General features: G+C 43.3%; 6 protein-coding genes and 1 long non-coding RNA gene across 14 annotated transcripts in view; 6 read left to right on the forward strand and 1 right to left on the reverse strand.

Moving 5' to 3' along the window:
- The first annotated feature begins 100,240 nt into the window (after window positions 1-100,240).
- LOC145360129 (uncharacterized) lies at window positions 100,241-106,108 on the forward strand. Its single transcript, XR_013889668.1, has 2 exons — window positions 100,241-100,437; window positions 105,364-106,108. It is a non-coding gene; the product is annotated as an uncharacterized LOC145360129 (long non-coding RNA).
- A 35,433-nt stretch (window positions 106,109-141,541) lies between these two features.
- gpr157 (G protein-coupled receptor 157) lies at window positions 141,542-168,392 on the forward strand. The gene is made up of 4 exons (XM_080215274.1): window positions 141,542-142,266; window positions 149,713-149,926; window positions 161,611-161,805; window positions 168,154-168,392. Exons 1-4 carry the CDS (start codon window positions 141,890-141,892, stop codon window positions 168,361-168,363), a joined length of 996 nt encoding a protein of 331 aa, XP_080071400.1. The 5' UTR covers window positions 141,542-141,889; the 3' UTR covers window positions 168,364-168,392.
- Window positions 168,393-202,729: 34,337 nt separating this feature from the next.
- On the forward strand, window positions 202,730-239,100 carry slc2a5 (solute carrier family 2 member 5). Its single transcript, XM_080214914.1, has 12 exons — window positions 202,730-202,789; window positions 203,918-204,016; window positions 206,800-206,960; window positions 210,101-210,225; window positions 215,192-215,344; window positions 215,440-215,565; window positions 217,315-217,502; window positions 220,993-221,103; window positions 222,219-222,320; window positions 227,977-228,052; window positions 234,820-234,947; window positions 237,542-239,100. Exons 1-12 carry the CDS (start codon window positions 202,730-202,732, stop codon window positions 237,764-237,766), a joined length of 1,554 nt encoding a protein of 517 aa, XP_080071040.1. The 3' UTR covers window positions 237,767-239,100.
- A 6,628-nt stretch (window positions 239,101-245,728) lies between these two features.
- On the reverse strand, window positions 245,729-279,636 carry ca6 (carbonic anhydrase VI). The gene is made up of 9 exons (XM_080215049.1): window positions 279,406-279,636; window positions 278,778-278,960; window positions 275,354-275,502; window positions 269,541-269,636; window positions 265,938-266,004; window positions 263,950-264,107; window positions 256,414-256,537; window positions 256,231-256,323; window positions 245,729-247,595 (listed from the first exon to the last, which is right to left on the reverse strand). The coding sequence occupies exons 1-9, from the start codon at window positions 279,518-279,520 to the stop codon at window positions 246,979-246,981; spliced, it is 1,602 nt and encodes a 533-aa protein (XP_080071175.1). The 5' UTR covers window positions 279,521-279,636; the 3' UTR covers window positions 245,729-246,978.
- Window positions 279,637-295,288: 15,652 nt separating this feature from the next.
- On the forward strand, window positions 295,289-357,199 carry eno1a (enolase 1a, (alpha)). Of its 2 annotated transcripts, none has more exons than XM_080215483.1 (12): window positions 295,289-295,414; window positions 305,313-305,407; window positions 320,821-320,916; window positions 324,587-324,645; window positions 331,928-331,997; window positions 334,258-334,391; window positions 336,832-337,054; window positions 344,184-344,381; window positions 348,677-348,878; window positions 352,604-352,712; window positions 353,637-353,695; window positions 356,925-357,199. In XM_080215483.1, the coding sequence occupies exons 2-12, from the start codon at window positions 305,323-305,325 to the stop codon at window positions 356,989-356,991; spliced, it is 1,302 nt and encodes a 433-aa protein (XP_080071609.1). In that variant the 5' UTR covers window positions 295,289-295,414; window positions 305,313-305,322; the 3' UTR covers window positions 356,992-357,199. The 2 variants fall into 2 exon arrangements, with proteins under 2 accessions (XP_080071609.1, XP_080071608.1); XM_080215482.1 differs by lacking the exon at window positions 324,587-324,645 and adding an exon at window positions 324,285-324,343 and having other exon boundaries at window positions 295,314-295,414.
- A 48,611-nt stretch (window positions 357,200-405,810) lies between these two features.
- Window positions 405,811-935,547, forward strand: rerea (arginine-glutamic acid dipeptide (RE) repeats a). 7 transcript variants are annotated; one of them, XM_080215241.1, is made up of 23 exons: window positions 405,811-405,978; window positions 540,697-541,142; window positions 576,925-576,995; window positions 659,946-660,051; window positions 669,024-669,120; window positions 669,235-669,339; window positions 733,760-733,808; window positions 752,790-752,914; window positions 755,370-755,469; window positions 775,878-775,976; window positions 832,947-833,027; window positions 894,109-894,268; window positions 897,672-897,764; window positions 899,885-900,084; window positions 900,970-901,131; window positions 902,280-902,393; window positions 908,335-909,674; window positions 910,240-910,462; window positions 914,551-915,271; window positions 927,045-927,191; window positions 927,645-927,822; window positions 930,694-930,759; window positions 933,147-935,547. In XM_080215241.1, the coding sequence occupies exons 2-22, from the start codon at window positions 540,842-540,844 to the stop codon at window positions 930,740-930,742; spliced, it is 4,521 nt and encodes a 1,506-aa protein (XP_080071367.1). In that variant the 5' UTR covers window positions 405,811-405,978; window positions 540,697-540,841; the 3' UTR covers window positions 930,743-930,759; window positions 933,147-935,547. The 7 variants fall into 7 exon arrangements, with proteins under 7 accessions (XP_080071367.1, XP_080071370.1, XP_080071371.1 ...); XM_080215244.1 differs by having other exon boundaries at window positions 540,700-541,142; XM_080215242.1 differs by lacking the exon at window positions 405,811-405,978 and adding an exon at window positions 481,684-481,755.
- Window positions 935,548-1,105,944: 170,397 nt separating this feature from the next.
- The window catches only part of samd11 (sterile alpha motif domain containing 11), a 153,906-nt gene continuing 106,417 nt past the window's right edge, over window positions 1,105,945-1,153,433 (forward strand). Inside the window, exons 1-2 of the mRNA XM_080214915.1 lie at window positions 1,105,945-1,106,733; window positions 1,108,970-1,109,061. Coding sequence (XP_080071041.1) covers window positions 1,106,130-1,106,733; window positions 1,108,970-1,109,061 — 696 coding nt within the window. The 5' untranslated portion in view covers window positions 1,105,945-1,106,129. The remainder of the gene's footprint in view (window positions 1,106,734-1,108,969; window positions 1,109,062-1,153,433) is intronic.

The raw sequence follows: 1,153,433 nt of genomic DNA on the forward strand, positions 1-1,153,433 counted from the left end.
GTTCCACTGTGCTGAATTTGGGATGAACAGTGATTGGTATGACATCAAGGAGACCCGTAAGGTTGGCTTCATAGAGTATGAGCTCCCTGATTGAGGCAATGATTGCCTGCCCAATCAGGGAGTCTCATATGTGTATATATTGTCAGAGCTACTGACATTCTGGATTCTGACATTGCCCCTGAAGCACTGAAGGAGTAGACTTTATAAATAAAGGGAATCTGGTGAAGGGACACCAGCCTCCGAGGAGTTATTTTGGTGATGTTGGTGACATTTTTGCTTTATTGTTCAGAGATGGTGTCACATCACACACGCACCATACGCACACATACCTCCTGCAGCCATGTATCGTCCTACTGTAAGTATGTTTATTTATTAGTGTCACAAGTAGGCTTGCATTAACCCTGCAATGAAGTTACTATGAAATTCCTCTAGTCGCTACACTCTGGCGCCTGTTGGGTTACGCAAAGGGAGAATTTAGCCTGACCAATGCACCTAACATTTCTGATCGGTATGTTGCAATACTGATCACAGCTATTTTATATAAACCTCTTTTAATTGGTGATAGATCATGTTACAAATATAATGACCTCAAAAGTGCAATGAAAGTGGAATAAATTGCTTGAAGCCCAGAATATACATGAAGTGGAAGTTTCACTTGTGTATACAATAAAGAAATGGTCAGAGGTGTGACATTACTTCTCACGTTGCTGATGTCTTCTTGCTAAGCATTGGGTTTTGATCGCAGGCTTCACTCGGTGCTTTGTGTAACGTCAAAAGGTGCTGGGTTTCCAAAATGGGATTGACTAGAACCAAATGGGAAAACGATGCAAATGTTCGGGGGGACAGGCCAACGTCTGTGGGGGGAGGTAGATGAGGCTTTCTGTTTCAAGTCAGATGACACATTGAACGTGACATTTGAGGTCCACCTTAACCTTATCATCCTCTTTCCACAAAGACTGAACATTTCAACAAAACCAACGTGTACTGATTTTCTTAATTAAATATCCAAAGGTGCTTTGCACGAATATTATAAAATAAAAATTGAAATTGAGACACAGAAAGAGATGTCAGCGCAGGTAACCACACCCCGGCTCAAAAAGATAGATTTTAAGAAGTTTCTTTTGTATTCATTCATGGGAAATGGGCGTTGCTGGTTGGCCAGCATTTATTACCCATCCCTAGTTGCCCAAGGGTAGTTGAGAGTCAACCACATCACGGTGGCTCTGGAGTCACATGTAGGCCAGGCCAGGTAAGGGTGACAGATTTCCTTCCCTGAAGGACATTAGTGACCCAGATGGGTTTTTCCAACAATCAATTCATGGGTCATCAGTAGATTCTTAATTCTAAATATTTTTAATTGAATTCAAGTTCCACCATGCTATGGCAGGATTCGAACCCAGATCCCCAGGACATTAGCTGAGTTTTTGGATTAATAATCTAGTGATAATACCACTCGGCTATCGCCTCTCCCTTAAGGAGTGTCTTAAAGGAGAGAAGGGAAGTGGAGAGGCACAGAGGTCTGGGAAGGGAATTCTAGAGCTTACAGCTTTAGAACATAAGAACATAAGAAATAGGAGCAGGAGTAGGCCATCTAGCCCTTCGAGCCTGCCCCGCCATTCAATAGAAGCAGAATGTCGTACAGGGATCTTTATTTTATTCATGAGACATGGGTGTCGCTGCTGGCCAGCATTTACTGTCCATCCCTAGTTGCCCTTGTTCAGAGCGCAGTTGAGAGTCAAACACGTTGCTGTGGGTCTGGAGTCACATGTAGGCCAGACCGGGTAAGGACGGCAGATTTCCTTCCCTAAAGGACATTAGCGAACCAGATGGATTTTTTTCGACAATGGTTTCATGGTCATCAATAGATTCCTAATTCTAAGTATTTTTTATTGAATTCAAATTCCACCATCCACCGTGGGGGGATTTGAACCCAGGTCCCCAGTACTTTAGCTGAGTTTCTGGATAAACAGTCTAGCCATCGCCTCCCCCTCATCAAGAGAGATGATGGTGAGATAGAGCTGGGTGTTATTTCCAGCATTCTCGATTCATATCTCACATTTCCTGCAGCTGCACTATTTTACATTACAAGGCAATCAGCATAAACATGGCAATAACTGTATGTTTCCAACTGAATCCAGACTGCAATCCACAATCAGTCACAGTCTACCTGCATAAGGTATCTTCTAGAAATATCTTCCTTTTTTGAATTAATTTATTGGATGTGGTTGTTGCTGATTAGGCCAGCATTTATTTCCCAACCCTATTGAGAAGGTGGTGGTGAGCTGCTTTCGTGAACCATTGAAGTCCACGTGGTATAGGTACACCCGTAATGCTGTTAGGGAGAGAGTTCCAGGATTTTGACCCAGTGATAGTGAAGGAATGGCGATATATTTCCACGTGGAATTTTGTCCTTCATTGCTAAAGAGTTTAAAAACAGAGAGGTTATGGTGCAGCTGTATATTGTGCTAATGAGGCCACACCTGGAGTACTGTGTACAGTTTTGCTTTTCTTATTTGAGAAAGGATATACTGGCACTGGAGGAGTACGGAGTACATTCACATGATTCCGGAGTTGAGAGGGTTGGCTTATAAGGAGACTCTGAATAGACTGGGATTATACTTCTAGAAATTCAGGAGAATGAGGGGGGATCTTACAGAAATATATGATTCTGAAAGGAATAGGTAAGATAGGTGAGTGGCTTGGAGGGGAACTTGCAAGTGGTGGCATTCCCATGTATCTCCTGCCCTTGTCCTTCTGGATGGAAGTGGAAAGTGCTGTTTAAGAAGTTTTGGTAAGTTGCTGCAGTGTATCTTGTAGATAGTACACACAGCTACATAAGAACATAAGAACGTAAGAAATAGGAGCAGGAGTAGGCCATCTAGCCCTTCGAGCCTGCCCCGCCATTCAATAAGATCATGGCTGATCTGAAGTGGCTCAGTTCCACATTCCCGCCCTCTCCCCATAACCCTTAATTCCCTTGTCTGTCAAAAACCTATCTACCCGTGACTTAAATAAATATATTTAGCGAGGCAGCCTCCACCACTTCAATGGGCAGAGAATTCCAGAGATTCACCACCCTTTGAGTGAAGAAGTTCCTCCTCAACTCCGTTCTAAACCACCCCCCTTATCTTGAGGCTGTGCCCTCTAGTCCTACTGTCCTTTCTGAGCAGGAAGAATCTCTCTACGTCTACCCTATCCATCCCTTTCATTATCTTACATAAGAACATAAGAAATAGGAGCAGGAGTAGGCCATCCAGCCCTTCGAGCCTGCCCCGCCATTCAATAAGATCATGGCTGATCTGTTGTGTCTCAGTTCCACATTCCCGCCCTCTCCCCATAACCCTTAATCCCCTCGCTTATCAAAAACCCATCAACCCGCGTCTTAAAAATATTTAGCGAGGCAGCCTCCACCACCTCAACGGGCAGAGAATTCCAGAGATTCACCACGCTTTGAGTGAAGAAGTTCCTCCTCAACTCCGTTCTAAACTGCCCCCCCTTTATCTTATACGTCTCTATAAGATCCCCCCTCATCCTTCTAAACTCCAACTAATACAGACCCAGTCTATTTAGTCTCTCTTCATAGTCCAACCCCCTCATCTCCGGTATCAGCCTAGTGAACCTCCTCTGCACTCCCTCCAAGGCCAAAATATCCTTGCGCAAGTGCGGCGACCAAAACTGCACACAGTACTCCAGCTGCGGCCTCACCAGTGCCCTGTACAGTTGCAACAAGACCTCCCTACTTTTATATTCTATCCCCCTCGCTATGAAGGCCAGCATCCCATTTGCCTTCCTGATCACCTGCTGTACCTGCAGACTGGGTTTTTGCGACTCATGCACAAGGACCCCCAGGTCCCTCTGCACCGTAGCATGCTGCAGTTTTTCTCCCTTTACTGAGCTACTACTGAGCATTGGTGGTGGAGGGAGCAAATGTTTGTGGATGGGGTGTGAATCAAATGGGCTGCTTTGTCCTGGATGATTTCTAACATTTTGAGTATTGTTGGAGCTGCACCCATCCAGGCAAGATGAAAATATTTCATTACACTTCGGACTTGTGCCTTGTTAGATGGTGGACAGGCTTTGGGAAGTCAGGAAATCCAGCAGCTGTGTCCTTTAGGACTTGACCAGCTCAGTCACTAGTGATATTACTGAGCCACTGTTGGTGATAGACACTTAGGTCCCCCATCCAGAATTCATTCTGCACCCTTGCCATCCTCAGTGCTTCCTCCATGTGGTGTTCAACAACGTGGTAATCAGCAGGAGGTTCCCCTGACCACGTTTGACCTGATGCCTCGAGACTTCATGTGATCTGGAGTCTATGTTGAGGACTCCCTGGGAAACTCATGCCTGAACCTATACCACGGTGCAACCCCACATCTGCTGGGTCTGTCCTCCTGCTGGGGCAGGGCAAACCCAGAGATGATGATGATGGTGGTGTCTGGGATAATGGGTGGGAAAAAGATAGAGAATCTGGTGAACTGGTGCAATGACAATAATCTCTCCCTCAATGTCAACATTGTTCTCCATTATGTTCTCTGAAGATGACAATCTCTTGTCATCACTTCAGGAAGCATAGCAGAGATCAGGCCCCATCTATATCAATGAGGGCCAAGTAGAAATGGTCGACAGCTCAAATTTTTCAGTGTTCGGATCGCCAACAACCTGTCCTCGTCCCCCAGTGCCGACACTATAATTAAGAGAGCCCACCAATGCCTCTACTTTCTCAGGAGACTAAGAAAATTTGGCAGGTCAGCTACGACTCTCACCAACTTTTACAGAGGCACCATTCTTTCTGGTTGTATCACAGCTTGTATGGCTCCTGCTCTGATCAAGACCTACAAGAGAAAAGAAACTACAAAGAGATGTAAATGAAACCCAGTCCATCACTCAAACCAGCCTCCCATCCATTGACTCTGTCTACACTTTCCATCACCTTGGAAAAGCAGCCAGCACTCCAGACATTCTCTCTTCCATCTTCTTCCATCAGGAAAAAGATACAAAAGACTGAGGTCACATACCAAGTAACTCAAGTACAGCTTCTTCCCTGCTGCCGTCAGACTTTTGAATGGACTTATTTTACACGAAGTTGATCTTTCTCTACACCCTAACTAACTACATTCTACACTGTCTCCTTTCCTTCTCTATGAATGGTATGCTTTGTCTGTATAGCGCACAAGAAACAATATTTTTCACTGTATACTAATACACATGACAATAATAAATCAAATCAAAATGAATTTTCGGGCCGTGCTTGCCCCAAAACTGGAAATCCCACCTGAGGTCAACAGACCTCTGAATGGTCCACCCCCACCCGCTACAAGTCCCATGGTAGGCGAGATGGGAAAATTCCCCCCTTTGTCTGTAAAGCATGATTCCCTCAGTGTGACTATGTCAGGCTGTTGCTCAACTAAATATAACTGAGTGACTTGTTGGACTATTTCAGACAACAATTAAGAATGGATCCTATTTCTGTGCATTTGGAGTCATTTTGGTCAGATCAGGGTAAGAATGATAGATTTCATTCATTAAGTAATATTAATGATGGCTTTTTAAACCTGTTGCGTAGTTTACATGGCTATTATTACTGATATTAGCTTTATATTCAAGATGTATTTAATGAATTGAATTTAAATTTCCCAGCTGTCTTGACATGATTTGAACTCATGTCCACTGGATTATAAATTCAGGATTTGGATTACTCCACCAGGAATAAAACTTTTATACTACCATATCTCTCATGGACAGAGTAGCAGCAAAGTGGGTTGGTATTCCTTGCATTGTAATGGGAGAGGGTGTCTTCACAAAGATGGAGAGATGTTGGCAGAGTGGTAATCCAGAGGCCTTATGGACATGGGTTCAAATCCCACCATAGCAGCTATGAGTAGGATGCTACCACTGTTCACGCCGGCAGGATTTTCCCATGCCGCTGCAGTGAATGGAGATTTGGCCGGGCACCAAGTTCTCCGACCTCGCTGCAGAGGGAGCGTGGTGTGAATGGCCGGTAAGGTTGTGCCCTAAGTTAATAAACATGGAATTAAAAGCTGGTCTGAGGAATGGTGACCATGAAATGTTGGCTGTAAAACCCCATCTGGTTCACTTGATAGCATTGTTGATGATCACTTTACTTTGGGGAAAGAAATCTGCCATCTTTACTTGATCTAGCCTACATGGGACTCCAAACCCACAGCAATGTGCTGCCTCTTAACTTGCTCTCTGAAGTGGACTAGCAAGTCAGTTGGCAATTAGGGATGAGAACAAACACTGACCTTGTCAATGATGTCCATCCGCATCGTATGAATTAATTTTAAAAAGGAAAGTATTTCTAAAGGAGGAATAAAGATAAATAATATCTTCCATTTGCAGTCCCTAAAGATTAACTGAAAGGCACTGAGTATTTTACTCAGGCATTTTACTCTCTTACCAGAACCCAGCCCACCCCCAGCTACCACAGTGGCTAAACTTCAGAATTACTTCACTGGTTGTAAAGTACTCTGACACATCCGGTGGTTGTGAAAGACTCGATATGAAAGCAAGTGTTTTCAATCCCTTCTGCAAACAGAAGTAACATTGGAAGGAGTCTGGTTTCAGGCCACACAATAACCCTTGGATCAAAGCTCATTATGAAACATAAGAAAGAAAAGCATTTCAATTGGAAATAGGTGTGTATAAAACACTCGAATTTCTCCAATTTCTCATTGTGCCATATTCTCAAACTAGAAACTAGAACTAGAACGAGAAGGACATATCTCGAAACAATCGAGCAGGTAAGTAGTTAAAAACGCCTTGCTGTGGAAGTTTTTGCAATCCCTAATTAACCCACGTAGACTTGCTCAGAAAGCCAGTGTTCACTTTTATCCATTCTACTGACTACACAGGAGATCCTGCATCACCATTCGTACATTTTGTTACGAATCAGATGGCTTGGTGGGCCAGTAACCATCACAACCGTGCACAATTTGGCATGTCAGCTATGACTCTCACCAACGTTTACAGACGCACCACAGAAAGCATTCTTTCTGGTTGTATCACAGCTCGGTATGTATCCTGCTCTGCCCAAGGCCGCAAGGAACTACAAAAGGTCATGAATGTAGCCCAATCCTTCACACAGACCAGCCTCCCATCAATTGACTCTGTCTACACTTTCTGCTGCCTTGGAAAAGCAGCCGGTATAATTAAGGTCCCCACGCACCCCGGACATTCTCTCTTCCGCCTTCTTCTTTTGGGAAAAAGATACAAACGTTTGAGGTCACGTACCAACCGACTCAAGAACAGCTTCTTCCCTGCTGCCATCAGACTTTTGGCTGGACCCACCTCACATTAAGTTGATCTTTCTCTACACCCCAGCTATGATTGTAACACTACATTCTGCAGTCTTTTGTTTCCTTCTCTATGAACAGTATGCTTTGCCTGTATAGCTTGTGAGAAATAACATTTTTCACTGCATACTAATATGTGACAGTAAAAATCAAATCAAACCAAAAGCTTCTCTTTATAAACCAAAAGAACAGTCTGCTGCAAGACCTTTTTTACCAAATCATTGGATAGCCATTTAGGGTGGCGTAGACACAGTGGTTAGCACCGCTGCCTCACAGCACCAGGGACTTGAGTTCCATTCTAATCTTGGATGACTGTCTTTGTGGAGTCTGCATGTTCCTCCCGTGTCTGTGTGGGTTTCCTCTGGGTGCTCCAGTTTCCTCCCACAGTCCAAAGATGCGGAGATTAGATGGATTGTCCATGCTAAATTGCCCTTTAGAGTCCCAAGACGTGTAGGTTAGCTGGATTAGCCATGGGAAATGTGTGAGGCTGTGGAGATGGCGGGGGAGAGATGGCATAGCTAAGATACTCTTACCTATGTAGACTTGATGGGCTAAATGGCCTCTTCTGCTCTCTAGAGATTGTACAAATTAAGTTGGAAGTCATGGCTGTACTGAGGGGGGAAGGTGAGGAGAATAGCTTGTTGCTCACCATTTTAAAGAATATTTTTTAAAGTCAAACAGGGCAAGCTCTCACCAAGTTTGTAATGAGGGGAAAAGGAAGGCGAGGTGAGTGAGAAAGCAGTGATGGGACCACACTCCATTGGATCACTTGCCAATGATGCAATGATGTTTTCTGAACTGCATTGAGTAACTGTGATTTGCCAAGTTTGAGCTCTGATTTCAGTGTAGTCAGCACATAAACCATCTCCTTAAAATGGCCTGCTTCAAATAACCAGGATTTTAATTCAGCGACACAGGCTCAAGATGTTGGGAGAGCGACACAGGCTCATGACTGGAAGGAACTTTCTAAACAGAATCCCTGCTCCTCTCCTCATTAGGCTGGTACCAGTAGGCCATGGAACCCACACCTCGGGGGTAGGAGTCCCTTCACCAAAATCCCTTTATTTATCAATCTGACAGCAGCGTACAGAGGGCTTCCAGTTCACAGTCTACACTGGGAGTGCCAGAGGAACTGACACGCCTGGTTAAATACAAAGCAAGAGGCTCCCTGATTGGCCCGTCAATTTGCCCCTCAATCAGGGACATCTTCTGTTTTCCAACCAAATAAATTAAATCAAATTAACTTAGGGACAACTCAAAGAGGGGCAGCTCCCTAAAAGGAGGGGGACAGCCCACAACAAAAGACAAAGCGGAAAGGAAACTTAAAACATCAAATTAAAATGCGACTGAAGGGGTCAATAATGCACCCACCTCCCTGCGGTGCCCAGCGGGCATGGAAGGTATCATTCGTGCCCTCGGACACCGCGGGTTCCCTTTCCAGGGACACTTGGCCATGGACAAAGCCACAGTTGAGGGGCAGGCAGTCAGATTGGACGACCCCCTCGATTGCCCGCTGCCTGGACCTGTAGATGGCGTGCCTTGCCAGGCCTAGCACCCTTAATCAGGGAGTTCATATTCTAACAGGCCCATCTCAATTGCCTGATCAAAGTCATTGCAGGAACCCAGCACAAAAGAGTCCATTGTGTGAGCCACTCAGTGAGTATTGGAGGGCAGCCCTCCAAGCTCAGCTCCTCCGCACAGACAGTGACCTGAGGCCGGAATTGAACCCGGGTCCTGTGAGGCAGCTGTCCTTGCCACTGTGCCACCCTAATCGGACAGCAACTTCAAAGAGGTGCATTGAATCAAATATCTCCCTCCTGTGCTGTATGATCCCGCAAAGAGGGCACCAACTGGTGTTGGACTGGCACACAGAACTGTACAGAATTGGGGGAAAGGTCCTAGAACTAGGCTCAAGGCATTAACTTTCCCATCTGTTCATAACCAGCAGGCGAAACTGGCGCAAGAGCAGAGAATGCAGGAAAAGCTCAGCATCCATAGGGAGAGAAAACACAGCCTATATTTCAGAGAGTTTTACAACACAGAAAGAGGCCCTTTGGCCCATCATGCCGGTGCTATCCATTGAGCACCTATCTATTCTAATCCTATTTTCCAGCACTTACAGCTTTTCAAGTGCTCATCTAAATGCTTCTGAAATGTAGTGAGGGGTCCCCCCTCTACCCCCCCATCAGGCAGTGGGTTCCAGATTTCCACCACCCACTGGGTGAAAAGGTTTTTCCTCACATCCCCTCTAAATTATCACAATATTTTCACAGTTACTTCATTGCAGCGTTAATGTAAGCCTACTTGTAACACTAATAAGTAAACAAAACAAAATAAATCTCCTGTGCCTTACCTTAAATCTTTCCCCCTCCCCTCATTATTGACCTCTCCATTAAGGGGAGAGGTTTCTTCCCGTCTACCCTATCCATGTCCCTAAGTTTCGTATACCTCCATCAGGTTACGACCGAACCCCCTCCCCGCTCTGTTGTCAGGTCCATCTGACTCTTCATCAGGGCTAGGTGAAACTGATTAAAAACAGAAAATACTGGATAAACTCTGCAGGCCTGGGGATTTCTGTAGAAAGATCTTTCAGAATCCAAAACCTTAACTGTTCCACTCCACAGATGCTGAGTTTAACAAGGATTAGGATTCTACAGGGCACAAGGGCCAATCCCATAATCCCACCCAGGCCCTATCCCCATAGCCACAAGCATTTACCCTAGCTAAACCGCCCGGCACTAAGGGACAACTTAGCATGGCCAATCAACCTAGCCCGCACATCTTTGGACTGTGGGGGGAAATCAGAGCACCCAGAGGAAACCCACACAGACATGGGGAGAACATGCAGACTCCACACAGACAGTGACCCAAGCCAGGAATTGAACCCAGGCCCCTGGTACTATGAAGCAGCAGTGCTAACCACTGTGCCACCCACATTCTTGCTGTTTCAGATTTCCAGTGTCTGCAGTATTTTGAGTTTATGTAGATGAAACTGGCACCCAGTCTGAGAGAAACACAAAATACAGTGGATGCTGGAATCTGACTCAAAACATTGACTCTATTCTCTCCCCACAGATGCTGTCAGATCCGCTGAGTTTTCCCAGCATTTTCTGCTTTCGTCCTGGTTCGAGAGCCTGTTTAGGAAATTTGTCCAATAGCCGCACAGCAAGATCCAAAAAACAGATTCCAGATAGGCAGGTTTCAATCTGACATTTCCAAAACACTTTCTTTGCAACTTCCCCATCCCTCACCCCCTCCCCCCCCCCACAAAAAAACAAACTTTGTCCAGCGACAATTTCAGGAAACTTACAATCCCTTATGGCGGGACAGTGGTTAGCACTGCTGCCTCACAGCTCCAGGAACACAGGTTCGATTCCTGGCTGTACGGAGTTTGCACATTCTCCCCATGTCTGCATGGGTTTCCTCCAGGTGCTCCGCTTTCCTCCAAGAGTCCAAAGATGTGCGGGTTAGGTTGATTGACCATGCTAAATTGACCCTAGTGACGGGGGGATTAGCAAGGTAAATATGTGGAATTACAGGAATAGGGCCTGGTTGGTGCAGACTTGATGGGCTGAATGGCCTCCTTTTGCACAGCAGTGATTCTGTGTCTGCCTGGATTTCCTCCAGATGTTTGTTTTCCTCCCCACAGTCTGAAAGACGTGCTGGTTAGGTGCATTAGCCATGCTAAATTCTCCCTCAACTTACCTGAACAGGCGCTGGAGTGTGGCGACTGGCAGGTTTTCACAATAACTTCATTGCATTGTTAATGTCAGCCTACTTGTGACACTAATAAATAAACTTTAAACTTAAAAAAAACTTAAATGTGGACACTAATCGTTGGGGAAAGATTCCCCCCCTTGCTTTAAGGACTCCTTCCCTCAAAGTATATCTGGGCAAACAGTCTAACCCCATGTGAAGCTTGTCCAACTCACTCTCTCTTACCTCAACTTCATGACATGTTCCAACTTGCCCCTAGTGCTTGCTTAAAAAAACACACATAATAAAGAGCATCTGACGCCCTTGGAGGCTGGGAGCAGGGAGACCACAGATCAATATTGAGAAGAGAGAATGGTTTAAACTTCACAGTCTCACAATTTATGATGTATTACAGGGCAGAGAGAAAAAAATCTGCGCAAGAAGCTACCTGAACCATCCGGGGAAACGTGCTTTCAGAGAGGTTTTTTTTTCTTTAATGCTGACAAGAAGTATGCAACGTTCAGCGACAGGACCCATTAGATTGTGCGTGTTAAAAAAAAATGATGTGAACGCGTTTCAAGTTGGTATCAGTATTCAGACTGTGAGAGCTCAGCACAGCAGAGCAGCAGAAGCAAGGAGCTGAGATTCTTCCAAGCAGAAAGGTAACTTTTCTGATGGGGGGGGTTTTTGGATCAAAATTCAGCACAACCAGCAATGAAATTCAGAGATTAATGATGTTGTTTTTTAAAAAAATGGCATTTCACATTTTATTGAGAAATGTACATGGCAAACGTATAATAATAACATATTGGGGATTTTCACAGTAACTTCATTAATGGGAGCCTACTTGCGACACTAATGAATAAACTTGAAACTTAACGCAGGTTTAATTTAGCATAGAGTTGGCATTAATCTCCCTGTCGTTTCTGGTACTCGCGGGGTATTACAATGAGTGATACAAAGTGTGCATTGTCTGTAGAATACATTGTACTTTTGTATTGTAACTTTTTAAAAAAAATATAAAAAAGCACTGTATTGTCTTTGACTGCAGGGGGGGGGGGGGTGCTGGTGACTGAGGAGGAGTTGCCGATTGTCATACTGCGAAATATTTCTCCTTGAGCTGTCCGCACCAGCAAGGGATTGGGGCAAAGTGGGAGGCAGTGCAACGCTGCAAAGTTCCCATTCTGCTCCCCCTTAACCTCCCAGCCCTTATCTCTCCGTCTCTCCCTCCCCCCACCCCCCAACCCCCAGGGCGTTTTGTTACCTCGACCTCATGGTCTCATTATGACCCCTCATCGGTGCAAATTTTCACTGTCAAAAGGGGGTGACAAATGTGCCTGATCGCACCTCTTCCTGTTCTCGGTGGATTGCTAAAGATCAGAGGCTTGTTCATTTATATATAATCAGAACTTTGTTAAAGGTAAAGTTGTCTTTTTTTTCTCTCCAGCTGTTATTTAGGGAGGAAGGGAGTGTGGGGGGGGAGGGGGAAAGAAGTCACACACTCCTGGGTTTAAAAAAATGTTACCTTTGCTGCAGTCCCTGTCAAGTAGGAGAGTGCAGCATTTATTGCCCTTTTAGCTGTTCTGTTTTACTGCAAAGCTGAACAGGGCAAATCTGCCCTCCAGTGGTGGTGGTGGTGGCTGTAGCTGATTTATTTTTATCCCCCCACCCCCCCCTTCAGTCCCCAGCAGAAAGACTCAAGACTCCCTCTGCTGGCTCTCCCCTTTAAAGAGGGACTGCTTTGGTATTGTAGTGTTCCAGTCATTGCAGGCGGTGCATGTGCCATCAGTCTAGCGCAGGAGAAAAGTTAGCAGAACGCTGCTAGCGGACTTGGTCCAAATTCAGCCTGATCTTCCCGCAAAGGTGATCCGGGAGTGAATGTGTAAGTAGCGACATCCTGTAAGAAATCTTTCTTTTTTTTATATATATATATCAAAAAGTGCTTCATTATAAATGACCTTCAGAGGATCTCACTGTCGGTTCTTTACACATCGTCTTGCACGCATGCAGATACGGCAGGTTAGAAGACAGTTTATTTCAGAATATCTTTTATTTTTATTTTTAGTTGTCACTCCTTGTCATATGTCGGGTTGGATTTGCTGTTGTTCACCAGTTCTGCAAATTGCAGCAGTTAGATTCTGCTGCATGCAGTGTTTAAAACATCTTCCAGTTATACCCCATGTACAACCTTGCAGCATTGCAGCCTTCCTAATTCATTTATGTCAGAAAGTCATCCCTCCCACCCCACTTTCCCCGAACTTGAGCTCTTAAAGGTATCTGCCCTGGGTTTTGGTCACAATTAACTGGGTGTTTAAAATGGTAAATTGGTGTATAATCCACTTTCTGCTTTGAGGGCAGTGGGTTCTCCTGGACAGCAAAGCGAAAGGGGATCAAAATGGGGATTCACGTCTGATGCCCCCATTCTTTCTATCAGGACCCTCTGGATAAGCACAGTTTCAGATACAATGGAACCTTGAGTATTGATCCTAAATTGGATCTCGATCACTGGACTGCTCCTTTTGCATTTTGAGCAAAGGTTTTTCTAAATTGCCATTGTCCAGAGACTCTGTAATATCAGTGTGTAATTTTTAAAAATATCTATTTTTCACTTACCATCTTTCTTAATGGGAACGGAAGTTAAAATGTTGTCCAACCTAATTCTGTTCCCAAGGTTGTGTGCGTGCATGCGTGTCTGCACATATGTGCATGTGTGTATAGAATCATAAAATCCTACAGTACAGAAGGAGGCCATTTGACCCATTGAGTCTGTGCTGACCACAACCCTACCCAGGCCCTATCCCCATATCTCCATGCATATGTGTGTGTGTGCATATGTGCATATGTGTGTGGCATGTGACACGTGTATGAGTGCATGTGTGTGTGTGTATGGTTCAATGATAGAGATGTCCTGCCCCTTTAAGAAGGCTGGGTTTGTATCACCACCCCCACCTCCCCAGGTCACTGAGGACAATGGACCCATTAGTTAGACGTGTGTGTGTGTCTACTGTAGGGTTGGATGTCTCAATGCACATCACTGCACCCTCCTAAAACTGAACCACATTATTCAGGCCCAGCAGCTGTTTTTGGAGCAGACATCCCTTGGTCAGCTCTGCGTTATATTCTGGCGTCTTTCAGACACGTGTGCTTATAGATGTTGCATCAATTACATGCTTCAGTTTGCAAGAAAAATATATTTCCAATGTAGAATATGGAGGCGAAGATTTGCAAATGCACTGTAGGTAGGGCAGAGGTGTCTGTCACCAGCAGACACTGGTTATCAGTGTAGGTGGAAAAAGTATCTCCATCTTTTCAATGATCAACTGCGCCCTGGAAAGAACTCACTCCCGTGGCAATGCGGGAAGGGGGGGGCTACTTTTCATTTAATAAATGCTACAATGGAATTGTTTTGACTTAATAATAAACAGGGACGGCACGGTGCTGTGGGGCAGCACGGTGGCACAGTGGTTAGCGCTGCTGCCTCACAGCATCAGGGACCTGGGTTCAGTTCCTGGTTTGGGTCATTGTCTGTGTGGAGAGTGCACATTCTCTCCGTGTCATCGTGAGTTTCTTCCGGGTGCTCCGGTTTCTTCCCACAGTCCAAAGAGATGCGGGTTAGGCGGATTGGCGGTGTTAAATTGACCCTGGTGTCGGGAGATTAGCAGGGTAAATATGTGGGGTTACGGGAATAGGGCCTGGGTTGAGTTCTGGTTGATGCAGACTCGATGGGCCAAATGGTCTTAGGAATTCTATGGACACTCCACCCCATGTGCTATTTGAGTCGAGTACATTGTACCAAATGCATTCTTGCTCTCCACCATCTTCAAAGATGTAACAATGTCGAGGACACCTGATGTCCCTGCACCTTGTGTAAGTCTCCATGTGCAGTGAGGTTTCAGTGCCACCTAGAGCCTTGGTTTCGTGTACCTGGTGGTGTTCTGTATTAACTGGGCTGCTGCAGCGCAGGGCAGGGACCTTGCCAATCCCGCATTCACATTAAGTCAAAGGCAAAATACTGCAGATGCTGGAATCCGAAACAGAAAATGCTGGAAAGTCTCAGCAGGTTTGACAGCATCTGTGGAGAGAGAATAGAGCCAACGTTCGGAACGTGGATCCAGACTCGAAACGTTGGCTGGATTCTCTCTCCACAGATACTATCAGACTTACTGAGATTTTCTAGCATTTTCTGTTTGTGTTTGGCATTCATATTAGTCTTTGGCGCATCTCAGGGAGCGGCAGAGTTTAAAATGTACAAGCAATGGAGGGGGGGAGGTATAATTTGTATTTCACTGTGAGAAGCCGATGGGGAGGGCATGTGACTATCTCAACAAAACCACCCCCAACCCCCCCAACAAAAACAATGCAGCAGTGTGGCAAATCTGACTGGCTAAGGGGCTAGTTAACACAATCCCGATCCTCTAACGGGAAAGGCCGCTGAGGGTCCCTTTCTGAAACTCGTCCGACTGACCCACGGGCAACATTCGAGTGTGCCATTTCCCTGCGCTGCGGATTGAGACGGAGGGCAGCTGTGGGTTGGAGCTGTCTGACCCTCAGTCCGAGGCACACCAGACAGCACCGAGCAGCGACTGCCGCTGCAGCACCCAAGCAAGAGCGTGGGAAAAGTCAGCCAGGGGAACAACCGCACCTCGGTGATGCCCTGCGCCCCTCGTTAACAGTGTCAGTACTGTTGGCGCGGACGTGGCAGGCCAGCCTGTGGCCGGGGGGGGTGGGGGGGGAAGAGGACAGGACGAGAAATGTCCCAAGGTTAACTACCCCCCACACTCCCTCATACCCAATTTGCCCCACATTATGTGGAGCCTTTTGATGATAAGAGCACAATTTTGCAGAATGTCGGCTGAGAGAAAGTAACTGGTTTGTTGACCTGAATAGCAGCAGAGCAGGGGGAATTTAAACAGTTGGATCATATTTACAAAGCAGTTTGAGAGGAAATTCTGGTTCCGTTGAGAGAAGGTCAGTCCTGCTGCATGCAGATGATGCTCCAGAACTTCTGGTCCGCCCGCAGCTCTGACCTTCCTGAGCCAACGTTGAACAATGATAGAGTTTACATTCTCATGAATGGGAACGGCGCTCCGACTCTTAATCTTTTTCGGTGCTGAACTCGTAATCAGGCGAGGACAGGGGAATGTGACTTTTTAAAAATATTTCCCGTGACCTTGAAACCAAGATGGGAAAACAAAACCCCAGCGGTTCAGTTCCTGCAAAGTTCCACTTCCCCAATTATAAAGTGTTCATACATTTAGTTTTTTAAAAGGGGGAAATAGAAGGTAGGATAACCTTGTGTCTTGGTTCGAAATTGATTTTTAAAATCAATGCAAATGCTCCACTTTGTACAGTGAGTCGCCTTAGTCTGCATTAATGTACTGGTAAATCATTTAATACGGCTGGAATGGGGCAGGTGCTCCCTGTATGTGGCAGTTTTCATTAGCAGAAGTAGGTCACAAAACATTTGCTGCAGCCGCAAGTCACCCTTTGGCCTGCAGTAGGTCAGCTTCTCCTGCCTCAAACCTCCTCGGGTCTCCTGCGATCGTTCACGGATAGATCGCGGTGCACGGAGCTGGTGGACGGTGACAGACTGGACTATCAACGCCTGGTGACCCTTCCTCTCCACCCCCTTCCCGCCACCCTGCTCCGGAGCCAGCAAAGTTGGGCACGGGACTTTTCCGAAGGAGGTTTGCCAAGGAGAAAAATGTGGGACACGGTGGGGTGAGAGAGACGGGGGAGGGTGGGGGAGGGTGGTTACTGGAGGTGTGCTGCTGCCTCTTTGATAATGAGGTGGATACTTTTCCAAAAAGACCCGAATCTGACTGACTGACCGTCCGTTCAGGGTGGGTGAGTGCACTCTGTAACATTTAAGTGTGTGCCTATTTCACCACCCCCCCCACCTCCCGGCCCAGTTTTACGTGACCTACTGGCGTGTGAAATTCCGGACAGTTCCCTGAATCGTTCCCGAGTTTCACGTCCACTTGAGTGGAGGAATCGAGGGGTAAGAGGGAGACTTTCAGCTGCTTGGCTAAAGCGTTGCTGAGGGTGTAAGAATTCGCGGGGAAGTGGACACAATAGGGACGGGGATGGGGGGACGGGAGGGAGGAACGAGGGGAAAGCGAAACTGTTCGGGTACACCGCTGCGTGCTGCACTGGCAGTTTTTCTTGAGAAATGCAGCAAAGTCGGTTGGTGGGGGCGGGGAAGGGAAGAGAGAGTGGTGCGGCGATAGTGAGAACTGACTGCAAAGCTGCATTGGCATGTGCTGCAGAGAATCCTGTGCACAGGCAGTCCTCCTGAACCTGGAACCACAATGCAGTAACAGGAAAGGAGAGCAGATACATAATACATTCTTTTTCAAATAAAAACTACGCACGCACCATTTCAATGATGTAAATGGGCTGCAGCTTTGCAGATGCCCTGATTGGAAATGCGTTGAGTGCGTTAGAGGGCAGTCAGTGCTGAGTCTTTTAGCTGAATTGTAAGACTGGAGAAGTCAGTTGCCCTCTCCCCCCCCTTTTTTGTAAATCTGAATATAAATCAGCACAAACATTTTGTACAGTGCAACTATATCCTTTGCAGAAATCTTTTTTTTTCCCCTGAATTGCAGCCCCCGCTTTAATTCTCTTTGCCCAGCTTTGCAGGCGGTGAGGAGGTCGGGGAGCAGGGAGGGGTGTTGAAGGTGCGGTTTGGTTTCGTACCTCGTCTGCTGGCTGAAGTAACCTTCCCGCGTGTGACACGGGGAGGATTGGAGGCGCAGATTGCAAAGGCAGTCAGGGAAGGGCGGTGAAATTGCCGGCTGAGCTGGCGATGTCCACATCCCGGAAAGGAATCACTAAAAAAACGAGACCTTGCTGTGGTAAAACGCACTGCGCCGCACTGCACTGATGTGCGGCCATTTATCGTGATGCGTTTTAGTGCTCCGGTACCCCGCCTCAGTCATGTGGATTTCATTACTTACGTCAGGGAGAGCAGTCGGGCTGATTCACAAAATGGTTTTGACGTACAATGGGGGAAAAAGTTGGGGATTTAAAGTTTATTTATTAGCGTCACAAATAGATTAACGCTGCAATGAAGTTGCTGTGAAAATCCCTTAGTCACCACACTCCTGCACCCGTTCGGGTACACTGAGGGAGAATTTAGCACCTAACCAGTATGTCTGTCAGACTGTGGGACGAAACCTGTGCCCCTGTAGGAAACCCAGGCAGACACGGGGAGAATGTGCAGACTCCGCACAGACAGTGACCCAAGCCAGGAATCGAACCCGGGTCCCTGGAGCTGTGAGGCAGCAGTGCTAACCCACTGTGCCACTGTACCGCCCACATCATTCGCACGTTTTGCATTCTGACTTGCAATGGATGTTCTATCAGCTCTCAGTAGCTATGGCCCAACCTTTGACTCCCTTTGCGCATCTAACTTCAGCAAGATGCAAAGTCAATCAAAAGGGGATTTGAGCCGTGACAATAATGATAGGGCAGAGCGTGGCATCCTTCTACACAGATTGGGTAAAGGTTGGTGCACCACGTTGCACGATGGATTGGTTGTTTGTGCTGTGTGAGGCTCCGGTCTGGAGGCTGGCCTTATTGTCATGTGTTATTTTGAGGGCAGTTGGATGACTGAGATAGAGGACGCTGAACCTTGAGTCACAGTGAAGCCCACTGCTGAATCTCAATTGCCTCAGTTTGACAAGCTGCTTCCCTGGGCTTGCTAGCAAATTCCGCGAGAGACCCAGGCAGCGGAGAGAAGTATCTCGTTCGTAAGAACATCGGAGCAAAAGAAATGGGATCAAGGGTAGGCCCTTCAAACCTGCCCCGCCAAGATCCAAGATCAAGGCTGATATTCTACCTCAACCCCCGCCTCCCACACTATCCCCATACCCCTCAATTCTGTTTGTACCCAAAAATCTACTGAATGACTGAGTATCCACTTCTCCCTGGGTTACAGAATTCCAAAGATCCCTATTGAGTAAAGAAATTTCTCATTTTAGGCCTAAATGGCCACTCCCGAAGTTCGAGACTGACTCCCTACTCTAGAATCTCCAGCTTAGGAGAAATATTTTCTCAGTATCTACCTTGCCAAGCCATTTAAGAATCTTTCAATGAGATCACCTCTCATTCCTCCACTCTCCAGGGAGCATGGGCCTAGTATGGGCCTATGGCCTTATTCATCCTCTCCTCCTCGCGCAATCGCCTCACGCTTGTTGCTTTCATGAATGGCCAATACAGGGGAGACTGACTCATCCTCTCATTTTGAGAATGGCAGGGCAGATTCAAAGGGCTGAATGGCCTACTCTTGTTCTCGTTTCTTTTGCTCGGATGTTCTAATGACCAAGATATTTCCTCAGCCATTGCCTTGGTCTCACGGGGAATTTGCAAGTCTTTGCTAGCAAGCCCAGGGAAGCAACTTGTCAAACTGAGACAATTGAGAGTTACAGGAACATAGAAATTAGGAGCAGAAGCAGGAAAATTCTGCCCTTCGAGCTTGCTCCGCCATTCAATCAGATCATAGCTGATCTCTCCCTGGTCTCAAATCCACCTCCCTAATTTTTCCCCATATCCCTTTAACCTGATTTTTAAAATCAGAAATATATCTATCTTCTTCCTGAAACCATTCAATGATTCAGACTCCACTGCGCGATGGGGCAGCGAGTTCCACCCTCTGTGAGAAGTAGTTCCTCCCCATCTCTGTTTTAAATCTATCGCCTCATAACCAATATTCACAACGCCACAGCAGTTAGCACTGCTGCCTCACAGCGCCAGGAACTAGGTTGGATTCCCAGCTTGGGTCACTGACTGTGTGGAGTTTGCATGTTCTCCCCGTGTCTGCGTGGGTCTCCGTCGGCTGCTCTGGTTTCCCCCCACAGTCCAAAGATGTGCGGGTTAGGTGCATTGGCCGTGCTAAATTCTCCCTCGGTGCCCTGAGGTGCGCAGGTTAGAGGGAATTAGTGGGATAAGTAAGTGGGATTGCAGGGATAGGGCGGGATTGTTGTTGGTGCAGAATTGATGGGTCGAATGGCCTCCTTCTGCCCTGTAGGGATTCTATTCCTGTGACCTTTTGTTCTAGATTGCCGCACAAGGCCTATATTTATTTTATCAATTCCTTTTAGTATTTTATGTACCTGAGGGTCAGCGTCCCAAGTCCCTTTCAAAGGAGGGGTACAAGTGTTGAGTGGGACAGCAGGATCCAGTCATTTGGAAATGATGAAACAACATTGATTAGGTGACGTGTAAATGCCCCTCGCTGTTTGCTGGTCCCCTTGTAAGTCCTTCACCGTGTAAACATAATATCCGCAGCCTCGTGTTACGAATGAGGAAGCTTGCGTTGCAATCTAGGTAGCCTGACATTCGAATGGCCCACTTCCACTCGCGTGACAAGGACACTGGTGTACTTGATATGGAAGAGGACAGCCCAGCACTGCTCAAAGCAGCGCAACAATAAAAGATGGATTTCAGAACTGACCTGCTCCTCTCCTTCAAATCAAATAAGGAGCAAAAGTGTTCAACAAAGCTTTCTCAAGCTATTTTAAATGTTAGCAATGTGCGTCAGTACAGACCAGCCCAACCCCGGAGATAAGTCCAGTATAATGTGTGAGGTCTCTGATTAATGGGTTCCATTGTGGACACAATTTGCAAAGTCAACAGTTGGCGTGGTTCTGCAGGCCTGGTTCTGTTACAAGGGTATTTTGTTACAATTTACAATTTTCTTCGACTTATCCACACAAGATTGCAAAATATATCAAGCGTCTGGCTCTGGGTCTGTGTGGGATCAGAAAGAGCATGAATAATGTGAGGTTTACTGAAAGAAAAAAACAAGATCAGCAGAGAGAGAGAGAGAGCGCGGAGGAGTGAGGAACCCAGTAAAGAGTGAGACACACATACAAGCAAAGGAAAAGTTGGAAGAGATACAGAGAGCGGAGACACAGAAAGAGGGAAATTGTGTGAGTGACAGAGAAAGTAAAGGAAGAATTTCCATTGCGTCGCACATGGCCTCCGGAAGTCTGAAAAGACTGTTTCATTCGATCATATGAGCAGCTAATTTACACACAGCAAGATCCCACTAACAACATTGCGACAATCATTATCCGTTTCAATAAGCCAGGCCACTGGGGGAAACTCCCCTGCTGTTCTTCAGAGTAATGCTGTGGGACTTTGTATCCACCTATTTGGTTTAAAGTCATACCTGAAACAGCAGGAGCTACTGCAGGGTAGAAGGATGCAGAGAGAGGGTGACATACAGCAGGCTCTGTCAGGGAGATACACATAGCACATCTTACAGAGTGACAGGGAAAAGGAATGGGAAAGGATAGACGGAATGAGCGAATGGTTAAAGATTTATGGTTTCTTTATTGTCACAAGTCAGCTTACATTAACACTGCAATGAAGTCACTGTGAAAATCCCCTAGTTGCCACACTCTGGCGCCTGTTCGGGTACACTGAGGGAGAATTTAGATCGGCCAATGCACCCTAACCAGCATGTCTTTCAGACTGTGGGAGGAAACCGGAGCACCTGGAGGAAACCCACGCAGACATGGGGAAGATGTGCAACTTCACACAGACAGTGGCCCGTGGCTGGAATCGAACCCAGGTCCCTGGCTCTGTGACACAGCAGTGCTAACCACTGTGCCACCGTGCGTTGGAAGCAGCGAGACAAAGCGTTGGGACAAAAATATGTCCATGATTATGTACAGTGGTTAGCACTGCTGCCTCATAGTGCCAGGGACCCGGGTTCAATTCCCGGCTTGGGGTCACTGTCTGTGTGGAGTTTGCACATTCTCCCTGTGTCTGCGTGGGTTTCCTCCGGGTGCTCCGGTTTCCTCCCACAGCCCGAAAGACGTGCTGGTTGGGTGCGTTGACTCGAACAGGCGCCAGACTGTGGCGACTAGGAGAATTTCACAGTAACTTCATTGCAGTGTTAATGTAAGCCTTACTTGCAACCAATAAATAAATAATTTCAAACTGTGCTTCAGCCATCCATTCACTCTAACAACTGGGTTTATACTCTGCAGAGACACAACCCATACCACATCTGCTGGTTCAACCGTTTACTTCCTGTCACATTTCAGACATCTCACCTTCACCCATCCTCAAAGCCACTGAGGTCTAGTGTTCACCAATTAATAATTCAGAAAGCTCCTTCGCAAACAGCCTTTCCGTCACACCAGATTTGTTCCCTTGTGATAATGGGAAACGCTGCCTATAGAATGAATTCTACCCTAAAGTAAAATGAATCACCGTTTTTGTAATTGCTCTGGTATTTCTTCCAGTGTTTGAAAGTCCCACAGTTTTCGTTCATTATTTGTTCATGGATTGTGGGCATCGCTGGCCAGCATTTATTGCCCATCCTGAATTGTCCCTTGAGAAGGGGGTGGTGAGCCGCCTGCTCGAACGGCTAGCAGTGCCTTGTGGTGTAGGTACACCCGCCGTGCTGTTAGGGAGGGGAGGTTCCAGGATTTTCACCCAGCGACAGTGAAGGAATGGCGATAAGGTTCCAAGTTAGGGTGGCGAATGACTTGGATGGGAATGGTGGTGTACCCATGTGTCTGTTGCCCTTGTCTCTCTGGATGGGAGCGGTCATATGCTTGGATGGTACTGCCTAAGGTGCCTTGGTGAGTCCCTACAGTCCATTTTGTAGGTGCCACTCTGTGTTGGTGGTAAAGGGACTGAATGTTTATGGATGGATTCCCAATCAAGCTTTGTCCTGAGTGGATGTTGCCAAGATCTGGAATAATTTCCCACTGTATTGTGCATCCAGTCACAACATCAGGAGTTGCCAGATGTGGATTTGTACCGAACATATGGTGAAGTGTCTTTGACTGAACCTCATCAACGTGGCTTAACCTCAGCTGATGAAATAGATTTGATTTGATTTATTATTGTCACATGTATTATCATACAATGAAAAGTATTGTATCTTCCGCGCTATACAGGCAAAACATACCATTCATAGAGAAGGAAATGAGAGAGTGCAGAATGTAGTGTTACTGTCATAGCTAGGGTGTCGAGAAATGGGAATGGAACCAAGGATGCTGGCGCTGTGAGGCAGCAGTGCTAACCACTGTGCTGCTCAGAGATCCAAATGTTCCAACAGTCTCGAGGGGGCACAAGTTCTAGATACCTTGACACTGATCTAATCCAGTAGCAAATTGCTCTTATCTTTCTCAAAGAAGCCATTAAAAGTGCTCACTCCAGCTGGTTCGTCCTCAGGTTGGGAAAGGCAAGCGGTCTACAGAGCCGCTGGGACATTACATGCAGACCACTGCAAGGTAAGTCCACTCAAAAGTCCGACAGCAGCAGGGAAGAAGCTGTTCTTGAGTCAGTTGGTTCGTGACTTCAGACTTTTTTATCTTATTCGCAAAGGAAGAAGGTGGAAGGGAGAATAATCCAGGGCATGTGGGGGGCCTTAATTATGCCGTCTGCTTTGCTGAGGCAGCGGGAAGTGTAGACAGATGGGAGGAGGGTTTGCGTGATGTTTTGGGCTACATTCATGACCTTTTGTCGCCCCTTGTGATCTTGGCAGAGCAGGAGCCCATACCGAGCTGTGATGCATCTGGAAAGAATGCTTTCTATGGTGCATCTGTAAAAGTTGGTGAGAGTCATAGCTGACATGCCAAATTTCCTTGCGATCCCTCCCCCAAACTGCACTAACATGACACTTGTTTTTCTCAATCAGGCTATGGGGCGCTCTGTCTCAGGGAGGCTGCTAATTTGTAGGTCATTTTGGTGCTGTATATGGTGCAACGAAATTGCAGAATCATTCAGGAAGTAGTTGTGAAATGCTGGTTGGAGCACTTGCTCCACCAGTCTGACTTGTATTCTGCTGAAGTAGCAGTAGATACGCATGTTAAGTTATAAGATCCTTTGTCACACTTTGCTGGAGAACACCTTTGACCACAAGTCCTCCGGGCAGTGGTCTGCACGTAATGTCCCAGCGGCTCTGTGGGAAAAGGAGGCTGCTGTCTTTCCCAACCTGAGGACGAACCAGCTGGAGTGAGCCACTTTTGATGGCTTTTTTGAGAAAGATAAGAGCAATTTGCTACTGAGTAGGTCAAGGTATCTGGAACTTTTCCCCCCTCGAGACTGTGGATGTTGAAACATTTGGACCTTTGAGTGGCACAATGGTTAACACTGCTGCCTCACAGCGCCAGGATCCTGGGTTCAGTTCCCAAATCGGGTGACTGTCTGTGTGGAATTTGCAAGTTCTGCCCGTGTCCGGATGGGTTTCCTCCGGGTGCTCCGGTTTCCTCCCACAGTCCAAAGATGTGTGGGTTGGATAGATTGGTCATACTAAGTGTCAGGGCAGGGGGGAATTAGCAGGGTAAATGCATGGGGTTATGGGGATAGGGCCTGCTCAGTGCAGACGTGATGGGCCAAATGGCCTCTTTCTCTAAATTCTTTCAGAGCTGGAGTGTGGTGGGGGTAACAGGGTGACCATTTGATCGATTTGGTGCCAATGTGGTCACTACCCAACTCCAGGTGACTTTCTGTCTGATATTTTGTCGATCAGTACACTTTCACCGGCAGGGACCAATGCTTGTTCCTCGTTCCTTTACCCTTCAGCGGAAGTCTCAAACCAACGGGGAGGCAGAAAACAGAAGTTGCTGTTAATGTTTCCAGCCCTCCCCCCCTCTCCCCCACTTTGGTTACTGACATACTTGCGATTTTTGCAAACCTCTCTGTCGCCGTAGGTGACGCATCCTCCATTGTTCCTTCTTGGGCTGCAGCAGTGGGCAGCCAATAGGGGGTGAGATTATAGGGGAGGAGACCTTTCAGCCCATCGAGCGTGCTCCACCATTCCATAAGACCATTGGCTGATCTGAGTGCAGCCTTCCAAATGACTTTCCTGTCTATTCCTCATAACCTTTGACTCTTTTGTCAATCAAAAATCTCCCTTAACCTGGCCTTGAATATATTCAATAAGCCAGCCTCCACTGCTCCCTGGAGCAGAGAATTCCAAAGACCGGTGGCTCTTGGAGAGAAGAAATTCCTCCTCGTCCAAGTCTTAGATGAGAGACCCTCGATTCTAAGCTGTAACTCCCCCGTCCCCAGTTCTAGATTACACCACAAGAAGAAACATCCTGCCGGCATCTGCCCCATCAAGCCCCCTCAGAATCATAGATGGTTGAACAAGATCACCTCCCCTTCTTATAAACTCCAATGGGTATAGGTCCAACCTATTCGACCTAGAATCGGCCTAGTAACCCTTCCTTCAGATGTTTCCAAAGCAAGGACGGCACTGTGGCACAGTGGTTAGCACTGCTGCCTTACAGCGCCAGGGACTCAGGTTCAATTCTGACCTTAGTCACTATCTGTGTGAAATTTGCACTTTCTCCCCATCTCTGCGTGGGTTTCCTCCGGGTGCTCCAGTTTCCTCCAAAGATGTGCGGGTTATGTTCTCAGGCCACGCTAAATGGCCCCTTAGTGTCAGCAGGATAAATGCGTGGGGTTACAGAGATGGGATCTGGGTGGGATTGTTGTCAGCACAGCCCTAATGGGCCAAATGGCCTCCTTCTGCACTGTACAGTTTCTATGCTTGTAAGTACATCTTTTCTAAGCGAGGAGACCAAAACTGTACACAGTATCCTTGTTGGGGTCTGATTGGTGTCCTGTACAATATATAGAGGGCCAGGGGTGGGTGGGGGTGGGGGGGTGGATTGCAATTGACGTAGAGCCATGATATAACTGAATGATTGAGCAGACTCAAGCACTAGAATTTTCCAGTTTACCACCACCGCCCACCCCCCCAATCCATGGCAGAGGAGACTCACCTTTTTCCACTGGCAGAATCTTCGAGGTCAGTGGCAATTTGCACGGCCACTCACCAGGGAGCCTGTGGCGGTGGTTGACTTTAGCAGGACTGGAGGATCCAGCCAGTGAGAATGGCTGGAAAATCCTGCCCCGGGGGCTTACTCCAATTCCTGTGTCTCGCTGAAGCCTGAACTCGAACAGCGAAGGGTTATTTTGTTCTCGGAAGGCGCAGGATAACACCACGATATCCATTCGTACACAGAGCTGTGGGAATCCCACCAGCCCCACACCTATTCTCTTGCTCGAGCTTTGGCGGCAACGCATTTGAAGAATTTTTCACGCGGACATTCAGAAATGCTAGAATGTGGGACAGTGAAGGGAAACTGTTGATCTCTGGCTTGTATTTATGCTGGGCTTTATCATATTCTGCTGCCACACACAGTGTTACTAGTAACATGTATTGCTCTTGTAGATAAATGTATGGTCTTGGGGAATAGAATGGCCAGTTATCTCTCCTTGTGGTCCTAGTTGAGGGAAGAATGTCAGGAAGAACTCTTCACTCTTCTTCATGGTGCTGTGGGGGAGGGGGCCTTGGGGGTGGAGCCTGATGGACTGAAACTACAAAGGGGTGGAGCCTCAGGGGGTGGAGCCTGTTGGTCTGAAACTACAAAGGGGTGGAGCCTCAGAGGGTGGAGCCTGTTGGTCTGAAACTACAAAGGGGTGGAGCCTCAGAGGGTGGAGCCTGTTGGTCTGAAACTACAAAGGGGTGGAGCCTCAGAGGGTGGAGCCTGTTGGTCTGAAACTACAAAGGGGTGGAGCCTCAGAGGGTGGAGCCTGTTGGTCTGAAACTACAAAGGGGTGGAGCCTCAGAGGGTGGAGCCTGTTGGTCTGAAACTACAAAGGGGTGGAGCCTCAGAGGGTGGAGCCTGTTGGTCTGAAACTACAAAGGGGTGGAGCCTCAGAGGGTGGAGCCTGTTGGTCTGAAACTACAAAGGGGTGGAGCCTCAGAGGGTGGAGCCTGTTGGTCTGAAACTACAAAGGGGTGGAGCCTCAGAGGGTGGCGGTGCAGCTGGTTATTGGCCGTGCTAAATTCTCCCTCAGCCAGGGCGTGGCAACTAGGTGATTTTCGCAGTAACTTCATTGCAGTGTTAATGTAAGCCTACTTGTGACACTAATAAGGGTAGGCACAGTGGTTAGCACTGCTGCCTCAGACCACCAGGGACCCGGGTTCCATCCCTGTCTGTGTGGTGTCTGCACATTCTCGCAGAGTCACGGGTTTCCTCCGGATGCTCCGGTTTCCTCCAAAGACGTGTGGGGGTTAGGTTGATTGGCCTCGCTAAATTGCCCCTTCATGTCAGGGGGACTAGCAGGATACAGGAACAGAGCCTAGGGGGGAATGTAGTTGGTGCAGACTTGATGGGCTGAATGGCCTCCTTCTGTAATGTAGGCATTCCATGAATAAGTAAACTTTTAAAACATTAGAACTTTAAACAGGGAGGATGGGGCATGAGGACAGGGCATGAAGGGGCATGAGTCATGAAGAGGATTGTCAATGAGAGCCCACTGGGAGGCCACAATGTCCCGAAACCGGTGCATTGCAGCACAGCTTTCATATCCCATCCGTTCCCGGTCCCGCCCCCTTTCCCGGTCACGCCCCTGCCTGCTTTCCCAGGATCCTGCCAGTGTTTCCTTTTGGAACTTTATCCATGAACCTGCTTCCAACTTCCTCTCAGTGTCGACCCCAAATGGAAAATGGATGCAACCCTCCCTCAGAGTATGTGGAAAAAAATCTTGTGTTTGTATAGCACATTTCATAACCATTGGATGTCCCAAAGTGCTTTACAGCCAATGAAACACGTTTGAAAAGTAGCCACTGTTTTAATGCAGGAAACATAGTAGCCGATCTGTGCACAGCAAGATCCCACAAAATAAATGACTGAATAATCTGTTTTTGTGACCTTGGTTAAGAGACAAATATCGAAGGGCAACTCTCTCCTGTTGTTCAAAATGGTGCGATGAGATGCTGTACATCCGCACCTCCGACTGTGCAGCACTCCCACGGTACCGCATCGCAGTGTCACTGTTCAATTCCGTGCAGTGGGAACCTGCGACCTTCAGACTCGGAGACAAGGTGAGAGGCAGCTATAACTGAGCTGGAATATTAGCCTTGATTGTATGATGGAATTATTGGCAGATCCTTTAAAAGGACATTGAGTTTTGCCCCTTATAATACAGAAGACCAAGGTAGGCAGTGATAAATGAAGGATGTCTTCATGTTTATTCTTTGCTGTTCTGAGGCACTTATTCCTCAGCGTGGCTTCAGGCACGCCATGGAGGCTATTTTTATAATTGAATTTTCCAACTGAATCCAATTCATGGACCCCACAGGAGAGACAAGCTGACAGGATGAGGCATTGCACCACCACCAATCTTGTCTCGATCTAACACTTGATTTAAGCAAAAAAGGCAGAGATGGCCTTGCAAAATGATGACGCCTTGGTTAAACTTCATCAATTACTCTGATCATTGACTCTTCCCTAGCCTGGGAGATCAATGTGCCTGATCGTTGACTCTCCCCTGCCAGATTTAATCTGCCATTTTCCCCTGGTTTAAAGATACCTTATTTTTTAGCAACCCTCTCCAAACAACCAAGTGAGCAAGCTGTTTAGCAAAGAGCAACCTGTATACAAAATTCACACGTCTGAAGCAAGGTTGGAAACCAGGAACGGACTTTTTTGTCCAATGTGGACATTGTCCCAGAGAAGGTAATTGATTTGGAACCAACTAACACTTTTTCAAAGGGTTGTAGCGTTAGTAAGGCGGTGCTTGATATACTTAAGACCATAAGATGTAGGAGCAGAACTAGACCATTTGGCCCGTCAAGTCTACTCCGCTATTCAAACATGGCTGATAAGTTTCTCAATCCCATTCTCCTGCCTTTTCCCCGTAACCTTTGATCCCCTTATCAATCAGGAATCTACCTATCTCTGTCTTAAACACACTCAATGCCCTCATTACCAGTCTTCTGTGGTAATGACTTCCACAGATTCCCCACTCTCTGGCTGGAGAAATTCCTCCTTATCTTGGTTCCAAAGAGTCATCCCTTTACTCTGAGGCTGTGACCTCTGGTCTTAGTCTCTCTGACTAATGGACACTTTTTAGGTCTTTCAATATTCTGTAACTTTCAATGTGATTTCCTCTCATCCTTCTAAATTCTATTGAGTACAGATCCAGAGTCTCAGACTGTCATATGACAAGCTGTTCATTCCTGGAATCATTCTTCTGAGCCTCCTCTTGACCCTGTCCAAGGCCAGCACATCCTTCCTTAGATACGGGGCCCAAAACTGCTCACTATGTTCTAAACATGGACTGACCAGAGCCTTCCGCAGCCTGCGAAATACATCCCTGTTTTTGTATTCTAGTCCTCATGACATGAATGCTTACATTGCATTTGCCTTCCTAACTGCTGACTGAACCTGCACATTAACCTGCAGAGAATCTTGAACAAGGACTCCCAACTCCCTTTGTGTTTCTGATTTCTGAATTCTCTTTCCATTTAAAAAATAGTCTACGCCTCTATTCTTCCCACAAAAGTGCATAACCTCACATTTCCCCACGTTGTATTCCATCTGCCGCTTCTTTGCCCACTCTCCTAACCTGTCCAAGCTCTTCTGCAGTCTCCCCACCTCTTCAATACGACCAGTCCCTCCGCCTATCTTTGAATCATCTGCAATCTTAGCCACAATGCCTTCAGTTCATTCATCTATGTCATTGATGTATGAAGTGAAAAGCTGTGATCCCAACACTGACCCCTGCAGAACTCCACTAGTCACTGGCTACCATCCTGAAAAGGACTCTTTTGTTCCCTACACTCTGCCTTCTACCAGTCAGCCAACCTTCTATCCTTGCCTCTAACACCATGGGCTCATATCTTTTTCTCATATCTTACTCAGCAGCCTCCAGTGTGGCACCTTGTCAAACCTGCTCGTTACCTCCTCCAAGAATTCTCACAGGTTTTTCAGGCATGACCTCCCCTCGATGAAACCATGCTGACTTTGTCCCTGCTCTTCCAAGTATTCTCAAGTCTCATCCTTTTGGAGATAAGAGCGGAAGGAACGTGTTGTTCCTTGAGATGTACAGATGAAAGGGATATTGGAGATGGGGGAGTAGGGCGGGAAGGAAGAATGTCCTCGTTAGTCGTGAGACACGGACAGTGAATGGAGTGGGATTACTGGACCAAATGGGCTTTGTTTGATTTCAGACTTGTTGTTATGTGCTTGTCAGCAGATCCCCTGTGATTTTGCTCATTTAAAATTGCTGGGTCTAATTATTTTATAATCATTATCAATAAAATATGCCGGGCAAAGTATTCCAGGAATCATCGAATCCTACAGTGCAGAAGGAGACCCTTCAGCCCATCGAGTTTGCACCAACCACAATCCCATCCAGTCCCTAACCCCGTAACCCTATGCATTTATCCTACTAAGTCTCCCTGACGCTAAGGGGCAATTTAGCGTGGCCAATCCATCTAACCCGCACATCTTTAGATTATGGGCGACACGGTAGCACAGTGGTTAGCGCTGCTGCTTCACAGCTCCAGGGTCCTGGGTTCGATTCCTGGCTCGGGTCACTGTCTGTGTGGAGTTCGCACATTCTCCTCGTGTCTGCGTGGGTTTCCTCCGGGTACTCCGGTTTCCTCCCACAGTCCAAAGATGTGCGGGTTAGGTTGATTGGCCATGCTAAGAAATTGCCCCTTAGTGTCCAGGGATGCGTAGGTTAGAGGGATTAGTGGGTAAAATATGTAGGAATATGGGGGTAGGGCCTGGGTGGGATTGTGTTCAGTGCAGACTCGATGGGCCGAAGGGCCTCTTTCTGCACTGTAGGGTTCTGTGATTCTGTGATAAACTGGAGCACCCGGAGGAAACCCACACAGACATGGGGAGAACATGCAAACTCCACACAGAGAGCGATCCCAAGCTGGGAATCGAACCTGGGCCCCTGGCACTTTGAGACAGCAGTGCCAGTGAAAGATGTGCTGATTAAGTGCATTGGCCACGCTAAATTCTCCCTCCGTGTACCCGAACAGGGCCCGGAGTGTGGTGACTGGAGGATTTTCACGGTAACTTCACTGCAGTGTTAACATAAGCCTACTTGTGACAAGTAAGTTTGAAGTATGATGCGCAGGAAATCGTTCACAGAAATATAAGGAATTAAGTTGAATTTTGGCTGTTTCTTCTGTTCTCTGTCAACGTGGGGACAATTTGGTTTTGAAACTGAAACATGTAATGCCCTGGAGGAACTGATTTGGAGCATTGACTGAAAGGGACTGTGTGTGAAAGCTAAATTCATCGAAGGAACGACTGAGCCATTAACCCCGGGTACTCAAAATGATTAGCCTTTTCTATTGTGCCTGTTAATTCAGTGCCCCCAAACAGCCCGGATCAGTAACTGCTCCAGGTCAGAGCCCTCTGCACAAGTTGGAGACACATTGAGAGAGACTCAGGCACTCAAGGTAGACAAAAGAATAACGAGAATGACTTGCAAATTGTTTTAAAGGACTGCGATGCGGCAGTTCTCCGCCTACAGAAGGACACCCCTGTGCTTATTCTTTGCTGTTTCTGAGCTCCTTATGTCACGCTAACAGCTCTGATGGGGAGCGGAGAGCGATTAGTCAGCAGAGCTGCTCTGTGCCTTCATGTCCTCAATCAATCCCAAACTCTTCATTATTCCTTTTGCTAATCTTGCAAAGTATGGTTTGCGCAGTGGCTGATTTATGGAATGGGGACATTCTGTAATTAGGTTGTACATTTTATCTTTGCCTGTTCTTTATTGTCTGAGAGCCTGCCCCCATTACCATTTTCATTATTTGCAGTGCTTGACATCTGTAACCGAGGCTCGCTATCAAATGGGGCACCGCGTACGTGAAACGCACAAGCTTTTGGGTCGCGATTAGATTGGTGACTTTCTCGCATTTGTGAGGAAAATCACACGTTGCTTTCCGATTTGTATTTCGTCCCCTTTATTTCTTTTTCTCGTCTCTTCGGTTCTGCTTACCCCCCGGGGCACACAAGTGAATTCGCCAGTTAATGCCCTTGACCTGAATGGCATTAAACGCGGTGAATATAAACGTCACGGACAGAGCGATCTTACCAGCCATTCACGCCGCACTCCCGCTGCAGCGAGGTTGGAAAATTTGGCGCTCGGGCAAATCTTCATCAACTGCAGTGCGACGGGAAGGTCTCACCGGCGTAAATGGTTGTAACATTCTGGCCGACGGGGGTGAATTTTCCTGCCCCGCCTGCCACGGGAATCGGGCGAGGGGCGGACCATGGAGAGGTCCTTTGATCTTGGGTGGGATTTTATGGTTTTGGAATGAGTGCGACTGTGAGATCCTGCCCTGTGTGTTGACTATTGTCCATTACCAAATGTGTGAGTTTTGTGTTTCTTCCAATTTACATAATTTCAAGCCCTTTGTAAATTTAAAAAGTAAAGATTATTCTTGCCCCTTGGTTTTAATGCAGCATCTCACACAGATGCCGGAATTTTACCACCCCGCCAATCCCGGAATCGGGGCGGGCGTGGCCCACAGAACGGAATCCTCCGTTGGCGTCGGGCAGGATTTCACGAGCCTTGTCCGAGTGAGGTTGTGAAATACTGGCCCTAATTCCTGACACAAAGAATAGACACAGATGAGGGAAAAAGATACAATTACAAATTGAAATTATTTCTTCCTCTTTTGTAGCAGGCCTGTAGTTTCTGAGCTGAATTGATGCTGTAGCTAAGTGGAGTTCAGGTAAAATCAGAGGATTCTCAGTAAGCTGTGAGGTTTCTGAAAGTTGAATTGCCAGGAGATTAGAGCTCACATTAGGTGGAACAGGTTGTGGGGAGATTCTATCTCTGTCTTTCAATGTACAGCTGTTTTACCTTGGCTGCACTGTTTCACTGTTGGTTTGGTGAATTTTCAGGTTCCGTTTTACGTGGAACCTCTCTGAACCAGAACAGCTACTGCTGTATTTTTAAAATCCAGATACAAACATGGCTGCCTTTGTGGTATGACTTATCCAAAGACCTATCCCAAATAAAAACCTTGGAAATATATCCTTCACAGTCGCTGGGTCAAAATCTTGGAATTCCCTCCCTAACGGTATCGTGGGCCAATCCACAGAACATAGACTGCAGCGATTCAAGAAGACAGCTCACCACCACCTTCTCAAGGGCAACTAGGGATGGGCAATAAATGCTGGCCAGCCAGCGACACCCATGTCCCACGAATGAATAAAAACAAAAGTTGCCTGAGGAGAGTTGAGAGTCAACCACATTGCTGTGGCTTTGGAGTCACATGTAGGCCAGACCAGGTAAGGACGGCAGATTTCCTTCCCTAAAGAGATATTAGTGAACCAGCTGGGTTTTTCCGATAATGGTTTCATGGTCATCAGCAGATTCTTAATTCCAGATATTTTTTATTGAATTCAAATTCCACCGTCTGCCGTGGTGGACCCGGGTCCCCAGAACATTAGCTGAGTCCCTGGGTTAGCAGTCTAGTGATAATACCACTCGGCTATCGCCTCCTCTGCCTGTACAGCACACAGCATCCAGTTTGCAGAGAGCATCCAAGCTGGACGTGGTTGGGTGACAGTTTGGGATCCAGTCACGTGCACATTTCCCCCCCCGGGGGTCACTGAGTAGCAGCCACAGGCAAGGAGCTACAGCCATTCATTATCATATCCGACGAAAGGAGTCGTGTTTTTCTGATGTTCAATCTGCTTCCCAAGGACACAGTAGCAGCAAGCCAGGGAACTATCTCAGTCCGAATGGTTTTGTAACAGACCACGGGCCCGATTTTAATGGGTGCAAAAACATGGTAAAGTCGGGTGTGAGGCCATTAACACGATCTGTGTCTGTGCAAATCGCCACTTTACTGAAACCTGGGAATGGCGGTGATCCACTCTGTGTCCAAAACAGGTGCAGTGACTATTTAAACATATTTGCATGGCATTTAAATTGAATTAGTGAACTGCCCGCCCAATTCTATCAGCATTTCTCCTTTTACCATCGCATTTGCTGATCTGGAACCGCGCCAAAATGAACCTGCTGAATAACAGTCTGAATCGGGCGCTCCAGCTATTGAAGAGGCGAATTCAGAACTTCCAACGCCTCCCTGACCCAGATCGGTGGTGGGGGTGAGGGAGCCGGGTCAGATCTATCTCTGGTTGGGGGGAGAGGAGGGAGGCCAGATTGTTGTCTGGTTGGGGGTGGGAGGAGGAGGGTCAGATCTATCCCTGGTGGGGGAGGAGAGGAGGGCTAGTCATTGTCTGGTGGGAAGGAAGGAGGAGGCGGGTCAGATGTTCCTCTGGGGAGGGGGGGGGTGGTGAGTGAGGCCAGACCATTCTCTGGATGGGTTGCGGGTGGGGAGGGGGAGGAGTGAGGCCAGGTTGTTGTCCGGGGAGGGGGGAAGAGGGAGGCGAGTAAGATGTATCTCTGGTGGGGGGAGGCGGTGAGGCCCGATCGCTCACTGGTTGGGGGAGGGGGACAGATGGATCTCTGGTGCGGGGGCACTGCTGCAACTCTGCGGGTGATCAGTGGGGTGGGGGGGGGACTGGTGTAGTGATCGGTCTGGGTAGTAGGGAGGGGGGGTTGATAAGGGGGACAGCGATGTGTGTGGGTAGTGGGGAGGAGGGTTGATAAGGGGGACAGCGATGTGTGTGGGGAGGGGGGTTGATAAGGGGGACAGCGATGTGTGTGGGTAGTGGGGAGGGGGGTTGATAAGGGGGACAGCGATGTGTGTAGGGAGGGGGGTTGATAAGGGGGACAGCGATGTGTGTGGGGAGGGGGGTTGATAAGGGGGACAGCGATGTGTGTGGGGAGGGGGGTTGATAAGGGGGACAGCGATGTGTGTGGGTAGTGGGGAGGGGGGTTGATAAGGGGGACAGCGATGTGTGTGGGTAGTGGGGAGGGGGGTTGATAAGGGGGACAGCGAGGTGTTGGGGTGGTGGATGAGGGGACAGTGATGTACTTGTGTGCGCTCATCTCTCCTTTCTGTGGCCCGGGAGCAATCTGACACAGGCACGCCTTTTCCGGTTTTTTTCTAACTGCGCATGCGTGGTTCAGAGCTCCGATCGTTTTGGCCGTGCTAAGCCCTGCCCACAGCACAAGTGGAACCTGCGAATTTTTTTTTTCAGGCAGAGTGCGTATGGGGGCACCTGAAAGCAGATTTCCGAGTCGGATCTGAATTATGCCCAGATTCAGCACTTAGAATGAAAGTCGGGCCCTACGTGGATCATTTGCCTACAGAACCAAAATGAATAATTAAATCTTTATTCATTCCTGGAACAGCGGTATCGCTGACTAGGGCAATACTTATTGCACATCCTTAGATGCCCCTGAGAAAGTGGTGGTGAGCTGCCTTCTTGAACTGTTGCAATCTGTGCGGTGTAGGTACACCCACTCTGCTGTTAGCGATTTGTAGGATTTTGATCCAAGCGACAATGAGGGAATGGTGATCCCTGTCCCAAATCAGGATGGCTTGCAACATCATACAACCCTAGAATCCGTACAATACAGAAGGAGGCCATTCAGCCCATTGACTGTGCGCTGACTCTCTGACAGAGCATTTTAACCAGGCTCAACTGTGTCCCGCCCATGCCTGTAATCCCACATGTTTACCCTATTAATCCATCTAATCTACACCTCTTTGGACGCTAAGGGGCAATTTAGCATGGCCAATCCATCTTTGAATTTAAAAATTGGCAAGTCATGTTGCAGCTTTATAGAACCTTAGTTAGGCTACACTTGGAATATAGTGTTCAATTTTGGTCGCCACACTACCAGAAGGATATGGAGGCTTTGGAGAGAGTACAGAAAAGATTTACCAGAATGTTGCCGGGTATAGAGGGCTTTAGTTATGAGGAGAGGTTGGAGAAACTTGGTTTGTTCTCACTGGAATGTTGGAGGTTGAGGGGCGACCTGATAGAAGTCTGTATGATTATGATGGGCATGGAAAGAATGGATAGTCAGAAGCTTTCTCCCAGGGTGGAAGAGTCAATTACTAGGGGGCACAGGTTTAAGGTGCGAGGGTCAAGGTTTAAAGGAGATGTGTGATGCAAGTTTTTTATACGTAGGGTGGTGGGTGCCTGGAACTCGCCGCCGGGGGAGGTAGTGGAAGCAGATACGATAGAGACTTTTAAGGAGCATCTTGGAATAGGATGGGAATAGAGGGATGTCGTCCCCAGAAGGGTAGGGGGCTTTAGTTCAGTTGGGCAGCATTGTTGGTGCAGGCTTGGAGGGCTGAAGGGCCTGATTCTGTGTTGTAATTTTCTTTGTTCTAATCTGTACGTCTTTGGACACTAAGGGGCAATTAGCTTGGCCAATCCACCTAACCTACACATTGTTGGACACTAAGGGGCAAGTTACCACAGCTAACCCCCTAACCTACACATGAAGGAGCAATTTAGAATGGTTGATCCACCTAACCCACACATCTTTGGACTGTGGGAGGAAACCGGAGCAACTGAAGGAAACTGGAGGGGGATGTGCAAATGGTGGTGTTCTCATGCGTCTAATACCTTTGTCCAATGATGTGAAGGTTAGGTGAAATAAGCCATGGTAAATGCATGGGGTTGTGGGGAACTCAATAACAAGTTTGGATGCTTAGCCTTTCTTTGTGTTGGAGAAGGCGTTTGCTGAAGGAGGAATTGGACAGAAGCCAGTCAATAAGATGCAAATTGATTGAATTTAGACCAGTTTTACTGTCACAGGGTGAACCTCTTTAACCTGATTATCCCTCTCTCCGCTGGTACTGTCTGTACCTGTAAAAACTTGATTACGTGTAAAGACTCACGTTCCAACCATTATCTTGCAGTTGAGTCTCTGTCTGTATATGCCGTGTTTGTGAAACCTACCTCTCCACTCACCTGATGAAGGAGCAGCGCTCTGAAAGCTCGTGATTCCAAATAAATTCACCTGTTGTTGTGAGACTTCTTACTGTGCCCACCCCAGTCCAACGCCAGCATCTGCATATCATTCAGTGAATGAGATAGGCTTTTTTAAGGTTGAACTGATCTGAACGCCTCCTCCCTTCCCCGACCACATCTCGTCCTTGTCTCTCAACTCCGTCCCCCCCACCAGCCCATGCTCACAAGCCTGAGACAGACCCAGAGCATGGCAGTAAATGATGTAATGTGAATGCAGTACTGGAGGAAGCCAGACACTTGAGATTGACCAACATTCAAATTCAATGTTGCAACTGAAACCTGGGAGCACAGCAGGAGTCAATTTTAAGGTTCCGGTGGGGTTCATTCACCAGGTGGCCCTCCAACGCAGGGGACACTCACCCATGTTTCATTGGTGAGTAGCGTGTTAGTGACGCATGTGGTGTGCTTTTTAATGTTTGGCGTGAGTAACGTGTACATGTGGCAGATGTGTCCCTGACTCATGTTGAGAAATTCTGCTTCCATCCCCGATGTGACTTTTAACTGTGTAAATCCAAGCTAAAAGCCTATTTCAGATATTGGAAGGATGTGATTGCACTGGAATGGGGTACAGAGGAGATTCACCAGGATGCTGCCTGGGGTGGAACATTTAAGTTATGGAGGGAGGTTGGGTAGGCTTGAGTTGTTTTCATTGAAGCAGAGAGGACTGGTGGACGACGCAGTGGTTAGCGCTTTGTCTCACAGCGCCAGGGTTCGATTCCCGGGGTTTGATTCCTGGCTTGGGTCACTATCTGCGTAGAGTCTGCACATTCTCCCTGTGTCTGTGTGGGTTTTCACCGGGTGCCCTGGTTTCCTCCCACGCCCCAGAGATATGCAGGTTAGCTGAAGTGTCAGGGGGTTAGCTAGGGGTAAGTACATGGGATATTAGGGGTGGGGTTGTGGTCAGTAGGATTCAATGACTGGGGGGGGCAACCTGATAGACGTCTACAAGATTGAGAGACATGGACAGAGTGGATAAGGAGCAGCTGTTCCCCTTAGTTGAAGGGTCAGTCACGAGGGGACATAAGTTTGAGGCGAGGGGCGGGAGGTTTAGGGGGGATGTGAGGAAAATTGCTTTTACCCAAAGGGTGGTGAGGGTCTGAAATGTGCTGCCTGGGAGGGTGGTGGAAGTGGGTAGGAAGTATCTGGGTGAGCACTTGGCACATCATAACATTCAGGGCAAGAGCTGGCAAAAGGTGGGCATTCATGTGTTTTTACTGTGTCGGTGCAGACCTGATGGGCCAAAGGGCCTCCTCTGCACTTTATGATTCTAAATAAATGGTTGGAAAATTCCCCAGCCGTTGATTTAACCTGAGTTTTTTTTTTGTAGCTGCAGTGGTATATTTTTAAAATATAGGTCAGGAAATTGGGATAACTAGTCAGTGCAATTGAGTACACTGGCAGGTTTGCTAGTGCCTGATGCATATTCGTATAACCAACATCAAACAGCTATGTGTTAATACATTATCTGTTGTTTGGTGATTTACTGACCTCTTCAACACAACACTGTTAAATCTACTGATTTACAATGCAAGGCTCCTTAGGCAGAACTTCCAAACCCACAACCGCTACCACCTGGAAGGACAAGGGTACCAGATTCCTGGGAAAACCACTACCTGGAAATTTCCCTCTCAGCCACCCAGCATCCTGGTTTGATAATAAATCGCCGTTCCTTCCCTAACACTGGGTCAAACGCCACCCTCCCTAACAGCACGGTGGGTGTACCTACACTGGTACTGCAGCGGTTCAGGAAGGCAGCTCACCACCACCTTCTCAAGGACAATTCAGAATGGGCAATAAATGCAGGCCCAGCCACTCCCACATCCCACGAATGAGCGAGAAACAATTCCTCATCAGAGAATAATCTCTCGTTGCTGAAACCCGGAGTGATTGAGTTCCAGCTCCGTTTTCCACTGACGTTACAAGGTGTTGATTGGGATGGGATATCCCTCAGGGTAGGGCAGCAGGGTTATTTCCTGCCGCAGGCTGCTGTGTTCCCTCCAGACTCCCCAGTGATCAGGTCACCTTTTACCAGTGGGGATAGAAACCTGCTCCAAACGCTGCCATCTCCAGCTAGGGAGGGAGGGGGTCCCATCCAGTCGGGGAAAACGAAGGGAAGGACTGCTGACACTCCCACCTCTCCCATCCCTTCCCCTCCCCTTGCTTCCTTTCTCCCCCCCCCGTCTCCCTCTCCTCCCCCACTTCCCCCTGCTCCTACCCTCCTCCCCCTTCCTCTCCTCCTCCTCCCCCCCTCCCCCCCCTCCTCCTCCCCCCTCCTCCTCCCCCCTCCTCCTCCCCCCTCCTCCTCCCCCTCCTCCTCCCCCCTCCTCCTCCCCCCTCCTCCTCCCCCCTCCTCCTCCCCCCTCCTCCTCCCCCCTCCTCCTCCCCCCTCCTCCTCCCCTCCTCCCCTCCTCCCCCTCCTCCTCCTCCCCTCCTCCCCCCTCCCCCTCCTCCTCCTCCTCCCCCTCCTCCTCACCCTCCTCCTCCCCCTCCTCCTTTTCCCCCTTTCCCCACCTTGTCCCCCCCCCGCTCCCCGCCCCTCCCCTCTCTGCTCTCCCTCCTCTCCCTCCTTTTCCCCTCTCCTCTCTCCTGGGAGGCTAAACATCCAAATATTATCTAATCATCTTAAACTAGATGTGAAGTAATAAATGGGATAATAATAACAGATAGCAGTCGATTTGAAAGTTGAGTTTGGTAATGTTTTGTTAAGCAGAGATATCCAGGGCAATGGGTGAAAGTGGCTGTTTAGAGTTAGCTGACAGTTCAGCCATAATCTCATTAAATTGCGAAATAGACTCATGAGGGCTAAGAACTGGAATCATCGCAGATTCACGAGTAACTGCAAAGACAAAGTGGATAATAGGTGAGGCTTTGATGTTTCACTGTTGAAATAAAGGACAAAAAGACAGAAAATGCTGAAAAATCTCAGCAGGTCTGACAGTGGGGAGAGAATAGAGCCAACGTTTCAGTATTTTGCTTTTTATTTCTCTGTAATCTATTTTGTGATGTTTGTTAAGTGATAGACATTGAGCCGGATATGGGGGATCGCTCCCCTCCTCCTCGTTCAATTGCTGTATGGCATCCCATGATGCTTTACATTCATGGTGACACAGTGGTTAACCCTGCTGCCTCACAGCGCCAGGAATCCGGGTTCGATTCCCGGCTTGGGCCACTCTTTGTGTGGAGTCTGCACATTCTCCCCGTGTCTGTGTGGGTTTCCTCCGGGTGCTGCGGTTTCCTCCCATAGCCTGAAAGACGTGCTGGTTAGGGCGCTAAATTCTCCCTCACCCAAACAGGCACCAGATTGTGGCGACTGGTGGTTTTCACTGTAACTTCATTGCAGTGTTAATGTAAACATGCTTGTGACTAATAAATAAATAAGCTTATCTTAAACATTCATCTTAGAGGGCAGACAAGAGACTTGCGATAAAAGCAAATGACTGCGGATGCTGGAATCTGAAACCAAAAGAGAATTTCCTAAGAGATGCTGCCAGAGATTTTCCAGCGTTTTCTCTCTTTTGGTTAGAGACTTGCGGTAATGTTTTATCTGAAAGACCACTACCCCCAACAATGCCAGTGAAACATCAGCCTGGATTATGTGATCAAGACTTTGCAGTGGGGCATTAACTCTCAATCTTATGCTCTTATGCTCTTTGGCCTAAGGGAGATGTGTTACCAATGAGTCAAGGCAAGCACCTAACAAGTAGCAGAAGTGATTTGTTGATTGTGAAATGTTTTGAGGCTGTGTGAGGACATGTAAGGAACTAGGGCAACGCAAGTTCTCTCCCTGCAGCCAAATGAGTTTGGGGAAAACATCACATAGAACATAGAACACTACAGCACAAACAGGCCCTTCGGCCCACAAGTTGCGCCGATCACATCGATACCTACCAAGCCATAGAACTATCTGTAACTCCCAATCCCATTAGATCCCATATACTCATCCAGAAGTCTTTTAAAAGACCCCAGCGAGTTTGCCTCTACCACCACCGACGGCAGCCGATTCCACTCACTCGCCACCCTCTGAGTGAAAAACTTACCCCTAACATCTCCTCTGTACTTGCTTCCCAGCACCTTAAACCTGTGTCCTCTCATAGCGACCATTTCAGCCCTGGGAAATAGCCTCCGAGAATCCACCCTATCTATTCCTCTCAACATTTTATAAACCTCTATCAGGTCGCCTCTCAACCTTCGTCTCTCACAACCAAACAGCCCCAGTCAGACCATGCATTGCGTACTGTTCCTGGACACAGTTTAGAGAAGTGACTGGAGGCAATTTATTTCTTGTACAAAAGAGTATTGTGAAGGAAGATGAGAAAGACTTGAGCATTTTATCTTTAAAAGGGATGACTGAGAGGTAATCTTTTTGTGGAATATATGGTAAAAAGTGGAAGGGAGAAGGTAGCTCTGTAAAAATATTTAAAGCCAAATTTCAGGATTAGACTAGTCAACACTAGTAGACACTAGTTTTAGGATGGCATGGTGGCACAGTAATTCACACTGCTGCCTCATAGCACCAGGACCCGGGTTCTGGGTATTCCAGTTTTCTCCCACACTCCCACTCAGATTAGGTGGGTGGCCTTGCTAAACTGCTCCTTAGTGGCCCAAGATCTGTAGGTTTGGGGACATTAATCATGGTAAATGTGTGGGGTTATAGGAACAGGATGGGGAAAGGCCTGGTTAAGATACTTTGTTGGAGAGCTGGCGCAGACACGATGGGCCGAATGGCCCTATTCTGCACAATAGGGATTCTATGATTCTAAAAGACCAATTTAGGATTGACAGACTAATGTTCTTTACACAAAGCATTGGGTGCTGTAGCGGTGAGGGGAAAATAGGTTCTCTCTGTATGGATGAAAAACAAAGCAAAAAGCTTTCCTTATTCATAGCCACATTTAAATCACAATTTCTTTTCTAATTCATAAATTTGACTCTGGTGAAGAAACAAATATTTAATATGGTTTGTGTGGTAAACTCATTAAATGGAAGTTGTTTTGAATGCCTGATTTAATGAACTGTTTGTAATTCCAACTGAATTAAGCACTGTGCTGTTATGAGAAAGGGTTCCAAGATTCCCTGGAGTCACGTCACCCTGTTCAAAGCCTTTCCACTGGGTTTCTGCTGGGATAGTCGCCAAATATTTCTCGGATATAGAATCATATGCCGGAATTTTACCGCCACACGTGCCCCAAAATTGGGCAGGTGTGTCTTGCAGAATGGAATTCTCTTTGTCTCCGGTGGGATTTTACGAGCCTCGCCCGAGCGAGGTTGTAAAGTACCGCCCACAGAGTCCCAACAGTGCCGAATTTGGCCATTCAGCCCATCAAGTCTGTACTAACTCTCTCTCCAGATCGATTTCCCCCACCCTATCCCTGTAACCCCAGCCGCTTAGCACGGCCAATCCACCTAACCCGCACATCTTTGGACTGTGGGAGGAAACCGGAGCACCCGGAGGAAACCCACGCAGACACGGGGAGAATGTGCAGACTCCACGCAGAGAGTGACCCAAGCCAGGAATCTGGTCCCTGGTGTTGTGAGGAAGCAGTGCTAACCACTGTGCTGCCCCAAGGGACTGTGATTGATGTTTTTTCAGTGTAGAACCGTGTGCCAAGCACGGTGGAAAGGTTAATTGCATTGTGGTGCTCTGTATCATCAAAGTATTATAAAATGGCTGATTCATAATTGGCACGACTTTCTGGACTCTCTGTGACATGTTTCTTGGCGGAGGGAGGCAGTGCAGTGAGGGTGCACTATTGGCGGCGGGACTGGAAGATCTCACCGGTGTGAACAGTCACAAGATATCACCCAATCTATCTACACCAGATGTGCTTTGTGAAAGGTAGAGGGATGTGAGGGTAGAAACTCTGATCAGCAAACCAAGATGCAAACACTTGACCACTTACACTGGTTACTTTTCTAGATGCACTACTTTTTGCACAAGCATAAAGCAACCAGGCTAAAGTTGATGTCTGACAGGACCCCTTAGGTACCAATAATTGAATGAGCCGCTCATATTTTACCCAATACTTTTGAGATCACCCCTTGCGTCTTGGACAAACTAAATTTTTACATGGGTGAGATTAGATTCTTGAGATGTGAGTGTCGCTGGCAAGGCCACTGTTTAGTGTGAGACTCTCTCATTAACTCTTGAGCAAGTGGGAATGAGTTGTCTGCTGTCACTGTGTTGAAGGAGCTCCTGTTATTCTGCTGGACAGGAATCCAGGATTTTGACCCATGAAGGAATATCCAAGCTGGGATGTTGTGTGACTAGGAGGGGAACATGGAGGTGATGGTGTTGTCATGTCTCTGCTCCTCTTGTCCTTCTAAGTGGTAGAAGTCGCAGGTTTAATTAGTCCACCATCCCAGATCCTCATTGGAGTAAACTAGGCCTTTTGGGTAAGTCCACCAGCAGCACAATATGTCTTTTAAAGATTATTTATTATTATCACAAGTAGGCTTACATCAACACTGCAATGGAGTTACTGTAAAAATCCCCTAGTCGCCACGCTCCAGCGCCTATTCGGGTACACTGAGGGAGAATTTAGCGTGGCCAATGCACTTAACCAGCACGTTGTCCGGACTGTGGGAGGAAACCCCCGCAGACATGGGGAGAATGTGCAAATGCCGCAGAGACAGTGACCCAAGCTGGGATGAAACCTGGGTCCCTAGCGCTGTGAGGCAGCAGTGCTAACCACTGTGCCACCCCTACACTCAACAGGCTCATTCTTACAGCATCACCTGACACATGATGACATGGATTCGGATGAATGACAGTGGGCAGCCATGTCTCACTTGTATTGTTCAAGGGAGACAGACTCACCAGGCCCCTCACTCCAACGGAACTGGAGTGCCTACCCCGGATAAAATCCAAGACATGTCTTTTTACTCCTGAAGCCTCTTGCTTCTTTTTGAGGGCAGGATGAGACACTCTGTGGGAAACCACACCAAACTGTGTGCCGGTAATGTGGCTGAGTGTCCTTCCCCCTCAACCTCCTACAATATTGACACCAATCAGTGAAGAGGACTGAGTAATTAATCCTGCCGTGAGCCCGGGGGAGGGGGCAGGAGACAGTTATAGATCCTCCCATGAGTAGAACGAGACAACCCGAGTGTGGGATTGGTGGATTTTCCTGGTCTGTGTGACTTGGTGGCACGTGACCCAACCCAGACGAGTCTGGTTGATAATTTCTCAAAGCTCCAATGTTAACTGACATCTGTTTCTTTGTTTTTTAATAGCTGCCGTGTGTATAATAGAACCCACCTCTTTGCTTAAGGTGGATAATGCCTCCTGTAATGACTTTAATCAGGTCATTGCGGCTGGCCTATTGGAATACAAACTCCCTGATTAAAGGGCCAATTGATGGGCTAATCAGGGAAACTACTTTGTACATAACCGGGAGTGTCAGTTCCTTTGGCACCCCCTGAAGGTAGACTGCTGACTGCGAGTACTCTGTGTACTGATTTGACCTGATTTATTATTGTCACATGTACTAACATATAGTGAAAGCATTGTTTCTTGCACGCTATACACAAAAGACATACCATTCATAGAGAAGGAAATAAGAGAGTGCAGAATGTAGTATTACAGTCATAGCTAGGGTGTAGAGAAAGATCAACTTAGTGCGAGGTAAGTCCATTCAAAGGTCTTCTGGCAGCAGGGAAGAAGCTGTTCTTGTGTCGGTTGGTACGTGACCTCAGACTTTTGTATCTTTTTCCTGACGGAAGAAGGTGGGAGAGAGAATATCCAGAGTGCGTGGGGTCCTTAATTATGCTGGCTGCTTTGCCGAGGCAGCGGGAAGTGTAGACAGAGTCAGTGGATGGGAGGCTGGTTTGCGTGATGGATTGGGCTACGTTCATGATCTTTTGTAGTTCCTTATGGTCTTGGGCAGAGCAGGAGCCCAGACCAAGCTGTGATACAACCAGAAAGAATGCTTTCTATGGCACATCTGTGAAAGTTGGTGAGAGTCGTAACTGACATGCCAAATTTTCTCAGTCTTCTGAGAAAGTAGAAGCGTTGGTGGGTTTCTTAACTATAGTTTCAGTATGGGGGGGACCAGGACAGGTTGTTGGACACCTAAAAACTTGAAGCTCTTGACCCTTCCTACTTTGTCCCTGTTGATGTAGACAGGGGCATGTTCTCCTCTACACTTCCCAAAGTCGATGATAATCTTTGTTTTGTTGACATTGAAGGAGGGATTATTGTTGTTGCACCAGTTCAGCAGATTCATCGTAGCATTCAGTGAGTTGCTGATACTCTGTGTGTAGAACATCCTGACATCAATCCTAAATCTGACCATTTATCAGTCTGAACTTGTGCCCTCCACTTGAAATGTAGCCTTAAATATTTTTCTGGACCTACCTTTACCTTGACGCTTGTTATCTTATATTTCTTTATAAGATTAGCTCTTGGTCATCTCTTTAAAATCCCAGGATTCTCATGTCTCCCCTCACAATAATCTTCTGTGCCAAGGGGAAAAAGCCTCAAGTCACTGTCTTCTCCTCATGTTTCCGTCTCCCCGTGTCTGCGTGGGTTTCCTCTGGGTGCTCCGGGTTTCCTGCCATGGTCCGAATGTGTGCAGGTTATGTTGATTGGCCATGCTAAATTGCCCCTAGTGTCAGGGGATTAGCAGGGCAAATATGTAGGCTTATGGGAATAGGATCTGGGTGGGATTGTGGTCAGTGCAGATTCGATGGGCTGAATGGCCTCCTTCTATGATTCTATTCAGTGACCAGGGCTAGCGACAGTGGGCGGAATTTATATGGCCTCGCTCGTCTCAAAATCCTACCTGAGGTCAACACACCTTCCCGTTGTCCGCCTCTTGCCCGCTCTGATTCCCATGACGGACGGGGTGGTAAAATTCCGGCCAAGGGGTGGGATCTTCCCATTGTGCCAGCCCCAAGACCGGAAATTCCACCTGAGGTCAGTGGACCTGCAACCGGAACATCAAATTGCCCGTCCCAACTACGATGATTCCCAAGACAGACACGATTGGAAAATTTAGTGCAGTGTGCAGAGGTGTGGTCTGACTGGGGCACTCTAAAGCAGCCTCCCCCTCCCCCTCCTCCTCCTCCTCCCCCCCACCCCGCGTACTCGTATTCACTTTTGTTTGGCTGCAGGGGAAGAATTTCCAGTCTTGTGATCGGGATTGTGCAGACAGGATCTGCTCAGACTTGTCTGGACATGCCTAGATCTGGCTCATTCCAGATGCACAAGGATCCTGAGATTCACTAAGAGCCTTGCGTGTGGTCGAGATGGGAACTGAATCAGCAGGATGTGTTCCTGGTAGCTGGTGGGGGTTGGGGGAACTCAATAGTGCAGCTTCTGTTCATAAACAAGTCTCCATACCACAGAGAACTCTTCCTAATTGTTCAATCCAGATACAACATACTGGACCAGTTGAGATTTATTAACCACGTTACAGTAGTTTGCAGTTACCTTACCTCCAGGCACTGTATTGCACACTTTGCAAAGACATTAATCGTGATGAGTTTAACATCTTGTCAAAGTGTTTCTTTCCCTACATGTGGCGCTTGAGTTAGCAGAGTGGTTAGCACTGCAGCCTCCTATCCAATCTCTCTTCATAGCTACACTTCTGTAGCCCATTCTTGTAAACCTCCTCTGCACTTTTTCCAGAGCAATTGTGCCCTTCCTGTGATGTGGTGTCCACACAATACTCCAGTTGTGCCCTCACCAGTGTTTTATACAATTCCAACACTTTATATTCTATACCTCTGCCAATGAAGGAGAGCATCCCATATACCCAGTCCGAACAGTCCCCCACCAAGTTAGTTACCATCCAGTGTATACTGTGGCTCGCTGGGTGGACAGTTCCAGTCTCCCTGCGTTGGCTTGGCCGCACCCTTTTCCTTTAAAGGCTGTGTTAATGCTGACAACGTCCACAGAAGCAACTGAGTATTTAACAAAATGTGAGAGCTGCCCTGACGGTTCAGCGTAAATGAGCAGGAGTGATGGGTGTCCGGGATCCGTTCCATCGCTGTGCGTGTAGTGTGTTAGGGAATGTTCAGGCGTGTGCTGAGTGGCGTTAGTGTGGTTTCCCATTGTGGGACAGGGTGGGGTGGCTGAACAGTGAGTTTCCACCCGACTCGATATTGTGTATCTCTTGGCAGTGGAGCCAAGCTGCATGAGTCAGAGAAGGCTGACTTAAGAAGAGGTGGTGAGCGGAGGTTAATGTGACACAGTGAGGAGAAGGGGAGAGAAGTGAGTGTAAGCCCTTATAAGGCCTGTGCTAGTTCGTCTCCCCCCCCCCCCCCCCCCCCGCTTCCACACAAGTGGAATCCTTGCTGAGATTGGTAACGAGCCATGCAATGGAACAACATTAATGAGCCAGTGATGCTTGAGGTCTAGACAGTCCGGAAGAGGATGTGTGTGTGTGGTGAGTGTGACGGAGCTTCTCTGATTGCCAGGAAGGATGGTTGAGGCTGGGATGCTGGAGTTATTTCAGAAGCGACTAAATGCTGTCATGGGAGGATGGTCCAAATAGAATTCTGAACAGATGACAACAGTAAAATGGCCAGACAGGAGCATCCTCCTCCCAACTCTCGAAGACAAAATCACCTTGACAATCTCCGTAGGCCGCCCAAGACAAATCTTTTTTCACGTTTAGTAAGACGATCGGTAACAAAATACTTCAGCAGTGCGGGGCACAAGAGTGCGTCAATAAATCCGAGTAATTGCCTGAGGGATAATGTTGTCAGGATCATGTTTAATCAGACTATAGCTGGCAGCTAGTTTTCAACTCTGTGGTCAAGCCACTTTGACCAACATGTAATGCACATAATTACAGTCTTCGTCCAAATCTGAATTAGTCTAAATTATCTACACCCCTAGCACAAAAACAACATGAGTGTTGAAATTAAAGCTGTTCGATGATTTCATAGAATCCCTACAGTACAGAACAAAGCTGTTTGACCCATTGAGTCTGTACTGACCACATTCCAACCAGGTCATTTCCCCTGCTAATCCCCTTGACATGGAGATGCCGGCGTTGGACTGGGGTAAACACAGTCTCACAACACCAGGTTAAAGTCCAACAGATTTATTTGGTAGCAAACATTTGGAATATTGAGTGCAGTTCTGGTCATCTCACAATATGAAGGATGTGGAAGCACTGGAGAGAGTGCAGAGGAGATTTACCAGGATGCTGCCTGGTTTGGAGTGTAGGTCTTATGAGGAAAGGTTGAGGGAGCTGGGACTTTTCTCCTTAGAGTGGAGGCGGATGAGAGGCGACTTAATAGAGATTTATAAGATGATGAAGGGGATAGATAGAGTGTACGTTCAGAGACTGTTTCCTCAGGTGGATGTAGCTATAACTAGGAGGTTCAAGGTGGGAGACAAAGGAGGGATGTCCAAAGTAGGTTCTTTACTCAGAGTGATTGGGGTGTGGAATGCACTGTCTGCTGTGATAGTGGAGTCGGACACTTTAGGAATTTTCAAGTAGTTATTGGATAGGCACATGGAGCACACCAGAATGATAGGAAGTGGGATAGCTTGATCTTGGTTTTGGACAAAGCTCGGCACAACATTGAGGGCCGAATGGCCTGTACTGTTCTATGTTTTCTATAAACGCCACCACCAAATAAACCTGTTGGATTTTAACCTGGTGTTGTGAGACTTCTTACTGTAATCCCCTTGTCACCGGGGGCAATTTAGCATGGCCAATCAACCTAACCTGCACATCATTGGATTGTCAGAGGAAACCGGAGCACCCGGAGGAAACCCACACAGACACAGGAAGAAAGGGCAAATTGCACACAGACAGTGATCCGAGGCTGGAATTGAACCTGGGGCACATTGTGAGGCTGCTGTGTTAACCACTGTGCCACCCGGTGGATGCAGACTCTCACCACCCCCCCAAGTAATTTTGAGAATCAAGTTTTGGTAGTGTGTGGCTTCATAGTTCTGTGACTTGGATCAAGAAAAAAAATTGGGTGGGACTTACCGGTCACGCCTGCCAAAAGGCCAGAGATTCCCATCCGAGGACCACAGACCTTTAGGTGGTCCGTCAAATTTTCCGATGATTCCCGTGGCAGGCGGGAGGGGACAAACTTATCCCGTCATGTTGAATATTGAAGGGGAAATGAAACAGCAGGTCTGCAGAGGAAGAGCAGGCAATTGGGACAAAGTGGATGACCTTTTCAAAGAGACAGTAGGGGTATGTTGGGATGAATGGCCTCCTGTGCAATCCAAACTGCGACCTAGCTGATCGTACAGGAACCTGTTTAACCCCTTGGTAGAGGTGATTGGAGCTCTCCTACACTCCCATGTCCGTGATCTCCAAGCTCGCCAGAAGCGGGGGTCAGTAGACCCCCTTCTCCTGCCAAGGAATATTAGCTTTGAAACCTGCAGGCTGTGTTGAATGTCAAAGGGGAGATAATTGCAAGGCAACCAAGAGTGAGACTAATTGGATAGCACTTCCATAGACACAGACATGATGGGTAGGTCATTGCAGTGTTTGGTAAGTACATATACAGGGGAGGTCCCAGGTCCAATCTCTTGGCTATGGGGAGATCTGGTCGGCAGTTGCCTGACTGCAATGTCTCTGGGCCAGGATCCCTGCTCCAAATTAGGAGGCTTAGGGTGGAAAAGTCAAGTACTAGGGGACAATGGTTTAAGGTGCGTGGGGAAAAGTTTAGAGGAGATGTGCGAGGCAAGTTTTTTTTACGCAGAGGATGGTGAATGTCTGGAACCCGCTGCCCGGGGAGGGGGTGGGAGCAGGTACGGTAGCAGCATTTAAGGGGCATCTGGACAAATACATGAACAGGATGGGACTGGAAGGGTACGTAAGTGCATACGGTTTTAGTTCAGGCAGGCATCATGATTGGTGCAGACTTAGAGGGCCAAAGGGCTTGTTCCTGTGGTGTGCTTTTTGTCCTAATTATTACACAGTGGGATCCCTGTTAAAGACATGCAAGCATATGAATCGGATCAGCTTCAGATGCGATTCCCCCCAGCCTCTGGAACTTTCTGGCTAGGCTTGTGTACAGAGTAACCACGTACATGAGGATCTATAAATCGCCCCAACGATGGCACACTCGTCCTCCATCACGTTTGTCCCACCTGTGAAATTCTGACACAATTTCCCTGTTTTGTTAGTCTTCTGAAGTTGGATTTCTCTTAGTTACTTATAATTCAGAATTAATGGGGAGGCGACGTCCCAGTGATATTATCCCGAGACTATCCCTCTAGAAACTCGGTTAATGTTCCAGGTGGATTCAAATCCCAACGTGGCAGATGGGGGAATTTGAATTCAATAAGGAAAAAATGCCTGGAATTAAGAATCTACTGATGACCATTGTCAATGGTCGGAAAAACCCATCTGGTTCACTAATGTCCCTTTAGGGAAGGAAATCTGCCATCCTTACCCAGCCTGGCCTACATCTGACTCCAGAGCCATGGCAATGTGGTTGACTCCCAAATGCCCTCGGGCAACTAGGGATGGGCAATAACTGCTGGCCAGCCAGTGGTGCCTGTGTTCCATGAGTGAATTTAAAGAGAAGAGGTTTTATGTGGTCTACACATCCTGGAAGATCAGGCAAACTGGTGTGAAGAGCTTTTTTTTATTCTTTCATGGGATGTAGGTATCTAGATCAACATTTGGTGCCCAACCCTAATTATACCTGAACTGAGTGGTTTACCATGGCATTTCAGAGGGCAGCTAAGAGCCAGCCTGTTGTGGACACAAAGGCCAGATGCCTCCCCCACACCCACAGCAGTTGGCGCTGCTGCCTCACAGCACCAGGGACCTGGGTTCGATTCCCGGTTTGGGTGTGTGGAGTCTGCATGTTCTGCCCGTGTCTGCATGGGTTTTCTCCAGGTGCTCCAGTTTCCACCCACACTCCAAAGATGTGCGGGTTAGATGCACTGACCATGCTAAATTGCCCCTTAGAGTCCTGGGATGCGTAGGTTAGAGGGATTAACGGGGCAAATGCGTGGGTATGGGAATAAGGCCTCGGTGGGATTGCTGTTGGTTCAGACGCGATGGGCCGAATGGTCATCTTCTGCACTGGAGGGACTCTATGATTTCTATGAGGAAAGGGAAGTGATGGAACAGGAAGCTCTGAACTCTGCCCCGCCCAGTCTGAAACACGCTTCCTGGTCATCAGTCAGACAGTGTGTTGAGGCTGTAGACACACACATGGTCTAGGTTATCTAGCAGAGGAAGTTTGGCAGTAAATAAACCACCATCAGGTACAAATAGAAGAACTTCAATAAAAATCTTTGTTTTTCCAATTCTGTATTCTAATTCCTTATTCCATCCACCTGAGCGCAGCTTCCCATTTTTTTTGGATGATCCTCAGTGAAAGAAAAGATGGCTGCCTTCTTCCACTAGCTTTGTGGGTAGCCATGCTGACCAGGCCCGTGAAGCCTGAGCTGTGTTAATTGGTCCAAAGTGAGGTAATGGGAGGTCCCGAAACTGGGTCAAGAGAGGAGAAATTTCCCCCACCACCAACTCATCCTGACCTCTAGAAAGTGTGGGTGTCAGATTTCAGATGAGGACAGGGATTACTGTAGGCTATGATGCGTGGCCTAACTAGACTATCAAGTACAGAGTGCTTGTTTTGATGAGTTGCTTTTTTGTTAACTCTTTCGTGGGATGAGGAACAGCCAACATGTGTTGCCCAAACCTAACTGCTCTTGAGAAATAATAGTAGGAGGGATTAGAAATAATAGTAGGAGGTATTATTAGTTAAAAGGCGAAAAGCTGCAGCATGCGACGGTGCAGAGGGACCTGGGGGTCCTTGTGCACGAGTCGCAAAAACCCAGCCTGCAGGTGCAGCAGGTGATCAAGAAGGCGAATGAGATGCTGGCCTTTATAGTGAGAGGGATAGAATATAAAAGTAGGGAGGTCTTGCTGCAACTGTGCAGGGTACTGGTGAGGCCGCAACTGGAGTACGGTGTGCAGTTTTGGTCGCCGCATTTGCGGAAGGATATATTGGCCTTGGAGGGAGTGCAGAGAAGGTAGGCTGATACTGGAGATGAATGGGTTAACCTATGAGGAGATTGAATAGACTGGGTCTGTACTCGTTGGAGTTTAGAAGGCTGAGGGGGGATCTCATAGAGACGTATAAGGTAATGAAGGGGATGGATAGGGTAAAGGTAGAGAGATTCTTCCTGCTTAGAAAGGATAGCAGAACCAGAGGGCACAGCCTCAAAATAAGGTGGGGGGGGCAGTTTAGATCGGAGTTGAGGAGGAACTTCTTCACTCAAAGGATGGTGAGTCTCTGGAATTCTCTGCCCGTTGAAGTGGTGGAGGCTGCCTCGCTAAATATATTTAAGTCACGGGTAGATAGGTTTCTGATAGACAAGGGAATTAAGGGTTATGGGGAGAAAGCGGGAAAGTGGAACTGATCCACTTCAGATCAGCCATGATCTTATTGAATGGCGGGGCAGGCTCGAAGGGTGAGATGGCCAACTCCTGCTCCTATTTCTTATGTTCTCATGTTCTTATGTGATCGTAGAATTGAATCCCTATAGTGCAGAAAGAGGCCATTCAGCCCATTGAGTCTGCACTGACAACAATCTCACCCAAGCCCGATTCCCTTAACTCCACACATATTTACCCTGCTAATCATCCTGACACTAGGGGCAATTTAGCATGGTCAATCAACCTAACCTGCACATCTTTGGGCTGTGGGAGGAAATTGGAGCACCCGGACGAAACCCATGCAGATACGAGGAGAATGTGTAAACTCCACACAGACAGTTGCCCAAGGCTGGAATTGAACCCAGACCCCTGGTGCTGTGAGGCACAGTGAGAAGTCTCACAGCACCAAGTTAAAGTCCAACAGGTTAATTTGGCAACACAAGCTTTCGGAGTCTCGGTGCTTCATCAGCTGAGTGAGAACTTGTGTCCACCGACAGGGCATATACAGACACAAACTCAATTTACAAGATAATGGTTGGAATGTGAGTCTTTACAGGTAGTCAAGCCTTAAAGGTGCAGACAATGTGAGTGGAGAAAGGGTTAAGCACAAGTTAAAGAGATGTGTACTGTCTCCAGCCAGAATAGTTAGTGAGATTTTGCAAGCCCAGGCAAGTCATGGGGGTTAAAGATAGCGTGACATGAACCCAAGATCCCAGTTGGGGCTGTCCTCATGTGTGCGGAATTTGGCTATCAGTTTCTGCTCTGCACTCCTGTGAGGCAGCGGTGCTAACCACTTTGCCATCACGTGAGCAGCTTTCTTGAACCACAGCAGTCCGCGTGGTAAAAAAAACACTGCAGTTTTAGGAAGGGAGCTCCAGGAGTTTAACCCAGTGATGGTTAGAAGTACATCCAAAAATGTGTAGGTTAGTGGATTATTCATGCTAAATTCACAATGTTACATGGATAGGATGGGGTGGGGGTGGGTCTGCCTGGGTAAGATGCTCCGTGGTGGGTAGGCCCGGGTAAGATTCTCTTTCAATCTCAATGGGCCGAATGGCCTCCTTCTGCGCCGTAGGGATTCTGTGATGTATCAGGATGTTTGGCAGGGAATTTGCAGGTGGCGCCGCCTGCTGGCCTTGCCATTCTGGGTGGTGGAGGCTACGGGTTTCAAAGCTGCTTCGAAGGAGGCTTGGTGTATTGCTGCGGTGCACCTTGTCGATGGCACACACTGCTGCCACCATGTGTCATTGGAGGAGAGAGTGAATGTTTAAGTTGGTGTCTTACTGTACCCCAGGAAACATTATCGGATGGGGAGATCTTGGCGGGGATTGTGTGTATTTTTAGCACTTCAGAGGCCTTAAAAAAAATCCTCAGGCCTATATGAAGATGAACATGCGTTTGAATATACAGTGGCCTCGGGAAAATAAATGTGATTGTTGTCCTTAATAGTATATCCAAAGATGTGCAGGTTAGGGTGGATTGACCATGCTTTTAGTGTCTTTTAGTGACCCAGGATGAGTGGCTTAGAGGCTTAGCGGGGTAAATACATGGGTTACGGGGATAGGGCAGAGGGAAGTCCTGGGTGTGATGCTCCTTCAGAGAGAGAGTCAGCGCAGACTAGATGGGTTGAATGGCCTCATTCTGCACTGTAGGGATTCTGTGGTTCCATTATTGCTTCCTAAGGTGACTGTCCACCAATTCTTCAAGTAGCTGTTTAAAGTATAAATGCTTGTGTCTTTTCTTGAAAGAAAAAAAATCATTGTTAGCTTTTCCTCCACTTCTTTTGAAAGTGTGACTGACACCCCATTGACACCAACTGCCCTTCAGTGCTTTGCTTGGGTGCCATTCTTTCAATTATAAACCTGAATAGTTGAGTGCCAATGGAGTAAATGTGAGGTTATTCACTTTGGAAGTGAAAACAAGAAGGCAGATTATTACCCGAATGGCTGTAAATTGGGGGAGGGGAGTGTGCAGAGGGACCTGGGTGTCCTTGTGCATCAGTCACTGAAGGTAAGCATGCAGGTGGTAAAGAAGGCAAATGGCATGTTGGCCTTCATTGCGAGAGGTTTCGAGTACAGGAGCAGGGATGTTGCAATTATACAGAACCTTGGTGAGGCCACACCTCGAATTTTGTGTGCAGTTTTGGTCTCCTTTTCTGAAGAAAGATGTTCTAGCTCTCGAGGGAGTGCAGCAAAGGTTTACCAGGCTGATTCCAGGGATGGCGGGACCGATGTATGAGGAGAGATTGACTAGGTTAGGATTGTTTTGGCTGGAGTTCAGACGAATGAGGGGGGGATCTCATAGAGATTTATAAAATTCTGAGAGGACTAGACAGGGTAGATGCAGGGAGGATATTCCCAATGGTGGGGGGAGTCCAGAACTGGGGGGTCACGGTCTGAGGATTCAGAGTAGGACGGAGATGAAGAGACATTTCTTCACCCGGTGAGGCTGTGGAATTCATTACCACAGGAAGTAGTTGATGCCAGAACATTGGATGTATTCAAGAGGCGGCTGGATATAGCACTTGGGGGCGAACGAGATCAAGGGTTATGGAGAGAGAGTAGGATTAGGCTATTGAGTTGGACGATCAGCCATGATGGTGATGAATGGGGAAGCAGGCTCTAAGGGCCCAATGGCCTCCTCCTTCTCCTATCTTCTATGTTTCTATGTTCCTATGAGTATCTGACTGTGGAAACCTTCACACCAAAGCCAGGCGTTGAAGGTACTTTGGCATCCGGGATCCAGTGACCCATTTGCAGTGTTTGAGCATGCGTTCCAGTCACCAGCCAGAGGCCGCAATTTCTCAGCAAGCTAACAGCGCAGCGAACCTTTGGAAGGTCAGTCCCGGGGATTGGGGTGAAAGCTGGGAAATTAATTAATTTCTCTGTGCAATTTGGAACCCTTCTTTGAGAGTATCATTTTGACTCGTTAAGCTATACTTGATGAATCCATTATAATTGGTCTGAGATCTGTGTGTAAAAATCAATTAAAAACAGAACCACAGCTTTCAGCCAAGGTGAATTGAATGAGTCTGCAGTTTAATTGACTTGCATTGAAGAGATTTTGAATTGCTTTGACTGTGTGCACATAACACTTCAGTGTTGTAAGAACAAAGCACTGCGGATGCAGGAATCTGAAACCAGAACAGAAAATGCTGGAAAGTCTCAGCAGGTCTGACAGCATCTGTGGGGAGAGAATGGAGGCAACGTTTCAAGTCTGGATGACCCTTCGTCACAGCTGAGAGCGAAGAGAATCAGCAGAGATTTATGAGAGTGGGGAGGGGGGTGGAATGGGACAAAGGGAATGTAAATGCGGACACAGAGGACTGAGAAGGTATTAAAAGTGTCCACTAAGTGCTCAGAATGTATAAATGGCGAGGCTGAGTGGTATTATTGCTAGACTATTAATCCAGAAACTCAGCTAATGTTCTGGGGACTCGAATCCCGCTACTGCAGTTGGTGGAATTTGAATTCAATAAAAAAACCTGGAATTAAGAATCTGCTGATGATCAAGAAACCATTGTCAATTCTCAGAAAAACCCATCTTTTTGACTAATGTCCTTTAGGATTCTTACCTGTTCTGGCCTACATCTGGCAGAACCTTTAAGAGCGTTGATAGGTAGAGGGATCTGGGTGTACAGATACACAGGTCACTGAAAGTGGCAACATAGGTGGAGAAGGTAGTCAAGAAGGCATAGGCCATGCTTACCTTCAGTGGCCGGGGCATTGAGTTTAAAAATTGGCAAGAAAAGTTGCAACTTTATAGAACCTAAGTTAGGCCGCATTTGGAATATAGTGTTCAATTCTGATCGCCACACTACCAGAAGGATGTGGAGGCTTTGAAGAGGGTATGGAAAAATTTTATCAGGATTTTTGCATGGTATGGAGGGCATTACCTACGAGGAAAGGTTGGAGAAACTTGATTTGTTCTCTCTGAAATGATGGAGGTTGAGGGGCAACCTGATAGAAGTCTACAAGGTTATGAGAACCATGGACAGAGTGAACAGTCAGAAGCTTTTTTCCCAGGGTGGAAGAGTCAGTTACTAGGGGGTAGAGGTTTAAAGTGCGAGGGGCAAGGTTTAAAGCAGATGTACGAGGCAAGTTTGTAACACAATGTGGTGGGTGCCTGGATCTCACTGCCAAGGGTGGTAGTGGAAGCAGATACAATAGTGAGTTTTAAGAGGCGTCTTGATAAATACTTGAATAAGATGGGAATAGAGGGATATGGTCCCCAGAAGGGTAGGGGGTTTTAGTCCAGTCGGGCAGCATGGTTGGTGCAGGCTTGGAGGGCCGAAGGGCCTGTTCCTGTACTGTAATTTTCTTTGTTCTTTGCACATGTGACTCCAGACCCACAACAATGTGGTTGACTCTCAACTGCCCTGCAAGGGTAACCAGGGATGGGCAATAAATGTTGGCCAGCCAGCGACGCCCATGTCCCATGAATGAATAAGAAAAAGAATGGCAGAACAGAGGTACAGATTGTTAAACTGCCTGAGGCATGTGGCAGTGACTCTGGAGGAGTGGGTAGAGGGGGTATCACAGTAGCACAATGATTAGCACTGCTGCTTCACAGCTCCAGGGTCCTGGGTTTGATTCCCGGCTCGGGTCACTGTCTGTGTGGAGTTTGCACATTCTCCTCATGTCTGCGTGGGTTTCCTCCGGGTACTCCGGTTTCCTCCCACAGTCCAAAGATGTGTGGGTTAGGTTTATTGGCCATGCTAAGAAATTGCCCCTTAGTGTCCAGGGATGTGTAGGTTAGAGGGATTAGTGGGTATAATATGTAGGGATATGGGGGTAGGGCCTGGGTGGGTTGTGTTCGGTGCAGACTCGATGGGCCGAAGGGCCTCTTTCTGCACTGTAGGGTTCTACGATTCTAGGGGGCCAAGAGGACATCTGGAATGGAGAAGTGGGAAAATGGAAGTGAGAGAGAATATCAACCTGGATTTTGTGATCAATTCAGTGGAGAGGGATTTGAACCCAAACTCTTCTGACTGAAAGTCATGAATGCGAGCTGCTAAGCCATTGGTGGAGAGCCAAACGGAGCTCCAAGTAATGTAACCCACCTCCTCCCTGGCAGACATTAGAGCCTTGGTTTAACTAGAGTGCCTCAACATGCATTAACTGCACCTGGCATTGCCAAACCATTGGTACCAACATCCCTGAGCACCCCCAGTGTCAGTGTGTATGACCCAACGAGGTGGTGGTGGCCTGCGACTTTGATGCCAACACAACCACCAACTGCAGGGTATCCTGCCAGGAATGCCATGTTCCCAGCGGGGGAACTGAGCCAGTCGGTGAAGGTGGTGGCCCTTGATGAACATTGCGTGTGGGGTTGTTCGAGTATTGATCCCAGTGCTGTAGAAACCACACTCTGATATAAACTGACCCCTCGCTCACTGCCAGATCCGTGGAGGCCAGGGAACGGCAGTTAGCTTGGCAGGTATGGTCTGACCGTTGACCTTAGTAAATTGATCTCGTCACCTGCTGTCTCAGTGCGAGGTCCACACTCAGGGAACAAGCTGCATTAACATTTCCCTCAGCTGAACATGAAAAGGGGCAGTAAACAAGAGCTGCTACAGCGCTGGGAGCCACGGCTGTTCCAGAAGTGTTCCTTTTCCAGAAGGAAATGCAGGGGGAAAATCTGATCCTACTGTTTATCAGTACGAGCTGTTTGAGGGCAAATCTACAAAGCAAAGTTCACTTTTCAACTTGTTTGGTCTGGAATAGGAACAGAGAAAGCAGAATCAGGACTAGGCCATTTGGCCCTTCGAGCCTGCTCTGCCATTCATTTTGATCATGGCGGATCATCAAATTCAATATCCTGATCCTACCTTCCCCCCCGTATCCCTTGATCCCCTTAGTCTCAAGAGCTATATCTAATTTCTTCTTGAAATCAGACAACATTTTGGCCTCAGCTGCTTTGTATGGCAGTGAATTCCACACATTCACCACCCTCTGGGTGAAGAAATTCCTCCTCGCCTCAGTCCTACAAGGTTTATTCCTCATCCTCAAACTATGACCCTTAGTTCTGGATTCCCCCATCACCGGGAACATTCTTTCTGAATCTACCCTGTCTAACCCTGTTAGAATTTTATAAGTTTTTATGAGATCCCCTCTCACTCTTCTAAACTCCAGTGAATAGAATCCCAACCGACTTAATCTCTCCTCATATGACGGACAAGCCATCCCAGGAATCAGTCTAGTAAACCTTCACCGTGCTCCCTCTGTGGCAAGAACATCCATCCTCAAATAAGGACACCAAATCTGCACAAAATACTCCAGGTGTTGCCTCACCAATGCTCAATACAATTGCAGTAAAACATCCCTATTCCTGTACTCAAATCTTCTGGCTATGAAGGCCAACGTACCATTTGCGTTCTTCACTGCCTGCTGTACCCACGTGTTTATTTTCAGCGACTGATGTACAAAGACTCCAAAGTCTTGCTGAGTATCCACCTCTGTAGTACACCAATTTAGTTTGTTCATTGCATACAGGTTTCGTGAGCAAGGGCGCCATTTGTAACCCTTCCCTCAGGTTAAGAGTCACCCACGTGTAGGCCAGCCCAAGATGGCAGATTTCCTTCCCTAAAGAAGTGGGTGTGTTTTTTTTTTATATAATGACGTTCGATAGTTTTGTGCTGACCATAACAGAGATTAGCTTTCAATTCCAGACTTTAAACAATAAACTAATTGAATTTAAATTCCAGATTTTGAACTCATGACCTTTGGACGTTACAACGCAAAAACAGAAAATGCTGGAAAATCCCAGCCAGTCTGTGGAGAGAGAGTAGAGCCAACGTTTCGAGTCTGGATCGAGACTTGAAACGTTGGCTGGAATTTTACCGCCACGCCCAACCCAGAATCGGAATGGGCGCGGCTCGCAGAATGGAATTCTCTATTGGCCTCAGCCGGGATTTTACGAGCCTCGCCCGAGCGAGGGGTGGGATTCTCCGGCCGAGCGCGCCACAAGGCTGGAAATTCCCTCCCAAACTCAACAGACCTTGGAACGGTTTGCCGAATTTTCTGTCTCGCCTGCTACGATTCCCACGGTGGGCGAGATGGGAGAATTTTGACGATTGGCTTTATTCTCTCTCTGCAGATGTTAAGATTTTCCAGCATTTTCTGTGTTGTTTTTTCTTTTCCCTGGGGCGTCCCAGTCCACTGACATAACCACCACACTGCCATCTGCCCCTATTTATCGGAATTGTTTGAGGAAGGACCCATCCAGGTCAGTCTAGATCACCTCTACCATCGTGACAGTACAGTCATAGAACTCTACAGTGCAAAAAGAGGCCCTTCGGCCCATCGAGTCTGCACCGAACGCAATTCCACACATACCCTACCCCCATATGCCTACATATTATACCCACTAATCCCTCTAACCTATGCATCCCAGGACATTAAGGGGCAATTTCTTAGCATGGCCAATCAACCTAACCCGCACATCTTTGGACTGTGGGAAGAAACCGGGGTACTCGGACAAAACCCACGCAGACACAAGGAGAATGTGTAAACTCCACACAGACAGTGACCCGAGCCGGGAATCGAACCCAGGTCCCTGGAACTGTGAAGCAGCAGTGCTAACCACTGTGCTACCGTGCCACCCCAATGACAATAAGAGCTTTTCACATCAGCCAATCTGGAACGGACACCAGCATGAATTGAGGAAAGCCCCTAATGGTGGAATGCTGCTGAAACTCTTTCCAAACAAACCTTAATATTTCTCAAATTACCCAATTACCATATTCCAAAATGAGGCGAGCATCTGGTGAGCTCAGAGTGGTTGGTGTGATTGTGTAATGATTTAAATTGTCAGCAGAGGGAGCCAGTTGTGGAGGTAATTCTACATGAGCACTGTGATGACTTATCCAGGCTAATGAGGTTGGCTGGTTAGAGTATGAACTGTCCTAATTGATGGTTAAGTCAGGGAGCCTCTTGCTCCCTATTTAAAGCAGGTGTGTCAGACTCCCAGCCTGCATTCAGCAGGGAGCGACTGAACAGCTGGCTGTGTACAGATGTATGGTGTAAATAAAGTAACTTGGTGATAGGACTTTTGCCTCTGTAGAGCTTTTACAAGCACAGTAAACACTGGACCAGGAATCAGAAGATGAAGTAAAGGTTAGAATCCCTGCAGTACAGAAGGAGGCCATTCAGCCCATCAAGCCTACATTGATAACAATCCCACCCAGGCCCTATCTCCATAAGCCCATATATTTACCCTGCTAATCCTCCTGAGATTGGCCCTGCTAAATTGCCCTTAATCAACCTAACCTGGACTGTGGGATGAAACTGGAGCACCAGGAGGAAACCCAGGCAGACATGGGGAGAACATGCAAACTCCACACAGGCAGTGACCTGAGGCCGGAATCGAACCCGAGTCCCTGGCACTGTGAGGCAGCAGTGCTAACCACCGTGCCGCCCATATTCTCAGGTTTATCTCAGGGGCAGCATTGGGACCATTCAGCTGTGCAAGGCCTCAAACCAGACAGACTCTCCAAGTGCCCAGTGTGCTTGCCTGTAAATATAAAATAAAATAGGCAACATTCTGGGCAGCACGATGGTTAGCACTATTCCCTCACAGCGCCAGGGACCCGGATTCAATTCCTGGCTTGGGTCACTGTGCAGTAAATGGCAGCACCCTTAGGAGTATTGATAGGCAGAGGGATCTGGGTGTACAGGTACACAAGTCAGTGAAAGTGGCAACGCAGGTAGAGAAGGTAGCCAAGAAGGTATAGGGCATGCTTGCCTTCATCGGCTGGGGCACTGAGTTTAAAAATTGGCAAGTCATGTTGCAGCTTTATAGAATCTTAGTTAGGCCACATTTGGAATATAGTGTTCAATTCTGGTTGCCACACTACCAGAAGGATGTGGAGGCTTTGGAGAGGATATAGAAAAGATTTACCAGGATGTTGCCTGGAATGGAGGGCATTAGCTATGAGGAGAGGTTGGAGAAACTTGGTTTGTTCTCACTGGAACGACAGAGGTTGAGGGGAGACCTGATAGAAGTCTACAAGATTATGAGAGACATGGACAGAATGGATAGTCAGAAGCTTTTTCCCAGGGTGGAAGAGTCAATTACTCGGGGGCACAGGTTTAAGGTGCGAGGGGCAAGGTTTAAAGGAGATGTACGAGGCAGATTTTTTACACAGAGAGTAGTGGGTGCCTGGAACTTGTTGCCGGCGGAGGTAGTGGAAGCGGATAGGTAGGGACTTTTAAGGGGCGTGTTGACAAATGCATGAATGGAACACAATGGAGGGATATGGTCCCCGGAAGCGTAGGGGGTTTTAGCTCAGTCGGGCAGCATGGTCATGCAGGCTTGGAGGGCTGAAGGGTTTGTTCCTGTGCTGTAATTCTCTTTGTTCTTTGCTCTCCCTATGTCTGCGTAGGTTTCCTCCGGGTGCTCCAGTTTCTTCCCACAGTCCGAAAGACGTGCTGGTTAGGGTGCATTGACTGTGTTAAATTCTCCCTCATTCTCCCCGAACAGGCGCTGGAGTGTGGCTACTGGGGGATTTTCACAGTAACTTCATTGCAGTATTAAAGTAAGCCTATTTGTGACACTAATAAATAAACTAACCTTAAAATCTCAACTCTTAACATTTTTAAAATGCATTTCGATTTGTGAATCACGTTTCTTCGGTATTGAACATCGAGACAACTTTATAGCTTGAGATGTGTTTGAAATTCACTTGCCTGGATAAGTGCAGCTCCAACAGCACCCCAGATGTTGGATGTTGTGTATTAATGTTGATTCTTGGTAGTTGCACTAAGCACTGTGTATTAATGTATTCATGTGTTAACCAGAAGGAACCTCACAGGTCACTAGCACAGGAAACTGCCAGAGTGAAGAAGCAGCCTTGTAGTGAACATCACCCCATAAATAAATCTCCATCATTTCTAACCCTCCGTGCTTCCCAGCATCAATTCTACAATAGACAGTGTAAAAACTGGCGACGAGGACTTGGGGGTGGCACAGTGGTTAGCATTGCTGCCTCACAGTGCCAGGGACCCAGGCTCGATTCCCGGCTTGGGTCACTGCCTGTGTGGAGTTTGCACGTTCTCCCTGTGTCTGCCTCCAGGTGCTCCAGTTTCCTCCCACAGTCTGAAAGATGTGCAGGTTAGGTTGATTGGCCCCGCTAAATTGCCCCTTAGTGTCAGGGGGACTAGCAGGGTAAAAACAGAGGTTTACAGAGATAGGGCCTGGGTGGGATTATTGTCGGTGCAAGGATCAATGGGCCGAATGGCCTCCTTCTGCACTGTAGGGATTCTATGATTCAAATGGCACTTGCCACCCTCCCAGGAGGAGGAAAGTTACTGAAAAAATTGGGAAAAGAGGTTCTTTGGTTGTGCTCGGGACATCATGGCCCAGGTGGATATGAGAGCTGGGTGTGTTTAAAAAGTTAAGTAAGTAAGCTTTGTTTAAAAGAAAAGAAATCAAGGTAGCTGCTCGAAACTCATTGCGTTTGGGGAACCTCCATTGGTAAGCAAATGGCAGGAGAATTCGACGTGGGACCCTTTGATGAAAATGCAGAGCAATGGAGCTCCTATATCGAATGTTTTGTGCAGGCAAACAAAAATGCTGAAGGCATTAGGATGCCCACTTTCCTGAAAGTGATGAGGGGAAAAGTTTAGTGCAACCAGAGAAGCCAGGCACTAAAACATGTGAACAAACCTTTGGTGATATCAGAGCACTTCAGATTCCACAAAAGACATCAAGTAAAGCGGGAGTAAGTTGTGCAATTCGTGTTAAGAAGACTCGCAGAATATTGCGAATTTGGCACTGTGCTGAATGACACAATCCGGGACAGATTTGTCTGTGAAGTAATACAGAAATCTTTGCTGACCGAGTGTAACTTTACTCCATAAAAGGCCGTGGAAATTGTTGTTTCCATGGAGCTGTCTGCCAAAGAAGCCCAGCTACTGGGTTTGTGTGCTTGAATACACAAAACGTCAGCTGACTCAACACTAAGAGTTTTGAAATATGTTGCCGATGTGGGTAGCCGTGGAATGCTGGTGCAAGGACAATATATGCACAAGTTGTGGAAAAACAGGACACACAGCACACGCCTGCAGGAAGAAAAAGCAAGCTACAAGCATAAATAAAAAGAAGGCAGAACAAACCAAAACAGCATGTAAACAGAATAAAAGAGGAAGTGTTTGTGCTATGGATAGGGATCAAGAGACACAAAGTGACTCACAGTCTGAGGACGAATTGTCATTGAATGTGCTATCAATAGTGGCTGCTATGAATAGACACTGGGTCACTTCACTGCTGAATGAACGGTCAGTAAGGATGGAGGTCGACACTGGGGCAGAAATCTCACTGGTGCCAGAGATTGTTGCAGAAGGGAAAACACATCCCCTTGGAAGTTTCAAGAATAATTCTGAAGACATACAGGGGTGAAATGATTCCACTGAGGGTTCGTATTGAACTACGGTACAACTAATGGACAAACAGAAGATTTGCTTCTAACTGTGGTAAAGGGGTCAAATACGGTTGGGGAAGCTACGACTGAACTGGGCTGAAGTCAAGACCGATGGAGAATGAACACCCCACAAAGATTCTAAAGAAATATGCAATTGTGTTTGATGGGAGATTGGGAGGGTGTGAAAGAAGATTAAAGAGGGAAGCCAAGCAAAGTGCTTGAAGGAAGGCCAGCCCTACACTATCAAACCAAAAGTGGAGGCTAGCTTGGAATGACTTATGAAGATCGGAATCTTATAGAACCTGTCAGTATTAGTGAATGGGCCACACCAGTCATCAAAAAGGATACATCCTTAAGCATTTGCAAAGATGTCAAAGTCACCCTAAATCCAGTGTGTGTGGGATAGTACCTACTACCTCACATTGATGACCTGTTTGTAGGATTGGCAGGAGGCCAACATTTTAGCGCAATCAACCTAAGCCAGGCTCACTTCCAGATGAATGTAGCCCAGAGGTCACGGGAACTTCTGACAATTGTGACACATAAAGGCTTGATCCAGTACCAAAGGTTACCATTTGGTATCACATCAGCTTCAGCATTGTTTCAAAGAGCAATGGATCAGGTCCTGAGTGGACTGAATGGACTCCAGTGCCAACAGGATGACATGGTGTGGAGATGCCGGCGTTGGACTGGGGTGGGCACAGTAAGAAGTCTCACAACATCGAGACTCACTCGTTGAAGGAGCGGTGCTCCGAAAGCTCATGATTCCAAATAAACCTGTTGGATTTTAACCTGGTGTTGAGAGATTTCTTACTGGAAGAGATGAAGAGGAACATCTTCAGAATTTGGATGCTGCTCTTGGAAGACCGTGGACTGAGAGTCCACGAGGATAAGTGCCAGCTTTTCCAGTCCTCTGTCAAGCGTTCGGGACGTGTGATAGATGCCATAGGCCTTTGCAAATCTTCTTCAAATGTTAAGGCTCTGACAGAAATGTCTGCACCCCTGCTGCCCCCACCCAGCCATCTGACTTATTGATTTATTGTTCAGGCTGCAATTATTTGAATTTGTTGGTGACGTTCGATTTAGAGGGGGAGGAAACACTATGTATTAATATTGATTCTCAGTAGCTGCACTAAGCACTGTGTATTAATATATTCATGTGTTCACCAGAAGGGATGTCACAGGTCACTAGCGCAGGAAACTGCCAGAGTGAAGAAGCAGCCCTGTAGTAAACATCACCCTGTAAATAAAGCTCCGTTATTTTTAACCCTCTGTGCTTCCGACCATCAGTTCTCCAATTACAACTCATGACACCATCCAGGACAAAGCAGACTGTTTGACCTTTTGATTTATTATTGTCATGTGTATTAGTGTACAGTGAAAAATATTGTTTCTTGCACTATACAGACAGAGCATACTGTTCATCGAGAAGGAAAGGAGAGGGTGCAGAATGTAGTGTTACAGTCATAGCTAGGGGGTAGAGAAAGATCAACTTAATGTGAGGTAGGTCCATTCAAACATCTGACAGTGGCACGGAAAAACATTGTTCTTGAGTCAGTTGGCACATGACCTCAGACTTTTGTATCTTTTTCCCAACGGAAGAAGATGGAAGAGAGAATGCCTGGGGTGCATAGGGTCCTCAATTATGCTGGCTGTTTTTCTGAGGCAGCGGAGAGTGTAGACAATGTGAATGGATGGGAGGATGGTTTGCGTGATGGATTGGGCTACATTCACGACCCTTTGTAGTTATTTGTGGTCTTGGGGCAGAGCAGGAGCCCATACCAAGCTGTGATACAACCAGAAAGAATGCTTTCTATGGCGCATCTGCAAAAATTGGTGCGAGTTGTAGCTAACATGCAAAATTTCCTTGGTCTTGTGAGAAAGTAGAGGCTTTGGTGGGCTTTCTTAACTATAGTGTCGGCATGGGGGGACGAGGACAGGTTGATGGTGATCTGGACACCTAAAAACCTGAAGCTCTTGACCACTTCTACTTCATCCCCATTGATATAGACTGGGACATGTTCTTCACTACACTTCCTGAAGTCAATGACTATCTCCTTTATTTTGTTGACATTGAGGGAGAGATTATTGTTGTTGCACCAGTTCACAGGATTCTTTATCTCACCCCCGTACTCTGTCCCTGTGGCATCCCTTCTATAAATGTTCAGTACCTCCAGCACCGCCACTCAGTAGTAGATGCACTGCAGCAACTCACCAAGGCTCCTTCGACAGCACTTCCAAACTCATGACCACTGCCATCTAGAAAGATAACAGAAACATGGGAACACCACCACCTGCAAGCTCCCCTCCAAATCGCTCACCGTCCTGACTTAGAAATATATCACTGTGCCATCGCAGTCGCTGGGTTAAAATCTAGTAACTCCCTCCCTAATGGCATTCTGAGTGTACCTGCACCACATGGACTGCAGTGGTTCAAGAAGGGAGATCACTGCCTTCTCAGGGGCAATTCAGGATGGGCAATTAATGCTGGCCTGGTCAGCAATGCCCTTATCCCGTAAATTAATTTTAAAAATTAGGGGAATAGTTGACACCAGCCAGTCTTGAGCGTGAACTTGTGCAAATGAAGATGTTCGTGTGTCTCAAATCAATGATATATTCAAACAAATAAAATGTAAATTGGATATTGATGTTTGTCTCTCACCTAATAATAGTCTAGATTTGTGCCTAAGTATATCGATAATCTAGAATATTCTGTTGTAGAATATTGATACCATTCAGCGTGCAGTGATAATGCAGGGATTAAGTGTGTGTTGAGTCTAAACCCCATAGCTGGACAGCTAGCTTGTAGTTTAAATTAATGATTAACGCCAACAGCGCAACTTCTACGTGGCTGAGGGAGAGTTGGGACCTACCTCCTTGCCTATCCTTGATGTGGAGTGGCGCCCCTCAAGCTAAATAACCAATTGTACTCTAATAGGGAGAGAGAGAGATGCTTGTTGTACTCTGTGGGCCATGGCTAATTACCTACCTGCCTAATGATGGAATCACTCGATTAAAGTACTGATGGGGTTTTGACAATTAACTTGGCCTTTCTCTCCAGGGGTTTGGAAAAAGAGAAGCGGGGAACTGATGCCTCATTGCGCAGAGCCTGGGCCCGTTCTCATCTGCAGCACTGCTTTCATAGGCACAGAACATCATTTGTCTTTGGAACGGTACAGCAAGCACACAGTCACCAGAACCATAGGGGAAATATCTCACTCACAATCTCGACTTTTCTTTTTCGCCAATTGCTTCAGTCTCCCAAACCTGTGATCCCTTCCTTGCGTGCAAATTGGTGCTCCAAATTCAAGATGTAATGATGAATTGATATAAAGGTATGTGGAGGGCCATGGTTAGTGGACCACCTGGCAGTTTTGGGCTTCATACTGGAGAAAGATGGAGGGTAGAGCACAAAGCAAGGGAATAAAATCATGAGGAGCAACTCAAAAGACTCGAGCAATTTAATTGGAATAAAGATGACTATAGAAAATGATTTGATTAGAATGATGAAGGGATTTTTAAAATATTCTTCTAAGGGACATGGGCATCATTGGCTGGGCCAGCACTTATTGCCCATCCCTAATTACCCTTGAACTGAGTGACTCACTCGACCATTTCAGAGGGTAGTTAAGAGTCAACCGCATTGCAGTGGGTCTGGAGTCACACAGAATCTATAGTGCAGAAGGAGGCCATTTGGCCCATCGAGTCTGCACTGACCTCAATCCCACCCAGGTTCTAATCCCATGCATTTCATAGAATCATAGACTCCCTACAGTGGAGAAGGAGGCCATTCAGGCCATCCAGTCCGGACGAAACCCACACAGACACGGGGAGAATGTGCAGACTCTGCACCGACACCCAAGGCTGGAATCGAACCCGGGTCCCTGGGGCTGTGAGGCAACAGTGCTAACCACTGTGCCTGTGTGCCGCCCTAGCGTATTTACCGTAGCTAATCCCCCTGGCACGAAGGGGCAGTTTAGCATGGCCAATTCACCTAACCTGCACAATATTTGGACATGTAGGCCAGATCAGGTAAGGACGGCAGATTTCCTTCTCTAAAGGACATTGGTGAACTAGATGGGTTTTCCCGACAATCGACACTGGTTTCATGGTCATCGTTAGACTTATAATCCCAGATTTTTATTGAATTCAAATTTCACCATCTGCCGTGGTGGGATTTGAACCTGGGTCCCCAGAGCAATACCCTGGGTCTCTGAATTACTGCTCCAGCGACAAAACCACCAGGCCACCGCCTCCCCTTTTAGTACAGAGTAGATGAAACCAGTGTTGAGAAATCTAAAGCAAGAGGACATTGGCACAATGTGAAATGGACAGGACCTGGGAGGCACGGATTTACACAGGGGGTTGTGAAACTGTGAGGAATACCCAAGCAGAGACTAGTATTTTTAAAAAATTGGGTCAAAGACAGTTTTTCTCCCCCCCCTCGCTTCGTTCTCCCTTAGGTTGAGGTCATCGCTGGCAAGGACAACATTTTGTTGCCCATCCCTAATTGCCCCTGAACTGAGTGGCTTGCTGGGCCAGTTGCTGTGGGGTCAGAAGTCACGTATAGGCCAGACAAGGTAAGGATGGCAGATCTTTGAAATGGCGTTGTGAACCAGGGTTCTTTTTTTTTTGCACAGCGGCCAGTGAAGATTTATATTCCAGCTTCATTCATCAAATTTAAGTTCAATTTAAGCTCTTGGTTGTCTATTTGCAGCTGACTGCTTAGTCTCCCCCTGCTTCCCCCCCCCCCATCCCCATCTCTTTACACTGACGCCAGTCCATCCCACGAGGCACTGGGTCCACAGCTGGCAAGTTGAAAGTGGCCTGGAACAAAATCCGGTTCAAACTGCCAACAAACAAGACCTGCGAGTCCAAAGATCAAGAATCCACATTGACCCCAATTTCTTCAAAAGGCCAATTGCTAAACTAACCTCCCTTTCGTGTCATTGGCGAGGCCAACACTTGTCATCCATCTCCAAGGACCACTGACCTGAGTGGCTTTGCGCCACCATTCCAGAGACTATGCAATTTGTCATTCTGCAACTGAATCTATGCAGAGGCAGTGGCTGAAATTGTATGGCCGTACTTGCTGGCAGGATGTTCTGGTCCCTTTGATAGTGACCACCCCTGTCCCCCCCCCACACCCAACACCACCACCACTACCATCTCCACCTCCTGCTGCGGGTTCCCCAGTGGGTGCAAGCAGCAGGAAAATTGACAGTGGCGGGACTGGAAGATCCTGCTTTCGCCAACCAGTGGGGGCCATCTCCATTGGCTTGAAACACGCTGTGGGGCTGGGGGTAGGCGGGGGTGTGTTTTGGGGTGGGGGGGGTGTCAAAAAAATCACATCCGTTATGTCTTATAAAGACATGGGGGCAGAATCTTGCGGCTGTTCGCGCCAACGGGATTCTCCAGTCCCGCTGCAGTGAAAGGAGATGTGGCTGAGCGCCTAATTCTCCGTCCTCGCTGGCTGCAACAACGGCACCGGAGAATCCCGGTTATGGAATCATTGCCGGAACCTGCTGGGGTCTCCGGGGAGGTGGGGGGGGGAGGGGGAGTTATTTTCACAGCTCCGATCACCTCCAACGAAAACTGGATGGAAAGACATAAATGTCCATTAACACTTGGATCAGAAACGTGATGATGTTCCTCACACAATTGTGATTCAACAGATCAAACTGGCAGGCAACACTGGGTTTAAACAACAGCGAGCCAAGTTCCGATCACAGTTCTCCGCTGCAGGAAGGAGATACTCACTCTGTGCTGCGTTATTGAGTAATGGCTGGCATTCCAACAAGCCTGAATCATCAATTTGTTTCAGATTGGTTAATATTTTGACAGCCGTCTCTGGGCTTTCTGAAAGAATATTGAACAAGCGCCAGAGACCCGGGTTCGATTCCAGCCTCAGGCCACTGCCTGTGTGGAGTTTGCATGTTCTCCCCATGCCTGCCTGGGTTTCCTCCGGGTGCTCCAGTTTCCTCTAACAGTCCAAAGATGTGTAGGTTAGGTGGACTGGCCAGACTAAATTGTTTCTTAGTGTCAAATGGACTAGCTAAGGTAACTGCATGAGGTTATGGGGATAGAGCCTGGATGGGATTGTGATTGGTGCAGACTCAATGGGCTGAATGGCCTCATTCTGCAGTGTAGGGATTCTATGATTACGACCAGGGATGGCCATGATTTGTGTTAGAAGATTTTAGTTTATCATAGACTCCAGTCTCAAGTGTTTGAGGTTCAGATAGTAAATGTCCTGTCCCCCTCATTCAATTAGAACTTCCCATTGGTTGGGCAAAGATCCGTTTCATTGGACCAAAACTTGGAATTAGATAGGAAACCAGGCAAGATTGAAGTAACTTTTTTGATTTTTTTTAGCTGTGGCTTGGAAGATCCTAGAGTAAGATGGTAGAGTCTCACTCTATAGGCCAACTGTGGTCCCTCAGGCCTTTTGAGCGACACGGTGACTAGCACTGCTGCCTCACAGCACAGGGACCTTAGTTCGATTCCTGGCTCAGGTCTGAGCGGAGTCTGCATGTTCTCCCCGTTGTTGATCAGGTTGATCAGATGTACAAACTGCTTGCTGCCCTTAATTGGATAGCAAGTCAGTCTCTCTGAATCATTGCATCTCTGCAGTACAGAATGAGGCCATTCGGCCCGTAGCATCTGCACGGATTCTCTGATAGACCGTCTTACCCATAATCCCACGTGTTTACCCCACTAATCCCCCAAAGCTTCATACCCTTGGACACTAAGGGGCAATTTAGCATGGCCAATCCACCTAACCTGCACACCTTCGGAGTGTGGGAGGAAACTGGAGCACCCGGAGGAAACCCGCGCAGACACGGGGAGACTGTGCAGACGCCACACAGACGGTGATCCAAGGCCGGAATTGAACCCGGTGCTGTGAGGCAGCAGTGCTAACCACTGTGCTGCCTTGCCGCCCAGATGTATGACCATTTAGACCAAGATTGCTGCTCCTTGTAAGGATGGTGGGCTCGGGCTGGGTTGAAGCGATACGGGGTTATTAACCTGATTACTTTGCTGGGCTGTGGCAGCAACTGAATTGCAGAAATTACTAAGTAAAGTCCCTGGAGGTTAACTGGCAATTAAAGGTCATTAATCTTCCACAAAGCAGAACTGGCCGTGTTTGGGCCTTTGGCTTGAGGTCCACTTGGATTAACAAACGCTGGTGATGGAGAGGGCAGTTAATTTAGATCGGGATGTTTGGTACGACAGCCACAAGCTCCTGCCAAAGCGAAGAGTGATGCAAAAGAAATTTGTGCATTTATATAGCACCTTTCACAGCCACCAGGCATCACCAATATTTTAAAGTGTAGCTGTAATGGCGCTGTAACAATCCTGTGATTCTGAACACAGAAAATTCCCACAAATGTGGAAACTGAGAAACTAGAAGCAGGAGTAGGCCATTTGGCCCTTCGAGCCTGTTCCACCATTCATTTTGATCATGGCTGATCATTGAGTTCAATATCATAGAACATAGAACACTACAGCACAAACAGGCCCTTCGGCCCACGAGTTGCGCCGATCATATCAACACCTACTTATCAATAGACCTATCTATAACCCCCAATCCCATTAAATTCCATATACTCATCCAGAAGTCTTTTAAAAGACCCCAGCGAGTTCGCCTCCACTACCGCTGACGGCAGCCGATTCCATTCACTCACCACCCTCTGAGTGAAAAACTTACCCCTAACATCACTTCTGTACTTGCCTCCCCGCACCTTCAATCTGTGTCCTCTCGTAGCGACCATTTCAACCCGGGGAAATAGCCTCCGAGAATCCACCCTATCCATTCCGCTCAACATTTTATAAACTTCTATCAGGTCGCCTCTCAACCTTCGTCTCTCCAGGGAAAAGAGTCCCAGCTCCCTCAACCTAACTTCATAAGGCGTGCCTCCCAGTCCAAGCAACATCCTTGTAAATCTCCTCTGTACCCTTTCAATAGCTTCTACATCCTTCCTATAGTGAGGCGACCAGAACTGCGCACAGTACTCCAAATGAGGCCTGACAAGGGTCTTATAAAGTTGCAGCATTACCTCCCGACTCCTAAACTCAATCCCTCGATTAATGAAGGCCAGTACACCATACTGATCCCCCCTCCCTTTCCCCTCATATCCCTTGATCCGTTTAGCTCCAAGAGCTATATCCAATTTCTTCTTGAAATCAGATATTTTGGACCATGACAACGTGAGGGAAAACCTTTTCATGCGGAATGTGGTGGAGACCCGGATACAATTGTGACTTTCAAAATGGAAGGCGATGGTCTAGTGGTAGACTATTTATCCAAAAACTCAGCCAATATTCTGGGGGCCTGGGTTCGAATCCCGCCACAGCAGATGGTGGAATTTAAATTCAATAAAAAAGTTTGGAATTAAGAATCTATTGATGTCCATGAAACCATTGTCATTGTTGGAAAAACCCACCTGATTCACTAATGTCCGTTTAGGGAAGGAAATCTGCCGTCCTTACCTGGTCTGGCCTACATGTGACTCCAGAGCCACAGCAATGTGGTTGACTCTCAACTGCCCTCAGGCAATTAGGGATGGGCAATAAATGTTGGCCAGCCAGTGATGCCCACGTCCCACTAATGAATAAAGAAAAGAATGAGATAAGCAGCTGAGCATAAGAACTAGGAGCAGGAGTAGGCCATCTGGCCCCTGGAGCCTGCTTCGCCATTCAATAAGATCATGGCTGACCTTCCTGGGGGCTCAGCTCCACTTACAGGCCCGCTCACCGTAACCCTTAATTCCTTTACTGTTCAAAAATTCATCTACCCTTGCTTTAAAAACATTCAATGAGGTAGCCTCAACTGCTACCACCCGTTGAAGGGCTTTGTGGAAAGGGTTGGGGAGCGGGGCTAGCTGAGTTGCTCTTGCTGAGAGCTAGATCTGACAGGACAGGCTGAGTGAACCCCCTCTGTCCTGTAATCCTACTATGTTAATGAACTGTGCCTTTTGGGTGCGTTTTGGGTGCTGTGCTTTTTGGGTTGGTACCACCTCATGCTTTGGCTGAACTCAGTAGCTTAGAGCATTGGACGCTCTCGCTCGATGTGGCTACTGCACCGTGTTGCTGAGAGGCTGTGGGGCCTTTGAACCACACAGACGCTGAATCACCTCTCTGACTGCAACCCATCCCTTATTTTCCCGGGATGAGGTAACTGTGACAGAATGGCAGCACGGAAACCTCTTACATTAGCAGCAAATCCAGAGGGATTCAGAATTAATCAAACCAAGATAAACACAAACACGTGTTGTGGATTTAACCGCATGAGGGAAGGAAATTAAAGGATCTTTTCCAAGCTTCTCCGGTACAGGTCAGGGCACACTGAACTTACCCTACACTGTTGCCCTTCACTTTCAGCTGTTAAGTATCTGCATAAGTCTTAAGAAGGGAATCTGTGAGACAGAGGCGAGTGAATACGTTACATATAATTCCTTTTGATGGCGTTTAACCACCCCAAGTGGTAGAATTGGCAAATACCTTTCTCTGTTGAAGGAGCACTGTGGGAGAAAACCGGAACAGCCAGAGGAAACCCACGCAGACACGGGGATAATGTGCAAACTCAACATAGGCAGTGACCGGAGCTGGGAATCGAACCTGGGTCCCTGGCACTGTGAGGGAGCAGTGCTAATCACTGTGCCACCCCCTCATCTATGGCACCAGTAACAGGAAGCAATTTTTTTTCATTCGTGGGTCACGGGTACCGCTGGCTGGCCAGCATTTATTGCCCATCTCTCGATGCCCTTGGAGGGCAGTTGAGAGTCAACCACGTTGCTGTAGCTCTGGAGTTACATGTAGGCCAGACCCATCAAGGAGGGCAGATTTCCTTCTCTAATGGACATTGTAAGAAGTCTCACAACGCCAGGTTAAAATCCAACAGGTTTACTTGGAATCTAGTGTCCACGTAATTAGTGAACCAAACGGGTTTTTCCGACAATTGACAATGGTTTCATGATCATCAGTAGATTCCTAACTCCAGATATTTGTACTGGATTCAATTCCACCGTCTGCCATGGCAGGATTCAAACCTGGGTCCCCAGAACATTAGCTGAGTTTCTTGATTAATAATCTACCAATAATGCCACGAGGCCATCACCTCCTTCGGAAGGAAAATGCTGTGATAGCCTTTATTGCAAGAGATTCAGAATATCAGAGTAAGAAAGCCTTACGGTTTTTATATCAGGCTTTGCTGAGTCTACACACACACCTGGAGTTCTTTAGTTCTTTTTCATGGCATGTGTGCATTGCTGGACATTGCACTGAGTGCCTTGCCCATTTCAGAGAGCTGTTAAGAATCACCGCTGTGGATCTAGAGTCACATAGTAGGTCAGACTCTGAACAGTTTCGATCTCCTTATCTAAGGAAAGATATACTTACCTTTAGAGGGAATGTAATGAAGGGTCACTGGGTGCAGATGGTCTGAGCTTGTCAAAATAAAGATACCTGCCTCCTTTTAGATAAGCAGCAGACACTGGAGCGGACAAACTCCCCTACAGTGTCCAAAGGTGAGCTCCACTACCTTTGCATCATTATCCAGAGTACTGTACTGTTGTTGTACTGTTTTTGTCCTTGAACAATGAGTAGTTCTGATAGCCACAATCCAACTTTTAAACCAAGTTCTGGCTCCAAGTGACGATTTCATTGAATCCTACAGTGTAGAAGGAGGTCGTTCGGCCCATCAAGTCTGCACCGACCATAATCCCACCCAGGCCCTATCCCCATAACCCCACACGTTTACCCTAGCTAGTCCCCCTGACACTAAGGGGCAATTTAGCGTGGCCAATCCACCTAACCCGCATATCTTTGGAGTGCGGGAGGAAACCGGAGCACCCGGAGGAGACCCACGCAGACACGGGGAGAATGCGCAAACTCCACACAGGCAGTGACCCGAGGACGGGAATTGAACACGGGTCCCTGGTGCCATGAGGCAGCAGTGCCAACTGTGCCACCGTATATATCTGGTACCCGAGGCAGGAGCCTGATCTTCTAGCCGCCCCTCACCCCAGTGATCAGCGAGGAGCTGTGTGCATTTCTTGTACATTTACAGTGAGTGTAACAAGAGCAGTCGGGGGCAGTTTGTGAGATTTCCCTCTCCTCCCACCAGTTTGAGGTTAGTTTCTAAAACAGATGTCCTTTTACCAGCATTGAGACTCAAGTGTATAGCTTGTGTCAATCCAATAGCAGGAAACAGCATAACGTTAATCACTGTCCTCAGGCTTTCAGACAGGAAACAAGTCTCCTTTTAAAGTTTAAATTGCACATTTGTTGAGTTGATAGATTTCTGCTCCAGCCCCGGAAGTGGACATCCGTCCGTTCCAGAACGAAGCCAAAGTACTCTGTTCTAGGTGATGTTGTGAAGATTTGCCGTGTGATTGCGCCATCTCACACGAAACTGAGGAAAGTTGACCATCCCAGTCCCAGGGTCGATTTCTGGCTGTTCTTGGGTTTCGGATTGGTCGTTTGTTCCCATTCTCTGAGCTCGGAATGAGTCAGAGTTCACAGTCCCTACCACTCCCTGGTTATCTGCGCTCGAGAGTACGCATGATTGGATATCAGGTGAGGACATCATAAATCCTGACAGTCGATTAGCCTGACTGCGCTCACTGTGTGGACTTGCAAGCCAAGAGTAAATATTTTAGCAAAGTAAACAAATAGGCGGCACAGTGGCACAGTGGTTAGCACTGCTGCCTCATAGTGTCAGGGACCCGGGTTCAATTCCTGGCTTGGGTCACTGTCTATGCCGAGTTTGCACGTGCTCCCCATGTCTGCGTGGGTTTCCTCCAAGTGCTCCAGTTTCCTCCCACAGTCCAAAAGACATGCTGGTTAGGTGCATTGACCATGCTAAGTTCCCTCTTAGTGTATCCGAACAGGTGGCAACGAGGGGATTTTCACAGTAACTTCATTGCAGTGTTAATGTAAGCCCGTTTGTGACACTAATACTTAAAGAAGTCATCAGCGCAGTGAGAAAGAGTCTGAAAGGCTGTTTTCAGGAGAGGAGCAGCAAAAAGTGAGCCGGAACGGAGCAGACTAGATTTTGGCACAGTTTAAAATGATTTTGGTTTACTGTGTAGCTTTTGTGTATCTCAGCTGAGCAGCCTTTGCTGAAATGGTTTATATCATTTTGCCATATACTGATTGACAGACCGAACTGTGACACACAGTCCCCTCCGCCTCGCTCAGGATCTACTTTGGAAGAACAGAGAGTTTGACCTCCTGTGAAAACATTCATTCTTGGAATACGTGTGTCGTCAGCAAGGCCAGTATCGAAGCTTTATCTGGTCTTCTTGAATTGTGTGACTCTTTTGGGGACTAACTTGGTTAGGATTTACCTCCTGTAGTGTAGGATAAAGGTAGCACTTTGGAACAACATTCACAATAATGAGAACTTTAGTGTTACCGTAATTAACCCCGTGAGAGATGTAGGTCTAAAGAGACCCATTTGTTGCCTTTCACACTGATTGCAATTTCATATGGAGTTGAAGAGTGGGAAGGTTACCTACTGCAGATGGAGTCTCCGTCATTGCTTATCCTTCAAGTACAAAGCTCCCTACTCATCCTAACTCTGACATGGTGACCCACTCTTTCTTTAGTTGACCTCGATGCTGCAGTTTAACATTTCATCTGATCTGAAATGTTGACTAGGCATGAAATGGTGGTTAGCGTTTTTGCCTCACAGCACCAGGGACCCCAGTTCAATTCCAGCCTTGGGTGACTGTCTGTGTGAAGCTTGCACATTGTCTGCGTGGGGTTCCTCCGGGCGCTCCCGTTTCCTCCTACTGCCCAAAAGACGTGGTGCGTTGGCCGTGCTAAATTCTCCCTCAGTGTACCCGAACAGAGTGTGGCGACTGGAGGATTTTCACAGTAACTTCATTGCAGTGTTAATGTAAGCCTGGATAAAAGCAACCTGATGCTGGAATCTGAAACCAGAAGAGAAAATGCTGGAAAATCTCATTCTAAGCTTTGATAACGGGTTGCCTGGACGCGAAACATCAGCTCTTTTCTCTCCTTCCAGATGCCGCCAGACCTGCTGAGATTTTCCAGCATTTTCTCTTTTGGTTAATGCAAGCCTACTTGTGACACTAGATTAAACTAAACTAAAAAATGTGCAGGTTAGGGGGATCGGCCGTGGTAAACGTGTGGGGTTACGGGGATAGGGAGTGGGCCTGGGTAAGATACTCTGTCGGAGAATCGGTTACAGACCCGATGGGCCAATTGGCCTCCTTCTGCACTGTAGAGATTCTGTGATTCGTGTAGCACCTTTCACGGCTAATGAAGTATTTTTGAAATGCAGTTGCTGTCTCTCGGGGCACGGTTCACTGAGGTTGTATTACAGGGCTGGTGATCTGGAGCCGTGAGTTCAAATCCCACCGGGGCAGGCAGGGAAATTAGATTCAATGAAATGTGTACATCTACAAACGGGAAGCTAACCTCGGTAAAGGTGACTGTAAAAATCCAGCTGGTCCATTGATGTCCTTCAGGGAAGGAAATCTGCCGTCTTTACCTGCACACGTGGTTCCAAACCGACAGCGAGTGGGTTGACCTTTAACTGAAAAGGCCTGCCAAGCCACTCAGTTCAGGGGCAATAACATCAGTAAGTGTTGTCCTTGCCAGCGACACCCATATTCTATGAATGAATGAAGAAACACTCATAATGCAAAAAATGTTATTTTTAAGTACACATTCATAGAACATTACAGCGCAATACAGGCCCTTAGCCCCTCGATGTTGTGCCGACCAGTGGAACCAATCTAATGACCCTCTAACCTAAACTATTCCAATGTTATCCATATGCCTATCCACTGACCATTTGAACCATTCATGTGAGTGCTTTGCACAGTGTTTATTTGTCTTGTTAATTCCATCATTAGTTAATTGACCTCACGCTCCAAAGCTCGATGGGCCTGTTTCAGATAAAGAATTATCTGGAATTGACTTTGAAAGAAGCTTGTGGGTTTGGGGAGCTGAGGGAAAGTGACCTTTTGGCCTTGCTTTTAGTGATCTCTCGCCCGCTCTGTAGGTGGAATTGGGAGGAGTGCAGAGATATGGTCACACTTACTTTATTCATGTCTTCGATTACAGATCTCCTTAGCCCCTTCTGTAAATGGCTGACTAACTAATGAGGCAGCACGGTAGCACAATGGTTAGCACTGTTGCCTCACAGCTCCAGGGGCCTGGGTTCGATTCCCGGCTTGGGTCACTGTCTGTGCGGAGTTTGCACATTCTTCCCGTGTCTGCGTGGGTTTCCTCCAGGTGCTCCGGCTTCCTCCCACAGTCCAAAAGATGTGCGGGTTAGGTGGATTGGCCATGCTACATTGCCCCTTAGTGTCAGACGTAAATTCATGAGGTTGAGGGGATAGGGTGGGATTCTGGTCGATGCAGACTTGATGGGCTGAATGGCCTCCTTCTGCACTGTAGGATTCTATGATTCTGAGGGCAAAATCCAGCCCTCGAGTGTGAATCCCTTCACCAGTTGCATAGTCAGAGACCCTTACTGTTGAGGTTGGGTGAAGGAGTCTGGCGCCATTTTGGGTGAAGGAGTCTGGCGCCATTTTGGGTGAAGGAGTCTGGCGCCATTTTGGGTGAAGGAGTCTGGCGCCATTTTGGGTGAAGGAGTCTGGCGCCATTTTGGGTGAAGGAGTCTGGCGCCATTTTGGGTGAAGGAGTCTGGCGCCATTTTGGGTGAAGGAGTCTGGCGCCATTTTGGGTGAAGGAGTCGGCGCCATTTTGGGTGAAGGAGTCTGGCGCCAATTTGGGTGAAGGAGTCGGCGCCATTTTGGATGAAGGAGTCGGCGCCATTTTGGGTGAAGGAGTCGGCGCCATTTTGGGTGAAGGAGTCGGCGCCATTTTGGGTGAAGGAGTCGGCGCCATTTTGGGTGAAGGAGTCGGCGCCATTTTGGATGAAGGAGTCGGCGCCATTTTGGGTGAAGGAGTCTGGCGCCATTTTGGGTGAAGGAGTCTGGCGCCATTTTGGGTGAAGGAGTCTGGCGCCATTTTGGATGAAGGAGTCGGCGCCATTTTGGGTGAAGGAGTCGGCGCCATTTTGGATGAAGGAGTCGGCGCCATTTTGGATGAAGGAGTCGGCGCCATTTTGGATGAAGGAGTCGGCGCCATTTTGGATGAAGGAGTCGGCGCCATTTTGGATGAAGGAGTCGGCGCCATTTTGGATGAAGGAGTCGGCGCCATTTTGGATGAAGGAGTCGGCGCCATTTTGGATGAAAGAGTCGGCGCCATTTTGCCAAAAACTCATGAACCCTGTTTTCAGCCAGTACAAAGGTTAAATTGAGCTGTGGTACTGAGGGAGATGTGTCTCCAATGTCCATTAATGCTGTGTAAATCATTGTTGAAACTGCAAACTATCCTTGTTTTAATAATTCATGCATTAATTGCCACAAATAGACCTTGTATCGGATTAAGTAGCTGTCTGAAACTTCATCTTGTGCGCAGCTTTCTCTCACAGGGCAAGGAGTCAGCAGCTAGGCCTCTGATGTGCTGATGAAAAGGTTTGTCTTTCCTCGTTCTATTTTGTAAGCTCGATTTTACCAGCTACGATATTCCGATTGAACCTGTTGGCAAAGCTGTGCTTCCTCTGCTGGAAATGGGACACCAGAGGCTAATAAAGAAAAAGAGTCCAGCTCAAATGCTGAGACAGTTGGCGGGGCTGCAGTTACCCTGGCAACAGTGACCCCCCCTGGCAACGTGGGGTCACTGTTGGCAACACGCTTTGCCAAGACAGCTGCCCTTCGCCCCAATGGTCAGATTTAGTCAGACAGCCTGCAATTATCCAAAACTATGCTGCCTGCGTCCTTCCTCACACCAACTCCTGTTCTTCTGGCCTACATTGGCTCCCACGCCAACAACACCTTGATTTTAAGATCCCCCAGCGCTGTTAGAACATTCGACGTAGGACAGCTGTAGGCCATTCGGTCCATCGAGTCTACTGCACTATCTAATGAGACCATAGCTGATCTGATGTGATAATCCTCAACTCCCGTTTTCTCCCCATGAGCATCAATTCCCTTACTGAATAAGAATCTGTCTATCTCAGCCTCAGTCTATCTCAAGGGTGGCACGATGGCGCAGTGGTTAGCATTGCTGCCTCACAGTACCTGGGTTCGATTCCCGGCTTGGGTCACTGTCTGTGCGGAGCCCGCACACCCTCCCCATGTCTGCGTGGGTTTCCTCTGGGTGCTCCAGTTTCCTCCCACAGTCCAAAAAATGTGCATTGGCCATGCTAAATACTCTCTCAGTGTACCTGAACAGGTGCTGGAGTGTGACGACCAGGGGATTTTCACAGTAACTTCATTGCAGTGTTAATGTAAGCTGACTTGTGACTTATAAACTTACAGCCCTCTGTGGTAAAGAATTCCACAGATTCACTACCCTCCGAGAGAAGAAGTTCCTCCTCTCTCTGTCTTTAATGGGTGACCCCCTTACTCTGACATTCTGCCCTCTGGTCCTAGACTAGCCCACAAGGGGAAACGATCTCTCAGCATCGACCCTGTCAAGCCCCCTGAGAATCCTATATGTCTCAATAAGATCACTTCTCTTTCTTCTAAACTCCAGTGAGTACAGGACAAACCTATTCAACCTCTCCTCATCAGAAAATCCTCCACATCTGGGATTAACCTAGTCCTTCTCTGGACTGCCTCTGATGCTGGTATATCCCTCCATTTCCTCTCCCCCTCCCTATCTCAGAAATGCCCTCCAGCCCTCTGTGCTTATCTAATTCCGGCCCCTTGAGCATTACTCACCACCATTATTTGCCATCCCTTTAGCTCTCTGTGTCTTACATACTGAAATTTCCTCCCCACATCTCCTGGCCTCTCTTTCCTCTTTTAAGATGTTCCTTTTACTCTACCTTGTTGATTTAACTTGTAGCGATCTGATCCAGTAGGGCAGTATTAAATCATGCTTTATAATGCCCCTATGAACTGTGTTGGGACATTTTGTTGTATTAACAAATAAATACGAAATAAATACAAATTTGGCACGTCAGCTACGACTCTCACCAATTTCTACAGATGCACCATAGGAAGCATTCTTTCTGGTTGTATCACAGCTTGGTATGGGCTCCTGCTCTGCCCAAGACTGCAAGAAACTATAAAGGGTCATGAATGTGGCCCAATCCATCACGCAAACCAGCCTCCCATCCATTGACTCTGTCTACACTTCCCACTGCCTCAACAAAGCGGCCAGCATAATTAAGGACCTCACGCACCCCGGACATTCTCTCTTCCACCTTCTCCTGTCGAGAAAAAGTCTGAGGTCGCTGACTCAAGAACAGCTTCTTCCCTGCTGCCATCAGACTTTTCAATGGGCCAACCTCGCATTAAGTTGACCTTTCTCTACACCCTAGTTATGACTGTAACACTACATTCTGCACTACGGTATGCTTTGTATAGTGTGCAAGGAACAATACTTTTCACTGTATAGTAATACATGTGGCAAAATAAATTGAATCAAATTGTTTCTGTGCTAACTCTCATCTAAATTAACAGTGCAAAAATCAAGGGGTGGCATGGGAATTGCGAGCCGTCTACCCCATAGCATATGGGCCTGAGTCTACAGATCCAGGCTATGAATTCTGATCAGAGAAACTAATCGAATTCAGCCCCAGAAAATGCACAGTAGGAAGGTAGGGTAATTATCAAAGTGTAAGACGCGGAGGAGTTTCTTTATGTTTGAGAATTAATTACAGTCTTAATATGTGTCGATTTTCATATGCAAATGAAAATACATTTGTGTGAAATTCTTTTGTCCACTATTTCATTGACAGTGTTAAGACTTTAAGATGCAACTTGAATTTATATAGCGCCCTTAACATAGTGAAACATCGCAACACGCTTCATAGGAACAGTTATCCTATTAATTTTGATAATTTTGTCAAGAGTAGAGTGGAGTTTAAAGTTATCTATTATTGTCAAAAGTCGGCTTACATTAACACAGCAATGAAGTTACTGTGGAAATCCCCTAGATGTCACACTCCGGCTCCTGTTCGAGTCAGTGCGCCTAACCAACACGTCTTTCAGACTGCAGGAGGAAATCGGAGCACCCGGAGGTGCAGACGTGGGGAGATTGTCGGACAAACCCGCCTGATTCACTAGTGTCATTTCAGAAAGGAAATCTGCCATCCTTACCCGGCCTGGCCTACATGTGACCCCAGAGCCACAGCAATGTGGTTAACTCTCAACTGCCCTTGTACAACTAGGGATGGGCAATAAGTGCTGGCCAGTCAGCGGCGTCCACGTCTCATAAATGAATTTTTCTTTTAAATTAAGAAGTCAGCAGGGAAGGAGCTGTTCTTGAGTCTTTTTGTACCCTTTTTTCCCAGTGGAAGAAGGTGGAAGAGAGTGGTGCATGGAGTCCTTTATTATGCTGGTTGCTTTCTGAAGGCAGTGGGAAGCTTAGACGGAATCGATGGATGGGAGATAAAAGTTTTGACGGAGGGTCATCGGGAACTCAACATCAGCTCTTTTCTCTCCTCGCAGAAGCTGCCAGATCTGCTGAGATTTTCCAGCATTTTCTCTTTTGGTTTCAGTGGATGGAAGGTTGGTTTGTATGATGGACTGGGCTACGTTCACAACCGTTTGTATTGTTTTTTTTGCGGTCTTGGTCAGAGCAGCAGCCATACCAAGCTGTGCAACAACCGGAAAGGACGCTTCCTCTGTGGCGCATCTGTAAAAGTTGGTGAGAGTCGTAGCCGTAATCCTTTCTAGTGCAGAGAATGACCTTTGGCCGCCTCTGAGAGAGAGTTGAACACAGGACGCCGGCAGCTTTGATCCGTTTTATCTCCTGGGTAGTATTTTCTGTGGCCTATAGCAGCCTCTCCCCATCTCCTTACATCAATGTTTTATGTCGGAGACTTTGAGGATCTATTGGAGTCAGACTATTGGAGATACTCCCACAAGCTTTTTCAAACATCTGACCGCCTGCTGTCAGTGCTGTATTTAGCATTTAACATTTAAAAAGCTTTGAAATGTAGTTTGGAATAGAAACTCAAACAGATACTTAAATCCTGTAATGTGATATTACAATCGGGCCTAGGCAAATCATTTTTCTGTCTGTAACTGTTTTTCTTAATGTACAAATTCCAAGCTGGATATATTTAGTAGCAAAAGCATTAAACATTTCTGGTCAATGCCTCCTTTTTTTTCAACCTACGCAACTTGCGCGCCCTTGAGTTAGTTTCCTGCCTGGGTGTTAAATTAAGAAGCATTTTCAAAGAGGAAATTTGTAAATAAGGAAAGCGTGGTGAATCGCTGTTTCAGGAGGAAACGTCAGAGATTCCCAGGCTTTGATTTGATTTATTATTGTCACATATACTGGGCTACAGTGAAAAGCATTTTTTCTTGCGCGCTATACAACCAACTGTTCATGGAGTATATAGGGGGAGAAGGGGGTGCAGAATGTAGTGTTGTAGTTACAGATGGGGTGAAAATATGGTGGAACAGTGGGTAAGCACCACTGCCTCATGGCGCCAAGGACCCGGATTCGATTCCCAGTTTGGGTCACTGTGCGGAGTTTGCACATTCTCCATACGTCCGTGTGGCTTTCCTCCGGGTGCTCCAGTCTCCTCCCATACTTCACAGATGTGCTGGTTAGGTGCTAAATTCTCCCTCAGTGTACCCAAACAGGCACCGGAGTATGGCGACTAGGGGATTTTCCCAGTTACTTCATTTGCAGTGTTGATGCAAGCCTACTCATGACTAATAAATAAACTTTACGAAAGATCAGCTTAGTGTACGGTAGGACCATTCAAAAGCCTGATGACAGCAGGGAAGAAGCTGTTCTTTGAGTCCTATTGATCCATATTTTCAGACTTTTGTATCTTTCCCAGTGGAAGAAGGCAGAAGAGAGTATGTCAGGGGTGCGTGGGGTCTTTGATTATGCTGGCTGCTTCTCCAAGGTAGCGGGAAGTGTAGACGGAATCAATGGATGGGAGGCTGGTTTAGGTGATGGACTGGGCTACATTCACAGTTCTTTGAGAATCGATTGCCTGTAGGAGCTGGAATAGCAGAGACTGGTCTGTATAAATGGCTGGGGAAATTATCTTTCTCGATTACTGCCCCAGTCTGCTGCTGATTGGACTAATTAATGCGGTGAATTAATACAATTTTTTTAAGCATATCACCACGCACACGCGTTTTGGGGAATAGTTGGGAGGTGGTGGAAGAACTCCCAAGATAATTATCAGCCTGTTAAAACATGCAGTGAACGTTCCTTCCCGGGTCAACAAGTCCTGGCTTTGGATGTCAATCCATATCTTCCGACCCAGTGACTCTTAACGCTACACCACAAGTCCTGGATAGGTACCACTGGGATAAGTTGTCCCCAGAGCAACTGGATGAAAAATCTCCTCCTCAGCTGTTTGACACCAACGGGAGCGCAAGCCTGGGAGCAGCAACTCATTGGCAGAGACTGAGGGAAGTGAAAATATTACATTGGTTCAATCGGAGGTGCTTGTTGGGGTCTTGTGTTACCTGACACGGCCAGAGCAGAGATGTGGGAGTTGTGGCCGGCATCTTAAGTTGCTGTGTCTGATCTGAGAGCCTGGATAGTCCTCAAAAAGTGCAGAGTTTTTCTTATTTTCCTGCATTAATATCCTTCATCCAGCAAAAAAAGGAATGGTAAATCCAGCCCGCTTAGCGCCATTTTGTTACGTATTACAGAAATAATTCTTCGTTGCATGGGTTTTAGAGTTGGGAGACATCAGCGTATGACTCAGGTCCAATAAGATGTGGCTGATGAATGGCAGATGGAGTTTAGTTTAGACAAATGCGAGATGACGCATTTTATTAGACTGAACCAGGGCAGGACTTGCTCAGTTAATGGTAGAGCATTGGGGAGAGTTACAGAACAAAGAGATCTAGGGGTACAGGTTCATAGCTCCTTGAAAGTGGAATCACAGGTGGACAGAGTGGTGAAAAGGGCATTCGGCATGCCTCGTTTCATTGGTCAGACCATTAAGTAAGGAATGCCTTGTTGAAGTTGTACAAGACATTGGTAAGGCCACACTTGAAATGCTGTGTACAGTTCTGGTCACCCTATTATAGAAAGGATATTATTAAATTAGAAAAAGTGCAGAAAAATTGCTGCTGGGTCTTGGTGGATTGAGTTATAAGGAGAGGCTGGATAAACTGGGACTTTTTTCTCTGGAGCATAGGAGGCTGAGGGATGATCTTATAGAGGCCTATAAAATAATGAGGGGCATAGATCAGTTGGATAGTCAAAACTGGAGGTTTAAGGTGAGAGGGGAGAGATACAAAAGTGTCCAGCGGGGCAATTTTTTCACACAGAGGATGGTGAGTGGCTAGAACAAGCTGCCAGAGGTAGGAGTAGAGGCGGGTACAATTTTGTCTTTTAAAAAGCATTTAGACAGTTACATGGGTACAATGAGTATAGAGGGATGTGGGCCAAATGCGGGCAATTGGGGTTAGCTTAGGGGTATAAAAAGAAGTGCGGCATTGACAAGTTGGGCCGAAGGGCGTGTTTCCTTACTGTAAACCACCATGACTCTATAAGATAATTTTGACTTGAGGGAAAAGTGCAAAACAGACCATCTCAACTTAGTCACCCTTTGCACATCTGCCCCGATTTTCATTTCCTTCATGCAGCCAATGAGGACGACATCTATTATAGGCAGGAGAATCAATTATTGCCCTTTTTAACCCGTGTTACCCCAAATCAGGATCACCCCAGACGCCAAGTTACTTTAGCATGACATCAGTATGATGACCTTCACAGGGATCAGTCATGAAGAGGTTTGCAAAATGGCCACGTGTCACGCGTGGCAAATGGCTGACAGTCAATTTCAGGCCTTCCTTGATCTTGCTATAGACTTCAGCTGAAGTAAATTCAGACAAGAATCCTTACTTTCATTTGACTACTCCAACTGTGGATATCATCATACTTCATTGAGCTGTGATAACCCGCGCGAGGTCCGTGGGGAGTCACTGATCTCCTGATGGGGCTCATTGATACGAGTTCCCCTGACAACAGGAAATGAGCTGTCTAGCTGAAACTCTACTTGAGTCTTTTATAAGGCAGGCCCAGGACTGGGCCTGCTGAATTGTAGTCCCAGGTAGGGACTAGTGCGTGTACACCACAGTAGTGGTTTTGCTTTGCATTCTATAATAAACTATGTTCCTTTCCATGTTTTTTTTTGCATTTCCTCCCCGTGTCATTGTGAGTTTCCTCCGGATGCTGTGGTTTCCTCCCACACTCCAAAGACGAGAGGTTAGATGGATTAGCCATGGGAAATGTGTGAGGTTCTGGGGATAGGGTAGGAAGGGGACCTGGATAAGATGCTCTGTCGGTGAGTCAGCGTAGTCCAAATGGCCTCCTCCTGCACTGTCGGGGTTCTATGATTCAATGATTTTCAGCCGGCCTTCCTGAGTCATTACATGGCCTTTGTGTGTGTGCTGGTGGGAGAGGATGTGGAGATCACAACAGTGCCTCCAGGGACTGGAGCAAGGGCAGGAGTTCAGTTCTGTGGCTTTGCAAACCCACGTGCTCTCCATCCACAAAAATAAAGCAGTTCCTTTGTAATAAAGTGTTACTTACTGAGTGTTACACAGTGGAATTAAAAACAGGGTTCAGGACTGCAGCGCAATTCTTCCCTTCTGCCAGTAAAACAAACAAACCCGGGTTGGAGTGAAGGAGGATGGATCTGGACATTGTTCCTGTCCAAGTTTCCAAGGACGTTTGAAGTGAAATTTTACACTATTTTGCCCTGGATGGGGGATTGAGTGAGTTTTGCTGGCTGGGGGTTTTGGTAAGAACTGATACTAATAAATTGGATCTACTGGCAAGGGGGTCAGTAAAAAGTCTGACAACACCAGGACAACACTTTTTACTGTGTTTACGCCAGTCCAACGCCGGCATACCCACATCAAGAGGGTCAGTATCCAGAGGTCACAAAGGGTGGTAGAAGCCAATGTGATGGGTGACATTGAAAAGGAAATTGAATAGATATATCAATGGAGAAATTGCAAAGCTATGTGGGAACATTGGCACAGTGGGTTTTCTCTGGTTTCCTTCCACAGCCCAAAGATTTTGATTTGTTATTGTCACGTGTATTAGTTTACAATGGAAAGTATTGTTTCTTGCGTGCTGCATAGACAAAGCGTATCGTTCCTAGAGAAGGAAAGGAGAGAATGCAGAATGTATTGTTGCAGTTACAGTTAGTGTGTAGAGAAAGGCCAACTTAATACATCCATTCGCAAGTCTGACAGCAGCAGGGAGGAAGCTGTCTTGTGTCAGTTGACCTCAGACCTTTGTATCTTTTTCCCTTTGGAAGAAGGTGGAAGAGAGAACGTCTGGGGTGTGTGGGGTCCTTGGTTATGTTGGCTGCTTTTCTGAGGCAGTGGCACGTGTAGATAGAGTCAATGAATGGGAGGCTGGTTTATGAGATGGACTCAGGTTAGGTGGATTAGCTATGATAAACGGCTCCTTAGTGTCTAAAGGTGTGCGGGTTAGGTGGATTGACCGTGCTAAATTGCCCCTTAGTGTCAAGGGGACTAGCTAGGGTAAATGCATGGGGCTTTGGGGATCGTGACTGGGTGAGATTGTGGTCGGTGCAAACTCGATGGGCCGAATGGCCTCCTTCTGCGCCGTAGACTATATGGTTCTATGACAGGAAAATTGCAGCCATGAGGAAAGAATAGATCGGCTGGTACGGAGGAGGCTGAGGGGAGATTTGATTGAGATGTACAAAATTGTGAGGGACCTGGTTGGAGTGGATGGGAAGGGCCATCGGTGACTTTGGCAGGGAGATCGGTGACGAGGGGCATAGATTTAGTGATTGTTGGAAAGATTAAAGGCAAAATCAAAATCACCCAGAGGGTTGTGGGGATCTGGAACTTGCTGAAAGGGTAGCAGAGGCTGAGAACCTTAACTTATTTAAAAAGTGTTTGGATTGCACCCCAGACGTTGTAACCTGCAGGGCTGTGGACCTAACGCTGGGACGTGAGATTAGGCTGGGCAGCTTGTTTTTCACTGGTGCAGCCGCGAATGGGCCTAGTGGTCTCTTTCTGTGCCGTTAACATTCTGCGATTCTATGATTAGCTGATAGTAAGGACTAGGGGACATGGATTTATGAGTTTGGGCGAGAGATCTGTTGTGAATGAGAGGAAGAAGTTTCCTTTGCGCTGATGGTAATCGCCTGGAACTCAGCGCTTGTGAGGGTGCTGGAAGTGGAGATAAAGAATGATTTTGAAAGGAAATTAGATAGGCGCTTGAGGGAATTTAGCTCTTGGAGTGACAAGGATGGAGCTGGAGAATGGGACTGATTTGATTGCTGTACAGGGAACTGTCATGGATCCAATGACCTCCTTCTGTGCTGTTCTGAATGATAGTGGATGGGATGTTCCCCACAGCTGTGGGGGAGGCAGCCAGCGCTGGAATCTTCCAGTCCCACTGCTGTGAAAATGGGGTGTCCTGCTGCTTGTACCCCTCAATGCCAGGCACTCAGGGCAGGGGGATTGTCCTCAGCAGAACTGGAACATTCCATTGGGGGAACAGCCGGAAAATTTCACCCGCATCTCTGACAGTGCAGCATCCCCTCTGCACTGCACTGGGTGTCAGCCTAGACTTCTGTGTAGCGCACTTCTCTGGAGTGGAACTTGAAGATACAATCTTCTGACTCAGAGACAAGGCGATGGCCTAGTGGCATTATTACTAATCCAGAAACTCAGCTAATGTTCTGGGGCCCCGGGTTCGAATCCCACCACAGCAGATGGCGGAATTTGAATCCAATAAAAAAAAATCTGGGATTAGGAATTAGTGCTCGCAGTCAGCAGTCTACCTTCGGGAGTGCCAGAGGAACTGACACACCCGGGTCAATACAAGGAAAAGACTCTCTGGCCCATCAATTGGCTCCTTAATCAGGGAACTCTTCTTTCCCCCAACCAAATAAACAAATCAAATTAACTTAGGGACAACCTCAAAAGGAGCAGCTCCCTAAAAGGAGGGGAACTGCCCACAACAAAAGGCAAAGCGGAAAGGAAATTTAAAACATCAAATTAAAATGTGATTGAAGGAGTCAATAATGTACCCAATCCCTGCGGTGCCCAGCGGGCATGGAAGGCATCAATGGTGCCCTCGGACACCACACGCTCCCTCTCCAGGGAGACCCAGCCGCGAGTATAGTCGCAGTAAAGGGGTAGGCAGTCAGGTCAATCACCCGCTGCCTGGACCAGTAGATGGCACGCCTTGCCAGGCCCAGAAGCAGGTTCCTCCTCAATCAGGGAGTTCATACTTCAATGGGCCGACCTCAACGGCCTGATTGAAGTCATTACACCACTGACCACGGCTGACATTTAACATGGAGTGAGCGGCGCGGTGTTGTATGAAAACTCCACGGGCATTTTGAAAGGGCGTGAACATTACACCCAACCCTTTCCGGAGAAGACAGCGAGCTCGGCTCATTCCGGGGAGAATATTTAATGGGGCCTTTATCTTGTGCTGACTGATTAAATATAGAAATTGGAAACAGTAGGCCTTTCTGCCGTGCTGTGGTACAGCTCCGGGCTGCCACGGAAATGCAGTGTATCCTGAGGCCTTTAGGAAAATGTCCTTCCCTCCTGATAGAGTAATGTTACCAGCCTGATCCACCAGGCTGTGCCTCATTGGCCGTTTCTGCTGACTTTAGCACTTTCCTATTGGCTGCTGACCTTGGGATCTCTCCTTTAGCCTCAGCGACTGAGATACACGCACACACTCACTGTCCCGGCTAGCATGTCTCTTATCCATTATTCTGGCAGGATGCTAATCAATCACAAGATAGATGTCACAGCAGAATCTGCATCGAGGCTTGAGCACTGTAATGCAGAGTGCAGGCCTCTGCTGCGGCCTAGTCAGATGCTGTGTATTGTCAATGATTAAGCCCCAAGAGAATGGCAATTTCTCACTTTTCTCAACCTGAGCCACCCTTATGGCGAAATTTAAAAGCGACAAGGTGGGTTGACAGCTGGTGCATCCTGGATTTATGGACCAGCTCTCAGAGGAACAGGTAAGAGATATTACTCTTCCCTCACCGTGGAAAACCTTTGGTTCCCTCAGTCTAACATCGTGTTTGTCCCCTCTGTGTCTCTCTCTTATTCTGCAAACACTGAAGGCAGTTGAATCAAACTGTTTCCACAGGGACTTTCAGAGAAATTGAGTGTGAAATCAAACCCGCCCTGTCTCTCCGCAAACTCATCTTCGTAAAAGAAACCAGGCCAAAAAAAAAAACAGCCTCAAAGTCACCAGCTAAAATCAAATTTGGCAGCAGGGCACCCAGAGTGTTTGCAAAGTGACGTCCTCCGAGTGAAAGCTTCCTGTAATACGAGTACTTACTGCATCCTTCGATCTTTTTTTGTATATAAATTTTGACAACAGCTTGCTACGGTTTCGGAAAGGTTGCCTGCTATCATAAAGCGTAGCAGAGGGGCAGGTGAAGAATTTTTACAAGGTTGCTCTGCCTTAATGCGTTCGCAGCCGGCTGGAATGTCTCGAGTTGTTTTATCAGCTGCTATCAGCTTTCCATAGCGTGAGCTAAACAGCAGCTCAGCACTCAGCTGAGTGGATGATGTAACGAGAAAGGGGAGGGGAGGTTTATCATATGATTCAGCACAGATGGGACTACGGGCTGTGAGTCTGACACACCTCTGACAGCGTGCACCCTGGCTCTGGGCAGACTGGCCCTTTGCAAGTTAGACCAAGTCTCTTTGTCGAGATTCAGCGACAGAATCAAAGCCTCTGCTGTGCAGCCCTGCCAGACACTGGGATATAAAGTCAGAAGCTCATGTGAATTTTCCGTGTGTGTGTGTGTATGTGTGTGTGTGCCGTGCTCGATGGGTGAATCTGAAGCTGCCAACTTTGCACAAGGTTGCCACAAGCTGAGGAAAGGAGCGACGTTTGAAAGGATCACAGTGATGGGAGGAAGGACAAAGCGAGTCCCGGGTATTTTAGGCAGTAACGGAAGATTTGCGTCGTTCTCCGATGAGCCAGTACGGAATCGACAACCTGCCTGAGATGTTCCCCCCCCCACAAGAAAGTTGGAGGGTTTGTAGCCGGGAGCTTTATTCATACAGTGACTGACTTGTTACCATTTTTCAGGAGATACGCAGCGAGGAGAAACCGGAACCTACAAGGGTCGAGTCGCAAAGTCACTCCACTCCTGACACCAGCTCAAGGTAGGATGACTGGACGTAACTTAATTACTCATTGAATTCTTACGGAAATGATTATGTTTTTATATCTGAGCTCGGGCAAGCGAGAGGTGCAATAGGAAGGACACTAAACTCTCCTGCACAATGTGCCAGATAGTTTGATCAATTCACGGGAAATGTAATCATTTTATTTGACAAATTTGATTTAACAAATTGGCCTCTTTCTATTTTTTTTTAAAAAAAAACCTTTCATGGAATCAGACCGGAAGTATATTCAGGGAGTCGAACCCTCCAACTGCTTAACTTTAAGCTGGAATTAAAAAGTTCCAAGGGCGAGATATCTGTCTTTAATAAAGACCCCTGTTATTATAAAGCAGCCCGTCCTCTGACTCACGGTGGATAATGCTACAGGAGTTATGCCAGTCCAAAATTTTTAAAAATGCCAGGGTTTGCAAAGCAAGCCCATTAGGATCTGGAAAGAGAAAGTTAGTGGCTGGAATTCTCCACCGTTCACGCTGCCGGGATTCTCCAGTCCCGCCGGCAGCGCACCTCTCCCCCGACCCCTTCCCCCGTGACTTTCCCACCGGTGTAGGGGTGATGTCATTGGGAATTCCCGTTGACAGTTGCAGGACTAGAGAATCCCACCACTAGTAAAATATGTAGGGATATGGGGATAGGGTGGGATTGTGGTCGGTGCAGACTTGATGGGCCAAATGGCCTCTTTCTGTAGGAATTCTACGATTCTATGTAAACAACGCGCCACCTCCTGCTGGCGGGAAACACACGGCTGGGAGACTGGAGAATCCCGCCCAGCATTCTTTCTCTTCCCGCACCTAGTGGTGAGCTATGGCAGACTTCCATGCGTTCCCAAGGCAAGGCTTTCACCGGAATAGGTTGCTAGCCCCTGACCAGAGACTTGTACCTTGAGGGGTGCCACTCCACAACAAGGTGCCTGAATCTGTCCTGCTCTTACCACCAGCCGTTGGCGTGTTGGAAGGATTTGCAGGTGGACACTCAACCCATTTGACCGCGTTATGAGCCCACCTTCCTTCGGACAATTTAGCTTGGCCAATCCACCAAACCTGTGCACATCTTTAGAATGTGGGAGGAAACCAGAGCACCCAGAGGAAACCCACACAGACACGGGGAGAACATGCAGACTCCACACAGACACATCCTTTGAAGGAATGAGGCACTATACCAATGGCGTGAGGTTTAGATAATGAATCTTAAGCGACAAAGGGGAACGATTGGTCTAGTAAAACTCAGACCATAGCCGGAATTTTACTGCCCCGCCTGCCATGGGAATCGGAGCGGGTGAGGAACAGACCGCGGGAGGGTCTATTGACCTTGGGCAGGATTTTACAATTTCAGGACAAGTGAGGCTGTAAAATCCTATCCTGTAAGTCTGCATGCATTGCAACTAGGGTCCCCTGCAGAAGGTAGCAGTACACGAGAGCACAGCAATCTGGAACATAACTACTCATACATCCAATGTTCCCTTCAGGAGGGGGACAGGCATGACTGTGCAACAATCTTAACACAGTCCAACAACTAGGCCATGCAGAACAAAAAAAAAATTATAAGGGGATGTAACACACGATTATGTGTTATTTACATAATGCTTGGGCAGATAATGATTGTAGTCCTGAGTTTGATGTACACAGTGTCATAGTTTCATTTAATCTTGGTGTGGTTGCTGGGCGTGAGTTGCTTCTAGTTTCTACAAGTCATTGAATTGAGTTCAGACCAGCGAGTTTCAAGGATAGCTGTGTCACAATGACACGGTCACAGATCTCCTGAACACTCAACCTTACCACTGTTCCCTGCGGACATTAAGTGCTGTGCAGATAAAGGCATCCTCAGCAGTGATGTTTGCTGCTCCAGTTCACCAACCCTTTTGATCGCCAGTGTATTCGCAGGGAGTAAATTATATTCCTCCCAGGTACCCGAGCATAAGACTTCCTAGAATCGTAGAATCCCTACATGCCATTCAGCCCATCGAACCTGCACTGACAACAACCCCACCTAGCCCCTATCCCTGTAACTCCATGCATTAACCTGATAGTCCCCCTGACACCAAGGGGCAATTTTAACATGGTCAGTCAGCCTAACCTGCACATCTTTGGAGTGTGGGAGTAAATCGGAGCACCCGGAGGAAACCCACGCAGACACGGGGAGAGTGTGCAAACCCCTAGGCCAGAATCGAACTCGGGTCCCTGTGAGGCAGCACTGCTAACCACTGTGGTACCGTGGATGGCAGGGGAGGGAGTTTTCCAATCTGGAGACTAAGGCCAGATTTCTCCGACTTGACTGGGATTTTCCAGTCCCGCTGCTGTGAATGGAGATTTGGCTGAGTGCCAGATTCTCCATTCTCACCGCTAGTGGTGGCAGGACAAACGGGATCTGAGGACCCGAGACCAAGTCTGTTGACGAAAGCGAAAGTCAGGGTGACCTCTGCTGGAGGGCAGGGAAGGTGGCCTCGCGGGATTGTGCACTGTTCAACTCGCTGACTATGCGGATGTGGGGAGTGTGTCTGATTGCCTGGCGCGATGGGCAGGCAGCGACCCATCAGACCATCCGCTTCTTGGCTGCAACACCCGGGTGCCAGATTTGAACAGCGCCCGGGCAGCCAATCCCACTCACTGTGCCATCTTGACCCATTCCCTCCCCCACCCCCAGCCCCATAGTCCTGGCTCCATCTCACCCCCTCCTCTGTGTCCCACCTTGGCACAGCTTATCTCATAGAAAGGAAGGTGAGAGCAGCTCCCACTGACCTGTTAGCCCAGGAAGAAGTCAAGCTCACCAGGACTGGAGGAAGTGCTGTGCTGTTTTTCAGGAGAGGCACTCGAACCGAGGCGGCTCACCCTGCCCGCCGTGGAGAGGTCCGTAAGCCTCGGGCGGGATTTTCCAGCCTCGGGACGGGCATGATCGGAAGATCTCGCCCACTGCCTGCCCTCTTGGACGAATGTGAAAGATTCCGCCACACCGTTTTGTAGAAGAGTGGGGGATATCCCCCTGGTCACATTTGCCCCTCAGATAACGTCACTAAAGACAGATTACCCCGTTGTTGTCACGTTGCTGTATGTGGGATCTTGCTGTGTGCTGCTGAATTTCCAACAATACGACGGTGACCACACCTCAGAAATATCTCCTTTGCTGTGGAGCGCTGTGGGACATCCTATGGTCGTGGAAGGCGCTATATAAATGTAAGTTTATAGAATACATCAGCCGCTATTACATAAATCTTTGATTGCTAGATCATGTAATTTGGTTCCCCTGTGGCTAGATGCCAGAGGAATCCTAAGTACACGGATGTTGTCACAACAGCAGCCAGGAAGGCCTTGATATTTTTCTTGGCTTGGCCCCAGTGCCTGTTGTTCTGTGTCGTGTAAAAGTGTTGTGTTAGCGGGGGTGTGGTCTGACCACGTATCACCAGTAGTGTCACGACAAGTGTATACAATCATAGAATGGTTATAGCTCAGAAAGAGGCCATTCAGCCCCTTGTTTTTTTTTTCCTTCCTGGGATATGAGTCATTCCTAGTTGCCCTTGAGAAGGTGATGGTGAGCTGCCTTCTTCAACCGCTGCAGTCCACGTGGTGTAGGCACACCCACAGTGTTGTTATGGAGGGAGTTGCAGAATGTTAGCAAACGTGAAGGAACGGCACTATAGTTCTGAGTCAGGATGCTGTCTATTGTGGGGCGGTCTTGTGGCGCAGTAGGTAGAGTCCCTGTCTCTAAACCAGAAACTCTGGGTTTGAGTCCCCCCCCAAGGACTTGATGGCCAAGGAAGGTGCGTTCGTAACACGGCCAAACAGGTTGGGTGTCAACGTGTAACTCCTTCCCAACACAGCAATGGCTGATGGTAGAGCGGGAGACACTCATGGTCATCCACGTTTGATGTGGAGTGATGCTCCCTCAAGCTGTAAAGCTCCGGAAACAGACTAATGACCTGTACCAGGATTTGCCAGCTATAGAAACAGATAAAAGTCTACCACGAGGTGTAAGAAGAGAATTGGAATGTTATCCGTGCTGGCACTGTGAGGCAGCGGTGCCAACGACTGTGCCACCGTGCTGCCCCATACACACTTTAATCGCTGTGTAAAGAAGTATTCTCTCATATCATCCCTAGTTCTTTTACCATTAGCCAATGATAAAGCCTTCTGCTTATCCGGCCTTCTGCCGATGGGAACAGTCCCTCCCTATCTAACCTGATGATTTTAAACACCTCCGTCCGATCTCAACCTCCTAAGTGTACATCGGGGAGCATCGTGGAGTCACGAGTTGATGCCATCAGAAGGCAGCTCCACCTCACGATGACCAATGGCATTCCCATTTTCTGCCGTCTGAGAGCAAGGTGATGGGAGAGGAATTCCAGGAGCGTTGGCCATGGCCAATCCACCCAACCTGCACATCTTTGGATACCAAAGGGCAATTTAGCCTGGCCAATCCACCTAACCTGCACACCCTTGGACACTAAGGAGCAATTTAGCATGGCCAATCCATTAAGCTACACGTTCTTGGACACTAAGGGGCAATTTAGACTGGCCAATCCACCTAACCTGCACTGTGGGAGGAAACCGGAGCACCCAGAGGAAACCCACACAGTCACGAGCATGGTAAATTGCCCCTCAGTGTCCAAAAATGTGCAGGTTAGGTGGAGGATGTGCAGACTCCACACAGATAGTCACCCAAGACCAGATTTGAACCTGGGTCCCTAATGCTGTGAGGCAGCAGAGCGAACCACCGTGCTGCTGATGGGATCCAAGCAGCGGAATTCTGATCCGGCTGAAATTGGTACGTTTAGATTGGAATAGTAAATCTGGACTTGATGGAGGCAAGGTGAGTGTTTTCAGCAGGAGGCAGACAGAGCTCGAGGGGAAGGTGTGTATCGTTGTACTGAGATGCAAGTGGGCGGTCTTTGTGCTAGCTTATAGGTGAGCTCAGTTCCACATTATGTCGATGAGTGTTAGACACCTACGAGGCAGCCAAAGATTGGGAATAATTGCTACCACATTCCAAAACTTAAAAACTTCCATGTATCATTGTGGCGTGAAAAGTAAATCAGTTCTAGTTCTTGGGAGAATCAAGTATGAGCTAGATTAGCAAATGAAAGCTATTTGGTAAATATTATATCTTGGTTTAGACACTCCCAGATTATAGCGTACCACAAAAATCCACTAAAGAACTGCTGACTTGATCCCAAAGATAGCAGACGTTGAGACCACATTACCAATCCCTTTAAAATTCAGTTGGTATTCAGCTGTGGCTAAGGTTTAGATTCAGAAACTATATTGGGGTTTCTCGGGAGTTATTCCTGGGGAAAATTCCATTGCTAAATTCCTTTCCTCTTTCTCATCCTCACTCAACTTATTTTTCTTGCCTATATCCCGTAGTTAACATTGTGGGCGAACTTGTGATGCAATGAGTCCTGAGTCCCACCCCAGCCCTTAATAACTGAGGAAGGTGTGTTGATTATGTGGCCAAACAGGTTGAATATCAGCCTGTAAATCCTCCCAAACGTGCACACCCCAATGTCACACCCGAGAAGGGGAGAGACTCTTAATCAGACAGCCGATGGAAAGATATTGGAACCCTTTCTGTAACTCCATGTACAATGTGCATGTAAAAATGTATGTTGTTACAGCAATGTGGAGTCACTGCGGGACCAGTTGGCTGCCTAATAGCACAGGGGTCAATCCCATTCCGGTACAGGTGGATTCAGAACCTGTCTCCTTGCCCTATCCATGATGGAGATCGCAGTGCAGTGGGTCAGATCTGCCTTTAGGGCAGGTGGGATAACTCCTCCGGTGTCCCTTCACCAAATTTTGGTTTAATTACACAGTAACACTCGCACAGGTATGTCCTCATCCAGAATATTGATCCAGAGTGCCAGTAACCCTGACACTCCACAGTATATATACACACATCAGGCTCCCTGATTGGACAAGCCATTACTGCCTTAATCTGGGCACTTGTATTCTAAGAAGTCCATATTAAACTCATTACAACAAGGAGCTCAAGAAAAAGAACATTGGGGCATGGTTTCCCCAGCTGTGAGATCAGCCAATGAAACTGTTTCTGGGCCTTGTCTACTTGGTGGATTGTTGTTGGTGCAGGCTTGATGGCCAGAAAGGCCTCCTTGTGCATTGTCGGGATTCTGTGAAACCCCGACATTACGGCGTTCCGAATGAACATCAATATTTAGAAAGTGCTCTGGGACAGCCTGTGGCTATGATAGGTGCTATATAAATGCAGGCCTTTCCTTCTTACCATGCCTCCTATTTCCCATAAACTTTCAGATTTCAATTTCTCATCCTCATATTTAAATAATTTCATGGCCTTGCTCCTTTGTTACTCGGTAACCTACAGTCCTCGCGCCTGTTAATTTTATTAATCATATATTGAAGAAAGGATAAATCTGGAGCCAGTCTTTTCCTGAAACCAGGCTTATTTCTAGGACTGCGTCATGATCCCCCACCTCCTTGTAGTCCCATCTCCCCGTCTGTCCAATCCATCCATACTGAGAGGCCTGGATAGAGTGGACCTGGAGAGGATGTTTCCACTAGTGGGAGAGACGAGAACCAGAGGGCACAAACTCAGGCAAGAGGGATGCTCCTTTAAAACAGAGATGAGGAGGAATTTCTTCAGCCAGAGGGTGGTGAATCCGTGAAACTCTTTGCCGCAGAAGGCTGTGGAGGCCAGGTCATTGATTTAAGACAGAGATAGATAGGTTCTTGACTAATAAGGAGGGATCAGGGGTTATGGGGAAAAGGCAGGAGAATGGGGATGAAAGTCATATCAGCCATGATTGAATGGTGGAGCAGACTTGATAGGCCGAATGGCCTAATTTTGCTCCTATATCTCAAGGTCTATCCCCATCCCCCAGGCACCCAGTGTCACCTGCTTTATATACCCTGACAATGATTCCCTAACCTTTCCCCAGTTGGGGCAGCTTCTCTCAGTTATCAGCCTGAAGCATGCACTCTGTTGTAGCCCGATATTCTAACATTAACACCCCTCACACACTCTCGCTTTGGCCCTGGCCTCAGCTCTCCTTCCATTCTGCCTTGGTTGGTAGCCAGGTCTGGGCACCATACTCTGCAAATCTCTCCTTTAACCCTTCTGTCTCACCTCGGCCTTCTCTTTCTTTCCAACCCTCCTTAAAACCAAGCATTTCATAGAATCCCTACAGTGCAGAAGGAGGTCATTTGGCCCTTTAAGTTGGCATCAACTCTCTGACAAATCATCTTACCCAGACCCACTCCCCGCTCTATCTCCTTAATTTACATTTACCCCACCAATCCCCCCAACCCACTCATCTTTGGACATTAAGGGACAATTTAACATGGCCAATCCCTCTAACCCAGCAGTCTCCAAACGGATGTGGCCTGTGGGCCGTAGTTTGGAGACACCTGCCCTAACCTACACATCTTTGGATAGTAAGGGGCAATTTAGCATGGCCAATCCCCCTCACCTACACATCTTTGGACACTAAAGGGGCAATTTAGCATGGCCAATCCCCCTATCCCACACATCTTTGGACAGTAAGGGGCAATTTAGCATGGCCAATCCCCTTAACCCACGCATTTTTGGACAGTAAGGGGCAATTTAGCATGGCCAATCCCCCTCACCTACACATCTTTGGACACTAAAGGGGCAATTTAGCATGGCCAGTCAACCGATCCTGCGCACTGTTGGACGTGGGAGGAAACCGGAGCACTCGGAGGAAATTCACTTAGACACGGAAAAAATATACAAACTCTACACAGACACTCAACCAGGGCCGGAATCGAACCTGGATCCCTGTGAGGCAGCAGTGCTAACCACTGTGCCACCCACTCCTCTTCATCTCTGCTTTGGCTCAGTATCTGTTTTGCTCTTGGGCCTACTCTAAAGGGCCCAGAATTTGTTGGTATTTGTGAATGACAGGACCAAGTAGCGCTTGCAGTGTCTCTTCACTGTAAGTCGGGGTTTTAGGTGTCATTTATTCTCTGCTGAGAGAGAGGGTCCACTTGCTCCATATGCTGGTGGTGGGTTTTGGGGGGAGGCATTGGTGCCTCACAGCACCAGGGACCTGGGTTCAGTTCCAGTCTCGGGTGACTGTGTGTATGTGTGTGTGTGTGTGGAGTCTGCCCATTCTCCCCATGTCTGCGTGGGTTTCCTCCAGTTGTTCCTGTTTCCTCCCACAGTCCAGAGATGTGCAGGTTAGGTTGATTGGCCGTGCTAAATTGCCCCTTAGTGACAGGGAGATTAACAGGGTAAATATGTGGGGTTAATAGGGATAGAGCCTGGGTGGGATTCTGATAGGTGCAGGCCTGGTGGGCCGAATGGCTCCTTCTGCACTGGTGGGATTCTATAGTTAGCCGTAGCAATTGCTTTGAAATCGCTCCCTCACTCCCTTCTAACCCAGGTCCTGCTTTGTTCCAGCAAAGTTACAACCTAACCTCCCACTGTATTCCCCATTCGCAATGCCGTTTTGGTTGTGGACTCGTTGCTGCTTTCTTTCTGTATCCATCAATGCGAGTATTCATCTGCCGTTTCCCATTCTGAAGGTAGATCCAACAGTTGGCCTGTCATTCCCTGTCTGGCTGCTGAATCTCCCGAGCATTTTCCTGCCTTTCCTGATTTTTCTCCTCCGGCGCCTTCCGTTTCCAAGTTTTCTCCTCCGTGCTTTCCTTTTGGTTTCGCGCCTGTGCGAGCGGAAGGGGTTAAACGCACAGGCTGCGCAGACTTTGCAGCAGAGGGAGGGTGTCACGTTGCCAAGCTGATAGCTGGGCTGAACTGAATTCCTAAGTGTTTCCCAAGTTGGCCGAGCCCGTGAAAATAGTCGGAGGCCAACCGAACGAGGCAGGAATGTGTCCTGTGCAGGAATGATTGGCACTTCTGCAGTCTTTAGTGTGATTAAACCACTTGCCCAGCCAGTTTGCATGCTTATAATACTTGTACCTGTCACGACACACCTGTGAATGAAGGGAAGTGTCTGTCAGCATTCACTGAGTGCAAGGTTAATTTAAACCACAGCACACAAACACAGTGCTGCTGGCATAATCGAGATTGGATTTGAGTTTCTGTGAGCAATGTTGGAGTACGTCAGTGATTTTTTTTTTGAGAGCCTGTGATATTGAGAATGGTAAGCTCTGTTGTGGTTGCAGAAGTTTGACGGGGAAGTGAACTTTTATTCACGTAACCTACCTGTCTCGCAGATCTGTCCGCTCCTTCCCCTATCACTGGCTGTGTTGGCAAGGGAATGGAGGAACTGAGGTCGTTTCCCAAAAATAACTATGCCAAGGGGAATGCCAGCTGACAGGTTTGGAATTTGGTCCTTGCTTAACTTGTGCCAGTTTTCCAGTCTGCCTTTAGTACTTTCTGGCTTGCTGCCCTCCTCATTATCGCAACGCAGTTCCCACCCACCCTCCCTCAGCCGTGAAACTCGAAACCAGCGTCAGCCTACCTTTAAAAGAGCTACGAGGAAGTGGAGAATAAAGTCTAGAACTGAAAGGCGAGGGCGCGGTGACTCACACTTAGGTGTGGTTGCTACCAAGCCAGAGCTGTCACTGGTTATATAAAGTACAATCAGCTGGATCCTCACCTGTCCTGAACAGCGAACGGGTAAATCAGGAGGGTTGCCGTGTTCGAAGAGGAGGAAACGATCCGTCCCTTTATAATCCAGAAGGTATCTCTGCAACTGGCACTGCCAATTACAGGCGTTGGGAAGCTTGTCCAAGCCGACAGGTAGAAACCTCTCTCTTCCTCCTTACTTTACCATCTTTTCAAAGCTTATTGTGAAACTTTTATCCATTTACTATTTAAGAAATGTTGAACTATTTTTTGAGCTGTGTGAAATCTGCTGGTACAGGATATTCCTGTGTGTTTATTTCTCTCTCATTTGTGGTAAAGTGCCAGTTTCAGCCAGTTGGTCTGCGTGGGTTTGCCAGTTTATGATTGGGCATCACTTCTGGTTAAATAGTACATCTTTGGCTGCATAGAAGATGCGTTGTCCTGAAACAGTGAAATGCCCCTTTATCAGTTCAACTTCTCTCTTCATTCAGGGGTTTTTAAAAAAAAATTAACCAAAAAGGCAGGTGGCAAATCATTTCAATTGACGATAAAATGCAACACTTGTGTGGCCAATATCAGTGCAAGTCTGTAGGAGACAGGGGGTAATAGACCCAGAGTTGGGTGTGAAATTCTCAGTGGAGGTGTGATTGAAGAATGCACAGTGAACCACCCACTGATAAATTAGTGTGGTTTTAACCTATCCCATTTCCCAGAAAGCGGTGTTGTCAATGGGGTGTTGATACTGGGACACGTTTCCTCATTTCATTGAACACTGCCAGAAGGATGTGGAGGCTTTAAGAACGTAAGAAGTAGGAGCAGGAGTAGGCCATCTAGCCCATCGAGCCTGCCCCGCCATTCAATAAGATCATGGCTGATCTGCAGTGGAAAGTCTGACAACACCGGGTTTTAGTCCAACCGATTCATTTGATAGTAAACTCACAAGCTTTCAAGGGGACTCCCTCTTCGCCCCTCGAAAGCTTGTGAGTTTACTATCAAATAAATAGGTTGGACTAAAACCTGGTGTTGTCAGACTTTTTACTGTGTTTACCCCAGTCCAACGCCGGCACATCCACATCATGATCTGAAGTGGATCAGTTCCACTTTCCCGCTTTCTCCCCATAACCCTTAATTCCCCTGTCTATCAGAAATCTATCTACCCGTGACTTAAATATATTCAGTGAGGTAGCCTCCACCACTTCAACGGGCAGAGAATTCCAGGGATTCACTACCCTTTGAGTGAAGAAGTTCCTCCTCAACTCTGATCTAAACTGCGCCCCCCCCCCCATCTTGAGGCTGTGCCCTCTAGTCCTGCTATCCTTTCTAAGCAGGAAGAATCTCTCTACCTCTACCCTATCCATCCTCTTCATTATCTTGTATGTCTCTATAAGATCCCCCCTCATCCTTCTAAACTCCAACGAGTACAGACCCAGTCTATTTAGTCTCTCTTCATAGGCCAACCCCCTCATCTCCAGTATCAGCCTAGTGAACCTCCTCTGCACTCCCTCCAAGGCCAAAATATCCTTGCGCAAGTGCGGCGACCAAAACAGCACACAGTCCTCCAGCTGCAGCCTCACCAGTGCCCTATACAGCTGCAGCAAGACCTCCCTGCTTTTATATTCTATCCCTCTCACTATAAAGGCGAGCATCCCATTCGCCTTCTTGATCACCTGCTGCACCTGCAGACTGGGTTTTTGCGACTCGTGCACAAGGACCCCCAGGTCCCTCTGCACTGTAGCATGCTGCAGCTGTTCGCCTTTTAAGTAATAATCCCTCCTACTATTATTACTACTTTGGAGAGGGTACAGAAAATATTTATCAGGATGTTGCCCAGTATGGAAGGCATCAGCTATGAGGAGAGATTGGAGAAAATTGGTTTGTTCTCACTGGAATGACCACTGGAGGGGTGACCTGATAGAAGCCTACAAGATTACGGGAGGCCATGGACAGAGTGGATAGTCAGATGCTTTTTCCCAGGGTGGAAGAGTCAATTACTAGGGGGGCACAGATTTAAGGTGTGAGGGGCAAGGTTTAAAGGAGATGTACGAGGCAAGTTTTTTACACAGAGGTGGTGGGGGCCTGGAACTCACTGCCGGGGGAGGTAGTGGAAGCAGATTTACTGATTTTTAAGCAGCGTCTGGACATATACATGAATAGGGTGGGAATGGAGGGATATGGTCCCTGGAAGAGTAGGAGGTTTTAGTTCAGTCGGGCAGCATGGTCGGTGCAGGCTTGGGGGGCCGAAGGGCCTGTTCCTGTGCTGTAATTTTCTTTGCCTTTGTTCAGGAACCCCCCCATCCCCCCCGCAACCCAAAACAGGTATACAGGAAAAACAGGTATGCAAAAGATTTTGGTGAAATAAAAAGTCACCTCTTGGAGATACAGAGGATACGAAACTATTGCAAATTCCCTGCTTTTTCTCTCTATTTCCTCGCTGAACAGTTTTGCCCCATGTGGCTATCAGGTAATTTTATTTTGTAGCCCAGTTTCTCCTTGGACAGTTCCAGCAGCGAAAGAACAAATGTCCACTCTCCCATTGGAGTGCCCAGTGCGTATTTTACTGATATTAATCCTTGCTGCCAGGGAACGCACAGTAGCCACACCCAATGCATCCTTATCTTTGGTTCACACATTTCAAATTGTGCAACAAGTGCACAAGGCACGATCAGAAGCAAGGATGTTCTGGCCATTGTTGCTAAGGCCCACTGTTGGGTCTGAGTGTGTGCAGACCCGGACAACTCCCCAGTGTCCATGAGCCAGGTGAGAAGGAGCATTAGACACTGAGCAGAAATGTCACCCCAAAGCCTGTCCACCATCTACGAGGCACAAATCAGGAGGGTGATGGAATATTCTCCCCTTGCCTGAATGGGTGCAGCTCCAACAACACCCAAGAAGCTCGACACCATCCAAGACAAAGCAGCCCACTTGATTGGCATCCACCACCTTCAACATCCACTCCCTCAATGAGTTAATGCACAGTGGAAGCAGTGTGGACCATCTTGTAACTCACCCAAGCTCCTTTAACAGCACCTTCCACACCCACAACCTCTACCACCTTGAAAAACAACGGCAGCAAATCCATGGAAACACCACCAGCTGCAAACTCCCCTCCAAGCCACACACCTCCCCGATTTTAATTGCCGTACCGTTGGTGGATGTGGAGAGGCTGTTTCCACTCGTAGGAAAAACTAGAACCAAAGGGCACAACCTCAGGCGAAAAGGACGACCCTTTAAAACAGAGATGAGGAGGAATTTCTTCAGTCAGAGAGTGGGGAATCTGGAAATCTTTGCCACAGAAGGCTGTGGAGGCCGGGTCTTGAGTGTCTTTAAGACAGAGACAGATAGGTTCTTGATTAATAAGGGGATCAGAGGTTATGGAGAAAAGGCAGGAGAATGGGGATGAGAAAAATATTAGCCGTGATTGAATGTTGGAGCAGTCTTGATAGGCCGAGTGGCCTAATCATGACTTATTGTATTATGACTTACTGTGTCATGCCTTTTGTTGCCTAAGCCTTTAGCACTGGACCTTTGACACCTCCATCTCACTCTCCTCCTTTAAGACGCGTGGCACATTGGTTAGCACCTGTTGTCTCGCAGCGCCAGGGGCCCGGATTCGATTCCTGGCTTGGGTCACTGTCTGTGCGGAGTCTGTACATTTTCCCCCGTGTCTGCGCGATTTTCCTCCGGATGCTCCGGTTTCCTCCCACAATCCAAAGATGATCGGGTTAGGTGGATTGGCCAGGCTAAATTGCCCCCTTAGTATCAGGGGGACTAGCTAGGGTAAATGCATGGGGTTATGGGTATGGGGCCTGGGTGGGATTGTGTTTGGTGCAGACTCAATGGGCCGAATGGCCTCCTTCAGCACTGTAGGGATTCAGTGACATGACCTACCTTTATTACCAGGCTTTGATAACTCCTGATGCAACTTGGTGTGATATTTTGTTTTATAATACTCTTGTAAAGCATCTTGGGATGTTTTGCTATGTTAAGGATGTTGCATAAATGTAAGTTAAAACTTAGAATCCCTACAGTACAGAAAGAGGCCATTCAGCCCATCGAGCCTGCACCGACACAATCCCACTCAGGTCCTACCTCCATATCCCTACATATTTACCCACTAATCCCTCTCAGGACACTAAGGGCAATCTTAACAAGGCCAATCAACCTAATCCGCACATTTTTGGACTGTGGGAGGAAACCCACGTAGACACGAGGAGAATGTGCAAACTCCACACAGACAGTGACCCAAGCTGGGAATCAAACCCAGGTCCCTGGCTGTGAAGCAGCAGTGCTAACCACTGTGCTACCGTGCTGCCCCATGTATTTACCACCTTGTTATTACCACCTTGGGAATATATTGCTGTTCCTTCACTGTCACTGGGTCAAAATCTTGGAACTCCCTCCCTAACAGCATTGTGGGTGTACCTACACCACATGGATTGTAGTGATTCAGAAAGATGGCTCACCCCCACATACTGAGGGACAATGAGGGGTGGGCAATAAATGCTGGAGAGCTCGAGAGGATTACAGCCCATGAATTTTTTTTAAAATGTGAGCTTGTCTAAATTTGGCAGGTTTAAGTGAGTTAAGTCACGGGTGGCACAGTGGTTAGTGCTGCTGCCTCACAGCTCCAGGGACCCGGGTTCGATTCCTAGCTTGGGTCACTGTCAGTGCGGAGTTTGCATGTTCTCCCCGTGTCTGTGTGGGCTTCCTCTGGGTGCTCCAGTTTCCTCTCACAGTCCAGAGATGTGCGGGTTAGGTGGATTGGCCATGCTAAATTGCCGCTTAGTGTCAGGGGGACCAGCTAGCGTAAGTACATGAGATTAAGGGGCTAGGGTTTGGGTAGGTTTGTGTTCGCTGCAGACTCAATGAGCCAAATCGCCCCCTCCTGTATTGTAGAATTCTATGACTTCTAAGTCTGTGTAGCTAAGATTTGCGTCAATGATTGAAAGATCCCCCGGGATTTTCCAGTGTTGGGGCGAGCGCGGCTGGAAAATCCAGCGCGGTGTCTCCGCGGCCTTCCAGTTGGAAGTCGGGTTGTTCGTTGTTGTGTTTCCAGGAGAGGCAGCAGGCTGTAAGTAACCAACTGTTTGGTTTCTTTAGGTGCGGACTCCCAAAGTGTTGCCATGTTCGGACAGACCTGACTTGAGCTGGGCTCAGCAAAAGGCTCCGGGAAGCCCTGGAAAAGTCGAGTGAAAGTTCAAACAAGCTTACTTGTGGACGCTTGGGTGCTATATCTCTCTCCTTCTGCGATTTGTCTGGGCTGGTGTTGACCCGTGCATTCTTTGGCCAGCTCTCGCACTCTGGATTCTCCGCCGGGCAAGTTTAAAAGAGTCTGGAATTGGCTCGAGTTCCCAAACTATTTTGGGCACCGGCTCTGACGAGTGTGTGGATAGAGGGACAAGAATAAGGGAAGCCTTTTCAGCGGGCCAAGTGTGGGTGTTTCTTTGGCAGTGTCTTAGCTGGTTGTTGTGTACAATGAGGGGAAGCAATCAGCAAGTATACTGCCGCAGAAATGCTTCACTGTATCAGGCCGACACCAGCTCTCCCTCCCCGCTTTGTGAAGTTGCGCCTTTGATGTTTTGGAATAACCTACTTTGTTTTTTGTAATGCTTTGCTGTAATAACAGGCGCCAACGTGGGAGGGAAAACCACCCCTTAAAAATAAACATGTGAATGCAGGGACAAGAGATATTAAAAATTGGAAAGCATTAAACGTTGGGCCAGTGTACTCTTTTGAGATTTGGTTTCTGTTGGTCGTCCAGACACATCTGGTTAATTTTGATGGACGTTAATCTGTGTATACATGTGGCTCACAATAAAAAAGCATACTTGCTTCTTTCTCTCGGTATATTCCACTCTCTCCTTTTGGAACTCATCCCAGAGAGAATAGAACCCGTACAGTGCAGAAGGAGGCCATTCGGCCCATCAAGTCTGTGCTGACTGCAATCCCATCCAGGCCCTATCCCTGTAACTCCATGTATTAATTTTGGTCGAGGGCTGACTTTCAGTAGATCGCAGCGAGATAGCCGTTCTGTTACGTACAAAACCCTGAGCCAAAATCAGGTCGTCTACGAATATTTTAGCATCAAGTTCCTCTTGAACATGCTGTGTTGTAACAGGAGAGAGGTGACGTCCATCCAGTCACACTCCAGATCTGGATCGAGTGGCACTCCGCACCGACCGGTGTCGGCTATCCCAGGCCAGCCAGTGACCCGCGGTGCTAGGGTATGGTTACGTTTAGATGGGATTCTGACTTGGAGGCGTTCAGTCATAATCCCACGGATGGTAGCTTTGCACCATTGGCTCCTCAGCCAAGCACATACACCAACTGTCCGAACCTGCGGTTCCTCTCGTACTGAACAGAATTACAGACCTGGAATGTATATTCACAGGGAGTGGGGGGACTGTGGGACGGTGCATCCTGACCCAATCCTTCCCTTGTCATGTCGACAGCACCACCTCGCGCTCTTTAGAGATTGTTGCCAATCCTCAATTGCAAGAGGAGGCAGGGACCAGCATCAGTGCGCAGTGTGTTGGATGGTGAATTGCACTGAAGTGCTTGAGCAATTAAAATTGAGGCCCTCCCAGGCATGCGTGACTGCTCAGTTGGCTGGTTTGCGAGGCCACCAGTGTTGAATTTCCGCACACGGCTGAGGTTATCCATGAAGGCCCCGCCTTCTCAATGTTGCCCCTCACCTGAGGTGTGGTGATCCTGGGGTTAAATCGGTGAAGTCTTTGGCGAGCGAGCACCACTGTTCCAGTTACCAGTCGGAGAAACACCACCTAAAGCAAATGAGTTCACCAATTGTTCTGTGCCAGTTCTGCCTATACCCACAAAAGGCCCTTGAATAAACTGGGATCATAAAGCAGCTCGGCTGATGTCTGGGGGAGTTCAGAATGTAGTTTGGTTGCAGCTTTCACACATCAATAGCGAAGAGATGTCCTATCTTAACCTTCATTGTATTCAGAACCAGTCAGCTCTCCCCCTCAAAGGCACAGGGTGACTTTACCTTAACCTAGGGGAAGAGTGGGATTTTCATTATTCGTTCGTGGGACATTTATTGCCCAACCCTAGTTGCCCTGGATTGATACAACTGAGTGACTTTATGGCCATTTCAGGGGACAGTTGAGAATCAACCACACTGCTGTGACTGGAATCACATGTAGGCCAGACTGGGTAAGGACGGCAGATTTCCTTCAACAAAGGGCATTATTGAACCAGAAGGGTTTTTCCGACAATGGTTTCATGGTCATCAGTAGATTCTTAATTCCAAATATTTTTTATTGAATTCAAATTCCACCATCTGCCATGGCAGGATTCGAACCGGGGTCCGCAAAACATTAACTGAGTTTTTCTGGATTAATAGTCTTGTGATAATATCACTCGGCTATCACCTCCCCTCCTGAACAGATGGCGTACACTCCCAGTTACAGTGGGCAGGATTTTATGCCATTGGGATTTTCCAGTCCCACCGTAGTCCATGGACGTTTGGAAGGCTCGCCACATTTTACTGCCATGATGGGGTTGTAAAATTCCATCCAGTGTATTGTTTCAAATCTGAACGAAGCCTGAACTCGAGAGGGGCATTCCATAACCAGCTACCGGCGTTCCATTGCGGATAGAATTATTTCCCAGATGGGTTAGGGGATTTTTTGCTTGGCAATAAACCACAACTGAATAATCCTTCCTAATAAGGAAGTGGAGGCTTTGTGGTGTAAATCAGATCCTGTTACCATTTTGGACAGGGGCTGGTCACAGTCCATGCAGTGCAATCATAGAATTTTGCTAGAACAGGATCCCTTACAGCACAGGAGGCCATTTGGCCCATCAAACATGCATTGACGACATTCCCACCCAGGCCCTTTTCCCCAATCTTTTTACCCTGCTAATCCCCCTAATGCTAAGGGGCAATTTATCACGGCCAATCCACCCAATCTGCACATCTTTGAACAGTGGGAGGAAACTGGAGGAAACCCATGCAGACACGGGGAGAATGTGCAGACTCCACGCAGACCGTGACCCAAGCCTGGAATTGAACCTGATGCTGCAAGTTTCAACCAGTTCTATATGGTGACGAAAGAGGCGAGGTGGCACAGTGGTCAGCACTGCTGCCTCACAGCGCCAAGGACCCAGGTTCGATCCCTGGCTTGGGTGACTATCTGTGTCGGAGCCTGCACGTTCTCCCCGTGTCTGCATGGGTTTCCTCCGGATGCTCCAGTTTCCTCCCACCGTCCGAAGATGTGCGGGTTGGTGAATTGGCCATGCTACATTGCCCCTGTTTGATTAGCAGGGTAAATATGAGGTTACGTGGATAGGGCCTGCGTGGAACTGTTGGTGCAGACTTGTTGGGCTGAATGGCCTCCTTCTGCACTGTAGAGATTCTATGGTTCATAATTCTATGATCCCATCCACTTTATGGACAATGGTAAGACCAAATCCACTTGCTGGCCTGAGGTACCAGCTCATCATGAAGTCAGCCAAGGTGTCCGATGTGGGCAGCTATTGGTAACCAGATGTTCAGTTTTATACCAGACTGCCCAGTTTTTTAGCCAATTTGGCTACTATCCTGTACTGGATGGTTTCACATCCAATATTTTGACCTTAGTCTCCTAATCTTGGTGAAGGACTGAAAGGGGTGTGTGCTTGTTCCTCTCCTCATCTGCAGAAGCCTCGAGGCATCAGGGACACAAAAGTCAGGTTTGTTTTCATACTTCCTTCAACCACCCGCAACCCCCACTCTTGTCTCTCCAAACACCCTGGTATCCTCATATGTGCTGGAATCACCCAGTGACGCTGCCAAAAAACTGTCTGTTTGGTGTCCTCTGACACTGGCCACCCTAAGAGGAGCCAGGGCCTGATTTACGGTTGTACAAAAAAGGCACGATTATATAAATTTGGTGGAGACCTGACTGGTGTTAAAGGTGTAAGTGAAATGGCCAGAACTCTGGTGTTACGGCATAACTGATGGTAAATATTGAGTTGCCCAAATCCCAAAAGGAAACTTTAAACAGCTGCCTAAAAAATGGAATTTGTAATTTGTTTATTATGAGGATGTTTACAAAATAAAGAAAATTTTAAAAATTAGACTTTAACACACGGGTGGTTTCATATAGTTAACAGTATTTTAAAACAGTTCCATAAGATCTTGATATAAATTGCACTCGGAGTTAACCTTCCCTTTTCTGCTTGACAGCAATCCTTATAGACTTTTAAATCTATAAAATCCAGTAATTTTCCCACACAGCGTCCCGAGATGCAATGGTAAAAGCAAAAGGACACTAAGGGGACAATTTAGCATGGCCAGTCCACCAACATTTTATAAACTTGTGAATGACCTGCTCCTTCTCCTGTCTACTACATCTCTCAGCCTCAGGGTCCCTACCGCAAAACAAAAAAATCCTTCTCTCCTATGTTTGAAATCAGACAGGTGGCTTTGGAATGCAAACACAGTTCAGTACGTGCGAAAGATGAAAATGAAAAAGGGGACCGTTGTTCTTCAAGCTGCCTAACAGCATTGCTGTGTTATGATTACCTTTGCTCTCAGCTGGTTTGGGACCAGGCAGGAACTCAACCTCCTCGACAGAGAGCTGACAGAACCACACAGAGCAGTGGAGTGTTCCCTATTACTCAGTGGTGGTGTATGGAGTGTTCCTTCCCGGTATTGAATCTATTAGAGCTGCTTACTAAAATAAATCGCAAAGGGTGGAGGTAAAGTTAATTGAAGCCCTGAATGCATCAAAAGCTGCAGATGGGTGGGAATGGTCTCATTAAATGTCTTTCCATTCCACACATTGCTGGAAGTTCTGAGCATAAACTCACGCATTACTATCCAAATGCTCAAAATGAGCCGATCAAAATGTTTCCTATTGATTAGAGATTGAGCAACAGGTTCAATGATCTCAGGTCAGTAGAGGGAGTACACTATTTTCTTTTCATTCATGCGTGGGACTTGGGCATCGCTGGCTGGCCAGCATTTACTGCCCATCCTTGATTGTTCGAAGACAGTTAAGAAATGGCTCTGGAGTCACATATAAGCCAGATTGGGTAAAGACAGCAGATTTCCTTCCTGAAAAGGCATTAGTGAACTAGATGGGGTTTTTTTTGACATTGGTCATCAGTAGATTCTTAATTCCAGATATTTTTTATTGAATTCAAATTTCATCATCTGCTGTGGCAGGATTCGAATCCAGGTCTCCAGATTATTAACTGAGTTTCTGGATTCATAGTCTAGCAATAATACCACGAGGCCATCAGCTCCCCTTATCCCTCTTGGACATCATAGAATCCCTACAGTGCAGAAGGAGCCGTTCGGCCCACCAATCCTGCACCGACAACAATCCCAACCAGGCCCTATCCCTGTAATCCCACATATTTACCCTCCTAATTCCCCCTGACACTGAGGGGCAATTTAGCACGGCCAATCAACCTAACCTGCACATCCTTGGAGCGTGGGAGGAAACCGGAGCACCCGGAGGAAACCCGTGCAGATATGGGGAGAATGTGCAAACTGCACATAGACAGTGACCCAAGGCCAGAATTGAACCCGGTGTCCGGCACTGCGAGGCAGCAGTGCTAACCACTGTGCCACCGTGCTGCCCCTTATTGGGGTTCGATTCTGGCCTTGGGTCAGTGTCTGTGTGGAGTTTGCTCATTTTCCCTGTATCTGCATGGGTTTCCTCCGGGTGCTCCAGTTCCCTCCTACACTCCAAGGACCTCGTATTGTTTGAAACATAGTGCTGGAAGTGGCTCCCATGACATCACGCTGGGAAGGCTGCCCTGACCGAAAAAATATAACAAGACATACAATGATCCCCCCCCTGGACAGAGGCCACCAGGCTCCATGTACATAGGGAACTGCCCCTCCCATGGACACAGGGAATCTCCCATCCCCTGCTCCACCATGGACAGAGGGAGTTTCCCTCCACCCTTACAGACACAGGGAAGGTGTGCTGTTTGGGTAGATTGGCCATGGTAAATGTGTATGCGTACAGGGGTAAGGTGGAGAGGAGCAGGGCAGGGTGGGATACTCTGTCAGAGGGTCGATGCAGACTCGATGGGCTGAATGGCCTCTTTCTGCACTGTGTGGATTCTATGGAACTTTCCAAACCTCCCCATGGATTAAGGGAACTCTGCGCCCCCACCCCCATGTGTTTCCCTCTGCCGGAATGCACTCACCCCATGGACCTCTCCAATGGCAGCCCCCCTGCCCCTCTGACTCTCTCCCCACACTTACTGCCAAATCTGATGAGTTAATCCGGCATCTTCTGTTACGATTCTCGTGTTACCAAACCTGTTGTGAACCAGGAGACTTCCTACGTGGGGGCGGGGGGGGATTTTACAGCAGGGAAGCTCGCTACATAAATGTTATGTCAGTGGGGTTCCCCACATCTCATTGGCTGGCGAGGTGGGGAACAATCAAGCGGGGAAATCCCGCTGGCGTGAAAGCTGTTTTGGGACTTCCCCTCGATTCTCTGTCCCCGACACCATTCTCACCCCCTGAAAACCAGGATAGAAAATCCCCTCCCCCACCTCGCAAGGTATGTTGTTCAATCCTAACAAAAAAAATTACACAATTGTGACCAACATTAGTCACGTTTGTCAAAAGGCCTATATTAATGTGTGGGGATCAGTGCAAAACATGAAGGAGTTAAACAGACACTGTCCAAAGATGTGCGGGTTAGTTGATTGGCCACGACTCTGAATTGGCTTTAATTTGACTTGATTGGATTGGAATAAAGTTTTAAAAAAATAAAAATTGGGTGGCACGGTAGCACGGTGGTTAGCGCTGCTGCTTCACAGCGCCAGGGACCTGGGTTCAATTCCTGGCTTGGGTCACTGTGCAGAGTCTGCATGTTCTCCCCGTGTCTGTGTGGGTTTACTCCAGTTTCCGCTCTCAGTCTGAAAGACGTGCTGGTTAGGTGCATTGACCCGGACTGTGTCAACTAGGGGAATCTCACAGTAGCTTCATTGCGGTGTTAATGTAATTCTCACTTGTAACTGATAAATAAACTTTACTTTTTACTTTGCCCCTTAGCATCAGGGGGATTAGCAGGATAAATTGGTGGGGTTACAGGGATAGGGCTTGGGTGGGATTGTGGTCGGCGCAGACTCAATGAGCCGAATGGCCTCTTTCTGCACTGCAGGGATTCTAGGATTGGGATCTTGGCCGTGTGGATAACACACTCTTTGTAAAATGTGTTTCTATTGTTTATCTCCTGAACATAAAATATGCTTGAAATTGAAATAGAAGGTGGTTCCCCTGTTACACTAAGTGGAAAATAGGCCCTAAGTTTCACACGCACTTACTTCCGATCAGATACCTACGTAAGGAACAGAAAGCACTGGTCCCATTCGAACCACCAAAGTTTACGGCAGAATGTGAGACATAAAGTGCAACATTCCGGACATTTTCATTACACTGACGGTAACACCATAAGGCCGGAGTGAAACACTCTTCGGAATGCAAATCATCCGAACTCAGCTCGTTATCAGCACAAATCAGGATGATGTTGCCACACGCAAGGGTGAGATGATAGAAGAACAATAGAGGTTGAGGGGTGACCCGATAGAAGGCTACAAGATTATGAGGGGCACGGACAGAATGGATAGTCAGAGGCTTTTTCCCCAGGGTGGAAGAATTAGTTACTAGGGGGGCACAGGTTTAAGGTGCGAGGTGCAAGGTTTAAAGGAGATGTATGAGGCAAGTTTTTTTACACAGAGGGTAGTGGGTGCCTGGAACTCGCTGCCAGGGAAGCAGAAACGATAGTGACTTTTAAGGGGCGTTTTGGCAATGACAGGATTGTCAGGATGGGAATAGAGGGATATGGTCTGGGAAGGATAAGAGGCTTTAGTTCAGTCGGGTCAGTGCAGGCTTGGAGGGCCGAAGGGTCTGTCCCTGTGCTGTAACTTTCTTCGTTCTTTGTTCAAGAGGAAAGTCTGCAACACTCAGCCAGTGACGGGTTATAATAGTGGAACTAAACAACATTCTGTGTTCTCCACCTTGCTGCTGGCAGGTGTGAGGCTCAGCTATTGAAAAGGCACAATCAGTTCCTGGGAAGATTAGCTTGTGTCAAAACCAATGACACTCCCTTGTACATGACCACACTGCAATTTGCATTTACATAGTGCTCTTTTCACAGAAAATTAGTGAAATGTCTCTTTATGTGGCATCACGGGCCTTGTAGGAGTCCTGAAATTGGGCCTGGTTTTGATTTGTCACATGTATTGAGTTCATAGAATCCCTCCAGTGGAGAAGGAGGTCATTCGGCCCATCGAATCTTCACCGAACAATCCCACCCAGGCCCTATTCCTATAACCCCACTTATTTCCCCTGCTAATCCCCCAGTACTAGGTCAATCTAGCATGGCCAATCCAACTAACCTGCACATTTTTGGACCACGGGAGGAAACCGGAGCACCCAGACACGGGAATAATGTGCAAACTCCACACAGTGACCCAAGGCCAGAATTGAACCCAAGTCCCTGGCACTGTGAGACAGCAGTGTTAACCACTGTGCCACAGCAGTGTTAACCACTGTGCCATCGTGGATGCAGTGAAAAGTATCATTTCTTGTCTGCTACATAGATAAAACATACCGTTCATTGAGTACATGGGGAGAAGGAGAGCGTGCAGAAGTAATGTTATTGTCATAGCGAGGGTGCAGTGAAAGATCAACTTTACACAAGGTAGGTCTATTCAAAAGTCTCATGGCAGTAGGGAAGAAGCTGCTTTTGAGTCAATTGGTACATGACCTCAAGTCTTCTGTATCTTTTTCCCAACGGAAGAAGGTGGAAGAGAGAATGTGTGTGGGATTCTTGATTATGCTGGCTGCTTTCTGAGACAGCGGGAAGTGTAGACAGAGTCAGTAGATGGAAGGCTGGTTTGTGTGATGGACTGGGCTACATTTACAACTCTTTGTATTTTGCAGTCTTGGTCAGAGCAGGAGCCATACCAGGCTGGCTGTGCATATTTATAGAGTGAAAGTACCTTGAGGAATGTCCGCTTAGAACAAATGAAATGTTCTCATCCTTCAGTTCAACACTTCAAAGGTACCACACAATCGGAGAATCTCTACAGCACAGTACGAGGCCATTCACTCCATTGAGTGTGCACTGGCTCTCTGAGAGAGCATTCCAACTCTCACTCCCCTGCCGTTTCCCCATAACCTTGCACATTCTTTTCAGATAGCAACCCACTTTCCTTTTAAATATCTGGATTAAAGTTGCCTCCAACACCCTCTCAGGAAATTTTTCCAAACTCCAACCACTATATGAAAAATTATTCCCTTCCATCACCTTTACACCCTTTGCTTGTTATCTCAAATCTGTGCCCTCTAGTTTTTTTGACATTCTCTAGAGCAGGAACAAAGCCACTTGCCTTGTCCATACCCCTCAGGATCTTGGATACCTCTGGAGGTGGCATGGTGGCACAGTGGTTAGCACTGCTGCCTCACAATGCTAGGGACCCAAGTTCGATTCCCAGCTTGAATCATTGTCTGTGTGAAATCTGCACGTTCTCCCCATGTCTGCATGGGTTTCCCCTGGGTGCTCCAGTTTCCTCCCACAGTCTGAAAGACATGCTGGTTAGGGTGCATTGGCCGTGCTAAATTCTCCCTCAGTGTACCTGAACAGAGTGTGGCAACCAGAGGATTTTCACAGTAACTTCATTGCACTGTTAATATAAGCCTACTTCTGACTAATAAATAAACTTAATCAAGTCTTCTCTCAGCTTTCTTTCCTCCAAGGAAAACAACCCTGATCTGTCCTCATAGCTATAGATCTTTATCCCTGGAATCATTCTTGTGAACCTCTACTAGTTAATGTTTGAATAAGTATTCCATTATCCAGAGTATAATAGCAGCCACAAAGCACAGGCATGTCCACACAGAAACGTGACCTTGTTTAATTGCCAAAAGATAGACAATATTGCAACTGCTTGCCGAATGAAGACCAAAGCAGGAAAGAGAACAGTTTCCAGTAGCAAACAGCAACATCACAAGGATGGAGTTCACGAGCCGTCAGAGAGTCGGTATGCACTTGGTGGATCAAATGACCTCTTCTGCACTGTATGATTCTATGAGACGGAGAAATCCCAGACCAGAGATGGGACCCCAGAGCTATGTGACTTCCAACATTCGAAGAGAAGGTGGCAGAGCTTTCTGGAGAGGATTGAGATCGCTCCTGAGGCTCAGTCAAGATGAGTCTCCCAAGCAAGTCTGGGAGGATGTATCCAATAAACATTGGCCACATGAGGGTGAATGATGTGAGTGATCTTGAATGTAGGAGCCTGCCTATTCCATCACTGATTCTCTCTTCTCTCTATTCCAGTATTAGCAAGAAAAGGCAAAAAGAAGCATCCCAGGCCCAGTCCCCCATCCATCTCAGTTGAGGATCCAGCTGTAAAAGACCAATCAGTGTGTTCTCCTGCACTCTCCACCAACACATACCTCGCTGGAGTCTCACTCTGCTGACCTCACTTTACAGACACACATCCAAAGGAGCAGAGGTCTCTGCACCTTGAAGAGCAGGTCCCCTGCAGAGTCTAAGTCTAAAGATGAAGCTTCTGCAATTGGTCCCGATGAGACCATAAGAAACATTGAAGATGCGGAGGTGGGCAGGGGAGCATCAGGCCAGAAATGGGTCAACAGATTGGAATGAAGGACGGAGGAGCCTGTCCATGATCTGTCTGATGTCATGGCTTTGGCATGTGAATGTGCCAAAGCCTCCATTAGGAAGGTAGTGGTCACCTTGGAGATCTGCGTCCAGCTTGTTGCTCTCAGTTGTGCACTCCATTGCTCTAGTCATGAGTGAGTTCTAGCAACGGTTAGACAGGAGGGAGAAGGGGATCCTCAACCTCTCTCCAAGTGGCCTTTCTCCTTATGGAATAAGGAGGGGGCCCCAAAGGGAGGAGGATAAACCCGAGGTCCTCACCCAGGAGTCCCTCAAGATTTTCCTTCCATTCCAAACTCTCCCTGCCTGTAACTATCAACTTTGATTTGATTTGATTTGATTTATTATTCTCATTTGTATTGGGATACAGTGAAAAGTATAGTTTCTTGCACGCTATACAAACAAAGCATACCGTTCATAAAGAAGGAAAGGAGACAGTGCAGAATGTAATGTTACAGTCATAGCTAGGGTGTAGAGAAAGATCAACTTAGTGCGAGGTAAGTCCATTCAAAAGACGATAGCAGCAGGGAAGAAGCTGTTCTTGAGTGGAGTGGTACATGACCTTTTGTATCTTTTTCCCAATGGAAGAAGGTGGAAGAGAGAATGTCCGGGGTGCACGGGATCCTTAGTTATGCTGGCTGCTTTGGCAAAACAGTTGAAAGTGTAGACAGAGTCAATGGATGGGAGGCTGGTTTGTGTGAAGGATTGGGCTACATTCATGACCTTTTGTAATTCCTTGCGGCCTTGGACAGAGCAGGAGCCCATAGCAAGCTGTGATACAACCAGAAAGAATACTTTCTATGATGCTTTCTATCAGTTCCAGCTGTTCATAATTCTGGCAAGTTAGCTTTTGAATGAATATTCATGAGATGCAAATTAATGCAAATGTTATTCCTGACATGGATCAGCAGGGAACCTGACCGACTAACCTGCAGCAAGGTTCGGAGAATAAAATTCCCAATTGGTTTGCCTCTGGCGGGAAACTGACTTTCACACCCCCCCCCCAATTGGATTTGGAAAATTCCACTCTTAGTTACTCAAATCAGGGAAGAGGAATGCCATACAAACACGTGAAGTCTTCATCTACTAATACTGCCATCAACCGTGCCCATGCCTGTGATTTGAATCATACAATCCCTACAGTGCAGAAGGAGGACATTCAGCCCATCAACTTAGCAGCGACAACGATCCCACACAGACCCCATTTCCATAACCCCATGCGTATATCCTAGCTAGTCCCCCTGACACTAAGGGGCAATGTTTTTAGCATGGCCAATCCACCTAACCCGCACATCTTTGGACTGAGGGAAGAAACTGGAGCACCCAGAGGAAACCCACACAGACATGGGGAGAACGTGCAAACTCCACACAGACGGTGACCCAAGCCGGGAATCGAAGCCAGGTCCCTGGCGCTATAAGGCAGCAGTGCTAACCACTGTGCCACTATTTAAACTGCTCACTAAAGCAAACCTGATGAAAGCAGGGTGGTCTCTAATAAAGTGCAGACTGGAGGATAGTTACACAATACTTACAACCTGCATAAAATCAATCCCAGTCCACAACAGCCTTGATTGACCAGATCACCTAAACATGGCTACTCTGGCTTGGAACCCTGGAATTAACTGTGTGTGTATTAATATGCACTATGATTACATTTTGAGGTCACAGTAAGGGACCTGGCACAGCAGCCTGAGTTGGGCACGGTGACACCCTTGCCCTGTTTTCTTTCTAAGCCATTTCTTTTTGTTAGCGCATTGGAGATGTGTTTACCAAGGGAGATTTGTGTGGGACTGGGTGTGGCAGGAACCCAAAGTGGGGAATGTGTGCACCATGTCCAACTCTCTCAACCACCAGTGAAGAACTATTTTGAAATGCAGTCACTGTTATAACGTAGCAGCCAATTGTGGCACAGCAAGATCCCACAGACAGCAATATGATGATGACAAGATCATAGATGCTGATTGAAGCCTACATATTGATCTGGGACCCTGGGGAGAACTCCCTTACTCCTCTTCAAGATGAGAGTGCTTACATCCAACAACGGAATGAGCACAAAGCTCCTTTTTGCAGTTTTCCTTGCATTGAGGCATCAGGATTTATTATTGGCACATGTATTAACATACGGTGAATAGTAGTGTTTCTTGCGCGCTTTACAGACAAAGCATACCATTCATAGAGAAGGAAAGCTCAGAGTACGGAATGTAGTGTTACAGTCATAGCTAGGATGTAGAGAAAGATCAACTTAATGCAAGGTAGGTCCATTCAAAAGTCTGATGGCAGCAGGGAAGAAACTGTCCTTGAGTTGGTTGGGACGTGACCTCAGACTTTTGTATCTTTTTCCCAACTGAAAAAGGTGGAAGGGAGAATGTCTGGGGTGATCATGCCGTCTGCTTTGCCGAGGCAGCCAGAAATGTAGACAGAGTCAATGGACGGGAGGCTATGTTAAGGTTGCCGTATGATTGCAAGTTGTTGTTGATCTCCCTTGATGTCATTTTGTTGTGTTTGATTTATTAATCTGTGTTCCTTTACAGCGATTGGTTGGTTGTCGTTTAAGGCACTTGATGAACTGAAAGGAGGAAAGTGCAGCTGTGTGACAGCTCATAGTGTTTGGAACTTTGTTTATTTGTTAATCCCATCCATTGACTCTGCAGCATGGCACCTACCCCTCAGGGACCTGGGGACTCAGACCCTCCCTCCCACCTCCTCTCTGCCACTCAATAGGATCATGGCTGATGATAGATTTCAGTATCCCACTTTGACTCCATACCCCTTGATCCCTTTAGCCGCAAGGGCCACGTCCAGCTCCCCCTTGAACATATCTAACAAACTGTCTCCCAACAGCTTTCTGTGGGAGAGAATTCCACAGGTTCTTCTTCATTTCAGTTCTGAATGGTTTACCCCTTATTCTTAGACTGTGACCTTTAGTTCTGGACTTCCCCAACATCAGGAACATTCTTCCCACATCTAGCCTGTCCAGTCCCATCAGGATTTTATATGTTCCTATGAGATCCTCTCTCATTCTAAATTCCAGTGAGCACAAGCCCAGTCTCTCTTCATATGTCAGTGTGGGAATCAGTCTGGTGAACCTGCGCTGGACTGCCTCAATAGCAAGAGCGTCCTTCCTCTCAACTTCCTTGATTCCCAGGAGAATAACTGCAACCTAATGGGTGGCATGGTAGCACAGCGCTTAGCACTGCTGCTTCACAGGGACCCAGGTTCAATTCTAGCCTCAGGTCACTGTCTGTAAGGAGTTTGCACATTCTCCCCATGTCTGCATGGGTTTTGGTCTGGTGCTCCGGTTTCCTCCCACAGTTCAAAGATGTACGGGTTAGATTGATTGGCCATGCTAAATTGACCCCAGTCTCAGGCGATTAACAAGGTAAATGTGAGAGTTTGCAGGAGTGGGATTTGGGTGGGACTGTGGTCGCTGCAGATTTGACGGGCTGAATGGCCTCCTTCTGCACTGTAGGGATTCTACCCTTGTAACCAAGATTCCTCATCTCTGAAACTATTCTGTTTTAAGTTTAAATTTATACATTGGTGTCACAAGTAGGCTTACATTAACACTGCAATGAAGTTATTATGAAAACCCCCTAATCACCACACTCCGGCACCTGTTTGGGTACACTGAGGGAGAATTTAGCATGGCTAATCCACCTAACCAGCACGTCATTTGGACCGTGGGAGGAAACCGGAGCACCCGGAGGAAACCCACGCAGACACGGGGAGAATGTGCAAACTCCACACAGACAATCACTCGAGGCTGGAATTGAACCTGGGTTCCTGGTGCTGTGAGGCAGCCGTGCTAACCACTAGGCCACCAAATCAGACAGGGGGTTCTGCATTGCAGATTGAGGCGACACTAAATAACAAATGGGTTGCTCAGTGGTGGCAAAGTGGAACGACGGTATAAAAATACAGCAACCACTGTGGTGCTGACCACTGTGCCACTGGGGTAAATCTTCTCTCCACCCAAACATCCTCACATCCTTCCAAAGTATAGTGATCACGACTGGATACAATACTCTAGCTGTGGCCTAACTGGAATTTTTATTAATGTTCGAAATAACTTCTCTGTTTTGTACTCAATACTTCTTTTTCTGAAGCTTAAGATTCCAAATACTTTGCTAATTACTCTCCCGTTAAGTCTTACCACCTTCAAAAGTGTTTAATTATTTTGTTACAAGACAGCCCTGCGACTCTGTTCACCCACGTCTCTGGAAACAAAAACAATAGAAAATTTGGGCCTACCAAGCCAGGTTGCATCCTGGGATTGGATTTGTCCAGCACTAAGACCAGCTGGGATCGTAGCACCAGCATCTCATTCAAATATTCCAGCTGTCTTTTCAGTTCCAACCCAAGCCGTTGGCATGGAAGTCTCCCAGCGTCGGCTGGTGGGGAGAATTCATATCCACATGAAATGAGTTTGAGTTCACCCAGCACCTACTGAGTACAAACACATGGCACGGAAGGTCTTTAATTTAGCAGTAAATTTGTGACTTCTCTCAGGAGGATCACAGGGATGCTCAGTTGGGGAAATGAAATAGCACATTAGGCTGAGGCTGGAGTTACAGTGTGGTTTGCAGCTGTGGGAAAGAGTTTTTCTCCTCTCTGGATCTGATTCAGCATTGTCTCTCATTCTGTCTCTGGTAAATGGCAGAAATATAGCAAATCATTCCCACTGAGAACATAAGGATAGAATCTTTACATTTCTGTGTGTGGGGAGTTTTGCGTGTGCGGGTTAGGTGGATTGGCCATGCTAATTTGCCGCTTAGTGTCAGGGGGATTAGCAGGGTAAATATATGGCGTTACAGGGATAGGGTGTGGGTGGGTTTGTTGTCAGTGCACGCTCGATGGGCCAAATGGCCTCCTTCTGCACTGTAGGATCCTATGATTCTATTACCTTTGTGGATCAGGAATATTTTCATGCAACAGATTAATAAATAATTGTATGAATAGTATTATTTCATAGAATCCTACAGTGCAGAAGGAGGCCATTCGGCCCATTGTGTCTGCACTGACAACAATCCCACCCAGGCCCTATCCCTATAACCCCATGCATTTACCCTAGCTAGTTCCCTTGACACTAAAGAGCAATTTAGCGTGGCCAATCCACCTAACTCGCACATCTTTGGATGTGGGAAGAAACCGGAGCACCTGGACAAAACCCACGTAGACACGGGGAGAATGTACAAACTCCGCATAGACAGTGGCTCAAGCCGGGAATTGAACCAGGGTCCCTGGCACTGTGAAGCAGCAGTGTTAACCACTATGCCACCCCTGCTGCCCCCATTTCATAAGTATCAAAAGTATATCTGCCAGTGCTTAATAAATTTTATTAAAATGAAAAGTTTTAAGTACAGACACTGCAAACTATTTGAAACAATCCGAACAGCAATTTCAACACAGCTGATGTTCTCTGTTCATTCATTAGCAACAAATGAATCAGTTTGTCAATGTCATTTCCGTGGGAATATGATTTAAAACTTCAAGAAAACAATCACTCAGTCAAGGTTCCAGTTCATTCTTTGCTAGAAAGTGCAGTGTTTAAGGTGATAGTAGTCAGTCTTGCTTGGATACTTGGAGCTCTCCTGAGGGTGTCATGGTGGCATAGTGGTCAGCACTGCTGTCTCACAGCGCCAGGGTCCCAGGTCCGAATGCTGGCTTGGGTCACTGTCTGTGTGGAGTTTGCACATTCTCCCCATGTCTGTGTGGGTTTCCTCCCACCGTCTGAAAGACGTGCTGGTTAGGCGCATTGACCCAAACAGGCATTGGAATGTGGCGACTAGGGGAATTTCGCAGTAATTTCATTGCAGTGTTAATGTAAGCCTTACTTGTGACTAATAGTGTCCAAAGATGAGCAGGTTGGGTGGATTGGCCATGCTAAACTTCCCCTTAGTGCCCAAAGATGTGCAGGTTGGGTGGATTGGCCATGTTAAATTGCCCCTTAGTGTCCAAAGATGTGCAGGTTAGATGGATTAGCCACAGGAAATATGTGGGGCTATGGAGATAGGGTGTGGGAGAGGGCCTGGGTAAGATACTCTTTCAGTGAGTTGGTGCAGATTCGATGGGTCTCTTCTGCACCGTAGGGATTCTATGAAATGGGAAGCTGATTCCCAATTTAGGGAGAAACTGATGAGAGTGACAGAGTAACTGATTGGAATAATTGGACAATTACTCCAACAAAGGTCCACTGAAGATTGATGCCAAATTAATTGATTGCCTTCTTAGGCACACTTATTTCTAATTGTAAGAGTTACAGATACAAAGATACAAGGCAAATATTTCACAATACTCACATCCAGAATGGTGGATAAAAGAGCCAGTCGTTGATATTGTTGAAATGTAGAAATGTCAGGAGTTGTAAGAGGGCTCAGAAATTATTTTGCCAATTTCTTTCCTAGTGCCATCAGACTTTTGAATGGACCTACTTCATATTAAGTTGATCTTTCTCTACACACTAGCTATGGCTGTAACATTACATTCTGCACTCTCTCCTTTCCTTCTCTACGTATGGTATGCTCTGCCTGTAGAACGCATAAGAAACAATATTTTTCACTGAATCCTCATACATGTGACAATAATAAATTAAATCAGAAGACTTGTTCCCCCCCCCCACTTCCGCCTGTGTATCCTACAGCGAGATTTACCCACCCAGTGGTCGTCCCCAGAGTGTTTTCCCCTCTGTTTAATCAGTCGGGTTGTGTGGGGGACACCAGGTTGAAAACCTATAGCCCACCTTGCGAATAACCTGCCCATTCTCTCAATCAGCTGCCCCAGGGTTAAAAAACAACCCCCCACCCCCTGAACTGGAACCTCTCCAGTCTGGAATGCTTGGGACAATTCCAAATACTGGAATTTTCTGCACAGTGGAAAGAAATTAGGATCCCTAAACACAAATGTGTGAAGTGGAAACTACCAGAGCTATAAACATTTACCTGAAATATTACAGCAGCAGTAAAACATTGTTTCACCTATTCAAATACTATGACCAGAATTCGCTGACCTTTCTTTTGATTGGGGTTATCTGGTCCTGTTGCAGTGAACGGAAATTCCGCTGAGCGTCAAGTTCTCCATTCTGGCAGTGGTAGCGGGGGTTTACCGGACCGGAGAATTCCAGCCTGTACATTTTTTGTTTCCACTCCCAAAGTAAGAGACTAAAATGACGCCTGTGGCACGGTGGTTATCACTGCTGCCTCACAGTGCCAGGCTCCTGGGTTCGATTCCCGGCTTGGGTTACTGTCTGTGTGGAGTTTGCATATTCTCCCCGTGTCTGCATGGGTTTCCTCCGAATGCTCCGCTTTCCTCCTACGGTCCAAAGATGCTCTGCTTAGGTGCATTGGCCATGCTAAATTGCCCCTTAGTGTCAGGGGGACCAGCTAGGGTAAATGCATGGGTTATGGGGATAGGGCTTGGGTGGGATTGTAGTTGGTGCAGAATCGATGGGCCGAATGGCCTCTTTCTGCGCTATAGGATTCTATGATAGCTCAAGACATTTTCAGACTGGTGTCTCCAAAAAATAGATTAATAATAACGCAAGAGGTTACAGAAGTGTAAAGCGGGAGTTTGCTTTTGATTTTTAAGCTAAAATGGAGCCCTCAGATTAAGTTTAAATTTTGTTTATTTATTGACACAAGTAGGCTTACATTAACACTGCAATGAAGTTGCTGTGAAAATCCCCGAATCACCACACTCTAGCGCCTGTTCGGGTACACTGAGGGAGAATTTAGCACGGCCAATGCATCTAACCAACACGTCTTTCAGACTGTGAGAGGAAACCCACGCAGACACGGGGAGAACATGCAGACCCCAGACAGAGAGTGACCCAGGCCAGGAATCGAACCCGGGTCTCTGGCACTGTGAGGCAGCAGTACTAACCACTGTGCCACCATGCCACCCGATTATTTAGGTCATAATAGGATCAGGATTAATAGGATCAAAGAGACTTTTACAGTGTAGCCAATTCTGCCCAACTCATCTATGCTGACATCGATGTTCCACTCAAACCTCCTTCAACCGCATCGGACTCTGTCAGCCTATCCTACTGTCCCTTTCTCCCTCCACAGCTTGTTATTATAGCAGTGATGCTTCACATGGGATCTGAAACTTAAAAATCAAATTAATGGGCTCTCTCAGAACCTAATGCAATAAAAGTAATGGGGTGGCACAGTAGCACAGTGGTTAGCACAGCTGCTTCACAGCTCCAGGGATGTGGGTTCGATTCCCGGCGTGGGTTGCTGTCAGTGTGGAGTTTGCATGTTCTCCTTGTGTCTGCGTGGGTTTCCTCCAGTTTCCTCCCACAGTCCAAAGATGTGTGGGTTAGGTTGATTGGCTATGCTAAAAAAAATTGTCCTTAGTGGCCTGAGATGTGTAGGTTAGAGGGATTAGTGGGTAAACTATGTAGGGATTTGGGGTGGGACCTGGGTGGGATTGTGGTCAGTGCAGACTCGATGGGCTGAGTGGCCTTTTTCTGTACTGTAGGATTGCTATTATTCTATGAATATTCAGACAGGAACTTACTACCTTTATAGAATAGAACCACTCTTGAAACTTCCTCTTAATATTGATTTATGGGATAAGGGGGTTGCTGTCTAGGTCAACATTTATTATCCATCCCTAGTTGTCCTTGTATAGGTGGTGATGAGCTGCCTTCTTGAATTGCTGTGCTCCATGTGATGTAGATACACCCACAGTGCTGTTAGGGAGGGAGTTCCGGGATTTTGACCCAGCAACAGTGAAGGAGTGGTGGTATATTTCCAAGTCAGGATGATGAGTGGCTCGGAGGGGAATCCCTAGGTGGTATTGTTCCCAGGTATCTGCTGCCCATGTCTTTCCAGATGGTAGCAGTTGTGAGTTCGGGAAGTGCTGTTTCCACTGGCCAGAGAGAAAGAAAGAATGAGGCAGTTACAAAACCGAGTGACCTCCCGCTACCCTTCCTCTCCTTTAGTACCTGCTTCTTCTAGTTGTTACTAACAGGAACCTGCTTTTAGAACCTTTAGTAGCTGCCTAAGCCACAGTTACAAACACTGAGCAAACTAAATATAACTACAGCATAGGTATTGCTATTTTAAGAGCAGTGACAACAAGTTAAAAGTGAGCACGTTGTTCTACAAAGTTACTGAGATTCCAGGTTTTATTTTAAAATATAATGATGTTATGGTGAACCAGTTTTGTTTGAAAATAGCACAATATTGGCTGTATTTCCAAGCAGTTGCAATCAATGTTGATTTAACATTATGTAGACAAGGAACGATTCACAGAAAACAATGAGCAAAACAAAGTAAGATTCCTTCAGATGATGTAATGTCAGACACTTCTTTCTAATAACGACAAACCGCGGTGCTTGTAGATGAAGCTTTTTTGTGGGTGAAGATTGATGTCTGGTTATTTGAATGTAGAGTATGGATTATATTTAGATTTCAGCTGAAATAGCATTTCAAAACAAATAAAGTTTACTTATTAGTGTCACAAGTAGGCTACGTTAACACTGCAATGGAGCTACTATGAAAATCCCCAAGTCACCACACTCCAGCACTGTTCCGATAGACTAAGGGAGAATTCAGCTTGGCCAATGCGCCCAACCAGCACATCTTTCAGACTGTGGGAGGAATCAGCACAGTGGCACAGTGGTTAGACTGCTGCCTCACAGCACCAGAGACCTAGATTTAATTCCTGGCTTGGGTCACTGTCAGTGTGAAGTTTGCACATTCTCCCCATGTCTGCGAGGGTTTCTTCCAGGCGCTCCAGTTTCCTCCCACAGTCCAATAGATGTGTGGGTTAGGTGGATTGACCGTGCTAAATTGCCTCTTTGTGTTAAGGGGACTAGCTAGGGTAAATAAATGGGGATAGAGCCTGGGTGGGATTGTGGTTGGCACAGACTCAATGGGCTGAATGGCTTCCTTCTGCATTGTAGAATTCTGATTCTATGATAACCGGAGCACCTGGAGGAAACCCATGCAGACACGGGAAGAACTTGCACCGACAGTGGCCCAAGCCGGGAATTGGACCCGGGTCCCTGCCTCTTTGAAGCAGCAGTGCTAACCACTGTCCGCCATGCATTACGATCTTACTGTTACTTATATTTTGTCCCCATTAGATTTCTGACCTTTTTCCAAAGACATTGGGTCATGTTGGGTTGTGTCATTCAGGGTGGCTTGTCAGGACGTGCTATCACAGAGGTATCGTTCATGTGAGAACACAGACAGTGGGGAAACTATTTGCCTTGACACCAATCCCCCTCTGCCCCGCCAGGTGAGAGTGACTGCCTTTGACATCAAGGCTGCATTTGACTAAGGGTAGCATCAAGGAGCCAGAGCGAAACTGGAGCCAATGGGAATCAGGGGGAAAACCGTCTGCTGGTTGGAGTCATACTCGGCACAAAGGGAGATAGTTCTGGTGGTTGGAGGTCAGTCATCTCAGTTCTAGGACATCACTGCAGGAGTCCCTCAGGGTAGTGTCCCAGGCCCAACCATCTTTGGCTGCTTCATCAATGACCTTCATTCCATTAGAAGCGGGGGTGTTAGTCAATGAATGCATAATGTTCTTGATTCCTCAGATGCTGCGACAGTCTATGTCCAAATGCAGCAAGACCTGGACAATATCCAGGCTTGGGCTGGCAAGTATTAAGGAACATTCACGCCATACAAGTGCCAGGAAATGACCATCTCCAATAAGGGAGAGTCTAAACGTCATTCCTTGACATTCAATGGCATTACCATCCTGAAGATTCCCATTAACCAGAAATTGAACTGGAGCAACCATATAAATATTGTGGTTATAAGAGCAGATCAGAGGCTGGGAATCCTGCAGCGAATAACTCACTTCCTAACTCCCCAAAGCCTGTTCACCATCTACAAGGAATAAGTCAGAAGTCTGTTGGAATACTTTCCCTTTGCCTGGATGAGTGCAGCTCCAACAACACTCAAGAAGCTTGACACCATCCAGGATAAAGCAGCCTGCTTGATTGGCATCCCATCAACAAATATTCACTCTCTCCATCACTGACGCACAGCAACAGTAGTGTGTACCATCTACAAGATGCAGTGCAAGAATGCCCCAAGACTCCTTTGACAGCACCTTCCAAACCCATGACCACTACCATCTCAAGGGACATGGGCAGCAGATACCTGGGAACACCACCAACTGCAAGTTTCCTTCTAAGCCACTCATCATCTTGACTTGTTCCTTCATTGCTGCAGGGGTCAAAATCCTATGACTCCCTCTCTAACAGCACTGTGGGTGTACCTATACCACATGGACTACAGCAGTTCAAGAAGGCAGCTTATGACCACCTTCTCAGGGGCAATTAAGAATGGGCAATAAATGCTGATCTGGCCAGTAATGCCCACACTCAGACGTTGTTTCCACTGGCAGGTGAAACTAGAACTGGGGGGCACGGTCTCAAAATAAGAGGGAGCAGATTTGGGACTGAGTTGAGGAACTTCTTCACTCAAAGGGTTATGATTCTGTGGAATTTTCTGCCCAGTGAAGAAGTTGAGGCTACCTCATTGAATGTTTTTAAGGCAAGGATAGATAAATTTTTGAGCAGTAAAGGAATTGAGGGTTCTGGTGAGTGGGCAGGTGAGTGGAGATGAGTCCAGGAAAAGATCAGCCATGATCTTGTTGAATGGCGGAGCAGGCTTGAGGGGCCAAGTGGCCTACTCCTGCTTCTAGTTCTTACGTCCACCTCAATACTGAATAAGAAAAAAACAGATAAACAATTGGAAATGCGAAAGTAATTCTACAATTTTAAAATATCGAATTCTATACAATTGAATTAAAGGAACAGATGGAATATTTGAGCGATTATTATTTTTTCTGGTCATCAGTTTTGCAGACACTGAAGAATAATCTTTCAATCTTGAAGTCAGTATAACTACATCCAATTAGTGAGGGCTGCGGCTCACGAGATGGGAAAAAAGTGGGCTTCTTACCTAATTCTAAAATAATATCTCACAGAGAACTCTTCAGGGTATCTCTCTGAGCAAGCTTTGAATCCTGTACCTCCAACTGGCAGTTCCAACAGTTCCGCACCACCCCCTACAGGCCAGATTCACATCCCCTGTAAGGCACAATTATTTCGAAATTCCCCTTAATACGGGAAGCATTACTTTTATCGTTGTTTTAACAGGGCTCAGATTAGAAGTTTGTCTAAATCTGTTGATTCTATTCCAGAAAGGCAAAGCAACAGACCAGGAAGATCATTTTGTTCGCTTTCATTGTAAAACTGTCCTGACTCAGTTCTGACAAATTGAGAATCCAAGTACAGTGAATTGCAATTCTAATCAGCAAATTAAAAATGATTGATAAACACTTTTGCCGAGTGTGTGATCTCAGTATTCATGTACGCACCATATATGCAGATAAACTTAATCCTCTCTTGTGCACTGTTGACAAAACATAGAAACAGGAGCAGCCCCTCGTTCTACTTTATTTATTAGTCACAAGTAAGGCTTACATTAACACTGCAATGAAGTTACTGTGAAATTCCCCTAGTTGGCATCTGTTCGGGTCAATGTGTCTAAACAGCATGACTTTGGAGGAAAGCGGCGCACCCAGAAGAAACCCATGCAGACACAGGGAGAATGTACAGACTCCACACAGACAGTGATCCAAGCTGGGAATCGAACCTGGGTCCCTGGTGCTGCGAGGCACTAACCACTGTGCCACTGTGCCGCCATGATCTCACCAAAAAATCTATGACCTAACTCCATGTATCTGCCCTAGGCTCAAATCCTGTGACACCTCTCGATAAAAATATACCTCCAAGTTTTTGCAAACCTCCTGACCCAGCAGAAGATTCTAGTGGCACCAGCAATTCGTCTCCTATTGGTCCCTTAATCAGCGTAAGTGGATAGAAACGTAGAAACATAGAAACTGCAAGCAGGAGGGGGCCATTTGGCCCTTCGAGCCTGCTCTGCCATTCATTTTGATCATGGATGATCATCAAATTCAATATCCTGATCCCGCCTTCCTCCCATATCTCTTGATCCCTTTAGCCCCAAGAGCTATGTCTAATTTCTTCTTGAAATCAGACAATGTTTTGGCCTCAACTACATTCTATGGTAATGATTCCACACATTCACCACCCTCTGGGTAAAGAAATTTCCCCTCACCTCAGCTCTTATTCTCAAACTATGACCCCTAGTTCTGGACTCCCCCACCAATGGGAACATTCTTTCTGAATCTACCCTGTCAAACCCTGTTAGAATTTTATAAGTTTCTGTGAGATCCCCTCTCACTCTTCTAAACTCCAGTGAATACAATCCTAACCGACCTAGTCTCTCCTCTTATAACAGGCTTGCCTTCCCAGGAATCGGCCTGGTAAACCTTCGCTGGACTCCCTCTATAGCAAGGACATCCTTCCTCAGGTAAGGACACTAAAGCTGAACACAATGCTCCAGGTGTGGCCTCACCAATGCCCTATATAACTGCAGCTAAACATCCCTATCCCTATACTCAAATCCTCTCGCTATGAAGGCCAACATACCAAAGAACAAAGAAAAAAGAAAATTACAGTACAGGAACTCCACCATGCTTCCCGACTGAACTAAAACCTCCTACCCTCCTGTGGACCGTATTCCTCTGAAATAACAAAGCAAATGATGAAGTTTAATGTATGTTTCTGCCCAGTTTGCCTTCTTTATTGCCTGTTGTATTTTCACACTTACTTTCAGCAACTGATGCATGAGGACTCCAAGGTCTCGTTGAATATCCACCTCTCTCAACTTGGTTCCTCTAGGAGGGAAGCTACTATCGTACTGATCCAACCTCCAGCCAGGTTATTCTGAGTTGAGAATGCAGCGGGGAGTCCAGCCAACATGTGATTTTCAAACTTTGCTCCTGGTCCCTGCTCCAAATCCATGGGACCATGAAGATTCCTCTATATGTTTCAGACAATATAGGAGCCTCAAAAAAAGAGTGTTGCATTTGCCCTGATACCTAATTTATTTGGTAGGATGGTGTTGGTAGTAAGCAGCAAATCTTTTGCTAAATAACTTTAGCCATTGGTTCTATCCCATGCATCCACAGCTTCTCTGAGAATTATTGAATCCCTGCAGTGCACAAGGAGACCATTCAGCCCAAGGAACTACAAAAGGTTATGAATGTAACCCAATCCATCACACCATCCAGCCTCCCATCCATTGACTCTGTCTACATTCCCGCTGCCTCAGCAAAGCAACCAGCATAATTAAAGGCCCCATGCACCCCGGACATTCTCTCTTCCACCTTTTTCCGTTGGGAAAAAGATACAAAAGTCTGAGATCACGCACCAACAAACTCAAGAACAGCTTCTTCCCTGCTGCCATCAGACTTTTGAATGGACCTACCTTGCATTAAGTTGACCCTAACCGTGACTGTAACACTACATTCTGCACTCTCTTGTTCCCTTCTCTATGAACGGTATGCTTTGTCTGTACAGCGCGCAAGAAACAATACTTTTCACTGCATGTTAATACATGTGACAATAATAAATCAAATCAAATTTTGGTTCATGAATTGCAAATTCTACATTAAGTTGTCAGTTTTATAATCTATTTCTGGACATTCAAATCGCTTTGTGGTAAAATATTTACTAATCTAGTAATTAGAACAAAATAACAAATTTATAACAAGAGAAGGCTGACATTTAGGGGGTGATTCTCCCATCCCACCGTGCTAATTTTTTTAGTGCAGCGGGTCGGGAGAACCCTGCGGGAGGTGATGAGTGGGATTCGCGCATGTGTTCCTGTGCAATAGCGTCTCCCAGCACCGGATTTCTGGTGGTTTCTGCTCCATCCAGAAATCAGTGGGGAGGTGGAGTAAATATTTAAATCATAATTTTAATATCATTTAAATGGTAATAGTGGGCCCGGGACTGAATTCTCCAGGCCCGCTAGCCTCCCCACCCTCGTCTGCCACCACAGTATTTCACTCTAGCAGGGTTTAGAGTAGCTCCCCACTTTTGGGGAACTAGCAGCACAACCCCGCTGGGGTGAAGGGGGGCAATCGGGGCTGTCCCCGGGGGGCTGGGTAGCAGGCGGTGGTGCACCTGGGCATTGACACCTGGGCGATGCCAGCCTGTACCCCCTGGCACTGCCCAAGGCACAAAGCACCAGTGCCTGGGGGACACCTTGGCACTGCCCATCAGACATCAGGCAGTGCCATGTGGTGGGGCATATGGTGGGTGGGGCCAGGTGGGGCAGGGCCTGCTGGGGAGTGGGGCCCAGGGGGCGATCAGATGGGGTGGGTGGGGTCCTGCTGCCATTCTGCACAGTGGGGAGACGGAGGAAGGACAGCAATTGGGATGGGCTAGGTCGGGGGGGGTTAACCCCCTGGTTGGCCAGAACTCTGTGGACGGTGGGGATGGGTGAGTCGGGACTGTGGGGGGGGGGGGTTACTATTGTGGGAGGAATCGGTGAAGGGGAATGGAGATTGGTGCAGTCTGGTGCGGGGGGACGGGGGGGATTGCTCGAGGCTGGCCCGGGAATGGTTGGCAGGTCTGCGATTGGGCCATGGGGGGGTGGTGCGGTGAACCAGCGTTGCAGGGGTCGTGGGGCTGGCCATTGATCGAAGCGGCCAGCAATCAGGAGGTCAGCAATGTGAGACCATTGCGCATGCACCAATCTCAGCACTGACAGATCTCAGCACTGATGATCTCAGCATTGTAAAAAGTCTGACAACACCAGGTTTTAGTCCAACCGATTTATTTGATAGTAAACTCACAAGCTTTCGAGGGGGCTCCCTCTTCGTCAGGTGAATGGAGAGTTCTGGCCTCGGACAGAGCATACAAAGCACAGACAGTTTACAGATTACTGATTAGAATGCGAATCTTTACACCTAACCTGCTGTTCAAGTCCTAAAGTGGCCGACAATGTGTGTGGAAGGAGCACTGATCACAGGTTAAAGAGAGTGTATTGTCTCCAGACAGCACAGTAAGTGAGGTTTCACAAACACAGGCAAGTCACAGGGGTTACAGATAGTGCGACATGAACCCAAGAACCCAAGATCATGTCGCACTATCTGTAACCCCCGTGACTTGCCTGTGTTTGCGAAACCTTACTCACTGTGCTGTCTGGAGACAATACACATCTCTTTAACCTGTGATCAGTGCTCCTTCCACACACATTGTCGGCCACTTTAGGACTTGAACAGCAGGTTAGGTGTAAAGATTCACATTCTAATCAGTAATCTGTAAACTGTCTGTGCTTTGTATGCTCTGTCCGAGGCCAGAACTCTCCATTCACCTGACGAAGAGGGAGTCCCCTCAAAAGCTTGTGAGTTTACTATCAAATAAATCGGTTGGACTAAAACCTGGTGTTGTCAGACTTTTTACTGTGTTTACCCCAGTCCAACGCCAACACATCCACATCATGACTACGATCTCAGCATTGACAGGTCTCGGCACAGACAGATCTCGGCACTGACAGATCTCAGCACTGATAGATCTCAGCACTGACAGATCGGCGCATGTGCAATGGCTCCCTCAGCACACTGATTTCAGCCTCTCCAGTGGGAATAGGCCCCGTCCCCTGAAATTGAATGATATTCACACCGGTGACCTCTGCACTGCACAGAGCGTGGAAGATTCTAATATGAACCCCCACTGAAAAAAACAGTGTGAAATATACCAGTTTTCAGGCAAATTTGACACTTTGACTTATTTTGCAAGAATTCCAGTTCACAAATCAGACTATTGAAATTTAGCAATTTGAGTTACTGAATATGAATTAACTTTATTTGCACAGTGATTTTTTAAAACTATATATATTGCTATAGACTGTGGGTGTTAACATACAGGAAACCATTGACAGAATCACTCAAGTTTGCTGAAAAACTCCACCTGGCCAACTCCCAACATTTTGAAAGAAGTAAGCTGATAGAAACAGCAATGGAGTCAGCAAGAATGTAGCCAACCTGATAAAATCAGAAATTTGGCAATTGTGTACATAATTGAGGGATCACATTGTATTTGAGTATGTGTAACTCCACCTGTAGCTAACCTACTTGGCAACAACTGATAAATTTGCAACAAATGTGTGAAGCTAAGTTGTACATGATTTTGTTTTGAGTGCAGTTTGTCTTTTTTTTTAAAGCACAGTGGTTAGCACTGCTGCCTCACAGCGCCAGAGACCCGGGTTCAATTCCTGGCTGGGGTCACTGTCTGTGTAGATCTGCACATTCTTCCAGTGTCTGCATGGGTTTCCTCCCGGTGCTTCAGTTTCCTCTTACATTCTGAAAGACGTGATGGTTAGGTGCATTGACCTGACTGTGACGACTAGGGGAATTTCACAGTTACTTAATTGCAGTGTTAATGTAAACCTTACTTGTGACTAATAAACTAGCTTTAACTTTAACTCCTTGAGTACAATGATTGAACTAAAGGAAGCACTCAACCAAGGTGGCACAGTGGTTAGCCTCGCAGTGCCAGGGACCCGGGTTTGATTCCCCGCTTGGGTAACTGTCTGTGCGGAGTCTGCATGTTCTCCCCATGTCTGCGTGGGTTTCCTCTAGATGCTCCTGTTTCCTCCCACAGTTCAAAAGATGTGCTGGTTACGTGCATTGGCCGGGCTAAATTGTCCCTCAATGCACCTGAACAGGCACTGGAGCGTGGCGACCGGGAGGTTTTCACAGTAATTTCATTGCAGTGTTAATGTAAGCCTACTTGTCACACTAATAAATAAACTTTTTTTAAAAATGCTTTCTTTCTATTGTGAAAAGATTGCAAAGAAATCAGCGAACAAAAGCAGAATAATTGGGAACTTAGTGTGGCCGTGTTATCAAAATTGACTCAATCAAAAACCTGAATTTCAACATTACAGTGTCAAAGGTCGAAGCTACACCTGGTAATGAAACATTACGTATTATCTCACCTGGTGGGTTCATTCGATTGGTTGGTTGGACAGAGTAGGGTGTTGCCATGTTCAGTCATTGTGTTGTGAATCTGAGCCAAGAGGCAGGTGTTACAGTCATTCTGAAAGTGAGGGACTTTTAGCCTGGCCTCAAACTCAAAGGAGGCCTCAAATTTACACACTTGCTTTTTTTTTGACATTTGATAAGTTTCACAATTTTTTACATACAAATCATATGACATAGAAAAAGAAAGTGGGTTTTGGTGTTCCGTCCTATACATCAGGCAACATCTGTGCTGTCCAAAGATGCGTGGGTTAGGTTGATTGGCTGTGCTAAAATCGCCCCTTAGTGTCCTGAGATGCGTAGGTTAGAGGGATTGTGGGTAAATATGTAGGGATATGAGGGTACGTCCCGGGTGGGATTGTTGTCAGTGCAGACTTGATGGGCCAAATGGCCTCTTTCTACACTGTAGGGTTTCTATGATTCTATGATATTCTACTGGAGTGTGAAGGAGGGTGAAAGCACATACATACATTAAGGCAGCTGAGTTAGCATAGGCTGAAAGCTGTCATACCATTCGCTCATTGTAACTCTTCATAATGGATAGTTTTTCAACATAAAGTGCAAAGAATGAAAATACTCTTCCCAGGATTGTAATGCAAAGGAATTCATAGAATCACAGAATCCTTACACTGCAGAAGGCAGCCATTCGGCCCATTGAGTCTGTACCGACAACGATTCCACCCGAGCCCTATCCCCATAACCTCACGTATTTACAATGCCAACCATCTCCTACCCCCACCCCCCCCCACCCCCTCGCTGAGGGGTGACCTGTTAGAGGTCTACAAAACTATGAGAGGCATAGACAGGGTGGATAGGCAGAGGTTTTTCCCCAGGGTGGAAGTGTCAATTTGAAGGGGGCAGAGGTGCAAGGTGAGAGAGGGGGAAGTTTAAGGGGGATGTACGGGGAGGGGGGAAGCTTTTTACGCAAGGAGAGTGGTGGGTGCCAGAGGAGGTGGTGGAAGCAGGCACATTAGCAACATTTAAGAGGCATCTGGATGGGTACATAATAGGGAGAGAATAGAGGGATATGGACCGAGTAAGGGCAGAAAGTTTGCTTTAGTTTAGTTAGGGCATCATGATCGGCACAGGCTTGGTGGGCCGAAGGGCCTTGTTCTTGTGCTGTACTTCTCTTTGTTCTTTGAAATACTTGAACTAGGGTTGTTTGGGGTGTTTCCTAATATCACCGTTGCATTGCGTGTCTTTGGCAGTTTGTCTGCATCAATGGCATCGGGTGAATGGACAATGAACATGTTGAAGCAAGTACAGAACTATCACCTTCCAACTCTGGGACAAGAGAGTTTGAATGGTTTCACAATGCTTAAATCAACTGTGACCATCAACTATGAATCATGACATTGCACGAAAGCTAGATTTTCCCTTAATGATCAGTGCATTTGCATAGAAAAAGGCCTGAAAAGCATTTAGAACATAGAACACTACAGCACAAACAGGCCCTTCGGCCCACAAGTTGCGCCGATCACATCTATACCTACCAAGCCATAGAACTACCTGTAACTTCCAATCCCATTAGATCCCATATACTCATCCAGAAGTCTTTTAAAAGACCCCAGCGAGTTTGCTTCTACCACCACCGACGGCAGCCGATTTCACTCACTCACCACCCTCTGAGTGAAAAACTTACCCCTAACATCTCCACAGTACTTGCTTCCCAGCACCTTAAACCTGTGTCCTCTCGTAGTGACCATTTCAGCCCTGGGAAATAGCCTCCGAGAATCCACCCTATCTATTCCTCTCAACATTTTATAAACCTTTATCAGGTCGCCTCTCAACCTTCGTCTCTCCAGGGAGGAGACCTAGCTCCCTCAACCTATCTTCGTAAGGCATGCCTCCCAATCCAGGTGACATCCTTGTAAATCTCCTCTGCACCCTCTCAATAGCTTCCACATCCTTCCTGTAGTGAGGCGACCAGAACTGCGCACAGAACTCCAAGTGGAGTCTGACAAGGGTCCTATAAAGTTGCAGCATTACCTCCTGACTCCTAAACTCAATCCCTCGATTAATGAAGACCAGTACACCATACACCTTCTTGACTGCATCCTCCACCTGCGAGGCCAATTTAAGAGTCCTATGGACCCGGACCCCAAGATCCTTCTGCTCCTAAACCCAGCTAAGACTCCTACCCCTGATATTGTACTCCTGCATCCCGTTGGTCCTGCCAAAATGGACCACTACACATTTATCCGCGTTGAAGTCCATCTGCCACTTCTCCACCCAGTCTTGCATCCTATCTATGTAACACTGCAACTTCTGACATCCCTCCAGACTATCCACAACACCACCAACCTTCGTATCGTCGGTGAACTTACTAACCCGTCCCTCCACTTCCTCATCTAGGTCATTTATGAAAATGACAAACAGCAAGGGTCCTAGAACAGATCTCTGGGGCACTCCACAGGTGACCAACCTCCATGCAGAAAAAGACCCATCCACAACCACTCTCTGCCTTCTGCAGGCAAGCCAGTTCTGGATCCACAAGGCCAAAGCCCCTTGGATTCCATGCCCTCTCACCTTCTCAAGAAGTCTTGCATGGGGGACCTTATCAAACGCCTTGCTGAAGTAAACTCAAAAAAAATTCAAATTGTGTCTCAGTGGTGTCCGCTTTTGTTTTTATGTATCTTCATTTCTTAAATTATGGTGAACAGCCTCAGAAGTTGGAAGTGGCTTGGATCTCTCTGGACCTCCAAGAGTCCCCAGTCAGCCTCAATCTCCTCAGCTCTGGGAAGGGGAGAAAGTTGCCTGCAATCCTACTCCTCCTCGCCTGTAGGTGGCCCCAGCTAGAAGGTACAGACGCGTGTCAGGACTGTGGCCAGCTGTGAAGCCCTCCACAGCCCAATAGCCTAAATCTTGTGGCTCACATTGAAGAGAGAGCCAAAAGTGTGACAGAGGAAAGATATATTTATTAGTCACAAGTAGGCTTACATTAACACTGCAATGAAGTTATGGTGAAAACCCTCTTCATTCAGGACCTTCAGAAAATATGGAGTAGGAGGATTGGGATAAATGTAAAGTGTCCTTTCTAAATGTGAACAGTAGTTACTCAAACCTTTTGGAAATTAAAACAGATGTTACCTAGACATTTTTCGAATGGTGAACCAAGGTCTGTTGAAGTGTTGGGGTAAATCCAAACAGGGAGAGCTACTTGATGAAAAGTTTTATACCTTTTGTCACTATTTATTTTACAGTTTTTCATTCTCTTTCCTAAATTATTTCCTCTTGTTTTTATCCCTGAAATCCCCAAAAACATTTGCCTTCTTCAGGCAAGATTACCGACCCTGCCACCTGCCTGGCACCAACAACTCTCCTCAAGTTGTTGCCATTGCTTCACCAGTCACTCAAAACAAGGATGGCACGGTGGCACAGTGGTTAGCACTGCTGCCTCACAGCACCAGGGACCTGGTTTCAATTCCTGGCTTAGGTCATTGTCTGTGTGGAGTTTGCATGTTCTCCCCATGTCTGCGTGGGTTTCCACCGGGTGCTCCAATTTCCTCCCACAGTCTGAAAGACGTGCTGGTTAGGGTGCATTGGCCATGCTAAATTGTCCCTCAGTGTACCCAAACAGGTGCCAGAGTGTGGCGACTAGGGGATTTTCACAGTAATTTCATTGCAGTGTTAATGTAAGCTGACTTGTGACACTAATAAACAAATAAATAAAGTATCTGCCAGTCTTCATAATTTGTGTCTCTCGGGTAGAATCATAAAGATATACAGCACGGAAACAGGCCCTTTGGCCCAACTCATTCATGCCGACCAGGTTTCCTGAGGGTAGCTCCTCAGGCCAATCCTGGAGCCACAGGTTTTTGGGCAGAAGGGAAAAGAATCTCTGAGAGAAAAGAGAATTCTCGAGCAAGCTCTTTGTGCTTCTGCTTTTGTCCTTTCTCTGTGGCAGAGTTTAAATAATCACCTTCTGACTGATGCTGTGGACTGTTAGATGAGGTGCTGCCAGATGACAAGGTTCATCTTGTCTAAGCAAGTTCCCCCCCAGCACCAATGTCAGTTTTGTTCCCATTTAACTTCCCATATCTCAACAACCACCTCCCTCAATAAACCACCATCTGATATCACACAGAACTGGCTATGCCAGTGCAGCCTTTCCAAACAGTGCACTGTCCGCTCTTTGACAATAGGGATCTCCGTAGAAGAACAATGGACGCAAACTTACCAGCCATTCATACCATGCTCCTGCTGTAGCAAAGGCGGAGAATTTGACACCCAGCCAAATCCCTGTTCAGGGGGACTGGAAAATCCCACTGGCATGACCGGCCATCACATTCTGGCCAAAGACTATACCCAGAATGCTGTTGTGGTCACCACCCTTCTATATGGTAGTGGAACTTGGGTCAACTACCAGAGACACCTCCGGGCAGGCATCAAGTGGGAAGATAGGGGTGAACAAATCTACTGAAGTTAATGCAAGGAGTAAGAGTGAGTGGCCTAATCACTCCCCTCCTGTGATGTAGGCACCAGATATTACCAGCAATTAGACAATGAGGTGGAAAAGAAATGGTTGAGGCACACATTATTCCGCTCCATGTTGTTGCTGCCTTGTCTCACTGATTTCCCCAAGAATCTATCATCGACATCCTTCTACTTTCCATCCACGTGCTGACCTTTGGCAACACCATTGGAAAGTATGGTATCAGTTTTCACAAGCATGCTGATGGTTCCCAGCTCCATCTCACCAATGCCACTTTCCACCTCTCTGCTGTCTCAAAACCCTGACATTCAGGACTGGATGGATGAACAATCATTTTCTCTAAGTATTGGGAAGAGCAAAGCCAGAAGCCATTGCTTTTGGTCTCCATCACAGTTCTGTTCCCGATACAACTCCCTCACTCAGAGATGTAGGGGCAAATTTTTCCGTTCTGCTCGCCATAGGAATATTAGCGAGGGAGGAGCGGACCATGGAAAGATCCATTGACCTTGGGCGGGATTTTTTAGTTTCAGGGCAAGTGTGACCGAAAAATCCATCTCCATCTGGCCGTGCCTTTGACACCTCTCAGCTTAACTATCCCGGCACACCCCAGCTCAGTCTCAGACATTTACCTTCTGTAAACCTCAGGTCAGCCAGAAACCTGCTGCCCATGTCCTCACATTATGTCCCATTCAGCCATCAGCCCTGTGCTCTCTGACCCACACTGGTAATGCCTCAATTTTAAATGTTCATTTGACTTTTCAATCCCTCTCGTGGCCTCCATCTCCCTATCTCTGTAATCTCCTCCAGCCCCACAACTCTCTAAAATAACTGCGCCTCTTCACATTTGGTCTCTTGAAAATTCCCAATTTTAACCACCAACACTGGTAATTGTGGCTTCAGCTTCCAGAATCCAAATGCAGTAAGTTCCTTCCTCAAATCTCCCTGCCTGTCTACTACTCTTTCCTCTTTTTAGCTGCTCCTTCAAACCTATCTCTTTGATCACACTTGTGATCGCCTGCCTTAGTATCTCCTTGTCTAATTTCACAGTAACTTCATTGCAGTGTTAATGTAAGCCTCACCTGTGACTGATACATAAACTTTTGTTTTCCAACACTCCTGTGAAGGCCCAGGGACATTTTACCATGTTAAAGTTGCAATATAAATGCAAGTTTTTGTTGTTAAGAGCTTCATGTTTTCAGGTGCCCAGATCACCAACAACCTGTCCTGGTCCCTCCATGCTGACACTATAGTTAAGAAAGCCCATCAGTGCCTCTACTTTCTCAGGAGGCTAAGGAAATTTGGCGTGTCAGCTACAAGTCTCACCAACTTTTACAGATGCATCATAGAAAGCATTCTTTCTGGTTGTATCACAGCTTGATATGACTCCTGCTCTTCCCAAGACCGCGAGAAACTACAAACAGTCAAGAACGTAACCCAATCCATCACGCAAACCAGCCTCCCATCCATTGACTCTGTCTACACTTCCCGCTGCCTCAGCAAAGCAGCCAGCATAATCAAGGAACCCACGTACCTCGGACATTCTTTCTTCCATCTTCTTCTGTCAGGAAAAAGGTACAAAAATTTGAGTTCACATATCAACCAACTCAAAAACAGCTTCTTCCCTGCTGCCATCAGACTTTTGAATGGGCCTATCTTGCATTAAGTTGATCTTTCTCTACACCCCAGCTATGACTGTAACACTACATTCTGCACTCTCTCCTTTCCTTCTCCATGTATGGTATGCTTTGTATAGCACACAAGAAACAATGCTTTTCACTGTATACATGTGACAATAATAAATCAAAATTAAAAAATCAAATCAGGAATCGAATTTATCTCTGTAAGCTCTTCCTCCCCCTCATTTCCTGCTTCCACGTTTCATCTTGTCCTTGCTCTGGTGTTAGTTATCTCTTCCTTTAAATGAAAAATCCCCTTCAATTTGAGTTGGCTAAGAATATCAGAGACTTGATCAGAAAAAAATACTAAAGATTAAATTTGAGACAGATCGTGACAGAATTAGACAAACCCCCCACCAAACAAATCTAATGAATAAATTAAATGCTGAGATTCTAGGAAATGTTTCAGAGATTTGTTTGCCTTAGACTGATAATAAGTCGCATTGAAATGACAGACAAGTATCAGGACTAGTTGATTTTATTCAAAGTTACTGAATTTCCCTGTTCTTTCCTTCTTGCCCCACAAAGGAATTTAAATCCCAAGGGCAGAATTTTACCCACCTTTCAAGGCAGTTTCTGAGATGGGTTGGGGGGACATAGAATTGAACGCAGGGGAATGTGGCGCAATCCATCACACAAACCAACCTCCCAACCACTGACTCCCACTACACTTCCCACTACCAATATCTAACCCTCAAATAATGTCACACAAAATAAATGATATGGGGGTATTATCATAGAATCCCTACTGTGCAGAAGGAGGCCATTTGGACCATCGAGCCTGCACTGAAAACAACCCCACTCAGGCCCCATCCCCATAACGCCATATATTTACTCTGCTAATCCCTCTGACACTAAGGGGCAATTTAGCACGGCCAATTAACCTAACCTACAGATCTTTGGACTGTGGCAGGATACTGGAGCAGCCGGAGGAAACCCACACAGACACAGGGAGCAGGTGCAAACTCCACACAGTCACCCAAGGCCAGAATTGAACCTGGTGCTGTGTTGCAGCAGTGTTAACTGTGTGCTACCGTGCCATCTGAGAGCTTGCTGTGCGTTAATTGATTTACCTGCATCAGATGACTTTCTGTTCAATTCTTGGCTAGGGTCATTGTCTGTGTGGAGCCTACAAGTTCTCCCCGTGTCTGGTTTCCTCCGGGTACTCCAGTTTCCTCCCGCAATCCAAAAGACATGCTGGTTAGGGGATCGACCATGCTAAATTTTCCCTCGGTGTACCCGAACAGGTGCTGCAGAGTGGCGACAAGGGGATTTTTACAGTAACTTCATTGCAGCATTAATGTATACTAATCCTGACTAATAAATAAACTTTAAAACTTAAAACAATGAAGTACTTCTGTGGCTGTAAAGCAGTTTGGGATGTCTTCAAATTGCATGAATTTGCCAGTCAGCCTTGGTGCGTTTGACAAAAAGATTTTGTTTTTAAGTTTATTTATTAGTGTCACAAGTAAGCTAACATTAACATTGCAATGAAGTTACTGTGAAAAATCCCCTGCGGTCGTTGTGCCTTTAAGAGAAGGCTTGGTAAATGTGTGTGTGTTATTAGGTATTTGACTGTGAGTGATGATTGAAAAGACAGGACTGTGCTTGGCAGCCGGCTGGGAACAGGGGAGAATGAGATTCCCAAATGAGTGCGTTACTTCTCACATGATGTTTACTGAAGTGAATCTGTGAAAGTAACACAGCCAGCAGCAACACAGGGGGGAGAGAAGGAGCTGCTTCTCGCAGCTGGAATAACGCAGCATTTAAATCCCAGGAAGGGGAGGGGAGACTCTTAAACAACCACATGATCAGCAAAGGGTGGGCTTGAAATCAGGGAATGTGGGATTTACTGTGATTCTCGAGGGAGGGGGGAGTGAATCTCAAAGCCGAATATTTTTGTTGACTTTGCAAAGTGCTTGATGCAGTTTTGAGTCCCCATTTTGGCCGACATGCTGAGCGTGCCCCAGACACAAGTTTACAGCTACGAGAAGGTTGTGATTTTTATCTCCTGTTGCCTCTCCTGCCTGGGCTCCTCGCTGATCATCGGCAGCCACTTCTGGTGGTCGGACCTGCGGACCAGAGCCCGCCAGCTGCTGGTCTACCTCTCCCTGGCTGACCTGCTCTCGGCTCTTTCCTACTCTTACGGGGTCCTGCGGGATTTCCAGAGCTCCACCTGGGACTGTGTGCTGCAGGGAGCCCTGTCTACCTTCGCTAACACCAGCTCGTTCTTCTGGACGGTGGCGATTGCAGTCTACCTCTACCTGATCATTGCCAAGTCAGAGCAGACTCTGGCTGATAGTTTGGTCGTTTGGTTCCATGCCGTTAGGTAAGATTTGATTTATTATTGTCATGTGTATTAACATATAGTGAAAAGTATTGTTTCTTGTGCACTGGACAGACATACCATTCATAGAGTATATGGGGAGAAGTAAAGGAGAGGGTGCAGAATGTAGCCTTAGAGTCTAGGGCGTAGAGAAAGAGTACTTAAAGTTTATTTATTAGTGTCACAAGTCAGCTTACATTAACACTGGAGTGAAGTTACTGTGAAATTTCCCTAGCCACCACACTCCAGCACTTGTTTGGGGTCAGTGCACCCTAACCAGCACGTCTTTCAGACTGTGGGAGGAAACTGGAGCACCCAGAGAAAACCCATGCAGACATGGGGAGAACATGCAAACTTCACAGTGACCCAAGCCAAGAATTGAACCCAGGTCCCTAGTGCTGTGAGGCAGCGCTGTGCCACCCTGCCACTGAATTTAGCATGGCTAATGTACCTAAGCAGCACATCTTTGTGGGGGGGGACCCATGCAGACATGTGGGAGAGCATGCAAACTCCACACAGATGGTGACCCAAAGCTGGAATGGAAGCCTAGCTCCCTGGTGCTGTGAGGCAGCAGTGCTAACCACTGTGCTGCCCTGGTGGGGGTGGGGGAGTCCTCTTTAAAGGGACACTGCATCAGAGTAAACAGAATCACAAATGAAACTTAAATTGTCAGAATGAAATGTGATTGAAAGGGTTGATGAAACGACCCAGCCCCTGCGGTGCCCAGTATGTACGGAAAACCTGGATCGCTCCAGACAAAACCACATGCTCACTTTCCAGGGATGTCCAGCAATGGGTGGAGATGTGGATGGTCAGAGCAGAGACTGGTGTGAGATGGAGAGAACACATTGCAACCCATTTAAACACCTGGGTTAAATTTCACACTCTTAAGCAGAAGTTCTGTTCTTAAAGAAAGAAAATCTAGCAAGTGTTTAACTTTGTATTTGTATATTTTTTTTGAGATTCAGATGTTTGTCTTGAAGCTAAGATTTATAAGCCAGCAATGTCTCATATCACAAGAGTTAAGATTCTCACACGACCTTTTGCTAAAAAACTTCTTCATAGAATCCTATAGTGCAGAAGAAGGCCATTCAGCCCATCAAGTCTGAACTGACCACAATCCTACCCAGGTCGCATCCCCACAACCCCATGCATTTACCCTAACTAGTCCCCCAGACACTAAGCAGCAATTTTAGCACGGCCAATCCATTCTAACCCGCACACGATGTGACACAGTGGCTATCACTGCTGCCTCACAGTGCCAGGGACCCAGGTTCAATTCCTGATTTGAGTCACTGTCTATATGGAGTTTGTATCTGTGTGGGTTTCCTTCGGGTGCTCCAGTTTCCTCCACAGCCTGAAAGATGTGCTATTAGGCGCATTGACCCAAACCGGCACCAAAGTGTGGTGACCAGGGGAATTTCACAGTGACTTCATTGCAGTGTTAATGTAAGCTTTACTTGTGACTAATAAATAAACTTTGAATTCAAGTGGGGCAGATTGACTCTGGTGGCTCAAGGCCTGTCCATTCCATGGCGCTTCCCCCAGGGCTGTTGCCTATTTAGTTTACTAGAAGAGGGTGCAATGTGTGTACATTTTCCAGCCTTTTTCAAATAAACAAGTGGGCAACAACCATTTCCTGGTTTATTTCCCAGGGCAATGTTTTGACCAATCAGAGTCAAACCTGCCTGGTTCATATCTAAACAACATTTAGCAGGTGATTGGTAGAGGTGCTGCCATGGAGAATGAACCAATCAGAGTCCACTTGCCAACTAATCAGCACACTCTGCTCATGCAGTATAAATTGTTGTTCGCTTTTACAATTTGGTATTCTGGTGAATTGTGCTGACGAGTACAAGATGAAAAATTTTGACAGTGTGCCTTTTCTTAGCAAGGTTCAAGTTCTGCCCTACCAAACAGGGAGGCATTGGAGAAGAAATAAAAATAGCTTTTAAAACTAAACGTCCCAATTGATCGGAATCTCCACGGATGATAGAGGTTTGAATGCAAATGTAAACAATGTCGGGTGAGATTTCAATTTTAACAGTGCTGTTTGAAACCAAAATTAAATTCTTATGAATGTTTATCCTCCTAAGGTAACGATTCAGGCCATGGTAAGTTCTCAGTGCTGGGAGCCTACTGGTAATTCTTGTTCATGCAGTGGTTAACATTGCTGCTTCACGGTGCCAGGGACCTGGGTTCGATTCCCGGCTTGGGTCGCTGTCTTTGTGGAGTTTGTACATTCCCCCACATCTGCGTGGTTTCCTCCAGGTGCTCCCGTCTCCTCCCACAGTCTGAAAGACGTGCTGGTTAGGTGCATTGGCCGTGCTAAATTCTCCCTCAGTGTACCCGAACAGGAGCCGGAGTGTGGCAATTAGGGGAGTTTCACAGTAACTTCATTGCAGAATGAATGTAAGCCGACTTGTGACATCAATAAATAAACTTAAACTTGAAACAGAATGGTTCCAGAGATGAGGAATCTTAGTTACAAGCAAGTTCACAGTAACTTCATTGTGGTGTTAATGTAAGTCCACTTGTGACACTAGCAAAATAAACTTTAAACTGTTCTCTTCAGTGGATCCAAAGCACAATTTTTTCAATTGGCCTCTTCTTTTTTTTCCTTTCCCTGAAGCAGTAAAACCTCTGTGGGGGAGTCAGTAAATGAGGGTGGTTGGTTATGCGTCCTCTACGGATGCCTCCAATGCGCATCTTTTAGTTGCTGTACTTAAATCATTGCTCCCAAGTGTGACTACCTAGGCTTGATTAGCCATTCATATGATGCAGTGACATTGATTTCATCACGCACACTCTCTTCCCCAACCCTCACCCAGCCCCAGTCCCTGCCAGACAAAACCATACCAGACCGCAGCAATGGTGCACTCTGAGCACGATGGTCAGCCTGAGTTTGCAGGACTTGCTGCAGCCAAGTTCAATTCCTGCCCTGACGGACCTCCAGCAGAAAGTCCAGCCGCAGGTACCAAAAAAAGTAGGCAAGTAATCTTTGTAGTACCCTGACCCCAATCCATCCTCTATGTCCCATTTAAACTTGAACCCAAGACAATGGTTGACATGGAGGCGCAGTGATTAGCACTGTTGCCTCAGTGAGACCCTGGTTCAACTCCAGCCTTGGGTCACTGGCGTTTGCACATTCTCCCCGTGTCTGTGTGGGTTTCCTCCAGGTGCTCTGGTTTCCTCCACAGTCCAAAGATATGCAGGTTAGGTTGATTGGCCGTGATAAAAATTGCCCCTTAGTGTCAGGAGGATTGAGAGGGTAAATATGTACGGTTATGGGGATAGTACCTGGGTGGACTGTTGTCGGTGCAGGCATGGTGGACCAAATGATCTCCTTCTGCACTGTAGATTCTGTGATTCTAAAATAAGAGCTCAGGGCAGTTACCATCATAGAATCCATAGCATCTCTACAGTGCAGAAGGAGGTCACTCAGCCCATCGAGTCTGCACTGATTCTCCGAAAAAGCACCTACCAATCGCTGTAACTCTGCGCATTGTTACAATAATGTGAAAATGCGCGGTAATGCAATATTAATGTAAGTCCACTTGTGATGCTAATAAATAAACGTTGCACATTTACCATGACTAATCCACATAACTTACACATCTTTGCACACCTAAGGGTCAATTTATCATGGCCAATCCACCTAACCTGCACACCTTTGGAGTGTGGGAGGAAACCTACACTGGGAGGATGCCTGTGTGAAATTTGCACTGTAACCCAAGACCAGGAATTGATTCTGGGTCCCTGGCACTGTGAGCCAGCAGCACTAACCACTGTGCCTCCCAGTCTACCTTCAATTTGGATGTTGTGGCCACTTGCAGTGCTGTCAAATCTGCTGACGCAGAACCAACCATTGATTGGATATAGATTTGGTGAGGAGCACAGAGCATTAGACAGATACGAGGTGTAACATGGAGGGATTGGAAGTGTCTTTTGGATGAGCTAATAAACTGAGGTCCGCTCTGGGTGAGGGTCCCGGGGGGTCCCATCGCAAAGAGGAACAGGGATGTTCTTCCCAGTGTCCCGGTTAATATTAAACCCTTAACGAACATCACTCAAACAGGTTATTTGGTCTTTATTTCATGGAGATGTGAGAGAATTGGTTGCTATGTTTCCTTGAAATACAAGTGACCAAAAAAAAATTCCGCAAGAACACTCATTTAGGCTTGTAGACTTGGCTCTGTTTCTGTCTCCAGAGCTGCTGAGTTTATCCAGCATTTCCTATCAGATTTCCAGTATCCGCATGCAATATTTTAGTTTCGTTCAGAAGTATTTCATTTGTTATTCGTAGCATCCCTACAGTGCAGAAGGAGGCCATTTGGCCCATTGAGTCTGCACCGACTACCCTGGTGAGGCAGCAGTGCTAACCCTAGTGCCACCGTACTGCCCAGGTAGATGCTTTGGATTGCAAAGGTTGTTATGTAAATGCAAGATATCTATCTTTGGCTTCATGATGCGCGTGCAGCTTTCAACTGAGCCACGCTTTGTCTATCAATTTCAACTCGCGTGAAAGGTTTTGTTTGTAGAAACTTAATGAATTATCATCTTGTACTGCCAAGTTAAATCTTGTTTCCTTTAGTAACTGGCATCACCAGCTCGGAGACTGGATTCTTCCATTGTTTTAAATCACAAGATAGAACTTGTGGGTGACCCATTAAACACGTCAGTCTGTTCCCAACTCAAATAGAGCGCAAATAAACTCATCCTTCTTGGCTGCAAGTACACTTGCCTTTCACCGTTCACACTGATGAACAGTTGGTTCCAACATGTTAGTTCCTGAGTGACCCATGAGTAGGGGTTAGGTCCCTTTTTCTCCTCCTCCTCCTCCTAAATTTGATGATTGAAAATAAATAGGCAGATTTGCATTTGTCTAGTGCCTTTCTCTACCTCTGGGCGTAGAATCATAGAATCGTACAGTGCAGGAGGAAGCTATTCAGCCCATTGAGTTTGCACCAACAACGATCCCACCCAGGCTCTATTCTTGTAAACCCCATATATTTACCCTGCTAATCCCCCGATACTAATTTATCATGACCAATCAACCTAACCAGCACATCTTTTGGTCTGTGGGAGGAAACCCACGCCGACACAGGGAGAAAGTGCAAATTCTAAACAGACAGTGACCCAAGCCGGGAATCGAACCCAGGTCCTTTGCACTGTGTGGCAGCAGTGCTAACCACTGTGCCACATCCTGAAATGCTTCACAGTCGATTAACTAAATCTGTGGTATTCTTTACTGCAGAGGGTTGTGGAGGCTGGGTCATTGAGTATGTTCAAGGCTGAGATAGAGAGATTTTTAAACAGGGAATCAAAGGTCATGGGGATAATGCGGGAAAGTGGAGTTGAGGATTATCATTTCCAAACAGTTATGAATAAATGACACAGCAGATTCGATGGGCTGAATGGCTTACTTCTGCTCCTATGTTTTCTGATCTAAGTATGATTGCTGTTGTAATGTTGGAAATGTGGCAGCCAATTTGTGCAAATCGCTTACCAATAGCCAAGAATTAAGTTTTTTTAAAAAAAAGTTTATTTATTATTGTCACAAGTAGGCTTACATTAACACTGCGATGAAGTTACTGTGAAAATCCCCTTGTCACCACACTCCAGCCCCTGTTTGGGTAAACTGAGGGAGAATTTAGCACAGCCAATCCACCTAACCAGCATGTCTTTTGGAGTGTGGGAGGAAACCGGAGCACCCAGAGGAAACCCATGCAGGCATGGGCAGAACATGCGGACTCCGCACAGACAGTGGCCCAAAGCCGGATTTGAACCCGACCCCCCCTGGCCCTGTGAGGCAGCAGTGCTAACCACTGTGCCACCCTGCTAAATGACCTGACGATCTGTCGTAATTCTTGGCTGAATGATAAATATTGGACAGGTCAACAGGAAGTCTCCATTCCTCTTGGAAATATGACCCTGGGATCCTCGGCTTTTATCTGTGAAGGAGCTTTGTTGAATTTTATCTGTAAGGTGCTACCTGCCAGCACTCACCCACTGCCGCAGCGCAGTGCCAGCCTGTATTCTTGGTGAGCTCACATGAATACACTATTGCCTGAACGAAAGCTCCAGCAACCTAGGGGTTAAACTCAAACTGCTTAGCCTTTATTGCATAAAAATGTGGCCATCAAACTCGGTAGTAGCTTTTTTTCTGTTTTGCTGTGTAAATTCACCCTTACTTCCACTTTTTTTAGAGAAGTGGCTCCCAAAAGCCAGCCCTGCCTGTCACCTTTGGTTTGTGCAGTGGTGGAGTATTGTAAACCCGTGTGACACGCAGCATACATTCTTGTTACTTTGAGCTGGGGCAAATCAAAAATGAATTCCTCTCCAGGAAAAATGTAATTCCTGTAACTTTGCTGAAAGTTACCTGGGCTTGTTAGCTACCTTTATAAATCTAGGTATCCTCTGTAAGGATGAATGTTCTTGGTTTGTGATGTTAAGGCGCTCAGTAATGATTCAAGGTGCTGCATCTAAAACAATTTCCCCTTTTTAAAACTCATTTTCAAGATTTACAATAGCCATAGAGGTTAACAGCACTGAAAAGGCCCTGCAGCCCATTGCATCTAAGTTGGTTAAAGATAAACTACTTAACTATTCTAATCCCATTTTCCAGCACTTAGCCTTGCACATCTAAATACTTCTTAAATGTTAAGAGGGTCTCTATCTCCACCACCCTTTCGGGCAATAAGTTCCTACCACCCTCAGTGAAAAATGTGTTTCCTTACATCCCCTCTAAACCTCCTGCCCCTTATCTTAAATCTATGCCCCTGAGTCATTGATCCCTCCACCCAGGGGAATAGTTTCTTCCTGTCGAAGTAGATTCATACTTTTGTACATCTCAATCATGCCCCACCTCCAGTCTCCTCTGCTCAAAGGAAAACAACCCCAGTCTATCCAATCTCTCCTCATAACTAAAATTCTTCAGTCCAGGCAACATTTTGGTAAACCTCCTCTGCCCCCTAATGCTCTCACATCCTTCTTCTGATATTGGGGATTCCAGAACTGCACACCTTACTCCAGCTATGGTCCAACAAATGTTTTATACAGTTCCACCAAAACCTCTTCCTGTCTAGTTCAAGATGTGGAGATGCAGGCATTGGACTGGGGTCAGCATAGTAAGAAGTCCAGGTTAAAGTCCAGCAAGTTTATTTTTTTAGCACAAACTTTCAGAGCATCGCTCCTTCAGGTGAGGTGACTCACCTGAAGAAGGAGTGATACTCCAAAAGTTTGTGCTACTAAATAAACCTGTTGGACTTTAATCTGGTGTTGTGAGACTTCTTACTGTGTCTAGTCCACTTCCTTCTCTTTTGCCCCACACCAGCCCTAGGACCGGGGGTTATTAGATCATTGTGACGCTGTGTGTGTGAAGAGTATTGGTTGGTGAAAAGATTGCTGCTGTTATTAATGGATGTCCATCTCATTTATGTCTTGCAGTTGGCTTGTTCCTCTTGTGATTACTGCTGCTGCAGTTAGCCTGCAGAAAATAGGTTACGATGCTTCCGATGTGTCTGTGGGCTGGTGTTGGGTCAGCATTCAAGCAGAGGATCATGTCTTGTGGATGCTGCTTACAGGCAAAATCTGGGAGTTTATTGCCTATGTCAGCCTGCCTACTCTTTACATCCTCATTAAGAAGCACATCTACAGAGCGGTAAGAAGAAATATTTTGTGATGTTGTTAGAACCCCAAGTTATATTAGGAAACCGGACTAGACCCTCAACAATTTTAGCATGTATGTGAGGATAGAATATTTATTTCCAGAAATGATTCCACTGACAAATTAGGGATCTTCTATATGAATCAAATTTAACACTGTTTAAATATAACCGTAACAAATGAATCAGCTTAGCCACTAACAGTTGAACATTATTTAAAATGAAAGGGAAAAACCCTGCTTTTTAGTTTAGGCTGCTCCAGTTCCAGGTAAGCCACATTCATGCATAGATCAAATCCACTTTTAAATATAAACAGTTAGCAAACCCAGGCATACTTGCTTTGACATTTTGTTAACAGTCTTGGAGCTTTGAGAGAGAGTTCCAGAAGTTTGCAAAATCCTTCTAGCTTCAGCTGCAACTCACTGCTTTCAGTAAAAAGCTTTTTTCCTCTCTGCTATCAACCCAGCACATGAACCACATCATCACGTGACCCTGTCAATCACTCTAATCAGAAATCACAGGGGAGCTTAAGTAAACAAAAGTCCATTAGCTCTACTTAAACACCTGCATGGTTGAAATACGTAACTATTCTATCCTCCCAAAGCCCGAGTGGCATTCTTACCAGACATACCGACTGCCTGTAGCGTAAAGCTGAGTTTTTAAACATTCCCCTTAAACGTTTTTAAAAAAAAACTACTTGGCAGATCTGACTTGTAAAGATCAGCGATCCTGAAGATAAGTGCCTTGTCCCACCTTCTGGTGAACACCTCAGTTGTGGGGTTGATGATGTGTGGGTAGGGAAGCAGAATGAGAAGCTTAGCATGATTCCAACCAACCACTGAAAATGTAATATATCAGCCATCATCAGTTGTTGCTGGTTTAATTAAACCTATATTTTAATTTACGCCTACGTCAATATTTTTGTTCATTCTTTCAGGGGATGCAATGTGGGTGGTGTTTGCCAGGCAAACTTTTTTACCCATCCCTAATTACCCTTGAACTGAGTGGCTCACTCGGCCATTTCAGAGGGGCAGTTAAGAGTCAACCACGTTGCTGTGGGTCTTTTTTTAAATTCATTCATGGTACGTGGGCATTACTGGCTGGGCCAGCACTTATTGCCCATCCCTAGGTGCCCAAGGGCAGTTGAGAATCAACCACATTGCTGTGGGTTTGGAGTCACGAATAGGCCAGACCGAGTACAGATGGCAGATTTCTTTCCCTACTGTGTGCGGTTTTGGGCGCCGTACTTACGCAAGGCTATTTTAGCCTTGGAGGGAGTGCAGAGGAGGTTTACTAGGCTGATTCCGGAGCTGAGGGGGTTGAGCTATGAGGAGAGGCTGAATAGATTAGGCTTGTACTCGTTAGAGTTTAGAAGAATGAGGGAGATCTCATTGAGACGTATAAGATGATGAATGGGATGGATAGGATAGAGGTGGAGAGACTCTTCTCGCTCAGAAAGGATAGTAGGACTAGGGGGCATAGCCTCAAGATAAAGGGGGGACGGTTTAGAACAGAGTTGAGGAGGAACTTCTTCACTCAAAGGGTGGTGAATCTCTGGAATTCTCTGCCCGTTGAAGTGGTGGAGGCTGCCTTGCTAAATATTTTTAAGACGCGGGTTGATGGGTTTTTGGTGAGAGAGGGGATTAAGGGTTATGGGGAGAGGGCGGGAATGTGGTACTGAGCCAAGACAGATCAGCCATGATCTTATTGAATGGCGGGGCAGGCGCGAAGGGCTAGTTGGCCTACTCCTGCTCCTATTTCTTATGTTCTTATGTTCTAAAGGACATTACTGAACCAGATGAATTTTTAATGGTATGGTATTTGCATTGGTCACTACTACTGAAACTAGTTTTATATTCCAGGTTTGGGTGGGATGCTCTTTCAGAGAGTTGGTGCAGACTTGATGGGCTGAATGGCCTCCTTCTGCACTGTAGGGATTCTATTGTTCTATTCTATGGATCCCCTCTCTCATTTTTATGACACCTCCAAAATGAATGCCCCACAAGAACCTCAATGAAACTCTACTTTTCAGTTCAATGTTCCTCCCACAAATAACGATGGGTGTTTCAACATTGCCTCGTGGAACAGTATAACAGCCTGATACCTCTGCTTGTGACAGGCCTCAATGTGAAACCTGCAGATTCACGACACTGCTAACTGTTGCTTGACAGGAAGAGCTAATAATCTGCTTCTTCCAGTTTCCATTCTGTCCGTGTAAGTTTGCAATGGCCCTGTAACAATGTAAGGAAAATAATTTATGATCGGACAATTATAGTTTGAGTAAACAAAATAAAAATTGTGCATGTTAGTTAGTACTGCTGCCTCACAGCTCCAGGGACTTTGATTTAGTCTTTTTTTTAAAGTTTGTTTATTAGTTTTACAAGTAGACTTACATTAATGCTGCAATGAAGTTACTATGAAAATCCCCTAGTCACCATACTTGCTCGGGTACACTGAGGGAGAATTTAGCATGGCCAATGCATCTAACCAGCACGTCTTTTGGACCATGGGAGGAAACTGGAGAAAACCCACGCAGACACGGGGAGAACATGCAGACTACACACAGGTGGTAATCGAATCCTGGTCCCTGGCACTGTGAGGCAGCAGTGCTAACCATGGTGTCACTGTGCCAATTCAATTCTGGTCTTGTGTGACTGTCTGTGGGGAGTCTGCACGTTCTCCCTGTGACTGCGTGGGTTTGCTCCAGATTCTTCGCATACTCCAAAGATGTGCAGGGTATGTTGATTGGCCATGCTAAATTGCCCCTTTGTGTGTGGGTTAGATGGATTAGCCATGGTAAATGTATGGGTAATGTGGTCTATCAGTGCAGACTCGATGGGCCAAATGGCCTCCTTCATGGCAGGGATTCTGTGATTCTACATAGTTCTTTAAATTTTGATTTGGATGATCAATATCTAACACAAGGCAAGAAATTTACAGGAAGTCTGCAGATCTATGTAGGTACTTGAAAATGGAAATGCAGTTATCCAAATAACATTTACAAACAAGTGTAATGTGAATAAGACTGTATCAATTCAAAGATAAACACAGATTACGGAGATCATTAGGTCTGTACAGAAAAAATTTACATTTGTGTAACACTTTTCACAACCTCAACAATAACTTACCTGGTATAATGTAATATCCCTAGGCACTTCCTAGGAACGTTAAAGCACAAAGTATATCACTGAGTTACCTTGGGGGATATTAGGTCAAATGACCAAAGCTTTGGTCGCAAAGGTTTGTTTTTAGGAGGTTTTTAAAGGAGGAAAGAAAGGCAACTGAAGCTGTAACCCCACGCATTTACCCTAGCTAATCTCCCTGACACTAGGGTCAATTTAGCATAGCCATTTAACCCACACACCTTTGGAGTGTGGGAGGAAATCAGAGCACCCAGAGGAAACCCACGCAGACATAGGGAGAATTTGTAAACTCCACACAGACAGTGACCTGAGGCCAGAATTGAACCTGGGACCCTGGCATTGTGAGGCAGCATTGCTAACTATTATGCCACCATGCTGCCCAGTATAGGGAAACGCATCAGACATAAGCCATTCAGCCCATTGGGACTGTTGTGCCATTAATAAGATGACTGATCCACACCTGATTTCCAATTTCCTACCTTTGCTGTGTTTGGTGACAGTGGTTAGCACTGCTGCCTGGTAGCACCGGGAACCCGGGTTTGATTCCGGCCTCGGGTCACTGTGCGGAGTCTGCACGTTCTCCCCGTGTCTCTGTGGGTTTTCTCTCAGGTGCTCCGGTTTCCACCCACAGTCCAAAAGATGTGCAAGTTAGGTAAATTGGCCATGCTAAATTGCCCCTTGGTAACCCAGGATGTATGGGTTTGGGGGAATTAGTGGAGAAAATCCATGGGGTTATGGGGATAGGCCTGAGTGGGATTGCTCAGTGCAAGCTTGATGGGCTGAATGGCCTCCTACACTGCAGGGATTACATGATCCCAATCATATTCTTAACCTAAGAACAACCTACTGTCTCGATCTTAAAGCTTTGCTCATCATAGTGTCTCTAAAACAATTATGGATTCCTACTAATCTTTATGTGGGAGAAGTACTTTTCTGACTTATTAATTTATTTCACTGCCACAAGTAGGCTTGCATTAACACTGCAATGACATTACTGTGAAAATCCTCTAGTCGCCACGCTCCAGTGCCTGTTCAGGTACACTCTGTCCATATGGAGTTTGCACATTCTCCCTGTATCTGCGTGGGTTTCCTCCCACAGTCTAAAAGACGTGCTGGTTAGGGTGCATTGGCCATGTTAAATTCTCCCCCTGTGTACCCAAACAGGCACCAGAGTGTGGCGAGCAGGCAGACATGCAGATTCACTTAAAGCCATGAGAAGATGGGGTACCTGGAATGGAGAGTTGGAGGAAAATAAAAATGTTTTCTTCCTCCGTCATGGTAACTAACATTTCCCTTCGCAGTGTGTCGCAGCTCGATAAACTTTAAACTAAAACTTGTCAGCCTAACTGCAGAGAAATCGACATCCATCCATGGATCCTGGGGCCACTTTAAAACAACTAATTGTAACTGAAGGAATCTATTTGTGCCTCTTCAAATTCCAGTTATTTACAATTGGGTCTAATCCTCAAGGTTCAGACGGAATTAGACAAATTCCGCATCAGATTTTCCCTTTCCAATAAAAAGGAGGTAATACCTGATTAAAACAAAGCCGATTTTTAAAAAATGCATATATATTTTACCCAGAATGAGTTAATCCCTTTTTTTAAATATTAAAGAAGAGATGCTGCTGTGTCACACTGTTAATCCTTTCCTTGTGGCTTAGTGAACAATACAACATCTATGTTCAGACTGAGCTGGTTCAAGGAGGGAGGGGTGTGGAGAGAACCCATTCGCATGCCTGTAGATCTGCCTATAAATAGAAGTGTTTAAATCCAAGCCATTATGGAAAGGTGGTGTTATTTTCTTCCACTGCTAGACCAGAAAAATTGGATTGGTACAGAGGTCTTGTGATTGAGATTATCATCGGACCTTTTTTGCATGTCTGGTGTTGAGTCAGTCATCCGTTCTTGTCGAGGTGAAGGCAAGTTTCTTTGGGTATTTTTGTTGCTCTTAAACATACTTCAAGTAGTTCAAAGGTGGAAGCCAATTTACTCATGGGTCACACAATCCCTACAGTGCAGGAGGAGGCCATTTGGCCCATCCAGCCTGCACTGACAACAATCCCACCCGTCCCCATAACCCCACATGTTTACACTGCTAATTTTCAATGATATTAAGGGGCAATTCAGCACGGCCATTCAGCCAAACAGGCACATCTTTGGACTGTGGAAGGAAACTGGAACACCCGGAGGAAACCCACGCAGACACGGGGAGAATGTGCAAACTCCACACAGTGACCCAAGCCGGGAATTGATCCCGGGTCCCTGGTGGTGTGAGGCAGCAGCACTAACCGTTACACTGCCACGGAGTTTAAACAAAAACCACAGTCTAGGCAGGTATTGGCTGGAACGTGGGAGAGTGAGAAGCAACTTGATTGAAACATGTAAGACCCTGAGGGGTATTGATGAGGTGGAGATGATGGGAGGAATTCTCTGGTCCCACCCCCTCCTGCAGGTGACACCAGTGGGGAACTCCATTGACAGTGGCAGGACCTGGAAATTCCACTGCCGGCAAAGGGCACGTTGCCTCCCGCTGCCAAGGAACACACAGCTGGGAGGCCGGAATTCCCTCTGCCGTTTCCTCTTGTGGGAGAATCTGGAGTGAAGGCCTCGCTGTTTTCAAAATAAGGGGTCACCCATTTAAGACGGGGGTAAGGAGAAGCATTTTCTCAAAAGGGTAGAGAGACTGTGGAATCCCCTTCCTCGGAAGGCAGATAAAGCAGAGAGCGTGAATATTTTTAAGGCAGCGGTCAATAGATTCTTGATGAGGGAGAGGGTGAGAGCTTATCGGGAGTAGGCGGAAATGTGGAGTTGAGGTTGCAGTTGGATCAGCCATGATCTTATTGAATGGCGGAGCAGGCTCGAGGAGCTGAATGGCCTACTCTTGCTCCTAGTTCACACGCTCTTGTTTGCCTGATCAGATTTATTTCTCCGCGTGTACAGCCGTACTTGCAACAGAACTTTCTTTCACACTAACCAAGGAGTTTTGATGCATTTACCGCCCAGCTTCTCATTTCGCCGTCACAAACTATAACTGACTGGTACTTCTCAAAAATGATTCCTTCCTAGGATGTGTGCCTCATGCATGGTAAGGATGTTGCCCGTGGCTAATACCAAACGAAAAGGTGGTGCTGAGCTGTCATCTTGAACCACTGCAGCCTCTCTGTAGGGATTTGGAGTAATTTGAGTGATTTGCTGGGCCATTTCAGAATGCTGTTACTAGGATTCTGGGGATGGAGTCACATGTAGGCCAGATAAGGACAGCAGGGTCAACCAGATGAGTTCCTAACAGCCATAGGAACCAGGGAAATGTGACAGTACAGAGGGAATGGGGACATTCGGCCCACCTTGTCTATACCAGCCTGAGGGTAACCAGGTGCCCTTTCTAATCCCATCTTCCTGCACCCGGCCCATAGCCAACCATCGATGATAGTTGCACAGTTACTGTTAATCGGAACTGAATTTAAAGTACGTCAGCTGTTATGGGATTTGAACCCACGTCCACAGGGCATTAGTCTCAACTTCTAGAATATGAACCCAGTGCTTTGCCACTATGCTATTGCCTTGCCCAGGGGTGCTACATTTTTCATGTGTGTGCTAGCATTAACCTATAATCAGCATTGTAAGAAATGCAAGAACAACCAAGGATCTCCTTTTTAAGATTCACTTTTTCTGTGAGCAGACTTTACTGTGAAATTTATACATTTACTATTAATACAGTTGTCCTAAACAAAATGATTCATTTCAATACCATTTATTACCGCTTTGTGTCCATCCCATTGCTATCTTATCAGCTACATAAGTCAGAGCCTCCCATGACCAATGGATTTTTACTATGTGAGAGGTGGCACAGTGGTTAGCATCACTGCCGCACAGTGCCAGGGACCCAGGTTTGATTTCTATCTTGGGTGACTATCTGTGCCGAGCTCGCAGATTAGGCCCAATTTGTCCATGCCGCATTTGGCCCATATCCCTCCACACCCATCTTAGCCACGTAACTGTCTAAATGCTTTTTAAAAGACAGAATTGTATCCCCTCTCCTACTGCCTCTGGCAGTTTGTTCCGGACACTCAGTATCCTGTGTATGGAAAAAAAATTGCCCCTCTGGACCCTTTTGTATCTTCCCTCTCACTTAAACCTATGCCCTCTAGTTTTAGTCAATATCTTTTCCCAAAGGTAGGGGAGTCTATCTACTTTATCTATGCCCCTCATTATTTTATAGACCTCTATAAGGTCACTGCTCAGCCTTCTACGTTCTGGAGAAACAAACCCCAGTCTATCCAGCCTCTCCTTATCCAGTAGCATCCTATTCTTCCTCTGTCTGCATGGGTTTCCTCTCACAGTCCAAAAGATGTGCTGGTTAGGTGCATTGGCTGTGATAAATTCTCCCTCAGTGTACCCAAACAGATGCCAGAGTATGGGGGATTTTCACAATATCTTCATTGCAGTGTTAATGTAAGCCTACTTGTGACACTACTGAACAAAATACATGCACGTTTAGTAATGGCCTTAGAATGAAGGTGTATCTTGTTATTGGGAAGTTTTGTGTGGATAATGCATTTATTTAATAGCAGGAAGTATTTTAATTTGGAGCAGTCAAGGAAGGGGACAATTTGCCTCCAGTCTTTGGAACAATCATTTCTCCCTCCTCTGCTGAAAGCAGTGACTTCACTGGGATCGTGTTTCTGATTCTTTACTCTCCAGTATCACATCCTAAGCAACCATTCCCTAAAAGGGCATTGATCATCCTCAATATCTGCTCAATGGTAGGATTGTGGATTAAGGGCAGCAGCATGGAGCTTTCTTTCAAAGAGCCAGTATGGGTACAAAGGGCCAAATGGCCACTGTCTCCTTAGCTGTCAGTTTCTATGATTGTGATCCAGGCAGAAAGTATCATTTGGTATTCACCCGTGGGATGTAGCAGGATCCTCATGTCCATACTAGCATGTATTAGGTAATCACTGGATGATGATTGAGGTCGGGAGCTCTAAACTTCTGGGGATAGGTTTAGATTCCAGAATATTCCATGTCACAAAACTCCTATTATGCGGTTTGCAGATGGGAAAATCAACAGCCTTTTCCTCATTTTTAAATGATCTAATCATTCAACGACTGATAAAGTGGCCTCTGATGATATGTTTATAACTGGGGCAAATTATGTCTGGAATTTGGTGGCTTCTTGAGTAACTAGTGATTGGAATCTGTGATATGCCATCAGAAATTCCCACGGTTTTTTCATTCTAATTCATTTCTTGAGAGTGGGGGTGATAAAATATTTACCACAAGCTCTATACTTATTTTCCTGTGAGAAATGAATTCTCTTTCTAAATCTCTCTGCTCTCATCTTCTCTATTATCCCTTTTTTAAGATGCAAGCTAAAACCTGCCTCTTTTGACCAAGCTTGTATAAAACAAAAGTTGGCTTTCCTTAAGAAAGGAATAATGTGCAGAGTGGATAGGTCAAGCCTTAATCCATCTCCTTGTCCCAGAAACCAATTCAAATTGAATCCAATTCTTGGTCTCCTCAAGAGAGATATAAGAACAGATGCTACATTTATCTTGGCCAAAAGCTTGGCTCTTCTGTCTTCTGATCTCCTTTATGTCTGGCTCCGCATCAACTTTTGTTCAATGATGCCCCCTGAAGCAGGTGGCACAGTGGTTAGCATTGCTGCCTCAGAGCGCCAGGGACCCAGTTCAATTCTGGCCTCAGGTGACTGTTGGTGCAGAGTTTGTGTGTTCTCCTGTGTCTGTATGTGTTTCTTCCAGGTGCCCTAGTTTCCTCCCACGCTCCAAAGATTAGGGTGATTTGCTATGGTAAACTGCCCTTAGTGTCAGGGAATTAGCAGATCAAATATGTGGAGTTATGGGAATAGGGCCTGGGTGGCATTGATGTCAGTGCTGGCTCGATAGGCCAAAATGTCCTCTTTCTGCACTGTCAGGACTCTATATAATTCTAAGTGTCTTGGGACTATTTTGATTTGATTTATTATTGTCACATGTATTAGCAAACAGTGAAAAAATATTGTTTCTTGCACACTATACAGAAATCATACTGTTCATAAAGAAGGAAATGAGAGATTTGCAGGATGTAGTGTTACAGACGTAGCCAGGGTGTAGAGAAAGATCAACTTAATGTGAGGTAGGTCCACTCAAAAGTCTGACAGCAGCAGGGAAGAAGCTGTTCTTGAGTCGGTTGGTATGTGACCTCAGACTTTTGTACCTTTTTCTCTAGTGGAAGAGAGAGTGTCTGGGGTGCACGGGGTCCTTAATCCTGCTGCCTGCTTTGCCGAGGCAGCAGGAAGTGTAGACGCAGTCAATGGATGGGAGGCTATGTTAAGGTTGCTATATGAATGCAAATTGTTGTTGATCTCCCTTCCTCCTTTGATGTCATTTTGTTGTGTTTGATTTATTAATGTGTCCCTTTGCAGTGATTGGTTGTCATGTTTCAGTCACTTGACTAACTGAAAGGTGGAATGTGCAGCTGTGTGACAGCTATAGCGTTTGGAACTTTGTTAATCCAACTGAACGCAGTGGGTATTGAGTGAACCATTTCAAGATTCAACACTTGTGGGTCTTTTTAAAAAGAAGCAGTCGGGGATTCACACCCACGGCTGCCAAAAAGTATGATGGCCACAAGGTCTCATCTTGCCTTCCTTCTGTCCGGATTGAGCCCTCTGCAGGCTGCTAACAGCAGTTTACACAATCCTTCAGCCTTACAGCAGTGAGGATCATTCAGACACCAGTGTTCCTGTGCTGCCGTTTCTTTTTTTTAAAAAAAAAAGGTCATGTAGTTATTCCCTCTATCCTGCTCTGTCTGCATAACCTGTAAAATACTAGGAATGTAGGAACTGGGAGCAGAAGTTGGCAAATTCAGCTCTCCGAGCCTGCTCTGCCATTCAATCAGATCATGGCTGATCTCTCCCTGGTCTCAAATCCACCTCCCACCATTCCCCATAATCCCCTTATCCTTTTTCTATCAGAAATATATCTATCTCCTTCTTGAAACCATTCACTGATTTCAGACTCCACCGCGCTATGGGACGGCGAGTTCCACAAGTTCACCACCCTCTGCGAGAAATAGTTCCTCCTCATCTCAGTTTTAAACCTCTCAACCTATACCTGTGACTTCTTGTTCTAGATTTCCCCATAAGAGGAAACATTTGGTCTACATTTATTTTATCAAACCCTCTTAAAGCTTTACCTCGATCAGATCCCCTCTTGTCCTTCTAAACCCCAGCGAGCGCAAGCCCAAACTGTTTTAATCCCTCCTCGTACATCAACCCTTCCATACCCGGAATCGATCTGGTGAGCCTCCTCTGAACTGCCTCCAATGCCACCACATCCTTCCTCAAATAAGGAGACTAAAACTGGACACAACACTCCATGCGTGGTCTTACCAAAAACCACCCTGATAGGTGCTAATTAACATGAAGATGTTATCATCTGTCAGAAAGCAACTTTGATTCTGATCAAGTTAACCAGTATGTTTAGAATCAATTGCAATGTTAACTACTTCATATCAAACACCTATAAGTAAGGTCAGAGTACATTTTAGGAGGAGAGTTCCCCTCCCAAAATGTACATCAACCTTGACATGGAAATACGTTGCCATTCCTTTGCTGTTGTTGGGTCAAACTCTTAGAACTCCCTCCCCAGCAACACTGTGGGTGCATCTACACTTGAATTTCAGCAGTTCAAGAAGGCGGGCTCCCTATCACCTTCTTGAATAATTAGAAATGGGTAATAAATGCTGACCTAGCCAGTGACACTTGCATCCTGTGGAATAAATAAAATGTAAATGTAGAAACTAGAAGCAGGAGGAGGCCATTTGGCCCTTCACACCTGCTCTGCCATTGGTTTTGATCATGGCTGATCATTGAACTCAATATACTGATTTCCACCTCACCCCCTCCCCTACATCCCTTCAACCTCCAGAGCTATATCTAATTTCTTCTTGAAATCAGACAACATTTTAGCCTCAAATTTTTCATGGAATCCTACAGTGCAGAACGAGGCCATTCGGCCCATGAAGTCTGCACCAACCACAATCCCACCCAGGCCCTATCCCCATAACTCCATGCACTTACCCTAGCTAGTTCCCCCTGGCAGTAAGGGTCAATTTAGCATAGCCAATCAACCTAACTGGCGCATCTTTGGACTGTGGGGGGGAAACCAGAGTACCTGGATGAAACCCACATGGGCACGGGGAGAACATGCAGACACTGCACAGACAGTGACCCAAGCCAGGGTCTCTGGCACTGTGAGGCAGCAGTGCTAGGCACTGTGGCATCCTTGATTCTCCAACAAGGGGCAAACACCCTACAGATGCCAATGTAGCCTGTTCTGGTGGACTTTGGTGAAACTTAGTCTTTTTTTTAAATCTCGGGGAAGATTAAGTGTTAAAAGTTTCATCAATTTTCCAGGGAAGGTTGTGAAGACCTTCCTACTTTATTGCAAACAGAAATCACATGATTGCGATGTAACAATGCCTGCTGTAAGATTGAGCCGGAACTAAATGTGTTTTTATTTTTGTGCCCAGCATGAAGCACTGTCAGAGTATCGCCCCATTCTCGCCAGCAGCTCCAGACATCACATACAGTCTTCAATTGCAGATCGCAAGCTTACGATCATACCCATCATATTCATCTTCCTGCGGATCTGGAGCACCGTGAGGTTCATTCTGACACTTTGCAACTCACCTGCTGTGCAAAATGGGCTGCTGGTAATGCTACATGTGAGTATCATGGTTGTTCGGATGTAGCAGTTTGTAATTATGGGCTGTTTGTCACCTTGACAATCTTCAGGAAGTTATTGGTTCACACTCCATCCCAGGACTGGGGCACGTTCACAGCGTGTGAGCAGTCAGGCAAATGACTCCCGGACATCAACAGATTAAAAAACCCAGGGATAATAACAAACGGTGGAAGTAGAAATGTGCCTTATTTGTGCCCCCACCTGCCAAGTAATGAGGGGACACAGATACACAGCGCGCACTCATTCACAAGTACGCAGTTGAGTTTGTGTTAAGCACAGAGTCACTGATCCCCTGGGTGACGTTCCCTTAACTCTGAACAGGTTTGATTTGAGCAAGGGAACCGTTAATTGATGCCGTTTAACTATCTCGTCCAGTGCAGAACACCCATTCCTCTAAGTGTGTGAAACTTATTGCCAAAGTGGCAGTGGGCCAGCTAGCCGCCTCTGGTGCTGTAACAATTCTGACTGTGTGCTTACAGGATAAGACCATAAGATATAGGAGCAGAATTAGGCCATTTGGCCCATTGGCAGAGCAGACTCAATCATGGCTGATATGATGCTCATCCCCATTCTCCTGCCTTCTCCCTATAATCCCCTATTGATTAATCTATCTCTGTCTTAAAGGCACTCAATGACCTGACCTCCACAGCCCTCTGTGACAATGCATTCCACAGATTCACCACCCTCTGGCTGAAGAAATTCCCCTTCGTTTCAGTTTTAAAGGAGTGTCCCTTCACACTGAGGCTGTGCCCTCGAGTTCTAGTCTCTCCCACTAGTGGAAACATCCTCGCTATGTCCACTCTATCCAGACTTCTCAGTATTCTGCACGTTTCAGTTAGATCCCTCAAACCTGACTCACTGTTTATAGAACCCCTACAGTGTAGAAGGAGGGCTTTTGGTCCATCTCTCTGGACTATTTTATCCAGGCCATATCCCTATAACCCCACACATTTGCCGTGGCTAATCTGCCTAACCTACTGTTCTTGGGGAACTAAGGGGTGGCACCTTAGCTGCTTCACAGCACCAGGGAGCGGGGTTCGATTCCTGGCTTGGGTCATTGTGCAGAGTTTGCCCGTTCTCCCCATGTCTGCCTATGTTTCCTCCGGCTTCCCACCTCAATCTAAGACGTACTGGTTAGGGTGCGTTGACCCGAACATGCGCTGGACTGTGGCAACTAGGGGAATTTCACAGTAACTTCATTGCAGTGTTAATGTAAGCCTTACTTGTGACTAGTAAACAAACTTTACAATTTAGCATGACCAAACCACCTAATCTGCACATCTGTGGGAGGGAACCAAAGCACCTGGAGGAAACTCACTCCCCCCACACAATGATCTGAGCCAGGAATTGAACCCGGATCCCTGGTGCTGTGAGGCAGCGATGCTAACCGCTGTGCCACCCTTGATGGTGAGATTCAATAACTCTTCCACAGATCAGTGAGGGTAGGAAATGCTGGAAGGTCAGAGTTCCTTTAGTATTTTTAACATCTGATACCACTACCAATAAAAGTAAACCAGCAACACTGAGGATGGTGGATAGTTTCTGGCTGCCGTCTATTAATACTCCATCCATCTGCCTTAATACTTGAACACCCTCGGACAGCAAAAATCTTATCAGTCGTCGGTTTACGTGAATTGTGCCGACGTCGGCTTTTTTTTTTGGTGGCGGAGGTGGATTCACATTTTTACCATCCTTTGCCTGGAAAAAAAATGATTTCTCTCTTGAATGGCCTATTTATTCAGGCTGATAACATAGAATAGCGATCTGGGAGTGCTGCATTGTCAACAACACTGTTCTGGTGAGAGGTTAAACTCTAGCTCCATCTGTTAGCTTAGGTAGTGTGTGGGGAAATAACAATTCTAAAAAGAAGTCCTCCTATTTTGACTGAGATCATCCCCTCAATCATGCCATCAGAAGCGAAGGGATAGTTGCGGTGTTTTGAAAGAACTGACCCACTCAATGGGCTGAACGGCCCCTCTCTGTGTTCTTTGCTGTTCTGTGATTCCAGCGTCTAGAATCTTTGATGCGCGAATGCAGGAATTGGGTGCCCTTTGGGACATTGTGAAGCTGTTTACAGCTTCTGGAATTAAGGATTGGAAAAACTGCCCTTAAGGGAGGGAAATCTATCGTCCTCACCTAGTCTGGCCTACATCTGGCTCCAGAGCCACAGCAACAAATAAATCAATTTAAAAAAAAAAATCTCTTGTCTTTTGTGGCTGGCTTCTTGAGATTTGAAGGGACAAAAAGACAAATGTACTTCATGGGTCAACAGTGGTTGAGGTTTGGCCTGTTGGTAGCCATGCTGCTGGGACTATATTGTGTTTAGCATTGACTGTGGTGAATAAGGAAAAAAAAAACACTCTCTTTTCTGTATTACTGGTTTGCATTTATTGGCAGTGATATCATTAGAGTGAAAAATGATTGGGATCCAGGTGCTAAATGTGCTGAAAAAAACTGTGTGTGTACATTTGCACTCACTGTGAAACCTGACCTGTAGAAAAGTTATTGAATTGCACACTTTTTTTCTCTCTCCTTCAGTTGTCCTAGATTGGATTGGTTACACCTTGTAGCCAGGAGCGGTTACACAGAATGGGATTGCAGTTCAGACTGTGCCAGTGTTCCACATTCAAATTTATCATTTCACAGGGAAAGATCTAGGCTGAATTCAAAACCCAGATTTTCAAACTGGGTCTGTGATAAATCGAGGCCACAGGGTGCCTTCCCGAACTTCTTCCTGCCATCTGACCTCATTTTAATGCCTCTGACTTCTCATGACTGCAGAGTGAAAACTTGAGGGAGGGTTTTTGAGGGGGAGGAGATGCTTGGGGAGGGTGGGGTGGTTGCGGCCTGGGGAGGTTCGAGCGGTTCTAGTGAAGGGGTGCAGGGATTGAGTTGCCCTGCAAATACTTGTTGACCAGAGGGTGGTTGGGGGTTGAGGTGGTTTCGAAACAGCTGGATTTGCCCTGAGGAAAGAGGTCCGAACAACCTTTTTTATTTGCAGCGTGGTGTTGCAGCAATCCACTGATGGGGGGATTGGTGGGGGAGGCGGATTGGGAAGAAACCAAACCATTTAAAAGAGGCTGTCAAGACTGGGCCGGAATTTTACCATCTTGTCCATCCTGGCATCAGGGCAGGCAAGACTCAGAATGGAATTCTCCATTGGTCTTGGGTGGGATTTTGAGCCTTGGTCGAACAAGGTCATTAAAATCCTGCCTTTAGCCTGTCTCACTTCACAACCCCAGAATCCCATCCTGCAACCACACTGGAGATGAAAGATTCATGGGAATAAATAGAATTGTTTGGTGGGGGATTGGGGAGGGGGGTGCGGGGGAGGTGTGGTTAAGTAAGTATATATATTTTTTACTCCCAAGGCCTTGTTTTCAGTGTCGGTGTATGCGGTTCTATAATAAGCTGGTGGTGAAATACATGCATGAGTTCTTCATACAGGTTGAATCATGTTTGGTGAAGAATCAGGTTGTATTGAGTTGAGGAATATTTATTTTGTGCATCCCAGTTGCATCAAATTCCAGTTGCTCATTGACCTCTGTTGTCTCCCGAGTAAGTAATACCTCGACTTTTAAATTCTCGTCCTTGTTTTCCCTGAGGCTTGGTCCCTTCCCTTCTCTGTCGTCACCTCCAGTCTTTCCAAGATGTTTGCGTTTATCTAATTCCGACATCCTGAACACCCTCCGTTTTGAATTGCGGATGACCACATCTTAATTTGTCAGGGCCTAAGCTCTGGAACTCCCGAAACCCCTCTGCCTCTATTGTTTCTTGCGTACTATACAGACAAAGCATACCATTCATAAAGAAGGAAAGGAGAGAGTGCAGAATGTAGTGTTACAGACATAGCTAGGGTGTAGAGAAAATCAACTTAATGCGAGGTAGGTCCATTCAGCAGCAGGGAAGAAGCTGTTTCTGAGTTGGCTGGTATGTGACCTCAGACTTCTGTATCTTTTTCCCAATGGAAGAAGGTGGAAGGGCGAATGCCCATTTGCGTGGGGTCCTTGATTATGCTGGCTGCTTTTCCAGTGTAATTGAAGTTAACGGATGGGAGGCTGGTTTGTGACGAACTGGGCTTTATTTACAAGCCTTTGTAGTTTCTTGCAGTGTTGGGCAGAGCAGGAACCAGACTAAGCTGTGATACAAAACCAGAAAGAATGCTTTCAATGGTGCATCTGTAAAAGTTGGTGAAAATCGTAGTGGACATGCTGAATTTCCTTAGTCTTCTGAGAAAGTAGAGTTGGGGGTCAGGATTTTGGGTGTCTGGTATCTGGTAGAATTAAACTGGCTGTGATTTCAGCTTTGGGTTTGGATAGCAGTCACGTAGTCTGGACTGTAGGAAGAATAGAAGTGCCAACATTTTCTTCCTTAGCATTTTTCTTTTAAATGATGGGTAGAAAGGAGAGAAATTGGGTCATCTTGCAGGATGCCAATTCACTGTGTGAGGTCTGCAGTGACTCCAGGTTGAGTTTGCCAATCTTCTGGGGAGTGCAATCTTCATTACTTTATTACTTCATTCATTACCCCAGTTTCCTCCTACAGTCCAAAGGTGTGTGGGTTAGGTTGATTGGCCGTGCTAAATTGCCCCTTAGTGTTAGAGGGATTAGCAGGGTAATACTTGCGAGGGACTTGTGTTTCCTGGTTCAGGACTATTAGGTTAACATGCAGGTTCAACTGGCAGTTAGGAAGACAAATTCAATGTTAGCATTCATTTCCAGAGGGCTAGAATACAGGATCAGGGATGTACTGCTGAGGCTGTATAAGGCTCTGGTCAGACTCTATTTGGAACATTGTGAGCAGTTTTGGACCCCACACCTAAGGAATGATGTGCTGGCCTTGGAGGGGGTCCAGAGGAGGTTCACAAGAATGATCTCAGGAACGAAGGGTCATATGAGGAGCAGTTGAGGAATCTGGGTCTACGCTCGATGGAGTTAAGAAGAATAAGGGGGAATCTAATTGAAACTTGCAGAATACTGAGAGTCCTGGATAGAGTGGAAGTGGTGAGGATGTTTCCACCAGTGGGAGAGACTAGAACTCAAGGGCACATCCTCAGAGTGAAGAGACAGTCCTTTAAAACTGAGATGAGAAGGAATTTCTTCACCCAGAGGGTGGTGAATCTGTGGGACTCAGGGCTGTGGAGGTCAGGTCATTGAGTGTCTTACAGAGATAGGTTATTGATCAATAAGAGGATCAAGGGTTACAGGGATGAAAATTATTTCAGCCATGAATGAATGGTGGAGCAGACTCAATGGGCCGAATGGCCTAATTCTGCTCCTATATCTTGTGGTCATGTACATGGGGGGCAGAGAAGGGGCCTGGATGGAATTGTTGTTGGTGCGGAATTGTTGTTGGTGCAGACTTGATGGGCTGAACAGACTCCTTCTGCACTGTATGGATTCTATTCTGTCTCCAGCTGCACATAAATCTGGGGAGCGGGGAGACTTTTGGTTATTAGAAAGAAGTAAAGCACTTCATGATTCAGAATGTTTCGAAGAATTTCCCAGCCAATAAAATACTTCTCACTTGTAGTCTGTGTTGCAATAGTAGCTAAAATAAATAACCTTTTAGCTTTTGTAGAGGCTGTTATAGGTCATGTGACTGCTCCCTCTTCCCCTTCCTATAGAACATAGAGAACACGTTAAACTGACTTCCTGAGGTCATGAAATGCTCTCTCTAATATAAGTCCTTTGTTTTTTAAAGCTTTAAGGAGTGCTCAGTAATCAGCTGGTGTGCAGTTGTCCTCCATTGAGGTTGAACAATAATTAGACACAGGCATCCAGCACATTTTTACAACATGACTGTTGTCATGTTAAGAATTTTCCAGTTTGACATGGTGTAGTTGTGTGTCTCTCTCTCCCCCTCTCTCTCTCTGTAAGGGCTGGCCCATTAAGATGTATGAATTGACAAAGGCTTCATTGTAAGTAATAAGTTGTCTGTAGGAAGGTGATTTTTGTGGTGCAGTGGTTAGCACTGCTGCCTCGCAGCACCATGGACCCGGGTTCAGTTCCAGCCTTGAGTCTGTGTGGAATCTGCATATTCTCCCCATGTCTGCATGGGTTTTCCTCCGAATGCTCCAGTTTCCTCCCACATTCCAAAGATGTGTGGGTTAGGTCGATTTGGCCAAGCTAAATTAACTCTATTGCTAGGTGATTAGCAGGGTAAATATGTGTGGTTACGGGACTAGGGCCTGGGTGTGATTTGAGGTCAGTGCAGACTCGATGGGCCGAATGGCCTCCTTCTGCACTCTTGGGATTCAATGAATTTTCTTGTTCAGCAGGCTAATTGTTTTCTCTTCCCCAATCTCTTTCCCCCACCTGTCCTACAGGGAATAGGAAACACCTTCCAAGGGGCAGCGAATTGTATTATATTCGTCCTGTGCACACAAGTTGTTCGGACGCGACTGGTTTCCTGCCTGTGCAGATGTTTTGGGGGCGAGGTTAACCCGATGCCCCACAAGGCCATAGTGAACAGTTACGGGGAAGTCATCGCTCGTCGGAATGCAGAAATAATTCCCTCGTACGTAACTGAAGAGTGAACGGATTCTTAAACATTGTGGGGGGGGGGGGGGGGGGGGGTGCCGGGAGGAGATGGTGATGGTGGTGGCGGAACTGTAACAAAGCTGGCATTAACCGGTATTGGGCACAGCAAATGTCACACTCTGCCGGTGTAAGGTCGTGTCTGTTCACTCGTGGCGCTGCCAGCGACGATATCTGGTCTTTTTGGAGAAATCACTTGATTAGGATTGATCTGGCCATCTCTCTCTCGGGGAAGCTGACGCCAGAAACCTTTGCACAATCATTGCACAACCGAAGGTGGGCAGACTTCTGAGTTGCACGCTTGTTTTGTAAACCACGGTGCCTGTTACAGTTTTTTGATACAAATTCAATTGATAAAACAGCAACTATTAAAACCTGCAAGGAAAACTCTGCAGCAATACTTGAAGGTTGTTGGATACCAGAATGTGAATTAAAAGTGCTGCTTCTGACTACTTTTTGTAAAAAAAAAAAATCTGTCTCCCTAAAAATGATCTCTGGGGTGAGAATCCCATTATTGATAAGAGGGGTTTGTAGATCTTGACTGTAATCTCTTGTTCAACGGAAACTGGAAATCGCTTTGTGTCTATAATCTTCAAGTTTTATCTTTCTATCTTCTCAAAGTAAGAAGCCTCACAATGCCAGATTAAAATCCAACCGGTTTATTTGGAATCACAAGCTTTTGGGGCACAGCTCCTTCATCGGGTGAGCCTGAGGGAACAGTGCTCCAAAAGTTCGTGATTCCAAATAAACCTACTGGACTTTAACCTGGCGTTGTGAGACTTCTTACTGTGCCCACCCCAGTCCAATCCCAGCATCTCCACATTATCTTCTTAAAGGCTGTGACTAAACTAAGAATCTGAACACTGCCAGTGACAATGTGAGTTAGTGTTCTCTAACCAGGCCTGCTACACCCATATGTCACCCATATTGGAGCCAGTGTAGATTCTGTTCCAACACCCCCAAACTGAACGACATAAGAGGTTGGCAGGAGTTGGTTTTCTCTGACGATACTCAATGTTCAGAGAAATTGATAGCTTCCAACATTAAATTCTCAGCCTGTTCCAGTAAGTAACATTAAAAGTTGCAAGTTTTCTGTCTATGTTATCACCAAAGTCGAAGTCAGAACAAAATGTTTTGTCCTCCTTGAAATTATCATGAAAAATAGTTTTTCTTCTGGGAAGACCAGCTGTTTATTTAAAAAAAAATCCAATTACATCTTTAAACTTGAGATGGTGAACTCTGAACTTGCCTCTGGTGTCTTTGTTACACTGAGCTGTCTTCAAACTGTTGTGTATCCTTTCACAGAGGAAGGATCTACATGGAAACCATTTTTGACTGGTCCCCCCCATTAACAGTTCAATCACTACCCAATCCCTGCTTTGGGTAATGGTTGGGAATTCTCTGTTTCATAAACCGCATCTTCATTGTGGAAAAGCTTTGGCTGGGTGTTGGGGACAGGGGCAGAAAGAGGGAGGGAAGTATTAATTTAAGAACTAAATTTTAATGGCGCAATAGACTCTCAACTTTTTGATCTACTGTGGCCACTTTCTTAAGAGCTTAATTTTCATTGCGATGGCTGCCCCCAGATGGTGGATCATATTGAATGTGCCTCCATTGTACTTGCTTTTAAACAAACATAGATGGAAAAGGCACTGTCCCCGTTTCTTCATTTTAACACTATTTATTAAACATTGAATAATGGGTGCTTAAAACAAGGCCTAAAACTCTAAATGGAAACGTTGGAACTAATATTTGCTAAGATTATGGATTTGTCTCCATTTCTCTCGTTCTTACTGGGGGGAAAAATTGACTTTCACCCTTTTTTTTAAGAACAAAATTCAGCAATGACCTTTTTTTTTCTGACTTTTGAAAAAGCTATCTCTGGCTGGGTGTAAACGTGCTTGATAGCTATCTTCTGTTCCATCACCAGCGATTACACTGCCAAAGTAACGCATTGGGTGTGGTGTACAGAGCATCCAGAAATGCGTGAAAGATATAGGGCAGGGTTTTCCAATCGTGTGCGTCCCGAGGCTGGAAATTCCCACCCCAAGTCAATGGATCTTCTAAATGGTCCGTCAAATTTTCCGTCCTGCCTGAGCCGATTCACGCGGCGAGCTGGGCCAATTTACACCAATGTTTACAAACTGTTACTTTGTACTAATGAAGGAAGCAGTTACACTCTCTTCCCCTGATTTCTCTGTGGGGGATTGTAGGGAGAAGAAACCCCAAATCATTCACACTTGCTTGTATCAAAGACCATTTGATTGTCAAATCAAGTCTATAAAACAAAAAAAATCCCTGAGGACTCAGTGTCACACCTCGTTCCAATTCTGATATTATTTTTAAAATTAGTGACAATTTTCTAAATATCCCAAGCAGTTTCCTTCCTGATGTTTATTATGGTCAGATTTAGAGAGTGTAAATATAGCCCTGTTTTTCTCAGTAAGTTTGAACATGTATCTTTTGGAAAAATGTTTGTCTTTAATACAGATATGAGAATGTATTGTAATATATGGTTATGAATAAAATACTTTTGCTAAATGGGAATCTCTACAACATTGCCTCAGTTCTTTAGGTCAGTAAAACTCCCCTGCATATGTGAAAGTAGCCTTTCTAAATTTTTTTCTGTTTATTCTTTACATGTATTGATGTTCTATATTCATCAATTTTTCAGCAACTATCCTATCCACAGAATCATACAGTGCAGAAGAGGCCCTTCAGCTCATCAAGTCTGCACCAACACATTAAAAACACCTGAACTCCCACCAAATCCCATCTGCCAGCACTTGACCCATAGCCCTGAATGTTATGACGTGCCAAATGCTCATCCAGGTACTTAGAGGTCAGAGAGGTTTATAACAGGGAATCAGGCCCTTCAGCCCAATTTGTCCATGCTACCCTTTTTAAAAACCCCAAAGCTAGTCCCAATTGCCCGCATTTGGCCCATATCCCTCTATACCCAACTTACCCATGTAACTGGTACAGTAGCACAGCAGTTAGCATTGCTGCTTCACAGCTCCAGGGATCTGTGTCCGATTCCCTGCCTTGTGTCACTGTCTTTGTGTGGAGTTTGCACATTCTCCTCATGTCTGTGTGGGTTCCCTCTGGGTCCAAAGATGTGTGGGTTAGGTTGATTGGGCCATGCTAAAATTGTCCCTTAGTGTCCTGAGATGGTATAGGTTTAGAGGGATTAGTGGGGGGATATGGGGGTAGGGCTTGGGTGGGATTGTGGTTGGAGCAGACTCGATGGGCCAAATGGCCTCTTTCTGCACTGTAGGGTTTCTATGAACTGAGTAAATGCTTTTTAAAAGACAAAATTGTACCTGCCTCTACTACTACCTCTAGCAGACACCACCCTCCTGTGCAAAAAAAATGCCCATCTGAGCACTTTTGTATCTCTCCCCTCTCACCTTAAGCCTATGCCCTCTACCTTTTTTAAAGGATGTGAGGCAACCCACCTCTACCACCCTCCCATGCAGCACGTTCTAGACCGTCACCACCCTCTGGTAGAAAAGATTTTCCTTACATTCTTCCTAGCCCCTCACCTTGAGCCTATGTCCCCTTGTGATTGACCCTTCAATTAAGGGGAAACAGCTGCTCCTTATTCACAATGTCCATGCCCCTCATAATCTTGAACACCGCGATCAGGTTGCCCCTCAGTCTCCACTCCAGAGGAAACTAATCCAAATTGGACACAGGAGCTGGAGTCTCTGATTTGTCATACAGAAATTCATAACTGAACAAAATAACATTGCAAACTCCATCTATCTGTATCCAAGGTCCAGGAGGAATCGAGCTGAACAATTAAAGGTCAGCTTCAAGTACAAAGGGAGGGAGATTTCTGAAACATTGTACATTATTCAGAATCATGAATGCTGGCTCCTGAGTAGAACAACTGGCACAGTTCTGAATCTGACCCTGAAAATCAGTATAAGCAGGTTAATGAATTCAGAAAGGAATTGCCCACACTTTTTCATCAGTTCCATACACTGCAGAAGGAGGCCATTTAGCCCATTGAGTCAGTACCAACTCTGCCAAAGTGTTTCAACCAGGCCCTCTTCCCTCACTCTACCCCTGTAAGCCCACACATTTACTATGGCCAATCCACCCCTCCTCCCTGGCCATGCATCCCCCCCCCCCCCCCCCCCCAAATCTTAATTGCCACCCCACCTCCCTGCTGCACGTGGAGATCAGCACCACCAGCTATGGCCAATCGGAACCCCCCCACCCCCCACATGGATCTCCCCCTCTCTCATGGCCCTGCCACTTCAGGTCCTACCCCCTTTCAGACCCTGCCCCCTTGATACTGCCCAGTGGGCAGTGCTTGGGTGCCAGGCTGGCCCTGCTCCCAACCACCCATGGGCTTTCAATGACCTCTGGTTCCACTGGTGAGGCCACCAAGTCAGGTCCCCTTTGGTGGGGGCCATATATTAACCCCATGGTGAGGATCTCAACCGGTGAGAGGCTAAGTGCAAGTGAACCTGGACGATAGCATCTTGGACTCACTAATTACATTTAAATTACCTACTGAATAGTGATTTCGCCAGCAGGACAAGGCCAGTAACATAAGAGAGGCAACAAGCTGGGCATGAATTTTCACCATTAACCCAATCTTACCAGCTCACCGAGCTGATCAACTGGTGTGACGAGCCGGTAAGATTGCTTTCCCCCCCCCCCCGACGAGACCACATAGTTCATCTCACAACTCCCAGCAACTGATTTGGGATGAACCAACTACCTCAGAAGGGAGTTGGCACTTGCCCCGGGAGACAAACCAGGAGACTATCTTTTTCCTAACATTAGGGGAAGGAGGATATATAGGAATTTTTTATTTGAGGAATAAAAGCTAGGAGGAGGCGGCAGGGGGCGGATGTGGAGTAAAGGGTTAACTCTAAGTACAGCGACTGAGCATGAGCACAGGGAGGTATACCACAGTGATGTGAATGAGGGGAAGAGTGAGAACTTCAAGAGAATCTGTAGCCAAGCTCTATAACCTTGTGAATAGTGATGCAAATACTTGGAATGGCCATTGACCGCTGCAAGATCTCTTAGCCACAGTGGCACAGTGGTTAGCACTACTGCCTCACAGCACCAGGGTCCCAGGTTCAATTCCGGCCTCGGGTCACCGTCTGTGTGGAGTTTGCACATTCTCCCCGTGGCTGTGTGGGTTTCCTCCCACAGTCTAAAGTTGTGTGGATTAGGTTGACTGGCCATGCTAAACTGTCAGGGGGATTAGCAGAGGAAAATGTGTAGGGCCTGGGTGAGATTGTAGTTGGTGCAGACTCGATGGGCTGAATGGCCTCCTTCTGTACTGTAGGGAGTCTATGAATATCCTATGAACAAACCACAGAATTCCCAAACAATCCCACCATAACAGATAAAAGAGGAATCTTCTGCAATCATCTGGTATAAGGATGTACTTTAATTAAGATGATGAAGAGCTGTGAGCCATCTGTAAGGGTTTTCTTGGCTGTGTGGTTGAGTGATTTGCTAGTGTGTGTTATCAGCACTTTCGAAACACAGAATACTATGGACCGGATGCTCATTAGCAAATGGCAATAGATATTAATGGTGTCAGCATGCCTGTCAACGTTCTGTTTTAATTAACCTTTGAGCAGTGTGGTTTCCAACAGAAAATGGATCCTGAGATGGTCGACTTGCATTGAAGTCAGGATTACACAGCAGGCCAGGAACAAAAGGAGAGGGTGGAACAGGCCAGAGTTTCATCTGCGTTACTCCTATCGTGGTGCGGTTAGACCTCCCTGTGAGCAGTCAGCATCAAAGCTGCAATAATTGGGCAACTTCACTCAGGGCACAGGGACGTGACATGGAATGTACTAATACATTCCATGAATTACATTATGAATGTCTCACCTAATGACGTTCAGGGCCACCAGTAATGGTGATGCTGTAAGTTTCAGCACCTTTGGGAAATAATGGATTAGAAAACAAATATGATCTTGCCAAGGTCGTGGAGAATCAGTGCAACCAGCATCTATAGATTAGGAACATCAGCCATTCAGCCCATCATGCCTGTTCCACCATTTGATTAGCTACCTCCCTACTATCCCCATGTCTGATGTCATTAGTAACTAGAAATCTATTAATTTCTATTTTGGGCATGCTCAGTGGCTGAGCTTCCACAGCTTTCTGAGATAGAGAATTCCCAAGGATTCTCCACCCTCCGAGTGAAGAAATTCCTCCTCATCTTAGTCCTAAATGGCCTGCCCTTAACTCTATGACTACGTCCTTTGATTCTAGATTCACCAGCCAGGAGGAACATTCTATCTAGTTTTTGATTTGATTTGATTCATTATTGTCACATGTATTAGTATACAGTGAAAAGTATTGTCTCTTGCATGCCATACAGACAAAGCATACTGTTCCTAGAGAAGGATGCAAGAAAGTGCAGAATGTAGTGTTACAGTCACAGCCAGGGTGTAGAGAAAGGCCCATTCAAAAGTCTGACAGCAGCAGGGAAGGAGGGGAAGCTGGATACTCAATATCTTTTCCCAAAGGTAGGGGAGTCTAAATCCAGAGGGCACAGGTTTAAAGTGAGAGGGGAAAGATACAAAAGGGTCCAGAGGGACAATTTTTTCACACAGAGGATGGTGAGTGTCTGTAACAGGCTGCCAGAGGTAGTAGTAGAGCAGGATACAATTTTGTTTTTTAAAAAGCGTTTAGACAATTACAAGGGTAGGATGGGTATAGAGAGATATAGGCCAAACGTGGGCAACTGGGACTAGTTTAGGGATTAAAAAAAGGGTGGCATGGACAAGTTGGGCTGAAGGGCCTGTTTCCATACTGTAAACCTCTATGACTCTATGACTTTAAGCTATTCTTGAATCGGTTGGTATGTAACCTCAGACTTTTGTGTCTTTCCATCTACCCTGTCAAAATATGTGCAAATCTTGTAAGTTTTAATGAAATTGCCGCTCATTCTTTGAAATTGATGAACACAGGTCCAATTTCCTCAATCCCACCTCATAAATCAATCCCGCCATCCCAGGGATTAATCTGGTGAAGCAAGTGGGCGCATACCCTCTTATTTTTAATGGTACAGTGAAATCTTTATTGTTCAACATGTCCTCGGAATGGCTGGCACTGATTAATAACTCTACAATGAAGTTACTGTTAAATCCCCTCCTCACCACACTCCGGCACCTGTTCTGGTACACTGAGGGAGAATTTAGCATGGCCAATGCGCCCTAACCAGCATATCTTTTGGACTGTGAGAGGAAACCCACACAGACAGGGGGACAATGTGCAAACTCTGCACAGACAGTGACCCAAGCCCAGAATCGAACCTGGTCCCTAGCACTGTGAGGCAGCAGTGCTAACCAATATGCCACGGTGCTGCCCCATGGAGGCCATTTGGTCCATCAAGTCTGCACCAACCACAATCCCATCCAGGCCCTATCCCCGTAATTTACCCTACTAAGGATTAATTTAGCGTGGCCAATCCACCTAACCAGCATATCTTTGCACTGTGGGAGGAAACTGGAGCACCCGGAGGAAACCCATGCAGACACAGGGAGAAACATGCAGACTCTGCACAGACAGTGACTCGAGGCCGGAATTGAACCAGGGTCCCTGGTGCTGTGGGGGGATTGATAAGAGTTTGAAATGGAAATTTCTCACCCATGCTCTCTTTCTCTCTCTCAAGTCCAGTTGACGCAATGACAATGAACTGTGTCCACTAAACCTTTATGCAGTGCAATTAAGGTGTTTAGAACATAACAGATAGAGGTAAGCCTTTGGTTTCCCCCGCTTTCCAAACCTGTTCCACCATTCAATAAGACCTTCACTGATATTCAGTCCCACTCCACCTTCCTGCCCAATCCACGATTCCCTTACTGTTCAAAAAAATCTTTCAATATCGGCAATCTTATTTATTTTTAAATCTGGTTTCAGTGAGTGAGCATTAGTCGAAAACTAAACTCGGTGGAACTGATAACTCCCTCTGACCTAATTACTATCAAATAGCTTCAGAATCGGGGAGCCCTGAGGGTATACGATTAGCTGATATCCAAATGTCTCTCTCAGAGGAATCATATCATTAAACCCCAAAGTGCATCTGCATTAGATTACCAACCTCCCTGCTCGATTTACCCAACAGACAGCCCAGGTAGTGGTGACAGTTTTTAAAATTAATGTTATAATTGAATATAAGAACTCTGGAAAACATTGTGCTCTGACTGTACCTGGCATGCAAATGCTCAATGCTAACCCTGAGTTTGTAAGATAGGAAGTGGATAGAAAATCTCGATGGACATCACTCCCTTTTTTCCAGTTCCAGATGTCTGATTTAATGAATTCTTTCAGACTAAAGATCAGTGAAGACTTTTAGAAAGTCCTTTCTTTTTTTGCCCTTCCAGCTTATGTGAGTTTTAAGCTTGAATTTTCAATAATCCTTTCAAGGATGGTGAGTGACTTAGAACATAGAACATAGAACATAGAACATTACAGCGTAGAACAGGCCCTTCGGCCCACAATGTTGCGCCGACCAGTTACAAAACAATGACCCACTAACCTAAACCAATCCCTTCTCGTCCATAAACCTATCCACGGATCTCTTAAACGCCCCCAAACGCCCCAACTTGGAGGGGATCTTCCAGGTGAAAGTGTTTCCAATGCACCTTCTGTCCTTGTTCTTCTGGGTGGTTGAGGTTTCAGTATTGGAAAGTATTGTCGAAGAAGCTTTAGTGTGTTGCTGCAGTGTATTTTACACTCTGCAGCCAAAGTGTGTTGGGTCATAGAGGGAGTGCATGTTTAAAATGGTAAATACAATGCTGATCAAGGGGGCTGCTTTGTCCTGGATGGTGTCAAGCTTCTTCAGTGTTGTTGGAGCTGCACATATCCAAAGAAGTGTTGAGTATTCCATCATACTCTGGACTTAGGGCGGCACAGTGACACAGTGGTTAGTGCTGCTCCAGGTTCAATTTCAGCCTGTCTGCATGGAGTTTGCACGTTGTCCCCATGTCTGCATGGGTTTCCTCCGGGTGCTCCAGTTTCCTCCCACAGTCCAAAGATGTACAAGTTAGATTGATTGGCCATGCTGAATTGTGTCTTAGTGTCAAGGAGATTAGCACAGTAAGTACGTAAGGTTAAGGGTCTGGGTGGGATTGTTGTCGGTGCAGGCTCGATGGGCTGAATGATCTCCTTCTGCTCTGTAGGGATTCTATGATTATTCAATTATTCCATGAAATGTTCTCTTTGCCAATTCCAGTAACCCCCTCTCCAAAACGACGCAGGTTTAAAAAAAATTCAGCCTGGAATTTTTTAAATTGAGCCCAGCACAATGCTGTTAGAATTGACAGGATCACAGAACCTTCCAGCAGCAGCAGGTCATTCCGGCCATCGTGTATTTGAGAGTGCTATCCATTAGTTTCACTCTGCCCACTGTTGCACAAAGCCCTGTAATCTTCTCCTCTGCAAAATATTGTGGCTGCTGGAATCCGAAACAAAAACAGAAAATGCTGGAAAATCTCAGCAGGCCTGACAGCATCTGTAGGGAGAGAATAGAGCCAATGTTTCGAGACTAGATGACCGTCAACTATTGTCCCGCCCACTACAATTCCCTTCATCTCTGATGAAGGGTCATCGAGACTTGAAACATTTACTCTATTCTCTCCCCACAGATGCTGCCAGACCTGCACTTGTAAATTATATTCCTTTTTCATTAGTTCATACGATATAGGAGCAGAATTAGGCCATTCGGTCCATCAAGTCTGCTACGCCATTCAATATGCTCCTCATCCCCATTTTCTTGCCTTCTCCCCATTACCAATTAAAAATCTGTCTAACTCCTCCTTAACTTTACTCACTGTCCCAGCATCCACCACACTTCGGGGCAGCGAATTCCTCAGATTCACAACCCTTTGGGAGAAATAGTTTCTCCTGAACCCTGTTTTAAATTTGCTACCCCTTATCCTAAGATAGGTGGGGCATTCGTCCCAGAATGCCCCACTAGCGGAAGCATCCACTCCACATCTATTCATACCTTTTATCATCTTGTAAACCTCAATTTGATCTCCCCTCGTTCTTCTAAATTCCAGAGAGTATTGGCATAAACTGTTCAATCTCTCTTCATGCGACAAACCCCTCATGCCTGGAATGAATCGAGTGAACCTCCTCTGAATTGCCTCCAATGCCACTACATCTTTCCTCAAAAGTGGGGGCCAAAACTGTGCACAATACTCCAGGTGCGGTCTCACCAATGCCTTGTATAGTTGCAAAAATACTTCCTTACTTTTATATTCCATTCCCTTGGCTATAAATGCCAACATTCCATTCACTTTCTTTATTATCTGCTGTACCTGCATGTCAGTTCTTTGACCATTTACCATTAGTTCACCAAATTCAGGTTTACTAAGTTAATTCCTGGGATGGAGGGATTGTCCTGTGAGGAGTGTTTAGACCAGGACTTTATCCTCTGAAGTTTAGAAGAATGAGAAGTGATCTTATTCAGACATACAAAATTTCTACAGGGCTCAACAGGGTAAATGCAGGAAGGATGAACCCCCCCCCTGGCTGAGGTGGTGGTGGTTGTGGTGATGGTGGTGGCACAGTAGGGGAGTCTGGAACCAAGGAACACGGTCTCAAAATAAGAGGAAGGCCATTTAGGGCTGAGGTGAGGAGGGAGTTCTTCATTCAGAGAGTGGTGAACCTTTAGAATTCCTTCAGTCATTGCAGATGTTCAAGACTGGAACTGATAGATTTCTACATCTTTAAAAGATCAAAGGATAAGTGGGTAGTGTAGGAAAATGGTGTGATCTTATTGAATGATAGTATAGGGTTGATGGGCAGAATCACCAATCCTGCTCCTTATGTTCTAACGTTTGTAAACTTGGTTTCCATCGCCTTTAAGGGCAACACATTCCGGATGATAACAACATGCTATGTGAAAACAATTTTCGCAACTATATTAAACCTTGGCCGGAATTTGACCACTGTTCATGCTTGGCTGCAGTGAATGGAGATCCGGCTGACTGCCAAGTTCTCCGACCTCGCTGCAGTGGGACCATGGCATGAATGGCCAGTAAGATCACACCTGTAGCTTGACTCCAAGACACCCCTGAAGCTGTGTATTGTCAGAAGAAATATTTTTTGTGTTCAAGTGAAGCCTTTGGGCTGCCTCTGTCTATCACTGTCGTCTGAAGTGGTCTAGCTAGCCACTCAATTCAAGGGCAACAAGAGGTTGGTAATAAATTCTGACCCCACCAGGGACACCCATGCCCCATGAATTAATCAAACAAAAGCTAGAAGGTTAGATCATCGTGCAATAACGGATACAGTACAACCTGCTTCGAAGTGTAGGAAAACGCTGGCAACAGCAATGAGAATTGCTTCATAATTCATTTGGTTAACAATATCATCCATCTGGGCCTGAAGGATAGGAACTGATTTAAGCTGTGGCTTTTTTTCCACATCTCCTTCAGCCTCCCTGCCTCCCACAGTGACAGATTTCTCAGCGAGATTACATTCTCCGAAGAATGTCATGACCCGCGCTCTTCCACATCAACCTCCTCTGATGTCCCGATCCCCAGTTACCACTCACATCACAACTTTTGCTAGATTCTTGGCAGTTTTTTTGTCTCTGTTATTTTCCAGCTGTTGTTTAGGGTAGGGGAGAATGGAATGGAACTGTTGTTTGTGCTGGAGACTCCCGTTCAGCTGGCAGTGAACACTCAGCCATGGGCATTTCACAAGCCCGCTCATGTCTAAACCAGCTGTTGCTTTGGAAACCACAAACAGATCCTCGACATTCCTTACGCGTTTCCATCTCATCCATTTGCTCCCTGGCATTGGTTGCCTTGTTCATGCTCAGACTTGCAACAGGGATGTGCTCTGAGCATCAAAAGCATTGCCCCCTCATCAGAGAAATTTGTCCACCTTAGACTCACCAATAGGAGGCTAAAACATCACAGCAGCCATGCTAACCAGACCCCACTCCTCTTTAACAGTGTTACACAGTGGTACAATGGTTAGCATTGCTACCTCACAGCACCAGGGACCTGGGTTCGATTCCTGACTTGGGTCACTGTCCGTACCGAGTTTACACATTCTCCCCATGTCTGCGTGGGTTTCCTCCAGATGCTCCAGTTTCCTCCCACAGTCTGAAAGCCATACAGGTTAGGTGGCGATGAGGAGAATTTCACAGTAGTTTTATTGAAGTGTTAATGTAAGCCTTACTTGTGATGAATAAATCAATTGACCTGTCCTACTAGCCTGGATATATTAAGCAAGATACTACATTGAGTTATGGAATGTATAGTAAGGCCATTCAGCCCATCCAGTCTATGCCAGTGTTGATACACCACATGAGCTTTCTCCTTTAGCTCTTTGTCTAATCCTCCCAGTATATATTTCTATTCCTTTCTCCCTCTGTTCTCATCTTTTTTCATTTGTCTCAACTACTCTGGGACAGAAAGTTCCACAAGCTGAACATCGTTAGGCTAAAGTTTCTCCTGAACTTCCTATTGGATTTATTTATTAGTGACTATCTGCTAATGATGACCTCTAGTTTTGGTCTCTCCCTCTTGTCTAAACATTCTCTCCAAATCTACACCATCAAACTTTCATTTTCTGAAAGACTTCTATGCGGTTAATCCCCAGCCTACTCGTTACTTTTCCTTTTATGTACAATCCCCTCATTTTGGGGTCACTTTTGTGAATCTTGTTTGCATTTCCTCCAGTGCGCCTCTACCCTTGTTCTATTTTGGAGATCAGAACTGTTCACAGTGCTCCAACCTTCAGCTAACCAAGATTCAATACACCAGACCAGGAAATGCTGGAAAATCTCAACATGTCTGATAGCATCCATGGAGAGAGAATAAAGCCAACATTTTGAGTCTGGAGACCGTTGGTCAGCTCTGCTGAGATTTTCCAGTATTTTCTGTTTTTGTTTCAGATTCCAGTATCTGCAATATTTTGCCTTTATCACTACATTCCGCGATCGATCCCATGGGATTCCTTCGCATTCATAGAATCCCTACAGTGCAGAAGGAGGCCATTCAGCCCATCGAGTCTGCACTGACCACAATCCCACCCAGGCCCTATTCCCATAACCCCACATATTTACCCAGTTAATCCCCTGACACTAAGGGGAAATTTAGCATGGCCAATCAACCTAACCTGCACACCTTTGGAGTGTGGGAGGAAACCGGAGCACCCGAAGGAAACCCACGCAGACACGGATAGAATGTGCAAACTCCGCACAGACAGTGGCCCGAGGCTGGAATTGAACCTGGGTCCTTGGCGCTGTGAGGCAGCAGTGCTAACCACTGTGTCAGTGTCCATTGGGAAAGGCCATTAACATTTTCAGTTGTGACTCAATGCATCACCTTACGGCAAAAAATATACACTTGGCCAAGATCCCACCAAATAACTCCTACCTGTATGGGATCTATAAAGTTGGTGACTGGTAAAAGGAATTGCAGAAGAGGATCTCAATTCTTTTCATAATCAAATACCTTGCACTGTTTTATTTGAAAGTCAGAGGTTAAATTTCAGAGACTATCTTTTCAATAATGAATTACAGAAAACCCATTTCTGGGCAGACTTACATTTATCTGTTAATGGTTCTGCATCCTGATACTTAGTGTTGACATTTTTAGTTTCTTTGAAAGCCAGTGTTAATGGTTCTCTGATTTGGCGTGCTGGAGTTAATGGTTCTGTGAGTGGGTGCGCCAATGTTAATGGTTGTTTGAGTTGGCGTGCCAGTGTTGATGGTTTCTTTGGGTTGGCGTGCCAGTGTTAATTGTTCTTTCAGTTTGCGTGCCAATGTTAATGGTTCTGTGTGTTGAGTTGGCGTGCCAGGGTTAATGGTTCGTTGACTGGTGTGCCAGTGCTGATGGTTCTCTGAATTGGCGTGCCAGTTTCAATGGCTCTCTGAGTTGGTGTGCGAATTTTAATGGTTCTGGGTTGAGTTGGCATTCCAATGTGCTGTCTTTTTGAGTCAGCTTTTAGATGTATGTTTTCAAGCCTTCAAGTTGAAGTTCTGCAAACTGTGACACTAATGTAAATGCAAGTGGATTTGAGAATGTAGGTGCTTAGCTCCCACTCATATTCTCTGCATCTCTCACCAACCATGCAGACAACACTAACATCAGAAAGTGAGGAATATGTTATCCCTGTTTATTTACCTTTCCCAATGTTATAAATCAGTGTCATTTTCCAATAGCTCCACCTTCAACAAGTACATTGTATGGTTGCACTGGACAGGTGTAATGGCTACAATGACTATAACCCTCTTTGATGCAAAGGCTGTGCCTCAACATGGATAATGAATGTAAGTTTTCCAGACCTTTCGAGACCCACCACAAAATAGCAGAGATTGACAGGAATTTCAAATCAATTATTTTAATTTCTTAACATTAAAACAATATCCACACTTGTTAGGAAATAGAGATTGTTTAAGTAATTTATATGTGTATTGTGTGCATTAGAAATAAGATATAACTTTAAGGGTGCAATCTTACCAACTGTTCACACCAAGCTCCTGGTGCAGCAAGCTTGGAGAATTTAGTGCCCTGCCAAAATTCCGTTCACTGCAGCGGGATGGGAAAATCCCATCGGCATGAACGATGGTAACATTCTGATCTAAATTTCAGCTTAATTTCTGTTTCTTCATTTGTGCACTCAGAAAAGAGTTAAAACTTTAGGTTAGCTTCATGTTAAACACAAGTGCCTACAACTCTGTAAGCTTTAGTTTCACTTTAAGCTTTGCCTGTATTATAATTAAGGTTTTACAATGTAAAATCAATTAATGGGATAAAAAATGGAAGCTGTGGCTTAGCAATCAAGGGCCAATTCTGAAAAGCAGAAGCATTTAAGTTCAGTTGGAATTGGATAACACGGAAGAAAGCAGCTCTTACGCAGCCTGTATGGGTGGGACAATGAGGCAAGGAGCAGAAAGAAAATCCCAAAAGCTAAAGAACAGTCTGAAATCAGGGTAAGAAAGTTCCAAGTAGTTAAAAGAACAAAGAATAGTAATCCGGAAAAGGATTCTGTTCAGCGAAGGCAGGAACAGAGATATAAAGGCTCCCAGGTAAAAACAGAGCTGCCAGGTACAGACCTGAAAGCATCAGCTATTGAGATGCTGACATCTGAAGTAACCCTAAGGCCAATGGCACAGCCTGTGAAGCGGTGGTGTTCTTCAGCATGTCTGGGTACTTGAGAGATTGTGTGGAAGCTTGAATGCATTTGGCAATCCAAGGCAGAGGAAAACAGAAAGGAGAGCTTGAAATCCTGGATGTGGATCATCGGTGAAGGCATTCAATTGAAAACATTGTTTGGGAGAAGATTCCAAGCACGTTCTTCAAAAATGGAGTTTGGCGACACTGCTGTGAAAGTCAGAGTTCCAGTGGGACCAGTTGGCTATAGTCTGACAAGAATCTGGGGGGATTTCATAGAATCATAGAACCCTACAGTGCAGAAAGAGGCCCTTCGGCCCATTGAGTCTGCACCGACCACGATCCCACCCAGGCTCTACCCCCATATCCCTACACATTTACCTGCTAATCCCACTAACCTATGCATCCCAGGACACTAAGGGGAAATTTTAGCATGGCCAATCAACCTAACCTGCACACCTTTGGACTGTGGGAGGAAATCGGAGCACCCGGAGGAAACCCATGCAGACACGAGGAGAATGTGCAAACTCCGCGTTGACAGTGACCTAAGCCGGGAATCGAACACAGGTCCCTGAAGCTGTGAAGCAGCATTGCTAACCCCACTGTGCTACCGTGCCGCCTGTGAGAATTTAATGAGATTTAATAAGAAATGCACAGAAGCTGTTTTGGGTGATATCTGTCACTTGGTTTCAGAATGTGGTTTACATGGACAATGTACTTACTGAGAACACGAGAGTATAAGCTAAAGTTTGTAACTTGTGTTAACCTTATAAATCTATATATAAATACCTGGGGGGAAGGTGTATAATAATTAATCTTCTCTTGTTCAAATAATGTTTTATTATTTTGCTAAAAAATAATCAGCAATCCTGTTACTCTGTTTATCTACACCTGAACAAAAATTAAAAGTTATGATCAATAATCGTAACACACTTTTAAAGACAAATAAATGCAATTACATTGTAACCCATAAGGAAATACATTAATCCTCCATCAAACCGTAAGCCAATATTCAGTTATTTCCTCTTTTCTAAGATGTTATCTGCATCTTGATGACTAGCTAGACATGGTAGTACAATGGTTAACACTGCTGCCTCACAGCGCCAGGGTTCGATTCCTGGCTTGGGTCACTGTCCGTGTGGAGTCCACACATTCTCCCCATGCCTGCATGGGTTTCCACCTGTTTCCTCCCACAGTCCGAAAGACGTACTGGTTAGATGCATTGGCTGTGCTAAATTCTCCCTCAGTGTATCTGAACAGGCGGCGGATTGTAGCAACTCGGGGATTATCACAGTAACTTCATTGCAGTGTTAACGCAAGCCTACTTGTGACACTAATAAATGACGTTTAACTAATTATTTGGCTATCTGCATTGGTAATATGTTCATTCATTAGATAGACAGCTTGAAATAAAGTCAATTGTGTGTGAGATGTGTGCTGCTGGAATCACAGGATTGCTTTTCATGACAGAGTCACTAGGGGGTGTATCCCACCATGAAGCTACTGAGATCACCTCCAAACAGTCGAGGAGGTTGAACTACTGCCTGGAAATGTCAGGCAGTCAGAAAACCGGCCAAGTGAATGGTGCACACTCCGAAACTTAAAACTGGAGATAGTCCTGCATAGTACTGGTGTAATTCCTTTACGTCAACAGTAAAACATTAAAGACAATATTACCAAATAAGTTCACAATGCAAGTATTTATTGTTTCACTAGGGACGAACTGAATCCTACAATTATAGATTTCTTCACTGTGGCATCACACAAGGAATTCACAGTTGGACTGAAAATAAGCAACATTTGTACAAACTTGTTGACTGGGCCATGATGTGAATTAAGTTATTATTTCAGCACTTTGGGCGAATGAAAAATGTGCTTTGAAAGCATGAAATTAAGAGACTTGTACGAAATCACATTAGCAAGAACTCTAACCTTATGAACCTATGGGCAGCACAGTGGTTAGCACTGCTGTCTCGCAGCTAGAAGGACCTGGGTTCGATTCCCGGCTTGGGTCATCGTCAGTGTGGAGTCTGCACATTCGCCCCGTTTCTGCGTGGGTTTTCTCCAGGTGCTCCGGTTTCCTCCCAAAGATGTTCAATTTCGGCCTGTCTGTGTGGAGTTTGCACGTTGTCCCCATGTCTGCATGGGTTTTCTCCGGGTGCTCAGGTTTCCTCTCACAGTCCAAAGATGTGTGGGCTAAATTGCCCCAGAGTGTCAGGGGGACTAGCTAGAGTGGATGTATGGGGTTATGGGAATAGGGCCTGGTTGGGATTGTGGTCGGTGCAGACTCAATGGGCCGAATGGCCTCCTTCTGCACTGTGGGGATTCTATGATTCTATAAAATAATTATTTGTTCAAACACTAATATCTTATCAAGTACATCATTAATTAATCCTCTATTCTGTCACATCCCTAATTACAATAGAGAATGCTTGAGGCAGAAGAGTAGGCACACTATGGTGCTACCATGGGCATTAATGGAGTGCCAATGGAGTTGGCAGTGGGGAAGGCCAAGATCAAAGAAAATGAAAATTCTTCCACATTCAATATTTGCATCTGTTTTCTTTGCAGTTGCTTAATTGTATAAAAGACTGGTAAGGCCACTGGTGAGGTGTTGTGTGCAGTTCTAATCACCGTATTAAAGGAAGGATGCAATTTTCTAAAAATTCATTCATGGGACATGGGTATCACTGGCTGACCAGCATTTATTGCCCATCCCTAGTTGCCACTGGAGGGCAGTTGAGAGTCAACTACACTGTTACGGCTCTGAAGTCATATGTAGGCCAAATCAGGTAAGGACGGCAGATTTCCTTCCCTATAGGACATTTGTGAACCAGATCGGTTTTTCCGACAATTGTTTCATGGTCATTAGTAGATTCTTAATTCCAGATATTTTCTTTCATTGAATTCAAATACCACCATCTGCCACATGGGCCCCAGAACATGAGTTTCTGAATTAATAGTCTAATGATAATACCACGAGGCCATCGCTCTCTTACTCTGCTGAGAGTGCAGAGGAGGCTTACAAGAACGTTGCCAGGGCTAGAGAAGTGTAGCTACAAGGAGAGATTGGATAGGTTGGGATTATTTTCCTTGGAGCAAAGAAGGATGAGGGGGTGTCTTAATAGAGGTGTACAAAATTATAAGAGGATTGAGTGGACAGGATAAAATTATTTCCTTTGGTGGAATATTCTAGAACCAGGGGACATAGATTCAAGATAAATAGGTGTAGAGGGGACATGTGGAAGGGTTTCTTTATGCAGAGGGAGGTGGGTGTCTGGGTGTCTTAAAAAGTACCTGGATCTGCACTTTAAGTGCTGTAAACTAGAGGGGTAGGGGCTGGGTGCAGGAAGGTGGGATTAAAAAGGGCACCTGGGTGTCCTTGGGCTGACATGGACAAAGTGGGCCAAGTGGCCTCCTTCTATGCTGTATCTTCTCTGTGGCCCAATTGTTTAGCTCCTGGTTTTCTCTGCATCTCTCCTTTCCTTTATCAACAAAATCTGGCGTCACTGCCTCCATTTGGATAGATTTACTAGTAATAGTGAGAGAGAATTTATGTTTACACAGGGCCTTATCACGTCCTCCAGTCACTCAATGATCCGCAACAATGATTTGCTGTTGAGGTGTAGTCGGTGTTGTTATGTCAATGCTTTGATTGTGCTGTGTAAATACAAGTTGCTATTGTTACGTTGGTGAACGCAGCCAATAAGTCGGATGACTTAGCAATCCACTTCAACGATGATGACTAGTGGATGGAACCTGGAGAACTCCCAGCTTCCATTATCTCCATGGCAACTTTTATATCCGTTTCAACGGACAACAGTTTAACTTTTCATTCAAAGGAAGGGACTCCTCAACTGCTGAGAAATATCAAGGTAGATTATGCGCTCAAGCCCTTGGCCAGGATTTTCCAGCCTCGCTCGCCCCAAAATGGAAAATCCCACCCAAGATCAATGGATCTTTGCATGGTGTTCCCTCCACCGACACCCCCGCCCACTACAATTCCCATGGCAAGCGGGATGGGAAAACCACCCCCCCCACTCTGTGTCCTCATCCTCCCCCTCCACCACCATCTCTGTAACTTCCTCCAGTCCACAACCCTCTGAGATCTCCAGCTCCTCCAATTCTGGTCTCTTGCGCATCTCTGATTTTCATCACTCCGCCTTTAGTGGCCGCGTCTCCAGCTGCTTGGACTCTAAACTCTTGAATTCCCTCCCTAAATCTCTCCGCAGCTCACCTTCTCTCTTTCTCTCTCTCTCGTAATTGAAATTGTCTCTTAAAAGCTATCTCTTTGACCAAGCTTTTGCCCCCTGTCCCAGCATCTCCTCAATTGATTCAATATCAAATGTTGTTTGATAATGCTCTGCTAAAGCATCCTGGGACCTTTTACAACATTAGAAGTGCTATAGAAATGTGATTGTTGTTATCCTGGAAGTCATTGCCAAAATGAAGCACCTAACCTTATCATATTTTGCCTCTTCCTTCCCTTCTCTTATTTGGAATTATAGAATCCCCACAGTGCAGAAGCAGGCCATTCAGCCCATCGAGTCTGCACCGACTCTCCAACAAACCATCCCACCCAGACCCAATCTCCATAACCCTTTAATCCCCCTGACCCATACATTTTAAAGCTTGTTTATTAGTGTTACAAATAGCCTTACATAACACTGCAATGAGGTTACTATGAAAATCCCTTCATTGCCACATTCCAGCCCCAGTTCAGGCACACTGAGGGAGAATTTAGTATGGCTGACGCACCTAACGAGCACATTTTTCGGAAACCCATGCAGGCACAGGGAGAAGGTGCAGATTCCACACGGACGGTGACCCGAACCAGGAATCGAACCTGGTCCCTGGTGCTGTGAGACAGCAGTGCTAACCATGTGCCACCGAAAGCGATCGGTCTCAGATTTTGGTCTGTGCCTCTGTGGACATTTCTAATGAGACTGGGGCTCCGCGTTGAGAATTCAAGGTGTTTGTCAAAGCTTCAAATTGCCAAGGTCAGAAAACACATCCCATTCACCCAATGCACTTTATGCAAATAAAGTCAATTATATTTCAACAACCAAAAGCAACAGCAGCTCTGATGATCGATAAGCGATGAATAATGAATCAACCTGCTGTTTAGAGCAAATTGAAAAGGTGTAGGGGGCGGATAACGCAATGGGAAGTAACGCTCTCTTCTTACTCCGAGACCCAGGGCATGCATCTAAGCTCATATTGAAACCACCTCCTGCCAGCAGCAAATCTGGTTGAATGAAATTAATCCTGAAGCGGAGGCCTCAAAGGGCAGAAAACGGGATGAAGCAACATCTTTGCAAAAAACTCAGTCTCGGGAGCCATGTCTGGTTGCCCTGGACAAAAGGGTGAGCTGCCTTCTTGAACCCCTGCAGTCCACGTGGCACACCCACAGTGGTGTCAGGAAGGGAATTAATTCTTCAGGGACACGGAAGGTTCGGCAATACATTTCCAAGTCAGGATAGTGCGTAACAAGGAGGGGAACTTACACCTGGTTTTACTCAGCATCTGCTGTCCTTATTCCTCACTGGTTTGGACTCACCTGAGGAAGGAACATCGCTCTGAAAGCTTGTGAATCCAAATAAATCTAAAGTAAAAAGTAAAGTTTATTTATTAGTCATAAGTAATGCTTACATGAAGTTTACTGAGAAATTCCCCTTGTTGCCACAGTCCAGCACCTGTTCGGGTACACTGAGGGAGAACTTAGCATGGCCAATGCACCTAACCGGCACATCTTTCAGAATGTGGGAAGAAACTGGAGCACCCGGAGAAAACCCACGCCGACATGGGGAGAATGTGCAGACTCCACTCAGACAGTGACCCAAGCTGGGAATTGAATCCAGGTCTCTGGCGCTGTGAAGCTGCAGTGCTAACCACTGCGCTATTGTGCTGGACTTTAACCTGCTGTTGTGAGACCTCTTATTTGTGCCCACCCCAGTCCAATGCCAGCATCTCCATCCAAGTCCTCGCTGTTTTGGAAGGTGCTGGCAAAGCAACCTTGGCAAGATGCTGCAGCACGTCGTGTAGATGGTACATATTGCTGCCACTGCGCATCAGAAATGTTTAAGATGGCAAATGGGGTGCCAAACAGGAGGTCTATTTTGTCTTGGATAGTGTTGGAGCTGCCCTACATCAGGCAAGTGAGGAATATTCCATCACACTCCACAGAATAGAATGTGGAAGGAGCCCTTCAGCCCATCGGGAAATTGCTGGTGAGTTGGGATTCCCAGCTTCTGACTGCTCTTGCAGCCACAGTATTCAAATGGCTGGTCACCGGTAACCTCAGGATATTGGTGGCAGGTTCTTCAGCGAGGGCAATGCTGCTGAATGCCACAGCAATATGGCTAAATCCTTCCCTTTGATGCAGTGTAGAGTACAGTAGAGAGACCCTGACTTTGTATTTGGCAATATTGTTCCTAACCTTCACACTCAGCCTACTCTCATATATATACATATATCAATCACTAGTGAAGGGTATCTTGTTGGACAGCTGGCAGCAAAGAAGGCAAGTGGTATGTTGGCTTTCATAGCAAGAGGCTTTGAATGTAGGGATCAGAATGTTTTGCTACAATTTTGGTAAGGCCACACATGGAATATTGCGTGCAGTTTTGGTGTCTTTATCTGAGGAAGGATGTCTTTGCTACAGAAGGAGTGTAGCAAAGGTTTACTAGGCTGGTTCCTGGGATGGCATGTCTGTATTATGAGCAGAGACTAATTTGGTTGGGATTATATTCATTGAGGGGTCTCATAGAAACTTACACAATTCGAGCAGCATTAGACAGGATAGATTCAGAAAAAAATGTTCCTGATGATGGGGGAGTCCTGAACTAGGGGTCATAGTTTGAAGATAAGGGACAACCGGAGCAGGCTCGAAGGGCCAAATGGCCTACTCCTGCTTCGATTTTCCATACTTGACTTGAGCTTTACTTAGCAATTTGAGATTGTACAACAAACACTAACAGCTGTTCCAGAGAGGTACCTCTTTGTCAGAAGGGGTTGAGAGAAGAAACCTAAAAGAATGGAAAAATAACTTCAAAAATATCGAAAAAAATCAAATGAATACCATCAAAAATGTTCATTAACTATAAAGTTTGTTTTTTGGTCACAAGTACACTGCAATGAAGTTACTGTAAAAGTCTCCATGCTTCTGTGCCAGTCCAGGTATACTAAGGGAGAATTTAGCATGGCCAATGCAGCTAACCAGCATGTCTTTCGGACTGTGGGAGGAAACTGGAGCACCTGGAGGAAACCCACGCAGAGACGGGGAGAATGTGCAAACTCCATACAGACAGTGACCCAAGCTGGAAATTGAACCTGGGTCCCTGGCGCTGTGAGGCAGCAGTGCTAACCACTGTGCCACCATGCCACCCTGTTGCTTTGGAGAGTCACTTGGGTCGTGCCACTTCCTCTCACTTGCTGTTTTAAATGCTGCCACTAGGTTGTGGATTCTGTTCAACCTTTGTCCCATGGAGAGAGGTGGGAATGGATGGAAACTTGAGGAGAAGATTTTCCAGCCTCCCAGCCACAGGTTTCCTGGTAGTGGAAGGTGGCGTGCTGTTCACTGGTGGCAGAATTCTCTGGTCTCGCTGTTGACAATGGGATTTCCCTTTGATGTCACCCCAAACTGCCAAGAAACCCCTGGATGGGGGTACGCTGCTGGGGGACCGGAAAGTTCCAGCCTCGATCTCTGTGTTATATGTTGAAAAGATGTTGCATGATTTCTTTAAGAGCTGATCACATGATTTGATAGTGATGTCATTAGGGTGTTGCCATGGGCTGCTGTTTTATTTTTAGTTTGTACTCTGCACAAACAAGAGCTCCTAGAATAAATCTATTGTGTGTTAGCTTGAATCTGTGTGTGCAAACCACATCTCTTTTTATGCAAAACCCACTTCTCCTAACGTAGATATCAGGGTGTGGGGAGGTATGGGTAAGTTGGGAGGGGGGTGGCATGAGTAGGTTAGAGAGGGCAGCGTTCAACAGATACCTTGGGGCAAATTTTCCTTTCTGCCCACTGCAGGATTGTAGAGGGTGAGAGGGTGGACTATGCAAATGTCTGTTGACCTCGGGCAGGATTTTCCAGTTTTCTTAAGTTTATAAGGTCATAAGATATAGGAGCAGCATTAAGCCATTCGGCCCATTGAGTCCATTCTGCCATTCGATCGTGCTGATATGCTCCTCATCCGCATTTTCCTGCTTTCTCCCCATAATCCTTCAACCCATTCCCAATTAAAAATCTGTCCAACTCCTCCTTATACTTACTCACTGTCCCAACATCTATCACACTTTCAGGAAACGAATTCCACAGATTCACAACCCTTTGGGAAAAGTACTTTCTCCTCAACTCTATATAAATTTGCTGCCCCTTATTCTAAGACTATGATTTCTCAGCCTAGAATGCCCCAGAAGAGGAAGCATCTGCTCCACGTCTACTTTATCCATATTGTTATCATCTTGTTTACCTCAATTTGATCTCCTCTTATTTTTTTAAATTCCAGTGAGTATAGGTTTAGGTTCTGGGGCAAGCTTAGCCAGAAACTTCTGCCCCCTAGTGTTCTCCTTGAGGAAGTGAAAATTACCCAGTCTTCCTCCTGGTCATCGCCCGACTGCAATGTCAACACAGAGCCTGGTAGTGTTCTTGGACATGGGACGAACTGGACATGGAGAAGGAGAGGGTAAGATATCCCTCACATCTATCAGGTGTTATCTGAGCTGACACAAGAATTTACAATACAGTAAGAGAGGGAGAACTAAAGGCTGCAGCAGTTTCCAAGTAAGCGTGATAAAAGTTTTTGAGGTGGCGTGAAGAAGAGTTATTGCATCAATGAAGCAAGCAACCCAGGCACCAAAACTAATTTTCATTTAATTACCAATCCAACCATTGTTTGAGATTACCAAGTGCACCATGTCAGTAACCCCCTGCAGTTCAGACACTAATTCAGTGAATACATTAAGAATGGTTTTCGATCTTAACGGAACAGAATGTTTCAATTTACCATTGGGGCATCAGAATTGCAAATGTTGATGGTATTGTTTCCAAGTAATGGACATCAGATGGGAACCTATTGAAGTTACCACATCAAAGTTGCTAATAGTTATAGTGGTTAACAGGATGGAAACAGGCCCTTCGGCCCAACTTGTCCACATCGCTCTTTTTCTCTAAAACCCCTAAACTAATCCCAATTGCCTGCATTTGGCCCATATCCCTCTATACCCATCTTACCCATATAACTGTCTAAATGTTTCTTAAAAGACAAAATTGTACCCACCTCTACTACTACCTCCAGCAGCTTGTTCCAGACACTCACCATCCTGTGTGTGAAAAAATTGTCCCTCTGGACACTTCTATATATCTCCCCTCTCACCTTAAACTGATGCCCTCTAGTTTTAGACTCCCCTACCTTTGGAAAAAGATATTGACTATCTGGCTGATCTGTGTCTCTCATTATTTTACAGACTCTATAAGATCACCCCTCAGTCTCCTACGCTCCAGATTTGCATCACCAAAAGGGAATGTGTCCAGTCTGAGATCAGCAAACATAAATATTCAGGTATAACTGAGAGAGATGCTTCTTCTGGGTGGCACGGTGGCACAGTGGTTAACACTGCTGTCTCATGGCCAGGGACCCGGGTTCGATACCAGGCTTTGGGTAATTGTCGGTGTGGATTCCGTACATTCTCCCTGTGTGTGAATAAGTTTCCTCCGGGTGCTCCTGTTTCCTCCCACACTCCAAAGGTGTATGGATTAAATGGATTGGCCATGGTAAATGGCACCTTAGTGTCGGAGGACAACCAGGGTAAATACGTGAGATTATAGAGATAGGACCTGTGTGGGATTGTTGTCGATGCAAGCTCGATGGGTTGAATGGCTTCCCATCAGGATTCCAATCACCATCTAAACTTGACAAGAGGGCAGTTCCTGTCACTGGAAGTCTTTTCACGAGTTGAATGTGTAGTAATCTCATCTCTATATGTAATTAAATTAACATCCAAAGTAGAGTCTAATCACTGAGTCATGATCACAGCTACAGTCTTCACCGAGAAAACAGACACTTGCTGTTCTGTTGCAGTCAATGTTCAGGCAGTGGGTGATACAAGGACAAGCATTTGAGTCTTGCTGTTGCGACGGCTACTGCATAAGACCAAAGGGAGAAAGGCAGGACAAGCTGGTTTTGGGGACACTCTTATCAGAGGGAACTAAGGTTAAGGCTGCTTGAGTCCTGGGGCCAGAGGTGGGTGAACAGAAGGGAACGAGGGAGACATCTCACCCTGGGCCAGGTCATTCGGCCCATTGAATCTGTACCAACCACAATCCCAGCCAGGCCTTATCCCTGTAACCCCACACATGCTAAATCCCCCTGACACTAGGTCAATTTAGCATGGCCAATCCTTGGACTGTTGGAGAAAACTGGAGCAAATGGAGGAAACCCACACAGACACGGGGAGAATGTGCAGACTCCACACAGACAGTGGAATTGAACCCAGGTCCCTGGCTCTGTGAGGCAACAGTGCTAACCACCGTGCCACCGATATTCACCTGATTACTGGGTGCTACCAGGTAGTCCTGGAAAAGATTCATCTGGGCAAGGATAGGTAATGCCCCACGGGAAACCTAGATTTATATTAGCAAGAGGTTCTAAAAGGAAATAAGATTCTAATAACATAATAATTAAGGGTGGCACGGCAACGCAGTGGTCAGCACTGCTGCCTCATAGTGCCATGGACCAGGGTCCGATTCCCAGCTTGGGTCACTGTCGATGTGGAGTCTGCACGTTCTCCCTGTGTCTGCGTGGGTTTCCTCCAGGAGTTCCGGTTCCTCCCACATTCTGAAAGATGTGCAGGTTAGGGTGTTTTGGCCATGCTAAGTGCTCCCCCCGTGTACCTGAACGTACGTGGAGTGTGGCGAACAGGGGATTTTCACGGTGACTTCATTGCAGTGTTAATGTAAGCCTACTTGTGACATAGAAATAAATAATAAAACTGAATTCTGAGTTGACATCCAACATATATTCATACATTCGTTCATGGACAGCATTTATTGCCCTTCCGTAATTGTCCTTCAGCTGAGGGCATTTAAGAGTCAACCACATTGCTGTAGCTCTGGAATAACCTGTAGGCCAGACCAGGTAAGGACAGCAGATTTCCTTGCCTAAAGGATATTTGTGAACCAAATGGGTTTTTCCAACAATCGACAATGCTTTCATGGCCATCATTAGATTTTCCTGAACCCGCTGCAGTCCCTGTGCTGTAGGTACATCCATGATGCTGTTAGGGAGGGAGTTCCAGGATTTTCACCCAGAGACAGTGAGGAAACAGCAAGACATTTCTGATTCGGGATGGTGTGCAACCCTTCACTGGTCTTCCTCCAGACAACTTGCATTGTCACCAACCGGCCTCGGGCAAAGCTTGATATTTACAGACTCAGCCCAAAGTGGACAATGCCTGGACCAATGACAAGTCATCGTGGAAGAAATCAATCTTGCCAGGCGCACTGGATGGAGCCTGCCCCGCCATTTAATTCTGTTGCTACAAGAGAAAGTCAGAGGCTAGAAATGATGTGGTGAGTTATTCACCTCCTGGCTCCCCAAAGCCTGTCTACCACCAGGCAGAAGTCGTATATAGTGCGATAGAATATTCTCCACTTTCCTGGAGATCATTAGCTGAGTTTCTTGATTAATAGTCTAGCAATAATACCACTAGGCCATCATGACTGCAGAAGACCATTAGGCTAATGCATGCAGAAGAGCTTCCCGATATTGTTCATTGGATAGCTCAATCCACCTTTTAAGTCCCGGAAACAGAATATTCCTACAATTCATCCCGAGATCGGGAAACTGAGTTTTGGCTTTAAGAACATAAGAAATAGGAGCAGGAGTAGGCCATCTAGCCCTTCGAGCCTGCCCCGCCATTCAATAAGATCATGGCTGATCTGTCGTGGCTCAGTTCCACTTTCCCGCCTGCTCCCCATAACCCTTAATTCCCCTGTCTATCAGAAACCTATCTACCCGTGACTTAAACACATTCAACGAGGTAGCCTCCACCACTTCAATGCGCAGAGAGTTCCAGAGATTCACCACCCTCTGAGAGAAGAAGTTCCTCCTCAACTCTATTGTGAACTGCACCCCACCCCCCACCTTATTTTGAGGCTGTGCCCTCTAGTTCTGGTTTCCTTTCTAAGTGGAAAGAATCTCTCTACCTCTACCCTATCTAGCCCCTTCAATATCTTGTAAATCTCTACAGATCCCCCCTCAGCCTTCTAAACTCCAACGAGTACAGGCCCAATCTATTTAATCTCCCCTCATAAGCTAACCCCCTCATCTCCAGTATCAGCCTGGTGAACCTTCTCTGTACTCCCTCCAAGGCCAATATATCCTTTTGCAAATAAGGGCTTTGCGTCAAATTAAGTTCCCCGCAACTGTCCAACGTCCCACTGCTGATGGGAAGAGAAGATTCCACCCTTCATCACTGCACCAATAAGTTTTCCCATCTCTCTCTGTGGCTCTCAAAGCCAGACAGTTTAATGACTCTTAGTAAAAGTAGAATAGATACTGACAGCCACTGCCACCCTAGAAGTAACACACAGTGAAAGTGATAATCAGGCATTGTGTAATTCACATTGCCCAGTCATTGGCTTTCCCTGATTCACTGGCTCAGACATGTATCTTTCTTCTGAACACGTTTAGGATGCTTAGACTGATCTGTGGTGCCAGTGAAGACAGGAGGATCCAATTTATGGAAGATGCTTCCAAACAATTAGCCTGAATGGTGCAGAATTGAACTCTCCGCCCCGTAACAGAAAGGAAAAACAGAGACTCCCATCAGACTGAAAGGCTTTGTAATGAGAAAAGGTATCTCGGCGGGAGCCAGGGAATAAAGTTTTGTGTGTATGAATAAATGATGCCCTTCTCTAATGCAACAATATAATGATGTCCATAAAATATTTATAAGTGGCTGCATTTCTGCTACGTGCTGGAAATCAGAAATCACTGGCTGTTCCGCTGAAGAGATTCCAGGCGCTTGTTTATTGTACCCTCTGTGTTTAGAGGTTGTTGCCATTTTCACACAATGCCGTCCACTGTGCAAACTCAGAGTGATTCAGGGCCGAGAGGCAAAACGGACATGAATGGGTGGGATTTTGCAGCCACACTCACCCTCAAAACTGGAAATTCCTGCCCGAGGTCAACAGGCATTTATATGATCCACCACCCCCTCACCCCACCCCCCTCACCCGCTCTTTATGATTCTCGTGGGGGGGCAGAAAACAGGAAAATCCCCCCAATGGCTTTACATACATAAACACAAACTCATGAATTAGCTACACAGCCTGGGTTCGATTGCCAGATTGGGTCACTGTCTGTGTGGAGTTTGCGCATTCCCCCCATATCTGCGTGGGTTTCCTCCAGGTGCTCCGGATTCTTCCCAGAGTCCAAAAGACTTGCTAATGGGTGCATTGGCCGTGCTAAATTCTCCCTCAGTGAACCCTAACAGGTGCCGGAGTGTGGCGACTAGGGGATTTTCACAGTAACTTCATTGCGGTGTGAATGTAAGCCTACTTGTGACACTAGTAAAGAAATTTAGAAAACCATTTGACTTTGTCAACTCTGGTGAAAAAAGCACAGGGAGCAGCGGGGGGATTTAGATTAGATTATTTGGCTGATCAGTTAAGAGTTAAAGCTATAAATAAAGCTGCCACTCTATCAGCTACAGATCCGCAGAGGTAAATTATTGACCAAAGAGAATTTAATCAGTCCTTTATAAAGAGTTTGCAATGCAAGCATTTTTCTACCAGCATCGTGAAGCTTGGCTGGACTGATTATTGCTGTACTATGATCACCTATGTCTGAATGCTCCTTTGCCCTTGCAGTGCTGTCTAGATGCGATAGCCACAAATCCATATTGAATGCACAATGCAGTCGAAGAAATCGGGTAATACATTACGACTGTTACAACATTTAATCCGAGGGTAGCTCACAGGGTTATGTCAGTCAATAAACGGTACAGTTGGTCAATGATCCAATCATTGTTACACAGTGAACAGGTTCCCTGGTGTCACAACAACAACGACTTCCATTTATATAGCACCTTTGACAAAGTGAAAAAAGTCCCAAGGTGGTTCGCGGGAGTATTCATTAAACAAAATTTGGCACCAAGACACAAAAGCAGATCTGAGGATAGGTCATCAAAAACTTGGCCAGAGAGTTCATTTTTAGGCAAAAATAGAAAATGCTGGAAAATCTCAGCAGGTCTGACGGCATCTGTGGACAGAAAACAGAACCAACGTTTCGAGTCTTCAGCTCTGACGAAAGGTTACCTAGACCTGAAACATTGGCTCTATTCTCTCTCCATGCTTGCTGTCAGACCAGCAAAGGCTTTCCAGTAATTTTTGTTTTTGTTTCAGATTCCAGCATCCGCAGTATTCACTCACCTGATGAAGGGGCAGTGCTCCGAAAGCTCATGATTCCAAATAAACCTGTTGGACTTTAACCTGGTGTTGTGGGACTTCTTACAATGTTTAAGGATAGCTTTAAAGAGTTAGAGAGAGGGGTAAAGCACAAAGAGGTTCAGGCAGCAAATCTATAGTTTCATTGTCCCCAATAAACAGAAATTCTGATTTTCCGCTTGCATTTTTATTATTGCGATTGATAATCCACTCCAAAATCTTCGACTCCTTGTCTTCAACCTGAAGACCGCAAATAGGGAGCAGAGGAAAGTACATTTCCAAATATGGTCGATAGATTTTCTCAACTCTAGTCTTTCCCTGCTTGCGCCTTGCTCACTCGCTGTTCATATCGGGGGAATTGTGGGGACATTAGCCATTCTCGAACCTTTCTGCTGCCAAAGGTTCTGTGGTTCTGGCTGAGATTCCGAGAAATAGCCAGCCACGAGCCTTTGGTATCAACCCAAGCAATCAGATCTCACCCGAAAGACCCCCCCCCCCCAAGTAATCAGATCTGAGGACCCAGATGGTGACGGGGTCCATGTCCACTGAAGGGTTCTGTTGTTCGCCCGCTGGAGCATTAACAAAAGAGCCATGGAAGCCCTAGAATAATGTCAGTCAGGTGATGGAAACTCAATCCCCATTTGCAGAAGGAGGCCATTCAGCCCATCAAGTCTCCGTCAACCACAATCCCACCCTATCCCCATAACCCCACATTTTTACCCTCATTCCCCTCTCACCCACCCTCTCACCCAACGCACCCCCCCAACCACACCCCCCCCCCCCCCCACCACCACCTCCCCCCACCCACCCCCCCCAAGTTGTTTGCTAATTCGTCCAGCTGCTGTCAATGGGAATTCCCAATGACGTCACCCCCACATTGGTGGGAAACCCGCAGGTGGGGGTGCACTGCTGGCGGGACTGGAGAATCCTGGCCAACAGTCCAGGAATTCCAGCCCATATCGGGAAAGCCTGACAAGATGAACTTGGTGCTTATCTCAAACGTCTAGAATCAAAGTAAACATTGACTCATCCAGCGCATTTATTCAAAAGTTAAACTTTGATGATATTCCATGTAAACATTTGTATAGTGATAGATGAATAACTAGGACATAGTCAGGAAACAGCTTACATTGGGTAATGGATTGTTAAATCTCCAAATTATTACAAAACCATTCTCGACAGGTCAAACCTACACATGGAGGTGTGGATAACAACCCTTTGATATTGGCAGCATAAAGAGGCGAAGGACATTCTGTAATCATGTGAAAGGTATGGACTTTAAACACTTTTTAAAGTAATGGAAAAGCTGTTAGGTATCAGCTTAATGCATTTTTATCTTGGGTTGTGGGTTTCACGCAAAGTGAGGACATGTGCTCTAAGGACATGTGCATGGTGGCACAGTGGTTACCACTGCTGCCTCACAGTGCCAAAGACCCGGGTTCAATTCCAGCCTCGGGTGACTATCCGTGTGGAGATTGCACATTCTCCCCCCATGTCTGCGTGGGCTTCCTCCGGGTGCTTTGGTTTCCTCCCAAAGATGTGCAATTTAGGTGAATTGACCATGAAAAATTGCCCCTTAGTGTCCCAAGATGTGCAGATTATGGGTATTAGCGGGGTAAATACATAGGGTTACAGGGATAGAATGGGGAGGTGGGCCTTGGTGAGATGCTGTCAGAGAGTTGGCGCGGCCCCAATGGGCCAAATGGCTTCCTCCTGCAATGTTGGGATTCTACGCTCCTGTGATAATCTAATCTGGCACTTTGGTGGAGCGCTGCATTGATGGGGGTGCCACTTTTCACCTCAGACATTAGAAACATGGTCCGTCTGTACAAGTGGACATAAAAGATTTGACGGGAGCATTCGGTGAAAAGTAGGGAGTCCGCCTGGCGTCCTGGGGAATCTTTACCCTTCAGCAACACCACTGAAAACAAAATAAGCGGTCATTTATAACATTCTCTTAATCTTGCTGAAATTTGTCTTTGATAATGAGACTACGAGGTCTCAAAAAAGCAGCATATAAATTTGTGTAGGGGAGAAGCAGGATAAATACTTGAGTCACAGGGATAGGACCTGGGTGGGAATGTGGTTGGTGCAGGCTTAATGGGCCGAATGGCCGCCTTCTGCACTGTTGGGATTCTTTGATTCTAGATGCTGCCTGCCTTGCTGAGTATTAGTGGGCGGCACAATGGCACAGTGGTTAGCACTGCTGTCTCACACCGCCAAGGACCCAGGTTCAATTCTGGCCTTGGGTCTTTGTCTGTGTGGAGTTTGGACACTCTCTCCAGGTGCTCCGGTTTCCTCCCACAGTCCAAAGAGGTGTAGGATAGGTGGATTGGCCATGCTAAATTGGCCCTAATGTCAAGGAGATTAGCAGGGTAAGTATGTGGGGTTATGGGAATAGGGCCTAGGAGTAGACTCGGTAGGCTGAATGGCTTCCTTCTATACTGTTAAGGATTCTGTACTGTGGAAATGCAGTTTTTAAAAGCTATTTTAATAAAGTGTTCTTGTATCCCCTGTTTTACTGGCTGTGTAGCATTGTGAAGCTTTCAAAGTTTAGGATATATGCTTCCCATTGTAAATTTTGCTCAGAGAAGGAGAGTTACTCTGTGAACCTGATATTTGTTCTTCATCGTGAAATAATTGAATAAGCTCATTGTGTCCACCAAATGACTGGATTGGAGCCAGTTTTGTATCTCTACCGATAATAACACTGTCTTCCTGATAACATGTCCAAAGTCCAAGGTACCAACATTCAAGACATTTCAGATCAGGAATCTTAAGCTACAGACATAATCAAGGAATTATGGTGGATCCAGGGGCTTTTCAACAACCTACCAAAAGAAAAGGGGTGAGTTCCAGTTTTCCTTATGCGTTATCTGTCTGCACCATTCTTCAGCTGAGGCCTGTTGCTTTTGCTATGCTTTATCTGTGACCTATCCCTATCACACGTCTGGAATATCGCAAGGGCAAAAACAGCGGTGATGCTTTAAAAAGGGAACATGTGCACATTACTCATCAAACCTGATAGCATCCATAAAGAGAGAGGAAGAGAGTTACTGGACCTGATTTTCAGTACGCCACAGGGTTGCGGGTCTGGGTGTGGGCATGCTTTGAAAATAGCGTTCCCGATGACGTGTCAGTGCCTTAGTGCCTCCGGAAGGCATGGGTATTTCCAAAGAGAGGGTAATGGTGGGGGAGGGAATTAGAAACCTGCTCCTCCCCAATTCAAGATCCCTGAGGCACCTGTTAACAGGTCGTAAGACCTTAAAGTGATTTCCACATCACTGATCACTGGTGCACCGTTTGTGCGTTAATGTCCTTGCTGTCATCAGATTTTTAAATGGACCTACCACATAATAAGCTGACCTTTCTCTTTCCCCTAGCTGTGATTGTAACACTATATCCTGCTCCCTCTCCTTTCCTTCTCCCCTATGTACTCTAAGAAGTCTCGCAACACCAGTTTAAATTCCAACAAGTTTATTTGGTATCACAAGCTTTCGAAGTGCTGCTCCTTCATCAGGTGAGTGGCCACTTACCTGTTAAAGGTGCAGCGCTCTGAAAGTTTGTGATACCAAATAAACCTGTTGGACTTTAATCTGGTATTGTGGGACTTCTTACTGTGCCCACCCCAATCCAAGGCCAGCATCTCCACATCATGCCTCTGTAATCTATGTACGGTATGTTTTGTCTGTATAGCACGCAAGAAATACTTTCCACTTTATTCCAATGCAGTTGACAGTAATAAATCAAATCAAGTCAAAAATTAGATCTAATGCAGCAAAACATCAAATAATTTTTTGTGAGGAAGATTTTGACAATAAATATTTTAATCCTGAATGTTTAGGTTAAATCTTGTGCCATTTAGTTATCTGTTTGGTTACTTCTCAGCTCCATTGAATACAGGAGTTGGGATGTCTTGTTGAAGTTGTACAAGACATCGGTAAGGCCAGACTTGGAATACTGTGTACTGTTCTGGTCGCCCTATTATAGAAAACATATTATTAAACTAGAAAGAGTGCAGAAAAGATTTACTAGGATGCTACCGGGACTTGATGGCTTGAGTTATTAAGGAGAGGCAGGGGAGACTGGAATTTTTTCTCCCTGGAGCATAGGAGGCTTAGGGGTGATTTTATACAGGTCTATAAAATAATGAAGAGCATAGATAAGGTAAATAGTCAACATCTTTTCCCAAAGATAAAGGAGTCTAAAACTAGAGGGCATAGGTTTAAGGTGAGAATGGAGATATACAAAAGAGTCCAGAAGAGCAATTTTTTAACTCAAGAGAGTCCAGAACAAGCTGCCAGAAGTAGTAGTAGAGGCAGGCACAATTTTGTCTTTTAAAAAGCATTTAGACTGTTACATGGGTAAGATGGTTATAGAGCGATATGGGCCAAACATGGGCAATTGGGACTAGCTTAGAGGTAAAAGTTAGGTGGCATGGACAAGTTTGGCCAAAGGGCCTGTTTCCGTGCTGTAAATCTCTATGACTCCATTGGGCTGCTGGATCTCCGATGAGCTGCCTCCTCTCTTCCTCAAGACAGTGGCAGACCCCAGTATGACTGACGTCTGTCTTTGAGGACCATGCTCGGCAGGCAGCCTCTTCGCAGTGCTCGGCCCCCCTAACCGAACTCCGAACAGGGTCCCCAACCCAATCAGGAAATCCGTGTATGAGGGCAGCAACGTGTGAGCCACACAGACATGGTGCGTGCCGGGAACCCAGAAATCACTCAGGTGTCAGATTCCTGAATCCTGGAATGAGAATTAAGACCCATGTTTCAGCTCGATGACATTCCGTCAGAAAACATTCAAGAGTCAACAGTTCACAAGCAAGTGCAGAAGCAAAAATACCTTCAACTGTTTCAAACAAAATGGAAAACTCCCTAAAGGCCAACCACCTTCTCCACCTGCAACACTTGCAAGCTTAGTTTATTATTGATGATACCTTCCTCTCACCATTACTGAGAGCAGCTTTATAATTCCAGATTTATTAGTTGAATTTAAATTCCCCCAGCTGTCATAGTGGGATTTGAACGCATACTCCCAGGGTATTAGTTTGGGACAGTGACATTGCTACCACACAACCATAGAATCCATACAGTGCAGAAAGAGGCCATTCGGCCCATTAAGCCTGCATTGACAACAATCCCACCCAGATCCTAGTCCCATAACCCCACTTGTTTACCCTGCTAATCTCTGTGATACTAAGAGGCAATTTAGCATGGCCAATCAACCTAACCCACACATCGTTGGACGGTGGGAGGAAACCGGAGCACCCGGAGGAAACCCACGTAGGCACGGGGAGAACGTGCAAACTCCACACAGACAGTGAACTGAAGCTGGAATTGAACCCCGGACCCTGACGCTGTGAGGCAGCAGTGTTAACCACCATGCCACTCATCTCCCTCAAATTATCAGTTGGGACCCTGACACCAACTCCCCAAACTTCTCCTCGAAAGGATATTTTCTGAGGGACTTAGGGAATTAAGGATTGTGGGGAGCAGGCAGTTAAGTGAACTGAACCACTATCAGATCAGCCATGATCTTATTGAATGGCGGGGCAGGTTCGAGAGGCTAGTTGGCCTACTCCTTCTCCTATTTCTCATGTTCTTATGACTTGTGTTTGGCCTCAGCGCCTCAGTGGGAGAGAAAGAGTGAAATAAAACTCATCCAACATTCCTGCTGTCAACTGCTGTTCTTGATCATGTATGTGCTTGCATGTGCATGTGTGCTTGTTACCTGTGTGTGTGCATACATGTGTGCTTGTGCACTTGCACATGCTTGTATGCATACGTGTGTGTAATACAACTGATCATAAACCTAGTCTAAAGTCAAACCATTAAGAAATTTTTTTTGCATAAACCATGGCTAATCTATTTTATTCTCTAATTTTAGCTATTTTATTAATTGTGTTTATTAATTGATTGATTGGATGGTTTGATGTGATGATCTTGTCCCCAGCGTTTGACCAGCCTGCTGGTTTTCACCACTCTCGTGTCCGCATTTGGATCTTCCTTCCAATATGGCTACAATGTTGCTGTCGTTAACTCTCCGGCTATGGTAAGTGACTGAAATATTGATGCTGTCCATTCATTATCCTTCTTGGACTGCGCAAGTGAACTCCAGTGAGTGAATAATTAGAGAAAAACTTGGCAGCAGTGAGCAGTTCTGCCTACTCTGGCGCCTGGCCATTGTAACAGCACATGCAACCTTTTTATCTTTATTGCTTATTTTGTTTGACTCATCATTTATTTCCTAAGTGCCTTTCTGTCCCCAGCACCATCATACAAATGTTTTGTTTTTATTCATTCACGAGAGGTAGGCATCACTGGCTGGGCCAGCATTTATTGCCCATCCCTTGAGCTGAATGCTTTGCTTGGCCATTTCAGAGGGCAGTTCAGAGACAATCACATTATAATGGGTCTTACCCAGCATTGGGAAACAGTGTGGAATTTACACATTCTCCCCATGTCTCTGTGGGTTTCCTCCGGGTGCTCCACCTTCCTCCCACAGTCCAAAGCTGTGCGAGTTAGGTGGATTGGCCATGCTAAATTGCCCCTTTGTGTCACGGCAGAGTAAGTGCATGGGGTTATGGGGGATCGGGCCTGGGTGGGACTGCCGTTGGTGCAGGCTCGATGGGCCAAATGGCCTCCTTCTGCACTGTTGAGATTCTATGGCTGGACTTATACTGGCTTGCCTGCCTCAGAATTGGGGTGGGCGAGGCTCGTAGAACAGCATTCTCCAATGGCCTCGGGTTTGATCTTATGAGCCTCGGGTGGGCGAGGCAGTAAAATTCCAGCATGTGAGTTCACATCAAAAATATGAAGCCCAGGAGAACAGATTTAAGACTGTCAGAGGAATGCAGTCCACAGAACCTCCAATTCACGTTCTGCCTCTAACGGGGCCAAACCTTTCTCGATAACTGCAATATCTTTGATTAAGCCTTTAGTGCTTTGCTTTCTAATGCATCACTTTCTAGAGCATCCTTCTCCTGTTCCTATTTCTTTATTATTCTGCTGAAAGCCAAGATTTATTGGATAAATAAATTGTTCCGAATGTTGCCATAAAGTCATGTGGATTAATTCCACTAATGGATGCTTTCATATAATTACAAGCTGGGAGGGTTAAAAAGTAAATTAAACCTTTTGAAGCTTCTATGACCCAGTTGCGTATCCAGCAGCCGCTTCTGTCTGACAGCAACACTGAAACCAAATGTTTGCCTCGACCTAACCTCGTGCAAAAGATTCAATTCGCTCAAGAATCTGTAAAATAACCGAAGCGCAAAATATGCTGTAGTTCATTTTCCGAGGAACAACATCCGCTTGCAACGCGACTGCAAACAATATCATAAAAATCATTGAACTGCATAATGAGACTCCCAGATGGTGAAACGATCTCTTGTTAAGGAAATCTATTTGAACTTCTTGTGAAATTAATATTTTGGTAATTCTACATCGTTGTAATGGGAGGGAATGACAAATAAAAGTTTCGGATTCCAGTAAATACTGAGCGCTGATATTCTTTCACGATGAATTGGTTCTGGAAGAGATGTTGAAAGAGGGAATGTTCAATCACGAAGGGTTCTTGGTTTGCGATGATGGGACTGCGCCTGCTTGTGAGTTCAAAGACCGTGGACTTAAACCACAGGCTAGGATTTGAGCAAATATAAAAACGTGGAAACCAGAAGCAGGACTAGGCCATTCGGCCCTCCGAGTCTGCTCCGCCATTCATTTTGATCACGGCTGATCATCAAATTCAATATCCTGATTTTCCCCTCCCCCACCCCAAATATCCCTCAATCCCTTTTGCACCAAGAGCTATATCTAATTTCTTCTTGAAATCACACAATGTTTCGGCCTCAGCTGCTTTCTATGGCAGTGAATTCCACTCATTCACCACCCTCTGGCAGTGGTGTAGTGGTAGCGCCACTGGACTTAGTAATCCAGTGACCCAGGGTTCAAATCCCACCATGACTGATGGTGAAATTTGGATTTAATGAACACCTCGGTTCAAAAGTCTAATCATGACCATGAAACCATTGTCGCTTGTCACAATCACAGAATCCCTACAGTTTAGAAGGAGGCCATTCGGCCCATCAAGTGTGCACCGACGACAATCCCGCCCAGGCCCCATCCCCATATCCATACGTACTTACCCTGCTAATCCCCCTGAATTTAACATAGCCCAATCAACCTAACTCACACATCTTTGGACTGTGGGAGCAAACTGGAGCACCTGGAGGAAGCCCACGCAGACACGGGGAGAATGTGCAAACTCCACACAGACAGTGATGCAAGCTGGGAATACGAACCCAGGCCCCTGGCGCTGAGAGACAACAGAGCTAACCACTGTGCCACCATAGTGTTCCAAACCCACCTGGTTCACTAATGTCCTTTAGGGAAGGAAATCTGCCGTCCTAACCCTGTCTGGCCTACATGTGACTACACGCCCACAGCAATGTGGCTAACTCTTGAATGCTCTCAGGAATGGACAATAAGTGCTGGCCCGACCAGCGACACCCACATCCCATGAATGAATAAAAAGAAGCATTTGGAAACGCCCTAATTTTTGGAGGCATGCTATTATTTTTTCCAAATAAGTAAGCTGCTTCTCACTCCTGAGAAAATGTGCTTTCGATGCTGCATTTTGTAACATTATGCCACACGCGCGCACAGGAAGTGGTTTAGACATTTCTTGACATAAAATTTCCCTTCAAGCCAAAAACAAAAAACTCCTCATTGGAGCAGTTCCAACATAACTAATAGTGACAAGTTAGCCCTGTAATTATAAAGTTGAATGCTCTGAATGTTGTTGGTGCTTTGACAAATGTTTTTGTTTTACAGTACATGCAGCAGTTTTATAACCAATCTTACTTTGATCGACATGGCAGTTACATGGACAGTAACTTCCAAACAGCCTTGTGGTCTCTCACCGTCTCCATGTATCCACTCGGAGGATTTTTTGGGTCCCTTATGGTCGCCCCTCTGGTAAATAAACTGGGCAGGTGAGCAGCTGAAGGTCAGCAGATCAAGCATGGAGTGCTTTGATTTGATTTATTATTGTCGCACGTATTGGGCTACAGTGGAAAGTATTGTTTCTTTTGCGCTATACAAAGTATACCGGTCATTGAGTACATAAGGGGAGAAGTAAAGGAGAGGTTACAGAATGTAGTGTTACAGTTACTGATAGGGTGTAGAGAAAGATCAGCTTAATATGTAATAGGTCCATTCAAAAGTCTGAAGGCAGCAGGGAAGAAGCTGTTCTTGAGTGAGTTGGTATGTAATCTCAGACTTTTGTATCTTTTTCCCGACAGAAGAAGGTGGAAGAGAGAATATCCAGGACACGAGATGTCCTTGATTATGCTGGCGGCTTTCCCGAGGCAGGGGGAAGTATAGGCTGAGTCAATGGATGGGAGGCTGGTTTCCATGATGGATTGGGCTACATTCGTGACCTTTTGTAGTTTCTTGCGGTCTTGGTCAGAGCAGGAGCCATACCAAGCTGTGATACATCCGGAAAGGATACCTTCAATGGTGCACCTGTGGTCGATGCAGACTTGATGGGCCGAATGGCCTCCTTCTGCACTGTAGGGATTCTATGACATTGGTGAGAGTTTAGCGGACTGCCGAATTTCCTAGTACCAAATGTGCCAGAGTGTTTACAGGATTGAGATTTTGTGGTGGCACCATGAGCCACGTGAATATAACCTGAGCAGTTCCTGTCATGTGCACCCTGAGCAACGAGATACTTCACATTACCATCGCATTTTTTAACGCTGGAACCCTCTACCTTACTGGTGCTCTGTCCAAGAGTAATTCTCGGTATGAACCGTGGGACTGGAGAATTGAGTTCTATGCTTGAAGTCCATTAGATGGCCCTCAATTAGGGTGACAGCTCATGGAATTGTCTCAGCTAACAGGTTAACAGTTCCAAAATAATCACTGCAGTTTTGAAGAGATAATCAGCAGTCATGTATCAGGAACTTGAGTCAGGCTGCATTTGGCATGTTGTGTGTAGTTCTGATCACTACCAGAGGCGTGTGGAGGTTTTGGAGAGGGTGCAAAGAAGATTTGCCAGGACATTGCCTCATCTGGAGGGTGTTAGGCTTGAGGAGAGGTTGGATAAACTTGGATTGTTTTCACTGGAAAGACAAAAGCTGAGGAGCGACCTGATAAAGATCTACAAAATTATGAGAGGCACAGATAGGATGGATAGTCAGAGACTTTTTCCCAGGGTGGAAGGATTGACTACAAGAAGGTACAGGTTCAGGGTGAGAGGGGGTAAGTTTAGGGGAGATATGCGGGGAAAGTTTTCCACACAGAGGGTGGTGGATGCCTGGAAGGCATAGCTGGCGGAGGCACATTAGCAATGCTCAAAGTGTATCTTGATAGACACATGAACGGGAGATGAACAGAGGGACAGAAACCACGTATTGGTGCAGGTTTGATGGGCCAGAGGGCCTATCCTTGAGTTGTATTGTTCTTTGAAATGATAATATTTTGGGAGGAAGGTGTCCATTCTGTGTAATTTGATGTTGTTCCAGAGTCAAACTCCAGATCTGAGGGAAAATGACAGATGATATCCTCTAATAAACTTCATTATCCTCGGACTCGGAAATCACTCCAGGCGCTGGGATTTTCCAATTCCCAACAGCAGTCGGTGTAATGGGTGTCCTGGGGGAGGATATGCAGCAGGAGCTGGAAAAACATTACCCCACCGGCGTGAAATGATGGTGGGAACGTGTGTTCCTGCACCTTTGTGACAGGTCACCGTTCCTGCCAGAGTTCAGCGTGAAGCCATTTTACATCCCATTACTGCTGGTTTGGAGCATGTGCAGAGCAACGGTGATGGTGTGGACACGTTGAGATTCACCTGGAAGAAGGCCCAAGGCAGCTGGCAGAGATTGGAAAATGGAGGTCTCCAGCGAGTGAGGACCCTGGGTCGCAACATGCAGCAGTGGGTGGGGGGAGCATCTAATCACTTGATCCTCATGCTGTGGGGCCTTCTGGGACATGGAATATCATGCTTCAAAGGCTTCTGGGACATGGATCTACATGTTGCAAGGGCTTCTGGGATGTGGATCTTCATGCTGCAAGGGCTTCTGGGACATGGAGCATCATGCTGCAAGGGCTTCTGGGACATGGAGCATCATGCTGCAAGGGCTTCTGGGACATGGAGCATCATGCTGCAAGGGCTTCTGGGACATGGAGCATCATGCTGCCTATTTGTATTGTAGAATCATAGAATCCCCACAATGCAGAAGAAGCCATTTGGCCCATCGAGTTTGCACTGGCCCTCTGATAGGAAATCCTATCCAGAACCTACCATTTGTATTTCCCCTGTTAATCCCTGGGCGTAAAGACCTGATAATGACATTTAAATGCATTCTAAAGGGGATTCTGATGTTCAGCATGGGGATTCCGCTTGTATCATTGGTGGTAGGAATGGGGACAATCTCAAAGGGAAATCCTGCCATTTCGGGATTCCCATGGCATTTCCCGCTCCTGTTGTCAATCCCACTCCCCTAAACGAGGAATGGAAAACCCAACTCCACAGCTTCAGGAGCAGAACGCAGAAATATAAATAAAAGATAATCAAAATGTTTCGAAGCGCAGCACGTGTGGGATTATAAACAGGAGTTATATGGAAGGCTAGTGGAAAGTGAGGGGCGGCACGGTGGCACAGTGGTTAACACTGCCGTCTCACAGCGCCAGGGCCTCAGCTTCAATTCCTAGCTCGGGTCACTGTCTGTGAGGAGTCCGCACGTTCTCCCCGTGTCTGCGTGGGTTTCCTCCGGCTGCTCCGGTTTCCTCTCACAGTCCAAACATGTATGAGTTCGGTGGATTGGCCATGCTAAATTGCCCCTTAGTATCCAAAGATGTGCTGGTTAGGTGGATTGGCTGTGCTAAGTTGCCCCTTAGTATCAGGGGAATGCGCAGGATAAACACATGGTGATAGGGCCTGGGTAGGATTGTTATTGGTGCAGAGTCAATGGGTCAAATGATGATAGTCTGCACTGTAGGGATTCTATGAAAGTAACATGCTGAGCTACGGCATGCTTTTGGACTTTGACCTGGCATGGATATTAAGGTCTACACAGCATCTCTGCAAATCTTAATACCATTTATTTTTCCTGATATTTTTCAGAAAAGGCACTTTGTTGTTCAACAATGTGTTTTCCATTGTGCCGGCGATACTGATGGGAACAAGTAAAGCATCAAAATCTTTTGAGATAATTATTTTTGCCCGAGTCATTATTGGTGTGTGTGCAGGTACGTGAAGACACCCAGAGTGAATAAAACCTCCTCCGATCACTCTCACCTCACACTGAGGCAGACTGCGTTTACTCAGTCCAACAATACACTAACATAAAGCAAAAGAGAAAATGCTGGAAAATCTCAGCGGGTCTGGCAGCATCTGTAAGGAGAGAAAAAAGCTGACGTTTTGAGTCCAGATGACCCTTCGTCAAAGCTGAGATTTTCCAGCACTGTCCCTTTTGATTTCCGATTCCAGCACCCGCAGTAATTTGCTTTTATCTTAATGCACTAACATACTCCATGCTTGAGATCAATTCATTTTTAATAGACTGTGGCATGGCTGTGACCTTACTTCCTCAACACGTGACCTGTGACGGCACAGATTTGAACAGTATAACACTAGCAGGGCCTCCCAATTTGAGGGCTGTGGGGTCACGGGGCAAGATTTTGGGGTCACGAGTTCAGAGGTGAAATTGGCAACCACAGAGCTTGGTTTCTGACAAATTCCTTTAATCCCTTGTGTATTATTTCATCTGTATATGGGGGGCCACAGGACTGATCTCTGAGGCCTGATTACTGCTGCAAACAAAAGTATATTAAAAAGTTGCTGTTCAGTTTTTTTTGTATAATACCTGGCCTTTCATCAACTCCCCTGCCCACCCCAAGTTGCCCCCAGCTCCAGGTCAAGAATTAAGGCCCATTCCCTGCACCCCCCTCACACAGCTGAAACTTCCCCTGAAACCCCCTGAACTGTTGATGTCACCCCTCCCCGTACAACATCATCTGCCCTATAACAGGGCTGCATGGTGGCACAGTGGTTAGCACTGCTGTCTCACAGTGCCAGGGATCTGGGTTCAATTCCTGGCCTCGGGTCACCGTCTCTGTGGATTTTGCACATTCTCCCCGTGTCTGCGTGGGTTTTTCCCAAGTGCTCCAGTTTCCTTCCACAGTCTGAAAGACGTGCTGGTTAGGTGCACTGACCTGAACAGGTGCTGGGCTGTGACAACTAGGGGAATTTCACAGTAACTTCATTGCAGTATTAATGTAAGCCTTACTTCTGACTAATAACTAAACTTTAAAACTTTAAAATAACTCTGCTAGCTCCCTAATTTGGGGTCACATGGAGCCTGAAACATTGAAGTGGGGTCATACTGCATGAAATGACTTTAGTCAGGCAATTGAAGAGGGCCTGTTAGAATATGAGCTCCCTGATTAAGGGCCAAATTGATGGGCCAATCAAGGAGCCTCTTGTTTTGCACTTAACCAGGCGTGTCAGTTCCTCTGGGACTCTAAGTGTAGATGGCTAACTGAAAGCGCTCTGTATGCTGTTGTCAGACTCGTAAATAAAGGGAGTTTGGTGAAGGGACTTCTGCATCTGAGGACTTATTATAATAGGAAATGCTTGGGAATCACTGAACTACAGAGTCTGATGCTGTACTGCTCAACTCTCATGCAAATCATCTTTCCTTGCTACACTGGCTGAGTATGTACCCACCCTCCTCACTTCCCCCCAAAACTAGGTGACTATGTGTCTCCCCACGCACACGTGTCTCCCTGTTAGGAGCCAGATGAGAAACTCTGAGGTTTATTATGAAGTTAACCTTAGACCCCAACTATTTTATTTTGGCGTTAGTGTGAGCATGAGGTGTTTCACTCCAGGTATGGTTCTATTGACCCACTAGAAAGCTTTTTTTTTAAAAACAGATTAACCCAGATTAACACAAACATTCCAGCAATTAGGATCAATTATGCTTCTGTGGCATCAACATGTGGACTGCCAGTTACAGACAAAGCGGCACCGATACATAGAACGGATTGTTAAAAAAAATCCTGCACAAGAAACATGACACAAATACATTTTTTAAAGGCACAGAATCATCACACTCCACACGCTGGATGGCACATGTGTCCCACATACACTGATGATGTGACTCCCACACGTGCTGCATGACATTTCTCCCACACATACTAGATGACATGTGTTTCCCACACATTGGATGACATGTGTCTCCTCACACACACTACATGACATGTCTCCCACACAAGCTGGATGACATGTGTCTCCCACACACATTGGATGACGTGTATCCCACATGCACTGGAATACATATATCTCCCAGACACATTGGATGACATGTATCTCCCACACACATTGGATGACATGTGCCTCCTCACACACACTACATGACATGTCTCCCACACACGCTGGATGACATGTGTCTCCCACACACATTGGATGATGTGTGTCCCACACACACTGGATGACATATATCATAAGAACATAAGAAATAGGAGCAGGAGTAGGCCATCTAGCCCTTCGAGCCTGCCCCGCCATTCAATAAGATCATGGCTGATCTGTCGTGGCTCAGTTCCACATTCATAAGAACATAAGAACATAAGAAATAGGAGCAGGAGTAGGCCATCTAGCCCTTCGAGCCTGCCCCGCCATTCAATAAGATCATGGCTGATCTGTTGTGGCTCAGTTCCACTTTCCCGTCCTCTCCCCATAACCCTTAATCCCCTCTCTTATCAAGAACCCATCAACCCGCTTCTTAAAAATATTTAGCGAGGCAGCCTCCACCACTTCAACGGGCAGAGAATTCCAGAGATTCACCACCCTTTGAGTGAAGAAGTTCCTCCTCAACTCCGTTCTAAACCGCCTCCCCTTTATCTTGAGGCTGTGCCCCCTAGTCCTACTGTCCTTTCTGAGCGGGAAGAGTCTCTCCACCTCTATCCTATCCATCCCATTCATCATCTTATACGTCTCAATGAGATCTCCCCTCATTCTTCTAAACTCTAACGAGTACAAGCCCAGTTTATTCAGCCTCTCCTCATAGCTCAATCCCCTCAACTCCGGTATCAGCCTAGTAAACCTCCTCTGCACTCCCTCCAAGGCCAAAATATCTTTGCGCAGGTGCGGCGCCCAAAACTGCACACAGTACTCCAGCTGCGGCCTCACCAATGCCCTATACAGCCGCAGCAAGACCTCCCTACTTTTATATTCAATCCCCCTCGCTATGAAGGCCAGCATCCCATTCGCCTTCCTGACCACCTGCTGCACCTGCAAGCTGGGTTTTTGCGACTCATGCACAAGGACCCCGAGGTCCCTCTGCACCGTCGCCTGCTGCAGTTTTTCGCCACGTAAGTAATAGTCCTTCCTACCATTCTTCCTACCAAAGTGGACCACCTCACACTTGCCTCTCATTCCCGCCCTCTCCCCATAACCCTTAATCCCCTCTCTTCTCAAAAACCCATCAACCCGCGTCTTAAAAATATTTAGCGAGGCGGCCTCCACCACTTCAACGGGCAGAGAATTCCAGAGATTCACCACCCTTTGAGTGAAGAAGTTCCTCCTCAACTCTGTTCTAAACCGCCCCCCCCCTTTATCTTGAGGCTGTGCCCCCTAGTCCTACTGTCTTTTTTGAGCGGGAAGAGTCTCTCCACCATCTCCCAAACATGTATCTCCCAACATGTGTCTCCCACATACACTGGATGACAAGTGTCTCTCGCTCACTTATTGGATAACATGTGTGTCCCAGTTGACTTCACTGGGGTGAATATGTGTTCATTACCCATACAGAAAGTGTGAAGCTCTCTCCATCAATACAGCAACTTATCCAAATGATCAGCTTTATGGAATTCAATTTCACAGCAGTTAAACTTACAAGTGCTGAGTAATTACTTGCACCATGGCCATTGCACTACACACGACACTACCCACAGCTAATGAAGGCAGGATGGTTATCATTAGTTCCAATGTTTTCCCCAGTGTGTAGCATCAGTCAGTGGGGTGTTATTGGTGTTTGACACAAGGGAGAGGCTTACAGAACTAATATTTCATTGACCACTTTGCCCTTTCCAAAACCGTGCTGTAAACACTGGTGGTAAGATAAGGCAGTGAATTTTTTGTCCAAGATACAACAGTACATTTTTCCGAATCTTGGTCGGATTGGGCACACGCCTAATCCTGCACTTTGACCTTAATTTGCAATAATATTTGGTGAAACCAGAGCCACAATATATCTTAATTTACTTTACACTGTATCCCAATACATGTGACAATAATAAATCAAAGCAAAAATGTTGGCCCATCCAGTGACACACACATTAAATGAATAAAAAAATCAGCTGAAGCCATTGGTTGGATTGTTGATCTCAATCTGATTTGATTTTGATTTGATTTATTATTGTCACATATATTAGTGAAAAATATTGTTCCTTGCGTGCTATACAGACAAAACACACTGTTCATAGAGAATGAAAGGACAGAGTGCAGAATGTAGTGTTACAGTCAAAGCTAGGATGTAGAGAAAGATCAACTTAATGTGAGATACATCCATTCAAAAGTCTGATAGCAGCAGGGAGGAAGCTGTTCTTGAGTTGGTTGGTACGTGACCTCAGACTTTTGTATCTTTTTCCCGATGAAAGAAAGTGGAAAGGAGAATGTCCGGGGTGTGTGGGGGTCCTTAATTATGCTGGCTGCTTTGCCAAGGCAGTGGGAAGTGTAGACAAAGTCAATAGGTGGGGGGGTTGGTTTGAATGATGGATTGGGGTTACATTCACAACCTTTTAATAGTTTCTTACGGTCTTGCGCAGAGCAGGGCAACATTGAATTCGTAACGCTGATCCAAGCACAGGATTACAAATCGAAGAACAATGAGTTGCCACAAACCCATTTTGAGGTTCCCTTTTTATGAAAGTGGATTTTTAAAAATCCAGCTGGAGATATTCTGCCGATATTTCCTGGTGAAGATCTGTTCCACCCTGAAACCAGGGTATTCAGGCCATTGTTGCCAAGTTTTGGTAGCTCATTAAAATTATTATTGATTTGATTTGATTTATTATTGTCACGTGTATTGGGATACAGTGAAAAGTAATGTTTCTTGCGGGCCATACAGACAAAGCATATCATTCATAGAGTACATAGAGGAGAAGGAAGGGAGAGGGCAAACTACACTATTGTTCCTGCACTTTCCTCCAGGTCTATCCTCCAATGTGGTCCCTATGTACTTGGGCGAACTTTCACCTAAGAATCTCCGAGGTGCAATTGGTGTGATGCCCCAGCTCTTCATTACCGTCGGGATCCTGATTGCCCAGATATTCGGAATTAGAAGCATTCTCGCCAATGAACGAGGTACTCTCTCCTCCTGGTTTGCTTCACCTGCACCACAATGTGTTGTGTATAAACTCGCAAAGGCCTTTATCTTTTGTTTTTAATCTTCTTCTTAGGTTGGCCATTGCTATTGGCATTGACTGGACTCCCTGCTATTGTGGAGATCATTCTGTTGCCTTTTTCCCCCGAAAGTCCCAGATACATGTTGATCCAAAAAGGCAATGTAGCGGGAGCAAAAGCAGGTAAATAAGGCCGGATGATATGGATTTCTGTTCTGAGCTACAGTCGATGGGAAACGGTTTGGGTCGATTCGGAAGTGGGAGAACAATTCCTGAGTCCAGTTTGATCTGACATCTAAGCAGGAATTTTACCAGCCCGCCTGCCCGAGGCTCGTACAATCTTGCCCCAAGCCGTTCTCCGAGTCTCACCCACCCCGATTTCGGGCCGGCTGTCCGGTAAAATCAAGGGCCCTAAAGTTTTAAAGATACAGCTTTGAAATTTTTAAAAACTTTTAAAGTTTATTTCTTAGTGCCGTAAGTTGGCTTACATTAACACTGCAATGAAGTTTCCTCCCACAGTCCGAAAGACGTACGGGTTAGATGCATTGGTCATGCTAAATTCTCCCTCAGTGTACCTGAACAGGCAGTGGAGTATGGCGACTAGGAGCATTTCACAGTGACTGCATTGCAGTGTTAATGTAAGGCTACTTGTGATAATAATAAATAAACTTTAAAACTTTCAAAAAGAATACTAGCCTGAATTACTCTGGATCCTTTTGGATATGTGTTGGTCCAAGACAGTGTTGTGTAATGGCTGTAACATTGGTAACTGACAAGCAGAGGATCATTGAAAAATTGAACTTCACTCTTTGACACCTGATCACTGACTCCCCGCTATCAGGGCGAAGAATTAGAGCTGCAAAATCTGAACTTTGAGCACCTTGTACCTCCCGAGACAGGTAGAACAATAACAGTGTTAAACACTACCACTATCTAATGTCCTCATTCAATTAGAGTCAGTGTCAACTTAGTTCTAAAATTGTGGTTATTATTAATTTATTAGTGTCAAATAGGCTTACATTAACATTGCAATGAAGTTACTGTGAAAATCCCCTAGCCACCACACACTGGCGCCTGTTCAGGTACACTGAGGGAGAATTTAGCATTGACAATGCACCTAACCAGCACGTCTGTGGGAGGAAACCAGAGCACCCGGAGGAAACCCACACAGGCATGCGATGATAGTGCAGACCCCACACAGACAGTGACCCAAGCTGGGAATCGAACCTGGGTCCCTGGCTCTGTGAGGCAGCAGTGCTAACCACTGTGTCACCATGCTGCATAGACAGGTTGAACTTTTCACCTTAGCAGAAGGATCAATATCCAGGGGCAGCATAGATTTAAGATGAGGGGCAGGAGATTGTTCTTTGTTCTTTATTTAGAGAGGATTTGAGGGTGATGGGAGTCTGGACCCCTCACAACAATTAAGAAACGTTTAGACGAACACCTGAAATGCCATAGCATACACGGCTAGGGACCAAGTGCTGAAAAATGTGAGTAGAATAGATAGGTGCTTGATGGCCAGCATGAACATGATGGGCTGAAGGGCCTCTTTCTGTGCTGTAAAAACTCTGAGGGTGGGACTTTACGGTCTTGCTCATCCCAAAACCGTAAAATCCTGCCCAAAGGGCAACAGACCTTTCCATGGTCCACCCCTTACTTGCCCTGATTCCCATAGCGGGTGGGGTAGTAAAATTCCAGCCTATGGCTTTAGGACAATTAGTGTGAAGATCTCAGGGAAATTCCCCCTCGATCCCTCCCTTGGTTAGGCACCGAGACAGCTCCCCGATCAATGTACCTATCTCCCGGACGAGGTGGGCTCCACTCCAGACTGAAACAGTTCCAGTTCACCCTCGAAATGAACCTGGGGCTCGGGTAGGAAATGGTTAAAATGCAACGTTACGATAAACAGTGGAGTTCTTTGTGTTGAAGCTTTAAGGCGGTTAAGAGGCTGGGACGACGTGGATGACGAAATAGAGGAGATGCGCTTGGAAGATGAGTCAGAGAAAGCAGAAGGCCGCATGTCAGTCCTTCACCTCTTCTCGTTCAGGTCGCTGAGATGGCAACTGTTATCCATCATTGCTCTGAATATGGGCCAGCAGCTTTCCGGAGTCAATGCAGTAAGTAATGAAACCATCGCTGGTATCAGCACAGGTAGTGGATGAAAAGAATGAAGTGTGCATTTTGGAACATTCCAAGATGCTTCTCAGCATTTATTACCAAATAAAAATTGACTCTGAGTCACACAAAGAGTTAATAGAACAGAGAACCAATCTTTTTTAAGTTTATTTATTAGTGTCACAAGTCAGCTTACATTAACACTGTAATGAAGTTACTACGAAAATCCTCTCGTTGCCACACCCCAGCACTTGTCTGGGTACACTGAGGGAGAATTTAGTATGGCCAATGCTAAATGATGGATTGGCCGCGCTAAATTGCCCCTTAGTGTGCTGGCATGCATAGGTTAGAGGGATTAGTGGGGCAAATGTGTGGTGTTACGGGTATATGGGTGGGGTTATTGGTCCAGATTCAATGGACCAAATGGCCTCCTTCTGCACTGTAGGGTTTCTATGATTCAATGCACCTAACCAGCACATCTCTCGGACGGCAGGAGGAAACCCACACAGACACAGGGAGAATGTGCAGACTGTGCGGAGTGGATAGGAAGGAACTTTTCCCTTTAGCAGAAGGATCAATATCCAAGGGGCACAGATTTAAGGCAAAGGGGGAGGAGATTTAGAGGGGATTTGAGGACAAACTGTGTTTGCAGTGGCCCAAGCCGAGAATCGAACCTGGGTCACTGGGACTGTGAGGCAACAGTGCTAACCACTGTGCCACCTTGCTGCCCAAATACTTGGTGAAGAGGCAGGATTGAAGAGAGAATCTTAATGGAAGCCCAAAGGGAAGACAGAGGAGATCAGGGAAGAAATTCCAGAGATTGGGGTTTTGTCGCACAGCCACAAATGACATGATTAAAATCAGGGTTTGCGCAGGAGCCCAGGATTGGAGGAATGGAGATATCTCAATGAGTTTTAGACCTGGAGGTGTTTACAATACACATCTCTTTAACCTATGCTTAATGCTATCTCCCCTCACATTGTCTGCACCTTTAAGACTTGACTAGTTGTAAAGACTCACATTCTAATCAATATTCTACAAACTGAATGTGTGCCTTCATATGCCCTGTTTGTGATCAGAACTCCCCACTCACCTGACGAAGGGGCAGCGCTCTGAAAGCCAGTGGCTTTTGCCACCAAATAAACTTGTTGGACTTTAACCTGGTGTTGTGAGACTTCTTACTGTGTTTACCCCAGTCCAACGCCGGCATCTCCACTTTGTGATTACGGCATTTGCAGAGACAGGGAGGGACAAGGCCGCGAGGGACCTGAGAACAAGATTGAGAATTTTAAATTGCTGGGCTGGGAGCCAATGTACGTCAGTGAGTACAAGGAAGATGTGAGTGGGCCAGACGGCAGAGATTAGTAAAGGTCAGGTCAGCAGGTGGTGAAAGCATATAGACGAGAGTTTCAGCAGCAGATGAGCTGAGACCGTGCTGCAGTTGGGCAGTGTCACTGAGGCGGAATCAGGCTATCCGGGAGATGGAGCAGGTCAGGAGCTCATTTTGTCATTAAATGCAACACTGCCGCAGCAAACATTCAGCCTCAGTTGCCAGGGAGATGGATGGAGTCAGCGGCTAGGTTGAGATAGCAGCTCATTGCGAGCACGAGGAACAGTACCTCAGTCTTTTGACTCCAGGTAAGGTTAAAGGCCTTTACCTGCCTTTATGGGTGCCTCCATTGTGAGATGACTTATGGACGGCACGGTGGCACAGTGGTTAGCACTGCTACCTCACAGCGCCAGGGGCCCGGGTTTGATTCCCAGCTTGGGTCACTCCCTGTGCGGAGTCTGCACGTTCTCCCCGTGTCTAAGCAGATTTGCTCCGGATTCCTCCCACAGTCGGAAAGACGTGTGGGTTAGGTACGTTGGCCATACTAAATTCTCCCTCAGTCTACCCAAATAGGGTGGCAACCAGGAGATTTTCACAGTAACTTCATTGCAGCGTTAATGCGATACTTGTGACTAATAAATAAACTTTAACTTTAACCTCTCCCTCACTCAACTGCTTCTGTTTTCAATCTGAACTATGACCTCTGATTACATAGAAACATAGAAGATTGGAGCAGGAGTAGGCCATTCGGCCCATCGAGCCTGCTCCGTCATTCATTATAATCATGGCTGATCATCCAACTCAATAGCCTGATCCTGCCTTCCCACCCATGTCCTTTGATCCCCTTCACCTCAAGTGCAACATCTAACTGCTTCTTGAAAATATACAATGTATTGGCCCTAACTACTTTCTGTGGTAGCGAATTCCAAAGCTTGAATACTGTCTGGGAGAAGAAATTTCTCCTCATCTCCGTCCTAAACAGTCTACCCTGTAATCCTCAGACTGCGACTCTTGGTTCTGGACATCCGCACCACCAGGAACACTCTTCTTGCAGTGACCCTGTCTAGCCCTGTTAGAAATTTATAGGGTTTTTATGAGATCCCCCCTCATTTGTCTGAACTCCAACAAATACAATCCTGACTCTATCTCTCCTGGTATGTCAGTCCCGCCATCCCAGCAAACAATTTGGTTGTTCCTCCATTTTCAGGAGCAGAGCCGCCTTCTTTAGTTGGACAATGAGCCCAGTTTCTGACCATTTAATTGGCAGCTCTGGCAAAAGTCACAGAGAGCAAATGTTTGTGACCCAGTGTGGGCATCTGACCCCCATTTCAGAAAATACTGGAAAGTCTCAGCAGGTCTGACAGCATCTGTGGAGAGAGAATAGACCCAACCTGATTCAAAACACTGACTCTATTCTTTCTTTCTCTACAGATGCTGTCACACCTGCTGAGATTTTCCAGCACTTTCCGTTTTTGTTTCAGATTCCAGCGTCCACAGTATTTTCCCATTTCAGCTTGACGGTAGGTTTCAGAAGGCCACAGAGGAATTCTTCCCAGAGAGACATCTTGGGCAGCACGGTGACACAGTGGTTAGCACTGCTGCCTCACAGGGACCTGGGTTCAATTCCAGCCTCGGGTCACTGTCTGTGGGGAGTTTGCACATTCTCCCCGTTTCCACGGGATCCTCCCCGTGTCTGTGTAGGTTTCCTCCGGGTGCTCCGGTTTCCTCCCACAATCCAAAGATGTGCGGGTTGGGTTGATTGGGCCATGCTAAATTGACCCTAGTGCCAGGGGGATTAGCAGGGAAAATATGAGGGGTTACCTGAATAGAGCTTTGGGTGGGATTGTGGTCAGTGCAGACCTGATGGGCCAACTGGCCTCCTTCTGCACTGTTGGGATTCTATGATCCTTCCTCTTGAGGGTGAGGGGTATGAACTATAGAGTCTCCATGTGGCTTCCCCCTTTATCCAGATGCGTAGAGGTTTCTTTAAGTGGAATTAAAATTTGCAAAGGTCTCTTGAGACAGTATGTAGATCTGGAATCTAAATTCTGTACCAGTAGCTCAGAATGACAGATAAAATAGCAGCAGCTAATAGACTAATAACACAGAAAAATGCCAGTTAGTAATTGCCCTTCATCCACTGTAACTATTTCTGTTTGCAGATATATTATTATGCCGACAGCATATATCGATCAGCAGGGGTGAAGGAAAATGACATTCAGTTCGTCACTGTTGGAACAGGAGCAGTCAATGTGTTCATGACCATAACAGCAGTGAGTCCCAATCGTGTTGTCTTCACCACTTTACCTGATCTTATTAGAGTCACAACTCATCGATACCAACACTGTGGTTGACAGGGCTCTCAACCACATCCAACCCATCCCCATCCTCTCACCCCCTCCCCTACCTCCCAGTACCAGAATCCCACCCTTGTCCTTACTTTTCACCCCACCAGTCCCCACATTCAAAGGATTATCCTCCGCCATTTCCGCCAACTCCAGCATGATGCCACCACTCAACACATCTCCTCCTCACCCCCCCTGTCAGCATTCCACAGGGACCGTTCTCTCATGGACACCCTGGTTCACTCCTCCATCACCCCCTGCCCACGCCACCTTCCCGTGCGATTGTAGCAGGTGCAATACCTGCCCCTTTATTCCTCCCTGCTCACCGTCCCACGTCCCAAACACTCCTCCCAGTGTTTCACGTGCACTTCCTTCCATCTGGTCTAATGCATTCGCTGCTCCCAATGTGATCTACTCTACATTGGAGAGATCAAACGCAGACTGGGTGACTGCTTCACTGGACACCTTCGGTCTGTCCGCAAGCAGCACCCAGAGCTTCCTGTCGCTTGCCACTCCAACACACCACCCCACTCTCCTATCCACATGTCTGTCCTTGGCCTTTTGCAATGTTCTAGCGAACCCCAACGCAAACTGGAGGAACAGCACCTCATCTCCGACTGGGCACTTCATAGCCTTCCGGACTGAACACTGAGTTTAACAAATTTATAGGATGAACTCTCTCCTCCACCTTCACCGCATCCCCATTTACTTTATTTCATTTTTTTTAAACAATCTTTACCTCTATTTTGCCATTCACGCATTCTGATTATTTAATGGACACTTTTAGCATCTTCTCAGCCTTCTGTGTCCTCACTTACTTTCCATTTGTCCCATTACACCCCATATAAATCTCTGCTGATTCTCTTTTCTCTTAGTTCTGATGAAGGGCCATCCAGACTCGAAACGTTGGCTCTATTCTCTCCCCACAGATGCTGTCAGAGCTGCTGAGATTTTCCAGCATTTTCTGTTTTTGTTATTAGAGTTGGGTGTGACTGCAGTACACTTGCAATGCTGAGCTCAAACCGTCACGTTTTGCTCCGTAGGTTTCTATAGTGGAAGCTGTCGGAAGGAGGATTCTTCTCCTGACCGGATTTGCGACGTGCTGCATTTCATGTGCAGTTTTAACAATGAGCTTAAACCTTCAGGTTTGTAGAAAGCCACTTCCTCTGTACAAAACCTTACAACCTGTTCCGCTCAGCCTACAGGTAGCTGCTACCATGCCAAACAGGAGCCCATGACCTTGAAGATGTTCTGCGCAATATAAGCAGCCTAGACTTGATCGCCTGTGAAATAATGCTTTGCCTAGCATTTTAGACTCAGGGCACGACCTCAAGCTAAAGGGACCATCCTTTAAAACAGAGATGAGGGGGAATTTCTTTAGTCAGAGAGTGGTGAATCTGTGGAACTCTTTGCCGTAGAAGGCTGTGGAGGCCAGGTCATGGAGTGTCTTTAAGATAGACATAGATAAGTTCTTGATTAATAAGGGGGTTAGGGATTATGGGGAAAAGGCAGGAGAATGGGGGATGAGAAAAATATCAGCCATAATTGAATGGCAGAACAGACTCGATGGGCTGAGTGGCCTAATTCTGCTCCTATGTCACATGGTCTTATTTTGATGGAGGCACCAGTTTATTCCTATGGGCTAACGTCAACGCTAAAATAGAAAATGAAGGGATTTCATATGAATGCGATGTGTGTTTCACGGTATCTCATGGGTCTGAATTTTCCTTCCATTCGGAGGGTGCACTCGACAGGACGGGAAGCGAGCTCAAATCGTGCTTCCGGTCACGGTTTGTCCTCGAACGTGATTTCACGCTGGCTGGCCGGTTAACGAGAAACTGAGTAAGGCTCAGCGCTGCCCTGGGGAGGACGGACACTGAGAAAAGGGAGGGTCTGGGGCTGGCCATTCTGCCGAGCTCCCTCAGGGGGGCAGGAGCTGCAGAGGTGTCTCAGAGAGCAACAGAGCCTGTAGACAACAACAAACAATGATAAAACTACACAAAGAGTGTCTATGCAGCACATTCAAACACCAACCTCAGTCCCCAGAAACCTCTTTAACTTTTTTTATAGAATCCCTACAGTGCAGAAAAAGGCCATTCAACCCATCAACTCTGTGCACCGACTCTGTGACAGAGCATCTTATTCAGGTCCAACACCCTGCCCTAACCCCGTAACCCCACATATTTACCCTGCTAACCCCCCTAACATTTTGACATAATTTAGCAAGGCCAATTAACCTAACCAGCACATCTTTCAGACTGTGGGAGGAAGCCAGAACACCCTGAAGAAACCCATATAGATGCAGGGAGAATGTCACACAGACACTGACCTGAGGCCAGAATCAAACCCGGGCCCCTAGCGCTGTGAGGCTGGAGTCCTAACCACTGTGCTACCTTGCCACCCTGATTTTGGTCCCTACAGCTCATCCTATCCTGGATTGAGGCTAAACAGAAAGTCTACCTGGACAATCTGCCCACTCGCACCACCCGTAAAAACAGACAGGCCACATCGAATCGTAGTTAATCGGCCCTCCAAAGGGCAAAATTGCCTGCTTGATTGGCTTCCAATTCTCACACACACCCGCTGAGCAAAATGTTACTCGCGATGACATCGGGGCGTGCTCTCAAAGTCTTTTCATGCTTCCGGGTCAGGTGCCTGCCCGCCTGAGTAACGTAAACTTCCGGCCATGCAGCCGTTCAAAACCTTTGGTGCTTTTATAAAACCGTAAGATCATAAGACATCGGAGCAGAATTAGGCCACTCGGCCCATCGAGTCTGCTCCACCATTCAATCATGGCTGATATTTTTCTCATCCCCCATTCTCCTGCCTTTCCCCCATAACCCTGATCCCCTTATTAATCAAGAACTTATCTATTTCCGTCTTAAAGACGCTCAATGACCTGTCTTCCACAGCTTTCTGTGGCAAAGAGTTCCACAGATTCACCACTCTCTGGCTGAAGAAATTCCTCCTCATTATGCCACCGTTTCTGTGCTCCTTTTAATTTTCAGTCTTTGATTTGTCTGCCAGCTGTGGAGGCCAGTTCGTTCCCCCTTGCGAGGAATGGGACCTTTAACACAAGTGCCTGTCATTCCCCTCAATCATTCTCCAAAGGGCCTTTGCCTCAGGTGTCTTGTGCTCTGAATGTTTGTTCAGCAGTCACAAGTTCTGGGATAAAGCACAATTGGCTCATTCATAATTCATCTCAAGCCATGAGAACACCTACAGAACACAACATTCATATTGCATGACCATATTCCACTCATTTATTTAGAACATAAGTTTTGTACGTAGTTTATCCACTTTCCAGTGGCATTCCTCTCTCGTTTCATTTTCAAAAATAAATATTCTATGTCTCTTACCGATCACCGTTACAATATTCAATTGATTGCTGCTTTGATTTAATTAGATTTATTATTGTCACATGTATTAGCGTACAATGAAAAGTATTGTTTCTTGCACGCTATTCAGACAAAGCATATTGTTCATAGAGAAGGAAAGGAGAGAGTGCAGAATGTAGTGTTACAATCATAGCTAGGGTGTAGAGAAAGATCAACTTGATGCGAGGTAGGTCCATTCAATAGTCTGACAGCAGCAGGGAAGAAGCTGTTCTTGAGTCGGTTGGTACACGACCTCAGACTTTTGTATCTTCTTCCCGACAAAAGAAGGTGGAAGAGAGAATGTCCAGAGTGCGTAGGGTCCTTAATTATGCTGGCTGCTTTGTCGAGGCAGCGGGAAGTGTAGACAGAGTCAATGGATAGGAGGATGGTTTGCATGATGGGTTGGGCTACATTCACTACCTTTTGTAGTTTCTTGCAGTCTTGGGCAGAGCAGGAGCCCAGACCAAGCTGTGATACAACCAGAAAGAACGCTTTCTATGGTGCATCTGTAAAAGTTGGTGACCGCCTGCATGTGGTCATTTCCTGCAGTGAGCAGTGGGGGTTGAGGGAAGGTTGTGGGGGGAGTGTTTCCAGGTGCAGAGTAACAATCTGTCTTTTGATAAGGCAGGGATAAAGCAATTTACACAGAGCCAGAGAGACCATTGTCTATGAAAGCTGTAGACAGAGTGGATACAATTAGCCTGGGTCACCATCTCAATGATACCTGTGTGTGTGTGCATGTCAGTCAGTCTGTGACATGGGCATCGCTGGCTGGCCAGCATTTATTGCCCATCCCTTGTTGTCCTTGAGAAGTGGCGGTGAGCTGCCTTCTCGAGTCACTGCACAATGCAGTTGGAGAGGAAATTCTAGGATTTTGACCCATGTGTATGCCTATAAGTGTGTGTGTGTGCGTGTGTCTATGTGTGTGTATGTGTGTGTGTGTGTGCTTCCTCATTCAGTTAAATTATTTTTATTTTTTAAATGTGCAATCTGAACCCCAACAATAATGTCTTTGGCTAAAATTCTTCCCCCTTTTCCCCCGTCTCCTCCTCGCTCCGTGTTCCTACCACCCACTGAGCTCCACTCCTTGGTGGACATCACAACTGGGTTACCTTTTACTTAACAGCAAGACAAGCGATGTCAAGCTGCCTGACAGTCTGGTTGTATCTGAGGGAGCCTGACCCCTGACTGGCAAAGAGCAGCCTCCGAAAAGAGGACCCATTCCCTCTTCATTCCCACCCTTTGAAAACCATCAGGCCTGACTGCCCGTGCCGAACATTAGCCTATTGTGATGTGATCAGCAACATCGCTGCCGCCTAGAGAAAGGATCGAGAATGAGAAGGCACAGATTTAAAACGATTTGCAAAAGGAACAAACACAACGTGGGAAAGAATCCTTTCACCCAGCGAGCGACTGGGGCCTGGAATGTGCTGCCCGAGAGTGCAGTGGGGACAGATTCAATCGGGGCATTCAAGAAGGCATGAGACGGTTACCTGAATGGAAACAATGTGCAGGGTGTACGGGGAAAAGGCAGGGGAATGGCGTTAAGTTATAATGTTGGTTTGGAGAGCAAGTGCAGACACGATGGGCCGAATGGTCTCCTTCTGTCCTGCAACAATTCTGTGATATCATCGGGGCTGGTCGAGGTTTGGTTATTTATTAAAATATGGTAGGCGGGTTGCTGATTTCGGCACCTGCCCACCCCCTGTATAATGGGAGTGAGCCGGGAGTGGGGGGGTGTGGTGGTTGGTGATGGGGTGGGCTCTATCTTATGTCCCCCTCCCCCTGCCAAAAATACCCCCGGCAGGGGGCACATAAAATACAGCCCAGTACCCGGACAACAATTCCCTTTCAGTCACATGTAAACAATAGAGCAAAACTGATAATAGAAAGGAAAAAAACAACTTAGCTTTGGAATGGAATGGAGTATTCAAATGCAGCGACTCCCCTCCCCCCACCCCACACTCCCCCCTTCACTCCCCATCTCCACCACTCCAACAGTAACTGCACTTGTTGTCTCAAATTATTCCTGCCCCAACCCCTTCATTCCTCCCACCGCCTATATCCTGCCCCGAACTGCTTCCTGATCGAGTTGGGGAAATGTGTCTACAGATACGATTGGTACATCCCCTGGGATTAGCATTTGGGCCACCTCACTCATAGACCACATCCCCAGCATTATTGATATGGGAAAGGAGGAGAAAGGTCAGACTTATATAGCACCTTTCACATCCTCAGGGGGTTCCTCGTCCCCTTATAGCCAATGAAACACTTCTGAAATGCAGTTACCACTGTATTATAGCAGACTCTGCAGCCGGTTCACCCACAGCAAGCTCCCAGAAATAGTAATGGGATAATGACCCAGGTAATCTGCTTTCGTGATGACTGAGGAATAAACATTCAACCGGGCAGCACAGTGGCACAGTGGTTAGCACTGCTGCCTCACAGCACCAAGGACCCGGGTTCGATTCCGGTCTCAGGTCTGTGTGGAGTTTGCACATTGTCCCCATGTCTGCATGGGTTCCCTCCGGGTGCTCCAGTTTCCTCCCATTGTCCAAAAATGTGAGCGTTAGGAGAATTGGCCGTGATAAATTGACCCTAGTGTCAGGGGGATTAATAGGGTAAATACGTGGGTTATGGGGATAGGGCCTGGATGGGATTGTTGTCAGTGCGGATTCGATGGGCCGAATAGCCTCCTTCTGCACTGTAGGGTTTTTATGATTTCTATGAGAACATTGAGGATGACTTGTTACTCATAACAAGTGGAAGAACCAATCAGGATTGGTCTGTTTGGTTCAAGCCGGTTTATAGCAACACACTTTCTCGGTGCTACTAACCTACAAGAAAATTTCCCCCTCAAAGTGTTCCAGCTGTCTCTATTTATAGGACATTCAATGTCACACGTTTACTTAGCAATTCCCTTAACAAGGTGTGATTAATAGTACATGGACATGACTCCCTGCTCTACTTCCACATTATGACATGGGATTTTTTGAGTTCAATGTTTCATCAACCCACTCGTCATTTAATGTTAGTTCGTTCGATGAACCTATTTGGTGCCAAAGGATTCAATTAGAATGCATTAAAGTGGTTAACACTGCTGCCTCACAGCTTCAGGGACTCAGGTTTGACTCCCAGTTGGGGTCTCTGTGCGGAGTCTGCATGATTTCCCCATGTCTGCGTGGGTTTCCTCCGGGTGCTCCGGTTTCCTTCCACAGTCTGAAAGATGCGCTGGTTAGTGTGCATTGGCCGTGCTAAATTCTCCCTCAGTGCAGCCGAACAAGTGCCAGAGCGTGGCAACTAGGGGATTTTTATAGTAATTTCATTGCAGTGTTAATGTAGGCCTACTTGTGACACTGATAAATAAACTTTTAAACTAAAGCGGTTAAAACTCATTAAAAGGCCAGTTTTTATTTCTCTTCAGGACACAGTTGGCTGGATGCCTTACCTAAGCATAACCTGTATCATCGTTTATGTTATTGGACATGCGATTGGACCCAGTAAGTACAAAAGCTTTTACTTTAGTATTTCATACCCTCCTTTCTGTGAAGATTTGCCTCACTTATAGAACCTGAAGCTAACTTCACGCTGATTACAAAATGTGTGCAGTTGCACATTCTGGTGAGTTCTTCCCACGTGCTCACAAGTTCATAGATTCATAACATGTAGGAGCAGAATTAGGCCATTCGGCCCATCGAGTCTCTTTCGATCTTGCTGATTTTGATTTGATTTATTATTGTCACGTGTATTCACATACAGTGAAAAGTGTTGTTTCTCACACACTATACAGACAAAACATACTGTTTATAGAGAAGGTAACGAGAGAGTGCAGAATGTAGTGTTACGGTCATAGTTAGGGTGGGGAGAAAGATCAACTTAATGCAAGGTAGGTCCATTCAAAAATCTGACAGCAGCAGGGAAGAAGCTGTTCTTGAGTCGGTTGGAACGTGACCTCAGACTTTGTATCTTTTTCCGACAGAAGAAGGTGAAGAGAAAATGTCTGGGGTGCGTGGGGTCCTTAATTATGCTGGCTGCTTTGCTGAGGCAGTGGGAAATGTGGACAGAGTCAATGGATGGGAGGCTGGTTTGTGTGATGGACTGGGCTTCATTCATGACCTTTTGTAGTTCCTTGCGGTCTTGGGCAGAGCAGGAGCCCATACCAAACTGTGATACAACCAGGAAGAATGCTTTCTATGGTGCACCTGTAAAGGTTGGTGAGAGTCGTAGCTGACATGCCGAATTTTCTTAGTCTTCTGAGAAAGTAGAGGCGTTGGTGGGGCTTTCTTAACTATAGTGTCGGCACGGAGGGAACCAGGATAGGTTGCTGATCACCTGGTCTGCACATCTGAAAACTTGAAGCTCTCGACAATTTCTATTTCGTCCCTTTTGATGTAGACAGAGGCATGTTCTCCTTTACACTTCCTGAAGTCAATGACAATCTCCTTTGTTTTGTTAACATTGAGGAAGAGATTATTGTCGCTGCACCAGTTCACAGGATTCTCTATTTCATTCCTGTACTCTCTCTCGTCATTGTTTGAGATTCAACCACTACAGTGGTGTCATCAGCAAACATGAAAATTGAATTGGAGGGGAGTTTGGCCATACAGTCATCGGTGTATAAGGAGTGTAGTAGGGGGCTGAGAAGCTCTTGTGGAGCTCCAGCGTTGAGGATGATCGTGGAGAGGGTGTTGTTGCCTATCCTTACTGATTGTGGTCTGTGAGTTAGGAAGTTCAGGATCTGCTCCTCATCCCCATTTTCCTGCCTTCTCTCCATAACCCTTCAACCCATTACCAATTAAAAATCTAAGTCCTCTTTAAGTTTACTTATTGTCCCAGCATCCACAGCTCTTTGGGTGAGCGAATTCCACAGATTCACAATCATTTGGGAGAAATAGTTTCTCCTCAGCTCTGTTTTATATTTGCCTTACCCTGAGACTATAACCTCTCGTCCTTGTGCTGTGTTGTGTCCAGCAACACAACACATGCTGCTGTGTTGAATTTGAATTGGTGCGGTTGAATTTTAAGTTAGATTTTACAAGTAAGTTAGACTGCACTGCCACAATGCATGGAACAACCAGTGACTCCAAAAGTAATGTAACACCAAGTTTCATAGAGGGTCACATCACTGCAATGTCATTGAAAGAATGTCTATTTGACCACAGGGGAGGCACAGGTTTAAGGAGGGAGGTGGTAAGTTTAGGGGAGACGTGTGGAGAATGTTTATTACACACAGGGTACTGGGTGCCTAGAACGTGCTGCCAATGGAGGTGGTGGAAGCAGGCACATTGGCAACATTAAAGGTATATCTCCATAGACACATGTACGGGAGGCAAACAGAGGGATAGAAACCACAAATTGTCACCCGAATGTTCCTATGCCGTATTGTTCTTTGTTCTTTAATCTGGTTTTACAATTTACAACATTCTCATGTACTTAATCCAATCAACTAACTTAAAGCAAGAATTGCAGCTTCTGTTGCCTAAACAAATGCCATTCTGAAACTCCTATAATCAACGGTGAATATCGGCCAAACCTGTTTTTGAGTAGGGGTAGAAAGTTGGCCAGATCCCCAGGAGAACTTCCTCCTTGGCCTTTTCTTTGAGTTGCACCACCAAGACAGGAAGGGTTGGAGTTTAAAGTTTCATCCTGAAGTCAGTGACCCCATGTTTCTTAGGCTATGTCAACCAAAGTGGGGTAGGAACAAGATTTGGACCTGGCATGAGTCACTGTGATGTGGAGATGTGGACTAGGATGGGCACAGTAAGAAGTCTCACAGCATCAGGTTAAAGTCCAACAGGTTTATTTGGTAGCACAAGCCACAAGCTTTTGGAGCACTGCTCCTTCATCAGGTGAGTGGGAGTCATGTTCACAAACAGGGCATATAGGTGCACAAACTCAATTTACAAAATAATGCGAGTCTTTACAGGTAATCAAGACTTAAAGGTACAGATAATGTGAGTGGACAGAGGGTTAAGTACAGGTTAAAGAGATGTGTATTGTCTCCAGCCAGAACAGTTAGTGAGATGTTGCAAGCCCAGGCAAATTGTGGGTGTTGCAGATAATGTGACATGAACCCAAGATCACAGTTGAGGGTGTCCTCATGTGTGTGGAACTTGGCTATCAGTTTCTGCCCAGTGATCCTGCGTTGTCGTGTGTCGTGAAGGCCGCTTTGGAGGACGCTTACCTGAAGGTAAGAGGCTGAATGCCCGTGACTGTTGAAGTGTTCCCCAACAGGAAGAGAACACTCTTGCCTGATCACTGCTTGCCCAGTCACTGCTACAGACAGTAAATGCAGCCTAATGTGTCCTTCAAACCTAGTGTGGGCCTTGAACCCATACATATCCTTCCTGCCTCGAGGCAGGGGTATGACACTATACTGTAGAATTGTGCTGGACAACTGTTAAATTCAATCCCCACACTAAAGATTAAAAATGCATGTGGTGAGTGGATCTTGTAATGGAAGCATTTACATTGGTTCACAGTCACACTCTGTAAATAGAATCCTCAGAGTGCAGTATTTATAACCCATAGGCCTTACCAAACATGCACTTCTCACTAGTGCAGTTTGTAGTTGACTCATCACCCAATTATGGCATCACATTGTTCCCATGTGAAATCCCCTTTAGGGAGCATCACTGATTCCATGTGTACGGATCATTGGAATCTGTGGTTGGAAAACCGAACCGGGGCCAGACAATGAATCATAGAAAATGGAAACAGTTTTTAAAAAGTATCAGCAGGTCAGGCAGCATCTGTGGGGAGAGACACAAAGGCAATGAGTTGTCATTGGGATTGGTCAGTGAAGTGTGTAGAGATCAAATGACAAAAGGACCGATGGTGCGAGTGTTTGGATGTGGTGGGTGGAGGGAGGTTTGGGGGGGGGGGCGCTTAATGGGGAAAATATGGATCCAGAGGAGGTGCAAATAGTTGCAAAATGCCCCAAACCAAGATTGAGAGTTTGTTGAAAATCCAAATTCAATATTAAGGCTGGAAGGTTGAAAAATGATAAGACGTCTCACAAGACAGGTTAAAGTCCAACAGATTTATTTGGTAGCACAAGCCACAGGCTTTCGGAGCACTGCTCCTTCATCAAGTGAGTGGGAGTCATGTTCACAAACAGGGCATTTAAAAGACACAAACTCAATTTACAAAATAATGGTTGGAATGAGAGTCTTTACAGGTAATCAAGTCTCAAAGGTACAGATAGTGTGAGTGGAGAGAGGGTTAAGCACACATTAAAGAGATATGTATTGTCTCCAGCCAGGATAGTTAGTGAGATTTTGCAAGCCAAGACAAGTCGTGGGGGTTACAGATAGTGCGACATGAACCCAAGATCCCAGTTGAGGCCGTCCTCATGTGTGTGGAACTTGGCTATCAGTCTCTGCTCAGCCTTTCTGCATTGTCGTGTGTCATGAAGGCTGCCTTGGAGAACGCTTACCCAAAGATCAGAGACTGAATGCCCATAACTGCTTAAGTGTTCCCCAACGGAAGAGAATAGTCTTGCCTGGTGATTGTTGAGCGGTGTTCATTCATCCGTTGTCGTAGCGTCTGCATGGTCTCTCCAATGGTTGAAAAATGCCAAGGGTAAGGCTGAGGTATTGTTACTTGAGCTCGTTTTGAGTTCTATCGGAACTTGAGCTTGAGGTTAGAGTGGGAAGGGGGTGGAGAATTAAACTAACAAGTGACAGCAAGCTCAGGGTCATAGAAACAGAATTTGGAATCCCTTCAGTCCTGAAGTAAACCATTTGGCCCATTGAATTGGCACCAACTCTCTGGCAGAGCATCTTATGCAGGCCCTCTCCCTGCCCTATGCGCCCTACACACTTACCATGTCTAATCCACCCAACCTGCACAGCTTTGGACTGTGGGAGGGAACCGGAGGAAACCCACACAGACATGGGGTGAATGTGCAGACTCCGCACAGACAATCACCCAAGGTCGGAATTGAACCCGGGTCCCTGGCGCTGTGAGGCAGCAGTGCTAACCACTGTGCCACCATGCCGCCCTGGACTGAATGGACGTATTCAGCAAAGCTATCCCCCAGTCTGCAGGTGGTCTCACCAGTGTAGAAGGGACAGCATTGTGAGTGGTGAATGGAGTACACTAAGTTAGGAGAAGTATAAGTAGGTTGGTAGAATGGCACAACATCAAATAGGTCATTTGGCTAAAAGTTAGACATAGAAACTCTCATCACAAATAACAAACTGTTGGACGTGCACTTGACATGTCAAAGCCAACAGTGCTCCAGGCCTAGAGATATTGCTTTAGATATAACACTTGGGGCTAAAGGGATCAAGGCTTATGGGGGACGGAGGATCAGGATATTGAATTTGATGATCAGCCAGTAAATGGTGGAGCAGGCTCGAAGGACTGAATGGCCTACTCCTGCTTCTAGTTTCTATGTTTCTATAGAGTCAGAAGGTAGGATTAGACTGAGTAGCTCATTTTTTGGCTGGCATGGACATGATGGGCTGAATGGCCTCCTGAGCTGTAAATCTCTCAATGCTTCCAGATGAAGTCTGCACTGGTCTTTTCTTCAACGTCAGCCATCTAGTCTAGCAATATTCCCCAGACTGTTCTGCATATCTTTTATATTCCTCCTTTTCAAGTCACTATCCAAGGGATAGCACCAAGAGAGTCAAGTTTCAAGTCTCAGCAGCACTCGCTGACGTAATCTCGGCTGCCAATTCCAAAATGGGATGTTGGAATTAGTCTTTCAGGTAGAGCATTACACAGAGTTCATAACTACCCTTCCAACTGAACTTCAAAGACCCAGTGACATTACATAAAAGCCCAAAGCTCCAGCCTCACTCACAACAAGTCAATCAGTGTTCAACACATGAAGTTGGCACAGTGGCACAGTGGTTAGCACTGCTGCCTCATAGCATCAGGGAGCTGGGTTGATTCCAGCCTTGGGACACTGCCTGTGTGGAGTTTGCACATTCTCCCCGTGTCTGCATGGGTATTCCAGTTTCCTCCCACAGTCCAAAGATGTGGAGGTTAGGCGGATTGCCCATGCTTAATTGTCTATTAGTGTCCAAAGATGTGCAGGTTAGGTGGATTGGCCATGCTAAGTTGTCCCTTAGTGTCCAACGATCTGTCATTTAGGTGGATTGGCCATGCTAAATTGTCCCTTAGTGTCCAAAGATATGTAGGTTAGGGGATTAAATTTGTGAGGTTACAGGGAAAGGGTTTGGGTAACATACTCTGTCAGAAAGCAGGTGTAGACTCAATGGGTTGAATGGATTCCTTTTGTACTGTAGGGATTCTAGAACTTTTGTATAGGATCGAGAAGTTAAACCTCTGGAATTATTAAAGAAACAGTTGGATGCCACAAAGGGTGAGCTGGAGATTCCACTTTCAGTGGGTAAAATGAAGTAGAATGAAGGAACACCTCCATTATATTTATCCCATGAACATCAAACTGTGTGCGCAATCCTATTTACAATTTGACAGCAAAGTATTTGGGGAAAAGCTGAAATTGCAATCTGGATCTGGAGATGAAGTTGCAATCTCGATGGTTTATCTGACGAGGGAGATGGTGGCACAGTGGTAATGCCACTGGACTTATAATCCAGCAGCAGAGGCTAGTTCTCTGGGTATACAATTTCAGTGGCACAGTATAGGCGGCACGGTAGCACAGTGGTTAGCACTGCTGCCTCCTAGCACCAGGGACCCAGGTTCAATTCTTTGGGTGACTTTCTGGAGTTTGCACGCTCTCCCCACGGGTTTCCTCCGGGTGCTCCAGTTTCCTCCCACAGTCCAAAGATGGGTTGATTGGCCATGCTCAACTGATCCTAATGTCAGGGCAATAATTGGGTAAATAGGTGTGGTTCCAGGAATGGGGCCTGGGTGGGATTGTGATCGGTGCAGGCTCAATGGGCCGAATGGCCTCCTTCTACACTGTGGGGATTCTTTGGAGAACTAGAGTGTTCATCTGAAATTCTGCTCCATGGAAGTTCTCGACAACTATCTAGCTGTCCAGCAAAGATAAAAAACTAAAACACAACCTTTTGGACAAGGAGAAAGGGAGAGTCCTGGGATGACCTCTGCCCATTTTCCTCGATGGTCAGAGATAGACAGCGCAAACAATCACCACATTAGCCAGGAAATAGACTGTTGCACATGGAGATAAGGTTGAATGAAGGGCATTCAAATCTGGATAAGGACTCTTTCCCTTGGGGAGATGGTGATGAGATTAATTTTGAAAGAACTTTGCTGACTATCTGATATTGCGACTAACTGAACTTCTTTTTCTCACTCCAAGGCCCCATTCCATATGTGATAACAACAGAAATGTTCCGTCAGTCTTCCAGGCCAGCTGCCTTCATGGTAGCAGGGTCCGTGCATTGGCTATCCAATTTCACCGTGGGTCTTGTTTTTCCATTTCTAGAGGTACGTGTCATTTCAGCTTCACATATTTGGCTTTTAAATAGAATCATAGAATTCTCGCTAGAGCATGTTTAATGGGTGGCATGGTGGCACAGTGGTTAGCACTGCTGCCTCACAGCACCAGGGACCTGAGTTCAATTCCTGCTCGGGTCACTGTCGGTGTGGGGCTTGCACATTCTCCCTGTGTCTTCGTGGGTTTCCTCCGGGTGCTCCAGTTTCTTCCCACAGTCCAAAGATGTGCAGGTCGGGGTGATTGGCCAAGCTAAATTGTCCAAAGTGTCCCGGGATGTGTAAGTTAGAGGGATTCATAGGGTACATGTGTAGGGATAGAGCATGGAGTAGGATTGTTGTCGGTGCAAACTCAATGGGCCTCCTTCTGTCTTGTAGGCTTTCTATGATTTCATTTCTATGAATCCTTGCAGTGCAGAAGGAGGCCATTCAGCCCACCGAGTCTGCACCGGCAACAATCCCACCCAGGCCCTATCCCCCTAACTCCACATGTTCACCCTGCTAGACCTCTGACGCTAAGGGGCAATCTAACATGGCCAATCAACCTAACCTGCACATCTTTGGAGTTAACTTAAAAGTTAATCCCAGTCAGAGCCAGACTAGATCATGCAACACTGCTTAAAATCATTAAATCTCACTTGGACAAGCCATAAGGACAACTAATCGAGTTAGTAAAGAAAGTCACCCTGATATTACATAGAAACTAGAAGCTGGATGAGGCCATTCAGTCCTTTGAGGCTACTCCAGCATTCATTTTGATCATGGCTGATCATCAAGTTCAATATCCTGATCCCCCCCACTTCCTCCCATATCCCTTGATCCCCAAGAGCTGTATATATATCTAATTGCTTCTCATATTGTTAAAGTTGCTTTTTTGAATTTGGAGTACTTGGTTAAGTCGTTTCTGACTGCATTCGAAATATAGAAACGTGACTAAAAATTCAGAAAGCCAGGGTGATGCCCAAGGGTTCAAATCCCGCCGTAGCAGACGGAGGCAGCACGGTGGCACAGTGGTTAGTACTCACAGCACCAGGGATCTAGGTTCGAATCCAGGCTCGGGTCACTGTCTATGTGGCGTTTACACGTTCTCCGGGGTCTGCATGGGTTTCCTCTGGGTGCTCCAGTTTCCTCCCACAGCCCAAAGATGTGAGGGTAAGATTGAGTGGCCATACTCAATTGCCCCTAAATGTCAGGGGGATTGGCAGGGTAAATAAGTGGGGTTACAGGGTTAGGGCTTGGGTGGGATTGTGGTCATGCAGAATCAATGAGCTAAATGGCCTCCTTTTGCACCGTGGGGGTTCTATGATTCTCCGAAAATTTGAATTCAATAAAAAAATCTAGAATTAAAAATCTAATGATGACAATGAAACCATTGTCGATTTTCGTTATAACCCGTCTGCTTCACTAATATTCTTTATAGGAAAGGAAAGAGTTAAAATTTTCAGTCAAATGTGACTCTCCTTCGGAACGCTGAGTTCATAGTCACATTAACTCACATTAACTCGGAACGCTGAGACAGTCATAGTCACATTAACTCAGCTGCAGTCAGTTCTGTTAGGTAGATATTGATCCAGTGATATAGTTCCAAATCAGATTGGTTGTGGCTTGAGGGGAACTTGCAGGCGGTGGTGTTCACTTTCCAGCCTTTTGGCTAAGATCAAGCATTAGATCAAGCTCAAGATGGATTGTAATACCTTACCTTGTCAGCTTGGACCGTGTTTGTCCCTCTTGTAAGGATTATGCATTGGCTTCCATTTGAATTTGGATTTTGGAGCAAGCGAGGAAATAGATTCGGGTCTGCCCAGTCCACTCTGTACATTGGCTTTCTTACTATAAGAATTGAATTTTTTTTTAGAAGGTGGTGTTCCATTGCATCTACTGGGAATACTGTGTACTGTTCTGGTCACCCTATTATAGAAAGGATATTATTAAAGTAGAAAGAGTGCAGAAAAGACTTACTAGGATGCTATCAGGAATTGATGGTTTGTGTTACAAGGAAAGGTTGGATAGACTGGGACTTTTTCCCCTGGAGCATAGGAGGTCTAGGAGTGATCTTATAGAGGTTTATAAAATAATGAGGGCATTGGTCAGCTAGATAGTCAACAGGGGAGTCTAAAACTAGAGGGCATAGTTTTAAGGTGGGAGGGGAGAGATACAAAAGGATCCAGAGGGGCAATTTTTTCACACGGAGGGTAGTGAGTGTCTGGAATAAGCTACCAGAAGTAGTAATAGAGATGGGTACAATTTTGTTCTTAAAAAATCATTTAGACAGATACGTGGTTAAGATGGGTATCGAGGGATATGCCCAAATGTGGGCAATGGGAATAATTCAGTGGTAAAAAACAGGCGGCATGGACAAGTTGAGTCAAAGGGCATGTTTCCATGCTGTAAACACCTGTGACTCTTCAGCTGTATGGTCCCCTTGTCCTTCTAGCTGTTAGAGGTCGCAGATTAGGAAATGGTGGTCAATGGTGCCATTGGTCCATTCAGTGAGATAGTTCATGGATAGGAATGACAATTGGGAAATTACTCGATGTTTATCATCCTCACATGTTTGACTTACTAAGTAAAAAAATTTCTCCTTCCAGAAAGGGGTCGGCGAATATAGTTTCATCATTTTTGGAGGCATATGTCTCATAACGTTTGCTTACATCTTTGTCATCATTCCCGAAACAAAAAACAAGACGTTTCTGGAAATCAGCCAGCTGCTGGCGAAGAGGAACAAAGTTGAAGTCAAACTGGAATTGGAGTCCCTGGAACAGAGTGAGGGTGAAGCAGGAAAAGTCAAAGCATTGAAGAGCATCAGACTCTAACCAAATCTGCGATGCCCTTGGAGTTAAAACTGTGAAGTGCAGTATTAGTAACGAGTGCATTGGTATACCTCGGGCGGAAATTTACCATCCCGCCTGCCATGGGAATCCTAGCATGGACCATGCTAAGGTCCGTTGACCTTGGGCAGGATTTTCTGACCTTGGGGTGAGCATGGCTAGAAAATCCCACCCCTCGACCTTATTCCTTTGTCCACCAATTTAACAACAATATTGACCCATTATGAACAAATAGATACAAATGGGCATAGGAATTAAGAGCAGGAGTGGGCCAATCAACCCCTCGAGCCTGCTCTGCCATTCAATAAGATCGTGTCTGATTTAACTGTAACTTCAAACCAACATTCCTGCCTACTCCCGATAACCTTTCACCCCCTAGTTATAACAACAGTATTGTAATGGGCAGGTGAATCAGTAAAACCTCCCTCCCTAAACTTCCCCTTTGTCCTGAACAATGTGCTTAAAAATCTACCTCTCTGATCAAGCTTTTGGTTATCTGCCCTAATGTCACAAAGAAACATAGAAATTAGAAGCAGGAGTAGGCCATTTGGCCCTTTGAGCCTGCTTCACCATTCATTATGATCTTGGCTGTTCATCAAATTCAATATCTGATCTATTTACCCTCCTCATATCCCTTGATCCCTTTAGCCCCAAGAGCTATATCTAATTTCTTCTTGAAATCACACGTTTTGGCCTCAGTTATTTTCTGTGAAAGCGAGTTCCACACATTCACCACCCTCTAGGTGAAGAAATTTCTCCTCACCTCAGTTTATCCTCAAATAGTTCTGGACTCCCCCACCATCGGGAACATTCTTTCTGAATCTACCCTGTCTAACCCCTGTTAGAATTTTATAAGTTTTTACGAGATCCCCTCTGCTAAATTCCAATGAATATAATATTAACTGAATTAGTCTGTACTCACATGACAGAACTGCCATTGCAGGAATCAGCCTGGTAAACCTTTGCTGCACACCCTCAATAGCAAGAACATCCTCAGGTAAGGACACCAAAACTGCACAGAATATTCTAGATATCACCAATATCCTATATAGTTACAGCAAGACATCCCTACCCCTGTATTCAAATCCCAGCATACCATTTGCCTTCTTTACTGCCTGCTGTACCTGCGCGCTTACTTTCAGTGACTGATGCATAAGGATTGCAAGGTCTCATTGAGTATCCACCTCTCAATTTACACCCATTCAAGTAATAATCTGTCTTCCTATTATTGCTACCAAAGTGGATAACCTCACATTTATCCACATTATTCTGTATCTGCCATGCAGATGCCCACACACTCAGCCTGTCCAAATCACACTGAAGCATCTCTGCATCCTCCTCACAGCTTAACCTCCCACACAACTTTGTATCATCTGCAAATTTAGAGGTCAGACATTCAGTTCCACCTTCCAAATCATTAATATATGATGTAAACAGTTGGGGTCCCAGCACAGATCTCTACGGAACCTCACTAGTCACTGACCACCAGTCAGAAAAAGACCCATTTATGCCAACTCTTTGCTTCCTGTCTGCTAACCAGCTTTCTGTCCATCTCAAGACATTACCTGCAATCCCATTTGCTTTAACTTTTCATAGTACTCTGTTACGTGACACCTTGTCAAAAGCTTTCTGAAAGTCTAAATAAACCACATCCACTGGTTCTCCTCAGTCAACTCTACTTGTTACACTCTCAAAGAATTCTAATAGATTCACCAAGCATGATTTTCCTTTTGTAAATCCATGCTGACTTTGTCTGATTATACCACTGCCTTCCAAATGCCGAGTTATGAAATCCTTGATAATAGCAATTCCCCAGTACCAGTGTTAGGCTCACTGGTCTCTAGTTCCCTGTTTTCTCTCTACTTCCCTTTTTGAATAACGGGCTTACATTAACTACTCTCCAATCTGTAGGAATTATTCCTAAGTCCAAAGAATTTTGGAAAATAACCACCATTGGATCTAACATTTCCAGGGCCACTTCCTTCAATACTCTGAGATGAAGATTATCAGGACCTGGAGATTTATCCACCTTCAATCCCATCAATTTTCCCAAAACCATTTCTCTACTAATGCTGATTTTCTTCAGCTCCTCACTAAAACATGTTTTTCTCAGCGCTTCTGGTACATTATCCGTATCTTTCTCTGTGAAGACTGAAGCAAAGTACAAATTTAATTCCTCAGCTATTTCTTTATTCCCCGTTATGAATTCTCCCGTTTCTGTCTGTAAGGGACTTACATTCGTTTTTGTCAATCTTTTTCTCTTTACATACCTATAGAAACTTTTACAGTCAGTTTTTATGTTCCCTGCTAGCTAACTTTCATACTCTACTTTTCCCTTCTTAATTAATCCCTTGGTCTTCCTTTGCTGAATTTTAAACTGTTCCCAATCCTCAGGCCTATTGCTTTTTCTTGCCAATTTGTGTCCTTCCTTGAATCTGATACTATCTCTAATTTCCTTTGTTGGCCATAGTTTGGCCATAATTGCCTTACCACCCTTGCGCCAAACAGGAATAAACAACTTCTAAAGTTCACCTATTCGTTCTTTAAATGCCTGCCATTGCTTGTCCACTGTCTTTCCTTTCAGTAATGCTTCCCAGTCAATCATGACCAATTCATGCCTCATACCATCATAGTCACCTTTATTGAGATTCAGGACCCTGGTCTCAGTCAATAACATCATTATCCATCTTGATAGTGACTTCTACCATATTAAGGTCACTTATTCCCAAGGGTTCTCTCACAACTAATTCTTTCTCATTGCACAGTACTCAATCTAAGATGGCCTTCTCCCTTGTTGGTTCCTCAATGTATTGGTCCAGAAAACCATTCTGTATGCACTCCAGAAATTCCTCCTTTATTGTACTGTGACTAATTTGATTCTCCCAATCTGCATGCAGATTAAAGTCGCCCACAATCACAGATGTTCCTTTATCACATGCATCTCTGATTTCCTGTCTATTGCTTTTCCAACATTATCACTACAGTTTGATGATCTGTATGACAGCCTTACCAATGTTTTTTTCCCCTTGTTGTTTCTTAACTCGACCCAGGCAGATTCCACATCATTTTTGCTCCTATCCTACCTCAACATCGTATCAAAATCATCTTTAATCAACAACGCAACTCCATCACCTTTTCCTTTCCGTCTGTCCTTCCTAAACACAGATAGCCCTCAATGTTTAGTTCCCATCCTTGCTCACCTTGGAGCCAACTATGTCACACCCCTTTACACCTATCTGTGCAACTAATTCATCCATGTTGTTTCGAATGCTCCGAGCATTCAGGTACAAAACCTCCTTTGGCGCAGTGTCAATAATAGTCTGGTTTTGCTCCTGTGATCTGCCTCGGGATATTGTAATACACTAAAAGCAATTAATATAAATGTAAGGTGCCGTCAGTCAGACAGCATTTCAACTGATGTGTTTCTGTTCAGACTGCGCCACTGCTTTTGTGAGTCTGGTTGGCAATATGAGAACAGGATGTTGAGTGTGATACATTCTCATAACAAATTGAAGTCAAAGATCTGAAATAATCCTCCCAGCAAGAGTACAAGAAATAGGAAACTGGCGAGAAACCCGGGGACAGTTTGCTGCTGCCATAGTTGTTATATTTCTATGCCCCTGCCATAGAAATAATTAACCAGGGTCAAATCAAAGTGTTGGCTAACATTCACCAATAGTTCCCATTGCAGCAATAATTTTATAAATCACTCGGTCTGTAAAGTGTCAGACTTTGGCTGTTACTGATGTACGAAAGATGCTTTATTTCAAAGCTTTCGTCATGTTTTTCCCTCTCTGATTGACAGTCCATCTCACATGCCACTGGAAGTTTATATGCAATGGCAGCCTAGGTGAACAAATAGCTGATCTGATCAGTGTGCACCTTGTAACTTAAGCATTTTAACAACTATCAGACACGTGGTTAACGTTAATGTCATTCATAGAATCATACAATCCCTACAGAGCAGAAAGAGGCCATTCAGCCCATTGAGTCTACACTGCCTCTTTAAAAGGTTTTCCCACCCAGGACCACCTCCTGCCCTATCCCTATAACACTGCCCATTTCGCATAGCCAATCCACCCAATATACACATCTTTGGATACCAAGGGGCAATTTATCATGGACAATCCACCTAAGCTACACACCTTTGGACACTAAGGGACAAAGGAGAGGCACAGTGGCTAGCACTGCTGCCTCATAGCACCGGGGGTCCGGGTTTGATTCCCAGCTTGGGTCGCTGTCTGTGTGAAGTTTGCACATTCTCCACGTGTCTGAGTGGATTTCCTCTGAGTGCTCTGGTTTCCTTCCACAGTCCAAAGATGTGCAGGATAGGTTGATTGGCCATGCTAAATTGACCCCAGTGTCAGGGGGATTAGCAAGATAAATATGTGGGGTTATGGACTAGGGCCTGGGTGGGATTGTGGTCAGTGCAGACTCTTTGGGCTGAATGGCCTCCTTCTGCACTGTAGGGATTCTATGATTCCAAGTTATCAAGGCCAATCCACCTAACCTACACATCTTTGGACACTAAGGGACAATTTAGCGTGGCCAATCCACCCTAACCTACACATCTTTGGACACTAAGGGACAATTTAGCATGGCCAATCCACCCAACCTACACACCTTTGAAGTGTGGGAGAAAACCCACGCAGACACAGGGAGAACCCACTATTTTGAACTGTTTAAATCCTGCTATTTAAATTATTTCACTGGCCTTTCCAAACATTGCATTGTTCAAAATGCTTAGTATCTTGTTAAAAAAAACAGAAAAGAGCTTGATTTAAGATAATGAAACCTAATATCTTCAAGCTTGAAAAATGCTATGTGAGTCATACCAGGATGATAAAAATGAACTATTTCTGTATTATTTCTTCCTACTTTTATTTATATATTGCTTCCTGTACAATCAATGGGGTGTTTGTTAGTTAATTCTGTAGAAAACTTCAAACAATTTATTGGATAATGCTCAGGTAATTATCTCTTTTCTATCTGTGTGGGACAGGAAGTATGTATACACTTCCAGGTGAGACAGTAGCTGCCGCCATCTTGAGAATGGTCAGACATTCGTCACACAGGGCACAGGGCTTAAAATAGACGGATGGTCCTTTGCAAAGAAAATATCCAACAATAATCAAACAGTTCAACATCATCCAGGACAAAGAAGCTACCCATCTAATTGACACACCAACCACTACCTTAAACATTCATTCCCACCACCACCAGCACACTGTGCCTACATTTCTGTAGCACCCATACGATGCCAAGGTTCCTTTGACAATTTCTTTCAAACTACCACCTATAAGGACACATGGGAACAATACCATCTGCAAGTTCCTGCCCAAGATGCACACCACCCTAATTTCAAAGTATCCTGTTGTTGTATGAACAAAATGAGAGCTGGAGTAGGTCAACTGATCCCTCGAGCCTGCTCCACCATTCCACAAGATCATGGATTATCCAACTGGGGCCTTGTAATAAGTCTTCAGAGGCTGAAGCCCCTTCACCAAAATCCCTTTATTTCCAATTCCAGCAGCAGTACACAGAGTGCTCGCAGTCAGCAGTCTACCTTCCAGAGTGCCAGAGGAACTGACACGCCTGGTTAAATACAAGGAAAGGATTCCCTGATTGGCCCACCAATTGACTCCTTAATCAGGGACATCTTTTTGTTGTTCAACCAAATAAACAAAATCAACTTAATTCAAGGGCAACTCAAAAGGGGCAGCTTCCCAAAAGGAGGGAAATTGAGTGAAACAAAAGACAAAGTGGAACGGAAGCTTAAAATATCAAATTAAAATGTGATTAAGGGGGTCAATAGTACACCCCAGTCTCTGCGGGGCACAGAAGGCATCAACTGTGCCCTTGGACAGCGGATGCTTTCTCTCCAGGGACACCCAGTCGTGAATGTAGCCACGATAAAGAGGTCGTCAGGTTGGACGACCCTCTCGATCACCCGCTGCCTGGACCTGTAGATGGAACGCCTTGGCAGACCCAGCAGCAGGGTCACAAGGAGGTCCTCCTCCTTCCCCACCCCCCCTCCTCCGCACAGGGTGCCCATAGATCAAAAGCATGGGACTGAAGTGCAAATAAAACATCAGTAAAAGGTTTTGAGGAAATGAACATGTTGTGCAGCCTGTAACATGCAACATAGACATGGTCCACGGACTCCACAAGGTTGCAAAAAGGTCAAGCTTGGGAGCCCGTGAACCAGTACAACATAGCTTATACAGTACTGCTGCGTGCAGCACCCTCCATCCCAGGTCCCCAAGATAGTGGGGGGAGATCTCTGCGTAGAGGGACCTCCAGCTCCTTAATCAGGGAGTTCATTTTCCAATTGGTCAACCTTAATGGCCTGTCTGAAGTCATTACAGGTTTTACCTCCACTTTAGTGCCTCCCAGCACCCCTCCCCACCCCCGCCCCCGCCCCCCACCCAAACCTATACTCCCTGGTTAATCAAAAGCCAATAACTCAACCAGGAAGCTATTCAAAGACCCAACCTTCAATATTCACTGGGGAAGTGAATTCCAAAGGCCAGCGACTTTCACCTGAGCGTTATCCGATAAATTGTTGAGATTTCCCCTCATAGCTTTAAAATGGGAGGTTCTTTGTTTTTGAACTGTGGCCCTATGATAAGACAAATCCTTTCAGTATCTACCCTGTCAAGCTCCACTCAGAATCTTCCAAGTTTCAGTAAGATCACTCTCATACTCCTAAACTCACAGTCATTTGGTCATACAATTCTTCAATGTTGCTGAAAAGAGAGACATGCCGAAGTTTTTCCTCTTGCACTCATCAGGACAAAAGCAAGAAAGCCAAATTTCAAATGGTTGCAATTATTCATACAGCAGGAGGAAAGGGTGCTGATTGGTTGACAAGTCGGCTCTGATTAGCCGAGGCTTTACCATAGACAAATCATGGGGAACTATAGACTTCCCAAGCTCCTGGATCATCCAAGAAAGGTGCAGGGCTTAAAAATATTCCTTTTATTTGCAGAGAATGGATTCCTGTGTGTGAATCTATCAATAAACAAGCATAAGTGAGCCATATCACAAGCATAGTTGATTATCTGATATCGGTTGCTTATGTAGCTATTAGTACATTCAGGATTGTTCAGAAAGTGTTCCCAATCATGGAATCCCAGCTAGATGCTCTGCTTTGGGTTTTGCAATGTTGAGTCGGTCAGATGTGGTCTGGACTTTGCCTTTCACAAACTATCAGAGATCAGCAAATGCTTCTCCGAATCTCACCAGATAAAGAACGTGGGCTGCCGCTCTCGTCTCCTCCCTCTTTATCACCACCGATTCCTCCACCCACCCCCTTGGCCCGACTTTTTACCTCCTCGCCTATCTTGCCATGATGATCACCCCTCCCCACCCCAGCCTCCACTTACCATCCACACTGGATGTACCCAATCCTTGATAGCGTTCACCAGCTGAGCCTTTGTGTCATGCTGGCCAATCCAAGCTCAGGGCCCAAAATTTGGGGTGCATCAGACTCCAGCAGGAGGGCGCAGGGACAGTAGCCTGCTCCTCCTTCCCCATCATTCACCCATCTATAGGTGAGCTCCAATCCCTGCTTCAGAGTTTGCTGTGAAGATCTACAGAACCTGCCTTCGTGTTTCTAGCCTTTGTTCTTTTGTGTGAAAATACAGAAATGAAAAAATTTGCCCTCAATCAATTATAAAATGGGGTGGCACAGTGGTTGGCACTGCTGCCTCACAGCGCCAGGGACACAGGTTTCATCCCAGCTTGGGTCACTGTCACTGTCTGCACATTCCCCCCCCCCAACCATCTGCGTGGGTTTCCTCTGGGTGCTCCAGTTTCCTCCCACAGTCCGAAGATGTGTGGGTTAGGTTGATTGGCCATGATTAGTCAATGCTAAATTGACCCTCGCATCAGGGGGATTAGCAGGGTGTATATGTGGGCCATGGGGACAGGGCCTGGGTGCGATTGTGGTCGGTGCAGACTCAATGGGCCGAATGGCCTTCTTCAATGCTGTAGGGATTCTATGATAATAATCAACAACTGACATTGGAAGTTTAGTTGTATTTGATATTGTGTTATTGTGCTGATTGGATGAACAAAGAACATGGATGGAGCAGTTGAACATGCCCATCTGAACATTTTGTTAGAATCCTGTACCTTACAGAAGCCATTGGTCCATAACAGAATGTGTTTAGAATATTCATAAACTAAAATGACGCAGGTTCCATACAGAAGAAAGATGCAAGCATAAAGATAAAGGAACATTTTCACCCCAATAATGACATTTTCCTTCAATGGTTTATTTACACATACTCAGTGTGATTAATGAACAGAAGAACCACATTACTCCAGACCATCATTGTTCATTGACCTGCCAGGTCAATATGACTCCTATAAATGTTTACCAGCAATTCTCAAAGGCAGTCTATTTAAAAATAAAGCTTTATCTGCTTTACCAAGCCAAGGTGCTTGTGTGAAGGTGTCCAAGTTATCTTTGCCCTGACTTGCTATAGGTTTGGACTCACCATGGCTCCAAATCAGTCTCCAACCCAATAAAACTAATGGTTTGCCCACCTTGTTCCAGCTGAACATACAATGGATAGTTTATCAATGCCTTATGCTAGTAGGCTGTGCCCATTTGAAGTGGTTAATCCTAAACTACAGCCCGAGGAGTCTTGAGCTATGGCCCTTGCCATCCTGTTAACTCAAATCTCTGGACTTAGAGAGCTGCACCCATCCTTTTTCCAATTAATGACTTCATTCTACAATAAGAAGTCTCACAACACCAGGTTAAAGTCCAACAGGTTTATTTGGTAGCACGAGCTTTTAGAGTGTTGTTCCTTCCTCAGGTGAGTGAAGAGTTGTAACTCTTCACCTGGTGTTGTGAGATTTCTTACTGTGCTTACCCCAGTGCAACGCTGGTAACTCCACTTCATTCTACAGCACACCAGGAAAGCTTCTCAACAAGGCTCTGGATGTGCACTTTTAACCGCTGATCCACTACTCCTGATGAAGGTCGTAGCCATCCATGTTTCCGATCTATCGCTTTTTGTGACTGCTATAAATGTTAACCGGTGATTCTCAAAGGCAGCCTATTTTAAAAATAAAGCTTTATCTGCTTTCCCAAGCCAAGGTGCTTGTGTGGAAGGTGTCCGAGTTAACATTTCCCTGGCCTCCCCCAGTTAGATCATGGACAAGCCATCACTTGGAATAAATTACCCCAAACAACTGTTGTCCTCTTCAAGTTTCACCCCACCAAATAGTGCCACCGAACTCTTGCCCCAGGCTACAACATTGCCCCTCTTCCATCCGTATCTGCATTCCATCAAGTTCCGAATTTCCGAGGGACTGAGGACATAATCCCAAATGTTAAGAGCGCTAACGTCACCAATAAAAGCGTCAGACAGCACGCCCTCAATACCATCTTGATCCTTGCCCAGCAGAAGGGTTCCGCCAGTTTTGAGAACGTACCCTTGCTGAATGTAATTCACCCTCCCCGACAGCCCATTGTTCCACATTTCGGCAGCGCCCGTTTGAGATCGCCACGTCACGCAGAAGTGCACCCATTCACCTGGGCTGAAACGCAGAGGTGTGTTCTCGAATTGACCCCCGATCCACAGCCCCCAGTCCGGACCCACGGAGATGACCAGCTCGTTGTCACTGTCTTGCGTTGCGTAGGACAGAAGAATTCTTGGCTGGTAATCCCTCGTCCTGATCCGCATGCAGACGGTAAAAGAACTGAGGTTCATGTCGCGAAGAGTTTGGACCACGACGTAACTCGAAAGGCTTTCCTCGGAGAAGTGGAAAGCGGGTTGTGAAGACAACTCACTGCCTTTGAAATCAATTGGAAAAATAGTTATTAGCCATTTGCTCTTTCCAGCTTCGGAAATGCCCTTCATTCTCTGATATATTAATTTTTGCTTCTTGTGATGAGGAATAACAATCCTGGGGAACCTCTTGCCCTTTGTGCCAATATCTAATCGATTAGCTACAGTGTTAGTAAGTTAATAACCAATTGCTGCTGAACTCAGGGTTAAAACATAAAGTGCTGGAAAATCTCAGCAGGTCTGTCAGCATCTGCGGAGGTAGAAACTGGATGTCCCTATCGTATATTAAGCTGATCTTTCTCCTCACCCTCTCCGTAACTGAAACATCACGGCCAGGATACTCCGGCCATTCACGCCGGCGGGATTCTCCAGTCCCGCCGGCAGCGCGCCCCCGCCCACGGGTTTCCCGCCGGCGTGGGGTGACGTCATTGGGAGTTCCCATTGAAGAGGCGGGATCAGAGGATCCCTCTGCTAGCAAACCAGGCGCCACCTCCCACTGGCGGGAAACACACGGCTGGGAAGCTGGAGAATCTCACCCTATATTTTGCACCCTCTATTGTCATCCTCCCCTGTGGAGTTTGTGTCTATATATGCCCTGTTTGTGAACACAACCCCTCACTCACCTTGAAGAAGGAGCGACACCCCGAAAGCTCGTGCTACCAAATAAACCTGTTGAACTTTAACCCGGTGTTGTGAGACTTCTTACTGTACTCTATGAATGGTATGCTTTGTCTGTATGGCATGCAAGAAACAAGATTTCTCACTGTATCCCAATGCATGTGACAATAATAAATCAATTCAATTCATTGAGTCTGATACAACTCCTTTCATAGCTCCAAAGAAGAGTAATATTGTACCTGAAATGTTAGCCGGAATTTTATTATCCCACGGGAATCGGAGCGGGCGAGAGGCGGACCGTAGAAAGGTCCATTGGCCTCGGGCAGGATTTCATGGTTTCGGGATGAGTGAAGCAGTAATATCCCGCTTGTTATGTCTGTTACTCTGCCCACAGAAGCTGCCAGTCCTGCTGAGTGGCTCCAGCACTTTTTATTTCGGATCTCTGGAATCCGCAGCACTTTGTTTTTATTTGAAGGCCGGATTATGAACAATCTTTGTACCTTTACAGTCCCTCAATTCGAGTATTTAATTTTAATTCAGGTCTTCCAAAATTCAGATGAATGTTTACATCACTAACATTGATGGCTGCACCTCGAGTCTTTATCTAAGGAACAAAGAACAATACAGCACAGGAACAGGCCCTTCAGCCCATCAAGCCTGCACTGATACCTAACCCTTATTTGGGCCCACTACTTATGGCTGAGAGGTGGTTTCTATCCCTCTGTTCTCCTCCCGTTCACACGTCTATCAAGATACACCTTGAATGTTGCTAACATGTCTGCTCTCACCACCTCCACTGGCGATGCATTCCAGTCGCCCACCACCCTCTGTGTGATAAATGTTCCCCACACGTCTCCCCTGAACTTACTCCCTTTCACCTAGAACCTGTGCCCTCTTGGAGTTGACCTCTCCGCCCTGGGGAGAAAGCCTCTGACGTGGTCTAACATCATTTTTGGCCTCAGTATCTTCTCTCTAACTTCAAATAGAAATCCCCATTGCACCTCATCTCACCAAATTCAGTTCCTTCTTCAATCCCAATCTTGCTCTTCTGTCGATGACTTTCATTCATCTGCTCCAGTGTCAGAGAGGTTCCTTTAGTAATTCTGACACATTCTTGAATGGGGTCTGAGCAAACATTCATCTAATAATGGGTCATCTTTCTCCCCACTCTCGCCTCCAACCTCTTCTCCTTCTCAATCTAATTTTTGACTCTACAATGGTTCATATTCCCCTCATTCTTTCCTCTCTTGCTCCTCCTAAACTTTAACCGGTGTAGATTTTCATCTTCCTGCCCTGGGTGGTAATTTGATGGAATACATTCTACAATTGGGATTTTCCAGCCCTTCCAGGGATGGCACAGTGGTTAGCATTGCTGCCTCACAGCGCCAGGGACCCGGGTTCGATTCCTGGCTTGGGTCACCATCTGTGTGGGGTTTCCACGTTTCCCCTGGATGCTCCGGGTTCCTCTGAAAGATGTGCTGGTGAAGTGCATTGACCTGAACAGGCGCCTGACCGTGGTGACAAGGGAATTTCACAGTAACTTCATTGCAGTGTTAATGTAAACCTTACTTGTGACTAATAAATGAACATTACTTTTCCCCACACGGGATCTTGCAATCCTGCCTAAGGTAACCCCTAACCCCCACCCCCAGGCAAACCATCCAAAAACACCATAGCCTTTGGCAGGGCTGGAAGAACATAAGAACATAAGAAATAGGAGCAGGAGTCGGCCATCTAGCCCTTCGAGCCTGCCCCGCCATTCAATAAGATCATGGCTGACCTGTCGTGGCTCAGTTCCACACTCCCGCCCTCTCCCCATAACCCTTAATCCCCTCTCCTATCAAAAACCCATCAACCCGCGTCTTAAATATATTTAGCGAGGCAGCCTCCACCACTTCAACGGGCAGAGAATTCCAGAGATTCACCACCCTTTGAGTGAAGAAGTTCCTCCTCAATTCCGTTCTAAACCGCCCCCCCCTTTATCTTGAGGCTGTGCCCCCTAGTCCTACTGTCCTTTCTGAGCAGGAAGAGTCTCTCCACCTCTATCCTATCCATCCCATTCATCATCTTATACGTCTCAATGAGATCTCCCCTCATTCTTCTAAACTCTAACGAGTACAAGCCCAGTTTATTCAGCCTCTCCTCATAGCTCAACCCCCTCAACTCCGGCATCAGCCTAGTAAACCTCCTCTGCACTCCCTCCAAGGCCAAAACAGTAGCCAATAACCTTCGCCACCAAAAGACACAGTGAGGGTGGGCTGGAAAATCCTGGCCTAAGTCCTTTTGGGAATCGGACTGATTTTTGTCCCAATCTTTTCAAGACATTAAAAATCAGCTGCCTTCTACAAGGGACATGCAACTCACCTTACCAGATTACCAGCCAAACAGTGAAGATTAACATTTATCCCACTCACCTACATTCATAAAAACAGAAACTAGAAGCAGGAGAAGGCCATTCTGCCCTTTGAGTCTGCCCTGCCATTCATTTTGATCATGGCTGATCATCAAAGTAAATATTGGAGAGGCCCCTTTGTTTAAGAAGGGTAGCAAGAATAATCCAGGTAATTACAGGCCGGTGAGCCTGACATCAGTGGTAGGGAAATTATTGGAGAGGATTCTTCGAGACAGGATTTACTTCCACTTGGAGATAACTGGACATATTAGCAAGAGGATACATGGTTTTCTGAAGGGGAGGTTGTGCCTCCCTGACTTAATCGAGTTTTTCGAGGAAGTGACGAAGATGATTGATGAGGGAAGGGCAGTGGATGTTGTCTACATGGACTTCAGTAAGGCCTTTGACAAGGTCCCTCATGGTGCAAAAGGTGAGGTCACGTGGGATGTGAGCTGGCAAGGTGGACACAGAAGAAGACAGAGGGTAGCAGTGGAAGGGTGTGTTTCTGAATGGAGAGCTGTGACGAGTGGCGTTCCTCAGGGATCAGTGCTGGGACCTTTGCTGTTTGTACTATATATAAAAGATTTGGAGGAAAGTGTAACTGGTTTGATTAGTAAGTTTGCGGACGATATAAAGGTTGGTGGATTTGCGGATCGCAATGAGGGCCATTGGAGGATACAGCAGGATATAGATCAGTTGGAGACTTGGGCGGAGAGATGGCAGATGGAGTTTAATCTGGAAAAATGTGAGGTAATGCATTTTGGAAGATCTAATACAGATAGGAAATATACAGTAAATGGCAGAACCCTTCAGAGCATTGATAGGCAGAGGGATCTGGGTGTACAGGTTCACAGGTCACTGAAAGTGGCAACGCAGGTGCAGAAGGTAATCAATAAGGCATATGACATGCTTACCTTCATCAGCTGGGGCATTAAGTTTAAAAACTGACAAATCATGTTGCGGATTTATAGAACCTTAATTAGGTCACACTTGGAATATAGTGTTCAATTCTGGTCACCACACTACCAGAAGGATGTGGGAGGCTTTGGAGAGGGTACAGAAAAGATTTACCTGGATATTGCCTGGTACGGAGGGCATTAGCCCTGAGCAGAGGTTGGAGAAACTTGGTTTGCTCTCACTAGAATAACAGAGGATAGAAGTCTACAAGATTATGAGGGGCTTGGACAAAGTGGATAGTCAGAAGCTTTTTCCCAGGATGGAAGACCCAAATACTAAGGGAAATAGGTTTAAGGTGCGAGGGCAAGGTTTAAAGGAGATGCACAAGACAAATTTTTTTACACAGAGGATGGCGGATACCTGGAACTCGCTGCCAGGGGAGATACGATGGTGAATTTATCCGCATTAAACTCTAAATGGTGTTACACTAACATCTAGTGGCAGATTGTAGGTACTGCAGTTATTGAAACCTGCTGCTTGGAAAGCTGTGCAGAACAGTGCAGTGAATCACCCCACATCAGAAAGGCAAAGGCAGGTTAATGTTTTGTCAAATGTTAAGATATCTTCATCTTTCCGATGTTAACAGATCTGCTGTGGGAGCCCAGAATATTTTGTTTTCAGTCCCAATTTCCAGCTTTTTTTTTAATATCTTCTTTTATTTTAATCTTGGTCTGACTCTCCCGCCTCCCTTTTTAATTTGAGGGAAGCTCGAAGTGGTAAAAAGAGCAAACATTTGACAGTTTGGACTATAAGTGATACTCCAGCAGAGTGATTGAAAATCCCTGCCACCAAGCAGGTCACATCCACCTTTACACAAGCGGAGGGCACTTCAGTTTGAAACGGTGATCCTCTTCCTTTCAGTTGCACTGAGCTGTGGATTTCATCGGCATCTATTTAGCTCCACGTCTCTCTCTCTCTCTCCTCCAATTACTGCTCAACGGATTTCACCCCGTGCAGCCTCATTTGAAGCTCTGGTATTAATTAACTCACGACAGGTATCGAACTGCCGACGCAACAGAGCAGCACGGTGGCACAGTGGTTAGCGCTGCTGCCCCACGGCGCCAAGGACCTGGGTTCAATTCCAGCCTCAGGTCACCGTCCATGTGGAGTTTGCACATTCTCCCCGTGTCTGCGTGGGCTTTCTCCGGGTGCTCTGGTTTCCTCCCACAGTCCGAAATTTGTGCTGCTTAGATGCATTGGCCATGCTAAATTCTCCCTCAGTGTACTGGAACAGGCTCCAGAGTGTGGCAACTAGGGGATTTTCACTGTAATTTCATTGAAGTGTTAATGTAAGCCATTTAGGTGCATTGGCCACGCTAAATTCTCCCTCAGTGTACTGTTGCCAGAGTGTGGAAACTAAGAGATTTTCACAGTAACTTCATTACAGTGTTAATGTAAGCCTACTTGTGACACTAATAAATAAAACTGAAACCTTTATATGGACAATTCATACACACTTAAGGGCTTCATTTTGACACCACTGGTGTTATTAACCTGTTATTTGGCAATTAATTTAAACTCTTTCCAACAATTCCAGGTTAATGTGAGTGTATCACTAGGGGATTTTCACAGTAACTTCATTGCAGTGCTGATGTAAGCCTACTTGTGTCTCTAACAAAATAAACTTTAATAAACATTAACCTAAATGATAAACTGTCCAGATGCTGGCTGCGTCGAGGCCCAGCCATTTTAACTCCCAATTTTAACATGTGGGCCTCATCCCCAAGTCTCCATCCCCAATGAAATTGATAAGAAGTGGCCACTCCCTTTTGAGGCAGGGTGGCACACTGGGAGGCCGGATGCCATTGGCAGAGACCAGAAGGAAAGGTACCCACTGCAGTGTTCAATGGTCCTGCGTTTAAACACAAGAACTAGGAGCAGGAGTAGGCCATCTTTGAGTAGGCCCTTGAGCCTGCTCCACCATTCAGTAAGATCATGGCTGATCTTTTCATGGACTCAGCTCCACTTACCCACCCACTCACCATAACCCTTAATTCCTTTACTGTTCAAAAATTTATCTATTCTTGCCTTAAAAACATTCAGTGAGGTAGCCTCAACTGCTTCACTGGAATTCCACAGATTCACAACCCTTTGTGTGAAGAAGTTCCTCCTCAACTCAGTCCTAAGTCTGCTTCCCCTTATTTTGCGGCTGTACCCCCTAGTTCTAGTTTCACCCGCCTGTGGAAACAACTTCCCTGCTTCTTTCTTATCCATTCCCTTCATAATCTTATATGTTTCCAAAAAATCTCCCCTCATTCTTCTGAATTCCAATGAGTTTTGCCCCAGTCTACTCAGTCTCTGCTCATAAACCAAAATTCTCAATTCCAGAATCAACCTAGTGAATCTCCTCTGCACCCCCTCCAGCGCCAGTATATCCTTTCTCAAGGAGGCCAAAACTGTACACAGTACTCCAGGTGTGGCCTCACCAGCACCTTATACAGCTGCGACATAACCTCGCTGTTTTTAAACTCCATCCAGCCAGCAATGAAGGACAAGATTCCATTTGCCTTCTTAATTACCTGCTGCAACCGCAAACCAACTCCTTGAGATTCCTGCACAAGGACACCCAGGTCCCTCTGCACAGCAGCATGCTGCAATTTTTTACCATTTAAATAATGCTGTTATTCCTACCAAAATGGATGACCTTACATATACCAACATTGTACTCCATCTGCCAGACCCTCACCCACTCACTTAGATTATCTGTATCCCTTTGCAGACTCTCTGCACACTTTGTTCTTCCACCCATCTTAGTGTCATCTGCGAATTTTGATACACTGCACTTGATTATAGAGTCTGTTTACTATTGATGCACACTGTGCTTGATTGGTTAAGCCTGGGTGTGGACTCCCAGCTTGAATTGGAAGTGTGGAGTAGACATTTTAGAGCATTGTAAATAAAATTTGTACAGGTTTTTACAACAGTGGGGGGGAGGTTCACAGGCAAGGACAGGGGATTGGCTACCAACATGCCAGCCCATCCAAACACTTTCCCAAGGCTGGATTCCTCAATTGGGGAATGAATGCCTTTGATTGAGGGAGCTCACCATCTCCTACCCTGCCCCCAACCCCCCAGGAGCCGATAAGCACAGGTCAGTACGAGTTAGTAACGATCCATGCATGTTGGGCCATCAGCCTGGCAAGGGGTTAATATCAGCAGTCAAGGTGAGACCCTTAAGTGGGCATTTGGAATATGGTGTTCAATTCTGGTCGCCACACTACCAGAAGGATGTGGAGGCTTTGGAGAGGATACAGAAAAGATTTACCAGGATGTTGCCCCTGGTATGGAGGGCATTAGCTATGAGGAGAGGTTGGAGAAACTTGGTTCGTTCTCACTGGAAAGACAGAGGTTGAGGGGTGACCTGATAGAAGTAGGAAGGCCGCAGTGACCGTCCCCCGCCCACCCATCACCCTCCTGCCTGATTAAACGCCCCAGCCCCACCAAACGCACCAGAGGGATAGGGAGGGACTGCTATGGAATTCTTTCCTTATTCATTGACTAGCGAAACCCAATATAATTTTGGACAAAAGGTGCAAGAGATCTCATCTTAACGCAGGAGACTGTCATGTCTCATAACCAAAAGCTTTTCACCCTTGGAATTGTTTTGGTGATTATTTTCTCCAGCATTTAAAGGATTAAGTTATGAGAACAAGTTGCGCAAATTAGGCTTTAAATCCCTCGAGTACTGCAGATTAAAGTTTGACACAATTCCGAGCTGAAGATGAGTAAGGGAGATGATGGGGTAGTTGGAGATAAATTCTTTTCTCTGATGAAGGGTTCCCGAAATAGGGTGTGTAATCTGTAAGTTTCATCTTAAAATTACAGTTTGGGGTGATGTCAGGAGATATCTCTTCACACTAAAGGCAAAGGAAGTCTCCACTCATTCCCCAGAAAAGCTTATCAGGCAAAGTTAATCGAAAATTTCACAACTGTCGTTGGTAGACTTTCATTCAGCGAGAGTGTGAGCAGTTACAGAACCAAGGCAGGTACTTTCTTTAATTCAATCACGTGACGTGGTCATTACGTGAGCAAAGCCAGCACTTATGGGCAGCATGGTGGTTAACACTGCTGTGTCACAGCGCCAGGGAACTGGGTTCGATTCCCAGCTTGGGTCAGTGTCTGTGTGGAGTTTGCACGTTCTCTCTGCGTGGGTTTCCTCCGGGTTCTCCGGTTTCCTCCCAAAGATGTGCAGGTCAGGTGTTTTGGCCACGCTAGAGTATCCCGGGATGAGTAGATTAGAGGGATTAGCAGGATAGACATGTGGGGGTTGTGGGGTAGGGCCTGGGTGGGGTTGTTGTCGGTGCAGACCTGATGGGCTGAATGGCCTCTTTCTGCACTGTAGGGATTCTATGATTCCTAATAAATGTGACAATAATAAATCAAATCAGGCCCAATTTCAGGATACCTGTCTTCCTACAAGGCTGGCAATGCCACTTATAAAGACATTCCATGGACTAAAATCATCCTATTTTTCTAAGATAAGGGCACTATGTAAATGCAAATTGTTTGCGACATTGCAGTGTGGCTATGTACAAGGTTAGAGGGATTAGTAAGGTGGATATGTGGGGTAGTGGGATAGGAGCTGGGTGGGATTGTGGTCAGTGCAGATTTGATGGGCTGAATGGCCTCCTGTTGCACTGTAGGATTCGCTGGTTTTTATGATAATAAATTACCTGTTTGCCTTGATCCCAAATTTGCTTCAAAATTGTTCAAGATTCCTTCAATGTTGTCCAACTTTGCATTAATCGTTTCCAGGTGGCAAGGACCTGAGTAAAGAAGGATCAGTGTGATAAAGTCACCACTTCACCCATTTGAAATGTACAGTTGAAACATTTTTTTTAACTTGATACTTGGACCTTTCGTTAGAACGGGTTGGAACGAGGATTCGACAACTCTGTCATTCACTGGCTGTGCGTGTCGATAGTCATTCTTCAAAGTCTTGTTCTCCCAGTCCAGCACAGAGGTTTCCAATAACCGAATCTGCAGAAAGGAATCAAGAAATATATCAATTTATTGATTAGCGTCACAAGTAGGCTTACATTAACACTGCAATGAAGCTACTGTGAAAATCCCCTAGTCACCACACTCCAGCACCTTTTCGGGTACATTGCACCCTAACCAGCACGTCTTTTGGCGTGTGCGAGGAAACCGGAGCACCCGGAGGAAACCCACCCAGGCACTGGGAGGATGTGCAAACTCCACACAGACAATGACCCAAGCTGGGATTCGAACCCAGGTCACTGGTGCTGTAAAGCAGCAGTGCTAACCACTGTGCTACAATGCTGCCCCATCTAGTGTTGCAATACTCATAATGAACTCCACAGCTCATAAGAACATAAGAAATAGGAGCAGGAGTAGGCCATCCAGCCCTTCGAGCCTGCCCCGCCATTCAATAAGATCATGGCTGATCTGTCGATGCTCAGTTCCACATTCCCGCCCTCTCCCCATAACCCTTAATCCCCTCTCCTATCAAAAACCCATCAACCCGCGTCTTAAAAATATTTAGCGAGGCAGCCTCCACCACTTCAACGGTTCATGGGAGCTCCTTCACCAAAAGGACTGCAACGGTTCAAGAAAACGGCCCACCATAACCTGCTCAAGATCATATGAAGAACAAATAAGAAAGAAAATTACAGCACAGGAACAGGCCCTTCGACCCTCCAAGCCTCCATCGACCATGCTGCCCAACTGAACTAAAGCCCCTTACCCTTCAGGGGACCATATCCTTCCATTCCCATCCAATTCATGTATTTGTCAAGACGCCCCTTAAAAATCACTATTGTATCTGTTCCACTACCTCCCCAGTAGTGAGCTCCAGACACCCACTACCACCTGTGTAAAAAACTTGCCTCGTACATCTCTTTTGATGATGTAGGAGCAGAACTAGGCCATTCAGCTCATCAAGTTTGCTCCACCTTTCAATGAGATCATGACTGACCTGATACGATATCTTCAACCTTCCCACCTTATTCCCATAGGGTGGCACAGTGGTTAACACTGCTGCCTTGCAGAGCTGGGGAGCCGGGTTCGATTCTGCACGGGTGTGACACTAATAAACTTCTTTAAAAAACCCTTGATTGCCAAATGAGGTGGTTGAGGCAGATACGTTAGTGACATTGAAGATTGCTGTGGATAGGCCCATGGACAGGCGGGAAGTAGAGGGATACAGGCGGTTGGTCTGGATAGGACAACGTGATTGGCCAGGCTTGGTGGGCCGAAGGGCCTGTTCCTGTGCTGTACTGTTCGTTGTTCTTTGGTCCCTTACAGATTACAATTCTGTCCATCTCAGCCTTGAACATAGTTAATGATCCAGCCTCTAGAGCCCTCTGTGATAAAGAATTCCACAGATTCACTACCCTCTGAGAGAAGAAGGACAAGATTCTCTGGCCTACCCTCAGTATTATTCTTGGTGGCGGGAGGCCAACGCTGTTCGCTGGGGGTGGAACCATCTGGTCCCACTGCTGTCAATGGGAATTCCCATTGAAGTCACTCCATGCCTCCAAAACCCACAGCAGGGCATGTCCAGAGAATCCCGCTGGCGTGAACGGCCGGAGGATTCTAGCTGAAATTCCTCCTCACCTCTGTCTTCAATGGGTGACCCCCTTACTCTGAGATTATGCCCTCTGGTCCTCCACTCTCCCACAAGGGGAAGCAACCTGAAAATCCAATATGTCTCAATAGGGTCACTTCTCCTTCTTCTAAATTCCAAGGAGCACAGGGCCCAAACCTACCCACCTCTTCCTCATGAAAAAAAGTCCTTCCAAATCCCGGATCAACTAAATGAACCTTCTCTGGACTGCCTCCGATGCTAGTAAATGTTTCGTTAGATAAGGGGACCAAATCTGTTTACATAGATGGGCAATAAATGTTGCTCTTGCTAATGACACCCATATCCAGAGAATATTTAAAGTGAAATGAGCAGAACCCAAAATTTAGATTTGGTTTACAGGATTACTGAAATCCAAACTAGGAAAAGGTTGCTGCTATTTAAAATTCCAGCCTCTTATTTGCAGAGTTAGGATACCAGATCAGAAACCCTGCAGTTTACAAAAAAAGTCAGACTACACCCCAACAATTCTTATTTTGGCATTAATGTCAAGATATGATGTTGCACTCCAGGCGCGATTTTACCAACAAATTAGGAAGCTTTTATCAAAATAAATTTCATTTCACAACACAGTTTAACTATAACAAATGAATTAGCTTAATGTTAAACAATTGAACAATATTTAAGCATAACAAGACACGACTCTTAACTGCTCGCTTATCCCTTTGACTTTCAATTCAAACAATATTCCTCTCATAGATTTAAACCACTCTTTGAAATAAGTTAGCAAAATACAAGCTTACTTGCTTATATTTAGGTTGCCAGTTATGGAGCTTTCAGACAACCTCTAGAGAGAGAGATTTTGCTTCTTTCGGAACTAGGCGGTAACTGCTTGTTTCAAAAATGAAAGAGAAACTGTGTTTTCCCTGCAAGCTTAACTCCTCCCAGTAAGCACAAGACTCTGTCCCTGTCAATTAACCTAATCAAAACTCAAGCCTGACACCCCAGGGGGAATCTAAGAAAACACAAAAGCATTAGCCCTGCTTAAACAAACACTTTGTGTACTTATCCTGTTCTCCCATCTACTAATTATAAAAGATTTATGAGACAAATCGACACCCTGCAAAACAGACCTGATTTCTAATCATACCCTTTACAAAAATCATGATATACATATATATTTCTTAAAGGCACGGTGTCATTCCAGTGGAACCAGCACTGTTGGAATTAGATTTCCCTGCCAACAGGAGTATAACGGAGGCCAGTTGGGAGAGAGCAGATCCAGCTGTTCATGGGATTGGAAGGCACTGAGTGTTAAAAACTCTGCTCCTTTCAGGCAATATCAGGCGTTTCAGCTATCAATCAGCTGTCAGTTTACACCATTAATAACTCTGAGAGTTGTTTCAATACTACAACCTGTTATGGTTTTACCAACCATCACCCATAGCAGACTACAACGGAAATCAAGGCTAATATTCCAGTGCGATACTGAGGGAGTGCAGCACTGTAGAAGATGCCGCCTTTCAGATGAGGCACAAACCAAGGCCCCAGCTGCCTGTTTGGTTGGATAGAAACATAGCACAGAAGATCAGAACAGGAGGAGGCCATTTGGCCCTTCAAGCCTATTCTGCCATTCATCACAATCGTGGATTATCCAACTCAATAGCCTAAACCTGCTTTCTCCCGATAACCTTTGATCCCATTCATCCAAGTGCTACATCCAGCCGCTTCTTGAATACATTCAATGTTCTGACATCAACTACTTCCTGTGGTAATGAATTCCACAGGCTCACCACTCTTGGGTGAAGAAATGTCTCCTCACTCCGTCCTAAATGGTCTACCCTGAATTCTCAGACTGTGACCCCCTGGTTCTGGACCCCCCCATCATCGGGAACACCCTCCCTGTATCTACCCTGTCTATCCTGTTAGAATTTTATAAGTCTCTGTGAGATTTTCCCCCTCATTTGTCCGAACTCCAGCGAAAACAATTCCAACCTTGCCAAGATCCCTGGGCGTTATTTTGAAGATGAGCAGGAGAGTTCTCCCCAGAGCCCTGGCCAATATTTATCCCTCAACCAAGATCACAAAAACAGATTTGTCATCATTGCCACGTTGCTGTTTGTGGGAGCTTGCTGTCTGCAAATTAGTTGCCACATTTCCTTAATTACAACAGTAATTATACTTCAGAAGTACTTCATTGACTGTAAGGCACTTTGAGATGTCCACAGCACGTGAAAGGTGCTACATAAATGCAAGTTTTTCTTCCTTCCTTGAGCACGAGTCCCAAGGTGACATTGTAGAGAATTCCAGCAACTCAATAGCACCACCAGCAGGAATACGGAGATGCTACACATATTCATGGCAATGAAAAGGAAAATCTGCTATCACAGAAGGGAGAAGGTGGAAGAGAGAATGCCCAGAATGTGTGGGGGCCTTAATGATGCTGGTTGCTTTGCCGAGACAACAGGAAGTGTAGACAGAGTCAATGGATGGGAGGCTGGTTTGCGTGATGGATTGGGCTACATTCACAGCATTTTGTAGTTCCTTGCGGTCTTGGGCAGAGCAGGAGCCCAGACCAAGCTGTGATACAACCAGAAAGAATGCTTCCTATTGGGGCATCTGTAAAAGTTGGCGAGAGTCTTAGCGGACATGCCAAATTTCCTTAGTCTTCTGAGAAAGTAGAGGTGTTGGTGGGTTTCTTAACTATACTTGGTAATGTCAGTGGTGCAAGCTTGGGTGTGAAACAGGGCGAGGAACACACTCGGATCTTTGTGCACTTTCTTGGAACCACCTTTTATTTTTCTAATCGATTTTACTTCTAAATTTAAATAATTGCCCACAATGCAAGAAAGAAAGTCTTTTTACTGAACCAAGAACAAAGAAAATTACAGCACAGGAACAGGCCCTTCGGCCCTCCAAGCCTGTACCGACCGTGCTGCCCGATTGAACTAAAACCCCCCTGAAAGAACAAAGAAAACTACAGCACAGGAACCCCTTTTATTGTTGTATCCGGGTGAAGTTTGTTTTTCACGTTCGTATATTATTTGTTCGCTGGAAGGTGCATGATTCACGGCCCAGTGTCAGACCATGCTGGTTAACCAAAACCATTCTTCCAGGGAGCAAGCAAGCAGGGGGCTACACCCACAGCTCAGCAACACAGTCAGTTCCCAATCTCAGACGGGTCGAACAAAATAAACTTTAAACTTTAGGTCAACACAATAAAAACAAAAAAATGCTGGAAAATCTCAACAGGTCTGACAGTATCTGTGGGGAGAGAATAGAGCCAACATTTCATAGAATAATAGACTCCTTCAGTGCAGAAGGAGGCCACTTGGCCCATCGAGTTTGCACCCACCATAATCCCACCCATGCCCTATCCCCATAACCCCATGCATTTACTCTAGCTAGTTCCCCCAGACACTAAGGGGCAATTTACCATGGCCAATCCACCTAACCTGCACATCTGTGGACTGTGGGAGGAAACCAGAGCACCCGGAGGAAACCTACACAGGAAGGATGTGTTTCTGAATGGAGGGCTGTGACAAGTGACGTTCCTCTGGGATCAGTGCTGGGACCTTTGCTGTTTGTAATATATATAAATGATTTGGAAGAAAGCGTAACTGGTTTGATTAGTAAGTTAGTGGATGACACAAAGGTTGGTGGATTTGCAGATAGCGATGAGGACCATCAGAGGATACAGCGGATATAGATTGGTTGGATGGCAGATGGAGTTTAATCCGGACAAATGTGAGGTCATGCATTTTGGAAGGTCTAATACAAATAGGAAATATACAGTAAATGGTAGAACCCTATAGATAGGCAGAGAGATCTGGGTATATAAGTACACAGGTCGCTGAAAGTGGCAACACAGGTGGAGAAGATAGTCAAGAAGGCATATGGCATGCGTGCCTTCATCAGTCAGGGCACTGAGTTTGAAAATTGGCAACTCATGTTGCAACTTTATAGACCCTTAGTTAGGCTGCACCTGGAATATAGTGTTCGATTCTGGTTGCCATATTACAAGAAGGATGTGGATGCTTTGGAGAGAATACAGAAAAAAATTACCAGGGTGTTGCCAGGCATGGAGGGCATTAGCTATAAGGAGAGGTTGGAGAAACTTTGTTTGTTCTCACTGGAACGACGGAGGTTGAGGGGCGACCTGATAGAAGTCTACAAGATTATGAGGGGCGTAGACAGAGTGGATAGTCAGAAAGTTTCTCCCAGGGTGGAAGAGTCAATTACTAGGGGGCATTGGTTTAAGATGCGAGGGGCAAGGTTTAAAGGAGATGTACGAGGCAAATTTTTTGCACAGAGGATGGCGGGTGAAGTAGTTTAAGAAGATACGATAGTGGGTTTTAAGGGGCATCTGGACAAATACATGAATAGGATGGGAATAGAGGGATATGGTCCCCGGAAGGTTAGGGGATTTTAGTTCAGTCGGGCAGCATGGTCAGCGCAGGCTTGGAGGGTCAAAGGGCTTGTTCCTGTGCTGTAATTTTCTATGTTCTATGTTCCCTGTAGACACAGGGAGAATGTGCAAACTCCACACAGACACTGACTCAAGCCAGGAATTGAACCCGGGTCCCTGACGCTGTGAGGCAGCAGTGCAAACCATTGTGCCACCACGCCGCCCATGTGCCATTTTGAGTCTAGATAACCTTTGTCAAAGGTTATTGGGTAGACTTGTGACCTCCATGGGGGAACCATATAGGTCGCTCACTCACTCCATTTAGTGAACTATATTGACACAGGGAGGCACGGTGGTATTGTCACGGGACTATGTTATATATTTAAATGGTTGCATGATTGCTTTAAACAGCCAGTCACATGATTTGATGGTGATGTCATTGGGATGTTTCTCGGGCTCCTGTTTTAGTTTTAATTTTCTAGTCTGTACAGGCAACATCTCCTGCAATAGATCTGTTCTTATTTTGAATCAACGTATGCAAACTAGATTTTTTCCTTGTTTAAGACCCACAAGCCCTAACATAGTTAGAACATTACAGATTAGTAATCCAGTACTCTGGGGACCCAGGTTCGTATCTTATTGTGGCAGATGGTAGAATCTAAGCTCAATAAAAATTTGGAATTGAAATGAAACCATTAGAAGAGAATCATAGAATCCCTACAGTGCAGAAGGAGGCCATTCAGCCCATCAAGCCCACACTGTAAACAATCCCAGCCAGGTCCTATCTTCCATGTATTTACCATGCAAGTCCCCCAGACACTAAAGACCCAATTTAACATGGCCAATCAACCTAACCTACACATCTTTGGACTGTGGGAGGAAACCAGAGCACCCGGAGGAAACCCACGCAGACACAGGGAGCATGTGCAAACTCCAAACAGACAGTGACCTGAGACCAGAATCGAACCTGGGTCCCTGGTGCTAACCACTCTGCCACCGAATTGTCAACTGTGGTACCATGGAATCCCTAGGGTGCAGAAGGTGCCCGGTTGGCCCACTGAGTCTGCACCAACTCTCTGACAGGGCATCTTACCCAGGCTCGCTCCCAACCCTAACCTCGCAATCCCACACAATCCACCTGACCTGCACATCTTTAGAGTGCGGGAGGAAACTGGAGCACCCTGAGGAAACCCAGGCAGACACGGGGAGAATGTGCAAACTCCACACAGTGACCCAACCTGGTCCCTGGCACTGTGAGGCAGCTGTGCTCACCACTATACCACCGTGCCACACCACTCATATGGGTTGATTACTCATAGTTTAGCGGGTGAACTGCCAACTACTATCACAGTAGTTTAACGTCTGCATTTTCTTACACACGGCACAAGGTTGATCTAAACACAACCTTTATTGATTCATAACTGGTGTCACCTTTACCTGATTGGACGACAGCATGATTGGTGTGTCAAAGATTGTCCAAGTTATCGTCTCAAAACATGGCGGAGTGGTCAGTGAGCCGCTGTATCGATAGAAGTTGGACAGGTCATTGGGCAGCATGGTGCTTATATCCATTGGCTGAATTTCAGTAAATTGCCCTGAAATGGAGCAGAGAAATGACAGCATCTCCAGACATACAGAAAGCAAACGTTACAAAGACTTTACAAGTATTCATGGCTTCTTAACAATGACATTAGCAGGCGAGTAGCTGCCTCTGGTGCCAACTTTTACACTGCAGACCCACAGCCTCTGGTGTGAGACTCCAGAACTAAAAGCAAAGTCACCAAAATGGCAGCGACATTTCTACTGGAATAAGGTTCAGCAACTGGACAACATTAAAAGCACGATGGCAAAACGGTTAGCACTGCTGCCTCACAGCACCAGAGACCCGGGTTCAATTCATCTGCACATTCTTCCCGTGTCTGCATGGGTTTCCTCCGGGTGCTCCGGTTTCCTCCCACAGTCTAAAGATGTGTGGGTTAGGTGGGTTGACTATGTTAAATTGCCCCTTAGTGTCAGGGGGATTAGCAGGGTAAATATGAGGGGTTACAGCAACAGGGCCTGGATGGGATTGTGGTCAGTGCAGGCTCGATGGGCCAAATGGCCTCCTTCTGCACTGTAGGGATTCTATGATGTTTACAATATAATAAAAATGTTTTCTTTTACACTTTGTTGCTCTTTATTTGAGATATAAATTTAACAGTCAATAGCTTTGTAATATCAGTTCCATTGAGCTAGATTTTACCTCCTGAGGGTGTGACTTCCTGACAACTGGAGGGCAGAATTCCAACACTCAACCTCATTAGCCAACCGGAGTGCCCTCCACCATTCCCATGTTTTTTAGAAGTGAATCTAAGTTTGGGGCTGACTATCCTTCTGGGATGGGTGAACAGCCTAAACAGCCTACCCCCTAATGCAATCCAGTGCCTTAGTTCAGTATAGGCCAATATTTCATATTCATAATGTCATCGAGAATGTCACTGGACTAATAATCCAAAGGCAATGGTTAAGACTCTGGAACATCTGTTCAAATCCACTACAGCAGCTGGTGGAATTTAAACTCAATTAATAAATCTGGACTAAAAAGTTAGTCTAATCATAGAACAGAATCCCTACAGGACAGAAGGAGGCCATTCAGTCCATCAAGTCTGCACTGACAACAATCCCACCCAGGCCCTATCTCCATAACCCCAGGTATTTACCCTGTTAATCCCCCTGAGGGGCAATTTAGCACGGCCAATCCACATAACCCACACATCTTTGGACTGTGGGAGGAAACCGGAACACCCGGAGGAAACCCACGCAGAGATGGGGAGAAGGTGCAAACTCCACACAGACAGCGGCCCTAGGACGGAATTGAACCTGGGTCCCTGGCGCTGTGGGGTAACAGTGCTGACCACTGACCCACCGTGCTGCTCTGTGGAACCTGCCACTCTTCAGGCGAGATGTTAAATTGAGGCCCCATTTCTACCCCACAAGTGGAGAATTTCTCCTGGTGATGCATGAAGGAGAGTTCAGGTGTTCGCCCAGTGTGACTTTTATCCATAAACCATTGTGAGCAAAAACAGTGGACCCGGTCAATTATCCCATTGCTTGAAGGGCAATGGGTAAAGCTTGGGGTGGGGGGTAGATTTGGTGGGGGGAGGAAATGGAACACCTTGGATTGTTCTTTGAAAGAGCCTGCTCAGACACGATGGGTCGAATGGCCTCCTTCTATGCTCCACCGTTCTATAATTGCTGTGTGGGACCCACATCCTGCACAAGTTGAAGGTGGTGCTTCCATCCATTAAAACAGGAATTCCATTTCAAATGTTCTTTGGGACGTCCTGCAGTTCTAAAGGGCGCTATATAAATGCGAGTTCTTTCTTAAGGAAGAATTCCATATGCTGGAGCACAGATTGTCGCAGGTTGGAGAGAAAGTCATGTACCTGCGTATCTGATTTTGCTTAGGCTGGATATGAAGTCGCTGTAATATGTGTTTTCAAAATGTCCATTCTGGGAAAAGACCAAAAAAAAACCCTGTTATAAAACCACAAAGACACATCTCCATAATAGACTACTAACATGGCTGTGTCCCAACAACAATTTCTTCCATTTCTATAGCACTCATTACTTCCTGATATCTAAAGAGTTTTATAGGGTAATGGGTAACAAATGAGCACTAAAATTTAAATTTAAAGTTTAATTATTAGTGTCACAAGTAGGCTTACATTAACACTGCAGTGAAGTTACTGCGAAAATCCCCTCCCTAACAGCATTGCAGGTCAACCCACAGAATATGGACTGCAGCGATTTAAGGAAGCAGCTCCCCACCACCTTCTAAGAGTGTTGTAGGGCTAAAGGAGATCACAGAATTATGGAGAGGGAGATCAGGGTGCAAGGTTCAACTGTTATCTGGAAACAAGGATAAGAATTTTAAAATTGAGGCACTGTTGGACTCAATGTTGGTTAATCACAGAAACCCCACAGTGCAGAAGGAGACCATTCAGCCCATCAAATCTGTTCTGATAACAACCTCACCCAGGCCCTATCCCTGTAACCCAACATATTTACCCGGCTAGACCCTCTGACACTAAGGGGGCAATTTAGCAAGGCCAATCCACCTAACCCGCACATCTTTGGATGGCTGTAGGAAACCGGAGCACCCAGAGGAATTTGGTGGGAGAACATGCAAACTCCATGCAGACCCAAGGCCGGAATCGAAGCCCGGTCCCTGGCGCTGTGAGGCACCAGTGCTAACCACTGTGCCACCATGCCACTCTAAGGAACGCAGTGGTGTGGTAAGTGAAGAGGACTTGGTGCAAGGTGAGATACAGGCAGCCAGGTGAGGCTGTTCACTTTGGAAGAGGTTCAATTCCCGTTGAAGGAAGTTTTGGGCACCCTTGTCTATCTGCCAGTTTTTATTATCTATTGAGGAGAGGTGCCCTTTGGATAATGAATGCTCCACAGTAATTGATACAGGCAGATTGCAAGTCTCCTTAAATGTGAAATAGTGAAAACATATGTCTCACTGAGAGTCCGAGCTGTGACAGCAGATCAATAACAGCTTCCTTTTCAATCTCTTTTGCCAACCATGAGGTTTTATTGCTCGGTGATATATATGCTCCAGTTGCAATGACAGAAAGCTCACTAACCCATACTCTGCCTGATGTACTCAGACCCTGTTTTCAGTTAAAAAAAATAAGATTCCCTAATTGGTCGCTAATTCAGATTAAGGTGCATTTAATTAACAGGCTGATCTCACCGATTCAGAATTCGAACAACAGGGCTCAGTAGGGACCAATTTTTTTCCTAGTTGACTCTAATAAAATCCACATCAGTCCCACGTGGAATCATAATTGAAATTCGTTCCAGGGGTCACTGGCCCCACTCAATGTATCTTCTAAATTGTGCACATACCCCCTCTGGCATTTAACAGCACAAAATGCAGGAAGAAGGCATGCATCACTGCGGAATTCAATTTGTGATCAACAGGCCAGTTCCCATCCCAAACTCATGCTAGTTTGAGGCAGCACGGTGGCACAGTGGTTAGCACTGCTGCCTCACAGCGCCAAGGACCCAAGTTCGAGTCCCAGCTTGAGTCACTGTCTGTATGAGCCTGCACATTCTCGCTGTGTCTGTGTGGGATTCCTCCCACAGTCCGAAAGGCGCATTGGTTAGGGTGCATTGGCCATGCTAAATTATCCCTCGGTGTACCCGAACAGGCGCTGGAGTGTGGCGGCTAGGGGGTTTTCACAGTGACTTCATTGCAATGTTAATATAAGTCTACTTGTGACGCTAATAAATAAGCTTTATACAGTGCCCTATCAGTGACATTGAATAAGTTACAACAAAGATGGGCAAAGCTTTTTTTTAACTCATTCATGGGATGGGGACTAGCACTTATTGCCCACTACTAAATAGCCTTGAACTGGCCACATTGGGTCTAGAGTCATGCGTAGGCCAGACAAGATAAGTTAACATTGCAGTGTTAATGTAAGCCTACTTGTGGCACTAATAAGTAAACTTTGAAATTTACGTGTTATTGAATGTTTATCCGGGCCCTTCGTGTGTGTTTTCTCCTCCTCCACCCTTCCCCCTTTGTAGTTTGTCCTCTGAATCAAGAGTAAGCTACCTCCTCTCCCAATCTGCCAGTGCTCCCCCTCTCCCGATATTCACTTCCTGCTGTGAGATTGGTACATAGCATTCTCATCAACCTGCACAGATAATAACGAGTATTCATCCAGTGTTTGACAGAAACACTCAGCTATCTTTCCCTGGTCCGAGGTTGCTGGATCTACTCTGTACTGGAGGTACGTTCCTGTGTTAGTGGGCAGTCAGATATTGGTACAATATATTTCCCATCGTTTTGTGTCAGTTTTGGTTCGGAATTGGATTCACATTGACCTGATCATCTCACGTTTAACTGTGATAAACAGTGACACATATATCATATCTGCATCTCGTACCAAGCACTTTAGGCTTGCTTTGCAATGTAGACATGTATCATGTGATACCAATCTCTTGTGTAATTAATTGCGTAATTAATTACACAAGGGATTGCTGGGTGGCACTGTGGCTCAGCGATTAACACTGCTGCCTTACAGTTCCAGGGACCCGGGTTCAATTCCCAGCTTGGGTCATTGTCTGTGTGGAGTTTGCACGTTCTTCCTGTACCTGTGTGGGTTTCGCCCGGGTGCTCCGGTTTCCTCCCACAGTCCAAAGATGTGCTGGTTGGGTACTTTGGCCATGCAAATTCTCCCTCAGTGTACCCAAACAGGTGCTGGAGTATGGCAATGGGGGATTTTCACAGTAACTACATTGCAGTGTGATTGTAAGCCTACTTGTGACTAATAATCGAACCTTGGTCTCTGATGCTGTGAGGCAGCAATGCAACCGTGCTGCCCCCGTGTAATTAAGATAAGATTACATTTCTCTATTTACATTTAATCAGAGGGTGCACACTCCAGAACACTCTCCTGTCAATGTCACTGGTTGATTGGCTTGCAGTGGTGATTGTATGAGTTGCTACCCGCTCCTGTTCATTCCCATTTACCAAACTGAAGCATCACATCACATAATGGGGACTTAAGCAATGATCATCTGGTTAAGATGCTATTGCCCGTGTTAAAAAATCAGAGCCTAAGATTCATGGTGACACAATGGTTGGCACTGCTGCCTCACAGCTCCAGGGCCCTGGGCTCGATTCCCAGCCTTGGGTCACTATCTGTGTGGAGTCTGCACATTCTCCCTGTGTCTGTGTGGGTTTCCTCCGGGTGCTCTGATTTCCTCCCACAGTCCAAAGACGTGCGGGTTAGGTGCATTGGCCATGCTAAATTACCCCTTAGTGCCCCAGGATACCTAAGTTAGAGGGATTAACAGGGTACATCTGTGGGGTTATGGGGATAGGTCCTAGATGGGATTGTTGTCAGTTCAGACACGATGGGCTGAATGGCCTCCTTCTGCACTGAAGTGTTTCTATGATCACCTTACCAATGTGGGTTTTGTATCACTGCCAAGTCTCTTTCACAGGAAGCTTGAACCGTACTTACCTCATAAAAAAATGCAAGCACGGCCAATCCATCAGTTTTATCAGAAGCTTCAGAGAAGTTGTTGTATTTGTCAGAATTATAATGAACAATATGCAGCTGTGAAACAAAACATGAAACATTGGTGTCAGTCCCACTGATGGTTTTGTGTTAACCATACTACATGAAGGCTGGCACTGAGTAATTAGCTAGCATCGAATTGATTGGCTGAATGGCCACCTTTCATGCCATAAAGGATCTGAGGGTCTCTGTACAAAGGGACCGAGATGAGGAGGAATTTCTTCAGCCAGAAGGTGGTGATTCTGTGGAATTCATTATCACAGAAAGCTGTGGTAATTTAAGACAGAGATAGATGGATTCTTATATCGAAGAAAAACACTGCAGGCGCTGAAAGCTAAAACAAAAACAGAAAGTGCTGGAAAATCTCAGCAGGTCTGACAACATCTGTGGATAGAGAATGGAGCCAATGTTTCAAGTCTGGATAACCCAGGTTCTTGATTGGTAAGGGGATCAAGGGTTACTGGGGAAAAGGCAGGAGAATGGGGTTGAGATCCAATGTCGGAGCAGATTCAATGGGCCGAATGGCCTAATCCCGTTCCTGTATCTAATGGTCTCATAATGACTCTAACTTCAATCAAGACTTACATTGACTTGAAGAGACCTGGGATAGTCAGATGTCTACAGGTTAGAAATGAATATGAACCTTGGATGAGAACAGGGTTAGTTAGATAAACTGCTGGCACTCACACATGAGGAATCGTCAATGAGGTGAGATCCGGGGAGCATCAGCCGTGGCACTGTCTCACACAACTGTAAAGTAAGTAAAGCCACGTAGTCCCAAATGACCATAGGTTGCTCTCCACTCTGAGGGGGGAGAGTTGACTGGTGGTGAGAGGAGGGGCAATGTTGAGAAGGCAGGGTCTTCATGAATAACCTCAGCCAATACGGGAATTGAACCCACGATGTTTGCATCCCTCTCCATTATGAACCAGCTGTGCAGCTAACTGAGCTAAACCGAACTCCCCCCCATGTACAACATAACTCACTGTTTTCAGGTTACAAAGGTTAGAAATTGGATAATGTATTGGCAAAGTGGTGTAACTAAGTGCGAGGCTATGTCTGTTTTATTAGTTGGGGGTAATAATTTCATTCCCCGATAATGACAGCTCACTGATGCTAGAATTATCTTTGACTCCTTCCAGTGGCTCACTGGGTAAGATAGTAAGCCCATACTGTGCTACGAAGATCAGCAAGATCCCAGGCTGAACCCTTGCTCTGGATTGAGTTAGCTGATCTCAGCTGGGGTGCCAGGGGATGCTCCAGTTGGCCCCACTGTTCCCAAGCTAAAGAGATAAATCAGGCCCCTTTCTCCTCGTAATTGGTGTCCAGTGAGCTGGAGAATGTATGGGCAGAATTTTCCCATCCCGCTGCCACAGGACGGGACCATGCAAAGGTCCATTGACCTTGAGTGGGATTTTCCAGTTTTGGGGCAAGTGCGGTCGGAGAATCTTACCCTACATGTGTGTGGGGCTAGCAAAGGCAGAAAATGCATTGCGTTCCCTGTCTAATGGGTAAGGGTTAATTGGGCAAGGTAGTGAGGGAGCTGTCTACAAATTGACGAATCTTACCCCCAAAAAAGCAGAAGGAAAAGCATTAATGAGTCATTCTTAAAGTTATAAAGCCAATGTGCAGAGTGGACCAGGCAGACTTGAATCCATCTCCTTGCTTGCTCCAAAAACCAATTCACCTTGATTCCAATTCATGGTCTCCATAAGAGAGACAAACAAGATCCAAGCTGAGAAAGTAAGGCATTGCACCTGATCTTAATCCTAGCCAAAAGGCTGCAAGTCTGGGTTGATATGGTGGCACAGTGGTTAGCACTGCTGACTCACAGCGCCAGGGATTCGGGTTCAATTCCCAGCTTGGGTCACTGTCTGTGTGGAGTTTGCACGTTCTCCCATTGTCTGCATGGGTTTCTTCCAGGTTCTGCGATTTTCTCCCACAATCCAAAGATATGCGGGTTAGGTGGATTGGCCATGCTAAATTGACCCTAGTGTCAAAGGGCTAAGTGGGTGTGGATGAGTGGGATTGCGGGAATAGGGCCTGGATGGGATTTTGGTTGATGTGGACTCAATGGGCCAAATGGGCTCCTTCTGCACTGTAGGGGTTCTATGATAACTCCAACATGTTACAACTTGCCACAAACTTAGTAAAATGTCCCAAGGCACAAAATAGGATGATGAAAGAGGTAGGTTTTAAAGGAACATCCTGAAGGAGGAGAGAGAGGTGGAAAGGGACTTTAGGAAGTTTAGGAAGGGACTTCCAGAGTTTCGGGCCAAGACAGCATGTTCGCCTAGAGTGGTGTGAAGTAAGTGGGGGATGCAGAAGGGGCCAGGAATGCAGAGTTCTTAGAGGGTTACTAGACCAGAGGGGATTCCATAAGGCCAGAAGATAGAGAAGCAGAATTAGGCCACTCAGCCCATCAAGTCTGCTCCGCCATTCCATCATGGCTGACATTTTCTTCATCCCCACTCTCCTGTTTTTCCTCCCCAACCCTTGATCCTCTTATTAATCAATAACCTATCTATCTCTGAGTTAAAGCACTCAATGACTTGGCCTCCATAGCCTTCTGCGGCAAAGAGTTCCACGGACTCACCACTGTCTGGCTGAAGAAGTTCCTCATCACCTCTATTTTAAAGGATCATCCCTTTAGTGTGAGGCTGTGCCTACTTTTTCCTACTAGTGGAAATGTCCTTTCCACGTCCATTCTATCCAGGCGTCGCAGTATCCTGTAAGTTTCAATAAGACCCACCCTCATCCTTCTAAACTCCAATGAGCACAGACTCAGAACCCTAAACCGTCCCTTATATGACAAGCTCTTCATTCCAGAGGTAGGGAGGCACAAGACCACGGCGCAGTTAATCATTGGGCTCGGAAATGTAAAACTGAGACATGGTTGGACCTGGACATGATGTCGGGATGGTGAGTGGAGGGGGTTCAGCATTGGATAGATATGGCCAACAGATATAAGATGGTAAAAAAATTTGGGTTTTCACTTGGAGTGAAATTACCCCTGGGATGTAAGTGGCACTCAGCATTCAACTCATTTTCCAAATAGATTTAAATTTCCACTCAGACTAACTTGCACGCTCACCAAGATAAAATCTGTTACGAAGTAGTGCGGGTGATTGGCATTTTGGAACGCTGACTGATTAATGGGTTATTTTAATGGGGGGTTGGGGAGCTTTGGTAGGGTCATGTGATGCAATAATATGCTGATCAAATGTCAAGGTTGAGGAGTTTAATCAAATTACATGAGTCACTTATCTCAATGACACTTCATTATATTGAACTTACACTGCTTGCGTTATAATCTCACTGAGAGCCAAGTGGGCAAAGTGTAACACTAAGTCATGCCAGCCTGCGCAATTCTAGGTGCGTTCTGAGTAAAGTAACCTTGGGTAAAGGAGAGATCATTTCAACCCAGTTTCCTGAGAATCCTAAGGGATTTTGGCAGTAACTTCATCGCCATGTTAATGTAAGCTTACTTGTGACACTAATAGTTAAATAATTTAATGGGCAGCAAGGTGGCGCAGTGGTTAACACTGCTGCCTCACAGCGCCGGGGACCCAGGTTCAATTTGGGCCTTGGGTCACCGTCTGTGTGGAGTCTGCACGTTCTCCCCGTGTCTGCGTGGGTTTTCTCTGAGGGCTGCGGTTTCCTCCCACAGTCCAAAGATGTGCAGGTTAGGTGGATTGGCCATGCTAAATTGCCACTGGTGTCAGGAGATTAGCAAAGTAAATATGTCTGGTTACACGAAATGGTGTGCATGGGATTGTGGTCAATGCAGATTTGATGGGCCGAATGGCCTCCTTTTGCACTGTAGGGATTCTGTGACAAACTTTAAACTGTTCTTCATCATTACCCAGTGTCGGAAAGAGTGAACACGTGGACGCTATTATGTCAATTACTTTGTTAAAGTTGTCAACAGAAGGGATTTCACATTCTAAGTCCATGAGCCCAACTTTATAAGAGTTCCCACTATCCAACCATCCTAACATTCTATCGGGGTTAGACAGGGTAGATTCAGAAAGAATGTTCCTGATTTTGGGGGAATCCAGAACTAGGGGTCATAATTCGAGGATAAGAGGCCTATTAGAACTGAGGTGAGGAGAAATTTCTTCACCCAGAGGGTGGCGAATGTGTGGAATTCACGACCACAGAAAGTAGTTGAGACCAAAACATTCTCGAAAGAAATTAGATACAGCTCTTTGGGGCTATAGGGATCAAGGGATATGAGGGGAAGGTGGGATCAGGATACTGAATTTGATGATGACCATGATCAAAATGAATGATGGAGCAGACTCACAGGACCAGATGGCCTCCACCTGCTTCCAGTTACTATGTTTCTGTGACATTTTCCCAATTTCCACAATAGGAATCTCATGGCTTCTCTCTTCAAATGCCAACTTGTGGAGAGATCTAAGTCCATAAAAACTAGGGAATCTGGTCAAACTTTCACTTGTTACAAGGGTGGGACAGGAGTATGATTTAGGTTCAAACTTAGGTGCCAATATTGACTACAGCTTACACCCCTTTTATGGGAAGGACAAAACAGATTTCAGTCGATAAACCTAAAACAATCACTATATGAATTATTCAACACTGTTTATACATTAACTGGTTTCATAGAATGGCCAGTTCATAGAGGCCATTCAGCCCATTGAGGCTGCATCGACCACGATCCTACCCACACTCTATTCCCGTAACCCCTCATATTTACCCTGCTAATCACCCTGTCATTACGGTCAATTTAGCATGGCCAATCCACCAAACCCGCAGATCTTTGGACCGTGGGAGGAATCTGGAGCACCCAGAGGAAAGTCACGCAGGCACATGGAAAATGTGCAAATCCCACACAGAGAGTAACCCGAGGCTGGAATTGAACCCGAGTCCCTGGCGCTGTGAGGCAACAGTGCTAACCACTGTGCCATCGTGCCACCCTGCGGAACCTGCCACTCTTCAGACGAGATGTTAAGCTGCGGCCTCTCAGTTTATTTTTATCTCTCAGGTGGACAGGCTGATACCGGAGATGAGGGGGTTAGCCTATGAGGAGAGATTGAATAGACTGGGTCTGTACTTGTTGGAGTTTAGAAGGCTGAGGGGGGATCTTATAGAGACATATAAGATAATGAAGGGGATAGATAGGGTACAGGTAGAGAGATTCTTCCCGCTTAGAAAGGATAGCAGAACTAGAGGGCACAGCCTCAGAATAAGGGGGGGTGGGGGGGGGGGCAGTTTAGATCGGAGTTGAGGAGGAATTTCTTCACTCAAAGGGTGGTGAATCTCTGGAATTCTCTGCCCATTGAAGTGGTGGAGGCTACCTCACTGAACTTATTTAAGTCACGGATAGATAAGTTTTTGATAGACAAGGGAATTAAGGGTTATGGGGAGAAAGCAGGAAAGTGGAACTGATCCACTTCAGATCAGCCATGATCTTGTTGAATGGCGGGGCAGTCTCGAAGGGTTAGATGGCCTACTCCTGCTCCTATTTCTTATGTTCTTATGGACAAGTTCCCCCGGTTTGCATCTTAAAACTATAGAATTACCAGATTATACTGTCAATGCTTCTGAGCGATTGGATAACAGGAAGATTACTTGCAAAATTGCAAGATGTTTGTACCAATTGATATTCCTGGCAGTAAACATAAGAATGATTTGTATTTATATAATGCCATTCACAACCTCAAAACGCTCTACAGCCAATGAAGTAGTCTTGAAGAGCAGTCACCACTGGAAAAAGGCATTCACTGTACCTCTGCTACATATCGTATCCCATCAATTGTATGTTCTGAGCCACTGCTTTCCAAATCAAGGCCACCCCAGTGGAAATGCATCTGAACCGCTGTGTAACGATGTAACAGCCCTTTGCTGATAGTCATTGAGGGTGGCAACTTTATCGCAACTGCGAAAACAAAATGCGCAAAGTTACTGGTTTTAAAAGTGCATCTTCCTTACACGTGTGTATCACACAGCAGTACATAGTTCCAATATACAGAACCATCTCGATGTACTACAACAGGCCACAGGTTTAAGGTGAGAGGGGGTAGGGGGCGAGGTGAGGAGAAGATTTTTCACACAGAGGCTGGTGGGTGCCTGGAACGCACTGCCAGTGGAGGTGGGGGTATCAGGCACGTTCAAGGCTATCTTGATAAACTTATGAATGGGAGGTGAACAAAGGGCTAGAAATGGCGTAATGGTGCAGGCTTGGTGGATAGTCAGAAGCTTTCTCCCAGGGGGGAAGAATCAATGACTGGGGGGCATAGCCTTAAAATGCGAGGGGCAAGGTTTAAAGGAGATGTACAAGGCAGATTTTTTTACACAGAGGGTGGTGGGTGCCTGGAACTCGTTGCCGGGGGAGGTAATGAAAGCAGATACAATAGTGACTTTTAAGGGGCATCCTGACAAATATATGAATAGGATGGGAATAGAGGGATGTGGTCCTCAGAAGGGTGGGGGGGGTGGTTTTAGTTAATTTGGCAGCATGGTCAGTGCAGGCTTGGAGGGCCGAAGGGCCTGTTCCTGTGCTGTATTGTCCTTTGTGCTAACAGATATATCAGCAAGCATAAAATATATTTCCATGAATTGTAATGAGCTCAGTCACTGACAGCTAATTATTCCCTTCACAAATTTTCTGGATGAATTTTAAACGTCTGCTCATAATTATGTCACCTCTGGAATACTTCAGCAAGTAATATGCATCCACTGACAGCAGTTATTTGTATGGTGTCTTTAACATACAACATGTATGATAGCTGCACACAGAAGAACCAGATGCCAAGCAATACTTAGGCAGGGAGATAGAAGAGAGGAACTAGAAGCAGGAGAAGGCCACTCAGCCCTTTGAGCCTGCTCCGCCATTCATTTTGATCATGGCTGATCATCAGATCCAATATCCTGATCCCACCTTTCCCTCATATCCCTTAATCCCGTTAGCCCCAAAAACTTTATCTAATTTCTTCCTGAATTCAGACGTCTTGGCCTCAACTGCGTTCTGTGGTCATAGAGTCATAGAGGTTTACAGCATGGAAACAGGCCCTTCGGCCCAACGAGTCTATGCCGCCCTTTTTGTTTAAAAGGGCTAATCCCAATTGCCCCCATTTGCCCCATATCCCTCTGCACCCATCATACCCATGTAACTATCTAAATGCTTTTTAAAAGACAAAATTGTACCTGCCTCTACTATTACCTCTGGCATACCACCCATCCCCTTTGACCTATCGCCTCCCTTGCTTAGCTCAATTTGCCCATTCACTTTAGCCAGCTCTGCTGCCACACCCTCATCATTGCAATTATTTAAAATTAAAAACGTAAACTTGAACATTCCAGCAGCTCCCCCCACCCCACAACAGGTTTTCCCACAGTGACTGCTCATTGGCTGCCAGCGGGATCTCCCAGTCCCACCGAAGGCTATGGTGTTTTGCATGACTCGCCAGTCCCACCAGTGAGAAACACACGGTGGGGGTCAGTTTCAGCGGGACTGAAAGATCCCACCAGCTGGAAGGGCTGGAAAATCTCACCCCTAGTTTCAGACTCATTCCTCTCTCCCTCGAACTGAATGTGAAATTCAATCATATTATGATCATTGCTACTCGGGTGGCACAGTGGCACAGTGGTTGGCACTGCTGCCTCACAGCGCCAGGGAACCGGGTTCGATTCCTGGCTTGGGTCACTCTCTGTGCAGAATCTGCACATTCTCCCTATCTCTGCGTGGGTTTCCTCTGGGTGCTTTGGTTTCCTCTCATAGTCTAAAAGACATGCTGGTTAGGTGCATTGGCCATGCTAAATTCTCCATTAGTGTTCTGTTCAAAGTTGCGGGTCAAGTCGGATTATGTGGGCAGATCAGGGCATTTCATGTGACAGTGCAGACTCAAAGGGCTGAAGGGCCTCTTCTGCACTGTCGTATTCTGTGATTTTAAACCCGGATAGATGCTGGGGTGTGGTGACTAGGAAATTTTCACAGTAACTTCATTGCAGTGTTAATGTAAGCGTACTTGTGACACTAATAAATAAATGTTAAATCTAGGGGTGCTTTTATTAAGAGGTCATTAATTCATCCTATCTCATTGCATAATATCAGGTCAAGTATAGCCTGCTCTCTAGTTGGCTCTAGAATGGGCTGTTCTAAGGAACTATCCTGAAAACGTTCTACGAATTCCTTATCTAGGCTCCCTTTGCCCATCTGACTTTGCAGTCCGTATGTCGATTAAAATTTCCTATGATTATCAGCGTGCCTTTCAGACAATCTCCAGTTATTTCTTCCTTTATGCTACACCCTCCTATGTGATTTCCTGTTGGCGGGGTCTATACACCACTCCCAACTGTGACTTCTTGCCTTTATCATTTCTCATTTCTACCCAAGCCGTTTCCACATCCTGGTTTCCTGAGCTTAGGTAATCCCTCTGTAATGTACTAATACCATGGTTAGTTAACAGACACACCCCTCCACCTTTCCCTCACTTCCTGTCCTTCCTAAATGTCCTGTACCCTGTAATATTCAGGTCCCAATCCATGTCCTCCTGCAGCCCTGTAATGGCTATCAAATCGCATTTATTTGTTTCTATTTGCACTCTCTGTTCTATTTTGAATGCTTGGGGGCAGCACAGTGGCACAGTGTTTAGCACTGGTGCCTCATAGCACCAGGGACCCGGGTTTGATTCCTGGCTTGGGTCACTGCCTGTGCAGTGTCTGCACATTCTCCCCGTGTCTGCATGGGTTTCCTCCGGTTTCTTCCCACCCTCTAAAGATGTGCGGGTTATGTTGATTGGCCATGTTAAATTGCCCCTTAGTGTCAGGCTGTTAATAAGGTTAATAGGTAGGGTTATGGGGATAGGGACTGGCTGGGATTGTGGTTGGTGCAAACTAGACGGGCCGAATAGCCTCCTTCTGCACTGTCGGGGTTCGAGGATCCTTTGCACATTGAGCCACAGAGTCTTCAGTTATATTACTTTATTCTTTTTAATAACCTCTACTCTCATCTGTTGATTCACCATTAGACTCTCTATCCTGTCTTGTCACAATCTGTTTTTCATTTCCCACAATAATATTTCTCTTTTGCCTTGTTTCTACTCTTTGACCGACTGCATCTTCCCAAATTTGATCCCTTGTCCCTGTTAGCAGTATAGGTAATAAATAACAGGTAATTTTATTGTTCAAGTATAGAATAAAAGACTACTAGACCTGAATGTCCATTATTGATCATGAGGAAAGGTCCCGTGTGTGGTCCATCGTAGCCGCTTAACTCTAAATAGGGGAGACTCGCATTAAACTTCACTTTTTTCCTCTGAATGTCGATGGGAGATTGGTGCAAGCCAGAACAGGCTGGAAATTTCAAACTCCAGTGAGCTTCATTCAAGTCTCCCTCTGGGAAAGGACAGAAAACTTCAACACCTTCAAAAACAATCATTCTCAATTTCTTAATTTTCACTCACCAATTCATTCATTTACATAAGCTTTAAGTATTAAAATAATATTCCAAGCCATCGCCCCTCCTTATAATGCATGCACTCTGGGTGAAAAACAGGACAACGTTTGCAGTGCTAAATTTTGTGGCAAATTACTATCAAGAACAGGTTCTTTCCTCTGCCATCAGCCTTTTGAATGAACACTCCTCGCATTAAGTTGATCTTTCTCTACACCCTAGCTGTGACTGTAACTTTACATTCCGTACTCTCTTTCCCTTCTCTGTGTACGCTATGCATTGTCTATATAGTGCGCAAGAAACAATACTTTTCACTGTATACTACTAATACATGTGACAATAATAAGTCAAGTTAAATATCATTGATACAGCGAACATCTTGCTTACCTTGATAGGTCCAGTGCTCTTTATTACCAATACTTGGCTGCAGGCAAAACAGAAGAAAGATTTCCGAAGCAAACCTTTTCAAATCCATGCTAACGGAACACAGATGATGCCACATGCTGGACTATTCCAATCCTGCATACAGACTGTGACAGTACAGCGGCACCAGTCCCAAACAGAGCAGAGTACAATACTGACGCTCCAATAAAAACACCAATCCACGCTGTCTGGTGTAGCAAATCATTTGTTCAAATTACAAATTTTTGGACTTGTCTTGCTTGCGCAAGGAAGCAGCCACGAATATCAAAGCGGTGCTTCAAAACGTGGCCCACACTAAAGGAAAGGAAATATGTTCTGAATGAAACAATTACAGAATAGATTGCCTGTTTCTGTTTCACTCGTCTGCAGTTTGAGTGGGCTGCCCACTGCAAACAACTTATCAAAGGTCTGCTTTTTAAATAGGAGTTTGGATTTCTCACTTAGTGTCTAGGAGATAAAGCAGCCCCCATGACTTTCTTTGATAGTCTAGCCTGCCGATTTGAACACATGCTTTACATTACCCCTGGCGGGGGGAGGGGTGGAGGGTGGGCGAACTGCAGCGTAATAAGAAAGGCTACAATTAGTGAGCAGTTCCTACCAAGGACGGTTATGGAGTTGGGCTAAAAAGTCACCTCGAGCTGCAAAGTTACAAGTGGAGGGAAAATGTGTTCATATGATGCGAGAAATATATACATGGAGACTGAAATTTTCCAGCCGTTCACGCCAATGGGATTCTCCAGTTCCGCTGCAGCGAATGGAGATTTGGCAGAGCGCCAAATTCTCCATCCTTGCTTGCAGCCATGAGGTGGACATGCTGGCATTGGACTGGGGTGGGCGCAGTAAGAAGTCTCACAACACCAGGTTAAAGTCCAACATGTTTATTTGGAAACATGAGCTTTCGGAGCGCTGCCCTTTCATCAGGTGTGACTCGGTCCATAACCCCGCACATTTACCATGATTAATCCACTTCACCTGCACTCAAGGGCAATTTTACCATGGCCAATTCACTTAACCCGCACATCTTTGGACTGCGAGTGGGAAAAAGAACACCTGGAGGAAACCCATGCAGACATGGGGAGAACGTGCAAACTCCACACAGACAGTGATCCGAGCTGGGAATTGAACGCAGGTCCCTGGTGCTGTGATCACTGAGCCACCGTGCCACCCCCAAGTTAAATGGGACTTTGTGATGTCTTCACCAGTTGAACAATTGTGTCCCTAGTTACCCTTTCGTAGCTTGTTTTTTTTCCATTTAACACCTGCCTCTTCTGCCCTTTTTGTTACACCTGCACAACTATGTTTAGCAAACAGCCTGACCTGTAGCTGCTATTATAAGGTGCAGAGGGTAGTTTAAGAATAATTTCATACCCAATGTCACCAAACTTCCTGTGGAAAATCTCCTACCCTCATTTAGTACCTCTCCAAATTGAAATGCTATGAGGGAGCAGTAGGACCAGCAGGTATATGTGTACAAATGATTGAAAGTGACAGGACAGCTTAGTAAAGAATATGGGATTGGTAAACAGGGACCTAGAGTTACAAGAAAGGAAGTCCTGATGAGCCTTATAAAATATTAGATCAGCCGTAACTGGAGTGTTCTGTCCAATTCCAAGCACCGCACTTTAAGGAGGATGGGCAGGTGTAGGAGTGCAGAATACATTGACAAAAATGGGATTCAGTTATGTGGATAGATTGGAAAGACTGGGGCTATTTTCCTTAGAAAATAGAAGATAAAGAGGAAATTTTATTGAAATGTTCGAAATTATCATGGGTTTGGACAGAGTAGATAGAGAGAAACTATTCCAATTGGTGCAAGGGTCGATATCCGGAGAATTTAAGGTGATTGGAGAAAGTACATTCAAGACTCAGATTTCTACATATTAAAAACATTAAGGGATACGGGGATAATGCAGGAAACTGGTGTAGCAATGGAAAGTCAGCCATAATCTCACTGAATGGTGGAGCAGATTCAAAGGGCCGAATGGCCTACTCCTGCTCCTATTTCTTATCTTCTTAAGCAACGCAACAGGAGAGAAAAACTTTTGTGTGCAGTGAAGGGTTTCAATCAAGAATGCACTACCTAAGAGCAAGAGAGAGGCAGATTCAATTGTGGCTTTCCTCCCATAGTCCAAAAGACATGCTGGTTAGGTGTATTGGCCGTGCTAAGTTCTCGCTCAGTGTTCCTGAGCAGGTGCTACAGTGCGGCCACGAGGGAATTTTCACAGGAATTTCATTGCCGCGTTAATGTAAGCCTACTCGTAACACTAATAAATAAACTTTAAACTTTCAGGGCTATAGAGGCATGACAGGTGACTGGAAGTAGGTGAATTGCCCTTGGAGAGCACTAGCACACACACTGTAGGCTGAATGGCCTCCTTCTTCACTGCAACCATTTTATGATTCAAAGTGATGCAACTGAAATCAGGGGCTGGGAAAAAAATTAAACCTGTGCCCTTACCGCTGTGGACACAATAAATGAAAACAAATGATCCTAAAACAAGAATAGAAGGGCAAACATGCTTCACCTCTCCTGAACAGTGGGAGAGCGATGATGCTCTGATAAAGAAATCATTTGCATTTATCATAAAATCCCTACACTGCAGAAGAGACCATTTAGCACATCAAGTCTGCACTGAATCACTGACAGAGTGTCTTACCCATGCCCTCTCCCCTGTCCTATCCCTGTAGCCCCACACATTTACCAGGTACTAATCCATGTAACCTACACATCTTGGGACACTAAGGGACAATTTAGCATGGTCAATCCACCTAACCCGCACGTATTTTCTTTTCTTTTAGAGAAACTATTTATTCTCATAGAGTCATAGAACGCATACAGTGAAATAGGAGGCCATTCGGCCCATCAATACTGCACTGACAACAATCCCACCCAGACCCTATCCCCATGACCTCATATTTACCCCGCTAATCCCTCAAACCTCCGCATCCCGGGACACTAAGGGGAAATTTAGCATGGCCAAAGCACCTAACCCACACATCTTTGGAGTGCGGGAGGAAACCGGAGCACCTGGAGGAAACCCACGCAGACATTGGGAGAATGTGCAAACTCCACACAGATAGTCACCCAAGGCCGGAATTGAACCCGGGTCCCTGGAGCTGTGAGGTAGCAGTGCTAACCACGGTGCCATGTGCTGCTCTATGTAGTTTGTTCATGATCTCAGAGCATCTAAAAGTTCTTTGCAGCCAATTAAATATTTTTGAGAGTGAAGCCATTTCTTTCACATGGAGTGTGTTCTCTTTTCTGCCCATTTTTCACTTGGTTTAGTCACTATTCCAATGGCAGATGCTCACATCAGATTCCACGATAGTGTCATTCATGATTCAGAATTTATACGCTGATAGATCTGGTGACCCTGGTGCAATGGTAGCATTTCTGGGCCTGTGGTTCTCCCACTGTGAAAAGGAAACCATATTGAGGATGGCAAAGTCAGAAAACCAACTCTGGCCGGTGGTTCCAGAAAGTCTAGGACGGTTCACCCTGGTGCCCTGGTCGATACCTATCCCTCCATCAACATTGGTCCCCCAGAAACCAAGGATAAAAAAACCACTTAAGGCTGTAGATGATGGAATATTTATATTAGAAAGCTGAGGGGTTAAGGGAGGGGGTGTGGCAGAGTGGCACGGTGGTTAGCACTGCTGTCTCACAGCGCCAGGGACCCAGGTTTAATTCCCAGCTTGCGACACTGTCTGTGTGGAGTTTGCACGTTCTCCCCGTGTCTGCGTGGGTTTCCTCCAGTAGCTCCTGTTTCCCCCCACAGTCTGAAAGACGTGCTGGTGAGGCGCTTTGACTCAAATAGGCACCAGAGTGTGAAGACTAGAGGATTTTCACAGTAATTTCATTGAACATTGTTAATGTAAGCTTACTTGTGACTAATAAATACATAAAATTCAATAAACTTTAAATCATACAGACTCCATCGAGTCAACACTAGCACATTACTAACACCTGAACTTCCATCTACCAGCCCTTGGCCCAAAGCCCTGAATGTTATGACGTGCTCATCAAGGTACTTTTTAAAAAATGTGAGGCAAACCACCTCCACCACCCTCCCAGGCCGCACATTCCAGACCGTCATCACACTCTGGATAGAAAAGGTTTTCCTCACATCTCCTTTAAACCTACTGCTAATCACTTTTTAACCTGTGTCCCCTGAAAACTGACCCTCAACTAAGGGGAACAACCGCTCCCTATCCACCTGTCCCTGTCCCTGTCCATGCCCCTCATAATCTGAGCACCTCAATCGTGTCACCCCTCGGTCTTCTCTGCTCCAGAGGTAACAACCCAAGCCTACCCAACCTCCCTTCATAACTTAAATGTTCCATCCTGGGCAGCATCCTGGTGAATCTACTCTGCACCCCATTCCAGTGCGTTCGCGACCTTCCCGTAACGTGGCCATCAGCTGTGGCCTCACCAAAGTTCGACACAGTTCCATCCTGACTTCTTTGCCCCTCACCTTGAACCTGTGCCCCCTTGTGACTGACCCTTCAACCTCACCCAAGCAGATTAGCTGGCTGTTATCATAGTGTGTGACCTTGCTGATTGGCTGCCCTGTTGGAACAGTGATGACACTTCAAAAGCACATCTTAGCTTGAAAGTGCTCCGAGGATCTTGAGTTCATGACGGACGGTATACAAATACAAGTCTGTCTTTTGCGAAGATCTTACATTTCACATTGCCATGACATCATTGGCTTTAGGTTTTGGTCTATGAAGGGTTGATTGAAAGGACACTGCAGATTTAAGTAGAGGACATTCATTTAGCATAACTGCTACAGCAACACAGCTGCAAACTAAAGTAACCCAATCTATTCTCGCTGTCCATGCTTATATCTGTTTTGTTAAACAAAATCAATACTGGCTTTCACTGGTGCGAGGACTGTACACCCCAGGGCTGCAACAGACTGTCCATCGAAGTAATGATTAGTAAGTGTAACGTTCCATTTCACAGAAAATGAACTTCATGAAGGGCATTCTGCAGAAGAGGAGAATTTGTGTGGTGAATAATATTAAATCGCAATAATGTCCTGTCAGAATGTAATGATGGCTAGATGAGTCTTTGAATACAACACATACGTAGAATCCCTATAGCGCAGAAGGGGGCCATTCAGCCCATCGAGTCTGCACCGACACCAATCCCACCCAGACCCTATCCCCATAACCCCACATATTTACCCTGCTAATCACCCTGACACTAAAGGACAATTTAGCATGGCTAATTAACCTAACTCGTGCATCTTTGGACTGAGGGACGAATCTGGAGCACCCGGAGGAAACCCATGCAGACATGGGGAGAACGTGCAAACTCCACGCAGTGACCCAAGGCTGGAATCAAATTCGGGTTCCTGGTGCTGTGAGGCAGCAGTGCTAACCACTGTGCCACCGTGCTGCCCAGCTTACTATAATTGAATACTTATTGGTACACAACTGTTTTCTTTTATAGGAACTGTTCAAAATTAATGCTAACACTAAATATAAATTTTCCATATGCAGGACTATTTATGTACATTATTGCTGGTGAGTTTTTGAAAGACAGTCTTAAACTCAAAGGATCATAGAATCCTTACAGTGCAGAAGGAGGCCATTCGGTCCATTGAGTCTGCAACGTCTCTCTGACAGAGCATCTCACTCAGGCCCACCCCTCCAGCCCTATTCCTGTAACCCCACACATTGACCCCGCTAATCCCCCTAACCTATATATCTTGGGACACTAAGGGCAGAATTTTTCCGCATATCCGCCCAAGGTTCGTACGATCTCACCCAAGGCCGATGGAGAATGCCGTTCTCCAAGCCTCACCCACCCCCGCGATCGGGGCAGGCTTGCCGGTAAAATTCCAGCATAACATTGGGATTTTATGGCCTTGCTCGTCCCAACCCGCAAAATCCCCACCCAAGGTCAACGGGCCTTTCCGTGGTCCGCTCCTCGCCTGCTCTGATTCCCATGGTGGGCAGGATGGTAAAATTCTGACGCAAGTGTCATTTTAGCAGGGTCAATCCACCTAATCCACACATCTTTGGATTGTAGGAGGAAAAAGAGCACCTGGAAGAAAGCCACACAGGCATGGGGAAAACATGCAAACTCCATACAGGGACCCAAGGCCAGAATTGAACCTGGTGCTGTGAAACAGCAGTGCTAACCTCTGTGCCACCATGCAGCCTGTGCCTTATAGTTCTATTACTCGGGGCACTAAGCACGCTTGCCACTTACGCCTATTTGACTGTATTAAAGTGATTCAACTACTTACCATCAATGCCCAGGTGGTAATGTGCAGTCACTTAACCCCCCAGCTTTCTAATATTCCATCACCTACAGCCTTAAATACTAAAAACCTCACGTGGTCTGTTATCTTTTGGGATCCGCATCTGTTACTATCTCCATTATATCCTGACAGTGGGATTGGAAGTAGAGAATCAGCCATGAGCTCATTGAATAGTAGAGTAGGCTGGAAGTGCTGAATGGCCTACTCCTGCTCTTATTTCTCATCTTCTTACTTTTGTCAATATCAGGGAGCATCCTCACATTTTGCATTATTTTTGTAGTTGGACAACATTGATAATAGCATTAATATTAACTACGGGTAATAAATTCCCCAGCCTCTACCAACTCACTTTGTACAAAGAAAAAGCTTCAGAATTGCTGGGGAAAGTGGGAATAGCAGCAACCGAGGGATGTTAGGAGGTTCAAGAGCTGATGTCCAGGCATGGACTGATTTTCTTTTGAGGAGAGGTTGAGTAGGTTGGACCTCCAATCGTTGGAGTTTAGAAGAATGAGAGGTGACCTGACTGTGACATACAGGATCCTCAGGGGGCTTGACAGGGGAGGTGCTGAGAGGTTGTTTCCTCTTGTAGGAGAGTCTAGGACCAGAGGGCAAAACCTCAGAGTAAGGGGGTCGCCCATTTAAGACAGAGTTGAGGAGGAATTTCCTCCCCCAGAGGTTAGAGAATCGGTGAAATTCTCCATAATGTAGACGTGGAGTGGATGCTTCCTCGTGTGGGGCATTCTAGGACCAGAGATCATAGCCTTAGGTTAAGAGGTAGCAAATTTAAAACAGAGTTGAGGAGAAACGTCTTCCCCAAAGGGTTGTGAATCCGTGGAATTCGCTACCCCAAAGTGCAGTGGATGCTGGGACAGTGAGTAAATTTAAGGAGGAGTTAGACAGATTTTTAATTGGCAATGGGTTGAAAAGTCTTGGGGAGAAGGCAGGAAAATGGGGATGAGAAGCATATCAGCCATGATTGAATGGCGGGCAGATCCGATGGGCCAAATGGCCTAATCCTGCTCCTATATTTTATGAGCTTATGAACGTTACCACGGAGAACTGTTGAGGCTGGATTGTTAAGTATGTTCAAGGCTGAGAGAGAGAGATTATTAATCAGTAAGGGGGTTCGAGGGTTATGGGGATAAGGCAGGAAAGTGGAGTTGGGGACTGTCCTATCAGATCAGTCATGATCAGATTGAATGGCAGAGCAGACTCAATGGACTGAATAGTTTACTTCTGCTCCTATGTTGCATGGTCTTATAGATCATTATGGGTTGTGACAAATAACCTTTCCCTGTTGATTTAAAATAATTACCAAAATTGGCCTGTAGCTACTGAACCATCCTGATCTGGGTCTATTTGACAAATTAATCAATAAAATATCTACAGAAAATGGCCATCCTTTACTTCCAGAATCCATAATATTTTCCAGTTCTGAAAAAGAGCTTGGTTTCCTCCCACAATCCAAAGCCGTACAGGGTAGGTTGATTGGCCATGCTAAGTTGACCCTGGTGTCAGGAGGATTCACAGTAAGAAGTCTCACAATACCAGGTTAAAGTCCAATAAGTTTATTTGATAGTAAACCCACAAGCTTTTGGGGTTTGCCCCTTCATCAGGTGAGTCCTAGATGGTTGTACTTTTTGCATTTATCTTCCCATGCCTTCTCTAAGTGAGTCACTTGACGAAGGGACAAACCCCAAAAGCTTGTGAGTTTACTATCAAATAAACTTGTTGGACTTTTAGCTGGTGTTGTGAGACTACCCCAGTCCAACGCTGGCACTTCCACGTCAGGAGGATTAGCAGGTTAAATATGCAGGGTTATGGGGATAGGGTGGGATTGTTGTTGGTGCAGTCTCGAGGGCCAAATGGCCTCCTTCTGTACTGCAAGGATTCCATGATTCTAACGAGGTACCAAAAAAAATAATTTTCACATCTACCTTTCATTTATTCTCTAAAGTCTCCAGTCCTATATCTGACTTTCTCTTTTGTCCTTTTCTCTATCCTCTTTCCTTTTTCCTTGCTTGAAGCATGTTACACCTCAAACTGATCCCATTGATCTGAAATGTTAACTCCTGTTTCTCTCTCTGCAAATGCTGCCTGACTTGCCAGGAATTTCCAAAATTCTCGGTTCCATAGATCAGATTTCCAGAATCCACAATATTTGTTCCCCCGTGTGGACAAAGTTTGGAAATTGAGTCACAGAATCAGCTTGCAAACCTTCTTACCAACAGACGTCAAAACATTTTTTGACTTTATCTATAAATCATGGGCCAAGTGCTCAGGAATTTGTTGCTAGTTCCTCTACCAGCACAACTAATGACCGGAAAATTGCAGTTTTAATTCCCGGTCAGTGCTGAGTTAGGTGATCTCCATCAGGACAGCAATGTGGGTGGTAACAACGGGAAATGAGTATCAGTCCCAATTCCCATTCCAAAGCAGGATTGAATGACCTGTGCAAGAAAGTGTGGATGTTTTTGATTTATTATTGTCACATGTATTGCGACACAGTGGAAACTTTTGTTTCTTACACGCTATACTGGCAAAACACACAAACCAGCCTCCCATCCGTTGACTCAGTCTACACTTCCCACTACTTCGGAAAAGCAGCCAGCATAATCAAGGATTCCACATAACTCAGACATTCTCTCTTCTGCCTTTCTCCGTCGGAAAAAAGATACAAAAGTCTGAGGTCATGCACCAACCCACTCAAGAATAGCTTCTTCCCTGCTGCCATCAGACTTTTGAATGGACTTACCTCGCATTAAGTTGATCTTTCTCTACACCCTAGCTATAACTGTAACACGACATTCTGCACTCTCTCCTTTCCTTCTCTATGAACAATATGCTTTGTCTGTATAGTGCGCAAGAAACAATACATGTCAATGTCTGCTAATACGTGACAATAATAAATCAAATCAAAAGCACACCATTCATAGAGTACATAAGGGAGAAGTAAACGAATGTAGTGTTACATATAGAGCTAGGGTGTAGGGAAAGATCAGCTTAATATATGAAAGGTCCATTCAAAAATCTGATGGCAGCAGGGAAGAAGCTGTTCTTGTGTCGGTTGGTACGCGTTCTCAGGTGTTTGTACATTTTTCCTGATGGGAGAAGGTGGAAGAGAGAATGTCCGGTGTGCGTGGGATATTTGATTATGCTGGCTGCTTTTCCAAGGCAGTGGGAAGTGTTAGGGGTGTTGTAGGGAGGCAGAATTGGGCTCCTCCATAGCTTAATAACTTTCCACCACTGGCTGTGAGGTCACTTGGGTAAAGTAGCACAGTGTAAGCAGTCCTGACTTGAGACAATATTTGGAGAAGGGACGAGAGAATAAATCAATGCAGAGCATGGAGTGAGGACGGGAGGATTTAATTTCCCTTTTTTTATTAGTTCTTGACCTCAGCTGAATGTGTAACTTGGAAATATATTCAGCTTTGTTGTGTATTCAATTGTTTGCAAATAGATTCTATATATTTTTTGAAAAACAAGTTCTGTCCCAGTGCCCTATTCTGGTAATGATGCGAGATCAGTGGCACAGTGGTCAGCACTGCTGCCTCATAGCGACAGGGACCCAGGTTCGATTCCAGCCTCGGGTAACTGTGTGGCATTTGCACATTCTACCGTGTCGGCGTGGGTTTCCTCCCACAGTCCAAAGATGTGCGTGTTGGGTGGATTGGCTATGGCAAATTGCCCCTTAGTGTCCCAAGATGTGTAGGTTAGAAGGATTAGGCGGGTGGGGTTATGCAGATAGTGCCTGGTTCGGATGTTCTGTCGAAGAGTCGGTGCAGACACGATGGGCTGAATGGCCTGCTTGTGCACAGTAAGCTTTCCGTGATATTTTCACCTTGGCTTATAAATATCTATTAACAGCTTAATTCAGTGAAGAGCACCTTGTGGCTTCTTGTTGTCCAGAGCTTTGTGAGAACATTAATTTTCACTTAATGAAGCAAAACACCATTGCACAGTATGATATATCTGAGCAAAACAGATTCTGACTTTAGTCATTCTCCTCTTGACATTGGTGTAAGTGTAATATTTAAAGAGGGGATCGATCCTGAGGCAGGTTTCTGGGATGGGAGGGCTTATTGTTTGAATTCAAGTGTTGAATATGAGTCTAAAGATTTATTACAACACTGCCTGTGTCCTAAAGAGCAATTGGCTGGAATTGCAACCAAAATTTCATGTGCATTCTTAAATCAAGCCACCATGTCATAGAACATTACAGTGCAGTACAGGCCCTTCAGCCCTCGATGTTGCACCAACCTGTGAAACCGATCTAAAGCCCATCTAACCCACACTATTCCAATATCATCCATATGTTTATCCAATGACCATTTAAATGCCCTTAATGTTGGCAAGTCCACTACTGTTGAGGCAGGGAATTCCATGCCCTTACTACCCTCTAAGTAAAGAACCTACCTCCGACATCTGTCCAATATCTATCACCCCTCAATGTAAAGCTATGTCCCCTCATGCTTGCCATCACCATCCAAGGAATTAGGCTGTCACTGTCCACCCTATCTAATCCTCTGATTGTCTTATATGCCTCTATTAAGTCACCTTTTAACCTTCTCTCTAACAAAAACAGCCTCAAGTCCCTCAGTCTTTCCTCATAAGACCTTCCCACCATACCAGGCAACATCCTGGTGAATCTCCTCTGCACCCTTTCCAATGCTTCCACATCCTTCCTATAACGTGGCGACCAGAACTGTACACAATAACCCAAGCGCGGCTGCACCAGAGTTTTGTACAGCTACAACATGACCTCATGGCTCCTAAACTCAACCCCTCTACCAATAAAAGCTAACACACTGTGCGCCTTCTTAACAACCCTATCAACACGGGTGCCAACTTTCAGGGATCTATGCCCACAAACACCTAGATCTCTCTGCTCATCCACACTGCCAAGTATCTTACCATTAGCCCAGTATTCTGTATTCTTGTTACTCTTTCCAAAGCAAATCACCTCATACTTTTCCGCATTAACTCCATCTGCCACCTCTCAGACCCGATCTGCAGCTTATCTATGTCCCTCTGTAACCTGCAACATCCTTCCGCACTGTCCACAACTCCACTGACTTTAGTGTCATCTGCAAATTTACTAACCCATCCTTCTATGCCCTCACCCAAGTCATTTATAAAAATGACAAACAGCAGTGGCCCCAAAACATATCCTGGAAGACACCAAATGAAATAACACATTTCCACATGGTTGTAGGTGAAAAATTGGAGATAAGGGGTGAAAAATTGGAGATAAGGGGTGGAATTTTCCAGTCCCGCCTGCCATGGGAATCGTAGCAGGCGGGAGGGGTGCAGAGCACGCAAAGGTCCATTGATATCGGGGGAACTTTCCAGTCTTGGGGAGAGCACAGTTGAAAAATCGCACCCAAGAATTATCCGCCATGATCCCAATGACTCATTGAAAAATTCCGAGGCAGCTTTCAACTCTCCCTCTCAGACAGAAGATTTGCTTGGAACTTCGGAAGAAGGATTAAAATGGCACATTGTTCTTTTCAAGACTATGGAAGGTAGATTTACCAGCATCAAAACTATAATGCTAATCATCTGTAGGAGCAAATTGCTTAACAAAAATAAATTCAACTCAAAAAAGATATGTGTGCCTTCACGTGCAATTGATTTATGTAGAAACATAGAAACTAGAAGCAGGAGTAGGCCATTCAGCCCTTTGAGATTGCTCCACCATTCATTACGATCATGGCTGATCATCAAATTCAATATTCTGTTCCTGCCTTCTCCCCCTAAATCCCTTGATCCCATTAGCCCCAAGAGCTACATCTAATTTCTTCTTGAAATCAGACAATATTTTGGCCTCAACTATTTTCTGAGGTAGTGAATTCCATACAGGGTGGTACAGTAGTTAGCACTGCCGCCTCACAGCGACCAGGATTCAATTCCGGCCTCAGGTCACTGTCTGTGTGGAGCTTGCTCGCTCTCCACGTGTCTGTGTGGGTTTCCTCCAAGTGCCCCAGTTTGCTCCCACACTTCAAAGATATGCAGGTTCGGTTGATTGGCCAAGCTAAATTGTCCCTAATGTCAGAGGGATTAGAAAGGTAAATGAGGTTTACGGGAATAGGGCCTGGGTGAGATTGTGGTCAATGGGCTAAATGGCCTCCTTCTGTACTGTAAGATTCTAGATTCACCTCCCTCTGGGTGAAGAAATTTCTCCTTACTTCCGTTCTTAAAGGTTTACCCCTTTATCCTCAAACTATGACCCCTGGTTCTGGACTCTCCCACCATCGGGGACATTCTTTCTGAATCTACCCTGTCTAACCCTGTTAGAATTTTATAAGTTTCTATGAGGTCCTCTCTCACTCTTCTAAACTCCAGTGAATATAATCCTAAATGACTTAGTCTCTCCTTATATGATAGACCTGTCATCCTAGGAATTAGCCTGATAAACCTTTACTGTTCTCCCTCAATAGCTATATATATATTATGTATATGTTATATTTATTCATGGGATATGGGCATCACTGACTAGGCCAGTATTTATTGTCCATCCCTAATTGCCTTTGAGAAGGTGTAGGTGAGCCATAAAACATTTTTCACCAACAGTGCTGTTCGGAAGGGAATTCCAGGAATTTGACCCAGTGACAGTGAAGGAACAGGGAATGTGTGGCTAAAAGCTGCCTTGGCAGTTCTTTACAATATACAAATTCCCAAAATGATACAACTCAAATATAACACCAAGGTGGCAGAAGGAATAGAGTTAAATTACACAAGTGTTGATTTCCTGTGTGGAGATTGTATGTTCCCCCCGTGTCTGCTTGGGTTTCCTCCTGGTGCCCTGGTTTCCTCCCACAGTTTGAAAGACGTGCTTGTTTGGTGCATTGATCTGAACAGGTGCCGGAGTGTGGCGACTAGGAGAAATTTCACAGTTACTTCATTGCAATGTTAATGTAAGCCTTACTAATGACACCAATAAATAAACTTTAACTTTTCCCTGCATTTAATCTAGACACAATCTACAATCCATCATTATTAGCTTTATAAGGCTATGACTTTTACATTTGTAGTGCATTACATCAGATATCGGTTCGTTTGATTTACAATCCGTAATTTTATTCAGTAGGTGTAATATTGACTGTTAGTCCCTGCAGTTCAAAAGGACACAACATCTGTCAGAAATAACTTACTTCATTGAATCATTTATCATATCCACCAGACCTCCCAAATCATTCATGCTCAATGAACTATTTGTCACTGTAGCCCATTTGCACATAATTCCATCAACAACGTGAGTCAAATCTATTTCTGATTATACACAGTGTAACCAAAAAGCAAAAAAAAACTATGCAGTTGCTGGGAATCCGAAACCAAAACAGAAAAACACTGGAAAAACTTTGACAAAACTTTGAGCTGTCAACTCATCTGCTTTCCCCACAGATGCTGCCTGAGTGTTTTCAGCATTTGTGTGTTGGGTGGTGTTGATTGGGGTGGCACGGTGGCACAGGGGTTAGTGTGGCTGCCTCACAGAGCCAGGGACCCGAGTTCGATTCCCAGCTTGGGTCACCGTCTGTATGGAGTCTGCACATTCTTCCCGTGTCTGCATGGGTTTCCTCCGGTTGCTCCGGTTTCCCCCACAGTCCAAAAGATGTGTGGGTTAGCTGGATTGGTCATGCTAAAATGTCCCTTAGTGTCAGGGGGGACTAGCTAAGGTAAAAGCATGGGGTTATGAGGATAGGGCCTGGGTGGTATTATGATTCAATGGGCCGAATGGCATCCTTCTAGACTGCAGGATTCTATGATTGAGGAAGTGAGCTCCTCAGAACACAGGCAATAGGAAAAGGCCATTCAGCCCCTCAGTCTGAAGTCTGTTCTCCCATTTGGTTAGAACATCACTGACCAGCATCTTCTCTCCACTTATCCTCCTAACCCTTAATACTCTTACTTGACAATGTTGGTTTTAGAATATGGACCCTTTTTGGGGCAAGATTTCCAAATTTCAATGGCCATAGAATGCCTACAGTGCAGAAGGTGGCCATTTGGCCCATCAAGTCTGCACCAATAACAATCCCACCCAGGCTCTACCCCCATAATGCCATGCATTTACCCTACCTAGTCCCCCTGACATTAAGGGGTAATTTAGCGTAGCCAATCAACCTAATCCGCACATCTAACCAGAGTACCTGGAGGAAACCCATGCAGACACGGGGAAGAACATGCAGACTTCACGCAGGCAGTAACCCAAGCCAGAATCGAATCCGGGTCCCTGGCACTGTGAGGCAAAAGTGCTAACCACTGTGCCATCGTGCCATCCTGTGAAGAAATGATTTCTGGCGTCGCTTTTAAATGGCAAAGCTCTAATTTTAGAGTTATATTCTGTCCTTATTCCAGATTCTCCCCACCAGAGGAACAGTTTTTTTCCCACATATCACCTTACACAATAATTTGGTAACTATTTAATTTTCTAAACTCCAAAAGAAAACAAAACCAGTCTGTGCAACATTTCCTCATAATATAACCTTGTTAACCTCAGTATACGTCTAGTGAGTCTGCATAGAGCCACCTCTAAGCTCAATGAGTTGAGGTGCTGGAACTGGATTTGTCTAATATATGATGTGGTCGAATTTGAATTCAATAAAGTAAATCTGGAACTAATTTGTGGGCGGCATGGTGGCACAGTGGCTAGCACTGCTGCCTCACAGCCCCAGGGACCTGGGTTCAATTCCCGGCTTGGGTCAATGTGTCGAGTTTGCACATTCTCCCTGTATCTGTGTGGGTTTGCTTTGGTTTCCTCCCACAATCTAAAGATATGCGGGTTAGGTGGATTGGCCATGCTAAATTGCCTCTTAGTGTCCTGGGATGAGCAGTTTAAAGAGATTAGGAGGGTAAATATGTGGGATTACAGGATGGGGCCTGGGTGGGATTGTTTTCGATGTAGACTTGATAGGCCAAATGGTCTCCTACTGTGGAGATTCTTTGATTCTATGAAACCATTGTCAGGAAAAACCCATCTGGTTCATTAATGCCCGGGAGGGAAGGAAATCTGCTGTCTTTACCTGGTCTGGCCTACACATGACTCCAGAGCCACAGTTTATGTGGCTTAAACCTAACAGTTCAACCAGTATCCACTGCTATTTCCAAACCTCTGCATGTAGTGGTGTTTTCTAACATCTCTCCTGAATGGCTTGGCCCCTGGGTTTGGAGTTTTAATTTTTAATTGAACAGACTGCCCAAAACTATGGAATGAATGATTTTTACACTTGCCCTCTGAAATAGCCTAGCAAGCCACTCAGTTCAAGACCAACTAGGGATGGGCAATAAATGTTGGCCAGCCAGCTATGCCGATGTCCCACAGAATGAATAGAAAGTAAATTTACTTATCAAATGTACCTTGGTGTCTGATTCATTTTTTTTAACTAAAATGCACCTGGAATTTCTAGCGATTGAACAGTCAGTGAGAATTACTTTTGTTTTTAAGCAGGAACACAACTCTAAAGTGGGGAAGAGTTGGGAAGTGTGGATTGCTGCATCTAACCCAGTGCTCAGCACAGACTGTCACACACTGTTTCCTGGGTTACTTATTGTTACGCGCTGGAGGGGCCAATAGAGCGGCAGCCGCGGCTAAGGCGGTCTCTTTGTTGCGGTTCCGCTCATTCGGGCTCGGCACTCCGCTGGTGTCCTTGCGGCGTCCTTGTCCTCCTCTCCCTCTTCGTCCTCGCTGTCTGCAACAGGTAAGAGCGACTCTGCACTACCCCCCCCGGGCTGGGAAGCGGACACCTAACTGAGCTACTTTGCTCAGAAAGTTGCACCTTTTTACTGGGCGAGTTTGGAACTGAAGGGGGGGGGGCGGCGAGGAGCCCCGGGAGCATTTCACCCTCATGACAGGCAGAGAGCAGGAGAGCCTTCTGCCTGTGCCCGATCTTTGAGAGCTAGCTCAGATTCAAGAAACTTTATCGCAAAAGTTTAATGTTGGGGTTTGAAATGGAATTTTTAATTGAATGGACTTTATTGAATGCATGATTTTTATTTAATATTTAGGGCGGGTGGAGTAGGAGAAATTTAAATGGATTTCTCCAAACTATTGAATGGATTATTTGTATTTAATGTTTAGGACGGGTTGGGGTTGGATGGATTTAAATAGCTTGAATGGACTTCTCAAAACCATTGCATGAATGATTTTTAGGGTGGATATATTTGCACAAATCGATGTCAGAAAGTTTCGAATTGAATTGCAGACTGTGTGTTGGACAACTTTTTCTCTATTACATTTATCCTGTTTAGCAATGCCAAGAGTTATTTAGTCCAAAGTTAGAAACGTGTTTGGAAAGAAAAATAATCAAAGTAGTTTACAGACTTAAACAGCGTGTTAACTTGTGCTGAAGATATGAGAAGAATTCCAGCAGTGGTTTCCAATCTGACGAGAGACTAAAAATAGGGAAATCCTAGATATCTGCTAGTGTTGCCTGTGTTCAGTCTTAGGGAAATTAGTTATTTTAGCATTGCAGCTGTACATAAGAAGGCATTGATTGCAAAAATCTAGGGGAAGAAAGTTAGTTTTAATTGTTACTGTCTGTATAATGTTGCTGTATCTGAAAGTGTTTGGCACAATCCAGTTACTTTATCTTCAATTTGTGGGATAAGTCTGGATTATAGAGTGACCACCATTGCATTTTTTTTTACCAAATCGAGGTTCTTGTTGGTTTGACTCATGGTAAATTTTTGAGTTTCCCAAAATCCCTGGCTTGAGTGGCACGGTGGCACAGCGGTTAGCACTGCTGCCTCACAGCGCCAGGAACCCGGGTTCAATTTCCAGCTTGGATCACTGTCTGTGAGGCATTTGCACATTCTCCCCATGTCTGTGTGGATTTCCTCTGGGTTTCCCCCTCACACTCCAAAGATGTGCAGGTTAGGTGAATTTGCCATGCTAAATTGCCCCTTAATGCCAGGGGGACGAGCTAGGGTAAGTGCATGGGGTTATGGGAATAGAACCTGCTTGGGATTGTGGTCTGTGCAGACTCAATGGACCGAATGGTCTCCTTCTGCACTGTAGGATTCCATGACAGTGTGAGTAGATTGTTGAGAGAGTAGCAATTGTCCAAATACCTTCACTTTAACTAATGACTAACCTACTGTCCCTGCCTCCCTGTCTCCCAGTTTAATTTGTGTGTACATTGCTGAGCGATTCTCACTCAGAACATAGCAACCTGCTGCTCTGTAGGGAACGGTTGTATTCAATCTTGATTTACGGTCCCATGTTAGTGCTGGGAAAATGCTTAAAATCAGAAACACAAGGGAACTTGGGAGTCATTGCTCAAGATTCTCTTGAGGTTAATGTGTAGGTTTGGTCGGCAGTTAGGAAGGCAATTGCAATGTTAGCATTCATGTTGAGAAGGTGAGATTATAAGAGCAGGGATGTACTTCTGATGTGTAAGGCTCTGGTCAGACCCCATTTGGAGTATTGTGAGCAGTTTTGGGACTCATTCCTAAGGAAGGATGTGCTGGCCTTGGAAAGGATCCAGAGGAGGTTCACAAGAATGATCCCTGGAATGAAGAGCTTGTTGTTTGTGGACTGTGGGTCTGTATTCGTTGGAGTTTAAAGGATGAGGGGAGAGCTTATTGAAAATTACAGAATACTGAGAGGCCTAGATAGAGTGGACGTGGAGAGGATGTTTCCACTAGTAGGAAGAACTAGAACCAGAGGGCACAACCTCAGGCTAAAGGGACGATCCTTTAAAACAGAGATGAGGAGGAATTTTTTCAGCCAGAGAGTGGGGAATCTGTGGAACTCTTTGCCATAGAAGGCTGTGGAGGCCAGGTCATTGAGTGTCTTTAAGACAGAGATAGATAGTTTTCACATCCCCATAACCCCGATCCCCTTAGCAAGAACCTATCAGCCATGATTGAATGGTGGAGTAGACTCGATGGGCTGAGTGGCCTAATTCTACTCCTATGTCTATGGTCTTATGATAATGTACGGCATAAAAATAGCATTGTACAAAACATTTAAAAATAATGCATTTATTTAATTTTATTAACAAGAATATTTTAATCTCCACTTCACCTAACTCATCTACAATAACCCTTAAAAGATACCTTTGTCACCTTGAATATTTACAGATCTTCTATGCTAATTCCTATGGAAATCTCTCCAACCCCATTCATCCTAAACATAAAAATCATGCATTCAAATTATTGCAAAATTCTGCTGCACACGTTCTGCCGTGCACCAAGCTCCATTTGCCCAGAACTCTTGGCAGCTCTGTCCTCCATCGATTCCCAGTTCCTCAGTATTATATTGAAAATCTTGGTCTATAACAATTTCCATGGTCTCCTCCAGTCGCACCCGCTCCAGCTTTTTCCCCCCACCATGTCAATCTACACCAGACCTATATCCACACACCCCCATGAACTATCTACTTTATTCCACCTCAAGTGACTGTATTTTCAACTGCATTGGTCTGTCTCTTAGGAACCCACTCCACAAGTACTTTCTCACCCAAGTTTTTGGTTTACCCCACCTCCTCATAATCTGTCCTAATATGATGTGGAACATGGGAATTAAGAGTGAGAATAGGCAATCCAGCCCTTCGAGCCCACTCTGCCATTCTATATGATCCTGGCTGATCTCCATCACATCCTAACTCCACTTCCCTGCCTTTTTCCCCATTGCCCTTTATCCCATTTTTGATCAAATATTTATCTATCTCTTTCTTGAATCCATTGATTCTGCATCCACTGCACTCTGGGGCAGTGAGTTCCATAGATTCACAACCCTCTGTGAGAATTGGTTTTTCCATATCTCTGTCCTGAACCTCCCTCCTCTTACTGTGACCTCCTGTCCTGGACTGTTTTCAGTTGATCAACATTTACTTTACCAATCCCGTTGACTATTTTATATACCTCAATCAAATCCCCCCCTCATTCTCCTGTACTCCAGTGAATACAAGCCCAAGCTACTCACCTGCTGCCCATACGACAGCCCCTTCAATCCAAGGATCGATCCAATGAACCCCTTCTGAACCACCTCCAGTGCCATCACATCCCCCCTCAAAGAAGATGACCAAAACTGAACACAGTACTCCAAGAGTGGTCTCCCCAGTGCCTTATACAATCCACCACTGGATTCTATGTCTTAGGAATTACTTGAGGATGTAATTATTGTTAATTATCAGTGGCTAATATGCAACCTTTTATGTCAGTTTTTGTTTAAAAATGAAGTCTTTAACTGGAGCATTTTTAAAAATAATATTGTGGTTCTATGTATTTCATTTCGCAATTATCTATAAAATAACTATAATGGCCATCATATTGCCAAATCTTTAATAGTCACGACAATTTCCACTCTCCACTCACTGCAGTTAAAGAGTAGTTCTAATGTTGAGGTTGTGTTCATGTTGTATTAATTAAGTATTTGAATGCAGCATTTTAGTGGCTAAAAATTTATCAAACATTTTAGTGAATGATCCAATAGAACATTTGCCAATTAGTGCAAATTGGATTGTTCGATTCTGCAACAAGTTGTGGCTGGATAGTTCACATAGTTTGCAATAGAATCCCTACAGTACAGAAGGAGGCCATTCAGCCCATCAAGTCTGTATGACCACAATCCTACCCAGGCCCTATTCCTGTAACGCCACACATTTACCCTGCTAATCCCCCTGACACCAGGGTCAATTTAGCATGGCCAATCAACCTAACCCACACGTCTTTGGACCGTGAGAGGAAACCAGAACACCCGGAGGAAACCCATGCAGGCACGGGGAGAATGGGCAAACTCCACACAGACAGTGACCCAAGCCAGGAGTAGAACACTGGTCCCCTGCCGCAGTGAAGCAGCAGTACTAACCCACTGTGCCACCGTGCTGCTGTTTGATTAATGCCATTTGAACTGTTGTTCTTCTCACCCCTATATCATGAAACTAAAAAGAGGATTTGCATTTCATAAATTGCAGTTTGAATGTTTATTGTGCAATAACTGGAATATGTCTATTCACAAGACAAAGGACCTCCGGATATTGCACTTCGAAACCAGGGTACTAATTGTGTACAACTGACTCAGTTCAAGCTATAGTTATATCAATAATGTGGAGGAAGGAAATGACAGTGCCTTTCTCTAAGCGATCTTCTCTAACTCAGAAACACTTCACAAAGAGGCAAAAGGTACATTACAGTGAAGACTGAGATGGGCAAATTTTTTTGAACACTTAGAATCAAGGGAGTGGATAAGAAAGTGACGTTTTTTTAATTCACTCATGGAGTCTGGGTGTCGCTGGCTGGCCAGCATTTATTGCCCATCCCTAGTTTCCCTTGAACTAATTAGCTTGCTAGGTCATTTCAGAGGGCTCTGGAGTCACGTGTAGGCTGGACCGGGTAAGGACGGCAGATTTACTTCCCTTAAGGACATCAGTGAACCAGATGTGCTTTTCCAACAATGGTTTCATGGTCATCAGTAGATTCTTAATTCCAGATGATTTTTATTGAATTCAGATTTCACCATCTGATGTGGCAAGATTTGAACCTGGATCCCCCAGAGCATTATCTGAGTTTCTGGATTAATAGTCTAGTAATAATACCACCAGGCCATCATCTCCCCCATAACTCTGAGACACAAGATCAGCCATGATTGTGTGGAATGAGAGAGAAGACTTGAAGGGTTATGTGCTCAATTCTTGCTCTTTCTGTTCTTACAAAGGAAATATCTGGGGGGGAGAAAAACAGATTTTAGCCTAGAGGTGGGTAGCGGGAGTTGAGAAATTTCCTGGTTCAGGGAGATAAAATTAAGAGAAAAGGCTGCAAATCAAGCAATCTTTTCCCTTGTGGGCAGCTGTTTCAATGGATTGATGGATATCTGGGCTTTCAGCCAAGTCCCATTATACATTCTTGATGAGAGCACTGAGGGTATGAGGGGTGTGGGAAAGACCTTGTGAACTTGTTTTTCAGAAGGTTGTCTTATCTAGATGATGATTCACAGCATCTCCTTTGCTGTCTGTGAACTGCATATCTTTGAAAAGCTGCTCAATGCCGCAAAAATTGCAGTGGGCTAGGAGATGCCTATCCTAGGTTAGGAATGTAAGGTGTGGACTTGTGATCTACAATGAAAAGGAGCAGAGTTATTGACATTATGTCCAATATTTATCCCTCAAATAATCGCAAATGTACACTATCTGGTCAACATCATATTCCAGTTTGTGAGAATTTTCTGTGCATAAATTGCCTGTCACATTTCCTACTTTACAGCACTGACTGTTCCCTCATTGGCTGTAAAGTACTATAAGATGCCTGGAAGGAAATCTGCCATCCTTACCCAGTCTGGCCTACAAGTGATTCCAGAGCTACAGCAATGTGGCTGACTCTCAACTAGAGATGGACAATAAATGCTGGCCAACCAGCAACGCCCATGTCTCACAAATGAATGGGGTAAAAAAAGGTGCTATGTAAATAACATAAGAACATAAGAAATAGGAGCAGGAGTAGGCCATCTAGCCCTTCGAGCCTGCCCCGCCATTCAATAAGATCATGGTTGATCTGAAGTGGATCAGTTCCACTTTCCCGCTTTCTCTCCATAACCCTTAATTCCCTTGCCTGTCAAAAACCTATCTACCCGTGACTTAAATATATTCAGTGAGGTAGCCTCCACCACTTCAACGGGCAGAGAATTCCAGAGATTCACCACCCTTTGAGTGAAGAAGTTCCTCCTCAACTCCGTTCTAAACTGTCCCCCCCTTATCTTGAGGCTGTGCCCTCTAGTCCTGCTGTCCTTTCCGAGCGGGAAGAATCTCTCTACCTCCACCCTATCCGTCCCCTTCATTATCTTATACATCTCTATAAGATCCCCCCTCATCCTTCTAAACTTCAACGAGTACAGACCCAGTCTATTTAATCTCTCTTCATAGTCCAACCCCTTCATCTCCGGTATCAGCCTAGTGAACCTCCTCTGCACTCCCTCCAAGGCCAAAATATCCTTGCGCAAATGTGGTGACCAAAACTGCACACAGTACTCCAGCTGTCTGTCTGTCTGCAATTGCAAATGCAAGTCTGTCTTTCCCTTTTCTCCTATATTTCTCCAATTGTCACAATTTAATATTGGAGCTAATCTGATAGGATGCTGGTTTTCCACATGCACAGTCTGTTTTATCAGGACTGTTCTAAAAATGATCCAATGTGAGTTAATGTCTAACCCTCTTGTATTAAGAGCTTGTTTTGCTTGGTGAATGCGTTTCAAGAGCGTGTAATAAAAAGGTTCAGATTTCAATTCGTCCCACAACCAGTGAGGAAGCTGTTTTGAAAGAGCTTGCTAGTAAAGTCCTAATTTGCCACTTGACTGGCACTATGATGCTGCTATCTGAGTAAAATATTCTGTAGTTGACTTTCCATCAATGACTATGCCAATCATAAGTGGAGCACATTAGTTGAAAGAATTTCTCCCGGGTATTCTGTTTCCAGTGCGATGGCTACAGACTGCCTTTTCTGAGTGGGTCGTTCAGGTGTAGAAAGCTGCTGATGCCAAAGTTGAAGTGTGTGCGTTCTCCGTTTTAAAACGGCTGATGTATTTGATGATTAAAATGTAATCTGAGGACTGCAACTCTAGAGTGCTGGCATCAGAAGGTTTTAGCCAGGGAGGCACAGCACTTGTAGGACCTCTTTAAAACGAGTACTTGGTGGCAAATCTGATCCGGAGGTGCCGATGATATTTCGAACCAGGTAGTCCTAAAGTCATAGAATCCTTACAGTACAGAAGGAGGCCATTCAGTCCATCGAGTCACACCATCAACAATCCCACCTAGGCCCTATCCCTGTAACTCTGCATACTTACCCTGCTAACCCCTCCAACCTACAATCCTGGGACACTAAGGGACAATTTAGGATGGCCAGTGTACTTAATCTACACATCTTTGGACTGTAGGAGGAAATCGGAACGCCCAGAGGAAACTCGTGCAGGCACAGGGGATGTGCATGCTCCACACACAGTGACCCAAGCCAGGGATCAAACCCAGATCTCTGGAGCTGTGAGGCAGCGGTGCTAACCACTGCGTCACCTGTCCTCTGGTGGCCGCATTCAATTCTCCCTGTGGTGTCACTTCATGCTTTATATGGAGGTGTCCTGATTTCAAGTCAGATACTGATGGCTGGTATGACTGTTTGCTTTGTTCATTCCTGGGATATGGGTGTTGGCGGCAAGGCCAGCATTTATTACCCAATCCTAATTACCCTTTGTCCTGTAATAAATACTGCATCATAACATTGAGCAGTTCTTGCATTCTGCGCTGCTGCGCTTATCAAGAAAGTACTGGGGGGATTGTCAAAACTGGCACAAAGCCCTGGTTATACGGACTTGCATAATTGCTATATGGAAATATAGAAATTTTTAAAATTCTTTTTATGGATGTTGACATTGCTGGAGAGGCCAGCTGAGAGATCCTGTGTACACTTAGCCCTGTTTGCTTCACTCTGTGCAAAGACTTCATTTTAAGATGTTTCTGCCAATGTAACTAACTCTGCCACATGTAGAATCAGAAGTCTAAAGATTAGCTGGAAACCGATTGAAAGGTACACAATGCAGGCAAACAACAACATAATCGCAGCTACAAGAATTGTTCTTCTAAGTCAGAGTCAGCTTGCAGGAAAACATTTCCAATAACGAGATAAGAATTGAAATATAGTTTGGCTTTTAGTGCGTGTTTGTTCAGTTGTGTGTTCTAGTTCAGCGTGTTCAAACTCAGTACAGGAGCTGGCAGTAGAAACCAGTCTCCGAGTTCGCTTTTTCTTTTCCTGTTTCTGTCATGTTAATTTTAAATTCTGCTCAATAAAAGAAAACCATTTTAAAACTCATATCTCAGTGCTGTCCCTTCATCTATTCAAACGAATGAATGGAGCCAATATTTGTTGTCATCTCTAATTGCTTTCAAACTGAGTAGCTGGCTCAACCATTTCAGAGGGCAGTTAAGAGTCAACCACACTGCTCTGGGTCTGGAGTAACATGTAGGCCAGACTGGGTAAGGATGGCAGATTTCCTTCCCTAAAGAGGCATTAGTGCTAGCTAGTCTCAGTAAAGACAATATCATCAATGGTGAGCGATGATATTTCCTTCACCTGTGGCAAGCTTTCAGTTCCGGATTTTATTAATTGACTTGAAATTCCACCAGCTGCCATGACGAGACTTGAACCCATGTCACCAGAGCTTTAACCTGGGCCCCTGGATTACTAGTACATTGGCATTGCCATTACAGACAAAGCTATATGTTTGATCCCAAAATAAGTGTACTGTGGCCTGACCCTCTAACCAGCATTGTACAGGGCAGCACAGTGTTTAGCACTGCTGCCTCACAGTGCCTGGATCCCGGGTTTGATTCTGGCCTTGGGTCACTGTCTATGTGTACATGTCTGAATGGGTTTCCTCTGGGTGCTCCGATTTCCTCCCACAATCCAAAGGCGTGCAGGTTAGGTGGATTGGCCATGCTAAATTGCCCCTTAGTGTCCCAAGACGTATAGGTTGAATGGAATAGAGTGGGATGGTGAGCTTGTCAGAGAGTTGGTGCAGACTTGAGGGGCCAAATAGCCTCCTATGAATACAAATCATATGCTTTGATTTATTATTGTCACATGTATTAACATACAGTGAAAAATATACAACTATACAAAGCATACCATTCACAGAGAAAGAAACGAGAGAGTGCAGAATGTAGAATGAGAGTAAAAGTTAGAATTAGAAGGTATGCTGGGCACAGCTTGCAAGAAGTCGCCTTGCTCCGATGCCATCTTGGATCATCGGACAGACCAACATGTCCATTGGTGGTTGGGGTGAAGGGGATGTTTTTTCTGGAACCTTGTACACACGGCCTTTGCTTCAAAGCGACTGCTCAAACTATTCTCAAATTATTTATTGCAGTGGGGTAATTCTGAAAGACTCTTACTTTATTTTTCTGAGGGAGAGGGTTTAAGAATGTTTACTGATTGACAATTTTTTTCCCTGACCCTGCCACGGTAACCGTCTCTCCCAACTATATAACAGCATGTTGTTCACCAATCCTATTGGGATAAGACATACCCAAGGAAGAACCTCCCCACTCACCTATTTTGAAGTTTGTTTTCCTTGCTGATGTAAGTCAGAGGCTCAAGTCTAAAGTGGTCACTCCAGGACATGAGCTGACGTTCCCTATGCGGTACTGAGGGAGTTCCATCCTGTCGGAGATGGTGGCCAGAATTCTCTGGTCTCTCACGGCCTGCTACGGCTGCTGGTCTGAAAGAGAATTTGGCGCTCTGCCAAATCTCCGTTGGAACCAGAGACTCCCAGCCTGGGGCGAGGTCGGAGAATTCAGGCCATGTATTTCAGATGAAATCTTAAACTGGCTCATCTGCCCACTCTGGTAGATGTCAAAGATAGCCCTGTTTCAAAGAGGAACAGCACTGATAACCCGATATCCAGGCCAATATTTATCCTGCATTACAAGAACAGATTATCTGCTCATTATCGCGTGGGAGCTTGCTATGCACAAATTGGTTGCCATAACTCTTGTATTAACAACAGTGACTACACTTTTTAAAAAAAAGTGCTCCTTTATCTGTAATGTGTTTTGGTGGTTGTGGATGGTGCTATGTAAATACAAGTCTTTTTTCTCTCTCTCTATATAGAACCACCACCATGTCCATCTTGAAGATCCATGCCCGTGAAATTTTTGATTCCCGTGGGAACCCCACTGTGGAAGTGGACTTGTATACCGGAAAAGGTCAGCTTTATCTGCACAGTGACAGTTCACCAACTTCTTCTGATTGACCTTGTCTCTTATTCCAGAAAAATTTTAATGAGCTATCATCAACTACATGTGTGGCTCAGCAGAGAGCCAACATAGATTTGATGGGCCCAGTGGTCTCGTTGTATACCGTAATGACTCAATGAGTGGAATTTAATGCCCTCTCCTGCAGCATTTTTCGTGGAGAGGGTTTTCTTTTATTCATTTGTGAGACATGAGCATCATTGGCTGGTCAAAATTTATTGTCCATCCCTAATTGCGTGAGGGCAGTTGAAAGTTAACCACATTGCTGTGGTTCTGGAGTCACATGTAGGCCAAACCAGATAAGGACAGCAGATTTCCTTCCCTGAGGGACATTAGTGAACCGGTTGGGTTTTTTCAGACGATTGACAATGGTTTCATGGCCACCAGTAGATTCTTAATTTCAGATATTTTTGATTGAATTCAAATTCCACCATCTGCCATGACAGGATTCGAACCCAGGTCCCCAGAACATTATCTGAGATTCTGGATTAATAGTGTAGTGATAATACCACTTGGCCATCACCGACCCTTTATTCAGGCCCCTGTCCCGGCTCCACCCAGATTATTAAGTCCTTGATAGGTGGACCTGTGGTTGGATGGCCTTCCCACCCCACCACCAATTGAATCCTTGTATTTACATTTACATTTACATGCCCCTTAATTGTCTTAAAGTTCTTATCCCTTACCTGGTAATAACCCAGCTGTCTAGGGTTGGGGTGGAGCCTTATTTAAAGACATTTGGTGCCTGATCGAGGTCAAGATGTGGAGATGCCGGCGTTGGACTGGGGTAAACGCAGTAAGAAGTCTGACAACACCAGGTTTAAGTCCAACCGATTTATTTGATAGTAAACTCACAAGCTTTCGAGGTTCCCCTCTTCATCAGGTGAATGAAGAGTTCTGTCCTCAGACAGAGCATATGCTTGGACTTAAACCTGGTGTTGTCAGACTTACTGCCTGATTGAGGGACATGGCTTTGCCAAATAAGCCAGCTCCCTACATTTGCTGCTAATCCCCTGACTTCCCCCACCCTTCCCTTTTCATTGTCACTCACCTGCAGCCTGGTTCTGTTCACGATCCTACGCCTCTGGTGGGCACCAGCCTGGCAGCACCCACCACTTCCCCAGTGACACTGCCATTTCCAGGAGCTGCTGGCCTTTGTCTGGCACCTCTCGGGGAGGCCCCCTGAGTGGCACAAGATGTGGCAGTCCTTTTCTGGGAAGAGGTATCGTGTGTCCCTCACAAGATCTCCAGCCAGCAGCCAAGGCCCCATTGCTTCTATTAACCACCACTCCGTGACACTTTTGTTTTGTTAATGTGGTAGCTTAAATCTGAGAAATATCTTGGTGGCAGGGGAAAGGGAATAAGAGGATGAATTACTGTTTCACATTGTCTGGGAATAGTGTGCTTTTTTTTAAAACTATAGGTGTGATGACTTCAGCCAGGCTAATGAGGTTGTCTCGCTCAAGTATGAATGGGGAGCTGCCTCTTTTAATTTGTCCCTAGGTTAATTTGAGTTAGTTTATTTGTTTGATATTCGAAAGAGATATCTGAGTCATTCTCTAGAGAGAGATCATTCGGTGTCCACGGGCGCAGTTGGCGCCTCCATGCCCGCTGGGCACCGCAAGGGCTGGGGTGTATTATCAACCCCGATAATCACATCTTAATTTGATGTTTTAAGTTTCCTTTGTGCTTTGATTTTTGGCTCGAGCTGTCTCCCCTCCTTTTGGGGAGTTGTCCCTTTTAATTTGTCCCTAAGTTAATTTGATTTTGTCTAATTTGTTGGTACACAAAAAAGAAGTATTTGGTGTGTCCTAATTGACAGTGAAACCGAAGAGCCTTGCGCTCCTTATTTAAAGCAGGTGTGTCAGACTCCCAGCCTGCATTCAGCAGGAAGCGACTGGAGAGCTGGCTGTGTACAGATGTATGGTGTAAATAAAGTAACTTGGTGATGGGACTTTCCTCTCCATGGAATTACTACAATAGGCTTCTAAAATATGAAAGTATTCCAAATCATTAGCCATTGGCTTACTTGGGAGATGTAATTGCCAAATAGTCATCCTGCAGTCTACGGATAACTGTAAAGTAAGTTAGTTTTGCAATAAACTATTTCACATTGTGTTCACAGTTAATGCTGGATAAAATGTTCACAGTTTGGATGTTTCTTGATGTATTTGTGCTGCTTTGACCTGTGATCATGCTCTCTGCTCGCTATTTTGTCCAGTTCAGGGCTCCACACTTTAGGAAAGATGTAAAAGAGTTAGAGAAAAGATTCAGAAGAACGGTTCCAGGTACAAGGAACTGCCATCTTATTGATAGATCGGAGAAGTCGAGGCTGTTCTCCATGGAAAAGGGAAATATTGAGAGGAGGTTTGATAAAAACACAAACGCCCGAGCACAAAAGAAGGCCATTCTGCCCATCTTATCCGTGTGGCCTTTCCAATTCCACCTTCCTGCACACAGCCCATAGTCCTGTAACTCATAGCACTTAATGTGCAGATCCAGGTACTTTTTAAAAATGTTTTGGGTCTTTGCCTCCACCACCAACTCAGGCAGTGAATTCCAGACACACACCACCCTTTGCGTTTTTTAAAAGAAGTTCTCCCTCATGTCCCCTCTACACGTATAGAACCAGAGAAGTGTTTAAAATTGTATGGGGTCTGGACAGAGTAGCTGGAGAGAAATTATTCACGTTGGTGATCACTCCACCAGTGGTGACGCTGTCTTGTGCAGTGTGAGGTTAGAATGAGGAATATACTGCCTGAGCTTACTGGAGGTAGATTCAACCAAGGCTTTTCAAAGAGAGTTGGCCAGCTACCTGAAGGGGGACTATATCAGGAGAAGGTGGGGAGTGGGGTGAGGTAAGCTGCTCTTGCACAGTGAGCCAACTTGGACACGGCTGCTTTGAAAATCATAGATTCCTGTGGTGCAAAAGGAGGTCATTCAGCCCATTGAGTCTGCATCTACCATGATCCTACCCCAACCCTATCCCCCATGACACCGTGTATTTACCCTAGCTAGTCTCCCTGTCACTAAGGGGCAATTTAGCATAGCTAATCCACCTACCCCGCACATCTTTTGAATGCAGGAGGAAACCCACGCAGACATGAGGACAAGGTACAAACTCCACACAGACAGTGACCCAAGCTGGGAATCGAACCCGGGTCACTGGTGCTGTGAGGCAGCAGTGCTAACCAAAGTGTCCCCGAGCTGTCCCAATTTTACAAAATCTATTGTAAATTAGTTTTGGTGACATTTGGATGTGGCAAATTAACAGCTGAGAGTGGCAAAAGGGCTTGAGAGGCACCTCTCCACAAATAGCACAAGGCAGGGTGAGGAGGCAGGCCCCAGGTCAATAGCAGCCAGTTACAGCGTTTAAACCCACGCTGTTGGCATTAATCTGAAGCACAGGCCAGCCAACTGAGCTAAGCAGACCCTGTGCCTATAATGTTACCTCAACTTCTACTGAAACTTTTTTATAGCCAAATTAGCTTTAAAAATAAATCCTGGGTCCAACCATCTTTCTCTGCAGGAGAAACTAAAATAACTGAACGCTTATTATAAAATCTGTTTTGGGATGGGTTAAAATGAGCCAGGAATCACTGACAGTAAGGTGTACAATGTGTTTGTTCTTTATGACATGCCAACTGATTCTTTTTGAATGGACCTATCACATATTGAGCTGACCTTTCTCTACATTCTTGCTATGCCTGTAACACTGCTCTGTATTCGATGAACGGTATGCTTTGTCTATATAGCTTGCAAGAAACAATACTTTTCACTGTATCCCAAGACATATGACGATAATATATCAAATATAACACATAACACTAGCTGAGCACCTTTAGGTGGCACAGTAGCACAGTGGTTAGCATTGCTGCCTCGCAGCGCCAGGGACCCAGGTTCAATTCCAGCTTTGGGTCACTGTCTGTGTGGAGTTTGCACTTTCTCCCCATGTCTGCGTGGGTTTCCTCCGGGTGCTCTGGTTTTCTCCCACAGTCCAACAATATGCGGACTAGGTTGGTTGGCCGTGCTAAATTGACCCTAGTGTAAGGGGGATTAGCAGGGTGAATGAGGATTACAGGAATAGGGCCTGGGTGGGACTGTGGTCACTACAGATTTGATGGGCCAAATGGCCTCCTCCTGCATTGTAGGGATTCTATGATTCTAGGCATGAGAATGGCCTTTAGGTAGTCACCTGACACAAGTTATAAAAAGATGAATATCTAAAGAGAGAACTTAACCCCCTTCCTTAACTGCCAAGGTGCCAGGTTTTGCCGTCGGAGTGTTTATGGATCAGCAGTTTAGCTGTGAGAGCTTGCTTGCTTGATCTGGGAGTTCCACATTTCAAAGTGGTGCCACAGTTCAATCCGCCAGCATCAATTTAGATAATCTTCCACTGTGCTGCTCTGAGTAATATGGTTCTGAGCTATTCAGGGTAGGGAAAAGAACCCTACATAGCTGGTACAGTATCGCCCTGCTGAACGCTCACCAGTTGTCATTTGACTGATTTGCGGATTAGCATTTCCTGGGTTCAGCGTCTGTCTGCTCCTCGCTGGCTGGAGGAGGCGGTGTGGGATGTAACCGAGTAATCCTGCTGATTTAATGCATTTCGTGGAGACTGATGTAAACTCCAGAGAATAGACACAGCAGCATTGCCAGTGTAGAGCTCTGTGACTTGGTTCAAATATAAATATAGCAGCCTGTTCAGTAATTTGACCTGCTCTACTGGAGGTCTCGGACTGTATATTAAGTGCACCGAGAGTGCTTGATTTGCTTTGGGTTCCAGGGACGCAAATTTAGGTATGCAATGAGCAGAGCAGTGGACTGATTTGAAAGGCTTGCTGAATCCCTTCAGTCTCCACTCAATTCAATACAACCCTAAGCTGACAAATCCCCAGGCCTGGTATTAATCTTTTGGGTTTGAAACTGGAGTGTTTTCTCAAGATAACGAAGTATTTGAAAATGTAATGCTATTTGCAACGCAAGGGGTAGGAGGAGAGGCAATAATCAAACATCTCGTCCCCTTTTTACCTTTAGAAACATGAGTTTAAATCCATTCTCATTAGTCTTTGCCCCTGCTACATGACAGTTTAGACATTTGAACGTATTTACGGGCAGCAGGGTGGCAGTGGTTAGCACTGCTGCCTCTCACACCAGGGGTCCAGGTTCGATTCCCGGCTTGGATCATTGTCTGTGTGGAGTTTAAACGTTCACCCTGTGTCTGCGTGGGTTTCCTCTGGGTGCTCCGGTTTCCTCCCACAGTCCAAAAGACGTGCCGGTTAAGGTGCATTGGCCATCCTAAATTCCCCCTCAGTGTAACACAAAACAGGCGCCAGAATGTGGTAACTAAGGGATTTTCACATTAACTTCATTGCAATGTTAAGGTAAGCCTTGCTTGTAACGCTACTAAATAAACTTAAAAATATTAAATTTTTCCTCTATTTTTAAAGCTACAAAGCCAATGTGCAGAGTGGGCAGGGCAAACCCTTAATCCATCTCCTTGCTTGCTCCAAAAAACAATTCAAATTCTATTCAGTTCACGGTTTCCCCACAAGAGAGACACACAAGATCCAAGTGAACAAGAAAGGGCTTATTGAACCCCATCTTGGGCCTGATCCGACACTTAACTTAACAAAAACTCCGAGAAGCGCACTCCTGCCAGATAGTCGTGGTTTCACGCACAGTTTGATTTAATTTATTATTGTTACATGTATAAACATACAGTGAAAAGTATTTTTTCTTCCGCGTTATACAGACAAAGCACACTGTTCATAGAGAAGGAAAGGAGAGAGTGCAGAATGTAGTGTTACAATCGTAGCTAGGGTGTAGAGAAAGATCAACTTAGTGCGAGGTATGTCCATTCAAAATTTTAATGGTAGCAGGGAAGAAGCTGTCCTTGAGTCAGTTGGTACGTTCCTTCAGACTTGTGTCTTTTTCCTGACAGAAGAAGGTGGAAGAGAGGATGTCCAGGGTGCGTGAGGCCCTTGATTGTGCTGGCTGCTTTTCTAAGGTAGCAGGAAGTGTAGACAGAGTCGATGGATGGGAGGCTTTTTTGCACGATGGACTGGGCTTCATTTACAACCCTTTTAATTTATTGTGGTCTTGGGCAGAGTAGGAGCCATACCAAGCTGTGATACACCCAGAAAGAATGCATCTGTAGCAGTTGGTGAGAGTTATAGTGGACATGCCAAATTACTTTAGTCTCCTAAGAAAGTAGAGGTGTTGGTGGGCTTTCTTAATTATAGTGTTGGCATGGGGGGACCAGGACAGATTGGTGATCTAGACCCCTGAAAACTTGAAGCTCTTGACCATTTCTACAGCGTTCCCATTGATATAGATGTGGGCATACTTTCCACTATGCTTCCTGAAGTCTATGACTAACTCTTTCGTTTTGTTAACATTGAGGTAGAGATTATTGTCGTCGCACCAGTTCACCAGATTCTCTATCTCTTTCCTGTATTATGTCTTGTCAATGTTTGAGATCTGATCCACAACAATGGTGTCATTAGCAAACTTGAGAATTAAGTTGGAGGGGTATTTGGCTTTGCAGTCGGCGTGTATAAAGAGTAAGGGGCTGAGGACACAATCTTGAGCACTGATGTTGAGGATGATCGTGGAGGAGGTGTTGTTGCCTATCCTTACTGATTTGCGATCTGTGGGATAGGAAGTTTAGGATCCAGTTGCAGATGGAGGAGCTAAGGTCCAGGCCGCAAAGTTTGGAAATTATTTTTGTAGGAATAATGGTGTTAAAGGCTGAGCTGTAGTCTATGAATAAGAGTCTGACGTAGGCGTCCTTTTATCTAGGTGTTCCAGAATTGAGTGTAGGGCCAGGCAGATGTCATCTGTTGCGGCGATAGGCAAACTATAGTGGATCCAGGCAGTCTGGGAGGCAGGAATTGATTTGTGCCATGACTAACCTTCCAAAGCACTTCATAATGGGTAGTTTCAAAGCTAATTACTTAACCCAGTTAATTTTTCAATTGAGCCAAATATTTCTCACAGCGCAACATGCATTGTTATACTCAGCTGCCCAGTAGCTGTCCTTGAAAATTGAGGGGCTTTGTTAAGGCAGATAGAGGAAAATGTGTTTCCATTGGTGAAGCAGTAACTGGAGATATTAAAAAGTGTAATCTGATAATCAAAGAAGCAAGGTAGTCAGGACACAACATCTTCTTACAAAGGGTTGCTAAGAAATGAAATTCCTGACCAGAAACAATATCCATTGTAGCTTTTGAAGGGGAGTAGCTAAATATTTGAGTAAGGAAAACAAATGAGATGTTAAATGGAAACGGCAAGCAGATGGAACTAGTTTTAAGTTTATTTATTCGTGTCACAAGTAGGCTTACATTAACACTGCAATGAAGTTACTGTGAAAATCCCCTAGTCGCCACACTCCGGCATCTGTTCGGGTACAACATGGGAGAATTTAGCACGGTCAATGCATGTCTCTCGGACTGTGGGAGGGAACTGGAGCACCCGAAGGAAACCTGTGCAGATATAACGCAACAGCAGGTCAGATTGAGTTCAAAGATGGGGAATCCTTGGTGCACTTTGTTTGGGTGCTTGCATCAAATATGAGGCAGGTTGTACACATGCAAATATTCTGTTTTATTTTCTAATATGTTATTGCGTGACTGGTAAACATAAAAAGAGATATGACTGTCCTATTTGAACATTCCCATGTAACATTAGATAAGGAGAGCTGATCAGTAGTAAAATTAACAAAACACCTTTTTTTTGGTGGATGGATTGTGACCACCTTAATTTTCTCCAATAGGTTCCTCATTGGCTTTCTCTATAGTTCTGTTCACTTTGGACGTTATCTCCTGGTGTAAATCTTCAATACTTTGGGAGAAAGTGCAAATTCCGCACAGACAGTGACACAAGACCAGGATTTGAATCTGGGTCCCTGGCACTGCAAGGCAGCAGTGCTAACCACTGCACCCCCTTGGACAGCACAAGCTGGAACAGGCAAAATGGGCCAAATGGTCTCATGCATTCAAAATATTACAGCAGATTAATTTTGGTTACAAGATTTGAGATGCGAAAGTAGAATTGGGGTTGTTTGGACAAGCTGTTCTCAGCTGTCTCAGACTCACAGCTGAGCAAGCATTGTTTTGTGTGGGATTTCAGAAATTGATGTTGAAGGCTGAACCATCTGATGTTGAGTCCAACTTTCTCAAATTACAACGACCACATGTACAATTGAGAACAGAAATTGCCACCATTACTTGAAAAATGATATACATTTTTTACTAAATTATAGCTCAGAAAACCTGGATTATACTTGATGTACATCCCATAATATCACCATCTTTAACTCCTGTCTCCAGTTGTTATGTCAGGATTAAGATCTTTAATTTGAGACCAGCCAGTTCAAATTAGCAGTTAGTTTAAATTTTCTCCAGGACCATCTAGTGCTCAGCTTTTGCCTGTGCACACACCTTAACCCACATACTTAACAGGAGTGCTGCCTACAGCTAGGAGAACAACATGGGAGGCACCCAGTAACCTAGGCAGAGTTTTCATTTGTTTGGTGCCTTGAAAAGTGGAAACAACTGGAGTGAGATTGGGTTTCTGCTTTGAATCTTGATGTGGGCATGTTGGCCTCTCAGCTGACTGTTACATTAACACTGCAATGAAGTTACTGTGAAAATCCCCCTAGTTGCCACATTCTGACACATAACTATGTTCATAACTATCCAATCTAATTCCCTTCTCTTGCTTTCTCCCCTTACAATTTATTGTGCCCCTTTTGCAAGCAACTATCTGCATCTTTTTTAGATGTATTGGAAGTGTACCCTGTTCGGGTACACTGAGGGAGAATTTAGCATGGCCTATCCGTCTAAACAGTGCGTCTTTTGGACTGTGGGAGGAAACTGGAGCACCCGGAGGAAACCCACGCAGACACGTGGAGAATGTGCAGAATCTACACAGACAGTGACCTGAGCCCGGGTCCCTGACACTGTGAGGCAGCAGAGCTAACCAATGTGCCCATTGGCTTGGGCTCAGGATTACTAGTCCCAGTGACACTACCACCGACTCAAGGTCCATACCATTGAGCGTACTTTTAACAGATAATACAAAATAGAATCTGAATGGCCACATGTGAACAATAAAAGGGTGGAATAAAACTCATGATCTGAGGATTAGCTCACTTGACTTGATACTTGTGGGTCACAACATTCACTTGGGAGCTAAGAGGAGTATCTCAGGCAATATAATCACTAAATCTTGTAACTAGGAAGGGGTTTTGTTCCTAAATTGGGACTTAAAGTTCTGAAACTGCCTAAGTTTCATATTATAATCACGGAAATGTCTTGTGTATTTGCAAACCTCTGAAGATGCTTCACTATCCGCTGTTTTTGAAGCATAGAATCCCTATAGTGCAGAAGGAGGCCAATCAGCCCATTAAGTCTGCACTGACTGTCTGGGAGAGCATCCTCCCCTCCCCATATCACCCCCATCCCCTGGGTATTTACCTTAGCCAATCCATCTAATCTGCATGTCTTTGGACTGTGGGAGGAAAACGGGCAAAAAACATGTTAACTCCATGCAGAAAGTTACCCAAGGCTGGAATTGTGTCCCTGGTGCTGTGAGGCAGCCGTGCTAACCACTTTGTCGCTATGCCTACCTATAAATGCTTGTACAAAAAAACCCTCCAAATCTGGGGAAGAGTCTCCAGATGCCATGTTTTCTTGTAATTAATTAGCTGCAACCCTTTCTGAATGCTTTCAAAGTATCTTTGTTTTTTTTAATAGTATTAATCTGCAGCCCAGACTCAAACCAGCCTCATTTTACCAATGGGTCAGATTTGTTTTTGCCATTTAAAATTCACAATTAGAATCGTAACATTTTACAGCATAGGTAGAGGCTATTCAGCTCATCGTGTCTGCACCAGCTGCCAAAATGATTGCAGTTACAGAATATTCCAAGGTGGTACAGGGGCAAGGTAATTTCTAGCTAGCTGTGCCCAGCATACTTTCTAATTCTATCTTTTACTCTCATTCCATGCTTCTAAAACTTCACTCTAACTCGTTTAAACTGTCATTAAGTTGATCTTTCTCTACACCCTAGCTATGATTGTAACACTACATTCTGCACTCACTCCTTCTCTGTGAACGGTATGCTTTGTACAGCACGCAAGAAGCAATACTTTTTACTGCCTACTAATACACGTGACACTAATAAATCAAATCGGAACTTTCCAGCTTGTCCCATTCTCCAGCCCTATCTCTTTTAAAGACACTAAGTAAAATGAAAGTCTAAGCTAAAATATAATAATTATTGCCTAAATTTTAAACTCCAATAGTTCCCATGATTTAAGGGCACAAGTTTCGGACTCGTCAATAGTTTCGCTTCAGTTTTTTTTGCATTGTCTGGTGGGCGATATATTTAGAGGGGCAGGATAATCCATAGTTAGAAGAACATCAGGGTTTGATTTGGGGAGAGTTTGCTTGTTTTGCTTTCCTAGTTGAGCAGTGTTATACAGTTGAATCCTACACTATCTGTCCACCTCCCTCTTTTTTTAAATATATCTAAAACCCACCTTTTTTATTAAACATATATTGCCCCTTTCTAATATCTCTCCTTTGCCGATGTCGATTTTTGACGGTATATGTGAAATACCTTGAAGTACTTTACTATATTGGTGGCACAGTGGTTAGCGTTGCTGCCTCAGGGTGCCAGGGACCCAGGTTTGATTCCTGACTTGGGTTGCTGTCTATATGGAGTTTGCACATTCTCCCCGTGTTTATGTGGGTTTCCTTCAGGTGCTCTGGTTTCCTCCCACGGTCCAAAAATGTGCAGATTAGGTGGATTGGCCCCTAAGTGTCAGGGGGAGTAGCTAGGATAAATGTATGAGGTCATGGGGGTAAGGCCTGGATGGGATTGTGGTTGGTGCAGACTCGATGGGCTGAATGGCCTCTTTCTGCACTGCAGGATTCTATAATTAAAGGCTCTATCTAAATACAAGTTGATCATTTGTTTCCTGCTGTTCAAATTTTGCAGCTTGCATTAAAAAATCAGTTGGCATTATCTGTGGACAGAATGATGCCTTTTTATAATGGGGTATTCTAGGCATGGGAAACTTGTTTCCTTTTTAACAACCCAGCAATTTATATTCTATCTGATTTGCTGAGATTCATTGCTTGCTTTTGTTTGACAGCCCGTTTTTGTGTAATGCAATTTGACCTTTTCAAAGCAAAAGCAACAAGGCTGGATAGAGCAGTCACAATTTATTAGATTGCTTGATGAATTTTATTCAATGACCTTTTCTTAATTTAATGGGTCCAGACAAACCCTACAGAGCACTGACTGCACACTTTGAAAGAATTCACGAGGGAGATCATTCATGCTGATGTCCTATTGTGGAAGTGTTAATCTAGTGTCTGGGACTTCTCCCTTTGGGAGAATTTTCACATGATTCAAAAAGGGTGACTGGTTGGATCCAGGGAACTATAGTCCCATTACCCTGACGTTAGTTATGAAAATGATGCTTGACTGGGTCGCAAGAGATGCTCTTTGTGGTCACTTGAATGAAGAGAGGGTTAGCAGAGGCACTTAACATGGCTTTTGGGGAAGAAAAGGGCTTGTCTTACTAATTTGCCAGCAGTTTCTGTTGAACAAGTATTCAAGTTGACATTGTTTACTTGAACTTAATGCGGGAAGCTGATGGAAAAAGCCTCTCTGAACAGGAACCAAAAGAGAAAATGCTGGAAAATCTCAGCAGGTCTGACAGCATCTTCTCTCTTGGTTTCAAATTCCAGCATCTGCAACAATTTGCTTTTATCTCTGAACGGGTTACTCAGAGATGGGTACTTGTGCCATCAATGGTATAAGAATTGGCTACATTTCTGTAGACAGGATGTTGTAATTAACAGTTGTAATTATTGTCTTTGAGCAGATTCCCGAGTGTTTCACAGGGATTGGTGTGAGGGCTATTGTTTTATTTTCTTTAAATCTTCATAAATGACCAACTAAGCATGAAGGCATTTGGGAGAATAGTTGTCTGTTGGTGCTGCAACAATTTGTGTTAAAACAATGAAGGAGAATAAATTGTTACAATAATGGGCCATGTTCTGGCTTGTGGAATTTAACCTAGATCAACACAGAGTTGAACATAGTGGGTGGAATATGCACCAAACATGCTGACACCTCATAGAAACCCTAAAGTGAAGGAGAGGATATTTGGCCCATCAGAGAGTCTGCATCAACTCTCTGACGGAGTATCTTACCCACTCACTACCCCTGTAATCCCACACATCTACTGTGACAAAACCCACCTAACCTACACATCTTGGGACACTGAAGGGCAATTTAGCATGTCTTTGGACTGTGGGAGAAAACTGGAAACTCCACACTATCACTCAAGGCCAGAGTTGAACCCAGGCCCCTGGAGCTGTGAGGCAGCAATGCTAGCCACTGTGCTGCTATGCCACCCTTGGCATGGACCAGATTTTAAAATGGTACAGAGAAGAGCACCTTGGTTTTATAGTTCACAACGATCGTGACCCATGCCAAAATATCTTCTGTAGCCCGAATTTAGGTAGTTTGGTCTTTTGCCAAAAGGCTGATGAGGAAATGAATCCTGTGGGTTATGATATGGAATTCACTATTCCAAATTCAATATTAACTATGAAAAGAGAATTGGAACTCACCCCATCTCTTTATTTCTGGGATCAAAACTAAAGTATTCATATTTACTTAACCATCATTCACACCACTTTTGGGTTTCAAAACTTTCAATTGGAGAAGCTTCTTAATTTATAAAGTGATTTATACTCATTCCAATAAAATCCACTAATTGCAAGAATGCTGTTCACAATGAGGATAAATTCTAGCTGCGATTAGTGAGATCCTCAAATCCAACTGTAATGACTTCAGCCAGGCTAATGAGGTTGGCTTGCTAAAGTATGAACTGCCTGATGAGTCCCCTTCCACACCCGCTGGGCACCGCAGGGCCTGGGGTGCATTATCAACAATCACATTATGATTTGATGTTTTAAGTTTCCTTTCGACTTTGTTTTTGATTCAGGCTGTTCCCCCTTCCTTTTGGGGAGCTACCCCTTTTTAATTTGTCCCTAAGTTAACTTGAGTTTGTTTATTTGGTTGATGTGAAAAGACATGCGTGATGAGTCCTAGTTGGGAGCCTCACGCTCCCTGTTTAAAGCAGGTGTGTCAGACTCCCAGCCTGCATTCAGCAGGGAGCAACTGGAGAGCTGGCTGTGTACAGATGTATGGTATAAGTAAAGTAACTTGGTGATGGGACTTTCGCCTCCATGGAGTTATTACACAAATGCATTTGGAAATTCTGATATTTTGAGTGGGGTGGGAGGGTGAATTTAATGGACTGGAATAAAAGATTGAGGAGGCTTGGCCATATTGTAGTCACCTGGCAACTCACTACATTCTGCAATGTTTAAGGCATGTGATTGACTTGTGCCCTGTTTTCACATCAATGGGTGAAAATACAGAGTGAATACCTCTGTTTGATACTAGTGTGCTCCTGGAGACCAGAGCTGTGAGCACAAACCACTGTCCTAAAAGATTTGAACACTGGAAGAGGATGCCTTAATCAGTGCAACAGCATATTGCAACTCTGCTGACTGGCTGTGAACTGGACTAAACTGCCAAGCTCAGTATTGATAGACCATAGAATTCCTACAGTGCAGAAAGAGGCCATGTAGCCCATTAAGTCTGCACCAACTCTCCAAAAGAGCATCCCTCCCAGGCACTTCTTGCCATGCTGTAACCCGTGCATTTACCATGGCCAATCCATCTAACTTGCACATCTTTTGGACTATGGGAGGAAACCGGAGCTCCTGGAGGAAACCCACACAGACGCAGTAGAACGTGCAGATTCCACATAGTGACCCAAGGCTGGAATCAAACCTGGGTCCCTGGCGCTGTGATGTTTGAGCTCATGTTCCAGAGATGGCTTGCCATATACATGTTGCTTGATTCTGATATAAAATATGAATGAATGTTTCCATTGTGGAAATGAGCTGTGAAACTCAAGGAGGGAGTTGCTAATTAAAACCTTCCCGCTTTAGGATCTCTGTCAGACCCTTTCCAAATCTTGATACTTGTTGGCACTGGTGGTACCTCTTTCCTTTTTGAAATTTTAGCACGTTTTGAAATGTGCAAACACAGTTAATAATCCTTATCCTTTTTTAAAAAGGCTACTTTTTTCTCAGTAAAATGCGAAACTAGTATTTTTTTTAGTTCCAATGGGAAGAGAAATGCCTGCAGGAGAAGGAACTGTTCGAGAATAAAGTGGTCTTTGTTCAGCTGCAATTGATGGCAAAGGACTTTCAGCTGACAACCTGAAATAGATAGTGTGAAGACTTTGCTAATTTTCTTGAGTGTTGAATATTTTATACGTACACAGTGGTTATGCTCTATTACCTCCAAGGTACGTGAACAGATGAAATTGCATCCCCTCCGGATCTGGGATTGTTGATCGGATCAATGCTTTTGTAAAGAATGTTTCCTATACTGTAGCATTTTTCAAAGTCCAGTGACCCCTTTAAAATTGCTGCGTCGCTATCTGGAGAAATTGAAAAACTGGCAATTTTGTACCTAAGTAGTTTGTATCAATGAAATTGACACCTGATATTTAATTTAACTACTCTGATAAGCGTATTCATTTAGTTTTATAAAGTGTCACCTACCCTTTTGGCTGCACTATGAAACAACATTCTGGGAAGGCTCAAGAATTCTGCTTTCTTTTTAAATATTACAGCTTATTTGAATAAATTTGTCAAAGGAAACCCTGCATTAAATTAGCACCTTAAGTCTCTAAATGCTTCTTTAAGTGTTTCATGGACAATGAATTCCTTCAAAGTGCTGTGACTTCTCTCATAGAATCCCTACTGTGCAGCAGGAGGCCATTTGGCCCATCAAGTCTGTACCAACTCTCTCTAACTGAGGATTTTACCCAAGCTCACCCTCCACCCTATCCCATGTATGTAACCCCATGCATTTACCCTACTAATTCCGCTAACCTGCATATCTTTGAACACTAAGGGGGGCAATTTAGCATGACAAGACCTAACCATCACATCTTTGGACTGTGAGAAGAAACCAGAGCACCCGGAGGAAACCGACGCAGATAAGGGGAGAACGTGCAGACTCCGCACGGTCACCCAAGGCTGGAATTGAACCCAGGTCCCTGGCGCTGTGAGGCAGCAGTGCTAACCACTGTGCCACCGTGCCGCCCTGGTAGACACATAACTACATCTCTGCCTCTGTCTAAATCTAGAAGTTATGTCAAAGGCACCAGAGCCTGAACTGCAATTTTTGGGGGGTTTTATTGCCAATTACATAGCAGCTAAAAAGCTCTCTCTAATTTTTTTCAACAGGACTGTTCCGAGCAGCTGTTCCCAGTGGTGCCTCCACAGGCATTTATGAAGCACTAGAGCTTCGGGATGGTGACAAGACGCGATTTTTGGGCAAAGGTAAATTTGCACGTTCCACTAATTTTTCAGCTGCAGTATCAATTACATTCCTTCAACCAACTGCACAAATTACTGGGAGTGAAACTAAGTAAGGAAGTTGGAACTAATTGACGTATGTATGGCCGATTTTTTTTTAAACAAATGAATTCCATCCAAAAAAATGACAGTTTTGTGAGCCGCATCTTTTGTGTGTGTGACAGCGAGTGCACGTAATCAAGCTGCCCCCTGAGGTAGTTATCAAATTTGATGTGAAAAGCTAGTGTTAAAATCTAACCTGAGTACACGAGTTAGGTTAGTGAGATGTTTAAATGTTGGGTAGGGGGGAGAAAAATCACCCAGTTTCAACATTGTAGGTGCCAGCAGGGGATTGGAAAGCTGTTTCTGATTTCTGTTTGATCTTCTTTTTGAAGCCTTAACATCATCGAGTTGGCGAATTGCTTCAGAAGGGCTATACCTTGCTCAAGCTTTGATACTATTGGTGATGATGACTAACTTAATTGGCTTTCTGTTCTTTGACATTCTTCGTTTATAGTTGGCAGCTTCTGCTTGCAGTTTTAATTGTAGGAGATCGGTGCATCATATGCAGTCTTGAGGTAAATGTTGTTCCAAAGCTTGTGTGCCTCGGATAACATAGAAGTGCTTTGCACGTTGCATCTGTGATGTTTGCACGACCCAAGTTATCTAAAAAAAAAGCAGATTCCTGCTCACAATCCTGTCGAGTGCAAATGGCAACCAATTTATCATTGGCTAGCAATGTGCTTGTTGTTTTTGCTTCTCAATGTTGCACTGGCATGACTTGCTTTGCTGTCGATGGAATGCTAATATTGCAACCAACAATCTGCCAAAAGTTTAATTGGACTGCTATTCAATTGGAGGCACCAGTTTGAAGATGTGAGGCTGGAGTTGTGTGTTGCTTAAATATTTTTGAGCGTGATGCCTTTAACGTTGTAAAAACACTCCGTGGTGCTTCAAGATGTGATCAGACAAAGGTTTATACCAAGTCAAGGGAGGACACTTTATGACCGGTAGTCAGAAGCTTAAGACACGCAGGTCAATTTTTAAGGAGCGTCTTAAAGGATCGGGAGAGGTTTAGAGAGCGAATTCCAGAGCTTAGGGGCCAAAACAGCTGAAGGCATAGCCACCACTGTTGAGACAAAGAAAAAGTGGTGGACAACTGTTCAAGTACATAAGGCTAGAATTGGAAAAATGTAGACTACTTGTAGCACTGCAGGGTTAAAGACGAGGAGGAGAGAGGAATGATCTGATTTTTGTTTTGCCTTCTGCGAGAGACTGAGACTGACCATAGGGCTTCTGTGTGATTCCAGCTAACTGCTAACTCAGCACAGGCTGGCAATTAAAACCAGGCACATTCCTAAGCGCACTGAGCTAAAAGAACAACAATTCAACCTTCTCATTTCAGCACTGCATTTAATTCCCATTCAGGTGCCAATCATTTCACATGTGTTTGAAATGCACAACAGTTGGCTTATAGAAGCAATTTAGATTGGGCTTATTCTTTATAGACAGGACTCTGGGCCGTGCTGTAACTGACTTATTTAGGTTGGCAGACGAAAGTACTTTAACGTTACAACGAATCTGAAAAAACTGACAAGGCTTTCAGAAACAGGAATATGTTTTACCTCAGAACTTGGTATCTAATTTTCTTTGTGTAATCTGATGAAGCTTCTTGACAGATTCCATGCCTTTTTATCCAGCACCGAACTGCTAACCATGATCTGATTTTAGAGGGGTCTTTGTACTATAAGGAGGATGAAATAATGGAACTGAAGGGACCATCGGATGCATTTTCAGATGTTCTTCCAACTGAACTGAAGTGCTGGTATCACCAAAGATGTTGTTAAAAGTCAAGGGGGCAGATTTTTAACTTGTTCTCTGGGCATAAAACTGGCATTGCACATTGACCACCAAATTCTTATTCCCACTGGTCGCTGTTGTATGTAGATCTGTAATGACAAAGTTACATGTGTGTCGTTTATAGCATGGAGTACCCTGAGTGAGGGATTTGCTTCGATTTCAAGCAACGTTAAGATTTCATTCTGTGACTCGCAAAGTTCAACCATCCCACTTTCAAATCGAAATGTGTCAGGCACTATCGTGTTATCTGAGATACTTTGCTTTCTAAACATATCCAGCCTATTTTAAGGACTTAGAATGCCAGATTCAAATGGGGGGCACTCAATGGTTCATGGGTTATATAAAGTGCATGAAAACCAAGTGAATCTCATTCAGGACGGGCATGTCAACTTTTGACTTTTAAATCATATGTATTTCAAGAGCCTCACGGCCTATTGGGATTTGAAAATGGGATGATTCTGAGCTTTGTGGGTCACAGAATGAAGTCTTAACGTAGCTTGAAATGGAAGCAAATCCCTCACTTGATAGTCCATGCTATAAATGACACACATGTAACCTTGTCATCACAGATGTAGATACAACATCAACCAGTGGGAGTAAGAGTTTGGTGGCCAATGTGCAATGCCAGTTTTATGCTCAGAGAACAAGTTAAAAATCTATTCCCCTGACTTTTAACAACATCTTCTTCAGTGACGCCAGTTGCATTCCTGTGAACTTTTCCACTTCCCATGGTTACTGGATTGAATCTTGCTCAAAGTTGCATTCTTTGGTTTGAAGGTTTGTACGTAAAAGATATTTCTTTTAGCCCTGAGTTGACAACACTAAACTGCTTGGAGGACTCGGGAACCTGTGCTGAATATTAACTACTTTTCCTGCTCCAGCACTAGAAGTAAGATGCTCTCCCTGGTTCTCCCAGATTGTAAACACTTTAGCAACTGTAATATTGTGTTGATGATTTGCTCAATTTTCTTTCTGTCAGGTCTGTGTCTGCACACTTCAATTCCCATCCATGCTTCTTTGGAGCTATGTTGTCAGATTGCATTAACAGTAAAATCTATTTGTCAACACTTCTTTGGATGATGGATATAATACACAATATATACCTTCTGGCAATGCTGTAACATAACAAGGCAGCATTACTGTTTCCATAGGCATGGATGGCCGTGTCATAACTGGGATTTATGTCCTCTTTAGGGACAGATTAATGTCTGCCTATACTAGGACAGCTCCTGTACAACAATTTAGTCACACACATGACTTGTAAGCAATGGTACATTATTTGCAACGTGCCTCGCAATGTAAATAGGCTAAATTTGGAGGAACAGTCACCCCAGCGAGTAATTCTTCATTATAACTGTACAACAGTGACTCTTGTAGATTTATGGCTGGCACTTTTTTTCTCTCTCTGTTGCCCTGACCTTGCCCTTACACGATCTGGTCTCTGCTTCCCAATGTTTCCTCTTCAATTGTAACTTCTTTTTCACTCCTGCCAGGTGTGTCAAGAGCCGTAAAGTATGTTAACCAGTACCTTGGACCTGCTTTGTGTAGCCAGGTAACCACTGTGATGAAGTTAACCAGTGGAGCATGCGTTTTGCTAACTAACATTCCGAGCAGGCATCTGTAGATTTGTCATTGCTTCCTGATCCAAAATATATCCCCCCAGTTCAATTATTGATCATTTACTGAGTAAAATTTCTGATTTGAAATCTGTCCATAGCAGATGGTCCACTAATGCCTGTAGAGCATGTGCATGCATGTTTGGTAGAACAATGATTAATTTGCTTGTTTGTTCCAGGGGTTACAAAAGCTGTTGACAACATCAATAACTTAATTGCACCTGAGCTGACAAAGCGGGTAGGTTTCATTGTTGTCCTTGACTTGCCCTGTTGAATGTTCTTGCCCATGTTGCTTATGCCATGATCAGAGATGTCTATTTCCACCAATTGACTCTGTTTGTGTCCAATATCCTGTTTACTGTCAAAATGGTTCCTGTCCATTGAAATCGTTAATACAGCACGGTAGCAAAAACACGGAAACACACACACACCTTTTGTTGCTGACAATTCCAAGATCTCAAAGGGTTAACAGTGGTGTCTCTTGAGACTCTTAGAGAATGAAGTGGTAAGTGCACCACAAGCTGTGGACCTTTTTGCTGATGCCCGTCTGAGGAAGGTTCAGCAATGTGTATGGACAGTGCTGGAGTTCAGCCTGTTCTGCAGATTGATTCAAAGCAAGTGCCTCCTGCAGCCAGCATTTGGATTAGGCCAAATACTCACCACTACGGCACCAATTTCAGAGATGGAGAGGGATTTGGTTTTGCCGGAGGTGTTTACACTGATCCCTTGGCACCACATGGTGGACCTTCAACCTTGCCATGGATGCAGACCCTTCAAATAAATGGGTGATTACAAATTATTTTGCCCAGTCCAGCCAGAACAGAGGGAATAGTTGAGATAAAATCATAGAATCCCTACAGTGCGGAGGGAAGCCATTCAGCCCAACGAGCCTGCACCAACCACAATCCCACCCTGCCCCTATCCCTATCCCCATAGCCCCATGCATTCTTGCTAGCTAGTTCCACCTGATGCTAAGGGTCAAATTTAGCATGGCCAATCCACCTAACCCACACAGTTTACAGACTGTGGGAGGAAACCGGAGGAAACCCATGCAGATACGGGGAGAAGGTGCAGACTTCACACGGGCAGTGACTCAAGCTGGGAATCGAACTCTGGGTCCCTGGCATTGAAGCAGCAATGACAACCACTGTGCCACCGTGCTGCCCTGCAGGTCACCAGACATGCCAGCAATGATGAGATGCATTTTAAGATTTGCTCACTTGGTATAAGGGATTTTTTTATTTACTTGTTTACGCCCGCTATTTGTATAGGAAACATTTGAGATCATGTGCTTAACCCAGCAGCAAAAGCTCCAGTTGGTTATTTTGACTTCTCCATCTCTCATTGCGGCAGGATAGGGATTAGGCAATAACCAAATTTTGGAAAACTGCAATTGCTTGGAATTTGAATTGAAACAAAGTGCTAGAAACAACACAGCAGGTCTGCAGTGTATGCAAAGGAAAAATAGTTCATGTTTTGAATTTAAATGATTCCAGTTTTGATGATGGATCTGTATCTCTTTTTGCTTAAGGGTGTTGGATTATATTTTGCCAACATTATCAGATTTTGATTTTAGCAAAGAGCTAATAGAATCCAGCCAGATTGTGATAAAACTTTGAGTTCCCAACAGTGTTTGAGGAACTTTTATCTGCCGTGCATGTTCAACTATACCGATACTTCAAGAGCTGTATAAATAATGCACAGAGGAAATAGATCGGCTTTTCTGAACAAATACGGTGAAATGATTTCAATCTTCTCCTCCCACTAGACGTTGTGACTGCTGCAAAAATTATGTGCATTTAAAGGCCCCAATAATTTTCAAAAAAATCTATTTTCCCTAATACTCGAGCACAACGTACATTACCACCTCGCCGCAGGCCACCTCCAGAGGGCTGATGCCTCCTGAGTGAGCATGCTTGGAATCGGCTACAGTCCTTGTCAGTCGGTCTATAGGAAGGAACCAGTTCCCCAAGCACAGGCTGCAGAACTGGAGGGGAAGGCAAATGGAATGTTGCCATTTATTGCCAAGGGAATGAAATATAGAAGACAGGAAGTTTTATTGCCATTATACAGGGCATTGGTGAAACCACATCTGGAGTCCTGTGTACAGTTTTAGTCTCGTTATTCGACAAAAGGATACAACTGTGTTAGAAGCAATTCAGAGAATGGTGTCTTGACTCAGTCCAGAGGGTCAGCACTGCTGCCTCACAGCGCCAGGGCCTAGGTTCGATTCCTGGCTTGGGTCAATGTTTGTGCGGAGTTTGCATGTTCTCCCCATGTCTGTGTGGGTTTCCTCTGGGTGCTCCGATTTCCTCCCACACTCCAAAGATGTGCAGGTTAGATGAATTGGCCATGATGAATTGCTCCTTAGTGTCCCAAGATATGCAGGTTAATGACTTGGCCATGGAGTTATGGGGCTAGGATCTGGATTTTTTCTTTTCTTTTAGGATTTTTCCTTTGCATATATCATACTCTTTCAAAGAGTTGGTGCAGACTTGATGGGCCAAACGACCTCCTTCTTCACTGTAGGAATTCTATGTTGGAAATATTCAACAGCATCTATGGAGGGTTACTGTCTGTGTGAAGTTTACGCTTTCTCCCTATGCCTGTGCAGGTTTCCTCCGGATGCTCTGGTTTCCTCCCACAGTCCCCATGGGATAAATAAACAGAAACAGAGAGTAGAGCAAGCATTAACTTTTTCTATATTGTGAACACATGTTTCAAGGTCATCACACGTCAATCAGGTTGATATTGATGAACTTCTCGAGCGTCACTCCCATGGTTTATGACATTGTTCCCTCTCCTTGATGTGATTCTGTCTTGTATCATGTTGAAGTGTGTGTACCAGCTCACAGGCAAAACACATAGGTTGCTCGCAACAGTGTGTCCTTTATAAGCTTATTTTTAAAGTTTATTTATTAGTAACACAAGTAGGCTTACATTAACATGGCAATGAAGTTGCTGTGAAAATCCCCCAGTTGCCACACTCTGGCACCTGTTCGGGTACACTGAGGGAGAATTTAGCCTGACCTGGCCTATGTACTTAACCAGCATGTCTCTCAGAGTGTGGGAGGAAACCGGAGCACCCGGAGGAAACCCACGCAGACACAGGGAGAACATGCAGATTCCATACAGACAGTGACCCGAATCGGGAATCGAACCTGGGTCCCTGAGGCAGCAGTGCTAACCACTGGGCCACCGAACGGACGTGCTAAAATAGCCAGACGAGGAAATACATAATCATTAAATGGTACATCACAGAATGAGGCCATTCAGCCTATTGAGTCTCTGGTGGCTTTTCCAAAGTGCAGTCAGGTTATTCAAGTTACTACCCGCACTCCACCCCCGCGCCCACCCCCCCGCCCCCCCACCAACCCCACGCCTCTCCTCCAAACCCCCTGAACTCTAAATTCTCCCATTAGCCCTGATTATTTTTCTTCTCCAAGTATTTATCGATTTTCATTTTGGATGTAACTATTGAATCTGTTTCCACTATCAAATGGTACATTCCAAATTCAGAAAACTTGAGCTTCCTCTCATACCTCAACCTAACCTGTTATCTGCTACCTTTAAAGGGTTGCTCTGAGATTACAAATATTGCTGTAATTCTAAAACAGCAATAAAGTTACAGTTTATTTATTAGTCACAGGTAAGGCTTAAATTAACAGTGCAATGAAGTTACTGTGAAATTCCTCTAGTCGCCACATTCCGGCACCTGTTCGGGTCAATGCACCCGAACCAGCTCGTCTTTCAGACTGTGAGAGGAAACCAGAGCACCTGGAGGAAACCCACGCAGACACGGGGAGAATGTCTTGACTCCATTCAGGCAGTCGACCAAGCTGGGAATCGAACCCGGGTCCCTGGCGCTGTGAGGGAGCAATGCTAACCACTGTGCTACCGTGCCGCCCCAGATGAAAAACCAGTTAGATAATCTTTAAAGTAATCGTAAAGTATATGATGCCCATATGAATATTGTATCCTAATGTTTAATGTAGTGTTGCCTTCAGGTCTTTTCACTTGTACCAAAGATTCTTTTTGATTGTTTTTGCACTCAGACTAATTATCTGATCAGTGCATGATATACCTGAGCTATTTATCCATTTGCAGTTCAGTCTGTAGTGTGCACCAATTCATTTTGAATGTATATTGCTGTGGCTCTGATTTATCGCTTGAATGAAGCAAGATTCTAATACAATAATTAGTATTTGCACAATTCAGCATTTTGATTCTGTGCTAGTAAATGCTGGATAAATGTGTGACACAAAGGTGAGGATCGGATGGCAGATAATCTGCATTGAACAGCTCCTGCCTCTTGTTAAGTTAAACAGTCTGGTTATAACTCAGACCATAGCTTTAATCATGGAATGGTGCAGATCCTCAGATTTCAAATCTGAGCGTGTATTTATGCTAAAGTCTTGCTGCCAGTCTGAAGCACTTTTTTCTTCCCACCAGGGCAAGCAGCTTCATGCCTCTTGGGGGATGTTTTGCCTGATTTGATGAGGGATACCATAACTAAATGGGGCTACCAGCCTTCAGCAAGAGGGTACTTAGTAAGGTGTGCAGCCTCTCTCACCATTGTCCTCTCCCCCACCCCTCCAGCTGACGGTCAATCCCCTTTTGTCGTCAAGACAGAGATGCAACTGGCTTTAATCAATGTGGTAGCACAATGGTCAGCACTGCTGCCTCACAGCGCCAGGGACCCAGGTTCAATTCCAGCCTCAGGTGACTGTGTGGAGTCTGCACGTTCTCCCCATGTCTGCTTCGGTTTCCTCCAGCTGCTCCAGTTTCCTCCCACATTCCAAAGATGTGCGGGTTAGGTTGGTTGACCATGCTAAATTGCCTCTTGGTGTCAGGGGGATTACCAGGGTAAATATATTGGGTTAGGGCCTGGGTGAGATTGTTGTTAGCGCAGGCTCAATGGGCCAAAAGGTCTCCTTCTGCACTGCAGGGATTCTATGATTCAAAGTGGGGGAAAATGAAGGGGAAAGGACTTAGTGAAGTCTTGTGCTGGGGTGAAAGGCAGTAGAAAATAAAGGATGAGATTGATTTAGGATGGAGATAAGGAGACATTTCTTCACCCAAAGAGTGGCAAGCCTGTGGAATTCATTCCCACAGGAAGTTGTTGATGCCAAAACATTGAATGTATTCAAGAGGCAGCTGGATATAGCACTTGGGGCAAATGGGATCAAAGGTTATGGGGAGAAAGCAGCATTAGGCTATTGAGTTGGACAATCAGCCATGATTGTGATGAATGGTGGAGCAGGTTCGAAAGGGCAAATGGCCTCCTCCTGCCCCTGTCTTCTGTGTTTCAGTGATGGTGCGAAGCAAAATGAAATGGTACTGAGAGGAGTAAGGAAACAAAGAGTTTGTTGACTTAGTTCAGAGTTAACACTACTCACATGCCAGTGAACCAGATATCCCCATTAATAAGGCATTCCAATACCCCTTATCTGTTAACATGCATAATGGCCATTAACCCTTAATGTAATTAATAAGACATTGACAGAGAGGAGGTGGAAATGACGATAGCAGATTTTTATCGAGGGTAGCTTCTGAGAAAAGAAATTGAATCAGAGGTTATGATCTGAAATTGGTGAACTCATTTTGAGTCTGAATCATAGATTCTAGAGTGGGACAGCACGGTGGAATCTGGTGGGTTCAAAGTGCCTAATCCAGAGTTGCGTTGCTGTTTCTCAACCTTTTGTTTATATTCATTGAAACCAAGCAGGAGGCTAAGGGCACTGAGGTCAGTGAGAATGCAGCGTTGAACAAAGTCACATTTGTGGGAGAAACGGGTGTTCCACAAAGCGGTCCCCAAAATTTACATTTTGCTCTTGATTGTAGAAGAGCTTGCATCGGGACCAAAGAATAAAGGACAAAATTGAAAGAAGAATAAGTAAATTGTTTCTTCAATTGGAAGGAATATTTGGGGCATTGAGAAGATAAAAGGGAAGTTGTTGCATCTCCTGTGCCTGTATCGGGCGGTGGTGGGGTTGGGGGGGAGGGGGTAGTGATTGCAGAGTGGGCCTGGATATTGTGGCGGGAAATGGTTCTTTTGGAGTGTGGGGTGAGGAGAAAATGTTTATTGGTAACATCAAGCTGGAGCTAGGGGAAACAGCAGAGGATGACCCGTTCAACATGGAGGCTGTTTGGATAGAGAAGAGGAAGGAAAAGGGATAAGAACAGAAGAGAAATTGAACAAATATAGTCTGGGTTTGTGCTGAACAGTGGGTGAGACCTTGGTTGAGGAAAAAGGAAGACATATTGGACGTGCTGGTATGGAAGGTGACTCCCCTCAGAACAAATGTGTCTGTTTTTTTTTAATGATTGATTCATGATTTCCTGTAGTGAACCATGGGAAAAAGCAGTTCAATAATGAGCCAAATTGTACTGAAGCATATTGACACTGATATTGGACTGCAGTTCACTTAACTTCAAGTTAAAAGCTATGGAGCAGATACAAATGTAGATTTGCATGAGCTATTGCTGGGGGCGAGGTGGTTCCTGTTAACGGAGAGACCGAGGCACTTTTAACTTCCTTGGGTTTGGTAAAAATATTACTGGTTGACACCTTTTTAAAGATTGGAATTTTAAGGTAAAAAGCAAAGGTTATTTCCACTGTTAAAACCATTAATGTATGGAAACCGAGTGGGGAGCAGTCAGTTAGATTGTAGAATCCCTTTGCCACATGTTGAGTAAAAGCTGTATTTCTAAGAGAATTAAAGGTTTTAAATGAAAAGGAAAAGGCACTAAGCAGAATGGGGAAGGTGCAGGAGACTGGGGTTAGACTGGGCTAATCATAGAGGAAAAAAGTTTTAAAGTTTATTTATTAGTATCACAAGCACGTTTAAACTAACACTGCAATAAAGTTACTGTGAAATTCCCCTAGTCACCACGCTCCGGCACCTGTACGGATATACTAAGGCAGAATTTAGCACAGCCAACACACCCAACCAGCATGTCTTTCAGACTGTTAGAGGAAACTGGAGCACCCGGAGGAAACCCACGCAGACATGGGAAGAACGTGCAGACTCCACACATTCAGAGACCCAAGCCAGGAATTGAACACAGGTCCTTGGTGCTGTGAGGCAGCAGTGCTAACCACTGTGCCGTCCTAAGTTTGTATATGCAGTTGGCTCATTTGGTGCTATAACGTTTGAACAGGATTAGAAATGGCAGACGGGGAGAATGAGAAGCCAACTAGAACGGTGCTTTATGGTGAAAAATAGCCAAAAAAACAATGCCGAGACCCATTGATCTGTTCAACACAACCTGGCAGAGAATGAATGCCACTGTCATTTTCTACCTTACCCTCACCCCACAGGTAATCTAAGCAGGTGTAATTAGTGCAGTAGTGATCAATTCTTCCTTTCATTAAGTTGCTAGTTTTGAATGAATCCAGATAGCTCAGTGGTCTTTGGCTGAATGTCTCTTGTGTTCCACCTAGTTTACAAGTTTACAATTTCCATTTACTTTATCTGACTTTTCCTTCCTCCTCCTTCCCCTGCCCCACACAACAGTGTGTTAATGTTACTGAGCAAGAGAAGATTGACAAGTTGATGTTGGCGATGGATGGCTCTGAAAATAAATGTAGGTTTGCATTTTTCCAAAGACGTGTCTTGGTAAATGTTATTGAAAATCTTATTTACTAATCCGTATTGTTATGCCTTCTACTGTGTTTAATTTTTTTTAAAAGATATGTTCTTCTGATTGACCTTGGTGTCAAATTATCTTCAGGTCATAAGGATGCTAGATATTTTTAATCCTTTATTTTTGAAGCGGATAGTTTCTATTCTCAAGTATCCCACACTGAGTGCCAACATGGGGTGTGCACCCATGCATGCACAAACTTGGGACTTTTTTTTCCATTCTTCAATGAAGAGCGACATGGTGGCACAGTGGTTAGCATTGCTGCCTTACCATACCAGGGAGCAGGTTCGATTCCAGCATTGGATGACTTTTGTGTGGAGTTTGCATGTTCTCCCCATGGCCACGTGTGTTTCCTCCAGCTGCTCCAGTTCCCTCCCACCGTCCTAAGATGTGCGGGTTGGGTTGATTGGCCATGCTAAGTTGCCTCTTAGTGTCAGTGGGATTAACAGGGTAAATATATGAGGTTACTTGGATAGGGTCTGGATGGGATTATTGCTGGTACAGGTTGGATGGACAGAATGGTTTTGTTCTGCACTGTTGAGATTGTATGTTGCAAAGCCAATGGAACAGGGGAACCCAAATCCATTCCTTGCTCCAAAAATTAAATTCAAATGCCAATTAAACCCAATTGGTGGTCCCCACAAGATCCAAGCTGACAGATAAGACATTCAAGCCTTTATTGGGCTTGATCTGAAGCATGATCTTAGCCTTGCATCTCTGTCACTGCCTGAACTGCTCTCTATAATCTCTAACCACTGACAAACTGGATATAAATTCAGATTTGTAGCCTTCAGGATCTGTTCCCAATCAGGAGTTTGGCTTCTGTTCTGGAGACATGCCAAGTGGTTATGCTTCTGTTTGCAACTGATTGTTAGATAAATCATGACCTGGTTGCTGCTTAATTGGCAGATACTTGGGGTTAAGATGTTGTTGCATTGCCCACTTGAGAAGAGGCAGTCATGGTTTAAAAAGTCCCAGACTGTTCCGGAGCCATAGATAAAAGCCAATCACTGCAGATGCCGGAATCTGAAACAAAAACAGAAAATGCTGGAAAATCTCAGCAGGTCTGACAGCATCTGTGGCTCTATTCTCTCTCCAATGTTTTGAGACTCTGGGTGACTCTGCAGACTTGAAACGTCGGCTCTTGTTCTCTCCACAGATACTATCAGACCTCCAGATATAGATTCATAGAAACCCTACAGCACAGAAAGAGGCCATTCGGCCCATCGAGTCTGCACTGACCACAATCCCACCCCCATATCCCTACACATTCACCCACTGATCCCTCTAACCTACACATCTCAGGACACTAAGGGCAATTTAGCATGGCCAGTTGACCTAACCCGCACATCTTTGGGAGGAAACCAAGGAAACCCACGCAGACATGAGAAGAATGTGCAAACTCCACACAGACAGTGACCTAAGATGGAAATCAAAGCCAGCTCCCTGGAGCTGTGAAGCAGCAGTGCTAACCACTGTGCTACCGTGCCGTCCCAAGTGTCAGCAACAGTTTCTGCTTTTATACCCTGACCATACCAGTAGCCTGTAACCTGGCGATGGATGTGCGTGAGTATAATATATCCACTGTGTGAAACATTTCCTCCACCTCTTTACCATCTATTTTCGTGGATGTAAAAATTGCATTCCCCCATTTGCCTTGCCCCCACCCCACCTCCCCCAACCCCCTCAACTGTTCTGCTCTAATTGATCCAGACCAAGATTGAACCTGGGCCTCTGTGTGAGCAGCACTGTGGCACATATGTTTGCACTGCTGTCTCGCAGCTCCAGGGAGCTGGGTTCAATTCCTGGCTTGGGTCACTGTCAGTGTGGAGTTTGCACATTCTCCCTGTATCTGCATGGGTTTCCTCCCACAGCCCAAAGATGTATGGGTTAGGTGCATTGCCATACTAAATTGCCCCTTAGTGCCCTGGGACGTGTAGGTTAGAGAGATCAGTGGAGTAAATATGTTGGGTTATGGAGATAGGGCCGAGGTGGGATTGTGGTCAGTGCAGACTCGATGGGACAAATGGCCTCCTGCAGTGTAGCGATTTCAATGATTCTTTGCTTTAGGAGGTTCACTACACACTCCTTTGCCTGGTGGGGAAAGGTTTTTTTTTAATTGTAACCAAAACATTTTAATTGAAATTTTATGAACTGATTTGTTTCACCTTCGAGTAATTTTTAAAACTTTTTTATTTAGCTAAATTTGGAGCCAATGCTATTCTGGGTGTTTCATTGGCTGTGTGCAAAGCTGGAGCTGCTGAGAAAGGGGTCCCTCTGTATCGTCACATTTCCCACCTTGCGGGCAACACACAGGTTATCCTGCCGGTTCCAGTAAGTTTCTGTTTCGAGCAAGCTTCAGTGATTTATATTCTGCATGAGTGTTTAAGTTCCCGTTTTGTTTTGAGGAGGTGCCAGGGGTCTTTTGTTAGTGAAGTCTTTATCCCATTGAGGGATGCAACAGCATCCCGGTCTTTTGCATCCTCCCAGGATGACAGAGACCACATGCTCTGGTACTGTCAACACTATAGTTCAGCTGTTACAGCTATGCCGACACTATAGTTAAGAAAGCCCACCGACGCCTCTACTTTCTCAGAAGACTAAGGAAATTTGGCACGTCAGCTACGACTCTCACCAACTTTTACAGATGCACCATAGAAAGCATTCTTTCTGGTTGTATCACAGCTTGGTATGGCTTCTGCTCTGCCCACGACTGTGAAAAACTACAAAAGGTCATGAACGTAGCCCAATCCATCACGCAAACCAGCTTCCCATCCATTGACTCTATCTACACTTCCCGCTGCCTCGGCAAAGCAGCCAGCATAACAAGGATCCCCATGCGCCCCAGATATTCTCTCTCCCGTCGGGAAAAAGATGCAAAAGTCTGAGGATGTGTACCAATCGACTTCTTCCCTACTGCCATCAGACTTTTTTGAATGGATCTACCTTGCATTAAGTTGATCTTTCTCTGCACCCTAAGTATGGCTGGAACATTACATTCTGCACTCTCTCATTTCCTTCTCCATGAACGGTATGCTCTATCTGAATAATGTGCAAGAAATGATACTTTTCCCTATATATTAGTACATGTGACAATAAATTAAATCAAAGGTACTGAGTACGACATTCAGTGTGTCATTTGTAGATTTGGTTACCCTCCCAATTGCCAAATTGCACCAGACCTGCTGCAGTGAACATCTGAGAGAAATGTCTATTTGGCTGTTACTCAGTGATTTACCATTGCCAGATTCTTCAAACTCATAAAAGGAAAGATCATTGCACTGAGTTACAAGATACCGTTGCATCTATTGAGGCATCGGGACCTTGTCTAATGTTACAAATCTCTAATGTTACAGCTCATTAAAACTTTATTGAGTACCCCAAGGCCCTGTTCAAATGCAGTACATTGTAGATATTGTGCTGGGGCATGTAGGCATATATTTATGGACACATATGTAACCAAATACTGCTGTTTCAATTAAGGATGCAAACTGTTCCCATTCAGTGAAATATGACCTCCGTTTGCCAAAACGAACTTTGCACTGAATGATTCCTTTGGAGTAAGTTCAGAAGTGTTGCCAGCGCTCAATTCCAGGATAGGCCAAACACAGCACCCTCCATTTTAGTGGTTCATTCTCCTTTCCTCCTCTTTGGGCCACTTATGAATACCTGCTAGACACTAAGACCTTCAGCTAAGTCCATGGAGTATCTGAAAAGCAAATGGTGCAGCGTAGGTCCCTGGGTTTGAGAGGACAAGATTGGGATGAGGCGTGATGGTTTCTTTGCTAGGCAGAAAGTTGTAATCTGTGATTAAAAGGAAGATAAAATATTTGGATTCCCTTTACTTGTATTGGTAAGTGAAGAGTGAAGAGGAGAGTGTTGCTGAAAAGTTCTTAATGGTGCGGGATTGATTTGGAGAGTAAAATTGTCTACCTACCAGGATTTGGTTTATTATTGTCACATGTATTTGTATACAATGAAAAGAATTGTCCTATTCCTTTTGGGTTATCTAGACTCAAAATGTCAGCTCTTTTCTCTCCTTACAGATGAGGTTTTCCAGCATTTTCTCTTCTGGTTTCAGATTCCAACATCTGCAGTAATTTGCTTTTATCCATGAAAAGTATTGTGTCTTGCACATTATACAGACAAAGCATACTGTTCATAGAGAAGAAAAGGAGCGTGTAGAATGTAATGTTACAGTCATAGCTAGGGTATCGAGAAAGATCAACTCAATGCGAGGTAGGCCCATTCAAAAGTCTGATGGCAGCAGGGAAGAAGCTGTTCTTGAGTTGGTATGTGATCTCAGACTTTTGTATCCTTTTTCTGTTGGAAGGCGGAAGAGAGGATGTCTGGGGTGTGTAGGGACCTTGATTATGCTGGCTGTTTTTCTGAGGCAGCGGGGAGTGCAGACAATGTCATTGGATGGGAGGCTGGTTTGAGTGATGGACTGGGCTTCATTCACAACCCTTTGTAGTTTATTGTGGTCTTGGACAGAGCAGGAGCCATTCCAAGTTGTGATACAAATAGAATGCTTTCTATGGTGCATCTTTCTATGGTTGTAACTTGGTCAAGATTTGAACTCGTGTTCGGGCTCAGTCCAATGTAGATTACTTAGTGTTGCCAGTTGCTTCTTTTGAGAATGTGCATCTGTAAATAAGATTTTTCCACATTAGACTAGGGAGAGGTCAGCATGATTGAGTGATATGGGAAGAGTTGCTTGGATTGGACCAGCCACCAGCTCTCCTGCTGAAATGTCTTGTGTTCATTTTTCTAGGCTTTCAATGTGATCAATGGTGGATCTCATGCTGGCAACAAGTTAGCCATGCAGGAGTTTATGATCCTGCCAATTGGAGCTGCCAACTTCAGGGAGGCAATGCGCATTGGTGCTGAGGTGTACCACAACTTAAAGAATGTCATCAAGGACAAGTATGGGAGGGATGCAATCAATGTTGGTGATGAGGGTGGATTTGCACCAAATATCTTGGAAAACAAAGAAGGTAAGTGAACAAACTTCTATTTTTATTTATGGGACATGGGGATCGCTAGCTAGGCCAGCATTTATTGCCCATCCCTAGTTACCCTTGAGAAGGTGCTGGTGAGCTGCCGTCTTGAAGCGCTGCAGTCCATGTGCTGTGGGTTGATCCACAATGCCGTTAGGGAGGGAATTCCAGGATTTTGACCCAGTGAAGAAACGGCAATATATTTCCAAGTCAGGATGGTAAGTGGCGTGGTGGGGTTCCCATCTGTCTGCTGCCCTTGTCCTTCTAGATGGGAATGGTGTTGAGTTGGAAGGTGCTGCTCAAGGATTTTTGTTGAATTGCTGCAGTGTATTTTGTAGACGGTATTCACTGCTGCTACTGAGCATCGGTGGTGGAGGGAGTGAGTGTTTGTGGATGGGGCTGTGGGGCTGCTTTGTCCTGGATCGTATCAAGCTTCATGAGTGTTGTTGGAGCTACACTTGAGTCCAGTTTTTTTTTAACTGATTTATTATTGAACAGTTAAAATCACTGTCATGTGTGACGAGAATGATTTTTTTTTTAAACCAGTATACTCGGAAAACTGGACTCTGTGAGCAACGGGTTTGAATAAAGAAAAGTTTTGTTTTATTTAGCATTTTTTGTGATCCCAACATGTAGAATCCCTACAATGCAGAAGAAGGTCATTTGGCCCACTGAGTCTGCACTGACCACAATCCTACCCTGGCCCTTTCCCTGTAACCTCTTCTCTTTACCCTTCTAGTCCTCCTGACACTAAGGGACAATTTACCATGGCCAATCAATCTAATCCGCATAGCTTTGGAGTATGGGAAGAAACCGGAGCACCCAGAGGAAACCCACACAGACACGGAGAATATGCAAACTCCACACAGATGGTCACTGAAAGCTGGAATTGAATTTGGACCCCTGGGGCTATGAGGCAACAGTGCCAACCACTGCCACCATATTGCCCCTGTCATTAAAGTCTCCCAGAAGAATGATCTTTTCTTCTTTTGGGATGACAGTGATGACTCATTAAGGTCAGAATAGAACTTTTCCTTACTGGAGTCAAGGATCTGGACATAATCTCTGATGACAGTGGTGTATTGATTGTGGCTGAGCTGTAGATGAAGTTTTAGGAGCCGATGTACTTAGAGCCAGTGAAGCACTTTAAAAGTGTAGTCATTGTGGGGAAATACAGTGGCCATTTGGGACACAGCAAGGTCCAATCAACAGCAATTAAATGATTTTGGTTTTGGAGATTAGTGAAGAGAGGTGTAGAGTTATTGGATTCTTGAAATAGTGTCACGGGAAGTTTTATATTTGGCCGAGTGAGCTAGATGTTTATTGCAGGAAAGCAGTATGATACAACGCGCACTTGGTGCATATTCCACTGTAAGTGCTGATCTTGATTCCGTTCCCTAGTCTTTGGATTAGGGAATGAACACACACCTCTTTTTTCAAAATTTATTTATTAGTGTCACAAGTAGGCTTACAGTAAGATTGCAGTGATGTCACTGTGTAAATCCCCTATCTCTGAGAAAGTAGACTTTTCATAGTGTCCCAAAGAAGGAGGCCATTTGGCCCAACTGTACCAACCACAATTCCACTCGGCCCCTATCCCCGTAACCCCATGTATTTACCCTGCTAGTCTCCCTGACTCTTGAGTGGTAATTTAGCATGACCAATCCACCTAACCCGCACATCTTTGGACTGTGGGAGGAAACCAGAGCATCCGGAGGAAATTCATGCAGACACTGGGAGAACGTGCAAACTCCACATAATCTGTGACCCGAGGCCGGAATTGAACCCGGATCCCTGGCGCTGTGAGGCAGCAGGGCTAACCACTGTGCCAATGTGCTGCCCTATTTATTTGCAGTCCCTGTGCTAAGTCTGAGATTTTAGCCTGTTGCGTTTAAAACCTTACCGAACTTGTCCTGGGTTTGATATTGGATGTCTTTGGTTCAGTTGGATTTTAGTGGGTTTTTTTTTATTAAAAGCAAGATCTTCAGACTATGTACACCACTGTGCCCTTTACATATTGCTGCTGAAGTGCAAGTCCTTAAACCAAACCCGGCTGAGCGTAACACTGTAAATTTGGCGTGATTCAAGAATGCTGAACTGTTGACCCAGCTCTCATCGCGAGTGCTGAATCTGCAAGACTGAAAAAGCAGCTGTCAAATAATCATAACTCGCTGCTGTGTGGAATACAAGATGTGTTCCAGGTAGCAGCCAATACCACCTTTAGTTGGGCTTTCTGATGTGTTTCTAAAACCTGCTTCCCATTGATTATGTGGGACAGACTGCACAGGCTGCATTTTGCCTGAAATTGCCAGCTGAAGCTCAGTAATTAAACTGCATGTTTTGTGTCCTATTTGTAACAGCCATGCAGTTAAAGGTTTTTTTAGCTGCCAATAGTTGCACCAGATTCTCAAGGTGAGATGTACCTAAGGCAGCCCCAGCACCCCAATCTTTTTTTTTGCCTTCCATTTGAATTTACAATCCCTGGTGAATTTCCCTTTTCAAGTCTGGAAATATCTGACCATATCGGCTTCACGTCCTTCCAGTATGAATATGTAAATGAAGAACGTAAGGCAGGCAATATGAGAACTTCAAAGCGCTGTTAAAAATAGGCTCTGATGAGGGGTCAGAAAAATGGGCTCTGACGAATGGTCATCTAGACTCAAAGTTGGCTCTATTCTCTCTCCACGGGTGCTGTCAGACCTGCTGAGATTTTCCAGCACTTTTCTGTTTTTGTTTCGGATTCCAGAATCCGCAGTATTTTGTGTTTATACTAAAAGTAGGCTGACGCTTTAATGAATTCTGTTATCTTTCCTATAAGAGCATTAGACAGGAATAAAATCTCTCTTCATTTATAGCACACCTTGCTGTTCCAAGCCAACTGTTACATGGAACATAGAACATTACAGCGCAGTACAGGCCCTTCAGCCCTCGATGGTTCCACTGGTCAGCGCAACAATCTAATGGCCCTCTAACCTAAACTATTCCAATGTTATCCATATGCCTATCCACTGACCATTTGAATGCCCTTAAAGTTGGCGAGTCCATAACTGCTGCAGGCAGGGCATTCCACGCCCTTACTACCCTCTGAGTAAAGAACCTACCTCTGACATCCGTCCTATAATTACCACCCCTTAATTTAAAGCTATGTCCTCGTGTTAGCTGTCACCATCTGAGGAAAAAGGCTGTCACTGTCCACCCTATCTAACCCTCTGATCATCTTGTATGCCTCAATTAGGTCACCTCGTAACCTCCTTCTCTCTAATGAAAATAACCTGAAGTCCCTTAGCCTTTCCTCATAAGACCTTCCCACCGTACCAGGCAACATCCTGGTAAACCTCCTCTGCACCTTTTCCAATGCCTCCACATCTTTCTTATAATGCAGCGACCAGAACTGTGCTCAATACTCCAAGCGCGACCGCACCAGAATTTTGTACAGTTGCAACATGACCTCACGGCTCTGAAATTCAATCCCTCTACCAATAAAAGCTAACACGCCGTACGCCTTCTTAACAACCTGTCAACCTGGGTGCCAAAAACCCAGCCTGCAGGTGGTCAGGAAGGCGAATGGGATGCTGGCCTTCATAGCGAGGGGGATTGAATATAAAAGTAGGGAGGTCTTGCTGCAGCTGTATAGGGCATTGGTGAGGCCGCAGCTGGAGTACTGTGTGCAGTTTTGGTCGCCGCACTTACGCAAGGATATTTTGGCCTTGGAGGGAGTGCAGAGGAGGTTTACTAGGCTGATACCGGAGTTGAGGGGGTTGAGCTATGAGGAGAGGCTGAATAAACTAGGCTTGTACTCGTTAGAGTTTAGAAGAATGAGGGGAGATCTCATTGAGACATATAAGATGATGAATGGGATGGATAGGATAGAGGTGGAGAGACTCTTCCCGCTCAGAAAGGACAGTAGGACTAGGGGGCACAGCCTCAAGATAAAGGGGGGGGGGGCGGTTTAGAACGGAGTTGAGGAGGAACTTCTTCACTCAAAGGGTGGTGAATCTCTGGAATTCTCTGCCCGTTGAAGTGGTGGAGGCTGCCTCGCTAAATATTTTTAAGACGCGGGTTGATGGGTTTTTCATAAGCGAGGGGATTAAGGGTTATGGGGGGAGGGCGGGAATGTGGAACTGAGCCACGACAGATCAGCTATGATCTTATTGAATGGCGGGGCAGGCTCGAAGGGCTAGATGGCCTACTCCTGCTCCTATTTCTTATGTTCTTATGTTCAAATGGGTTATGGAGACAAATATGGCACAGTTTGCATATGCCAACGTCCCACAGAGTTAAGAAGATTGTTGGCTAAGCCAACATTTATTGCCCTTGAGAAGGTGGTGTGGTGAGCTGCCACCTTGAATTGCTGCAGTCCCTGTGGTGTAGGTACACCTACAGTGCTGTTAGGGAGGGAGGTTCCAGGATTTTGACCCAGTGACAGTTAAGGGCCAGTGATGCAATTCCAAGTCAGGCTGGTGAATGGTTTGAGGGGTACTTGTAGGTGGTGGTATTCCCAGGTATCTGCTGCCCTCTTCTTTCCATATGGGGGTGGATTTGAAAAGTGCTGTCTATAGAACCTTGGAAGCAAGGATTGACCATCTCAATGACAAATGATAAGCTTTTGACCAACAATGATGACTCTCTATTAACTTAACATTAAAATGCAGTACTAATTATATTAACTACATATATTACAGTAGAAATTTCTTTAAAAAAAAATTGATGCTATAACCATGTTGGATCAGATTAAACCAATCCAATCTAAAATGCTTGCTCAGTTTTGAAAATTAGCAGTCTTCTTTGTTAATCCATTCACTGGACATGGGCATTGCTGGCAAGGCCAACATTCATTACTTGCCTTTGAGAAAGTGGTGGTGGCCTTGAGTAGAGTGGTCGCTTGAGGCTGATAGGTCAACCACTTTGCAATGGGCCTGGAATTGTACATAGGCCAGACTAGGTAAGGACAGGAGAGTTCTTTCCCGAATTGTGTTCCAGCAACAATCCAATAGCTTCCCAATTGTCAATACTAATGTGAACTTTTTAAGAGTAGATTTATTGAATTAACTGAATTTCAATTCCCCAGCTTCAAGTCAGAGAGGTTTACAGCATGGAAACAGGCCCTTCGGCCCAACTTGTCCATGCCACCTTTTTTTAACCACTAAGTTAGTCCCAATTGACAATTTTTTATGCTTTATGTATTGGTGTCACAAATCAGTTTACATTAACGCTGCAATTAAGTTACTGTGAAGTTCCCCCAATTGCCACACTGTGGCACCTGTTGGGTACATTGAGGGAGAATTTAGCATGGCCAATGCACTTAACCAGCCTTTTGGACTGTGGGAGGAAACGGGAGGAAACCCATACAGACACAGAGAGAACGTGCAAACTCCACACGGACAGTGACTCAAGCCGGGAATTGAACTGGGTCCCTGGTGCTATAAGGCAACAGTGCTAATCTACGTATAAGATGATGAATGGGATGGATAGGATAGAGGTGGAAAGACTCTTCCCACTCAAAAAAGACAGTAGGACTAGGGGGCACAGCCTCAAGATAAAAGGGGGGCGGTTTAGAACGGAGTTGAGGAGGAACTTCTTCACTCAAAGGGTGGTGAATCTCTGGAATTCTCTGCCCGTTGAAGTGGTGGAGGCTGCCTCGCTAAATATTTTTAAGACGCGGGTTGATGGGTTTTTGATAAGAGAGGGGATTAAGGGTTATGGGGAGAGGGCGGGAATGTGGAACTGAGCAGCGACAGATCAGCCACGATCTTATTGAATGGCGGGGCAGGCTCGAAGGGCTAGTTGGCCTACTCCTGCTCCTAGTTCTTATGTTCTTGTGTTCTTAATCCGTGTGCCACCGTATCCCTCTATACCCATCTCACCCATATAACTGTCTAAATGCTTTTTAAATGACAACATTTGTACCCACCTCTACCAGCTTGTTCCAGACACTCACTACCCTGTGTGTGAAAAAATTGCCTCTCTTTTGTATCTCTCCCCTCTCACCTTAAACCTATGCCCTCTAGTTTTAGACTCCCCTACCTTTGGTGGGGGGAAACAAAGTTTCTGTGGTCGAATTGAACATGGATTTACAGATCATTGTTCCAAACCTCTGGATTTAAATACATTGTTTCCAATCACCACTGGACCAATAATCTTGGATCACTAATCTGTAGCTTAATCAATACAGTCAGGTTCCATGTTGCTAGTTGACTTTAATTTTAATCAGTTAGCAAAATTGAAATAGCCTTTTATGTCATAAAAGCTGGAAATTATATAAAATTATGGAAGGGAAGACCAAAGAAGCCAGATTAGAGCTTTTTTTCTCCAACACAAATAAATTCCACAGATTTATTTCAATAACTGGCTATTGGAAAGGTTTCTTGTGGAACGTATTATAAATAATTATGAACATACAGATTGGGAACAGGACTAGGCCACTCAGCCCCTCGAGCCTGCTCTGACATTCAAGTAGATCTAATTGTGACTTCAACACCCCACTAATGACTCTTAATTTGAGATTCCCTGACATATGGAAACATCGCCACATCACCCTGTGACTGTACACATTTGAAACTTATTGCAGCATTTTAGTTCCTGATGTGTAAGTAACATCCTGGAGTTTAAGACGACCTGCTGTTAGTAGCAGCCCTGTGTTGTGTAAGATGCAGCGTGCTGCAGCGGTTCAAAGCCACCATCTCTGAAAATCTAATTGAGCAATGTTGGATGGCACATTGGTTAGCACTGCTGCCTCACAGCACCAGAGATCCGGGTTCAATTCCGACCTCGAGTCACTGTCTGTATGGAGTTTGCACGTTCTCCCTGTATATGTGTGTGTGTGTTTCCTCCAGGTGCTCCGATTTCCTCCTACAGTCCAAAGATGTTCAGGTTTAATAAAACATGGAACGTAGAACGTTACAGCGCAGCACAGGCCCTTCAGCCCTCAATGGTTCCGCGGGTCGGTGCAACAATCTAATGACCCTCTCACCTAAACTATTCCAATGTTATCCATATGCCTATCCACTGACCATTTGAATGCCCTTAAAGTTGGTGGATTGGCCATATTAAAATGCCCTCAGTGCCATTAAAAACTATGGAAGCAAAGACTGGGGCTGCTCAGATTTTGACTGTTTTTCTCTTGCAGCTTTGGAACTGTTGAAGACCGCGATTGAGAAAGCCGGCTACTCTGACAAGGTTGTAATCGGCATGGATATTGCCGCTTCGGAGTTCTATCGTGATGGGAAATATGACTTGGATTTCAAATCCCCACCGAACCCCAGCCGCTATGTCAGTCACGACAAACTGATTGACCTTTACATGAGTTTCGCGCAAAATTACCCTGGTAAGACCCTGCAGCTTTTTATCCCTATGATTGCTGTATCTCTGAGTTGAATCTTTTAGCTGACATAACTTAACCTTCAGCCTGAGGGCAAATCTAGCAATCTGTGGTTAAGATTAGCTAAAGACTGGTGGCTTTGTCACTGCTTAACCCATTGGACTACTGCTAAATCCAACGCTTGATTAAACCTTTTAATTTATTAGCCATGGAGTTCCTCAACAGTTCTAAAGGTCGGTTGCCTTATAATTAGCGTGACAGTGAAGAAATCTGCTTGTGTAATCCTTTTGAGAGTTGGTGTAACAGTTTTATGGCTTAACCACCGTAGTGGGTCAGCTCTCAAGCAATGAAGAGACAGAGTACAGGAATGAGATAGAGAATCTGGTGAACTGGTGTGATGACAATAACCCCTTTCTCATGCCAACAAAACCAAAGAGATAGTCATCAACTTCAGGAAGCGTAGTGGAGGACCTGCCCCTGTCTACTTCATTGGGAACAAAGTAGAAATGGAGGCGAGCTTCAAGTTTTTAAGTGTCTGGATCACCAACAACCTGTCCTGTCACCTCCCCACGCTGACATTATAGTTACAAAAGCCCATCAATGCCTCTACTTTCTCAGAAGACTAAGGAAATTTGGTATGTCCACTACAACTCTCTCTAACTTTTACAGATGCACTATAGAAAGCATTCTTTTGGCTTGTATCGCAGCTTGTATGGTTCCTACTCTGTCCAAAATCACAAGAAACTACAAACGGTCATGAAAGAAGCCCAGCCCATCACTCAAACCCCATCCATAGACTCTATCTACACTTTCTGCTGCCTTGGAAAGCAGCCAGCATAATTAAGGACCCCACGCACCCCAGGCATTCTCTCTTCCAGCTTCTTCCCTGCTGCCATCAGACTTTTGAATGGACTTATCTTGCATTAAGTTGATCTTTCTCTCCACCCGAGCCATGACTGTAACACTACATTCTGCATTCTCTCGTTTCCTTCTCTATGAATGGTATGCATTGTCTGTCAAGCATGCAAGAAACAATACTTTTCACTGTAAATGAATACAAATGACAAATCAATCAAAATGATTTAGGTAACCTACAAACAGGATACATATCACCAAGCAATCTGCCCATAGGGAGCGTAGGATGGTAGGGGTTGGTTTCTTGTTGATTGATTACTTACCTACTGATTTGAAAGTACGACATCAATGGAGGGGTGGCATTAATCTTACTGTTGATTGCAGACTACCTGATGACTTCATTTTGTTTGAATGTGTACTCGATATATAAGGCAACCTCAACATTTCTTGCCAAGAAATGCTGCACGATGTTGGGAGTGGGCCTCAGTTTCTGAAACTCCAGAATTTTGTGTTTTACTCACCTTCATAAGTGGGATCAAGCAGGAGGCATGGGCCGCATTGCCAAGGGTGTGGGAGTTTTACATACACCCACACAGCAGACCACGTGGGACAAATGATGAACAGAAAGGAGGACCCTCCGGCAAAAAGAATGAAGTACAAACCTGGTTTCCAGCCACATGTTGTAGCATTTGCTAACTCAACAGAAGATTGTGCCACAATGAGGGCATTTGTCATGGAAAAGATGGTGTGGGGGTGAAAGGGGGAATCGGCCCAAGATACAATGTGCCATGAGAACAAGGACCAGCCATTGGCCCAATCTTGAGAAGCTCGTGTCAGGATGAGTGCCCGAGAATTGTCAGAAAAGCAATGTCATCACCAGAGGGGCAATGCGTTTGTAAATATTTGATCAAACCTAGACGGCAGCAAAGATTTCTGAGCAACAGCTAGTCGGTGCCCTGACAAAGGGTCATTCAGACTTGAAACTTTGGCTCTATTCTTTCTCCATAGATGTTGTCAGGCTTGCTGAGTTTTCCCAGCATTGTCCACCTCTGTTTGAGCTATTTGGTGGAGTCACTTCACGGTACAAAAATGCTTTGTGCCCCAGCAGAAGACCAAGATCGCTCAGAGATCACCAAAAGGCCTTGATGACAAAACTACCAGTATTCAGTGATTCACTGTCACACAGCAGCACGAACACAAGTACCCACTATGTCCCAGCAACAACATGGATGAAGTGCCCATGAAGTTCGATACCCCTAGCAGTCAAACTGTGGAGAGGAAATGTTCAGAAATCGTTCTAGAGAAAATCACAGGAGACCAGAACCCAAGATTCATGACTAGTGGAACAAAGCTAAAGCCTATGATTTTCAAATATGAAATCATGTTGAGAAAAAAGTTCTCTGCAAGAGGTTTTGTGCGTGCCCATGACAACCTGTTGGACAGACAAAGTGAAGTTATGCATCAATTATGTGAGGAATAAGGTAGAGTACAGCTTATTGTACATGTTCAGATCCCATATAACCAGTGAAATCAAAGTGCATCTGTGAATAAATAACAGACAGTGTTGTGTGGGGGTGGGGGGGGGGGGGGGCGGTGCGTGTTCTACAGTGCAAAAGGAGGCCATTCAGCCCATCGAGTCTATACCAACTCTCCAACCGAGAATCCCACCCAGGCCGTATCCCCGAAACACCATGTATGTACCCCACTAATCCCCCTAATTTACACATCTTTGGATGCTAAGGGGAATTTATCATGGCCAATACCCCTAACCTGCACATCTTTGGAGTGTGGGAGGAAACCAGAGGAAACCCAAGCAGACACTGGGAGAACGCGCAGACTTGACCCGAGGCTGGAATTGAACCCGAGTCCCTGGCACTGTGAGTCAGCAATGCTAACTACTTGCCACTGTCATCCCATCCTATAATTGTAACATCCTACAGTCCAACCCTTGGCTTGTTGAGACACACATGAATTCGAAGATCATCATCGTGTCAGATAGAATGAGAGGATTGTTGAAGAGGGGACAGACCTTCACAAAGATTGGAAATGTGCGTGCTTTCTCCTTTGATATTTGTGGTTTTGTCATCAAATATGGGGGACACAAAATCATCTGATCTTACAAAAAAAATTACAGCGTAGCCAATTCTTTAAAGGTTTAAAGTTTTTAAGCTCAGTACTTAGTGGCACATGTCAGCTTACGTTGAAGTTACTGTGAAAATCCCCTAGTCGCCACACTGCGGCGCTTGTTCAGGTACACTGAGGGAGAATTTAGCATGGCAATGCACCTAACTAACATGTCTTTCGGACTATGGGAGGAAATCAGAGCTCCCAGAGGAAACCCCGCAGACACGAAGAGAATGTGCAGCCTATACACAGACAGTGACCCAAGCCGGGAATTGAACCCAGCTCCCTGGCACTGTGAGGCAGCAGTGCTAACCACTGTGCCAAGATAATTGTGTACATTGTTCTGTTAATTCAGTTTGTCCAGCGCATACCTGAATTATCATGGCCTTGGTGAAGAGAAGAAAGACGGCTTGAGGAAAACCACACTGGAAAAGTCTGAGATGGAGTAACTGAGCTGTTTGTGTCCAGTTCCTCAACAATCGTCATCGGGTTCGTAGACAAAATATTCCCAGGCTTAAATATGATGAAGAGGAAGGAGAAGTAAGAAGACAAATAAAGGCTCTGGTGGCTATACCTAATTATACTGGAGATTTGGCCCAAGTGTTCAAAGTAGCATCAGGTACAGTTGAGCTGGAAGTCTTTGGTGATGAACATAGCGTTAGAGGATGCAAGTGTAGCATTCTGATGTGAAGCGAGATTTGGGAGGAATTGGGTGGTAGAGGTGACAGGAGAGTAGAAATTCTCCCATAATATAACGGACTTTGTGAAATAGATTTCAAAAGAGCTTGACTTCAGGAGGTTGGTGAGTGTCTGGAACAAGCTGCCCGAGGTGGTAGTAGTAGAAGCGAGTACAATTTTGTCTTTTAAAAGGCATTTTAGATAGTTACATGAGTACGATGGGTATAGAGGGATATGGGCCAAATGGGGGCAATTGGGATTAGTTTAGGCCTTTCTAAAAACAAAGGTGACATGAACAAGTTGGGTCGAAGGGCCTGTTTCCATGCTGTAAACCTCTATGACTTGCACCTTTCAATCAGGTCTAAACCTGTTGGGAAGCAGGTTTGAAGAATAGAGTATTTACAAAATACATCTTGATTTTCATCTCCTTTCTCAAGAAGAAGTTGTGGGATTAAGTTAGTTTTCCTCCTAAAGTAATAGATGAACCGTTGTTGGGGAGGGCAATAAAATCCCAATCAGTTAACCCTGTAGACTGCTGGGCTAAATGACCTCTTTCTTCTGGAGATAAGTGGTTCTTGGTCTTTTGCAATATTATTACTTTTGAAAATATGAAGAGATTCAGAACAATTATCTCTGCTTTCCAGTTGTCTCCATTGAGGATCCTTTTGACCAAGATGATTGGGCAGCCTGGAAGCAATTCACAAGTCGAGCGAAGATCCAGGTGGTTGGGGATGACTTGCTCGTGACCAACCCAACTCGCATCAAGAAAGCAATCGAAGAGAAGGCCTGCAACTGCCTGCTGCTCAAAGTGAACCAGATTGGCACCGTCTCTGAGTCCATTGAAGCGTGAGTTATTTTTCATGTATTTATAGAACAGCACCGCCGTTTAATGTAGCCATACAAAAAAAAAGTGTTTCAGAAACAGCGAACAAAATTGCATTCCGAGCCAGAGGAGAAGGAAGGTGACCAAACACTGACTCAGAGTCGGGATTTTGTGCATGGAGTTGGAAAGTCTCCGATCCACACAGAGAATTCCAGAGTGTGAATCTCAAATGACTGAAGGCATGGATGGAATGCAGCAGAGGGGTTAAGTGCATGGAGATCAGAGTCTGAGCGATGGAGAATTCTGGAGTGGTTGTAGGGCTTGGGGAGCTGATGAGGCCGAGGCAGTGTCATGAGGAGATTTAAACATGAATTGGGAGCAGGGCGGGGGCTGGTCTAGACATAGCAAGGACAAGAGTCACAAGTGAGCAGGATGAGATATGGGGCTCAAAATGTGGAGAATGGAAGGTTAATCAGGAGGGCATTGGGATCGTCAAATGTGGAGATTAAAATCATTTTGAGGTTTTGTGAATTTAAACCACAAATGTTCCTTACTAGAACAAAACTACTTGACCCATTGAACTTTGTTCAGTTGGTTGCTGATTTTTTTGTTAACCTTGCAAAGTTTTGTAGGAGCTTGCCCACATTTCACAAAGTACTGATGGCCAGGGGGGTGTTTTTATTTGGAGCGGGTGGGGGAGGTAAGTTAAGGTCTTGGATGATCCTCTTTCAGTTCTCTACACCAAGTCAGGTCTGACCCACAGTACTACCCACTCCACCATAGGGAAGGTCCCAGATCCAGCCCAGCCGGAACGGGGATAAAACTCCCGTGATGTTGGTGCCCATCCGATCCATATCCGCCAACTGGCCATCCAAGGTTGCTGTGGTGCCAGAGCACATTGTAATCTGGGGGTAGTGGTAGAGGCTCCAGTTCTTTTTCTATTACGTGGCTGATTGGGAAGCCCTGCTGCTCTGGGTGCTTCACTTTGGCGTACGTCAGTCGGAAGGATTTACAAGTTGGTACTCTGTCTGTTTTGGCTGAATTGTAAACGCACTCTCCTTGACCATCCAAGTCCTAGAGTGGAACATGAACGTGAACCTGGATCTTCTGCCTCTGAGACAGGGATGCCGCCTACAGAACCACAAGACCTCCCAAGGTCTTGGATGGAAGCTGTCATTAGAAAGGCTGTTGTAACAGCAGGTATAGAGCCATAGAAACCCTGCAGTGCAGAAGGAGGCTTTTAGGCCCGGTGAGTCTACACCGACTCTCCAAAAGGGCATCTCACCCTGACCCGTTGCGAAACTTTTCATGTGTCTGCTTTTCTTTGCGTGTGCTGACAGGCTTGCTTGGTGCTGTGTAATTTTCTCTATTTTGTTTATCACCTTTTTTTTTAATCATCTTTTGTAATCATTTCTTTCTCCCTAGTTAAACACGCATGAGATTTGCGGCGCAGCTTGAACCCAGAGGCCGACTTGGTGTGTTTGATGTAAACCGTATGATAGTTCAAGGTCGTGACGTTTTTCAAACCTGACAAACTTGCTTTGTCAGCCTGGATGAATGCCATTCCTATTTAACTTTAATTGTGATACTTCTCCGGGCAAATAGTTCCGTCAACAGGAATGCCCCGAATATTGACAATCCGTCCTCCACGCGTTGATCTAAAGCAGTTTGGATAAACAGTGTTAGTGACCAGTTGCTGACCAGTGATCTATTTTTTTAACCGCACTAAAGCATAAAATTTGAGCAACCTAAATATTTGAACAAGAGCTGACTAACTCCTGTTCCACTTCAGTTGCTTGCCATGTACAGTATCTCGGGGTAGAATGCAATTCAAGCTATGCACTGTCTGGTTTGACTTGCATATCCATTGCAGCCCAAGGCTAGAAATAAACTCCAGGCGTGGGTCAAACGTATATCAGATGTTGAGAGCATTAAATAGACTGTCGGAACTCCCGCCTGCTCCAAAACTTGCAGCACTATTTAAATGAGTTCAGGCGACACTATAGCGCTGGTGGATGCAGCTGGTATGTGATGATCCCATTTGGATCAGCTTTCTGCTATGTACTTGTAGCTGTACAAGAATTCACTGAAAGCCAAGTGGTTACAGGTGCCACCTGGTGGAAGTATTAAAATGTACCGAGCAGAGATGGTTGATTTTGTGGGGAATTAATTGAACACTCGTAGGTGCGCCGTAGGAGCGATCTCGATGTCTCGTACGCGAGTGGGGGGATGCCTAGCTACCACTGGCAATCCCGGCTGGAAAGTAAATGGAATATTGCTGCACTGTGAATCAGTGCCAAGGGAGAGAACGAAAGGATTAGAATCATAGCATCCCCACAGTACAGGAGGAGGCCATTCAGCCCATCAAGTCTGCACCGACCACAATCCTACCCAGGCCCTATTCCTGTAACCTCACACATTTACCCTGCTAATCCGCCCTGACACGAGGGTCAATTCAGCATGGCCAATCCACCTAACTCACACATCTTTGGACTGTGTGGGAAGAAACCGGAGTACCCGGAGGAAACCCACGCAGACACGGGGAGAACGTGCAGACTCCACACAGACAGTGACCCAAGCCAGGAATCGAACCTGGATCCCTGGTGCTGTGAGGCAGCAGCGCTAACCACTCTGCCGCTTCTTTTGTAATCTGTCCACTGTTTTGAAGGACCTGCATCGTTTGGAATTTTATGGCAATCTGATAGCTCTGTGTTTTAACTCTGGCGTCTGCCCACCAACTTAGCATTGTTTAACTTAACTTGCCCTGGTGAGATTTAAATGCAGGGTTTTTAAGCCAGCACACACAAAATTACAGCACAGGAACAGGCCATTCAGCCCTCCAAGCCTGCACCAACCATGGTGCCTGTAAAAACTAAAACCTCCCACCCTCTGAGAACCATATCCCTCCATTCCCATCCTATTCATGTATTTTCCCAGACGCCGCTTAAAACTCACTATCGTATCTGCTTCCAATACCTCCCCCGGCAGCGAGTTCCAGGCACCCACCATCTTCCTACACAAAAAAAAAACTTGAATCGTACATCTCCTTTTAAATTTTGCGCCTCACACCTTTAAACCTGTGCCCCCCACCCCTAGTAATTGACTCTTATACACCGGGAAAAAGCTTCTGACAATCCATTCTGTCCATGCCCCTCATGGGCATGCACGGTAGCACAGTGCTTAACACTGCTGCTTCACAGCTCCAGGGTCCTGGGTTCGATTCCCGGCTCAGGTCACTGTCTGTGTGGAGTTTGCACATTCTCCTCGTGTCTGCGTGGGTTTCCTCCGGGTACTCCGGTTTCCTCCCACAGTCCAAAGATGTGCAGGTTAGGTTGATTGGCCGTGCTATGAAATTGCCCCTTAGTGTCCAGGGATGTGTAGGTTAGCGGGATTAGTGGGTATAATATGTACGGATATGGGGGTAGGGCCTGGGTGGGTTTGTGTTCGGTGCAGACTCGATGGGCTGAAGGGCCTCTTTCTGCACTGTAGGGTTCTATGATCTGTAGTGTTCTATGAATCTTATAGACTTCTATCAAGTCAACCCTCAACCTCTGTCATTCCAGTGAGAACAAATCAAGGTTCTCCAACCTCTCCTCATAACTAAACCAGCGCAATGACCAACTGACAACTTTGTTCCTTTCCAATTCCCTCAATTTCTGGACAGTAAACTTCAGAGTAGATGATTGAATCCGTGTGCAGCAATATTATTCTATTGGCTGTATTCAATCTGTTTAATGTTTCCCACCAGATGCAAGTTGGCCCAGTCGAATGGATGGGGTGTAATGGTGAGCCACCGTTCTGGTGAGACTGAAGACACTTTCATTGCTGATCTGGTTGTTGGGCTTTGCACTGGACAGGTAAGAATGGGGGAACCGGGACATGCACAAATGAATAATAACTGATGCTAAAGTCAACACTGTCTTCATTCAGGGCAACTCTTGAATGTAATGGATGTCTGACACATTTTTCAGCAGCATTTATCTGTTTGTCTGATTTTCACGTATTGGGATACAGTGAAAAGTATTCCTCCTTGCGTGCTAGACAGACAAAGCATACCATTCATAGGTTACATAGAGGAGAAGGGAAGGAGCAGGATGTTATGTTACAGTCACAGCTAGGATGTAGAGAAAGATCAGGTTAATATGTGGTAGGTCCATTCAAAAGTCTGATGGCAGCAGGGAAGAAGCCGTTGTTGAGTCGGTTGGTACGTGACCTCAAACTTTTGTATCTTTTTCGTGACGGAAGAAGGCGGAAGAGGTTACATCCAGGTTGCATGGGGTCCTTGATTATGCTGGCTGCTTATCTGAGGCAGCGCAAAATATAGACAGAATCAATAGTTGGGAGACTGGTTTGGATGGTGGACTGGGCTACATTCACAACCCTTTGAAGTTTTTTTGCGGTGTTGGTCAAAGCAGGAGCCATACCAAGCTGTGACATACCCGGAATATGTGTTGCATCGGTAAAAATGGGTCAGAGTTGTGGTGGACATGCCAAATTTCTTTAGCTTTCTGAGAAAGTAAAGGCGTTGGTGGGCTTTCTTATCCTTAGCATTAGCATGGAGGGAGCCAGGACAGGTTGTTCGTGATCTAGACACCTAAAAACGTGAAGCTCTCAACCATTTCCACTTCATCGCCAAATCATAGATCAAGTGACGCACGTGCCAAGCTTTTTAAAGTCAAAGATTGCTTTGGGGTTTTTTATTTGCCATTTGTAGAGCGGATGGCGTATTGGAACTCACAGAAATGGGACTGAAATATTGTGAATGTTTAATGTGTTCTCAGATCAAGACTGGGGCTCCTTGCAGATCGGAGAGGCTGGCAAAGTACAACCAGTTAATGAGGTAAACCATTTATAACTTGTGTGACTCATTATTAAAGCTTTTACACTGGTAATTTTTCAAGGTTGTTTATTAATAAATGTTTTGAGCAGGAAATAAGTGACAGCAGTCTGGGCACCTTTCTTACTTTTTGTTATTAGTGTCGCTAGTAGGAGGTGTTGGAGGCTTTGAAAAACATTTAGGGTGGACAAGTCCCCAGGGCCAGATAGGATCTATCCCAGAATACTGAGAGGCGCAAGGGAAGAAATTGCTGAGGCTTGGCCAAAATCGTTGTACACCTTTTAGTTTTGGGTGAGGTACCAGAGGATTGGAGAGTAGATAACATTGTTCCTCTCTTTTAAGTAGGGCAGAAAAGACAACCCAGGACATTACAGGCCTTTTGAGCCTTACGTCAGTGATGGGGAAATAATTGGAGAAAAGCAAATTACTGGAGATGCTGGAGTCTGAAACCAAAAGAGAAAATGCTGGAAAATCTCAGCATCTGTGAGGAGAGAAAAGAGCTGACGTTTCGGGTCCAGATGACTCTTTTTGTCAAAGCTGAAAGGCATAGAAAGTGGGAGATATTTATACTGCAGAGGGAGGGAATGAAAGATGAGTCATAGCCACAGAAGCCAGGGGAAAGGCTGCTAATGGCAGTCCCATAGAGAGAATAAATTATAGGAGAAGATTCTTAAGTGCATGATGTACTCGCATCTGGAAGAGAATAGGCTTATTAGCGATAGTATGGTTTTGCAAAGGGGAGGTTGTGTCTCAGACTTCATTGAGATCTTTGAAACGTGATAAGAAAAATTGACTAGGGCAGGGCAGTTGATGATTAATACATGGACTTTAGTAAAGTCCTCGATAAGGTTCCTCGTGGCAGGCTGACATAGAAGGTGAAATCATATGGGATCCAAGGTGAGCTGGTAAGATAGATACAAAACTGGCTTGGGCATAGAAGGCAGGGAGTGGAAAGATGTTTTTCTAACTGGAGATCTGTGACAAGCAGTGTTCCTCAAGAATCAGTGCTGGGGTCTCTGCTGTTTGTAATAAATGATTTGGAGGAAAATGAACGTAGTCTGATTAGTGAATTTGAAGATGATACAAGTAGCAGATAGTGAGGATTGTCGGAGGATACAGCAGGATATAAATCAGCTGGAGACCTGGGCCAAAAGATCACAGATGGAATTTAACCCGGACAAATGTGAGGTGATGCAATTTGAAAGATTCACTGCAAAAGGAAAGTATACAATAAATGAGAATGAGGGGAGATCTCATTGAGACGTATAAGATGATGAATGGGATGGATAGGATAGAGGTGGAGAGACTCTTCCCGCTCAGTAGGACTAGGGGGCACAGCCTCAAGATAAAGGGGGGGCGGTTTAGAACGGAGTTGAGGAGGAACTTCTTCACTCAAAGGGTGGTGAATCTCTGGAATTCTCTGCCCGTTGAAGTGGTGGAGGCTACCTCGCTAAATATTTTTAAGAAGCGGGTTGATGGGTTTTTGATAAGAGAGGGGATTAAGGGTTATGGGGAGAGGGTGGGAATGTGGAACTGAGCCACGACAGATCAGCCATGATCTTATTGAATGGCGGGGCAGGCTCGAAGGGCTAGTTGGCCTACTCCTGCTCCTATTTCTTATGTTCTTATGTTAAATGGTAGAGCCCTCAGAAATATTAGCATACAGAGGGATCTAGGCGTACAGATCCACAGTTCCCTGAAGGTGGCAACTCAGATGGTCAAGAAGGCATATATGGCCTTTGTCAATTTGGGGCGTTGAGTATAGGAATTGGAAAATCATGTTTCAGCTATATAAGACTTCAGTTAGGCCGCATTTGGAGTGTTGTGTACAATTCTGGTCATCACACTACCATTGTTTATGCATTGGAAAGGGTGTAGAAGAGATTTACGAGAATGTTGCATGGTTTGGATGATATGAAGCAAGGGTGAACAAACTTTCCAACCATAGTGCCCACCTGTCTAGTCCCACTTGCCCGCGTTGGGCCCATATCCCTTTAATCCTTTCCCATCCATTAACTTATCTAAATGCTTTTGAAATGTTGCGATTGAACCTGCCTCAACCATTTCCTCTGGCAGCTCGTTCCATTCACCCTCTGCACGAAGTTGCCCTTTGGGTCCCTTTTTAAATCTTTCCCCTCTCACCTTGAACCTGTGCCCTCTCGTTTTCAATTCTCCTTCCCTGGGGAAAAGATGGTGTGCGTTCTCTGCCCTTCGTGATTCACTGATATGGTGATACTTTGGGAGAACACAAAATGATGTAAACTGAAGGAGACAACTCTGGAAAAGGATGCAGGAGTAGAGGGACCGGGATGGATATGTGCATTATTCATGGCATGACAAGTTGAGAGATTGGCTAATGAAGCCTAGGATACAGTGGGCTTTATATAATAGGGAGATACAGTGCCAGAACAAGGAGATTGTGTCGAACCAAAATGCTGGAAAATCTCTGCAGTTCTGACAGCACTTTGACGAAAAGTCATCCAGACTTGAAACATTGGCTCTATTCTCTTTCCAAAGATGCTGTCAGACCCACCGAGATTTTCCAGCATTTTATATTTTTGTTTCAGGTTCCCACATCTGCTTTTATCTTTGAAGTTCTTTGTTGAATGTGTGTAGGACACTAGTTAGACCTTGGCTGGAGTATTGCATTGAGTTCTGGATGGTGCACTTGAGGAGGTGCGAAGGCATCGGAGAGGGTGCGGAAAAGATCCTAACATTTTTCTTGGAGAAAAAGAAGGCTGAAAGGAGATCAGAAAGAGGTAGCCACTCAAGAGCCTGGCCTGAGCCAATGAGGAGAAGCTGTTCCCACTTGTGAGAGGATTGAGAATCGGTTCAAAATAGTTAGTAAAAGAAGCAAAAGTGACAAGGAAAATCTTTCTTGCAAGCCAGCACTCCAGGTCTGGAGTGCACTGCCTGAGTGTGGCAGAGACAGGTTGAACGGAAGCATTCCAAAGGGCATTGGACTATTATCTGAAAAGGAAAAATGTGCAGAGTCATGGGAAAAAGGTGGCACTAAGTAAGTTGCTCATTTAGAGAACTGGTGCACAAACGATGGGCTGAATGGCCTCCCTCTGCACTGTAACAATTCCATGACATGGTGAATTTTTATTCCGGATCGCTTGTATAGGCCTTTGCCGTTAACTCTGAGGACTTTTTGTGGCTCTTCGTGACCAGAATAAGGGTAGATGACGGTGCCTTTTGGTAAATTCATCTCACTTCTTTCTTTTGACAGAATTGAAGAGGAGCTCGGGCAGATGGCTTGTTTTGCTGGCAGAAGTTTCCAGAATCCTCTTGCCTAATAAACCAGGCAACGTGTTTTCTGTCAACAATCCAGTGTTTAGAGCAGTTTTTACTTTGTTCCTCCCGTACCAGCAGAATTGACGTTTTTGTACTGTCATTGTTGCAGAATGACTGTTCTAGCAGAGCAAAGGGAAATGTGTCAAGTTTTTTGATGTGAGTTCCTTTCTCTAGACAACAAAAGAAAAATAAATGCAAGGCTTAAACCATCATGTGTATTTGCTGTGCTTTACCCAGCCGATTCGGCAGACGTTAAGATCTAAAGTGTCTCCAAGGTGTGTTCGAATGTTAGTGAATCTCACATTCCTGTGATATTTTAATTATTATTTTTATCAACCTCCTCCGTGAGCTGTCAAAATACTTCACTAATTAAACTTGGGCCAATGCTCCCTGTTGTATATGGGCCAGTTGGGAAGAGGTGGGGAAACAGTGTCTTTTGCACACAAAAATCGCCCGTGACCTGGGAGTGAGCTGCTCTTGAAGGGGACAGTAACTTGGCTTCTTCAACCACATTTCACCCCCTCTTGCTGTACATTGACCTGGGCTGTTGGGGTTTCATGGGGTCAGTTTGCCTGATTGATTACCCTGCAATCACAGACTATCAGAACTGGGCAAGATGCCAGTAGCAGGAATTTAACTACCCCCTTCCCCAACCCCCTACTTCCCTGGAGACTGAGATCTGAAGAGTGTGGGGGACTGAAAGTAATCCTGTTGGTTGGCATTCTGGTTTCCCAGCTTCAACTCGCTTCCGGGTCTTTTGTTTTTGCAGAGGTGGGATCGGGGATGGCAGGTCTACTTGGGGGTGGCACAATAGTTAGCACTGCTGCCTCACAGCGCCAGGGACCCGGGTTCGATTCCCGGTTTGGGTCACTGTCTAGGCTGACACTCCAACCCTGTGCCGAGGGAATGCTGCACGATCAGGAGTACCGGGTGGAATTTTATCGTCATTTCAGCCCGATGATTGTACGATCCCACCTGAGGTCAACGGAGAATGCTGTTCTCCGAGCCTCACCTGTCTCAGGAATTGGGGCGGGCGTGCTGGTAAAATTCCAGCCACTGAGATGTTAAGAGGCCCACCTGCTTGTGTGAATGTTAAAGATCCTACAGCGCTCAGTTTTTTTGATGCAGAGTTGAGTGCTATCTTTGATTTCCCAGTCAATGTTTATCCAATCAACATCACAAACAACCAGATTACCTTTTTTTTAATATATCTCATTAAGGTTTGTAGGAACTTGCTGAGTGCAGACTGGCTGCCGCATATATACATCCTGGCTACATTTCAGAAGTATTTCATTGGTGATAAAGCACTTTGAGATATCTGGTGCTTATGAAGAAAGCTATGTGAATGAAGCTTTAACTTTCAGTTTCTTAGCGTTTCAAAATACAACCAGCAGCTGCAAAAGGCTCTAGTTCTGCTATTTCCCCATGAGGAAACAGTAGGCGTGATTTTCCAGTTACACACGCCCCAAGATCACCTGAGATTAACAAACCTTATATGCCCTGCTGAATTCTCTACCTGCCCATTAGAATTCCCGCAGATCAGAAGATCTCGCCCATTGTCTCTGTATCCACTCTATCGAAACCTTTCCTAATTTTAAAGACCTCCAATAGATCACCCCCTTCTTTCAGCTTCCCCATTTCCCCCCCCCCCCCCCCCCAAAAATAAGAGAGAAGATCCAGCCTGTTGATCCTTTCCTGTTGATGCAGCTCCTCATTTCTGGGATCACCCTTTATAAATCTCTGCACCCTCTCTAGTATTTGTAATCAGAGGAGGCCCCTTGTTCCTCTCCACACCCTGCACCCCCCCGCCGCCCCCCCCCCCCCCCCCCTCACCCCAGACTGGCACCTTCCAAGCAATGTGACCTCCCTCTTCTTCCAGCCAACAAAATGTACCACTTTACATTTATCTGTGTTGAACATAATTTGCTGTTTGAGTCCATTCTGTCCATTCCCTAAAACAAATTATTTCCTTTGCTGGGTATGGTTACCAATGAGTGATCACTAACCCATTTCTATCCATCCCTTTTTTTTTATTCATTCATGGGACATGGGCATCGCTGGCTAGGCCAGCATTTATTGCCCGGCCCTAGTTGCCCCTTTGGGAAAGTGGTGGTGAGCTGCTTTCTTGAATCGCTGCTGTCCACGTGCTGTGGGTTCATGCGCAATGCCGTTAGGGAGGGAATTCCAGGATTTTGACCCAGCCACTGCTAAGGAACAGCGATTATATTTCCCAGTCGGGTGAGAAGCTTGAGGTGGTGGTGTTCCCATGTTTCTGCTGCCCTGGTCCTCTGTAGATGGAAGTGGTCGTGGGTTTGGAAGGTGTTATGTTTGGTTAATTGTTATAGTGCACACTGATGCTACTGAGGAGAGGGTGGCTGCATCCATCCAAGTAAGTGGGGAGTATTTCATCAGACTGACTTGCGCCTTGCAGATAGTGGACAGGCTTTGGGGAGTCACGAGGTGAGCATTTATTGCCCACCCACGGTTGCCCTTCTTCTGAGGGCAGTTGAGAGTCAACCACGTTGCTGTGACTCTGGAGTCACACTCGGCAGATTTCCTTCCCTAAAGGACATTAGTGAACCAGATGGGTTTTTCTGACAATCGACAATGGTTTCATGGTCATTAGTAGATTCCTAAATATTTTGTATTGAATTCAAATTCCTTCATCTGCTGTGGTGGGATTCAAACCCAGGTCCCCAGAACATTAGCTGAGGTTCTGAATTAAAAGTCTAGCGATAATACCATTAGGCCATTGCCTCCCCTAATGACCTAAAGCCATTAACACCAGCAAATGCACTTGCTATTTAAAAATTTAAGCAAACATTAGCAAATGTGTGTACACAGGTGTTAAAAGGCACCCTTCGTATTTATTTATTCCAAGTGCAAAGGTTCAAGAGGATCAGCTCCCTCCAGTGGCAGCCAGTAATACTGCAGTATTTGAAAATAGTCAAACAAGACAACTAATGATTTATAATTATTGGGTTCAATGTACTTTTGGATTAAAATGAACCAATAAGCTCTATTAGAAAAAGACAAATTATACATTATCTGATTACACTTAACCTAGGTGAATCAAATGACATAAAATTGGAAGAGTACCAGGGAGATTTTAAGAAATATTTCACCATTGAGTCATAGTGGGCAGTCCTTCCAACCTTTTATGGCAATTGTTTTGAACGAGCAATGATTTTCCCACTGTTTCAAGTACATGTAAGTTGGACTTCAATTAAACTTGCTCTTCCGGTGAATCAGTTATGGAGGAGTTTAGACTGGCGAATGAGTTGAACAGCGTGTTATCAGTCATCAAACTCTCCCTGGGGTAATCCACAAAGGGAGTGCAAAAATGGATTTGCTTCACTTTTTTGTAATGAAGTATGATTGATTCCGGAACTGAGTGGGGTGGCTTATGAGGAGAGACTGAGTAGATTGGGGCTATATTCATTGGAATTCAGAAGAATGAGAGGAGAGCTTATAGAAACACATTAGATTATGAAGGAAATAGATCATCTAGAAGCAGGGAGGTTGCTTCCACTGGCACTGAAAACTAGAACTAGTGGGGCATGACCTCAAAATAAGGGGAAACAGATTTAGGGCTGAGTTGAGGAGGAACCTCTTCACCCAAAGGGTGGTGAATCTGCGGCATTCCCTGCTCGGTGAATCCGTTGAGGCCACCTCGTTGAATGTCAAGGATAGATATATTTTTGACCAGTAAAGGAATTAAGGGTTTGGTGAGTGGGTGGATAGGTGGAATTGAGTCCACGAAAAGATTAACCATGATCTTATTGAATGGTGGAGCAGGCTCAAGGGGCCCAATAGCCTATTCCTGCTCCTCATTATGTTCTTACACATGTAACTCTCACTGCTGATCTGGATGAGGTTGTAAGGAGGCCACTTGATCCATAGTGAATGTACCTGCACTCTGAAAAAGCTACCAATCAATCCCAATTCCCTCCTCCCCAAAATCTGCCAGCAGGCCTGCCCTGGTAGATCCATTGTATCAGTTTGTTCCTGCCCCACTTAACACATCTCTTCCTATATTGACTCATTCTCTATCTCCCTTTTTGTCCAGCTCTTTCCCACCTACATTCCTGATAACCCTGATGTCCTATACATCAAATTCCCAATTTCCTGGCCCTAGCTGCCTCCACTTCACTGTGGACATCCAATCCCTCCAGGGCGATCTGAGGCTTCTCCGCTTCTTTGAGCAAAGAGAGGCCTGAACAATCCCTGTCCACCACCACCACCACCACCACCACTCTTCTCTGCCTAGCTGAATACCTGTTCTCTCACTCAACAATTTCTCCTTTTAATTTCCAAAGCTATCTTGACTACAGCTCCTCACACCCTGCTCCTGTTGGGACTCTATCCCATTCTCTCAGTTTCTCCACTCCTGCCACATCTGTTCTGAGGATGCTACCTTCAGAAATGGCACTTCTGATGTGTCTACCTCGAGTATTTCTCCTCTTCTCCCTCCCCACCATCTGCTGAGGTTGACAGGGCACTCAACAGTGACCTACCTGTCTCCTGCATCTCTGCCCTCACCCCTTCCTCCCAAAACCATGGTGGGGCCTGCCTTGACTTCATTTTCACGCCACTAGCTTTCACTGAGCACTGACCCTTGTTCTGCTATTAACACAATCTGCTCTCATACCTTTATGCCACTATCAACATCTTCTTTAGTCTTTAATGCCACCATTAACTTGTCTTGTTTTCATGGCATCTTTATCAATCTCTCCTTGACCCTCCAACTGTATAATCTGTCACATTTCTACCCCGTCTATGAAGAATCGAATGGACTCACAGCATTAACTCTTCTCTCTCCATGGATGCTGCCAGACCTGTTGGGTTTATCTGGCAATTTCTGTTTTTATTTCTGATTTCCAGCATCTGCAGTATTTTCCATTTTTGCCCCATAGCTCTGCAAGTGTTTTTCCTTTTATAAGGGAAATATAGAAAATAGGAGCAGGTGGAGGTCATTTGGCTCTTTGAGCCTGCTCTGCCATTCATCACGATCATGGCTGTTAATCCAACTCAACAGCTTAATCCTGCTTTCTCCCCATAACCTTCGATCTCATTTACCCCAAGTGCTATATCTTGAATACATTCCATGTTTTAGCATCAACTGGTTCCTGTGGTAATGAATTCCACAAGTTCACCTCTCTTTTGGGTGAAGAAATGTCCATCCCAAATGGTCAGACAGTGTCTCCTGGTTCTGGACTCCCCCACCATCGGGAACATTCTCCTTCCATCTATACTGTCAAATCCGATTGGTATTTTATAAGTCTCTGAGATACCCCCTCATCCATCTGAACTCCAGTGAAAACAATCCTAACCTAGTCAGTCTCTCCTCATACATCAGTCCCTCCGTTCCTGGAATCAGCCTGGATCTCTACTTCAAGATTACTGTTGAATTTGCTTCTACCGCAACCTCCAAAGATTAATTCAACAATCCGTGAACCAAATGCCTAACCGTTTTTGATAAATTCACACTGCTGGTCCTTCTTTCCCGAAGATAATCGTACATTGTAAAGTCCTAACCATGTTAGGGGTTTAAATGAAAAGAATGTGGTGGCAAGGGGCAGTCGGGTGGCACAGTGGTTAGCGCTGCTGCCTCACAGCACCAGGGACTTGGGTACAATTCCTTGTCCATGTGGAGTTTGCACATTCTCCCCTGATCTGCATGAGATTCCTCCGGATGCTCTGGTTTCCTCCCACAATCTGAAAGATGTGCTAGTTAGGTGCGTTGACCCAAATGGGTGCCGGAATGTGGCAACTACGAGATTTTCACAATGACTTCATTGCACTGTTAATATAAGCCTACTTGTGACGCTAACAAATAAACTTTTACATGTAAATTCAAACTAACAATAGCAGATTTATTCTCGGACCTCTTGTCTGCAGAATACAGACAGAAACTAGAACATAGAATCATAGAACCGTACAGTGCAGAGAGAGGCCCTTTGGCCCATCGAGTCTGCACCAACCACAATCCCACCCAGGCCCTACCCCTATGTCCCTACATATTATTCCCACTAATCCATCTAACTTAAGCATCCCTAGACACTAAGGGGCAATTTCTTAGCATAGCCAATCAACCTAACCTGCACATTTTTGGACTGTGGGAGGAAACCGGAGGAAACCCACGAGGAGAATGGAATCGAACCCAGGACCCTGGAGCTGTGAAGCAGCAGTGCTAACCACTGTGCTACCGTGCCGCCCTGTGCAACACCCTAATGACATCACCATCAAATCATGTGATCAGCTCTGAAAGTGACCTGCAACCACTTAAATATGTAACAAATGCTATTTTTTAATGAGTTGCCTGAAAGACCATTCTGTGTACATATAAAGTGGATAGTCGACCACACTGGCATCACAGCTATGCTCCAATCTCCTGTTTCCTAAGCACATATACTGGCAGGTATGTTCTGATGAGCCTCAGTGGGTAGCTATAGGGTTAATATCTTCTACTGTCATTCCAGGGTGCTGAACCCCATGTCTCAAACCCAAACCTGTTCCAGATTTTTTTCAACCAACTTGCCATGGACCAAAGATAAAACCTGACTTTGTCCACATTACTCATCACATCAGTTACAACTCTTGCCCATTTTTCATGCCCTTATTCTACCTTTTGTAATTGTTTGGATGTTACTTTTTTGAAAACCCTGTGGGTGTGATCTTACCGGCCATTCACTCCACGCTCCTGCTGCAGGGAGGTCAGTGAGTTTGGTGCCCAGACAAATCTCCGTTCACTGCGGCAGGATGGGAAAGCCCCATTGGTGTGAATGGTAGTAAGGTTCTGGGGTCTTCTTAGAATTCTATTCTCTGATTAAAATTTCGGTGGGCTGAAGGGCCTGTTTCCTGTGCTGTATTGAAAAATTTTGAATATGCTGCTTAACGCTTGGTCTGCTGGGCTCATTTTCTTTACCCCTCCACAATACTTTGAAGCAAAAATTTTCTGACCATCAATTTTCACTTGCGTAGCATCCTTCGTATAGAACCCCTACAGTGCAGAAGGAGGCCATTCAGCCCATCGAGTCTGCAATGTCTACAATCCTACCCAGGACCTATTCCCGTAACCCCACATATTTACTCTGCTAATCCCCCTGACATTAAGGGTCAATTTAGCACAGCCAATCAACCTAACCCACACATCTTTAGATAATCAAAGCATCTCAAGGCACTTCACTGATGGACTATAAAACAATTTTGACACAGTCCCATAAAGTGATATTAAAGCAAATGAATTTTGATCAAAGGAGACCATCTGAAGGAGTAGTGTGTGGTTTATGTTTAAGGTTTATTATTGTCTCAAATAGGCTTACATTAACACTGCAATGAAGTTACTGTGAAAATCCCCTAGTATCCACATTGCGATGACTGTTCAGGTACACTGAAGGAGGATTTAGCATAGCCAATGCACCTAACCAGCATGTCTTTCAGACTGTGGGAGGAAACTGGAGCACTCGGAGGAAACCCACGCAGACATTGAGGCCGGGAATTAAACCTGGGTCCCTGGTGCTGTGAGGCAGCAGTGCTAACCACTGCACCACCCTGCCGCCCAACGTACAGCCTTGCCTTTAGCATGAATCACTCTTACACACCATCCAGCAGAGATTGGAGCACACGAGTGTCCAGCTGTTGTCTCGGTCGCACAGGGAGAGCTGAGGAGGAAGAGGAAGGAATGAGCTTAAAAATATGAGAAAAGATAGCACAGCCAAACCTGGTTCAAAATGGTCTTTATTGTAAAAGCCTAACAAAGTCAGTCAGTCAGTCACCATTATAGTGCTAATTGGTCTGTTCTGGAATGGGTGGAATCTAACATTCAGTGTCAGGAAACAAAAACTTCTTGTTTAAGAGTATTTTCTAGAGATGCTGGGGATTTTAACCTGACCTTCATTTCAGTAAACACAGGAAATATCAGGCAATGATTTATTGTTCCTCGGTGAGAAGTTAACCAAACAAGTTATTTGGAGCTCCATATGGGCTCAGGAGGTTATTCTGCCCTTTGACATGTTTTCAGATGGACACATTAGTGGGTCGTTCAGTTGGAGCTGTTGCCCAGAAAAATCAAACAGCAGAACTCTGCATCACTTCTTTTGCCAAACTCCTCTTTTGGCTCAGAAATTAAAATGTCAAAAGCGCTGCACTCTGCTGAGTGAAGGAGCTGAATGTATCACAGACAACTAGCATTTGCACCACTGAGCCAGATTGGCTCCCGGTTAAGCAGCAACCTGATTTTACAATGTTCTTCCGTCCTTTCTGGTCTCTCCAGGGTCCTGCGCACACTTTCTACACAAACTTTCGCAATAACTACTCCCATCTAATTTTGGCCTGAATTTTAAACGCTCCACCCTACGAGGCCTGACTCCAGTTACGCTGAGCTCTGGAATTATAGAACCCTACAGTGCCGAAAGAGGCCCTTTGGCCCTTCAAGTCTGCACCGAACACAATCCCACTCAGGCCCTATCCCCGTATCCCTACATATTATACCCATTAATCCCTCTAACCTACGCATCCCTGGACTAAGGGATACTAAGGGGAAATTTCTTAGCACAGCCAATCAACTGAACCCACACATCTTTGGACTGTGGGAGGAAACCGGAGCACCCGGAGGAAACCCATGCAGACACGAGGAGAATGTGTAAACTCCGCACAGACATTGACCCGAGCCAGGAATTGGATGCAGGACCCTGAAGCTGTGAAGCAGCAGTGCTAACCAAAGTGCTACCGTGCCGCCCAGTGGTTAGCACTGCTACCTCACAGTCCCAGTGTCCTAAAGTTTAAAGTTTATTTATTAGTCACAAGTAAGGCTTACATTAACACTGCAATGGAGTTACTGTGAAATTCCCCTAGTTGCCACAATCCCACACCTGTTTGGGTCAATGCACCTAAACAGCACGTCTTTCAGACTGTGGGAGGAAACCCGAGCACCTGGAGCAAACCCACGCAGACACAGAAAGAACATGCAGACTCCAGAGAGTGACCCAAGCCAGGAATCGAACCCAGGTCCCTGACACGGTGAAGCAGCAGCGCTAACCACTGTGCCACACCTGGGTTTGATTCTCAGCTTGGGTGACTGTGTGGAATCTGCACATTCTCCCCGTTTCTGCGTGGGTTTCCCCCAGATGATCCAGTTTCCTCCCACAGTCCGAAAGACGCGCTAGTTAGGTGCGTTGGCCATGCTAAATTCTCCCTCAGTGTACCCGAACAGGTGCCGGAGTGTGTGGCGACTAGGGGATTTTCACAGTAACTCCATTGCAGTGTTAATGTGAGCTTACTTGTGACATTAATAAATAAACTTTAAAGATTTGACCTGTGAGAAGCTGAAGTTCTTTGTATTTGACAACACAGTGGAGTATACAGTCCGCTCAGCCAGAAGCCTTTGTGAGCCTCTATAGCTCTGGGCCACTGGTAAAAGTCATTCCAGGCATGAAGGAGTTACAGTGCCCATGGTTGTTTTATGGTCAGTGGTCATTGTGACAGCCAGGTTTAGCTATTTCTGCCTATCAAACACACCCATCAATCTGTGACTCCCACACTGTGGGTTAAGGCCCTTGCAGCAACCAAATTAGTTCATGTGATGCTGCTGAGTTCAGACTTCCCTCCCGTGTGAAACATGCCCTATCTCTTATCATGATTTGTTTGATTTGATTTATTATTGTCACATGTATTGGATGGGATACAATGAAAAGTATTGTTTCTTGCATACTATACAGACACACATACCATTCACAGACTACATTAGGGAGAAGGAGAGAGTGCAGAACGTAGTGTTACCGTCATAGTTAGGGTGTAGGGAAACATCAACTTCACATAAGGTGGGTCCACTCAAAAGTCGAATGGCAGCAGGGAGGAAGCTGTTCTTGAGTCGGTTGGTATATGACCTCAGGCTTTTGTGTCTGGAAGACAGTATGTCTGGGATGCATGAGGTCCTTGATTATGCTGGTTGCTTTGCCGAGGCAGCAGCAAGTGAGAGAATCAATGGATGGGAGATTGGCTTGTGATTTTAACGAGGCCCATGATGTGGACCTCTTAGAATACAAGCTCCCAGATTAAGGCAGTAATGGCTTGTAGTTTCAGGGAACGCTGCATGTGTACATGATGTGGAGTGTCAGGGTTAGTGGCACTCCAAGTTTATATTCTGCATTGGGAAGTACCTGTCTGACTGTTGCTTACTGTGTAAATACATCTAAATTTGGTGAAGGGACACTGGACTAGGAGGAATTATTTCACCTCTTTCCCTGCACCCTGCCAGAGGTGGGGATGGAGACCTCGAGATCCGGGTGCCCCTGCCATTTTTACAGGTCGGCGGAGTCTTCCAACACTGCAAAAATCCGGTTCTAGGTTAGAAAATATAAACCTTGGTCTAAGATGTAGTTTTAAGGACAGTCTTACAAGGAGGAATCCATAGAATCCCTACAGTATAGAGGGAAGCCATTCAGCCCATTGAGTATGTACTGACCACAATCCCACACAGGCCCTATTCCCCTAACCCCACAGATTTACCCTGCTAATCCCCCTGACACTAGGGTCAATTTAGCATGGCCAATCAACCAAATCCACACATCTTTGGATTGTAGGAGGAAACCGGAGTACCAGAAGCCACGCACCCAGTGACCTGAGCTAGGAATCAAACCTGGGTGTCTCATACTGTGTGGCAGCAGTGTCATAGAGTCATAGAGTCAGCATGGAAACAGGCTGGTCCAACTTGTCCATGCCGTCCCTTTCTTTTAACCCTTAATCGAGTCAATATTAGCTACTTTGCCACTGTGCCGACAGAGGAGAGAGCTGTATCTGTCAGAGACTTGGTGCAGACTTGATGGGCCGAATGGCTTCTTTGGCACTGTAGGGATCCCATGATACCTATGATGATATCTTCAGGCCCACTGGTAATGGGTTAATCCAGGGCCCATAAATTGCTGTTGCATCTCCAGGTAAAATAGAAACACACAGCAGATTATTCTTCTCTGCAGCCCTCAACCACTCACCTTCACTTTGACAATGACAATCGCAGGCTTTAAGCCCAGGTTTTGGGACAGTAAACTAAATAAATGAGAGCAGCTTAAGGACGTTTTCATTCTTGCTTGAGTGCAATGTAGAAATACCATAAAATCCTCAAACTCTTTCGCTGGGAAATTGTACAGGAGCTGTTCCTGACCTCTCCCCAACCCCCTCCAATCTGTATCAGAGTTGCTTCTTGTTCAGTATGTTAGTTGAGTATGTTCATAGGCAAACTTTAGGAGCATATTTGCATTATAAAACCGTTGACTAAATTAAAGAAAACACTCTATAAAACCATGGTAATTTTGATTTTTGTCTGACAGATATAAATTAGAGGCAGGTCTTCTTACAAACTTACTTAAACAGACTCCCCACCCCTGTTTCCATTCCTCTATGCAAGGAACCATATACATTTCTAGGCAGATACCAAGTTTCTTGGTCACCATTACTGCCATCAGAATCCCAGCAGAAGGAGGCCATTTGGCCCATCGAGTCTGCACCAACCACAATCCCACCCAGGCCCTATCTCCATACATTTACCCTAGCTAGTCCACCCTGACACTAAGGAGCAATTTAGCATGGCTAATCACCTAACCCGTACATCTTTGGACTCGGGGAGGAAACCAAAGCATCCAGAGGAAACCCACGCAGACCCATGGGGAGAACATGCAAACCCCAAACAGACAGTAATTCAAGGCCGGAATCGAACACAGCTTCCTAGCACTGTGAGGCAGCAGTGCTAACCACTGTGCCACCATGCCGCCCCGTTCCAGATTTATTAATTGAATTAAAATTCCACCAGCTGCCATAGTGGGATTTGAACCTGTGTCCCTCAGGCCATTAACCTTCTGGATTACCAGCCCAGTAAGATAATCACCACACCGCTATCTCTCTCCCTTACTCTCTCAGTCCTCTGGTTAATTTTGCAGTGCTTCTATTTTAAGACAGAGATGTATAAACAGGAAATAAACAGTAACTGGTTGGGTTTATCTGTAATCCAGCAGATAAGATAGACTATCACTTTCCCAAAAGCTGTTTGACACTTTTCCACTTCTCTGTCAACCCTTGAATCTCCTCTTGACTGGCCTCATTGTTCGAAGGTGAAATCAGGCTCTATGCTGCACATGGAACTTCCTGATCTGGCAAAGGAACTATCATGAGCTCAGTCATTCCCATCCACAAAGCCTGCTCCCACAGCAATGTAACAACATTATGCATGAGTTGTATCCAAGATTGGGAGGGGGTAATGCGGGGACAGGAGAACGTGAGTGAGCGAGAGTGCCTGTTGTAGCAAATTAGCCACTGCATTGGGGGCTTGCAGCTGCCATCCTGAATGACTAGGGTGACAAGATGGCACAATGGTTAGCACAGCTGCCCCACAGCACCAGGGACCCAGGTTTGATTCCCAGCTTGGGTCACTGTCTGTGTGGAGTTTGCACGTTCTCCCTGTGTCCAAGTGGGTTTCCTCGGGGTATTCCAGTTTCCTCCCATACTCTGAAAGACGTGCATTGGCTAAGCTAAATTCTCCCTCAGTGTACCCGGAGTGTGGCAACTGGGGGATTTTCACAGTAACTCTGTTTCAGTGGTTAATGTAAACTCACTTGTGACACTAATAAATAAACTGGAAAAAATAAGCTTATAAAAGACACACTATTGCGAGCAACCCGTGTGTTTTGCCTGTGAGCTGGTACACACACTTCGACGTGATACAAGTCAGAGTCACATCAAGGAGAGGGAACAATGTCATGAACCATGGGAGTGACGCTCGAGAAGTTTATCAATATCAACCTGATTGACGTGTGATGACCTTGAAACATGTGTTCACAATATAGAAAAAGTTAACGCTTGCTGTACCCTCTGGTTCTGTTTATTTTTCCCATGGGGGGCTGTGGGGGGATGGTGGTGGTTAAGGATGGCAGTGATGGAATTTCAGCACCGACATGTGTGCGTTGTGTGATTAACCGAGACCTGATATGGGGATTTGTTTACAAGCTCACAGCCTGAGCAATGGCATAGTTCTCAATCACCTATCAGGAGGTTTTTTTATCAGCAAAAGGAAATCACTGTGAGGCATAGCAGCTCAAACAGGGACATTGTTGTGTAGGATTTTCAATGTGTGTCTTACAAACAGATTCCTACTGCTGTCCTTCAGCTCAAAAGCCCAAGTAACTTATCTTCCAGGTCAGTATTTTTATTGTTTGCCAGATTTGAACGCTTCATAGAGTCATAGAATTCCTACGGCGCAGAAGCTCATTTATTATTTATTAGTCACGAGTAAGGCTTCCATTAACACTGCAACAAAATTACTGTGAAATTCCCCTAGTTGCCACACTCCGGCACCTGTTCGGGCCAATGCACCCTGACCAGCACGTCTTTCAGAATGTGGGAGGAAACCGGAGCACCCAGAGGAAACCCATGCAGATGCGGAGAGAATGTGCAAACTTCACACAAGCAGTGACCCAAGCTAGGAATCGAACCTAAGTCCCTGGTGCTGTGAGGCAGCAGTGCAAACCACTGTGATATTGTGCCATCCCAATTATTTATTAGAAGGATGCCATTTGGCCCATCGAGTCTGCACTGACAACAATCCCATCCAGGTCCTATCCCCATTACCCCATGCATTTACTCTGCTAATCCTCCTGATGCTGAGGGTCAATTTAGCATGGCCAATCAACCTAACTTACATACCGTTGGAGTGTGGGAGGAAACCGGAGCACCTGAAGGAAACTCACACAGACACGGGGAGAATGTGCAGACAGTGATCCAGCCAGTAATTGAACCCGGGTCCCTGGCGCTGTGAGGCAGCAGTGTTAACCACTGTGCCACCGCGTTGTCACTTTCAGACTTTTTTCAAAAATATATCTGTCAATAAATACTCCGCATCGACTTAGTGATGAAGTGGTCAGGTAATCAGAGCCTAAACATGGATGAATGTTACATTTTTTATGGTGGCACAGTGGCAAAGTGGATAACACTGTGCCTCACAGTGCCAGTGACCCGGGTTCGATTCCCGGCTTGGGTCACTGTCTGTGTGGAGTCTGCACATTCCCCCATGTCTGCGTGGGTTTCCTCCGGGTGCTCTGGCTTCCTCCCAAAGATATGCTGGTTAGATGCATTGGCCATGATAAAAGACAGTAGGACTAGGGGGCACAGCCTCAAGATAAAGGGGAGGCGGTTTAGAACGGAGTTGAGGAGGAACTTCTTCACTCAAAGGGTGGTGAATCTCTGGAATTCTCTGCCCGTTGAAGTGGTGGAGGCTGCCTCGCTAAATATTTTTAAGAAGCAGGTTGATGGGTTCTTGATAAGAGAGGGGATTAAGGGTTATGGGGAGAGGGCGGGAAAGTGGAACTGAGCCACGACAGATCAGCCATGATCTTATTGAATGGCGGGGCAGGCTCGAAGGGCTAGATGGCCTACTCCTGCTCCTATTTCTTATGTTCTTATGTTCTTATGTAAATTCTCCCTCGGTGTACCCAAACAAAGTTTTTTTTAAGTTAAGCTAAAGTTTATTTATCAGTGTCACAAGTAGGCTTACATTAACACCACAATGAAGTTACTGTGAAAATCCCTTATTTGCCACACTCCGGCACCTGTTCGGGTACACTGAGCGAGATCTTATCATAGAATAGAATTACTACAGTGCAGAGGGAGGCCACTTGGCCCATCGAGGCTGTACTGACCACAATCCCACTCTATCCCCACAATCCCATGCACTTGTCTCCCTGACTCTAAGGGGTAATTTAGCATGGCCAGCTCACCTAATCTGCACATCTTTGGGCTGTGGAAGGAAACCGGGAGCACCCGGAGGAAACAACAGCAGCACACATTTAGCATTGCCAATGCACCTAATCACACATCTTTCACCAGAGTGTAGGGGATTGCTAATTAATGTAAGTCATTGCAGTGGTTATGTAAGTTTTACTTGTGACTAATAAATAAACTTTAGAGGTTTACTCTAGTTGATAGAAGTCATTGCAGTGTCAATGTAAGTCCACTTGTTAATAAATAAACTTTACTTTTAAAAGCTTGCAGTGGACTCTGGCAGATTCTGTTTTGTGAAATGTTGCTGGTTATTGTGATGTGCTGCGGGGAATGTGTTATTACTTTAGCAATGACTGAAAAAAATGACTCTTCCAATGTGAAATTCAGCGACATTTATGAGTAAATATCCAAGGCTGCCAATCCCACGTAAGTTGGTAAGTGATTCACACTAATGTTTACCCTGAGGTTTTTCTCACCACATGTCTCACTTGAAGCTGCACAAAAAAAGACATCTACAGACCATTAAGGACGCAGGAAGTAAAAGATGAAGCTTGGTTCAGTGCCCACCACCACAAATGTCCCCCCAATCCCTCCCCACCACCCCCAGTCCTCCCGCCCGCCCCCACCAGCCATCACTTATGTGTGTAAGCTGTAACGTAAACAAATTCATTAAAGGCAAGGAATTGCTCGCTTTATTAACATGCTCCCTTCACATTCAAATGACACAGGGCTGACAGCTGCTTGTGACATGTCACTTGCCAGTGAAGACAGATTGAGCGCATAAAAGATGAACTGTGGGTCTGACAAAAGGATCGAGCAGAATGCAATACAAAACAATCACTAATTGCAAGCCCTTGGACAAATGCAACCAATTAGGAAGCGATATTCCAAACTTATTCTTTCAGTTTTAGCTTTCAAAAAAAAACCTCTCAGGTTACTAAACTTAGGAATAGGAGGAGGCCATTTCGCTCAGTAGGGCGTTTCACCATTCTGCGAGATTGTGGCTGATCTAGAATCATAGAATCCTACGGTGCAGAAGGAGACCATTCGGCCTATTGAGTCTGCACTGTCCTCAGTCCCACCCAGGCCCTATCTCCATAACACCATGCATTTACCCAAGCTTGCCTCCCTAGCATTAAGGGGCAATTTAGCATGGCCAATCCACCTACTCTGCATATCTTTGGACTGTGGGAGCACCTGGAGGAAACCCATGCAGACATGGGGAGAATGTGCAAATTCCACACCAACAGGAACCCTGGCACTGTGAGGCAGCAGTGCTAACTACTGTGTCACCGTGCCGCCCAACTGTGACCCAACTCTTGCCTTTTCCCACTATCCCTAATCCATTTTGATGAATGAAAATATATCACTCTTGGTCCTAAAATTAACAATTGATCAAGCATCAGTTACCATTTGCAGAAGAGAGTTCCAAACTTTCGCCACCCTTTGTAGAAATGATTCCTCGTTTCACTCCTCAAAGTTCTGACTCTAATTTCTAGACAATGCCCCCTCCTGACCCCCCCCAGCCCCACCCCCTACTCCAGTTTTCGGGTATGATGTTGTCTTTCGGGTTGGATCTCTGATGTCTAGTTCCAAAGTGGGCCACGACCCCACACTGCTTGGGAAACAAAGAGCAAAGAAAATTACAGCACAGGAGGTAGCCCTTTGCACCGACCATGCTGCAGCAGTCGCTTGTCAGTAACTTTCCCCGAGCTGGCCATTTAGTGACCAGAGGATGGGCATACCGTCCAACAGAAGGCCCTCCACCATGGAAGCGGCAGCAGCTGGTGGGTGGTTCAGGTAGGGAGAGATGGAGAGGGTGCCTCAATTTTGAAGGGAAATCTTACCATAGGGTGGCATGCAGACCCAGTTGCCATTGGGCTGGAAAGGGGGATGGAAAGGCCTCAAAGTCTGCCAGGAAGCTTCCAGTTGTTCTTTGACAACCAGCCTTCATAGGCAATTAACTCCATTTAATTGGCTACCCGCCGCTTGCAGACAGGAAGCCTTTCTTAGAATCATAGAATCCCAACAGTGCAGAAGGAGGTCGTTCGGCCCATCAAGCCTGCACTGACAACAATCCCACCCAGGCCCTATCCCCATATCACCGCACATTAACTCTCTTAGTCCCCCTGATGGTAAGGGGTCAATTTAGCACGGTCAATGCGCCTAACCAGCAACTCCTTTGGACTGTGGGAGGAAACCGGAGCACCCGGAGGAAACCCACGCAGACATGGGGAGAACGTGCAGTCTCCACACAGACATTGACCCGAGCCGGGAATTGAACCCGGGTCCCTGGGGCTGTGAGGCAGCGGTGCTAACCACTGTGCCACTGTGCCGCCCCACATCGCCAATGAATCGATCACCTCGAAGCCTAACCACTAAAATAGAGCTCAACCCAGTCATGTGATGAAATTATCGCTACCCATTCAACAGAGTCCTTCACATGAGTAGCTTTCCTATCACTGGAGTACATAGAACCATACAAACAAAGAACAGGAGCAGACCATTCAATCCCTCCAGACTGCTCCACCGGCTAAAAAGATCATAGCTGATCTGATAGTCAGCTCAGATCTGCACTCTGCTTACGCTGTAATAACTGACCATCCCCTGACATACCAAGAACTATCCACCTCTGCTTTAAAAAGATGCAAAGACTCTGCTTCCATCACCTTTCCAGGAAGTCAGTTCCAAAGATTTCCAACTCTCTCAGGGAAAGAAAATTGCCTCACCTCCATTTTAAATGGGCAATCCCTTATTTTTAAACAGCGACCCCTCGTCCTAGATTCTTCCACAACAGAAAACCTCTTTTCCACACCCATCCTGTCAAGACCCCTCAGGATCTTATATGTTTCAATCAAATCACCTCTTACTCATTTAGACTCCAGCCTCTCCAACCATTCCTCATAAGACAACCCTCCCATTCCTGGTACTGACCTAGTAAAACTTTTCTGAACTGCTTCCAATGCATTAAATAAGATGACCAATACGGCACTTAATATTGGAAACAATACCACTAACACCTCTACTTTCTCATGAGACTAAGGAAATTCGGCATGCCCGCTACAACTCTCACCAATTTTTACAGACGTATCATAGAAAGCATCCTTTCTGAATGCATCTCAACTTGGTATGGCTCCTGCTCTGATCAAGACCGCAAGAAACTAAAAGGGGCCGTGAATGTAGCCCAGACAATCATACAAACCAGCCTCCCATCCACTGACTGTGTCTATACTTCCCACTGCCCCGTAAAAGCAGCCAAGGACCCCACGTACCCTGGATTATATACTCTTCCACCTTCTTCCATTGAGAAAAAGATACGAAAGTCTGAGGTCACGTACCAACCAACTGAAGAACAGTTTCTTCCCTGCTGCCATCGGACTTTTGAATGGACCTATCATATATTAAGCTGATCTTTCTCTTCATCCTATCTATAACAGTAACACTATATTCCGCACCCCCTCCTTTCCTTCCCCCCTATGTACTCCATGAACGGTATGCTTTGTCTATATAGCATGCAAGAAATAATACTTTTCACTGTGTCCCACCCTACTTATGTGACAATAATAATTCAAATCAAATCAAATCAATATTCACCCCTCTACCCCCAGAGCACAGTGAACAGAGCACAGAGTATTTCTGAACTATAGGATGCATGGCATAAAGGTTACTTCAACAGCAAAGTAAAGTAAAAGTAAACTTTACTTATTAGTCACAAGTAAGGTTTACATTAACACTACAATTAAGTTACTGTGAAACTCCCCTAGCTGCCACACCCTGGCACCTTTTTGGGTCAATGCACCTAACCAGCATGTCTTTCAGAATCCCTACAGTACAGAAGGATGCCATTCGGCCCATTGAGTCTGTACCGGCTACAATCCCATCCTGGCCCTACTTCCGTAACCCCACACATTTACCCTTGCTAATTCCCCTGACACTAGGGACAATTTAGCATGGCCGATCAGCCTACCCGCACGTCCTTGGAGTATAGGAGGAAACTGGAGGAAACCCACGCAGACACAGGGAGAATGTGCAAACTCTACACAGACAGTGACCCAAGGCGGAATTGAACCTGGCACCCTGGCACTGTGAGGCAGCAGTGCTAACCACTGTGCCACCCCGAGAATGTGGGAGGAAACCGGAGCACCCGGAGGAAACCCACGCAGCATCTCTGTCCCTGCAGCACTGAGGAGGACATGAGCAACAAAATTCATGGAAAGATTATCACTTCAAAGTTGCCTCTTTGTCATCACTGACCCCGCCTAACTCCATGACCATGAGTATGGCACTTGTTCAAAGACCCACATCCCCCATTCTTAGGTCTCCCAGGGTTTGTAGGTGTTGGGGTAAATACAGCGTACCTGTGCCTCCCACTATATCTCTCGCATGGAACAGACTGCACTGAGTGTGGCAGAGAAGAAGCAGATGGTCCAATCTGCTTCCTCTCCCCCTTTAGGGGAAAGATAATAGCGTTTCACAACACTTAGAAGTGTTCCCACGCCTAGTAACACACGAGGCAGACAAAGCGTCTGCTTCTGTTTATTTCCATATCTAGTTTTTCCTGGAACAGGTCACTAGTCTCTCACCAGGGGCTATAGCTTGCGGCGTGCCACTCCACATCAAGTCAGGTTTATTAGGGGCTTCACTTGCTCTTACAACCTGCCATAGACATGTTGGAAGGATTTGCAAGTTGATAATGAACCTGTTTTGGCCACAATGTCATGAATGTAGCCCAATTCATCACGCAAACCAGCCTCCCATCCATCGACTCTGTCCACACTTCCCGATGCCTCAGCAAAGCAGCCAGCATTATTAAGGGTCCCAAGCACCCCGGACATTCTCTCTTCCACCTTCTTCTGTCAGGAAAAAAATACAAAAGTCTGAGCTCACACACCAACCGACTCAAGAACGGCTTCTTCCCTGCTGCCATCAGACTTTTGAATGGACCTACCTTGTATTAAGTTGATCTTTCTCTACACCCTGGCTATGACTGTAACACTACATTTTGCACTCGCTCCTTTCCTTCTCTATGAATGGTATGCTTTGCCTTTTCACTGTGTGTTAATACATGCGACAATAAATCAAATCAAATCAAAAACAAAAAAATGCAAACACCTTCCTTGGCCATCAAGTCCTGGCGTGGGTCTTGAACCTGGAACTTCTGGCTCAGAGCCGGAAACACCACCCATTGTACCATGCGACCTCCCAATGTCTCAAAAATGAATCTTAATTTAGCTTGTAGGAAATTCCAGCGTGGAAGCAGTTCCCTCTGCTGAGAACATGCTAACAGCTTAGCGTGGCAGTGAGACATTTTACAAGGCTTCACTTTAGTTTACCTGCAAAACAAAGGCCAGAATGTTATGGCCGTTCATGCCTGTGGGATTTTGCCATCCCATTGCAGTGAACGGAGATTTGTCTGGGTGCCAAAATCTCCTCTTTGGCTTCAGCGTAACCATGGCATGAATAGCCAGTAAGGTTATGCCCAATGCCTCTTTGTACACAAAAACAGAAGATGCTGGAAAATCTCAGCAGATCTGACAGCATCTGTGGAGAAAGAACAGAGCTAATGTCTCAAATCTTGATGACTCTTTGAAGAGTCATCCATACCCAAAATATTGGCCAAAATTCCCTGGTCTTGCATGCCCTACTCCCGCTGCCAGCGAGCATGGAGAATTTGGCACTCAGTCAAAACTCCGCTCACTGCAGCGGGACTGGAGAATCCCAGGTGTGAGCAAGGTCAGAGAATCCGACACATTGGCTGGAGTTTTACTGGCACGCCCACCCCAATTCTGGGGGCGGTTGAGGCTTGGAGAACGGCATTCTCCTTTGGCCTTGGGCGCAAGCAGATGTGCTGGTAAAATTCCACCCATTGGCTCTGTTTGATCTCCACAGATGCTGTCAGAACCTTTGAGCATTTTCTGCTATTGTTTCAGATTCCAGCACCCACAGTAATTTGCTTTTATTTTAATGTTCCTTTGTGTTTTGGGGAAGTCTTTTTTTCCGCAGTGTCTAGACGTCAGAGGTAAAGCTCCACAACACAATTAAAGCAGATTCTTCAGATGATGGAGGCAACCCCATTAAAAAGCGATAACTTTTCCCCTTGTGACAATGGCTCACCGGTGCAGAGAAATACTGTCCCACAGTGAAACAGCCTGCACAGGAATCACCAGCAAACTTCCAGGGAAGTTTTATCCGGTTTAATCCAAGTTGTTTTTTAAAAAGGAACAAATATTGAAAGGGTGCATTCATTCTGGCATGTTTGTTTTTGTAACTAAAGCAATTGGAATTTTTTTTGAAGGTACTTGCCCACAACCCAACAGCCTTACAATATTCCGTACAGCTTTAATGTTTCAGCGCACCCACAGTTAACAAGTCTGTAGTGAAACCCAACCATGCAACACAGCAAGGCCACCGATTGGTGGTTTGTGTGAAAATTGGGTGGAATTACAGATGTGGTTCCCCTAAACCACATTAAAAATCCCAAATAACATGGCAGATGTGGAATTTAGTGTATTTAAGTCACTATGGACGAATGGACTTGCCCAAAACAATATCAATAGAATCAAAGAATCCCTACAGTACAGAAGGAGGCTAGTCAGTCAATTGAGTCTACACCAACTCTCTGACAAAGTGTCGTACCCTGGCCCTCTCCCCCTACCCTCCTCGCCACCCCCCCTCCCCCCACACCCCTGCAATATTCCCCTAATCCCATTCATTTCCAATGGCTAATCCATTTAACCCACACATCTTGGCACACCAAAGGGCAATATAGTACGGCCAGTTCACCTAACCGGCACATCTTTTGATGGGGGCAGGGGTGGGAGTGGGGGGTTCTTCTTGTTTCTATTCAATGTTTGTACAATTGATTGATGGACTCAGCTACTTCAGAGATGCCTGGTTCGCAAAAGACACATCACAGGATGGCACTTCTGATGCAGGGTTATCATCATCACAAAATGTCACCCCTGTTTCTCTCCACAGATGCTGAATATTTCCAGCATAGAATCCCTACATTGAAGAAGGAGGCCATCAAATCTGCACCAACTCTCCGAAAGTACATGATAGCCAGGTCCTATTCCCTCCACCATATCCTCGTAACTCTGCGCATGTGCCATGGCCAATTTACCTAACCCGTACATCTTTGGGCTGTGAGAGGAAGCTGGAGTGCCTGGAGAAAATCCGCGTAAACATCGGGAGAACATGTAAACTCCTCACAGAAGTCACCCAAGGATGGAATCGAACCGGGGTCCCTGGCGCTGTGAGGCAGCAGTGCTAACCACTGTGTCACCGTGCCACGATGTTCTGAGTTATTTCCTATTTCCAGCATCTGCAGCATTTTGCTTCTGTACAAGATGGTAAATCCACTTTTCCATCTCAATGGGCAGTGCTTCCACCCATTGAGACATAAGAGTTAATATCCTGGACAACCTCCTTCTGCTCCTGTTTCATGTGTAACCCTCACAGTTCACATGTAGGGCCATTGACCTGAAACATTAACTCTATTTCTATCTCCACAGATGCTGAATATTTCTGCTTTCAACCCACATGCAGGATGCACTAGAAATACTGACATTCAAGGACAATATAATGGAGAAAAATAAGCCAGAACCCAGTTCTTTGACATGTGAATATAATTTGGCAGTTGTCAATGTTTTTATGATTTAATTCCATCAAAGAAACTTCATTTAAATAAAACCTTGCCCTTAAGTCTTTTAAACACTTTCTGTGTCAATGGTTGTGCCAGACACCCCATCCCATTGTTCTTTGAGGACTGGGAGTTTATGTAGCACATGGCTGGTAACTACATTGTGTAGCAGTCACACAACACGTTGAAATTCACTTAATGTCCTCATTACATCTCCTCACAAGGTGGCATACATCAAACATGCGGTTCACTTTACGCAATGCAAAAAAACTGGTTTATTTGAAAATCATAGAGATATATAATCTACAAGGAGGCCACTTGCCCATCATGCCTGTGTCATAGAAACATAGAAACGAGATGCAACAATAAGCCATTTGGCCCTTTGAGCCTGCTCTGCCATTCATTTTGATCATGGCTGATCATCAAATCCTTATCCCGCTTTCCCCCACATATCCCTTGATCCCTTTAGCCCCAAGAGCTAGTTCTAATTTCTCCTTGAAATCAGACAATGTTTTGGCATCAACTACTTTTATGTTTGATTTCCACACATTCACCTTGCTCTAAAAGGTTTATCCCTTATCCTCAAACTATGACCCCTAATTCTGGACCCCCCACACTATTGAGAACATTCTTTCTGAATCTACCCTGTCTAACCCTGTTGAATTTTATAAGTTTCTGTGAGGTCCCCTCTTGCTCTTTGAAACTCCAGTGACTATAATCCTAACTGACTTAGTCTCTCCTCATATGATAGACCTCCATCCCTGGAGCAGCTTTATTCACTCTATAGCAAGTGTTGACTCTTTTAAAGAGCTATACGAATTAATCCCACTCCTATGTTCTTTTCCCACAGTCCGACAAATAATCTATTTGTTGTTGTAAGGGAGCATGTGATTGAAAGAACCAAGAAGAAGCAGTGAGTTTATATGAAACCTGAATAAGACTTCAGTTAAAAACTGTGTGTGGTATTAGTTTCTGCATTATAGGGAGGATATTGAGACTTCAAAATGAGTACGCTAAAGGTTCTCAAAGATTCTGCCTGATTAAAACAGAAGCAATGCATTTTCCTGATATCCTGATAACCAACCTGATGAAAAATAGGTAATTGGATCATTTGCTGTTTGTGGGATCTTGCTGTGTACAAATTGGCTGCCTTGTTTGTCAATACTGTCCCAGCGGTTGGTTACATTTCAAAAAGTAATTCCTTGGATGTAAAGTGCTTCGGGGCACGATAAGAGGCTATTTCAATTAAAGTTATTTTCTAAATGTCCTATTCACCAATCTGCACCTGGTGTTTTTCTATCTTGTATGTTGCCCCATCTATTCATATTGATTTTCCATAATTGCTGTTTCACCTTTCACATTCCCCCATTTATTAGAACAGTGACGTGCACTATCTTATATAACTCACTAGACTTGTCAGCAATCAAATGACCTGCTCTGAACAAATTACTCACATGTCCATAATTTTAAGGACGAGAGCAGAAACTCTAAGATATTTTATGAAGTTAGCTAGATCCTAACTTTTACATTTAATTTTGACATTAGGGTGATCATAAGGTTTTTAACTCCAGGTATGATCCAGGTAGGAAGGTTTTATCAAAACAAACTTTATTTAAGAACATTGTTGGAATATAACAAAAAGAAATAGCAAAATTGTTACTCAAAATACTTAAACATGATAAAGTATAACTCTTAACAGCTAGCTATCTCTGTTGCTCCAACTTAGCAGAGTCTCCCAAAGACATGAATTCCTTCTAGCACAGAAACCAAAGATATTTGTGTAGGTACGATATTTCCAGCCTTTTGACACTTCCGGAGAGTGATTCAGACAAACATCTGTCTTCTCATTCTCATGCAGCAATTTCCAGAGAAAGCTCCATTGCCAAACAGTAAAACTTCCGAGGAAAGGCTTACTTCTTGGCAGATTCCAGTCTCCATTTCAAGCAAAGTCCAAGATACAGAGAAAGAAACCTCTCTCTAAAAATCCCAAAGCAGATTGCTTTGAGTTCTTTGTGAAAGTCTAGCTGTACCCAGTCATATGACCTTGCCTGTCAATCAATATAATCAAGACCTACTCTGTAATCCCAGGGGAAAATACAAAACAACATAACTCTTCATTAATTCAGATCAAAGCAATCACTGCATCAATTAACATCAATTATGTTGCTGCAGTAACCATACAGTGCTGTTGGATTCTAACGAAACGACTCAGGTAAAATGGAAGGGACTAGTAAACACATTTAGTACAGAATCATGACTAAAATACATGTCCTAAAGGCACAGTATTGTCACAGTAAGAGCAGAATACTTTGACTTGGCTCCCCATTTTCTCAGCTCCCCTGAGGAATTGACGTATGATTAGGAACTTGAATCCAATGGGGAACTGTGGGTATTAAGTCATACCTCACTGCTCTTGGATGACAATGTTGTTCACCAAGGTGAATTTCTGAACTGCCATTGCAGATTTGTACCGGTATACTCCTAGAATTATGTGCTCTGGCCTCCACCAGTCTGGGAAGTGGGTGGTAAGTGAGAAAAGTTTAAAAGTTTTAAGGTTTATTTATTAGTGTCACAAGTAGGCTTATATTAACATTGCAATGAAGTTACTGTGAAAATCCCCTAGTTGCCACATTCTGGTGCCTGTTCGGGTACACTAAAGGAGAATTTAGCATGGTCAATGCACCTAACCAGCACGTCTCTCAGACTGTGGGAGGAAACCAGAGCACCCAGAGGAAACCCACACAGACATGGGGAGAAGGTACAGAGTTGGCACAGACAATCACCCCAGCTAGGAATCAAACCCAGGTCCCTGGCACTGAGAGGCAGCAGTGTTAACCACTCTGTCACAGTGCAACCCTAGATGTAGGTAGAAGAAAAATATTTAGGGTGAGATTCTCCGGCCTCGCTTGCTTGAAAACCGAATATTCCTGCCCGACTTCAATGGACCTTTACAGGGTTCGTGCACCCTCCACACAACAGCACCCCCCCACCAGCCCTCCACGCCCACACCCTCCCCCCAAACCCCCGGCCGCAAGAGATTCTGGCCTTAATCTTTACCACTTTAATTTCCTTCTCTTTTCCTGTTTAGAAAGTATTGATTTATGCTGCGATGTGGCCTCCATGAGCACTGGTGATCATTCAGTGTTTTTCCCATGGACAATTCTTCACTTATGGGTGTCGAATGTCAGTAAGCTATTACAGCACAGAGTGGCATGGTGGAACAGTGGTTAGCACTGCTGCCTCAGGGATCCAGGTTCAATTCCCAGCCTCAGGTCACTGTCTGTGTGGAGTGTGCACATTCTCCTCGTGTCTGCGTGGGTTTCACAAGCACATAAGAACATAAGAAATAGGAGCAGGAGTAGGCCATCTAGCCCTTTGAGCCTGCCCCACCATTCAATAAGATCATGGCTGATCTGCAGTGGATCAGTTCCACTTTCCTGCTTTCTCTCCATAACCTTAATTCCCTTGTCTACCAAAAATCTATCTACCCGCGTCTTAAATATATTTAGCGAGGTAGCTTCCACCACTTCAACGGGCAGAGAATTCCAGAGATTCACCACCCTTTGAGTGAAGAAGTTCCTCCTCCTCTGTTCTAAACTGCCCCCCCCTTATCTTGAGGCTGTGCCCTCTAGTCCTGCTGTCCTTTCTGAGTGGGAAGAATCTCTCTACCTCTACTCTATCCATCCCTTTCATTATCTTATACATCTTTACAAGATCCCCCCTCATCCTCCTAAACTCCAATGAGTACAGACCCAGTCTATTTAGTCTCTCTTCATAGTCTAACCCCCTCATCTCCGGTAGCAGCCTAGTGAACCTCCTCTGCACTCCCTCCAAGGCCAAAATACCCTTGCGCAAGTGCGGCGACCAAACCTGCACACAGTACTCCAGCTGCGGCCTCACCAGTGCCCTGTACAGTTGCAGCAAGACCTCCCTGCTTTTATATTCTATCCCCCTCGCTATAAAGGCCAGCATCCCATTCGCCTTCTTGATCACCTGCTGCACCTGCAGACTGGGTTTTTGCGACTCATGCACAAGAACCCCCAGGTCCCTCTGCACAGTAGCATGCTGCAGCTTTTCGCCCTTTAAACAGTAATCCCTCCTACTATTATTCCTGCCAAAGTGGATAACCTCACACTTACTAACATTGTACACCATGTTTCCTCCAAGTGCTCCTGTTTCCTTCCATAGTCCAAAAGATTTGTTAGTTAGGTGGATTGGCCATGCGAAATTCTCCCTCAATGTACCCAAACCAGGCACCGGAGTGTGGCGACTAGGGGATTTTCATTGCAGTGTTAATGTAAGCCTACTCGTGGCACTAATAAATAAACTTCAGTCTGCCACGTTTCCTCCATTATAGCATTGACTACGCTTCGAAAAGTAATCTTGAATGAAAATTGTTTTGACTTTTCCTGTGGTCACGGAAGACACCATGTATATGCAAGTCTTCCTTTCTTTCTAAAAAGCATGCCTGAAATCTAAGTTAATCCAAACATAGAAGGCCCATGTGCCAAAACAGTCCTTTTAATTCCTATCACACAAATTCCTGATCCAAATATAGTGTGAAAATACAACACCCCATCCAAGTATAAAATGCTTCCTAATTATATCGTTGCGATACTCAGGAGATTGAAATAACCTGGCGACAGCAGTTGTGTATCAGAAGATGAAACAGCTTTGCGGAAAATACTGTTTTCGTTCAGTCTTGTCAGTTCAGTGCTGTTGAATGGTGATTCGATGGATTATGGCACAAAGACGTAACTATTGGTTATTTTTATCTGTAGTTTATAATTAGCAAGGATCCTCATCCAAGCATCCACATTCCTGCCAAAATAGTTTGGGCTTTATCAGTATTCAGCTGTATCATTATCTGGTCTAATTTGGTTGATTCTTGTCGAAGGTGTGCCTGAAGATAGCTCGAGGCTGGAAGCTTGCACCATTGTTGGAAGCATCTGAGGTGAGAGGGCGTTTATCAGCATTGTCACCTGTGGGTAGTGACCACATTTGGGACTGCCTTTAATTGGTCTTTATAGACTGGTTGCCTCTTAATGCAGGTTCAATCTGGAATCATTTGTGTGTTATTGCAACCATCGCGCAATGTTCATATTTGTTTTAAAGTTTTAAAGTTAGTGTCACAAGTAGGCTTACATTAACACTGCAATGAAGTCATTGTGAAAATTCCCTAGTCGCCACACTCCGGCACCTGTTTGGGTACACTGAGGGAGAATTCAGCATGGCCAATCTACCTAACTAGCACATCTTTCAGACTGTGGGAGGAAACCAGAACACCCTGAGGAAACCTGTGCTGACACCCAAAGCCAGAATTGAATCCAGGTCCCTGGCGCTCCGAGGCAGCAGTGCTAACCACTGTGCCACCGTGCTGCCCCATATCCTGTCCTCTCTTCCTCATGTACATGTCTGGTTTTGGATAGAATTGAGCCAAGTGATCACTTAAAATCATAGAATCATAGGGGTTAACAGCACGGAAACAGGCCCTTCGGCCCCACTTGTCCGTGCCACCTTTTTTTAAAACCCCTAAAGTAATCCTAATTGCCCGCATTTGGCCCATATTGGAGGGAGTGCAGAGGAGGTTTACTAGGCTGATACCGGAGTTGAGGGGGTTGAGCTATGAGGAGAGGCTGAATAAACTAGGCTTGTGCTCATTAGAGTTTAGAAGAATGAGAGGAGATCTCATTGAGACGTATAAGATGATGAATGGGATGGATAGGATAGAGGTGGAGAGACTCTTCCCGCTCAAAAAAGACAGTAGGACTAGGGGGCACAGCCTCAAGATAAAGGGGGAGCGATTTAGAACGGAGTTGAGGAGGAACTTCTTCACTCAAAGGGTGGTGAATCTCTGGAATTCTCTGCCCGTTGAAGTGGTGGAGGCTGCCTCGCTGGGTATTTTTAAGACGCGGGTTGATGGGTTTTTGATAGGAGAGGGGATTAAGGGTTATGGGGAGAGGGCGGGAAAGTGGAACTGAGCCACGACAGATCAGCCATGATCTTATTGAATGGCGGGGCAGGCTCGAAGGGCTAGATGGCCTACTCCTGCTGTCCTATTTCTTATGTTCTTATACCCATCTTACCCATGTAACTGTCTAAATATTTTTTAAAAGACAAAATTGTACCTGACTCTACTATTACCTCTGGCAGCTTGTTCCAGACACTCACTACCCTCTGTGTGAAAAAATTGCCCCTCTGAACACTTTTGTATATTTCCCCTCTCACCTTAAAACTATGCCCTCTAGTTTTAGATTCCCCAACCACTTAGCAAATTGTTGGAGCTTCGAGCTGACAAGTCCCTGGGTGCTACTAAACTTCAAGGGGCAGTTGATGCAATGGTTTTAAGTTATAAAAGTACACTGGATTGGCAGATAGTAAATGCAACTCCTTTATTCAAAAAAACGGGAGACAAAGCTGGAAATTACAGGCCAGTTAGCTTAATATTTGTCAGAGGGAAAACACTGGAAATTATTGAGACGTTATGCCAGAGCATTTAGAAAAACAAATGGCAGTCAGGCAGAGTCAACATGATTTTGGGAAAGAGAAATCATGTTTGATCAATGTATTGGAATTTGAAGCAGTCACATGTGCTGTGGATGAAGGGAAACTGGTGGATGTTCTGGGCTTGGATTTGCAGAAGGTATTTGATAAGATACCATATTATGAAGAGAGATTGAATAGACTGGGTCGGTACTCATTAGACTTTAGAAGGCTGAGGGGGGAAATCTTATAGAGACATACAAGATAATGAAGGGGCTAGATAGGGAAGAGGTAGAGAGATTCTTCCCGCTTAAAAAGGATAGCAGAACTAGAGGGCACAGCCTCAAAGTAAGTGGGGGGGGGGGAACAGTTTAGAACAGAGTTGAGGAGGAACTTCTTCACTCAAAGGGTGGTGAATCTCTAATTCTCTGCCCAATGAAGTGGTGGAGGCTACCTCGCTGAATATATTTAAGTCACGGGTGGATAGATTTCTGATAGACAGGGGGATTAAGGGTTATGGGGAGAAAGCAGGAAAGTGGAACTGATCCACTTCAGATCAGCCATGACCTTGTTGAATGGCGGGGCAGGCTCGAAGGACTAGATGGCCTACTCCTGCTCCTATTTCTTATGTTCTTATGTTCTTATATTGACCATCTAGCAGATCTATGCCCCTCATTATTTTATTGACTTCTATAAGTTCATCCCTCAGCCTTCTACACTCAGAGAAAAAAGTCCCAGTCTATCCAGCCTCCCCTGATAACATCAAGTTCTGTTAGCATCCTAGTAAACCTCGATAGCTTAATAGCTTAATGTATGAAAATGGGGGAAGTACTAGAGAAAAGGTTCAAAATTTATTTATTAGTGTCATAACTAGGCTTATATTAACACTGCAATGAAGTTACTATGAAAATCCCCTAGTCACCACACTCCAGTGCCTGTTTCAGTACAGTGAGGGAGAATTTAGCAGGGCCAATCCGCCTAACCAGCATGTCTTTCGGACTGTGGGAAGGAACTGGAGCACCAGGAGGAAACCCACACAGACTCAGGGAGAACATGCAGAATCCGCACTAACAGTGATTCAAGCCCAGAATCGAACCCGGTTCCCTGGCGCTGTGAGGCAGCAGTGCTAACCACTGTGCCACTGTATTTGTTGAGATGTAGGCGGTCCTTGTGGCCGGATTACTGTTATACTCAGTAAACAACTGTCATATTCGGTATTCTGTTACAAAATTCTTTATAAAGCAAGGGCAAGGAGCGTGAGATCACACAAGGTTTGGATCACAGAGTAAAGGCGGGAGCTGCAGTGCGCTAAATGATCCCAACAATAGCACTAATCTGCCTTATTGTAATGATTAGTGCTTAGGTAATCCGCATTTAATTGAAAATGCAGGAGGACTCTTTACGGTGATTTAAGTTGGGCTACATGGCTGGCGATTGGATGCATTGCTGCCCTGATGTAGCAAAATGAGTTCCCAACTGTGGTTCTCCCTGAGGTGAATTGCCAATGTTGGCTGTGCTGCAAAGGGAAAGGTGTAGCAGAAAGAAGGTCAGGTTTCCTAACAAGGATGGCATTGATATGGTGTTTATCTGCTAAAGAGAAGAACTTGCATCTAGATTGCACCTCATGTTACATGTTCGGGACACACTCATGATTTTCTTGCAGCTTAACACAAAAGCAAATTTACACTCAGCAAGATCCCAACAGCAAGGAGATTATAGAATCATAGAATACCTACAGTGTAGAAGGAGGACAATTGGCTCATTGAGCCTGCACTGACAACAATCCCACCCAGGCCCTATCCCTGCAACATTACGTATTGAACCTGCTACTCCCCCTGAGACTAAGGCGCAACTAAGTGTGGCCAATCAGCCTAACCCACACATCTTCAGACTGTGGGAGGAAACTGGAGCACCTGGAGGAAACCCACGCAGATAGGGGAGAATGTACAAGCTCCACACAGACAGTGACCCATGGCCAGAATTGAGCCTGGTTACCTGGCGCAGTGAGGCAGCAGTGCTAACCACTGTGCCACCATGCCACCCTGAACGATCAGTCAGTCTGTTTGTCTTGAGGATATATGCTTCTAATGTAGTTCCAAAAAATGCCTTTTGTGTCCTGAACGAGCAGATTTTAGACTCCAATGCATAAAGCAACAGCACCTCTGATATTGCAACAGTTTCTTGGAACTGAGGTTTCAGCCTAGATTATCATAGAACCAATACAGTACAGAAAGAGGCCATTTGGCCCATCAAGCCTGCACCAACCACAATCCCACCCAGGCCCTACCCCCATATCCACCCACTAATCCCTCTAACCTACACATCTCAAAACACTAAGGGCAATTTTAGCATGGCCAATCAACCTAACCTACACATCTTTGGACTGTGGGAGGAAACCAGAGCACCTGGAGGAATCCCACACGGACACAAGGAGAATGTGCAAACTCCACACAGACAGTGACCCAAACCGGGAATTGAACCCAGGTCCCTGTAGCTGTAAAGCAGCAGTGCTAGCCACTGTGCTACTCCCATCCCAGGAGAGCAGTGCTCTTTCCAGCTCTTGACACAGTGTGTATTTCCACATGGTACTATTCTCCATCAGATGTCAGTGGAATCCGTTAAGCTGCCATTAGCTCACAGGTCCAACCAGAATTGAATGATCAGTGCTGCAGCACAAGGTAAATTGAATTTCTTCGGATTGGAGAGCTATATGTGTGTCACAGTTGCCCTCTAATCATTTCATGCCTTCCCTTTCTCAGTTCTTGTAACGTTTTCCAGTTTGACAACCTAGCCTACAAACTTCTAATTCCTCTGACTTCATCAACTCATGAACTGATCTTCCTTTGCCCGAATATTGGCAAGCTTGGTTTCAGCCACATGGACTGCGCAGTCTGGCATTCCCTCCTAAGCCACTCATTGTATCCCTCTCCCCCACATCCTAGAGCCTTGTTAAAGTCTACCTCTTTGGCTTGGCCTTTGATCACATGTCCTAATATCTTCTTCTTTTGTTCAGTGCACATTTCCTACTACTCTTACAGTGCTGTGAGAAGTCTTTTTTTTTAAATTAACAGGCACTTTCCATTTTGGGTTAGCACTGCTGCCTCACAGTGCCAGGGACCTGGGTTCAATTCTGGCTTTGGATGACTGCCTGTATCTGCATGGGTTTCCTCTGGATGCTCTGGTTACCTCCCACAGTCCAAAGATGTGCAGGTTAGGTGGTTTGGCCATGCTAAATTGCCCTTTAGTGTCCCAAGTTATGTAGATTAGGGGGATTAGCGAGATAAATACATGGGTATACAGGGATAGATCCTGGGCAAGATACCGTCAGAGAGAGTGAATGGCCTCCTTCTGCACTGTAGAGATTCAATGATTCTAACCAAATCAAATTTTATTGCCTCTATCTATGCCTATATCTTGTATCTCCTGCTGCATCAAAGGCTTATTTACTCCTCCTTTAAAAGAAACATTGGTTTCTATCACAACTGCTTCATGTGACTAAAACCTCCATACTCTGATTAGCTCCATGGCTGAAGAAATTTCTCCTAACTTTTCTAATCACAGTCTTAGTGATGATTTTAAACTGACATCTCCTCAGCCTTGACTCCTCAACCTGAGGTAGTGATATTTCTCTATTCACCCTGTCATAGTTTTAAATATCGCTATTAAATTTCTTCTTAACCTTGTCCTGGTGGAAAGAATCTCAGTGTTTTCCAAGTCTCTTCTGAAGATAAGTGTTTCATCCAAGTGCATAATTTTACGTTATTAGCTTTATTTTCAAAAGAGCTGCTTAAGTATCCAATAGGGCTAATGAACTATATTAAAACCTTTCAGATCCCACACTATATTATGGTCATGTACTGATAAAAAAAGTACCCCGTCCACAGTTTTCATGATTTATAGCGCAATCAGTTACATGCTCCATTATACATTCTGATTAAACAGGATGCAGCAAATTAAAATTGGAAATAAATTCAAAAATAAAGCCAAAGTCTAATATTGCTTGTTCTAATGAGGTTTTACCAACTAAACAGCGTCTGCCTCTGGGCACCCTTTGCACCCTGCAGCAAGTAATGTTCCTGCATAGAAAAGCTTATGTTCGCACAATGGTTTATCGTCCTCACGAGTTAAAAATATCAGGCTTGTGTAGCGATGTGAGAAAAGCATGTTAAGGAAATATTAGTGAAAGTAACTATGTTTGAAATTGTTTTCCTCACATTTTTAGCACATGAGATGAAGTGCCATTATGTTAATAAAGGTTTCTCCGTCTCCATCTTCCCTGTGGGAACAGCACTGTCTGCAGGTTGCTAAAGGAGCCTCAAGGCAGACAGGTCTCTGTGGCAGTGGTGAAAGCTCATTGTAAGCATATATCTCCCAGATGGGTAGTATTTAACTGAGATTGTTGTTGGTTTAACTGGCTAACTTAATGCTGTAGAGATGTTATGAAAGGTAAGCTTGCGCTCTCCTCATGGTAAACATTAGGATACAAGTGCAGGTTTCTGCAGGTACGACTATGATTATTACTTAACTGTGCAAACATCGGATTAGTATCCCTTAAGTCTGTTTTCATCTCTTGGAAGATCTGAAATGTCCTGTAATTAGGATAACTATGTGATAGTATTGTGCTGCATGTTATTTGAGCATTGTAACCTGTGAGAGCTTCTCATTTGAAGCATATTTTTTATACTACAGTATAGTTCTTTTATTCATAGAATTATAGAATCCCTACAGTGCAGAAGGAGGTCATTCAGCCCATAGAGTCTGCGCTGACTGTCTGACAGATAGGGACGGATTTTATGACCTCACTTGTCCCGAAGCCATAGAATCCCACCTGAGGACAACGCACTTTCCCATTGTTTGCCCCTCGCCCGCTCTGATTCCCGTGGTGGGCGGGACAGTAAAATTCTAATCATTGTTTCACTCAGGCACTTTTCTTGTAACCCTGCACGTTTATCCTAGATAATCCATCTAACCTACACATCTTGGGACACTTAAGGGCTCGAATTTACCATCGCGTTGCGCCTGTCTTGGAACACGAAAACTTGGCAAAGTCGGGCGTGAGGCAAGTGGCGTGATCTGTGCCCACTTCCATGCCGGTTCCCCCTTTACCAAGGCCCAAAAATGGCTACGATTGGGACCGCATTCTAAACGGCCATCTAAATGCATTTGACTTAATGGGCTGCACGCCCAACCTTACCGGCACTCCCCGCTTTACCCTTGTGTTCACCCATCAACACGAAGCAGACATGCTCTACCAAAGTCCGATTTGGGCGCTCCAGCTGGTGAGGAGGAAAGTGCCGAGCATCCGATGACTCTCTGTTTGAGATCAGTTGGGGAGAGGTGGGACGGAGTGGGGTGGAGGCGGGGTGGGGGGGGGGGGGTCCACTGTCACACTACCTGAGATCAATAGGGGGCGGCGGCTGAGTGGGGAATAACGGGGTCAGTGATGTTGTGGGGTTGGGCAATGTCTGTGAGGGCCAGGGAGAGGCATTATCTGGCCCGGGAGCAATGTGGCAGGGAGCCACATTCTATCATTATTTTTTGTCCACACATGTGCAGTATAGTTCTTTTATTCTTTTTTCCACGCATGTGCAGATCAGAGCTGCAGGATTTCGGCACGTTAAAAGCCCCGCCCACTGACTTCTGCAGTGCGATTTGGAATTCTTGCTATTTTTTCAGGCAGAGTGCACATGGGGGTGCCTGAGATGGGTCTAAAAGTCTGATTCTAAACACAGTTTCAAGTCCGCCCAGCACTTAGAATTAAAATGGTAAAATAGGGCCCTAAGGGTCAATTTAGCATGGCCAATCTACCTAACCCGCGCATTGTTAGACACTAAGGGGAAATTTCATGGCTGAAACACCTAACCTGCACATCTTTGGAGTGTGGGAAGAAACCAGAGCAGCCGGAGGAAAGAACATAAGAACATAAGAAATCAGAGCAGGAGTAAGCAATCTAGCCCTTCGAGCCTGCCCCGCCATTCAATAAGATCATGGCTGATCTGAAGTGGCTCAGTTCCACTTTCCCGCCTTCTCCCCATAACCCTTAATCCCCTTGCCTACCAAAAACCTATCTACCTGCGTCTTAAATATATTTAGCAAGGAAGCCTCAACCACTTCAATGGGCAGAGAATTCCAGAGATTCACCACCCTTTGAGTGAAGAAGTTCCTCCTCAACTCTGTTCTAAACCGCCCCCCCTTTATCTTGAGGCTGTGCCCTCTAGTCCTGCTGTCCTTTCTGAGCGGGAAGAACCTCTCCACCTCTACCCTATCCATCCCTTTCATCATCTTGTACGTCTCAATGAGATCTCCCCTCATCCTTCTAAACTCTAACGAGTACAAGCCCAGTTTATTCAGCCGCTCCTCATATCTCAACCCCCAACCTACACAGACAGTCACTGGAGACTGTAATAGAACACAGATCCCTGACGTTGTGAGGCAGCAGTGCTAATCCACTGTGCCACCATTATCAGATCAAATTTATAAATTAAAAAAGTAGCCATGAGCAGATTGTAACGAGGAACCATAAAGCAGGAACTGAAAAGTGTTCCTGAGGGGAAACTCCATTACATTACACTGCTTCAAAAACTGATGTGCAATCATTAACTTACCTTTTCTAGTTGTAAAACATGAGCTTCAGAACAAATTGATATGTTTCCATTCAAACGGTGAAGGTTGCGATCGCTTGTTATTTTTCCCCCTCCTTTCATTTATGCTGCAGATCATCTAGTCTGACACATCGGGGAGTGCTGTATTATCAGATCTTATCTTCCAGATGAGATGTTAAAATGCGGGTGCACATTTAGGTAAGGTATCCAATGGCACCAAAGGTAAAGGGTAATAGTGAAAGAACAGGGGCTTTCTCCCAGTCTTCTTCTGAGTATTCATGCTTCCCCAACCACCAAAAACTGGTTAGCGGATCAATCATCTAATTTCCTACTTACACGATCTCACTATGCACAAATTGCGTGCTGTGCTTGCCTACATAACAGCAATGACTCATAATATTCAGGACGGTGGCACACTGCTGTCTCCAAGCGCCAGGGGCATGGGTTTAATTCTGGCCTTGGGTGACTGACTGTATGGAGTCTGCATGTTCTCACAGTGTCTGCGTGGAATTACTTCGGTTTCCTCCCACGGTCCGAAGTTAGGTTGATCGGCCATGCTAAATTGTCCCTCAGCGTCCCAGGATGTGTAGGTTAGTTGTATTAGCCATGGGAAATATGTAGGTCTATGGGATAGGGCGGGGGAGAGGGACTGAGTAAGATACTCTGTCAGAGAGTCAGTGCAGACTTGATGGGATGAATAGCCTCCTTCTGCGCCATAGGAGTTCTATGATGCTACGAAAAGCCACTATTAAATTGTGCGTTCATTCTTTTAAAAAAACTACTCCCAGAATGTGATGAAAATAAAAACTTTGAAAGCTTTTCAAAGTGTCTGCCAGCTCCTTAAGTCAAAACACAAACTTACACACCTTTTCATGAGACGGTTCTTGCTCCTCTGATGGTACAACACATAAATGTGTCATTATAGTGCATTAAAGAGCAGGAGCATACTAGATTAGCTGATATTAGTTTCAGCAAAAGCAGAGATTCTACAATTTTCTTGGTTGTAACAGTATCATGGAGGCAGAAAAATGAGCCACACCCCCAGCTCATTACCCTGTTTCTTCCCTGCTGACACACATTGACCTCTCCAACCCTGTTGTGGTCGTCAATTGTACATGGGATTAGATTTGGCCCTCCTGCAGTCAGGTAGCCTGTTGGTGCTGAATGTTGCCTCCACTACATCCTCACTTCAATACTACTTAGAACACATTTTCACTTGTCATTCAATCCCTACAGTACAGAAGGAGGTCACTCGGCTCATTGAGTCTGTACTGACCACAATATCACCCAGGCCCTACTCCCACAACCCCACATATTTACTCTGCTAATCCCCCTGAGACTAGAGTCAATTTAGTATGGCCAATCGACCTAACCCAAGCATCTTTGGACTGTGGGAAGAAACCAGGGCACCCAGAGGAAACCCATGCCAATACGGGGAGAACATGCAAACTCCACACAGACAGTGTCCCAAGCTGAGAATTGAGTCTAGGTCCCTGGCACTGTGAAGCAGCAGGGCTAATCACTGTGGCCCAATGCCACCCTTTTTGTTACCTTTAGAGTTCACTATTAGAAAACATTCCTTAGTAGCCACATTATCACTGGACCAGTAAGCCAGAGACCCGGGTTCAAATCCCACCACAGCAGATGGTGAAATTTAAATTGAACAAAAACCTGGAATTAAAAGTCCAATGGTGACCATGAAGCTACCGTCAATCATTGGAAAAAGCCCATCTGGTTTACTAATATCTGTTAAGGAAGGAAATTTGTCACCTGATTCACTAATGTCCTTTAGGGAAGGAAATTTGCTGTCTTTATCCAGTCTGGCCTTCATGTGACTCTGGAGCCAGAGTATTGTAGTCGACTTCCAACTGCCTCTAAAATGGAAGGCAGTAAGGGATGGGCAATAAATGCTGGTCCAGCCAGTGATGCGCTGAAATCCCATGAAAGAATTTTAAAAAATGGATGATTACCAAGTGGGTTTAACTGAGGTGTCTAAGCTGGTGAAATAATGTTGATAGGGTAGATAGAGTGAAACTGTTTCTTCTGGTGTGAGAACCCAGAACAAGGGTTTCATGGTCATCATTGAACTTTTAATGCCAGATTTGTTTCACCATCTTCCATGGTGGATACGAACCCAGGTCTCTTGACCTTTAACCTGAGTCTGCTGGAGTAGTAGTCCAGTGACAATATTGTTCCACCACCATATCCCCATAAAGAGACATGGAACCAAACAGGTAAAAGGAGGTAAGGCACAGTTCTGCCATAGTCTAACTGAATAGCAAAGGAAGGCCTCCAGGGGCTGATTGGCGTAATCTTGTTCTGATTTTATAACTTGAATATCAGATCTCCATTTAATAGTACAGAACTTGGATACTGCAGAAAAAGGAGAAAAATATTTTATTAAAGTTTTCATTTTTCACTCATCAGGACATTTACAAGAATACAATGTAAGGGAAATTAATAAATTTATACTGTATAAAAGGGAATTGGTTGGCAAGTGCACCCTGATTGATAGAGGCAATGCCATAGAGCAAGCACCAGTTGATGGTCACTGACAATTAACTGCCAAGTGTTATTTGAAATTTAAACCAGGCAGCTTGACTCTGATTGGCCAAGGCATTGCCCTGAGGAATGAACCAGTCAGTGGCTATCACTTATTTTATTTGGTTAAATCGGGCACATGCGTACATGTTCTTTTTTAGTCTCAGTTTTAGTTAATTTATTAGTGTCACAAGAAGGCTTACATTAACACTGCAATTAAGTTATTGTGAAAATCCCCTCGCTGCCACACTCTGGCGCCTGTTCGGATGCACAGAGGGAGAATGTCATGTACGTCACTTCCAACTTCAACAAAATGGGTCCTTTTCCAGCAATAGTGTCAGATCCTGAGGTGTCTTGACCCTATTCTTTAGAACTCCCTTCTAAAGCTGTTCAACGTTGGGCTGCCTCTGGCCCTACCTTTAAAGGGTCACTCAAACTCTGGAATCAACTGTCATCTTTCCTGCACCTTTAAGCAGCATCTATTTCTTCCCTGTGAAGCACCTTAGGACATCTTTAGGGTGCTATAATAAATGCTAGTTTCTGATGTTGTCTGGAAATGTGGTCACTTGGGAAAAGTATTGGAGGGTTGCCAGCGCTAGCTTGGGAGTGAATCCCAGCAAGACCTCACACCTTGTGGAAAGAGGAACGAAACTGAAACAAAACAAAACTGGTTGTTCCATTTTTTTTCAATTGTCTGAACAGATAGTTGTAAATATAAATCTGTTACTGTCATTTCCACAGCTCTCTGCTCTGGGCCATGCTAGTCTAGTGCTCCCGTGACATCAGGCTAAGCTGTACACAGTGAATATGCCTGGACACAAACGCTCCTGAGCATTCAGCATTGCTGTCATAAACTGTCAGTAACATTTTCTTGGATACTTGTGGGAAGACTTCCTTTGTACAAGATGTGCAGCAGATCATAAACAGGTTCTTTATAAAAGCATTTATATGATTTTGTTACACATATTGCCGAGAGGACAATCTTTGCAATGGTCTATTTTTATTGGTACCTAAGGTTCCACATGGATTGATTCGAATGTTGAAGGGAGCTGACGACATATATTTTTTAAATTACTGCATTATTATCAAGGCATATTCTCTCTCATTTTACTTCACATATTAACCACTGGAAATTATTGTATTAAGGCAATCACACGACACATTGAATTCTTGAACCGTTTACTCGGAAGAGTGGCTGAGGTGGCTTTTCTGAACAGATTTCATCTGTTAATAACTGAAAGCTGACAAGGCCCCGGGTCCTGATGGACTACATCTTAGAGTCTTGAAAGAAATGGCTGCTGAGGTAGTAGATGCAGTTGTTTCAATTTTCAAAATTCCATAGATTGTGGCAAGTTCCCATCAGATTGGAAAATGGTGAATGTTTAAGTTTATTTATTATTGTCACAAGTAGGCTTACATTAACACTGCAATGATGCTCCTGTGAAAATTCCCTAGTCTCCACACTCCGGCACCTGTTCGGATACACTGAGGGAGAATTTAGCGTGGCTAATGCACCTAGCCAGCATGTCCTTCGGACTGTGGGATGAAACCGGAGCACCCAGAGGAAACCCATGCAGAAATGAAGAGAATGTGCAGACTCCGTACAGGCGGTGACCCAAGCTGGGGATGGAACCCAGTCCCCTGGCGCTGTGAGGCAGCCCATCAGCACAGGACTTTAAGGGTTAAACAGGGCACTGGTGATGATGATGATGTTGATGATGGTGTCAAGACTAGCGCTTGATTTGGATTAAAGTGAGGGAGAGTTGCGCAGCATCAGCCTCACTCTCTCTTCCCAATTCCCATCTAGATCCAGTGGCAAGACAAGAGTCAAGATGGCTGGAGATGGGACGAGGCACAGTGGATGACCATGCCACCTGTCACGTTATTAGAATATGACTCCTCTATTCAAGAAAAGAAGGAGACAGAAGTCAGGAAACTACAGTCCAGTTAGATTAGCATCCAATATAGAGAAAATGCTACAATCTATTATTAAGAAGATTATAGTGGGACTCTTAGAAAATCTCAGCGCAATCAGACAGAGTCAACATGGCTTTGTGAAAGGAAAATCATGTTTGACTACTTTGTTGGATTCTTTGAGGAGGTAGCAAGCATTGTGGTTAAAGGGGAACCTGAGAATGTGCTGTACTTAGATTTCCAGGAGACATTTGACAAGTGCCACATCAAATCTCACTACGCAAAAATAAGTGTTCATTGTGTAAGGCGTAATATGTTAACATGAGTAGAGGATTGATTAGCTAACTGGGAACAGAGAGTAAACATAAATTAATCATTTTCGGGTTGGCAAGATGAGACAGATGGAGGAATCAGTGCTGGGGCCTCAATTATTTACACTTTCTGTCAATGACTAGGATTTATTGTTGCTGAATCTGCTATTGACACAACGATAGATAGGAAACTAAATCATGAAGAGGGTATAAAGAGTTTGCAAAGGGATGTAAGTAGGTTAAGCGAGTAGGCAAAAGATTTGGCAGATATACAATAATGTGGGAAAATGTGAACTTGCCCAATTTACCAGAAAGAATAGAAAAGCAAAATATCATTTAAATGGAAAGAGATTGCAGAACTCTGAGTTACAGGGGGACCTAGGTACCCTGGTACATGAATCACAAAATGTTAGTATGCAGGTACAGCAAGTGATAAAATAGAAAAGGAATTTTATTGTTTACTGCAAGGGAATAAAAAAGTAGGTATATTTTGCTACAGTTGTGCAGGGCGTTGGAGAGACTGCATCTGGAGTACTGTGTACAGTTTTGGTTTCCTTATTTAAGAAAGATTCTGGGGAGCAGTTCTGAGGTAATTTAATTCACTGATATCTGGAACGGATGGTTTATTTTATAGGGAAATGTTGGACAGGTTGGGCCTGTATCCATTGGAGTTTAGAAGAATGAGAGATGATCTTATTGAAACATGTAAGATCCTGAGGGGACTTGGCAGAGTGGATGATGAAAGGATGTTTCCTCTTATGGGAGAGATTAGAACTAGGGGACATGGCTTAAAATGAGGGGTCTCCAATTTAAGAAAGAGAAGGGAGGAGTTTCTTTTCTTGGAGTATCGGCCGTTTGAGAAATGAGAAAACAGGACCTGGTGGGATGGGAACAGTATTTGGCCATCTGGATGCAGTGTCCACTCCACTGAAGATGATTTTGCAGTTTTGAATGCTGGTGAAGTTGTTTTTAGTTAGGGCACGAGCAATTGTTCAACAGTCCTCCCATTAAATCCTGAGAATGTGGCAGAGGCATAACTGATGAAATTTCTCTAAGCATCACTGATGCATATTTAGGTCTTGCTGCAGTGCAGGAGTGTGGTAATGATAAAAGCTCTGTCATTTATGTTTCATCCCCCCAGGCCATTTCAGAGGACAGCCAGAATCTACCTCTAAGTCTGGAATCCCATGTAGACCAGACCAGAAAAATGGCAGATTTCTTTCCCTAAAGGACATTAGTGAATTTATGACAATCCATTAGTGTCATGATCATCATTACTGATACAGACATTTGTCTTAGAATCACAAAATCCCTACAGTGCAAAAGGAGACCTTTCAGCACTTTGACCCTGCACTGACAACAATCCCACAGAGGCCCTGTCCCCATAATCCACATATTCACCTTGCCAGTCACCCTGACACTAAGGGGCAATGTCGCATGGCCAATCCACCTAACCAGCACATCTTTGGACTGTAGGAGGAAACTGGAGCACTTGGAGGAAACCAATGCACACATGAGAATGTGCAAACTCTGTACAGACAATGACCCAAGGCCGGAATTGAAGCCAGATCTCTGGCGCAGAGAGGCAGCTGTGCCAACAACTGTGCCACCGTGCTGCCCTTAACTTATGGGGATCTTATTGAAACATATAAGATGATTAGAGGTTTAGATAGGGTGGATAGTGATAGCCTTTTTCCTCGGATGGAGAAAGCTAGCACGAGGGGGCATGGCTTTAAATTAAGGGGGGGTAGCTACAGGACGGATGTCAGGGGTAGGTTCTTTACCCAGCGGGTGGTGAGGGATTGGAATGCCCTGCCTGCTGCAGTTGTAAATGCGTCTAGTTTGGGGGCGTTTAAGAGATCTCTGGATAGGTTTATGGACGAAAAGGGATTGGTATAGGCTAGTGGGTCATTGTTTTTGTAACTGGTCGGCGCAACATCGTGGGCCGAAGGGCCTGTTCTGCGCTGTAATGTTCTATGTTCTATGTTCTATTACAGGTTTAAAATTTAATTCCTCCAGCTACCATGATAGGATGTGAATTTACATCTCTGGTAATTTGTTGAGGCCTTGGGATTACTAGTCCAGTAATACAACCACAAGGATGAATCCAAGTAGCCACATTGTTTAATTCCAGGTCTTAATTTATTGAATGTTTGCCCTCAACACATTCACTCTTCCCAGCATATTCAGCATTTAACCCCAAGCTCTCAGTTTATTCAATATTTAACCCCAGTAACTTTTTTACCCTTGAATGTTAGTATTTTATGGTCAGTTTTGTAATATTCTTGCTTGGCATGGATGATTGCGTGTTCAGGTTCTACTATAGACTTAACCATACAATGTATGGTTAGTTAACCATTCCAAGGGATGATGGCATGAGGGTGGCATGATGGCACAGTGGTTACACTGCTGCCTTGCAGTGCCAGGGACCTGGAATCGATTCGTGGCTTGGGTCACTGTTTGTACATTTTCCCCATTGTCTCTGGATAGGTTTGCTCTGGATGCTCCAGTTTCCTCCCACAGTCCATACATGTGCAAGTTAAGTGGATTGGTGATGTTAAATTGCCCCTCAGAGGACTAGCTAGAATAAATACATGGGGTTATGGAGATAGGGCGTGGGTGTGATTGTGATCAGTGCAGATTCAATAGGCAGACTGGCCTCCTTCTGCATTGTAGGATTCCATTGAAGTTGATATTGCCCTGCATCAGGAAGCAATAATTTGAGGCCCCTTTCGGCCTGTTTGGGTAGATGTGAAAGGCGTTATTGGAAGAGTAGCATTTTCCACTAGCCTGGCCAACTTTTCTACCCCAACCAATACTACCAAAAATAATTTATCTGCTGTTTGTATAGGATCTTGGTGTGAGCAAATTGGCTTCCAAGTTTGCAACCATCGCTGCACACTAAAAGCAACTGCTTAAAGTGCTTGTAGACATTCTGAAAATAGGATAATGCACTACATTGACAGCATAGTTAGGAAACCAAAGGTAGTTTTAAGAGGATTTCTATTTGTATGTGTAAACATCAGAAATAAAGTATCGTTTTAGGTAGGTGTAACTTAATGGGTGGAATTCTTCAACCATTCACGCCAATAGGATTTTCCAGTCCCGCTGCAAAGAACAGAGATTTGGCTGAGTGTCAAATTCTCTGTCCTTGCTTACAGTGGCAGCGGGGTGTGACCAATGTTTCTGTGCCTGGAAAGGAGTTGTAGATAGGTTTCATGCTGAACAAGAGTGTTTGTCTGTGTGGGGATTTTTTCAGTTCCAGCTGAGATACTGTTGTGTTTAGAAAGTTACAGCGTGAGGATAGTTGCTTAACCACTCGGGGCCCTGTAAGGTAAAGCAAACGGCTTTCTTTGTTCTTTAGTTTTAGCTGAAATCTAGAGACAGTTGGAGTCAAACCACGGTGTACTAAACAACGTTCTCTTAGCTCTGCCAGGAGAAGCTGGAGAGGACCCAGCTCTTTCAGCTTTTCTGTAAGAAAAACCCTAGAATGGAGTAACGGTTTGGACAGCCATTGCCAAAGATCTAAAGAGCAACTAATTAAGAAGTTAAAGAAATGAAGGAAAGTTTCCAGAAGTTCTGGAGTTAAAGGGGGCAAAGAAGAAACTGGGAAACAGAATAGGATTCTATTCAGGAACACCAGACAAAGTTGCTAAGAACTCGATGGTTGAGGATACAAGGGAAAGATCTTCTAAAAGTAATCCCAAAGTTTGAAATATCTTACTATCATCTATAAATAAGTTATAAAGTATTGCCTGAATGCCAGAATTGGTGTTAACAGTGAAAACCCAAAAGGGTTAATCCAAAATCCTGGCACAGATGCTCTGCTAAAAGTGGAACAGAAGCTCTGGTAAAATGGATCTTTTGGAAAACATGAACTGGATTTTGGAATGCAGATTGCTAAGTGAAAGCTGCAGCAGAAGAAAATTTCAAAGGATATTTTGGGAGCGGAGTTTAGCAATTTTCATAGGGCATTCCCCTAGGGGGGATTCTGAGGAGAAATCCACAACCACTAGCTCTGTGTGCTAATGAGATGATTGAGCTTCAAATGGACTTTGTTATCCACGTTAATCTTAATACTTATGTACATTATGTTAAAGGAGGAGTAAAGGAGCACTGCATTATAATCCATTTTTTTCACATTTACTAATTTTATTTTCTTGTTGTTGAAACTAATTAGTGGTCCTGTGACTCTGTTCCTCCACGTTTCACAATGAAAGGTAAAAATTATTCATTTGAGTCAGGGTTCCATTCTGGGATCTTGCCACCCAGTTATAACATCAGCTGGGATCATTATACACCTCAAGTATACATCATTAGCATTTTGGGACATGCTGAAGTTATGAAGGGTGCTAAATAAATGTAGGTCTTCCTTTCTATATAATGTGCACTTTCAATTTTTAATTGAATCAATTTATTATTGTCACATGTACTGGGTGAGATACACTGAAAAGTATTGTTTCTTGTGAGTTGTTACAGACAAAACATACTGTTCATAGAGTACATAGGGGGGAAGGAAAGGATATGGTCCAGAATGTCGTGTTGCAGATAAGGTCAAGAGAAAGATCTACTTAACGTGTGCTAGGACCATTCAAAAATCTGATGGCAGCAGGGAAGGAGCTGTTCTTGAGTCGGTTGGTACGTGACCTCAGACTGTTGTATCTTTTTCCCAATGGAAGAAGGTGGAAGGGAGTATGTCCGAGATGCGTGGGGTCCTTGATTATGCTCGCTGAAGTGTAGACAGAGTACATACGGCTCGGAGGCTGGTTTGTGTGATGGACTGGGCTACCTTTGTAGTTTCTTGCGGTCTTGGTCAGTGCAGGAGCTATACCAAGTTGTGATATAACCAGAAAGGTGCAACTTTCTATAGTGCAACTGTAAAAAATTGATGACAGTAGTATTTTGTTAGCCTCTGCTTTCACTATTATTTGACCTGATTCTTATTCGCTGCTTAACCCTTGTATATGGAGGTCTTGTGGTGCAATAGATAGCATCCCTGCCCAAGCCAAAAGCTCTGGGTTCATGTTCCACCAATCTTTTTGGCAAACCAAATAAACTAACTCAAATTGGCAAGGGGGTAAATTAAAAGGGGCAGCTCCCTAAAAGGAGGGGAACCGCCTGAAACAAAAGACAAAGTGGAAAGGAAACTTAAAACATCAAATCCAAATGTGATTAAAGGGGTCAATAATGCATGCCAGCCCTCCACTCTGATGACCAAGGATGGTGTATTTGTAAAATAGCCAAACAGCTTGACTTTCTCAAACCTGCAAATCCTTCAAATTGACGTCGGCAGCAGACAGTAAGAGTGGGTGAACCATATGATATCAAGAAAGCTGGAAGCGCAATCATGGGCAATATTCTCTGGTCTTGTACATTCTGCCATCGCTGTCAGCGAGAGTGGAGAATTTTGCACTCAGCCAGACCTCCATTCACAGCAGTAGGACCAGTGAACCCCAGCTGTGAGTGAGATCGGAGAACTCCGGCCCATAGCCCAGAACTAGAACATGCGTGTAAAAGTGCATGTTGCCACAGCGACTTAAACTCTTGAGTGAATTATTCACTGTGTAACCTAGCGTGTGCAGCATTTAACTCTCAGTTCAGTGAGTTATTCAATATTCAACCTAGTGTGTGAAGCATTTAGATTCTAGCCTAGTGATTTACTTACATTTTAAACATTAATGTGTGCAACACAGAGTTAGCCTGGTTTGCAGCATCCACTCTGTTCCCCCTCAGTTTATACAGGTCCCATTGCCCCCTACCCCCCCCACCAGATAAAGATTCACTCTCCACCCCTCCCCCAGTTTATAGATTGACCCTGCCTCCTCCAAGTTAATACAGAATCTCTCAACCACACCCCAGGTTTATACAGATTATAGCCCCCCTCCCCAGATTTATTCAGGTTCTCTCCCTCCTCCCCCGTTGGTTTAGTTTCTCCTCCTGTTTGTACAGATTCTCCACCCAGTTTATACAGATCGCCCCTCTCCCCAGTTTATACAAATTCCCCTCAAGGTCATACAGATTCTCTCCCGCCAGTTTATAGATACTCCTGCGTGTATATAGTTCCTCCCTTGGTTTATACAAATTCTCTCTCCTTCATCCACACACACACACACACATGCATACACGGACCCCAGTGTGTGCGCACACATGGACCCAACTGTGTACCCACACACACAGACCCTAGTGTGTACACAGACCCCAGTGTGTACACACACACACAGACCCCAGTGTGTACACACACACACACACACACACCCCAGTGTGTACACACACACACACACACACCCAGTGTGTACACAGACCCCAGTGTGTACACACACACACACACACAGACCCCAGTGTGTATACACACACACAGACCCCAGTATGTGCACAGACCCCAGTGTGTACACACACACAGACAGACCCCAGTGTGTATACAGACCCCAGTGTGTACACACACACAGACGCCACTATGTATACAGACCCCAGTGTGTACACACACACAGACCCCAGTGTGTATATATACACACACACACACACACACAGACCCCAGTGTGTACACACACACACACACAGACCCCAGTGTGTACACACACACACAGACCCCAGTGTGTACACACACACACAGACCCCAGTGTGTACACACACAGACAGACAGACCCCAGTGTGTACACAGACCCCAGTGTGTACACACACACACACAGACCCCAGTGTGTACACACACAGAGCCCAGTGTGTACACAGACCCCAGTGTGTACACACACAGACCCCAGTGTGTACACAAACCCCAGTGTGTATATACACACACACACAGACCCCAGTGTGTACACAGACCCCAGTGTGTATATACACACACACACACACACAGAGACAGGCCCCAGTGTGTACACAGACCCCAGTGTGTACACACACACACACACACACAGACCCCAGTGTGTATATACACACACACACTCACACAGACCCCAGTGTGTATATACACACACACACACACAGACCCCAGTGTGTATATACACACACACACACACACACAGACAGACCCCAGTGTGTACACAGACCCCAGTGTGTACACACACACAGACCCCAGTGTGTACACAGACCCCAGTGTGTACACACACACACACACAGTCCCCAGTGTGTATATATATACACACACACACACTCACACAGACCCCAGTGTGTATATACACACACACACACAGACCCCAGTGTGTACACAGACCCCAGTGTGTATATACACACACACAGACCCCAGAGTGTACACAGACCCCAGTGTGTATATACACACACACACAGACAGACCCCAGTGTGTACACAGACCCCAGTGTGTACACACACACAGATCCCAGTGTGTACACAGACCCCAGTGTGTATATACACACACACACACACACACACACACAGACAGACCCCAGTGTGTACACAGATCCCAGTGTGTACACAGACCCCAGTGTGTATATACACACACACAGACAGATCCCAGTGTGTACACAGACCCCAGTGTGTACACAGACCCCAGTGTGTATATACACACACACACTCACACAGACCCCAGTGTGTATATACACACACACACAGACCCCAGTGTGTATATACACACACACACAGACAGACCCCAGTGTGTACACAGACCCCAGTGTGTACACACACACAGACCCCAGTGTGTACACAGGCCCCAGTGTGTACACACACACACACACAGACCCCAGTGTGTATATATATACACACACACACTCACACAGACCCCAGTGTGTATATACACACACACACACAGACCCCAGTGTGTACACAGACCCCAGTGTGTATATACACACACACAGACCCCAGAGTGTACACAGACCCCAGTGTGTATATACACACACACAGACCCCAGTGTGTACACAGACCCCAGTGTGTACACACACACAGATCCCAGTGTGTACACAGACCCCAGTGTGTATATACACACACACACACACAGACACAGACAGACCCCAGTGTGTACACAGATCCCAGTGTGTACACAGACCCCAGTGTGTATATACACACACACAGACAGACCCCAGTGTGTACACAGATCCCAGTGTGTACACAGACCCCAGTGTGTATATACACACACACAGACACAGACAGACCCCAGTGTGTACACAGATCCCAGTGTGTACACAGACCCCAGTGTGTATATATACACACACACAGATCCCAGTGTGTACACAGACCCCAGTGTGTATATACACACACACAGACAGATCCCAGTGTGTACACAGATCCCAGTGTGTACACAGACCCCAGTGTGTATATACACACACACACAGACAGATCCCAGTGTGTACACAGACCCCAGTGTGTACACAGACCCCAGTGTGTACACTTTCTCTGAGTGTTTTTTGTCACTGATTTTTTTAAATCAATTCAGTCCTCTTTCTCCTTGGTGCTGATTGGCTGCGGTCCGGGCCAATGGGAGCGGCGGTTACTGGTGGGTGCGCGGTGTCCTGTGGTTACCCCGGGCTCCGAGAGCCTCAGCCCCCCCTCCCCCCCCTACACACACCCCCTCACAAACACTGAGACAGACCCCCAGAGAGAGACCTCCCCCCCCCCGGAGAGAAACCCACCCCCCAGACACACAGCGGCAGCGGCCCGGGCCCGGACACAGAGACCCTGGGGGGGGTGGGGGGAGGCAGCCCGATGCCATCTCCAGCAACTCCTCTTTCTCTTTCCCTTGTGAAGACCCAGTCGGGCCGGCCCCTGATGCGGTAGAGGGACAGCAAGGTAAGGAGCGGCCTGACCCCCACTGAGGGACGGGGGGGTTGCTGAGGGAGAGGGAGGAGGGGGAGAGGAGTAGGGAGGAGGGTATTGTTGTGGGTTCGTTGTGGCTGGCACTGAGCAACACCCCCCCCCCCCACACCCTCAACCCCTCTATTCCCTCTACTGCCTCCACTACACACCAACTCCTTTATCTCCCTTCAGCTCCTTCAACACTCCCTGGCTCCCCCCCCCCCCCCCCACTCCTCCTCTCTCCCCCCCCCCCCCACTCTCCTCTCTCCCCCCCCACTCCTCCTCTCTCCCCCCCACTCCTCCTCTCTCCCCCCCCCCCCCACTCCTCCTCTCTCCCCCCCCACTCCTCCTCTCTCCCCCCCCCACTCCTCCTCTCTCCCCCCCCACTCCTCCTCTCTCCCCCCCCACTCCTCCTCTCTCCCCCCCCACTCCTCCTCTCCCCCCCCACTCCTCCTCTCTCCCCCCCCTACTCCTCCTCTCTCCCCCCCCCACTCCTCCTCTCTCCCCCCCCCACTCCTCCTCTCTCCCCCCCCCACTCCTCCTCTCTCCCCCCCCCACTCCTCCTCTCTCCCCCCCCCACTCCTCCTCTCTCCCCCCCCACTCCTCCTCTCTCCCCCCCCCACTCATCCTCTCTCCCCCCCCCCCCACTCATCCTCTCTCCCCCCCCACTCATCCTCTCTCCCCCCCCACTCATCCTCTCTCCCCCCCCCACTCCTCCTCTCTCCCCCCCCACTCCTCCTCTCTCCCCCCCCACTCCTCCTCTCTCCCCCCCCCCCACTCCTCGTCTCTCCCCCCCCCCCACTCCTCGTCTCTCCCCCCCCCCCACTCCTCGTCTCTCTCCCCTGCTCGCTGTTTGTTTCTCCCCCCGCTCGCTCGTCGCCTCTCCCTCTCCCCCAGCTCGCTCGTCGCCTCTCCCTCTCCCCCCCGCTTGCCCGTCGCCTCTCCCTCTCCCCCCCGCTCGCCCGTCGCCTCTCCCTCTCCCCCCCGCTCGCCCGTCGCCTCTCCCTCTCCCCCCCGCTCGCCCGTCGCCTCTCCCTCTCCCCCCGCTCGCCCGTCGCCTCTCCCTCTCCCCCCCGCTCGCCCGTCGCCTCTCCCTCTCCCCCCCGCTCGCCCGTCGCCTCTCCCTCTCCCCCCTGCTCGCCCGTCGCCTCTCCCTCTCCCCCCCGCTCGCCCGTCGCCTCTCCCTCTCCCCCCCGCTCGCCCGTCGCCTCTCCCTCTCCCCCCCGCTCGCCCGTCGCCTCTCCCTCTCCCCCCCGCTCGCCCGTCGCCTCTCCCCCCCGCTCGCCCGTCGCCTCTCCCTCTCCCCCCCGCTCGCCCGTCGCCTCTCCCTCTCCCCCCGCTCGCCCGTCGCCTCTCCCCCCCGCTCGCCCGTCGCCTCTCCCTCTCCCCCCGCTCGCCCGTCGCCTCTCCCTCTCCCCCCGCTCGCCCGTCGCCTCTCCCTCTCCCCCCCGCTCGCCCGTCGCCTCTCCCTCTCCCCCCCTGCTCGCCCGTCGCCTCTCCCTCTCCCCCCGCTCGCCCGTCGCCTCTCCCTCCCCCCCGCTCGCCGTCGCCTCTCCCTCTCCCCCCCGCTCGCCCATCGCCTCTCCCCCTGCTCGCCCGTCGCCTCTCCCTCTCCCCCCCGCTCGCCCGTCGCCTCTCCCTCTCCTCCCCCCGCTCGCCCGTCGCCTCTCCCTCTCCTCCCCCCCGCTCGCCTGTCGCCTCTCCCTCTCCTCCCCCCCGCTCGCCCGTCGCCTCTCCCTCTCCTCCCCCCCGCTCGCCCGTCGCCTCTCCCTCTCCTCCCCCCCGCTCGCCCGTCGCCTCTCCCTCTCCTCCCCCCCGCTCGCCCGTCGCCTCTCCCTCTCCTCCCCCCCGCTCGCCCGTCGCCTCTCCCTCTCCTCCCCCCCGCTCGCCCGTCGCCTCTCCCTCTCCCTCCCGCTCGCCCGTCGCCTCTCCCTCTCCCCCCCGCTCGCTCGTCACCTCTCCCTCTCCCCCCCCGCTCGCCCGTCGCCTCTCCCTCTCCCCCCCGCTCGCCCGTCGCCTCTCCCTCTCCCCCCCCCGCTCGCCCGTCGCCTCTCCCTCTCCTCGCCCGTCGCCTCTCCCTCTCCCCCCCCCGCTCGCCCGTCGCCTCTCCCTCTCCCCCCCCGCTCGCCCTTCGCCTCTCCCTCTCCCCCCCCCCCCGCTCGCCCGTCGCCTCTCCCTCTCCCCCCCCGCTCGCCCGTCGCCTCTCCCTCTCCCTCTCCCCCCCGGCTCGCCCGTCGCCTCTCCCTCTCCCCCCCGGCTCGCCCGTCGCCTCTCCCTCTCCCTCTCCCCCCCCCCCCCCCCCCGCCTCGCCTGTCGCCTCTCCCTCTCCCCCCCAGCAGCTCGCCCGTCGCCTCTCCTCTCCCCCCCCCGCTCGCCCGTCGCCTCTCCCTCTCCTCGCCCGTCGCCTCTCCCTCTCCCCCCCCGCTCGCCCGTCACCTCTCCCTCTCCCCCCCCACTCGCCCGTCGCCTCTCCCTCTCCCCCCCCGCTCGCCCGTCGCCTCTCCCTCTCCTCGCCCGTCGCCTCTCCCTCTCCCCCCCCCGCTCGCCCGTCGCCTCTCCCTCTCCCCCCCCCGCTCGCCCGTCGCCTCTCCCTCTCCCCCCCCCGCTCGCCCGTCGCCTCTCCCTCTCCCCCCCCCACTCGCCCGTCGCCTCTCCCTCTCCCCCCCCGCTCGCCCGTCGCCTCTCCCTCTCCCTCTCCCCCCCCCCCCCCCGCCTCGCCCGTCGCCTCTCCCTCTCCCTCTCCCCCCCCAGCTCGCCCGTCGCCTCTCCCTCTCCCCCCCCGCTCGCCCGTCACCTCTCCCTCTCCCCCCCCACTCGCCCGTCGCCTCTCCCTCTCCCTCTCCCCCCCGGCTCGCCCGTCGCCTCTCCCTCTCCCTCTCCCTCTCCCCCCCCCCCCCCCCCCCCCGCCTCGCCCGTCGCCTCTCCCTCTCCCTCTCCCCCCCCAGCTCGCCCGTCGCCTCTCCCTCTCCCCCCCCGCTCGCCCGTCACCTCTCCCTCTCCCCCCCACTCGCCCGTCGCCTCTCCCTCTCCCTCTCCCCCCCGCTCGCCCGTCACCTCTCCCTCTCCCCCCCCACTCGCCCGTCGTCTCTGTCTGTCTGTCTCTCTCTCTATTCCCCCGGCTCGTTGTCGCTGTCTGTCCCCCTGTCCCCCTGCTTCTTGGCTTCAGAACAATTGTGGTCATTGTGCAACTTTAACAGTGAGAGTGACACTTGTGGAGATCGTGTTTGTTATATTTTCCTTCATTCTTTTATTCGTTGTGGCTTCTCTGTGCCAATCTTCATTTGTGTGTTTCACCTCTTGCCTTGAAACTCATCAGTGATGTTGCTTCTTATTTCTTGCCCTTCCTCCCCTCTCTAGATCTGGTAAGTTCCAAGCCTGGTGAAAAATGAGAAGGTTAGGTCTGCTGTTATTTTGGTGGAGTAACCTTAAATGGCCTGTCTAGCCCTCATTAGCCAAGCTGAACGAAAAGTAGTGTGTGGTGTTTGTTTTTTTTGTGTGTACTTTAATGTGGTGGTGTGAATACTGCTCGCTCACATGTTTGCAAAGAATGATAGTTTTTAAGAAAACCTTAGCAACAGTGTAGGTTTGGGACTGAAACTCCAGAGGTCTAAAAGCAGTTAGCTAATAATATAATCTGTTTGATTCCTTGTGTAGATTAGAAACTGCAGTTTCTCACTATTATAAATAAATGTAAGATTTGAAAAAAGCTTTCCCTAAACGTTTCCGTGCTTTTTATAGGAGTGGTTTTGATCAGATTTTAGTTGCATGTTTGGCCTATGGTTTGCTTTTCTATGTGAAAGTAAATATGGCAATTGGGCTGTTATGCGGTACATTTCTATGTGAATAACAAAGGTCATTAGTGCTTGAGATATGGGTGTGGAATGTGTATATTTTGGTGTGATTATTGAACATTTGGATTGTTGAATGTAAACATGCTTGTTTACGAAGACAGTGTGATCCTGGTATATTACAAATATTTGCATATATCAAAATGATCAACTTTTAGGTATGCAAAATCAGGTAAATAAAACAAAGATTAAGGATGATGCATCAAATAGAGGACAAAAGTCATGCAGCAAATTGTAGGACAGACATAACTCCTACATACTGAATAAACAGGAATTCCAGTGGTGACAATGACAAAATGCTGTGACTAATGCTTTAAGAGCTGATACTAAAATTGAATGGTATCTATATGTAAACAGAGGCTTTACACATTTCGAGATGTGTGCAACAATAACTGTGAAACTGAGCGTGAGTGTGTTGCCAGGATTGTAATACAATCAAGGGGTTCAGATTTCATAAACTGAGAGAGAGCTTCAGTGGTTTGTGAGCATCAACTGACTCTAACCCCCAAGATTGTGTTACAGCCTGTAACTTACTCCAACGCAGCTGTTATATTATGGCAGTGGCTATGTTTTTTTGTACTTGCTGGTGGTTACTCTGCTGTGGTGTCTATTGTCTTTTGCAGTTCTTTTGAAGGCAGCATGGGATGAGGGGGTACAACAGCTGTTATGGTGAAAGATCTAATGTATATATCCCTTGACAGGGGCCAGTCATACATGAAAAATTCCCCTCTGGCAGCTTAGTAAATAACCACTTGGTGGAACATGTTGCGGGGATGCGTAACCTGAGTGATTTCCTTTTACCTATTTACTCTCTCCTAAAAGCATCAAATCCTTGATGCCTTCACTCATTTCAGTTTCCCTCAAGTATCTCGAGCTGTGGTTATTTATCTGTGAGCCTTGATGGTGAGTGTCGGCAACTTATTTGAATCTGGGGGGCATCACAGGCGAGCCTGATCATCCTCTTCCCTGATGTCAGCAGATGTGCACTTTCCAGCTGAGATCACTGGATTTGAATCAGGAGTCAGAATCTTGATTGAATTCCCCGTCCTTTAATCTGAATTCAGTTTCAGTGGCCCTATGTGGCTCTGACTGAGTTTAGCTAACACAGCACAGAGCAAAGATTGAACCTTAGATCTTTATGCATGGTTCATAAGCTTGCTAAACCATCTGAGGAAATCCCCCCTCCCCCCACTTATCTTCATCTTTTGCTGCCCACACATTTCTTTCCCAATAACACCATTAGAGTGTTCTGCCTTGAAATATCCTAGCATGTGTATTTTCAAATGGTCATGCACTTATCAGCAAAATCCTGTGCTGCTTGAATGAGACATTTGAATTTGGGGAAGGTTAGACAATTACCACAGATTTTTTTTTTGAAATGTGATACAGTGGGTGGTGGAATGAACTGAGATGTGATTTGTTCTGTGTGAAGAATGATTTGCTTGCATTACACTCAAATGTAGCACAACGGTGCGAAGGTAGAACCATGCTAGATTAAGAACCCTTTTAACCTCTTTCTGTTCTGGGACAAACAGGACATTGCCCTCCCAAATTCTCTTCAGTGACTGACTGAAATACAAGGTTTCTTATCCTATGCTCGTTGCTTGATTTTTGGTAAGTGTTGAGGACAGAACACTTCACTGTTTTACAATAGCTTCAATATGTTGTGAGAGTCACTGCTAAGTAAGGTAATTAACTGATATGGTTGTAATTATTAGTGCTGTTAAAAATATTTTGATAATTTGAGGTCTTGAATAATGTGAACAGAATGTTGGTGGGCATTGCCTAAATGTGAAGTTCCAATCAGCAATGAATAATAACATTGTGCAATGTATTAGTGAGATTCCATTTGGATATTCTTACTTCTGAAGGGATGTAGCTACATTAGAAAAGGTGCAGATTACTGAGAGAGCAATGAATCCTATACTCTGTCCATTACAGGACTTGTGGAGCTGCAAGTCCAGCTAATTGGAAAGTGAGCAAAAAATATTTTACAGATTCTTTCAAACAAAAATTAGATAAAATGAATTGAGGATACACTTTCAAAGCAGAACTGTAGTTCCCTGTTTATGGTTCAGGACCAATTGTCCACTGATAGTTCAAACCCCATTGCAGCAGTCACATAATTGAGTGCTCGTATTTGTTGTCCTGCATTAAAGAAAATTTGATGTGGAGATGCTGGCATTGGACTGGGGTAAACACAGTAAGAAGTCTCACAACACCAGGTTAAAATCCAACAGGTTTATTTGGTAGCACCAGCCACTAGCTTTTGGAGTGCTGCCCCTTCATCAGATGAGTGGGAGTTCTGTTCACAAACAGGGCATATAAAGGTACAAACTCAATACACATCTCTTTAACCCGTGCTTACCCCTCTCTCCACTCATATTGTCTGTATCTTTAAGACTTGATTACCTGTAAAGACTCGCATTTCAACCATTATTTTGTAAATTGAGTTTGTATTTATATGCCCTGTTTGTGAACAGAACTCCTACTTACGTGATGAAAGGGCAGTGCTCTGAAAGCTAGAAGCTTGTGCTACCAAATAAACCTGCTGGACTTTAACCTGGTGTTGTGGAACTTCTTATTGTATTAAAGAAAATAGCCATGAGAGCTGGGAGATTAAAGGAAAAGACACATTGATTCATTCATGCCTTTAATAGAAGTGAACTTGTTACCCCTGTAAACTTGAACTTGTTCTAAACTCTTCTGTCTGTATTCTAACTATCTCCTGTGGTCGCTCAAATAGAATGGCTTCTGATCCAGAATGTCTTGATTTTTAAAATCCTCATCCTTGTTTTCAAATCCCTCTGTGGCCTTGCCCCTTCGTATCTCTAACTTTCTGCAGCCCTGTAACCAGTGTTCCTGCTAATCTGTGTGGGTCCTTGGCCGTGCAGCAGGCTGAAAGTTACAGCACAGGCCTTGTTCTGTGATTAATTACAAGTGTGTGTGACCATGCTTAAAAAGCTTAAAGAGACTGCACACTGAAAAACAGTAGGTTATTTTTTGAAGAAAACATTGCCTACAATTTTCTGAGATCTCTTCTCCAATTCGGACCTCTTGAACAACAGCCCCCCTCCCTCCCTTTCAGGAAACCTTCCCTCAGTTGCTCCATCATTGGCAGTCATGCCTTCAACTGCCTCAACCCAAAACTCAGAAATAATCTGCTTCAACAACTTTACCTCTCTTTCTCTCATTCTCTCTATCTTTGTTTCTGACTCTCTTCAACCTACCCTTTTTCACCAACTATTTCCTTAAAGTGGCTCAGTATCAATTTTATATTTGTTATGGTTGCTTCAAAACACCCGAGGATGTTTTACAACACGAAAGTTGGTACTTTGGTTGTTGAATATATTCTCACATACAGTCACACAGTGGTTGATTGCTGATGCCCTCTGATGTGGCCCAGCAAGCCACTTTAAACATTGCACATTTGATTTGATTTATTATTGTCACATGTATTAACATACAGTGAAAAGTATTGTTTCTTATGCGCTATACACAACAAAACATACCGTTCATAGAGAAGGAAAGGCGAGAGTGCAGAATGTAGTGTTATGATCATAGCTAGCGTGTAGAGAAAGATCAACTTAATGCAAGCTAAGTCTAGTCAAAAGTCTGACAGCAGCAGGGAAGAAACTGCTCTTGAGTTGGTTGGTACTGCTTTTGATTCAGGAAGAAGGCTCTGTGCCATTTTTTCAGAACAGTTACATATGCAGCAGCACCCTCACCTCAAGGACAAACACAGGAATAATAAAAATAACTATCCTTAAAATGTGGTGTGACATTAACTTAAAAAGTAGGCTGTAACAGAATCATGGAAATACAGCACACTTAGAGGATGTGCTGGCCTTGGAAAGGGCCCAGAGGAGGTTCACAAGAATGATCCCTGGAATGAAGAGCTTGTCGTATGAGGGACAGCTGGGGAAAGTGGGTCCGTACTAATTGGAGTTTAGAAGGATGAGGGGGGATCTTATTGAAACTTACCAGATACTGCGTGGCCTGGATAGAGTGGATGTGGAGAGTATGTCTGCTAGTAGGAAAAACTAGAACCAGAGGGCCCAACCTCAGGCTAAAGAGAAGATTCTTTAAAACAGATGAGGAGAAATTTCTTCAGCCAGAGAGTGGTGAATCTGTGGAACTCTTTGCAGCAGAAGGCTGTGGAGGCCAGGTCATGAGTGTCTTTAGGACAGATATAGATAGGTTCTTGATTAATAAGGCGATCAAGGGTTATGGGGAAAAGGCAGGAGAATGGGAATGAGAAAGATATCAGCCAAGATTGAATGGTGGAGCAGACTTGATAGGCCGAGTGGCCTAATTCTGCTCCTATGTCTTATGGTCTTAGAGCATAAAATTGTCGAATTATGTCCGATCAGGGCAGAATGTAGAGCCCAGATAGAGGAACAGTAGGTCAGACTGGTTCATTTTCATTCCGGTAGCCAGGGTTCATGTCCAAGCTGATGGCAAAGAGCATTTTATTTTGTCTGGTGCCTGTATACTTTCTGAAATGGATTCATTCCAGTTCTTGTTGGACTGGCGTCTATAGCACTGAAACCTCAATATAAATTGGCACAAAGACTTGCTCTGAGACCAAACAGATGAACGGTGTCGAAAATGCACAGTGATGAATGATTTTCTAAGATGAGTTTAAGGCTTATTTTTGGCCAAAAGGACATTTGCTTTGGGGCTACCTTGTGCTGAACTTCTGGGAGTGCTTGATTAGTTAATTCCCCATGGCTGATGCAGACATAGTTGACAAAAGGCACACTGACCCATGTGACCTATTAGGCTGCTCCTAAAACGTCTCCTGTATCTGCTCATTTTAGGAGCATTTGGTTGCCTTTGTTGATGCTTCCATTTTTATAATCAAAAGTTGCCCAAGTAAATTTGGCTAACAAATGCCCTGATGAGTTGTTAAAAAGCATGTTATATTGGTTCATCAAAATTGCAGATAATACTTCAGTGTTGGTTCATTTTTGTAAGTTGGTGTGAAATAGGTTTTTAAGCTATTTACACTAACTTCACATCCCAGCCTCACCTCCTGAGAATTCATGATTTCTTATTTTGGACACCTGTATTTTGTCCTGTTGTGATAGACAATGGAACATGTGGGGGTGGGGTGTGGAGCAGTAAAGTGGCTTGATGATAGGCCAGGTTTAAAGTAATGTTTATATTGTAATTTCAAGTGGTGAGGTAAATACACAAGGGTTTTACCTGCCCAGCATTATACCACTGTTACCTTTGCCAGGGCTTTGGACTGATGTGTTTGTGTAAAAATTCCATCAATGCAGAAGGATGTTAATCTTTCAGATTTGAATAGAGAGAGGTGCAGTTGCTTCACTATGGATGAGATTGGCGCACTGTACAAACAGCACTTCCATAGAAATGAATTGTGGAATAAGAACACAAAGATAACAAACCTGATAATCTGGAGTTCCACAACTTTAATCCAGATTTTCCACTGTGTGATGTTAAGAGTGCAATTTTTGCATAGTTTGGTGGATTTTCAGATGACTAACTGCCATAAGAGTGAGATACAATCACTAAACAGCGTGTTTTTTTTTGTGAGGTGCACATTGTAGAAATTTCTAATTGTGTAAACCCCTTAATGTAACATCACACTATTATACACTTCTTAAAACTACACAAATATATCTCCCATTTCCTGGTAAAATGAACAATCTGCCTTTCTCCTTTCTGTGTAGCTAGTTATGCTAGTTATATACTAGTTATATGGTTAAAGGTATACCTAGGTGATTTATATTTTTCCATGTAATTTTTTAATACCTTTTCATAAATATGAGGCAGGTATCTGAATAGATTCATTCATTCTCTCATTGAGATATTGTTCAGGAAACAATAGTTCCTATATCCCAAATTTGTTTCTTTGTGTCGTGCTGTGTGCGCGCTCGTGAGTCATGCTGCCATTTGTGGACATGCAGGCTTAAACCAGTAATAACTGCAAACACCTTAGGAATCAGTCCCTGGCCATCTGTTGTTTCATGGAAAATACAGCTTATGTTTTAGGGCTTGCTTGATAGTGTAGGGAGTTTGAAATTCCTATTGTTGTGTGTCCAAAGGCATGCAAATAATCTTTTGGATGCATAAAACTCTATACCAACCAGTGGCCTGTAGAATGAATAGACATATAAATCCCAAGCTGCCTGCTGTTATTTTTATTTGCAATGCTTTCTAAGTCTGCAGCGGAACAACTTTCCAAAGAAAAATGTCCTACCAGCACATAGGGTACAAGTTGAAAATTGCAGATTGCATATAATATTTTGATAAATGTATAATTTAATGCATTTTGTTTGTTGGTTTTAATTGAATTTGTTTATTTATTACTGTCGCAAGTAGGCTTACATTAACACTGCAATGAAGTTAGTGTGAAAAGTCCCTAGTCATCACACTCCAGTGTTTGTTCGTGTACTCTGAGGGAAAGTTTAGCATGGCCAATGAAGCTAACCAGCATGTCTTTCGGACTGTGGGAGGAAACCAGAGCACCCGGAAGAAACCCATGCAGACACAGGGGAGAACTTGCAGACTCTGCATAGACAATGACCCAAACCGGAATCGAGCCCAAGTCCCTGGTGCTGTGAAGCAGCAGTGCTAAGCACAGTGCAACTGTGCTGTCCACAAAGAGAAACTTACAGTTTCACAGAGTTAAATACATCTGCAGGTAGATGGTGATTTACAAATATTTTGCATCCTGCATGCTGACCATATTGTTACTTTCCCAGAACTACACAGATCTAGGCAGACACCTATTAGAAGTGGATTCTTCCATCTTGTTTATAGAATCTATTTGTAAAAATGATCCATAATAACTTTCATGCTTGTAAATATTTACCGAAGAAACATTTATTGAAACTATTTTGTGCATTGTGCTTTACGTGCACTTTGAAGGTGTAGGGTTTGGAGGCATTGCTTATAGAAGTTGATGTCCTGGTAGTATTGCTGAACATTTTAGTAACAAAAGAGAGTTTCTTTATGCCTGCAGACAGAGTTGGAATCTGCATCTGAACAGTTGGTGGCACAAGCTCTTGTTGTCAAAATGCCCCATTTTAGACTAGTAGACAGTTTCATGAATGTAAGGAGAAAGTATGGCTGCTGTGCCTAACGGTTTTACTGGTACCTGAGAGCTGTCAAAATAGAGAAGAAAGAATCTGCATGTGCCAAAGTATTATTCAGTGTTGATGCATGTATAGTTATTTAAAATTATCATTCCCCCATCCCTCATCCCATTCCATTCTCTTTTAAACCACACTGACCTGTGTTGGGGTATTGTTGTTTACTCCCCTGTTGTTCTTCAGTGGCTATTCTTCACTCACTAGCTAGGCCTACATTTGGTGGCAGACTCTTTGACAATTGTGGGCATTACCCCCATGTTCCCTTCTTCCCTCTGTCTTGGGCACATTGAAACTAATGATGGCACTCTTGCACCATCTATGATCTGTAAATTTAACACTGATTGATACCTTTCTAATTTGTATGATTTAATTCTGCATTATTGACTTTCATTGGGAATGTCATTTTTTAAAAAAAGCATTAAAATGGTGAAGCGAGGTTAGAATCTAGATGGATAATACAACAGACTACAAAGATGTGAGGGTATGCAGGCTATTAAATTACTGTGTTTCATTCCTGCAGCAGATTCTTCAAAGAGCTTGAATATAGTCAGAAATGGAGACCAAATTGTGATTTTTTTTTTGAAATATAGTTTGGTATAACCAATTCAACCCAATCAAACCCTAATTCAAAGTCTCAACAAGTGAGATATTCCTGATCCAAACTGACAAGACAGGCACACCACTTGGACTTGATCTAAATGATCCAAGTTGATTGGAGCAGGCATTGTACCGCCTCCAAGGCTTTATCTCATTTGCAACTTAGCCAAAAGGCTGCTTTAAAAAATTGCTTCAAGTGAAGCCTCAGTGTAATCTCAAGGCTTTAACTGAAGTGCAGGACAACAAAACTACACTTGATCTTAAATTACTACTTACGAATCCTAGGTGGATGACAGCTGGATTACTAACGGGACGTACTTTTATTATTTTTTTCCCCCATCTTGACTCTGAAGGCGATAAAGATCTAGCCTTCAAGCCAGGCAAAATAAGCAATTCACTGCTTTTGAAACAGTTTGAGCATTGCTCGCTCAATTGTAATTAAATCTAAGGTAACAAAAGTGACACATTTGGAAATTTGGCTCAAAAATTGAAGTGAAATTGTTGCCCAAATGTCCTTCTAGTTTTCACCTCTACTTTCAAGGAAACTTAACACTTGTGACTTGCATGAGTCTGGGTGCAATTCCTTGACAACTGCATTAGCTTCACTTACATGGCCAACTCTTGTCTGTGAGTTTGGATATTAAGATTTAGTAGGCTGTTTCATTGTGGTAGATATGGTTAATCCCAGCTTTGTTCACCATTGTATGTTTGTGCAGCTGTGGTAGGTGTTGGTAAGGTTGACATGATGAAAAGTTTAAAGTTTTTTTATTATTGTCACAAATAGACTTATATTAACACTACAATGAAGTTACTGTGAAAATCCCCTAGGCACCACACTGTGGCACCTATTTGGGTACACTGAGGGAGAATTTAGCATGGCCAATGCACCTAACCTGCACATCTTTGGACTGTGGGTGGAAACCGAGACACCCAGAGGAAACCCACGTAGACATGGGGAAAACGTGCAAATGACACACAGAGAGTGACCCAAGCTGGGAATTGAACCCGCATCCCTGGAGATGTGAGGCACCAGTGCTAGCCACCATGCCGCCCTGATGTGATGTGGCCATGTGGAGTATCTTTTGCCTGCCTCCGTCCCCTTTGCCTCCTACTATCTCAATTAATAATTTCTACCATCTTAAAATAATCATTACATCATGTTTCCTCTACTGATTTGCATACCAGGAATATTAGTTCAGAAAACTGAAACTCAAAGAATTGCCCCCAATCTTACTCTGTTCATAGTCTTTCCATTTGATTGTTAATACACATCAACTAGAAAATTCTTAGTGCACTGTTACTATTAGCAGAACAATAGAATTTGGACTCCTCCAGCTGTTTGAAGCTGCTTTTATATTGTGTTAGGTGCCACCAGTTCAGAATGTCATGTTACACAACTAGTGATAGCAGCTAGATAAACTTGTTTGATTTCCTGTGGTTAAAAACAATGGTGAATGACCTTTTTTAAAAAAAGCAATTTGTCTAGATTTAGTGAATCTGATATGCAGCATTGGCTGCAGAGACTTGGGCAATGCAACGTAGTGTTATGGTATTTTTAGTGCTACAGGCTCTTGATGTATGGATCTTTTGCAGTGCATGACACAAAATGAAGTAAACCTGTCAGATTTACTAAGGCCTACTGCTGGGTAGAATCAGTTTTTTTTAAAAAAGTCCTTTCTCAGCAGTTGGCCATAGTGAATTTGACAAGGTTAGTTTGGCGTTGCCAATGGCTGCATGAAATCTTGTCAAAATCTGGCAGCAGTATTAGCATGGCACAAAAGCAATGTGAGTATTTTTTTAAAATACCTGCTGATTTTAAATCCACTGGTCCAGAATTGATGGAAAACCTGTTAGTTTCTCACCGACAAATTGATTTAGCAGGACCACGTGTCGAGGGTAGGTGTCTGTTGTAGCATCCCAGCATTCCTTTGGTATCATGTACGCCGTTCCTTTTGTGTCAGCCAGCTTTGTGCAGTTAAAAGAAAGTTGTCAATTTTTTTCAATTATCTCCACTGCTTCATCTCAGTTATCATTCTTCCAATGTCAACAGTATGTTTGATTGTGGGGGAAAGGAGGAATGCAGAAAGCCTGATTTGTCCCTACTTCCAGCAATGATCACTGGATAGTGAAAAGTTGTTGCAAACAACAGAAGAAGGAAACATTCAAGTTATTTTTTCTCTTTCACATCAAAGTATACTCAGTGAACTGAAGTGTTGCTCCCTATCCGAAATAACCCACCTGGGTAAATACAGGTAATTGAATCTGGAATCTTCTGAGCTTAGTTGCTCATTTCTTTAACAAACTTTGGTCTCCCATCTTCATCCCTGACTTCTGGCTTTGTGATTTGTGTAAACCCTGAGGCAAAGAGTAAAGGGTTACAAGCAAAAAAAATCATGGGCTTGAATTTGGTTTCAGAAACTTTGTGGCTTTACTGAAAGTTAATACGACACGAAACCAAGATCCTAGATTTAGTTCCTGCACAGCTGATGTGAGCTGATCTCACCTGGTGTAAATGTTTGAATGCAATTAAAGAGGGGGAACCCCAAACTGGATTCCATTTCCTGATTTCCATCCAAAGATGTTTGCTGGAGAGTGGGGATAGAGAAAACTGGCCAGGCTTCAGTATGATGACCTTGCACATTTACTGTCTAGGTTCGTAGCCATTTGGTTAAGTACTAGAGGACTGCGAGCAACTATCTTAGGTCAGCAGAAGAGTGGAAAGTAAAAGATCTCTATTTATGGATGTCGTTGAAAAGATAGTTTCCCTTCCTTATCCATTTGTATTTTCTTGGAGTCTCCCACGCCATTCTTTGGGTTGTAAGCCTTCTTTCTCCTGTGTTTGTGTTCTCAAGTACTACTTGAAACTGTAGGCATGAAGTTTAAGTGGCTGACTAAACCTGTGAGCATGTCTTTGTGAAATTGCTTGGTTTTTGTTGTCTCTCATTCATAGGATGGCATGGAGCAGGAACTTGTGTGGGGAATTCCCACAGCCTTAGGCAACACCAACATTCCATCTGAGGGAGTATTGCTGGATCTTGTGCATTTGTTCCACAAGGGCTAAGAAACAAACCAAAGTCTTTATTACACGAGATATTTCTATTTCAATCAGTCCAGCCGACATTGGCCCAGATTTTGTAGTCAGTGATGAGCAAATAACATTGCTAATTATCATTACGCTTACAGTTGCCCACAGATTTTTAAAGGGACTTTGAGTGGTAACCTAGCCATCAGGAATGTGGCACAGGGTGGTGCCTCCACAGGGATCTGGGACTTTAATGACCAAGAAAAGCAACCGTCTACCAATCAACTAATTGGATTGAAGCATCCTTACTGTGGCATGCAGAGTCTCAACCTGGAAGTATAAGCTAGGGTAGTTCATTCAACACAAAATTTATATGCAGAAAGCAAAATAAAGAGGAAAATTAATAATGAGAGGAGAAGAAAGATTGGAATTGAGAGATAAAGATACAAAGATAAAGAAGAAAAAGTAATGTTTTAAATCTGTTTCATTAAATCTATTTCAAATAATGTCTTGTTTTTCTAATTCAATGAATTTTAATGCAAGAAGTAAGAATTTCAAAGCTTGATGAAAAATGGAAGCGCACACATTTGAGATTTTCACTGGGAAATCTGACTGGTGTTAGCTTAACTCCCATGACTGAAGAACCAAAGATTACCTCAAAGTACCATTACATTTATTCCAGTTTTTTCTGTTTGCATTTTTGGTGCAAGTGTTAGTTAGGGTGAAAAATATCAAGTCTTGGAGAATGGAATAGTTTGGACAATCAGAGCAAGGACTAGATGTAGGACATTAGCACCCTCCACTCGGCCACATTAATCCGCTTCAATTCCAACTTTGCAAGCATGCTATTTCTGAACATTTCTATTTCCTACACTAGCCATCCTTACAGTCTGCCTGAGTGACACTGTCAAATTATAGGCAATTTTCTGCCATGGATTTGTGGCCACCAGGAACCTAGCTAATTTTGTTAAGATGCTTAAACTTGTTTTGCATAGAACTCTTACAGCTGGCAGAGTGAGAGGGGCCTTTCATCTCCTCAGCCTGGCCTGCATCTGAACTCTGGTCTCAGATAAAAGGACAGTATGTTAAACTGCTGTGCTAAACAGTCCCACCGTTTTCCTTTTTCTCTTATGGTAAAATTTGTCTTCTGAATGCATCAAGTCTTGCTTTTTTCAAGCCACTCTATTGGTTTTGTTTAATTTTAAAAATGTAATATCTTCCTGTGTCTCGCTGTAAAAACAGCTGTCTTCATTTCAATGGGTTTGCAATCTGTTTCTCTGATTCTAATGACTGATTTTGGCAGGACTAACCTTTTGTTACTTCTCATGACATGGAAATTTTAACGAATTATTTTTGTTTTCTGACTGGTTTCTTCTTTCCTCTCTACCAACTAAATGAAACGTAACACTTGCTGCAAAGTAATCAGGAGTCCTGAGGCACATGGAAGTTGGAAATGGAGAAAAGCTGCTTTTTTTTTCATGAGAGCTATTAGTTTTATATTAATTTTTGGCTGATTGAATTTGATGAAGGAATGTCGGCATTCTGTTTTAGGAGGAACAGTAGGCAATGGGTCACCTGCTGCACACGGAAACATAGGGCATGGATGGTAGAAGTTTCATGGAAGACTGAGAAAGATGGAGAAGGAAGTTAAAATGTAAATGTTTACAGAAAACTTGTAAGATCATTGCCACCTTGTAAATGCCTAAATTAGCCCGAGATAGGTGTGAAAGGTAGCAAGGACATGCAAGATTTGCAACTGTACTGGGGTTAGTGTCAAAGTGGTGTGAATCTACTCTGCCAGATTCTGATTTAGATTTGTGCGATGTACTAAGCAATACTGTGGAGTGGAAACTGCTTCAGTGATATGAACAATGCAGCATATGTTTGAGGTATGTTTTTACTATATATTTGTACTAAAGAACATAGAAAATTTGCAGTGCTTTGAAATGTCTGGCAATATTTCAGAATGTTTGGGATCTGCACTATTTGATTTGTTAGTGTCATGAATTAATATACATTGACAAATATTGTTTCACACTGTACAGACAAAGCATATTGTACGTAGAGAAGGAAAGGAGAGGGTGCAGAATGTGGTGTTACATTCATATTTAGGGTGTTGAGAAAGAGCATTCAAAAGTCTGATGGCATCAGGGAAAAAGCTGTTCTTGAGTCGGTTGGTACATGACCTCAGACTTTTGTATCTTTTTCCCAATGAAAGATGATGGAAGAGAGGATGTCTGGGATGTGTGGGTCCTTGATGATGCTGGCTGCTGTTCTGAGGCAGCAATAAGTGTGGTGGACAGAGTCAATGGATGGCAAGCTGGTTTGTGTAATGGACTGGGCTTTGTTTATGACCCTATGCAGTTTATTGTGGTCTTGGACAGAGCAGGAGCCATACCAAGCTGTGATGCAGCCAGAAATAATGCGTGCTATAGTGCATCTGTAAAAGTTGGTGAGAGTCGTAGCAGACATGCCAAATTTCCTTAGCCTCCTGAGGAAGTAGAGGAATTAGTGGGCTTTCTTAACTATAGCGTTGATGTGGAGAGACCAGGATAGTTTGGTGATCTGGACACTTAGAAACTTGAAGCTTTCAACTTTTTTCCACTTCCTCCCCGTTGATGTAGACAAGAGCATGTCTTCCACTTCGCTTCCTGAAGCCAATGACAATCTCTTTCATTTTGCTGACATTGAGGAAGAGATTATTGTCATGGCACCAGATTCTCTATCTTGTTTCTGTACTCTGTCTTGTCATTGTTTGAGATCCGACCCACTATGAGGGGTATCATCAAATTTGAAAATTGAGTTGGAGGGGAATTTGGCCACACACAGTCATAGGTGTTTAAAGACTATAGAAAGAGGCTGAAGACACAGGCTTTTGGGGCACCGGTGTTGAGGATGATCATGGAGGAGGTGTTGTTGTCTATCCTTACTGATGGTGGGTCTGTGGGTTAGGAAGGTTAGGATTCATTCGCAGATGAAGGAGCCGAGCCCTAGGCCAGAGTTTGGAGATGAGTTTTGTAGGAGTAATGGTGTTGAAGGCTGAGCTGTTGTCAATAAATAGGATTCACCCACACCTGTCAATGAAATTTATAGTACCTTGTCTAGGTGGAAAAAAGGTGCTTAATTTGGTTAAAAAATACATGCAATTTATTTCCATCATCACTCTTGGTAAACCTGGGCTCCTCATTCTCTGATTTTTATATTTGTCAACCTATCTTAACTGGTGTTTCAAAAATGCACCATTTCTGTGTATTCTTTGCAAGTTTATCAAAAGTTTTGGTTAGCCTCACAGTAAACTGCAATAGCAAATATAGTATATCTGATGTTCTGAAAGTTCATAGGTTCTAATTTTTTTTGCTATGGTGTTTTTAAAGTATTTGATTCTGGAACTTACTAACTGGAATGGTTGCTTACATTAATGTGCAAGACTTGCGGTTGCGCTCTGTTAGATCGTCTCCAATCTTAATCCTGGTAATCTGAGTGTGTGTGGTTGACTCTTTGCCAGTGCAGGCATTCTGACAATATCATTGAGATCATGATATCTGGAAGCTGGGGGATTCCACTGCAGCCATGATATCAAACGTTGAAACACTTTACTGTGCTCTGAAGAGTGATGGCAATCTGAAATCCCCAGTTTAATAAATAAATTCATCTTCGCTGCTGGCCCCAGCAAATTTGGCAAAAGTGTTCTTGTTGGTTTTTGCTGGCAATGAGATACTTGAGCATTCAGGAGCTGGCACCACTAGTGACTTTCATGTGCTTTGTGTATTCATGTGATGTGACTGCAATCAAAGCTGAATAGTTGAAACAATGCATTAAATATCTAGGGAACTGTACATGTGAATAGTTCACTTGTAAATTTCTCTTCAGTCGAGTAGTTAAAACCATTTGTAGAATGATGTGGAAAATCAGTTTGAATATTGATTTTCATCGGAATTTCATAAAGTTTGTACGATGCACAATTCTGTTGATACTCTCTGTAATCAAAAGGAAGTTATCTTGCCCATGCTGACTTATGCAACTGTTCATTAACACAATTTGACTTGAACTGGTTACTGAGCATTGATAAACAGCCTTTTCTCTCGTAATTGTGTGTTTCATGCAGGGGGAGAAGTAAAAAAGTCATTTAAGAGGGAGGAGTGCAGTTTTGCTAAGCTTTAGTGTTGTATTGCTCAATGCTGTGGATGCAGGATGAGCTCTACCCTTTGCATTTCTTGTAGTTGCCTGGCTGAAGAACATCGTATGATCCATTTTATTAAAAGAATGGTAGAACACATTTTATTTTATAATTCACCACTCTTTCCGTCAGGCAATGAAAATCTACATGGCAGAATTCCACTGGTGTAATTGTTGGCAATGATATCGGAAGATTAGATCTCCCAAAAGGAAAGCGCAGAAGTGGGTGTTTGGATGGGAAATGTAAAATTGGATAAGTAGTCAGAATGCTAAGTGGTTCAAGACTATAATACATTGTAGAGGGTTCAGCTGACGCATATAAACTGCTTACTTTTTGTTATTTTAATTTAGTGTTATTTAACCTATCATTTACTAAAGTCTTTTCAGTATGTTAACTGCTTTATAGGCTCAGCATAGCATAAGAATCTGTTATGCTCATATATTTGTTAGTACTTTCATAATGGTCTAAATGTGCTACTATACTTAGTGTATGCTTCTTGTGAGGTCGTTGTCTTATGCAGTCCCTCAGGATCAACAATGACTTGCTTCCACAATCATAATTAATAAATATCAATTATCAGGTGACTGAGGAGTCCAATGTGCAACCTCCAGTCTCTGTTACAAATGGTGCAAACAGTGGTTGGACTAGCGGGTGGGTCAGGTGCCCAGGTTGCCACATGCTCCTTTCGCTGTTGGCACTTGGCTTCAACTTACTCTCAGTAATGAAACTTGAGCTGTTCAGCTCCTTCCCAGATGTGTTTCCTCCACTTTGGGCGATCTTGGGCAAAGGATTCCTAGGTGTCAGTGGAGATGTTGTACTTTTTCACGGTTTTGAAGATGTCCTTGAAGTGAAGGGTAGAAGATGTCTATACTCGAGCTCTCATCATTGAGTGGCCGTCGCATAGCAGATACCAGATGGGCTTGATGGAGCAAAACCTTGGTCCAGTGTCAAGGGGTCCAAGATGATTGGAGACCAGGCTCTGTTGTATAGACCTCAGACATACAAGCACACATGCTCCTACTGTCCTTTCTCCTTCTAGTGAGTTACTCCAAGTTAGTGCCACTAGTGTCATCAGTGATGAACCTGTAAGTGTCAGCACTTCATCTTGGCTTGAAGTATTTTCTCCAGATGTAACTCCAGCTCTGCAGTGCAGTATCTCTGATCTTGCATTGCTGGACATTTTTACATTTTCAATGAATTAGACATGAAAACTTCACATGCCTATCATTGCACTTCATTAAAATGGTAAAGAAGAAAGCTATTCTGAAATTTTGGCTGTGTGGAAATTTCACAATCTTTACTTAAATCCTTTTTGGAAATAGAATTTATTGATCTATCACTTTGTGTGGCCTGCACATGTCCCAAACTGCCAAAGAATTACTTTGGATGGGTTGCCAAAATTGATACCTAGATAAACCTGTTGTAGCCAATTTGTACAATGCAAGATTCACAACAGCAATAAGATAAACAGCCAATTGTTCTAGTTTGATTGTCCTCTGATCTCTGCTTTCCTTGTCGACATGGAAGAGTTACCTCCACACATGATCAGATGTGAAATTCCTCAACATATCAAGACTGAAAGCCAAGACACATGTCCTGCATGTGTGGTATGCTGATGATGCTGCACTGGTTGCATAGATGGAAGATCAGCTCCACAGACTCATGGATCATCTGTCGCTTGCCTGTGATGTGCTCTCCCTCATAATCAGCATCAAGAAAACTGTAGTTATGGGACAGGGTGTTGCATCTACACCTGTAATCAGACTCAACAATACACCACTGGAGCAGTGAGCAAATTTTGCTAACTTTGATCAACAGTGACAGAGAGCTTGCATTTTGATGAAACACTCCCACACACATACTGGAAAATCAGCCGCCAACTTTAGCCTATGAACAAAATAGGCATGGAAAACAGACTAACTAAAATGTTTAATTACAAGGCCTGTATCCTCAGCATATTGCTGTATGACAGCAAAGCCTAGAGAACTTGCATCTACCAAGAAAAGGCCTCAAATTCTATCTCCAGTGTCTATAATGCATCCTTGGCACCACATGGAAAGATAAAAGAAGCAGCCCTTACTAGGGCAAACAGGCTGGCACAAATCAAGTAAAGCTGATTTGGCCATGATGCACAGCACCCAAAGCTCCAATTTCAAGAATACTGTTGAAAGAGAGATGAAAATTCTCAACGTTAGTCACGACAGATGAGAAACTCCAGCTGGTGATAGATGGATATAGTGATACCACGTGGGTGGGAATTCACGACCACCACGAGATGTGGTTTCAGCAACTCCAAAGTGAGTACCAGGAGACAATATTCCAGTGGAAACAATTGTATTGTATGTTTTGTCATGTTGTAAGCCTTTGAGGCAGAATTAGATTACTGGTATTCCGTAGACATTGTGCAGAACGGTTGCGTAAATGTTTCTTAATTATTTGGTATAACTTTGCACAAGTGTATTGGCAATTGTGTTGACTCTAGTAATGGTAGGCAGTGGTGGTGCTGTTTGAGCAACCATGGTTTGCCATAAAACACAAATGAGAGACGTGTGGTTGACGGCATAATTTGGGCTTGGGAGTATGTTTTGTTTTTCATTTCAAGTTAGTTGTAAGTTTTTATATTTGTAACTTTCTTTCCAAAGATGATGGCTCATGCTGAAATATAGTTCCATTAGTGTTGAGAGTTATCAAATGACTTTTCATGTATAAACAAGGCAGTGAATTTCAGCAGGCTATTTGACTGGAGGAATGCTGGGCTACCATTTTACAATATTCCCCCCACCCACACACACCCATTCTGTGCTGCAGTAATTATCTATGTTTCTTAGAATGGGTAAGTGCCTTCAAACTAGTTGAGAATGTTGAAGGATTGAGTTACTGTTTATGGGCATGTTCCGCTACAATATTTGAATTGGAATTGTTTGCAAAATGTAATTCTTGGACTTTGTCATAGTTTTATTTTAGTGCTATTTTTTCTATACAATGATTAAATTCTGTATGTATAATGGCAGAATGATAACATTAGTATGTACATTTTGATAAACCAATAAATGGTCTTGCCATCCTTGTTGGAAGTTGGTCGAGTGAAAATAAGCTACAGTTTATTTGAAGAATTTGCTGCACTTCTCTACACTTTTATTCACAAACCCTGTATTTGTATACACAGCTTTGAACTTCTGCCTATCAGCAGAAATTCATTCCACCATGCTTAAATCTGATAGGCAAAGTCTTCAAGTCTCAGTTAGGTTTTGCTTTTCTATTCTGTACTTAGCACTTGAGAAGCAGAATCTAAGATTTGAGGAATGTATACAGCTACAGGATACCTTCGGAAGTTAATTATTTGTAATTAACAAAATAATGAGAGCGTGGCAAGAACATTCTGGAGGAGGTTGTGGCTGAAATTCCAAGTTATTTCCTCCTCTTGTTATATTTTCTCTCATGTTTATGTGCCCTTTCCACTTTATAATGTTGCATGTTGATGATCAGTAGTACATACCTAAATGCATCCTATAGTTCTTGTCCCTTACAAACACTGTATTTGTTCCCCACTCCTTGTGCTTTTCAGTAATTATTTACTCCCCCTTTTGTTGTAGACCTCACACAAAGCACTGCTGAGAAGGTGGTTAGACAATCTGTTCCCAGGCTTTTACAGTGGCAGTCTTAATGTGACTTCTAGGAGATATGCAAGATCCACCCATGGTGACTCATGCATTACTGAAAAATAAATTTTCTCCTTGTGCGGATGGAATCTTCTGACCTCCACTTGGAAGTGCCCTTTGTGGCTTAGTTTGAATTGGAATTTTGCTATGTGGGAATTTGTGGGCTTGAATTCATGTTTTGTCCATGATAAATACAGGATGTTGGAGGCTCAAGCTGGTGTGTGGTAGTGCTACCAAGTTTTTTTGTCAGTAGCATTTGATGAATTGTCTATTTAGTGATCCATATTGGCAAGATGGTACAGTGGTTAGTACTGCTGCCTCACAGCACCAGGGACCTGGATTCAATTCCAGCCTTGGATCTGTGTAGAGTTCGCACATTTTCCCTGTGTCTGCATGAGTTTCCTCAAGGTACCCGTTCCCTCCCACAGTCCAAAACTGTGCGAATTAGGTGGATTGATTTTGCTAAATTGCCCCAAGATGAATAGGTTAAGGGGGGAATTAGTAAGATAAGTGTGTGGGATTGCAGGCGTAGGACAGGGGAAAGATGTCCTTTCAGAGAATTGGTGCAAATTCAATGGGCCGAATGGCTGCCTTTTGCTGTGTAGGGATTCTATGATCAGAGCTGAACTTTAGGAAGAAAATTGCTCTAGGGTTTTGGTACCAATGAGTTTTGCTCTGAGACAATCCAAAGTTCAAAGCTGAACAGCTGATTGAAGGGTGTTCTGATTGAGAATGATTGATTGTATATCTTTATATGCTATTCATTTTATTATCCATATCCTAAAGGTGATGAACCATTCATAATGGAGTTTTCATTGATACTGATGGTTCTCTGTCACTTCACTTGAACATTCTGTATCACGTCAGTAAACTATATGGGAACTGTCGCAGCTGAGATCCTTACCTGACTTTCCATCACTTACATTTCCCACAAAATTATTGGATAACCACTGGGAGTAGGATCCCTGGTTTACTTCCCTTCTCAAATGCTGCAGCTGATTTTATACTGTTTAAGCATATTGTCTTGAATACAAAATCAGCTCTTTATATTGAACCTCAATTGTTTTATGGCTGTGTGACGTTGGAGCATATTACATTGCATTCTGTATTTACTCAGTGCCTTCAAAGAGTTCTGAAAATTCCACAACTAGAAATAAATATTTATGACTTGATTGGAGTATGCCATAATTTAATTGGTATAGGCTGACATGCCTGGAATTAGCCCCTCTGGTTTCCTTTTGTGGTTTCTTGGAAGCTGCCAACTCAAAAAAAAATTGTGAAGCTAAATGGAAAACATATCCTGTGAAATGAAATCACTTGGATCATGTACTAGCAATGGAGTCACATAATGTGTTGTTTGGAGCACTTTCTGGATTAGAGTTTGTCAACCAACTTGGCTGCTATGATCAGCGTTCATTGCCTGGATGAATTTCAAATTCAAGACTAAGTCATGGCAAATAAACCACTTATTAAACCTTAACCAAGAATTGCAAATGGTCATGTAAGTTCCAGTAAAATTTATATGCAATAAATCTTAAATTGTCATGGGAAATCCTTTATTCTGCACTCAGGCAAAGTGTATTTGGACTTGAGGTTAGGGTCTCTTTTAATTCATCCAGTAAAAAAGGACAATTGTTGCTGCAATTGTATTAACAGATCCTTCCCAACTATGTGAATAGAATGAAGAACTTTTATCCTCCTAGTTTGTTTCTTGTGCAGCTGGAATTTGAATTTTCTTTCTGTTTAGCGTCGAGGATGTCATTTGCTGTGGGTTACATCTAGAAATTTGTGGATAATAGTACTTCAGTGTGAATTGGAGAGCGTTTGCTTTCAACCTCAAGTAGTTTCTTAGCCTTAAACCACAAATATACCTGGAGAGAATTTAGCATTTTGCCGCTGAAAAGATAGTTTATTGAATACCTATCATGCCATGTGTCTTAGCTAAAAAGTACCAGCTGAACTTGTGTATATGATATCTTATTATCATTGCCTTTAATGTGTGCCATTATTAGAACCATAGAATCCCCACAGTGCAGAAGGTGACCATTTGGCCCATCAATTCTCTACCAACTCTCCAAAAGAGCATCTTACCCAGGTCCAATCTTTCCCACCCTGTCCCGTATCCCTGCACGTTTACCTTGGGTAATCCATCAACCTGCATACCTTAGAACTTTGGGTGGAAACTGGAGCACCCGGAGGAAACCCACACAGATATGGGAAGAATGTGCAAACTCCACATACAGTTGCCTAAGGCTGGAATTGAATCCGCGTCCCTAGCGCTTTGAGGCAGTGCTAACCACTGTGCCACCATGCAATCCCCCGAACAGGAAAAATAGTTGCACAAAATGCTTGAGCCAAGCTGTGCATGTCTTGCAGTTGAAAAATCCAACATTCTAGTCAGTAAGAAAGAGCTTGCATTTGTAAAGTCTTTAATCAATCTGCCCTGAAATGCCTTGCGTTGGCTCCAAAAAGCTACATGCTTGTTGCGAATTTCTTCTCTCCAGGGAAATTCTAATTTTCTTCCCAAATGGTGATTGTGGAAGGAGTGCTTTAGATCAAATGTTCTTTTGCATGTAATAGAAATACTCTTTTAAACTAATCATGATTTGGGGGCATCATTTTAAAGTTCATGGTGGGAGATATAGGAGGGATGCCCAGAGTAGATTCTTTACTTAGAGTGTGGTTGGGGTGTGGAATGCACTGCCTGCTGGGATAGTGGAGTCGGACACTTTAGGAACTTTCAAGCGGTTATTGGAAAGGCACATGGAGCTCACCAGAATGATAGGGAGTGGGATAGCTTGATCTTGGGTTGCACATAGCTTGGCACAGTATCGAGGGCCGAAGGGCCTGTACTGTGCTGTACTGTTCTATGTTCTATAAAGTTTCCATCCTTCATTCCCAAAAGCTCTTGCTCCTCTAATTTTGTGTACTCCAACTCCACAACCCTGTGTGATACCTGCCCTCTAATTCTTGCTGTCCGCTGTTGGTGGCCTTGCCTTCCTTTGCCTGGTCCCCTAAGTTCTGGAATATCCTTCCTCCACCTTTCCGTCTCTCTCTCTCTCTCTCTCTCTCCCCCTCCCTCCCCACAAGACACTCCTTAAAACTTATCTCTTTGATCTGACGGGTGGAATTTTACAGCCTTGTTTGTCCCGAAACTGTAAAATCCCACCCGAGGTCAACGAATCATTCTATGTTCCGCCCATCGTCCACACCGATTCCTGTGGCAGGTGGGACGGTAAAATTCCGGCTTGTGGCTTGGTGTTATTTTTACAATGCTCCTGTGTAGTTTCTTGGATTGTTTTATTACATTAAAAATGCTGTATAAAATAAAATGTTGTCAAAATTGGCACTTCCGTTATTCTTGCAGTGCCTTTCCTCAACCAATCCCAGATTTCAGCCATATATTTTGTTGTCCTTTAAATGTTTTGTAAGCTTGCGTCATCTGTTCAGTGGTAATTTCAAGAAAAATTGTTTTCTGAATACTGCATGAATATAAATAAAGTAAGTTATTTTTCTGGGAAATAAAAGGCTCTGTGAGGGGAAAAATAAGATAAATGGATAACAATGCATACTTAGTTGCAGCATGAATGTGGAAAATATATTTTTTCAAATGATAATCCCTTGGGGAATATATTGTAAATGTCAGTTTGACATGTACTGTCGATTAAGGTAATACAAATTGAACCATAGAGATTTATTTCGAATTATGTATAAGCAATCAAGTAAATTAATATTCTATAGTCTATCAATACTTAAAAATCTTTGTGTGCAGGGAAACCAAATAGCGGCTAATTTAGAAATTGTAGGATAAATATTTTTTAAAACAAACTCCTGCCACAATTTTTCCTTCCACTTCTCATTTTCCTCTGTAATTTATTTCATTATATACAGCTTAACATTTGATTTATTATTGTCACATGTATTAGTGTACAGTGAAAAGTATTGTTTCTTGTGCTGTATACAAACAAAGCATACCGGTCATAGAGAAGGAAAGGAGAGATTGCAGAATGTGGTGCAACAGTCATAGCTAGGGTGTAGAGAAAGATCAACTTACTGCAAGAGAGGTCCATTCAAAAGTCTGATGGCAGCAGGGAAGAAGCTGTTCTTGAGTTGGTTGGTATGTGACCTCAGACTTTTGTATCTTTTTCCCTACAGAAGAAGGTGGAAGAGTCTGTGCGGAGTTTGCACATTCTCCTTTTGTCTGCACGAGTTTCCTCCCACAGTCCAAAGATGTGCGGGCTAGGTGGTTGCTAAAATTAGGCTATGCTAAAAATTGCCCCTTAGTGTCCTGAGATGTGTAGGTTAGAGGGGTTAGCGGGTAGATGTGTAGGGATTATGGGGTTGGGCTTGGATGGAATTGTGGTCGATGCAGACTTGATGGGCCAGATGGCCTCTTTCTGCACTATAGGGTTTCTATGAATCTATGATTCTGAAGTATGTCTAGGGTGCCTGTGGTCCTTGATAATGCTGCCAGTGGGAAGTGTTGATAGAGTCCATGGATGGGAGGCTGGTTTGCTTGGTGGATTGGCTACATTCCGTGACCTTTTTTGCAGTCTTGGGCAGAGCAGGAGCCATACCAAGCTGTGATGCAACCGGAAAGAATGCTTTCTATGGTGCGTCTGTAAAATTCATTCTCATAAAACCATAATTCGGAGTTCTTCCAATGCTTTTCTTGATCTTCTTTGCTGGAATATTTTATCTAACATAAGAACATAAGAAATAGGAGCAGGAGTAGGCCATCCAGCCCTTCGAGCCTGCCCCGCCATTCAATAAGATCATGGCTGATCTGTCGCTGCTCAGTTCCACTTTCCTCAGCAAGCTCCCTGTTGGAGTGGAACTAAACCACAGAACAAGCTGGAACCTTTTCAATCAGTAACATCTGCAGGCCAGATTCATGGTTCCCATCCCATCCTCTACCGTTGAACTACAGTGTACAGGCAATGCTTACATCTGCGCACAGAATTTCCAACCATCCTCAACACCATCATCGAGGCATACAAGAGCATGGACCTTGCACTACACATCCGTAAGACAAAGATCCTCTACAGACCTGCCTCTGTCACACAGCGCCGGCCCCTCCAATTATCAAAATGCACAGCAAGGCCTTGAATAGCATGAACCACTTTCTATATCTTGGGAGTGTATTGTCAACAAGGGCAAACATTGATGACGAGATTCAACACTGCTGACAGTGTGCCAGCGTAGCCTTTGATCACTTGAGGAAGAGTGTTTGAGGACCAGGACATCAGTCCAAGCATCAAATTGATGGCCTACAGAGCAGTGATGCCTATCCTCTCATATGGCTTGGATTTGTGGACTATGTGCAATCAGCACCTCAAAACCCTGGAGACGCACTGCCTCCATAATATCCTGCAAATCCATTGGCAGGATAGGCGCATCAACATCAGTGTTCTCGCTCAGGCCAACATTGATGATGCATGGTCAGTTTCGCTGGATGGACCACAGTGCCTCCATGCCTGACATAAGACTCTATTCAGAGCTTCAACATAGCAAGCAAGCCCCGGGAGGGCTGAGGAAGCACTTCCAGGCCACCCTCAAAACCTCCTTTGAAAAACTGCAACATCCCCATCGACACCTGGGAATCCTTGGCCCGAAACTGCCCAAAGTGGAGGAAAAGCGTCTGAAAAGGAGCTGAATATGTGGAATGTCATTGCTGAGTGCAAGTCGAAAACGAGCATTGACAGTGAAAAATAGGCATGGGATCTCACCCGTCATCTGCCTCACCTGTGACAAACATCAGCTATTTTCCCCGAGTGGTTTATGTGCTTGCAGAGATTCTTACTGTGACACTGAACGTCGTGAAAATGCTTTCACCCCTTGCTTGTCTCTAAATGCTGTTTATCGCAGAATATAAATATCCTTAATGAAACTCTGATATACAATGGTAGCAAAGGATTTAAGTCTTGCCATTAAGGTGAAAAGCTTTAATGTCTACAAGTTATGAGTTGTGCTGGCATAATGCAAATCTTTAATGCTTCGGCACTCAATGTTAATTGGTGTAACCAATTATTATTTAATTTGATATAAATTTTATGGATTATGTAAAAAAAACCTTAAATGGGATAGTGCAAGAAATAAATTAGCTATTGGGTTTTCCCATTTTAGACTTGATCACCTGCGTCAAATGAGTGATCGCCTTTGTCTACAAGACATATATAAATACCTCACTTCTTAAACAGAATAGAGCATGACTTCATTATTTTTTCCACTCCTAGATTTACATTATTGATTCTTGCTGACAATTGGTATCTTTCTTAACTGAGCATCTCCAGGAGTGTAGTGAAGTTGAGTAGGCCTCTTTTTAATTTTGTAAGACTTTAATATGCTGTTTACTGTTTAGCATTCATCGATTTGTTGTCTGGGTACTTATACAAACTATGGTAAACTCTCATGCATTGACATTGCACATTGTCATTTATATATGCTACATACATTCAATATTTTCTGAACACCTCCCCCACTCCCCTCATTATATATTTTGACATTTGGAAGGGGCACTGCTGTGTGGTGGGGTCAGGTTGATAGAGGATCTTTGTCTTACAGGTGTTTAGTGCAAGGGCCATAAAATGACATATTGATACAACTTGAGCAGAAATTTAAATTCTACTATTAACATGGTAATTATGAGTAGTTTGTGATCCATAAATTGATTTGCTGAACTGTTGTCTAATAGATAATTTACCTCCCGCTCTCCTTGGATTTCTGTTTAGATTTCCAGCATCTGTAATATTTCGATTTGGTTCTTTAAAGAATCCTTTCAGACTTCACTATGGAGCATTGTTCATGTAAAAGTGCTCCAAGCCCCAGTTGTGAAGATTGTTACGTCCGTGAAAATGTAGAATAACTCTTGCTACAATAAAGAAAAGAACACTTCATCATCTTGAGTACAGCAAGTCTCAATTTTAAAACCTATATGGATAATCTCTTTCTTTTTGTATTCCTGTCTGAAAGCATACATAGCAACTCTCAAGTGAAGAAGTTATTGTCTCTGTAGCAACTAATGTGATGAACAGCTATTATTTATATATTATATTTCTATATTATTGATTTGAAGACCAAAATCTAGGAATTAGTTTTGAAAATATTAGCACTGGAACATTTGGTATGATTGTATGGTGTTTCTTTGCCCTATATTTTATATGAAGTTTGAAATAGGTGGATTATATCTTTTTTAAAAAAATCTCCAGTGTGGGAAAATGAGTCAAAATGACAAAAAAAGTTTGTTTTTAAGGAGAGTAGCCCAAGACTCCACATTCCCTTTAAAGATAAAGCTTGTACTAGAGTTAATTTTGGACGGATCAGGGAATGATTTTAAAATCCTTACCCTTGTTTACAACTCCCTTCATAATTTTATTTCCTATCTCTGCAGCCCCCTCTGCCTGTGGCTTTTCAATTCTGACCTCTTAATCATTCCTGATTTCTTTAGCTCCGCTATTGGCAGGCATGCCGATAGATACTGAGGACTTCTAAAACTCTCTTTTCCATTTTGAATGTTCTTAACGACCATCTTCTGACCAAACTTGTGATTATCTGTTCCAATGTTGCTTATATGGCTTGGTGTCAAGTTTTGTCTGCACTTGTAAATTACCTTGGGATATTTTACTGTATAGAAAGATGCAATTTAAATGTGTTTTTGAATCAGATTGACTTTGTAGTCTGTGTAGCTCAGTGCTGCAGCAGGCAGATGGGGCAGCATTGTAGCAGAGCGGTTAGCACTGCTGCTTCACAGCACCAGGAACCGGGGTTCGATTCCTGCTTGGGTCACAGTCTGTGTGGAGTTTGCATGTTCTCCCCTGTGTCTGCGTGCGTTTCCTCCGGGTGCTCCGGTTTCCACATTCTGAAAGACGTGCTGGTTAGGGACATCGACCCGAACAGGCACCAGACTGTGGCGACTAGAGGAATTTCATAGTAACTTAATTGCAGTGTTAATGTAAGCCTTCTCTTGACACTAATAAATGAACTGTAAAACTTTAAACAGGCAACTAAGTCATGGTAGAGTTTTAATTTAAAACACTAGCTAAACTCAGTTTAATTCTTGAAGTAATAATGCAGAGTATTCAGATGTTGTCTGAAATCCTTCAACATTACTGAAACTTGTAGGTATCAGCTATTTACAAAATTAATTCTTAAGGCTTAAGAGCCAACTTTCTTTAGTTGATGTATTGCAGAAAAGACTTGCAATACTTCTTGGAAACATCTCCAAACTCTTGACACAAGGTAAATTAATTGGAAATACAGTGTCCCTCATGCAATCAATTATTGGATCTCCAAAAACCTGCAAGCATGGTCCAGTGGAGGGCTTTCAATAATTTAGAATACAACCTAATTTCAGAACTGGCCATTCCCACCGTGCCCAGATCAAGGCAACCCTAAAATTTGATGCATTTTGGAAGATCAAATTTAGGTGTGAATTATACAGTAAATGGCAGAGCCCTTGGGAACATTGACATAGAGGGATTGGGCATATAGGTCCACAGATGCCTGAAAGTGACAATACATGTAGGTAAGATGGTCAAGAAGGCATACAACAGCATGCTTGCCTTCAAGAATAAAAGTTGGCAAGTTATGTTACAGCTATATAGAACTTTGATTAGGCCACATTTGAGATATTGCATGCAATTTTGATTGCCACATTACCAGAAGAAGGAGAAGGTGCAAAGAAGGTTTACCATGATATTGCCTAGTCTGGAGACTTTTGGGTATGAGGACAGGTTGGATAAACTTGGATTGTTTTCATTGGAAAGATGGAGGCTCAGGGGTGACCTGATAGAGGTTTACAAAATTGAGAGGTGTGAATGGTCAGAATTTTTTGCAGGGTGGAAAGGTCAACTACAAGAAGGCACAGGTTCAAGGTGAGGGGGGAAAGTTTAGGGGTCTTATGCTGGGAAGTTTTTCACACAGGTGGTGCATGCCTGGAACACATTGGGAGCAGAGGAGGCGCAGAAGCAGGCACGTTAGTGACATTTCAAGGTGAAACTTGATAGACACATGAATGGGAGGTGAACATAAGGATAGTAACTGTGTATGAGTAATAAGTAATGGGTCTAAATAAGGATTAGTAATTGGTGCAGGCTTGGTGGGCTGAAGGACATAAGAACATAAGAACATAAGAAATAGGAGCAGGAGTAGGCCATCTAGGACCTATTCCTGTGCTGTATTCTTTGTAAATTCAATGTTGTTAGATGCAGGACCAAAAGTTGTAGGATTCCTTACATGGTTTATGTTCTCAGTGAAGTACTTAAATATCTGTAATTCAGTGTCTGTAAAATGTATTGGTTTGTAATTTTAATTCAACATTACCCATTCTTTAATTTCCCATCCACCACTTCCCTGATACCTGCTGAATGATTGTTGCATGTTTGCATGACTTGAACCTTATTATATACTTAGCCTATATATAAATTTTTTGATGTAAGCTACATTGCAATTCAACTTTTGGGCTGCAGCTATATTTTTAAATAAAGTATATATTATTATGGATCATTCTGGAGTGAAATGCATGATATCTCTATATTTTGTTAAATAAGTTTAGGTTGTTCTTGGTCAACGTGGAGACTTTATCCAAAGGTTGTATCAGTTTCTTCAGATGTGAGTTTTATGCCTTCCGATTGGATAACAAATATTGATGTTTTTGTTATTGTAGTTACCAGAGTAGTGAAAAACTGCTGTCACTTAGTTCCAATCTTAGCTATCCAGTAACAGCTGGAGTGTTAATTCGGTATCACATGGGTAGAATATAGGAGTAGACAAAAGTGTGGTTGTCGATTGGAGGTCCATGATATGCTTTGTGTTTCTGTAAATAAAAGCTCATCTTCTACAGCCTGGCTATCTGAATTATAACGTGAAACACCTTCAAGTGAGATTCTTTTCCTGTCCCTGTATCATTACCTTATAAATCTATCAAGGATCAATCTTTGGCTCCTCCCCCCCAACATCTACATGCTATCCTTTGGTGCCATTAACAGAAGACACAGGGTCAGGTTTCACATTTACACTGTCTCTGTCTCACCACCACCCCTCTTGTCTACTCTATTTCCTCTATGCTATTGTTTAGCTTGGAAAATATTCACTATTGGCTCAACTGCGGTTTCCAGTTAAAGATTGAGATGAATAAAATCCTCATCTTTGGCCCTGTCACAAATTCTAAACTCTTGCCACTGATCTGCCAGCTTGCCACAATTCCACTTCCCAGACACTTGGGGTCAGGATGGCAGGCCCTAAGCGGTGGCTGTGATCCTCAGCGGTTCCATATCCCGAATGTGGGCCGCGGCTGCTGAGGCGGCTCCGCTGGCTGGCTGGTCCCAGCCCCAAAAACCTGGAGACTTGGAGAAACTATGATTTGAAGACCAAAGGCCAACAGATTCTGAACCAGTTTAGACTTGCAGCTCTAATAAATTTAACCGTTGTGCTTGAACTGGACTTTCACAACAATGGTGTCCTATTTGACCCTACCCAACAGTCCAACTCCATATTATAGAATCCCTACAATGCAGAAGGAGGCCATTCGGCCCATTGAGTCTGCACTGACCATAATCCCCTGACACTGGGATCAGTTTAGGATGGCCAGTCAACCTAACCCACACCTCTTTGGACTGTGGGAGGAAATTGGAGCAGACACGGGGAGAATATGAAAACTCCATACAAATATTCTCAACATAACCACACTAACAGCGGACTTCAGTGTCTACTTGGCTCAGCTCGTGTCACTGAAGCTATTATTTATTTTGTCACTTCCAGATTGGACCATTCCAATAATCTCCGGCTGCCTTTCCATCCTTCAAAGTTGGTAAACTCATTTTATCCAAAACTCTGTTGGGAGATGTCATGTCCCACATCAGGTTCTACTAATTTTGTTGCCCTCTAACTTTCCTTTTTTCTTAAAGACCATTTTAAAATCTAAATCTTGTCATAAGTGTTGAAGTTTAAAGAGCTGTAACTTGTTAAAAATGGCTTGATCTGTAAAACATGATATAACGATATCACCATAACTATAAGTTAAACCACATTATTTTTGAGGTTTGTAATAAACTAGGATATTTGAATTTGTAATAGAACAGTAAAATTAAGGATTAGATATGTGACTTTAAAATGGGGACTGAAAACATTTTCTTCCCAATGCAAATTTTTGCACTCTAGCATATTCTCTGCCTTCTAATCTCAGTCTGTCTTGACTCCCTGCATGCAATGACATGGGAGAAGGTCGAATAATATATTAAAATTGTTACTTTTGTACATGTTGCATGTTGTTGTGGTTGTCTAAGAAGAGGTTCAGAGGCATATGCTGAATTTTACTGCCTTGCCTGCCTGAGGCTCGTAAGACCTCGTTCGAGGCCAACGGAGAATGCTGTTCTGTGAGCCTCACCTGCCCCGATTCTGGGGTGGATGAGGCGGTAAAATTCCAGCCATACAGCCTGAACAGTAAGTATTTATTACAGAACGTGGGTCAGCAACCTTTCTGAAGTGGTGTGCTAAATCTTCATTTATTCACTTAAAGATTTTGCATGCCAGTAATGTATTTTAACATTTATGAGGCCTCTCTCTATAAACATATTTAAATTAAAAAGCTGTTAAAATGCTTAAGTTTCATTTAAAGTCAAATTAACATATAAATCTTGCAAATTTTGTGTGATCCTTGCCCTTGATTTTCTGTCCTTTGGAGCTGACATTTTGTCAAATATATTCAAATTATTGTTAGATGCAGTGTGCTGTTCTGCATTATATAATACTGATGTAAGCAGCAAATTGGGACTTAAAATATCCCAGTAATTAATAAAATACAAGCGCTTACTATTTAAAGTTTACACCTTTTATCAATGTAACATACCATCTTGGGATAAATCAATGATAAAATTTTTCTTTATAGCTTTTTGCGTCATTTGGAGTAGCAGTGTGAGTGCCAATCAAAATTTTCTAGTGTGCCACCTTTGACTTGCATCTCATAGGTTGCCACCCCCTGTTGTAGAACATATTTATGTACAGGTATACAAGACAATCAGCTTCAGTCCATACCATGAGCTATCACCATTCAGATTACTGCTAGACATGATTCTCTTTACATCATTATGTGGGCGGTACTGTTTCCACAATCTCATATTAAAACCCTTTCAGTCCTGGTGGCACGGTAGTAGAGTGGTTAGCACTGCTGTTTCACAGCACGCCAGAGACCTGGGTTCAATTCCCAGCTTGGATCAATGTGTGGAGTTCTCCCCATGTCTGTGTGGGTTTCCTCCAGGTGCTCCAGTGTGCTCCCACGTTCTGAAAGACATGCTGGTTAGGTGCATCGACTCAAACAGGTCCGGACTGTGGTGACTAGGGAATTTTCACAATAACTTAATTGCAGAGTTAATAAAAACTTTACTTGTGACTCATAAATACACTTTAATAAATAAATTTTATAAACTAATACTACAATATATAATTCCCTTTTAATTTTTTTGTATTATAAATTCCTTTGTGCACATTTCAAATGGAAACTGCCTATTTAAATGTGCCATGCTAAATTATATCTTTCTGCCAGTGAGGGTGCTGCAGCACCTCTGTTTTGCCCCTGTTCCCCAGCATGTGCTGCATATAAATCCTGGTCTCCAATTAACCATGTTTCATAGCTTCAGAAATTGCCGTAGATACTGATACTTAACTACAATAATGTACACTCCACGTAAGGACATACTTTAAAGTTTGGACTGAATAGAAATGAAGTTCCTGGTCAACTTATGATTTTATTACCCCTGAAGAATGCACTTGGATTTGATATTGTGTGCAATGCTACATGAATTGGCTGGTGCAATGAATTTCTCTACTTGTTGAGGTGAATAAATCTTGGTGGCACATAAAACATTTGAGCACTGCCATCGCGACATACAGCCTAAAGCTACTTTTGCTCTGCACAACATATATAACTTAGCTTTAAGTACAAAGACGTGAATTTTTCAGTCTATTTCATATTTTATCTTGACACGCCTACGAATGTATGGCAAGCTATGGACTGCTTTGCTTTTGACCTGTGCTCATTTGACTGAACTTTTTTATTGTGAAAAAAATACATTTTTTAAATTTATAAATTTGACCTCTCCACATCTGGTTATGTGAATGATCTACTTTCTGTTGACACATATCAGAAGTCTTTTGTCCACTGCAGACAGCTCATGCTCAAATTTCTGGTTGAATAGACATGAACAGCATTGTTCACCCCGTTGCTTTATGGTCACAGTGCTGCCTAGCTATGTTCTTAATGGTGTATGTATTTTGAAGAGATCAGCTATTAAGCCTGTTTCCCATGAATAATTGTCGCTTCTCAGTTTGGCTTGGGTGCAAGGTGAATGATGAAATCAACGAACCTTGTTCAACAATGGATGTTGCACTGGCGTCCATTCTGAAAATGGCTCAAACGAATATTATTTGATATTTTAAAAATGGAAATAAAGGCATGCCTGTGATTTAATCACATTGCTAATGCAGTTTGATATTAAACTACAGTGGACTGATACTGTTCTCGAGAAGCAGTATTTTGTAATAATACAGCAGCTTGAGTCCCATGATGAAGAATTACATGGAGATTCCTCAGGGAGAAGATTGCATCAGAGTGATATCAAAACCATGAATCATTTATATTGATTTGCAGCCTAAGTAATGCTTGCATTTTTAGTTGAGGAGGATTGCATTTCATAACACTTTAAAAATAAATCAATATTGAGTGTTTATTAGTAAAATAGTATCAATATTTTTCTTAGTGCTTAAAAATAAGATGAACATCTCTTACCACGGGAGAAAGCAATTTATCATGGGTATTGGTGACGCATTGAAGATTTATTTAAAAAAAAAATTTTTTCCCCTTTTCCACGAGTCCTGCCCTTAAACGCAAATAACATTTGAATATAAAATAAGACGATATTATCACAAAATGAATACATTTTGTGGTTGAATATGATAAATTATAAGAGCCTTGAGGAATGTAGCTAGTTGCTTGTTTAAGCATTTAAATTTATGCGCAAATTCTTCACCTTTCAGCCCTTCATTGTTTCTTGTCCTTATTAAAACAACAATGTTTATTTTGCCCAGCCTGGAGTGAATATGTGTGTTATTTTTGCTCCAGTGCATTTTAGGAATAATATTCAGCTTTTTGGTGGTGTAGGTGAAAGAATTTTGAAATTACAAGCTTTGCAAATTTTCTGTCAGAATATGATTCTGATCATTCTTATTTGGCAATTTCTAAAGTGGCTTGCAAGCATTTCTAGCTGTTTGAAAATGTAATCTAAAAATCTTTGTGTGCTTTGTCATAAATTTTGAAACAAATGATGCTGATGTTCCTGTGATCTGCTTTGGGGTGGGTGTTTTTTGTAAAATAAAAATTATAAATACAAGTTTTTCTAATTGCTTAAATATAAATTAGGAGGATATCAAAAGTCAGCAGTGGATAACTTGGAGAGTCATAACAGTGACTGGCCTCACTGAAACTTTCAACAGCACCATAATTGGAGAAATTGAGATTGAAATGGTACCTGATTGTTATGTTAACACACACATGTTATTGCTGCGCTGGCTTCTCTCGTGTATATATTATTTTTTTGTTTGCTGATGCAAGCTTCCGTGGTAGATTTGGGTTAGGGCAATTGAGGTAATGGCTGAACAGGCTTGTGGAAGGATTTATGATTTTAAAATTAGACCACGCTTAACTTTACCAAGTGATGAGTCCTTGAATTCTTGCAGCAAATGTGACACATTATAGTATTGAATGGTGTAAATGCCTCTAACTAGTAATATGAAATACAGCAATTGTTTCATAATTTTAGAAGCAAATAGCATGAGATAGTCATTGCAATGGTAAATTACAATATTTAGGTTACTGATTAAGTGGTTGTCCTGTTGACATGTCTAGCCTTCATTCGAATAGATGAATGACTTATCCTGGCTTTAGAAATTGCCATAAGTGATAGTCCTAAACCTGAATTTTTATTTCTGTATTATAAATATTAATTTCTTCTTATGTGGTTTGATAGTAAACATAAGAGGCTGCATGCATGTCAAGAAAAATATTGTTGACACTAAAATGCCAGTGTGCATTTACTTTACAAGGACTGCTCATTCTCTCGTATAGCATGAGATTCCTACATTTATCACTTAAATATATTCTCATTACATGGTCCAGTCTGTTTTGCAATTTGCCCTTGAAAATGTCCTATAACAGTTGCGTAAATAAGTAATTAAATATATTTCCTCCAGATAAACACACCTGATACTAACATATAATTTCAGTGTCTAAGTGAGTAATAATCCTTTGGCAGACAATTTGAATCAAAGCAGGAAATGCCCCTTATTAATTTATTTTCAAGATCTTGACGAAACAAACCTAATAGATTATACAGAGACAGCTTTCGATATTCTGATCGCTTGCATAGAATGTGTTTCTTGGGATTTACACTCACCACACCCCATTTATTAATTGAAACAATTCAAAGATTTATAAAAGGCAGTTTTACTTGCAGTTTATAGAAATGCACAATACTATGGCTGTGTATTTATTGAGATTCTGTTGTACATTTGAGATCTCTGATACTGGTGGAATCCCACTTTAGTCAGGGGTGGCATGAATGTCTAATAGAAAAACATCTTTGAGAATTTGAAATATATTGCACGTGTATTCAAGTTAACATCCGACATGCTACACTGAATTATACGTATTTATTTCAACAATGTACTTAAATTTAGTACACAATATAGGAGATGGAGAAGAATACAATTACAATAAACCATTACTTGAGTCGACATTTGTTCAATGCATTTTGCCATGTCTTCATAAAAAGATTTCTGTACACTGATCAGCTTGATCCTGGCATTAAGAAAACATTTGAGTAATTGGCTGTGACAGATGCCCAAAGATCTCTCTTGAGTGCAGTCTTTGACGGTTACAGAAGGTGTACATATAGCACAGTCCTAGCAGTAGTAACTCCCTTGGGTAATTGGCTTTGATGGATACTGGTTGCTGCATTAATACTGATCTGCGAGCTTGCGTGAGCTGAATAATGCCATCTAATGCCTTGAGGATTTTTCAACTATCAATACATTTTGAGCTTGCAGTAGTTATTTCCTTTTACTTCTCAGCTGCAGATTGTTTCTGTGTTTGTGTGGTTTCAACACTGCTCCAAACTAGATATGACTTTATTGTTAGGTTAATTGAAGTATCTTAGGTTGTTGGTAACACAGAGAGAAAAAAACAAGATTGAGGCAGGCATCACACAAAGTCTAACCTTGCCCTCGTCTAGTATCTGCAAGTGCAGAAGGATCGAAAGATAGCGATCAGGAGTGGGAAGCCTGACTTTTTTTCTCTTTCCCAAGCTCGGGTGCTTAGACCAATTTTGTCTTCCCAATTCCCACTCAGACTGAGACCAGTTAACAACAGAAACCAATGATCGTACCAAGAGTTTTCATAATTTGTATGGCACAGTGCCAAATTGAGTATTAACTGAAATTTGGAATGATTTAATGCATACTTAAAATCGCAAGCTGTTAAATTAATAATTGCTTGGCAATATTGAGACAATACTAGGATGGGATTATTTTTCTTTAGGTGGTACTTTCTGGGATATAACCTCTCATCTGAGGCTTCTCATCCTCAGTGATTTCAGTCTCTGTGCCCTGACCTTTGAATTCACTATTTTCCTGTCTTCTTGTGACTTTGGAGTTTAATGCGGAGAAATGTGAGGTGATTCACTTTGGTAGGAATAACAGATGTGTTGAGTATAGGGCTAACGGGAGGACTTTGAATAGTGTGGATGAACAGAGGGATCTAGGTGTATGTGTACATATATCCCTGAAAGTTGGGAATCAAGTAGATAAGGTTGTTAAGAAGGCATACGGTGTCTTGGCGTTTATTGGTAGGGGGATTGAATTTAGGAGTCGCAGCGTCATGTTGCAACTGTACACAACTCTGGTGCGGCCGCACTTGGAGTACTGTGTGCAGTTCTGGTCCCCACATTACAGGAAGGATGTGGAGGCTTTGGAGAGGGTGCAGAGGAGGTTTACCAGGATGTTGCCTGGTATGGAGGGGAGGTCCTATGAGGAGAGACTGAGGGATTTGGGGTTGTTTTCGCTAGAAAGAAGGCGGCTAAGAGGGGATCTTATTGAAACATATAAGATGATTAGAGGTTTAGATAGGGTGGACAGTGATAGCCTTTTTCCTCAGATGGAGAAAGCTAGCACGAGGGGGCATGGCTTTAAATTAAGGGGGGGTAGTTATAGGACGGATGTCAGGGGTAGGTTCTTTACCCAGAGGGTGGTGAGGGATTGGAATGCCCTGCCTGCTGCAGTTGTAAATGCGCCTAGTTTGGGGGCGTTTAAGAGATCCGTGGATAGGTTTATGGACGAAAAGGGATTGGTTTAGATTAGTGGGTCATTGTTTTTTTTAACTGGTCGGCGCAACATCATGGGCCGAAGGGCCTGTTCTGCGCTGTAATGTTCTATGTTCTATGTTCTGCCCATAAAAACTCTCACCCATATTCATCACAACCTTCTCAATGTTGTCAACTGTCCAAATCCATGGACTTCACTACGGAGGCCATTTCAGACCACTTCTTTGAATCCCTCATCACTCACGCCCCCAACTCCTTTTCAGCCTTTTTGTGTTCAACTCTGTAAAATAAACCCTTTCCCTTCGTATCCTGTCTGTTTTGCCCATATGACATCCATCTTTGTTTTCTTGAGTCTAACACTTGGGCATATCTGGTCCAGTCATCTATCATCACTCTAGCTAGATCAATCACATCAAATACTTTTGGACCTTGCTTCTCATTGACAAAGCCACCCACTATTTCAAGATCATCTTGAAGAGTAAGTATAAACCCTTATCATGTTTTCATCACCACCGACATTCTCATAAATCTTTTTCCCCTGCTCCTCACATCCTCACCTAATAACAAGCGTGTGCAGCTCACAGACCTCTTTGCTTATTCAACTGCTGCTACTGCTTCACTTGCTTCCCTTTGTCTGCCATTATATAAGCCTTCCCCCTTGCCCTGGCCATGAACTCCTGCAGCTGCTGGTTTGAATCTCAACGTGCAGGTTTCAACTATTGCCACAACACTGAAATAGCTCTGATTCAAGTCATGAATGATATCCACTGATAGGGTTGGCTGTACAATTGCCCAACACTGCTCCATTATCCAACTTTGCAGACTGCCATTGCTTGGTTTGAAGTTGAGTATTTTAGGATGATGCAGTAAATTGAAGTTTAATATCTTAGGATAATGTGGTTTATTTGAATTTGCATAAAGAATGTCTCATTAAGGATTACTTAATAAAGTAAAAAGTCTGACAACACCAGGTTTTAGTCCAACCTATTTATTTGATAATATACTCGCAAGCTTGCGAGTATATTATCAAATAAATAGGTTGGACTAAAACCTGGTGTTGTCAGACTTTTTACTGTGTTTACGCCAGTCCAACGCCGGCATACCCACATCATTACTTAATAAAGCCAGAGGATGTGGAATCGATGAGCAAGTGACAGAATGGATTGCTAGCTGGTTTCAAAAAAGTGGGAGTAAAGGATATTTATTTAGAGTGGCATGAGGTGGAAAATGCTGCTACGTAAGGATCAGTACTAGAATCACTGTTGTTCGTAATTTACATTATTTTAACATCTTAGACTTTGGAATCAAACATACAATTTCAAATTTTTAGGATCACAACAAATTGGGGGCACAGTGGTTAGCATTGCTGCTTCTCAGCGCCAGGGACCCAATCACTGGCTGTATGGAGTTTGCATATTCTCCCCAAGTCTGCATGGGTTTCTTCCCACAGTCCAAAGATATGCGGGTCAGGTTGATTGGTCATGCTAAATTGCCACTTAGTGACAGGGGAATTAGCTAGGGTAAATACATGAGGTTGGGGTGGGATTGTGGTCAGTGCACTTGATGGGCCAGATGGCCTCCTTCTGCACTGTAGGGATTCTATTACAGGAGGATATTAATAATTTTGCAAATTAGGCAAGTAATTGGCAAATGAGGTTGAACTAAATAAATGTGAAACGCCACAATTGCTGTCAACACCTGGGCCTTACCATTGACCAGCAGCTGAACTGGACGAGCCATATGAATACTGTGGCTACAAGAGCAGGTCAGAGGCTAGGAACACTATGGTGTGTAAGTCATCTCCTTATTCCCCAAAGTCTGTCCACTATCTACAAAGCGCAAGTCAGGACTGTCATGAAATGTCATCGACTTGCCTGGATGAGTGCAGCTCCAATAAAACTCAACACCATCAAAGTTGAAGCAGCCTGCTTGAATGGGATCCCTTCCACAAACATTCACTCTCTTCACCACTGACAAACAGTGACAGCAGTGTGTACCATGTACAAAATGCAATGCAGGATCTCACCAGCGCCCCTTAGGCTGCACTTTATAAACTCACAGCTGCTACCATCTAGAAGAACAAGGCATCAGACACATGCGATCACCACCACTTGGAAGTTCTACACACCATCTTAACTTGGAAACATATTGCTGTTTCTTCATTGCCACTGGGTCAGAATCTTGGCAGTTCTTCCCCAACAACGCTGGGTGTACCTGCACCACATGGACTGCAGCAGTACAGGAAGGTAGCTCGTCACCACCTTCTCAAGGGGAGTAAGGGATGGGCAATGAATTCTGGCCTAACCAGTGATGCCCAAATCCCATAAATGAATTAAATCACATTTTGGTGGGAAAAAATAGGGATGTCACTTGTTCTGGGAAGTCGAGGTGGGGTTGAGGAACAAAGGGATCTTGGATTACAATATCCCAATCACTAATAGTTGCATCAAAGATTAAGGACACCATTTAAAAGAAACAAACCAAGCATCAGGCTTTACTTCTAGAGCAGCGGTCTCCAAACTCTGATCTGGATGTGGCCCGTGGGCCGTAGTTTGGAGACGTCTGTTCTAGAGGGATAGAATTAAAAAAGGAGGGAAGTTATGCTAAACCTGTGTCAAATTTTGGTTCAACCACATACCGTGTGCAGTTCTATATATTAGGAAAAAGAGTGCAGAGAAGACTTACAAAGAGAATGTGTGGTAAACATATGAGGAACAGATTGACAGGCTGAATCTACTTTCTATCGAAAAAAGACTGAAGGGGTGACCTTAATATAGGTCTTTAAAATTATGAAAGGTATTGATATTATGACTACCATAGGGTGTATGGGGTGTCAGGGAGGGATACTACCTTTGGTGGGAGAACATGTTGCGTCCTTTCAGGGCGGTTTGTCCATCTTTTGTCCCCACCTGCCACTCAGCTGTCACCTGTGGCTCCCCGTAGCTGTTTGCATGCGACAGCAACCACACCCCAGGCAACGGCCTCGACAAGCTGGCTAAATCAGGTGAGGGTAGTCGACGGGTCTCAACCCTCGGTGAGATAGGAAGATGTCTATCCCAGCATGTGAAGACAGAATCTGGTGGATTGAGCGGATGAGACCAATGAAAGGTCCAACAGTCAAGAAGGCGGTCTCTGCAAGCGTCGTGGAACACGAAGAGCAGGACAAGACACAGAAAACGTCCTGGTCATCCACTGCGCCTAGTCCCACCTCCAGCCGTCTTGACTCTTGTCTTGCCACTGGATCTAGATGGGAATTGGGAAGAGAGAGTGAGGCTGACACTGCACAACTCTCCCTCACTTTAATCCAAATCAAGCGCTAGTTTCGACACCATCATCATCAGTGTCTTGTTCAACCCTTGAAGTCCTGTGGCGATGGGCGAGTGACAAAGCAGCAGGTGTGGCTACACTGGGAGCCGTAGTCACGGACCTGCACGCAGGTGGCTCAAGTCTAATGGTCGTTTTTTGCTGACTGAAGCAGCAGTGGAACTCAGCATCTACCTGGGCGACTGAACAGTCCTCTTCAGGAATGCACTGCTCACCTCCATAGAATGAGGAAGGGGCTAGAAAAGGTGCCCTAAACATTGCCTGCTTTACTACACCCTGGCCAGTTTACTGCAGCTGGCGGGGATCCCACCTTGCGGTCGAACAAACAAAATAAAACACAAGGTGACACCACTCACCATTGGCACTTGGACAACCTTACAGCAGACAGACCAGAGAGAAGAACAGCCTTAGTTGCCAGAGAGCTTGCAAGATACAACATTGACATTGCAGCCCTGAGCGAAACTGGTCTTGCCAATGTAGGTCAGTTGACTGGAGGTGGATACACTTTTTTCTGGAGCGGTCACGGCAGCGATGAGCATCGTGATGCTGGAGTTGGATTCAGAAACTTGATAGTCTACCCAAGAGTGTGAACGACCAGCTTATGACATTACAGCTTCCGCTACAGAACAGAAGTCAAGCCACCCTGATCAGTGCCTATGCCCCCACAATGAGCAACCCGGACGAGATGAAAGACAAGTTCTACGAAGAACTAGACGCCCTACTATCAGCAGTGAGCAGTACCGACAAGCTGATCTTGCTCGGTGATTTCTATGCAAGAGTACGGTGTGACTCTGCAATCTGGTCGGGAGTCAATGGGAGGCATGGAGTGGGCAAGTGTAACAGTAACGGCCTACTCTTACTGAAGACCTGTGCAGCACACGACCACCTCATCACCAACACAACCTTCCGTCTGCCTAGCCGTAACAAGACCTCCTGGATGCATCCCTGCTCTAAGCATTGGCATTTTATTGACTATGTCATTGTCAGGAGAAAAGACGGGCAGGATGTCAGAGTTACCAAGGCCATGTGTGGTGCTGACTGCTGGACCGATCATAGATTCATTGTCTCCAAAATGAGGCTGTGCATCAGACCCAAGAGGCGACCACAAGGAAGCAAGATTATGAAAAGAATTAATGTGGCCAAGCTAAAGAACCCCAGCATTGCTTCAGCACTGGCTGAAGACTTAGAAATCAAGCTTGCTGACCTACACCTCGCAGGCAGTGCTGAGGACGACTGAGAACGCTTCAGGGATGCTATCCATACATCTGTGCTGAAGATGCTCGGGCCCTCTACCCGCAAGCAGCATGATTCATCGATGAGAATGATGAGGAGATACAGGCTATACTTGTTGAAAAGCACCGTCTTCATCGGGCCTGTCAGAACGACCCATCTTCAGCTGCCAAGAAAAATGCTTTTACCAGTGCTCGCAGAACAGTCCAGAATAAACTCCGTAAAATGCAGGATGCCTGGCTGTGCGCCAAGGCAGATGAAATACAGGGATACGCTGACAGGAACAACTTGGAACAGTTCTGTGAAGCCCTCAACACTCTCTACGGACCTCAATCCTTCGGGAGTTCCCCCCCTTCTGAGTACAGATGGTACAACTCTCATTACAGAGAAAGATCAGATCCTGCAGAGATGGGCTGAACACTTTGAAGCCGTCCTCAACTGACCCTCATCTATTACCGATGAGGCAATAGACAGGATTCCCCAGGTTGATATCAACAGCGCCTTGGATGATCCATCGGTAGTAGCCGAAGTCACGAAAGCTGTCAGCCAGCTATCCAGTGGCAAAGCCACAGGGGTAGATGCTATACCTGCAGAGATCTATAAAGCTGCTGGTCCTGCACTTACAAAGAAGCTCACTGAGTGGTTCCAGTCCTTTTGGAAGCAAGGATCCTTAATGAACTTAAAGATGCTTCCATCGTACACCTCTATAAGAGGAAGTGCAATCGACAAGTATACAACAACCACTGAGGAATCTCGCTGCTCTCCACCACAGGAAAAACCCTTGCAAGAGTCCTGCTAAATCATCTGGTCACTCATCTGGAGCTGGGCCTGCTTCCAGAGTCACAGTGTGGCTTCCGCAAAGGTCGTGGGACTACTGACGTGATTTTTGCTGCGCGCCAACTTCAGGAGAAGTGTCAGGAGCAGAATCGCGAGCTCTACACAACCTTTGTTGACCTTTGTTGGCCTTTGACTCTGTAAGCCGACAAGGCCTGTGGAGGATCAAGTCAAAGTTTGGCTGTTCTCCTAAATTCATTCAGATGGTACGCCAGTTCCATGATGGCATGATGACCAGAGTACTGGATGGCGGAGAATTCTCTGAGGCATTCCCAGTCACCAGTGGCGTCAGACAGGGCTGTGTGCTTGCACCCAAACTGTTCGGCATGGTGTTTACTGCCATGCTGAATGATGCCTTCCAGGACAGTGTTGCCTTCCAGGTCAGCCTCAAGTACAGAGTGGATGGAAAGCTCTTCAACTTGAGGAGACTTCAAGCTCTTTACCAAAGTGAAAGAGACTGTTCTAAGAGATTTCCTCTTTGCCGATGACTGCGCCCTGTATGCTGGCTCAGAGCCAGAGATGCAAGTCAGTATGGACAAATTTTCTTCAGCTTGTGACAACTTTGGACTCACCATCATCATTAAAAAGACTGAAGCCATGCACCAGCTCGCTTCTCATGCACCCTACACAGAACCCATAATCACAATCAAACAGCAGAAACTACAGGTAGTGGACCAGTTCACTTATCTTGGCAGCTTCCTCTCCCAAGCAGTGACTATTGATACAGAAGTTAACTGCAGAATAGCAAAGGCAAGTTCTGCTTTCGGTAGACTGCGCTCCACTGTATGGGAATGTTGAGGAATCAGCCCAGCAACAAAACTGAAGGTCTACAGCGCCACGATACTCACTACCCTCCTGTATGCCTGTGAAATGTGGACTGTGTATCGAAGACATGCAAGTCAGCTCAATCATTTCCCCGTGACTTGTCTTCGCAGAATCTTACGCATCTGTTGGCAAGACAAAGTACTGAAGTTCTCTCCAGAGTAAGTCTACCATCAGTCCACACACTGCTGATGAGAGCGCAGACCCGGTGGGCAGGTCATGTCATCCGTATGTCAGACGAGCTCATACCCAAGCAGTTCCTTTTTGGGGAATTCTCTGCTGGAAGACGCTCGCTTGGAGGGCAGAAGAAACGTTTCAAAGACACACTCAAGGCCTCCCTGAAGTCACTTGACATTGACACGACCACTTGGGAAATGCTGGCACAAAACTGCCCTACCTGGCGTTGTCTCATCCACAAGGGCTGTGAAGCTCACGAAGCAAGGTGTATTGCTTGAAGCACAGCTTAAGCGCGAGCTGTGCAAGTCCAGAGCCGCCAGCGCAACAACTACAGTGTCTACACAAGTCTGTCCAATATATGGCAGGACATTCCGTACCTGAATTGGCCTGATCAGTCATCTTCAGACACGCTGCAACCAGCCTCAAAATGACTAATGGTGTCGAGGTCCTCATCGATGACGATGGACGAACAACAACCGTGAGAATGTTTCCTGTTCAGGGGAAAAGGATAACTAGAGACAATCAGTAAGATAGTCACGTAGAAATCCAATACTGAATACAGAATAAACCTCTTCACCCCAAGAGTGGTGAGAATGTGGAACACTATCACTTGAGGGGAAGCTACTCATGTATTTGTGCCTGAAGGAATATGATGCTTGATTTAAGTGAGGAAAGTTGGGAGGAGTGGAGCATAAACGTCAGCTTGGACTAAAATAGAAGCAAATTACTACGGATGCTGAAATCTGAAATGAGAACAAAAAATGCCGGAGAAACTCAGTGGGTCTGACAGCATCTGTGGAAAGAGAATAGAGCCAACGTTTCGAGTCTGGTGACTCTTCGTCACTGACGAAAGGTCATCCAGACTTGAAACTTTGGCCATTAAACCTGCTGAGTTCCTTGTATTTCAAGTCTGGATGACCCTTTGTCAGAACCAGCTTGGACTAGTTGGGCTTATTGACCTGTTTCTGTGCTTAATATTTGATGTAATTCTATATTGACAGCACCAACTACAACTTAGATTTATATAGCATTCAAAGTATTAAAGTGTTTTAAGGCGCTCCAGAGGAATGTAATTTGATACTGAGCCACGTAGGAAGATGTTAGAACAGGCAACCAGAAACTTAAGTCAAAGTGAGAGGTTTTAAGGAGCATCTTAAAGGAGGAGAGGGAAGTAGAGAGATGAAGGTACAGCTGTGGAACTCCAGAGCTTGGAGCCAAGTTTGCTTAAGGTGCAGCTGGTGATGTGGAATAATGAAGATTGGGTGTACAGGAGGGTAGAATTGTAGGAGCGCAGAGATTTGGTGGTTTGTAGAGCTAGAGAAGGCTGCAGAGATACAGAAGGGCTAGGCTATGGAAGGATTTAAAAATCAGGATGAGAATTTTAAAACCAAGGCAGTGTTGGTTGAGTGTCGTAAGTTAGTGAGCAGATGACCTGGTGGCACAGTGTTTAGTACTGCTGCCTCACAGCGCCAGGGACCCAAATTCGATTCCTGGCTTGGGTCACTATCTGTGTGCAGTTTGTATGTTCTCCCTCTGTTTGTGTGGGTTTCCTCCAGGTGCTCCGGTTTCCTCCCACTGTCCGAAAGACATGCTGGTTAGGTGCGTTGGCCATGCTATGTCCTCCCTCAGTGTATCCAAATAGCACTGGAGTGTGGCAACTAGAGGATTTTCATTGCAGTATTAATGTGAGCCTACTTGAGACTAATAAACTTTGACTTGGACTTTGGATTCAAGTGACAGAATTCTGGATGAAGTCCAGTTTGTGGAGGATTTCAGAAGATTATGGAAGATGCTAGTGGCACTTCTCAAAAAACACATCTTTGACACCTGGTATTTGCATCTTTTATACTGCAGCATTAAAACAAAATGCTGGAAAGGTTCAGCAGATCTGGCAGTATCTGTGGAGAGAGGAATGAACCTATCTTCAACAGGCATATTGGACTCAAAATATTAACCCAGTCTCTGTCTCTGCAGATGCTGCCAGGCCTGTGTATTTTCAGCACTTTCTGCTTCTGTTTGAGGACTTCAGCATCTACAGTATTTTGCTTTTATTTATAACCTGAATAGAGAACCCTGTGCAAATCTATCCTCTCAGACCTGTTGTACTGAGGCCAATTTAGTTACCCCTATTGTTATGCAAAAAAGACTGGAATTTGAACCTGTTACCTATCTAACCTTAATAATTTTACCATCTCTGAGATTAAAGGGGATTTATTGTATGTTTTTAAACTCTGATCCTGCTCCCACCCCCCCCACCAATTTTTTGACTGGAAATGAAAATCTTGTTTGAGGAAGCTTTTTGTTATTTACATGGTCCAGTTGGTCTTTTTTGTTTGTGGTATTTGCTAGGATTTACATGATTCTAATGGCTTTGTTGAATTTTTTTTTCTGCGCATTTTACGCCATTTCCCTGATCCTGCACTTAACTCTGGAACACCTAGATAACAAGAACACCTACGTCGGACTCCTTTTTATTGACTACAGTTCAGCCTTCAACACTATTATTCCTACGAAACTCAAGTCCAAACTCTGTGGCCTGGGCCTCAGCACCTCCCTCTGTGACTGGATCCTGAACTTCCTAACTCACAGACCACAATCAGTAAGGATGGGCAACAACACCTCCTTCGTGATCATCCTCAACACCGGTGCCCCACGAGGCTATGTTCTCAGCCTCTTACTATACCCCTTATACAGCTATCACTGTGTGGCCAAATCTCGTCCAATTCGATTTTCAAGTTTGCTGATGACACCACCGTCGTGGGTCAGATCTCAAACAATGACAAGACAGAGTACAGGAATAAAATAGAGAATCTGGTGAACTGGTGTGGCAACAATAATCTCTCCCTCAATGTCAACAAAATGAGATTGTCATTGACTTTAGAAAGCATAAAGGAGAACATGCCCCTGTCTGCATCAATGGGGATGAAATAGAAAGGGTAGAGAGCTTCAAGTTTTTAGGTATCCAGACTACCGACAACCTGTCCTGGTGCCCCATGCTGACACTACAGTTAAGAAAGCCCACCATCGCCTCTACTTTCTGAGAAGACTAAGGACATTTGGCATGTCTGCTATGACTCACCAACTTCTACAGATGCACCATAAAAAGCATTCTTTCCAGTTGTATCACAGCTTGGTATGGCTCCTGCTCTGCCCAAGACAGCAAGGAATTATAAAAGGTTGTGAATATATCCCAATCCATCATGCAAACCAGCCTTCCATCCACTGACTCTGTCTATGCTTCCCGCTGCCTCGGCAAAGTGGCCAGCATAATTAAGGACCCCAAGCACCCCAGACACTCTGTCTTCTGCCTTCTTCTGTCGGGAAAAAGATACAAAAGTCTGAGGTCACGTACCAACCGACTCGAGAACAGCTTCTTCCCTGCTGCTGTCAGATTTTTGAATGATCCTACCTTGCAGTCAGTTGATCTTTCTCTACACCCCAGCTATAACTGTAACACGACATTCTGCACTCTCTCTTGTTTCCTTCTCTATGAACGGTATGTTTTGTCTGTATAGTGCGCAAGAAACAATGCTTTTCACCACGTTAATACATGTGACCATAATAAATCAAATGTTGATATCGTAAATTTAACATTTTTTATCAGCACCCTTAAGAGAGCCAGGGTTTGTAATGCGAAGAATGATTAAAAAATTAAATTCTGCTCAGCTTTGCCTTTGCTCCCTAACAAGAATTTGAATATTTTGGAATAAAGATTCTTCTGATCTTTTTAAAAAAGAACATTTTTGCCAAATATAAGCAATTATAGAAACTGATTATTGAAGCATGCAAGTTCTGAGTTGCTTAGCTCTAGTTAAGTGATTGGCAATCTGAAATGCTAAAACTGTTTCCGTTGTCAATTGTGTTGATGTTAACCTTAGAATCATAGAATCCCTATAGTGCAGAAGGAGACAATTCAGCCCATCGAGCCTGCACCGACAACGATCCCATCCAGGCCCTATCTCCGTAACCCACATATTTACCCTGCTAATCCCCTGACACTAAGGGATAAGTTAGCACGGCCAAATCCACCTAACCAACATGTCTTTTGCATTGTGGAAGGAAACTGGAGCACCTGGAGGAAACCCATGCAGACACGGGAAGAATGTGCAAATTCCACACAGACAGTGACCGAAGCTGAGAATCGAACTGGGTTGCTGACGCTGTGAGGCAGCAGTGCTAACCACTGTGCCACCATGCTACCCGTGCTACATGTATTGTGTTACGTGAATCTACTTTTTTTTTGGCAACTTGGAAGTTAAAGGAAACAGCTCACAGATTGAAAAATCTTGTATTGCAGTTGAAAGTATGCTGTGAACTTGACCTGATACCAGCCTTGATGGTGAGTGTGAGCAAAGATATCAGGTTCCACAAAATCAGGGGAAACTGTGAGCCTATACAACATTACAGATTTCTAAACCAGTCTCAGTAGGAAGCTATAGTGAGATCTGCTTGTACCATGGACCACTTAATAGGGACCCAAGATTGAGAAAGGCGTAAACTTGCACTTGTTTTAGTTCAGGTGGAAAAAAGTTGGGTTGACAATAGTTTGTGCTACAACTGCCCCTCCCCAGTAAAGCTGGTTTCACTTCTCTTTTGTGAGCAATTTCCAAACTTGTCTGTGCTACAATGGACCAGGCGATGGGTTTTCTTCAAATGTAAAATGAAAGTGTCTTTATGATCCCCCTGCTCCATGTTAATATAGTTCTGGAAGATAGATAGCCAGTTGTTTGGAGTGGCTAGCATCACACTTGGAGTAATAGGTACTCAATGTAAATCCATGGAGGTTTATTTGATTCTGATTTGGTTGGCTACATGTGCAGATCCAAACTAAAGAAAAGTGAAGGGCAATTTGCATGTTTGCTGTTTGTTCCACTGACTGTCAAATTATTTTTCTTTCTCCTGGTTTCCACTCTGGAAAGTAATTTTTTAAAAAATATATAAATATTTTACATATATATTTCTTTAAATATATATAGACGGCACAGTGGTTAGCACGACTGCCTCACAGTGCCAGGGACCCGGGTTCAATTCCACCTTCAGGTGACTGTATGTGCGGAGTCTGCATGTTCGCCTCGTGTCTACGTGGGTTTCCTCCTGGTTCTCTGGTTTTCCCCCCACAGTCCAAAGACATGCGAGTTAGGTTGATTGGCTGTGCTAAATTGACCCTTGTCAGGGGACTAGCTAGGGTAAATGCATGGGGTTATTGGGATTGGGTCTGGGTGGGATTGTTGTTGGACTCAATTGGACCTTATGCACTGTAGGATTTTATGATATAGTTAGAGGTCCATTTAATTACTGATTGATACACAATCCCATAGAGGATGATAATTTAAAAAGTAGTAGAATTATCTACAACTTTTGGGCATGCAGTTTGAATATTTTCAGAACATCCAAAGTGTTTGTACAAGTTACATAAAACAATTTGACTATTGAAATTTAATGAAGGCTAGCCTTAAGTGATACCTAACAGCTGTATTGTGATACTGACTTTTGTGAACAGTTTATGATTAGCTCACTTGTTTGAAGCTTTGTGTAGGAAGCATTTTGTTCCCAATTGATTTAATGGCTGGAAAATATATTGTGGTTTGGACATTGCTTGTCTACTTCCCTGACATAGCTTTAACTGATCGAGATAGCGAGGGTGACATTTGATCTGAAAGAGTTTGCACTGCTCCTTGTCAGCTGTGCTTTCTGAATGTTCAGAGCAACTGAGGAAAGATCAGCCATGGAGGGGAAACCAATCAGTCCATGTACAGAAGATCTACAATTGCAAGAGGCTTGCTTCTTCACAATTATGTGATCATGCCACCAAGTCATAACTTTACAAGCCAGTTATAATGACTTTGTTTATTCTGTCCAGACTCCCAAGATGAGAAATGCATTTTTGTTGCTTTTAAGCAATGTATATTTGAAATAAATTTCATTTGGAAACCGGTGGCACAGTGGTTAGTGCCAGGGATCTGGGTTTGATTCCTGGCTTGGGTCACTGTGCGGAGTCTGCACGTTCTTCCTGTGTCTACATGAGTTTCCTCCGGGTGATCTGGTTTCCTCCCACAGCCTGAAAGACGTGCTGGTTAGATGCTTTGGCTATGCTAAATTCTCCTTCAGTATACCCGAACAAGTGCAGGAGTGTGGCGACTAGGGAATTTTCACAGTAATCTCATTGTAGTGTTAATGAAAGCCTACTTGTGACTAATATTAAATTTATATATGCATGAATGCCATTCACACTGAGAGTGAACTTAAAAGTTAATTTTGTACCAAACTCTCGGTTTAATTATTTTTCACTCGGAATGAAAAAGCAGTTTCAAAGTTTGCTTTGAGTATAGTTGTTTCCTGCTGGGTTGTTGACATCTTTGTTGGCTGTGGATTTGGTTATCTTGTTTCCAGGCAGTGGTACCTTGATGTATGTCTCCCCAATGCTGTCACCTTCAGCTCTTCTGAGTTTATTGTGCTTGCACAACTAATTTTCTATCCCAACTGAAGTGCTGTTTGAGAGCTATGTACAATAAAATAGCTAATAAGGTGGAACAATGGATAGTAAGTCTCACAACACCAGATTAAAGTCCCAACAGGTTTATTTGGTAGCACATGCTTTTGGAGTCTCACTCCTTCTTCTCTCACCCTGAAAAAGGAGCAAGACTCCGAAAGCTTGTGCTACCAAATAAACCTGTTGGATTTTAACCTGGTATTGTGAGACTTCTTACCATGCTCACCCCAGTCCAAAGCCGGCATCTGCACATCATGAGCAATGGAAACCCATTGGGTGGTACGGTAGCACAGTGGTTAGCACTGCTGCTTCACTGTGCCAGGGACCCAGGTTTGATTCCTGGCTTGGGTCATTGTCGGTGTGGAATCTGGACATTCTCCCCACGTCTGTGTGGATTTCCTCCGGGTGCTCCAATTTCCTCCCACATTCTGAAAGATGTGCTGGTTAGGTGCATTGATCTGAACAAGCGCTGGGCTGTGGCGACTAGGGGAATTTCACAATAACTTCAGTGCAGTGTTAATGTAAGCCTTACTTGTGACTAATAAATAAATTTTACTTTACTGTACATGATGTTCTGGTATACTGTATGTGCCAAATATTGCAAATGGCACAGTTCCTAAATCTGTGGTGGTGGAACAGGTGAGAGCTGAATTCCAGTACAGGAAAGGTTAATCTAATCTTTAAAAAGAAATGATTTGATTTTTATATAGCTTCTTGATCTGTCAGGGTAAACTATGGCCGAGAGTGTCCAGACAGCATCCACAAAATATTTCTAGCCACTTGAGAATGCCTGACACTTCAAAACTGCAAGTGCAGAGTTGTATGGCGGCACTGTGTTGTTTCTGGAAAGATGCTGATCTTTATCAAATGCAAGCGATCAGGGTGAGGAGGTTAGCAACTGAGTAAATATCTTAAGCTGTCAAGAGCTTTATATTGTAGATCTTCCTAGTACACACTCCACTAGGTTTCATTTCTTTAAAAAAGGGAAAAAGATTAGCATGATTGACAACACTATAAATCATTACTTTTAGAATTTCATATATATCTATGTTTGACATGCTCTACTGTTGTTTCTGCTGAATGTGCTTTTTCAGAGTGAACACCTGAAAAGTCCATGTTGATTACATAAAATGCTCAGTTTAAACAGTATAAAATTACTTGCTTTATATCTGGAGTGAAAAATGATTGATGCCTGACTCGCACTCTCCTTTTGTTTATCCTATATTTTATCTTGCATTCATTGATTCTTTAAAAAACGATGAACCGTTCTTCTTTTCCAAGTCACCTTTTCCCAAGTTTAACAATGGCTTAATTAAAATTTGATCTTTTTGGAGGATGAAGTTTGATTAGGCACGTTGTGTAATATTCAAGGGGGCTGTATTATTTTTAAAGTACAAGACACACAAAATCCCTGCTTTATGTTTCATATTGTGTTATAAAGTTATTCTATAAAGCGAAAGGTTATGGCCAATCACGCTTTTTAATAATTGTAGACCTAATGATATTTCTTCTACTTAAGAGAATAATGTGTAGGATAAAAGCAAATTACTGTGGATGCTGGAATCTGAAACCAAAAGAGAAAGTGCTGGAAAATCTCAGCAGGTCTGGCAGCTTCGGTAAGGAGAGAAGAGATAACATTTCAAATGGCCATCTGGACTTGAAATGTCAGCTCTTTTGTCTCTTTACAAGATGTAGGGATAGGAATTGAGGTCACTCCTTGAGCCTAGTCAGTCATTCAGCAGGTTTATTGCTGATCTTCAACCTTAATTTCACTTTCCTGTCCGATGTTCATATTCCTTGATCCCTTACAGTCCACTGATCTTGGAAGCATATGGCTGCTGCGTATAGAAATATATTTTTTATATATATATATATATATATATATATAACCAGCCAGCCTGGCTTGATAGGTAATGTAGAAGTCCTGTCAAGTTGGAGTATGCTGGCTGTCAATGTCCGAACCATCAATAGCTGCCAGAAAAGAAATTGCCGAAGAAATAGAATAAAGCCTTCACTAAAAACTGAATCTGTACATCAAATAAGATGCTATATACTCTATTTATAGAAAGGTTTGAAACCTCCTGAGCTTTGCTCCTCTAGTTTATGATGTCGCCTGAACCACTTGATTAGATTACTGCCCAGCAATCCACCCCACAGCTATGCATTATTGTATATTTATAGAATTATATTGTTTGCTACAGCATAATCTAAGGAATGCACCAGATAAGAGGATACTTGTCTTGCTTGGTGTGGAAAGCCAATAAGTGTGTGTTTTCTTTTCACGTTGTAAGTTGACCTCCACGTTTTTAAGAGTTAGGCCTCAGGTTTGTTTTGGGCCACAATATGCTCAACCTTTCAAGTTGTCTGAAGCATCGGCTCTAATTGTTACAGCCTCCTCAAGGCCACACACATTCGTGGCAGAGGTTCTCCAGTGGCACTGAAAGCGAGTGGAGTTTTGACAGCAAAACTCAATTCTCCAGTCTCACGTGCAGCGGGGTGGGTGCAGACGAGATCAGAGGATCCCACCCACTGTAAACTGCTGGATTGAATATATACATGCTTCTCGTCAGCCTTTTTTGTTTAAATTTAACCAAGCCAATTTAAATAAAAGTTTACTAGTCACAAGTGAAGCTTACATTAACACTGCAATGAAGTTACTGTGAAATTCCCCTAGTCGCCACTGTCCGGCACCTGTTCGGGTCAATGCACTCTAACCAGCAAGCCTTTCAGAATGTGGGAGGAAACCGGAGCACTGGAGGAAACCCACACAGACATGGTGAGAATGTGCAGTCTCCACACCGACAGTGACCCAAGCTGGGAACTGAACCTGGGTCCCTGGCTCTGTGAAGCAGCAGTGTTAACCACTGTGTCACGTGTTGCAAATTTAGAATTTGAAACCAGGGGTGAATCATGGACTGATGCTAAAAAATGTCAGTTGTTTTAAAGAATTAGGGACATTTGTATTTTTGACCACATCTGTAGCGCACAAACATGGATATATCTCTGGTACGTAAAACTATTGATCTCTAATTCATTCGTGGCAATTAGAGCAAATTAAAATATTGGAATGACAATGACATCGTTTTAAGTAAGAACCCGTGGCTACTTTAAAATCAAGCTAAATTTTAGTATTTTGCTTTGCCAGTGTTCTTAAATCCTCCCTAATGATGCCTAAACTCCCCCAATTACCATGGGGATTTGACCTATTATTTTGAACAAAAATGTTCAACAAAGGTAATAAAGATAGCATGAATCATAGAATCCCTACTGTTCAGAGAGAGGCCATTCGGCCCACTGAGTCTGCATCGACTCCTTGAGTGACAGAACATCTTACACAAGCCTTATCCCTGTAACCCTATGTCTTTACCTAGTAATCCCCCCCACCTCCAACCTACACATGTTGGGACGCTAAGGGGTAATTTTAGAATGGCCAGTCCACCTAATCTGCACATTCTGTGATCTTTGGGAGGAAACCGGAGCACCCGGAGGAAACCCATGCAGACACGGAGAACGTGCAAACTCCAAACAGATGGTCATCCAAGGCCAAAATTGAACCTGGGTCCCTGGCAATGAGGTAGCAGCGCTGTGAGGCAGCAGTGCTAAGCACTGTGCCATCTTCTTGTTGCCTTTCTTTAAAAAATTAATGTCATTTTTCCCTCCTCCTTTGCATGCACTGGGGCTGTGATGGAAATGAATACCTTATGAAAGATATCTTTGCTCTTGTGATTACTCTTGGCATGTATGATTGTTATTAAGGAAGACATTTTGTTCAAATTATTATTCCCCTACTCCCACTGCCAACCCATCATACAAAAATAAACCCGAACGGCCAAGTTATCTTAACTTCAAATCAAGAAAAAGCTATTTGAACAAATCATCCAGTTATCTAATGTGTGTTTAATTTACTCAACACCTGCATGTAGTTTATCTGTACCATTATTTTAGGAGAACTATACTTCAGTTTATATTTCTCTTGCTGAAGTTTGTTGTAGAGGTCACAATAGTGCTGAGCCCATAAGAACAAGGTACAATCCTGTTAGGAATTCGTGCTGAGCAGCAAGCATGATTAAATGACTTAAATTTTGCATTCTTTGGACCGTGTGTGGAACAATTTGGCACTAACTAATAGGTTGAGACCCGCTGCTTAATGAAGAACAGGTAGTAGATTAGAGTGCCACTAGAACATGGGTCTGCACTCAGTTTATGAAGTCTAAATAAGTATGCTGCAAAAAGCATTAGGCATCAGCATATTTACTGACATTTTAAAAACACCAAGTAAAATATTTGTCAGTTGTGTGCAGAGAGTTGTGTTCAAGTTAATTTTCTTAATTCCCTACGTAATGTGGGAGCAGCATCTGAACAGGCACTACAAAGTTAAAGTTTATTTATTAGTGTCACAAATAGGCTTACATTAACACTGCAATGAAGTTACTGTGGAAATCCTCTGGTCATCACACTCCAGCGCTAGTGTTTGGGTGCACTGAGGGAGAATTTAGCACAGCCAGTGCACCTAGCCAGCATGTCTTTGACTGAGCACCCAGCGGAAACTCACTCAAACACAGTGAGAATGTACAGACTCCGCATAGTCACCCAAGCCGGGAATCGAACCCGGGTCCTTGGCATTGTGAGGCAGCACTGGTAACCACAGTGCCACCATAGTGGCACAAGAAGGTTAGTCATTCTCATCAACTACAGATAATCAACTTCAGGCAATTGGGGATGATCAGTATGTGCAGCCTAAGTATCATCCCATACCCCAAGCATTAACAATAAAAAACCCTGCACTAGTTCTGCTTGACTTCCCTGAGGGAACATGCCATGTAAAATACAATGAAATGCTGCTGCTAAACCATAGTTTAGATCTCTGCTCTGAGTTTAAGGTTTTTTGTTGTTACTCTTGAGGAAATGGAGGGTGTAATAAAACCACTCGTTCAAAAAATCTGCATCACAATCCCATTAATCCTTAAAGTGTTTGCATTGCTAGACCACAATCGTTCAACAGAGGAAGATTTAATGTTACCAGGTTTTACGCAGGATTTAAATTTCCACTTCAATTAAATTTCCACTTCATGCACTGTCTCTGTCTTTCTTTTTAGGGTGTATTTGTTGGAACCGCTTTAGGCTTCTTGTTAAATTGTGCTCCCCAACCCCCAAAAAAAGACTTCATGCAGAAATGATTAACAAAGCTGTAGTAACCTTGAATCTTCTTGCCGTCAGTAATCAAAAACAATGTTTTCTTCTGCAAATCTCCACATATGTTGAGATCTCTTGTATACAGTAGTACTAGTTTTAATGCAACGCCACTTCTTGCACCAATCAATCTTCAGGGTGGACATGCTGTAGCTTTGTGTTTCATGGCGAGTTATTCCATAGTGGCAAAATCCCTGTTAAAATTTGTTTAGACTACATAATGACTACGTAAGTATATGAAGCAGTGACTGGATAAGCAAGATTATGCATGACTAAGATTTACTGGCGGCAGCCTGGGGATGAGTTCTTCATTTGTGTCTTGCTGGGAGGACTGAAAGCCTTTGAAGTTCCTATCATTGTTGGATGATGTGCTTTGAGGACATTTTTATTGAATTTGCCGCTGGGCTTTTAGACTAAATATATAACTGGATGCCTGCTATTATCTTAAAAGTAGGAAATGTCTTTGCTTACGATTAAGGGGTTTTTGCTGTTTGAGTGCCTTTACTTCACAGTGAAGTAAATATTTGGTGACACTAGAGGGCAGCGAAACTCAAGTCCTTTTCAGTCGTGCAGTTTTTTTGCCATAAGCTGTTACAAGTTTGACAGAATTAAAGGAATTCTGCAGATAAATAAAATTCTGTTCAGAGACTGCTTTAAATTTCTCAATCAATTGATTCATAGAAAATTGCGAGAAATTTAATGGATTATTTCATCTTTAAATTAAAAAATTATTCTAAAGAGGTGCAAAAGATTGAACATTGTTTTGTGTCTTGATGTGGCTGTAGAAACATGTTTAAGCTTATTAAAATGTATGTTTTTGTAGCTCCTGTTACCTAAGGAAGATCGCCAACAGTGTTCTTTTTGACTCAAACTGAATGGGTGTATCAGTGAAATTGGATTGACTTTAGATTGTGATATTGTATATCCCTGATCAAAGATACACTGGTATAACACAAACCACTTGAGTAAAATGATATGTTTTACAAGGGAAGAAAAGGACAGAGCAACTACGTTTAAGAGTTAAGTGTTGGGGGCGGGGTGGGGGGCAAGATTTTAAAAATAGGAAAAGAGATTGCAGGATAGAGAGGTATAGGAAGAGAACTTCAGAAGCCAGTGATGTATTGGTTGTAAAGTAAATGTTTAACCTAGTACATCAGCTGTAATATTTCATTTTACATTTTGAGATGAGTGTTTATCAAGAGTTGCCTGGTAACTGACATTGCACTGTATCTGCCGTCTAACCAGATGTCCACAGGTTTAATTCCCATGGCTACCTTGCTTATCCTGGCTGCTGATTGCGTATCATCAGTTCTCAATCAAGTCATGAGATGGGTGTCCAGTGTTTTGTTTTGGTAAGACGTTTGAGTCAGAATGCAACACTGCCATGAGTTTTCCCCCATTGGCAAGACAAAGAACTATGTATTGATCATTCATGAAGCTCAGTGCTTTCACAAAGGATTTGGGAGAGGAAAGTAGGAGTCGGCAGTAATTTTATTTACTGTACAGGTTGTTTCTTTTGTACTGTTAATTTATCACTAATTCCTCCCACCATTACAATCATTAGTGAAAAGCCTGTTGACATTTGTATTTTATCCCAGGGTTTATGCACTTCAAATTATTTTTCCAGACATGTCCCAAGTCTAGAAAAACAAAAACTAGAATGGACCTGTTGTGGTTTTTTGCAGTTCAATTGGGTATGGTTTAAAACCTGCACGCATTGTGATTGCAGCAAAACGCAGTGACAGAATTAAATTAGCATTGATGGGTGTCATATATTCCCAGACTTAAAGGTGGCACAATGGTTAGCACTGCTGCCTCACAGCACCAGGGACCCGGGTTCAATTCCTGACTTAGGAGTGGACTGTGCACGTTCTCCACGTGTCTGCGTGGATTTCCTCTGGGTGCTCCAGTTTCCTCCCAGATCTGAAAGACGTGCTGGTAAGGTGCATTGACCATGCTAAATTCTCCCCCAGTGTACCCAAACGGGCGCCGGACTGTGGCGACTAGGGAATTTTCACAGTTACTTCATTGCAGTGTTAATGTAAGCCTACTTGTGACACTAATAAATAAACTTAGATTGTGTCACCGTTACAGATGAAAAGTGCTATATTGCTAAATGTCGCGAGGAAGAAGAAATTGAAAAAATATGAAAAAAATTGTGTTCATTGACAAAAACATGTAATGTTCAGCTCTACAGTAAATGAACAAACCAAAAGCCATAAACCTGAATAGGGGACATCTCAATAGAAGTGTCATTATTACTTTTTATATGTGGACCAAATTATTGAGTACAATATGTTATGAACATCGTTAAAGTTTTAGAGCAGTTCAGTTTTAAAAAGGATGAGAAACAGAAACTGACATTAATAACTTGCCTTTGCATTCAGATTAAAACATCAACTATAAAACTGTTACTTCCCAAGGAGACAGCAGTCTCCTATTGCTATGTAAGGAGAGTTATGCATGTGGAAAACATTTTGCAGGCGCCTTCTAATTAAAACAGGGTTATCACAAGGAAGGCTCAAGAGAAGTGGAAAGTGTTGGTTGTCGCTTATTAAGAGTTTGGCCATTCTTGTGGGTCAGAAACAGAATCACAAAGAAGGGGATGTGCTGGAAAGTAGAAATCTTGGAAAAAGAAGTGAGTTGTGACATTAACAGCACTTTTAAGACATTGGCATCTGTGAAGAATCCAAGAATCGGAATGCATCATTCCAGGAGGCCCAGCATTATAATTGAAAAGGAACTTTGAGTAAACTTTGGGAGTCTTTTCAAAAATTATATTGATTTATTTTCAATAGGCAAAATATTGTAAATGCACAGTAGGTATGTCAGCATATTAAACTTTTTCTGAATGCAAATTTTAACACATTCAATTTATCTTTGTGCCATATTACCCCTCTTTTTGTCGTGTCAGTATCAACTAATTTGTTGCAGAACAAGGATTGGACCAGCTACACTGTCAGTTTTGCATCAGATGCAAAGTTACTGTTGTATAATCAATAAAAAAAAGTTGATTAGCTCAGCTGGGTCAGATCAGCTAACTCCCTTCATACTACATCATAATAAGTGCTGTGGGATTGTAGGTTGAGAACCCATAATGCCTTCGACTCACGTAACGTAAAATTAAACCAGCATTTGAAGGACTCTAGACCGAGAGTAATTTGGGAACTTCCAGTATGAACAAGATTTGTTGGCTCCCCGTTACACTCAATAAGTATTGGCCTGAAGTATAACTAGCTCTAGAAGTTGAAGGATGCATTGATGTTTGAGAAGATAGTTGGTAGCACAGTGGTTAGCACTGCTGCTTCACAGCATCAGGGACCTGGGTTCGATTCCTGGCTCGAGTCATTGTGTGGAGTTGGCATGTTCTCCCCATGTCTGCATGGGTTTGTTCTGGTTTCCTCCCACACTCTGAAGAAGGTGCATTGATCCGAATAGGTGCTGGACTGTGGCGACTAGGGGAATTTTATAGTAACTTCATTGCAGTGTTAATGTAAGCCTCTTTGTGACTAATAAATAAACTTTAGGGATGGCACGGTAGCACTGCTGCCTCATAGTTCCAGGGACCTGAGTTGGATTCCTAGCTTGAGTCACTGTTTATGTGGAGTTTGCACGTTCTCCTTGTGTCTGTGTGGATTTCCTCCGGGTGCTCCGGTTTCTTCCCATAGTCCAAAGATGTGCAGGTTAGGTTGATTGGCCATGCTAAATTACCCCTTAGTGTCCTGGGATTAGCAGGGTAAAATACATGAGGTTGTGGGTTTGGGGCCTGGGTGGGATTTTGTCTGTGTAGATTTGATGGGCCGAATGGCCTCCTTCTGCACTGTAGGTTTTCTATGATTCTATGAAATGGTACTTTTGCCTTCCCTTGCTGGTGCTGAATGACTAGGTATTTCTACCATTTAATGCTGGTATTTGCTTTTTGGCTTTCGGTTTTCTTTTACTTTCATTTATTTTCTAGAGTCTTTTAAACTAATTTTACAAAAACAAAATTAGGCTTATTAAGGATTGATATGAAAATGTACTGATCAAGATTGGTTAATTTTCTAACTTCAAGGAATGATATGAAGTGTTACTGAAAACCAGCTAATATGGAATACTTTGGAGAATGTGACTTATCCATTCATTTCTTGCAGATGGTTATGAGTAGTTCCATCAAGTTATGTTTTTAAATTGGAAGCGAGAAATCTTCAGGATACTATAACTTGCACATTATTAATAAATTAAAAGAATTTTGTTAAATACTAGCACCTGATTTTTTTTTGATAACCACATCTTTGGATGTACCTCAGGGTTGCAGTTTTGTTCTCCATTTGAATATTACACAACTGACCTGTTCACAGTATTTGATTTATTATTGTCACATATTATCATACAGTGAAAAGTATTATTTTTTGCTGCGATACAAAGCATACCATTCATAGAGAAAGAAACAAAAGTGTGCAGAATGCAGTGTTACAGTCATAGCTACAGTGTAGAGAAAGATCAACTTAATGCAAGGTAGGTCCATTCAAAAGTCTGATGGCAGCAGGGAAGAAGCTGTTCTTGAGTCGGTTGGTATGTGATCTCGGACTTTTGTATCTCCTTCACAAAAGAAGAATGTGGAAGTGAGAATGTCCAGAGTGCGTGAGGTTCTTAATTATGCTGGCTGCTTTTCCGAGGCAGCAGAAAATGTAGACAGAATCAATGGATGGGAGGCTGGTTTGTGTGATAGATTGGACTACATTCATGACCTTTTGTAGTTTCTTGTAGTCTTGGGCAGAGCAAGAGCCATGTCAGCTGTGATACACCATAGAAAGCATTCTTTCTGGTTGTATCTGTAAATTTTGGTGAGAGCGGTAGCTGCCATGAAAAGTTTCCTTGGTCTTCTGAGAAAGCCGAAGCATTGGTGAGCATTCTTAACTATAGTGTCGGCATGGGGAACCAGGACAGATTGTTGGTTATCTGGGCACTGAAAAAAAGTTGCTTTTTGATACTGTGGGTAGTAGAAAACTATTTTTTTGAAAGGGAAAAGACATTTTGAAGATGCTGTAACTAATCTGTGAAAAAAGCGTATGTGCAAAATCCCTTGTACCAGTGACATAGTACATAAATGAGCTTATTAAAAAAAATGAACTCACTACTCCATCTATGTACTATAACTTTTTAATTCTGTGAAGGTACTTTATTGAAATAATAATGTGGAAAATCCCTGATTCTGAAATACTAGCTTATATTTTTTCGAAACTATCTTGACAGGAATCACAACAGTATTGTGCTCCTTTACAAGTATTCACCTGATGCTAAACCAATAAATCAAAAGAACAAAATCTCTGTTTAATGAGTTAACTGGTTATTTTGATCAATCCTTTTCTTTTATCCTGACAGATCTCCTTTATCATTACTCATGGTGAGTGAGTCTGTGTTCTCTGAAACAGTGTGTGGGTGGAGGCTATGGAAATCAGAGGGGGGGGCGGTGGTGCTTGTCTCAATTGGAAGCGTTTGAATTCAAAGTCCTTGACTTTTTACGAATCTAAAGAATATTTAACATAAAAGATGTAGAAAAACAGGTCTTAAAAAAATGTGATGCACCTTGAGAATCTTCCCAGAAATGATAAAACAGGAAATTGGCCATCAATGAAATAGGTTTAGAACCTTGGTGTCAAAGGTGACACATGCCTGATTAGGCATTTGGATGACTACTTGCTACCATGTCTGCAGAGAAAAAGAAAGGCAACAAAAACATGCCTGAAAGCTGAAAATAAGAACTTGAAATACCCCAAAATAGAATGCACCACAGTAGTGCATTTGTGGGTCAGTAACTGAGCACATGTGACAGACTACTATTAAAAACATGAACATGGGCCAAGAAAGCTCACCAAAGGTGGCTTCTGACATGATTCAGCTGCATTGTGGCTCCATGCTTTTCGGGATGTAGGCCTCCGGGCAAGCACAAAACACAATTCTGCAGGTAAGTTTGTTGACATTGTGGAAGTACGTAACTTTTTTGTGTGCTAACCATGTTAGAACCCTCATTGTACTGTGTTTACTGAGAAAACAAATGCACTGACCAGTAGCTTCACTCTTTTATCAGTGGGCTGCATATGCTGCCCCCCACTTCCCGATCTTGATTCACATTTTCTAATTAGTTTTTAAATCTAGCTTCTTTTGCTGTTGAGATCCTCTCTCTGTGATTGCTGCTTCTTTATGAAGGTGGACTTGAATCACAAAACAGAAAGCAACCCTTGTGGTGTGACAGGACCAAACACACCCTAGACAGGCATACTATATATTTCATATGATCAATATATTGTCAAAGTTCATAAGTAACAATAGAGGGAATTTCACAGTAACTTCATTGCAGTGTTGATGTAAGCCTTACTTGTGACTAATAAATAAACTTTTACTTTAGGTGTAAAGGCACAGAGCAAAATCTTGTATGCTTTCTAGACACACATCAGTGTGTTTCCACTTCGGCTTAAAGCATTTCTGATGGGGAATGGAGTTTTTTTTTCCCTCTATACTCTAATCGTTTTTAAATGTACAATAAATAGTTCTGAGACCATGATCTCTGAGGGTTTTTATATCCCCTGCTGTTCCTTAATAAGATTTATTTGCTCTCACAGTTAAAATTGAGATGTGTGAAGAGTCTTCTTGAGAGAAACAATAAATTACTCATTTTTATACTTGTATTTCTTGTTCTATTTCACCTCTTTAGGACAGTTATTTACAATAAGCTCCTGCTGATCATGCTTGTAATTAGTTAAAGCGAAAAGAGGAGTGCTGTCCCTGCGAACCTAACTACAGTGTGGTTTAAAATTACACCATATTACAGATGAACTCACTGTCAACTTCTCAGATTTAATAACTATTTATTTTGTGTTTATCATCCTGATAGCAGTATTCAAATTATTCAGCTGAAAACTAAGAAAATTAGAGACAGCTGGAGTATTTTTAATGTATCTGAAACTCCCCAAAGCAAAAGCTCATGTTAAATATTCACACACGTTCTAATTTGGCCTTTCTTGTAACATTCCATCTTGAAAATGGTTTTAAGTACATTAGTGTTTGATTTGCATTATTCCATTTATGTTACTTCAAAAAAGTTCGTTCATTAAAAAGGACTTAAGTACACATTTGAATCAGCGTTTTAAAAACCCGAACAGTGTAGTGAATACATGCATATTGTTGAAATCAGACAATGTTTTGGCCTCAACTACATTTTGTGGTAGTGAATCCCACACATTCACCACCCTCTGGGTGAAGAAATTTCTCCTCACTTTAATTCTAAAAGGTTTATACGAGGTCACTTATAACAAGGTCTCACGTAACAGACTATTCTGTGAGGTTAAAGCACATGGGATTGCAGGTATTGTTTTGAGATAGATAGCAAGCTGGTCAGCAGATAGGAAGCAAAGAGCTGGCATAAATGGATCTTTTTCTGGTTGCCAGTCAGTGATTAGTAGGGTTCTGCAGGGATCTGAGCTAGGGCCCTAACTGTTCACATTATATGTTAATGATTTGGAAGAGGGAACTGATTTGATTTATTACTGTCACATGTATTAGCATACAGTGAAAAATATAGTTTCTTGCATGCTGTACAGACAAAGCATGCCGTTCATAGAGAAGAAAACAAGAGTGTGCAGAATGTGCTGTTATGGTCATAGCTAGAGTGTCGAGAAAAATCAACTTAATGCAAGGTAGGTGCATTCAAAAGTCTGATGGCAGCAGGGAAGAAGCTATTCTTGAGTTGGTTGGTACTTGACCTCAGACTTTCGTATCTTTTTCCAGACAGGAAAAAGTGGAAGAGAGAATATCCAGGGTGCGTGAGGTCCTCGAATTATGCTGGTTGCTGAGGCAGCAGGAAGTGTAGACAGAATCAATGGATGTGACACTGGTTTGCGTGATGGATTGGGCTACATTCACAACCTTTTGAAGTTTCTTGTGGTCTTGGGCAAAGCAGGAGCTATACCAAGCTGTGATATAACTAGAAAGAATGCTTTCTATGGTGCATCTATAAAAGTTGGTGAGAGTTATAGCTGACATACCAAATTTCCTTCAGTCTTCTGAGAAAGTAGAGGCATTGGTGAAACTGAACTGAAAGTATTATCCTCAAATTTGCAGGTGATACAAAGTTGGGTGGGAGGGTGAGCTGTGAGGAGGATGCAGAGATGCTTCAGTGTGATTTGGACAGACTGAGCATGTGGGTATGTGCATGGCAGATGCAGTATAATGTGGATAAATGTGAAGTTTTCCACCTTGGCTGTAATAATAGAAAGACAGATTATTACTTGAATGGGTGTAAATTGAGAGAGGTGGATACTCAACAAGACCTTGATGGCCTGATGCATCAGTTGCTGAAAGTAAGTGTACAGGTGTAGCAGGCAGTAAAGAAAGCAAATGGTATGTTGACCTTCATAGCGAGAGGATTTGAGTATATAGATAGGGATGTTTTGCTGCAATTGTATAAGGTTTTGGTGAAGCCACACCTGGAGTATTGTGTGCAGTTTTGGTCTCCTTATCTAAGGAAGGATGTGTTTGCTGTAGAGGGAGTACAGTGAAGATTTACCAGGCTAATTCCTGGGATGGCAGGTCTGTCATATGAGGAGATGCTAAATTGGTCACTGGAGTTTACAAGAGTGAGCAGCGACCTCACAGAAATTCATAAAATTCTACCAGGGTTAAACGGGATAGATTCAGAAAGAATGTTCCCAATGATGGGGGAATCCAGAGCTAAGGGGTCATAGTTTGAGGATGGGTAAATCTTTTAAAACTGAGATGAGGGCAAGTTCTTCACCCAGAGGGTGGTGAATGTGTGGAATTCACTACACAGAATGTAGTTGAGGCCAAAATGCTGTGATTTCAAGAAGGAATTGGGTATAGCTCTTGGGGCTACAGAGATCAGGGGATATGGGGAGAAGGGGAATCAGATATTGAATTTGATTGTCAGTCATGATCAAAATGAATGGCAGAGTAGATTCGAAGGACTGAATGGCCTGCTCCTGCTTCTAGTTTCCATGTATGCATATACACCAAGTCTTCAGCTGAATTAAGTTATTAATGTTTCTTAAGATCCACAGAGTGCAGGTGTTCAATGAACACTAAAAACCTGCCATAAGTGATCAGTTCATAGCAGAGATGAGGTTTTTCTTTTATTGACTTTTTTACCTTGAAGCTCCCTACTGGGTTTAAGTTCCAGTAGAGTTTCAGGGAGTTAGAGCATTGCATCCAGTTCTGGTCAGTGCAAAGGTCCTTGAAAGAGTGCCAAGGAGATTTCCTGGAATGGTTCCACAGATAAGGAAATTTAACTACAAGTTAGGTTGGAGCTTTTGGGGTTGTTCTCCTGGTGTATGCCAGGTTTAGATAAAGGAGACAAGGAAAAGCATTTCCTATTGTCTGATGGACTAGAGGGTCACGGGGGGTTGGGGGGGGGGCGGTTGGTGAAAGCAGAAATTATCAATGATTGCAAAAGGAAATTGGATGGCCACTTGAAAATCAACTTGCAGGGCTATGAGGATAGAGCAGGGGAATGGAACTGACTGGATTACTCTACAGAGTGTGACATGGACTTAATGGACCATGCCCACCATCTGTGTTGTAAGTAATTCTGTTATACCACCCCTAGTGAAGCTATTCACATTTTTAGCATAGACTATGAGCTTGGCAGGCTAGCCCATCACTGGGGTGATCACAGCGTAGCCCCCTTGATGTCTTGCGAGCAAAATTGCACTTTAGTAGGGGTCACTGACTATAAAAGAAACCCAGTGTGGGTTTCCCTTTACTCTTGAGTCAAATTACACCAATCATACTGACACCCTGACTAATGTCCACAATTGCCGTACAGAATGGGGATGGAACTGTTGACCTGTCTGATCTTTGTGACTCAACTACTCACAAATGTATAGCTGACCTATTGAGGGACTCCTAAAGATGAGTTTTATGCTTGATTTTTCAGCAAACAATTTTGGAAACCAGTTATACTTTGGAGGAGTATTGCACCTTTTGCACAATGAATGGTATTGGCCTTTTATTTCTAATTTCATTGCTCTATTCCCTTCCTTATGACAAAGATACAGTTCCATGAGCTATCAGCTCTCCGGTATCTTGTGCAATTATTTGCACCTCACATGAGAATGAGTAAACCAGTGCACAGTGGGTAGTACTGCTGCCTCACAGCACCAGGAACCTGGGTTCGATTCCCAGCTTCAGTCACTATGTGGAGTTTGTATATTTGCCCTGTGTCTGCGTGGGTTTCCTCCCACAGTTTGAAAGATGTGCTGGTTAGATGCATTGACCCGAACAGGCGCCGGAGTGTGGCGACTACGGGAATTTCAAGTAACTTTGTGGCAGAATTAATCTAAGTCTTACTGTGACTAATAAATAAACAAAACTAAACTAAACCAACAGGCTATTCATCTATGAGAAGCATCACAACTGTGCCCAATGCTGCCCTCACTTGAGATCTACATCTGGACTTTGCAGCCAGGATCACTGGATAGTGATCATCAGCAAGGAGTCTGGATGTTGCTTAACACTGTCACTTTTAGTCAGGACCAAAGAGGGCAAATAATATGTCAAGTGTTGTGTCAAACCAACTAACTGTACAGACAAGGGAATTGAACCTGATTTTCTTGGTCTGCATGGTTTAACTTTTTAATACATGGTGCATTATCCATCGAACCATTCAGAGAAGTTGTATCTTTTCTAAAGTGCTCGGATTAAAATCATTATCCACATGAAATGTGCCTAATTTGAGCTTCTCTCTTAAAAATGAGGACATATTGTGGTTGTTTTCTTGCAGTTGTACAGATAGATTTCTTCAATAATTTTTCTATGTAAGCAGTTTCCTAGCATGTAATTTTAATCTTTTAATTTAAAAAAAATCCATATGTGTTGCTCCTGTTTTTCTACTTGTAAGTTGAATCACGAATGTGGATTTTGATAATGGTAATTACTTTACCCTTTTTACTTGACACCAGCATTATTCTTCTGTTCAATGTTTTCTTAGGTGAAGACTTGAATTTAGATTGTGTTCTCAGATGGGAGTATGCAAGGGTTTAATTTTAGCTGTGTTTAATTGATAGGTAATGAGGCAGTGAAATAGAAGTAACTGGATATTTTTATCAGCAAATTTGTTATTAAACATACCTTATTGATTTTATTTTAAATCTGTAAATATGATTTTGGATTAAATCAGTGCCCTTTTTTTTACATAGCAAATTTAACACAGAACAGAATTTGTTCCTTCATGACAAATCCCAAAAGGGTGTGATCTGCATTTGTTTAATCTCCTTCAAGGCTGAGGGCAGCGTTTCTATGTCTCCAAATAGGTGCTTAACATTTTATTTAGTTTGGTATTAGGCAGTGCTGTAGCATTGTTTCTTTAATAAAATAATCTACATTCAGCCTGTGGAATATAATTTCTAACTCTGAAATGTGGAGAGCTTTCTTCATAGAAATACATAAGAGACCATCGATGCTGAAGGGCAGAATACTTGAGCCAAGTTTTTTCAATACTTTATTTGTTGCATGTTGGAATGCAAGGCTAAACGAGTGTAACTGTTGTGATGAACTGAGTCTCACGTAGTAGACACTGTTTCCTCTAGATTTATAACTAAAACATTCAATTCTCCCGTTGCAATGAGCAAGTTCCCATCAAAACATACAGTACGTGTGTTTTATAAAAGTGCAAAGTACTTTCTTTAATGTAGAGTGAGCAGCTGCATAGCTACCCTGATGTATAATCTGTCAGGTCTAACATTATTGCACATATAGTAAGCTACCTGTGCAGTATATTTGATCTATTGTTCTAGTTGAGTCCATAGAGTCGAGATGGCTTAGCATTGCATTCATCTTTTAACTGTCCTATTCTGTACAAAATTGAACCTTGCATTTAATCAGCCCTGGTTGTCCATCTGTGCTGCCCACAGTTCTAGTTTGGGTGAAATGTGATGTTGTATGGTTAAAATATAAAGTTTCATGAATGTGTTAGTATCAGCTAGCTGTGTGGTTACTCTGTCTGCTCTATCAGCCTCAACTCAGTCGGAGCTCTCTTTCCTTTGAGATAGAATGTAGTCCAGAGACTTGAGTGTGCAATATAAACTGATGCATCAGACCAGTATTGAGGAAATGTTCAATTGTCGGAGGTGCCATGTTTTGCATGGGATGTTAAAACACGACCAGCATCTGTCTGTTGAGGGTATCATAACTGACTAAAAATTTAACTTGTTAACTCTGGTATTCTGTGATATGTAGCCCACCTTCTGGCTCCTTCAAGCCATGCTAGTATACAGGGTTTAAGTCAGGACAATGGTGGAACGCTCAATATGTGCCTGGATGAGTGTGGTTGCAATGACACGCTCTGTATGTGTAAGACTTGGCTTGATTAGAACTCCAGGTAGTGGATTTAATAATCACTTGCTCCACCACCAGTGGGAAATTTTTGTAATGTGCACTATCTACACTAGTTCAACAACATCCCCAGTGACCTCTGCCAGTAAACAATGAAAGGCAGCCATGTGGGATTTCTTCTCAATTGTCATCAGGACGGTGCCTGGAATTTCCTACCTTTGTGGGAGTGAGTTTCATCATAGCAAGGATTGTAGCAGTTCAAGAAGGCCTGACGTTTAAGGTCAACTCACTATAGGCCATAACTGCATCTTTTCACTCTTGTGAACTTTTCAGAAACAAAATCTTAGAATGATTACGTTGCAGAGGAGGCTTTTTGGCCCATTGTATCTGGCTCTCTGAATGAGCACTATAACTTAGTGCCATTTCCCTGCCTTTTCTTCGTGGGTCTGCATATTGTTTTTATTCAAATAATCATCTAATGCCGTCTTGAATGCCTCTGTTAAACCTGCCTCCACGAAACATCCAGGCAGTGCATTCCAGACTTGAACCACTCTCACTGTGTGAAAAGATTTTCACATCACACTTGCTTCTTTTGCAAATCACTTTAAATCTGTGCCTTCTCATTGTTAATCCTGTTACAAATGAGAACAGTTTCTCTCTATCTTGTCCAGCCATCTCACGATTTTGAACGTCTCTATCAAATCCCCTCTTAGGCTTCTGTCCAAGGAGAACAACCACAGCTTTTCCGCGCTATCTGCATACCTGAAATTTCTCATTCCTGAATCCATTCTTGGAAACCTCTTCTCCTATCCAAGCACTTTCTAAAATAAATGCAGTGAGAATTTCTTCCTCTACCACCCTTTTAGGCAGTGTGTTCCCGACCCTCACCACAATCTGGGTGAAAATGTTACTTTTCAACTCCCCTCTGAGCCTTTTACCAATTACTTGAAATATACATTTTCTGATTATTAATCTCCTTGCCAAGGGAAACAGGCCTTTCTTAGCCACTCTAGGCCCCTCAATTTTACACAACTCAGTTAAATTTCCCTCAGCCTCCTCTTGAGGGAGGGAGCAATCAGCTTGAACTCATGGAACGTCCAAAGGAAGCATTTGGCAGGCACACTTCATTTGACTTTTTCTTGCTGGTAAGAGTTCATTTAATGATTCCGAAACTGTGAACTATACTTTTCACTCATCCTGTTGATTCCATGAGAACAGGGAAATGTGAAGTGCAGGAAATTTGGAGAGGAAGACTTTGTCATAGTGTCTCTTTAGATGCACTGCATTTGAACTATGTTGGCAAGTGTTTTTACATTTGGATTTATTTTTTATGGCAAGCATATGTTTTTCTAAAGTTCTGATGGCAGATAACTATTGCTGTCCGGAGTCGGACAGAAGGTCAGACTTGTATAATGGCTTAATTGCATATTGTCTATCAAATGTAGTGCTTTGTATATTTGGAAACCCTAAGCCTTGTTTGGGGAGGGGGGGGGGTGATATCAGCTTGAATTGATAGAAAGTCTACAGGAAACGTTTGGCAGACACATATCATTTGGCTTTCTATTGCTTTTAAAGATTCATTTAGTGATTCCAAAACCATGAACTATACTTTTTATTGAATAACTTAATGTGTAAATGTTACTAAATCTTAAGTTTTGCAATTTCTTTGAAGTTGTGTTTGAATGGAGAAGAGATAAGAGCCAGGTTTTCATTTTTTTAACAAAGAGGGTCAAGCAACGAGACTGGAAACATCTCCGTTCCCTTGAAACTTAAACCCTTTTTTCCTTGAAGTGACGTAACTGAGTCAGTAAGAAGTCTCACAACACCACGTTAAAATCCAACAGGTTTATTTGGAATCACGAGCTTTTGGTGTTGTGAGACTTCTTACTGTGCCCACCCAAGTCCAACGCCAGTGTCTCTACATCGTAACTGAGTCAGTGTTGCGTTCTGGCAGGTTATCTGTACAGTGGATCAAGAATTGTGTTATTTTAACAGTACTTTTAATTGTTTTAAAAATCTTGTGATGTATTGCTGACTTTGCAGCTTACTAATGGTGTTCTGTAGGTATTTTGTAAAAAAAAATCTAATTGTGGAATGTATATGTGCTCGAAAGAAATTGTATGTTTGAATTTAAGACTCAAAATCTTCCTGGTGTCAATTGACAAAAGGAAGCTTTGCTTGTGTTAAAATGTTTTTGAATCATGGTTGCTTAAATGATCTTTATTAACTGGATTCTTGAGTGACCATATTGGCTTTCATGCTGTTTAGATACAGTTGGTGGTTGATCATGTTTGCATAATCATAAAAAAAGTTGCTTTCTTTGAAACTTGCCCGTATAACCTTGTTGAATTTATCCAGTGAAGGTACAGAATATCTGAGGGCTTCGGGGGCCATTGTTTATGTCTAGCTGGACTCCTGAGCTGTGTAGCTCAGTCATCCATGCACTCCTCTTTTATTTACCTACAATGGTCCACTGAGTGAGCCATCACCCTTCCTGTGTTCTTTCAAAGCTTGTTGATTCTCTTGAATCTCTTTTTTAAAAAATGTTCCAGCAGACTTCAGTGAGTTTTATAGACCGAGAGTTAAAATAGAACATAACTGTCTGATTTAATCAGTCACTAAACTATCTCTACTATTCCTGCTTATCTTTCATTCTCTGGGGCTGTCCCATAGCACAATGCCCACTGTTACTGCAAAACAGTTCAAACAAAAGGTGTTTTCATTCAGGAAAAGTAAAGTTTTATTGTTTCAGTTACAGAGACTGTTAAGTGTCTAGGATATTCAGCTGAGGCTGTCAGCTCCCCAGCTACATGCTTAGGCCTGTAGAATGCAGAGTACTTTGCTTGTAACTGCACCCGTTGTCTCCTTTCATTATCTGTTAATGGTGCTCAACATGACAGGGTTGTGTGATAAATGGAAGCTGCAGTGAAACCCGGAGCTGGATTCTTTGTCACTGAAAGCAGTGTTTGTGCTTGCAGTGTAGCCACAGATACATGTAGTCACTTTTAACAAGACATTGTAGGATGCATATTAAATAACTTGCTCACAGCCACTAAACTGAAGCTCTTTAATAGAAAATTGTGTTGCACTTTCAGCAAAGCCTGCAATGACTTTCTAATACATTGTTTGTTATTGGTCTCTGTGGAGACACAATGTAATAAGGCAAAAGAAAGGACTTGCATTTAGATAGCACCTTTCAAAGTATTTCACGGCCAATTTTGAAATGTAGTCATATTTGAAACATAGGGAAATTTAGCGGACAAAAAAACAGTGAAATATGTGACCAGATAATCCTTTTTAGTGATATAGGTTGAACTCCGCTGCTTTTCTTCTTCAAATATTGCCATGGTACCTTTTACATCCACCTGAGAGGTTAGATGTGTCTCGGTTTGACATTTCATCCACCTCTGACAATGCAGCACTCCCCCAGTACTGCACCGAGAACACAAAGAACATAACAGTTATTTGAGGATGCAATTAAATGAAGACACTGGCACTCATAGGATATTCAATCTGTAATGTGATAAAGGCATTGATGCCAGCCTGGATTTTGTGCTCAAGTCTCCAAATTGAGGTGCGAATCCAAGACTTTCTGACTCAAAGAAAGAGTGCTACCACCAAACCAGTTGCAGACACTTTACTCACATGGATAAATATATAGTACAGTATAATATGGATAAATACCTAACTCAAAAATAAAAGCAAAATACTGTGGATGCTGTAATCTGAAACAGTCATTAGTTCTGATGAAGGGTCATCTAGACTCAAAATATGGGCTCTATTCTCTCCCCGCAGATGCTGAGATTTTCCAGCATTTTCTGTTTTTGTTAAATACCTAACTCATTTGCTGAGTGAATGTTATACTTGGATCAGAGTTTTATTAGCTGCAGATAAAAATAGCCAGATGGGTATATTTATGACATAACCGTTAAATAATGTATTTATAATTGACACTATAAATAGGAAGTATTTGTATTTTTTCTTCCCACCCTCTCAAAAATAGAACATGGCATTAAATTTTTGCTATTCAGTTTGTAGAACACTAAATAATTGAAAAAAATGTCCTACTTGAAACAAATCTTATGCATTCAGGTGTTTGAAACTGAGTTATTGCATTTATTGGAATGTAGTAATCTTGCACATTTAAAAAAAACATTGTGTTTCCCATCTGAATGCATTGCAGTATCATTCAGGCTTATTTACTTCAAAGATTGAAATTTTAAAATCATCTTCACTGGTGTAAAAGGGCCTTCACCTTCAATAGTTGTTGTGCTGCTATTTTATGTCTTGCTAGTGAGAAGTGACTTGACTTCAGTTCTTTGGAACGCAGGATCAATTTTTAAAAAAAATTAACTATTGAGTTTGTCACCTCTCTTTACAGCAAAGGGTTAATATGTAGTTGCAATTGATTTGTATAGCTCTGCTATTGTTGCACCCAATTTACTAAAACACAGCTGCACAGCTGAATATGGCTGTTGCAGTGTGTTTGCCTGAAGAATATCGTCTAAAATCCCTCTTTTAAAATATATTGGCTCAAACAATGGGAAACAGCGCGGTTAGAAACAAAGTATATTAATGCTAATTTAGTCAAGTGGTTCTGTTTGCTGACCTGGTGAAAGGTTATTTAAAAACCCAACGCAAACTACTTTGGAGCATTTCATGTTACCCTCTCTAGTGAGCTTCAATCATAGTCCTCAAGAATTAATGAACGCTTTGTTGTTGGGAATAATAGTATTCATTGCTGTTTTCTTATTCCCCGTGTACATCCATAGTTGATTAGAAAAATTGTCTTTGATTAATTCACGGTTGAAAATGGCATGCCTGCTTCTGTGGTTTTGGGAATTTGGGATTGATTTCATCTATGACAGGTGTGGAACACTTACAAAGACACTTGGTTATGGAGCTTATTTTCAAGCAGTGTTTTTCCCATGAGGCGCCTCTTATTGAGAGGCTAATGTACAGTGTGTCTCAGCGCAGCAAGCTAAAGCTACGTGGTGTTCAATTTTTATTGATCTGTCATGCTTTCAGGACGAGAGAGGCATAACTGTTGATAAGCTAGCCTGATAAGAATAATATTTTTGTCTTTCATTTTATAGTCATGAATTTTGGTGACCCTATATTTTAATTAACTGCCATCTAAATGCTTGCTTTGAGTTCTTTTACAGTCTAAGGCACAGAAACAGTTCCTGGCCTGCTGCTTTGAATTGTCAAAAGACACTTGACAAACAGTTCTTTTTCCTGTCGATCCCTTTTTTGATCTGCATGTGTTCATTGGAGCTCTGCATTTATATTCCACGCGATAGCTATGGATCTGAGATGCAGATGACTCCAGGGATACTGTCTCTAATATCTTGCTTGCTGATGCATTTTCTGGCTGACCATGCCATTAAGAACAGTCATCAATCACAATCCAGCTCCTTTGTGTATTAGATTCCAGTCCTGGTTTTTCCTGGTGCTTGTTGTTGGAGGTTTGTTCTCCTTCACTGGTGTCTGGATAAAGAAGACTACGTCAGGCATGTGGAGTGTCTGCAGCACAGCTGAGCGTAGTGTGTGAAAGAAACCACAATCTGCACTGACTCCGGTAACCATTCAGCTCTGATTTCCTTTGCTGTACATGTACAACGGTGTGCTCTTTTTAACTTGGCAGCTCTGTCCTGGCCAAGCTTGACTGAGAAGCAAAGCAGCAGGCCTCTTTGTTAGCAAGTGCCTTCTCTCCATGGGCTGTGGCTGTTAACGGATACAGCAGCGCTGACATTGTTTAGCCTGGTTGTTGGATTAGGCCCAGGCCACGGAGAAGGTCCACTGGGGTCAGCTGAACAGCTGCTAGAATTGCGGTAAAGTTGTTGCTGTCTCCTCCAGGAATTCTGAAGATTAACAGATTGTACAGACTAGGCTGAGAGGAAGGGCTGGCATGAAAAAAATGAAAGCTGAAACAAAAACCTTTTCCTTTCAGTTATCTCTTTTATCACTATTTTTCTAATGTGGCAGAACTTGTGTGGGAGTGTCTGAAAGTGGAATGCCTTTTATGTTTTTGTCTGGTAACTGTACAAAGTATGTGATTAGCTTTTTATCATGTGTTTACACAATGCCTTAGATCTAGCAAACACTGACCACTAAAGTAAGACCTGCTTGACCTGTTAATGTATAAGGTTTGTTTTGTGGAGAAATCCAAAAGCTTTATTGCCTTTGTCTCATTATCATCTCCATGCTACTGTGTTGCACATGTGTCTCCGATCACCTCGGAGCACAGCGTGCCTAGTCAGCCACCCAGCAGTCTTAATTATACACAAAGAGAAAATTAAAAAGACAAAAAAAGTGTTTAATACACATACACACACAAAAAAACACTACTCTGGAACTGTTGATAGAAAAGCTTCCGAAACCTAGAGTACTTGAGTGATTATTGTACTTTGGCAATTGGTGCTTGGCAGGCAGCTCCAGGAATGTCATTCGATCTGACTGCATGATAGAATTGGCTAGGATTACATTAGTATTTTCTATGGCTGTTGAAAGTGATGCATCAGCGAGTGGTCTTCAGTAACAAATTTTAATGACTTGGTGTGTTTGTTTTAGTGGGTTTACGCATTAGTGTGTTTGCTTGAGTTTTGTTTCATGTTTCTGAGCTTCAACTCTTCATTCAATGTGTCTGAGATTACAGCAAGCAGGATCTGAATATACAGTGCACAATTTCCTCTGTTATCTTTGTTTCCTTATTCCCCAGTGACCAGAACAAAATACCACAATACAACTACAATGGCAAGCTCCTAATTACTGCTGTAAAATGAATTTTGCCTGTATTGGTTGAGTACACTGTAAAACATCTTGCACTATTTACGTCTTTTTTTCTGTTTTGATGTGTTGCACTGTTATGTTTACAACAGCTGTGCTATTGTCCACAGGAAGCAGAGATCAGAAAGAATTTGTGTAAATTTGACAAATGGATTTATAGCACCAACCTGCACTATGCTTAGAAACAACATATTCTTTGAAATCTGGAACCAATATTTCCATATCACATAAGCTGTAACTTTTATCTTTTTATACTCCTTGCAGCAAATGCAAGTGTGGGAAGGAATGTGAATTGTATATACAATACTCTGATTTGTTGTACATTTAGGGGAGACAGTGTTTCAATGAGCAAACACTTAAAACATAAAACTACTTGTATTATCACCTTTAAATTCTTCATTTTTAGGGCACTCAAGTATAATCAATACTTCTGATTTTTTAACAAAAATAAAAGTCTTACAGTTCCTTACATTTGTTATTCTGCCTTTTTGCAACACGTATAGCAAGGGAGGTAACAGAGAATTATTTCAAATGCAGAATCTAAATGAAACTATTTTTGACACTGATAATTCAGTGTTAATCTTGACCTGCACAGTTCTCATTGGGGTTTGCTAATGGCAGCACAATGCTGCAGCTTTAAAGTGTAGTATCTTTTAAGGCCGCTTTTAGCTCCATGATTAATAATTTCACAACAAGGGATACTTCTGGCAATGCAATGAAATTTTAGGAAAAGTAATTTGTGGGCTTTTATAGCATCCACAGTTTTGGTTGTAAATATAGCGCCTTCTGAAATGGGGGTCATGGTCATGCCAGCTATTGTGTCAGTGAACGACAAATGAGATGAATCATCCATTTTACAGTGGCAGTTAAAAGATCATTTCATTACTCGTTCTTCAAATGAATTAATGCTAAACTTTTGTTATTATAAGCTTATAAATGACTTCAAAGCTCTTTGTTTAACTTGTACGTGAACTGCATTTTAAAGCTTTGAAATAATAGATTCTGGGATAACATGGGCCTGGACCAATCTAAATTTAGTTGATACAGGCAGATGCTTTCTGCCATTTAAAGACTAGACCTATTTTAAAGCACAATTGCCCAAAATGTCACTGATCTCATGAGATCGCATTCATAAGTCAACAAGCCTGAAGTAACCCAAGTCAGTAAGTGAAGTAACGCTGGTGGAAAATGTATCAAAGTGCAAATGATTTCATTTAAACCTGGAAAATGAATCAAAACAATATTTAACTGAGCCATGAGCCCCTAACTAGGAAGCAGTTAAGGTGCGTGGCTGTATTTCTAGCAGTTTTCAAAGCAGCCTAATTTCTCAGAGCAGTTTGTTAAATACACCCAGTTGAAACACCATAATGTTGGCCACCAGACGTAAGTTGTGAGTAATGTGCACATTATATCTGCAGAATGGCTCCTTTTTGGGCAAACTTTTCATGATTTATGGTGCTAAGTAAGATCAGTAGAGCATTAGTGTCATCACCAGCTTCACGGTGCACAATCTGCTTGTAGTTCCAACAAAGTCCATAATGCAAGTGGCAAGGTTTCAGATGTTCCTTTTTGGCCTTTACAAATATTATCAAACTGAGTCTTTGACTCCAAGAATGTGCAAGTTTAATTTCTTTTAACCTATTTGTATATAATTAAAGAATAGCAAAACAGCACTGGCATTTCATATCCCAGAATGAGGCATGTTCTTGTGCTGAATTAGAGGAGTTGTGGGGTGTCCTACTCCTAGAATTGAATTACTTCAAGGTTTTTGCACTGATTTAAGTGCACTTACAAAAGATATCCTGGTGCTTTAGATAAAACATGATTTCAATTTTATTACAACAGTAATTTTTTCCATATTGGTTGAGATCTCTTGGCATGACATGTTGATGCGAATTCTTTGTGTTGCTTCAGTTATGACATTTAAACTGCAGTAAGGTAAAATTCACTTTCTGAAGAGGTGACATTTGAAGAAGTGAATGGTTAAAAAAAGTTTTATTCTAGAAACTTAAACCTTGCTGTCACTCGTATAAATATTTGAATGCCAGTTGAAATGTTTTCTACATACAATGCTTGGTGTAGCAAAATGATATTTATCAAATAGACTGATGTAAAGTTTATGTCAGAGCTGTTAGTGTGGCAAGTGGGTAAGTACTTTACCTCCATATATAACAATAGAAAAGGAAGCGAAGGTTGTAAAATTTATACCAGCCTCATGGGAATCTGTTAATGTGTTTGTTTTTTTTAGTGTATACTATATGCCATGGTACAGAAGTGAAAATTTCTGAAATAATGTTGACTGTAAGTCCTGAGTTTGAAGAAAAACAAATGTTGTGACCTTTTAAACCTGTTCCAAACAAAATATGTCTCATTTTATGAAGGCATTTATAATAAAAATTGAGGAAATAATATTCACCAAAGGATGCTAAACTAGCCCAATTTAAACCATGGAGGACTGTTCTAGACATAAGCCGTAAAAATGACTGTTTATCCATTTTAGATTTTATTTATGTGAAATATAATCTCTGAAAAGAATTGCTGGCAGTCTGTGGTTTTTGAAATCATTTAACTCTTACAGATGCCAGGTTAGGGTATAATACTGGTGTTTTGAATTTTTTTAAATAATTAAGAAGTGTAAAAAGTATTAAGACATGACTGGTTTTTGGAATGAAAGATAAAATTAGAAAGTACTTTGTTCCAAGATTATGTGATGTGGATATAGAGAAATAATCGTGTGATTGTTTGTTTGGTCTCATGATTGAATAGCTAACATCCATTTTGAAAACCAAACTATTCAAATTTAAATTGAACCCAGGAATTGCATAGGTAAACTGTAGCAATTTTTCTTCTGTCACTACACACGTGATGACCATAATTTTGATTAGGCTTTGGGAAAGGTTCAGACATTTGTATATCGTGAACATTATAATTAAATAAGCAGTTCAGATTCAAACATCACTCATGGAATGAGCATTCCCAGAAATCTGAAGCTTTGATTACAAACTTTGTGTTCAGTAAACAAACATTTTAATTTTTATTTCAGGAACAATACCATTGGATTTTAATCTGGTTGTGATTTTTAGGAAATTATTTATTTCTCTCAAATGAAAGCAGAGGATAGTAAATTCATTTTAGGTAAAGTAAAATTTCAAATTCATTAAAGAACTTCGTGCAGATTTCATTTTTTCAAACAGTGATTGAAATTTTATGTTTCATCTTTTTTCTGCTTTCGTGTAAAGAAGGAATTAATAAACTTTTTGTGGCAGTAAACTTCCGCTTTCAACAATCTTATTGGACTACTTCAGATACTAATTTTGGTGACAGTTGAGATCTCAAAATGTCTGAAACTTTTGACGCACCAAATGGGGAGCTGCTAAAATGTTGAGATGTTACCCTTTTCTGTTCCTTCGATATTGGCCTGTAATCTTAACTCCAAAGTGCAGGTTAGAGTGCTGATTGAGTGCATGTGGGTTGCTATAGTAGTTCACAGAATTATAGCCCATTCGGCCCATCGAGTCTGCACCGACCACAATTCCACCCAGGCTCTACCCCAAATTCCTACATATTTACCTGCTAACCCCTCTAACCTGCGCATCTCAGGACACTAAGGGGCAGTTTTAGCACGGCCAATCAACCTAACCCGCACATCTTTGAACTATGGGAGGAAACCCACGCAGACATGAGGAGAACGCGCAAACACCACACAAACGTGACCCAAGCCGGGAATGGGACCCAGGTCCCTGGAGTTGTGAAGCAGCAGTGCTAACCACTGTGCCGCACAGTTGAATTGAGCCGATTTGATTTGATTTATTATTGTCACATGTATTAACATACAGTGAAAAGTATTGTTTCTTGCGTGCAATAAGACACAGCATACCGTTCATAGAGAAAGAAACAAGAGCATGCAGAATGTAGTGTTACAGTCGTAGTTAGGGTGTAGCGAAGGATCAACTTAGTGGAAGTAAGTCCATTCAGAAGTCTGACAGCAGCAGGGAAGAAACTGTTCTTGAGTTGGTTGGTGCATGACTTCAGACGATTCCATCTTTTTTCTGATGAAAGAAGGTGAAAGAGAGGATGTCCGGGGTGCATGGGGTCCTGGTTGCTTTGCCGAGGCAGTGAGAAGTGTAGACAGAGTCCATGGATGGGAGGCTGTTAACTGTTTGTCTTAGAATTTAAATAAGTAGCTATTTTGGAAGAAACCGCCCATGTGATACAGAGAATGCTCCTTCAACATCACCTTGCCATTAGTTTTTTCACCTACATGAAAAAAACCATCATTTTGGAAGTATATGTTTATGATACGTGGATGGTCATTGATTACTCCTTAATTACTCATGCAATACTGGATTTCTACTGCTGGCTAAAATGAATTGGAAAAACTGCAACAATCAGTGTTCAAATGTTTGGTTTTCAAATATTGGACAATTCTATCCAGTTCAAATTTGCAACTGATTTGAAAATGGATTTTTTTGCATTGCTGGACAGGAAAAGCTCACATTCCACCTTGTACAATAACAGGCTGTATTAGACAGTGTGAAGAAAAACTTTGCACAGATGGTCGTTAAGATCTAGAATATATTAGGAGCAATTGGACGTTGGACAGGTATTTGAAGAGGACTAATTTGCAGGGTTATGTGGAAAACATTGGTGTACGGGACTAATTTGAAGAGCCGATGAATGGCCTTCATCTATGCTGTAAGAATCTAGTATTCTACGATTATTCTTGCGACAAAAAAACTGCTAACCATCCTTCTGTGTTTCAAGGCATTTAATCACTGCCTTTGGATAAATGAAAAATTGCTGCCCAGAAGGCTAAAATAGATGTGAATTTGTGTGAGGAGTTGGATACTGTCCTGCTTTCAAATTAGATTTGTTTGGAGTTTTAATTTCAGGAATGTTCAATTATAATGGTATTTTGTACAATTTGAACTTCAAACATTGGGCTCAATTTGTGTTAAGTTTGCATTGTTGTCGTAAGAAAAGGTTACCATGCCACTTCTCTCTTGAAGTAATAATTCAGCCAGTGCTGGAATATGGTTAGCATTGCTGCCTCACAACGCCAGGGACCTGGGTTCAATTCCGCCTTGGGTGACTGTGTGGAGTTTGCACATTCTTGTGTCTGTGAGGATTTCCTCTAGGTGCTCTGGTTTCCTTCCACTGTTCAAAGATGTGCAGGTTAGGTGGATTGGCCATTCTAACTTGTCCCTTAGTTTCCCATGATTAGTAGATTAGGGGGATTAGTGAGATAAATGTGTATGGATAGGGTGGGGGTGGGTCTGAGTGAGATGTTGGACAGTCAGTGCGGGGCCGAATGGCCGCCTCTACTGTAGGGATTCTATGATTTTATGGACCACCCTCCACCTTCAGCACCATGCCCAATGGCCATTATCCACATATGTTTTTCAAAATAAGTTTGATGGGGCAGGAACAGGCTGACTCAGTGGGCCTATCGTGGCAGTCCTGTTGTGGATTTTGGGAAGGAGGTAGAAGCAGGCTGTTCAGGGTTGGGAGACTGAGGTTGAAGGCTGTGGAGGAAAGATCTCTTGAGGAAATAAGGTCATTGACAGTCCTGGAAACAGTGGCTTGTTGTGGTCTGGGGGGAGGTAGGAGGAAGTGTCCGAGAGTTGCTGCTCAGCCTGTACAAGGTAGAGGTCCTTGCGCCAGCCAACTGCCCACGTCGGTGGGTTTGATAACCAGGTCAGGATTGGACGTAAAAGAATGAAATACAGCAAGTTTGGAAAGAGGCAAATTAGTGGGTGAGAGGAGTGGAGAGATTGTTTCATGCTGACAATTTGCGATGAAAAGATCAAGAGCAGGTAAGAGGCCAAAGGGAGAGGTCCAGGTGGAGAGGAAATAGTAGAAGTGGGTGAAAGGATTTGCTGAATAGGGGGAGGATTCCTACCCAAAAAATGTGAGCATGCAGATTCGAAACGTTGTCTCTATTCTCTCCCCACAGATGCTGTCAGATTAGCTAAGATTTTCTAGTTTTGTTTTTGTTTCCGATTCCAGCGTCTGCAGTATTTTGCTTTTATCCACATATGTTATTTAATGGTGAATCTTGGCATATTATTCACTCACGGGGCATTATCCAGTTGAATCTGGCCCTTTCCCTGCCCATTCGTCACAAATGTGCACTTTTAGGATGGATGGCTGGGGCAGGAACAAGATCTGGTTGATTTTTTTTTCTGGTAAAAATTCATTAATTTGACAGAGATTAGACTTTGAACTTGGGGCTGCCTTTGACTGTAGGACTGAGCTCCAAATTGGATGAACTTCGTTATTGGTTACCTAGATAATTTACCAAGTTTTAATCCATTCCACTTCTAACAAAAGTAAAAAATTGCTTTTGCAGGACTTGGTTGGTGTAGGATTTTTGAAACTTGGGATTTTCCTTTATTATGACACAATTGTGACTACATACATATTAACTAAGAGTCTGTTAAATATTTAAAGCTGAAGATGGTATAGATTTTTGTTGGATGCCTGTTTTTGAACAGAGTTCTAGTATATACAGTCATACACAATGACTTCTGCTTTCCTGCCAGCTGGTAATGTTTTATCTTGCAGGAATCACAAATCATTATAATTAGTGTCCTTGAGGGAAGGAAATCTGTCATCCTTACCTGATCAGGCCTACATTTGACTCCAGACAGCAGTGTGGTTGACTCTTAAATACCCTCTGAAATGGCATTACAACCATTCAGTTCAAGGACAATAAGGGATGGACCATAAATGCTGGTCTAGCCAGCGACGCCCAGAAATAAAACAAAGCTTAAAATTTATACTAATTATAAACAGGCATAATATAAAGTGTGGAATTAGTTTTAACGTTCATTAGTCCTTTCCTAAAGTCCTGAAAAGATATGAGACGGACATGTCTGACGTGCTTGTTTTTGCTTTGTACATGGCAGTTTTGAGAGCTCAGGGATGTTGCAACCTAATGAGCTAAAGATGTCAGCAAACCCCATTCTTGAATCTGATACATACAGATACTTGCAGATAGGTTTTTTGTGTAGTAAATCTTCACTGTATGTACATTTTTAAATGCTCATTTATATATTGTAACTGTCAATATTATTTTGCCTGCCTATATTTCCATAACGATTCCTGCTGACAACACTACATATTACCTACTGAATAGTTTTGTATTTGTTGCAAAAGAATTTTGTTTGAAAACATTGATCACTTTGGCAGATGTGTATAAATATTTAATGACCAAAACATCCAATAATAGCACCAATTGAGGCAAGATGATGCTTTATTCTGCTGAAATAATAAGTGTTAAAGCATTTGGGTGGCTATTTTATAACCTGGTGCTATATTCTCAAGTGTTTAGATTTTTGCTTTTTGACATTATGTACAAAATGATGTAAATTAATTTTTTTGATTTTGACACATAGTACTTACATACATAGAGAATATTGTACAGACAGGACTAAACACAAGGTAGTATTTAAAACGGATTTACAAAGTAGGAAAGCAAAAATTGAATCATTAAGTAAGTCTTACAACTTGAGGATTATTTGAGTAATGGTGTTTAGTTCCCCTTTTTAATTGAAGAATCTCTTCCATTAAAATTTTATTGGGGTTTGTGGTAATCGATTTTGAAGTCATGAATGTCACTGCATTGATTCAGCAAATATAAAGAGCATTAGTGGTCAGCTGAAATACATATAAATTGGACAAGTTATCTTTTTGGTCTTCCAAGTTGGGACAGTCTCTTGTTTTGCAACCAAAGTTCATAACCTATTGTGCCTGAACCAGGCAAGTCCTATGTTGCTGCATACAGTTATGTTAGCTAGAGCTGCAACAGGTTTAATGCATGAAAATATGGCGGCTGGGCCCAGTTAATTATGGGAGAGGATGTGTGTCCGTCCACTGGGGGTGGTTGGGGGGCGGGCAGGGCAGGAGAGCTCCCATGATTAAGTTGGCTGGCTATTGAGCCAGTTGACACCAAATATCCTTGAGCCCCCTGGAATTTAGTGGTGGCTCAGGAATTACAGGCAAGAGACAAGGCTTTTTGGTGCCTCCCAAAGGCAGCCCAACAAACCTTGTTGGGTTTTGCATGTGGCCATGGAGAGGTGTGCTCTTTCAAAGGCGTGGAGCCTGATCAAGGGACTGTGTATTAGGAAGGGGATGGACTGACCCCCTTGTTTCCCCAACGACCCCTTCTCCACGATCCACGTTCCACCCTCACTTGTGTCCAGGGATCTCTGCTGAAGAACCTGGAGCAATATAGACAGTTCAAGGAGGTGATGCTGGCCTCCCATTGATTGACAGCTCTCAGACTGGATTTCTGCTCCCAGCGTCCTGATTCCCAGAGAATGCCCAACACTGGTCAGTCAAGTGCCTGATCATTGCTTAATTGAGTTAGGCCTCCTCTCAGAAGCTATGTGGATTTCCCAATGACTGTGGGGCTTCTGCAGGGGAAAGGTCTGCAAGGAGGCGGAGGGGTGCAATGTAGGCTGTCCACCAGGGGGACTCATCAGGAAAGTCCTGGTACCCCATGCTGGAAACCCTTGTTGTGGGAGAACATGCTTCTGATGAAGATGGTGGGGGAGGGTGATCTAATGTCCGTGGGGGTGTGAGAGGAGGTCTCCCAGTTCAGTAGGAGATTAGGACACATCTTGCAATGGCATCACAATCACTCAGCTTCACCAGCGTGCTTAGGCATTAGATAGTGTGGGGGAACTCAGCCAAAAAAAGGTCTGGAACTTTTCAGACTTTTTTGACACTCCAAAAAATTTTCTTGGGAAGATTGCGCCCAATAGTTCTGACATGTAGCACTCCCTCAGTACTGCACTGGACTGTCAGCCTCATGTCATGCTTCGATAAATTATAAAATTTCAGCTGATACTTTAAAATTGTGGACACAGACTATTAAAAGATGTCTCATTGCTCAGTTAAAATCTTCTGCATTCCAAGACCTTCACTTCATCTAAATATTAATGTGTCTGAGAAAATACAGGTCTGCTATGAAAGCAACTGAGACAGTCATAAATTGTATTGAATTGTGCCTCCTCCTTCTGTATCTGACCTTTGTGGGTGGAATAGTGTATATGAGTCGAGTGAGTTGAGATATTGAGCTTCAAACATCAACAGAGGTGTATAATAATTAATATACCTTTTTTAAAACGCAAAAGATATGCTGATGGGATTCAAATTGGGGCAATCATTCTGAGGATAAGATGGCACACATTTTACCTACATGCATATTGATCATGGGAAATAAGAAGGAACACACAGATTTTGTCTGTTTTACTTGATTATTATGCTCAAGTGTGGACTTTGAATCAGAGGGCTGTGGATTCAGTCACAAGAATGCTACCAATGAAGCCATGGCTGACATTGGATATAGTTGTGGATTCGTTGAGGGATATGGCCCTAATTTTAATGGTATGTTGTGGTTGGCAACAGTATTCAACTGAGATAGGAGCAGCCTGTTTCTAACTAGTTCAATTTTATTTTAATTAGCTGTTAGCAGCAGCAAATGTGTTAGTTATTTTGATGACAATATGGAATGTCATTATCTCCACGTTATCAACAGAAATGCATCTGTTGGCCTATCTTAAATTTTAAAACTATTATCGTCTGCTTCATTTGTCTTTGTTAAGTTGTTTGCATTTGCTTAATATGTGTTCAAATTATATCTATTTACTCATGGCCTCCCTAACTTACTTAATGGAGATTTCAGCTTTGGATTGTGCTCAGCTGAATATTTTGAGGCATGCAGGCAATTTACTTTTGTAGTTCCACTGTTAGTTATGGATTACATCTGGATTTGACTTGCTGAAGATGCTTTATAGGGTTATGTTCTTTTAAATCAAAGGCTTTTTTCCCTGGATAGTGATTGGTAATTCAGATTCTGTTTACTATAGAAATCATTTCATGTTTTCTTTCAAGTCACTTCAATAAAGAATACAAGCATTTTACATGTCGGCATTTTAAATTGCTGTTTTGGTTCTTAATAGGGCCTATTAAATGAGACTCACAGTTTTAGCCAATGAATTTGCAATGAGCTGACATTTTGGTGTACTATAAATGAACCTTTCCCCATCAGTTCTGGATTTATGAATCACTTTTCACAGGTTTGAGGGAGAGGGAAAGAGACGAGTGGTGTGGATGTTTTAAGTAAAAATAATTTCTGTGATGATCCTGACAGTTAATGTTGACTAGTCACGATAATTTCCATTATAGATGTTTCGATTAGTTCATTGTTGCTAATTAGTGGACAAGTTGCATCTGAAACATGTCCTTTTGATGGGATTAGTAATTGAATGAATAGAAATCCTGAAATTTCAAGCTTTATTGAACTTTTTAATGGGATTCATTAAAAAGGAGATGAAAAGCTACTCTGCCATTTCTGTACTTTATATACAGTAATATAGCTGCATAATTTATAACTAGATTATAGACCTCTTTGAAATGTGCATAGTCTAGAGCTTTTGCTCATGAAGTGTCCTTTACTCCATTAAGATTGAAAAAAACTGATTTTCACATTGAGTGATTCTACTGATCTGTTCCAGTGGACTTATGAGTCTGCTTGTCGACAATGATGGTGCACTGTTGTCCATGAAATTATTCCAGAACCACTATATTAGTAAAACCTGGGTGGGGGATATTTGGTGTATGTGAATTGGGTTGCATTCATTATTAGCATTGTACCATCAAAAATGGCTGGACCACATCATGTCATACATGGGGATAAATTTCTTGGAAGACAAGATAGTTTTTTTTCCCACCTTTTTTGCCTCTTGCAACAACTTGCACAGTAAAGTAGTGAGCCATTGGTGTACATGGTTGTATACTACTTCAAGACACACCGTTTTAATGCCGAGGTGTTAAGCCAAGTCCCTAGCTGCTCTCTCAGGTGGACATAAATGATCCTGGGGCAAGAGTTAGAGAAATGCACCCCAGTACTATGGACCATATTTGTGTCTCAACCAATATCACTAAAACAGATTATTTGATCATCATTACATTCTTTGTATGGGATGTGGCCATGCAAATTGGCTGCCATCTTTCTTATAATATTACAGTAAGTTTATTTATTAGTGTCACAAGTGGACTTGCATTAAAACTGCAATGAAGTTACTGTGAAAATCTCCTAGCCTGTTTGGGTACACTGAGGGAGAATTTAGCATGGCCAATGCACCTAACCAGCAACATTTTTTGGACTGTGGGAGGAAACCGGAGGAAACCCACACAGACATGGGGAGAACGTGCAAACTCTGCACAGAAAGTGAGCTAAGCAGAGATCAAACCCGGTCCTTGTTGCTGTGAGGCAGCAGTGCTAATCACTGTCCTGCCATTCCAAAACTATCATGTTAGCTGTAAAATCTTTCCAGTCATTCTGAGATATTGAAAGGCATTATATAAATATAAGCATTTCCTTTCTTCAATCCATCCATCCCTCCTCTCGCCCAGGATGGGATGGACTTGATCTATTCTTCTCACATACTCATGTGATTGACTTTAAAAAATGACATGAGAATTTTGTTGGTGCACAGTGGCAAAGAGTGAGGAGTAAGGAACAGTTTGATTGCTGTAGTTTGTTGTCTTTGTGCTACCTCAAGGGTGAAGAAGAGGAATTTGAACAAAACTTTATTTCTGGGTTTTGCTCGTCTCTTCTGATGGTTATGTAGAATACTTTCATGCTGTAACTATATTTGGCTTTTGCCTGTGTGCCCTTTCAATAGTGCGTGGAACCAAAATTAAAACTGAATGATATGAAAGGTGGAGAGTATTCAATAATTGCATTCCAGAAGAGAAGAAAACAAATTGCTTTAAGAATTCTGGTGCTGTGGTGCATTACAAAGTAACAACAGCAACAACTTGCATAGTACCCTTAACATAACAAAACATCCTGAGGCACTTCACAGGAGCATCATAAACTTTATATGGCACCGAGCCATATTGGGAGATTTGGGGCCAGATGAATAAAAACTTTGTCAAAGAGGTAAGTTTAATACATTTCCAACCGTCAGGCAAGCTCAGATTCGGAGGTCAGCTTTACTATGTATGTTGATACACATCCTTCCCTTTCCATCAACACATTGAATTTCAAAACTAACTTTATCAGGCTGTTGATTTGACATTGAATCGTAGATCAGATGATTGAGATAAATTAATTTGTTACTCGGCTATCCTATATGAACTCTGTAATCTTGTCCCTTGATGCTTTCTGCTTGCTTAGGTTACACCAGTTGGTGCACAGTTTTGGTGTCATGTTTTACTGGAAGGCAAGCTTCAAACTCCATGTTCTATCTATTAGCATGGCCTCTTGCTTTGCTTTCCACAGTGTTTCTTGTTGTTCTTTGCTGCCACTCCAGACTTATCCACGAATTTATCACGGGCTTTATTTCCCCAAATACTTTGTGGCCCGTTTGAGCTTCACCCTACCCAAACTCCAATTTGTTTAAAACTTTGGTGAATATTCTCACCCACATCAAGTCCTGCTAGCTCAGGAGCCTTTGTTCCCTGTCCCTCTACACATTGATTTCAAAATTATTTCTCAAATGTCTCCATTTCTTTGCTGCTTCTGGAACTCTATAGCCCAGCTCGTATTCTCCAGTTCTCTTGCTTCCTGTACTCACTCATTTACTTTCCCTTATTAGCAGAACTGTCAGCTGTCTTGGCCCTACTCTTTGAAACACTACGCTCCTAAACCTTTTTGCCCTGCTACTTTTTTTCTCCTGCTATTAACATCCTCCTGAAGAGAGAATTTCTAGGTATGGCTTCATCCACGTTCATTCCTTTGTATTGTGGGCTACGTTGTGGACACCATGTAAAAGAATGATTTTCTCAGAAACGTTTTGGTTCATATTTTGGTGTTGTACAAAGTGTTTACTATTGATTCATGCCCTTCTCATCAATTGTGTTTCAGAAGTTAAATTAATGTTCAAAGTAATTACCATGGGTGAACATGAGACCTTGCTGAGCCAATTAAAAAAAAGTCTTTGGAGCTGTAATCTAATAATTGCAGCATTAATATTTTTTTCCCCTTCCTCCATGATGCTTCCACTTAGTTTGGTGACAGCCAACCCTTGTACTCCAAAATCTGACACATTCTGAGTTGGAAAGTATTAAATCTGTTTATTCCCATAGCAAGGACATTTATCCAAATGAGCAGATCCTGTATCATAACTTATTGTCGACTTTTGCTGTTTATTGTTTGTTCTGGTCTTCCCATTGGATAACTAATGTCATATCTAACAGTTCCCTGGTGTGTATCCTTTCTTCATAACTGGTTTTCCCACCTGTCATTCTTTCAGTTCCAATGCTCATATCTATTGATAGGAAAAGCATCAGTGCCTGATCACTTCAAATTTCTAAAGCATTTATAAAACATTTTTTCTACTTAAACATTGCCCAAAAATGAGAAGATGAATTTATGGTGTGGCAGTTCTGAAGGTTGAAGTAATTTATTTTCTGTCAGCAAATTAGACTTTTAATCAGCATAGACTGTGTATACTGTAGTTGAGTGTATGTTGTCATCTTCCATCCAATCCTCATTGAGGTTCCCCACTCTGTCTTGAATGATTTATAAAAGATTAAATATTCATTGTGTTTGCTGGTAGTTTATTTCACAAATTCACAAGTCCAATTATAATTTTTTCTCTTTAGGAGGTTACCTCACAATGAGGTGGTTTGCTCACAGTTCAGAGTCATTTGATTCCCTTGATCGTGTTACAACCCCAGTGGCATACTATCCAGGTCAGCTATTCTGTGTGATGTAGAGTCTTCTGTTTAGTCTTGAACAGCCTAGTTTCTGCTGTTCAGGGTTTGCTTTGTTATTGCAACTTGTTTTGTTGCTTAGACATTTAGATTTTCCATGTTATAGCAGGTTTCCCTGCTGAAACATTGTACTTAAGAGGACAAATAATACTGAAGATAAGTTACACTTTTAATTATTAAAATTGTGCAGTTTGATGTGCGCAACCACCTTTCAGCCACTCTTGAGTCAGGCGGCTGTGTCCCTTCTTATTTCACCTACTCTGGTGGGCAACCTGTGGCCAGGGACCACATGTGGCCCATCTGGATTCTGAATGCAGCCCATGAGACATTTGTTGACATTTGCCCATATGCAGGGTTGCTATGTTCCGCTCGTTTCCATCCATACAGTTTTTTTCTACCAGTATGACTGAAGTGATTCACATGTAAAGCAATGGCAAGTGATGTGAGGTCCAAGCTGATTGCCACAATGTTGACTGAGAGCTGTGCGTTGCATCCCAAGGGTACATATTTCTTTGTTTTTAACTATTTGAAGTTGATGATGGTTCTATTAATATGCAAGTGATCGAACATTTTCTGTAACTTGTTATTAAATAACAAGTTACAGAAAATACTAAATGTATTTTATTTTATTCTTGGGGCCCTGGTTAGTGAACAAGCCTGGTTTCAATCTTGTGGCCCACTGAGATAAAGGGAGGCCACTCGTGACTGACTTAATAGCCTAGGTTGCACATTACTGCTCTGACTTATGTATCTCGTTTAAAGTTTATTTATTAGTGTCACAAGTAGGCTTACATTAACACTGCAATGAAGTTACTGTGAAAATCCCCTAGTTGCCACACTTTGGCACCTGTTCAGGAACGCTGAGAGAGAAGTTAGTATGGCCAACGCACCTAACCAGCACGTCTTTCAGATTGTGGGAGGAATCCAGCGCACTCAGAGGAAACCCATGCAGACACAGGAAGAACATGCAGGCTCTGCACAGTGATCCAAACCGGGAATCAAACCTGGGTCCCTGGTGCTATACTAACCACTATGCCTCTCCTTATAAACTGGAAAATGGATTTTGCTTACCTGAGTCTAATTTTAAGATTCTCAGTAATTTGGGTACACTTGTGCTGCTTGGTGGAGGAGAGCAGAGATATTGCAGTATAGTTTCTGGTACTATACTGCAATAAGTATATGAAATTAAATATCAACACCCTAATGGTGTTAAAGACCCCTTTAGATAATGCATTTTTTCTTCTGTTTGGTTCATTCCTTTGTTCTGTGCAGAGCTGGTCTTTTGCTCAAGTTGTTTTCATGGATTGCACTCTGTGGATCATAGAAGTTATATTGGTGCTGCTGACTTATTTAAGCTGAATTTTCCCAATTACAGCAGGTTGTGTGCTATATGGTACAGCAGCATTCGGAGGTTTACAAAGATAAATTCTAAATGCTTTGAGCCAATACAATTGATTTCACTGAAAAAGTGTTCATCATCCACTATCTGCAGATATTGCCCACTAGCAACAATTTAATCAAGCAACTTGATTGCATTTTCCCTGTGCAAGGGACTTCAAGGTAAACTTCAAGAAAAAAATAGAAATTTAATTTCAGACTCCAAGGAGTGAGTGGACACTCTCCTGTTTCATAAGAAAATAATGGGGCTGTTTCTTTAAATATATAGTAGTGGTTTGAAGGGTGCATTTATGCTATAACTATTGAATCTATGAAGTAATTTTTTCACTTGCATCAACTTTTTTTTGTGTATAAACGCAAATGTAAAACGCAACCTGATTCTGGATTTAAACTGCATTTATCCTAACAGTAGATTAGTACTGAAAGTTAACCTTAAAAGTCAGAACTTTTAAGATCTCTTTATGTTCTTTACTCCAAAATAAAAGCAGATAATGCTGTAAATACACCTCTGTCTCATCGGCATCTGGAAAGGTAGATGTTTTGGGTGCAGATCCTACTACAAAACAGGAAGCAGCTTTGACAAATGGTCTGTGCTTTTTCTGACCATCTTTGTACGTAAGATGTTGATGGGCCAGCAATGTTAGTATCATGAGATTTTCAGAATGTTCTGCCTTTTTAGAATTTAATCTCTTATGTATAATTTATGCTGCCCCATTCAGTGAGGGCATAGTTTAAGTTACTTGGTGTGAAATATTTGATCTATTGAACTCTCAAACTCCTTATTTCACAATGAACACAAGCATTAGAAACAACCAAATAAAAACAGAAAATGCTGGAAATACTGAGTGGATCCAACAACATCTGTAAAGAGAAACACACAAAGTTAGTGTTTTAGATTGACAACCTTGCACCCGGAAAGAGATTGAGATGTAGCCAGGTTTTAAGCAAGTACAAAAAACAAAGCAGAGTTGTTGGGTTGGGCAGGAGAACAAAAGGAAAAGCTGTGTAACAGGATGGCAGATAGAATAGGTTGAGCCCAGCTATTGCAATTGGTATATCACTTATCTAAGAAATTCTGGGTTGCTAAAATCAAATGACACATAATCAAAAATATGAATAACATTTCAATCTGTCCACATTCAAAAGTCCAGGAGGGTCTGTAGGAGTGGCACTCTGCATCTGATTCAATTGTGTTTTTTATTGGTGAATTATAGGTAGAATTGTAACATTAGCAATTTCACTGCCAAATGTGCCAATTGAGGCGAATTGCTCCCATAAATTAATGCATCTGTATTTCTTGGTTCCTTGCCTTTTATACCCAAGCGAAATCTGTTTGCATATTTATCTGCTGTAGAACTTTTGGATTGGATAAAAATTAGTCTTTTCATCTTTTCAGTTCCATTTGTAGAAATGCAGACACTTGCATCGCTGTAAGGAATTTTCACTAACTTGTTTCAATCTTTGTGTGTGATTTAAAGTCATCAAGGTGAGAAATGATAGTGCTGTGATTTGGCTTCCAGTGCATGTTTTGATGAGCAAGTCTTTCTGTCAAGGGCCTCTTTTAAAAACAAAATACTCGCAAGTAATTTTGAATTAATTTGAGAACCTCTCTTATTTTTTCTGACTTTCTGTTTTAAGCAATTAGTGGATCTCCTGGGTATTGATCAGAGTGAGTTGGTGAATGCACTGTATAATGCGGATTTGTTAAGCACCAACAGCAGCTGTCCTGGCCAACTCTAGGGAGCCGACTACCAGACAACTGGACAACCTCTTCTTTATTGAGAAACCTAGGGTAAGGGCGAATGATCCACACCGCTGGAAATCAAGACTGAAAAGGTTAGGATAGAAGATGAGGCAATTAGAATAATTTGTTGGCAAACCTGGCATTTTTAAATGTCAGATGTTGAAGTTTGAGTGCCACAGTTTTCAGGATCTGGAACGAATAAGTTAGAGCAGAAATAAATGACTACAACATGGCCAAGAAACCGGGAATAGGGAGAGCATTTATAATACATTTGGAGAAAAAAATAGCAATTTGAGACAAATAATGAACATAGCAATATTGACAAAATAGAGCTGTGAAAAGCTGTTTGACATTGGCATTAGATCAATGCCTGTGTTGCTGGCTCCTCACCTTGTGCAGCTTGCGACATCCTCAAAATAAAATTATTGAAGCTTGGTTGATGGAAATGGTTGCTAACTTTGGTCAATCTAGCATATTTTCTTTGAGACAAAAATGGAAAATCCTTGAAATATTCAGTGGAAGATTAGTATCAGTGTTGAGTACACAGACAAGTTAACATTTTTGGTGTGAACTCGATATCAAATGAAAACCTTTACAGGGTTGCTGTATTTTGCATGAATGTTGGATGACTGAGCTAACTTAACCCAGTAAGTACCAATCGAAAAGAAGGTCGGATGCTACTCGTGAAGGGATTGTCCATTGGGTGACTTTACTTTTCTCTAGATATCCTGACCAGGAGAATAGAAAGTGTGAAGAGACTCCCAACAATTGGAACAAAATTCCACCAGCTTTCTATAAAATTAAGAGTTGCTGAAGGTAGAGATTCTTCGCACAAAAGGGAAATGCTTCGTGGAGTGAACTTTCAGGGTTTAAGAGAATTGGGAAAGAGGCGGCACGGAAGTCAAAAATGTTAGTAGATGAAGACCTTTTGAGCAGAGCCCTCAGAAGTAGAGAGGTGGTACCTGTTGCCTGGACTTGTAGGAGATATAAATTGCAAACTACTGAGACTCCAAATATAACTGAATGCTCTTTATTCAAATTACTGCTGAAATGCAGATGCAACATTAGTGAAATAAGTAAAATTCTTGCAGGATTCTTCAGCTGTAAGGAAATGGGCATTTACAAAGAGAGAGATGAGGGCAGGATGGAGAATCAAAATCATCTTGCTACAACCTTAATTCTTTTGATAAAGGCAAAATGCTGTGGACGCTGGAATCCAAAACAAAAACAGAGAATGCTGGAAAATCTCAGAGTGCTGACGAAGAGTCATTCTGACTCGAAACGTTGGCTTTATTCTCGCTCCTGAGATGCTGCCAGACCTGCTAAGATTTTCCAGTGTTTTCTTAATTCTTTTTAACTGGTTCATGTTTTACATTTTTATCAGAGTAGACATGATGGGGTGATTTTCTTTTAAATTTAGAAGTTCAGAGAAGGATCTTCTGCCTTCCCTGACTATATGACCGAGCTTCTGGTTCGCAAGAACCTGATGCAAGGTCCTCGACATGAAACTTTGACTTGAACTTTAACTCTTTCTTTCTCCAAGGATGCTATAGAAGTGTTGAGTATTATTAGCCTTTTCTCTTTTTATTCTCCGTTTCCAGAACTGCAGTAATTTGCTTTCAAAAGAGCACCCTCTACTTAATAATCTTTTTGGCTGCTCTGATTTTTGAGCAGTACCCTGTCCCAGGGTGTTGACAAAACCTTGTTTTGTACTTTAAGTCCCTGAGATGAGACTATTCTGTCCTGAAGCTAATGTTCTATGAATTGTGGCATTCTCTGTCCTAAATCTCTACATTTAAATGAAGATAGCCCAAAATAGGTCTGTAGCTCAGCAGTATTCCGTTGTGTACAGTTTATGCAGGATTCATCCATTGAAATATCTAAATCTTCAGATTTGTGTCATAGCATTAATACTAAGTAATATTTATACTATTAATACCAAGGGGTGGCATAGCAGCACAGTGGTTAGCATTGCTGCTTCACAGGGATCTGGGTTCGATTCCTGGCTTGGGTCACTGTCTGTGTGGAGTTTGCAAGTTCTCCCTGTGTCTGCGTGGGTTTCCTCCAGGTGCTCCATTTTCCTCCCACAGTCTGAAAGATGTACTGGTTACATGCATTGACCCAGATAGGTGCTGGACTGTGACGATTAGGGGAATTTCACAGTAATTTCTTGCAGTGTTAATGTAAGCCTTACTTGTGACTAGTAAATAAAACTTTTAAACTTTAAGAGTGCATATTCTGCTTTGCTACTTGTTTAAAATCAGTGGTTACGTTTTTATGTTGTCTTCTTTGGAGCAATGTTCCATGATCAGGTTTTCCTCTGCTATCTTATTCTGAGCATGTAAGTTTTGAGAACTGATTGCATTTAACATATAAAGTAAAGGGGGGGTATTACAGTATAGAATGACCATTATGTCACATAAATATACGGAAAAGATCAATGAATATTCATACAAATTATTCCAATTATCAATTATTGCAATTCTTGTAGTTGGTGTTTCCTCCCATATAGATAAAGAAAGGCCTGATGTGGAGATGCTGGCATTGGACTGGGGTAAAAACAGAAAGAAGTCTCACAACACCAGCTTAAAGTCCAACAGGTTTATTAGTAGCACATGCCACAAGCTTTTGGAACAGCCTGTCCCTTCATCAGGTGGGTGGGAGTTCTGATCACAAACAGGGCACAAAGATACAAACTTAATTTACACGAATGTATGTGAGTCTTTACAGCCAATCAAGGCTTAAAGGTACAGTGTGAGTGGAGAGACATTAAGCACAGGTTAAAAGGATGTGTATTGTTCCAGACAGGAAAGTTAGTGAGATTTTGCAAGTCCAGGGATTTGTGGGGGTTACAGATAGTGTGACATGAACTCAAGATCCCGGTTGAGGTCGTCCTCATGTGTGCGGAACTTGGCTATCGGTCTCTGCTCAGCTACTCTGTGCTGTCATGTGTCGTGAAGGCCGCCTTGGAGAACACTAGGCCGAATGCCTGTGACCGCTGAAGACTCACATTCCAATCATTATTCATGTAAATTGAGTTTGTGTTTTTGTGCCCTGTTTGTGATCAGAACTCCCACCCACCTGGCGAAGGGACAGCCTGTTCAGAAAGCTTGTGGTGTTTGCAACAAATAAACCTGTTGGATTTTAAGCTGGTATTGTGAGACTTCTTTCTAAAGAAAGGCTACCAGAAAGAGCGGGGGATAACAGGGTAAAACTGTGAGCACTTGGCCCCATGGTGCATACCCTTCTCCACAGGATAAGATATAGTTGCACAATATATGGGATCCATTATGGGGTAATAAACAACCAACTGGGGCCATCCCAGGATCTCCAGGTAATAAAAGGATAAGCCAGAAAAAGGGGGACAGCAGGATAATGCCATTGGTCCAAGATGTGGTGAGTCAGCATGTACTTTCATACAGGAGCCCGCAAGCCAAGGATTTGCACACCTTGTCGAGGCTCACAACACAACAAGCCTCTCTTCTCTCCAGCCACATCAAAGGCACTAATCAGGGTCCCCATCACCAAAGAATTTAAACCATATTTCACTAAGGAAACCATACTGACAAGAAGACAAATGTCATGACACCCATCACCAAGTTATCTTGGGGAGAGATACGACCCCCTCCTTCCAACAAGACAAAGGTAACCCTCAGGGATTGACTATAACAAATAGAAATCTATATTGACACCCACATACCCTGGATAAAGAAATGAAGTTCCAAAGAGAGAGAGGCATCAGGATTATCCAGTAAACATCAGATGTAGTATTTCAGTATGCACTTCCACAGGAAGAATATCAGGAACAGACCAGCATGACCTTGCAAGGAATGTGATACTGCATCCCCACCCCTTCCTTTCATGAACCAAGTAATCAATAACCACTGCCATGATCCATGCAGCCAAATCAAAAAAGAAGTTCAACATAACAAAGCTAGATATCTAAGAATTTGTCAACTATGCCTGGTTGTAAATCAAAACATTTCTCCACGCCAACAATGAAAAAAAAAACCTAGTCTTTTCCAGGACCTGTGATATGTCTGTACTTTCTCAGGAAACGAGCAAGGATTCCTAAATCCCAGAATAACAGAATCACAAAAGAAAAATGTGACCCCAATAGTTCTAATGTGGGATTCTCCTCACCAGCAACAAGGACTTATATGTTCATACCAACTAGCTCTGTACCAAACCAACTACCCACCATCCTGCTATGGCATTAAGAACATAAGAACATAAGAAATAGGAGCAGGAGTAGGCCATCTAGCCCTTCGAGCCTGCCCCGCCATTCAATAAGATCATGGCTGATCTGTTGTGGCTCAGTTCCACTTTCCCGCCCTCTCCCCATAACCCTTAATCCCCTCTCTTATCAAGAACCCATCAACCCGCGTCTTAAAAATATTTAGCGAGGCAGCCTCCACCACTTCAACGGGCAGAGAATTCCAGAGATTCACCACCCTTTGAGTGAAGAAGTTCCTCCTCAACTCCGTTCTAAACCGCCTCCCCTTTATCTTGAGGCTGTGCCCCCTAGTCCTACTGTCTTTTTTGAGCAGGAAGAGTCTCTCCACCTCTATCCTATCCATCCCATTCATCATCTTATACGTCTCAATGAGATCTCCCCTCATTCTTCTAAACTCTAACGAGTACATGCCTAGTTTATTCAGCCTCTCCTCATAGCTCAATCCCCTCAACTCCGGTATCAGCCTAGTAAACCTCCTCTGCACTCCCTCCAGGGCCAAAATATCCTTGCGCAGGTGCGGCGCCCAAAACTGCACACAGTACTCCAGCTGCGGCCTCACCAATGCTCTATACAGCTGCAGCAAGACCTCCCTACTTTTATATTCAATCCCCCTCGCTATGAAGGCCAGCATCCCATTCGCCTTCCTGACCACCTGCTGCACCTGCAAGCTGGGTTTTTGCGACTCATGCACAAGGACCCCGAGGTCCCTCTGCACCGTCGCCTGCTGCAGTTTTTCGCCACGTAAGTAATAGTCCTTCCTACCATTCTTCCTACCAAAGTGGACCACCTCACACTTGCCAACATTAAATTCCATTTGCCATTTCCTGGCCCATTCGCCCAGCCTATCTAGATCCTTCTGCAGACTCTCCACACCCTCCGCACAATTTGCCTTTCCCCCAATCTTGGTGTCATCAGCAAATTTCGACACCCTGCACTCGGTTCCCTCCTTACTTATCCAAAAAAGTGAAAGGTCCAAAAGGCTGCACTTCCTCAGGGTAAATACAAGGATTACAGCACATGAAACAAAAATGAAGGTAAATACCGCACAACACTTATGTCATAAAACCAATTCAGCATACTCCCCAGTGGAAAGGAGGAGGCCCCCAAACAATTAAACTACGGCCTCTCTCGCTCCATTGTTGGAGCATGCAGATGGATGAAAACCATCAGAAAAACAAAACAAGCAATTCTGATTTTCACAATACAACAGGAATGACTGGCGACAAATGCCTCTGTGCTCCTATATTATACATCTAGAATCACAAAATCAGGATTACAATCTTAAGGGAACAAAGTTCTGGATTAATGATGAATTGCAGGATAATGTAACTTGAAAAGGCCAAAGCATTGACAGGATCGTCGAGCAATATCCAGGATTCATGCAGAGTTTCACTGAAATCTCTGCACTCCACCATGTCATTGTCGAAAAGCCTAGGTCCTGGCAGGTGGCAAGGACCCAGAATGTCTGGCCTCCTCCAACCCTCCTCGACAAACAGTTAAGGACAAGACAATGTAAGACCAGTGGTCGGAATCTTCGACCAACCCAACCACAAGTCTTAAAGAGCAGATGCAATGTGCTTCATTGAACTTGAGATACCCTCAAATCAAGGTTGTGAAAGCATGGAGACCAATTCTCAAATTTGGATGTGAATTCATTCTCAGAATCCCCGGGTAGATTGGGTGCTTGTGTACTCCTTGTCTGGTCCCATCCCTCAGTCAGGCAGGCTGTACAACATACAAGCAGCAGAATTTCCAAAAGCTGAAGGTGAACCCCCACCCACTGAGGAAACTACCCTGCCCACAGACAGCATTCTGTTTTCCACTTCAGACATTCTGTTTCGGGTATCTTGCAGATCATCAACATGAACACCAATATTCTATGCCAAGGAGCTAAGACTGTCATCCACACCTTCTTATAATAGCCATCACCTTGAGGTCAGCAGCATCACTGAACATGGGCCTGCTCACCAGCGAAACCACCACTATGTGATTCTGGCCTTGGGTTACTATTTGTGTGAAGTTTACACATTCTTCCTGTGTCTGCATGGGTTTCCACCGCGTGCTCAGGTTTCCTTCCACAGTCTAAAGATGTGCAAGTCAGGTGGATTGGCCATGCTGAATTGATCCTAGTGTCAGGGTCTTAGCAGCGTAAATATGTGGGGTTACCGGGATAGGGCCTGGGTGGGATTGTGGTCAGTGCAGACACGATTGTCTGAATGGCCTCCTTCTGCACTGTAGGATTCTCTGTTCTATGATCTGGGCCTACCCTGGCTGTCTCCGACTGCGTCCGTCATTCAAAGGTTTTCTTGACTTAACTCAGATCCCTTTTGCCAAAATTCAGCCAGAACCTTCCAAGAGCATATTATACGAATCAGGATTGGATAATTATGGGTTGTGCTTCTGAATAGAAATGAGTAGTGCCAGAGCTTGCTTACATCACATGACCTCTTGCTCAGTGAGGTTTAATGTTTTAAGGCCTCAAACCACAAGTACTAGCTAGCTTCATTACTGATCACCTAGATGCATGCTATTTCTTCACGACTAGACATGATTATTTTAAAGACCGAACTTTGGATTGTTCTTGCATTTCTGTTGGAAGGTTAAATCGCCAATTTAGATTCTGGCAATAGTTTAAAATCATTCTGAAATGTTTTTCTGTTTGGTTCTCAAAGAGCCCATTATTCAGTCAAGAACATGCAAGGCTTGTGATTTTTTTGGAATCTGGTGGTGTTACAGGCTTCATCAACAGGTTAACTGTCCATTATTGACATTGTTATGTAATAAATAAGTTACACATTTAGAAAAATAGAACTTCCCTGATTATTCAGCAGTTATCCAGCGAGTTGCTGAGCTACACACACGAGAAAGTTCTAGGTGTAAAAACCTTGGTCTGTGCTAATGTGGTTGACCTCAGCTGAGATATTGTGAAGGTGTTAAAAATTAGCCTCATCACCCCTGGGTTCAGCTGGGGAACTTGATGTCTCTCATTTGTTCACTATCCAATGATACGTGAAGATGATGGAATTAGGATTGGGGGTGAACACGTTGAAGGCTCATGAGCATGATAGTCACTTGGCTGAGCTAACAGAGGGTCACCCTTTGCCTGTGGAATCATGCTGTGGCAAGGTACCAATATCTATAGTAGAGGAGAGAGATGAAAAAGGAATGACCGTAACAAAATGAAGATGAATGACGTATCTGTTCACTCCTATAAAGTGTAATAGTTGAGCATTGCAAATGATTTGTACTACAAGAACACACTTCTTACATCCAGTTGGAAGATTGAGATTTTTTTAATAGGAAAAGAGTTTATTTTGTACAAGTTGTATTTGAGAAAATGATACAAGGGGTATGAATTGCTGGCAGGCTAATTTATAATGATGTAGAAGTGGAATACCTTTCACTGCATTATGACCTTTTTAACTGAAGGGATAAATTTATAAAGGAGTTAAATTTGTTCTGTGCTTTTCATACTGGAAGTACATTAGGCCTTGTGTATCTGTCGTTCTAACAGGATATCCTTGTTGACTGCCAGTTTATGGTTGATCATGCTTCAAATCAAGTTTATTATTTTTCTGAGAAATATGTGCATTTTCTGCATGATTTATCTTGTCAGTAGTGATTGTGTTGATTCTCATTAGTACGCGCAGTATTCCAGTGGACCTCATTATTTTCTTCTGATATCCAGCAGCTATCCTCTTTTGTAACAGATTGGCTTGAGCCCAGGCCATTTAGATATACAGTAGGTATTATCAGGACCAGTCTATATCTTGTATGTTCAAACAAGATTGCATGGTTTATGTTGAATAGTACACATTAGCAATAAAAAATAATAAGCTGATGTTTGTCTGGAGCTTAACAAAGGATAATTCCTGAGTGGTGGTAGCTTTTTTATTTTGTATGGTTCATAATTTCAGTATTAAATTATAAGTGGCTAAATATGCAAATCCATTATGCTATGTTTATTAGTAATGGAAATGCTTAGGTTGGATGTTCCATATCAGCTTACTGGTGCTGCCTTTTCTTAAAAATCCACGAAAACTAAATGTCATCTTTTCTTGGCTAATGTGGGATTTAGTTAATTATTGGAGAGATGCATAATGTTCTTATTTTGTAATTCTGTTGTAACTAATACATTATTTTGAGAAGGAGTGTAACATTAGACTGCTTGCACATTTCTTGGTAAGTTCAAGAGTTCTGCTGTGGTTATAGCTGAGGCATAACTCCATGTAAAGGAAAGATCACAAGGATACTAGACTTAATTTTCATAAATAGCTAAGCTACTTTACTGACTAGAGCCAGAGATAACACAAAAGAAATGTGCTGTATCGTAAAGTTTTCAGTTAGCAGCAGTGCTGCTCTCCTTTATCTAAATGAAATGTAATGTTACTTAAATTACTGTGCCTGAAACTTCTCACGATCTCAATTACTGACTTGACGAGCTATTCTCATGTTTAACTGTCACTTTAAGGCAAATCATACCAGAAAATGGAAAAAAATGGATGCCCCTTGCTGGGTAATGCAATAGGTTTATGAGTGTCTTCAGAAACTTGTAGGCTGCAAAACTTGGTTACATAGTTCCTGTATTCCACCAACAGCGCCTTCCAAATCTGCAACCACTCGAAGGGCAAGGGCCGCAGATACATGGTAGCGTCACTACCTGCGAGTTCCCACCTAAACCACTTACCATTCTGACATTGATGTCGCTGGATGAAAATCCTGGAATTCCCTTTCTAACAGCACTGTGATTGCACTTACATGATATGATCCATGGAAGAATAGGATTTTGTGGTTATGCCACAGATTGATATGCACCAAGTACAGTTGTATGATCCATTGCCACTGGCTAGCTCATTGTGAGAAGGGACCGTGTGCTTAAGTCTCTCCTGTTAGCATAAAGCCTCTACATCTCCAAGCAACCAGACACTCTAAAGCCCTATTTATTGTTATTTATCATTATTAATTATTAGTGACACAAGTAGGCTTACATTAACACTGAAATGAAGTCTCTGAAAATCCCCTATTCGCCACAAGCCAGCTCCTGTTTGGGCACACTGAGGAAGAATTTAGCATGGCCAATGCACCTAACCAGCATGTCTTTCGGACTGAGGGGGGAAACTGGAGCACCTGCAGGAAGCCCACACAGACATGGGGAGAACGTGCAGACTCCGCATAGACGATGACTCAAGCCGTGAATTAAACCTGGGCCCCTACACTGTGAGGCAGCAGTGCTAACTACTGTGTCACGTGCCACCCCCTAGGCTGAACTGCAAGGAATCTTAGAAGAACCTTGACGCCTTGAGATGCGATAAGCTGGCGCATGTGCACACCCTGACATATGAGCCAAATAGAATTCACTGCCGTGTTGGTCCAGCTTGGGAGAATCAAAGGCATTGGAGTGGAACCTTATAGGTGGCTGCTGATTTCTTTTAAGCTAGCGCCTTCCGGCAAAAACTGCAACTTAGTGGGCTCCTCGTTTCTCTGGATTCAGTCCAAAAGGTTGTGAGGAGGTTGTAGATGTTGGGCGTATCTATCTTCAAATTCTGCTTAACCAAAAATAACACAAATAGATAGATGCTGTATTGGTACTAAAATGGTATTAGCGTTGTGCATGCACACTTTGATGCAGGCTGCACTGGACACTATTTTGGGTAGGTTGTTATTGTGGATTTGGGAACATGTGCCATAAATATGCAACCCTAACAATGTGATGGAGGATAAATTACTGGACTATGGTGAGACCCATTCAAGCCCCTTTGGAAACTGTTATCCCCAGGGGTCACAGTAATAGCTGCCTATGAGCCTGTGCAGCAACAAGTGAATCTTGGATGAATTTAGTCTGACCTTCCCTTGCAGCACTCTAATGTTGGGTTGCTTGTGCTGCAGTGAAAACTCAGATATGGAGCTTCAGATGCTGCATCCAGGTTGGACTCACATGTGTAGCAAGGAAGTTGTCTACTGGTCCCATGCTGGAAAGGATTGGCTGTAAGCTTTGTGCAAAACCATATACAAAGGTAGTGCCAGGCATTTTTATGCTTGTTAACAGTGACTGCAGGCTTTCTGGCAGGCCTGCCAATACACCAGGCATTTCTGTGTACGTATACTTTTTCTGTTTACCACTGTACTGAAGTCCTCATCTGAGTACTGTTGCCATGTGCAGCCTCGCGTGCTGCCAAGCTGACACCAACCTGCTACTATTTCCATCATCCTGGGTGTGTGGCCATCTGTGTCTTCCTGCTTGCAAATCCTGCCTAAGTTACCTTCTGAAACGTGTGGAGTCAACACAAGTTGGTGACTGTATTTGTGACAGTGCATTGTCATCATGAGTCTCTCTTTATTCTTCCACTTGTTGCTGCCACAACCCTGTCTGACCAGCTTGGTTAGCTGAAAGGAGAACAGCACAAAAATGCATGCTTAGTTCACATGAAACTTGTGAATCAGAAGGCATCGTGGAAAAGGGGGCATGTGAGAAGTAAGGTTAAGTCTGAGCATACCATCATCTTTGGTTTTACCTCGACTGCTGGCCACAGCCTCAGTCCTGGTCGGTTCCAATGATAGGAAGCAATGTCTCTCCCATCGGGATAAGGATATGTGCAACTATGCCTTTGCCTTGCTGTTTATGTATGGCTGCTTGTAACTGTATGCTATGTTGCCTTGTGAGAAAGAGGCTTGTGTCAGTGAGTTTGATGCAATTTGTTCGGATGGTGTAGCTATCATTGTTGAATAGCTGGCAATTTGTGAAGGTCTGTGGCCAGAACTTTGACGAAGGGTCATCCAGACTTGAAATTTTAGCTCTGTTGTCTCTCCGCAGATGCTGTTAGACCTGCTGTGATTTTCCAACATTTTGATTCGTTTAAGCGGCGCAGGCTAGCTTTAATTTGATCTGATTTGAGCTGATCTTGCTCAATATTGAAGTGTTGAACCATCATTTAAATTAATTGCACAGCACGAGCCCTTTCTTTGGGCCATATTGTGTACATCGCCCACGTTTTATTCCAATAACTTATGTTTGCAAACAAAATGAGTATTTCCAACCCTTCCTGTCTTTAATTCAGATTTCTATCCTCCATAGTATTTTTCTGTTGCAATAATGTTCTTTTGTCTCATTTCGGAGTTCTTTCATCTCTGGGTCAGCGGGGTTACGAGTTTGAGCCCAAAGTCAAAACTTAAGCTCAGTATCCAGGGTGGTGTCCCTGTGCCTCAGTGCGGAAGGAGTGCTGCGTTGTTGTAGGTGCATTTTGTGTAAGATATTAAACGAAGGCTCCATTTGTCTTTTTCAGTGATTCCAAGGGCAGCACGGTGGCATAATGGTGGGAGGCACAGTGATTAGCACTCCTGCCTCACAGTGTCAGGGACCTGCGTTCAATTCTGGCCTCGGATAACTGTCTGTGTGGAGTTTGCACATTCTCCCCATGTCTGTGTGGGTTTCCTCCAACAGTCTCGAGATGTGTGGGTTAGGTTGATTGGCCATGGTAAATTGACTCTAGTGTCAGGGGGATTAGGAGGGTAAATATGTGGAGTTATGGGAATAGAGACTGGGTGGGATTGAGGTCAGTGCAGATTTGGTGGACCGAATGGCCTCCTTCTGCACAGGAAGGATTCTGTGATTCCATTGGAAGCTAAAGACCACCTAGACCTGGCACTTTTTAAAGAGATAAGTATTGCCCCAGAGCCCTTCTACCATTCTTTCCTAAACTGACACCATAGAAAAATTAGACCAGCTGGTCACCATTGTTTGTGAGATGTTCTTAGTGCAGAACAACTTATTTGTTTGCTTGTGCAGCATCCAATGCAGGCCCAGAATACTTGTGTTTTGACATAGTGCATTACATAAAAGCAAATGTTATAGTTCATAAGTTTTTAAATTCTCCCAGTCCTTATTCTGAAGCTTGCATTTAAAATGTCTTATATCTGATGGAATATACAGTCTGATGAATTGCACTGTAATCCTGTAAGGACATAGTTGTAAACATACTCGGTGTGGAGGACAGGAAGCAAATTAGTGTCCAATTTGAGTGTTTGCTGCAACAAATGTTAAAAATGGCTTGAAGCCCACACTTTCGAAAAGTCAGCAGAGTTTAGTTAACTTGTTGTAAACTCATGGAGATCAAAACAGAAGAGTTCAACCAGGATTTTCATTCCTGTTCCCCAGCCAATAGCTCTTGCCAGAGTTTACAGTGTTCTCTAGTTTTGCTCCTATTCCTCTCTCACGTCCTCCCCGAGCTCGTCGTCCAAGACCCACCACCTGCTGCTTTGACCCTATTTCCATTAAACTGCTAACCGCCTAGCTTCCTTTCCTGGCCCCCATGTTAGTTGACATTAGTAATGGTTTTCTCTTCTCAGGTACTTTTTCCTGCTCAAAATCTACTTTCACTATCCCTTCCTCAAAAAAAAATCCTTGACCCTATCATTCATGCAAATGCCATCCCATTGTCCACCTTCCTCTCCTGTCCTTGAGTTGACATTTGAATTTGTACCCATCTTTCCCAGATTTCCCTGTTTGAATCCCTTCAATCAGGTTTCTACCTCTGCTACAATAACAGGATGGCTCTTACCAAGTTATACATGACACTAAATGTGACTTTGACAAAGGTTAACTATCCCTCTTTGTTCTTCTCTATTTGCAACCTTTGACATAGTTGATCATCCTTCTCCAGTGTCTCTTCACTATTATTCAACTGGTTGAGACTGCACTTGCCTAGTTCAATTTTTATTTGTCTAGACTGGCCAAAGAAGCCACCTACAGTAACGTCGCTTCCCACTCCTGTAATATTACCTCTGGCGTCCTTTAGACTCTATTCTTGTTTCCATCCTATTCCCCATCTACATGCTTCCCCTGAGTGGTGAGTTCCCAAATGCATGCTGGTGACATCCAACTCCAACTTTACACCATCTTTTCCAGGTCCTCCACTGTCTCTGAATTTCAGACTGTTTGTCCAATATCCAATACTGGATGAACAGAACTTTCTTCCTCCACCAAAAATTGGAAGGACTGAAGCCATTAACTTTGATGTTTATTGCAAACTCTGTTCCCTAACCATCAACTAATGTTTCTTCCTATCCACAGTTTGAAGTTGAAACATGCTGTTGGTGCCTCAGTCTCTGTCGTATTTGACCCTAAGATGAGCTTTCGACCACTTAGCTGTGCCATCACTGAGACAACCTATATCCACCTCAGTCATTATCTGACTCTGCCTGTGCCTCAGTTTGTCGTGCTGAATCCCTCATCTGAACACTTGCTACTCCTAAGCGTGTCTATTCCAATGGACTCTTGATCAGCTCCCCATTTTCTAACTTTGTAATCCAAAACTGCTACCTGTACCCTCACTCGCGCCAGGCTCTCTTTACCCATCATTCTGTGCTTGCTGACCTACAGTAGCACCCAGCAATGTTTAAATTTTAGAATTCTTACCTTTGTTTTCAAATATCTACCTGGCTGTGCCCTTCCACATATCTGTAATCTCCTCCAACCTGACAATATTCTGCTAGTTTTGGCCCCTTGAGCATCCTGGATTTTAATCACTCCACAATTGGCGTCTCTGGCTCTGGCTTCCAAGCCTGAAGCTCTGGAATACCCTCCCTAAATTTCTCTGCTGCTTTCCTCTTTTAAGAGGTTCCTTAAAACCTATCCCTTTATCCAAGTTCTCCCTATTCATTTATGTGGCTTGATATCAAGTTTTATATTGCTTAATATAGGCACGGCATGGTGTCACAGTGGTTAGCACCACAGTCTCAGTGCGAGGGACCCGAATTTGATTCTCGTCTTGGGTCACTGTTTGTATGGAGTTTGCATGCTCTCCCCATGTCTGTGTGGGTTTCCTCTGACTGCTTTTGTTTCCCCCCACAGTCCACTAACGTGTTGATTAGATGGATTGGCCATGGTAAATTGCCCCTTAGTGTCCCAAGATGTGTAAGCTAGGTGGATTGGCCACGGTAAATGTGCTGAGACACGGGAATAATGTGGGGTGGGGTGGGCCTGGGTAACATGCTCATTCAGAGAGTTGGTGTAGACTCGATTGGCTGAATGGCCTCTGTCTGCACTTGTAGGGATTCTATAATTCTAATGTTTTCTGTAAAGTGATGTGGGATGTTTCACAACATTCAACTTGCTATATAAATACAAGTTGTTGTCAAGTGTAGATTTGTTATAAAAGTGATAAGATCAGGTGCAGTTGCAGTATTTTCCAAAACCAGCTCAACAATGCTGGTGTTCAGAATGGCCATTTGGATGAGGAATGGAACTCGACTGATTATTATCCCAGTGTCACCTTGAGGAACAGTAAAAAGAAATCTTCTATTAAGAGTAAATTTATTCGATTGGCAGTCAAGTGCTTTGGAGCATCTTGAGTTTGAGGGAGGCACTACATACATGCATTGTTTGCAGCTTGCATTTTTCTGTCTTTCTAGTAATTGTTTTTCCTTGCTTTCTTTTGAGTAAATTTCTTCCTTTGTTTAAGTGAAGGAGTGAATATTAAGCTTATTTTTTCTTTCTCTTGATGCTGATGTGATGAACTTCTAAGGTTTATCACACCACCTAAACCCTATGATGTATTACGACCGTATAACACATTCTAGACTATAATTAATCCCCTGTAAAGCTATAGTTCAAAAATAAATTGAGTTTATATTCTTTGGCTATGGATTTTATGTCCCAAACGCTTCTGAATGAATATTTTATGATTTAAATAATTTTGAGTGGTGCAAATCTATTTTGGCAATACTGCTGCCAAGAAAAGACCATCTAAAATGTCCAATAGCTGTGATGGAAATGTTTAAAATGTTGGAGCGTTTTGGAAAGTTCAGTGGAAGAAAGGAATACGTCTAAAAAAAAAAGGTTGCAGGTGGATCCATTCTGATTTAGGTAGAATTGTGGTTAAGGATACAGAGTGGGTTATTGATGTGGTGCACTGTCTCACTGGCTTCCTTAACGTTGTTGGAAATATTCTAAAATTTAAAAGAAAGCGCCAGATGTATTCATCTAAAGTTGAAACCAATTACTTGAAGCCACATTCTAGATTGAGACCCATAGAATATTTTAAAACTCTTGTGTGGAATCTGGTTAAAGGTTTTTGGCCCAGAAGCTGATGAAGGCTCTTCTTTAGTAATAAATTATGAATGGCATGAGTGTGTGCAACTCTCATCAGTAATTGAAAGACTTGACCTTTCTGAACAATCCTACATGATTTTCATATCAAAGCATTAGTCTGACTTTAATATTTTTCAGTGTGTTTTTAGCTTTGTGGTTAATTTGCAACCAATATAATGCAAACTAAAGATACTGTGTATACTTTGGTCTATCAATTTAATTAAATTGATTAGTCTTCATTAACTGTTAGTGTCTTGTACCATGTTATGGAAACTGTCAATTACTTGCGGTTGATTTTCTGTTTTTTTTAAAGCTGTAACCTTTTTGTAGAACTGTTGATCGCAGCACCTGTTTCATACAAACAGATAGTGATGATTTTCTGGATAGAGTTGTAGTTTTAAAGTTTGGATTTCTGTCTTACCTGCTATGCTGCTATCTGTGAAATGTTTGAAGTTTATTTATTAGTGTCAGAAGTAGGCTTACATTAACACTGCAGTGAAGTTACTGTGAAAATCCCCTAGTTGCCACATCCGGTGCCTGTTTGGATACACTGAGGGTGAATTTAGCATCGCCAGTGCACCTAACCAGCATGTCTTTCGGACTGTAGGAGGAAACCAGAACACCCAGAGGAAATCCATGCAGGCATGGAGAATGTGCAAACTCCACAATGACAATCAGCCAAGCCAGGAATTGAACCTGGGTCCCTGGTGCTGTGAGGCAGCAGTGCTTACCACTGTGGCACTAATGTAGTTGGAAGCCTAATTTTTTTCATTTTCACAGTAACTTCATTGCAGTGTGAATGTAAGCCTACTTGTGACTAATAAATAAACTTCATTTATATTAAAATGCAAAGAAGGGCATAATAATAAATCAGAACAAATCCCTAGTTTAAATTCTGACCTCAGCAAATTTTGGTGTCTATTTTAAGGAGAAAGCAAATAAAATTTATTGTTTATCAAAAGCAGACTTCCATTTAAATGAGAATTTTGAGTAGGAATCCAAAACTAGAATGCTTGGTTTTGTGTGTATTTGCAGATTTGTGTTTTTAGCACACACTGTTATCAGTTAATAGCATTCTTGTTTCTGAGCAAGTTTCTCATCCATTATCCCTATTGATGTTTCACTAATCCTGAATTAGTTATTTAACAGCTTACCTCCGTAGTTTTTCTCTTTTCAGGAAGCTGCCTGTAAGACTAAGGTTTGCTCGTGTATCTTTTTAAAATATTTTGCCTGATTTTTTTAACTCTCCTTTTAATATAACTCATTTCGACATTCCCCTTAAATGATAATGTTCAAGAAACAGTGAACAATTAAAAGTCTATTTAGAGATGGCTGGGTATCATTTAGGATTACAAGTTAACAAAAGAGGCAAAGACTTAAAGCCATAAAAGGAATCATTATTCAATGAATGCTTGTAACAATTTGACATATTAAACAAATTAGACACTTACTTCCAGATCATAACATGGTGATTCTATGCTTGAGTATTTTGAGATGACCGTAGTGTTTTTGAAGTTTGTTAAAAGGTTTTGAGTCAAAACCAAAATCCCAAAATAATTTCTAAACTAAATCATTTGTCCACCATCGTAAAGATTAATTTCACTAACTAGCTGCAAATTATTGACTTCATTGTTTCTTTTTGGGCCTGGTCCTCGTGAAAGCTGCTGGGAGTTGAGTTTGTAGTGATGACTATCATAAGAACATAAGAAATAGGAGCAGGAGTAGGCCATCTAGCCCTTCGAGCCTGCCCCGCCATTCAATAAGATCATGGCTGATCTGTTGTGGCTCAGTTCCACTTTCCCGCCCTCTCCCCATAACCCTTAATCCCCTCTCTTATCAAGAACCCATCAACCCGCTTCTTAAAAATATTTAGCGAGGCAGCCTCCACCACTTCAACGGGCAGAGAATTCCAGAGATTCACCACCCTTTGAGTGAAGAAGTTCCTCCTCAACTCCGTTCTAAACCTGCTGGTCAATTCAAAAACATTTTTGAAAAACTACAAAAACTGTTAATGTGTCGAGCAGTTGATGCTGCCGTCTTATTTATTAAGAAACACTTATCTGTATGGAAGGATCATGAAGCATCAGCCTTGGGAAGGAGTGGAGCAACACTGAAATAGTGCAATGTGTGTGTCTTTGTATAAAAAGTCTGGATAGATAGTCTCTGAAATTCCCATTTGAATAACCAGTGTAATCTCCAGTGTAGTAAACAGGAGCAAATCAAGCGAATATTGCTTCTTGGTCTCTGTCCATTTCTTTGGATTAGGATGTGGAAGCACTATCAACAGAACCATCTGTTCTGTGAGGCTGGTTAGTCAGTTTCAGTCCCTCCTGCCATTGCCCACTGTAGCCAGCCACTGTGAGGTGTGAGCCCTTATGAATTGTAAGATGTTGATCAGTGACAGAACCTACATTTTTCAAGTCTGTGACACTGTTTAATGCTCTGTACCACTATTCTAATTTAAAGCAACTTTAAATGCGATCCATTGGATTGATAACAATTGATTTTAACATTGTACTGTTTATTGTGTCTTTCTTCTGCTTACATGCATCTCTTTCCCTGACTGCTTCCCCACTCCCCCAGGTGTGATGTTTGCTCATGTTTTGGTAGAAGCTGAAAAGCTAAGTGGCCATAAATGTTTTTTTGATGTTATTTGTGTAATTCTTTTATAAATTGGAGGAAAACCAACCCTGGGAAATTCTCTCGTTTAGATAACTAAGGTTTAAATCTCAGTCCTGCTTTAAACTAATTGAGCTTTTTGCATACTGTGTGGTTGGAGAACTGGAGGGGGAAAAAAGGCTTTCCATTAAAATCTGTTTTGCATTGCAGGCGCTTAGCCCTAATGAGTACCTTTTGGGTAAAGTTTTAAAATGAGTGATTAAAAGGTCATTTTTTTATCTGTTTGGCAGAGACTGTACACAAATGTAACTGCTCAGTGTGTTTGCACAGCTTGAATAGTGAACTTGAATAGTCAGCAGTCTCCTCCTACTCGTGTCCAATATTGGTCTAAGCCAGGAATGGAAACTATTTCTAAAAATTATGATTGGACAGAAATGATAGAAACGTATTTTTGAAGATCTGTTTACTTTTATATGTAGTAGCATCAGCCAGCATGAGACTGAAGCTCTTAAAATGAATTTATATCAGATGCTTTGTTGCAAATGTTTTAAAATTGTGTCGCGGGAGTGGGGAGGGGGGTTTGAAAATCAGTGCAACAGCTCTTGCTCTCCATCACACAGTCTGCATTTGTGTTTGTGTGCGTGCGTGTGAGTGTGCGTGCGTGGGAAGATGAGGGGATTTACTGAAATTATGCTCCTCAGGAGTTACAAGCAATGACCTTTCAACAATTAAAATAACAAGTTATATTCCAGGTTCAAAAGCAAATTGTGTAATTGTTTGGTATAAATATCCATTACAGAAGCAAAATAATTGGCTAATTGGAGGCAGCACTGCCCACTGTCTCAAGGGTGGAGGTTAATGCCATGAGCTTAAATATAGATGGGTTTTCAGGCCCATGTGGTATTGATTATGCTCCCTACATCTGCTTCTAAATATTAAATGAAAAGGAGATTACTGTAAATCATTTGGTGAATAAATATTGTGTTATGGGTTTCCATCGTTGTTAGTAGTTCACATGACTGGTTCAAATTTTAGAATTTCAGATTAAAACATGTGCCTCAATTTGGTAAAACTGCTTTGTGAAAAATTTGCTTCATGGACTGTCATTTAGTAACTCCAACATGTAGTTAGCATTCTCTTAGACTGCATTAGTTCTATCTGATGTATTGAAAACAGATAGGATGATGCATTGTCTGGAATCTCAATCACTGGAAGCAATATAGCTTTTTTTGTGCATGTAATTTTCAGACGCACTAAATATAGATTTTGTTATTGAACTATCGTTGAAACAGAAATTAGGAAGCTTTGGCTGAAATCAGAAAAAAGCCTTTAAAGGAGTCAGTTAAATTCAACCCCAGCCACAAAATGAAAAGGGGTTTTGTTCTGCAAGGGCTTAGAGCTTAATCACTGCTTTGTGTCTAAATTTTAGATTTGTACATTTGACAGTTACTGTGCAACCTGTAGATTGAAGCTGGTTTTATACAACTGTTAGACTTCCTGGACATCTTACAATGAATTCTTGCACTCCATCCCCTGAAACAAAATGCACAATAATAAGCTGCCAGATGTCTTCATTAGTTCTCATAAAATTCACTTTGTGCAGTTGCTGAAAAATAGAGTACGTTTCTTTTTTCCAGTTTAGCACATGTTCAAGATTCTTGAATTACTTGAAGAAAATTGTATATTTTGATTTGTTAAATATATTATTTCTTGAACTACCTGATTTATGACTGCTGTTAATGATAATGTGCACTTAAAAAACACAAATGACTAACGTACTAGGCTAACGTTCTGATCCCGAAGGAATATATGATTGAAAACATGTGGTTCTTTAAAAGCTATTGAGTTCTGTGAAGTGCACTCGTGGTACAGGATTTTTTTTTGAGACTAGGTTGTACAGTAATTTTGTTTGTTTTAACATGATTGATCCCATTAAGCAGTGTCTTTTTGTGCTAAGTAATTGTATATTTACTCAAGTTAAGAAAAATACATCTTAATTTTGCTGTTTTTGATTATGTATCTAAATGATCCATTCTGGATCTTGCCTTCACCTTTAATCTGCCATGAATTTTATGAGGTGAAGCTTCTTCAAAGCAATATTTGCCTTTTGTAGGATTAAGAATTTGGTCCAAATTTTAAACTGTCAGCATTAAATATATTATTGAAATATGATTTATTAATATAAAATTTAGACCTAAAGGAACCAGTGTATGTTTTCTGGATGTTTGTTAGAAATTTAAATTGCATGCTATACTGCTCAATAAAACCCTTAGTTCCTGACAGCTGATCAAGTTATACTTCTGGGTTGGAGGCATAATACTGTAAAACATACAAACTTCCTGTCACATGTTTGGGAATTGCATTGAAAGCATCACAAACCCACAGTGATAATTAGCAGTGGCGATAGAAGATACAAACTCTGGTGCAATGCCAGAGGAAAGCTCCAAAAAGGTAACATATAGTTTTATAAACTATGATTCAGAGGGGTGTGTTTTGAAGTTGTAACTCTGCCATTGTCAGCCTATAGTAACTGGGCTTTTGGAATTTTTAAGCTTCGTAATACATGTAATGGAATACATTTCCACCCATTCTGTCTTCATTATAGTGTCAGGCCTTCAGAATTGTTTATTATTTTTGGAAAGATATTGAAAGGTTCTGTTCAATGCTGCAAGGATGATTTCTAACTTGTTTGCATGATGTTCAGATAGTTCTGCAGTTAGCTGAGCAACCCACCTAAATGGGAGAGAACATTCACTGATCCATGTTTACTTCTAACATCCTGATAAGGAATTTCTATTTGGCATAAATGCAAATGAGTTCAGTTGATGAAAAATATGCAAATATAAAGCAACAGACTGCAACATGTTCAAAACTATTGATGTATATAAAAGGCTTTTTATTGCAAAAAGAATTTTGTATGTGCATTCCTAAAATGGAATTGGAAAAAGCAAAAGAAAACATTACAGGTTTATAATCCTGCCGTGTAACATTTATAAATGTTTATTTGATTTGTTTATGTATTTTCAGTGGAGGGATATTTTTTATATCAACCTTTTCTCCAGCTGTGGCTGGGAGAATGAGCACATGATCTACAGCTTAAGGCAACCAGGTGATTTTTTTCCCTTAACTTTCTGTTCTCAAAGTAAAAGTTACCATAGAAAGAGTTTTATTGATAAGATCAGGTGAGGAGGGATCAAATGGTTGCCCTCTTTATCCCATTCTTTGTTTGGCCACAACAGTTTTTTTTTGTTAAAATGGATATTCTTGCCAATTCAGCTAGCGTTTAACTGTTTATTCACTCGATCGTAAAGGCAAATGCAGACAGGTTTTCTTTAAGTTTTAACAAGGAGGAAAAAAGATAGCTTTTGTGTGTATGGTAGTACAGAGCTTGAGTATTGCTGAAAAAAGGGACATGCTGTCAAAGTTTTTGGTTTTGCACTCATCAGGACAGTTTCTGACGAATTACCAACAGTAAGAAAGAGCTATAGTTTATAATGCATGCATGCATGTTGCATGGCCATGCTAATTTCTCCTTCAGTGTACCCGAACAGGCATCAGAGTGTGGTGACTAGGGGATTTTCACAGTAATTTCCTAGTGATAATGTGAGCCTCTACTTGTGATACTAATAAATAAACTTATACTTAGAATAGAGTGATGATTGGTAGGGCAGTGGGTTCTGAATGGGTGGAGGTGTTGCCATGGAGAATGCAGCGTGGAAAAGCTAACTGTTCAGCTTTCTTCAAATTCAAACTGGCCAGGTCAACTCTGATGTGGAGATGCCGGCATTGGACTGGGGTAAACAAAGTAAGAAGTCTGCCAACACCAGGTTTAAGTCCAACCGATTTATTTGATGGTAAACTCACAAGCTTTCGAGGTTCCCCTCTTTGTCAGGTGAATCGGGGAACCTCGAAAGCTTGTGAGTTTACTATCAAATAAATCGGTTGGACTTAAACCTGGTGTTGTTAGACTTCTTACCAGGTCAGCTCTGGCCAAGGCATTGCCCCGGGAAATAGATTAACCAGGGAGCGACTGTTCCTTCAGCCTTTGTTTGGTTCAAAAAGGTGTTATGTGTGGACGTGTTCCTTCTGTCTCCACTATACAGTTTGTGAGATTGGTGATTTGATTGTCTTCAGGCTGAATTTGGTGGCCCTGCTGGTTTAAAGATGCAGAGGGATGATTTTTTTCTGGAAGCAGCAGTTGCAGAGTTGAATTCTTTCTTTAAAATCTCTGTGGCACAAGAAGAGAGTCAAACAACAGCAGACAGGATTAAAAATTACGAGCAAGTTGGGTGGAGAGTCAGAAAGAGGAGGGAACATGCTCAGATCTTGTTCCCTCAGTGTCTCCGTTGCATGTGTTTTGATCTGCCCAGAAAGCTGGTGCTGGAGACATACAGAAAGTGGGCTTGCCACGTTACTTTTTCTCCTGACTGCCCAGTGATCCAAATAGCTCATGGGCAGTGTATTCCAATTATGACTTAATCAGATCATGGGTGGAATTCACTTATTTTGAGACTAGGTGTGGTGATGGGTGACTTTGCTGGCATGTGTCCCACTGACCAAAATGATGACATCCTGCTCCAGATTCTGCACTTACAATTTCATTAAAAATAAAGAGGCAAGTACCCCTCCAATTCTCCTGGTGGGCTAGCAGCTGACAGGTTTGAAGGCCCTGGTGCCGTGTTTAAACACCCCAGCCCAGAACACTCGTATCACTCTCTTCAGCCTGCCTATCTTCATCAAATCCTGCAGATGTCAGCAACCAGTGGGAAAAGGCTAACAGCCTCAAGATGTCTGTTCTTCAATTTGGCCACCTTCCTCATGAGCCAATTACCTGTGAGGCGCCACAAGTGGATCTCTACCCACCACACCTGCAGCCATCCATCCCCTTCCAGTATAGAGTGTGGTATTTCTTTGACCCTTTTGTGAGCTATTCATGCAGCCTTGTTGGGGTCCAACTTCCCTCCCCTCTGCCTCCCATTGTTTATCGTCATCTTCAAACCCCTTGCCCCTCTGCATGCTGTTGTGAGCCCTCACCCCTCTTTCCCCACTCCCTCCTCGCACTGCACCCCCATTTGAACTTATTTATTTATTAGTCACAAGTAATGTGCCTGTTTGGGTCAATGCACCTAACCAGCACGTCTTCCGGACTGTGGGAGGAAACGAGAGCACATGGAGGAAACCCACACAGACACTGAGAATGTGCCAACTCCACACAGACAGTAACCCAAGCTGGGAATCGAACTGGGGTCTCTGGCATTAAGGCAGCAGTGCTAACCACTGTGCCACTGTACATTTGGTGCTTCGTTGCGATGGCTACATGAGTCCCACAGCTCACTGTCCAGATAGACACTAGTGTGTGGCACCAGAGGGGCAGAAGATTCCTGTACTCCCAAACCCTAGGTGCAGTACTGAACTGAGATGGTGGTACAAGAGTCCATAGGTCCAGCAGTATGGTATTGACCATGATAACCAGCTCAGCATGGAGTTGGAAGGCGGGAACTAGTCTGTCCGGGCAGAACGGTGAACAGTGCATCAGGAGCAATACAGCACTTTGGCAGAAACGCTTGCATTCATCTCAAAGCCTCTTGCAAACTGAGGGCATCTGGTGCACGTGATTCCTTAGTAATCGAGTTTGAAGCTGATGTGATTTCCCGCAAGTGATGCAAGAATGAAAGGCCTGATGGGACACTGGTGGGCAGCTGTTTCAATGAACATTCATGAGATGCAAATTGCATTCACACCACTTGCCAGTGGGATGACTAACCTACCACTGGGAGAATTGCAACATAATTTTATGCCGGTAGGTTTCTGACTTTTTGGTTCCTGCCAGGTTCTCTGTGCCTGTCTGTTACCAAACTCACGGGTAGGTTGAGAGAATGCCACCTTCTGTCTGGGAATATCTCTCTCAGCCATTGTTTAAGTGGTTTGTCTCTATGTAGGAGCTGTGGTTCATTCACATTCCCTGGAAACCGTTGGTTTTGGTGGTTTTTGCAGGCAGGTAGATTGCATCTCAATGGTATTGGAATGTGGAAGGTACAGTGATGCAAATTGTCTCGCCATATTTGACTGAAAGCTCAAATGACTGCTTTAGTTTCTTTTTAGAAGAGTTCAGTTAGAGCTTCCAGCAAGTTTCCTGATTCAAACGTGTACATTTTTGACAAAGAACATGTTTTACTGAGGTGAAGCTCTTCAGTTTTGCTACATCACAAATTTTATCCCATCACTTGTGCATTTCTATAGAAGGCAAACAAAATAAACTCAGACTCTATCCTCTTAAAAACAAATGTTCTTATTAATCCTTGAATGCATATAAGTGATTGCAATTTTTTGTCCTGTCAATTACGTTTTTTTGGGCAGGGAACTGGGATTTTGATGTTTCAAGCTTGAAAAGAAGCAATTGTGTTGAGTGACATCAAATAAGGCACCGTGAAATAGAAAAGAATTAGAAATAGACTAATAATGTAGGGTATTGCCTTCCTAAGTGTCTCTACTCTTCTCTCCTCAAAATTTATCTATGAAAATGAATCAGACTTTTGGTCACTTGTCCTAATATCATCATATGTGACTCATTGTCAAATTATGCCCAATGGTTTATTTTTATTTATTAGCATCACAGATTAACTGCAATGAAGTTACTGTGAAAATCCTGTAGTTGCCACACTCTGGTGCCTGTTCGGGTACACTGAGGGAGAGTTTAGTATGGCTAATACACCAAACCAGCATGTTTTTTGGACTATGGGAGGAAATCCATGCAGACACTGGGAGAATGTGCAGATTCCACACAGACAGTGACCCAAACTAGGAATCGAACCAGATCCCTGGTGCTGTGAGGCAGCAGCACTAACCACTGTGCCACCATACTGCTCCTTTGAAGTACCTTGGACCATTTTGCTATATTTAAGGTGCTATGCAATAGAACGTGTTGTTTGCATTAATTGGGGCAAGATAAATTAAACATTGCTTGACTCTGATGCCCTCCACAGTGGAATAACTAGTTTACACATACATGCCTTGCATATGTGGTACTCAGAGACTACCTTTACCATGCGTATATATCCCAGCAAAAACTAGTGCCCACAGGAGAGGAAATGGACAAGTCATGAAGATGTACTTCTACCTGTTTGCTACATTTTGAACAGACAAATTAAGTTTCAGATAAATCGGGAAAATGAACTTTTCTGCATGCTACTTTTGTAAAAGTTGAAATTTGCAACAGCATGGCTAATGTAGTTAGGATGTTTCTTTTATCCTTGGCTGCACCAACTAAATAACCATAGTTCAGTGAAATGGATCTCAAGCCATTCTGAACTTAATGTCTAATCAGCCAGATGTTGCTTGAACTTCTGTCAGTTTCGTAATGCACAAGTGCCGATGGAATGAAGGTTTTCAGTTCACTGAAGATGCAAATCCCTGTTCTATACCGCTGTAAATGAATTGTACCAGGTTGGAGCATAATGTTGAGCTGCATTTAATAAATTAAACTGGCAAGACAATGAAATAAGATCATTGCTCAGCCAATGAACATTGGCAAAGCTGACATTTATTTACTACAAACCAGGTCTGGCGTTTATAAAGCATCTTTTAATATATTAGATCCTCCAAGGTGCTTCATAGAGGTAATGTGGCGTATGAATGGAGGTTGAGCAAAGGGAAACATCAGGAGGGATGACCAAAATCTCAGTCAAAGAGATAAGCTTGAAGGAGGAGGAAAGACTTTGAGGAGCTTGTGAAGAGAATTTCATCCTAGGGCCGAGATCAATGAAGTCACAACTACCAATGATGGGGAAAAGGGCAGACGTGCTAGAATTGCAAAAGCTAGTACTATTCCAGCATATATTTCTCTTCACATTGGCACTTTCTGCTTAAGGTTTATTTAAATTAATACAAATGAAGCATACTAGAACAAATTTTAACACAAGTTTTTTTTAGCATTGCCTTTTTAGGCTCTGTTCCAAATATTTAAATAAAGAAAAGGCTAGCATTTATTTAACACCTTTCCTATAAGCACCCCAGTGTGCTTCATAGATAATGAAGTACTTGTGAAATGTAGTTACTATTTTAATATAGGGAAATGTGGTGGCTAAACTGTACACAGCAAAATCCCACAAATGGCAATGATACAACGATCCAATATTCTGATTTTAGTGATATTGGTGCATAAATATTGGCCAGAATGGCAGGAAAAGTCACCTTCTGGTTGAATATTATCAAAGGATCTTTTGCGTCTACCTGAGAGAGCAGAGGAAACCTTGATTTAATGGCCCATGCAGGACTATATTTATTGTATTTAACAAGTAGATTCTTTGTAGTAGTGGTGTGCTAAGTATACTGTCTATACTAGTTGTTTCAATGCTGTATTCCCTTTTAAGCATGGATATATAACATAGTTTAAACTAACTGTTTCCTTGTAGAATCAGTCACTGCCATACTATTATAAGCCTGAATGTTCACTCTGTTGTGTGCTACAAATCCACAATGGCACCAGAAAAACCCCACACAGATTACCTACCTCAGGCATAGAATTTGAAGAGCATCAGTATGCATTGGCTACCACTTTCTCACTATCTGAGAAAAAGCCCAGCAAATGTGAAAGGAAGAACGATTTTAAAATTTCATTGCGAAGAATGCGCAGTGTTGCATACTCGAGTGTGATGTCTTCATTTCAGAAAAATATGTTTAGATATAAAAGTGAGCAGTGCTTACCAAAGCAGTATTTAACGTTTTGGATTTTTGAAAATAATTTTGAACCTCAAACTTGGGGTGAAATTATGTAATCATGGGTGAATAAGCTGACATATTATCAGGGTTTCATCAGGAATGTAGTTTTGCCTTAAGGTAAAGCTGAATGCTACAGTTATGACTTGCATAGTAGAACCTTTGGTATTGGAACATTTTGTTCATTCTCCTATATTAGTGTTTTTAGATTTCAAATCCAGTAGAGCTATCCATAAAATGTACTTCAAATGTATAATAACCAATGATCACACCAGGTCTGGGCAGAAAATTCACACAGGAGTGACAAGGGAGCAAAATTCAATGAACATTGCAGTAGTTTTCAAACAGTGTAATAGGCAATTATGGTGTTAATAATCCTTCAATCATCTGTAGTCTATTGTAATATTGGAGTCCTTTGCAAAATTTAATATACACTGAATTTATAGGTTTCATTAGAAGTAGGCACAGGAGAGTTTCTCTCTGCTCCCCACAGTTTGTATAAAACTAAATGTTTAATCCCATATTTCTACAAAGTGCAGCACTGGTTCATTTTTCACTTGCAAATTTTCTTGTTGCCTCAATCATCCTTAAACGGCTAATTGTAAATGCCTACAGTATGTGTTGGCTGCCAAGGAAGGCTAGCATTGATTTTGAAATTCAAATTTCAGTTAGCATTTGAATTTGGAAAGTCCGGCCAAGTGTCTGAAAGTTATGCCACCATTACGCTCGATACTGGACCAGCACTTATGGTTTTCTGAGTCACAAATTCATTATAGTACAACAGAGATGGAGGCCATTCAACCTATTAATTCGACATTGACTCTCTGCAGAGCAATCCAATCAATGCCATCTCCCCACTCTATTCCTGTTACCCGACAAGTTTATTTGCCTTAAGTGCTCATCCAGCTTCATTGATTGCCTTTGCTTCAAACGCCATCATAGGCAGCAAATCCCAGCTCATTACTACTCTGCATAAAAAAGTTCTTGCTCAATCTCTTGCCCAGAATCTTAAAATTTGTGACCCCTTGTCCTTGCACCATCAGCTAATGGGGGCAAGATTTCTTTGTTTACCTGAATATGAACCTGTCAATCACGTGCACCTCTATGAAATCTCCCCTCGATCATCTTTGCTTCAGAGAGAACAACGGCAGCTTCTCCAGCCTAACTTTATAGCTAAAACCACCCGTCTCTGGAACCATTCTTATAAACCTCCCCCTGTGCCTTTTCAGGGTCTATTACACCCTTCCTAAAGTGTGATCAGAGTTGGATGCAATCTCAAATTGTAGCCTAATTAAAGCTTTATAAAGGTCCAGCATAATCTTGCTGCATTTGTACCCAATATCTGTTTATGAAGCCAGCAATCCCATGTGATTTTCTAAGTACTCTCTTAATATGTCCTGCTGCCCTCAAGGATCTGTGTACCCACAGACCTCAAAGTCCCACAGTCTCTGCACATTCTTCAGATCTATGCCATTGAGTCAGTATTCTCCCATTCCTTCTGCCAAAATGTACCACCTTGCACTTCTGTGTTGAATGCCACCTTCCAATTGTCTGCTAGCCCATCTCTGTCTTGTTGCAACTAATTTATATCACCGTCATTGTATGCCAGAGCTTCCAACTTTATTATCATTGGCAGATATGTTTTGATTGAAAATTTATGATTTTTTAATACTGGGCATGGATTTTTTTTACTCCTTTTTTGTGATAAATTTTGACCTCTGCTTGAGTCCCCACTCTGGCCATAACACTGTGTATTTGGTCTGGCCATATTGACACTGCATCAACTGACTTGAGGGAAATGTGATTACTAGAAAGAAGTGTGTTTGTTTCGTTGGTTACATAATTAAATTTTCGACTTTAAATTTAATTAAAATAATCTGGCTGGTGTTCCTGCATGGAACCCAAGGGACTTTTTTTTAAAGTGGTGAATATTTGAACTGATTGACATGAAGGGTAGCTATATAGGTGAATGACATACCACACACTTAAACATTCAGTCAAGGTCAAGTATTCTTGGGCTTGGTGTAGTGACATAGATGCAGAATAAAGGTGCCTAGTTACTGCCCTCAACAACATGCCCTGCTCCAACATCATAAAAGAACAACCTACTAGAGATTGTGCAAATTGTATTATACGTGCATTATAAATTTACCTTGTGTCAGCCAATCCACATTAATACTAACTTCTAATGGCCCAGCTATCCATGGTGCGATGATGCTATTATTGGTTCGGTTGCTAGAAAAAGGACCCGTACTGTCAGACCAACTCATTAAGTGGAAGCAGTGCGCAGTGCTCAGGTTTCACTTGGTATTGTAAAGTACCACAGTTGGAAAACTTTACTATGAAAGCACTGATAAATGTATCACTACTACCACAAACTGATGTATGCTTATTTTCATAAATTATACAGCACCAGTTTAAAAGCAATATCGTTTTCTGTCCTTTCAAGTCTATAAAGCAAGTGCTTTCTTTAGTCGTTTCAATCAATAGGAGTACAATGCCAAAATCATTTGGCACACTGCAAATCTATTGCTGCTTATGTGCAAAGCTGCAATCATCTTAAGTGATGGTTCCTGCCAACAGTTTTAATATGATGCAACAATACATTGTTTCTTGTAGAATTTGAAGCACATACTGTTTCGCTACATGTATCGTGCTATGTGCTATGGATGAGGCACTGCCCAGAATCCAACAGCCATCTGCATCAGAATATCCCACATTTGGTTGCTATTACTTGATCGTCAGCAGGAGCAGCAGTGTGGTTAGTATGCCTCAGGATCTCTGGACTAGAATGGGGAAGGATAAATGGACCAGGATTTCCACTCCTGTTGACAGTGGTCAACTAGCTTCCTGACATGAGTGTGGAATTTTATCTTGGTAGGGATTGGTTCCTTCAGGAGAGGTTAAAAACTGCGTTGGGGATAATATATAAAAAAAAATCTTTTCTGTAGCTTACACGGGCTTCAATGCAGATGAGATTTAATTGCTCCTTAAATACAATGCCATGCAAACTGCACCAACCTTTCGAATTGTTTTTTATAATTTTTTTTACCTGTTCAATTGAACATTTTTACAACCTTCATTTACGTCATTACAATTTTTTTTCGTATTCTTGTTTGGTTTTAGTTGTTTTCCATGCTTCTCACTTTAACAAGCTTAACAAAGCTTATTTAAATATTAATTTGGTTGACAAATTGGAATATGCCAGAACAAGAAGTTGCCTGTTACTGAGTTATTGTTTTAGCTCCACAAGTAAAAAAAAAGTATATCTAGCGTTGCATTTAAAAGCCAGCAACATCAACCATACCTTGTTAAAGTTGTGGTACTTTCTATGGTCAACCTGAGTAATTTGTAAAAAGAACCACAAATTGCCTAGCTCTGAAAGAAATAAAGTAATTTTATCCACAGTAGCAGTTGTTTTTGCCATCAGTTCAATGAAGTTTTAAATGCTGTGCCCTGATTTTTTTTTGTTCCTCTTCCAAATTGGCATAACTTTCGGCTTACTAGTACTGTCCATTTAGAGGATTTTACACCAATCATAATTGCCCTCCTTTCCTTTGTCCTCCTGCCATCCATCCCTACCCCAGAAGACCAACTTTTACTATGCTTAGTTTTCATTACTAAAGTTGGCACAGTATTTGAAAGGCTACAAAGGTTTCCTGCTTTTGAAATATTTAAGTTATTTAGTAATCATTGATTTTACACATAAGTAGTGATGCATTTGTTATTGTAAATCACTTTCTGATGTTGTGCAATATAAAATGGTGCCCAGAAGATTACATTGCATGCCATTTTGGTGACTGTTCAGGCATACAAACAACTATAAACTATAGTTTTGGAACAGTAAAGCAATTTTACATCTAGCAATTTCACGGGAATGCTACCAAGATTCTACGAGACTCACATCAATTCCATCATTTCAGTATGTGTTTAAAATTGTATTGCAGCAAGTGGATTTCTGTGTTGCAAAGTGCTGTGAGCCAGTAATTCCCATCTGTGCTGCCTGTTGGAAAGATCAGGGCAGAACCTTTTCCAAGCAGCAAATAAAGCACTTTCTCGCAATTTGCTTTCTCCAATTCTTTTTCTGACCGTCAGTACGTTGAAAATCTTGCAATTGCAGGTTTGCCCCAGAAGCTCTTGCATGGCCATGGCACTGTATCCTATAAACTTTTTTTTCTTAAAGGTCCTGAAATTTTGCCTGACCAATTGCATTCCGTTTGAAAGTTTTATGACTGGTGCTGCTAATTGTTTTATAAAGGATGATATCTTTATTCAAAGAACAGAAAATGCTGGAAAATCTCAGCAGATCTGACTGCATCTGTGGAGAGAGAATACAGCCAACGTTTCAAGTCTGGATGACCCTTCACCAGAGCTCTTGCTCCACAGATGCTATCAGACTTGTTGAGTTTGCCCAGCATTTTCTGTTTTTGCTTCAGATTCCAGCATCTACAGTATTTTGCCTTTATCTAATGTTTTTGTGAAAGTCTTTTACTTATAATAACAAAGGATCAGAGAAAAGCTGATGCATGTAGTCAAACCGTCAGTTTTGCCTCTGTTTTGGTTACTAATGTTGCTACTGAAAACAACTGAGTGTTATGTATATATTTCTATCTGGAGCCAGTCAGTATGTCTGGACTAATGACAGCAAAAAGTCTCACAACACCAGGTTAAAGTCCAACAGGTTTATTTGGCAGCACGAACTTTCGGAGCACTGTTGCTTCATCAGGTGAGTGTAGGATTAGGTTCACGAGCAGGACATATATAGACACAGACTCAATTAGAAAATAGTGGTTGAAATGTGAGCCTTCGCAGGTAATCAAGTCTTTACAGATGCAGACAATGTGAGTGAAGAGGGGGTTAAGCTCAGGTTAGAGAGGTGTGAATTGCCTCAAATCAGGACAGTTAATGAGATTTTGCAAGCTCAGGCAAGTCGCGGGGGTTACAGGTAGTGTGACGTGAACCCAAGATCCCAGTTGAGGCAGTCCTCACGTGCGGAACTTGGCTATCAGTTTCTGCTCAGTGAATCTGTGTTGTGTGTTGTGAAGGCCACCCTGGAGAATGCTTACCCAAAGATCAGAGGCTGAATGTCCGTGACTGCTGACGTGTTCCCCAACTGGGAACACTCCTGCCTGGTGATTGTCGAGCGGTGTTCATTCATCATTGTTGTAGCATCTGCGTGGTCCTACCAGTGCCTTGAGACATCCTTTCCTGCAGCATATTAGGTAGATAACGTTGGCTGAGTCACAAGAGTACGTACCGTGTATCTGGTGGATGGTGTTCTCATGTGAGATGATGGCATCCGTGTCGATAACCTGGCACATCTTGCAGAGGTTAATGGACCAGTGACACCAGTAGGAGTACCCAGATTCAGCAACTTTCACCAGCAAGGTGCTGCTTCAATTTGGTCTGTAGAGTAATCCTGTTATGTTGTTAGTTCATCACAATTGAGGAATATTCTTGATTCAACCATATTGCTTCTGAACTGGAAGGATAACATTTGGCTGCAACTTAGCTATTCGACAGATGAAAGGGACAGAATGTACTTTAGAACTTTAATCCTCCAGTTGAAACTATCTTGGCATTTTTTAAAAAAACTTTCCCAAAACTCCACTTATTGCTTTATGGAAAACATTTGGTTATGATGCAGTTCGATATTTCTGATCTGTCACCTGTTACAATTATCCTGGAGCCCTTCTGTATAAGGCTTCAGGCTTTCATTCAGCATGTAACATCAGGGTTTGCATTATCATTAACACGACTCATCGTCTTTCAACTGTCATCTCCAGATGACCCTGTCAAGGAAAATGACTGAACTCTACTTAATCCTTATCCCTTGGCTAAATAACATAATTTTGGCATTACTTTCATCTCAACAGATTGTTCTTGTTTTGTGCTGTTCAACTCCATGCCTCTGAAATGGAATGCAGATATGAACTAAGCTCTTCCAACCTATTCATAAAGTGCGGATTTTTAAAGAAGATTCTTTTGGGATATTGAGTAAAAAGAAAGGAAAACATGCATTATAAATGGCAGCGTATCACATCCTCTGGACGTACCAGAGTACCGAATGAGTCAAGCCAGTTTACAGTCAGCTTGTTCAGCAGTTTGCAAAATATATTTTATTGTATGCTTCGGTGGGTGGCACACAGAATCCTACAGTGCAGAAGGAGGCCTTTTGGACCATCAAGTTTGCACTGACCACAAACCCGTCCAGGCCCAATCCCCATAACCCCATGCATTTACCCTAGCTAGTCTCCCGACGCTACTTTAAGACCAGTTTTAAAAAAAAATCCAATCATTTGGATTAAGCAGTATAAGTAACATAGTGTTTGAATTTAGCACGAAATAATTTAAATTATCAGTGACTTTGAATTCAGAGGTGTGGGTTGAAGTTGCGTTATAATTTACATGTAAGGCAGTCTCCTGGACAACACCACTTTTGCTGTGCAGTTTATATATATAGCAGCCTTTCTGTCTGATCAAAGGTAAATGTTTCCTTCCCCAAATTAATGTTTCTAGTTTTAGCATCTTACAGAGTATTAAGATTGATTGAATGATGTTATCTGTCTTTGGGTGCACATTATTGACTTTGATCCCAAAATGATTATAACAATGGCCAAACAGCTTGGATTCCTGGTTGTTAGTATGCCATTTGCAGCCTACCTCCCAATGTTTTGAATTCTACATGCTATATGTATTTGAACTACTTTTTTGAAGCTTCAGTAGTCACCGTTTTTTTTCCATTCCCGCAAACTAAGTGATTGCCGTAAACTGAAATTGAGCAGTTGTCTTATGTTTAAATGTTACCTTAATTAGTAAGCTAAAGGTGAGTGACTGATTTAATAAACGTGCAAATAATTAAAATGTCTTCTGTGTTCCTTGCCTTGTTTGGAAAGACAAACTATAATATTCTCTGACGAAGGGTCATCCAGACTCAGTGTTGGCTCTATTCTCTCTGCACAGATGTTGTCAGACCTGCTGAGATTCTCTAGCATTTTCTGTTTTTGTTTCAGGTTCCAGCAGCTGCAATATTTTGTTTTTAACTATAATAGTTTGGTTAAAACCAACTGATGTGGATTAATGTTCAAACACTGGAATTGCATTGACATAATCAGCAGCACAGAAATGGGCTTTGGCCCAATGTGTCTGTACTAATCTTTATGGCCCATCTGAAACTTAAATCACCTTGTTAACACATCCTTCCATTCCTTCGTCCATCATGCATTTATTAAGCTTCCCTTATGTGCATGTATGTTTTTCTGCTCAACTGCATAAAGTTATATGTTATTTATAGTCCGTAAGCAGGTTGCCTTGTTCAGCTAATGTTGGTGTTTATACTCCAAACAAGGCTGCTCCCTCTCCTCTTCAACACTCTATTCTTCTGATTATTTCTGCTTGGGTACTTATTTAACTGTCATTTTACTCCACATCAAATCAAGATCCTTATTCTATCACTCTGACTTAAGAACTTTCTTTTAAATTCTTTAATGGAGTTATTGGCGATTATTCCTGGTTTCAGACTCCCACACAATTCATTCTGAATTTTTGCATTTCAATATACAAAAACAGATCCAAGTACCATATGGGGGTGGCACAGTGGTTAGCACTGATGTCTCACAGCATAGATTCCAAAAGCTAGTGCCAAATAAACCTGTTGGACTTTAACCTGGTGTTGTGAGACTTCTTTCTGTGCTTAGCCCAGTCCAACGCGACAACATGCATCACAGCGCCAGGGATCAAGGTTCGAATCCCGGTTTGGGTCACTGTCTGTGAAGTCTGCACGTTCTCCCTGTGCCTGTGTGGGTTTCCTCTAGCTGCTCCGGTTTCTTCCCACAGTCCAAAAGGCAAGTTGGTTAAGCGCATTGGCCATGCTAAATTCTCCCTCAATGTACCTGAACAGGCGTCGGAGTGTGGCGACTTGGGGATTTTCACAGTAACTTAATTGCAGTGTTAATGTGAGCCTACTTGTGACAATAATAAATAATAGTACATTCACCTGCTTCAATTTCATTGTATTGTATGTAGAAACTTAATGGAGAAACAAAACAAGTCATGGTTTTTGTGTTGAATTCAAAAGTATGCTATATACTCATTTCCTGTGTTATTAATGAAGGTCTTGACTTCAACGTTAAAGGAGATTTCCTAACAAAGTATTAGTGAAATTTGAAATCGTTTTATTTATGATATCACGTGCACTTGAGAGTTTTATTGTACAGAAAATATCAAAAATGTCTTACGTAGAGCAGGGATCTTTCTGTTTGCAAGCCAACTAGAAAGGTCTCCTGGGAGTAAGATACAGAACTGCGATTGATGTAGATTAAACAAGTATGCTAAAATTTACAGCAATAGTTACATTAAATTGACATATCGATGAAATTGCTACATGGTGTAGGCAAGGGACTAAATGAGTGATCGTTAAATATAATAACAAGGAAAAAAGAAATCCCAAACTCCTGAAATATATTGAAGAAATATTTAACCTATTATGTGATTTAATAACAATATGAATTTGAGACTTAGCTTTTCTTTTCTCATAATTTGTGCCGCCTTTATTCTTGAAAATGTCGAGCCCCTGCTAGAGTATGATTGTGACAGCTATTCTGTACCTTTTCCAGGTGACACTTGGTATGTGAGCCTTAACAATTAGTATTGGCATACTGTTCTACTGAAGGAGAACCACGTCCAACTCCATTCCTTTTCCCACAGCCGTGCACTTCGAAGAAGGTTCATGAATTGTGAGCAAAATCGGGAAACCTACCCATTTTATTTCCCTTTCTTTCCTTCACTGTCTTCTCATTCCGTTATCCTTCTGCTGCACAGAGGCCAATTATAATATCCTTTTTGCTGCATCAGTTGAGATTATAACCAGTTCATTATAGAATAGCAATTGAACCCAGGACCTTCCTTGTCAGTATGGCATAGCCATTCACTGGATAAAATCTTCCAGTTTTAATGAAATCCTGATCAATTTCCTTCACACCCCTTTTCCCGGTACATATCATTCAATACACAAGAGTACTTACCACCCAACAATAGTGGAAGGAACACCATTCAGTATATAATAATAATTGGTATATTTCATCACAGGACTTGCCAATAAAGATATGATTAAACAGAACATGTTCAGCTGAAGCAATAAGTCATAAGAAAAAAACGAGTAGCTAAGAAATGAAGAAAAAGTTTGAAAAATTCTTCCCTCTGAGGTGGTGTCTGTTTATATTGATCCTTTATTGCACTGGGACCTCTTTCACCAGCTGTACTTCCTCCTGCTAAAATAGATTATCGGATATTTGAATACTACATAAATCCACGCTTTCATTCATGGTGGTGTCATTTAACTGGCCTTAAAGATTTGTTCCAGGCAAACGTATGACAAAATGCTTGTAAAGTATCTTTAACACTGCCTTAAGTAGGATGATTATTTTTGGTAGACCTGCCATGATGATGAGAACTGCGCATAAAATTGCTCTGGATTATATTCAACAACACAGCCAGCTGCTTTCTTAGTTATTTTCTGGAATAAAGAGGCTTGGCTGGCAGGGAATAATAGTTGCTGGAAACTCTACTACCTTTGTGGATCATTAAAATTAATGAAAAGATCAGACTTCTATAAATGCGACTTGGCACAGCCATTTCAACTCTGATCAAAATGAAAGTGCATCTAATCGCTAAGAACTGGACAATCACTAACGTTTCATATCGATCCACCTTGCAGTTTGTCCTCGCATTAACTTACCGATAGATGAGGTTGGGACCTTAAACTCTCTGGCTGAACTTTTAGTTTTCTGAATTGGAGCTTAAGTTCTGTCATTTACATTGTTTGATAATTACATTGTTCACATTTTATAAGGCCTGGCAGTTCCAAAGCTAGAACATTGTACTGTTTCATCCTGATTGCCATTTGTTTCTGGCATTCCCTTTGAGGGTAAATTTGGCTGGAGAGAAAATGATGATTCAGAATGGTTTCTGTTGATGCCAGCTGAGAAATGGTGTCTTCCAGGTCATTGTTTGATTGGATTGCCATGTTCCATTTCAAATATCATTGGAGAGAAATTGTTGTGGTGTAATCTTACTACATTAAAGGCATTGCATAAATAATAATGGCATGGACCATTCTGTTACCTGAACAGGCTGTCCCAGTGAAACACCAGCCCAGTCAATATACAACAATTATTAAATATTTATTAATTTAAAAGAAAAATACACAACAAAAGGACTACATTACTCAAGTAAATGAATAACTAACCATGCATGCAGTTTGTCAGAATAACCCCTTGTTCCAAAAATGTATCTACAATCGCTAAATTCCCTCAGACAGTCCTTTCCTTAGTAACATCCAAACTAAATAAATACGTTTGTCAAATCCAGCTTTATAGTTACCACACAATACAGGTTAATCAAGGAAATGACATCTCCTGATCCAGTGAAGGTATTTAAATTACAAAGTTACGAAGATTTTATTACAGTGACTTGGCTCTAAGATTTTGGTGCAACACCATAACATCTCTGAGAAGTGAAATATGTTACAGGGCCACTTGGCTGTGAAATGGGTCCGAGCTTCTAGGCTGAGTGTGCTGGACTAGCTTCTGACTATGAGGTGTGGACTGGCTTCTGTGAATTTGAGGGGGATAACAGTTATACTGATTCCCCTTATGTTATTTCAGACTTGAGAGTCTACATATCTCAAATTATTTCCTTCTGCAGAGTTTAGCATTTAAAGCCCTGAATCACCCCGCCGTTTACATAAACAGTGTCTGTTTGGCAAACTTAATATTACAATAGTGGTCATCTAAATTTGTTTTAGTATCAGAGCAATTTGCACCTGATCATCTTTAGATGCTCTCATGTCTGGGAAATGCCCTGATCATTTTTAGAGGTTTGCCTGCCCCTGGAAAAAATAAAATAAAGTTCATTTATTAGTTGCAAGTAGGCTTACATTAACACTGCAATGAAGTTATCCTGAAAGTGCTTTGACAAAGGGTCATCTAGACTCGATGTCAACTCTTTTCTCTCCTTACAAATGCTGCCAGACCTACTGAGATTTTCCAGCATTTTCTCTTTTGGTTTCAAATTCCAGCATCTGCAGTAATTTGCTTTTATGAGGGAGAATTCAAAATGGCCAATGCACTTAACCAGCTCGTCTTTCGGACTAGGAGGAAACCCACATAAGCACGGGGAGAATGTGCAAATTCTGCACAAACAGCAGTCCAAGACTGGGACTCGAACCCTGATCCCTGGCGCTTGAGGCAGCAGTGCTAACCACTGTGTTGAAATGCTAGCTATTACAGTTGGCAGGTTTCTCCCCTTCAGGACTTTCTTCCTTCTCGTTACTGTTGCTAGGCAGATTTTTGACAAGATGTTAAAAAGATTATAAATTAAAGAAATGATCATAAACCCTGTGAACACTAGCTCGAGTCCTGTTTGTATATTTGGGTTTTTTTTTTAGGAGTTTAGTTTTAGTATTAGAGATCCTAGTTACAGTACAAAAGGAAAAATCCCCATCACTCCTTGTATGCATATTCAGAGATGGAACTTATCTCAATGTGATTACCAAAACCGCAATGTGGAATGCAGGCAGTCACACAGTTATGTACACCAATACAGTACTTGCACTGAATCTCAGAGTCACTCATTTATATTTAAATCCCATTTCTTGCTTGATGTTCAAAATTGCATTGCACTAAGTAGATTGTTGTTTTGCAAGTGGCTGTGATGCCAGTGATTTCTGTGCCTGGTATTATGCATCCAGAAGCTTTAAAGACTATGCCATGGTGGATTTCTTTAGGTGTTTTCAACTAATCTCTAACTAATAAAGCATATTTATATTCATCCTCCTATATTATCTGTCTGTCCTGCTCAGCTTTCAACAGTTAAATGCTGAATGTGTGACTAGGTTCTTTTCAGCAGGCTGTGTCGTGGTTGGAAGTGTATAAAATAGTTTTTCTTAACCCTTGGAAAGATGAGTGCAATAATGCAGAATTTTACAGATATGGGAATATCTGTTTATTTAACTGAGTAGGAATTGTGTAGAAATGCGATAAAGGGTGCTGGAAACTTTGCCGGTTGTACTTCTGCTTGGTTTTAAATATTCTTGAAACTGCACGCTAAACAGCTTAACAAATTAGCCCTAAAGCAGAAAATTCCAATGGAACGAGTCAAAATTGTTTAACTGTGGCAAATTTTAATTGCTGTTGAATCTGTAGACTTTGTTACATATCAGTCAATACCAGAACCAGTAGTAATGACGCCAGTGGTTGAATGGCCAACTGACTTTCATTGTCAAAGCTCATGTTTTTAATAGGAAGGTTGTTGAGACATTGGAGGATGCTCATCAAGCAAGTTTCCAGCCAGAACCATGGGGAGGAATGGGAGAAAATTGCAAGAAGGTCGAAACCAGATCATTGAGTTCCTACTGTGCAGAAGCAGGCCATTCGGCCCACCAAGTCTGCACTGACTCTCCGATAGAGTATCCCATCCAGACCCTATCCCAGTAACTCGACATATTTACCCCAATAATCCTCGCCCCCTCCAAGAAAATTTTTGTAGCCCGGTCATTCAACCTAACCTGCATATCTTGGGATTGAAGGAGGAAACCAGAGCACCTGGAGGAAATCTGGGCATCTGGAGGAAACCCACACCCAGACAATGGAATATGCAAACTCCACACAGAGAGTGACCCAAGCTGGGAATTGGACCCGGGTCTATGGTGCTTTGAGGCAGCAGTGCTCACCACTGTGCCATTATTTTGCCCAGATCGCCAGATTAATTTTTATTCATTCATGGGCCATGAGCATCGCTGGCTGACCAGCACTTATTGCCCATCCCTAGTTGCCCTTGTGTTGCATAAAGATATTACAACTGCTGGTCTACTATATGTGGTATAAAAAGAACTCTGATTTCTTTAGATTCCACTATATTAGCTCCAGACGACTTTTTAAAATCAGTACAGGCAGTATTCATTAACTGTAATGGCCTCATGGTGTATAGAGTGATGCTATAACATTAGTCCCAGAGACCTCACTTAACACAAACTTACACAAACCAGAATATTGTGTTCAACCTGAAAAAATTTAGTCATAAAATGGCAGGTATCCAGATAGTTCATCATTGGAAGTACCGAGACAGCTCTTTGACACAATTAGAAAGAAATAATGCTCATTTATATACGGCCTTATTGCATCTCTCAGTAAAGCCCAAAAGCGCTTCATGTATTGTGAATTACTAGGAATTGAGGTCACTGTTATGCAGATGAATGTGACGAACCTTGTGCGCTAGAATATCCGATAAGACAGCAATGAGATGAGTAGATAATCTAGTTTTGGTGGTGTTGGTTTGAGAGAATTTTCTGCTATTCGTCAAATTGTTCCATGGGATCTCTAAGGTGAAATACTGAAAGAGGCAGGCAGAGTTTTGTTTCAACTTTACCTCTGTAGGGTGCAATCTGACATTGCAGTGCACCCTCTTCAGTTTCAACTAGGTCCACACACTGAATGTCCAAAATGAAGCTTGAACTTGTGGCCTACTGACTTAAATGAGGATGCTATTAAGCTAACTGCGACAATAGGTGACAGTGCAACACTGTTGTTAGCCAGTAATAAAATCTGAGCATCACGAAACCGATCAAAGGGCATTCCGAATCACTGGCTATTGGGTTGACACAATTATTTTCTCCGCACTTATTCTGAACGGGAGTGGTATCGAAGATCATGTTTAGGTGGTCAAAATTTGGCAATGTTTTTTTTAACTGTAATGATCATCAATTCTGTTGTTAGCAACACTGAGATTTGATATCTGTAGGAGTATGCTGCTGTGGGTGGGTGTGTAAGCATATTTACAAAGAAATACCAGAATACAACTTTGGTCCTTTATTCAGTGGAGTTCCTTTATCATAGTTGAAGCTGAATGAAGGTGATGCAGTTATCAGTGCAGAGGATGGAAAAATTAGATTGTGTCTCAGGATCATCCAGTACTTGGCCTGAATGATCGCTATCTAGATCATAGCTGATAATTGGGTTGGGGTGAAAATGGCAAGCTCTTTGCATTTGTGATGGGTTTCACATCTTTTCTTTTGCCTCACTTTTTCTTTGCTTCCCGCTCTCCTTCAGCAAGTCAAAGTGCATAGGTGCATATTTGGAATGTGCTGTTTTGCGAAGATAATTTTGTAATCTGTTTCTGTTTTGTTTGTTTGTTTTTCCAGCAGTTACTAACATTTTGGGGTTGTTGGAGTGGCCGGATTTTTTCTGGAATTGAGCATTAAATTCAGAAGACTGAAGCCCAGGCTTACTGTCTACCTTTCACGGAGGCCAAGCCGTGAGAGGACAGAGGAAGGAACGTGGCGAATCATGACGGCAGATAAAGAGAAAGATCGTGATCGGGACAAGGAGAGAGATAGAAGGGATAAGCGAGAGAATGAACATTCCAGGCCACGTCGCAGCTGCACTTTGGAAGGAGGTGCTAAGAATTATGCAGAAAGTGACCACACTGAAGATGAAGAGAATGACAAAGACAGTGCCACTAATGAGGAAGCTGGGAAAAAGTCTAAAATAAAGAAACCACCGAAAAAGAAATCGCGTTATGAGAGAGCGGAAACCGGTGATATAACTTCGTTTGTAACAGAGGATGATGTTATCTACAGGCCTGGAGGCAAGTAGTACTTCATGATTGATCTTTTGGATAATGTTAAAAAGACAGTAATGGGTGTCACGATTACAAGGTAGCAGTCTTGTCAAGCGGTTCAGATGATGTTGTGAACTTCAAGTATAACTTGAGCCAACTTTAATGGTCACTTAAGCCGCAATTTCAGATTATGACCTTGAAATCACTTGGTAGCTCTTTGCCTCTCTCTTTTTCTCCCTAGAGTAAATCAGTATTGTGATGACATCACCTCCATGCAGCTAGTGTGTAATGACCGTATCAAAGGTTGAACAATTGATTCAATTATTTGTAGTTTATTGAAATATTTTGCAGTTTGATTCTGAGAAAGTATTGCAATATATGATACTTAAACAATAATTCAATGTTGGCATGTTTTGTGTTGAGGAATCATAAAATAGAATGCAGCAAAATGCCATTTGACATTCTCATCGCTATATCAGAAAATCCTACTACCTCAACATATTTTCTGCTGGCATGCTAAAGAACTTTGGGCCAAAAGCCAGATTTGGAGTTGGACTTTTTACATACACTGAGCATGTTAATTTCTAATCCTGAATCGTAAAGAGGATTGAGTTTTTTTCTTGGTTTTAAACGGGAAAGTTTTCACACATTAATGTAACCTATTGTCTGCATGCACATTTCTCTCTCTCCCAGATTTCAGCACTGATTAAGTTATTGTGGAGCCACGTACTGGCTTTGCAAGTTGATGGTTTGACAAATGTAAATTCATTATGGTGACTTTTGAACTCGTTCAGATTAGACATTAATGGCAGCCAGTGTCCCCCAGGTTAGAAATTGTGAAGCTAATACAGCATAGCTAAATCCATTCATGCTTGGACACCATTGCTTAATTCCAGTTTCAGACTGCTTTTGATATGTGAATTTTACAATGATCTAACTGTTCACCCTTGTGTCTCCTCTGTGTGTAAATGCCACCTTGTGCTGAGCTGTGGATTTACATCAGGAGGAAGGGGTCAAAATGATTCAAACACTTTTTTTTTAGTTTTGTTCTTTTTGTCCTTTCTGGAAATGTTGTCGATTTTGTCGATTTCCTCATGATAGGATGGGGAAAGAAGATGCTGTCCAACACCTCCCATTTGTAACATGCTTGACAATCAACTGATTTGGCTGTGGGGAAACATGACAGCTGAGCGTGATTCATTAATTCCCCAATGTCCAGATACCTGTTCAGCAAGGATCGCTAGCTTATGGATCAGCAGTGGGAACACTGGTTGATTTACTTCAGGGCCACCTGGGCTATCTGTAATGCTTCTGAAGTCAAAGTCAGGGTGAAATGACCATATGCTGTACAGCTACTTCTGAGGAACCATTTTGAATTGTGTTAAGTATAGTGTATGCTCAAGATAGGCTTTGTTCATCTGCAGTTTTCAAGTCTTTTTCACGAGAACAGATGTATTGTAATTAGAAACTGCAGGTTTTGGTCTCTTTGACATGGGCCATGACTTCTAATCTGTAGCTTTGACACCATATGTACATTGTACTGAAATTTAATTGAGTTTGCAGTTTGAAAGCTGTCACTTTACACGGCAAATTAAATTTAGAATAACCCTTATTTTAAAATTTTAATTTCCTGCAACAGCTTTTATTTGTGTAGTTCATTCTAACACAGAAAATCTCCCAGATAATGGAAAAAGTCAAGTGTTTTACAAGTGGCTACAATGTTAGAACTGACTGAAACCACGTTGTTTATTGCAATACAACAGCAAAATATTTTAATGCTGCCTCTCTGTTAGCTGTTGATGTATCTCAATTTTGGTTGAACGTCACCTTTATTTTTGAAGATAGGTTCTTTATATGAAAGTACTGTGGTGGTAAACACGGGTAGTTACCAGAAATGGAAAAGCCAAGATCAAATTCTCCCCGCGTTTGTGTGGATTTCCTCTGGGTGCCTTCCCACAATCCAAAGGTGTGCAGGTTAGATAGATTGGCCATGCTAAGTTGCCCCTTAGCGTCCAATGATGTGTGGCTGAGGGGGAACTAGTGGGGTAAATGCATGAGGTTATGGTGGTAGGACAGGGAATTTGTCTGGGTAAGAAGCTCTGTTGGAGAGTCTTTGCAGACTCGATGGGTTGAATGGCCTCCCTATTCTGCACTAAGAATTTTCTGATTTAAATGAAAAGCTCAAATTGGAAGAAATGGAAAACCTAAAGTTGATTTATCCTTGCCTGAGCTCACGAAATTATAGAAACTATTCAATATTTTCTGTTATTTCTCTTGATAGCTCATTTGTCTGAAAGTAGCAGCACTGTAATAGTTTTATTCCCTGCGTTTTGCGGAAAAATGTTTTGGGAGAGATACTGCTGTGGATACTAAAGGACGATACGTTGTTGACCCTTATTTAAGTTGGTTGGGCTTTGAGATTTTGATGAGGTTAACTACTACTAGCAGATGCACTGATGAACAGCTAGATGTCAAATTTGAAATTCTTCAGCCAGTTGGCAGCCTCCTCAGCTTGGTGAGACTGCTGCTGAAGTACAGGTCGGGGCACTTGTTGATTGTATACACCATGGTCTGCACTTCACCACAGCTGCACAGCGGGGAGTCATGGTCGCCTCAATGGAAGGGGTTGTGTCAGGGTCTGACTCCAGTGAGGAAAACCCACTCAGTTTGACCAGTTTGCATCTTGGGCGGTCGAAGTGTTGGATTTCTGACGTGAGATAATCAGCCAGTGCTGATTCTGTGCTGGGTTGTTGGTGTTTTGCCACAGGTCCTTCCGCAAAACTTCAGCAGAACTGCCTCACTCGGGTAAATTGGCCCAGTTTGGCTGCTTTGAAATGAGGTGTTTGCTGGGTGGGTGGGTGATGTCTTCTACCAGTGGCCGGTCTGGATTTTTGTGCACTCTTTCCAGCAACTGTGCTGTGCAAGCTTCATGATGGATTTGTGGTGGTATGGTGTTGCAGAGTGCAGATAACCAATTTGTGTTTGTTGACCAGATTGCTGCTGAGATGGTCTCATTCAGCTGGACATCTACTAGTTTGCAGTGCACATGGTTCTTCCAGACAGAAGTGCAGTACTCAGCTGCTGAGTGCCAGAGAGCCAAAGAGGAGGTCTTAAAATTCAGGTGTTGGTTTCTCAGGAGGCTCCTGTTAGTTTGTTAATGAGATGGCTATGAGTCTTCAGTTTAGCTGTGACTTTCTAGAGGCTTGAAGGACAGCATGTGCTCCAAAATGTCACCAGGGTGAGTGGGTGTAGTAGGATGGTGTTTGAAGCAACTGCTGTTTAGTAGGGGTCAAATTTTTGCATTGTCAAGATGGCAGACACATGATACCATTTCGGTAGCACTTGGTTTGAGGCACTAGTTTTACAGTTGCCAGAGAGTTTACTAAGGTCGTCATTAAGAGCAGTGCCAGTGAAATCCCTTGCTTGGCAGGCACAGCAGAAGTCAACTGCATAGATGAACTTGCAGCTACATGTGGCTGGCAGGTCAGTTATGTACATGGTTGAGGGTCAGTACTGGTCTTTGATGTTGGCTATTTTGCTGTCTCTTCCATATACTGGCTCATGTTTTTATAAATATATAAAAAGGAAGAGGCTGGCTAGGGTGAATGTTGGTCCTTTAGAGGATGAGAAAGGGGACCTAGTGGTAGGGGATGGGGATATGGCTAAGGTATTGAATAACTTTTTTGTTTCTGTCTTCACGGAGGAGGACGTGAATAATTTGCCGGGTGTTAGCGATGGAAAGGTGGTAGGACTGGAGGGTCTTAATGACATTACTATTACTAGAAAGGCGGTGCTCGACAGACTGGAGGGGCTGATTGTGGACAAGTCCCCAGGACCGGATGGAATGCATCCGAGGGTTCTGAAAGAAATGGCAGAGGTGATAGTGGATGCCTTGGTGGTTATTTTCCAAACGTCGCTGGATTCCGGGGAAGTGCCGGATGATTGGAAAACGGCTAATGTTACGCCGTTGTTTAAGAAAGGTGCCAGGCAAAAGGCGGGGAATTATAGGCCGGTTAGTTTAACGTCTGTGGTAGGTAAAATGTTAGAATCTGTCATTAAGGAGGAAATTGCGAGGCATCTTGAAGGGAATTGTTTGATAGAGCAGACGCAGCACGGTTTCATTAAAGGGAAGTCATGTCTGACAAATTTACTGGAGTTCTATGAGGATGTGTCTAGGGCGGTGGATAGAGGAGAGCCGGTGGATGTGGTCTTTCTAGATTTTCAGAAGGCGTTTGACAAAGTGCCTCACAAGAGGTTATTGCAGAAGGTCGAGGGACATGGAGTTGGGGGTAGGGTGTTAGCGTGGATAGAAGATTGGTTGTCAAATAGGAGGCAGAGAGTGGGGGTCAACAGGTGCTATTCGGATTGGCGGATGGTGACTAGTGGAGTGCCCCAGGGGTCGGTGCTGGGGCCTCAGCTTTTTACCATTTATATAGATGATCTGGAGGAGGGAACCGAGTGTAGAGTGTCGAAATTTGCTGATGACACCAAGATTGGGGGAACGGCAAATTGTGCGGAGGGTGTGGAGAGTCTGCAGAAGGATCTAGATAGGCTGGGCGAATGGGCCAGGAAATGGCAAATGGAATTTAATGTTGGCAAGTGTGAGGTGGTCCACTTTGGTAGGAAGAATGGTAGGAAGGACTATTACTTACGTGGCGAAAAACTGCAGCAGGCGACGGTGCAGAGGGACCTCGGGGTCCTTGTGCATGAGTCGCAAAAACCCAGCTTGCAGGTGCAGCAGGTGGTCAGGAAGGCGAATGGGATTGAATATAAAAGTAGGGAGGTCTTGCTGCAGCTGTATAGGGCATTGGTGAGGCCGCAACTGGAGTACTGTGTGCATTTTTGGGCGCCGCACCTGCTCAAAGATATTTTGGCCTTGGAGGGAGTGCAGAGGAGGTTTACTAGGCTGATACCGGAGTTGAGGGGGTTGAGCTATGAGGAGAGGCTGAATAAACTGGGCTTGTACTCATTAGAGTTTAGAAGAATGAGAGGAGATCTCATTGAGACGTATAAGATGATGAATGGGATGGATAGGATAGAGGTGGAGAGACTCTTCCTGCTCAAAAAAGACAATAGGACTAGGGGGCACAGCCTCAAGATAAAAGGGGGGCGGTTTAGAACGGAGTTGAGGAGGAACTTCTTCACTCAAAGGGTGATGAATCTCTGGAATTCTCTGCCCGTTGAAGTGGTGGAGGCTGCCTCGCTAAATATTTTTAAGACGCGGGTTGATGGGTTTTTGATAAGAGAGGGGATTAAGGGTTATGGGGAGAGGGCGGGAAAGTGGAACTGAGCCACGACAGATCAGCCATGATCTTATTGAATGGCGGGGCAGGCTCGAAGGGCTGGATGGCCTACTCCTGCTCCTATTTCTTATGTTCTTATGTTCATGGCCCCATATGGACTCCCCAGTGGAAGGTGTTGTTGTAGTAGAGAAGTGATGATATCAACAATCCAGGTGGTAGGGCCTAGAAAGCTTGGCTAGTAGACCTTTATGCAGATAAGTCTCATAGGCTGCAGTGAGATTGAGATGTTTGACTCCAGTTTTCAGGCACTTCTGAAAACCATTTTTGATGTGGGTGGTGAGGCAGTTATCTGGTCTTTTGTGCTGTGCTCGTTTTGAATCCAGCTTGGCCTATGGATAATGTATCCGCCACTGTTCGTTGGATATGGTGCAAGCTGAGGCCTTCTAGCAGCTCGGAAAGAAAAGTTGAAAACTTTGTATTAGGCTTGGCGATTGTAATGATCTTAGTTTTCCATCAAATTTTTGCTTCTCCTGGGTGATTCTGGTCAGGAATACAGAGGGCCATTTTGTTGCCGGAAGGCCAAAGTGCTGAAGAAATTCAGTATAGATTTGATTGTAATCCGCAGCTTTGCCAGGTTTCAGTTTGCTGATTGCACTTCAACTGTGTTTATGGCTTCAGCTGTTTGGGCTGCTCTCAATTCTTTTCCCTTTTGAAGGACCACCATTCCGTAGCAACATTGTGACTATTGCTTGCTCTGGGGTGGGTGCTCTGCACCTTTGACAAGTTGACTAGCCGCTGCACTTGGCGGGATGCAGCTCCAGTTGGAAGTTGTGGATCGCAGCTAGTTGCTGGATCCATCTTCAACTTTTCAGGCTGGCATGAGTGCAGTCCAGGCTGCTAGTGAGCTCTTCCCAGTGAGTGCGGCGTGCAATGTGTAGTGTTTCAATGAGATAACTGACAATATCTGGATCGCCAGATTATTCAAATTCTCTGAGTGAACTCTTGGCATTCGTAGTTGAGTCAAGAAATGCATGTTGGACGAAACCCACTTGATTAACTGTGCTGAGATAAAAGCAAAGTACTGCGGCTGCTGGAGTCTGAAACAAAAACTGAAGATTGCGGAAAATCCCAGCAGTTCTGACAGCATCTGTGGAGAGACAATAGTGCCAGCGTTGAGAGTCTGGATGACCCTTTGTCAGATCTGATGAAGGGTCATCCAGACTCAACGTTGGTTCTATTCTCTCTCCGCAGATGCTGTCAGACCTGCTGGGATTTTCCATTGGTTAACTGTATAGTACAGACCTTCTGATAATGAAGGTCTACAGCAGAGTTACAGATGAGACTTTGAAATAATTACAGGTGTATCTTGGGACCCTTGAGTCAAGAGACAGAGCTACAAATAAAGAAATTGGCACTGCACGTCAAGATGGTCCCAAAACACGTGGTGCTGATTAGCTGTAAGATAATGTTCAGCTGGTGGAATCCTGGTTTTTCTTAATATTAGCTGACCTTGAGTAGAATGCCAACTACAGCCCATTAATGTGGTCAGGAAAGAATTGTTTTCATCTTTTCAACAGCTTATTTTCACTCTGTTTTCTTTGCCTTCAACTTTTGCAAGAGTTAAAAGTGTGAATTGTTCCAGTACTATCTAGTTCTCAAGAAACAAAATAAGTGGATTTGTCATTTGGCATTGGGGGATGTTGAGGTGATGGTGAAATAAATAAATGTAGCTGTTAGCCACCAAATCAAACTTTCTGTTGTTTGCCCCTCTCTGCACCAACTTTACCATTTGTTTTTAGGTTCTTTTAACACTTACTTTTGAGGATTTGAGCGAATTCATTCGAATATTCCTTTGAGTATAAAATTGCCAGTAGGAAACATTATAAGTTCTTCAGTCCATGTTTATTTCAGGTTTTGTTCCCTGGTCTCTTTCTTGCTATCTATCACAGTGTACTCGGTGCAGTTTCTGAACTGGTCCGGGTAGGAAAGCTTTGAGTGTCTTGGCTACAACTTTGTCAGATTCTAGTGACTAGTGGTTTTGACTTCTTCAATATCTCTATTTAAAAGCATGTATCAGTGTAGCTGTCGATGTATCCGTAGCTGGTTTTCCTTCTCAATTTTCATTGATATTTCTGTTCAGGTACTTCCCATTCCCATTTCCAGAAGGCTGATCTACTTCAGTGCTGTCATTTGGCTTGCTGAGTAGCCTGGTATTAATATGCTCATGGAAATGTGGACTGGGGGAGTGCGTTGGAGGGAGGGTCTGCTGAGGAGTAGTGGAGGATCTTTAAGGAGATCTTTCTTGGTGCTCAGCGGAAATTTATTCCGATGGTCAAAAAGGACCGTAGGAGGAGAGGTAATAAGCCGTGGATAACGAAGGAGGTGAAGGAAAGTGTAAAATTAAAAGCGGAGGAATTTAGAGTGGCTAAGAGTAGTGGGCGAGAAGAGGATTGGGAGAGGTTTAAATGTCAACAAAGATTGACAAAGAAGTTGATAAGGAAGGGTAGGAGAAACTATGAAGCTGGGCTAGCGCTTAATATAAAAAAGGATAACAAGAGTTTTTATAAATATATAAAAAGGAAGAGGCTGGCTAGGGTGAACGTTGGTCCTTTAGAGGATGAGAAAGGGGACCTAGTGGTAGGGGATGGGGATATGGCTAAGGTATTGAATAACCTTTTTGTTTCTGTCTTCATGGAGGAGGACGTGAATAATTTGCCGGGTGGTAGGACTGGAGGGTCTTAATGACATTACTGTTACTAGAGAGGCGGTGCTCGACAGACTGGAGGGGCTGATTGTGGATAAGTCCCCAGGACCGGATGGAATGCATCTGAGGGTTCTGAAAGAAATGGCGGAGGTGATAGTGGATGCCTTGGTGGTTATTTTCCAGACGTCGCTGGATTCCGGGGAAGTGCCGGATGATTGGAAAACAGCTAATGTTACGCCGTTGTTTAAGAAGGGTGCCAGGCAAAAGGCGGGGAATTATAGGCCGGTTAGTTTAACGTCTGTGGTAGGTAAAATGTTAGAATCTGTCATTAAGGAGGAAATTGCGAGGCATCTTGAAGGGAATTGCTTGATAGAGCAGACGCAGCACGGTTTCATTAAAGGGAAGTCGTGTCTGACAAATTTACTGGAGTTCTATGAGGATGTGTCTAGGGCGGTGGATAGAGGAGAGCCGGTGGATGTGGTCTTTCTAGATTTTCGGAAGGCATTTGACAAAGTACCTCACAAGAGGTTATTGCAGAAGGTCGAGGGACATGGAGTTGGGGGTAGGGTGTTAGCGTGGATAGAAGATTGGTTGTCAAATAGGAGGCAGAGAGTGGGGGTCAACGGGTGCTATTCGGATTGGCGGATGGTGACTAGTGGAGTGCCCCAGGGGTCGGTGCTGGGGCCTCAGCTTTTTACCATTTATATAGATGATCTGGAGGAGGGAACCGAGTGTAGGGTGTCGAAATTTGCTGATGACACCAAGATTGGGGGAACGGCAAATTGTGCGGAGGGTGTGGAAAGTCTGCAGAAGGATCTAGATAGGCTGGGCGAATGGGCCAGGAAATGGCAAATGGAATTTAATGTTGGCAAGTGTGAGGTGGTCCATTTTGGTAGGAGTAATGGTAGGAAGGATTATTACTTACGTGGAGAAAAACTGCAGCAGGCGACGGTGCAGAGGGACCTCGGGGTCCTTGTGCATGAGTTGCCAAAACCCAGCTTGCAGGTGCAGCAGGTGGTCAGGAAGGCGAATGGGATGCTGGCCTTCATAGCGAAGGGGATTGAATATAAAAGTAGGGAGGTCTTGCTGCAGCTGTATAGGGCATTGGTGAGGCCACAGCTGGAGTACTGTGTGCATTTTTGGATGCCGCACCTGCGCAAAGATATTTTGGCCTTGGAGGGAGTGCAGAGGAGGTTTACTAGGCTGATACCGGAGTTGAGGGGGTTGAGCTATGAGGAGAGGCTGAATAAACTGGGCTTGTACTTGTTAGAGTTTAGAAGAATGAGGGGAGATCTCACTGAGACGTATAAGATGATGAATGGGATGGATAGGATAGAGTTGGAGAGACTCTTCCCGCTTAAAAAAGACAATAGGACTAGGGGGCACAGCCTCAAGATAAAGGGGGGGCGGTTTAGAACGGAGTTGAGGAGGAACTTCTTCACTCAAAGGGTGGTGAATCTCTGGAATTCTCTGCCCGTTGAAGTGGTGGAGGCTGCCTCGCTAAATATTTTTAAGACGCGGGTTGATGGGTTTTTGATAAGAGAGGGGATTAAGGGTTATGGGGAGAGGGCGGGAAAGTGGAACTGAGCCACGACAGATCAGCCATGATCTTATTGAATGGCGGGGCAGGCTCGAAGGGCTAGATGGCCTACTCCTGCTCCTATTTCTTATGTTCTTAAAGACACAATTGAAACCATAATGCTTTAATGTTCTGGTGTGATGCTTTCAATTCATCAACTCAAAAAATCCCAACACCAGTGCTTTATTTTGATGTTATACAGCTTGGAGAACGTCTTCTTCAGACCAAATCCATACTTGGAAAGATGCAATCAATACTTGATTATTCTCATTATTATTTGCAGTAAATGGTCTGCTTAGAAATTTCACAAGTCCTCCATTACAAGTTACTGTCAGTGGAAGAGATCACTGAATCATGAACCAATCCACTGCCAGTTGATTGACTAGTTGAACTTAACTAGGACTCTGTTCCAGGCACTGTTGTGCTAAAAATAAACTTGCTTCATTCACATGGCCCTCTTTTATAGCTTGGACTAAAAGGGAGGCTGAGCCTTTGTACTTCTCTCCAAACAGTCTGTGCCCACCCACTCTAGTGGTTTTGTAGTATCCTGGGTTTAAAGGATGAAGAAGCTCCTACAAGGTAAGTAATAATTCTGCCACTTAGGAAACTTTCATCCACAGGAATGCTTCTACAAATTACTCATGTCAAGCATATACAGAATACATACCCTCCATGTATCAGGGAAAGAACACATAAATCATCGATACTGATATTTTCAACGTCTAATACACAAATTATATGCCACAGACAGTTTCAGTATTTCCAGATGTAGCAACCCACTGCAACGCAGTAATTTTTTCATGGCTCACATGTTTTCTCTTAACCTGTCATACTGAATTGCTAACCGTTTCCCTTTGAGGAACAAACCAAACATACCAAGTATTTTGGGGTTCTTCCATCCCTCAGATCAATAGTCTTTCGCCTCTTGCCTTCTGGAGTAACAGAAGTACCATAAAAGGAAATGATATGTAACTTTGAAGAGGACTGACGCTGATTTTGTAAAGTTTAAGGTGGATTGATTTTTATTTTGTAAACTGCGCACTACATCTTCTATCCTAATTCTCCACAGTTTGAAATTGATCCCTGGCATCTGAACCATGGGCAGATCTTTCTTGGTGTCAGTTTTGATGGATCAGCAGATGCGCTGTTTAATAACAATAGGGATGTTATGCAATGTAATACATGATGTATAATGAGTACTGATTTATATGGTGTGGAGTTGCCGGTGTTGGACTGGAGTAGGCATAGTAAGTCGTCTCACAACACCAGATTAAAGTCCAACAGGTTTATTTGGTGGCACAAGCTTTCGAAGTGTTCATGAAGGAGCAATGCTCCGAAAGCTTATGCAACCAAATAAACCTGTTGGACTTTAACCTGGTGTTATGAGACTACTTACCGTACTGATTTACAGTATGGAAGAAATTGAATGCTCCATCAAATCAATTCATCGATAACTGTAAAAGTGTTCAAGAGATTGCAACACCTAAAAAGAAGTGTGTGCCATATGCCAGAAGTTGTCTCTTGGGTTTTGGAATTAGTGAGATAATCACAAACAGAGGAAGTGAGTGGGGCTTTAGATTTCTTGGACTCTAATTTAAGATTAAGCTAATTGTTTGGATACTTATTGCAACATTTTAAAACATATGTATATAATTGTAAAATGTTTAAGATCATGCCTGATTTAACTTTGTAATGCACAGTTCCAATTTTGTGGCTGAACTGTCACCACAGAAGTAAACCAAATAATGAATGACAACAACTAAAACGCATTTTGTCAAAGAAAAATAAATACATGCATCATTCTAATAATGGACCAATGTGTACATGTCTAGACTTTAATTTACCAGGATCTGTTTCACTGGACTGTTTGCTGTATCCCAGAATTTGCTTTGACATATTTAAAATGCACACACATTCATTCATTAGCACCTAAATCTTCAGCTTTCTGTGCCATTTGAAACATAACATGGAAACGTGGAGGGCTATTTGCAGTTTAGTCATGTTCCCGTCCTTTTCGGCTCAGCCCACCAAACCATTAAAATGTCAGAGGTATCAAAAGACTGAAAATATTTAATCGCATAACGCAGATAAGATGTCATCTAGCTATACAAGATGTCATACATCACATTGCTGCAAACAAGAACACTCTTGTTTAGTTTTATTCATTGCTTTTTGTAATTTAAGGTTTGGATGAAGTCTGCACTATCGTTAAGATACCCCAGGGGTTAACATAATGAAGCTATTCTTTAGTGTAGCTAATATGGTATTTAAGTATGTCATGCTCACATTTTTATTTTGGTAATAATACAAGCCTACGCAGAAGATCTGTTCTGTTTAAACTATTTTAGTGATTATTGGGTGATGTTGTTTTGCCGAACAGGGTTGGTGCTTTTGTGATGATGTAGTTCAAGTCCTAGTGGTACAATTTGAATGCTGTAATTCAACAAATTCCAGGAACTGTAATTATTCTGTGTAATTTTATCTTGTGATTCTGCACTAACCAATTTGAAGCTTGCTTCAAGTTGCATGAATGCGTAGACACTTTACTACTGTACCTGTTTTAAGAAAGATTTCTAAACTGGAGTGATTTCCATTTTAAAAAAATCTTGCTCAAATTGTTTCACTTGTTTGACTGCTGACTCTTCCAGTTTAATATAACTTGTGCTCCTGAATAGATCAAAAACACACCTTGTTCACAAGGTTTCACTTCCCGTTCTATGGAAGTCCATTAATATGGTATCAGCTTTTCTTTGTCTCTCAAATACTGGTTATTTTGAGAATTGTGTGGCCTTTAGGTGGGGTATGAGGGTGGAGTTGGAGATGACTATAACCAGAAAGCACAGCTCACGGATCTGACTCGAGTGTTATCTGGATCCACCAAGAGTTGGAATATTTACAGATTTATTTAGATCAGTTGCAACTATGATTCAACAATATGATATTAACTCTGCATTTCTATGTCTCTGAGTTTGGGACAAAATGCTGGGTTTTGGTGCTATATTTGTCCAGAATGAGGAGACACAGACGTAAGAGATTTGAATGCAAGAGATTTAAGATGCAGAGAGGGGAGAGGCATTCAAGGATTGTAGATTGTGGAATGTAGAACCGGAGTTGATGATTGACCAATGTCAAATTGAAAGACAGATTATATCGGTAGTTGAAGGAAAGGGTGAGATAACATGAAATGGGAACAGGGTGTTGCACGTGGGATTAAGATTCCTGCACACGCAGAGGATAAACAACAACATGGACTGGTTGAATTGAATAGCCTATTTTCATGTTGCATCTTTAATGCGATTCTGTGAAGAAGCCAAAAGATGAGGTGTCTTTTCCCTTGGTCAGATTAGCTACAGTATTTGATGTGTATAGATTTAGTAGAATATTAAAATTATTAACATTGACTTGGAAGTTCTGGCTTTTTGAGGATTTTTACTTTCCTTACAACATTTCATTCATCGCTTTTTTTGTATATGTTGAATCAAAGGTAATCATCGACTTGAATGTTTGTAATTGAAGATAGTTTTCTATTGAAGAGTCCATCAGAAACTTGGACAACCTTTCATTATTGATTAGATACTCTCAAAATGGACTTCAACACAGATAAATGTGTAGTGGTCCATTTTGGTAGGACCAACGGGATGCAGGAGTACAATATCAAGGGTAGGAGTCTTAGCTGGGTTTAGGAGCAGAAGGATCTTGAAGCCCGGGTCCATAGAACTCTTAAATCGGCCTCGCAGGTGGAGGATGTGGTCAAGAAGGTGTATGGTGTCCTGGCCTTCATTAATCGAGGGATTGAGTTTAGGAGTCGGGAGGTAATGCTGCAACTTTATAGGACCCTTGTCAGACCCCACTTGGAGTACTGTGCGCAGTTCTGGTCGCCTCACTACAGGAAGGATGTGGAAGCTATTGAGAGGGTGCAGAGGAGATTTACAAGGATGTTCCCTGGATTGGGAGGCATGCCTTAGGTTGAGGGAGCTAGGTCTCTTCTTCCTGGAGAGATGAAGGTTGAGAGGCGACCTGATAGAGGTTTATAAAATGTTGAGAGGAATAGATAGGGTGGATTCTCAGAGGCTATTTTTCAGGGCTGAAATGGTCGCTATGAGAGGACACAGGTTTAAGGTGCTGGGAAGCAAGAACAGAGGAGATGTTAGGGGAAAGTTTTTCACTGAGGGTGGTGAGTGAGTGGAATCGGCTGCCGTCGGTGGTGGTAGAGGCGAACTCGCTGGGGTCTTTTAAAAGACTTCTGGATGAGTATATGGGATCTAATGGCATAGGAAGTTACAGATAGTTCTATGGCTTGGTAGGTATAGATGTGATCGGCACAACTTGTGGGCCGAAGGGCCTGTTTGTGCTGTAGTGTTCTACGTTCTGTGTTAAAATTGAAGATGCTTACTATCCATTTCTGATTTGGTGCCTATTCTGGTTTAGTTCACATTTTCCCTTAAGGCAATGATATTGAACCAATGTAACCCTTCTCCTTATATGGTTCAGGCCCTTGGTGAAGTACTTAATAATGACCTTTGTATATGTACTTCTGTACCTGTAATGTAGGAATGGTGTATTATTTGGAATTTTAATTCAACATTACCCTTCCTTCAATGCCCTGTCCAGCAGTTTGCTATTACCTGCTGAATATGTCTATTTTTGTTCCTACATGATAACATGTTTGCACATTTTTAACCTAATTACTTAGCCTATATATATGAATTTTCAATTAAGTCACACTGCATTGCAGCCTTTGGGCTGTAAAGATGTTTCTTTAAAAAAAAACCATTATAACCTTCTATAGGATATTATTATCAGCAAGAACATTGCTACTCTTGATGACATTTGGCACATAATTTAAGATCAGATATGACCTGTGGCTGGGCTGCGATTCTTCTTACTAGGTCTAAATCAGGCTCATCAAGGACCAATGAACAAATTTCAGAAAGATGAGGTTTGGCACAACAATAAACTGAACTTCAGAAAAAAAAGTTTTAGCTCAAAAAAATGTTCTAAGGAAAGAAAGAATTGCTGGATAAATGTAAAGTAACATTATAGCAATAAACTGTCGGAGTAAGCAATAAAAATGACCAGGGCGTTGGAGGGTCAGTGTATGTGAATGGGAAGGTGTGGGTGCGAGCCTGTGTAGATGTTGGTGTGTGGTGTTGAGAGTGATTGATGAGACTGAGACTAGGCATGAGGCAGATTCATACTCATCCCCTCTCTCCCCCACTCACTCATCCCCTCATCACCCCACCCACCCCCTCATCATACCACCCATCTGCTCTCTCTCTCACTCACCATTTACCCCCTGCTCCCACCAAAATGTCAAACTTCAGTCTCCCTGGATCTGATTTCACTTTGCCCTCCCTGTCCTGCTAAGACCTCTCCGGCCCTGTTCTTCTGGTCTTCCGGGGCTCCAGCTCCGTTGTACCAGGCTCCAACATAGTTTGGTCTCTAGGCCTCCAGCTCCAACATACCTTCCCTTCTCTTGCACACCAGCCTATGCTGTCTGACCAATCAGGGACTGTTTCTCTCCCTCATTTGCTGCTGATTAACACCTAGAAGCAGCCTCTGATTGGAGGAGAATCTTGCATTGGAATTCAACTATGTGATAGGAATTTTGAAAACTTCCTCTGTGGGCCGCACAGAGGGGCTTTGTGGGCCACATCAGGCCCGTGAGTCATATCTTGGACAAGCCTGGTCTAAATGGGGAAATGTTGTTAAGCTATCTTCATCCATTGTTCCAGCTTGAACATAGAGTCTGTAATGGAGCATCATTATTCAAACATGAGTCAGTCAGATTCCACAAATAAACAAAGGCATGCATGTTTACACTGTTTGGTTTTACAGACAATGTTTACTTTTTCAGAAATACTTTAAAGCCTTTGAAAACTAACCAGGAATACTGATCAGTTATCAATGGGTGCATTCTTTAATGGAAATTGGAACTGGTTTGGTTGAGCTGCTCTTCTGTATTTTAAGTCTAAGTTAGTGTACAGTCCAATGAAGTAGATAGCAGCCCTTATCCACATGTTTAATATGATGAAGTAGGTAAACCTTCTGCAAAGGTTTCAAAGTGATTTTTAATTCTTTACTTTTTCACTCTCTGGGACAATTAATACATTCACCATTTATTATTCTCAGTAGGCAATAAAGTCAAATTGTTTGTTATGTAACCTTCTCCCCCCAGAGATGCATATCAAAATGATTAGCTCGGTGGGAGAAATGGTGGCATAATGGTAATGTCACTGGACTACTAATCCACAGGACCAGGCTATTGCTTTGGGGACATAGGTTCAAATCCCACAGCAGCTGGTGGAATCAAAATTAATAAATTCTGGAATTAAAAGCTAGTCTAAGTAACGGTGACCATGAAACCTTTGTTGTCAAAACCCATCTCATTCACTTAATATCTTTAGGGAAGAAATTTGCCATCCTTACCTGCTCTGACTGATGTGATTGACTCTTAACTGCTCTCTGCAATGGCCAAGCAAGCCACTCTGTACAAGAACAATTGGAGATGGGCAATAATTGCCTTACTAACAATGAATAAAATAAATCATAAATTGTAATTGCATATAATGGGGGTGGCATGGTGGTACACTGATTAGCACAGCTGCCTCATAGCGCCAGGGAGCCAGGTTCAATTCCAGCCTTCGGAGACTACGTATGTGGAGTTGGCGCATTCTCCCCGTATCTCCGTGGGTTTCTTCTGGGTGCTTTAGTTTCCTCCCACAGTCCAAAGATGTGCAGGTTAGGTGGATTAGCCATACATGGGGATAGGGCCTGGGTAAAATGCTCTGTCAGAGTTGACACAGTCTCGATGGGCTGAATGGCCTATTTCATTCTGTAGGGATTCTATAATAACATTAGGTTTATAAATTATATGACTGATGATTAGTCAGACATCAAAAGTAAAATCTCATGCAGAGTTTAGAAGAATAAGATGCCAAAAGAAAAATGTTTAAAATGATTTTAAAACAGATGAGAAAGATTGGTAATGTAGTGTAAGAGGACAAAATACACCATTTAATAAATAAGCACGCTCTTTCGCGTATGCTAAAACGCGTGCACATACGCTGTTGTACTAAAATGCATGCACGTACGCATGAACTCGCTCACCTGTATTCCCAAGGCACTAATTGGATTAATGTGAAGATTCATCTGAGTATTTAGAAAACGTAGTGATCATTAATACGATGATCATTTAGATAGTTTTTAGTTTGCTCACTGAACTATCTCTGCTTCTTACATCCTCCTTGTAGCTTATTTTCCCCACAAACTTTGTATCATCAGCAAACCTGGCTACATCAGACTCAGTCCCCTAACTAAGCTATTGATAATGACTGTAACTAGTTGTGGCCTAAGCATCGACCCTATGGTACCTCAATGGTTACTGCCTGCCAACTTGAAAATGGACTGTTTATTTCTGTTTTTATGGCATCTTGTTGAATGGTTTATGAAAATACATTGTTTAAATAAAAACTGTATGTGCAGGCGCTCCAGACAAATGTATTTCTTACCTGATTGGCTTCTAGTACGCTTAATTTGATACCTAAAAAAGGAAGCAAGGAAATTTACTGTGAAGAAATAACACATTATTCACACTGATTCACAGTTAACTAGTTAATTAACTAGCATTTTGTTGCTTCTTTATCCAGTTGTTACAGAAGGGGTCATTCAGCCCATCAAGCCAGTTCTCTGTAGAGCAGTCCAGTCAGGTCCATTCCTTCACACTCACCTCCATAGCGCTGCAGATTTATTTTCCTCGAGTGACCATCCAATTTCTTTTTGACATCATTCATTGTCTCTTGATTCTACTGGAATTTAACATTTTAAAAAAAAGTGAGGTAATACGTTTTTCAGATGGGCTCAGGAAAGGCAATATGGGCTAAGTGGCACAGTTCTAAAGGTTGTGCAAGGCTCGGGGATCTGTGGGTACATGTGCATAGATCTTTGAAGGTAGCAGGACATATTGAGAGAGCAGTTAGGAAAGAATATGGACCTTAGGCTCCATAAATAGAGGTATTGAGTACGAAAGCAAGGAAGTTATGCCAACCTTTTAAAAAGCTCTAGCCAGGCTACAGCTGGACTATTGCTTCCATGTCTCGTCTCATTTTTCAGGAAGGATGTGTCAGTCCTTGAGAGGATGCAGAGAAGCCTTGCCAGAATGGTTCCAAGAGATGGGGGTGGTTTGTAGGGGGAAGGTGGCGGTGGAGATGGAGAATATAGCTACAGTGTTAGGTTGGAGAACCTTCTGGGCTTGTTTTACTAGGAGCATAGCAAGTTGAGGTAAGATTTGAGTTGTGTCAAAATTATGACTGGTTTAGTCAAGGTGCACAATGCATTGTATGGTATACTGATTCCCTGGAAAACATTTTCTTTGGGGTGTAGTCTTGGTACAAGAGTCAGTGCAGGGGTGGTGATGGTCTGGAACAAGTTGCCAGTGGGGGTAGTGGAGGCGGGTACAATTTTGCCTTTTAAAAAGTGTTTATACAACTACATGGGTAAGATGGGTATAGAGGGATATGGGCCAAATGCGGGCAATTGGGACTAGCTTAGGGGTTCAAAAAAAAAGGCGGCATGGACAAGTTGGGCCAAAGAGTCTGTTTCCATGTTGTAAACCTCTATGACTCGATGCTTTATTTCACATTGAGCCTTCTGGAATATTTCCTCATCTATTTTCACAAATTACAACTAAATAAAATTTGTATGCAACAGCTTGCATTGATATGGTATTGTTAATGAAGAAAAATATCCCAAGATAATTTACGGAGAGAAGAATGGTGGGACAGTTAGAAGGGATAAACAAAAGTTGTTAATTACAAGGACGGTATAAAGATGCTCATTCCCCAGGTTAGGGAAAACGCAACATGTTTATTTACAGGTTAAAATTATACAGAGGTTTGCAGCCTCATGGCTGCGGTCACCCTGAGATGACTGAGTGCAGAAACTTGTGCTTATGAGGGTGATTCCTCCCCCCCCCCCCCCCCCCCCCCCCCGCTTCCTGATTGGTTCTCCAGGTCATCTGACTCTTACTTCACAGATTGGCCCTTAAAGGGACTATCGCCACAGGTGGCTTTTGGGGAGAAAAAGGTGAAGTGACTTTTTTTGGCTGGTGGGTTGGGGGGAAATGCAGGGGAAATCCAACAAGCAGTGCAGAATTCATGTAGAGGAGAGGTAACTATATGATTTTCTTCCCATTACATTTGTGAAATGAAATTGCAGCAACTTGCTTTATCTGCAATGCATTGCACCTTATTAAGCCATTCAAATTTAATTTACTGTAATTTAAAAGGCAGCCTGTTTCAGCACTGTCAAAATCTGGGTTGCTTCCAGTAGCACGTGGCAAAAATAATATAAATAGTATCACCAGCAGCGTTCACCATCTGAGGCACAGATCAAGCTACTGATAAATGCTGTGAATTTCAACACTGAAATAAACCAACTAAAAAAGAACAATATCAGTGTCTGTAAAACAGTGATCCCTGCATTCCCATCCATTTTTTTAATTTGTTTCTAGGATGTACGTGTTGCTGGCTAAACAAGTATTTATTGCCCATCCTGAACTGCCTTCAAGAAGGTGGTTGTGGGCTGCTTACTTAAATCGCTGCAGTCCATGTGGCATAGGTACACCCATAGTGAAGTTATTGAGGGATTTTGACCCAGCAATAGTGAAGAGGTGGCGCTACAGTTCCAAGTTGGATTGGTGTGTGGCTGGGATGGGCGGGGGGGATCTTGCAGACAGTGATGTCTCCATGCATCTGCTGTCCTCGTTCTTCTAAATTGTGTTCGAAGGTGCCATTAGGCCTAGGACACTAGAATCATAAGAATCCCTACAGTGCAGATGGAGGCCATTTGGCCCATCGAGTCTCAATCTCACCCAGGCCCTATTCCCGTAACCCCATGCATTTGCTAATCCCCCTGATACTAGGGTCTATTTAGCATAGCTGATTAATCTAATCCGCACATCTTTGGACTGTTGGAGGAAACCCACGCAGACACACGGAGACGTGTGAATTCCACACAGACAGTGACCTCAGGCCAGAATTGAACTCGGATTCCTGGTGCTGAGAGGCAGTAGTGCTAACCAGTGTGCCACCGTGCCTCAGGATTACTACTCAGGAATTCCTGCAGCAATGTTCCAGGACTTTTATGCTTAATCCCCAACAACCATAACCATCTTATTTAGTGCTAGGTATGACTCCAACCAGTGGAGAGTTTTCCCTGATTCCCATTGCCATGGCAAAACTGAAGCCTCTGATCAAATGTTGCCTTGATATGATGTCAAGAGCTGTCACTCTCTCCTCACTTTTTGAGTTCAATTGTTCTATCCATCTTTAGACCAACGCTCCCTTGTTTCCTACATTGCAATAGTGATGATACTTCAGAAGTACTTAATTGGCTGTAAAGCACTTTGAGATTTATGGGGTTTTTTGCTTAATTTGAAACATTTTCTGACTCCCTTAAGCAAAAATTCTTCTTCCTAAAAATAGTTGAACTAGTTGCACCTGAAAACAATAACTAGAGCAAATTAATTGTAAATGTTATGTTGTTTACAAATCCTGTTGTGCAGCACATATCCTGCTTGCCAAGTTATTATTTCATCTTCAGATGTTATACTTTTTGCTGGAAGTGCACTGATGCTTTCACTCCACACAGCAAATGTTTACTGTCACTTCTTGGTTAGCTTAAAGAAAAACATTAGCAAATCAAAACTGAAAGTGGGGAAGACTGGAATCAGAAGTGAGGGAAGTAGTTTCGAAACTATCAGTGAAGAATGACTCTCAGAACAACTAAACCGGAATGATAAGTCAGGGGAATATAGAAGAAGGAGGTGTTCCAATTGAATCATAGAATCCCTCTGGTACGGAAAGAGGCTAATCGGCCCATCAAGCCCGCACCGACAACAATCCCACTCATCCCTATCACTGTAACCCTACATATTTGCCGAGCTAGCCCCCCCGATGCTAAGGGGCAATTTAGCACGGCCAGTGCACCTAACCCGCACATCTTTGGAATGTGGGAGGAAACCAGAGCACCTGGAGGAAACCCATGCAGACACAGGGAGAACATACAAACTCCACACAGATAGTGACCTGAGGCCGAAATTGAACCCGGGTCCCTGGTGTGGTGAGGCAGCAGTGCCAACCACTGGACCATCGTGCTGCCTTTTCATAAAACTCTTGTTTTTTTCAATAAATGAAATTCCTCATGCCCTTGTTATGATTTGTAAAGACGTGATAAGTTTCCATAGTTCACAACCTTTTTAACTTTAAGAATAAACTTGTCTTGCTGTGCTTTTGAATACCACCTATAACATTTCTACGTGAAGGCCTAAGCCTTGACTTGCACTCATTACTTTTGCCCAGACCTGTGACTCTTAAGCTTATAAAGGCTCTCACATTCTCAGCGTACCTCAAAGTACTTCACAGCTAATGAATAGTTTTTGAAGTGTGTCTTTCTGTCCTCAAATATGGCAACCAATTTCTACAAAGCAGAAGAGAGAGGTCTGCAGTTTTTAGTGTTCCCAAACATCAGTCTTCATGTCTGTTTTGTGTACTTCAAAATTATTTGTTTAAAAAAAAGACTGAAGAACTTGTATGAAATTTTATTCAGGTAAATTTTCAAAATACCTTTTAAGGCATGGCCACAAAATAGTCCAGACAGCAGGAAAAGATACAAAAGTCTGAGGTCCCATACCAACCAACTCGAGAACAGCTTCTTCCCCGATGCCATCAGACTTTTGAATGGATCTGCCTCAGCTAGTCTTTCTCTACACCCTAGCTATGACTGTAACACTACATTCCGCACTCTCTCCTTTCCTTCTCTACGAAACAATACTTTTCATTGTATGTTAATACATGCGACAATAATAAATCAAATCAAAGGGAATTAAATGCATAAAGGTACACTGCACAGCCAGTCATACTGATTGTTTGTTATTCAAACAAAAGGTGCCATAAAGTGTGCAGCCAGTTATATTTCTAGTAACATGGTGACTCTGGGTACAGCAGTATTTAGTTTGTACAGTTGATGGAAGTGATTTTAATCTAACTGGACAGTGAATTTGGGTCGGGCTTCAGCTAATCTTTTGAAAAAAGTTGATAACTTCATTTGTTTTAAATTTCAAGAAAACATGTCAGATGAAAAGAGAGACAAATGCCTACTTATTGTTTACAGAGTCGATACGATTGAATAGAAAATCCTGGAAGACATTTAACATGCTTCTTTGATATATTAACCTGAGATAAAATGTAATCTGTTTCTCGGGTTTCCAATTCCAAAGAAAAATGTTTTGAGGTCATTTCTGAGCCTGTTTATGATTGCTAGAGAGATTGGTTATTTACAAGGGACGTTGACACAGCAGTTAGGTGGATTGGCCATGCTAAATTGTCCCTTAGTGTCAGGGGGATTAGCAGGATAAATACGTGTGGTTGCGGGAATAGGGCTTGAGTGAGATTGTTGACGGTGCAGACACAATGGTCTGAATGCCCACCTTCTGTACTGTAGGGATTCTATTAAAGGGCTTTGACCAAGTGTCATCTGGATTTGAAATGTCAGCTCTTTTCTCACGTTACAGATGCGGCCAGACCTGCTGCGATTTTCCAGCATTTTCCCTTTTGGCTTATAAGGGATGTTGGGTGTCTTTTGAAGAAGTATAAAAATTCTAACTGATCCGGGATCTCTCCAATTATGGTGTCTTGTGCATCCTAATTTCCTTTGCTCCACCATTGGCAGCCATGCCTTTAGCTTGCACACAGGTTTTCCCATTTTTTGCCACGCCCTTCCTTTTGAAGTTTTAAGTTTATTTATTAGTGTTACAAGTAGGCTGACATTGATACTGCAATGAAGCTACTGAACAAATCCCCTAGTCGCCGCACGCTCTGGCGCCTGTTTGGTTATACTGAGGGAAAATTTAGCACAGCCAATGCACCTAACCAACACATCTTTCAGACTGTGGGGGGAAAACCAGTGCACCTGGAGGAAACCCACGCAGGCATGAGAACGTGCAGACTCTGCACAGACAATGACACAAGCTGGTAATTGAACCCAGGACCCTGGCGCTGTGAGGCAGCAGTGCCAACCACTGTGCCACCACTTTAAGAGGCTCCTGTTAATCTAACTTTTTGACCAAGTTTTTGATCACCTGGCCTGATATCTTTTATATGCATCAGTCTGAGAATTTTGTTTGATTGCCAGTCTATGGAGTACCTTGGGACATTTCGCCATGCTAAGGAAACTATAAATGCAAGATGTTGCTGCAATATCAGTTACAGTAATGAGTCTGGCAATTTACATTTGTTTTGCCCTAACTTCCAGCTGCCGCCCACTGCCACACTTTACCAATTTTCAATTGGGAAGGCTGACCACTTCTTGAGCTGACAGACGTGCCACTTTGTGATGGGGCCTTTTACTATGTGTTTTACCTTTAATGTGTGGTGCACCATCTAGTGGTCTTAGTGAGAAATTACAAAATCTGTCCCATTAGGCAGTTGTTATGAGTATATTCAAACTAGCAGCACCTTGATGAGCAAACAATGCTGTGTACTTTATCTTTGCCTATTTTGCATTTGAGAGTGAGGAAACTGAAGCTTTAACATAATTGTGGTGATGTTATTTGGGATTAGTAGTAATGTGAAGTAGAGTTTGTATGCATTATTCTGTTGTTTTCAGCTACTCTGTCCTAACTGCTGGATTAAAAATAGTTTCTAAATTTAGTATTTCACATTTTGTGATGCATTATGATGCTGTGTGAGCTGTGAGTAATGATTAAAACATAACTTCTTTTCCTTTTAACTTGCCACACTGCAAGACCAGATTTACTGTCATGATGTGACAGACTGTCAAAACAAACTATATTGCCATGATGTTACATATTATTTCAAGAAAATCAAAGTCAGAATAAAAATATGGACAAATGCAGTCGGATCTTCTTTCACAATAACTTGTCAACAGGAAATGCCGTGCTGTCATGGCATTTATCAGTGTCTGTTTATTGTATTACTGATTTTCACTTCCCAAAAAATTATTGAATCATAATTATTCTTACTTTGAAATGGGCTTTTCTTAATCAGGAAGGTGTCAGAATGAAAAACAGTTGCTTTCCAGGAAGACTTTGCATATATATAGAACATATTACAGTTAAGCTGCAATCTGCTTGTGACCACTGAGAATGAATTGGTCTGAAGATCCGGACCTTCCTTGGATGCATCCTCATAGAGTAGTTAATACAGTCTAAATCATAGAATCCTACAGTGCATAAAGAGGCCATTCGGCCCATCAAGTCCACACTGACCACAATCCCATCCAGACCCTATCCCATAACCCCCTGCATTTACCCTAGCTAGTCTCCCTGACACTAAGGGGCAATTTAGCATGGCCGATCCACCTAACCCGCACGTCTGTCAGACTGTGGGAGGAAACCCACGTGCACACGGAGAGAACGTGCAGACTCCACATAGACAATGACCCAAGATGGGAATCGAACATAGGTCCCTGGTGCTGTGAGGCAGCAGTGCTAACCACTGTGCCGCCCACAAATATATTCACATTGATTTTTTTGCGCTGTTGGTCATTATCATTGCGTATCCAAAACGTTTTTCTTAAAAATACCCAACAATAGGTGGCACAGTGCTTAACATTTCTGCCCCTCAGCACCAGTGATTCGGGTTTGATTCCAGCCTTAGGTGACGGTTTGTGTGGAGTTTGCATGTTCTCCCCATGTCTGTGTGGTTTTCCTCCGGGTGCTCTGGTTTCCTCCCCCAGTCCAAGGAAGTGTGTGTTAGGTTGATTGACCATGCTAAATTGCCCCTTTGTGTCAGAGGTGCTAGCAGGGTAAATAGTGAAGTTCTGTTGATAGGGTGGGATTGTTGTCGATGTAGGCTCGATGGGCCAAATGGCCTCCTTCTGCATTGTAGGGAATCTATGATTCCATGAAGTAATCTTAATTATGCAGCATTGAATATACATTCAAGGGCAGACACACTTCAAATGACCAATAATGTCCTTTGAAGTGCCATAAAAGGACAACAAAGTGTTACCACTTGGGATTCTCCTCTGAGTGAGCACAGGCTAGGTCATTGAATATGTTCAAAGCTGAGCGAGACAGGTTTTTGATCTACAAGGGATAGTCTAGGCTTTTGGGGAGTGGGGGGTGGCGGTTTGCAGAAAAGTAGAGACAAAAGATCAGCTGTGATCTTTTTGAATGGTGGAGCAGGCCTCTGGTTCGGAGGTTTGATAAAGGCCTATCAGAAAATGTCTACCTTAAACTAGTAATAGGGTTACCAGCCCTGTTTGGATTTCAAAAGATTTCATCATATGGCCTCCCGCCTCGAACCAGCTCACATCACCCTCCAGCCAATGATCCACACTCCAGGTGCACTGCCTTCCATACCAATTGAAAAGGAAATTGACCCATTGTTACCCATTTGGACTAACCTCAATTGTTAAGGAAACGGCTTTCTCCAACTCCATTCCAACATTTCCAATATTCTTATGTCTAATGAATGAAAGCACACCAGAGACAACTCCCTTGCTCTTCTTTGAAATAGTGCCACAGAATCTTTAACATCCAACCGAGCAGGCAGATTCAGGATACAGTCTCATCTGAAAGACAGTACCTCTGACAGTGCAGCACTCCCCCAGTACTGCCCTGGAGTGTCAACTTTGATTTTTATGCTCAAGCTTTGGGAGTGTAAAAGAAAATGTTGAAACACAATTTTGGTAAAGGATCCGATGATTTTTTCATCTGGATTGCTTACAACTGTGGCATGGATATTAATCTCCCAGCCTCGGAGAATGCAGGACAACCCTGAAGAGTTGGCAACACTTGCAAAAGTGCGCGTTTGCTCTAAATGTGGGAATTAAGCATATTGTTAGAATAGAACAGAGAAAACCTCTCATGTGAATACTACGCATGACCTGGTAATGCTTGTTATAAGACACTGGGCATCGGACCACAAAGTCATTTTGTTAGCAAAACATTGATTAACTTATTGAGCATACAGACATGTTGCTTCAGTAGTTTTCAGACTAATTTCTTGGATTGTCTTTAACTTGACTGTTTTTCATGATCCTTTGGTTTACTTATGAAATTGAAAACGGGGCACGGTGGCACAGTGGTTAGCACTGCTGTCTCACAATGCCAGGGACCCCATGTTCGATTCCCGCCTTGGATCGCTGTCTGTGTGAGTCTGCATGTTCTCCCTGTGTCTGCATGAGTTTCCTCCGGATGCTCCAATTTCCTTCCACAGTCCAAAAGATGTGTTGGTTAGTTGCATTGTCCATGCTAATCTCTCCCTCAGTGTACTCGAACAGGAGTATGGTGACTAGGGAATTTTCCAAGTTACTTAATTGCAGTGTGAATGTAAGCCTACTTATGACTAATAAATAAACTTTCAACTGAAAACATTAAGGACCATTTATGCATTGCACCTTGAATTTGAACGCCTTTACATGAATGTTAATTTACTGCCTTAAATACAGATGTAGCAGGATATTTTTATCAAGTGCTGCGAAGTATTTTCTGCAATGTGACATGATTCCTCACAAGGTTAATTGGGCTGTCCTGAATGTTCTTTTCAAACATATTTCTCGGCTCTAATTCTAAAGTCTAACCCAAGAAAGTTGCCCTTTGTATGCAATAAATTAATGAAAATAATTAACTCTTAAAATTTTTGTAAAGCATATATTTAGTATTGTTTCAGAGATTGGTCCCCTTGGTTTCTGAGTGATTGCATCTGTTGGGTTGGTGCTTATATATGGGCAGTGTAGAGTTTGGTGAGAAATAATCAGGAGCAACAATGAGGTTAATGTGATTGACATCTGCAACTTGGTTAGCTGGATGAGGGCAGGAGGGATGCATCAAGTTTCTCACCCCGGCTCCTAGTCAGTGATATCTCTTGGAATGTACCGAGGTGGCTGTCAGGTGAAGACACGATTGCTGTCAGCTGTGAGGCCCACTTGCTGTTGAGTAACTTTACAAAATTCACACCCTAAGTTAATGTATGAAGAATGATCACGTGAAGTAATATTTACACTGTAATGTACTGTAATTTATACTGTAATATATATTGTTGCTGTGAGTGGGCAGTATTACAGTATGAATCACTTCCCTCAGGAGAAATAGAAACAGAATTGGAAAAAAAAAGTTAGTATAATGCAAAGATGGTGATAGTTTTGAAATTTGGCCTTTAGTATTCAATTACATTTTGATTTATACTTACAGCATTTTCTGTCATTGACTTTGCCAAGCTGTATTTGTTGGTGCATCATGTCCTTTCTAATGTGAGCAACATGAAGAATGTGGGTGCTTCAACTTGAAATAAAAACTGAAAATGTTGGAAATACTCAGGAGGTCAGATGACTCCTGTGACTTTTGGAACAGAGGAACTTGAGTAATTAAGGAAGAAATTATTTCAAATGGTGATTACGATTGCCTATCATAAACACAGAATTACTGAGAATTCCAGTTGGTTCAAACAAAGTTGCATTACTTTATGAACTAGTGTAATGTCTGAATAGATCTCAACTATTTTGGGAATGTGGCTCATTGCTTTGGAGACTTGAAATCCACTTTCTTTTACGTAGGATAAGTGTTATGAAGTCTCATACTGTGACGTGAAATTCTAATTCAGGTTGAGTTTTGTTGAAGTTAACTTGGGCCTAAACCTTGGCTTGGGAAGAATGGTGAAGCAAAAAGTAGGAATTCTAACTCTTTCTCTCAATGAGTAAAATTTGTTAAGGCTTCTGCACTTTGTACTAAGTAGCACTGGGGCATTCCATCAAGCAAACAAGCAACATCAGTGCCAATTGCTGCTCTAAAGAAGTACAATCCCTTTTAGCCAAATGCTGTATGCCTGTGAGAATAGCAATGACATTTATAGCTCAAAGAACTTTGCATCCAAGAATATTTAGTCATGACAGATAAAAGCTAAAAGCATGGTAGTAGGAGGTAGCAATGGGGGTCTAATTGAGGGAAAGAGAGATATAGAATAAAAATACTTGAGAGAAAATACTAGGGATTTAAGTAGATACAAGTGATATTAATTGAATATAGTGCACCACATTGATTCAAATATATTAATCCTCCAGTAAAAACAGTATGTTGCTTTTTTAGTTTTTGGGAATACAGTGATCAGCCAAAACTTGATGTTAAATTTACTGTGTGCAGCTACTGCTCCATGGTGAGTGCCAGCATAAAAGGAAAATAATGTCATAAGGAATGAGTTTTGTCAAACAGCCCGTACTGTATTAACAGCTGAACAACATGATTCATTAGCTACTGTCACGTTTGGATGTCAGTTTTATTTCCCTCTTGATATGAGGATTCTCAGCAATGTGCTCAGCAAGACTGATATTAGCCGTGCATCCAAAACCATTTGCTCATTGCTAACCATGTGAGAGGAAGAATGTACGTGTTTACCACTGTAAAAAGTGGCTACCTGATGTGTTGTGTATCCTCGTGTTTCAACATATTACTACTTGTTCTCCTGGCAAACATTTGGCCATGCAGCAAGCAGGTCACATGATGCAGTGTTCAGATAAAAATTGTTGAATGCTGCCAATAAATCTGCTGGCTGAGTCGAGGAACGCCTTTCATGAGCATATGTTGTTGGATGAAGATTTCTGACTGATGAAGACAGGATTAAGTCTAACCAGAAATTCCAGTTTTGGCATTGTTGTGTGATCACACTGAAAATGCTTCCTTTTATGGACCACAAAGCACACAACTATTATGCTTTTAACAAGATCTTCAACAGTGAACGCAAGATGATGAGCAAAAAGATATGAAAGTTGACTTTTAAAAAATTGCATTATAAACTGATGGGAGACAGCATTAATATGAAATATAAATTTCATGGAAATGTTATACAGTGTTAAAATAAGAGGTGAGATTCTGAAGGAGCTTGACAGGGTAGGCACTGAGGGGTTGTTTCGCCTAATTGGAGTCACAGGATAAGAAGGGTTGATCATTTAGGACAGAGATGAGAACTTTCTTTTCTAAGAATGTTGTGAATATTTGGAACTATCCACCCCAGAGGATTGTAGATGCTCCGTGTGGCGTATATTCAAAGCTGGAATTGATTTTTGGTCTCATAGAATGGAGGGATATGAAGACTGAGAGAAAATGGAGTTGCAACAGAAAATCAACCGTGACCAAATTGAATGATGGAACTGACACGAGGGCTATATCGTCTATTCCTATTTATCATGTTCTTGTGCAAATTCCCTCATCATTTTGCAGTGTGTGGCTTTTGGTTGGAACTGCACAGGCGGAGGTGAATGTAGTGTAGTTTGCAGATTGTGTTGCTGCAGTGCGTTTGACTTTTAACTTTATTTTTGACAGATATCAACGTAGTTAATAATAGCAATAATTAATTAATAGTCATCATAGTAAATAAATGTTTTAAAAATATTATTGATGTTGAATTATGTCACCTGCAGATTTTCAACTGAATGTTACTCAAGTTGATCAGGGTTCATGTTTGAGTCCTTTCCTGCAGTGTTGATCATCTGTTTTTCATGTTACCAACTTCCTCCCCCCTCATTTGAAAACTTGTCCATATCAAGGCCTGAAAGCACATGGAACTTTTAACCTTGCATCTGCAGTGAGAATTTACCTGTTCGTATTAATGAGGACCAACATAAATTGATGATTTTGCTGTATTGAAATAATTTGTTCATTCTTGGGATCCAGTTTTGAGTTTTTAAAACAATGCATTCTAAACGACACACAGCACTGTTCTATATTACAAACCAAGTCAATTGCTTTCTAAGACTTTCACATGAAAATCAACTTCCATTACTATTGTGAATATTTTATCCTCCCTAAGAAATTCATCCTGCAATCTACTTTGTGCAAGGTGAAGTCATTGAGCATAAACATGCAGTGCTACTTCTTAAAAGTCATGTTGTCTGCTGACTCACAGCACCAGGGACCCAGGGTTGATTCTCAGCTTGGGTCACTGTGCAGAGTCTGCACATTCTCACTATGTCTATGTGGTTTTCCTCCGGGTCCTCCAGTTTCTTCCCACAGTCCAAAAGACATGCTGGTTAGGTGCATTGGCCATGCTAAATTCTCGCTCAGTGTAACCAAACAGGCACTGGAGTGTGGTGACCAGGAGATTTTCCCAGTAACGTCATTGCAGTGTGAACGTAAGCCTACTTGTGACACCAGTAAGTAAATAAAAACTTGTATGCCGTGCTTGTTGGTCAGGCCTTTTTTGCATAGGAGCATAAAAAATATTCAGCCGACTCTGTATGTACATTTGTACCAAATGTACAGGCCTGTTGCCTTTTATTTTGGCAATTCTGCCTTTGCGCACTAGATTGTGATGTTCAGATTTGTCATTAGGAGTGCCAGCCCTTCATTTAACTGGTTACATGTTCTATCAAACCAAGTCCTTCAGTTGATATTGGTTATAGATGATTTCCTGAGCAGGGAATCCACTTGATGCGTTAGGCAATTAATTGAAGATGCATAACTGGAGGAGGAAAGTGATGCTATTTGATTTAACACAGTTCATATTTTCAGAAATCACTTACCCATGAGATGCCTTGCTTCATAGTCACAGACGTTATGGAGCAGCCCAAAAAAGGGGATATTAGATAACTTGCAATTCTGCCAGTTAGCCACGTTGACTGACCTTGGAAAGACAAATTCAGTTGATTGCCAACCATTTGGCAGTAAACAATGAGCTCCTTAATTGGTTATGAGATGTATTGAGGTCTAGCTGCACCAGCTTTTTTTTCAGGCCACTAGTTTGTTCTTTTCAGGTCAGTAGTTTGACAAATCCTTTGGAAGTTCAGTCACATTATGACAACCTTTTTTGGCACCAGAGGACTTCCCGATGCCCATATAATGTCATAGAAATGTTCAGTTGAACCAACTACTGATGAGATAAGTCAACATCAATACAGTTTTTGTATGCTTTCTACTGTGCTGACAAACTATTAATTACATTGATGTCTGTCAAAAATAATTTGTACATAAAATCAAACTAACTGCTGCAAAGTATACTGTTCACTTCTATCTGTGGAGTGACAATCAAAAATCATACACTGCACAATGATGATTGAATATGCATGAGGACATAACCAGTAGGAGGGGTAGACTTCCTCTTGTCTGCTCCATCATTTAATTTGATCATGATTTATCTTCTGTCTCATCTCCACCTTCCCGTGCTTCCCATATCCAAGTATTTAAATTATTAGTGTTATAAATAATGACTTGAATATATTACCAGACTTGATCATGCAAAATGTCTCTGATCTTTGCTGTTCTGACGAGCCATTCTGTTAGACGTTTATTGGCCACAAAGTCATAAAATGTGAACTTTCTGGGTTGGGTCAGCATATCCCTTTTAAGCTTTCAATGGTTAGGAATCTGCTGCCTCAGTTAAATTTTCCAAACCATTTTGAGTAATTTAATGATGGTTGGTTAGTTTGAATGATGACTGTTCTACTTCTTTGTCCAAGGATGTTTGTAAACAGTATCTTATTTTCTTATGATACTCTTTCAGTTCATTGGAACTAAGTAATTTTGTTGTTCTTCTGGATTTGTATCCTTGTAAAAGACAGAATGTGGCAGCAATTAAATTTTTTATTCATTCATGGGAAGTGGGCTTGCAGGCTGGCCAGCATTTATTGCCCATCCCAGTTGCCCTTAGAAGGCAGCTGAGAATCAGTCACATTGTTGTGACTCTGGAGTCACATGTAAAGTAAAGGTTATTTATTAGTCACAAGTATGCTTACATTTCCTTCCCTAAAGCACGTTAGTGAACCAAATGGGGTTTTTCGACAATCGGCAATGGTTTCATAGTCATCAGGAGATTTTTTTTATTGAATTCAAATTCCATCATCTGGGATGGCGATGAGTGGTGAGATTCGAACCCAGATCCCCAGAACATTAGCTGAGTTTCTGGATTATTAGTCTAGCCATAATATCACCAGGCCATCTTCTTCCCAGTAATCTACCTACTGCAGGGTACCGCAGTCACTCATTTGCCTATTTCTACCATTACTAAGGGCTGAAGCATGGGCCTTACTTGCTCTGCTTTTCATTTATTTGCATTTCATCATCCACTGAATTAAAACAGTTTTCGATCTTGTGTGCAGCTTTGGTGTGGTAAATTGGTGCGTATTTGAACCCTCGTCATCAATCTTGCCATTTATCTGGACTGTGAAGATCAGGTCACAGATTCAAAAAAGGGTATTAGATAACTTGCCAGATGGTAAAATTTAGATCCATAGTTTTAGCTTGATTGTTTTACGGTTCTGAAACTTATCTGTTTTTCTCTCAGTAGAAATATTTACTTCGTCAATATTTGTTGCTGTAGATGTCAGTTTATTTCTTGAGGCAGAATAGTCTTTTACAGCCTCACTGCAGGATGAATATCATGTTTATTTTTCTCTGTTTCACTATACTTTCTCTGTTTGATCTCACCCTGTGAAAACTAGGTTAGTTCTTTTTTGAATTTGTGCGGAGGGTTTGATTTGCCACGTAAGTGAACAGGGAAATTACCTATTGTGTTTCTCTAGAACAACTGCCTTGTCTCTCCTTTCTCTCCCTTTTTATTGGATTGGTCATTGTTTGCTGTGTATGACTCCCGAGGCAGTCTTTGAATTGGTATTTACTGGGTAAACACCAGTGTTTATGTGATAAAAGCTTTCCTTTGTAGGAAAGTAACAAAGTATTGGGAGGAATTTAAATTCCCATCCTTCATCCGTTAAGCTGACCTCATATCCAGTAAATATTGTAATGTTATTTATTTTTTGATTGTGGTGCCAAGTTGATAAATATTCCAAATCACTGTCAGATGTGATTTAGAAATATCTAAATAGCAGCCTGGCAGACCAAATTAATTTAGCTTTCAGTAGGCTCCTCGATTTTTTTAACTCTTCTTTGATAAACTGAGTAAATATTATATGTATAAATCAGAGCAGTTTGATTTTTAGTTTTCTGCACAGGTAAATATGAACGTGAAGTGCATTCAAGGGACTGTAACAAGTGATTGCGCAGTTGAATACAATTTTTCTCTTATTATTAAAGATGCAAGTTTCTGTGTCTTGAATCGTTTACTTGAGATTAGATCAATTGTTCAAGCGAGACTTTACTCACCCATGATATTTTCAGAATGAAAATATGGCTTCCTGCGCAAATCTATAATCAGTGAAAGAACATTTACCCTTCAGCTGCAAGTATAAAGCTCTGCCTATGTTTTCTTTAAGTTTATTTATTAGTCACAAGTAAGGCTTACATTAACACTGCAATGAAGTTACTGTGAAATTCCCCTAGTTGCCACATTCCGGCACCTGTTTGGTCAATGCATGTCTTTCAGAATGTGAGAGGAAACCAGAGCACCCGAAGTAAACCCATGCAAATGCGGGGAGAGCATGCAAACCCCACAGAGACAGTGACCCAAGATGGGAATTGAACCTGGGTCCCTGGCAGTATGAGGCAGCAGTGCTAACCACTGTGGTTTGCAAGCCTCAAGTTACTGGCTATGGTATCTGTTAAAATTTCAGTACATGAAATTTAAGTACAATATTAAATTGAGAGTTCCCAAAACAATATATAGCGTTATTTATAGTGTATGTTACAATTCCAGTAGAGAGCGATAACTTTTTAAAAAAAGAAATGCGCTTCCAATTGATATGACTCAATTTCACATGTTAAGACTTCTACTGTAACAGACTAAAATTTTAAAATTTATTTATTCGTGTCACAAGTAGGCTAACAACTGTCAAAATCGTTAACCAATAGTATGTTTACTAACATTTTAAAAACATATATGCATCAAGTAAAATATTCCTGTTGTCAGTAGTGTGCAGTTAAATCCAGAGAGAGTTGTGTTCAAGTTTATGTTCTTAATTCCCCACTTAACATAATGTGGGAGCAGCATCTGCACATGGACTACAGAGTTAAAGTTTGTTTATTAGTCACAAGTTGGCTCACACTCACACTGCAATGAAGTTACTGTGAAAATCCCCTAGACACCACACTCTAGCATCTGCTGGAGTACGCTGAGGGAGAATTTAGCTTGGCCAATGCACCTAACTAGCACATCTTTCGGATTGTGGGAGGAAACCGGAGCATCCAGAGGAAACCCACGCAGACGTTGGGAGAACTGGCAGACAGCGATCGAACCTGGGTCCCTGGTGCTGTGATGCAGCAATGCTAACCATTCTGTCACCAAAGCACTCTTCACTAAATGTTTTTTAGTGGACCATTTATACTTTAAACTGCAGAACAGAACGCTCCTTATTTATTTTTAACACGGCCAAAAACCTACTTCGCAGGTGTATTTCAGTATCCCTTAAGTAACCCTTAAAGTCTTTGGATTCAATCTAAAGTGATTTTTAAATCCTGAGGATTTACTTCTATTCCTTTCCTTTTCCCAACCTGGGAACTTTTAACCCCAGAACTGTCTTTCATGGTGAGGGCTTTTCCTGCTGATGCTTCTCTACCACCAACTAGGCAAATCTTCCATCCTCCTTTCAAACCTGACTGCTTCAGTATCTGAGGAGTTGTGAATGCTGTTGAACATTGTGCAGTCATCTGCAGGTATCCCCACTTCTAACCTTAGAATGGCAGGAAGTCATTGATGAAGCAGATGAAAGTGGTTGGGACGATGTCATTACCCCAAGGAACTCCTGCAGTAATGTCTGGAGCTGTGGTGATTGCTCTCCATCCACCACAGCCATCTTCCTTTGTGTCTGGTATGACTCCAGCCAGTGGAGAGTTTTCTCCGACTCCCATTGACTCCAGTTTTGCTAGGGCTTCTTAATGCTGTACTTAGTCAAATGTTGCCTTGATGCCAAATGTAGTCACTCACACCTCACCTGGTTTAACAGAGGGAAGGTCATTGATGAAACAAATAAAGATGACAAGGCTGAGAGTGTTTCCACGTTGATGCAAATTGGCTGTCACTTTTCCTAAATTATAACAGTGACGACACTTCAAAATTATGTTCTTCTAGAGTCCCTGGAAAGGCACTTTTTATAAATGCAAATCGTTTTTTTCCTCTTTCGCTCCCTCCAAGACCAATATATCCTTCTGAGATATGGTGCTACAACTGACATGGTACCATAGATGGGGTTGGACCACTTGTTTTCTCACATGAATCATAGCTTTTTCCCCTTGTTTCCAGTCTCCTTGAGATAAAGACTAACTTTGCAGTGGCCTTTTTGATTACTGTTTATAATATGCACTGTTTCTTTTAGTGATTTGTGGGCGTGGATTCCAAATCTTCTCACTGCTCCATTGTTCCCAGTCTCCATTGAGAATATTGTGATTTACCCTTTTTGACGACCTTGCACTTTCATGTGAGATTTTCTCACTCACTTAATCTGCATTTGAGACTTTTCTGCTTCTATCAACATAACTTACTGTGCCTCTAACTTAGAGCCATTTACAAACTCGGATATGCAACTCTGTGTTCCTTCAACCATTCCTTGATTTCTTTCAATGAATTTGGATTCCTAAGTCTCTTTAGTTCTTCACTGTTTTTAGCTTGTCACCATTTAGAAAGTGCTTCATTCAAAGTGGATGATGTCACATTTGCCTACACCGAAATCCATACGCTCTAGTTTTCCAGATTCATTCAGTCTATTAATATCTCTTTGTAATTTTATGCTTACATCTACACTGGCCGTTCAGTCCATTGAGTCTGCAGTGACTCTCTGACAAAGCATCTTACCCAGATCCTTTTTCCCATTACCACACACATTTTCACATGGCTAAACCAACTAACCTACACAATTTGGGATACTAAAGGGCAATTTAGAATGGCCAATGCACTTAACCTGCACATCTTTGGACTGTGGGAGGAAACCGGAGCATCCGGAGAAAATCCATGCAGACACGGGGAGAAAGTGCCAACTCCACACAGACAGTGACCAAAGGCCAGAATCAAACTTGGGCCCCCAGAGTTGTGAGGCAGCAGTGTTAACCACTGTGCCACCGTGCTACCCATAACTTGGATTCTAATCCATCCCAGGCTGATGAATTGAAAGTATCTAAAATCAGTTATAACACAAATGAACTTGGATAGTTTCAGCCTACTTTTCTTGGTATGAATCCACCACACACAACTTCCCACTAAACTGACAATCTGTCTGTAAAGAGCCCACACGTTGACTGGTGTGAATATTGAGCAATGTCACACCTACTGAATTCACTTGCCTTATTGAACATTTAGTACACAAAAAGTATCCTAGGTATTTGCAATGATTCGCTTTTTGCCTGAAAGTGGTATATTTAATGCTCTGTTTTCCTTTTCTCATCAGATTGTGTTTATATAGAGAGTCGTCGCCCCAACACACCTTACTTTATCTGCAGCATCCAAGAATTCAAACTGGTGAGTGTTAAATTCAGATGTGCAAGATAAATCTTTCCTTCCTATTTTAAATCATCCAACAATTTTGGGCTGTTGATTTGTATAGTATACCATTTAATGCCACAGTATATGTCTATCTTGTTTTTCCAGCTTGACTTAAAATTCTGGGTCATTATTCTGGTTGCGTGCAATTTTCTGCACTCCCAGTCAAAATGTCTATAACAAAATCAAGCTCCCTTAATCATAGGTTAAGGGGTGCTGCTGGGAGAAATTGCCACAGGCGAGTGTGATTATACTTTTTATCAATGTCCATGTCTATTCTCTAGCAGCAGCCATTGGATTGTAGTATGCAGTGAGAAAACTGGCTGACTATTTTTATCCTTGCTCTCCCAGTTCCCTCATCTAGTCCTGGGGTGCTAAAGGCAGTTGTAATATCCTAATTGAGAGCAATTACATTCATCAAAACAATATAGTTTTAACCATAGAGCTGCTATTGAGTTTGCCAGGAAATAATTAGCCTGAAGCTTTTCTCAGGAAAACTTTGTTTGACAGGGAGTTTGTTTGTGATAGGGAGTTCTTTATGAAGCAGCACTGTAACTGTATATTTAAAAAAAATAAGTAATGGTTTTGAAGCCATTGACTGCATTGTGTTATTTTCCAGTGAGAGTTAATAGTGATGACTTCACTGTCATCATTGTGTCTTGGATATTAATGATTAATTAATGGCATTGATATGCCGGATTAGTCTTAATTGCTACAGGAAAACTATGAATTATGACACATTCTCTCACATCGTAATTTTGCCAGTAAGGTGGCAAAAATCTAGTTAGCATTGGCAATCTTCATGTGTTTTCTTATTTGGGAAAGGGGCATTACGGTGTCCTTTCTGTTGGTATTGTTTTAAGCTGCAGAGGACCTATAAACATACATCTTCAACTTCCTCAATCGAGCATCTTTGTTATGCATTTGCAAAGTCTGTCAGCTTGCGCAGTTTGTCTTGCTGCATTGACCCACCTAGCAGAAAGGGTCCGCGATACCATAGGTGTACACAATTTAAAGTGTAGGCAGTAATTTCAGGCAATAACAACTTTTCATCTCTGAATTTCATAGAATTGGTGGCTAAAGTAGTAGTCTATTGGACTGTTGCTCGATAACATTCAACTGCAGAGAAAGGATTTAAGTTGATTGATGTGAGTGCAGGAAGGTCTAAACTGCTAAATGAACTGTTATAGTGTGTGAAACTGCTCCTGCATATATTTCCCAGTAGACAGTTTAAGCTGTTGGGGGAAACCAAGGATACACTTCAGCAGGGAGCACTCTACATGACAGGAGTATCCGAGATGACATGGCAGGCTCCGAATACTCCATTTTGAGATTATTGGGAGAATGTTTTCTTTTGGGGCATAGGGAGGAGCTATAAATAGAGACACTGAAATAATGGACTGCAAAACTAAGAAAGAAACAAGAAAATATGTCTACGTTTAAAAATTGCTTAAGTTTAACTAGAAATAAAAGAGCAGTTTTACTGCGGATCTATTTTGCAAGCTTAAATTTGGAACTTAAGATTTGTGATGCATGTTCATAGAATCATAGACTCTTATAAAGCAGAAGGAGGCCATTTGGCCCATCGAGTCCGCACCGGCCACAATCCCTGTAACCCCATGCATTTACCCTAGTTCGTACCCCTGACACTAAAGGACAATTTAGCATAGCCAATCCACCTAATCTGCACATCTTTGGTCTGTGGGAGGAAACCGGAGCATCCGGAGGAAACTCATGCAGACATGGGGAGAATGTGTAAACTCCACACAGACAGTGACCCCAGCTGGAAATTGAACCTGGATCCCTTGTGCTGTGGGACAGCAGTGCTAATTACTGTGTCACTGTGCCGCCCAATATTGTATTTAGCCTGTTGTTGAATTTGCATCTGCCACTAACATCTGATCAATGATTTTAGAAAATGTAGAATGATCTTTTTGTGTGAAGATTTATATTTTTTGAGACTTCAGGGTGATGATGAGTAAGAAAGCATGGATCATTTAGTTGTTTTAAAATCAGCAACAGTAATGTTTTAAATAATGAAATGTCCCATAGAATTTTTTGCAAGGAGCCAAGAGATTGGATACTGAGCAGAAAATAAGATATATGGCTGAAGGTGTTGAACGGATGAGCTTTTAGGAACCTTGTGAAGATGGCGAGAGATGTGGCAGACTGCATAGGTTTAGGATGTAATGACCAAAGGTTTTCCAGTTGATGGATTATGGTACTGGAAGGAGCAATGCAGGTGAAAATTGTCTAGGTGAATGTTATGGTGTGACCATAAGCTGGGGGAGGTTGCTGATGTAGGATGGTAAAAAGACATGAGGCTTTGTAGTCAAGGATGAGGAGTTTGACTTGATACATTAGAGGTGAACATATTGTCTTCACTGATTCTTTTCAGTGGAATATCACATTCTGTTTCAGATTTGTTCATTTTATTGAAGAAAGGTTTCTCTTCTCTCTGCATTGCTTCTATGCCTCCAATCTTCTTCCCTCCCTTCCTTTCCTTTCCATCCTCTCCTGCCTTCCCCTCCCCTACCCTATACCATTAAATAAAATTAAAACCTAGAATATCTAATGTGCGTGATCACAATCTTGGCATTCCCTTTTTAACATTGTTGGAACTGCAGCAGCTGTTCATTAAGGCAGTCCACCACCAGCTTGTGAAAGGTCACAGAGAATTGGGCAATAAACGCTGGCCTTGCCAGTGATGAATATATCTTGAGAACGAATGAGGAAAGTTCTGTTTAATCTTAGATCCAGTATTAGTCGTGCTTAATTGATCATTGAATGTTTTGAGTAGCTTGTGAATCTTTACCTCAGCCAGCATTCAACCTTCTCAGTCTCTATTTATTTCCTGAGACTTATTTCAGGTTGTTGTTTGAAACTTGTTAGTTTGATTTTCACTTTGTGTCTTTTATGTCAGTCATTGATTTTGAGCACAAACGTGAGAATGAAGGGCAGTGAAAGACCAACTGGTCCTGCCGCAGTTCACTACTGTCATGATGCAGTTTTACATGATATCTGCCGCACTCGCTATTCCAACTTTTAGGAGAAACAGAAGAATTAAAATGTACTCCCATTAGTGGTTTTCTTTCCTTCTTAAAAATTGGAAGAGTCTTCAGTTATATATATTGATGTAAAGTATCATGTGAAGTGATGCCAGGTTACACATCCTATGAGAAGTTACACAGATCTGCACACTTTTTCAAATAAGGGTCCTCATGTTCCAGTGACAACAGCAACTTGCGTTCATATAGCATCTTTAACATAACCGCCTTAAGAGGGTTATAACACAAAAATTCAAACCGAATCATATAAGCCAATTTTAGAACAGACGGCCAAAGAGTTGGGCTCTAAGGAATGCCATAAAGGAGGAAAGAGAAGCAGGTTTAGGGAAGGAAATCCAAAGCTAAAGGTCTAGCAACTGAAAGCGTGGCCAACAGCGATGCAGCAAAGAAAGACCAGAATAATTTGAGGCAGATATCTTGCACCATTTTGTGGCTAGTGGATATTACTGTGGTGGGAAGGAATGAGAGCACGGAGGGATTTTAAAAACAAGGATGAAAATCTTAAAATCTTAAGTGTTGCTTGGCTGGGAGCCAGTGTAGATCAATGAGCATGGGGTTAATGGATGAATGGGATTTGGTGTGAGTAAAGAAAGTAGAGTTTTTGATTACCTCAAGTGATTGCCTCTACCTAGAAGCTACGATGGCCTGGATGTGGGTTTTGGCTGCAGATGAACTGAGGCATGCATGGAGTTAATTGATATTATGGAGTTGGGAATAGGCATTCTTAGTGGATTCTCATTTTTGGGTCAAATGTGATACAAGACTGCCTCAGGCAGTTGTCGTAAAGAGGGATGGAGTCAATAGCAAGGGAATGAAGTTTGGAATGGGCAATGTAGACAGTGCAGTATTTTAATGCAGTGTTTGGAGGAAATTTCTGCTCTTCGCGCTTAGGATGTCAGATAGGCAGTCCTGATAATTAGCCACAAGTGGTGGAATCATAAGAAATGAGGTGAGCTAGGTGACTCTGTACGTGTATAAACTAATCCTGTGTTTTGGAATAAGGCCACCAAAAGGGCAGTATGTAGATGAGAAATAGGAAGGGCCAAGGATAGATCCTTGGGGGACACCTGAGGCAGTGGTGTGACAACAGCAAAAACCATTGCAGGGAGGTGATCCTTGTTGTTTCAACAGCTACTTTTAAAACCAAGCTCCAATTCCTGAAACCTGTTCCCCAGGCTGCTTCATGGATTCTGAATGGTACAAGCCACCGAGTTAGTGAAAAAAGTTGAAAGTAAAAATAAAACAAGCTTTCAAAACAGCAGCTTGTGCTGTATCCTGGCTTTAGAAATTCGTTTGCACCACTAACTAGTTTGCATTTCTTTGTCATCAACTTCCACACCACGATCACTACAATCTAGAAGGACAAGAGCAATGGATTTATGGAAACACCACCACTTGCAAGTTTCCCTGCACACCACACATCATCGTGACTTGGAACAATGTCATTATTTCTCCACTGTCGCTAGCTCAAAACCTGGAATTCCCTTCTTAAAGTACAGTGTATCTACATCATATGGTCTGCACTGGTTCAAGAAGGCAGCTCACCACCACCTCCTCGAGAGCAGTTTGACGTTGGCAACAAATGCTGGCGTAGCCAGGAATGCCCACATCCCGTAAAAGAATAAAATGAAAGTTTTTATTGAATAGAAAATATTTCTTGAGTTGACAGTTTATAGTCACTAAATTATTGGTAAGGTCTGACAGGATTATCTTTATGATCCTGCACAACTATTTAGAGAAAACCGAAAACCATATTAGTCACTATTGCAAGATCAGGATCCAAATGAAAAACCATAGTCAGTCTCTCGCAATCTTGTTGCGTCAATATAGTGTTTTTTAGAACTTGTGTGATGTATCACGAAGGCCATGGAAGGTTATTTTGAAGTAGTGTTAGATTATTGTCTTTAACATTAATAAGATAAAGACTACAGTAACTTTTTTGCTGCAAAATTATTGTTTCAGATAAGAATATTGCCATTTTGGGAAATGAGTTATTTGTATATTATGCAGTACATAACTCAGATTAACTCCATATGAACCAAATTACTTTCAGTAAATAGTTTTTAAAATACTTTATGCTGTGCAGTGGAAGTGCAGAGTAGACACAAAGCCAAAGCTGCTTCTTTGACGATCAGTGTTAAATAATTTTTGTATTATGGAATGAATTGCTAATTCATAAAATCATAGAATTCCTACAGTGCAGAAGGAGGCCATTTAGCCATTAAGCCTGCACCGACGTCAATCCCACCCAGGCCTATCCCTGTTTCCCCACATATTTATTCTGCTAGTCCCCCTGACACGAAGGGGCAATTTAGCATAGTCAGTCCACCTAACCTGCACATCTTTGGGCTGTGGGAGGAAACCCACACAGACACGGGGAAAACGTGCAAACTCCATACAGACAGTGATCTGAGGCCGAAATTGAATCTGGGTCCCTGGCGCTGTGAGGCAGCAATGCTAACCACTGTGCCACACCTAAGTTGTAGTTGTAGTATACCTGATCTGCTTTACGTGCTGGTATGTCACAAATCTATATTTGTCATGGTGTGTATTATGCCAACTAGCATACAAGAGATAATTTTTGATCATATGCCAGACCCAACAGTTGCGCAAAATATTCACGGCATCCTGACTAATGGTTTTAAATAATAAAGGAAATCCAGTCCACTAAATGAAACAGGAGGCTGAAATTCACAAGGCGCAAGGTTTTTGAAGTACGCCTCATGGTATTATGAAGCATCATTTGATGGGAATGCTTTCAAAATGTGGGGTTTAGCTACAGGATGGAATTGCTACATTATACTTACTGCCCATGCGACATCACCTGTAGGAAAAAAAGTTGCTTCATTCCTTGTTGGAGAGATAACAGTGACATAACTAATCCCTTATGTCTGTATTTTACATCAGTTTGTTGTAGATTGAGCTAAGCAGGCATTAAATTTAATTTTTCAACTGTACCAAAGGGTTTTCAGCATTGTCACATACTTAAAGGGGAAGTTTATGGCTAGCCCATAAGATGTATAGAGATGGCTGATGATGAACCTTATTTGCCTTATAGGTTACTTATAGTTTGCATAAGCAGGAGAATGCAGAATTAATTACAGTTAGGAGGAATACTCTGCAAATTACTGGAGTCACATGTGCAAAAGCAAAATAGTGCAGATGCTGGAAAGCTGAATTAAAAATGAAAATGTTCAAAGTTCAGCAGGTCAGGCAGCATCTGTGGAGTGTAAGAGTTAAAATTTCAGGTCGAGTGACCTTCATCAGAACTGGAGGAAGTTAGAAATATAAGACTTTTAAAGCCAGTGAAAGGGGGAGAGGGCAGGAAGAACATGGGGGAAGCTCAGTGATAAAATGGAGGGCAGGGTAGATTAAAGAACAAAATATTTCATGATGCAACAAAGAGAATGATAATGAATATTGAAATAGTCTCTTTTGGTCTCTTTTGCAATGTAGACACCAAATGCAGAATGGATAACTGAATTTGAGGAACACCTTTATTCAGTCTGTGAGCAACACTGCAACTTTCCATTCACTTGTCCTTTTAATTCTCCACCTTGCTCCTGAGCTTTCTGCCTGGGGCCTGCTGCAGAATTCCAGTGAAACTCAGTGCGTGCTTGATGAACAGCAGCTTATCGACATGGCAATTTACAGTTCCGTTTTAGATCTTATCTCTGCCTTCATCATGTTTTATTTTTGCCTTTCTTGTTTTTCTAGGTTGGGTTTGTCTTATTTCTTTCTTTATCCTTTCATGCTGCATTCAGAGTCTTTATGCCACACTTCACGCTTCATAAGAGCTAGGAGCAGGCATAGGCCATCTGGCCCCTCGAGCCTGCTCCGCCATTCAATAAGATCATGACTGATCATTTTGTGGACTCAGCTCTACTTACCCTCCTCATAACCCTAATTCTTTTACTGTCCTCATGCCATGGAATTAACATTTGTGCTACGGCATTTTAGTATGTTCTAAATGGCAGAGGTATTTTTTGCCTTAAAAAAGTTCAATGAGGTAGCCTCAACTGCTTCACTGGGTGAGGAATTCCTCATTTGGACACAACCTTTCTTCCCTTACTAGACTCATTATCACTCTCTGTGCCTTTTCTTTGCTATTTCATGTCCCTTTCCCTCCATCATATCACAGTTTCCCTTTGTTCTTCCTGCCCCCTCCTCCCCTTTCCACTGGTTTGAAAACTCTTTCATTTCTATCTTCAGTTCTGGTGAATTCTATTTCTGTCCTCGCAGATGCTGCCTGATCTCCTGAGTTTTTCCAGCATTTTTTTGTTATTCTAAAGTAACTGGGTTTATCTTGCTTGTAGGATCATTTCTGAATTCCACATTTTGCCTGTGAGCTTGCTATGTAGCATTTAATGTAAATGCTTGTTACACAGGAAACATTACTGGGTTATTAGAAAATTTATAAGGGAAGGAAGGAGACAAGCAGCCCACTGATGAGTAATGCCTTCTTGTAAGTATATAATTTATAAATTCAGAACTTAAGATTTGGTTCCTGTTCATGTTTGATCTGTTCCATTTAAACCTAAAAGAGAATGAAACTCGAGGATTATTGTGGACTAATCCATTATGCTTAAAAAAGTGGGCATTAGTGAATTATTTACATTAGAAAACCATCACTGTATTCAGTATTTATTATAGAGTGCAGATTATTATTACATAGTTGTGCTATAATTAGTTACACTTTGACACTGCTTACATGCCTCAGTGCTTGTAGAAATTAGATTTAATATGTGTATTACATTTGTCAAAACTCTATAAAATAATATTTAAAAAGGAATTACAATTAAAATGAACCGAAATAGAGTGAGAAAATGTGGGTATCTTTTGTTCCTATGTTGGAGATATAATTAAGTATCTTAAATTTTATAACTTGGAATTCTTTGTGTAATTGAATGTGCAGAAAATATGCATATTAAGCTTTCGGGGTCTGATAATTTAAGCCAATTTTTAAAAAATGTGAGAATTTGCTGAGCTGGTGAGAGCAATTTAAAATGTTTTTCATTTTAAATTCAAATTGTTGCTCTTTGTAAGAAGGTTATCTGCATCTGTTCCTTTTTGAAAAACCATTTGAATGATTAAGCAGATAGAAATGTAATCATCTCAGGAAACTTAAGGGATGAAAAACACAAACCCAACATTCTCATTGAAGGCTGCTTTCATGCGCTGAAATTTGCCTTGGTTTTCATCATCTCCTAGATCCAGTTGATGGGGGAATATGATAATGTGCCACAGTATAACACAAGCTATTTCACCACCAATGATGAGCAGCTCAACAAAACTAGGATGGTGGCAAAAATGGCGGTGCAGGTTAGAACCTTGATGCTTTGCTGCAAAGGATGGTGCTCAAAGAGAGGAGATGAGTGGGTGCAATAATAGCTTTAGTCAGGTGACTTGTGCCAAATTTATTTGGTTATTCAAGGCCCTGGTGTAGGCCTCATACCCACTGGTTACTTGAAAGGTGTGCGGTAGAAAATAACCTAGAAAAGATGAAATGCTTTTTATTGTCAAACTGTGGGTGGATAAATTACAAAATTGCCTATGCGTGCTACTCTCCCATGTTTTGACTATAAGCTAATTTTGACTTCTGAATCATAGATCACCCATTTCACGCAAGGTTGTTTCCATATGCTGGTACTGAGACTTTGTTTTGCATGTGCATAATCAACATTGTGCAAATATATAGTGGTAGGAGAGCCTGACTAGGATGATGATGCTAAGCTGTAACCATTGCACAAACTATTGCCATCATGCCGTGGAATTAACATTTGTGCTACGACATTTTAGTTTGTTCTAAATGGCAAAGATATTTTGTTCACAGCAGAGAGGGAGACCAACAAAAAGCATTACAATGTTGGTACCTTTTGTGTTCGTTAGTGCAATAACTCTGTATGGGCGGAAATGAAACTGAGGCTGGATCACACAACACACTTCCCTTCTGATGAAGCCATGCTGCTATCAACCTTAAAGGCATATTGCAACAGGGAAGGTTAATTTTGTAAAGAACATTCAGCAGGCATTCCACGAATGCACGTCTGCATACACACAATAACCCTGTTCATGTTTCATGCTCCTTAGTGCTTCTCAACTCTGGTTGAAATGCCACTCTGAACTTTTACATTTCCAGACAGATTTTCTAACCACAGTTATCTTGTCTGACAAAGTGAAGGAACCTAATATTGTTAATTGAAATAACTATGAGTGATAAGTGCAGCAATCAGACCAAAGAACCAGTGGTTCAGGCTTTGCCTTAAAGGACATATTTCCTATATTTGATCTCGTTTTCTATACCTGATAGATTCCAAATGGAGCAAATCATATCTTCTGTATTATGGCTGTCTAAACTCTGTCTTAAATTGATTCTTTCAACAGGCAGTTTATTGCAGAGCATCTCCTGTCTCTTGAGGGTAGTCACCAATAAATTTTAAATTCTTACATTTACATGCTCAGAACCAAAGGTTTCTCAGCAGAAGGAATTAGTATGTAGAATTCAGAGTCATAAGCACTACATGTTTAGCCATGATCTGTAAAGGTAGTAGAAAGGTCTTTTATTGCATAGGGGGCATGTACATAAGCTCCACCAGGTTATCACAAAGGAAACAAAATGGCTTTAATAAATGACCTTTATGAAACCAGACTCACAGTTAAAAGTACTTTAAAGTGGAGTAATTGTTTTAATATTGGAAACAGGGCAGCTAATTTGCACACACAAACAGCTACTAATGCCAATGGACAGCAACAAAAATGTAAAAATTGAATTTTATCACCTCACTTTCAGTTACTCCCCATTAGTTGTTGACGACAAGTAATTGCCCTGGTGTACATTTTATGATTCACTAATTGTTAAATCTAGAGTTTTCTTTAGTTTTGTGGAAATAAATCTGAACTGAGTTGCTAAGATTTGCATTTATTAGTGTAGGGTCCATTCATTCCTCAGAATAGACGGAGACAGCACTGATGAGTTTCTTTTACTGAGCAGAATTTAAAATTAACACATTACATAGAGTGAAAAAACTGGGAGAGATAGCTACTGGCAAAAGCCATTATTGTACTGGTCTTGAAAACTGACTTGATCCAAACCTAACTGAGAAACATATTGCTGAGTACAGAATTATACATTTTCCGTTATCTTGTATTGAAATTGTTTAGTACGAGCTGTCTAACTTTCAAGAACAATTTGCAGCTGTAGCCATGAAAAGCTTTCTTTTGATTTGTGAGAAAGCCGTTTCTGCTAGCATTGTACTTTCAAAGAATGCAGTCAATTTTTCAAGCTCATCCCAGCATGCATGCTGAGTTTAAAATATGGTCAAGTTAACTTTAAAAGCTTAGCATTTAAATATAATTGCTAGGCAGAAATATCTTAAAATGAAGTATTTGCATGAATGAAGCAAACTATTACACAGGATCCACAACAATTTAAATTTATCTCATTTGGAATGTTTTACTGTTAAATTCAGCGTGTAAGAGTCAGGTGACAAAATAGACCAGTTGAAGTATCCATAAATGAACCTTTTACGCTGAAGGTTAGCTTGGAAGAGAAAGTTAGCTTCTCCCATTGTCTCAGTCAATCAGTTGATGACTGTGTCTCAGTCAGTCAGGGCCTTCTGACTGTGTTACTCCCATGCTGTCTTGGATGGCCTCCCACCCTCTATGATCTCTAAATGTCAGTTCACCTGAAACTCAGCTCTCAGCATCCTGTGCTATTTACCATTAATAGATTTTTAACTGCCCTGCATTTTTAACTTTTCAACTAGTTTTTAAAATTGTGCTAATCCCAAGAGAAAAAATGCTGGAAAATCTCAGCAGGTCTGGCTACCTCTGGAAAGCCTTTGACAAAGGGTCATCTCGACTCGAAACATTAGCTCTTTTCTCTCCTTACAGATGCTGCCAGACCTGCAGAGATTTTCCAGCATTTCCTGTTTTGGTTTTAGGTTCCAGCATCAGCAGTAATTTGCTTTTAACCTATTCCCCAGCTCCTCTAATTTAAAATTCTCACCTTTGTTTCAAATTTCTTCATGGACTTTCCTCCCCCAACATTGTTACCTCCTTCGGCTTTACAACCTCCTCATGTCCACTCTGTTTATCTGACTCTTGTGCCATTTGCTTTCCTCCCCACCTTGTCCCACCATTGATGTCATGCCTTAAGCCTGTTACACAGATGATCCATAAAATACTGTCTCCCATTACCTCTACACTTCTCAATGACCCTTTCCTCCTTTAAGACCTTCCTTAAGCCTGCCTCTTTGACCATGTTCTGTGCCACCCCTCGTAATATTACCATCTTTGATTTGATCATTTTGTTTGCCCGTGATTTGGAATGTTTATGTTAAATACTCTGCAGTCCCAAGTTGTTGTCCGTTAGAACAGGAACGTTCCTGCAATGAAAATAGATTTTTTTCCCCCCATTGGGCGAATGTATCTTTCGTTTTTGTGCATGAATAGTTGTAATAAAAAAACGTTGCAACCCGGTTCTAAAATTGATCACTGATTCAGTTTTGATAAAACTTAAAATGGTTGTTTTAAAGTACCAAATCTAACTTGAACCATTTTGGATATAAACTAATAAAAGTAGAATAGCACATTGGATTAGAGTTGTACAAGTTTTTACAATACAGAATAAAGACCTTCAGCCTGTCGTGTCTGTGCCAACCATGAAACATCCATCTGGTCTAATCCCATTTTTCAGCACTTGGTCTGTGGCCTTGTGCGACATAATAAGTAGTCTCACACCAGGGTAAAGTCCAACAGGTTTATTTGGTAGCACAAGCTTTTGGAGCGCTGCCCATTCATCGTCAGGTGAATGATAAAGGTCACCTGAAGGGGCAATGCTCTGAAAGCTTGTACACCCAAATAAACCTGTTGGACTTTAACCTGATGTTCTTACTGTGCCTACCCCAATCTAACGCCAGCAACTCCATATCTTGTATGGCATGGTATTTCAAATACTTGGATCCCAGATAATGTGTTTAATTTCTCACTTTATTTCAGTAAGGCTAACTTCATCATATTGTCTGTTCATAGTATGAAGATTTGTGTTAATGTTTTTTGATTCTAATTGATTGAAAACTCTCTCTTCAAGAGTTAAGAGCATGATGTGAAAATTTGCCTTCAATATTTCAGACAGCAGCTGAAATCCATTCAGATGCATATCATTTTATGAGAATTTGAGCTTCAGTATTCTGCATCTATCTTCTCTGCCTGAAGGTCACCCTTTCGACACTGAATTCTGTTTACTAAGAAAACACTTGATTCCAAGAATTGTGGAAAATGGAAGAAGATTTTTAAGGATAACTTAGTACTCTGTGAAAGCCTGATCTTCCTGGAAATTAATCTCTTACGGACTTTTTTTTTGAGCCTTTACATACCTTTCCTTGCAATACAGTCTGTACTAATATCTTTACTATTTATTCATTTATAATCATTTAAATTGGAATAGTTTTAGCCTGTGTGGAAGATCAAGAGTGAGATTCTCTGGCTGCATTCACCCCAAGGCCAGAGATTCCTGCCCGAGGTCAGTGGACCTTTGTACGTCTTGCCCCGGTCTGCTATGATTCTTGTGGCGGGTGGAACAGGAAACTTCTGTCCCTAAAGCTTAATTCTGAAGGCATAATGAGAATGTTTAAATTTGTATGCAGTATTATTGCAAGAATAAAAACTGCCCCTGAATTCTTGAAATTAATATATACTTTTCACGTTCTTGAAAGAAGCAGCCCAAGCAAAAAAATTCTTAAAATCTTTGACAAATGTTTTGCAAAATAAACAAACCTATTTTGTTTTGGCATTCGGCTCATGTTGGCTGATGGGACCTTTTGCAAAATGTATAATTGAAGGCAGCATGGTGGCACAGTGGTTAGCATTGCTCCCTCACACTAACAAGGACCCTATTTCTTAGTTGCAAGTAGCCTTACATTCGCACTGCAATTAAGTTACTGTGCAAATCCTCGAGTCACCATATTCTGACGCCTGTTCAGGTATGCTGAGGGAGAATTTAGCATGGCCAGTTCACTTAACCAGCACATCTTCTGGGCTGTGGGAGGAAACCGGAGCACCTGGAGGAAACCCACATCAACAAGGAGAACATGCAAACTCCACACAGACAGTGACCCAAACTGGGAATCGATCCCAAGTCCCTGGACTGTGAGGCAGCAGTGCTAACCACCGTGTCACTGTGCCGCGCTCTTATTTGACTGTGTGGAGTTTACACGCTCTCCCTGTATCTCAGTGAGTTTCCTTCGGATGCTCCAATTTCCGCCCAAATCCAATAATGCGCAGGTTTGGTTGATTGACCATGCTGCATTGCACTTTAGTGTCTTAAAATATATAAATTAGAGAGATTAGCAGGGTAAAACGTGGGATTACAGGGTAAGCCTGAGTAAGAGTCGTTGCAGACTCGATGAGCCAAACCGCCTCTTCTGCACTGTAGGGATTCTGTGATTCTAGATGATGGGTGAAAGCAGGATTTGTCTGGGCTGTGATGTCCTCTGTGTTTGAATAGTGCACCACCGTGCACTTTATAAGACACGGCAAGGCCAACGAGGGCTGCCAATGCTTTTGCTATGTTGTCCCAGTACAAGTCAGAACTTTCTGAAGAGAAGGGATTGTTTTGGGGAGGGAGAATAATTTGTGTTTAACAAGAGTGGTTAAATTCTTAGTGCACTGCTTTGGTAGTGCCATACAACATTATTTATCTAATATTTATTTGATAATACCAGATTAAAAGACATGCTTTTTCTTTTTGTTCTTGACAAGTGGTTTGTAGTATGCATTGGATGTACTTTCAACTTCAGGTACATGTATTACTGATCAAAGCATAATGCTGATCTAAGCCTAGAATTCTAATGTGCCAAATCCATTAATCATTCATTCATATAATATATAAATGGTCCTCCATTAATTTTTTTCTTCCAAGACTATGCAGACTAAAAAGTCTACTTTTGAATTTATCTATTCACTAATGTATAAAATAGCTGTTAAATATTTTCTGTTCCTGCTCAAACTGAGCAATTCAATGAATTGCTGTATAAAGGTTTTTTAAACTGTTTTTTGTTATTTCTAGTTAATGATCTTTATCCAGCCTCTAATTTCTTCACAACTCAATTGCTAATTTATCAGGCTTTGGCTGTGCGTTGCTGGAGGAGATTTTTTTAACTTTTTAATTTAAAAAAACTTGCAATTTACAGACAGAACACTTTTGTTTGAATTTGTGATATTGGCTAGGGTTATTGAAATATTTGGTTTGAATTATTATTGTCACATGTCACATAGAGATGCATGTTCATAGCTCCTTGAAAGTGGAGTCACAGTTGGACAGAGTGGTGAAGGTGGCATTTGGCATGCTTGGTTACGTCGGTCAGAACACTGAAAACAGGAGTTGGAATGTCTTGTTGAAGTTGTGCATGGCATTGATAAGGCCACACTTGGAATACTGTGTGCAATTCTGGTCACATTATAGAAAGGATATTATTAAACTAGAAAGAGTGCAAAAAAGATTTACTAGGATGCTACTGGGTCTTGATGGATTGAGTTATAAGGAGAGGCTGGATAGACAGATATTTTTTCTGGAGCATAGGAGGCTGAGGGGTGATCTTATAGAGGTCTACAAAATAATAAGGGGCACAGATCAGCTAGATAGTCAATATCTTTTCCCAAAGGAATGGGAGTCTAAAACTAGAGGACATAGGTTTAAGGTGAGAGGGGAGAAATACAAAAGAGTCCAGAGGCGCAATTTTTTCACACAGGGTGGTGAGTGTCTGGAGCAAACTGCCAGAGGTAATAGTAGAGGTGGGTACGGTTTTGTCTTTTAAAAAGCATTTAGCTAGTTATATGGGTACGATGTGTACAGAGGGATATGGGCCAAATGCAGGCAATTGGGATTAGCTAGGGGTTAAAAAAAAGTGTCATGGACAAGCTGGGTCAAAGGGCCTGTTTCCATGCTGTAAACCTCTATGACTCTATGTATTAACATACAGTGAAAAATATTGTTTCTTGCATGCTATACAGACAAAGCATACCGTTCATAAAGAAGGAAATGAGAAAAATGTGTCTGCTTGGGTTTCCTCCGGATGCTCTGGTTTCCTCCCACAGTCCAAAGATGTGCGAACTAGGTTAATTTGGCATGCTAAATTGACCATAGTGTCAGGGGGATTAGCAGGGTAAAAATGAGGGGTTATGGGGATAGGGCTTGGGTAGGACTGTGGTCGATGCAGACTCGATGGGTTGAATGGCTTCCTTCAGCACTGAGGGGATTCTATGGTGAGTGCAGGATGTAGTGTTACAGTCATAACTAGGGTGTAGAGAAAGATCAACTGAATGCAAGGTAAGTCCATTCAAAAGTCTGACAGCAGCAGGGAAGAAGCTGTTTTTGAGTTGGTTGGTACATGACCTCAGACTTCTGTATCTTTTTCCTGATGGACGCAGGTGGAAGAGAGAATGTCTGGGGTGCGCATAGTCCTTAATTATGCTAGCTACTTTGCCGAAGCAGCAGGAAGTGTAGACAGTCAATGGATGGGAGGCTAGTCCTTATAATCTTAATTGAGAGAAATGCGATGTGTTCCCAATACCAATGCTAGAATGATTGGTATGTGACTAAAAATATCTTATTTCAACAAACAAAGAAAATAATATTTATGTAAGGATGTTTGTTAGCTTGTCTTAATATTGAATTTTCAAGGGTCCCATTACGAAGATGACTACTGTTGAAGTACGTGTGATATGTGACTATCAGTCACAGCATCAATAATTTACAGAGGTTTTTCTCTTTCTGCTGTTTCCTCTCGACAGTACTCGTTCTTCATTTCTCAGCAAAATAGAAGTGGAGCAACTAATGTAGTGAGCAATTAATTATCGATGTGTACATGATGAGAATTTAACCCTAAAATAGATTTGTGCTTTTAAAAATATTCAGGATTTTTCAGGCTCACCACTACAAAGTACTACTCCTACATGACCCTCATCATCCTCATGTGGGCAGTTACTGTTCCATTAAACCCTTACAGTCTTGGAGACCCAACCCTACTCCCCAACAAATCTTTATCCAAGTGTATTTGTAAAAATATTTACAATGCTACTCCTCCCCCAGGTCACTGACTACAGATTCAGATGATTTGGAGACTTGATTACTCTTCCAGACCTCATTTTTTTCAAATTTGGAAGAGTGGTAGCCTCAACACTTTTGTTCTTACTTTGTTGGTTTAAAGTTAAACTTGGAATACTTGGTATATCATGTATTTGGTGTTAACATCTGGTTTGTTTCACTCTTTAATATTGTATTTATCTTTATTGGCAAACTGCCTTCCTTGGTCAAATACCATGGGCTTAAGCTTCTCGTTCCAGAGGGAATGCTTCCTCCATTCATTTGTAGAGTGAACTTGGGTTTTCTGTTTTGGTGGAGTCTGCTAGGTTCTTCTGGAAGTTGAAGATTTACTTCCCTTATGTCGCTCATTCATGAGCTCAGCCTGCAGTTTGACTTCCAATGCTCTGCTTCTTCATTTGCACTTCTGCCTCCCTCAGTTTTTTCTTGGCAAGTTGGTGATCATTTCTGCTTCAAGATCAGTTTCATGTTCTAAGTGTGGGCTTAAAGGTCCAGCTTCATTACAGTAGAATTTCATGGTTCTCTTACACCAACTGTTTGACTTTGAAGTTCAGACTTGACCTGCTGCTGCTGCCCCTAATGCTTTATATCTTCTATTTTAAGTATATTGGTGCTAAGTTGGAGGTTTGGTTTATCTGGCTGAAGAGTTTTTTTTGCCATCTACAAAGGAGTTGGAATAAAAACCTCTTGAGGATAGACGGATATGGGCCAAAGGTGGACAATTGGGACTAACTTAATGGTTTAAAAAAAGGGTGCGGCATGGACAAGTTGGGCTCAAGGATTTGTTTCCTTGCTGTAAAACTCTGAGTCTGTGTTTGGGATCCTGTGCCTGTCTCGAGACTTTGGACTTGCGCCTCTTTCCAATTGCAGTGATTGCTGACGCTGCTCATTCCTGTGAACTCATTTGGTGCTATAGCACTGACATGGTCTGCCACCATCTTGTTTTGCTTGGGTAACACTTGCCCTAGGGTCTCCTTGCCCTGTGGTTGCTTTAAGTGCTGGACTGTTGAGACAGCTCTGTACCACAGTTTAACTTCATGTAAAATGGGTGGGTTTTGCTACTGAATGTGCGATTGACAATTTGGATGGCTGTTTCCAAAGTGAGAACTTCTTTAGATTAGGAGTACGTCCAAAAGAATTATCAGCCATTCCGGTGACTATTTCGTCTCTTATGAGCTCCAACTTAAGGTCACCATAGTCACAGCCTTCAGCCACCAATCTGTATAGCTCATTTACAAAAGAGCCAGTGGACTTTCTGAGCTTTTAGACTTTCTTGCATTTTGCTCGCTCAAAAATGTTATTGCTTCTTAGGTTACAGCAGATGTCAAAGAACTTGGTGACTTCTTCGAAGTTATCCGAAGTTATCATTTATTCCTTGACTAGCAGTTATGTTGTCAGCTATTGGAACTACCGAATATAATTCACTTGTCTGGCCTCTGTTTTCTTATTCAAGCCTGGTATTATCTCATATTTTAAAAAAATCACCTCCAACATGCCCAATTTTGTGTCTGGACTGACTCTTCCATTTGCCTTTATTAGTCTGGCAGTATTGACTTGCCATCCATGGCAGGTTTCAGCACAGGGAGTACAGCTTTAGTTTTTTTTCTTTTCCACACTTGTTGGGATTTTAAGCATTTCGACTGAAGTTATGATGGAAGTTTTCAAGATATCAAGCGAAGCAGATAAGAGCGACAGAGAGAAACTATTTCTGCTGGTTGAGGTATCTAGGACTCAAAGTTCATAGGCTAAAAGTTGCAACAAAATCTTTTAGGAATGAAAAATGAAACATTTCCACGCATAGAAGGTGGTGGAAATTTGGAACTCTCTTCCGCAAATAACAATTGATGCAATTGTTAACTTTATTTCTGAGATCAATAGATTTTTGATATCCAAAGGAGGAAGGTTGCAGATCAGTCACCATCTCATTAGAGATTGCAGAGCAGGCTTAAGGGGCTAAATGCCTTCTCATACTGCTACTTTCCTGTGCATTGCTTATGATTTTACATACCAGTATTCAATTTGATGTGATACACACGATAAATACTAAAATTTTTATTTTAAGTTATAGCTAAGTTATATGAAGCCTGCTTGAACAATTAAGAGTATTGTTTGTTTCATTTTTGAGAAAGTAAATGGAAGTTAAAAGACAGCAGTCCTCCTTCAAAATAATCTTTGTATAAAGCTCTGAAGGGCACACAACTGTTGAATAAAGTTGAAAGAAAACAAAAGATTAAACTTATTTTGAGTGTGTTTTCTTTCACTCCTTCCACAAGCACATAAGAAATGGGAGCAGGAATAGACCATATGGAGATTGTTGAACCTGCTCTGCCATTCAGTATGATCATGGCTGATCTTGGGCTTAAATTTCACTTCCTTGTCCCTCCATATTTCTTTAGAAACTTGCCAGTTAGCGTGAGAATCAAATTAAAATTGAGGAAGATTAAATAACATGCTGCAGAGATTTTTCAGATCTTTACTCCATTATTTCACCACTGACTGCAAAAATTGGGCCAAATATCCCTCTGATTATGATCACCATCATGAGCTTGCATGAACTGTGGAGTAAAAATAAAGTTTATTTATTAGTCACAAGTAGGTTTACATTAACACTGCAGTGAAGTTACTGTGAAAATTCCCTAGTCGCCACATACTGGCGCCTGTTCAGGTACACTGAGGCAGAATTTAGCATGGTCAATAAACCTGACCAGCCTGTCTTTCAGACTGTGGGAGGAAACTGGAGCACTTGGAGGAAATCCACACAGACATGGGGCGAACATGCAAACTCCACACAGATAGTGACCCAAGCCAGGAATCGAACCCAGGTCACTGGCTCTGTGAGGCAGCAGTGCCAGCCACTGTGCCACCGTGCAGCCCTGAGGAGCTGAAAGTGGTGGATCCGGACTGAGTTCAGCAGAGCAAAATAGAAAGGAAAAACAGGAAGACAGAGAGATGTAGTTTATGGTGGAGGGCAAAAGCACAGGTTGTGTCTGATAGGCTGTGGAGCAGCGCAGATGCGGTGACTGGATGCAGAGCACAGAGTATGAATTGATAGTAAGGCTGATTTGTTTTAGGTTTGGTCATGTCTCTTAAGGGGGCAACCTTAAATTACATTCTGGAAGTTGCAGTCTCTGAATTTTATTCAATGTGGTGCTTTCTGGCAGTTCACTATCAGTGTGACCTGCCATGTACTGGGTGGCTGTTTTTTAGCTTTGTTTTGATCACTTGGGTGACATGAGAATCAGCAAAAAATCAATCCCTGTCTTCTAACAAAAGACCAAATCATGAAAACATTTCCCCTTCGACAAGTCAACTGAACAGGTAGGTTTAATGATATGGTGATTTCCTTTTAACAAAAAATATTTCCTGCATCACATATTGTTTTTATTGTGTCCCCTGAGGTAACTGACAACACAAGGTGACAGAAGAACTTTCAATGTTTCGGGTGATTTTGTGTAGAATAGGCGCACCACTCTTGAAATCACTCAGCAGACTTTATGATCTGTGACATTGTGGCAAGCCTTTTTCTTTCTGAATCTAGAATTTAGTACTTTAATGACTAATCCATGTATGTATGAGGCACATTCTGTATTTTTTTTGTAAATTTGGAGACATATCAGAAGAGAAATTGTTGCTTTTGTAACCAACCCAGTATTGTACACTGAAATGTACTCTGCGCAGTCCTGTCAGGGTTCTTGGCTGAAGCCTGTTCGTTTTTGTTATGTAGTACAAAGTCCCTTTGAAATCCCTCCCTACTTTGTTTCAAAGTTCTGTAAAAGTTTGAGACTTTCTAAAACTAAAGGTGATGCTTGTTTAGTTATGGTTACCAATTTTTAAACAAAATATTTTAATTTCAGTATGTTGTTTGTTCCTCTGTCAACAAACAGTCATTGAATATAGGCTGATCCCATAAAGGGCGGCACGATGGCACTGTGGTTAGCACTTCTGCCTCACAATGCCAGGGACCTGGGTTCAATTCCCGGCCTGGATCGCTGTCTGTGTGGAATTTGCACATTCTCCCCGTGTTTGCGTGAGTTCTTCTGGGTGCTGTTGGTTTCCTCCCACAGTCCAATGATGTGTGGGTTAGGTGGATTGGCCATGCTGAATTGCCCCAAAGTGTTGGAGGATTAGCAAGGGTAAATGCATGGGGTTGTGGGGATAGGACCTGGATAGAATTGTGATCAGTGCACACTTGATGGGACGAATGGCCTCCATCTGCGCTGTGGGGTTCTATGATTCTATAAAGCCATGCTTTGAGAAGCAACTTAAGCATCTTAGCTGGAAATTATTTGTGCAACCTTCATAAAAAGAATGACTTGAGAAAGTGGTGAAGTTGTTGCAATGGGTTTGTTTACAGATTAGTAGGGAAATTCGGCATGTTGTACAGTGTTATGCTTCATGCTTCTGCTGTAACAGATCTTATTTTGACAGATTTGAATTGCATTAAAAAAGCATTTGTTTCAAATACCATGTAAAATCCAAATGCAGCCTCCTTGTTTCACAGTTCCCTTCAGTTGCATGTCTTTCCGTGAGATGTTGTCATGGTTGCTTATCAAATTCCAACAAAAAAAATTCATTCATTGCAGTCGCTGGAGTATTAAGCTTGTTGGTGTCAACATGCTATTGGAAAAGTTGCAAAATTCAACATGCTTCAGTATTTTAAGATATATTTCCTATTTGATGCTTTCATCACCTCAAACTGTTTTCCCCACAAGAAATGGAAGTGGCAGATGTACAGCCAACAGTGTTTCACCATGACACTACAGTACCAACAATCCAGAACTGAAAGGACTGAAGCTGTAGTGGTAATGTTGTAATTTGGGTACTAGGCGTTTTTCACAGCTCAAGTGGATTTAAAATGAATGTTTATGTAATTTATATTGACCAGATGGAATTAGTATGGGTACCGAAAGCATTAATGTTGAAAAGTTAAAAATACTTGGGGAAAGAAATATCAGTTAAAATCAGATTCATGTTGGTGTTTAACAATTCAATTTTGGTGCATTTCTTTGTAATATAATCTTCGGTTTGATTATGACTCCCATTTTAATTGTGGTGCAAGCATTGCTTCTTGTCATGATTTTCTTTTACCAGTGTAAAATGCATGGTGACACACTGGTTAGCATTGCTGCCTCACAGCAACAGGGACCCAGGTTCGGTTCCGGCCTCGGGTCACTGTCTGAATGGAGTTTGCAAGTTCTCCCAGTGTCTGCCTGGGCTTCCTCTGGGTGCTCCGGTTTCCGCCCACAGTGCAAAGCTGTACGGATTAGGTTGATTGGCCATGCTAAACGCCCGCTAAGTGTCAGGGGGACCAGCAGGGTAAATGGGGTTATGGGAATAGGGCATGAGTGGGATCGTGGTCGGCCTCCTGCACTGTAGGGATTCTATTATATTTTATGATGTACGCCTGTCTATAATTGAATAACCCCATTTCCACAGATTGCAATGAAAATTGATGTTGTCAATATTTTTTGACAACATGTGAAGACCTCCTGCCTATTGGTCATCAAATTGATCCGCCATTTTGCTTTTCGCATTCTCTTTTCTAAATGCAAGTGATTTTAGATTTAATGGGTAGGCAGTCAACTGCGGATGTTGAAAGTCTGAAATGAAGATTGAAAAAATTGGAAATACTCAGCAGGTTTGGCAGCATCTGTGGAGTGGGAAAGAGTTAAGCTTTGAGGGCAATCTTGAGAAATTATGAAACTGAAACATTGCTCTGTTTTTCCCCACTCCATAGATGCTGCCAGACCTGCTGAATATTTTTAACAAAACATTGTTTTTTTTAAGCTTTCATTTAATTTAGTTCTTCAATTTTGGCCATTCTACATTTGACTAAATTAATTCCTCCATGCAACAGAAGATGTGGCTGCTTCCAAACTTTCAGATAAGCATGGCGTGCTTCATTGTTTATCTGTTTCTTTGGCCATAACGTTTTAGAAATTTCTTGCCCTGATATTGAATTCCATGTTGTGATATTGATCTGAATCCTGTCTCAGCGACACTCAATAGCAGCTGCCACAGACTTTTCATGGACCTGTCGGCAGCAATTTTCTTTGAGCCTGAGTTTTTTCCAACGTAATGCCCGTTATTGGGGATATATGGTGTGTAAGAGAGAGTATGGCAAGTAACGGAGAAGCATTTTAACCAATCTGCTCAAAGCATTCTTACTGAGCCATGCAGTGTCCAAAGCAGGAAATATAAATTAGTTTCAATTAATGTACAGAAAGCAAAATAAAGACTGGAGTTCCTGTGCATAAAGTTTAAGGGAGAGAAATAAAAGAAAGCAAGAGAAAATTAAAACAAAAAGTCTCCTGCATTAATTTTCTCAGAGAAATGAGACTCCACGTTTGTAGGATTACTTTTCCAGTATCAGAGATGTTGTCAGCAGTAATTAAAATGTTAAAAGAGCACTTATTTATGAATGTACCAGCCTCAACTTTACCAGTTGCTTTTAGTGTGGAATGAATGGCCAAGTATGGCAAGTTCACACCATTGCAGTAATTTCAATGCCGAGTCTTTTTAAGTTTATTTATTAGTGTCACAAGTAAACTTACATTAACATTACAATGAAGTTATTATGAAAATCCCTTAGTCGCCGCAGTCCAGCATCTGTTCCCATTACACTGAGGGAGAATTTAGCATGGTCAATGCACTTAACCAGCATGCCTTTTGGACTGTGGGAGGAAACCGGAACACCTGGAGGAAACCCACGCAAACATTGGGAGAACGTGCAGACTCCACATAGATAGTAACCCAAGACAGGATTTGAACCTGTTCCCTGGTGCTGTGAGGCAGCAGTGCTCACGACTCTGCCACTATGCTGCCCATGTGCCACTGTGCCACCTACGTTATTAGCAAGGACCAAAACATAGCACCCATGGAGGAGTAGTGCATCTCTGGTGTTATTAACTTGGGAGTTGGAAGGGTCATCTCCTGGTTGATAAGATGTAACTACTTGGGGTGCCACATGGTTCAGTCCCTGGATCCCAACTATTTATAATCTAGATTAATGATTTGGATACAGGGATAGAAGGTACTATAGCCAAATTTGCAAATGACACTGAAATAGGTAGGATGGAAAGTTGCGATGAGGAAATAAGAAATTTGCAAATCGATGTTGATATGTGCGTGGGCCAAAATGTGGCAGATGGAACTTAACGTGGCTTAGTATGAGGTTATCCATTTTGGTTGGAAAAATGGAAAAGCAACTTGTTATCTATGAGGAAAGAAACTTTGAGGTGCTTTGTTGCAGAGGGATCTGGGTGTCCTTCTGCATGAGTCGCAGGAAACTGGTATTCAAGTGCAGCAGGTAATAAGGAAAGCAAATGGAATTTTGGCATTCCTCGCTAAAAGAATACAGTATTAAAGGAAGGAAAAGCTACTGCAACTATGTAAGGCGTTGGTGAGATTGCACCTGCAGTATTGTACACAGTTTTAGCCTCTTTATTTGAGGAGGGATGTAGTGGCATTGGAGGCAGTTCAGAGGAGGTTCATTAAATTGATTCCAGTGATGAGGGGTTTGTCTTATGAAGAGAGATTGAACTGTTTTTAGGTTTATACGCCCTGGAGTTTGAACAATGAGATGAGACCTAATTGAGGTAAATAAGATGGTAAAAGATATTGGCAAACTAGATATAGAGCAGAAGCTTCCTCTTGTGGGACAATCTAAAACTATAGAAGGTCATAGTTTTAGGATAAGGGGTAGCAGCGATGAGAAAAACTACTTCTCAAAGGGTGGTGAATCTGTGGAATTTGCTACTCCAGAGCAATGTGGATGCAGGGACATTGAATAAATTTAAGGGGGAGATAGACAGATTTTTAATTAGTAATGGGTAGAAGGTTGATGGAGAATGGGCAGGAAAGTGGAGATGAGGCCAAGACAAGGTCAGCCATGATTGTGCTGAATGACAGAGCAGGTTCGAGAGCTGAATTGCCTCCTCCTACTTCTAATGTTCTGACAGCAGCTTCTGGATTTCTGCGTTGAGTTGTGCGTGTCAGAGATTGCCGTCGGATTTCCTCCATTATAACATTGCAAGCTAACAGCTTCACCAATATTCTCATTCCAAATTCTGAGCCATTATTCACTAAATGAATGGCTTTCATTTCCTCGCATAAATATTATTATTTAATTCTTGGCCCTGATATCATTTAATTAGTTCATGGCCCCAAATAATGTATTCTTACTGGCACCAATGCTGTTTACTTCAGTAATTCTAATGTAACTAAATTATTGACTGTGTATTATTTAATGCATGGACTACCAATTTGCCTGCTGACCAATCAATCACAAATTAAATATTTTTTAAAAAAGCGCTGGTATCCTTTGACTCATGATGTGGAGATGCCGGCGTTGGACTGGGGTAAACACAGCAAGAAACCTGACAACACCAGGTTTAAGTCCAACCGATTTATTTGATAGTAAACTCGCAAGTTTTCGGGGTTTGCCCTTTCGCCTGTCCTAATGCACTCACTCTGTGGGACCTTTGAACATATGGTGGTCAATTTCCCTATGCCCCAGCACCTCCAAGAGAGTCTCCAACTCTGAGTTAGAGTCAGAGATTTCAGATAGCCCTGACTTGCTGGATAGTTACCCAGGTTATATTAGACAGAAAAATCGTAGTCCAATGTGGGTAACTATAAAACTGATCCTCCCTCAGACTCCGATCTGACTCGCCCCCATCCCTCCCAAGCCCCTGCCAACCTCACCAACTTTCTCCCCTCCCCCACTCTCCTGCTCAAGCACCCACCTCATCTACCTGCCACACTACCTACCTGCCACACTACCCATCTGCCACATATACATTCACTAACGTTAACCCACAACATTCAAATTTGTTGTATGGCAGCTAACATCGTAAAAAAGGAGCATAGCTTCTGCTGTGAATCTTTTCACGGTTCTCTGAATGGATTCTTGCACTGAGGGAGTTCTCCTGTATCATGGATCGAAAGTCAGGAGTGTTTTCAACATATGCAGATAATTAGGTAGTTTTCTGTCTGATCCTTGTCAAACACAGCAGTTCCAATTCTGATCAGCCGTTTTGGGACCCTGTATTTGCATGTCCTCCATCAGTAGTATCTCAGGAGATCAGCAAATAATAGATTCACAGTTAGGTAGTGGGGGATTATATTGGGCAGAAAGTATTAATCAGTGAACCTGGTTAAAGGGAACAGTTTCTGATGATAATCAAGCTGATTCAGAAACTGTAATTGCATTGTCTGTGATGACTTCTCTTCCCTGTCCTTCACCCAGAATTACTGGTTCTGGTTGTATGTCTTCTGATGTGAGGTGAGGAAGTATAATGAATTTCTATCCAACTGTTTTAAAATGTGTCTCTCCCTCTTCAATGCCTGAGAGGGCATTGGTGACCAGGGACTTCCTTGTTAATCTTGCTCTGGAGGCATTTTCATTGGTGGTACGTTCATCCAGATTGTGAGGCTCTTTAAAAGATTGTTTTTTGTCTATCTTTTATGATTGATCTTTGCCATCAGCGCCAGACTTTCTAAATTATGATTTCTTTTACGTACCCAAGAAATTCTAGCTGCCTCTTTATGGAAACCCTACAGTGCAGAACGGAGACCATTTAGCTCATCGAGTCTGCACCAACCCAGGCCCACATTTAGGGGCAATTTAGCAAGGCCAATCCACCTAACCAGCACACCCTTGAATGGACTCTTTCCTGATCTTGGTCAGCGAAGTCCTTTTGGTCTCAGATCATTACCTTTTCATTCATAGTATGACTTGTCCAAAATATCTTCATTATTTGCCTCAGAATGCACAATTCTGCAGTCTCAATTCTTCTCTGCATTGATTTGCTGATTGTCCAACATCCGATTATGCCGATAAAAATTGGTCTGTTGCACGTTCCAGAATTCTCAGCTTTGTTTTCATAGCTAGTTTTGAGTTGTTAATATTTTTCCAAAATATATTATTTGCCATTCAAATCCTTTACAATGTATCCGTCTGATATTAACCTAGTTTCTGGTAACAAAATTTGACCATTTATTTGACAGTTAACGTTTGTTGGTCTATCTATTTGACTGTTTCATTCTTCACTGTGACCTTGCATTCTGGTCTGATTTTCTTTTGGACACTACTGTACATTTTATTTTCTCACAATTTATGCTCAGCCCTTCTCATTTACACTCACTGCACTATCCAAAATCTTTTGCAGTTTCTCTTCTGAGTTGGCGATGAGAATGGTGTCATGAGCGTATCTGATATTATTAAAGTCGTAACCTCCAACTAATTATCCAGATGGTGTTCAATCTCAAGAATATTTTCACTGTACAAACTGAATAAATCTGGGGATTGACCCCTTTTCTAATTGTCACGATTGCTTAAATCGTTCTCGACTTTTGTTCCCAATAAAGATTTCTGATCATTCTACGATCTTTGCCATCAGGGTCAATAGAGGCTAACATGCTTATCAGTTGTTCATGTTTTACCTTATCGAATGGCTTTACAGCATGCACGAACACATCAATGACATGTTTACCTGCTTAAGATGACCAGGCATTGTGGATTTTCAGGGAGGGTCGACCTATTTCTCGGTGTATGAAGAAGGTTAAGAAAGACAAGAGGTTTTAAAGGGACCTGCCAGAAATATTTCAAATGTTTTTGAAGTTACTGCTACCGTTAAGGTTAGCAAATCTCATCAATTATTTCAAGTGAACTTTCACTCTTGCTGGGTTTTTACTCAACAAAGGGATATTTAAAACAATGTTTTTGTGTATCCAGTGGCAATGTGGAAAGTATTGGCGTTTAAAGGTTAATCATGGAAAAGCATTAAATGCATAATCGTGTGCCCTATGCACAAATGCATATATCTTTTGGTAGTAAATGATTTGTGCATTAAATTTATAAGTTCGCAAGGTCCAACAATTCACCAGAATTGAAAATGGATCCTGCCAGCGAATTAATCAAAAAAAAGCTGGTTTAGTTACTCGTATTGTATATGGCTCTTGTCATCTATATACTACAGTGTTCTATTTGATTGAAGCTGTTTGACTCTGATGCTTTATCCTTGAAGCCTGATTTGAATGGAACATGCAGCTATAATGCCCCGGGGTCTTGTAACAATTTACAGGCTGTATGGGAAGCCTGAAGTGTCGGAGCAGGCAGTTGTGAAATGTGATGAGAGTGTCCTGTAATAGAAAAAAAATGCTTCTGGTGACCTTGGATATAAGGTCTCTTGGGTCTATCTTACAAGATTCCAAAGCTTAGTACAAAATAAACCAGCACAACTTAGATCCAGTGTTGGGAGCTGCCTATGATAGATGGAATGCAAGTGACATTTTTTGAAAAGTATGAACTCGGGATATTCTGCATTTAGAAAATGCAGATGATAATTTCAAAGAACTGTGCTCATCAGGGATGATCTAAATACTTCTTTGAATTATTCAAGTTAAAAAGAAACTGTAAATGAGGATAGAGAATCTTGCCATTTGAATGTCAGCATCTACAAATGCTACTATGGTTACCACAGGTTGGAAAAACCTACATTAGACGAGATTGGGGGCGAAAGAAAAGCAAGGATTGACAAAGAATCAGGGCTGATGGTTTAAGGATTGTACGGTGGGATACGTGTAGTGATTAAATTCAGTGATGCTGTCATTGAACTGTTAAGAGGAAGATAACATTCTCATAGTGCTGAAAACAAGGATCAATACAGCCTCCTTGACAGTGGCTAAATTATTAAATAGTGTTCTCCTCACAATATTTAATTATCTTTGGCTTACTTTGACTGTTGCTTTGTCATTGACTGAAAAGATTTGTTCAATTCGTGTATTAAAAATGATTTGGTCTGGGGGTGAATCCATTCTGATAATTGTCTGAATCTGAAGGTGCCCTTTTCAAATGTTATTGCTTAAAATTGATTATTTTTTAGTTGTGGCCCTTTTGAAATTAAAAACAAAATCACCCTTATGTTTAGAAATGCTTTTACATATTCTGAGTTCAGGTAACCTGATTTCTGAACTTGTGAAAAATGAAGATTTAAGTTCAGCTTTATGCTGTCTCTTGTGTCCCAGTTTTCAGTATTGTTTTACTAATATAGACCAGACAGTTTTACAGTTGAATCATTTTTTAAAAATTTGGTGATGGGGTGGGGGTTTATGATGTGCATTTAATTAGCTATGTTTTATTATTTCATGTGTTTTTGTTGCTTTTTACTTTCTTGTAATGCCACATATATATTTGAGGTCGCAGTTATTGAGCTGTGAAGTTTCTTGACTACTAATTGTAATGGGTGGCACAGTGGTTAGCACTGCTGCCTCACAGTGCCAGGGACCCGGCTTGGGTCACTGTATGTATGAAGTTTGTACATTCACCCCCTGTCTGTGTGGGTTTCCTCTGGGTGCTCCGGTTTCCTCCCAAGTCCAAAGATGTGCCATTAGATTGGCCATGCTAAATTGTCCCTTAATGTCAAGGGGACTAGCTAGGATAAATGCATCGGGTTATGGAGCTAGGGCCTGGGTGGGATTGTGCTTGGTGCAGACTTGTTGGGCTGAATGACCACCTCCTGCACTGGATTCTATTCTACTATGTATCTGCGTATCAAAGGCATCCTGGTGCTTCAGGAGACATTTACTTTACAGTTGCAGCATCTGTTGCTATGTTGAGTATCTTTTAGATGAATGCAGGATACAATTTTCCTTGTATTGCACCATCAATGACCATAAGATATAGGAGCAGAAGTAGGCCATTCAGCCCATTAGGTCTGCTCTGCCATTCAATTAAATCACGGCTGATCTTTGATCTTAATAACATACATGGATTTCAAAATCCCCCAATGTTGGAAGTTCACTCCACTTTGTGTCACCAAGCTAACTTTTGTTTCTTCTGTTCTGTGCCTGGGTGGTGTACCAAATCTGGTTCAGCAGCTAGTGAATCATCAGGGATTGGGAATGTCTACCTGTGCAGGAATATTGAACACTAGGCATTTCCAATGATAAGAATATTTGTTTCATCAATATAGCCAAGTATAATGACAACCTAAATTTATCCAGTAGCTTTAACTTAGGAAAATATCCTAAAATGCTTTATTGAGAAAGTGTGTTTGGACGCTAAGCTTTTGTTTGCTAGAAAATGTGATTGAACCCAGGTTTCGAGTGGGTTTTTAAACACGGGTAAATGGTGAAGCTTAGAAAGGGAGTTACAGACAGTAGGAACTAGCTGGCTGAAGATTGGTACAGAGAGGGGATGTAAAAGGCTGGTGCAGAGGTGCATTCATGCCATTGGAGGGGTTAGAAAATAACATTAGTGGCAAATACAGAGATAGTGGTCTGGGACCATAGAAGATGAGGATTTTAAATTCAGTGTCTTGGGGAAAAGGTCAGTGCAGGTAATGGGTAGGCAATGCTTAATATGAAAGCATTTTAAGGCTCTTCTTTATAATGAACTGTGTTTTAGAAGTGTTTGAATTCTTTGTCTTGCAAGTTATAAGCTACTTAATGGTCTTCAACCACTAGCCCCCTATTGACTCAAGCAGCAGTCAGGAAAATAAAGAATTAGTAGCAGCTTGGAAGCTCTTTCTTTCCTCAGAGTCTGGCACAGATACTCCTGGGGCAAGTAAAACCTGCTGTTCCAGTGGCAGCATTACAGTAACTGATAGAATTTCATGTGTATTAATATTACTATTACGTCTGTACTGGCATCATGGGACACGTGGGATCCTGGATATGAATGTCTGGGTAATGAATATAAAAACAAAAAAGTGATGTTGAACATACGCAAGACATTGGTTTGATCTTGTTTGAAACACGGCAGGCTTTTTGAAACACCATTTGAACCAGGCAATGTTTGCTGTGAAGATTTATTTGAATGACAATCAGGAATATGATATGAAGAAAGGCTTGAAAAATTGGGACTTTTTTCCACTGGAAAAAGAAAGTTAAAGCTGCTTATTTCTAGATTCAAAGCGTATATTGTGAACAAAATGCTTTCGCTATTTGGCAGATTAGAAACGGGAAATAAACTTTGTCCCATCACGAGGAGAGGGAAACTAAGTAAGTGATTTTTTAATGCAGTAAGTCAATACAAAATGGAATGTCATTTACCACAGTGGCTTTTGAGATGGGAGACTGCAACATGATTTAAAGAGATATTGTTTTAAAAAACAAGAATTTAAAGTTAACGTTTATGTATTAGTCACAAGTAAGGCTTACATTACACTGCAATGAAGTTACTGCGAAATTCCCCTAATTACCACAATCTGGTGCCTGTTCTCGGTAAATGTATCTAACCAATGCGTCTTTACCAGCTGGAGGAAACCCATGCAAATGTGGGGAGAACGTGCAAATTCCACACAGATAGTGACCCAAGCTGGGAATTGAATCCAAGTCCCTGGCACTGTGAGGCTGCAGTGCTAACCACTGTGACACTGTGCCAACAGGAATTTAAAATGGCATCAGAGAAATGAAAAAAATGGGAGCAGATAGTTTCAGTTGAAGAGCTAGAATCAGCACTGATCAAATGGCTGCTTCTTGCACAGCAATTTCTGATATTATTTATAAACACATGTTGGTGAACTTATGTATTGGAGGGTAGACAATTGGTTAAAATAACTTGGTCCCTTCCCATGACAGTATTGAGATTGTGAACTTGATAGATTTACAGCTTAAGAAGAAAAATACAACTGACCTTTAGCTCTAATACAAAAAAAACTATCATCTGTAGAAAGTCACTTAAAGTAAATAAGCATGTTGCTGTGTAGAATTAGATAACAGCAGCCAAAACAGACTGTTATGAAAAAGGCAATTTTTTTCTCTTAACCGGAAACAGTTTTAAGAATTTCTGATTTATGACTTTTTGTACAATGAGTGAATTCAACATTCTTGAAGATGAAGATCTTTCTGTGAGATATTGTGCTTGGAGCCTTGTCTGCAGGTTTTTCCTTTTTCTTCTGGCCAACATTCCACTCCCAACCAGCGCCACCGAACAATACTGATATGTCACGCTAATTGTGAAATTTTCCTACATTTTTCCTGTATGCAAAATGACTGCCTTGTTTGATTAAACAATGTCCCTGAATTTCAAAATTATTTATAATGTGTCAAGCCGTTGGAAGTTTGAGAAATTTAGTGAAGTGCAATGTAAATGGTCATTCTTTCTGTCCTTTTGATGAAAATACAGGGCCTTAATTTGAGTCTTGTCTGCTTTCTCTGTTCAGTTTTCAGTGAAAGCTAAGGTAAGCCTGTGCATGCATTTCTGTACATAGAGCCAGTTTTATTTTTAATCTAGCGAAGGATTACCTGGATATTTAGTCTTTTACGAATAAAAAAAACAAGGCAGTCTGTTCTTATTAAGTAAGTATTAAAGTTGATAGTTAAAGAGATGGCTGCACTCAAATCTAGGCACAAATGACCCATATAATTAACCACCACTCCCACTAAAGATCTTGCCTTATATACCACTGTTGCCATTCAACTTCATGGTTTGATTATTTTGCAGTTCTGTACCTGCACTTCGTAATCTGTACGTTAACTCGGGTGGCACAGTGGGTAGCACTGCTGCTTCACAGCATCAGGGATCCGGATTCAATTCCCGGCTCATCTGTGTGGAGTTTGCATATTCTGACCGTGTCTGCATGCATTTCCTCCCACAGTCCAAAGATGTGCTGATTAGGTGCATTGGCTATGCTAAATTCTGCCTCCGTATACCCAAACAGGTGCCGGAGTGTGGCAACTAGGAGATTTTCACAGTAACTTCGTTACAGTGTGAATAGAAGCCTACTTGTGACTAATAAACTTTAAGTCATGCCAAGCACATTTGTAATAGGAAAGCCTGATTATTTCTACCCAAAAGCTCTGAAAAATGTCATGACCCTTGTTGAAGTAGCTAACATCAGCATTTTATCCATGAAGTACTTTCCACTATGCAAGCTAGCGGTCTGTTGTTTCTTATTTTCAAATAATTCCTACAGGGCTATGATATTTAAATGGCAGCTGTCCTTCCTGACTCCAAGCCTGGCGGCAACTGCTGATTTTAAAACCCCTTCCCCCTGCTGTCTCCAATATTAAATCAGCATTGGGAGCTTGCATTGAAGTTGGCAGTCAGGAGAGGAAGCTGGCATTTAAATATCAGCTGTGGTAGAGAGACAAGAATGCAGGGATAATAACATTGCTACAGGCTTTACCATCTTTAGAATAATGCTTTATTAGGAAGGACACACTAAAAGAGAAGGCTGAGGGAAATTGTGACACACACACAAAATTCCCCTCTCTTCCCTCTTTCTCAAATCCAGTTCTACGCTTTAGCCCCAAACTGTGGAGGACAAAATCAGTGATCATACCTCATGTAAAAGTTAACATTAGGTTTCAGGAATCAGTCCATTGGCTGCCCCATTACCTTTGTGACCCCTTAACACATTCACCGAAAGAAGCTGACAGGCAAGTGATGCTGTCCAGGAAAGCCCCGACATCAATCTGCTTGTCCTCAGGAGCCGTGTGAACTTACGATCTGTTAATATTGTGGATAGCCCAAATCAGAGTGCTCACCTGGGAGGTACAACTGCCAAGGTGCAGCCGCAATCCAACAATCTGTGGGTCTCTTCCACCGCACAAAGACAAGAATTGAGCAACGCAACCTCTCTGACAGTGACAAACTAGGCCTTGGTAGATTATACCCACCCACCTGTGTCATAGCAACAGTGATGTGGAGATGCTGGCGTTGGACTGGGGTAAACGCAGTAAGAAGTCTCACAACACCAGGTTAAAGTCCAACAGGTTTATTTGCTAGCAAAAGCCAGTAGCTTTCAGAGCGCTTGCTGCCCCTTCATCAGATAAGTGGGAGTTCTGTTCTCAAGCAGGGCATATAAAGACACAAACTCAATTTACGAAGTAATGATTGGAATGCGAGTCTTTACAGGTAATCAAGTCTTAAAGGTACAGGCAGTGTGAATGGAGAGAGCGTTAAGCACAGGTTAAAGAGATGTGTACTGTCTCCAGACAGGACAGTTAATGAGATTTTGCAAGCGCAGGCAAATTGTGGAGGTTACAGATAGTGTGACATGAACCCAAGATCCTGGCTGAGGCCGTCCTCATGTGTGTTTAACTTGGCTATGTACACACGAGGACGGTCTCAACGGTTCACGTCACACTATCTGTAACCCATACGACTTGCCTGGGCTTGCAAAATCTCACTAACTGTCCTGTCTGGAGACAATGCACATCTCTTTAACCTGTGCTTAATCCTCTCTCCATTCACACTGTCTGTACCTTTAAGACTTGATTACCTGTAAAGACTCGCATTCCAATCATTACTTCGTAAATTGAGTTTGTGCCTTTATATACCCTGTTTGTGAACAGAACTCCCACTTATCTGATGAAGGGGCAACAAGTGCTCCGAATGCTACTGGCTCTTGCTACCAAATAAACCTGTTGGACTTTAACCTGGTGTTGTGAGACTTCTTACTGTGTCATAGCAGTAGGCCAGGTGCTGCTGGCCAATTCATGCACTCATCTGAATAGATGAGGGCAGCATGATGGCACAATGGTTAGCACTGCTGCCTCACAGTGTCAGGGACCCAGGTTCAATTCCTGGCTTGGGCCGCTGTCTGTGTGGAGTCTGCGCATTCTTGCAATGACTGCGTGGTTTCCCTCAGATGCTCTGGCTTCCTCCCATAGTCTGAAAGATTCCCTGGTTAGGTGCATTGGCCATGCTAAATTCACCCTCAGTGTAACTGAACAGGCGAGTATGGTGTCTAGGGGATTCTCACAGCAACTTTATTGCAGCATTAATGTAAGTCTACTTGTGACACTAATAAATAAACATTAAAAATCAATCCATGTATAGGATGCTGTGTGGACCCAAATCAAGATATGAATCCTCAAATGACATTTGTATAAAACCTTAAATTTTGCCTAAAAGGCTGGTCTAAAAAATTTGACATTTGTGTGGGTGATATATTATTTATAGAAGGATATCTCATTTGGAGATCAAGCTGATGCAATGTCACCATGTTAATATGATATTAAGAATCTGCTGATAGATTACTAACTTCCAACGTTCTACAATGCGACTTATTGACTGTTTAATTAAAAATATATTGACTTGCTGCTGGTATCTTATTTAACAATGCTATTTCATGGTCAGCAGTTAATTATCACTTGGTAGAATTGTGATTGTCATGATCACTAATCGTTTAGACGGGCTTTGTTAAACATCAGCATAGAGTATACTGGCTCCTAGCCATCTGACAGCAATGGTTAGCAAAAGAAATGTAAAGTTGGAAACAACCCTCTTCACAGGCCATTATCAAACATATGTATATGATATTACTAACTCTGTGATCATTCTATTGAACCCAAAATTCTTCATGGGAGTAAATTATTTGTTTATATTCTGTTGACTTGTTACACAGTGTTTCACACTGAGCTTTATGAGGAATGAGTACCTTAATCCCAAAAGTATAATTTACGAGAGAATAATTTATTCATCTGGAGAAACAATGTGGATTCGTTTACTAGTTTTTAAAATTAAGAGAATTCTGCTTAAAATGTTACAAATTTTTATCCAGATTAATCATCTCAAAAGTTTAAAATATTTAAGATAACATTATACTTGGTATAATGCAAGCTGTAAATAAATATCAGCTTTTTTTAAGTTTAAGGAAAATTTATTGCAGACCTGTGTGTGAACATTTATTTAGCAATTTGGCACTTACAAGTGCCAAAGTTATTATATTTCTGTCCCTCCACCTACAACTATCACATTTTCTGACTAAGACAGCTGGCTTGTTCTGGAATGCTGCTTGCAATTGAATGGGGTGGTGAACAAGAGCAGTGTGGGTTGGTTTAACTTTATGACTATTCCCATTTTAACATAATTTAGCATGATCTATTCTTGTCAACATTCTGCTTGAACAGGTTTATATTTAGGGTGCAATTTTGAAAATTGCTCCCTGGTACTTTCTATCCCTGTATTTTCTAATGACATCGTGACTGCTTTTTGGATGATTTATGCAATTATCCTTCATGGTAGATTTTTGCAGTCTTTGCTAATAATATCTGTCGTTTTCATTTTCCATTATTAAGATACACTTCTCATGTTTCTTTGTCCTTTACATGTTTAAGCCTGCCCTTGCACAAGCCAACATTTTTGCACTGATGCAGCAGCAAGTAATGTTTCTAGGGCTCTGGTAAAGGTGCTCTTGAACTAGTTGATGTGCAGCAGCAAAAAAAAACCTTGTCATCTATTCTTACTAAGGAACAAAGTGCCTTCCCTCTGCTCAACACCTCCACCTGATGGCATATTTGGGATAAGAAAACAGCACCTGGTAAGTCGTGGAAATGAAACCAGCTTGCAACCAACAGTTGTCGTGACTTGACTTAAGTTTCGTTTGTATTGGATTTGCGCCATACTAGTGATATTGGGTCCTGACTTGTGGCACGTACAGCTGGTGGCAACCTCTGTGTAAATTTGCAATTTGCTAAGGTGCCGGTGGGAACAACCTTTTTTCCAACTTCCCTCTGGCTAGGTTTAACAAATTTGGAAAATTTATTTTGAGATTTCTGCTGGTGGCACCAGCACTGTATAAAAGGACTATACAATTGATTTAAAGCAAAGTTATCTCTTGCATATTGAGTGTAGGACCCAGCAGGAGTGAGAAAGTCATAGAATCTTACAGTGCAGAAGGCTATTTGGCCCGTTGTATCTGCACTGACCACAATCCCGCCCCAGGCCCTATCCTCATAATTCCATGCATTTACTCTAGCTAGTCCCACTGACACTAAGGGGCTGTTTACCATGGCCAATCCATCTAACCCACACATCTTGGACTGTGGGAGGAAACTGGAGCATCCGGAGAAAACCCATACGGACACAGGGAAACATCCAGACTCCAAACAGAAGTGATCCAAGCCGGAATCAAACCCAGGTCCTGGCGCTGTGAAGGAGCAGTGCTAAGTAGAAGGTGGTTTTGTTTAGGGTCTTGACGGGGTTCCTTTCAGATTTGCCTGAAATCCTAAGAATAATACTATAGACCATTATTCGTAAAAATCATTCTTGTTTATTTAGAGATCTATATTTACATCTCACTCCACTGCACAAGGTTATACTTCTGCTTTCTACTAGATCTCAGCCTCTTAGTCACTTGATATTGTATTGCAGTTACGCATGTATCAGGTGCTCCTCATGCTAAGCCTTTGCTCCACGTATCCTTCCCAACCAAGTATTTATTCCAACAATATATGTATTCCCAAAGCCTCAGACTTTATGGAGTTAGTCTCTGAGGTGCCTTGACCAATCTCCCTGATCTGGTCTCGTTTTATTTTGAGACTGGACGCTCTCTATTCCAGCTGAGTGTAGTTTCTATTTGTTTCTGGTTCTTTGTCTCCTGCAACTAACAGTTGTATTGGCATAAGACTTGAGTTTTAAGTCAGGGCAGCACGTTGGCACAACAGCTAACACTGCTACCTCACTGTGCCAGGGACCCAGGTTCTATTTCCAGCTTGGGTCACTGTCTACGAAGGCTGCAAGTTCTCCCCGTGTCTGCGTGGGTTTCTTGTGGGTGCTCTGGTTTCCTCCCACAGTCAAAAGACTGCTGGTTAGGTGTATTGGCCATGCTAAATTCTCCCTCATGACACTAATAAATAAAATTTCTTTTATATTGGATTTGTACCATGCCAGGTTCCATTGGTTTCCTTCTCAATGATATGAAGGCTCTGCGGTTCCTTCTAATATCTCCGTGGTCTGTGGCCATTGTATAAGATCCTGGTGTGGAGCTCTTTCTGTTGCAGTGGATTTCTGGGTGGCACAGTAATTAGCATTGCTGCCTCACAGCACCAAGAACCCAGATTTGTTACCTGCATTGGGTCACTTGTGTGGAGTTTGCATGTTTTCCTCATGTCTGTGAGGGTTTAATCTGGGTGCTCCAGTTTCCCCCCATAATCCAGGTCAGGTGCATTGGCCATGCTAAATTGACCGTTGTGTCATAGGGATTAGCATGGTAAATATGAGGGGTTAGGGCCTGGATGGGATTGTGGTCGGTGCAGACTCGATGGGTTGAATGGTCTCCTCCTGCACTGTAGCGATTCTATGATTCTTTGTTGATCCTGTACCACTTGCTGTCTCTGAACTGGAGCACTTTCAAGTTTCATGCTGTGCGCCTGAAGTTGAAATTATGAGCGTGACTGTCTCTTAGTTACTCCTCACACTTCCCATCTCACTCATGATTATCAAGATAATGTTAGGTTGGAGTTCTTGTGGTACAGCAGGAACTTGTGCTCACAGCACTCTTTCAATCAATTGTTCTGATGGTGAGAACTTAATTTTTAGCTGGGAGATTCTGTAGTTAAGAAGGGCTAATTTAATATCTTTGCTCTTTTTCATCAGTTTCCTGTTGTTCAAACTACTCTTTCTGCTTCTCTGTTTGACTGAAAATGACTAGGCAAAGTACTGACATATGTGAAACCACATTCTTGTGCAAAGTTATGGAACAGCTCGTTAGCAAGTTGAGTGAGGACTGTTGTCTAATACCACAACCATCACCTCCGGGATGCTGTGAATTGCAAAAATTCTTCTTAGTGACATAATAACTACCTCTGCCTTGATGCTATGCAGTCTACCCACTTGAAATCATCTGGAGTAGCAATCAGAGACGATGATGAAAACTTTGCTTTTGCACTCGAATAAATCCATTCCAGGGTTGCTATGGCCTTGAAGGAAAAGTGGAGGCTGCCAGTGGTTTGTTCTGCTGTTGATGATTCACTGCACACGTAAGGCAATTCATGATTATCTTTTAATGGAGTGACTGATATCTGGATGCCAAGCTAACTACTGGGCTCTTACTTAGCATTTCGCTGTTCCCAAGCAACCTTGATGCATTTTTCTATCGAGTGAAATGTTTTGGGAGTGACTCGTCTGTTATCAAAAACTAAAAAAATCAATGATTGTGAGGATGATTTCTCTGTTCAAAGTATTGGTGAAGTACTGTGTTAGGAATATAATCCAACTATCTATTCTTGCAGTACTCTTTTATTTTGATGCACTCGTCATTCAGCTGTTGTGCTTGCTTAATTTTATGTAATCTCTTCTGTGGCTGGTGTTTAGTAATGAGCAAAATATACATTTCTACCTCCTTCAATAAAATGTAAATCTCCAATTTGACCCCATTCACTGGTATATTTGATAATGCATTTGCTGTTGTCAGGTACTGCCCTTGAATAAACTCAGTAACTGAGTCGTATCCTAAGTTTCAGCCTGAAACTTTGGATTCTTGGTGGCATTTTTGCAGTTTCCTTTAGGCAAAGAAGAATAACCGAAGGTTTGTCATCAGTTTCAATTTTAAACCTTAAACCCATGACATCAGAGAGAGTCTTGCAGGCCCATGTGATTGCTGGTGCATCTTACTTAATGGTTGCTTACCTCTTTGTGTCTGTTAGAAATTTTGAGGTGCAATAAACTGGTGCTCTTTGTCAATGTTTTTGAATTTGAAACAGCATTACGCACAGGCTTGAAGATGGTGCTTCCATTGTTACAGTTGTTGCCAATGCTAGATTGTAGTGTGCTCGAATTTCTAGTGATTTTTGATCTTGTTAAAGATGTTCTGCTGGTCCACATTCCAGCATCACTGTTGACTGTTGCACTTTCTCTTTGGTGTCAGATGTTTTGAATGGCTTCACTTTTTTGCTCCAAAGGACGTTACTTTTCCCCAAACAACCACTTATTGTTTGGTTATTTGTGCTATTTGTACTGCCTTTTTGAGAGTTAACTCTTCCCTTTTCTGCAAAGATCTGATAGGATTTTATCCAAGACTCTAACCACTATGTGATTGTGTCTTACTTCATCTCTAATGATTTTGTAGTCACAATTCTCTGTATGTCTTTACAGATAAGTAACTTATGAGTCCATGGATTCCTCTGGTTTTTGCCTCTGTGTTCAATTTTGCTTACTTAATGATCAAATGTAGTTCAATTTGAATGCCTGTGGGACTTTCTGATATAAACTCAAAAACCAATCCATGCCTATCCTGCAATAATTTACCCTGCTATGCCCCATACTGCATAAAGTACTGACCTGATTCTTCTGTTCCTTCTTATTCAAACCTGAAGCTGTTCTGTATCAGTGTTGAACCTGTTGGAAGTCACACTCTTTGGAACAGTTGTGGCAGTGTCGACTTCATGCCTACCCTAAGCTCTGGATCTTTGCTGCTTTAATAGTTTGGCCGTTTCTGTGATCTATACTCACTGCCCTCTGACTTCTGGGTCTGTTTGCATCTGCAGTATCCACGATGCTCCACTCTCAGGTGAGAGTGCCCTTTCTGTCCTTTTTAAGAGGTTTTCCAGATCTGCCGTCTGTGTTTTTCTGGGTCTTGTGCTGTGCTGCCACCATATTTAAGATGGTGCACATAAGCAGTTGACAGAAACCATCAGCTGCCACCACATTTAGTCTTGTGTTACCGTAAGAATGCTGTCATAGTCTGTTGTTCGTAAAGCCATTCTTGTTATTTACAGATCTATCTACACATCTCAGTACTTTACAGTTAATCATATCACATTGCATCACAGTCACATCAGTATCATGAGCTCCTGATAAGGCTTTACTCTACAAGGAGTGTTTGAAATAACCTTACACAAAATCCAAGCAGAATACGATCCTTAAGACTTTTCTTCCTTATTTCTGTTTCTTCCCTCTTTCTAATGATCGCGGACATTCATAGCTTTGTGCTGTTACATCACTTATTCAAATGCAGAACATATTACACTCATGGTTTGTATGATGTCCTGACGTATGTAATTTTAACAGAGGTCATTAGGATAGTGAGTAGGAATCCTGACTGATTCTCCTCTCCCTAATCTTGAGTGTTGAGGCTAATTTAGTGTTTCTGCTGCTTTGCCAGTTGAAATGGGCAAAATCAGCATAAACTAGGAATTGAATTCTGTTCTCTAAAGCTCAGTTACACGTCAGATACCTTTGAACGGTAGAAAAGTTCCAGCACAGAAGGAGGCCATTTGGCCCATCTTGTCCATGTCAACCAGAGGAAACTCAGGTGCCCTTTCTAATCCCACTTTCCTGCCCCATTGGCCTGTAGCTTACAGCACTTAAGGTGCAGATCCAGGAATGATTTAAAAGAGTTTAAGGTCTCTGCCTCCACCAACTCTGTTAGCAAATTCCAGGCACCCACTTCACTCTGCGTTTTTTAAAAAAAAGCTCTTCCTCATGTCCCCTCTGCACCTAATGCCACTTATCTTGAATCTGTGACCCCTAGAACTAGAATTTTCCACCAAAGGAAACAATTTTATTCTGTCCACTCTATCTCGTACCCTCATAATTTCCTCCACATCAATCAAATCACCCCGCAGCTGCCTTCGTTCCAAGGAAAATAACCCCAACCTATCCAATCTCTCCTCATAGCTACACGTTTCCAGCCTTGGCAACAATGTTGTACTCTCTCCAGAGCAATTATGTCCTTCCTGTAATGTGGTGTCTAGAGCTGATCATGAAACTCCGTTTGTGGCCTCACCATTGTTTTATACAATTCCGACATTATGTTCTTTTATACCCTCTGCCTCTGCCAATGAAGGAAAGCATTCCATATGCCTTCTTTACAACCTTGTCTTCTTGAACTGCTGTCTTTAGGGACCTGTATACTTGTATGCCAAGATCTCTCACTTCATCTATCCCTCTTAGTATATTCCCATTTATTGTGTATTTCCTTTACTCAGCTATTCGAGAACTTTCTTTTATATTTTTGTAATTTTAGATTTTTTTTGTCCCAACTACCCAATTTGCAACTGACATTCTTATAGGCCTCCACTGATGCCTCTCTAAACTGGAAGCTATCCAGTGGCTTCCTTCCACTGTACTTGTGGACATTGTGTGTCAGTGCAGTTAAGTATTTTCATGACTGTTTCTCTCTGGGATGCACACGAAGAATGGCCACTTAGAGGAATTACTGAATGATTACTGATATCTGTAAACATAACCCAGTAGGAACGAATCCCTTCAAAATGGGAGAAAACTACCAAGGGCTGAAGGAGATGGAATTTAAATTTAAATTCAGAATTATTGATTTAATAAATCATAGAAACACTACAGTGCAGAAGGAGGCCATTTGGCCCATCGAGTCTGCACTGACCACAATCCCACCCAGGCCCTACCCCAATATCCCGACACATTTTACCCACTAATCCCTCTAATCTATGCATTTTAGGACACTAAGGTGCAATTTAATATAGCCAGTCAACCTAACCCACGCATCTTTGGACTGTGGGAGGAAACCAGAGCACCTGGAGGAAACCCACGCAGACACGAGGATGTGCAAATTCCACGCAGACAGTGACCCAAGCCGGGAATCAAACCCAGGTCCCTGGAGCTGTGAAGCAACAATGCTAACCACTGTGCCACCATGCCACCCAAATTTATGTGACATTTTCAGTATTCCTTGTACAAGAAAAGTATTATAGCATCTTCTATCAGTTATTTTGAATCAAAGGTGTGGGTTTGCTGTATATGTGTACTTAAAGGAACATGTTAAGTGTCTGAAGGATCAGATAGCAATATACCATTTTCTTAATTAGTGTATGTACACCACTCACTTTGTAAAGGGCTATCAAAATCCAACGACTCAGAAACATTGTAGCAATAACAGCAATCCAAACTAAGGGCAGAGAAACTCCTGTTAGTTCCTGGTGTATTCATATAGTTTTGGAAAATACAGTTGTCACTTAGTGGAAGGTATGAGTTGGTTGCTTAAATGGAACACAAGTGCTGATTTAATGCCTGTCCTGCTTGTTGTATTTCATGTACTTTATGTGAGAATAGTGCAATTTGTTTGATGTACAATGCCTGGAAAGGCAATTATCTTTCGTATGAAGCACATGAAAGTGAGTACAGACAACTTGAACTGTACAAAGATAGTACTCATTTCTGTTTATTTGATCTGTATAAAGCCTGCTATGCAGTTACCCAAGGGAATATTCCAAGGAAGAACGTTTTGTGACAATTGAACCTTATACACAACAAACATTAGTTTAATCTAATTGTTTTCTCTTCAATCATTTGCCCTATGGTGCTGACTCGCTGATTTGCATCAACATCCACTTGCAGCCCTTCAGTACATTGCCTGAGTACCCGTGGTTCACATGAACTTTGACAGTGAGTGTTCGGTTATTCATAGCATTTCACATCCTGTCCACACGTGCTCATTCAGCAATATGGAGTCGCTATATAACAGTCAGAAATGGAATCTGTGCTGATTATATTTCCCATCTTTCTTGAATGCAGTTAAGCGATGCAGATGTCATTTGTTCCTTTATTGTTGCCTTGACTGAGATCAGCTAGATGAGCACAAACCTAGAGCTTGGAATTTTGTTGGCATCCTTCATCCTATTGAGCACAAAACACACTTTAGAAATTGTCAATATTCTGCTCAACATTCTAAGTGGAAAAGGAAATTCTGTTGATAAAACTTGTTTGTCTCATTGTTATATTCAATTAGTTTTTGTGCCCTGGCTCATGAAATATTTGTCTCTAATACTGGGAAAGTAATCCCAAGAATGACCCATCAATATCCTCTATGCTTCCCAGAACTGTAAAAAGAATGAAGGAACTCACTAAGTGCCCTAATTATTCTTATTGTGCGTGAGACCACTGGTATAATTATTTCAGAGAAAGACATCACAGGCTGCTTATGTTGTATATATTATTTTATGTTGTTTGGATTTAAAGTGTATTTGATTATTATGTGAATAAAATAGCTTTAAAAAATTGGGGAGGGGATATTATTTATGTTGTGTTCTACTGTCTGTCTTTTTTTAGTCCAGTTTGCTTAATTTGAATTTTATTTAAATTGTACTTTCACAAAACATATGACAATAATAGAATTTTGTTGCAGAGGATCTGTGCTTCCTAACTGGTAGAACCTTGTCTCCACGCAGCTATGGTCTAAATTTGACTTGTTTAGGCGATGGTTATGAATCATAACACTAAGCCTTCATTGAACCTCAAGGAATTCCCCATGAGTTTCATTTGGCATTGTTCTGTTGTCTCAAAACCTGGCAAAATCTCAACCAGTTGAGTTTGTTATTTAGTTGCCCAAGTTCAAAGATCCTAAACAAAGGAATAGGCGAGTCTGTGATTTGCCATCCCTGCCAGTAACACCCTTGATTATACTATCCCTTTTTGCTCATTTGAAAGTATCTATTATGGTGTCTTTCAACATTTGCTATTCTGTGATATAGACAGTTCTAGTCTCTGCACACTCTCTAGGGTTTGACAAGTATGAGGCAGTCCAGTTTACTGGGAGTAGGTTTCCTCCTCTTGAGCATTTAGGCTTTCTGCAATTGATTATTTTATTTAATATTTCCACTGTGTAAAAACAGCATGCAGTGGTGCCACTGTTAGTATATCCATTTCCTTTTAATGCCTCATGTTATGCCTGTGTATGCTTTGGTTCTGATCTTTAGCCCATCAATACACATAGGGTATTACTACATTTAAAATAAATATGTTTTGCACACCCTCATCAACTGTAATAGGCTTGCAAGTCAAACAATGACTAATGTTTATATATTTGAATTACCTGTGTTAATAGTCATGGTTTTTGTAGGGAATAAATGAAAGGCTCATAGCACAGTGCACAAGAACAAAATAAAATGCCGTATGTGGGAAAACTAGCCGTGAGGAAGCTGCATAAAGTGCTGTGTAAACCAATAATTAAACTCATGTAATTGAATGTTGAGAAAGCAATCCATTTTTGGGCTGTGCAAAACAAATGCATTTAGAAAATCATTAAGCATTCCAGCCAAAACACGGTAAGACATCCATTTAATAAAGTTAAAGGTATACAGCTATAATGGATACAGGAAGAAATTTAAATTCAATGTACATGTAATAAAAACTACCAATAGATTGTCAGGGAAGCTATGTGCTTCAAGTATCTTGAAGATGTAAATTCTAATTTGATTGATTTGGTTGTTAGCTTTCATGGGAATCTAAAAAAATAATGTTGGTAAGCGTTCTTTTTCTTTACGCCAGTTTTGCAATGCCGTAAAACTAGCAGATTATCATTTAGACATTTGTGGAAGCTTATTGTTAGTGTTTTCTTAAAAAAAAAACCACAAGGATTATCTGGTGTCAAAGGTGGATTTTGGTGTGTTTGTTGATACGTAAAAGACCAATAATAGGGTATGCGTTTCGTAGATCTTTTTGAATCAGGAAAATAACTCATATGGAAGAAGAAAGCAAGACTTGCATTTATATAGAACCTTTCATGACCAAAGGACATTCCACAATGCTTATAACTAATGGAGTGCTTTTGAAGTATAATCTGAGGTAATGTAGGAAACATGGCAGCCAGTTTGCGCAGCAAACAGAAATATGATCAAGGCCAGATCATCTATTTTTAAGACATTCATTGAGGAATAAATATTGGCCAGGACACTGCTGATAGTTCCCCTCTTCTTTAAAATAGTGCCATGGGATCCTTTATATTCATCTGAGAGGACAGATGGGTCCTTGCTTTAAAGTCTTGTCGGAAGGAGAGCACCTCCATTTGTATTGTGCGAGAATGTCAGCTTTGTTTTTGTTTTGCTCATTACTGGAGTGGGACTTGAACTTGCAACCTTCTGACTCAGGAAAGGTGCTACCAACCGATTTCCAGTTCACACTTTTGTACAGTGCCTTTATTGTAGGAAATAGTCCCTAAGTGCTTCACATGAATCCAATCAGGAAGAAATGAGCATAGAGCCAGAGATGGAAATATTGGGACAGGTAACCTGAAGTTGGGTCAAAAAAGAAATCTAAGGATCTAAAGAAACACACGACAGTAGAGAGATGAGCAGTTTTGAGAGAGAAGTCCAGAATCAGTTGTACGTGCAGATCTATCAAAGGAAAGACAAAGCAAGTTGGGGATCTTGAAGATCAAAGTTGGAGGGATATAGTGCTAGGTTGCTATCTTATCCCACATTGTTCTCTCTGCTGCCTTTGGCATGGTTCATAACACGTCTCCTCTGACATGTCTCCTCCAGTGTCCAGATCAGTACCCTCACTCGACTTGCAATGGCTTCTCTTCCAACATCAGCATATATACCTCAGGTCTCCCACAGATCTGTAGGTGGCTGTCTCTTTTTCATCATTGACATGCTGTTCCTTGGCAACATCATCCCTAAACATTGGTCAGTTTTGACAAAAAGCACACATCTGTACCTGTCCACCTCTTCTCTTAATTCCTCCATGGTTTCTGTGGCAACAGACTGCTTATCTGGCATCCAGTCTTGGGTGAGTCACTAGTTTTCACAAGTTAAATATTGGGAAGACCAAAACCATCAATTTTGGTTCCTGGACCCTTATCACTGATTCCATGCAGTATCCTGCTAATCCTCTGAAGCCTGGTTCCTTGCAACCTTGCATCCTATTTTGACTCCAAGCCAGGCTTCTCCAACACTTGGATTTCCTAATTTCATCCCTGTAGCTATCTGCCTCCAAACCTGTCTCTTCCTTTCTGCTGCTGAAATCCTTACCCATCTCATCTTTGGCCCCCTCCAATTCAACTATTCAGATTTTTACCTACTCCCTTTGCATTCTTTACCCTCCTGAAAGAAGCTCCCCATAACTCTGCTGCTCATATCCTATCCACCACCACATCCTGCTAATCCATCGCACATTACTCTTGCTGACATCCATTGACTGGGCCTCTGGACCCCAATCCTGCAATTTAAAATTATCTTCCTTCTATTTAAGCCTTTTCATTGCTTTTATTATTCGTATCTGTGTAACTGCATCCAGTTCTGCATTGAATCCTTTGTGGTCCTCTGCCTCTGGACTTTTGTCCTGTCACCTCACTGTTGGTGGCCTTGCCCCAGAACCCTAGGTTTTATATTTTGGAATTCCCTGCTGAAGCTCCTGTACCATGCCACGCCCCTCTTCTCCTATAAGACCAGCCTTAAAGCCATGATGTGGAGACGCTGACGTTGGACTGGGATGGGCATAGTAAGAAGTCTCACAATGTCAGGTTAAAGTCCAACAGGTTTATTTGGTATCATGAGTTTTCGGGGCGCTGCTCTTTCATCAGGTGATGTCCTTCATCACCTGAAGAAGGAGCAGCGGACCGAAAGCTCGTGATACCAAATAAACCAGTTGGACTTTTTACTGAGTCTTAAAGCCAACCTCCTACTGGCTTCTGATACTTCCTCCTTTGACTTGCTGTCCATTTATTTTGGTTTACACCTAAGAACAAAAAAAATTACAGCATAGAAACAGTTCCTTTGGCCCTCCCGGCCTGCACCGACCATGCAGCCCGACTTAACTAAAAATGCATTGTGAAGTTCATTGGGATATTTTCTTTGCTGAAGGTGGTGTATCAAGTTTTTGCTGCTTGTGTGAGGAGAAAGCTTTCTATTTGCTAATTGATTGTGTAACCCACTGTTTTATATTTCTGGCAGATAATCTATGGGTTGACAGTTTCTCTTTCTTTGTCAGTGAAATGAAATTGATAAAAAAAAGTGCGACCTGCGTTGGTACAATGTTAACCTTTTCAAGTAATTGCATTCTTAACATGTAGCAGAAAGCAGTATCAAGTAACACTTTAAGACTCAAATCTCTTAAGATTAATTTTTGCGCTTTAAGAGGTTTTTGAGTTAATTCATCACTGAAATGTTTACCTAGTTTATATTGTTGCTGCACTATAAAACCGGTGAAATGTCTATGTGATTACTAATTTTCTCATTTTAATCATCCATAAAAATCGTGAGGCATAAAAAGCAAAATAAAAGCTTACATGGGCAGAAAATAGCAGTCCATTCCGAGCACCCAGATGTGTGTATGTTGGAATGATGACTGACCCTCGGGCAATTGAACTCTGTTTCCTTTTTATGTAATAACATTAGGATCTGGTTGTTTATACAAAAATAACTCCTTTATGGTTTTAAAATAAAACCTGGAGTTGTGAAACAAGGATATCATTTGCAATGTGTCTCATAAGGTGCAGCATTTCACAAAGCAATTTTGCTTTTGGAATGGTTGACATATTTAAGCCTGTGGGCCCTTTGAAATTAACTCCATTTACATTCTTAGTACACACACGCACACTATCTAAATTAATGCATTATTTTAAAATGAAATATTTCTGCAACTGCAAAAGATATTTGAAAGCATATTACAAGATATGTTTTTTTTACACATGACCATACACCTGTGGGAACTGCAGAGAATTAAAAGACAAATGATGCATTTCCATTTGCTTTTGCTTGTAACAGCTACTCTGGCTCATTGTTAAAGTCACTGCCGCAACATTTGACAGTAGCGTGCATTGGAGATGCTGGTTCTTTCCTCTGCCCAACTACAGTAGTAAGGATAATGCATGGTAGTTAGGATAGCCAAGAATAATTTATCAGAGCACATAATCTATATTTTTGTTTTAATGGTGCTGAAAGATGTTGATCATCTTTTGAAGAAACTGATTTATTCTAACAAGGTTTACAAAAAGGTAAAGGATATCCAATGTAGATATTGTTGGACTGATAGAGTCACAGAGATTTACAGCATGGAAGCAGACCCTTCGATCCAACTTGTCTATGTTACCTTTTTTTAAAAACCCTAAGCTAGTCCCAATTGCCCACATTCGGCCCATATCCCTCTATACCCATCTTACCCTATGTAACTATCTAAATGCTTTTTAAAAGACAAAATTGTTCTCGCCTCTTCTACTTCCTCTGGCAGCTTGTTCCAGACACTCACCACCCTCTGTGTGAAAAAAATTGCCCCTCTAGACCCTTTTGTATCTTTCTCCTCTCACCTTAAACCTATGTCCTCTAGTTTTAGACTCCCCTACCTTTGGGAAAAGATATTGACTATCTAGCTGATCTATGCCCTTCATTATTTTATAGACCTCTATAAGATCATCCCTCAGCCTTCTACGCTCCAGAGGAAAACAATTCCAGTCTATCCAGCCTCTCCTTATAACTCAAAACCATCAAGTCCTGGTAGCATCCTAGTAAATCTTTTATGCACTCTTTCTAGTTTAATAATATCCTTTCTACGATAGGGTGACCAGAACTGTACACATTATTCCAAGTGTGGCCTCACCAATGTCTTGTACAACTTCAACAAGATGTCCTAACTCCTATATTCAGTGTTTGTCCAATGAAGCCAAGTATGCTGAATGTCTTCTTCACCAACCTGTCCATCTGTGACTGCACTTCCAAGCAGCTATGAACCTGTACCCCTAGATCTCTTTGTTCTATAACTCACCTCAATGCCCTATCATTAACTGAGTAAGTCCTGCCCTGGTTCAGTCTAACAAAATAGTCGTTATAAATTTTGAATCTCTTTGGGAAATTTTAAAATGAGACACCTGGATGTGGAATATAAGAGTTTCTTAAAATTGACTATTGGGACTGCAGTAAAATAAACTTCAACTCAGTAGGGACAAAGTTTTTTTAAAGTTAAAGTTTGTTTATTAGTCACAAGTAAGGCTTACATTAACACTACAATGAAGTTACTGTGAAATTCCCCTACACTCCGGCACCTGTTCGGGTCGATGCACGTAACCAGCACATCTTTCGGACTGTGGGAGGAAACCAGAGCACCCGGAGGAAACTCATGCAGGCACGTGGAGAACGTGCAAACTCCACACAGACAGTGACCCAAGCCGGGAATCGAACCAGCTTCACTGACTGTGAGGCAGCAGTGCTAACCACTGTGCCAAGTATTGGAGTACAGGAGTACGTGCTTCAGATGTTTCTGATGTTTTTTGCCATGTTGCTTAAATTATAACTGACAATACAATAAAAAGTAGCCTTAAGAAAACCATAGTATTTATTATATTCGCAAAGACAGTGGAAAGATTAATATTTTTCAATGTTTTCACTGTCCATTGATTCCCGTTGTTACGATTTGCTGATCTGGTAATCTACTTATGATATGTACAGCGTAATAAAAATCCTGGCATGTTGGGCTCTAGTTGTTATAGATTAAAACAAGATGTTAAGTTTAGCAAAAGCTTCTGAGCACTTTCCAGTAACAATTACCTGGATTGGTAACTTAAACTGTTAGAATCACAATTTCTCCATCAAAGTCTTTAAAAGTCTATAATGAATTGATGAGAGAAACTGAATAAAATTGCAGTATTTTCATTGACCTTTCCTGACTCCCTTAATGCCATGTTGATGTAGTTCACACTGAAATGTGGAAGGAAAAAAAATGGGTGACAGATGATTCAAGGCTATGACATTAGAAATAAAGCTTAGTGAGCCTTTTCGGAGTAGAGATCAAGTAGTAGGAAAAACTGAACACTAGAAAGAAGGCCTTGAAGAGCAGGGATCAAGAAAAAAAGATCGATGGCGATTGAATTTAGCAGACAAAATAAGCTAGGTCCATTCAGTAAGAAGAGAAAATACACCATCAGCCATTAGGAAATAACTGAATTAGTGAAAATGTACAATTGAAGCAGTATTCTTCACACGCTATTGTTTACATTAGCAGTAGTTTTGCACAAAATGGGGTCTGGTTAAATATGAGAAATACTGAAGATAGCCCTTTGTATCTCAGTTTGAGTCATTCTGTATTTTCAGTAGATACGTGAGGGAGGAGGTCTCATCCTTTTAACCTTTATCTGACTGTGGATCTGAAAATCTATTTGGATAAATAACAGGAATTCTTACATGACAGATTGAGGGTTTTATACTCTCAGTGGCAGCATCAACAAAATTTATTTATAGAAGCATTGCTCTGACCTTTCCCAACTAAATAATACAAGTGGAGAGGAAAAGATGTGAATGAGAAGAGGCCATTCTCCATTTCTCCAGAAGTTTTTCCTTTGCACCCAGCATAAACCGTTTTAATATTCCTTTTGTTCTGCCAGAAATCCAATATTCATATTGCTGGCAAAAATTAAACATTACCACCTACATATTAAACTTCACCAATAACTTATGGAATTAAAGGTAGCTTTAAACTTCTGACAACCAAAATTCACAGTAGTTCTTAAACAGTGAAGCACGTTGTCAGGAATGGTAGATACGTGCTTGTATGGTAGACACACAAGGAGCATAACACGTTGTGTAAAGATAACAGATGGCAATGACTGTTTAAAGCTGCAAGCTATCTCTTATTTCATTCAAATAATTGTTTAAACAACTCTTGTAGTTTACAACATGTAATCAGAACCCGGATGTAATGTTTCAGCCCGATAAGTGCATCGGAAACTCATATCACTCTTTCAGATTTCATAGTTGTAATCAGTTTTGGGTAGCAGCTTTCTAAACGTAATTTTGTTGCACTTTGTGATGGTACCCCATATATGTAAGGCAGTTGTTTTTGGCCTACTGTATTGGAAGAGCTCTGCAGGTTTTCTTCTCATTCATGGCTGTCATATTGCATGTTAGGGAATTTTCTAAAATAAGTATGCAATCAAACTTTGCACAGTTAAATCTTTAACTGTTTATAGCAGCAGAAAGATATTCGGTTAGATAAACCTTTAAGAGAAGGAAGATGTGTTTATTTTAAAAGATGAGATTTAGAGTTTATTAAATAGAGGTGAAAAGTACAAAAGCAAATATGGACCTTTATTGATCATAGGCTGCAGTTTTTAAAAATTCATTTATGGTTGTGGGCATCACTGGCTGGGCCAGCATTTATTGCCCATCCCTAACTGCCCCCCATTTCAGAGGGCATTTGCGAGTCAACCACATTGTTGTGGATCTGGAGTGGACCAGGTAAGGATGGCAGATTTCCTTCCTGAAGCTTAAATAGTGAATCAGATGGGTTTTTACAACAGCTGACAATGGTTTCACGGTCATCCTTAGACATTTAATGCCAGATTTTTATTGAATTCAAATTTCACCAACTGCCACAGTGGGATTTGAAGCCAGGTCCCCAGATCTTGCTCTGGATCTCTGGATTACTGGTCCAGTGATTGTCTTTCCAGATTGTTACGTTCAGTTTAGTGTGCTGTACTCTATAATAGGTACCAAAACTGTGGAGAAGGTACCAGAGAGATTTGCAAAGACAATTCCAGGACTGGGTCTTTTTAGTTAATCGAGAAATTAGACCAACCCATTGGAGTAGAAGAGAAGGCTGAGATGATCTGTAGAGGTATGCAAAATTAGGAAGGGTTTTTAAAAGGAAATCGAAGGAATAATTTCCAGTGCTCAGTGAATTGGTAACTAGAAGGTATAAATGTAAGAACATTATCAGAAGAATGAATTGAGAAACTTCGGGCATGTAATATCCTGACAGAAACATTGGAGGAAACAGAATCAGTAGTATCTTTTAAAAGGGGAATGAAAAAAACTGTAAAGTAACGATGTGGAAGGAATAGTCAAAAACAGAATTCAATTAAGTTAGATTAATGGGTTGAATGCCCTTTTTGCACTGTATCATTCTATGGTCATTCAGGATGATCTTGAGTCCCCCAAAATGACTGGTTTCACTAGAGTAAGTTGTTCCAAACGTACAACCAAGATTTTTGAGTTGTTCAGTTCAGAAAAGCTGATGTTCCACAGTGATGCTCATGGGTAGTCTGGATCTGGAGCAATATTGAGCTGTTTAGCTGCTAACATGGAGCTGTGCTTAACCCAACCTGACTTTTTTGGGGGTTGTTGAATTACACCCCGTGAGGATGTACACTCGTGGCCAATGAGGGCATGTTTTCTGATGCCTGGAGATGTTTGTTTTTCGATTGCCAATTGGTTATCAATCTTCGGCTCCTTTCCTTGCCAGTTTATAAAGGAGCCTGCAAACAGTACATATTTTTGATTAAGATCATTCAGTTTGAATTGTTCAATTTGTTTCTGATTTTGAATTTGATATTTGAGCCATTCGGGTGAAATCTAACATAGATTTTGTGCAATGGGTCTTTTAGATGCAGCAGTTGTGTTTGGTACAAGACTTTTATTGAACCAGCACTGCTCAGGCTTGGTCTGAAGATGTGCTAATGTAGGGCAAAAATACCGCATCATGTAAAAGGCAATGTAGTATTCTTACTCTTGTATGCTTCAAGTCTAATTGTTAAGAAACTGCAGCTATTCTGATTGTGGTATTTATGGAGAGTTCCTTTTTTTTAAAAAAATGTGACCTTTGACTGAGCAACTTAAAGAGTTTACATTGGTTGGTTTCATTATAAAATATGGGTGTCAAAATTTATAGTGGAAACATTGTGAGGAAGTGCATGCAGATGTGATATATTTTACATAAGTACGTGTGTGTAAGTAGCTGCTAACCATTAAATCACAATTGTGATGTAACAACAAGCTTCCAAGGGCTAGCCATTTGCATGTCCCATCCTTGCAGAACCAGATGTCTGCTTCCATTTGTTAAATATGATGAAAATACATTTGAAAATTAAAAGAAAAAATGAATTCAATACTTGTGTGTGACACATACTCACCAATCTGTGTACAAAAGAATACAAGGCGTGCCAGTATATTTTATGTATGATATTTTATTATTGCACAGATTTTAAAAATTAATTATTAATTTCTAGCAGTTTGTGATCAAGATGGGCATTTTCTGCTTAGTAAAGGGCTGCGCAAGTAAATTAGAATTCCAATTTTGTCAAGCCTTTATGTGATGGCATTAGACATTTCACCTGTGTTTCTGAACTTGCAAGTTACGCTGATCAAATGGCAATTTGTATATTTCAGAAGTGAGAGGAGAATTTTACATTAATGTTAAGATTAGCTTGTTGTTTTTGGTCCCATTCATGTGTAATAAAACCTCCTAGAAGAAAATAATGCTCAACTGTCATGATGCCCAACAGAAGGAAAAATAATGTCCCTGAGTCTGTACCTTTTGTTAGTTCCTTGTGATAATTCTAAATGTGAGTACAGTCAAATCTGATACCATTTATGATTTAATCCTATGTTTAAACTTCTTATTCTCCACCTCTGCCTCATGGTTCACAACACTAGAGTGCAAGAGTTGATGAGAACAATTCCTATTATGAACTGATTTGCTGACTCCCAAGTGTTTCAACTATATTTACTACTTATTGCTGCTTAGCTGGATTGTGGCTAACTGAAGTGCATTGTATTTTACTGAAGCCTGGAATTGAGTAATTATGGAGCGTGATTGTGATTTCATAAGTTCCATGATGTCTATGGACTCTTAACAAACTTACATAATTTTCAATGACTATTGTATTGCTTATTTCCACTGATGAGTTTTATTGCAGCAGTAGGACTATTACTGAGGCATTTATGATGCCAAACTTTGGATCTATTTATTACTAGATGAGTATATGAGTTTGCACGTCGCAATATAGAATCCCTACAGTGCAGGAGGAGACCATTCAGCCCATCGAACCTGCGCCAACAACAATCTCACCCAGATGCTATCCTGGTGTATTTACCTTACTAATCCCTCTGACACTAAGGGGCAATTTATCATGGCCAACCAATTTAATCTGCACATCTTGGCGCTGAAGTCAGGGTAATCCTCCTAAATATGCTGCTATTCTTGTTTTAATTAAGTGAACATGGAGTGACATCACATGGTTCACAAATCTTTCAACCACGAGGAAATTTTCCTCGTTTTATGTCTGGGTCTGTTGTAGACTAATTGATCGTTATGATTAGTTGTCAAACTCATTATTGTATCATGTGACCAGCAAGATAACAGATGGCTTTTGTCTCTGTGTTTGACAATTCCTGTATTCCCAAATATCTGTTTGCTGTCTTTATTGCTGCAGTAATACAAAATGTTGATCAGTTACCATTCAGTGTTCCTAGGGGCAGAAAATAAGTTTTAGCTTCACGGTGGTGTTTCAGAAGTGAGAGGGTGAATCAAGGGTAAGGTAATACTGCTACATTTTTGACTCATTTATGAAAGTAGCTGGGGTTTAAAATTATGATTTTTGTCTGGCTCTTATGAAGTTGCATTAGACACCCACTAATAGGTAATTCCCACGTGTCTTCCCAATTCCTGCTTCAGAACACCAATAGGCTGCTTGGCCCACGTGGCAAGCACACTAAAAACTTGGCAAAAAAAATTGAATGAGGTAATTTTCCTGATTCTGATTCACCTCATGTTTATCTTTGCACTGTTGTTCCATAAATTAATGATTGAACATTGTAAAAGATAAAGAACACGCACTTTTCACACTGTCAAGACATACCTAAATATTTTGAACAGCAAACAATGAAGATAAGTACAGCACAGGAACAGGTCCTTCGGCCCTCCAAGCCTGCACCGATCGTGGTACCTACCCTTGATTCCATAATTCATTGTTTACAATATCGTATAAGCAAATATGGCAGGCAATTTGTGTGTAACGTTTTGCAAACAGCAGAATGACAGTAAGTTAATTTGTTTTTGATTATGTTGAGGAATAATTTTTTGGCCAGCATTACCAGGAATACACTGCTGATCTTTGCATAGTTCTCTGAGATCTTTCACATCTGTGTGCACAAACTCATCCAGAGTGGATGATAGTGGAGCACTCCCTCATTGCTACACAAATGTCAGCATAGGTTGCGTGCTCAAATCTTGGAATGAGACTTGAACTAATGACCACATGACAGAGAAGTAACAGTGCCAGGACTGAGCCAAGCTGACACACTATCCACTTTCAGTGATGCAGGTAGACAGATAAATAATTTTAACATGGCATGAGATAGTGTCACAGTATATTGAGTGCAAGGTGCTACATCCCAGAGTGGTAGGAGACAATTGCCTAGATGATAGGTTATTGATCTTGAAATTCTTGTATCTCTTCATCACTTTGTTGTGCAAAAATTTTTAAAGGGGAGACAAAGTACCTAACTGACAAGACAGGAGACGGATAAAATCTGGGAGCAGTTCTCTGGCTGGGGAAGATTTGTGCAATGAGAAAACCTAAAACGGACCCAAAAATGGGGTGGGGGGGGGTGGGGGTGTTAAAGCCAGTGATTATTCAGTAAAGTACAAATGACAGAAACCCTGTAATAATGATTTACTCATTAAAATTATTTTGACTTTGAGCCTGAAACCAATTCTTTTCAGTTTTGAACCATGAATCCATCACATTACCTCTACTGAATTATTTTAAAATATTGAGATAATATATGCCATGTTCCCCCCCCACTCTACAATTAATGATTGATAATCCATGGAATAGTTCCACTTTGGAGCTGTTCTCAGTGTATGTGTGCTAATTTTATCTTTTAAGAGAAGGGAATTTAATGATCTTACCCAGGCATGTATTACTTTCTGCAAATTCATCAGACAACGAAATTGCATCTGTGAATTAGGATTGTAACATCATGTAATGCAAGGTCAATTGAATTTCATTTTGATGCCCAGCACTGTCACTAAAATTAGACTATTTGGGGGGTACTGATAAATTAATCTTATCTCAGTGTATCCATTCTTCCTGTTTCCTGTTCCTGAATATCATTCAACATAATATATTTTGTCTATGTAATCCTGTTTGAAAATTACTAATTGCTATAATAAAATGAAGTGAGTATTAAAAAGGAATTGGCCTTTTCTGACAGAATTGAAAAAAAATAAGCTGCATATTAATGTTCTAAGCACTGGCATTCTATATGCCTCTTTGTTGAAATAAATTACTCATGCATATTTAATCATTAGTTTAATGTTTTTGTAATACTGTGAGTTGTTAGGTAACGTGTTTGCTGATTGTGTTTGACATTGCGCTCATGTAATTTAAAATGCACACTGTTTATTGCAGCTGTTAAAATGCTAATATGTTGAAATCACTGGAACCACTGCTTTGATAATACAGTAAAAACTGAACAAATCTATGTCATTAAGTATAACATGTACTGATTTAGTAAGAGATGCATTGCACAGTAGTTCATCTTTGACATTTTGTGAAACAAGGCACTGTGCATAGACAGATGTTAATGGAATTCAGAGGAAATGAATGTGAAGTGGAGCAGAAAGACACCACACACTGATTAAATGAAGGAGGGCAAGCAGTGACCTTTGACCAGCACTGAAGGGCCACTTTGATTTTCTTTTTTTTTTAAAAAAATTGACTTCTTAATATCCTAGGCACATTTTATTTGTCAAATTTAAAAAGGATCCCCCCTCCAATTGCTTATATCTGAGAATACAAGATTCGAAACATAGATAATTGCATTCATCAATTTTGAAATTGTTCCCGCTCCCATTATCATTGAGCAGTTAGAATAAACTGATGCAAAGAATAATTAATGTCGAAATGTGAAGATGTTGAGGAACAGACAACCTTTGAGTTTCTGAGTACAGATTACCAGAGATAGCTGAAAGGTTGGACCTTGTTATTTATTCAAGTGAAGCAGTAGATGTATTTGATACCTCAAGCAGCTTAGCACAGCTCAACCCACACTTCACTGAATATAGTGATCGATTATCTGCGGCTTAACCAAGCCTTCTCATTTCCTGTTTTCCATTACCTCGCTCAATCAAGTCAGGCATTTTGCAGCTATGCTTGTGCATGGAGATAAGCAATCGAGGCATGTTGCTATTTGCTAATATCGTGTAGATAGTGTAGCCTTTAGATAAGACTAACCTGTTTAAAGGGTGCGTTTTTTTATGTTGTCCAAGTCTAGAGAAATGGGAATGAAGCACTGTACGTTGGGAGCAGGCCTGTCATAGAAATAGCCTTCAATATTTTTCAAAAAAATTGCTTTTGTGGTGCCGGTAGGGATTACTGCAGACACGTTTACTCAATACATTACACTTCTCATAAATAGGAATGAGCAAAGCACACAAGCCACCTCATGATGAAAAGTCCCATTTACTGTACAATATTGATCTTACATTTATGACCCATTTTAGAAATGCAGTACCTGGCAGTTTTAGCCCTGTAATAATTCAGGAGTTACTGGCTTGTGTATTAATGTTGCAGCATTCTGTTTTTGTTGGCCTGCGTAGGCCAATTTCAAAACTATTAAAAATGTATGGAGTTAAATAATGCATCCCCAAACAATAATCAGTCTTTCCACAACATTCTGGGCAGCTTTTTGATTAAATCTGCTTTATGGGCAGCATGGAAGCACTTTTTTACAGCATTGTGAATGTTTTTTTAAAATCCTGTAAAATTGAACAAGCGGTTGTGTGATGAAGTGGACACAATTTGATGTTGAAGGTTTTACCAGTTCAGTGTCTTGCTATAATGTTGAATACAAGGAAAACAAAATGACAGGCAGTTATCTGGGGCATGTGAAAGATATTGGGCTAAATCTTACCGAAAAATAACAGCGTGTTGCTTCCGGCGAGAAAATTGGTTTCATTCTTTCCAGAGAAACACGGCAGTTTTCTCTCCAGATCTTATGACACTCTTCCCAAAAAAAAGGGGGCTTGTTTCATGCCGTCAGCCCCAATCATAACCTGAGAAAGCATCCACCTCAGACTTCCAAGAAGGTCTCAGGGCCTCCCATCACCACCTCCGATCAGAGTTGGCAATTCTCTATCTCCATCCTCCCACAATTATTGCTCATCGCCCCATCTCCTCATCATCATCTCTTTCCCCTGCACCTGGGGGCTGTATTTACCTTTGCATCACACACACACACACACACACACACACACACACACACACACACACACACACACACCCCCCTCCCTCCCCGGGAGATCCCCATGACGGGTTTCATGTCTAGATGACCCTGATGTAAACCAGGACAGACATGACATCACGTGAGCGTAGTGTTAATAAACAATGGGTGGGGAGAGAAGGAAGGTCAATATCTGGCAAGAGGGTGGGTTAATTACATTCAGATCTATTCAAATTCATGTAAAGTAGGCTCAGGCCCTGATGACGTCGCCAGTGAGGGGCAGGGAAAGATCCAAAATCATGAACTCGCCAGCGAGAAATGCAACTTGCAGATCTTGAGCTGCCGCTGGTGTTCGCGTGGACAGCCCCCTTGCTGCTGCAAATAATTGAGAGGATTGTTCCACCCAATAATGTTGCACATATTCAAAATAAGTCTTGCATGCGTTCTCCTACATTGGATAACAAATGCAGTAAATAAGCTTGAAAATTCAAACATTTTATTCTCAAAGTAAGCTTCAACACTGGTAAACAGTAGCTTTTCAAAATTTAAAGATATGTTGTGCTCAGATTATAATTCTTTAGTTTATTTGCACAGTAAGAAGTCTCACAATACCTGGTTAAAGTCCAACAGGTTTATTTGGTAGCTGCTCCTTCATCAGGTGAGTAGTTTATTTAATAATGGATGAGTGGCACAGCAGAACAATCGTTAGCACTACTGCTTCACAGCGCCGGGGACCCGGGTTCGATTCCTGGCTTAGGTCACTGTGAGGTGTTTACATGTTCTTCCCGTGTCTGCGTGGTTTTGCTCTGTGTGCTCCGGTTTCCTCCCACGTGATGAAAGATGTGCTGGTTAGGTGCATTAACCTGAACTGTCCCGACCAGGGGAATTTCACAGCGACTTTATTGCAGTGTTTACGTAAACCTTACTTGTGACTAATGACTAAACTTTTGAATGTTGTAGCCTAATAACTGTTCCACAGATTTTGTCTAATTGAATATTGTAATCCATATCGGAATTATGCACTTGTTTACAAAAGATGTTTGTTAGGTGACAAATCATTTTATATTAACGCAATTTAGTGTTCATCTTCTTTGCCTTTCATGTAACTTTTCAAAACATCTTGGGTCACTTTTATCAAATGCATCAGTGCACATTTTCTTTGTTTTCGTGCAAATACTTTTTCCTTGATGTAATTGTGTTGCCTGTCTGATAGCATTGCATCCTTTACAAAAGATTGATTTCTTTATTATTTCTGGTTATAATGGAGGAAGTTTCTGTCAGTCTTGGCCCCTTGATTTTGTAAGTTATAAGCTACTGAAATGAACAGTAATAAAGCCAGTGACCGATAGTTTGATCTACGAACTACTGAAATAAATTATGAATACACTTGCCCTGCTTATCCCAACCCTCTTCCTGCCTAAACCCACTCTGGAGCTGTCAGTGATTCATTTGCTAGTTGGTGGAAACTGATTCAATTACAGCTTTCAAAAGAAAGCTGGATAATTATTTGAAGGAAATGAATTGCAGCAATATGCAGAAAGGGTCAGGGAGTGTGACGGGATTGAATTGCTCTTTGGAAGAGCCAGCACAAACTCAGTAGGCCAAATGGTGACCTCCAGTTTTGTGCTAATATATGAAACTGTAACCTGCAAACAGTACCAGGACAGAAATGTACAGCCAATTGAAAGCCCAGAATTATGTTTCATTATAGTTACAGCATACACCACATCAGTCTCTGCAGAAGAATGATTTGGCTTACCCAAGGAAGATCATCTTTTGGGGAATCTCAGCAGGTCTGGCAGCATCTGTGAGGAGAGAAAAGAGCTGACGTTTAGAGTCCAGATGACCCTTTGTCAAAGCTCTGGGCTTGAAACATCAGTTCTTTTCTCTCCTTACAGATGCTGCCAGACTTGCTGAGATTTTACAGTATTTACTCTTTTGGTTTCAAATTCCAGCATCCGCAGTAATTTTATTTTATCATCTTTTGGGGGTTGCAACATATGCATGGTGCACAGCCAGGTAGTCGTTCTGGGCCAGCAGCTGCACTGATAGGAAGTGGTTGCTGGGAAATTGTGAGTCCTGATTTTCAGTCCATTGACGCTAATTGAGGCAACATCAGAGTCCATGGGCTCATTTCCAGGCAGCCTTCCATACGTGGAGCACATGATCAAAGAAAAAATTGATGCACCAAGATAAAATCCTACACCTTAGAACAAAGCCCAGTCCATCACTCAAACCAACCTCCCACCCATTGACACTGTCAACACTTGCTGCTGCCTCGGAAAAGCAGCCAGCGTAATTAAGCACCCCACGCACCCTGGACATTCTCTCTTCCACCTCCTTTCATCAGGAACGAGATACAAAAGTCTGAGGGCACATACCAACTGACTCAAAAACAACCAACTTATTCCCTGCTGCCATCAGACTGTTGAATGGACATACCTCATATTAAGTTGGCCTTTCTTTACACTCTATCTATGGCTGTAACACAACATTCTGCACTGTTCTTTATGAACGATATGTTTTGTCTGCAAAATGCGCAAAAAACAATACTTTTCATTGTATACTTATGACAATAAATCAAATCATAAAATTCCTGTAGTGCAGAAGGATGCCATTTGACCCATCAAACCAGCACTGACAACACTCTCGCACAAGCTCTATCCCTGTAACTCCACATATTTAACCCTGCTAATCCCCCTGATGCTAAGGGTCAATTTAGCATGGCCAGTCAACCTAATCCACACATCTTTGGACTGTGGCAGGAAACTGGAGTACCTGGAGGAGACCCTTGCAGACATGGGGAGAATATGCAAACTCCACACAGACAGTGACCTAAGGCAGGAATTCAACCCAGATCCTTGGTGCTGAGAGGCAACGGTGCTGAGAGGCAACAGTGCTAACCAATGTGCCACTTGATCTTTTTTTAGAACTGGGGATGTTTCTGCATATAGCCATTCCATTACTTTGTTGGAAAATGTGTGGATGTTAATTGAAGTGCTGTGAATACTCAACTCCCCCCACCCACCCCCTTCCTTCACCCCCTCTCTCCTAATCCCAGGCTGAAAACCCTAGGGACACTGCTGTCTTTCGTGATCTCATTGATGAGGAACAGCTACATGGAGAAGACACAAGGAGATAGCTAGGTCCATGGTTGGGAAAATTGAGACTGGGAACGAAAAACTCAGTGCATTCTGGATGGAAGGCCTACCTGTGGACAGACCACTATTGCTTTGGATGTAATGGACAGTAAACTAAATGAAAGTGGCTGTGAAAAATATTCCTAAGTGATGCTAGGTATCATGATTGACATGGTTTTTGTGCATGTTAGTCATATTTTTGCTACCAACCAATATTTTGTTTTGTGTAAAAGCTTGATTTAGAGCTGTGATATCGCTATGATGATGCCAAATTAACATCTTGTAGTTCTGAGAAAAAGGACAATAATCAATCAGCTTTTCTGATGAAACCTGTGAGCAAAGTGCTGCAACCTTTATTATGCATTTCATGTATTCTGTTATATTTGCAAACTCTACCAATAGAAATATAAAGTAAGGGAAAGAGTTCAAGTAATGCCCCTATATTGAATAAATATTTAGAATATTTAAATTTTATGAGCGGAATAAGCTGTGCAACACAGATGTTGTGAAGGCCTTATTTTCATTAAGTTTTACATGGAGCTTCTTGCGCAAGCCAAGGCAAAGGACACTGTATCTTCAGTCTCCCTACAGAGAGTAATATCTAAATAAAGGAGATTGGTTTTAACATTTACATAGAGAGCAAATCATTTCCTGAACATCTGATAGGTTTGTGCAGTATTTTCCTGCCAGGGACTGTCTGCCTGATGAGCGTAATATTCATAGTCCCAAGAAATTGCAGAGATGACAGATGGCCAAATTGCCTTCAAAGCTAGTTGAGGTTTTAAATATAAATAGTGTAGGCAATAGCTGTGACTGCCTGGGCCAAACAAAGGATCTGCCCACCATAGCCAAGGCAACATCTGTGGCCACTTGCACCATTTTGTTACGCATTGATCTGAAAAGATTGTTGTTGGGCAGTAACCATACAGAGGATTTCCACCTAAAAGCTTGTTTTCAGCAGCTGTGATTATGCACATTGCTAAATGTCTTGTGACAACAAAAGCTCCTTACAGTATGCCATTTTCCACAGTCAAGTTAAATCTATTGTGTGAGACTGTTTAAAAAAAAATCTGAATTCTATTTTCCAATTTTTGTCATGTGAAAACTGATGTTCCTGTCTCATTTTGGGAAAGATAGTATCCCTTTGTTTTGTGTTTAGACGCTAATAATCTGTTCACCATAAGGCTATTTACAGTTTTTACATTTTAACTCTAAAATCACTAAGATTGGGGATATGCTTGTTTCTGCCTGCACGCACCCCCCCGCCCCCCGCCCCCCCCAACACACAACGTCATATTTGTGGCAAATGTTTGGGCAGTTGGAAACTGGTTCCTGAGTTCCAAGTGTTTCATTTTTTGTTTATAGAATACATTTGTAGAAATAGGATAAACCAACGAACAAATTAAATATCTTTAAATGATCAAGTTACTTTTCTGTAATGCAGTAATTGTCAAATGTTTGTAAACTTGAAACCTTGTGCAGGTTTCCTTCTAAGTGTGAAAGTATTAATGAAATAAATTGCTCTGCAATTGTCCAATATTCACCCCCGTTCTTTTTAAACTTCCAGATTTTATCAAATGGATGAATTGACATTGGAGATATTTAAAATAAACTGTACCGTCTAGAGAAATGAGAAAACGAACACATTATATGCTCTATAACATTAATTTCTTTCTTGCTGTTGATGTTCTCTCACCTTTCTGTTCAGAGACCTCTATGGAAATAGGTTTGGCTCTGCCGGGACTGACGAATATTAGGTAATTCATCCCAATTTGAGCTTTATCCAGGACTGTTTCAGACTAATGCACTCCCACTCTCTCCTCTCTATTTGCATACCTCCCTATTTCTTCTTTTCTGTTAATGTTTATATCTATTTATTTCTGTTTTTGCCACTGTTTTCTGTTGGATTTACACCTCCTTTTGCTCTGCTGATATGTTTAAGGTAGTCACTATTCACACTTGCATGAAGCAATTAGATGGTTGTTTTTAAAGTTCAATTTGACTAACTGCAATTAGCATTTTTCCTGTGTTCCAGCAGATGACATTTCTTATTTATCCTGTGGGCTGACATAAAGATTTGTAAGGGCAAAAAACCCATAAATTGTCATGCTGAGTGTGTTGCCCTTGCGGCAGTCTCTTTTTGTACTGTGTACAGTTCCCTGTATTTATTTTCCTGTTGCCAGTATGTGACAGCCCTTTCAGCTGGTTAATATCAATTAAAGAAGCATTGCATTATTTCAATTTACTGTAAATGTCCAGTTTGAAGCACTCTTTATAGTCTAATGTTTTCAATATTGCAAGGTTATTTTCACTACTTCATTTGCTGGCCAATAAAGGATTATATAGCTTTCTGGTTTATCTGTCTAAAATTTATTCTAGGGAGTTTAGAAGTGCTATTTGCACACCTGGGAAGTGCTTTTTGAATGAACCCTCCCCCAAACTAGCCAGGCAGAACCATAAACTTTAAAGTTATGAAGTCAATACAGGAATCTGCAATTTCCATTTTAGGACCCACATCCTGTATATCAATTGGCTATTGGCACCAAGTGATCCTGTCATCACTCACTTGGCCAGAGTATCCAACCCTATTGCCAGCTGCCTGGATATTGATACACCCTTAGTCATGATAAATCTACTTTTCCATGCATAGAAGGAAGCATGATGGCACAGTGGTTAGCAGTGCTGCCCCTCAGCACCAGGGACCTGGGTTCAATTCCTGTCTTGGGTCATTCCCTGTGTGGAATTTGCGCGTTCTCCCCATGTCAGTGTGAATTTTTGCTGGGTGCTCCGGTTTCTTCCCATAGTCCTACGATGTGACAGTTAGGTGGATTAGCCATGCTAAAATGCCTGTTAGTGTCCCAAGATGAGTAGGTTAGGGGGATTATTTGGGTAAATACATGGAGATACAGAGATAGGGCTTGTTTGGGATGCTCTGCCGGAGAGTCAGTGCAGACTTGATGGGCTGAATGGCCTCCTCCTGCACTGTAGGGATTCTTTAATTCTGTGACCGTGGGCTTATTTGCCATAGACTCTAGAGTACTCCAATGTTTTGTTTCTGTGAGGAAGTTTAATCTAGATGATAATCTTTTCATTGTCTAAGGGCTATTTTTTTCATCTGTTAGATGTACTTGCAAACTGCATATTTGTGATTATCACTAATACAAAAGCACAGTACAACGGATGCTGGAAATCTTGAAGTGTTCTGATGAAAGGTCATTTGACCTGAAATGTTAAGTCTGCTTCTCTCCATGGATGCTGCCTGACCTGCTGAGTTTTTTTCAGCATTTTTAAAAGATTTCATCAACGATTCCCACTTCTACTGGAGGAGGTAATGCTAGTTCCTGGACGTCATGAAGATATGTGGCGGCAGGCAGATTATGCAAATGCTAAACATACTTCAAAACCTGTTGTGTCGACTGCAATTGACCAATTTGTAGACCACATGATTTGTATTCTCCAGACAGCAAACGTTTGTGGATTCTATTTTTGCACTGGTTTCATTTTGTTGATCAATCTTGAACATAAAATGCACCTCAGCAAAGGTTCTTGATAGTAGTACTCCTTTTAATATTAGATGGGCTGAGCAGAAAGCCAGATGACCTACCTTGCAATGTTAAAGTGAAGTATTCTAATGGTAATACTTTCCCAATCAAATTCTACTCTGTTTAATTATATTAATGATTATTTTATTAATTTTTCAAGGCTTCATTTTAGGACTTGTGAAGAAAGAACTGAAAAAAAAAGGAAGAAGAGGAATCAATTTTTTAGGAAATAATAGCAGCATATTTGGAAAATCATAGTCTAATCAAGCAGAGTCAGCGTGGCTTCATGAAAGGGAGACAGTGTCTGACAAAATAATTTATTGAGAGTTTTTCAAGGAAGTCTCAATCAGAGTCGATTGAGCCAGTAGATATGTTGTCATGGAGGTTTACAGCATGGAAACAGGCCCTTCAGCCCAACTTGTCCATGCCATTTTTTTTTAAACAACTAAGCTGGTCCCAATTGCCTGCTCTTGGCCCATATCTAATAGGGTCATAAATGTGTTGTATTTGGACTTCTAGATGTTTGACCAAGTATCTTACAAAATGTTAAGTCATAAGAGAGCCTATGGTTTTGGAGGTAGTATATTGACATGGATAGAGGATTGGTTAATGAACAGGAAACCGTGAATGGGGGTAAGGGGTTCTTTTTCAAGTAACCAGTGGGGTTCCACAAGAATTGGTGCTGGGACTGCAACTGTTTAGAATATATATTAATAACTTGGAGGAAGGAAGCGACTGTACTGTAGCCAAATTTGCAGACGAGCCAAAAAGGTGGAATGGCAAGTTGTGAGAGGGATACGGTTTACAAAGGAGTATTGATAGGTTGAGTAAATGGATAAAAAGTTGAAATGGAGTATGATGTGGGAAAATGTGAAGTTGATAATTTTGGAAGGGAGAACAAAAGAATTAAGTATTATTTAAAAATTGCAGAAAGTTGCAATGAAAAGGCACTTGGGGGTACTTCTCCATGAAGCACAGAAAGCTCATACATCGGTGCAGCAGGTAATCAGGGAGATGAGCGGAATATTGGCCCTTATTCAAGGGGATTGGAGTGTAGGCATAGGGAAGTCTTGCTCCAATTGTACAAGGTACTGGTGAGACCACATCTGGAGCAACATGAGCAGTTTTGATCCCCTTATTTAAGGAAAGATATTGGAGGCGGTTCCCAAGGTTCTCGGATGATCTCCAGTATGGATGGATTGTCTTATAACAAAAAGTTAAACAGGTTGGGACCCGACTCATTGGAATTTAAAACAAAGAGAGGTGATCTCATTGAAAAATAAAGGATTCTTAAGGGGCTTGACAGAGTAAATGCTGAGAGGATGCTTCCCCTCACGGAGAGTCTAAGACCAGAGGGCAGTCTCAGAATAAAGGGGCCCCAATTTAAGACTGAGATGAGGAGGGATTTCTTTCTGAGTGTTGTGTGTTTGGAACTCCTTGCAACAGCGAGCCACGTAAATTTTAAGGCTGATAGATTTTTGATCAGTAAGGGAATCGAGGGTTATGGGGAAAGAGGAACTTTGGATCAGCCATCATCTTAGTCAATGGCAGAGCAGACTGGAGGGGCTGAACGGCATACTCCTGTTCCTATTTCGTATGATCACTGGAGAGTGCTGAATAGAGGGAAAGAAATGCAGTGAATAGTGCCAAGTTGTCAAAAAAGGTGCATTCCTATTATGGATTTGGTTATCCTGGCATTCTCTGGACGATATGCAGGTCATTCTTTGGTTTAGAGAATGAAACACTAAGTAGACATCAATAATAGGAATATTGGACTCCTGTATGTTCAATGTAACAATTCCTAACCCTGTTGTAGGTACATCTGTGGATTTAACAAATTGCGGAGATTCTCATGTTTATGGAAACACAGGAGACTGGAAAGAACAGCAACTATTGCATATTTTAATATATTTAAAGCTGCATGATGTCAGAATTTTTTAATCTTCTGATATTTAAATAATGTGCTCATGGGAGGAAAGACTGATTTTAAAATTGGCTCTATTTTGAAGCTGTAAGGCTACAGAATGATTTTTTGACAAAATAAATTTGAGATGATTGTTCCAATCTCAACTAAATGCAAGAAAACCCAACTTTACCTTGGAACAATGGGATGTAGAGATTGATTTGGGAGAAGCATTCTTTGTGTGTCATCACAAAGGCTTTCTATTCTTAATCAGCTCCTATTCTATGGGGGGGGGGAATAGTTTAAAACTGTACTTAATGCTGGGCTTCTTCGTTATCTGTTGAGTATTGGTGCAGCTAATCAATGAAAACGCTTGCATTTTAATGTTATTTTGACCAAATCAAAACCAGTTTTTTTGTTTTGCTTCCCAGGGGGTCATTACTTTAATGAGTACTTGTGAAATAACTAAAAATTGTAGGCTATTCAGCTGCAAAGGGTCACATTCCTGTACTGCAGCTGTCGAGTAAGTTCCCGATGAGATTAGCTTTCAACCTTTGAACTGGGGAATTTTACTTCTCCCTTCTGTCAGTTTTGTTGTTGTGAATTTGTTACTCTTATCTGCCGTGTGTTCAATAGAAAATGTGATGAATCGCTACGAACGTATCTATAGATATTGGCTGAAGCACCAGAACAGAAGAAAGTAAACGTTAGTATTTGCTGAAGCTGCCATGAAATATTTAATGCCAAAGATTTGCATTCAAAGCTGCCTTTAATGCCATGGCTTTTGAAAGAACAAAGCTTCCTTTGAGCACTGGTGTCACAAAAAGGTTTAACATTTGAGAGGATCTGTACTTAACCTAATTCATACTGTGCGGATATAGTCTCGCTGCTCTTGTTTCAAATCTACCAGATTTATAGTGGTGAAGAAATGCAAGTAGTATTTAAGGTTTTCAAAATGAAATTCACAAATGCTGCCCCTAAAAAAAAAGTTGAAGGACTGCGTTAACTATATGTTTGGAGCGTTATTGTGACTGTGGCATTTGCCTTATTATAAATTGGTCCATAATATTTGATTTGAGCGTAAGAAAATACAGAGCAGACACGTTCATTAAAAATTTAAAAAGCGATATTGTGAAATCTGGTTGCAAAGTGGCACATGCCACTGCACGTTCCCCCCCCCCCCCCCCCACTTTGCTGTGCTGCTGAGTTAAAATGTGGATTTGTACATTGTGCAGTATGGTTTCTTTTGTGCTAGCGCTGAAAACGAGGCCAGGTGGTTTTCCTGTGAAATTATGGGTAAAACCAGATGGTGCATCACCAATGGCGGTGGTTGTACATCCCCGAGGTAGTGACATTGTGGGAAAGATTGGGAATATATTATCTGCTTGGTCTTTTGGCTGGGATGAAGGGGGTTGGTTGAGTGGGGAGGAGGAGGGGTGGTCAGTGATGATATTCCAGGCAGACGAACTGACGAGGGAATATATGAAATGGTCCCCATAGGTATGAGTATCAGACAGAATAGGATGTTTTGTAGCAACAGAATGTGAATATGCTCCCTTGAATAGGTTGCAAATATCATTCTTCAGTGTAGCATGCAAATATAATTTCTCCTTTATTTCTGTACTGTTTGTTGATAGTTAGCATTAAGATAGCTGTGTACATGGGATAGAAGTGAGAAAATGTAGACCAACTGCTAAAGAATTAATAATGCCCAGCTGTTGCTGCTTCCCACCTCCCCACAGCCCCTGTCAAACATCTATGGGGTCTCCATGCAGCACTCTTCCTTTGATTTGCAGATTGGCATCAAGGATGTTCTACTTTACAATGTTGGTCTCCTTATCTGAGGAAGGATGTGAGTGCAGAGAAGGTTTACCAGACCAATTCCCTGGATGGTGGGATTGATTTACAAAGAGAGATTAAGTTGGTTAGCATTGTATTTGCTGGAGTTTGGAAGAATGAGGTGGGAATCTCATGGAAACCTATAAGATTCTAACAGGAGTAGACAGCTTATATGCATGGAGGATGTTCCCAATGGTGGGAGTGGCCGGAACCAGGAGTCACAGTCTGAGGATATAGGATAGACAAAGATGAGGAGAAATTTCTTCACCCAGACAGTGGTCACCCAATGGAATTAGCTACCACAGAAAGTAGCTGAGGCCAAAATGTTGAATGTTTGCCAAGAAGCAGTTTGATATAGCTGTTGAGGTGAAAGGGATCAGTGGGTGAGGCTATTGATTTGAATGATCAGCCATGACTCGAAAGGCCGAATGACCCCTTCCTGCACCTGTTTTGTATATTTCTACCCAATTGTTGAACTGATGGGGTAGCTAACTCCCCAGATTTACTTTGTGAAACTGGCTTAATCTGTAGCTGCACTTTTACATAGGCCTGTGCAACTCTTGGTTCTCTGAGCAGAGATGGATGTTTGTAGTAATGTAGCTGATTCACATCTCCCCTCAGCTTCTGTAATACAAAAACATCTTTCAATAAATTTATTAAATCTAAGACCCTGACTACTACTTAATTATCTTTTGGCCAAAATGTGCTAATTTGCATTATTTTAGTCTACATGTGAAAGCAGTACACAATAAACATGTTGCTTCCTCCCTCCTATCACCAAACTATTGTTAATTGAATATTCTGTGAATAGATTGATTAGTGCAATGTTAAATAAAGCCTTTGTCATAATGTAAAATATACATGAAAATATTTGTGATACGTGGTTTTCTTTGTGATTTGTATTACTTTGGAATAAAAATCTCCTATTTACGCATTAACCAACTCGAAGCTAGATTAACCCACATTTCTTAATTCTGAAGTATCGCCCAGAATGACTTAAAAATGAAAAATCTGCTACCATTTCTCATGTAATTACTGAGGCGAAGTGGAAAATGCTGGATCTGTTTACAATTTCAGAGCTGTCAGACATGTGGCTGTGATTAGGATCACAGGCAACTATCAGATGCTTGTGTCTTAGTTACATCCACATGAATGAGAGCCCCAAAGGTAAACCCATACGACAAACATTGCTGGAGAATGATTGCTTTCGAACTGAGAGAAGTGTGGTGTCATTCAATGTTAACGTCTGGGCCTTTGACAAAGTGAAACTTTTGCACAGCTGGGGGGTCGGGTGCCATTTTCTGGCCCCGTCCAATGTAAGCCTGTTATGGCCAGAAACACTCCCAAGAGAGTTACAATGGGATTTGTAACAGGGAGATTTCAGAATGAAATCTTCCCTATTCCTGGCCTGCAACATAATTGGGAAGGGTGTGAACCTGATTATCATATATTTAAATATACTTGCATTGCAAATTCAGCTGAATGCCATCTCATCACAGAATGTCAGGTGTTCCCACACGCTGGTGGGAATCACTACTGGTCTCCAAAAGTGGAGACATGATCACACCAAAGCTTGGAGTCCAATGTAGGCCCTAGGGTGGCCAGGAATATGCCCTGGCAGTGGCAACCTGACAGTGCCATTTGGCAATGCCAGGGATGGGCCTGTTGATGAACCCATAGCGGTGTTCACTTGCACAGGGGGTGGGAGGGATGCTGGCGATTGGTGGGAGTGGGGTTCTTAACATTAAATTGAGATTGGGTGTTCTTTTAAAAAAAAAGATAACCCTGATCTCTGAGGAACGAGACTCAGCATCTTTAGGCTCTGCCCCCCTCAATGACAGTGCTAAACACACCCCGCCATCCACAAAAGAATGACAAGTGTTGGAAGATGGGGATCGTGGCGTCCAGGCCAGCGGGAATTGCAATGGATTTCCCATCCACGATGACACTTTGTAATTTTCTTTGGAAATTCCACCTGAGTGTCATAATGGTCTCAAGTTGCAGCTAACTCGCATCATTCATTGGAGGGCAAACCGAAAATTTCACATGGTGAAATATACCTCCTCCTCCTTCTCAACCATTCTGAATCCTTCATCATCATAGGTTACAACATCGTCCTTCAGGCCATCTCCTCAGTAGAACTGCCTTGGCTCAATTCAATTCCTATCTGTCTAATTGTAGCCACAGAGTTGCCTGTAAGAGCCACTCCTTCAGCTCTAGCAGTTACCTCTAGAGTCCTCCAACGACCTATCCCTGATCTCCTTCTGTTTCTCAAATATGTTGATATTGGCAAACACATCAGGAAGATTCAGATCTTCCCATACTTTGTCATTTATGCCATGGCACTCTACTTATCTCATCATCATCTCTTTAGACCCTCCAGTATCTCTGATTTGTCACACTGCCTGTCTGATATTCAATATTGGATGAGTAGAAATTTCCTCCAACTAAATGGTGGGAAGACCAAAACCATTATCTCTGGTCCCTGCCCCAAACTCTGTTCTCTGACACTTTCCACCCCGGGAACAGCTTTAAGCTGAGTAAATACGCGTCGTTTGCCTCCAGCATAAGTTTCCAACAACATACCTGCACCATCACCGTGATTGCCCACTTCTACCTCCTTAAGATTGCCTAACTCGTTCTCTGCCTCTTAGCTCATCTGCTGCTGAAATCTTTTCCATTATCCTGAAGTGTGATTATTCCACTGCTTGTCTAGCTAGCCTTCTATCTTGCCCTTGGCCTGAACTTGCATCTATTTGCAAACTTTGTTGCCTGTAGCTCAATTTGCTGCGAACCTCTTTCACCATCATCCCTGTGCTTGTGCCTTTGACTGATGGGTCTCTGTGATCTTTATTGAGCTTAATTGAAGGCAAGTCAGGGACATCCATTTAATTTTTTTCTTAATTTGTTTGCCTGGACACTGATTTAGGAAGCGATATTGAAGATATAATTCATGGTACCAGCAGTGTTCAAGTTATCTGGCCAAGAGAGATACCAGTTCCAGCTCTCAACTCTTTAATGTCCACCAATCTTTTTGGGTATATTATCGTCAAATACATGTTTATGGACTTGGGGCAGTTGTTATAAAGAAGTGGACTAATATTCCTTTTAGGAGACCAAGTAACATAATATTCTCTCGTTCATCCTTTGAGGCCAAGATGACCATATTTATCACCTAAAGTGTTTAGTAGGTTTTGTAGGTGACTGCTAAGATCAATCGTGCTTAGAAGATTTTGCTACAAATAGGACAGACAGGTGACTGCAGATAATTGACTTTTGGTGAGTTGCTGGCTCGAAATTTCCACACCATGTGATTTCTCTCTGCCTCCAATATATGCCGGCCTTCAAAGCAGACTCCATTTTTATTTGGATGCATAGGTGCAGCAATCCTGGGTGAGTTTCTCCCAGGACACTTACGTTGTTGTCAAAACTCTGATGTGAAATCTTCAGGGTGTCCTTATAGTACTGCCTTTGACCACCACAAGACTGTAGCCCAGACTCAAGCTCTCTATCTAATACTCTCAATGTATAGAACAGCTGATGTTTCTCATTTTTCCCCATTTAATGTTGCACTTTGAAATGAAGCCCCAGTCCTGAATTAAAGCATTTGTTGGAAGGGTATGGGGCCTATTCAGGCAGTGTAATGTCTGCATGATAAACACATTTTGTGCACTTTCACCAATTCAGGCACATTACTGACTTTTCTCTGTCCTTGTAAGAAGCAAAATTTAATAAATTATTTTCAGGTTAGTAATCTCATGTTTATGGGATTTGACATGTTAGGCTGAACGCCACCATTCTGTTTAGTGTTTCATTCTGTAGTTTGTTGTCTAAAATGCATTTTTAAAAGTAGACAATGAACCATATCTTCCTAGGAATGGGAATCACCGTTGGATTTCCTATTTTATACATGTCACTGGAACTCTGCAGTTCTCACCCGAAGATCTGAACTGGGCCCGTTCAGAACTGTGAAGAGTGCCTGTTTTGGGGGTGGTTCTTTTTGATTTGATTTGATTTATTATTTTCACATGTATTGGTATACAGTGAAAAGTTTTGTTTCTTGCTTGCTATACAGATAAAGCATACCATTCATAAAGAAGGAAATGAGAGAGTGCAGAGTGTAATGTTACAGCCATAGTTAGGCTGCAGAAAAAGACCAACTTAATGCGAGGTAGGTCCATTCAAAAGTCTGGTGGCAGCAGGGAAGAAACTGTTCTTGAGTCGGTTGGTACGTGTCCTCAGACTTTTGTATCTTTTTCCTGATGAAAGAAGGTGGAAGAGAGAATGCCTGGAGTGTGTGGAATCTTTAATTGTACTGGCTGCTTTGCTGAGGCAGTGGGGAGTGTAAACAGAGTCAATGGATGGGAGGCTGGTTTGGGTGATGGATTAGGCTATATTCACGACCTTTTGCAGTTTCTTGCAGTCTTGGACAGAGCAGGAGCCATACCAAGCTGTGACACAACCAGAAAGGATGCTTTCTATGGTGCACAAGTTGGTGAGAGTCGTAGCTGATGTGCCAAATTTCCTTGGTCTTCTGAGAGAGTAGAGGTGTTGGGTCAGGATCATCAGGGAAGCTAAGCCACACACCCCTTTTACACCAACCGCCGTAAATGGGGTCGGTGGGAGGTAGAGTTTTTAACCCAGGAGGTTTTCCTGTTCAACATTTCCTGGGTAGCGATTCTGGTAAGTGAATCAAAACCCTCCATATTTCCAACTCTAAATCATTGTTGGAGACTTTTTCTGAAATGCTCCGATGCAGGGGAATTGCTCATTAGAAGTTGAAATTTCCCAGGCCATTTCAACGGAGGTATTTCATTGGGGCAATCAGTGGGTCCCCCAGTGCATCCTCCGGAGTATTTGTTGCTCGTCCCTAATTGTCCTTAAGGAGATAGTGATAAATCAGTGTCTTGAATCTCTGCAGTCTGTGTGTCTTAAGGTATTCCCACAGTCCTGCTGGGGAAAGATTGCGGGATTTTGGCCCAGCGGCAACAAAGGAAAAGCAATGTATTTCTGAGTCTTTGTTCGATGTGATAGAAGGAAAGTTAGAAGGAAGTAATGTTCCTATGAGCCCGCTGCTCTTGCCCCTTTGGATACTAAAGCTTGTGAGTTTGGAAGGTGCTGCCGAAGAAGTCTTGACAAGTTGCTGCAGTTGATGGTACACACTGCAGACACTGAGGACCACTGGTGGAAGGCGTGAATGTTCAATGAGATGGATGTGTTGCCAATCAAATGCGCTACTTTTTCCTTGAAGGTATCAAGCTTCTTGAATGTTGTTGGGAGTTCTGTCACCCAAGCAAGTGGAGAGGAAGGGGAGTCAATGGATCAATCATCCGTCCTAGAATGTCCAGCCTTAAAGCCTCTCTTGAAGTCGCTGTATTTATGTGAATATTTTAGTTAAGTGGCGATCCCCAGGATGTAGATGTGGGAATTTAGAATGTTAGTGCAATTGAATTCAATGGGAGGTGATTTGACACACTCAGAAAAGAGTCGTTACTTGGCAGCTGTGTGGTTGCTGGTCACTTACCAGGCTAAGGCCTAAATGTTGTCCAGTGTTGCTCTGTACGTAGGTACAGACTGCCTCATTATCTAATGAGTGCGAGTGGAACTGACCACCATATATACAGTGAATATTTCCAAATTTATCCTCATTTTGTTGTGAATCACTCAATAACAATTGTTTTACTGCAAAAGAAGAATTTTCTGTGAAGAATATTGTAGCAGAAATTTGTAGTTATATAAAATTTAGGCTTTTCTATATATACACATGGCAAGGGGAATCTCAGAATTGTTACAGCGCAGGAGGAGGCTATTCAGCCCATTGGGGGAGGGGAGAGAAAAGGTAATGGAATTTTGATGAATTCCAAATGGGATAACTCTTTAACTCCTTGAATGTTGTGTGCCATTTTACAGTGAAATGGTATCAGACACAAAAATACCAATGCTAGTTTATTCTTTCTAGAGTGTTCATGTGGAAAATGTGCAGGACGACTCAATGCCAACCCCCAAAATTCCTTGAGCAAAAGTATTATCACCCATTGCCTTGACTTCATGGCTAACTTGTTAACTAAGGAACACTGGAAGAAATTATATGCTCTTCTCGCCTCCATTTACGATGCTTACTTTATTTTGCAAAACTTCAGTAACCATCAAGGCCAATTTCCTGAGTTAGCTGACCTTATTCCAGTTGCCTCCGGCTGCACTCTATAATGCTGAATGGTAGTAACGATAAATTGCTTGCAGCTTTCTAATTCAAAGGAAATTTGTGTGGAACTTTTGGAACATGCAGCAAGACAATATAGGAAAAAGTACTTAAGACTCCAGTTAAAATATTTTTTGGTTCTGAAAATGCTATCATTAACAAGTGCAGTAATGCAGTGATCTGGTTATTACTGTTGTATACTGTTAAAGCAGTAACAATGAATTGTTAAAAACATTTCACGCAACTAAATTACCTATATGACATAAGGAATTTGGAAAAGCTCCTTTTATGATATGGTCTAATTTTCCTGGTTGCCTTTGAAAGCTTTGATTCATGCTGGAGTGTAGACTTATCAACATTTAGGCGGCAGGAACATAAGAACATAAGAAATAGAATAGAAACAATAGACACAATAGAAATATACATTTATGTATAAAAACATTTCAAGGTGCTTCACAGAAGTCCAATCAGAAAGCACAGAGTCAAAGCTAGAGATATTAGGAAAATTGGGTTAAAAGCTTGGTCGCAGTTTAGCCTTAAGGAGGATTTTGGAGGTCGACAAGTTTCAGGGTCTTAACTATTTTGCAAAATTACCTTCCGATGTGAAATAACCTGCTAATTTAGGAAATGCATCAGTTACGAATGGTAATAGCCAAGTGAGCTAAGTTTGCTTTTGGTAGTGATGGAATGTTGGACACCAGGTGAAAGTTAGTGCTTTTTGAAAAGTGATGTCAGTTTTTTACGGAGGGTGATTGGGTGCCTGGAACTCGCTGCTGGGGTATGCAGTGGAAGCAGATGTGTTAGTGAGTTTTAAGGAGCATCTGGACAAATACATGAATAGGATGGGAGTAGAGGGATATGGTCCGCAGAAGGGTGGGGGGTTTTAGTTCAGTTGGGGAGCATGGTCGGTGCAGACGTGGAGGGCAGAAGGGCCTGTTCCTGTGCTGTAATTTTCTTTGTTCTTTGCTCAGATGTTTAATGTCTCCTGAACCAGCAGCTCTGCTTATTTCAACTAGAAGATGTCATCTGGGTGGTCCAGTTTCCTCCCACACGCCAAAGATATGCAGGTTAAGTTGATTGGCCGTGCTAAATTGACCCTTGGTGTCAGGGGGATCAGCAGAGTAAATGTGCGAGGTTATGAAATAGGGCCTGGGTGGGTTTGTGGTTAACTCGATAGGCCAAATGGTCTCCTTCTGTACTGTAGGGATTCTATAATCTCAAACAATGCAACATTTCCTCAATACTACACTTTACTGTCAACACAGATTGTGAGCCCAGGCTCAGGTGTTGACCTCAGACTCCCAAGATACTGAAGCAGTTGGTGTCCATGTGCAGCAAGACCTGGCAATAATCAGGCTTGGGTTTATAAGTGACAAGTAATATTCACACCATTGAAGGGTCAGAGAATGACCATTTCCAACAGAAGAGAACCTAATCATCTCCCCACAACATTCAATGGCATTATCATTGCTGGAAACCAGGGATGGGCAATAAATGCTGGCTGGCCAGTGACACCGATGTACAGTGAATGAATAAAAAAAAAGTGGTGGACAAGATGTACATTAGCTCCTCACCAAGGTTCCTTCGGCAGCACCTTCCAAACTGCGAACTTGAGCAAAGGCAGAGAACATGCTCCCTTGCAGCTGCGCACCATCCTGACTTGAAACTGTATTGTCGCTAGATCAAAATCCAGGAACTCCCTTCTTATGCACTATGGGAGTACCTGCAACAGATGGAATGCAGGGTTCAAGAAGGCAACTCATCATCACCCTCTCAAGGCCAGCTCTGGATGGGCAGTAAATGCTGATTGTACCAGTGACCACAGTGGTTGGCACTGCTGCCTCACAGCGCCAGGGACCTGGGTTTGATTCTTGACTTGAGATGTGTGTGAGGAGTCTGCACATTCCCCCAGCGTCTGCATGACACCGGGTGCTCCGGTTTCCTCCCACAATCCGAAAGATGTGCGGTTAGGTGTACTGGCCATGCTAAATTCTCCCTCAGTATACCTGAACAGGTGCCAGAGTATTAATATAAATCTATTTGTGACACTAATAAATAAACTCTAAACTGAAAGAATAACAAATCAAGTCTAACTGTGATTAATTTACTCCCAGAGGAGGCAAGCTAATGACTACAAACATCCATTGTGAACATTTCTATCTAAAATATATGTCAAACTGGATTGTTTCATTTAAATTCAATTCATTTAAATCAGCGGCACAGTGATTCGCACTGCTGCCTCATGGCGCTAGGGACCTGGGTTCAATTCCCAGCTTGGGTCACTGAGTGGAGTCTGCATGTTCTCCCCGTGTTTGCGTAGGCTTCTTCTGGGTGCTCTGGTTTCCTCCCACAGTGCAAAGATGTGCGAATCAGGTGGATTGGCCAATGATAAATTGTCAGGGAGAATTAGCAGGGTAAATTTATTGGGGTTACAGGGATAGGGCCTGGGTGGGATCATTGTCGGTACAGGCTCGATGGGCCGAACGGCGGCCTCCTGCATTGTAGGGATTCCATGAAATCATCAATGATTTGGTTATTTGAAAGCAGCATGTTTGAGTATCAGAAATTTGAGCAATAACCTCTTCTAAATCAAAGTTCACATCCAAAATAAGTATTGCTTCGTATTGCATGAATGATGTATGGAGCAATACAGCTTTATTGCAATGAGACAAGTTTGTACACATCTAAAATTAAGAACAGGATATAGAATAACTAACTTGGGTGACTAACTTCAGCAATCCTCCTGTATATAGCGCACTTCCTGCAAAATAGCTTCAGTTGCAATTGTTACAAAGGTTTTTTGCACATCTCTCTTTATTCCGACCTACAGTTTTGATCCAGTGGGGAGTACTGCATTCAGGTCCTGGGGAATGCCAGAACTGCTTGTTCCATGTATATAAATGTTCCATAAAAAATTAGCATATTTAAAACTGCTTGGAAAAGCTCCAAAGGAGAGTCATTCCTCCCCTCACCCCGGCCCTCAAGGGCTCCATGTGATTTGATTTTGGCAAAGCTTTAGATTTTCCGAGCTTCCTCTGACAACGTGCAAGTATTCAGTTGAGTTGTTGCTTATTATATCCACAGTGTTACTCCGCACAATTACTGGACCCTTTGTTCATCTGAGATGCCACAGTATTTTGGTCACATTGTGATTATGCTGCATGTTTTGGAGCGCTGCTTCTGGCAAGAAAACTTAGTCTCTGAAATTCTTGCCCAGATTTATGATTTGCCTAACACTCATGGGTAGTTAAAATTGATTTATTATTCATTATTAGTCACAAGTGAGGCTTACATTAACACTGCAATGGAGTGACTGAAAATCCCCAATGGACATAGTGCTATGAGAGTCCCATACTGTAGAGGTAAAGCTTTGATTTACAAAAAAGGAAACAAAAAAATGAACTGCAAGTACTTTTCTGTTTCTATAGACCAGCACTGGATATAGGGGGCTACTAACTAATGCCATCATGAATTTTGCATGGAATAGTACAGTTAGTGCAGGAGCAAGTATTGCAGTTTTCTAACTCAGTGCTGCCACTCACTGGTCTACTGATGATACTACTGAAGGTTTGACAGTACAGAATCTATTGTGTAATATCTTTACAGTGTACTAAAAATTTGACAGTGGAGACTTTTTTGCAAAGCATTTGCAAGCAGCACGCAACTGTTCTCAGCCATTTAGAAAGAATCTAACCAACTAACATTGACATAGAAAAGCTGTCTTCAAAAATTCATGTTCAGAACAGGAAATAAAATATAAAAGCAGCTTTTCTCTAATTCACTATGTTCCCTGATATTTTTGAACGACAGTGGAAAATTCTGTACTGACGATGGTTAAGGGTGACACTGCCGCAAGTTTTGAAAAAATTTTGTGTTTTATCCTTAGAACTGAATTTGCTGAAATATATTTTATTCCACACTTTTATGCAACTTGATGGATTTAATTGAAAAAAAGTTGGCTGGAAAAGGCCAAAAAAGATTAAGTAGGGTGGTATTTTCAAACATCTCTGTGTGGTGATATTTCAGAGCTAACAGTTTAGAATAAAAATTTGCCTGTAAAACGCAGACAGACACTTTGACAAGTTTGTACATCTCAATGTACGAACCCTTACAGGAGCCCCTACTTACGAGATGAACAAAAGGGCAAGACTTGGTTTGCAGTTCAACACAATTTTGTTAACAAGTTCAATAAATATTGACATAGTTACTATTCCCAAATTATCTGAACCCTGTTTGCCTCACATTCTAATACAACCCATGCTGGTTAAATATGACTGAACCACAGGTCCAGTTCCCTGAGCCTCTGCCATCTCGGGGTCATCGTCTGCAAGGTGAATCTCATGCACCCTCTTACATTGTCTCTGCATTGCTGCCAAGTCCTCTCTATAGTATTCTTCGATGCGGGTCATGCTGAGCCTTTGCTAGTGGCCTCTGGGTGTCTCCTCTTGCCTCCTTCCTCTGCATTGTTCTGGAAGCTTCTCTGGCTTCTCGTCACCGGATGAAGGTCATAGCTCCTTAGTTTGGAGGATACTGGATACACCTTAGGTGACCATGGCCGGGTATGCATATTCCACGCAGCTGCCTTTCAAATAAGGTCACAGCGGGAACCCGAGGCCAAAAACCAGGGAAATACGGTCAAGGTTCAGTCCTTCTGATCTCCACTCCTAAAGCATGCCCTGGACTGCCCAGCTTATTCCTGACTTGTCCTGGTTGCCAGTGATCCTTGTAGGAGCTGTTTGCTGCAGCTTGTCCTTTGGGCCTACAATTCTGGCTAGCTAGTCAGAATAGGTAGTTATGATATGAAATCTAATTGACTGCTTCAATCTGTACTCAGGTCCATGTGTGTAAATTTACAACCTTCAAATCACTCCGTGTTTTTGTTGTGCACTTTAGCAATTTTAGTAACTAACATTTTGGACTTCCACTACGTAAAAATTGTGCAATATGCGGTTCACAGAATTCAATAGTCAAGATGTTATTGTATAAAGTACAGTTAATTTGCTTAGTATACATTCAACTTCTGTGTGTATAAAGTATAAGAAGTAAAATGTCTCTTTATCATTGGTGCTTATTTGCAGTCCACACTACGTTTACTTTTGCACAAATCTCCCAACTACTTGTGTATGACTTCGCAGAGAATACCTGGGAATACTCCTTTTACCTTTGCGAAAATACTCTTTCCCCACCTCCCAAACAGGTAAGGGGGCGGCACAGTGGTTAGCACTCCTGCCTCACAGCGCCAGGACCCGGGTTCAATACCTGGCTGTCTGTCCGGAGTCTGCATGTTCCTTTTGCATCTGCACGGGCTCCCTCTGGATGCTCCGGTTTTCTCCCACAATCCGGAAGACGTGCTGGTTAGGGTGCATTGACCATGCTAAATTCTCCCTCGGTCTGCCTGAACAAGCACCAGACTGTGGCGACTAGGCGATTTTGGCAGTAACTTAATTGCAGTGTTAATGTAAGCCTACCTGTGACACTAATAAAAAAAAGTTTAAACTTTAAAACTTTAGTGTTGTTCTGCACCTCAGTCTTCCTCTCTGTTGGCCATTTCCTGCGCAATGTCTGTGCCTCTAACTATCCCTGCTGGGATAGTTTCCTTGAACAGTGTGTGTTGGAGCCAACGAGGGAGCGAGCTATCTCTGGTGTTATGCAATGAGGCAGGTAGCATTAGGGACCTTGTTGTGAGGGATCCTCTTGGGAAGAGTGATCATTGTATGGTGGAGTTCCTGATGCAGATGGAGGAGGAGAAAATAGGATCCCGGACCTGTGTCCTTTGTTTGAACAGAGGGGAGTACGATAGGATGAGAGAGGAATTGGCGAATGTAGATTGGGGGCGCGGATTGGTCGGTAGGTCTGCTGAGGAACAGTGGAGGATCTTTGAGGAGATCTTTCTTGGTGCTCAGCAGAAATTTATTCCGATGGTAAAGAAGGATCGTAGGAGAAGAGATAATCAGCCGTGGATAACGAAGGAGGTAAAGGAGAGTATTAAATTAAAAGCTGATGTGTTTAGAGTGGCTAAAAGTAGTGGGCGAGAAGAGGATTGGGAGAGGTTTAAATATCAACAAAGAATGACGAAGAAGTTGATAAAGAAAGGAAGGATAGACTATGAATCTAGGCTAGCGCTAAATATAACAAAAGTTAGTAAGAGTTTTTATAAATATATAAAAAGGAGGAGGCTGGCTAGGGTGAATGTTGGACCCTTAGAGGATGAGAGGGGAGATTTAGTGGTGGGGGATGAGGAAATGGCTGAGGCCTTGAATAACTTTTTTGCTTCGGTCTTCACGGAGGAGGACGCAAATAGTTTGCCGGGTGTTAACGATGGAAAGATGGTAGGAGTGGAGGGCCTGAATGAGATCATTGTTACTAGAGAGGCAGTGCTCGACAGACTAGAGGGACTGATGGTGGACAAGTCCCCAGGACCGGATGGAATGCATCCAAGGGTTCTGAAGGAAATGGCAGAGGAGATAGTGGATGCCTTGGTGATTATTTTCCAAACCTCGCTGGATTCCGGGGAAGTGTTGGAAGATTGGAAAACGGCTAATGTTACGCCGCTGTTTAAAAAGGGTAGCAGACAAAAGGCAGGGAATTATAGGCCGGTTAGTTTAACATCTGTTGTAGGAAAAATGCCTGAATCCATAATCAAAGAGGAAATAGCGAGGCATCTTGAGAAGAATTGTTTAATAGAGCAGAAGCAACGCGGATTCGTTAAGGGGAAGTCGTGTCTGATGAATTTATTGGAATTCTATGAGGATGTGTCTAGTGCGGTGGATAGAGGGGGAACCAGTGGATGTGGTGTTTCTCGATTTTCAGAAGGCGTTTGATAAGGTGCCGCACAAAAGGTTGTTACAGAAAGTTAGGAGGTATGGAGTTGGGGGTAAGGTGTTAGCGTGGATAGGGGATTGGCTGTCAAATAGGAGGCAGAGAGTGGGTGTCAATGGGTGCTATTCGGATTGGCGGTTGGTGACTAGTGGAGTGCCCCAGGGATCGGTGCTGGGGTCTCAGCTATTTACCATTTATATAGATGATTTGGAGGAGGGAGCCGAGTGTAAGGTGTCAAAATTTGCTATGACGCAAAGATAAGTGGAACAGCAAATGGTGCGGAGGGTGTGGAAAGTCTGCAGAGGGATCTAGATAGGCTGAGCGAGTGGGCGAGGACCTGGCAGATGGAATACGATGTTGGCAAGTGTGAGGTTATCCACTTGGGCAGGAATAATAGTAGGAAGGACTACTACTTACAGGGCGAAAAGCTGCAGCACGTGACGGTGCAGAGGGACCTGGGGGTCCTTGTGCATGAGTCACAAAAACCCAGCCTACAGGTGCAGCAGGTGGTCAGGAAGGCAAATGGGATGCTGGCCTTCATAGCGAGGGGGATTGAATATAAAAGTAGGGAGGTCTTGCTGCAACTGTACAGGGCACTGGTGAGGCTGCAGCTGGAGTACTGTATGCAGTTTTGGTCGCCGCACTTGCGCAAGGATATTTTGGCCTTGGAGGGAGTGCAGAGGAGGTTCACTGGGCTGATACCGGAGTTGAGGGGGTTGAGCTATGAGGAGAGGCTGAATAGACTGGGCTTGTGCTCGTTAGAGTTTAGAAGGATGAGGGGGGATCTTATTGAGACGTATAAGATGATGAAAGGGATGGGTAGGGTAGAGGTGGAGAGGTTCTTCCTGCTCAGAAAGGACAGCAGGACTAGAGGGCACAGCCTTAAGATAAGTGGGGGGGGGGGGGGAGTTTAGAACAGAGTTGAGGAGGAACTTCTTCACTCAGAGGGTGGTGAATCTCTGGAATTCTCTGCCCATTGAAGTGGTGGAGGCTACCTCGCTAAATATATTTAAGACGCGGGTAGATAGGTTTTTGGTAGGCAAGGGGATTAAGGGTGATGGGGAGAAAGTGGGAAAGTGGAACTGAGCCACTTCAGATCAGCCATGATCTTATTGAATGGCGGGGCAGGCTCGAAGGGCTAGATGGCCTACTCCTGCTCCTATTTCTTACGTTCTTATGTTTTCAATCAATCTCCTACGCTATTGCCTGTAAGCAAAAATTACAATTGAACCCAGCTCCCAAAAGGTAGTGAATGCTGTGACAATTAGAACCGGGAAAGTTAAGATAGATTGATTTTTATCAGTGAAAGGTGTTGAAGTATCTGGAACAAAGTTAGGTAAATGGTTTGAGGTATTGATCAGCCTTGATTGAATGGTTAACAATGGCCTACTCCTCTTCCCAAGTTCTATTTAACAAGCTCTGATGTTCTTCCGGCATTAATTAAAATGCACTATCATATTCTAATTTACATCCATGGTTATCCTTGTGGCTACTTGTAACAGCTGTACCTAAGTGTAACATTACTCTGAATGTTTTGTAGATCTAACACATCCCAGTTGGATTTATAATTTACTTATGTCCTAGACATTTGTTTATAGGGCTGCATCATTCAGTTTATGTCCCTGTTAAATCATTGCAGTAGGTGATATGGAACTTGCTCAATGTGTGCAGCCATTTGACCATGGCTTCCATGTTAGGACTGGCCTCATCAAGAATATTACTCAGTAATATTACTCAAACTCAAATATTCCTTTCTGTCAAGTCAACTGTAAGTCATTTACTAAATGCCAAAGTCTTGCTAAATTTTTATTTGCACAGAACAAAGAATAGTCCTCACATTGCATCCTTTATCATTTCAGTTACTTAGTCTGCTGATGTTTAACCTTTCAGAGCAAACGGGACCACCTGTTAATGAATGTCAAGTGGTACTATCGTCAATCAGAGGTGCCAGATTCAGTTTACCAGCATCTGGTTCAGGATCGACATAACGAAAATGGTGAGTACTCTAATGCCTGCTGTCACAAACACCTTTTCCCTCCAATTGTCTTTCCTTAGCTCCCTTGCACTCCTGAAGGTGGCAACTTGCACTTGCATTGGTATCAGTTACTCTCTCTAACTTGCTGTCTAAGATGCTAAGGCATCATGCATTCATATGTGAGTGACGCTATTGAACACGTACCGTTCTGTGGTTGGGTGGGGGGCGTGTATCAATCTAGTGCAGTGTCCACAGACGTGCACTTGATAGGAAGAGCCGCTGGATAACATTCAAGATCAGGAGCATTGGCTTAATTCTCTCCTGCTAATTGTCCTCGAGACTGAGGCTAATTATCGCTCCTCAATGATGCACTAACAATGGATAGATGCTATGAGTTTTTTTTTTAACTTGGATGACTATTTTGTACATGCTGCTTTTTCATGATGAACTACCTGATGACAAAAGAAATGTTCCAAAAGCTGCAGTGAGTAACTGAATGTTGGCACTGGAAGACCTGTAATTGATAAATGGAGTAGAATTTGCTGTAGATTAATTTTGTGGTCAATTTGCTGTATGTACTAGAACTGTATAAAAATTGGTGCCTGCCTGAACAAAGAACTTTTTTAGTCCCTTTTCCATTTTTAAGTTTTGAAAAAGCCAAATGATAAGAGTTGCACTTAACTGAAACAGAATGCTCTTGTTAATCCATTCAGTGTCATGGCCTGGATGGTCATGTGGTCCTCTATGTCACTGGGCTACGGCAGGCAGGGGATAATGGCCAATTTTCAGTGACCAACTTGTATATCCACGTGTATAAACCAATTCCTTTTGTAAATAACTTCATACCTTGAGATAATAAATCCAGGGGATTAAACATGCCATTTTCTTCAACTTTCATCCTGGATCTTTCAACTTTTCCTTCCTTTCTGTTCTAACATTTATGCATGGTTTATCTTCCGTTCTTTACCTTCCATCAATTCGATTTACATTATTTCTAAGACTGTCAGTTTTGTTGACATTTCAGCATTATTCTGTGGAATCAATTATTCCCAGTTTTACTGAATTTTGTTCTCTTTGAGCAAGACATTGCGAAGTGTTGGCATTTTTTGTGAATCCCCTTTCACTTAAAAGTAATGTCCTTGCATGAATTGCAAACCTAAATCTTGCGCAACCCCTCTGTTGAATTGTATTATATCCCTCTGCCAAAATTGCCCAGTGCCTTGTTTAACTTTTTTGGTGTGGTTATGTATTTGACTGATGGTCCTCACGGTATTTGCACAAAAATATTTTGTAAGGCTTCAGAGCCATAGCGCAAGTGATGGTAGGATAAATTCAGTGATCCTATACTCCCTGTGTGGAGCTGTGTTTAAGGGGAATGGATATAACAGAATGATCACTGTATTGTGACAGCAATTACTCTGAACCATGTTGCCTTTCAGCATTTCCCTCTGCTGGAAGCATGGGATCAGTGAAATTCTCATCCATTGTATTTCAAGTCCCTGGAAGGAGACAATGGATCCTAAAATGGAATGAAATAATTGTGTAATCTATAATTCCAATTGTATGCCTGATGTTCTTGTATTTGCCAGTGTGTCATGAAACATTTGAAGGCTCTGTGTGGCCATATTTTAAAAACATTGTGCTATCATTTGGTCTAACATCTCTCTCTCCTTTTCCCCACCTCCCACATCCTTTCATTAGTCTTGGATATCATTTGTTAGTCGCGTATCTTTCTCAAGGGGGATGGATAATTATGTGTAATTAAAATGACTGCATATTCCATTTCAACAGCTCCTCCTTGGGACCAAGATAGTACCAATGCACAGTTATTTTTGGGGTATTCTGGTAATGTGGAAAAATTCCAGATTAAAATATGAATTACCTGGACAGGAATCAGGTTCCAAATTAATCTTGCTCATGAATGCATCTTGAAAGCTTGGATTGTAACTCAGATCTTTCCAACCAAATTTCTGTGAAGTAGTATCTCCAAAACGAAGGAAAAGACTGTTGACATCACTTAGCTTTTCAATGTCAGATCATAATGACAGCAAGTTCGGACAATAGTCCACAAAACTACAGTGCATCTCGATAGATGATGGTGACTCAACATTTAGTGAAGTTTCTTACTGTTGGAAAGAAAAAAAATGTTGGCAGTTGTAGAATTGTAATTAACACTTTTTGACTTATCTGCCCGGTAAGATGAGAAGTGCATTGGTCATGACACGTAATGACAGATAAGCAAGATAGGGTCTGGCTTGTCTTAATGGTATTTTGTTTTACGTTTCTGTTGCAAAGTCCATTAATTACCCTATGGACAGCACTGTGGCTAGTTAATCTGGAAGGAAAACTTGATCTCTAATCAGTTCCACAAATGTGCTTGAGACTGGACACTAGAGAAAATCCATTATTTGAAGAGACACTGAAAACTAGCTAGAACACTTTTGTTGTAAGCAATGAAATACAGTTCTAAGGGCTTTGTGACAGAAGCTACTGTGTCATGTTTCTAGGATCTACCCATATCCTACTAAGACACATCATTGATTTGTGTAGACTTAACCCACACATTTTGTAAGCTACTTCAAAGATGACCTGGTCACTTAAAACTGTATCTTCGACATCTTTTTGTCGAGTGTTTGCTGCTTAATCTGATCATAATGATCATAATCTCAGCTAGGAGTTAGGCAAATTGGATTGTCTCGGTTTTAGTTAATGGTCTTGTAATAATAGGTATAAAACCAATCTGAATTGCATTACATCCAGTGGCCAAATCAACATTTAATTTTCTTCCGCTCTGATTTAGAGTGACCTCTACTGTTACAGCATAAGGTTCACACTATCCCATTGGACACTGAAAACATCATGTTCCCTGCATTTTTCGAACATGTGAATTAGGGATGATTCTATAGTGCCTCTTTCTGGGGGAAGTGGGAGTGGTGGGGGAGCAATTAAAAGATCGGCTGTGCTCAGTAGTAGTATCTGAGGCTATTATTGAATAAAGTAATATATCCTTTTTGAACTGGTAACTTTTATGTGGCATGCAGTTTTTGTTTGAAAAGCTTAAGTTGTTTTTTAGATGGTGTAATGTGTAGAATTATGCTGTCTGGCATTACATCAGAATGGAAGAGAAGCAGATGTGTTCTTAACTTGTATAAATTAGCTTGTTGCAGCAAAGTAAGTTTATGTACAAGTTGATTAGTGATATTAGTTGCTGATGTGCTTTAGTGAGAACAAAGCATGGTCTGGCCAGGTGTTTTAAACAGGAAAAAACACCTTTTCCTAGTTAGTTGGTAAGCAACCAGCTTAATGATGAACAGCAGTTTGTGATCATGTTTCACAGGGATCCCTTCTTATCATCATTCTGTCTGTTGCTTTGGTGGGAGGCCATTTGGCAGAAGTTTAAAATTAATTCTTCTTCTTCAAAGGGTTTGAAATCTAGGCAGATAGCATTTGCAAAGGATTAAGTACGCCATTCTGATAAACCTTTCTTTATTATCGTTCTTAACAATTGCAGAGCTACATTTCTACAGGTGTTCACCACCCTCAGGTGTTTCATCCACTTGGCCATTCTTCAGGTGAATTGTCAACTGGCGGTATTACTGTGTAGGATTTGAGCTCACCCAAAGTCCAGACCTGTGAAACTCTTCAATCACCTCACATTACCCTGGGATGTTGAGGCTTTCTCCAGAATTGAACTATGATCAGCTCACTTAATAGAGATTGTTGAGTGGAATGTGAAAGTACACTGGACACTTCCCTTACCTGCTTGTTTGTGTGTGTGTGTGTGTGTGTGTGTGTGTGTGTGTGTGTGTGTGTGTGTGTGTGTGTGTGTGGGAGGGGGTAGGTGGGAGAAAGGTGGTGGTGGCACTCATAGTTGCTCTGAAAGAATTAGAAGGAATAGAAGCAGTGTAACTATTTTAAACACCGAAACTGACCCCACTTTGTTCAGTATTCCTCCGCACTCAAACTTATCCCAACCCATCCCACTGGAGGCTGGCATGAAACTGATTTGCGTCCCACTAATGGCATGCATACAAGAGCCTGGCCAGATCCTTTTCCCTACTCCTGATTTTCCATTACACCAGCAGGAAAGCACCAGTCTAGGAAGTATCTGGACCACCAGGGCATACAAAAGTCAGGACTGACCTTTAGGGCCTTGCTCACATCATATCCGAGGAGAAGACAAGAGACATGCTGCTGCCAGTCCCTAGGAGCGCATCGCTTGGAATGGTGGGCAGACCTTTATGTCTATGGCACATCTCGCAAAGTGGGAGGTCCCCACCCAGCAGCTTTGGCTTCACTGCTGTTGGACTTGCTTTGCAACTTCAGCGTCTTCACGAAATGCTGTCAGCATTTCCACGGTCTCCACTGACTTCTTTGACCTGGTTTGGAAATTCAGGATCTTGCCAAGCGCTATTAAGGATATGGCAAGGGGCAGTTTGGATGGTGGGGGATGGATGGGCGAGATTGAGAAAGGTCAGGTCTAGGTGGGAACCCTGAGTACCCGATCCAGGAGTGTCCAGCTGCTGCTGCTCCTCCTTACTGGTGTCCCAGGGCCTGACCTAACTCCTTGAGGCGAAGGATCCCTGGAGGGATTTTGAAGTGCTCCATTCACCTCAGAGTTACCATTGCGTGGACTCACCCACAGCAACAGCGATGGGGTGCAGGTCAGCATGCATTTCTATGTTCTGAGGGACAAGGGTTTCCGTGGTGTCTGCTACGTACCCCATGGAGACTTTGATGCCGGCACCACTTCATAGAGCGGGTGAACAGACTCCTCTGAGTCACTTTGTTGATAGCTCGTCCTGATGTTCCCCTCCTCCTGACTCACCACTGTAAGGTGGAAGGCTGATTCGAAAGGCTGGTCATCAGACTGGGATCTCACCCATGCTTCTTTTCCAACTGTCTGCCGAGGGCCAAGGGACTTGGCTAAACTTGTCCCCTCCTGCTATGGGCATGTGTTCGTGCGATCACCACCAGATTGTGCATCCTGAACTAGTGCCAAAACCTAGCAAGCTGGTGGAGGGTGCACTGTGATGTATTGAACGCTGTACAGCTTTCGTTTTTGCTTCCTCCTGGCCTCTTCTGGGCTGTGGCTGGAAAGTCTCCTCTGGCCTTAGTCTTCCCGGAGAGAGCTACAAGTGAGAAAGGAGAGTGCAAGTGACAGCATTGAGGCACATTTGATGTTATGGTTTGCATTGAATGGATGAATTCTTGCTAGATGGATGGCCAAAGCCAAACTCCCCATCAACAATGGCTCTGTCCCACTCAACTCCTGTGAACTCTGAAGCCTTCTCCCTGCACTCAGTTAGAGTCTTCGAGTGTTGTCGACCCTCTCCGATCCTCCTGTTCTGTAGTGCTGAAGCTTCTTCAGAGATGAACACTTAAATGAGACTGCATGTTACGTCGGTTGGAGCATTGGATTTTGGATCGTTTCTCATTTCCTCCCATGAAAGATAGCCCATTTCTGTGTGGCAGGTTACCGCTGATGCAAATTAGCATTGCATCGCCTGAAAACTAGCGGCAACAGCCACTTGTGTTGGTTTCTTTGCTGGACGCCCCCTACCATCAGCCGAGTAGACATGGTTGAGGAAGACACCCAAAAAGCTGTCACTAAATTTGGACACCAGACTGTCACCTCCCGTTCCTATAATTTCCTTTCAGTTAGGTGCTAACAGTAAGGATTCCAGACAGTTTTTAAATATGGTACCTGGATATGATGATGGAACATGTGGCATCAAGCCTGCCCCGCCACAGAATACTGCACAAAACACCTGGATGTGTAATTAGTGCGACTGGAAGGTACGGCATGGATCCCATTGGCCTCTGCGGTAGGAAACACACACTGTTCCCACTCCTGCACGAGACCTAGTCTCAGGTGGGAGAATTCCATCTATAAAATTTTGCATTGTAAATTTGTATGTTTTGTCTTTTGATCAGCCATGGCAAATTTACTAAGTGTTGTATGCTCTAATTGGTGAATTGTGGGGCACCATATGGATGGTGGTACAGTGGAAATCTGGGTAATGTGTCAAGAGGCCCCAGTTCATTCTTTTCTGAAGAGTATAACCTCACATTTCTGATATCGTTCTTGTAAATCCTTTTTGTAATCCCTCCGTTACCACTGTATTCTGTAGCCCAGTCAGGGTTTAATACGAGTTTAGCATAACTTCTATTTTTTAATTCCGTCTTTCCATTAACACAGATACCTAGTTTGTTTTTTACGGACTTGTTAACCTATTTTGCGTGGTGTGTATTTGTATTCCCAGATCATTTTGCTACTTGATCTCGTTTAAATTTTTATTTTCCGAGTCGTTTGCGCCAGCTTTATATTTCTTATCAATATGTAATGCCTCATTTTCCAATTGTATGTCCTTTCTGCAAACATATCAATGTCTTTAAATTTGTAGCTGTCCCCCTTGTAGCCATTTCCCACAATCCACCCTCTCATAATCTGGTACCATCTGCAAATTTAGTAGTTCTGTTTTTCAATTTAAAATCTGTAAATTGTGATCCCAGCCCTGATTCCTGTAGCACCACACTTTCTACCTGCTTTGCCCTTACTACTACTTTTAGTACCAATGTTAAGCTGACTGGTCTATCACCCCCTGCATATTTCTGTTTCCCTTCTTAAATATGGATATGACTTTATTCATCTTCCAATACTCTGGTACTGCATCCCTTTCTAATTGATTAATTAAATACATATTAGTGCCTTTTCTGTCTCTTTTGATTTTTTAAAAAAGCGCCTACGTATAATTCTTATGGCCCAGAAGTTTTTACCTTGTTTGAATTTTATTTGTTCATTTAATACTTCTCTTATTTTAAATGTGGTTATATTATTTCTAATCTCATCTTCTGATGCTGTGCTCATCTGATCTGTCTCCCTGGTTTGCTCCCTGGAAGCAAAGTAATTATTTAATATTTCTGCCATTTTGTTATCACTGCCTGTGATTTTTATTCTGTCCTTCCCTATTCCCCATTCCAACTTTATTTTTTAAATTTATGTGCCTGTAAAATATTTTACTGTTTTATTTTATATCTTTTGTTTTCTTTGTTCCCCTTTGCTTTCCTGATTATTTATTTTTTGACTTTTCTTTCCTAATCTCTCTGCATTCTCACTTGTCATGTCTTTCCCTATCCTCAGTTGTTCCCATACATCTTTATTTATCATGTCTCATGAATTTGTTAGCAGCATGTGTTTTTCCTAGTCTCTATTGAACACCATTTTGAATGTTATCCGTTGCATCATTGTTGGCAAATATTCTTCGCCCCTCAAAATTGGCATTTCTGCCATCTTTTACCCTGATCTTATATCCTTCTCTATTATTATCTTCAAGCATATTATAGTCACATTTGCCTAGATTTTCCACTACTTTTATTTCTCTTATCTGTTGTGGTTCACTCTCTATTACTACATCCTGGAGTGACCCACCATTTTTGGATTTCTTAAATACAGGGTTGGAATGAAATTATGAATCCTCTGGGGGAGCTCCCATCCCTTGTCCCCTTTACTTAGCTGTCCTGGTTGAAACAATCCTAACTTGAAACAACCATTTCGTCACTGGACTAATTTAGAAATGCATGATATCCGTGGCTCAGTTTGCAATTGTAACCACTTCATGCTGCATACCACCTACCATTAGCTGTACTTCCCATATTGTTGGGATAATTTATTAAAACTCAAAATTACACATTGCGAGATGTGCGTTATAAACTGTCTGCAAGTTCTCCCCATGTCTACATGGGTTTCCTCCAAGTGCTCTGATTTCCTTCATAGTCTGGTGCCGGTTAGGCACCTTGGCCATGCTAAATTCTCTCTGTGTTCCCAAACAGGCGTCGGAATGTGGCGACTGGGGGATTTTCACAGTAACTTCATTTCAGTGTTAATGTAAACCTACTTGTGACACTAATAAATAAATTTACATAAACTTAAAGCTTAAATACAGTATTTTGTTAATTCCCAGTTTCTCTATCTAGATATTTTATTGCTTTAAAAGGTTCAAATTACCAAGTCATTCTTTTGATGTTAGACAACCATTCAAAATCATATTCAATTTTTGATTAATATATTGAACATGGTGCCAAAATTGTACCTTTCTTGAAGAAATAAAATTTTTATCAAATATTTATTAGGTACTAATGTCACACTTGTTCAATTATTACTTCTGTTTTAAAAGTGTCACTTATGAGGCATCACCATGTGGCGTTCCAACTCATGGAAGACCAATTACAATCCAGATGTCATCTTATGGGTGGGAGATAATGCATTTGATTTTGACAAAAGGAGCCTCATTCCCCGAAAACATCTCCCCCTCCTACCCTCACAGCAAATAATCCAGTTATCAGAGATAAATTTGCTTCCAATGTGAAAATCCACGTCTAGACGCACATTCATTCGGGTTCAGTGTTTTATAGTTTGTTTACAGTGGCAACTATAATCCAAGCTAAACCCCTCATTTATGCTGTTGACTCCAGTTTAGCAATATGGGGCTCCTTCTGTCAAAATCAAATCTATCTCATCCCACCCATAGGATGACATCCACTTTGGAATTAGTGAGGCAGCAGTGCTAACCACTGTGCTACCTAGCTGCCCAAAATTAGTTGTAATTAATCTAATTCGAGTAAAAACAGTGGGACAAAGGTAAATTGTTGGGAGAAAACGATGGGTAAGTGCAACAATTGTGCAAGGACGTCTATAAAGGACAAATGTGAAAAAGTATTTCATTGTTGGATGAATTCTGGTACAATTCCACTCCGATTCAGAGCTGCCCTTCAAGGTCACTTCTGATTGGAATCTGTTGGTACAATGTTTTTCTTTGACAAAGCCTATTATTTTCAATGTATTTTCATCTGTCATAAGATTATCATAAATCTCCTCCTTGGAGACTTGTGTTATTATCAGTGTTCAATTATATTAGCATTTATCCTCCATCTGAATTTTTGAATAAATATGTGGGAGTCATTTACGTACATAATAATTGCATTTCCTGTAGATTCTGGCCGTGAGCTTGTGATCACAGACCCAGTAATTAGGAGTCGGGAACTCTTCATTTCGGATTATGTAGACACCTACCATGCTGCAGCACTCAGGCAAGTTTGAGTAATTAATGTGATGTGGTTTTATTCAACTAAACCAATGATTGAAATACTAATTGGTTTTCAAATATATCACGGCAATATCAATTATATTTTTTTTCCTTTCAGAGGGAAATGCAATATTATACATTTTTCTGACATATTTGCTGCCAGAGAGTTTAAGCCACGACCGGACCAGTTTTTTTATATATTGGGCTATAACCCAGAGACAAGGTAAGGGGTTCCTGCTTTTCTTTTGGCAAATAGTTTACATAAATGCTCTTAATACGATTTAATCAAATATTGAAGATGTCTCCTTGTTCACTTTCATGACAAACCAATTGAAGACAAGAGTGACGTCATAAAGGATATTAACCAGGTAGCTTCATAGAGGGGAAAATTATTTTCAAACCAATTGACAGCATAATCACTACAAAACCTGCATTTAAAAGCTCCCTTTTTTTAGTGCGATGTTATATTAAAGGTAATGAGTTTTGCAACTAGCTACATCTCAAGATTACAGCATCCTCTCCTTTCTTCACGCAATGTCACACATTGATCACATAAGGCTGCTTTCCTCCCAGGACTTAGCCAATACCACCTCAAGTTGTTGGACAGGAGTAGCTTGTGAGCAGGCATCCTCTCTCTCATTAATATGCTAGAATTCCATTTTGCATCTCCTTGCAACTGTGTAGAGGCTGGGACGTCACCGGACTTGGAGAATTAACTCTGTTTCCTGCCATGCCATATATCGGTACGTTAATGATTTGCAAAATCAGCACTCGACACTATTAAACGTGGGTTGAAAGTTTAGTTTGGTTTATTCTTTTTCCCTTCAGCAGCTGATCCATACAAAATGTTGTTCGTCCTGTCAAATTTTGTCACTGTGCGTTGTGTTGCTGCTAAGGGTTCAGTGAAGTCTAATGATGGGCTTAAACCTTCGTGCTATTCCATTTGTTAGTGCAGACTTGATAGGCCTAATGGCCCCCTCCTGCACTGTGGGTGTTCTATGATTCCATGATTCCATGATTCTATGTTACAAATTAAGTAGTGACCATTTTGAATTCTGTAATGCTATCATGCCGTACTGATGGATTACAGATTACCAGTAGTGATAGTCATAATATTACATCCAAAGTACATAGATGCAGCATTACATTTTTTTGGTTCAAGTGTTACTTTGCATTAGTGAATTGCTACCAGCATATCTATGGATGACATTGCCCAAACAGTACAACCATAATCTAAAGCTGCAGTTTTCTGGCTGGTGATTCCAAGTAATTTACTATATATGCTCCAAGCAATTCACAAAAGTTCCTTGTGCCTTAAACCAGGCAACTAATTAGTCTCTATAGTGAGTACAGCAGGATAAATGTGTTCTACCTTTTGCATTTGCTGGCACGTTTCAGACCTTGCTATAAATAAAGTTTGCTCAATATGCCATTTCTTAAATATTCCAAAATAATTTTGTAACCCTTTAAATGTAAATTTTGAATCTCTATGGTAAGGAGCCTGCCACTCAATGAGTAAGCCTATTATCAATTGTTTCGCTCGATAGAGTACAGTGAAAATAGAGTTTCATCTCTGGCAGTGGAAAATTTGGCGCTGTCCACGTGGTATACAGTGTAGTTGCATCTTTGGACAAAATCTGCTGCTGGTTGTAGTCAACCCTGAAATCTACTTTTCATCTGACCAAAGGTAGCAGAAAGGAAAATACAAAAAGCCTCACATGACAATGTTTCTCAAACATTTCAGCATGGGAAGAGTTGCTACTTGAGCTTACGTTGATTAATTTTTTAAGTCGTCTTGTTTGGATTTTGTACTCGATCATGTTTAAATCACTTAATGATCTTGTTCCTCCCCATCTTTCTACCCACGTGTAGACTCCCCTCCATCCCACCCTAACTGTTTGTTTGTGTAGAAGATGAGTAAGTGGAACATTCTTCCACATGTTCTAATTTACTGTGGTGCCTTCAGCCTTCTGAGCTATACTTTCTGGAATCCGTGCCTAATTGCCTTTGTCGCTGCATCTACTTCTTTTTTGCGACTTACCTAATTGTCCAAGCCTTTGGTTGTCAATCCTAAAAATGGATATTCACTTTCACAGTGAAACACTGCCATAGTATCGCACTACTCAGTACTCTGCTCACTGTAGTCTGGCAATCTAGATCCAGATAGAATATTCTGACCAGCGCTGACCATCGAACAATTGTAATTATTCACGGATTGCCCCTTTTTCAGAGGTCTCAGACGCAGCTAGGACTCTCACCCACAGCCCCAAGGTTTTGAATCTTTCATCTGTGTCAATGAGTTTGGCTGATTTGTTCCAAGATCTTTTGATGACCTATTAGAGTTAAAAGCATGAATAAACCACCACAGTTTTAATAATGTAGCTAGGTTGCCAAGTACTTGAAAAAGCACAGAATCATAGATCTTTATAGCGTGGAAGGAGGTAATTTGGCTCAATGTGTCTGTGCCGTGTCTGTGTGAGGGCAATCCAAAACATTCTATCTTCTTCTAATTATACTGGATATCCAATTTTCCCTTGCAATATGCATTGGTATCTGTCCAAAACTCCAGTTAGCAGTCTAAACATGTCCTCACCAATTGTATAAATTTATCATTATTTACTTTTGTATTCTGAGCTCCTATTTATAAAATCTAGAATAATTTTGGATTTCTGTTCTGCACAAGCGGTTACACTTTAAGAGGATTACATATTTAAACCCTTAGGTTTTTCTTTCTGCAGTATTTATTCCCATTCCTTATTTTTCACTCCAGAATGTGTGGGCTCATAATCATCAACACCAAATTTGTTTCATCGGATATGCGACATAGAAACAGGCCTTTTGGCCCCAACAGTTAATGCCAGTGTTAATGCTCCACTCAAACCTCTTGCCATTTTCTCATCTAAATCTACCATTATAACCCTCTATTCTCTCTTCCCTAATATGCATGCCTAGTTTTCCCTTAAATCAATCTACAATATTTGCTGCCCCCCCCCCCCTTCCAATGATGGTGAGTTCAACATTCTTACCACTCTTTGGATGAAGAAGTTTCTTCTCAATTCCTTGGTGATGTTTCTTTGTAATTATCTGATATTGATGGCTTCTGATTATAGTGTTCCCCACAAGGATATTATTAAACTAGAAAGAGTACAGAAAAGATTTACTAGGATGCTACCGGGACTTGATGGTTTTAGTTATGAGAGGCTGGATAAACTGGGACATTTTTCCTTGGAGTGTAGGAGGCTTAGGGGTGATCTTATAGAGGCCTGTAAAATAATGAGGGACATAGATAGTCAGCATCATTTCCCATAGGTAAGGGAATCTAAAGCTAGAGGGCTACAGATCTGGAGTCACATCTAGGTCAGGCCAGGTAAGGATGGCAGATTTCCCTCCCTAGTGAACCAGATAGGTTATGACAATTGATGGTAGTTTCATGGTCACCATTACTGAGAAAATTCCACCACCTGCCATGTTGGGATATTCGCCTGGGCCTCTAGGTTACTGGTCCAATTTCATTGTCTCTCTACCCCTAGGTTTAAGGTGAGAGGGGAGACATACAAAAGGGTCCAGAGGGGCAATTTTTTCACACAGAGGGTGGTGAGTGTCTGGAATGTGCTGATGGAGGTAGTAGTAGAGGCAGGTACAATTTTGTCTTTTAAAAGGCATTTAGAGAGTTACATGGGTAAAATTGGTGTAGAGGGATATGGGCCAAATGTGGGCAATTGGGACTAGCTTAATGGTTAAAAACTGGGTGGCATGGACAAGTTGCGCTGAAGGTCTTGTTTCCATGCTGTAAACCTCCATGACTCTGAGGAAACATTCTAACAAATACTCTATCAAAATCTCTCATAATTTTAAAGACTTCTTTCAGATTACTTCTCAGCTGTTTTTCAAGAGAGAAGAAATCTAGCCTATCAATCCTTTTCTGACACATATGGTCACACATTCCTGGTCCCATCCTTTATCAGTTCAGAGACAATGAAACTGGACCAGTAACCTAGAGGCCCAGGCCAATGCTGTGGGGGCACGGGCTCAAATCCCAACATGGCAGCTGGTGGAATTCTAATTCAATTAATAAAAATCTGAAATTGAAAACTAGTCTCAGTAATGGTGACCATGAAACTACCATCGATTGTCATAACCTATCTGGTTCACTAAGGAGGGAAATCTACCATCCTTACCTGACCTGACCTAGATGTGACTCCAGATGTATAGCAATGTGATTACTCTTAGCTGCCCTCTTGAAATTGCCTAGCCATTCAGTTCAAGAGCAATTAGGTTTGGGAAACAAATGCTGGTGCTGCCAGTGACACCCACATCCCGTGAGAGAATAAATACATTTGAAGTCTATTACACTTTTTTTTTGCTTTTTGTCGTTCTGCCTGCTTTGTGCTGTCAGCGAATTTCAAGCTTGTGCACCCTTTTCAAAAAATCAAATCATAGCTATGCACACCAAAAAAGCAACGTGCTGGTACACTGTTTCTGCGCTTTTCCTCCTCAGAGTATCATTTGTTTATCTTAGATGTGAGAAAGTTGTTTTGCAGATGGAAAATTATCCATGCCACTACGCTTCCTCACACACCGTACAGTTGAGTTTTCCTGACAAGCCTCTTTTCACTCTATGGCACGTCTTCTGAAAATCTGCAGTATTCCTCTTAGCGAAACAGTTACTTCTTCAAGAAAAATCCATTAAGTTTGCCAAGATAGCTACGATGGCAGGCAATTAACATGTTGCCCAATCAGCTAACAAAAGCCCTATTCACCAGAACAACACTAATAAGTCTGCTTCCAGTCAGAATTTTGAACTCCAGTTTGACAGAAACCAAAACCCATATTAATTGACTTCAGCCTGCCAGACCTCGTATAAGCAACTTGGAGATCAGCTTTAACCCTGTGTAGCAATCAGTAGAGAGACTGAAGGAAAATGGTGTAATTGAAATTGCAATGCAGCAGCAAAAATGTCATCATGGGGGTGCAACAAATATAAAAGTTTATTGCGCTGGGTAGAAATTCAACAATTTCTCAGACCATGTCAATTCCCCTTGTGGGCCTATTAGATGCTAGTGATGACGGTTTGAAACCCACATGGAGCTACACGGTGGCACAGTGGTTAGCATTGCTGCCTTATAGCGACAGGGACCCGGGTTCAATTCCCGGCTTGGGTCACTGGGGTGTCTGCAAATTCACCCCATGTCTGTGTGGGTTTTCTCTGAGTGCTCCAGTTTTCTTCCACCATCCAAAGATGTGCGGGTTAGGTGGATCGGCCATGCTAAACTGCCCCTTAGTGTCCTGGGATGTGTTGGTTAGAGGGATTAGCAGGGTAAATTTGTGGGATAGGCCCTGGGTGGGATTGTTGTCATTGCAGACCCAATGGGTTGAATGGCCTCCTTCTGCACTGTAGCTATTCTATTCTATGAAGTACAAAATTGGTGTGTTTTTACATTCATCGCTCTGATGAGGATATGGCTTTTATTTTCTCCCTAATAGTCAATTATTTCTACCCCCATCTCCCACCTCTGCCTGACACTTGTATAGTGTAATTTGTTATGCTGTTTTCGCACTACACCTACCTCTGCAACACCAATCACATTTCAGTCACCTTGTGAAGGGGAGCATTGCTCTGGAGTGGAGGAGGTCAGTGATCCGTGCATGCAGAGTGTTATTTATTGGCTTCCAAGTGCAGGCTCCTTCCACAGATTGAATATAGCTGACAGGCCCCTCAGCTTTTCCTGATCAGCAGAAATGAAAAGCAAGTCTGCTGTGATGCCTGAATTTTTATCAAAGTTTTTAAAAAGGCTTTACACAGCACAGTATAATTGGCCCCTGGTGTGCAAAAGCAAGAAAGAGAGAAGCAGGATATCACCTGTTGAAGATGATATTGCTTACTCTGGCAGGTTTAATGGGTTTTTTTCAGGCATTCACATCACTGTGTACAGTACTTCAAGGTCATTTTTAAAAATGTGTGCAGTCAAATGTTCAACTCGGTGATCATGTGCAGAGTAGAATATGACCCCCTGACATAAATTGAAGTAGATATCTGAAAGAGAGATTTTGGCAGTTCAGTAAAAACCAATTTTGGCACATTGGAACATTACCCTGGGCCTCACTCAACTCGGGAGGGAGCTGTTGTTCTTTCAGTGCTTACGCTGTAGAAGTACCAGTGTGGTGATTTTGATACTAGTTTACTGGTATTCCTTCTGTATTATTGGAGTGAAAACATAACTGATAAAGCAAACGTAGTATGTTCCAGCGCACACAATTGCTTTATCATAGCTTAATTTTAATGCTGAAGACTCAACGCACATTTTACATTATTTGGCAGTTTTTTCATTAAAGCTTTGTTATTTATCTACTGGAGATGTCAGCTTTGAATCAATGGGAACGCTTACCTTTTAGTCAGGGAGATTGTGGATTCAGATATCGTTGCATAGAAATGTTGACCGTGCCAGCAATTGCTCTCAAGAGCAAGAAAAAGAACTGAACCCATAATCTCAACCGCTACTCCAGTGCAACAGTAAGGGATATTGCGCTGTAAAGGGTGCTGTCTTTTGGACAAGGTGTGAAAATTAGGTTCCTGTCTTCCTCCATGGCTGGATTAGAAAAGTCCATGGCAGCATTCAAAAAAAGAATTATTGTACAACCTTGGCCAAGATTGGTATATCAACCAACACCACCAAAACAGGTTAACTGCCAGTTCTCTCATTGCTGTTTGGTGTACACACGTCAGTGTAGCTGTCGTCACTTCCTACAGAGATCTTGCTAACGCTATACGGACACTAGTTAGCTCACACTTAGAATACTGTGAACAGTTTTGGTCCCCTTTTCTAAGGAATGTATGCTGGCATTGGAGGCAGAGTAAGTTTGCTTGGTTGATCACGTGTATGGAGGGATTTGAGCTTTGACAAAGGGTCATCTGGACATGCAGCGTCAGCTCTTTTCTTTCTGTACACATGTTGCCAGACCTGCTGAGATTTTCCAGCATTTTCTCTTTTGAGCTCTTAGGAGGAAAAGTTGAGTAGGTTGAGCTGTACTCATTGGAGTTCAGAAGAATGAGAGGTGATCTTATTGAAACATATAGGATTCTCGGGGGGGCTTGGCTGAGTAGGTGCTGAGAGGATGTTTACCCTTGTCGAAGAGACTAGAACCAGAGGGCATAATCTCAGAGTGAGCGGTCACCCAGTTAAGACATAGATGTGGAAGAATTTAGTGAAATACTGAAGCTGTGGAATTCTTTTCCACAGAAGGCTGTAGTGACTGGGTCGTTAAATATGTTCAAGGCTGAGATAGACAAATTTTCAATCAACAAGGGATTCAAGGATTCTGGGGCAAGTTGGGAAAGTGGAGTTGAGGCCTATCAAATCAGATTGGTCATAATCTCACTGAATGGTGGGGCAGACTCCGTGGGCTGAATGGTCTACTTCTGCTCCTACATCTTATAGAACATTACAGCGCAGAACAGGCCCTTCGGCCCACGATGTTGCGCTGACCAGTTAAAAAACAATGACCCTCTAACCTAAACCAATCCCTTTTCATCCATAAACCTATCCACGGATCTCTTAAACGCCCCCAAACTAGGCGCATTTACAACTGCATATAGTCTATTAGTTAAAATACTTCAAAAGTGTATCTATTTGGGGACATAGTCAGGTTGTGAATGATGCTTTATAAATGATAGTGCTAATTGTTTTTGATCTGCAGTGGTGAAACTGTTGCAGTTTTTAGGCGAATTAGAATAAGCCTACATTATGCTAAGGCAGAAGGACCAAGCATGGACTTTTTGGAATCTGCACCTGTGGCTGACTGTATGTAAAAGGACAGTTGTTTGCTCCTAAGTTTGGGAGCAATTACAGCTGTTCCCTGCAATACATTACGAAGTGGAGGCAGTGGTGTGATGGACGAGTAACTCAGAGCACTAGTGTAATTTTGAAGACCCAGGTTTGAATCCTACCGTGGCAGATGATGAAATTTGAATTCAATAAAAAATCTGAAATTAAACATCTAACAGTGACCACGAAACTATTATTGATTGTCGTAAAAACCCATCTGATTCACCAGCATCCTGTAGGGAAGGAAATTTGTCGCCCTTATCTGGTCTGGCCTACATGTGACTCCAGACCTACAGCAATGTGGTTAACTCTTAATTGCTTTCAGGGATGGGCAATAAATGCTGGCCCAGGAACAAATTTAAGAAAAGAGAAACTTGATAATCTATCTGGTGCTGTTGGAAGCACTAGTGGTTTGACAATGACGTTTTACAAGCAAATGCCGATAAATTTTACAGAAAATTAAGATAAGCTTCACATGACATGAAATTTTGTCTAAAGAAATAATAGCAACTGTGCCACAGCAATGATGCAGAAACTACACACAGGTTAGTGGGATCAGCAATTATGATTTAGAAACATTGGTATCTGAATCATCCTGGTGTGGATGGGAGAAAGGGGTGAGGGGGAAGGGAATAAAGGGATTTATTCCTTTTGGAGAGGGTACAGAAAAGATTTACCAGGATGCTGCCTGGTCTGGAGGGCATCAGCTATGAGGCAAGGTTGGAGAAACTTCGTTTGTTTTCACTGGAACGGCAGAGATTGAGGGGCAACCTGATAGAAGTCTACAAGATTATGAGAGGCATGGACAGAGTAGATAGTCAGAAGCTTTTTCCCAGGGTGGAAGAGTCAGTTATTCGGGGGCATAGGTTTAAGATGCTAGGTTGTGTATAATTAAAATATTGTGTACAGATCGACTGGTAATGCAGCTTGCACTCAATTGAAGAAAAATTGAGGTCCATGGCATCCATCAACAATTATAGCCATGTGTTTTTGCTAGGAGCTACCAGCTTGAAAAGCCACCACCCCAGTGCAAGTCTTGACTTCTAAGTTCCTAGTATCAGTGCTTCTACTGTAACAATGAGCGAGCTTTGACATGCTGATGCAATACAAATGGGACATTGATGAAATGTGGTAGGGGAACAGGAGTCACTTGTCATATGAAGTAATGATCAGAAATCTAGACTGATTTTATAATTTGCAAGATAATAAAATGGCTTTGGACATCACATAAACACAAGTAGGTGAATAATTCAAAAGATCGCAGAGCACACTAACACCCTGAGGTTGTGATGCCCTTCAACAGATCATCTCTCACTGATTTGAGTTCATGTAATATATAATGCGTGTGTTATTATGGTGCCATCCCTAGCATGTTGTTATCAGTGATAGATTATTTATTCAAAAATACCTAGAAAGAGCACTATAGTTTTTAACGTGGTTTCAAAATGTTTTTAACTTGGACATATAAAAAGAGGTTGGAAACATGAAATGAAAATAGAAATATGTCTTTGTCTACATTTGATAAGAGAAGACATATTACTGTCTAGTAATCTAACTTCACTCTCTTTGCACACTTAAATACCTCAGCAAAGTTGTTGTTTGGCTCAACATACTTATCTCCAAGTTGGATTTAGAGATTTCAATCCCATTTCAGACCTCAAACTCATGGTGATGCAGTGCTGAGGGAGTGCTGTATTGTCGGAGGTGCTATTTCTCAGATGAGGTCTTGAACCATGGCATCTACAGCCGGTGGACATCTGAAATGCCATGTTATTTTTTGAAGCGTAGGAACTCACAGTGGCCTCACCAGGGTTTCTCCTTTGTTGCAACTTGGTGTGATCAAAATACGTAGCAAGAATGACATGATTTCAAAAGTAATTTTTTGGATGGCAAGTGCATTGGAACTAAGTTATGATTAGGGACTGTATTTCTAGCATTTTCAATGATGGCGCTGGATTAAGCTTGTTTATAGTCCTACACATTTCGTTGTTTGGAGATCTAATGACTATTTTATTTTACAAAGGATTATTGAAGTCTCCATGCTCAAACCTTTTCTTTCTGATTCCGTTCACATTTTCATGCCTTTATTTTTAAATTTGTAATTTACCCACCCTTTAATATGTCTGCCACCACTGACATCTGAAACCTATCAAGATTAATAGCTTACAGGCGTGAAAAATGAAAGCAGCAGGAATTTTGTTTTTTTTAAGGAGTATATGTGGGTTCATTATTATTTAAATACAACTTAATAAGAAAACATAGCAAATTAGTGTAGCTATCGCTGCAGTAAATGTATTGCAGAGACCAAAATATGACTAATTGCCACTTAGAATTGATATAAACCAGTATTAAATAGACCAGCTTAAAGCAAAATCAGACTTATGTTTATGTAGCACCATTTCAAGCATCTTAGAAATTTTCCAGAAATTTGCACGGCACATTATTTTGAGGTTAATGCACTGTTGTATAATTGTGCACAGCAAGGGCTAGCATTGCTGCCTCACAGCGCTGGGGACCCGGGTTCGATTCCCGGCTTGGGTCGCAGTCTGTGTGGAGTTTGCATGTTCTCCCTGTGTCAGCATGGGTTTCGGGTTTCCGGTCTCCTCCCACAGTCTGACTGACGTGCTGGTTAGGTGCATTGACCTGAACAAGTGCTGGAGTGTGGCGACTTGGGGAATTTCACAGTAACTTCATTGCAATATTAATGTAAGCCTTACTTTAACTTTTAACTTTGTGTATCTGCAAGCAACCAGCTTCAACAGAGCAGCAGTTGTTTAGACCTCATAGGCAGAGGCTGGTGCGTGAGAAAATAAAACCAAATCAGAGAAAAAGGAGCAGTTGAGTTTGTACATGTGCTCTCATTGGACAAAGGATCGGATTTGCTACAGTCAAATGACCAACTCATCCATCTAAAATAGTTGTTTAATCAGATCTTGCCATTTTGCATTGTGAGGAGAGAGCCTCACTTTCACTCCACTTTACATAGTTTTGTATTATAGCAGAGACTGTGAGACAAACTATAAGCTTTGTTAAAACTCTTTGAATGAAGCTATCCCAATGTTTTCCCATCTGCAACTTAACTTGCAACCCAAGATATTTAATTTCACACCTCAGTGCTTCAGATTTAGAATTTGTCTGAAGAAAAGTTTGCGTTTTTGATTTATAGGTTAAGTATGTTATGATGGGTCCATCTGAAATTTGAGATGGATCAAAAAATTTGATGAACTGGACATGCCCAGGGCAGAATTAGCTGATCTCAGTTTGACAAGAGCTACAGTTGGTTCTAATACTTTTGGACAAGGCAAAGGAAGCGTTAGCCAAGTTTGCTCACTCCTAATGGCCACCAAGTAAGCACGTGTTGGCTAGTACACGTCGATGTTGTGATACTGCTATGGTGAAGTAGCCTGGCAACACTTGCTGTTTGGGAACAAGAGGTGGAAAAGTGTGCAGGGGTTTCTGCATTTGTGACCCCAAACTGTAGCAGAAGTAGATATCTTGAGGTGAGGAGGGAAGAAGAATACAAACGAGTGACATCTTTTACAGTGCCAACAGAGACTGATAACTTTAAAAGAAATTTAAATTCTCTTAAAGAGAACTTAAAGGAATCACATAGCAAGATTTTATATTTCAACATTTTTAGTGTAACAGACAAATTAAAAGTCAACATCAATGAAACAGTTCTTAGCAGGCAACAAATCCTCTGACTGCAGAAAAGATATTCCTTTTTATTCCTTTTCTGAACTTGATCAGTAGTGGACAGGCATGTTTATATGTTATGTTGCACTCTCTGTAGAATGGTAGTCTTTTCAGATACGTGTCCACAGTCGCTCCCAGTTTCCAATAAGCCTGCTTCTCCTCACTTTATTGAATTACGTTCAAAGTTGTTTCCGTCTGAGAATCCCTGAATTGCCTTCCAATAGCAAAGCACATTCCGGTGCTTCCCCCTCTAGGCTGCACCAGGACAAATGTTTTTAAATTAATTCTTTCAAAGGATGTAGGTATTATTGGCTAAACCAAATTTATTGCTCATCACTAATTTCTCTTGAGGAGGTGATGGTGAGCCATTGTCTTGAACTGCTGCAGTCTATGTGGTGTAGACTGCATAGTAACCACAATGCTGTTTGGGTGGGAGTTCCAGGACTTTGATTCAGTGATAATGAAAGAACAGTGATGTAGGGGGCGATTCATCCAAAAGTGCTGAATTAAGTGGAAAACTGTTCTGGATCATGACTGTTTCTTCAGTGTGACTTCAGACCTGAATCTCCGCATTCTGTACAATGGAGAGATCCCAATTGTGAATCTCATGAAAAACTTTGTGTTTGGGGGGGGCGGGGGGAGTGGGGACACGGGGCCTATATGCACCGGAGTCTGACAGCTCTGGAATTCTGCGCATACGCAGTCGTCCCGATCTGTCAGTCTTCCCATTTACTGGCCAATTCAATCTCTGGCCATCCTGCTGCCCCCCTATCCCCCCATGGCCCGATCACAGCCCACTCAACAATTCCCGGGTCAGCCCTGACCTCCTCCCCCACCTCACCCCACCCCGCCCCGGAGTGCCCCGATGTTCAGCCCATTTCCCCCAGCAGTGGCAATGCCCCCTGACCCCGACAGACCCTCCCCCCCTCAGCCCGCTCCGATCGCTTGCCTCCCCCCCGCCCAGACCGACCCCCATGCAGGTGAAATAGCCTGGCAGGAACCCCCACCCCCAGCAATCGACCCTGAGGTCCCATCCACAGTAGGCCATGCCCCCTTGGCACTGCCCGATGCCCAGTGGGCAGTGCCAAGGTGCCCCCGAGTATGGGCACTTTGCCCCTTGGACAGTGCCAGCAGACACTGGCTGCCATTGCCAGGGTGCCCATGCCTAGGGGGCACCACCGTCCGACCTCCTGGGGACTCTCCAATTGTTTCCTTCCCCCCTTCACTCTGGTTGGAATAAAGTTCTCCTGGCGGGGTGGGAGATGCTATCGGGCCCAACAAGTTCCATGCCAGGCCCGATAATCACATGTAAATAACACTTAAAATGCATTAAAAGCAGATTTAAATCACTTGCCTGTCTTCCCAACAGTTTTCAGCGTGATCCTGACTGCGACTGTTTCCTGGCTGTGAGAGATGCGCGTGTGTTGAGAATGCGTGTCCAAATCCTGCAAAATGGCTGACACAGGATTCTCCTGACTAGATCTGCCAGAAAATTTGCAGGTCGCAATGAGGGAACTCTCCTTCCTTCCCCGTGTGTGTTGCTTATAGAAGATCTTGCAGGTTTGGTATTCCCATGTGTGTGTCTGTTGTCCTTGCCCTAGGTAGTAAGGCCACAGGTTTGGAAAGTGCTGTCAAATGAGCTTTGATGAGTTGCTGCAGTGCATCTTGCTGATGTTACCCACCACTGGCACGTGCATCGGCAGTGGAGAGAGTGGATGTTGAAGGTGGTGGAATGTGGCACCAATCAAGTGGGCTGCTTTGTCCTGAATAGTGTCGAGCTTCTCGAGTGCTGTTAGAGCCGCACATATCCAGGCAGTAGGAAGGAATTTCATCATGGTCCTCCCTTGTGCCTTATTGATGCTGAACAGATTTTTGGGAGTCAGGAGGTGAGTTATTCACTGCAGAATTGCCAGCCCCTGACCTGCTTCTGTAGCCAGAATGTTCATTTGGCTGATCCTGTCCAGTTTCTGGTCAATGATTACCCACAGGATGCTGATAGTGGGGCATTCAGTGATGGTAATGCCATTGAACAGCAAGTGGAAATATTGCTTGAGACATGTGGTAGAAATGTAATTTGCCACCTATCTGGCCTTGCCGCATTTGGACATGGACTGCTTCTGTATCTGAGGGGTTGTGAATGGTGCTGAATATTGCACAGGTATCAATGAAAAGCATTCTCATTTTTGACCTAATGATGGAAGGAGGTCATTGATGAAGGTGCTGAAGATAGTTAGGCTTCGGACACTAATCTGAAGAACTCCTACTGCAGTGCTGTGTGACTGAGATGACTGACCTCCAACAACCACAGACGTCTTCCTTTGTGCAGGATATGATTCCAAACAGTGAAGTATTTTCCCCTGGTTTACAATGATTTCAATTCTACCAGGACTTCTTGATGTCACTTGGTCAAATGCTGACTTGATGTAAAGGGCTGTCACACTCACTCGCCTCAGATCTTGTGGACAAGGCTGTAATAAGGTCAGGAGCGGGGTGGGCCAGGCAGAATCCAAACTGAACATTGTGAGCAGATTATTGTTGAGTGAATGTTGCTTAATAGCGCTGACAACATCACTGCCCATCCCTTTTCTGATGATCAGTGTAGACTGAAGGGACGGTAATTGTCCAAGTTCAGTCTGTCCTTTTGTAGACGGGGCAATGATGCCAGTGTTGTTGCCGCACTGAAATGGCTTGGCTAAGGGGCAGTTAGTTCTGGGGCACGAGCTCAGTGGTGGTATTCTTGTTTCGGAGTCCGAGCATTGTGGATTCAAATCCCTTGCCAGGATTTGAGGGAGCAATATGGGCTGGCATAAATACTGAGAGAGTGCAGTCGTTCCATGGATGCTCCTGGATAAAATATTAAATCATAGTGAACATGAGATATCCCATGGCACTCCTTGGGAAGTTTTCCAATTGTCCTTGCCAAGACTCCTCTGTCAACTAATGACAGGTTATTCATCTCATTCCTGTTCGTGAGACTGTGCTCAGCAGAAGATTCTCACCATGTTTTCCCACCTGACAATTGTGAATGTTTTGCAAAAAATAACAATTGTGTCCATTCTTTCTAATTGAGATGGGGTCGATTCCACAGCTTAAATGTTTGCCTACTGGAGTCAATAGCAATGCACGCACAAAATTATGCATTTATATAGCACTTTTCACGTCCGCCTGGATGTGTCAGTGCTTTTACAGCTAATGAATCTTTTATACCCACCCAAGCAGGCAGATGGGGCTTCAGTTTATGGTCTCACCTGAGAGACAGCACCACCTACAGTGTAGCACACCCTTTCTACTGCACTGGGACGTCAGCATTGCTTTCTATGCTGAAGCCCTGGAGTGGAATTTGAACCTGGAATCTTGTGATTCAGATGCAAGTGTGCTAACCCCTGAGTTATAGCTTATTTGTACAACTGATTATATTGAAATAAAATAATGGAATAAGTAAAATGGTCAATCTGAGAAGTGCAGAATGCAGCGTGATATTGACATTCTATTTACATAAGTGTATATCACACTAATTATGCAAAATGGAACATTAGAATTTTATCCCTCTGTGATTGTATTGTGACTCTGTTGAAACAACTCTTCCAGAAGGAATAGTGTGATTTATAATTTGTTGAACCGAATGTGGCAGATTTACTGTTCCACTCTCTGGTTTGTACTTTAATTGTATCTTTTTCTGTGCTTTCTTATTAGAGTAACAAGTTTCAGATTTATATTATTTTGTACATTTGGATAATTTATTTTCTCGAATTGCTGTTTCTTACTTGGTTTACAAGTGTAAATGTTTGTTATGTTTGCAGCTATTGAGTTTATTGTTTGCACTTAAATGCAAATTGGAGAAACTGTTAATTCATCTTTGCATATTGGAGGCACTTCTGCTGCTGGTGTGATTCACAAACAAACCATCTGTTTATTTTTCTAAAATTAGCACTGGTTGCTAGATTAATAATCATCAGCTTGCATGTACTTAGCCTGTAAGGTTGGAGCTTGACACTTGGATGCGCTCTTTCTCTGTGGTGAGGGCATATTCTCACTACTTCTGTGGCTAAATGGTGGGTGAGTCAGTATTCCTTCATCAGTTATCTAACGGCACAAATACAAACCATTATTCAGGAGGAGGTCATTCTGATGGACTGGCAATCTATTTTGTTTCAAATACGAAAAGATACATCTCTAATCCAGCACACTGGGATCAGCGTCCCTCTGGTGATTTTTCTGTAGCTGATGGCAAGCTCACTACCAAGTTATTTTGATTTGATTTATTATTGTCACATGTACTAACATACAGTGAAAAGTATTGTTTCTTGCGCGCTATACAGACAAAGCGTTCCATTTAAAGAGAAGGAAAGGAGAGAGTGCAGAATGTAGTGTTACCGTCATAGCAAGGGTGTAGAGAAAGATCAGCTTAATTGTTAGAGAGTTTAAAAGAGTTAAAGTTTTAGAAGCGTAGAATGACAGTTAAAGATAGAATTAGAGGGTATGGTGGGCACAGCTTATAAGAAGTCACCACGCTCCAGCGTCGTGTTAGTTCTAAGAGGAAATGAAAGTGGACTGGTGCTCGTTGGAGATCAAGTAATGAGTTGGCAGTAAATGGCTGACTGGCTAGGGTTTGGCTGGCTACTGTTGGTGGCTGTTTGCTGGTTATGATGGTTACTAGTGGCTTGAGATTAAAATGAGGTACCATATAATCTACTGAATCTTCTTGTTGTTAATTTCTCCTGCGCTCTTTGGTTGTCACAATGTACAATTGAATCACTTAAAAAAATAAATTAAGTTTTAGCAAAACATTTCGAAAGGATAGTTCTTTTGGTATTCCATTGACAATTAGGTTTTTTTTATATTCATCTATGTAATGTGGGCGTAGCTAGCAAGGCTGGAATTTCATAGCCACCTTATTCGTTGTGGTGGAGGTATTCTCACAGTGCTGTTAGCTGGGCAGTTTTAGGGTTTTGACCTGGCAGCAATGGAAGTGATGCACGACTAAGTTGAGTTGGTGTATGATTGGAATAGAACTTGGAGTAATGGCATTCCCATGCACCTGCTACCCATCATCTTGTGGATGCTGCCGATTTCGGCAGCACTGCAGAAGAAGCCTTGACAAGCTGGTGTAGTGAATCCTGTTGATAATACCCATTGCAGCCACTTTTCACCAATATTAGAGAGAATGGATGTATAAGCCAGTGAACTGGATGTAAATCAAGTGGACTGCTTTGAGTTGGATACTGGTGTGTTTTTTGAATGTTGTTAGAGCTATGGGAAAAAGGCAAGGGAATAGCAGTAGGTGCATTACTTTTGGAGAGAGCTGCTCCAGATTGGGTGGACCATGTGGCTTTCTATTCTGCAGTAACAGTTCTATGATTATAGATACTAAGCAGTAAAGTATCTGCATCATTCTGGGCAGAAAATTCTAAATTCATAACACTTCAATTGACAAAATTCTCATCTCTTCTAAGTGGCCAACCCCTTATCATGAGACTGTGCTGTCATATTCCAGATTCTCCCATGCCAGGGAAAACAACCACTCGGTGTCTACCACTTCAAACTCCCTCAGAATTTTTAATATTGAAATGAGATCACCTCTCATTCTTCTGAACTTCGGAGAAGATCAACAGTGCAGAGGAGGCCATTTGGCACACCGAGTCTGCACCAACTCTCTGAAAGAGCATCCCGCCCCCGGCCCTATTCCTGTTACCTCGCACATTTACCATGGCAAATCCACCTCCTGCATATCTTTGGACTGTGAGAGGAAATCGGAGCACCTGGAGGAAATCCACACAGGCACAGGGAGAATGTGCAAACTCCATACAGACAGTAACCAAGGCCAGAATCGAACCCAGGTCCAGAAGTAAAGCTCATATCCAAGTCCATTCAGTGCCGTTGCTCGCAATACCATATAACCCTTTATCTATATACTTGTTATGAAAAGGTTTAGAGTTTCTTTTGTACCAGAAACTGTTTCTGCCCTTTCTTCATTCACAACTGGGTTCTAGAACCGTATCAGATTCAAATTAATAGTTAGTCAGCATAATTCTAACTTTCAACTGAGCCAGCAATCTTCCATTTGCTTCAGTCATTTGTTGAGCATCCCTCCTGAACAATGTGGATGCCACTGGTTTATAGAAAATAAATTGCATTTCTCAATAAAATTCCATTTAAGGTTTTGTCAACCTTGCTACGGTTTAATTTGGTTGGATCCAAGTCAAATGTTTATCCTTTGATGTACTCGAGGGAACTTTGAGCAAGTAAATTTATGTTCCTTTAGGGAAAGTGCAGGCATGTCACCCGAGTTCAGACATTATGTGACACGGGGGCCATACAATTTGACATTAATTATCCATGAATTTTGTACAAATCATAGGTTTGTCAATTCATTAGCGTAATGAGGAACTGAACAGAATGGAATGAAACAGGGTATCATGAACATTATTTGAAACTGTGGTCAATATGCATGATTTCGTCCAGTTTCTTTGTAGTTTCTCTAGGAAGATGGCCAAGAAAATTCTCTTAGAACACACCAAATTTTTGATGTATGGATTACATAGGAAATGCTGGCGGCTGCATTTTCATAGAGTCCTTGTTTAAGGACAAATGGAAAATTTGACTGAACAAAACATGGGAGAATGAATTCCTCTGTGTATATTGAGATATCAGAAGTTAGTGAATCTGTTCGTTTTGTTACAATTATATAGAGACTAATCATTTTTAGAAAGAGATATGGATTTTCCAGTAACCCATTTCACCATTTAACCATTTTAAGCAAAATTTCACATTTTTAGCAGATCGGTAGCGAGTGACACTCTTAATCCCAGGGTCGAAGGTTCGAGCCCCACATTGGGCACCATTAATTTTGGCCATGCTGAATTGACTCTACTGTCAGGGGGATTAGCATGGTAAATACATGGGAATAGGGCCTGGGTGAGATTGTGGTCGGTGCAGACTCAGTGGGCCAAATGGTGGCCTCCTCCTCTGTAGGGATTTTATGATTCTGTAAAGACTTTTACTATAACAAACCAACTAAAATCACCTTTGATAAATATTACTTAGTAGACAACTAGCACACTTAACTGCAGTAAATGGAGCCCCTTAACAACTGAAAAGCCCCAAATTGTGTTTATACATTAAAGCACGCCATTTTCGGTGGATATGTAGCCTTGTGTTCCATGCCCCAGATGTCGCCCAGGAATTCAGCAGGCTCTCATTCCAGTTAAAATGGGGAGAAGAATCTTCCAATATCTTTTTTAAGCAAAGTGTCTGCTTCACTCAATCCTCTGAGCATACTTGAATGAGATGAATCTTTCGTCTTCAACACTCCATAACCGGTTTCATTCTTTCGGGTAGGGGTTCCATCTTTAACAATACGCTGCTTGATGATTAACCCGAAAGCAGTTCTTGTGCCAGGCATATCAGCAACTGCTTTTGGTTTGGTTGTGAGTCTATAAGTCTATTTATTTATTTATTGCCACAAATAGGCTTACATTTACATGCAGTGAAGTTACTGTGAATCTAACAGATCTCTACTTCCTTTTATCTCAGTTTTCAGGTATGTTGAGCAAAGATGCATTCCAGTATGAGAGAGAGAGAACGAGCAAGATTCTAGGTGACAAACGTACTATCTGTAGCGACATAAAGAAGTTAAAGCAAGTATACAAATTAAAAGAAAAGGTGTACAATTCCATGAAGATTGGTGGTAGGTCAGAATATTGGAGGAATTTAAGTCCTTGTAAAGAAAAACTAAAAAATTAACAAGTAAAAAGAAATTGGAGTACGAGCGAAAACTGGTTATAATATAAAAGTAGATGACAGTTTCTACAAGTATTTTAAAAGGAAAAGAATAACTCATGTGAGCCAATCATTTTTAGGAAGAGATATGAATTTTCCAGTAACCCATGCAAAGAATCACAAGACAAGATTTCATACTTTAAGACTTTTACTATAACAAACTGATTAAAATCACATTTGACTAAGCAATGGTCCTCCAGAGAGAGAGAGAGAGAGTCTGGGGAATTAATAATGGGAAATAAGGCAATGATGGCAGGGAAGGGAAGATGCCAGAATTTATTATAATATGATACTAAGAAATCTTAATGTGATTAGGCAGTCAAGATAATACTTGCAAAAGGAAATTATGTTTGTCTAATTTATTGGCGTTCTTTGACGAAGTAAGAAGTAATGTGGATAAAGGTAACTGGTGGATGTTAGTGTACTTGGATTTCCAAAAGTCATTTGATAAGGTGCTGCAGCAAAAGTTACCATTGGCATGGGACTACACCCTTTTATTTGAGAAAATGACTTTTCAACTTTCAGTTTGAATGGAAATTGTGGAATTTGAACTGAGTTGGAGCAAACTGCTTAAAAAATACAAAGCCAGATTCAGGGGTGAGGATAAGAAATAAACAAGTCATCATCAGGAGAGCGTGAAGAGAGAGACATTTCCTATAATCCAGACACCCATTGAAATTCATAACTGTCTAAGGAAGAGACATTAAAAAGCAAAGCATTGGATATCAAAACAATATTTGCCACAAACAGACCCATCAAAACCTTTTGGAAATACACAATGGGCAAGTTTGCCAAGTTGTTTGAGAGAGATTGCAAATGACACAGGTGGTGTCAAGTAAGTTTTCAGCAGAGGAAACGGGCTGAACCTACTCTCGTTCTCTGCAGAAGCATACCAGCGATCCTAATTGCAAAATCACCTACGTCTGACTGAATCCAAGAAACTAACTAGCCTACATCAGCCACAGCATTTAAAATCTCTGTCTCACCCCTTATTTCTGATACCTGTTCCTGTGTGCGTGTGTGTCTGAATGACTGCATGAGGGCCAAATGTTCAAATGAACTTCGACAGAGGGACTCGAAATGTCAGTTCTTTTCTCTCCTTACAGATGCTGCCAGACTGCTGAGATTTTCCAGCATTGTCTCGTTTGGTGTCCGATTCTAGCATCCGTAGTAATTTGCTTTTTGCCAGATGTTCAATGTTGTACATTTATTCTTCTTGGGTTTGGGCGTTAATAAATTTGCTCTTTCTTTGATTCAAGCAAGCCTTGTTTAATTGGCTTACAGCTTAACTAGTTCAATTAATTCTGTTTTGAAAAAGGTTCTCCTTAGGAAAAAAAAACATGCTGTGAACAACTGAAGAGGATGAATAGAGGGGATCCACTTCACCGCTTCTTACCTGGTTGCAACATTATGCAAAATAAGAACTCATGGTATAGGGAGTAACATTTTATCATGGAAAGAGAAATGGTTGGCTAACAAGAAGAAGAGAGTAGGGATAATTGGGTCATATTTGGGATGGCAGACTAACTAGTGGCATGCCATAAGAGTCAGTGCTGTAGCTCCACTGTTTATCGTCTGTATGATATATTCGGTCCCTTCATCCAAGTTATGGTTCGTGGTTGACACATAGGTAGGAAAGTAAATTGCATGGGGGACATAGAGTTTACAAAGGCCATAGATAGACTAGATGAGTGGACGAATGAACAGCAGATGTAATATATGCGAAAATATGAGCTCATGCTCGCCCATGTTGGCTGGAAGAATAGAAGAACAGTACATTTCCAAAACGCAAAAAGATTGCAAAACTTGGTGGTATTGAGGGATCTTGATTTCCTTAAGAACTAAAAGGAGTAGGTCATTCAACCCTTTGAGCTTGCTCCTTCATTTTTTTTGATCGTGGCTGATCATTGAATTCAATATTCTGATCCCCTACTTCCTCCATATCCCTCGATCCCTTTAGCCACTAGAACTATATCTAATTTCTTCTTGAAATCAGATATTTTGCCCTCAACTACATTTGGTGATAGTGAATTCCACACATTTACCGCCCTCCTCACCTCAGTTCTAAAAGGTTTACCCCTTATTTGCAAACTATGACCCCTTCATTCTGAACTCCCCAGCATTGGGAACATTGTTTCTGAATCTACCCTGTTTAACCCTGTTTAGAATTTTGAGTTTCTATGAGATCCCCTCTCACTCTTCTAAACACCAGCGAATATAATCCTCACCGACTTAATCTCTCCTCATATGACGTACCTGCCATCCCAGGAATCAGCCTGGTAAACCCTTACTGTATTCCGTCTATAGCAAGGACATATTTCCTCAGATAAGGACACCAAAACGGCGCACAATACTCTAGGTATGGCTGCACCAATGCCCTATACAATTTAGCAAAACATCCCTATCCCTATACGCGAATCCTCTCGCTATGAAGGCCAACATACCATTGTCTTCATTACAGCCTACTATACCTGCGCTCTTATTTTCAGCAACTGATGCATAAGGACACCAAGGTCTCGCTGAGTATCCAGCACTCTCAATTTATGCCCATTCAAGTAATAAGCTATCTTCCTATTATTGCTACCAAAGTGGATAACCTGACATTATCCATACTGCACTGCACCTGCCGTGCATATGCCCATACACTCAGCCTGTCCAAATCACACTGAAGCTTCTCTGCATCCTCCTCACAGCTCACCCTCCCAACTTTGTATCATTTGCAAATTTGGGAGATAATGCATTCAGTTTCCTGTACCAAATCATTAATGTACAATGTGAACAGTTGGGGTCCTAGCATAGATCACTGCAGAACTCCACTACCAATCAAAAAAAGACCTATTTATGCCTACTCTCTGCTTCCTGTCTGCTAACCAGCTTTCTATCCATCTCAAGACATTACATGCAATCCCATGTGCTTTAAGTTTACATGGTAGCCTGTCATATGAGACCTTTTCAAAAGCCTTTTGAAAGTAAACCACATCCATTGGTTCTCCTTAGTCAACTCTACTCATTACATCTTTCAAGAATTCCAGTAGATTCACCAAGCATGATTTCCCTTCCATAAATCGAAGCTAACTTTGTCTGATTATACCACTGCTTTCTAAATGCTGAGGTATGAAATCCTTGATAATGGACTCAAGCCACTTCAATCACAGATAGATGATATGCAGGTACAGCAAGTGATAAGGAAGACAAATGGAATGTTTGCACATACTACAAGGGGTATTGTATATAAATGCATGCAAATGTTGCTACACTTGTATAGGAACATTTGCCTTAAGAATAGGAGTAGGCCATTCGGCCCTTTCAGTAAGGGCATGGGTGATTTCGTTGTGGTCTCAACTCTGCCTCCTTGAGCACTGTTGAGACCACACCTGGAGTACAGTGCACAGTTTTGGTCTCCTTACTGGTGAAAGGATCTGACAGCATTAGAAGCAATTCAGAGAAAGTTTGCTTTAATCATCCCAGAGATGACGGAGTTAACTTATGAGGAAAAGTTTCTCAGCATGGGCCTATATCCATTGGAGTTTAGAAGAATGCAAGATGATCTTATTGAAACATTCAATATCCTGAGCAAACATAACAGGATGTTTCCTTTTGTGGGAGAGACTAGAAGTAGGAGGGTGGTTAAAAATACGGGTATTCCACTAAAGTCAGAAATGAGGAGAAATCATTTCTGAGGGTTACTGGTCAGTTTTCCACAGAGAACAATGAAGGCTGTGTCACTGAATATTTTTAAGGCTGTGTTAAATTATTGATTGAGAAGGGAATCAAAGGGTGCAGGGCCAGACAGGAAAATAGAGTTGAGACCACAATCAGATCAGCCATGATTTTATCAAATGGGACATCAGGCCTGAGGGGCTGAATGGGCTCCTGATCCTAATTCATATCTTTGTATGTCAAAAGGGGTAAAATCTGTCCTCCTCGTCCCTCAAGCCTGTTACTCAATTGAATAATATCGTTACTAATCCGCAGTCAGACTCCACAAATACACCTTTGCCCCACATCCCTTCATATCTTTGTATGCCAACAATCTCTCAATCTCGGAAAAGTGGAAAAGTGGAGTGTGAGCTCTGTTTAAAATTCATTTGGAAAACACGGACTGGATTTTGGACTGCACACTGCTAATGGAAAGCATTACTCTGAACAAAGAATTTAAAGTGTGCTTTTGGGCGTTTAGAAACTTTCATGTGGCAATCATCTTGGGAGATTCTGAGGAGAAATCTACAGGCAGAGGTTCAGAGAGGAGTACGTGCATTTGACTACAATCATCTTGTGTGTTTAAAAGGGCCTTTATGTGTTAATGAGACCATTATAGTTTAAGATGTACTTTGTAATCCTTGTTAATCTTAAAATCTCTGTGTAATTGTTAAACTAAGGGGAGGAAGAAGTATTATCCAATTATTCTATGTTTAATGCATATTTTTGTTAATTAGTGGCCCTGTGTCTCTTCCTCCATGTTTTATTAGAAAAGTAAAAGTTATGGTCTTTGAGCTAGGGTTCCATTCTCGAAACTTCCTGTTCAGTTATAACATCAACTGGGATCGTAGCAGTTGTTAGATTGTGCCCCCCTAGTTCTGTATGTGTCAGCAAAACTGTTTTTTCCTCACCGAGCCTATCTTAGTGTTGTGAAAATTTTGAGTAAATCATCCCTTAACCGGCTAAATTTCAGGGAATACACCCCTGGTTTGTTTTAGTTTAAAGTTTATTTAAATTTAAAATTTATTTATTAGTGTCCCAAGTAGGCTTAAGTTAACACTTCATTGAAGTTATTGTGAAAATCCCCTAGCCGCCACACTCGGGCGCCTGTTCAGGTACGCTGAAGGAGAATTTAGCATGGCCAGTGCACCTAACCAGCACGTCTTTCAGACTGTGGAAGGGAACTGGAGTACTCAGAGGAAACCCATGCAGACTCCACACAGACAGTGACACTCAGGAATCGAACCTGAGGACGGGTTACACCTAAACTGGAGGGGCGTGAATATCCTGGCTGGGGGTTTTGCTAATGTGGTTCAGGTGGGTTTAAACTAATGTGGCAGGGGGGTGGGGATCAAAACAATAGGTCAATAAGCATTGAGGCTGGGGACAAGTTTGGGACCAGGACAAGGCTATCTGAGAGGAAGAGCATTCTGGGGGAGGATGACCTCAGTGGGCCTGGAGGTTTTGGAGTGCATCTGCTTCAATGCAAGGAGCGTAACGGGCAAGACAGACTAACTTAAAGCCTTAATGCTTGCGCAAAACTTGGATGTGGTTGCAGTGACGGAGACTTGGTTAAAAGGACAGGACTGGCAGCTGAATATTCTGGGGTTATAAGTGTTTTAGGTGAGACAGAGGAGGGGCTAGAAGAGGTGGGGGAGTAGCATTACTGGTTAGGGAGCATGTTACAGCGGTACAGAGGGTGGACAATTTAGAAGGGTCATATAACGAGTCTGTGTGGGTGGAGCTCAGGAACAGGAAGGGTGCAGTCACTATGCTGGGGGTATACTACAGGCTGCCCAACAGCCCATGGGAAGTTGAGGAACAGATGTGTAAGGAGATATGTAAGGTGCAGTTGTAGTGGGAGACTTTAATTTCCCTTGTATAGAGTGGAAATCACTTAGGGCTGGCGTTCTGGATGGGGAGACATTTATAAAATGTGTACAGGAATGTTCTTTGGAACAATATGTTGATAGTCCAACTCGAGAGGGAGGGGCTATACTGGACTTAGTACTGGGGAATGAGCCCGGTCAGGTCATCAAAGTTTCAGTATGGGAACATGTGGTAAATAGTGACCACAATTCTGTAAACTTTAGGATAGTAATGGAAAAAGATGAGTGTTGTCCTATGGGTAAGGTGCTGAATTGAGGGAAGGCTAACTACAGCCGGGTTAAGCAGGATTTGGTGGCCGTTGATCGGGAGAGGCTGTTTGAGGGTAAATCCACATCTGGCGTGTGGGAGTCTTTTAAGGAGCAGTTGATAGGGCTACAGGACAGGTATGTGCCTATAAAAAGGAAGGATAGGAAAGATAGGATTCGAGAGCCGTGGATAACCAGTGAAATTATGGGTCTAATGAAAAAGAAAAAAGAGTCATACGTAAGGTCTAGGCAGCTAAAAACAGATGGAGCACTGGAAGAATACAGAGAAAGAAGAAAAGAACTCAAACAGGGAGTTAGAAGGGCAAAAAGGGAACACAGAATGTCCTTGGCAGACAGGATTAAGGAGAATCCTAAGGCATTTTATACATACGTTAGGAACAAGAGGGTTGTCAGGGAAAGAATCGGACCTCTCAGGGACAAAGGAGAGGAATTATGCTTAGAACCCAAGGAAGTAGGTGAGATCCTAAATGAATACTTCACATTGGTATTCACAAAGGAGAGGGACATGTTGACTGGTAGTGTGTCAGAGGGATGTGTTGACTCTTTAGAAAAAATCTCAATTACAAGGGAGGAAGTGTTGGGTTTTTTAGGAAACATTAAGACAGACAAATCCCCAGGGCCTGATGGCATCTATCCTAGACTGCTCAGAGAGACGAGATGAAATTGCTGGGCCTCTAACAGAAATCTTTGTCCCTTCACTGGACACAGGTGAGGTTCCAGAGGACTGGAGGATAGCAAATTTGGCCCCGTTATTTAAGAAGGGTAGCAAGGATAACCCAGGTAATTATAGGCCGGTGAGCTTGATGCCCGTGGTAGGGAAATTGTTGGAGAAGATTATTAGAGATAGGATATATGCACACTTAGAACTGAATAATTTCATTAGTGATAGACAGCATGGTTTTGTACGAGAGAGGTCATGCCTCACAAATTTGGTTGAGTTTTTTGAGGAGTAACAAAAACGATTCACGAGGGAAGGGCCATGGATGTCGTCTATATGGATTTTAGTAAAGTGTTTGACAAGGTCCCTCATGGCAGGCTGGTTAAAAGGTTAAATCTCGTGGGATAAAAGGTGAGCTAGCTAGATGGGTGGAGAACTGGCTTGGCCATAGAAGACAGAGGGTAGCAGTGGAGGGGTCTTTTTCCGCTTGGAGGTCTGTGACTAATGGTGTTCCGCAGGCTCTGTACTGGGACCTCTGCTATTTGTGATATATATAAATGATTTGGAAGAAGATGCAGCTGGTGTGATCGGTAAGTTTGCGGATGACACAAAAATTGCTGGAGTTGCAGATAGTGATGAACATTGTCAGAACATAGGCTGGAAAATTGGGCACAGAAATGGCAGATGGAATTTAATCCAGATAAATGCGAAGTGATGCATTTTGGTAGATCTGCTGTAGGAGGGAGCTTTACAATAAATGACAGAACCATCAGGACTATAGACATACAGAGGGACCAGGATGCGCAAGCCCACGGATCCTTAAAGGTGGCAGCACAGGTGGAGAGAGTGGTGATGAAGGCATATGGCATGCTTGCCTTTATTGGACGGGACATAGAGTATAAAAGTTGGCATATGATATTGCAGCTATGTAGAACGTTGAATAGGCCACATTTGGAATACTGCATCCAGTTCTGGTCGCCACACTACCAGAAGGATGCGGAGGAGGCTTTGGAAAGAGTACAGAAAAGGTTTACCAGGATGTTGCCTGGTATGGAGGGCCTTAGCTATGAGAAGAGATTGGGTAAACTGGGGTTGTTCTCCCTGGAAAGGAGGATGAGGGGCAACCTAATAGAGGTGTATAAAATTATGATAGGGTGAACAGTGGGAAGCTTTTTCCCAGGTCGGAGATGACGAGCACAAGGGGTCACAAGTTCAGGGTGAAGGGGGCAAGGTTCAACACAGATGTCAGGGGAATGTATTTTACAAGAGGGTGGTGGGGGCCTGGAATGCACTGCCAAGCAAGGTGGTTGAGGCAGACACGCTGGGATCATTTAAGACTTATGTAGATAGCCACATGAACAGACTGGGAATAGAGGGATACAAACGAATGGTCAAATTGAGCTCATGAGCGGCACAGGCCTGGAGGGCCAAAGGGCTTGTTTCTGTGCTGTATTGTTCTTTGTTCTGGAATTATATAACGATGTTGCTTGCCTGAACTTGCAGACAGATATTTTTGACCTTATTTAATAGAATAGTCTGCATTTTGCAATCATATTTACTAATTTTGGCACAAATAAGTTAACCTGACATTTCATCTTATATTCCATTTGCAAATCATTTTAATTAAACCCCCCTTTGAATTTTATTTTTTCCACTTAAAGTCCTGTTTACTCATCCATCTTTTGTATTGTTTGAAGAATTAGAATATTTGTGTCCGAGTCATAATTCTATTGCGTATTAAAGAGTGAGTGGGCTTGCAGGTATTGCACCAGTGGGTAGTGCCGTGACTGGAATATTGAATAACTGGTACAAGGCAGCACAGAACAGCAAGTTCACTGAACAGTGAGGGATCCCAACAATAAGTATTTAGACTTCTATAAAAAAAATCAAAATACTGGAAAACCAAAGGAACTAATTTTTCAAATCTTGCTGATGTCAGTGAAGGTTCATTGATGGAATAGCCAGTCTCAGAAGTTACCACATGAAGCAAATCTTGGTGATTAGATAAAGCAATACCAGAATTGATGAACGAAGCTAGGAATGGAAATAATGGAGCCATTCTATAAATGTCAGCAGCTCATGTCAGGCTCCTAGTGGTTCTGTTCACACAGCCCCCTCCCCAATCCCCATGTTACAACCCCATTGGTGACAAAGGAGTCTGTGACTTTGGGACAGGCTTGCAGTTGGTTTGGAGTTGCCAGTCCTTGGAGAAAATTCCCCACCTAGTGGGTATGTGATGGGCCTTTGATTGAGATGTACTCCAGCTAACCTGTCTTTTCCTTTTAAGTTAAGCTTGTGCCTTTAATTCTCTTTATGCAGGGAATCATGTAATTGACTTTATCCATATTGCTTAGTCGTTTTGAAATTTTTGATGGGAGGAGGTTTTACTTTTCAGCCTATCTTAATATCTCAAGGAACTTTCAACATCCTTTCGCAGATTTAAAAGTTTTAGTTGAAAATATTGTTTTGTGTGAGCTTTGTTTAAGGTTATTTATTAGTGTCAGGCCCATGTTAACACGGCAATGAAGTTACTGTGAAGATCCCCTAGTCGCCACACTCCAGTACCTGTTCAGGTACACTGTGGGAGAATTTAGCACGGCCAGTGCACCTAACCAGCATGTCTTTCAGACTGTGGGAGGAAACTGGAGCACCCGGAGGAAACCCATGCAGGCATGGGGAGAACATGCGGACTCCACACCAGTGACCTAAGCTGGGAATTGAATCCAAGTTCTAGAGTTATATGTTAATGACGTTTATCTGAGCTTATTTACAGATATTTTTGACCCTACTTAATAGTCTGCATTTTGCAGTCATATTTATTAATTTTGGCACAAATAAGTTAATCTTACATTTCATCTTATGTTTCATTTGCAAATCACCTCAATTAAAACCCCCTTTGCATTTTATTTTTTCCACATAAAATTCTGTTCACTCATCCATCTTTTGTATTATTTGCAAACATAGAAATTCCATTTCCAATCACACCTTCAAGTTTCTTCATAAATATTGTGAAGAGGGAGGCACTGACATTGAACATTGGTGTATTCTGGTCACGGAAGTCATGTTAGAGCGACAGCCTGTGATTTGATTCTTACAGTTAGGCAGCTATTAACTAATTTTCAACATTCTAGAGACTTTACTTCAATGACTGTTATCTCAAGTAAGGTGCCTTATGCATTGGCTTCTTAGCTGCAAAGGACTGTTTCTGTGGCAGCTGGTGGGGGACCCAAAAAGAGGGGAAAACATACTTGACCCCCATCCTCACCAATCTGCATGCTGCATCTCTCCATGACGGTATTGGGAGGAGTGACCACAGCATAGTCCTTCTGGAGACCAGAGTAATTGAGCATATCCTCCATTGTGTTGTGTGGCACTACTACTATGCTAAATGAAATAGATTTCAATCAGATCTAACAACTCAAGACTGGCAACAATGAAACACTGTGGGCCATCAGTAGCAGCTGAATTGTAGTCAAGCAGTCAGTAACCTCATGGCCCAACATATTTTCCCAGTCCACCTTACCACCAGGGGATCAATCCTACATCAATGAAGAGTGCAAGGGGACAGAGCTGGAATAGCACTGGGCACACCAAAAATGTGTCAAATTAGTGAAGCTGTAACAAAAGACTAGTAAACCAAATAACAAAGCAACAGGTGACAAATAGAGCTAATCAATTCCACAAGCAACAGAGCAGATCTAATCTCCAGTCCTGCCGCATCCAACAGTGAATGGGGATGGATAGTTAAACAACTCGCTGGAGGAGGAGGCTCCACAAATATCCTCATCCTCAATGAGGGGGGAGCCCAACACATCAGTGCAAAAGATAAGGCACTCGCTGCAATTTTCAGCCAGAAGTGCCACGTGGATAATCCATGTTGGCCTCCTGCAGAGGTCCATCGCAATGCAGATGTCAGTCTCCAGCCAATTCAATTCACTCCACATGATATCAAGAAATGGCTGAAGGCACTAGATACTGCAAAGGCTGGACCCTGAAAATATTCTGCCAATAGAACTAACTTGTGTCCAAACTTGCTGCATTCCAAGCCAAGCTTTCCAGTACAGCTACAACACTGCCAACTACTCAGCAATGTAGGAAATTGCCCAGGTATATCCTGTCCACCAAAAGCAGGACAAATCCAACCCAGCCAATTACTGCCCCATCAGTCTACTCTCGATCATCAGTGAAGTGATGGAAGGAGTCATCAACAGTTTTATCAAGTGGCACTTGCTTAGCAATAACCTGCACACTGATGCTCAGTTTGGGTTCCGCCAGGGCCACTCAGCTCCTGACCTCATTACCGCCTTGGTTCAAACATGGGCAAAAAAACTGAACTTGGCAGAGGTGAAAATGACTGCCCTTGACATCAAGGCAGCACTTGACCGACTGTAGCATCAGGGAACCCTAGCAAAACTGGAGTCACTGGAACTTGGGGAAAATTCTCCACTTGTTTTGTACTTAGCAGAAAAGAAGATGGTGTGGTTGTTGAAGGTCAATCATCTCAGCTTCAGCGCATCACTGTAGGAGTTCCACAGGGTAGTGTCCTAGGCCTAAGCATTTTAAGCTACTTCATCAATGACCTTCCTTCTATCATATGGTCAGAAGTGCGGATGTGTGCTGACAATTGCACAATGTTCAACACCATTCATGATTCCTCAGATATTGAAGCAGTTAATGTACAAATGCAGCAAGATCTAGACAATATCTAGTTTTGACTGACAAGTAGCAACAAGTAATATTTGCCAGGCAATGACATCTCCAATAAGGGAGCATCTAACCATCGCCCCCTTCGCCTGCTTCCCCCCCATCCTTGACATTTCGTAGTATTACCATTGCTGAAACCCTCATCATCAACATTTTGGGGTTTACCATTGACTAGAAATTGAACTGGACTCATCATATAAATATTGTGGCTGCAAGAATGGGTCAGAGGCTAGGAATCTTGTGGTGAGTAACTCACCTTCTGATTCCCTAAAGCCCACCCACCATCTGCAAGGCACAAATCAGGAATGTGATGGAATACTGGATGAGTGCAACTCCTAGAACACTAAAGGTGCTTGACACCATCCGGGACAAAGCAGTCCACTTGATTGGCACCACATCTACAAGCATTCACTCCTTCTGTCACTGAAGCATAGCAGCAGCAGCAAAATGCACTGCAAGAACTTACATCAGACAGCACCTTCCAAACTCATGACCACTATCATCTAGAGGGACAAGAGCATGGGACCACCACCACCTGGAAGTTTTCCTCCAAGCCACTTACCATCTTGACTTGGAAATACATCACTGTTGCTGGGTCCAAATCCTGGAACACTCTCCTTAGCAGCATTGTGGGTGTACCTACATCGCAGGGACTTCAGCAGTTCAAGAAGGCAGCTCATCAGCACCTTCCTGGGGGCAGTTAGGGATGGGTAATAAATGCCGTCCGAGTCAGCGAAGCCCACCCACGTCCCTTGAATTAATAGAAAAAAAGTCAAGATGCAGACACTCTATACCCATCTATTTTGTTACCCCTTTCAACAATTTGATTCAATTTGCTGGGCATTTTCTACCTTTAGTGAAGTCGGGTATTTTAGAATGAGTGGCGCAGCTCATTCGAATTGCTTTGGATAATTTCCTTCTTGTTGTTTGGAAAATGTTGAAATTTACTCAAGATGCCAAAGTAACTTCTGCAACTCAAGTACTGCGCTTTTGATTAGAAAATATCAGGCAATTTTTTCAAAACTTGTATAATTATTCCTCCATTTTCTTTGCTACGACTTTGCATTTGTTTACTCCCTGTGTATTTCCAGATCTACGCTTGTTCATAATGATGCAGCACATCACTCTCCATTACTTAGTTTTGGAATATATGCTTCACACAGCATGTATAATGACAGTTTACAAACAGGTGTGCAGTATTTTGTTCCAGAAACATCTGATTCCCTCTGCTCAAGAGCGTTTAGATCTTCACATTATTAATTTCGAACATTTGGTGCAAATCTTTTTGGATATATGTGCTTTCTGACAAGTTTGCTGCTTCACGCACTTTAAAGACAGACTATATTATTGATGCAAATAAAACATGTATTTATATTTTATTTGAATCACTGAGCTATGTTAACCAGAAAGAGCAGTCAACCTCCCAGTCACATGAAGCTATGCATCCATAGCTGCAGCCAACCATCCAGCACCAGTAACCAACTGCTAGAGGCTACTAACACAACCAGCAAGCAATCATCAGTAATGTTCAGTCAACCCATCCACATTCAGCAGCTTGCCAAACATGGGCACTACTTGGCAAGGTGGCAATGGAAGCCTTGGTAGAAGGTGAGGAGTTGGAGGACTGGAAAATAATTTGGGATCTGTGAGAACAGTCAGAACAGAAGTGCAAAGATATGCGAGTTGGTGATTTGTCATGCGAAATTGCCCTTTCGTGTTAGGGGAACTAGCCAGGGTGAATGTGTGGGGTTAGGGCCTGGGTGGGATTGTGGTTGGCATATACTTGATGGGCCGAATGGCCTCCTTCTGCATGTAGAGATGCTATGAAGACAAAAAAGTTACATGTGACAAACATTGCTGATAAATGAGGTTGGAAAAAATAGTCTCATGCATTAGAAGGCCATCAGAGAGAATGCAACCATTAATGTAAAATAATAACTGTACAGCATAAAACTTAGCTACTGAAAACTTCTCAAAAACATAATTCTTGAAGTCTAATTTGACTTTCAAAATTTGTAAAGTCCAAGTAATTGAATCTTGTAAATGATTGTGAAATTTTTCTTGTGGGTGTCATAATGTCTACTTGGCCTAACAGTAAACCAGAAAATGGTGGCGTCAAGTCCAACTGCAGAGGTTGTGGGCGTAATGTGTGATGACATATATTGTAGGGCCATGGAATTGCTGTATTATCTGAGATTTCTGTCTCCTGGGTAGTCATCGAATTGAGGTCCTGTTTCCCAAAGCAGATAGTTCTGGAAGGTCCCACAGAATTCTTACAGTGCCCTGCGAAACGTGTCAGCCAACACAAACAGAATAAATGAACTGGCTATTTATCTCATTTCTTGTTTTCAGGCTTTTTTGTGTGGGGAATGTTGTAGTATGTCTCAAGTGTGCAAGGGTCTGGAAGACATTATATAAAACATAAGCTTGCCCTTTGTTTATTTCTGTGAGCAGGTCCAATATTGCTGGGAGAAAAATAAAATTTATAATTGTACAAAGAACGAGAACAAAGAAAAGTACAGCACTGGCCCTCCAAGTCCGTGCTGATCACTTGTTATGTACCCTTGTTAAGTGCCTGTGCATTTTTTATAAAAAAAAGTGCACTTCTGAAAGACAATAATTGAGTATTTGTTCTGTTCCTCTAAAATAAGTTCATTAAGTGCATTTCAAAAACTATTACTTAGTTTTTATTACTGGTATTTCACCTTTCGGAAACACTTCATCTGTTTTATTAACTAAAATGTATGAAGTGAAGAAGGAAAGGAAGATCTGGGTCAGGGTCTTGAGCAACACTTATTTTGGGGATGGATATACTGCAACAATGCCTTAATAAATATGAAGTAATTCATCCAAGTGTGACGCATCTGACAAAAAGAGCCTATGCAAAAGCAATATATGTAAAGTTATAAACGTGCATTTTTACAGGAAGATGATTATTTTAGTTTTAAAGTTGTAATATAAATAGAGCAAAGCAGCTGTGGGTTAGTGTTCTGCTATAAATAGGTTCACATTAATTTGGACGACATTTGCTTAAGATGCAGTAATCAGTCATTAGCTCTACTAAGAAAACTTGGGTAAATTTTTTATCACAGTTTTACATTCAAGTGCTATCTTTAGTGGGTGACCTTTGACATTTTCTAGACACAGAAGGGGGAGGGGAAGGAGGAGTTGGATGGGATGGTGGCGTGGCATGTGTGGGGGAGGGATGGAGAGGAAGAAAGTAGATTATATTCCACCAAATTTGATCCTAACTGCTCTTTTGGTTATGGCTATGCAGAAGTTTGCAGTTTAGACCATTGCACTCAAAAATTTGTTTTGTTTAGTTTAGAGGGAGTTCTCGTAACATTTGACAGCACAATCGCAAGATCTTCCTCGTGTTACTATATTTCCTTTTTGTTTTGGGGCAATTTTTGGAGAAAAATCCACAGTTCCCCTGACAAATGTTGAGAACTAAAATAATTGAAGTGTTAAAAAATATAATCTATTTTAAATGTTTTTGTTTCCCTGGAAGCATTGATATTGTATTTGGTTTGTCATTGAAGAGCTTTACTACATTTGAAGTGGAAGCTCTTTGTAAACATTCTTGTAAACGACAATTTTGAGGAATCTACAATCTATAAATCTTTTTCCTTTAATTCGTATTCTTAGAACTTTTTAGATATTGAGTTGTTGCTTTTTAACTCTTGCCTTTAAGATTGAAATGGTTCTGTATTTTCCAGAGGATAAACGAATCAAATCTACAAAATGATGTGGCATTTGAGTTGATTTATTATTGTCACGTGTTGGGATACAATGAAAAGTTTTGTTTCTTGCACGCTATACAGACAAAGCATGCCATTCATAGAGTACATAGGGGAGAAGGAAAGGAGAGTGTGCAAAATGTAGTATTACAATCACAGCTGGGTATGGAGAAACATCAGCTTAATATATGGTAGGTCCATTTAAAAGTCTGATGGAAGTAGGGAAGAAACTATTCTTGATTTGGTTGGTACGTGACCTCAGACTTTTGTATCTTTTTCCCGACAGAAGATAAGAGAGTGTGCCCAGGATGTGTGGGGTCCTTGATTATGCTGGCAGCTTTTCCGAGGCAGCAGGAAGGGTAAACAGTTAATGGGTGGGAGACTGGTTTGCGTGATGGACTGGGCTACATTCACAATCCTTTCTGGTTTCTTGCGGCTTTGGCCAGAGTAGGAGCCATACCAAGCCATGATACAACTGGAAAGAATGGTTTCTAAGGTGCATCTGTAAAAATCTGAGAGTTGTAGCCGAATTTCCCTTAGCTCCTGAGAAAGTAGAAGCATTGGTGGGCTTTCTTAACTATAGTATTAGTGTGAAGGGACCAGGACAGGGCGTTGGTGATCTGGACACATAGGAGCTTGAAACTGTCGACCATTTCCACGTCATCACCATTGATGTCGACAGGGGCATGTTCTCCACACGCTACCTTTAATTGTAGCTTGGTCTGATATTCTTGTGGCTGCTGCACACACCTGGTTCCTGCTAAGTACCTCCCGGGAACACAACCTGAAATAAGAAACACAGTGGATTGTTGGGTTGAACCTGTACAGGCAGGGTCTATGATACAGCATGCACTGCTCTGATAAGGTGTGCTGTGACATCTTATAAGTGTATCTTTTATTTGCTGTTATGTTTTGAAGAAATGAGTGGATGGAAACCTATGAAGTTAAAATAATTTCACATTGCAATGACTTTTTTCCAAAAACGTTTTGAGAACAGAAATCTTGGAATAAGGTGAAGGTGTATTCAAACATGTTGGGGAAAAAAGGAGAAAGGCAAATAATCAAAAGCGCAGTAATAGCAAGAACTACTGTAAAATACTGATGTTTGAAATGACGCTATCTTAAATGATATGTGCCAAAATCAGAACAATATGCAACAGGCAGTGGAAGCCGTTTCAATAGCAGCATTCAAATGGGAATAGGATATTTACTTGAATTGGAAAAAAATTAAATGGTTATGTGGGATGACCTGGAAGAAGGGGATAAAATGGATTGCAGATAATTGACAGAGGTACTGTGGGCTCACTAACCTCTTTCTGTGCTGTGGGACAATTAATTCTATCCATTTAAATCTAATATCCGACAGTACTTGTACTTTGATCATTTTGTTTGATTACAAATAATTATGAACAAATGAACAATTGAAAATTGAATAAAATTGACTTGAAATATCTTTGTTTTGATGTAATTTCTTTAAAGGAAAGAAATGCTATTGAATCACTGCTTTTTCATTAAGAAATTGAGTATCAGTGTATTTTGCATATTTTAAAATACGCTCACAACTGACTATGATAATTTTATTCGGGATTATAACGGCCTCAAATTTGTTTTCGTTTTTAATCGGGTGTTGTGACAGCGATTTTGACGTATCTTCAATAAGCCAACTTGAATCTGAAGTGATCTTGGTTTGATGCTTGTCACAGTACCCCCCTTGATGGGGCCCTTTTCTTTCAGCGTGCTCGCTGAAGCTCCCTGGAGCTGGGAGCTGGTTCAGCATGCTTATTTAGAGAACATAAAGGGAGAGATTGATTGCTCTGTATGTGAGGGAGGCAGGGTCATGGCACATGCTCAGTGCTGACATTTGGAAGGGAAGTTTTTACGCTCTGCGTGGTGGCTGAGGTCATAGCACAAGCTCAGTGAAAGCTTTCTGAGGTCTCTCAGAGACTGCGTGTGCCACCATTTTGAGTACTGAGAGTAGGAAAAAGGGAGAGTTTTGCTTTCAGTGCAGACTATAGCCAGACTTGGGGATATAATTAAACCTAAAGGACTTGTTTTGACCATGGATGATCTCTTCAGCCCTCGGAGGTAGGCTTATTTATTCTGGCCTATCCTAAAAGGCTGTGGTTTGTAGATTCCTTGCCTTGTCAAATATTTATTATGAAATCTTCATTATTAATGCTGCAAGGCTTTTTGCTGCTGTTTTTCAACGTTTGATCAGCATTAAACAGAAAATGGTGACTCTTCCTGAACAGCTTACTGTCTTTCTCTCTCTTTCATTTTGTAAAGTAAAGGATTGTCACAATTTCTTTTGGTTTGGAGACTAAGAAGAGAAATCAAATCTCCAGAAAAATTATATAATTATTTTGCTGGCAATTTGTGAATTTTCTCTTTCAGATCTATTTAAAGCAGAGTTTATAGCGATGTTTGTGTAATTTACATCTGATTGATATCCTTTAAGCACAGAAAATGCACCTTTTTTTTTAGGATGTATGTGGGTGTGAGAACTATTTGGGCCTGTCAGTTGTTTGGCTAGGAAAATGGTAGTAGGAAGGATTTGGTGTGGACAGCTATTGGTGGTTTTCAGTGATGGGTGGGACCTCAGATGATAGTTTTTCTGGATACTTGAACTTCAGTCTTTTTGACTCCAAACTTGATTTGCAAAAAGAAGATTAAAAAAAAACTTGATATGAGGAACAATTGAAATGTAAATTTTTAAGAAAAAATAAAAGTAAAGCAATATAATGACAAAGCTGATAGTTAACCTGCCCTTTTAATTTGAAACTTGTATTCACTATTTGCATATTGTTGCTTAGTGCAATCTCCAGTGCTAGCTACTTGAATCCACCTTACATCCAATTCTAATCAGCACATTGTTAACAAAGTTCATGGAAGATACACTGAAAGCAAGCTCATTGATGAGAAGTGGTGTTCTTTGAAGCAAATCTGTAAAGGTATTGTGAATATTCTCTAAACATAGTGGCCATTTGTTTTTGGATATCATGGAGTCACTTCCCATCCTCATTCAGCTCTGTTGATGCAGTAATAAAACTCTGATCAACATCTTTGGCAGCCAGAATATCAAAGGAATCCAGACATTTGAGAGCAAAAGATGCTTCAAGAATGCTTGAAACTTCATGTATTTAAATGTCATTGCAATGCAGAAGGTTTTATAAATAATGTCTGTCAACTCTGAAGCCCTGGAAGTTGTAGTGTTCATGGAGTAGAATTCCTACAGTGCAGAAGGAGGCCATTCGGCCCATTGAGTCTGCAAAGACAACAATTCCACACATTTACCCCACTAATCGCTCTAACCTACATATCCCCTGATATTAAGCGACAATTTAGCATGGCCAGTCAACTTAACTCGCATATCTCTTTGGACTGTGGGAGGAAACTGGAGTGCCCGGAAGAAACCCACGCAGACAGAGGGAGAACATGCAAACTCCATACGGACAGTGACCCTAGCCAGGAATCGAACCCAGGTTCCTGGGAGCTGTGAGGCAACAGTGCTAACCATTGTCACTATGCTGCCTGAATAGACGTTAGAAAAAATAAAATCAGATTAGCTTTCAGTTGAAATGATATGCACTTTTCTGAAAAGACCAGTGGCACTTGTTAATTTAAAATTTATAAGATGAGATGATAAAATACCTTAATGTGATGCTCACAAAGCATTTTGTAAATTGATATATTTGAAGTTATCTTCTGGTAAATAATTTAAGTAGCTGTGACATGGCTGACATTAGCAAAGCTTTTAATCTTGTATAAATGTCACCAAAAGGTGTTTTTTATTAAATAGTCAAGAGTTGGTGCCCTTCTTGTTTTTCTAGAAAGCAGTTTTTCTCTTACTAAAAGATTGTCAATTTTTGGTCAATATCAGAATAGCTTTTTCTTCCTATGGCATTTTTAATTGAGTTAGTTATTAAAACCTCTGTAGAAATGGCCAGGATTTACTCAGCCCTTTCCCTCACTGCACCTTGACAATTCAGTTGAGATTGGAAACTCACTACTGGCACGGATGCTATGAGGACACTTTTGCTCTGTAAGAATACTGTGTTGACACATTAGTCCATTGTACCATCAAACTGTATACCGGATAGCTACCACTAACAGAGAAATCAATGTATTCAGAGAAAATAGTTGTCACAAATCTAAAACAAAATTTGTATTGTTTGATTATTTGACTTTGATTTTGAATGTGCAAAGGTGAGCAAAATAAAATTATACTGTGGTAGGGGATTAATAATGGTAGATATAAAGTAGGATTGCCTTGGTGAGGCCACACCTTGAGTATTGTGTGCAGTTTTGGTCTCCTAGCCTGAAGAAAGACGTTCGTGCTATTGAAGGAGTCCAGCGAAGGTTCACCAGACTGATTCCCAGAATGGCATGACTGTCATATGAAGAAAGACTGGATCAACTGGGCTTGTACTCACTGGAATTTAGAAGAATGAGAGGGGAATCTCATAGAAACATAAAATCCAGATGGGACTGGACAGACTAGATGTGGGAAGAATGTTCCCAATGTTAGGGAAGTCAAGAACTAGGGATCACAAACTAAGAATAAAGGGTAAACCTTTCAGGACTGAGATGAGGAAAAACTTCTTCACTGAGAGAGTTGTGAACCTGTGGAAAGCTGTTGGGGGCCGGTTCGTTCGATATGTTCAAGAGGGAACTGGACATGGCCCTTGCGGCTAAAGGGATGAAGGGATATGGAAAGAAAATGGGAGTGGGATACTGAAAGTGTGTCATGAAACATCAATCAACCATGATATTGAATGGTGGTGCAGGCTCAAGGGGCTGACTGGCCTAGTCCTGCACTTATTTTCTATGTTTTTTTCCAGTCCATTGATCATAGAAACTGGTGAAGAAGGTTGGGCACAGGAGTAGACCCTTGCATCTGTTCTATCATTCAGTTAAATCATGATTGATCCATGCCTTTCCTCCATTCACCTGTCTTATAAACAACCATAGTATCTTTACGAAACAAAAATCTGTCATTTAAGTTTTGAAATTACCTAGCCTGAATAGTTGGGGGAAGATTGTTCCAGATTTCCACTACCTTTTGTACAGTGGTAACGGTGACATATAAACTTAACACCTATATCGGTAAATTAGTTAATTGCTTTACCACCTAGAGCACACTAAAATTAGTCTCTTGGTATTATAATTCTAGAATTCTGTCAAATGAAGCTCAACAATTTATTTTTAGCTAATACCAGGGTTAAAACTTCTTCCTATTCTTAATATTATAATTTGTATCAAGAAATCTCACAGTACCAGATTAAAGTCCAACAGGTTTATTTTGAATCATGAGCTTTCAGAGTGCTGCTCCTTCATCAGGTGAAGGAGCAGTGCTTTGAAAGCTTGTAAATCCAAATAAACCTATTAGACTTTAATCTGGTATTGTGATACTTCTTATTGTACCCATTCCAGTCCAACAGTGGCATCTGCACACCATGACTATTTATCTTATGCATTGTCAGAATAAGTTCAAGATTTGTTTGTGTACCAAGTTGTTCCAGAGCGAAGCACACCTAAAGAAAACTTGTCTGCCACACTCAAGAGGGGACATGGCAGCATTGTGGTAATGTCACTGGACTAGTAATCCAGGAACTCAGGCTATACTGTAGGGACATGGATTCAAGTCTTGCCACAACAGCTGATGGAATTTAGTTTTAGTTAATATATTTGGAATTGAAAATTAGTAATAGTGACTGTGAAACAATCATTGATTACTGTAAAATCCTATGTGGTCCTTTAGGGGAGGAAATCTGCCATCCTTATCCGGTCTGGCCTAAAGTACAAAGAAAATTACAGGACAGGAACAGGCCCTTCGGCCTACTTGTGATTTACAGCAATGTGATTTGATTTTTAACTGCATTCTGAAATGGCCTAGCAAACCAACTCAGTTTAAGGACTGTTAGGGATGGGCAACAAAAGCTGACCTTGCCAGTAACACCCACATCCTAAGAAAAAAAGGAAAACATAGAGCACTTTGTTGTATGTCGATAAATACTTATCTCAGAATACTGAATTTGACAGGGATGGATGTTGATTAACAACACCACCATGTTAATGGCAGTTGGTGTGTCTAAAGAGGCTTTCAGTTGTGTTGAACCCTGCAAGGAGGATTCTAGGTTCACTTTTTGATTTATGTTATGATCACTTATCTTATTCAAGGCAGGACTGAGGCTACAGCAATTGTCTCAGCGTCTCCTGACTTGAGAGATGGGAGAAATTGACAGGAGTTCTCGGTTCTGGTCATGAGCACCCACATGGACAACACCTGAAGTCTTAGGCTGTTATGGCCCACAGCCTAGCAATACTTGATGATGGCTGCAAAGTGAAGAATGACCACCGAGGTTGCTGGTCCTGTGCAAAGAAAGACTTGCATTTGTATGGTATCTTAACACGCATTTCGACCATCTCAAAGTACATTTTGATTAAGTAGTTTTAAGCAAATGTGGTAGCCATTGTTTTTGTGCAACAAGATCTCATAAATAGCAAGGTGAGTCACTGTTGCTTGAGGAAAGATTGTTAGTCAGTTTTGAGGAGAACTGTCTGCTCAACTTGTGCCAATGGATCTTTGTATTAATGCCTTATGAGATGTGTCATCCCAGATGGTAACGGTACTCCTTCGGTACTGGTGCAGCATGACAATTTAGATTATATGCTCAAGTCTAGCAGTGGATCTTGAACCCACAGCTTTCTGATTCTGGAGATAGAAGTGTCATGCACTTTATTTGTATGAGGTTTTCATTAAAATGTTTTGCACAAAGTAGCTCCCTTGAATTTCAAACTAATACTGTTGTAAACTCTCAAGAGCTCTGATGAAGGGTCGTCCAGATTCGAAACATAGGTTCTATTCTCTCTCCACAGACCTGCTGAGATGTTCCAGCATTTTCTGTTTCTGCTTCAGATTCCAGCATCTTTGTCTTTATCTTAGCAGTTTATCAATAGTTATCAACATATCAGCACGTGGCGAAATGAGGTAGAAGCAGTACACTCACATTACAATCTAAGCCTTAGTTATGCTTGACTCTCTCAAGGAAACAACAAAGTAAAGCACATCTATATCAAGTGTTCATATGCAAGAATGGTCATTTCTACATTTGAAAGTGGGTGGTTAATATTGCTGTCTGATTTGATAATGGAAATATCACAGCTAATCTGGATCTTGCTTGTAACCAATTTCCACAAAGGCATTTACCATTTATTTACTAGTGTCACAAGTAGGCTTATATTAACATGCAGTGAAGTTACTGTGAATACTCCCCAGTCGCCACACTCCGACACCTGTTTGGGGACACCAAGGGGCATTTTAGCATGGCTAATGCACCTAATCAGCACTAACCAGTCTTTCAGACTGTGGGCGGAAACTAGTCCGGAGGAAACCCATACAGACACAGAGAATGTGCAGACTTCGCACAGGCAGTGATCCAAGCCAAGAATTGAACCCTGGTCCCTGGTTCTCTGAGGCAGCAGTGCTGAACACTGTGCCACCATGCCACCCCTATCAAGACTCGCGGGATAACAGATAGGAGTACAAACTTTTTTTTCCATTCTCTCTCGTGAATCTATGCATGCTTAAATCAGTTGTTGAGTTCTAACTGTTAAACCATAGAAGGTCTGCTAAAAGCAAACTGAGGTTTGCAGCTGTGATCACCTGCTGCAGTAAAACGTTAGGTAACATCGACCATAGAGAGCTGGATTCACTTAGATGGTGTTCAGGCGTGTACTGGCAGGTATACAACTCAGGAAGGAAGTAATTCCCTGCTGAAGAACTGGGCAGAGAGTTGGCAGATGCTAATCCGTTTTCTGTCTGCTAAGGTGGGTGGAGCTTCCCTGCCCGTCAGTTCTAATGAGAATGAGTGGTGCAATTAAGTTGTCTCAATAAATGAGAATGGAACAGTCGAAAACGTGGCCTGTATATGAAGTATAGGTGGCATTGGATTACAAAGAACAAAAGAACAGTACAGCACAGGAAACAGGCCCTTCAGCCCTCCAAGCCTGTGCCGCTCATTAGTCCAACTAGACCATTCGTTTGTATCCCTCCATTCCCAGTCTGCTCATGTGACTGCCCAGGTAAGTTTTAAACGATGCCAGCATGTCTGCCTCCACCACCCTACTTGGCAGTGCATTGCAGGCCTCCACCATCCTCTGTGTAAAAAACGTCCCTCTGATATCTGAGTTATACCTCGCCCCTCTCACCTTGAGCCCGTGACCCCTCGTGATCGTCACCTCCGACCTGGGAAAAAGCTTCCCACTGTTCACCCTATCTATACCCTTCATAATTTTGTACACCTCTATTAGGTCTCCCCTCATTCTCTGTCTTTCCAGGGAGAACAACCCCAGTCTACCCAATCTCTCCTCATAGCTAAGACCCTCCATACCAGGCAACATCCTGGTAAACTTTCTCTGCACTCTCTCTAAAGCCTCCACGTCCTTCTGGTAGTGTGGCGACCAGAACTGGATACCGTACTCCAAATGTGGCCTAACCAGCGTCCTATACAGCTGCAATATCAGGGTCCAGCTTTTATACTCTATTCCTGTCCTATAAAGGCAAGCATACCATATGCTGTCTTCGCCACCTTCTCCACCTGTGCTGCCACCTTCAAGGACTTGCACACCTAGGTCCCTGTGTGTTTCTATACTCTTGATGGCCCTGCCATTTATTGTATAATTACATAATCCAATGGTTTAAAAAATTCTGGTGTCTTTGCCAAGCGGGCAAACGTTAATGCTGTGTAACTAAAAGAACAGAAGAACATTAGAACCAGGGGCAGGAGTAGGCCATCTGGCCTGTTGAGCCTGCTCCGCCATTCGATAAGATCACGGCTGATCTTTCTGTGGACTTAGCTCCACTTATCCACTACTCACCATGATCCTTAATTCCTTTACTGTTCAAAAAATTTTCTATTCTTGCCTTAAAAATGTTCAGCGAGATAGCCTCAACTGCTTCACTGGACAGAGAATTCCACAGATTCATAGCTCTTTGGGTGAAGAAATTCCTTCTCAACTCAGTCCTAAATTTGCTCTCCCTTATTTTGAGGCCATGCCCCCTAGTTCTAGTTTCACTTGCCAGTGGAAGCAACTTCCCTGCTTCTATCCTATCTATTCCCTTCGTAATCTTATATGTATGTTTCTATAAGATCTCCTGTCATTCTTCTGAATTCCAATGAGCATAGTCCCAGTCTATGCAGTCTCTCCTCATAAACCAACCCTCTCAACTCTGGAATCAAATGACAAAGAGTTGCTTTTGTCAGGAACTTTGGCTGATGTTTTGAGGTTTAGAATCCTTGATTCTGTCTGTTTAATATTGCCACCATATTCAATGACTAAATGCATTAAGTGTTGATTTTTTTATTGTATGGAATTGCAGAATGATTTTATTTTTGTTAGTGTAAGTGGGGGTTTACATTCGGCTATTCTGTTCATTTTATTTCTCTGTGGTGACTTGGTAATTATGGCAACGGTGTAAAATATCTGTGTTCCTTCTCTTGCATCTTAACTCGTGAAATGCTGGTGGTTGTATAGAGCAGATCACAGTTTCTTCACTAATGAAACTGTAGATTGTGAGGTTAGCTGATGCAGCAGAATGCACTGTGTGCTTACTTATTGTTTTGATTAAGAGTCGTGCTGTACTGCCTAAACCTACATATTTCTGTGCAGTTATCACACATAATGCTTTCAATTACAGTATTTTGTCATCAAGCCTGAACCAAATTAATGTTTGATGCAACTGACATGACAGTCTAATTTGTAAAAGCATCATATGATAGATTTGTCCGAGTAAATATTTTTATTTTTTTTAAAGCCCTCTTAGCCTTGGTAATCAAACAAATGCATGGCTGTACTTTTTCTCAATTACCTAGTTACTTACCATTCTAACTCCCTCTAAGAAAAGCAAACTATTGGAATCATTTTGATTTAAGACCCCCTTGTTTTCTTCTGATGGTTTTGTTTGTTTTCCTAATTATCTTGTAAATTCTGATGGCCGCTTTGGAGAAGCATCTTGGAGGAATTGCTTAATCCATTCAAGTGAGGGTGCATCGCTAACAAATCCAGTTCACTGGATTTTGACTGTAAAATTATGTTCAAGCGTCATCCAGCATTAAGATCTACAAAGCAAGAAGAGTCCAGATTTGATTCTCAATCTGGCCTATTGTGCAAACCTACTCCCCCACCCCTTCCTCCACTATTGTCAGCCATGCCTTCATCTAACTAAGCTCTGGAATTCCCCTCCCTGATCTGATCTGGATGAGGGTATAGTTGGGTGGATTAGTGAATTTGCTGATGACACCAAAGTCGGAGGTGTGGTAGATAGTGAGGAAGGGTGTCTTAGTTTACAGGGGGACTTGGACAAGTTGCAGAGCTGGGCCGAGAGGTGGCGGATGGAGTTTAATGCGGAAAAGTGTGAGGTAATTCACTTTGGCAGGAATAACAGATGTGTGGAGTATAGGGCTAACGGTAGGACTCTGAATAGAGTGGATGAACAGAGGGATCGAGGTGTATGTGTACATAGATCCCTGAAAGTTGGGAATCAAGTAGATAGGGTTGTTAGGAAGGCATACGGTGTCTTGGCATTTATTGGTAGGGGGATTGAATTTAGGAGCCACAGTGTCATGTTGCAACTGTACAAGACTCTGGTGCAGCCGCACTTGGAGTATTGTGTGCAGTTCTGGTCCCCACATTATAGGAAGGATGTGGAGGCTTTGGAGAGGGTGCAGAGGAGGTTTACCAGGATGTTGCCTGGTATGGAGGGGAGGTCCTATGAGGAGAGACTGAGGGATTTGAGGTTGTTTTCGTTAGAAAGAAGGCAGCTAAGAGGGGACCTTATTGAAACATATAAGATGATTAGAGGTTTGGATAGGGTGGACAGTGATAGCCTTTTTCCTCAGATGGAGAAAGCTAGCACGAGGGGGCATAGCTTTAAATTAAGGGGTGGTAGTTATAGGACGGATGTCAGGGGTAGGTTCTTTACCCAGAGGGTGGTGAGGGATTGGAATGCCCTGACTGCTGCAGTTGTAAATGCGCCTAGTTTGGGGACGTTTAAGAGATCTGTGGATAGGTTTATGGATGGAAAGGGTTTGGTTTAGGTTAGAGGGTCATTGCTTTTTAACTGGTCGGCGCAACATCGTGGGCTGAAGGGCCTGTTCTGCGCTGTTATGTTCTATGTTCTATAAACCCCTCTGCCTCCCAACCTTTCCTCTCTTTTGATCACTCCTTAATTCTACCTGTCTGAATTTCATTTATGTTCTAGCGTGCCCTTTGCATCAGTGTTATACTTACCAATTCTTTTTTCAGTTTCCAATCATTTCACTGACCAAAGAAGGAATAATTGGTCAATTGTATTGCTTGAAGTCAGGTAAGGTTACCCTATGCTACCCGTTTTTAGTTGGCTGATGAGCAATGTCAAGTGGGGTGTCATAGTTATTTCAGTCCATGGGATATATTGAGGGTGAGATTTAAGCCATAAATTGAAGAATAAGTAGCTTGATCTTACTGAGCCTAGATGTTCTTTACTTTTCTTCTCACCTCTTTGGGGAACCTATGTTATTCTTGAGTCAGCAAGTAAGTGACTGGGGTAACTTTCACTCTGAGTTTTTTAAGAAGGGCTTGGCTCCAAGCTGACACCTTCGCCCAGAATGACTTCTGGAATCCAAAAATGAAGAGCGAAGAGAATTGCTGAACTAAATTCTGATATCTTTGCTACACAAGTTATTGGAGCATTGACGCGATGTGTTGCCTTCTGTAGCTGTAACTGTGTCTTTAATCAATAGGAACATTTATAAATGATTAATGCAAAGCCCCATAATCAACCCAGAGTCCGAAATATGTAATTCTGTTAAGGCTTGAGAAGGTGGCTGACCAACACCTTCTCAAGGGCGGTACGGCATAGGCAATAAATGCTGGTTGAGTCAGTGTTGTTCAGGTCCTTTGAATGAATTAAAAAAAACTTATTTAAATGTGGGGTGGCACAGTGTTAGGGACCCAGGTTCGATTCCTAGCTTGGGTCACCGTCTGTGTGGAGTCTGCACGTTCTCCCTGTGTCTGTGAGAGTTTCCTTCGGGTGCTCCGGTTTCCTCCCACAGTCCGAAAGATACGTAGGTTAGATGCATTGGCCGTGCTAAATTCTCCCTCAGTGTACTCAAACAGGTGCCAGAGTGGGGCGATGAGGGGATTTTCACAGTAACTTCATTGCAGTGTTAATGTAACTCGTGACGCTAATAAACAAACTTTAACAAAAAGCAGTAGCCTCTTCTGCCAGCTGAGATGGATGTGCGCAGATTGAATGCTGCATTTACCGACATCACGATCCTGATTCTTCAAAAGCAGCTCGTTGATTGGTGAAGCATTTTGGGACATTCTGAAGATGTGAAAAATGCTGTATAAATGTACACTACCAATTGTACAATGGGCAAGAGACCGCTATAGACCAAATGGCAAATTATACAAGTGACCTGCATGAACCTGCACAAGCAATAGGTAATTTCAAAATTGTGCATCACACAAGAATTCTGTGGAAACTGGTGTCCCATATCAGTAATATTGTTAATTATTTTCAATGTTAAAGAATATATGAGGTTTGTGCTATAAGCATCTTTTGGGTGCAGTTGTGCTGCCACTCTTGTGTTTCTGCAATGTTATTTGTATTTTGCAGTAATTCTGGAGTCTGCTGTCAAGCGCTGCTGTGCAAAACCTCCTCAGGGAGCCCATCTCACACTGCTTGGGCTCTTCACCGCATTGCGTAAGACTCCAATGCGGTGTCCTGGTCACCATATAAACAAAGCAGAGATTCTTTTAATGCTGTAACAGTAGCCATTCCTGTCCATGTTCTTAAATCATTCAACAATTTGCTGTCAGCTAAGCAGAACACGTGTGAAGCTGCAGGCGTGAAGTTGTGTCTCTGTGAAAGTTCGTTTACCAGTATCAAACTAGTATGTGGTTCTGAATCAGTACTGTAACAACCACTCTTAGACTTCAATCAGCATTTTATAAGCATTTCATAGTAAACTTAATTTGCATATATGTGTATAATAAACTTGGTCTCTGAATGAAGATGACATTTAATCCTTGAATTGATACGTAACTCTAGAATTGAAATCTCTAACTTTAAGATACTTCTACCTTTTTATCCCTTTACTACTTAATTTATTATTGTCACGCGTATTAGTGTACGGTGAAAACCATTGTTTCTTGTGCACTGTATAGGCAAAGCATACCGTTCATAGAAAAGGCAAGGAGAGAGCACAGAATGTAGTGTAACGGTCATGGATAGGATGTAGAGAAAGATCAACCTAGTGCCAACTAAGTCCATTCATAAGAACATAAGAAATAGGAGCAGGAGTAGGCCATCCAGCCCTTCGAGCCTGCCCCGCCATTCAATAAGATCATGGCTGATCTGTCGTGGCTCAGTTCCACATTCCCGCCCTCTCCCCATAACCCTTAATCCCCTCGCTTATCAAAAACCCATCAACCCGTGTCTTAAAAATATTTCGCGAGGCAGCCTCCACCACCTCAACGGGCAGAGAATTCCAGCGGTTCACCACCCTTTGAGTGAAGAAGTTCCTCCTCAACTCTGTTCTAAACCGCCCCCCCTTTATCTTGAGGCTGTGCCCCCTAGTCCTACTGTCCTTTCTGAGCAGGAAGAGTCTCTCCACATCTATCCTATCCATCCCATTCATCATCTTATACGTCTCAATGAGATCTCCCCTCATTCTTCTAAACTCTAACGAGTACAAGCCTAGTTTATTCAGCCTCTCCTCATAGCTCAACCCCCTCAACTCCGGTATCAGCCTAGTAAACCTCCTCTGCACTCCCTCCAAGGCCAAAATATCCTTGCGTAAGTACGGCGACCAAACCTGCACACAGTACTCCAGCTGCGGCCTCACCAATGCCCTATACATTCAAAAGTCTGATGGTAGCAGGGAAGAAACTGTTCTTAAGTCAGTTGGGTGAGTCGGTTGGTATACGACCTCAGACTTTTGTATCTCTTTGCCAATGGGTGAAGGTGGAAGAGAGAATGTTCGGGATGTGTGGGGTCCTTAATCACGCTGGCTGTTTTTCTGCGGCAACAGGAACAGTAGTCAGAGTCAGTGGATGGGACGCTGGTTTGTGTGATGAATTGGGCTACATTCACAATTACATTCACAGGAACAGTAGTCAGAGTCAGTGGATGGGAGGCTGGTTTGCGTGATGAATTGGGCTACATTCACAATCCTTTGTAGTTTTGGGCAGAGCAGGAGCCATACCAAGCTGTGATACAACCAGAAAGAATGGTTTCTATGATGCTTGTTTTGTGAAAAACGCACATCTCCTTGGTGAAATTTTGTTATGTAAACCTCTTCAACTTTAGGCTATCCCCACCTTTTACAAAAGTGAAACTGGAATCAGTTAAATTTTATTTGATGACGGTCCAGGGAAATAATTTTGGATATTTTATAACCAAAAGGTGCTATGTTTATGTTGGGAGATTGTTTGACACTGTGGGACCCAATATACCTTCAGCTGACCAGTACTTCCTAGCTGTCTTCACTGAATGACAATAAGAGCAGGAAGAATCCTAAAATCAGTGAATTCGAAGCAAGCTGAGATCATCCCCCTTTATATCTCCCAGAGTCACACTAACAACGCACTGGCATTCCGAGCAATGAAGAAACCTTCCTGCACCTAATATAGCATTCAGATGACATGAACCAAGGAGTGAAACTAGAGAATAGCAAAGACAACTAAGCACTATCAAACTTCTCCATATTGTAGATTGCAACAACATTTTTCAAAATAAAACTATCCTCTTTCAAACATGCAGCCATCCTTGATTGTACCATCCGAATGAAATTGCAGCTGTTTACATATCAATGTGTGATATTGAATTTTTATTTTTAGATTTTATTCTTTCAGAACCTGTTTGAGGATGGTACAGATGGAAATAGATAAGACTGTAAGACATAGGAGCAGAATTAGACCACTAGACCCATTCAATCATGGCTGATACTTTTCTCATCCCATTCTCCTGCCTTTTCTCCATAACCCCTGATCCCCTTATCAATCATAAGAACATAAGAACATAAGAAATAGGAGCAGGAGTAGGCCATCCAGCCCTTCGAGCCTGCCCCGCCATTCAATAAGATCGTGGCTGATCTGTCGCTGCTCAGTTCCACTTTCCCGCCCTCTCCCCATAACCCTTAATCCCCTCTCCTATCAAAAACCCATCAACCCGCGTCTTAAAAATATTTAGCGAGGCAGCCTCCACCACTTCAACGGGCAGAGAATTCCAGAGATTCACCACCCTTTGAGTGAAGAAGTTCCTCCTCAACTCCGTTCTAAACCGCCCCCCTTTTATCTTGAGGCTGTGCCCCCTAGTCCTATTGTCTTTTTTGAGCGGGAAGAGTCTTTCCACCTCTATCCTATCCATCCCATTCATCATCTTATACGTCTCAATGAGATCTCCTCTCATTCTTCTAAACTCTAACGAGTACAAGCCCAGTTTATTCAGCCTCTCCTCATAGAACCTGTTTATCTCTGTCTTAAAAGCACTAAATGACGTGGCCTCCACAGCCTTCTGCGGCAATGTGTTCCACAGATTCACCACTCTGGCTCAAGAAATTCTTCCTCATCTCTGTTTTAAAGGATCGTCCCTTTAGCCTGAGGTTGTGCCCTCTGGTTCTAGTTTTTCTTACGGGGAAACGTCCTTTCCACGTCCAGTCTATCCTGGCCTCGCAGTATCCTGTAAGTTTCATTAAGATCCCCCCCTCATCCTTCTAAACTCCAACCAGTACAGACCCAGAGTCCTCAACCGTATGGGTGGGGCTGCAGCATATTTTTTAAACATTCAAGCTCACATAATTGAAATTATGCAAGTCAAAGTTTGAGTAAAATGGTGCTGTGATCATTGATACATTAGTTGAATTCTCCTGTTTTGGGTCTAAGCCCCATTGAAGGGCAGGAATAGAGTGTTTCCCATTGCAAAGGCTGGGGAGTAAACATGCCAAATCTTCAAGCCCTGACCTCATTAATTAAGCACCCAGATGTTTCAGGCTGTATCCTGTGGCAGGACAGGCCTGATGGCACATGGTCTGCCTCTGTGTCCAGGCCCCATATTAAGAATGCAGTCAACAATACTGACCCACTGTTGAAGAAAGAAGCCTCCCAAAATGAAATGGATTGCTAGGAACATTCTGAGGCTGGGAGATGGTCCCCATCCAGGACACTGAATTTCGAAGATCCACCTGCATATGCCCCCCCAACCCAGTGCTGTGGTTCCAGGGTCCAGAATTGCGGGTGGCCTCCATCCTGACCTCCAGAGGCAGCCCCAGACATTGTTCCTGACATTTGTATACCACTTTGTTCCAAACATGTTTCCCAGCGGTGTCATGGAGAATGTGACAATGGGGGGGCAGGACCTTCATCCCATCAGTGGGATGTAGTTTCATACAGGCCTCCAGCAGGTTTCCCAACCAGTCATGGCAGGCACCAGTGAATCCATGCCAGGGGCTTGGGAGAATTCTGCCCATTTATTTCATAAGATAATAGTGTTGATTGCGTCTCAAAATGCAACCGATGCCTGTGAAACTCTAATATTTTGCTTGAATTTCATTGTGAAAGCTACACTGACCAAGTAAAGCCATCAAAAAGATTTTTGATGAGGGTAGTGTGGTTGATGTGATGCATGTGAACTTTTGAAAGGCATTTGATAAAATGCCACATAACAGGCTTGCCAGCAAGTCTGAAGCTTATGAAATAAATTAATAAATGGATATGAAGTTGGCTGAGAGATGGGAAATGGAGAACAGTGATGAACAGTTGTGTTTCAGACTTGTGGAAGGTATGTATACTGCAGTTCCTCAGGGGTTGGTACTCGGAACACTGCCTTTATTGAAAGCTATTAATGACAAACTTAACGGTTCAGGCCACAGTTTCAAAATTTGCAAGTATTATGACTTACCTCAAATGGACATAGACTGATGGAATGGATGGACGCATGGTGGATGAAATTTAACAAAGAGAAAAATTAGAATCCCTACAGTGCAGAAAGAGGCTATTCAGCCCATCAAGCCAGGACTGACTGTTAAAAAGCATCCCACCCAGGTCATCCCCTCCACCCTATCCTCAAAACCCAATGCATTTATCATGGCCACTAACCTAACCAGCACGTTTTTCGGACTGTGGGAGGAAACCGGAGCACCTGGAGAAATCCATGTAGACATGGGGAGAATGTGCAAACTCCACACAGTCACCCAAGGCTGGAATCAAACCCAGGACCCTGCTGCTCTGAGGAAGTAGTGCCAGCCAATGTGCCATCAAGTTATGCATTTTGGTAGAAAGACCAAGGCGACACAATACAAAATAGCAATACAATTTTAAAGTAAAGGAGCAGAGAGATCAAAAGTATAAGGCCCCCTTTGATAAAGGGTCATCTGGACTCGAAACGTCAGCTCTTTTCTCTCCTTATAGGTGCTGTTGGACCTGCTGAGATTTTCCAGCATTTTCTCTTTTGAGATCAAAGGTCTGTGTGCACAAATTGTTGATGGTCACCAAACAGGCTGAAAAAGTAGATTTTGATTTGATTTATTATTGTCACATGTATTAACAAACAGTGAAAAGTATTGTTTCTTGTGTGCTATACAGACAAGACATACCATTCATAGAGAAGGAAATGAGAATGCAGAATGTAGTATTACAGTCATAGCTAAGATGTAGAGAAAGATCAACTTAGTGCAAGGTAAGTCCATTCAAAAGTCTGACAGCAGCAGGGAAGAAACTGCTCTTGAGTAGGTTGGTACATGACCTCAGACTTTTGTATCTTTTTCCCAAAGGTGGAAGAGAGAATGTCCGGGGCAAGTGGGGGTCCTTAATTAAGCTGGCTGTTTTGCCAAGGCAGCAGGATTTGTAGACAGAGTCAATGGATGGGAGGCTGGTTTGCATGATGGATTGGGCTACATTCATGACCTTTTGTAGTTCCTTGTGGTCTTGGGCAGAGCAGGAGCCATACCAAGCTGTGATACAAGCAGAAAAAATGCTTTCTATGGTGCATCTGTACAAGTTGGTGAGAGTCATAGCTGACATGCCCAATTTCCTCAGTCTTCTGAGAAAGCAGAGGCATTGGTGGGCATTCTTAACTATAGTGTCAGCGTGGAGAGGGACCAGGACAGGTTGATGGTGATTCGGACACCTAAAAACTTGAAGCTCTCGATTTTACTTAAGTCAAAAGAAGCTTTTTACTTCTTCCCCGTTGATGTAGACAAGGGCATGTTCTCCTTTACACTTCCTGAAGTCGATGAAAAGCCATATGAGGTTCTGGATTCTTTAAATAGAGACAAAAGAGTACTAAAGCAGGCAAGTTATTTTGAACCTTTACAGGACACTTCGGCCACAACTGGAGCATCGTGTCTAATTCTTGGCACTTTAGGACAGATGTGAAGGTTTTACAACAAATGCGGAAAGGATTTATGGGAATGGTACCAGGAATTAGGAATATTGTTTACATGGATAGATTGGAGAAGCTGGGGCTGTTATCCTTTGAGAAGAAAAGAGAAGGCTGGGAGGAGATTTGTTAGAGGTGGTCAAAATTATGAGGAGTTCAGACAGAGCAGATGGAAAAGGATTGTTCCCGTTGGCAGAAGGGTCAAAAACCAGAGGATGCCGATTTAAGCTGATTGACAAAAAGAACCAAAGGCAGCATGAAGAAAAGTTTCTTTTACACAGACTGTGGATATAACTGGAATGCAGAGCCCAAGAGGGTGCTAGAGGCAGTTTCAGTAATAGTTTTCAAAGGAGGAATTGGATAAGCAGCTGAAAGAAAATGGAAAAGAGCATTGGAGTTGGACACCACTCTTGCAGAGAACTGGCGCAAGATTTGACAGACCGCATGGCCTGAAGATAAAGGCAAAATACTGCAGATGCTGGAATCAGAAACAAAAACAAAAAACGCTGGAAAATCTCAGCAGGCCTGACAGCATCTGTGGAGAAAAAATAGAGCCAATGTTTCGAGTCTAGATGACCCTTTGTCAGAGCTGAATGGCCTCCGGTGCTGTAAGCATTCTTTGAATCTATTGTCATATTTCTAGACTAAATGCGAAGCTCTTGGTTAACTCAGACATCATTTCCTGACGTAAAAAAAATTGAAAACAGTTGATTCTTAGTCAAGGTAGATTTTCACAGTACATTTAAAAATGATTGCTTAAAGCAAAACTAAAATAAAATCCCCTACCTGCCTGTTGCTGGTTTATGGTTTACGATTTACACCTCCCTTGCTCTTTATTTAAAATTGCATGTTTTTACTTTCTGACTAATCCTTGCTAATTCACACCAGAGCATCAAAACATATGATCCAAGTGAGGGTGAAGGTGAACAAATTAAGATTTTTTTATTATTTTATACTTCTGTGATGTGGAGATGCAGCTGTTGGTCTGGGGTGGGCACAGTAAGAAGGCTCACAAGACCATGTTAAAGTCCAACAGGTTTATTTGGAATCACAAGCTTTCAGAGCACTGCTCCTTCATCAGGTGACTCACCTGAAGAAGGAGCAGCGCTCCAAAAGCTTGTGATTCCAAATAAACATGTTGGGCTTTAATTGGTGTTGTGAGACTTCTTATACCTTTATTAGATGATTGAAGAGAACTTTACAGTCAGGGTGGAATGCTGTTGATATAATAAACCTTTTGTGAGTTATTTTTTCTTAGGTTGGTTGTGGGGAGGGTATGCATGGAGGAGAGAAGAGCAGAGAGATGGATTCTGCTGGTGTCCTAAGATATTTGAGGAGTTAATTTCAGTAGGTCATGAATTGTAGCTCAGTAGCTCATCAATACTTGAACTTCATGATGTAATTGGGCACATTTTTCAAGTGTTGACTAGGCCACTTGACAGATAATTGGAACCATTACAGAAAGAAGTAGTAATGTCTTTTTTTTGGTGTCAAAATGAGATCGGAAAGCTGATTGTTCAGACTGCTCCACTTGAATCACCTAAATGACCTGCTAAAGCGCTATTTCCACCTCAACTGGAAAAGCAAGCAAGGTAGAGAGTAAATCTGTAAGACTAATGAGGAGGAAGCATCATAAAAATCATCGAGTAACATGCAGAACCCTCATCAACAATACCATTGGTTACTGGATTGTGCTGTACAGGGTAACTGAAAGCAAACTTTGCACAGATATCGGACTATTCCGCTTTTGCCATTCCTTTTTTTGGGGCTATATGTAGTGCAATATTTGCTTCCCCTTTCTGTCTCCAAAAAACATCATGGATTTAAATGCCTTGTTTCGTTCTGTCTCATGCATGCTCATTCTTTTCCTTTTATTGCATAGTCTACATATCTTGGTGGCACAGTGGTTAGCACTGCTGCTTCACCATGCCAGGGACCTGAGTTCAGTTCCAGCCTTGGGAGACTATGCAAATTCCAAACAGACATTCTCTCCATGTCTGCATGGGTTTCCTCCAGGTGCTCCGATTTCCTCCCAAAGTTCAAAGACGTGCAGGTTGGGTGCATTGGCATGATAAACTGCACCTTAGAACTGACAAAGTATATTGGGGCATTGGTTAGGATAAAGTTTCAGACTACATCCTTACTTTGCTTCTAATTTCTAATTCCATGTATTGCTGTCTTTTGTTTTATGAAAATATTTTTTATTGAAGATTCTTTTCCATTTTGAAAAACAATACAACAAACCCTCAAGGATTTGTTCAGTGCAGCATTATCATTTTTCATACATACATACAGAAAGTGACATGAATGCCAATACAGTTGGTTCAAATTATTCATTACAAATGGTGCCTCCAAAGATATAAACAATAAAAGGATGTTTCAGAAATTGGAGGAAAACGGGATAAAACCATGAGAATTTGGCCTAATGGTGCATGTTCTCACTTACAGAATACTAGAGACAGAGCCACATAACTTAAGATTCCAGGATTTTCAAAATAGCCATTGTGTATTTAGCCAAGGAGAATATAGGCTATCGACACAAAGATGTGTAGGTTAGATGGATCAGCAGTGATAAATGTGTGGAGTTATGAGGATAGAACCTGGGTAAGATACTCTTGTGAAAGTGCAGGCTCAGTAAAAATTAACGCAGAAGGAACATGATCACAAACAGCAAAAGATTTGACCTGTTGGTCTTAAGTTATCCTGTGCACCACCTTATAATTATTAACAATAGTTAGCCACAGCACATTGGTGTGTCCCTAACCTCATTTGCTCACGCCCATGCATATTCATATTGAAGCACATCCCAAATAGGCATCTTTACCTGACCCAGATTCTTAATTAAAATGGTAAATATGAGAGAGAAGGAGACTGAAAGGAGACAAATGAAAGAAAAAGGGAGGAGTAATATGGAGATAACTACAAGAATTATCTGATTTGATTTATTATTGTCACATGTATTAACATACAGTGAAAAGTATTGTTTCTTGTGCGCTATGCAGATAAAAACATACTATGCACATAGCTAGGGTGTAGAGAGCGATCAACTTAATGCAAGGTAAGTCCATTCAGAAGTCTGACAGTAGCAGGAAAGAAGCTGTTCTTGAGTCGGTTGGTATGTGACCTCAGACTTCTGTATCTTTTCCCCAAAGGAAGAAAGTGGAAGAGAGAATGTCTGCGTTGCGTGGTGTCCTTAATTATGCTGGCTGCTTTGCCAGGCAGTGGGAAGTGTAGAAAGAGTCCATGGCTGATTTGCACGTTGGATTGGACTACATTCACAACGTTTTATAGTTCCTTGCAGTCTTGGGCAAAGCAGGACCCATTTCAAGCTGTGAAACAACCAGAAAAAATGCTTTCTGTGGCGTATCTGTAAAATTTGGTGAGAGTCATAGCTGACATGCCAAATTTCCTTAGTCTTATGAGACGCGTTGGTGGGCTTTCTTAACTATAGTGTTGGCATGGGGGGACCAGGACAGGTTGTTGGTGATCTGGACATCAAAAAACCTGAAGCTCTCAACCCTTCCTACTTTGTCCCCGTTGATGTAGACAGGGGCATGTTCTCCTTTACACTTCCTGAAGTCGATGACAATCTCCTTCGTTTTGTTAACATTGAGGGAGAGATTATTGTTGCTGCAGTTCACCAGACTCTCTATCTCATTCCTGTACTCAGTCTCATCATTGTTTGAGATCCGATCCACTGCAATGGTGTCGTCAGCAAACTTGAAAATTGAATTGGAGGGTAATTTGGTCACACGGTCATAGGTATATTAGGAGTATAGCAGGGGACTAAGAAAACAGCCTTGTATGGCAGCGGTGATGAGGATGATTGTGGAGGAGTTGTTGCTGCCTATCCTTGCAGATTGTGGTCTGTGAGCTAGGAAGTTCAGGATCCAGTTGCAGAGGGAGGTGCCAGGTCATGGAGTTTGGAAATGAGTTTTGTGGGAGTAATAGTGTTGAAGGCTGAGCTGTAGTCAATAAATAGGAGTTTGAAGTAGGTATCCTTGATATCTAGGTTTCCATAGTTGAGTGCAGGGCCAGAGAAATGGCGTCTGCTGTGGACCTGTTGCAGCGGTAGGCGAACTGTAGTGGATCCAGGTTATTTGGTAGAATGGAACTGATTCGAGCCATGACTAACCTTTCGAAGCACTCCATAATGATGGATGTTTATTTATGTCCTATTTATGCAGTTCATCACAAATCCTGGACTTTACTCATTGTCCTTGCACTCCCTTTTTGATTTTGTAATGTAATTTATCATATTTATGGGGTTGATCCAGTATATGAGCACTAAGATGAGTTTTGCCTGTTATCCTTTGTTTATAATAGGGCAGCACAGTGGCACGGTGATTAGCACTGCTGCCTCACAGCATTAGGGACCTGGTTCGATTCTTGGCCTGGGTCATTGTCTGTGGGATTTGCACGTTCTCCAGGTGCCCCGGTTTCCTCCCACAGTCCGGAAGATGTGCTGGTTAGGTGCATTGACCCGAAGTGTGACAACTAGGGGAATTACACTGTAACTTCATTGGCGTGTTAATGTAAGACTTACTTATGACTAATAAATGAACTTAAAAAAACTTTAATGGAATGCATCGCTCAGCATGTTCCTTTATTTGCTCCAAGCATAAGATTAGCCTGATCCTACTATACCCTGTTATGCCAGGGCTGTAAGGTGGCACAGGGGACTACCTGCATTGCTCCCGATCCTCTGTCAAAATTAAATCCTAGTGGTTTAGTATCCTTAAAGAGCTTGAGAGTGTTGGGGAGCCCACTGGGTAGGTTGTATCGCACCAGGGCTGTGTGGTATTTATCTTATTTTTGGATTTATAGTGCTGATATGTACTAGGTAGTATCCTTTATTCTTGTCATGGTTAATATGAGTTGCGCCACTGAAGGGTGGGAATGGTGGCTTGGTGTAGAGGTTGTGGGGATGGTCCAGAGCCCTCATAGCTGGTGAGGAAAACCTCCTTGGAGGTATTATTGTTGCACAGTTTGTTTCTATGTTATTTCGGAGTAAACAAATCTCTGATGGACTCCTGTAAAGGTGTAGACAAAGTACATATCCTATTGTGTTGCATCAATCCTCCCCATCCCGCCCCCCTGCAAATAGCTGGACATGGGGGCGGGGTGGGGGGGGGCGCAAGTACACTTCAGTGGGCGCCTAAGTGTGATGAGAAAATCTTTGGTTGATCAGCCTTTTCTATACTTAAGTCGATAGCCGATATTCTCCTTGGCTGAATACACAATGGCTATTTTGAAAATCCTGGAATCTTAAGTTATGTGGCTCTGTTTCTAGTATCTTGTAAGTGAGAACGTGCACCATTAGGCCATATTCTCATGGTTTTATCCCGTTTTCCTTCAATTTCTGAAACATCCTTTTATTGTTTGTATCTTTGGAGGCACCATTTGTAATGAATAATTTGAACCAACTGCATTGGCGTTCATGTCACTTTCTGTATGTATGTGTGAAAAATGATAATACTGCATTGAACCAATCCTTGAGGGTTTGTTGTATTGTTTTTAAAAATGGAAGAAAATCTTCAACAAAAAATATTTTCATAAAACAAAAGACAGCAATACATGGAGTTAGAAATTAGAAGCAAAGTAAGGATGTAGTCTAAAACTTTATCCTAACCAATGCCCCAATATACTTTGTCAGCTTTGATGAAGAGTCATCCAAATTTGAAACGTTGGCTCTACTCTCACTCCACAGATCTGTCAGACCTGCTGAGATTTTCCAGCATTTTCTGTTTTTGTTTCATTTTCCAGCATCTGCAGTATTCTGTGCCTTTACTCCAAAATACTCATAAGAATGTAAGAAATAGGAGCAGGAGTAGGCCATCTAGCCCTTCGAGCCTGCCCTGCCATTCAGTAAGATCATGGCTGATCTGCAGTGGATCAGTTCCACTTTCCTGCTTTTTCCCCATCACCCTTAATTCCCCTGTCTATCAGAAATCTATCTACCCGTGACTTAAATATATTTAGCGAGGTAGCCTCCACCACTTCAACGGGCAGAGAATTCCAGAGATTCACCACCCTTTGAGTGAAGAAGTTCCTCCTCAACTCCGTTCTAAACTGCCCCCCGCCTTATCTTGAGGCTGTGCCCTCTAGTCCTGCTCTCCTTTCTAAGCGGGAAGAATCTCTCTACCTCTACCCTACCATTCCCTTTCATTATCTTATACGTCTCTATAAGATCCCCCCTCATCCTTCTAAACTCCAACGAGTACAGACCCAGTCTATTTAGTCTCTCTTCATAGTCCAACCCCCTCATCTCCGATATCAGCCTAGTGAACTTCCTCTGCACTCCCTCCTAGGCCAAAATATCCTTGCGCGAGTGCGGCAACCAAAACTGCACACAGTACTCCAGCTGCGGCCACACCAGTATCCTGTACAGTTGCCACAAGACCTCCCTGCTTTTATATTCTATCCCCCTCGCTGTAAAGGCCAGCATTCCATTCGCCTTCTTGATCACCTGCTGCACCTGCAGACTGGGTTTTTGTGACTCATACACAAGGGCCCCCAGGTCCCTCTGCACCGTAGCATGCTGCAGCTTTTCGCCCTTTAAATAGTAATCCCTCCTACTATTATTTCTGCCAAAGTGGACAACCTCACGCTTGCTAACATTATACTCCATCTGCCAGGTCCTCGCCCACTCGCTCAGCCTATCCAGATCCCTCTGCAGACTTTCCACACCCTCCACGCAATTTGCTTTACCACTCATCTTCGTGTCATCAGCAAATTTCGTCACCCTACACTCAGCCCCCTCCTCCAGATCATCTATATAAATGGTAAATAGCTGAGGCCCCAGCACCGATCCCTGCGGCACTCCACTAGTCACCAACTGCCAATCAGAATAGCACCCATTGATACCAAATGATAGCCGTCCCTCCTCCTGTTTCTTCTGCCCTTCTTATGCCACGTGTATTTACCGTTAATATATATCATAGAAGCATAGAACCCCTACAGTGCAGAGGAAGGCCATTCAGCCCATTGAGTCCACAATGACCAGAATACGACCCAAGCCCTGTTCCCGTAATAGTTATCCTGCAACACCCTGACACTAGGGTCAATTTAGCATGGCCAACCATCTTAACCCGCACATCTTTGGACTGTGGGAAGAAATTGGAGCGCTCGCAGGAAACCCACAGAGATACAGGGAGAATGTGCAAACTCCACACAGACAGGAACCCGGGTCCCTGGCACTGTGGGGCAGCAGTGCTAACCACTGTGCTGCCCTCATTTTATTTAAAAATAGGACAAACTGCAACAGGGAAGCAAGTGAGTAATTGGTTGAAGATGCTGGAAAAAAACAAGTATGAGTTTTATTTTCTTCCCATAAGCAGAGCCATGAGGGATGAATGGCTTTTCTCTGGCTATCCTCAAGATTTCTGCATCGATGTTTAGCCAAATAACTGGGAGGGTGGAGGAAGGGGTAATTCGCTGTTAACATTTGGCGAATGATGTCTACTTTAAAAAAAAATTGCACAAGATATTAAATTAATATCCTCATCCCCTTGAGTGTTAAAAATGTTGTGGCAACTTTTGAAGAAGGCCTAGGAGTTTTCCCAATGCACTGATCAACATTCATCTTTCAACCCATACCATTAAAGAGGATTAATTGGTCATTGATCTCATTGCTGTTTGTTGCACGTTGCTGGTCCAAAATGGCTGCTGGGTTTGCTTACACAGCTGTCACTTGGCTGTGTGATCCATTGTATGCAAAATGCTTTGAGATACTTGAACACAAGAAGGTTGTCCACTAATGCAAGCGCCTTTACAATTAGCAAGCTTCTAATTAGAGCGAGATTCTCGAAAAAGTGCACACACACATAACAAACACACACACACACACACACACACACACACACAGCAGTAACATGTCTGCGACAAAGTATCCTGTCATACATTGGATGTGCTGAAAATCATGGATCCATGCTGCCAAGAGGTTATTTCTTTTAAGAATTGAAGATGTTACTTTGAGGAAGAGCCAGTCACATTATAAAAGCTATTTGAAAATTGCAGTTTTCTTTTGAAGAAAGCTACATTGTGTCTCTAGTTTATTATGAATAAAGACTGCTGCAGAAAGTCAAAATTTTGGATGTGCTTCTCTGTATCTATTTATATAAATGGAATCTTTTAGTTAGGAAAAAATATCAGATGCACCATTCCACACCATATGAAGGCAACAGCTAGTCTTCAAGGACCTACCCTATATAAAAATAAAATTAAATACAGTCGTACTAGCAAAGCACTAGTTCACAAGCGCAGACTTAGAAATTCTGGGCACTGCTGGGCTTGTTGTAACACGAAATCTACAGTGTAGCTATAGCAACGGTGCACTTTCAATGCGAACATCTTGTCATTTTCTTTAATCCGTTGCAGCTGTGGAACCAAAAAAAATTAAATTGGTGTTGCTATAGTTACCATCTTTGTTGCATCAACCACTTTTTGTGCCCAGTTTCCTGCTGCTTTTTAACATTCAGAGACATTCCAGGTTCCCTTTTTTTGTTTTTTTAAAAAAAGTCAGGCGATTCATGAAGTTAGACTATGAGGTTAAGGAATATCTGCGTATGTTCAATTTTTAACTCTTTCATTGCTTAAAAAAAGAACTGGATTTTGCGACTGATCTGCAGAAAGTAGCAACAACAACTTACAGCAATTTAGTGCTGTCAAAATCGTGAAATGTCCCAGGGTTCTTCATCAGAGCATTATCAAACAAAATCTGACGCTGAGCCACAAAAGGAGATAGTAGGAACTCCAGATGGCGACATTTTCATATGATGGCAGAGAGTAATGAGCGAGTTAATGTTAATATCCCTTTTATTTTCCGGACCTGTCTACGCCGTAAATAGCTTAATTTACAGCCTTTGACTTGAATCAAATGTTTTTGGCCCAGAGAAGGAGCATCTAACAAAATGTGTTTGTGCAGCTTTTCTGCTCCATTACTCTGATATTGCTCCTGTTTAATTAGATTCAATATTTTGTAAGGTGAACTTAATTGATTTAAATGAATCCAGGTTTTACGTTTTGAAAAATGTTTAATTGATATGTTTCCTGTAACCAGGGCCGGCATATGATGTATTAAAGGGGGTTCTAAGTAGAATATATTAAAATGTTTGCATTTCAAAATGCAGGACGGGGTTACTGATTTATAATGTTCGCCATTTTGAAATTGCCCTCTTTGCTAATGATTAAAGTTCCAATATATTTAGTTTAAATTTTTGAAAGGTGTTTTGAATGCTTCTTGGTTCACAAATGGAAGGTTACCAGTCCTACTGAGTGGCTTTATAGCAATAAACCTCTGCTGAAGAGTCATTTGGACTTGAAGCATGAACTCTGTTCTCACGTCACAGATGCTGAGAGATCTGCTGAGATCTTCCAGCATTTTCTATTTTTGTCGTAGCAGTAAGCTTCATCACTTCTTCACTGCAGTAGATGAAGCACTTTGCAAACAAAGGAACTCCATCTCAAAGGAAGAGCAACTGGAAAACTTGCATACGAATACACAAACAAGGAGCAGGGGTAGGATATACAGTCCCTCGAGCCTGCTCCACCATTTAATAAGATCATGTTTGATCCACTAGTCACCTCAAGTATGCATCTAGCCTAGCCCTGATAACTTATCAACCCCTTTCTTGCCAAGAATCGATCCATTAGGGACTGAGATGAGGAAAAATTTCTTCACCAAGAGAGTGGTGAGCCTGTGGAATTCGGGATGGTGATGGCCTACTGGTATTATCACTCCACTATTAATCCAGAAACTTCGCTAATGTGCTAGGAACCATGTTCAAAACCCACCACGGCAGATGGTGGAATTTGAATTCAATAAAATCTGGAATGAAGAATCTACTGATGACCAAGGAACCATTGTCGATCGGCAGAAAAGCTGTCTGGTTCACTACTGTCCTTTTAAGGAAGGAAATAAGAACTAGGAGCAGGAATAGGCCATTTGGCCCCTTGAGCCAACTTTTGCCACCTTTACCTGATCTGGTCTACATGTGACTCCAGAGCCACAGCAATGTGGTTGACTCTCAATGTCCTTAGGCAACAAGGGATGAGCAATAAATACTGGCCAGACAGCGATGCCCATGTCCCATGAATGAATAAAAAAAATTCTCCTCCACAGAAAACAGTTGAGGCCAAAACGTTGTATGTTTTCAAGAAGAAGCTAGATATGACTCTTGGGGCTAAAGGGATCAAAGGATTTGGGGGGGAAAAGTGCAAACATGTTACTGAGTTGAACGATCAGCCTTGATCATCATGAATGATGGAGCAGACTGTTTCTATGTTAGCTCAGACGCTTGACTGAGTAATTTTTTAAACATGTATTCAATTGTAGGATGTGGGCACTGCTGGCTAGACTAGCACTCATTGTACATCTCTAATTGACCTTTGAGAGGGTGGTGGGCTGCTTTCTTTGCTTGCTGCAGTGGTGCAGGTACACCCAGAATGCTGTTAGGAAGGCAGTTCCAAGAATTTGACCCAACGACAATGAAGGAATGGTGATGAACAAGTCGGGTTGGTGTGTTGCTTAGAGGGCAACTTGTAATTGGTGATGTTTCCATGCAACTGATGCCCTTGTCCTTATAGGTGTTAGAAGTTGGGTTTTGGAAGATACTATTGAAGGAGCCCTCACGATTTGGTTCCAAAGTGAATGTATTTGGTTTTTCCCAGATTAATTGAAGAAAGAAAATTAATTTAAGAAGAACATTGTAACTAAAAGTTAAATGGAATGGGGAAATGCATCAAAAAGGATGCTATAACACAAAGCAAACAAGTATTAGCAATAAGAACATAACAACATAGTAAATCATAGTAAATCATAATCCATAGATCGTAGTCCAATACTGATGCAGAACATTCTTAATCAGATGCTTCTATCCTGCATGTTGGACAAGCAAGCTAAAACTGGCAAGCATATTCCAATAGGGACTTAGGTACAGGATGAAGCTATTCACCCTTCAGTTCTGTTCAGTTAGATTATTGTCTGCAGCATTTTCTAACCAATTCATTGATTAATCTGAGTCACTGAATAATGATTAGACTTTGTGACCCTGAAAAAACATCTTTCCGTTTGAGAAAAATGCATACATTGAAGATTGTCGCATGGTCAGATGTACTCCTATTGTTATAAAGTAACATATTCTTGGACTTGGTATAAACAGTTGAATAGATTCACATATATATAAGGATATAGAGAGCAAAGTTTACTTCTGCAGGTATGATGTCCTAAAATCTTCTGTACTGAAGTTCAGTTAAGTGTATGTATAACATAAGCACTATGCTGTTGTTCCCTTTATCCTGTTCAACAAGGCACTCAGGATTCTATGACACTATTTGATAAAAGGTGGGGAACGTTTTGGTGCTTTGACCAACGTAACAGCACGATGAGGATCTTTATAAATGAAACTATAGGAATCTTCTGAGGTATTTCCCAGAAAATATATGTGAAACATGCAAATTGTGCTTAAGGAGTGGATAATTTTGAGCAAGACTTGCCAATGATCATATATGTTGGCTTGGCTTATTTGGGTCATCTTGATAAACCAGTAGAATTGAAGGTCTTATTTTCAAGCCCCACTCCCTAGCACTTGATCATCTGTGCTGCCTTTCAGATTAAACCTTAAACCAATGCCTATACTATCAAAGGGCTGAATGGCCTACTCCTGCTGCTAGGCTTATGTATTAACATACATTATTTCAGGTTTGAGCACAGAATGTTATTGCTTGCATGGTACAATTCCAAGAAGAATGGGAGAGTTATCCTGATGTCCTGGTCCCTCTGCAAACAACAGGAGCAAAAATGAATTAACTGACTATTTATCTCACTTCTATTTGCGGGACCTTGGCCTTGTGCAATTTATACAGGAAGTACTAAAGATGAGATGAGGGATTCTATAAAATCAAGTTACTTTTTTCTAGGTTGCTTCTTTTTGTTTTACATGTAATAATTGTCTTTTGTAGGAGGCTGAATAGCACCCAGGGAGAAATCCGTGTGGGACCCAGTCATCAGGTAGGAAAACCCTTGTTGATTAAACATTTATGACGATACATCTTTTCAGACACGTTGATAAATTTGCATTTTGTTATGTATATTTTGTAAAACATGGAATAATACGTTAGTTAAAATGGGTTTGATGCCAACTTGCCTTTGCTCTCAGCATGTACATCAGAATCATTGCTCCCAAACCAATTTGAAACCTCTCCTTAAAAAGGGTATATTTTACATATGGCTGCATTTATTGACATTGCAAAACTAGGGGGAGTACTTAAAGCACATTCTATTATTCCTATAACACCCTGTTATTAAACCACAACCCATACGTTTACAAATATGGGACAGCTTGAAATGCAGAACACCATTAACTTTGAGTATCCCAAGAATAATATTGCAGGGTAACATGGTTTATAGAATTAATAACTGGAGATAGTTACTGGCAACACAACCAGGATGAAAGGATTATAATCCTTTGCATGTCTTGAACTATTCTTTCTATCTGGAACTTTTCCATTAAAAAAAATCAATGATGATAGAATCCTCGATTTCTTATTTGTGAGTGTCGCTAATGGTATTTGCGATATTCTGAAATATATACCACATTGGATGCCACAGCAAAACAGAATATTAGCTGAATGACTATAGATTAAGAGGGGGGAATGTACATTGAGACCTGAATGTCCTTGTACACTAGTCACTTAAAATAAGCATGCAGGTGCAGCAGAACGTGAGTGGCATGTTGGCCTTCATAGCGAGAGGATGTGAGTATAGGAGCAAGGATGTCTCAATTTACTTCATAAGGTGTATTGGAATATTTTCACAGTATGTTCTTAAATAGGGAAAACATCCTCAAATTGGCAAAATAAATAAAAAAAGGTCACGTTAAGCTGAATTTAAGAAACTTAGTGTGTGCAAACACTGACCTGATAGTGCTTGAAAGGTTTAGTTGCGAATGCACAAAGGTGATGTCATCAAAATCAGAATGAGTAAGGTCAGTGCTGACAAGTAAACTAAGATAAATTGACCTTGACTCTGCTTTAGTAAGTGTTGTGGTGACAGTGGTGTAATGAATGTGTTTCTGCAAGTTACCACAATGTCCAACAATATGACTCGGGGATTTCACTTTCCTTCCTCCTTCATGTCATCGCGTATGGCTAGTGTGCCTTCAATGCATGGAAAGAATAGTTCAAGACATGCAAACGATTTACAATCCCTTCCTGTTAGTTGGTGTTGCCAGTAACTATCTCCAGTTATTAGTTCTACAAATCATATTATCCTGCAAGATAGTTTAGCAGAATAACATGTTTGCTTTGCCTTAAGGTTTTATGTTTCTGTCTCTTCATTTTGTTACGATGCGATGGAGATCAGCCATGATCATATAGAATGGCGGACTGGGCTCCAAGGGCTAAATTGCCTACTCTTGCTCCTAATTCCTATGTTCCTATCTCTCTCTGTAATATGGATAGCTGTTCAAAACATCCTTTGTGGCATATATTTAAGAATGATGTGAAAGCTGTATTGCAATTTGATTTGGTCAAAGGCTCATTGATTGCATTTTCATAGCTAGGAATCAATTCTCTTATTCCATTAACCAAGGCAGAATATGTCCAGGACTCCTGGTTAAACAAGTGGAATTGATCTGTTGAGCTAACTTCAGTACTGATCTAAATCCTCAACTGCCAACAGCCCCCACCCAAAATCAAGTGCAGAGAGCTGTACCCAAAAGAGAAAATGCTGGAAAATCTCAGCAGGTCTGGCAGCATCTGTAAGGAGAGAAAAGAGCTGATGTTTCGAGTCCAGATAACCCTTTGTCAAAGCTTTCAAGCCACCTGGATTTGAAATATCAGCTCTTTTCTCTCCTTACAGATGCCGCCAGACCTGCTGAGATTTTCCAGCATTTTCTCTTTTGGTTTCAGATTCCAGCATCCGGAGTAATTTGCTTTTATACAGAGAGCTGTGATGATTTTCACCCATTGGCATGAACATGGGGAATAGCTATAGATCCGTTTCTTCAGAGGCCAGTCTCTGTACTACACATAAATCAGCAATAATTATTTAATTTAACTGGTGCTTATAAGTTTCCTGAAGGCTGAGTTGGTGTGTTTGCTTCCTAGGGCAAAGCTGAACCATACAAAGGGAGAACATCTCAGTTTTAATCCTTAGTCTATGTAAAATTAGCTCATCTCAGTTTTGTGCCATCGAGCATCCTCTTGAAATCCTGGACCGTGACATCTGCTAGCTGGGAAAGGTCATGTTTAGGGACTGTGTTGTGCTTAAGCATGATGTCTCCCACAGTACAATCTACTGTCCCTTTGAATCAGATACTGAAGAAAGGTTGCCAGCCATGGTGGTAAATTCAAGTAGGAGTTAGCACTGTCAAAAGCAAATGGGAGATGATTAGAGCTACAAAACTTAAAAATAAATCCTTAAGAAAGGATCTTTTGGCTCTTCAGTTGTCACTTTCATCAATCCCATGAAAACATTTTTTTTGGGACAACATCATACAACATATCTATTCAGGCAGTGTAGCGTGGAAAGAGCATTGGGAACAGGGCTTGGATGATTCAACTGTAAACCCTTTTGCCTATTTCTGATTCAGATATGGAGAAACGTGAATTGTTAAAACATTCTGCATCTAACATTAAGGTGACAGTAGGTTTGAAATTCACGCTCCTGTCCAGTGTGTTGACAGAAATCGACCAAACATTCCTTCCTGTAGGATCTGATCAAGAATCTGTGGCATAAGATTAGTCATATCCAGCAGAGCAGGTTATAGGGTTCCTGAAATCTGCTTCAAGTTCAGTTGCTCTGCATTTATGGCAGATTTTTAAAGACGAATTCAGAGAATTTGTGAGAAGTCATCACCTAGATTGCGAAACTCGTTCTTGTTGATATCTGCAAACTTGTACAAGTAACCACAAGACGATCTTCAACAAGAGAGAACCTAACCATTGCTCTTTGACATTACCATCACTAAATCCCCCCACTGTCAACATCCTAGAGGTTTCTATTGACCAGAAGCTGATATGGCTACAAAGTCAGAGGCTAAAAATCATGCGGTGAGTCACTTGCCTCCCAACTCTCTAAAATCTGCCCACCATCTGCAAGGTAGAATTAGGAGTGTGATGGCATGCTGTGCACTTGCATGTAGCTCCAACAACACTCAAGAAGTTTGACACTATCCAGGACAATGTCGCCCACTTGATTAGCACCACAAATATTCACCACCAAAACCAGTGACAGCAGTTTGTACCATCTACAAGATCAACAGCAGGAGCTCACCAAGACTCCTTAGACAACACCATCCAAACACATGAAGTTTACCATAAGGAAAAGGGAAGCAGATATGTGGAGCACCACCCCCTAGAAGTTTTTCTCCAAGCCCCTCATCATCCCGATTTGCCATTGCCATTTCTTCGCTGCCATTGGGTCAAAATCAAAAGCCAGCAATGCCCACGTCCCATGGATTTTTTTAAAAAATGGGATGTACCTTGGACACTATCCATGCTCCATGTGGTCAAAATCATATTCTTGCACAAATTAAGGAACTCATTGACTTGGTCCAAGCCATTTTTGCTAAATTCTGGAGTACCTTTTTTGGAAGGCTACAAATTGGAATAATTCTGCCAGTGGAACTTTGGGTTCTTTTGCATTATGTACTATGACAATAATCTTATCCTCCAATTTTTCTTATCCAGCAAGCAATGCTTGGTAGGGTAAGGGGGGTGGTGGATGTGTGCAGAATTCCATTCTGTCCTGGTTCCTTAATCCTCAGTCAACTCTTCAAAGTGAAGTTTAAATTGTCCACTGTGCCAGAAATGATCCGTATAGGATTTTGGTGGCCACCTGTTTCCATTTCTGAAGATCGCAGCATATCATGCAAGATTTCCCTCCAGAGTTTAAACTCCCGACTTTAGGTGTACCCTTTTCACATACTTGCCTAAGAAGCCGGGTTTAATCAGTCAGTGATGTAATACTAGACTTTCAACATCAATATTGCTGAGACATTGCAAGCTGTCCAGGTTTGATCCTTCTGCCTGCTAATGCCAACCAAATGATTGATGTGTGGTGATTTGTGGTGCTGGGTAGCTTTATCTGGAGACCAGATGTGTGGATACATATTCGTTTTAGGTAGGTTATTTTGCTACATTGCTTAGGTTGCAGAGGCATGATTAGGTTTATTTTTCTGCAGTATTGAAGAGGAAGATGGCAGCACGGTAATGTTTTATTTAAAGCCCCTGGAGGGCTTCTGTGCTGAGGTGCCTTTAAATTGCCATACCTTTTGATGGGACATTAGAACCAAGCTGATCTTTCAGATAAACTTAATAATTCTATCCAGAATCAAGCTGAAGGATAACGATAGAAACCAGGCGTGTATAATGGGACTTCAAAGAGTAGACCACACAGTGCTGATGGGAATTTTCTCACTTTGCGGCAGAAAACTGCAAGCCTAGGTTATGGCAATTAATGTGGTCATGCAGAGGGAGCAATCTCTTGCATTTATAAGGCTGATTTAACATAGAAAATCACCCCAAAGCATTTCACAAAAGCATAATGCTGAATGGTCGCCGAGCCAAAGAACATGCAATTAGGAAGAATGATCAAAAACTTAGTGAAGGTGTTACACAGAAGGATGAGGTTTTTAAATTGGAGGTACTGTTGGACTAGCACCCAGTGTCATTCAGTAAGGACACAAGTGATGGATGGGGAGGACAGTGCTGAAGGTGATATAGGAAGTAGGGATTTATGTAGGGGTAATGATGTGGGTGCTTGAGTCTGTTGAATAGTTGAGAGACAAAGACATTGATGAGGGTTTCTGTTGCTCATAGTCTGAGTAGGCATGGAAGTGGGCTAATTTATAGAGCTACTCCTCACGATGGAGAGAATGAGGTGTCAGAAACTTAGTTTGGGATTGAAAGGGCACAAAGCTATGGACAATCAGATTTAACTTGAGACAATGGTCAGAGAGAAGGGTGATATCAGTGGCAAAGACCCAGGGGATGATCTTACCATTGCGCCTTGCTGGCCAATCGACGGGGTGAGCCAGTAAGATTACGAGGAAGCTGAGAAATCAGGTCTGTGCCCAATTTCTCGCCTCTTACTAGCACCGGTAATGCAATGAGATCAGCTTTGCGCCCAAAAAGCGTGAGGCTGATTATGATATTTAAATGCATGTTAACTCTCATTTTAATAGAATTACTGTCTGGGCTCACTTACCTTTCTGGCCTCACCGGGGAAGGTTTGCTTCAGTGAGGATCACATATAGATCCTGTCAACGAGGACCAGCTGTGACTGCCTCACCGGTCAAACCAAAGGCCATTGATACTTCCCAGGAAATCAGGGCCAGAAGGTGGGGACTGCCCCTTGGGCAGTGCCACTCTGGCATTACCAGTCTGTCACCCTGGCAGTGCCCGCAGTGCCAAGGGGAAGGGGCCAGACTGGGGGTGTGCCGTTTGGTGGGGGTGCAGGAACCACTGTGAATTCTGCAACAACAATCGGTGGCAGGGGCAGGGGTGGCGATTAACTGTGGAGCCCCATGGTAGCGAGGGGTGCGGGTTTCAACCATGGAGGCTGGCTACCGCAAGAAGCAGTGACAGGTTTCTGTGCTCTGAGATCGCAGAAACCTGCACATGCCCAATTATGCCCTCTGCTGCTATCAGCCAGCTTTTGAGTGATTTAGACCCCACTCTCATCCCCTGCTGGCAGAAAACAAGTTTGTCATGATTTATTTTGGCAAAGTCAGATAAGATTCGATTTTTGTCACCCAAAAATCGACACAAGTTTCTCCCGTTTTCACCCTTGATCGGGACTTAGAATTTTTTGTTCTCCCCATTCTCTCCTCCTCCTCCCTCCTCACCACCACCCACTTTAAATTTTGTGACAGGTGTTGGGCCAATAATTTCAGAGTTCTGTGTTTAGCTGGAGGAAATTAAAAGAAAAGTCACGACAACAGTTTAAGCGTGGGGTTGATGGAAACTTCTTCCTTGTGAGGTTGTCCCAAAAAAGGGACATAACCTGAAATTTACAACTTGACTGTTGAGAGATGTTGTCAGGAAGCACTTCTTCAGATAAAGGCTGGTGGGAAATCTGCAACCCTTTCTCCTCTGCCACCTGTTCCTCCCCCAACACCCCTCAAAGCCTATTGAGGCTAGGTCACCTGAAAATTTCCAATCTGAGTTTGATAGATCTTTGTCGAAATTATTAAAGGAGGTGGGATGAAGAACATGCATTGTGTACTGAGAATCCAGGGTGAACAGAAATACAAATCAGTCATGACCTACTTAATTGGCAGAACAGGCCCAAGGGACTGAATAGATTATTCCTGTTTTTGCATTCCCATTGACAGCAGAGAAGCAGTGGGGGTGGGAAAAGTGGGTGTCAGACTGGGAAAGTGGGCGGAGAGATAAAGTTGCATATTATCAGCACACATGCATATACAATCTTTAGACCTTTGTTCTCCACTTAAGTTGCATGGCTTTATGGGTATGTGCTATCTATATTGAGCAAATAGAAACGAGGGATTTGGAATTCTCAGAGTTAAGTTTGGGAACTTTACAGCATGGTGATGAGTTGCCACAACTGACCAAAAAAAGAATATGGAATGCAACGTGACTCCCAGAGCTTAGGTTAAGTGCCTTTCTGGCTTCAACGTTCATCATTCAAAAGCCAGTTTATTGAAAAAGGTGGTTGGTGGCATAGTGGTTAACACTGCTGCATTACAGCACCCCGGCTTGGGTCACTGTCTGTGTGGAGTTTGTGCATTCTCCCTGTGACTGCATAGGTTTCCTCCAGGTACTCTGGTTTCCTCCCACAATCCAAAGATGTGCAGGTTAGGTTGATTGGCCATGCTAAATTGCCCCTTAGGCTCAGGAGGACTAACGGGGTAAATACATGGAGCTAAGGGGATAGGGGCTAGGTGGGATTGTCATCGGTGTAGATTTGATGGGCCGAATAGCCTCCTTCTGTATTGTAGGGATTCTGTGAAAAAATCTGCATGAGAATAGTAAGACTCCTATCGGAAAACATTGGAGCTATCCTCAGAGCAGACATTCTGCACTGCGATGTGCAACAATTGCTTCCAAACCAGACAGATCTCCCCAAGTTCCCACAGTTAATGAGGAACTCTTGTTTACATGGTCTGTAACAGACTCCCCAGTGTCATTTTTCGCATGCAGACTAGATTCATAAAGTCCCCAGTGCAAGATGTTTATTCCTCCTGAAAAATTAATGAAAAGGTAATTGGAGCGGAAAGTTACATTCTCAAGATGCTTTGCAAATTTGGGTGAGTATGTACCAAGTCTGAGACTGGTATCTGTGATGTAGTGATACTTCTACATTGCTATTTACAGTCTCCGTTAATTCTGTGGTCCAAACTACCAAGGATATTTATAGCTTTACAGATCAGAGGGAAAAGATTCCTGACCAAACTGGCTGCTCAAGGATTCAAATTCCTTAAAGGATTCTATCTCCCTCCACCCTATGTTTGACAATGATTCTGTTTGTAGATGAAGATTTAAGTTCTCAAAGAATGAAGAATACAATATTTACGGTAGGTAAACTTAATCCACCTTCGGATGAACTGCAGTGATTGTAACCTGATTAATTCAGAAAAATACTTCTGATAAGAAACTAGTTATCCTAAAAACTTCACTGTCCCGTCCCCAGGTTATTAGCTAAATCAGGAGATGTTAATCCAATTTTTTTTACGCTGCCAGGACTGGGCTCAGTACTGTTTCTGATCAGCAGTTCTTTTGTCTCGCTATTCATTGTACAAATATATGCAAGACAATAGTAAAACATTAAAGGAAAAATTAAAATAAATAATTCTGAGACAAACTATTTCCACTGATTGCCTCCCAAGCTTTAACTACAGACATGTTCCCTCTGAGCTTAACAAACTTAATCAGTGAGACTTCTATGGGTTCAGATGCACGGACCTTGGAGATGAAGTAGGAAAGATATTTTGAAAAAGGAAAATGAAATTCAGGGTTATATGCGTTAGACAATTGAATAGAAAAGTAAGGAAGCTTTGCTCAATTTATACTATGTGTTAGTTAAGACCTGGTTGGTGTATTTCATTCCATTAATGGAAAGAGAGTGAATCCGTAGGAAAAGTACAACAAGCATCCATTAGAATTACACCATTATAAGAGGATAGGCTATGAAAAAGTGCAAAAATTCAGCTTTTTTGATGAAACAAAAAAATCTCAAATTGTGAAATGCTTTGAGAAAATTAAACTCTACTTTTCTAGTGATTGGTGGGGAGTAAGAAGGCATGCATTATCAATCACAGAATGAAAGATGAAGGTCTTCATCACTAGCTTATTGGAACGTGAAATACTTAAGCACAGTTGTTATTGAGGCAAAGCCAATATCACAATTTGCAGTCGATATTTGAACAGAAATCATCTAAAAAGACACAGGAAAATTAAAATTGAATAGATGGTATCAGTTGAATAGCTAGCATTTAGACAGGTATAATGGACTAAATGCTGCATTTTTGTGCTAAATTGCTGAACCACACGGACTTGGAACGTTGCAGGTGCAATACCTGGTGTACGGAGATATCTAAATTCAGTCAGGGCAGCGGTTGGGATGCTTCTATTGGCATCAGCTTCTTGGCTTAGAGAGCTAGAATTTGACAGGAGAACAATTAACAGCACCATGCAGCCGTACAGGTGTTGAGTTGAGAACAGGATTACAGCGCCTTCACAGATAAACAGCCTGCTACCATGCACCACCAACTTAGAATCATCGAATCCTTACAGTGCAGAAGGAGGCCATTTGGCCCATCAAGTCTGAACCAACCACAATCCCACCCAGGCCCTATCCCCGTAACCCCAAGTATTTACCCTGCTAATCCCCCTGACACTAAGGGGCAATTTAGAACGGCCGATCAACCTAACCTACACATCTTTAGACTTTGGGAGGAAACTGGAGCACCCAGAGGAAACCCATGCAGACACAGGGAGAACATGCAAACTCCACACACAGTGGAGTTAGTGCTCACACCCAGTTTGCTGCAGGGATACAGCCAGCCAGGAAAGCCATAATTCAGCTTAAGAGTTGATGTCTTTGCAGGGGGAAGTTTGAAAAGGGGACAAGGAAACAAACTCCTACCCATAGGTCATTATTTGGAGCAAACTATATATGCCTTAAAGAGGATTTGAAGTTTTAGATTGGGAAGAGATCTTTGAGACATAATTAGTTGGCGATGAACAAAAACTCAGTCAACATCTTTGATTGTGTAAGGATTGATGTTCTTCTGTCCCTGAAGCCCAATTTGGTATTTGTCAATCAGTGCTTCCTTTATGCATCAATGCACCACATCGCCTTGACAAATGTGCAGAGACTAGCTGAAATTAAAATAAAAGAAATAAAACTTGCCAGAGCTAATATTTAATGGTGCATGGACACAGTGCTGCTGATTGTGCAACACTTGTTTTCGTTTCTCTTCGACCAAGTTCTGGTTTCTTCAGCTGAGTTAATTGGCCCTATTAAAGCTGCTAAGCAGGACTAAGAACTGTGACCAGAGAGGGGGACCATTAGGTGCGATGCTAGTCATGCTCTTTCATTTAAAGGATTCACAAGTCAATGCCCACGCTAATTTAGTAGCCCGTGTAATTCCAATCTCTTGAATTGCTTTCAAGAGATGTGTGGATGGCATGGCACGCAGTGGTTAGCACTGCTGCCTCTCAGTGCCAGGGACCTTGTTCAATTACCAGCTCGGGTCACTGTGCGAAGTCTGCAAGTTCTTATGTCTGCGTGGATTTCCTCCAGATGCTCCAGTTTCTTCCCACACTCCAAAGATGCACTGGTTATGTGAATTGGCTGTGCTAGTTAGGTGAATTGGCCGTGCTAAAATACTCCCTCAGTGTGCCCAAACAAGCGCCCTAGTGTGGCGACTGGGGGAGTTTCACAGTAACTTCATCGCAGTGTTAATGTAAGCCTACTTGGGACACTAATAAAATTGGAACTTTGAGCTTTGAGTTTGTTTATTGGTGTCACAAGCAGGCTTACGTTAACCCTGCAGTTTGGTCACTGTGAAAATCCCCTAGTCGCTACTCTCAAGTGCCTGTTCGGATACACTGAGGGAGAATTTAGCATGGCCAGTACACCTAACCAGCACGTCTTTTTCAGACTGTGGGAGGAAACTGGAGCACCCGGAGGAAACCGGCGCAGACATGGGGAGAAAGTGCAGACTCTGCACACACAGTGACGCAAGCTGGGAATTAAACCCTTGTCCCTGGCACTGAGAGGCAGCAGGCCTGTGCTGCCTGAGAGGTGGAGATTTCTAAAAGACATTATATTTCATAATTTAATCAGTGAATCTAATATTTTGTAACACTAAATTCTGTATTATCTTTGCTCCATTTTTACTGTTTGTGCCAACTCACTCGCATACAAATCTCAAGTACTCCTGTTAACATTCATGTGCAAACAAAGTGTTTAGAGCCAGTGGATGCAGCAGATGGTGGTTTTCTGAGGGTGTGGTTTGTTTGCAGCAGTGCTGCTGATCTGCATCATCTACTTAACCTAATCGTGCTCATCAAATACAAGGTTTAAAAAAAAAACTCTTTTGTACCCAGATTATGAAATGACATTATTTATTATTTAAGATTATGAAATGACATTATTTGCAACAAGATACTTTAATGGCTGAAAGCTTGAATTCACTGTTATTGTCAATCTGTTTTGTATTCATTTAATAGAAGTTCTGCATTCTATTCTTTCTGTTAATCTTATGTTCTAATTGAATCCAGAACATTTAGTTCTTTTCCTATTCAAGGTGACCACAATTCTGGTTGTGAGCGAGCTTTTGAAAATGCCTTTTCTTGTGATATTCAGGACAGGTCATTCATTTGGGTTGGCAAGTTACAAGAAAAATGCATTCCTGGCCTTTACACGTAGATAATGTTGCTGCCTTGTATGCATTACAACAGTCCAGCTGAAGGAACTAAAGACAGTGGTAGATTTATGAAGTTGATTACTATTCAAGTTTTTTATAACCTATATTAAAGCTTGCTCTGCTTTCTCTTGATCTATAAATATTTTAGAGCTTGAATATGCTGCCTTTGCACAATGGAAACAAACAGAAATAAATGTGATTGACAGCAAGGATTTGCCCTTTTTTCTGGATGTTGTGCCTACCACGGTTGAGGCATGTTGAGCTATTTGCTTTTTGTGTCTGCATCAAGAATTCTGTGGTTAGATATATCATAATTAAATACAGAATAAAGCTCCTTCTGATCCATCCCAACAAAGTGCCACATCTTCAGCTGCTGCTCTTTGCAATGATTCCCAATCTTTCGTATGACATGGCAACTCTACACTGTAAAAGAATTTTGAGGCATACCCATTTTCATAGAATTCTGGAATCCCTACAGTATAGAAGGAGGCCATTCAGCCCACCAAATCTGCACTGACCACAATCCCACCCAGGCCCTATCCCTGTAACCCCACATATTTGCCCTGCTAGCCCCCCTGACACTAAGGGGCAATTTAGCATGGCCAGTCAACTTAACCTGCACATCTTTGGACTGAAACCGGACCACCTGGAGGAAACCCATGCAGAAATGGGGAGAATGTGAAAACTCCACACCTGAGGCTCGAATTGGGCCCGTGTTCCTATTGCTGTGAGGCAGCAGTGTTAACCACTGTGCCAGCATGCTGCCCTATTTTCTCTGTCTTCTTGCCTTACTTGGAACTTCACTTATAACTTCCCCCTGTCTTTATCGCTTCTTTTAGAGTTTTTGCACCCGTTTTGAGTTTTCCTTTTCTGTGTGGATGCATGGGACCTTTGCCTTCAGCTCCAAGTCCCAGCAATCAATCTAACTGGCGCTACTTTGGAGTGCGGGAGGAAAGAGTACCCATGGGAAATGCAGGCAGACATGGAGAGAACGGGCAAACTTCCCACAGTCACTCGAAGATGGAATTGAACCCGGGTTTCTGATGTTATGAGGCAGCAGGGCTAACCATTGTGCCAACATGCTGCCCATCAGGAATATGCAAGAAGCCGGGAAGTACAGTAGTGCTGATGTTGTGGAGGTTTATAGGACTAGACTAAATTTCAGAGATAGGAATGGACGATGCCATGACAAGCTTTGGAAAAAGAAGAGTATTTTTGAAAAATCAAGGCATTCTATCACTAACTATTCTATCAGCTCTAAACGTGTTGGTAAATTGAAGGGAGTTGTGTCATGTGGGCCCATGTGTACTTGCAACTGGATAATGCAAAACTTTTATTTTATTACAAGCAAATAGAAAACATTCAAAAACTAGATATGAACGTAAGATTAAAAGACTGTAATATTTTGCTATCCCCAGTTTCCTGGCTGTTTCCTTTAATGTTACAATTACAGTATCAGAATTAGGATCAAGCAACAGAAGAATTGCATCATAGCTTGTAACTTGCTGCTGGTTATGTACACTTAACTGAGATCTATATTTTGAACTACCGTTTGACACCAAACAAAGATTAGGTCTAGGGTGTCATTGAGGGTGCAGAGACCAAGTGCAATATACAGAAGAATTTTGTCAGTAGGAGTGCTAAGTGAATGCGTTCCCCAACAAAAACAGTGAGTGGTTCTGCAAGCAAAGGCATTTTTCATTTTTGCTTTAAAAAAAAATTGGTCTTTGAGCCGCTTGAGCAGGCTGCTAAAATGATCGCGTGGTAACCAAAATATCAAAACAGAGCAAACCAATTTGCAAGACTTTTCTGGATGTGTGAGCACTCTGAACTGCACGGTGGGGAAGGTTAATTAGGGACCATTCAATGTGTGCCCTTAATTTGAAGCTGTTTGACTTGTTGTGATTTGCAAGCCTGATTAGTTGCGCATATGTACCTACCAAAATCTACCAACACATATATTCAGCTCCTGATAGCAAGGAAGCCGCAATGCTCCCAACAGGTAGGCAAGCTTTGTTTCCAGTGCACTTTAGAAGAAGAAAGATACATGAAAGATAAAGGTGATGGAGAAGGCACGAGCGTGACTTGGCCGTCCCTACACCCTGTCCAATTGATGCCAATTTTGTTCCCTATCAAAGTTTGATGACATTGTTGCTGGTAGACTTGATACCTTGCTAAAGTGGTCGTTCTTCCCAAGTGAGCTCTGTCAGCTGCAAAACGACCCGATTCTGTCCAAATGCACCTGCATGCCTACATTAACCATTGCCTCTGTCACCTACTTTGGTTTGCTCCACTGAAGTTACCTACTTCCAGGTTTAGTCCATCATCAATTGCACTATTCTTTCTCTGTCTCCTCCCCAACCCTCTTCCCCCAACCCCTTCCAAGCATTGTTCCTAACCTCACTACTGAATGCTGCCGCACGCTTGGTCTGTTCCACCAATATCTGCAGCATTCATCACATCCTCTACTACTTTTCTGAAGTGATTATATTTTCACCTGATGGTAGCAGTGTATTGAGCGTCACAGCCTGGAGGATGGACAAAGGCTGATCCTTTATTGGTAGAGAAAAGACTGCTCTTTCATTGACTTACATTTACCAGCTAGGGAATAGTCTTCAATTCTGCAACCTCACAAAGCTTAAAACACTGCAACAAACCATTCATCAATGTATAATTAAAAAATAAAATCCAGGCCTTTGTAGCTGGGGGTTTGGTATTATTGGATATTGGCCTGAAGTGGAATTCAGGTCCATTTGCTGATATATGCTCCCTTTACTGATGGGACTGCAGAAGTCAAAATGAGTACACATGGGTCAGTCCCTTCTCTTGAACTGTCATTATCCAGCAGCAAAGCTCTGGATATTGTTTTTATTTCTGAGCACTTAAGAGAAGTCCAGATTTTGTAAAGCATTGATTTTCTTTTTCCGCTAATGAGTATTCTAATTTTTGATATATACATATATATCTCAGCGTTTATATGAGTGCTGCACACGTTGTTGCCTGCACTCTACTCCTGTAATGTTTGGAATGTTTTTGATTCTAATCATTATTCTAGGTGGTCAAAGGCAGTTAAAGCGTAGATGGCTCATTCATTTATAGTGATAATAAGAAGTCTCACAACACCAGGTTAAAGTCCAACAGGGTTATTTGGTAGTATGAATTTTCGGAGCGCTGCCCCCTCATCAGAGCTCGTGCTACCAAATAGGCCTGTTGGACTTTAACCCGGTGTTGTGAGACTCCTTACTGTGCCCACCCCAGTCCAACACTGGCATCTCCACATTATTTATAGTGACACATGGATACAGTCCCAGTTTAAAAAATAATTAAGTGCCCCTCCGTTAAGGTGGCCCTTGCTTGGTGCTTGTACCACTGTAATGCTTAAAATAAGGTAGTGCCTCAAGTGTACAGCTTGTGACATGTAATAACAAATCTTGGATTCATCCAGTATTGCTCGCTATAATAATATGATTTCGTATTATTGCATGAGAACGTGAACATAGCAACATGAGCCAGCCTTTCAACCCTTGATCCTGTTCAGTTGTTGTATCATGGCTGGTCTATATTTTAACTCTACCCATTTGATTCCATATTCATAGAATCCCTACAGTGCAGAAGGTGGCCATTCGGCCCATGGAGTCTGCAACAACAACAATCCCACCCAGACCCCATTCCCGTAACCCCATATATTTACCCTGCTAATCCCCTGATACTAGGGTCAATTTAGCATGGCCAATCAACCTAACTCGCACATCTTTGGACTGTGGGTGAAAACTGGAGCACCCGAGGAAACCCACGCAGACGGGGAGAATGTGCAACCCCCACACAGACAGTGACCCAAGGACAGAATTGAACTTGGGTCCCTGGCTTTGAGGCAGCATTGCTAACCACTGTGCCACCGTGCTGTCCCTTAATAATAAGCCTTAATGCATGTGTGTAACAAAAATAAATCTATCAACATCTCCATTTTAAAATGATCAACTGTCCTAGCCCTAACCACCTTGTGGGGAACAGATTCCAAATTTGAGTAAAGATCCAGTTCAGAGACCTAAAACTCAACAGCATGTAGGAATTTGCAATATGCCAGTTGTTGTATGCAGGTGTAAATGGGGCATGAATGGTGCTACGTGCATTGTTAGATTTTTTTTTCTGTATGTTATTAAATTGAAAGTAAGACATGATAACTTTTCCCAGTCCCTCTTGAGGGAGGGATTAGCATGCCTTCAACCAAATTGATCCTTCTCTGGCTGTTATGTTTGTCAGCAGGCAGAGTGACAGATCCAATTAATGAGTTGATCCTATCAGTTTCTGTGCCACATGCGAGCGAGGAAACTAGGTTCAGCTGCAGTTGGGTGGAAGCATACATTCCAGTGCATTCAACCCACGCATGTTGATATAGGCAGCCTTGGTGTTGCAGCAGGCGCACTGTTTCACGTATTTTTTTTATTGAATTGTAAGCAGTTCAGGAAATCTATACATCTTCTGGCAGGTTGCTAGGGGTCACGTTGCACTGTGAAAGAAGCTACAGCTCACCATCCAACATAGCCTGAGGCATATTGTCTGTGCACTGCGCATAAAAGCCATGCAGTAGAGATTTCCATTGTACAAACCTACTAGACATCATGTAAATCAGTAAAAGTTACTCTATATAAAAATTATGCTTATTATAAACAAAATGATTGCAGAAAATCCTAAGTTTAAAATAAATAGCAGATCATCATTGTTTGTCCCCAGTGACTCTCTTGATAAAGAAACAAGCTACACAAACTGGAAGGCCCCAGTTAGAATTCTGATATAGTTAACCTTAGAGGCCATATCAAAAGCAGAAATTGCAGGAAATACTCAGCAGATCAGTCAGCATCTGTGGAGGGAGAAACAGAATTAATGGGTGGGGTTCTCCCAAAAATATTCAGTGTTGAATTTGCGTAAAAATTGGAATAAATCACGCTGGGTTTTTTTCAGCAAGAGTTTCAAAATGAATCTCTCTCACTGTGCAGTGCAGAGTTCACTAACTTGAATCACCCCAGAAGCCAGTGGGCGGAGCCTGTTCCGCTGTAGATACTGGCAACATAGTGCTGAGTGGGCTACTGCGCATATGCTGATCTGTCAGCACTGAGATCAGTGCATGCACAGTGGCCCCGATTGCTGGCCAACTCAATGGCTGGCCACCCCTGCGAATCTCACATTGTCAGCTGTGCAACCCCCACCCCCAAACATGCCCTGACGTAAAGGTGAGTATGGCACTCGGGGAGAAGGACATGGCCAATCAGTGGCCTGCCACTAGCCACTGGCACAGCTTGGCACCATGCCAACCTATGCCATGGGGCGGTGCTGGGGCAGACCCACATGGGAGTGGAGGGACTCCTTTATTAGTGGTGGGGGAGAGGAGCGGACTTGGGAGCTGAAGATGCCAGCGATGATTTTGGGGGGGGGTGAGTGGGTGCAGGGAGTGGTGGGTGCCAGCATTGGCTTTGGAGTGGGGGACGGAAATGCTGGCTCTGATTGTGAAGGTGGGGAGCCCTTGAGACCTCTGGGGTGGAGTGGAGTTATCTTTTCCGCTGACTGGGCTGATCTCAATGCAGCTGAACATTACTAGTGCATTTAGGCCCCATCCTTCAGCACAATGGTGTGAAACACAGCCACCTAGTTTTTATTGACTGTGTCAGAAGTTCTGGAAAGAAACCAGCCCAACATGCCGCTTTTCAACCAGACCTTGATACTTTGCTGAATTCCCGCCCCTACAGAGTCTTGATATCTAATTTTCATTGAAATAAACTTTTGTTCTTGACTAAAAGTCGCATCAATTATTCCTCCTTTGATTTTTTTTCCCCTCCTTGTTATTGTTGTTGTTGGTGTTTCTAATCTGAAAACGTGATTGACAGATTAGTGGGAATTTATTGCACTGCTAAAAATTGACAGATTTTGTAAGAATACCGAACAAAGCACTGAATGTTTACACCTTACAGTAACCTCTGTGTGGTTATAGTTTGAGATTAAGATAGTGTAATATTTCAACCTGCTTTTGTTGCTGTCAAATGAGAGAGTTGTGTTTGAGTTAAAAGGAAGAAAGGCTTTAATCTACAAATATTTCCCTATTTTAAATTTCATTTACATACTTTTGAGTTCTGTGATATAGATGTTTTAACACCGAATGCACTATCCACTGATGGTATTCTTTCCATTTTTAATTGCCTTTATTTTTTCCATATGGCACATGATTAAAATGTTATAACAGATCAATACTAAAGTTATGTTTGAATTGAAACAGTATTTAGTGAGGCATTCAGTATATGGTTGCATTATTATAATGTTTTATAATACCCCTTTAGCTCCAGTTAGAGACATTAACCAAATGGGCTACAGTTGACAGTAGCATAACAAGGAAATTTGTGCAACTATTACATGTGTTTATTCAGCACAAATTTAGACATTCATCTCATTGTTTTTTTGGAGTGTTATCTTCCTTGGTGATGTAAGTGTTTGCTTTACAAAGATTCAAAATGTCTACTTCCTCATTTGCATCCTCATTCCCAAAGAAGCAGCCAAGCTGATGCCTGCCTATGCTTTGGATAAGCTTGTATCATAAAGGTACATATTTCCTTAGCACGCTCTTTGTCACCTGAAATCCATTTGGTTGATGTCCGTAACTGGAATTGCGGGGGTATTCTAAAATGTTTAAAAATTATAAAATGCTTGTAAATGCCTGACGTTCAAATGCTTTATCAAGTAATTGGTTCAATTTAAGCATTACTTCACTGGGCCTGTTGATCAATTTTAAAATTGTAACAATGTGCCATACAAAAAAAATTAAAGGCTAATGCCCAAAAGGCAATGAACTGTCTGTACAAGTGATTACTACTAATTGGATCCCATGATGATAGTGATATTAATTTAACAGCAATGGTTGTATCACTTTACTCTCCTTAATAACTATTTCCATGGGTCATTAGAGGTTATATTCAACAATTTACCGAAAGCAAAGGGGAAAGCAGTGCTTAATGTTTAGGGAAATTATATTTTTGGGGAGCAGCATGACTATGCAGAACACTATAGAATTGCTAATGCATTAACCTTTGAAAACCATCTCTTTATATGGGTGTTTGCACATTGTCTTAAAGTCAATCTTTAGTTGTATTTTGTTTACTTTTTTTTGAAGCAGTCATTGGCAGATCAAACACGTATTGATGTTTACTTAGTACAAATATACACTGACTAGGGACCGGGAAAAACTAGCCAGTTGTGCCTTGTGTAATACATGGAAATGCAGGTGTTTAGCCTCAGGCAATTTTATGTAATTTCCTTGGAATTATGTTTCAGAGCCATTGTTGGGCCTGTTTCAAAACAGAGGCTACAATGAGGCTACAAAGATATATAGATAGGTTAAGTGAGTGGGCAAAATTTGGCAGATGAGGTATGTAAGAAAATGTGAACATGTTTCACTGTAACAGGAAGAATAGAAAAGCAGGAAACTATACAAATGGAGAAAGATTGAAAAACTGGGTACGGGTTGAGTATCCTTTACCAAAACCCTCAAGGCCGATTGTGTTTTGGATTTCAGATCATCTTGGATAACACATAGAGGCCTAGGCCTCCTCACATTACAGTGGACAAAGTCTAAGCTAGCTATTGCCTGAAGTAAATGGCTAGAAAATGTACAACTGACTAATAAATACAGCTGAGGTTCATGTCGGCTCAGATCACAGACCTCCCATGCTGAAAATAGATAAGATTTTAAAAAATGCATTTTTTTTTGCTATGTTCAATTTTCGAGTTTACGGAATGGAATTCCAGATGGACTGGTAGAGGTAAAAATCTTGGAACCATTTAAGAGCAAAATGGATGGTCCACTGAGGACATTTTGTGTTCTTTCTGGATGAATGAACTAAGATGAACCAAATGGTTTTCCTCATCCATAATTACTTTGTGAATTGATAATCTTATTTTCATGCCGCCTTGATTCCTTCTATGTCTGTTTATATTTGTTCCGAAGAAGTTCTTAGATTTAGATTATCTCTGTTCTAAACCACGTTCTACAAGGATAAATCATACTTCTTGTTGAATTATAATTATATTTAAATGCTCTTTTTTAGGCTAAGCTTCCCGAATTGAAACCTCTTCCCTTGTCCACGGGTGAGATGGTGACTGAACATGAAGAACTGGTTTGGACACCAGGTGTCAATGATTGTGATCTTCTGATGTATCTGAGAGCAGCCAGGTAAGAACATGCCAATAGTCTGACCCATTCAGTCATTACTGTCAAAGTTTCCAGATGCTTTGATGCCTTTTTTAAATGTATGTGAGGAAAATATAAATATTTGATAATTAGATTTTGATTAAATATGGATTGAACAGTTGGTTCATCAAATTTTGCACTTTCAAAAAGCTGTTTTTTCGTACCACTGCAGTTTTGGGGCACGTCTCTTTCCCCCCCGAATCTCTCCCCTACCTTGTAGAACATTGCAGAAGCAGGCCATTCAACCCATCGAGTCTGTACCGACTGCAATTCCCCCCATGCCCTATTCCCAGAACCCCATGCATTAACCCTGCTAGTTCCTTTCTGACACTAGCGTCAATTTAGCATGGCCAATCCACCTAACCCACACATCTTTGGACTATGGGAGGAAATCTGAGCATCCAGAGGAAACACACGCAGACATGGGAAGAATTCGCAAACTCCACACAGACAGTGACTCAAGGCTAGAATTGAACCCGGGACTCTGGCGCAGTGAGTCAGCAGTGTTAACCACTGTGCCGCCATGCCACTGAAGTATTTCATCAACAGAAAATGAGCAGGCAAAGTGGTCTTGACATCAGTCCATGTCCATCTGCAACTAAACACACGAAAGGCATCAGTCAGTGAATTACATTCAACACTCTGCAGAACTGGACTGTTTCCATCTTGCAGAATAAAGGAGAATTTGCCCCATTGTACAGAATTAGTGGATAACCGTAAAGCTGGATCAATCTACCAATTGTGTCACAATTGATAGACTGATCCAGCTTTATGGTTATGTTTACATAAGCAGGAAGTAGCGTTTACAGTGGGAATTATAAGTGATAAATGCACTCCAAAAAAGGCCAAACGTTTGGTCATCTGAATCTGAACTAGACAGGCTTGGGGGGGAGGGGGAGTTGGTATCTTTAGAGAAAGCTATTTTGGCACAACAGGGCTTATTTGGCAAATAACAGTTCAACATGGAACTGAATAACACAGATGGGAAGGTTCCGACTCGAGCCCTGTTCTGTACTGCGTTTGCTGATCTGTTAGGCGGATACTTAGGGAGCTACAGTTAGCTTCAGGATCCCTGGGCCTGGGAGGAAGAGGAGTCTTGTGTTTGATCTCTATTCATTGACCCTTGAGGTGACACAATCCAGGTAAAATAATCTACTGATGCTTTCTTTTTAATTAACACATGGGGCAGTTAGACTTAATGCTCATGCAGTTTGTACCACTTATGGTTCTTGAAGAGCATTAGTACAGTTGAATTTGATTCTTCAGCAGGGGAGTGAGAAAGAAACAAAATTATAAGGCAATTCCACATACAATGATTCCAAATCTCGGATGGATGGTTAGGCACCAAGTGGATCCCAGCACTTACCCGTAGAGCGAAGTGATGAAACAAAATAAAATTGACTCAGTTAAGATTCTTACTGGGCATTTAACAATGGCATTAATGGAGACTTGGCAATTTGTGCCCTGCCGATACCATGGCCAGAATTTTCCAGCTGTTCACACCTGTGGAGTTCTCTGGCCCTGCTGCAGTGAACGGCGATATGGCTGAACGCCAGATTTTTCCGACCTTGCTTGCAGCAGTGTCGGGGTGTGAACGGCCGGAAAAGTCTGGCGCTTGTGTCCGGAATGGTCTCAAATTTTGCAGTCTGAAAAGAAAGGAGAAAGATTGGGGGCAGGATTTTCCAGCTGCACATGCCCCAACACCAGGGGTCTCTGGACCTTTGCGTGGGCGTGACGGGAAAATTCCACTGATGTACTATAGTTCGATTAGAAGCAGCTTGAAATATAAAGCCACTTGTGTTGCTTCTTGTCATTGTTTTGCTTTCAAAATTAGTCCCTACTCAGTTGGGTAATTATAGTAGTGAAGGTACTGAGGAATTTAAAATACTTAACTTCTGCATAATGCTGTATTGAGTTTGTGAGTTTTCCACAGCTGTGTAAGAAATTGTTCTTTCAGTTATATTGATAAAATGCTGTTGCCAAATTACTCCGATGCTGACTAATTGTGAAATGGAAAACTTTCCCTGATATAATTTTTAGTTGCCTCGTGGAGCGTCGTGCCTTAGTTGCCTTGGCCCAAACTCTCAAATATCTTCCCAGTAGCTCCTCACTCATTATCTTTGGTTTCCCCTTTAAAGCGCTCCTTAAAACCTACTTGTTTGAGCATGTTTTTGTCCATCTGACATAATATATCCTTATGTGGCTCAATGTCACTGTGCTTTGTTCCTGTGAATTGTCTTGAGATGCTTTATTATGTTAAAAGTGCTATATAGTTATAGGCAGCTGGCTTTATATCGATCTGGTAGAATTTAACCCACAGTAAGCTGAAAATTAGAACAACTGTTAAATGTGTCAGAAAATTTTTGCAGCATTTGGAATGTATTTATTTCCTATTTTGGTGATTGTTTTGCATTCAGAATAAATGTATTTCCTGCAGGAGTATGGCTGCCTTTGCAGGGATGTGTGATGGTGGATCTACAGAAGATGGCTGTCTTGCAGCATCTCGTGATGACACTACAGTAAATGCATTAAATACTGTAAGTTTCCTATGTGTTGGACATTTTACTGTGTTGCAGGAGTGATTAGCACTCTCAATTCTGGGTCGTAGTTTTAATTCTTGTCGGAAACAATGATCTAATTTATTAGCAAATATGTTATAAAATTGAAATGGTGCTACTTCAGACCTTTGCATTTGCTTCTACTAAAAAATGCATACAGAGCTTTTAACCTGTTCAGTTCAATATAAATATAATTGAACGCCCATAAAAATAGAAAGTTGAGTGACTGGATTTTTGTCCTGGTTATTTTTGAATATTGTACCAGTGCTTTATGAAGCTGTTGCATCTTAAACAAAATTGTACATCAATGTAATATGAGTGTTGTTGAAAGCTTTGCTACTTAAAGGTTTAAATATTGGCATTAAAATTGGACAGTTTAATAGCATTGATGGCCACCTATTTGAGATCAGGACTTAGATGGTTATGCCTTCCAGTACAAGGTGGGAGGTCATGGAAGTTAAGTACAGAATAAAATGTTGAATCTGGATTTTAAAGAACATGGAAAATATAGGCCATTTAACGACCCGACCACTTAATTTTTGTTATACCACAACAGACATTAAAACCATAAACCACCAGTAATATAGTTTTTTTTAATAAACACCTCTAACTATTGATAGCAATGCTGCTACTGCATTTCTGTGTAGGCACTATGATATACATTGCTAATTCATCCAAAGTTATGGAAGTATGATGAAAACTTCATCAATTTCACTGCAGCACACTGTATAAATCAAAGCTGGCAGTTCAGCACTGCAATGTTTTATTTATGTAATGGCAGACTGCGGCAGAAAGCAATGGGATTTAATGTTAATTGTGAGGGATAGCTATGAGGGACAGAAAATGAGAAATGTCATTCAGCTGCATTTTGAAATATAATAAACGTATTCTCCCAATTGCGATTTATGTGACAAAAATTCAAACTGCTGTAATTGGAGAAGATACATTGGATCAATTCATTTATATTTAGCTGGAGTTCTTGGTGAATAGGGTTTGCTGGCGAGGGAAAAAGAAAGATAATGGATACTTTCGGATTATCGCTGATTACATTTGAACCCAGAGTCCCAACACAAGCATGAAAATTGTATCATGTTAAAACTGTTACATTTTTATGGACGATTCATTCCTTGAACATATATATATAAAAAACTTACTCCCTACTTATTAAGCTCGTTCTCTTACCCTGATGAAAATCGTCACTCGGTTAGATTTTAAGGTTCCATAATGAAATGGGCAGCAACTGCTGACCTGGCCAAAAATACTCGCATCTTAAAAAAAAATGCACCTTTATTCATCATTAATTTATAAATTCCTTTTTTCCCCTAAATGAATGTCGCTGCCAGAGTGCAAACTCTCCAAATTTTTTTTTCACTGTGCAATGGAAACTGAATTATATTGCCTCCTTCAGTCTAAGTGTGCGCAAAATGTATACCATTGTTGTACATCAAAGGCTGGAAGGATCGGTGTGTCATTCCAGTGACTGCCTACTCAGGAAATTCTTAATCTCAGTTTTTCTGTCAAGTGTCGCGTAGCGGTACATAATTTTCACAGGGAGGAGAGAGAGAGAGAGAGTGAAAGAAAATTATACTGCAGTCTACTCTGGCTGAAGAGGGAATTGGCAGGGAGTGTACTGTCAATTGGGAAAGATGCAGGGGCAAAAATGTAACAGGGAAAATTAAATTGAAAATATGAGTGCAAGTATACGGTATTGAGAAAATCCAATTCTGGTTGTTTTAATAATCTGAAGATAGGCCACATTAGAGATGGCTTTGACTGTAAAAGAAAAAGTGCAAGCTTTAATGAGCTCAATCTCTGTCTTAAGTGGTGGCTTTATTGCATTTGCATTGACTTCTAGTTTTCTCTATTTAAACTTCTACTTGGCTCTAATCTGTCAGGTACTAAAATCTGTTCTGTACGTGTCTGACAACAGTTCTTGTTTCATTGCCCTACATCGATCCATTTCCAGGCTTACTTTTCTGTCAAAAGGCGAATGCTTTCCACCACTAAACCTTCTCAAATCCACTGTGACTTTTGTGTTTACGCTTGCTTCTTTTTTAAAGTCAGTTTTTTAAATATCACTGCACATAACATTTATGTCTGAAAAAGCCTTTCAAATTCAGTCTTTAACACTTGTTCATGCACTGGGTGGTGCTACACTGTGTGCTCATTAAAAGAAGGAAGATGCAAGTAATTTATAAGTCCTTGGCATTCTTAGCAATAAAAACTTTATCATAAACTTGCAGAGTAATGAAAGGCTTGGAAAAATTGGGCAGAGAAATGTTTCCATTGGGAAGAAAGACTGAAATCCGAGGGCACTGACTCAAAGTAAAGGGACGAACCTTTACTACTGAGATGAAGAGGAATTTCTTCAGCCAAATAGTGATGAATCTGTGGAATTCATTGCCACAGAAGATTGTCGAGCATATCTGAGACAGAGATAGGTTGCTGACTGGTAAAGGGATCAAAAGTTATGGGGAAAAAGTGGGAGAATGGGGTTAGGAAACAAATATCAGACATGATTGAACAGTGGAGCAGACTCAATGAGCCAAATGACCTAATTCTGCTCCTATGGCTTATGGCCTTATAAAGGCAATTTCCTGCTCGTCTTGTTCAGGCATAAAAATATTTATAGTGTCTGTTGTTCACAAGTTATACGGTAACTTGGTCTGCACTGTAAATAAAACTGAGCTGCACAGGCTGCCAGTATTTCCCATACATTCCATACGTATGCTTTTTTTTTTGCAGAGTAGTTTGAAATTGAATTCAAATGTAATTTTCATCATTGCTGATTATGTCTCTAGGGCGAACAGTGCAGTGTTGACCAATGAACCTCTGGAAAGACTAAGTGGTTCTTGAACTTCGTATGGATGCACATAATAAAAATGCAGAAGCTGAATTCTTCAGTTTCTTGTTTAAAAAAATGTTATTTAAAAAATGGACAGGTTCTGTCATCACTTTGGAGGAAAATGTATTTTCTTTTTAAGTCACGTGCCTCTTTCCTTAGACAAAAAGACATTCATGTAGCCTGTATTCAATATTCTGCTAGCTGAAATGAGTTTAAGAATTGTATGGCTATGCCTTTCTTTCCCCTTTGGAGGTGGGTCTTGCCGTATCTCAAAGCTTTTTTGAGGCAGAAAGGCTGAAATCGAGAACTTCTGCTGTCACAAAGTGTTTGTTTTCAGTTTAGTTTGCTAAATCCAGACCCTGTGTGCCGTTGACACTGATGTCAGGATTTTACTGCCTTGCCTGCCTGAGGCTTGTAAGATCACGCCTGTAGCCAATGGAGAATGCTGTTCTGCGAGCCTCGCCTGCCCCGGAATCGGGCGGGATCTTAAGAGCCTCAGGTGGGCAAGGTGGTAAAATGCTGGCTTGAGCAAATCAATCGTATTAAAGGATCTTTTAAAAAAATCATAGGTGGAATTTTCTGGCAGTTCCTGCCAGCGGTTTCTGGTTGGCCTTGCTGCGGTGAACGGAGATTTGGCGGAGCACCAAATTCTCCATCCTCACTTGCAGCAGCGGTGAGGCATGAACAGCTGGAAAATTCTGGCCCATATCTTTGTATATTCAAATATTCATCCTTAGACTTTACTCTGGTTCATTATAAACCAGAAGCAAATTGGCAGCAGAGGCTACGATGTTGAAGAAACTGCAGCTCTTATTTTGAGTTTGTAGCTGTGTTATGCTGTGGTTCATAGGAGCTTTCTTCCTCTTTTTGCTGTGATATTTATTTTATATAATAAATATATTACATTATATTTAGTAGATAACCCCGTAAATTAGCCACAAATAGGAACAATTAAATGAGAATAAATGTTTGATATTTTAAGAATTTTTTTAACTAATCAGCATTCTACAATTTGAAGTTTATTTATTATTAATGTCAAAAATAGGCTTACATTAACACTGCAATGAAGTTAGTGTGAAAATCCCCTAGCCACCATACTCCGGCACCTCTTTGACTACACTGAGAGGAGAATTTAGCATGACCAATCCACCTAACATGCACATCTTTTGGACTATGAAAAGAAACCAGAGCACCCGGAGGAAACCTGCACAGACACAGGACAAACATACAGACTCCGCACAGACAGTGACCCAAGTCGGGAATCGAACCTGGGTCCTTGGCACTGTGAGGCAGCAGTGCTAATCACTGTGCCAGTTCTAGCCACCATGCGTATCTCAACAATTTAATGTTGAACTGGAGAATTGGCTTCAAGTCACAGAGTACTTCTAAACAGTTGCCTTGAGCAGAAGAAGTGGTAGTCAGTGTTATTTTCTTAGTCCTGGGTAGCATGTGATTCAAGGAAACCAGGACTCAGGTTGAGGAGAAGAAATAAGATCTATGTCTTTAAAAATTAATTCTTACCCAATGAGCCTATTTGTCAGATTCCAGTTTGAAGAATAGTTTGGCATGAATATGTTGAATAAAAAGTAAAATTTTCTTTCAAGATTTTCCTTTCTTTCTGAGGGCCATAGTTGAAATTTTCCAATAAGATGCTCACCTGTTCAGAATTGTGCTGCTTTAATTTACCAAGAAAAGCCTGCAAACCAAGACATGTTTTCCGATGACACATCCCTTCTTTGCCCTGTATTAGACCCCTTGCTATGTCATCAAATGGCAGATTGGTTGGGGATGAAGAGGCACATTTAATGCACCCTTCCATGAATGGCTGCCTGCTTAGATCTTGCAGATGACTCTGTCCCAGAAAATTGTAATAGAAATAGCAACCGTTCAGATGGCTGCATTCCACCATATTCTCACTAGTGGAGTGGGGCTTCTGTAATTTCCAGCCCTGGATGTTAACTCTGTTCATCTAAACATCCTTAGGAAAATAAGGAAATGTTAAATACTCCTTCTCCTATTTTTTATGGTGTGGCAGTTGTTTTTGTCCAGGCAAATGGTGCTTGTTGACTGTCCTGACTTGAGCACTGTAGACATTAGAAAAGCTTTGGGAGATCATCAGATTAGCCACTTACTGCAAGCATCTACTCTGCTATTCAGCTTTAACATAATATGGCTGTCCTAGTTAAACTTCTGTTTACTGTTAGCCTAAGGTGGCTTACACAATAATCGTTCTGTTGAAGGTTAGGTGTGCTACTGAGCTTTCTCTTGTTGAAAGTGATCAGTACCTGGCAGTTAGATGGTGTGAACAATGCTTACCACCTACTAACCTCAGAATTCCTGACATTGGTCAGCATGTGCTGGGGCAGCATGGTAGCACAGTGGTCAGCACTGCTGCCTCACAGCACCAGGGATCCGGGTTCGATTCCCAGCTTGGATCACTGTCTGTGTGGAGTTTGCAAGTCCTCCCCGTGCCTGAGTAGGTTTCCTCTGGGTGCTCCAGTTTCGTCCCACAGTCCAGAGATGTGCAAGTTAGGTTGATTGGCCGTGCTAAATTGCCCCTTAGTGTCAGGGAACTAGCTATGGTAAATGCATGGAGTTATGGGGATAGGACCTGGGTGAGATTGTGATTGATGCAGACTCGTTGGGGCGAATGGCCACCTTCTGTACTATAGGGATCCTATGATAATCTATGAGCTATTCCATTATTGAAAGAGTTGGGAAAGGATCTTAGCACTATGAAATTGCAAGCACCACTCTTAACCAAGTGACAAATGCAACTTAATTGATGAGCTGAAAATGGTTGGACTATGAACATTTTCCTGAGTGCAATAATGCACTCAAACAACCAATAACCGTCTTCTATGGCATCAGTCACTGGAGGGTATTCTGTTTGACCCTCTATTGACTTCTCTTTTGCTCAGGCTCCTTGGTGTCACACTCAGTGCAATGATGCCTTGATGTTCTGGAGAGTGACTCCCACCTGTCCCTGGCATTCTTCCTTTACTTGCATCCAAGCTAATTCAAAGTCGCAATAGATTCCAGAACCAAGTGGTTCTGGTATAATAAAAGTAAAATATTGCGGATGCTGGAATCTGAAACAGAAAATTCTGCAAAATCTCAGCAGATCTGACAGCATCTGTGGAGAAAGGATAGAAGTCATGATGTGGATATGCTGGCGTTGGACTGGGGTGAACACAGTAAAAAGTCTGAAGAAGAGATGAACCTCAAAAGCTTGTGAGTTTACTATCAAATAAATCGGTTGGACTTAAACCTGGTGTTGTCAGACTTTTTACTGAGAAAGGATAGAGCCAATGTTTCGTGTCTGGATGACTCTTCACCAGTTCTGAAGAAGGATCATCCAGATTCAGTGTTGGCTCTATTCTCTTTCTCCACAGATGCTGTCCAACCTGTTGAGATTTTCCAGCATTTCCTGTCTTGGTTCTGATGCAATGTCTACTGATAGTTCTGATGATCGCTCATTTTATCTCTCACTTTACTGATTGCCCACAGATTTATTCCACATTTTTGGAAATCAGCAACAGCCAGAGTTGAGTTAAATGTATAATTAAGCCCCTTCCAAGTCCAACACAATGGTGCCAACGGTGCATCTTGTCAAGCAAAGCCCAGGTGTTTTGGGATAGAGTGGGGTGGAGGAAGAGAAAGAAAAAGTATAGACTCAGATGTTTTTGTACTGTTGCCAGTAGAAAGTTTCAGAATGGAACTTGTTGAAGTCTGGCTGCAAATTTCTTTGCCCCCATCCTCTAGACCATGATTGGTACATATGATGAGGCAAACAAGAGTGAGGAGCGAAGGCAAAGCTTGATTTCATTACTGTCTAAAATGCTATGTTGGTGCCAATAGAAATTCTTCAGTTGGTTTCTATAGTTTGCACATGTTGCATTAACATTATATAAATTAAATCCAGATTGAAAACAGACCACTTTTTTGATAGAATTCTGAACTGTTCAGGATTTTAGAGGGTTCTTCTGAAGCCAGAGCTCAAAAGTTTTGTGCTCCACATTTAATTTCCTTGGCACGTTGCAGACTGTGGTTGTTTTTGATTAAGTAGTACCTACAGGAAAGGTCACTTATAAACTGCTATATCGTACAACGATGTGAGGGTAGAAAAAACACACGTTTTTGCATACTTGGAAAATAATTGTGTGGTCGATGGTTCCACGGGTGCCAGCAGTCACCTCATTCTTGAAACGGGTCTAGGTAATGAATATGTGGTTTCCTACTTCTACAGGTCACGGGGCAGAGTATACCATCCAGCTTTTTCTGCTATTCAGTCTATCTGTGTGATAGCTCCAGGACCTTCAACAACCTTGCTTTAAAAAAAAACTCAATTTTGGGGTTGAAATTTTCAACTGACTTATCCTTCCAGCTTTTTGGGCGGAGAGAGTTGCAGATTTCTAATACCCTTTAGGAATTAAGGGTTATGGTGATGGGTGGGTAAGTGGAGCTGAGTCTATGAAAATAACAGCCATGATCTTATTGAATGATCTTATTAGATGTATGGGCAAGGTTTTTACGTGGAGGATGGTGGGTGCCTGGAATTTGCTGCCGAGGGAGATAGTGGAAGCAGATACGATAGTGACTTCTAAGGGGCATCTGGACAAATGCATGAATAGGATGGGAATAGAGGGATACGGTACCCAGTAGGGTAAGGGATTTTAGTTCAGTCTGGCAACGTGGTCGGTGCAGGCTTGGAGGACCAAGTTCTTTGAATAGCGGAGCAGGATGGAGGGGCCAGACGCCCTACTCTTGCTTCTAGTTCTTACGTTCTTTATATGAAGAAGTCTTTTCTGACGATCACCCTCGACTGGTCCAGCTCAATTGGCACAGCCTACGGTTTTACAAAGCAGTTACTTTGGGAGAGGGATTCTACACAAGCAAATGGAGGAACGGCAAACCATAACTTAAATGGCAAAAGACTAGATAATGGCAGAAGGTGTCACATTAATGAATAATATCAACTGGATATATACACTTTGCAGCAGACCTCAATGGATTGCAATTTGAGGTGGAACCAAATCTGATTATTAGTCTCTCTCACTCACTCTTCACTCTGCCTTCCACTTCAACCTTCCTTTTCCATTCACATGATGGCCATATGTAGCAATCTGTCTAGCGCTAACTGCAGTCTCACAACACCAGGTTAAAGTCCAACAAGTTTATTTGATAGTAAACCCACTAGTTTTCGGGGTTTGCCCCTTCATCAGGTGAGTGGCGAGTTCTGGTCACAAACAGAGCATGTAGAGCCTTTTATATGCAGTTAGTGGAGTTTAAATTCAACTGATAAATCTGGAATATAAAACAGAGGCGATGGCCTAGTGGTTAACACTAGACTATTCATCCAAAATCTTAGCTAAATGTTCTGGGGACCTAGGTTCGAATCCTGCCACAGCAGATGGTGGAATCTGAATTCAGTAAAAATATCTGGAATTGAGAATCTGCTGATGACCATGAAACCATTGTCAAATGCCGGGAAAAAAAACATCTGGTTCACTAATGCCGTTTCGGGAAGGAAATCTGCTTTCTTTACCTGGTCTGGCCTACGTGTGACTCCAGAGCCACACGTTGACTCTCAATTGTCCTCCAGGGCAGTTAGAAATAGCAATAAATACTGGCCCAGCCAGCAACGCCCATGTCCCACGAATGAATTAAGAAAAAAATCAGTAATGGTGACCATGACAATTATCTATTGTTTTAAAAACCTGCCTGTGTAAGTAATGTCTTTTTGGGAGAAAAATCTGCTTTCCTCACCTGTTCAAGGTCAAATGAGCAGGAGCTACGTGCCATACTTGCTAGCGATGCCGATATCCCATAAATGGAAAGAAAGAAAAGAAAATTAACATTAACTTTTAAATGTTAGTATTTGTACAAAGAAGGTCCCTTCGGCCCTCCAAACCTGTGCCGATCATGATGCTGTAACTGAACTAAAAGCCCAGAGATGTGAGGATTAGGTAGATTGGCCATGCTAAATTGTCCCTTAGTGTCAGGGGGTGCTAGTTGGGTAAATGCATGGGGTTATGGGGATTGGGCCTAGGTGGGATTGTGGTTGGTGCAGGCTCGATGGGCTAAATGGCCTCCTGCACTGTAGGACTCTATGAAAAATCTTTCTCCCCTTACTCGGCTTGTATCCCTTCATTCCCTCCCTTTTGATGTGCTCATACAGATGTCTCTTAAATGTTGCTAATGTGCCTGCTTCCACCACCACTTATGGCAGCTTGTTCCAGGCAGCTACCATTCTCTGCATGAAAAGCTTCCAAAACATAGCTCCCTTAAACTTCCTCCTCCCCCCACCTTACCTTGAACCTCTGCCCCCTTGAAAAATGCCTCTGACTATCCGTCCTGTCTGTGTTGCTCATAATTTTGTGGAAAAAAACTATGTAATAACCCATTTAATGGTTTTGGCTGAAAGCTGTGTGAAAACTGGATGTTTAGTGGTTTTAAGTTATGTATTGGTTCATGATAACCGTCAGCATTTTTTCATCTTATTTCAAGTTTTTCAGTGCATTGTTATGATCCCCATGAACACCGATCTCTTTTGAAGAAAAATTAGAACTTCAGTTAATGGCTGAAGGAATGACAAGTAAAGAATTCACATTTTAAAACTCTTCCTGCAACAAATAATTAAAAACAACACTTGACTAAACATCATTTCTTTTTGTAGGCAATTTATGCTTTAAGCCACAGAAGAAAATTCCTACTTAACACAACTGACAGTTTCTTGCTATGGTTAATGGTTACGCTGCCCTTTAATCTTCTAACAACCAGTCTAAAATTGCTCTCAACTCCCGATGACTTGTTTTTTACTTTACTGGCTGTGCAGTTTCCAATCGTAGAACTGCCTTTCCCTATGAGTGTTACTCTGTCGGTCCCTTTGTCTAGCTCCAAGCTAGGCAAGTCTTCTAGCTTTCTTTAATCCTCATGAACTCAACCTTCAGTCCCACCACATGCTCTCACCTGCATTCTGCATTGTGAACAATAGTCATAATTTTCTCTGCCTCAGATGCATGCCTGACTGCTTCTGTCCTTTCCTGTCTACCTCGCTGATGGCTGCAGGCAAAACCTAAAATCATTTTTTCTGTTATTTTTATGATATTATAGGGAAGCCTGTAACCTGATTTTGAAATGGTTTCCTCTTATTATCTTCCCCATGGCAACATAAGACACTTGGTTTCTAAATAGAAATGTTAGCTTGTTATCATTTATCCCAACTCCCTTCTCATCTTAAAAGTATATGGATAATGTTCAAACCACTGTTTACAACTCAATACCAATAACACTTTTCTCGTACTTGAGAGACTCCAGGGTATACTAACGGTATACACTGAGACTGTGGCCATAGTGTAAATATCTTGTACCACTTTCTTAGTGAAATAATTTGAGCCCTTTGAACAATCAAACCACCCAGGCAGAGTCCAGAACAGGTCATATGATCCTATTCAGTCGTCCCAAATTTAAAGCTACAGGCTCAAAATGTAATCTAAATATAAATCAAAAGTTACAGTCCTAAAACACCTTACGAACCTCTCAATGTAACAACTGCAAGCAACTGAGAATATTGACAGAGCTACAAAATTACTCTAGGGCTAAAGTAAAGAACAAATTAGAGAGAAGAGCGAATGAATGCCATTTAGTGGAAACATGAGAGGATGATAAAGCAGCTTGCCAGCCAGAGCCAGGACTAGAGGAGGCACTTGTCTCTTTTCAAGTTTGTATCTAAACACCCACTCAGGTCTTCATATTGCAGCACAGAGCTTTGGTTCCAAGGCTTGTATCGATTGCTTTGCACATGTGAGTCCAGAATTTGTTGTCCTTGGCTGCAGAAAAAGTATTTCTTTCCTTGTGATTTTTTTTTGTCCTATGCATTTTTTTCTTGTCTTCCTTGGGCTTTGTGTGGCTAGCTATAGCGCGAAGCAAAATATCCCAAGGGTAGCTGTGTGTAAAGTTTGTGGTAAAACATGCAATAATGTTCTAGAGAAAGACATTGCAACCATTATAATGCCAGATGCTTGACTGAATATAGACTGAAAGGGAAATTTATTTTGTCAGATTAGCTACTGTAGCAAATTTGAAAATCTGCTCTGTCTCTGAAGACATTTTTATATTGGTACTCAAAAGGCATAACTCCCAATTAGAAGAGCAAGTCTGCTGCTTTGCTTGTCCCAGTTAAGTCAATTTTGTCAACTTTAGTGAATTGCAACAGATTGAAGCCCTGATGTACAGTGAAAATATGTTTTTCCAACAGGCCAATCATAAAAGAACTCCCAGCAAGTGAGCTAACATGAAAGTTCTGAGATAATCTGGGTTAAAGTTACCAATACTAAAATATAATAAGCCATACTGCAGCAGAACTCTTGATTTCTAGGGAATATTGAGGAAGTAAACAAGAGAGCATTGTTACTGTAATGTTAAGTTATAATTTAGACATAGCTGAGAAGGACATTCTTATACACCATAATGAATACACAATAGAACTTGTATCACTTTGTTGTTTTTTAGTTAATACTGTGACGATACTGTGCCTTTAAGAAATGTATTTTCTGTCATGTTTGGTGTAATGGATATGTTAAGATTCAACTCTTAAATGGTGCCGCTTTGCCTGCTCCAGGCAGCTCACCTGATGAGAATGCAGAAGAACAACAAATCGAAAGAAATTTGAGTGAGAGGAATTATTTGATAAGAATACCAGATTGAAGGAAGAGGGAGGAGTGTGTGCCATGTTAACATGTAAAATGGTATTTTAATAAGAAAGGAAAGCAGAATCAGAATGTGTTAGTCATTAGAAAACAGAGTGAAGCAACCAACTCAGATGATTCTAAATTTGACATTTTGCAAATTAGTTTGGATAGTGAGTAAGTAATCAGAAATTGGGGTATAATTTTGAGTTAGCTTCTGGAGAAAAATCAAAATGACTGAAAAGAGTTATTACAATCTCATGGCGATGTTTGTAGGAATAAACTGGGAAGCATTAACATAGTTATGCATGAGGTGGATGTAGAAAATGCTGTTCCAATTGAGCAATATTTGTATATTGACTTAATCCACTTAAGTTGGCACAGGTTCAGAAGAAAAAGCTGATGTTTGTCCTGTCTGAGATGCAGCACCTCGGTCAAATATTATGAAGGGCTGTTTTCTTTTATTATTTGTACATGGGATGTGGACATCACTGGCTGGGCCAGCATTTATTGCCCATCCTTCAGGGCATTTAAGAGTCAGTCATATTGCTGTGCGTCTGGAGTCACACGTAAGCCAAATCAGGTAAGGGCAACAGATCTCCTTCCCTACAGGGCATTAGTGAAGCAGTTTTTTTTTTAACAGCAATGGAAAATGGTTTCATTGTGGGCTTAAATTCCAGAGTTTTATTGAATTCAAATTTCACCGTCTGCCATGGTGGGATTTGAACCCAATGCCCAGAGCATTACTTGGGTCTCTAGATTACTAGTCCAGTGACAATACCACTACGTCACCACCTCCCCTTATTAGCTACTTCCTTCCCAGCTGGAAGTAGTGTTTGGGACACTGGATGGTGTGAAGGGAGGAGGCAACAAGGCAAGTGTTGCATCTGTTGATTGACAGAGGCAGTCATGTGAATGCATTGAGTGAAGCTTGCAGGAAAACAACCTAGTTCTCTTTTATTTATTTTTAAACAGTCAGCTTCTGCTTGGTCCTGAAAGAAGCTCTGGTTCTCGCGCTCTGGTCCTCATGCGATCATCCACACGCTTGCTGTCACTCTTGGGCTTTTGCACTGGCTCTCGGGTTCTCACGCCCCCGCTCTTTGCTGCGCATGGGCGCGCACTCTGGAGGGTGCTATTTGTGAGTGTCAGAAGAGAAGTGTCTCCTTAACAGAGAGAGACACCTCTCAAAAAGTTCGAGGACTGTTAACACATACGAGCACGTAAGCTTGTGATTTTGCTAACCGATCTTGAAGATGGGTTTTAAGCCTCAATGAGGAATATTGCATGAATTGCAGTGGATAGAGATTGGTCAGCAATTAAGAATTGTATCTTGTTATTTAAGTATTTCAGTTGTTAAATGTTAAGCTAATTCATTTGTTAGAGTTGAACTATATTGTTAAATAAAGTTTTTTTTTATAAAAGTCTCCTATTGTGTCAATAGAATCGCATCTGGCGTGAAACATCTTATCCTCTCACTAATGCCAAAATAAAGAAACTGTTGGGGTCTATTTGGGCTTCATAACAAACTCTTGGATTTCTAAAGCTTAAAGTTTATTTATCAGTGTCACAAGTAGGCTTATATTAACACAGCAGTGAAGTTATTGTGAAAATCCCCTAGTCACTACACCCCAGCGCCTGTTCAGGTACAGAAGAAGAATTTAGCATGGCCAACGGACCTAAACGCGTTTTTCATTCTTTAAAAAAGTATACGTTTATGTATTAGACACAAGTAAGGCTTACATTAACACTGCAATGAAGTTACTGTGAAATTCCCCTGGTCGCCACATTCTGGCACCTGTCTGGGCACATGCATCGAACCAGCACGTCTTTCAGACTGGAGCACCCGAAGGAAACCCACACAGACACGGGGAGTATGTGCAAACTCCGTACACACAGTGACCAAACCGGGAGTCAACCTGGGTCCCTGGCACTATGAGGCAGCAGTGCTAACCACTGTGCCACCGTGCTACCCTTCTACTTTGGTATCCTAACAATGGCCTATTATTTATGTAGAACTTATTCAATATTCTCCCTTCTGCTCCAAATTGCAATGACTCACAACGTGTACAGTAGTTTATTGGATACAGGGGTTCCCTACTATATTTTGAGCATCAACATTCTTAAGTTATCCCTTATCTATCCTCACTAACTTGAAATGGAAGATGTGCATCTATTTTGATTGACTAGAATCTGGCATGAAAGCTTTGGGTACAATGCCGTGTGAGCATTAATGGAAAAAAGTAATATTGCTGTATTGCTCATATTGATGCTACAGTGAGTGTATCATTAAATTTCTGATAATGTGGGCACAATAAAAGGTAATAAAATTGTATTAATAGTATTCACAAAGCTGTTGGAAAAATGCTGACCCAAGTTCTGTTTTGTGCCATGCTGGTGAAAAATGTAACTGTAGGATGATCTATGAAGCTGGAAGTGTAATGGCTGTAATCACAAATGATGCATCGGTGGTTTTGTTATGACTGCAGCCATGCAGTGCCACTCGAAGAAGGTCACAATGGAAAAGGAGGCATGCAAATGAAGTTATAAATTACAATTGAAGAACAATATTTTGATGTGTTGGATGGGGACTGTCAGAGCAGCAAGATGTAATTCATGAGTTCATTATAGCACGAAGGTGCTTGACAGCTGAGCCATGCCAAAAGGAAAATTTATTCTTCGTTTTGTGCTGACAGGAAATGGCAGATCATATGAGCAGTTTGTGCAGACGCAATGAGACCTTACAATGAAATTGTGTTGCTCTGACAGTCCTGCCAACCCTTGTTATTTACGCTTTCAACTAAAGATTTTCAATTGAATGGAAAAAGGAACAAATTAATCTCTCTCTTTGTCCGTGTGTTTGTGTGTGTCTGTATGTGTGGCTCTCCATGTGTGTATGTATATATCTCTATCTCAGTGTGTTTCATTCTCTGTGTGTGTATCTCTCTATTTCTCTCGCTGTGTGTGTGTGTGTGTGTGTGTGTGTGTGTATTTGGAGGGGGGGTGGTCCTGTGTGTCTGTCTGTCTCGCTCGCTCTCCCTGTGTCTCTGTCTCCCTGTGTCTCTGTCTCCCTGTGTCTCTGTCTCCCTGTGTCTCTGTCTCCCTGTGTCTCTGTCTCCCTTGCTCCCTCTGTGTCTCTGTCTCCCTCTGTGTCTCTGTCTCCCTCTGTGTCTCTGTTCTCTGTCTGTCTGTCTCTCTTTCTCCCCCCCCCCCCTCTGTGTGTGTGTGTGTGTGTGTGTGTGTGTGTGTGTGTGTCTGTGTCTCTCTCCCTCTCTCTGTCTCACTTTGTGTGTGTGTGTGTCTCTCTCTGTGTGTGTGTGTCTCTCTCTCTGTGTGTGTGTCTCTCTCTGTGTGTGTGTCTCTCTCTGTGTGTCTCTCTGTGTGTGTGTGTGTCTCTCTGTGTGTGTGTGTGTCTCTCTGTGTGTGTGTGTGTCTCTCTGTGTGTGTGTGTGTCTCTCTGTGTGTGTGTGTCTCTCTGTGTGTCTCTCTCTCTCTGTGTGTCTCTCTCTCTCTGTGTGTCTCTCTCTCTCTCTGTGTCTCTCTCTCTCTCTGTGTCTCTCTCTGTGTCTCTCGTGCATATGTCCCTCTGTCTTGTGCATGTGTGTGTGTCTCTCTCTCACTCTGTGTGTGTGTGTGTGTGTGTGTGTGTGTGTGTGTGTGTGTGTGTGTGTGCACGCGCGTGTATATGTATGTCTCTCTCGCTCTCTGTCCATGTGTATGTGCCTCACCCCTGCATGTCTATGGGCATATGTCCCCACCCTTGTGTGGGTGTGTGTGTGTCCCTGTGTGCGTGGATGGGTCCCCCCCCTCCGTGTGTGTGGATGTGTGTCCCCCCTTTGTGGGTGGGTGGGTGTGTGTGTGTGTGTGTCCCTGTGTGTGTGCAGGTGTGTTTTCCACCTCCCCACCCCCGTGTGGGTGTGTGTCCTCCTTGGGTGGGTGTATGTGTCCCCCTGGGGATGTGTGTGTGTGTGTGTGTGTCCCTGTGTGTGTGCAGGTTTTCCACCTCCCCACCCCCGTGTGAGTGTGTGTCTCCCCTGTGTGGGTGCCCCCCCCCCCCCGCCCCCGTGTGTGTGTGTGTGTCCCAGTGTGTGTGTCTCCTTTGTGGGTTTGTGTGTCCCCCTGTGTGTTTGTGGGTTTGTGTGTCCCCCTGTGTGTGTGTGGGTTTGTGTGTCCCCCTGTGTGTGTGTGGGTTTGTGTGTCCCCCTGTGTGTGTGTGGGTTTGTGTGTCCCCCTGTGTGTGTGTGGGTTTGTGTGCCCCCCGTGTGTGTGGGTTTGTGTGCCCCCCCGTGTGTGTGGGTTTGTGTGCCCCCCGTGTGTGTGGGTTTGTGTGCCTCCCTGTTTGTGTAGGTTTGTGTGCCCCCCTGTTTGTGTGGGTTTGTGTGTCCCCCTGTTTGGGTGGGTGGGTTTGTGTGTCCCCGTGTGTTTGTGTGTGTGTGTCCACTTTGTGTGTGGGTTTGTGTGTCCCCCTGTGTTTGTGTGTGGGTTTGTGTGTCCCCCCCATGTGTGTGTGTTTGTGTGTCCCCCTGTTTGTGTGTGTGTGGGTATGTGTCCCCCTTTGTGTGTGGGTGTGGGTTTGTGTGGCCCCCGTGTGTGTGCGTGGGTTTGTGTGGCCCCCTGTGTGTGTGTATGGATGTGTGTCCCCCCCGTCCCCCCTCGTGTGTGTATGGATGTGTGTGTGTGTGTGTCCCCGCCCTCCCCCCGTGTGTGTATGGATGTGTGTCCCCCCTGTGTGTGTGTATGGATGTGTGTCCCCCCTGTCCCCCCTCGTGTGTGTATGGATGTGTGTGTGTGTCCCCGCCCTCCCCCCCGTGTGTGTATGGATGTGTGTCCCCCCTGTGTGTGCATGGATGTGTGTGCCCCCTGTGTATGGGTGTGTGTCCCCACCATGTGTATGCATGTGTATGTCCTCCCTGTGTGCATGTGGGTGTGTGTCTGCTCCCCCACTCCGTGTGGGTGTGCCCCTGTGTGGGTGTGGGGTCTATGTCCAGTGGGTAGGTGTGTGTGTGTCTCCCACTGCCCATGGTGGGGTGGGGGGGGGGGGGGGGGGGGGGCTGTGTGTGTGTGTTCAAAATATCACCCATTAAAAGTCTGCTCAACTGAGTGGAAGCTTTAATCTGAACTCATATAACATTGTGTATTGATTTCTGTGCAGCGGTTATGAATATATTATGTAAACATTGAAAACGTGTTGAAAAAAACTGGTGCCAACAACCCCCTACCTACTGCCCCAATTCCGGCTCTGCCATTTTAAATTAAACAGTTGCACATGTTGGCATCATGATCAGATCGATGGACTTGCCTTGTTGAGGTATAGTACCCATCTGTTGCGTCTCTGTATCAGACCTTATTGTCAACAAAATTAAATGGCCAGCACTCGATGAGTATTGATGAGTGTTCGCATTCCTTTCGTGGTTCGTGTTCAGCAGAGAATTTGGACTTATTGGACTGACAGCCATCCAATCTAACATTGGTGGACCATGAATTCTTAATATAAGGCAACAAGGAATTGATCCGGTGCCGTTGTAGAAATCATTTCATTTTCATTGTTGCGTTTTGTTATTATGATGTTTGCGTCAATGCTGTTGTGATTTTTGGATTAGTATAGAATTAAACTTGGGAACGATGTTACAAGGGCTGGATTTCTCAGTGGTAACAATGGTGAGACGATCAGTACTGGGAGTCTATGCGTACGTAGAATGATGTCCAAAAGTTGCCGTCAGTGATTGTACATTTCTCCTGAGGCTGTGGTTTTGAGCTCCCCACAGAGTACAATTAATGAACAATCTATGAAATGACAAGAACTTCCAGTATAACACTGTTATCCATGCTATAAAAATAGTTGAAAAGGTTTGCCTTTTAACTACATACTAACTTCATGATTACTGCTGAACACCTTCATTGGCCCTGAAAAACTAGTTTTATATTTGTTGAATATTGAATTTCAACATTATGGTTTTAAAAATCCATATTTTAAAAAAAAGGCCTGGATTTTGCTGTTGGTTTTTGCCATCATTAACTCCACTAAGACTAGTCTAAGTTTATTTATTAGTGTCACAACTAGGCTTACATTAACACTGCAGTGAAATTACTGTGAAAATCCCCTAGTCGCCACGCTCCGGCACCCGTTCAGGTACATTGAGGAAGAATTTAGCGTGGCCAATGCACCTAACCAGCACGTCTTTCGGACTGTGGGAGGAAAGTGAAGCACCCAGGAAGACATGGGGAGAACATGCAAGCTCTACACAAACAGTGACCCAAGCCAGGAATCGAACCCGGGACCCTGGCACTATGAGGCAGCAGTGTTAACCACTGTGCCACCATGTTGCCGAAACTGCCAGCAAGTTCAGGAGTCTACGCATGAACAAAGTAATGTGAAAATCTAAAAGTTACTGTCAGTGAGCCTATGCTTCTTCAGAGGTTACACTGTAGAGGTTCCAACATATTGCAGTTTCTATTACTGTAGTGATTTGATGAAAACATCTAGAACATAGAACATTACAGCGCAGTACAGGCCCTTCAGCCTTTGATGTTGCGCCGACCAGTAGAACCAATCTAATGACCCTCTAACCTAAACTATTCCAATGTTATCCATATGCCTATCCACTGACCATTTGAACGCCCTTAAATCTGTGTTTCTTGTTTTGTTGTAGAGATCCTTGAAAAAATTAATCCTTGAAGAGTGACGTACAACTAGATTTTAATTTCATACTTACTGCTAAACACACTCACTGGTCCTGAAAATGTTTGCATTTATAGAATGTCCGATATGTCCATTGTGATTAAAGAAATATTCTACGTATTTTAAAAATATTTTTAAAATTATACCTTCTAACTTAACCAAATCAAAATTATTTGATTCACAAACTGAAGTTGGAAATGATAGGTTGAGAGATTCAGGTTTTAACTTCCTGGGTTGCTGTGTATGAATGCTTCAATGTAATTGATTCCTTGCCTGATGCTACAGGGCAATTTATCCTCCTGACATGGTACCAGATTTAAACTGCTGTCGGTAGAGGGGGGAAACACAACACAGATCGCGAGATCCTTGTAGCCAGCTTTCTTTGAGGCCAGCAGCAAGCACTGTTGCTTCGTCAGTGACTGCATAATCTGGGCCCAGTGATTTTTGCGGAGTGAAAATTTTGCACCCAGTAAAACAATGGAAACTGTTATGTTTTCGGAGAGATAATGGAGCTTGCTGACTGTTTTTTTTCTCTTGCCTAAATAAACTGGATTTAGTTATAATCTTTTTTGTCTTTCCCATTTATCACATTTCTCTTGAGTGGTGACTCTTGGGTAAGGTGTCAGCAAGCTGCCAGTGTTCACCATGTCATTTTTCAGGTATGAGCTTAGATGGTATTGGCAAGTTGTTAGAGCAGAGCCATACCCAAACTCCCCTCACTTAAAGAAAAACAGCAGCATCCTTGGCTAATTTTACTGTTTAATTATTCAGTAACACAGTGGTCAGCACTGCTGCCTCACAATGCCAGGGACCCTGGGTTCAGTTCCGGCCTGGGGTCACTGTCGGTGTGGAGTCTGCACGTTCTCTCTGTGTCGGCCTGGGTTTCCTCTGGATACTCTGATTTCCTTCCACAGTCTAAAATATGCAGGTCAGGTTGATTGGCGGTGCTCAATTGCCCTCTAGTGTTCCAAGACATGTAGGGTAAGGGGGATTAGCGGGATAAATGCATGAGGTTACACGGATATGGTGTGGATGAGATGCTCCGTCAGGGCGTCAGTACAGACTCGATGGGCTGGTGCACTGCAGGGATTCTGCAATTCAACTGTTGCACCTTATTGCTGTTCAGACTGATATCAGCTGTTGTAACTCCAACCAATATTCAAATCTGGAGTATTGTCATTTGTGTGGATTTTTATTAATTTTTTTATTGCTACAAAAATTACTTGCAGAAAAAATTGCCATTTTTGGCATTACTTCTCTTTGAATATAGACGCATCTATTTGGGCTCTAATTGTGTTCAGATGTATAATCTACAGTTCATGTTTGAAAGATGTGTGGAAAGGGAGAGATGGATTTTTTAATGAAACAAATGAAAAGCCATTCCAGACACAGTAATGAAACCTGTAATTGTTTTGTAAAGGAAGTGAACAAATATTTGCAAAAGGAAAAAAAGAATTGTAGGTCTTTAGCGCCTTTCATGACCACCAGCTGATTCAAAGCACTTTACAGCCATTGAGATGCTGTTGAAGTGCAGGCACTGATATGACATGGGAAATCCAGCAGCCAATTTGCATGTAGCAAATTCCCACTAACAGAACTGGTAATGACTAGTTTGTCTGTTTTAGTGATGTTGATTGCTGTACCTGCATGCTAACTTTTTTGTGATTCATGTACCAGGACACCCAGATCCCTCTGTACCTCAGTGTTCTGCAATCTCTTTCCATTTCAATAATATGCTGCTTTTCTATTCTTCCTGTCAAAGTGGACAAGTTCTCATTTTCCCAAATTATACTTCATCTGCTAAATGTTTGCCCATGAGTGGACTCCTATTATATAGCGTTCTACATTTTTGTCCCATCTTGGAAATAAGTTTTCATGAACAGATGGGATAAGTGTTGATGTTTTAAAATTAGAGAGCAAAACATTTACAGTTGATGATAAAGTTGAGATATGTCTTATTACATATGGATTTCTGTTACTTTTTTTTATTCCAGGCCATTGGCACAAAAATATTGGTGTGTTGGAAGAATATTATTTAATTTGCATTATTTACATGCCGTTCTGATTAGAGCAAGTTTGTATTGGAGACGTAACCATTGCTTGCTTTATTTAATTGTTGTTTCGGTGTGTTTCTAAGTGTCTCATGGTATTGTTTCCATTTCTTCCATCCCTTTAGTTACACGAGAGCAGTTACGACGCTGGAAAGGCCTTGCAGCGACTTGTAAAGAAGCCCGTGCCCAAATTAATCGAGAAGTGTTGGTCCGAAGATGAAATGGTAAACAAAACTTCTCTACTTTGTAAAACAAGCGAAGGAAACTTTGATGCTTTTTTTAAAAAAAGCAATTGTTGCTTAAAAAACAATTTTTGGGACTGAGAATGAGATCCTTGTCTTAAGCGCAATATAACTTGTTGAAAAATTGATCTAGAACAAAATACAAAAGAAACACATTCTGCATGAGTTTTAATAACTACCTTGAAAAAGTGAAGAGTGGGATGGTTAAGAAATTAATGCCACAATCTACTTTTTATGTTCGTATGAAGTTTTTCTTAACAATGCATGTTTCCTATTGCCCCATTCATAAGATTGAAGCTCATATCATTCCAGTGGTTTTGTCTCTGTAATTTGCAAGGATTTTTAGAGGAAAAATTTTGCTTTTACGAAGAGAAAATTAATATAAATATTTCTTTCTATATAATAGGTTGGCAGTTCCTAAGATGCCTCAGCTCAGCCAGAGAGTTATTAAGCCATATAAACAATTTTAATTTCAGTCCTAAATTTGCCATTAGGTCATTTGAATTGGTGTCCTCCCTTGTCATACCATCATGGTTTTAAGTTGAAATACTTCGCCTGATTTAGTTTCTCCATAGAGCTCTTGATGCCTTTCTTTTCCTCGACCTATTCACCACCATGCGTACGAGAAATTCTAAGCATATACCATTATAATGTGATTCATGTATGCTGCTGAATGACTACACGTGACAATTTCAGAAATGTTTTACATATGCGAGTGCACCAGGCCTTATCATATTGCAGCCACTTGAAATCTTCTGGACAGCTGCATCCTGTTTACAAGGCAGATTTGCACCTGGTAGGCTAAATCTTGCCAGCGATGGTGCAGAATGCGCTGTTCCTATCTCAGAGGAGGACTTGAGTAACAAGCAGTGTCACTGTTGAATATTGTTCAGTCATTCCGTATTTTATTCTTGAATGGCTTTTGACAGAATTTTAAACTTCTATTGTGTCACATTTTAAATTTTCAAATGAAGCTACCAAGGGCGATGATCTAGCAGCAGTGATAGCTGTTTTGATAAATAAAACACCATTCATACAGTTTTCATGAATGTCTGCGGGGCAAATCACCTTGAATGATGATCTCGCTTGGCTCTTCGACATAGCTTTATGTTTCCTGTTGTTCAGACCAGCAGCAGGCGTTTTGCTCTATGCCTGGGTTTTTATTTTCCCTCCCACTGTCTCACTCATGTACATTACGCCTCAGTAGGTTTCGGAAAGAATAAGAGCTTTTGCTGAATTTTGTTTTAACCATTCCCCACCCCCTCACACAATCTTTCCCATTTACTCTGTCTTCCTCCTGGGTTGCTAATTCCACAGGTGCTGCCAGCTTTCCTCCACTTCACCCAAATGAAACCCAAATCAGTGGGTTTATGGTAGATTTTTGTCAGTAGCCTAGCCCCACAACTGGAACCAAAGAAGTCGAGGAGCAGGTGAAGGTGAGCTAGAAATTGAACGCAATGTTGATGAAATGTTCTCGTTAGGATAACAGCAGAAAACGGCACCAGTACTTGATCAGTGTGCCGGAAAGACGGCATGAGGGATGCAACCTGTGTAGGATTGGATCAAGGCACCTTTCACCTATTGTAGAAAAACATATTCAGAGCTACGGCCCATAAAGTTTCCCACAGTAGGACCTTTTGTTTGCCAAAAGCAAGCTGACTCAAAAGAAAAATTGTTCAAATTGAGAATCAGTTTAAAATCATAGAATCCTTACGGTGCAAAAGGAGGAGGCCGTTCAGCCCATTGAGTCTGCACCGACCACAATCCCACTTAGGCCCTATCCCCATAATGTCATGCATTTACCCTAGCTAGTCCCCTGACACTAAGGGGACAATTGCATGTGACGCAGTTGATGTCAAGAAAATATTCAGCAGAGGGAACGTGTTGAAGGCTGCACTTCCCATCCCTCATTCGCTCTCACTGTCTCTCAGAATAAGTGTGTTGCTTGATTGAAAGAGCCAATTCTAACAGAAACCGACCAATGAACCAAGATCTCATAACAATACATCATCGACATCTGACCACATCCAAGAAACCATTAAATCAGTAACAGCGTTTAAAATCAAACCTCAAGGACAATAAAAGAATGTTAACTATATATTCTTTTGTCTTTTTTATTTGATTCTAAGTCCCTTATTTCTACACATAGAGGGAACCCCAGATGACTGACCATATTTTTATTATTTTTCTCAGGTGTAGTGGCTAATAAATTTGCTCTTTCTTTGACTCAAGAAATCCTTGTTTGATTGGCTCCTTGTTGCTCACAGCTTGAATAGTTAAATAGATTCTGGTTTGGAAAAGGCACCTCCTTATGAAAAAGAAACTTAAACCTTTGTTGTGACCAGCCAAGGCAGTTGAATAGATGAGAGCCAATTCATTCCTTCTCACCTGGTTGGAACAGTCTTCACTTCATCTTTTTGATGTTATCATGCCAATGCTTCCAATATGTCTTTTTTACTCAGCTAGGAAATCCCTGCATCATAATGGGACCCTGTGCACATCTGCTCCATTTCCTGCACTTCTGCTCCTACTCCCTTTCCTCTGGCCCAGAAGATAATTGGGCTTCTTTTCTCCTCCCCTTCCACCCCACCAATCTCAACATTCAGTGCATCATCGACCACTCATTCCACCGTCTCCAACATGATGCCCCCAACAAACACACGTTCCCCTCCCTTTTAATCATTTCAAAGAGACAGTTCCTTCCACGACATCTTGGTCCACTAAACAATCACCCTCCAACAACCTCTTTCCTCCCTTCCTGCCTTCCTTTTGTAATTGCAGCAGATGCAACATTTATCTTGTTGCCTCCTCCCTTCCCACTGTCCAGTGTCCCAAACATTACTTCCAGGTGGGAAGGGAGGAGCTAATAAGGGGAGACGGTGATGTAGTGGTATTGTCGCTGGACTAGTAATCCAGAGATCTTGCTCATGCCCTTAGCACCCAGGTTCGAATCTCACCATGGGAGATGGTAAAATTTGAATTCAATAAAAATTTGGAATTACAAGTCTAATGATGACCATGAAACTATTGTTGATTGTCAGAAAAACCCATCTGGTTCACTAATATCGTTTAGGGAAGGAAATCTGCCATCCTTACTTGGCCTGGCCTACGTGTGATTCCAGAGCAACAGCAATGTGGTTGACTCTTAAATGCCCTTAGGGATGGGCAGTAAATGCTAGTCCAGCCAGCAACACCCACATCCCATGAACAAGTGAAATAAAAAGGTGAAACAGCAATTTACACGTTTTTCTTTAAGTTGGTATAATGTATTCACTGCTCACAGTACAATGTGGCATGATACTGCTGCTGTCTCACAGCACCGGGGACCCGAGTTCAATTCCTGGCTTGCCTGCGCGGCTTCTGCCAGAAGGCAGAAACTTACCCCGTGTCTGGGTGAGTTTCCTCTGAGTGCTCCAGTTTGCTTCCACAGTCAGAAAGATGTGCTGGCTAGGTGCATTGTCAGTGCTAAATTCTCCCTCAGTGTACCCAAAGAGATGCCGGAGTGTGGCGACTCGGGGATTTTCACAGTAACTTCGTTACAGTGTTAATGGAAGTCTACTTGTGACACTAATAAATAAACTTTAAATTTATTTTACACTGGGAAGTTCTAACACAGTTAGGATGAATGCTTTTCAGTACACCTTCATTCAAGTTCCAATGCAGTTTGGATGAGTGCATGTTGGTACACTTTCATCCTATCTGCAAACATAACCTGAGCTTCTGGTTGCCTGGTATATTGATTCTCTGCCCCACTCCCATTCATACAGCTCTGTTCTCGGCCTCCTGCACTGTCCATGGATGGTGAATATTTCTGTTTTACTTCAGATTTCTGCTTCCATGGTATTTACCTTTTGCTTGTTGCAACGTTTCTAGTCTCTCTGGCTTAGCATCATGCACCCAATGGCTCCCTCATAGAGCAAATGTCAGTGCTTTTTTTAAGGGGGTCTGTTGAAATAAATTGTTTGGTTCTAATCTAATTGATATTAGATGTTTCCCTTTCATGGCTTTGGCCTTATTATGAAACATAATGGTCTATATGATTAGCCTTGGGTGACCATTGAATAGATTCAAGTTTAGAGTAGAAAACTGAATTTAAGGGTAACTGATGTGGTAGCCACAGTGGAACCAGCGGTCTGCAATTTCTGTGGTAGTTCAACCCTTTGAAATAGATCGCATGTTCTGAAGTGGCAGAAGCTGTATTGATATGCTGTCAACGTTTTGATATCAATTATTTTTTCAGAATGAAATACAAAGGAGTTCAAGATGGTCTTCGATATGGTTCAATATAAATGAGGAGACCTTGAGACATAGTAGTGGACATATGTGAAGTAATTTCACTTTACTTGTTATAAATGGGGCTCTCAACCAAAAAAGAGTAATCTTTTTCACTACATAAAGGGGATTATTTATTAATGAAAGCTTACATAACTCAACTTTAAAAATCTATTCAAGATGTCTTTTTAATGTTACCCCTTGCAAACAATAAACTTCCTTTGGAAAGTTGAAACTGCTGGGAGGGCAGCTGTCTAATAACGGTGAGTTGAAGCAATTATTTCGAGTATAGGGAAGCATAAATTTGAAGCTTGGGTGAATTATGAGTGATATTTTGTGATCAAGTTGACAACGTTAGTTAACCGTTCTACTTTCCCTAGACCAGGGCTAGTCACATCAATTGTACTATCTCCACCACCGTAGAAGTTGGAACGGTCATTACCACCTCTCACAGTGAAGTCACCCACAAAGTGCGGTACTCAATACAGAGAATAGCCACGAGAATGGTCAAGTGTTTGGTATACTAAATGACTAAGCAGCTTTTGGTAAAGCCTTGAATCAGGTCTAAGTGAATTTTGGAAGTGTGATATGCCATTACTTCGCATTAGTGGACTTTTTCTTTTGTACATACGAAATGTAATGTGAGAGGTGAAATTTCTATTCATACCTATTGATTAATCGGGAACAAGTTTTCTTTCAATTAGCCTGGGTGACAAATGAGGTAGAGCAATAAAGAAGTATGTGTTTTTATCAACTGTACAAATAGATTTTTTGTTAGCTGTTTAGTTTGCACATTTTACCACAAGTTTATGCTTCACACAGCCAGCGCATTTCTGGAGGGTTGGCTTTGCAATAATTTTGTTCAAAATTCTTCTAATTTTTGTCAACTAAATGGATTAACCAATCAATGATGCACTTGCATCCTAGCTAGTCATCATGGAATAATTATTAAATAGTGATGCTGAAGCTTGAGTCACTCAGTCCAAAGCTCTGTCCCATTCAGTACAATGTTGTGCTTCAAGTTCCTCATTAATATTAACACATAATATAGAAAGAGGCCTACTGCCAAACTGATCTGTGCTGGTATTTATACTAAACATGGGCTTCTAGTCCAATGGTACAAATTCAAGGTATCTTTTAGTTTGGCAAAAGTTGAAAACTCTGTTTCTATAATTGGTTCATGTGTAGTTGCATCTGGTGTGGCATCAGCACAATTGGTATAGCATCAAACTGCATGTCCAACATTAGAACAGTGACTACAATTCAAAGGCACTTCGTTGGCTGTAATGCGATTTGGAGTCATACCTAGCACAAAGGGGAAGATGGTTATGGTTATTGAAGGTCAATCATCTCAGTCCCAGAAGTTGCTCAAGATAGTGTCCTCAACCTGATCATCTTCAGCTGCTTCATCAATGACATTCCCTCCATCATAAAATCATCAGTGGGGATTTTCATTGACGGATGCACAATGTTCAGCACCATTTATGACGACTCAGTTACTGAAACAGTTCGTGTCCATACGCAGCAAGACCTGGACAGCATTCAGGTTGAATGCTGATAAGCAGAAAACAACATTTGTGCTACAAATGCCAGGCCATCTCCAACAAGAGCGAATCTAACTATATCCTCTTGACATTCGATGGCATTACCATAACTGAATCCCCTACCATCAACATCCTGAAGGTTATCATTGACCAGAAACTGAAGTGGACTATCCATATAAGTACTGAGGCTACAAGGATAGGTCAGAGGCTGGGAATTTTGCAACGAATAACTTGCATCCTGACTTCACAAAGCCCATCCACCATCCATAAAATACAAGTCAGGAGTGTGACGGAATACTCTCCACTTGCCTGCATGAGTGCAGCTCCAACAAGGGACTTGACACCATTCAGAACAAAGCAGCCTGCTTGATTGACACCCCAACCGCCATCTTTAATATTCATCCACTCCAACACTGACGCACTGTGACAAGAGTATATACTATCCACAAGATGCGCTACAACATTTCACTAAAGCTCCTTTGACATTACCTTCCAAGCCTATGACCTCTACCACTGAGAAGGACAAAGACAGCAGATTCATGGGAACACCACCACCGGCAGAGTTCCCCTCCAAGCCACTTACCATCCCAACTTGGAACCATATTGCTGTTCCTTCATTTGTTATTGGGTCAAAGACCCTGGAACTTACTTTCCAACAGTACTGTGGATGTACCTACACACATGGACAGCAATGATTCAGAAGGTGACTCACCACCACCACCTCGAGGGCAATTGTAGATGGACGTTAATGCTGGCCTAGTCAGCAATACTCACATCCCATGAAGGAATATATGTTTAAAACGCAGAATTTGAAAAAGGCACTATATAAATTGTGAGTCCTTTCATAATTGAACATATCTTTCAGCTAGTCGGTTTTGTTCTCTCTAATATAATTAAATTCAAGTTAAATTTTTATGCAAAAAAAAGGACATAGAACACTACGGCACAAACAGGCCCTTCAGCCCACAAGTTGCGCTGATCATCTCCCTACCTTCCAGGCCTATCTATAACCCTCAATCCCATTAAATCCCATGTACTCATCCAGAAGTCTCTTAAAAGACCCCAATGAGTTCGCCTCTACCACCACCGACGGCAGCCGATTCCACTCACTCACCACCCTCTGAGTGAAAATAATTAATTGAAATATGTCAACGGTACATATGTTCTGGACGTATGGGGGAGGGAGTCATGAGTAGATAATTGCCACTATGGTGAGTTATTTGCTGTGATAAACAAAAGACTAATCAACATTAATATTGTGCTATCTGCAGTAGGCACATGATTTTCCAGCTATGACACATCAACAGTACTTCATTGACTAAAAAGTACTTTGTGAGCTTTCTACCTCTGTATCCTCTCAAGCCCTACTACTCTCAGATCCCTACTCTCCTCGAAACCATTTGGCCATCTCCATGATGTAGTGGTAATGTCACTGAACTAGTAATCCAGTGGTCCAGGCTAATGCTATGGGGACATAGGTTCATATCCCATTTGGGCATCTGGTAGAATGTAAAATCATTTAATAAGTCTGGCATATAAAGCTAGTCTTATTAATACTATCATCAGGCATCATAAAAACGCATCTGATTCACAATGTTCTTTTAAAGGAAGAAATCTGCCATCCATACCTTGTCTGACCTGTATGTGACTCTAGGTCCAGAAAAATGTGGCTGACTTTTGAAATGGCCTAATGAGCCATTCAGTTCAAAGCAATTAAGGATGGTTGACAAATGCTGGCCTTGCCAATTACACCCACATCCCCATAAAATAATATATTTTTCAAAACTTTAATTGTTCCACCTGCTGGTAAGGTTTCAAACAATGGGATTCCCTACCTAATTCTTTCTCTACGCTGCTTTAGGATGCTTCTTAAACATACCTCTTTGATTAAACTTCTGGTCTACCCTAACATCTCCTTATTTGGTCCAGTGTCAAATTTTGTTTGCTCCTGTAAATTACCTTGTGACATTTAATGCATCAAAGGTACTATATAGGTGCAAGTTGTTGCTACAGTTATTGAAGTTGTGAAAGGTATAATTTAATTTCAAATCTTCCTTGCATTGTTACGACAGGAGAAAGAGGCAAGCTAAACTCCTTTATTTTTCTTACTGTAGGTCCAAAAGAATCGTACAATTGAAATGGGCAATAGTGTGTTTTTCCAAACCCTCTGTTTGTGAAGTCAGTGCTAAAGTGACTTGCAGCAAACTTTCTTTCGGGTTGAATCAGAGGTATGGTTTATTCAAACGTTCAAACTTGGTACGTAGCCTTTGCTGCTACTACTACACCCACGCACATGTAAGGAGAGAGGAAAGGCAAGAGTTTTACAACTAGGAATAATTTAGAACAAAAAAATTAAAAAATAGGTTATTACTTCAGGTGAATATCAGAGTCCAGTAAGGGTTTCTTCAGGTAAGAGTTAAAGTTCAGGCAGGCTTAGCTACCTGAAAGTAGGAGTTATTGAATTCCTTCAAAGTTGCTGATGCCCAAGCAAGATGAGGATTACAGAAATTTGTTCCGCTGTACAGGAGATGGTGGTACTTTTCCAAAGGGAACCAGGCTTTGCAGAGGTTTAGACTTGAGACAGGCTTTGTTGTCAGCCTGGAGTCCTGCTTTGATGTTGGCAAGCTGGATGTTAACAGCAGACTTCCCTGAGAGTGCAAGAGTGCAGAATTAAAACTTTCCGAAGATAAAAGAAGCTTAGATCATGCAGTGTTGCCCATTGGTTCACAATCAATTTCGATGTCTCTGGTCAAAATCCAGTGTCCAGATTAGAGGATAGGTAGTGGCTACTAGCAACTCCTCGATGACTCGCTCTTTGTTATATATCACGCTGGCGCAATAGATCGTCTGCTGCTTCCTTGTCTGATTGATCGTAATGGGCCCACACAATGATACGTGTCAGATTTCACAAGGATGAGGGTTGAGTGTTGTCCTGAAGCTTCCAGAACTGGAGCCAACTTGAAAATCTTGTGACCTGTAATGACCAGCAAAGTCTATTTTTTAACAAGTAGATAATACGATTTGATTTACAGTTAAGACCTCTTTCATGCTGCATGGGCATAACAGTATTCATGACGTGCCATAATATAAAGCAAGTAAGCTTTACCCCAGTATCTTCTGAATTCCAGGAACTGCCATTAAAGGTGCAGAAAATCAGAGAATTCCATAGAGTCCCTAGAAGGAGGCCAGTTGGCCCATCGATCTGTACCAACCACAATCCCACCCAGGCCCTATTCCCGCAACCCCACACATTTATCTTGCTAGTCCCCCTGACATAGGGGCAATTTAATATGGCCAATCCACCTAATCCGCACATCTTTGGACTGTAGGAGGAAGCCAGAGCACCCAGAGGAAACCCAAGCAGACACAAGGAAAACGTGCAAACTCCACACAAACAGTGACCCAAGGCTGGAATTGAGCCTCAAACCCTGGTGCTGTGAGGCAACAGTGCTAACCGCTGTACCACCCCAAAATGTAAGATGAATTTCCATGGAGCAGAAGTACCTGTTTAATATAAAAAGAGAAGAATATGGAAAATTAATTGGTTTTGAACACAAGGTGACTTAAGTCACTGAGTTTTGATGGTGTGCATCTTAGACTGTTGAATGCAGTCAGAGAGGCGAGAAAGAAAGTGGAGAGTTGGTGTAATTTCTCAGTCTTTCTTAGAATCCACATTCTTATGGAGTGCAAGAAAATAAACCGAGTAGCAGCACTTTTAGTAAGCATACTGTAGACTTGTTAGCCTGTTGGCTGTGGATAGCAATTATGATTCATAACTTAGTGAAATCTTAGGAATGTATGGATAATAAAGCCCAGGCATCATAGATTCATTAAAGACGGATCATGATAGACAAATTTCAAAGTATTTTTTGAAAACATTTATGACAGATTACAGAGGTAAAGACAGTGCTGTGACATAATACCCATGGATTTTCAAAAGGTGGTTGTTACAGTATCATGTCAGAAATATGTTACAGGAATCCATTCATTTGGAATCATAGAATCCCTATCGTGCAATGGAGGCCATTCAACCCATTGATTCTGCACCAACTTTCTGACAAAGTACCTTATCCAGGCCCTCCCTCACACTATCCCCATATGGGAAATGGCAGGGAAGGGGGGATCAGGATATTGAATTTGATGATTGAAATTACTGGTGGAGCAGGGTCAAAGGGCCGAATGGCCTACTCTTGCTTCTAGTTCGTGTGTCCCTAAGTAATCTCTCTCATTTACCATGGCCAATCCATCTAACCTGCACATGGTTGGAGTGTTGAGGGAAACCCATGCAGACGCAGGGAGAACATGCGAACTCCAAACAGTCACCCAAGGTTGGAATGAACCCCGGTCTCTGGCGCTATGTGTGTAACCACTGTGCCACTGTGAAATGCAGAATTATGGCTGGAAATTCAGTGTATGGCGGGTAACGGGGTTAGAAAGCACGTTGGCAATAGTTTAATAGAGCTTCTCTATGAAGGGAATCATTAATTTGGAGCACCGTACCAGAATTCAGGTCAGAGATTCGATTAAAAATCATCAGTTCCGTTTTATGGATGATCGTTTCTTCAACTCTTTTATTATTTGAATTATTTATTTCTATTGCTGTCGATAAAGCTTTTCTCTACTGTTTTAATATATGAGATCAATAAAAAAAAATTCTGCTGTTTTTTGGTCTTCCAAATAAAATTACTTGCATTTGGGAATCAATTGACAGTACTCGTCCTTAATGTGTAGCGGTCCAGACTTATAAAACCAAACTTGGATTGAAGATGCAAAATATATTAACCTGAGCTTGCTGTAGGTTTGGTTCTTTCCAACTGCTGACAGCAGTTGAGGAAATCTCTCATAAATCTGATACTTCATTTTTTTGAAGATTTTGAACTCCTCTGTGCCTCTTATTCTCTCTGACTTGTGCAAATTTTGTCTTTTTTTCCATTCATGGCACATGTTTTCTTAATCTTTTTGTGTGTGTATGTGATGTGTGTGTTGTCATTCTAAATAACACTCTTCCTCTCCTTTTTCCACTGACTTTATAGTTACATACACCCATATAAAATTGCTCTTTAGAAGGTGATGGTGAGCCATCTTCTTGAATACTGCCATCCATGTGGGGTAGGTACACCCACAATGCTGTTAGGAGGAGAAGCTCCAGGATTTCGACTCAGCGCCAGTGAAACAACGGCAATATAGTTATAAGTCAGGATGGTGAGTGATTTGCAGGGGGTCGTTGCAGTATCCGGTGCCTTCAACAATTTCTTGATATTTGCTGCTGCTCCTGACATGTACCCTTGCACTCTTCGTTGAACCAAGCTCAGTCCCATGGCTAGATGGTAATGGCAGAATGGGGGTTATAGCAGGACATTGTGGTTGAGTACAATTTTGAGTACATCTGCTGATGGCTCCTCACGGCCATTCAGTGCTGACGCAATAATTCAGCCACGCATTGGTGCAGGGCCTGAAACTCTGGCTTAGATAAAATGGGGCATCAAACTTGGACTTGGAACTGGTAAGGGGTTTGGGTTAGAAGAGAAGGTGGGGGCTTGGCGACCCAACTGAAATGGGAGCAATGCTTCCTTCTAACTATATAAATATCAGTGCATTGAAAATCATGCGATATGCTCATATCAAATAGACCTGAGGGTGAGAATGGAGAACATTTTTATTATATATAACAGACACCTAATAATGAGAGCAGAAATTAAATCTTCAGGGAAGACCACTGTTGGAGTGGAGCGGGTGTAGATTGAGAAGGGAGAATGGGGAACTATTATACCAGCTGAAAATGGCTTAATTATTCTTCCCACATAGCTGGTGCATTGTGTCATATTTATGTGGCTCATTTAATAATGAGGCACTGTCTCTACAATTATGCAGTAATCAAACTATTACATACATGAGACATTTTTAATAGTCAAATGCTGGAAATGGTAGATCTTAAATTAAAATAGTTGTAAAATTATGAAGAATTGTTGTAATATACATCTGCCTGAAGTTGGAAATGAAGAGACTGGTGACAATAGCAACGTGTAGATTCTTTGATTTGCCTTCCCTACGACCGGAAGTAGAGAACCACTTTTATGTCAGCCAGAGTTCTGTCTTTGCTACAAGTGCCTCTTGACCTAATCAATCCAGAAGCTCAAAAATAAATGTTTATTAGCTTTTTAATTAAACATGATGGGCATATTTAAATAATGCTGGGGTTCCAGGTAGAGCTGCAGCTAACAGTAACAGACTAAGTCACCAATCTACACTTAGATAGTTATTAATGCTGTTTATTTATGCATGCTAGCTCAAGGCAAAGTTCACTGCTGTGCACTACAGCTTATTGCTCTGGGATGATGTTACTGCACGTTGCCAAGCTCTTAATTAGGATTCAGATGGTTGATTGCCAGTGTGCAGACAATACTAATTGAATCTATTTGAAATTCAAACTAGCAACAGTACAATGTGCTTTTTTTAAAATGTATTTTTAAGGTATTGCCTGGCAATGGCTTTATTACCTTTGCGTTCGTTCAAATGCTGATCCCGCGATTGTGTTAAATGCATTAGAAACTGTCAGTTCGATTTTTTTTTAAGGAAAAAGATCAATAACTTGGCGTTGCACTGTTTATTTTATAAACCCTATTGAAATTAGGAAATGACTGGAAATCAATTATGTCTTGGAAGAAGAATGTACAAGTTGTGAAATTAGTTCAACTTGATGCGCAGGAAAATTTCTCCCCAGTCAGGTTTTTTAGGTGTAAGTTATCGCTGCTTTTACAAGATAAAGGAGTTCAGATAGTTCACAAAAAAATGCAAACTATTATTATGATTTCCTGCGTAATTATTAGTGCAAGGCGCTAAATCTCTAAACTAACCCTGACTGTCAATTATTAAACATATTATTCCAGATGTTGGAGATTATATACATGTGTTTTAGCATGTATGTTTGATGTGTGTTATTGTGTGTGTATACACACCTCTGCATGTATAGTGTACATTTTGAAGCTGGGACCCAGAAAGGGGGGCACTGATTAGCTGTGCAAAGTTGACTCGTGAAATGTTGCTGTGATGATGAGATGTGACGAAGGGGAATGAACAGAGAGAAACGTCAGAAGGATTTTTTTTGTTATTATGGAGCATATCCCCTGATTTAGTGACAAAACATGAGCTTGCAAACATTTGCGGTTAAAAAAATGTCCAAGCTGCATACAATTCAGATTGCTTCACCAACAGGTTTCTACCCAACTTCCCTGTGTTAGTGAGCAGCTCTGAGCACCCTGGAATGGCTGTGTGTTAAGTTTATTCATTAGTGTCACGAGTGGGCTTACATCAACACTGCAATGAAGTTACTATGAAAATCCCCACACTCCAGCGCCTGTTCGAGTACATTGAGGGAGAATTTAGCACAGCCAATGCACCTAACCAGCACGCCCTTCACACTGTGGGAGAAAACCGGAGCACCCAGAGGAAACCCACGCAGACACCGTGTTCAGAAATAAAAGCAGAAAGTGCTAGAAGTACTTAGCATACCTGGCAGTAACTGGGCAAAAGAGTCAGTGTTTTGAATTGAATAAGACTTCTTCAGAACTTAAGAATTGAACCTCAGAACTTCAATTCTGACAAAGAACCATATTTAACTCGAAACATTAACTCTGTTCCTCTCTTTACAGACGCTGCCAGACCTGCTGAGTATTTCCAGCACTTGCTGTTTTTACTTCAGAGTTCCAGCATCTGCAGTATTTCATTTTCTGTGTTTTCAGATTGAGCAGACAGCCAATGACTGGATGGTCTTTGGAAGAATGTTGAAAATTGAAGACTTAACATAGTTTAATTTTTTTAAATTAAAATAAGATGTCAAAAATTAATCTCGTCACCTGTTAAGCTAATGAGCAGCTCTTTAATACCTAAGCTTTGCACTTGTAATCATGGACATTTGCTCATCGTGCATTTTAGTGGTTAATTGGTATTGCAAATAATGGCAATTGGAGAACTTTAATTTTTAATTAAATAAATAATTTTTGCCAGATAATATCCATTCAAGTATGATTGACAGTACATTATTTCTTCCTTGGTTGTATTTTGTGGCGATAACTGGATTTTGGCTGGTGGAACAGGATTGGAGTCACTAGGTAGATTCCATCATTTTTATTTCAAATAGATGACGGTATTAGTCTTGTGTTATTGTGTTCATAATATCACAGGAGCAATGACATGAATGACATCTAATGACATGAAATCTTGATGAAGGCCATTTTAGGAATGATCCTTGACCTGCAAAAGTGAACTTGTTTATGTAGCATTGCAATTTGTATTTGCGCATATTCAAATAATATTTATTATGCATGTTTGCCTATAGTAATGTGTTTTACAAAGCATCTGCATTGTGACCACTGCCCACAATGAGTCAGAGCTTATTTTACAAGAGGAGGCGTGTTTCTGTGGTGAGAGAATTGTATTAAAAATTATACCCAGGCACAAGTTTTTGATTCAAAACAGAAAAATGCTAGAAAATCTCGAAGAAGTCACACAGCACCAGGTTAAAGCCCAACAGGTTTATTTGGAATCACGAGCTTTCGGAGTGCTGCTCCTTCATCAAGTGAGACTTCTCACTGTGTCCGCCCCAGTCCAACATCAGCATCTCTACATTATAGCATTTGTGGAGAGGGAATAGAGCCACCGTTTCACATCAGGATGAGTGACTGAGGATCATTCATACACAACGTTGGTTCGATTCTCTCTTCACAGATTCGATTTCCGGCATCCGCTGCCGTATTTTGCCTTTATACGAGTTTTTGTTCGGCTGTTGGAAAATAAATAATTAATGTTTCCCTTTCCCACTTCAACTGCATTAAGTAGCTGGTGATGTTGCATAACCAACTCTTCCCGTAGCTGATAATTGTTTTCAGATTCTTGATGTAAATAGAAGAGATTACAAGTGGGTAATCACCTTATGTGGGCGTGAGGCAAGCACAGACTAAAAATTTGTAGTTGGCAGTTTGAATGTGAAATTTTATTTTATAAATGCTTTTAAAATTCATTCTCCAGTTTCTTTTCTCAAAAATTGAAGAAACAGAAATTCTGAATTTCTTTAACCCAAAAATAAGGACGAGGAAAGACGCTTAATTTGTTCACTGAGAAACATACTAATGCGTGCTAAGGATCTCTGTATACTGCTGATTTTTCAGGCTTTAGTGGAAAACTCAGCTGATGAGCATGACAGTGATAGTGAACACAAGTTGATCCATTAGCCTGGGCCTCTGGATGGCTAGTCCAGTGACAGTACTACTATGACATGGATCTGCCACTCTACTATTACCATCAAGTCTTGGGATTAACCCTCATTGTGCAGGAGGGCATGCCAAGAGCAGCAGCAAGGACAATAGGACTAGAGGACACAGCCTCAGGATAAGGGGGAGGGGCAGTTTAGAACGGAGTTGAGGAGGAACTTCTTCACTCAAAGGGTGGTGAATCTCTGGAATTCTCTGCCTGTTGAAGTGGTGGAGGCTGCCTCGCTAAATATATTTAAGACGCGGGTAGATAGGTTTTTGATAGGCAAGGGGATTAAGGGTTATGGGGAGAAGGTGGGAAAGTGGAACTGAGCCACTTCAGATCAGCCATGATCTTATTGAATGGCAGGGCAGGCTCGAAGGGCTAGATGGCCTACTCCTGCTCCTATTTCTTATGTTCTTACCTAAAAATGAGATGTCAACCTGGTGAAACTCAGTACACTTGTATGCCAAACAGGGGAGGTGATGGCCTCGTGGTATTAGTGCTAGACTGTTAATCCACAAAACCCTGCTAATGTTCTGGGCATCAGGGTTCAAATCCCACCATGGCAGATGGTGGAATTTGAATTCAATAAAAAAATCTGGAATTAAGAATCAACTGATGACCATGAAACCATTGTCGGTTATTGGAAAAACCCATCTGGTTCACTAATGTCTTTTAGGGAAGGAAATCTGCTGTTCTTACAAGGTCTGGCCTTCATGTGACTCCAGAGTCACAGCAATGTGGTTGACTCTCAACTGCCCTCCAAGAGATGGGCAATTAATGCTGGCCAGCCAGTGACATCATGTCCCACGAATGAATAAAAAAAACAGCAAAAGTGACATCAGTAGTAAGAAGTAAGCAATCCTCCAACTGGAGAATCAGACCCAAGTACTTTCCATATCCAGTTGTAAATGGTTGTGGACAATTGAACTACTAACTGGAAGAGGAAGCTTCACTAATATCCCAATCTTCAGTGATGGGGAGAATGGCACATCAATGCAAACGACAAGGCTGACACATTCACAACAGTCTTCAGCCGGAAATGCTGTATTGATGATCTAATCAGCGAACATCCCAGTTCCAACCTTATGATAGAGGGAAGGTCATTGGTGAGGCAGCTGAAGATGGTTAGGCTGAGGGCCACTACCTTGACGAACTTCTGCAGTGATGTCCTGGGAATGCAATGATTGAATGCAACAACGATAACTGTCTTTCTTTAGGTATGACTCCAGCCAGTGAAGAGTTTTGCCCCAGATTCCCATTGACTTCAGTTTTGCTAGGGTCCCTTGATGCCTCACCCAGTCAAATGCTGTCTTGATGTCATGTGCAACCATTCTCACCTCATCTGATGATCAGATGATGTTCACTGATGACTGAACAATATTCAGCACCATCTGTGATTACTCAGATACTGAGACAGTCCATACACATATGGAGCAACACCTGGACAACATTCAAGCTTTGGCTGACGAGCAAATTACACTCATGCCAAACAAGTGCCAGGCAATGGCCATCTCCAACAAGAATGAATCCAATCATCTTCCTTTGACATTCAGTGGCTTTATCATTGTTCAGTCTCCTCACTATCATTATCCTGAGGGTTACCCTTAACCAGAATCAGAATTGGACCAACCATATAAGTACTGTTGCTGAAAGAGCAGGTCAGAGGCTGAGAATTCTGCAGCGAGTAACTTGCTTCCTGTCTCTCAAAGAGACAAGGCAGTGGTATGGTGGAATACCTAACACTTACCTGGATAAATAAAGCTCAATGCCATCCCTGATAAAGCAGCCTGCTTGATTGGCACCCCATTTAACATTCATCCCTCCACACCAACTCTCAATGCAGCAGTATCCATAAGATTCTTTCTATGACCTAGATAGAGAAGACTAGCAGGTGCATTGTAACATCACTTGCAAGTTGCCCTCCAAATCAGTCACCATCCTGTCTTGGAACTATATCACCGTTCCTTCATTGTCACTGGGTCAAAATCCTGAAACTCCTGTCCTAACAGCACTGTTAGGTGTACCTGCACCACATGGACTGCAGCAGTTCAAAAAGTTGGCTCACCAACACTTCAGTGATAACTGGGATGGACAATAAATGCTAGCCAAGCCAATGACACCCACATCCTGTGAATGCATTTTAATAAAAGAATGCACCAAATTTTTAACTTTTAATTTGATATTTAATTAAAATGCATAACTAATTGGAATATACACATGGGATTATGGTAGGAGCAGAAATATTGTACAATTTAAATAAGATGTAATTATATTAAAAATGTGATTTTTTTCCCCATTGAGTTGAGAATTTTGATATAGCACAATATAAAATTTGTTATTAATGTACGGCAAAGCTGCAAAGTAGTTGTGAACTTAGTATGTCGTTAGCCCAGGATTCAACAAAGTGCTACTTTTTCAAGGGCTTTTCCAGCAAGACTGGTAATATAAAAGGGTGAGATTTCATCCGTTCAGCGATCTCTGCTAGAATGCAGTTTGGAGGGGACATCAGCTTGTCAAATGGGGTCATGTTGATTTCTACATTTCAGTGCTGTAATGACAGCAAGTACTGACAGTTTCGCTGCCATTATCACAAAATCCAGGTCATTCAGCCTAAGCCTAGACTTGGGAGAAGCTGAAGCTTCCGTGTTAAAAGTTTATTAATGGTATTAAATACAATTTAGCAGATGTCTTTAATCAAATCATTGCCCAATTTCTTTCTTCAAAATGTTTATACCTTGTTTTGTTCATCTGAAATTTTGCTTACTGAGGGGATGAGAAAGGCTCAGGCAGTTAATGCAACAAGGTCGCTGTGGTAAAGGATGTCAGTTGTGACAGGCCATTTCAGAGTTTTGACAAGTGGAAATCTGATTAGAGGGACTCAAGTTATATCTGCAAGGAAGATGGGCATAGATTTGGGAAGTGTCAACACTTCGGTTTAGGGAGATTAGAGATTGGATGGTATTTTGCAAGGGTAGAGGGGTTGTCTTTTTTCAGTGTTGATGACAGTTGTTCTGAAATAATGTGATTTTGATTTATTGTCACAAGTATTAGAATACTGTGAAAAGTATTGTTTCTTGTGTGCTATACAGACAAAGCATACCATTCATAGAGAAGGAAATAAGAGTGTACTGAATGTAGTGTTACAGTCATAGCTAGGGTCTCGAGGAAGATCAACTTAGTACGAGGTAGATCCCATTCAAAAGTCTGATGACAGCAGGGAAGAAACTGTTCTTGAGTGACCTCAGACTTTTGGATCTTTTTCCCGATGGAAGAAGGTGGAAGAGAGAATGTCTGGGGTGCGTGGGCTCCTTAATTATGCTGGCTGTTTTGCCAAGGCAGCGGGAAGTGTAGACAGAGTCAGTTGATGGGAGGCTGATTTGTGTGATGGACTGGGCTACATTCGCGACCTTTTATAGTTTCTTGCAGTTTTGGGCGGAGCAGGACCTATACCAAGCTGTGATACAACCAGAAAGAATGCTTTCTATGGTGTGCCTGTAAAAGTTGGTGAGTAGACTCAGCACCTGCGCTGAGAGAACCATTTCTAAAGTCAGTGAGCAGGGGGGCCAAGTGGGGAGTTTAGTAGAACTGGTACCAGGAAGCATGTGGTGAACTTATGGACATGCTGAGCTTGGGGAGGGCATAAGAAAAAGCGTCATGCTTAAGTAAGGTTTTTCATTTTCATATTGATTCCTGCGGAGGTTGAACAATACATCTGTTTTCACAGGGGCAGCTACTGCACCAAATTTATTCATGTAGCGAATGCAAATCCCTGAAGCTAAATGATAACCTTCTCTTTTGCTGAGTTTAAGGTGATTAGAGCAGAGCAGTTGTGTTTCCAAAGCCTTATTTCTGCTGAAACCATAAGCCTTAATCCTCCAGGTTTTATCATAAATCTAGTGGGCAGATTGGATGGAGCCACTTCATGAGCATAGTGGCACCATTTGAAGAACAATGAGCAATCTAAAATAGGAATCCTAATTTGAAAGAGGGCTAACTTCAGTGGGATTAGAAGCGATCTAGCCAGGGTAAAATAGAACAGGAAAAATGTTAACAACTCAAGTGGTAATTTTGGAAAGGTGGTGTTCAGGTACCGACGAGATACATGGCAACTGGGTGGAAAAATAGAGGAACCAAAGCCACCTGTCCTTGGATGATGACGGAGTTGGAGAATATGGTGGCACAAGTATGATCTTGAATGTCAGGCAAATTTTTCAATCCAGAACCAGACCAAATGCAGAAGTTTGAGAGGAGACATGAAGAGAAAGTAAGATTGGCAAGAGAAAAAATGAGAATAGAATGATAGGTAACATAATAGGGAACCCAAATATCTACCCAATTTACTGGGTCATATGAGTTTGGGTGAGGTCTATTGGGGCAAAGAAAACTTTGCTTAAAGGCAGAAGGGTGGCACAGTAGCACCGTGGTTACCTTTGCTGCTTCGCAGCTCCAGGGACCTGGGTTCAATTTCCGGATTGGGTCACTGTGTGTGAAGTTTGCACATTCTCCTCGTGTCTGCGTGGGTTTCCTCTGGGTGTTCCGGTTTACTCCCACAGTCCAAAGATCTGCGGGATAGGTTGATTGGCCTTGCTAAAAGTGCCCTTAGTGTCCTGAGATGCATAGATTAGAGGGATTAGGGGGTAAATATGTAGGGATATCGGGGTAGAATAAGTCACCTTTTCTGGATGAAGAGTAAGCACAGATTTGTAAAGGGGTGATGGTGCTTGACTAACCTAATAGAATTTTTTGATGAAGGGAGCACAATGGTTAATATCTATATGGATTTTAAGAGAGTTTTGACAAAAGTAACACACAAAAGGCTTGTTAACAAAATGAGACTTAGGGAGTAAGAGGGTCAGTCTCAGCTTGGAAAAAAAAGGACAGAGAAAAAGCAGTTGTGGTAAATGGTTGTTTTTGAACTGAAGGATGTGGAGAGTGATGTTCCCCAAGGGTCAGTCCACTGACTTGAAGAATATTTGATTACAGAGCAAAATTTGCCAATAAGTCTAAATTTGGGTGGTGTGGCAAAGTGAGGATGATGAAAACTGACTGGAGCAGGGCATAGATATGCTTATGGAATGGACAGACAAGTGGCAGATTGAATTCACTACAGGCAAGGGGAGCTGATGCATTTCAGCAGAAGAGATAGGGAGAGGCCATTAATGTTTAGTAGCATAGTTCTAAAAAAAATGTGCAGTATGTGGAGATCTTGGTATTCTTATGCTCAGACCCTTGAAGGTGGCAGGATATATTGAGCCGTTAATAAATCACATGGAATCTTGGATCTCATAAACGGAGATCTTGAGTAAAAAAAAAAATAGGGAAGTTGCACTGAATCTTAAATTCAGCTTCAGCTACATCAGGAATATTGGGCCAGATTATCCCGACTCACCTGCAGCTGAGATTCTCCAGTCCGGCTGCAGTGAGTGGATATATGGCTGAGTGCCAAATTCTGCTTGCTGGCAGCAGCAACAGGGCATGAACAGCTGGAGAATTCTGGCTATTTTATCCAGTTCTGCATGCCATACTTTAGGAAGGATATGAAGTCCTTGTGAGGGTGCAGAGAGAGAACAGAATGGTTCAGGGATGAAGGATTTTAGCTACAAAGTTACGTTGGACAAGCTGGAGTAGTGGCTAAGGGAAGATTTAATAAAGGTGTACAAGATTATGACCAGTTTGGCAAAAGTTGACAAAGAAACTTTCAGAAACTCTTCGCACAAGAATCAGGGGGGTGGGGCACATATGCAGGGAAGGAGGGGAATGTGTGGAATTACGTTATTTTAGCAACACGTGGTAATAATCTAGAATCCACTGGCTATGGGGCTGGTGGAAGTGGGGGTGATTAATAATTTCAGAAGAAATTGGGAACCAGAGATACGGGGGAAGACGGGACTGACTAGATTGCAGTAGAGAGCCAGCGTGGACTCAGTGGGCCGAATTACCACTTCTGTGCCATTTTAAAAAACCGATGCGCGTTGTATGTTTTTATCCACATTATCACATTTAACATTGTTTAAAAATAAAACGCTGAGATTGTAGAGTAGGCAGCATGTGTGGGATGTGACAATTGTGAGAGGAGGATTGCTTCAGTCAGTACAAGGGCAGCTGTCACAGATTCATTGACAGAGATCCTAACCAGCAATGGCAAGAGACCTACCCCTGAAGGTAGGTGCGTGCGCGTGAGGCTGGAAAGAGCAATTTGCTTGATTTTGATGCAGTGAACTTAAATTTGGAATCAAATCTTTTTTGTTGCCATCATAAAGATGGTGGAAGCAAGGAACAATGTCAAGCACTTTCATTTTGTTCAGCTCAGGCAGGTATCTCCCTAACCTAACCCAACGGGGAAACAACGCCTGGTTGTGATTTTAAATGAATTATATTCTGAATTAATGATCCATTGATAGATTTTCAGTTATATGTCTGTGAGGTTTCCATTGCTTTTTGACTCTTGCACCTACTTTAACTGCAATTTATTATATTCATGTTCAGTATAAATGATGAGTGAGAGTATTGAGCCTTAGTCCCTGATTTCATTGCTTAGGACAACATATGCAGTGGTGTTATAGGTGATGGCGGAGTAGTGGTGGGTGGCCTTCCTCAATATATGTGAGTGGATACTCTTAAGGAAGAATAATGTAGCTCAAGCACTGGCACAGTCAAGCTCCTACATGCAACTGTGTACAAACTGTGTGGTTTCACTGAATAAAGTGGGGTCTGCACATTTGCATAACTCACAGCCCTTGGCAGTGATTTGTGTGTGTAAAGAGTGTGATACGGTTTTGATACAGCTTCAAATATATAAAGCTGTCCCTAATTTAACAGCTAGAGGTAGCAGCTTATCAATCTTTCTCAAAGGCACCACAGGCAATAGAATAGTCATAGCATAGAATTATAGAATTCCTACAATGCAGAAGGAGGCCATTCGGCCCATCGAGTCTGCACTGACGACAATCCCACCCAGGCCCTATTCCCAGAACCCCAGATATTTACCCTGCCAATCCCCTGACATTAGGGTCAATTTATCACAGCCAATCAACCTAACCTGCACATCTTTGAACTGTGGGAGGAAACCCATGTAGACATGGGGAGAATGTGCAAACTCCACACAGACAGTGACCCCAGCTGAAATTCGAACCCGGGTCCCTGGCGCAATGAGGCAGCAGTGCTAACCACTGTGCCACCATGCCACCCCAAGAAAAGCCGAGGAAAAGGTTTAGGAGAGGATGCTCATCTGTGTCTGGAGCTGAGTGCCAGGAACTTTACTCTGCATCTGACTGCGATTCACCTGACCCACCAGTTTTTTTTTTATTGTGCTGGAAATGAAAACCAGAAATGGAATGATCTCCAGTCCTCCACATTAACATCTTGCACGTCAAAGAGCAGCAAAACCTTCCTGGAAAAGAAATGTATTTTAAAGAGATAGCTTATCTAAGGAAAGCATTAAGCTATGAATTTGTTATGACATGAGCATTTCATTAATAAATATTGCTTGAATATCTGATTTATTTTGATCCGTCCTTAGACGCATGTTTTGTAGAATCACCATTTCAATTTCACTGAGAAAATATCTGAGCTCTATTAAAGTAACAGCAAATGACAAATAATTAGCAATAGATTAAAAGAAGTGTGAATAAATGTGTTATGCAGTCTCCCCACACACACGCGCGCGCTGGGAAGTTTCAGAGCAAGATAGTGTTGCATCACTTTTTTGAACACCGAAATTCAGGCTTAACTCATTTGCAATTCCAAATAAACCTTTTGGACTTTAACCTGGTGTTGGGAGACTTCTTACTGTGCCCACCCCAGTCCAACACTGGCATCTCCACATCATCATTTGTTGTGGTTTTACACTGGAAATTCGCTTGATCATTAGCTCTGCTTCTGAGATACTTCTGCTGAAACTTGCAACTGCTCATTTCCATAGTTCCACCACCCCCGCCACACACATGCATGCACACACACGTAAAAGATCAATTCACGTGAGTTTCTTGGATTTACGTACATACTGTGCTGATGTGGACCCATCTCTGCATGTCTGGCAGCATCTGTGAGGAGAGAAAAGAGCTTTCTCCTTACAGATGCTGCCAGACATGCTGAGATTTTCCAGTATTTTCTCTTCTGGTTTCAGATTCCAGCATCCGCAATAATTTGGTTTTATGCACATTTTTCAGCTTGTTTCCTCCAGATGCTCTGGTTTCCTCCCACAGTCCAAAGGACATGCTGGTTAGGTGCATTGAAAGCACTTTTTCTGGTTATATCACAGCTTGATATGGCTCCTGCTCTGTCCAAGACTGCAAGGAACTACAAAAGTTCGCGAATGTGGCCCAATCCATCATGCAAATCAGCCTCCCATCCATTGACTCTGTCTACACATCCCGCTGCCTCGGCAAAGCAACCAGCATAATTAAGGACCCCATACACCCCGGACATTCTCTCTTCCACCTTCTTCCATCGGGAAAAAGATACAAAAGCCTGAGGTGTCATACCAACTGACTCAAGAACAGCTGCTTCTCTGCCGCTGTCAGACTTTTGAATAGACTTACCTTGCATTAAGTTGATCTTTCTCTACACCCTAGCTATAACACTACATTCTGCACTCTCTTTCCATCTCTATGAATGGTATGCTTTGTCAAACGTGTGCAAGAAACAGTACTTTTCACTGTATGTTAATACATGTGACAATAATAATTCAGATCAAAATTGGCCATGTTAAATTGTCCCTCAGTGTACACGAACAGGTGCTGCAGTGTGGCAATGAGGGGATTTTCACAGTAACTTCATTGCAGTGCTAATGTAAGCCTACTAGTGCACTAAGAAATGAATTTCAAAATCACATCCCCACGTCTCTTCAGAAAAAGTAGCAATTCTGTTCTGCATCATAATGGCAAGGGAGGTTATCAGGCAATGTAGCAGAAGACAGCATCTCACTGGCCATTGCCCCTCTAGATGGTGCTGTGTTTGTGTCAGTTTTAATCTGATTTTTATCAACCATAAACAAATGAGCTCTGCAGAAAATTTCAACACCAGTTTCCATTGGCAAGATTGGGGTAGAAACAAGAATAAATTTCGCTTCAATTTCTGATGAACCACAAGCAATCAATGAGTTAAATTGATGTCAATTCCAAATCATCTTGTGTTAATAACTGTATAAATTTACATTACAAATATTACAGATGAAGAAGGAAATTTGGTCTATCTATTCACCTTTCTATACTTTTCCTCTTCTTTTCACCCAAAAAAGATTAACATGCAATTGCCACTTAAATGATTCTAGAGTTTTTATGGGATAATAAAAATCTAGAAGCCTATTGCAGCTATTAATCACTCTTCTATAAAGTGCCTTTGTCTGATTTTTTGGTTATTTTGTTACAATCCATGTAGCAACTGTTAACGTAAAAAAAATTTGACTTTCCAGTGACCAACTGGAAGGATCATATAAAGAAATTTCAAGTTTTAGGACTTCTGCTGTAATAAACTAAAAGCACCTTTGTCTAAACACTATTCAGTAGGTATCTTGTGCTCTAAGCTATATAAAAGTTCTTCCTATTTAGCTTTCAGGATGACCAAAATCCCTTGCCACAGCTCTACATTGCTTGTCCCTTAGAACAAATCCAAGATGATTCCTAGTTCCTGAGGACTTGCTTCTCTTGTTTTCCTTTCTCAGCTAGGTAACTCCAAGTCCCAGAACTGACTTTTATGGTGAGGGAGGAATTGGAGATTCTTCCCTCTAGCCAACCAAGGCAAATCTTCCAGGTTCATTTAAATGTTCTTCAATTCAGTCAATCTCTTTGATCTGAATGCCTGTTCCTACTCATACTCTGCATGGAGAACCATAGAGACTCACTGCTTCTATCTCCCTGCTCTCCCTCTCTCACGCTGTCTCTACTCTTCCTCTCGCCCTCTCTCTCTCTCTTGCACTCTTGGACTCTTGCAGACGGGCTGTCCCTAACCCATCTTCATGGCGATGTGAGTCACATAAGCCTTGTATCCAAGTGGTAATGTTGCTTGCCAGTATCCAATGTATCAGTGGAATTAAATAGACAGTTTACGTTTTAACCGTTCAAAAAGACCTGTCATTCCTAACACCGCTTTGGGACTTGGACACGAGCAGTCTATTCATAGTCCTACAAGCTTCATGCTTGTAATATTTTCTACCTAATCCTGACTGATCTGATGCTCAGCATTAATGATTCAACCAAGACTTTTTTTGTCAATGAGCTTTCTGAACTTACTTAACTAGGGCCATTGATTGCAGTTGTCCTGCTAGCTGGTCTAAATAGCAACTATAATTGTGTTAAGCAAGGCTCATGCATTGAATTGAAGATCTGTGAGTTTTTATACTATGTCAATGATTTCCAACTGAGGAACACATTGCTATTAAGGCTCTAATTTGAGTGCCGCGTAGGAGGTTAACATTGATTGTAAGATGGCGAATATGATTTCCATTCGCAACGGAGGTCAGCTACATAAAACTTGATAGCTCTGACATTGACCATTATTTTTGTCCTCATGTCTTGGGATTTTATGACCCAGCATGACAGTTCATCTAATCACAAGTACAGCCTTTTCTGATGAAATGATTAGTTTATGGTGGTTTCAAGTTCTATCTTCACAATTCCTGGACTATTGCTATAGGATCATCTTATGCCACCTGGGACTATTGAATCATTGTAATGTCAATATAACACTACCTCTGACATTGATGTGTCATTCAGCATATTTAATCCATTTAGGCCACCTATCAGCCCCAATAGTGCTGTGAATAATCTATTTTAAACACATTCTCTACCCTGTGCCCATTTTAAACTACCATTTTACAGCAGAATCTCTCTTCAGTTGAGTGTACTACCTTTTTAAGCAGCGATTTCAGCATCATCATCATAATTTCCTCCTTAAGGAAAACAAGCACTACTTCGCAATTTGGTTGCAATTTGCACCCAACAATAAGTAGCTAGTTATTCAATGGCTATGGTTGAGATATATAAATTATCATTTAAAATATTAAAATTGTACAATGGTCCTTATCTAGACTTTCTGATCATAAAGTTAAAGGGATCCATTCATTTCAGTAGGTTACCATCCACATCAGACTGGAAATAGTTGCATAATCTTGCTGAAGATCACCATATTGTTTCATACCCAATTTGTGTAGAATTGCCAAATTACATTGCCATTTTGGATGGAGGTAGCATCAACCAAATTGATCTTAGAGTTAGGATTCTTTGTCTTCAATTTGTTAATACTAAAGCATCCGATATTAAATTCTACGTGTTATGTTAAACTCTCGCCAGCTATTAAGTAATGATTTTTGGTTCCTAATTTCTGGGTATGAACTTGGTTTTTCCCTCTAATTGTCATGTTTGTTAATGCTAGTTTTCAATACAATCAAAAGTAAGTTTCTTATAAAGAAAATACTCGGTTTCAATATTATTGCATTCAGCTGCCTGTTTTTCTGTTCATAACTGCACTAACTCATCAGCTCAGTAACTTAGCTGCCACCGCCTTTTAATGGCAACCTTTTAAACAGCAGAGTTGAGATGCGTGATGCAGTTCAATGGTGGATCTTTGTCATGATGTGACTGGAGAAGGGCTTGCATGTATGTTTTAGAACTTGGTAATTGCTGCAAGTAATGTTAGGGATGGTGGGGCTGAATGTAGAGCAGGCATATCCCTGTAGACCGGACTGGAAAATTAGACTGCCATTTCACTGGCTTTGCTCATTTGCAGTATATTCTCGCCAGTTCATTAGTGGCGTTTATAGTTTCCGTGCAGCCTGCCCATTATCTTAGTTATCTTGTGAAAATATTACATTACTTTCTGTATCTACAGTCTTGCTAATTCTTTGGGAGATGTTCAACCTCCTCATGTAAATCTCCCAATCAGCCTGCCACTCAGTTTTGTTTGATCTGAATCTGACTGGAGAGGTACATAGACATTGTTATTCTCTACTGTCTTACCTAAGTGGCTAATACTCAATTCTGTGCCTGGAACACAAGTGTCAACCTTCTTTATAAAAAAAAAGCTATAATGAATATAAAATGGTGGGCGTATTAGAGGTTTAACAACACCAGTGTCTGTGCAAACTGCACTCCTGCGGATGTTGGAAAGACAGGATTTGTATTGGTTATGTTGCCCCCTCTCACGGTTAAATTTCGTGATTGTCTTGACTAACATCACAACAGTAGCTGCTTGGGTAGGAGGTGGTACTATAAGTCAGTTGCCAACAAGAGCCAGAGTTTCAGGAGCAGAGTGGAGAATAGGAAGGAGGCACAAAGATAGTTTACCTCAACAATTGAAAAAGATAGATTCCCTTTTTGATATATCTCAAGACTGATACGTAGTCACCTTAGTTTTTGTAAGCCTGCATTGGCCAAAAATAATTGCGTTCCAATTTCCTGATATCAGTCTAAAATGATATTTTTAACTACTTTGCACTGATCCAGTATTAAATTTGAAACATAAAACTACAAGGTATACTTAGTTTAATCGAAGTTCCTAAACTGCACAAAAACTCATTGTGTTGATAACCCAGTTACTATTTATTTATTTATGTATTAGTGTCACAAGTGGGTTTACGTTAACACTGCGATGAAGTTACTGCGAAAATCCCTTAGTCATCAAACTCCGGCACCTGTTTGTGTAAACTGAGGGGGAGTTTAGCACAGCCAATGCACCAAACCAGCATTTTTTTCGAACTGAGAGAGGAAACCAGAGCACCTGGATGAAACCCACACAGACATGGGGAGAACGTGCAGACTCTGCACAGTGACCCTATTCGGGAATCGAGTCAAGTCCCTGGTGAGGCAGCAGTGCTAACCACTGTGCCACCGTGCCGCCCCTACATTTATGTAACAAATTACCAAGTATCTTGTAGAATTAAATATTGAACTTTTATTCATCATTAAAGTTGGCACCAGAGTAGCACTGTCACAGAATAATCGACCATAAACACAAACTAGCCAGGAACAGTTATGGCATGCACTCATCCAAATAGGTTTTCATTGATCCAACAACTAATATAATTGGTTTAGTAATATGATAATATTCTCACAACCCATATTTCAGAGCTGACGCCTTTTTAGATTATTTCTAGAGCTTGCGTGTTTAAAGGTGGGAGGAAAATTAGCCTTTTAGTCCATCTACTTTCTTTGTTGTTTAGACCACATATAAGCAAGATCCCAGATCATTATCTGCTTCTCCTTGCCCTGATCCAACATCTCTATGACTCATTTATTTTCTTTTATTTGTTTTTTCTGTGCTGTAAGGATAGCTTTTATCACTTTCTTGGAGGGGGCATTAAATAGAGCTCTTTCCGATGTTTATTCATCTTGAACGAGCAAGAGGACAGTTAAGAATCAGCATGAAAACTTAATATGTTGTACTGCAGCTGCCTGAATGACACAGTATTTTGGACAGTCAATGGCGTTTTTAGTCCTCCGTTGAAGAAGAACAGCATGGAACAAGCAAGTCAATAAAATGCATTAAAATGCGCGCAGATTAGTTTGAGTTGAATTCAGGTGAAAGTAACTGCCTTCCGTGAGTCATGTTTGTATTTTCTGCACAGCAGGAAGAATTATTGAGCTAGTTCTTTCATTCTCAGTTGAAAGGTTTACATTGGCTGATTACAGAGTCCCAACTCTCCACTCACCCGATGAAGGAGCAGCACTCCATAAGCTCGTGCTACCAAATAAACATGTTGGACTTTAACCTGGTGTTGTGAGACTTCTTGTTATTTTAGAATGGTATACAGGGGTATATTTAAACATTTTTTTTCACGTGGCCGCCCATTCAGTGTACAGTTCAGATGGGTGCTGGATACAGTGACATTGGAGCGCTGTTTAGACACTCCAGTGTTGCAATTTAAGTCGAAATCAAGAAGCTGATGAGGCTAACATGCAGCCCGTGTGCTTGTTTCCAGCCTGTTTAGCATTTGTCACCCACATTGTTCATCCTGGTGCATTGTAGTTAGATCTCTGTGTCCATTCTTTGTACTGTTGGGATGATTGTTGTGTGCATTACACAACTCTATTTTTGTGGCCTGGATCAGCAGTGAAAGAGGAACATCCGCGATTCATTGTGCTTATGCTGCCCACAGACATTTTGTGAGCTCTTCTGTGGATAATCAAGACTCCTATAGATGGGTAACAGCATACACCCTTCACAGGCAATACTTGACATGTCAACTAGCCCTCATCAATCAATCAGATTGAAGAATTCTCACTGAGAACACAGTCTAACCCAAGAACTTATAAATTAGAATATTTAATTCATTTTAAAATCATGTAGCAAGCAAAATAAAATGAAGGAAGAAGGAATTGAGGGGGTTGATAGGGAAAGAAAGTAAAACATAATTTTATTTTTCTAAATCTTCAACAATAATTAAAATCTGAATGAATGCGATCCATGCTTGAAAAGTATATTTTCCAGCAACAGAGAAGTTGTTTTGTAGTAATTAAGTTTTATCATAATACTAAAAATTCACTTACACCTGATTGCAAAGTCCAACTTCTTCTGGCAAGTTTAATGAGTATCTAATGGATAAGTACTTCAGCTTCATACTTTGCACGTCTTTTGGCAAAGCAGCAATGCAGCAAAGCTTACAAAGAAGCGGGGCAAAGCAGATAGCCACTTCCAGATTTCCACTTTGAACTGTGCATTTGCAGATGCCAGAATTGCTTTCTGGTTCACTAGATAATATCAATGAGTACTGCTGTCTTCGCTATTATTCTTGATGCAAATTTCAGGTCATAATATTTACTGTCAAACAGCCCTATCTTGCCTCTGCATTTCTCTGACTAACCAGAAGCCAGGTTGGAGTTGCAATGTGATTAACATAAATGCTGTGACCTTTTTTGAACTGTAGCAACAACCAATTAAGCCTTCCACCATCTTGAGGCTTGATCGGCCAATAGGCTATGATCATATCACTGAATCTATTTCCATTCTCACACAACATCTGGGTCTGCATACTTCACTCTTGATCAATAGACAGATATCATGAGCAGGAAGCCTGCCTGGTTGTCTTTCTCTCCCTGCCCCCTTTCCTGAATCTATGTGCCTGAAGTCCATCTACAACTGAGGTAAGTTAACTCCGTGCATACTGAGGATAGAATCTGGAAACATTCTGGTCTATTTTGTTTCATATGATACATTGACACACACAGCCCCAGAGAATGAACAGCAGAATTTTAGAGTAATTCCATGCATACAAAGTGGTTTCATAGTGATAAAAATGCGAACGTTGTATGGCTAAATTAACATAATTTATAAAGTGCTGCTGAAAGTAGTAGCATTATACCTTATTTTACATATCTCAAATATCTCAAAGTTCTTCATATAAGAACATAAGAACATAAGAACATAAGAAATAGGAGCAGGAGTAGGCCATCTAGCCCTTCGAGCCTGCCCCGCCATTCAATAAGATCATGGCTGATCTGTCGTGGCTCAGTTCCACTTTCCCGCCCTCTCCCCATAACCCTTAATCCCTTCTCTTATCAAAAACCCATCAACCCGCTTCTTAAAAATATTTAGCGAGGCAGCCTCCACCACTTCAACGGGCAGAGAATTCCAGAGATTCACCACCCTTTGAGTGAAGAAGTTCCTCCTCAACTCCGTTCTAAACCGCCTCCCCTTTATCTTTAGGCTGTGCCCCCTAGTCCTACTGTCTTTTTTGATATACAATGAGTTACTTTCAGTTTCAATGATAGTTATGTAAGCAAATAAAGTAGCAGTAACGTTGAGCTAGATTGTCATGTTTACCATGACTGAGACTCGGTTTATATCCTGGATTTTATTAATTGACTTCAAATTTTACCAGTTGTGGTGGTGGGATTTGAACAGTTATTATCAGCGTTAGCCTGGGCCTTTGGATTACTCCTCTTCTAGTGACATTGCCACAACACTGCCATCTTTCCCCAGAGGCTGTCTTTAATATAAAAAAATGCCCCATTTAATCATTGTGTTCAATAAAGCTTGCACTTATGAAACATGTTTATTGTGATAAATATTCTGAGATACATAAGAGTAGAAATTGAGCAGTGCAGAAGCAGGTGAAGACATTTGTGAGCTGCCTGAAGGCCTTAGCATGGAGCGAATAATGGAGACTTTTAAAAGTGGGGAGAGAGATGACATGGCAAGAAGGATTGTGGGTGCTTGTATGCAGGGCTTGGCTTGGCTTGGCTGCCAAAGATGAAGCAGAATGGAATGAGGGATGTGCAGGAGAACAGAGTCAAAAGAGTGGATGGCATGCACTGGCAAGTAGGTCTAGAGGAATTTGCAATTAGACGCTGTTGGGGGGCAGACAATAGCAACCCAGCTATCCCTGACCCTCGTCCCCCTGAGTTTTAAATTGGTTTTCATTCAAGCTATAGCAGGGAAGCCTGCCTTCCATGAGGTGGTGTACTGACTTCCTGACTGATGCATGGCATGAGCAATTATACTTTTGATTATCTTGCAAGTAATTTGCATATACCAATTGCAAGTATACATTTGTCCTAAGTCACTTCCAACTAATAATTCTAAGTAGTTTAACACGCTAGTAGTTCTAATTACTCAAAACTTTGGAGGGATTTATAGTGCTGGCTTTTGAATTCAGTACATTGGCAGATGGAGAGCCAGTGATGATTGGCATATACAGTGCTGCAAGACTGGAGAGATGTAGTGCAGGATAGGATTGGTCCAAGTATTTTACATTGAGGTGAATTTTGATGGGCTTTGGAAGGCTAATAATAGCGCATCGTGACCTTGAACACATGGTTTGGCTTTGGTCACTGATATGAATAGGAGGCAGAGCAGAGAAGAACACAGAAACTGGGATCGAGTGTTAAGAGATTGGAATCATAAGGCAACTCAGTCATTTTAGTTTTAAAAGCATTAGTATACAAGATAGTAAGCAGTTTGGAGATGGCGAATGCAGAACTGTGAAAGTACTGCAAATGAACATGAGTTCATACAACTAAAATATATATTGCAGGGAGAATTTAAAACTCCACAGGGAAAGTGCTATATCCATGGCTAACTAGGTTAGATTAAAAGAACAGGCGTATAATACTGCCAAAAAGAATAAGCTTGAGGATTGGGAGAGTTTTAGAAATCGCAGGACGTAAACTAGCAAGAAATTTAAAAACAAACTGTAAAAGTTTGAGCCATTAGATCAAGGATAATCCTTTGGAACAGTAGTTGGAACCTCTATGTCTCTCATGTTCTGTTCGAACTGGTCGAAGATGTCGTAGAATCATAGAAACCCTACAATGCAAAATCAGGCCATTTGGCCTATCGAGTCTGTGCAGTCCACAATCCCACCCTGCCCTTACCCCCTCTCTACCCAACAACCCCACACATTTACCCGCTAATCCCTCTAACCTAGGCATCTCAGGACATTAAGGGGCAATTTAGCATGGCCAATCTACCTAACTCTCACATCTTTGGACTGTGGGAGGAAACCGGAGCACCCGAAGGAAACCCATGCAGACACAGGGAGAATGTGCAAACTCCACACAGACAGTGACCCAAACCGAGAATTGAACCCAGGTCCCTGGAGCTGTAAAGCAGCACTGCTAACTGCTGTGCTACCGTGTCACCCGATTTGAATTTGTGTTTGTGAGTTGGTTCTTGAGTGCAGACTCAAATCCATGGGAATGGAATCTCGGGAAATGACACTGAAACCCTGCAATGCGGGCCATCGTTAATGCCATCTAAGTTGGAGCAATCTTTGGAGAGGTTAGATCATCAAAGATGAAGACTGAAATCACTTGTGTGCGAGAGTGAGTGTTGCACTGAGATTGGCTGACTCTATATTTGTAGACATCTGGGTGGGTTGTTGAGAAATCCATGGATCCTATTTTGGTTGCATCTGCCATTTATTGTATAGACTGATGTATTTTTGACCACTGTTTGCTTGTTAATTCGCACCTACCTCATATTAATCATTAATGTGTATAGGATAGATATTGTAAACTGTTTCATCTTTCTGAACTTGTACAGTAAATTTTATTTCTGTTTGTTTAAAACCTGTGGGATTGTGTGACTTTACTTACTGAGCGAGTGTCTTAAATCTCAAACTTTGTCTACTTTAAACAATACGCTATTTGGTCCCTCACCAATTCTTACCAAAGCCTTGGGGGCTCTGATGAAGATTAATAAAAATGTGATTGAAACTGTTCTCTGATACTGAAAATCTTTCATTCCAAAACCCAGAAGAGACCTTGGCAGCCCGCAGAACAGAGAAAGTTATGCCAATTTGCCTTTCAAGAACTGGGAGACTTGAAAGTCTTTTAGAAAAACCTTTTCCAGCCTGATATTGAAAAGTTCCAAGTTCACCTGTAAAGAAATTGGATCTCAGGTTACAATGATTATCAGTGCCTGTCTGCATGACCTGCTGAACCATCTTCCCTTCAGAGGAATGTTTCAGTTAATCTGGATCTGATCCCCAACTATCTGAATTTGCTCGAACTCTCTCTTTCACTGGACTTCAAAGATGTGTAACTGCGAACACATCTGTTTGGTTTTAATACATGTAGAAGTGCACTGCCTTCTTCAATTGTCTCTTTCTTGAGCGTGATTGAATTAGCATTAGACTTTCCAGAGTATGTGTGAATAATCCCCCCTCGGTTTTTTTTTAATTCATTCAAGTAATGGGTCTTCACTGGCTGGGCCTACATTCATTGCCTATCCCTAGTTGTTCTTGCGAAAGTGGTGCTGAGCTTCATTCATGAATCACTGCCGTCCATGTAAGACATTAAGACATAGAAGCAGAATTAGACCACTCGGCCCATCAAGTCTGTTCTGCCATTCAATCATGGCCGATTTTTTTTCATCCCCGTTCTCCTGCCTTTTCGGCATAACCCCCGATCCCCTTATTAATCAAGAACCTATCTATCTCTGACTTAAAGACAATATAGTGGTGATGCACCCATTGTACTGGTAGGGAGGGAGTTCCAGCATTTTGACCCAGTGACAATGAAGGATCAGCAATATATTTCTAATTCAGGATGGTGATTGAGTTGGAGGTAGTGCTGTTCCCATGTATCTGCTGCCCATGTCCTTTTAGATAGTAGTGGTTGTGGGTTTGACAAGTGCTGTCCGAAGAACCTTAGTGAGTTCCTGCTGTGCATCTTGTGGATGGTAGACACCCCTCTACTGGAAGAGCCCAGCCTATCTAGATCCTTCTGCAGACTCTCCACACCCTCCGCACAATTTGCCGTTCCCCCAATCTTGGTGTCATCAGCAAATTTCGACACTCTATACTCGGTTCCCTCCTCCAGATCATCTATATAAATGGTAAAAAGCTGAGGCCCCAGCACCGACCCCTGGGGCACTCCACTAGTCACCATCCGCCAATCCGAATAGCACCCGTTGACCCCCACTCTCTGCCTCCTATTTGACAACCAATCCTCTATCCACGCTAACACCCTACCCCCAACTCCATGTCCCTCGACCTTCTGCAATAACCTCTTGTGAGGCACTTTGTCAAACGCCTTCTGAAAATCTAGAAAGACCACATCCACCGGCTCTCCTCTATCCACCGCCCGAGATGCATCCTCATAGAACTCCAGTAAATTTGTCAGACACGACTTCCCTTTAATGAAACCGTGCTGTGTCTGCTCTATCAAGCAATTCCCTTCAAGATGCCTCGCAATTTCCTCCTTAATGACAGATTCTAACATTTTACTTACCACAGACGTTAAACTAACCGGCCTATAATTCCCCGCCTTTTGCCTGGCACCCTTCTTAAACAACGGCGTAACATTAGCCGTTTTCCAATCATCCAGCACTTCCCCGGAATCCAGCGACGTCTGGAAAATAACCACCAAGGCATCCACTATCACCTCTGCCATTTCTTTCAGAACCCTCGGATGCATTCCATCTGGTCCTGGGGACTTGTCCACAATCAGCCCCTCCAGTCTGTCGAGCACCGCCTCTCTAGTAACAGTAATGTCATTAAGACCCTCCAGTCCTACCACCTTTCCATCGCTAACACCCGGCAAATTATTCACGTCCTCCTCCGTGAAGACAGAAACAAAAAAGTTATTCAATACCTTAGCCATATCCCCATCCCCTACCACTAGATCCCCTTTCTCATCCTCTGAAGGACCAACATTCACCCTAGCCAGCCTCTTCCTTTTTATATATTTATAAAAACTCTTGCTATCCTTTTTTATATTAAGCGCTAGCCCAGCTTCATAGCTTCTCCTACCCTTCTTTATCAACTTCTTTGTCAATCTTTGTTGACATTTAAACCTCTCCCAATCCTCTTCTCGCCCACTACTCTTAGCTACTCTAAATTCCTCCGCTTTTAGTTTAACACTTTCCTTCACCTCCTTCGTTATCCACGGCTTATTACCTCTCCTCCTACTATCCTTTTTGACCATCGGAATAAATTTCTGCTGAGCACCAAGAAAGATCTCCTTAAAGATCCTCCACTGCTCCTCAACAGACCCTCCCTCCAACGCGCTCCCCCAGTCCACATTCGCCAATTCTTCCCTCGTCCTACCGTACTCCCCTCTATTCAAACAAAGGACACGTGTCCGGGAACCCACTTTCTCCTCTTCCATCTGCACCAGAAACTCCACCATACAATGATCACTCTCCCCAAGAGGATCCTTCACCACAAGGTCCCTAATTCTACCCGCCTCATTACATAGCACCAGATCCAAGATAGCTCGCTCCCTCGTCGGCTCCAACACACACTGTTCCAGGAAACTATCCCGGCAGCATTCCAAGAACTCTTCCTCGAGCCCCCCGCGTCCAACATGGGTTGACCAATCAATATGCAGATTGAAATCCCCCATAACTACGGCCGTCCCATTCCTGCACGCCACACTTATTTGCGCGTTAACAGCCCGCCCCACCTCCAGATCATTATTCGGAGGCCTATAGACGACACCCACCAGCGTCTTCCTCCCTTTGCTGTTCCTAATCTCCACCCACAACGATTCCACCCTCTGCTCCTTGGCTCCAGTATCATCCCTTGCTACCAGCGTGATGCTATCCTTAATCAGCAGAGCTACGCCCCCCCCTTTTCCCTCCTGCCTATCCTTCCTAAACACTTGATAGCCCTGTACATTCAGCTCCCAGTCCCTGTCACCCTGCAGCCACGTCTCTGTAATGGCCACCAGATCGTATCCATTTGTGTCGATCTGCGCCACCAGCTCATCCACTTTATTCCGAATGCTTCGTGCATTCAGATAAAGTGCTTTCATCCCAGCCTTCACCTGGACCCTATTTGCTGTAACGCCACCAACTATATATATAAGATGATGAATGGGATGGATAGGATAGAGGTGGAAAGACTCTTCCCGCTCAAAAAAGACAGTAGGACTAGGGGGCACAGCCTAAAGATAAAAGGGGGGCGGTTTAGAACGGAGTTGAGGAGGAACTTCTTCACTCAAAGGGTGGTGAATCTCTGGAATTCTCTGCCCGTTGAAGTGGTGGAGGCTGCCTCGCTAAATATTTTTAAGACGCAGGTTGATGGGTTTTTGATAAGAGAGGGGATTAAGGGTTATGGGGAGAGGGCGGGAAAGTGGAACTGAGCCACGACAGATCAGCCATGATCTTATTGAATGGCGGGGCAGGCTCGAAGGGCTAGATGGCCTACTCCTGCTCCTATTTCTTATGTTCTTATGTTCTTAAGAGAGTAGATGTGTGTGGACAGGATGTCAGTTAAGTGGGCTACTTCGTCATGGATGATGCAAGCTTCTTGAGTGTTGTTGGAGCTCTTAGGCAAATGGGGAATAATCCATTACACTCTTGACTTGTGCCTCATACATTATGGATGGGCTTTGAAAAGTAAGGAGGTAAGTTACTTGCCACAGGATTCCTAGCCTCTGATCTGTTCTTGCAACCACAATGTTTATGTGGCTAGTCTAGTTGAGTTTCTGGTCAATGGTGTTGATAGTGGGGGATTCAATGATGCTAATGCTATTTTATGGTAAGGGGCAATAGTTAGCTTTTCTCTTATTACAGACGGTTGTCATCTGGCACTTGTGTGATGTAATTGTTGCTTGCCACTTGTCAGTCCAAGCCTCTCTGTTGTCCAAGTCTTGCTAGATTTGGACATGGACTGCTTCAGCATTTGAGGAGTTGCGAATGGTGCTAAACATTGTCCAGTCATTAGCGACACCCACACTTCTCATCTCATGATTGAAGGGAGGGCATTGATGAAGAAACTGATGATGGTTGAACCCTGGTCGCTCCACCTCCTGAACTTCTGACGTGATGTCCTGGAGTGAGATGATTGACCTCCAACAATTACAACCATCTCTTTTGTGCTAGCTATCAGTCCAACCAGCAGAGATTCATCTCCTTAATTTCCATTGACTCCATTTTTGCTAGGGCTCCTTGTTGCCATACTCAGTCAAATGATGTCAAGCGTAGTCACTCTCGCCCCACTTCTGAGATTCAGTTCTTTTGTCCATGTTTGAACCAAAGCTGTAATGAGGTCAAGAGTTGAGTAGCCCCGGTGGAATCCAAACTGAACAACAGTGAGCAGGCTGTTGTTAACCAAATACTGCTTAATTACACTGTTGATGAGCCCTTCCATCGCTTCACTGGTGGTTGAGAATAGACTAATGGGACGATAATTGGCTGGGTTGGATTTGTCCTTTTTGCAGGTACAGGGCATACCTAGGCAACTTTGCACATTGCCAGGTAGATGCCAGTGTTTTAGCTGTACTGGAACAGCTTGGGTTGGGGCACCATAATTCTGTAGCACAAATACTGTTGTTACAATTCAGGTCAGAAACTCCAAAGTGTTCTATGAAGTCCGCCTGGATCATAAGTTTTGCATTTTGAATTTGGCTATGGTAAGCGTGAGCCACTCCACTTCAGGTATGATTCAGCCAACCCTCTAGGGAGCTTTTATCAAATAAAGTTTATTTAAGGATACAATTAACATGTATGGAAAGAAAATTAGCAATAACTTACACCAATTGCAAACAGAAACAAGACAACCATTATATTGTATAAATCTTAACAGCTAAAAACTGTTCCAATGAAGCAAATCCCATACACAGAACTTATATCACAGGTTTAACACAGCAAAGACTAATGTTCATGTAATATTGGAACTGAGTACTTTGGTTGAGTGCTGCAACTCTCTTGAGGCCCACACAGACAAGCTTGGAGTCAGAACAGCTTCAGTCCCTTGATTGGAGAATTGAAACCCTGACTTCTCAGCCTTGAGTTCTAGCAGCCCTTTGGATACACCCAGAACAGTTTGAAGTCAGAACAGCTCCCCAGAATGCCAGGGGCAAGCCAATCACCAACAGCAGATTTTCCATTCCAGGAAGGCAAGAAGCCTTGCTTTCAGCTAACCAGCAGAATTTCCACTACCAGAGAGAACGAGAAATACTACTTTCAGTCTGATGTCCACTCCCTTCTAAACCCAAACTGCAGCTCAAAACTGAAAATGAGAGAGCTCCTGTCATGTCACCTGATCTGTCTACCCCTTACATTGCATGGTCATAAAACAATCCCAGAAAGTATTTGGGGCCCATAATAAAAATAAACAAAACCCCATTTATGCCGTTGAAGTCACAATAAAAGGTCTTCTCCAGATGGCTCAGCAGCAACGAGAAAAGAGACTGAAAAGGTCTGCTTACAGACCAGAGAACATGATTATTTTAAAAAACCCTTTTTTAACTTCACACTATTGCTGGAATATTGTCAAGATCCATAGCCTTTGCAGTGTCCAGTGCACGTGGAATGAATCAAATTGGCTGGAGACTAGCTTCTGTGCTGCTGAGGACCTCTGAGAAGGATTATCCACTTGGCTCTTCTGGTGAAGATTATTGCAAATGCCTCAGCTTTTTCTTTTGAACTAATAAACAAAGAACAAAGAACAACCCAGCACGGGAAACAGGCCCTTCGGCCCAACGAGCCCGCGCCGCCGCATCGCCCTACACCTATTCTACCCTGCATGTCTACGAATGGGACCCTACTCAGTCAGATTCAGGGAAGAAATAGTGTCAATTTGGTGGAAACCAATTAGCCTAAGAGCACATCTTTGGGGTGTGGGAGGAAACCGGAGCGCCCGGAGGAAACCCACGCAACCACAGGGAGAATGCGCAAACTCCCACAGACACAGGCCCAAATCCATGTATCTGCACAGCTAGCAGTGCTAGTCACTGAGCTGTTGTGGAGCCCGTCTATCGGTCCAGGATCAAGCACACACACCGACATGAAGTACTAGGCCACTCCTGGACTTCCAAGAGCAGCCCACGCACAACCCGCCGTGTGCATGCCCCTCGCTTGACACGAGGTGGACCTCCACCTGTGGAATAAAGACAAAACATATTAGTTATACAGCCTGCCCTTCCGGTGTCTCCCGAGGTTTACCCTATTTAATAGCCCCTACCATATCCCTCCATTCCCGTTTCACTCATATGCCTATCTAACTGCATCTTAAACGAGTCCAACGTGCCTGCCTCCACCACCCTACTCGGTAGCGCATTCCAGACCCCCACAACTCTCTGTGTAAAGAACCTTCCTCTTACCTCCAAATTATACCTCCCCCCCTCACCCTTAATTGATGACCTCTTGTGTTCGTATCCAGTCTAGGGAGCAGTCTCTCACTCTTAACTCTATCTATTCCCTTCAGTATCTTATATACCTCTATCATGTCCCCTCTCAATCTCCTTCTTTCCAAGGAGAATAGCCCCAGTCTCTTCAGTCTCTCCTCGTAACCCAGTCCCCCCATGCCAGGCAACATCCTGGTAAACCTCCTCTGCACCCTTTCCAGAGACTCCACGTCCTTCCGGTAATAAGGTGACCAGAACTGGACGCAGTACTCCAAATGCGGTCTAACCAACGTTCTGTATAACTGAAGCATTAGACGGCAGCTTTTATACTCTAAGCCCCTTCCTATAAAGGCTAACATCCCATAAGCCTTCCTAACAACGTTCTCCACTTGTGACACAACCTTCATGGATTTGTGGACCTGCACTCCCAGGTCTCTCTGTACGTCTATACTCCTAATCGGCCTACCTTTTATCACATAACTCCTCTCTGCATTATTCCTTCCAAAATGCATCACCTCGCATTTGTCAGGATTAAATGCCATCTGCCACCTATCTGCCCACTGCACCAACCTATCTATATCCTGTTGTATCACCTGACAATCCAGTTCTGTACCCGCCAACCCTGCCATCTTGGTGTCATCAGCAAACTTGCTGATCACACCACCTACTCCCTCTTCTAAGTCATTTATGTAGACTACAAAGAGGAGAGGTCCCAGTACCGAGCCCTGCGGCACACCACTGGTCACTGGCCTCCAGCCCGACAAGGTACCCTCCACAACTACCCTCTGTCTCCTATTTCCCAACCAGTTCTCAATCCACCTAACTACCTGGCCTCGTATCCCATGCGCCTTAACCTTTTCTACCAGCCTACCGTGAGGGACTTTGTCAAACGCCTTACTGAAATCCATGTAGATGACATCAACGGCTCTCCCATCGTCAACCGTTTTTGTCACCTCCTCAAAGAATTCCACCAGATTCGTAAGGCAAGACCTCCCTCTAACAAAGCCATGTTGCGTATCCCTAATCAGATCGCAACACTCCAAATGCTCATACATCCTACCCCTAAGTATTTTTTCCATTAACTTCCCTACCACCAACGTCAAACTCACTGGCCTATAATTCCCAGGGTTATCCCTACTACCTTTTTTGAACAACGGGACCACATTTGCTACCCTCCAGTCTTCTGGGACCTCACCTGTGTCCAAAGAAGAGACAAAGATGTGCGCCAGAGGCCCAGCAATTTCATCTTTCGCCTCCCTAAGCAGCCTGGGATAAATACCATCAGGCCCCGGAGCTTTATCCGTCCTTACGCTACCTAAAAGCCCTAGCACTTCCTCTCTCGTAATAACTATATCCTGCAACTGAACCTCCGCTCCCTCCAAGAGACCGCACGATTCCGAACCCCTCTCCTTCGTGAATACCGACGCAAAGTATTCATTCAGGAGCTCCCCCATTCCCTCCGACTCAATACACAACTCTCCACTCTTGTCCCTAAGAGGACCAATTTTCCCTCTAACTACTCTCTTGCCTCTAATATAGGAATAAAATGCCTTAGGATTATCCTTAATCCTACCGGCCAAAGCCATCTCATGCCCTCTCTTCGCCCTTCTAATTCCCCTTTTTAGCTCCCTCCTACTCTCTTTATATTCCTCCAGCGCACACTCCGTACCCATTTGTTTTGACCTATCATACGCCTCCCTCTTCTTCCTAACCAAGTCTTCAATATCCCCCGTAATCCACGGCTCTCTAATCCTACCTTTCCCATCCTTTCGCTTAACCGGAACAAACCTCCCCTGCAACCATTTCATTTTGTCCCTAAAAGCCTCCCACTTGCCAACCGTGGACTTGCCAGCTAACAGCCCCTCCCAGTCAGTTTGCTGCAGCTCCCTCCTAATCCTGCCATAGCTCGCCTTTCCCCAGTTCAGCACACTCCCGCTTGGACGGCACTCGTCCCTTTCCATTTTTATCCTAAAGTAGACGGACTTGTGGTCACTGTTCGCCTTACCCTGATTTTATACAGAAAGAAAGAAGAATAGGGGATTTCAGTTTATTCCTTCCCCTGTCTGTAACACAATCTGGAGTAATGTCTTAGATGTAAGAACCAAATGTATCCAAGTTTGCTGCTGATGCAAAGTTAAATGGGAATTTAGACACAGTTTCAACAAAGGTTATAGTTAGGTTAAGTGAACAGGCAAGAAAGTGGCCTGTCAAGTAAAATAGAGGAACTCACCAAGGCTCCTTAGGCAGCGCCTTCCAAACTCATGACCAGCACCATCTAGAAGGAATAGGGCAGCAGGCACATGGCCCCTTTTAAGGTTACACCAAATAAACAAACTGAAGTTAAATCAGGACAAAGTAAAATGTGCTGGGCTTTTCCATCATTGAGGAAGGGGATATTGTGGAGCCTCCTCTGTGAGTTGTTTGATTGTCCACTATCAAGTCTGCTGCTGATGACTTTTAAATTGACCCTCTACTAATGGGAGATTGGGAACACACACATTGACCTTTACAAAAATAAATTACCCTGATTTTATACAGAAAGAAAGAAGAATAGGGGATTTCAGTTTATTCCTTCCCCTGTCTGTAACACAATCTGGAGTAATGTCTTAGATGTAAGAACCAAATGTATCCAAGTTTGCTGCTGATGCAAAGTTAAATGGGAATTTAGACACAGTTTCAACAAAGGTTATAGTTAGGTTAAGTGAACAGGCAAGAAAGTGGCCTGTCAAGTAAAATAGAGGAACTCACCAAGGCTCCTTAGGCAGCGCCTTCCAAACTCATGACCAGCACCATCTAGAAGGAATAGGGCAGCAGGCACATGGCCCCTTTTAAGGTTACACCAAATAAACAAACTGAAGTTAAATCAGGACAAAGTAAAAGGGGAAGCTCCCCAAAAGGAAGGGGAACAGCCCAAACAAAATCCAGCAGGCGCATGGGAATAGCATCACCTGGAAGTTTGCCTCCAAGCCACTTGCTATCCTGACTTAGAAATACACCATCGTCCCTTCACTGTCGCTGGGTCAAAATCCTGGAACTCCCTCCCTACCATCACTATGGGTATACGTACACCTCAGGGACTGCATCAGTTCAAGACGGCAGCTCACCACCACCTCGCAAGGGTAATTAGGGATGGACAATAAATGCTGCCTAGCCAGTGACACCCACATCCCATAAACATTTATTTTAAATGTTGGGAAGTATAGGGTTATTCACTTTGGTAAGGTGAATAGAAAAGCATAATTTTTTTTAAATAGTGAGAAGCTATTAAATATTGCAGTTCAAAGCAATTTTGGTGCACAACACAAGTTTACATGCAGCAAAGAATTAGGAAAGCAAATGTTATGTTGGCTTTTATTGCAAGGCAGTTGAAACACAGAACTAAGGAAGTCTTGCTGGAATTATATATGACTTTGGCAAGACTACACCTGAAGGGCTGTGTACTGTTCTGGTTAACTGGATTGGTTCCTGGATTCAGAGGGTTGTTTTGTGTGGAAAGATTTAATAGAATGGGCCATTATTCTTTGGAATTCAGAAGAATGCAAGCTTCGGTGAGGGATTGGCAGGCTAAATGCTGAGAGGATGTTTCCTTTGGCTGTAGAATCTAGAACTAGGGGAAGTAGTCACAGGGCAAGGATTTGGCCATTTCAGATTGAGATAAGAAATTTCTTCACTCAGACAGTGAGGGATTTTGAATCTTTGGAACTCTACCGCAGAGGATTGTGGATATTCAGTCAAGTACATTCAGATAGAATGTTGGATTGTAGGAGATTTTGAGAATGTGGAATTGAGATTGAAGATTTACTGAGTGGCTCAACAAGTGTGGCACGCCATACACCCTACTCCTGCCTGATTTCTTTAACTCTAAAAGGCAAATTTAAGACATAACCAAGAAATGCTTCATAAAGTGGTCAGTGCATGGAAGGGACTCCCAAACATAGTAGAGATAAAATCCTTGCAATCATTTGAATGATCAGTTTGGTGTTATAGGGTGAGACCCTTTAAGACCATTCTGGAAAAATGATACCGTAATTATCTTGTAAAAATGTTGGTGAGCCTAGATGTGACAAAGACATGAAGATGTGGCAAAGAATAAGGACTGAAAATGCTGCAAATGTATAGCGAATCTGTCAGGTTCTGAAAGAGGAAAGACATGTTAATGTCTTGAATGGAAAGATCTCCTGAATTACTGACTCCTTTCATCACTTTCAGTTCTCGCAGATCGGCTGTCTATTCTCAGTATTTCCTGTTTATATTCCAGATTTTCAGCGTATGTGTTTTTTTTTTCTCTTTTGATCTCCTGGTAATGAGAAGTTGTACTGACATCGCTGACTGACACTCATCGCCACTGGTTTCTTACTAATCATGCAAACATGATCAGTGGAAGGTCAGTGGTTTAAGCGCACAAAATATTGGCAAAGTCAATACCTGTGAGACAGAACTGAAAAATGAATTGATTTTTGGAAAATTAATCTGTTTTCTTGTTTGGGTTCTTTGGGCACAGAGTGTATTGGAACACATCATTTTTTTTTCAAGTTATGAGAAGTGTTTTTCTTTCAGGATTTTCTTGCCTTCCTGGACTGCTTCCTTGGTCCTGAGCTACTTGCAGTGCTGTTCAGAGTTAACTATTGGAAGATAACCAAAAGCAGGCTGACAGTGAGTTCTGCTGGTAGGGACTGCAAAGTTTATTAAAGCTTATTTATTTAATAGTTGTAAGTACAATCTACCAGAGGTAGTAATTGGGGCAGGTACAATTTTGTCTTTTAAAAAGCATTTAGACAATTACATGGGTGAGATGGGTATAGAGGGATATGGGCCAAACATGGGCAATTGGGACTATCTTAACTGGTTAAAAACTGGGCGGCATGGACACGTTGGGCCGAAGGGCCTGTTTCCATGCTGTAAACCTCCATAACTATGAATGAGGCAATGATTGCCTGCCCAATTGGGCAGTCTCGCCTGTTAAATTTAAAGTCTATTTATTAGTCACAAGTAAGGCTTACGTTAAGACTGCAATGAAGTTACTGTGAAATTTCCCTATTCGCCACACTCCAGCGCCTGTTCAGGTTGATGCACCTAACCAGCATGTCTTTTGGACTGTGGGAGGAAACTGGAGCACCCGGAGGAAACCCCACGCAGATACAGGGAGAATGCGCAAAGTCCACATAGACAGTGACCCAAGCCAGAAGTTGAATCCAGGTCTCTGGCATTGAGGCAGCAGTGCTAAACACTGTGCCACCGTGCCGGCCATTTTTGTTTTTTGTAGATTTTTCTTTTTTTTCTTAAATACCTCTGCTGCTGCCAGCCGAATGTTAGCTCAGGAACCTGTTGGGTATGGAGATCATCGACCTTCTTCCTGCATCTCCTGACCTCCTAGTTCTTATCGTTAACAGACAAGAAATTGGGTGCTGCATTGTCAACAAGCTTGGGTCTAACTACATCAAATAAATATGTGAGGAGGAGGCTTTGCTCAAAACTTTATATCCTCTGCTGCTGTCAACCCTTTGGCAATTATTTTATAGCTTCACCATGAAGCAGACAAAAGTTGATGCATTTTCACTTGACTAGCAGTGTGTCTGTCCAAATTTGTGGAAAATTACTCAATTATATTTAATGAGTTTTTTTGCAATTAATTAGACAAGAATGGATTTTTCTGTGTCAGTAGCCATTGCACACTAATATAAAATTGGCAGAAGTCCATTATTGCCATCTCTACCATATAAGTTTTAGAAGACTAACTTTTTATGGAGCTAAAGTAAGTAACTCAGATGCTGGAACCTGAAACTAAAAGAGAAAATGCTGGAAAAATCTCAGCAGGTTTGGCCTTATCTGTAAGTAGAAAAAAGAGCTGACGTTTCGACTCCAGAAGACCCTTTGTCAAAGCTAAAAGGCATAGAAAGTGGAAAATGTTTAAACTGCAGGGTAAGGGAGTGAAAGATGAGTCATGGCCACAGAAACCAGGGGAAAGGCTGCTAATGGCAGCCCATAGAGAGAATAGAAGGTGTGAACAGCCAAACGGCAGAGAGGCTGTAACCAGAGGGTAATCTGTAATAGATGAAGATGTGGGGGGGAGGCTGTGGGGCGGGTGGAGGGAAATGGATGGATCAGTGGTGAAATTTAGAAAAGGGGAAGCAAAGGGGGAGAAAAGATAAGGGAAGGGGAATAAAATAGAGAGAAAGGTTGGTGGGGAGAAAAAAAATGAAGAAAGACAATAAAGAAATAAAAGGTAGAAAACAGTAAAAATAAATAAATAAAGTGAAAACAAAGGGGTCAAGGTGGGATGGAGCAAATCATCTGAAGTTGTTGAATTTGTTGTTGAGACTGGAAGGCTGTAAAGTGCCTAGCCAGAAGATGAGATGCTGTTCCTCCAGTTTGCGTTGAGCTTCACAGGAACATTGCAGCAAGCCAAGGACAAACATGGTCATTGGAGCAGGATCGTGTGTTAAAATGGCAAGCAAGCGGAAGGTCAGGGTCCTGATTGCGCGTGGACCGAAGGTGCTCAGCAACGCAATCATCAGTCTGTGCTTGGTCTCTCCAATATAGAAACCATATTGGGAGCAGCGAATGCAGTAGATCAAATTGAAAGAGGTGCAAGTGAAGTACTGCTTAACCTGGAACGAATGTTTAGGACCTTGGATGGTAAGCGTAGAAGAGGTAAAGGGACAGGTGTTGCACCTTTTGCAATTGCATGGGAAGATGCCATGAGTGACAGGAAAGGTGTTGGGTATAGTGGAGGAATGGACTAGGTTATCCCGGAGGGAACAATCTCTGCGGAATGCTAACAGAGGGAGTGAAGGGAAGATATGTTTGGTGGTGGTGAAAATGCCAGTGGATTATGCTTTGCATGCGGAGGCTGGTGGGGTGAAATGTGAGAACAAGGGGTACTCTATCCTTGTTCGGGGAGGGAGTGAGGGTCATGGCATGGGAGATGGACTGCACGCTGTTGAGGGCTCTGTCGACAACTGTAGATGGGATTCCAGTTGAGGAAAAAGTAGCACATATTAGAAGCACCACTTCGGAATAAATGCGACGGAGGCAAGGAGCTGAGAGAAAGGGATGGAGTCCTTACAGGAAGAGCTGTAGTCCAGATAGCTGTGGGAGTCAATGGGTTTGTATTGGATATTGGTAGGTAATCTATTGTCAGAAATGGAGACAAAAAAGTCAAGGAAGGGAAGGGAAGTGTCTGAGGTGGACCAGGTGAAGGCAATGGAGGGGTGGAAACAGGAAGCAAAGTTGATGAATTTTTCGAGGCCTGGATGAGAGCATGAATTAGCACCAAAGTAGTCATCTGTGTATTGGTAAAGGAGTTGTGGAAGGGAACCTGGGTAAGGCTGGAACAAGGAATGTTCCACATACCTCATAAAAAGACAAGCATTATGCGGGTAAGCATTGCTATTCCTTTGATTTGGAGAAAGTGAAACGAGTTAAAGGAGTTGTTGTTGAGAATTAAAACAAGTTCAGCCAGGTGGAGGAGAATGGTGGAGACCGAGCGTAGACTGGATGATCGCTTTGCTGAGCACCTTCGGTCCATGCGCAATCAGGACGCTGACCTGCAGGTTGCTTGCCATTTTAACTCACAATCCTGCTCCCCTGTCTGTTCTTGGCCTGCTGCAATGTTCCAGTGAAGCTCAACGCAAACTGGAGGAACAGCATCTCATCTTCAGGCTGGGCACATTACAGCCTTCCGGTCTAAACATCAAATTCAACAACTTCAGATGATTTGCTCTACCCCACCTCGACCCCTTTGTTTTCATTTTATTTATTCTTTTTACTGTTCTCTACCTTTTTTTTTATTGTCTTTCTTCATTTTTCTTCTCCCCACAACCTTTCTCCCTATTTTATCCTCCTGCCCTTATCTTTTCTCCCCCTTTGCTTCCCCTTTTCTAAATTTTACCTCTGTCCCATCCAAAACCCCCCCCCCCCCCACCTCATCTGTCACAGCTTAATTTCTGATTTCAGTTTGCTTGCCCCCTTCACCTGTCACAGCTTAATTTCTGGTTTCAGTTTGTTCACTGTTTGGCCATTCACACCTTTTATTCTCTCTTTGCATTACCATTAGTAGTCTTTTCCCCTGGTTTCTGTGACTATGACTCATCTTTCATCCCCTCACCCAACAATATAAATATCTCCCACTTTCTGTGCCTTTTAGCTTTGACAAAGGGTTGTCTGGACTCAACGTCAGCTCTTTTCTCTCCTTACAGATGCTGCCAGACTTGCTGAGATTTTCCAGCATTTTCTCTTTTGCTTTCTATGGGGACCCCCCCCCCTCCCCCATTGCAAATTTTGTTGTACATTCAGAAAGATTTCTCTTTTTTAAGCTCGGAAGTTCAACTGCTCAACTACTCACAGAAACTTCAAATCTGGATGACTGTGGGTGAATCTGTTGAATATTGTGTTTGCTCTTATGAATACCTAACTCCTCTGAAGCAGAAGCTCTCTAGCAGCTGGAGTAAACACATTGAATACTGTCAATACTGAATTCTAGTTAGATAAAATGTTAACATTTGTGAAGTATAAATGAATGGAAGTTGTATTTTTACAATGTTCTCGTGCACCATGGTAATTAAAGTTTATTTATTAGTGTCACAAGTAGGCTTACATTAACGCTACAATGAAGTTACTATGAAAATCCCCAAGTCTCCACACACTGGTGCCTGTTTGGGTACACTGAGGGATGATTTAACATGGGCAATGCACCTAATCAGCATGTCTTTTAGACTGTGGGAGGAAACTGGGGCATCCGGAGGAAACCCAAGCAGACACGGGGAGAATGTGCAGATTCCCCACAGACAGTGACCCAAACCAAGAATCGAACCTGGATCCTGGCGCTGTGAAGCAGCAGTGCCAGCCCCCGTGCTACCCTGGAATTATTGTGCTTGTTGTGATTTAGCTGGTAGCAGTACCACAAAATGTTTGAGAGAATCATTAAGAGAATGTTCATCGTTGGAGCAGGTACTTTGTTATAGTGAAAGCAGGGGCATAGATTCCTTTGAACTCTTGGTGATCTGTAGAGAAGGTAGTTCTGGTCCATTTGTTTTGTGTGGTTAGAATAAATTACACATGCAAGGTGGCCGTAATCTCATACTTTCCTGAACTGTTTCTGTTCAGCAAATATATACAGTGAAAAGTGTTTCTTTTCATCTGGTTAGCACTAATCATATTTTACTTCAAAAGAAAATAGACATGCAAGTTTTTTTTTAAAAACTGGTTCTTTTCATTTACAGTAACGATTACAGTGGTGAAATTCTCCTTAAAGCCCCCTAACAGCTCTATAAATGAATCAGACAATCTTTTCCATTGAGACTTTTTGTATTTTTGATATTTCTATTCCTCTTGTTGGACTGCTTCCATGGAGTCTTACACTGTCGATATCAAAGTTATGCCTTTGTGGTTTGACTCATTGGAGCATTAAAAACTAGTTGTACTTGATGCTCAGCACCCTGTCTGTCACTGTGTAACAAAATAAGTGCCACAACGATACGTAATGGCAGCCAGGTAGATAGCCAAGTGCGTATACTTTCACATTGTGCTCTATGACCATAGATTATTTGCTGGTAACCAAGCTACTATTACCCATCCTGGTGGAATAGTTTGTCGCTGGCTTGTTTGATTTGTGTAAAACAAAACTTAGCCTTTATATTGAGCAGCATTTATAAATTTTGTTAAAATACACAATTTTACATTTGCTTAATGTACAATCTAATAGTTTACCTGAATACAGGGTTCTTTTATGTGTAAGAATGAGCACAAATAAACTTTTAAGTACCCCAATCAAGAGTTGACTGGACATTTGACTATTGAGTACATTTAGCTTTCTGAGAACATGAATATTTTCACATGTTTGTATCTGCTGCTAACTTTGAAACATCTCTGCCAAATTTGCCCCCTTTTCTTCCACACCCACCCTCCCCAAACACAAAAGTAAAATCAGGCTTACCTACTTTGCCTGTAAGGTGAGATATTCCAACAAATGGACAGCTTCACAAAGGCTGCCTGTTTTGCTCCTTGGCCACCCGACCAGCAAAGGCACTAAAGATGAAAAGACCCAGATGATTTTTTTTCTCCGTTGCAAATCTGGCCAAAGTGGGCAAAGCTCTAATTCTCAAAAGCACAGGCACGTTTACTAATTGATTCTACTGATTTGCACTCAGATCTCTGAATTTGCAGCGCAGCGCTCTGACCAGGCTACCTTAAATTGCTTGGTATATGCAAGCAATAAAAATGTCCATTTTTTTTGAGAATTGTTGCACCATTTTTGCCGAAGTTAAAAACGGTAAAATTGAATTCAGTACGTGGGTGGAATCTGAATTAATGACTGCTTTTTTTAAAAAATGAAGCAGAATGATGTACATGTTGAGAGAAAATGCTGGTGCTCGGGGGGTACGGTTTATTTGATATGGGCCTAAGAAAGAGCACAGTTGAGGTGATCATCGATCAAGTATGGCCATAGGGGACTTTTCTGGGAATATCCCACTTGCAGATTAACTTATTGCATTCGAGGCTTTTTCTTCAAAGGAACACCATGCATTTTCCCCTAAATGTATGCATTACTGTCAGGAGTCTGTTATTTAACTGAGACATATTTACTTTTCTTGTTCAAATCATCTAACACCATTCATTTTTTTTGTTGTGATCTCACCCTGACCACAACAAATGGCCGTTTTTTTTCTTGAGGAAGGAGTTTGTGTAAATTACAATGGCTTCTTGGTTTTTTTTCCATTCATGTAGCAGAGAGACCAGAACAGCAAAAAAAAATCAGGCAGTTCTTTGGAACAGATCCTGCTGAAGACAAGTCTGTTGTTTCAGCCGTTTGGCCATTTGTCAGCAATTCTTTTGACTTCTCTCCTGTGCTGTTGCTTGGCAACATGGGCTGGAGCAATCAAACCATGGCCAAAGCAATTCAGAGAGCAGATTGTTGGGTGATTTATTAGCAAGGCTGTGAGCTGAGTGAGCTAGGCAGCTGAACTGGAGCCTTAAGCAGGAGAGCATAGGAAAATGCAACAGCACTTGAATGTCGTTTTATAGACAAACACACGATCTTCAGTATTGCTGGGTAAATAATAAAGGTGTAGCAATTAAATGAGCCAAAGACCAAATGTTCAGGTGTAATTACAGGTTACCTCTCCAGATATACTTTGCATTCAGGCCTAATTAACCAAGATAGGTACAGCAGTGGTCTGACGCAGGGCAAATATGTATTCCACTGAGGTTGGTCAGAATTAAATAGGAAGCTTTGCCATTGTAGCAGTTCACGCATCCTGTTTTTATTTATCAGGCCATCTAATAATGTGTTTGTGGTAAGCCTGAAACGTGCAGCCATCTTGCATAAATATTGTGTGGTGAAAATATAAGCACGCATTCTAAATGCGAGGAAAATTTTGACTTGACAACAAAAGCACATGAAACCCTGAAGTAAAAACAGAAAATGCTGGAAGCACTCAGCAAGCAAAACAGTGTCTGCAGGGAGAGGAAAATTGTTTGGTTATCATTTCGGAACTGTGTCTCTTTGTCTGAGGAAAGGTCATGGATCTGAAACGTTAACTGGATCCCTTTCCCTTTTTTAGTTCAGATATCCAGCATCTGTGGTATGTTTCTTTCTTCCCTGCTTCATTGAAATTCCTGGAATATCCTCTATTATGCGTGCTGACTGCTGACTTTTTGAAATGATGCTTCCAGTAGAACAATATAATATTGCACAGCCCAATAATATTGGGAGAAGAAAGGAAGATATTTTCATGCCTCAGAAATATCAGAGAACGCTTTACACTGCAAGTAATAACTTGAAAAGTATAGTGATTGTTCTGTAGGAAAACTGTGGCCACTTTGTGCACAGCAGGATCCCAGAAAAAAACAGCAAGCGAGTGACTCAGAAATCAGTTTTGTTGATGATCATTGGAAAGGTCTTTGGCCTGTCCAACTCACCTTGCTGTTTTGTATCTGCTTTCTGGTCTCGTATCCACATTCCCCATCTATAAGATGAAGTAAAAAATGTGTACACTCTAATTCTTTGTCATTATTCCAAATTTAATTAACCTCACATATATTTAAGTTGGATTTGGTTGAAAAAAACACTCTAATGTGATTAGTGCCAAAGTTAACAGGCTAAATTATCTTTGGAAAATGTAATCAATATTCCCAGTTCTTTGCTAGTTAGTTACAAAAGATATGTAATAATTATTCTTAAAGGCTGCTTGACAATTTTTGAGAAGTATTTTTTTTCTTGGCTGTTCTATACAATAGGTCAGCAGTATAAAAATCAGTTTTACACAAAGTATTGCTACTATAATATGAAACAATTCATCTTTTTCAACTTGAAAAGAAGAAACAATGAATACATTGCAGTAGTGTTTTGAATTCTATTGCTCTGTTGATTTAAGATACATTTCAGTTAAGTTGGAAAATAAGTTTGAAACTAACATTTTTTTAAAAAGTTAACCAGTGTTTACCTGCAAAATATTTATTTTGCTTTTAGCCATATCGAAGGGATCAGAACATTCTGCAGTTTGGGTGTTCGTATTAAATTGAACTTAATATAACTGAGTTACCTGTATTGCTACAGCCTGTAGGCAGAATGCTTTGTTATAATCATATTTTGAGGATTAACAACCAAACCCTACAACAGCAAATCCTTAACAATGTAATTATGTGCATAGTATCAGATGTGGCTGCCCTTGAGAGCTGTATTAGTAAACTAGTGATCCAAACTTTACCGAAGTGTCTGACTTTGACTGAATGGCTACAGGTCTCAACTGAGAGTGGTTTTGCGCAATGCAAACACTTCTGTAATCTGACTTTCAGTTTCAAATATGCAATTAATATCTGTTATTATTATATTCTTGAGATTTAATTTGTTTTGTTTATTCTCATCTAAAGAGAATGGTTTTCCCATTTAGCAGACAAAGATAAAAACGTTCTCCTGTATTTGTATTGATATAGTATCTTTCTCATTAAAATGTGACAAAAGTACCTCAATTAATTATTTCTGAAGTGTATCCCTGTTGTATGGTGAACCGTAGAATCATAGAATCCCTAAAATGTGGAAGGAGGCCATTCAGCCCATCATGTCTGTGCTGAGAATCTTACCCAGATCCAGCCCATGCCCTATCCTCATAATTTACAATGCATTTACCATGGCTAATCCACAGAACATACACATCTTTGGACACTAAGAGGAAATTTAGCACGGCTAATCCACCTAAACTGCACATCTTTGGGAGGAAATCAGAACACCCAGAGGAAACCCACACAGACATGGGGAGAATGTGCAAACTCCACACAGACAGTCATCCAAGGCTGGGAGTCAAACCCCGGTCTCTGGCACTGTAAGACAGCAATGCTAACCACTGTGCCACCTTGCCACTATATGGCAATCATTCTGCACCTCAAATAACCATGAGATCAATTGCATATGGTATATTCTTCATAATTATTGGCTATTCAAACAGTCATGCTTTGGGTTTTCAGTCCAGTATGCAACATAGAAGTACTTCGAGATGCTCAGGGGAGGACAGTTTTGGAACAAAAGGGTGACCCAAATCAATACACACTGGCAGCACATCCAACAGTACCTGGAGGCAGTCTCTGCTTCTGCATTTGCCATCCTATTAAGGAGGGCATTTGGGTTTCCGGCAATCAGAGGGCCAGTAACTCTGTCCTCTTTGCAGTGCCAACAGAACAGGTAGATGGTGCTGAGGCAGAAAGGAGACTAACGTTGATGCACTCTCTAGGGCGAGAATTTAAGGGTAAGATTTTAGGGCCAAAGCCATTAGATCCATCAAAGTGAAGGGAAAATGTTCCTGATGAATTGTTTGGGCTGCCATTTCTGACTATGGCCTGTATTTGGGATATGGAGCCCATGGTTTCCTTGGTTCTCCCAGCCTGCTGCAGGGAGGCATCCTTCACTCGAGCAGTGCCCTCTGTACAAGCCAGGCAACCGCAAAATGGGACTTTATTTGTTCTCTAGTTGTTTTAACTACTTCCCTTTTGTGCAGTGCTTGAGGCAATCCAGATTCCCGTCCACCCTTGGAAAACTTTCCTGGTGGTGGGAATGCATTGGGAAGCTGATCTAACGAGGTTCCCATCTTATTTTCCCAGCCCACCGAGCCTGCTGTCATGGGGCTGAGAAAATTCAATCCCAACAGTCCTAGTGCTTCCATGGAACTGGGTCCTTTATTCTCTTTCTATCATTGTGACAAAAATTGGGGAACTGCAGTTTATAAACATTGATCTGACTAGGGAAATGTGAAAGGTGGTGGGAGAGATGAACCATTCTGATAACTCCAAACAGCTGCATTAAACCCTTCACTTTTACAAAAATCTCCGAATGATTTGGTGCTTCCAGTCACTCCTCTTCCGGATGATAACTTATGCAGTTCTCTGGTCTTACCCAAATATGGGAACTTTTGATGAAAATGCTGGAAAACCTCAGCAGGTCTGGCAGCATCTGTAAGGAGAAAAAAGAGCTGACGTTTCAAGTCCAGATGACCCTTTGTCTTTGACTTCTGGTTTCAGATTCTAGCAGCTGCAGTAATTTACTTTTATATGTGGGTACTTTGGGTAATGGATTAGTGAAAAAGAACTAGCATTTATAAAGTGCCTTCCTCAACTTCAGAACATTCCACTGCACGTCACAAACAAGAACCGCACTGTCACTTTTGTAACGTGAAGAATAAAATAGGCAATTTGCACACAGCAATGTCCCAAAACAGCAGAGAGCATTAACATGTAGTCTGTTTTGCTGGTGTTGATTAAGAGATAAATATTAGTCGGGCTACCAGGAGAACTTCCTGCTCTTTGAATAATGCCTTGAGATTTTTAAAATCCCCTGAGAGAACAGTCAGGCGTTTAGCATCCCATCCTAAAGAAAACACCTCCGACAATGCAAAGCTCCGTCAGTTTCTCAGAAGGTGAGAGTGCTGCTACAACATCTAGCCTGAACTTTCACTTATAAAATGGCAGCATTGTCCTCGCCCAATGTTGGGAGAACTCTCCAGCTCAGAGGTACATTCATGGTTCTACTTCCTACTCCCACAGTTATTGAACTCAGTTGCAGCAGTTCATTGTTTACTGCTCAAACAAAGGCAAAATATGCAGATGCGGGAAATCTGAAATAAAAACAGAAAATGCTGGATCAACTCAGCAGGTCTGGCAGCACCTGTGGAGAGAGTAAAGGCCCATTTGGCTGATACGAAACTGTTCTGTAGAAGGGTCATATTGGACTCCATTTCTGTCTCCACAGATGCTGCCAGACCTGCTGAGTTTATCCAACACTTTCTGTTTTTATTTTGCTGTTCGCTGTCTCAGTTGAAAATGATTGACATTGGGTATTGGACGTGCAGTTTTCATGCTATGTCCCTTACACTGCCGTGCTCTTATCTGCTGAGCCATCAGCGGAAAATGCAAATGTGCCGATTACCCTTTTGGTTTGGTGGGTTGGTTAGCCCATAGAATCTCTACAGTGCAGAAGGAGGCCATTCAGCCCATCGAGTTTACACCAACTACAATCCCAACCAGACCCTATCCCCATAACCCCTCATATTTACCCTGCTGATCTCCCTGACACTAGGGTTAACGTGGCATGGCCAATCAACCTAACCCTCACATCTTTGGATTGTGGGAGGAAACTGGAGCACCCGAAGAAAACCCACAGGGAGAATGTGCGGACTCCACAGGGACAGTGACCCGAAGCCAGAGTTGAACCTGTGTCCCTGACACTGTGAGGCAGCAGTGCTAACCACTTTGCCACCATGCTGCTCAGCTAGCTGGGCAGTTGGTTTGTGATGCAAAGTGATGCCAACAGTATGGGTTCAGTTCTGGCTGAGGTTATCCGTGAAGGCTCCACCTTCTCATTCTCTCTGCCAGATCATTGAGTACGTTTGAAATAGTGATAGATAGGTTCTTGATTGGTATGGGGATCAAAGGTTACGGAGAAGGGCAGGAGAATGGAGTTGAGAAACTTATCAGCAATGATCAAATGGCAGAACAAACTCTAGGCCAAATTCTACTGCTAAAGCTTATGGTCTTCTCAATCTTGCTCCTCACCTGAGGTGTAGTGATCCTTAGGTTAAATCACTACAAGTCAGCTCTCTCTCTTTCCCTGTTTTTCAAGGGAGTTTCACACTACCAAGTTAAAGTTCAACAGATTTATTTGGAATCACTTGCTTTTAGTGCACTGCTCCTTCATCAGTTATGGAGCAGCAGTCAGAAAGCTTGTGATTCCAAATAAACCTGTTGGACTTTAACCTGTTGTTGTGAGACTTCTTACTGTGCCCACCCCAGTCCAATGGTGGCATCTTCACCTCATGTCTCTTCGAAAGCGGGGAGAGAAGCCATGGTCCTCCGGCACTTAGGCGATTTTCATCTTTACACAGAACAAATACCTTCATCTCAAAAAACTTCACCTGAAACTATTTAAGAAACGCAGCTAACCAGTGGCTTAGTTCCTTGAAAGCCGGTTTACTAAATAGCCAGCAGGAAAGGGAACTTTTGTGAACTGGAAACTGAAATCATTGTGATGTTGGGTAGAGTTGGTGGAATGGTTGATCGGGTCAGGTTCGCGATCGGACTTGGTTGTAATCCTCGCCAGAGCGAGTCATTAACGTCCGTTATCTTTGACAAGGAACAAGTCAAACTCATTTAGATTGTTGATGTGTCTTCCTGATTTTCCTTATGAATGGATTTCTGCAGTCACTGGTCAAATGCAAAGAGTTAGTTAATGAGATTACAGGGAAGTACTGGGGGCGCGGGGGGCGGGGGGAGTGTTGCAGAAACGACTTGGCAACACAGTTGCCTGGCGGAGGGCTTCACTATGTATCTTTCTTTCTTTGAGTATCTACTCTGGGCTGTTGGGAATCAGTGATCCATGCCAGCTTTTATGTCTGGCCGGAGACGAGAGAGAGAGAGAGAGAGCCCAGCAAGGGATCGCATGTAAACCACCCCCTTTGTAGTGTTAGAGCAAGAGAGTGACAAGGTATTTCTCGCTTGTGTGCTCCCCCTCTGCCACTTACTGACGGCACACTGACATTACTGGGAGAAAAGAGAGAGAGAAAAGGTTCCTTCTGGCTTTCCTTTTGTGCTTTAATTGTTGTCATGGCTTGCTGAAGTCAGGCCAAGCCCCTGTCGAAGTGCAAAGCCTCCCCTGCGCTGTGTGTTGTCTGGATTATGTAGGGTGCCTCCAGTCTGAGAGATCAGTGGCTCGTAAAGAAAAAAGGAGCTGTGTGCAGTGCAATTTCCGCCATTTTCCTCCCTTCCCCTTGGTGTATTTTCTTTCTCCCTCGTTGCCGAGCCTAAACAAAAAAGGCTGTTTGCGTTTTTTTTATTTTAAATTTTTCACCCTGCCTCCCCTTTGCTGACTCCTCTTTTCTCCCCAATAGAAACGCTTCATTAAGGGATTGAGACAGTACGGCAAGAACTTCTTCAGGATTCGCAAGGAGCTGCTTCCTAATAAGGAGACGGTGAGTCTTTTCTCCCTCTATTTAATTGATCTGTGTTGGTTTTCTGGTAATCAATTTGCTGCTGTTCGATTGGCTGTTTCTCCTCTTGATTGTGGCTTCTAAAACTTGTTGTGGAGATTTGAGGGGGAGCAGAGTGGTATGGTTTATCAACAAAAGTAATTTCAAGTAAATAACCTTAAAAATGTTTAATTAGTAATGTGCTGGTGCAGGTGCCATTTATCTAATAGTTGTTAAAAAATAGTGTACCTCCAACTGCAGGAAGAATAGTTTTATTAGGGGCATTTGCGTTATGTGTACTGTTTAAACTGCAAGCAATTTAATTTATTGCCGACAGCGCTCGAATTTTTTTCTCCCCCCTCGCTGTCCGCTGTGAGGAACTTGTACACTATTGTGTAATGTTTTTCAGGGGAGGCTGGTGTACAAGTTGACCTTCCTGCAGCTCATCTGCCGCCCCTACTTTTCCACCGTGTTTCTCCCCCACCCCGGTTTGTTTAGTCTTCAGACAAACCCACTAAGGGCTCCGTGTCAGATACACTATCTTAACTTCTGACAAGCCAACCAGCTAATCATTCACAGCTTGTGGTGGCTTTGAATGAGATGTTGAGGGGGGGCGGGGGTGTGGGGGGAGGGTTAAAGGTCCACACTACTTGTTTATAGAGTGAAGTAAATCAGGCAGCAAACAAGTGGTAGTTTGTTTTAAGGCAATTATGCCTGTAGAAAGTTTCCCGGTGGGTAACATGCATAAACAGTTTTGGTCTTCTGTCACCTCTCTGTTCCCATTGTGCGTGAGATAAAACAAACCCACTTCTGAACATCTCTCCCTTGTTATGTTCTGAACTGTGTAAATGTTTTTATTTCCAACACGATGGGTAACCACTGATTTGCAGTTTTTGTGTGTGCATAACTTAAGTGTCTCAGCTGTTTATGTCATTTAGCTCCCCATGGCCACATTTTTTAAAAAATCAACCATTTATTTTGTTAATTTGACCATTTACGCTTTACCCATATGTAAAAAGTGTCTCCGGGTGAAGGCAAAGGTTACCATAAGATTTAAGGCATAGAATAACTTTTTAATGATCCGCTGACTCTTTTGCGTTTGATGACTAATGCTCCTGGTCATGGAGTAATTCTTTGTGAAGAACAGAATAAACCTGTTCACCAGTAAGTTCTTTATATGTGAAAACATTGGGCTGGTTTAAACAATTTTAAAAACTGCACTATAATCCTTTACTGATCCTTCTTGATCCAAAATTTCATAACCTGCCCTTCCTAGCCTTACAGAGAGCAAGTAGGTCACTGGTTTCCCCTAGTCGTGAAAACACCAGTGTGACTCATCTTCAAAAGGATGGCAACGTGTATATAAACATTCCTTAAACTTTTATTTCCCCAAGTTATTCTTTGTCCCTTTTCCTTTCTGCCTATTCTGTCACCTGTAGATTTCTCACATATCCTCTGCTTCTGAATGTTTGTGCCATCTTATAGCTTGCTTCTTCATTACCCTGCATCAGAAATCACTCACCTGTATGAAAGGTGCAAGCTGTTTATTTTCAAGAATTTATCCATCCATTGCCTTTGTTTAAAGTTTTCAGCTATGACTATCAGCTGTTCTGCAGTCTTTTCCTTTGCTATTAACGGTATGCTTTGTCTGTGTAGCGCACAAGAAATAGTTTTCACTGTATACTAATACATGTGACAATAATAAATCAGAGTAACAGTCTGTGAGTGAAAAGGTAATCAAGGTGATTTTTGAAGTCCTACTTTCAAAGGTTGCTGTATCTTGCAAACACATTTGTTACTTCCTTCACATAATTATCCGCGGGCAAGCAGATTAAGTAATAGAGGAAATAAAAGCAGAAAATTCTGGAAATACTCAGCCAGTCATGCAGCATTACTGGAAAGAGAAAGAAGAGTTAACATTTTAGATCAGTGATCTTTTATCAGAACCGACCGGAAACATTGGCTCTGTTTCTCTCGAGCCCATGCTGCCTGACCTATATTTTTGCAGCAGTTTCCATCTTTGTTTTGGATTCCCAACATCAAGGGTATTTTTTAAAGTTCATTATCTATTTGTCACAAGTAGGCTTATGTTAACACGGCAATGAAGGTACTGTGAAAATCCCCTAGTTGCCACACTCCAGCATCTGTTCGGTTACACCGAGGGATAATTTAGCACGGCCAGTGCACTTAACCAGCGCATCTTTCAGACCATGGGAGGAAACCCACACAGACACGGGGAGAATAATGTGCCGACTCCGCACAGATAGTGACCCAAGCCAGGGATCGAACCCTGGCCCCTCATGCTGTGAGGCAACAGTGCTAACCACTGTGCCACAGTGTCGCCCTATTTTGTTTTGTGGTCAATAATATATAACGTCAGTACGCCTCATGTCGCTATCCCTTCTCTGTGAGCATATTCAGAGTGTCGACTGCTTGTAGTCAATTTGAACACTGCTCTGGTAACCTGGCTCTGAGCTGATGAATCTTACCATGCTCATGAACTACTGTTACTTTGGGCTTAATACCTCAGCTCTAACAGCAGTATCAATTGAATATCTTCCCCATGATTGTTTTCCCTTCTCCCAATATAAATATATTTTAAATCTCTCTATCACTTGCCGTCTCTCTCTGTCTCATTATCGAAAACAGTTACCTAACAAATACTGGAGACAATGTGCTGCGGGGCCTCTGGCACTGCATCTGTACAACAACCAGCTAGAAAGCGAACAAGATTGCTGTAGGATTACTTGCCCTCTGGGACGAGGAACAGTGGTTTCTCTTCGCTACTAAGCTGACTAAATGTGCACAGAAGCAGAAAGCTATTTTCCCTCCTGATCAGGTCATTCTCCTTTCCTCGTACACTCCCAAGCCCTGTTCTTCCCTGGCAATTGCTCTAAGGAATGTAAGAGCTATATCCTTGCTGTATTTTTATTGGGGGAGGTGAGTGCTACAATGCTCACATTGAGTGACTAAACTTGCTTTATCCAATATTTTGGTAAAATAAATAATTCTGATGCTAAGACAGAAGAGGAAGTTACGTAAACATAAGGCTTGAAATTTGTTCATTTTGTGGAGTGTTTAACATGAAAAGTATGAAAAGTGAACTGGGCATTGGAAAGAGAGCTTTACCGTTGCTTTCAGGAGATATGGAGACTAGTATCTCATTTGTCCTTTGGAGTATTGACATCCATGAAGTGTGAACAGAGATGTTTTTTGATAACTTTTTGGGAGAGCTGCAGTTGCCATTATGAATCCTGACTCGCAAAAGTTCTCATTAAGGTCTGGCCATTTGGGTTAGTGTAGCAGACCTTGACTCTGTTTTGACCAGTCTTGCAACCTTGCCTCTTTCCCATGTGCCCCCCACCACCACCACACACACACACACACACACACACACCCCCTCCAATCCGTCTGCCGGCCCGCCTTGGAATAATCATATTGATTGTAACCTTGGTTCCGCCCCCACTCGCACGATTGCTACTCAACAGGTGAATGTGGCTTATTCTGTGGGCGTCACGGTGGCACATTGGTTAGTACTACTGCCTCAGTGCCAAGGACCCAGGTTCAATTCCGGCCTTGGGTGACTGACTGTATGGAATTTGCACATTCTCCCCATGTCTCGTGGGTTTCCTCCGGGTGCTCCGGTTTCCTCCCACAGTCCAAAGATGTGCAGATTAAGTTGATTGGGCCATGCTAAATTGACCCTAGTGTCAGGGGGATTCGCAGGGTAAATGTGCGGGGTTAAGGGAATAGGGTCTGGGTGGGATTATGGTTGGTACAGACTTCTCTACTGTAGGGATTTGATGATTCCTGGTTGATATATTTCAGTGCCACCTCTGTAATCATTGAGAAGGATTGTTGACTATCTCATATGCAATTAATATTGGACCAAGCTCAATTGTATTGCCAATGAGCTCATATGTCATACTGAGGAAACAGAAATAATACACAAGTTCAGACCTTTTCCAATACGCAATAGCAATCACATGAATTTTCAACTTGGTCTCCTTGGCTGCAGCTGGGTTGTGACCAGTATTTCTTGTTTTGTTTTTCTTAACTTGGAAATAAAATCCCTTGAAAATATAAATTCATTAATAGAATTGAGAGGGGAAGGATCAGTTGCATTTTCTTCTACATATCATGTAATTAGAAAAGTTAATGTAGTGCATTTGACCAATGGAATCTTATGTATCTTAATATTATGAGATATTATATATCTTAGATTAAATGTGTGAAGTCACAAGTGTCCTTGCTACTCAGCCTCCATTTTAAATTCATGGGTTCCATCTTTTTATTTTGGAGATGAATTCCAACTTACACATGCAGCACTGCCACTGGTAGGAGGGTTTAATTACAGCAGTTCATATTATAAATATGTACACAGCCAGTCCTTAATGGGAAAAGGTTACATGAAGTGCATGTAAACACAAGAGATGTATTCCGATTACTTCAGTAGCATAATGTATGTGATACGCTGAAGTTACCTTTACATGTATCCATGAGCAGTGCCACAGGAGATTAATATGTTGATAAACATGCAAGTCCGTTTTGTGCCCAGGACAGGTAAATCTTGTTATCTTGTTAACTTGTGATCACTATACTCCCAATTCTTACTCTAATGTTGACAAGAAAAGCCATCGATTTCAATGCCTAATAGCTGTCTGTTTCTGTTACCTCGATATTTGATGTGATCGATGCATGAATATATAAACTAAATAAAAATTCAATAGCCTCCATCTTGTGTAGCGGTGCAATTTTGCTTCTGTTCTCGTGAGCTTGGCCAATTATTCATTAATTCATTCTCACGACAGATGGAATTTATATCATGTAATTTCTAAATTTTGTCATAAACAGCTTAACTTGCATTAATGTTTGAAACTACTAATTGTGCTTCCTTATTGCTGTTATGGCCTTTTTTTGCCTAAACTGCATTATTAAAAACTACAAAAAAAAAAGTAGGGCCATTGGATAAAATATGGTTGGACCCTGGTTTTTTAAAAAACTGATGAACAATAACCTCGTTTGGTACAAATTAATTAGATCTGTAATTTATGCAGATAAAATTCTATATAAGTATGTCCAAACAAAAGGGGTAACTTGCTTACACCCTCCCTTGTGTATGTACATGTGCTGCCAGCACAATGGAACCAACATGGTACAATCTTAAAAGTGGGCATGCTAAATGTGACGCGATATAGTCCTCTCACTTCCCAATATTTAGCTATGGTCGAACAATCCAAGGGAGAAACTGGAAGCATACAGCAAGAATATTCTTTTTCTTGTTTAATATAAAACTGTTCACAAAAACTGAGTAGGTGCAGCATGTATAAATTGTAGTGAATTAGACTGATAATGTTGCATCTCTGGTGGACTTTGGTGTTCTCATGGACCTTGCCCAACATGTCAGCGATGCAGATATGCAATTATGTATGTTGAAGTAGAGAATTGCATTTTCAAGCATTCCATTGCAAAGAATATGTTGATAATTTATTCTGGTTATAAAAAATAATTTGATTGTTCCAGCAGTAACCCAAATGTGTTTTTTTTAACACAAACTATTGCCTTTACTTAAACTAATTAACACCTTAACTGAACATTGATTTCAATTTTTTTTCTGTTAATCTGCACCAGTGTCTGGAAATGCTTCAATCCATGTATAACTTCCATTACATGCTACAGGCTTTTGTAAGGAAAGAATGCTTTGCTTTTGCTTATGAGTCATAAACAGGTTGCTGCAGGTTTCGAAGTGCATTAATAGTTAATTGAGTGGTATATTTAAATTAGAATGTTCTATGCAAATCAGATTTATCTGTACAAAGTACAGTGCACAATGCAGTCAGTATGTTCCAATACAATATTTGCAGAACTCATTGTTCCAGCCACACAAATTGAAAGGGACAGCCTCGATCCCAAAATGCAGTTGAGAAATCTTACGCCTGCCATGCTGCTTATAAAAATTGTATTTGTTTGTGCAAAGAAGTTGTTCCACTGGTAATGCCACGTAATTGTTTTTACAAAGCCAATCATGACCATCTTGCTGTGAAATAAAGCCAATTCAATGGGTCAACCAGCCATTACTCTATGATAATTGTAATTTGGATTATTAGTCTATTAAACTGTTTAACTGTTTGAGGCAAATCCAATACGTGCCAGTAACAGTTGAATTAACAGGTCAGATTTCATATTCTTCATTCTGCTTATTAATGGGAATTTCGTTGGTTGGTGTTTTTATATTGTGTGCTGTTATCATTGTAAAACGAGCAGGCAGCAGTCCACATTTGCAAAGAGTCATCTTTATTTTAATTGCAGCACCAGCACATCTGTCTGTTTTTGTTCCCATAATGTGAGTTTAGTTGGTTTTAATACAGCTGTCAGGAATGAGGTTGAGAGGTTCTATGCAGTCTGAGAATGACTTTTTCAAATTAATCTCAGACCTCCATAAAGGACAGAAACATGCCCATGACTCTGGGTTTCATTCTAACCTCCAATTTTCACATATGCAATTATCACAAAATCTATGGCCACAACATCTCTAGTTAAATGTCATTGTATTATAATTACAGAAATGGTATTTTACAGAGTGTGATAGTTTTAACTGTTCACATTATCCTTATCTATATTCACACTTTTTCATAATATTCAGCTCATAGAGTTGGATTGATTGCTGTGAACAGTTTATAAATTTAGCTGGAAGCTAAATATTGACTTGCATTTTAGAATTACTTTATACACAACACATTCCCAGCAGATGCTTAGTGTAAGATAGTTTGGATCCATGGTAAAGGTATCCTTCCATTATTTCTGGAGTCTGTTCATGTTTCAATCAACTTTGCTTGTTCCCTCTCGGGCCTTCTATTATAAGACAACAGATTGGGTTTGAGCACAATTTATTTTTCCACATTTTAATTTCAGGCAATTGCATATTGTAGTTGACCTATTTATTATCAACAACTTGTATTTATATAGTCTTTTAATCTCCCAAGACACTTCACAGAAATGTTATTGACCAAAATGTGGCACAGAGTGAGCAGGAGTTCCAGAGACTAGGGCCTTGGTAGCTTGATGCATGGCAGCTCATGTTGGAGTGAGTAAATTCAGTGATGCTGGAGCATCTAGAGGGATTAGAGGAGCATCAATATCTCAGAGTATTGTGGGCTCAAGGAGAATAGAGATGGGGAGGATGTAGGCTATGGGGTTATTTGAAAATATGAGTGAGAATTTTAAAATGAATGTATTGATTGACTAAGGTCCAACGTGGATTCATTGAACACAGTGGGTGATAGGTGGATGTAACTTGGTATGAGTTAGGAGATAAGCAGCAAAGCTTTGAATGACTTGAGCTCTTTGGACAGAGAAGTCTGGAGGCACAAAGGCATGAATTAGGGCTTCAGCAGATGAGTTGAGAAGGGGTGGAGTTGGGTGATCCACTGTAAGTGAAAATAGGCAGAAGGTCATCTTGGGATAAATATGAGATCAAGGCTGCAAACAGTCTTGTTTAGCCTCAAACAGTTTCCAAGGAGAGGGATAGAGTGTGGTTAGGAAACACGAATTTGTGGCAGGGACTGAAGACAACGGTTATGATCTTGCCAATATTTAATTTGAAGATCTTTGTGCTCCTGCAGAACTGGATGTCAGTGAAACAAACTGACCTTATAGAAAAAGTGGACATGATGATGCCATGGAACATATGGAAGCTGGCACTACTTTGGACAGTGTTGTTGAGGGGCAGCATGTTGTGAGAAATAGGGACTGGCAAAGGTAGATCCTTTTGGAACACCAGAGGTAATGGTGTAGGAGCAGGAAGAGAAGTCATTGCAGGTGAAGCTCTGGCCATAACTGGTACATAAGAATGAAATGAGGCACAAAGCAAGTATAGTCCCATCTAGCTGAGGAGACATTTGGAAGAGATTGGTGGGATAAATCGTGTCAATGACTGAGGATAGACTAGGAAGGATGGAGAGGAATAGTTTATTATTTATATTTATCAAAACGTCCTGGACTGAAGAGCTTGTTGTATAAGGGACAGTTGAGGACTCACTGAATCGTAAGTGGAAATACTGGTTGATTTTTCTTTCCTCCTTTAATGGGTCACGGGCATTGAGACCAAATGTAATACCCTGACTGCCACTCCTGGGTAACATCTGCAAACTCAACAGAGAGTTGAGTAGCTTATCTGCATGGCCTCCATGCACTATGTGGCTGTATGTTGACCCAAAAAATCCTCAGGAGAACTTACACTAACATTAATATCATATCTTCATTTCTTGTGTTGCATTAGACAAACTTAATTTTGACCAGGTTGCTCTTTTATTATCAAAATAATTTCTGCGTTGTTTATTCACCATGTTAAATCTCAGCTTTTAATAGTTTGCTGTGAAAATCATGGCTCCCCGTTTTTGTATTTTGGCAAGACCTTTTTAATAAGAGACTTTTTTTTAACCTTTGCATGCCTGTTAAGCTACATGACATTTATGACCTGCAAAACGTAAATGTTGTGGGCCAGTCGGCTGAAGGTGACAAAATGGAAGCTTTGTGTAATCAGGTGTGGTGCTATATGGAAAGAGTGATGTTTACAAGGGATGTGAGCTGCAGAAAATTAGCTGGAGGCATGTTTCAATGGAAATATTATTAGCTTTTTATTTATGGAACAAAATTGATCAACAGATTACAGCTTTACCAGGCGCTTGGTGTTCCTGATTCCCAGCAGACATGGGTATTGGTTCAGGTAATCTTAATAACAGAAAGCAGCAGTAGGTCATGTGTATTGTTCAGTGATATTTCCTGAGTAATAAGTTATATGATACTTAGCCGCTGGCTGTGAATCAGATTACAGTTTCTCAGATTTTTATCGACAACAGCATTAGAGAATTCTGACTAAACAGTTGATAACCAAAATTCAGTACTGTAAAACAGACTGCAACAATTCAGATCTTAAAGGTTACACTTAATTATCTGTTGACTTTTGTCTATTGAAGATCATGCATAAACTTTGTAATATTTGTAATATTGTAATATATTTAATATTCTTCAAGTGAACTGTAGAAGTTGGTTTTTTGAAAAGCAAATGTTATCCTAACAGCAATCTTTTATTGCATTTTAACGGTACTAAGTAACAATTATGTTAATGTTGGAATTGGTTTTTTTGTGGTTGCATTAATTGAAACATACTTTCAGATACCTTCTCCACATATTGTGCAATACTGACTAGGAAAATAACTGGCCATTTCATTGTGAACTATGTAAATTGGATTCATTTTGAATGAGCTCTGAGCTAAGTCAGATGAATCTGGAGCTGAATAAGAGTGAATAAGGTTACATTACAAGGAGCAGCAGAGCATTGCATTTTTCATGTTTGAACAAGACTTTGAGAGAATGTGTGCACCATAATGCTCACTCATGAACAAACCTTTGCGATAAAATTCCCATCTTGAACTTGTTCATACCAAGCCACAAGACCACACATTCATACCAAGTCAGCGTCCAAAACGTATTTGAAGTTATACCTCCTATGTGTATTCTGCAACATTGTCCGTTGACCTCCATATTATAAGATGTGCATTCTGTGCCTTTAATTATGATGGGGTATGCAGATGATGAAAGCCACAAGTTTGTTGCCTTCAAAAAAAAATCTGTTACGATAACAAAAAAGATGCTTTGAAATTGGCGACGAGAAAAGTTGGTGAAATCCTAACTGTAATATAAAGTGAATTGAGGAGCTGTTTGATTTGCTGTCATTTGGAACATTAAGAATCAAGTGAGACACTTGGAGCAAGTACAATAGGTCTGGTAATATCAGTTCATAACATTAATCCTGTGTTACATCAGTGGCGTGTGATCAGAGCTTTTGGGTCACGAGCAAGATAAAAGAATACAGAATTTGTCAAGTTATGCTGGAGGGGTTAAAATCAATTTACATTGTCTGTTTTAACATTGTCTTCCATTCTGGCCTAGCTTGACCATGCAGAAGCACCTTTCATGAGCCTACGACTTTTTTGTTACTTTAACATTTTACCATCAAACTATTTTGTTTTTGTGGGTTGCGATCTTAAGCTCCCACTCTTAATTTCATTGCTTTAATGTATACCTGCAAACACTAGCACCCTAAGTGTCATGGAGGTCCTTCTCTGCACTACCATAGGCAATGTGATGTCAGCAGCAAAAAGATCTCTGCCAGTGATTGATTAGCACAGTAAGATGTCTCACAACACCAGGTTAAAGTCCAACAGGTTTATTTGGTAACACAAGCTTTCGGAGTGTCGCTCCTTCAGGTGAGTGAAGAATTCTCTTCACTCATCTGAAGGAGGAGTGAAGCAGTTTATGTATAACTGGACTTCGAAAATTGGGGATGATTTGTTGGAAGAAATTCACAACTGCTGCTTTCTGCTTGCAACTGTTCCAAGCAATCTCAAATGTGTATGTATGCTCAATTTTGATGATAGGTCATTGCCTCAGACGTTAACTCTCTTTCTGAAGATGCTTCCATACTGCTGAGTATTTCCAACATAATGTTCTTCCAGATTTCCAACATCTGTGATATTTTACTTTTGTGTGGATGTCAGTTCTTCCATTGTTGCCCCAGTTCTCTGCAATCTTCTCTTCAAAGTGAGCAAGGCAAAATCCAGTAAGTGAACAGATTTCATGCATTGAGTGACTACTGCCACCAGAAATCTATAAAATACATATGCTAATAATGAGGTTATACAGAAGTATATGTGGATTTTGCACTCATTGAATTTTCGCCAAAGTGGAATGATTAATGGTTAACTGAATGAAAATCAGTAGAGCTATAATATTTGACTAAAATAAATTGGTCTTCAGTCCATATTATTTGTGCACAATTTAGCTCTAAGCTATAATCAAATTATCATGGTTTTTGACTGTCGCTGGCTTTCATGACATTCTGTCCCAAATTGTAGGAGCATTGAAATAAGAATACGACATTCAGCCCCTTGAGCCTGCCATTCAAAGGCTAATTTATAATTTAATATCTTGGAACAATTTAACTGTTCTTGTTTGTGCTTGCACAGTAAATGCAGTATAGCAATCTGAGTGATTTTTAATAGAAAATATTTCTCATGAACAGTAGAAAAAAATGTCAGTTGGTTTCAGTGCATTGAGGCAAAGATTATCGAGAGTAAACTGGGGAAATATCTTAATAAGTAAGTAGATACAGACAATGTTTTTAAAAAAATTAACATGATATACTGTCAGTCCATACTGCTAAAGAGCTTGCCAAAGAAAAACAAAGCAGCCATGGTCAACAAAAGTGATAACAGACAACATAAAATTAAAAGAAAAAGTGCATACAATTTTTAAAAAATGACACCCTTTTGAATGAGGGTAATGCAAAGAACAACAAAAATTGACAATTGTATAGGAAAAAAGGATATCCAAGAGCAAGTTAGGCTCTTTAAATTGGTCACAGTAATATTGCCAGTGAAAACAAGGAAATGACGGACATGTTTTGTTTCAGTATTTACAGTGGATGAAGAGGTGAGTGGGTAGGAGTGCTACCTCACAGCACCAGGGACCTGGATTTGATTCCAGCCTCAGATGACTGCATGCATTTTCTCTGGGTGCTCCAGTTTCCTCCCACAGTCCAAAGATTTGTAGATTATGTGGATTGGCCATGCTAAATTGCCCTTGATGTCCAAAGATGTAGAACACAATGGTACTGAAGAATGCGAAATCCCTAAGACCAGTTGGTTTTCATCCCAGGGATTTAAAAGAAATAGGTAAGAACATTGCAGATAATCCAACTATAATCTGCCAAAGTTTTTTGATTCAAGAATCCCATTCCTTTAATTTGAAAATTTGTGCACGACACCCTACAAATTCATAAAAGTTGAGAGCGAGAAACCAGAGAATTCTAAACCAATTAGCCTAACACCTGTTGTCTGGAAATTACTGCACTGCAACCCCAAACTAAGAATGGACTGAGTGAACACCCTTGAACAATTTTAACTAATTTGAAAGAGCACCAATGGATTTGTAAAGAGTAGGTCATGCCTGATAAATATTGATTTTTTTTCTTAAGGGATGACTAAAGTAGTGAGCCAAAGAATATTTGTGGATGTTGTTTATATGGACTGCCAGAAAGCATTTAAGAACATTCCTCATAAGACATTATTTGCTAAAATTGAAGCTCATGGAATTAAAGATAAATTATTAAACTGGTTAGAAAATTGATAAGTGACAGGAGACAAAGTGTGGATAATGGGCTGGTAATTTCAATTTGCAGGGTTTGACTAGCAATTTTCCACAAGGATGGATCATCAACTATTTACTACTTAATATCAACTATTAACAGTAGGTTAGAAAGCCAAGTTTACTGATGAGACAAAGATAGACATCATTTTAAAAATGTAATGGAAGGGTGACGTTACAAAGATATTGATGGATTAGGTAAATGGGCAAAACTACAAATGGATTTCAATGTAGGTAAATGTGAAGGCATTCACTTAGGATCTAAAAAAGACAAAACAAGTTAGTGATGAAAAACTAGAAGCAATAATAGTCCAAAGAGTCTTGGGTCTGAGTGTGTAGATCATTCAAATGTAATGAGCGCATACAGAAAATAATTAAAATAGTGAGTGGAGTATTGGTCTCTATACCTAGAGGACTAGAATACAAAGGGCTAGAAGTAATCCCACACCTCTGCTGAGCCCTGGTTAGACCACACCTGGGGTGTTGTGAACAATCTTGACTCCACACTTTGGAAAAGATATATCCTAGGAGGAAAGTTTAGCACAGATTTACCAGAATGATAACAAAAACAAAGAACAAACCAGCATGGGAAACAGGCCCTTCGGCCCAATGAGCCCGCACCGCCATTTCAACAAAGCATTTTCCTACACCTACCCTGCCCCGTGTGTATGTGAATGGTACCCCTAATGTAGCCAGATTCAGGGGAGAATAGTGTAGGGTCAATTTGGTACACCAATCAGCCTAAGAGCACATCTTTGGGGTGTGGGAGGAAACCGGAGCACCCGGAGGAAACCCACGCAACCACAGGGAGAATGCGCAAACTCCCACAGACACAGGCCCAAATCCGTGTATCTTCACAGCCAGCAGTGATAGTCACTGAACTGTTGTGGTGCCCGCCTGCTGGTCCAGGATTAAGCACACACAACGACACGAAGTACTAGGCCACTCTCGAAACCTCCAAGAGCAGCCCACGCACGACCCATCGTGTGCATGCCCTACGTTTGACAACAAGGTGGACCGACACCTGTGGATTAAAAGAGACAAAACATTGACGTAATATTACATTTCCAGTGTCGTCCCGAGGCTCTGATCCTTTTTAATACCGTCTTCTATAACCCTCCATCCCTGTTTCACTCGTGTCTATCTAAGTAAACCTTAAACAAGTCCAATGTGCCTGCCTCCACCACCTTACTTGGTAGCGCATTCCATACCCCATGACCCTCCGCGTGAAAAACCTTCCTCTAGTATCCAAATTATACTTCTTGCCCCTCACCCTTAGATCGTGACCTCTCGTAAATAGTTGTCCCCAACCTAGGGAAAAGCCTGCCACTGTTGACTCTATTCCCTTCATTATTTTATACACCTCTATCAGATCCTCCCTTAATCTCCGTCTTTCTAAGGAGAAGAGCCCCAGTTTTTCCAATCTTTCCTCGTAACTTAGTCCTTCCATACCAGGCAGCACCCTGGTAAACTTCCTCTGCACTCTCTCCAGGGTCTCCACATCCTTCCGGTAGTAAGATGACCAGAACTGGACGCAGTACTCCAAATGCAGTCTAACCAACGTTCTGTACAACTGAAGCATTAGACGACAGCTCTTATACTCTATACCCCTTCCTATAAAGGCTAGCATTCGGTAAGCTTTCTTCACAACCTTCTCTACCTGTGTTGACACCTTCAGAGACTTGTGCACCTGCACTCCCAGGTCCCTCTGTATTTCTATACTCTTCATCAGTCTACCTTTTATCATGTAACTCCTCCCTGCATTATTCCTTCCAAAATGCATCACCTCGCATTTGTCAGGATTAAATTCCATCTGCCATCTATCTGCCCAATATACCAACCTATCTATATCCTGCTGTGTCACCTGACAATCTTTCTTAGTATCCGTCAATCCTGCCATCTTGGTGTCATCCACAGACTTGCTGATCACATCACGTACACCCTCTTCCAAGTCATTTATCTATATTACAAAGATATCTGGTCTTCAGGGGTTAAATTAAGAAGACAGATTACACAAGCTAAGGTTGTAGCCCCTGGAATGTAGACAGTTAAGGAGTGCTTTGATTGAAGTTTTCAAGGTATTAAGTAGAATGAGTTGGATAGATAGCCACCCTTTCCACAGATATGGGGGAGTTCTAGGATCAGGGGACATAGTGTAAAAATTGGAATCAAATTCAGGAGTGAAAGTAGGAAACACCACCACATCCCAAGGGAGAAAGAAACTTGGACCTCATTGCTCGATTAGTTATTGATTTTAAATCTGAGATCAGTAGACTTTTATTAACCAAAGCTATTAAGGGATATGGGCCAAAGGTGTCTGTACGGAGTTAGATTGCGGGTCATTCATGACTTCATTGAATGATGGAACAGGTTCAAAGAGATAACATGCTTGCTCCTGTGCCTACGGTTCTATTTCTTAACTGCTTCACTGGCACAAACCAGTGTTTGATTTGAATAATGTATGCACTTTTGTATAGGATAAATATCAGTAGCTTGTTTTATAGAAATATCCAGTTGATTTGTCTTTTAACTGGAGCAATATAATGCCAACAATAGAAATGTCCTCTTTATGCCATTCTTTGCATCACTAAGGATTTTGATGTATCGGTATCCTGCAGCTTCTTCCCTTTGAGTGGGCTCGTGTTCTGGAAGGAAAGAGCTATTTCACTATTGTATGTGGTCAATAATGATGGAAGTCCATGAGCAGAAATGAGAGTTGTGATTTAAATGTGCAGTTATCACCATGTTCTTCCAGGATCGTGAGATGTTCCCTTGGTGTAAATGAGCAGACTGAAATAACATCAGGATCTCTGCCATTTTGCAGAAATAATTGAGACGGCTTCTGCTTCGAAGACAGCTCCTCAAAAAGAGCTGAGTGCCGTGAGCTATGAGACATAGTGAAGGTCATTCAAGCTGTTGCCTTCTTTATTACCTAGCTAAAGCTGACCAAATGTCCTTTCCTCAGAAGCTGCATGGAACGTTAGTTAAGACTGAGACTGATCCCTGGCCAGCACTGGGGATCCGGATACTGTACTTTGTAAATGATCTCTGCTTGCTGAACCTCTGTTCTATCACTTCTGCTTTGTTGTTCACACAGAGCAAAAGAACATCATTCAGCTTGAGATAGGAGTCAAGAAATCTGTTTTGTGTTCAAGTGCATAGGTTTTATTTTTGTTCTATTTTGAGTTTAAAGTCTTTGTTTTCCATTTGTATTTAGTGCATGCCAATCCCAGAGGATCTTTTGATTGATCTGCCTCTCTTTAACTTCTTATGTTACTGTTTTAAGCAAAAGCAAAAGAGAGCTAAGGAACTCTGAATACTCAGAAATGATACTTGTCACAAAAATACAATAAAAATTGCTAACTTTCTCCACATGCTACAAGGTCTCTCTGAAAGGCATGACCTCATTAAAACATGGCCTTATGTGTAAACACCCGCTCCCTCCCCAGGTATGAAATGTTAAAACTGTCCAAAGTAAATGGTTCTAAAAGGGATCACTAGAATTACTCGGCTTGTAGCCAGTGTGCAGATCTAATAAGAGTGAAACCTTTCTGTTGACCTTTATTGCAGTTAAACTCCTGATTGGCTTTACATTTCCAGTAAGCAGTGTCTTGCATCAGAAAGGCAGAATGCCAAACTTCAGCTCTCAGTGCTGTAAACAGCCAAGGACTGCTCGCTGAAGGAAAGTATCCAGAGCGATAACTTAGCTCATATGGATGCAGTTGACCTATGTTCCTTACTTTTGTTTCTCCTTGTCAGTAAGCTTTTATGTCTTTGTTGGTAGCTGAAGTGAAGCAATGAATTTGGTTCTAAAATACAATTCATGGAGTCTTTTTAAGGCCAGGTAGATTTCAAGGTCATCTTTAAAGGCATTTATTTTCTTTGTATTCAATGTGACTTGTACTTAGGCTTGCCCTTGGTAGACTAGGTTCTTAACTGCACTTAGACCTGATTGCTAGCTACACTTGGGTTTCATAAATGTCCATTTGGTATTTGTAATTTTATATGGTAAAATTAAATTAGATAATGGAATTATTGATGGGTAAGAGGCAGTAGCTTTTTCTACATTGTCTGCTGTTTCCAGTTGCAAAATATATTTATTGGCATTCAGTTTGTAATCAAGCAGATTAGCTGCAATTTAATTTGCCTTGACTTTTTTTTCAGTTTTTCTGTTGATCAAGATGATTTGTCATCACTGGGAAGGGAGCCATTTACTGCATCACCTTCGAGCACATTGAGACAGTTTTAGCGCAGTGTATGCAGTCAAATTAGAGTTCTCCTTTCTTTGCTCCAACCTCAGGAGATCAGCTCCTACCACACCAGTATGACATTCTTCCATTTTGTACAACAGCCATCTTGTGATTGCCAATTCTTTTGCTGAAGTTTAGCATCACACTGTAAAGTAAACCACATCACGTTTTAAAATTGTGATTTAGATGCCCACTGTTTTAACATTCCATGCATGATAAAGCTTATTATTGCGTACTTTCAGAAAAGACAGCAGGATTTTCCATACCCCTTGCGGTGTGTTTCATGACCGTGGAGATGGTCCTCCATTGGCTGGTGGCAGACAACAGGATTTCCTGTTTTATGCACCTCTGCTGCCGTGAAACCCATGGCAGGGGTTCACTGTTGGCTGGACTGGGAGATCCTGCTAGTGACAGCAACCAGAAAATTCCAGCCAGTGTCACGATATTTCTACCTGATAAAAGGTATGAGCGGTGTTAATTGTAAAGTATGCACATGAAGCAGACCGTAAACAACTTTTATCACAAACTGGCCGATAAAGCAAAGAAATACGTGGCAAATTTAAAATCCAGTTAACAACTGGCATCAGGCCACCGTGCAGTCATTTCCACCTTCCTTCCCCACCTCTTCCACAAAACAAAAGGCAGCAATGTAGTATTGAAATGTTTCGATTACCTAGTTTTGGGTTGTGTTCTCAATAGTAGTCTCTTTCATGTGTTTCCATTATAGTCACAAATAAATAGGTTTTAATGCACAAATTTGGAGAGAAAAGACACTACAAACGTAACCTCCTGCTTTTCAGGCATGAGAATTTATTAATGTTAATGATGCATGTCCCTCTTAATCTGGTGGGATGAGATTGGCCACACTTGACGTTGAGACCACTTTTGACCAAGTGTGACATCATGGCATCCTAGCAAAGTTGGAAGTCAGTGGAAATCGAAAAAACTCTCTATTGGTTGGAGTCACGTCTAACAGAAAGGTAGATAGATGTGATTGTTGGAATTCAGACCCAGAAAATCACTGCAGGAATTCCTCAGTGTAGTACCCAGACCTAATCATTTTTTTTGCTTCACCAATGAACTTCTCTCCATCAGAAATGGGGATGTTCGCTGATGTTTGCAAATACTTGGTGCCATTTGCAACGTGTCAGAAAGTGGAACAACCTGTACCTGCCTGCAGCTAGTCTGGATAGCATTTGAGCTTGGCTGATAAATGGCCAGTAACATTCATCCCACGTGAGTGGCAGAGAATGACCAGAATGACCAGAAAATCTCTGGCTATCTCCCTTTGATATCTAACAGCAATACCATTATTTGAGACTCTCACATTAATTTCCTAAGGGGTATACCATTAGCCAGAAATTTAGCAGCCCCAGCTGTATAAATACATTTGCTTCAAGAACAGGTCAAAGGCTGAGAATTCTACATCAAGTAACTCATCTGACACCTCAAAGTGCCAGGTTCACCTAAACAAAATAGGTGACTGCCATTCGCTGGTTCGTTCCTCAGGGCGATGCCTTGACCAGTCAGTCATGCTCAATGATTTAAATTTCAAACAACGCTCAGCAGTTAACAGTCAGTCACCATCAACTGGTGCATTCTCCATGGCTCTATCACAGCTCTATCACAGTACACTAAGCCAATCAATCAGCACTCTGTTCTGATACAAAAATTTAATTTCTCCCTTGGATTTGTATCCTTGAGAAATATCCTGATGAGTGCAAGACAAAAAAGCTTTAAAAAGTCCTTTTCAGCACAGCTATATCACCATCCCTTCACTGTTGCTGAGTCAGAATCTAACAGTGGGTGCACCTTTGCCACATGGACTGCAGCAGTTCAGGAAGGCAGCTCACCAACACCTTGTCAAAGGCACTTAGGAATGGGCAAAAAAATGCTGGTCTTGCTAGTGATGTTCACACCCCAAGTACAAATAAAACTCCCCCGCAGCCCCTGCATTGCTAGGATTTTTCTGCTATGTTTGTTCTAATCAAATCCTTTGAACTGTAGATTCCAAAAGCTGTTGGCATTAAAGAATTTATTTTTTTCTCTTCTCCTCCCATCCATGTGTAATATGTTTAATGCACATCAGGTTTCAGAAAGATCTGTCCTTAAAGACGATCTTTTTAAAGTAAGCATGGCTATCATGGGAGTGAAATCCAACGTATGACTAAACATTGAATTTTCGTAGACCGTGTTGCAAACAAGAAAATAAGATAAGCATATCAGGAATTGGTGCAGTAGAGATTTTGTCTGGATCCTGCTTCTACACCCTCTGTGTCCATAATCAGGCACTTGTGAAATTCAAGTTGACCATTTTAATTTAGGATGAATTGCACCACAGGCACACTACAATCTAACACTGACAATAGCAGAAATATCTTCCATGCCTACCGATGTTACACGGATTAAAAGTCAATAAAAGAGATATTTCATTATAAATGCAGGAAACACAGAGATGCACAAAATAAGTCTAGCCAGTGACCTTCATTGTATTCACTAGATAGGTCATAGCTTGTGTCATGTAATCTGACTCATGTAGCTATATTTATACAAAAATATGTATCTGATTTACTTTTATACCAGCCATGGCAAGACTATATTTCTTATTATTTTAGGTGACGTGCCTCTGCAGTTGGACATGAACTGACAGAACATTTATCCCTGAGCCAGTGTAAAACATAATATCTAGTCAATTATTTCCTTATTCTTGGGGGACTTTTCTGTGTGTAAATTGGCTGCTGCTTTTCTACATTATAATAGTAACTACTCTTCAAAATGCTTCTTAGCTGTGACCTGCTTTGGAAGGTCCTAAGGATGTGAAAGGCATTAGATAAATGCAAGCATATTATTTTTCTTTCTATTATTCTCACATTCTGCCTTGTAAACACGATATATATTTAATCTTTCAAGTTTGATTTAATCTCTGTATTCAGTGCACATCCTTTTGTTCTCGCTGGAATGTGCCAGATCTACACTCTTTCAGTCTCCTGCTTTAGTAATTCCCATTGCTAATTTATAGAAATATTTACTTATTTTTCCTTTCATTTAATACATTTTTTTAAAAAACTCACTAAAATGCACTCCTCCCATCCCAGTATTCTTGTACTTTAAAGAGAAAAGTCGAGGACAAGACTCAAGGCATGGCGACAGAGTGGTTAGCACTACTGCCTCACTGTTCCAGGGACCCGAGTTTGATTCCCAGCTTGGGTTACTGTCTCTGTGGAGTCGGCACATTCTCCCTGTGTCTGCTTGGCTTTCCTCTGGGTGTTTCCGGTTTCCTCCCACAGTCTGAAAGATGTGCTGGTTAGGTGCATTGACTTGAACAGGCATCGGAGTGTGGCGACCAGGGGAATTTCACTGTAACTTCATTACAGTGTTAATGTAAGCTTTACTTGTGACTAATAAATAAACTTTACTTTCAAAAGTAATTATATTATGGTCACTGTTTCCCAAATATTCTCCTAATTTACTGTTGCCCACTTTCTTTTCTTAATTAAACAGAATTAGATCAGATGATCCTCCTTTTCCACTTGGAGTAGCAACATACAAAATGAGAAGACTCCTAAAATATTGGAGAAAACCTCTGCTTAATTGTAACTCTATTAAATTACACTTGTGACACTAATAAATAATCTAAACTAAAAAAAACTACAAATCTCTGATTCATCAGTAAATGTTGCACTCAATTTTCTTTTCACTGTTCTGCACCCAGTAATGTGACTGATCCCTTGCTATTTGGATTCTGTTTGGGCTTTTGTTTTAACTCCCTATATCCCAAGGCTATGGCATTGGATGTGATTTTTGGCTCCACCATGGTGGGACCAGCCGTGGAGAGTGCAGCAGATCAGTCATGGACTGTCCGCGGGACCAGAAGATCCGAGTGGTGGGCAGGGCTGTAAAATCCCAGCCATTGTCTAACATACTTTCATCCTTCCCCATCCCTCCTACATGTACAAATTATTGGTCTCCCTCTGTTCAGTAGGGATTCTTTCAGCCCAATGAGTCTGCAGCGATTTTCCAACAGAGAATCTTACCCAGATCCACCTTGTGGTATTTACCCCGCTAATCCCCCTAACACATATAAATTGAGAAACTAAGGAGCAACGTAGCATGGCCAATCCACCTAACCTGCACATTTTTGAACTATGGGAGGAAACCGGAGCACCCAGAGGAAACCCACACAGACATGGGGAGAACATGCAAACTCCACACAGTCACCCGAGGCCAGAATCAAAGCTGGGTCTGTGGCGCTGTGAAGCAACAGTACTAACCACTGTACCATCATGCTGCCCAATGTTTAAATGTTTAAATTGCTGATTCTGGCCAAGCTTCCACCCATGTTTCAACTACTGCTGTTCTCATGATATTCTGTTGTTATCATTGACTCTAGTAATAGGTTTTTGATATTATGTTCATTACTAAAACATATAATTAGTGTGTCTTCCTCTTTGTGTCGCATTTTCTGCCCTTCTACCTCCTGCCCCTGTCTGGTTCCTTTAACTATCTTTGCCTGCCTAACCTTTTACAATTTTTCCACGTCTGATCTAATTCATACCTAAGCTTATTTTTCATTACAAGGTGCATTTAAGTTCCACTGCCATATGTGCTTTAACCCTCCCCACAGCTTAGCTATCTGACCTACACAGTTATTGGTCCCAGCTTTGTTGAAGTGTAGGGTATCAGATCAATGCAATTCTTATCCTAGTGCAGAGCTGGTCCTTGTGTCCCAGGAAACACAAGTGTTCGGCACCATATCGCCAGTCAGGCATTTACCTTCCTACTCCTGCTGTGCTGGCTGGTCTGTGGCCCTGAGAGCACTTCACAGATTATTGCCGTTTGAGGTCCTGTTTCTTCATTTATGATCCAGCTGCTGGGACTCTTTTTTTTGTTTTAAGGCCAGTCATGTTCTTCCCCTTGGTTGGTTTATGAGACAGATCATGGCTTCCAGCTGCTGCAATTGCTCCAGGGACTCTGCATCTACTATGCCTTTTACAATGGCACCTGGGAGACAATCAGTGTTGGGCAATCATGTTTACAAAAATAACTGTCTGCTCCTCAGTGTTAAATCTCTTGGTACCAATGGCTTCCTGCTCAATTCCCCACCCTCTTGGGTAACTACTTTTCCAAAGTTGCTGTGGTGGCTTGCTGTCCTGCCCCCTGAGTTATCACCCTGGAATAGCTGTTCAGTGTGGAAAACAGGGGACCCTGCTCCTCTGCCCAAGCTGGTGGCTGATCAGTTGCTTCCATCACTCATCCCATCATCAAGGTGAACATAAAAGTTGAAATGTGTGTTGCAGAAAGCCGTCTGCCTCCAGACATGAGGAAATGTCTCCTGCTGTTTCTGAAACTTGTGTTTGACCAGAATGCAGGAAGATTCATTACATACTTCCAATACTGTCATAGTTTCACGAAAATTAGACACAAATTACATTGAAGCTGTTAAGTTTAATACTGAAGACCGATTTCTACTTAATGGAAATCTGATTACTAGCATCAGTTGTTGGACATCATGATGTATTGACTGGATCAGGATTCCATCATTCATGGATCTACCAATGGGACTTGGAAATAGCACCTCTGGTGAATCACATATACATCATGTTTTGCCAATTTAATGCTGTCATCACTTTATTCCCTAAACAACTATTGGACATTGTTATTCACAGAACCATGGGTTAGAACAATTTGTCAGAGTGAATACAAGTAAATAGATTTTATTTAATCACAGTGGCTAGCACTACCTTCTCACCATGCCCAAGACTCAAGTTCCATTCCAGCCTTGAAGTGACCATGTGGAGTTTACACGTTCTCCCCATGTCTGCGTGTGATTCTCTGGATGTTCCAGTTTCCTCCCACTGTCCAAAGATTTGCAGATTAGCTGGATTGGCCTTGCTAAGTTGTCACTCAGTGTCCACAGATGTATAGGTTAGGCAGATTAGCCATGTGCAGGGTTACGGGGATAAGGTGAAGGAAAGGGCCTGGGTAGGTTGCTGTTTTGGAGAATTGGTGCAGTCTCGATGGGGCAAATGGCCTCTTTCTGCACTGTGGGATTCTATGGTTCTAAATTGAAACATGAAGATGAACTGCTCATAAACAATTATAGATAGTAGTTTATCTTTCATTTCTATTAATTCCACACAGGCTATGCTAATAGTTTAGTGAGTAAATATAGCAAGTGCTTGCGCTTATGTAGTGTCTTTAACATAGTAATATGTCCCATGGTGCTTCACAGAAGCATTATCAAACAACATTTGATGCTGAGCCAGATAAGGAGGTATCAGAAAGGTGCACAATTTTCGTACAAGCTGAATTCAGAGGTAACTAACTGTACAATGGGCTTTCTTATGACTTAGAGTTAGCAGCTAGCAATACGCTGATTTGACTTCCTATGCATTTTGAAATCTGAACTGCAACTCTGATATGCCTCTCAACACCATCTCTGTGCAGGAATTGCTTTATGTCAAGTCAGATAGACTGATGAAGATGGCACATATTAAGGCCATGTTTATGAGTCACAAGGAACTCATTTTTTTATTCTCTTGTTTTTGCTATGTGCACATCTTTATTATGAGGCTGTACAATGATCTAATTGGCATTCTTTGCAAATATTCATATTGCCCATTATAACATAGTAGTTATCTATGGCTGTCATGTGGCGAATGATTTTTTTTTATTTGAATGCAAGGAGCGTAAGCAGCCTGTTGGTGAGTGGCGAGTTGCTGCATTATGTGCACTGAGCAGCGAGGGAGGAAGTCTGGGCATTTTGGTTCATTGCTGCTGGTGTGCATAAACATGTGAAAGCATGAAAATAAGTTACCGTGATTGGAAACCAGCCCATACGTAAATAATTTTAAAAGTTGGCTTTTGGTCAATGGCTCAATAGATTTGCACATTTTCACCTTGGGCGAGCGGGAGCCCGAACTGTTAGGATGCGCATCTTTTGTCGTTGCAGAATACACACTTAATAAGGGCAATTTAAACTCAAGATTACCTTCACTCGGGTAACAAAATACTACCCAATAGCACAAGTTGTCACCTGAATTGTCAATTTAATATGAAAATTGAAAGGTTTGCTCTAATTTATTTAAAGCTTCCTTCATCAAAAGTTTACTCTGCATCAGTTCACGCCATGTTTTGATCCTGGAGTTGATTGCCAAAGGTGGAAAAGTTTTTAATTTCTCAAATAGTAAAAACAGAAAATGCTGCAAATATTCAGCAATTCTGGCAGCGTCTGTAGAGAGAGAAACGGTTAACCATTCAGTTTAATGAGCTTTGATCAGAACCCAGTCTGGCATTAGCTTATCAGAAAATCTACGGTGCAGAAAAATGCCATCCCCGTAACTCCATACATTTACTCTGGCTAGTCCCCCTGACACTAAGAGGCAATTTAACATGGCCAATCCACCACATCTTTGGAGTATGGAAGGAAACCGGAGCACCTGGAGAAAACCTTTGCAGACATGGGGAGAATGTGCAAACTCCACACAGCCAGTGACCCAAGCCTGGAATCGAACTGGGGTCCCTGGTGCTGTAAAGCTGCAGTACTAAACATTGTGCCACTGTGCTGCACAAGATTTATAGAAATTCAGGGGAATGCAAAAACGATTCTATCACTCAAAAGATGCAACTGATTTTAAAATTGTAAAATAACAATGGGATAAAAGTGAATTGTTGTTGGGATTTTGATCTATTTTAGTGTGATTTGCAGAGTGCGGGGAAATAGACAGTTTATTCTTTGCATACAAGTTTTCATGGTTGAAGAGATGTTTATTAATTGGAGAGTGTTGATATATAGCAAATGAATATATACACCACAACGCTTTGTTAGATTGTCGTAATGAAGAGGAAGAAGGATGTTTCTGTTGTGACTTTTACTCATCCAAGTCACGGGGGGGGGCAGGCAGAGAGTGATTTTTTTTTTGTAGAGAAATGCTAGAAAATATATTGACAACTGACTGAAAATTAACCAGTTTTTACCTACATTGCTGCAGGGACCCAAATGATTTGCTGATTTAGATTTGAATAAACAGGTCATTCACCACATTGGCATTTTTGAGATGGAGCATGTGTTATTAACTTTAAGGGCTGAATATGGCTATTGCTGCTTGTAATGAGCTAGGAAGGTGAGTTATGGGACATAAAACTCATTAGCATTAATTACAAGGCTTTGGCATTCCAGAATGCTGACACTGTAGAGGGTATTAACAGGCTTTCTCCAGGTACAGCTCGGATATGCTGACTGAGGCTTGTCTTTTGTTTTCAGTTGGGAAAGCTTACTTTAAGAGCACGCTACAACATTCTGCTTTATGCAGAACTTTTCATGAATTGATGTTGCATGAGTCTGTTTCTGTAAAATAACATTTATATAAAATGCTGTAGAGTGGATACTGTTTAACCTTTTACTTCCTGCTTACTGTCATTATTTAAAATTCTATTGCCTTTCCATTTTTAATATCAGCATTGCACATTTTTCTTTACTACAGCTGTGATCTGTATATACCTGTGCCTATTTATATATAGTACATTTTATTGCTGTCTTGGGCAATGTAATGAACATCTTTCTCATTGCACAAAGTAAGTCATTTTGCATTTTTATTGAAGTTTTGATTCATCCTGAATTCTCAGATTTTATTATATCATGATCTCCTGTTGTGATTTCAGACCTGCTGTGTTTTTACCACCCAACATGAAGATAACAAGTGACATGATTATTATTCATCATTGCTCAATGATACTGTTTTTGACATGGTTAATGGACCTGTCTGTACTTGTGCATAAAGAGTGTTTATGTATCAGGTTCACAAATTAGTAAATGTTCAGACCAGGGATTTCCATTACAGGATTTACCAACCGTGATGGTCCACCCATTTGCTTCATTTGATGAACATTTTGGACTCAGCCGTAGAAATGGAAAGCTCCATTCTCATTTCCCTGACTGCATATGAAACAGTTTTTTTAAACAAAAGAACTAAATGGGCGGCACGGTGGCACAGTGGTTAGCACTGCTGCCTCATAGCACCAGGGACCTGGATTGAATTCTGGCCTCGGGTCATTGCCTGTGTGGAGTTTGCATGTTCTCCCGAGGTCTGCGTGGGTTTCCTCTGGTTTCCTCCCACAGTCCGAAGATGTGCGGTTAGATTGATTGTTCATGCTAAATTGATCCTTAGTGTTAGGGGGCAGGGTAAATATGTGGGGTTATGGGAATAAGGTCTGGGTGGGATTCTGGTCAGTGCACACCTTCTGCACTTCAGGGATTCTATGGTTCTAAATACATTACTAATGCAAAACAAGTGTAAAGTCTCCTAATTCAAATTAGAATTTTTAAAAGTGTAAATTTTTTATTTGTTCGTGGGGTCTGGAGTTCGTTCCCAAGGCCAGTCTTTGTCCATCTATAATTGCCACTAAAGAGATGATAGTGGGCTACCTCCCTGAACTGCTGCAGTTCCTGTTGTGCAGTTATGGCCACATTACTATTGCTTCCCTGCTGCCATCCGACTTTTGAATGGACCTACCTTATATTGGATTAATCTTTCTCTACACTCTAGCTATGGCTGTAACGTTATATTCTGCATCCTGTCCTTTCCTTCTCTATATACAGTATGCTTTTTTATAGTTTGCAAGAAATAATACTTTTCACTGTATGCCAATACATGTGACAATAAATCAAACCAAATTAAATTGGAGAGAGAATTCCATGATTTTGACCCAATGATAATTAAGGAACGGTGTTATATCTCTGCGTTGTCTAGCTGTGTAGCTTGGAGAGAACTGGTAGGTGGTTCCATGCACTGCTTCCTGCTTTTGTTCTTCTAGGCGGTGGAGAGCACGAGTTTGGAATATGCAGTCGAAGGGATCTTGGTGAATTGCTGCAATGCATCTTCTAGATGTTGCACACTGCAGCCATAGAGTACCAGGGATGTAGGGAGTGACGAGTTAAACTGGTAGATGGGGTGCCAATCAGGTGAGCTGCTTTGCCCTGGATGTTGTCAAGGTTCTTAAGTGTAGTTGGACCCGCACTCATCCAGTGTATGTCGAACAGTCGATGTGATGTGTGTTGTCTCAGAGTGTCAGTGGACCTCATGAGTCTCTATATTCCAATGCCGTGCTCCACTACACTGATGAAAAACCAGTTCTACCCCAAAATCCCAATGTAAGATTATCTTTACCTGCTGCTGCATTTCAGCGCAAGAGTGGGTGAAAATCACAAGGCATGGCCCTCCTGACTCAGACATCAGGGCCTGGGAATGTAAATGAGAATTGACAGAGATTACTTGAGCTTTGCTACCATCACAAGCTTTGTGTAACACCTTCTTTCAAAAAAAGTCATTCCAATTGGTGTCCTGGATTCATCCAGGTTCAGGGCATTGACACCAACTGGATTTTATCATCATCAAACCTGACTCTGAAAAGAATTCTCAATACGTGCAGCTACCGCAGTGCTGACTGTGATACAATTCACGTAGGTGTGCATCAGGGTTAGGATATTATCTTTGAAGGTTTCTTCATTCAAAGTAGAAATGCCATCCTCAAATGAACATAAGCCATAGTGTCTAATTGGATAAAAACTAGTGGTCCCTCAAGTCAATTGAACAGGCATTCTCTTGGCCATTCCTCCACAAATGCAGAGGCGAAATACTTCGAGACACCATCTACTGTATTGCATTCTCTTCTCTAAATCTGGGCAGCAAGAGCAGAAAAATGCCATTTTCTTTATGGCTAATATTACTGTGATGAAACATGTCATTGAAACCAAGAGCTCTGCTGTCATTAGGTACAAGAGGGCTCTATGAAAGGAAACTCTGAATACGCTTAAGATCCACTCAAAGTGAAAGTCCAACAGGTTGCTTGGTGGTGCACCAATGACTATAGGTTACGACTCCCCTAAAATATCACAGGGAATGCTAGAAGCATGTATAAAGGGATCAAAAAGGCAACAGGCTGACCAACCATTGAAAACAAAGGGAGGGGAAGTCATCCTTGACAGCAATAAGCAGCTGGAGAGATGGGTGGCACACAACTTTGAGTTGTACTCTAGGGAAAACACTATCATCGAGAAAGCTCCAGAACCAGTGGAAAACCTGCCTGTAATGACAGGGTTGGTAATCTGGAGGACAGTGGATACTGTTCAAGGTACAGCAAAGCGATTGACTCGTTTCCCATGGGCAAAGTTTCAAGTGCTAATGCCATATTACTTGAACTCATCAAACATAGGAAAGAAGCACGTCTGTAACCCCTGCGTGATCTTTGTCTCTGCTGGCAGGAGAGGGCAATGTCCTAGAATATGCATGATGCAAAGATTGTGACCATCTACAGGAACAAGAGTGACGTAGCAATTTGCAACAATATCAAGGAATCTCCATGTTGAGCATCATGGGAAAAGTATTTGTCCATGTTGCTCTTGTCAGACTGCAGACCCTAACTGAACGCATCTACCCTACACCCAAATGTGGTTTCAAAACTGGAAGATCTACAATTGACAGAACCTTCAGTCCAACAGCTGCAAGAGAAATGTCATAGACAAAGGAAGCCACGACCGGTTTGCCTCATCAATCCCACCAAGGCAACCAACCATGTAAGCAGGAACAGCTTATTTAAGCTGCTGGAGAAAGTTGACTCTCCGCCAAGGCTACTCAATGTGATCTCTTTCCATGACAAGTTGATGAGTAAGGTCAGCTGTGATGCGGCGACATTGAAGTCCTTTGAAATCTGCAGCGGGGTCAAACAGGGTTGTGTTCTGGCAACAACACCTATTGGCATAATCTCCTCTTTGCTGCTGCCACATGCTTTGAGGTCATTCACAGACAGTGTCTACTTACATATGAGAACTGACAAAGCTGTTCAGCCTTGCTAGTCTAAGATGTAAGACTAAGGCGTACCAAATCTTCACCAGAAAGTTGCTCTACATGGATGATGCGATACTGATGTGATGTACCTAACATTCCATTCCGAGGGAGTCCTGCAGCGAAAAATGGACAGACTCTTGTCATGTCCCTAAAGAGTTTTGTTTGGCCATCAGGGTTCTGAAAGAAATGGCGGAGGTGATAGTGGATGCCTTGGTGGTTATTTTCCAGACGTCGCTGGATTCCGGGGAAGTGTCGGAGGATTGGAAAACGGCTAATGTTACGCCGTTGCTTAAGAAGGGTGCCAGGCAAAAGGCGGGGAATTATAGGCCGGTTAGTTTAACGTCTGTGGTAGGTAAAATGTCAGAATCTGTCATTAAGGAGGAAATTGCTAGGCATCTTGAAGGGAATTGCTTGATAGAGCAGATGCAGCACGGTTTCATTAAAGGGAAGTCGTGTCTGACAAATTTACTGGAGTTCTATGAGGATGTGTCTAGGGCGGTGGATAGAGGAGAGCCGGTGGATGTGGTCTTTCTGGATTTTCAGAAGGCGTTTGACAAAGTACCTCACAAGAGGTTATTGCAGAAGGTCGAGGGACATGGAGTTGGGGGTAGGGTGTTAGCGTGGATAGAGGATTGGTTGTCAAATAGGAGGCAGAGAGTGGGGGTCAACGGGTGCTATTCGGTTTGGCGGATGGTGACTAGTGGAGTGCCCCAGGGGTCGGTGCTGGGGCCTCAGCTTTTTACCATTTATATAGATGATCTGGAGGAGGGAACCGAGTGTAGGGTGTCGAAATTTGCTGATGACACCAAGATTGGGGGAACGGCAAATTGTGCGGAGGGTGTGGAGAGTCTGCAGAAGGATCTAGGTAGGCTGGGCGAATGGGCCAGGAAATGGCAAATGGAATTTAATGTTGGCAAGTGTGAGGTGGTCCACTTTGGTAGGAAGAATGGTAGGAAGGACTATTACTTACGTGGCGAAAAACTGCAGCAGGCGACGGTGCAGAGGGACCTCGGGGTCCTTGTGCATGAGTCGCAAAAACCCAGCTTGCAGGTGCAGCATGTGGTCAGGAAGGCGAATGGGATGCTGGCCTTCATAGCGAGGGGGATTGAATATAAAAGTAGGGAGGTCTTGCTGCAGCTGTATAGGGCATTGGTGAGGCTGCAGCTGGAGTACTGTGTGCAGTTTTGGGCGCCGCACCTGCGCAAAGATATTTTGGCCTTGGAGGGAGTGCAGAGGAGGTTTACTAGGCTGATACCGGAGTTGAGGGGGTTGAGCTATGAGGAGAGGCTGAATAAACTAGGCTTGTACTCGTTAGAGTTTAGAAGAATGAGGGGAGATCTCATTGAGACGTATAAGATGATGAATGGGATGGATAGGATAGAGGTGGAGAGACTCTTCCCGCTCAAAAAAGACAGTAGGACTAGGGGGCACAGCCTCAAGATAAAGGGGAGGCGGTTTAGAACGGAGTTGAGGAGGAACTTCTTCACTCAAAGGGTGGTGAATCTCTGGAATTCTCTGCCCGTTGGAAGTGGTGGAGGCTGCCTCGCTAAATATTTTTAAGACGCGGGTTGATGGGTTTTTGATAAGGGAGGGGATTAAGGGTTATGGGGAGAGGGCGGGAAAGTGGAACTGAGCCACGACAGATCAGTCATGATCTTATTGAATGGCGGGGCAGGCTCGAAGGGCTAGATGGCCTACTCCTGCTCCTATTTCTTATGTTCTTATCAGGAAGACATTTGTCAAAAGTCCAAGCTTTGCCATTCCATGATCCAACAGCATCAACAATGTGATGCTGGAGGTAATTGATAGCTTCACCTATCTAGGCTTTGCAATCACCAGCAGTCTGTCACTTGGGCTGACAAATGACAAGTAACATTTGCACCACACAAATGCTGGGCAATGACCATCAGGAGGCCAAGGAAATTTGGCATGTCTGCTACGACTCTCACCAACTTTTACAGATGCACCACAGAAAGCTCTTTATGGTTGTATCACAGCTTGATATGGCTTCTGCTCTGTCCAAGACTGCAATAAACTAAAAAGGGTCGTGAACAAAGCCCAGTCCATCACTCAAACCAACCTCCCATCCATTAACATTGTCTGCACTTCCTGTTGCGTTGCAAAAGCAGCCAGCATAAACAAGGACCCCACACACGCCAAGACACACTCTCTTCCACCTTCTTCCATTGGGAAAAGATGCAAAAGTCTGAGGACATGTACCAACCACTCAAAAACAACTTCTTCTGTGCTGCCATCAGACTTGAATGGACATAACTCGCATTAAGTTTATCTTTCTCTACACTGTAGCTATGACTGTACTGCACTCTCTCCTTTCCTTCACTCTGTATAGCGCACAAGAAACAATACTTTTCACTATATACCAATATATATGACAATAATAAATCAAACCAAATGAGAGGATTCTAGCATTGCCCCTTATATCCAGTGTTATTAGCATCGCTGAATTCCCCACTTTCAATGACCTGGGTGTTGCCATTGACCAGAAACTCAACATGACGAGGCATATCAATACATGGTCAGGTCAAAGGCGAGGAATTCTGCAATATTACTCACTTGCTGGCTCTCAAAACCTGTCCACAATCTACAAGGCACAAGCCAGGAGTGTGATGGAATATCCTTCCCTTGCCTGAATGAGTGCAGCTCCAACAACACTCAAGAAGCTTGACACTATCCAGGACAAAAGCAGCTTGCGTAATTGGCATCCCATTCACAAATGTTCACTCCTTCCACCACCGGTACATAGCAGCAGCAATGTGTGCCATGTACAAGGTGCACTGCAGGAACTCCTTAGACAAAACTCTTCAAACCCATGACCCCTGCTATCTAAAAGGACACCGGCAGCCAATGTATGGGAACACCACCACCTGGAATTTTCCCACCAACCACTCACCATCCTGACTTTGAAATATCTTGCCGTTCCTTCACTGTTGCAGGAGCCAAAGCCTTGGAACTCCCTCCCTACCAGCAATGTGGATGTACCTATATCACATGGAATGCATCAGTTCAAGAAGACAGCTCACCATCACATTCTCGAGGGCAATTAGGGATAGCCAAGCCAACGACGCCCACACCTCTTGAATCAATGAAAAAAAACACTTGATGCTGAAATCAACCCCACACATTGCAGAAGCCACAGCCGTTATGTCCAAGCTGAGAAAGAGTGTGTGAAACTTCAGCAACTTGAGAACATCAACCTGCGAGTTTGCATCCTGAGTGCATGCCTCTACAGTGGTGAGGCTTGAATAGCATATGCTATGTAGGAAGAAGTGCTGGACAATTTCCACTCTGTGTCTTGGACATATCGCCAGCATCTCTGGCAGAATAATGTTGCTACCTCAAGGCCTTGAGCATGCTTGAGCCAAAGATATCTGCACTGGTTCAGCCACATTCATTGAATGAATTGCAGCTGTATACCAAAAGGCCTTCTGCACAATGAACTGGACACAATCCCCTGGGCATCCAGGCCTCTGCTAAAAGGACACTTGGCAGCGAGATGTGTAAATGGCAGACACTGACACAATAAGAAATCTCACAACACCAGGTTAAAGTTCAGTAGCTTTATTTGGTATCATGAGCTGTTTCATAAGGAGAGTTTTCACTCACCTGATGAGGGAGCAGTGGTCCCTCATAATATCACATAAACCTGTTGGACTTTAACCTGGTGTTGTGAGACCACTTATTGTCCCCGCCATCTCCACATCATTGAAACTGATAGCAGGGAGACAATCTCTGGAAGCTAACTGTTTGTGTGGAGCATTGGAAGAGGAAAGCGAAATGAAAAGTTCAGTTGGCCAAAATGAGGCCTCAGTGAAATGCAAGCTCTGCAAATTCTGCATCTTCTCAGCTCACTGTCTTCCTCCTTCAGCAAATGTGGCAGAGATGGTCATAGTAAGAAGTCTCACAACACCAGGTTAAAGTCCAACAGATTTATTTGATAGCAAACGCTACTGACTTTCGGAGCACTGCTCCTTCGTCAGGTGAGTAGGAGTTCTGATCACAAACAGGGCATATAAAGGCACACACTCAATTTACATGAATAATGATTGGAATGCAAGTCTTTCCAGCTAATCAAGTCTTAAAAGTACAGACAGTGTGAGTGGAGAGAGCTTTAAGCACAGGTTAAAGAGATGTGTATTGTCTCCAGACAGAGCAGTTAGTGAGATTTTGCATGTCCAGGCTAGTCGTGGGGGTTACAGATCGTGTGACATGAACCCAAGATCCCAGTTGAGGCCGTCCTCGTGTGCAGAACTTGGCTATCAGTCTCTTCGGATAAGCGTTCTCCAAGGCGGCCTTCACGACACGTCAGCGCAGAGTCGTTGAGCAGAGACTGATAGCCAAGTTCCATACACATGAGGACGGCCTCACCCGGGATCTTGGGTTCATGTCACACTATCTGTAACCCCCACGACTTGCCTGGACTTGCAAAATCTCACTAATTGTCCTGTCTGGGACAATACACATCTCTTTAAACTGCGCTTAACTCTCTCTCCACTCACATTGTACCTTTAAGACTCAATTAACTATAAAGACTCGCATTCCAATCATTATTCATGTAAATTGAGTTTGTGTCTTTAAATGCCCTGTTTGTGATCAGAACTCCCACTCCCTGACGAAGGAATAGCGCTCTGAAAGCTAGTGATATTTGCTACCAAATAAATCTGTTGGACTTTAACCTGGTGTTGTGAGACTTCTTACTGTGTTTATCCCTGTCCAACACCAGCATCTCCACATCAAAGATGGTCATGCCGAAGTAGGGCTCCTGAGGCAGAAATGCTTACCGCAGTTAACTACCAGAGTGCAACCACTCATCCAGACAAAATGGAAAGCATTCTATTACAGTACTGACATGTGCATTGTAGATGGTGGGCAGATTTTGGAGAGATAGAAAATTCAGAATTCCCAGCCTCAGGCTTGCTCTTGTAGCCGTAGTGGTGACCTCCAGATTGTCAGTGGGGAATTTGGCAATTATATTGCTATTGAAGGTCAAAGGGAAATGATTAGACCATCTCGTGATGGCGATGTTCGTTTCCTGGGACTTGTGCGGCATGAATGTTGTTTGGCGCTTATCAACCCAAGCCTGAATGTTGTCTTGCTGCATGTTGTACAAGCTGTTTCAGTATCTGAGGAATTGTGAAGGGGATTAATCACTATACAATCATCAGCAAACATCCGTATTGGAGGAGATCTGAGTTAAACAATTTGGATGTGGAAATTGAAGGAGCAGTATTTACATTTGCTAATGGCACCAAATTTGAGGAGTGTGGCAAATTGCACCAAAACACAGTGAAAGACAGTAGTTGGTTAAGTGCTGAGTGCTCGTTCTCTTTCACTTAGAAGTAATTTTCAGAATGCTTTGTACGTGATTCTCATATCAATGACCAAAATTAAGAAACCTGACACTTAATAGTGATGAATGGGCCACTGAAAGCTAATTTAAAATGTCATAAGCTGGTTTGGGTATCATATACCAAATAGCATTGCAGTGCTTCTGTCTAATAAGGGTGTATACAGCTTACACCAAGTCAGCTGAGAAGAAAGGAAGTTGAAACTCAGAGATCTTCAAAGCAAACCCAGTAGGACAGGAAAGATTTCTGTACTTCCCTGAAATCTTCAAGGTCGAAAGGAAATTATCTGTTCCTTAGTTTATGTTTGTTCAATTTGCACTATATTAAAGTAACAAGCCAAGTTAAACAGGCTTGATCAGCTGCCTGAGTTTTAAAAGTAAAGCTAATTTATTAGTAGGCTTGCATTCCTATTGCAATGAAGTTACTGTGATAATCCCCTAATCACCATATTCCGGTGCCTATTTGGGTACACTGAGGGAGAATTTAGCATGGCCATTGTACCTCATCTGCACAACTTTGGGACTGTGGGAGGAAACTGGAGCACCTGGAGGAAACCCACGCAGACACAGGGAGAACATGCAAACTCCACACAGACAGTGACTCAAGCTGGGAATCGAACCCAGGTCCCTGGCACCGAGGCAGCAGTGCTAACCACTGCACTAAGTTTTTAGGTTTTATGTATGTAAAGATAGTAGCAACACAATTCACCAATATTATAGCTTAAAACACACACTGCAGGACAACTGTGTTTCATTGCTGTTGCCTCTTGTGGAGTTGTTTAGGTGACTACTGAACTTTCAATAGCAAACCTATCCATCCAGGCCTTATAATTTTCCAAGCAAGATGGCTGAACTGATAGAACTGTTTTCTGTACAACCTTGGAGCAGATGTTTGCCCTGGTGCAAGCTCAACAACACTCTCAAACGTCAGATATAATTCATTACCATCTTTCAGGCCCTTCAGATGGAGCTGTAACCAGCTTGATTAGAAATATTTTGTTTCAGACAGTAATTAATGCCACTAAAATAGGCTGGTGTACGGCAACAGCTGTCCTCCGTTGACAGAAAAGGCCAATTGTGTGCTGCTGTATGATCCCCTTACAGTAGGGATAGCTGTGAAGTTTATATAACGTAATAGTCCTTTAGACCAGTTTGAAGCTTTTGTTCGCACACCTGATACGATGAAATGCTGAGCAGAAACGCAAAAGATTAAAGATGTTAGCTTGCAAGATGGTATTTTTCCAGCTGATGACCGTTTGCTGTTGTGAACTGGGAAACATTTTCTTTGCAAATCCAATGATGGATGGTGCTTTGCAGCAGGTGTGCAAAACGGGTCACTTAAGGCCTTCAAAAGTAACTGCATCTCATTAGAAAGCTGGCAAAAGGCTATTAGCCTATTTTAGAAGTCTGTGTACTGTCTGAGAAGAGTGAAAAGGGTTGAAGGGCATGGCGTTGTGACTGGATCTTGAGATAAATGTGGTTAAACTCAAACTGCAAGTTTGTGTTCTACATGCTTGCTGTTATTCAACTGAACACCTGATGCTTAATTTTTTTTAGCAATAGTGATACACACATTTTACAAGAGTGATGCAGAGATCATGTTTTATAAATGTTACATTTCCCAAAGAGCGAATTGAATATTGGTCTGCGAGCTGAGTAATCAGTGTAATTTGGACTTATCTAATCCTTTAACAGACGATGCAAATTTATTCTACCAGTTCAAAATACATCAGCGAAAAGAAGCGGTATAAACAAATATGATACATTCAGAACGCTTACCCTGGTACAATAAGGTGGAAATGCCGGCGTTGGACTGGGATGGGCACAGTAAGAAGTCTCACAGTAAGAAGTTGTGAGACTTGTTACTGTGGTTCAATAAGAAGGGCTTAAATTTAATTAGTAATTGTGCTTTGTGTAGAGGCACGTTTACTTATTGCCTTTGTCCCGCTATAAGCAGTATTTTGTTACTTTAACAGCAGCTGAAAAGGCATCTGCATACAGTCACACAAAAATTGTAGGGAACAAAGCATGTCTATTTTAAAATTTCAATCTGCAAACATCTCCATCCATTTAATGAAATTTTATAATTTTAGAAAGCTACCTTACCAGTTAGAGGAATAGGAAGCAAGAAAATAACTAATTTGGAAAGAAAGAGGTGTACATGTCCTGTTGAATGAGGATATCCAGTCTTCAAAGAACGAGGGACATTATTTGTTGAGCGAGAGTAAATGTCAGTTGAAGAGAATGATGATTGACCATGTTAGTTAGGGAAGGCAAAGGGAGAGTAGCTCCTTTATGCAAGAGCATTTGTGACTTTGCTGGGAACCTGAAGGAGAATGATACCGGTTAGTGGGCTTATGTTATGAAACATAAGCCCACTAACTAGTTCAGATCAGCCATGATCTTATTGAGTGGCGGGGCAGGCTTGAAGGGCTAGATGGCCTACTCCTGCTCCTGTTTCTTATGTTCTTATGAAACAGTCTACCCTCTAGTACAAAGTGTGTCAGACCATGGACTTAATTGTGTGAAAGTCTTACGCTTCAGTCTACTTCTGTAACGTGTGTGAATTGGCACTCGTTGAGGTAAAAATGCCACTGATGAGGAATTAAATTATTTTTTCTCACCCATTTCTGATTCGAGCAGCTCCAGATCAGGAATAGAAACGGTTAAATGCAGGACGTGAAAGTTAGATGCATTGACCATACTAAATTCTTCCTCACTATACCTGAACAGGTGCCAGAGTGTGGCGATTAGGGGATTTTCACAGTAATTTCATTGCAGTGTTAATGCATGCCCACTTGTGACACTATTAAATAAACGAAGAAGTACTCCTTCACCAAAAATCAGGCAAGTACCAACAGTGCAGTATTTCCATTTTGCACATATGCTATCTTGTGGTTCATTGATTGAGAATGACAGTGTGACTGGAATTAGTGTGGAGCTGTAGGAAGCTCCTCTTCCCCCCCCCCCCCCCCCCCGGCTTCCTTCCCACGGACTTCTGCCCACTAAGAACAAGATTGAGATTGCCCACATTTATTTAATTGGAGGCCCTGGCAGCAGACACACGGGAGACCTTTGTCCCCAAGAACTGGGTTAGATTTTATTTCATTGTCCCAATTCTGAAATGACAATGTGGTAACTCAATGCACCATCACATCCTTCTCTTGTTTGCCTTCTAAAAGTTAAAGTAGTCAAAAGCTTTATTTGTGCTTCACAATAGACTCTTAGTCTTAAAACATTTGCATATCTCTCTGCCCTCCTTACTTTTGGGGCAAGTTGCTGCCTAACTCCTGTTAGCAACCTCTATTTTTTCTCTCTGAGGGGCAATCCCCAGTGAAGGGAAAGGCATTGTTCACTTTTCCAGTGCCTGAGTATAAAATGCTGAAACTTGAACATTTAAATAAGATTACAAGGCTGAAAATGCGTTTTTGTCTCTATGTATAATTGAAAACCGAGTTGCACTCAGTGGTGGGCTGAGCATTCATTATAAGGACTTTGTGCCTTCTAGTGTATTTTAGATGAAGTCATGCTCTTCTGTTGCACCCTCAATGTGCCTTGCTATTCAGCAGCAAAATTCTTTGTAGTGCTGCGGGTCATGGATGCTGTAGGCTCCCTCTGCTGTGGGTAGCTTGGGAGACTCCGAGATAGCTGCAACCCGTTGAATTAAAGTGATGTTTCATTCACCTCGAAGGAATATTTTTTCTCCCTCAAGAGCCTGAAGAACGCTTTATTGTAGTAAAGGCCATTTTGATCGACCATTAATATTTTTTAAACGATTCATCGTGAATTTAACTGGTTTCAGGCACACACTGAATGAGTCAAATCCAAATTTATATTGTTCTGCAGCAGGACAAATGGTTAACATCTTCCCAATTATTTATGACCCATGGGTAACAGCTATTTTTCTAACCATGTAGTATATAAATAGAGATCTGAAGACTATTTAAAACAATAAATAAAATAGCCACTTAAAGATAATGCCTTGTGCTAGGAGCTTGCCATGTTGTATTTTATGTGCACAAATTGACTCAATCAGTATTTAATATTTGTAAAGTGTTGGCATTCATATAGTAAATAAATTTCAAAACTGCTGATTTTTGTTTGTTTTTGTTGAATTGGTTACTTGCCTCTTTCAAGGAGTACTCAAGTCATGTTTCCAGATTGTTGACTCTTCACTCGAGATTAAATTTCTGGTTAAATTGTAAGAAGATGTGACTTTTGGGCTAATTGGGCTAACGTTCACTGGTCAGAACACTGAATACAGGAGTTGAGACGTCTTGTTGAAGTTGTACAAGACATTGATAAGGCCACATTTGGAATACTGAGGAATACAGTTCTGGTCACCCTATTATAGAAAGGATATTATTAGACTAGAAAGAGTGCAGAGGAGATTTACTAGGATGCTACTGGTTGGTTTGAGCTTTAAGGAGAAGCTTCATAGACTGGGATTCTTTTCTCTGGAGTGTAGAAGACTGAGGGGTGATCTTATAGAGGTCTATAAAATAATGAGGGGCATAGATCAGCTAGATAGTCAGTATCTTTTCCCAAAGGTAGGGGAGTTCTAAAACTAGAAGGCATAGGTTTAAGGCGAGAGGGGAGAGATACAAAAGTGTCCAGAGGGGCAATTTTTTCACACAGAGAATAGTGAGTGTCTGGAACAAGCTACCAGAGGTAGGTACAATTTTGTCTTTTAAAAAAGGTTTAGACAGTTACATGGGTAAGATGGGTGTAGAGGGATTTGGGCCAACTGCGGGCAATTGGGACTAGCTTAGAGGCTTAAAAAGAAAGAGTGGCGTGGAAAGTTGGGCCGAAGAGCCATGCTGTAAATCTCTGTGACTAATTTGTGTGGCGTAGCAAGGGTTAAATCGACAACCCCTGAAGCTGAAGAATAAAAATGGCAAACGATGGAAAATACTCAGCAGGTCTGGCAGCATCTGTGGAGAGAGAAAAGCAGAATTAACTTTTCGGATCGATGTCTTCCCATCAAACTGGGAAAAGTTAGGAATTAATTCTAAGTCAGTCAAATACAGGGGGATGGCAAAAGAACAAAGGGGAGGTCAGTGATAGAGTGGAACTCAGAAATTTAATGGTGAGAGAGTTGGAAGGTGTGGGCTTGAGTGGGTAGTGATAAAGAAACAAAAATACTGTCCAGCTAAAATTTGAATGGAAGAACAACGAATGATAGCCACCCAGAAGCAAAACAAGAGAGAAACAGGATTTAAGATTGAAACATGCAAGGAAGAGGTAACAAATAAGGGCAGGGATTACAGTCTAAAATTGTGGGAACTCTGTGTTGAGTAAAGAAGGCCTTGAGTAAAGAAGTGCCTAATAAAATGATGACGTACTGTTCCTCAAACTCTGAAGCTAACAAACAGCGTGTGGCACGGTGGCACACTGATTTGCACTGCTGCCTCAGAGCACCTGGAATCCAGGTTCGATTCCAGGCTTGGGTTACTGTCAGTATGGAGTTTGCACTCTCTATTGCTGTTGCTATGGTATATATGCTATGATATATATATGATATATATTTTATATTTAATGGGACTGTTTTAAGCTTTAGTTTTTTTCTACAGGTAGTCAGTATGTCTGGAGGGAATGTAGCTTGGATGCTGGGGAAAGCAGGATAATTAGTCATTTTTGCCATGAACTGTTTATTTATGAGAGAGCCATTGGACTTTAGTTTAAAAAAAAGAGGTCCCCTGGTGCCTTTGATTAAAGGAGTGGAAGATGGGTTTAAATTGACAGGGTCGTGTGATAATGGGAGGAGCTAGGTATGTAGCAGAGAGAAAACAGCTTTTGAGTTCTGTCTGTGGTTTGGTTTAAAGACAGATGTCTGCAAGTTGTTCACTCCACAAAAATCTCTCTGAAAACTCCAAGAATGACTGCATCGTTTATAGCATGTATAGTTATGGTTGCTAACTGTAATTAAAGTGGCTTTTGAGTCTGTAAGAATAATGTTGCCTATTTGGAGCTAAAACAGTGGTAAGTTAGAAATTAGAGTTCTTTCTTTTCATTTTATGTATTGTTCACATGGGTATTCATTAAGCTGCTTCATTTGTTAGAGTTAAATAAAGTTTGTTTTACAATAAAAGATTCTTAATTTGACAGCGGAATTACTCCTGCAGTGAAGCATCCTCTCTTCATATTTATGGCAAAATATGAGAAATTGTTGGGGTCTAGTCTGCTTCTGATGTAATTTGGCATTTAGGTCGAGGGTCCTACAGCACACTTTCCTCATGTCTGCCTGTGTTTTCCTCCGGGTGCTGCAGTTGCTTCCACAGTTCAAAAATGGATGGATTGGCCATGCTAAATTGCCCCTCAAGTGTCCAGGGATGTGTAGGTTAGGTGGATTAGCAATGGTAAATGCGTAGTGTTACGGGCATAGGGTGGAGGGCTGGATGGAATATCCTTAGGAAGAGGCAATCCAGACTTGATGAGCCGGATAGCCTCTTTCTGCATTGTAGGGATTCTATGGTTATATTTTATGTATTTCATCTGGAAACTAGGACAAAACAAAGTATCTGGCAGGATTTTGAATTCAGCTTAATTTAAGAAACCATGGTTCATCAAAAAATTCTGGTGACATTGCATGTGAAATTTTGAATTCTCATTCACTGGAGCCTGCAAGGCACGAGTACTTTCGAATGGCAGCTCAACTAGCTGATGCTAATGCAGAGAGCTAAGGAAGATCCCATCACAGATGGAACAAGGACATTCTGCAAGAGTTTTGAAAGCAAGTAGCCAGGGAGGAAGTCAACTGTCATCTCACTGAGGATTTGCTACTTTTTTAAATTAAATTTTGCTCATCAACAGATATAGAGTGGCATCTCTTAGCTGTGTGGACCAGAAGAAATTGGATTGAGCTTTGCTGTTTTCTTGTGTGTTATATGTGTAATAAACCAGGTTATTGGTTTATAATTGACCTTTTATTATTAAGTTGGTTATCAAGCCTACTTTCCAAAAGAGAGAAGAAGCATGTTTAGGGCACACGCAAGATTGCAGTGGCCAGCACAGACAACAAGAGTTTTTATTGTACAGCCCTCTAGTAATGCGGTTGACTCACTAAATCCTTCATCAAAGGGAGTTAGGGGTCCACTTACAGGAGTGACCAGTAACACTAAATCCAAAAGAATGTGTAGAGCAGGACTGAACCCCCCCGCTCCCCACCCTGAGAGCCAGTTTGATTTTGTGGAAAATGCATAACTGTGTTGTAGAAGTTCATTTCTGACCTAATTGGACCATGCAGTCTGGAAGCTACAGCAGTTCCTGTGTATTGCAGCGCAGGATCCTGCTGGAACACCAGAGCTAAGACTGACCCATCAAATCTTCCACGTTGAACAGGATGATGATCTCAGAATTTAGCATGCTATCGAGATAGTATTTATAATTATAGTGAAAAACTTATTAATATTTGGTCCATGAGTTTAAGAGAGAGCTTTCATTACCACTGTGATTACTGGGAGAGCATTTCCTTTATTGCTCTCACTCTCTTTCGAGAAAAATAAATGTTTACAAATATTACAGCCAAATGGGCTGTTAAAAAGGAAAAGGCTGAGAGACAAAGTAAACTCTGACCACTTGACCATTGCAGGATTTATGTGCCAAATGTAGCTTGACATTTTTACCCATGTTCACTTTTTCTGTGAGTCAATCCCACCTTTCTGCTTTATAACTGAAAACCTCCCCAAACCCCTTAGGTTTGGTCCAATATTGGCAACATTGTGCAACCAGATGGTGTTGGGTCTAGGGCATTCAGGTAATGTCATAACTACAAGAATTATTTAATCAGCATCACTTGAACTTTGAAAAATGTACTCCAGACCAATCTTGCACAACTTTTAACATCTTGTGAAACAAAATAAATAAAAATTAAATTGGGGGTGTTGGAGGACTCTGACAGTTATATTTCCCATGACAATTCCAGCAGAGGGTTGAAGGATATGTTTTATAACTACAGCAATCTGCACTATAAACAAGTCTTAATACTACTATAATACTTTTTTGCTTTATATTTTGTGTTTTTATCTGATAAATTTTTAAACTTTTATTTCTTAATATTACTAGCCCATCTTACATACATTGCATAGAATTACGTAACTCAGAAATGTGCCAGTCAACCCAACGCTCTAGCCAATGTTTATGGTGCAGACAAGTGTATCCCCCACCACCCCACCCCACTTCATCTCATTCTGTTTGTTTATCACATGCAGGGAGCCAAGAGTAAGTTTAACCTTCAGGTGAACAATGATTAGAATATAGAGGCAACCAATTGCCAAGGCATAACGACACAAATTGGCCTTCAATGTCAGCTCTTATTTATATATTTCTAAAATAATTTCCTATGTCCACATTTATAATATAAACTGCCTATGTAAACATGTCATAATGTATTATATCACCCTTCTAGTAGTGTTACTGTAGTTCCTATGCTGGCAGCAAATTGTAATTGCAACTTGACAAGTTTACATAGACAGATTCCATTAGAAATGTGATTATTTTTAAAACGTTGTTTTCCCTGTTAATATAGGATTTTTAAATCATTCTGTATATCATTCTAGCTAAATTAGAGGGAGGTGGAGCTACTGGAAGTGGATGAAGCCTGAGTTATTTGGACATACGATGGTAGAAATAGAACATGAAAAATATTTGGCTGGGTTAAAAACTAACTTTGTTTTGAACCCTCCGTGAACATTTCAGCTGGAGGTTCAAATGCTTCTTCAGACTGTCAATCTTGGAGGCCAAAGTTTCATAACTCTGGCTTAAAAAATATTGAAGTTTTGAAAGTCATGAATGTGAACTTCTGAAATGGATGGCTTTGATCATCTTCACTGCAGCCAGAGAAAAGTGAAAGTACTTGCATTTACATAGCACCTTTCAGCTTTTATCAGTCAGTTTTGCTGCTGCTTAATTTGATGTAAGATTTCATGTAGCGGCAAAGCAACATGAACAATTTTTGAGGAGGCTCCCATGTACAAGTTTGAAGATAGCCGTGTATCATCATGTGCAGATGGCTGAACCTTGGAAAGTAACCGGATGCCAGCTCTAGTCGATGAAGCATTTAACATTGTGAAATCTTTGCTAGTTAGGGTGGATTTTGAAGTCTGCCAGTGGCTTTCAAGATCCAATAACTTATGAAGCAATTGTTGCTTTTACTTTGGTGAGAAATTTTTCTCTTGGCGACCGACTGTCCTTTCTACGTTTCGGAAGTGAGGCATGATTATTTGGTTTGTATAACTGCAGCCCAGGCATTGAAGAACATTAGCCATGAATCAGAACGCAGCAGGAAATGAGCATTCAGCCACCACCCAAATGTTTGCAGAACATTCTATGGGTTTGTTTGGATATTTTTAGCTCTGATTTGTGCATTATGCATTTAGGAAGAAATGATTTTGAGTATCTGCCGATTTTTACTATTATGAAGCCTTCAATGTGCCTTATCCATTTGAATTCTTTTCAACAGCAGCAACTAAAAGAAGAAACCCTGTACTAATCTACAGCTGCTAATGTTAGTCTTATATTCATTACCCTCTGCAATCTAAAACCTTCTCAAAGCTGCATTCAGAAATGAAAGTTGCAAAATTCCACGTTCATATTTGTGTGGGTGGCAACACTTGGAACGTTACAGCATGCGTATTATTGCAATCTATCTGTGTGTGTAGTGTGTGTGTAAATAAAATTGGCAGTTGCATTGCATAACGTATTAAGCATTCATGAGGGTGTTAATAACATCTGAAGGTTCAGCTAAGGCGGTAGAGGTCACAGTCATTTTGATTGTCCCATGGATTCCTTTAAAGGGTCACTCTGCATGAAGAACTGCTTTTTGACAATCTTTTTTTTAGGAAGGAGAATGGCCCAAAGAGCTTTGTGTCATTCCCATTACAGTGACATCAAATGGAAGTGATGGGATTCAGTGCAATTCACACACCTCGTCTCGAGATCAAAAAAAAGGCAATTATTTTTCACAAAGATGTTACTCCTTTATTGATTATGTTGTCAACTTAATTAAAATTACAGATTTGATTGTTTTCTTACCATTTGAAATGACTAGAAATTCAAATGGATAAATAGTGCATTACCAAAGCTTGCTTTTGTCTTATTTTCCCTTGCCCAAGTCTTTTTTTTACATTATCTGATGACAGACCAGTTGGATGGAGAGATGTGCATTTCATTCTTTAGTTCTGTAATCTTCAAATTAGTGTTTTAAATTTGGAATTGTGCCACATTTAGCTTCAGTACCCGTACATTTAATCTTGGTCTCGGCATCTGAATTTTTCTCCAGCTTCACAGTGCTGCAGTGTGTCCTCTGCAGTCCAACCCAGGGCTGTCAGAGCTCATCTCACTTTAATTTCCTTAATGTCTGTAAGTGGACTGAAAGCGCTGTCTCTGGTTTTCGATACGCATTACGATTTGGCTTTCAGAAGTGAAAAGCAGTGACTAAGACTAATGTTACAGTTAGCACCACCAACTGACAACCTTTCAAAAGTAACCAATATTTTCAGCCCAAGAGCTTGAGAAAAGAAATTGTGTGTTGACAAAATGCAAGTTGTAAATGTAGTTATGGAGGTATGGTCATGTAAATGTTACTGAACTAATAATCCAGAGCCCTGGACTAATGATCTAGACACGCACGTTAAAATTCTACCATGGCAGCTAGGGGGGATTTAAATTGAGCCAATTAAATAATCCAGGAATAAAAGGCAAGTCACTGCAGTAGTGACCATGAAACTACTGGATTTTTGTTAAAACCACCATTTGGCTCACTACTGTCCTTTTAAGGAAGGAAATCTGTAATCCTTCCCTGGCTAGGCTGACATATAACTTCAGAACCCACAGCAAGCTGAGTGCCCTCTGAAGTGGCTTGGTGAGCCATTCTATTGGTGAAGAGCCATAGAATTTCTACCATGCAGAAAAAGCCATTCAGTCCATCAAGACTGCACCAACTCTCCAAAAGAGCATCCCACCCAGAAATTCCCCTCCACCCTGTCCCATAACCCTGCACATTATCCCCACCATGGATAATCCACCTAACCTACACATCTTTGGATACTAAGGGGCAAATTAATGTGGCCAATCCATTTAAACTGTGCATTTTTGGATACCAAGGGGCAAGTTAGCATGGCCAGTCCACCTCATCTGCACATCTTTGTACTGTGGGAGGAAACTGGAGCACCCAGAGGAAACGTGGGGAGAATGTGCAGACTCCACACAGACAATGACCTAAGACTGGAGTTCAACCTGGGTCCCTGGCGCTGTGAGACAGCACTGCTACTTACTGTGCTACCATGCCGCCCTAAATCAGTGTTGGCCTTGCCAGCAACATCCATGTCCTGTGAATGAATTTTATAAAAGAAAGAGTTATGCTCAGTGATACTTCTCCATAATCGTTAAATTGAAACTAAAGACCATTTGGCCCATTGAAAGTTAATCCTCCCTAATTCCAACTCACGCTGATCTTTCAAATTGATTTGAATCTGCCCAATATCTTTTTGAATAAATCTTATCAACAGCAATATATAGTATATTCCCCACCTCATTTCAATCTTTACATTAATTTATTGAGCTTGAGGTTTCCTCTTTCTTTTTTTCTGAAAGCTTAACGCTTGAGAGAAATCTTGTTCCCCATCTCTGCATCCCATTCACTGCATGCATGTCCTTTCTGAAGCATCAAAGTTGCACAAAATATCCCAGTGTCACATGATACTGGGCACGCATAAGTTAAATATGCACTTTGCTGGCTCCTTATCCCAATGTCCAGTTAGTATTTTAAGTGCTTCTTCAATGTGCCTCAATATCTAAAGAGATTAATCAACTGTTTTTTGGTAGGTGTTAGTGTTTTTGTCACAAATCCTGCCCCATTGCAAATCCTAAATATCAACTAAGTTTTGACTTCAAAATATATTGAAGTGTTTTGTTGAGTTCATAGAATCCTACAGTGCAGAAGGAGGCCATTCAGCCATTGAGTATGCACTGACCACAATCCCACCCAGGCCCTATTCCCATAACCCCATGCATTTACCTTAGTAGTGTCCCCTCACATTAAGGGGCAATTTAGCATGGCCAATCCACCTAACCCACACATCTTTGGACTGTGGGAGAAAACCGGAACAGCTGGAGGAAACCCACACACACATGGGGAGAATGTACAAACTCCACACAGACAGTGACCCAAGCTGGGAATCAAACCCGGGTCCCTGGCACTGTGAGGCAGCAGTGCTAGCCACTGTGCTACGTGCCATGAGATGGTCAGCGATGAGGAGGGGAAGAGATGCAGAAGCATTACACAAAATCTGCAAGATGCAAGAGCACAAAAATACAAAATTAATTGACTGGATAAAGCAAATTAGTAATCCCAAAAGAAAGACGGTGGGTGTAACAAAACTAAAGCACCTTTAAAATGGATGATGAACTAATTGCAAAGAAACAGATTTTTGCAGAGTGTCATTTGGTGGGAAAATGTAAAACCTGCAGAAAGGAGCTGCATAATGTTTTTATTAACTTCAAGAAAGCCTTTGACTTGTTCTGATATTGAGGTTATATCATCTAACTGAGATCTGGCAACAGAATTCCTCAAGAGCTATGTGAATGAGTAGACTCTGGGTACAGGCTTAATAAATTGATTCTGAGTCATGATCCACCTACAAACCGAAAAAGAAGAGTGCAGGCAAAACGCTGATGAATGTTAATCGAAAAAGTAATATAAGGAACTTTGATTTTGTTTTTATCTTGATCAGGACAGCATAAAATAAAACCTGGGCACTGAATTAGAAGTAGGACTGTGTTCAGATACCTGAATATTGTTAAGGTGTCATCAAATTTAATCCTTCATGGGCTGTGAACATCACCAGCATGTATTTTCCATGTCTGTGCGTGAGAAAGTTGCAGTGAGCTGTCTTCTTGAACCACTGCAATCAATGAAATGTAGATACATCCACAGTGCTATTAGGAAGGGAATTTCAAGATTTTGACCCAATGACAGTAAAGGAACAGCAATTTTTGTTCCAAGACAGGCCAGTTTGTGGCTTGGGGGGGGAGATTGCACGTGGTGGTATTCATATGTATTTGCTGCCCTTGTCCTTTTAGATGGTGGAGGTTGAGGTTTGGAAGTTGCTTCTGTGCATCTTGTAGAAAGTGCAACACTGCTGTCGCAGTGCATTGGTGGTGGAGGCAATGAATGTTAAAAGTGGTAGATGGGGCGTCAGCCCATTTTGTTCTAGGTGATGTTGATCTTCTTGGGTGTTGTTGAAGCTGCATTTATCCAGGGAGGTGGAGAGTGTTCCATCACACTCCTGAACTCTGCCTTGTGGTTAATGAACAGGCTATGGGGAGTCAGAGGGCAAGTTATTTGCCACAGAATTCTCAACCTGTGACTGGCTCTTGTAGCCACATTTTTATGGCTGGACTGCTTCAGTTTCTGGCCAATGATAAGTGATTGGATTGGAATTCTACTACTGCTTATGGCCCACAACTCCTCATGAATGCCCAGTTTTAAGTTGCTAAATCTATTCAAAATCTATCCAATTTAGCATTGTGGTAGTGCTACAGAATACAATGAAAGGTGTCCTTAATGTGAAGACAGAACTTCATCTCCACAATGTGGTCACTCTTATCAATACTGTTATGAACAGATGCATCGGCCCCAGGTAAATTGCTGAGGATGAGGTCAACTAAGTTTTTCCTTCTTGTTGGTTCCCCCATCATCTGCTGCAGTCCCAGTCTAGCAGCTATATTTTTCAGTGCTTGGTCAAATGGAGAGTAGTGGTGCTACCAAAGCATTCTTGATGAAGGATATTGAAGTATCCTTGCCACCCTCGATGCTTCTTGCAATTGGTATTTAGCACGGAAGAGTACTGTCTCACCAGTGGAAGTGGTGGGGGGCATCAGTAGATGGTAATCAGCAGGTGGTTTTCTTACCCGTGTTTGATCTGATGCCACAAAACTTCATGGGATCCAGAGTTGATGTTGAGGCCCCCCAAGGGCACCTCCCTTCTGACTGAACATCACTGTTTTGCCCCCTCTGGGGTTTGTCCAGCCAACAGGACATACCCAGGGGTGGTGATGTGATGTCTGGGGCATGAAGCATAAGCCACAGCTTCTTGAATATGGCTATGTCAGGGTTTTGCATGCCAAGTTTATGAGATGCCCCACTAGGCCATTTCAGAGAGCATTTAGGAGTCAACTGCATTGTTGTGGGTCTGGAGTCACATGTAGGCCAGACTGGGCAAGGCCACAGATTTCATTCCCGAAAGGATATTAGTGAACTATAGAATTCTGGAACTCTGATTGCAAAAGCTTATGAACAATGGGCCAATTTACATTTGCAAATCTGAGATTGATATGTGTTTTCTTCAGTAGGAATACTAGGGAATATGGAGCAAAGCTGGATAATTAGTGTTGAAGTACAGATCAGCCATCATCCAATTCAATGGCAGAACAGACATGATGGGCTGATTGGCCTACTCCTGTGACGGAGCTTGTTACAAAAGGCTTACAGGATAGTAGCATACTTGGCTTAGTGAAGCTTGCATACTATTGGATAGTGGAGCAGGCTAATGGTACAGAAAATGAGCTGCCCAATAGCAACCTCAATATTTTAGCAGCAGTGCTCAAGTGAAATGTGCATAGGGAAAGGTCATTAACATATCACTTGTGTGTTGCTTAATCCTAAAATACCTGCAAGCAGCACTGGACTGTAACATGAGTATTGAAATGCTTTTCAGGCCAAGCATGTCTATAAATTTAGATGAAATTACTTGCAGAAAACAGACTGCCATTAAATTGAAGCTTATAGTTACTTGATTTTAAGTGACTATGGATACCAGCTAGATTAAGACAGCTTTTAAGACATCCTGTTTACTGTCTACTACGTGATGTCTAGGAAGGCAGCTCCTGATCATGCAGAGGAACGAAAACTTTGGTTACTTGCTTTGTTGAGGAAAAGAGGCATCTGAACTTGCTGTAAGAACTATGGAAAATTACATTGGGACATCCACTATTACAGTCACAGCCTTGATGTGAACTGAATAAATACAGAAATTTAGTCCAAAACAGCTTCAGTGGCTTAATTTCTTTTTATGCATTCATGGGACATGGGTGCCGCTGGCTGGCTGGCATTTATTCCCCATCCCTAGTTGCCCTTGCGGGGCAGTTGAGAGTCAATTACATTGCTGTGGTTCTGGAGTCATGTGTAGGCCAGACCAGATAAGTACGGAAGATTCTCTTCCCTAAAGGACATCAGTGAACCAGATGGGTTTTTCTAACAATCGACAACGGTTTCATGGTCATCAGTAGATTCTTAATTCCAGTTATCTTCTGTAGAGTTCAAATCCCACCATCTACCACCGCGGGATTTGAACCCATGTCCCCAGAGCATGAGCTAAGTTTCTGAATTAATCATTTAGTGATAATACCACTAGCCCATCACCTCCCCTAGATAGTTAAACACATGCTGGAGCTGAACTATACATGAGGGGCCATGAGGTTCAGTTCCCAAGATCTTAAGAATGGTGCTGGAGTTTCCAGGGACTATAGGTTAATCTCAGGACCCTACCAGTTAGAGCTACACAGGAGAAAATCATTAGGGCAATAACAAATGTTCATTTCCTTTGAGCAGTTACATATATTAGTTATAAAACTATTGGAGTTTGATGGGCAATGGCTACTTAACTGGATGATGCTTGATTGTTCAATCAGGCAATGAAGAATCAATTTGCTTTCCAATTGGCATAGGCAACCCTCAGATTGGTTGGGTGGCAAGTGATTTTGGTGGAGATGGGGAGATTGGACTTGGAGCTGGCTGGGATGGGGAAGGGGTGGTGAGTTTCATATGACACGTAGCACAGTGGCTAGTACTGCTGCCTCACAGCGCCAGGGACCTGGGTTCAATTCTGGGTCACCATCTGTGTGAAGTTTGCACATCCTCCCTGTGTCTGTGTGGGTTTCCTCTGAGTGCGCTGGCTTCTGTCCGCGCTCCAAAGATGTGCGAGTAGAACATAAGAACTAGGAGCAGGAGTAGGTCATCTGGTCCCTCAAGCCTGCTCCGCCATTCAGTAAGATCATGGGTGATTTTTTTTGTGGACTCAGCTCCACTTACCCACCCACTCACCATAACCCTTAATTCCTTTACTGTTCAAAAATCTATCTACCCTTGCCACAAATGCTTCACTGAGCAGGAATTCCACACATTCACAATCCTTGGCCATGCTAAATTCTGCACTGTAGAGATTCTGTGTGATGAAAGTTCTAGGAATATGCCCAGCCAGATTTAATCACCCTAGTTTCTAATCTCAGCTGTTTTAAACATGTTTTCATGGGATGTGAGCATCACTGGGAAGGTAGCATTTGTTGCACATCCTTAATTGTCCTTCAGAAGGTAGTGGTGAACTACTGCAGTCCGTCTGCTATCTGTAGCAATTTGATACAATGGAGTAGCTTGCTAGGTCGTTTCAGAAGGCATTTAAGTGTCAGTCACATTGCTGTAGGTCTGGAGTCACATGTAGGCCAGACCAGCTAAGGACGGCAGATTTCCTTTCCTAAAGGACGCGAATGAACCAGATGGGCTTCTAGCTAGTCTCAGCCAGGATGGCAGTAGGATCTGTACGGTTGGCCACCACAGTCTGAGCTGGGCATCTGCTGTGATGCATTTGTGGTGAAATATCCTGCCAGGACACTCTATCTGGATGCGGGAATGAAGAGTGACCACATGAATGAGATGCTGCAGGAATATCCAAGTAGGAACTGATAATTACCAAAAAAGAAAATGTCAAGAAAGTAACCAAGGCCAGATAGTATTGCGAAAATCCATGAGCTACAAATGAAATGCTAAACTAGGATAATCTCCAAATGCTAGGCTAACATCAAGCTAAACTCATATTAAACAGTTTAAAGATAACAGGATTGGAGGACGTGATGCGCATCCAGTTAAATGAGAGAGATTTCGACACTGTTTAAATGGCTCCTCACAAAGGTGAATAATTGTTGATGTGTGGTACATGATACATTGGCCTTGGAGGTGGTTTAATATTGACTCCAGTCAGTTTACTGATACAAGCTTAGACCAAACTATTGGCAAAAGTTCAAACTGAACCTTATGTGGTTCATCAGAAGTCTGTAAGGGAAACAAAGACCATCTGTTCTACCAAAAGTTTGAACGCAGATAATAACTGTATAAATATATCATTGGGGTCATTGAGAGAAATGTTTGTGTGCTGTTACATTGCTGCTTTTTGTCTGTAGTAGGGAAGGAAAGATGACATTTTTAGGACACAAATTGTTCAAAAGTGATATCAGTAAATTAAAATTGATCAGAAACAAAACGAACTTTCACAATTTAACCACCGATTTACCAGCCGGGTTTGATGGCACATTGGGCGACAAGGCAGGAAAATGTACAACCATTTGTTATGTTTGAAAATCTTCAAATGACACAACAATTATATCATCATTATGGTCTAACTATAGTCTTTATCATTATTACAATATAACATGCTGCCTAATTTAGTATTCACCAGTTTTGAATTTATCTCAGATGGGTATATTTTCTTACTAGTATTGCAAACATATCAATCTGTCCATGTATGTATGTACATTATAACAATGAGTAACAGTTGGATCAACAGAAATGTAAAGTCAAGTTAGAATTGCAGTCAAATAATACATCAGGAATGATCAAAATTAAATTAAACCAATTTGCTCATGAAGTTAAATTGTATCCTGTCCATTATGACAGCATCTGGTTTAATTTCCACAATAAAATTGGAGGGAGCCATTATGGCTTCATTGGTTTAGGAAGAAATTGCCAATTATGTCCTTAACTGCTTAGCAACTGGGAGCATAATGGAAGCGAGCAACAGCAAAACATTTTAATACACCCATTATCTATACTGTTGCAAGCAACACTTCACTGTTCTCTAAATAAAAGCACTCCCCAAAGTATAGTACAACATTCTTAATACCATCTGATCTTGCAGGAATGGTTCCAAAGTAGACCACTTTGCCCCATGTAAGGTGGTCTTGTATTGATTTTTCTTTGTGTTGGTTGGAGTAAAATAGCAGCTGATACATTCATGCTATTTCTGTACTTCATAATTTGTGCCGAAGAATTGTATTCCTTGGAGAGAAGGACCTTGATTCCTTAATGGCATGTAGTACTGAAACTTAAATGCTACATGCACAATGATGTTGGTAGAATACCCAATTAAAAGTGTGCACTTATGAAGGGTATTCCATCAAGGCATTACTATTTTATCTTAACATGAACATGTATGCCAAACATTGCACTTGAAGTGTTGTACAAAACCTCAATGAGATTTCGCCACTACCTACTCCAATTAGTAATACGAGCAATCAATATTACTAGACTCACCGTTGAGGATGCAGAGTTGCGGAGTCTGGAGTCAATATGAAACCAATACCATAAGCATAATGCAACAAGAAAGCCAAATGCGGATGCCCAAAACTGCGTGAAAATTTCTATTATACGCTGGTTATACTGCATATTTGTGATGGGGTATATTACTCTACTGTGCTATGTGATGTTAGTTTCAGCTCTAACAACGTGCCAACAAAAAAAATCAAACCTCTGAAATGCTTCTACTGGGAGGAATTGGGAAAGATCTGAGTGTATGAACCTAAGATAGTTACTTGTGCTAACTCGAGCAGTGTTTGTGTAGACCCTAGAACAGTTTCTATTTTTGCTGTCACAAATAGAAATGCTGCATTTATGGACAAGGTTTGAAGTTTTAAAATTGGAGGAATGAGGAATCTTCACAAAGATTCAGTTTTTCAGCCATGTAAATTGAGCTATTTCTCTGTGAAGCATACATGCAGTTTCATTCATGCCACATGCATGCACGCACAAGCATGTTCCAGTTTTATTGTAAGATTCCTCCTCTTTTCCTTGTAGCTAAAAGGATGAGTGTGTGAATGATGACCTGTGGTAGTATTGACCCAGCAGAGAGGCCAATTTTTCCTTTATTCCTCTCTCCTGACGAAGCACCTCATCCCTGCTGAGCGTACATTTACCAGGTAGCTCAGCTTAGAAATTCAGAATTGTGGCTGAAAAGCTTGTGTCTCAGTACTTTATGTTTCATAAGTCCAAACGACAAACTTTTTTAGGTGTCATTGCCACAGAAGCAAATTGAGCTCATTGTATTCTGGAAGTTCAAATACTGTGTTTTTTTTAAAATGGATATAAAAGATGAAAGAATTTTAATGGCAATTTCAATCATTAATTCAAAAATACTTCTCTATCTCGCTGTCCCCCCCCAAATAACCTGCCTTCAGCTGACGATGCAGTTCCAACAGCAGCCTCCCTCTGCAAACTCCTGTATTGTACCAATGAAACACTTTGAAATCCCTGTCCTTGCAGTGTTCAGCTGTGGCAAAATGGACGCAACTGGATAAAAATTCTTCATATGTAGTATAGATTGTGAATGCTTCAGTGACTACTGTGTTTTCAGCAACCTTTCTAGAATTTGATTTAATTTTGATTTGAGTTATTATTGGCATATGTACTAGTATAGTGAAAAGTATTTTCCCTCTTTTCTCAATTTTACCTCTTTCTCCCCCAACCCCCCCACATCTTCATCTGTCACAGCTTACCCTTTGATTTCAACTTCTCTACCATAAGACCATTCACACACCTTTTATTCTCTCTACGGACTGCCATTGGCAGGCTTTTCCCTTGTCTTTGTGCCTATGACTCATCTTCCATTCTCCCACTCTACCTCCTACTTTCTGTGCCTTTTAGTTTTGACAAAGGGTCATCTGGACTCAAAGTCAGCTCTTTTCTCTCCTTACAGATGATGCCAGACCTGCTGAGATTTTCCAGCATTTTCTCCTTTGGATTCAGGTTCCAGCATCTGTAGTAATTTGCTTTTATACAGTGAAAAGTATTGTTTCTTGGCACACTATACAGACAAAACATTCTGTTCATGGAGAAGGAAAGGAGAAGGTGTAGTCATAGCTAGGGTGTAGAGAAAGATCAATTTGATATATGGTAGGTCCATTCAAAAATCTGATAGCAACAGGGAAGCAGCTGTTCTTGAGTCGGTTGGTATATGATCTCAGACTTTAGTATCTTTTTCCCACTGGAAGAAGGTCGAAGAGAATATGCCAGTGTGTGGGGTCCTTGATTATGCTGGCTATTTTTCCGAGGCAGCGGGAAGTGTAAGAAATGTACTGTTGATACAAGTCTTTCAAAATAAAGATGTCAGCCCACGTAAAGGCATAAAATGATTTTTTTGTCTTTCATTTGATGTTGCTTTTGATGGAGAACAATATAACTCTTTAGCCCTTTGAAGAGTAAAAAAAAGGCATTAGAAAAGGGATTTTGTATTTTTTCTGACAACCTTTATGTATCTCCTTAGAGAAATAGCTTTTTTTCCCTGCTATTTCCAGGCAAACCTCTTCTGTATTTTGCAAAAAGATTTTTCCTGTAGCTAATGTCATTTAGTTATCACCTTAGGAGATTCAGAGACAAAACTGATGATCCTGTTAAACCACTTCAACTGCGTCTATAGTCGATCTTTCATCCTTTCTAGCTACTGTCATTAAATATAGCATTGCCTATGTATATTTTATAGGGTGACCCTGACAGATGTCAGGTTGATGTTCTGCAGGAACGATGGGATTGTGGATTTAATGAGGGGCAGATAAATAGAAAAATATTTACTGTAGGCAGACTTACAGTCATAGCTTGTGTGATAAAAGGCCTGCGCAAGTAGAATGTCAGACGAATCTAATTAGCAAAACTAATCCTGTAAAAACAGCCTTGCCCAGTATGAATAAAGATTTTTTTTATTTTAAAATGAATTTAACATTCCAAAGTGCTAATTCAAGTTTGTTCTAAAAGATCCCTCGCAATTTGTTACCTTCCCTCAGCCTGATGTTCACAAATCTCACCAATAACGACGACTCGGTAATTGTTTCCCTTACTTCAAGGCAGCCATTATCACTCTGATGCTTGAAAAGCCTATCGCAAACTTTGCTGCAGTATGTGATCATTGCCCCCTTGCCAGCCTCCATTTCCTTAGTACGGTTCTAAAACGCAATTGTGTGCTCACCTCTTCTCCCCATTTCCTGTTGGAATCCCTTCAATCCAGCCTCTATCTGCCATTGCCAGTTCTACCATATGGCCCATCTCCATGGGTCTGCTCTCTCACTGGTTCAATCTAACCCTTCACAGATTTGCCAATGCACCAGTTGTGATGACTTCCTCTCTTGTATTTGCAAAGCAGACACTCAGAATCCAGATTTATCCCTTCCCATGGCAAAAAAATCAGTAAAATGGATATCTATGCTGGTACAATTTTACTGCACCATTACTGCACTTGGTTAACCTAGATTGTTGCCAGAAATTCATATGCTGAGTTGTGGAAGAACCAGAATACTTTATAACTTATCATTGACAATAATGAAGTTATTCTGTTTAACCCCATCAGAATCCTGCCCCAGATTCCATCTGTCAGGACTCCTCGGCTGACTTTCAAACCCCATGTGCATACCATCAGAAGGACTGATTCCTTAATACCTTCAACTCATGCAACCCAACCTTCCGCCTCCATTATTAACATCCTTGTCAACGCCAGTCTCAACTTCTCCAGTGTTTCCTGCAACTGTTCCACTCTGTATTGCCCAAAACACCAACACTGTGTTCCACCCTTCTCATCTGTCATCCTCCTCTTCAGTTCTTTTCAACTTGAGCTTCCTTGTTCATTGCTGGTCCACATAATATCCCTTCTCCCCCCATATCATTGATTGATCGCTGGGCCATCGGTCAGCTTTTACTCGACACTCATTCCCCCATTTTCAAAGTTCTCCTTAAAACCTACCTGTTGAACAATTTAAAGGCCGAATACTATGGATTCTGCAAAGCTGAAATAAATATAAAATGCTGGAAATACTCAACAAGTCAGTGACCAACCTGAAGCGTTAACCCTGTTTCTTGCTCCGTTGACGCTGCCAGACTTGCTGAGCATTTGCAGCATTCTCTGTTTTCATTTCTTAGACAACACATTTGGCCACATTCCCTTCTGCCCCTACTTGCATCTGATTCCCAATTGTGAAAAACCTTGTGATGCACTCCTGCATTTAAAAATACTAAGTTATATCCAGTCTTTGAACTATAATTACATTTGTACCTGACAATAGTTTTCTTCCATGTCCAGTGCTGCAGTGGGAGTTTACTTTAAAGTTAGTTATTGGTCTTGCAGCTGCCTTTTCTACTTTAGTCCGGAGGAAACTATCCTGCAAATTTGACATGTACTAGAGCTGTACTGGAACAGTTTGGCTTTAACCAAAGTAAACATTTGCTGAATTGATCTTAATTTTTGGCCATTATATTGGCTTCCAAGTCATTTAAAGCTGACGTGATGTTCAAAACACTAACGCTGCCAGTTCATTAAAATCAGGATGTGGAGGTGCCAGCGTTGGACTGCGGTGGGCACAGAAAAGAAGTCTGTCAACACCAGGTTTAAAGTTCAACAGGTTTATTTGGAATCACGAGCTTTCGGAGCACTGCTCCTTCAGGAGAACCACTCACCTGCTGAAGGAGCAGCACTCTGAAAGCCCATGATTCCAAATAAACCTGTTGCACTTGTATTAACATCAGGCACATTGCACACCCCCATTCCATAATGTTCTGACCTTGGTTCCTGAAGCATTACCATCAATACAGAAATATTTTTGTGATTCACAGAATAAAAGGCAAATTGGTTTCTTGAGTGTCTCCAGATTAAGGAGTAATTTAATTGAGGAGGTGAAGATGACTATAAGAGTTAATGGCAATTATTTCCTCAAGGTGGGAGTGTCCAGAACAAGGGGGCACAATTTTAAGGTTAGCGCTAGACTGATCAGGAGCACTGAAGTAAAGTTTATTTATTAGTCATGAGTAAGCTTATATTAACACTGTGAAATCCCCTAGTCGCCACACTCCAGTGCCTATTCGGGTACACTGAGGGAGAATTTAACATGGCCAATGCACCTAAGCAGCATATCTTTTGGCTTATGGGAGGAAATCAGAGCACCTGGAGGAAACCCACGCAGACACGGGGAGAATGTGCAGACTCCACACAGACTGTGACCCAAGCCGGGATTTGAATCTGGATCCCTGGCCCTGTGAGGCAGCAGAGCCAACCACTGTGCCACCATGCTGGCCCAGAAAGCACATCCTTACACCGGGTAATGAAAATCTGGAACACTTCCCTTCTCCAACCCAGGAAATGCAATGACGGCATTGAAAATTTCAGAACTCAAATTGATAGGTTTTGATAACAGGGAAGGCTGGAAAATCTGAGCAGGTCTACCAGGAGAGAAGCGTTGACTCATGGACCCTTCATCAGAGCTTCTGACAGGTGCTGGCAGAGTTTTTCCATCTGCCTCTGTTCTTGTTTCAGATTCCAGCATCTGCAGTATTTTGCTCATTTTAATCAGTTGAAGTTGAATTATTTATAGTTACAGAAACCAAGTAGGTAGATGAAGTAAAGATACATATTAGTAATTATCTAATTGAATGACGGAATGGGCAAGAGTGGGCTACTGATGTTCCTGTGTTCCTCAATGAGGACTACACTGTGAAGATAAACCGCTAGATAAGTTTGATCTCTATAGTTTGCACCGTTTGTTGACAGCATCTGACACAAAAGTGAGAGCATTGTAATTGATGTCCAGGCTCAGATTAAAGTGAAACTGTCGAGCCAAAGACCTTAGCCCCTCCTGCTTATGCTCATGGAGCCTTGAAGTCCCAATAGGGATCTGAACTAAATGTGTAGGCCAGTGTGCTTTTCACAGTATGTTCTAAATATACTGGCTCATATTGACTGTGAGAAATTCCAATATAGGAAAAGCTCTTGCATTTTTTTTGTTACAGCCCACTGGTGCTATAAATTTTGGGTGTTGTGAAAAATAATCCAATCTGTGGTGGGTCGGGGGCTGGGGGTCGGGGAGGATTGTGTGTTTGCCATGTGAAAACCAGCTGAGGCTTTTTCCAGATTTCGCCTCAATCCCTGGGCTGTTGCCAACAACCAACAACCGCAACATCAACACTCCTTAAATAAGTACAAACAAGAAAGCACAAGGACTCGTGGTGAGGCAAGGAGGTGGGGTTGCTGGTGGTGAGAGAGAGCCACAAGGGGTTGAGAAAAAGCTAACCACTTCACACAAGGATGCTTTCCTGCAACCAACGTTAGCATCAGCGCTAGCACTCAGCAAATTGCATTAAGTAGCTGCAGAAGCAGTCACCATTGTCTGCACTACATCCGCAACTGTACAGCTGTTTTGTATATAATGCACATCATTAAGGCAAAGTGCATGACGTTTGCAGTGTACTGCTGTAACCCGAAAACAAATTCAAATTAAAAAAATGAGCTGACTGAGCTTGGTGCCAGAACCTCAGGACAACATCACTGTCTCCAGTTAAGGCTATAAATGCAAAAGCAGTTCCGGTGGTGCACATTAGTTTTCTTTGGATTAATATCACTTTATGTTGGTCCTGTATTTTTTTTTACAGTGGAGTAGGATGCGCGTAACAGGTATAGTCTGCCTGCATTTGGTTGTAAATTGTATGGACCCCTGTGTGGCGTTAAGCCTTTGTTTATCCACGGCAATACAAACCCGGCACTGTACAAAACATACAACCAGTGCCTGCACTGTGCATTGAACATCTCAAGGAGCTGATAAGGATTGGGTGGTAAGCAAATAGCTGCTTTCACGTAAGGTTTTATTCTGTTAATAATAGCAGTTATTGCGCACATGTTGTAACAAGTGAGCGGAAGTTAATCAGAACACAGAAGGCAGGAGAGGAAACCAAGTTGACAATAGGGGAAATGATGTGCTGTGCTGAGAAGCATTGGAAAGTTGGTAATCGTTACAAGCTGCTCTTGCCAATAACATTTATGCTTATTAGTTTGCACGCAGATAATTTGCTTGGTTTACCTCTGAAGAAAGGATCTTTGATCAGTGATTTGCTTCAGAGTATTGATTTTCACAGTAGCTTTAGTCACTGTAGACGCGGAGCATGTTTTGATTTACATTCAATTGACTATGTACACGTTGAAACTAGGAACCATTTTGGTCCCATTTGTTCCTTTTTGCAGGCATATTCTTTTGTTTATGCATGATCACTGCCGCCCATACATTTATCAGTGTGTGGTTCCTAATCCGTTTGATTCACTGCACTTCAACCTACATGGACTCTTAATCCCTGAACAGTGATGCAAAGCAGGATAGCTTGTGAAATCTGGACTGGATTTTCAAATCCAGTTTCTATCTTTTCTTCTGCCTGCTTTGTTCTCTTATTCCCTGCACAAAAGGTGCTGGGATTACATGCCAGTTTACCACCAAATCAGCTTAGTTGGAATTTATAGGAGGGTAACAAAGATATTTCCATTTATTGAGGGTTTTTCAAAATCAAAAGCTAGTCACAATTAGTATAGTATGAGTGTTTAATGTGGGAAGTTTTTGGAGTAATTAAAATTATACCAAAGAATTGCTACACTGCAGAAGGAGGCAATTCGCCCCTTGAGTCTGCACTGACTCTCAAAGAGCATCTTATCAAGGCCCACCAGCCCCTGCCCTATCTCCGTAGCCCCATGCTTTTACCATGGCTAGTCCATCTAATCTACACATCTTTGAACACCAAGGAGCAATTTAGCATTGGCCAATCCACCTAAACAGCACATCTTTGGACACCAAGGGGCAAATCAGCCAATTCACCTAAACTGCATGATCTTTAGACTGTGGAAGGAAACCGGAGCACCCAGAGAAAACCCATGCAAACATGGGGAGAGCGTGCAAATTCCGCACACAGTCACCCAAAGTCAGGAGTTAACATCTGTTTCGAGTGGTATTCAAGACAAATTTCTTACTCATGACTTTGGAGGAGGAGAAACAGATGAAAGGGAAATCAGCATCACCATTCCTGCAAACACCCACTTCCCTATTTTGTGAAGCTCCTGGGAGAGAGAACTGAACTGCAGTGTTCTTCTTTTTGGACAAAATGTTAGCACTGGAAAAATCAGTTTCCATATCCGACCTGTTACATGAGTGTCTAATTTAGCAGCCAGTGACTTCTAAGCGTCCAGGGTGCCTACCTGAAACAAGTACTATGCCCCTTAGGTGTGACCATTGGAATCCTTACCCCAGGACTCCATTCCCAAATTTAGTATAAACTGGGCAGAGCATGCAACTCAGTTTCTCTGGTTCTCTAATTTCCAAACCAGCAGTATGTGAAGGGGATTTCACTGAATCACTAAGGTGCAGAAGGAGGCCATTTGGCCAATTGAGCCTGCAGTGACAACAATCCCACTCTAGCCCTAATCCCCATAACCCCACACATTTACCCTGCTAACCCCCCTGACACTGAGGGCAATTAGCCAATCAACCTAACCTGTATATCTTTGGACTCGGTTAAAACCCTCTAGCACCTCCGTTTCATTGTAACTTTATGGGTTAGAGATACAGAATTTGTATTTCTGGACCCAGGTCATAGCAGATGGTGAAAAGGGGCCGGTGTTACCCTGAGGGTGATCATGCTAAAACAAAATGGCAGGAGTTGGATCACAGAAGAGATTAAATGAAACATTCGTTCTGGAACTCTGTTCGCAGCCTGCACTTTATTTTCCATCTATTTCATGCTGTCCAAAGGAAATTGAAGCACAAAATACTTAATCTTCAGTGCCTGAGGATAACTTAGCATTTCTGAGCATTACGCTCTTAAACCATATAATACTGGAAAAGCTTCCCTAATTATGGAGAGAGTTTTCTATGGAGCATTTCTGGTTGCTGAATATACATTACTAAATTGTAAAAATGCAGAGGTGTGGTTGTTTAGGGCGTAGATTCTTCTTGCACCTAATTTTAGTCAACTTGCTTTGCTGAAGGTGTGTTTGGGAATGTGACCAACCTTGAGCTTCAGCAAACTGGGGATGAGAAAGTCACAGTGGAAACCAATAGAACTTCAACCAAGATCCATGAGTTGACTTTCCAATAGAGATTATTAATGATTTCGGAATGGGGATTTTCAATGTGTGTTCCTAAATAATTATCAACAAAAAATAATTGCCAGTTAAATTTCTAAAGTTAAAGTTTATTTATTAGTGTCACAAGTAGGCTTACATTAATACTGTGATGAAGTTACTTGAAAATCCCGTAGTCACCACACTCTTGCGCCTGTTCAGGTACACTGAGGGAGAATTTAGCATGGGCGATGCACCTAACCAGCTGATAATCCATCTGATAATCACTCACTTGTATACTGGGGTTTTTCAGTGAGCACTTTGAGCATGTGTAGAAATTAGTTTTTGCAAAATGAAAGTTATAGCAGGCTTTTCATTTTTATCCATTAGTAGTCATTACAGAATGTCAAAAGGTTTGGGATCTAGAACGTATAGATGATGTTACGAACCACTTTTTTTTTGCCACAGGGTGAGCTGGTGACATTTTATTACTATTGGAAAAAGACTCCTGAAGCGGCCAGCTCTCGTGCTCATCGTAGACATCGCAGACAGGCGGTATTTAGAAGAATTAAGACACGTACTGCCACAACCCCAGTGAATCCATCTCGACCACCATCTGGTGAATTCTGTAAGTTCTGGTCGCAGTGATTGTCGTTCAAGTTTTGAAGAGATAATACATGAGGGACTAGACAATTTATATAATTAGCTAATTATCCAAACTGTTCCAATCAGTTGTTTTAAACTGATTTCTAATTAGCAGAGTAGATTCTGAATTTAGACAGCTATGAGCTGGGGGAAAAAAATGGCTAAAAGTAATGATAGAATCATTACAGCGCAGAAGGAGGCCATTAGGCCCATCGAGTCTGCACCAACTCTCCAACATGGCATCTTACTCAGGCCCACTCTCTGCATTATCCCCATAACCGCATGCATTTCCCCTGCTAATCCCCCTAACCTACACATGTTTGGACACCAAAGGGAAATTTAGCATGGCCAGTTAACCTAACCTGCACGCCTCTGGACTGTGAGGAAACCAGAGCACCTGGAGGAAACCCACGCAGACACTGGGAGAATGTGCAAATTCCACACAACAGCCAGCCAAGGCTGGAATCAAACCCGGGTCCCTGGCACTGTGAGGCAGCAGTGCTAACCACTGTGCCAGCGTGCCACCACTTAACCTAGACTTCAAAATACAAAATCTTTTAAGTGTGAAGCAACTCAGTGGCTGGAACTTAAACCACAGCAGTTGTATCATTTCTCAATAGCTAGCTTTGAGTTGACCCATTAAGTTCTTGCATCAGAATATTCATTAGTATGAAAGTTACCTAAATATTTGTGTTTCAAATTCTAGAAATAAATTTGAGACTCTCTGTGTTCGTTGACACAAAAGCTGGATCAGTATTACAAATATGAATACGTATTAAATCAAACATACAGATCAGCTTCCATTTTCTGTCAGTAAATTTTAATAATGCTATTTATACTACAAGTGACAAATGCATTTGTTCTGCACTTGTTTGTTTTTGTAGTGTTTAGAACCACAGAAATGGTCACCACAAAAATTTTAAGCCATTGCACTCAGTTCTGACAGCACATCAATAACTCCTTTATGGCCTTACTTAAATGCTGTTGACACCTCGTCATTGGGATAGTAAATACTGAAAAATGTGAGAAAGCATTTTAAAGTGTCTCTTTGCCAGTTTTGCATTTAGAAATTTGTGGGTGATGGCTTAGGATAAAACAGAGGATGGTGCCACTCCTTCTGCCCCATTTAGGAGAACAGTATTCTTTTGGGTACTTACTTTAGACCAACCGGGTTATACTGGTGACACACTTCATGCTCCAGTTTTCTTTGCAACTCAACACTACCGTATAAATGTGGGCATATTCACACTGTGTTATAAATATTGTGCATGCATGTCGATGCCTACTTTCCAGAGGAGCTAGAGTGCTTGTGTAGCCACTATATTCTGGCTGGCTGGCTGATGAGCAGTACGCTGGCAACATTGTGCGAAATGCCATAAAAGCTTGTGTTACGGACAGGAGGAAAGTTAATTTAAAGAGCACTGATTCTTCCTGTCTGTAAACTGAAAGGTGTTTCAATTGTTTCCCTAGAATCATAGAATCTTACAGTGCAGAAGGAGACCATTCAGCCCATTAAGTCTACGCCAACCACAATCCCATCCAGGCTCTGATCCCCATAACCCTGTGCACTTAACCTACTAGTCCCCCTGATATTAAGGGGCAAATTAGCATGGCCAACCACCCTAACCCACGCAGCTTTGGACTGTGGGAGGAAACAGGAGCATCGGGGGGAAACCCACGCAGACATGGGGAGAATGTGCAAACTCCACACAGGCAATGACTCGAGGCCAGAATTAAACATGGGTCCCTGCCACTGTGAGGCAGCGGTGCTCACTGTTGTGTCACCATGCCGTCCCCTAGGTGTATGTTATACTGTGTGAGCTCTCAGCCCCTCAAACTTGATGATTCCTGCAGCATGTTGACAGCTTGTTGCTTTACAATGAAATTGATGTGACATCTCACTGTATAGCAAGACCACCACCTTGGAAAGTGGATCAGTTTTGGTGAAATTTGCACCGAGTGGATAAGTAGGGATCAAGCGATTGAGAATTGGAATGTTGACATTGCATTTATTATTGTAACACCATTAAATGCAGTGCGTAAATCCTAATTAAGCAGCAGTGTAAGTGAGAAAAGAGGCAAGCTAATTTATACTTTTAAAGTGAAACTTAGTGAGGAGCACAGACTTAAAAAATGAAGCCAGCTGTGTAACAAATAAAAAGTTGAATTTTTATTTAAACATATTCCTGGTACTTATTTATTTTTAAAGCTAGAATTCCTATTTGGGGGATTTCTAGCTTTCCTTCAATTATTATTGAATCCTGACAATGCCGCATTTGCCAATCAAGTTTCCCTAAAAGATGCGGATAGGCCATCCTGAACCTCTGCAGTCCTTTTGTAATGGTGGTCCCACCATGATGCTGATTAGGGCATTCCAAAACATCAACCCAGTGATAATGGAAGAACAGCAGTTTATGTACAAGTCCGAGTGATTTGTGACTTAGCGAGGAACTTGGAGGTGACGTTCCCGTCACATTCCTTGCTCGTTATAAGCTTCACAGGGAAAGCGTGTGGTTGTTGAAGTCAGAGTTGTTGCAGAGTGCGTCCTGCTTCAGTTAGATTTTTTTAATGCTGTTTGTTCACAGTGACAATTTCCAGTTTGTTTATAGGAGACTAAAGAACTGTTCCAAGACCTGTTTTGCTCACAGTTGGCAGATCTTCTGACTCCTCCACTAATCAAAATAGTTATGAGCATTAAACAGTGAAATGGTCAGCTCAAGGGTCTGTGCTTTGGAGACTATTAAGTGGCCATGAACTGGCTGCACAAGAAACAACATTTCCTTTTGAAAAGAACCATGCAAAGCAATTTCCACTGCATTAATTGACTCTTGATATAAAACTAGACATTCCATTATAGAATGACATCATTGTGTGTGGTTTTCATTTCCTGTAGTTTTTTTTCCAAATTTTCTCCCATCTGGGGGCCTGCCATGAAATAATATATAAAAATATTCCAAATTGGGAAGGCCCGAGCGGAGGGAAAGCAATACACTGCTGTTTATTCTGTGGAAAAATACAGTAGGATTTATATTAAAGGTTAAAATTCCTATATTATCTACTCTGTCCAGCCCCTCATGATTTTGAACATTGCTCTCTTATCAAACCTCCTCTTGGCCGCCTTCTCTCCAAGGGGAACAGTCCCAACCTCACTGATATTTCCTCAAAACTAAGGCCTCTCTTCCCTGAAACCATTCTTGTAAATATCTTGCACCCTAGTTTCATACTGTTTATTTTTAACACCACTCAAAATACTGGCTATGTGCCTTCACTATCTTTGTAAAATCCAAATACTCCTTAATATAAACCCAATAATGAAATGTATTGTCTGCAGCCATTTACCACAAGCTGTTTGGAGAAGGGTTCACTTTTAGAATTTTTTTCCACAGTGGATCTCAGCTCAGCCAGTGAAGATGACTTTGACAGTGAAGATAGTGAACAGGAGCTGAAGGGATACGCCTGTCGCCATTGTTTCACCACCAGTAAGTACTTTTTAATTATTCAGGCGATGAGAAGTAACAGAAGGCACTTTGCCCAGTTACTACTTTTTTTTAAGTGACTATATATGTGTGCAATTAAATATTTCTGGGTGCTGACCAAAGGTTGCCTCTAGGTTTTTAATTAAACGTGTATTTACTGAATTCCTAAGAAGCCCCGGGTGGTGTTGGTTTCATTCTGCAAATGCTGGTGCAGGTATACCGGCACTGATGTGAAAGAGTAAATAACCTCACAACACCCAGTTAAAGTCCAACGGGTTTATTTGAAAGCACAAGCTTTCAGAGCACTGCTCCTTCATCAGGCGGCTGCACTCACCTGATGAAGGGGCATTGTGCTACCAAATAAACCTATTGGACTTTAACCTGTGTTGTGAGACTACTTGCTGTGCCTACCCAAGTCCAACACTGGCAACTCCACATATTGTAAAAGAAGGAGAACCTGTGCAAAAGTATCTCATTCATGGCGCAACTTGCTTACTCAGAAGCGAATCACCACCAACCCTTTTCTCTTCCACTTAGTGGCAACCTCAGCTTGTCCTCCTGTTACCAGTAAGAACATAAGAAATAAGAACATAAGAAATAGGAGCAGGAGTAGGCCATCTGGCCCCTCGAGCCTGCCCCGCCATTCAATAAGATCATGGCTGATCTGTCGTGGCTCAGTTCCACTTTCCCGCCCTCTCCCCATAACCCCCAATCCCCTCTCCTATCAAAAACCCATCAACCCGCCTCTTAAAAATATTTAGCGAGGCAGCCTCCACCACTTCAACGGGCAGAGAATTCCAGATATTCACCACCCTTTGAGTGAAGAAGTTCCTCCTCAACTCCGTTCTAAACCGCCCCCCCTTTATCTTGAGGCTGTGCCCCCTAGTCCTACTGTCTTTTTTGAGCGGGAAGAGTCTCTCCACCTCTATCCTATCCATCCCATTCATCATCTTATACGTCTCAATGAGATCTCCCCTCATTCTTCTAAACTCTAACGAGTACAAGCCTAGTTTATTCAGCCTCTCCTCATAGCTCAACCCCCTCAACTCCGGTATCAGCCTAGTAAACCTCCTCTGCACTCCCTCCAAGGCCAAAATATCCTTGCGCAGGTGCGGCGCCCAAAACTGCACACAGTACTCCAGCTGCGGCCTCACCAATGCCCTATACAGCTGCAGCAAGACCTCCCTACTTTTGTGGAGAAAGTACACTGTGATAATACTATCTCAGGTAGCAGCTGCTTAACGTTTGTACTGTAATATAGGCAGCAGAGCACATTTTCTTTTGCAAATGCAAGGATAGAAATGGAGGGTAATCAGTGGGTAAGTAGGTACTGCCTTCTGTAATTCCATTCTGGAGGTGAAAGTCTCTTTCCAAACTGTGACCAAGCCCTGCATTCATAAACTTCCGTAGGATTATGTAATGGAAAGGAAAACCAACAGCAATTAATTTAGATTTGGGGGTGTGGAGGGGAGCCTTAACTTTCTCCCCACTCTTTACTCGCTCTGCATTAAGAAGATGTATAGGTGATTTTTGCTATTGAACGCCATTTAACCAGTAAGGTGTAAAATACTAGAGGGAAAACACTTGCCTTGATTTTCCTTCCCCTCTGTCCGGCCTTAACTTTGTGCTACCCCAGAACAACACCACTAGGATAAGGAGCCCCCAACCTATCCTTGTAACCCCACACATTTACCATGGCTAATGCGTCTAACCTACACCTTGAGACACTAAGGGACAATTTAGCATGGCCAATCCACCTGACCTGCACATCTTTGGAGCGTGGGAGGAAACCAGAGCACCTGGAGAAAACCCACGCAGACACGGGGAGAATGTGCAAACTCCACACAGTCACCCATTCAAGGCCAGAGTTGAACTTGGCACTGAGAGGCAGCAGTGCTAGGCACTGCCACCATGCCGTTGCATGATCCTGCACATTGCCTTCTGTGCACTCCTTTGCTGTGAGCTACAATCAGAATTAATCTTATTTGTACAGCTTTCCTACCATTCTTCATGTATTAATTCAATAATGCATAACCAAATTGGGTCATTGCAGTGGGAAATGTCCAGAAATGTAGTCATTTAGATTGGTAGTACAAAAAAAAATTGTTTTATTTTTAAATCAGCATCCAAAGACTGGCACCACGGAGGAAGAGACAACATATTACTGTGCACAGAGTGTCGGATTCACTTCAAGAAATACGCAGAGTTACCACCTATCGACAAACCCGTGGATCCACCACCATTTATGTTTAAGCCAGTCAAAGAAGAAGAAGATGGGCTCAGTGGAAAACATAGCATGAGGACCAGAAGGAGTCGGGGCTCGGTATGAGTCATTATTTCTTTCTTTCTTGCCTTTATAAATTTATGCAAAATCAATGAGATGCTGATGCGGTGAGTAATTTGGCAATATTCTATTGAAATCCTCCAATGCATTTTAGCACCAACATTCTAATTTATTGCCTTCTCCAACTTGGTCCTGTGATGCAGCATGGGATGTAACTACATGCATCCTCTTACATAAAACAAAACACATTTAAATCGCGCAGCCTGGATGACACCAAATGATTATGATTTAATGTTGTGTTATCCACGCAGTATAAATAAATGTTCTTTGTTGAGTCTTCTATATTTAAAATTTATAGGAAACCATTGTCATTCAGTGTAGTGTGAACATTGAGAGAGGGCTAATCAAATAATAAAAGTCAAGTTCAATTTTCCAACAGGAAACTTGTTGTCCGAGTCACAGGTGGTTTCAAAAAAAAAGCTGGAAACTTGAAGAACATACAGCAATATGCTGGATTTTTAAAAACACTTTGATTCTAATCTACACAGCATTCCTGTCAAAGGTACCAGGTACCTTTTGCTCATTTGTTTAAAACAAAAAGTAGTGAATCAGGCAAAAAGGGATGAGTGACAATGGCAGTTACTGTAAGATTAGACAAAGTGTTCAGATTACAGGAGCTGGTCTTATCAAAATAATCATGTCATTCCTTTTGCATGCAGCAAGGAAGCCTCCACCTTCAAAATTAGTATACAGTTTTTCTGATCAAAAGGAGCAGAAGGATTACAAATGGAATCTCAGGCACCAACATTGACCAGTAATTAACTAGAAAGTATTAATTGGGAGCTAGCACTGTTATAAAAGCGCTTATGAATTATTAATCACCCCAATCCATGTGGGTCTAATAATAATTTTATTGTCAATTAGATGTCTTCACTGCGCAGTGGTCGTAAAAAGCAGACAGCCAGCCCTGACGGTAGAGCCTCACCTATCAATGAAGACATCAGGTCCAGCGGCCGTAACTCTCCCAGTGCTGCCAGCACTTCCAGTAATGATAGCAAAACAGACTCTATGAAAAAGTCCAGCAAGGTAATGTTCTGACAATCTTCATAGTGAAAGCAATTACAAACTACATTGTCATAGCTACTGAGAAGGGACCCGTTTTGAGGCAGAAAGAGAGAGAGGTAGGTTTTAGAATCAGCGCCATTCCATATTCTAAGAAAAGCAGAAAATACATGTCTATCCTCACTCGTTTTACAGGTCATATTTTTTCAAAAAAACCCTACTAAAATTCAAAATGAGACTGGAGTTTATTGATACAGGTTTAATGTAATAACTTGCGATTATGAATGATAGTCTCACAATCAATGAATTATACTTCAGTATTTACTGTAGTATTGCAGTGATTGTACTATAGGTGCATGGGTCCTTTTCCTATCGGAAAGAAAATATATTAGTTGATCTCTTTTAGTCTGCCACAAATTCATCATAATTTAATATTTTTTGTGGGAAAGAAGACATTAAACCACAAAGATTCATCAACCAGTGAAGCATCTAATGTACTTTGCCATTTATGTTGATGAACTGTGGGGGGTCAAACATTTTGGAATTGTATCAGTTATATATGCTGGTGGTGTATTGGCATGTTCTTTGGTGAAATGCACATTATTTTTCAATCTCCTCCCTGCCTAAACAGTCTGTTCTGGGTGTTCTTTGAGATAATGAATAGAGCATTCACTCGTTAATCCTTATAGGGATGGGGCTAGAATTTGGACCTAGTTTATGTGTGGATTTCCTTGTGGAGCAGGAATACTCCTCCAGAACTTGCAAGGGGATCTTGGGCTTCCCTGCCACAGGCTTCTCCCAACCTCAATTGCCTTCCAATCCCCCAACTTCCTTGGATGTCGGAAAGTATCTTTTTTTTTGCATTCCCCATGGAAACCTGCCACTATCAGAAATCCCCCTCCTGTCCATGACCGAGGTAGAGATTCTTCCCAGGTTTTGGACAAGATCTGCAGTTTAAATTGCCCAGGCTTGTCACTCGTGCTGCCCACACCACATTGCGCCCCAAGTTAAAAACAGTTATTATTCCTTCAGGTTCCTCATTTAGGAATTTTGTGTTAATATCAACTATGGAGATGCTGCAGTTTCTTTTTATTGATTTCCATCCTTCATTAACTCAGGGATGGTTCTGTTCTACTTGTGCTAATGCTTTTCTCCATGTTTTTGAACTATAGAGATCAAAAGATGATGTGTCATCACCATCAAAGAGTGCCAAACGCCAAAGAGAAAAGGCTGCTTCTGATACAGAAGAATCAGAGAGATTAAATGCAAAGAAATCTAAAACACAGGTATGTACTTGGCCACAATATCAACTATTTCATCATTACATGATGAATTTGTGCATTATGTGTCCCATTTGCAAACCTGCAATGTACCTGTTTCCAAACATCATCAAAAGCCATTGGTTAGCCGTTTGAATACAAACATTGAACATGTAACCTGAACCACACAATGTTGTGATGTCCCATGCATCAGGTCAAGAGCCCTCCTAACTAGATGCCGTGTGATCTCCAGGGAGAGGTGAAACCCAGATCAAAATTACTCCTCAGTTAAAAACCTGCCAAGTTCTTCTTCATTTGCTCAAGGTGATACAGCCTGATCTGGGGGACTCTGCTGGCCAAGACTCAATTACCTCTCATAAGATGAAAACTCTGACATAGTTAGAAAACTGGTCCAGTTCTCTCTCTCTCTCAAAGTTACAGAATGAATTAACACCTCCTACACAATCTAGCATCCTGTTTCACAGTTCTATTTTTTTCTGGGAAAAGAAGAACCACTTAGGATTTAACCCATTTCTTCCTCTGTGCAGTTGGTCGTTGGTCTTTGGTCCACTCCAAGCAGTCAAAATCAAAAATAATTTTGTCGTTGAGGCCAGAATCCAGCCCATTAATTATATCATGGACAAAAAACAAATCGTCCCTAAGTTTAAGCTCAAGTGTAAATTTGGGGCATCAATTCACTCAATTGACTTTAGCCAATGTTAAAGTTACGCTGGTTACAGGCAATTAACAGATCGGACAGTTGCACCTTCCTGCCCTGTAGGAATCACTGCCACTCCAGGTACTGCGTTTACCCATAGTAAAACCCCATTTACTACAGGGTCATAGAGTCATAGAGATTTACAGCATGAAAACAGGCCCTTTGGCCCAACTTGTCCATGCCACCCTTTTTTAAAACCTCTAAGCTAATCCCAATTGCCCGCATTTGGCCCATATCCCTCTATACCTATCTTACCTTTGTAACTGTCTAAATGCTTTTTAAAAGTCAAAATTGTACCTGCCCCTACTGCTGCCTCTGGCAGCTTGTTCCAGACATTCACCACCCTCTGCATGAAAAATTGTCCCTCTGGGCACTTCTGTATCTCTCCCCTCTCGCCTTAAACCTATGCCCTCTAGTTTTAGACTCCTACCTTTGGGAAAAGATATTGACTATCTAGCTGATCTGTGCACCTCATTATTTTATAGGCCCCTAGAAGGTCACCCCTCAGCCTCCTATACTCCAGAGAGAAAAGTCCCAGTCTATCCCGTCTTTCCTTATGACTCAATCCATCAAGTCCTGGTAGCATCCCAGTAAATCTGTTCTGCACTCTTTCTAGTTTAATAATATCCTTTCTATAATAGGGCGACTAGAATTGCACACACTATTCAAAGTGTGGCCTCACCAATGTCTTGCACAACTTCAACAAGACATTTCAGTTCCTGTATTCAGTGTTCTGACCAATGAAACCATGCATACTGAATGCCTTCTTCACCACTCTGCCCATCTGTGACTCCACTTTCAAGGAGCTATGAACATGTATCCCTAGGTCTCTTTGTTCTGTAACTCTCCCCCACACCCTACCATTAACTGAGTAAGTCCTGCCCAGGCTCAGTCTGTCAAAAGGCATCACCTCGCCTCTGTCTAAATTAAACTGCATCTGCCATTTGTCAGCCCACTGGCCCAGTTGATCAAGATCTCGTTGCAATTGGAGATAACTTTCTTCACTGTCCACAATGCTACCAATCTTAGTGTCATCTGCAAACTTACTAACCATGCCTCCTACATTCTCATCCAAATCATTAAATGACAAATAACAGTGGGCCCAGGACTGATCCTCTGGTGATCTAATCAGGGTCCTCCTGATTAGATCACAGCTCTGTGGATGGAGCTTGTGACAGCCATTTTTATTGCTGTCCTCCAGAGATTTTCTCACATGCTTACTTCAACACTAGTCATTAAATAACAATCACAAACAAGAGTGCCAACCGATGTTTCGTTCCCTGATCCAGACATATTGAGGCTCACTGTTGCAGCACTACTGCCATCCTCATTAAGGTCAGCTAACCCTGCACAGACCTGGGATCTTTCTGGTCTGCACAGCTCAAAACTTGGCTTCATTTAAAACTTTAAACCAAATTCAGCTAAACTATAAAGGTGAGAGGTGAAATGAGTAGCTCAGAATGGACAACGGGTTCAGAGTAACCTATGCAGGAAGTAAAACATTTACACTATTTGTACTAAGATAGACTCGCAATATCTTGTATATTATTTGATCTAGACATTATTTTTGACTCCAGAGTTGGTAACTCACCATAAGTAAAATTACAATTGAGAGGTTTCTCTTCATTTTTGTTGCTGGAAACTCATTTCCCTAAAACAGAGCTTTTTGAATCATTGCCAATGACAGAACCAAAGACAAAATGATCCTTGGGACTCAGGACTGGGGCTGCCGCAGGGTGTGAGTGATCTGGACAAAATGTGCAGTCTAATTACGAATAACATTTGCCACATTTACAAACAACACATTGTCATTTATTTGCCAACAATCTGCAGGAATCTGAGAGGTCTTCTTATTGGTTCTTTGTGGCCGTGTGTTTTTGTAAGGTTCAGCCATTATTACGTTATTAATTTGAACCCAGCATTAGTCCCAACCTACAGAACTCAGGAATGGTGATGTTCGCTGTTTTTCAAACACTCAAGAGGATACTTTAAGGGAGTATAACACTTTGGACAAAAGCAAATTACTGCGGAAACTGGAATCTGTAACCTAAAGGGAAGATGCTGGAAAATCTCAGCAGGCCTGGCAGAATCTGTCAGGAGAGAAAAGAGCTAACGTTTCAGTCCTCATGACCATTTGTCAAAGCTTGAAACATCAGTCCAGAGCTTTGACAATGGGTCATCTGGACTCAAAACGTCAGTTCTATGATTTGATTTGACTTATTAGTGTCACATGTATTAGTATTCAGTGAAAAGCATTGTTTCTTGTGTGCTATACAGACAAAGCATCCTGTTCATAGAGAAGGAAATGAGAGAATGCAAAATGTAGTGTTACAATCATAGCTAGCGTGCAGAGAAAGATCAACTTAATGTGAGGTAGGTCCATTCAAAAGTCTGACAGCAGCAGGGAAGAAGCTGTTCTTGAATCGTTGGTAGGTGACCTCAGACTTTTGCATCGCTTTCCAAGGGAAGAAGGTGGAGGAGAGAATGTTCAGGGTGCGTGGGGTCCTTAATTATGCTGACTGCTTTGCTGAGGCAGCAGGAGGTGTGGACAGAGTCAATGGATCCTTACAGATGCTGCCAGACCAGCTGAGATTTTCCAGCATTTTCCCTTTTGTTTTAACATTTTGGACAAATTGCATGGTGCAGACCATTTAATCCGATTTCCACTCTCCTCAGCAATTGGGACCTGAATGGGTGTTTATATAGACAAAATTGAATTGATTTATTAGATTCATTACGCATGGAGAAATGACAGGATGCTGACATTCACATAGTAATAATATTGTAAATGTTCAGCAATATGTGCACCATTGTAATCATTTGCATTTTGTTTGTTGGAAGATGTAATTTGTGCTATAATTGCTCCAACAACATTGCAATGTTGCTATTGAATGAAATGTAGGGCAGTCAGTATACATAGTTGGCTCATTATGACAGTGATGCACTTGGTTTTAAATTCTGGAATTAATGTTTGTGTTTTTTTCTAAAATATCTACGAAATGTGGGGCAAAGCTGCAACAACGTGCAATTTCTAATGAAGTGAATGGGTTTGAGAGAATGGAACGAAATCACATCAACAGTGAAGTTATGCTGGAGTCTGCCATTAGGGTTAGCAGATATTGTCAGTCTGTCTCATAATGGATTCTGTAATGGCACCTCAAGCATGAACTGTACTTCCATTCCCAGCTAGCAGAAAAAAAGCTGTGGGGAGATTTGAGACGTTGAACGTGTCAGGAAAACCTTGACCGTCTCAAGCAGATATTGTTTTAAAAGTATATGTGACTGAAATGCAGAGATATTCTAAAAAGTAAAATACCTTCTAAAATTGAACTGTCTTTCTCCCCCCCTTTATTTGTCACATTCAACCTAAACACGATCATAAATGCAACTTTAAATTTTTCCAAGCTAACTGTTTCAGATTTTAAATGATGTATTCAATGGATATTTTAGTGGAAAAGAAAATACAATTTCAATTTAGAACCTTGTGTAAGCGGAGGTTGGAAACCGTCGATTGCTGGCTAAAATAAAGCGTGATTCAGCAGTATAAAAATGTGGTATATGGCAATGCTTCAAAATTGTTCAATGGAAAGAAAAAGACCACCATCTGCTTCATATTTGCATTGAAACATGGGTTTTGTAAACTAAAGCTGGGTTAATTAGACTTGCTGTGTGTAAGCTATGATTTTTTAGTTACAGTGACAAGTTGATTAAAGTGTGGCTGTTACATTATGTTGATGAAAAGGCAGTTCCATCTTTTGAATGTAAGCTCCCAGATTGAAATTTTAACCTGCATTGAAATTTTTTTTAAATGTTAATATCTATATGCAAATCTAATCAGTTTCCTGCTTGCAAATCTATTTGTTGTTTGCTCATAATCTAGGTGATATATTGTACGCAGAATGCTTGTAAGTCATTGATGGTGAAAATAGAGATGTTTTTAGTCTGGAACACAATTTCAAAATCGTTTCCTTCGAACTATCCTGGTATAGAAGCAACAACTGTTAATTGGGCTATCAAATGGCTGGAATCTGTTTTTACTGCCATTTGTCATATTTTAGAGTGTCACGATTATCTCACATAAATAGTTTACTTTTAAAATTAGCTAACCTATTTCAGGTTTCTGTGATTTTCTTATTTTGCATTCTTGGAAAACGATACTTTAATGGGAAAAAGCATTGTTTCCACCTTTGTCAAGGAAGGGTATGATAACATACTGATGATCCGTTCACTCCGCAGTCAGCGAGAATGGAGAATTTGGTGCTCAGCCAAAACTCCATTCACTTCAGCTAAACCAGAGAATCCCAGCCGTGGGCGAGATCAGAGATTTTTAAAGTTTGAAAGTTATTAATTAGTCACAAGTAGACTTGCATTAACACTGCAATGAAGTTACTGTGAAAATCTCCTAGTCTCGACATTCCGACACCTCTCCAGGTGCACTGAGGAAGAATTTAACATGGTCAATGCATCTGCACATCTTTGGAATGTGGGAGAAAACCGAAGCGGCGGAGGAATCCTACATAGAATGTGCAAACTCCAAACAGACAGTGACCCAAGCAGGGAATTGAACCAGGGTCACTGGCACTGTGAGGCAGCAGTGCTAACTGCTGTGCCACTGTGCCGCCCAGAGTTCAAGCCGAGACGTTTTCATTTATCTTTCCATGAATTCACAGCCCCCAGGACGATGAAATCAACTGCGCGTTCAGCAGAGCAAAATTGCACCATTAACACAAAAAAGCAAAATATTGCAGATTCTGAAAATCTGCGCAAAAATGGTGGAAATACTCAGCAGGTCAGGAAGCATCTGTGGCCAGAAATAGAGTCATAAGTATTTATTTTAAGAAAATAAATATGTGGTTAAGTTGGTTTGCAGTTTATTCCCATTTTTGAACTTTCTCTTTGCTGTTTCGTCCATGCTGTCCATTGATCTGTGGTCAAGAAAATGGGACTTGTGCACTTATTAGGTCAAATCTGATAGAATATTTGCCCCTATAAAATGGACAGTTAGCTTTGCCTTCCTGGTGGGGTGTGCTGGTGGGGAATAGCAATGGTGTTGTCTAATTAAACAGCTTCACTAAGCACCGCTTAGTTAACATTTGAAATTGCTATCTTAAGTGATCATTTTCAGGTTCTGCATATCCAATAAAAGCCCAAATGATGCTTAAACGTTATGATCATGAAGCAGTTACCATTTAGTTAGGTTCAGTAAATATTATTCAGTAACTCATTGTCTGTATTTTTATTCCTAAACAGGACATCAGTAGGCCAAATTCACCATCCGAAGGCGAGAGCTCTGACAGCCGCAGTGTTAATGATGAAGGAAGCAGTGATCCAAAGGATATTGATCAGGACAATCGCAGCACATCACCAAGTATACCAAGCCCAAGGGACAATGAGAGTGATTCTGATTCCTCCGCACAGCAACAAGTATTACAGTCTCAGCCTCCAGTACATCAGAGCTCATGTGCCTCTTTGCCACTCGTACCACTGGAGCCATCGCAGATGCCCCCTCCGGTGTCTTCCTGTGCTGTATCAGTTTCTCAACAGTTGTCCCCTGTGCCACAGCCACGGAGTCAGACACCGCCTCATTCACTGATGCAGCCTGCACCGCAGCTTCACCCCCAGAGACTAACATCGCCACACCCTCCGATTCCACAACAGCTACAACCTCAGTCACAACCTCTTTCCCAGACGCAGCCTCAGCTTCTTCATGCTCAGGTCCAACCATTGCCTCACTCTTTGCAAGCACAGCCACACATACAGCATCAGCTGCAAGGTCCGCCTTTCTCCCTCAATCCCCAGCCTCCGCAGCCTCAGATACAGCAGGCGTCTGCCCAGCCTCCAACTGCGACACACCCACAGCAACACACTCCTACACAAGTGCAAGCACAGCCTCCACCACCACCTCAAGCACAGCCACAGTCGCAGCCTCCAAGGGAACAGCCTTTGCCACCTGCTCCAGTGACTATGCCTCATATTAAGCCACCACCCACAACACCAATTACTCCTGTTTCTAACCCACAGTCACACAAACCACCAACCCACCTTGCTGGACCACCTCCGTTTCCACAAATGCCTTCAAACTTACCGCCTCCTCCAGCTTTAAAGCCATTGAGCTCCTTGTCCACCCATCATACTCCCTCTGTTCATCCACCTCCGTTACAATTAATGCCTCAAACTCAACAGATTCAGCCTCCACCTGCTCAACCCCCAGTATTAACCCAGGCTCAGAGTCTGCCGGCAACTGCATCTCATCCTCAAGCAGTATCTCACCAAGTTCCTTCACAGCCACCGTATGCCCAGCATTCTTTCATCCCATCAGGGGGTCCAGCCGTTGCGTCTTCATCAGCCTCTGCCACGTCCAGTGTTGCACCCATCTCTACCATTCAGCCTACTGCTTCCATTGTTACATCAATGTGCTCTGCTGGAAGCATTACAAACACTGCTCCTGCCCCAATGACCAACATTCAAATTAAAGAGGAAATCCAGGATGAGCCAGAGGAACCAGACAGTCCACCACCATCTCCAAACAGGAGTCCATCTCCAGAACCGACAATTGTTAGCGCACCAAGCCACGCCAGTCAGTCAGCCAGGTATCTTTTTTTGTATTCTGTAATTCTGGTAGCTTTAGAAGATTAATGCATTTTTTTCCTCCAATTTCTCTTTTTTATTGTGAGTGCTGTAATTATTTGTGCAAAAGATTTCTCTTCTTGAAAGCTACTTGCTACATCCTGCAGAATAGAATAAGTAATAATCGGGGCAGCGCAGTGATTGGTACTGCAGCTCCAAGGACCGAATTCAGTTCCAGTCTTGGGTGACTGTCTGAATGTAGTTTGTACATTCTCTTTGTGTCTGCATGGGTTTCCTCCAGGTGCTCCAGTTTCCTCCCACAGTCCAAAGATGTGCAGGTTAGGTGGATTGGCCATGCTGAATTGCCCCTTAGCGTACCAAGATGTGTAAGTTAGATGGATTAGCCACAGTAAATGTGTGGGGTTACAGGGATAGGATGGGGAGAGGGCTTGAGTAAGATGCTGTCAGAGAGTTGGTGCAGACTCAGTAAGCCTCTTCTGCACAGTAGGGATTCTATGATGGAGAAATTTACAGTTTTGTTTTGGTGACGTTTCCATTTCGCTGCTAATCATTTGTGTTTCATCTTAGGTTCATCAAACATTTGGATCGTGGCTACAATTCCTGTGCTCGAACAGACTTGTACTTTGTACCACTGCAAGGTTCAAAATTAGCCAAGAAGAGGGAAGAAGTAATAGAAAAGGCCAGGCGTGAGGCTGAGCAAAAGGCCAGAGAGGAGAAGGAGAAAGAAAAGGAGAAAGAGAAGGAGAGGGAACGAGAACGTGAACGAGAGAGGGAGGCTGAGAGAGCTGCGGTAGGTGGTTCCTCATCGGAACAGCTTAATTGTTCCTGACTAGGGGCCATAAATGTAAGAAAGTCACTAATAAATCCCTTTGGAAATTCAGAAGAAACGGCTTTACCCAGCGAGTGAATAGAATATAAACTCGCTGCCCCAGGGAGTTGGAGTGGTGAATCGTATTAATACATTCAAGGAAAAGCTAGAAAAATGCATGAGGGAGAGAAGAGTCAACGGTCATGTTGAAAGGATTGGGTTGGTGTGGAGCATGAACATTCACGTAGACCACATGGGCCAAATGGTCTTTTTCTGGGCTACACACACTGTGTGTACCATCACTGATATTATTGTGCAGCATTGTTACAATTGTCAGATGTTTAATAAATTTTCAGAAGCTGCAGGCAATTCCCAGGAGAGGAAGGAACTGTGGGGAGTGATTCACCCTGGGCATTGGCCATGCAATATCTACCAAAACCACCCTGGCAAAGGCAGAGATGGCCTGCCTTGCTCATTTATCTGGGAAATGGTTAGCAGGCGGATCTAATGGAAAGTGAGAAAAATCATTTCTCAAAACAAGAGGGGCAGAAACTTAAACAGCTAATTTCTCCCACTGGCTACCTGGACATCTGTTTTATGTTGCACTAGCTTATTTTGCCAACACACAAGCCAGGAAATGACATGTAGTTGCATTATATAAGCTGACCCACTTACTAATAAAGAAACAGGCTGGAAAAGATTAGATGCAATAATCCTATTCCAGTACAGTTCTGCTCATTTCAAAGAAGTAATGTAAAACATCTCGGATATAACCCAAAACTCTACATTGATTGTATGCACAGTTGGCATCCAGGAAGCTTCCAGCGATGTAGAAATATTGAAGAATATCATCTATGACTCTCTGATACTATTTCATCCGAAATAAGTCAAATGTTGGCAATTAATCAAAAGTGATTCATGTTGTAAAACCATGCATGTTAAATCCCGCTATGAATAAAAGGCAAATATAATTAAAAAGAGACAAGAAAGGGAGTTAATAGGTTAACATAGCAAAAAACCCTCTTGGTTGTAGAGGCTTGGAGAGCCGAAGGGACTGTTCCTATGCTTTAATTTTCTTTGTTAAAACCCATCGACCCAGATCTTCCTGTTTCTGGATAAACACCTGGGACCTGATGAAGTGTACCCCAGGACATTGTGGGATGCTAGGGAGGAAATTACAGGTCCTCTACAGGACTTTAGCAAGGCCTTTGACAAGGTACCGCAGGGGTACATTGTTGCATAACGTTAAATCTCATGGAGCCAGGGTGAGGTAGCCAATTAGATACAAAATTGGCTTGATGACAGAAGATAAAGCGTGGTTGTGGAGGGTTGTTTACCAAGCTGGAGCCCTTGACCAGCAGCATGGCTCAGGGATCGGTACTGGGTCTACTGTTACTTGTCATTTATGTCAATGATTTGGATAAGAATTTAGGAGACATGTTTAGAACATTTGCAGATGACACCAAAATCAGTGACACAGTGAACAGTGAAGAAGCTTATCTAGGATTGCAGTGGGATCTTGATCAATTGGGCCAGTGGACTGATGAATGGCAGATGAGTTTAATTTAGATAAATGCGAGGTGATGCAATTTGGTCGATCGAACCAAGGCAGGACTTACTCAGTTAATAATGGGGCGTTGGGGAGAGTTGTAGAACAGAGAGACCTAGGGGTACAGGTTCCTAGCTCCTTGAAAGTGGAGTCGCAGGGGGACAGGATAGTGAAGGAGGCATTCGGCATGCTTAGTTTCATTGGTCAGAACATTGAATGCAGGAGTTGGGACACCTTGTTGAAGTTTTACAACACATTGGCGAGGCCACACTTGGAATACTGCGTACAATTTTGGTCACCCTACTGTAGAATTAAACTAGAAAGAGAGCAGAAAATATTTACTAGGATGCTATCGGGACTTGATGGTTTGATGTTAGAAGGAGAGGCTACAAAGACTGGGACTTCTTTCCTGGAATGTCGGAGACTTAGGGGTAATCTTCTGGCGGTAGATAGTCAGCATCTTTTCCCAAAAATAGGGGAGTCCAAAACTAGAGGGCATGGGTTTGAAGTGAGAGGGGAGAGATACAAAAGGGTCCGGGGGCAATTTTTTCACACACAGGATGGTGATTGTCTGGAATGAGCTGCCAAAGGTAGTAGTAGGGGTGGATACAATTTTAAAAAGCATTTAAACAGTTACATGGGTGACTTGGGTATAGTGGGATTTAGGCCAAATGCAGACAATTGAAACTGGCTTAGTGGTTAAAAACTGGGAGGCAAGGGCAAGTTGGGCCAAAGGGCCTGTTTCCATGCTGTAAATCTCTGATTCTTTAATGGGGAATTCTGTTGCTTCCCAGAGCTCTTCATAAAAACCTCTGACTGACTTAAATTTGGAAGGTTCCAACTCTAAGCTGGACAGGTAGTCAGAAAATAATAGATTGGAAAGAAACAGGTCTTAACATGTGCAGTGGACAATGGGGAACCTGTGGATGTGGTGTTTCTGGATTTCCAAAAGGCATTTGTCAAGCTGCTACACCAACAACTGCTACATAAGATAAAGGTGCTCAGTGTTACGAGCGATGTATTAGCATGGATAGAGGATTGGTTAACCAACAGAAAGCAAAGAGTGGGGGTAAACAGGTGTTTTTCTGGTTGGTGATTAGTGATGTGCTTCAGGGATCAGTGTTGGGACCACGATTGTTTATGATTTACATAGATGATTTGGAGTTGGGGACTAGGTGCAGTGTGTCTAAATTCGCAGATGACACTAAGATGGGTGGAAGAGCAAGGTGTGCAGAGGACACTGAAAGTCCGCAAAGGGATATAGATAGTCTGAGTGGGTGAGGATCTGGCAAATTGAGTACAATGTTGGTATATGTGAGGTTACCCATTTTGGTAGGAATAACAGCAGAATGCACTATTAGTTAAATGGTAAAAAAAAATTGCAGCATGCTGCTGTGCAGAGGGACCTGGGTGTCCTTGTGCAGGAATCTCAAGGAGTTGGTTTGCAGATGCAGCAAATAATCAAGAAGACAAATGGAATTTTGTCTTTCATTGCTGTCGAAGGTGCTTTTGAGGCCACACCTGGAGTACTGTATACAGTTTTGGTCTCCTTACTTGAAAAAGGATGTACTGGCACTGGAGGGGGTGCAGAGGAGATTCACTTGGTTGATTCCGGAATTGAGAGGGTTGGCTTATGAGGAGAGACTGAGTAGACTGGGGCTGTACTCATTGGAATTCAGAAGAATGAGGGGAGATCTTTTAGAAACACATAAAATTATGAAGGGAATGGATAAGAAAGAAGCAGGGAAGTTGTTTCCACTGGTATTTGAAACTAGAACTAGGGGGCACAGCTGCAAAATAAGGGGAAGCAGATTTAGGACTGAGCTGAGGAGGAACTTCTTCACGCAAAGGGTTGTAAGTCCATGGAATTCCCTGCCCAGTGAAGCAGTTGAGGCTACCTCATTGAATGATTTTAAGGCAAGGATAGATAAATTTTTGAACAGTAAAGGAATTAAGGGTTATGGTGAGCGGGCGGGTAAGTGGAGATGAGTCCACGTAAAGATCAGCGACGATCTTATTAAATGGTGGAGCAGGCTCGAGGGGCCAGATGGCCTACTCCTGCTCCTAGTTCTTATGTTCTTAACTGCTGCAAAACTGTACAGCTGACCATGTCTGCCCCCAACTCGACACCAGCCATATTTTCCCACCCCTGAGCCTCCAATTTTGAAAGCTCTGCCGTCCCCTAATGCTCCCTTTCCCCGGCGTTTCTGTTCTTCCACTGTCTCCAGTTTCCAACCCTCCCGCTGCCCTATCTTTCACCCTCCCGCTGCACCACTCTCCCAATCCCCTCGACCAGACCTCACAAGCCTGCCTCTCACCTCCGTACTGTATGCACCATGCCACTCCACCCACTTGTCTCTCTCACACTTTTCAGTTACGCAATAAAAAGTTACTTTAATGACCCCAAACCCTTCACTGTGTTCGTAAATAATAACTTAACAAAACATGGCAGTTGGTGCCCTAAAAAAAGGATTTATTTTACTTTTCTCCACATTGTAACTTGTTCCCTTTCCTTTAACAGAAAGCATCTAGCTCCTCCCATGAGGGACGCATGGCAGAATCTCAGCTTGTTGGGCCAGCTCATTTACGGCCTTCATTTGAGCCCCCACCAACCACCATTGCAGCAGTTCCTCCCTACATTGGACCAGATACTCCAGCACTACGAACTCTCAGTGAATATGCAAGACCACATGTCATGTCTCCAACAAACCGCAACCATCCATTCTTTGTTCCATTAAATGCCTCCGATCCAATCTTGGCTTATCACATGCCGAGCCTCTACAGTGCCGACCCCGCAATGAGAGAGCGAGAGTTACGTGAAAGAGAGATTAGGGAAAGAGAGATACGTGAAAGGGAGTTCCGTGAGAGGATGAAGCCAGGCTTTGAGGTTAAGCCACCTGAACTGGACGGTCTGCACCCGGCTGCTAATCCTATGGATCCGTTTGCAAGGCACGGTGCATTAACAATCCAGCCAGCAGCCGGAGCTCACCCATTCCCTCCTTTCCACCATGGACTGAATCCACTAGAAAGGGAAAGACTTGCACTTGCAGGCCCCCAGCTGCGGCCTGAAATGTCTTACGCTGATAGACTGGCAGCAGACCGAATACACGCCGAACGCATGGCATCACTCGCAAATGACCCACTTACAAGACTACAGATGTTCAATGTGACGCCACATCACCACCAGCATTCACACATACATTCACACTTACACCTACATCAGCAAGATCCATTACATCAAGGTGAGTTGATTGGATTTTGATCATTAGCAACCAAAAAGGTTGTTAGCCTTTTGTCGCCTTGCTCACGTATTTATCTGTGTGCTAAAATATGTAGAGGTATGATACAGTGACGGTGAATGAATACAACTAGCGAGCTTCTGATATCACAACTTCAGTGCAACGATTTTATAGCTACCTTGCTAATGAAGAACACACGTGGGGCACTTGCTTTATGATGGTGTGAATCTTAAATAGGGGTAGAGTTTCAGCTTCTGATACAATTGGGAAACTGTGGCCAAGTTGTGATTGATTTTGCACTTGATTTGCATTATCACAAATGTAAAATCATCTATGAACCAGTGGAATCGTGCAGTGCAATAAAATGCAACTTTTTTTCCTTCCAAACATATTCACTGATATATTTAAGAGTGCAATCTGATTCACGTTTATTAATGCTGTCGGAAATGGGTTTAATCACCAAAAACAGTCATTTTAATCTGACCCTCCATCTGTGAGCAATGTGATTTCAAATCACTGAAAGGTGTTTTATGAAACCATTATGGACTAATTACTACTTCCATTGAGTCAACTTCTTAGTAAATTAAGTATTTTTTTGACATGAAAAGATTTCAAAGCCTGCCTACCAGCGCCCTAAGAAAATTAGTGAATTTGAAGATCATTCCTTAAATCAACTCAGTTGTCAGAATCTTGTAGTATTGATCTGGGAATGTGGCTAGTCTTGTGGGCAGGGCCTGATCCAGGTGTGGAAGACCTGAGACTGTAACTCACTCACCATGCACTGTGATTAGCACAGCTGTCTCACGATGCCAGGGACCCAGCTTCATTTCCGGCCTTGGGTGACTGTGTGGAGTTTGCATGCTCTTGTCTGCGTGGGTTTCCTCCAGGTGCCCTGGTTTCCTCCCACAGTCCAAAGACAAAAGATGTGCAAGTTAGGTGGATTGTCCATGCTAAATTGCCCCTTAGTATCCCAAAATGTGTAGGTAATGGAGGTTAGTACGGTAAATACGGGAGGGTTGGAACTGGGAAAGATGCTCTATTGCGGAGAGTCAGTGCAGACTTGATGGGCCGAATGGCTTGCACCTGCACTATAGGGATTCTGAGATTCCCTGACATTTTGTACTGGTTCAACCAATTCTGCCCAGATAATACGCTGTAAAGAAGCAGAAGCTTTATCCTGATGTTCTACAAGGGTCTACTGCATTATGACTATTTACATTTCTAATGTTAATGTATCAAAACATGAGCTGTACAAATGCAAAGAATTATTAATGTAGTCTCCTCTATCAACAAAGATTGTTAAAAGAAATATTGTCACTGTGATATCAGATGTAATATACAAGTCGTTGGAATAAGGTTGAAAAGTATTCCGTCAGCAATTGTGTGTCAGTGCACTTTTGAGTAGCAAATTACTTGTATGTTTTATCAAATCATGAGTAACAAGAAGGAATTAAAGTAAAAGCAAATTACTGCGGATGCTGGAATCTGAAACCAAAAGAGAAAATGCTGGAAAATCTCAGCAAGTCTGGCAGCACCTGTAAGGAGAAAAAAGAGCTGATGTTTCAAGTCCAGACAACCCTTTGTCAAAGCTTTGCTGAGATTTTCCAGCATTTTCTCTCTAGAAGGAATTAAAATTATGTAAGTAGCTATGAATCAACATTAATCAAGGTTACGTGCATTCAAGAACAAGTAGAAGATCTTCAAAGCTTAGCTTTGAGAAAGGGTCACCTGGACTCAAAACGTCAGCTCTTTTCTCTCCTTACAAATGCTACCAGACCTGCTGAGATTTTCCAGCATTTTCTCTTTTGGTTTCGGATTCCAGCATCCGCGGTAATTTGCTTTTATACTATAATAAAGCACCGTAGGCAACCTGTGCTGAAGATGTCACTTGAAGGGAAATTTTGAAAATTCTGAAACGGTTATGTTGGCAATTATGCCTTTCAAAAAAGTGTAGGTGTGTGAAGTGCTGATATATTAGGATGGTAAATTATCAATGATTAATAAGTTTCCTAATTTCAGAAAATGCTGTCTGTAAACTGGGATGAGCTACTTGGTGTTAAAACTTAGTGTTTAGTTCCCTTGGTAACACACGTTGACCACCATTTATCCTTGAATTCTAGCACTTAAATGCCAATTTTTCATATTAAAAAAAACTTCAGCTGCAGCATTCTGTTGTTTGGAGGTACTTTGTTTTTAATAAAATTGGGATGATTATTGAATTTTTATAACTGCAGCAGAAGGCACTTGCCTTTGTGTTGAGAGTTGCACCTTCTCGACTCCCACTTTACAGGAATTGCTTAGCTCAGGCCGCACGGTTGCAGAGCGTGGGAGGAAATCTCGAGAAGGCACATTCAACACTTAGGTAAGTGTCTCAGTACGCCATTAAAAAATCAGTGTGTTATTTCACAGTCTCATTAATCAGTGAAAATTGCCAAGCTGTACAGGCTAATATGAAATGTGAACTTGCATCATGGATCCAGGGCAAAAATCTGAATCTTGATAATTTAGCTACAAGCATGGGCAAGACAGGTCATTTGCTGGCCAGAAAATCCAAACTGATCAAGGCAAATGTCATACAGGTGTCACAATTGGACCTCATTCTGTCTTGGAGAAACCACATAGAGAATGGGGGATATTTATCTCAGCTTTTGTTATTTAGAATCTAAAGCCAAGCAGTTCCATCCCTTAGTTTCAGCTGGAATCTAAGCTTTAGCACTGATTCTTTGTATTTCTTATCACCAGTCTGCCTGGCCTTTTGTCTACGCCCTGCTAAATTGAAAATCATTGAATGTCTTTGTCAATAGTCAAACTAAAACCCCAACAGTACAGAAGAAGGCCATTCAGCCTATCAAGCCTGTACTGACAACAATCCCAAGCAAGCCCTATCCCTGTAACCCCACACATTTACCCTACTAACCCCCTTAACACTAAGCGGCAAATTTACCCCCAATTAACCTGCAATTCTTTGGACTGTGGGAGGAAACCCACACAGACACTGGGAGAACATGCAAACTCCACACAGTCATCTGAGGCCAGAATTGAACCCAGGTCCCCAGCATTGAGAGGCAGCAGTGCTAACCACTGTGCCACCGTGAGTCAATTATCTTTACCGTAGTTCTAAGTATTAGTTCAATACTAGTAACATTTTTCAAACATTTCCAATACCCCAGGTCAATCTGTCTTAATTAAATTACAGGTCTGTAGATATATTATTGTTTGTCAGTCTGTCTATTATGTTGATTTACATGTCTACCAATAAATACGTGTATCCGTATATCAGATGTAAGAAATAAGAGCAGGAGTGGACCATATAACCTGTCGAGCCTATTCTGCCATTCAGTATATCGTGACTGATCTTTGGCTTCAGCTGCACTTGTCTGCCTGCTCCCATATCCCTTAATTTCCTGGGAGACTAAAAATCTGCCCTTCTTGGCCTTAAATGTATTCAACAAAGGAGTACCCGCAACCCTCTGGGGTGAAGGATTCCAAAGATTCACAGACCTTTAGGTGAAGGAATTTCTCAAGTCCCAGATGATCTGTGATGATCATATGTCTGCTATCCCTCAATCAACATCTCTCAAACTGATTGTCTAGCCATTGGCACATAGCTGTCACATTTTCTACTTTACAGCATTGACTACACATCAAGATGTACTGTAAAGCAGTATGAGACTTCTGATGGTTGGGAAAAATACTATATTAATGCAAGTATTTCCTTCCCTTCCTCTTTCCGCTATACAGTCTGGACTTCCACCGAAGTGGGCAGTTTTGTTACTTAAAACTATGTGCAGGGTATTTGCAAATGTACCTATGTGCATTTCAACTGAGCAACTGTGAATTTAGATGAACCATTTGCTTAATTTTAACTTTGACCTTCCTTTTTTTTATAAGGGAGAAAAAAACTGGAAAACTTTCCAGAAATTGTGGTTTCCTTGCTCTTTGTAAATGCGATATATTAGTTGTAACAAAAGGGGACAACAAAAATAAATTTGATTAAGTTACTACCTTCCTTTTTTAAAAAATGATGAAACTTGCACAGGGCACAAGAGATTATTTGTGATTAAGATGCTTCAGCCAATACTTGGAAACTTTCAATTATAACAAATATGTTTCCGTAAGAAACCTTCCTGCACTCATAGAGTTTAGTAAGTATTGGTGAATAAATATATTTGCACTGAAAATAAAAAGCAACTGAATAAGTTTCAACGGCAGAATGGCCCGATGCTTTGTTAGCCTTTTCATTTAGATTTCCTACCTGCCAGAGATCCAGGTGACCGATGAGGAGCCCTTGAAACAGTTGATTTATCTGCAGTACAAACAAATAACTGCTCACCAAAACCGTCCATCCTAAAGTAAGACCAAGGGTAGTCACCTCAAACCAAAAGAGAAAAGGCTGGAAAATCTCAGCAGTTCTGGCAGCATCTGTAAGGAGAAAAATGAGCTGATGTTTCAAGTCCAGATGGTCTTTTCTCTTCTTACAGATGTTGCCAAACCTGCTGAGATTTTCCAGCTGTTTTTCTCTTGGTTTCAGATTCCAGCATTTGCAGTAATTTGCTTTTATCCATAATAATTGCTTCAATGTGGGCTGGTGTTTTGGATTCCTACATTACAAAAGTTACCAGAATTCAGAAAATAATTTGCTTAATGCTGTGAAGTATTTGTGATGCCTTGAGGTCATGAAAGGCAATAGAAATGATATAAAACAGAAGAGGGCCATTCAGCCCATGTTGTCCCTGCTAACCCAAAGATAGTAAAAAAAAACTCATACCAGGTCCATATCATGACCCAAAGACATCCAGGTGCCCCTTCTAATCCCATCTTCCTGTACATGGCCCATAATCCTGCAACTTACAGCACTTAAGGTCCAGATCCGGGTACTTTTTAAAGCGAGTTTAGAGTCTCTGCCTCCAACCAAATCAGGCAACAAATTCCAGACACTCACCACCTTCTGCATAAAAACTATTTTCCTCATTTCCCCTCTAGTTCTTTGCCATATTCTTCCAATGTGTAAGTTCTTTCTTTTCCACTTCTCATAAGTTGCCTTCCCAATGTCTGTACTTATGGCAGGAAAAAGACTTTCTATAGATACTTAAAAAAGAAGACTTGATAACGTGAACCTTAGTCCTATGGGAGATGAGCCTGGGGAATTAATTATGGAAAATGAGGAGGCAACAGATAAATTGAATCAATATATTCCATCAGTTTTCACTGTAGAGGATACAAATAGCTATAAATCAGGAAATGGAGAGGAGGGAGGAACTTGGGGAGGAAATTACAATCATCAGGGAAGTGGTACTGAGCAAAGTGTTCGAGTTGCGGCTGACAAGTCACCAGGTCCTGATGATGTCATCCTAGGGTCTTAAAAGAAGTGGTTGGTGAGACAGTTGATGCATTGTTGTTAATTTTTCAAAATTACCTAGCTGTGGTGAAGGTTCCATTAGATTGAAAAGCAGCAAATGTAACATCTTTGTTCAAAAAGGGAGACAGAAAGCAGGAGACTACAGTCCAGTTGGTTTAACTTCTGCCATAGGGAAAATATTATAAACAATTATTAAAGACATAATTACAGGGCATTTGGAAAAATTCAAGGTATTTAGATGATAAGAGATTGCAGGGCTCTTGAGATTTAATGGGATCTGGGTGTCCTCATGCATGAATAGCAAAAGGCTAGTACGCAAGTCCAGCACATAATTAGATAAGCTAATAGAATGTAATCATTTATTGCGAGGGCAATTGAATACAAAAGTAGGGAGATTAATGCTTAAGTTGTACAGGGCACCGTTGAGACCACATCTGGAGTGCTACATACAGTTTTGGCACATTTAAGGAAGGATGTAAATACGTTGGAAGCAATTCAGAGAAGATTTACCAAACTAATACCTGGAATGGGTGGGTTGTCTTATGGGGAAAAGATTGGACAGGCTAGGCTTACATTGGCTGGAGTTTAGAGAATAGGCAACTTGACTGAAACATACAAGTCCTGAGGAGTTTTGACTTAGTGGATATGGAAAGGATGTTTATTCTTGTGGGAGAACGTAATACCATGGGCCATGTTTAAAAATTATATTTAAGATAGAGATATGGAGAAGTTGTCGTTCTTGGGGATTAAGATTCTTCGGAACTCCCTGAAAAGGTGATTGAGCAGAGTCTTTGGATATCTTTAAGAAAGCGATAGATAGCTTCTTGATAAGTAAGGGGATGAAAAGTTATCGGGAGCAGGCAGGAATGTGGAGTTGAGGTTACAATCAGACTGAATAGCTGAGCAGTCTCAAAGGGCCAAATGGCCTACTGATGCTCCTAGTTCGTAGAATTATAGATTCCCTACAGTACGGAAGGAAGCCATTCAGCCCATCGAATCTGCACCAACCACAATCCCACCCTGGTCCTATTCCTGCAACCCCACACATTTATCCTGCTAATCCCCCCGACTCTAGGGTCATTTTAGCATGTGCAATCAACCTAACCTGCACATCTTTGAAGTGTGAAAGGAAACCGGAACACCTGGAGGAAACCCATGCAGACACAGGGAGAATGTGCAAACTCGAGACAGTGACCCGAGGCCGGATTTGAACTTAGGATGCTGATGCTGTGAGGCAGCAGTGCTAACCACTGTGCCATCGTGCTGCCCCTTTCATATGTAACAGTGTTATTACTTGATTTAGAACGGGAGAAAAGAGAGATTGAAAGAAGGGATTGCTTTCCACGTGAACTTTCTCTAGTAGCCCGTCAAGGAGCATGACAGAAGTATGTGAACTTTTCTACAAATGGGATGATTCTAAATCCCTATAATGCAGAATGAGGCCATTTGGCCCATCAAGTCTGCACCAGCCATTATCCCACCCAGGCCCTATCCCCATAACCCCACTAGTTACCCTACTAGTATGTTGTGATTATAGGAAGAGCTTGTAGTATTTTAAAATGTAAGGACTTGAATCAAGAGAGCTCAAAGTAACACTGACCAGAACATCACAAAATAAGAAGAAACAGGAACATTTGAAATGGGAGAAAAGAGAGATTGAATAAAGGGATTGCTTTCCATGTGAACTTTCTCCAGCAGCCCGTCAAGGAGCATGAGAGAAGTACATGAACTTTTCTACATGTGGGATGAATATACAGGTTTTAATTGATTATATTAATACAAGAGCAGAAACTGAGATTTATTTTGCCAACAGCTTTAATTTGGATGTCAGAATTCAATTTGAGATCAAAGGAGGTGGAGAAGTCAGAAATTTTAGCAGACAAACTAATCCACCGAAGTGTTAGGTGTTGGTTAAATTTGCAAAAGCCTTGAAGAACCATGCAGAAAAACTGAATCTCATGGTGCCATCAGTTTGCATGTTTGCAATCAAGGTGTAATGATTTATCTGTTATACTAGGAAGATTGTAGGTCATGGGAGGGCATGCAATTGAAACAAGTTGATGAATGTACATGGAGCATCAGAAAAGGGTTAGCTGGGCTTAAGTGGTGAGGTAGGACACCATTGACATGGAGTAGCAACAAGCATTGGAGGCATGACAAGTTAACGATGAGGGATAATAACAGCGATGGTCTATCATTCACAGCACAGAATAATTTGAGAGCAAACAGGAGAACCATGTACATAAATTTGGTTGAGGGGCAAAAGATGACAAAGTGTAGAAGCGCATGGTCGGATAACAGGATAGTTTGCTAACCAATTGCCAGAGATTTTTATTTTGCAGATAGTACCAATAAACAAGAGGGCATATTCATGGAACAACAGACAAAAGCATCATTGTAGAACGCAAACTACAACACTGCTGTAAAGTGTCTCTGATGCTATTTTTTAAATAGGATCATCACTTCACGCTTCAGTGTCTTTTTGTATCAGTATTCCTCTTTCAGTAATTATGTACTTCATCTGTCCCCTCGGACCATTCTGTTGCCCTTTTTTCTAGTTAGAAGTGCTCTGATCCACGATTCTGGTTTCACAGATCCATTCTAGATCTATCATTTCTGAAACACAGTAACGCTCCCTCACACCATCTCCATCCATCAATCTTTGGAAATAAGTCTGGAATCCAAATCCAAAACAAAGGAAATGTGAATATTCCAAGCTAGGAAAAATTTTGATTAACATGTGGGGGACATTGCAGTTTGAAGCTTTCCCAATTCATGATTCCAGATAAGTGTTTGAATTGCTTATTATTTCAAGTGGGTCCGGTTAGCTCAGTTGGCTGTTTCGTGATGTAGAGCAAGGACAACAGCGTGGGTTCAATTCCCATTCCTGTTGAGGGCGTCCATGAAGACCCCACTTTCACAACTTTACCCTTTGCCTGAGATATGGTTCAATTCCCACCAGTTGGCATTCTCTCGAAAAGGAGAGGCGTCTTTGGCCCTCTGGGATTTTAGAAACTTCCATTACTGCAAGTGTGGGTAATTAAAGATGCCAGTGTGATTTTGAAACCTCAGCTGCTTGGCTCCTCACCCTTCTCACCCCTGCAGCAGTGTTGAACATTTCTCACATGGAGAATAATTTTCAGCTGGAGTCCAAACTGACCTTGTAGAATCCCAACTGTGCAGAAAGAGGCCATTTGGCCCATTGAGCCTGCACCAACAACAATCCCACCCGGGTCCTACGTATTTACCGTGCTAATCTCCCTGACACTAAGGGGCAATCTAGCATGGCCAATCCACCTAAGCCGCACATTTTTGGAAATTCTGAATCCTGTTCATTTAGGATGTGACCTTCAGTCTGATAATACATTATGGATATCAATTTTATAGGTTTGGATTTAAAATTCATTAGTTTCTTTGGATAAGCAAAGAACAGTACAGCACAGAAACAGGCCCTCTGCCCACCAAGTCTGTGCAGACACAGATGCCTCTCTAATCTTATATTTTCTGGCCTCTATGTGGTCCATATCCCTCTGTTCCCTGCCTGTTCATGTATCTACCCAGATGACTCTTGAGCATTGTTCTAGAATTTGTTTCCATCTTCTCCAGCAGCGCGTTTCAGGCATTCATCACCCTCTGTGGAAAAACATGCTCCTCACATTTCTTGTAAACTTCCCCCCCTCACTTCCAACCTATGCCCCCAAGTAATTGACCCTTTGACCCTGGGAAAAAGAAAGACTATCTACTCTATCCAAGCCTGTCATAATCTTGTAATCCTCTATCAGGTCCCTCCTCGTCCTCTGATGCTCCAATAAAAGTAATCCAAGTTTGTTCAGCCTTTCTTCATAGTCCATATCTTCCAAACTAGGCAACATCCTGGTAAATCTCTTCTGCAACCATTCCAATGCATCAACATCCTCCCAGTAGTGTGGTGACCAGAATTGTACACAATACTCCAAATGCAGCCTAACCAAAGTCTTATACAGGTGCAATATGATTTTCCAATCATATAGCCTCAACCAATGAAGGCCAGCATGCCATATGCCTCCTTGTCCACCGGAGTTGCCATTTCCAGGGAACAGTAGATCTGCACAACTAGATCTCTCTGAATGCTAATATTCCTGAGGGCTCTACCATTTACTGTATACTTTCCTTCTGCAGTAGACCTTCCAAATCACATCACCTCACACTTGTCTGCATTAAATTCCATCTGCCATCTTTCAGCCCAACTCTCCAGCCAATTTATATCCTGCTGTATCCTCTGACAATCTTCCTCACTATCCGCTAATGCCCGAATTTTTGTATCATCTGCAAATTTACTGATCAGACCACCTACATTTTCCTCCAAATCATTTATGTATGTATATATATGTATTACAAACATCAGAGGCCCCCGATCTGATCTTTGTGGAACTCCACTTGTCACAGATCTCCAGTTAGATAAGTACCCTTCCACTGCTAATCTCTAAGAATATTGATTGACTCATGCAGAGTTGATTGTTTCAATTTTAACATTGTGGACCCTCAGCACTTTTTTTCATATCTCAGATTCACAATTCTAACACTTACATCCAATACTGTTCCACTCAAGATATTTCATAGCTGGTTTGGTTCTTTGGAGGGACAGACTCCCAAGTTATAATGTCAGAAGAAAAAGTTTATTTTGGGATGCTAAGACAGACAATTTTTTCATCTTTTAGTCGTACATTAGAACATTCATTAATCGCTCAGCTAGGGTTAACTTGAGCAAAGTGCTAACCACTGTGCCACTGTGTTGTTGTAGATTGGTATCATTCTCTTAGTTTTGCTTTATTACAGGTTACATTGCATACTTTCAACAAAGGTCCACAGAAATCCTCCCTTACTTTCCGTGTCATCTTTTCCTCTAACCCTTACATACCTGGTGCATCATTGACAGCTCAACTAAATTGCCTACTTATTTTTGTGTTGTTCACAAAATAATAAAGTTATGCTGGTGCATTTGCACTCCTAGCTAAGTTTGCCTTGGTCCTGAGGTGGTTTGTCAGGATCTGATATAGCGGTGGATGCAGAAATGAGCCTTTTGCATCATCTGGGAAATTAAACCAGACTGCAGAAGGATGCCAGTGAATGACCAGAGTCTTGAACGTGGATCTGTTTTGAGTCACATCAAAGTTCGCTCTTTTGCAGCACCACATTTCAGGTTGCCTGCCTCACTGGCAACAGCCTTGACTGTGTGTTTTTGGGGGGAGAATGGGGTTGCAGACCTTGGAAGGTGGGTCAACCACAGCCAGTAGCATCTGTCATTCGTGCTGTGGAGATGGGAAGAGCATTTCTGCGCCTCTTGGCCCCACAGGCAGATGTTCAGAATCTTGTTCGAAAGGAATGCATCTTTAGTTGGTCCTGATGCGTGGTCACAGCTGCTGCTGAAGAGTATTGGCTACAGCAAGTATTCTGTTCATTTCAGACCAAGTGAAATGGCCTTGGGTAGGCATGAGGTCCCTCACTTGTATGGGCTATGTCTGTTTGAAGAGTACCTGAAAAATGACCCAGCCCTGGTTTAGATCAATAGACCTTGGTCACAAAATTGAATCTTACACCAGGCCAGTACCTCAAGGATATTGAATGGATGCAGAAGGATTGGGGAGCTTACAAATGATGAGCAAAAATTGCTGCTGTAAGCAAGTGGTGCTTTGGGTAATTAGACTATTCAAGGTTCGAGTTTATGAATCATGCAGAATTGTAATTCTCCCTAGTCATTCCATTTTAGTGTGGAAGCAAGTCATCCTCAATTTCGAGGGACTGCCTAAGAAGAGTGACACAGTGGCACAGTGGTTAGCATTGCTGCCTTACAACGCCAGAGATCCGGGTTCAATTCCATCCTTTGGTCATTGTGTGCAGTTAGCACATTCTTGCCCATATCTGTGTAGGTTTCCTCCGGGTGCTCCAGTTTCCTCCCGCTGTCCAACGATGTGCGGGTTAGGTTGATTGGCCATGCCAAATTGCCCCATTATGTCAGCAGGCTTAGCAGGGTATATGTGTGGGGTTACAGGAAGAGGACCTAGGTTGGATTGTGAACGATACAGATTCGATGGGCCATATGGCCTCCCTCCGTACTGTAGCAATTATAAAGAGGGTGAGAATGTACAAGGGTTTTAGCAGAAAAGTTCTGAGGATTAGGCAGAATCCAACAATGTAAAGGAGGTGGAACCCAGCAGTCTTGATGATGGACAGAATTAAACTAAGCTTGCAAATAGCCTGTTTCACTCTGTCATTAGCCAGGAAGGAGATGACATGAATCTGCACATCTGAAATCTCGTTTTCATGTCTGATCTGTTGCACTGAGATTTAAAGATTAAAACAGTGCAGTTCCTTTTCCTGTTGTCTGAGTTTCTTTTGCGCCGTAGTTTCAAAGGGTTTTTCTTTTTGTTTTATGACTAGGTTCAGGAGGTGTGCATCCATTGGTGGATCCGTTGGCAGCTGGACCACATCTGGCCCGTTTTCCTTACCCACCGGGTGCGATACCTAACCCCTTGTTGACCCAGGCCCCACATGAACATGAAATGCTCAGGCATCACCCTGTCTTTGGTAAGAAAATTCTGACATACAAGCAATTAATTCCCAATAGTTGCTCCATGTTGATATATTGTGAAGTTATGCTTATATTTTAATTATAGGCAGATTCTTTAAACTGTGACAAACACTATTTTTAATTAGTGCTTACACACACACACAGACACACACACACACATCAGATTGACATAGGTAGTACATTTTCATTTCTTTTTCTGCTTAATCAATGCATTTAGCATGTCATGTTTGATTTATTATTGTCACATGTGTTACTATACAGTGAAAAGTATTGTTTCTTACACACTATACTGACAAAGCATCCTGTTCATAAAGAAGGGAAGGAGAGACTGCAGAATGTAGTGTTACAGTCATAGCTATATGGGTGTAGAGAAAGATCAACTTAGTGCAATGTTTTACAAGCTGTAGAAGGGAAGTAAATTAACCACGCTGTCTTCATTTTGCTTTCAGGTGGACCATACAGAGACCTGCCTGGTGCTATCCCAGCTCCCATGTCAGCCGCACACCAACTACAGGCCATGCATGCTCAGTCAGCAGAACTACAGAGACTAGCAATGGAACAGCAATGGCTACATGGCCATCACCATATGCATGGGGGTCCCCTCCCTGGGCAAGAAGACTATTACAGGTGGGAATAACTGGATCTTGCTGCAGTTGATGTCTTTCACTTTGAAATAAATATCCTTAAGTTTCACTGATTCAAACCCAACCAACTTGAGATGTCCTGGCCTTTAACAGATTTACCGTACTCATTTTGAATCTGAATTTTGATAGTTGGTGTGTGTTAAAAATTGCAAAATCTGATCTCAGCAGCCCAAGAGATCAGCTGAGCCCATGCCATTGGGATGCTCATTTGTCTCTTAATTTCTCAGTTGGAGCACCTGCCTTCAGCATTTTGTTCTGAAAAGCATCGCCTCCTGAATGTGGGCAAGCAAGAATTGACTGCCTTCAACTGGCTTTTTCATTCTGGCATAACTTTTAAAAATTTATTCTTGGAGTGTGAACGTTACTGGCAAGCCAGTGTTTATGCCCATCCTTAATTGCCCATGAGCTGCTGCCTTGAACTGCTGCAGGCCATGTGGTGGAGATACACCCATAGCGCAGTTGGTAACTGTTTGATACAACTGAATGGCTTGCTGGGCCATTTGAAAGGGCAGGTAAGAATCAGCCACGTTGCTGTGGATCTGGAGACACGTCAGTTCAAACCTGGTAAGGGTGCCTGATTCCTCCCCATGAAGGATGTTAATGAACATTGATGTGTAGTAGAGGTAGGTTCAAACAAGGCATTGAAGAGGGAATTGGATTATTGTGCACAGAGGAATAATATACTGTGTTGCAGTGAGAAGGGCACTCGGCACATTTGCTCATTCAGAGAGCCAGCACAGAATCGATGAGCCAAATGGCCTCCTTCTGTATTGCAACTGTTCTGTGATTCTAAACCAGATGAGTTTTATGACTATAATTGCATTATCATTATTAATGAGACTTTTTTTTGCAGATTTACTAGTTAATTGCATTTAAATTCCCCCAGTTGTGTTATTGGGATTTGAACTCATGTTTCTAAGTCATTAATCCGGGCCTCTGGATTACTAGTCCAGTAACATTACCGCTGTGCACCTTTCCCCCTAAAACTGTAAACGTATACATTGATGGTAATATTGGCCTTAAGGAAGCAATACATTTTTATTCCACATGAATAGACATGCAAATCGTTTACTTACTGTTTTCGAAAAGTGTCAGTGCACTTGGTGTTTTTAGTACTGTCATTTTTGGCGCTGTGTTTTGGCACTGACTTTGCCAGGATTCAAACAAATCCAGCAGGAATTTTTATTTTTTAAGCAATATTTTAAAGCTTTTCTTTAAATAAGCGGAGAAAATTTGATTCCTGTTTCGGATGAGAGGCAAGTAAACACACAAACCAAGGGAGACGGGCGTCCCTTCCTCCATCTCATGCTTTGCCGAACATTTATCAAAAATAATTTTGTTGTTCCTCAACCTCCAATGAGAATGTTAGCAGTGGAGGGTGAAATATGACAGGACTGTACCAAGTTCATAAACTAAACCAACTTGAAATAATGAAGGATTGAAAATATAAGTTATAGCTGCCCTGTAAATTGGAACAAAAACAGAAAATGCTGGAAAATCTCAGCAGGCCTGACAGCATCTGTGGGGAGAGAATAGAGCCAACGTTTTGAGTCTGGGTGACCCTTTGTCAGAACCAAAATTGGAAGTGTTACCCACTATGCCTCAGTGTGCACACAACTACAGTAAAATAACAGTTCATTTAAAATTGTTGTGTACTAAAAATACTCAGTTTAACACCCCATGAAAATTGTAATAGTTTTGTTCATGTGTAACCTTTTTTTTCTATTACAATGATTAATTCTCCCCTCTGCTTTCCAGAAACACACAAAAAACTGTCACCAAACATTTTTACGTAATTCCCCAAAGCTTAACCAGTAGCTTCCAGTCTTCCTCACATTATTTGGTTCCCAAAGGATTTGCGAAGAAATTTATAAACATCCGTGTTCTTATCTTTTGGAAGCAAAGTCACCTCAGTGCTTTGACAGGTTATAATCTAGAGTTTTTTTTGTCTTAATTATATCACCCATTTGCCCATGTACAGATCAAGAAGAAATGTTTCACTTAAATAACTCAAAGTCATTCTATTAATGTCAGTCCTGAAATCTGGTTCCCCGCCCCCAAAAAAAAGACAGAGTTAGGAAATGTCATGTATTAGTCTAAGCAGATCTGAACATTCTATATTGGGGCACCATACTGTTAGCCCAGCAATTTACAACACTAACCTATATGTAGTGCCATAATGTAAAACATCCGAAGGCACTTCACAGATATAAAACAGAATACGACATTTACAAATGTTTTATTAAATGTTCACTTAACGTAAGAAATAAGATCAGGATTAGACCATACAGCACCTTGAGCCTTCTTCGTCATTCAGTAAGACCAGAGATAATTTTTGATCTCAATTTCACTTTCCTGTCCGTTAACGATATACCTTCATTCCCTGAGAGACCAAATATCTGACAGTCGCAACCTTAAATATATTCGATGATGAAGAACTCACAACTCCTGAGGTAGAATTTTCCAACGATTCACACCCTGTGAATAAATAAACTCTTCCTTGGTGCTAAGTGATCAGTCCCTTATCCTGACATTGCCTTGTTAAAGAATGAGATGCCCCAGTGATTCAGTGATAACTTGCATTTGTATAGTAACGCCTTGAGCACCCCAAGATGCTTCACAGGAGCATCATCAAAGAAAATTTAATGTTCATTGGGCAGTTGCGTTGTAGCAAAATACTGACCCACAAAAATCAGGAAGTGTCAATTCCTGAAGTCTGCTGGTTTGGCCAGGGGAATATTGGTCTTAAGAGCTGGTACCTTGGGGGCTGAAAGGGGAGGAAGTCAGAAACAACTAAAAGAAAAGCTTGATGCAGCCATTTTCTCACCCAACTCTTCATTCCTTTTAATATTAGGCAAGGTGGAAATCCTAACTACATCCGTTTATGTACCCATAAACACTGACTTGTGAACTCTGTGAGGTAAAGACTTCTCATTAGATTGCAACAAAACTTGTAAGTGACTTACACTCATCAGATATTGGACTTGTTTCAAAAAATTAGCATGGTGAAAACATGCCATTTGTGTTTTTGATTTTGAAAGTAGCCCCAAAAAATTCTGCTCAAGTATGCAGCATGCCAAAAAAAAGTGCCTCAAACCATTAGAAAAACGCAAATCTTAAAATAGTGCCTAGCACTAAAACGGCGCAGACATATTTGTGCTAAAACACCCTTGTGCTGCGTTAAATTTTTGAAACCAAGGACCTTTTTAATCTACAACAATGACATTTGCATGTCTGTGTTTACTTTCTTCTCATGGCATTTTTGAATGCTTTTCATTACATTCTCTATCAAACATTTTCTTAAGAGTGTTGTTGCGAGGGATGCTCGCTCCTCAGTTATTGTTGTAGTGGCTGAGAATTTAGGATGGTTTCAGCAGCAGGAACGTTGCACTTTGGCAAAATAGAGGGGGGTGAGGAGTGGATCTGAGAAAATTGGCTCAACTGTACGACGAGATGTCAGCAGTCTGCGGATGAGATTAAAAGAATTGCAAATTGAATTCAATGTCAGGAACTGTAAGGCCACCCACTTTCGATCCGAGCAAGACGGCTCAGGAAATGTTCTTGAAGAGCATTGAGGAGCAGAGAGATCCTGATGTCCATGTGCACAAATCACTGAAAGCTCACGCACATGTACAGAAAGTAATCAAAAAAACTAATAGAATGTTCTATTTTTCTGTTCTTGTGTTGTGAGCATCATTGACAAGGCCAACATTTATTACCCATCCCTAACTGCTCTTCAGAAGGCAGTGGTGAGCTGCCTTCTGGAACTGGTGCAGTCAATGTGGTATCAGTATGCCAAAGGACTGTTAAGAAGGAAGTTCCAGAATTTTGACCTAGTTATGGAGCAGGAACAGTGAGACATTTCCAAGTCAGTGTGGTATGTAGCTTGGAGGGGAACTTGCTGATGATGGTGTTCCCATGCATCTGCTGTTCTTGTCCTTCCAGGTGGTAGAGAATCATAGAATCATACAGCTTAAAAAGAGACCCTTTGGTCCATCAAGTCTGCACTGACACATTAGAAACACCTAAACTCCCACTTAATCCCATCTGCCAGCACTTGGCCTCTAGCCTCGAATGTTATGGCGTGCCAAGTACTCATTCAGATACTTTTTAAAGGATGTGAGGCAACCAGGCAGTGAATTCCAGACTGTCACCACCATTTGGGTAAAAAAGTTGGAGGTTCAGAGGTTGTGGGTTGGAAAAGTGCTGGCTTTTGTCTCAAGGAAATGGAATATAAAAGTGAAGAAATAATGCTTGTTGGAGTAATGCATTCAGTTTTGGGTGTCAGACAACAGGAATATTATATTAGTTTCAGAGGGAGCGCAGAAGAGATTTGTCACGATGATACCACAGCTTATAGTTAGAGGTTCAAGTTGCATTAATTTGGTTTGCATTCCCTTGATTTTAGAAGATTGAAGGATAATCTAATCAAGATGTTCAAATTGATGAAAGGGATTTAATGAGGTCGATGCAAAGAAACCATTTCTTTTAGTGAGGGAATCCAGAAGAAGGGGGACATAGAATGGCCTTTTAAATGTAAAATCAGGAAGCATTTTATGAATTCAATGGGGGTAATGGAACTGCCCATCATCAGTTCTCTCTCTCTCCCCCCCCCACCCCCCCAAGACCCCGGGCCAAAACAAAGGTTGTGGAACCCGGATGAATTGACATATCATGACTGAGTTTCCTCTAGGTGAAGGCATGAAAGGTATTAAACACAAGTAGACAGATAGACTTGAGGAACAGACCAGTAAGTTTTGAAGGGCAGACTAGCTTGCTTCTGTTCCCACGTAGAACTTGAAAGAGAAAAACAGACAAATTCTCGGCAGTGCTTTATCTGAAAATCCAGGAAGTTCAGGAAAAAGAGATCATGGAATTTACCCACATGAACCCATGCAAACAGCTTCCTGTATTTAAGCATCAGACAGAAATGGATGGAAACTGCCAGTGCACACGATGTGTTCTGGCCTTGTCAGAGTAGGAAAGTTGCATCATTTTGTTCGATGGGCATGTCGTTGTGAAATTGTGGATAATTAATATTTTTGTGGTTAAAATATATGTACTCCAGCTTGGGTCTATCGGTGTAGAACTTATCTGGTCCAACCTCGACCAAGTGAAAGCAGCATGTCAGGGCAATTTTTAAAAAAAGCCACTTCTGTCTCACTTGTGTTGAGGTTTCCAGTTTTTTTTTAAGCGCAGGTGAGTAAAACACACACTCTCATTTTAACTGAATACATCTGATCTGAAGGTATTTTAGAAAGTCCAAAGGTGTTTATTTTCAAAAGTGTCCTTCTGTTTCTCTTACAGCCGGCTGAAAAAAGAGAGTGACAAGCCACTTTAATCCTGAACCTGTATGAAGGCTCACTCACAGGGGCAAGGGTCACTCAGCCAAGTACCTTGGAAGGAGCTCTGACATCCTGCAAGAATGAATAAAAGGAGATCTTCCTGAGAAAGATTCCCAGCCCTCGCCTCCCCCCACCCTTCCCCCTCTCCCCACAACAACAACAACCCCCCCCCATCAAAAAAAAGGATTGAATGATTTTATTTTGTAATATTCATCTGCGGAGGGGATCATTTGAGGCTGTCTGTGGATCTTAATGTGATGTTGCATTTGATAACACGACAGTCGGAAATGCACGCTGAGCAGTGGGTTTCCAGCTGTTCTTGTATTGGTACGAGTCTGGGGTTCAAATGGTCACTGCACAATACAACCCAACGAAACAAAACAGAGTGAACAGATTGAAGTTCCGCGTACAAGTACAATAGTACGTTTTATGATTCCTTAAATAATATGTAGGATATCCTCATAATTTTAAAGAAAAGTCAAATCTATGGCATGGCTTTTGAGTTTGTAAATAAAGAAAATTAACCTTATACGTAAAGGATTAGTTGTGGATTTCTAATTGGATGACAGATTGCAAAGTTAAGTGTTTTGAACAGCCTCACCTCCTTTAATTAAAGGAGAAGTTAGCTGTATGGTAATGTTTCCTCTGAAATGGAGTGGTTCTTTTCTAACTGTGTCTAGTAGCGGTGGCATGCATCAAAAGGTTGCAGGGATTGTGGTCCAGACAAACGTCAACATAGATTTTAATTAACATAATAAAAGACTACATAAATAGTTTTTTTTACCATCACTGGGTTTGGGCATCCCATACCATGCTGGTCAACATTGCAGACTATTACTAGACTGACCTCTTGCCAACAGCATGAAAGAAATTTAGACTTTCCATTCTAATCATTTTCAGTATCCAAAATATTTAAGCGATGATTGAGTCTTTTATCTCCATTTTATAGTGATAATTCTATGATTTAATATTATTTAAAAAGAACTCATTAAGAACAAATAAGCTACTTTTATACTTGCATTTAACATAACATCCAGCATTTTTTGCTTTCATTAAATATGCATTAAAATATTGCACATATCTGTGGCAGCATGCTAATTATTTTGCTTGTCAACTTATTTTGTCACTCGGGGGCCAACACCCCATAATTAGTTAACAGAATCAGAGGCATTAAAGTGTCACGAGTCATTTTCACAAAACGGATTTATAAAGTTTTGGGGGGGGGGGGGGGGCACTGATAAAAGGACCAAAAAATTTAAACTGAACTTCTGTCTTTATTCTTGATTGTAACCCCCACACCCGTCATTAGCATGTCAATTAACTGAAGGTCGCTGATGAGCATGTAAGCAGCTCAGTCCTCCTTGCGGTAGAGGTAAGTTGTACATTTCTCCCTTGACAGCAAAGCCTCAAAGAGGCGAGCACAAGTGTGGTGCTTACTGATGGGGGAAAATCCTTTCTTTTATTTTCTGGGTAAAGTGTTGTGAAGAGCTGCGGAATTAAGGAATGATAGCCAATCAAAAACATTTAGTTCTGAAACCCCTTTTATAACATGTATCATAGCACCTGTTTTAGCATTGGGCTCTTAATTACATTGTGGAAATTTAAATTAATTTTTACTTAAAAGTAGCGTAAAGTAGTCATATTTAACCATGGTGCATCAATGTCTGGTGTCGGCAGTTTGGGTATCTGAGATACAGGCAAACAGCTGAAAAACCTGTCAGTAAAACAAAAACATTAACTTTAGATCAGGACTTTACTGATCTTGCTCTTTTTGTCAATCAGGTTTCTATAGCTTTCAACAACTGAAAGTATCACTCTTTTTTAAAAAAAAGAAGTTTTTGCATTACATTTTATCATTGAAGCTGTCACATGTTTTCAGAGGCTGAATGCAGAGAGTCTGGCTGATGTCTGCACTGGGTAACTGGTTTCCTGATGGTGCGTATCTGTCTTTCCCCTTGATTTTATCAAGGACTGTATATTTGCCATTGTAGACTGTTATGTGGTGTTCACTGTCATAGGACTGTGTTTAATTAAAAGAGAGAACTATATGGTGTGCTGACACCCTGGATAGTGACACAAAGGTTCCAGTTTTTATTTTGCTTTTTTGTGTTTTCCGAAGTATAATGTTTAATGTTGTCAATGGTCCAGCTTCTTATTTCACTGCAGCATTAGCAGAATGTACATTCTGATGCTAAATTTATATATATCTTGAAGCTTAATGTATATAATAGTAGTTTGCCATGGGATAACACAATGTAAACAAAAAAGTAGAAGCAAAGATTGTGAGTCCTGTGTTTTCTCCATTTGAGTATTTTGTAATTTTTGAGATATTTGTGACTTAAATAAACCAAACAGCGCAGCAATGTTCATGTTTTTATTTGACTGCAAAATTGTGGTAGCTTCACAATGCCAGCTCACTTCACGTTGCTTTCCAGTGTTCTAGTGGATGCGCTAATTAGTTCTTTATCCCTACATATGAAGACTCTTGACTAACACAAGTCAGAAAGGAGATATTAGGTTGGGTGACTAAAATATTGGGATTGGTGACTAATAGCTTGATCAGAGAGTTTTGTTTCAACAACGGCCTTAAAGGCAAAGGGTGGCATTTGAGAGGGAACTCTTCAGTTTGGAACTGCACTCAAGGTTCAATAGGATACCAAGACTGCAAACAATTTGGTTCACCCCGAGTGGTCAGAAATGGGAATGGAATGGAGTGAGTGACCAGGGAATGGAGTTTTTGGTGAATGCCATTGACTATAGGTAACGGTCTTCCCAGTATTTAATTGGAGGAAATTCAGGACTGGGTGTCAGGTGAGTAGTCTGAGAGCACAGACCGTACAGGGATGTGAGGAATGACTGTGGGGTAGAGCTGAGTGACATCAGGGTGCATGTGGAGCCTGACCTTGTGACTTCAGCTGATGTCACTGAGAGGCAGCAAGTAGGAGGAATAGGAGAGGATCAAGGGCCCCCTTGGGGGGCCTCCAAAGATAATGGCACAACATGAGTGAAAAAGCCGTTGTAGGAGGTTTTCTAGCTATGACTTGACATCTGAGAGTTGGTGGAGGCGAGGGAAGTTCTGCGCGGCTGGACGGAACTCTGATCAAAGGTCATCTTGACCTGAAATGTTAACCCTGTTTCTCTCCACAGGTGCTGTCTGAACAGCTGGCTATTTGCAGCATTTTTTGGTTTAGTTTTGGATTTCCAGTGTCCACAGTAAGAAAGTTTGAGAGGCTTGAGGGGAGGGTTTTGCGGTCAACCAAGTCAAAACCTCCTTGCCCTCTCCAGCCTGTATATCATTGCAATGCAGAACTTTAACACCGTCCCTCATAGTGCTCAACATGTCTCACTTTACTGTTCACTTTTCCCAGCCGTTTAAATGCTGTTATATTACAAAGTATTTACAATGTTGAAGCAGGCCATTTGGCCCAACAAATTAATGCTGATATTTATGCTCCACATGATGCTCCTCCCATCCTTCGTCATTGAATTACATCATATTTTGTCTTTGACTTGACAAGAGTTGAATGCAAAAATATAATTGAACAGCACGGTGGCACAGTGGTTGGCACTGCATGGGTTTAAGAACATAAGAAATAGGAGCAGGAGTAGGCCATCTAGCCCTTCGAGCCTGCCCCGCCATTCAATAAGATCATGGCTGATCTGTTGTAGCTCAGTTCCACTTTCCCGCCCTCTCCCCATAACCCTTAATCCCCTCTCTTTTCAAGAGCCCATCAACCCGCTTCTTAAAAATATTTAGCGAGGCAGCCTCCACCACTTCAACGGGCAGAGAATTCCAGAGATTCACCACCCTTTGAGTGAAGAAGTTCCTCCTCAACTCCGTTCTAAACCGCCTCCCCTTTATCTTGAGGCTGTGCCCCCTAGTCCTACTGTCTTTTTTGAGCGGGAAGAGTCTCTCCACCTCTATCCTATCCATCCCATTCATCATCTTATACGTCTCAATGAGATCTCCCCTCATTCTTCTAAACTCTAACGAGTACAAGCCTAGTTTATTCAGCCTCTCCTCATAGCTCAATCCCCTCAACTCCGGTATCAGCCATTTACTTTGGGTGCTCTGGCTTCCTGTCACATTCCAAAGAATTTAGGTAAATTGGCCATGCTAAATTGCCCTGTAATGTCGGGGTAATAGCTAGGGTAAATACATGGGGTTATGGGGATAGGGCCTGTGTTGGATTGTGGTCGGTGCAGACTCAATGGGCTGAATGGCCGCTTTCTGCATTGTAGGGATTCAATGATAAAGACCTACTTAAGGCTTGTTTATTTCTCAAGCAGCAATCTGTTTCACAGTGAATTGTGCACAGAAGGTGTGTTGTTTACAACTCTGGGACTCGAGACTAGAACCAAAAAGAATGACTGCAGCCCAGATAGATTGTTGTCTGTGGGCCATGGTACGGTTCCCGGGCACCAGGCTTGTCTTAGTATTGACACAGAGAACCTTTTACAGACAGGCTCAATCCAATTGAAGTTTCTAAAGTGATAACAAATGCTGAACGTGTCCTAGTTTACAAGAGGCTGCCTTTGCTTACCAAAACTTGTATTCCATCTGGGAACAAAAGAAGCATTTCCTTTTTCTGGCAACGGGAGAAGTTTCAAATGCAATACCCCGACTTATTCTTTCTTCATCTGCTTATTCAAGCTCTCCATCATAATGAACAATTTGCTCAGTCAGCTCCCTCCCTAATCTTGAGTAACCTCAGTTAGGTAAATTTGAAATTTGTTTTCCAAAGACAACAGCTCCAACCTTCTTATTTTCCTTGATAATTTTTGATTTACAAAGCCTGGAATTACCCTTGCTCAGCCCTGTACCTTCTCAAGGGCAATAATGTCCTTTGATTAGATTACCATAACTGCTTAAAACCGGATTTGACCAACGCCTTGTAAAGCAACAAAAGATTTCTGATTTGCAAGTTATCTCTGTTAATCAGTACCTTTGTAGCATTTTTTAATTATAGTTAAGTACTAGGCTAACAACAGCAACAATAGTCCCTAAATCTCTTCCCTGATTAGCATGCAGTCTGACTGTTCAACTGAATGCTAACTTTTTTAATGCCTTGCTCCCAAATTAATTATTTGACACTTAAACCACTTAGTAACACTTAGCCTTTGTCACTTACTGGAATTTGGTGCCTTATCTTGGTTCTCAGCAAGGTTACCGAAGCACAATGCATGCACTTTGAAGTGTGATCAAGGTTGTTATGCGGGCAAACACAGCTGATGTTTTTTACATAGTGTTGTTGCGAGCAGTATATTGGATTAAACTCCGTCCACTTATTATCTTGTGAAATCTTTCACATTCACCCAAATAATTCAAAGAACATCACTGAAACAGCATGGCTTATGTCCTTGTTCCCGGAGTAAATATAGAAACTAGAAGCAGGAGTAGGCCATTCAGCCCTCTGAATCTACTCCACCATTCATTTTGATCGTGGCTGATCATTCAGTTGAATATTCTGATCCCCCCCGCCTTCCCCCTCATATCCCTTGATGCCTTTAGCCGCAAGAGCTTTATCTAATTTCTTCTTGAAATCACTCAACATTTTGGCCTCAACTACTTTCTGTGACAGTGAATTCCACACATTCACCACCCTCTGAGTGAAGAAATTTCTCCTCACTTCATTCCTTTGATTTGATTTTATTATTGTCACATGTATTAGTATACTTTGAAAAGTTTCTTGCATGTTATACAGACAAAGCATACCATACATAGAGAAGGAAAGGAGATGGTACAGAATGTAGTCTTACAGTCAGAACCAGGATGTAGAAAAAGATCAACTCAATGTGAGGTAGGTCCATTCAAAAGTCTGATGGAAGCAGGGAAGAAGCTGTTTTCGAGTCAGTTGCTACATGATCTCAGACTTCTGTATCTTTTTCCCGATGGAAGAATGTGGAAGAGAATATGTCTGGGGTGTGTGGGATGCTTGATTATGCTAGAAACATAGAAAATAGGAGCAGGAGGAGGCCATTTGGCTCTTCAAGCCTGCTCCACCATTCATTACGATCATGGCTGATCATCCAACTCAGTAGTCTAATCCTGCTTCTTCCCCATAACCTTTGGCCCCATTCATCCCAAGTGCTATATCCAGCCGCCTCTTGAATATGTTCGATGTCTTGGCATCAACTACTTCCTGTGGTAATGAATCCCAGAGGCTCAGCACTCTTTGGGTGAAGTTTCATCACATATCTGTCCTACATGGCCTACCTTGAATCCTCAGACTATGACCCTGGTTCTGGACTCCCCCACCATCAGGAATATCCTCCCTGCCTCTACCCTGTCTAATCCTGTTAGAATTTTATAAGTCTCTATGAGGTTCCTCCCCTCGTTTATCTGAATTCCAGCAAAAACAATCCTAACCTTGTCAATCTCTCCTCAAACATTAGTCCCACCATCCCCAGAATCAGCCTGGTAAACCTCTTGCTGTACTCCCTTAAGAGCAAGAACATCCTTCCACAGAAAAGGAGACCAAAACTGCACACAATACTCTAGTTGTGGCCTCACCAAGGTTCTGTATAGTTGCAAAATTTCCCTGCTCCTTTACTCAAACCCTCTCACAATGAAGGCCAAAATGCCATTTGCTTTCTTTACCACCTGCCGCACCTGCATGCTTACCTTCAATGACTGATGCACAAGGACACCCAGGTCCTGCTGCACACTCCCCTCCCCCAATTTACAGCCATTCAGGGAATAATCTGCCTTGTTTTTACTTCCAAAGTGAATAACTTCACACTTATCCAAATCATACTGTGTCTGCCACTGATTTGCCCACTCACCCAACCTGTCCAGATCATGCTGAAGGATCTTTGCATCCTCGTCACAGTTCACCCTCCCACCCAAATTGGTATCATCTGCAAACTTTGAGATGTTACATTTTGTTCCCACATCCAAATCATTAATATAGATTGTGATCATCTGAAGTCCTAGCACCAATCCCAGTGGCACCCCATTAGATACTGTCTGCCAATTCAAAAAGCGCCCATTAATTCCCACTCTGTTTCCTCTCTAACGGTTTTCTATCCATCTCAATACACTTCCCCCAGTCCCATGCGTTTTAATTTTGCATGATTATCTCTTATGCATTTTGTCAAATGCTTTCTGAAAGTCCAAATATACCACATTGACTAGCAACTCTACAGTTACATCTTCAAAGAATTCCAACAGATTTGTCAAGCAAGATTTCCCCTTCATAAATCCATGCTGACTCTGTCTGATGCTGGCTGGTTTTCCAAGGGCAGCAGGAAGTGTAGACAGTGTCAATGGATGTGAGGCTGATTTGAGTGATGGACAGGGATTCATTCGTGACCCTTTGTTTCTAAATGGTTTACCCCTTATCCTCAAATAATGACCCCTAGTTCTGGACTCCCCCCACTACTAGGAATGTTCCTTCTAAACCTACTCTGTCCAACCCTATTAGAATTTTATAAGTTTCTATGAGATTCCCCCCTCCAGTGAACACAATCCTAATTGACTTAGTCTCTCCTCAGAGACAGACCTGCCATCCCAGGAATCAGCTTGGTCAACCTTTGCTGTGAGGTTTGAAGGCACAAATTTGGCTTATCAGCTACAATTCTCATCAACTTTTCCAGATGCATCATAGAAAGCATTCTTTCTGGTTGTATCACAGCTTGGTACATCTCCTGCCCACGACCGCAAGGAGCTACAGAAGGTCGTAAATGTAGCCCGATCCATCACACAAACCAGTCTCCCATCCGTTGATTCTGTCTGTACTTCCCATGGCCTCAGCAAAGCAATCAGCATAATTAAGGACCACATGCACCCTGGACGTTCTCTCTTCCACCGTCTTCCTTCGGGAGAAATATACAGAAGTCTGAAGTCACATCCCTGCTGCTGTCAAACTTTTGAATGGACCTACCTTGCATTAAGTTGATCTTTCTCTACACCTCTAGCTATGACTATAACACTACATTCTGCACTCACTCATTTCCTTCTCTGTGAACGGTATGCTTTGTGTGTATGACACGCAAGAAACAATACTTTTCACAGTAAATACAAATGACAATAATAAATCAAATCAACTTCTGTTTCCTAGACAAGAACGCTGGCATCTCAACGTTGTTCCTGAACGTTTGCTCTGTTTCCTATATGGGTGTGACCAGCAGAGCTTGGAGATTTTATTTTTACGAGATCTTCATCCTTTGTATTTTAAAATAAAGTCAGCATTGACGGAGTATGGGATATATCATAATATATATTTGCACCTACTTTAACTGGAACACCTCAAAGGTTTGGAATATTGGTAGAGGGAGAGGAGTCACCCTGTACAGGGACAATGAGTGACTGCTGAAGGGGCCAATGTGAAAATGATGTGTTAGAGGGACTGTCAAAAAACCAAAAAGGTCATTGGTTTTTCCCAATCATTTTTTTTGTTAAAAATCCATCTGTTATGGAGTTATGGGTGGCACAGTGGTAAGCACTGCTGCCTCACAGCACCAGGGACCCCGGTTCAGCAGTCCAAAGATGTGCAGGTCAGGTTGATTGGCCGTGCTAAATTGCCCCTGAATGTCGGGGGGATTAGCACAGTGAATACGTAGAGTTACGGGAGTAGGGCCCAGGTGGGATTGTTGTCTGTGCAGACTCGATGAGCTGAATGGCCTCCTACTGCACTGTAGGGGTTCTGGAGGGAAAAAAGAAGTGAACTAAAAATCACTTCTGATGAAATAAAAATACTTGAAAGATGATCTGTTAGCTGGGCACAAGTACATTCTCTTTGAGACCAAAAACCATGAGAGATAGGAACCTAGATTTTCACCAGATCTTCTTTCCTGATTTTCCACGCCTCTTCCCAGTGACGTAGTGAGACTCCCACCCTCAAATGGCAGGAAGCTCATGTAAATGCATCTTAATGGGGTTATGTTATTAAAGGGTTTACCCCCCCAACCCCAAAAGCAAATTCAAACTTTGCCAATGTGATGTTAACTCAGCAAGGTTCACAACAGCTCTATGAAGACAGGAAATAATTGCAAGGTTCCAGCCAGGGGCACCAAGGTCACTGAACCCCCAGGCTGAAAGGGGGGCATGTCTGGGCACTGCCCCTGACACTACACCTGGTACAGGTTGGTACTGTGAACCTGGCAGTGCCAACTAGGGTAGGCCCTATGGGGAGAAAAATTCAAGTGGAAGAGTATCAAGGCCTTTGAAAGAGTGGGGAGGACCATCGGAGCTTGGTGGGCTGCAGTGGTGGAGGTGGTGGCGAGACTATCATGGTGGAAATGGAGACAGTCCCAAGAGTTTTGTGGTTAGGGGAGTTTAACTCAGTGCTGGTTGGGGCGCCCTTCAAAGATGGTGCCCCTGATCTCAGTGAAGACAGCCTTGTTGGCTCTATCAGCAACAAACGCCCCCCCCCCCCCCCCCCCCACCACCATCACCACCCACCCAGAGTGATTCCATAAATCACACCCCCTGATTTTTTTCGTCAGTGTGGCATAAGATTTGGTCTGAAAACATTTTTTTTGATTTGAGGTGGCAGCAGAGCAAGGTGACGTCTTTCCAGTTATGCTTAACATAACTTCTAATTCTATCTTGTTCTAAAATTGTATGCTAACACTTTTTAACTCTTTTTAATTCTCCCCTGCTGCCTTCAGACATTTGAATGGACCGACCTCGCATTAAGTTGGATCTTTCTTTACACCCTAGCTTTGACTGTAACACTACATTCTGCACTCTCTCCTTTCCTTCTCTATGAACAATAGGCTCTGTATAGTGCGCAAGGAACGAGACTTTTCACATACTAATACATGTGACAATAATAAATCAAATCAGCAGTACATTTGGAGGGATGCATGCCAGTTTTCAATCAGAACTTGATACTGAATTTATAGGAAAATTCCACCTGCAGAATTAGAAACTGAGTATTGTTCAGTCCACATATTTGGAGCTCCAACTGATGACATTTCACCACAGAGAAGGCAAAGCAATGTGATCCTAAAACTAAATGGAAATATCATTCTTATAAAACTAAAAGCTCAGCACATAATAAATTTACTGCAGAAAGGAGCGCAACCGCTTTGCCTTCATGTGGATACATATATAAGGCAGGAAAAGCCAGAGGCTAATATTAGAACAGTGATGACTTTATATTATGGATGGGTGAAGTTAGAAATAGTCCAACGCACTGCTTTAATTTTGAATACATCTTTCTTCATTTAGGGGACGCACATTGCAGTTGGGAACAATGTTATTGAGTTGACACAATCCATTTGGGTTTCTGCAAAGGGATTTTCATTTAAAAAATGCCAACTAGCACGTTTTAACTGGATTAACGTAACTGGTGAAGCAATGTCTTATCACGTTAGTGATGGCAGCATGGTGGTTGGCACTGGTGCCTCTCAGCACCAGGAACCCGGGTTCAATTCCGGCCTCAGATGACTCTGTGGAGTTTGTGATTGACTGTGCTAAATTGTCCCTTTGTGTACCAGGATGCGTAGGTTAGAGGGATTAGTGAGAATAGAGCCAAAGTGGGATTGTTATCGGTGCAGACTCAATGGGCTGAATGGCCACCTCCTGCACTGCAGGGATTCTATGATGATATTTACCTTGACTAAGGGGCAATTTACCATGGTAAATCCACCCAACCTGCACATATTTGGGGTGAGGGAGGAAACACACGCAGAGACAGGGAAAGCGTGCAAACTCCACACAGAATGTGACCCAAGCCGGGAATTGAACTGGGGTTCCCATGGCTGTGGGGTTCCCATGATAACCACTGTGTCACCGTGTGGGCTTACAGGGACAGGGCCTGTTGTTGATGCAGGCTCGATGGGCTGAAGGACCTCATTCTGCACGCTGTAGGGGTTCTACGATCTTCTAGTTGTCCATCACTTTGAGAGTGCAGTCACCATTACGAGGTTGGTGGATTCGGCATCTGTTAAGCAAAGTTCCTGAACAGTAACAAAATGAAATTCTCCTGTTGATGTTGTTTGAAGGAGAGAGGTTGACCAGTATGCTCGGAGAATTCCCCAGCTCTGAACAATGTCATGGATTCTTTAACGTCCACCTGAGTAGAACAGCTAGCCGGATCCAATGATGAAGAGTTCCCTCAACACTTGCACTGAGTGAAAGATTTCTCAATTCTCAGTCAGAGTTAAGTATGCTACCTACTGAGGCACACTGACAGTGATTTAAGAAACCCTTTCCTAGGATGTATCCAGTCAGTTCATGCTTTGCCACATCCAGTTTGTCCATCCCAGGTAGTGCTTCAGAATAGTTGATCAAGAATTCTAGAAATTGGGACTGAGAGAGAACTCAGCAGAAAGATGAAGGAAGGTATATCCTTGGGGAACAGAAAACAGCTGCTTCATGGATGATTTAAACATCTGGTGCTTGATTCAATAGAGGAGATTATCAGCAACAAAACATAAGCAGAAACAAACATTGTGGAGGAATTTGCAATTTTTCATAGAATCCCTACAGTAGAGAAGGAGGCCATTCGGCCCCACAATAATCCCACCCAGGCTCTATCCTCATAACCCTATAGATTTACCCTGCTAATCCCTTTAACCTACACATCCCAGGACACTAGGGACAATTTAGTATGTCAATCTACCTAACATGTACATCTTTGAAGCGTGGGAGAAAACCAGAGCACTTGGAGAAAACCCGCACAGACACGGGGAGAATGTGTGAACTCCACACAGTGAACCAAGCTGGGAATCGACCTCGGGTCCCTAGAGCTGAGAGGCAGCAGTGCTAACCACTGTGCCGCCGTACTGACTTTTGTGGATCTATGTGAACTCTTAAGTATTAAAGAACTCATTCACCCAGACCCACATTGCACGATCGTTTTAATGTGTTTAAATCAGGTTGGTTACTTTGAAGTAGTAATTTTACATAAATTTGACTTCATACAGATTCCAGTACTTGTTTCTGGAGAGGTCTATTTGCCAGGTTTGAAAAAATGGCCTTGGATAATCACCAATCGGTCTATTATTACTGCTTGCAGGATGTTCTTAATACTGGAAAGACCACAGCAGTTAAACTCTCGTGTGAATGATGTACAGAAGAGATTTATTTTAAAGTTGCTCACATGACTTGGCAGTCCAAAGATGTGTGGGTTAGGTTGATTGGCCATGATAAATTGACCCTAGCATCAGGGGATTAGCAGTGTAAATATGTAGGGTTATGGGAATAGGACCTGGTTGGGATTGATTTTGATTTGATTTGATTTATTATTGTCACATGTATTAATATACAGTAAAAAGTCTTGTTTCTTGTGTGCTATGCAGACGAAGCATACCGCTCGTAGAGAAGGAAATGAGAGAGTGCACAAGGTAGTGTTACAGTCATAGCTAGGGGTGTAAAGAAAGAACAACTTAATGCAAAGTAGGTCCAATCAAAAGTCTGACGGCAGCAGAAAAGAAGCTGTTCTTGCGTCGATTGGTATGTGACCTCAGACTTTTGTACCTTTTTCCCGACGGAAGAAGGTGGAAGAGAGAATGTCCGGGGTGCGTGGGGTCCTTGATTATGCTGGCTGCTTTGCCGAGGCAACAGGAAGTGTAGACAGAGCCAGTGGATGGGAGGCTGGTTTGCGTGATGGATTGGGCTACATTCACAGCCTTTTATAGTTCCTTGCAGTCGGTGCAGACTCGATGGGCCGAATGGCCTCCTTCTGCACCGAGGGGATTCTGTGACATGAATTTTCTTTGATAACTTTGTCCTGTAGTTGCAAATCTCTCTCTGGGCGATCAATTGGTTACAAAACCATTCAGATTTTTGTCTCTCAGTCAATGTGGAGAACTCAATGTAATAAAATGTTAAATTCTTAGCAAACACGGATCATTTTCATTATCTCCTGAACTAAATTTAATTCATGCCACATCATTTCCCGGCTTAAAATGTCTGCTTATTGCATCTCTGGTAAAATAGAATTTGCACACACAAATTTAGATTTTACACATTTCGTTTGAAATTTAAATGAAACTCTCATTTGAAGGTAGTTGTCAAGGGGAAGGAATGTTTTGTACGTCATGCATTTGTTCCCGTATTTTTGCACAATCCATATTCCCATTTCTCAATTAAACAAGTGAAGGTGTTCTCCCAAACACTGAGATGGTTAAGGGGGGATTTAATACAGGTGGTCTGTAATAATTCAGGAAGCTCAAATGGACAAGAACAGAGTTTGTTACAGAATGTAAAATAAAACCACAACTGTGGTATATACACACCAGTCCCTGCCGTTCTTTTTAGCAAAACAAATTAAGTTAAACTAACTGACGGACAAACCAAGAAGGGCAGCTCCTTATTGGGGGAGCACCTGAAACAAAGCTTAAATGAAACTTGAATGAAATGGGGCAGTACGGTGGCACAGTTGGTTAGCACTGCTGCCTCACAGCGACAGGGATCCGGGCTCAATTCAATTGGATCACTCTCTGTGCAGAGTCCTCGTGTCTGCGTGGGTTTCCTCTGGTTGCTCCGGTTCTCTCTCTCTCAGTCCGAAAGACATGCTGGTTAGGTGCATTGGCCGTGCTAAATTCTCCCTCAGTGAATTCACAGGCACCAGAGTGTGGCAACCAGGGGATTTTCACAGTAACTTTGCAGTGTTGATGTAAGCCGACTTGTAATAAATAAACTGTACTTTAAAACATTAACCAAAACGTGATTTAAAGGGTTTGATATCACACCCCAGTCCCGGCGGTGCCCAACAAGCACGGAAGGCCTCATTGGTGCGCGTGGATACCCCTCTCCAGGGGCGCCCAGCTATAAATATCGCCAGGGTACAGGAGCAGACAGTCAGGTTGGAGGACTCCCCTTGGACACCCACTGCTTGGACCTGTTGTTGGCAAGTTTGGCCAGGCCCAGGAACGGGTTGATGAGGAGGTCCGAGTGTCCGTTGATCTGGAGCCTAAACAAAACATTAATAAAATATTATTTGAATGATGAAAGTGGGTGTGCAGCCTCAGACACTTAACATAAACAAGTGGGCGGCGCAGTGGTTAGCACTGCTGCCACACAGTGTCAGGGACCTGGATTCGATTCCCGGCTTGGGTCACTGTCTGTGTGGAATTTGTACATTTTCCCCGTGTCTGCATGGGTTTCCTCCGGGTGCTCCAGTTTCCTCCCACAGTCTGAAAGACGTGCTGGTTAGGGTGCATTGAACCGAACAGGTGCCAGAGTGTGGCAACTAGGGGAATTTCACAGTAACTTTATTGCAGTGTTAATGTAAGCCTTACTTCTGACACTCATAAATAAACTTAAATTTAAACATGGCCCATGGACTCCACAAGACCACAAATAGGCAGGTTTCTTGGGAGCCTGTGAACAGGCGTAACCTGTGGTTATGTGGGACTGCTGCATACAACACCTCCGCCATAGGTCCCCAATGTTAAGGGAGGCATAGAGGGCACCTCCACTCGGGACCTCTTCTGTAGATGGCAAAAGGACTCAGCAAGGTGTTCTGGGTGAGGGTCCGATAGTGGAACCTGTGCAGCAGCAACCCGTACAGAAACCCCCCTCCTGTGCATGGAAGAGCAAGGGGCACAGAGGGCATTTCTGGTGAGGCGACTCAGACTGTGGGCCTTCAGCCTCTGGGGAGCAAGTCTGTTTGGGGAAGTGGGGAGGGAGGGTGCCCACTGGATTTGAGAGCATACAATCCAGCCCGATGATTCTATTTTATGACTAATCTCTTGAAGGCAATGAGCCAGACAGGGATACAATTCTACAGAGATCAATGATACCCGATACCTCGACCATAGAGTCACAGAGGTTTACAGCATGGAAACAGGCCCTTCGGCCCAACTTGTCCGTGCCACCCTTTTTTTAACTCTCCTAAGATAATCCCAATTGCCTGCATATGGCCCACATTCCTCTATACCTATCTTATCCATGTAACTGTCTAAATGCTTTTTAAAAGATAAAATTGTACCTGCCTCTGCTGCTGCCTCTGGCAGCTTGTTCCAGACACTCACCACCCTCTGTGTGAAAAAATTGTGCCTCTGGACACTTTTGTATCTTTCCCCCCTCACCTTAAACTACGTCCTCTAGTTTTAGACTCCCGTACCTTTGGGAAAAGATGTTGACTATCTACCCTGTCTACGCCCCTCATTATTTTGTAGACCTCTACAAGGGCAACCCTCAGCCTCCTACGCTCCAGAGAAAAAAGTCCCAGTCTGTTCAGCCACTCCTTCTAACTCAATCCAGTTTATTAACTAGCCATTTTTTTATGTGTGACTCTTGTCTGCAGGTGCAGCAGGTGATCAAGAAGACGAGTGGAATGTTGGCCTTTATAGTGAGGGGGATAGAATATAAAAGTAGGGAGATCTTGCTGCAACTGTACAGGGTATTGGTGAGGCCGCAGCTGGAGTACTGTGTGCAGTTTTGGTCACCGTGCTTGCGGAAGGATATATTGGCCTTGGAGGGAGTGCAGAGAAGGTTCACTAGGCTGATACTGGAGATGAGGGGGTTGGCTTATGAAGAGAGATTGAATAGACTGGGTCTGTACTCGTTAGAGTTTAGAAGGCTGAGGGGGGATCTTATAGAGACGTATAAGATAATGAAGGGGATAGATAGGGTAGAGGTAGAGAGATTCTTCCCGCTTAGAAAGGACAGCAGGACTAGGGGGCACCGCCTCAAAATAAGGGGAGGACAGTTTAGATTGGAGTTGGGGAGGAACTTCTTCACTCAAAGGGTGGTGAATCTCTGGAATTCTCTGCCCGTTGAAGTGGTGGAGGCTGCCTCGCTGAATATATTTAAGACACGGGTTGATGGGTTTTTGATAAGAGAGGGAATTAAGGGTTATGGGGAGAGGGCGGGAAAGTGGAACTGAGCCACGACAGATCAGCCATGATCTTATTGAATGGCGGGGCAGGCTCGAAGGGCTAGATGGCCTACTCCTGCTCCTATTTCTTATGTTCTTATGATGATGAGCGATAAAGGATAACAGCGCAGTCCTGTTCTCTCCCAATGTGTTTGTACATTTCGCTGCCTAGAGGGTTAAAGGAGAACAATCTGCAGCAAGTCCAGGGACTGTCTCCAAAACCCGTCTCCCGTGCACTTACTGACCTACTCCCAGGCCGCCAAGCTCTCAAATATAAAATCCTCATCCTTGTTTTCAAATTCCTTCAGGGTTTAACTCCTTCCTGTCTGTGTAACCTCCTCCAGCCGACAACCCTCCGAGCTTTCTCCATTTTTGCAATTCAGGCTTCCTGTGTGCCCACAATGTATTTACCCAGACAACGAAACACAGCACTGCAGCTCAGGGTCCTGGCCAATAAGGGGGGGCTGGTCCTCAAACTGAGAGTTCGCAATGAGAGCTTGATAGCTCTGAATTTGCAAATAGGCTCAATAAGCCTATCAGTAGGTAATGGAGAACTTAGGTCTTCGAGGAGAGCTGTTGCAGAGGAGGGGGCGACTTACCGCACCCCCACCCCCCCCAACCCCCCTCCCAAAGACAGGGCTGAGGAGGGCAAGGAAGGCATGTCACCAGGGCATGGGCATGATCATAGAATCCCTGCAGCACAGAAGGAGGCCATTCAGCCCATCGAGTCTGCACTGACCACAATTCCACCCAAGCCCTATACCCACAACCCCATACATTTACCCAAGTTAGTCGCCCTGACACTAAAGGGGCAATTTATCATGACCAAACCACCTAAGCTGCACGTCTTTCAGACTGTGGGAGGAAACCGGAGCACCCGGAGGAAACACACGCAGACACCGGGAGAATGTGCAAACTCCTCCCCGCAACCCCATGCATTTACCCTAGCTAGTTCCCCTGACATTAAGGAGCAATTTATCATGGCCAATCCACCAAACGGGGGAGCGTGGCGCACCCCCGGGTGTAAGATGACCTCTGTTTTAGCCCCACCATTGGTGACTGTGCCCTTGTCTAAATAGGCCCAGGTTCTGACATTCCCTCCCTGAACCCCACTACATTTGCAACATTTCTCCTTCGAGATGCTCCTTAAAAGCTAACTCTTAGACTGTGCATTTGGTCACTTATCCTCACGCTGCCTCGTGAAGCTTGTTATTTTCTTTGTCTGATTACGTTCTTGGGAAGTATTTTCGTTGATAGATGGCAAGCAGCAGACAATCCAAGGTTTAGTGCAAAACATTATGTTGTGTAGTTCCCAATGAATAAGCACATTCAGGAGAGAGGAGCCTGAGCTAAGAGAAGAATGAAGTTGCAGGGAGGCAAATATCGAAAGAAGTGATCATATTTTCCACATTTTTCCTTTAAATAAATTAAGCTAATCAATTTAAAAGATGTATTAAACATCTACCAATGACCTTTCATAAAAATGTCAGCCGCTGTTATGAAATATGATGAGTCATATCCTTAAAGTAGACATTGATGTAAAACTTGGTAAACACATTACTTTAAGCAAGATTTTTTTTTCCAGCCACAGTTATCTATCTTCATGTTCTCCATCTGCATCAGCGCCAAATCACCACCGGATTTTGGCAGATGAGAAATATTGAACGAAATCCATGTCAAGGAAAGCGATGAGGGAAAAGAATTAATTAGGAAAAATGGGAACAAGAAAACACCCCGTTATTTTTTCTAATATTGAATTCATGAATACTCGCCGGTCGGATATTACAGCGGTGTTTTAACATGCAGTACAATCCACAATATGGTTAAGTGCTGACATTTTTCATTCTAATTGGAACCTCTTGGAAATAGTTGAGAAAAAAATATAGATTGACTAATACAAGGGAGGGTTTCTAGGCAAAGTATTTTAAAATTGGGTTAGTGTAGGAATGAATGTTCGGGCATCTATCGTAGAATCTCTATAATACAGAAGGACACCATTCAGCCCATCAAGTCTGTACTGCCAACAATCCCACTTAGGCCCTATCCCTGTAACCCCATTATTTACTGCGCTGATTCCTCTAACCTACACATCCTGGGACACTAAGGGGTAATTTAGTATAGCCAATGCACCTAATTCACACATTTTTGGACTTTGGGAGGAAACTGGAGCATCCGGAGGAAACCCACGCAGACATGGGGAGAATGTGCAAACTCCACAAAGACAGTGCCCCAAGGCTGGAATTGAACCCAGCTGTGAGGCAGCAGTGCTAACCACTGTGACACTGTTTGATTTGATTTGATTTATTATTGTCACATATTATTATACCGTGAAAAGTATTGTTTCTTGTGTGCTATACAGACATACCGTCCAGAAAGAAGTGGCAGTGTGACACAGTGGTTAGCGTTGCCGCTTCACAGCATCAGGGTCCCAGGTTCAATTCCAGCCTGGGGTCACTGTTTGCGTGGAGTTTGCACTTTCTCCCCGTGTCTGCATGCGTTTCCACCGGGTGCTGGAGTTTCCTCCCACAGTCCAAAGATGTGCAGGTTAGGTTGACCCCGATGTCAGGGGGATTAACATGCTAAATGTGCAGGGTTACGGAAGGGAGGCCCTGTGTGTGATTGTGATCAGTACAGACTCAATGGGCTGAATGGCCTACTTCTATACTGCAGGGACTCTGTGATAAGGAAAGGAGAGAGTACAGAATGTAGTGTTACAGGTACAGCTAGGGTGTAAAGAAAGATCAACTTAATGTAAGGTAGGTGCATTCAAAAGTCTGATGGCAGCAGGGAAGATGCTGTTCTTGAGTTGGTTGGTACAGGACCTCAGACTTTTGTATCTTTTTCCTGATGAAGAAGGTAGAAGACAGGACACTGTACACTGTGTAAGTATGTCCCTTGGAGTCAGTGGAGTGTGTGGCACCTAACAAGTTTAGATCCATGTTCCCAAAGATTGCTATGCATCTAATGTTTGTATAATTTGTATTCATTCATGGAATGTGGGCGTCTCTGGCTGGGCCAGTATTTATCACCCATTTCAGAGGGTGTTTATTGCTTTGGGTCTGGAGTCACATGTAGGTTAGACCAGGTAAGGACCATAAATTTCCTTCCCTAAAGGACGTTAGTGAACCAGATGGGTTTTTTCGACAATTGACAAGGGTTTCATGGACATCTTTGCATTTTTAATTCCAGATTTTTATTGAATTCAATGTCACCATCTGCCTTGGTGGGATTCGAAGCTGGGTCCCCAGACCATTACCCTGAGTCTCTGGATTGCTATTCCAATGACAGTACCGCTATGCCACCACCTCCCTGTATGAAGAAATTCTTGCGAGTAAAGGTTTTAGGGAGCAGCAGGGGTGACACTCCCTGACCTACATTGGTGCAAAAATGAGTTGGAGGTAGGAGGTTCTTCTGTCTCAGAAAAAAGTGGTCCTGCGGGAGTTTAAGAATGATCTGAGCTTGTGGAACAAATCCTTCAAACACTTCCACTTTTTCCAGAAATCCATGAGTACCACTCGCGATAAATTGTTTTGATCCAATTTCCAGTACAGGGACAGGGGACTAGGATTAAGACAGTGGGATTCCCTTCTCGACATCCAAGGAGTTTGCGGTGAATGCATCACCAAGATACAGGCAGCTCTGTAATGCTTCAATGACTGTGACTTGACTGGTGATGGGACTCGCGCCTCTCAGTTAGAGAGAGGTCCCGCTTCAACTGCTGACCAATCTCAACAGTTGGCAGCTCCCAGCAGCACCAGAAGCAAGTCTTGGGAGTTCAGGGCCAGTTAGGTGTGGGACAGGAGGACAGTAGCCCTGATGGTAAAGGATGTCCTGAGGACTTGGGTGAGAAAGGATCTTGGCTCAGAAAATCATGTAGTGGAATTAGTACTGGTGGAGTTTAAGAATAGCAAGAATCCGAGAATGTTGGTGAGTGTAGTTTACCCTAATAATAGATACATTAATGGACAGAGCATTAAACAAATCATTGGACTATGTAACAAAGGCAATGTAATAATTGTGTGGACTTTAATTTTCATAAGAAGGTTCATTTGACTAATACCTGGGGTTTGGAATGGGGGGAGCAGTATCTTACGACGACAGGTTGGGCTTGTATCCACTGCTGCTTCTCTTAGAGAGTCACGAGTCTTTGGAAATCTTTACCAGGGAAGAGTGGAGATAGGGTAATTGGATATTTTAAGGATAATTAGATAGATTCTTGGCTAACAAGTGTTAAGGACCTGATCAGAAACGCAACAAAAAAATTACATAACTTTTACCAATTAAATACTTAAACATGACAAAGTATAATTCCATCTCTATAGTTCCAATTTAAGCAATATCCTCAAAGACATAATCCTCATTCACACACATCCTGTTGGATGGCACAGTGGTTAGCACTGCTACCTCACAGCACCAGGAACCAGGGTTTGATTCCTGGCTTGGGTCACTGTCTGTGTGGAATCTGTACATTCTCCCCATGTCTGCGTGGGTTTCCTCCGTGTGCTACGGTTTCTTGCATAGTCCGAAAGACGTGCTAGTTAGGTGCATTGGCCATGCTAAATTCTCCCTTAGTGTACTTGAACAGGCAGTAGAGTGTGGCAAGTAGGGGATTTCCACAGTAACTTCATTGCAGTGTTAATATAAGCCTACTTGTGACTAATAAATAAACTTAAAACTTTTTCAAAGTCAGTTAGCAAAAATAGATATGCTCACATGGGTGCTAGACTTCTAGCCTTTTAACCCCTCTGGATGGATACAGAAAGGTTACTACCTTCTGTCTCCCATACCATGGTTTTCAGAGAAGGATATACCCTCAAATAGCAGAACATCCAAGAAAGGGACATATTTTCTGGCAAATCCCAGTCTCCAGATTTATAGCAAAACAAGAGCTACTTCTCTATCTAGTTCCCAAAAAAGCAACTGAACTGGGTTTCTGTCTGAGAGCCTAGCCCCATCCAGTCACCTGACTTTTGCTGTCAAAACTATTTAAGCCCCACTCCGAAAAACCCTAGGGAAAGCACTAAAATGACAACCCTGCATTAGTCCAGATTAAATCAAACATTTTAGCAATTAAGATCAATTATGCTGCTGCAGCAACAGCAAGGACAACTTTGTACAGACAAAACAGCACCGATAATGAAACAAAGTAACGTGACCCAAATTAATGTCTTAAAGGCACAGTATTGTCACACAAAGAAGTCAGAGGTTTTTGGGGGTGGGTGAAAATGTGGAGTTGAGGCCACAGTCAGATCAGCCATGATCTTATTGAGTGGCGGAACAGGTTCTGGAGGCCAAATGCACCACTCCTATTTCTACTTCATATATTCATATAGCATAGACCAAACTAATTGGGTGAGGATGGTCTAGGGATGAGTTTGTAGAATGTTTTTGTGACAGTTTTCAGGAGCAAAACATTAGACAACCAATTGGAGATGAAGCTATTTTATATCTACTATTGTGCAATGAAGCAGAGTTAATTAGTAGTGTCATAGCAAAACATCCATTGCAAAATAGTGATCCTAATAATTGAATTCCATGTTGAGTTTGAAAGTGACATACTCCTCATCTACATTGTAAAATTACCTAGACATGAGGGGAGAACTGGCTAAGGTTGGTTAAGCAATTAAAATAAAACAGTAAATAAACAATGGGGAACATCAAGAAACAACTCAAAATACTCAATTTCATTAAACAAAAAAGCAGTAAGAAAGATCTTTCTATTGTTCCTTCAGGAATTTAAAGATAGTACCAGATTGAAAGAAGGGGCCTCTAAGTTTGTAAAGAATAATACCAAATCTGAGGATTGTGTGTTTTAGAAACCAGCAAAGGGCCCCCAAAATGTTGATAAGAAATGAAACAATAGAATGAGGGAAAACCAGCGAGGAATGTGAAAACTTTTATTGAAACAGATTTTGCAAGTAAATAAAAAAGGAAGGGAGTAGCTAAAGTAAACATTGGTTCTTTGGAAGCAGAGGCATAATAAATTATTATGGGGAATGAGGAAATGGTGGAGACACTAAAAAGACATTTCATATTTTTTACTGTGAAAACAAGCAAGTTATCGGAAGTTTAACCTAGGTGCTAAAACGTGAGGAAATCAGTGTCAGCAGTGATCATGCACTGGAGAAACTTAGATTAAAATCCAACAAATTCCCCAGGACCTGATGACCTACATCTTAGGGTTCTGAAAGAGATAAGTATAGAGATAAAGGATTCTCTAAAATACTCTAGATTCTGGAACGGTCCCAACAGATTGGACAGTCGTAAATGTGACACTGCTATACAAGAAAGGAGAGAAACGGGAAACATACAGGCCCACTAACTTGACATCATTTGCCAGAAAGATGCTGGAATCTATTATTAAAGAAGTCCTAACAATGCATTCAGACAATCATAATATGTCCTGACAAAGTCAAAGTGGTTTTACAAAAGCGAAATTGTGTTTGACAAACTTATTAATTTTTTTTTGAGAACGTAACTAGTTGGGTCAATAAAGGGGTGCCAGTAGATATAGTATACCTGGTTGTCCAAAAGACATTTGATGGACAAAAGGTTAATAGGTAAGATATATAATAGGTAAGTTCATGGATTTGGAGGTAATGTGGATGGAGGACTTCGTAATGGACAGGAAGCAAAGACTAGGTGTAAATGGAACATTCTGGAATTGGCAGGCTGTGATATACGATTGTTGCAAGGTTAGTGCCAGGACCTCAGCTATTTACAATCTATATTGTAGGTAAGATCTGGTGAACTGGTACGACAACAATAATCTCATCCTCAATGTCAACAAAATGAAGGAGATTATCATTGACTTCACAAAGTGTAGTAGAGGAAATGCCCCAGTCTACGTCAATGGGGATAAAGTAGAAATGGTTGGGAGCTTCAAGTTTTTAGGCATCCAGATCATCAACAATCTGTTCTGATCCACCCACGCTGACATTATAGTTGAGAAAGCCCTACCAACGCCTCTACTTTCTCAGAAGACAAAGGAAATTTAGCATGTCAGCTATAACTCTCACCAACTTTTACAGATGCGTCATAGAAAGCATTCTTTCTGGTTGTATCACAGCATGGTATGGCTCCTGCTCTGTCCAAGACTGCAAGGAACTACAAAGGGTCATGAATGAAGCCTAGCCCATCACTCAAAGCAGCCTCCTACACATTGACATTATCTACATTTCCCACTGCTTTGGAAAAGTAGCCAGCAAATTAAGGACCCCACGTACCCCTGACAGTCTCTTTTTCACCTTCATCCATTGGGAAAAAGATACAAAAACTTAAGGTGAGTGTTTCTATTACAGCTAGATTTGAACCATAGTCCTTTGTCTGTCTCATAAAGTAAAAGCACTTGGTTAAATGTGATAAACTGGTCAAAATGTTCTTTATTGAATATTTCACAGGCAACATAAACAAGGGTGGCACAGTAGTTAGCATCGCTGCCTCACAATACTGTGTTTGTTTCCCGCTTGGGTCACTGTCCGTGTGGAGTTCGCTCATTCTCCCTGTGCCTGCATTTGTTTCCTCCAGGTGCTCCGGTTTCTTCCCAAGTTCAAAGATGTGCGGGTTAGGTGGATTGGCCATGCTAAAATTGCCCCTTAGTGTTGAGGGGCTAGCTAGAGCAAATGCATGGGGTTATGAGGATAGGGCCTGGGTGGGATTGTGGTCGGTGGGCTGAGTCTCCTTCTACACTGTAGGATTCTATGATCTATGATTTAATAAACTCTAACTGTAATGGGCTTCAGTGAGCTTCAGTCTGAGGTTTGTTCAAAGAGAGGGCTACGTAATGCTCTCTCCACAAAATCTGCCTGAAAGCTTCAAGGTTGACTACATCCCTTATAGCAAGTGTAGTCGTGGTTGCTAACTGTATTTAAAGTGGTTTTTGAGTCTGTATCCCACAACTGGGATACAGTTTTGATCTGCATTTAAGGAAGGATATACTTGCACTGGAGATGGTGCAATGAAGGTTCAATAGACTATCCCTGGGATGAGGGAGTTGGTATATCGTGAGAGATTCAATAAATTGGGCCGATGTTCTCTGGAGCTTAGAATACTGAGAGGTGATCTCACTGGAACCTGCAAAATTCTGAAGAGGTTTGATAGGGTGGATGCTGAGGGAGAGGAGTCCCTCTGGCTGGAAAATCTAAAAAAAATGGGGGTACGGTCTCAGACTAAAGGGCCAATCATTTAGGACTGAAATGAGAAGAAATTTCACCACTGGAAAGGAATGTGAATCTGCAGAATTGTCTACCCCAGAGGGTGCAGGCTGGGGCCTCACTATATAAGGCTGGGATATACAAATATTTGGGGTCTTGGGAAATATGGAGAGGGTGAGTGTGGAAGCGGAGTCGAACGGAAGATCAGCCACGGTCACATTGAATGGTAGAGTAGGCAGAGTAGGAGTAGGCTGTGTGGCCTACTCCAGCTCCTAACTATAATGTAATATTGTCAATGCCACATAACACACAAAATAATCAACACTTTAGGAAATATTTACCACAGAAACCAATCAAACTGGAGAGTAAGCAGGATGTGTGATTGGTTTCAGGAGAGCTGATATTCTCTTTTTCTGGGAATATTTATTCTTGGCCCACTCCAGGATTGGTGCTTGGGAGCCCTTCTGATAGCGGGACAGGAAATTGCATGAGGAAAGTTCAAGATAATGGATGCAACAATAAAAAGTGTAGCGTTTCAAAAGGCTGAACCTTTACATTGTTCACCCTGCCCAAAATGATTTCAGCACTGCTGCCTCACAGCGCCAGGGACCCGGGTTCAATTCCCAGCTTGGGTCAATGTCTGTGTGGTGTCTGCACATTCTCCCCATATCTGCGTGGGTTTCCTCCGGACGCTCTGGTTTTCTCCCACACTCTAAAGATGTGTGAGTTAGGTGGATTGGCCATGCTAAATTACCCCTTAGTGTCGGGGACTAGCAGGGTAAATATATGGGGCTACAGGGATTGGGCCTGGCTGGGATTGTTGATGGTGCAGACTCAATGGGCCGAATGGCCTCTTTCTGCACTGTAGGGATTCTACGCAAACACAATTGCCAAATAAACCGGTGACCCTTTACCTGAATATGTCCCATCTGCTGAGACGTGGGGGCCAACACAAGAACTTTTCTCTTTTTTCTCTTTTCCTTCTCACTTTCTTTCTTCTCTCTCCTTTGCTGTCTCTCTCTCTGTCTTTTTCTTTTCTCCGCTCAGTTTGGGCGTTCAGTTTGTTCTCCAGCGGCGTCTCTCTGTCTTTTTGTTTTTATATTATCACCATTATTCCCGGTGCAATTAGACAGGACTCAGGCGGGATGGGTGCCAGGGATACCTGCGGCTTGTTCCCTGGCCACAGAGGAGCCCTGTGCCCCGTTGTATTGCAATGTCCAAGCGAACACCGTGTGGATCTGTATCTGTTTATTTACTATGTAAAATATATGAAAATCTTCAATAAACATATAAATAAAAACATGTGGAATCTGTGATGGGGAAAGGAGGAGTGCCATGCCCTGTTTAGTGGTTGGTGAGATGGAGGTGGTATTGCTTGAGTAGAGTGTCCTGTGTCGGACCCTGGAGCCCATACCCTGATGTTCGCCGCTATTTAGGAAGTGCAGGGGGAACATTTGAAGCAAGAACTATTTTAATTTTTACTGACACTGGCGTTCCTATGGTTACACCTTGGCTGCAGGCACACCTGTAGCAGGTGGTATAGATGTGAAAGTGGTTCCAGGTTTATCAGTGTAGCCTGTGGAGTCTGTTCCTCAGGGTCGCTGCCAAGATCCAATGATGTGGTTGATGAGTTGATGGTAGATATGAGGAGTTGGGCTAATCTTTATGGTATAGCTTTTTATTTGTCACAATTTCAACCTTGCTAAATGGCACTCTGAACATATAAGTTTAAAGCTTGTTTATTAGTGTCACAAGTAGGCTTATATTAACACTGCAATGAAGTTACTATGAAGATCCCATAGTCTCCACACAGTAGCGCCTGTTGGGCTACACTGAGGGAGAATTTAGCATGGCCAATGCACCTAACCAGTACGTTTTTGGAATGTGGTAGGAAACTGGAGCACCTAGAGGAAACCCATGCAGATATGGGGAGAATGTGCAGACTCCATACAGACAGTGACCCAAGGCTAGAATTGAACCCGGGCCCCTGGCGCTGTGAGACAGCAGTGCTAACCACTGTGCCACTGTGCCACCCCATTTGTCGAATTGCATACACTCATGTCAAAGGTCTTCATTCTCAGGTCTTGCACCAGTCATCTTGCTGATTTATTTGATCATGCACTAAAACAGAGATATATTTTACTGTAACACAGCCGTACAAGAACAAAGGCAATTCCAGTATCAGTCTGGACTGACGGGTGTTATTTTTTAGATATGACCTTAAACCAAGGTTCCAATTGGTGGGTATAACAGATTCTGTAGCATTGTTCATAGAGCAAACAAGTTCTCCCAGGGACGCAACCAACACTTAACTTTTAACCAGCATCACTGAAACAGTGTTTCTGGTTATTTACCTGGTCACTGACTGTAACTGTGTGCCAATTAGCTGCTGCACAGTGCAACTATGACTACCCTTCCAAAATGTTACTGTGAAATGCATTGATCCATCCACCCTGAGGACAGCAAAGCTGTGATTTCAGCAGGAAATGTTATTACAAACAAGGACATACACCAGGCATCGAATTTAAAGGGATATCTTAAAACCTAAAGTAGGGGCAAAAACATACACTACCAATATGGGTTTATTTCAGGTAAATGTATGTAATATTGGCTTTGTTCCTTAGACCAAAGATTCCCTTATTATTATGCTACACTCATGTATCATATACCAATGCAGCCACACCATCACTAACTTTCTGATATTCTGCCTGTTCTGCCAAACTTAAATCTCAATCTCATCTTGAACAAAAACAGAATTTCTGAACATTAATTTCTAAAGAACCGCCCCCCCCTTCCCCCATACTGTGACTCTCTCCCCCCAACACCCTACTGTGTCTCCCCCAACATCCCACTGTCTCTCCCCTTCCAACATCCCAATGTCTCTAACCCAACACACCACTGTCTCTCCCCTCAACACCCCACTGTTTCCCCTCAAAACCCCACTGTCTCTCCCCCTCAATACCCTACTATCTCTCCCCCCAACACTCCACTGTCTCGCCCCCTCCAACACCCCACTGTTTCTTCCCCTCAACACCCTACTGTCTCTCCCCCAACACCCCACTGTCTCGCCCTGCCAAACCCCACATTCTTTCACTCTCACACTGAATCTCCCACTCCCCACAAAGCATCTCCCCCAACCCCCACACCTTCTAAACCCTCACACTGTCTCTCTCCCCCAACCTCCATGCACTTCCACCCCCACACTGTCTCTCCCACCTCCCACAAAGCATCTCCCCCACCCCTATACTGTCTCTCCAACCCCCTCCCCCAGAGCATCTCTCCCAACTCCCACACCTCCCAAACCCCTCCACTGTCTCTTCCCCAACCCCCATCCACACACTGTCTCTGCCCACCCCACACCCCCACACCATCTCTCCCCCACCCCATACACCCCCTCACCTCCCATACTGGCTCTCCCCCACCCACCACCACCATCATTCCTTCCAGTCCATTGCTTGTCTCAGAGTGCAAGGTAAACCTCATGCTCAGAAAGTAAGTGGTTAAATCTCCAACTTCAGCCTTTGGCTGAATCTGACGCAGGAACTGGACTGGCCATGATTACAACTGTGTCCTTCTTTGTTAAACATTAATTATCCTATCAAGTCTACAAGGACTTCATGTGAAACAGCAATTGTGCTCTATGGCTATCGTTCAAGAGAGGCCTGAAAGTGGTCATATTTCCTTTCAACCCTGGCATTTTAACAGACAATCACTTTTGTACAATACATTTTTCAGTGTGACTGAGGTTATCTGGATTTCTTTTCCCCCAAAATATGATGGATCCCTTAGTTGCAATTCTATTTTTCTCTTTTATTAAGAATTGTCAGGTTGGACAACTTTTTGGAAATAAATAATACTTGCTTTGGCATTGTGATGTGACCATCGTAACTCTGCACAATGAATTATTTTTGAAGATTGATGGCTTACATAAGTGCCTTGAAGTGTTTTCATACTTTTGCTAACCAAAGGTCAATATAAGGTCAGCATGGTGGCACAGTGGTTAGCACCGTTTCCTCGCAGCACCAGGGACCCGGGTTCGATTCCAGTCTTGGGTGACTGTCTGTGTGGAGTTTGCATATTCTCCCCGTGTCTGTGTGGGTTTCCTCCGGGGGCTCCAGTTTCCTCCCAAAATTCAAAGATGTGCAGGTTAGGTGCCAAATGGCTCATTATTGTTCTAAGATGTGTAGGTTAAGGAGGGATTGCTGGGGTTAGTACATGTGGTTACGGGGATAGGGCCTGGGTAAGATACTCTGTCGGGTTTTTGATTTGGTTTTTTATTGCCACGTATTGGGATACTATTGTGAAAGGTATTGTTTCTTGCGAGCTATACAGACAAAACATACTGTTCATAGAGTACATACAAGAGAAGGGAAAGGGAGGGTGCAGAATCTAGTGTTACAGTCACAGCTAGGATGCAGAGAAAGATCAGCTTAATATATGGTAGGTCCATTCGCAAGTCTGATGACAGCAGGGAAGAAGCTGTTCTTGAGTCGGTTACATGATCTCAGACTTTTGTATCCTGTTCCCGATGGAAGAAGGTGGAGGAGAGTATGTTCGGGGTGCGTGGGCCCTTAATTATGCTGGCTGCTTTTCCAAGGCAGTCAAAAGTGTAGACAGGGTCAATGGATGGGAAGCTTTTTAGAGTGATGAACTGATCTTCATTCACAATGCTTTGTAGTTGCTTGCAGTCTTGGTCAGAGCAGGAGCCATACCAAGCTGTGATGCATCTGGAAAGGATGCTTTCTATGCTCTCATTGATGAATGGGCATGCAAATTTCCTTAGCCTTCTGAGAAAATAGAGGCTAATTGGTGCAGGCTCGATGTGCCAAATGGCCTCCTTTTGCACTGGAGGGATTCTGTGAATCTGTGAAAGGTGTTAAGATACATGAGTCAAAAGTAGGCATATGAAATTAGGTTGGGATCAGCCAAGATCTCAGTCAATGGCAGAACAAGCTCAAGAGTAAGCCATGTAATGTGGCACAGTGGTTAGCACCGCTGCTTCACAGTGCCAGGGATCCGGGTTTGAATCCTGGCTTGAGTCACTGTCTGTGTGGAGTTTGGACATTCTCCCCATGTCTGTGTGGGTTTCCTCCATGCGCTCTGGCTTCTTCCTGCAGTCCAAAAGGCATGCTGGTTAAATGGATTGGCCATGCTAAGTTCTCCTTCAGTTAAACTGAACAGGCGCAGGAGCCTGGTGACTAGAGGAGTTTCATAGTAACTTCATTGCAATGTTAGCCTATTTGTGACTAGTAAATAAACTTTATGTTGACTTGTTACTGAAGGCCATTCAATCACAGGGGAGCACATAGAACTGAAGCTGGATGGATGGAACATTCCTGGGAATTTTCAATGGAGGAAAGACCATACCCAAGAGATTTTTCATAAACTTCTGGTGCAGAGGTACATTCAGACTGTTCATCATCAACCCTGAGGATCACTGTCATTGGGTTGGGGTCTTGCAATGATTTTTCTCACAAAAAGGATTTAGAGAAAAGGTTACTTGAAATACTTTTCAAGGTCCAATATATTTCTGGTGTTTGAAATAGGTTTGAGATGGTAAATAGTTAAATGCTAAAAAGTTAGCTTTGATGTTGTTTCCTTATATACTGGCAATGGCAGCATTTTACTATACTGTCAAGATGATCAAAGGGAGTGTCCCGAAATCATTGGATTGTACAGAAAAACCCTTTGATCTCGGTATGTGAGGAGAGATTAAAAGGGAGAGTTTAGCTTTTGGAACAGAAGGGTGTTGCACAGACAGAAGGACAACAAAGTTTGAGAGAAGAAAGGATTTGAGAAGAGAGGCCTTAGAAATGAGCTTGGAGTGAAATAAGATGGCCTGTTGAAGTGGGGTCACGTAGCAAATGTATCATTTTCATATAATTACATAGAGTCATAGAGGTTTGTAGCATGGAAACAGGCCCTTCAGCCCAACTTGTTCATGCTACCCCTTTTTTAACATAAGCTAGTCCCAATTGCCTGCGTTTGGCCCATATCCCTCTATACCCATCTTACCCACATAACTGTCTAAATCTTTGTAAAAGAAATAATTGTACTCGCCTCCACTACTACCTCTGGCAGCTTGTTCCAGATACTCACCACCCTCTGTGTCAAAGAACTGTCCCTCTGGATCCTTTCTCTTTGTTGCCAGTACGCCTCTTTTGGACAGCACAGTGGCACAGTAGTTAGCACAGCTGCCTCACAACGCCAGGGAGCCGGGTTCATTTTCGGGTTGCAACATTCTCCCTGTGTCTGTGTGGGTTTCCTCCGGGTGCTCCTGTTTTCCCCCACAGTCCAAAGATGTGCAGGTTAGGTGAATTGGTCATGCTAAATTGCCCCTTAGTGTCAGAGGGATTAGCAGGGTAAATAAGGGCTGTCACAGGGATAGGACCTGGCTGGGTGGGATTGCTGTCGGCGCAGACTTGATGGGCCAAATAGCCTCCTTCTGCGATTCAATGAATTAGGGCATGTTCGTAGAATTGTAGAATCCCTACAGTATAGAAGGAGGCATTTGATCCTATTAGGTTTGCATTGACTCTCTGACAGAGCACCTTACCCCTGTATCCCTATAACCCAATGTATTTATGCCGCTAATCCCCCTTATTTACACATTTTGGGGCACCAAGGGAGAATTTAGCATGTCCAAACCATCTAACATGCACCTGGAGGAAACCCACACAGACATGGGGAGAACATGCAGACTCGGCACAGACAAATAATCCGTTGGCATATAAAAATATTTATTTCTAAGGAATTGAATCTGGGTTCTTGGCACTGTTCTTTATGTCCTTTATGTGATTTCTGTATTTCCTGCTATAATTGAATCAAGAGTGTTTCCTTGCATAAGTTTAGATAATCATTGGCAAACACAAGTTAAGACCTTACTGTGTGACATGAGGAATAAATATTTTTTACAGTCAAAAATTCAATTATTCTGCAGGTTTACTCGGCGCGTAAATTCAAAACTGAACTTATTTACTGGAAGACAGCCACTAATTTATGCAGCAGAGAATTGAGTCAAAATGTTAGTTTTCAGACATTTGAATTGAACGCACTCAGATTTACAGAAATAAGAATATCAGAATAGGAGCGGCAATAGATGGTATGACCCCTCAGGTCTGCTGTACCATTCAATGCGGTCAGTGCTCGTCTTCTGTCTCAAGTCCACTTTCTTGTCCACTGTCCTAAATACGCCAATGGATTATTTGTCAGGGGTGAGCACACTCATGTCTCTGTCTGTGGGAGTTGCTGCCTTCACAACTACACCCATTTCTTGGCTCCTTTGGTTCTCCTACTCTCTACATCCCTCTAGTGGCCAAGTGAAATCTAACCCAGAATACAGCTGGAAAACACGTCGGGAAGTCAATTGGCCAAGTGGTGATGATGTGTTGCAGGGGGCGGAATTTTCCCAACACGGACCATGCAAAGGTGCGTTGACCTCAGTCGGGATTTTCTGACCTTGGGGTGAGTGCAGCCGGCAAGTCCCGCCCTGGGAGTTCAAGTCACTGCACCAACCTTCACTCTTTATGTGCATGTTTAGCCTGGAGCTATGAATGGTGATGGTAAAGGGTCAATTTTCCATCCATCCTATGGCTGATCAGGAATCTCTTCCACACTCACCAAGGATCTTACAGGTTGATACTCAGCCTGTTTACCTGTTTGGCCACACATTCCTTGGTCATCAAGTCCTGGTGTAGGACTCGAACCCCGAACTTCTGGCTCAGAGGCCGGAACACTAATCCACAGAGCCACAAAACTTCCTGAATTGGACAACTACTTAGAATCACAGAACCCCTACAGTGCAGATGGAGGCAATTCGGCCCATCGAGCCTGCACCGACAACAATTCCACTCAGGCCCTATCTCCGCTACCCCTCGTGGAAACTATTAGGGTGAGGTTGACCGGGGTCAGAGAGGTTGAAAGAGAAGATGGAACCAGCAATGCCACTCAAAACACCTCCAACAGTGTTTCTTAATGACGACGAAACACAGGCAGCACAGTGGTTGGCATTGCTACCTCACAGCACCAAGGACCCGGGTTTGATTCCCAGTGTGGGTGACTGTCAGTGCAGAGTTTGCACATTCTCCCCGTGTCTGCGTGGGTTTTCTCCGGGCGCTCTGGTTTCCTCCCACAGTCGGAAAGATGTGCTGGTTAAGTGCATTGCCCATGGTAAATTCTTCCTTAGTGTACCCAAACAGGTGCCGGACTAACACTAACTATCACTAAGGACTAACTTCAGCATGGCTGATCCGCCTAACCCACACTGTGGATTGTGGGATATAGCGACTTAGGATGGGGCAGATTAAATAGGGAACATTTCATTGAGGTAAATAAAGAATTTGTATAAAGTGAAACCAGAATATTACTTAAGGATAGAAATTCAAAGTACATTGGACATCCAGCTCAGAAACAGGCCATTCTGCCCAAATAGCCCATTCTGGTGCTTTTGCCTACTTAATCCTCCTTCCATCATTTCGCATCTAAATCTACTTTTATAACCCTGTATCCGCTTCCCCTTCATATGCTTGTCTAGTTTCCCCTTAAATGCATCGACGCTATTTGCTTTAACCACTTGCTGTGGTAGACAGTTTCACACTCTCACCACTGACTGGGTAAAGAAGTTTCTCCTGAATTCTCAATCGGATTTCTTGGTGACTATCTTATACGGATGGCCTCTGGTCATCCTTTAACCCACTGGGAGAAATATTCTCTCTGCATCCATCCGATTAAAACCATTCATCATTTTGAAGACCTTTATTAGGTCACCCTTCAGCCTTCCTTTCTCCAGAGAAAAGAGACACAAACTGTCAATCATTTCCTGATGTTTAAACCCACGTGTTTCTGGTATAAACCGTGGAAATCTTCTTTACATCATCTACAGTGCTTTCAAATCCTTTTTATAATATGGTGACCAGAACTGTGCATACATGACCGAACAAGAGTTTGGCAAAACTTTCTCACTCTATAGTTCTATCCCCCTAGAAATGGAATATAGAATCCCTACAGTGCAGAAGGAGGCCATTTGGCCCATTGAGTCTACTGAGACTCTCCAACAGAGCATCTTACCCACCATAACCCCATTTACCCCACTAATTGCCCACACATCCTAAGGAGCAATTTATCATGACCAATCCACCTAACCTGCACATCTTTGGACTGTGGGAGGAAACCGGAGTGTCCGGAGGAAAGCCATGCAGACAAGGGGAGAATGTGCAAACTCCACACAGATAGTCACCCAAGGCCAGAATTGAGCCCAGGTCCCAGGCGCTATGAGGTAGCAGTTAACTATGAGTTAACCACTGTGCCACCGTGCCGCCCACACCCAGGATAATAAATAAAGCCTAGTTTTGGTTTGCTTTTCTTATATAGAAAGTCGACTTCAAAATATTGTTTGCTCAATGTTTTCGAGGTAAGATAGTGGAATTAAAGGTATAAAAGGAGTTTGAGTTGGATGTTGCACTCATAGCTCAGGTGTTGGGGCTGTTTGGGTGGAATACTGAGCCAGGTGAGAATGATATTGGACCAGGGTAAACAGGATTTTGGCCTCGGTGAGTCCATGTAACTTGGAAACACCAAAGAGCAGAGCAAATCATAGAAACCCTATAATGCAGAAAGAGGCACTCAGGCTCATCAAGTCTGCACTGGCCACAAACCCACCCAGGCCCTACCCCCATATCCCTACACGTTTACCCGCTAACCTATGCATCTCAGGACATTAAGGGGCCATTTTTAGCACGGCCAATCAACCTTATCTGCACATTTTTGGACAGTGGGAGGAAACCCATGCAGGCACGAGGAGAATGTACAAGCTCCACACAGGCAGTGACCCAAACCAGGAATCAAACCCAGGCCCCTGGAGCTATGAAGCAGTAGTGCTAACCACTATGCTCATGCCACCTGTTAAATAAACTGCCCTTGGAGGATAGTTGAGAGTCAACCACATGGCTGTAGCTCCAGAGTCACATGTAGGCCAGAGCAGGTAGATTTCCTTCCCTAAAGGACAAAAGTGAACCAAATGGGGTTTTGCCAACAATTGACAATGGTTTCATGGTCATCAGTAGATTCTTAATTCCAGATATTTTTTATTGAATTAAAAAATCTAACACAGGCCATAACAGGATTCGAACCCAGGTCCCTGGAACATTAACAGAGTTTCTGGATTAATAGTCCAGTAACAATACCACTAGGCCATCACCTCCCTTTTATCTGAAATCATCTGAAACGCTTCTTGCAAACTGACATTGTAATCTGGAGCAGCGTTGGGCTGCCTTGCTATTCCTGAACTGCAGACAAGTTATTAAAAACAGTTCAATCCTCATGGTTCAGGGCTGTTTTCTTATGGATTGCTATCTAGTGGGATCTGGTTTTTAAAACGACCCTAACCCGTTTAACTGTGGAGCCTTGAAAGAGTGCGAAGATCTTAATACCATCTGCTTGAGCTGGACTGGAACCAGGCCGAGAAAATCCGACCCCAATCTGACGCATTTCCCATCGCAGGAAGATTGCGGCTGGGATCCGCACTGGATTGCTGTCGCTGGGAGAGCTCCGCCTGTCCACGTTCCTATCCTGTCTGCCACATGTTAGCCACGAAAGAGCTCGGAGAGGGTTTTCAAAGCCAAAAAAAACACTGCTTAAGTGCCCAGATACTTAGAAATGTCATTGCAGGAAGGAAGGGATTTCAAGTTACCTTTGCCAGTTTTGACATGAATTGTAATAACATGTATCGCTCTCGTCGCTAAAACCGTCAGCAGCTGCAACAGATTTATGTAGGAATGTGGAAAAGTAGAAGCTAATGGAAATATCCAGATGGCCAATGCCATTCATTTCAAAGAAGTAGTTTTCATGCATTCCCTTTAAGAGTAAATGCAAAATAACTCAAAGCAGGAAAGATTACCAGTGGGTCCATTCGTAGAGGGCGTGTGCTGCCTAGGATGTTTTAAAAAAAATCTAAAGTTAAAAGTTTATTTATTAGTCACAAGTAAGGCTTACATTAACCACTGCAATGAAGCAAGAACATAAGAACTAGCAGCAGGAGTAAGCCATCTGGCCCTGGAGCCTGGTCCACCATTCAACTAGATCATGGCTGATCTTTTCATGGACTCAGCTCCACTTACCCGCCCACTCACCATAACCCTTAATTCCTTTACTGTTCAAAAATTTATCTATCCTTGCCTTAGAAACATTCAATGAGGTAGCGTCAACTGCTTCATAAGTTCCTGTGAAATTCCTCTAACCACCACATTCCTGCGCCTGTTCGGGTCAATGCACCCTAACCAGCACATCTTTCAGAATATGGGAGGAAACCAGAGCAAACTCAGAATGCAGAATGTGCAAACTCTACACAAACAGTGACCCAAAGCTGGGAATCAAACCCAGGTTCCTGGCACTGTGAACAGCAGTGTTAACCACTGTACCACCATGCCTACCTATTTCTCACTACAAGAAGCTGTTTTATTCGACATAAACGGCTGAATTCCTTTTAGCAGCTTTTAGAACAGAGGTTTACACAATGCAACCTTTCAGATAAAACAAAGACTGCTCCCCATTACCCGCACACATCCAGGCGAGGCTGTTCTGCGAGAATTCACTCTCCCTCCAAAGTTAAGTTTTGCACAAAGCTTTTATTTTAACATGTCAAATGTACAGTTTCACTAGGCAAAGTGCCACAGTCATTAAAATATACTGGCCCATACCGTTGCCAATGGCCCTGCTTTTAATGAGTCTTGTTTATGGGGGAGTATACTTTGGTAGGATGCCTGAGACTTATTGAACCATACATTGTCATGAGACTGAAATGGAGAGAGGATGTATCCTGTAATCATCTCTGTTGCACATCGTCTGCACGGGATGATTTAAAAGTTACGTTTGGTGTATGTTTCATTACAGAGTGGGGGCAGTGGAACTGTCTCTGTGCGTGTTATCTATTCGGAAAAAATACTCCCTTCATTTTCTTCCGCCTCCGCTTTCCTCGCAGCTGCCTTCAGCCCACAGGCCCGAGCAGCCACTCAGAGGGCGAGTTCCCTTTGCTCCCTCCACTTGTGCCAATACGGCTGTGAGGCAGCCAACCAGAGGCCCAGGGTTGTTCCACGTTACAAAGTTCTTGGCTCTCGCCCTGTGATGCTCCTCGGCCGCAACTGAATTCCGTCTGTTAGACATTTGCGGCTGGAAACAAAATTAATTTTCCCCCTCCGTGTTCCTTCCAGCATGCATTGTGGGTGTTGCTGGCATTCACTGCGCATCACGGGTTCCTCAAAGAGAGTAAGAGGCCTCACGACACCAGGTTAAAGTCCAACAGGTTTATTTGTAGCAAATGCCACTGGCTTTCGGAACTGGCTGTTCCTTCATCAGAGGGGAACTCCCACCCACTTGATGAAGGGACAACCAATTCTGAAAGCCAGCGGCGTTTGCTACAAATAAACCTGTTGGACTTTAACCTGGTGTTGTGAGACTTCTCACTGTGTTTACCCCAGTCCAACGCTGGCATCTCTGCATCCTCAAAGAGAGGGCAGTGAAGGGCCCACTATATTATTCATCTGCGGGACATGGGTGTCATTGGCTGGCCAGCAATTATTGCCCAACCCTAGTTGCCCTTGGAGGGCAGTTGAGAGTCAACCATATTGCTGGGGTTCTGGAGTCACATGAGGGCCAGGCCAGGCAAGGATGGCAGATTTCCTTCTGGGTTTTCCCCGTAGAAGGTATCAATTTCTAGCTGATAAGTAAAAGGATCAATTAACGTTTTCTTGGACAATAAGAAATACTGCTGACCTGGTGACACTTGACCAAGGATCAATATTAACAGGGTGGAAGTTAAGATCCAAAAACCAAGTGGTTTGACACAGAAGAGCTGCTGACAAGAAAGAGCTGTGGCAGAGTGGAGAACAAAGACTTGATTTGATTTGTTATTGTCATATGTATCAACATGTAGAGAAAAGTAATGTTTCTTGCTCACTACACAGACAAAACATACCATTCATGGAGAAGGAAAGGAGAGAGTGCAGGATGTAATGTTACAGTTGTAGCTAGGATGTACAGAAAATGCAAGGTAGGTCCATTCAAAAATCTGAAGGCAGCAGGGAAGAAGCTATTCTTGTGTCAGTTGGTACGTGATTCCAAACTTTTGTATCTTTTTCCCGACGGAAGAAGTGGAAGAGAGAATGTCTGGGGTGCGTGGGGTCCTTAATTACACTGGCTGTTTTTCCAAGGCAGCGGGAAGTGTAGACAGAGTCGATGGATGGGAGGCTGGTTTGTGTGATGGACTGGGCTACATTCACAACCTTTTGTAGTTTTTTGCGGTCTTGGCAGAGCAGGAGCCCATACCAAGCTGTGATACAACCAGAAAGAATGCTTTTTATGGTGTATCTGTAAAAGTTGGTGAGAGTTGTAGCTGACATGCCAAATTTCCTTAGTCTTCCGCTGTGTTCACGTATCGGGTTTTCCCTGTGGAAGGTATCAATTTCTAGCTGATTTCCAATGACTGGAAATTTCTGCTAAAACCCTGTAACAAGACACAACTTAAATAGTAGAAGGTAATCCTTTGCTAGTTACAGCAAAGTCCAGGCTATTGATGTGTCTCAGTGAGTAGGGTATCTTTACACATAATACTTCACTTATGAATATGTTGTAAATACAACTTTGCCCATTGAGTGTTATTTTTACAGTAACTTTTCTGAAGTGTGAGAAATTCTGAAACACATGGGGTGGGATTTTACGACCTCGCTCATCCCAAAACTGTAAAATCCTGTCTGGGGTCAACAGACCTTCCCATTGTACATCCCTCACCGCTCCTATTCCTGTGGCGGGCAGGCCAGTAAAGTTCTGACCATGGTATTGGGTTCATGTTTTTGAGACTTTCAAAGCATTACGTTAATATTCCTGTGCAGATAGAAAAAGCTTATATGATTTTTTCCTTTGTTTTTCATGGGATGTGGGTCTTGCTGGTAAGGCCAGCATTTGTTACCCAGCCCTAAGTGCCCTTGAACTGAGTGGCTGGCTAGACCATTTCCGAGGGCAGTTTAGAATTAACCTCATTGCTGTCGGCCTAAAGACACTCTGACGAAGGGTCACCCAGACTCGAATCGTTGGTTCTATTCTCTCTCCACAGATGCCGTCAGACCTGCTGAGATTTTCCAGCACTTTTTGCTTTTGTTTCAGATTCCAGTACCTGCAATATTTTGCCTTAATCGCCAAAGCCTGGCCCTCTAGACTACTAGTGCAGTGACCTTACCACTGTGTCATCATCATCCTATAACTTTTTATCTTTCATATCTGAAAAATATTCCAAGGGACCTTGGAGTTCAGGTACACGGCTCTCTAAAGGTAGAGTCACAGGTAGGTAGGACAGTGAAGAAGGCTTTTGGCAAGCTGGCCTTCATCAGTCAGAGCATTGAGTATAGAAATTGGGAAGTTACGTTGCAGTTGTACAGGACATTTGTGAGGCTGCACTTGGAGTATTCTGTTCAGTTTTGGTCGCCTTGTTATAGGAAAGATGCTATTAAATTGGAGAGAGTGCAGAAGAGATTTACAAAGGTTTTACCAAGTACTGAGTAATAGGGAGAGATTGGACAAGCTGGGACTTTTGTCTTTGGAGCATAATAGACTGAGGGGTGATCTTATAGAGGTATATAAAATCATGAGAGTTATGGTTAGGGTGAATGCACTCAGTCTTTTTTCCAGGGTTGGGGAATTGAGAACTAGAGGGCATAGGGTTAAGTTAAGAGGGAAAAGAATTAATGGGAACCTAAGGAACAACTTTTTAACGCAGAGGGTGGTACGTCTGTGGAATGAGCTGCTGGAGAAAGTGGTTGGGGCAGGGACGTTAACAACATTTGAAAGGCATTTGGACAGATACGTGGATAGGAAAGGTTTAGAGGGATATGGGCCAAATGCAGGCAAATGGGGTTGGCTTAGATGGTTGGCAGTTTGGGCTGAAGGGTCTATGATTCTTTCGAGCCAATTGGCCCCACAGCTGTGAGCGAAGCAGCAGGCTGCATAGTGTAACTAACATACAGCACTGGTTTCCAACTTCTTATGAGTTACCTCTACATTATAAAACATTTTGAGGCCCACCTCCTATTTTCTCTATCTTCTTCCCATACTGGGAACTTTGTTTTTAATTTCTCCCCGTTCCCTCTCTTTTTTAATCTCTTCCTGTCTCTCTCTCACTTTTGATGTGGAGTTGCCGGCATTGGGCTGGGGTAAACACAGTAAGAAGCCTCACAACACCAGGTTAAAGTCCAACAGGTTTATGGTAGCAAAATCCACTAGCTTTCGGGGTGCTGCTCCTTCATCAGGTGAGTGATGAAGGAGCAGTTCTCCGAAAGCTAGTGCCTTTTGCTACCAAATAAGCCTGTTGGACTTTAACCTGGTGTTGTGAGACTTCTTAGTCTCTCACTTTTCCCAGGGATTATGCATCCTTTTTGAGTTTTCCCTTTCTGCGAGGTGGCTTGGGGCCTCAGTCTTCAGCTGTAAGTCCCACTGGTCGTGTGCAGGGGCCTGACCAACGTAAAAAAATCTAATCTGTGCGTGTGTGGCTCTTTCCCCACTGGCACATGAATGGGAGGTCCAAGGTTCATCGGGTCTCAGAGATGCCAAGCAGGAAGCTGAAGATGAATATAAGTCTTAGTTTATTTACATGAATTTTTAATCACTTTAAACCCTTTGTTGCACAGGGGTGGGGGGGGGGGTGGTAGGGCTCTTTGTGGCAAACTCATTGGGAACCATTGACCTAGAGGGCACCACAAAATGGAAGCCCCTCTAACCAACTTTACTGAAAGGTTTTATTAAAAAAAAGAGACAGTTGTTTTTAAGAGTTTACTACAATGAAGTTACTGTGAAAATCCCCTAGTCGCCACACTCTGGCACCTGTTTGGCCACACTGAAGGAGAATTTGGCACGGGCAGTGCACATCTTTCAGACTGTGGGAGGAAACCGGAGCACCCAGAGGAAACCCCCGCAGACACGGGGAGGATGTGCAGAGACTGTACAGACAGTGACCCAAGCTGGGAATTGAACCCAGGTCTCTGACGCTGTGAGGCAGCTGTGAGAGCCACTGTACCACCGTGCCGCCCGATAGCAACCAGGCTATTGAGGGGCTGTCCCTCTACAATGTCAATGAGAAGGTGTTTGAGGAACAGCTAACTTCTGAAGTGTTGACCCAGACGTCTCACTTCCTTACTGGAAATGTTATAATAAATAGACGATTGATTTCTTATCATAATCATTTACTCAGATAATTGCCTTTGGCCCCAATGCCTTGGTTCTTAATAATGATTTGGTTGATGTTTTCTTTACTGTTAATTATATTCCCATTGAAAGATAGCTCGATCGAGCCGCGTAGCAGAAGCATAAATCGTGCGTTTCTTCCAAACCAGCAATTCAATAACTCTGCCACGAAAATTGATGAGGAAGTTGCCACCTTCCTTCGCTCGCTAAGCTCCACAAGCTCTCTCCTTTTACATATGTTCAGCTTCTCACTTGGTATCTGCATCCCGCTGTCTCTCGGTGGGAAGCGCTCTCACCTCGGAATCGGAAAATCGTGGATCCAAGTCTCACTCTGGAGACTTGAGCAAAAAAAAAAAAATTTCGGCTGACGTTCCAGCGAAGGAGTGCTGCAGTGTCAGAGGAGCTGTTTTTCGGATGAGATGTTAAACTCCTTTCACAAGGATGTGAAAGATTCCATGAACCTGCAAATACAAGAGCAGAGAAAGTCGCCCCACACAAGTGACTGACACTGATTATTCCCAAAGGGAGACCATCTAACCATCTCTCCTTGATATCCAATGGCATAACCATCTCTGAATCCCCTACTGTCAAAATCCTGAGGGTTACCATTGACCAGGAACTGTCCTGGATCAGTCACATAAACACTGTGGTTCTACAGTGGCACAGTGGTTAGCGCTGCTCCCTCATAGCCAGGGACCCGGGTTCGATTCCCGGGTTGGGTCACTGTCTGTACATTCTCCCCGTGTCTGCATGGGTTTCCTCCCGCAGTCCGAAAGACGTGCTGGTTAGGCGTATTGGCCGTGCTAAATTCTCCCTCAGTGTACCCAAACAGGCGCCGGAGTCTGGCAACTCGGAGATTTTCGCAGTAACTTCATTGCAGTGTTAATGCAAGCCTGCTTGTGACACTAATAAATAAACTTTAAAAACAAGTGCAGGTCAGAGACTGGGAATTCTTAGGTCAGTAACTCAATTTCCTGACTCCCTAAAGCCTCTCCAGTTTCTTGATACTGTCCACTTGTCTGGGTGAATGTGGCTCTAAAAACAGCCCAAGAAGATTGACACCATCCAGAATGAAGTAGAGCGTACCATCTACAAGATGCACTGCAGCAAGTTTTCAAGGCTCCCTAGGCAGCAGCTTCCAAACCTACGACCATTACCATCTAGAAGGACAAGGGCAGTAGATACCTAAGAACACCACTGACTGCAACTTCCCCTCCAAGCTACACACCATCTTGATTTGTAAATTTATCACTGTTCCTTCACTGTCACTGGCTTAAGACCCTGGAATTCCCTCCCTAACAGCACTGTGGGCGTACCTACACCACATGGTCTACAGCAGTTCAAGATGGCTGCTCACCTCCACCACCAGGTAATTATAGGCTGGTTAGTTTAACGTCTGTTGTGGGAAGAATGCTTGAATCCGTCATCAAAGAAGAAATAGCGAGGCACCTTGAGAAGAATTGTTTGATAGAGCAGACGCAGCACGGATTCGTTAAGGGGAAGTTGTGTCTGACGAATTTATTGGAATTCTATGAGGATGTGACTAGTGCGGTAGATAGAGGGGAACCGGTGGATGTGGTGTTTCTCGATTTTCAGAAGGCGTTTGATAAGGTGCCGCACGAAAGGTTGCTTCAGAAGGTTAGGGGGCATGGAGTTGGGGGTAAGGTGTTAGTGTGGATAGGGGATTGGCTGTCGAACAGGAGGCAGAGAGTTGGTATCAATGGGTGCTATTCTGATTGGTGGTTGGTGACTAGTGGAGTGCCCCAGGGATCGGTGCTGGGGCCTCAACTATTCACCATTTATATAGATGATCTTCAGGAGGGAGCTGAGTGTAGGGTATCAAAATTTGCTGATGACACAGAGATAAGTGGAAAAGAAAATTGTGCAGAGGGTGTGGAAAGTCTGCAGAGGGATCTAGATAGGCTAAGTGAGTGGGCGAGGACCTGGCAGATAAAGTACAATGTTAGCAAGTGTGAGGTTATCCACTTTGGCAGAAATAATAGTAGGAGGGATTACTATTTAAAGGGCGAAAAGCTGCAGCATGCTACGGTGCAGAGGGACCTGGGGGTCCTTGTGCATGAGTTGCAAAAACCCAGCCTGCAGGTGCAGCAGGTGATCAGGAAGGCAAATGGGATGCTGGCCTTTATAGCGAGGGGGATTGAATATAAAAGCAGGGAGGTCTTGCTGCAACTGTACAGGGTATTGGTGAGGCCACAGCTGGAGTACAGTGTGCAGTTTTGGTCGCCACACTTGCGCAAGGATATTTTGGCCTTGGAGGGAGTGCAGAGGAGGTTCACTAGGCTGATACCAGAGATGACGGGGTTAGACTATGAAGAGAGGCTGAACAGACTGGGTTTATACTCGTTGGAGTTTAGAAGGATGAGGGGGGATCTTATAGAGACGTATAAGGTGATGAAGGGGATGGATAGGGTAGAGGTAGAGAGATTCTTCCCGCTTAAAAAGGACAGCAGGACTAGAGGGCACAGCCTCAAGATAAGGGGGGGGGGCAGTTTAGAACAGAGTTGAGGAGAAACTTCTTCACTCAAAGGGTGGTGAATCTCTGGAATTCTCTGCCCGTTGATGTGGTGGAAGCTACCTCGCTAAATATATTTAAGACATGGGTAGATAGGTTTTTGGTAGGGGATTAAGGGTTATGGGGAGAAGGCGGGAAAGTGGAACTGAGCCACTGCAGATCAGCCATGATCTTATTGAATGGCGGGGCAGGCTCGAAGGGCTAGATGGCCTACTCCTGCTCCTATTTCTTATGTTCTTACCTTCTCAGGGGGAAATTAGGGATAGGCAATAAATATCGGCCTAACCAGCGACGCCCACATCTTGTGAAAACATTTCAAAAAGCTTTGGCATGGGATTTGTGACTCTGAGGTAAGAGTTACCAATTCAGCCACAGTTAAGGTAACAGTCACAGCTGGGATCTTGCTGTGGACAAGGTCGCCGGGTCCACATTACAACAATGACTGGACTTCAAAAGTAAAATGCTTTGAGCCCTCCTGCAGGTGTTCTATAAATGCAAGTCTTTTTTCTTGGCAGCATGTGTATTCCAACTTTAGTAGTCCATTTTCAGGCATCTTTTGTTCTGATTCTAAACTTGAAACAATCTCAAATCTCTTTCGTTTCACCATTTTCAAAGAATCCCAAAAATGCAAAAGGAGGCCATTCACCCCATCAAGCCTGTGCTGACAACAATCCCACCCAGGCCCTATCCCTGTAACTCCATGTATTCACCCTGCTAATCCCCCTGACACTAAGGCGCAACACACCATGGCCAATCCACCTAACCCGCACGTCTTTCAGACTGTGGGAGGAAACCCTCACAGACACGGGGAGAATGTGCAAACTCTACACAGTCACCCGAGGCCAGAATTGAACCCAGGTCCCTGGTGCTGTGAGGCAGCAGTGTTAACCATCGTGCTGGCCCAAAGGATCAGTCCTTTGTTTGGAGGGAGACATACCTTCTTCCAGTGTCACACATCCTGCATCTTATGTATGTGACTATTCATGTTCAAGCAAAAACATCCCCAGCTCTCTTTAACACCCTCAAAAAACATCGCCAGCTCTCTTTAACCCCCCCTAAAAAACATCCTCAACTCTCTTTAACCCCCCCCAAAAACATCCCCAACTCTCTTTAACCCCCCTAAAAAACATCGTCAGCTTTCTTTAACCCACCAAAAAGCATCTCCAGCTTTCTTTAGCCCCCCCCCAAAAACGTCACCAACTCTCTTTAACCCCCAAAAACGTCACCAACTCTCTTTAACCCCCCAAAACATCACCAACTCTCTTTAACCCCCAAAAACATCGCCAACTCTCTTCAACCCCCCAAAAACATCGCCAACTCTCTTCAACCCCCCAAAAACATCACCAACTCTCTTTAACCCCCAAAAACATCGCCAACTCTCTTCAACCCCCCAAAAACATCGCCAACTCTCTTCAACCCCCCAAAAACATCACCAACTCTCTTTAACCCCCAAAAACATCGCCAACTCTCTTCAACCCCCCAAAAACATCACCAACTCTCTTTAACCCCCAAAAACATCGCCAACTCTCTTCAACTCCCCAAAAACATCGCCAACTCTCTTCAACCCCCCAAAAACACCACCAACTCTCTTCAACCCCCCCAAAAACATCACCAACTCTCTTCAACCCCCCCAAAAACACCACCAACTCTCTTTAATCCCCAAAAACATCACCAACTCTCTTTAACCCCCCAAAATCATCGCCAACTCTCTTCAACCCCCAAAAAATTTCACCAATTCTCTTCAACCCCCCCAAAAAACATCTCCAACTCTCTTTAACACCCTCAAAAACATCACTAATTCTCTTTAACCCGCCAAGAAACATTGCCAACTCTCTTTAACCCTCCCCAAAAAACATCATCAGTTCTCTTTAACCACCCCCCCAAAAAAAATCTCCAATTCTCTTTAACCCCCTGCTTGATTCAGTTCATCACTTCTGATCATAAATTCCTTGAGCCTTCCCAATCTGACCCCTTGAGTTACAGGTTAATAGATGGTTTCTTCACTGACAAAACGTTCCAACTCCTCCATTACCTGCCTCCAATTAATCACCAGTCCTTCTAACTAGCTGTCCCTCGCTGTCAATCTCAATGAGTTAAAACTTCCTGCCTTTCTATTTTAAAACTCCTGGGCCGCATTCCTTCATTTTAATTTACTTTCTTCCTTGTACGTTGTCACTTGATATCCTCACGCTACAACATAACTTTATCTTTTACTTTTATGAGCCATAATATGTTACAGTGACATTCAATACCTTTCTAAAGACTGCTACTGCTGCACGTGTACAAATAGTAATGCATTTACTTGCTAGGATTTATGTTATTTTTTAAAGATCCCATTTGGTATCCCTTGCTGAAGGAGCAACTTAATACAGCCACACTGAATGAGAGGTGATCTCGTTGAGACATTTAGCATTCTTAAGGGGCTTGACAGGGTAAATGCTGAGAGGATGTTTCCTCCCTCATGGGAGAGTCTATGACCAGAGGGCATAGTTTCAGAATAAAGAGGCAGCAATTTAAGACTGAGGTGAGGGGGAATCTCTTCTCTCAGCGGGTTGTGAGTCTTCGGAACACCTTGCCGCAGAGAGCTACAAGGGCCAGAATCCTTGGGTGGCACAGTGGTTTGCACTGCTTCCTCACAGTGCCAGAGACCTGGGTTTGATTCCTGGCTTGGGTCACTATCTATGTGGAGGTTGCATGTCCTCCCCATATCTGCTTTGGTTTCCTCCGGGTACTCCAGTTTCCTCCAAGGTGTGCGGGTTAGGTTGATTGGCCATGCTAAATTGCCCCTTAGCGTCAGAGGGACTAACAAGGTAAATAGTTGGGGCTAAGGAGTTAGGGTTTAGGTGGGATTGTGGTCAGTGCAGATTTGATGGGCCAAATGGCGTCCTTCTGCAGTGTAGGGATTCTATTTAAGGCTGCGATAGATAGATTTTTGATCAGTAAGGGTTACGGTGAAATGGCAGGGAAGTGGATGTGAGGAATGTGTCGGATCAGCCACGGTTAGACCGCATTTGGAGTACTGTGTACAATTCTGGTCGCCACACTACCGGAAGGAGATTGATGCATTGGAAAGGGTACAGAAGAGATTTACCAGGATGTTGCCTGGTTTGGAGGAGATGGACTGTGAAGAAAGGTTGAACAAACTTAGATTGTTTTCATTGGAGCGTCGGAGGACGAAGGGGGACCTGATAGGGGTTTACAAGATTTTGACACTTGGATGGAATGGATAGTCAGAGTCTTTTTCCCAGGGTTGAAGGGTCAATTACTCAGGGGCAATGGTTGAAAGTGAGAGGGGGGAAGTTTAAAAGAGGTGTAAGGGGCAGGTTTTTCACACAGAGGGTGGTGAATGCCTGGAACGTGCTGCCGGAGGAGGTTCTGTAACAACGTTCAAGAGGCATTTGGATTGGTACATGAATAGACAGGGAATAGAGGGATGTGGAATGTGCAGAGGCAAGAAGATATTAGATTAGAGAGGCATCTGTGTTGGCACAGGTTGGCCGTGGACATGTTTCTGTGCTGTACTGTTCTTTGTCCTTTTTTCTGTTGAATGATGAAGCAGAATTTGGGGGGGCCGAATGGCCTACTCCTGTTCCCATTTCTTATGGTCTTCCTGTTGTACTTTTTGCTGTTGACATATTCCAGATTTAATGCTTCTGGAATATTTTTAGGATCTTTCAGATTCAGCCTTGGTGGAGCCTTTTGTCAACACCGAATTTTTTCATGCCTCCCTCTCTTTTCGTTGAGAGATTCCTGGCTTCCTGAACAAACTCACAATGCCGTGATGAGTAAGAGGGCCCCGCGATAGTAGTGGTCAGTCCGTAGCTATCAGACCATGTGGCTAAATCAGCGTGGGAGTGGCCACCTTGAGCACTTTTTGGAAGGGACGTTCAACTGATGTCATATGGGCTTTGAGATCGAAAGTTTCACAGGGTGGCACAGTGGTTAGCACGGCTGCCTCCCAGCGCCAGCGACCCGGGTTCGATTCCCGCCTCGGGTCACTGTCTGTGTGGAGTTTGCATCTTCTCCCTGTGTCTGTGTGGGTTTCCTCTGAGTGCTCTGGTTTCCTCCCACAGTCCAAAGATGTGTAGGTTAGGTGGATTGGTCGTGCTAAATTGCCCCTTGGACTTGGGGGGGACTAGCTTATGCAGAGTTACGGGGATAGGGCCTGGGTGGGATTGTTGTCAATGCAGGCTTGATGGGCCGAATGGCTTTCTCCTGTACTGCAGGGCTTCAATGATTCTTTGGCTGGAATTATACCGCCTCCCCTGCCCCAGAATCGGGGTGGGCGAGGCTCACAGAACAACATCCTCTGTCGTTCTCGAGGATTGGGTGGGCGAGGAGTTAAAATTCTGGCATTTGGCAATGAATGCCCGTAGCGTGGCAAAACATGTTGCCAGCTGCTCTCAGTTGGCCCTTGTTTTCACACACCTGCCCCTGACACCACCCCCCAGTCCTCCACCCTACCTCTGTGGTTGACCTGCCACCTCTTTAAAGCTGCCAGGTTGCCTCAGTAAGCTTCTTATAGGAAGCATTGAAAGCCGGATGGAATTCGTTGGAATTAGGCTCAGTGCTGACAATGGCACAAGCCTTGAGCTGACCCCTCTGGGTCACACATGGTGCCCTATCAAACCCGTGCTCCCCCGCCCACCAATGTCTTTGCCAGTCTGTGTGATCGGGACCAATTGCGATCGAATCCATCTTGCAAGCCTGAAAAGGCTTCATGAACGTATCCCGAACAACTCTGAGTTTCACCAGCGCAGCCGTAAATAAAAAAGTAACTTTTGCCTTGACAAAGAGTCGCCTGGACTCGAAACGTCAGCTCTTTTCTCTGCTTACAGATGCTGCCAGACCTGCTGAGATTTTCCAGCATTTTCTCGTTTGGTTTCAGATTCCAGAATCCACAGTAATTTGCTTTTATTAATTATTGTCTTACAAAATATTTCTGCTGGCGCTGCGTCGTCTTGGCTTTTGGTAACTGTGGCAACTGATCTGGGCTGCTAGAGGGCAGTATTTAGTCCCTAAAAGTCCAAAGACTTGGAGTGACTGTTTATCCCTACGACCTATTTGATATCTGTGTTGATTAAATAGATGAGCAGGTCTGCGGACACAGGAGACAAATATATAACATTCAACCTCGCTAAACTAGTATTACTGAGGGTAATTTTTCAAGTTAAATTCTGAGACCAAGCCTGTAGAAAATTGCAAGTGTTTTGCCTCATTATAAAATACCTCCTAACAAGTCTGACTACAAAAGTTGGTTCCTTATTTCACCCACTCGTTTTGTCGTCGTCATTTCGCTTCAGTAAAAACAATGGACAGAAGACGGATTCATCCTGTCAGCTGGGTTGGGCTGTAGTCAGGAAGTTTTGGATCTGTGACAGGATGGGAAATTCTGTTCACTCTTTGTAGAAGCAAAATGAAGCGTTAAGCAATCCTGAACTGTCTTGTTGGAAGATTAAGTTACATCCTGCTGATTAATGACTCAAAGGGAAATATTGTTTATCCATAGATTCCCGACAGCGCAGAAGGAGGCCATTTGGCCCATTGAGTCTGCACTGACTCTCTGACAAAGTATCTCAACCAGGCTCCCCTCCCCAGTAACCCATGCATTTACCATGGCCAATCCACTTAATCTGTACATCTTTGGACGCTAAGGAACAATTTAGCATGCTTAATCTACCTAACCTGCACATCTTGGGATACTAAGAGGCAATGAGCCATGGCCAATCCACCTAACTCACATACCTTTGGACTGTGGGAGGAAACTGGAGCGCACGTAGGAAACCCACACAGACACGGGGACAACATGCAGTCTCTGCACAGACAGTGATTCAAGCTGGGGATTGATTGATTGTAGAAGGAGGCCATTTGGCCCATTGATTAGGGTTAATTTAGCATGGCCAATCCATCTAACCCGCACATCTTTGGACTGTGGGAGGAAACCAAGGCATTTGAAGGAAACCCATGCAGACACTGGGAGAATGTGCAAACTCCACACAGACAGTCACCCGAGGCTGGGTTCCTGGCTCTGTGAGGCGGTGATGCTAACCACTGTGCCACCATGCCACTGTTGATGGGGTTATTGTACATTAGTTATTTCCAAACATGGTTACTATTAAAAATTGTGGAGTAGGGTGAAACAAAGTTAGTGCTGCCAATCAGGTGTGAATTGATCTGAAAACATTTATTTCCATTTCACATACTGATCTTTCTGTGTCCCTCCAGTCCCAGTTCACCGACAGATTTAACTCCAAAACTATCCACCACAGAATCTCACCAGAGTTTCCTGATGGGAATATTTTTGATTTGGATTTGAATTTTTAAGATTTGAAGTATTAAACACCAATTTGGGCTCTAACATTGGCAAGATCAGAGTACTTTGGGCAGCATGGTGGCACAGTGGTTGGCACTGCTGCCTGACAGTGCCAGAGACCCAGGTTCAAATCCCAGCTTGGGCCCTTGCGGAGTCTGCATGTTCTCCCGTGTCTGCGTGGGTTTCATCCAGTTGCTCCAGTTTCCTCCTATAGTCCAAAGATGAGTGGGTTAGGTGCATTGGCTGTGCTAAATTACTCCTTAGTGTCAGAGGGACTAGGAGGGTAAGATAGGATCTGGGTGGGATTGTTGTCAGTGCAGGCTCAGTGGACCAAATGGCCTCCTTCTGCACTGCAGATTCTATGAAAGGTGCTATATAAATGCAAAACTGTTCTACCCTCTTTAAATCTATGAATTTTGCTGCATCAGCCACAGATTTTCCTTGAGGCCGACTAAATTAATTATTTTGAGTTCATGTCCTGTATCTGTACCAATAATTTAAAGACACTTGCACTGATTTTGCCATCGCAGATCAAAAGCTGAGTGTATAATGTGCTGTTAAACGTGTTGCTGTGTGGAATGTAACCTGATGTACTGGGATCCATAACGAAAAATTCTGGTAAAGGATCTATGGGGGGGGAGGAATTCATTTCCAGCTGTGGTCCCACACAGGCTAACTCAGTTTGGCAGCCTGTTACACACCGCAGCTGTTATTTAATTCCAGCGACTGCCCAGAATGAATTTCTGCTGTAATCTTGTTTATGATGATAGACAGAAATGGTGTCAAAATGAATCTACGATGCATCCTGTTTATGATTAACAGTAGTGCCTCAGTGACAGAAAATTTACACTCTTGTACTTTTTGTACTTGTATTTAGATTCTGTGGTCAGTGAGTCCTGCGGAGGAAGCTATTGGTCAAATTCGTTGGTGTATTCAACCATTTGGCACGGTGGCACAGTGGTTAGCACTGCTGCCTCAGAGTGCCAGGGTCCCGGGTTCAATTCCGGCTTTGGGTCACTGTCTGTGTGGAGCCTGCATGTTCTCTGTGCGGATTTCCTCCGGGTGCTCTGGTTTCAAATAATTAAAAGCAAAATATTCCAGATGCTGGGGATCTGAGAATTAAAGACATAACTTGCTGGAAAACCTCAGCAGATCCGACAACAACAGTGGAGATAGAAACAGAATTAACATTTTGAGTCCAGGAAATCAAAGGTAGGCCATTCAGGAGAAAAGTTAGAAAATATTTGTTCACAGGAATGTGTGGAATTCCCTCCGCTAAAGCATAGTAGCCAGAAGCCCAATTAATCACTTTAAATCCAAGACCTCTGATTGTTGCTAGCTCAAAGCATAAAAGAAAATGAAGGAAAGGCAGATATCAACATTGAATTGGGGGCATTTTACCATTTTTATTCTAAGTGCTGGGCAGATTTGAAACTCGGAGTGTTTCGGATCCGATTTTTAGGCCTGTTTTAGTCCCCCTCATACGCACTCTGCTTGCAAAATTTTGAGCACGTCAGATTTGTTCAGCAGAAGTCGGAGGGCAGGGCTTAATGTGCCTGAAAGCCTGCAGTAGGAGGTAGTGCGTATGTGCAGGCTTCTGATGCTGCACATGCGCATTTAGCAGCAGCAGGGGTTTGACAGAAAAAAGAAAGTTATCAGGCTCCTGCTGCTGCAGACAACCTCTGCTTGAAATTTCAGGGCCCGCGGCCTGAGATACAGCACCCACCAACACCCTCCCTGCTGCCCAGATTGATTGCAGACCCGCCGCCCCTCCCCACCACCGATCGCGTACCGCAGAGTGGCAGCGGGCCCCCTCTCCCTCCACCCACTGATCCCTGCAGAGTGGCAGCGAGTCCCTTCCCCCCATTAGCCCTTCCCCACTAGCCCTGCTCCCACTGGCTACGCCCCCCTTAGCCCTTCCTCCATTAGCCCCACCTCCTGGCACTGCCCGGTGGCCATTGCCCGTGTGCCAGTCTGGCACTGCCCAAGGGGCACTCCCCTTGCCCTCGGTCTCTCCAGGAGCCTCCAGCTCCACCAGTGAGGCCAAGTCGACTGCTCCTGGTTCATGGTGAGCATGTTTATCCCTCGCCGGTGCGAACCTTTCCTGGAGAGCTCATAAAGGGGGCCTAGCCCGGACAATTGAGAGCCAGGCTTGGTAAGCAGATGCAAATGTTGATTTTAATAAATTTAAATATATTAACCTGCCTTTTGCCCATTTCCGTCGAGGGACTAACTGCGCCACTTTTCCAATGCTTGTAAAATGGTGCCAGCTGCGAAAACCGGCATCCGAAAATGGGTACTTGTGATGGTAAAATCATCTCCAGAGAATCCCTACAGAGCGAAAGGAGACCATTCAGCCCATCGAGTCTGCACCATCTCTCAAGAAATAGATCAGCCATAGTTTCATTGAATGGCAGAAGAGTCTTTGAGGGCTGAATGGCCTCCTTCTCTTCCAATCTTAAATGCTTAAAAATTACCCTCATCAAGTTGATATTTTCTGGAAACTAATATATCTCAAATGCGCAAAAGACACCCACTCAACACAGCGTCTATGTTGGAAAATCCTTCCCCATATACAGTTTCTTAATAAATCCTGCAGATGGCAGCATTTAGTCACAGTGGTTCTTGTGTAGCCAATGTGATCTCTCACAGGACAGACTGTCTAATTACTTAATTCAAGCGATTAAGGAGCATGATTTCTTTCTCTTTATGCTGTGGCATTTTACACCAAACCTTTGATTACAAGTAAGCTTCTATTGACTGAATATATAATGATGATGCTGGAATTGGACTGGGATAAACACAGTGAGAAGTCTCATATTACCAAGTTAAAGTCCAACACGTTTATTTGGTAGCAAATGCCACTAGCTTGCGGAATGCTGCTCCTTCATTACCTGACAGGTTAGGGCTAGGATATAATGAACATAATATATGGATTTGATTCCAGCCTTGGGTCATTGCCTGTGTGGAGTTTGCACATTCTCCCCGTGTCTGCGTGGGTTTCCTCCGGGTGCTCCGGTTTCCACCCACAGTCCAAAAATGTGCAGGTTAGGGTGGATTGGCCTCACCAAATTGCCCCATAGTGTCCAAACATGTGTAGGTTAGGTGGGTTGGCCGTGCTAAATTGCTCCTTAATATCCAAAGATGTGCATGTTAGGTGGATTAATATGCAGTGAAAAATATTATTTCTTGTGCTATATGGACAAAGCATACTGCTGTTGGAGAAGGAAAGGAGAGAGTTCAGAATGTAGTGTTGCACTCAGAGCTAGGGTGTAGAGAAAGACCAATCTGTGGTCGTGTGGGGGGGATGGGGGGATGTTGGTCGGGGGGACGGATGGGTGGAGGGGATGAGGAGGTGAGGGGAATAGGGGGTTGGGGAGTGGGGAGCGGGCTAGTTCTCTCTGGCGTCCTGGCTGATATTTATTCTTCAATCAATATCACAAAAGCATGTTATGGGGTGATTTATTTCATTGTGGTTTGTGGGAGCTTGCTGTGCACAATTTCTGCTCAGGTTTCCTGCATTGCCACTGTGGCTACACCTTAAAAAAATATTTCAATGACTTTAAAGCCCCGAGGGAAATCCTGAAGCTGCAAACGGTGCTATATAAATGCAAGGTCCTCCTTTCTTTACAATGCCTGTGGATTTGGATGTGCGAAATTGTTAATTTATCTGTAATCAGAAGTGAAGCATCTTCAAGTTACAAACCAAACACCCAAACAGGGGAAAGAGGCCCAGAGATGTCAGGCATCACAGCACCATTTGCAAAAGAGACACAGCCCACTCCAGAACGCAGGCAGAAATTCTTGTTTGGGCAGCACGGTGGCACAGTAGTTAGTGCTGCTGCCTCACAGTGCCAGGGACCCGGGTTCGATTCCGGGTCACTGTCTGTGTGGAGTTTGCACGTTCTCCCCGTGTCTGCGTGGGTTTCCTCCGGGCGCTCTGGTTTCCGCCCACAGTCCAAAGATGCGTGGTGAAGTGCACTGGCCATGCTAAATTGCCTCTTAATATCCCGGGATGAGTAGGTTATAAGGATTAGCGGGGTAAATGTGTGGGGTTACGGGGATAGGGCCTGGGTGGGATTGTTATTGGTGTATACTTGATGGGCTGAATGGCCTCCTTCTGTACTGTAGGGACTCTAGGTTTCTATTCTATTCTATGAATAATTATCGTGGCTCCAATACTAATGGACTCTAAATGTGTTCCGATATGTGTTGGACGGCTGCACCCATTTACTGAAGCTGTTTATCCCTTTTAGTGGGTGAAGCTGTTGTTATAGCTTAGACGCGGAGAGAGAGACACTGTGCTTGCCAAGTGAGATTTCCTCCTTCTCACCTCGCATTCCTGTCTAATCTTATCCCAATTTATTGTACAGATTTATTGCTGAGTTGGATTACGAGAGGGCAGTACCCCATAGACTGAGGATGGGCGCTGTCATCATTTGAATCCAATTCTGTGGCTGGAATGATGGATGGCAGCATTCATTCCACACCCATCTCCTTTGTCAGCAGAGAAGTGAATGAAAGCTCGTTGGCCATGTCCAAAAAAATGCTGCCTTAGATGAGAACCATCTGTGTGACAGAGTTCTCCCATCCAGTTAACTGCTTCAGTGCAGGAAACTTAGCCCGTAATCCTCTGTCCTAATTGTTCTGAATTCATAGAATCTCTACAGTGTCGAAGGAGACCATTTGGCCCATCGACCACAATCCCACCCAGCTCCTATCCCCATAACCCCACACATTTGCCCTTGCTAATCCCCCAGACTCGAAGGGACAATTTAGCACGGCCAATCCACTAAACCTGCACATTTTTGGACTGTGGGAGGAAACCGGAGCACCGGGAAGAAACCCATGCAGACACGGGGAGAATGTACAAACTCCACAAAGGCAGTGACCCGAGGCCAGAATTGAACCTGGGTCCCTGGTGCTGTGAGGCAGCAGCACCAGCCACTGTGTCACTGTGCCGACTTGATTTGATTTGATTTGATTTATTGTTGTCACATGTATTGGAATACAGTGAAAAGTATTGTTTCTTCCACAGTATACTGACAAAGCATACTGTTCGTAGAGAAGGAAAGGAGAGAGTGCAGAATGTAGCGTTACAGTCATAGCTAGGGTGTAGAGAAAGATCAACTTAATGTGAGGTAGGTCCATTCAAAAGTCTGACGGCAGCAGGGGAGAAGCTGTTCTTGAGTCAGTTGGCACGTGATCTCAGACTTTTGTATCTTTTTCCCGACAGAAGGTGGAAGTGAGAGTGTCCGGGGTGCGTGGGGGTATCCTTGATTATGGTGGCTGCTTTTCTGAGGTAGCAGGAAGTGAGGTAGACAGAGTTAATGGATGGGAGGCTGGTTTGCTTGATGGATTGGGCTACATTCATGACCTTTTGTAGTTCCTTGCTTGTAAAGCAAACAAAGCCCAGTTATACAAAAGTAGAAAATCGGCAGTTTTTTAAAAGAACTGCGCTACTTGGAATTAAAGTAAAAATAACATTTTTTTTAATTGACAACTTTCAGAATTCGTTCCCGCTCAGAAAGGACAGTAGGACTAGGGGGCACAGCCTCAAGATAAAGGGGGGAGCGGTTTAGAACGGAGTTGAGGAGGAACTTCTTCACTCGAAGGGTGGTGAATCTCTGGAATTCTCTGCCTGTTGAGGTGGTGGAGGCTGCCTCGCTAAATATTTTTAAGACGCGGGTTGATGGGTTTTTGATAAGCGAGGGGATTAAGGGTTATGGGGAGAGGGTGGGAATGTGGAACTGAGCCACGACAGATCAGCCATGATCTTATTGAATGGCGGGGCAGGCTCGAAGGGCTAGATGGCCTACTCCTGCTCCTATTTCTTATGTATCAATGTTCGTTTGTAAAAATAAAACGCATTTTGTCCAAAAATGTAATTCTGCCTTACAAGTAGGTACGTCATTGATTCTTGCAGCACAAGTGGAGGACATTCGGCCCATTGTGGCTGTACTAACCCTCTGAAAGAGCTGTCCAATGTAAAGAACCAGAAACAAAGAACAGTACAGCACAGGAACAGGCCCTTCGGCCCACCAAGTCTGTGCCAACACAGATGCCTCTCTAATCTAATATTTTCTTGCCTCTATGTGGTCCATATCCCTCTATTCCCTGCCTATTCATGTATCTATCCAGATGCCCTTGAACGTTGTTCTAGAATTTGCTTCCACCTCCTGCAGTGCGTTCACCACCCTCTGTGTGAAAAGCCTGCCCCTCACATCTCTTTTAAACTCCCCCCGCCCTCTCACTCTCAACCTATGCCCCCGAGTAATTGACCCTTTGACCCTGAGAAAAAGACTCTGACTATCCACTCTATCCAAGCCTGTCATAATCTTGTAAACCTCGATCAGGTCCCCCCTCATCTTCCAACGCTCCAGTGAAAACAATCCACGTTTGTTCAACCTTTCTTCATACTCCATATCCTCCAAACCAGGCAACACCCTGGTAAATCTCTTCTGCACCCTTTCCAATGCATCAACATGCATTAACTTGCAGATACTGAAGATTTTTTGCTCCAAGTATTTACGTTCAATGTAACTTATCGTTCACGATAAGGAGAGGCTGGAAAGACTGGGACTTTTCCCCTGGAATGTAGGAGGCTTAGGGGCGATCTTATTGAGGTCTATAAAATAATGAGGGGCATAAATCAACTAGATAGTCAATATCTTTTCCCAAAGGTAGAGTCTAAAACTAGAGGTCATAAGTTTAAGGTGAGAGGGGAGAGATACTAAAGGGTCCAGAGGGATAATTCTTTCACTCAGAGGATGGCGAGTGTCTGGAACGAGCTGCCAGAGGCAGTATTAGAGGGGATATAATTTTGCCTTTTAAAAAGCATTTAGACAGTTACATGAGCAAGATGAGTATAGAGGAATATGGGCAATTGGGACTAGCTTAATGGTTAAAACTGGCAGCTTGGACAAGTTGGGCCAAAGGGCTGTTTCCATGCTGTAAACCTCTATGACTCTATTGCAAGCTGAACACAGACATCAATGGACAGACCACAGAGGTGATGGTGTACACAGACAGGTAACCCTTATTCAACCCAATTCTTTCCTGAGAGTTAGCCAATATGACTGTAGATAATGATTCTCTTCCTCCGTAACATTGCTTCCTCTGTGAAATTAGAGCAATGCTACTTCATTCAAGATCCCATTCATTTCTCACCACAAAGGATCCAAGTAGAATATTGAAGTAGAACAGGTGGAACCTCCAGACTTCTTGTATTCATTTCTGGGATGTGGGCATCGCTGGCTAGGCTGATATTTATTGCCCATCCCTAATTGCCCCTCAGAAGGTGGTGGTGAGCTGCCTTCTTGAGCCGCTGCAGTCCCCCTTTGGTGTAGGTACACCTGCAGTGCTGTTAGGGAGGGAGTTCCAGAAGTTCGACCCAGCGAAAGAACAGCGAGGGCGGCACGGTGGCACAGCAGTTAGCATTGCTGCATCGGAATGCCAGGGACCCAGGTTCGAGTCCCGGCTTGAGTCATTGTCTGTGTGTCGGCACAGACTCGCTGGGGTGAATGGCTTCTTTTTGCACTATAGGGATTCTGCGGTTTCATGGGGGCTCATGATTCACTTGGTCAATCTCTTGGAGTGTCCTCCAACTGACTCAGGAAAATCCCGTGTGACTGGCAGGACTCTGAGCTTTTATCATCATATCACTTAGCTACTGACTCACTGCTTAGTAAAATGGGGTTTTTTTGTCAACGCATCTTGTCAAAAGTCCCTCATCATGTTGGGGATAAAGGGGGCGGGTGTGACTATTTCAGACGGAGTTGAAGACAGATTTCTACACACAGAAGGTTGTGAATCTTTGAAACTCTTGGAGAATTCTAGACTGAGATCAACAGATTTACAATCACATAATCAGACAATATGGTGGGAAAGTGTAGCTGGGTTTGATCAGGTTTATTGATCATGCTGAATGCCAGAAGCGGCTTGAGAGACATACTAATCCTATTTCTTATGTCCCAGCACCACTTGATGGGCTGAACGGCCTTTTCTGTGCTGTATGACTATTGAATCTGTTCAGAATCTCTGTTATTCTAACTAAAAGAACCACGTATCATTCCCAGTCTTTCCTCTTTTGTCTCCAATACCAGTTTAGTGAATTCTGCAGCCTCCACTCCATGGACTTGGTATCCTTACAGAAAGTAAAGCACCCATAAAACTCAATATTCTAACTGCAGACCAACCAATGATTTGTGGGCGTTTAGCAGGATGTCTGATTTGAAAATCCATTTCCCTATTTCCAAATCTACGATTCCGTAAACCTCTTTTTAAAAGAAAATGTTTTATCAATGTGTCTTTCCAATTGTTGCACTTCTGAACCTCTGGCTTCTTTTTTCAGAGAGCCATGGGGAAAATTTTTAATCTTAGCCTTGTCATTGGAGGAGAGAAAAGTCACCACTGTGTCACCGTTACTTCTAGCACTGCTGCCTCACAACGTCAGGGACCCGAGTTCAATTCCGGCCTTGGGTCACTGTCTGTTTGGAGTTTGCACGTTGATGGTGAAGGAATGGGGATACATTTCCAAGTCAGGATGGTGAGTGGAGGGGGACCTTGCGGATGATGGCGTTCCCATGTATCGGCTGTCCTTGTCCTTCTTGATGGAAGTGGTCGAGAGTTTGGAAGGTTCAGTCCAAGGACCTTTGCTGAATGGCAAAGGGGCACTTAGAGAGGAGATAAGGAGTTAGAAGAGTACTGTTTTTAGATGAATGATAGTGAGACATTATTAAAACTGCTCCCAGATCGAGACTTGGCTCTCTACCATTCTTTGAATTTCTGGACAGCAGCATCGACACACCATTCATAAGGAAAACTCCAGAAAGAACAGTCTTTTTCATATCCCCAAGTCCGGAACTTTGGGAGTTTACTTTGCACTGTCTTCAAGCCTTCATGGTCATTTTTTTTTAACCAGCACACAAATTTCTCAGATGTATTAAACACTATTTCCGAAGAGCGGAATCCAGTACAGTGACAGTGAAATTTAACACATTTATACAACGCAAAAAAAGGTTTCCTGGACTCTGCAGAGCCAAATTGAATCAACCTATCAAAGGCAAGAGCAAAATTCTGCAGATTCTGGAAATATGAAATAGACAACTAGAAGTTAGAAGCAAGAGTAGGCCGTTTGGCCCTTCGAGCCTGCTCTGCTATTTATTTTGATCATGACTGATCATCAAATTCAATAACGTGGTCCTGCCTACTTCCCCATCTCCCTTTAGCCCCAAGAGGTATATCTGATATCATGAGGCGACACGGTGGTTAGCACTGCTGCCTCATACTGTTGGGGACCTGGGTTTGATTCCCGATTGTCCGTGCAGAGCCTGCACATTCTCCTCATGTCTGCATGGGTTTCCTCTGGGTGCTCCAGCTTCCTCCCACAGTCCGAAAGACGTGCTGCTTAGGTGCATTGGCCGTGCTGAATTCTCCCTCAGTGTACCCAAACAGACGCTGGAATGTGGCGACTAGGGGATTTTCACAGTAGCTTCATTCACCCCTGCTTGTGACGCTAATAAATAGACCCTTTAAACTTTAATCTAATTTCTTATTAACTATATCAAAAACAGCTGGAGACACTCAGCAGATAGGTAGCATCTGCGGAGAGGGAAATAGAGCTGACGTTTCAGACTGATGATCATAAGACCATGAGATGTAGGAGCAGAAGTAGCCATTCGGCCCATCGAGTCTGTTCCACCATTTAATGAGATTAAGACTGATTTGATTTAATCCTCAACTCCACTTTCCCGCCTTATCCCCATAACTCTCGATTCCCCTGCTGATTGCAAATCTGTCTGTCTCAGCCTTGAACATACTCAATGACACAGCCTCCACAGCCCTCTGCTGTAAAGAATTCCACAGATTCACTCCCCTCTGAGCGAAGAAATTCCTCCTCAACTCTGTCTTAAATGGACAACCCCCTTACTCTGCGATTATGTCCTCTGGTCTTAGACTCTCACACAAGGGGAAACAACCTTTCAGCACTGACCCTGTCAACCCCCTGAGAATCCTGTATGTCTCAATAAGGTCACCTCTCATTCTTCTAAACTCCAATGAGCACAGGCCCGACCTACTCAGCCTCTCCTCATAAGAAAATCCTTCCATACCCAGGATCAACCTATTGAACCATTCCAGATATATATATTTCCTTCGATAAGAGAATCAAAGTTGTTTACAATATCCCAGGTGATCTTTCATTAGACCTTCTGGAAGATGTTTGCCATTGAAATCAACACCATTCCTATAAGTATGCATATATCTACATATATGATACATACATATTTTATTCCTCAGGTGTGGGCACTGTACTTGTTGTAAGATGCATGTAGTTCAATAGGCATCACAAAGAGGTTCTGAATTTTGTATAGTTTAACAGCGAGTGTTAAGCATATATATAGATACCAGTATACGGATGGAGCTAGGAGCTGTCTCCATGCTTGCCTCTACACACGTCTCTATCCAGTAAGAGACTACATTCTGGTCTCTGGTCATGTATTCCTTTACATCACTCTGTGGGCAGCAGGGTCCCACGTTAACCCTTTCTACACCAAATCCTTCTATTGCAGTGTTAACCCTCCATTTCTCATGTTTGCTCGACACTCCAGGAAAGGCAGTGGGTTGTTTTTCTCGCTGTGTTTCACTATCTAGGTCAAGTCTGAAAGTGTGAGAGTTTACTATGCAACTGACCTTCATGGTCATTTTTTTAAAACCGGCACACAAATTTCCAAGTTGTATTGAACACGATTTCCTAACCTGCTGGGGGATTTGAACTCAATTTTCGCAAGTGTTAGCCTAGAACCATATAATCATTGCGCTAGCCCTCAGAGTGTGTACTGGAGCAGTACATTAATAAGGACACAGAGGCTGCAGGTTGTGCAAGGTTTGTTTTTTAACTTCCTACGCACAACAGGCTTAATCCTATTTACCGGCTGAGCGTTTAAACTCAGCGTGAGATTTACCTAGCAACGGCACAGGAATGTTACTATCCTAAAGTAAAACAACTGGAGTGACCAGCTATCGAGTGGAAACGCGATACAACAGATACTGGAAATCTGAAATAAATAAACTGAGAAATTGCTGGAGGTACTCAGCAGGTCAGGCAGCACCCGTGGAGAGAGAAACAGAGCTAATTTTCTGATCAGAACTCTGTGTTATGTTTTAATATTTATTTATTAGTGTCATCAACACTGCGGAAGTTAAGTTTATTTATTAGTCGCATGAAGGCTTACATTGACACCGCGATGAAGTTATTGTGAAAGTCCCTGAGTCGCCACAGTCCGGCACCTGCTCGGGTACACTGAGGGAGAATTTAGTATGGCCAACGCACCTAACCAGCACATTTTCCGGACTCTAGGAGCAAACCGGAGCATCTGGAGGAAACCCACGCAGGCATGGGGAGCAGGTGCAGACTCCGCACAGACGGTGACCCGAGCTGGGAATCGAACCCGAGGAGCAGTGCCAACCACTGAGCCACTGGGCCGTATGTGATAGGTTTCAAGGGGTGAGGGTGGGAAAAGAACAAAAGGGTCAGAGGGAGTGTCACAAGGAGGAGAAAAGGCCCTTCGGCCCATCAAGTCTGACAATAACTACCACTAATCCCATTTTCCTGCACTTGTCCCATATCCTTGAATGTTAGATTGTTTCAAGCACTCATCCAAATATTTTTTAAAGGTTGTAAGGTTTCCAGCCACCGCTACCTTCCCAGGCCGTGCATTCCAGATTCCCACTGCCCTCTGATTGAAAAAATGTTATCTCAAATCCCCTTTGTATCTCCTGACCCTTACCCTAAAGTGATGTCCCCTCGTGATTGACCCCTCAACTAAGGGGAATAGCTTTTCCCCACTCAACCTGTCCATACCCCTCATAATCTTACACACCTCAATCATATCCCCCCTTAGCCGTCTCTGAGTGGTCGAGGGGATTATTATGCTGGATGCATTTGAGGAAAAGCTAGACAGGTACTGGAGGAGAAAGGAATAGAGAGTTAGGATGTTAGATTTGGATGAGGAAAGGTGAGAGGAAGCCAATACTTGCATGGGATGGCTGGGCAGAATGGTCCAATTTTATGACATCTACGCAATCCAAAGTTGTCTGATGAAAGATAATTAGCCTGAAACGTTCATTCTGTTTCTCTCAGCACAGATGCTGTTTGACCTCCTGTGTATTTTTTGATTTGATTTATTATTGTCACATGTACTGAAATACAGTGAAAAGTATTGTTTCTTGTATGCTACACAGACAAAGCATACTGTTCATGGCGCACAGGGAAAGGAGAGGGTGCAGAATGTAGTGTTACAGTCATAGCTAGGATGTAGAGAACGATCCACTTAATGCAAGTTAGGCCCATTCAAAAGTCTGACGGCAGCAGGGAAGAAGTTGTTCTTGAGTCGATTGGTGTGTGACCTCAGACTTCTCCTGAAGAAAGTATTGTTTCCTGTGCGCGATGCAGGCAGAGCATATCATTCTTGGAGGAGGAAAGGAGAGGGTGCATAATGCAGTGATGCAGTTACAGATAGGGTGTAGAGAAAGGTCAACTTAATACGTGATGGGTCTATTCAAATAGACCTACCTTCCCTGACAGCAACGGGGAAGAAGCTGTTCATGAATCAGTTGGTAAATGACCTCAGATATTTGAGTCTTTTTTTGTGTTTTTGTGTCAATGGAATTCCCACTGATGTCACCCCACCCTGATGGAAAATCTGTGGGCGAGGGTGGAGGGGGTGGCTACGTTGCCTATGGGACCGGAGAATCCCACAGGCGTGAACGGCTGCAGAATTCTAGCCAGTTTGAACGGGGATGCGAGGGGCCCTTGATTATGCTGCATATTCTGTTCTTATTACTGAATAAACTGGTTGCCATGTGATGTTCACTTGACAGAATCTTTCTGAGACCCTGCCCCCAACTCCACCCCCTCCCCCCCCATTCAGTCAAGCGTAGATTTCCCCCCTGCATTGTTTCTCCCTGCCTCAGGCAGCTTTGAAATTGGACTGGCTGTAACTTGCAAAGCTTTCAGAGAGGCAACAGTTGCAGCGCGTGTGTTCCACTGGTGGGGTCACTCTTACACCTCGCATGTACTAAATCCAACTCCACAGCAGCGTCTTTCATCAGCAGAAACTCGTTGCACTTCACATCAACCTGTGAGAATTATTAATGGGGACTGACCTGTCAAATCCTTAGAGTCGCTGGTATTATTAATGCGATTAGATTTTTGATCAGACCCACTTATAAGTGCAGCCATGGGGCAGCGTGACGGCGCAGTGGGTTAGCACTGCTGCCTCACAGAGCCAGGGACACGGGTTCAATTCCTGACTGAGGGTGGAGGGTGGGGGGGTCACTGTCCAAGTGGAATCCGCGTGTTGTCAGCATGGGTTTCCTCCGGGTGCTCCGATTTCCTCCCAAAGTCTGAAAGGCATGCTGGTTAGGTGTATTGGCCATGCTAAATTGCCCCTTAGTGTCCTGGGGTGCGTAAGTTAGAAGGGTTAGCAGGGTAAACACGTGGGATTACAGGGATAGGGCCTGGGTGGGATTGTTGTAGGTGCAGACTCAATGGGCTGAATGGCCTCCTTCTGCACTGTAGGGATTCTATGAAATTTCAGCGATTAACTTGTACGACCTACATATAGCAATGCTTCACTAACAATAGCCATAAGTGTAATCAATACCAGGAATACTGGTGTGATATTAATAAGTGGAATTGTCTTTTTTCAATGTTTCCTACTGTTTGGAAGTGTTCAGCTTCATTATCTCAGTCCATTCACAGTATTTTTTCCTGTGGAGGGGGGTTGGGAACCTGCATTTATAAATCTGCTTTTATTTGGTTCTTATTTCTTTAAGGAGGTTGGAAATGGAAGAAATTAATGCTGCTTTATTTCCAGTTTAATTTTCTTTTAATCATGGAGGGGGTGGTGTGCAGGGCACACACATTCACACACACACACACTCACACACACACACACACACACACACTCACACCTTCGTGCGCACGCGTACACACACACACTTGCGCGCACACACACACTCACAGGCACACACACACATAGACACAAACTCACATACGCTCATACACACACACACACACATTCACAATACACACACACTCAGACACATACTCACATACATACACACACACACACTCACACACACACTCAGGCACACACAATCACACACGCACACACATACACATACACTCACACACTCACACGTACACAATTCATACACACACACTCACACACACACACACACACACACACACACAATCACGCTCACACACTCGCTCACAGGCGCACACACTCACACACATGCACACACACAAACTCACACAACAAACACATTCACACACACTGGCACACGCACACATGCACACACAATTCACACACACACACACACACATTCACATACACACACACTCACATACACACACACATACACACAGGCACTCACACACACACACACACAAACACACACACATGGATACATACACATACACACACATACAAACACACATACTCACACACACGCATACACACAAACACACACATGCACACACAAACACACACACATGCACACACATACACAGACACGCACACATACACACAAACACGCATACACATACACATACATACAAACAGCAGGTTCTGCTCAAACACCCACTTCAGTTTTTTAGGGGCTTTTGTAACTGACTCAAAGATAGAGAATGAGCTCTCCTCCTGCCTCTCTCTCTCTCTAACCCCTATGCAAAAACGACCATTTGAACCGCAGAGGGAAATGCGTCATGGTGTTAATTGTTATCAGATGGCAAATGGGGGAATACACTCGTCAGAGGAAAATTAAATATAACTTTAAAGACAGGTTTCACAGGGGCCGCCTGCTGTTAGGTTTGTAGCGGGATCGATCGCCCCGTGTCGCCTCCGCGATGACTGACAGATACCGGCGAGTCTGGTGGAGTGGCGTCTCTGTGGCAACACAGATCAGAAAACCCCACTGAGACTGACACCAGAAGCCAACCTGATCTCTGCCTTCTGCTCCCAGGCATGTCAATTCATCCAGATAAAACAAGAGAGAGAGAAAAAATAATCCTCATCTCTGTTTACAAATTGCTAGTATTTTTCTTCCCTTATCGTGGTGATACCAGATAATTAGATGTATACAAAATAACAGAAGCACTGAGTGCATGGGGAAAACCCCTGATGATCAATTGGTTACACCCCAAATAGGAGAAATATCCCCAGTGTTTCCCCACTATCACTATCCCTTCTACACATTCACTCTAGGATTTGCTGACACCACTTACTCACTTGCCCCACCCGACTTAATCTGTTCCATGAATTCCCCACCTAAAAATAAACCGTTCATTTCTTCTAGAAACCCTACGGCGCAGAAGAAAGAGGCCATTCGGCCCATCAAATCTGCACCGACCACAATCCCACCCAGCCTCTTATCTCCGTATCCCTTCATGTTAATCCCTCCAATGTTCACATCCTGGGACACTGAGGGTCGATTTAGCTTGGCCAATCAACCTAACCCGCACATCTTTTGGACTGTGGGAGGAAACCGGAGCACCCGGAGGAAACCCCGCGCAGACACGGGGAGAATGTGCAGACTCCGCACAGTCAGTGACCCAAGGCTGGGAAGCGAACACAGGTCCCTGGAGCTGTGAGGCAGCAGTGCTCAACACTGTGCCGCCATACCAACCCCTGAGGGCTGCTGCCCCCCCGCCCCACCCATCCTCTATCCCACCCCTCACAACCCCAGTTAAGATTATCTCCAGCGTGTTATGAGGGTGGGACTTAATTCTACCCCAGACACCATCATGAATAGATCAATAACACCTCCCTAGGGCTGCTTTTTCTCTTCCACAAACCAGTAAAATATATTTGTCTGGAGTATTAAATTTAATTTGTGACACTGAGATAAAATTACATGAAGGTACTGAGGCTTTTAAATTTAATCTGTATCGTGGTGGAAAACCTGTTCTTAAGTTAGGTATTAAACTTACAATGTGTGGCCAGCCCTTATTTACAAAGAATGGTTTCATTAACTGCTACACTTCATTGTGTTCCCAATTCAGTACAATTCACTGGGCTGTGGTTGCATCTCAGTAAAAAATACATTAATGTTATATGAAAGTAAAATGTTGCGACCTCGCTCGGGCAAGACCAGAAATTCGGCAGCCGAGGTCAATGAGATTTCTGTTGTCGGACGCTGGCCCGCGCTGGTTCTGTGAGAGGCGAAGTGGTAGTGTTCCAGCGTCTGTTTTCTAGATTTTACGCAATGGCATAGTTCATTGAAGCGAGCTAAACCCAGCCCTGGAATTTTTGAAGGGATCCGTCCACCCAAGATGTCAGTCTTGTTTCAGTAGTGGCATTCTGGTGAGGTGAGACCACACCTGGAGTACTGTGTACAGTTTTGGTCTCCTTGCTTGAGAAAGGATATTTACGAGGTTGATTCCGGAGTTGAGAGGGTTGGCTTATGAGGAGAGACTGAGTACCCTGGGGCTTTACTCATTGGAATTCAGAAGAGTGAGGGGAGATCTTTTACGATTAAGAAGGCAATAGCTAAGGTAGAAGCAGGGAAGTTGTTTCCACTGGAGAGTGAAACTAGAACTAGGGTTATAGCCTCAGAATAAGGGGAAGCAGATTTAGGACTGAGTTGAAGAGGAACTTCTTCACACAAAGGGTTGTGAATCTGTGGAATTCCCTGCCCAGTGAAACAGTTGCGGCTACCTCATTGAATGTTTTTAAGGCAAGGATAGATAAATTTTTGAACAGTAGAGGAATTAAGGGTTATGGTGAGCGGGCGGGTAAGTGAAGCTGAGTCCACAAAAAGATCAGCCATGATCTTGTTGAATGACGGAGCAGGCTCGAGGGGCCAAATAGCCTACTCCTGCTCCTAGTTCTTATGTCCTTATTCTTGCTGTGTATCCTGAGAATGTAAGCTTAACTTCTTCTCTGGAGGTTAAAGCAGGCAGACACTCCAGTGCAGGACCAAGGGAATTCTACTCTGTCAAAAGTGCTGAACTTCAAGATGAGGCATTGGCCAGGATTTTACAGCTCCCCCCGCACCCCCCAATCCCAAGCAGCAGTGGGTTTTCTGGCAGCTGAGACAGCTGGCAGCTGGTAGGATGTACAGCAGTGCCCAAGTCACCAGTCATTGGCCACTCAGTCATTGGTCACCACTCAGGTGGACATAGAAGATCCCACAGTACAATTCATGTTAAAGTGGCGAAAGGTCTCCCCTCCACCCCCATTATCCTGGCTCCCAGCAATATCCCATCCTAAGTGTGGGAGTGAGAGACTGAGGGGACAATTTTACCACAAGTGGGGTGAGCCGGTAAAATTACACGAGAGCTAAGAAATTAAGCTCGCGCCCAATTTCTTGCCTCTCACGATTTTACCGGCAGCAGATATCCGCCGCTTTCAGTCGCCCATGTTCTCCCAGCGAGAGGCTGAATATATTATTTAAATATATTAAAATAGAATGAGTGAGATCAGAATGCAATCATCCTGGCTAATTTGCCATTGTGACCTTGCTGGGAGAGGGTCTCTATGGTGAGGACCATGTATTGCACCCATGAACGAGAACCAGTCGTGATGGCCTGGGGGGTAGAACTGGAGGACATTGAGGCCCCCCCCGGGAGGTTGAGGGCAAGGTGGGGCATGCTCCTTGGGCAGTGCCAGCTGCCAGGCCCCTTACATTATAATGCGTGCAGGCACATATCATTATATGGGCAGCACAGTGGCAGTGGGTACAATGGCACAGTGGTTAGCACTGCTGCCTCAAGCACCAGGGACCCAGATCCAATTCTTGGCTTGGGTGACAGTCCAAGCAGAGCCTGCACATTCTCCCCTTGTCTGCATGGGTTTCCTGCAGGTGCTCTGGTTTCCTCCCACAGTCTAAAGATGTGTGGGCTAGGTGCATTGACGATGATAAATTGTCTATTCATGTTAGGGGGATTAGCAGGGTAAATATATCGGGTTACAGGGATAGGTCTGGGGTGGGATCATTGTCGGTACAGGCTCGATGGGTCGAATATCACCTTCTGCACTGGTTCTATAATAAAACACTGTCTTATGTCTTGACAGTTCTTTCACAATCTCAGCCTGTTGTGAAGGAATGGTCGTGCTCTCTGTTTCTGATATTCTGACCATAAGCTAAATTTTCTTCTTTTTCCAGCATTTCAATTCAGCATCTTTTTCATTGGCTGTTTTATTACATTGGTTCTTGTATTTTTGAATTTGTGACCAATTCAGCAATCTTGTTCTGGCACATAATCTCAGTTTCTTTCTCTGTCTGAATTGCTGATTCTGCTGTCAATTTCAATGTTTTTACCTCTTCAGTTAATCCCTCATTGTCAAGCTTCCCTTCTCCACTCATTTATTCTCCTGATTCAATTCTTCACTGGACTTGTTCTTATCTTATGCTTGCTTTTTCATGGAGTTCAGTTTATTGTCCTTTGTCTCATTCATTTCTCCTTCTTCTTAACTTCGTTTTGTAAAGTTTTGCCACTTTCTTTCAAGTCTTCTCTCAGCCATTTCAATTTGTTGTTCTGATGTCTCCTCTAGAGCCTTAATTCTTTTTGCTGATTCCTCCTCATGTTCAATAATTCCTGCTCTCTTTTGAAGTCTTCAATTTCTGCATTTCTTCCAAGGCAAATCCATCATGTTCTTACTGGGCATATACATTTCACAAATGCAATTTTCATTTCCATTTGTCTCAACTTCAGCCAAACTCTTTTGGCTTCACTGTTGGTCAAGTCTGTCTCCAATGAATTGTTGACTTCTTACCATTCTGCAATTCGCTCATTGCTCTTCGTGTGGGGGGTTTTACTTTCCTTCATTCTGGGGTCTTTCATTTCCTTCCTTCTGGGGCCTTCTTTTGCCCACTTTCTGGGGTCCTCCTCTTTGAGATCTCCTATAGCCTCATGTAGATCTTATTTTCAGAGTTGCCCTCTATCTGGGGTTTGTCTTTTGCCCTCTTTCTGGAGTCTTCGAGTGACTTCTTTCTGAGGTTCTTGTTGACTCTTTAAAATTTTCATTGCCTCTTCTGAGGTTTTTGGTTACCTCTTCTTTGAGGTGTTCATTTCTTATGGACCTTTTTTGGAGAGTTTCTCTCTATCTTGGATTGTCACTAATTTTCCTGTGCATTGATGTCTGTTCCTTATTGCGGTTGCTACTTTAGAAGTATTACCACTTTAAATGTATTACCTCTTTCAGGGTATTGCTGCTTTGAGATTGTGTGGGAATGTTTTTTTTCCACACAGGCTGTAGTTGCTCAGGTATAGTTGACTTCACTTTGCAGGTGTATTTTGCATCAAGTATATCAGTGCAGGTACAGAGTGTCTCGCCCAGGCTGTTTCTTTATTCCTACTCTTAAAGCTGCAGCTCTGTTTCCTAGTGTTAGTTTTTTTTTAAAGCTTTTGAATTTTTTTTTAACCGCAGCAGTTCTTTACCTTTTATCCAAATTCCTTCTTTTTAAATTTGATGCTACAGCTCTGTTAGCTGCCAGCACCGTATGTCCATCTTGTCTTGTTTTTTCACTCTGTTAGTCTCCTTTTTAAATCTTTTGAATCTGCTGGCTAATTTCACAGGTTTGTTTTTCTATATTTGTCTTTCAGTTTTGTCCGTGTCCTGAACCTCCCGGATGACCCCCAGTCTACAATGTAAGTAGAGATGTGTTTCTGTATTTCACTCACCCTTCTTGTTGGTTCTGACTTAGGGGTCTTGCCGTGTTCTCTTCCTTGTTCAGCCATCTTGTAACTGACCATCTTTTCTTATTATGCCTTACTTGGGGTCTAGGACTATCTCAACACTTCAGATGGATCTGTTCACCCAAAGAGAGGCATCCTGGTGAATATTTTTTTCAGACTTCCATTAAAATAAAGATACTCACAAGTGTTGGGCCAGAGGCAGTGTCACGATAATTCATCCTTGTCACCAGATGTAGAGGTGCATTTTCATGACTCCATTAGAACACAAAAGGTACTTATTAATAAGAATTGTTCAGCGGCCTCATGGCTCCAGCTTGCTCGCCCTACATGTCTCTTTTGTCTAAGAGGTCTCCACCCCCTGGGGTGATTCCCCACTCTGACTCTTAATCTGCTGTGTTGCCCATAAAGGGATTATCACCACGATGTTGAATCTGTAAATATACAGTCAGTGATGTACAATCACATGATAACAGAGCATGGTGAGAGATAGTTCTATGTAGGGCCTCATAAATATTCTGCTGGGAGGTTTGCTAGTGTCACATGGGAGGATTTAAACTAGTTTGGAAGGGGGGGTGGGAACCAAAGCAAAGGTGATTTAACTGAAGGGGAACTAGAGAGTAAGGCCAGTAAGACTCAGAGGAAGAGCAGGCAGCGTGTAGTTGGTAATCCAAGACGGCTTGGAGGACTGAAGTGCATTTGTTTCAATGTGAGAAGTGTAACATGTAAGACAGGTGAACTTAGCCTGGATTAGTACTTGGAACGATGGTGTTGGTATTACAGAGACTTGGTTAAGGGAAGGGCAGGATTGGCAGCTTAATGTCCCAGGATACAGATGTTTCAGGCAGGGTAGAGGGGGATGTAAAAGGCGTGGGGGGCGTTGCACTACTGCTTAAGGAGACTATCATAGCTGTACTGTGGGAGGGCTCACACAGTGAGGTGATATGGGCAGGACTCAGGAATAGGTGGGGGCAGAGTCACAATGTTGGGGATTTTCTATAGGCCACCCAACTGCCAGTGGGAGATAGAGGAACAGATGTGTAGGCAGATTTTGGCAAGGTGTAAAAGTAACAGGGTAGTTGTGTTGGGAGATTTTAACTTTCCCTATATTGGGTGGGACTCATTTAGCGCTAGGGGTATGGATGGGGCAGAGTTTGTAAGGAGCATCCAGGAGGGCTTCTCGAAACAGTATGTGGATAGTCCAACTAGGGAAGGGACAGTACTGGACCTGGTATTAGGGAATATTTCAGTAGGAGAGCAGTTTGGAAACAGTGACCACAATTCAGTAAGCTTTAAGGTACTGATGGATAAGTGTAGTCCTCAAGTTAAGGTGCTAAACTGCGGGAAGGCTAATTACAACAATATTAGGCAGGAACTGAAGAATGTAGATTGGGGGCAGATGTTTGTGGGCAAATCAACATCTGGCATGTGGGAGGCTTTCAAGTGTAAATTGATAGGGATTCAGGACTGGCACATTCCTGTAAGGATGAAGGATAAATATGGCAAGTTTTGGGAACCTTGGATAACGAGCAATATTGTGAGCCTAGTCAAAGAGAAAAAGGGAACATTTGTCAAGGCTAGGAGGCTGGGAACACACAAAGCAAGTGTGGAATACAAAGAAAGTAGAAAGAAACTTAAGCAAGGAGTAAGAAGGGCTAAAAGGAGTCATGAAAAATCATTGGCCAGCAGGATAAAGGAAAATCCCAAGGCTTTTTATACATATATAAAGAGCAAGAGGGTAGGCAGGGAGAGGTTTGGCCCACTCAAGGATAGGAGAGGGAATCTGCACGGAGCCAGAGGAAATGGGCGAGGTATTAAATGAGTACCTTGCATCAGTATTCACCAAAGAGAAGGATTTGGTGGATGATGAGTCTGGGAAAGAGTGTGTAGATAGTTTGAGTCATGTTGAAATCAAAAAGGAGGTATCGGGGTTCTTGAGAAACCCAAGGTAGACAAGCCTCCAGGGCCTGATGGGATATACCCCAGAATACTGAGCGAGGCAAGGGATGAAATTGCTGGGGCCTTGAGAGAAATCTTTGTATCCTCACTGGCTACAGCGGAGGTCACAGAGGACTGGAGAATAGCCAGTGTTGTTCCTTTGTAGCAAGAATAATCCAGGTAATTACAGGCCAGTGAGCCTTACATCAGTGATCGGGAAATTATTGGAGAGGATTCTTTGAGACAGGTTTACTCTCACTTGGAAATAAGTGGGACGTACTAGCGAGAGGCAATATGATTTTGTGAAGGGCAGGTCGTGTCTCAGTAATTTGATCGAGTTTTTCTAGGAAGTGATGAAGATGATTGATGAGAATAGAGCAGTGCATGTTGTCTACATGGACTTCAGTAAGACCTTTGACCAGGGCATTGGCAATTCATGTTGCAGCTTTATAGAACCTTAGTTAGGCCGCACTTGGAATATGGTGTTCAATTCTGGTTGCCACACTACCAGAAGGATGTGGAGGCTTTGGAGAAGGTACTGAAAAATTTGCCAGGATGTTGCCTACTATGGAGGGCATTAGAAAGGGAATAGAAAAGATTTACCAGGATGTTGCCTGGTATGGGGGGGCATTAGCTATGAGGAGAGGTTGGAGAAACTGGCAGAAAATCATAAAATCCCTACAGTGCAGAAGGAGACCATTGAGTCTGCACTGACCAAAATCCCACCCAGGCCCTATCCCCAGAATCCCATGCATTTACCCTAGCTAGTCCCTGTGATGATAAGGGTCAATTTAGCATGGCCAATCACCCTAACCCATGCATCTTTGGACTGTGGGAAGAAACCAGAGCACCCGGAGAAAACCCATGCAGACACGAGGAGAACATGTAGACTCCACAGAGTCACTCAAGGCCAGAATTGAACATGGGTCCCTGGCGCTGTGAGGTAGCAGAGCCAGCCATTGTGCCACCCCTGGAAGACTAGTAAGATGCAGGCCGATACCTTACTCAATGCCATAGGCAACAGCGCAGACACAGTGACTTACGAAGAAGTTATCAAAGCCTTTGTTACTTACTCTACTCTTTGAAGAAACACCAGACTGAAAAATTCAATAAGCTCACCCTAAGATAGAATGAGAGAACATAAATTCCTTTATTAATGAGTTATATTGATTGGATGAGAATTGTAAATATGGAGTCTTGAAAGATTAATTAATTTGGGATTGCATTGTTGCGGGAGTCTTAAAAGAATCTGCTGTCGAGGGAAGGTTTGACTTTATCACTGTGCAGGCGATGAGGCAGACAGAAGAGGGAAAGAAAAACAAGATGTTATTTGAGGTGGTAAAGAAATCTCATGAACAAAACCAGTTGATACAGTCCAGTTTGTAGCTCATAGAAGTTGCATCTAGACCCAAACAGGAAAGAAGTGAAGAGGGTGCAGTAGCCACCAAAATTCAGTATTTTCATTGTGCTGGGAAAAGACATGAAGAATATCTCACATAAAATACAGTGTGCCATTCCTGCAAAAAGAGAGGCCATTTTTAATCAAACAGCTCTTAACAAAACAATTCAAATAGCAAAGATCAAGGAAGTTGAAGAAAATAAAGAACCAGAAGTCCCATCACTAGGAGAAATAGCAGGATAAAATGGGAATTCTGTAGAGTAGGTAATTTGGTCAATAGCGATATAACAAACTTTATGTTAGATACAGGAGCAGGAGTTTCAGTTTTTTCAGACACTGAACAGTGATCAGTTATAGACTTACTCCAACCAGTGACCATTGGATTCCACAGTCCAGGAGGCATTCAGTTGAAAGTCATGGGTAAGTTGATAGCTGAATCCAGAACAGAGAAAGAGAAATTGCAGAACCCATCTCAGAACCCACTGAACCAGAGTGGAAGCAAGTCACCCTTGCTCCTATGGGACTGCCTAAGAAGAAGAAAGAGACTTGACTTTGAGCTCTACTTTCTCACCTACATCCAATTAATTACCAAGTCCATTTCCCCCCCGACTCTGAGACATTTCCTCTCCTACTTCACTGAAATTATAACTCACACTTTTATCACTAGGACACATCAATTCTTCAAGAATTTTTCTGGTCAGCTGCTACCTTCTACCATACTGGGATTAAACCTCCTCCAGAATACTGTCTGTGCGGAGTCTGCATGTTCTTCCCATGTCTGCGTGGGTTTCCTCCGGGTGCTCTGGTTTTCTCTCACACTCCAGAGGTGTGCAGGTTGGGTGGTTAGGCCATGCTAAAATTGTGTCCCAGAATGTGTAGGCTAAGGGGATTAGCTGTGGTAAATATATGGGGCTAGGTAGGGCCTGGGTAGGATGCTCTGTTGGACAATCAGTGCAGGTTTATTGGGCAGGATTTTCTGGGCGCACTCACCCCAGTGTCAGAAAATCTCTCCCAAGGTCGACAGATCTTTGCATGGTTCATGTCCCACCTGTGGCCGGCAGGAAGGGAGAATTTCCATCCAATGGGTTGAAAGGCCTCCTTCTGCACTGTAGGAATTGTATTCTATTCTACTCTATTTCACTGCACACTTCCTCAAAGAAATCCTGTGTCGCCACCCCTCATTCTCTCTCCTTCCTTAAAGACACATATCAATCACTTCCCCCAACTTTTGGGTCACTGACCTTAGTATCTCCTTGTTTGGATCAGTGGTTCTCCTCTGTGGCTGCTTGGTATGGTCTACTACATTAAAGTTACTATATAAATGCAACTTATTACAAAACTAAATTCAAAATTAAAATTGACAGATATGAGAGTCCATTATGGCAGACTGGTGCAGAAGGTGAAGTCGCGTGGGATCAGAGGTGAGCTGGCAAGTGGATACAGAACTGACTCGGTCATAGAAGACAGTGGAAGGGTGCGAATCCGAATGGAGGACTGTGACAAGTGGTATTCCTCAGGGGTCAGTTTTGGGACCTTTGTTGTTTGTAATATATATAAATGATTTGGAGGGAAATGTAACTGGTTTGATTAGTAAGTTTGCAGACGACACAAAGGTTGATGGATTTGCAGATAGTGATGAGGACCATCAGAGGATATAGCAGCATATAGATCAGCTGGAGACTTGGGCGGAAAAATGGCAGATGGAGTTTAATCCAGTCAAATGTGAGGTAACGCATTTTGGAAGGTTTAACATAGATGGGAAATATATGGTAAATGGCAGAACTCTTAAGAGCATTGATAGGCAGAGGGATCTGGGTGTACAGGTACACAGGACACTGAAAGTGGCAACGCAGGTGGAGAAGGTAGTCAAGAAGGCAGACGACATGCTTACCTTCATCAGCCAGGGCACTGAATTTAAAAAGTGGCAAGTCATGTTGCATCTTTATAGAACCATTCGGCCGTCATTGGAATATAGTGTTCAATTCTAGTCGCCGCACTATCAGAAGGATGTGGAGGCTTTGGAGAGGATACAGAAAAAATTTACCAGGATGTTGCCTGGTATGGAAGGCATTAGCTATGAGGAGAGGTTGGAGAAACTTGGTTTGTCCTTGCTGGAATGACGGAGGTTGAGGGGTGACCCGATAGACGTCTACAAGATTATGAGGGGCATGGACAGAATGGATAGTCAGAAGCTTTTTCCCGGAGTTGAACAGTCAATTACTAGTGGGCATAGGTTTAAGGTGCGAGGGGCAAGGTTTAAAGGAGATGTACGAGGCAAATTTTTACACAGAGGGTGGTGGCTGCCTGGAACTCGCTGCTGGGGAAGGTAGTGGAAGCAGATATGATAGTGAGATTTAAGGGGAGTCTGGACAAATACATAGATAGGATGGGAATAGAGGGATATGGGCCCCGGAAAGGTAGGAGGCTTTAGTTCAATTGGGCAGCATGGTCGGTGCAGGCTTGGAGGGCGAAGGGCCTGTTCCTGTGCTGTAATTTCCTTTGATCTTTGTTCTTTGAGATAAAACTGTACAATCTCAAATAGTGCACTGGACTTTCAAGCTGCGCTCACCCCAAGACTGGAAAGTCCCGCCCGAGGTCAACAAATCTTTGCATGATCCCCCCCCCCCGTACCCGCTATGATTCCTGTGGCGAACAGGAACAGGAAAAGCATCATCAACCAGCAGCACTTAGCGACAGCAAGGTACATGTTGCTTACAATCTGTAGATAATTAATTTTCTCAGTTGGATGACCATGGACAATGCAGGTGGGAGTTTCTGATATTCATCACTGACTTCCCAACACCTGAGATGCACCAGTGGCCTTTGTGGCACCCTCCTGCACTCACACTTTATGACTTGTAAACCTCAATGGATACTTTTTTAACGTCCATAACTAGCCAGACCAAAAACCTTGGGCGCAACCTTCCAACCTCGTGCCCCAAGTGCAAGATTTAACGTGACGTCGATGGCAGCAGCCCGGTGCTGAGAGTCCATTTGCCGATGTCCATACGGTCACACCATTGACCACAACACCCTAAAGTGAGCAGAATATCTCACCGGTGATAGTGAAGAACAGTTATCAGTTCACTGCTGTGGAAGAAGCTCGTAGATCAGAGGCCTGGCACTTGTTTATGGGTCTTCCACATTCATGAAAGAGTAACCTGTCACCATTCCTCAATCACCGGTGAAATATCCTGCGCTTGTCTAGTTCGTTTTTATTTCATTGTGGACTGTGATGAAAATGTGTTTCTCTTTGTAATTGAGCGTGACACAATGTGGAACTTTGATCTTCAATCACTCCAGCTACAGTATTCCTAAGCATTAAAGCCTTTGCAGTTCCATACTTCAGTGGGTACAGTGTTTGCTGCATTTTAATACTTATCCCCATTATAAACTTTTTATGAGATGAAGTATGGTGATAGGTTTTAGTTGTCTAGAGCAAGAAAAAACTAGGTATTATTCAGGATTTAATTTTCCTCAACTAAAGATGAGCGGGTCAGATTGATTGGCCGTGCTAAATTGGCTCTAGTATCGGGGACTAGTTGGGTAAATACATGGGACTACATTTTTTTTAAGTTTAAGTTTATTTATTAGTGTCACAAGTAGGCTTGCATTAACCCTGCAATGAAGTTACTGTGAAAATCCCCTAGTCACCACACTCCCACGCCTGTTTGGGTACACTGAAGAAGAATTTAGCATGGCCAATGCACCCCAACCAACATAACTTTTGGAGGAAAGTGGAGCACCCGGAGGAAACCCACGCAGACATGGGGAGAGCATGCAGACTCCACACAGACCCAAGCTGGGAATCGAACCCAGGTCCCTGGAGCTGTGAGGCAGCTAGTGCTAACCATTGCGCCACTGTGCCGCCGGGGATAGGGCCTGGGTGGGATTGTGGTCGGAGCACGGTCATCAGTAGATTCTGAATTCCAGAAAATTTTTAATGAACTCAAATTCCATCGCCTGCCGTGGCGGGATTCGAACCCGAGTGCCCAGAACATTAAGTTTCTGGATTAATGACCCAGCAAAAAATACTACTAGGCCATTGCCTCCCCATCTGATTACAATCACATTTGTGTTTGGGGAATCCCACATTGGCTGATGCTTCTCCCAAATTAAAACAGGGACAGAAAAAATGCATCACTGGTTGTAAAGTACTTGCGGTCATAAATGATACCATTTAAACACAAAGATCTTTATTTCCTTTCAGAAGCTTATTGACACCAATGTGTGAGGAACAAAGGCATTTGTGTTGCTGCCTAATTTAACAGCGCATTTTTATTAGAGGGCAGGTTTTCCGGAATGGAAATGACAAGCTCATGATATCTCCATCTGTGTGGAAAGTCACATACTGGGATCTATTTCCTTAAATAGTCATCTTGCTTGGTGTGGAGATGCTGATGTTGGACTGGGGTAAACACAGTAAGAAGACTCACAACACCAGGTTAAAGACCAATAGGTTTATATTGTAGCAAACACCACACTAGCTTTCGGGGCTTTTCCCCTTCGTCAGGTTTGCTACCAAATAAACCTATTGGATTTTAACCTGGTGTTGTGAGACTTCTTATTGTGTTCACTTTGCTTGGGCTAGGAAACTCAAGGACAAAATCTCTCCTTTGTAAGAGTAAGTTTATTTATTATAGGATCATAGAAGGCCATTCGGCCCATCGAGCTTGCACCAACGACAGTCCCACCCAGGTCCCATCCTTGTAACCTCACATAGTTACCCTGTTAATCCCCCAGACACTAAGGGGCAATCTAGTATGGCCAATAAATCTAACCTGCACATCTTTAGACTGTGGGAGGAAACTGGAGCACCTGGAGGAAACCTATGCAGACACTGGGAGAATGTACAACTCCACACAGTCAGTGACCTGAGGCCAGGATTGAATCCGAGTCTCTGGCGCTGTGAGATAGCAGTGCTAACCACTGTGCTGCTGTGCCGTCCCAAGTACTAGTGCCACAAGTAGGTTTACATTAACACTGCAATGAAGTTACTGTGAAAATCCCCTAGTCACCACACTCCGACATCTGTTTGGGTACACTGAGGGAGAATTTAGCATGACCAATGCATCCTAACCAGCAAGTCTTTTGGACTGTGGGAGGCAACCGGAGTACCCAAAGGAAACCCATGCAGACATGGGAGAATGTGCAGATTCCATATAGACTTTTACAGATGCACTGTAGAAAGCATTCTTTCTGTGTAGCGCAGCTTGGTATGGCTCCTGCTCTGCCCAAGGCCGCAAGGAACTACAAAAGGTCGTGAATGTAGCCCAATCAATCATGCAAACCAGCCTCCCATCCATTGACTCTGGCTACACTTCCCACTGCCTCGCCAAAGCAGTCAGCATAATTAAGGACCCCACGCACCCCTGGTATTCTTTCTTCCACCTTCTTCCGTCGGGAAAAAGATACAAAAGTCTGCGGTCACATATCAACCGACTCAAGAACAGCTTCTTCCCTGCTGCTGTCAGACATTTGAATGGACCTACCTTGCATTAAGTTGATCTTTCTCTACACCCTTGCTATGACTGTAACACTACATTCTGCACTCTCTCCTTTCCTTCTGTATGAACGGTATGCTTTGTCTGCATAGCATGCAAGAAACAATACTTTTCACTGTATGTTAATACACGTGATAATAATAAATCAAATCAAATTAAAATCAGACTGTGACCCAAGCCGAGAATAGAATCTGGGTCCCAAACACTGTGAGGCAGCAGTGCTAACCACTGTGCTCCCCTGCCACCCTCAATATGCTCTCAAAATTTGACTTTGCATATCTCAATAAAGATATCCAAAATGTGTAATTAAATTGTTAAGCCCGAAGGCTTCTTTCAAACTTTACAGCTTAAAATTTCATTTCAAAGCCATGTCATGGCGACTGTTTGCTTATGTGGAGTCTTGGTCCCACACACTGAGAATCCTCTCCAACCCCACCCACTGACTCCTCTCTTAATTCAACATGGCAGGCGCAGCTTAAAAGATTTGTAACCCATAGCAACGGAGCTACTTTATTGCACCTGTAATCTACACCCACGTGTCCTCTACAAATAAAATTTTAGGATGTGTATTTACAGGGCTAGTCCCACCATCAAAACAAAATTAGTATTTGGCTTGTATGACATGCAGATGCTTCTTAAAAACTGAGAAAGGCTGACTTGCCACCTTGATGGTTTGTAGGGCAAAATACGGTGAGAAATTAAGTGGATTCATTTGGGAGTATTGAAGTTTCTCCACTCCCCACCACCACCACCACCACCACCACCACCTCCACCACCACCTGAGTTGGTGCTCAGTTCCCAGAGCAGAAACACAATGAAGGTTGGGAACTCAATCTCTGAATAAGGCATGTTTTCCACTGTTTTATGTGCAACCCGTTGTACTTTCGCATTGATTCATATTCCCCAGTCTTTGGAATTTGTAATTCTGCATCACGCACAGGTGGCACGATGACACAGTGGTTTGCACTGCTGCCTCACAGTGCCAGGGTTCGATTCCAGGCTCTGGTCATTGTCTGTGTGGAGTTTGCACGTTCTCCCTGTGTCTGCGTGGATTTCCTCCGGGTGCTCCCGTTCCCCTCACAGTCCAGAACATGCCTGGATTAGGTGGATTGGCCATGCTAAATTGCCATTTAGTGTTAGGGGGACTATCAGGGTAAATACATGGCATTATGGGGATAGGGCCTGACAGGCTCGATGGGCTGAATGGCCTTCTTCTGCACTGTAGACTTCCTGTGATTCCATGATTCTAGATCACTGGCTCACAACTCAGAAAAAGCAGCCTCCTACCCTCTGAATTTGATATCCCTGTCATCTCTTTAAAGATATGTTGAGCCTTTTAATTAGTCACCATGGTGATATAGGAAAGACAACAACCAATTTGCACCCAGCAAACTCTCACAACCACCAGTGAGATCATAGAATCATAGAAACCCTACAGTGCAGAAGGAGGCCATTCAGCCCATCGCATCTGCACCGACAACAATCCCACCTTGGATTAATAATGGGATAATGAGATAATGACCAAACCATCTGTTTTTGTGACATTGATTGAGCAACGCCTTGGACACCAACTTTTAGAGAAAGCATTCTTTCCAGATGTATCACAGCTTGATACAGAGCTCCTGCTCTGTCCAACACCGCAAGGAACTAGAAAGGGTCATGGACAAAGCCAAGTCCATCACACAAACCAGCCTCCCACCCATTAATTCCGTCTACACTTTCCGCTGTCTCGGAAAAGCAGCCAGCATAATAAAGGACCCCATGCACCCTAGGACATTCTCTCTTCCACCTTTTTCCATTGGAAATATACAAAAGTCTGAGGTCACGTACCAACCGACTCAAGAATAGCTTCTTCCCTGCTGCCATCAGTCTTTTGAATGGACCTACCTCGTATAAAGTTTATCTTTCTCTGCACCCTAGCTACGACTGTAACACGACATTCAGCACTGTCTCATTTCTTTCCCTATGAGCGGTATGCTTTGTCTGCATAGCGTGCAAGAAACAATACTTTTCATTGTGTACTGATATATGTGACAGTAAATCAAAGCAAATCAAAGTCCCCAGCTCTGCTGCAAAACAGCACCATTGTATCTTTTAGGGGTTATCTTAGGACAGCACGGTGGCACAGTGGGTTAGCACTGCTGCCTTACAGCGCCAGCGACCCAGCTTCAATTCCAGCGTCGGGTGTGGAGCTTGCACATTTTCCCCGTGTCTGCTAGGGTTTTCTCTGGGTGCTCAGGTTTCCTCGCACAGTCCAAAGATGTGCGGGTTAGGTTAATTGGCCATTCTCAACTGCCCCTTAGTGTCAGGGTAAATTCGTGGGGTTATGAGGACAGGGGCTGGGTGGGGTTGTTGCTGGTACAGGCTCAATAGGCCGAATGGCCTTTCTGCACTGTAGGGATTCTATGATCTTATGAGGAAACGTTGAGCACCTTGGCCCTTTTGCCCACTGGAATTCAGAACACTGAAGGGTGGTGTGTTTGGAAAACTTAAGATCCCGTCAGAACCTCATAAGGTGGACGCCCAGATGACAATTCCTCTCATCAGAGGGTCTGGAACACAATTTAAAAATTAGGGTCTCCCACTTAAAACTGAGCTAAGGAGATTTCTTTCCTCTCAGAATATCTGTGGAATTTTCTTTCCCAGAGTGCAGTGGAGGCTGGGTCATTTAATATATTTGAGGTTGAGTTAGATAGATTATTGATTGACAAGGGACTCAAGGTATAAAGGGGGGCTGGGGGGGAGGGTGAGGGGATGTGGGTGGTGCAGAGGCAGAAAAGTGGAGCTTATGCCACAATCACATCAGTCATGGTTCTATTGAATGGTAGAGCAGGCTTGTGGGGCAAAATAACCTAGTCCTTTTCTTAATTCTCTTGTATGGTAGGAAAACAAAGGGAGTTTTAAGGGATTTATGTTTGTCTAGGTAAATTTTACAAATAAGTTATGGTGGTGGGCAGCACAGTGGTTAGCGCTGCTGCCTCACAGTGCCAGGGACCCAGGTTCGATTCCTGACTTTGGTCACTGTCTGTGCGGAGTCTGCACATTCTCCCCGTGTCTGCCTGGGTTTCCTCCGGGTGCTCCGGTTTCTTCCCACAATCCAAAAGACATGCTGGTTAGGTGCATTGACCGTGCTAAATTCTCCCTCAGTGTACCCGAACAGGCGCCGGAATGTGGCGACCAGGGGATTTTTACAGTAACTTCATTGCAGTGTTAAAGTAAGCCTACTTGTGACACCAATAAATAAACTTTAACTTTACTTTGTGGCTGGGATGGGAGACAGTGTGAATGGGAAAAGGGATGGAAGGTGTAACTGGGAGTAAAATTGATGGGAGGGGACATATTAACTACTATTTAAAGATAGAACTAATTAAATGAATAATTATTCCCAATTTTTCTGAGTCATTAATTATAAATCCCTTTGCAAATGATTTTTTTTCTTAATTCAATGAAGACATTAGTTATACTTGAAGCACATGACCACAGGTGATTCTGCTTTTCTGGCCTTGAATAAATTTCCTCACTTTACCTGTGACAATATTCCTTTGCAAATTATCCTTCACAATTAGGCAGTAGCATTAATTCATACATTATCCTGCAATTATGCAAACCCATGAAGAACATTGACATTCTCTCAGAACTTCCCAACATCTGTGTATGAGGTAAGTCAATTAACCTTTCACAGAGCTGAGGGGAGGTGGTGGCCTCGTGGTATTATCGCTGAATTGTTAATGTAGGTAATGTTCTGGGGACCCGAATTCGAATCCTGCCCACGGCTGATGATGGAATTTGAATTCAATAAAAATCTGGAATTAAGAATCTACTGATCATCATGAAACCATTGCCAATTGCTGGGAAAACCCATCTGCCATCCTTACCCAGTCTGGCCGACATGTCACTCCAGAGCCACAGCAATGTGGTTGACTCTCAACTAGCCTCTGAAAAGGGGCAACTAGGGATGGGCAATAAACGTTGGCCCAGCCAGCAATGCCCATATCCCATGAGTGAATAAACAAACATGATCTTACTGCCAGGGTTATTAATGGTGTTCTCTGTAGGAGTTACTGATCACATTTTATTTTGTGTAAAACAAATAAGCTGTGAAAAAAATTGTCATTGCTGCAACGAAACTCAACTGGACTCACCATATAAACACAATGATTACAAGAGCAGAGGTCAGAGAATAGGAATCCTGAGTAACTCACCTCCTGACATCTCAAAACCTGTCCACCATCCATATGGCACAAGACTGGAATGTGATGGGATACTTTTCACTTGCCTGGATGGGTGCAACTCCAACGTCACTCAAGAAGCTCGACGCCATCCAGGACAAAGCAGCCCACTTGATTAACACCACATCCATTCCCTCCAGCACCAACATTCAGTAGCAGCAGTGTGTACTATTTATAAAATGCACTGCAGCAACTCACCAAAGATCCTTAGACAGCACCTTCCAAACCCACGACCACTTCCGTCTAGAAGGACAAGGGCAGCAGGTACATGGGAACAGCACCACCTGCAAGTTCCCCTCCAAACCACTCACTGTCCTGACTCGGAAATATATCGCCGTTCCTTCGCAGTCTCTGGGTCAAAATCCTGGAATTCCCTCCCTAACAGCATTGTGGATCAGTCCACAGAACATGGACTGCAGTGATTCAAGAAGGCAGCTCACTGCCACCTTCTCAAGGGCAATGAGGGATGGGCAATAAATGTTGGCCAGCCAGCAACACCCATGTCCCATGAATGAATAAGAAAACCAATGATGTGAGCTCCAAGTAAATATCATGTCAAACCTACACGTATGGAAGTTTACTGGCAAAAGCATCAAGGCTGGAATTCTCCAATCTCACCCATGGCTGGGGATCACCAGACCAACTGGAGTTTTGGCTGAGCGCCGAATTCTCCATTCTTGTGGCAGTGTTGGAAAGGCGAACCAGATTGAAGAATTCCTGCCTAAGTCTTCAAGATAAGTGACAAAAGGTGCAAAGGTGAGATGAGCTTTTTTCTTCAAACACGAGTTGGTGCAATCTAGAATGAACTGACTTAAAATGTGGTGGAGGCAGATCCAATCATAACTTTCAAAAGGGACTTGGGAATAGTCAGAGGGGACTATTTGGTATGGCTACAGGGAAAAGGCAGGTGAGTCAGATAGCTGGTTAGTATGAGCAGCTTAGTGGCACAGTGGTTAGCGCTGCTGCCTCACGGCGCCAAGGACCTCGGTTCGATCCCCGGCTTGGATCACTGTCTGTGTAGAGTCTGCACGTTCTCCCCATGTCTGCAAGGGTTTCCTCCAGGTGCTCCGTTTCCTCCCACAATCCGAAAGATGTCTTAGTTAGGTGCATTAGCCGTGCTAAATTCTCCCTCAGTGTACCTGAACAGGTGCCAGAGTGTGGCGACTAGGGGAATTTCACAGTAACTTCATTGCAGTGTTAATGTAAGTCCTACTTGTGACTAATAAATAAATAAACTAGCTCCCTCAAAGGGCTCGCAATGGTCTGAATGGCCTCCTCTATTCTACGTCATTTTATGATACCATAATTGTCCTTGGTGCTGAACTAGTTGGTTCTGGTAGAATATTTTTCTGTTGTTAATACAGCGTGTACAATAATGTTTGGGATAATACTACATTAGAAAAGAAGAAGTTATGTCTTTAAATCCCACCATAAGAAAAGGGAACAAATAATCGTATTGTAAAAACTGGTCAGGTTATTCATTGTTGTTGATGTTGTTACAGACAAACGTAGAAATTGGAAACAGGAGGAAGCCATTCGGCCCTTCGAGCCTGCTCTGTCATTCACTATTATCATGGCTGATTATCGAATTCAATATCCTGATCCTGATCCTGCTTTCCTCCCTGTAACCCGGTGCATTTTTCATGGCTAATTCACCTAATCTGCATATCTTTGGACTGTGGGAGGAAACTGCAGCACTCGGAGGAATCCCATGCATACAGGGGGCGAACGCACAAACTCCACACAGGCGGTGACCCTAGGCTGGAATTGAACCAGGGAACCTGGTGCTGTGAGACAGCAATGCTAACCACTGTGTCACCGTGCTGCCCTCCACCAATGGAAGAACAGTGGCAGCCGTGTGTGTACCATTTACAAGATGCACCGCAGGAACTCCTCAGAGTTCCTTCGGCAGCATCTTCTAAGTTCACGACCACTACCATCCAGAAGGACAAGAGCAGCAGATACCTGGGAACACTATCATCTGGAGGTTCCTCTCAGTGTCATTCACCATCCTGACTTAGAAATATATCATTGTTCTTTCAATATTGCTGGGTCAAAATCCTTTAACTCCCTCCCTAACAGCACTAAAGAAAATCACAGGTAGGCTTACATTATAAGAGACGTATAAGGTAATGAAGGGGATGGATAGGGTAGAGATAGAGAGATTCTTCCCACTTAGAAAGGATAGCAGGACTAGAGGACACAGCCTCAAGATAAGGGGGGGGGGGGGGGGTGCTGTTTAGATCAGAGTTGAGGAGGAACTTCTTCACTCAAAGGGTGGTGAATCTCTGGAATTCTCTGCCCGTTGAAGTGGTGGAGACTGCCTCGCTAAATATATTTAAGTTACGGGTAGATAGGTTTTTGATAGACAAGGGAATTAAGGGTTATGGGGAGAAAGCGGGAAAGTGGAACTGATCCACTTCAGATCAGCCATGATCTTATTGAATGGCGGGGCAGGCTCGAAGGGCTAGATGGCCTACTCCTGCTCCTATTTCTTATGTTCTTATTAACACTGCAATGAGGTTAGTGTGAAATTCCCCTAGTTGTCACACTCCTGCGCCTGTTTGGGTACACTGAGGGAGAATTTACGTGGCCAATACTCCTAAGCAGAACATCTTTCGCTCTGTGGGAGGAAAGCAGAGCATGCAGAGGAAACACAAGCAGTCGTCAGGAGAACTTGTAAACTCCATACAGACAGTGACCCAAACCGGGCATCAAACCTAGGACCCTGGTGCTGAGAGGCAGCAGAGCTAACCACTGTGCCACCGTGCCGCCCATACTGACCACCTACACCTCAGGAACTGGAACAGCTCAAGAAGGTAGCTCACCATCACCTCCTGAGGACCAATTAGGGATGGCCAATAAATGCTGGCCCAGCTAGCGACACCCACATCCCATAAAATAAACTAAAATAAACATGGACCAGAATCTGAACAGGTAATGTGTAGGAATGGTGTCACCCAGTTTCTGTTTCAGCATTGTTTAATAGACCCAAGGCTGCTTCTTTGACCCGAATCCCTTGTGAGTGGAATGGAACGTAGGAGCACTGGCTGACAGAAGCGTCCCGATCAGTTAAACTCAGCTGCTATTGTTAAGGAATTGGGTTGCAAGGTGTAAACAATTATCTTGATTGAGTTAGTGACTCAATCAGAAAATGAGCAGGGAGAATTATTAATGTGCTTTTGCTCTGAATTGAGAAATAGATCGAAAGATATCAGGTAGGGTTCACGCTGCTCAGTCCTTAACTTTATCATCAGTCTGAAGGAACATTACACAAAGCCCATCATTCCCATTGTAATGCTGAATTTAACCAGGGTGCATCATAACCTTTCAGCTTTTCACTCAAGCTGAAAGGTTGGGATAATCACTAGTTGGGTGATTATCATCACTAATTTTCCAGGAGCCCTCTGGAAACTGTGAAGGGGGCAATGGTGGCCTCACAACGCCAGGGACCTAGGTTCAATCCTTGGCTTGGGTCACTGTCTGTGTGGAGGCTGTATGTTCTCCCTGTGTTGTGTGGGTTTCCCCCGGGTGCTCCAGTTTCCTCTCACAATCTGAAAGACGTGCTGGTTAGATGCATTGAGTGTGCTAAATTCTCCCTCAGTGTACCCGAACAGGCTCTGGAGTGTGGCCACTGGGGGATTTTCACAGTAACTTCATTGCAGTGTTAATGTCAGCCTATTTGTGATACTAATAATGAAACTTTATCTTTGTGGAAAAGTGTTTGCGCTACCTCTTATAGCTTGGCTACAAATAGCTATGAAGTTGACATAAAACTCAACACTGTGATGTCATTGCAGTTAACTTATGCAGAGTTCTTTAGCCTAGTCTCCTATCAAACGATAAAGTGCTCTGAAGGGAAGATTACCTGAATAAAGAGGCTATCAGAGTTTTGGATGTAGGATACATCTTAAAACCTACCTCTTTGGCCACAATTATGCTCAGCTGTCCTAATGTCTCCTTCTTTTGTGCGGTGCTCAGTTTACACTCCTGCGAAACACCTTGCCATGTTAAAGGTGCTGCATAAATGCAGATTGTTGTTGACACAGGTACCTTGTACTTTCTCCCTTATGTACTCTATGTATGGTATGTTTTGTCTGTATAGCGTGCAAGAAACAATACATTTCACTGTATACTAATGCATGCGACAATAATAAATCAGAAATCAACTGTTCACGCACAGATAGTTCAAATTAACACAACTGCATCAACCTAGAAAGCACTGATCAACATGGTAAAATGTATCCTAAATCCGCAGAACTAAAGAGCTGCCAGATCCAATTCTGTAAGCCAGGATGACGTGAACTTGCCAGCGGAATGTCCTCAGTATTTCCCATGTTTGTAATTAAATCTGTTTGACGCAGAGGGAGGAGGAAGAGAGGGAGAGGAGCTGGTGCCACCGGCTTCTGGGGGGATAAGATTGACCATATCTATGAAGGCAATGATTCCCCTGGCACAAAGCCAAGGGTGAGGGGGAGGGGAATTTTTTGAATGCAATGAGCTGCTGTGATCTCGAAAACATTCTCTGCAAGCATGATGGAAGCAGCTTCAACAATCATTTTCATATTGAAGAGAATAAAATGTTCAGGGTGATGGGAAAAAGTGGGTGGGGGGCACTAATTTGGTAGCTCTTTTAAAGAGCTGGCACAGACTGGAGGGGCTGAATAGCCTCCTTCTCTGCTTTGTTGCTCCACGATGCTCTGATATCTGCCACAGCTGCTGGACTGCAACCTTCTGTGTTCATCCAAAATTCCTGTACAAGGTCAACAACAATCCGCATTTATGCAGCACCCTTAACATGGCAAGGTGCCAGCAGGTGTTTCACAGGAGTGTAAAATGAGCACCGCACAAAAGAAGGAGACATTAGGACAGCTGAGCACATTTGTGGCCAAAGAGGTAGGTTTTAATATGTATTCTAAGAAAGGAGAGAGTGATGGAGAGGCAGGCAGGGAGTGTTAGAGCCTAAGGCACCTCAACGACTCTCAGTCCATGCTTTTCCTACCCAGGAATCTCTCTGCTTCATGATGTCATTGCCTGGAACTTGCAACGCTAATCTTTATTTGCCAAGACAGGGCCGTTGGATCACTTGGTTGTGGGAACTCTGCACTGACTCTACATTTACACCCAATACAATGTCCTCTAGTCTATTTGACAGGTTCTTACCACCACCAGGATCACCCTATGGTCCTTATTGGGGTTGTCTCTAGAACTGCACGTCTTTAAGTAAGTAAAAACACCATGAGGGATCCCCACCAGCCCCTGAGGTGTCGGTAAGTCCTTTGATTAATTGCTACCAGATGGGAGTCAGTCTTTATTTGCTGATTATTTTTCTACCAGCCCAGGTTTTCCAGCCTGAGTTTATTTGGAAAGTTAACTGGTTGCTGCACAGTTGGTGAAACTACAAATTAATGAGTTGTGACTGATCAACTTCAGGCACAAGATGGTTTTCAAAGACAGCCACCGGCTTCTGTGCAGGGTCTAGTCTGCCTTCATAATATACCTTAGAGTGTCTGATCTGGCACCATAACAAAATAACAAAATCATGCAGTTAGTAGTGAGCTGTAGCAATATTAAACTCAAAGGCACCGCTCAGGGAATATTATGAATTTTATATTATAAAGAGTGCAAATCAGTTACTCCTTTCAGGCAACTCAGAAAAGTTCCTTTGACAGCCCTTCCAAACCCGTGACCTCTAACACTTGGAAGGACAAAGGCAGCAGCTACATGGGAACACCATCATCTCATGGTTGCTCTCCAAGCTGCAAACCATTCCAACTTGGAAATTTATTGTCGTTCCTTCACTGTCACCAAGTCAAAATCCTGGAAACCCCCTCCCTAACAGCACTGTGACTGTACCTACACCACATGGACTACAGCAGTTCGAGAAGGCAGCTCACCATCACCTTCTCAAGGGCCATTAGGAATGGGCCAGCGATGCCCACATTCAACCAAGAAGTTATAGAAGGAAAGCATCATTCACAACCTCAGAATGTCACAATGTGCTTTGCATATTTAGGCGTAGTCGCTATTGTAAGTTAGCAAATGCAGTCACCAAATTGCATAAGACAATGATTTGATTTGATTTAATTAAATTTATTATTGTCACATGTATTAGTATACAGTGAAAAGTATTGTTTCTCGCACGCCATACAGACCAAGAATACCATTCACAGAGAAGGAAATGAGAGGGTGCAGAATGTAATGTTACAGTCATAACTAGGGTGTAGAGAAAAATCAACTTAATGCAAGATAGGTCCATTCAAAAGTCTGACAGCAGCAGAGAAGAAGCTGTTCTTGAGTTGGTTGGTACATGACCTCAGACTTTTATATCTTTTTCCCAAAGGAAGAAGGTGGAGGAGAGAATGTCCAGGGTATGTGGGGTCCATAATTATGCTGGTTGCTTTGCTGAGGCAGCAGGAAGTGTAGACAGAGTCAATGGATGGGAAGCTGGTTTGCGTGATGGATTGGGATATATTCATGACCTTTGTAGTTTGTTGTGGTCTTGGGCACAGCAGGAGCCATACCAAGCTGTGATACAACCAGAAAGAATGCTTTCTATGGTGTAAAAGTTGGTGAGAGTCATAGCTGACATGCGAAATTTCTTTAGTCTTCTGAGAAAGTAGAGGCATTGGTGGGCTTTCTTAACTATAATGTCAGTGTTATATGGTGTTATATAATGCCTTGAGTGTCTTCCAATAATAGCCACAAGAGTCATTCTTAGGCGAATGCCAACATCTAAAGCAACCAAAGCACACACGTACATATGACACCAATTATTGACTTTAATCTCTGCTCGTCATAAAAAGTCATCTGGTTCACTAATGCTCTCAGGGAAGAAAATCTGTTGTTCTTACCCAGTCTGGCCAACATATGACTCCAGATCCATTGACTCTTAACTAACTTCTGAAATGACCAAGCAAGCCATTCAGTTCAACGGCAAGTAGGAATGGGAAACAAATGCTGACAAGTGCCCACATTCCATGAAAAACATTTTTTCAAAAAGCTGATAGATTCCATTTTAATTGAAATTTTGTAAAACAACTGCTTTGCATGACATAGTTCTGCATGGCGCTCAGTAGTTTGTACCACATTTAGCTTGAGCCACTTAGATAAACATACAGTATTACAGTCATGTTAATATCAATCCAATAGCCAGATAACTTACTTTTAATTTAATGCATGTTGTGATGATACTGTGCCTTGAAGAAATGTATTTTAATCACGTTTCTGTGCAGGGTGTTTCTAGCACTCCCTTCCAATTTATCAAGGTTGTTCTGTCTATAACTGACATCCTGTATTATTGCTGCAGCAGCAAAATTGTTTAATCTGAATTCATGCTGCTCTGCTGGTCTTGGTGTCCCCTTGGAATTTTGCAGAGTGGGGCTTGATTGAGACAATTGACAGGTGTGGTCATGCGATGGGGTGAAACTGGGCTTACACAGAATATGCAGGCTTAGATCCTGCTTTTGAGTTGAGCAAGAGCAGTGTCGTTCTTTTCTTTCTCTGAAGTTGAGAGACTGGGAGCTGCCAGAGACTAGGTTTACTTCTCTGAAGTTTTGCTGTTTTTTTTTGAGCATATGTCCTTCTTTGAAAACTACTGACTGGATCTCTGTCCAGAAGTGTTAAAAGGCTGAAAATCTAGAACTTACTTAATCGTCTTTGCTTTCTGTGCTAACTGGTTCTATAAAATGGATTTACATCTATGGGGGATACTGCTGAATTAGAACAATAGAGATAGCTAGCTGTTAAGAATTATACTTCATCATGTTTCAATATTTTAATTGGTAAAAGTGTTTTGTTATATTTTTTGTTATGCTAATTTTTTTGTTATATTCTAACTATGTTCCTAAACAAAGTTTGTTTTGATTAAAGCTTCCTAGTGGGTCACTGGAATCATACTTAGAGTCAAACACCTTTTACTCACCTTAATACCAAAATCAAATGTAAAACTTAGGGTCTAAGCTAACTTCATAAAATACCTTGGCATTTCTGATCTGGTCCTTAGCAATGTAAAGTACACGTTTAGGTTTATGATCTTACAAATAACTGGAGCTAATACAAGAAATTAAGAGATAAGAGCATAGAAAGCATTCCTTGTGGTTGTATCACTCCTTGGTATGGCTCTTGCTCTGCCCAAGACTGTAAGAAACTACAGAAGGTCTTGCATGCAGCCCAATCCATCACGCAAACCAGCCTCCCATCTATTGACTCAGTCTACACTTCCCGCTGCTTTGCAAAGCACCCAGCATAATTAAGGACCCCACACACCCTGGACATTCTCTCTTCTACTTTTTTCCATTGGGAAAAAGGTACAAAAGTCTGAGGTCACGTATCAACTGACTCAAAAACACCTTCTTCCCTGCTGCCATCAGGCTTTTGAATGGACCTACCTTGCATTAAGTTGATCTTTCTCTACACTCTAATTATGACTGGAACACTACGTTCTGCACTCTCTCGTTTCCTTCTCTGTGAACGGTAGCGTGCAAGAAACAATACTTTTCACTGTAACTTAATACATGTGACAGTAATGAATCAAATCAAAATCAATGCTATTTTAAAAGTGTAATGTACATTAAGTTGTTGCAGTTTGTAATTTTTTTCCTTGTAATCATAGAACATCCCTGAGTATCTATAAACCTGGTTGCAACAATGGTAGATATTTATTTCAAGATCTTGGTTAATGGGAACTGTAGCTCGAGGTGGCACAGTGGCACAGTGATTAGCACTGCTACCTCACAGTGCCAGGGATCTGGGTTTGATTCCTGGCTTGGGTCACTGTCTGTGTGGAGTTTGCACATTCCCCCCGTGTCTGCATGGGTTTGCTCTGGGTGTTCCGGTTTCCTTCCATAGTCCAAAGATGTGCGGGTTAGGTTGATTGGACATACTAAATTAACCCTTTGTGTGCTGGGATGTGATAGGTTGGAGACATTAGCATGGTAACTAAACAGAGATAGGGCCTGGGTGGGATTGGTGTCAGTGCAGACTTGATGGGCCAAATGGCCTCCTTCTGCACTGTAGGGATTCTGTGATTCTAAATGTTACCTTAACAGGAAAGAAGAAGAATGGTTCAGGGTGACGCTCTCCGTGGATATTGAGGATTGCAATCCACACATGCTCTACCTTTCCAAACACTTCTCTGAATCTGGCGGGTGCTTACATTCCTGCCCAATTAAATGCCCCCAACGCAACAGGCAGGGGCGTTAAACTCACACAAGGGCAGATCAAGGTGGAACTCTAGAAGTTGCTGTCAGTTGTTCCATTCTTCTCCATGAAGTGCGCTGTTGAAGTCATCCCCAGACTGCTGCCTCACGGCGCCAGGGATCCGGGTTCAGTCCCAGCCTCAGGTCACTGTCTGTGTGGAGTTTGCAAGTTCTCCCCGTGTCTGTGTGGGTTTCCTCCGGGTGCTCCGGTTTCACAAAAGACATGCAGGTTAGATTGATTGGTCGTGCTAAATTGCCCCTTAGGGTCAGGGGCAATTCAACTTTGATTGTTGTCACTGACAACAATCCTACCTCGGCTTTATCCACGAAACCCCGTATAGTTACCCCGCTGTTTCCCCTAACCTACACACCTTGGGGCACTAAGGGGCAATTCTGGATGGCTAATCCACGCATCTTTGGACTGCGGGAGGAAACCGGAGCACCCAGTGGAAACCCATGCAGACATGGGGAGAATGCGCGAAATCCACACAGACAGTGACCCGAGGCTGGAATTGAACCCATGTCCCTGGCACTGTGGGACAGCAGTGCTAATCACTGTGCCAACATGCCGCCCCTAATTTCACAATTAGCGTTTCAAATTCTGTCGTTTCAGCGGTTTGTTGATGTGTAGCTGGTGCTGCAGATATTGCTGGGGATTTCCAATTGTTGCTAAATAGGTTTTCGTTATATCTACTAAAGATGGATCGCTCTGTCTTCAGAATTTTCAGGGGCAAATACGATTGTAGATTGTAATAGTTTGCACTCAACGCAATTGGACAAAGTAACACTTGATTCTACATTATCATTCAGAAGCACAAAAAAAATGAATTTCAAACTCCATCAATCAAAGGACTTTGGGGGAATGATCTTAACACATTTTGTATTTGCAATTGTCTCGGGCTGCCTTCACTTATGTACCTATCGAAGATTATTTTTTCCCAGCTACCATTTTTACACCGACTGCTGCATTCTTTTGGTACTTTTGTTGTGACATTAACTGCTAAGTAATCTTTTCCCGTGTCTCCGTTGTTGCCTTGAGATTGGAGGTAATTTAGCATTTTGAGAGAAATTGAAACCTTATTGGCACAGGTTTCTGAGCAGCTCTTTCCCATTCACACTGAAGCAATTTAAGTGACCAAGTAGACTTCTTCAGGTCTTTTCTAAATATTGGGAATGCATATGGCAGCCATAGGGCACAGGTGGCATGGTGGCGCAGTAGTTAGCACTGCTGTCTCACAATGCCAGGGGCCCAGGTTCAATTCCGGCCTTGGGTCACCATCTGTGTGGAGTTTGCACATTCTTCCCATATCTGCGTAGGTTTCCTCTGGATGGTCCAGTTTTCTCCCACACTCCTAAGACATGCGGGTTAGAAGGATCGGCCTGGCTAAATTGCCCCTTAGTGTCAGGGGGATTGGCAGGATAAATATGTGGGGTTATGGGGAAAGGGCCGAGGTAGGATTGTTATCAGTGCAGGCTCGATGGGCTGAATAGCCTCTTTCTGCGCTATTGGGATTCTATGATTAACATACTGTTATGGGACAGCTGGTTGCTGCTTTCAGTGTCTGAAGGGTCTTATTGCCATACAGTTAGCAACAATGCGGACAGTTAGTTACCTCAGACAAAATCATAAATCCCAAATTCCGGCAATAGATGTCTCCAGTAAAGTAGTTGCTTTTAACATTCTCAATGCCACCTACTTTAATTGTCCATTATAAGCAATTGATTTACTATCAAATACCAATTTGGAATTGTGCCATTTAATTGAGAGTTATACACTGGGCTGTAGCAGTCATTTGGCTATGCTAAAGCACGCAAGCACCTGTACGTATAAAACTCTAATGGCCATTGACAGGATAGATGCTGAGGACATGTTTCCCCTGCCTGGGGAGTCTAGAACACGGGACGACAGGGTCAATGTAAGGGTTCAGCCATTTTGTAGTGCGATGAGGACATACTCCTTGACTCAAAGAGGTTGTGAATCTTTGAAATCCTCCAGTCCAGGTAGCTGTGAATACAGAGGTGGCACGGTGGTTAGCCCTGCAGCCTCACAGTTCCAGGGACCTGGGTTCAATTCCTGACTTGGGTCACTGTCTGTGTAGAGTTTTCACATTCTCCGCGACCTGTGTGCCTTTCCTCCGGGTGCTCCAGTTTCCTTCCACAGTCCTGATATGGAGATGCCGGCGCTGGACTGGGGTAAACACAGGAAGAAGCCTCACAACACCAGGTTAAAGTCCAAGAGGTTTATTTAGAGCTTTCGGAGGGCTGCTCCTTCACCAGGTGAGTCAGGAGCGGCACTCTGAGAGCTTGTGCTACCAAATACACCTGTTGGACTTTAAACTGGTGTTGTGAGACTACTTACTGTGTCTCCCATGGTCCGAAAGACGTGCTGGTTGGATGCATTGGCCATGCTAAATTCTCCGTCAGTGTGCCCAAACAGGCACTGGAGTGTGGTGACAGGGAGAGAGACAAAAACACTGCATCCAGCCTGCAGTCCAAACAGTCTCTGCTAAACTGAAAATAAAAGACTTTTTGGATTTCTCCTCGGAGAAAGAAAAAACTGTCTGAAGCATCTGACCTGCCAAACATTCTTCCCCCAACAAATCAAAAAGGATCATAAACTCCAGAACATTGCATTAGTCCAAATTAAAAATAAATAGAAGGCCCATTATATGGCTTTATCAACAATAAAAGCACATTGGCTCAGACAGTTCAGGGCCAATAACAATAAAACAGGCCTGTTTATAACCGCAGAGAACATGCTTAAAATACATTTCTTAAAGGCACAGTGTTACAGATCCTTGATGGAGGAAAGGACTTGCCACTATCAGTAGTATGCCTGGTTGTGATCTCCTGAAAAGAAGCTGTGTGCAGCTCCTGTCCATTCTCCAACAGGTGGGCGAGACCCCCATCATCTCCATTAAATGCCACAGTGGTGCCAGTTTCAGAGGGGTAATAATAGTGAACACTGACAAGCATTATCCCACAGCTACTTACAACAAACAACACAACAACGTACAAGAAAGTTCATTATAAACAGTTTGGACTATACACAACTGTTAGTTGCATGTTTCGTGAAAATTTTGATTAACTAACTTATTGGAGTTTTTTTTGAGGAAGTGACGTGTGCTGTGGATAAAGGTGAACTGGTGGATGTACTGTACTTAGATTACTAGAGGGCATTTGATAAGGTGCCACGTCAAAGGTTGTGACAGAAAACAAAAGTTCTTGTAAAAGAGGGTAACATATTGGAATGGTAAGAAGATTGGCTGACTAACAGGTAGCAGAGAGCAGGGACAATTAAGTCTTTTTCAGGTTGGCAAGATGTAATGAGTGGTGTGCCACAGGAATCAGTGCTGGGACCTCAACTCTTCACAATCTATATAAATGACTTAAATCATAGAATCCTACAGTGCAGAAGGCAGTCATTCAGCCCATTGAGTCTGCACAACCACAATCCCATTCCCATAACCCCATGCATTTACCCTAGCTGGTGTCTCTGTCACTAAGGGGCAATTTAGCATGGCCAATCCACTAACCCACACATCTTTGGACTGTGGGAGGAGACCCAGAGGAAACCCACACAGACACGTGGAGAATGTGCAAACTCCACACAGGCAGTGACCCAAGCTGGGAATCGAACCTGGGTCCCTGGGGCTGTGAGACAGCAGTGCTAACCACTGTGCCACCATGCCAACTTGGATGAGAGGATTGAAGGGATGGTTGCCACGTTTGCTGATGTCACAAAATAATGACGAAGAGGACATAGGGAGGTTACAAAATATATCGATAGGCAAAGATCTGGCAAATGGGGCATAATGTGGGAAATTGTGCATTTTGGCAGCAAAAATTTTTTAAAAGCACATTATGTAAATGGTGAGAAATTGCAGAGCTCTGAGGTACAGAGGGATCTGGGTGTCCTAGTGCATGAATCGGAAAATTTTAGTATGCAGGTATAGTGAATAATTAGGAAAGCTGATAGAATGGCATAATTTATTGTGAGGGGGAATTGAATACAAAGGTATTGAGATTATCTTTTAGTTGTACAGAGCACCAGTAAGACCACATTTGGAGTTCTGTACTGTATTTGGAATATTGGTCCTTATTTAAGGAAGGATGTAAATGCATTGGAAGCAGTTCAAATAAGGTTTATCAGGCTAATATCTGGAATGGGCAGATTGTCTTATGACAAAAGGTTGAAGAAGTTAGGTTTGTATCCATGAGAGTTTACAAGCGCATGGGGAACTTGATTGAAATCTTTAAGTTCTTCAGGGGTTTTGACAAGGTCACTGTGGAGAGGATGTTCCCCGTGTGGGAGAATCTAGAACTAGGAGGATCACTGTTTAAAAATAAGGGGCCTGCCTTTTAAAGCAAAGATGATGCAAAAATCTTTCTTTAAGGGCTGTGAGTCTTAGGGACTGTCTTCCTGAAAAGGGATTGGAAGCAAAGTCTACAAATATTTTTAAGGCGCAAATGGATAGATTCTTGGCAAGCACGGGTGGCACAGTGGTTAGCAATACCGCCCCACAGCGCCAGAGACCGGGGTTCGATTCCAGCCTTGGGTAATGGTCCGTGTGAGTCTGCACGTTCTCCCCGTGTCTGCGTCACTTTCCTCCAGGCACTCCGGTTTCCTCCCACACTCCAAAGATGTGTGGGTTAAGGTTGATTGGGGGTAACCCAAAGGGGGGGGTGCAGATTTGAAGTTACTATCAGATCAGCCATGATCTTGGTGGCAGCACGGTGGCACTGTGGTTAGCACTGCTGCCTCACAGCGCCAGAGACCAGGGCTCGATTCCCACCTTGGGTAACTGTCTGTATGGAGTCTGCACATTCCTCCAGGTGCTCCGGTTTCCTCCCACAGTCCAAAGATGTGTGGGTCAGGTGGATTAGCCATGCTAAATTGACTCTAGTGTCAAGGGGATTAGTAGTGTAAATGTGTGGGGTTGAGGAAATAGAGCCTGAGTGGATTGTGGTCAGCGCAGACTAGATGGACTGAATGGCCTCCTCTTGTGCTGTAGGGATCCTATGATCTTATTAAAATGGTGGGGCAGGCTCAAGGGGACGAGTGGCCTACTCTTGTTCCTTGTTCGTATAACAAATATACCTTGTTAGCAAAATATTGTCTGATAGAAAATTCAATCCAGAATGCAGAGTTGGATTTTGCTTTTAATTATAAGATGAACAATGTGTCTGAAAGGGAGTGCGAGGTCGAGTGTGGAATTTCTTGGATTCCCTATTTAATCACCTTGTATGGCTTTTTTCTGTCTGCTCTCCTGATCCAACTTATTTGAAATGGCATCTTGCCTCTGGTAACACAGAGGAACGTCATTGCTTGTTCACCCCCATTGCTGAAGGTAATTGCTGTTTTATTATTCATTCGTGGGACATGGGCATTGCTGGCTAGGCCTGCATTTATTGCCCATCCCTAGTTGGCCTTGAACTGAGTAACTAGCTAGACCCTTTCAGAGGGCAGTTGAGAGTCAGCCACATTGCTGTGGCCCTGGAGTCACAAGTAGGCCAGACTGGGTAAGGATGGCAGATTTCCTTCCCTAAAGAACATTACTGAACTAGATGGAGTTTTTGACAATCGACAATGGTTTCATGATCATCAGTAGATTCTTAATTCCCGATTTTTTAAAAATTAAATTCAAATTCCACCAACTGTGGTGGCAGGATTCGAACGCAGGTCCCCAGAATATTCGCTGAGTTTCTGGATTAATAACTTGGCGATAATACCACTAGACCGTTGCCTCTCCTAATTGTTATCATAATTATCCCCTGTTATTTGAAATGAGGCAAAGGATTAGATAGAGCGCGTCCAGGCCTGCGAATCGAAGAAGAAGACCAATTTGTACTTAATTATGTGTGCAGCCGGCAGAGAGGAATCAGAGAACGCCACGAGAGTGTTGCCGGGCGGATAAAGCTAAGCGTTGCAGCCGCTGATTGATGCAAGCTGAAATGAGCTCACACAGGCTGACATGAAATGACCAACCTGAGAGCGCAGATGTCGGAAATGTCCGCAATTTGACGTGTAGCGTGTGACGGCTCTGAGCAGATAATCAGTCGTGGTCTCTCTCTCTGTGTCATATATTTTTTTTGAGCTGCAGCTCTTCCTGCAACGAGCTACTCGGGAGAATGTTGCCTGTTGGCCATCTGTCAAGACAGCTCCTCGTCTCTCCTACAAACAGTTCCCTGGGTCATTATACATCTCAGAAACCTCAGGCTTCTTAGTAATTCGGTAAATAAATCTGTAGACTTTTAAAATTGCGGCACCCCGCTGCCGCCCTTTAATTATTTCTTTCCCGACGTCTTAGCTGGGAGCTGAGAGAAAAGTTCTACTTGCTTAAAACACAACTGGGCCCCCTCCATCCGTGCATTCCGGAGATATCCAGGGCTTTTGTTTTTTTTGGCAAGTTAAGTCAATTTGGGAACTGTTCGACTTGTACTCGCCTCTGACCTCTGCCATTTAACCCCAAAGTCCTGGTCCTGGTGTCAGGAATCCAGGAGTTGGAAGGTGCGGGGGCGGGGGGGGTGTGGTGGATGGGATTAGACTGTGTAAGTGTGTGAAGTGCACTGTGTTAAAACTGATCACATCTGTAAACTTTTGAGTAGCTTTCCAGTGACCATAGAATCCTCTAATGCAGAAGGAGGCCATGCGGCCCGTCAAATCTGCACCGACCACAATCCCACCCAGGCCCTATCCCCATAATCCCATGCATTTATAGAGTCAGAGAGGTTTACAACATGGAAACAGGCCCTTCGGCCCAACTTGTCCATGCCGCCCTTTTTTTTTGAAACCCCACAGCTAATCCCAATTGCCCGCATTTGCCCCATATCCCTCTATACCCATCCTGATGCTTAGGGGCAATTTATCATGACCAATCCACCTAACCCGCACACCTTTGAACTGTGGGAGGAAACCGAAGCACTCAGAGGGATCCCACGCAGACGTGGGGAGAATGTGCAGACTCCGCACAGTCACCCAAAGCCAGGAATCAAACCTGGGTCCCTGGCATTGTGAGGCAGCAGTTCAAACCACTGTGCCACAGTGCCAACTGGGGCGAAACAGTGGTTAGCGCTGCTGTCTCACAGTGCCAGGAACACGGGTTCTATTACCGGCTTGGGTCACTGTCTGCGTGTGTGTGTGCGTGGGTTTCCTCGGGGTGCTCCGGTTTCCTCCCACAGTCAGACAGACGTGCTGGTTAGTGCATTGGCCATGCTAAATTCTCCTTCAGTGTATCCAGAGTGAGCAACTAGGGGATTTTCACAGTAACTTCATTGTAGTGTTAATATAAGCCGACTTGTAACACTAATAAAGAAACTTTAAAGATTAATACTGACAGATAGCCTTCTTTATCCTAAGCCATGTATTGGAAAAATATAATTGTGACAACCTTCTGACATTAATATCTTAACGGCATTACACGCCAGAACAAAGTAGGTTTGCTGCTCACTAGTGCCATTCCAATGAATGTTACAGAACCTCTAGAAAATATCTTATTTGTCTAGATGTTGCTCGCCCCTGATTTATCTTTGTTATCAACGATGTTGCTTGATCAAGGTCAGATTTTTCCTAACCTTTGCAATGATATTTCTGTAAAATCCCCATTGATTTTCTGCGGAGGTGTAAAATTGAAAGGGCCCGCAAAATATATTTGGAAGCAAAAAAAATCTAATTTGATAAGATCTTGAAGGAGATTGTGATCTTAATCTGAAAATAGCTGCCAGGCAAGTTTCGGGTGGCAGGGCAAGGTGGGGTGGGGGGTTGGGGGGGGGGGGGTGGTTGCGTGGGGGTTGTGGAATTGCTTAATACAGAAGGCTGGAAATGAACTCAGCAAGTTAGAATCTGTAGCCTCAGCTCAACCGTACCAAATACCCGCATCCGAGCGGCGCTGCAAACATGATGCCCACCTACACGGTACAATTTAAATGGCATTTGAAAAGGGAGAGAGTCCGCAAATGGGAATTGGAGCTGCTCAGGGATGGTGACGCACACAGAGCAATAGCAGCAGCCAGAATCAGCGCTGCCTCATTACAGTCACTGCTGGGAGCAGTCAGGAACAGCAGGAGGGGAAATACTTCACCCCAGTGCTGACTGTTAGGAAGCTGCTCTGCTCGTCTAGAAGGTGTCAATGGAGAGAGCTCAGGAAGGTGCCAGTGGGAGTGTTGTGTACAGGCCGTTGATGTAGTGCAGTGAGCGCTTTAACACCGTAATCAGCTCAGGAAGAGTGAGGATATTTGCTGTTCAGCTGTATCCCCAGCTTTGAAGCTGCCCCCTCATCCTTACAAACTTCCGTGTCTTGCTAAGGGTTCTTCTTCACATCACTCTTCGCACCCACGTATGTCTCAGCGGCCCCCATCCTTCACTTCCAACATACTTCATCACCTCTCCGCTTATCCACTCATCGTTGATACTTGCCCAATCCTTATGCTGGTGCAGGTGCGATGATCTTTAGTTAGTATCTCGGGGGCTCCGACGTCCAGATGTTACACACGCCAGTGGCATTTGTGTTGTTAGAACCGGAATCCGGGAATGGTGATAAATGTGTTGGGTTCCCAAATCACTGACAGCCAGGATTTTCAACAAAGGGGAACACTCACTAGCTTGGCAGCTATTTCCGTGCATCCGTCATGTGATCTCTTTTCTCGTCGCATCATCACATTCTCACATGATCGCTCGGTCTACACACACAACTCAGACTACACATGTAACACTACATTCTGGACTCTCTCCTTTCCTTCTCTATGAACGGTATGCTTTGTCCGTATAGTGTGCGAGAAACAATACTTTTCATTTATACTGATACAAGTGACAATAATAAATTAAATCAAAACAAAGAATTGTTGGCCCAGTAGGATTGGCCTGAAGCCTGCAGAAAATGGAAGTCGATCTCCAGGATGCTGCAGTGCGCAACCCTGGAAAAAAATCATCGGGACATTAAAAAATATAGGGCTGAATACTCCCATCCCGCCTGCCACAGGAACCGTAGCGAGTGGGTCACAAGCCATGTAAAGGTCCTTTGACCTGGGGTGAGATTTCGAGGTGAGCGCTGCTGAAAAGACCCACTTATAGCTTTTGTTTAAAGATTAAAGTTTTTAAAGCTCATTTATTATTGTCACAAGTAGACTTATATTAACACTGCAATTAAGTTACTGTGGAAATCCCCTAGTTGCCACACTCTGGTGGCTGTTTGGGTACACTGAGGGAGAATTTAGCACGACCAATGCACCTATAAAGCACATCTTTTGGTCTGTGGGAGGAAACTGGAACACCCGGAGAAAACCCATGCAGACACGGGGAGAACGTGCAAACTCCACACAGACAGACAGTGACCCAAGCCGGGAATCGAACCGGATCCCTGGCACTGTGACGCAGCAGTGCTAACCACTGTACCACTGTGCTGCCCTTATCATTTGCTTTGAACATTTTTCTTCACCAGATATAAAAACATGGAAAAATGGGGGCAAAATTGCTGTTTGACTGAGAGGCAAGCACTGTCCAATTGGGTAATGAATCTTTCTGTTTCCAGTTGGCACAGGAAGGCCTTGCATCACAGGGATGGATGTGTTGGCTGACAAGCGGCTGGAGCGCGGGGGCGAGTCATGAGATGAAACCTCCAGGAATGTATTTAATCCCAGTTGGCCACCTTATTGGAGGAGTTGGCATCTACCTCTGCTGAAGCTGCAGGGGATGTATCTGATAAGAAGTGTAGATTGAAAATATTGTAATCCAGTAAGAGCATTTACGTGGGTGTTTGACAGAATGTTAGATTGTTAAGTTTCTTATTTTTATAATAAAACATAAAATTGAATGACTATCATCACCTCCACATCTTGTCCATTTCCGTGTCCCAAAAGCCAACTCACCCTTTCAGTGGTTTCACGATGAGTGTCAGTACAGGCCGGAGTTCATTGGGTGCATGTGCAATGGTTGATGATGGAGTTGAAGAGCTTAGTGCAAAAGATTCAGGAGATTGGTGCTGACAGTGGGAGTGGACTGCCGGTGCTGCACATTAGATGAACCTTCCTGATATTAAGGTCTCTCGGGCAGCAGTGTGAACGGCTGCTCTGGTAATGGTGCCCAGTTCTCATCCTCCTCTTTCTCTGAAGAAGAGTGATGAGCCTCATTTAGTCTCCGTCATTCGCTGTCCTCTCTGCTTCACAATGATACAAAGGGAATTTCTTCAGTCAGAGGGTGGTGAATTTGTGGAGCTCTTTGCCCCGGAAGGCTGTGGAAGCCAGGTCATTGAGTGTCTTTAAGACAGAGATAGGTAGATTTTTGATTAATAAGGGGATTAGGTGTTATGGGGAGAAGGCAGGAGAACGGGGGTGAGAAAAATATCAGCAATGGTGGAACAAATTCGATGGGTTGAGTGGCCTAATGCTGCTCCTATGTCTTATGGTCTTATGGAGGCAGCACACCGTTAATAGTATTGACGGATGCCTCAGGGTCCATTCCGACACGCAGACTTGGTCACATGGCTCTTGTTGTGGTGGGCTTTCCTCACCAATGCATGATCTGAGATTGAAGTGGATATCCCTTGTCTTGCCACAAGCCAGTCCTTGAATCTGCTTTCTGTAACACAGAGATCAGGGACATTGGACTTTATCAGCATAAATGTATCTCGACTCCAGATTGAGACTGTATTCACTCTCTAACTGCAGTGTTAGTCCAAAATTTAAACTCCTTCTCACTGATACTGCAGCCCAAGTGGAAAAAATGCAATCTTTGTGATCTCTGTGCCTGATGGTTTTGATCTTATCCAATCACCGTCCCTATTGTTACAAGTTGGGTTGGGTACTTCAAGGTGTTCTATGAAGCTCACTTGACCTGTAGCGTTTTATGTTGAATTTGGCTAGGATGTGCATGTGAGGTTTCACTCCAGGTGTGTTTCAACTGACCCACGAGGAGCTTTTATCAAAAACAAAGTTTAATTAAGAATATTGTTGACATGTACAGTAAGACACTTAGCAAGAACTTTTAACAATTACAAACAAGAAACACAGCAACCATGATAATGTATAACTCTTAAGGAAATATCTCTAATGTGTTCTAACTAAAAGCAACATCCAACACACAAAACCCTCCAAATAACCACAATACAGCCTAGGTTAATGCCCACTTGCTACAGGAATCTCACCTCCTGGGTTGAATGCTGAAAAATCCCTTGTGAGGTTGTAGTCAAATCTGTTTCCCAAAGCACAGCGTCTTTAAGGCAGAACCAAACAAAGAGGAAAAAACAGGGAGAAAGTGACTCCTTCCTGGTAGCTGCTAAATTGCTTCCAAACACAGTCCCCAAAACAAAACTAAAAGACCAAAGAAAAGAAAGCCCTATCACCTGGCTGACATGGCTTAGCTCCCACCCCCAATTATATTACTGAAGCTGTAAGTTGCATGATTTTTTTAAAGGTACACTCACATGACACCATCGTAAAATGCTCACCTATTAGAAAGATAACTAAGGACAGCAATTTGGTGGCCCTTAACTCAATTTTGGAGCCACACCAGCCAACACCCACAACATAGATGAGTTAAATGACATGTCATAGTGATTATTTTAACAGCAGAAAAACAGCCTGTGTGTTTCTAAGATGTCCAAATTTCATTCCAATGACCACATTGAAGGGAGAGCCATCATTTGTGACTAAGGTCCCCATAGATCTTGGCCACTGAAAATGATCTTTACCCTTTTCCAAATGAACCTGAGTGGGCAGAACTCCGAGTGTATTCACTAGGGTAAGTGGAATGCTGAATGGTGCACAGAGGGAAAGAATCATAGGATCCCTACAGTACAGAAGAGCCATTTGGCCCATCAAGTCGGTACCGACCACAATCCCACACATGCCCTATTTCTGTAGCCCTTCATATTTTCTCTGTTAATACCCCTGACACTAGGGTTAATTTTAGCACGACCAATCAACCTACATACACACATACTGGACTTTTGGAAAGATTCCCCCATCTTTCTGTAATGCCCGCTATCTTAATCACTGTTAAAGTTTTTAAAGTTTATTTATTTTTGTCACAAGAAGGCTTACATTAAACACTGCAGTTAAGTTAATGTGGAAATCCCCTAGCCGTTACCCCCCGGGCACACTGAGGGAGAATTTAGCATGGCCAATGCATCTAACCAGCGCATCTTTTCGGAGGAAACCTACACAGACACAGGGAGAACATGCAGACTCCACACAGACAATGACCCAAGGCTGGAATTGAACCTGGGTCCCTGCTGCTGTGAGGCAGCAGTGATGACCACTGTGCCATCGTGCTGCCCCAGCATTGGCACATCAACAAAGGCAGAATAATAATCTCTCTAGATTATAAAGCTTTTCCACATCTGTCAAGACCCATGTACCCAGTCGAAGAACTGATTCTTATGTTATTGTGTTGCCGGGTTGTAGCAGTTTCAATAATTCCCCAAAGACTGTCGGCTACAAACATTATAACTTTGTCGTGATGTATTTACAGTTATGTGAATGTTCCCTCTCATTGTCTTCTTACCATGCTGCTTTCTCTGAGACTGTCTTCGATCGCACGAGTACATGACCCTTCCTTCTATAACATCAGAGAATATTGCAATATGAGTCTTAGTCTGACACACTCCATCATGCTACAGTATTGATGACCGGCACATGGCATCAGGAAGAACATACGGAAATACGGGCAATTGCAATTGGCAATTTGGTGAGGGAAGAATGCTGATTGGAGACAGATCCAAGAAGTAGCAGTGAGGAGAGTTTGGTTTGGGGACAGTTCAAGAGATTGGGGTGGAGGAGGGACCCGAAAGCTAAACAGAAATTGTAGACGTGCGTGAGCAGGGAACAGTCAGATATTATTCTAGTGACAGGGTGGAGGCGCAATGGAATTCGGTGTCAGTTTTAATTTGAAACCCATTCTCTTTGCCACAGACCTTTAAGGTTGCCAGCTCAAATTGGACTCATTCCTAGAGGTTTGCTCGTTTGACATTCGCTGTTGTCCCAAATTACATTCCTCCAATCCTGGCCTCTTGGACATCCTCAGTTTCATTCACTCTACCACTGGTGACCACCCCTTTAGTTGCCTAGATCCTTTGCTCTGGGATTCTCCCTATAGACCTGTCTGCCTCTTGCTTGATGTTGCCGTAGTGGTATTGTTACTGGAATAGTAATCCAGAGACCCAGGGGTAACACCCTGAAGTGCAGATCCCACAATAGCAGATGGTGAATTCATTAAAAGCTGGAATTAAAATGATGACCATAAATTTTTAACAAAAGTATAAACATTTATTAAACAAGAAAAGATTAACTATATTTCATTACTTCTTTACCCACAATTGTACCTTTTCAGATATATACTGTTTTATAAGGAGAACACAAGTTACAAAGTCAATCTTGCATTCTAATATTCACTATAAGTCCATATAAAGCAATAGATGACCTGTGGTTTGACACACCACATTCTGTAAACAAGTGATGGATGCCGCCCAAAACAACGTAAGGATTTCTCCTCAACTCCCCATGTACCTGCCACTATGAGTATGTCACTGTGTGCCCCATCGCTACCATGTGTATTCCCAATATTCTAAATATTGGGAATACACATGGCAGCCGTTGGGCACATGCAACAGGGTGGTACAGTGGCTAGCACTACTGCCTCTCAATACCAGAGACCCGGAGTCAATCTGGTTTTGTATGACTGTGTACAATTTGCAGGTTCTCCCTGTATGTGTTACCTCTGGGTGCTCTAGTTTCCTCCCACAGTATAAAGATGCACAAGTTAGAGTGATTGGTCTTGCTAAATTGTCCCTGAGTGTCGGGGGATTCGCAGGGTAAATACATGGGGTTACGTGGATGGGGCCTGGGTGGGATTGTCAGTGCAGGCTTGATGGGCCAAATGGCCTCCTTCTACGCTGAACATTGAGATTCTATGAATCTCAATGCAAGAAGAACCCGCTTTGGGGGGAAAGCAACACTTTCCATTGGGTATCTTCAACAAGGATCCAACTCCAGGGTTTAGATCTCTCCTTCTGATGTTCCTCTACCCTGGATCACCATATGCATCATATGCATTCTCTCTCAGATACTCAGCTTGCCAATGTTTCACATGCCCAGAGTATGGGGTCAGCAATCTCTGGCTGTCTCTTGTGATCTTCTGGCTTCTCGCAAGCCTATTTGTCTTTAAGTTTGCTTTCTGTAGCTTTCCTTCTTTAACTTGTAGTCTTCTCCTCTGCTTTTCACTCTTAACTTCTCTGATCAGGACTTCATTCAGATTCCTGCTCATGTTCCTTAAGTATTTTTCTGGACCATTATTTTTTGACTCACTCCCTTGTTTCTGGCACATTCTCCTGTTCTTTTGGGAAATCTGTTTCCTGCATTTCCCTCTCCTGTCCAGCTCCTCCCGGCACCTGCTACTAACTGCTTTTCTGAGGGTCCCCTGTTTTAGGGAGCAGTCTAGTTTCTTTTCCAGTTTGTTTTAACGTCCCTGAACCATCACCCCCATCCCCACCTCCTTGTTAACACAGCACTCCACATGATGCCATATAATCCCTCCAGTGCACAAGGAGGCCATTTGGCCCATCAAGGCTGTAGCAACCATAATCCCACCCAGGCACTATTCCCATAACCTCATTTATTTACTCTGCTAGTCCCCCTGAAACTAATGGGCAATTTACCATGGCCAATCAAGCTAACCCACACATTTTTGGACTGTGGGAGGAAATGGGAGCACCCAGAGGAAACACACGCAGAGAACATGCAAACTCCACACAGACAGATGGTCACCCGAGGCCGGAACTGAACCCGGGTTCCTGGAGCTGTGAGGCAGCAGTGCTAACAACTGCGTTGCCCATAAAGGGCCATAAAATATCATTAAAATGCAGGTATACAAACAAACCCACAGGCATCACTTCCAAGTGAAACCAAAACCCAGGTTTAGTAACACACACATACAAAATATAAATTAAACTTAAATTCAAAGCTATAGACTATTCCTAACACTCACAAATGCAAGTAAAACCCATGTAAAAATATCTCTCGTTCCTAACAACTCAAGAAAGTACTCCACTGAAATCCTCAATCGATGCAGTGAGGTTTAACAGTACATTTTTGGTTTATTATTTCAATGCGTGAAGTGAGGATCTGTTAGTGAAATTGTTGGTTAAGTTCAAAGGACTAAATTCAGGATTATTCCTAAAGCCAAACTACAGCTACAGGGATTTTGCATCTTGCGTAATAAAGATAAAAATGTTTGATGTTCTTCAGGGAAGGCAGGAAGTGGAGACCTATTCCATCTTGTTGATTGCATGCTGTTATAGTACACAGCAATATCCAACAACTGTACACTCTAGATCAAAACTAATTTTCCTGAAATTTGATTTGATTTATTATTGTCACATGTATTAGTATACAGTGAAAAGTATTGTTTCTCGCGCACTATACCAAGCATATTGTTCGTAGAGAAGGAATGGGGGTGCGGAATGTAGTGTTACAGTCATAGCTAGGGTGTAGAGAAAGATTAACTTAGTGTAAAGTGGGTACTAAGAGATATATCTAATTTCTTCTTGATTCTTGATGCTGGGACTAAATGGATGTCCCAAATCCCACGCAACAAGACAGGCAAAGCCTCCTTATGGGCTGCTTCCTATTCAGGATGGCAGGCAGGCTCTTGAAAGCACAAGGCTCCAGTGGCTCCGGAATCTCAGCAGCCCCATTGGGAGAGGTGCCTCGATGTGGAGTCATATCCTCAGAGGCAGAGATCAAAATCGAACGTGGTGCCAACCGAATCTGAATAGTCTCGCAGAGCGGAGGGGAAAGCCTGCTGGGGCACTTGCTTTAGCTGCTGGCTTCAGCCCTGATCAATGGTGCAATGGAGTGTCTGGCTCCAATGGACCCGCTAAGCTATCTCCACTGTGTTCACAGTCTCTGCATGTGGTGGCTGATCCGTGGCAGTGAGACCTCTATTCTCCACTAACTGAAGCCTTCACCATTTCTCGGCTTTACCGTAATCTATCCTATTCCCAGTCCACTCCTGGATAGGTCCTCAGCAGCGGGAATGCATTGGGTGCGGCGCGCTGCCGTGACTCCTCTCCCAGGTTCCTGCTCGACCTCCCACCCCCAACTCACCCTCCTCCCCCAACCTAACCCCACTCCCCACCATCCCGTCCCCCACACTTAACCTCAACCCCAAGCTCAACAGAGTCAGGAAAATTCCACCAAGCTATCGTTTTGCATCAAAAACCAAACACATCACATCCATTGAGTTACAAGTTGAGGCCTGAGGGTTCAGTCTGAGTTTGTTGCTTGATTCTCAGTGTTGCGATTGTACTGGTTCATTGTTGCAACACTGACTAGGAATGGATGGTGATAGGCAGTAATGTGAAACTAGCCCATGGTTAGGATTCTACACCCTCGCTCGACCCAAGACCCAGAAAACTCTACCCGAGGTCAACGGGCATTTCCACAGCCCACCCCTCACCCGTTCCCATTCCGTGGCAGGAGGGCAGTAGAATTCTAGTGTATATGTCACCCAAAATGGCCTAAATTCTCCAGACCCAAAGGTTCCATTGCCGCTGCCAGTGAGAACAGAATAGGGTGGTCAGCCAAATCTCCATTCGCTTCAGTGCGCCTGGAGAACCCCAGCTGTGGGTGAGATCGAAGAGTTCTGGCCTATGTTTCAAAAATGAAGACCATCGCCGGAATTTTACCAGCTCGCCCGTCACAGCAATTGGAGCAGGCAAGATGTAGAGCATGGGAAAGCCCATTGGCCTTGGGCGGGACGAGCAAGGCCATAAAATCCCACCCTGTCTGTGATTTCCTTCTGTTACCACCATATCATGTTTCAATGATTGTGTTATGGTTCAGGTCAGGAACTCCAGGGTGTTTTACGAAGCCCACCTGTATCACAAGTTTTGCACCTTGAATTTGGCTTGGATAAGCATGATATGTTTCACTTCAGATATGATTCAAAAGAGCCACCTGGGAGCTTTCATCAAACAAGTTTATTTAAGAATATAGCTAACATGTGTGGAAAAAAAATTAATTGGTAAAAAGAACTTACTACCAATTACAAACAAGAAACAAAACAACCACTATAATGTATAACTCTTAACAAAGATATCTAATGTGTTCCAATCAAACCAGAACGCTTGCCATTGACGAAGCCCTTTAAAACAGTTTCAATACAACAAAGTCTACTGCTCACGTGATAATGGAAATTGAGTCCTTTGGTTGAAGTCTGCAGTACTCTGGATTCCTCCCGAGCCATTTGAAGACAAGACAGCTTCCCAAAACACCAGAGAGACTCTGGTTCAGGCCCCCATCAACTACAGGTGTTCTCCCATCAGGAAAACAAGAAGTTGTTTTCAGCTCACCAACAGAATTTTCAAAAACAACAGGGAGAGAGGGAAAACACTTCTTTTTAGCTTGCTGTCCCTTCTAAAACTCCAACTCCTGAAAGCAAAACTAAGAATGAACTCCTGTCACCAGAGTTTTTTCCTCCTCCCAACAATGATGTCACCTAAGACTATGAGCATGAGAAACATTGATTGTAGGAGTTGCAGAGATCCTGATTTTAAAAAAAAAATCTTCTTAAAGGTACACTAATATCACAATTGAAAAGAACCATATCTCCAAACTTCTAGTCTTTAAAGATCAGAGCTGTACGTGTTGGTGAGAGACATTCCTAATGTATGGTTAATGTGTCAGGAACCCTGGCTTGCCAATGTGTGGACAAGCAGTGAATACTTGTCTTCTATATCTTTGCATCATTGTGTAAGTAGGACCTGTACTGTGGGGTCCAGTAGAAAGGTACATTAATATATCTTACCCTCTTGCTTTTTAAAAAAGTATTTTCTTTTATTTTTCTTCCCTTACCATTTTCTCTTTTCCCCGCTTCACAGCCTGACAGGCTATAAGCTACCGTGTCTCCTTTTTCTGAAGGACAAAACATGGAGGTAAGCTGATCCCAGCATTCTTAGCATGAGGGAAAGCCCTCCATTAAATCTGCATGCCTTGAAATCTTATCAGAGATCTTTCATTGGTGCTGTGAGATTTCCCTGTCGACAGAACATGCTGTCATGTTTTCAATCAACAAAATTAAAGGGAAATGCATAGACATATAGAAACTAAGTGCAGGAGTATTCCATTCAGCTCTTTGAGCCTGTATCACCATTCAATGTGATCTTGGCTGATCGTGCACTTTCAGTATCCCACTCCCACTTTCGCTCCATATAACTCAATCCCTTTAGCCGTAAGAACCAAGTCCAGTTCCCTCTTGAAAGTATCCAATGAACTGGCCCCAACAGCTTTCTGTGGTAGCGAATTCCACATGTTCACAACTCTCTCTGGGTGACAAAGTTCTTCCCCATCTCAGTCCTGAATGACTTACCCCTTATTCTTAGATTATGATGCTTAGTTCTGGACTCCCCCAACATCAGGAACGTTCTTCCTATATCTAGCCTGTCCCGTCCCATCTGGATTTTATGTTTCTATGAGATTCCCTCTCATTCTTCTAAATTCCAGTGAGTAGAAGCCCAGTCCATCCAGTCTTTCTTCATATGTCAGTCCTGCCATTCCAGGAATCAGTCTGGTGAACCTTCACTGGATTCCCTCAATAGCAAGAATCTCCTTCCTCAGACTAGGAGATCAAAACTACACACAACACTCAAAGTGTAGCCTCACCAAGGCCCTGTATTTCTGTAGCAAGGCATTCTTACTCCGATACTCAAATCCTGTTGTGAAATCTTAGCAGAGAGAGCCACAGTGTCAGTCGTGTTAAACGTAACTAGGTTTACTTTTGTCTTTGTGTTGCAAAACAAAGGAGATAGTCATCAACTTCAGGAAGCATAATGGAGGACATGCCCCTGTCTACATAAATTAAATAGAAAGCTTCAAGTTTTTAGGTGTCCAGATCACCAACAACCTGTCCTGGTCCCTCTATACCAACACTATAGTTAAGAAAGCCCACTAATGCCTCTATTTTTCAGAAGACTAAGGAAATTTGGTAAGTCCACTGCAGCTCTCACCAACTTCTACAGATGCAGCATAGAAAGCATTCTTTCTAGTTGTATCACAGCTTGGTATGGCTCCTGCTCTGCCCAAGATCGCAAGAAACTACAAAGGGTTGTAAATGAAGCCCAATCCGTTACTCAAACCTGCGTCCCATCTGCTGACATTGTCTACACTTCCTGCTGCTTCCGAAAAGCAGCCAACACAATTAAGGCCACCATGCACCCCGGACATTCTCTCTTCCACCTTCTTCCATCAGGAAAAAGATACAGAAGTCTGAGGTCACGTACTAACCGACCTAAGAGCAGCTTCTTCCCTGCTGCCACCAGACTTTTGAATGGACTTATCTTGCAGTAAGTTGATCTTTCTCTACACCCTAGCTATGACTTTAACACTACATTCTCTACTCTCTTGTTTCCTTCTCTATGAATGGTATGTTTTACCTGTATAGTACGCAAGAAACAATACTTTTCACTTTATGTTAATACATGTGACAATAATAAATCAAGTCAATCATTCATGTACTCCTCAGATTGGGCAAAATATATTGCCCTGCCCACCTGTCCAATTTTGTTTGCCACCACCAACAAAATCTCATCAATGATGCTGCTTTTGATGAGATTCCTTTCATGTGCAGGATTTCAAAATAAAACAGCAGGTTTAACAATCATCTCCTGGGGCTTTGCATGGCAATTGTCAGGTGGATTTGATTCAGTTTTATAACTTGCCATGGTGAGATTTTGATTCATAACCCCTGCTTGAACGACACAGTGGCACACTGGTTAGCGCCTGGGGAGTGTGGAGTTTGCACCTTCCCCCCACCCCCCGTGTCTGTGTGGATTTCCTCTGGGTGCTCCAGCTTCCTCCCACACTCCAAAGAGATGTGGCTTAGGTAGATTTGACATGCTGAGCTGATCCTTTGTGTCAGGGGGTCTCGCAAGGTAAATACATGGGGCTGCGGGGATAGGGCCTGGGTGAGATTATTGCTAGTGCAGGCTGGATGGACTGAATGGCCTCCTCCTGCACTGTAGAGATGCTATGATTCTATATCATTAGAGATGACAGGGCAGGCTGAGGATATGGTTAAAAAAAATTTAGATCCTGAGCTTTATGAATGGAGGCAAAGACTTCAAAAGCAAGAATGATAGTAAACATTGATTATACCAAAACAGAAAATGCTGGAAAATCTCAGCAGGTCTGACAGCATCAGAGAGAATTGAGCCAACATTTTGAGTCCAGATGACCCTTTGTCATCCAACTGTGGAGTTGCAGGGTAGCGCAGTGGTTAGCACTGCTGCTTCACAGCATCAGCAACCCAGGTTTGATTCCTGGCTTGAGTCACTGTCTGTGTGGAGTTTGCACATCCTCCCTGTGTCTGAGTGGGTTTCCTCTGGGTGCTCCAGTTTCCTCTCACATTCTGAAAGACGTACTGGTTAGATGCATTGATCCGAACAGACACCTGACTGTGGTGACTAGAGTAATTTCACAGTAACTTCATTACAGTGCTAGTGTAACTTACTTGTAACTAATGCTTTAACTAACTTTATTGTACACTAATTTGGCCTCAACCAAGCGGCATGATGGTACAGTGGTTAGCACTGCTGCCTCACAGCTCCAGGGACCTGGGTTCAATTCCTGGCTTGGGTCACTGTATGTTGGAGTCTGCATGTTCTCCCTGTGTCTGCATGGGTTTCCTCTGGGTGCTCCAGTTTCCTACCACAGTCTGAAAGATGTGCTGGTTCGGTGCATTACTCATGCTAAATTCTCCATCAGTGTACCCGAACAGGCGCCGGAGTGTGGTGACTGGGGGATTTTCACTGTAACTTCATTGGAGTGTTAATGTAAGTCTACTTGTGACACTAATAAATAAACTAAACTCAAGTACTGTGTTCAATTTCTGGGCATCAGGCAGAAAAGATTTACAAGAATGATTCCAGGGATGAGGGACTTCAATTATTTGGATAGATTGGAGAAGGTTGGTTAATTCTCTTTGGGGAAGTGATTTGATTTGATACAGGTGTTCAAAAGCATGAAGGGTTTGGAAAAAAACGGATAGAAACTATTCCTATTGGTGGAAAGATGGAGAACCAGAGGACACAGATGTAAGGTGATTAGGAAAAAAAAATCAACAGAAATGTGAGGCAAAGCTTTTTCACACAGCCAGTGGTAAAGTCTTAGAGACCAGCCAAAGGGGTGGAAGAGGTTTGAAGGGCTGAATGGCTCATTCCTGATCTTTTGTTCCCAGCAACCAAGCTGGTGTATCAATTGATAATCCCACATCCTCCCACAATTGACCTGGATTTGATTTGATTTGATGTATTATTGTCACATGCATTTGTATCCAGTGAAAAGTATTGATTCTTGTGGGCGACACAGACAAAGCATACCGTTCATAGAAAAGGAAAGTAGAGGGTGCAGAATGGAGGCAGTCATAGCGAGGGTGTAGAGAAAGATCAACTGATTGCAAGGTAGGTCCGTTCAAAAGTCTGACAGCAGCAAGGAAGAAGAAGCTGTTCTTGAGTCGGCTGGTACGTGATCTCAGACTTTTGTATCTTTTCCTTGACGGAAGAAGGTGGAAGAGAGAATGTCCAGGGTGCATGGGGTCCTTAATTAGGCTAGTTGCTTTTCCGAGGCAGCGGGAAATGTGGATGGAATCAATGGATGGGAGGTTGGTTTGCCTGATGGACTGGACTTCGTTCATGACCCTTTGTAGTTTCTTATGGTTTCGGTCAGTGGATTTTTCAGCAACTTAAGGTCCATATATCTGCTCATGTACCAACTTCTGTAATCCTGTAGACCTCTTCCTTGGAGTTGCATCCCATTGTTGGTGGACAACTCCAGTGAACGGTGTCACCTGATGACACCATAAAGCCACAGTGGAAGAGCATCACTTAAACCCTGCAGCCAGTGGGGACCCTCTCTCCTTTCTGCTTTCAGTAACACAGGAGATGAACATCAGGGATCCAAGCTGGTAAATCGGTAGTAAATAACGACACCAAGGTGGGAGAGGAGCAGAATTTAATGGGAAGATGAGAATTTAATTTGGAATATTTATTAACAAGGATAAATGACTATTTATTATAGCGTGAAATAATAAATGGAGCATGAGGAATTTAAATATTTATGGTAAGGCAGAATGATATCCTCCTACATAGTCAGCCAACAGTTTACAGAACAAAATGATCATCTCTTTATGCTGTTTCCATAACAACCTCCTAGATTTTACCTGATGACATATTTGACATTAATATCCATTCCACATTAATTCCCACCCACTTTATGTGCCTCTATGACAGCACCGCACTCTGCTGTTAGTCGTAGCACAGGCTTTTAAAAAGTCAAATATAGTTTTCCTTTCAAAATATTTATTGTAGGGAATAGAGTCAAATTAATTGGCAAATAATATTTATGTAACTGCCTCCCTTTTGTCATCCTTTTTAAATTCTATGTGTCAGCTTGTTTGAGCTCTATTTTTCTGCCTTTCCTTCTATTTCAATTCTTCTTTCTTCACTTACCCCTCTGTCTCAGTCTGAGACGCAGTCCCTCTCAGTCCTATCTGAATGCTTCTAACTGCTTCTTGTCTCATTCTTTCTCCAAGTCTGTCCTTCCCACTTCCTTCCTTGTGCATTCCTCCGACTTTCTGTCACACCTTTATGAAGTTTGCCTGTTTCCCTTCTGGGTGGGTTTCCTCCGGGTGCTCCAGTTTCCTTCCACAGCCTGAAAGACGCGCTGGTTAGATGCATTGGCTATGCCAAATTCTCCCTCAGTGTACCCAAACAGGTGCCAGAGTGTGGCGACTAGGGGATTTTCACAGTAACTTCATTGCAGTGTTAATGTCAGCCTATTTGTGACACGAATAAATAAACTTTAAAAGCTTTCTTTTTTGGTCCCTCTCCTCTTCAATCATTTTTTTCCCATCTCCAGTTTTCCAAATTGTTTTTCTTCTCTCTTTTTCTGTTAATCTCTTCCCCCTTTGTCTTGCGTTCTCTATTTTCTTGTTAAAAACACCAGCATTAAATTTGCTTTGATTTGATTTATTATTGCCATGTGTATTAACATACGGTGAAAAGTATTGTTTCTTGCGCGCTATATGGACAAATTTGCCGTTTACCTTTTAATTCTCCAGGCTTATCACCACCAGTGCAGTTGGAAAATGAGGAAAGATATCTCTGACAAAGGGGCATCCAGACTTGAAACGCTGGCTCGATTCTCTCTCCACAGATGCTGTCAAACCTGCTGAGATTTTGCCAGCATTTTTTGCTTTTGGTTCAGATTCCAGCATCCGCTGTATTTTGCTTTTACTTTTTATATAAAGATATCTCGGATCAGGTTCGGAGGAGAGAGGCTGAATAGACTGACGAACTCAGCAGCCGGAATTTAACCACTGTGCCTGCCCTGGAATCGGGGCGGAGGCGCAGTGACACAGTGGTCAGCACATTTACCATTAGGATGCAGCAGGTAAAGAAACCATGAATAATCAAGAAACAATTCATTCAACGTCAGTTTAATATGAAATGTACTTCCCCAAAATTAAAATTGTAATGAATGTTGACGTTGAAAACCGAACGTATGTTATACTGTGTATTTTGAAGAATAGAGACTCCACTGTTAGATGATAATCATGCTTTTGCCATGGCTAATTGGTCCATGAGGGACCAATCATACTTGATAATCAATTCCTCAAGAGCAGCCATTTTTAAAAATATTTTTACACCATATCCATTTAGTTTCATGTTTCCCCATTTGTTCATTATTTATGTCAAAGAGCAAAGAAATTTACAGCACAGGAACAGGCCCTTCAGCCCTCCAAGCCTGCACTGACCATGCTGCCCGAATGAACTAAAACCCCCTACCCTTCCGGGGACCATATCCCTCCATTCCCATCCTATTCATGCATTTGTCTAGATGCCCTTTAAAAGTCACTATCATATCTGCTTCCACTATCTTCCCCGACAGAGAGTTCCAGGCGCCCACCACCCTCTGTGCAAAGAAATTTGCCTCGTACATCTCCTTTAAATCTTGCCCCTTGCACCTTAAACCTGTGCCCCCCTAGTAATTGACTCTTCCACCCTGAGGAAAAAGCTTCTGACTATCCACCCTGTCCATGCCCCTCACAATTTTGTAGACTTCTATCAAGTTGCCCCTCAACGTTCCAGTGAAAAAAAAACAAGTTTCTCCAACCTCTCCTCATAGCCAATGTCTTCCATACCAGGCAGCATCCTGGTAAATCTTTTCTACACCCTTTCCAAAACCTCCACATCTTTTTGGTAGTGTGGCAACTAGAATTGAACACTATACTCCAAGTGCGGCCGAACTGAGGTGCTATAAAGCACACTATCTAGATGTTAGAGTACTGGTTGGGGTTCTTTGCCACTTTAAAATTATATATTTCTCCCCCCACAGCAACTTTGTTAATCTCACTTTCTCTATCCAGTCCAAGTTTTCCCTCACTTCCAAATCCAGTGAGATTTTGGCCAGTATTTTACAACCTTGTTCAGGCAAGGTTCATAAATCTCACCCAAGGCCAATGGGTAATTCTGTTTCATAGAATTTCATAGAACCCCTACAGTGCAGAAGAAGGCCATTCAGCCCATCAAGCCTGCACCGACAACAATCCCACCCAGGCCTTATTCCCATAAACCCATGATTTACCCTAGCTCGTCTCCCTGACACTAAGGGGCAATTTAGCACAACCAATCCACCTAAACTGCACATCTTTGGACTGTGGAAGGAAACCGGAGCACCCAGAGGAAACCCATTGCAGACACAGGGAGAATGAGCAAACTCCACACAAACAGTGACCCAAGGTTGGAATTGAACCCGGGTCCCTGGCGCTGTGAGGCAGCAGTGCCAACCACCATGCCACTGTGCCGCCCTCAGGTGTGGCAAGGGTCACAACACCACAGGTGTGAGGCAAGGTTGAGAAGGCCTTCATGAGGGTTGGGAGGCCTTCATGAATAACCTCAGCCCGTACGGGAATAGAGCCTACGGTGTTCTTGTTACTCTGTGTCACTAACCAGCCTATCCAGCCAACTGAGCTAAACCAACCTACAAGTAATTAAGTAAATAAGGAGTGAAATGTCAGTAACAGTAATGGTGGCCAATGCCATAACGTATCGTCCTCGTTCGTGGCTGGGATTCTCCGGTGCTGCTGACAGTGAGTGGGACTTGGGCTGGAATGCTGAATTTTCCATTCTCATGCACAATGGGTCCAGCCACAGATGAGATCGAAGAATCCTGCCCCATGAAGTCACCAGGTTTCCATGAAAATCCTACCAAGTTCACTAATGTCCTTCAGGGAAGGAAATCTGCCAACCTTATCTGGTCCGGCCTCAGGTGGCTCCAGTCCCAGTGTCAGACAATGACCATTTCCAACAAAAGGGAATCTAATCATCTCCCCTTGATGTACAATGGCATCGCCATTGCTGAATCCCTGACTATCAACGTCCCTGAGGGGGACAATTCACCCGACAAAGGGACAGACCCGAAAGCTAGTGAGTTTACTATCAAATAAATCGGTTGGACTTAAACCTGGTGTTGTCAGACTTTTTACTGGGGTTACAATTGACCAGGATCAACCATTTAAATACTGTGGCTAGAAGAACAGGTTCTGTGGTGAGTCATTCACCTTGTGACTCCCTGAAGCTTTGCCATCATCTGCAAAGCACGAGTCAGGATTGTGATGAAAATATATTCCACTTGCCTGAAGGCGCGCAGCTCCAACACGAAGCTTTGCACCATCTAAGACAGAACAACTCACGTGATTGGAACCCCAAACCATTCACTTCCCTTAACCACTGGCACAGCACTACTGCAGGGTTTACTATCTACAAAATACACTGCAGCAACTGGCCAAGTCTTCTTCAATAGCACTTCCCAAACACATGACCACTACCACATAGATGGATAAAGGCAGAAAGTTTCCCTCCATCTCACACATTATCCATACTTGGAGATATAACATCTTTAATTCTTCATTGCTGATTTAATTTGATTTTATTTGATTTATTATTGTCACATGTGCTGGTATACAGTGAAAAGTGTTGTTTCTTGTGCAGCATATGGACAAAGTATACCGCACATAGAGAAGGAAAGGAGAGAGTGCAGAATGTAGTGTTACAGTCATAGCTAGGGTGTAGAGAAAGATCAACTTAATGCAAGGTAGGTTCATTCAACAGCAACAGGGAAGAAGCTGTTCTTGAGTCGGCTGGTACGTGACCTCAGACTCTTGCATCTTTTTCCTGACAGAGGAAGGTGGAAGAGAGAATGTCTGGGTGCGAGGGGTCCTTAATTATGCCGGCTGCTTTTCCAAAGCAGTGGGAAGTGTGGACAGAGTCAATGGACAGGAGGCTGGTTTGAGTGATGGACTGGATTTCATTCACGATCCTTTGTAGTTTCTTATGGTTTTGGACAGGGCAGGAGCCATGCCAAGCTGTGATACAACCAGAAAGAATGCTCCCTATGGGCACACCTGTAAAAGTTGGGGAGAGTTGTAGCTGACATGCCAGATTTCCTTAGTCTCCTAATAAAGTAGAGGCATTTTTTAATTACCCTAAATCCTAGACTCTCCCTTTCTAACAGCACGATGGGAGTACCTACACCATGTGGAGCTCAGTTGTTCAAGAAAGTGGTTCAACAATTGTTCAAGAGTAAATGGGGATGGGCAATAAATGTCGACCTTGCCAACAATTCCACATCCCTTGAACGAATAAAAAAAAATTAAAGGTTCTGTATAAATGCTTCCGCTTATAATTTTGAACAGGCATTTTTATGACAACAAAATCCATTATAAATCTCCAGATTTTGTGGGCTAGCAATTGCTGCCTTCTGGTAATATAAGAGATATTTATGCATTTAGTTTATAATTACTTAATATATATTAATGGATACTGGTTTCACTACACCTGTAAGTAATAGATAAATATATCTTTTATGATGTGATATATGACTCACAATATTTAAGTATGTCTCATTTCTAACATTTAAATAAATTATGCTTTTTTAATATAGACCAAAATCACATCTACAGGCTGTTACTATGAGGTAATTATACATAATTATGAAACAACTGTTGGAATGCAATTTTTCATATCCTCAATTCATAATTTACTGTCGACAGTAGGTTAGGTCATCAAATGAAAACACATTTACAATAATTGTTTTATACAGTTTAACTAGCCAGAAATTGAGTCCCTGACCCTGTAACTTATTATAAAGTAATACTGTCATTATAATACAGTGCAGCGAAAGGATTTATGGAGCAGGTGGTTGAACTTGTCACAGGGTAGATCCTGAGAAAGCAGACCTGTGCACATTGAGGCCATCATAAATCTACTGAACACCAGAGCTAGCCAGGGCTAGCTGGAAAGCTGAACGCGATCGCTTGCAATTCAAGCAACTGTCAGGACGTCAGAGTACAGAACAGTCATGTCACAAGGTTGACGGAGATCTTGTGGGTAAGCCTCCCTCGCTACCTTAGAGCTAGAAGTTCGGGACTCGAGTTCCTCCCCGGGACTTGATGGCTGAGCAAGGTGTGTTCATAACGCAGCCAAACAGGTTGAATGTTAACCTCCAAATCATGGGCGGCACGGTAGCACAGTGGTTAGCACTACTGTGTCATAGTGCCAGAGACCCGGGTTCAATTCCTGGCTTGGGTCACTGTCTGCGTGGGTTTCCTCTGGGTGCTCCTGTTTCTTCCCACAGTCTGAAAGACATGCTGGTTAGGGGCACTGACTCAAACAGGTGCCAGAGTGTGGTGACTAGGGGAATTTCACAGCAACTTCATTGCAGTGTTAATGTAAGCCTTACTTGTGACTAATAAATAAACTTTACTTTATAAAAAATCCTTCCAAACACAGCAATTGCTGCCAGTAAGAGCGTAAGAGCCGAGAGTAATAGTGAATTTAAAGTGAAAGTTCTGGATCTGGATCAAGGGTGTTACCAATTGTGGAAGGATATCTTCCACTAAGTTCAGCAGCCTGCTAAGTAAGAAATCTGTTTGCAATTGAACTAGCCCTACCTTTGGTGTAGAAATACTGGCACATCTTCACTAGCCTGTTGGATCTGGAAGAGTGTTACTGAGATAAATGGGCTGGTGTAAAAATGAATAAACTTGGTGTCTGTGTTGAAGTTTCGTATACCTTCTTGTTGTTAAGTGTAACATAGTTGATGTTTCTTCTTTTACGTATCCTTTTGCTAAAAAGTCAACAGAAGATTCTTTGAATCTGTTGAGTAACTAGTTTCCATAGTTTAACAAAAAAAAAGACCAGACCAGGTTCCATTCCAGAATTACTTCATAATAACATCAGCTGGGATCATGACGGTGTTATTATCCCTTGCTCCCACTACTCATCTCAAAAACCTTAAAAGAAAAAGGGGGGCTTGTGACACAGTGGTTAGCATGGCTGCCTCACAGCACCAGGGACCTGGGTTCGATTCCAGCCTTGAGTGGCTGTCTGTGTGGAGCTTGCATGTTTTTCCTGTATCTGCGTGGATTTCCTTCCATAGTCCAAAGGTAAGCAGGTTGGGTGGATTGGCCATGCTAAATTCCCCCTTACAGCGCCAAGGAAATGAGAGGGTGCAGAATGTAGTGTTACAGTCATAGCTAGAGTGTAGAGAAAGATCAGCTTCATATAAGGTGGGTCCATTCAAAAGTCTGATGGCAGCAGGGAAGAAGCTGTTCTTGAGTCGGTTGGTACATGACCTCAGATTTTTGTATCTTTTTCCCAAAGGAAGAAGGTGGGAGAGAGAATGTCCAGGGTGCATGGGGTCCTTGATTATGCTGGCTGCCTTTCCGAGGCAGCAGGAAGTGTACAGAGTCCACATGGCAACCGTGGAATGGTGGTTTGTGTGATGGCAGTTCAGAAGGCAAATGGTATGTTGCCCTTTATTACATGGGGATTTTGGTGTGTAGGTGATTGCTGTAATTATCTAAAGCTTTGGTGAGGCCACACCTGGAGTATTGTGTGCAGTTTTGGTCTCCTTACCTAAGGAAATGTATACTTACCATAAAGGGAGTGCAATTAATGTTCACCAAACTAATTCCTGGGATGGAAGGCTTGTCCAATGAGAAAAGATGAAGCGCACTGGGCCTTTAAACTCTGAAGTTTGGAAGAATGAGAGGTGATCTCATTCAAAAATTCTTTCAGGGCTCAACTGGGTAGGTGCAGGAAGGATGTCTTCCCTAGCTGGGGGAGGTCTAGAAACAGGACAGAATCTCAGGATAAGGCCAGGCCACTTAGGACTGAGATGAGGAAGAATTTCTTCACTCAGCAGGCATTGAATACTTTGGAATTCCCTACCCCAGAGGGCTGTGGAGGCTTTTTAATTATGTTCAGGGATCGATAGATTCCTCTATATTAACAATACCAAGGGATAATGCGGAAAAATGGTGTTGAGGTTTTTAAAGTTTGTTTATTTATTGGTCACAAGTAGCCTTATATTAACACTGAAGCTACTGTGAAAATCTCCGAGTCACCGCACTCTGGCGCCTGTTCGGGTACACTGAGGGAGAATTTAGCGCGGCCAATGCACCCTAACCAGCATATCTTTTGGACTGTGGGAAGAAACCAGAGCACCCGGAGGAAACCCACGCAGACACGTGGAGAATGTGCAGACCCGCGCAGACAAGGACCAAAGGCGGGAATCGAACCCGCGTCCCTGGCGCTGTGAGGCAGCAGTACTAACCACAATGCCTTTGAAGTAGAAGATCAGTCATTTTGGGCGGGATTTCCTAGCTGCGTTTCTCCAAAACTGGAAAATCCAGTCCGAGGTCAACGGAACTTTGCGTGGTCTGCCCCTCCCCCGCCTGCTATGATTGGTGGGCGGGACAGGAAAATTCTGCCCGATGACTTGTTGAATAGTGGAACAGCCTGGAAGGGCTGAATTACCAACTCCTGCTTCTAGTTGTTATGAAAATACGATCTGAAGGATTTTGTTAGTTCCTGTTAACTGTGGTCAGTATAATAATAGATCAGTGTACACTCCAGGCAGCCTTTTTTTTTTAAGAAGCATATTATCAGATTTGTGGAACTGAGTTCCTTTACATGCAGCTGTACAAACTATCAGAAGACTTTTCTGGATCTCAAATTAATTTCCTTCCTGAAGAAAACATCAAGAGATAGATCATTGCCAGAGTCAATAGAGAGATACAGGAGCCTTGTCCCACGGATCCCACACATATTCATTATCTTTTATTATCTCACTGGAATCTGCCGAAGCTTTGGCTTTCAAACAATTCATGAAATGTTGAATGGATGCAGCTGAAGAATGACCAGTTTGAGGACCTTCTGTTCAAGCTGCACTCGTTCTGCACGTAGTTACGGGGCTTAGTACTTACAGTGTGGAAGAGGCCATCCAGCCCATCGGGTCTGCACCCAGTCTCTAACAGAGTAATATTCCCATGCCTTTCCCCACATCCTATCCCTGTAATCCCACACATTTATCACATAATCCAACTAATCTACACATTTTGGGACACTAAGGGGTAATTTAGCATGGCCAATCCACCTAACCCGCACACCTTTGGAGTGTGGGAGGAAACTGGAGCACCCGGAGGGAAACCCATGCAGATAAGGGAAGAATGTGCGGACTTCATACAGACAGTAACCCAAAGCCAGAATTGAAACCAGATCCCTGATGCTGTGAAGTTTCTAAAGTTTATTAGCTAGTGTCACAAGTAGGCTTACATTAACACTGCAATGAAGTTGCTGTGAAAATCCCCTAGTTGCCACACTCTGATGCCTGTTCGGGTACACTGAGGGAGAATTTAGCATGGCAAATTCACTTAACTGGCACATCTTTCAGACTGTGGGAAGAAACTGGAACACCCGGGGGAAACCCACGCAGACACGGGGAGAACGTGCAGACTGTGCACAGGTAGTGACCCAAGGCAGGAATCGAACCCGGGTTCCTGGAGCTGTGATGCAGTAATGCTAACCACTGTGCTGTCCCTTGAAGGGACCTCAAGTGGCAATGTGCCACCCTTGCCTGTAGCATTGTAGGGAGGTGGTAATTGGATCCCTTGGAGAGCGAGAGATCTCCAAGAGAGAAGCCAACCAGGGAATTGCTCTATAGTTCCCCCTAGTGAGCAGGTGTGTAACAGCAGAAGGAGAGAAACCAGCGTTGATGGTTTCCTCTTCCCACTGTGCGTGATGATGTTATGAATGAAGGAGAGTGTTTCCGATGTGATAGGAGTTCTGACAAGTGGAACTTTTCCTGCAGTTGTTTTTGCTGCAGGTAAAAACCAGAGGAAGTTATTTTTAAAGGTCACCTATTTCTTCTTTCAACCACAGGTGGAGTGAGGAAGAAAAAAATATTTTATGCTCAATGATTTTCTGTAAAATAATTGTGCAGCTGAACGCTTGAAAGTTTGGTTAAGGCAAGGTAAGTTATTTTTTACATGGCTGATACACAGTGAGGACCTGCACTGAGGTTTACATAGCCATAGGATCAAGGTTGTTGCTCCACTGAGCACCTATGGCATTGGCTGCACAGGCAGTATGAAGGTGCCTTAATTTTAGTGCTACGTGAGTGTGCAGTCCTCCTTCAGACTCCATGGAATCAGTTGATCAGTTGGTTGGAATGGAGGCCTATACTGCGTTTGCTTCTGGTGATGTCTCAGTGTTACTCAGGTGGCACAGTGGTTAGCGCAGCTGCCTCACAGTGCCAGGAACCCGGTTCGATTCCCGGCTTTGGTCACTCTCTGTACGGAGTCTGCACATTCGCCCCATGTCTGCATGGGTTTCCTCCAGGTTCTCCGGTTTCCTTCCACGGTGCGGGTTAGGTGTACTGGCCATGCTAAGTTCTCCCTCAGTGTACCCGAACAGACGCCAGAGTGTGGCAACTAGGAGATTTCACACTAACTTCATTGCAGTGTTAATGTAAGCCTACTTGTGACTCATAAATAAATTGTACTCAAACTGATATCCTCCTCCACAAGTGCTTTGTTTACAAATTTGTTGAAGTCTGGTTGGATTGGCTCACAGTTGGGAGGGGGGAGGTGGGGGTTACATCTTTTTAACTTCTTGAGCTGAGAGTTTCTCCAGTTTGCGTACAGCAGGGAATTCCAGCTCCTACTAATTCTGGGCCAAACGGATAAGTGGTCATACCTGAGGAAATTAAAAGTTTATTTATTAGTGTTACAAATAGGCTAACATTAACACTGCAGTGAAGTTACCGTGAAAATCCCCTAGTCACCACACTCCGGTGCCTGTTCGGGTACGCTGAGGGAGAATTTAGTATGGCCACTTTCAGACTATGGGAGGAAATAGGAGCACCCGAAAAAAGACCACACAGTCACAGGGAGAACATATAGACTCCACACAGACAGTCACCCAAAGCTGGGAATTGAACCCGGGTTCCTGACACTATGAGGCAGCAGTGCTAATCACTGTGCCACTGTGCTGCCCAAATGAGCAGCCAATCTCAGTTCGCAGACTCCAAGGAGGTTGAGATGTGACCCAATTCTGCATGCTAATAGTGTGTTGTAATGACTCAGGATGCCTGACTGAAAAGGAACAGTATTTATTGTGAAGCATAAATTAAAGCTACTACTCCATGGTATACATACACAAGTCCCAACTGGGACAATACTTCTTCCCTGTGGTCTGTCTTATAAAGGGCTCAGGTGGTGAGTTCCACCTGGACAGACAATTGCCTGTAACCAAGGGAACTTGTACTCAATGAGCCCCATGGGAAGATCAATTAGAGACTCCCCATGGAACTCACGGGAGTTATCACATGTGCCTTTATGTTTGCACACCTACCAGATTGAATCTACTTGAGTACAGTTGAGTTTGTGAGGAGTGAGGCATAGTTAGTCCACGTCTTTCTACTGGAAATGCTCCTTCATCTGCTGAAACTTTTTTCATCAAGCGCTGACGGATGTAGAAATGGATCGCCAAGGCCGGAATTTTACCTCCCCGCCGGCACGGGAATAGGAGTGGGCGTGGCGGGGGGAGTTGGGAGTATGGGAAGGTCCGTTGACCTCAGGCGGGATTTTATGGTTTCAGGACGAGCGAGGTTGTAAAATCCCACAGCGGTCTCCAAAAGCAAGCGACTGAGGAATCCAAACTTGTAGAGTTTCTGTACGCCTTTTCTGGAGTGCACATTGTGTCATCTTTGAGACACTCCACAGTTATCCGTGGCCAAACAGTGTAGGTCAACATGATACAGCATTTAGCCAGCTTTGCAGTGGCGTGGATCATCGGCCAACTAAAACTAGACTGGTAACATTGTATGGCCAGGACCTGCCCTACCTGTTAAGGTATTTTGTAATGGATTATCTGAAGCCAGATGGGGAGAATCTCCCCATGGGGAGCTCTCAGTGGCATGCCTGGTTCCTCCATATTTCTCTAGACTGGGTCAATCATCACCCAAGCCTTGGAGCACTGCAGACCTGCCTGCGACAAATGTTGGATTACTGAGTCTTTTACAGAGGGTTGATTTATCTTCATACATCCATCATCAGATGTGTTGACCTCAAAAAGACCATCCCCACCCTCCCAAGTAGGATAGTCAATTAAATAGCGATTAAATAAATATTGCTGGTGAACAGCAATTACCAGAGTTCCTCATGAGCGATATCTGGACTCACCATCCATTGTGTGAGCAACTTTGCATCACTTTCTTCAGCATAGCATAGGTACATACCAAATACTGTTGAATAGTGCTTTCTTCAATTTGTTGGTTGGTTATCTGCAATGTACACAAGAGCACAAGGAATAGAAGCAGGAGCTGGCATGGGCACCACACTGGCACAATGGTTAGCACTGCCGCCTCACAACTCCAGGGCCCTGGGTTCGATTCCTGACTTGGGCTACTGTCTCTGTGGAGTTTGCACATTCTCCCTATGTCTGCGTGGATTTCCTCCGGGCGCTCCAGTTTCCTCCCACAGTCCAAAGATGTGCGGGTCAGGTTGATTGACCATGCTAAATTGCCCCTTAGTGTCCCGGGATACATAGGTTAGCGCAGTAAATACGTGGGGTTACGGGGATAGGGCCTGGGTGGGATTGTTGTCGATGCTGACTCGATGGGCTGAATGGCCTCCTTTGCACTGTTGGGATTCTATGATGAGTCAGCCACCAGGTCCTTCAAGCCTGCCCCACCGTTCAGTTCAATCATGGCTGATCTATGTCAGCCTCAACTGCTTTCCTGCACCATATCCCCATCACCTCTATTCCTCGATCTATCAAATATTTATCCCCCTCACTTTAAATACATCTAATAAACCAGCCTCTACCACCATTTGGGGCAGAGAATTCCAGAGATTCACCACCTTCTGCGAGAAGGAAATTTCTACACGTCTCAGTTTTAAATGACCGACCCTTTATCTTGTAGCCGTGTCTCCTTGTTCAAGACTCTCCTACTCATGAACCCATTTCACCATCTATCCTGTCAAGCCCCTCAGGACAGGGTCACTCGTCTAAACTCCAAGGAATACAGACTCAGATTCTCTTGATAGGACAACTCTCTCATTAGGAATTAGCCTGGTGAATCTCCTTTGGACTGCCTCCAAAGTTACTGTATCTTTCTTAAGGTAAGGGGGTCGAAACTGTATGCAGTATTCCAGGTGGGGCCTCACCAACATTGCAACAATGGCAGGATAGTGTCCCTGTTTGTAACCTCTAACCCCTTTGCAATAAAGACCAAAATGCCATTTGCCTTCTTAACATACAGCAGAAATTATATAGCTATGAATGTATACTCACGCTCTGGGCAATGCTTTCAAACAGCTGACCTGAGGCTCAGAATGTCTTCATTTATCACAGGTAGATTATGTTACGATGGGTTCTCAAGCGAGGCCCCTTAATTTGTTATCATTCTGGACATGGGATCCCCAGATTGCTGTTCTCCTGGGTAAAGAGGGATGAACTGACTCCCCTTCTTTATTCTGCTCCCTTGGTTGGTCAGAATCGGGTTAATTTAAAAAGAATTCTTTCTCTTGCGGAAACCGATCCCTAGCCCAAATGTATTTACCTTTTGAAAAGGAATCAATTTAAGCAGGCTCCCTTGAGTAAAGAGTAAGTTTATTAGTTACTAAGGCACAAGAAGGGAATAGTAAAATGCAATATACATACGCACGTAGTAGAAATGAGAAGTAAGTTCAAAAATAAAGCTTGATGATAGGAGCGGTGGCACATTGGCTCACACTGCTACCTCACAGCACCAGGAACCCGAGTTCGAATTCTGGCCTCGGGTCACTGTCTGTGTGGAGTTTGCACATTCTCCCAGTGTCTGCGTGGGTTTCCTTCGGGTGCTCCGGTTTTCTCCCACAGTCCAAAGATGTATGGGTTAGGTGGATTGGCCAAGCTAAATTGCCCCCAGTATCAGGGGGTTAGCAGGGTTAAGTATGCAGGGTTACGGGAATAGGGCCTGGGTGGGATTGTGGTTGGTGCAGACTTGATGGGCCAAATGGCCTCCTTCTGCACTGTAGGGATTCTATTCTATGCGCGAATCAATCTTTGGATTAGCCATGAGGAGCCGATGGTGTAACATTGTGACGTTAAGTTGGGTAATTCTGTTAGCGTTGACTTCAGTGATCGATTTGGAGATTCTTGGTTCTGAAAGTTGGCCAAAAGGTTTTGTCCTGTTTCCTTTCTGACTGTGGCTTTGCTGACTTACATCCAGTCATCAGAGAAAGAGAGAGAGAAGAAAGGGGACAGACAGACAGAGAGACTTTACCTGCCAATGCAGAGGTACCTCGTCAATAGTTTAAGTTTATTTATTAGTGTCACAAGTAAGCTTACATTAACACTGCAATGAATTTACCATGAAAATCCCCTAATTGCCACACTTGGGCCCCTGTTTGGGTACAATGATAGAGAATTTAGCACAGCCAATGTGCCTAACCTACATATCTTTTGGGCTGTGGGAGGAAACCGGAGCATCCGGGCGTGTGCCAACACAAGGAGGATGTACAGACTCCGCACCGTGACCCAAGCCAGGAATCGAACCCGGGTACCTGCGCTCTGAGGCAGCAGTGCTAACCACTGTGCCAACACGTTTGACCTTCACAGCACTGTAGAACTGAAACCCTGGAGCAGTAAATAGAGACCAGGGTTGTAGCTGTTTTTAAAAACACAAACATGTCTGGGATATAACTCACAGGAGATGGTTTCTGCTGAGATGGTAATAAGCCTCCCTTATCTTTGTTAGAAATTACAGTTCAGCTTTTACACTGTATCTCTTCCTTTGAAGTGTCTCTGTCTGAAATATAGGATGTGACATTCCGTTGTCTTTCTTGGGACTGAGTATTTTCTACATAGAAATTCCAGCAAGTAATTACACTGCAGTCTCAGGCTGTGTGTCCTTTTCATAAAAATAATTTTAAAAGTTTGTTATGTCCATACATAATTTGGCACCATGATCTGTTGTCATGACACCAGCCATCAGTGCGTCGGGCAGACCTAGGAGGAGTGTATGTAAAGCAGATGTTTGATGTACAAGTTCCACTGATGACATGCCACAAATTGTTGAGGGATGATTAATTATCAATAATACTCCCATTCGCAGCATGAAATGAATGTTCCTCGACATGGTGACCAGGAGAAGCGGCATTCCAATTCCCACTTCCATTGTTACCATTTCCTCTCAGTCTCCCTGCAATCACTTGGTTGATTCCAGAATTGAGAGGGTTGGCTTATGAGGAGAGACTGAATAGATTGGGGCTATACTCATTGGAATTCAGAAGAATGAGGGGAGATTTTATAGAAACATATAAAATTATGAAGGGACTGGATAAGATCGAAGCAGGGAGGTTGATTCCACTGGCGGGTGAAACTAGAGCTAGGGGGCACGGCCTCAAAACAAGGGGGAGCAGATTTAGGACTGAGTTGAGGAGGAACTTCTTCACACAAAGGATTGTGAATCTGTGGAATTCCCTGCCCAGTGAAGCAGTTGAGGCTCCCTCATTGAATGATCTTAAGGCAAGGATAGATAAATTTTTGAGCAGTAATGGAATTAAGGGTTATGGTGAGCGGGTGGATAAGTGGAGCTGATTCCATGAAAAGATCAGCCATGATCTTATTGAATGGTGGAGCAGACTCGAGGGGCCAGATGGCCTATTCCTGCTCCTAGTTCTTATGTTCTTATAAAAAGCAGAAACAATACCCGAAGTTACACAATCCCAAATCTCTTTACAGTATGAAATTATTGTAACGCATGTGGTCATTTCAGAAGGATGAAAAAAGAGTTAATTTCAATATTGCTGCCCAGGCACAGTAAGACAATGTTTTACACAGTGCCAGGGATGCCCATGTCCCTTGAACGAATAAAACAATAGGGACAAATGGGATAGATGCATTCAATGAGAAGCTAGATAAATACAAGGGGGAAAGGAATGGGAAGATGTGCTGATAGGGCAGTAGATAAAGAGGAATGGGGTAAAGTCATGTGGAGCATCAGATTGGCCTGGGCTGGTGGCTGAATGCATCGTTTTAGCCCTATGGATTCTATGGATTTTAATGCAATCCCACCTTCTCTGCTCAAGTTGTTTTCAGGTGTTTAAGTGACTCTGCCATTAAGCTCAAGACTAAGGGTGAGATTCTCTGGCCTCCCCTCAGCACTTTTCTCGGCAGTGGGAAGCAGCACGCCATTCGCTGGTGGCGGACTATGTGGGTCCCAGTGCCACCAATGTGAATTCCCATTGAAGCCAGCCCATGCTGCTGGGAAGCCCATGGTGAGGGTTGCGCTGGCAGTGGGACCGGAGAATTCCGCTGGCGTGAGCGGCTGGGGAATTCCAGCCTTATCTGGGAATGAGTCGGAGCGAATCGGAAAGAATCTACTGAGGCACACTCCAAAATCAAAGGAGCAGAAAGGCCAGTGTGACCTTCTGCTGTGGTTTCTTCCACAATCCAAAAGACGTGCTGGTTAGGGTGCATTGGCCATGTTAAATTCTCCCTCGGTGTACCCGAACAGGCGCCGGAGTATGACAACTCAGAGATTTTCACAGTAACTTCATTGCAGTGTTAATGTAAGCCTACTTATAGAGTCATAGAGGTTTACAGCATGGAAACAAGCCCTTTGGCCCAACTTGTCCATGCCGCCCAGTTGTTACCACTGAGCTAGTCCCAATTGCCTGCATTTGGTCCATATCCCTCTATACCCAACTTACATATGTAACTGTCTAAGTGCTTCTTAAAAGACAAAATTGTTCCCGCCTCTACTACTACCTCTGGCAGCTTGTTCCAGGCACTCACCACCCTCTGTGTGAAAAAATTGCTCCTCTGGACGCTTTTATATCTCTCCCCTCTCACCTTAAACCTATATCTTCTAGTTTTAGGTTCCCCTACCTTTGGGAAAAGATATTGACTATCTAGCTGATCTATGCCCCTCGTTATTTTATACACCTCTATAAGATCATCCTACGGTGATCTCTAGATCATCTTAGAGTGATTGCTATAAGTTCATGCCTAAGTTTCCTATATTCCAAGGAAAAAAGTCCCATTCGATTCGGCCTTTCCTTATAACTCAAAACCAAACCGGTAGCATCCTAGTAAATTTTTCCTGCGCTCTTTCTAGTTTAATATTTATGACACTAATAAATAAACTTTTAAAACTTTAAAACTTCTGCTCCCTGGGGTGGGCGGGTTCCCCAGGATGAGCCAGGGTGGGATGAGCCATTCAAAGCGCCATAGACATCAGCACGACTGGAAGATCCTGCGGGCATCTTTGGGCAGGATTTTCCAGCCGCACACTGGAAAACACTCTGTGGCGGGGCTGGAAAATCCTGCCCAAAGGAAATTTTTTTTTTAAATGCATGAATTCCTATCTTGCTTCTTCTTGTATTCTTGTGTTGACATTCTGGAACTGTCAGTGATTTCTCACCTGCAGTGTTTATCTAACTGAAATTTCCAGCTCACTTCATCCTGTGCATAAGCAAATTGTTATGACAGCTCCTCTAGGGCAAAAGGTTTTCTGTGCTCCTGATGCGCTGATTACAACTGGGCGCGGATGAGGATGGTTTGAGGTTATTTGTCTGGAATACGTCCATGTTTTATTCAGAATCAAATCTGTGCTACTGTGACTGCCACGCTGCCAGCACACCTTGGCAAATCCAACCAGTTATTAATGAGGAGGAGTTACATATCGAAAGACCCACCAGTCTGACAATACTATTTGCCCGAATCTCTGAACTTTATGGAGCAAAGTGGATAATGCTTTAAGGCATCTGCCACACTGGACAGTGTCTATGCTCCAACTTCCGCAGCACGATGATTTGATTTAGATCTACGCCGTAATGGGAAGAATTATTCCTAAGTTTCTTTTTTAAACTCCACCTTTGAATCAGCTGTGGAATTGGCTGCACCCAGAGACCAGTGGACATTCGAACGCTGTTTGTAAGGGCCCATTATCTGACCAAAATATAAATTTCCCAGTGATGTTTAATCAGAGCTTTGATTTGAACTTACCACGTTAAAGGCAGAAGGGCAAATAAAACAGCCAAAAGAGAAAATGCTGGAAAATCTCAGCAGGTCTGGCAGCATCTGTAAGGAGAGAAAAGAGCTGACGTTTCGAGTCCAGATGATCCTTTGTCAGAGCTTCTGAGATTTTCCAGCATTTTCTCTTTAGGTTTCAGATTCCAGCATCTGCAGTAATTTGCTTTTATTCAGCAAAACAACCTCCAAAGAAAGAGTGAAGCAACATCAAAACTGTAAAATAGAGGCTTATAACGGACAATGATATTGAACAGAGCCTGCTTCACTGCAGAAAATTACATAGGAATATAAATCACATGCAATAAGGAACAGGAATAGGCCATTTGGCCTTTCCAGCCTGCTCCACATTCAATAAAACCAAGGCTGAACCAATTGTAACCTCAGCCCCACATTCCTGCTGACCCCCCCCAATAACCTTTCATCCCCTTTTGCTTATCTACATCTACCTTTTAAAAATACTCCAAGACTCTATTTCCACTGCCCCCTGAGGAAGAAGGTTTCAGAGACTCATGCCTCACTGAGAGAAAATAATTCTCCTCATCTCTGTCTTATATTGGAGTCCCCTTATTTTTAAACAGTGAACCCAAATTTTAGACTCGCCCACAAGAGGAAACATCCTCTCCACAGCCACTCTGTCAAGACTCCTCAGGATCTTACATGTTTCAATCAAGCCGCCTCGGGCTCTTCTAAACTCCAGTAGATACAAGCCAAACTTGTCCAAAGTTCTCATGGGACAGCCTATCCATTCATGGAAATTAGTCTAGTAAATCTTCTCTGAACTGCTTCCCACTGCTTTTACATCCTTCCTTAAGTAAGGAGAAAAGTACTGCACACACTAATCCAGATATACTCTGTATAGCTTCTTTTAAATTCAGCCATGGGATGTGGGCCTCGCTGGCTGGGACAGCATTTGCTGCCCATCCCAAATTGCCACTGAGAAGATGGTGGTGAGCTGCTTTCTTGAACTGCTGCAGTCCATGTGGTGTGGGTACATCCACAGTGTTGTTAGGGAGGAAGGGGTTCCAAGATTTTGACCCAGTGACAAGTCAGGATGATGGGTGGCTTGGAGGGGAATGTCCAGATGGTGGTGTTCACATGTATCTGCTGCACTTGTCCTACTAGATAGTAGCGGTCATGTGTTTGGAGAGTGCTCTCTAAGGAGTCTTGATGAGTTCCTGCAGTGCACCTTGGCACATGCTACTGCCACTGTGTGTTGATGGTGGAGGGACTGTCGGTGGATGGGATGCTAATCAAATGGGCTGCTTTGTCTGAATGATGTTAGGCTTCTTGAGTGTTGTGGGAGCTGCACCCATTCAGGCAAGTGGAGAGCATTCCATCACATTCCTGACTTGTTCCTTGTAAATTGTGTAAATTTTGGGTATCAGGAAGTGCAGGATTCTGAGCCTCTGACCTGCTCTTGTACCCACAGTATTTATATGGCTGGCCCATTCAGTTTCTGGTCAATGGTAAACCCAAGGGTATTGATAGTGGAGGATTCAGTGATGGTAACACCATCGAATGCCAAGGGCCGAATGTTAGATTCTTTCTCTTCTCTCAGATCCCTCTGTCTCAAATTTCTTCAATCTCCCACCGTTTAGACAATATGCTTCTTTTTTAAAAATTTTCCTGTCAAAATGGACAATTTCACAATTTCCCACGTTATGGCACTCTTCATACAACTACAGCATAATCTTTGAATGTCACGAAAAGATTTCACCTCACAATAGCTGAAGATGTGGTTAAAGGCCCTATCTAGCACAAATCTGGTCTTTCCCAAACTGGTTAATGATTGGAAGTCTGGTTCTATGCAAAGGGGTTTAGGTATACAACTATGATTACCTATCACCAAAGCCTTACAAAACTATTAATTGTTGGGAAACTGTGGGGGTGGCTGTTTGTTACTCCTTCCTTGGCATGACTATGGCCGAGGCAAGAGCTTCAAATTGTATCTTTGCTTAATAGTAGCATGAAAATAGAAATACCGCAGCCAATTGTGGGCAGGAAGATTCCTTAAGAGGCAACTATTGAAGGATAGATATTAGCCATGACACTGGGGAGAGTTGGCTGAACAGCTCCTCAAGTCACTTCAGCCATTCAGTTGGGTAATCAGATCATGGCCGATCAGCTGAATCTACCAATCTTTATTCCATATTCCCATTTCCAACTTAAATCTACTGATCTCAGCCATTGAAAATTGCAATTTATTCAGCATCCACAGCTTTCTGGGAGGCAGAGGTCAGGATAGTTGGAGAGTGGGGATAGGGGCGGGGGGACGGTTGGTTGCGAGTTGCAGATTTGTGCTGTCCTTTGCATTTAATACGCTTCTTGATTTGGGTGGCATGGTGGCACAGTGGGTAGCACCGCTGCCTTACAGCGCCAGGGACCCAGGTTCAATTCCGGCGTTGGGTGACTGTGTGTGAGTTTGCATGTTTTCCCTGTATCTGCATGGGTTTTCTCCGGGTGCTCCAGTTTCCTCTCACAATCCCAAGGTGTGCAGGTTAGGTTGATTGGCTATGCTAAGTTGACCCTAGTGTCAGGAGGATTAGCAGGGTAAATATGTGGGGTTACAGGAATAGGACCTGGGTGGGATTGTGGTCAGTGCAGACTTGACGGGCTGAATGGCCTCCTTCTTCACTGCAGGGATTCTATGATTTCAATCTGAAATGGTCTTATTCTACTTTTAAAATAAGACATCCTTGTTCTGGAAGCTCCCCCACCAAAGGTACCTCAACATGTGCTAAAGTGTGGCGACTAGGGGATTTTCACAGTAACTTCATTGCAGTATTAAAATAAGGCCTACTTGCAAAACTAATAAGTGAACTTTACTAGTTTCTTTACATCCACCCAAAGTAAAATTCTTAATTAGTTCACCCTCTCATCTGTCTAAGCCCCTGGGACAAGGGCAGCAGATAAATGGGAACACCGTTACCTGCAAGCTCCCCTCTGAGCCACTCACCATCCCGACTTGGAAATGTGTCGTTGTGCCTTTGTAGTCACTGGGTCAAAATCCTGGAATTCTCTCCTGAACAGCATTGTGGGTCAACTCACAGCGCGTGGACTGCAGTGATTCAAGAAGGCAGCTCACCACCACCTTCTCAAGGGCAACTAGAGATGGGCAATAAATGCTGGCCTAGCCAGCGATGCCCATGTCCTATGAATGAATAAATAAAAAAGAATACAAGCCACCTTTACGCAGCCTGTCCCGAAAATTTAACTCTCTCAGCCCTGATTTGGTGAGTCTGCGCTGTACTCCTTCCGTGATGTCTCTTTCCTGAGGTTTGGAACTTGAACTCAGTGCTCCAGATGAGGTAAGACCGCGGTTCCTGCGGAAATATGGAGCATCTTGAAATAAAGACTAATATTCCATTAAACTCTACGGTTACATTAACATTTGGTGTCATCCTTGGGATTAGCACTGCTCTGAGAGGTTCACCTTGTCCCGACATGCTATTTGTGATCATGATGCATTGCCTCTGGCCTACACGCACCAGGGAAACTGTCAGAACTATATCCAGACAAATTTGTCGCTGATAATTCTTGCCAGGACGTTGATCCTGTTCGGGCACGTTAATCAAAGTGGAAGAATTTTCTGTTGTCAGTAAGAGTTCCCAGTTTTGCGTGGATCTTCTAAAGAGGCGCATTCACCAAGTGCAGAGGTGTTCCTGTTCCCATCTCCACTGATTATTTTAAAATTTGTGAGTTTATCGAGGTCAGGAAATGGAAACACTTACATAGAGGGAGGGAATTTTGACAGTAAATAAAGCCAACAGATGGAATATTTTTTTCCTTTCACCTTAAAATACTCTCCACCTCCAAATCTGCCTGCAAAACTATTTGCTCAGTAAATAGTTTCATTTGATATTGGGCTTTTCCAGGAAGTGCCGATCACATGAAAGGCAGTTAGCTGGTATTGATCGTGACGGCAGAGACAACTCACTCAACTCCTTGTACTGTCTTGGGCAGCGTCCTACATGCTTTCATAGCTCTATAACCTCCTCATGCTAATCTTTTGAAGTGCCAAAACAACGTTGGATTTTATTTTTAATTTAATTGCAGATTGCTTCCCATTAATTCTCCACTCCACAAACCGTGCAAAATATTTTCCCAAAAACCTTCAAGAAAGGATTTCTTACGATGCCGGTGCTGAGCATCGATTTATTCCTAAGAAGCTGTATTTTACAGGCACTGTGAGTAGTTAGCACTGCTGCTTCACAGCGCCAGGGTTCAATTCTGGCCTTGGATGACGGTCTGTGGGGAATTTGCATATTCTCCCTGTGTTTGCGTGGGTTTCTTCCAGGCGCTCTGGTTTCCTCCCACAGTCCAAAAGACACGTTGGTTAGGTGGATTAGCCTTGCTAAATTCTCCCTCAGTGTACCCAAACGGGTGCCAGAATGTGGCTACTTGGGGATTTTCACAGTAACTTCATTGCAGTGTTAATGTAAGCCTACTTGTGGCACTCTTAAATAAATATTAACTTTAAATTTTGGAATTTAAGTACCAGCTTGCTTTAAGTTACTTTGCCAAATGTGACTGGGGACAAGAAAGGAGGTGATGAATCTTGACTCCTATTTTGCTTTACTTCAGGAGGTGATGGCTTAGTGGTATTATTGCTAGCTTACTAATCAGCTAATGTTCACAGGGACCCGTGTTCAAATCCCACCACGGCAGGGAGTGGAATTTGAGCTCAATAAACAATATCTGGAATTAAGAATCTACTGATGACCATGAAACCATTGTCGATTCATTAACATCCCTTTAGAGAAGGAAATTTGCCATCCTTGCCTGGTCTGGCCTACATCTGACTCCAGAGCCACAGCAATGTGGTTTATCCTCAACTGCCCTTGGGCAACTAGGGATGGGCAATAAATTCTAGGCAGCCAGTGATGCCCACGTGCCACGAATGAATTAAAAAAAGACATTTAATTGGATAATAAGCAAAATAAGGCAAGTGGGCAGGAGGCATTTCATATTTTGGGGGAAAAGAATTGAAAAACTAAGGAACAACCAACCATTAGTCTTTGCCATGCAAAATATATTGTCACTGCTTACTCAGCAGTCAAAGCATGAGCAATCTCCAGGGTGGACCAGGTTTTAGGAGTGATGCTAACAATGGCCATTTATTTAAGCTTCTCTCTACAATAAAAGCACTCAAGAGAATGCTGTCCCTTGTGCCCCACTTCTTCAAAGACCTTTAAGGTCAGCCACGTCTGCATTTCCAATAATAAACTATTTGCACACTGATCATGAGTTTTGGAGGTGTCAGTGGTTTATTTTTCCATGTTCTGAAATGTTGGGAGAAAGGAGCACAAAGTGAAAGCTAACAGTGCAAACCAATAGACAGTTGAAGTATTTTAATTGACCTGTATCATTCAACTTTTAATTCGCAGCTGGGAATTTCTGCACCCCAGTGCACCCCACCACCCCGCCTCAGTCCCACTGAAGTCAATGCTCATTTGAATTGCTAACTGGCCATGTGAAGCCCATTGCGTGGGAGGTTGGGGGGCTCTTCTTCAGAGGGACTGGAAGATCCCGCTGGTGGGATGGGATGGAAAATCCCACCCAATGCCTCCGAATCAGTAAAGGGGTTAAAAAGATTGGGAGGAACTAGTGCCCTGATAAAGTTTCTTATTAATAGATTTAATATTGGCTAGTATACAAACAGAAAATGCTGGAAAAGTTTATTTATTAGTGTCACAAGTAGGCTTACATTGACACTGCAATGAAGTTACTGTGAAAATCCCCTAGTTGCCACATTCCAGGGCCTGTTCAGGTACACTGAGGAAGAATTTAGCATGGCCAATGCACTTAACCAGCACATCTTTCAGACTGTGGGAGGAAATCGGAACACTCGGAGCAAACCCATGTTGACAACATGTAGACAGACAGTGACCCAAGCCAGGAATCGAGCCCAGGTCCTTGGCGCTGTGAGGCAGTTGTGCTAACCACTGTACCACAGAAAAACTCAGTATGTCTGGCAGCATCTGTGGAGAGAGAAACAAAATGAACGGTTCGAGTCTGTATGGCTCCTTCTTCAAAGGACTGAGTATTCTCTGTTTTTATTTCAGATTTCCAGGATCCAGAGTATTTTCCTATCATTTTAATATTAGTTAATGCTTGCTGTATTGGAAATGGATGTATAAAATCTGGCATGAACTAGGTTTGAATAAAATATTGCATTCTTAGTGATTAGGCAATGTTCTTTCCAGTAAGATTGAAAGTACCCTGGTTGCATTACCTGTGCTATATAAAGTAGGTACAGCACTGAAGGAGCCCATGTCCACACTGGTTCTCTGCAAGAGAAATTCAGCCAGCCTCACTGCCCCAGAGCCTTCATTGTTAATGCAATTCCCTTTTGAGGTCCATGATTATGTTTGCTTCTACCATGCTTCCGGGCAGTGCCTTCTAACTACCCGATGCATAAACCACACTTTTCTTCATGTTGCTGTTAGTCCTTCTGCCAATCACCTTAAATCAGTGCACCCCCCCCCCCCACCCCACTCAGTTCCCCACCTTTCTGCCAATGGACAAGGTTTCTCTCTGTTCACCCTGCCCAAACTAGATTTTGAACACCTCTATCAAATCTCCTTTTAATCTTCTCCAAGGAGGACAATCCCAGCTTCTCCAGTCTATCCACATAACTGAAGTCCCTCATTCCTGGGGACCATTCTCATAAACCTTTACTGAATTTTCTCTGCTGCCTTCACATCCATCCTAAAGTGTGGTTCCCTGACTTCAATACAAGACACCAGTTGGGGATTAAACAGAGATTTAATAAAGGTTCATTGGCATGCTTGCTTTTGTACTCCATTTCTCTATTTATAAAACTATTTTATTCACTTTATACGTGAATCAGTTATTTTGCTAATTGTAGTAACTTGGCTCCACTAGTTAAGAACAAACTATAGCTGTTTATTAACAAACAATAACTATTTGTTCACTAATCAATTATTTTGGTAATTGTAATAACTTGGCTTCACCAGTTAAGAACAAACTATAGCTGTTTATTAATGAACAATATGTATTTGCAGGGTGATTTAGGTTCAATGCTTCCACACATGACTCTAGGATCTAACTGCTGGGACAAGCCCAAACAAGTTGGAGTGAAGCCCCCACCTCAGTTCCTGCTTGGTCAGGCTGAGCGACATGATCCTTTCAGACAACCACTCCTTAAAGGAGCCAAGCATTTATTGCCCATCACTGAGGGCATTTGAGAGTTTCCACATTGTGGGCGGGGTTTTCTGGCCTTGGGGTGAGCATGGCTGGAAAATCCCGCCCAAGGTCACTGGACCTTTGCAAGATTAACCCCCGCCCGCTACGATTCCCTTGGCGGGTGGGACAGGAAATTCCCACCTTCTGGGCCAAAACTTATGGACTGAGGTGATTCAAGAAGGCAGCTCACGGCCACCTTCTCCAGAGCAACTAGGGACGGGCAATGAATGCTAGCCAGCCAGCGACGCCCATGTCTCACAAATGAATTAAAAAAGCCACGTGTAGCACAGACTGGATCAGGACAGCAGACTTCCTTCCCTCAAGGACATTAGTGAACCATTGGGTTTTTATGACCATCCTTAGACTTTTAATTCCAGATATTTTTTATTGAATTCAAATTTCACAATCTGCTATGGTAGGATTCAAACCCAGGTCATTAACCTGAGTCTCTGGATTACTAGCAAGTGACAATATTCCCATGCCACTGCCTCCCTATGATCGCTGTCAAATGGGATTAATTTGTGAAGTGTAGACAAGTATATATCTCTCCAATGTTTTCAAGGAAACTGCTTGAATAGCAAAACATAACTTCATTGTGTGTTGCGCTGACAGAAGGGAGCTTGACAAGAGGGCCAATCTTACCCTGCAGCCAATACGTGGGGTTTCCGGCCAAAATAAAACTTTTATGGGGATGTTAATGATGGTTTTGATTCCTGATATCATGACACTGCTATATGTATATGTAAAATTTACGTCTATTAAATCTCCACTCAATAAAATATGTTTTAGATTTTTCAGGGGAATGAGTGAGTGGATTGTCCTTCAACCCCACAACCATATAGAAGTTTCAGCACAAAAGGAGTGCATTCAGCCCATCCTGTCCATGCCTGCTCCAGGACACCCACATGCACTTTCTAATCCCACCTTCCTGCACTTGGCCCATAGCCCTGTGGTTTACAGCACTTAAGGTGCAGATCCAGGTACTTTTTAAAAAGAGTTTAGGGTCTCTGCCTCCACAGGGCAAAGTTGGGCAGTGAATTCCAGACATCCACCACCCTCCCTGTGTTTAACTCCAGACCAGACTGATGAGATGAAAGGCTCCTTTCTCTATAATGATTTATGAAAGTGCAAAGTGAAGTGTATATTGGGCAGCTCTTAGTTGACACTTGAACCAACTCTACACTTCCCATGTTGGGGTACAAAGTGCCAATCTCAATCAGAAAGGTCAGAAGGTAAATTGCAGTAGGAAATGGAAAATGCTACAATGATGCGGTGCATTGTCAGAGCAATGTAGAGGAAGCACCGGGACTATGCTATCCGTGACTGACGTAGGAGTGTTTGACATTGACATTGGCTGTCAAAAGAGGAAAAAAGATCCCTATCTGATTTGATTTGATTTATTATTGTCACATGTATTAGTCTACAGTGAAAAGTATTGTTTCTTGCACACTATGCAGACAAGGTATCCTGTTCATAGAGAAAGAAAGGACAGAGTGCAGAATGTAGAGTTACAGTCATAGCTAAGGTGTAGAGAAAGATCAACTTAGTCCAAGGTAAGTCCATTCATAAGTCTGATGACGACTGGGAAGAAGCTGCTCTTGAGTCGGTCGGTACATGACCTCAGACTTTTGTATTTTATTCCCGATGGAAGAAAAGTAAAGTTTACTTATTAGTCACAAGTAGGTTTACATTAACACTGCAATGAAGTTACTGTGAAAATCCCCTAGTTGCCACACTCCGACACCTGCTCGGGTACACTGAGGGAGAATTTAACATGGCCAATGCACCTAACCAGCACGTCTTTCGGACTGTGAGACGAAACCGGAGTACCTGAAGAAAACACATGCAGACACAGGGAGGACATGCAGACTCCGCACAGACAAGCCAGGAATCAAACCCAGATCCTAAGCGCTGTGAGGCAGCAGTACCATTGCACCGCCCATAAGGTAGGAGAGAGTATGGAGAGTATATGAAGAAATAGACTGCAGATCAGGCAGCATCTGTGTAGGGAGAAACAAAAACTGCTTTTTGAGAATTTGAATACAAAAATCTTTGAAACATTTTTAAAAATTCCCTTTTAACCACAGCAGAATGACTGTAGTGAGTTATTGCTAAACAGTGAACATGTTGGATCTCCAGTGCATTTCGGATTTAATATTGCTTGGGTTTATGTTTAAGCCCCATTTGAGAGATTTAAACAAAAAATTATTCCATCCTTGAAGTGGCAAAGCCAATGCACAGAGTGGACAGACCAGACCTGACTCCATCTCCTTGCTTCTCCAAAAACCAAATTCTTAGTTAACCAATTCAGTCCACACAAGAGCGATGTATAAGATCCAAGCTGACAAGAAAAGGCATTGCACCCCAGGTTGCTTTATTAATTCATGGGATGTGGGCGACACTGGCTGGGCCATTTCAGAGGGTAGTTAGGATTCAACCACATTGCTGTGGGTCTGGAATCACTTGTAGGCCAGACCAGGTAAGGACAACAGATTTCCTTCCCTAACAGACATTAGTGAATCAGATGGGGTTGTACAAAAATGGTTGCGTGGACATCTTAGACTTTCAATTCCATCTGTAGTGGCAGGATTTGAACCCACGTGCCCGAAGTATTATGCTGTATCTTTAGATTGCTAGTCCCGTGATGATGCCACTAGGCCAACTCCTCCTTTAGGTTTGAGTTGGTGCTTGATCTTAACCTAAAGGTCTCCACTCATCTGATGAAGGAGCAGTGCTCCAAAAGCTCGTGATACCAAATAAATCTGTTGAACTTTAACCTGGTGTTTTGAAACTTCTTACTGTAGCCTAAAGGTGAGATATTTGAGCACATAATCTAGACTGACCCTTCAATGCTGCACTGTTGAATGTGTGGTTTTACGAAACGAGACATTTAACTTTGACAAAGGGTCATATGGACTTGAAACGTCAGCTCTTTTCTCTCCTTACAGATGTTGCTGAGATTTTCCAGCATTTTCTCTTTTGGTTATTTATGAGACATTTAACTCAATCTGTCCTTGTAGCATGGGACATGTCACAATTGAAAGAGTAGGGGGGATGTCCTGAGGTCCTGGCTGGTATTCACCCTTTGACCAGTATCACAAAATCAGATTATCCAACCAATTGTTTCATTGCTGTTTGTGGGAGTTTGCTGTGTGTAAATTGGCTTAACGGGCTGCGAAACTGGCTTTTGGGAAGTCCTGAGGTCACAAAAGGTGTTACTGGAATGCAAAATAACTCATTTCTCCTTATAAACAACAACATCAAATTAAAGCATGATTTCAAGATGAGGTCAGACTGTGTGATTTTTAAAAAACAACCCAATATTTCATTGCAACATGTCAGCTCCTCAAAAACTGAGTCCATGAGAAGGTCTATGATCAGAAAGGTGCAGACTGTGATTCGTGGACTGATGCCCTTTCAGTGACCTGTTGTGTGCCGCAATCACAGTCACCCCGGGAGGTTGAAAGGGTGGGGAGTCGGTGGGATTGCGAGAGACAGAATCAAAATTTAATTTAAATAAAATACTAAACGCAGCTAAACAAAGTGGGCTGAAGTTTTCTTTGGTAGAAAAACGAGGATACTTTTACACAGGCTTAAGTGTCTAAAGCTGATGGATTGTCTGTCTCTGCAATTTGCTGTAAGTGCCGAGGCGGTTCTGTGTGCAGTGGGGTGGATTTGATGGTAGCTGTCGGAGCAGTGGCGGCTCTCTCTCTCTCTAACACATATTCACACTCACATTCACATAAATATTCTCTCATACACACACTCTCTTTCTCACACAAACACTCTCACACTCTTTCACACATTCTCTCTCTCTCACACTCTTATTCACACAGTCTCTCACACACAGTCAAACTCACTCATTCTTTCTCACACACACATCTCACACTGTCACACTCACATTCTCACTCAAATTCTCTCACACTCTCTCATTCACACATTCTCTCTCTCACACACTCATTCCATCTCATTCACTCTTTCACACATTCACTGTCACACTCACATTCTCTGTCTCTCACGCACTCTTTCACACACACTTATTCTCTCATTCACACTCACATTCTCTCACACACACACTGTCATTCTCTCTCTCTCACACTGTCTCACTCTCTCTCACACTCTCACACATTCTCTCTCACACACACTCTCACACATTCACTCACATTCTGTCTCACATTCTCACGCACACATTCTCTCTCACACACTTTCTCTCTCCCACTCTCTCACACACACACTCACATTCTCTCTCTCACACTGTCTCTCTCTCTCTCATTCACACTCTCACACATTTTCTCTCACACAGTCACATTCACCCATTCTCTCACACACATTCTCTCATTCACTCACATTCTCACACACACATTCTCTCTCTTACACTGTCTCACTCTCTCTCACACACACTTTCTCACACACACAGACTCATTCTCTCTCATTCACACTCACACATTCTCTCACACACGCTGTCACATTCACTCATTCTCACACACACATTCTCTCTCTTACACTGTCTCACTCTCTCTCACACACACTTTCTCACACACACAGACTCATTCTCTCTCATTCACACACACACACGCTGTCACATTCACTCACATTCTCACACACACATTCTCTTTCTCACACATTTTCTCTCACTCTCACTCTCTCACACATTCTCTCACTCTCTCACACACACTGTGTGCAGTCTGGTGGATTAGATGATAGCAGTCGGAGCAGGGACAGCTCTCTGTCTCTCTCTGCAGTCTGCTGCAGTTGATGAGAGCTGTCTGGAGAGGAGAGCCGTCCCAGTGCAGCCGCGTTGCCGCAGGGCCAAAGGCGTCTCACTAATTGAAACGTGTCGGCGGCTTCACTGCCGTCTGGAGAGCTCGGGTTTCAGTCTAAAGGAGCTGCTTGTTGCTTTCTTACCCCCGCCCCCCGCTCCCCTCCCGACAGACCGAAAAAAACACACACACACAAAAGTCGATGCGAGCGGGCTGTGAATGTGTTTGGAACAAGATAGTAATTTTTCCAAATAACTTGGTGGGGGAGAATGCTCTATCTATTTCTGCAGGAACGGAGATGGATTTCTGTAATCCCACAACACACTGGCTGGCTTTAAAATGTAACGAATGGACTTTATTTTTAAACACACGGTAGACTGGTTTAGAAACTATTTTGACTCCTTAAGCCGCACAAAACACAAGAGGTGAAACATTTGCCACTGTTGAATTTCTGGCTTTCGATAAACAAATGTGGAGTGATAATGGTCATTTTTTTTGTTTTAATTCGGTGTGTATTGTAGGTGAGGAGAGAGACACGTTCTGTTTCCTGCCTCAAATGTAGCAGGGAGGGTGTGAGAGGGAGGGAAGGGATGCGGGAATAATGAGATGAAAGCTCCCGGAGTTGGTCATCAGCGGTTTCTTTTTAATTCCGGAATCAATCCGCCCCTCGACGCTCTGCTGGGGACTTTCTGGCACACAGCCTGAACAGCTCCGGCCCTTATTTTAAAGAGACACTCAGCCCTATTTATTGCTGCCCTCTTGTTACAGCTCCCCCCCTTCCCCCAGCTTAAATACAGCAGGGGGGGATCTTAAATCCCAAAACCTCCCCCCCCCCCCCGAAAACAGAATGCTACTTCTGTCCCGGAATGCAGGTAAAGTAACAAGAGCTTCATATCTGAGCTTCAATCTAACTGACAGAGAGGTTTCTTGTGCAAGTATGAATGAATGATCATTCCGTCTAAAATTAAACGTGGGTGGCTGGATTTCACAAGGAGCAGCAGAGAGGAATTACATCCATCCACATATATATATTTCTTCCATTTATAATCGAATCTGGTTGTATCACAGCTTGGTATGGGCTCCTGCGCTGCCCATGACCACAAGGAACGACAAAAGCTCGTGAATGTAGCCCAATCCATCGCGCAAACCAGCCTCCCATCCATTGACTCTGTCTACACTTCCTGCTGCCTCGGCAGAAAAGAACCCCACACAGCCCCGGACATTCTCTCTTCCACCTTCTTCCTTTGTGAAAAAGATTCAAAAATCTACCAACCGACTCAAAAACAGCTTCTTCCCTGCTGCTGCCAGACTTTTGAATGAACCTACCTCGCATTAAGTTGATCTTTCTCTACACCCTAGCTATGACTGTAACACTACATTCTGCACTCTCTCCTTCTCTATGAATGGTATGCTTTGTCTGTGTAGCACGCAAGAAACAATACTTTTCACTGTATGTTAATACATGTGACAACAATAAATAAAATCAAATCAGAATGTGAGAATATTCTATACAGCAGGCAGTTCATAGAATCATAGAATCCTTACAGTGCAGAAGGAGGCCATTTGGCCCATCGAGTCTGCACCGACCTCAATCCCACCCAGGCCCTACCCCCACAACCCCATGCATTTTTACCCTAGCTCGTCCCCCTGGCACTAAGGATCAATTTAGCACGGCCAATCCACCTAACCCACACATCGTTGGACTGTGGAAGGAAACTGGAGCACCTGGAGGAAACCCAAGCACACACAAAAAAATTGCTAATCCTTACAACGTTGTGGTCAAGGTAAGAGGGGACTGGAGTTATTTGGTGACAATGATTTCTGGAATAGTTTTGCTTAAAACTCCAAAGATATTTAGGTTGGGGGGTGGGTTGGCTAAGCTAAATTGCCCCTTAGTGTCCAAAGATGTGCAGGTTAGGTGTGTTGGCTATGCTAAACTGCCCCTTGGTGTCCCAAGATGTGTAGGTTAGGTGGATTGGCCATGCTAAATTGCCAATTAGTGTCTAAAAATATAGGTCAGATGGATTGGTCATGCTAAATTGCCCCATAGTGTCTAAAGATGTGTAGGTTAGGTGGATTGGCCATGCTAAATTGCCCCTTAGTGTCTAAAAATATAGGTTAGATGGATTGGTCATGCTAAATTGCCCCATAGTGTCCAAAGATGTGTAGATTAGGGGGATTGGCTATGCTAAATTGTCCCTCAGCATCCAAAAGTGTGCAGGTTAGGGAAATTAATGGGGTAAACGTGTGGGATTCCGAGGGTAGGGTCTGGGTAAGATGCTGTGTCAGAGGGTTGGTGGAGACTTGATGGGCTGAATGGCCTCTTTCTGCACGGTGGGATTCTATGATCTATGATTTGGGAGGGGGAGTGGGAGTGGGAGTGGGGTTCTTGAAATGAAAGTCTGGGAGGGGGAGAGATTTTTGGAGATTGGGGATTGAAAAAAGAAGGAATTAAGGTAGAAAGGTTTCCCCCTCCGGCTGATTTTAAAGCAGTGTGGGACAGTGGGGGAGGGAGCGGTGGAGCACGGATGCTACATTAGTGGAAACGTTCAGGCAAACGCTGGGGTGATCAGGTCAGGAATGGGGAAAGGGTCTGGATAGGTTTGCAGAGGGGTCGGATTGAGTGAGGAAGTCACCTCCCCCTTGTGGGAGTAGCAGAGGCGCCTGGCCAGATGCGAAAGAAGTCTAGAGATCTGTACGCTTATCCAAATTGATAGCCCCCCCCCCCCCCCCCCGTTTACGGTACTGTGCCCTGAGGATAGACCTCCCTCCCCTCCCCTCCCCTCCCCGTCAGTGACTGAATACCATCCCCTATACAATTATCCATTAACTACCCAGGGGGAACCACCACCATCCCCAAACGAGCGATAAAATACAAGGACGTTTCTTTGGTTAATATAGTAAATTGGAGCTCGCGTGGTTAAAATGAAAGTGCAAACTTTTATAACATCACAGCCACTGCTCAGATATCTACAGGCTGGCTTAATACCGCATGCTGATGTTAGTGTTAATTTAATTCAATTATTTTTCTATTAAGGGTCCTCCTGTACTGTTGATCCAATGCGTTGCAGATGGGGTGAAATGTACAAAACAACTGGTCTAAGGAACGTGTGTGTGTGTGTGTGTGTGTGTTCTCTCCCTCCTGTTACTGAAGCAAAAAAAGACCACGCTATCTCCTGTTCATCGACCGACACACACTGCCTCTTTAAGGGCCTCTTAGTATCAGGAAAAGAAGAGCCAAGCCGTCAAATGGGGGCTGCCCGGGGAGGGAAATGATTTTCCAGTTCCAGCAGGTCACTGCGAGCCGCCGTATACGATTTATTGCCTGCCTCGGAGCGACAGCGTTGCGGCTCCGGGGCCGGAGCCAAGCGAGGAGGGAGGGTGAAGGGAGAGAGGCAAGGGGGTTCCAGACTGCCGATTGCATCGCCCGTCTCTCTCTCTCTCTCTCTCTTCACCAAACACACACTCTGCTCCAATCTTTAACCACTTACTTGCTGCTTTCAGCAAAACTTCTTCATTTGAGTGAACATTTTTTTTTAAATAAAAAAGTTTTGGAAATTCCAGATATTCAAGCCACTTGCAGACAAAACGGATCTCAATTTCCAACAATAGAAATGTCAACTTTGTGTTTGACAACCTCAGAGGCTTTGCGGAAGATGTTAGTTTATAATTTATTGAGGGAGTTTTGGGGAGTTGCAGAGCAGGATTTAACATCCATAAAGGTCTGACGGTGCCACAGACAGAAATGGAGTAGCCCGGTTAATTTTGACAGAAGCTGTGAGCTTATAACTTGCTTTTAACCACCTACCCCGCCTCCCGCCCCCCCCCGCAACTTTCTATCACACACATATACAACACACACAAATACAACACACGCACACACATATACAAGACACACATATACAACACTCACAAATACGACACACTCAAATACAACACACAAATACAACACACACATATATACAACACACATATACAACAACACCCTCAAATACAACACACAAATACAACACCCACACACAGATACAACACACATATACAACACACACACAAATACGACACACTCAAATACAACACACACACATATACAACACACACAAATACGACACACACACACACATACACAACACACATAAATACGACACACTCAAATACAACACACACACACATATACAACACACACAAATACAACACACACACATATAACACATATATGCAACACACCTATACAACAACACACACAATACAACACACAAACACATACAGCACATATTCAAATATAACACACAAATACAACACGCACACACAAATACGACAAACACATAAATACAACACACGCAAAGACACAAACTTAACAGACACATGCTAAAATACACATAGATGCAGACACAACTGCGCACACAAACACACACAAACGTGCACACAAACACATAGAGACAAAAACACATACATAAACACATGCAGAGACACAAACACGCACACTTTACATTTGCTGTTTTTTTGTGGTTTGCATTGATCAGTGTGAGGTTTTAGCTGAGAGGTTGATTGCTGTCCTCAATAAAATGTCTGACAGTTGCCCGAGGTGGCTGAAGCCTAATTTCAGCTTTCCAACTCCCGCCCAGAGCCTTCCCTTGCTGGCTTGACTAAGATCGGAGATCCGTGTGAATGAGCAAGTGTGCCCTATCATTCCATTCCATAGCTGCCCGAGGAACAGCCCAAGGCTGTCAACATCTTTATTTTTCTTCCCAATGTTCGCTGCTCTCCTTTGGAAGTCAGTAACTTACATTGGATTCTAATTACATACAAGCATAAGAAATAGGAGCAAGAGTGAGCTTACTCCACTATTTAATAAGATACTGGCTTATCTTCTACCATGCTATACTTTCCCGCACTATCCCCATATCCCTGGATATGCAAAAACCTATCAATTTCTAACTTGAATACATGCAAGATCTGAACACCCATCAAGAGTGGAGAGTTTCAAAGGTTCTTAAGTTTTTAAGTGAAGACATTTCTCCTCACCTCAGTCTAACACTTCTTTTATTCCTATGGGAATGGGTTATGGGACATGGGCGTTGATGGCTGGCCAGCATTTATTGCCCATCCTGGTTGCCCTTGGAGGGCAGTTGAGAGTCAACCATGTTGTTGTGGCTCTGGAGTCACATATAGGCCAGACCGGGTAAGGACAGCAGATTTCCTTTCCTAAAGGACATTACTGACACAGATGGGTTTTTTTTCCCAACAATTGACATTGGTTTCAAGGTCATCAGTAGATTCTTAATTCCATACTAATTTTTATTGAATTCAAATTCCATCATCTGCTGTGGTGGGATTTGAACACAGGTCACCAAAACATTAGCTGAGTTTCTGGATTAATAGTTTAGTGATAATACCACTGTGTGGAGATGCTGGCGTTGGACTGGGGTGGGCACAGTAAGAAGTCTCACAACACCAGGTTAAAGTCCAGCAGGTTTATTTAGTAGCATGAGAAAGTTCGTGCTACGGAATTAACCTATTGGACTTTAACCTGGTGTTATGATAATGCCACTACGCCATTGCCTCCCCTAGTTCTAGGTTCCCCAGCTAGGGAAACATCTTCCCATCACTTACCCTTGAATAATTTTTTATGTTTCAAAATGAGTTCACTCCTCATTCCTTTAAAACCCAGGGAATATAGACTTAGTGTACTCAATCTCTCCTCATCGGTCACTCCTTTCACCCCAGGAATTGATCTTGTGAGCCTCTCTTATACGCTCTGCTTGACATGTTATCCTTCCTTGGGTAAGGCGATTTAAACTGGACACGTACTCCAGGTGTGGCCTCACCAAGGCCCTATACAATGACAGGAAGATTTATTTTTGCATATCTGCTCAGCTGGTAACCTTAGTCTTGAATGACCATGGGAACTGATCTTCAGTAGAATCTTCAGTGGAAGATCTCACACATAGGGGCGATTTTCCTTGTTCCGCCTGCTGGGGGAATCGGACTAGGCAAGGGATGGAGCATGGAAAGGTCCGTTGACCTTGGACGGGATTTTCTGGATTCAGGGTGAGCGCGGCTAGGGAATCCTGCTCATATTCTTTCTCGATACAGAGCAATGGACTCCTGGATGGTTTCCATCGCTCTAATCCAGGATCACCAAGGCCGATTTTACCCTGCCACTCTGGTTGAGGTTAGCTGGCTCAGCACAAGCCAGGGAAAGAATAATGTTTAAGATGAAAATTCTGGCAGATATGATGCATTAGCCACAATTTTTGATGACACTAAATTGGATGCTCACTAAGGTCTGCGTGCAAGGAGTTTTTGCCTTGTAAGGCAGAATTTCCTCTTCGTATAATTCCCATAAATCACACATTTCTAAATCCCCACCTTCATTCCACCCACCCCCCCTCTCTTTGAAATCTCCTGGGTTGCAGCTGAGAGCAAAGTCAGGTATCCATGGATACCTTCACATCCTCTGCCAATGTGGCTGCCTGTGCCCAGCCAATAAAGTGTAACCCAAAGTGGAGAGTGTGCCAATCTAGTCCTCCTTCAGTCAGTCATGCACACTCAGTTGTGTGCCTACAGATCCTGCCAAGGTTGATGATCGCCATCTGGGCAAAGCCTGTGTGTGAAGTTCACTTGAAGCTTGGAACCAGAGAGTGGCGACCCAAGCCTTTGGCACTGTGCACTGACACATTATATGGTTGGTCTGCCTTCCTGAGGCTGCCTGAAAAGAAAGTGTTTGCCCTTGATCGCTTACTGTGCTCTCACTAAAACTTGACACTTTGTACTGTAGCATCAAGAATGTGTAAGCATAAATGTTCATCAAGGATCTATTGAAAATGGTAATATTCTTAGAAATCTCACAATAATGTGATTTTCCCTTCTTCCAGTTATATAACATATTTCAGGGCAATTCCATTCTATTGAAATGCGGACTTGAAACTCCTCATTAGTAACAGCCTGTAACGTATCTATGGAGTACTTCTTTCATGATCAAGTGCCTTTGGTGCATGAATAAATCTTGCATCTGTATTCCCAAAAAATTGCAAGAATTAACACTACAGCTGTGTCAACCTTTTAATGAATTTCATTTTTTTAAAAAAACACTCATTTAAAAACAGAGAAATCATTAATGTTTTAATAATCAATAAGATGCCAGCTCGGTTTAAAGTTTGGTGTCACAAATAGGCTTGCATTAACACTGCAGTGAAGTTAGTGTGAAAATCCCCTCGTCGCCACCTGTCACTGATGCCATTAGACTTTTGAATGGACCTGTTTCACATTAAGTTCATCTTTCTCTGCACCCTAGCTACATTCTGCAATCTCTCCTTTCCTTCTCTATGTATGGTTTATCTTATAGCGTGCAAGAAACAATACTTTTCCCTGTATATTAATACATGTGACAGTAATAGCTTAAAGTTTATTTATTAGAGTCACAAGTAGGCTTGCATTAACACTGCAATGAAATCACTGTGAAAATCCCCTAGTCACCACACTCCGGCAGCTGTTCAGGTACACTGAGGGAGAATTTAGCACGGCCAATGCCCTTAACCAGCACATCATTCGGACTGTGGGAGGAAACCAGAGCACCAGGAGGAAACCCACACAGACACGGGGAGAGCATGCAGACTCTGCACAGCCACTGACCCAAGTCAGGGATCAAACCTGGGTCCCTGGTACTGTGAGGCAGCAGTGCTAACCACTGTGCCACCATGCCACCTCTAGTTGATCTCAGCAAAGGTAATGGTAAGGGTAAGACAATTGAATTTTGTTCCCAAGGCTTAGAAAGGAAAAATAATTGCAGGATTCCCAATTCTGGTTATTACAGTAAGTAGAAAACAGGTACTAATGGCTATGGATGATTGGGGGAGATAGAGGTGACAAGGGGGAAAGATCAGGAATGGAATCTGGCCTGTTTTACCTAATTCCAGGGAAAATTATAGCACCCCTATTTGTAATTTTGTTGAAATCAGCTAACTCAGTACAGGCTAGAGATGAAACCTGTGACCTTTCTGGTCCGTTTCATTCATACAACACTACACGGTCCATTTACCCACTGAAACATCAAGGGAGTCTCTATGTAGGTCATTCCTCAGATTCCAAGGACACACCTTGGTATTTTTGCATGAATTATGCCTCAATCTCTACAATCCGATGTATTGCAGTATCGGAATAATATACATGGAACAGTGCTCCGAGAAAGAAGAAAGGCTTGCATTTATATTGCTGATTTCATGTCCTCAGGAAGTCTCATTGCTTTGCAGCCAATTAAGTGCCTCGGAAGTGTAGCCATTTTTGTAATGTAGGAAATATGGCAACCAATTTATGCACAGCAAGCTCCCACAAACAGCGATATGATAACGAACAAAAATTATTTTTTGTGATGTTGGCTGAAGGATATATTAGCCAAAATACCAGGGAGAACTCCCTGGCCTTTCTTCAAAATAGTGTCTGGGATCTTTTTAAAGTAAAAGTAAAGTTTATTTATTAGTCACAAGTAAGGCTTACATTAACACTGCAATGAAGTTACTGTGAAATTCTCTTAGTCGCCACACTCCGGCACCTGTTTGGGTCAATGCACCCTAACCAGCATGTCTTTTAGGGAGGAAAGTGGAGCACCCAGAGGAAATCTGTGCAGACACAGGGAGGACATGCAAAATCCACACAGACAGTGAGCCAAGTGGGAATCGAACCTGGGTCCCTGGCACTGTGAAGCAGCAATGCTAACCACTGTGCTGCTGTGCCACCCTTACATCCGCTGACTGACCCCAGAATTATGTATGTGCATAAAAATTTGATTTGTCCAACTTCATAAGTTCATAAGATATAGAAGCGAAATTAAGCCATTCGGCCCATCGAGTCCACTCTGCCATTCAATCATGGCTGATATGCACGTCATCCCCATTCTTCCCTGCCTTCTCCTCATAACCTTTCAACTCATTACCAATTAAAAATCTGTCTAGCTCCTCCTTAAATTTAGTCACCGTCCCAGCATCCACTGCATTTTGGCGTAGAAAATTCTACAGATTCAAACACTTTGGGAGAAGTAGTTTCTCTTCAACTCTGTTTTAAATTTGCTACCCCTTATCCTAAGACAATGACCTCTCAATCTAGAATGTCCCACAAGAGGAAGCATCTGCTCCTCGTCCACTTTATCCATACCTCTTATCATCTTGAATACCTCAATTTGATCTCCCCTCCCTCATGTATGAAATAATAACTGAACCAGTCAGTTAAAGGTTGAATAGATAACTTAGTTTTGATAGAGTCCTAAAAGAAGTTTTCCAGCTGTGGGTGACACTGTCAAGGTCATATTTAATATCCATCCCTCATTCCCTTGTTAAGGGATGGACTTTCCTCTTTAGACATCACAGTGCTTGTGATTTTGATTTGATTTGATTTATTATTGTCACTTGTATTAACGTACAGTGAAAAATATTGTTTCTTGTGCACTATACAGACAAAGCATACCGTTCATAGAGAAGGAAAGGAGAGAGTGCAGAATGTAGTGTCACAGTCACTACCAGAGTGTAGAGAAAGATCAACTTACTGTAAGGTAAGTCCATTCAAAATTCTGATGACAGCAGGGAAGGAGCTATTCTTGAGTCACTTGGTACGTGACCTCAGACTTTTGTACCTTTTTCCTGAAGGAAGAAGGTGGAAGAGAGAATGTCTGGGGTGCGTGGGGCCCTTAATTATACTGGCTGCTTTGCTGAGGCAGCGGGAAGCGTGGACACAGTCAATGGATGGAAGGCTGGTTTGCGTGATGGATTGGGCTACATTCATGATGTTTTGTAGTTCCTTGCAGTCTTGGGTAGAGCAGGAGCCCATACCAAGCTGTGATACAACCAGAAAGAATGCTTTCTACAGTGCATCTGTAAAAGTTGGTGAAAGTCGTAGCTGATATGCCAAATTTGCTTAGTCTTCTGAGAAAATAGAGGTGTTGGTGGGCTTGAATAGATAACTTAGTTAGATGACAATGTTCCCAAGATATTATTAAGTTGGGAATTCCAGAATTTTGACGGAGCAAGACTGAAGGAATGGTAACATATATCCATGTTAGGATAGTGTTTGACTTGAGGAAGAACCTAGAGGCGTTGCTGTTTCCATTATGTTAGTCCTGTGTTTCCCATTGGCAATGGCTATGGGGCTGCATTAACATTATAAGGACCAATGTAAGTTCTACATTAATAATATCTTGTTTTGAAACATCCTTGTAATATTCAGTTGCTGAGACAATGTTGCTCATTTCATCATATATACAAGCTATTCCAGTTATCACTGGAAGAACTTCAGTGCTGAAGTAAAACCTGTGGTCCAACAGAAAGTGAGAGCGCGAGTTAGTCACATTATGGCTGTCGGATGTAAAGTATGCCATTAATTACTCTGTAATCTTAATGCAGTGAGTCACTCAGTAAGCACACCATTTGATTTGATTTGATTTATTACTGTCACATGTTTTGATGTGCAGTGAAAAGTATTGTTTCTTGCACGATACAGACAAAGCATACCATTCATAGAATATATAGAGGAGAAGGAAGAGAGAGGGAGCAGAATGTAATGTTACTGACATAGCTCAGTAAAATAACTCAATAAAAATCTTGTCTGTCCTTTCAATGTCTGCTCTGTTTTTATACACAGGTTATTGCACAGTCATGTGTAGAAAAATATACAAAAGTCTGAAATCACGTACCAACCACCCCAAGAACAGCTTCTTCCCTGTTGCCATCAGACTTTTGAATGGATTTACTCCATACTAAGTTGATCTTTCTCTACACCCTAGCTATGACTGTAACGCTACATTCTGCACTCTCTCCTTTCCTTCTCTATGTATGGTATCCTTTATCTGCATAGCACGCAAGAAACAATACTTTTCACTGTATACTAATACATGTGACAATAATAGTTTAAAGTTTATTTATTAGTGTCACAAGTAGACTTACATTAACACTACAAATAAGTTACTGTGAAACTCCCCTAGTCGCCACACTCTGGTGCCTGTTTGGGTACACTGAGGGAGTATTTAGCATGCACTTAACCAGCATGTCTTCTGGTGTGTGGGCAGAAACTGGAGCACCAGGAGAAAACCCACACAAACACAGGGAGAACATGCAAACAGGCAGTGACCCAAGCTGGGAACTGTGAGGCAGCAGTGCTAACCACTGTGCCACCATGCCACCCAAAATCAAATCAAATCAGATTAAATCAAATGTTAAATCTTGGAGCTTCTGGGAATTAAATGTACCCTATAGACAATGGGTAACTGCACCAATGTTATAAAAGCAAAATACTGTGGATGCTGGAATCTGAAACAAAAACTTGATTTGATTTATTATTGTCACATGTATTAGCACACAGTGAAAAGCATTATTTCTTGCATGCTATTCAGACAAAGCATACCGTTCATAGAGAAGGAAAGGAGAGACTGCAGAATGTAGAGTTACAGGTATAGCTAGGGTGTAGAGAAAGATCAACTTAATGCGAGGTTGGTCCATTCAAAAGTCTGAAGGCAGCAGGGAAGAAGCTGTTCTTGAGTCAGTTGGTACATGACCTCAGACGTTTGAACCTTGAGAAAGAATAGAGCCAACGTTTTGAGTCTGTATGACCCCACATCAGAGGATGAAGGGTCATCCAGGCTCAAAACGATATCTCTGTTTTCTCCCCACAGATGCTGTCGGACCTGCTGAGATCTTCCATCATTTTCTGTTTTGGCCTGCCCCAATGTTATGCCGGTTGCTCCACTTTTGCTACTTAAGTAACATGCCCACAGCTTTGGGCACAACAGGATAAGGTAGCCAGCTTAATTATGGTGATAACATAAAGAAATTGGAAACTGGAAAGGCTGATTGGAAATAAGCAAGAGACTTTTACTGTCCGTCTGCTTGTACCTTCTGAATGCTCTGAAACTCAGAGTTTTTGTACTGATTTTATGTTGGTATCTATGCGCTGTTGTCTATTGCAGAACCTGGTACAGTGGGTCCTCTTCATCACATTTATCAACTCAGTTCCATTAACGAGGCTGTCCTGTGCACTGCATAGCACAGCAACAATCTCAACTAGCAATTTACCTTAGTGGTCAGGAGTGACAGACTTACACCAGGTACAGCTTTCAAAAGAAAAACCTGTATTCAAATTAAAAGTAGCATTCTGCTGATGAAAAAAGTAAGAGTTCTTTTGGACTTGCTCATCAATCTGCCTAATCTCAACTAATTGCTTCTGCGCTGGAGAAGAATTATTTATTTTTAATGTTCTCTTAACCAGCACATTTGAATTTATTAACATTTTATTTATGTAGTAGTTTCCCTCCATGCCTAGTGCATCAAGGCACCCACAGACCAGAAGGATTGAGCCCTGGCCCTTGCTGAGTCAGTTAATCTCTACCAGGTCAATAATTGGAGTGTGGCTTTTGTCCTTTGTGTCCCTGGGCTAAGGAAGGGGGAGATCAGCCAAGGTTCCTGCTGCTGATTGCTATCCAGTCAGCCTTGAGCTATGAGTTATGTTACATTCGCATAAAGCCCTGGTTGTGAGCTCTGTGTTAGGTTCTGGGCACCATGCCTCACAAAGGATATACTGGCCTACGACAGGATGGAGCACAGATCCACCAGAATGATACCGAGGCAAAAGGAGTCAAACTATCAGGATAGATTGCATGGACTAAGCTTTCAGTATGTTTAGAAGGTTAGGGGATGTCTAATCGAGGTATTTCATATGATTAAATGATTTACTAGAGATAAACTATTTCCTCTGGATGGGACTTTTGAACAAGGATACGTAACCTCGGAAATAGAAGTAGGCAACTCAGATGATGTCAGAAAAGCCCATCTTCTCACAGAACAAAGTACAAAAGAAAGTAAAGTGCAGGAACAGACCCTCCAAGCCCGTGCTGATCATAATGCCCTAACTAAACTAAAAAAAACCTTTTGCCCTTACTCGTTCCATATCCCTCTATTCTCTCCTTCTACATGCACCCATCCAGGTGTCTCTTAAACGTTGCTAATGTGCCTGCTTCCACCAACTCCTCTGGGAGTGCGTTCTAGGCACCCACCACTCTCTCTCCGTGAAAACCTTCCCCTGCACATCTCCCTTAAACTTCCCTCCTCTCACGTTGAACCTGTGCCCCCTTGTCATTGACACTTCCACCATGGGGAAATGCCTCTGACTATCCACCCTGTCTATGCCTCTCATAATTTTGTAGACCTCTATCAGCCTTTGAAGATAGAGGAAATCTGGAACTCACTCCCACAAAAGGCTTCTGAGGCTGAGGAGTGTCTCATGGAATCGTACAGTGCAGAAGAAGCCAATCGGTCCATCAAGTCTGCACCAACTCTCTGACAGATTATCTTACCCTCTCAAGCTGCCCTATCCCCATAACCCCACACACATTTCCCATGGTTAATCCCCCTAACCTACACATCTTGGTACGCGAAGGGGCAATTTAGCATGGCCAATCCAATTAACCTGCACATCTTTTTGACTCTGGGAGGAAATCAGAGCACCCGGAGGAAACCCACGCAGACATAAGAACATAAGAACATAAGAAATAGGAGCAGGAGTAGGCCATCCAGCCCCTCGAGCCTGCCCCGCCATTCAATAAGATCATGGCTGATCTGTCGCTGCTCAGTTCCACAGACACAGGGAGAATGTACAGACTCCACACAGACAGTAACCCAAGGCTGGAAATCAGCCTTGATCCCTGGTGCTGTGAGGCAGCAGTGATAACCACTGTGCCACCGTGCTGCTCAACTGTTTGAATTATAGATCATACTTAGGTAAGTGTATTAAGAGATATTGATCTAACTAAATGGTGGTGGAGGTTTGAGGACTGAATGAGCTATGTTGCTATCGAAAGGGCCAAAGGCAGGGGGATTGATTTGATTTGATTTATTATTATCACATGCATTAACATACGATGAAAACTATTGTTTCCTGTGCACTATATAGACAAAGCATACCGTTCGCAGAGAAGGAAAGGAGAGGGTGCAGAATGTAGTGTTACTGTCATAGCTAAGGTGTAGAGAAAGATCAATTTAGTGCGAGGTAGGTCCATTCAAAAGTCTGATGGCAGCAGGGAAGAAGCTGTTCTTGAATCGGTTGGTACGTGACTTTTGTATCTTTTGCCCAACACAAGAAGATGGAAGAGAGAATGTCCGGGGTGTGTGTTATGCTAGCTGCTTTGCCCGAGGCAGCGGGAAGTGTAGACAGAGTCAATGGATGGGAGGCTGGTTTGTGTAATGGATTGGGCTACATTCATGATCTTTAGTAGTTTTTTACGATCTTGGACAGAGCAGGAGCCACACCAAGCTGTGATACAACCGGAAAGAATGTTTTCTGTTGTGCACCTTAAAAGTTGATGAGTGTTGTAGCTGATATGCAAATTTCCTTAGTCTCCTGAGAAAGTAGATGTATTGGTGGGCTTTCCTAACTATAGCGTCGGCATGGGGGGTACTGCTGGGTAATGATACTCTCTTTTCCAGCCAATGAACCTCCCATCACTTACTGGCTTGGCCTAAAGGTGAGAAATGCACAGTCTTCTGCACTTTGCAGGGAGGGAAGAGGAAAGCAGCGAACACAGATGCAGTGTTAGGAAGCAATGCCATTTTGAAATTGAATAGTAATCATTACCAAAGCTGATAAGTAACCAGCTTTCTAACCCAGGATCCAATATTTGACCGGTTGAAGTAAATGATGCTGACACTGAAGAGTTAAGGGGGCCAGTGTCCAAATCTGAACTTACAGCAAAGGGAATGAATAACAATGACCGCACGTTGTATTGCTGAGTGTCCTGTGGATACTGTCTCAGCCATTGTACGTTCCACTGGGATGGAGATGGAGGTTTTGACGATTTTGCCACTATCTTTCCAATTAATTTTCCCTCATTTCTCTCTTCCCCATCTGGAAAGGAGGCAGGAATAGTCAGTCAGAGTTCATGATTTATAAGTGATTTGGAGGAAAATGTAACTGGATTGATTAGTAAGTTTGCGGACAACACAAAGATTGGTGGATTTGCAGATAGTGATGAGGACCATCAGAAGATACAGCAGGATATAGATCAGTTGGAGGCTGGGCGGAGAGATGGCAGATGGAGTTTAATCCGGACAAGTGTAAGGTAATGCATTTTGGAAGGTCTAATACAGATAGGAAATATACATAAATGGCAGAACCCTTAGGAGTTTGAAAGGCAAAGGGATCTGGGTGTACAGGTACACAAGTCACTGAAAGTGGCAATGTAGGTGGAGAAGGTGGTCAAGAAGGCATACGGTATGTTTGCCTTCATTGGTCGGGGTATTGAGTTTAAAAATTGGCAGGTCATGTTGACGTTTTATAGAACCTTAGTGAGGCCACACTTGGAATATAGTGTTCAATTCTGGTCGCCACACTACTAGAAGGATGTGGAGGCTTTGGAGAGGGTATAGAAGAGATTGACCAGGGTGTTGCCTGGTATGGAGGGCATTAGCTATGTGACGAGGTTGGAGAAACTTGGTTTGTTCTCACTGAATCAACAGAGGTTGAGGGGAGACCTGATAGAAGTCTACAAGATTATGAGGGGCATGGACAAAGTGGATAGTCTTAAACTTTTTACCAGGGTGGAAGAGTCAATTACTCGGGGGCACAGGTTTAAGGTGCAAGTGGCAATTTTTAAAAGAGATGCACAAGGCAGATTTTTTACACAGAGAGTGGTGGGTGCCTGGAACTCGTTGCCGGGGGAGGTAGTGGAAGTGGATACGGTAGTGACTTTTAACGGGCGTCTTGACAAGTACACAAATGAGATGGGAATAGAGGGATATGGTCCCCGGAAGCATAGGGGGTTTTAGTTAAGTCAGGTAGCATGGTCGGTGCAGGTTTGGAAGGCCGAAGGGTTTGTTCCTGTGCTGTAATTTTCTTTGTTCACTGTCTGTCTTTGTGGGTGCAGACAGGCTGTGAGAGGAAGATAACAAAGGGCTGCCATGTGCTGACATCCCCACCCACCCCTGCCCCTAACCTGGTGTCAATTGGCAGCACAGTGGCACAGTGGTTAGCTCTGCTGCCTCACAGCTGCAGGGATCTGGGTTCAATTCCGCTCTCGGGTGACTGTCGGTGAGGAGGTTACACATTCTCCCTGTGTGTGCCTGGGTTTCCTCCGGGTGCTCCGGTTTCCTTCCACAGTCCAAAGGTGTGTAGGCTAGGTGGATTGATCATGGTACCTGCATGGCATTACAGGGATAAGGCAGGATGGTGTAGGCCTGGGTAATGCTCTTTTGGAGAGTTGGTGCAGGCTTGAGGGGCCCAACAGTTTCCTTCTGCACTAAGAATCATAGAATCCTATGGTGCAGAAGGAGGCCATTCAGCCCATCGAAACTGCACTAACCACAATCCCACCCAGACCCTATCCCCATTGACCCTAGGCATACACCTTAGTTAATCGCCCTGACACTAGGGCCAATCTATCTAAGCTGCACATCTTTGGACTGTGGGAGGAAACCAGAGCACCCGGAGGAAACCCACACAGAGATGGGGAGCTTGTGCAAACTCCACACCGATAGTGACTCTAGCTGGGAATCAAACCCGGATCCCTGGCGCTGTGAGGCAGCAGTGCTCACCACTGTGCCATCCAATTGATGCTGGATTCTATTGATTCTAAGTGCCAGATCCAGCAGAGCTGAAGGAAAACAGAAATTCCTTTTAAGGAAGTTGACATAGAATTTGACAGCACAGAAAGAGGCCCTTCAGCCCATCATATCTGCACCAGCCATCAAACACCTACCTATTCTAATCCCATATTCCAGCACTTGGTCTGTAGCCTATCCTACGTGTGGTCTGGCATCAGCCTCACAATAAATCGAAGATAAACACAGCGCGGAGGTAAGACCATTCAATCCGTTATGTCTGTTCTATTAAAGATCTATCTGATTAACTCTGCTTTCCCCATTCTCTCTCTCTCTCCACTTCCCCTTTCAACTGTACAATACATTCCAGATTTAAAAGCTCTCTCTTCAAACACCAATTATCTTGATTTTGAACCCTCTGATTAATCACCTTCTTGCCAGTTTCTCCTTATTTACTCTATCAACACCTGTCTTATTTTTGAACGTTCTTTAAATCTTCCCTTAATCTTCTCTGTTGTAAGGAGAACAGTCTGTCCGGGCAGGACGTGAGGCTTGTTCACCCGCACAGGGCTCCCGGTTCAGTTGGATTCTGAGCAGATCCGGTGGTAAGTCAGATGCTCGACTTATTCTCGGCATTATCCGGTATTATGGAAAGCGTCACTGCATGAAATACTAGTTTCTCTGTTGTCACAAAGCTTGCGTGACATCACGATTTGATAAGAAGTGGCTGATAATCTCCCTGAGATAATCTCATGAAAGCCTCCCCATTGAACTCACACAGTGTCACTGAACTGTTGGGATTGAATGGGGGAGTGGAGCTGGGTACTGGGTGCAAGTGTGATGTACAATACAAGTCATTTCTAACTTATTCTAAGTTCTGGAACTCCCTCTTGAAATCATTCTTGATTTCCTCTCCCCCTTTAAAATGTTCCTTAAATTCCCTTCCTCTTTCAAAAAGATTTTGATTGGTGACTCCAAAATCTCCCAATTGGCTAGGCTTTTATATGCAACAAGAACTTGTATTTAAATAGCGCCTCTAACATAGTCAATCATTCCAAGGTACTTCACAGGAGTGTATTCTCACATAAGTCTGACACTGTGTCACACGAGGAGATAGTAGGACAGGTGGACCAAAGCTTGGGCGAGAGCTGTAAAAGGCTGAGAGATATCGGGGGGAATTAAAGTTTGAGTTCATTTGCTGGTGTCACAAGTGGGCTTACATTAACACTGCAATGAAGTTACTGTGAAAATCCCCTAGTTGCCACACTCCGGCACTGGCTCGGATACACTGAGGGAGAATTTAGCATGGCCAATGCAGCTAACCAGCACGTCTCTTGGACTGTGGAAGGAAACCGGGACACCCGGAGGAAACCCATGCAGACATAGGGAGAATATGCAAACTCCACACGGTTAATGACTCAAGCTGGGAACTGAACCCAGGTCCCTGGTGCGGTGAGGCAGCAGAGTCACTGCGCCATCATGCTGCCTCTTATATATCACCTTTAGCATAGTATATCATTCCAAGATGCCTCTCAGGAGTGTAATCTGACATTGTTTGACATTGGGATACACAAGGGGAGATATTAGGACAGGTGACCAAATCTTGGCTATAAGAATGCCTTAAAGAGGGTGAGAGCGGTAAAAGAAGTTTTTGGAGGGAATTCCACAGGTTATATAAAGGCCAGCTAAAAGCTCATGTGTAAGAGGGTGAAGGAAATCAACAATGCTCAAGAGGCCAGAATCTCTGAAATAGCATCGATGTTTCAATACATTTATTGATCATTTAATGTGATTTACTCTTGGGTATCATTTTGTCAATCATGTATATATTTCAAATATATCATAGAATCCCAACAGTGCCGAAGGAGGCCATTTAGTCCATCGAGTCTGCACCAACAATAATCCCACCCAGGCCCTGTCCCTGAAACCCTAAGTATCCTATTATGTATCTGCCCTGCCAATTTACCTTGACTTCAAGGGACAGTTTAGCATAGCCTGTCAACCTAATCTGCACATTTATGAACTGTGGGGGGGTGAGAAAACATAAGCACCCAGAGAAAACCCATACAGACACAGGGAGAACATGCAAACTCCACACAGACAGTGGCCCAAGCAGGGAATCGAGCTCAGATCCCTTGCACTGTGTGGTAGCAGTGCTAACCACTGTGCCACTGTCATTCTTTGCACAATCATTCTTCTGTGTGAGTTCTTATTATGTTAAGTAGGTGGCATGTAGTATCATAATTTAGTAAAATATGGAGTCCCAAAATTAAACCTTGGCATAGGCAAGGCAAAAGACACCCCTTCGATCATACACAGTGATGAAACTACCTCCTTGGATAGAAACCTGTGATAAAACTATTGCGTCTCAGTAGCTGTAGGATACACTGAAGGAATACGCAATTCATAATGAATTAAAAAAAAACTCTGACTGAGTTTTTTTTACAAAAGCAATTGCTGGATAATGACTGTCAATACAAATGAAAACCAGCCAATTTTTTGAGTGTGTGCCTCTTCATTGGGACGAAAATCTCAAAACATAAGGAAGTAATTCAGTATGGTTGAGAAAAAAAAGTTATGTTGGGGACTTGTCATGACTAGTTAACAGTGCTCCCTCATAGCCAGGGACCCGGGTACGATTCCCGGCTTGGGTCACTGTCTGTGTGGAGTTTACACATTTTCCCCAAGTCAGTGTTGGTTTCCTCTGGGTGGTCCAGTTTCCTCCCACAGTCCAAAGATGTGCAGGTTAGATGGATTGGCTGTGCTAAATTGCCCCTTAGTGTCAGGGGGACTAGCTAGAGTAAATGCATGGGATTGTGAGGATAGGGCTTGGGTGAGATTGTGATCGGTGCAGATGTGATGGGTTGAATGGCCTCCTTCTGCACTGTAGGATTCTATGATTCTATGAAAGATGTGCTGGTTAAGGTGCATTAGCCATGCTAAAATTCTCCCTCAGTGTACCCGAACAGGCACTGGAGTGTGGCAGCTAGGGGATCTTCACAGTAACTTCATTGCAGTGTTAATGTAGGCCTACTTGTGACACTAATAAACCTTATCCTAGGTTGATAAGGTTGTTAAGAAGACGTACGGTGTGTTAGCTTTTATTGGTAGAGGGATTGAATTTCGGAGCCGTGAGGTCATGTTACAACTGTACAAAACTCTGGTGTGGCTGCACTTGGAGTATTGCGTACAGTTCTGGTCGCCGCGTTATAAGAAAGATGTGGAGGCATTGAAAAGGGTGCAGAGGAGGTTTACCAGGATGTTGCCTGGTATGGTGGGAAAGTCTTATGAGGAAAGGCTGAGGGACTTGAGGTTATTTTCATTAGAGAGAAGAAGGTTACGAATGACCTAATTGAGGCATACAAGATGATCAGCGGATTGAATAGGGTGGACAGTGAGAGCCTTTTTCCTTGGATGGTGATGGCTAACACGAGGGGACATAGCTTTAAATTAAGGGGTGGTAGTTATAGGACGGATGTCAGAGGTAGGTTCTTTACTCAGAGGGAAGTAAGGGCGTGGAATGCCCTGCCTGCAGCAGTTGTGGACTGGCCAACTTTAAGGGCATTCAAATGGTCAGTGGATAGGCATATGGATAACATTGGAATAGTTTAGGTTAGAGGGTCATTAGATTGGTTCCACTGGTCAGCGCAGCATCGAGGGCTGAATGGCCTGAACTGCGCTGTAATGTTCTATGTTCCACATTAAAATGGCGGAGAAAATCTACTGATGTGGATTTTTTATGGAAACTGGTTTGGTGGTTCTCAAACATGATGGTGGGTTTCTGAGTATGTTAAGGCACACTTAATTAAGTGGTATTAAATTGTGACTGGGACAATTATTGAAAGCAACAGTGAATATTTAATTATAATGAAGAAACATGGACGTCATTGAAACATATTGAGTGGTATTGCTAGTTGAGTGGAACTTTATCATAATAATATGCCACAGTCTGATTTCCTGTGAAGAATAATGACCAGAGAATATTGTCCCTGAAAATCTCAAATGTCTTTCAAATAAACAAGGAATATAATACTCCTGGTCATGCTGCCCCTGTCATTAAACACAGATCCACGTCTATATGATGCAGATTCACCGGGCCCAAGAGAGTAAAATAGACTTGAATTGTGATGTATCTAACTCGCCGTGGATACAATTGTTTACTGACAAATATATTTCATATGCTTTATCTGCGGCTAGCTTTTGTCAGCTGGTCACTTTCCAAAGTTCCAGCTCAGTCAATTAATATCTTTTCATTGCTGTAACTTCTTATTTAATTTCAACCAACATCTAATTTTAGGCAATTGGCGGGGACTATGTGACCACAGGGCCTGCTCTTTCTCAGTGTAATTGAAGCAGTTCATGAATGAGCGGAGGTGGACTTTCCATCTCATTTCAGCAAAGGCGGTTTTACTACAGTTGGGCAGTTCAGCTGGAGAGTGTATTTCACAGCTGGATGTGCAATCCAACACAGTGGATTCGTTCACCCTTCAGATTTCATAAGCGATCTTGCGTTCAATGTGTACTGGAGCATTCACACTTGCCTCAAAGTTAATAATATAGTGGGTGCTCCTGTTCTAACTCTGCAAACTCGCATAATCGGTTGAGATCACTGCGCTTTTCCAATTTTAGCCTCTTGAACATCCCTAATTTCACTCACTCCACCATTGGCAGCTATGTTTTCAACCAGCTAGACCCTAAACTCTGACATTTTCTCTTGAGGGCGACATGATGACACAGCAGTTAGCACTGCTACCTCACAGCACCAGGGACCTGAGTTCAATTCCCGGCTTTGGGTCACTGTCTGTGCGGAGTTTGTACGTTCTCCCCGTGTCTGCGTGGGTTTTCTCTGGGTGCTCTGTTTTCCTCCCACAGTCTGAAACACATGCTGGTTAGGTGAGTTGACCATGCTAAATTCACCCTCAGTGTACCCAAACAGGTGCCAGAGTGTGGCGACTAGGGGATTTTCACAGTCAGTGTTAACTGTGAGCCTACCTGTGACACTAATAAATAATCAAAAAGAAAACACTGGAAAATCTCAGCAGGCCTGGCAGCATCTGTAAGGAGAGAAAAGAGCTGACGTTTTGAATCCAGATAACCCTTTGCCCTGCTGCCAGACCTGTTGGGATTTTCCAGCGTTTTCTCTTTTGCTTTCAGATTCCACAATATTTTGCTTTTATCCACTAATAAATAATTTTGATTTGATTTACTATTATTGTCACATGTATTGGTATACATGTGACACTATACAGTCAAAGAAATACTGTTCATAGAGAAGGAAAGGATAGAGTGCAGAATGTAGTGTTACAGTCATAGCTAGGGTGTAGAGAAAGATCAACTTAATGCAAGGTAGGTCCATTCAAAAGTCTGCTGGCAACAGGGAAGAAGCTACATAATAATGAATAACCCTCTCTACCTCTCTGTTCTCCTTTAAGTCTATCTTTAAAATCCTCCTCTTTTTCTGTTACCTGTCCCAATTATAGTTTTATGTCGCTCAGTGTTAAATTTTGTCTGTTTGAGCTCTTGCAAAGCATCTTGTGAAGTTTTACATGGTTAAAGGCACAATACTAATATGAGTTGTTCATATAAGAAGCCTGTGGGGGAACGCTCAAGTGGCTACACTTTGGGAAGCTGGAATAATGAGAGGGATATGCTTTTAAAGGATGTTTGCATTGTATAAGGGTTTATTATTACTCAGCAATTCAAGAAGATCCTAATATAGTTAGAAATTGGTGCCCTCATGGTTAGAATATATTTGGATTCTAAGTAAATGGGTAGTCTGATCTTCAACTCTTCCCTCTGGGTCAGACAGGTTGTGGGTTCAAGTCCAGCCCCAGGATTTAATCACTTGCAGTGCACTGACCCTCCAGTGCAGTACTGAGGGAACATTACATTGTCAGATGGGATGCTTAGCTGTGGACCAGTTTGCCTGTTTAGGTGGATATTTGCACACAACAGTACTTAAAGAAGGAAAAGAACAAGAAGAAATTGCGCGTACACCCCAAGGTGCTTCCCAGAGGCGTAAGAGAAAACGCTTGGTTAAAAAAGGTTGATCATTATGGAGGCTTTGAAAGGAGGAGGATAGTGAGGCACAGAGTTTAGGGATATAAGTAGGGACTCTCTAGAGATTGGGGCCAAGTTATCTGAAGGTAGAACTGCCAACAACAGAGCAAAATGAATGATGTCCACAAGAGGCCAGGGTTGGAGGAACGCAACGTTTGGAGAGGGTTGTTGGGTTGGGAGGATATTTCAGAATTAGGGAGGGTGGCGTTATGAAAGGATTTAAACACAAGATGGGAATTTTAAATTAGAGTTGGAGCAGGTTGGAAATGAATGCAGATGTGAAGGTGATTGGGAGCTGGCACAGATTGAGATAGAGGGAGCAGAGATTTGGATGAGTTGGTGATTAGGGATAGTTATACTCTCTCAGATCTGACATTATCCCCATGAATCCTTTCTACACTTTGTATAGTGCTGCTATATTCTTTTTGTGATACGGAGGCCAGAACAGTGCGTGGTGAAGTTTGGTAAATTCTATTTCAGAGTTACCATGAGAAGGGACGTAAAAATGTCACTGGAGAACTTACTATCTGTCAATACTGGCCACTAATTGTTTTAACTCCAAAGTTTCTCATTTACAAAATTTACTTTAGTGCAAATCTGGAACTCCTTTCTTAAAATCACTGGAGATTTTCACAAAAAAAACTCTCAAAATTGTTCTAATGGTTAATTAAATTAAATTAATTAAAGGTGGGATAATTTAAACATGTTCACCATTATTCCTTTTATATTGTAATTATTTCAAAAACATAAATAACTGACCTCCTGATTAATATTATTTATTTATTATTACCTCAGTTTAGTGTTCATTCATAGTCATAGGGTGGAATTTTCCCATCCCGTCCACCAGTGCAGGCGGGACACGGACCATGTAGAGATCCGTTGACTTCGGGCAGGATTTTCCGGCAGTGGGGTGAGCGTGGATGGAAAATCCCATTCATAGAGTCCATACAGAGAAGGCCCTTTGATCCATTGGGTGGGATTTTCTGGCCATGCTTGCCTGAAAAACATGAAATCCCGCCCAAGGTTAATGGACCTTTGCATGGTCCTGTCCCGCCCGCTATGATTCCCATGGCCGGCAGGGCGGCAAAAAATCCCCCCATGGAGTCTGCATGGACAATAATTACCATTAAAATCATGGTAATCCCATTTTCCTGCACTTGCCCCATTCCCTTGCTTATTATGATATTTCAAGTGCTCATCCAAATATTTTTTAAAGGTTGTCAGGTTCTTGGTCTCCACTACCTTGATGTGGAGATGCCGGCGTTGGACTGGGGTAAACACAATAAGAAGTTTCACAACACCAGGTTAAAGTCCAACAAGTTTATTTGGTAGCAAAAGCCACTAGCTTTTGGAGTGCTGCCCCTTCATCAGGTGAGAACTCCCACTCACCTGACAAAGGGGCAACGCTCCAAAAGCTAGTGGCTTTTGCTACCAAATGAACCTGTTGGGCTTTAATCTGGTGTTGTGAAACTTCTCACTGTCTCACCGCCTTCCCAGGCTGTGCATTCCAGGTTCCCACCACCCTCTGAGTGAAAACATTTTTTTTTCAAATCCCCCCTGAATCTCTTGCCCCTGACCCTAAAGCGATGCCCCCTCATGATTGGCCCCTTCACCAACTCCTCATGATCTCATATGCCTCAGTCAGGTTCCCCCTCAGCCTTCTTTGCTTCAAGAACACAATGCAAGCCCATCTAGTCTCTCCTTGTAGCTCAGATGCTGCATCCCAGGCCACATCCCGATGAATCTCCTCTATACCCCCAGACAAAGAATGAGGGTGAAGCTCATTTCTTGCAGTCGTGTTAGATGGAGGGATTATTTAAATAAAGACTAATGGAAGAGTTCAAGTCAACAGCCTGAGAGGTTCAGATATGTTGTGAACAATGAGGATGATCCTGTTTACCCCTCCAAATTTCCATCCCTATTCTCCACTGCATTGCTGAGCATGACAACTTGCTCTGGTTGCATAAATCCTAATTTGCCTTCCCATTTTTCATCCAAGTCTTATCCAGTGAATATGGAAAGTGTGTGATTACCTGATAATAGAAGACACAGTGCGATTCTGTTCTTACTCAATGTACCCAAATACAGATTGCCCAGTAATGATCGATCGACAGTAATCAGCAGGGAAAATCCCCCCATATTCCCTCCCTAATCCAATGATCACTGGGGCTAATTGCACAGCTGCATTGGCTGCTTCAGCTAGGGTCAGCTAACTCAAGGTAGACCCTTGACCCAGTACTCCCCAGGGAGGAATCATAGAATCACAGTACAGAAGGAGGCCATTTGGCCCATTGAGTCTGTACCGACCACAATCTCACCTAGGTTCTATTCCCATGACCCTCGTTTATCCTGCTAATCTCCCTGACATTAGGGGCAATTCAGCATTGCCAATCAACCTAACTCACACATCTTTGGACTGTGGGAGGAAACTGGAGCATCCAGAAGAATCCCACGCAGAGGAGAATGTCCAAACTCCGCACAGACAGTGACTCAAGGCCGGCATTGAACTCGAGTTCCTGGTTCTGTGAGGCAGCAGCACTAACCACTGTGCCACCCTAAAAGTTTATTTTATTAGTGTGACAAACAGACTTATATTAACACTGCAATGAAGTTAAACTCCAGTGTTCGGATACACTGAGGGAGAATTTGGCATGGCTAATGCACCTAACCAACACTGTAGGATTGTTGGACTGTGGGAGGAAACCGGAGCCTCTGGAGGAAACCCACCCAGGCATGGGGAGAACATGTAGACTCCACACACACAGTGACCCAAGACCAGGAATTGAACCCAGGTCCCTGGTGGTCTGAGGCAGGAATACTAAACACTCTGCCACTGTGCCGCACAGGGTCGGTTAGTTTAGATGGCTAGAGTGCGATGTGGGATGCCAACAATGCATGTTCGATGCCCATACCAGCTGAGGTAGTTCTTGGAAACCGCCTCCTCTCTTTGGCCTGTAGTGATACCATGGCATCTGGCCCAGTTAGCAAACCTCAGACAAGGACATTACATGAAGAGAGAGAGAGAGAGAGATGGAGAGAGAGAGAGAGAGACAATCCCAGATAGTTCTTTTACACTTAACCAAAATTACATTGCTGCCTGGAATTCACTTTCAAATCCATTCCTAAATAATAAATCAGAAAAAGTTTTTTTTTGCTTCTGATCTTTCCTCTGCCTGTAGTGGGCACCTTGCTGGACATCAATGGTCAATGCGTGTGATGACCCACCTCATGACAATCTGTGAAAATTATGACTAAGGTAATACTGAGCGCAAGGTATCCTTGAAGGATTGCATTGACACGACACTCCAATAATCTCAGGATAATTTATCTTAACACGTTCTGTTCCTTATATACACTTCACGGGGGGTGGTATTTTAGACAATGTGTACATGTAACATCCACAGTAGGCTGTTTCATTAAAGTTGTGGCGAGTTTTTTTTTGCTGAAGATAGGTGGCATGGTGAAAAGCCATGGATTACAGATCCCAACAATTTGATGGTACCTGGCATTGTTTTAGGTGGCACAGTGGCATTGTGATTAGCATCACGGCCTCACAGCACCAAGGAGCCAGGTTTGATTCTAGCCTTGGGTGACTTAGTGGAGTTTGCACGTTGTCCCTGTGTCTGTATGGGTTTCCTGCCACAGTTCGAAGATGCGCAGGTTAGGTGGATTGGCACCATGTGAAATTACCCCTTACTGTCTCAAGATATGTGAGTTTTAAAGTTTATTTATTCGTCACAAGTGAGCTTACATTAACACTGCAATGAAGTTACTAAGAAAATCCCCTAGTCACCACACTCAGGTGCCTGTCCGGGCACACTTAGGGAGAATTTAGCATCACCAATTCACCTAACCCACACATCTTTAGACTGTGGGAGGAAACAGGAGCACCCGGAGGAAACCCATGGGATGTGGGGAGAATATGCAGACTCCATTCAGATAGTGACCCCAGCCGGGAATCGAACCCGGGTCCCTGGCACTGTGAGGCAGCAGCGCTGACCACTGTGCCACCGTGTTGCATCTTTTAGGGGGTTTAGCGAGATAAATATGTGAGTTCACAGGTAGAGGACCTCAGTGAGATGCTCTGTCAGAGAGTGGGTGCAGATTTGATGGGCCAGATGATCTCCTTCTGCTGTGTAGGGATTCTATGATTCCGCTATATGATGTCAACTGAACAGTATTGGATTTTATTTCACACTCATTACAAAGGAACAGTATACCATGTATTGTACCATTATGTATACAAGATATATCATTTATTTTACACTTTGAGCCATTTTTAGTTATTTCTCCCTTGGTATAGGTCCCACATTCACCAATTAAGAGGCAGGGTGGGCAGTTTAATTCCCATGACTCTGGTGCTCTGTAATGGGCTGCCTTGAAGCGCGAGAGGATTCTGACTTGATTTGCCCTCTGCTTTTTCCTCTCCCTCCCAGTGGAGGAATCTCAGCTTGGTTTATAAATATTTAAAAGAACTGTGGTGCCAATGAGACACGGAGCTCGGAATTTAAACGAGCTCTGGCACAGATTGTCGAAATGTCTTATTCTGGGACCTTTGCCTCCAGCCGATTCCTGTTTACAATCAGGGGGAGAAATCGGAAAGAGAACTCACATAAACTCTCCTCTGTTATTTATCTTGTTTAACTCTGAATTAAAAACAACACCAAGAAATTCCCTGATGTGTGGCTGAGTAAATTCACCACTTGCCTATCCACTTGAAAAAACATTGCCATTTTTTCCATTGTCACAGGGTTAAAACCTTGAACAGTGGACTCCAATAGTTAATTTACAAGGAGAGATTACACAAACTAGGTTGTATTCCCTGGAATTTAAAAGGTTAAGGGGAGATTTGATTGAAGTTTTCAAGACATAAAGGGGAATAGATAGAGTTCTTTGGAGACATTTTTTTTCTCACAGGATGTGGTTGTCGTTGTCAAGGCCAGCACTTGCTGCCCATCCCTAATTGCCCTTGAGAAGGAGAGCTGCCTTCCTGAACCGCTGCAGTCCATGAGGTACGGGTACACCCACAGTGCTGTTAGGGAGGGAGATCTAGGATTTTGACCCCACCCACAGTGAAGAAACGAAGATGCAGTTCCAAGTCATGTTGTTGTGTGGCTTGGAGGGGACTTACAGGGTGTGGTAGAATCCATAGAAATATCTACAGTGCAGAAGGAGGCTGTTCGGCCCATTGGTTCTGCACCAATTGTCCGATAGAGGACTCTATCTAGGCCCACTCCTCTGCTCTATACTTGTAAATCCGTGCATTGATCATGGCCAAAGCACTTGTCTACACACCTTTGGACTGTGGGAAGAAACCAGAGCACACGGAGGAAACCTACATAGACATGGAGAGAAAGTGCAAACTCCACACAAACAGTGACCAGAGGCTGGATTCAAATGTGGGTTGCTGGCACTGTGAGGCAGCAACGCTAACCACTCTGCCACTGTCCACTCTGATGAAATCGACCTTTTTACGCTGACACCACAATGCTCAGTTTCGAATTACGTGGACATTAGTTTGGAAGTGAATTGATGCCATTCACTCGATGCACATTGGCTTGGGAATGGCATAAGATGTCACTTGGGTTTCAGCTGAGTGTTACTTTAATCTGACTGCCACAGGTAGATGCCTAAGTGCATTGGAGACAGATTGAGAGAGGTTACACTTTGTGAGAATGGACTATCCCATGACGGAGAGGCCAAAAATAATCGTCACAAGTCACTCAATTCTGAGTGAGTCCTGTTTGACGGTGACAGTGTGGTAATAGGAGAAGTGAAATACGGTAGCCAGAGGACACTGCTGTCAGGTGTTGCCAAAACAAGTAGAGATGATATGATATCTATGCAACGAGTCATTGTGACCTGGGTTGTACCTTCTGAAAGGACAGTAGAAGCAGATTCAATAGTAACATTCAAGGGGGGAATTGGATAAGCAAGAGTATAGGTCTAAGAGGCAAAATAAGGGTGGCACAGTGGTTAGCACTGGTACCTCACAGGGTCAGGGTCCAGAGTTCAATTCTGACCTTGAGTGATTGTCTGTGTGGAGACTGCACATTATAGAGTCAATCATAGAATGATACAAGCAGAAGGAGGCCATTCAGCCCATCAAGTCTGCACCAACCACAATCCCACCCAGGCCCGATCCCATTAATTTACCCAAGCTAGTCCTCCTGATGCTAAGAGGCAATTTAGCATGGCCAATCCACTTAACCCACACATCTTTGGACATTGGGAGGGAACCGGAGCACCTGGAGGAAACCCACACAGACACAGGGAGAATGTACAAACTCCACACAGACAGTGATCCAAGCCGGGAATCAAACTGGGGTCCCTGACGCCACGAGGCAACAATGCTAACCACTGTGCCACTGTGCCGCCCACAGTCTGAAAGACATGCTGGTTAGATGCATTGACCATGCTAAATTCTCCCTCAGTGTATCTTATCAGGCGCCGGAGTGTGGCGACTAAGGGATTTTCACAGTAACTTCATTGCTGTAAGTCTACTTGTGGCAATAATAAATAAACTTTAAATTTCCTTGGAGTTAAAAATGACCAGACTAAATTTGGAGTCGATGCTTATAGAGATTAAAACGGAGCGAAGATGATTTCACTGGATTGAAAAATGTCAGAAGCAGGGAGGTTTGGAATAATTTGGGGGGCACGGTGGCACAGTGGTTGACACAGCTGCCTCACAGCACCAGGGACCTGAGTTCAATTCCCAGCTTGGGTCACTGTCTGAGCGGAGTCTGCACGTTCTCCCCCGTGTTTGCATGGATCTCCTCTGGGTGCAGTTTAGCATGGCCAACCAGCACATCTTTGGACTGTGGGAGGAAACCGGAATCGGGGGTCGGGCTTGCCTGTAAAATCCCGGCCTAAGGGTCAATTTAGCATGGCCAGTCCACCTAACCTGCACATTTTTGGAGCGTGGTTTCCTCCCACACTCCAAAGATGTGCAGGTTGGGTGGATTGGCCATGCTAAATTGACCCTTAGGCCGGAATTTTGCCGGCACGCCCTCCCCAATTCCGGGAGCGGGCGAGGCTCGGAGAAAGGCATTCTCCGATGGGCTCAGGCAGGGTCACGGGCAAACGTGCTGGTAAAATTCCACCCTTGGTGCCGGGGGGATTGGTGGGGTAAATAGGTGGGGTTATGGAATTAGGGCCTGGGCTGGAATTGTGGTCGGTGCAGCTTCGATGGGCTGAATGGCCTCCTTCTGTACTGCAGGGATGCTGTGTGGAGCAGGGAGCATTCCATAATTAATTGGACAGAGAATTGTCACTGTTGTCGGCCGTTGCGGACCCCCCTCTCCTTGCACCGACAGACTGTGATGTTTAAATGGGCCAAGTTAGCAGCAGTGTAGAGGGCAAATCATGTTTCGTCTGTGTCTGAACCAAAGCGTGACTCCAGAGAGGAGAAAAAAAAACTGTAGGTTTGGAAATAAAATGTATGAAGCTGTCCCGTCGCAATAACTTCCTTTTTCCCCCCCCCCCCCCTCTTTTTTTAAGGGAGAGAAATTGGGATCTATTTAGAAAAGGGAGTGGGGCGGGGTGGGAGAGGGAGGACTTGCACATTTGATGGAAAAATTGTCCAACTTTTTAAAAAACTTGATCAGAGATGTGAATGTTCAGGGATCCCGCAGATTTGATTGAGAGAGGAGGGGAAGGGGGCAGAGTTGGGAGGGAAGGGAAGGGGTGTGTGTGTGTGTGTTTGTGGCGGAGAGGGGGGGAATTAAAACTTTTATCTCGCCCAGTCTGTGTGTGGTTAAATGAGAATTGCAACTGCTGCCAGCCTTCGGTGCTAGCCCCGGAAATAAGCCAAAAGGGAGAGTGCTCCGGCGCGAAGGTGGGTCGATAACTGGAATCGATAAAGCAATTTTTTTCTCTCTCTCTCTCTCTCTCTTCCTTCTTTGAACCGACACAATAATGTGCGGGGCGGCGGATACCTTGGCGAGATGTCAGGTGCGGGGAGGCAGATGAGGCAGGCTGGAGAGGTCGGAGTGTCAGAGGACAAGTGGTGCCTGGTGGAGGGTTGGGGATATCACAGCCTGTCTCGACACTGGCAACTACACGGGGAACTTAGCGGCGACCTACCGCTGTCCAGAGACAAGGGGCTGTTGCTCAGGATGCCAGCTATCAAGAAGGAGAGGTCGGAGGGGGAGGTGGTCATCAGGGGGCTGCTGGAAGGTTTGCCCCCCGAGTACTTAGCCAACCTGCCAGCCCTCAGCTCCCCCCATCAGCAGCCCTACCAGCCCCTCTTCGGGCGGCACCAGCGCACCTTCCTGGGGCTGGGCGAGACCAGGCGCCCGGAGGAGCTGATGCTGCTGGAGCGCTTCTCCTCCTCCGTCCCCGACTTCCAGCCCGTCCTGGACAACGGCGAGCCCTGCATCGAGGTGGAGTGCGGCGAAAACAAGGCGCTGCTGTACATCCACAAGCTGTGTCAGGGCAGCAAGGGACCCTCCATCCGCTACCGGGGAGAATGGCTCACCCCCAACGAATTCCAGTTCGTCAGCGGCAGGGAGACTGCCAAGGATTGGAAACGAAGCATTCGACACAAAGGTAAGTGAGTGAATAAATACATAGAAATAGAGATATATTACCAAAAAAAAAACAGGATAAGAGAGAGGAGAGATTGTTGCATTTGTCAGTGGAGGCAAATCTCGTTCTTCACTTGGGGGCAACTCAACCTTTTTGCTTCAGAAAGTTCTATGCGTAAAAGTTGAAGCAACTAGACCCCAGTTTGGACAAATGGATTAGTAATTTTGCACCCTGGGAATGAACTAATCCAACCCAGAACAGTGGCTGCAAAGTGCAATTAAGAAGTGACTGCAAATAGATTTTTATTTCCCTCCTCTTGAATGAAATACTAGGAAATGTTGCTGCAGTGTTTTGTTTTCCTCGTTCTTTTTCTCTCTCCTGTTTGGGGTCTGTGAAAGAGAGAGAGAGAAAGGATAGGGTAGGAGAGAAAGAAAGGGTAGGGGAGAGAGAAAGGATGAGAAAGAGAGAGAAAGGAAGGGATAGGAGAGAGAGAAAGGATAGAAAGAGAAAGGATAGGAGAGAGAGCGAGGGAAAGGATAGGAGAGATAGAGAACGGATAGGAGAGAGAGAGAGAAAGGATAGGAGAGAGAGAGAAAGGATAGGGGAGAGAGAGAGGGGGGGAAAGGATAGGATAGGAGAGAGAGAGAGAAAGCCTCACCAGGAAGTGAGCTTACTGACCACAGTGATAGTTTGCCCCCTCTCTCTCTCTCTGTCTGTATCCTACACTCAACTGACAGGATGCTTGCGGTTGGACAGATTTTTTTCTCTCTCTCTTAAAAATCCATTATTTTTCGGGGGTGTGGGGGGGGGGGGAAACCTGCCCATTTTCTGTCTGCTCGCCAATAATTTCAAAGTTGAAAGGAAGTCGGGAAGTGGGTAAGGCCAACTGTGAAACGCAGTGCTGATTCTGGCTGTGCTTAGGGGGAATAGATCAATGTGTATTGATCAGGGCAAAGCTTACAGACGGTGAGGGGTGTGGAGGGGAGGAGGGAGAGAGGGAGGGGGCTTTGCTGTATCTCAGGAATGATCTGAAGATTGAGTGAGCCAGGAAGTGGTGAGCCCGGGCAAAGAATGCGATCAGATTGGACAGAGTGTGAGTTTATAACCCTATCACACAATATCCAGCCCTGAGACTGAATCCATCAGTTGCCAAGGTGGTAAATATAGGGTTGGTATTTTTCTGTTTCTCTCTGAGTTGGTGAGGAGGGAGGGAGAGAGGGAGAGTGGGAGGGAGAGAGAAGGGAAGCTGGTGTATCCTGACTGATTTTAACTCAGCAAAGCGGGGGTTTGTCGCTAAGGTGCTCGCCCGCGCCGCGACCACCCAGGCTCGCTGCTCTGAGAGGGGTTTTGATCCTTGCGGGATTGACACTGGGAATGTCCACGTGCCGCAGGTCCTGATTCAGTTGCTGCCTGACTGTGCTAGTGTTCGTCCCTCTGTCAGTCTGGGGCTCTCTGTCTGTGACTGTGTCTCTCTCAGTCTGTGGCTCTCTGTCCGTGGCTCTCTATCTGTCTCTATTTCAGTCTGTGTCGCTCTGTGTTTGGCCACTCTGTCTATCTTACTCTGAATCTCTGTCCGTCTGTGTATATCTGTTTTTTGTCCCCTCTCTGTGTCTGTCACTCAGTCTGTGTCTCTCTGTCCGTGGCTCTCTGTCTGTGGCTGGCCCCCTCTCTGTGTCTGTCTCTCTCAGCCTGTGTCTCTGCCGGTGTTAGCCTCTCTCCAGCAGTGCCTGGCTCCGGAACTCTTGCCTGGGGTAGTGTCGAGTGTCTGTTGCACTGTCTGGCTGTGGCAGTCCAGCAGTCTGGGGGCGGGGGGGGGCGGGTGGGGGCTGCTGGAAGTGTTAGTCCCCACTGGCACAGTCTGGCTGTGGGAGGATCTGCCTGCTTCTGGCAGTGTTGAGTGTATGACTCTGGGGCAGGATTTATTCTGTGTGTGTGTGTGTGTGACTGCGCTCTTCACAAACAACATGCCAACGCCATTGTTACAAAGAGGAAAACTGCCGCACTCTCTCACAGTTAACGCCGCAATTATCCTGCTGGAGTAAAGATAAAAAGCAGCGGGAGGGGAAAGTGCGGTTCCCGGTGTATTGGCCCTTCACTGGGACTGCGATTCGCTGGTAACTAATTAAATGTCTTTTTAAAGGGAAGAAAGAATGTGAAGGGTTTGAGAGAGGTGAACATTTCACACACACACACGTTAACTCTGCACAACAGTGCAATCTCATTTCGTTTTTAACAGTTCCTTTTTTTTGTGACACAGGGAAAAGTTTGAAGACGCTTATGTCAAAAGGAGTTTTGCAGGTACATCCACCAATCTGTGACTGCCCTGGGTGTCGAATTTCGTCTCCAGTGGTAAGATTGTTGTTTTAACCACCTCCCAACCCCAGAAATATAACTCCCTTCGTGAATCAGTTGTGGATAATGAGAAATGTCATTCTAACCAGCCCCCTGATCCCAGCCTTCAGCCCAGGGGACAACACCTTTCACGCATTCTGCACACTTTCAAACAGTCTAAAGATTGCACTGATTGTAGTTGCTTGCTTTCAATTATTTTATGCAGGAAGCACAAAGGGTTAAATGTTTCTGCGGTGTCAGGGCCAAGTCGCCAATTTCAAACTTGGTTTGGGTTTTTTTTTCTCTCTCTTTCTTTTAAGAATCTTGCAGTTGAAGCCCAGACAACTTGTAACTATTTCCAATGTGGGCGATCGGCAATCAATTCTGCGTCGCCCTGTCACCCTCTGTCTTGTCTGTTGCATTGCTTCATTATCACTTTCTACAGGGTGGTTTGTCAATTTCTTGTCCAGGTCCCAGGGTCCAGCCCAGCCGCCTTTTTTTGTATCAGAATAGGGAGGGAAAGAGGGAGAGGTTTGGCAAATTCACATTAGTATTTGTTTCCTCCCTCTTCCTGGCCTTGTGCTGAAGGTCAGACTGATGGCCTTCTTGACCCTAGATTCATTCATCTGACAAGACAAGGTGTCTTTTCTCTTTTTTGGGGGGGTTTGGTGCCTGTAGGGAGAATGCCCGATTTCAAATAACCAGTGGCTGTGTGTCAGATGTCAGTAAACCAAAATGGAAGAATAGGCTATTAAATCAGACTAATTATTTGCACTTTGCGCTTATGTTTGGCGCATTAATCGTTGAAGGGGAATTCAAGTCAATGCTTTTATTCGATGAGTTGCTTACCTCTGAAAGATAGTCCTGATAGTACCACATGAACTGGTTCAATAGTTTGTGCAAAGGTGACCTCTGCCTCCCACATTGGCTGGGTTTCGAACCCTGTTTTATCTGCATAATGCTGTGAAATATAGCACAGTGGTTAGCGTGGGGATAGGCCCTGTGTGGGATTGTTGTCGATGCAGGCTCGGTGGCCTGAATGGCCTCCTTAGGGATATTCTATGAACTCTGGGGATTCTATGAAATGGAAGGGTTCTGTGATAGTGGCACAGTAGTTAGCATTGCTGTCTCACAGCGCTTGGGTCTGAATTCCAGCTTGGGGCGTTGTCTGTGTGGGGTTTGCACGTTCTCCCCGTGTCTGCATGGGTTTCCTCCGGGCGCTCTGGTTTCCTCCCACAGTCTGAAAGATGTGCTGGTTAGGGTGCATTGGCCATGCTAAATTCCCCCTCAGTGTACCCGAACAGGCACCAGACTGTGACAACTAGGGGATTTTCACAGTAACTTCACTGCAATGTTAATGTAAGTCTACTTGTGACACTAATAAATAAATTTAAACTTAATATATGACGGAGCATCTTAAGTGGGTTCTGTTATGGCAAGTATGATATTTAGATTTTTTTTTCATGAATCATAATTCTGCTGGGAGTGTGGGAGGAGAACACATTCCAGACAAGGTGATGGTTGCATGACAGAAGTAGTGTCTCAGAGGCCAGCGCTAATGGTTGGAACGTTTTAGTTTTTTTTCTTTAAAAAAGTCAAGTCAAAGAGACAGTTTCCTGATTGCAAGTCTGGAAAAGCTGGAAACACTTGCCCAAATTACACTTGACGACAGGGCATCATCCTAATGTGTTTCCCAAATTAAAATGACATAAAGAAACTTTTCTATTTTGCAAACTGGAAAAACGGATTCATAAGGGTGCGTCCTTTCTCTAGTGTGTGGATGTGGTATTAAAATACTCTTCCATTGAATCCCTACAGTGCAGAAGAAGCCATTTGGCCCATCAAGACTGCACCGACAACAATCCCACCCAGGCCCTATCCCCATAACCCACGTATTTGCTTATGTTTATTTATTTATTAGTCGCAAGTTGGCTTGCATTAACACTGCAATGAAGTTACTGTGAAAATCCCCTGCTGAATTTACCCTGCTAACCCTTCTGATGGTCCATATAGCACGGCCAGTCAACCGAACCCACACATCTTTGGATTGTGGGTGGAAACCGGAGCACCTGGAAGAAGCCCACACAGACACAAGGAGAAAGTGCAGACTGTCACCCGAGGCCGGAATTGAACCCATGTCCCTGGTGCTGTGAGCCAACAGTGCTAACCACTGTGCCACAGGTGCTGTCCCTTGTTAGTGGAAAATGTAGATTACACAAGCACGCATTTAAAACCATACATATTGATAGTGAGATGGTCTCCTGTTTTGGGGCTGGTGGCGCAACTCACTTCACTTTTGGACTTATGGAATTTCCAATCTCATAATCACTGTTATATTCAGAGTGCACCCGAGACAATTTGGTACCAACATGGAAGTCCCAATATTGATACACTCCAATTGCAAACAAAAAGATCGTAATATTGAGATGGCTTGTCTTTATTTCTGATTGTTAAATGTTTATTGGTGCATGTCAGATTAGCACATAACCAGAAGTAGATGAATGTAAAGAAATTGAATCATCATGTCTAAAAGCATTTTGAAGTTGAAGGATATAGGGTGAAGATTTGGGTTTTTTTTGGCAGTCTTTAATGTGCAGCCTAATTAAATCTTGTTACTTGGTATTGTCATTGAATATGTTTCCACGGCATGTGATTTCCGATATTGAGAATGCAGCTTACAATCGCACAGACCAGTTTTACATCACAGGGGTCTTAAGCAGGCACAGTGTGACCATGTCTAACTGAAGTGTCCATTCTTTTCTGGGAGTCTATATTAGAGCACTGAATTTTGTACTTCAAAGTGGGCCACTCCAATCATAAAATCCTGTAATGCAGAAGGAAGCCATTCGGCCCATTGAGTCTGCACCTATCCCCATAACCCCATGCATTTACCCTAGCCAGTCCCCCTGACACTAAGGAGCAATTTAGCATGGCGAATCCACCTAGACAAGACATCTTCGGACTATGGGAGGGAAAGCAGAGCACCCAGAAGAAACCCATGCAGATAGGGGAGAATGTGCAAACTCCACACAGACAGTGAACCAAGCCAGGAAATCGAATCCGGGCCCCTGGCATGTGAGGCAGCAGTGCTAACCACTGTGCCATTGTACTACCCAATGTCATGACTATGTCTTAAGGACCTTTGTTCTCTTTACCTTTATTCTGTCTCTGATTTTCCCCGGTTACACTTATTTCCTTTGGTGTCTGTTTAGCTATTGTTTTTTTCTGTTAGCAGTGCCAACAGATCTTACTGTAACTACAAATAAAGGTACAGATCAGTCTAGCACTGTGACCACAGAGTGACTGCAATTAGGAGGGAGATTCTGGTAGTGACAATACTTGACTGTCAATCCAGTATCTGCAGTCAACATTCAAATACAAAGTGAGGGTTGTTAATTGTAATCTCTGTGATGATTATTCTAATGAATTTTTCTTTATGACTGTGAAGCACTGTTATGCTGAATGGCCTATTCTTGTTAACAGGAATAGACCATTCAGCACTTTAAGCCATTCAATTAGACCATGGCTGGTCGAGAACTCAACTCCAATTACCTACCTTAGCTCTATATCCCTTGATACTCCTACCTAACACATATAACACCAAAAATGTTGGTGTAAATCAAAGACATGAAAGGAGAGGATTGTATGGGCAGGAAAAGATCATGCAAGCATGTCATGTTTGTTCCATTCCCAGAAACCCTCTCCCATTCTGAATTGCTGAACTCTTGATATAGGAGATAAAAGATCTGTCTACAAATGTTTATTGTTGGGTTTAATAGGCAGTAGGTAGTTTTATTGTTTTCCATCCAGATGTATCGCTATTGTACTATAAAAACATCAAAAGTGTTCTATATTACATGACAATCTCTAATGTTCATATAAAAGCCTAATGGACTACAAGTATCATGTCTTCCATGGATGAGCAATTCTGAGGTCTGATTTCTGTCAACCATTTTAATGATGACTTACAAAGTCCATTGTACATTGTTCTGAAGCATTGTGATGGCCCATGGCTCATCCAGGGAGCCAGTCTTTTTATTCATGGGCTGTGGATTTTGCTGGCTAAGCCAGCATTTATTGTCCATCTCTAATTGATCTTGAGAAGGTGGTGGTGCGTTGCCTTTGCTGCTGTCCATGTGCTTAGGAACACCCACAGTGCTGTTCAGGAAGGAGCTCCAGGATTTTGACTCAGTGACTATGAAAGAATGATGATATATTTCCAAGTCAGGATGGTGTGTACCTTGAAGGGGAACTTGCAGCTGGTGGTGTTTCTATGCATCTGTCCTCCCAGATGGTAGAGGTTGCAGGTTAGGAAGGTGCTGTCAAAGGAGCCTTAGTGAGTTGCTGCAGTGCATCTTTTAGGTGGTACACATGGCTGCCACTGTGCATTGGTGACAGAGGAAATTAATGTTTAAAATGGTTGATTGGGTGCCAATTAAGCGGGCCACTTTGTCCTGAAAAGTGTTGAGCTTCTTGAATATTTTTGGAGCTGCACTTATCCGGGCAAGTGGAGAGTATTCCATCACACTCCTGATTCGTGCCTTGTAGATGGTGGACAGGCTTTGTGGGGGTCAGGAGATGAGTTATTCACTACAGGATTTCTAGCCTTTGATCTGTCCTGACAATCGCAGTATTTATGTGGCTGGTCCAGTTCAGTTTCTGGTCAGTAGTGACCACAGGTTGTTGATCCAGCGATGGTAATGATATTGAATGTTGAGGGACAATGATTAGATTGTCTCTTGTTGGAGATGGTCATTGCCCGGCATTTGTGTGACATGTCTGTTACTTGCCACTCACCAGCCCAGGCCTGAATATTGTCCAGGTCTTGCTGCATTTGGATATGGACTGCTTGAGTATCTGAGGGGTTATGAATAATACTGAACATTGTGCAATCATCCACAAACATCCTAATGGAGGGAAGGTTGTCAAAAGTTTGTTGAATCATTGTCAAATGTTTGCAGTTTCAGAGATTTTCAACCATAATTGTTGAAAGGGAGGAACAGAAGGAGTAAAGGACAACTGTATCCAAAGGCATTTTATTTCACACAAGTTATGCATTTTTAAAATCTGTTTAATTTTGTTAATAATTGGAGATTATTTGGATGTGTAATATGTCAACATCAATGCCATATCTGTTAATAATCTTCAGAAATAATCATTTTACTTGCCAAATCTTGTGCTTAAAAAGTCAGAGTCATAGGGGTTTACAGCATGGAAACAGGCCCTTCAGCCCAACTTGTCCATGCCACTCTTTTTTTAAAAAAACTGAGCTAGTCCCAATTGCCTGTGTTTGGCCCATATCCCTCGATAGCCACCTTACCCATGTAACTGTCTAAATGCTTTTTAAAAGGCAGAATTGTACCCCCCCCACCCTCACTACTACCCCTGGCACCTTGTTCCAGACATTTGCCACCCTCTGTGTGAAAAATTTGCCCCTTTGGATCCTTTTGTATCTCTCCCCTGTCATCTTAAACCTATGCCCTCTGGTTTTAGACTCCCCTACCTTTGGTGAAAAATATTGGCTATCTAGTTGATAATGAGCCCCTCATTATTTTATAGACCTGTATAAGATCATTCCCTCAGCCTCCTATGCTCCAGAGAAAAATGTCCCACTCTATCCAGCGTCACCTTATAATTCAAACCGTCAAGTCCCAGTAGCATTCTAGTAAATCTTTTCTGCACTCTTTCTGGTTTAGTAATATCCTTTCTATAGTAGGGTGACCAGAATTGCACACAGTATTCCAAGTGTGGCCTTGCCAATGTCTTGTACAACTCCAACAAGACGTTGCAACTCCTGTATTCAGTGTTCTGACCAATGAAACCAAGCATGCTGATTGCCTTCTTCACCACTCTATCCAACTGTGACTCCACTTTCAAGGAGCTATGAACCTCTACCCCTAGATTTCTAACTCTTCCCAATGCCTCCCTTTAACTGAGTAGGTCCTGTCCTGGTAGGGTCTACTAAAATGCAGTTATTTTACTGGCTGCAATGATTTGATGTATCTACCCAAGAGCATGTACAATTGGATATTAGGTAGTTTGGACAGGCAATGTCCTCTGTAGATTTTTCCTCACTCAAATACAAAGTCCCACCTCAGCCTCAATGTTCAGCGGGCTATAACTGGTAAAACTATGAATGTACTTGGCAAATCAAAAATGCCATTGCCAAAATATTGAACTGTGATAGGTCAACAGTTTATCACATAGAATCCTACAGCGCAGAAGGAGACCATTTGGCTCCTCGAGTCTGCACCGACCACAAACCCATCCAGGCCCTATCCCCATAGCCAATCCCTCTGACACTAAGGATCAATTTAGCATGGCCAATCCACCTAACCTGCACGTGTTTGGACTGTGGGAGGAAACCAGAGCACTCAGAGGAAACCCACGCAGACACGGGGAGAATGTGCAAACTCCACCCAAACAGTCACCCAAGCTGGGAATCGAACCCAGGTCCCTGGTGCTGTGAGGCAGCAATGCTAACCGCTGTGCCACTGTGCCGCCGTATATCTCTCACTTGGTGAAGTGACCACAATTTCCCAGCTAGCCAAAGCAAATTGTTAGCAGGAAATTATAGCAAGTTACCAGCAGTGGAGTGTCTGGAAATGAGTAATCAATCAGGTTTAAAACGAACTATTGTTTTAATTCCCATCATTAGGTTGTTGCATTCATGAACCCAAACACCATAAAAGGTGTTGATGCATCCAATTAAAAAACAATTGTAGTTTGAAAAACAAGTCGTCGAAATAACCTAAATATAGATTCGAAAGGAAGAACAGAGCTGGGATTGTATTACATCTTTGAGCCACATTTATATTTGTGAGGGGGGGTGATACTGGAGGTGACACCTTTATGCGTAAACCGGTGTTTCTCTGATAGTCTATATTAATGATCGGTCCCACCAGACAGCTCAGTGAGATTTTCAAATAGGGCACCAGAGCTAAAAATGGAAACGTTTTCTGTGCGTATTCACAATGCCTACACATTATGTATGGACATGACATATTGTGTAAGGAAACTCGACTCAAATGGCCATTCTGTCCAACCTGAGACCCATCGGGTGATAATATTCTGGTTTATGGCAGCAATCAGCAAAATTAATGAGAAAGCAGCGTTGAAAAAAAGGATTCCTAATCACTGGAGGTGGTGTCGTCAGATGCTCTAATTAAGCCACAGTGGACAGTTTTGTGCAGTTTGAAAGTTGAATGGGCTAATGTCATAAATACCCTATAATACCAGAAAGTAATTCCTCTCTATGATGCCTTTATGAATTGGTTTCCTCCCCCTTTCTGCTTGCATGGTTTGCATCTGTCTTGCTTTGGTGTCGAGTCAATATTTCACTCTCCACTGCCACGCAACCTGAGGCAAGGGTGTGGCTGTCGGCAGGACTGGAAAATGCCTCTGTGGGAACAGAATGGAAAATCCCATACAATATTCCTGTCCAATTTGATGGTTACACACTTAACCTTTTATTCCATTAGTCACCCATTGGACATATAGCTGGTTACATTCCATGACTAATGCACGCCACAGGGGCTGGGGTGGCGCAGTGGTCATCACTGCTGCCTCACAGCGACCTGAGTTCAATTCTGGCCTTGGCTCACCGTCAGAGTGTGAAGTTTGCACATTTTCCTGTAACTGCCTGGGTTCCCTCCAGATGCTCCATTTCCTCCCACACTCGAAAGATAACCGGATTAGGTGGATTGGCCATGCTAAGTTGCCCTTAAGTGCCCAAAGATAGATAGGTTGAGTGGATTAGCCATGGTAAGTTGTTCTTTGATGTCTAAAGATATGCAGGTTAGGGGAATTAGCGTGGTAAATCCATGGGGTTGCAGGGTTGGCTTGGTTGGAATGGTCTGTCGGAGAGTTGTTGCAGACTTGATGGGCTGAATGGCCTCCTTCTGCACTATAGGGATCCTATGATCCTGGCAATTACATTTTGGTTAAGTTAGTTAAGTTTCCTTTGATGTTTTGCTTTAGTTGTAATGCCCCACCAAGGACTGGCAACACTTCTTGTCATGGTTTAAAAGTTAAGAGGTTCACAGCTCTTCAACCAGGTGTAGAAACCCAGTGTTCTGCTCAGTTACCATCCGGCAATGCAATCGAATGGAACAAAATACCATTAGGATCAACATTCAAGTCAAAATCTTGACGGTAGCTGTTCCGGCTGTGGTAAAGCGATAGCCGTGGTAACTGGAAAAGCCTTGGTGCTTTGGCACAAGTTGTTATGGTTCAGGCTTATTCTGAACACTTTTATTGCTGAGGACATGGGTAAAAATAAACCTTTGCAATTCGGCTGGGTCTCCGATGAATCAAAACCTACACTTTGTGCAGATTGTGAATGGCGTAAATGCCACGGAATGACAATCAAAGATTAATTATGATATAAAACATAGGAGACTGCATGCGATGCCCAGAACAGTGTCCCAGTTTCTATGAAACTTGCTAAGTACCACGCCGAGGGATCACTGTGTTCAGGCCACAACTGACAAGTTGGAATCTGGAATTCTCAATCCCCTTAGAAAGGTCCTGTCAAACCGGAGCTTTTGTGGCCAGAAACATTAGCCCCTTGTTAGGCAAGGACATCAAGAGCTAAGGCAAGGAAATGGAGTTGAGGGGCGGAGCTCTCCCAAAAAAGTTCGAAGTGTCAAGTTCGCAGGAAGAGTGCCTTAATTCACGCTGGTTTTTTTTCTTTGGGAGTTCACATTAGAATCCCCCGCACTCTGTGCAGTGCAGAGGCCACCAGCATGAATATTATTAGATTTCAAAGGGCAGAGCCTATTCCTGCCTGGGAGGCTGAAACTAGCAAATTGAGGGAGCCACAGCGCATGCATTGTGACCCCCAAACTGTCACCCTCCTGTTTGCTGGCCAGCCCGGGACCCCCGCAATGCTGCCCCTGTAACCCTCCAAGGCCAGATCACCGCGCTCCCCCCACACCCCCTCAGCCTGTCCCGATCGCTGGTCTCCCTCCTGCCCCAACAGATCCCAATGGCAGAGTGGCAGCAGGCCCCCACCTCCACCAATTGACCCCCTTATTCCTGCCCCCATAGGCCCCACCGCCTTGGTACTACCCCATGTCCAATGGGCAGTGCCCTCTGGGCATGAGCATTTTGCTCCTTGGGCACTGCCAGGGTGCCCATGCCCTGGGGCACCAACCCCCTGCCACCCAACCCCCTAGGGGCCCAGATTGCTCCCCCCATCACTCCAGCTGGGAGGTCCTGATAGTTCCCTGAAAGTGGGGACCTACTATAAACCCCGCAGGAGTGAAATACTCTGGTGGTGGGGAGAGGCTAGCAGGTCCAGAATATTCAGTCCCAGGCCCACTAATTACATTAAAAACAGATTTTAAATATATTAAAATGACTTGCCTGGTCTTCCTGCCGGTTCCCAGTGTGGATCCAGGATGGCACCAGGAATCTGGCACTGGGAAATGCATGCTTGGCAGGATAGGGCGTGTGTGATTCCCACACAAGCCCGACCACAAAATTCTTCCGCCCTGCTGCACTTGAAAATTAGCGCGGCGGGGTGGGAGAATTGCCCCCGAGATCATAGAATCCCTACAGTGCAAGAGGAGGCCATTCGGTCCATCAAGCCTGCACTAACTCTCTGGATCGTCAGAGGCTTTTTCCCAGGGTGGGAGTGTCAATTCCAAGGGGGCACAGGTTGAAGATGAGAAGGGGGAATGTTGAAGGGAGATATGTGGGGGAGAGATTTTTCACACAGAGTGGTGGGTGCCCGGAACGCGCTGCCGGAGGAGGTGGTGGACGTAGGCACATCGGCAACATTTAAGGGGCATCTGGATGGTACATGAATAGAGGGATATGGACCGAGGAAGGGCATGCTATGGCTAATCCAGCGAACCTACACACCCTCGGGTATCAAGAGGCAGTTTAGCATGGCCAATCCTCCTAACCTGCATATCTTTGGATTGTGGGAGGAAAGTGGAGCACCCGGAGAAAACCCACATAGACACGGGGAGAATGTGCAAACTCCACACAGACAGTGACCCAAGGCCGGAATCGAACCTGGGTCCCTGGCTCTGTGAGGCAGCAGTGCTAACCAATGTACCACCATGCCACCCCTATCACTATTACTTACGAAAGGGTTAGCAAGCTCGAGGGGCTGAACGACCCACTCTTCCACTTTCCAGCTGACGGGGCTAGCATTTATTTTCTAATTTCCCCTTTAATCCGCGACCTCCGATTTATTAACATTTCAAAAAAAAGTGATGTTGCAATGAGCTTGATGAATGAATATCTGAGTGTATCTCACACTGCACTCTCTCACAGGGGAAAGGAGAATTTTATGTGCATCAGGAGCCGTATTTTCATTTAAAACTTGCTCTGTCTCTTTAAAGTCTTTTTTTTAAAAAAAGAACAGATGTTCTGTATTTGGCGCAACAGTCGTTAGGTCTGTTTGGTGGTGGGCTGTGGTTTGCAGTCGAGGTGGGGGTGGTGGGTGGGGAATCTCTCTGTCGAGGGCAGAATGTCAAGATATGTTGGTGGGCCCCACCAGCGAGAGCTGTCAATTTTTAACAGTGAGCGAAAAGGCAATTTTCAATTTAGTCACATTTAATTTTAGTACTGGGGAATTTTGTTGTGTTCCCCTCGCCCCACCCCCTGTCTAAATTTCAGGATTCAGTGGAGAAGGGAAGGAAACTCAGTGTCCCGTGTGTGCACGCTTGCCCCTTTTAAGGCTTAGTTGGTGGTTCAGAGTTACTGTTACTGCAGGGGAGAGGCGAGAGAGGCGAGACGCTTTTTATTTTCGCTGCTCCTCCGCACAGGAAACCAGTGGTCAGAGCTTCCCAGGGCGCCGCCGTCTGCATTGGGGCGGCTGGTCAGCTGTGTGGCGCATTCCTTATCGCTAAATCGGCAGTAAACTTATCCCTCTCTCTTTCACACACACATGAAGATAAGTCAGAATTGAGACTTGAGTGCACAGAAAGAAAAAGACCTTTGTTTGTGAAAGGCCAGACTTGTGTGTGTATATCTGTGTGTGTGTCTGCGTGTGTATATCTGTGTGTGTGTCTGTGTGTGTATGTGTGTGTGTGTGTGTGTCTGCGTGTGTGTGTGTGTCTGCGTGTGTGTCTATGGGTGTGTGTGTATCTGTGCGTGTGTGTCTGTGTATGTGTGTGCATCTGCGTGTGTGCGTGTCTGTATGTGTGCATGTGTGTGTCTGTGCATCTGTGTGGGTATGTGGGGGGGTGGGGTGAAAGACGTTGCTTTTTTTTTCCTTCTCCAGGCTGTTTCACCCCCACTCCAGTTTGATATTCAGGTGAACCGGTGGATTAATCAATAAAACTTCATTTTAACAAACAGTGGTGACAAGGCGGGCATGGCAAGGGTACCTTGGACAGAATCAGTGTCCAGGGACAACCTCTTGTCGCATCCAAGGATATTTTAAAGGGGGGGAAAAAAACTGTCCTAATTGTTTCCTCTGGTCATGTTGTGGAGTTGCGGGCATTGGACTGGGGTGGGCACAGTAAGTACTCTCACAACACCAGGTTAAAGTCCAACAGGTTTATTTGGTAGCACGAGCTTTCAGAGCGTTGCCCCTTCATCAGGTGAGTGACTCACCAAATAAACCTATTGGACTTTAACCTGGTGTTGTGAGACTACTTCCTGTGTTCTCTCTGGGTTAGGGAGCAAACCAAACCCCCAAACTATGTTGCATTTAATTGGAGCTCATGTAAAGAATAAAATTAATTTGCCTTTTTAATTTCTCGCATTGGGCTCAGAATTTCTTTTCTGTTCATGTGAGGGGAGAGAATGAATGTCGCAGTTTTAAAAAAATACTTGTTCTGAGGGGAAGCTTGAAAGCCACGCGTCGTTGCCCCTGGATTTTGATGTTGACATTGTACACAAGCCGGACTCTCCAGAGAAATGTGTTTCCTCTCCGCTGGAGTTATTTTTTTTCCTTTTTTTAAAAAAAAACTCTGGAGGTTGGCGGAAATTACTCGCCGTTTGGGGTTTTAAATAATGGGCTCCCTGAGTTCCAGCTGTTAGACTTTGCTTCATGCATTTGAATAGACCCAACAGGGAGGGGAACACCACCAAATAAGCCCAGTAATTGACATAAACCATAAATAAAAAGGCAGTCTTTCCCCCCACCAAAGCTTCTTGTACAGTTTCTTGTCAGTCGGTTTTATAGTTCATAGAATCATTTTTAAAAGAAATGTATTTATTAGTCTCACAAGTAGGCTTACATTAACACTGCAATGAAGTTACTGTGAAAACCTCCTAGTCGCCACACTCTGGCGCCTGTTCGGGTACGCTGAGGGAGAATTTAGCACCTAACCAGCATGTCTTTTGGACTGTGAGAAGAAACTGGAGCATCCAGAGGAAACCCACGTAGACGTGGGGAGAATGTGCAGACTCCACACAGACAGTGACCCAAGACTGGGAATCAAACCTGGGTCCCTGGCGCTGTGAGGCAGCAGTGCTAACATCGTGCGAACCATAGAACCCCTCCATTTCATAGAATCCCTATAGTACATAGAATCCCCAAGGAGGCCATTCGGCCCATCAAGCCTGCACTGACAATAATCCCACACAGTCTCTATCCCTGTAACCCCACATATTTACCCTACTATTCCCCTTGACATCAATGGGGCAATTTAGCATGGCCAATCCACGTAAACCACACATTTTTGGAGTGTGGGAGGAAACCAGAGCACCAGGAGGAAACCCATACAGACATGGGGAAAATGTGCAGACTTATTTGCGCTGTTAATGCAAGCCTTCTTGTGACACTAATAAATAAACTTTAACTTTAAACGGAAACAGATGAGAGTCTGTCTTAGCATAGCACTAAGTGTGGGAAGAGAAAAGAGGTAGATTTAATCAGATATTTTCCAATATAGAAGTCACTTTTCATGCTTATATAACACAGATAAGTTGGCATAAACTATTTCTACAACTGTCCAGCCGCAGCTTCCTTACTGACCGGAGAGGAAAGTTCCATTTGAGAAACTGTTTTTTTTAAAAAACAATCGCACCATAGTATGTAATGTTCCCTTTAAGATAGATTTCGAGCTTAAGAGGTTCTGCTACCAATGTGATTTATAGCAATCAGGCTGGGTGTGCTGTAATCACAAAAGGATGCTGCGATAGAGTGGTACTCTGGTCTCCAGGAGTCTGTGTTGCTTAGCAACGTGAGATGGAGCTTGGGAGCCGAGACAAGCTGTCAATCCTCACTCCCGCCTGCTTCTGGACTAATGAGCTCTGCTTATTAAGAATTAGTTGATCTCGAAATGATTAGAAAAAAACTGAACTGGGATAATTTAGCGTGGGTTGGGGGTGGATGGACATGGGGTGGGGGGGAAATCGTACCAAATGCTGGTATTCCCAGTGTCTGCAGAGAATTGATGAAACACTGGGATGGATTTAGCAGTCGCCAATGTTTGGGACCCCTCAGGACATGATCCAGAGAACGGTGACTGCCATATGATAGACAGGGTATTTCTGCCAGGTAATTTGAAGTTATGGGGTTACAGAGCCTGCAATCTCGGTTTGCCTCGAAGTGGGGGAGGGGAACCCAATAACTCAAAAGCAGTGAAACTACACAAGACAGGTTTTCCTCTTGTTCCAGAGGGTCACAGACATTGGAAGGGAAGGCTCTTTTCTGAAAACTTCAAAAAGAAGTTAGTATTTTCCTTTCTGCAAAGTCCAAAAAAAAGCACAAATGTTAGAGAAAGAATGACTAGGGGATATAGGTTTAAGGTGCGAGGGGCAAGGTTTGAACGAGATGTACAGGCAGATTTTGTTTTACACAGAGGCTAATGGGTGCCTGGAACTTGCTGCCGGGGGAGGCAGTGGAAGCAGATACAGTAGTGACTTTTAGGATTGTCTTGACAAGTACATGAATAAGGTGGGAATAGACGGATATGGTCCCCGGAAGGGTAGGAGGTTTCAGTTAAGTCGGGCAGCATGGTCGGTGCAGGCTAAAGGGCCTGTTCCTGTGCTGTAATTTTCTTTGTTCTTTGGTGCAGTAAATGGCCCTTTGTTGGTGGAGCGAGATCTTGTTTAATGATCAAACATCCCAGCGAGATATGTATTTTTTTAAGCAGTAATCTCAATGTTTCAAAAAATTGGAGAGAATTTGAATCAAAGCATGGACATTTTATTTAAGCTTATTTATTTATTTGTCACAAGTAGGCTTACATTAACACTGCAATGTGAAAATCTCCTAGTCACCACAGTCCACACCACACTCCACACACGGGTGCACTGAGGGAGAATTTAGCCTGGCCAGTGTACCTAACTAGCACGTCTTTCGGACTGTGGGAGGAAACCGGAGCACTCGGAGGAAACCCACGCAGAAACCGTTTCTTTTTGCAGGTAAATTGCCATTTCGGTTTAGAGACTGAGGTTTTCCACAAATTGTTATAAATAAAAGGCAATAGATAAAAAGCCTGAAGCCTGAAATGAAGGAAAGATGAGGCAGAGAGCAAGAGATCTCAACTAAACAATGTACTGAGGTTTCCGACTGAGGCAGGGGACTGAATAAATAAACTGAGTTGTTTTTCTTTACAGTAGGTATCTAGAATCCCTACACTGCAGTAGGAGGCCATTTGGCCCATCCCATTGGACCACAATCCCACCCAGGCTCTATCCTCATACCTTCATGCATTTACCCTAACTAGTACCCGTTAACATGAAGGGGCAATTTAGCAGTCCCTGGTAAAATAACTCTGGCACCTGTTCAGGTACAGTGAAAAAGAATTTAGCACAGCCAATGCACCCAACCAACACATCTTTAGACTATGGGAGGAAACTGGAGCACCCAGACACGGGGAGAATGTGCAGACTCTGCACAGATAGTGACCCAAGCTGGGAATTGAGCCTGGGTCTGTGGCGCTGTGGGGCAGCAGTGCCAACTGCTGGGATGGCATGGTGGCACAATGAGTTAGTTAAGAGGTTTTCATTCAGAAAGCCACTGTGATAGAGTTGATAAAAGTAAACCTTTAATTGGAGGAGCACTTTGCAAAACTGCATTTTACTTTCAGTACTTTGAAAGTCTGTCAGTTACGGTTAGATAATTTGGAAGTTCCAAAGTTTTAAATTTACACAATTTTAAAGGGTTCACAAATGGATTGCAAAATCCAACCCCAATTTGGGAATTATTGTGGTTTGTTTCTCTTTCTGCACCTAATGGTACACAAGGCAGATTTCCATCTGCTACATTATTGAGGCTTTTTTTTACCTGGAGCAGGTCACTAGTCTGTCACCAGAAGCATGAAGGGTGCATCAAGCGTGGATGACCAGGAGTCTCTCCTGCCAGCCGTTGACGTGTGTTGGAAGGATTTTTGCAGGTTGACACTCAAACTGTTTGGCTGAGTTATGAAACCACTTTCCTTGGCCACCAAGCCCAGGGCCCAGTAAGAAGTCTCACAGGTTAAAGTCCAACAGGCTTATTTGGAATCATGAGCTTTTGGAGCGCTGCCCCTTCATCACTCACCCGATGAAGAGGGACAGCATGGTGGCACAGTGGTTAGCACTGCTACCGCACAGCGCCAGGGACCTGGGTTCGATTCTCGGCTTGGGTTACTGTCTGTGCGGAGTCTGCACATTCTTCCCAAGCCTGCATGGGTTTCCTCTGGGTGCTCCAGTTTCCTCCCACAGTCTGAAAGATGTGCTGGTTAGGTGCATTGACCCGAACAGGCATTGGAGTGTGGCGACTAGGGGAATTTCACAGTAGCTTCATTGCAGTGTTAATGTAAGCCTTACTTGTGACTAATAAATAAAATTTAAACCTGTTGGACTTTGACCTGGTGTTGTGAGACTTCTTACTGTGCCCGCCCCCGCTTAACGCCGGCATCTGCACATCATCAAGTCCTGGGGTGGGACTCGAACCCAGAGCTCCTGTCTCAGATGTAGGGAAATTACCCACCGCACCACAAGATCTCCTAATTTTAGGAACACTCTTGGTTAAATAATGCTGGTGGCCAGAATGTGTTTTCAATTTAAAATAAACTTGCAGATAGGAAGCAGTGTCTCAGGCTAGAATAAAAGTGTAGATTGTGTTCAAATTCTGGATGAGTGTGAACCAGTAACCTTAGAGATGAAAATCACCAGCTGAACCAAATCAAAGCACAAGGTATCAAAAATGTATTAAAGTTTATTTATTTATTCGTCACAAGTAAGGCTTACATTAACACTGCAATGAAGTTACAGTGAAATGCCCCTAGTTGCCACACTCTGGTGCCTGTTTGGGTATGCTGAGGGAGAATTTAGCATGGCCAATGCACCTAACCAGCAGTTCCAGCTTTGGGTGACTGTGTGGAGATTGCACGTTCTCTCCTCGTGTCTGTGTGGGTTTCCTCTGGGTGCTCCAGTTTCCCCCCCAAACTGCGCAGGTTAGGTGGATTGGCCGTGCTAAATTGTCCCTTAGTGTCCAAAGATATTTAGATTAGAGAGATTGGCTATACTAAATTGTCCCTTAATGTCCAAAGATATTTAGGTTAGACGGATTGGCTATACTAAGTTGCCCCTTAGTGTCCAAAAATGTGCAGGTTAGATGGATTTGCCATGCTAATTTGCCTCTTGGTGTCCAAAGCTGTATAGGTTAGATAGATTAGCTACAATAAATGTGTGGGGCTATGGGGGAGAGGTCGGCCTAGGCAAGATGTTCTTTGGAGCGTTAGTGTAGACTCAATGGATCAAATGGCCTCCTTCTGCACTGTTGGGATTCTATGGTAATCTTATTTTTTTAAAAGAATCCAATTAAAATTCTTATATATCAGCTATGTTAATTAATTCATTAAGTGCTTATTAATGGCATGGGATGTGTGCTTTGATGGAGATGGACTGTTCAGTCAATGAACAGAAAAGTTTCAGATGCATTCTTCAGCAATTAGATTGATGAGGATGGGGGGGGCGGTGTTGAAGGAGGAATTGAATGGCGTGAGGACCCAGTGGGAGTCAGCACTGCTGTGTTTGGATTAACCCTCGCCCCTGTCAGGGTAAACTCAAGCACCTTTCACCAGAGTGGTGGGGGGGGGGCTGTGTTTACACTGTGGAGGGAATGAACAGCTATGCTGGCTATCAGATAGGACTGCGGTTTTATCCACCTCCCGGGATAAAAGTTTCGACTCCCCCCCAACACACACACACCCGTCTCGCCAACTGATTACCGCTTTCAGTCAACAAGCCCTTGCCTTGAATGGGCCGCTCTCATTTCACCTGTTAAGCTGCCTGGTTCCCAAGGCTGGGCAGTAACCTTCCCCTTCAATAGCTGCCTGTTTCTCTGTCTTTGTGTGTGTTCCCAAGGTTTCACCTCGTAGACAAATAAATTCTACCTCCCTGCAACGTTTGTCGTAACGATCCTGGAAGAACAGTCAATGCGAGCTAACGATTGAGGGAATGTTTAAATGTGTAAATGGGAGTCGATTGTTTAACCCTTCGCTGCCCGCAGCCTTCAACCCGTATTTCTCTGCAGAAGCCTTGGGGTGACTAGCACCGGGGGAAGATAAACGAAGATACATTTATAATCTGGCATTGCAGTCAATATTACTTTTACGAGCTTGAATGTTTTAAGCTGCATTATCCCTCTGAAGCCAGCCAGTGATTTTATGTCAATAATTCCTTCTTTTAAGGCAAGTGGTGGGGACAGATCTTTAGCTGGCTGAGATTTAAATCGTAAAACTGACATGAGAGAAAGATTTGACACTCCATCTTTAACCCACTGTAAAGCAGTTTGGTGGACGCGTGCCTTCTAATTAAAACGTGTCTGGCCGCTGAATAATGTGTTCATTTTCCATTGATTAAAGGAGCGCCTCGTCACAATGATCGGCTTGTGTTCGCGGCTGTCCTTCCTCTGTTACCTCCTTCCCTCTTTCTCCACACTTCTGCAACCGCGCAGTTAATCATATGTCCCTGAAGTTGTCTCGGCTGAAAATTACCTGTTGATGAGTTTATCCACCTTTTGACCCAGTGTGGTTAAAGCAAACACATCTGGCAGCCTGCTCCAAATACCTGTTCTAACAATGGAGAGGGTTCCAAACGAAAATCCCGAATTTGCACGCTTCACAAATAAGACTTTCACCTGGAAAGCCAATTTGAAAAGAACAATATTCTGTAAGGTTAAACTGGAATTTGGAGGGAAAAAAAACAAAATAGGAGTCTAGAACTCAAAATATTCCCCTCACCCTGTGTGTATACAATATATACTAAAAAAAATTGGCCCACAGTTCTAGCCAACATTACAAAAAAAATTAAGTAAAAACAGAAAAACTCAGCAGGTCTGGCAGCCTCTCATAGAGATTTACAGCATGAAAACAGGCTCTTTGTCCACGTCGCCCTTTTTTAAAAACCCCTAAGTATCCCTCTATACCCATGTAAATGTCTAAACACTTTTTAAAAGATAAAATTATACCCGCCTTTACTACTACCTCTGGCAGCTTGTTCCAGACACTCATCACCCCCGTGTGAAAAAATTTCCCCTTTGGATTCTCTTGCATTTCTCCCCTCTCACCTTTAACCTATGCCCTCTAGTTTTGGACTCCCCTACTTTTGGGAAAAGATATTAACTATCTAGCTGATCTATGCCCCTCATTATTTTATAGATCTCTATTAAGATCACCCCTCAGCCTCCTACGCTCCAGAGAAAAAAGTCCCAGTCTATCCAGCCTCTCGTTATAACTCAAACCATCAAGTTCCAGTAGCAGCCTAGTAAATCTCCTCTGCACTCTTTCTAGTTTAATAATATCCTTTCTATAATAGGGTGACCAGAACTGTACGTAGTATTCCAAGTGTGGCTGAACCAATGCCTTGTACAACTTCAACAAGATGTCCCAACTCCTGTATTCAATATTCTGACCAATGAAACCAAGCATGCTGTGGAGAGAGATGCCCAGAATTTTGCTGGCACGCCTGTCTGGAATTGGGGCGGGCGAGGCTCACAGAACAGAATTCTCCATTGGCCTCGGGTGGGATTTTACGAGCCTTGCCCAAGCGATGTCGTAAAATCTTGGCCTGGCCTAAGCTTTGAGCCCCATATGACCCTTCTGCAGAACATCATCTGGCCATTACCAGTGCCAACAGCGCGGGTTCAATTCCTGCGCAGGCTGAAGTTATTCCCAACCTTGCCCTGACGTGTGGTGACCCTCAGGTTAAATCACCACCAGTCAGCCCTCCGCTTCAAAGAGGAGAGCAGCCTATGGTCCTCTGGGGCAATGGTGGATTTACTTTTACCATATCCAGCAGTTACCGCTTTGCGACCTGGCTGTGGGCAAATTGGTTTTGTACTTCTGTGCATTACTTCATTGACTGTGAAGCCCTTTGTGACATTCTAAGGTGGTGAAAAATGCTACAGAACTGCATGTTCTTTCTAATCCCCTTCAAGGAATCCCTGGCTGATCATTCGTACATCCCCTGCCTCTTGTGGGATCTTGCTGTGAAAAAACTGGCTGCTGATTTTCAAACATTGTAGCAAATAGTACAAAAATACATTTCATTGATGCAGAAGGAGTTTGGGACACCCTAAGGCAATGCAAGGAGCCATATCGAAGCAGTTTGTTTCCTTTGTGAGTGGGTTTCAAAAGTCCTGCAAATATGATTGTGTTGAAAAAGTGTAATATTGAATATCTTTTAAGTGGGAAGAGGGTACGTAGTTGTAAAATTAAAAATAATCAATCAAAACTTGGTGAAAATGTTGAACATGTGTCACTGGTATAGTTACCATACAACCATAGAATCTCTACAGTGCAGAAAGAGGCCATATACCTTACAGGGATAAGGTAGGCCCATCGAGTCTGCACCAACTCTCCAAAAGAGCATCCCGTCAAGTCCTCTCCTAACTCTATCCCCGTAACCCTGCGCATCTTTGCACAAAAAGGGGCAAATCACCATGACCAAACCACCTATCCTGCACATTGTTGGACTGTGGGAGGAATCCAGAGCACCCAGAGGAAACCCACGCAGACACGGGGACAACATGCAGACTCCACACAATCACCTGAGGTTGGAATTGAACTTGGTCCCTGGCACTGTGGGGCAGCAGTGCTAACCACTGTGCCACCCCCGAACAACATATTACTAGATCACTCTGCATCTCCACCTTTGGTCTCCTTTAAGATGTATGTTAAAAGCTACCTTTTTGGCCACCTGTACAGGTAACTTGTATCAAATTCTGTTTGATAACGTTCCTAGGAAGCATCTTGGGACCTTTCACAATGTTAAAGCTGCTTTATAAATACAAACTGTTGCTGAAATGATCACTTTCAAGGTTGAAGCTAAATAGTGTACAGTGGTTAGCATTGCTGCCTCACAAAGCCAGGGAACCAGGTTCAATTCCAGCCTTGGGTGACTGTGTGGAGTTTGCACATCCTCCCTGTGTCTGCGTGGGTTTCTTCCAGGTGCTCTGGTTTCCTCCCACACTCTAAAGATATGCAGGTCAGGTAGTTTGGCCATGGTAAATTGCCCCTTAGTCTCCCAAGATGTGTAGGTTAGATAGAGCAGCTATAGTAAATGTTTGAGGTTACTGACGTAAGGTAGGGGAGAGGGCCTGGGTAAGATACTCTGTCAGAGAGTCAGTGCAGACTTGATGGGCCAAATGCACTGTAGGGATTCCATGAGAGTAAGATTATGAGTCTAAAGATGTGCAGGTAAAACGGATTGATTTAATTTGATGTATTATTGTCACATGCATTTAGTATACAGTGAAGAATATTGTTTCTTGTGCGCGATACAGACAAAGCATATCAGAAGGAAACTCAGAGTGCAGAATGTAGTATTACAGTCAAAGCAAGAGTGTAGAGAAAGATCAACTTAATGCGAGGTAGGTCCATTCAAAAGCCTGACGGCAGCAGGGAAGAAGCTGTTTTTGAGTCAGTTGGTAAGTGACCTCAGACGTTGTATCTTTTTTCCAATGGAAGATTGGTCATGCTAAATTGTCCCTCAGTGTCAGGGGGACTAGCTAGGGTAAATGCATGGGATTATGGGGATAAAGACCTGGGTAGGATTGTGGTCAGTGCAGGCTCGATGGGCTGAATGGCCTCCTTCTACACTATAGAGATTCTGTGATTCTAACATAGAATAACATAGAATCCATACAGTATAGATGGAGGCCATTTGGTCCATCGAATCTGCACCGACCACAATCCCATCCAGATCCTATTCCAATAACCCGACATATTTACCCTTCTAATCTCCCTGACACGAGGGCCAATTTAGCATGGTCAATTAACTTAACCTGCACATCTTTGGACTGTAGGAGGAAACTGCAGCACTCAGAGGAAAGCCACGCGGACACAGGGAGAGAATGTGCAAACTCCACACAGGCTGTGACCCGAGGCTGGAATTGAACCCGGGTCCCGGGCGCTGTGAGGCATCAGTGCTAACCACTGTGCCACTGTATTGCCCAAATGATTCTATGAAGAATCTATAAGAATCATTAAGTTGGGAGTGAGTTGTAAATATGTAGATTATTCAACATTTTTGAAATTACAATGAATTCCCTCTGTGCTTGTGACAGAGTATTCCGAAAGGCAGCCGATCTATAATTTTGAATGGGTTGTCGATCTGGATTTTATTGCGCCATTCCACTTGATTATCATTCCATTTTGGGTATCAGTTTCTGCATGACAGTGATTTTCTTCTTTGTCTCTTATCCTCCAGACACTGGGTAGGTCAAGCAATCTTAACAGGGCAAGTTGTAAAGGATGCTTCCTCGCGTGCAGTGTGACTCTTTTCTTGTTCTTCATTGAGCTCCCAAAAGGCTCCTTGTTGAGTTGTTTCAGCGCTTCCCATCTGACCCGTTAAATTGGTTCTTCAGCCACCACTTCTGTTCACAATGTTGCTTTGGATGGAAAAATACACTTGAAAAATCTTGGTTAAAAAGTAGTGTCACAACACCAGGTTAAAGTCCAACATGAGTGCCCTCACCTGATGAAGGAGCAGCACTCCGAAAGCTCATGCTATCAAATAAACACGTTGGACTTTAACCTGGTATTGTGAGACTTCTTACTGTATCTACCCCAATCCAATGCCCACATCTTGAAAAATCTTGGCTGCTATTTTACGACCTCGGACAGGCGAAGCTCGTAAAATCCTACCCGAGACCAACAGAGAATCCCATTCTGCGAGCCTTGCCCCACCCTGATTCCAAAGTGGGCGTGCCGGTAAAATTCCGGCTCTTGTGTCTGTTCGCAGTCTGGGGCTGCCCAGTTGTTTAAAATGAGTGAGTTCTCACGATGGCACAGTGGTTAGCACTGCTGCCTCACAGCGCCAAGGACCTGGGTTCGATTCCCAATTTGGGTTGCTGTCTGTGCGGAATCTGCACATATTCCCTGTGTCCACATGGGTTTCCTCCAGGTGCTCCGGTTACCTCCCACAGTCTGAAAAACATGCTGCTTAGGTGCATTGGCCATGCTAAAATTCTCCCTCAGTGTACCAGTGGGCTTACTCCCTGTGTCTGTGTGGGTTTCCTCTGGGTGCTCTGGTTTCCTTCCACAGTCCTAAGATGTGCGGGTTAGGTGCAGTTGACCATGTTGAATTGCCCCTTAGTGTCCTGAGATTGGTTGTAGGTTAGAGAGATTAGTGGGGCAAATGGGGTAATAGGATTACGGCCACAGAGCCTGGGTGGGATTGTTACCAGTGCTGATTTGATGGGCTGAAGGGTCTTGTTTTGCACTGTCAGGTTTCTATGTTACCCAAACAGGTTCTGGAGTGTGACAACTATGGGATTTGCACAGTAACTTCACTGTAAATATAACCTGCAATAGCAAGTGCAGTGAGGCAGCTTATATACTGTATTATAATAAATCAACCCCTGTACTGCACTTTGTACAGTGTCAAATTTGAACTGTTGTGTGTATTTTTACAAGCTTTATGAATAAGGTTTATGTTCTGGAAAGAAAGGTGTAATGCAATAGTGGTGTCAGAGAGATATTGGAAATCACCTTACACTAAACTGTCACCAATCAACAGGTTACTTTGCATTAAATACAGGTTACTGATCACTAAATTAATTGCATTAAACACAGGTTATTGATCACCCAGTTAGTTACACTAAACAGAGTTTACCGACTAAACGGAGTTTACCGATCACCAGGTTGGTTGCACTAAACACAGTTTACTAATCACCAGGTTAATTACATTAAACGCAGTTTACCAATCACCTGGTTTGTTGCTCTAAATGCAGTTTATCGATCACTAGTTTAGTTGAACTAATCACAGTTTATTGGTCACCAGATTAGTACACTAAGTGCAGTTTACCAATCATCAGGTGACCTTGCACTAAACAGCCACGATAACAAGGCTTACTGACACTAAACACAGTTTGCTGATTACTTGGTTAGTTAATGTAAGCTTACTTGTGACACTAATAAATAAACTTATACTTGTGACTTGACTCCGTGTCAAAATTTAAGTTGAATCAACTCTTGGCTTCAGGGTGAGCATCAAGTGCATGGTGCCTTTCCAGCTGCCCACTTACCCCAATTTTGACACTGATATTGTCTTTCAGTTTCAAAGATAATCTGTTCTGCTGAAATGTTCAAGGAAATGTTGAAATAAAACAGATTTTGATGAACTAATGAACTTCCTTTGTAGTCAATAGCTATTTTCCCATACAGAGTTCAATAAATTGGAATCCGACTCAGTTCATTTGGAGGGCATTGCGTTATTTACTAAGATATAATTACCAGGATCCATCTTGTTTCGATTCATGCCATGTAGCCAATGGACCTCAATTCTTGCCAGAGGGTAGCTCTGAAGGAACAAGCTTGAAGCAGAGGCAAAATGCGGGAGAGTAGACGGAGGTGCCGGAGAATCTTTGATGTCGATATTGCATTTGTATTTGACGTGAAGTTAAAACCAATGGAGCTTAGAAGACTGCACATATTAGCCATGCCTTAAAGCGTCATTGCTGACAGGGACTTACCAGTTGTCAGATTTGAATTGACCCATGTCCTTCATTTCTAAAGACGTGCTAAGGAGTCTCACAATACCAGGTTAAAGTCCAACATGTTTATTTGGAATCACAACCTTTCGGATCGCTGCTCCTTCATCAGTTGAGTGATAAAGGAACAGCGCTCCACATCAGATATAAATCCCAAGGGTCGTACACAATTTCCAATCTCTCAGGGACCTGTTTATGCACTGTTCCTTTATTCGTTCCAAAAATACACTTTATTCATTAAATTCCTAAGAGTACATCACATTCTCCCCCTGCCTCTGTGGGTTTCTTCCCACAGTCCAAAGATTCATGATTCCAAGTAAACCTGTTGGACTTTAACCTGGTGCTGTGAGATTTCTTACTGTGTCCACCCCAGCCCAATGCCGACATCTCCATATCATGGCTATACACACGGTATTAGATATCCAGATATTTCTGATTCATAATCATTGGAAACTGTGGCCAGTTTAGTAATGAGTAGGCTGATAAATTTGTCAAAGCTCCTGTATGCAGCATCTTAAGTTCAGCAGTAATTTGAATCCTTGCAGAAGAATACTGTTCCAAACACTTAGCACCAATTTCACGGTCATTAATTAGTGACTTCCGTTGAAAAATGGAAGGAATTGTGGAAAGGAAATCCACAGCAAGTAAGGAACAGAATTCCTATATAATGTATCCTAAGGGTTGAGGCCTCAATGCCACTGTTTGTCATGGGAAGATCCTTCAGTGGAACAATATTCCAGGAATAGGTTCTATACTATCCTTACCCCCAAGACAAATTAAACCATCCATTATCACATTTTTTTCGAATGTGTTACCATTTTTTGAGCATCTGCAGCGGTTAAGATTTTCAAAAGTGGTGATTGGTAAACTGTGTTTAGTGCAACCAACCAGGTAATCAGTAAACAGCGTTTAGTGTCAACTAATCTGGTGATCGGTGGCTGTTTAGTGCAAGGTCACCTGGTGATTGGTTAACTGCGTTTAGTGCAACTAATCTGGTGATCAATAAACTGTGCTTAGTTCAACCAAACTAGTGATCGATAAACTGCATTTAGTGCAACAAACCAGGTGATTGGTAAACTGTGTTTAATTTAATTAACCTGGTGATTAGTAAACTGTGTTTAGTGCCACCAACCTGGTGATTGGTAAACTCTGTTCAGTCGGTAAACTCTAGTGCAACTAACTGGGTGATCAGTAACCTGTGTTTAATGCAATTAATCTAGTGATCAGTAACCTATGTTTAGTGCAAAGTAACCTGTTGATTGGTAACAGTTTAGTGCAAGGTGATTTCCAGTATCTCTCTGCCACCACTGTTGCATTGCACTTTTCTTTCCAGAACATAAACCTTATTCATAAAGCTTGTAAAAATACACACAACAGTTCAAATTTGACAGCATAGAAAGTACAGTACCGGGATTGATTTATTATATTACAGTACATAAGCTGCCTCGCTGCACTTGCTATTGCAGGTTATATTTACAATGTACATTTACATTTTGTATCAAACATTCTGTGTATGCAGCCCTAGGGGTTTTTTATGGGTTTTACCCTTGTGAAGTGCTATGGCAAATGTGTGTCACACTCAGGCCTTTCCCCATTGTGCCTCAGTTATGGCTGCCTCAAGCTTTATTGTATGCTTCAGCACATAATCCCGGACGTTAGAATATGCCAACATTTGGTCATCAACAGCTCCTTGCACTGGAAAACCCAACGAGGTTTGAGCAGACCAAGACATGTCTTTCACCGAGTCGATAGCTCTCCAGCTGCAGGAGATCCACATCAGACATAAATCCCAAGGGTCTTACACAATTTCCAATCTCTCAGGGTCCTGTTTATGCACTGCTCCTTTATTCATTTCAAAAATACACTTTATTCATTAAATTCCTAAGAGTACATCACATTCTTCCTGTATCTCCGTGGGTTTCCTCCCACAGTCCAAAGATGTGTGGTTTAGGTTGATTGGCCATGCTAAATTGCCCCTAGCAGGGTAAATATGTGGGGCAATGGGGATAGGGCCTGGGTAATTTGTTGTCAGTGGAGGCTTGATGGGCTGAATGGCCTCCTTCCGCACTGTCTGGATTCTATGATTCCACATTACGTGTAAGCGTTTAAAGTTTATATAGCACAAGAGGCAAACCAAATCAGTTTCATAGAATCATGGAATCCCGACAGTGCAGAGCAGGCCATTTGGCCCATTGAGACTGCAGCGTCTCTCCAAAAAAGCATCCCAGCCAGACTCCATCCCTGTAACCCCATGTATTTGCCCCACTAATCCCCCTAACCTGCACATCTTGGGACACTAAGGGGCAATTTACCATGGCCAATCCACTTAACCTGCACAGCTTTGGACTATAGGAGGAAATTGGAACGCCTGGAGGAAACCCATGCAGACACGGGGAGAATGTGCAAACTCCATACAGACAGTGAACCAAGCCAAGAATCAAACTGAGGTCCCTGGCGCTGTGAGGCAGCAGTGCTAACCACTGTGCCACCTGTTTCTTCCAGATCAGTTGCTTCCAATACTATACGTCGCTCACTATATTTACAATTGCAGGTCCTGTTTGCAATATTCTTTGAGCATACACCCTAAGGGGTTTTTATGCAGTTTCCAGCCCCTAAAGCACAATGGGCTTAGACAGTGACATTTCTCCATTGTATCTTTGCAGAAACTGCCCCATGTTTTAGTATATCCTTAAGCAGGTAGATCTTGACCTTAGAATGTGCCAGTCTGCAGCACTGGGTTGTGGACAACTCATTGCAATGGAAACCAGCGGTTCTTGGACACATCACAGAGTATGTTTCATGGATTTGACAGTGGCAGAATGTGTGGCTGAGCAATGATATATTCAAACAAAGTTTTTAAAAGTTGGTTTATTCGTCACAAGTAGGCTTACATTAACACTGCAATGAAGTTACTGTGAAAATCCCCTAGTTGTCAGACTCCCAGCATTTGTTCGGGTACACGGAGGGAGAATTTAGCATGGCCAATGCACCCTAACCAGCATGTCTTTCAGACTGTGGGAGAAAACCGGAGCACCCAGAGGAGACCCACGTGGACATGGGGAGAACATGCAGACTCCATACAGACAGTGTCCCAAGGTCGGAATTGAACCAGGGTCCATGGCGCTGCGAGGCAGCGGTGCTGGAATTCCCTCCCGAATCTTCTCCACTCCTCTCTCCTTTAAGGTGGCCCATAAAAGCTTTGAACGAGCTTTAGGTCATCGGCCTGAATATCACCTTATGCACTTGCTGTCAAAAGTTGCTTTCTGACAATCGTGTGAAATACCCAGGGGTGTTTTATTATATTAAAGGTACTATATAAAAATACATTATTTTCAGGCAGTAAAAGGTTCTGGGAAGTAAAGGTGAGACTGAAGCATCATGCTTCCATTGTCAGCTTGGAAATAACCTGAAGATGATATCCAAAGCACTCACCAAATACATTTTTGCATAACCCAGGGGAATGTCTCTTTCTGCAGATACTTTAGAAAAGTTGCCCGAAGGCCTGTGCTGAGGTGTTCATTTTGAAAAAATGGATGTCTGGTAATGAAATGAACTCATGGGGGCAGATCTCTTAGTCATCCCGGCAGGCAGAGAAGGTTTCACTGCTGCTGTTTTATTATCCCCATGTTGTGGGCTTCTGGAAACTCACAGAATCTTACAGTGCAGAAGAGGCCCTTCAGCCCATCAAGCCTGCGCCGACACATTAGAAACACCTGAACTCCTACCTAATCCCATCTGCCAGCACTTGGGCCCATAGCCCTGGATGTTGTGTTGTGCTCATCCAGATACTTCTTAAAGGATGTGAGGCAACCAGTCTCCATCACCCTCCCAGGCTGCGCATTCCAGACCGTCACCACCCTCTGAGTAAAAACATTTCTCCTCAAACCCCCCCCCCCGAAACCTCCTGCCCCTCACCTTGAACCTCTGCCCCTTCATGACTGACCCTTCAACTAAGGGGAACAGCTGCTCCTTATCCATGCTGTCCGTGTCCCTCGTAGTGTTGCTCTTAAACTGAATAAGATCCGCAGACAGAAAATAAAGAAATTAACTAACTGAAGCAAATTAATTTAACCCTTTAACTGCTGGTGTTTAGCATTCAACCCAATAATATGCACCTGTTTACAAACGTGTACCAACTTAAATCGTGACTTATTTATTATTCTTTTCAAGCTACGCCTGTCTCCCCTGTGGGTGAATTTACCAGGTGGTAAAGCACTGAGTTGCACTGAGGGAGGAAGTCTCTTAAGGGCTCAGTGTCAAGTTTGTGCTGAGTTAGCTGGTTGAAGCCACAACAACATGCGTGCCACCAGTTGGTCTCTGCCTGGATGTGTTGGAGGGAGGAGGAGGAGGGCGCCCCAACGTAGTTGGCCAGCGTTTCTGCTCCTGGTTGACACCCAGTGGCTCACAGGGAGCAGACGTTCAGTGAGCTGGCGTTGAGACTCAGCTGTGATGTTTCTCCTCACTGTCAACCTGGTGATGCTGTCTAGCTCTGCACGTAGTCAAAATAGTAGAGCATCCCCCAGTGTCTCTGGAGTCATTCCCCACCAGGGTGGTTTGTCAGGCTTTTTGGGAGAGGAAGCGAGAAAGCTCAATCACGTGAAAAATGAGGCATCCATTTTGACTTCTGCAAACAGACGCTTCATAAGCAAACCTGTAAGAATGCAGCTTTAAATGCAAATATAAGGGGAGGCGATGGCCTAGTGGTATTGTTGCTTAACTATTAATCCAGAAATTCAGTTAACGTTCTGGGGACCCGGATTCAAATCCCGCCGTGGCAGACGATAGAATTTGAATTCAATAAAACAAAATCTGGAATTAAGATTCTACATGAAACCATTGTCGGTTGTCGGAAAAACCTATCTTTGATTCACTTTAGGGAAGGAAATCTGCCTTCCTTACCCGGTCTGGCCTATATATGACCCCAGAGCCACAGCAATGTGGTTGACTCTCAGCTGGTCTCCAGGGGCAACTAGGGATGGGCAATAAGTGCTGGTCCAGCCAGCGATGCACATGTCCCACCAATGAATAATTTCAAAAGCATTTTCAGTCTCCTCGTTAAGAAGGGATGAGAAGTAATACGTAGGGAAATCTTTTTTGCTTTTGTTTTGTGCATCATTTTGTGCTGTTGTTGTTTTCCATTAACCTCTCCACCTAACACATTAACTTCCTCAATAACAGTCCCTCAGCCACTTACAGAAGAGACCTTGAGGTTTTTCTTTCACGCACATTGAATGAGACATTAAACCGTAGCTCCCTCTGCCCCCTCAGAAGGACACAGAAGATCCCATGGTACTATTTTGAAGGAAGCGGAGGAGTTACCCTCATAGCCTGGAGAATATTTATCCCTCAGTCATAAAAATAATAGATTATCTCATCAGTATCACGTGCGACAACACTTTGAAAGGTATTTTGGATTGAGAGTGCTTTGGGCCTTCCCAAAGTCATGAAAAGTGCCAAAACAAATTGCAAGATTTTCTTCTTCCATTCTCTATGTACCCTTTAAGCTTATCTACCCCAGCCCTCTCTACCTCAAGGGCGGCACAGTGGTTAGCACTGCTGCCTCACAGTACCAGCGACCCGGGTTCAATTACAGGTTACTGTCTGCGTGGAATCTGCACATTCTCCCCGTGTCTGCATGGATTTTCTCTGGTGCTCACGTTTCCTCCCACAGTCCAGAGATGTTCAGGTTAGGTGGATTGTCCATGCTAAATTGTCCCTTAGTGTCTAAAGATGTGTAGTTCGGTGGATTGGCCATGCTAAATTGCCCCTTAGTGTCCACAGAGATGTAGGTTAGAAACATAGACATAGAAACATAGAAACCCTACAGTGCAGAAAGAGGCCATTTGGCCCATCAAGTCTGCACCAACCACAATCCCATCCAGGCCGTACCCCATATCCCTACATATTTACCCGCTAATCCCCCTAACCTACATATCTCAGGATACTAAGGGACAATTTTTAGCATGGCCAATCAACCTAACCCGCACATCTTTGGACTGTGGGAGGAAACCGGACCACCCAGAGGAAACCCACACAGACACGAGGAGAATGTGCAAACTCCAGACAGACAGTGACCCAAGCCGGGAATCGAAGCCAGATCCCTGGAGCTGTGAAGCAGCAGTGCTAACCACTGTACTACCGTGCCACCCCCAAGGTTAGGTTGATTGGCCATGCTAAATTGCCCCTTAGTATCCAAAGATGTGTAAATTAGGTGGATTGGCCATGCTAAATTGCCCCTTAGTGTCCAAAGATGTGTAAATTAGGTGGATTGGCCATGCTAAATTGCCCCTTAGTGTGTGAAGATCTGTAGGTTAGATTTATTAGCCATACCAGTTTGCATTTTAGTGTCCAGAAAGGTGTAGGTTAGGTTGATTGGCCATGCTAAATCGCCCCTTAGTGTCCAAAGATGTGCAGGTTAGAGGGACTGGCCAGGCTAAATTGCCCCTTAGTGTCCAAAGATGTGCAGGTTGGGTGGTTTGGCCAAGATAGATGCACAGGGTTACAGGGATAGAGTGGAGGGATGAACTGGGTAAGATGTTTTGTCAGTGAGTTGGTGAGACTTGATGGGCTGAATGGCCTCCTTCTGCACTGCAGGGATTCTAAGATCTGAAAATACAAATATCAGTTTGACCACGATTCATCAAGTGTTGCAACATAGCAATCACCAGATGACCTACAACATCCAGAATTTTAAAATTAAATGTAATATCCAGTCCACACAGGATGAGATTGCTTGTCTTGGAGTCCTGGACTACTTCAATTGTTAATGAAAACATATCATCCAGATCATCTGGTCTTATCACAGAACAAATATTATTACTCATTTTGACAGGCGTAAATCGCTGGATATTTTGTAGACCTGCATGGGTTATTTTTTACTGGAATTCATAAATACGTTATGACTTTATCTCCTTTTTTATAATATGGCCCTGTTGTTCTTTCAAAGGAAAATTGAGTTATTTCAATGCTGAAGTTCACCGAGCTTGTGTGACGATTTTACCTAGCAAGTTTATAATTTATTATTTCTTGCGAAGCAATTTACTTGTCGGATTTATGATGATGCAGTCATGGTCAGGGTAGACAAAAACAGGTGACGATGGGTCGTGACCCCATCATGATGGAAACCGCCAAGATTAGAAAGACTTAAGGAAGTGAAGTAAGTCAGGAAGCAGTGAGCAGAAGATGCCGAGCCTTGATTTTTAAAAGTCTGAATCTCATTACGAAGCAGGAAGGACTGAGCATGGTAAAAAAAAAACCAAGAGCTTTGAGGTTCTAGGGAAGAATGAGCTAGGGTAGGAGACAAATTACAGCAGGAATGTGATGAAACATTTTTATTTTATTTATTAGTGTCACAATTAGGCTTACATTAACACTGCAATGAAGTTACTGTGAAAATCCCCTAGTCGCCACACTCCAGTGCCTGTTGAGGTACACTGAGGGAGAATTTAGCATGGCCATTGCACCTAACCCAAGTACATCTTTTGTACTGTGGGAGGAAACCGGAGCACCCGGAGGAAACCCATGCAGAGAGAACGTGCAAACTCCACACAAATAGTCACCCAAGCCAGGAATCAAACCCGGGTCCCTGGCGCTGTGAGGCAGCAGTGCTAACCGCTGTACCAACATGCCGAATAAAGATTCACATGGAAGGAAGAGTGTGTTGGGTAATAAAGTTGGATCTTAAAGGGAACAAGAGAGGAAGAAAGTTCAGCGTAGCAAGGACGATAAAAATAAATGTTTGCGTTTAGTATATTTCATAATCTCCAGTCGTCCCAAAGCACTTTACAGTCAATTAGGGAGGCGATCGCCTCGTGATATTATTGCCAGATTATTAATCCAGAAACTCAGCTACTGTTCTGGGGAAGGGGGTTCGAATCCTGCCATAGAAGATAGTGGAATTTGAATTCAATGAAAAATTTCTGGAGTTAAGAATCTACTGATGGCCATGAAATAATTGTCAGAAAAACCCAACTGGGTTCACTAATGTCCTTTAGGGAAGGAAATCTGCCACCCTTACCTGGTCTGGCTTACATATTACTCCAGAGCTATAGCAATGTGGTTGACTCCCAATTCCCTACTAAACAAGGATAACTAGGGTGGGCAGTGAATGCTGGCCAGCCAGTGATACTCATGTCCCACAAATGAATAAAAGAAAAGTACTTCTGAAGGGTAGCCATTGTTTTCATGTAGGAATGTGCGTGTTGGTTTGCTCACAGCAAGCGCCCGAATACGGTAATGGCCGGATCATCTGTTTCCATGTTGTTGATTGAAGGATTTGTATTTGTCAGGGGTGGGGAATTGCTCCCCTGCTCTTCGTCAAAATGGTGACTGTGGATCTACAAAATCCTGGGGAGGCAGATGGGATCTCGGTTTAACATTTCACCTGAAAGGCAACCTCTCTGACAATTCAGTTCCCCTTCGAAGCTGTACTAGCTTATTTGCCTAGATTTTTGTGCCCAAACCTCACAGAATCCCTACAATGCAGAAGGAGGCCATTTGGCCCATCAAGTCTGCACCGACAACAATCCCACCCAGGCCATATACCCTTAACCCCATGTACTTATCCTGTTAATCCCCCTGACACTAAGGGTCAATTTAGCGTGGCCAATCCACCTAACCCGCACATCTTTGGAGTGTGAGGAAACCAGAGCACCCGGAGGAAACCCATACAGACACAGGAAGAACGTGCAAACCCCACACAGACAGTGACCCCAGGCTGGAATTGGCAATGCTAATCACTGTGCCACCATGCCACCCACTGTGCCATCTCAACTGAGACTTGAACAATAGCCTTCTAATTCAGTGGAGAGATTCCTACTAATTGAGCACTGGTTCACACTGACCGTAGTAATATTGATTTAAAAAACAATGAGACAAGAAACATTATTGATCAGGGAAAGGTTGGATTGTAAAAATGACCAGGGTTGATGTAGTGAAACTTATCATTTTAAAACTTGGCCAAGATGATCAATAAAATAATTTCATTGAGTAACTTGCTTACATCTTTATTCACAATCTCACATTTACAACAGATAGAGTTAAGATTATACATCACATTGTCAAAAAGATTTAATTAAAGAGGATAATTATAGACACAGTGTGGGATTTTCTGGCTGGAAAATCCCATCTGAGGTCAACAAACCTTTGCATAGTCCACTCCCACCCGTCAAGATTCCTATAGCAGACGGCATGGGAAAGTTCTGCCCATATTTTCAGTTTTTTGACTGATTTTTGACCGAAAAACATTTCTAGTTGGAAGTGGAGTGTCACATGACTAATTATAAAACATTTCTACATTTATAAAATAAAGTGTACTATAAAATAATGACGGGCATTGATCAGCTCGATAGTCAACGTCTTTTCCTAAAGTTAGGGGAGACTAAAACTAGATGGCTTAGGTTTAAGGAGAGAGGGGAGAGATACAGAAGGGTCCAGGGGGGCAATTTTTTCACACAGAGGGTGGTGAGTGCCTCGAACGAGCTGCCAGAGGTAGTAGTAGAGGCGTGTTTTGTCTTTTAAAAAGCATTTAGACAGTTACATGGGTAAGATGGGAATAGAGGGATAAGGGCCAAACCCAGGCAATTGGGCTAACTTAGTGGTAAAAACTGGGCGGCATGGACAAGTTGGGCCGAAACTGCTATGATGCTATTTTCAGAATGTTTTTTATTTTATGTTATGTTGGGGAGTGAACACTATCCCAGTTTGGTCTCAGAATTAAGCACTAGCCACTTAGGTACAGCACAGGCAGATGATGATGCAAGTTCCCTTTACTCTGTCCCAATGTCTTTTGACATCGGCCTCTGAAGACCAATCAGCCTTGCAATGTTCTGGAAGTTTCAATGTTCCAATCCAAGAATGTGGATACGGTTCCTAATTTGTGCGAAATTGTAGGTGATTTTGAGCTGTGGACTCTACCCAGTCAAATTTGGGTCATGGGTGCTTGGCTTGTTTTATTTCAGACATTTACAAATGGGACAGGAAAGATCTGTGCCTTTTGCGCTGGGTGCTGTTGAAACACAGGATCTCAAGATGAAAGGACAGTGTGTTAATCTACTCTTGATTCTCGCCTGGCAGTCAGTTTCAGGATCGGTGCTCATCTCAACTCCAACCCTATGTGTACAACAAGAATGTCACTAGAATACGGCAATAAAACTGCTTCTCATTTACTTGGGCATAAATTATTTTGTAAATGGTAAAGCCGCCACGCTCCCAGATGACCATAGGCTCCTCTTTAAGGGGGAGGGCTGACTGGTGGTGATTTAACCTGAGGGTCACCACACCTCAGGCGAGGGGTATGATTGAGAAGGCGAGACATTAATGAATAACCTCAGCCGGTACCGGAATTGAACCCATGATGTTGGCGTTGCTCTGCATCACATGATGTGGAGATGCCAGCATTGTAATGGGGTAAACACAGTAAGAAGTCTCATAACACCAGGTTAAAGTCCAACAGGTTTATTTGATAGTAAACGCCACAAGCTTTCGGAACACTGATGAGGGAACTGCGTTCCAAAAGCTTGTGGCGTTTACTATCAAATAAATCTGTTGGACTTTATCCTGGTGTTGTGAGACTTCTTACTGCACTAACCTGACATCCAGCCAACTGAGCTGATTGGCAGGGCTAACAGGGTGGTGCCAGTGGGTGGGCAGGGCCAATTGGTGGGGGGAGCGCCTATTGAGGGGTGATTGGTGGGAGTGGGGGCTTTGGATGCACTGGAAAAAGCCAGTGGTACTTACTCCCATTTCCTGCACACTGGGGTCTTAGAATTTTTTGGGAGGATCAAGGCCGATGTTAGAATCATAAAATCCCTACAGTGCAGAAGGAGGCCATTTGGCCCATTGAAACTGCACCAACCAAAATCCCACCCAGGTCTTATTCCCATAATCCCACATATTTACCCTGCCAACCCCCATTGACATGAGGGTCAATTTACCATGGCCAATCAGCCTTACCTGCACATCTTTGGACTGTGGGAGGAAACCCGAGCGCCCGGAGGAAACCCACGCAGACACGGGGAGAATGTACAGACTCCATACAGACAGTGACACAGGGCTGGAATTGAACCCGGATCCCTGGCGCTGTGAGGCAGCAATGCTAACCACTGTGCCACCGTGCCACCCAAAATGTTATTGAAACTTCAGGGGGTGCTAAGGGGATTTGACTGGGTGGGTGTTTCCTTCGTGGGTGGGACTAGCAATAGTGGACACGATATGGAAATGAGAGGGGTCTCCAGTTGAAAATGGGGGATCATCCCACGGAGATGAGGAGAATTCTTTTGCTGTGAGGGTCAGTGATCTGTGGAACTCTTTCCCCTAGAGAGTGGTGGTGGTGGTGGTGGGGGGATGGGGTGGTGTTGGGGAGGGCGGAGGGGTTGTGGGGGGGGCCGGTGGCTGTGTCATTGAATATTTTTAAGGCTGAGTTGGATTGATTCCTGGTTGACAAGGAGATCAAAGGGTACACAGGGTGGGCAGGAAGGTTGAGTTGAGGCTGCGGGCGGTCCAGCAATACTCTTACCAAATAGTGGGGCAGGCTTGAGGGGCCGAATGGTCCACCTCTGTTTCTAATTCGTACATTTGTGATCGGCTTAGAGTTTCATTGCAAGGGCAAAGGCAAAGTAAGTAATGGGAGTCGTTACTTCAAAGCAAAATATCAATCTTGGCTGAACAGAACGCCAATAAACCTAATGATGGAATATTATTTGCAGCTTTGTAGAAATCTTTTGAGGGAGGGCTCGCCTTGGGTGTTAAGCTGGTTGTGCTTCGATTTGCATGTTAACTCTTCTCACTTGAGGCTGTGGGAGAATTAGAACGCTGTCCGTTTGAGTGGCTCGCAGAGCAGGATTCATGTTTAAACTGATGTTGGAAACGGGCCAGCACTGTGCTAAAACTGCTGGTGCTCAGAAAATCATTCCCTTCACATGGAAAATTGCTTCAGAGTACCAGCCACAACCAGGGCACGATCGTGCATGAGCATGCCGTGTGTAACTTTAAGCTTCTGGCTCTGAGGGAAACAGTTTTTTTTTTGCTCCCAGCCTCTTTAGACGTAGAAAGTCATGAAGCCCAACAGAGTGATTGGAATCAGTCCCCTGTCAGTAACCTGTGCGACTGTGATGCTGAACTTGATGATGGTTGGAGATCAAATCAGATTGCCGGCAATGTAAAAGATGCTGCAGGCTGCACCTCAAAGCTCAGCGTCAGTTCAGAAAACCAACATTAAGCCTATAAATATCGCTTTCATCGAATCATAGAATCTCTGCAGTGCAGAAGGAGGCCATTCGGCCCATTGAGCCTGCGCTGACCACAATCCCATCCAGGCACTAGCCCCATAACCCCATGAATTTACCCTAGTCACTACACTTAACATTAATGCTGCAATGAAGTTACTGAGAAAATCCTTGAGTGTGTTTAAAGCAGAGATTGAAATATTTGTGAATACCAGTGGCATAAAGGGATTTGGGGATAGTGTGGGAAAAAGGCATTGAAGTGGATAATCAGCCATTATATAGAATGATGGAACAGGTTCGATGGGCTGAATGGCCTACTCCTTCTCCTATGTTTCTCTGTTCCCATTGTTTGCATTCTCTTCTGTTTCTGGCTGAATCCCATTATTGTCTCACTTTAACACTGAATGACAAAGATTTGATTTGATTTGATTTTTTATTGTCATATATATTAGTATACAGTGAAAAGAATTGTTTCTTGCACGCAATACAGACAAAGCATTCCATTCATAGAGAAGGAAAGGAGAGGGTGCAGAATGTAGTGTTACAGTCATAGCTAGGGTGTAGAGAAAGATCAACGTAATGCGAGGTAGGTCCATTCAAAACTCTGATGGCAGCAGGGAAGAAGCTGTTCTTGAGTCAGTTGGCATGCTCAGACTTCTGTATCCTTTTCTCGACAGAAGAAGGTGGAAGAGAGAATGTCCAGGGTGTGTGGGGTCCTTAATTGTGCTGGTTGCTTTGCCGAGGCAGCGGGGATTGTAGACAGTGGCAATAGTGGCTCATGATTGTTTAACACTCAGCCTTGTAACTGGTTACATGTTGAAATAAACTCATTTGCTGCCATGGATTGCAGATTCTTTTCAGATTCTTCTTTGTGAATCAGTTGGGTTTTTGTGACAATTGATGAGCTGCCATTATGGGATTGGAACCCACGCTCCCAAAAGCAATAGCCCAACCTTCACCACACCATTGCCTCCTCCTCTTTGCTTCATGTGAAACGGTGGATGGATGTCTGTGAGCAGAGAGTTGAATGAGATTTGGTGCAAGTTAGGACACAGAGTTTTAGATAATCCCAAATTTAGAGGGTTAAATTAAGATGTTGGCTGGGAGTGTTTTGAAATATTCAAGCCTGGAGGCAAAAGATGTGTTGATGATGAATTAGATATTTGTTGTTCCAGTTGAAGGAGTTCCTTGTTGGTGTCAACTCTGATGAAGTGAGCTCAGACTTTTTAAAAACAAAATAGATGTAACTCTTTATCTGATATCTATTTGTACAAATTAGTATGATAAGGCTTAGCAAAGGAACAGAATCCTGCAGTGCAGAAGGAAGCCATTTGGCCTATTGAGTCTGCACCGACCACAATCCCACCCAGGCCCTATTCCTGTAACCCCATGCGTTTACCCTAGCTGGTCCCCCTGACACTAATGGTCAATTCAGCATGGCCAATCAACCTCACCCGCATATTTTTGGACTGTGGGAGGAAACCGGAGCACCCAGAGGAAACCCATGCAGACACAGTGGGAATGTGCAAATGCCACATAGACAGTGACCCAAGCCGAGAATCGAACCCGGATTCCTGGCACTGTGAGGCAGCAGTGCTAACCACTGTGTCACTGTGCCGCCCGGAACAACAGAAGATAGGCCAACAAGCCTTGCTTCTTATTTAATAGATCAAAATGACAATGTCTTACTCTCGTGAGTTCACCAAATTGATTTAGAAGATGTTTCTGAAGAGTTTTTTTTGCATCTTTTCTGGTAAATGGCAAGCTGCAACTGTGTGTGAAGTTGCCTTCTCTTGTTTTCCAATTCCATGTTGGTGCTCAATGCTTATTTTTATCACAGACAAAATATGATAGCTATTTCTGTGCAGGAATAAAAAGCACTGTGGTATGTGACTGGTTTCCGATTCTCTAATACTGAGCTTTGTAAAGTTGCTATTTTGCTGGAGTGACTATGAATGAATGTCCCTCGAAAGTATTGCAGGGAGATCTCTTTGTTTAATAGTGCTGTTCACATTGTATTACATACAGCGTAGGAATGGGGTAAATGATACCGAGGAACCCAGCTGAATGGAGTAACTGGGTAATTATAAATAGGGTTTCTCTATCCTGTGATAATCAAGTCATGTGTTGGCAGCTGGATGAGGACCATAAAATTCATTATACATTAAGTTCAGGCATACACAGGTAGATTGGTCTATTAATCTAAGGGAGGTTAAACAACTATAGGGTGAAATTGAAAGAAAGACTTGTATTCTTGCTACAGTTTATCGTGTCTCTCTGAGATTCCGCAAAGTATTTTATGTTTACAATGAACGTCTTCTAAAGGGCTGCTGCTTCTGAGAGCATTGAAATCCAGTGGAGCATATCATAATAACCTAATGTGCATTATGTGAACAGGTAACTCTGAGCTCTCTCTCTCTCTTAGCTTTTAGTAACAGCATGTCCATTGGAATGTCAGAGCACATTATCTATTTGAGTCCTGAATCTGAATCTTCTGAGTCAGGGACGTCAACTGAGTCAAGGCCAATGCTTAATTTTCAGCAAGTGCAAAGCTAGCTATTACAATTGGATAGTTCCATTGTGGAGTAATGTTTAACCTTTCCTTTTTTGTATACTGAACATCCATAGAAAGCTTTCTTTCTGGTTGCATCACAGCTTGGTATGGTTCCTGCATGCCCAAGACCACAAAAGGTCGTGAATGTAGCCCAATCCATCATACAAACCAGCCTCCCATCCATTGACTCTATCTACACTTCCCGCTGCCTCGGCAAAGCAGCTACATAACTAAGGACCCCATGCACCCAGGACATTCTCTCTTCCACCTTCTCCCGTCGGGAAAAAAATACAAAAGTCTGAGGTCACGTACCAACCGACTCAAGAACAGCTTCTTCCCTGCTGCTGTCAGACTTTGAATGGACCGACCTCATGTTAAGTTGATCTTTTTCTACACCCTAGCTATGACTGTAACACTACATTCTCCAATCTCTTATTTCCTTCTCTATGAGCAGTATGTTTTGTCTGTAGAGCGTGCAAGAAGCAATACTTTTCACTGTATCCCAATACATGTGACAATAATAAATCAATCAATCAATCCAATCCTGTTCTTTACCATCATTGGTGCTTTGTGATGTTTGGATTTCAAACAATGATGAGATGGAGTACAGGAAAGAGATAGAAAATCTGGTGACATGGTGCAATGACAGTAATCCCACCCTCAATCTCAGTAAAGTGAAGGAAGCAGTCATTGATTTCAAGAAGCATAGTGGAGGACATCCCCTGCCTACATCCACAGTGATGAAGTGGAAATGGCCAAGAGCTTCAGGTTTCCAGGTGTCCAGATCACCAATAGCCTGTCCTGCTGATGCTATTGTTAAGAAAACCCACCAACGTCTCTACTTTCTCAGAGGGCTAAAAAAATTTGGCATGTCGGCTAAGACTCTCACCAGTTTTCCCAGATGTACTGTAGAAAGCATTCTACAGTATGGCTCCTGCTCTGACCAAAACTGCAAGGGTTTTGAACATAGCCCAGTCCATGACACACACCAGCCTCTCATCCATTCACTCCGTCTGCAGTTCCCACTGCCTCGAAAAAACAGCCAGCATAATCAAGGACCACACACATCCTGAACATACTTTCTTACATCTTTTTTCCGGGAGGAGGAAGAGACAAAAGTTAGACACAAAACTCATTGCCACAGAGGGCTGCGGAGGTCAGGTTATTGAGTGTCTTTATGAAAGAGATAAATATATTCTTGATCAATAAAGGGATCAAGGGTTACAGGGAGAAAGCAGGAGAATGGTGATGAGAATCGTATCAGCTATGATTGAATGGCAGAGCAGATACAATGTGACCATATCTTATGGTTTTATGGAAATCACTTACCAACCAACTCAAAAATAGCTTCTTCCCTGCTGCCATCAGGCTTTTGAATGGACCTACCATTTATTAAGCTGATCTTTCTCTAAACTCTCTTTAATTGCAACACAACATTCTGCACCCAATCCTTTCCTTCTCCTCGATTTACTCTATGTACGGTGTGCTTTGTCTGTGTAGCACAACAAACAAAACTTTTCACTGCATCCCAATACATGTGACAATAATAAATCAAATCCAAATCAAGTATCATCCCATGTAGCTGATTTATTTTCAAATGAGTTCAACCATATTTGCATACACTAGAATCATAGAATCCCTACAGCGCAGAAGGAAACCATTCAGCCCATCGAGTCTTCACCAACCACAATCCCATCCAGGCCCTATCCCCATAACCCGATGCATTTACCTTAGCTAGTCCCCCTGACAGTAAGGGGCAATTTAGCATGGCCAATCCACCTAACCTGCACATCTTTGGACTATGGAAGGAAACCTGAGCACCCAGAGGAAACCCACACAGACACGGGGAGAAGGCACAGACTCAGCACAGGCAGTGACCCAAGTCGGGAATCGAACCCAGGTCCCTGGAGCTGTGAGGCAGCAGTGCTAACCACTGTGCCACGGTGGCACCCCGTTATATTGTGCAGACACTGGACCGTTGCGTGAATTATTGAAGTCAAGTATTGACCCACTCCACAGGCAGAATTATTAGACAGTGAAGACAGACTTGCCAAGGCTCTGGAGATTACATGCCTGGGGTCTGTTCAGCATGAATATGTATTCAAGGCATTATAAAGAGGTAATCTAGGTCACTACAAACTATCTTAACATCTGTACGAAGGAACATTTTAGTCCTTTTGCATTACACATCGTCAGCCTTCTGTCTTGTAAGATGATGGTTTGCGCTGTGCTGATCAACTGTGTAATGCATCACCTGGTGTGGTCCAGGAACCGCTGGCTTGGCAGTTACTGCAACATTTACTGCAGAGAAAGACTGAGCTGAGAAGAAGCACAATTCACTGCTCCCTCATTTCTCCTCGGCTAACTGAGCTTTCTGTCTCTGCTCATCTTCAGAGGTCATGGCCATCAGTGACTCTTTCCCAGTTGTCAGTGACAATTATTTGATTTTGATTTGATTTGATTTATTATTGTCATATGTATTAACATACAGTGAAAAGTATTGTTTCTTGCGCTGTATACAGACAAAGTATACCATTCATGGAGAAGGAAACGAGAGAGTGCAGAATGTAATGTTACAGTCATAGTTAGGCTGTAGAGAAAGATCAACTTAATGCAAGGTAGGTCCATTCAAAAGTCTGACAGCAGCAGGGAAGAAGCTGTTCTTGAGTCGGTTAGTACATGACCTCAGACTTTTGTATCTTTTCCCGAAGGAAGTGTGTGGGGCCCTTAAAATGTCTGCCATCTTCATATTTTGCTTGCAGGACTCCTTGTAGGAGAGATATGGACACTCAGGCGGCCATGAGCTGGTAGCCATTTCACCCTACGAAAGGTTTTTGGGTTTATGGTTTGCATCCACCTGTTAAGTGTGGCTGAGCCAGTACAAACCTTTGTGGAGCATCAGCAACCTGACTGAGAACACCAAACAACGAGTCTACCAAGTCTGTGTCCTCAGTGCATTGATTTATAGTCTTTAATTAAGGATGACACCTAACTTCATAAAGAGAAACTAATTAGCCCTCACCAACATGGATTTCAAAAGGCACAATAGTACTTGAAAACATTATAGAATTCGTATGAGGACATGGTAGTCGGGGTAAATGCAGTGGATGCAGTTTACGTGGACTTGAAAAGGTACTACATTGGAAGATTACTATAAATTACAAAGTTTTTATAGGTTTTTGCAGGGGAAATAGAAAATTGAATTCATGAGGACATGGTAATTGGAGTAAATGCAGTGGATGCATTTTACATGGACTTAAACAAGGTACCACATAGAAGATTACTATAAATTACAGAGTTCTGAATTGTAGGGGAAATAGAAAATCAACTTCGTGAGGACATGGTAGTTTGGGTAAATGCAATGGATGCAGTTTACATGGACTTGATAAGGTACCACATGGAAGATTACTATAGTGTTTGGAATTATAAGGGAAATAGAAAAGTTAATTCAAAAATTGATTAGAAGGGAGAAAATTGAGAATCTGCGAAGAACAGATTTTCAGAGTAATTTGAAGCGGGTAGTGCTGTCTTGCAGCATTCATCTCAGCTCAGGATCGTAGAGATGTCAATGATTTGGATGTGACGGAGGGCCTTTAAAACTTGCAGACAATGCCAGATAAACACGATAGTTAATTAATTCAGTGGCATACCACGGGAAATTGTCAAGGGTTGAGAAATGTTGGGAGAACGGGCTGCAGAATGGCAGATGGAATTTAATGTCAGCACATGGGAGGTAATACAGTCGTTTGTTTCTCAAAACAAAGTGTGATTATACTCCACGGAAGTGAGCTTGGGGATGTGGAGAAGCAGAGGGAGCTCTGAGTATAGGTTCACAGGACATTAAAGGCAGCATCTTGGTTGATAAGGTTGTAAAAAGCTAATGGAATTCTAGGTTTTATCACAAGAGGTATGGAATATAAAAAGCAAGGTAATGATGAGTCTATATAAAACCTTAATAAAATTTGTTAGGGCACTGTGTGCAATACTGGGCTCCATATTACAGGAAGGTTATCGAAGCTTTAGGAAGGGTATAATGTAGATGAATTAGAATGTAGCTCAGTGGGAGGAAATATAAACACAAATGAATGTTTATTTAAAGTTTATTTATTTGTCACAAGTAGGCTTGCATTAACACTGCAGTGAAGATACTGTGAAAATCCCCTAGTCGCCACACCCTGGCGCTTGTTCTGGGTGCACTTAGCATGGCCAATGCACCCTAACCAGCGCATCTTTCAGACTGTGGGAGGAAGCCAGAGCACCCGGAGGAAACCCACGCAGACACGGGAAGAATGTGCATACTGCAGACAGATAGTGACCCAAGCTGGGAATCAAACAGGTCCCTGGCACTGTGAGGCAGCTGTGCCACTGTGCTGTAATCTAGGCCAGAATTCTCTGGCCATTCACGCTGGTGGGATTCTCCAGTCCTATCAGCAGCGCATCCCTGCCCATGGGTTTGCTGTAGGCACGGCGTGATGTCAGTGGGAACTCCTATTATAAGTGGCTCCACCCCCTGGCAGGGGGAAACACCTAGATGGGAGGCTGAAGAATCTTGCCCCTAATCTTTTTCATTTGGGCATTGCAGATTAAGGGACAAAATGATGGAAGCCCTTAAAGTACAAGTGCATAGGGCAGAGTGGATAAAAGAAAGTATATATTGAGCTGTACTTGTATAAGAAGAACTTGAATTCATAGAGTGTGGCTCATGTCCAAAATGCTTTACAGTCGGAGGATTGCTTTTGAAGTGTCGTCACTGTTGTTGTATGGGAAACAATTGTGCACAAGCTCTCAGTGACACATCCCAAACTATTTTTGGTTGAGGGATAGATATTGCTCAGGACACAGAGAAAAATCCCATGATTTACTTCAAATAGTGTCATGTGTCATGATGATGGAAAAACCATGAATTACATAAGGATATGGGAGATAGGCACATGGAGCACACTAGAATGATAGGGAGTGGGGTAGCTTGATCTTGGGTTTAGACATAGCTCGGCACTGCACTGAGGGCCAAAGGGTCTGTACTGTGCTATACTGTTCTATGTCCTATGATATATTGGACTTTTTAATAAGAGATGTGTTTTTAAAAATGGACATACAAGCCAAAGAAGTAAATTCTGTCACTGGTGAATTGCCGGGGTGGGGGAGGGGGGGTGATACTAATTGCACCCTGTCTTCAGACAAGGATACAAAATGCCATACCTAAACTAACTGCCATCTCCCGTGGAGATAATGGCAGCTGATTATCATCTCAGCAGGAATGATACACTTTGAGCAATGCCCCAGACCAATTTGTGCCTGTACACTGACTGGGATAAAAGCCAGCTGAAAATCTTGGTCAACGGACTAGAGCTGGGTGTGTCAGCATCTGTGACACAAGAGGAAAGTCAGCAGCAGACGTCCGTGCAAATGTTTGCAGGTAACTCTTGATTGCTGAAGCAAGCAGGTCGGCGAAGCCGCAGCTGAAAAGGAAGTCATAAACCTCTTAGCTAAGCTGCAGGACACTGAAATCTCGAAATCAACTATTCAACTGCTGAAGTCAGTGTGACTGAATCACAAATTGCAACGGCTGCAATGCTCCAACACATATTCCACATGGACAAGTCAAAGATTGATTCGCATATATTTTTTAAAAATTATTTTTGGACTCAATTCTTATATATAATCTGTGTGAAAATATGTGCAAGTGTTTTAGTATGTATCTTGCATTTAG

Source organism: Carcharhinus amblyrhynchos, chromosome 30, assembly GCF_965287045.1.
Source record: "Carcharhinus amblyrhynchos chromosome 30, sCarAmb.v2.hapA, whole genome shotgun sequence".
Lineage (NCBI taxonomy): Eukaryota > Metazoa > Chordata > Chondrichthyes > Carcharhiniformes > Carcharhinidae > Carcharhinus > Carcharhinus amblyrhynchos.

Coding starts and splice junctions, on each gene's coding strand:
- eno1a (XM_080215483.1), top strand. CDS start 305,323: ATGTCCATCTTGAAGATCCATGCCCGTGAAATTTTTGATTCCCGTGGG. Junction 344,382..348,676: donor TTTCGCGCAAAATTACCCTG/GTAAGACCCTGC, acceptor TCTGCTTTCCAG/TTGTCTCCATTGAGGATCCT. Junction 353,696..356,924: donor AAGTACAACCAGTTAATGAG/GTAAACCATTTA, acceptor TTCTTTTGACAG/AATTGAAGAGGAGCTCGGGC.
- gpr157 (XM_080215274.1), top strand. CDS start 141,890: ATGCTGAGCGTGCCCCAGACACAAGTTTACAGCTACGAGAAGGTTGTG. Junction 142,267..149,712: donor GTTTGGTTCCATGCCGTTAG/GTAAGATTTGAT, acceptor TATGTCTTGCAG/TTGGCTTGTTCCTCTTGTGA. Junction 149,927..161,610: donor AGAAGCACATCTACAGAGCG/GTAAGAAGAAAT, acceptor TTTTGTGCCCAG/CATGAAGCACTGTCAGAGTA.
- ca6 (XM_080215049.1), bottom strand. CDS start 279,520: ATGTGGCATCATCTGTGTTCCGTTAGCATGGATTTGAAAAGGTTTGCT. Junction 269,637..275,353: donor GGATACGATATGTAGCAGAG/GTACAGTGAATG, acceptor TTTGTTTCACAG/CTGCATATTGTTCATTATAA. Junction 256,538..263,949: donor TCATGCTGTCGTCCAATCAG/GTAAAGGTGACA, acceptor TCCTTTCTGCAG/ATTCGGTTATTGGAAACCTC.
- slc2a5 (XM_080214914.1), top strand. CDS start 202,730: ATGTTTCAGCTCGATGACATTCCGTCAGAAAACATTCAAGAGTCAACA. Junction 215,345..215,439: donor CATTCTCGCCAATGAACGAG/GTACTCTCTCCT, acceptor TCTTCTTCTTAG/GTTGGCCATTGCTATTGGCA. Junction 222,321..227,976: donor CAATGAGCTTAAACCTTCAG/GTTTGTAGAAAG, acceptor ATTTCTCTTCAG/GACACAGTTGGCTGGATGCC.
- rerea (XM_080215241.1), top strand. CDS start 540,842: ATGACGGCAGATAAAGAGAAAGATCGTGATCGGGACAAGGAGAGAGAT. Junction 752,915..755,369: donor ATGTATCTGAGAGCAGCCAG/GTAAGAACATGC, acceptor TATTTCCTGCAG/GAGTATGGCTGCCTTTGCAG. Junction 894,269..897,671: donor ACCACCATCTGGTGAATTCT/GTAAGTTCTGGT, acceptor TTTTTTCCACAG/TGGATCTCAGCTCAGCCAGT.